The sequence below is a fragment of the Pseudonaja textilis genome, chromosome 1 (genome assembly GCF_049901715.1).
Source record: "Pseudonaja textilis isolate UNSWEBS1 chromosome 1, rPseTex1.2, whole genome shotgun sequence".
Classification (NCBI taxonomy): domain Eukaryota; kingdom Metazoa; phylum Chordata; class Lepidosauria; order Squamata; family Elapidae; genus Pseudonaja; species Pseudonaja textilis.
Window position 1 is genome coordinate 270085356 of NC_141990.1, and position 1061068 is coordinate 271146423.

At 37.7% G+C, this 1061068-nt stretch overlaps 17 protein-coding genes and 1 long non-coding RNA gene across 27 annotated transcripts; 11 read left to right on the forward strand and 7 right to left on the reverse strand.

Moving 5' to 3' along the window:
* The first annotated feature begins 335 nt into the window (after window positions 1-335).
* LOC113438543 (cytosolic phospholipase A2 epsilon-like) lies at window positions 336-63442 on the forward strand. Its single transcript, XM_087921778.1, has 21 exons — window positions 336-427; window positions 807-848; window positions 10026-10098; window positions 14547-14683; window positions 18516-18647; window positions 19411-19451; window positions 34572-34614; window positions 37602-37665; window positions 38360-38526; window positions 39410-39502; window positions 40089-40126; window positions 42736-42871; window positions 44035-44171; window positions 45086-45308; window positions 45898-46012; window positions 46706-46843; window positions 51111-51218; window positions 52256-52444; window positions 60424-60593; window positions 61213-61399; window positions 63066-63442. Exons 1-21 carry the CDS (start codon window positions 401-403, stop codon window positions 63278-63280), a joined length of 2475 nt encoding a protein of 824 aa, XP_087777904.1. The 5' UTR covers window positions 336-400; the 3' UTR covers window positions 63281-63442.
* A 5071-nt stretch (window positions 63443-68513) lies between these two features.
* LOC113442234 (cytosolic phospholipase A2 epsilon-like) lies at window positions 68514-112095 on the forward strand. Its single transcript, XM_026709702.2, has 20 exons — window positions 68514-68601; window positions 74403-74475; window positions 82081-82217; window positions 85711-85842; window positions 87081-87121; window positions 87939-87981; window positions 89848-89911; window positions 92010-92167; window positions 93396-93473; window positions 94345-94382; window positions 96977-97133; window positions 99105-99241; window positions 101202-101424; window positions 104538-104652; window positions 105726-105863; window positions 107181-107288; window positions 108629-108820; window positions 109288-109454; window positions 110152-110338; window positions 111057-112095. The coding sequence occupies exons 1-20, from the start codon at window positions 68575-68577 to the stop codon at window positions 111278-111280; spliced, it is 2439 nt and encodes an 812-aa protein (XP_026565487.1). The 5' UTR covers window positions 68514-68574; the 3' UTR covers window positions 111281-112095.
* A 20092-nt stretch (window positions 112096-132187) lies between these two features.
* Window positions 132188-176556, forward strand: LOC113438555 (cytosolic phospholipase A2 epsilon-like). Its single transcript, XM_087930997.1, has 19 exons — window positions 132188-132755; window positions 135267-135403; window positions 142857-142988; window positions 145328-145368; window positions 146437-146479; window positions 148545-148602; window positions 152194-152366; window positions 153952-154041; window positions 155856-155893; window positions 156198-156333; window positions 157190-157326; window positions 158626-158848; window positions 161697-161811; window positions 163153-163290; window positions 167238-167348; window positions 169914-170105; window positions 171258-171424; window positions 173581-173761; window positions 175040-176556. Exons 1-19 carry the CDS (start codon window positions 132683-132685, stop codon window positions 175264-175266), a joined length of 2412 nt encoding a protein of 803 aa, XP_087787123.1. The 5' UTR covers window positions 132188-132682; the 3' UTR covers window positions 175267-176556.
* A 6842-nt stretch (window positions 176557-183398) lies between these two features.
* Window positions 183399-223861, forward strand: LOC113438568 (cytosolic phospholipase A2 epsilon-like). Its single transcript, XM_026703984.2, has 21 exons — window positions 183399-183491; window positions 186534-186611; window positions 189593-189668; window positions 193794-193930; window positions 196419-196550; window positions 197796-197836; window positions 198944-198986; window positions 202452-202509; window positions 204309-204478; window positions 204581-204667; window positions 208341-208378; window positions 209679-209826; window positions 210409-210545; window positions 212142-212364; window positions 212800-212914; window positions 214955-215092; window positions 216107-216214; window positions 218314-218505; window positions 219747-219913; window positions 222841-223027; window positions 223632-223861. The coding sequence occupies exons 1-21, from the start codon at window positions 183408-183410 to the stop codon at window positions 223844-223846; spliced, it is 2574 nt and encodes an 857-aa protein (XP_026559769.2). The 5' UTR covers window positions 183399-183407; the 3' UTR covers window positions 223847-223861.
* Window positions 223862-233314: 9453 nt separating this feature from the next.
* Window positions 233315-264243, forward strand: LOC113438574 (cytosolic phospholipase A2 epsilon-like). The gene is made up of 19 exons (XM_087921779.1): window positions 233315-233393; window positions 235480-235616; window positions 236587-236715; window positions 237818-237858; window positions 238165-238207; window positions 239380-239437; window positions 241250-241407; window positions 241886-241972; window positions 243372-243409; window positions 243931-244066; window positions 247807-247943; window positions 248748-248970; window positions 252739-252853; window positions 254199-254336; window positions 254824-254931; window positions 256246-256422; window positions 257710-257879; window positions 261192-261375; window positions 262619-264243. Exons 1-19 carry the CDS (start codon window positions 233315-233317, stop codon window positions 262819-262821), a joined length of 2361 nt encoding a protein of 786 aa, XP_087777905.1. The 3' UTR covers window positions 262822-264243.
* An 18642-nt stretch (window positions 264244-282885) lies between these two features.
* Window positions 282886-329226, forward strand: LOC113439154 (cytosolic phospholipase A2 epsilon-like). The gene is made up of 19 exons (XM_026704893.2): window positions 282886-282955; window positions 294745-294881; window positions 295644-295772; window positions 298467-298507; window positions 300011-300053; window positions 301424-301496; window positions 302573-302742; window positions 302866-302961; window positions 307813-307850; window positions 309331-309466; window positions 311448-311584; window positions 312924-313149; window positions 313943-314057; window positions 320896-321033; window positions 322138-322245; window positions 324365-324550; window positions 324851-325017; window positions 326268-326454; window positions 327388-329226. Exons 1-19 carry the CDS (start codon window positions 282886-282888, stop codon window positions 327606-327608), a joined length of 2418 nt encoding a protein of 805 aa, XP_026560678.1. The 3' UTR covers window positions 327609-329226.
* Window positions 329227-338018: 8792 nt separating this feature from the next.
* Window positions 338019-362028, forward strand: EHD4 (EH domain containing 4). Its single transcript, XM_026709722.2, has 6 exons — window positions 338019-338411; window positions 346033-346209; window positions 349761-349858; window positions 351279-351691; window positions 356311-356475; window positions 359192-362028. Exons 1-6 carry the CDS (start codon window positions 338179-338181, stop codon window positions 359729-359731), a joined length of 1626 nt encoding a protein of 541 aa, XP_026565507.1. The 5' UTR covers window positions 338019-338178; the 3' UTR covers window positions 359732-362028.
* An 8084-nt stretch (window positions 362029-370112) lies between these two features.
* On the forward strand, window positions 370113-468752 carry SPTBN5 (spectrin beta, non-erythrocytic 5). The gene is made up of 69 exons (XM_087931059.1): window positions 370113-370130; window positions 370228-370344; window positions 370736-370903; window positions 371300-371416; window positions 372277-372434; window positions 373814-374042; window positions 374801-375435; window positions 376643-376781; window positions 378241-378473; window positions 380046-380199; window positions 381958-382146; window positions 383544-383741; window positions 385061-385183; window positions 387255-387385; window positions 387975-388226; window positions 390313-390600; window positions 391125-391368; window positions 392382-392521; window positions 394591-394690; window positions 397541-397711; window positions 397975-398139; window positions 398429-398655; window positions 399664-399850; window positions 400505-400705; window positions 401986-402102; window positions 404003-404166; window positions 405095-405227; window positions 406652-406797; window positions 407657-407771; window positions 408299-408409; window positions 410763-410942; window positions 411914-412117; window positions 412429-412578; window positions 415717-417105; window positions 420832-420936; window positions 421475-421660; window positions 423656-423811; window positions 429457-429648; window positions 430349-430441; window positions 431374-431492; window positions 432135-432249; window positions 433034-433147; window positions 435211-435332; window positions 436827-436993; window positions 438486-438670; window positions 439586-439663; window positions 440366-440538; window positions 440921-441011; window positions 442229-442375; window positions 442937-443074; window positions 443305-443561; window positions 443758-443944; window positions 445089-445301; window positions 446274-446470; window positions 447280-447484; window positions 447760-447954; window positions 448630-448785; window positions 449758-449975; window positions 450233-450422; window positions 452780-452956; window positions 453807-453911; window positions 456174-456716; window positions 458842-458913; window positions 461148-461234; window positions 461898-461989; window positions 462574-462659; window positions 462835-462955; window positions 465853-465965; window positions 467316-468752. Exons 1-69 carry the CDS (start codon window positions 370113-370115, stop codon window positions 467444-467446), a joined length of 12819 nt encoding a protein of 4272 aa, XP_087787185.1. The 3' UTR covers window positions 467447-468752.
* On the reverse strand, window positions 468734-507300 carry LOC113438593 (cytosolic phospholipase A2 beta-like). Its single transcript, XM_087921781.1, has 20 exons — window positions 507203-507300; window positions 500946-501018; window positions 499383-499519; window positions 498463-498594; window positions 498004-498062; window positions 495955-495997; window positions 495669-495732; window positions 490474-490601; window positions 489654-489758; window positions 488671-488708; window positions 487749-487884; window positions 485716-485852; window positions 484859-485081; window positions 483452-483569; window positions 481745-481882; window positions 479246-479350; window positions 478197-478388; window positions 476589-476755; window positions 475747-475933; window positions 468734-471032 (listed from the first exon to the last, which is right to left on the reverse strand). Exons 1-20 carry the CDS (start codon window positions 507221-507223, stop codon window positions 470809-470811), a joined length of 2427 nt encoding a protein of 808 aa, XP_087777907.1. The 5' UTR covers window positions 507224-507300; the 3' UTR covers window positions 468734-470808.
* A 23575-nt stretch (window positions 507301-530875) lies between these two features.
* Window positions 530876-533645, reverse strand: LOC113442259 (acyl-coenzyme A thioesterase 1-like). Its single transcript, XM_026709732.2, has 3 exons — window positions 533069-533645; window positions 532046-532248; window positions 530876-531710 (listed from the first exon to the last, which is right to left on the reverse strand). Exons 1-3 carry the CDS (start codon window positions 533520-533522, stop codon window positions 531111-531113), a joined length of 1257 nt encoding a protein of 418 aa, XP_026565517.2. The 5' UTR covers window positions 533523-533645; the 3' UTR covers window positions 530876-531110.
* A 7556-nt stretch (window positions 533646-541201) lies between these two features.
* Window positions 541202-553111, reverse strand: JMJD7 (jumonji domain containing 7). The gene is made up of 8 exons (XM_087921780.1): window positions 553003-553111; window positions 551924-552077; window positions 548941-549194; window positions 547103-547159; window positions 546298-546393; window positions 543687-543763; window positions 543157-543316; window positions 541202-541423 (listed from the first exon to the last, which is right to left on the reverse strand). Exons 1-8 carry the CDS (start codon window positions 553079-553081, stop codon window positions 541314-541316), a joined length of 987 nt encoding a protein of 328 aa, XP_087777906.1. The 5' UTR covers window positions 553082-553111; the 3' UTR covers window positions 541202-541313.
* Window positions 553112-555439: 2328 nt separating this feature from the next.
* On the reverse strand, window positions 555440-690658 carry MAPKBP1 (mitogen-activated protein kinase binding protein 1). 4 transcript variants are annotated; one of them, XM_087921787.1, is made up of 33 exons: window positions 689989-690656; window positions 688581-688899; window positions 650131-650222; window positions 624812-624874; window positions 623758-623815; window positions 620002-620172; window positions 617499-617636; window positions 617181-617363; window positions 612895-612912; window positions 611863-612023; window positions 607353-607542; window positions 604999-605145; window positions 603549-603733; window positions 601154-601245; window positions 598068-598193; window positions 595716-595786; window positions 595277-595398; window positions 594088-594163; window positions 592255-592366; window positions 591078-591141; window positions 589905-590030; window positions 576720-576868; window positions 575636-575679; window positions 574421-574657; window positions 573930-574099; window positions 572864-573000; window positions 571024-571203; window positions 570324-570399; window positions 568995-569287; window positions 566733-567641; window positions 561222-561307; window positions 558262-559973; window positions 555440-558148 (listed from the first exon to the last, which is right to left on the reverse strand). In XM_087921787.1, the coding sequence occupies exons 2-32, from the start codon at window positions 688695-688697 to the stop codon at window positions 559677-559679; spliced, it is 4890 nt and encodes a 1629-aa protein (XP_087777913.1). In that variant the 5' UTR covers window positions 688698-688899; window positions 689989-690656; the 3' UTR covers window positions 555440-558148; window positions 558262-559676. The 4 variants fall into 4 exon arrangements, with proteins under 4 accessions (XP_087777913.1, XP_087777912.1, XP_087777914.1 ...); XM_087921786.1 differs by having other exon boundaries at window positions 555440-558121; window positions 558250-559973; XM_087921788.1 differs by lacking the exon at window positions 566733-567641 and having other exon boundaries at window positions 555440-558121; window positions 558250-559973; window positions 689989-690658.
* A 12068-nt stretch (window positions 690659-702726) lies between these two features.
* Window positions 702727-769443, reverse strand: MGA (MAX dimerization protein MGA). 4 transcript variants are annotated; one of them, XM_026709766.2, is made up of 25 exons: window positions 769324-769426; window positions 763530-763665; window positions 761505-762632; window positions 757634-758573; window positions 757339-757438; window positions 756763-756855; window positions 755189-755320; window positions 754386-754484; window positions 751285-751946; window positions 749863-750199; window positions 745540-745775; window positions 742823-742966; window positions 740142-740196; window positions 737505-737995; window positions 735998-736271; window positions 734772-735248; window positions 732863-733141; window positions 728671-730616; window positions 719623-719747; window positions 717929-717974; window positions 716824-717006; window positions 711768-711879; window positions 710312-710560; window positions 709493-709669; window positions 702727-706655 (listed from the first exon to the last, which is right to left on the reverse strand). In XM_026709766.2, the coding sequence occupies exons 3-25, from the start codon at window positions 762587-762589 to the stop codon at window positions 705439-705441; spliced, it is 9459 nt and encodes a 3152-aa protein (XP_026565551.1). In that variant the 5' UTR covers window positions 762590-762632; window positions 763530-763665; window positions 769324-769426; the 3' UTR covers window positions 702727-705438. The 4 variants fall into 4 exon arrangements, with proteins under 4 accessions (XP_026565551.1, XP_087777910.1, XP_026565560.1 ...); XM_087921784.1 differs by lacking the exon at window positions 763530-763665 and having other exon boundaries at window positions 702727-706652; window positions 769324-769443; XM_026709775.2 differs by lacking the exon at window positions 763530-763665 and having other exon boundaries at window positions 769324-769443.
* Window positions 769444-778158: 8715 nt separating this feature from the next.
* Window positions 778159-853457, reverse strand: TYRO3 (TYRO3 protein tyrosine kinase). 2 transcript variants are annotated; one of them, XM_026709822.2, is made up of 19 exons: window positions 852999-853457; window positions 838643-838826; window positions 832634-832734; window positions 825287-825457; window positions 821513-821599; window positions 813292-813407; window positions 804766-804937; window positions 804115-804257; window positions 801848-801992; window positions 799863-799992; window positions 798870-798964; window positions 797668-797763; window positions 796488-796568; window positions 795172-795264; window positions 793998-794119; window positions 790245-790354; window positions 787029-787188; window positions 783882-784018; window positions 778159-782552 (listed from the first exon to the last, which is right to left on the reverse strand). In XM_026709822.2, exons 1-19 carry the CDS (start codon window positions 853090-853092, stop codon window positions 782189-782191), a joined length of 2601 nt encoding a protein of 866 aa, XP_026565607.1. In that variant the 5' UTR covers window positions 853093-853457; the 3' UTR covers window positions 778159-782188. The 2 variants fall into 2 exon arrangements, with proteins under 2 accessions (XP_026565607.1, XP_026565598.1); XM_026709813.2 differs by having other exon boundaries at window positions 804766-804940.
* A 281-nt stretch (window positions 853458-853738) lies between these two features.
* Window positions 853739-864804, forward strand: LOC148128206 (uncharacterized). Its single transcript, XR_015741031.1, has 4 exons — window positions 853739-853844; window positions 857139-857200; window positions 858039-858102; window positions 863709-864804. It is a non-coding gene; the product is annotated as an uncharacterized LOC148128206 (long non-coding RNA).
* A 737-nt stretch (window positions 864805-865541) lies between these two features.
* On the reverse strand, window positions 865542-879946 carry LOC113438609 (transmembrane protein 151B-like). The gene is made up of 2 exons (XM_026704058.2): window positions 879767-879946; window positions 865542-867835 (listed from the first exon to the last, which is right to left on the reverse strand). Exons 1-2 carry the CDS (start codon window positions 879854-879856, stop codon window positions 866414-866416), a joined length of 1512 nt encoding a protein of 503 aa, XP_026559843.2. The 5' UTR covers window positions 879857-879946; the 3' UTR covers window positions 865542-866413.
* Window positions 879947-912341: 32395 nt separating this feature from the next.
* Window positions 912342-913184, forward strand: LOC148128207 (protein FAM200C-like). Its single transcript, XM_087931148.1, has one exon. The coding sequence runs from the start codon at window positions 912342-912344 to the stop codon at window positions 913182-913184; it is 843 nt and encodes a 280-aa protein (XP_087787274.1).
* Window positions 913185-925379: 12195 nt separating this feature from the next.
* RPAP1 (RNA polymerase II associated protein 1) lies at window positions 925380-967672 on the forward strand. 3 transcript variants are annotated; one of them, XM_026709843.2, is made up of 25 exons: window positions 925380-925516; window positions 926088-926325; window positions 929091-929236; window positions 930138-930230; window positions 931933-932089; window positions 933978-934154; window positions 934677-934916; window positions 940285-940400; window positions 940593-940691; window positions 941275-941376; window positions 942223-942390; window positions 943992-944183; window positions 944982-945116; window positions 945660-945839; window positions 947025-947182; window positions 948292-948471; window positions 950899-951100; window positions 952383-952492; window positions 953054-953249; window positions 953885-954034; window positions 956493-956635; window positions 962432-963236; window positions 965183-965359; window positions 966282-966338; window positions 966939-967672. In XM_026709843.2, exons 2-25 carry the CDS (start codon window positions 926136-926138, stop codon window positions 967062-967064), a joined length of 4299 nt encoding a protein of 1432 aa, XP_026565628.2. In that variant the 5' UTR covers window positions 925380-925516; window positions 926088-926135; the 3' UTR covers window positions 967065-967672. The 3 variants fall into 3 exon arrangements, with proteins under 3 accessions (XP_026565628.2, XP_087777908.1, XP_087777909.1); XM_087921782.1 differs by having other exon boundaries at window positions 925395-925516; window positions 926115-926325; XM_087921783.1 differs by having other exon boundaries at window positions 925442-925481; window positions 926115-926325.
* The last annotated feature ends 93396 nt before the right edge of the window (window positions 967673-1061068 follow it).

Genomic DNA, 1061068 nt, shown 5'->3' on the forward strand with positions numbered 1-1061068 from the left:
CCAGTCCTCCACCCTAAAATGTTTAATATATTAACTCTATTCTTGGGTCTATGCTCTCTTTTTCCTGATTCTCTGACTTTCTGTCTCTGCAAACTGCAGAATGGGCCATATTTATGGTAGACTCAGCATAAAAATATAATCACTGACTGGATACTCTGACTTCCTTCATATCTGACTATATGGCAGCAGTCTAGCCTCAAATTAACCAAGACGATTACCTCAACAGGCTAAGGAAGAGAGGGAGGGAACAATGTTTCTGGAATTCAGAGAGAGGTGTGGTCATGAATCATGTTTTAAAACATCTTCTTGTCTCCTTCAGTCAGGAGACTGTCAGTTGTGGATTCTATTGCTGTTTCCCATTCTCAGTTCCTGGAGTGAACTATATGCAATTGATACTACCATGGGTGCAAGGACCAGTTCATTTGAGGTAAGACAATCTCTTGTTTTTGTTTCTACTGTTGCTTTTGTCTCTACTGTTTTAGAAATGTCATGTAATATTTATGCTTCTTTTCCATTGAAAAGTTAGACAGAATATAGAAATCCTTACATACAGAATATAGAATAACAAAGTTGGAAGTGACCTTAGAGGCCATCTAGTCCAAACCCCTAATCAAGCAGCACAACCTATTATAGCATTCTGGACAAACGGCTGTCCAATATCTTCTTAAAAACCTTCAGTAATGGAGCCCCCACAAACAATATTAATGGGAAAATTGTGGTACTCATATGCAAGTAAATAATTGAAAAGCATCACATGAGTATTTGAAATTAGTGTTTTAAATATCTGTACTTTGGATTTTCTTTAGGGCATAGCCAACATAGCCAACAATCGAGAAGAGCTGGAAAAGGTATGTACAAAATGGATGATTGCTGAGTTAAAAATGATCACAACTATATTTTGTAGTTGTTCTCATTTAATTTTAGACAAAAATGCTTTGGGAAAAAGTGAATTACTCTGAAAAACGGACCGGCATGGATTGTTGTGTTTATATAGTAGATAATGGGTTCTGTGGATGTAATCTGTCTTTCACTGAACAATTGACATCTTCTTTGCAAGCATCCATTAAAGCTCAAGGCTAGGAATTGTCAGGAAACCCCTCTCTGTGTTCTTCTTCAAATCGGGAAGTATTATACAGATAGGCAGAAAGACCAGAGTGATGCAGAACCATGAAATTCAGGGACAGCAGCAATAACAGCAGCTATAACAAAACTGCAATTGTAAGATTATTTTGAAATTTCTACTAAACTTTTGAAGTCCTCAGATCCTCTAAAGTAAGGTGACCAACTTTTTTACAATGAAAAGGAGGACACAAATAAATTGAAGGAAAAAACCAAAGTCACTTGCGCACGGCACACTTTTGCACATGGTGAACTCTTGTGTGTGGCACACTATCTCAAAACAATTCTCCTGTGTGGAGCGCATGCGTCTCATAATGGCATCTCGCCGCATTGTACCGAGCCTTGATGAATTGTCATGTCAAATACAAATATGTCACATCACACACAATGGATCGGATCGGCATCGATCAAATACGGAGAATTACAGATTAGTCTTCAAATATCAAAAAAGGAGGACATGTAGGAGGACACTTTTTGAGAGAGGACAGAACTTACAAAAGGAGGACTGTTGTCCCTAAAGGAGGATGGTTGGTCACCTTATCTTAAGTAAGCAGAGTTGAAATTTTCAGTCCCATTTTTTGGTTAAGAGTTCAGGACAATACAATAAGTGTGAATAGGTCCCTTAATCCTTTCAGATCATGAGTCACGAGCCATCATGAGCCACGAGCCCAAAGTAGGCTGATTTATAAATTAGTACTGTTTATATCAAGAGCATATAGGGCCCCCTAATCATCAGTCTGCGGCCTGGTGCTGAGCTTCTACCCATTCAAAACTGGGCTATGGACATGGTGGGTGTAAAATCATCCCCTTTCCCCCTGCCACTGCCACTGCCCCCACTTTTCCCAGTCCACTGAACTGGAAAAGTTGGAGACTATTGTCTTATAAGGTCCTTTTTTCTTTTCCTTTCATTTTTCTTTTATTTATAGGTGATTTCCTTCCCCCTCTTTATATACTTTTCTCATTCTCTTATTCTTAGCTTATTTCATGGATGTATGAGAATCTTTTAGGAAGATGTACAATGTACATTTCATTATATTTATGCACATATCCCATCTCTTTGCCTCTCCATTTTCAGGTACTAGTTCTGGTGCACAAGTACAGAATGTGGTATAGAACTGTATGGATGATGCCCAAATTGTTCTTGAATTTTTGAGATCCACCTTGAAAATATATTTGCACTCAAAGTTACCTTTATTATAGGTACAAAAACTTTTGAATTGTTTTATATAAATAGCACATACCGCTGGACCAAAATAGTAATAAAGTAATAAAACCATTAAAGAATAAGTAAAAAATAGGCAAGTTTTGTTAGCACGCTCTGTTGGCCAATTAACATTAAATTAAATTAATTTTTCATCCTCCTTCCACACAGATTTTTAACTCAGTTGATAGTGTCCTTTTGTTTTATGTGAAAAGTAAATATCAGTGTCTGCTATTCATAAGAGTCTGCCATATTTGACATATCTGACATATTGAAATTCACAAATGCCCATACTTCCAAATTCCTATTCGCACTAACTCTGCTCATCTGCAATGTTAAACCACAACAGAGTGATACATTGTGGTCAAATAGTCACCCAGATGGGGTGAAGAGACAACAAGCACATTCAGGTACACTGCGGTATTCTATGTTTCTATTAGAGCCCCAGGTACTTAATTTCTATCTTTTCTGTTTGTTTTCTCTTGAAAGTGAACATTCCATATCCTTGGAATATGCATTGGATCTAATGAGTTATTTTGCTTTGCCCATGATGGAGTTTTTGTAAGTGCCAACTGAAAGCAACTACTACATGATCATGTATTGAATTAAATAACTGTTGTAATAGGTCTATGGAGATTCTCAGTCATCCAAGTCAAGGTAGTTCCAAAGGTGCTATTTCAAGAGGTAACCGGACTTTCTGGTTTTCCTTTGAAGATGTTTATAACATCTTCAAAGAATATATAAACCCTTCCTTCTATTTTCCACCATCCAGCTGAAGAAGCTTCTTTGATGAGAAGCAAAACATCTTCAAAGAACAACCAGAAAATCCAGTTGCCTCTTGAAGAACTTTTTGGGACAACTGTTATAAACAGTTTTCCTATTTACTTTTGCTGAAACCATCATCTCCTTTCCTAGAAGTTTTTGCAAAGCAGCTAAGCTGGAACTTCATAGAGGTTGTGTCTTACAGTCCCAGGCTGTAATTTCTAGGTTTAAAGACCCAAGGTGATATTTGACGACATGATCCTAAACATACCTGACAATGAACGTGTGTCTTTGAATTAAACATTAGATGCACACAGGATTGCATCACAGATTTTTATAGTTGAATATCCATTCCCTGTGGCATGCTAGGAAAAATTATATTTGTTAAATGTTGTTCCGTCACAAAGCTGTTTTAAAAAAAGTCATTTCCACACATATAATTGATAGTGATTTATAGCATTTCCCATCCATCGCTGTTTCCAGACTGTGTATTGTCATCCTTGGTGCTGCTGTAAGACATTATAAATGTTTGGATAAAAATTTATTTTCTACGGAAATCTCATTGGAATAAATAAAGCAATGCCACTTTGTCTCCTGCTTACAGGGAAGTTCGTAAGGGTGGGCACATGTAAAAATGTGCACACAATGTGCACATTGCACACTGATAAATTTATCTTCTTGAGAATATTTACTTTCTTGGCACTGTCCAACAGACAAACCATTTATGTATCTTTCACTTCAGAAGATTATTTTGGGGTAATATTTTTTTTCAGTTTAATGAATCTGGTCATGATTTTCATAAATTTGTAGGCTAATTAGATAATGAAGTTTCCCCTTTAAATCCTTTTCTAGGCTGCCATTCCACATTTGTTTGTTATTTGATGAGTCAAGGCATGATTTGCATTCAGCGAGAGGAGAAAATAGAGGAGTATACAAGGCGTGGTTAAAAAAAAGTCAAGATTAGCACATGTGACACACATAATAACCAGTGGAGCTTCTCTATCTTAATTGTAGCCACCACCTTGACCTTTTTATCACATCCTGTGGCATCCCTGAGAAATGATGTAATGGCATTGATTATGCTCATTTATCTTTCTGTTTATTTGTCATAGCAATTCTTGCTTGATATGATGGCAGCTGCAGACAGAAACATTCAGGAAACACTAGATTAGAAAGACTGTTGAATTTTATAGGTGCTAATTGAGTCTCTTCAATTTGCTTTGTATATAGCTCTTTGATTATATAATTAATTCCATTGAAGTTTCAATCTGTAGTATAAGGCATGCTGTTTTTATACTTTTAATGGTCAGAGTTTAAATCTGAATTAATGCCAGTGTATGCCCCTTTTCTGCTTGTGGTTTTTCCAGAGGATGACGTTAGTTGGCTATAATAATTTGATAATAATTGTTGTAATTTCTACATTTTATAATATGTGTTTTAATTTTCAAGCGGTGGTAATGTTTTTTCTTAAACCAGAAGCGTGATAATCTTCCTCCTTTAGCATTAAGTATTACTGAAGTAAATTAAACAAGTATTTGCATTTCTTAATCTTGGACCTGACTTTGATTACATCATAGCCAGTAACTTGTAGCTGAAATGATTTGTAATAGCCCCAAACCCATCAATCTTATTTTCATTTTAAATCTTCTATTTTTTATTTCTTTGGAATATTATTTACCCCAGTGGAAATATCTAGCATCTTTTAGGGTCATTATTGTGGCAATAGTAAAATAGTGAGGACAGACTTTATATTATTTCAATAAAGGCTGAATGATGCAAATAGTTTTGGTCTTTCAGACTGGATTTTTGATAAATTTTGTACTTGATGTAAAGTAACCATGACAGCAGAATGGACAATGTGCTGTTAAAACACTGGGAGTGGTGTGCTCTAATGTTTTAAACAAAATAATATTTTGAAATATACTTTCTCTGACTGAGTTCACATTAAGTCATAGCATAGTTTATTCAAGTTTGTTTTAGTGTTACCAGTGGTGGGATTCAATTTTTTTTACTACCGGTTCTGTGGGTGTGGCTTGGTGGGCATGGCAGGGGAAGGATACTGTAAAATCCCCATTCCCTCCCCACTTCTGGGGGAAGGATATTGTAAAATCCTCATTCCCTCCCCATCCCACTAACCTGCTTTCCAGCTCCGTTCTCCTTTGCAGGGCAACAAAAGAAGACCCAGCCAATCAGCTAGGACTTGGGAGGCAGAGAATAGATTGGGGTGGGGCCAGTCAGAGGTGGTATTTGCTGGTTCTCTGAACTACTCAAAATTTCCATTACCGGTTCTCCAGAACTGGTCTGAACTTGCTGAATACCACCTCTGGTTATCACCCATTATCACATATTGTATGATTTTAATGTTACCACACATTTTGGCTTATAATCCATGATGGAAGAAGTTATCTACTTGTAGTTTAATCAAAAAAGAACTGTTAAGCAAATCATGGGTTAGAGCAGGGTTGTCAAACTACTGGCCTGTGGGCCAGATGCATCATGCACTGGCCACGCCCATGCCCAGTTTAGCAAAGGGGAAGTCCCAATACATCACATGACACCACCATGATGATGTGAGTTTGATACCCCTGGATTAGAGAAATGTATGTGCCAGGTCATTTTGTGAGTAGTTGGAATGGGAGGGCAGAAATTTTAATTACTCTTTTTTAAAAAAAATGTAATATTTGAATAATGAAAATACATTGAGATAGTGACCACTGAATTACTGATTAATGGTTTACTTACTTCCAGATTCAGTGGCAATGAGCATGTCCAAAAACCATTTTATTGTGTTGGATCTTTACTCTTGTCTCCATATTTTGTTTCCCTCCATCTCTTTGTGGGAGGAATATACTCGACTACGATTGTTGAAACAGTCACCAAGAGTGTCTCTTCCTCCATTTCATACTATTGGTATCCATACATAAGCAATGTGATATAACTTGACATGGAAGCTGATTCACACAGTAATTTTCATATAGTTGGCTTTCCCCACGAGTTGGTTGGGGAGTGCTAATTTCACCTTGTGAGGTCAGAATGGAATAATTTGATGTGATGTCTCATCATATCCTGGTCCAGCCCCAGCTTCCTACTATTCAGGATGTGTTTTGCTGTAATCACTACCACGTTGATTTCACAAGACCAGGGCACTTGGCCAGAATTCTTACTGCATAGCAAGTTCATCAAATTAACTTCTAGCCCACAAGAAGGCAACCACAGCTAGAGTACTGCATCCATTTTTGGTCACCACACTATAAAAAAGATGTTGAGACTCTAGAAAAAGTACAGAGAAGAGCAACCAGAATGATTAGGGGCCTGGAGACTAAAAACATATGGAGAACGGTTACAGGAACTGGGCATAACTAGTCTAGTGAAGAGAAGGACCAGAGAAGACATGATAGCAGTCTTTCAATATTTGAGGGACTGCCACAGAGAGGAAGGGGTCAAGCTTTTTTCTAAAGTGCTGTAGGCCAGACAAGGAATAATGGACAGAAACTGAACAAGGAGAGATTTAACCTGGAAATAAGGAGAAACTTTCTGACAGTGAGAACAATCAACCAATGGAACAGCTTGCTATCAGAAGTTGTGGGAGCGCTATCACTTGAAACTTTCAAGAAGAGATTGGACTCCCATCTGTCAGAAATGGTGTAGGGTCTCCTGCTTGGGTAGGAGGTTGGACTAGATGACCTACAAGGTACCTTCCAACTCTAATTATCTGTTATCTGTTATGTGAAGCAATTTATTCTGTACAAATTGCTTTGCATATTTCAATCCCAGGGAAGTCAGAATAGAACTGTGGCTATTTTGCATTTGTAGGGATTAGCATTTGTCATGGGAATATTGCCATTTTTGTCCTAATAGTTGCTGCTATTGGTTTGCTGCTGGCTGAGTTATTTTTTGGCTTGTAGATCAATAATATTCAAGAATGAGCAATTAATGATTTTTGGAGGATGGGGGATACATGTTTATTCTGAACAGACCACTAGAGAAGCAGGAGAAATGATATTCCTTTTTATACAGTGTTCACAGCTGATGAAGCTGTTTGTTTATCATTACTGCAATTTGAATGTTCAGCCAAAGGACCCAGACATGGAATTGGACTGGCACTCCGATGTGAATACTACATGAATTTGATAAGTCTATGTGTGGTTGCATGCACACTTTTTTTTGCATTTGAGGACTATACTCTGATGGTTTCTGTTATGCAACACTACCAAGATTATCTAATAATATTCATATTTATATGTCTCCCTCCAGTAAATCTCCATGGCTGGGTCTTTGGGCTGAACATTCAAATTGCAATTTTGCTAGTGGTTTTCTCTGGGTTTTTTTTTTTGCAGGGGTGTGTGTTGTTATCATATCTTCATAGAGGCTGTGGGACATACGTTACAAAATATGTTTTATGCTATCATAAGGCAAACATTGCCCCTCAAATGTTTGTGTGCACCCATAAAAAAAAATTAAGGAGAGACAAAGCTAACATCATGAAATCACACTAACTCTGCTCACTTTTAGGAAAATTGTTAAGATCTGGCTCTTCCTCTAGGCATTAGGGACCAATTGAGACTGAGAGCCCCTTCGGTTATTTTGTTACTTTACTTGGTCACCATTATGAATTTTACATTTAGATATTATATATAGTTTGTGTTATATAGTGTGTGTATGTGTGTATGTGGGGGAGGAAGGGAGTTGACTATTTGTTTAATGTTCTATGCCAGGCCAATCAGAGACACACTGTTTGAACTGGAAAGCCTTATAAACCTTGTTAATAACGAAATATAAATATGTCATCTTGCTGTTATTGTGTTTAGAAGCATATGCCAATGTTACTAATAGAAAAACTAATATATAACAGCAATAGCTCATTAGGAGATTTTCCAGACATAAATAATAAACCCAGCAAGATGAGCCCCCTTATTAAACAATACACTGTTTTAGTCAGGGACTGTCATGCCCTTGTTAGAGTCGGACTGTGAGGGAGAGGAGGAACAGCCAATAGGGAGTGAAGGTATGACTCCGGAGGTTGTGGAGGAAGCTGGGGAAGGACAGAGGCCAGCTGGGAAGTCAGAGGAAGAACCAGGCCCATCCCCTCTTCATCCTAGGACACGCAGGGAGAAATGGAGAAGGAAACAACTTGGCTTACGAGAGAGGAAGCAGCCATGATCCCCCTCATTGGTTGCAGCTGGGGAGAATAGTATATAAAAGAGATGGTTAAAACACAGTGTTGCCAGAAGCAAAGCATGTTTTATTTTGGGCTGAAGTTATCTTGGTTGGAGTCCTTCCAACAGAAAGTGCATTGTTATCTCCTTGAAGTTGGTAATTACTTATCCCGGTCTGTTGTGGAATTTCTTTCACTGTAGTTTGTTTGGGGTTTTTTATTTCACCTCTACCTGCTCATTAAGTTCGGACTGTACTGCTTTCTTTTAAAGACTATTTTTGAATAAGTTTTATCTCCAACTGAGAATTATTGAATAGTGGGACCAAGTTGGAGGCATTAAAGGACATTTATTTACGTTTTGGATTTGTGTTACACTCCAGGTCATCACAGGGACATTCAGCTGCAAGCAACTTTGAAACATAATTCTGTTGGTCTGTTGTGTTCATGGACAGGAAAGTGCACCTTCAAGGCAGTGAACACTTAAGAGGTGGTCCCTGTGCTTATTGGAGGGTTTTGGGGGTTCATCCCATTCTTGCTTAGAAGGGTGCTGGTATATACTGAAGAGTTTCCAGCACAAGCCATACTAGGAACCTGAGAGGCAGCACATAGAACATAGGGAAAGGCTAGCAATTGAGTCTCTTTTATTTTAGTGAAGGGATAACAATTTAGACTTGCTGGGGGCAGCAAAACCAGTCACTCTGCTACTGATGTGCTTGAGGAATTCTTGGCCAGAAAGGCTGAGTGCTGGTTGTCTAGTGCAGTGGTAGCTAACCTTTTTGGGCTCCTGTGCCAAAAATTGTGCATGCACCAGTGCACATATTCACGTGCCAGCACCCAGAATGCAATATGTGCCCACTCTGCCACACCCCCTGCGCATGCGGGTGCAATCCCCCATGCCATCCCCTGACCTGCACTGCTACTCACAGCTGATTTTTTGGCTGGTTTGAGGCCTTTTTCAGCCTCCCAGAAGCTTGGAAAAAGCCTCTGCAAGGCTTTTCGGGCCAAATTATAGGTCCATTTTGTCACTTCCCGTATTACAGGAACTGATGAAACAGGCCAATAATTCATCCTGAAAAGCCTTGCTGAGCCTTTTTCTAAGCCTCTACAAGGCCGAAAAAGGCCTCAAACCAACCAAAAAAAATTTAGCTGTGAGGAGCGTGCATGCACAGTGAGGTAAGTTTGCCTGCGGCTGGCGTGCCAGTACAAATGGCTCTGTGTGCCACTTGTAGCACGCATGCCATAGGTTCGCCATTATGGGTCTAGTGCTTCTCTGTGAACTGTTGTCCAACAAATAAAAAGTGCCTGTGCTCATGCCATCTACACACCCAAATAAATATTAAAACAGTCCAAGCAGCCTGGGTCAATTCCAGGTAGGTTTTCAACATTTGCTCTGATACAAATTTTATAGGGTCTTACCTTATCTGGAGAGGGCACTCTGTAAACCAACTCTGGTTGCTATTAACTTTTATCCCGTTCTGACCGACCATTTGGATTGTGCCGAGCTTTAGAATTGAAGGAAAAAGGCTTTTTTGATGCAGCAACTCCTTAAAGTAGCTGTATCGGAAACTCCTCCGCATATTGCAGTGTGATCATTGGAAAGGATGCCTTTGAGCTTAAGACATTATTGGGACTTGTTGGGTGCTATGTACGGTGCTCAGGAGGGCCTTTACTCCTCTAACTCTGAAGCTTACATACAGTTTCTTCTCCATCCCATTCGTAGTTCTCCATATCTCCAAATCTAATCACACAAATACTGACGTTTATATGTTGCTGTTGTTTTATTAACAGAGGGAAGAAACTCCATTCAGACTCCTCACAGTTAGAATAATGAGAGCCAGAAATATAAAGAAGGCAGACATACGTAAGTATCTCTGTTGTTGATGGAACCCCTTATAACACTATCTGGATCATTCTTTGTACACATAAATTACATTGACAAAGATTTCTAAAACTTATGGAAGAAAGCAGAAGATACAATTCATAGTATAATTTCTTTATAACTGCCACTATAATGTTCAACAATATCGATTGAGATTCTCAGTCATCCAAGTCGTGGTTGTCTCAAAGATGCTTTTTCAAGAGGCAACTAGACTTTTTGGCTTTTCTTTGAAGACATTTCGCTTCTCATCCAAGAAGCTTCTCCAGCTCTGACTGGATGGTGCGGAATGAAAAGATTTATATTGGACAGGTCATTTGGGTTGGAAATTCTGTAGACAAGATGGAAAGGCATTTCTTGGACAGTCAATCATTACTCATATCTAGTTGTCTTGTACTGAATTGTTTATTTTGAATTTTGGGGCTTTATGGTATATTAATGAAAAGGGAAAACTTTTACCTATACTTACCTGCTCAGAAGTCACTGTTGCAAAATGGATGGCCATATGGATGGGCATATAAATAAATGAAATAACTTGGGTGCCCGACCTATAACAATCCCATTTTAAAATGAAATATAATGCCAAATAAAATAATGGTATAATAATCACAGAATTAGTTATTTGGCATAAGCTAAAATAATCAGCTACTTATTTTAAATAAACTGAAAATGGAAGCTGAATGAAAGTAGTATTTTCTCTTCCAATGTTTGGTTACTGTTCTGGATTTGAAGAAACTGAACTGACAGAAGAGTCAGCAGAATACAGAATAACAGAGTTGGAAGGGACCTTGGAGGCCATCTAGTCCAACCTCCTGCCCAAGCAAAAGAGCCTATACTATTCTGGACAAATGGCTGTCCAACCTCTTCTTAAAAACTTCCAGTGTTGCAGCACCCACAACTTCTGAAGGCAAGTCATTCCACTGATTAATTGTTCTAACTGTCAGGAAATTCTCCTTAGTTATATCTCTTTTCACCTGCTACTTCTTGTTGTCATGCCTCTGTTGGAGTGTGAATATGAGGAAGAAGCCTGAACAGCTGACAGGGAATAGGAGTGTGGCTCTGTTTGGCTGTGGAGAAAACTGGGGAAGGGCAAAGTCTGGCTTGGCAGAGCAGGGGAGAGATAGAACAAGGGAGAAGGAGTTCAAAGGAAGACCCAGACCCACCCCCTTTTCATCCTAGGGCATGTAGGGTGGAATGGAGAAGAGAGCAATATGGATTGCGTGGCTTATGGAGGAGGAAAGGGACCTGATTCCCTTCATTAGCAGCAGCTGGGAACACAGTTTATAAAAAAGGCAAGCTGTGTGCGGTAGGCTGTTGGGAGCAAATGTGACTTTATCTTGTATTGTTGTAGCTTATCTGTGTTCCTGGCATCTTCCCAACTGTGTGAGTTTTGCCGTGCTTTCAAGTCTGAAATTCTTGCTCCTAATTAACTTCAATTTGGCTTGTTTGGACTTTCAGTTACAGATTGGGTTTATCTTGTTTTGGACTGAATTTTCTGCAGTCAAAGGCTGTTCCTGGGAGAATTTTTCTCCAGCCAGAAGGTAACCTGGACACTGGGGGCAAAGTTGGAGATAATGAAGGGACTCTTATTGCTTATCTGACGGTGTTGCCTTTGTGCCATGCCCTAAGTCATCACACTTGTCCCTGCCCTTAGCTGCTTTGGAGAATAGGTTCCCCCCGCCTTTGTGACAGCCTCTCAAATATTGCAAGGCTGCTATCATATCACCAGTAGTCATGTCAGACTCTTAAGAGGCTTAAGACAATACATTTATGAGGAAATCCATGGTCCTGTTTATATTACATGTTTCAAGAAGATAGGCCTGTGTGTTATGCAGATATGAGGGTCTCTCTAGAAATGCTCTATTTGTGGCCATTTTATTTTCATTCTCCTATATGTCCACTGGAAGGTGAAAAGGGAGAAGAATGCATGATAACTCACCAGACCCTGTCCAGTATGATGCTGGTTCCAGCTATACTAATATGCTGAGGTTCCTTCCCCAAGGGAGAAAAATTCAAAAACAAAAGTGTGTGTGTTGGGGTGGGGTGGGAGTAAAGGCTAGAGAACTAAAATATAGCCAGCCAAATCAAAAATCCCTCAATTTGTGATGAACACAGGTGAAAGTGAATGAATTGACTGAAGAAAAGATCATTATGTTAATAGTTTCATGAGAAAAGGCTACTGATGTATTGGGAAAAGAAGAAGAATAAATAAGGAACAAAAACCATGGCACATACTGTATGTATTGACTTTTTTAAAGAGAAAAGAGATCAATTCACAAAATCAAAATTCTAGGAGGACAAATTTCTCTCACATCATGGCTTCCCTTAAAATGGACCCTCTGGAAGATCCCAAATAGTAAGAAGAAATATTCTGAAATCCACTGCTTTCCTCAAATATTGCAAACGGTTATATTGAACAATTATATAATTTAATCCATTGCTGGACACTGAGAAATTAATCATGATTTATTATAGCCATTATGGAATTATTGTAATAATGTCTATACAGTCCTTCAAGAACAAGATTCAAGAACAACACAAGAGCAAACAATAGATACAAACTCACGGTTAATCACGCCAAACTTGATTGCAGGAAATACGACTTCAGCAACAGAGTGGTCAATGTCTGGCATACTCTACCTGACTCTGTGGTTTCTTCACCAAATCCCGAAAACTTTAACCTTAGACTGCCTCCTATTGACCTCACCCCTTTCCTAAGAGGTCTGTAGGGGGCATGCATAAGTGCCCCAACGTGCCTACCGTCCCTGACCTATTGATTCTTTTTATTTTTCTTATATATATCCATTCCATGTATTCATAACTATGTTTATACTTATACCTGTTATCTTATAATTGCTTGACTAAATAAATAAATAAATATGATCTTAAGATGAAGGGAACCACACAATCAAAAAGGAAGTGAAGCAAATCAAACAATAGGAATGAGGTTGTATATTTTGTTCCAGAGAACTAGATTATTTGGTGTTTGAGCTGTCATTATTGATTTGTCTATGTCAAGGGTCTTCAAACTTGGCAAGTTTAAGACTCGTGGACTTCAACTCCCAGAATTCCTGAGCTAACATGACTGGAGGAGGAATTCTGGGAGTTGAAATCCATAAGTCTTAAAGCTGCCAAGTTTGAAGACCCCTGGTCTATGCAATGATGCTTTGAACTAGGATTTTATCTTTTCCTTTCAAAGGCCCTTCTTTTCCAAGTGAAGGAATGCTTTTCTATGTTATACATCAGCATAACAGCTCTTGGCAGAAGGAGAAAGCTATCTAACTATCTCAAGTGGCAGCTATTAGAAGACAGAGGAATTGGAAGGAAGAAGTTTGGATGCCATCTATGCTGCTATGAATCATCCTAAAGAGTGTGTAAAATTTTTGTTTTGAAGCTCAAAATTTTGCAAAATGTCATATTTTGAGCTCAAAACAGTGCTTTGAAATGGGAAATCAGATCTGGAATCATGGTCTCTCTCAAGCTTGAGACACTTTAATGTGCTTGAAACCACCCCTTTTCACATGCAGGATTGCAATTTGTTACTCATGCAGGACACTGCAAAAGTTTAGCTTCAAATAGTTTGGAAACATGTACCGCACATCCTCAGTTATCCCACTTTTCTCAAATATGACAAATGATGCTGAAATAAAATTTAATTGTCACCCTGGCTTCATTGTTAGAAGTGTTGGTTGGGCTTTGACTATTGTATTTGCTCAGATTAACTGTGAGGTGGGTGGTGGAGAGAAGAAAACACTTTACGGAGTAAAAAGGCTGGTTTGCAGCTTGCAAAGGGATATTTTGCAAAGAGAGGCTTGACTATTTTGAACTACTTCTTCTTGACTTAATTCATTTGAAAAGCATACCATTCCTTTGTTTTAACTTAGCTGCTGATGCAAGCAAGAAGATTGCAATTTGCTGAGCCAGAGTAATTACCCTTCCAGGTGTGGTATTACAGACCACTTGAGACTTTCAAGAAGAGATTGGATTGCCATTTGTCAGGAATGGTGTAGGGTCTCCTGCTTGGGCGGGAGGTTGGACTAAGATGACCTACAAGGTTCCTTCCAACTCTGATTATCTGTTATCTGTTATCTGACTAAGTTAGTACAGAGGCTGCACTATAGTGGTCATGCCTGATGACCTTGATCTTGCATTTGAAGAAACCAGAACTTAGTCTTATTGTTGTCTTCTGTTGCAATGACTGTGATATGGAAACTAAAACTAGGGCAATCGGATCAATAAACATTTAATGAGTCTTTTGCCACCCTACAAACTTTCTGTTCTCAATTTATCTAAATTTGTGGAAAACATTTGTTTTCTTCCACTCATGCCTTTTGCAGTTTATGACTGATTCTTATATACACAATACAATTCATGTTCTAATTGTTTTGGTGTTAAAAGAACACCGGTCACAATTTTCCCTTCTTATTCTATAGTTACAGAATCTGATTGCTATGTATCTCTTACACTACCAACTTCTTCAAGTGAGGTAGTTAAGACAGAAACTGTTCCCAATTCAAAAAATCCTGAGTGGAATCAAGCTTTCACCTATAGGATCGACAGCCGTATAAAGGTAAGATTATGTATTTTTCTTTTTGCCATAAATATGAACATTCAGACAGATTTCACTCTCTCTCAGACCAATTGTTCTAGTGTGAAAACTTACCTAATGATTATGGAAGCATTCATTTTTTTTGTATACATTTGTTATTTTCTTATTTACAAACGTATCATTGTGTGGACAGTGAGGTACATTTTAAAATAAATATGACAATATTGTTCATATTCAATACAGTTGACAATCTTATAAATTTTCATATTAATACATATATATTCTTTGATTATTCACCATTTCAGTATCTTATTTTTATGTCAATCTCCATATTCTAAATATCCCTCTTTTGCTACAGATAGCATATTATTAATCATATTTGTAGTATTTAACAGGTTTATATGATTCAATAACAATTCACCAATTTATATTGAGTTGATTATGGAAGTAATCATGAACAGTGGTAAAATGTCATTAGGTTTGAGGAGGCTCTCTAAGATTTGCAAAAGTACAAAACTCTTTAGGAATAAAAAATCCTTATTGAAGTCTCTTTCCCAAATCCTACCATGAATTATATAATGGATGAACATGAGATGCTTACCAATTATTGTAATGGAACAGTGGGTGAGGTATGTTTGTAGGGGGGTGGGGGGAAACCCATGTAAATCTGTGGTGACAACAAAACTAAATCTAATAGCACTTTTTCTGATTAACAAAGTTTATTAAAAGGCTTAAGCTTTTGTGAGCTTCTGATATGTAGCATATTTGAGGATCTATGCATAAACACAGCTAGTAATACATAATTACTATTTGCTTATAGTTTTAATTGCTACAATTATTTAACAAATGATATTTTTAGTCAAAACTAACAAATATCAGACTCCTTCTGATTTTTAATATCTTTGGGGATCTTTTGGAATACACTCAATTAATATGACATAATACCAAATTTGGTAATATTTACAAGAGAGGAATGGATAGTGAAGATTATGGAACTTACTGAGATTGCCAAATTGACTTCTTTTATTAGACAAAAAACAATATCTATGTAAATTTTGACTATTGGAAAGGGACTTAGAGACTTTTTGTGTAAAAAAAAAGAAACATGATTTCTTATTTTGATAATTAGGATAGATTAGAGAAAAAGAGAGTTATGATGTAACTTTAGAGAGTGATACATTTATAATTGTACTTACAACTAGTATAAAGAAAATCAGAAGCAACTTCTTGGTATCTTTTTCTTTTTCTCTTGCAGTTTTAGCTTTCTTTTTTTATTTTTACTTTTCTTTTTTCTTCCCTACACTGTTTCAGTTTGTATTAATTTGTATCTTTGTTTTAAAATCTTTTAATAAAATCATTTACAAAAGGAATGAACACAAGGCTATGAGTTCTACTCCTACTTTAGGCATGAAAGCCAGCTGGGTAACTTTGGGCTAGTCGCTCTCTCTCAGCTCAACGCACCGATTATTATTGTGAGGAAGCAATATTACGTATATTTGCTGCCTTGAGTTATTTATAAAATATAATACAGCTGAGATAAAAATAAACAAATTAAATTAATAATTGGTTCAGGCATGAGACATCCAACAGAGAGACACTAGTACGGAGTACGGAGATTTATTTGCATGCAGTTAACCTAGATGACTGATCACTAACACACAGAGGGAAACATTTTTGCAATGCTCAACTAAATAATTGAAATTCTTATTTGCTCATTATTATAATTTCTAGATCTCCACAGTAATTTTACCTGGAATGATAGGGCAAGCCCTGGTTAGCATTTGAATAGGAGGCCTTCAGGGAACGTTAGGGTTGGATGTTGGAATGGGAAGTCAAACAATCATGAAGGCAGAGGAGAATCAGTCCCACATTATTCATAAAATCCCTTGAGTTAAGCTTGACTTAAAGGAGATCTTCTCCTTCCGATTTCTAGCTCCATCTCAGTTACACTATTAATAAGATGATTTATAAAATTAAATCCAGATAATACAACTGGATAAATGCACCATTCCAAATGTCTGGCAAATAATAATAAACCCATCACCATCCTCATCACTGCCTTGAGTTACTTGGCAGCCATAGAAATTAAATTAATAAATAAATAAATCTTTGTCATCATCCCTTCCAAGAAGCTAGCAAAGATTACAAGTGAATATTCTTAGAGCAATGTATTCATAGCTGGTGTAGATTAAGGGTTACACTGTATAGACCACCGAGTAGACTCATTTTAATTTTTATATATATCAAATTTAGAAACCACATACTTCCCTCACAGAGTGGCTCCTTATGATGTACTGATTTTTAAGGCAGACAAATGAATCAACAAAATTAATTTTGAGGGGGGAAAAAACCTGTATGGGCAACATGATGATATACACGTCAAAGAATATATATTGCTTGCTAATATGTGCTGGTACTTAGCATGTCTAATTCTTGTAATGTCAGATGAGTGAACTGAAACAATATCTTATGACTGCGGAGAATCAGTATTTGTTTTCTGTCCAGGACCTGGTCAAAAATTTCAGTAAATAATAGACGTTATTAACAGCTGGTTTCATATTTAGGCTGATTGTAATGCTCTTTTTTCCCCAATTTTTTTTATTTCAATCTACATATAACAACAATACATTAACAGTGTGGCATCAGTATATCATACACCTCTCACGGCATTATATTCATATTAATTCATACTTCTTCAATATTTATTTTCAACCTTATTCTCTCCAAATGCCTACCACCTTATCAATTAAACATACCTAATAATTCCATTATTCAATTTTCTCCCTGTTTTCATTTTATTTTTTTTAAATGAAAAATTCTCATTTGGCAAGCAGTGTGGCTCCAGGTTTTACTTCTCAATACAAACATGACCATAGTTACCTATTCATTTTATTTGTTTAAGTTCATATTGCACCATTCTTGTCATTATTAAATATTAAGCTTATCTTATCCAATCCCAATTCATGTTCTTATATCTTATTTTTTGATATTATCTAAAATTCTTATCTCAATTCTATATTCATTTATTCAATTCCAAATCTAATATATCTCCTTTCATTTTTCTTAGTATATTCTCATATCTTATTTTACAATATTATCTAATATTGTAATGCTCTTGTTTTGTACATTAAACACATTTAATGCTTTTGATATATAAGACAAGAAATTGATGATGAGGATGTAATGCCATTGCTTGTTTTTTAACCTTAGTTATTAATAGATATAAAAGAAATTCTTGCAAGTAGCAGGTTTGAGGACTATTTGGTCGTTGAATTAGAAAAAACATTTTAGGCTGAATTAGGAAAAAAAACATGTAATACCTTTGACTTTAAAATTATGTTTAATCAAATTCTAGTATCATTGCCTTTGGTTTTTTTTTTTATCATTGAACTGTGATTGCTTTAGTATTTATATTTATGTAATTTAGTATCAAGGTTTCAGAACAAAGGATTTTGCCATGCAAGGCTTAGAAAATGTATCAGAAATCTAGACAAATTTTAACTGATTCTCACTAGGACCAGAGCTACTTAGGGATAAGATGCCACTTGTTAAGCTCCAATTCTCATCAACTCTGCACAGTATTGATAATAGTAAAAGGAAGATGGAAGTTGCAACTGAACATCTGGATAGACACATGTTGTCTATCTACAGATTTATTTTAAGGATGAGTAATACAGTATATTTTCTTCATTTTATATATTTTATTTGTGCACCTTAATCAGGCGTATAATTTAGATTTTAATCTATATCTCTCTTTTCGGGGTGTTTAAGAACTCATTCTCTGGCTTCAACATACAGTATAATAGTTCATTTCTTTGCAAAATTATATTAAATAATATTATATTATCATTAGAACACTCTGCACTTGAAGCTCTGTGATGAAGATCAATATACCAAAGACGATCATCTTTACACAGTTCTCTTTGATGTTGGAAAACTCCGTACAGGACAAATTACTCGTGTGAGCTTCAAATTAAATCCTGAAGTAAGTGGAGAAATGGTGCTAAAAATATAAAAAGAAACAAATATAGATAGCAGTCAATTTACAACAGTTCATTTAGTGATCATTCAATGTTACAATGGCGCCGAAAATTGTGACATGATCATTTTTCATAGTTAGGACCTTTTCAGCATTCCTAAGCTTTTATTATCAATTTTAGAAGATAGATTTAAACAGAAACACAAAAGCGCAATATACCAAGCAAGATAGTAAGAAACCTCCCTTCCGCTTTTAGGACCCCAATGACACAACAGTAGAGAGGCTCTGAATTGGCCAAGTCACAGAGGGCCTAAGGCTAATTCTATGTCAAAGCTCACAGCTTAAAGGGCAATACCAGGATCTTATTGAAACCTGATACCAAAACTTAATGAGCTTGTTTGCATGGTACCAGGATTGGCAGACCTGACTCTGGCTTTGTGTATCTGTTTCTCATGCAAATTTACAGAATGCTGGAATGTAAACAAAAGCCTGGGAACTATACACAGATAAACCAGTGCCAACCTAAAAATCTTGAGGTCCTATCGCTGTGTGAAAATTCCTCCTTTTTCTTTACCAAGCAAGAGTGAAAAACAAGCAATAAGTCAGAACGAATACTAAGCTTCTAGAATCTTCTTAATATGAAGGTGAAATCAAAAGATATCATTGCATTCTTTGAAATACATGCAATGCCATTACAATAAATTAATGTTATTTGGAAAAGGAAAATTGTTCTTCATTGAGAATCATTCTTTTTCCTACTTTTTTATAGACAGAAGAAGAGCTGGATGTTGAATTTAAGTTGCAAAGCATGTGAGTACAACCTTTAATGCTATAGTATATCCCTTAGAGCTATAAGGTGTTATAGAGCAATTATAATTACTAGAAAAATAAGTGGTATACATAGGGCATCATTCTTTATATAAGATAGAGAAACTTCTGCAGTCTAGTAAATTATCTTGTCAGTCACTCCAAAGGCATGCTATAACAGCTAGCAGCTGAAATCATACTACATAGAGAAACAACATCTTGACTCAGTGGTGCTTCAATCAGGAAGTTCACAGGCAAATGGACTTCTCAGGTAGAGACAGACAACAAAATTGATCAAAGGAAAACACTCAGGTAGAGACAGACAATAAAATTGGTCAAGGAGAAACATGAAAATTATGACCAAGGAAACCCATGTCAGTTGCTTGTGCTTGTACTTGCGCCAAATGACTGTACAGAGATTATAGGTATCACAATGTACAGGTTATTGAACAGAAAATAAAAGTCAGCTGATGCATGAACTGAAAATAAATTATGTGGTTTCAAAGGCTGTGTCCAAATAAACTTTTAGAAATGCAATTCATAGTTAATTATGCAACTAATTAGGTGATTATGTGCAGCGTCCATATGACACCTCTACTTAACATACTTTTGTGTTGTGCAAAATGCTGGATTTACAGAACTTCAGTTAAAAGAAAAACAAACCTAAAATGGATTTGCATGCGCTATTCAACCAATTAACATGGGTGATTAATTGGTTTGATTGCTAGGTGAGGGAACAGGGAAGAGATGACAGACTTTGGGTCAACGGATAAAGAGGAAGTGTCCTCTAAGGCAATATTGTAGTTGTACTCCTTTTTTTCAGTGGGCAACCTCTTTGCTAGTAATTACTGACATAGTCTATGTATAAACTCAGTGATCGTTTGGACTCACCTCAATTCAGTTTTGATTCAGTAGATGAAGTTACTTTTCACATCTGAAAATAAGAAGGAAACCAGAAAATATTTCTTGTTTGCCTGAGTCATATTTCAAATTTGAAAATTGTTGTGTTGCTGACCATATCAATAAGAGAGTTATTGGCCAAGTATCATATGCTATATTCACACACTACTTCTAAAGCTCCTCCACATTTCCATATCAGTGGCTCCAATCATACTACTTCCTTTCAGCCAAATCTTATCTCATGGTCATGGTCATGGTATTGGCAATGGCAGTGGAAGCAATGATTATTCCTTCATATACTTGGAACAATGCAATGGCAAGAGTAAGAAATCAGAAGATCTATCTGATCTTGGGGCTTCTTGAAGAAGTTAAGTTGGGTTGGACTTGATTAATGTTTGGATGAAAAATCACCAGGAAACTCCAGGATTGAAGACCAACCAAATCTGGAAGTTGAAAAACATTCTAAAAGAAAAAAACAACATCCCAAAGGAGCTGAAGAAGCTTCTTGGATGAGAAGTGAAACAACTTCAAAGAAAAACCAGAAGTCCAATTGCCTCTTGAAAAAGCACCTTTGAAATCCCAAAACAAAGCAGTGGAAAATAATTTCCACATTGTTTTCAAGAAAATATGAATATGTCTACATATTATGACTACATACATAAACACCAGGAATCAAGATTGTCTTGAAGGAAACATTAAGAAATCAATAGGGGTGTGCCTATCGTGACACTGCCAGTCACGAACACATAAAAAACACAGCAACATGAAAAACTCTGGTGTTTGGCTTTCCAGCATATTTCACCTCTCCAGTGAGTACTTATTATATTCTGCATGTATCTGCTTTCTGAGTTAGAATCATAATGTGTAAGCTGAGTGTTAACATATGGGAAACTCATGTTTTGAACTTGGTAAATATGAATGTGACAATATCACACAACCCAATGGACTGGTACTAACCACATGGAGCAACAGTTCTCAGGATAGACATCCGTAGATGAATCAAGAGGCTTCATGTGTGGAGTCAGGCAATGAGCGAGAAGGTAAGTTGCATTTTTATTTTGATTCTTCTCTAGTGTGTTTTTGTTTTCACGTATTCATATGTTGGGTTTCATGAATAACAATTCTTAATGCTCTTTCTATTTTCATAGGATTCAAAGACCACGTAATAGACCTGTTGTTAGTGCTGTTAGAAATCGTGAGACTCCACGTGATGGCATTCTTGCATTAGGATCTCGGTGGATCAGTTGGTTGCGCAGTATTGATATTCCTAAACCTCCTGGATTTTAAAAGGTTAAAGGAGCTGAGATTAAAGGCCTTTTTTTGAATCCTGGAAAACACAATGGTACATTATATTGCTTGAATGTAAATATACTATTTAGGCATATCTAAATAGGAAGGGATGTCCTGCTGACATCCTTTAGTAACTCTTTTTACCTTACGATTCACAATATTCATTTATTTAATTTATGTAGCTGCTGCCCATCTCAATCCAACTGACTGGGTGGTGAACAATATCATAAAAATTAAAACCATAAAACACAAAAAACACTTACAAATAAAGCATAGAGGCAATCAAGAATTATAATAATTATTAGGAGCCCTGTTGGCACAGTGGTTAGAATGAAGTATTGCAGGCTAACTCTGCCTACAGCCTGGAATTTGATCCTGGCGGAGCTCAAGGTTGACTCAGCCTTCCACCCTTCTGAGATTGGTAAAATGAGGACTTAGATTCTTGGGAGCCATATGGTGAGAAGGCCATATGCCTCTGGGTCCTGCCAGATAATGTTCCTTGGCTGACAGCAGCACCTGTAGCACCCCCCAATCTACTAGACTAAATTTGACAGAAATTATTGGGAAGAGATGGCCCCCTAGGCAACCTGGTCCCAAGCCACATAACTTCCACATAACTTTCACACCAAGGACTCTAGATAGCTCAAACCTGAATTAGGATTATGCCAGAACAGAAATAGAAAACGCCAGTCTAATATTAAGATCACATGAGGCAGTTGGTGCACAGTTTCTATAATTTCATTTTACAGAGAATCAAAACGAAGCTGCCTCTAGAATCATCCTGATTCTCTGGATTGTAGTATCTGCCAGATTGAGAAGATTAATGTGTTGGTTACTTATAAAAAGTTATGAAACACATATATGTAAACAGGCTTTTAAATTTTGATGATGAAGAAACTATATTAAGGCTTCTTTTTTTAGTCTATTTCATATGGCAACAAAATATTGACAAGAAAAAAATTAATGTTAGAGCACAAAATAGATGAATGGGTGCAAACTGGAATAAGAAATCCATACCATGCAGAGCAATGACCCACTGTATATTTTGCATTGAGCATTGAATTGATCCAGATTTAAAACATAGCAAGATTATGTCAATAGACAAGATATACTCAGCGCAGAGAATTAGAAGAAATAGGCGAAGAAGAATTTGTAGTAGTAATAGATTTTTGTCTCCCTAGAATTCATAGGTATAGTGCAGGGGTGGGCAAACTTTTTGGCTCAGGGGCCTCATTGACTTTTAAAATTTGACAGACGGGCCGGGTCAGCACAAGATTTTGGGGGAATCGCCCCCCCTTCCCCCCTTCTTCTCCTCCTTCCCCTTCCCTCGGAGGCCCCCTGAGTCAGGAGTGCTACCGCCGGCGCGGCTCCGCACGGCTCCAGTCCCGCGTTGCCTCGGGAAGGGAAAGGCAAAAAGGAAGAGCCGCAGCGGTACTTTGCAACAGCAGCAGCGGCACTGGAGACTCAGGCTCAGTGGCTCCCGGTTTTGCCTTTCCCTTCCCACGGCAACGCAGGACTAGAGCCGCATGGAGCTGCGCCGGTGGTAGCAACTCCTGACAGCCCCAGCCAGACACCTGAGCAGAGCTCGGGCGGAACTGCCTGTTGCTGCTGCGGGTGCTGCTGTGGGCGTCTGGCTGCCCAGGTAAAGAACCGCACCAGCTCAGGGCAACTGTGAGGAGCAAGAGGGGAAGCCAAGGTGCTCATTTCATAGCAGTCAACTTCGCTCTCTTTTGCTCCAGTTAGGTGCTCCCAGCATGCACAAGGAGCATGAAGGGAGGCAAACACAGCACGGATGCGTTTTAAAAGTCAGAGAACTTTGCCCAAGACTTCTCGTGTATTCAGGGGCTACACCTCTCCCAAGGATGAGTTGGTGGCGATCTAACATCTTCCAGCTCTTAAAGATTGACTTTAAGAGCACCCCCATGGAAGAAGCCAAGAACGAGAACAAAAGTAGAGGCGGCGGGGGCAACAAAGGCATGTGATGGGTCCCTCCACAGTCCCCTCCCAGGTGACATCCAGGGCTTTGGCACCTACTTTTTTCCTGAGAGGTGCGGTGTCTGCCTCCCTTCATACTCCTTGTGGAGGGACACACATGCCCCATCACCCCTGCCACCACTACGTTTGCTCGGCTTCTTCCATGGGGGCACTCTTAAAGTCAACCTTTAAGTGGTCCTGGAACATCTGCCCACTTTCCCGGCACCCACCCTCCCGGAGCACGCTTTCTTCCTTCTGGAGAATGTGCCTCTTCCAGCCCGGCCTGGCCCGGCCAACCAGCAGGTGACCACATGTCCTGGGGCTTGTCGTGAGATGCCTGCAGCATGCTCTGTTCTATGTGTCAGGCCCAGCAAGTCCGAGCAGCCGGCGCATAGAACAGGGTGGTGCCGGACCATTGGAGAAGCGGAGCAAAGCCGGAGATTAGTAGCTGCCTCTTTCAGTGCAGAAAGCTTCCCCCAACCAACCAGCTGGTCTCCTCCTCGGCCATACAGAACAAACAGGCAGAGAAGGAGGAGAGCAGCTGGCCAGTTGGGGGAGGCTTCTTGTGCTGCGAAAGAGGCGGCTAATGATCTCCGGCTCCACTCTGCTTCTCCAACATCTGGCGCTGCCCTGTTCTATGTGTCAGGCCCAGCAAGTCCGAGCAGCTGGCGCATAGAACAGGGTGGTGTCGGACCATTGGAGAAGCGGAGCAAAGCTGGAGATTAGTAGCTGCCTCTTTCGGTGCAGAAAGCTTCCCCCAACCAGCTGGCTGGTCTCCTCCTTCTCTGCCTGTTTGTTCTGTATGGCCAAGGAGGAGGACACCAGCCGAGAAGCATGCTGCCAGCCGGGGGCCACGTGGCGCAGGGCAACATGCCACTGCCCGGCCCTGGTGAGGGAAGGCAGTGGGTGTTCCCCAGGCAGTGGCCTCGGCCCCACCACCAGGGAAGCGGCTGCCCAGCTCCGTGTTGTGTGTGCAATTTTTTGGCGCGCAGCGCGGGGTCTCTTGGCCAGCCCCGACTTTTTTTTCAGAGGGGAATTTTTTTTTCAGAGGCGGGCTGTATTAAAATGACCAACAGGCCGGATGTGGCCCGCGGGCCGTAGTTTGCCCACCCCTGGTATAGTGACTGTAATAATGAAATAAAGTGATACCTGCTCTTGGGAGAAAAACTATGACACTTCTATCATATAACACATATACATATAACACACACATATATGTGTGTGTTATATACTGTGTAATAGTAACATGTAGAGATACAACACACTTCATACTGTCACTGAAGGTACATATTGTCAAGGCTGTGGTCCAGTGGTGGGAGTCAAAACTTTTTACTACTGGTTTTGTGGGCTTGGTGGGCGTGGCTTGGTGGGTGTGGCAGGGGAAGGATACTGTAAAATCTCCATTCCCACCCCAATCCCGGGGGAAGGTTACTGCAAAATCCCATTCCCTCCCCACCCCAGTAACCTGCTTTCCAGCTCTGTTCTCCTGTGCAGGGCAACAAAAGAAGACCCAGCCAATCAGCTGGGATTCAGGAGGCAGAGAATAGATGGGGGCAGGGCCAGTCAGAGGTGGTATTTGCCAGTTCACCGAACTACTCAAAATTTCCACTACTGGTTCTCCAGAACTGGTCAGAATCTGCTGAATACCACCTCTGCTGTGGTCTTCCCAGCTGCAAGCTACCCCTAATGAAAGGCCTGAACAACTGATGTCTTTGATTGATTGCTTAGGTAAATTATTGAAAATATCTTGGATCGCAGGAAGAATTGAACTGAATTGAATTGAAGAATTGAACTGAACAATTACTCACTACTATTTGAAGGAAAACCAGATTGCTCACCAGCAACTCTAACCATCATGCTTCAATTCCCTGTGGTATAATGCAAAAGAAAGAATCGTTGCTTTGAAAATTTGAGAACAGTTGAAAAAGAGGTCGACAAAAGATAACATATTATTACTGATAATGATGCAAACACAAACTTACAAAAACTTAAAGTAGTTACCAACATATATTTCCTCAGAGAAGCCAGATTGGATTATTTAACACCTTCAAGGCCAACTGTCCTGGGAAAGACATGCACATAGGAGGACGGATGCCTGTGGACTGGAGATGTTCCCAAAACATCTTCCTGGCTGCCAATTGGATTCTGGTTGCCTGGCTACTAAGGGGTGGGCTCTGGGGTTAATTTCAGTTTTTCTTTTCAAGCATGTTTGCTTCTGACTTTGCCTGTCTGTTGCTGTTCTTTCCTAGTAAAAGTACTTTTTCTCTGAATCTATGGAATCAAGGGTTTTCTTTCCTAGGGATTGATTGGAGACAGTGGTCATGTGGCCAGTATGATTATACAACAAAGGTGCACAGACCACCTGGGGTGGGATGCTACTGGCATAACAACCAGTCCAAACGGGTAGCATTCCACCCCTGTACCTTCCCAATGAAGTGATAGCTATTTATCTACTCGCATTTGCATGCTTTTGAACTGCTAGGTTAGCAGGAAGTGGGGCAAAAATGGGAGCTCACCCCATCACAAGGTACTCGGGTCTAACCTTCCAGTTGACAAGCCCACCATCTTAACTGCAAGGCCACCATGCCCACCCCCCCTCAAAGGTAAAACAGATCCTACAAACTAAAGCTCAGTAGAAGAGGAGCATAACAATGGAATTATTTTCAGTCTATACTACTAAAATTTCACTGTGTGTCACATCTGCACAGGACTAATTCGGAGCCCATTCTGTGATATCTGACATACTACAATGGCTTAATATTTTAAAAAATTGTTTGTTGCACTTTTTATGAAATGTTGCCTTTTAAAAACTGGACCAAAATGCCAAGTTCAATTTACAGACTAAACCGGGATTTTTAATTTTAATTAATAAAGATAACTGGGATTTTTAACATTCTATCGTGGGCATCTATCATGTAAAATATTATGAAGGACTTACTATATACGGTATATGACAAAACCAGTCAAAACCAATAGCCAATACAACTTAGTGCTATTGGATAATCAGAAATGCTGCTTCTTACTTGCTTCACTAAGTAAGAAATTGAAACCCCACATTGTTAAAGTTAATTAGTCTGATAATCAAATGTCTGCAAGCAAACAAACTTAGTGAACATAAAGAGAAGCCTGTTTAAACAAGAAGAGGAGGAATTGTTAAGAGAGGCTTTAGGCAAGTAGTTCCCAAACTTTCCATCTTTGTGGACCAGCAATGGTGACAGTGTGGGGAGGGAAGAGATGGGATGGTTCTATGCAGGCAGTGGGCATGTGCACTTCTGCATGCAGCTTTATTTCTGTAAGTGGTGGGTGCATGCACCTGCTGCTCACCCAATAGAGCTTCACATACTATCACTGTGGATAAACGTATTAGGATCTATCCCAATCAGAAACCCTGGATGACCAAAGAAGTCCAGCGCCTCTTGCATGACAGGACCAAGGCCTTAGGTCCAGTGATGGGGCAAGATGCAGTATTGCCAAAGCTAATCTGAAGAAAGGTATTCGGAAGGCCAAGATAATTTTTATAGCAATAACGTGAGGCAGGTGTGGCGAGGGATTCAACAAATTACCAACCATCAACCGACCAATGTCATCCCTGCTGAGGGGGATGCTTCATTGGCAGAGGAACTGAATCATTTCTTTCTCGCTTTGAAGTGGAGACATCAGAGATGACTAAAATACAACCACCAGCCAATTGTAGCCCCCACCTCATTGTGAAGGAACAGGAGGTGAGGAGCATTCTGAGGGCTGTGGACCTAGAAAGGCTGCTGGTCCTGACAGAAAGGCTGCTGGTTCTGGCCAAGTGCTTAAAGACTTTGCTGATCAATTGGCTGGAGTCTTTACCAGGATCTTCAATCAGTCTTTATCTCAGTCCACTATTTCATCTTGTTTGAAGGCTTCCACCATTGTTCCGCTGCCAAAGAATTCCCTATCAATAACCTCAACGATTACACACAAGGGGCACTCACTCGTATCATCATGAAGTACTTTGAGAAATTGGTCTGCCGGCACATCATTTCTGGTCTTCCACATACATTTGATAAACACCAGTTTGCATACAGAAGAAATAGATCTACAGAGGACGCTATAGCCATCACTCTTCACACTGCTTTGACTCATCTAGAACAGAGAGGAGGAGTATGTGAGGATGCTTTTTGTAGATTTTAGTTCTGCATTTAACATAATTCTTCCACATAGACTAGTGTCTAAACTTCTGGACCTTGGACTTTCTTATTCAATCTGCCCTTGGATTATGGATTTCCTCTCTGGCCGTTCACAGAGGGTCAGATTAGGTAATCATACTTCTTCAGCCCTTATTCTTAACACTGGTACACCACAGGGTTGTGTGTTGAGTACCTTACTCTATACTCTTTATGTGCATGACTGCATTCCCACTCATGCTAGTAATACTATTATTAAATTTGCAGATGATACAACAGTGATGGGACTCATCTCTGGGGAGGGGGAGGGAATGAGTCTGCCTACCGAGATTAGGTGGACCGGTTGCTTTCATGCTGTGGAGACAATAACTTGGTCCTCAACACCAATAAGACCAAGGAGCTTATAGTGGACTATAGAAGGAACAGATCAGACATCCAATCCTTGCTTATCAATGGAGACCAAGTGGAGCAAGTGCCAGTTTTAAGTTTCTGGGTGTTACCATAAAAGAGGACCTGACCTGGGGTGCTCACAACACTGGTCAAAAGGGCCCAGCAGAGATTATACTACCTGAGGATTCTCAGAAAACAACAACTGAATGAAAAACTGCTGGTGACTCTCTACTGCTACACCATAGAGAGTATCTTAACTTACTGCACCTCTGTATGGTTTGCCAGTTGCACAGTGGCAGATAAAAAAGCACTCCAGAGGGTTAACGTCATTGCCCAGAGGATCATTGGTTTCCCTTTCCCCTCTTTGGAAGAGCTTTATAGCTCCTGCTGCCTTAAGAATGTTCAAAACATTCTCAAAGATCCATTTCATCCCGGGCACTCTTTTTTTGAACTATTACCATCTGGCAGACAGTACAGAATAATAAAAACAAAGACAAATAGGCTGAAAAACAGCTTCTATCCCAGGGCAGTAGCTCCGTTGAATTCTACTGTATAGTACAGTGTTGGTGTGGTGTTTGGGGGTTTTCAATTCAATGTGTGGAATGTGAAGGATGTGTGTTTGTGTTTATTTTCATGGTCATGGTCATGATGTGCACTGAAGATAGTGTTTGATTTCGTTGTATGAGGTGCAATGACAATAAACTAAACTAAACTTGCAAACATGCTCACCCACCCTTTGTACAGCCCATTTCTGAATGGGCCACGGACTGGTACTGGGTTGCAGCCCAGGGATTAGGGACTCTTGCTTTAGGCCACATTGTATTGAAAGCTAAAAACTTGTCAGAGTAAGAGGGCAAGTTCATCCAATTCAAATGAAATAATGCAAATATATTTTTATTACTCATTTTGCTGGATGCTTACGTCTGTTTAGTCTAGGAATCTCAAGCAGAAGACTAGCTAGTTTTGAAAACAATGAAACTCACTCTGTATATAATTACATGTACATCTGAATGTGAAGTCAGCTTTAAATCATAAGCCATCTTGATTATTCATGCAAGTAAAATTGCAAGATACAAATAAAATCAATAAAAACAAAATAGTATGGATTATGCTTCTTTGAATACACGTTCTGCAAAAACAATCAGGGCCTCTGAGAGCTGGAAACTAAGCTTTCTTTTTTTTAATTTATTTTTTATTGATTTTCAAAGACAATACACAAACAAACAAAACAGAAAACATAAAAACATAAAACATCTTTTCTGAAAGCTGCTTGATTCCGGGTTACAACTCTTCGTACAGACACAAATTCAAATTCATATTCATTTTATATACCATTCCATATCTTAATACCATTTTCAATTTTCTATATAGCTTCTCCCTTCTTTTAACTTTCTTAGTTTTATTTTATTTATCTCATCTCAGTTCAAATCATAATACTTATCATTCTTTGTCTGTTCTGTTTCCAGCTATCCATTTATCTTTTCTCTTTAAACAAAACTTCTCCTGTACACTGATTGGAGTATGACGCCTTTAACTCTTTCCCCTAAATTTATAATGCTTAATATAACACATAACTTGCATTGGGATTCTGTTTAGTACATTCTAAAATTACACAATGTATTTTATAAAAAAAAACCAAAAAAAAACAAAAATTTATAGGTATATGATGTAGTTAAAACAACTATCAATGCCAATACAAATTTAATCATAAATATTAATATTCATTTATATCTTAAACATTTTACACGTTACTTTTCAATTAAGTTTCATACTTTTATGGGAACACTTATACTTTCCATAGTTATTTCCCCCCAACATCACATATTTTAAATCATTATATCATTAAAATGTTCCCATTTCTCCTACTTCAATTCTCTCATTTATTTCATTGCCTTCTTTTTCTTCACAAAGATTTCACTAAATTACACTAAATGTTCTATCCCATTTTTGGTTACATGTTGTTTCCAATTTTCTAACATTATTTCTAAATACAAATATAAAAATACAATCTTATGTACATTTGCAGAATCCCTTTTTCAATTAAATTTACCCATTGTCTCTAAATGAATTTTGTTTCTTTACATCTTGCTCCCCACCATTGAGGCTTCTCATCCCTTCCTTTCTCCCTTGCTTATTCTTCTCCTTGCCCTTTTTACCCCCTTGTCTCTCCACCTCCCTTTTCTTCTTCTGCTTTCCCCCTTTCTGTTGTTTTCTAACATTGTATCCACTTTTTACCTTATTTTTCTTTTTTTGGTTATTTTTTCAAATCTTAAAGTCCCCTTTTTCTTTTCCTCTTTCTCCTTTCCTTCCCCAAATAGAGTCACTTGTTCATCAAAGATGGCTTCTTCTTTATCCCAGTCATCCTGCTGCTCAGTCAGTTTTTCATAAGTACAAACCACCATTTCTAAAAATTGAAAAAGAGTGCCCAAAGAATCTTTCCCTTCTTGTTCTTCTTTTTTGTATTTTTGGTATTCAATTTTCAATTCATCCACAAGTGTTGCCATTGTAGAGAGAAAAAGGTTTTCCAAGACAACCACCCAAGTGCTTTTAATCAAAAATATTTCCCAAAAGTTCCAAAGTCACCAAACAATCCAAATAAGCTGTTTCTTTTAGTACTTTTTTCATTCTTCTGTTTCTCTTTCTGGGGTTGCTGTTTAGTCACAAAGTTCCAATTAAAATATATCTTTTAGAAGTCTTGTTAATATTTAATAGCTCTTTAGAATTCTAGGCAATCTCCTCCTTATTTTCAAATTCTGCTCCAATTTTTTTTCCTCTCCCTTCCCACTTATAGCAAAAAAGATTTTTTAAAAAATGTTCAGAAATTCTTATCCCTTTAGCATTTAATTACCTCCAATGCGGGTTTTCCGATTTCTCTTGAAGTTCTATTCGCTGTCACGTTAGGAAGGAGAGTGAAAAGAAAGAAAAACTTTTCCTTTTAACTTCCATTCTCCGCTTATAAATCTCTGGAAATGATGTATCTCTGGCAAATTTTAATTCCAGGGTACTTTCGCTGTTACTTTATCCCCGTCAGCAAAAAACACTTTCACTTCTTCACAGCTCCTCCTGCACTTTCTTTTTCCGCTGAGCTCAGCTGCCTTCGGAAAAGGGGGTTTAGCCAGCTAGGGAAGAGAGGTGCGATATTTCTCGACTCTGCCAGGTCCCCCCTGTCTTTGCCACCTTCTATGGAGGTGGCTAGACCCGAAGCCGGGTGGCTCGGGGCACTCGGGCAGCGAGCGCAGGCAGAAACCGTGCATAGTTGCAGATTCCTGCCTGCCCCGAAGCGCTGCAAAACGGAAGTCCCCGAAACTGTAAGCTTTCTGTAACAGACTTGCAGCAAGAACAGTGTAAAAAAAAAAAAACACCTTTTCCCAATCCTTATTCAAAAGTGGTTCTCTTTTTTAAATAATTTTTTTATTAATTTTCAATAAACAAACATATACAAACAAAACAGAAAACATGAAAACATAGAACTTCTTTTTGGAAAGCAGCTTAGTTCCGGGTTAAATCTTTTTGTACAGACATAAATCAAATTCATGCTCACTTTATATACCATTTCATATTTTATTTACCATTCTACATTTTCTATATAGCTTCTCCCCTCTTTTCACTCTCTTAATTCTATTTTATTTATTTCATCTCAATTTAAATCATTATGCTTGCATCTTTTGTCTGTTCAATTTCAATTATCTACTATCTTTTCTCATTAACACAAAATTTCTCCTGTAATCACTGATTGAAGTATAACACCTTTATACCTTTCCCCTAAATTTAACACTTAAAATAATATATAATTTTCATTCTGATTCTGCTTAGTACATTCTAAAGCTACGTACTATATTTTAAAATAGGAAAATAATAAGTTTATAATATAATTAAAACAATAATCCATAGCAAATTAAACTCTATCATTAAATCTTAAGCATTTCACACATTCCTTTTAATATTTTATCCCATTTTATAATCATATAATGTTCCAGTTTTCTAACATTATTTCAAATACAAATACAACAATACAGTCTTATGTACTTTTGCAGAATCTCTTTTTTAATTATATTTTTACCCATTATCTCTGAATAAATACTGTTTCTTTACATCTTGTTTCAAACCTTTGTAACTTCTCTTCCCTTTTTCCCTTCCTTTCTTTTCCAATCTAACCTTTTTACCACCACCACCGTCTCTTGATCTCCACCCTCTTAATCCCCACCCTCTTTTGTATTCCTCTTTTCTGTTGCTTTCTGACATTGTATCGATTTTTCACCTTATTTTTCCCTTTTTTGGTTGTTTTTTTAAGTCTTAAATTCTCCATTCTCTTTCCCCTCTTTCCCTTTTCTTCCCCAGCTAGAGTTGTTTGTTCATTAAAGATGGCTTCTTCTTCATCCCAATCCTCTTGTTCTTGTAGTTTCTGATAGGTAGAAATATCCATTTCTAAGAAATGAAAAACAGATCCAGAAGAGCCCTTCCCTTCTTGTTCCTCTTTTAGCTTTTTAAATTCCATTTTCAGTTCATCAACAAGTAATGACATTGTGAAAAATTTTTAAACAACCCAAATGTTTTTAGTCTTTCAAATAATAATTTCCAAAGGTCCCAAAGTCACCAAGCAATCCAAATACACACAAACTGTTTCATTTAGCACTTTCTTCTTTTTATACTTTCTCTTTCTGGGGTACAGTTCAGTTGCAAAGTTCCAAAATATATCTTTTAGAAGTCTTGTTACAATTTAACTCTAGTCTTATAAGTTCCAAGCAGCCTCCTCCAGCAAAATCTTAATATTAATTCTTTTCCTCTCCCTTCCCACTTATAGCAAAAAAAATTTTTTTCCAATGTTCAGAAATCTTTAATGTCCCCTTGGCTTTAATTTTCAAATTTAATTACCCGCTGATGCCAAAACGGGTTTTTCCGATTTCCATCTGTTATCACCGTAAGGAAGGAAACAAACTTTCCCTTTTTACTTTCATTCACCGCTTTTTCCGATCTTCTTTGGGAGCGATGTATCTTTAATGAAATTTAAATTACAGGGTATTTAAATGTTACTTATTATCCCGGTCAGCCAAAAACTTTCACTTCTCAGCTTCCTCCTGCACATTCTTATCCGGATGAAAGCTTCTTTGTGGCAGCCATTGCTGACCACCACTCCATCACTTTCGGAAAAGGGAGTTAAGCCAGTTGAGGAGGGGGGTTGCGATTCTCCCAGACCCCTGCTGGATCTCCCCTATCTTCAGTTACCTCTACGGGGTAACTATTAGCCCCCAAATCTGGCTGGATCGGGGGCACTCCAGTGGCGAGCGCAGCAGAAACTGCGCACAATCATGGATTCCTGCCGCCGCCGAAGCCTTGCAAACCAGAAGTCCAAAAGTGGTTCTTGAGGATGCAGTTTCTAAAGAGTCAGGAAACTTGACTGTTGATAATGGCACTTGGGTCTTTCTTTTTCTTTTTTAACAAAAAACAATGTAGTGAAACTTACTGTATGATTTGGGGCCAGTCACTCTCCCTCAGTCCAACCTATTTCAGAGGATCATGAATGAAAAATGAAAAAAATAATAATTAAAAAAGCAGTACAGGTAATCCTCAAGGTACGACAGGCCATTTAATGAATGTTCAAAGTTACAATGCCCACCCCAAAAGCTAAACGTGAATCTGTTTCAAGGTTGCAAACTTTGCAGCACTCCCTTACAACCAACCACAGAGACATTGCAGCATACCCACCCACCTATTTCTCTCCCATCCTGCCTGGCTAGGTCCTCAGAGGTACTGGGCCTGCTTTGCTAACATACTGGGTTGCATGCACTCCTCCCCACTCCCCCATCACCAATCACTTGCTTTCCTTTTGATGAGCTCAGGAAGTCAGGGCAGAGAAGGCCATGCTGGGCTTTTTTAATTTGTTTGACTTATGCACTGCCTTTCTGTGTACTAAGTAGTTAAAGTAATTCCCTAAAAGGTACTCCTTAGTAAATACCATTCTTGGGGTGTTGAGGATTGTGGGTTAACTCTAGGTGAGCCATCAGTAACACTTGTAGTAACACATTCAGAGTTTTAGCAGCTTTATAGCCTTAAATAATGGATAGTTGTGCCATTATGAGGTAAGTGATGGTTCACAGTAACACAGTAACTTGACAATCAAATACATCCAAACCAATAGAAGCTAATATATAGCAATATTCCTGATCTTTCCATTTCAGTTTCTTATTTGTCAAAAGGGATTGCAAATGATGATTAAGTATGGAGTGAAAAACAAGTACATAAAGGAATTTGTATCTAAATGAGCCATAGAGAAAATTTATATTTATGGAGATTTTCAGTCATCCAGGTCATGATTATCCCAAAGGTGCTTTTTCAAAAGGCAACTGGACTTTGTTTTTCCTTAGAGAATTAAAAGAAAACAGATTATAACTCTTTGTTCTTTGATTTTGTTTTGTAGCCCAGATCATCCTGAAAACATCATTACAAATGGAGTATTGGTGGTAATCATGATTTATTTTTAAATATATTTTCTAAAGTGATTGAATCCACAGCACCCATTAGAGAGCAAGAGTGAATCAGAAACCACAGGATTGTTTAATAGTTGCAACAACATTATATGGACTGCAGCTGATATAGATTTGGCATGGCTTAGGACAGGCTGTCAAACTCCTGGCCCGTGGGCCAGATGTATCACATGCTAGCCACACCCATGCCCAGTTTAGCAAAGGGAAAAAAAGGTCCTGATAGTTATGTGACGCCGCTGTGATTATGTGAGTTTGACACCCTTGGCTTAGAACAAGGGCTAATCATTAGGCAACCCATAATTATCTGTTTCTCCAGTGCACCACACTGGCTGGGACAAAGAGAAATGTAGTACGTCTTTTACAGTGAGAGCAATCAACCAATGGAACAGCTTGCCTTCAGAAGTTGTGGGAGCGTCATCATTGGAAGCTTTCAAGAAGAGACTGGACTGCCAGTCTGGACTGTCAGAAATGTAGGGCAGGGGTCTCATTCTCGCGGCCCGTGGGCCAATTGCGGCCCACAGGACGATAGCCTGTGGCCCCCACTGTGATATGAAAGTATAATATTAGTGTATAATATAAATATAAAGTATAATATAAAGTATATTATGCGGCCCAGCCTCACCCAGACTCTGCCTCCAGTGGCCCCCAGGTAAATTGTGTTTGAGACCCCTGGTGTAGGGTCTTCTGCTTGGGCAGGGGGGGGTTGGATTAGATGACCTACAAGATCCCTTCCAACTTTGTAAATCTGTTTTACCAATACCCTGGATATGGAACAGTTCCCTCTGGAGGTACAACTTTCACGCCAATCTTTGAAATGAGCTGGAACCTTAATCTTTGCAACAAATCAATCTTTATAAAGAGCCGGAGCCTTTCCTTAATGGGAAGGCAAGGTTTAAAAATATTTGGAATGGACTCAGTGTGGCAATAAAAAAATGAATATTCTAACTAAGAATATGCAGAAAATGTACAAAAACATTTTTAATTTAAAATGGATTATTCAAACCATTCTGGTTCTGTTCTGAACTTGATATAACACAGTTGCAATCCCACAACATTTCTGGAATTAGGGTAATACAGAAACTCTTTTTTGAGTGTAAATCATTCTGAATTCAAAATTTCTTGTGTTCTCTAAATTATAGCAATAACATTGACATGAAAAACAAAAATCCTGCACCATATCTAATCCAGTCATAAAATTAGGTGGAATTTCCTTGAACCCAAGATTAATCTCATTTAATCTCATACTGATAATGGGAGTTTAAGCAGGAGGGAATTGCCATGGCAGTAGATTCTTTTCATAACACTGATGGGATAGAGGTCTCTCTTCCTCAATCCCTCCCAATGATTTGAACCTCATTAGGTCTATCCCCTGCAGTCAACAGTCTTGGTAATGGACTTAGCTTGTCCATCAGCAAAATACAGTACTTCATAGGGACTCATGGGCCATTTAGTTAAAGTAAGTAAATGCTAAACTTATTCCTTTCAGCACCCAACCTTTTTATAGTATTGGTAAGATTTAATACAGCACACTTTTTCCAAGTCTCCTCGTTCTCCTTTATTGATCATCCCAACTTCAGTTGATTATTTTTTTCCTAACTATCATTGAAAACCTATGTGACAAAAATATTTGACTTAGAATAAGATTATAATTATGGCTATTTCATTCTCATTATAATCTAGAAATCATTAGAGTAATAAGAGATGCAGGTCACTTAATTGTGTGTGTCACAAACACTGGCTATCCATGGTTGTTTAAAAAAAATAGGATAATTTTTTAATTCATGAATCAGGCAGCTTACTCCAACTCATCAGGCATCTACTGTAGATGTGGGTCCAACAGCTTTAGTCATAGTTTAATAGTTCAGGATAAGTATTGTCTTGTGACAAAACCATGACTCAATAACATAGCACAGGTTTTGCAGACCAAAGATCTCATGTCTAATCCATAGCACCTGTGATGGAATGTGCAGTTGGAAGATTGGGGAAATGTCAGCAATACCTCTATGGTTTCTCATGGATGAGACAGCACATTCTAGAAAGGTGCCCTAAACAACAAACTGCACAGTCCTAAACTTGATGATAGAAGGAGAAAAAGGTACTCTAGAATCTCCCAGGACATATCTATTAGGTTAGAAGGTTATAGCTTCAGTCTAGTGAGATTTTGTCAATTAGATATAAAGAAATAAAGAAATGGACTTGACTGAATTGATGTTGTCCTTAGGTTGGGCCTGACAGTACCTCCACTTAAGGTAGCAAATGATAGATAATGGTAGGAAATGAGAGATCAGTGATTGCCAATCAGAACAGGCAATATAAGAGTACAATAAAAAATAATCTGACCTGGTATAAAACAGGCTTTTTTGCTCAAGATAGTATTAAATCTCAGGAATTATGTACCTATTTATGTTATGAGATATCATCTAGTGTCACAATGCATGGGAACACGCTAAATTACCAACTGATTTACAGGATTCTGAGGAGCAAAGGCATATCATATCCAGGCTGAAAAATCTGATGAACACTAGATGGCAGCAGAGAGACATAAAATCCCCAATTCTCAACTGCTAGCTAGTGGTTGCTCACATGTTTACAGCCTGGAGGAGACACCATCTACAGATCACTATAGAAATGTCTTGTATACGACAATTGATGTTTCTGATAGTGGTAACACATTTTTGAAGTATTTCCATTATTACCCACATATACGTGCACCATGCTAATGAACTGATCTATAAAGTCATGAATCCCCGGTTCCAAATGGTTGAGAGAAAAAGAAAAAAGGAACAGGAAATTGGAGGAGCAAAAATCAATAGAATTTTTTGGGGGAAATATATCAGATGAAAAGAGACAGTAGCTGGAAAGTTAGAAACTTAGTAGGTTGAGTAAAGATTCCTGTATTAGCTTGAATAACAAAACCTTGACCAATGCATCTTTGTGTAACCTGATATCCATTGTTTTTACAGTCACGTGAAGTTTCATGTCTGGAAGTGAGAGTCAATACTGAGAAACTGAAGCAACAATTCACAAGTGAGGTCATTTGCATTATGAATTGGTTCTGCCTGGGTTGCTTTGGGTTAGAACTAGGAAGACTAAAATGCTACGTGAAATGGGTGGCATATAGATTTAATAAATAAATAAGTAAAAACGACCCTTTAGTTATTTCAGCTTTCAATGGATGCATTCAGAACTGTATAGCATGTTACACTGTATGAATTTATCTTATAGCTCATTGTCCTTACCTGAATACAAACAATAACTCCTAAACCCACTCTGAAGGAATGATCATTTCTTACTACCCGCAATACCTCTGAAATGACACTAACATTGACAAAATGTCATTTCTGAGGCATTGGGAGAAAATGTGGTGCTTGCCAGCATGCTGATTTGGATCTCTGTCACTGCAAGTACAGTTTTTTAGAGAAAGCTCATATATATAAGCTGCTCTGCCATTCGTGAAGGTAAACCCCCTTTAGGGGGTTAATTATTATTTTTTGAGAAACTGTTCTTGAACTAAGAAAAATATTACTTTTGTTTCCTCAGATTTATTTCTCATGAGGTATTCCTTGCCTTACTTTTTAAAAAAAATGTTAAAAGAAATGAATTTGCCTTGAAAATTCAGATTAGCAATATTTTTTCTACTCCAAAATTCTTGGAGTTGTATTAGCTGAAGCCTAAAAACAGCTATTATTAATATTGTTTGTTTTTTATTCTATCCATGTAGAAGGTGATTTAACACTTACAGTTAAGGGTTCATTTGAAGAAACACAGAAGATTTTACTGGGTCCTGATTCCAGTCAGAATAGTAATAACATCATTCAGTTTCACTGTATCAAGAATCATCAGTCCAATCTGGAGATCGAACTACCTACAAAAATGTATTGGTCAAAGGTATTATTATCATGGAGAGTACTGTATCAATATGGCTGAAATAAATGAAGGGGGAAATATTTTGACAAATTCTGTTATCCTGAATCAGTGTTTCTTAGCCTCAGCAACTTTAAGATGTGTGGACTTCAGCTTAATGTGTAGGCTTCAACTTAAAGCTACTGAAGTGGAGAAACTCAGTCCTGAACCCACTTGCTCAATTTGATTTGTTAGATTGAGAAAAAAGGATTGGTTTTTTTTCCCCAACATTTTTCTAGGACTTTCCCAATTTGTCTGAAGGATGAGGGTTGCAAAATACAATCTAATTTTTGCACCACTTTTTTTTAAAGCCTAAATTTATATCCAATTAACCTTTTCCATCTGAGTAGGGAGCCAACCACTCTCTATTACGACTTGCCAAATATTGTAAAATCTATTTGTGAGAGCTAGGGCATCCTCTAGAGTAGATTTGGAGAAAGTGAATTAAGCTACTAGAGAGAGCAGAAGATGGGAAAATTCTGACTGCAGAAGTGAATGCTGGTTTGCACTCTTCAGAAATATTTATTTTTTATAATAAATCTACTATCTATCTATCTATCTATCTATCTATCTATCTATCTATCTATCTATCTATCTATCTATCTATCTATCCATCTATCTATCTATCTATCTATCTGTCTATCTGTCTGTCTGTCTATCTATCTATCTATCTATCTATCTATCTATCTATCTATCTATCTTCTGTCTGTCTATCTATCTATCTATCTATCTATCTATCTATCTATCTATCTATCTATCTATCTATCATCTTGTGTTAATCTGTGTTTCAGCATATAACATTTATGTAGTAAATGTTCACATTTTTTTCTTCTTTTAAGTGCATATATGTATATATGTTTTTGTTTAGCTGGCTTCATTTGGAGGAAACTCAATATGTACTTCTACTGTGATTTTGCCTTTGACTGAACTTCCTTTACAAGAGAAAATAATGCTAGGAGAGGTGAGCTTTTTTTCTTAATGGAAACAATGCATTAATTAGAATCGATGAACTATGGAATATGATAGCTTGCAGAGATATTTATAAATAAATGGAGGTTTATAGATAAATGGAAATAAATGTATGTACACACATACTCTACTGCTCAGAACCTGTGTTCACATTTTGGGGATCCTCCTGGACTCCAAACTGCCAACATATACATACAGACATATATACTCAGTGAGACTTACTGAGTAAGTATGTAGGTGTATATTTACAGTATCTATAGCCTGCCTCAACTCCTATGTACTTGAACTGCCAAAATTCTATGTCTACGATTGTAGAATGATCTGCCTCTAAAGTTACACTTTCTGAGTTCCTAATTATTGTTTCAAAAGAAGTCCCATAAAACAAAAAACACTATAGAAGGGGAATATTTTTGTGAATAGAAAATCTGTTGTTAAGATATAATTTCAACTGTATGGTAGATCTAAAACTAAAGTTGATTTCATAACAAGATTGGGTTGTTCTTTATCCTTCCCTAATTATGAAGGCATAGAATAGTGAATGATATACCTGATAATCTGTTTATTCTCTTGATTTTCAGAATGAATCTTTTGATCTACACGTGAAGGCAAAAGAATGGTAAAATATCAGTTTTTTAAGATAATAAAGGAGGAACATCTTACATAATTTTATTTTAAATTAAGATTCTCTGATCTTTATTCAAGGAAAATTCATTTTAATGAGACTGAATACTTAAACTCTATTGAAATTAAGTAAGTAAAGCTAGTAATGTCATTAATTTTCAAAATTCCCAATATAAACAAAATCAGGATCTATTATTTCAGCCTACTGCAACTGATTTCTGAGCAGTTGGGATATTTTTAACATACAATGTAATCCTTTCTCCATTGCTGTATCTTCCATTCCTTTTGAACATACTTCATTCTTCAAGTGCTACTGTATATTCCAATTGACTTACCAGGTCACCATTATACCTCTGATTCACATTTGCCTTCCTGTGCTAATAATTCAAGCTCACTTTATTTCCTTTTCTCACGCTAGTAATTAAATGATAGACAATGAAAGACAGTTATAGACAATTGAATACTGCATCCAGTTTTGGTCACCACCTTACAAAAAGATGGAAAAAGTGCAGAGAAGAGCAACTAAGAGGATGAAAGGCTTGGAGACTAAAACATATGAAGAACAGTTGCAGGATTTGGGTATGGCTAGTCTAGATAAAAGAAAGACTTGGGGTGATATGATAGCAGTGTTTCAGTATTTGAGGGACTGCCACAAAGAAGAGGGGAATGAACAATTAACAGCTTGCCTTCAGAAGTTGTGAGTGCTTCATCACTGGAGACGTTATAGGGTCTCCTGCTTGAGCAGGGGTTGGACTAGAAGGCCTCCAAAATACCTTCCAGCTCTATTCTCATTAGATTAAAGCCATGAAATCAATAAACCATGTTCTCCCGGTCTTTTCTAATTGTACAGTGTAATAGGGCTTATTGTAGTAACCCTTCAAACTTCTTTTGCAAAACACAAGCCTTTGTCCTAGGTTCGTACTCCTGAGGTTTGTTTTTGTCTTTTCCAACTCTACAACTCCCATCATGTTGACAATCCTAATCATATTTTGAGAAACAAAAAGGTCTTTAGTCATTCAAGCTGTAGTATTTGTTAAGTTTGGGAAATGAGAGGCTGAACCAGGGCATGGATGCAACAAATACTTTATTAGAATAATAAAGGACTGAACGTGCTTGCCAAGCCTGGAACTGGCTCGCAGCAATCAGCAACTGGTTGGACCCCGCAGCCTGCTTTTATAGCTGGCTGCTGGGGAGAACCAACCAATGAGCGAGGGGGCAGCCGCCCCCGCAGCGCGAACGGACCTGAGTGGGAACTCCTTAGAGTTCCAGGGACATAACAGTATTCTTCTTTCCTTTTCTAGTTCTCTTCCATGGACAGGAAGTATGGATGAAAAAAAACAACAACACCTGTGTTCTTGACCTTCCTCTTAGATGATCCAGGGAAGTTCTTCCTTGCAATGTTATATGCCCCCACATGAATTGGAAGAAGGAATATTTTTACTTATTCAATTACTTTCTATAGCTGCCCATTTCAATCCGTGACTTGCTTCTTCAGATCTTTTACTGAAGCTCTTGTTTTAAATCAGAACATAAATATAAGTTCAGAGGTTTCATTCAATTTCATCTCTGTTTCTTAAGGCGCCATCAGCCTAAGCCTTTAATTTCTTTTTCCCTTTTCATATTCTCATTTTACTAAGCTTTGCCTTAAGAACACTTATTAAAGATTGCCCTTGAACTCCACCTGCTAAATCCAAGTGAGAAACACCTCTTAGATTTTCTCTATTCATTCAGTTACTATACATTCTGAAGATTGGATGCTTTATATTTACAGCCTTTGCTTTCTTAGCAAGAAATAGTCACTATCTCCTTCATGGTAGGCAATCAACATTTCTCAGGCTACAGTTTTTGTAATCATCCACTGTTCAGGAGATGAACTTCCTTCCCCCATACCTGAACATACCACATAACTTCTGTGATAATTTCCTTTTCTTTCCTGACTCTTCATCCTATAACATCATTAGCAAGCTCCTACTTTGGACATGGAGCAGACAATGCTTGATTTCCTTTAGCTTTTCAAAATAGGCCCGATTAAGAAAAAGACATTCTAGAGATTCCAGGAAAGTTCTTTATTATCATGAGGTATAATAATTGATTCTATCCAAAACTTTACTGTCCCTGTAAGAAGAGCTATTCTGAATCTCTCTCTCACATCCTCTACTTTCCCACTTTTTAAATTCTAGTTAGGGTTTCTTAAAATGCCTGCTTAATGGTAAAAGTAAAACCAGTTTACCATAAAGGTAAAAACATTGAGATTGACTTACCTCTCATCTTATTAACTCTTTTTTGCTGTTCCAAACACTGGACTTTCTTACTTACTTACTTCCAATCATCTTGGGGTAGTTCCCCATCAATATACATAATGTATATGTAATATTAATCTGTCAGGCAAACCACCGTCATAAGATGGTGACCGTGGTAACAAAACATTAAGCAATTAATACAAATATTAATATTTAAGTTGCCCCCAAGTCCATTTTTATTCTTATGCAACAAACTATTGTGATTCTACTTTTGTAAATAAACAGGAAGTTAATCTGAAGACTATTTAGTTAATTGATATGTTAATAAAGGATGTATTGCAAAATATAAATTATTATATTTTAGGCCTAAAGAACTAGATGAGCGCTTAGGGTATGATTTGTGTGCAGAAGAACAAGATTTCCTAAGGAAGAGAAGGAAATATGTTGCTGCTGCCATCAAGAAGACTCTTCAGCTACAAAAAGAACTGAAAGATGATGAGGTAGGCCAAGCAGGGACATATCCACTTTGTTTTGTTGCCCCAATAAGTTTAGAAAAATTACTAATTCCATTTCTGAATTAGCATAATATATTCTGGGGCAAATTGCCATTAACAGCAAAAACACCCTTTTGTAGGTTCAACCATGCCAAACGTTAATGGGTGTGTAGAGAGAAGTCAAGAATAAAGGAGAGGTGCCAGTAATAAGGATATAGTGTTTCATCTTTCAAGTGGAAGAAAATAAGTTAGTCATCTTGACTGTTAAAAGCATAATTAGAATATAAACTTATTTTTACAGCTGAGTACAAATAGTGTCAAAATTAGGTGAATTGGATGGACAATTTCTCAGAATGTCTACAGGGAAAGGACAACCTCTGCCACAGTTTCTCCAGGACAGGACACCTCCTTTGATAGGCAAGCAGTCATCACTACCCATTTCAGTGACTATTTGAAGATACGAAGGTCTTACCACTGGGTCTTACATGACTGTTGCAGAGTCCCCATGGTCACATGATTAGGATATGGATGCTTTGCAACTGGTGGGCATTTATGCCATCTCTGCATCCCATGGCCAATTGTTCATCATTTGTGTCTGGCTCCTGAGAAGTAAAGTCAACAAAGAATCTAGCAGTAAAAATCACAAGTCACGATCATGTGATGTCACACTTAGCAACTGTGTTGTTCTATAACTATAACTAACTATAGTACTATCACTGAAAATAGCTTCATAGCACAAATTCTTTCTTAATGTCTTGCCTTTGATCTGAATTGAAATGTGGGAAGCTAAGGAAGCTGCCATGATGACAAGCAATGTTGCTGGAGCAATGATTGTTCAATGAAGAATACAGCATTCACATGCATCACCATGCAACCTCATAGTTAAATTGGTAGGAGGAATACTACCCTCCATTCACAAACATTTTCCAATGTATAAGCATTTATTTTCCTTCCCGATAAATCTAAAGTAACATTTCTTTCTTCAACTTGAATGAGAACTGATAGAAAAAATACAAGAGCATTTTCCCGTATAATTTCTGTCAACGCCTACAGTGAGAACTTGCCTATGGTACATTTACTCAACCTTCTCAATTTTAAGATTTTTTTTCTCCTGAAGCAATGATTAACAGCTTACTATTTGTCTCGCTCTGCCCTTTGGTGCTCAATAGGTACCAGTAATTGCAGTCATGACAACTGGTGGTGGAACCAGATCTTTTACAGCAATGTATGGAAGCCTTCTGGGTTTGCAGAAACTGAATCTATTAGACTGTCTTACATACCTTACGGGTTTATCTGGCACAACATGGTAAGAAGGATTTTCTTTTCATTTACTATCTTTCATGACCCATCCATTATATAGTGTATGTGGCATTATGTGTGTGGCATTACAATATTTTTCTGTTGCAGAAATAGTTCAGAACAATATGGAAGTCCAGGATTTTAAAACTTTGCACACCGCAATCCCCTAAATGAAATATGAATTTATAGTATACAACCTCCACCTTTTCCATGAATAAAACTAATGATTTAATTGCGATGGGCTTGGGCAAGACATAAACATATCATTTTTACTTTAAAATTATTTTAAAATAAATAGAATTAAATTTTAATCTGTTTATCAAATGAACAATGCTAGAAGCTTACCACTTCATAAATAATACTTCATTGGAATTAAGTTTTTTTTTTTTACTAGTTAGAGTTATGGTTAACAACAATTTGTAGTTGAGATGGATCTGCTACATGATGCTCAGTGTACATTCTTAGGGGCAAAATATTCAATAGAGAACCAATCACCTACTTCTTACATCATCTTCTCTTAATGATGGTTTTCCCCTCCCTGTTTTTTTTCCATTTAATGGTCCAATAAATAGGAAATCTGTGGAAATACCAAAATATTGAAATTTCAGTATAACTGATCACTATTATCAACTTAAATAAAAATACTATGACACTCATGGGACAATGTTATGTGGCATTTCAGATGCTATATTTTGAATGCTGCCCCTTCCATGTGGGAAACCCTGGAACACTGTTCCCATTTCTCAGAAAGCCCTCTTGAGGAAGAAAAGCAGGGGAATATTATTGTATGTTATTATTATTATATCCCAAATTATATGTAAACCTAGCAATAGTGTTGCTGTTTCTGAAAGTAAGGTTTCCATGCTGTTAGTTCTATGCTACTCTTACATTTTTTTATTGTTATTTTCAATAAAAACTTAGGACCATGTGTAAATTATATGAAGATCCTGACTGGTCTCAGAAGTACCTGGAAGAAGCCATTAACAAAGCCCGAAGACAAGTGACCAAATCTAAATTTAACTGTTTTTCCAGTGAGAAATTGAAGTATTATTATAATGAGCTTAATCAAAAAATCAAAGAAGGACATAGCACTTCCTTTATAGACCTCTGGGGCCTCATCATTGAGTCCATGTTTCATGATGGGGTAATAAGCCTTCGTATTAATTAATGGGGAGTTACACACAATGGATGTATGTTTTAAAAAAGTAGTAGCCTAATAGGAAAGTCCTTCTTCATATACTGTTCAATTGTTTATGGAAGTTAAGTATGACATGTCACAAGCTGGGAGGGTTCTCAAAGTGGATAATAACAGATATATGAAAGATTAATCTCTCGGTGATTATTAGCCACATATACTTTATGTTCAGGATTAAAAGTTGCATGCATGGGAAGCGAGAGAAGGCAGCTGACCTAAACATTCTGCTTTTGGACAACCTGGAAATATTCGCTTTTTGGGGGAACTGGAATGTTTTGTTAGATGATCTTTACATTTGGCATAGCAAGGTTCTTTCAGTGTTCTTACATGAGGGTTAACGTAGATATGTAACTCATGTAAATTCCTATACACAGGTAATTCTTCCCCTACCCCACCCCATCTTGCTTATGGTTTAGCAAACAGAGAAGGACTCTATGTATCCTTATTATGTTAAGATTCAAAGTGAGTTCTCTGATAAAACTGGGACATCTGTGGACACCTGTTGGTCAACATAAATATTTTTGTGCCTCTGTCAAAGAAAGACAATCACACCCTTTCTGATCAGCGCATGGCCGTGAATGAAGGTCAGAACCCTCTCCCTATTTACTTGGCAGTCAACCTAAAAGACAACTACAGTGCTCAAGATTTTAAAGGTAATGCTGTATTAAATGAACTCTGATATATATTGAGTCATAGTATTCTGTATTAACATTTTAATTATTTAATACTAAAATGTAAATAGGTGAGCATTTTTTCACCTTAGAAGGGAACAAATTCTCAGAGAAGAACAAATTCCTAGAATAAGATAAAATTCCCACTTTCAGGACAAAACAAAATAAAAAAGAAAGAACAGTATCAGCGTTCCAGAAGACTCCAATAGATAACCCCGAAACAGACATGTTCTCAAAGTTTCCTTTTATTAGAATAGTAAACTGGCATATCTGGGAAATCCCGAATCTGAAAATTCTGGATTTCCCTCCAATAAGTAAAAAATTACAAATGCACCCTCTGCGCCCTTCACTGCATAATATGCCCCAATCACCATCTGTCTCACCTTGAGATATCCCCTCAAACATTCCTCACCCAGGTGCAGAAATAACATGACCTTGACTGTAAAGAAGAATGCTATTATGTCTAACCACATATGCTCTACAAAATTCCCCTCTCCCATTTTCCCCGGCTCAAAAATGTGGCAGTGTGGAAGCTTCCGGTGCTAATATGGTTTCCAAAGCTGACAAGCAGCTTATGTCCTTTGGTTACTTTTAGAGCCGGAAACAACTAGCACGTATGTGGGAGGGGAACCTTTACTTTTTAGGATGATATTAACGGTCATCTCGTGCTTCCAGAATGGCTAGAATTCACCCCTTATGAGGTGGGAAGTATGAAATATGGTGCCTATATTCGTTCAGAAGATTTTGGGAATGAATTTTTCATGGGACGACTGATGAAGAAGTTCCCAGAAATTCGGATCTGCTTCATGCAAGGTAAATAAATAAATAAATCATACTGTAAACAAAAGAAAGCTATTGTGCAATGTTGTAAATTGCCTACATTACTTTTTTTCAAGAAATTTATTTAAATATTTATTTATGTATTTATTAGATTTATATGGCCTCCCACTCATTCTCAATGACTGTGGGTGGCTTATAAGCAATAAAAAAGAATAAAAAACAGTAATCCCTGACTCCCCTTTCCCCCACAAGAGAAACTCCGTGTAAAGACTTTATTTAGAGGAGCCCAAACATTACTGCAGTGACCTGGAATAGTAGAAAAAGGAAATAGAGCATCTGTACAGCACATTCCAACAAAATGGATATCCACGCAACTTTATCAAAAAGTCCCTGACCACTCAACCCAATACAGCAGAACCAACACCAACCTTAAATAGTATTACATTGCTGTACATCAAGACTATATCAGAAACCACCGACTATTACAGCCACATGGAATTAGCATAGCACATAAGCCAACTAAAGCTCTTCAAAATATCCTAAGCAAACCAAAAGACCCAACAATCCCAGAAGAAGAAAAAAAACGGAGTCATCTACAACGTACAATGCAAGGACTGCAACAACCACTATGTAGGACAAACAGGCAGAAGACTGGCAGAACGCATCCGTGAACACCAAGTAGCAGTCATAAGACATGATGAAAATTCTTTAATTTCAGAACATATAGACAGATTTAACCATAGTTTCATTTGGGAAAATGTGACCATCCTAGACCAAGCCAACTCCAAAAACACTGGGAAATTTCTAGAAGCTTAGCACTCTGACAAATCAGTCATCGATAGACACACAGACATTAACAACATACACTGTTCAAAAAAATAAAGGGAACACTTAAACAACACAATGTAACTACAAGTCAATCACACTTCTGTGAAATCAAACTGTCCACTTAGGTAGCAACACTGATTGACAATTTCACATGCTATTGTCCAAATGGAATAGACAAGAGGTAGAAAGCAGAGGCAGTTAGCAAGACATCCCCCAATAAAGGAGTGGTTCTGCAGGTGGTGACTACAGAACACTTCTCAGTTCCTATGCTTTCTGGCTGATGGTTTGGTCACTTTTGAATGCTGGAGGTGCTTTCACTCTAGTGGTAGCATGAGACGGAGTCTAGAACCCACCCAAGTGGCTCAGGTAGTGCAGCTCATCCAGGATGGCACATCAATGCAAGCTGTGGCAAGAAGGTTTGCTGTGTCTGTCAGCGTAGTGTCCAGAGCATGAAGGCACTACCAGGAGACAGGCCAATACATCAGGGGATGTGGAGGAGGCTGTAGGATGGCAACAACCCAGCATCAGGACCACTACCTCCACCTTTGTGCAAGGAGGGACAGGAGGAGCACTGCCAGAGCCCTTCAAAATGACCTCCAGCAGACCACAAATGTTCATGTGGCTGCTGAAATGGTCAGACTCTATGAGGGTGGTATGAGGGCCCGACGTCCGCAGGTGGGGGTTGTGCTTATAGCCCAACACCGTGCAGGAGGTTTGGCATTTGCCAGAGAACACCAAGATTGGCAAATTCGCTACTGGAACCCTGTGTTCTTCACAGATGAAAGCAGGTTCACACTGAGCACATATGACAGACATGACAGGGTCTGGAGATGCCGTGGAGAACGTTCTGCCTGCAACATCCTCCAGCATGACTGGTTTGGTAGTGGGTCAGTAATGGTGTGGGGTGGTATTTCTTTAGGGGGCCGCACAGCCCTCCATGTGCTCGCCAGAGGTAGCCTGACTGCCATTAGGTACCGAAATGAGATCCTCAGACCCCTTATGAGACCATATGCTGGTGCGGTTGGCCCTGGGTTTCTCCTAATGCACAATAACGCTAGACCTCATGTGGCTGGAGTGTGTCAGCAGTTCCTGCAAGATAAAGGCATTGATGCTATGGACTGGCCTGCCCGTTCCCCAATTGAGCACATCTGGGACATCATGTCTTGCTCCATCCATCAATGCCACGTTGCACCACAGACTGTCCAGGAGTTGGGGGATGCTTTAGTCCAGGTGTGGGAGGAGATCCCTCAGGAGACCATCTGCCATCTCATCAGGAGCATGCCCAGGCATTGTAGGGAGTTCATACAGACACGTGGAGGCCACACACACTACTGAACCTCATTTTGACTTGTTTTAAGGACATTACATCAAAGTTGGATCAGCCTATAGTGTTTTTTTTCCACTTTAATTTTGAGTGTAAGTCCATATCCATGGGTTGCTAAATTTGATTTCCATTGATAATTTTTGTGTGATTTTGTTGTCAGCACATTCAACTATGTAATGAACAAAGTATTTATTAAGAATATTTCATTCATTCAGATCTAGGATGTCTTATTTTTGTGTTCCCTTTATTTTTTTGAGCAGTGTATATAGATTATGCAAAAGAGCCTCAGCCAGCCCCAAAAAGAACAAAAAACCCAAGCACCTCTCCACTAGCAACCAGCACTCAGAACAGCATCGATTAACTCAAAGGTTAACATCTGACCAAAGTAAATACTTCAATCAAGAAACTGCCAAAGAAGCCAACAACCCAATCAAAGAATTTCTAAGACCACCCCCACCAACACTGACAGGCAAACCGTTAGAATTATAAACTAACCGCAAACAGCATTCCTTGCTATCACTGATGAAGTTACCTAGTTTGGGTAATGAAACATCTGCAAGAAAACAAGCAAGCTCAGAGAGCACCAAGGACCCTTCATGTCAACCCTGAGCTACAAATATTTATTAGACCCCACTTCACAAGTCATTAAAAAAAATCTTGGGTTTCACCATAGTTGTATTTTATTATCTCTGCTTCCTATAAATTTCGTACAAAATATTTAATGTGATTTCACTTTTGATGGGAAACCAATTTTTTTTCATGATCACTTGACCAAGCACTCAAAATGTGAATTATCAACAGTGTGAGTGATAAATGTGCATGAGATTAAAAGAAATTCTTGTACATTTTATAGCTATATAGATGATGATATTTTGGCAGATATAACCCAATGCAGAACTTAGTAAATTCATCTTAGTTGATCAGCTAATCTCCCTTAGAGTACATTCAGAATAAAATAATACTTGCCTGCTCTTTGGAAGAAGCAGGCATGATGGCCCAGCAGTTAAAGACCCTGACTTTGTCAGCTGGAAAGCTAACAGCCTGGGTTCAAGACCCAAATGCCACACAAAGGGTGAGCTTCCCAGTTTGAGAGTGTGCAAAAGCAAGTAGATAAATAGGTTCCACTTTCATGGGAAGCAGATGTGGCATTCAGCAGGTTCTGACCTGTTCTGGAGAACTGGTAGCATAAATTTTGAGTAATTTGGAGAACCTCTGACTGGCCCCGCCCTCATCTATTCTCTGCCTCCTGAGTCCCAGCTGATTGGCTGGATCTTCTTTTGTTGCCCTGCACAGGAGAATGGAGCTGAAAAGCAGGTTAGTGGGGTGGGGAGGGAATTAGATTTTGCAGTACCCTTTCCCCAGGAGTGGGAAGGGAATGGGGATTTTGCAGTATCCTTCCCCTGCCATGCCCACCAAGCCACACCCACTAAGCCATGCCACACCCACCAAGCCATGCCCACAGAATGGTAATAATTTTTTTTAATCCCATCACTGGTGGGAAGGTAACAGCATTCTATGAGTTTCAGCATATAATCATGCTGGCCATGTCACCCCAGAAAGGTCTTTGGACAACACTGGCTCCCTCCGCTAAGAAACTGAGATGAGCATCACCCCTTAGAATCAGGGACAGGGGAAACTTTTACCTTTGCTCTTTGGAAAGTTTTCTGTATTAATTGGTACCTGTGCTTGAATACTATTATGTGTGTAATTGCATGCCCATATTTGGAAACTCTTCATTCAGGACTCCTCAAATGATATTTGGGTTTTATAGTGAAACATGGCTATAGAAAAAAAAAAACTTCTGTACACAGGCTGAACACTTTTTCCTTTTCCAAGAATGTGAGTCCTGAGGTAATGCATAGATTTATTGTTTTCTAGCTGTTTTCAGTAGTTTTTCATAGGTATCTGAAGCAGTTACAAGGATCATTTTTTCTAATTGATCAAGTTATAAAGTCTTTATGGTTATCTAAAATATATTTGTGTAACCTAACAATTCTTGATTAGAAATATCTAGAAAACTCAGAATGAGGGTAAAAGCTGCAAGCTGAAATTTTAAGTGCAGTGGAAATGAAACAATTTCATTTTGACACCATCAATTTAAGACTTTATTTACATTTATTAAACCAATTATTTAAATATATTTGACAGGTATGTGGAGCAGTATATTTTCTTTGGATTTAATCTATTTCTGGAATGTAGCTAATGACTCAGAAGAATTCTGGCATAGGTGGACAAGAGACAGAATACAAGACATTGGTAAGGTGATTTCCTTTTTCCCCTCTTGTTTTTCCTGGTTTGTAAATTTTGTTATTGTTCTTCTACCTTTATTAAGATTAATGAGTTCATCCCAGTAAGAAGGGACATGTTTCTGTATGTAGTTACTGATTTGAATTTAGATAAGTTTGAAAATTCTTGCAAAGTTCTCTTCATTATTTTGTTAAGTAGAGTGAAATACCCAATCCTTTTCATGCCTAGCCCATAATGATGTTTTTAAATTCTCTTTTGTTTTTACCTCCAGATATGGTCAGAATACATGAGACTACTGCTTGTTTGAAATATGTAGTTTAAATTAGCTTTTCTCAACCAGATGCTTTCGATGCAGTCTGGAATTCTGAAAACTAAGTCCCAACACACTTGGAAAAGAATGCTCCATAGAAAGAAACTGTTTGATATATACCTGTATACATCTTTGCAATGGTGGTTGTTAGCCAAACATATCTTGGATTTTATTCCCAAGTCATTACAGTTAAGATATAGGCCCTTCATCACCCAGTGATAAACTATGGTTTGCCAAGGTTTTGAGACAGTCTTTTCCAACTTGTCTCTTTGATCATGCATCTTAACTGGATATGCTGGATATGCTAAAGACCCCTTCTTTTCATAATGCATGCCTGCTAGAAAAGGTATGTTCATCTAGTAATGCTACTTTACAGGCTCTGTTTTCTAGAGATGCCATTGTCAAACTATCAGGAATTTGGCAATGAAATCACAGTCTGGCTGGTCACTTTAGAAAGCTGTAATAACAGTAGTCCCTAACACCTCCACATCTATCTTTCTCTGTGAAAGTCCATGACTCTGCCTGGTTTTTATATATGTTATATAGTTATTGTTTTGCCACTAGAATATTTATTATTCAAATAAATATACAAATATTTACATGTAAACATTGAGAACCCTCGTTCTGCACAAAACTTTGCCACAAGCTGTTGAACCTCCTATAAGTTTATTGGTGCCTACATTCAAAAGCCTGAGAATAGTCAAAAGGCATGAATGGTTCTTTCTGTCTTTTACAGATGATTCTCTTCTACCTTCAAAGCCACATGAGCTGCACTCTCGCCTACTCACTTGCCAAAGCCAGCTTTCCTCTTCTATCCGAGATGTCTTAACTAGACGCCCAACAATAGCAGAATATCCTAATTTCCTGAGGGGCTTTCAGTTTCATGATGAATACTTGAAGAACATCCATTTTTCTGCATGGAAAGGCACAGTAATAAACTTACATTTGTGGTTTATCTTGGCTTCAAAAAGTATTCTTGGTATCATATTTAATTAGCATGTAGCTAGCCAGTTCCATACTTGTGAATGATGATCTTTTCTTTCCACATGTCACTAAGGATAATGGATAATGTACTTAGAGCTAAAGATCTACTAATTCATTTTAGTTCTGCTTCATTTCACAAAGAGGACTGTGGAAGGGCTGTTTCAATCTGAACCTGACTACTTGCTCCATTAAAGACATTTTGGAAGTGGAATGGCAGACTATACATTTTGTTTTAGATGCAAAATAAGTTGAGCACCTTTTGCCGCTTCTGTTTGGATGATATAGTACTTTTCTTGCATATGTTGTTTGTGGCCATATTTGTGCTTTGTGGGAATATCTGTACAGTATGATTTAAAAAGTCAAGTTGGCCACCATGATGGTGCAGCACAAAAAGCTAGATGCAGCTCCCAGTCCACTGTAATAGCTGCCATCTTAAATTTTGGATTTGGTACTTTTTTAAAAAAGTAAAAGTTTTTTATTTTTTATTTATTTTTACACATCTCTTCATGTGAACAACATGATTCCAGATTATAACACTTGTACATAGTCATACTTTCATTTCCATTAATCTTATATAATATCATCTCATATCATTATCCATTTCACTCATCTTTAAATAAATTTGCATTTCATATTTCAGTTCATTAGTTCAATATCAATATCATTTCATCCACACATAGGTTTTCAATTCTTTATCCCCTATTATTTCAATTTTCAGCCTACCATCTATTTTATTTTACATTACACATCATTATTATCCTTAATTTTCTCTAAGCCAATATATAATAAACAATAAAAAAGTAAAATAAAGCCAATGTATTTAGGATCCACATGGTGTTTTCAATTCCCCTACTTTAAAGATAATAACATATTCTCATTATACACTTCTAATATCTCTGAAATAATCAACTGTATATTTTAAAATGTATATATTTTAAGATATCCCCCCCCCCCAAAATCATTAGAGTAACTTCTTAATATGTCTCATTTTATCTTCACTTTACTTATAATCTTTAATAATCATGTTTTTTCTTCCTTTCCCCTTAGCCAAAGTTTGTCAAAGTTTGTCAATACATTTTAATTCATTTCCATTTCCCTGTTTTTAATCCTCCAAAGAAAGGGTTCGTAACAGCATAATTCATATACAATTCATATATATATATATATATATATATATGTGTGTGTGTGTGTGTGTGTGTGTGTGTGTGTATATGTATATATAGATATGTATATGTGTGTGTGTGTGTGTGTGTGTGTGTGTATATATATATATATATATGTGGATCTTTGGTTGTTCGGGTTTTCTCCCGCGTAAGATTCGAAGTATCTAGGCAACGTTTCGATGAAGTCTCATTCATCATCTTCAGGCTTTGGTCTCCGGCTCTGTGCTTCTCAGAGTAATGTGAGATTGCAGCTGCTTCCTCCTTTTAACTGCCAGTGGGGTGGGACTTGATTGGGTGGGGGCTTGGCTGTGTTCTCATTGGTAGGGGGTTTGGCTGTGTTCTGATTGGTTGGGGGGTTAGCCGTGTTCTGATTGGTTGGAGGCGTGTTCTGTTCAGGTGGGGGCTTGGTTGTGGGTTTCCAAATGGCTGGAAGGCGGGAGGTGTCGTCTCGTTTGTTCATGCTGTGTGGGCGTTTTTCTATCTCTATGGCTTCTCTGATTATTCTGCTGTTGAAGTGTTCGGTTTTGGCGATAGTTCTAGTATTTTTAAAATCAATTTCATGTCCTGTGGCTTTGAGGTGTTGGACCAGGGAAGAGGTCGTTTCTTCTTTTTTGATTGAGATCTTATTTTAAAAATACCAGAAAACAGACTCCCACCCACCCAGAAGATGAGACACGACCCTGGACCAGAAGCTTCACTGCAGCTGCATCACTACCCACTTTAAACCCCTCCGAGCCATACATGAAGCAAACCGACACCCACTATGAAGATGCAGCAGGACCACGAACTAGAAGCCAAACAGCAAGATCACAACTCTCCAGCTCAAATCCCCCAGCAATTAAGACTAACCTGAGCACAACCAAGCCCCCACCTGAACAGAACACGCCTCCAACCAATCAGAACACGGATAACCCCAACCAATCAGAACACAGCCAAACCCCTACCAATGAGAACACACCCCACCCAATCTGAACACAGCCAAGCCCCCACTGAATCAAGTCCCACCCACTGGCAGTTAAAGGAGGAAGCAGCTGCAATCTCACATTACTCTGAGAAGCACAGAGCCGGAGACAGAAGCCTGAAGATGATGAATGAGACTTCATCGAAACGTTGCCTAGATACTTGAATCTTACGCGGGAGAAAACCCGAACAACCAAAGATCCATATATATATATATATATATATATATATATATATATATATATATATGTTTTCTGAGGTTCTCATGGGTATTTGTATGTGGATCTTTGGTTGTTTGGGTTTTCTCCGCGTAAGATTCGAAGTATCTAGGCAACGTTTCGATGAAGTCTCATTCATCATCTTCAGGCTTTTGTCTCCGGCTCTGTGCTTCTCAGAGTAATGTGAGATTGCAGCTGCTTCCTCCTTTTAACTGCCAGTGGGGGTGGGACTTGATTGGGTGGGGGCTTGGCTGTGTTCTCATTGGTAGGGGGTTTGGCTGTGTTCTGATTGGTTGGGGGGTTAGCCGTGTTCTGATTGGTTGGAGGCGTGTTCTGTTCAGGTGGGGGCTTGGTTGTGCTCAGGTTAGTTTTAGTTTCTGGGGGATTTGAGCTGGTGAGTTGTGATCTTGCTGTTTGGCTTCTAGTACGTGGTCCTGCTGCATCTTCATAGTGGGTGTCATAATCTGGCCACACGGGAAAGAAAAACTGAACAACTTCCTCACATACCTCAACAGCCTACACCCCAAAATACAATTCACCATGGAAACAGAAGCCAACAATCAACTTCCCTTCCTAGATGTCTTGGTATACAAAAGATCCAATGGCTCCCTAGGACACACCATCTACCAGAAGAAAACACATACTAACCGCTATCTACATGCACTCTCACACCACCACCCAGCACAGATCAATTCCGTAGCCAAGACACTCATCTCCAGAACAAAATGCTTAGCCGATGAACAACACCAAAAAACCGAACTACACACTCTCACCAACGTACTTACAGCCAATGGATTCCAAAGAAAGATTACCCACCTAATCCAAAAAGAAACCCCAACCAAAATCCAAGACAGAGAACAAGAAAACGGCAAAGCCCTCCTCCCATATATAAAAGGCACTACAGACAAAATTAGCAAGATCCTCCAAAAACACAACATCAAAACAGCATTCTGCACAAACAGAAAAATATCCACCATCCTAAGAAACCCCAAAGACAAAATCGAATTAGAAAACCAAGGAGTATACGAAATCCCCTGCACTGCCTGCCCTACCACATACATTGGACAAACTAACAGAAGAATAAGTGCACGCATTGAAGAACATAAGAACTCAATCAAAAAGAAGAAACGACCTCTTCCCTGGTCCAACACCTCAAAGCCACAGGACATGAAATTGATTTTAAAAATACCAGAACTATTGCCAAAACCGAACACTTCAACAGCAGAATAATCAGAGAAGCCATAGAGATAGAAAAACGCCCACACAGCATGAACAAACGAGATGACACCTCCCGCCTTCCAGCCATTTGGAAACCCTCCCTCATGAACAGACGAGTACCTAACATGAAGAAGGACACCGGACCCACACCCATGAGAGCCACACAAGATGCCACCACCACACTTCCATGTAGAAAACAGACTCCCACCCATTCAGAAAATGAGAAACGACCATGGACCAGAAGCTGCACTGCAGCTGCATCACTGCCCACTTCAAACCCCTCTGAGCCATACATGAAGCAAACCGACACCCACTATGAAGATGCAGCAGGACCACGAACTAGAAGCCAAACAGCAAGATCACAACTCTCCAGCTCAAATCCCCAGCAATTAAGACTAACCTGAGCACAACCAAGCCCCCACCTGAACAGAACACGCCTCCAACCAATCAGAACACGGCTAACCCCCAACCAATCAGAACACAGCCAAACCCCTACCAATGAGAACACACCCCACCCAATCAGAACACAGCCAAGCCCCCACCCAATCAAGTCCCACCCCACTGGCAGTTAAAAGGAGGAAGCAGCTGCAATCTCCATTACTCTGAGAAGCACAGAGCCGGAGACAGAAGCCTGAAGATGATGAATGAGACTTCATCGAAACGTTGCCTAGATACTTCGAATCTTACGCGGGAGAAAACCCGAACAACCAAAGATCCATATATATCCTAAAATATTTCCCAGCAAGTTTTAAACTAAGTACCAATATACAGTACATATCCATGTGGTATCCTGGGTTTGGTACTTTTAACGACAACAACAACAAACCCTCTAGTACTTTAGATTTCTTTTCAATATAGGAAACAGATGCTTATGCCATCACAGCATTTGAAAATAATGTATATTTTCTACAAAACCCTTTTCCAATTTTTCAGGTTTGAAAATATTTCTGCTAGTTAATTTTCTTTCATTTGAAAAACGGAGTAAAAAAGTTTCAAAATAAATAATTGGAATTCAAGCACTAGATGTAATTTACAAATAATATATTAATGTTATGAAATGGAAGCGTCATTTATTAAACAAACTGATATCACTAAAAATATCCAGTTGTCCTCCAAGAAAGTTAATATATAAGAACTTTTGGGATATAGAAGTACATAAATAATTCTCTGGTATTTTCAGGCAGGGCTGCAAACTCTTGTTTAAAATCTTGGAGAACCTCTACTGGTTGATATCCATATCATCAACAGATGAATCAATTATCTGATTTACTAATGCACCATTTCCTGTATTCATACATGCACAAATTCCATTGGGCTGGCAGATAATTATGTTTGTTGAATTGTATTTGACTTAGGGCATAATTTTCTGAGCTTCAGAACTCAACTCTAAGGCTAAATTTCTGGGATTAAAAAAACCCAGATGGCTATTCAGTAAGGAGTTTAATATTTTATTTGTCAAATTTAGAAACCACATATCTCCCTCACATTTATCTCTTCGTTACCATCTAGATGCGGCCATATAGATTTTTGCATCCCATTTCTGGTCTTTACAAATCCAATCCAAACCCTACCAGTAAATTAAATTAGGTTTCCTTCATGTCCAGCTGCAGTAGAAAACTGTGCTTTATTATGAGAGCTGAAATAAAATTTCATTTGGCTTCTAGATGTAGTGTAGAACAGGAAGTACTATTTTGTTCTTCAAATCTGGTAGCAAAAGTGAAGTTTTTTCTAACTAATACAGTAATTCTATGTAGAGATAAAAGACAGTTATTTGCGACTTAGAAATCTATTGACCCTTGCTCAAATATTAACTAATACTGTAGATGCTTTTAGGTTCTTCAAGAGTGTTTTAAGGCCTATAAAGGACTATAGCTGAATTGATTGATTCTATCTTACCTCTTTCAGGACCTGCTTTAATCAAGCTCCATTTGCTTTAATAACAACATGCTATCATGCTATTAGTAAACAAATGGACAGAATAACTGATGTGTTTGTTGTGTTCCTCTTTAAAAGGAGTTATTCTTTAAGAAACATGGTTGTTTAAAATTACAGGACTTGGGATCTGCAAAAGAAAGCTAGTAAATATGAAATTTGGAAGCTAGGAGAGGGAATATTTCAAACATCTATTTCATACAGGGACTTTCTAGAACAAAGGTAGACAACTTGGAGGCTCAGAAGCATATGACAGTCATAAAAAAGTATGTCCCTGATAAACATTTAAGCTTCTTAAATTTGGGGGGTGCATCCTCTGTAGATCTTCAGGTGTTCTTTCCCTTCCTGCAGTGTTAAATATAAAAAGAGGAAATGTTATTTAAAAGAGGGGTCACCAATCTTTTGGACCTCAGGGACCACCAAATTCATAATTTTAGATCCCAGGGACCACTAACTGGTTCTGTGGGCATGGCCTAATTTGTCAGTGACTTGACTACAGCACCGCGCTGTACCTTTTAGGTTTGAAATTCAAATGACAGCCGTTTGAATTTCGCGCCTAAACTATCGAGCGGCTGCGGCTCGCAGCGCTTCACTTTCCCTGTAGCTGGGCTAACAAGCGGCTACAGACGCTTCTAATTTTCGATTCTGAGCAGATCAGCGTTCGCTCTTTTTGCTTGCTGACCGCTCTATCTGGCTGCGGATCAGCATTTGCTCTTTTCGCCGGCCGATCGCTCTCTCTCTGGCTGCGGATCGGCGACTAGTGACTCAGCGGTTGCATGGTGCTTCTGGTAGCCATCCCATCCTCGTTGCCAGTGTTAAGTTTGGGGAAAGAGAGGCTGAACCAGAGCATGAGTGCAACAATACTTTATTATAACAATAAAGGGCTGACCGTGCTTGCCAAGCTGGGAACTGGCTCGCAGCGATCAGCGACTGGTTGGACCCCACAGCCTGCTTTTATAGCTGGCTGCTGGGGAGAACCAACCAATGAGTGAAGGGGGAAAACGCCCCCGCAAAGTGAATGGACCTGAGTGAGAACTCCTAGGGTTCACAGAACATAACACATGGTTGTTTAAAATTACAGGACTTGGGATCTGCAAAAGAAAGCTAGTAAATATGAAATTTGGAAGCTAGGAGAGGGAATATTTCAAACATCTATTTCATACAGGGACTTTCTAGAACAAAGGTAGACAATTTGGAGGCTCAGAAGCATATGACAGTCATAAAAAAGTATGTCCCTGATAAACATTTAAGCTTCTTAAATTTGGGGGGGTGCATCCTCTGTAGATCTTCAGATGTTCTTTCCCTTCCTGCAGTGTTAAATATAAAAAGAGGAAATGTTATTTAAAAGAGGGGTCACCAATCTTTTGGACCTCAGGGACCACCAAATTCATAATTTTAGATCCCAGGGACCACTAACTGGTTCTGTGGGCATGGCCTAATTTGTGGGTGTGGCTTGGTGGTCATGTGACTGGCTGGGCATGGTTTATATGTCAATATTATAAATATTTATATAAATATTGATATTTTATAAAAAAGAGCAACTTTTACCCAAAATCAGAGAAAGCAGGCAGATTGAGTTGCTCACAGAATCACAGATTCATTCAGAGATCTATCTATCTGCCGTTGGCTAGCTCAGTCTGTCACATCAAATTTGCTTGCAAGCAAACTAATAAAATTAACTCACAACACACCATGAATGTAAATATTGATTTTTTTTATAAAAAAAGAGCAACTTTTACCCAAAATCAGGCAAAGCAGGCAGATTGAGTTGCTCACAGACTCATTCAGTGATCTATCTATCTGCCATTGGCTAGCTCAGTCTCTCAAATTTGCTTGCTATGAGTCTGCACTGAATTTGCTTGCAAGCAAACCTTCAGTCCTAAGGGAGGTTCATCTGTGCTGAGCCGAAGATCTAAAGACTAGCTAGAAAGCAAGAAATCAACTATTTCCTGCTTCCTAGCTAATCTAAATCTCCTGGCACAGCAGAACAGATGATGGTTGGAAAAAGGAAAAATAGCAATTTAGCAGGCAAGTTTACCGGGTAAGGAGTGAGTGGGCGGGGAGGTTTCCGTGGGCCATGTGGGCGGCACAGACTTGTGTTTCTGCGCAGCCTGGATTAATTGCTTTGTGGGGGTGCTCTGGGGGTAAGATTCCTCTGCAGCCCATCAAGATTTTCTATGGCCCACCAGTGGGCCGCGGCCCACCGGTTGGTGGCTGCTGATTTAAATCATACTAGAAAAAAACTGCACTTACTGTACTATAATGAATTTTAAGCTATAAGTATAAACAAAATGAAGTTGTTGTCTTACCACTCCTGCTACTTTTTAGTATATTTTTGAGCACTCCTTGAATATTACATTCAGCCAAAGGCCCAAGAGAAATTGTGTACTCCTGCTAGAGAATATTGACTGGAAAACTCTGCTTTTCAGATTCTGTACTGGACTCTCAACCTAACCTGCTGATGGAAACAGCAGAGCAACCTTTGTCTCTGGTGGATACTGGATTTTTCATCAATACAAGCTACCCGCCTCTTTTAAAACCAGAAAGAAGAGTGGATGTTATACTACATTTAAATTATAGTGGAGGAGCACAGACTTTTGTAAGAGACAATCCTACCTTTAATTTTTTTTTTTTTTTGCATTTCAGTCAACTCTGAACTATTTCAAGAGCACCTTATTTCCAGAAGAGATATATTTGTCTCTTTTGTACTAACACATTAACATAAGTTATATATGTTTTTATTACTTTGGATTCTTGTTGATTTTGGGAAAGATTAATGATTTTAATGAAGAATGTGGCTAGCCCAGAGTATGTTAATTTTGAATAGGATAGGTTTTTTTCCTGTTGAATTTTATGAGTTGGAATTTCTATTGAATTTGATTTTTGTGGGTGTGATAAATACCATTGAGAAAGCTCTATACAGTATTCCAGATTGTAAGCAGTGCATTGCAATTTATCATCTGCTTTTCTTCTGTTACTATATTGAAACTTTATCAGTTTCCTATCTGTTAAATATGGACTAGATATATCAGTTATTATTCCTACAAATGGTACAAACATTGCAGCTGTCCACTATGGACTGTATATATTTGCAAATGTTGAGAAATATTCAAGTTTAGACTTTTTGAGGTCTTCAATAAGGATGTTCCACAAAGTTATGATGTTACCGTTTTTCTTAATATTTGACTTTGATGCTTTTTGAAAATTTATTCACATAGAATTTGGACCAGTTTTCAAAATATGCCTCTGAGCTGGGAGTCCCATTCCCCAAGACAGAGATCAGCGAGGAAGACAAAAACAACCTGAAGGAATGTTATGTTTTCGAAGACACAGAAAACGCAGCTGCCCCTTTAGTGCTATTTTTCCCCCTGACCAATGATACTTTCAAAGCATTTGAAGCACCTGGTATGTTCTGAAAGAATATTTTGGTTCCCAGCATGGAATAATAAGTTAGTTATTACCTTCCTAAGATAATTCAAACCCATTTGTTACTCATATTGTGATCACTATATCTAAAAGATGAATTGACTATGTGTCACCTGCATTTAAGCAGGTAATAAAATAATTGTTTTTGGCTTCATTGGTTTCATTATGCAGCCAATCTTCCAATTAATAATGTCCATAATGGTACACAATATGACTTTATGTATCACGCTAAATCATGCTTTGTTGAATATGCGAAGTCATCATGCTAAGTCATAAGCTGTGCTTGGTAAATGATAATACTTAGAATATCATTCTAAACTTAACATCGTCTTAAATTTAATTGCAAATGAAGTAAGTCTTTTTCATTTCTCGCTTTTTGTTCCTAATTCTTCATTGATTGATGTAATGACAAAGAAAAACCTCTTGAAAATGAAGAAGGTACAAAATGCCATATTGGTAAAGCAAAATATTTTGCATTATCAGGCTGTATCCATTTAAGAATTTTCTTGGATGCTTGAAGTTTATTATCTCAAATATTAGCATTATTGAGTTGAATATTTTCTCTCCACACATGCTTGTTTACTTCTGTCATTTCAAGGTGTCACATTCTGCTGTGATTATAGCATGAAAAATATATCCAAAAGTCTAAGGTGACTGTTTTTGCTACTGTAGACTGAAGCAATTATGACTTAAGCTTTAGACATTGAGTAAACTGTTTATATTATACAATGATACATACATAACCTTAACCCTAACCCTCTAAGCAATAAATGTAGCATCTCATGGTGACTTCCATCTTTTTCCTCCTTCATTAAAAGACCTGCAAAAGGGTTCCATTTTCAAATCTTTCCAAAAATTGTAAGGGAAGATACCATCCATATTTCTGGAGATACAAAGCTGTTCTGTGTCTTGGAAATTAGAAAAAAACCCATTCCCTTTCCCTCCTGTATTACTCTGAGGGAGATAACTTCAGCATCACCATTCTGCCATGTACTGGCAGAATTGGTTTTACTTGTAGTCCTTCAAATACCCAGGTATCATGGAATTTTCTGGGAACAGGAACAGTGGCTTCAAAATATTACAAGGCCAGAATATCTTATTAGTCAAATGGATAGCAATATCTCCCCAACATAAAAGGCAGTTGGATCAAAGGGATCAAAGAGACCTGTCTTAATGTATGTCCTGATAATTAGGGTGTTAAACAAGAGGGTTCTTGTTTCCTGGATTCTATTACCTAACCTTTTTACTTTCAATAAATCTCACTAATGAAATTCTATGAGAAGTTAGTGTTATTGGTTATGAGTTACATGTTCAACAACAGAGACTAGGTGCCACCAGTGATCATTGTGGATGAGTTTTGATGTGATTTCATAGTTTTGTGTGCTCTTACAGAAAGCAAATTTATAAGGATCCCAATATTATATTTATATAAGAGAACTAAATAGTAGGCAGTGTTTAAATAAGATCAATGGTATAAACCTATCAGAGTCAAGTGACTGGTTTGACTGAATCTTCGCAATCATGTCCTAGATCAACCTTCCCTGAGCAGGAATAAAATTTAAATGCAATAATCTGAAAGATTGGAAACTCCTATCTCAAACCTATGCTTTATTGATGGAAGTGTTGCTTTTTTAAAAAAAAATAGGTGTGGAACGTCTATCTACTAATATGGAAGAGGGCAATGTGGATGTCTCCAGCTTCTTTTCCCCATTTGGTACAAGGGAGGTGAGCTTCTCTGAGGACAATTTTGACAAACTGGTGAAATTAGCAGAATACAATATCCTCAACAATGAAAACAAGATCATTGAAGCCTTTCATGCTGCAGTGCGGAGGAAAAAACATCAGAAGAACCAGAAATAATAGATATCAGTAATACAAGTTGTGGTGCAGTTCCAAGATATTAACACAGTTCCAAGATATTAATCCCTATTAATTTAGAAGTAAATATAATGTCTAATATAATTATGTTAATGATTGTAACAGGTAGACTTCTAAATAAAATGCATTTTATTTTTTTAAAAAGAGCTTCTGATTGAATTATTTAGCTGAGATTGAAGGTCATGCTGCCTTTTTAGTTGCATAGATCTGACACTTCCTTTCTGTTTTTGACCAATGTTCTTTTCCTTCCTGTTTCTATTTGCAGTTAGCAGAGGTTACTCTGGACTGCTCTGATATTTATTTAATTGAATTCATATTTTGATGTAGTCTCACAGCCTCCAATGGCTTTACAAGATATGCAGAGAGATTAAAATGTCCATAATCATACCAAAAATAAAAATAAAAGTGTAGTAGCTAAGGCATCAAGCTAGAAACCAGAGGATTGTGAGTTCCAGTCCTGCTTTAGGCACAAAGTCAGCTGGGTGATCTTTGGCCAGTCCCTTTCTCTCAATCCAAGTAGGAGGTAATGGCAAACCACTTCTGAAAAGCCTTGCTAAGTAAACTGATGGATTTCTCCAGGCAGTCTCTGAGAATCAGACATGATTGAACTGAATAAATTAAACACTATATCATACAAAATAATCAAAGAATTAACAACCACTTATAGCATAAAAATAACACACAAAAAGGGGGGCAGCACATAAGTGTCACTGGAATTTGAGCTGGAAAAGCTCAGATTTTAACAACCTTCAAAATGGTATCAAGTATGATTCTAGTCTGATCTCCATAGGGAGACCATTCTACACTTTGGGACTGCCACTGAAAGACGGCCTTCTGACTTCAACTCTCCTCATTTCCTAGAAGGGGGTGGGGGGGCACAAGATTTCTCCCTCAAAGGTCTAGTGGGTCAGGCTGATTCAGACTGGAGAAAGTGGCCCTGCAGATGCCCAGGCACTAAGACATAAAGAGCTTTATATAACAAAATCAGCCCTCTGTCCAGAAGTGAATTAATAATCAAGGCAAGGTCTGAAGTATTGCTGTTACATGCTGCCAGTTTTTGGAGCCTCTTAACACAGAGGCCAAAATGTTCTGGACCAGCCCAAAGGTTGTGAATTACTGTAATTGGACTTCCTGTACCAGGTAAAGCCACAATTGGTGTACCAGCCAAAACGGGTAAAGCCACAATGAGCACATCTGCAGAAGCCAAATCTTACATGTGGTGTTCAGACAGGATCTGTGAATCAGAAGGATCTCTTTCACAGACAACACTTGCCTGCCCAGAAATAAGTTCTCATTCACTAGAACCTTCCACTGAAGAAGAACTGAAACACTATAAGACATTGCCATATATCCATAACTCCTGAAGATGGTCCAGAAACAAAGTCACTTTAAATGGTATCAAAAAGCATTTAGAGATAAAAGAAGACTAGGAGTATACAGCATTCCATCAAGGTCTTGACAAAGATCACCCAGGAGAAAGCTAAAACCATCTCAGTTTGATATTTGGGCCTAATAAAAAAGAATCAGTTAATCCACTTTTTCTAGGGTGCTGTGGAGCTTATCTGCCACCAATGTCTCATCCCCTCCACCCCAGTCTAGTGGTTCTCAATTAGATCAGGATATGATTTGATCATAGCAAAAGGGTAGTGGAAATTCATTTTCTCTCCAAATCATAGAACTCAGCTACACACACACACACACACACACACACACACACAAAAGATAAGATGTAACATGTGACCTTCATTTATCAGGCTTGGATGTTATCAGAATCATGTCCCCAAAATATAGAGGGAGAAGCTCTTTAGGAAAAAAACACTAACCCAGAGACCATCTCCAGCAATCCATGAAGAGTTCTGTCAGGCAACTAGATGGTTGGTACACCAACAGAATCTCAACTTTGTCTTTACAACCCAACCTATCATATAGACATTTACATTCTGTATGGCGGGAGCAGAGTAATTGACCATGGAGCTCTGGTATGTGTTACTATATCCTACCAATTTCTGTTGAGCCTGCTGAAGGATTTGACACACAGTTGGGCAGATTTCAGGCAAGGCAACATCATAGCCATTGCCCATAGATTTTGGTAATGCATGCCAGCTCTGCAATCATGGATAGAGGGGGTCTTGTTACAAACAAACCTGGCATTAAACACCAGTATTTTAAGGCCAAGCTCTCCAGCAAATTGGCAACCTGTTTCTAGAATGGAGCTGTAGGGTGGGAAGTCAAGATAACCAGCCACTAAATTGGAGGTCACCCTGTTCTCATAGTGGCCACCCTAATGAATTCCAAATGATAGTATACATCTCCACAACTAGTATCAAGGACAGGAAAACCAAGTGCATGGCACCTGCAGATGCAGGAATATTAATATTAAGGATTTCTAGACAGGGGCACTATGCCTTATGTTTTTATTTTATTAGGAAATGATATTTAGAAATATGTCTCCTAAGACACCATCTTGCAAAGCTAAAAGGACATATTATCCAGGAAGCAAGGCAACAATTTTATTGTCTCTTTTGAAAAACAACACATGAGAATACTGACTCTGATCAGATATAAGTAACTATGCTGTCACCTAGTGATTGGTGTATGTAATGACACTATCCACCAGGATATTTTCATCTCACTGTCATTTTTCATACAACTTGTTCAGCAGGTTTTTCAAACAACTCCAAACTTCAAAACAAACAAAGTACAAACACAAGAGAAAGTGAAGACATTTTCCTACTGTTATTCTATCTTCAGCTCTGTGAAAAAGTAATCCTCTATTTCCAGTCTGGAGGGGAAAAAAACCAGGACAAAGTCTTTCAGGCTAGGTACAACCCAATCTTTGCTGCAATCTTTTCTAATTTTCAGAAGGCTACTTGTATTTTTCACCTGTATAGTTTGTTTTAACCAAAATTTTTACTTTCTTTTACCTACAATGAAACAAGCCTTTCACACCTTTGATTCTAGTTTCCATAATTTGTATGGGCAAGAATGTGCCACGCATATCATTAGAGTTCTTTGCCTGGATACACTGTCTAGAATTCCATTCTTAGGTTAAAGAAAATCATCACCCTCTATCTATTGTAGCTATGTTCCAACTGATTTTGGGTATATGAAATGAGAAAGATAGTTTTGTATGTTGTTTCTTTGTTCAGTCTCTATGTTGTGTCTGACTTCCTGTGACCCCATGGATCACAGCATATCAGGCTGCCTGTCTTCCACAGTCTTGGAGAGGTGTTGGATAAGTCCTGGAATCTACCCAAACTCACACCCACTGTGTTGATGACAATATCTAACATCTAGTCAAGTGAAAAGAAGGACCAGGGGTGACATGATAGCAGTGTTCCAATATTTGAGGGGCTAACACAGAGAGGAGTGGGTCAAGCTGTCTTCCAAAGCACCTGTAGTCTAGACAAGGAATAATGGATGGAAACTGAACAAGGAGAGATTCAACCTGGAAATAAGGAGAAATTTTCTGTCAGTAAGATGAATCGACCAATGGAACAATTTGCCTTCAGAAGTTGTGGGAGCTTCATCATTGGAAGCTTTAAAGAAGAGACTGGACTGTTATGTGTCAGAAATGGTGTATGGTCTCCTGCTTAGGTGGGGATGGGTTACTAGATGACCTACAAGGTCCCTTCCAACTCTGTTAATCTGAATCTGTATCTCATCTTTTGCTGTCTCTTTCTCCTTTTTTTTCTGTTTTTCCCAACATCATAGTAATTTCCAACGATGCTTTATACGACATTGCACAAATGTCTGTTTGATGAAGCCTCTGATTGCTACATGGCCTTCCTGTGTAGTCCTATTTCTTCTGTACATTTGAACTTTATTTGCATTGTTGTTGAGTGAAATAAGTGGGAAGGAACCCAAGGCAGGAGAAAGCGTGTGAAACAACATACCATCTCTATGGTATAAAAAGTAAACCAGTTTCTAGATTTCTATTTCCCGATTTCTTGAAAGCTATCTAGAGGTATCTAAAATAGAATAGTCTAGGTTACTTTATGCCACAGACTTGGACCTAGACAACTTAGAAATACGCCGCCTATGGTCTGACCTAAGCTTAGTACACAAAATTGTCTGCTACAACATCCTATCTGTCAATGACTACTTCAGCTTGACTACTTCAACCACAATAACACATGGGCAAACAATAGATACAAACTCAAAGGAAACTGCTCCAAACTTGATTGCAGAAAAGATAACTTCAGTAACAGAGTGGTCAATGCCTGGAACTCACTGTCTGACTCTGTTGTTACATCCTCAGACTCTCCAAAACTTTAACCTTAAACTGTCTACCATGGACCTCACCCCATTCCTAAGAGGTCTGTAAGGGGGCATGCATAAGCACACCAACACTTTTTAAAAAAATAAGTAATCAAAGAAAGTCAAATAAAGAAAGCTATTGTGTGGTACAGGAGGTCTGTCCATTTTGTCATTTATTGTATCCTTGAGTGTGCATATGAAAGGGATGGAACTTGCATCATGATGGTGTGATGCTGCTTTCGTCATTTTGAAGAAAGAATTGGACCCTTTTGTCACCTCTGAGCTAATATTGGCAGCCTTCCTGAAGCATATGTAAGTTCTAAAATGTCTAAGTTGCTTAATGTGTTACCTGACCTGGTCACCAATACCACCGATGCTTATCAGAAATTATGATGAAATAATATACAATGTAAGAGTGCATTGACATGGGTATGAAGAATAGGGATGTTCATCCTCTCTTTGAACTGACTTCATGAAGAACCAACCAGGCCTCCTCTTCTAGCAAGCTATCCACTTCTACCATCTTCTGAAGTTAGTTGGGGTAGGTTTTGCCTTTTCTGTACTATCTTGATTTTTCTGCTTTTTTTATCATGTTTTCTTCAATTGCTTTATATAGTTAGGAGCACATTCAAATAAAGATGCATGTGTTAAAAATTTTATTTAGCCTGTTTAATGTTAACTAGTTCAACATTAAGAGGTCACAGCTTCCTTCACTAATGTTATTAATTCCGTTATGATCATCATTGTTTTTGTCATCAATTTTATTTATGTTGTACTTTTCTGACCTGTGTCGGTGAAGCTGCAAGTGGATGTCTGGTATGCTGCTTCATTGCTCTTAGCATAATAGTTTAATGAAAGCGATTGCTTCACTTTTATGAGAATTAAGTAGGGGTGGAGCTGTGAGCTAGATTGTAAAATACCTGTTCATCAACTCCTGAACTTAAAGAGCACACATTTGTTTTATCCATCACTGTCTGCTGGGAAACTGTTGTGGGATCTGTCAGACAAGGGACACAATGGGATTATTTCAAAGTAAACAGCAGGTAAGTTGCTTGAGAAAGCCAGTTGAACTCAAGTTTGTCACTAGCTCTTTAGGAATTTTTACTAAAGTATTATATATCATACAGTAATGATAATTCAATGCAGAATTTTTTGACATCTTCAGTTTTATAAAATATTTATTTTTAAGCAGTTGACTGACATATAGATAGATAGATAAATAGATAGATTTTGACATCTTCAATTTTATAGAATATTTATTTTTAAGCAGTTGACTGACATATATATGTATGTAGTTTTATGCACCTGGGTATTGAAAGTCATGAAAATGTTCCTACTCAGCTAAGATACTGGCTGGCTGAAAGCAAAGGAAGCTTTAAAATCCTTGGCATACTGGTGCTGTCTTAATTTTTCAGCTAGAATGTAGATTATGTACCTGTGCTGAAATATTGACGTGGCTCTGATCTGTGGCCAGCTGTAGTCTATGGTTCCTCCTAGGCCTCCAGTGTTATGGTAGAGGGGGTATTCTGTTGATGCTAATAACTAGCTAGTCCATGCTGTTGAGTCTATGTTTGCTGAAAGAGATTCAGACTTTCAGGCTTATTTACTTTTCAGAGCTGAAACGTAACTTTGAAGTAGGATAGGTAGATGGGTAGACTTTGTATTTATTTATTTATTTATCTCTTTTATATTGCTGCCTATTTGCTCATTTTTGCATTGTACAATTTGCGTTGTATAGGAAAACATCAAAAACAGGAGTTTTGTATAGACATGTCAGCAGTTATACAGAGACATTTTACAAATATGTTTTGGCATTCATAACCCTCTTTTTAAAAATGGTACATCTGTTGAAATTCACTGGCAAAAGAAGGACTCAGAATTAGAATGTTCAACAAGCTTTTGATAATTATTTTTTTAAAAAAATGCAAGCAAGGTAATTAATTTTGTTCCTGATGTATAAAACTAATATTTTCAGCATTATTAAACAAAATAATTACAAGTAATGACTTGGGACTGAAGCTTCAGAGGTATATCATTTATCCTGATTTAATTAGTTTATTTTTCTCTGTGTCTCCTGTATTCATACGAAACTCTCCGTAGTCCTAGCATAAAAGCCTATTATATGCCATTCCCTAATTGTATAATCCTCCAAGTGCATAATGCACATAAAATGTAATTTTTGGAGAATCCAAGCCTTATCGATAAATATTTCTGTCAAATTCAGAATACTAGCAAAATCTTTCAGTCCAAACCAAAAAGATGTAGAAGAGTCATTTTCAAGTGCTTTTTGCTTAGAAATGATTCAGGGCAATCTGAACAATAAGTGGAAAATAATTAAATAATGAATTACAACCATGCAGAAAAATGGCCTTGGTAAGCTGATTTAATCAGGAGGCAGGGGGATATTTTTGACTGTTCAATTTTATTGTTTAGATAGCTTATCAAGGATTATGAATGGCAAAAACTCTATTGGGTCCACATTGCTGGCCCAGATAAATAATTATATTTATATATCCTGAATTTTAGCCCATTGGCAGATAGCAAAGTTTAAAAGCTTGTTCAAAGGTAAAGTTACACCAATGCAACGATCTATGAAAGCCCAGTCTTTCCATCTCATCCTCATGTTAACAGTAAAATAAGAATTTTGCGTATGGCTTCAGTGACAGGGTTTTCAAAGTTTACTAGTGCCTCCAACTCAAGGTAATCACAGTAAACATATTTCATGGAATATTTGGAGTTTTGATAACGTGATGATCAAGAAAGAAGTTGAGTGTCTATAGGCTATTTGAAGGCAGATAGGAAGCATTACAGTATTGGTACTTTAGTACAATCATTCTGTTAGGAAACACCCAGCCAGACAGCGGGGGAGTTGTCAAATGGGGAATTAGCCTTGACTCCATGCACAGTCACAAGGAATCCAAAACTGATCCCCTCTAATCTCCATAGAGCCTTATCTACCTGTTCCCATGGGAACGATGACATTCCCGTATAATTGTCAGAATATAATAAAGTAGTTAGCTTGAAGTCCACAGGTGTGGATCTGGATCCTTGTGCCTGACACATTCCTAGGCAAGGACAAAATGCTGACTAGGTGTCAGCCTTACCAGACAGGAAACACAACCAGATAAGCCAATTCTACTTTATTGTAAAGCTACGTTAATGGAAATTTGCCAGTTTGCAAATGGAATTCTCCCGCTGTCTCTTTTGCAGTCCAAAAAACCAGGGACGGTCCCTTCTGAGTGTCTTGTTCTGCTCACTGTCCAGCTGTGGGCTACATTGTTTCATATCTGACTATTCACTAGGCAGCATCTCTTCATCTCATCTCTCATGATCTTTTGCATATACATTACATTGGGTTTTGTAACAGGATTGGTCCTACCCTGAGACTGAGTGAGGTAGCTGATGCTGGAAGGCAGAAGCAAGACATTAGGAAGAATGCCCTCCATGAGTTCTTAGCACAGCGTGCATCTTTTAGAGGTGCAGTGGAAACTATTACCTCATTCTATTATTGGAATAAACTTGAATGAAAAAAATTAACTGCCATGCCAATTGAAAATTGTACACCGAACTGCCTGAATTGAAAATAATAATAATAAATTGGCATCCCTGACAGGAGACCTCAATTATGCTAGGTTAAAACAATGCCTATTTCTAAGATCAAAGTTTCCCATTTTGTAATTTTTAGTCTTATTGACTAACCTATCTAAGTAGATAGGGACTGTAAATACCTTTAGTCATCATGATCAGTGGTGGGATTCAATTTTTTTTTTACTACCGATTCTGTGGGCTTGGCTTGGTGGGCATTTAAGGGGAAGGATACTGTAAAATCTCCAGTCAGAGGAGGTATTTGCCAGTTTTCCGAACTATCAAAATTTCCGCTACCAGTTCGCCAGAACTGGCCATGATCCATCTAGATCAGGATTCTGCCAAATCATTCCTATTAGACTCTAATAATGTTAACATTACAATGTGATGACCCAGAGTGTAACGCAAATGTAACAAAATCTAAAATGTAAATAAATGTCCTTTAATGCCTCCAATTTGGCCCCACTGTTCAATAATTCTCAGTTGGAGGTAAAACGTACTCAAAAATAGTCTTCAAAAGAAAGCGATGCAGTCCGAATTTAATGAGCAGATAGAGGTGAAAATAAAAACCAAACAAACTACAATGATGAAATTTCCACAACGGAACAGGACAAGTATTTATCAAATTCAAGGAGATAACAAGGCACAGTCTGTTGGAAGGATGCCAACCAAGATAACCTCAAACCAAAATAAAACACGCTTTGTCTCCAGCGTTTGCCAGAATGCAGATCCAAACTCTTATGCAGTTCTCACACCTGCAACCCATGAAGAGGATCAAGACCCTCTCTTCCCAAGTAGACCACATCTCTCCCTTAGCCTGTCCTCCCTGCATGCCTTAGGATGGATACGGGTTGGGCCTGGGTCCTCCTCTGTCTGCTCAGCCAGCCTCTGCCCTTCCCCAGCCTCCTCCACAACCTCCAGAGCCACACTTCCACTCCCTGTCAGCCGTTCCTCCTCTCCCTCAGAGTCAGTCTCCACCAGGGGCATGACATACAAGTAGTAATTTCTAAGACCAAAAAGATGGAAGGATACAAGGAAGTACTGAAAGATACTGGTTATTTCCTTTCTTAGTGCAATAACCCAGGCTACAGCAGCCATAGACAACACAATTAATCCTCTACAATTTAAGTAAAAAAAAGAACTTAATAAGGGTGACAAAAGTCTTTGAAGTTTCATGATAACATTTCCTAAGGTGGGCTGTGAGGCATATCATCGTACTGCAGTAGCAACAGAGTTGATGGGGACAACTATCTCTGCAATTTTGAATGGTTGAGAACTATTAGGGCTACAAGGTTTGGTATAATTCTATCCACATTGTATGTAGTTTAGTACTAATACATAGTGGAGTACAGCTGCATGATATAGTACCATTGTGGATCAAAGCAAAATTCAAGAATCAGCACTTCTTCAGGGATTCTGAAGAAACAGAAAATTCTCAGAGGAAACATGGACATTCTCTCATCCCGAAAAGAAAAGAATATTTCTTGAAATACTTGCAATTCATTCTGGTTGCAGATTCATTGTTTCATCCAGGATGGGATCTCAGAATTTCACTGGTAACATTGTCTGAAAGAACATTATCCCGAGAGAAACATGGATTCTACATCTTTGAATCCTTGCATTTGGATGTTTGCTTGGAAATAATAGTGGAGCAATTTTTTTGTCTGTTTGAGGATTTTTCATTTAATGTTGCATGTTTTGGTTTGCATGTTTTTCATAGTATATTTGTAGGGATTATAGCTGCCACTTTAGGTAGGAATACAAAAGGAAATCAAGAGTGATAACACATCCTGTACACCTCCCTATCCTGCTTTTCTACTTAAAATAATGAACACAGGACTTTTTTAAAAAATTGCATATCTGGTTGAACTAGAAATGATAATTCTCTAGAAGTAGATATGCTTGACTTTGTGGTCCCAGTGAGCAGTCCCTTATCAGTTGCATGTTTGAGCTAAAGTAAAAGATGTAATCAATTCAACTTTATTGCAAAATATCAATGAAGAAAGGACTGAGTATCCTATCCTTGGCAAAGTCTTGTGCAGCCGTGCAAACAGATGCATTCATTTACCAGTATCGGCACAAGGCAACCTGGTGCCTGAGGTACCAGAATACACACAGGTTCCTCCCTGCTGGGTTTTACCTGATTTGCAGATTCTTTTAATTAAAGAGTAGACTAAATGTGGAGCTGTCAGCCACATCTATTCTTCCAAGACTGCACTTTCCAAACTCCAAGTATTTTCCATAAGTTAACAAAAGGTGATGGCTGCAATTCAGTGGTTTATTTGTAAAAGTGTTCATCTCTCTGGAGGAAAAATATAGGTGATCAAGAGGGAAATCTGCAGCAGTCTGGGTATTTTGTGACTGTCCACAACCCCCCCCCCCCCCAAGGGAGGCAAGTACTCCATGATAGAGAACTTATAATTGACTTTTTCAAATTTGATTACATGATGTAATATACTTCCAAATTTAAAATGTGCTGAGAGGCCAAGAAAGAAAGAAAGAAAGAAAGAAAGAAAGAAAGAAAGAAAGAAAGAAATACAGGCAGGCAGGCAGGCAGGCAGGCAGGCAACAATTGGTCATAGGCACAGGTTCAGCCTGCCATTGCATGTGCTCTGTTTCAGAGCAACAATCCTTGTCTGGAAGAACAGACTATTGATTGTCTTGGGAGTGGAAGAATATAATTTTATTGTTGCCTTTTTTGCTTAAGGATATAAAGAATAGCAGCCACTCAGACATAAACTGTAAAATAGGTGCACCGAAGGAAGAGGCAGGACCGTAGGATGCAGGAAAACTCTTTATAAGAGGTTTGGAACAAAAAGCAGTGAGCTGCAACAGGCACTGGCTTTTATAGCTGGCGCTGTTCAACATTTCAGCCACAGATGGCGCTTTATGATTCCCATCAATGGCTGGATCAATGAGTGGAGTCTGACATCAGACTCCATTCTACTTACAACATACATGTATATTAATAAGGCATTATTGAATATTTAACACAAACTCTTCTATCAACTCTTTGAGGGAGATTGGTGGTTAAGAAGTTTATCTCTATCTCATCTATCTATCTATCTATCTATCTATCTATCTATCTATCTATCTATCTATCTATCTATCATCTCTCTCTCTCTCTCTCCTCTATCCCTCTATCTTTCTATATCTTTCTACTTCCAACACCATGTGTCCATGTCCATCATGTTCCATGTCTATGTCTATAAATAAACTAAATATTAATTGAAATTTTCTATTTATTTTCATTCTATAGACGGAACCAGCTCCTTGTAGCCTCCTCACGGTAAAGATCATAAAAATCAAGAACCTCCGGAAAGCAGATCTATGTGAGTTCTTCAACTTATCATTTGGTTAGAATCATAAGGGAGTAAAGGATCACAAGGAGGTTGAAATAGAGTATAAGATAAACCAGAAGTTTTTTTCAATGCTAAATCTGCATGACTAGGCCAATGATTATTTCTACTTTTGGAAATCTCATATGAAGAGTATGTATGCAAATGTTAAAAAATGATGGGATTAGTACCGGTATGACATGTCATGACATGTTGTAAGTTCATGACATTTCAACCATTGAGGCAATCTATAATCTATGTTTATCAATAGCAAATATTTATGAAATCTTTATTTTTACAATATTTATTGTGCATCCTAATCCTAATGGATTCTGGGGTAAACAATAAAGTCAGAAACAAATGCATTAAACACATATATAAATAATAGAAACTGTAAAGAGTAAAACTACTAGAAGATCATAGACACCACTTAACACGTAACATCTGGAGAATGAGTCAATGTTAACTGATAATAAATCACAATAATATTAACCTGAAACCATCAATTTCATGTCATCATCTCACACATTGCTTTACAATGTCTGATGCAAGTAGGTAAGTTACTTTGTTTGTATAATGATACCATGCCACATATTATTTGTTTAATAACTTTCTGTAGATGCCTATCATAGGTAACATTTTCCCATCGATCTGTACATTTTCATTTTTAATTAAACTGCAAAGGACAAAGTAGTTTTTTTTTAATGCTTCACTGTTTTATAAGATTTTGGGGAAATGGACAATAAATCCACCTAAAGATTCATAATGAGAGGTGTTGGATAAGTGTCTCCAATTTCCCCCCAAAATTTTAACACCAAAAGTAATAAATAACATGGTCAACTAAAGCACTAATATGTACACACAATGGATTAGAAGAAAAATGCACTGTTTATTTTACTAAATCATTTAGTAAACAAAAAACAATATCTTAAATTTTATTTTAAATATATTATGGGATGCCATGTACAAATACATCAAGTATCTCTGTGTGCCATGCTACCAATTCTTCGTGAGACATGCAATTTAGCAGAAATGCTACTATAACGAATGCTTAAGCCATAAATGCCTTAAGCAAATAGCACTTAATAGTTTTTTCCCCATTTATTCTTAAATTAATCTAAGGATAAATCACACTGCCCATGCTGACAGAATCTAATAGCTATCAACTCCTAATATTAGATTGTAATGGCCAATCACACTTAAGTTGGTCAAAGAATTAGGGTGTTTGATGAATACCCCAAAATGCAGGCTTCTAAGAATCGCAAAACTATGACTAAATGAATTCCTCCAGCTGACTATGGAGAGGGATTTAAAAAAAAAATTAACAGGTGGCTGCTAGGACAGAAAAGAATTGCTAATGCTATTTCATAAACAGTTGTTGCCTGAATGTTCTGGATCTTCTACTTTACTTCAATCAGTCCCTTGGAGAGCATGGGACAAAGGCAAAAAAGGAAAAAAGACAGGGACAGGTAATTTCCCCAAATCTGTCTGGGATAACGTCTATTCCAATACCAGCAGTGCAAATATTTTTTCTTCAAAATTCCTCCAACCTCCCAAGAAAGGAAAATAAAATAAAATGCACTAATCCAGGAAGTGATGATCTCGCAGCCAACCTTGTGATATCTGGGAAGCTTTCAGAAATGTTTGACCGAGGCACATGTGATTATGAGCAGGCAAGAGGCTTACTGGGTCGGTCATGTCATGTGCATAAAGTTATTATCTCCTAGTGATGTAATAATGGCATTTCTGCACGAAAGCTAATTTGTCTATAATTAAACAAACAAGCAAACAAATTTACTGTTGAATAGACAAGAAAGGATGGCATATAAACACCTACAGTATATGTCTGGAACATAATTATGAGTCTGCCACTGAAAATACCAATATATCCAGTTTTCCATTAAATCAATAACTAAAGACAACAAAAATGTCAGTGATACCTGGTCCCGAAAAGCTTGACAAATTGCCACAAGAAGGCAGGTAACATTCTGACCTGGTGTACATTTTAAAGGACTTATTGAAGTACATTTTCCTGTGGGAAAATTGCTTACAAGCATAAACATGTTATTTAGAAAAGTCCCTAAAACAATGCATACCTTTGGAGCACTAAGGAAAGGTATTTTTATGCAAACTTTTTCTGCTAAGTTTGTAAATAGGCACGAATGAGAACAAATGATCAGTCAGGTAGGACATTCAGTGAGAAGCACATTAGACAGATCCACCCATCTATATGGAAATCTAAGCTTCCATGACTAAGTATAATTTTTTTCCTATATGTAATCATTCTATCTGGAAACAGATTTTGATGCGGCTAGCATTAAAAGAAGTGCTGGCTCCACCCAAATATGTTTGTAGTGTTATTGGCACTTAACGAAACATCGTGCTCACCTGAATATCTGAATCAGCTGTCTCTAGGATTAGCTAATCTTTGTATACATATTTCAACTTGGCTCTATTAAACATTTGATAGCATTTTGTCTAATAGATATATTTGTGATTTTTCTGTTTTAAGACAGCCAAGTTGAAACACACACACACACACACACACACACACACACTATTAATAAACTATTTTTTCAGCATTCCCTGCTGAAAGTATTGAAATTGCATTTGGAATTTAAAATATAGGTTGCATTTTGAATATTAGGCTATTTTTCTTACAATAAGAACCAGGAAGGCTCTTATTATAACATCAACTATTTGATCATTATGTGACAGAAGCTATGCTTCTCTAAGCCTTTTAAAATTTGCAGTGTTTGTGAAAATTATACAGATTCAAGCCATTACACTGACTTAAGTGATTGAATTGACTTAAAGAATGGGTCCAAAATCCAAGACCCATTATTCCCATGGGACTGAAATTTGGCAAAGTTGTAGCTGTTGAAGAGCAGCTGTGCCACTACCCGGCCATGGAAAGTCACAGTTGTGTGATTGTTCCTTCTAAATTCACAAGATGGAGGGGCATAACCCTGCCCTTCTGGTAAAATTTGAAATTGCTTAACTGTGGAGTTGATGAAGAAAAGATGAGGAAGGGACTTGGATGTCTAGTAGCAAAACAGAAATAGCTAGGGGGTGGGTACCGGAAGTCGCTGGGTGAGTGCTAGAGGAAGGGGGCTCTTAAGATCATATTGGGATGCAGTATGGGGGTGCAATGCAATGGGGGTTTGAAGGATTTTGCTTCTCACAACAGACTGATAGTCCATAAGTTGTCTTTGTTCAATCGCTAAGCCAGTCAAAACTACCTTTATACAAAGACTTGCCATTTCACTGCTTAATTTAGAAATGATACCCTGTGATTCTACTTGGGGAATGCTACTTTCCAATTTCTGTGGTAGTTGGAAGTTACAAGATTGATTGAATTCATCTATTACTTACATAAATTATGTAAAATGATATTGATCATTTCCTGCTCCTCAATGCATGAGGAAAGAATATTCCTCCCTACATCCTCCCTACTTGTCCCTACCTATCTTCCCTTCTCATAAATAAACAATGAATGTAAAATAAGTTTGTTTCCTTTCCACAAACATGTAACAAATAATAAGTTGCATCTTTCTGTTGTGATAGAATAATGTTAGGATTGAAATGAAAAGGAATGATGAGTTTTACAAGTTTTAACTGGACAGGAAAAGAATCAGGGTACAGAAATGGAGGGGAACACTTTGGTTACACAGCAAATGTATTTCTTTGGTCAGGATATGGAAATGAAGTTCACCCAAGTAGGCTTAATGAGGTGGCAGGTAATCCATAGGAGCCCTGGTGACACAGTGGTTAAAGTACAGCATCGCAGGCAAACTCTGCCCATAGCTAGGAGTTCAATTAGGGCTGGTTGCAGATTGACTCAGCCTTCCATCTTTCTGAAGTTGGCAAAATGAGGACCCAGATGATTGAGGAAAATATGCAAATAATGCTTCTATATTGTAAAACCACCTAGAGAGTACTGAAAATTGATATGGGATGGTATATAAGCCTAAATGCAAATGCTATTGCTATCTTCAGACTTAACAATTGCCCTACCTCCTGATTTCCTTTTTGAAACTTAAAAATACCCTTGTCCTTCTTTCCCAATTTTTCATAGAGATACACATTGGTTCATGGGAATGTTTCTTTAAACTTCATCCATAGTATGAGGATGCTGCTGTGTATATTTTGTGAAAGGATGAACACTAACCTAAAAACTATTTTGGGCTTAGGATATCTTCTAAAATTCCATTTGCTCCTACTGTCTCAAGACATTTCTCAGATCCCTGAGAACTTAGTGGGTGCAACAATTATATATCCCTGATGGTAACTCAATTCTACTATTAGAGCTTGGCATAATATATATGCTTCTTCTGATTCTTGGCCTACATACTTCAATTCACCACTGCAACTCTAAGCCTGGGTGGTGAGGAAACAGAGAATTCCATGTGATCCGACTTGATTAAGGAGTGACACATAATTAGGAAACAGAAGTGACACAATATTAAAGTGAGCCGTGGAGGCAGTTGGATGGACAGGTTATGCTTGCAGGATCTCAACAGGATCAATTATTAACATGTTTGAAAAGTAGGAAAGAATTCCTTCTCACATTCCATCTCAGAAGATTATCTGAATTTTTACTTCTCTCACCTTTCTTTTCAGGATATGGCAAAACCAGTTTGCTTTCACACCTGCCTTTTAAATCTAGAGCTTAACTTATAGGTCTATTTGGAAATATATGGTGCATCTTATTTTTTCTAGGTATGTTGGAAATATCATAGGACCCTTTCCCCAACCAACAAAAGTCACTGAGTGAAATAGAAAGTGCCTAAATTTGATAAAAGCAAATAAATAAATGAATGAATGAAAAAATAAATAAATATTTTCCTTAACCCTTTCACATATTTTTCCTCCCTATCAATCTGCTGAACCTCACTTCTGAAACTATTCACATTTGATTTGTGGATAGAATGTCCAACATATATACACACAGATATTGTGGCTGATTCATGGATTTTATTTTGGATTTAACTTCTACTGTTTAGGCCAGGGGTCTTCAAACTTGACAGCTTTAAGACTTGTGGACTTTAACTCCCAGAATTCCTCCTCCAGTCATGTTAGCTCAGGAAGTCTGGGAGTTGAAGTCCACAAGTCTTAAACTTGCCAAGTTTGAAGACCCTTGGTTTAGGCTGATATATCGCTAAGCTGATAATCCATTCAAACATTCTGGAGGGTCAGCACTTTTATTATTTTTTAGAATTATATAACATCTTCATGAGTTTAGGGAAATGAATATAGCGTTCTGTGATTTGAAACTATGAGAATTTTTTCTTCCCACTAAAATTTTCCTTCCTCTGGTATCACTCCTTCAACAGAGCAGGGTTATTGTTTGTCCATGAGTGATGTATCCACTGCTTCTAGATTCCTTTCCAGATTCTCTATCGCTAACCAAGTTCATGCTTACTCACATTCATGAATGAAAGATTAGACACACAGAGAGATTTCTCATATTAAGAAATAACTTAGTAATAGCTCTCCATATAAATCTTCTGGAGTAGATAGAAATTGGCAGTCGTATTTAAGGATGCTCCAAATTCAGCTAATTCCGAAGTGTTAGACTGGGTTTTTCATGATGATACAAATTGTGTTAGAATATTTTTAGCTCCAAATTCAGCTAATTCCGAAGTGTTAGACTGGGTTTTTCATGATGATACAAATTGTGTTAGAATATTTTTAGCATGTCACCAAGTATGATATGGCTTTTCCGGAAAATTAGAGCAAGTTTAATTTCTCTGTTCAGTTAATATAAAATGGGTGAAAGCAGAGGAGCCTCATAATCAGCATGCCAGCATGTGTAATTCCATGATGTACTAAAAATCCTAATTCAAATTAATATGTGTTTTATCATTGATTTTTTTTATTAGTCCATTTTTAAAAAAAAATGTCCATCTCAGGTTCAAGGAACCAGAAAAGGCATGATGAACCGATCAGATTTGTATATTTTTTTATGCTCATCTAGAGAGAGGAATCTTGCCAGACTGAAGCACACACTACACAAATACTAGATAAATTCTATAAAGTTTAGGAAGGGTCTCCCTTTAGCCTCTTACTCCCCACAAAGGATTCAAGGATATTCAATTTCACTCTTTTCAAAAACTCAGTGTCAGATTCCACCACAGTTCCTCTAAGAAAATATAGCTATTATGGAGCAAGTATATTGCTGTTGAAACATGATGTATGACAAAAGGATTGTCATCTGAATGTTTTTGCTTTTGTGTTTCTGGTTAGGCAACACAATTAAGCCCCAGCCTTGCCAGTAGGAGTGATAATTAGCACTTTGTTTAATAGTCTTAGTTAAATGTCTGTGAGGCCATAAAGTATAAGCCACTCAGCTTTGTGCATTGTGTTGCCCAAGAATGATCCTAGGGTTGTGATGGTAATTTATGTTCATGAAAGAATATCTTTCTATAGGGAATATGAACCATCCCTACCTGACATATGGGAAAAACCTCTCTCTTTTGTATATTGTATAAAGTCTCTGAAGACTAGTGTCCATTTTGCATTTCCACGCAAGTGTGTTTCTCCATTAATTTTCTTCTTGTTTTATATATATATATATATATATATATATATATATATATATATATATATATATATATATATATATATATATATATATATCTCCAACTTACAAATATTAAGTTTATAATGCCTAGCATTAAAGTATGATGTTGAGTCCCTATCTTTAATATCTATTTTATTTTGTTCTACCTAAGAAGACTGTATGCAAACATTCTTGTTTGAAAACACAGGAGCTTGCTTAGGCATCTGGTCTCTCGTATTCACATTGAGTTGTGCTTTAATTTATAAGTGTTGACAGATTCTTAGCACCTTAGCTCAAGAATCCCATTTTTTATAATTGTTCCAGAAATAAGAGCTAGCTACATGACAACTTTACTAATTTATGTGTATCCTTCTCTGATTCATTTAAAGCAAATTAGTCATGAGGATAGAAGTAGGCATTTGCTTGATTATAAAGCCAAATCCAGTCATTTATCTCACAACAACTTAATGTAAACTAGCCAAGGCATAAAGTTGGCCCAATTTTGAAAGATGCCACGCAAAAGATAAATAGACTAGTATAAATTTGCTTGTGTGGTTAGGCCTGAAAGAAAAGTTATACTACTCCCCCTGGTGCACAGTAGCATCCCTGTTTATATTTCTTTCTTTTCTTTTTATATAATTTTGATATTATATTTGATTTATTTTTGAGTGGATTTATTTATTGACATTTTAGATCATGAATCCACTATGAAAATGTCGACAATAGTTTTTTTCCAGCTAGAGTACTTTTCTACTCTAGATTGGTTCATTACCTCAAGGAAGTTCATAATTATTGTTCTGCAATCTACCAATAATTTATTTTAAATCCATGCATCATGGACTAGCCATGTCTGTCCTGTGTCTTCTGACTCCAAACCCTTTTTCTCCTGCTATTCTCTATTTGAATCTGTGGCTGAGTCAACTGACATGACTAAATAACTTTACATATTGAGAAACTGATAGAACGTTGTATGTAATCATGATACATTGCTACATCGCTACTTTTTTAGTAAAGTTCCATGTCTTTTGGTACAGTAACCCAGTCTGACTGCTATGTGAGTTTATACTTACCTACCGCTTCAGTGAAAAGGATGAAGACACAGACCATCAAAGATTCTAAGGATCCCGTGTGGAATGAAACATTTCACTTCAGAATTCAGAATAAAGTAAAGGTAAGGTAATTCTTGGAGCTGTGTTCTAACACATTTACAAAGTACCAAGTGTGACAGGCTGTCCTTGTTTGGGTGGAGGAATGAAGTCAAGATGGTAGCTGTGATTGTGCAATTGAAACCCTGCCCCCTTTTATTTCTGACACATTTTAAGAAAGGGTGGGGCTTTGATCATGTGATCATGGCTGCCATATTGATTATTTTTACATCCCTCTTCTTTCCAATCAAATGCCATTGAAGGCCCAACTTCTATGTTGAATTTCTCAGATGTTTTTTGTGGGGGATCCCTTTTATACTCAATATACAAATAATAATGTTGAGAGGCTAAAACTATGAAATGAGAGTTTTGAAAAATTTGTGCCTGATTGCATACTTTTAAAGTAATATCTCCCAATATTTTAAGTTCTGCTTGCTGTTCACCAGTCACTTCAAGTAACCATAAAACTAGAGCAAACAAAAGGACTGTGGACCAATCCATCCAACAAGATATGAATTACCAATGGTAGTCAAGAATCAGACCTGAGGCAAGAGACAATGCAACAGTGGAAATTTGCCATTTTGTTTCCCTTGTTTCCTCACAACAAACAACAATGAAAAACACACCTGATGCATCTTTCACTCATCTTTCAAGCATTTCAAACATCATTTGAAAATACTCAAACTGTATGGTGCACCTACTTGCAAAATTTTCTCTATTGCCTCCACATGTCTGTTCAAGCACAGCAACTTTATTTCACTAATAGACACAGTGGGAGAGTGCTCTATGCAAATCTACTGAGAGCAAAACAGCTGGGGGCGGGGGGGAAACCCTCAAGGCAGAGTAGGCCTAACTTCTCCTCATTTCTTACTTGTAAGAAATGTTTGCTCCCTGGATCAATAGCAGTTATGGATAAATTGCCTGGAGTCACTAGGAGTTGGGAAAAAACAAACAAACGAATAAAATCTTACTCCTTTTGCATTTTTAAAAAGTTTCATGGAAAACTCTACAAATCCGTATGGATTCCCATATGTAATTTCATGTTAATAAAATAGAACTTTTCCATGACTACACTGTAGTATGTACAATAGGGCCCTGGGGCTACTGGGCTAAGCTTCACCTGGATTCCTACAATAACTCACATCTTGTCATTTTAATGGCAAGGAAGTCCTGTTATGTGGAAAGCTACTATTGTTTGATGGATTGTATAAACAATAACAATAAATATTTATGTAGTCAGGATCTACAATTAGAAATAAAAACAAAGTCACCTACAGGAGCTGTGGTTGTTTATTTATTTATTTATTTATTTATTTATTTATATTTGTCAATTGCTTACAAGGTAATAGGTATAAGTAAAAACATAGTTATTAATACATGGATACATATAAGAAAAAATAAAAAAATATATAAAAGCAACAATAGGACAGGGATGGTAGGCATGTTGGTGCGCTTATGCATGCCCCCCTACAGACCTCTTAGGAAAGGGGTGAGGTCAACAGTAGACAGTCTAAGGTTAAAGTTTTTGGGGTTTGGGGAAGAAACTACAGAGTCAGGTAGAGTATTTCAGACATTGACCACTCTGTTGCTGAAGTCATATTTCCTGCAATCAATTTTGGAGCAATTAACCTTGAGTTTGCATCTATTGTTTGCTCTTGTGTTGTTATGGTTGAAGCTGAAGTATTCATTGACTGGTAGGACATTGCAATGTATGATTGTGCAGTGGTTAGAATGCAATATTGTAGACTAACTTACTGCTCACTGCCAGGAGTTCAATTCTGACTGGCTCAACACTGATTCAGCCTTCCTTCAGTTTGAAGTTCATAAAATGAGGGCCCAGATTGTAGGGAGCTGTGTATTGTAAACTGCTTAGAGAGGACTGTAAAGCACTACAAAGCAGTATATCAATCAATCAGAATAGAGTTGGTAGGGACCTTGGAGATCTTCTAGTCCAACCCCCTGCTTAAGCAGGAAACCTATACCATTTCAGACAGGTGGCTGTCCAGTGTTTTCTTTCCAGTGATGAAGAAGCTATAACTTCTGAAGGCAAGCTGTTCCATTGGTTAATTGTTCTCACTTTTAGGAAGTTTTTCCTTAAAATAATAGAAAATACACAGCTCAGGATTTAGATTTTAAGCAGTGGTTTGCTTTCCAAGCTTGTTTCAGTTTAGTTTCTGAATGTTTCATTACCAGAGTAGGTAACATCAGCAACATGATTTTCTTGTTTGATTCTCCTTAGCTGATAAATGTCTTGTGGTTAGTTGATCATGTGATTAGTTGTTCGTGTGGAGCTATATTTAAATTCTGAGCAGCTGATTGGTTCTCTTGTTGATTGGTCATTATACGTAAAAAAACAAAACCATTCAAATGACCAATCATTTATAAGCTAAGGAAAATAAGACCAAAAAAAAAAAAAAATCCTGCTGATGATGTTACCTAGTCTGGTAACAAAACATTCAGAAATTAAATTGAAACAAGCTTGGAGTGCAAGCTACTGCCAAAAGTTTCTCCTCTCCTTAGTTTCTATCCATTGTTTCTTGTCTTGCCTTCTGATGCTTTGGAAAATAAATTGATCCCCTCTTCTTTCTGGAGGCCCCTCAAATACAGAAATATTGCTATCAGGTCACCCCTAGACCTTCTTTTCTCTAGTTATATCCAAGGGTGGGATTCTACCAGTTTGCACCTATTTGCTAGAACCGGTTGTTAACATTCTAAGCAGTTCAGAGAACTGGTTGTTGGAAGAAATTATTGGCCTAATCCTGTAAGGAAGGCAGGAAGGAAACATTCTGGTGTTGCTTACAGAAACTGCCTCTCCATTAACCCTTATTACATTCTTGGCAGGACTAGACTTCCTATCTCAGGAAGGTCTCTGGAGTTTTCCCCCCTCCTTTGCTGGTACTTTGCTTGTGTGGAGTGACCATTCAAAGTTACAATGGCACTGAAAAAAGTGACTTACGACCATTTTTCACACTTACGACTGTTGCAGCATCCCCATAGTCATGAGAGGCCAGGCAAGGAGATACGTGCCTCGATGTGAGTGATATTGAGTTGGCCACACCCAGCCAATAACCACCAAGCCACGTCCACCCAGTCACAAAACCACCAAGCCATGTCCACTACCTAAGCCATGCCCACAGAACCGGTTGTTAAAATTTTTGAATCCCACCCCTGGTTATACCCAATTCATGCAACTATTCTTCATATGTTTTTGTCTCTAGGCCTTTAATCATCTTAGTTGCTCTTCTTTGCACTCTCCCCAAACTCTCAATGCTATTGCCATGTGCTAAACTAAGCTAAACTAAGCTATTGCTAAGTACTAATAGCGCTAACTGCCAAGTGTTGTTCCTAAATGCTATTGTTACATCCAGTATAATTGCTCCATTATTTTTTGCAAAGAAATGTTCACTCTTTTGTTGCCTAAACACAATGAAACATCAAGGGGGGGAAATAATCTGAGACAGGATGCTAGCCTAAATCACATATAGAACTCTGAAGTTCTTTTTGTTGTTTTTTCTCCAGAATATTTTAGAATTTAATGTCTACGATGAAGACAAAATTACAGAAGATGACCACCTCCTCACTGTTATGTTTGATGTATCTAAAATCCAACTTGGAGAAACGGTTCCCCTCAGCTTTCAGCTGAATCCAAAGGTGACTGCTCAACTGAACAAGCCTGCTTCTTCCACTGGGTGGAAAAGACACGTTTTCTCTTAGTTTTCACAACATTCTCGCTCTGCTAATGTGGAGCCATATTAAAAGTAGACATTTGGTCTGTAGAAGATAGTATTTTTCATATCAAATATGTAACTTTGAGCTGCAGCTAGTCACCAATACTTTTTTGGATTTTTTTTTTTTTGTGTGAGCTAAAAAAAGTCTTTGAATCTGTACAATGTAGGAAAGATTCTTGATTTTTCAAGGGCAGAACTTCCCTTTAGTGATAACAGTAAAGCCCTCATAGCTTTCCCCTGGGGTTTAATGGAAGCATGGACAGACAGGGTAGCTACAGGCCATCAGACAGGTGACTAAACAATGAGAAACAAGACATTCAAATAAATCCAGAAACATCAAAATTAACTCCTAATCAATTACAAATACATATAAATCCAATACTTTTTACAGCAGTCTAAATGAGGACTGATAGAAGATAAATGCAGAATTTTCTCTAATAGAGGAAAAACTCAAGAGATTTTTCTTCACAGTATTGCTTCACAGTAATGCGAGCTGTGTCTATTCTCCTATAAATATTTCGGTCTGGAGTTGAGAAGTTTTAGACAAATCAGAGATATGGACACCAATGTCACTCCAAAGTGATAGCCACATGAATAGCCTTTAAATTAATTAATAATTTAAAGATTAATAATAAACTATTTTTCCCATTTATTTCCATTTCTTCTTTCATTTTGGATGGCAGATCCTTTATCAGGAGCATAGACACACAGATGAGACAAGTAATAACATGTGTGCCACAATGTCTTTGTGCAAATGGTACAAATGATGTGCAAATTTTTATTTGATTTGCTGTGATGTCTGTAACATCACTGTGGCTTCTACTGGATGCCTCTGGGTTTTTTTACAAAAAAAATTACAAGAAATATTTGTTTTGTTTTTACTTTTCTACTTCTTAGGTATATTCATCACACTATCTGTAAAAATATTCAGTAAATATTGTACATAAGAGGCAATGCATTACCTTGTTGAGTTATATTGGTTTCCCTGAATTATATTTAACTTGTGGGTGTTGGAGGCAGTAGTACTGGTGGGGAAAAGACCTGGTTGGATTGCATGTTTCTGCAAAGGAACCTTATTTAAGCATTAAAAGGGCTTATTACTAAAGTAATGTGCAGAAATGTATAAAAATATGAAATATTGCATTTATTTTATATTTTCAGGGCAAGGAGGAACTAGAAGTTGAATTCACAATGGAGAGCTGGTAAGAGCAAAAATGGAAAGGTGAACCATAAAAGAGAATTGCCAGCATAGACAGCTTGCTTTAGACCTTACCTACTGTCAATATGCATCCAGATTTAACACATCTGGCAATAATAGAAAAGTATCATTTTCCTCAGTGATCATAGTATCAGGATTCCGGCAGTTACTCCAATTAAATCATGAGTCTCAAGCCAAACTTCCAAAACTTCAAAAGGATTTATTCGGAGTTAACATGTCCGGCACTGCCTGGGTGTAGCCGACTCTGAGACACATAATTCATTGTCACCCTTGACCCTGGTTTCCCCCTACCCCCTGGGTGTATCATAATTCATATTCTCCAATGGGACACATCCATAGCCAAGAATCATCAATCATGTTCTCCAGTTAGAATTTTGCGTGGCAGAAACTTCAGTCACCTAGTTACTATCTTTGAAAACTATTTATGGAATGCATTTTCAGTTTCCAAGCTGCCTCACTGCTCTTTCAAACTCCTTCCCCCCTCCCTTTCTGTTGGCAACTCTAAAAAGACCATAGAAATATTTTATAAGTTGACACATAGTAGTTCTAGCAGCCCTTCTATGTTGCTTCCATTTTTTTCTGGAAAGAATACCATATAAAGGGCTTTTGAGTTAAAAATCTAGATACTCCTTGATGGAGACAATGAGACCATGTTCCTCCTTGTTAAGTCCAATGAATATCTAGTTTGAGCAGTCAAGCTATGGAGTTGACGCATGGAAGTTTATAAGCATGTCAGAAGGAATATTGTCCTGGCTTCTTAAAACATTGACTGAAATAGTGTATATTTTTTCCCTTTTCAGCCCTGATGTTCCAGAAAAAATTCTTACGAATGGAGTCTTAGTGGTAATTTTTTATTCTACTCTAGCTCTTGAATTGAATAGCTGGTGAAGGGAAGGGTCTTAAACTGAGGGTGCTCAGCTTCCGGCCATCTTAACATTCTTCTGGGTAGAAATTGTTCACTTGGACAATTTAGTGACATATTTGTCTTGGAACAAGCCTGGGCTAGAAGACACATTCTAAGTGCCAACTTCTATATCAGATCTTCCTCAATCTTGAGAGCTTAGAAAACAGCAAATATTTGTACTGCATTATTTTTTTTGATATTGGTATGAAGATTGCTATCAAGAAATTGCACTTAATACAATCGCTTAAATAGGTTAGGACAAGAGATTGTATTACAAAGTCTGGATGAAATTTTTTCCCCCTATTATTCAAAAGATAATACCTAGCTGGAAAATTGAGAAATGTGCTGCCAGGTGTGGCTATACAATCTTGTATTCAGGAGGAATGATGCTGCAAATAACAACAGCCCCACAGTTATAAAAGATAACTGTGTCACAATGAAAAAAAAAAAATCCTGAATTCTGAATTTGGCGCAATTAGCTGAATTAGAACTAGTGTGTAAAATTGTACTTCTCCAAATTTATCGAGCAAAACAGTAACCAGTAAAAAGAAAGGCAGGAAGCAAAGCATGCACACAAGAGTAAAAAGTTAAGATGAATCAAATATTAAATATAACCTGACTAGAATGGGCCAGACACACTCTCTCTGCCCAGCCCAAGGTATGACAAGAGGTGGAAGGTGTATTATGTATGTGCGCCACTTTGAGTTACCTAGAAAGTAATAACAAGGGATAATTTTTTAACAACAACAAAAACAACAACAAAACAACAACAGTAATAATTTCTGGCAGCAACCTGTATCAACCATCAATGCCAGTCAATGATATTTGTGATACATTTTTAAATGTTCAGTTGACTGAGTTTCATGTTTAAGAGAATAAAAGTGATGATGATGATAATGATGATGATGATGATGATGATAATAATAATAATAATAATAATAATAATAATAATAATAATGTACTTGGTTGATAACTAGGATGCTGGCTGCAACCCGTATCAACCATTAGCACCAGTCAATGGTATTTGTGATGTATTTTGGAATGTCCAGTTGACTGAGTTTCATATTTAATAAATAAAGTATATAATAATAACAACAATAATAATTAACATATAAAGTAGGCTATCTTAGATATTGAAATGATTCAAATTGTCCCAGAATGAATAAAAATGAGTAATTGAGTTGATTAAAATGGATAATTGAAAAATGATTTACAAGTTAACACCTCCACCCCCCACCCCCCCACCCCACACTTCTGAAAGTATAAAATCCAGGAATCTCCTTCTGTTTCTATTATTTCTAAGACATACAGGTACTTTGGAAGACAGAAAACAAGCAGATGAGCTGGACATACTTTTAGATGCTGTAGTATCTGATCCCCCAGTCTGGGGGAAGGAGAAATAATGATGGCTTTGCTAGCCTTTCACACCTACTAGGGCTGCTTAAATCCTGTGGAAGGATTTACTCAAAAACTTGTAAATTTAAATTCTAAACTTAGACAAGTCAAGCCTAAAGCATATTTTGCAATCTGGAAGCAAATGGAAATTCACTAGAAAGTAGAAAGGGAAACCGTTTCAAAAAATGAAAACACCATGATTAATTATTCCTTCACGTGCTTCATTTGTGCCTATTCTTAGCACAGTGCTTATAAATAAATTCAGTGCTTAGAACCTGATGTTTTATGTACCATTTTACCTTCATGTCATTCTGCATAACAAACTCATGGGATAGAAGTATAAAAAATGTAACTTTGACCAATACAACATCTTTTATTATTGCATTTTTAAAATAACACATCTTATACAGTCTCGTGAAGTTGCCTGTTTAGAAGTTCAAGTGAATGGGGGAAGAAGAAAAGGTATCTTACCAGGTAAATTACAACTTTTTATTTTTATATTATGCAAGAAGGACTGATTAGTATTTTGTTTTTTTCTCTGCAAGCTGTTCCCTTCACGATCCATACTGAACTGCTATGAATTTATGGAATATTCAAAAACATTTTCATTTCATTAGTAAAATTCCAGAAAAGTAAAATGTTGACAAACAGTGCATCTTCTGTCAGCAAAATTCAGAATTAATTTGGATTAAATTGGGGAAAAGGCATGTGTGAAACCTAGCAAAGAGGGATTTTGACTTTTATTAAAAAGTGTTGACAAACTCAAGTCAACAATTTTGGGCCTTATCATTCAAAGCATTTTGGATAATTGCTGAACTGAACACATAATTAATACATTTTGTCATTTTAGCAATTTATTTTAGACATCCCCTTCTCCATTTAATTTTAAATGTAAATTTTTAAAGGCCTCTATAAGACAGTTGACTATATTAAATCTAGAAAGATTTTTCTGCTGATGGATTATCTAGTGGGATCAGAAAAAGGGCAATTATTTTCCCATGACAATTCATCATACACTTTCAAAAGTCCTACAATATATATATATAAAATATGCCAGTATATGTATCAATTTATTTTTGTCTTTTTCTACAATGGGACATCTTTATTAAAATGGATTTATTTGGATTTAAATATGCAACTGAAATTTAAAAAACTGCATGTAACATTTATCTAACAGTTGCAACCATGTCCATTAAAATAGTGAAATTGTTACTACATTTCTGAAAGGAAAGTAAATGTTATTCCTATTACTACAGAGGAGGGAATCTACTCTAAGTTTATGTACTGAATGTATGGTTCAGATGAAATACAAAAATGTAAAGTAAGATTCATAGTTCACTTACAAGATTCATTAGAGACATATGAAACAACATCAAGTCTATTCATTGTGAACTGTGGCCTATCCCCAGCTTCATAGAACATTTTGTGTTTTTGTTTGTAACACCCAACATTTAGCAAAACTCGCCATAAACAGTGGGGTGCTGCCTATGGTTGTGCAGATTTGGTGAAATCCATAGAAAAAGATCTGATCTATCTGTATCTCATGGGAAAAGATCAGATCTGTATCTGTCTTCATTTTATCATTCCTTCCCAAAGATGTTATAAAGAATTGCTTTTGTGAAATGCAATAAAGGATGCAACACCTCATGAAATTTAAAACCCCTTTTGATCTGAAATAACAAGTAGTTAGAATATTTAATTGCATCCTAATATAGCAAATAATAATTTTAATAATTCATATTTTGCACCCTAGAACTATGTTGAAGTAACTCCGTTACTTAAGACAGGGACAATATTATCTTACCTTTTCAGGGGTACAGGGCAATAAAATGAGAGAATCTGGAGCGGCCTATGAAAATAAGATGCCCGAAGCAAAGAATCACATGACATCTCCTTCCTCTTGGCAGTTGTATGTTATTTCAATACCAGAACAATACCCTTCAATATTCCTCCCGGGGTGGCTGGCAGGACACTAAAGGAGCAGTCTGATTCCATATATGTCATCTTACTCTATCTTGCGGCAATGGCTAATTGTGAAGATGGTTATTCATTCTTTGATAATTGACCACTGTTTTCAATATCTAGATTTGGTCTGTTACATGTGCTCTTAGATACATTTTTAAAATATCTCTCAAAACCATTTTGCATGTTTTGATATTCTTCATATTCTAAAGGGACCACTAAATATGTTATGCTGGAATCCACATACCAACAGAATATAAGTTTGATTTATGCTGCTCTCCAATTTAATGATTGAATCAAGTGATCAGGGAATGAAGTTCTACTTACAGAAAGAAGTGTGTGTGTGGATTAATTCCCTTGGTTCTTGTTAAGTTCTACTGGGGATTAAAGTAGGAATTTACGAAGATCTCTTCTCTTCTCTTCTCTTCTCTTCTCTTCTCTTCTCTTCTCTTCTCTTCTCTTCTCTTCTCTTCTCTTCTCTTCCCTTCTCTTCTCTTCCTTCCTTTAAGAAACTTTTCATTAATCAAGGAATCTAAATGGCGTCTTCAATGTTTGTGCATATTTTATAGGATCATTAATTAATCACAATCTTGTTTTGTCTTTCCTTTAGAAAGAACTTTTACTCTTTCAGTGAGTGGATCCTATGAAGAAGCTGAAAATCTCACTTTAGGTTACTGGCTTTGTCCTGCTTCTCCTGCTAAATTCCACTATATCAAATACCACCAATCAGACCTTAACATTGAATTTCCAAGAAGACAGTTCTGTGCAGTAAGTTGCTTGTCTCCATGCTCATAGCCTGTACCTATCCGAGAGTTTGTTGCAGAGCTGTGTTTCCACAAATTTGTTGGTCCAGGGAGGCCTCCAGTAGCTGAGTCACTTCTGTTTCAACTGCTGCTCCAGGGGAAACTTTGCAACTAAATTCTTGATACTGTTCCCCAATCCCGATTGCTAGATTTAAAGCACAGCTTGGTGTCTTTAATGCCAATACCTATTTTTACTCCACCCCATAAAACAAACCTGACATGGCAATTTTGAGGTAGGACTGGGGCAGTAGTTGGAGAATCATTTTTTTTTTGTATAACCTCATTGGAGGGAATGGAAGTAAGAGGCATGGTGGCTCAAGTGGCTTAATGACTCTGGAGATGATCTCAGCTCCACAGATCGAGCCCAAGCATTGCACGGCAGGATGAACCCCTGCCACTTACTTCACCTTCTGTCCACCTAACAGTTCAAAATCATGTTCTGTGCAAGTAGATAGATAGGTACCACTTTGGTGGGGAGGGAACTGGTATTGTGTGCATGTAGTCTGATTCCTGATGGCTCTGAACCTTCCTTGTTGCGGCGCCCACTTGTGAAGCAGCTCCAGGAAAGGGGACCTTGAGTGATGCTTCAGGAAGAGCCACACTTTCTCTCTTGTGTGAAGCCAGCTCGCCCTCTTGTGTTGTACCTGGGAAAGCGCACAAGTGTGTCCTATAACAGGGGTGGTACCTTGGCAAACTACTACTCTACAATTGCATTGTGCTCTCCTGGATACTGTAACAACACCATATGATGATGATGATGATGATAATGATTGGAAGGAGGGCACATTGTTCAATTTCTTGGCATCTGTGATGAGAATGCTCATCAGTCAGTACAAATGTGACTTTGGGGCTGGGTGGAAATGCCTTATAATTCTTAGTAGTTTGATGGGGGAGGAAACAAACATTTAGGCTGAGCAATGGACTGCCATCAAAGAACACTCATTAGTAGTCAATCTAGAACACTTCCAAAAACCAGAACAAGGCCAAAGTTGCTTAAATAGCTGGAAAAGAATTAGTGGTGAGCCAACCAGTGGTCATTCCACTTCCTGGCTATCAAATATTCCTTCATGATCACTACAGCTATTGTAGCCCCAGCCAATTCCTTGTCATTTCCTAGCAGAAATTTATTTATTGAACTTCAAATAACTTCATCACAGTCATTAACCAGCAGCACTTATGTATTTTATATGCAGATTTCCAGAGAAAGCAATGAATCAACGACTATTCCTTTGAACTCACTTCCAATAAATGACAAAGTGATGATAACACCAGTAAGAATCAGCTATTACCCTTTTAGGACAAAAATATGCAAATATACTTTTAGTTCAAAGAGATAATATGAAAACATGGGTACCAAGGTTGGGCAAAGGTTGGGTAAAGAGGGCCAGTGTTTTCACTGTATGTGACTATATCATAATACTCAGTGTTATTGGCTTCTAACATGCCACTTGTACGGTCATCTTCATAGGAATATTTTTTCTTTCTTATTATTCCTGTTGTTTGATGTAACTTTTAACCATAGTCCAGAGTATGCTAGGCTTTGTAGCATTATGCAGCACCGGGGGGTGGGTGGGGGGGGGAGGAGGATATAATTGAGTAAAGAGTTTCAGATATTACCAACTTTTCTTCATAACTTAGTATTTCAGCTAAGCTTCTCTTATTGCATTATGATTTGGGTTCAATAGTTCTTTTGATCACTAGTCAGTCATGAAGTAAATCTCACTTTTTCATTTGCCTAATTTAAATTTAAAAAATTAATAAGAAACAAATAAAGATCTACAATATAGTTATGAACCTACATGTTAGATGGCTTTTCTATTGTCTATACAAATTTATATCAGGTAAATCTGACTGGATGTTTAATTATTTATTTAATTATTATATCAAGCGTATAATTATTATGTTAAAATTTAGATCTGGGGGAATATATGTGAGGGTTAATCTATCCAATTTTGAGAGAAAGTTTCCAATTAGCAACACTGTAAGATGAAGGCAATTGCTTGTGCCTAATTCTTTGCACATTGAGACTCTTACTGAGCCACAAAGATATTGAGAAAGTAGAATGTATTCTAAAACTGAAAGAAATGAAAGCATAAACATCCTCTAGCATTTAACCTCCTTTATTCTTACCTTTTTTCAAAGGACAAAATAATTGATTTGAGCGTGAAGACAAAGGAATGGTAAGGAGGCATTTTATAATCCTGAACTATAATTTCACACGTATTGTCTAATTCTTTTGGTCTTAATATGTCTTGCTTTAATGTAGTACCAACCTAATGTGATTTTATTATGAAAAGTAATTTTAACCAGCTGACAATATGTTGCTTAGAAGAGTGAATAGCAGGACTCATAAAAGCCATAAAAGTAACCATGAGCAAGCAATTAAAATCTGATCCCATTTTTAAAAACATGTAACACATTAAAAAGGGAAGTAGGCTTTGACTTCATGGTATTGGCTGCCATATTCACTGTCAACACTTCTATGGATAAACCTGCTATTGTCATTTATGAGGGAATCATAATTGGCAGCACTTTCCAAGAGGTATACCTACAGAAGTAAATGGTACGTTTCCCTGAATGTCACATTTGAAATGTGTTTATTTGCTCTTTGTTTGGATATGAATATGTGAATATTGCCTTTCTCCTTGTTTAGAAAAATCAATGTATTCCTCAAAGAGTTAGAAAAAATAAGCATACTAAATTGCACTTAATTTCTTCATACTACTTCGTTAGGCATAGTAAAAAGTATCTCTGAAATACAGTTCTTCAAAAATAAACAAAGAAAATCCTTTACGTTTGTAGATATACTCTGCCACAGAAGGTTGAGTAGAAGTAATTTGTTCCTTTATGTTTGGAATATTTGTTTTCAATCACATTTTTATCTTAATGCACTCAGACCTAAGGAAAAGGATCGGTCTAGACCAGGGGTGTCAAACTGGCACCATCACGGAATCATCACATGATGTATCAGAATTCCCCCCTTCATTAAACTGGATGGGGGCGGGGCCAGCACATGATGCATCCAACCTGTGGGCCATGAGTTTGACACCCCTGGTCTAGACAGAGGCAGAATCAAATAGGTTAAGAAAGAAGGAATACTTTTGGTCCTAGAAATGCAGATAAAATGCCCAGGTAAAGTGTTATAACACAAACAAACAAACAAACAAAGTAGGGGGAATTCTTGTTAAGTGGTTAAGGTGTTTCCCTAGGTCTGGAAGGACTGGAGCTATCCATGAAAGTTTATTGAGTGATTTAAGGTCAGTCATTCTCTCTCAGATCAAAGCATCCCACAGAGTTGTAACTGTGTGAAAAATTGGAAAGGCGTGGCTATATATGCTGCCTGAGCTGCTGGAGAAAATGCAGGATGCACAGTAATTCTGTTGATTATTATTAATAATATATTGCATGGTTTCCTGTCTTAAATGTTAAAAAACAGTTTTCCTATTTCCAAATGATTCTAGTTGTTTCCTACTGTACTGACTCACATGGTCTTAAGTCTAAATCCAGCTTATCCTTTTGGGGGAGGGGTTGCCTTTTTTCTTCCAAAACAGCCCAAAACTTCACAAAATGTTATAATATGATCCCAGAATGCTACAACGAGTCATAAATACAAGAGCCCGAAATATAACCATGTGACCATGGTGGTGGTGTGGCAGTCATAATTTCAAAGATGGGTCTACACAACATTTTTTGAATCCATTGTAACCAGGGGTGGGATTCAAATTTTTTAACAACCAGTTCTGGGGGCATAGCTTAGTTGTTGGTCATGGCTTGTTGGTCATGTGACTGGGTGGGCGTGGCTTGGTAGTCATGTTATTGGTTGGGCATGACCAACTCAATATCCCTCACATCGAGGCACGCATCTCCTCGCCTGGCCTCTCGTGACTGTGGGGATGCTGCAACAGTCGTAAGTGTGAAAAATGGTCATAAGTCACTTTTTTCAGTGTCATTGTAACTTTGAATGGTCACTCCACACAAGCAAAGTACCAACAAAGAAGGGAAAAAAACTCCAGAGAAGTTCCTGAGACAGGAAGTCTAGTCCTGCCAAGAATGTAATAAGGGTTAATGGAGAGGCAGTTTCTGTAAGCAACACCAGAATGTTTCCTTCCTGCCTTCCTTACAGGATTAGGCCAGTAATTCCTTCTAACAACCGATTCTCTGAACTGCTTAGAATATTAACAACCGGTTCTAGTGAATAGGTGCTAACTGGTAGAGTCCCACCCCTGATTATAACAATCATTCAGATTGTTAAACACCTGGTTGTAAGTTGAAGACTGTCTATTTTATGTACATATGCACCTATCTTTTCCTGCTTAACTGCAGAAACTAACATTTCACACAACTGAATAACACTTCGTTGGATAGGCTCAATTGATCAAGAAGGAGGCAATGGTCTACTTTATCCAATGCCTTAGCAAAATTTAAGTGATTGTAGTAGTCCCTTGGTCCATCAGTCTGATCACATTGTCTAAGGAAGCCATAAGATTTGTTTTACATGACCCATTTTAATGAATCCATGTTGGCTTCTAGTCATTTCCCTGTTTCTTTCTATATGTCTGATTAATTGTCTGCCCAGATTGTTGCAAAAGTAGTTGTCATGGTCCTGATGCTACAATGTTTCACTATGAAGCTATTTGTTCTTTCCAAGGCTCTTGATAGGTTGATACAATGAGTTGTATATGGTTAGTCCTCCCACAGATTAATAAATGATCTTTGCTAGATTTAAGCCAATAAGATACAGCAGCATTTATAATGAATTTCCTGTCTACTTTAGGACCCAGGGGCTGTTTAAAAGACCAAAAGCTCTTGATGTGCGCCTAGGATATGGTCTGTGCTCAGATGAAAATAATTTCCTGCAGAAACGAAAGAAAGTGGTTGCTGCAGCTCTGAAAAGTATTCTTCCTTTGGGGCAAGGCCTGAATGACCATGAAGTAAGTGGATAACAGAATAACAGAGTTGGAAGGGATCTTGGAGGTCTTCTAGTCCAACCCCAGTATCACCCTGATTCCCTCCAAACTGTATATATTAAACTGGTATAAATTTACGGGCCTCTGTTTACAGACTTTTTGTATGAAAAAAAAAAGACCTTATGATTTGTGTGTTTGGATGATTAAAAAACACACACTAGATAATACTGCAGAGTAAGATACAATTTTATAAACCTAGTTGTATTTGCTGTAAAAAAAAAATTAAAAGCACGTCTTCGTATTTTTTTTTTACCTTTTCTTTTTGTAGTTGACTCTTTTTTGCAGTCATGTGCTTGTAATTTGGGCACTTGGCAACTGGTTCTTATTTTCAACTGGTTGCCGCATCCTGCAGTCATGATACCATGATTTGTGATCTTTTTTCCCTAATTTCTGCCAAAAATGCTCATTGAGAAAACTGGATTCACTTAATGATCACACAATTAGCTTAATTACTGCTGTAATTCGCTTACTGTAAAAATTGTTGTAAAATTGGGTCTGATTCAATTTACGACATTATGTTATAGTATTTGGATTTGGCTATTTTGGCATTTTTGAACTCAAGATTCTTTCTTTAATCTCTTCTGTTTAAAAGTGTGTATACAGTTTTGTCTATTATATTTATGTAAGGTGTTTTTTTTTTAATATTAATCCATCTATTTTTTCTCATACACATTCCAGTCTAATATTGCATTTGATGAAATACAATCCTATAATGAGAATTTATGACAAATTAAATACGTTTATTTGAAAGATTTTGATGGAATTCTTTGAGGACTTTTTAAATCTATAGAATAGAATAGAATAGAATAGAATAGAATAGAATAGAATAGAATAGAATAGAATAGAATACTTTATTGGCCAAGTGTGATTGGACACACAAGGAATTTGTCTTGGTGCAAATGATCTCAGTGTACATAAAAGAAAAGATACATTCGTCAAGAGTCAAGAATCATAAGGTACAACACTTAATGATAGTCATAGGGTACAATAAGCAATAAAATCATACCAGGAAAGAGTCAATATAAATCATAAGGATACAAACGACAAAGTCATATTCTCAGCTACTCTTTGGCACAAATGCAGGGAGAAAATAAGACACTCTTCGCTTCAGTATTTAGTAACACAAAAGCTTATTGTTTATTCCTTCCTCCAAAGAGTCTGAGATAATAGCTAAGCAAACAAAATAAAGTTGGATCTAACCCGAGTTTCCTGGGATTCAATATTTATAATAATTTCCCCTCATTACCCTTCATTACCCCTGATTACCCTTATCACCCATGATTACCATTTTTAATAATAATTATTCGTATGAACTCAATCACATGAATCATGGTTAATGCGTAGAGCTTCACTTCATAGCATTTTACATAGACTGCGCATGTTATTATGATATAGAGTTTATTCTGATGAAGAGGAATGCCATCCTTCAGGTCGCTGTGGCTTCAATTCAAATGCAAGTGTTGCGTAGTCGTGACACATATAGTCACAAGTGGGAGGGGATGGGTGATAAGGAGTGATGAGAAAATTAATAGTAATAGTAGTGCAGACTTTGTAAATAGTTGGACAGTGTTGAGGGAATTATTTGTTTAGCAGAGTGATGGCGTTCAGGAAAAAACTGTTCTTGTGTCTAGTTGTTCTGGTATGTAGTACTCTGAGCACCATTTTGAGGGAAGGAGTTGCAACAGTTTATGTCTGGGATGCGAGGGGTCTGTAAATATTTTCACAGCCCTCTTTTTGACTCGTGCAGTTTACCGGTCCTTGATTGAAGGCAGGTTGGTAGTAATAAATTGTGAGTATGAAATCCGTAATGATTGCAGAAAATAATAAAGAATAAAGAAACCATTAGACAGCATTTCACTGAGGCAGCTGTCACTGGCGCCATCTTGGAAGGAAAGGCTTCACAATCATAACATGTTATTTTCTTTCATTGAACAGGTACCAGTAGTTGCTATGACAACAACAGGAGCTGGGATGAGAGCATTGACAGCTCTTTATGGCACTCTTTGGGGTCTCCAGAGAACAAAGCTTTTGGACTGTATTTCATATATAACTGGATCATCTGGAACCACATGGTAACAGACTGTTTTTATTTGGAGTTTCTTTCAATTGCTTAGATCCTAAAGGATCTCAATGAAGCTTTTATTCTCATCACTTATAGTTATATTCCACCTTTTGTTCAAGAGCTAAAGGTAGAATATACTACATAGAATTCTATACAACCATATAATTAAAGCAAATTGAGGTAGAAAAAGAAGATATTTAGGGACAGATTATTAGATTCTGATGGCAGAACTCAAATGTGAAATTATGAACAATCTAGCAAAGTATGTCACATTCAAATTCTCTCACTTCCAGAGGATGGGAAGGTAATTAATTTTTTAAAAGATGGTAGGCCAATGTATGTGCTCATAACATTTGTTTCAGGGAAATTGATAGAAACAGTAATCAAAGAAAAATAATAACTTGACATATAGAGGAACAAACCATCTTAAAGAAAAAGCAGCATAAAGGTTTTTTTTTTTTAAATCTTTTTTAAAATAAACCTAGCTTCATTCCTCATCTTAGAGTGTGGATGACTCCAATAACTGTGTATATTCTGGTTTGCAAAAAGTCTCTGATAGTCAAAGGGTATTAGGGAAACTGTAGTTGAAGAATAATAGTCTCATCTTTTTATGAACAGTTACTTAGTTAAAATAGAAGGCAAAGCGTGGGAAATTTTAGGCTTAGACAACTTAGAACTACACCGCCTTTGGTCTGACCTAAGCGTAGTACATAAAATTATCTGCTACAATGTCCTACCTGTCAATGACTACTTCAGTTTCAACCACAACAATTCATGAGCACACAATAGATACAAACTTAAGGTAAACCTCTCCAAACTTAATTGCAGAAAATACGACTTCATCAACAGAGTTATCAATGCCTAGAATGCACTACCTGACTCTGTGGTTTCTTCCCCAAACTCCCCAAACTCTAACTTTAGAATGTCTACTGTTGATCTCACCCCATTCCTAAGAGGTCTGTAAGGGGAGTGCATAAGTGCACCAGCATGCCTACTGTCCCTGTCCTAATTTTCCCCTTTTATTTGTACCCATTTCATGTAATCATAATCATGTTTAATTATAACTGTTATCTAATACATGCTTGAGAAATAAAATAAATATATAAACATATAAGTGGGCAACTTTCTCAACAGAAGGAAATCCTACATGGATCAGTGTTGAAACCTCTACTATGTAATATTTTCTTAAAAATTGATTTATGCAGTGAGAATAGAATAGAATAGAATAGAATAGAATGGAATAGAATGGAATGGAATGGAATAGAATGGAATAGAATGGAATGGAATACAAGACAAGACAAGACAAGACAAGACAAGACAAAACAAGACAAGACAAGACAAGACTGTGTTTGGGCAAGTGTGATTAGACAGACAAAAAATTGTCTCTGGTGCAAAAGCTTTCAGTGTACATGAACAACAATAACAATGACAACCAAAAAATATCAACAACAGCAACATTAATAATACCAACAAGAGGGGGTAGTAAATAATAATAATAATAATAACAACAACAACAATAATAATAATACTAGTAATAGTAATAATAGTAATAATAACACTGCAGCCATACAACATAATAATTATACATAGACATTAGACATTATGCAGATATTTGTGAATGATACTAACCTATTCTAGAAGATAAAAAGCTATTCTTTTAAAATCTGTTCATGTAAATATTGTATTATGTTTTGAAATATTGTATGTCCCCTTCCAGAAGTTAGTTGAAATGTAGGGCTATTCTCCCAGATCATAAACTTGGGAAATGTTCATCAGTAAAATCATATAGGAAAAACATTGTCTGCATTATTTAATAATTTAGATATGTGAACATATCTTAACAATTACTAATGGTTTTATTTCCAAATTTCCTTCAGGAGTTATCTGCCTCTGGTCTTAGGTGGGAGAAGAACGACCTTTAATAAATACAAAACTTGAAATTTCTATTGTATGTATTGTATGTATTTTAGGACCATGACAAAATTGTATGAAGATAGCAACTGGTCAAATAAAGATCTTGGGGAAATCATTTTGCAAGCTCGGAAGCAAGCAGCCAAATCTAAGAGGGGTGCCTTTTCCTTGCAAAATCTGAAGTCTTACCATAAGGAGTTGGCTGAGCGGACCATCGCAGGATATAAATCTTCTTTCATAGATCTTTGGGGACTCATGATTGAAGCTATGCTGAATAATGCGGTATGCAAAAGGGTTTTTTCTGCGTCCCCCTATATTTTTTCTTAGCTTCTGGGATATGAATGGTATTCTGTAATGAATATGCTTTCTTATTTAGTTCAGCAGGGTTTAGACTGTAGATAAACCAATATCTACTCTTTTTAGCTTTGTCCTCTGCCACAAAAATATAATTCGGCTCTTCCTAGGATCCTTTGTTGTAAACTGAATAAGGAAGCATGGAAGAAACCATAGTCAAATGAAAATCAGAAGCAGTCATGGGGAAAAGAGAAGAGATGAAAAAAACAAAACATTCCTGAGGCATTTGAAAAAAAGAAATATCTTTTATGGGTACCTATAAAAAGGCCAATGCATGAATTAAAAAATACCAAACTACAAAATGAAATAGTCTAAAGCATTCTTGTGTCTAGCAGGACCTGATTTCAAAATTATATTCAACAACTATCTAATGAAACTCTATGCCGAAAAACTTTTCTAAATCAAAACAATAAGCCATTGTGGATTAATGAGATGAATTAGATTTCAATCAAAAAGAATATCTAGAACAGGGTTTAACTGTGGAATCCTTGGTACTCTTTGAGTTTGGTAGCTTGCTTGCAGACATTTCATTTCCCAACTAAGTAACTTCATCAGAGGGAGCAAGTTTGGGGTTTACTTGCTGTTTTTATATAGTAGCTTTCCCTATCAGGGTTGCCTATCTTAATCCCATGAATTAGTTTTGTAAATCTTTCTGTACAATGATCGTTGTTCCTAACCACTGTTTTCTCAGTATATAAGTATTAATAGAACTCAAATTATCCACCACCATCATCTTTGGCATTTGTTTGTGAAGTAAATAATATATTGCCTAATGAATAACATCTGTTGAAATAAACACAACAAAATAATGTAAAATAAAATTATTTACTAAATTGTACCCCATCAGGAGGCAGCACCTAGCTAATTTTAGCTAATCTGAAAAGCTGAATTAGGATATGCACTTTGACAGATCTGCAAGTCCCAGCTCTGTAAGGGCATTGAAAAAATGTTGACAAAGATAACGGGGCAACCAACTTTTATTTTAGCATTTACCACAAGTCAAGCTCACCTTGAAAGAGTATTTTTGAACAGCCTTCGTTCAAATATACTTGCTACTCAAGAGAGTACACAAGAGAATAATCTACCATATTTTTCACACTTCTGTTCCCCCGTGTTCATCATCCAACAAAAGTTAAGAAAGCAGGTAAGCCTTCCTGTTCAGATGCTAAATTTGTCATACCTTCACTTGGGACCATTCCTATAAATTCCAAACTTTTCAAAGAACTGGCATTTTGAATCGATAAATAATAAAATCTATTGATAAGATCCATCCCACCAGTCTTTCTTGTGATACTTAGCTTGTCATTTGGAACCATCTGAAATATTCAAGTACTTTTCAAAGTAAGCCAATGCAGAATTAGTTACTAAGATACACACTGAGGACAGATCCTCACAATAAAAGCCTCCTGCTTTTATCTGAATCAGAATGATAAAACTATCCAGGCTTTTAACTACGGTATCTCTGGTTCAGAACATGTCTATGACACTGCAATGCATGGACATAAGGCACAAGGCTTGAGGAATGATGCCGCAGTGCTTTTGTTAGTCAACCCCCCACTTCATCTACCAAAGTCTCCCAAAACCACATACCCCCTGCATACCTCATTAAGTAGAGAAGAGTTGTTGCAGAGAAGAACAGCAAAGATGATTAGGGGACTGGAGGCTAAAACATATGAAGAACGGCTGCAGGAACTGGGTATGTCTAGTCTAATGAAAAGAAGAACTAGGGGTGACATGATAGCTGCCTTCCTATATCTCAGGGGCTGCCAGAAAGAAGAGGGAATCAAGCTATTTTCCAAAGCACCTGAGGACAGGACAAGAAGCAATGGGTGGAAACTTATTAAGGAGAGAAGCAACTTAGAACTAAGGAGAAATTTCCTGACAGTTAGAACAATTAACCAATGGAACAACTTGCCTCCAGAAGTTGTGAATGCTCCAACACTGGAAGTTTTTAAAAACATGTTGGATAACCATCTGTCTGAAGTGGTGTAGGGTTTCCTGTCTAAGCAGGGGGTTGGACTAGAACACCTCCAAGGTCCTTTCCAACTCTGTTATTCTATTCTATTCTATTCTATTCTATTCTATTCTATTCTATTCTATTCTATTCTATTCTATTCTATTCTATTCTATTCGACTTGACTCGACTAGACTGTTTCTGCACACATACATGCTTTCTTTTCAAAGAAAGCCCTTCCTACCTCATTCATTGCAAGCTTATTATGCATCTTAGTGGCAGTCTTGCCAAATTCAGTTGTGTCACAGCCTTGTTCTCTGATAGCACTTGTCAAGCTACAGCTTCCCACTGTTTAGGGCTTTATCATATCTACATGTGGCCCTGCTACTGAGATCAAACAGCATGACAGTGCAGCATGTTTTGAAAGAGAAACATTTTGAAACTACTGCTAGAAGATTTAGGGACTCAAAAATGTCAAGATTGCAGATTATTTATGTATGTGCTTCAATCAGGTGGCTACTGTGACTGTATTGCCTTTTATTTTAACCTATCCACCACAGACACTCTAACTACAATTATTTGCTATGGTTTCCCATGCTGACTGTGATTATATTCAGCTAGATCACAGGTGTCAAACTCACTGTGTCACCTTGCCATCACATGATGCATTACGACATTTTTTTCCCTTCATGGAGCAGGGGTGGGCGTGGCCTGCATGTGACACATCTGGCCTGTGGGCCACCAGTTTGACACCCCTGAGCTAGATGAAGCTCCAATCTGGATGAGAAGTTTAGGGAAAGGGGATTAATCTTTTTTGTCTGTGTTACAACACTTTGGAAGTCAACCCTACACAGCTATTAATTGCCATATTATCCCTCCTTATCCAATATTCCATTTTCTTTATCCTTCCTTCCCACACATTTTACCATGTGTTGTGAAAAATAATGTGGTTGGTGTTTAAACTGTAAATTGATCCTTAAATTGGTTTTCTGCATGGATATGAGGCCTAGGTGAACAAATCAGATGTAATTTCTATTTCACTTAAATTACAATGCACTTCTATTATTATTTTCTTCACCAAATACAGAATAATCACCATAAACTCTCAGAGCAACGACGGGCAGTAAACAAAGGTCAGAACCCACTGCCAATCTACCTGGCACTCAACGTGAAAGACAACCTCACCACAAAGGATTTTAGAGGTGTGTTCCGGTGGCTTTCATATACAAATGTTTAACCCACAACATTTGCAACCTATTGGTAACAAACTTTAATTATTGTAGAAAAAACTAAGCACGGTTAGACTTGGTCAGTCTTCAGATGGGAGTGCATGGGGAAATCCAAGGACTATAGGCTACATTGGGAAATAGGGGGAAAAACTAACAAGGAGGAAGACATTGGCAACTCACTTCAGTTTTGTGCCAAAACATTACATGGATATGTCCACCCAAAAGTTGAGGACTTTTCATCCTTATGCATATAATTCCTCAATATCGATATTAAAAACAAGCCATTCATGTTATGATAATCACGTCACAATCACACAGACACAATGTCAGCTCAAGTACAAGATCACTAGCTTATCTGGTTAGCCTCTTCGTGTTATACTTCCTTTACATGGTACCATTGTGCTAAGAAAACATTTGGATTCTGTCAATGCTTTATCGATATGAATTGCCTGCTACAAACACTTTCTCAAAATCAGAACAACAAAGGTTTTTTGGGGGGGTGGGGGGGACATCTAAAGGAGCATGATTCTTAGGTTTTTAATTCTTTCTTTGGCAGTTTGGAAACACTATACTGCATGTATCCATGTTCAGAGACTATATTTATATTTGTATATCTTGTATGTTTATGTATATATACACCCAGATATACATGCCACCGATGATAAAAACCATATCTGAGCAAAGAGAAGGGCAAAAAGCACAAAGTGCAGAGTTATCTTTTCTAAATAATTTTTAAGTGTTTTTAATTCTTTGTAGCATAGATAATGCTTAATAAATGTAATGGACCCTCTGAAATGTTTATCCGTATGCTGAAAGCTGCTTTCTTTCATTTACTTCAGGTGTAAGAACTAACAATGGATTTGGAAAATATTGAAATGTTGGATTATTGTTGATTTTCATGTATTATCAACGTCAGGCCAGGCCACATTGAAAAGACATGTAATTCCTTGCACATAATGTATTTGGTAGTTTTACCAGAGAAAGCATCCCTTTCCTGCATAGGGAAGGTATGATACCAAATGTGTTCTTGTTGACCTTCATTACAGAGTGGTTAGAATTCACACCATATGAAGTAGGATTTCCGAAATATGGAGCTTTTGTTCCTGCTGAAGATTTTGGAAGCGAGTTTTACATGGGGCGCATAATGAAGAAACTCCCAGAATCAAGGATATGTTTTATGCAAGGTGACTTTTTTTCTACTTCAAGAAGAAAGAAAGTGGGGTGGGATTTCCCCTTGTTGAAGGTACCAATAGTATCTATGGGGTTTTCACAAGAACTGGACTCACTTTGTAGCTGGATTCTCAGCTGAATACATCTAATACTATATTAGAGAAACGTGGTCTCCCTTCCTCCTGATGGATGAGCATTATTTAAAGAACCTAGAACTCTATTATTATACAAATAGTATGTAAAATGGGCAGGAAAAGATGGTTCTCTCTCTTTCTCTCTCTCTCCCTCCCTCCTTCCCTCCCTCTCCCTCCTCTCTCTTTCTGTCTCCCCAGAATGTGATGATATGCTTAATTAAATTAAATTAAAATAGTACGGTAGTACTTTGTTATTTGTCATTAACTATTCCAAGTCAAGCAACCGAAAAATACAAGCTATAAATACTTCAAAGATAGCTGTGATTAGAATATAGCTTCAATTCTGACTGTATTTTAATACTAATACTTAACTATGGTTTTCTGGGCAATTCATGAACCAATATTGCTAGATGCAATTATTCTCTTATACTCTATAAGTATAACTAGTAGATTAACAGTGAATTCCACTGAATTGGGGAGATTTTTTTTTTTAGTTCCAGAATATAGATGTCCTCAGCCAAGCTTTTTGGGTGGCCGTTGGTTGAATAAACAGAATCCTAGAATATGCTGGTTGTTATAGGTTGTGATCAAGGCAAAATCTAGAGGCAAGAAGGACTAAGTTGGTCCTTCTATGCATGGTTTGAGGGTTACTTCACTAATTTCTAAAGTTTCTTCCTTTTTCCTACTTTCCCGTAACTAGCATCACATGCTGACATCATTTTTGAATACAAGCACAATCTATCAGCAGGAGAGAAGAGGGCAGGTTGGGTATCTGGTGCTTGGCTTCAAGGGTGGCAGCTGAGGTAGGGAAAGTAAGACACTAGAAAGGTTGGAGTAGAGTTGGGAGAGCTGCTGTCACACATTAACAATTTAACTTGGCATATCCAACTGGGCCACTCACTCCTTCCCATGATCTTTCCAGCACTTTCTTTTCCACACCTCATCTTACTTGCCGCCACAATCACTGGCCATAGCTTTTCCACAAAGTACCTAATCAAAATCATGCATGTTCTGGATCCATGCCCAGCCCTAGTACAAAATATGTATGTTTCTGTGCAGACATGGACTTCCCAAAACTGCCTGTTGTGTGCACAGAACAGTTCATGCCCAGAACATTGTTTCTGTCTCTATCTCAACAATAAAATAAAATTTCAAGGAGAAAAATGCTTTAACTTCATTGATCTCTTCCTTTTAAAGGATTGTGGAGTAGTGTATTTTCCAAGAATCTATTAGATGCTTGGCATGAGGCAGACAATTCAGAAGATTTCTGGAACAGGTGGACCCAAGATACTGTCACAGAGATTGGTAAGCTATGAAAAGTTGATCCAAAATTAGAATTCAGAATTTAACTGGCTGACACTTTTTTATATTTACCGTATTTATCTGTCTTGGCTGTACAAACTGAAAGTTCGGATAACTTCATACCGAGGAATATGTATTCAGACCACAAAAGAGGGAAGAAATACTGTATAATTTGATCATATTAAGTACAATGTATTATTTCATAATTACATTGTGCACCATTACACTATGTACTGTTATATACATAATCTACACCTAACAATGTACTGTTTGGACTACCCCTACATTTCCAGTAAAATACATTTATTTAATGCAAACTAAAGTAATATTTTGTAAAAAGGAAACGATCATTTTGTAACTCTTTAGTGGTTGAGCTGATCTTATATTGGTATGAACTATTTTTTTATTTGCTTCCCTCTTTCTGCATTACTTGATTTTAATTTTTTACCTCTAATTTTATATCCAATTTACTCTATTTGTGTGATGTAGTTCCCTCCCCGTTTTTACCTGCAAGTTACTCTTGGAATAACACACTAATTTGATTTTTTAAAACAAATTATTTTACTAGATGCTTTTCTGAAAGAAAAATTGTCATGTGACCCATTAAGAGAGCAAAGGTTAATTTTGGCTAATGGTTTGTTGGCGCTCCAAAGGGCAAAGCCACTTTTATGTCTTTTCAAACACATGATATAGGAATACTTTTTCTATACCTTGTTTATTCTATATGACACTGCTTCACACTAGTTAGTTTAGCTAAAGCTACAGCAGAGCAAATAGCTCCAGTTAAACTTTAAATGTTACCCATCATTATCTTTGCAATATGAAAATACGACTTGCTTATTATTATACCTCACAGTTCAACATCATGGGTTCAGTTTGGTTCACGAAGCTATTCAGCTCTTTTATGGAGCCTTCTCATGCCTTTGTAGTCCCAAAGACTATTTGCTCGGTAAATATTCATGCATGGGTGAAACATTTCAATAGCGGATATAAATGTAAAATTGTTCTCTCCCATAAGTGCCAGCAAGCATTTACTGTATAAGGGACTTCAGAAATTGTGATGCAAAGCATCTGAAGAGAATCTTGCTTTGGTGTAATAAACACTGAAATAAAATTCAGGAATTAATTATGCAACCTAGGCTTTTGTATGTTGGCCTACTGAAATTTAAACTCATATTCAATATAGAGTTTAAAATGGATATAGATGTGTGAGAGAAAGAAAAACTACTCACGCCACCAGTCAATTGTTCACCTTTGGGTATCATCTGAACCGCATCATATACTAGTATCCAAGATTCTTATTCATTATTTAAATGAAGTTTATTTCTGCTGTTTGTATTTAGATGAAGTGCCTGATATATTGGAGAGACCCCATGAGATGCCAACTCGCATGTTCACTCCTGCAGGAGGTCTTTCCAGTACTCTAAGGGGTATTTTAACGGATCGTCCAGCAGTGTCCAAGTATAATAATTTTTTAAAAGGGTTCCAGATGCATAATGAATATGTACAGCATCAACAATTTACTAAATGGAAAGGTATCACAGCAGGATTTGATTGTTTTTATGTATTATTGACATCCACAATTGTCCAGTTGACTGCATTTTTCTCTACAAACGAAATGTTTGCTCTAATGGTTAAAGTACCAGGCTAGAAAGCAGGAGTCCATGAGTCTTGCCTTAGTCCTGCCATGAAAACCAGCTAGCTTGAGCCAGTCACTCTCTCAGCTCAATTTCCTCACAGGGTTGTTGTTGAGGGACAACAGGAGGAGGAAGTTGTGTGGGATATGTTTCCAATTACTCATCTATACCATAAGTAGTGTTCTCTTCATTAGGTCAGGAGATTAAAAGAAATTGGCCATAGATCCTAATGAGAATGAATTTTGTGTTGAAGCAAGTAGCTCCATGATGGGATGGGTATTGGCAAGAAGGAAATTTATGAGCATTTGTCTTCGTCTGATGATGACCTATGGGTATTGATTTTACTTTTGTAATGTATGTTATAGATACAATGCTTGATGAATCCCCCAATCAACTGAAAGATTCTACAGACCATTTGGAGCTTGTAGATACAGCCTTCTTCTTTGATACCAGTTGCCCTCCACTTCTCAGACCAGAGAGAAAAGTGGATGTCATTCTGCATTTCAATTATACTGGAGGGTCCCAAACCAAGGTTAGAAGAGATAATGAAGATTTTATCTGTAATAAAATAATGATTCTTTGCATTGTATAAAAATAATAGCAATTGACTATCTATAACACAATACTTCTAAACACTGCCACATCAATCTTTTCTCAAAGCTAAATGTATCTCATTTCTTCAATCTCTTGTAAATTTTAGTTTTCAGTCCGCCAAAATCTTCCTTGTTGCCATTCTTTGATTCTATTTCAGTTTTTCTGAAATGTCCTAAAACTGCAGTTTCGAGAACCAGACACAGTGCCAGAAATAGGTTGCAATCCATTGAAATCTGTTTCACAGATTATTTTCTCAAGTCAGATATTCCTCAAGCTATACTAGTACTTCTGTGTTTTTCTTTCCCAAAGTAAATTGCTATTAGCTTTGATCCAGTTATTTTCAGCCCATTTCCACCTAGACTATTTAAAATCATGTTTCTGTTTTTCTAAAGTATTGGCCTGGAAAACATTCCTAATATTGTTGAATTTTAGATCTGATAATAACCAACTATTAATAACCAGTATTAGCCAGCACAAAGAAAGGAAGTGGGAATTTTAAAGACTGGTTTCATTCTAAGAATTACCATTGTACTTTGTGCTTATTACATTATGGTTTCAAATCAATGTCTGCATTAAAAATCCTGTTTGGGTGTCTTTCTGCACTTGCTAACATTGGCTGTTACTGTTTTTTTAAGCCTTTGGAACATTCCTCCACATATTTCTCAGCACAAGGAATCCCATTCCCCAAGGTCGTGCTAAGTGAGGAAGAAAAGAAAAATCTAAAAGAATGCTACGTCTTTGAAGATACAAACAATCCTGAAGCCCCCATCCTGCTATATTTCCCACTAGTGAATGATACCTTCCAAAGATATATTGCACCTGGTGAGTTAATAGTACAGTAGAATTCTAGTAGGAGTTTAATCTTACACAGATTTAGATACTTCTTGATCCAGGACAAACTCATTGATCAAAGAATTGAAATAGCTCATCTGACAGGAAAAATGATCAGTTGAATTCTTTTAGTTAAAAAAAGTAAAATAAGAAAAAAAATTATTGTGTGGAGAAAACAAAAAAACCAGTTTCATGTTTGGAACACTAGAACCTGGCTCATCCAATTAAGCTGAATGGTGCAAGAATTCAGAACATATGAAAGAACAACACATCATTAACCTGTACAATTTTCTGCTTTAGTATAGAAACCTGGATTCATACATATATTACACAATACTGTAGCATGATTTCATACATTGTATGAAACTAGTTATTGTAAACTATAAATCCTAGTTGCAGTGCAAACTGCAAAATTATTAACAACAATTATTAAACAGTGACTTAGAGTGATGTATGAAATGGATTCTAGAGATGACTATCAAACTGAATAGTTTTAAAAAGTGATTAGATTTATATGAAGAAATTGTTATTAATACTTCATCCTTCTTAGAGAACAGGAATGTAAGGGCTTTAGATTATGTTATGTCCTCTGGTGGGTTTCTGATTGGTGTTAGTTTGGTCAATTAAAGAGCACAATACAATACAATATAATCTTCAGTCCCATGTCATATTTTTATACGTAACTAGTGTATCTTCTTTTCTTCTGCAGGCATAGAACGTAATGCAGCTCAATTGCCACAAGGCAATGTCGATGTTTCAAGTGCCTTTTCACCATATTCTACAAGGCAGGTCTCACTGCAGGAGGAGGAGTTTAACAAGCTGCTAAATCTAACCAATTATAATGTTCAGAATAATGCAAACACGATCTTGAGGGTTTTGCACAAGGTGGTAGAACAGAAGAAACAGGCTCAATTATCTCAGTCATCTTCATGAAATTGCCTTCTATGACTTGTAAAAGGAAACATGCACATAAGAACTCCAAGCTCTGATTAAAAAAAAGGGACAGTTAATGTAAAATAATTTCAGTTGGTTGAATTGTACTATAGTCTTAAATTACTATTTAATATAGTTGCATATTTGGATCATGTCATATATAGTGTCTTCCATTTATTCAGATTTCTGATATTTAAAAAAAATGCCTGTTAGTTACAAAAATAATTATAATGAACAGGAATCTTTACTCCACACAATCTCATTTAAATAAATATATTATAAATTGCAACCTGTTGTATTTTGTCTAAGCTACAGTAACTCAAATAAGTTTATTAAATTAATTGTTAAAAAGTTATAAAACCTTGATTTAAATATTGCTAAGGTAAACTGATATGGGTACCTATAAAATATGCAGTACATGAAGTTGCAAATGCATAATATATATCATAATTGCATAAAGCCATTTTTCTTTATGGACTTGTTTTGCTTTATAGACTTGCCAGTGGTATAGTAGTTAAAGCAGGAAGCTAGAAACCTGGAAACTGTCAGCTACCTGTCAACTACCTTAGCACTAAATCCTTAGCTCTGAGTGATCTTGGGGCAGTCACTTTTCTTAGTCCTAGGAAGATAGCAATGGAACCCTACTTCCGAAAAAAAAGTTGCTAAGAAAACTGCAAGGGGCAGTCAGCAAGAATCAAAACTGACTCAAAGGCACAAATTGAATTCTATACTCTTAATGCTCGTTCAAAAAGTCATAGCTATTATTTCTGTGCCCATTAGGATCTTCTACTCATTAAACCCTTGTATTAAGAACTTGCTTTCTGTGTGGTGCTTTCTATATGGTAGCAATTTGAAAATGTTATTAAGTAATCAACATTTATACGGAAATGCACCAAAGCCGAATTCATGAAAAACAATTGCAAAATTGTATCAAGAGCCTGTTTCATGTAGTGATTAAGGCATTTGGCTAGAAAATGAGAAGCTATGAGTTCTAATCTCACGGTACACAAAATCATCTGGGCGGCCTCAAGCTATTCACATGTTCTCAGACCAAATCACTTCCAAAAAACATTGCCAAGAAAACTGCAAGGATTAGCCTAGACAATTGATTTAAAGCTCTGTGCACGCATGTGCATACACACACACACACACACACACACACACACACACAAAATTTACTGTTTTTTTAAAAAAGGTAGCATCACATTGAGATTATTATAATAATATAATAATTATAATAATTATAATATGTTCAACATGGGCTGTCCTTTGAATTCATTCAGAAAACCATTTCTAAGAAAATCTCTGCACCTTGATTGGCAAAATGCCCAGAGACAGGAATGACTCTTCCACTAGTTATTTTCAAGAATGGTATTTCAGTAGCCTAATTGTTATATTTGCCTGACATACCAGATATCACCAGTTGGATATTCGACGGATTTTTAATAAACATCTTATTTTTCTTACCCTCAATTCCCTACTATTCTGCTGAGCTGTAATAATAATCAACTTAGATCCTTGGGAATTACTCAATATGTGCATGAAAATGTCAAATCCAGTCTGAACATCTAGCTGACTGTGCAATGAACCAAAAAGAATAGAAAAGAGACAAGGCAAGACAAAGTATTACATGACTGTAATAGCATACAAATTAGATAATAACATGACCCTGGCAATGACTAAGAGCAGGAAAACTGAAGAAAGAAACAGAGAGGCTAATTCTGGCTGCACAAGACCAATCCTTAAGAAGAAATGCTTACAAAGCCAGAATCAAGAAAATAACAACAGCAAATGCATGGCAAAGTAGCAACAATTTATTTTTATTTTTATTTATTTTTATTTTATTTTATTTATTTGTCAATTGTTTACGAGATAATAAGTAAAAGTGTATACATAATTATGGATACATGAAATGAGTACATATAAGAAAAATGAAAGAAAAATAAAAGAAACAATAGGACAGGGACGGTAGGCACGTTGGTGCGCTTATGAACGCCCCCTACAGACCTCTTAGGAAAGGGGTGAGGTCAATAGTAGACAGTCTAAGGTTAAAGTTTTTGGGGTTTGGGGAAGAAACTACAGAGTCGGGTAGAGTATTCCAGACATTGACCACTCTGTTGCTGAAGTCATATTTCCTGCAATCAAGCTTGGTGCGGTTAACCTTGAGTTTGTATCTGTTGTGTGCTCTTGTGTTGTTATGGTTGAAGCTGAAGTATTCATTGACAGGTAGGACATTGCAATGTATGATTTTATATACCATGCTTAAATCAGACCGAAGACGGCATAATTCAAGGTTTTCTAGTTCTAGAATTTCAAGTCTGGTGGCATAAGGTATTCTACAACGAGTAGAGGAGTGGAGAACTCTTCTTGTGAAATATTTCTGGACTTTCTCAATTGTGCTAATATCAGATACGTAATGTGGGTTCCAGACTGATGAGCTGTATTCGAGTATTGGTCTAGCAAATGTTTTGTATGCTCTAGTTAGTAGTGTGATATTACCAGAGAAAAAGCTACGTAAGATTAGGTTAACAACTCTTAATGCCTTTTTGGCTATGTAGTTGCAGTGGGCACTAGCACTTAGATCATTAGAGGTGAGTATTCCACAATGATGCACTGGAATATCTGCAAGAAATACCACTTGCCAACAAGCAAAAACTGGTGGGACTACAAAATAGGCAAAGTAATAGAAAATGAAGACGTTAAAGTGCTCTGGGATTTTAGAATTCAAATAGGCAAAAGCACCTGCTCCATAACACCCCAGATTTAATAATTGTTGATAGGAAAACCCAAAAGCTTGAATGATACAACTGACTGTACCTGGAGATAGTGGAAGAGAAGAGAAAGAACGGAAGAAAATCACAAAATATAAAGTGCAACAAATAGAATGTGGGGAAAAAAAGCAAAGACACTACCAATAGTAACAGATATCTTGGTTACCACCCCAAAACATCTGGAGGACTACTTGAATACCATTGGCATTGACAAAATCACCACCAGTCAATTGCAAAAGGCAGCTTTATGTAGAACAGCTTACATCCTGTGATACCTTAATACCATCAAACAATAACATCTACCTATGCCTGTTTTTGAGAAGGGCAGATAAAAAATATCAAATCCAAAATTTCAGAAGTTCCAAGAAGATTCCACACCCATTTGCACTACTCAGGTGACCCTGACATCACAGATAAACCTCCAAGTGGCCTCATTGAGTCTCTAAAAGAATGCAAATGATAGCTGTCTGTAAGGAATCTAAATCCTTCCATTCCCCACCATCCAGTCTGAGTGCTGTGGCCCATCAGCGGTCAGCAGAGCTGGCAGCATACTTGGACAGTGAGGAGGTTGGGGAGGAACATGGGCCAGTCCTGGCATCTGGGGAAGGCTCTGACAAGTGCTCTGTGTTGAAGGCAGAGATGGGACCAGGGCTGCCTGACAGTTATCAGCTGCCTTCAGAGTCAGAGATCAGTGAGGCAGAAGAACAGCTGGAGCCTGTTCCCAGTGTGCACATGCACAGAGCTGCTAGGAGAAGGGAATAGTTAAGGAACAAGGGTCAACTTGGGAGTAAAGGCTCGGGTGAACGGTGAATGGCTCCTCCCATAGGGAATAAAGAGGAAATGGGAGTGGTGTTTGCAGGAGACAATTAGTTCAATTCATTAAGGTGAAGAGCTGTTCCTGACTTCTTGTCAAGCAATTGATGCTACAGTGTGGCACCTCTCCAAGCCTGATAAAGGTCTATAGTTGTGCAATCTCATGAAAGACTGTTTGGCGGGACTTTGCTGGAGAGGAATTCCCTTTAACCTCAATAAAAAGGGTTTTATTGGGCCAAGGAATCTGCTTCATGATCTTGGGAAGCTGTTAGTGATTGGGGACAAACCCCCAAGCAGAGTGCACAGCAGCAGTCAGGCCAGGCAGCCAAATGAGAGAGAGGCTGGGCCCAAGAGTATACACACACTGGAGACAAAAACACTGTTTGTAGTTTTAAATAGTTATTTAATTCACACAGAGTTTAAGCATTGTCATTCAGTCCATATGTCATTTTCCAATATATCCATCCAGTTACCTAGTCCATTAACAGTAAATACAATGTCTTTATCTGCTTGTAAATCTTCTCCTCCCGATACCTTTCTCTCAAAGACAACGCTGAGTATGCACAGCTCACCAAGTAAACAGTCCTCTTGTTCAGTAGAAAAAAAGTATCTTGCACAGTAGCCAACAAGCAGACGTCTCATACAGGAGTAGACAGCAGGCAGCAGATAGCAGAGAGACCAGCAGACCAGCGACCAGTAACACCAGGAACCAGAGACCAGAAACCAGGAAGTGTTACGTCTCTCTCACTGCCTATTATTGCAGCTTGCAACCGCACCCTTAATTATCACATTACATTGCAGTTTTTGTGCTTAAAGCTACAAACACTTAAACCTAGGTTTATATATTCATTCACCCAAACTAGTTGGGTTATCCATATACCCAACATTCTCCCCTTTTGGGTGATATAAATATATAATACCCTTACATTCTAAACCCATATTTTTCACAACTCTCTTGGTGCTTAATGGCACCTTGGGCTTTAGTAAAATTATCAGCTATATTGTCCTCCGACATGCAGTACTCCAGCTGTATCATTTTACTATTTACAGATTGTCTAACATTTAGGTACCTCAAATCTGTATGCTTGCTCCTAGTTTTTACTGCAATATTTGTGGCCATTAGAATTGCTGCCTGATTATCTTCATGTACAATTATTGGATAATTTACAGTTATACCCATATCATACAACATTTGTTTATACATAATTAACTCAGTACATAATAGTGATAAACAGGAGAATTCAGCCTCCATAGTAAACAAACTTATATGCTGTTGTCTAATTGACTTCCAACCTATTAATGTATTACCCAGCATTATGGCTGTTCCTGAAGTCGACTTTCTTGTGTCTCTTTCTGATGCAAAGCTAGCATCTGCATAAGCACTCAATATGAGATCACCTTTTGGTTCTAGATACAGTGCATGGTGTAATGTTCCTTTAAGATATCTTAAGATTCTCTTCAATGCTATCCAATGACATTGAAGCGGATCATTATTATGTCGTGCCAGCTGATTAATACTAAAAGCTATATCTGGCCTTGACCAATTGCTAATATATGATAAGCTACCAATCAAAGATTGATATATGACCTTATCAAACTTGGGACTTTGAGTATCCATTTTGCAAATATCCTGACTCATTGGAGTCTTTGCAGGCTTACAAAGTTCCATCTTATAATCTATTAGCAATTTAGATATCTTATCTTCCTGAGATATCTTAAAACCTTTCTGTGTTTTCAGTATATCCAAACCTAGATATCTCTTTATCTCCCCTAATTGCTTGATTTTTATTTTCTTTTCTAATGATGCTATTATTTTATTTGCTTCATCATTAGTCTCAGTAATCAAGGCAATATCATCAGTGAACAATAATAATAATGATATTTTCCCATTTGTCTCCCTTTTAAACAGACATGGATCGGCTAAACCAGCTTTAAACCCTATATTGTTCAGTTCCTTTACAATATACTGGTTCCATTCATAGCCCGATTGTTTAAGACCATAGAGGCTCTTTTTTAACAACCAACAATCATTATTATTTTCACCTTTCAATCCACTAGGCTTTTTCATATATACAGTATGTCTTAGTGGAGCATGCAAGTAAGCAGTTTCCACATCTAAATGGTTAACTATATATTTCTTGCTTGCTGCCCACACTAAAGCTGCCCTTAATGTTGCTGCTTTAAGACTAGGTGCAAATACCTCATCATAGTCATTTGCACTTTGTCTAAAACCTTGGGCTACTAATCTTGCCTTATGGATTATGTTTCCATCCTTATCAGTTTTTATCTTAAAAATCCACTTGCAGCCAATGGGTTTTATATCTACAGGTAATCTCATATTTTCATATACTTTCATATCCTTCAAGGATTTCAATTCCTTATTCATTGCTGCATACCAACTTTCCTTATCTTTAGAAGGATACTTTTTTATCTCATCCACAGTATTTGGAACTCTATTTACCTGGCACACTGTGTTAGCCTGGTATCTATCAGGCGGTCTAGATATACGTGTAGTTCTTCTGGGAATTACAGGGCTTGTATGAGGACTTTTTTGAGTTACTACTTGTTCCTGTTCCTCATCTTGCTGAGCTATTGGTTCTATTTCTTCGTCTATGGGCACAATTTCATCCTGTACTTCTCTCTTTACTTTATTTTTAAGGTTACAGGGATACTTAATGGGATTTCTATAGGATTCAATAATCACTTCTTTATTGTTATCCTGTTCTAACTTATCCCATCCTACGTGCTCTAGAAATTGGGCATTAGCACTACATAACACCTTAGATGTGCCTTTCTCCCAAAATCTATATGCCCTATGGTTAGCTTGGTAACCAACGAAGAAAAATTGTTTAGCTCTATGTTGCCCTTTACGCCTGAGTTGTGTAGGGATATGCACCCATGCTGGTGCACCAAATGTGTGCAGGTAACTCAAATCAGGCTTCCTGCCATGCCACATGGTGAATGGTATTTCACCAGTAGTTGAGTTAACAACGTTGTTTAATAAGTTATTAGCACACATTGCAGCCTCCCCCCACAAAGAATCAGGTAATCCAGAATCAGTTAACATTGTTCTAACCATTGCCTGTAGTGTTTGGCCTCTTCTCTCTATAAATGCGTTGTGTTGTGGTCTGTATGGTGCAGATTTCTTGTGCTCTATTCCAGCTACCTTTAATCTATTCTGGAATTTGCTGTTAACAAACTCCGTACCATTATCTGTCACCAGGGTTTTCAGTTGCCGTTTAGTCTTTCTTTCTGCAAACTTTAACCAGTTGAAGAAATGTTGATATGTTTCAGTTTTGCTTTTCATTAGGTAGCAAAACCCATATCTAGAGTAATGGTCCATAATGCTCAGTATATATCGAGCACCCCCCATACTGGGTTACTTTGGACCTATAATGTCTGCAAATACTACTTCTAAAGGTTCTTTAGTTTTGAAACCATTTAGCCTATTTGCAGGCAATATTTTACTCTTATCTTCACAGCAGACATTACAACGCAAATATTTATCACAGGGTTTTAACCTTATTCCTTCAGATAACTCTACTGTACGTTTTAGCATTTTAAAATTTACATGCCCCAAACGCCTATGCAATAAATGGATACATTCATTATGAGGCTTGATATTGTTAAATACAGTCTGTGCCTCCCCTTTCTTACTATCATGTAAGACATACAATGCTCCATTTAAAGCTGCAGTTACCCTTTTGTTATCTTTTTCCAGTATGCACTTATTATTCTTAAATGTAACTACATAACCTAGTTTATCCAATACCCTTACAGAAAGTAAGTTCATCTTTAACTGTGGTACATACAACATTTTTATATTCTGTTTTAAACATGGACAATATGCAATACCTTCACCCTTGGCCTTGAGGTGCCAGCCATTCGCGAGTGATATACGCTGAGAGCTTGTAGACATTTTTATAAACTTTGTCTTATCTCTCGTGATGCAGTGGGATGCTCCACTGTCCACCACCCATATATCATTCTTCACATCACAGTTGCTAAACGTGGCTAGTTCAAAGGATTTCTTTGGCTTCTTTACATTCTGGCTTTTTCCTTTTCTGCAGAATCTTGCCAAATGTCCTCTGCCTCCACAATTAAAACACTTTTTAATTGTGTATGCCGTCGAAGATAAATTCTCTTCTTCCGGGTGCTTTACTTTACTAAGTTGGTTTCTTTCCAGCTTTGAAGATAATTTCTCTTCTTTATTAGGCTTATCTTCTCTCAGCTGGTCACGTTCATACCTTCTTCTGGCTTCTTCTAATAGCCTGCCAGTTATCTCAGTTACTGATAAACTGTCTTTTGGCAATACCTCTAAAGCAGTCACAAAATCATCATAGCTTCGATCCAAAGAAGACAGTATGATGTATACTTGTTGCAACTCATTAAATATAAGCTCTTTTTCTTGTAATTCTTGAAAAATGCTTTTCATACAGTTTAAATGAGTTAACATGTCTCCATTCTTCTCAAGATGTGTTCTAAACAGTTTCCGTGTAAGATTGATATGAGCTCCTACACTGTCTCGAACATAAATCTTCTTGAGGTTCTCCCAGCAGTTTGCAGCATTTTCCACTCCACGGATATGAATCAGTTGCTGGTCTGAGAGAGTCAGTCCTATGATGCACAAAGCCTGCTCATTCTTTTGTTTATAGTCTTGTATCTTTTTGGCATCCTCTTCTACAGTAGGATCTAAGTTAGATACATCTGGTGGGTTTGTTATTATGTCCCACAAACCTTCTCTTCGTAGAAGTAAACTACATTTCATTGACCATGAAACATAGTTTGTTCCATCTAGTCTGGATATCATGGACAGACTTGGCAAATTTACTTGTGCCATTGCTCTTCAGATAAATAACTATTCAACAAACAGTTTGTACAGTAATGTGCAACTCACACCAAAAACTCTCACTGCTATAACCTGGTTAGTTAGACTGTGCTCACTGCTGGGCCCATAACCAATGTTAGTGATTGGGGACAAACCCCCAAGCAGAGTGCACAGCAGCAGTCAGGCCAGGCAGCCAAATGAGAGAGAGGCTGGGCCCAAGAGTATACACACACTGGAGACAAAAACACTGTTTGTAGTTTTAAATAGTTATTTAATTCACACAGAGTTTAAGCATTGTCATTCAGTCCATATGTCATTTTCCAATATATCCATCCAGTTACCTAGTCCATTAACAGTAAATACAATGTCTTTATCTGCTTGTAAATCTTCTCCTCCCGATACCTTTCTCTCAAAGACAACGCTGAGTATGCACAGCTCACCAAGTAGACAGTCCTCTTGTTCAGTAGAAAAAAAGTATCTTGCACAGTAGCCAACAAGCAGACGTCTCATACAGGAGTAGACAGCAGGCAGCAGATAGCAGAGAGACCAGCAGACCAGCGACCAGTAACACCAGGAACCAGAGACCAGAAACCAGGAAGTGTTACGTCTCTCTCACTGCCTATTATTGCAGCTTGCAACCGCACCCTTAATTATCACATTACATTGCAGTTTTTGTGCTTAAAGCTACAAACACTTAAACCTAGGTTTATATATTCATTCACCCAAACTAGTTGGGTTATCCATATACCCAACAGAAGCCTAGGTCAGAACACAGAGCTGAAGAAGCATCTTGGATGAGAAGTCTTCAAAGAAAAAAAGAAAGTCCAGTACAGGGGTGGGATGCTATTGGTTTGGCTGGTTCTATAGAACTGGTAGCTCTGAAGAGCAGCAGACACTGAACTGGTTCACTGCAACAACCTTTTGTTCATCTGTTTGGCCAGCCTGACTGCCCGGGCTCTTGGCTATTCTTTATTTCCTGCTTTTTCAACCTCAGTTGCTTTGCATGGCACAGCTGAGGTTGAAAAAGCAGGAAAGAAGAGGCTTTTCAAATGCTGTGCACCTGTGCACAGTGCTTTTCAACTGTCCGGGCGGCACAGCTGAGGTTTTTGGAAATGCTTTGCACGTGCGCACAAAACACATTCTCACCGAACCGGTAGTAACACCAGTTGAATCCCATCCCTGGTCCAGTAGCCTCTTGAAAAAGCACCTTTTACAATCAGTTGAGATAGATGGATTTTCCCCAAGCTTGCAAATAGCCCAAATGAATTGGAAGATAGATTGCTCAAGGAAAGAAGTAGCTTCATAGATTCTGTGTACATTGCAACTCAGGAACCAATGAGTTTACAATAACTAAGATGGTGCTCCAGCCTTATTCTAGACTTTCTTCTTTGACAGTCTGTCTTATTGCCTATGTAACTTGGAGGAAGTAAAACAGCCTGCTAATGATCTCAGTGGGCTGTCCAGTCAGTTAATGACTTTAAATGCTTTGTTCTAACTGAAACATATAGTTAGCAGTTCAGAGGACATGAGTGATCTCCTCTATTTGCAGCATGCCAAATATACATATCATCTCTGGGTAAGGATATTTGATGAAATCACCTGTGTTCTACCATAACATCCAGGAGCTTAAATCTTACTTTGATGAGGGCTGGTCTTTGGTCTTGTGTCACATCCCTAGTTAGATATTCTTTATGTGAAGTGAAAAGGCATTTTTGTTCTGGGCTAACCATTTAGGGATTTTATATTATCAAGTGTCTCTATATCAAGGATATTGAATACTACTATCCAGGATCCTCTGTTTGAACATGTCCTTGGTTTGGTGGTCAATTCAGATTAAATATGGAATTTTAAAATCCATGGAGCAAGGTGGCCTTGGTAAACTGATCCAGGTATGTGACAGGGAGGGATTTCCCAGGTTGTTCAATGAGATACCAGCTTCAAATGAACAGTATAATCTGAAAGGGATCAGAAAATCAAGACATTATGTTCAGAGGTTAATTGCATTTGAAATATTTATAAAGCATGACATTTTCAAAGGCTTATGTCTAGTTCAAAGCACATTTTTGCTGTTGCGACTATTATTGCTTGCCAAGGAAGGGTGGGAGGAAAGATGAACTGTATAATCAAATGAACAGTATAATCTTAAAGGGATTAGAAAACCAAGACATTATGTTCAGAAGTTAATTGCATTTGAAATACTTATAAAACCTCACAGAACATTTTCAAGTTCAAAGTGCGTTTTTGCTGTTGCGACCATTATCGTTTGCCAATGAAGGGCGAATACCCAGATTGCCTATTTTTGTACTAAGCAGAAGAAAATATATTTTTGTGTATGTGGTTGTGGCTATTGTTGCTTACCATCTACATATCCATGTGTAAAGAAGTCCAAGTTAATGCTGATCAAATGATTCAGAAATTTTTGAAAGGAGAAAAATCTTTGGGCTGTGTGTGTGGATTCCATTCAGAAGAAATGACATCACTGCATTGGTTGAGACTGCTTTTTAGAATGAATTTACAGTGCTGTTAAAGTCAAACACTTCTTTAGGTCTTTGGTTTCATCAATACACAGTGGTAAAGAAGATAGAATAGTAGTTCTAAGCTATGGCATATGTTTTTCAAAATATTTGAAATGTCTGTGTTTGCTTTCTGGTGCATCCAACCATGCTTGTGGTTATAAAACAGAGTTGTCATGTAGAGTTGTTTTCTTTTAATTCCTGAAATGTTTCTCTCTTTTAATATGGCAACAAAAAGAATTTACTTTATTTTAGAAGTGTATCACAACACCAGATTTCAAACTAAAAAACCCTTCCTGCTCAGATAGCTTACAAATCATTTTAAATTTGTGCCTAATGGACAAATGTCTTTATAAGCATGGAAGTTAGAAATCGAGATTATTTATTTATTTATAAATAAATGATGCAATAGAAATGACTACATACCAACAGTGTAGTTAGTACAATGATGGTTATACAGTAAAAAAAAAAAGACCCAACATATCTTATAGTACTTAATATAAAGAAAACATAAATATAAAGAAAAGGAGAAGATAAAAGAATAAATTTTTATTTAATGCAAATATAGAGTTAATTACGGTCTGAATCTGTCATTATATCTAGTCTGCATAGAAACACATTACCTTATCTTCTCATTTTTACAATATAAGGATTTTGAAAAATAGATAATTTATTCATTTCCTGAATCTATTCCTATGTATTTATGTATATGTTTATATATTTATGTATTTATACAACACTGAATGCGTATCTGTGGTATGTATACATATCTCAATTACCATTTTAGTTTCAAAGTGTAGCATATATTAATAAAACTTTAGAAATAAATATAATAATTAAAGTTGTAAATGAGCTATCAAGCTATATTGCTAAAATATGAAATCTGTAATTTTTAAAGATTCTTAGCTTTATCTAACAAAGGACTCAAAAATAGATTTAGATTTTACAATGTAAATATAGTATGAGCCCCAGGTTTGATAGAGCCAAATATATATGAATGAATGAATTTTCATATTTCAGCAATACATCATATTTACCCCTTTAAATATCATATTTATTCCCAAAGTTTTATTAACAAATGCTACAATTTGAAACTAAAACAGCAGTCACAATATATACATAATCAAAGTATTTTTTGTTCCATTTGATATATTCACAATTTAGAAGATATTCATTTCCTTTGTCTTTTTTTCTAATATGTTTTTCTGCTACTGTGTTTCCCCCAAAATAAGACCTATCCTGAAAATAAGCCCTAGTATGATTTTTAGCATGCTCCTAATATAAGCCCTATTCAAAAATAAGCCATGGTTAAGGTTGTCACCAGCCAGTTGGGCGCAGCCAGCACCAGAGATGGCAAGGGCATGGGGGCCAATGGTGTCTGGTAGCAGCCGCAGCCTGTGCAGTGCAGGTGAGTTAATTACCTGTCCAAGCAGCAGGCAGAAATGGGGGAAGGCATGTGATCCAGATGCACTGCATGGGCTGCAGTAAAGCCGAGAGTCAATAGGCCAGAATGGGTAACCGTGGGAGGCTTGTCTTCATGCAGTGGCACTGGCAGCAGATGGAGGCAAAGGCACGGGTGGGGGGGGGGAAGGCAAGTTATCCCAAAACACCATGTGGGCCATAGGCAAGCCAAGAGAAGAAAAGATGAGTCCCCTGCAGCCAGCTGCCCACTCTGACCCACCAACTCAGCTTTACCACAGCTACAGCATGTATGGATCATGTGCTTCCTACCACCTCCGCCTCCGCCTGCTGCTTGGACCGGTAATCACCTTATCTGCACTGTGTGGGCTGTGCAGCCCAGAGTGCACCAACCAAGGGGCCAGTGGGTTGCACTTGCTGCTGGACAACACTACCCCCTTTTGTGCACACGCCAGGGTGGGGTGTGGCATCGAGCGCTGCTAATCACTCTGATATTGTGTTTCCCTGAAAATAAGCCCTAAAGCTTATTTTAGAGTCCCCCAAAATATAAGACTGGATCTTATTTTCAGGGAAACATGGTAATAATAGTATGTATTTTGATTTAATTTTCCACTACTTGGTAGACAGTATGTGTATCAAAATCATGAAAGTGAACTTTTTTTAGCCAAAACCTCAGCTTTCTTTCTTAATTAATTAGTCATTGAGACCCACCAAGGGAATATGGGGAGAGAGTGATTTTATTAGAGAAGATGAGTCTAGAACGTGGGAGAGGGCAGATTGCCATTCCTAGCAGGTGTTTCTTGTTGTAATGTATTTTTTTCTGTCAATATTTAGTGGACATCTATCATTGCTGTTTGCTGTTTTGTGTGATACATTTCTGATTGGGGGGAAGTTCAGAGGTTGAGCAAAGGAAATTTGGGGATGCTTTTGACTTCAGGCTAAAGATTCACCAAACCGATACAGAATAAGAGATGGAAATTAATTTATGATTGCCTTTTCACCATCTAAGATTCTATACTTCTGCACTTCTCCTGTATCTGTGAAGTATGATAGATGCCAGTGAAACCACATCAAAGCCAAAAGAGAAACTAGGTACATGACCAGTGGTGCGATTCAACCAGTGTAACAACCGGTTTGGTGAGCGCACGCTCTGCATTTTAAAAAGCCCATTTTAAACACTAATACTTATCTTCAACTACAGCTCCTGTGAATAAAACAGCCGAGATGGGGCAAACCGCTCTGCCACGTGAATCAGCTGTGCTCTAAAAGAACGAAATAAAACACAGGAAAGAGCAGGGGCAAGCAGGCGGGCCCACATGCTCACCAGAGCAAACCTGTTTGGAGCCAGCTGATCATCAGAACTAGGAGTTCACCCAAACCAGTCCAAATCAGGAGACTCCCATCCCTGTATGTGACTCTGATCCTATTGTCCTTTGAAATACTTATCAAAATCTGACTCTTCCCCCCCAAGCTTTAGGATTAGGACAGGGGTGGGATTCTACCGGTTCACACCTATTTGCTAGAATCTGTTGTTAACTTTCTAAGCAGTTCAGAGAACCGGTTGTTGGAAGAAATCTCTTTTTGTTTTTTTTGTTTTTTCACTTTACAGGGCTATTCTTGTAAGGAAGGCTGGAACGAAACATTCTGGTATTGTTCCCTAAGAAGTTTTTTAAGCTGCGAAGGAGAAAGAAAAGGGAAAAAATTTGGGGTTTTTTTTTCTCCTTTTCCTATACTGACAGCTAAGAGACTTAACCAAGAAATTGGAAAAAAATCCACTTTGACATTAATAGGCAGTTAATGCTGAAAATAAAAGTCAAAGGGATAATAAAGTAATAAAAGTCAAAGGGATAATAAAATAATCAAAAGCTTTTGAAAACAGGAAAGAAGAGAAAAAGAATAAAAGGGCAGGATCTGGAAGGGAGGAGACTGCCTGGAATTAAAAAGAACTTACAGCAAAATCTCAACAAGACTTCCCAAAAATACATTTTAACTGAAACATCGCAACAAAAATGCCAGGAAGAGAAAGTGGAAAAAGAAATAAGAAGAAACAGCTTGGGACTATTTGGATTACTTGATGATCTCTGGATTTTTGGTTATTGTATTGAATGACTAAAACCAATCGGGTGGTTGTTTAAAACTGTTTAAAATGGCTCCACTTTTAGAAGAACTGAAAATGGAACTTTAAAAGTATAAAGAAGATGCACAAGAAGGGAGAGGTTCTTTTGGCTTCATATTTCAGTTCTTAGAAATGGAGATTTGGAACTATGAGAAACAACAAGAAATACCTCCAGAACAAGAAGATTGCAACAAAGAAGAAGCCATCTTTAATGAACAAGTAATCTTAGGTGGGGGGAAAAAAGGAAAGGGTGGGAAAGAGAATGGAAAGTTTAAGATTGGGAAAAACACCCCCCCCCCAAAAAAAAAAATAGAGTGAAAAATAAGTATAAAATCAGAAAGCAACAGAAGAGGGAAATGCAGAAGAGACAATTAGAAGTAGAGAGACAAGGGGGTAAAAAGGGGAGGGAGAAGATGAGAGGGAAGAAAGGAAGGAAAAGAAGTTATAAAGGACAGAAACAAAATATAGAGAAACAGGACCTATTTAGAGATAATGGGTGAAAATTTAATGGAAAAGGGGATTCTGCAAAGGTACATAAGATAGTATTGTTATATTAGAAATAGAAATAATTTTAGAAAATATGAAACAATATATGATTAAAATGTTTGATAAAATAGCTATCATAATTCAGTGGAATGCTTGTCAATAAATAAATGTAACAAAATGAATATTTAATGATTTACAAAACATATGTGAAGAGAAATAAGGGAAAAATTAATTATGGAGATTATACATGTCTTTAAGGAAGTATGATATTTAATTGAAAAGAAATGTTAAATATGTTAAGATTTTAATGATTATTAATGATAGAATTGGATTATTAATGATAGAATAGATGAATTGGAATGGAATGAGGATTTATAATTACATATATTTATAATCCTTTTTTAAAAAAGAATATAGTGTGTATTATAAGAATGTACCAAGCAGAATTCGATTGGAAGTTATATATTATGTATTATATTGAAGGTCATAACTTTAAGGTATATATTGAAGTTTAAATAAGAGTTGAATGGATGTAATTAAAAGATATAAAGGTGTCATACTCCAATTAGTAATTACAGGAGAAAATTTGTTTAATGAGAAAAGATAATATGAAATTGAAACAGAACAGACAAAAGTATAAATATAATGATTTGAATTGAGATGAGATGAGATAATCAAAATAAAATTGAGAAAATTAAGAGGGGAAAAACTATATAGAAAATGTAGAATAGTATATGGAATAGAACACAAAAAAGAGCATGAAATTCAGTTTTGTGTCTGTATAAAGAAGCTCAACCTGGGACCATACTATTTTCAAAAAAGATGTTTTATTTGTATTTTGTATGTGTGAAAACCCAAATAAAATATTTTTAAAAATGAGACTGAAATGCAAATAATATTGCAATTAAATCTAAGGGAAATGAAACCCATTTTTGTTTAATTTTTTTTTAACAGGTAGCACATTACTTGGTGTTCCTGGTTGTAAAATAAAAATGTTACACCTGACATACCTGCTATTTAAAATATTGTCACACTTATTAAGGCAAACCAAGTGTTTGTATGGTTGTATTGAAGATAAATCACCAGAAACAACAGTTTAAATGGTTTGAGATGATGCAGAATATGCAAATCAACAGCCCTTTCCTGTTCTGCCTGGTTCAGGAATGTGATGTCACAGTAAAAAGAGAAAACAGAGCTATAAGTGGAAGCTCAGCTGCTATATTAGAACTCACTCAAGGTAGCAGTGGACGTGGGCCAAGCTAATGAGGTAAGTACCAATTGTTTCTTCCTTAGCATGATCGAAGTACATATTTAAGAAGGCTAAAAGTAGGGAGTGGGGGGGGGAGAGAGAAGATGAAGATGATGAAGAAGAAGAAGAAGAAGAAGAAGAAGAAGAAGAAGAAGAAGAAGAAGAAGAAGAAGAAGAAGAAGAAGAAGAAGAAGAAGAAGAAGAAGAAGATAGCTATCAAACTGAAATGACAAAAATTGCCAACTACATTGCAAACAATAATGTGGACTGTTGGGAAGTAACAGATGTTTTTGATAGTTTCACCTCCTGAATCCCTTTTCCTTAAAAATCGAAGGAAAGTTCTAAATGTGAAGAACATTGTGAGGTAGTTGACTAGATAGAAGGATTACATTGTGACAAATCAGGTGGGAAGATCTTGGACTTACATTTTATTTGCAAGTTGTGTAATTTGATATAAAGGTTGTCATCGGTAAGCACTGTAATAATTTCTATATAAATAACACCTTGTATCATTTTACATATTATCTCCTTTATTAATGATGCTTTTGAATATTTTACAGTGTTATAGAAATCTGTTATTAGCATATCATGCATTTTCCTTGCCTGATAGGCTGCAATATATATTTAAATATATATGAAATATATAACATGTTCTGCAGCATTTTGTTATGATTTTTGGCTCTGGGTTTGTTTATTCAAACAATTCTGGTTTTTTTTTTAATGTGAAATGTAATAAGCTGTCTCACAGAATACAAAGAATATTCATATGTAAAAAACTCAATCACAAACCAATAAAGGCAGAAATCAGGAGATTAAAAATAGGAGGAAGGGAACTAGCCAAAACAGCAGGAAAAAAAATCTTTTTATAAGCCCAAACCTTCTTCAAGACTTTGCTTGAGATGTAAAGACTGTATGCATCAAAACGATGGGGTTTGGATTCTGATGCTGTGCCTGCCAACTTGCAGATTTTTTTTTTTTTAAACAAGTTTTATTGATTTTTCAAGACAAACAAAACATATAAAACCTCCTTTCCAAGAACTACCCATAAACTTCAACAAAACAAACAAAGCATTATTCTTTAAAACATGGTTCCACATTATCACACTTGAAGCAAAACATTGGAGAAAAAAAAAAAAACCTTCTTAGTTATCATTTATACATATCTTTTCCCAATTTCTCTCCCTTTAATTTCATTTCTCCAAGATTTTATTAATTTAGAATCAAACATAATCCACACACTAAACATAAAACATAAAACTTCTTTGAAAAGTGACTTGGCCCCAGGTTACATCTTTTTTGACAGACCTAAATCAAATTCATGCCCACCTTATATACCCTTCATATCTTATTAACCATTTTGTATTTTCTATATAACTTCTCCCATCTTTTCACTCTCTTAATTATATTTTATTTATTTCATCTTATTTCAAAGTCATTATACTTATGTCTTTTGTCTGTTCTTTAGTAAACATCTATGTATCTCTTCCCTTTAACCAAAAAATTTCCCCTGTAATCGCTTTTGAAGTATGACGCCTTCTCCTAAAATAAAACTTAAAATAATACATAATTTCCATTCTGATTCTGCTTAGTACCTTCTACATATTAAATCTTAAAATGAAAGAATAACAAACTTATAGTATAATTAAATGTATAATTTCTATTCTAATTCTAGTTCTAATAAGTACATTGTTTTAGAATAGAAAAAATAAAATACTAAAGTTATAATAATATTAAAACACTAACAAATTAAACTTTAACTAAGCATTAATCATTTAACAGATCTCCTAATATTTAATCAAATATCAACATCCATCATTATTAAACATTAATATTTCATTAAATATTCCAATAAACTGTTCCAAATACAAATACTACAATACTATCTTATGCACTCTTGCAGAATCTTCTTTAATTATAAGCTATCTATCATCCTTCATCTCTAAAGAAAAAACTTTTTTTAAAAAAATCTTGTCCTAACCCGTGGCTTTTTTTTTTCTTTTTCCCTCCCTTTCTTCTCCAATCTGGTCTTTTTGCCCCCTCCTCTCCTCTCCCCCTTTTTAAAATTCCCTCTCTGTTGTAATTCTCTTTTCAATTGCTTTCTAACATTGTACCTTCTTTTCATCCTATTTTTCTTTTTCTTGGTTGTTTTATTAAATCTTAAATTCTCCTTTTCCCTTCCTTCCTTCCCATTTTCTTTCTTAATCAAACTTTTTAGTCCATTAAAGATGGCTTCTTCCTTTTCTTCTTCTTCTTCTCCTTCTCCTTCCTCCAGTGTTTGCTGGTACGTAGAAACCGCCATTTCTAAAAAGTGGAAGGCAGCTCCCAAAGAATCCTTGCCACTTTGTTGTCTTTCTTTTAATTTTTCATATTCCATTTTCAGTTCATCAACCGGTGGTACCATTATAAGTTTTTTTTTTAAAAAAAAAACAACAACAACCCAGATGCTTTCAATCTTGAAGTAATTTCCAAATGTCAGAGTTATCAAACAATCCAAACAAGCAAAACTTTTTCCCTCTTCTTCTCTTTACAGTTTTTTCTCCAGAGGCAAAATCCCAGATATATTTTAAAAGCCGTATTTCCATTAATTAATGGTCTTGTAATCTTCAAGGCGTCTCCTCCAGCAAAGTTTAGGAAAAAAAAATTTTTTTTTTTTTTTTTAGTCCTCCCCTTCCCACTTATAACAAAGAGCTTATTTTTACCTTTAGAGAGCAAGTTTTTCTGTGCTCCTTTGCTTTCTCCGTAGGGAGGGGGAGTGAGCTTTCCTTCAGCACTTTCGCCGATGTTACAAATTCTTTTGGAAACAAATGTATCAATCCAAAGTCAGGTTCCCAGGGTGTTTTAAAAGTACATCATGTCCTGGTTTAGCCAAGAAAACTTCTCCTTCTAAGTCTTCCTCCTGCACAAACTTGTCCGGTTGAAGAATCCTTCATGGCTGCCGAGACAGCCGCTCATCCGTCTCGGGAAAAAGGAGTCTAGCCGGCTGGGGAGGGGGGGTGCGATGTCCCCAGACCCCTGCTCGGATCTCCTCTGTCTTCCGCTGCCCCTTCAGGGTAGCGACAACCCCCAAATCCAGTTGGATCGGGGGTACCTTGACGGCGAGCACAGCAGGGACCCGCAGAGAAGCGGATTCCTGCCGTCGACGAAGCCTTACAACCTGCCAACTTGCAGATTTTTATCTCTATGAAAATGTCACTTGTAATATCTCAGTTTGGGCTAAAACAAAATAAAAATCTAAAAGTCGAAAAAATTTAGAATTCTAAATTTAAATATAAAACATCAGTCTAAAAAATGTTGGAAGTGTAATCAGACTCCAGGTACTTATTATCATATCTGGGGGACATGTATGAAAGCAAGAAAAGATTGGACGAAAATACATACATGGTTGGAAAAGATGATTAAGCAGCATACAGATTTGAAACCAGAAATATTCTGATTAGGTATAATACCCGAAAGCTATGATAAAGGGACTATATACTTAATTTTACATGTATCGACAGCAGTGAGAATTGTATTTGCACAATATTGGAAAAATGAGAACACTCCATCAGATGAAGATATAATTCGGAAAAGATTGGACTGTGCAGAGATGGATAGATTGATACTGAAAATAAAAGATGAAGGAGATACAGAATATTACTCCACAGAGAATAGATTTTAAGAGTGGTTAGAGATAAGAGGTAGAAATTAGATGAAGAAAGAGTATAAATTAAACATAAAGATGGTTTATAACTGTAAGCATGCCAATATTATCAACAGGATTATAAATAAGCTAACATAAAGATAAGTTTGTTCAAAACCATTCTGGTGTACCACTACTATTGTTATTAGCATATATGCTACTGTTTCCTGTTTTCCCCTTCTCTTTTAATGAGAGATTTTAATTGACCCTCTGGCAGATTGTCCTGTCAAGGCCACAAGGTTAAGGCCACACCTCCAGTCAATGCTTGGCAGCAGTTGAGATGAAACTTCTTAAAATAAAATACATTTCACTAAGGATCAACACCAGTCTGGTGTTGACTGCTACAGGAATAAAGACTTTGATTGCACTTTCCTTAAGCTGAAAATCATTAAAAATTAGCATGCTGTCTTGACCATGGAACTCCCTTTTAATTCTTTTGTCTTGGCTGTTTGGTGATGTTTTGCACTGAGATTAAATTTTTTTAAAATTATCGGATAATAAATATTCATGTGTCATCAGACACTTTTCACAAATTAATTGGCAAAAGAAAAGAACCATTTCAACCCCCAAAGTAGAATGTACAGTCATTTAAACATAATGCAAAAAATATTAATATAATCTTTGCACTGGAAGCAACCAGTGCAGTGCTCTCAGGATACCTGTCTTAAGCCACTAATGGAGGAGAAGGTGGCCTTTGAGGCAAATTCCACTTTCTAATCTCCATGATGTTATCCGCCACATCATATTTGAAATTGCCAGCAGAGTGCTATTTCCTATAAACAAAAGAGAAATCCTGACCTGATTATGCCAAACTTAAATCCCGCAGACCAGAGATGCTGGGAAAATCCCCAAAAGGTCTGGAGGAAAATTCCCCACCCTGTTTTCCTACCAATAGATCATTCTTTATTTGGGATCACAGGATACCATCTCCAGCTCTGTAGGCTTCATTCAAGGAAAGCAGCAGAAGCAGCAGAAGTATTTATTTCTCTCCCCTAAACTCCACCAGAAAATAGTATTTGTGAGACTTGTCGCACCGACACAGCCTCTTGGAGCAGGATGCCTTGCAGGGTCCCAAAGACTCATTTCTGGTGGAGTTTGGGGGAGAGAAAGAAAGATTTTTGCTGCTTTCTTTGCATGCAGCCAAAAGCAGAAGAAGAAAGAAGCGGAAAGAAGCAGCCCAGTGGCCAGGCAAGGCCACTAACCGCCCTTTGCCCTTTCCCCCCCTCCTCTCACTATCTCGTGTTGTTCGCAATGCAAGCGACGGAAGCCTTGTGTTCCCACGGGCCATGTGGGCGGCACAGCCTTGTGTTCCCATGCAGCCTGGATTAATTGCTTTGGGAAGTGCTTTGGGGGTGACGTTTCTCTGCAGACCACCAAAATTTTCTTATGAACCACTGCTCTAGGTTGAATATCTTACCTGATTTTAACTCCAGCTCTTTTTGATTAAATGCCTTTTGGGAAGCTGCAATAGTTGACCATGTGTTGATGGCCAGAGCAGTAAGTTTTTCTGTTTGCTGTTATTCTGCAGATGGACAAGACATCTTTCAGTTTGCTGTCTGTGAAAATCATACAAGTAACTAATTTACGAAAAGCCAATTTATGTGAGTATTCTACCATTTCTATAGACTCCATTTGGTACACTAATAGTTCGCTCTGACATAGATATTTACATTGAATAAAATACTATAATGCAATGTAGTACAGTTGCTACTATTCTGCAAAGGTATATGCAATTTCAGAAGAATTTAATTTTCCTTATTTTATTTGTAAATTGCATTTTCTCCTTTAAAGCATGTTTCAAACAGATTATAGAGACTTATTAGACATGATACGTTTTGAAAAGATGTTTGCATAGGGTGCTTTCCTTTTTAACAACAATTGAAAGGTTAATCCAGACTATGGAGGTTTCCTTTGTTAATTGACACTGAAAGACAATATTTAGGATAAGGGAAGAATAATTTTAAAATGTCCTCTTACTTACATGTCCTATGAAAATTCAAATTATTTATTTGTTTATATTATAAAAAATTAATTTTCATCAAACTTATTTGTTCTGAATATAGCAATATTGCTTGCTACATTCATATATGGATATACATACATACATTCATGTATATACATACACACACACACATATATATGAAACTTCCTATATCTAATTCAATAAACAAATAGCAGAGGAAACTTTCTGAAAAGCCCAATTCTCAGGGAAGCATCTCTCTCTTCCAATACAGACGTGTGCGTTTTAAAGGGTGGGTGGGTCACAAGAAGGCAAAGATGGCTGCTTTGATCATGCAATTGAAGCTTTGCCTCTTTTTAACATGTCAGACACAAAGCATATAAGTAAAAGAAGATGGGGCTTCCATTGCATAGTTATAGCCATCATCATGAACTTTTTAAATCCCTCTGCCTATGAATACATCTGCGCCAGTTTGTTGATATGCAGGCACTAACCCCCATAGAGGTTTCTTCAATTTTGAATACTATCTGTCCAAAATATTAAAAAGTGATTTTAATTCCTTCAGTGCATTCAATAGAAAAGTTATCTGTCCAAAGGATTCGCTTCCGTTTTTTACGTAATCAACCATTCTTCCAAATCCTACTGCAACTTCTACAAGCTACCTACATTGTTTTTGTTATTATTATTCATTATGATCTTCAGAATCATAGGCTGGAATTGATCAACTAAGCCAGCAAAAACAAAACAGGGGAAAAAAATCCATAATAGTCTATAGAAATTCTAATGCAACAAGCAGGATAAAAGCCATAATACTACTAGGAAGGTAACATTTTAATTGTTAATTCATTTCAAGGGGGATACATGACTGAGCAGAATCGTTTTCTGCAACCACTGCAAAAGGAAAGGGAACAGCCATGAATTATTTTTTATCAAGCAATTACTGAGACGAAAAAAAATTTTTTTTGCTTCCCTGTAAAGACTGGAAATAAAAATTAAAATAAGCAAGAAAACCATAAGAAAACACCTATCTGACCTTGATGAATACTGGTACCTAATGGATTACATCTGAGAGTTCTGAAGGAATTTGCAGATTTTATCTCAGAACCATTGTATCATATCTTTTAAATAAATATTGGAGCACTGAGAAACTACCAGACAATTTGAAAAGAGCTGATGTGGTTTCTATCTTCAGAAAAAATAGTGGGGTGGGGAACAGACCCAGGAAACTATAGACCAATCAGTCTAACATCAATACCTGGGAAGATACTGGGAAAAATAATCAAAAAACAGATCTGTGAACATCTAGAAACACTTAAACATGAGTCAGCTACATGCAGCAGCTACCAAAAAACCAAATTCAACTCTTGGTTGTATAAACAGAGGCATACAATCAAAATTGTGTGAAACATTAGTACTGCTTTATGAAGCCTTAGTAAGGCTTGGAATACTGCATCACCACCAGTTTTGCTCACCACATTACAACAAAGGTGTTTGAAACTTTGGGAAATGAAAAGAAGAAGAACTAAGATGATTAAAGGCCTGGAGACTAAAACTAATTAAGTATTAAAAAAATTAAAGTAATTAAGGATTCACAGCCACTGTGAATTCAGAAATTAGATCTACCCTGTTTCTCCAACAATACGGCCTCCCCCAAGAGGAAGTCCCACCATGTTTTATAGGCATGAAATGAAATTAAGCCCCTCCCCCCAAATTAAGGCCTATATTAAAATATGCGAAATGGGGGGGAATGGTGGGGAGGCTTGCCGTTAGGAAGTACTTTTGTTGCACACCCGGATATAGTGCTGCCTGCATTGACCCCGATACAAAGTGCCCCAACAATGCTGAGGTCAACATCCAAGCCATTGCCGCCCACCCGCCCACCCAAAGATGCAAGGGGGGGGGAATTAAGTCACCCACGAAAATATGGCCTAGCCATTTTTTCAGGGCTCAAAAATAAATAAGACCCGGCCTTATTATATGAGAAACATGGTAGTTAAGAAAACTCTTGGTTTCTTTGTACTCTTGGTTATATGTATGTGTATATGATCTTGTCAGGGATTAAAATAAACTTTAATGATAGCATGTGTTCTAGGAATGCTGCATTAATCCCTCTTTTTTTAAGAAAAAATAAAAATAAATCAAAATCCAACAGTTGGCCAGTCTGACTGCTATGTGAGCTTGTTCCTGCCATCAGCTTCATTTGAAACGGCTCGTACAAAGAACATTAAGGACTGTAAAGATCCAGTATGGAATGAAACCTTCTGCTACAGGATACAGAATCAAGTCAAAGTAAGGCACAAAGTGATTAATATTACTCTTTGAGGTCCTGAACTACATCAAGGTTCATATTTTGTAAATATTCAGTTGTAAAGGGGCATTAATCCAAAATAGTTTTTATAAACATATTTATTTAATTCCTGTTTCAGTGCCAGACTGAGGAACAATTACTGGGCATGCCTTTGTAAGATATTTTTTGTATAGTTATAATAATTTTAACAAGTTTTGGGTTTTTTTGGTAAATACAACATTGAATAACAGAATTAAACCATAGTCGTATAGCAACTGGATTATGATATACAGGTTGTCCTTGACTTACAACAGTTCATTTAGTGACTGTTCAAAGTTACAACGGCATTGAAAAAAGTGATTTATGATAGTTTTTCACACTTATGAACATTGCAGCATCCCCATGGTCAAGTGATCAAAATTCAGATGCTTCATTTTTATGATGGCTGCAGTGTCCTGGAATCATATGGTCACTTTTGGGACCATCTGACAAGCAAAGTCAATGGGGAAGCCAGATTCACTTAACAACTGTGGCAAGAAAAGCCATAAAATGGGTCAAACTCACTTAACAACATAAATTTTGGGCTCAATTGGGGTCGTAACTCGAGGACTACCTATAATATGTAGCATTAGTAAAGGGAAATTTTAGGATTCACTCATATTTCCTTTCATCGGTTAACATATCCTTATATATAGCAGGGGTCCCCAACACACCCAAGCCACAGCCTGTTCAGAACTGGATCATATAAGCGGTAGGTGAGTGCGCACTCAGCTCCATTTGTGTGAGTGGTGGGCGCCGTCACCTGGGCAAATAGAGCTACATGTGGATTTGTCTGCCACTCATGTGGGACCATCCCCTCTCACCATTTCACGTTGATGTGCAAAGTCGGTGAGGTTGGAGATCACTGATATATTCGGCAAAGTAAAGTAAAAACATTTTCAATGGCGAAGATTTAAATAAGGCAGAAGTTAACAATTTGACAGATGAAGCAAAGTCATGTTTTGATCTACCGCTGGGTTAGTCACTTTGGTTACTTTTTTAGACAATTAAGTTGTCAACTCATAAAATATTTCTATGGTCTTTTTAGAGTTGCCAACAGAAAGGGAGGGGGGAGCAGTGTGGCAGCTTGGAAACTGAAAACTATTTATGCACTCCATAAATAGTTTTCAAAGGTAGTAATTAGGTGACTGAAGTTTCTGCCGCGCAGAATTCTAACTGGAGAACATGATTGATGACTCTTGGCTATGGATGTGTCCCATTGGAGAATATGAATTATGATACACCCAAGGGGTAGGGGGAAACCAGGTTCAAGGGTGACAATGAATTATGTGTCTCAGAGTCGATTACACCCAGGCAGTGTCAGACATGTTAACTCCCAATAAATCGTTTTGAAGTTTTGGAAGTTTGGCTCCAGTCTCACAATTTAATTGGGGTGACTGCTGGAATCCTGACACAAGTTACACCAACCAGCATAGTAACTCTAAATGTAAAATAATATAGCAGGGAAAATAATATTAATAAGCATTATGAATTCACAACAGGGAAGCAACATAATAACTACATAACCTACAAGCATTAGTCAATATCAAAATTGGGGGTCACACATCATCATGTCCCAAAGCTTGTTGAAAGAGCCAGCTTTTCAAGCTTTTCATAAAGGGCAGTAGCATTGCTTAGTGGAATAATGTCTGCCTCAGGAACTTTAATCGCTCACAAGTGAGAACATTATTTTACAATCCTTGTGCTGGTTAGACAGTATTAAGTTAGTTGGGAATTGGGAGCTGTCCCCTTAAGAGAATACTTCATGAGAAATATTAATGCATCATGGGAAATGTAGTTCCTGTCATGTGGTCACATCTGTAATCCTGATTGGTCACTGAATTGACCCTTGGTTGGGTTTGGGGGAGTTTCCTTTATTCTTGCTTGGACCCCAGCATCGTGCTGGTATCTTTCCCTTTGCTCCATTGTTATGGGATGAAGATAACTATATTTTCACACTACGAAGTCAACTATGCAAAGATTGGACATTAGATGGATGTCGACATAGCTGTGAGTTATACCTTGAGGATGCCTTGTGATGGAAGCCTTTGTAGAGTTTATCTAACTGTCTTTATATTCAGCCAGCAATTTAAAAACAGAACAATGCTCTTAAAATAGTTGAGTCACCTGACTTGTTACAGCATTTTTTATTTACATGACTGCTAAAATGCCTTTCCTGGCAATAGGTAGAAAAATTGTAATAGACTTAATAAACTTTACATGACAAGAAATCAATTCTTATAAAACTGAGTTAAGAAAGACATTATAATGCCATCCCTTAGCAATAAATACCAGTTTGAAATGGTTGGGCTTAATAATACAGATCATCCTTGACTTACAACTGTTTGTTTAGTGACTGTTCAAATTACAATGGCACTGAAAACACTGTCTTATGACCGTTTTCACATTTATGACCATTGCAGCATTCCCATGGTTACATGGTCAAAATTCAGATGCTTGCCAACTGGCATGAATTTATGACAGTTGCCATATCCCGGGGCCATGCAATCACCTTTTGCAACCTTCTGACAAGCAAGGTCAACGGGGAAGCCAGATTCATTTGATAACTGTGTTGCTAACTTAACATCTGCAGTGATTCACTAAACAACTCTGTCAAGAAAGGTCATAAAATGGGGCAACTATCTTGCTTAGCTACAGAAATTTTGAGCTCAGTTGTGATAGTAAGTCAGGGACTTACTGAAGTGGCTTTGCTTTTAGATAATATCAGTATCTTCTTCATTAACATATTTGGCTGATATCGTACATATTGGCAAGCCATTACCTTTGACTACTTTTGTTCAGTTTTAATTTTGATTTTGAGTTGGGCAAAACTTGGCGAAACTTTGGCAAAAAGTTGCACGAACTGAGCTATTGTGATTGAATATTTTTAATGAATTAGTGAGCTATGTGAAACCAGCTATTATAGGTTTTTTTTTGTTTTACAGAATCATGATTAAGTGCAATATTTATTTATTTTTATTTATTTAATTTATTTAATTTATATTGCCACCTATTCGCCCATGGCGACTTGAGGCGGCTTACACAATGTAAAACACATTTAAAACAAAAATAAAAATGCAAACAATAAAAACTAACAAAAAGAATCAAATAAATTAGTAAAGTACAATAGAACAAAATTTGGGAAAACAAAAAACAAAAAATCAAAAACCAACTCCCACACCCTGCCCCAGTGATAGCAGATCACACTAGCCATTTGATGGGCTTTAAAGGTGACAACCAGCAACTTGAATTGCACCCAGAAGCAAATCGGCAACCAATGCAGCTCCTGCAGGAGAGGTGACACATGTGCGCACCGGGGTCTGCATAAAACCATGTATGGACCCAATCATTATGATTAATGAGACTTTCATCAGAGAAAGAGGCTTCATGATTATAATCTTTATATTAGAGAATGTGATTAAGTCACAATATTCTTAATTAACCTTTTTTTTTGCCAAATGAAATACAGTGTTTGATGTCAACTGGCCTCTGAAAGACAGTATCTAGAATCTATTTAAGATCAAAAATAGAAACCTTGCCAAACAATGAACTCACAATATCTCTTGCCTTCAGATTCATGAGAATATACAGATAATCCTCAATTTACAACAGTTCATTTAGTGACTGTTTGAAGTTACAATGGCACTGAAAAAAAAATGAACATATGAATCTTTTTCATACTTATGACCATCCCAGCATTTACCATGGTCAGATAAACAAAGTTCAGACGGTCAGCAACTGACTCATATTTACAACAGTTACAGTGTCATGGAGTTATGTAATCGCCTTTTGTGACCTTCTGACATGCAAAGTCAATAGGAAACAACTGTGTCACTAACTTAATAACTGCAGTGATTCACTTAACTGTGGCCAAAAAAAAGGTTTTAAAAAAGGGCAAAACTCACTTAACAATTATTTAGCAAATAAAAATTTGCTAAATTTTAGAAATTTGGCGCTTAGCTGTGGTTGTAAGTCAAGGATTACCTGTAAAATGTGGGAAGATACCAAAAGATACAGAACACTTGCACATACATATTATTACTTTCTGAAGGAAGAATAAGTAACCTTAAGTGCAAAAACAAGTAACCTTAAAACCTAAATATATGTGTGAGGTCCATATAGTTCATTAGTGTAATTCACAGTGGCCACTTAAAGAAATCTCACAAATAGGATTTGGTATAAGAATAATTTCTCATTCTGATGCCTGTATGCAAACTAAATTGAAATTCCATGAACTTTTGAGCTTAAGCAAATTCTGCATTATTGTTGTGGACAACATTCATTCATTCAAAAAAACAACAACTGTGGTCATAGCTGCTGATTTTCTCATTCTTTCTAGGTATTTTTAATGAGTATTTATTGCTAAGAAGTGCCATTATAATGCTTTCTTTAACTTGCAGTGCCATCAGTTTGATCATAGATGGTTTTGTAAACTGGGACATAGTTCCCCAGATTAAACTGAGCATCCCAAACTAAGGCTAAATTGAAAAATGTTAGGGAATTCCTAGAAGCTCGGCACTCAGATGAATCAGCCATCAATAGGCACATAGAGATAAACCACATTTTTATTTATTTAATAAATGCATATGTATCCCCCCTCCCCTCTATCTTGAGTGACTCTGATGATTTATACGATATTCAAAAGAGACAATAAAGAAAGCTAAAAAGGAAGATGGCAATTCTTGGAGATTCGAATGCCTCCTTGCCAGCAATCAAAGCCCAGTTTAGTAGGAATGAACTCCAGGAGGAATATCAGGCAAACTATCAAGCAATAAACGATCAAGCAACTACCAACTCAGACAAAGCAGTAGACCACACCCTAATCAAGGAACTACCAAGGAGAAAAACCACACACCCCACCATACAGACAGGGCAAGTTACTGTACATAAGCAGAAAGAAAATCCCACTCCCTTCTAGCACTGAAGATGTTACCTAGCTAGGTTAAAAAAAGGTCTGCACAAGAACTTCACAAGGGGCATACTGTTACTACTTAATATCTACTAACATGATATGAAAAACACTAGTACAATCTTTAAATTAGATGAACTCTTAGTTATTAGTCATAATCAAATAAATTATATATGATCTATGGTAATTTATGTTTAATAAAAGCCAGTTCACAGTAGGCAAGGATGAGCCATAATATTTTTGGTATACCCTGGGTATTGAGCCTACCAGAATAAGTAGCAATTAAACTGTAAGCCCCAAATCTGCCAATCATTTTGTAAGTAGGAGGGAAAACGTCTCACATTACTTACTGTATGTCACACCAGATTTTGTTTCATAGTTTAATATTGTTTAATAGGTAGTTTAATATTTGATGTGGGAGAGAAGAATTTTTCAAAGTGTGTCTGCACTGCTGTCACAATTAGAAATGCTGTGGCAAGCTAATTATATGTAAGTGGGAAAAAAACTTTGCAAAGGAAGAATACTGTCTCTCTTCCTCTCTACCAAATTATTGTTGCCATCAAGTGCAACCTGCCTACCCACCCTTCACTTGCTTTTATACAGCAGAAATTACCATAGAATATACATGATTTATTTCACCATAGTTCATATCATTCAAAGATTATACTAATGTTTTCATATAGTAATATGTAATAACAGTATGCCTTCTGGGGTGTTCTTGGTTGTTTTTGTGCAGATGTTTCATTACTTGGCTAGGTAACATTTTCAGTGCTAGAAGGGAGTAGGATTTTCTTTCTGCTTATGTACAGTAATTTTACTCTGTCTGTATTGTTGAGAGTGTAGTTTTCTCCTTGGTAATTCCTTGATTAGAATGTGGGCCACTGCCTTTCCTGTGTTAATAATTCCTTGATTGTTTATTGCTTGATTGTTTGCCTGATCTTAATCCCTGGATCTTAATCCTCCTGGTCTTAATCCCTGGTTATCAAGGAGGTGTTTGGGTCCCCATGAAGTGCCACCTTCTTGTTTCTTGTTTGCTTTTTATTATTGTTTCTTTTGAACGGTGTGCAAGAGATAATGATGGGGGAGGGGGTGTCACAAATATATTTAATTAATAAATAAAAATGTGGTATTTCTTGATGGACCTGTGGGTGGCTGATTCATCTAAGTGCCAAGCTTCCAGGAATTCCCTGGCATTTTTCAATTTAGCTTTAGTCTGGGATGCTCAATTTATTCTGGGGAGTGATATCCAGATAAAACTACTTGGGTATATGTACTTGGGTGAAATTTGACCTACACAAACAATTAAGATGACAAAAGTAATTGTAGGATTATTGCCTACTTTCTGTATAGATATGAGATTTTTTTTTGCTTTGAGTACAAAATTCAGAAGTGGTTTCCAAGCAGGAACAAAACTGGATATGTTCTTTTATTTAATTAAAAAAATTAAAACAATCAATTTTGTTATTTCTTCTACCTCTATGACTTTTTCTATCCATGCTTTTATTGTAGTGCTTGATGTTGGGTTTTGCTGATTAAGTAGTTTTTTGTTATAAAAATGGCTAATAATTATTTAGATGGCTAAGTAAAAAGTTGAGATTGTGATTATATTTTACTTCGCTGAACAAAAGGGGAGCCGATGCTTTTCCTCCCTTGCCCCTGTATCTACACCTTTCTTCCCCTTTCCCCTTTTTCTATCATCTTTGTTTTCATGCGTAGTTTATAATTTTAATTAAAAAATTAAAAAGGAAGAAAATCACTTATATTTTCCCACCTTAAATTATATTATCAAGCAAATTGTCTATTATGGATAACAGAAAAGATAAAGTCCACAAACAGTAGAATATCAATTAAGAAGGAGCTGGTTTAGTCACCGGACTTCATGAGTATTTATGATATAAAGAAGCATAAAAAGAATTTGAAGGGATATACTATAAGACAATGATTGTTTAAAATATGGAATCTTCTATAATCAAGAACGCTCAATGGTTTTACCATTAGGTTGCCACCAAATTCCTTTTCTTCAAGTAAGAAAGATCTAATTTCATATGCCAAGGTGCTTCATCTAAACTCAGTTATGATAGATTGAACTATGTGATAATCATATAGTTTGGTCCTCTGTCTATGTTCAACTAAAGATTATAGGGAATATTGGACATCAGTACTGATACATACCATCTGAAGCTCCTTGATAAAACTCTTCTTCACAGTGGCCATTGACTATTTAAAGTACTGTCGTGGAATTATAACTGAAAGATAAATCAAAGAGTAAATGTAACCATATAATGTAAGAATCAACTATAGCTATGCTTCCTTCCTCAAGCTTAGAATTCAAAGACTTATAGTCCTAATACATACTTTGAACTTAAACTATAACTAGAATTCTGTAATGAAAGCGAAATTGCTTTCTTATGTATGAAGAGAAGAGTCTGACCAATGAATGTTACTCTCTTTTTGGTTTGGTGGTCTAAATTCATAATCTGATGATTTAAGTTTCCTTCTCTTCTCAGAATATTTTGGAACTGATTGTTCATGATGAAAACCACTGCCTTTTGGATGGCCACCCCTTCACTGTTCTGTTTGACATTGCTAAACTTCAGCTTGGAGAAACAATTTGCCTCACATTTCCACTGGATCCAAAAGTAAGGGGACAGAGTTGCTCATCAAAGGAAGGACATGATTAACAAACAACAAAACTGTTGACATTTACTGCTGGGGAATGGAAGAGATAAACATAGATTTAATGGGAATTTTCAGCATCAACCAATCTCACCCAGAGGTGGCATTCAGCAGGTTCTGACCAGTTCTGGAGAACCGGCAGTGGAAATTTTGAGTAGTTCAGAGAACTAGCAAATATCACCTCTGACTGGAGATTTTACAGTATCCTTCCCCTGCCACGCCCATTAAGCCACACTCACAGAAACGGTAGTAAAAAAAATTGAATCCCACCACTGATCTCACCCCTCAAACACAAGAACAATTTATCTATTTTAATCTTAATCCAAGAAGCTTTATAATCCTTAATATTCCTTTCTATATATCATCCTTTATTTACAATTAATTAAAGTCAATCAAAATCTATTAAGAGATATCAGAAAAAAAATTATATTAATGCTACTCAAAAAGGCTTAAAGTACAAAATTAACAGGATTTTAAAAGCTCTTCATTCAGTCCTAGTTAGCAAAAGTCCATTCATTATTAGAGATAACGTCTCTTGTCACAGAATCCTTCAAAGTTTTAGTAGGCTCATCCAGTATAGGAAAATTATATCACTTGCCTGTTTTATTATATGTATGCCCTTTTTAATTGTTGAAGCTTCAGCCAGTTTTATTTGTACATCCAGTATTTCATACTCTTCTATATAGTTCTTGTAAATTGTCATTCCCAAATCCACATTTAAATTAGTTCCAAGCTTATCCAGTACAACCTGTTCCTCTTCCACAACATCATTTGTTTACCTACAATAGCAGATATTTTAAAAATTAATTCCTTAATCCATTGTTTCCAGTTATCCTTAAATGGATCCAGTGTTAAAACATCTTGTTTCATTCTTGTCAAGTAATTGATGTGTTTCTCTTTTAAATGCAATCTTTAGTTCTTTCTAATTTCCTCTAATGAACAAACATCAACATCCCAACTTATTATGTTTCTATTTTTAGAGTTTAATAAAAGCAATTTCCATGTGAAGGATTCGTGTAATTTTGGGAAGGATTCATGTAATTTTATTTCACATCTATCTGGAACCTTAGTTTATAACTTTCCAAAACCAATACTCTAATTACCTCTTTGCTGTTTACTTCAAAAATATTTTTCTGAATCTTTATGTTCATATTCAGAAATCATTTCACTATCGATTCTCAATACTTTAGAAACAATTTATAAAAAGTAATTCCAAAAGTGATTAAGAGATGACGACTGGTTCAACTTAAACATCCTTGAAGGTATTTTTTTATGTAAGGCTTTCTTGAATTTTTTTCCATTTATACATAATACCAATAGTTATTAAACAGCACATTATATATACATTTATGTGTCCTGTCAAAACTTACAATAAACAATACTTTCATACCCTCTTACAATACTTGCATACCTCTTGAAGGTATTATTAGCTTATGAGCTTGATGAAATCCCTCAACTCACAGCTTCACAACACAGAAGTGCCTGCAGAAACACTAGTTCCTGCATTAGTCATGAGTAGCAGCTGTTCAGACCAGTGGTGGGATTCAAATTTTTTTACTACCGGTTCTGTGGGCGTGGCTTGGTGGGCATAGCATAGCTTGGTGGGTGTGGCAGGGGAAGAATACAGTGAAATCTCCATTCCCTTCCCACTCCTGGGGAAAGAATACTGCAAAATCCCCATTCAGCTGTGACTCGGGAGGCAGAGAATAGGTGGAGCAGGGCCAATCAGAGGTGGTATTTGCCAGTTCTCCGGACTACTCAAAATTTCCATTACCTGTTCTCCAGAACTGGTCAGAACCTGCTGAATACCACCTCTGGTTCAGACTGCATATGGGTGCTCTCATGATCTCTCCTTTCCCTAAAGTGATTTCTGCAGCTTGAATCCAGTATCCTATCATTGATTCAACCAACACGTTGTCCCTGCTGTTTAGGAATGTCTATTCAGCATGTCCTCACTGGAACTCCTTCAATATGTTGCTGATATCCAAAGATATTTAAAGTTAATTCTCAGGGAAATGATAGCAGGAATCAGACAGAACCTTCCTGCTAAAATGGGTACAATACCCACATAATGAAATGAAGACACAAGACAGTAAAAGGAATATTAAGAGGGCCATCAGTTTATTTAACTTAACTAATACCATTAATACTTAAATCTGGAGTGTGGTAGCAGTAAAAAAAAAGATACCTTATTACAAGAAGTTAATACATCATTGTATATTAAAGGAATTTATGTAATTGCATTTTCTTTGGAGATAACTCTGTATATGTCATAATGAAATAATGCATTATTTTTTCATAGATTCAAGAAAATCTGGAAGTAGAATTTAGTCTGGAAAATATGTAAGTACTTCCTAGACTTTTAAGAATTTGTAACATAAAACAAGCTTCCCTGCCTGCTATGGAAAATATGGATAGAATGGCATTAAATATTGGATAGAACTTTTCCAATTTTGCATGCCTCTGCCTGATATCCTGGCATGGAGTATGTGGGCATATTGGCATTTATACATTCCATCTACCTTCAGCCTTCCTTTATTCTTGCAATACTCATTCAGGCTCTCTTTCTCAAATGATGGATCTGAATCTATGATTCTGTTGTCATATGCAGTAGACCAAGAAGTAGTAGTAATAATATTAGCTATCTTCAAATTAGAGGGATTTTTTTAATGTCTATTCTAAAACTACCATATTAGAATTACAGAAAAACCCAGGTGATCCTCAGATGATAACAAAAAGTGGAAGCTTTTCTGTTATTCATAGTCCTAGTCTATTCTGCCCTGTTAATATGGAAAAATGCCAGCTGTGAGTCTTTGGATTAATTAGGAGTGAGGTTGATTATCATTTCAATGGGAAGTTTGGTGTTTGAGTGGATGATTAACAGGTCTTTTCCCCAGTGCTAAAATATTTTCTGCCCAGCTTTAAGACATTTAAGACAGAGTTGTGGTGGCGCAGTGGCAGTGGTGGTATTCTATCAGTTTGGCCCAGTTCTGCAGAGCCGGTAGCAGCAATGAGCAGCGGCAACTGAACCAGTTCTCTTCACCACTCTGCTGTTGGGCCCACCCGCCCACCTGGGCTATTTATGTAGTTGCTAGGAGTCAGAAATGACGATGGCACATAATCAATCAATCTCATTATTTCAAATTGAAAATAAATTGTCAAAATGGTGTTCAGCTTCATTTTAGTCTTGGATGTTTCATGCACTTGCCTAATTCTCCATTGCTCACCTACCAGTGATAAACCTAAAATTAGTTTAAAAGCTTCACATTAGAATGTGGCCAAATCTTAACCAAAGTAAAGTAATGCAGAGTGTGATGTCATTATTTCATATCATCCCAAATTAAATAAAAAACGCAAATTTAAATAACCAAAATCTGTTGTGACATATGCCTTTTTATTTTTATTTTTCAGTTCAGTTCCTCCTGAGAATATTGTTACTAATGGTGTACTAGTGGTAATTTCAATTTTGCTTTTTTTCTATTTTTAAAATGCATGTTGTTGTGGGCATTTGGCTATTTGAACTCTGCAGTCCTTAAATTTGATTTTATCTTGTGTGGATGTGTGGGTGTGTGAATAGAATGGGTGAGTGCAATTAGTTGAGGCAGACAGTATAAAGTTTCACCATAATGAAGTTTCACCAAAATGCCTCTATAGCCATACACAGAGATTTTTTACCTTTGTGGTATGAATAAGGAAATCACACAGGAATTATGCCTTTAATTATAATTACCTCAAAACTTCAGAACAAATCATAAATTGGTAAGCCTAGCATAATCAATATGAAGTAAAGCCTATCATATTTAACGGAGTTTCCTCTCACATAAGCAGGCATGAAGTCTGAAAGAAGCGTCCTAAATATATTGGGAGGCAAATGCATGAGGGGAGTGTATGATGATAGTACCAACAACATATATCCACAAGTGCATACAAACACATACATAAATGGTGTGATAGGCTGAATCATTTTTAGACCATTTGGGAGCTGTCCAGAGATGATTATATGCTAAGTGGGTTTATGCATTTAAATAAATAAATAAATGAACAAACAAATATCAGATAGATAGATAGATAGATAGATAGATAGATAGATAGATAGATAGATAGTAGGTAGGTAGATAGATAGATAGATATTTATTTAGTATTTAGTTTACTTTATTATCATTGCACCTCATACAATGAAATTAAATGCCATTTTCAGTATATATTATAACTATAAAAATAAAACACAAACACACATCCTTCACATCCTATACAATTAATATTAATATTGCACTATACAGTAGAATTTAATATAGTTACTGCCCTGGGATAGAAGCTGTTTTTCAGTCTATTTGTCCTTATTTTTATTATCCTGTACCATCTGCCAGATGGTAATAGTTCAAAAAAAGAGTGCCCAGGATGAGTTGGATCTTTAAGAATGTTTTGAACTTTCTTAAGGCAGCGGGAGCTATAAAGCTCTTCTAAAGAGGGGAGAGGGCAACCAATGATCTTCTGGGCAATGACATTAACTCTCTGGAGTGCTTTCCTATCTGCCACTGTGCAATTGGCAAACCATACAGAGGTGCAGTAAGTTAAGATACTCTCTATGGTGCAGCAGTAGAAGGTCACCAGCAGTTTTTCATTCAGTTGTTGTTTCCTGAGAAGTCTGAGAGGTAGTATAATCTCTGCTGGGCCCTTTTGACCGGTGCTGCAATGTGAGTGCCCCAGGTCAGGTCCTCTTTTATGATAACACCCAGGAACTTAAATTGGCCACTTGTTCCACTCGGTCTCCATTGGTAAACAAGGGCTGGATGTCTTATTTATTTCTTCTAAAGTCCACTATTAGCTCCTTGGTCTTATTGATGTTAAGGACCAAGTTATTGTCTCCACACCATGAAAGCAGCCAGTCTACCTCATTTCAATAAGCAGTCTCATTACCCCCAGAAATGAGTCCCACCACTGTTGTATCATCTGCAAATTTAGTAATAGTATTGCTAGCATGAGTGGGAATGCAGTCATGCACATAAAGAGTATAGAGTAAGGGACTCAACACTCAACCCTGTGGTGTACCAGTGTTACTTAATCTGACCTTCTGAGAGCGGCCAGTAAGGAAATCCATAATCCAAAGGCAGACTGAATAAGCAAGTCCAAGATCCATAAATTTAGATGACAGACAGACAGACAGACAGAGGGACAAGCCTCTCAGGCAATTTAAGTGTCTTTTGTTCAGAAAAGTTTAGCAGAATAAGGGCATCTAAACAGAGGCAGTTACATTTTCATTTTGGTTCCTACCTGAATCAATTTCAGAACCAAACATAGGTGCTTCCCACATTTTAGTGCTCTCAATGTTCATGGAAAAAATTGTTTAATTTCATATACTGTATTTAAAATAGGTACATAATTCTAATTTGGTTATTAATTTAGGTATTTGTTTAGATATTTCTGGCTAAGTCTCATGTTGTAAAACATTCCCAGTAATATTCTATTTCTTTCAAAGCTATTTTGTTTTGGCCACTAAGATTTTCTTCTCCTTTTGATAGTCCCGTGAAATTTCCTGCTTGGAGATAGAAGTGAATAATATGAAATGTATTTCAAAAGGTAATACTTGGAAATGTATTGTTTTGTATGTATTGTTTTAATAGTCATTGGCCAATGATGGAAAAGATGAATCACATGAATCAGATAAATGCATATTGATCACAGAGTAAAAAAAAAAAAGCACAATACAAATGGAGTTAATTCCAATATGTATAGATCATTGACTTCAGATAGACTCAAGGTAGTATATGTAACTAAGCAAAACCTGACAAAAGAGGATTCCTCTATTATTTAAATCTCAGATTCCCTACAGGAAGATTTCTGTCTTGAATGCCCATTGAAACATCATTCAGAAGGGCAATAACTAAAGATCTGGAGGCAAGGTATTTTGTAAAAAGGGAGAATCATATTTTTTGTTCCCTTTCTCAGGGGACAGAGTACACTTTAGCTTGCCCTTCTGCATCAAATACATTCTATTGGTATATATTGGATATATTGGTTCTCTGCAGAGCAGTTTGTTTCTATAACAATAAGAGATAACTCTTATTATATATTATTTATAACTTCAAAAAAGGCAGCTATGATCTTATAATCAACGATCTCTCTTCCCTTGATTGGCAATTTCTGTTCACTGGATGCAATACTGTTGAAGACCATTACAACATATTCTTACTAGAAATCAAAAGAGCCATCAAACTATATGTACCAATAACAACTCACAAAACCAGGTAAAACAGATTACCCATAACAATAAGGAAGCTTCAATCCAAAAAGAGATCACTTTGGCGAAAAAAACCAATCTGGTCACATTTCCAACTTCAAAAGCCGATACAAAAATCTATGCCACCACATAAAAACTGAATGCATTAATTATCATATTAAACAAGAGGAAAACCTTCTGCGCACAAACTCCACCCGTGCTTTATACAATTTTGTACACAACAAACTAAAAGACTCAAGGTCCATCCCACCCCTGAAAGGACCTAATGGCAAAGACTGCAATGACAACACCATCAAAGCAAACCTCTTTAACACATTCTTTGGCTCAGTATTTGTAAACAGCAATGGATCATGTCCAGTACTTCCTAGTCAAACTACAGACAACTACAGTGATCTAATACATATCGATTTTACAGAAGACATTGTTGAAAAAGCACTACACAATCTAAAACCATCCCTATCTATTGGACCGGATGGAATATGTGCCTACTTCTTTAAAAAGAAGTACTGCCATAGCCAAACCTCTAAGCATAATCTTTGAAAAATCTTTCAGGATCAGCTCCTAGCCAAAACTATGGTCACAAGCCACGGTCATCCCCATCTTCAAAAAGGGAGACCCCAGCCTAGTTGAAAATTACAGACCAATCTCCTTATGCTGCATCACCTGTAAAGTCATGGAATCAGTTAGGAACCAATCCTTTATCCTCCACTTAGAGAAAAACAACCTACTCTCTAATAAACAATTTGGTTTCAGAAAAAAAACTATCCTGTAATCTGCAACTCTTCTACTGCAAAAACATATGGACTATACAACCTGATAAGGGTAAAGCAATAGACGCAATCTACATAGACTTCTGTAAAGCCTTTGATTCAGTGGTACATGACAAACTACTACTAAAACTAAAATCTGATGGTATCTCTGGACACCTACATAACTGGATAGAAGCATTCCTGTCAAACAGACAACAAATGGACAAAATTGGGAGCATCCTATCAAATTCTGTACCTGTCAACAGTGGTGTCCCCCAAGGCAGTGTTTTAGGACCAACTCTCTTCATATTCTACATAAATGACCTCTGTGATCATGCGTTCTCTTTGCTGATGATGTAAAGCTATTCAACACCACAGACAATATCACTACCCTCCAAAAAGACCTTGACTATGTATCAGAATGGTCAATCAAATGGCAACTTCAAATCTCAACAAATAAATGCTCTGTCTTGCATATTGGCAGAAAAAAAATCAGAAAATAAAATACAAGCTAAATAGTCAAGACCTTGTTGAGGATCCAAACTTTGTCAAGGACCTTGGAGTACTCATCTCAAATGATCTAAGTGCTAGAGCCCACTGTAACTACATAGCCAAAAAGGCATTAAGAGTTGTTAATCTAATCCTATGTAGCTTCTTCTCTGGTAATATCACACTACTAACTAGAGCATACAAAACATTTGCTAGATCTATACTTGAATACAGCTCATCAGTCTGGAACCCATATCATGTATCTGATATTAACACAATTTTAAAAGTCCAGAAATATTTCACAAGAAGAGTTCTCTACTCCTCTACTCATTGCAGAATACCTTATGCCACCAGACTTGAAACTCTAGACCTAGAAAATCTAGAACTATGCTGTTTCCAGTCCGATCTAAATATAGTATATAAAATCATACATTGCAATGTCCTACCCGCAAATGAATATTTCAGCTTTAATCATACCAATACAAGAGCAAACAATAGATACAAACTCAAGGTTAACTGAACCAACCTCAACTGCAGAAAATACAACTTCAGCAAGAGCGGTCAATGTTTGGAATACTCTATCTGACTCTGTGGTTTCTTCCCTAAACCCCCAAAATCTTTAACCTTACTGTCTACTATTGACCTCACCCCCCTTCCTAAGAGGCCTGTAGGGGGCATGCATAAGCACACCAATCATGCCTACCGCCCCGTCCTATTGTTTTTTTATTTTTCTTATAAGTATCTATCTCATGTATTCAAAACTATATTTATTCTTATACCTGTATCTTGTAAGCAATTGACAAATCAAATAAATACTAAAAAATACTAAATAGATTACTATAAATTATGGTACTTATCTATATACTACTAAAACACTAGTTGACATGACCTTTAACTGGATGAAACTGTGCATCACAGAGCAACCATTTTTGAACCAAGCTTCCTCAAATAGGCTAAGTTACAGAATGTGTCCAAAATCCAGGCTCCATGACTCCTGAGAGAAAGAAAGTTGGGGAAATTGTGGCTGCTTCAGTTCTTCTGGCTGCTGTCATACTGTTGGACTTTTGCTGCAGTCTTGTAATCTTCATTTTCAATGTTCCCCGAGTCTTGCAAGTCCTCATTGCATCTCCCACCTTAACTGCCTGTTGGAAAGGGAAGAAAAAGGGAAGGGAGATGAGGAGAGGAGAAGAGAGGGGAGGAGGAAGGAAGGAAAATATAGGCATAAAGCTTTCCCTAATATATGCCTTTAAATACACACACAGAGAAACCATATTCCCTACTTAGCTACTTAGAATATACATAGTCTTTTATATGAAGCTTTCCTGAATATTTACTGTTTCATAACAAACATTTTAAGCCAATAATGTATTAGTAGATATGCAATGTATGAAAAATGTCTCTTTTCTTTTATGTACACCAAGAGCATTTGTACCAAGACAGATTCCTTGTGTGTCCAATCACATTTGGCCAATAAAGAATTCTATTCTATTCTATTCTATTCTATTCTATTCTATTCTATTCTATTCTATTCTATTCTATTCTATTCCAACCCATTCCATTCCATTCTATTCTATTGTAGAGTGTGCTTTAGAGAATTGTAACATTTTACTTCAGTAGTTATTTCTTTGTTTTATATTTCCATGGGATGCAAGTTAAGTTTGACTTAATTAATGAAGGAGTTCCCTGTGTAACTGTATCTTTACTTCTCCACAGATGAAATTGCTTTATTTACTATGCAAGGATGCTATGAAGAATCTCAGAAATTTCCATTGACTTCTTCTGTTCCTCTTGAATTTCAATGCGTCAAGTATAAAGAATCTGCCCTAAAAGTTGAATTACTAAAGGATCTGTGTAGCACAAATTCTGTATGTTTTTAAGGCACATACATTTATTCTGAATAAAAATACAGAGGCAGGACTTCTGCCAACTACATCTAGGGACATCTAGCAATCATTGGAGCTAGTTAACACTTGTTGTCACACTGATGAGTACACTTGTGATACTCTATTTACCTACATACATACATACGTACATACATATGATGTGAGCAGAAAATCTATTTTCTCCTTTGTTAAACCGAATAAAATAATAATATGGCATTTTCTAAGATCAACAAAGGTATTTCAATGTAAACTTCTTTGGGCTTTCCATCATATTATGAAAATGAATCATTCTTATTCGAGGGATGGTTTAATTTGCTGATGTAGCTAAACCTATTCAGTTGGAAGTGAAACATACACTGTTGATTAATTCTAATTAATTTGATTCTTTCCAATAAACTATGCCCACATATTGCAGTGTAATGTGATGGCTGTCTTGCCATATTGGTGTTTGTGTGTGCATACATACATTAATATGTGTCTTCCAATGTAAATGTGCAGACAGATTTAGTTAGCAATAGCCATTCACCCCACTCTGTGTTCAAGAAAAGTGCTAAGTATCTAGCCTGCATTCATTGGAACAAGAAGTGGGAGCTGTCAACAAAGAAGTAGCAGCAGCAACAAAGAAAGAGCATCACCTGCGCTTATTGTGAATGTTTCCAAAATGTTTCCTTTGTTAATTATTGATATGTAACATAGTTTTGATACAACCACCTCATAAATATATTAGACAGCTATCTCTAACAACACAGCTTCATGAGCCAATAAAAGATTGCTAATTAATTAATTAAATTTACTACAACTGTCCAATGCTCCCTGGGTGACAAACAACTCCCTCTCTTATAAAAATAGATAAATCATAAAAGCACATACGCTTCTTTATTTTCCAATTAATGCAATATACTGGATTCTGGATTTGTTGAGTTGCTTAATATACAGAATCTAAAGGTTGAATCATGGCAACTGGACTAATTTTTGCTTTTTTGCTAGTCTGAGACATTTCACTGTTCATCCAAGCAGCTTAATATGAGCAGTGAAACATCTCAGACTAGCAAACAACAAAAAATTAGTTCAGTTGCCATGATTCAATTTTTAGACACCTTTGCAATGCATTTTGGGAAGAAAACCCAGAAGTTGTTGTGGCAAGAGTTGGTACATTCCAACAACTCTCTGTTTAACTAACTTTCTCTGACTGATGAAGCTGCTTGGAGGAGCAATGAAATGTCTCAGACTAGCAAAAAAAAATAACAAATAAAGAAAATTAGTCCACTTGCCATGATTCAACTTTCAGACATGTTTGACTGGACGATTGAGTCTTCATTGACTAACATAGCATAGTTCCTGATTTTAAAAAAATCCAAAATTTTTGAATTAATATTATAGTCAATGGAAATGTGTTCTGTAATTAAACTGAAGGTGCTCTTGTTTTAATAGCTGTTGCTGTGTATTAATACAACACATTAATACTGCAATACTATACATATCTACCTAGCAGAAAGTTCCACTGAGTTCAAGGTTGCAGGTTTGTAACAATTAAGGCTGTTGTGTATTAATCTGTTCTATCTCTTAGTGTTTTTCAGGTAGAAACACAGATAAAACTGTTTGTCTTACTTTACCTCTGGATTCAATCTCTATGGAAAAAGAAGTCACTGTAGCCCAGGTAAATACTGTTTCATGGTGGAGTATGGAAAATCTTTAATATCTTTTAAAAGATTAAAAACTTAATTTTATATTGCAAAAAGAGGGTGGCTCAATATGTTATTGTGAATTAAACATGTAAATTAACTTGTAAGGTAACTAATATAGAGGACTAATCTTATCTTTAAACAATGGAACTTAACGTTTTGTGGATTCCAGTCACCTCAGCTATTCTGCCAATGGAAAGGGATGTTTAAAATAATTCAACAATGTCTGAGGAGGGCACACCTCCCCCACCACACACATTGGACAATGTGGAAACTGCCAAAAATTCTCCAGTTCTTCAGAGAAAGATCTTTTACAGATACTAAGAAATTTTTTTTTTACTCTGAAGGCATGAACTTAGTTGTGACTTCAGATTCCTCAAGTAAAGTAAGGAAAATGTTATTATGCAGACATGTAGATGAAATACTGCAAACAGGCAAGATAAAATTGTTATGCAGGCATTTACAATCAATCCCTCACAACTAGTTGACTATTCAAAGTTACAATGGAACACCCGCCCACTCACATGACTGCATTTCAGACAGTCGGCAACAGGCATACATTGCATTATCCCATGGTCATTTAACCACAATTTACAAAGTTGTTGTTCTTGTTGTTTTGCCAGAAACTCACCTTTACTTTCAGTTTTTTGGTAAAAACAACCCATAGTAAACAACGAGTTCTCTTAATAACTACTGCAAGAAAAGGTTGTAAAATTGAATCAGTCACATAGATGATCCACTTTATGTTTGTCAGATAACTGACAAACCAATAATGGGCAGGCTCCAGAATGGTTATAAGTCAAGGACTACATGTGCTTTGGCACTTGCATAAAATGTGAGGTATCACAAATTTCAAACATGTAGGATAGGGTGTCAAACTCGCCACATCACATTGCCATCACATGATATTTCACGTTGTTTTTCCCATTTGCAGAGCTGGGGTGGGCGTGGCCTGCCCTGCCCATGGGCCACCAGTTTGACCCCCCTGATGTAGGAAGATGTCTGAAATGTCGCCCAACATGAATAAATTATGTGGAATGATCTCACAGAAATCATGTCATTGGTTCCATTTAAAAATATTCTTCATTGCTTATTGGATAAGTAGAAGAAACCAACAATAAAGCTTATTTCTTGTGGCATGTGTTCTTTAAATTTCAAGAAGATTTTGAAATATAAAAATTAATTTAAACTGGGTCTCAATTCTAGGAAAGAGGCAGTGGCAAACCACTTCTGAAAAAACCTTGTCCAGAAAATGGCAGGATGTCACCAGGGAGTTGCCTGGAGTCAAAAATTGGCTCAAAGCTCCAAAAAAGGAGAAAACATTATATTTTATAAATCATTTCTGATTTGCCATTTGATTTTCTGGTTTGCCAAGATTGTTTTGAAGAAATGCTGTTGCTTTGTGGACAATAATGATGCCAGGAGCTTGTAGCATGGTGAGATGTTTCTGAGATGTTTTTCTTTGATATGTAGAAGAATTATCCTTTTAAGAGGATTGTGACGGTTGTGATGTAGTTGACTGGTGTATGGATTGACTCTTTTTCATGAAGTTCATTGTGTTAGAAAACATCACATAAATATCTATTCCTGCTTTCTGGAATTCCAAATATAATTGTACATGTGTGAAGGAGGGAACAAGGGAATATATAGGTAAATATAGAAATTGATGATTTTTCCATAAAAATGTCAGACAGTGCTCTCAAAAAGTCTCTTTCAAATAAATAATAATTAACTGTCAATTAAACAATATTTACTTTAACAAATTATTAACAGTATTTTTTATCCCTAGGACAAATCAATTGACTTATGTGTAAAGGTAAAAGAGTGGTAAGAGAAAATACTTTAATTTATTGATTGATAATGGGTCATCAAGCTGGATCTTAACTAGATTTTTTTCCATAGTGATCTTCTCTAACCTGGTTTTTTTATCTTGGAATGATTTTTGTGCATGATGCATTAGTCTCTGCTGGCTCTACTATTATCTGAGGTGTTTCAAGCCTATGGCTGGGTTAGGATGGAAATGTCATTTTGCTTGAGATTCTTTTCCATATTTCTGGATATTATTATAGTGTCTTCCTAAATTAATCATAACAATGATATTTTATTTCTTTCATCATGGACTAAATGCAAGGCAAAAAGAGCTTGATGTACGTTTAGACTACGAACTGTGTCCAGATGAAAAAGTATTTATACAGAAAAGGAAAAAAATTGTAGCAGCTGCCCTGAAAAGGGTTCTTTGCATGGACAATGATTTGCAACATCATGAGGTATGTAAAGCATAACCATTGAAAATTAAGATTTAGTTTCCCATTAATTATCTAGATTTCTGGCAAACCTAAGCATAGATGGAAGAGTTATGCAGATTTGGAAATAGGATGGGGAAGATTGATAAATGAATACATAATTTATCTAGGTTAGACACAGAAATATTTTTGCATCACATTTTGACTTGGGTAACATTTTCACAACATATGGGCAGACTTAACCACAATTTCAACTAGGAAACTGTGAGTATCCTAGACTAAGCAAAGTCTAAAAACTACCAAAAATTTCTGGAAGCCTGGCACTCAAACAAATCGGCCATCAAAATGTGCATAGTGATAAACTAAACTGTATACCATTCAAAAGTGACAATCAAAAAGCCAAAAAGAAAACAAAAAGACTTAGATACCTCCTCACCAGCAATCAGCACCCATATGAGCTGCGATTAACATCAAAATTAACATTAGACCAACAATCAATAAGGAAACAACACCACACTCAAGTAATTACCAACTAAGACAAACAAGCTAATAATAAACAGCAGCCCAATAAAGGAATCACCAAGACTGCTCCCACTAACACTTACAAAGCAAGTTTATAAAATGATAACAAACCCTACTACTAGCACAGATGATGTTAACCTAGTTTGGTAATGGAACATCTGTAAGAAACAACCAAGCTCAGAGAGCACCAAGGACCCCTACAGCTTGAGTTATTATTATTTATTTAGGGGGAAAAAACACCTGGGAATTTCTCTCCAATTTTGATTTGTGAAATTACTCGGCCATTGTTATTTGCTCCTTTTTAACATTGATAAAATGAGTTTTTTTTTCACTTCATTGGGCTTTATTTGTTGAACAGGTACCTGTGGTAGCTATCATGGCCACAGGAGGTGGAGCTCGGGCATTTACAGCTTTACATGGCCATTTACTTGGTCTTCAGAAATTGAATCTCTTAGACTGCCTCACATACATTTCTGGATCTTCCGGTTCTACTTGGTAAGAATGATATAAACAAATGTTGTTGTTTTTTAACCCCTCTACCGATCACATATTCTGACAAGAAGAATTGCCTTATGGTGAGATGGATGGCCATAAAAGTAATAAATCAGTAAAATAAATAAATATATACATTCACATTGGCTGTTCATATTATACTCTTGCTAATAATCATAATCTTTTAAATGCCACTCTAATTTGATGAGGAAATGGGAATGATGGGCAGAATTCATATATTTAGAATTTATTTTATTTATTTAAAACATTCCTATATCTGCCTATCTTTTAACCAACCAAGTGACCACAGGTGGTATTCAGCAGGTTCTGATCAGTTCTGGAGAACCGGTAGCAGAAATTTTGAGTAGTTCAGGAAACTGGCAAATACTACCTCTGACTGGAGATTTTACAGTATCCTTCCCCTGCCATGCCCACCAAGCCATTGTCGTGCTCAAGGTGAGCAGTCTTTGCTGGAGCCCGACACCTTGGCAGGTATTGGGGAAAGCAACACCTGCCTCCTCGTGACGCCTTTCTCGATCCAAAGTTTGGCAGGCATTGGGGAAAGCAAAGCCTGCCTCTTCGATCCTGTCGGGAGCATTGCCACGAACTGCTGGCATTCACAAGCTGAGCTGCAGCTGCTAAAGAATGCAGGGGCAGGTCGTCAGCTGTCTGGCGGTTACCTTATTTATGATTGGCAGCATGCGGAGGTGATCAGCAGTGTGTGGAGGTGATGGGCAACGTGTGGTGGTGTGGGGAGGCATCGGACTTGTTTGCCCCTCTGCAATGTTGGGTGGAGGGTGTTTCTAATGTTTTGCAGCAGCTCCTAGGGTGATGGGGGGTTGGTGATGATCAATTATGTCTGGGTTAGGCATAAGTAGTTGCAGGGTGGAGGCGTGGGAGAAGACGGGCTGAGGTAGGTTTGCTGGGTGGGGTTGCAAGGCCATTTAATAAGCGCTCAAAAAGAGAAGAAAAAATTTACAAACTTGAAAATGACTTTTTAAAATTTCTTTTGGCTGACTGGGCCAAAAAATTGCATCTGCATTTCTTGCATAGACTGAATTAATTGTGGTCAGCTCTGCTTATTTTCACTATTATTAAATATTTTTCCTAAGTATTTAAAAGTATTTAGGCAGGAAAATCCTAAAGCTGCATCGCAATTCTTCTTCTTTTTTTTATTAACCGTTTTTAAATTAGCATGATCGTTAAGTGTTTAAATATTAAATAATATTAAATTAGGTTAATAGCCCTTAATGTCATTTAGGGAAATGTACCTCTTATTATCAAGCTGTGTCTTTTTTGTAGGACACTTTCAAATCTGTATGAAGAACCTGGTTGGTCCCAGAAGGATCTTTTAGGACTGATTGCCGAGGCTCAAAAAAATATGTCCAAATGCAAGCTGGACTGCTTTACATTAGACCAGTTAAAAAAATACCATGATATACTGAAGCAGCGGGAAAAGGATGGTTATAAAACCTGCATTACTGATCTCTGGGGAATTTTCATCGACCAAGCATTAGGAAATGGGGTAATGGATGTTTCTGATTTCTCAACGAGGAAAGGGTTCTGCTAGAAACCTCAATATACATGCTGAAAGATCAAAGCAACGCAAGTCACACTGTACCCTGACATTCAGTTTGAATGTGCAGAGTACAAATCTGGCTCTTATGCTTCCTCTTCTTCTGACCTGTTCACATCCAATGCAAAGATTGTGAGGAGATTCTAAGTGTCTTCAATGGAACTTACATAGAACAGTCCTTATACTTATCATGCAAGTCATAACAGTGGAATAGGTGAAGATGTGACACTGGGTGATAGATCACATGGTGAGCCTCTATATCATTTATGTATTCAATACATCCGGATCAAAAGTCTATGGAGATTCTGAATCATCCAGGTCATAGTTGTCCCAAAGGTGCTTTAGGTGGGAATTCCTAAATGCATAGCACAACATAGGAGAATAAATGTTTTAAAGAAATATAATATTTCATTTGTTGGTGATGGATTTGTTTTTACCTTTGTTTGGCTGATGATCATATAGGTATGGTTTTTTTAATAGTCATTTTAATATCCCAAAGATACTTTTTCAAGAGGCAACTGGACTTTTTTGTTTTTCTTCAAAGAAACGTCTTCAAAGAAAAACAAGAAAGTCCATTTGCCTTTTGAAAAAGCACCTTTAGGACATTCAGATCAAATGCCTAAATGCAATGCTTCTCCCGTCCAGCTCTGTTATTCTATTATTCCGTTTTTGAAAGGGACCTCCAAAGTCACAGCACAATGTAAACATATTTTGTTGGCAACTCCCCAACTTCTTTGTATACCAAATGTAAAATCCTTATTTTAGGTGCAAAGTTTGTACCCTGACTTCCTTTGATATTTCACTATATAACCAGTCGCTCAGTAGATTAAAAATACTCTAACTCTCTTCTTCCCATTCTTGAGTTCACAACAGTCTTTCTTTAAAAGCATAACACTGGCATAATTATGGAACTTTATCCAGTTATAATGGGATTTCTAAGTCTATTTAAGATTTCAGCCTAAGGTTCCTGTAGTAACTTTTCTGACTTATATATATATAATCTTCAGGGTCACATTTTTTATTTCTAAAGTTCATTAAATCCTTTTAACAAGCACTGTGAATATTAATATGCATTTATTGATTGCACTTTCTGCCATTTTACATCCTAAAACTTTGCTAAAATCCAATACCATAGAAAAGGGAGCACTGTAGATATCTTATCTCAGATTATTATTAATATATAGAAAGAGAACTGGGAGGGGGTACACAAATTAATGTATAAAGGTGTTGATTTTTTCATAATGAACTTATGAACTTACACGAGGACCATATGAAATATTTAGGAAAACGGTTTGAAGAATGGGAGAAGCTAAATCTTTTAGCTTCTATATGACTGCAAAAACGTGATTTGGGGCAGCAAAAAATAAAAACAAAAGCACAACATAAATCACACAAACATATATTGCAGGTTGAGCTTGTCTAACACCTTGGCCCCAATGCCTGAGAATATCTACATCATCAAACCTTCCTTTGGTCTCATTGCATAGTATTATTTTGAGGAAGTCATTGGGGCATATCTGTTCTGTTGGACACAATAATCACAATCTAGCAAATAAAATGGCAGATAATCCCAGTGAGATGGAGAAGGAAATCTTAGTGTCTTGCTTAGAACTAAGTGAATGTGGACTACAGTTTTTTCCCCCAGTCTCTTTTCTGATGATATAATTGGGAGAATACATATTACTAGAATTCTCCAATAATAGGTTGCTGTTTAAGGTAACCCTAAGCCCATCTTCTCAGAAGTAGTTTTTAGTTATTTTTAAATGAATTATTTTAATACTGTTAGCCCCAACTAATAGGCTAAGTGGGGAAGGTAGGTATAAGAGCCACATTTATTGCTTCCTTCAGCAAATTGAATATGTTAGATGGAACAGGGCCCACCATATGTAATGGCATGTGGGAATGATCTTGGGAGACAGGAGGAAGAGCCACAAACTAGACTACCATCATGGAAATGATAGCTCAGCTAATAGAAAGGGGAGTGTGGGAAGCATTTCAGAAAAAGACCCTCCCATGATTTCTAGAGAGGAGAGAAGATAAATACTTTCAATCTGATAAGATTATGACAACATAGCCTTACAATAAAAGTAGACATAGTCCTAATAGCTGTGTTTCTTTGTATGTAACTGAAGAAGTTTCTTGGATAAGAAGCAAAACATTTTCAAAGGAAAATGTTGCCTTTTGGAAAAAGCGCCTTTGGGACAACCATGGCCTAGATCCGTGGTGGTGAACCTATGGCATGTGTGCTAGAAGTGGCACACAGAGCCATTACTGCCGGCATGTGAGCACTCAACCAGAAAAGGTCTATTGTGCATGTGCGCGTATCACCTGCCTTCTGGGTGATGGCACATGAACACGAGCAGGCAAGCGCATGCACAATTATTGGCACGGGAGCCCAAAAAGGTTAGCCACCACTGGCCTAGATTATTGAGAATATCCATAGACTTTCTTGCTTGGATTAGCTCAAAGGCTACCATGCTATTCATGGGTGATATTTTACCAAATACACTCCAAGTGGTCTGAAATTCACCCAGCAGTTTGGGTATAGTTCTCAATAAATAAAATGTCAAAGAAAATGGTTTTCAGAGAAATTTTTGGTCAGGACTATTCTTTTCAAGGAACCCAGATGAAATATGAAAGGGATAGAGAAACAACGTGAGAATTTGTTCCAGTAATGAATCAAATATATAAGGAGAATGAAATTAAAATCAGGGTATCTCCCATTCTTTTTAGTTCTGATAGGATTAAATCTATGACATTTTCAAGATCTTTTGTTGTTGTTGTTGTTGTTTTGCAGAGATGTAGCAGCACACTGTCAGAGCAGCGGCATGCCGTGAATTATGGTCAGAATCCTTTGCCTATATATATGATCCTCAATACCAGGGACAAATATAGCCTTCAAGAATTTAAAGGTAACATTACACACGTTGATTAGGACTCAACAACTCTTATTGGTCTGCCAGGAAAGGCAAATATTTCATTTTAATGTGTACCACATTGGTGATGTTATTGGTCTAGAGCCAATGAAGGAGTCTCAATGCCATGTTATATATTATTCTCTAAAATGAATGGTGAGAGTTCTACCTAGGGGTGGGATTCAATTTTTTTTACTACCGGTTCTGTGGGTGTGGCAGGGGAAGGATACTGTAAAATCTCCAGTCAGAAGTGGTATTTGCCAGTTCCCCCAAATACTCAAAATTTCCACTACCAGTTCTCCAGAACTGGTCAGAACTGCTGAATACCACCTCTGGTTCTACCCTGTTGCCTAACTCTTCTTCTTCTTTCCCTGTTATGAGGTCTTCTGAAGAAATGAAGACATGATGCATTACTGTAGCTTTGTCTTGCAAAGCTCAATAAGCCAGATATTTCCTTATCACTGCCTGTTAAATTGGGGGAAGGGAAGAATAAAAAGTGGAGTCAGAAAATGAGCAGGGAAAGACAGATATGTAAGAAGATCTGTGTAATGAGAAAAAATATGGAAAGACCACCCAAGTATCTATCTTTTCTTTTTTTAGTCCTTGGAGGGGAGTTTTTCAGCCATAACATGGTGTGCACACTTTCTCAGAACATAGGATATTTTGAATATATTGATTATTTTTCTCACTTCCTTTCAGCCACTTGTTCTTGGATAAAGTAAGGGAAATAATGGATTTTTTGATTTTGGACAATTGCTACTAGATGCTTATTTAGAATATCTTAAGTAATTGAGTTGGACAATAAGGCTTTGAGGTTTTGGCAATTAAGAGAGGAACTGTGGTGTGCATGAAGAAGCAGCAGAAAGAAATGATTAATTTTAATAATTGTTCTGTCTAAGTGTTCAGTTATTCAGTTCTGTCTAAGTGTTCAGTTATTGCAATGATAATGAACAACAGAACTATCTGACACCAAAAAGAAGACTTTGGAGAGCATCTGCAAATATAAATCCCAACAGGAAAACAGGGAACATTAATTCAAGAGCCAACATAAATACCATAGACTGTCATGTAAGGGGGAACAAAAAAACAATGTAAAAGATTTTTAAAAAGGCAGCCATAAAAGAGATACTGAGCCCTTAATCATTACCTGATCTTTTCAGTGCTATTCAACATTTTATTTCTCCCCATATACTTAGCTTGGTGGAAATGCAGCCCAAAAAAGTATTTTAAAAAGTATTAAATTTAAAGGCTAATTTAGTTATATTCAATCATTGCAAAATCATATTTTGCAAAACCAGTGTTTCCTTTGAACCTGTAACTGATATGATTTTGTTGTAGAGTGGATGGAATTTACTCCTTTTGAGGTTGGATTATTAAAATACGGTGCTTACATTCGTGCTGAAGACTATGGAAGCAAATTCTTTATGGGTCGGATAATGAAGAAGATCCCAGAATCTCACATCTGCTTCCTGAAAGGTGCATTCAAGATTTTTACCTGTGTTTTTTAAATATACAACCTTCTGAAAAATAGTTTTCCCAAGGCAGTTTACAACTTTCTAAAATAACATTTTGACTAATTAAATATTAAAAATTATTAGTGTTGCTAAATCACTGATACACATTCCATGAAACAATGCCATTTCTTTTCCGAAATACTGGTTCCACTTGTCTGAAAGTTGCCAAAAACAAGGTTGAAAAGAAAAATCAACAAGGTTGATTGTTTTAGGTTGTAATCTAAAGCAACCGTGTGTGTGTGTGTGTGTGTGTGTGTGTGCGCGCGCGCGCACGCACACATAAGCCACCCTAAAGAACATTGGATATTTCAAAGGAGCCACAGAAGAAAATCATGGAACATTTTGAGGAGGCACAAAAAAGCAAATATCTATAATGCTCATTCATTCATTCATTCATTCATTCATTCATTCATTCATTCATTCAATTTTGATAGCTGCCCATCTCTTGACAGCTTACAATTACTATAGACACTGTCTTTTTTTATGCCAGAAAACATATTAGTTACTATTCCATATCCATATCCATTAATGGGGCCTGGACAGGTAGAACACTGAAGGAAAACAAGATTAGAAGGGGACAACAAGCAAGAGAAGGTTGAGGAACACTGCTCCAAAGCATTTTTAGTTTCTTCCAATGTTGTACCATAAATTCGACAAGTTGGCACTGTCGCCTGTGATTGTGAACCACAACAGATCATACTCAACAGTACAATAGCACCCTGCTTAAGGCAATTCTATATGGTGCATTCCTTTAGTTCTTTTAATATGCTTCTAAGGAGAAAACATAAATGAACAGAAAATATTTTCTTTTCCCTTGAATTTTCTAGTTTCAACAATGATAAAGATAAGTAAAGACTGCCTCCTTGTGGCAGTAGGCTAGAATCTAAATTAGTCACAGGGCTGATTCACATTTGCACCACCTCAAATATGCGCGAGCCACTGATTATTACTATGGAAGGAGCACCTTGTGTTATCCTTTGCTTTTACACGGCCCATCATTTTTTTCATTTGTGGCAGCTTATGCTGTGTTGTCCTGTCCACAATGCTTCACTTCAGCACCTCCACTCCAGTTGGCTATTGTACTCCAGAATAGCTCTTCTTCTCTGGACTTTCCTTCATGGCCATTTTTTTTTTTTTTACAAATTCAACAGCAAACAGTAAAAGCTAGACTTTCTTTTTCATCCTCTTCCCCCTGCCAGGTTCATTGATGGATCTGTGAAAATGCACTTTTTAAAATTCACCTCAGTTTCAGGTGAAATTGACAAGAATTCTGCTACTTTCCCATTCTAGCCTAAGTAGTAGGGAAAATGGTGAAACTGAAATTTCTCCCCTCCCCCTTTATTAGTTCAGATGAAGTGATGAAGCAGGAGAATCCTCTAATCAGGGATTCTGGTCAATATGCTCTGGACAGAAGACCAGGCTAGCACTGTGACCAAAATGAAGGAGGAGGTTTGAAACCAGAAAGGGATTTCTTAAGCCAACTTCGTTTTGGCTGATCTAGGAAAAACAAATAAAAGACAAAAGAAGACCAATAAACATGACTAGGAAAGAGACTAGATTTTAAAACCTATGAAGAACTGTTGCAGAAATTGGGTATGTCTAGTGTAATGAAAAGAAAAACTAGGAGTGACATGATAGCAGTGTTCCCATTTCTAAAGAGGTGCTACAAAGAAGAGAGGGGTCAAACTATTCTCCAAAGCACCTGAAGGTAGAACAAGAAACAATGGGTGGAAATTCATCAAGGAGAGAACTAAACTAGAACTAAGGAGAAATTTCCTGACAGAACAATTAATCGGTGGAATGGCTTGCCTCCAAAAGTTGCAGATGCTCCAACACTGGAGGTTTGCCTGAAATGATATAGGGCACAGGTGTCAAACTCAATCATGTCACATGATGTCACGTGACGTATCACAATGTTTTTTGCCTTTGCGGAACTGTGATGGATGTCACCTGTGTGTGATGCATCTGGCCTGCGGGCCGCCAGCTTGACACCCCTGTACTTCCCTGCTTGAGCAATTGGACTAAGAAGACCTCCAAGATCCCTCCAATTCTGTTACTCAGTTATACCAGAAAGCTAAAGGCTGCATTGTGGAAAAGCCTAGTCCATAATACTTTCAGTCAGAGGCCATTTTATTCAGCATGAAAATACCCAAAAGAACATTAATACAGTGGTATAAATATAAACTTTATAAAAAATGTACTGCTTAAAACTCACCCAATTTTTCCCTTTTATGTCCTTTATCAAAGCATATATTCCCCCTATTTTTGAGTAAATTTTTTTTTGCTTTATTTGTAATTAAATTCTTCTGATCAGATAGGAAAAACACTGGCAGTGTGCGTGGGGTGTTGTTCCTCTGCCATTAACAAATCTCTTCCTTAAAAATAGTGTATCTTTTTTTTTTTGAAAACCTGTGTACCAAGGGACAGAGCCAGGGCCACTCATTAAAATATTGTTGAGCAGGTGGCTGCTAGTCAATAGCCCTGGGAAAGAGGCAGAAATTGACAGAAATTGAACAGTTTGGAAACTACTGTTTTTCCCTAATGCCTGAATATAAACTTGTACATAGTACAAGAAACAACAAGTCCCCAGCATCTCTATTTCTGTGAAGCAATTGTTCTCCTTTAAAGACATACCCACACTGAGTTATGAAAGAGCCCTGGGCCCTGCTGTGAAAGCATCTAAAAATTCTCTAGTTCAGCGCTCTTCTGCTTTTGTAACTTTCTCCTTAATTTTTTTGATTTTTCTGAAGATTTAAAAATTGACTTCAAGGACCAACAGTACTGAAGATTCATATAGAGTAACATATTTCTTCTGTTGCTCTGATTATTAATATGGGTTATGCTGCTCTGGGCAGTTCAACAATATTTAGCATGATCAATACTTTAATTACTATACATGTTCTTGGGTACTTTCAATTCAGAGAGTCAGGTTGATGCCATGGTTAAGACACCAGGCTAGAATCCATAAGTCTCTGAGTTCTAGTTCTGATTTAAACATAAAGCCAGCTGGGTAATCTGAAGTCAGCTATTCTCTCTCTCATAATCCCTAGGAAAGAGGCAATGGCTCTTGCCAAGAAAACTGCAGGGAGTTCTCCAAGGGATTTGCCAGGAGCCAGTAATGACTCGAAGGCACAACATTTACTGAAATGAACTGAATGAATGACCAGGCTGTTCTTCAAAACTACCAAGAGAAAAAGGCTGAGACATTTTTATTGGCTTCCAAATTTCTTGATAATATTCTTTAATTCCTTTTAAATCAGAACAACATATTGCTAATGTCCAATGAAGGTTACATTCTATTTTATGGAAGCTTATGCTTTAATTAATATGAATATCTTTGAGATGCCACAAACCTCCCATTTTGGCTTCTTTTCTGCTTTGTATAAGTACTAACTTAGCTCCAAGTTTTCAAAGAAATATGCAGTGAACCGGTGCTGGGACTTTTCCTCCACAAAGTCTATATTTTATCGTTGAACAATTTCCCATCCAATTTTAAAAAAATGTATGTATAGTTTTTATGTTTTAAATAATGTATTTGTACACTGTCCAGAATCTTTCTGTGAGGAAAATGGGCAATTTCTAAATTTGATAAATAAATAAAAGTATATAAAACTTTTTATTCAGCAATCCATATTGTTTCAGAGACTTCCAACAGCTAAAGTTTAAATTGTTAAAAATCATGGAAAATGGACCCTCTGGGGAACCAGCCTGGGCAAAGTTCCTGTGGAAGTTTAGGGATCAGCATTTCTGAGGTGGAAGCTTGCTCTGAACTCTTAGAGAGTGAGACATCTTCATAAGAACCATAGGACTGCAGTCTTAACACTCAGAACTGTTTGGAAAACAGACCTTTTGATGTATACAATTCTGAACTAAACCTGAATAACTTACTAACTCTTGATCTTTCTTTAGGTATGTGGAGTAATGTGTTTTCCTACAACCTCTTGGATGCATGGCATAAAATTGACAGTTCAGAAGATAGTTTTTGGTATAGCTATACCCATGACAAAACAAAGCAAATAGGTTAGTAAAATACAAATCGCTTTAAATTTGATTATGGATGTTGATTGTTTAGTTTATATAATACCTCTCTGGAATATCGATTATAGTGATAAAATCCTGGGTGTAAATTTCTATTAAGTGAATTCAAAGCAGCTATATTTATTGCAAAAAGTTAATTCTAAAATATAATGAAAAAAACCAATTAACCCACTGCAACAAATTACATACAGAACTTTACTGGCCTTTGCTATGTTTTCTTTTATTGAACTTCAGATATTTAAAAGTTTAGACTGATAACTAGAGTAGTCTTTCTCAAAAAATGCTGTAGGATGTTAATAGATACAGGCATACTTCAGTAGATAGATCTCATTCATATTTCAAAATGCCACTGAATGAATGAAAAAGTTAATAGCTGTACCCTAAAGAGCAATGTTTCCCAACCTTGGTAACTTTAAGCTGTGTGGCGTTCCCTCCCAGAATTTCCCAGTACCATGCTGGCCGGGGAATTCTGGGAGTTGAAGTACACACACTTAAAGTTATTGAGATTGAGAAACGCTGTTATAGAATAATGACAAAAATAATGATCAACATAACAGTATACTCTGGTAGTACAGAACTGAGCTCATAAATGCATACCTAAAGCAGTATGCATTTACTTCCCCAGTGCTTCTGAGAAGTGAAGCAGGATATCAGTCACCATCCTTCCATAAATCACGTTGAGCAGGTACTGCAGTGAACTGAATGTGTTCATCATGTACCAAATGATTTATAGATAATATTTATTTCATTCAGTGGCCATATTAAATAAAACATACAATATATAAACTAAATAAGCAAAGAAAAAAAACAATCCTACAAATTATCCACATAGCCCTGAGAAATTGAAAAAATGAAATCCCAAAGGTCTGTTTTTCAAGAGGCAATTGGACTTTCTTGTTTTTCTTTGAAGACATTTCATTTCTCATCCAAGATTCTTGAGCTGAAGGAGCTTCTTGGATGATGAGTGAAACATCTTCAAAGAAAAGCAATAAATCCAGTTGCCTCTTGAAAAAAGCACCTTTGGGACAGCCATGACATGGATGATTAAGAATCTTCATAGACATTTAGTTATGCATATTGGAAAAGGTGAAATATTTGCAAAGGTGAATATCTGTCTAAACTATTAAAATTATTAGTAAAGTAATAAATATTTCAGTCCTGAAGATATAATAACGAGATAAAAGGGTATCTGTCATGTGTGATAATATGTTTGTGCCCATTCATAGCAGCTATATAGAACTTCGTTACATTATGGATGATAGCACTTCTCTTGTTAGATAAGAGGAAACTGCCATGAAATTTTTCAGGATAGTTTAAGGCATGTAGCAAGGCAGGAAAAATAAGTCTTCTTCAGATATAATTATAAAAGTATCAATGAAGAATAAATTCAATTATTCTTCATCACAATGACAGGTTCAATTAATATGAAGAGTTTATTGAATTTCCCATATAAAAGCACTGAAGGTAAACTATTATATCTGATTATAAAGAAGAATCTTTGTTGGGCTGGGGAGATGAGTAAGTTGATGTAGCTGGATGATTTTCATGTAATTTTAATCCAAATTTGGAGATAATTTGGGATGTCCTCTTTCAATGTCAAAAAGTCTTTCTTTAATGACTCTTCCAGTCTGAGTAAAATCAAGAGAATATAGGGAAACAAGGGAGATGCCAATGATGAAAGTTCTTGCTTGAATTCAGTTGCTTGAATTCATGAGGTCTCAAATTCATCTGACATCAGGGATGACCCACCCAAGCTGAAAAATAATGGATTGAAGCTAGCAATTAAATATTAATAAACATGTTGTAACTTCCATCTTTATCTGACCAGATTCTAATCTCAAATTTGCATTAGATATGTATTTTGGAACTTGGAACACTGTTCTTGTAAACTTAGTTTGGATAGTTTCCATTTGGGTATTGTTTAGAAAGGGGCTTAGCTGGGAGCCAGTGATTTTGCTGTGAATAATTTGAGAAGTGTAAGGGATATTTATTTATTCCACATATAGTCAGAGACTAGCCTACCTATTATATTAAGTCTATATTAATGAGCATATGAAAATAATATCTGTGTTGCATTTATATGTATGACTGTATGTATGTTTGTATGCATGGATATTTATATGTATATATGTGTATATATGCAGAAATATATATAGACACATACAGGCACACAATCTTTGTCTCTCTCTTCTTCCCTTCCTCTCCCCATCCCTCCATACAGGGTATACCAAAAGTTGAGCCATACAGGATATACCAAAAGTTGAGCTCTATAGACCAATCGCAATATGTTTTACTCTTTTTCCCCCACAGAAAATGCTACTGTATTAAGGAATACAGTAAGGTCATATAACAGTTTTTAGAAGAAAATGAAAACCAATTCAGAACATTTTTAATATACAGTAATGCATATAATAAATATTCAATGGGGTTTGGCTTTTGGTATACTCTGCAGTGATAATCAATGAGAAAAATATTGTAATATACACTAGTCTATCTTTTCCTCTTAATGCCTGCTGCACTAAATTAACTTATATATCTTCTGTTCAGAAGAAAAACCACCTCTGCCACCAGTAGCAGAAGCAGTGAATACTTACCTGGTCAAGCCTACATGTAACATTATGAAGACAGTTCGCAAAGTCATAACAGAGCGTGTATCAACATCAGAAGTCTACAATTTCTTAAATGGATTCCAATTAAACAATGGATATCTAGAGAATAAAAATTTTTATATATGGAAAGGTACATGATAAATGCTAAGAAAATTTGTATCAGTTTGTTCATTAAGATGATGACCTGATTTTTTTTTAAATGCAAATATTAATATTAAAATATAATTAGTAAGATGTATAAAGTTGGACATATCTCTCCCTTGAAAATAGCAATTGTCAAATAAACTATGATGGCTGGATTCCCCAAACTAAACAAACTACATTAACAACTGCACAACAGCCACTAAAATATAGCACAAAATAGTCCAAAATAGCCAAGAGAGTCATGAGTTTACAATCTGGCTCAGCTATATTATTGGAAAGTGAGTGGGATAATTCTAATTCCACAATATTTTAAATGAACAATAAAAATATTGCAAAAGGTATTTGCAAGAAATGAAGAATAAGAGTTGGGGTACCACATACCACTCAGTAAGATTTTTAAGGAATTTTAACTGTAGTTCTAGTTTGAGGCTAATTTAACAAAAATTCTTTTTCACATTTACATTCACAGGGAATGTTTTTAAAAGTTGATAGTTATGTTGAAAGTATATTATGGGTGATATTGATTTGTCTGCTTTTGCCCATTTTTGTTTAATTTTCATATATTTATTAATATAGTATTACAAAGATCAATATGGTTTAAATCTGAATTCCTGTGATATATTCACTGTCAATCTCTCAATATTATGGAAATATTAGTTAATATCATTCCATGTAGTCAAGGTTTAATGATCAGTGCAAAAATTAGATTGAATGAAGCATGTGTTTTTTTGTTCTCTTTATTTTCTGTTTTTAGTTCTCCTCTCCTCCTTTTTAAAACCTTCTTTTTCTTTCTCTTGTTTCATTTATTAAAGCAAATCTGTTGGCAGTTAATCAACTGCTTCCTTGTTTCATTCTGGTCAGATGCTCTTCAGGTGCTATTTCATTCTTGTTTCACACTGGCAATTTTCAGTGCAACAATACTTTCAAAAGAACATTTAGTTATTAAGGTTTCTCTTGAATCAAATGTAATTGGATAACAAGCTGCTTCAAATAACATTCCATACTCCACAAGTTACAGTTTATGAATGTGGAAATGTGATGTGCCATGTGTCCTAAAGAAAATTAGAAGTTGAATCAAACCAAAAAGCAAACTACTTTTTGAAGCTATGAACTGCTAAAGAAAATGTTTGCCTTTCAGATACTGTACTGGACACTTTTCCTAACCAGTTGATGACTTCATTGGAATATCTGAGCCTTATAGATACAGCTGCCTATATAGACACCAGCTATGCACCACTGATGAAACCAGAGAGAAAAGTGGATGTCATTATACATTTGAATTATTCTTCAGGCTCACAAACAACAGTAAGATGACTTACAATTAAGTGTTGTTTTTGTGTCATTAGTTTGTGTCTTACACTTACAGAATTCTACAGAAAAGAATTCTGAGAGGTTACATGCATGTCCATATACAGTATGTGCTTTTGCTTTGTCTGAGAATGCTAGCATTAAATGGGCTTAAAAGGATGGTGCCATTCCCTTTGGGGATTAACATACACAATTGCATTTTCACCCATATTAAACACTGTTATTGTAGTACTGGCAACAAGAAAACCCTCTTTAAAAGTCTTAGAGATTATCTATGGAGGTCACAAAGCTGGGTAGAAAAGGATTTGCTCTTACCTCCATTTCAGTGTCTTCTCTCCCCAATTTGTCTGGCTGAAGTTTTTGATAAAGTGATTAACTGAGTTGTGGTGGCACAGTGGTTAGAATGCTGTACTGCAGGTTAACTCACTGCTTACTCCAGGAGTTGTGCTCACTCACAACCTTGAATACTGAATGGTTCAAGGTTGACTCAGCCTTCTATCCTTCCAGGGTCAGTAAAAATTGTTGGGGGCAATATGCAACTTTGTAAACTGCTTAGAGAGGGCTATAAAGCAATATGAAGTGGTATATAAGTCTAAGTGCTATTGCTAACAGTCCAGAGGTGAAATTAGCAGGGACATTCGCTATTGAAGTCAATAGTTTAGTTGCTAATCCTAGTGTGTAATGCAAGTTCCAAATATGCAGGTTTTTATTGATGGTCATCTTTAAGTGAACAAAACACGAGGCGTTGTAAAATCCAGTGAAAATACCAATGTCTCTTAAGAAGCTGTTATGTTTGAAACACACAAAGCTAAGTTATGGAGCACACAGAGTTGGGAAATTATAGGAAGTTGTTCCAGTGGCACCCTATACTTAAGTATATCTTAAATGCAAGAAATCCTGACACTCCATCTACGCACATCCATTACTGATCAGTTCTGATTACAAGATTCAGGTTATTCAAGAACAATAATCTACCTCTGGGTAAATATCCAGCCTAAATATCCCAAGCAAAGAAACATTCTATTTTTGCCTAAGGGGCCAATGTGTGTGACTTAGGTGCTGTATGAAAAGCAATTTGAACATTGTAAGGACCAAATTCAGAATCGAGTCTAAATCAAGACACTTATTATTTTCACAGAAGACCCTCACAGGCTTTAATGTAGGAATAATATAGATAAGATGCAGACATGGACATGGTTCTGTTGATTACAATAACAGAATTAGCCTACAGTAAAGTAGAATTAGTTCATCTGGTCTTATTTCTTGTCTGATATACCTTGTACATCAATCTTGCAAGTCTGAAAATACTTTTTTTTTCTCCTTTCCCTTTCCAGCCCCAAAACTAGGAAGATCTCTCTTCTAAGCCACTTGCTCTGCCCACATTCCAGCTGTAGGCTAAGCTGCCTTTTATGCAACTTTTCCCTTAGTTGTGTCTTGTTACCATATCTCTCAAGGCCATTCCCATATACCATTATACAGGCTCAGTGGAACCATATTCATTTACCCAGTCACGTTCTTCGTGCACAGATAAGTTGAATTGTATGCCAAGGGAGATTATCCTTAACTAATAGATCCCTATTAAGTCTTCTGGCAAGTGTAAGAAATCAGGAACCAGGGTTGTTCAATTGGGTACAAGATTATTCCATGCTATCTCTAAACAAGAATCTGTACTACTAACTGTCAAGGCAAATTTGGCAGTAGATAAGACTCAATGGAATTGAAGGATGACTGGACTTAGATCTCTTGTGGGCACAAAGAGACTCTACACTGATGGAGGCACTTGATCCCTCTCTTGGGCTCAATCTAGTCACCCCCTACACGTTCCCTTGATTTTCTAGGTAGAAATGAATTGGAGTGGCAAAGGTGGTATTCAGCAGGTTCTGACTAGTTCTGGAGAACCAGTAGCAGAAATTTTGAGTAGTTCAGAGAACGGGCAAATACCACCTCTAACTGGACATTTTACATTATCCTTCCCCTGCCATGCCCACCAAGCCATGCTCACAGAACCGGTAGTAAAAAATAAATAAATGAATCCCACCACTGAGTAAAAGGTCAAGAAATAAGCCTGCATCAATCAAGAAAGAAATCTGACTATTATTAGTGCAACTTCTGCTTCTTATTGTTATTATTTGCTTTGTCCTGTGATAATCTAGCCTTTAGAGAAAGCCTCCAGATACTTTGCAAAGCAAGGGATTCCTTTCCCCAAAATAGATCTGAGTAGGGAAAAGAATCTGAAGGAGTGCTATGTTTTTGAAGATGCTACAGATTCCGAAGCACCTATTGTGGTTTTTTTCCCACTAATAAATGATACCTTCAAGAAATACAAAGCACCAGGTAAGTTCCTTGGTTCCTTAACAGATCTAACAATTTTTTCATCATTTGGTGAACTAAACGCTCTACTACACTTGTGCTATTATAAACATTTGGAAGTTTACACAAGCCTATCATCATTACTCATAATCCTTTGCTAAGTTGACCTTCATTTTCTTTATTTATAACTCTTTATTTTAAAAAATATCTTGTTAGTTGTCCCAAAGATGATTTTCAAATGGCAATTGGACTTTGTTTTTTCCCTGAAGATGTTTTGCTTCTCATCCAAGAAGCTACTTGTCAGTTGTACAACGTTGGAGTAGTCCAGAAGATATTAAACTGTTTCAATTACATTAAGTCAGTGGCGTATAGTCTGGAGTCCCAGGGACATATATGGGCTTACAATTCTGGGTTTAGTCCAAAGGACCCTTGGGAAATTTGTCCCCAAACTGTATTGCTTAATATGACAGTGGAGGGAAGTTGTTAAATTAAATTAAAGTAAGGATTTGCCCCATATCTCTCTCCTGGCTTTTTCTACTTCTTGAATGCAATCCCTAGCACAACATTCAAAAGCTGCTTCCCGCCGTCTCCTTGCAAAATTAAGTTTCTTATGTTAAATAGATCTAATATTATGGGCGTTATAATGCCTTTGAAGTGCTTGTCTTTCCTTCCTCTCCAACATTCATTATGACTTGTTTTAGAGTCTTCAGCCTTTGCATCATTAAAATGCTACTCCATCCCATGACAAACAGGAAGTTAGGAAGAATGGAAGTTCCTGTTTGTTTGTGGGATGGAATAGCACCCTAATGATGTAAAAACTGAACTTAGGAAAATAGATGCTTTGCAGCTTGACAGCTGAATGTCAGCAGGCTTCCTTCTCAGCAGAGGCCTCAACATTCCTGCCATTCTACTATAATGGATGGATAGTGGAGCCAAAGTTATTATATTCCAGTGGGTGAAATGTGTGGCCCTTGAGATATTTGCAAACTCAATTCAGCTACATCTTCTATTTGGAATTGATGAGTGTGTGTATTTTGTGATTTTCTTTTTTCCGACTCTTTCTTTTTTACTAAGTATGACTAATGTTGAAAGATGGTGGAAGCTGTAATTCAGAAAGCCACAGGTTCCCCAACCCTAATATAATCCAGCAGAAGAAGGTTTAGCTCAGATCAACTCTTGTGATAAACAACATGATATTGATTTGTGTCTGTAATAGGGATAGCAGCACTAATAAAATGATGCTGACTTTGTTGTGTAGATGTTGAGCAAATAATATATGTAATGGTAAATGTTGTTTTTCAGGTATGAAACGTGGTCCCACTGAAATGAAGCAAGGTGAAGTTGATGTAACTAGTCTTTGTTCGCCATATGAAATAAAAAACTTTCAATACACCAAGGAGAATTTTGATAAGTTAATAGAGCTAACCAGTTACAACATTCAGAATAACAAAAACTTAATCCTTCAAGCTTTACAAAGAGCAATAGAGAGAAAAAAGCCTCGGACCAAACAGACATCTTCTCAAATCTGACTGGAAGACTGACGAAACAAGCTGTTGCAATTTTTGTGGATTAACTTATTATTAATGGCTATATCAGTTTCCTATATCTTTAGAACATAATATATTTTGGCTATGACATATTAATACTATGTACAATAGCAGAATTAGAAGGGACCTTGGAGGTCTTCTAGTCCAACCCTCTGCTTAGGCAGGAAACCCTACACCACTTCAGACAACTGGTTATCCAAACTCTTCTTAAAAACTTCCAGTGTTGGAGCATTTACAACTTCTGGAGGCAAGTTGTTCCACTGATTAATTGCTCTAACTGTCAGGAAATTTCTCCTTAGTTCTAAGTTGCTTCTCTCCTTGATTAGTTTCCACCCATTGCTTCTTGTTATACCCTCAGGTGCTTTGGAGAATAGCTTGACTCCCTCTTTTTTGTGGCAGCCCCTGAGATACTGGAACACTGCTATCATGTGTCCCCTAGTTCTTCTTTTCATTAACCTAGACATACCCTGTTCCTACAACCATTCTTTATGATTTTGTCTCCAGTCGCCTAATCATCTTTGTTGCTCTTCTCTGCATTCTTTCTAGAGCATCAACTTATTTTTTACATCATGGCAACCAAAACTGGATGCAGCATTCCAAGTGTGGCCTTACCAAGGCATTATAAAGTGGTATTAACACTTCACATGATCTTGATTTTATCCCTCTGTTTATGCAGCCTAGAACTGTGTTGGCTTTTTTGGCAGCTGCAGCACACGGCTGGCTCATATTTAAATGGCTGTTCACTAGAACTCCAAGATACCTCTCAGAATCACCACTATTGGTGACCACATATACTGTACCTGTGCATTTTGTTTTTCTTGCCTAAATGTAGAACCATACTTTGTTCACCATTGAATTTCATTTTGTTAGATAGTACCCAGTGTTCAAGCTTGTCAAAATCCTACTCTATCTGGATTAGTAGATCTTGGAGCATTTGATCTGTATAGTAGCATCTGAATTTTAGAAAGTTTTCCCAGAAATATTCATTGAATAGTCATTTCTTTAAGTCATCAAACAAAATGTGCTTTAAGTGATATGATTCACAATTGTAATCTTTGCTTCTATCATGTGTATGTCAGACCCTTATTATTCTTGATATTATTATTTAGATTGTTGCTGTGGCTACAGGTTATTGTATCTTTAATTTATTATGTAATACATATAATAAGCATATTATGTATTTTTAATAGCTAATATTCTCTGATGAGTTTACAAATAATTTTTTAAAATCAATGAAAGATAAAAACAATATGATAGCATAACTCTTTTTCCTTTGTTCTCAATAAATAAACTAAGCAGAAAATATGTTGCGACTGGAAGCTATATTTTAAGAGTGAACTGCGCCCTTGTTCCTCTGAAGAGGTTGGCAACATCGAAGCAAACATGAGCAAAAGAGGTTGGGGGATAATATACCCAGGGGTGGGATTCTACCAGTTTGCACCTATTCGCTAGAACCGGTTGTTAACATTCTAAGCGGTTCGGAGAACCGGTTGTTAGAAGAAATTACTGGCCTAATCCTGTAAGGAAGGCAGGAAGGAAACATTCTGATGTTGCTTACAGAAACTGCCTCTCCTTTAACCCTTATTACATTTTTGGCAGGACTAGACTTCCTGTCTCAGGAACTTTTCTGGAGTTTTTTTTACCCTCCTTTGCTGGTACTTTGCTTGTGTGGAGTGACCATTCAAAGTTACAATAGCACTGAAAAAAGTGACTTATGACCATTTTTCATACTTATGACTGTTGCAGCATCGCCACAATCAAGAGAGGCCAGGCGAGGAGATGCGTGCCTCGATGTGAGTGATATTGAGTTGGCCACACCCAGCCAATAACATGACCACCAAGCCATGTCCACCCAGTCACATGACCACCAAGCCATGCCCACCACCTAAGCCATACTCACAGAACCAGTTGTTAAAAATTTTGAATCCCACCCTGAATATACCTATTTTATATCAGTGTAAAAATAAACTTGAAAACTTGCATGGCAAGAAGAGCAAGAACCGCCAGTTCTTGACAAAGAAGAAAAGCAACCTCATTTAATCTGAAATATTGGGATGGATAATTAAGATATTATGAAAGAAGAACAGATTCAGGCTGGGAAAGCATCATTCTGGAAATGTCAATTGAATTTAAATTGTGAGAATTAGATAAAAGATACAAGGGAAAATCCTGTAGTGGGGTGGCATAGATTTGGGGCTTATTTGGATTTTTTGATTTTTTTTCTGAAAAATAGTTTTTGTTAACATTGCCCTTCAATGATATTAGATTACCTCCAAAGTCAGTTTGATTAAGTGTGCTAGACCATCAACACATTTCCAAGGAAAACAACATTTTCAATATTTGTTTGGGGATTGGGTGGGGAAGGGTAATATAGGGAGAAGCCATATCAGGCGACATAACTAAACTGTTACGTTTTCAAGGGGAAAAGTCACCATTTGGTTTCTGTTCTTTTTTTCTTACTTTCAAAACACCACCCCCTGCTTTCTGGACTGAAAATAGGGTGGATAATTTTGAGATGTTATGTTTGTACAGCTCAGGTAATTTCATAGCAATTTGCTTTAATAAGCAGGATATAATTAAAATACATCATGCGCTGTTACTTTTGTGTATTTATTAATTTCTGCTACAGTCTATAAAAGTTGAGGGAGCTCCAATTACTCTGACTAAACACAGGTCATTTTTAAAAAAGTTTTAGTTTGTAAAATACTTCTGGTTAAAATGGGAAACACTGTAAGTGGTAATTAATTTACGTGTTTTGAATCTTGTCTAGTATCTCAGACCTCTCCCTTTAATAAATTGTTTTCACGTGGGTGCAGTCATTTCAATCTTTCACAATTTAGTCCAGTGTTGCAATATAAAGTTGGAGAATTATATGTGACACCAAAGATGACAGGAAGGAAACACAAATCATTGTTTGTGAGTACAAATATGGTAATCCTGTTAAAAAAACCAGTCTTATCAAATCCAATACATTGTTTTGCAGAACGGTCAGTCAAGGCTTTTAGGAAACATATCAGAGGTGGTATTCAGCAGGTTCTGACCAGTTCTGGAGAACCGGTAGCGGAAATTTTGAGTAGTTCGGAGAACCAGCAAATACTACCTCTGACTGGAGAGCTTACAGCAGTGGTCGCCAACCAGTGGGCTGGGGACCACTGGTGGTCTGTGAGAAAATTTTGGTGGTCCGCAGAGAAATGTCACCCCACAAAGCACCCACAAAGAAATTAATCCAGGCTGTGCAGGAACACAAGACTGTGCTGCCCACATGGCCAGTGGGAACACAAGGCTTGCGTAGCTTGCATTGCAAACAACACAAGGTAATGAGGGGAAGGGGGAAAGGGCGGAGGGGGGAACTTGCCCCACTCACCCCTCACACCTGGCCTGGCCACCGGGCTGCTTCTTTCCGCTTCTTTCTTCTTCTGCTTTTGGCTGCACGCAAGGAAAGCAACAAAAGTCTTTCTTTCCCTCCCCCAAACTCCACCAGAAATGAGTCTTTGGGACCCTGCAAGGCATCCTGCTCCAAGAAGCTGTGCCAGTTTGACAAGTCTCACAAAGACTCATTTCTGGCGGTGTTTGGAGGAGAGAAAGAAAGACTTCTGCTGTTACTGCTGCTTTCCTTGCATGAAGCCAAAAGTCTCACTCTCAGTCTCTCTCTCTCTCTCTCTCTCTCCCTGCAAACGGAGCTGGAGACAGTATCCTGCAATCCCAAATAAAGAACGATCGATCGGTACGAAAATATGGTGGGGAATTTTCCTGCAGACTTTTTGGGGGATCTTCCTAGGATCCACGGGATTTAAAATTATGAGTTTGGTAGTCCCTGAGGTCCAAAAGGTTGGTAACCCCTGGTTTACAGTATCCTTCCCCTGCGACACCCACCAAGCCATGCCCACAGAACTGGTAGTAAAATAAATTGAATCCCACCACTGAAACATACGTATAGGGCTGGAGGAAAATTGTCCACAGGATCTGTTATCCATAGGCATATTACTTCTGCCAATGAAGGAGAATATTTGTGGCTCAAAGTTGAAATGAAGGGTCCTTGGTGCTCTCTGGGCTTGTTTGTTTTTTTGCAGACATTTTATTACCCAAACCACGTAACATCATCAGTGCTAGTCCTAGTCCAGGACTAGCACTTACCTAGTTTGGGTAATGGAAGATCTGCAAGAAAACAAACAAGCTCAGAGAGCACCAAGGACCTCTCATATTACTTCTAACTTGGGTGATGGAACATAGCCATTACTACTACTATAGTTCCTGACATGTTTTTACCCCCTAATATTCCCTTTGAGGCCATCAATACAACCCACTGGGAAGCTATAAAACAGGCAATATTTTAGGCACATGCCTCAGTCCAAGGTCCCCCAATTTGCAGATATGAATGACATTGTCAAAAGGAGAAAAAGGCAGAGATTGGTTTGCAATGCTGTGTTTACCATCTTGCCTATTTTGACCCTCCCTTGAAGACACTACCATAATGTTATTACTATTTTTTGTTTGTTTGTTAAGGAATTCACATGTTGCCAACACCGAGAAACAATTTACGCCAGAGGTCTCCAACCTTGGCAACTTTAAGACTTGTGGACTTCAACTCCCAGAATTCTCCAGCCAGGCTGGCTGGAGAATTCTGGGAGTTGAAGTCCACAAGTCTTAAAGTTGTCAAGGTTGGAGACCTCTGATTTATGCCATGGCTTTTCCATGGAGGCTATGAAGAAGCATTTAAAAATTACTCATATCATCAAACCTGTTTTTCATCCGGGCAGTGACAAAGTTTTAGTCATGAAAACAGGCTTTACCCTTTGTTCTGCAAAGACCTGCATTTCCCTTTTTTCACAGTTCATCTCATGTCTTTCTGCTTTTGTGTGTGACCAAATGGAAGATAACCTAGGTAGATCAGCAGGTTTGTTTAGAGATGACTTATCTTTCTATCATGTATCTTTCGTGCAGTTTATTTCATTATCCCAGATCAGCTGTTAGATGACTTCAACAGTTAATATCATTTAATAGTTTATTATTTTGCAGCTGGCATACTACAGATAATCTTCAATGGAGAATGCCCATTACCAGACTCCACCTCCTGGTCTCCCTGATCCAGTCATTAAGTAACCCTGTGGCTCATTAAAGAGAGCATGGGAGGTATTCTGACCCAGGCTTCGTCAAATTTAATAAAGCACAAACTGAATTTAAAAGTAAAAGCTTTTAATGTGACACTGGGAATTACTTGCATTCCCAGCCAAAACTCATTATACACAGTTCCTCCAGATAAGAGCATGCTTTTCAGCACTATTGAATACTGCCAAGAAACAGAAGTCCAATTAAGGCTAACATAAGCCAACCCCAAAACCTAGAAAAAAAGCCTACCAGAGTACAGAGCTTCACGAAGGACTGTGCTTCCTGCAAAGCTCTTCATCATTGAGGACTGACTTTTATCCCTTATGGGAGGGGCAATCACCTCCCAGCCTTACTCCCGAGTTGCCTTCTTCCTCAGCTGCTCTTGCCTTCTAGCAGCTCTGTGCACACGCACACTGGGAACAGGCTCCCAGGGGTCCTCTGCTTTGCTGCTGCCAGACTCCAAAAGCTCTGGAGGCAGCACCCTACACTCAGATAGTCCTGGCCCCATCCCTACATCGGATACAGGACCCTTGTCCAAGTCCTTTCCAGACTCCTGGACTGGTTCCCTTTTGTCCTCAATGTCCAAAACCTCTGCTGTCCACACCGGCTGCCAACAAACCACAACAGGAGGCCTCAGGGGTGGAAGGGTCCTGAAAGGCTTAGTAGAGGTCCAGGTCTGCCTGCCTTGGACTTCCCAAGGCATCCCCTACCACCGAAACGCTCTGTTCTCTGTTTCCCATCCCTCAGGCTCTCCACAAGCCTTGGATTTGTTCCCCACATACCTTCTCTCCCTGCACTGTCCCTGAAGAGCTTGGGCCTCCTACCTACTCCCCCATTATCCATCACACACAGACTTTAAAGGTCTCTGGAGCTCCTGACCTCACATTGGGGAAGGAGGGCATGTTACTCTGACCTTCAGTTTCCCTGAGTCACATAACCACCATTTCAGCACAATCACACTTCCTTTTGGCCACACTGAAATGGCAGCTGCTTCTGTGATATGGCCATGTGCCTCAGAATAGAGAATAGTTGGAAGGGACCTTGGAGGTCTTCTAGTCCAACCCCCTGCTTAGGCAGGAAACCCTGTTCCACTTCAGACAAATGGTTATCGAACCTCTTTTAAAAAACTTCCACTGTTGCAGCATATACAACTTCTGGAGGCAAGTTGTTCCACTGGTTAATTGCTCTAACTGTCAGGAAATTTCTCCTTAGTTCTGACTTGCTTCTCTCCTTAATTAGTTTCCACCCATTGCTTCTTGTCCTGCCCGCAGGTAGTTTGGAGAATAGCTTGATTTCCTCTTCTTTGTGACAGCCTCTGAGAAATTGGAACATTGCTATCATGTCACCCCCTAGTTCTTTTTTTTCATCAGACTAGACATACCCAGTTCCAGCAACCGTTCTTTATACGTTTTAGTCTCCAGTCACCTAATCATCTTTGTTGCTCTTCTCTGCACTCTTTCTAGAGTATCAACATCTTTTTTACATCGTGGCAACCAAAACTGGATGCAGTATTCCAAGTGTGGCCTTACCAAGGCATGATAAAGTGGTATTAACACTTCGCGTGATCTTGATTCTATCCCTCTGTTTATGCAGCCTAGAACTGTGTTGGCTTTTTGGGCAGCTGCAGCACACGGCTGGCTCATATTTAAATGGCTGTTCACTAGAACTCCAAGATACCTCTCACAGTCACCACTATTGACCAAGGTACTACATGGTACCTGTGCATTTGATTTTCCTTGCCTAAATATAAAACCTTACTTTTTTCACCATTGAATTTCATTTTGTTACATAGCACCCAATGTTCAAATCTGTCAAGATCCTTCTGTATCTTAAGCCTATCTTCTGGAGTGTTGGAATACGAAGTGATCCATTCTGCTTCCCTAACACAGTCTGAGCAGTGCTGTGGAAAACTCTGGAGAGGAGGTCCAAGGCTTGCAGAGATTTGGTGAGGTGGGATGGGAAGGAAGGCAGAGAGGGGCTTAGAGCATTATTCACTCATAAGAGTAAATGACTGCAGGGATGCTGCAGCGGCTGTAGCCTCAAAACCAGGTCATAAGTAGCATATGGACAGTCTGTAGTAACTTCAAACAGTTGCTAAGCAATTGGTCATAATCCCAAAGGTGCTTTTTCAGGAGGCAACTGGACTTTCTTGTTTTTTCTTTTGAAGATGTTTCGCTTCTCATCCAAGAAGCTTCTTCAGCTCTGATGGGACAGTGGGGAATGGAAGGATTCTGTGATTCAAACAGAATGAATACATAACATTAAAAACCAAACAGAAAGCATTTACATAAAGGTAAATGCAACAAAGTCAATAAGTTTGACAACTATTTTATTTTGCTTTTTAGAACTTGCATAGGATACGTTCTGGTTTCACCATTATTTTTTAATAGTAGTGTTCTTATTCTTATCTAGCATGGCTTTAATTTCCACTTTCAAGTGCAAATGAGGAAGCATGATAGAATGTCCTCCCAAGCAAGTAGGTTCCATTTCGTGAGATGGTTTGGGAGCAACCCTATTTTTTTTTTCCATTGAGATTTACTAGAGAAACGATTTATCTTAAATTACACTTGAAACTCATTATATATTTTGTGCTACAAGCATCTCTTCAATCACGGAGGTAAATTTAGGGTGGGCTACAAATACAGAGGAGAGAAAAAACTAAACACACATAGGGAAGTCGAGGAGTTATTCATAAATTTGATTTCCACAAATCTAATCACAAAAGCATCAATGCAACATGTGGTGGGGGTTTATTTAGTGCATAAGGATCCTTCCAAAGTACCTACATATATTTCTCCATAATACAGAAAAGGGAGAAAGAAACAGACAGAATTCTCTTTCACAACCTCCTTCCTCAAGGCAACGAGCTATTATTTAGCAGGTTTTCCCCGTCTACTGAAGTAGGAGAAAATGGGCTGGGATCCCTATTTCTCTTCTGCAATCCAAATGGGCGGGCCTAATGTTTAGTTTTAAGGTACTGTACCTTCAGAGTGATTGCTGCCGGCATAACAGTAATAATGTATCAGCAGCACCAACCAATTAAGTTGACTTTTAAAGCAACACCTGCACTGAGTGAGACCATAGCAGGACCACTCTCTCAGGTAAGCAACTCTTTCTTCTGGGAAAGAGTAATCTGTATTTTTGTTATTTATTTGTGCTGAGATTTTGGGGTATTGAAAGGAAAAGACGTTAGAAAATAAATGTGTATTTATTTTCTGCCGAAGGGCTAAGTAAAGTAGACACCTTTCCCCCCCTGATAACTAAACTGGCAAAGGATACTGATTTCTTTCTTTCACATATTCTCTACTGTATTCCTACAGCCAGTATAGTCATAGTGACAGGTTTGTATGAAAAATAAGTTGCATACCAGATCATCAATTTGGGAACTCACAATCTGGCAAGAAACCCTGCTGGAAGTTTGCCTAGATTTGGAGGCTGTGCTCACACAGTGGAAGGATGCAGTCTTCTGGCATCTTTGAATTAATCCCTGTAAGATGAATAAATATGCCCTGGTGAAATGGGGAGCAGCCAGCTTCAAAGGAAACTCAATGAACACAGAAGCGGCTGGGAAACTGTTATTTCATTTTTAACTTCTTCACCATATACAAAAATTTGCTCAGATCTGTTCAAGGTCAATGTTACTATGGTTAAAATTATTGGAGACCCAATTATTGGAGACCCAAAATTCTCTTTAAAACAATCCAGTTGGGACACTAAAAATTTCAAAGATGCAATTCCTAGAGAAGCTCTTTTGATGCAAGGAACCATCTCTCACACATCACGACTGACTGGGACTGGTTAATTTCACTCCAAGAATTCAGTTCCAATGAATTATTTGTGTTAAACTGATTTTCTTTAACCAGTAGAATGGGTTCCCTTCAGAGATTGTGGGTGCTCCATCACAGGAGGCTTTTAAGAAGAGATTGGACATCCACTTGTCTGCAATGGTCTGGAATGGTATAGAGATTCCTGTTTGAGCAGGGGGTTGGACTAGAAGACCTCTGAGGTCCCCTCCAACTCCATTGTTCTGTTCTATCCTAACCACAGCCTGGATATAACTTTTCGCATGACACACTAACCTGGCCCATTAACTACTTAAGCAAATAGGCTAGTTGCTGATTAAATGCACAAGTATAAAATCGGTAGTACCTGGCTCAAAAGTAGTGACTGAGAGGGATCTAGGTGTCCTACTGGACAACCAGCTGCCAAAAAAACAATTCATTCCTAGGCTGCATCAACTGAGGGATCAGATCAAGGTCATGTGAAGTAATAGAAGCACTTTATACTGAACTGGTAACAGTGGTTGGTTTCAAAAGATTTTCCTACCACTTCGGTGAGCACATGCTTTGCGCACGCATGCGGCAAACACGTGTGTGTGTACCAAACACGTGTGTGCACCAAATGCGCACTTTGTGCACGCGCAGAGTATTTGCTAATGAGCTTTTCCAGCAATCCCTGTGTGTTACATAACTGATGCATGGCAATCCACTGTGCTGCGCCAATCAGCTGAGCTTGGAGAACAAAGTATAAAGCACAGCCTAGAGTTTGGGCAGGCGGGTGGGCCAAAACAGCTGATCGTTGGAGCGAACCGATTCTTAGCTGATCCTCAGAGCTACTAGATCTCCCCCGAACTGGTAGCATACCACCACTGACTGGTAAGAGCACACCTGGAGTACTACATCCAGTTCTGGGTACCATGATACAAAAAAATGCCGAGGCTTTAAAAAGAGTGCAGAGATAAGCAATGGTGATAATAACGATTCGGGAGGCTAAAACCATACAAGGAATGATTGCTAGGTATGGCTAGTCTAAGAAAGAAAAGAAGTAGGGATGACAGAATAGCAGTCTTCTATCTTGAGGGACTTCAGACTTGAGGGACTGCCACAGAAAAGAGGGAGTTAACCTATTTTCCAAAGCACCTGAGGACAGGATAAGAAGTAATGGGTGGAAGGTTATCAAAGAGAGATCCAACCTAGAATTAAGGAGAAATTTCCTGACAGTGAGAACAATTAATTAGTGGTATGGCTTGCCTTCAGAACTTGTGAGTGCTCCAACATTGGAGGTTTTCAAGAAGAGATAAGACAAACATTTGTGTGGAATGGTATAGGGTCTCCTCTTTGAGCACAGAGTTGGATTAAAAGACTCCAAGATCCTTTCCAACCCTATTATTCTATGTTCTACATTCTAGTTGTCAACACTGAATTTTGTTGGATTTCAATTCCCACCATTCCTTACTGTTGTGGTATAAGATGCAGTTAGAATTCAGCAACATTTCATAGCTTATCCCTGACCTAAGTGACAACTGTATACAGACGTATCTAGAAATAGGTTCCACTGAAAGCTATTGGATTTGACTATTTTAATTTTTAAAGATCACATTTTACAAAATGCAAGATTAATTTTATATGTGTTGTCAACTTTTTCATTCAAGGATAATTGTCCTTTTGAAATTTTTTAAAGTGCTGATTTTAATTCTTATATTTTATTTATTCATTTACTGTCTTTATTATTTATATAAATAACTCAAGGCAACAAACATACACAATACTCCTTCCTGCTCCTATTTCCACAACAATCCTGTGAGGTAAATTGGACTGAGAGAAAGCCCAGAGTCACCCAGTCGGCTTTCTTGTCTAACGTGAGACTAGAACTTATGGCCTCTTGGCTTCTAGCCTGGTGCCTTAACCACTAGATGAAACTAGCATCAACTGTTCACTCAAAGTATCTGTTTCTAACTATGATGATGCCAAATGTGCATCTTTATGTCACAATGCAAGTTCCACACCTTCATGCACAGGTACATAAAAAGCAAAGTTTGCATTTCACCACCTACCACCTACCCCAGTATTGTATTTCAGAATTTCAATATCTACTAAAATAGTTTTTATTTGATGCATTGTGTACTACAGGGGTGTCAAACTCTTGGCCCACAGACCAGATGTGTCACATGCTGGCCACACCCACACCTGGTTTAGCGAAGGGGGAAAAAGTGATAAATCACATGATGCCACCATGATGATGCAGGTTTGACACCCCTGGTGTATGTACTACATTAAAAAAAATCCCAACTTACCTGTGTGTGTGTGTGTGCGTGTGTGTGTGTTATTTAACATATTCATATACACACTCTTTTTCCCTTCCAGGACAATTCTATAAATGCATCTCCTGTCACAAGTGCCGAACTCCAACATGATGAAATACACTGTGATTCTCAATGCAAGGTACTATGAACATTTAATTTTAGAAAAAGGTGAATTATCATATTTTTTTGGACTATAAGATGCTCCAAACTATAAGACACACCTAGCTTTTGGGGAGGAAAACAAGGGGAAAAAAATCTGCCTCTGTCTCCCAGCAATATGCCTCCTTGCAGCAAACAGCAAACAGCCTGGTCAGCTTCAGCACAGCCTGATTTAGCATGAGCAACTGATTGGATCGGCCTCCTGGAATACCGCCTATCAGCTGTTCCAGACTGTGGGGATCGTCATTACCCATTGCCGCTGTCGCCGCCCATTGCTGCCACCACCTATCTGCCTCTGCACGTCCCGTTTTCGATCTCCGCATGCTCCATTTTCAGCTTCCGCATGTCCTGTTTTCAGCCCATTTCAGGTGACGGGGATCGCCGCTGCCTATTGCTGCTGAACATGGCGATAGGTGGAGGCGACGGCGATGGACAGCAGTTATCCCCACAGCCTGGAACAGCTGATTGTTGGTATTCTGGGAAGCCAATCCAACCACCAATCAGCTGCTTGTGCTAAATTAGGCTGTGCTGAAGCTGACCAGGCTGTTTGCTGTTTGCTGCAAGGAGGCAAATTGCTGGAGGCAGAGGCCGAAGGGTGGGGGCCGGGGGGTGGGCGGGGCTTTGGCAACATTCTCTCTATAAGATGCACAGATATTTCCACCCACTTTTTTCGGGGGGGGTGGGAGAATGGCAATAGAGGTTATTATTATTATAGACCAAAAAATACGGTAAGTAATCACTAAAAAGAATAAAAACTGACAAAAGAACTATTTGAGCAGACTGATCATGGTAACCTCATCTCCAACAGTTGTAATGAAATAAATACAAGTTATTTAGCTAATTTTTATGTAACTGCTCTAGATATTAATTACTGTTATAATTTTGCCACTTCTTTACCATACACAACTCATACTCTGTAACGGATGTTACCACTTCAATGGCTGGGTTGACACATTACTAAACCAATTGCATTTTGATTGGATTCAGAATAGTGCTAACTCACCCATTTGTGGTTCATTCAAAAAACAAGCTAGACAACGTATCTTTACGATATCTAAGGAAGGACTTAAAAAATAGATGGATTAAATTATGCATTTATTCCATTTTTTGGTTCTATGAGCTAGCTAGGCCCGGTCGAAGTGATGTTTTAGATGTGAAGGTATCCGGTATCAGCCAGTGAAACAGTCTGGCAGTCAATGCTGCTTGCCAGTTCTTTAGCTGAGGAATGGAGATACGCCATGGCATGATAGCCAAAGCAGGGGAAAATCAGAGTTCATGAAATGTTGACCTCTTTCAAAAGAATGCCTTATTGGCTGTATAAATTTGAGTTTATTGGATTCAAGCTTTTTTCTCTTCATTAGCACTATTTGTTTCTTTTAGCAGCAAGGAAATAATGATGAGGTCATGAAGTTGGTAGGTTTGTGCCAAATACAGGCAAGGCTAAAAAAAGAGTCACTAATTCTCTCCTTCAGTTTCTCATATGTATTTGATAGTATGACAGCGATTTACATTTAAGGTTTATTATGAGGATAGCCAAATGAAAATCACACAGTATTTTTATCCATTTACGATATCAATGGTACATAACAATTAAGTGCATAGGAAGTTACCCACTGACTTCTACATACCAAAAATTCTACCCACAGGAAGGAAAGGTTGGGAGAAGTGGGTGTAAGTGACCTGTTATCGTAACAACTATTCTGACCAAATGACCTGATTAGAGGAAATGATGAATGCCAAACATAACATTTGTTCGATATGAATAAATATGAGCAATATTTTTCTTAAAAAAATCAAAGTTGATAAGAAATACTTGTATACAGTTCTGTACGATGTCACATGAGGAATTCAGTCATTACTTCCATACTTGAGCTGCATTTGATTGGGAAAGATAATAATATATCTCCTCATTCTGCATAAGGTGTTGTATGATTAATAGATTTAACAAAAGTAGGCAAACTCATGGAAATCATCTGGTCCTATTAGCTGAGATGGCAACCAAATACCTATTAGACATGCAATAGGCAGCAACTCAATTACATCCACTTCTCCCAACCTTTCTCAGCTGGGGTTCCATGAGAGATCATGATTGGACAAAAAAATGTTTTGTTACTTTGCACATTGCTATGCTGGCTGGGGAATTCTGGGAGTTGAAGTCCACACATTTTCAAGCCAACAAGATTGAGAAACACTAATTTAAAGGGTTGCTCCATGGTAATAAGATTGATAAAGCTGTGCTAAAGTGCTCACTTTAGGAGAGAGAGAAATTAATTGTCATTTTTCAACAACTGCCCTTCCTCCAAAGTATTATGATGAGTGCTGCTGAAAAGAAAGTCAATTTTGGAAGATGAAACACTAGACAACATTTCTCAAAAAGAAAGATGGGAAAAATATGCCAAATACCAAATCTATTTCTGTCTGGTTTGCTTTAGATTTGGATAATTGTATAAATCAAAGCTTTGGGCAATGCCTACACTCTTGTAATTGAAAAAGGATTTTTATTAATCCTGTCTTCTGTCTTTTTCTTAGGAAATGGCAAAATGATTTCCATCCCCTAGATTTATTTTACAATCTCAAGTAATTCTATTTATGAAAATTGAAACTTGAATCCTCATCAGTGATAGCAATCTGACCAGATATATTTAATTTTTTCATAATTAAACAGGCAATGACAGTCAGCTTCATACTGTATTCAAAACTGCTTTCATTTGCAACTAAAAAAGCATGTCTTTGGAAATACAAGCAAACCAAATGTATGGCCTCTTTATTCATCTATCAATGTTTTATCCCATCATAATCAAATGACTCCATGTGGCTTACATAATAATCTGATCCAGTCTGATTAAAAGACTAACAAGGCTAATCCAAAATGATATAAATAAGAGATCACAGTAAAGAAGAACAAAAGACAGAGCAAAATAATAAAATATCACAGTTTTCTACTCTTATGTTGTTTTTCAGCAAATGAAAACATTTCCTTGCAACTTGCTTACCGTTCGTGTAATACGACTAAGGAATCTCCGCCAGGCTGATGTCCGTGAGTTATCTTTGTATTATTACAGTTTCAGATTTTATTAGTATGTGTTAGCCACTGTTATTTAGACATTTGTAGATTAAAAGCAACTTCAGAATTTCATTCTTGATTAATTTATTTCATAAGGAATTGCATCTATGTTCCAGTAGCCTTTATGACTTAATGATTAGCAAATTCTGAAGTTGGATGAAAGGAATATTTGTAATCTGTATAAGAAGACTAATCTTGAGGTCCCCTATGATTCTATGATTGAGAATAACCCAACAAAGGTCATGAAAAGATGTAAAGCAGAAAAAAATGTAAGAAAGTATGTTGGTTCTTGAAATCACAAATAGACTGACTATGCTAAGGCATAAGATATTTGAGGAGTCACATCATTCAACTTCTTTTTCGCATAAAATTGATTGACGTTTATTTTTAATGTGTGGACAATCTCTCTTTAGGAAACACAGGAAATCAATTTCTTTGTTAATATACTGGTCCTCAGGTTTGTTTTTGACTGCAGCTCTTATCATTCCAGATTATCAGCTATTTCTGCTGGGCTGTATAATAATTACAGCCTGTATAGTAACTACAGCCTAGGGATTTTGTTGATGGGTTCATCTCTCTGACATAGAGATAGGAAAGCAGATAGCTTTCAGATGTTTTAGCCTTCAGTTTCTATCACTTCTTACTAACATGTCAATGAGAAGACCCTGAGAGCAATACAGTTCAAATGTTTTTGAAATACAGTAAGTAGTTTGCATTAGATTATTGAACAATGCATGTAGAAACGAGCAGTGATGTGCAATATTCATATATCAAGAAATCAATGAAATGTATGTTTCAATTAATCTCCTAAGCAAGCAGAAACTGACGCAATTTTACACAGTAAAAGTGAAATGCATCATCATTTTGAATAGTTATTTGTGTGTGTCTTTGGATGTGGGTGTGATGTGGAATTGTTTGCAATTCAAAGTAAAAAACCAGGTGCAATTGGGAAACCTTTTCAGTCAGTCTTTTTAACACCTCCTTTCTCGGGTGTTAACATGTTTCATATGATCACTACAGCTCTATTCCAGTGGTAGGATTCAAATTTTTTTACTACTGGTTCTGTGGGCGTGGCTTGGTGGGCGTGGCTTGGTGGGCGTGGCAGGGGAAGGATACTGTAAACTCTCCAGTCAGAGGTGGTATTTGCCGATTCTCTGAACTACTCAAAATTTCCGCTTCCAGTTCTCCAGAACTGGTCAGAACCTGCTAATTCCCACCACTGATCTATTCTTGTTCTTGGAATGTTTTCTTTGAAGAACTCTTCCAGGTCAGAAATCTTTTTAGATTTCTTTGCATGTTTGAAATCTCCCTATAGATTTTCAATAATATTTAAGCCTGGGTAATGTGAAGTTTAACTTTCTTTCCTCTAAAAATTTGATTTAGAGGCATGTTTTTGAGGTTGTCTTGATAAAATATCCAATTTCTTTTTTTACTTCAATTTCTTAACTGAATGTGGGATATTAGCCAATAGGATATATTTATATATTGAATCCATTTTTCTTCTTCTTCTTTTCCCTGGTGCAATATTTTCTTTGTCAATGATAACCACAAAGCATAATAGAGCCACCCTGTGCTGGATGTTTATCAAGAGGTTATTTTTTTCAAATATGTCATTCTTTTCCCCACAATATATGTTCTGTAATTTAATAATTTAATTGGTCATTCCGAAGTACTTTGCTTCAAAATATTTCAAGCTTCTCAAGATTTCCCCCCCTGTACTGGGCTGTATAGTCCAGGGTTCCCCCCCCCCCTGTACTGGGCTGTATAGTCCCTAATCCCAGGGTCCCTGGCCCACTACTGAGCCATGGCTTTTTTGCAACTGGGCTGCATGAATGGTGGGCCAGCATGGGTGCACACGCGAATGCACCTCAACTTTCAAAAGTCGAGTTATGTGTGCATGCCAGCCACCATTCACGCAGCCCAGTTCAACTCTCCCCCGCTCTGCTAGAACGCCAAGCCACAAAGGTTGGGAACTGCTTCTTTAAATGATGACTTTTATGATGAGACCAGAGAAAGGATTTTATCCTGACAACTATCCCATGGAGATGACATTGTATAGGTAAAGCTGTACTTGTGGATAACTATTCCATGGACAGCTAAAATTTTCAGCAGATGATTATTCATGACCTGCTGGTTCTGTTTTACAGACCTAACAAGTTTTCTCCCAGAGATTTGACTTGGTCCTCCAAAACTTGCCTTGATCTTAATCCTGTCATATAATTTTTGTTTTTTTGTTTCTGAACAATGTTAAGGAACAATGTTATTAACGAGTGGAATTGTTCCTTAGAAATGCTAAAGATTTTTAATAGCCTTCTCCACTCTCCTGTAAGAGTGAATTACTTAATTTTCAAATGATGAGTGAGCTCTTTTTTCTTATACAACAGAGTAACCAGAGATTGTTCACCAATGATTTAATTTTGGGCCTTATTAACAACTTTCCAATTTTTTTTTAAAGAAGTAACACAATCAACAGGAAAGATGTCCTAATTTATGAACCTGCCATATTCAGTATTTTTGTGCTGTACATAACTAGTAAGGATGCATTGAAATTTGCAGAAAGATTTACAGTATGTATAAGTGATGTCAGCTTCTCTTTTTAGGAATGTGCAGAAACATAGAATTTGATCAGGGTGCCAAAACTTGCTCATGTAATTGCAGATTTGCAGGATAAGCGGATTTGTCTAGTACCATCCCTTTACCACCCTAGGGCTTGTTCCTCCCTATACTCCTTGAGAGCAAAGACAGATGTACTGAGTGTTAGACTACTGAATTGTACACATACAGGTAGTCCTTCACTTATGACCACAACTGAGCCCTAATTCCTGTTGTTAAGTGAGATGTTTTTTAAGTGAGTTTTGCCTCATTTTACAGCCTTTCTTGCCACAGTTGTTAAGTGAATCCCTGTTAGTAATCTAGTTGTTAAGTGAATCTGGCTTTCCCATTGACTTCGCTTGTGAAATGGTCACAAAAGGTGATCATAGGACCTTGGGACACAGCAATGGTCATAAGTATGAACCAGTTGCCAAGCATCTGAATTTTTGATCACGTGACCCTGGGGATGCTGCAAAGGTCACAACTGTGAAAAACGGTCATAAGTCACATTTTTCAGTGCCACTGTAACTTTGAATGGTCACTAAATGAACTCATGTAAGTTGAGGACTATCTGTAATTGTTGTTAAGCTTCTTCATGAATTATGCTTCATTGGTAAAACATACATATTTCCCCCCTTATTACTACTATTACAGCTATTAAAAAAACATATGACCCTTAATACATCCAAATACACCTGCCAATTACATATATAATTATCAAATACTGTATAATTCTGATGCTGCCATACATATATTATAGCTATTTCTTCTATTATTCATGCAATCTCTATCAATATGTATAAACATCTGTCGGGGGCGAAGGGCATGTGATGAAACATGCATTGAGATGTCAGAGTGATAATTCCATTCCTTTGTACTTGGCATTGTGATGTCTCAATGCAAGCAAAAAATGGTAGAATTTTACTGTGATATCGCACTGCATGTTTCATCATATTGAAACATGTGATTAGGAGTGCATGCTTATGATACATGAATGCACCATACAAGTAGACAGGAATGGATACAGGATGTGAACTTACAAGAACTATAATTTTCAGGAAACTGCATACATAGTATATTGTACACAATCTGTATTTTTTAAAAAGAAAAGATTGAGGGTTTCCACTTCATTAAATCCCCCTTGATAAGCGATGGAAACTCCAAAAGCAGGTTATTTAAAAACAGGTGGGGAAACTTCCCTTTGACACTTCCCTTTAAATAACTGGGTGATAAAAGATAATAATAGATATCAATAATAGATATCATGATAGGTCAAAAGATGTGATATAAGAGTTGCAGAACGCGTTGATTTATTAGCATACTTTATGTTTTAAGGTGTCTCAGGATAAATGCTTTATGATTATTACTTAAGAGCTTAGGGCAGACTCAGTGATATAATGATACACTCTTGTATGACAGCCATTTTTTTTTATTTATGCTGCCTTGAATATGATTGGAAGCTGGCTTAGAAACTGGCAACATTATCTTTTTTTTCCTCTTATACAGTAAGCAACTCTGATTGTTATGTGACCCTTTGCCTACCGACTGCAACAACTGAGAAGCTGAAGACTAAAACTGTAAATAATTGCAAGAACCCTGTTTGGAATGAAACCTTTTACTATAGAATTCAAAGACAAGTCAAGGTGAAAACCTTTTATCTCTTTTAGCCGCTGCTGAACAGCTTCCAAAATATATTCCATTTTATCCAAATTTGTATGCATTGTTTGATGTCTTGATATTTGTAGGTTTTGGGTAGGGTTCTGTTTGCTTTTCACCATAATGCTTGTTTGTGTTATTATTATTTTTTTTAAAAGAAAAAGATAACTGAGGGAGGCTATGATGGCCTTTGCTATCTAGACTCTGAGTAGGAATTTATACACACTTCTTAACTTGTGTCTAGTATTGGTACAATATTTCTCATCTTTACTTCTCAAATTAGGAAAAAGTTAAGTACTATATCTCTAGAATTAAACAAACAACATGAAAGGTTGCTTGTAACTAATGAAACACCTGCCTGTTTTATTAAAATAACCCTTTTTCAGTGCCTAAAAAATTGCAGCTGCTTTAAGGTTGCATTAATTCTAAACAATCAACTCCTAAAGCAACCACAATTTTGATTCATGTTCATGTGGAAGCTTGAAGAAAGATTGGCAAGATTTAATGAATGGTAGGAATACGTCTCACACATGATCATATGAATTCTGAAAAACCTCTTCCAATTCATTTTTAAATCATGCATAACCCTACTTAGTAATACATTTTGAAAACCACTGAAGTGTATCAGTGTTTATGTCAATATCACACAATAACTTCCAACTTCTACATTTGAACATTTTAAATATACCAACAGCACTTCAAGGAAGAGAATAAATAAAATCTGATAATCGCAGTCTGCAACAATAAACATCAAAAAAATTGGAAGCAAATGGTGAACATATATGATGGCATGAGTTTTACTCACTAAAATCTGTATTCTCCTGATCTATTTGATGACATAGATTCTTACTTATGAAAGATGATTTCATAACTAATGTATTCCAGTTTGTATTCCAGAATAAGAATGGAGTTGGGTAGATATACATTTAATGAATGCCAGAAGACTATTCTTTGTGCTTGCTACTATAAACAAAAGATTACAAAGCATTCTGTGCTGTGCACTAAATATCAAAGAAGGAGTATATTTCATCTTTCTTACAGAAGATGCAGATAGGTCCTCTCTAGAAATGGTCCAGCAGTTTTTAGAAATAAATCTTCCAAAACTGGGAAACTGCTTAGTTCATTCATTTTATACACTGCACTTAAGAAAGATATCATACAAACCCAGAACAGACTTAGGTAAAGACAACTAGGATGATCAGGGGATTAAAATCTGAACCATGTAATGAAGACTGATGGAACTGAGAATGTTTATGCTTGAGAAGATTGAAAGCTCATCCTCATATCCCACTAAATATGGCATTAAGATGCCTTTTAGAGGACATGTCCACATTCTGTTGCCTCCAACTCATTCCTAGTCCACCATGGAGATGTCTTAAAGTGCCAATAAATAGAATGTAGGTAGCTCAGGGTCAGGGGTGGGATTCAAATTTTTTAACAACCGGTTTTGTGGGCATGGCTTAGTTGGTGGGTGTGGTTTGGTGGTCATGTTATTGGCTGGGCATGACCAACTCAATATCACTCACATCGAGGCACGAATCTCCTTGCCTGGCCTCTCATGACTGTGGGGATGCTGCAACAGTTGTAAGTGTGAAAAATGGTCATAAGTCACTTTTTTCAGTGCCACTGTAACTTTGGACGGTCACTCCACACAAGCAAAGTACCAGCAAAGGAGGGGGGGAAAACTCCAGAGAAGTTCCTGAGACAGGAAGTCTAGTCCTGCCAAGAATGTAATAAGGGTCAACAGAGAGGCAGTTTCTGTAAGCAACACCAGAATGTTTCCTTTCTGCCTTCCTTACAGGATTAGACCAGTAATTTCTTCTAACAACCGGTTCTCTGAACTTCTTAGAATGTTAACAACCGGTTCTAGCGAATAGGTACAAACTGGTAGAATCCCACCCCTGCTCAGGATTGAAATGTGGTCTTTGTGCTCTCTGAACTTGGTTGTTTGCTTGCAGATGTTTGGCCTGCCATGGTTGGAGGGGATCCCAATAATACAGGGAAAGCTACTGTATATAAACAGAGAACAAACCCCACTCCCTTCTAATAACATTGAAATTTTTACCTAGTTGGGTAATGAAATGTCTTCAAGAAACCAAACTCAGAGAACTCCACAGTATCTCAGAGAACTCCACAGTATCAAGTCACATTTATCTATTCCAGTTTCAAAATCAGGATTTCTGACTTCTTCCAGCAGGAGTCATGCCATAAAGGTTATGGTAACCCAATCATTTGACACTGCCCTCCATTTTGACTTGGGCCACTATACAGATCCGATGCCTGCCTCCCACAGAAGCATCTGCCTCATGGTGGCTGCTATTTGTATACTTTATTGTAAAATGGCAATAAAGCAGAAATGTCAAGCATATATGCTGAAGGAAATACAGTATCTGTATTTCAGCCACATCTGCCCTAAGGTCTGCTTTATAGATACAGATAATGCCTGCAATATAATATATTTCTTATTCTTCGCAGAATGTGCTAGAGTTCTTTGTGTATGACTCAGATGCTGTTACTGAAGATGATCACCTTTTCACTATCAATTTCGATGTAGCTCGTCTTCCTGATAATGAGAAAGTTCTCATGACTTTTAAATGTGATCCAGAGGTGAGAAATATTACACTGTAAGAACAAGTATACTATATGTGTTAATCTCTAAACAGTTTGTAATCCACCACACTGAATAGAATCCACTTAGTCATCGGTAGCTAGATAGGTTTTTTTTCTTGACTGACTGATTGGCTACCATGACTGTAACTGTAACAAAATTTAGTTACTGGGCTTCCATAACTTTTCTGAATCATAAAAGAAATGAGATCTTTCTCAATAATTGATTCATCAGTTATACCTGCAAAAATGCTGCTAATAAATAATAACTCATTGTGAGTTGGGTGGCATGTAAATTTAATAAATTATTATTATTAGGAAGATTTCATGCATCTTGTGAAAAAAAGCCCTCAGAATTTGGCTCATGTTGAGCACCAGAAAAAGTGAGGGCAAGTAACCTGCATTTCTGTTTTGATTTTTGATCTAGATTTTATCTATAACATTTTTCAAATCTGTCATATTTGTCACATATTCCACATTAATACTATCTGATTTTCTTTAAAAAATGTTGACTTTTTAATAGAGTTCACTTTTGTCTACACTTTGCAGTGCAGCCTTATTTTAATTTCTAGTTGATTATTCAATTACATTTTCTTTATTTATTTTATTTATTATTAAATATATTCACTGCCCATCTTGCTCTTTTATGAGGGCCAGCATAGAAAGGGAAGGTTGGGTGGAGAATTGCTTTGTTTGAGACTATCTATAGAAGATATTGAGTAAGTTTCACATTAGTTCAAAGTGAAGAACTCATGATTTCTACTTAAACATATGGTAAAATAAATTAAAAATATAATAATGAAAAAGTTCCAATTTTGTTTTCTGTTAACTTGGAAACAGTCAATAATTGTCTGTGTCTGATGTTACCTAATATTTCTACCTAACTGCATGCTATAATTTCCAGATTGTATTTTAACTTTAAGAACTAAGCAAACTGGTGCCATTGAAATATTTGGTACTTATATTCCATCTATTTTAGAAATCCTGTTTCTTGCCAAAATGTAAGAAAAATTGTAATTAGGAGAGCACAATACATGAATAAATAAAATCTTCCATATATTTGCTTATTATTGATGAAAACATAGCTGTGTTTGATAGAAAAGTGAATTGTTTGCTGACAAATTTCCAGCTTTTATGCTTACATTATTTTTCAATATGTCATCGACCAATTTTTAATGTGCTTAAAAATGATGTTAAAGGAAAGATTCTAATTCAAATTCAATTTTACTATTTTCTTTCTGGCAGACACAAGAAGAGCTGGAAGTTGAATTTATAGTGGAACCTGCGTAAGCATTTTCCATTCTTTATTTTCTATATTACTCTGGCACACTGTCAGTAGATACAAGAATTTCAATTTTCAGTAGAAATAAATAAGCAGGTCTGTTTGGGAACTGTTTTTCACTAAATATTAATAAAATGCAATCAGGGATATAGTCCTGCTTATATATTGTTTTTTTACTAAACAATAAGAAAAAAACAATGTATAACTGTTAAATCTACCTCACACTGTTCTAGTAGCATAGAAAAGCAGGACAATATAAACCTTGTGGCAGAAAAACTCACTCAATAAACAGTAACATCTGAAGAGGATCCAAACAATTGTTTTAATAAAGCTAGTGAGTTACATGAAATAGAGCTCACTTGGTCTCAAATTAGCCACAAGCAAGGGCCATTGGGTTACATAAGGGTTATAGATAATGTTGGTCAAAGACAGTTTGATCATTTGTATATTTAAAAGACCCACATACAGAGAGATAATTGCTTTACATGATATCTACTGAGAAAGAGACAGATGTATTTCATGGTGTGAAAACAGATACATTCCTTGAAAAGCAATGTAATAGTTTTAACAGATGACTTACAAGAAGGGTGTAATTGTTATTTTAATAATCTCTGTACCATACTGCACAGGAGGGGAAAGAGACAGATAAGGAATGGCAGCAGTACTTATCCTTCAATTTACTGTCTGTTTAAGGTATGGAAACTATAATTAGTTAGAAACCATCAGCAAGAAATTCCATTTGTAAAGGTGCTACATAACTTCCTACGCAAAGTCCTGTATAAATACTATATTGATATAAGGAAGCATATGAGTAATGCATACATAATTACATCAGCCTGAATTCAAATTTTATCTCTTCATAAGGGCTAAACTAAATATCAGAACTCTGAATCAGAAGAAGCACTAGTACAAGCGGTCTTTGTTTTTTATATTACTAGATGGAACAATGACAAACCACAATAACTCATTAACAATTCAGGGCAACTATAGGAATTTTAAAATCTCAATATATGGATCATATTCTAAACATGTATTTTCAGTCTCTATTTGGATGAAAAGGAAACAATAATTGCAGGAATATTGGAATTATTTCTTTACATTTGTTTTCTAGGTGTGGTCCTCCGGAAACACTAATTACAAATGGAGTTCTAGTGGTAAATTTTGAATTCTGTTTTTCATGACACTTATTGCAGTTTATCACTGTTGATAATACTGCTGTGATCTAAGTGAATGCGAGGTATGAGTACGCAACTCACATTTTTGCTGGGAGTATTCTGATACTTGATTCTGAAGCAATGCACTTTAACGATGATTGAATTTCCAGATATATTTGGCCATATAGTTTAATCCTTGTTGAAGCTCAACATAAGAACTGGATTTTTTAATAAGGATTGTAAAACACATACTATGTTCATCTAAAAGGAAGATCACCTCTAAATTGAAATATGCTGGTTTAAGATATCTCTCCTATTTTCCCCAACTTTGCAAAAGATTTCCAGGGTAAAAGATTATTTTTGCTCTTCCTTTACCATTGGGGGAAAGAGTCACGGAATTAGAAGCCAGCCATTAATTGTCTCTGTGTGATACCCATCTTTGTATGTTTTAAAAGACATTGAGAAGAACTTAAATAGCAAGTAGGAAAGACACTGCCAGATCCAGAGACATATTTTCTGTGGATCGTTTAAAACATTTCCCACTTTGAATAAAGAGAACACATTTTTTTTTGCTTTCAAAGAGGCTTCAAGAATCGACTCTTGTCAAGATCCTCAGAACATTCTGGCCTAACTAGAATAGATCATTTCTTTACCTCAGTTGACTACTAAACCAGCAGCCCACAACTTTTTGGGCAACAGGGACTGGTTCCCTGGAGAAAGGTTTTTCTGGGGAACTGGAGGAGCTGTGGTTTTGCAGCTGCCTGCATCCCATGGATGAGGCTTTGTTTGTTTGCATGGCCTGGTTGCTGGCATGCCATGGACCAGTGTCAGTCCATGGACCAGGGGTTGAGGACCCCTGTACTAAATTACTAAAATACCCCTCCATATTAACAATACTGTATGAGTTTTCCTACAGTGGATCCAATGGATTTCATACTCTTATTGGTCAGGAAAGGAAATTTCTTTTGATACTCTCTAATCTAGTTTGAGATTGGAAATGATAACAGTAATTATTTTGTCAATTATTAGATTACCTTTCAAATTTATATTTATTCTTTGTTATTAACAAATATTGTTAAATTGTTTATTCTAACAAAAAGCTTTTGTTAGTTTTGTTTTGTTTATTCTAACAAAAAGCAACCTTTTAATTTTGAATCCCAGATCACTTACTAAATGCTTCTTTTAAATTGTCTAGCTCGATTAATTTATCACTCACCTAGTATAAATTGTGACGTCTGAAGACTTAGTCAAGCAATCTTCCTCTATTTTTTTTTCAATTGTTTTTTTTAACTGCCCATCTATCTCACAATTCTTTTCCTCTTATTTGATCACAGAAAAACAGATTTCTGAAGATTTACCTTTTGGGTTCTTATTCAAGAGTTCCCTGTTCTGACTTGGAGAGATTTTAAATATCCTAGTGTTTATATATTTGGATGTGGTTTTTTTTTTTCTATTTTAGCTTTGGATAGTATTCTCCTTAATCCCTCTTGATTCATGAACAGGTCACATTCTAGATTATCTTATGATATGGCCTGATATTTAAAGAGAAAGAAAAGGTTGATCTGTTGACCTATTGTTCCATTTTCTCTCCAGAGGTTATCAGCACACTTATTGTGCTTGATATGGTGACTCCAATTTCTCCCATATACTTTTCACAACTTATTGACAGGGAAACTAGGATCAGCAGAGGTTTGATAATTTTTTTTAATGCTACCACTAAGTTAGCTGTTCCTTTCTGTCTTCTGCCATGGTTAAACTAGCACCTGCTAAGAATCTCCTTGGCCAACTATGGCATGCAGGGGTCGGTTTCTACCAGTTCACACCTATTTGCTAGAACCGGTTATTAACATTCTAAGCAGTTCAGAGAACTAGTTGTTAGAAGAAATTATTGGCCTAATCCTGTAAGGAAGGCAAGAAGGAAACATTCTGGTGTTGCTTACAGAAACTGCCTCTCTGTTAACCCTTATTACATTTTTGGCAGGACGAGACTTCCTGTCTCAGGAACTTCTCTGGAATTTTCCCCCCTCCTTTGCTGGTACTTTACTTGTGTGAAATAACCATTCAAAGTTACAATGGCACTGAAAAAAGTGACTTATGCCCATTTTTCACACTTACGACTGTTGCAGCATCCCCACAGTCATGAGAGCCCAGGCAAGGAGATGTGTGCCTCGATGTGAGTGATATTGAGTTGGCCACACCCAGCCAATAACATGACCACCAAGCCATGTCCACCAACTAAGCCACACCCACAGAACTGATTGTTGAAAAATTTGAATCCCACCCCTAGTTCAAATCATATGTTTAGAATGGAAGTTTTATATGTCCCACTAAATTAAATACAACTATTTTCCCATCTGTCCTTTCCCTTATTTTACCCTACCTGTTCAAGCAAAAGAAGTGTATTCCCAATCTGCTATCCTCCAGTAATTAAATGATATCACCAGCTTTTTTATTATTATTAAAGAATAGATATACAGTATCTTCAGCAATGGCAATGAGACTTCTTCCTTTCTTAACATAGATCAGTGAAATCCACACATCATAAGGCTGCCAGGGTTGAGACATGTTTAAGTAGATTATCCTGTCTGGATTATCTTGGCCATTATTTTACATCTAAGATTGCAACCAGGTTCTTTTCCAGTTCATCTGGCTCATATTTCCTCTCCTCTTCTTTTTTTCCCTGCAGTGTCTGAAGAAGCAACATCCAAAGCAGTATTGTGAACCCCATATGTTTCATTTGTTTCAAATCATTTAATAGCCCATTTTAATTATCTACTATCTATGTTCGGTCTTTTGGCTTTTTTTGGCAGTTAGTTTACATCTCAGAGAATCAAATTTTAATTATTCCACTGGAGTTCCCATATGATCAGCATAGCAGTTTCCTGGTTTTATTTTTATGTTTTTCAGGGAAGGAAATTGGTTTGATGATGATGATGATGATCATGTGTTCCTGTGGGTTCAATTCTTTTTTTCTTTTTGTTTACTCTATATCCCACCCTGGGAACTTTCTTTTCTCTTTTAGTTTTGATCATATATTTTTCCACTAAAACCCTTTGTGGTTGTGATGTGGGATTTGATGGTTCTGGTGGATGATACACTCATATGAAACTATTGGCAATCCATAATTTCAGTCTAGAAGCATTTATTTTAATATAAAGCATTTGAATCATGACAGCAGCTCCTTGTTGCTAATGGCCTACCTACCTATATTCTTTACCCTCTTATTGAAAGCAAAAACAACTTTTATTTGAAGGGTGACAAAGAAAATCAGTGTAAGGAATCAGCAAAGAAACCAATAGAAGTTTCCTATTGTTCTCATAGCCAAAACTCAATTATTATTTTTTTCTTTAGCTGTTAAGTTTTGTACAGGTGTACTGGTACTGTTCAAAGTTATCTCACAAGACAGTTTTAAATCTAGAAGTGATCATTTATGTTGCTTTTGTTTATTACTTCTGTTTATTACAGTGTCGTGAAATTTGTACACTGGAAGCTGAGGTGGATCAAAGCAAGCGACATAAATCTCGTGAGTTTATATAAAATTATTGCATAGTCATAACTGAAATGTTTTCATTACTGTGCTAAACAACAGAGCAAAAAAAAAAAAAAAATCAAACAAAGAACTCAGGAAATTGTCCATGATTCATGAGGTCTCTTCACATAACTCCAGCGATCTCATTATTACTTGGCATATTGATTATGGCTGTTAGCCAATCAGGTCAAAGTATTATTTCATTAGAGATGGAGTTACTAATAGTGAGGAAGAATAATTTTCATGAGGTCACCCAGATTGTCCATGACCAAAGTGAGGGAAATTAGGTGGTTTGTCAGTGAATTGGTAAAGTGGTGGGAACCTAGCTTATTAGTCTACCCTTCTTTTCTGTACTTTTTCCCTCATACCATCCCCCCATCATTGACTAGGCAAACTGCTGTCTGCTCACACTAAAGAAAATTATTGATCATTTAGAGTATTTATTATCTTTCAAAAAACCACAAAATAATTCAGATTGCAACATTCTAGTATTGCAATTCTAAAGCAATACTGAACTATAAAAACCCACAATATTCAAGGTAGCTAAAATATCTACAGGTACGTTTTGTTTTACATTCATGATTAATGTCCATAAGGTTATAGAATTTCCTTCAAGATCATTCAGTTATCTGATTTACTTAAAATGTGCTTTATTTGAGAATATTGATAAGACATTTTTACAAAGATTCTCCTCCACCACCACCATGTTGGAAATGTTGATTAATATGAATATTTTAATGTTCACAACATGCTCCAGGATTCATTGATGAAGTAGTGTCACTTGGTGCACTGTAGGAAATGTGCTTTTTCTGTCATGGTTTCTACCTTGTAGAACAGTATCCTCCTAGGATATGAACTGCCCCAACCTGTTGGCCTTCTGGAAGTCCATAAAGACCTAGTTTTATCCCACAGTCTGGGGCCAGAATGTTAACAGAACTCTGAAATGAGCAAGCCTATGTGATATGTTTGTTGTTGCTGTTGTTAGTTGCAAAATCATTATCCGACCCATCACAACCCCATGGGCAACCTTCTTCCAGGCCTTTCTGTCCTCTATCACCTTCAGGAGTCCATTTAAGTTCATGCTGATTGCTTCGGTGATTCCATCCAGCCACCTCATTCTCTGCCGTCCCCTTCTATTATGTTAGCAATTTTTTTTTAAGGGCCTTTATTTAGCCTTTTCTTTCACTGATTTATACATTTCTATGATGGTTTTGAGAAACAGCAGGCTTGGTATAGTGGTTAACACACCAGATCTGAAGCCAGGACACCACTTGTTCTAGTACTTCCTTAGGGACAAAACTAGCTGAGCGACCTTGAGCTAGTCACTGGAAAGAAAAGAAGGGCATACCAACCAAACTTTGTGAAGAAAATTGCAAGGACTACTCCAGGAAATCAAAGAGAGAGAGGGAGGGAGATAGAGGGGAAAAGGATGAGACAGAGAGGGGGAGGGGGAGAGGGAGAGGGACAGAGAGAGAGAGGAGGTCAAGAGGAAGGGAGGGAGGGAGGGAGAGAGGAAAAAAAATAATGAATTTTAATTTTAAGTCTGGTTGGCACCCAGATCACTTTTGGTAAATGGATGACTATAGAAACTTCCTTAAAGGTTTTTCCAGATTATCTTGATATACCAAATACTTTAGTTTTAACTATTAATTATTAATAATTTTGTTATTTCACTTTTAATTATTCTATTTAAGAATTTATATTATTCATATTGAAAAGTTTCATTGTATTTTTCCTCATGAAAATCTCTGCTGTAATGATCTTTTTTCATATTCTTTACCTTTTGTTTTTAGAGAAAGACCTTTCACTTTCTATAAAAGGATCATGTGAAGGGACACAAACTTTTAAGTTGGGTTCAGATGCAGTTCTCACACCTCCAAGTCCCACTACGTTCCATTATATCAAGTACAAGGACCCATCATTGAATGTTAAACTACCAAAGACAAAGCCACGTTATAACCCGGTACATCAGTCTAATTCATTAATCACAATCATTACAAATGTCCTTTCATTAGAACAAGCTTTTTATGTAAAAACATTTATACTTATAGACTTTTTTCTTTAGCGTTCCTGTTCTTGTTCCACGAAGGAAGATGTTCCAATTGTGAAGCTGAATTCCCTGCCTATGGGAGAGAAAGTGCCAATAGTGGAAGTGAGTGCCTTCTTTAAATACCAGAAATAATAAGTATTTATTTGTGAATTTGTAAAACACTTCAGTTAAGATGTAGACAAATGATCAAAAGGGACAGCCAGTGCTACAATAACAAAATAATATATTTAAAAATCATTATACTTTTGAAAATAATATAAGTTTCCTAAAATTACTGGGAACTCCAGAAATCTTCCAGAACAGCCAACTTTTCACAAGCTTTGGAACCATCTGTGCTTCAAAGATGAAGCAGCCATCTGTGCTTCAAAGATGAAGCAGTTTCAGAGGAAGGAAATGTCTACCAAGAATTTTAGAGTCCCTTTCTGTTGCACCTATTGATAGGTGGGGACTATCAGAAATATGGAACTGCGATGAGAGCCAGACAGATGAGAATGTAATTAAGAAAATACTAGAATGTGCAGAAATTGATAGACCAACGCTTATTATTAAGGACAAAGAAGAAACTAAATATTTTTTGACATGGGACTTATTTTATCAATGGTCAGACAATAAAAACAGAAGTTAAAAAGACATAAAAAGGATAAATGTTAAAATAAAAAATATGTTAAAATGGACAAGCTAAATATTATTGTTATTACAGTATTAATGTTATTGTAAACACTCTGATTATGATCGCCTAAAAACAGTTGTACCCAGACAACACACTGTTTGCTTGAAATGGAATTTTTATATATTATATTAATAAAATGAATAAAAAATTTTAAAAAAGAAATATCAATGTCCTTGGATTAAGCAGGCATAATCTATGTGGGACAAGTGGTCCTGAAGATAAATAGGCCCTGAGTCACATGAGATTTTTTTAAATCTATGATAACCAACTGCTTGAATTGCATTTGGAAGTATATTGAATTGCAGCTACTTGCAATAACTATATTATAGAAGTATGCAGAGAAGTTTCAAGGGCAGTCCCATGTAAAATGAATTATAATTATTCATAAGAAAAAATACAAGGTCATAAGTGACCATTTTGTTCTGGGTAAGGCTACAATACTGACCTAATCTTCAAAACTGCCCTAAACTATTTTAGTTTTCTCTTTCCCAGAATTCATTACTTGTACCTTCTTGCCTATCACTACTGTCATCCTGCCCTTGATCTCTCTTTGCCTAAGCTAATTAAGCTCTCCTCATAATCATCCAGTCACCAATTAGTCAACACTTCAACTATATGCTCTCAAATGCTGTAAATGTTAGCCTTTCCAGGAGCAGACTAGCTTTCTTTTACTCTATTTCCCCTTACTTCCCTTCATATCTTTACTCATTGGGAGTAAATTCCTTCACCTTCTCCTTCTTACAGCTTCTCATTTACGAAATGATGATTCACTTCTCTTCTTTTTATGTGGTTGGTGGCTCACTCTTCTCTCAATTCAGTCACAATTCCATATTGGGCAATACAGTTGGTATTCCTCCTTCAGTTGTGTTGACTCAATCTTCTCCATAGCGTGCATGACCGGCAATTCCACCTAGCAATTTCTAGTTCTTCTACCCTGTTTTGCCACACACCACCCAAATCTCTCTTTCCTCTTACTTCCTTAACATCTTTTCAAAGAAGACTTTAATGTCTTCTCTTCTCCCACCTTTTGCATATTTGGATCCAAACAATGTGATTCCCTAACTCTCTAAGTTATTTTGGCTGCATATTTTACTGAGTACCATTGGAGATCAAAAGAGCATTTTGTTTAGCTAGATCCTGTGAGTTCTGGGCAAGATGAACTTAATACTAGGGGATCAGTTTCTTGGAGCAACAATCTCTTTTTCAAGCATGGATAACAAACTTCTGTCTAACCCACATTTTAGATTGCTTTAGGGAAAATAATGAAACCCTTCATTGTGCACTTAAAGCACTCCTTTGCAGAAAGTATGCTGACTTTCTGTGCAAAGCTGAGATGCCTATCTTCACAAAGTGTAGGTTTTGAGAAGATCTTCCACCATTAAGTTGGTTTTCTTCCTACTCAGCTGCTGCTTCAGAAGAAACATTGCAACACCTGCAGTGTGGGAAGATTTCCAATGAAACTTCAGCTCATCTTGTCATTTTCTGTCCTACTGGATTTCTTTCTTTCCATTGTAACAAGTGACAATCACATTTTTAAATCATTTCCTCATCCTTCCTGGGTAGATTCAAGAGATATAAAAACCACACACAATAACAAAATTTTCCAGGTGTTAGATGGAGCAATGATTTATTAAATTCCACTAATCAGCCAAAGATGACCAAAAGGCTGCTGGCTAAATTCCCGGATATAATGGTAAAACAGATCAGTGGGTCACTAAATGTGAACCCTAATTACTAGTGAGTAACTCATGATAGAGCTAGAGACTGAACTAGCGCTAAAAGCAGAGACAGAGACAAAGACAAAACTAGAGACGGAGATAGAGATGGAGATTGTGAGAAAGATAAACATACAGGCAGAGATATCCTTCCAAATTTAAGAAGTTTATCATTCTAAATAGTTCAATGTTAGTTTCTTTTGCTCATTAGTTTATTTTATAGGCAAGAACAGAAGCTAAAGAAGATAGGCCCCATGGGTTACTCAAATAAAAAACAATGGCTGCTAAATAGAAGACAGATGTTTCAGATTTAGAACCAGAGGGAAGTAGCTTAGGTAGCTGATAGAATATGGGACTGTTTCAGAGGTGGTATTCAGCAGGTTCTGACCAGTTCTGGAGAACCAGTAGCAGAAATTTTGAGTAGTTCCAAGATTTGGCAAATACCACCTCTGACTGGAGATTTTACAGTATTCTTCCCCTTCCATGCCCACCAAGCCATGCCCACAGAACCGGTAGTAAAAAAAAAATTGAATCTCACCACTGGGCTGTTTGCATTTTCCAGATGTAAAGGTATTTATCACGTGCATTCAATCTTATCTATCCTGCTATTTTTGCTAATGCTATCCCATCTCTGGGACTGGATTAAGGTTGAACATCCAGTTCAGTTTGATTATTTCTGTTTGGAAATTACAAATTAACTAGTCCTGAAAGCTAGTCATACTTTGCTATTCTGAGTACATAATCATAAGGAATAGCTTTCACTTCCTTTTTTATTCCTTATTTACAGTCATCTTAGTACAGTTACAACAAATTTTAGGCCTGAATAGTCACTGAGAAATATTTCCATTGGATTATGACAGCAGAAAATGCAGAATTATGTTTTATAACCATTTTTCCTCTTGGAATTTTTGGAGTGCAATGAGGACAAACCAAAATATTTTAGAATAGATGTTCCGGAAACTTTTATAGCAGTCTAGAAATATAGCAATTAAAAATTAGAGGTAGGCAGTTCATATATTATAATCATGCTCATCACATAGTTAGGATAATTTCCTCTAGTCTTGTTCAAACATGGCAACCCCCCCCAAAATGATCCTTCATGAAATAAAAATTATTATGCCATTATTGGCTTACTACTTGTACCAGTTACAATGCTGGATTTTAAACTTACTGTCAGCCTCAGGACTTCTCAACCCACTCCTTGTTGCTTTACACAGAAACTAAGTTATTCAAATTATGTCTGGGAAATACTCTGAGTCACTGTGTTTTGAAGAAAAGTAACTTTTATAATTATTTTAATAGCAGTTTAAAGACTGCAGATGGTTTTTTTTATTTAAAGTGAAAATATATTCGCTCTGTAATTTTTACATGTTTACATTCTGTTTTTCAGGAAAAAAAGTACAATTTGCACGTAAAAGTGAATGATTGGTAAGAAGCACCAATAATTAATATTGCTGTTACTTTTCATATCTGGGCTGCCAGATAGCCCTGTTGGAGTTAAAGACAAAACAAAAGTGGGGTTAGTAGTAATTGAGTAGAAATTTCTAGGAAAGTAGACCATCAAATAAGATACAATTAAATACAACATAGTCAGATAACTTTTAGCACTGTATAGAAGAATTTAAAAAACTAATACAATAAATAATTGGTAAAATTGTGCACATAATAAAAAGGTTCATATCCCATTAAAGCGAGATTTTTTTTAAAAAAAAAATCACTTCTCAGGTGCTGAACCACCAACATATACCAAACCAATCAAGTAAAGAAACAGACATTCAAATTAAAAATAGCATATTTTAAATTTCTAAAACTGCTGAAATCTTTAAAACCCTGGGAGAACAAAAAAGAAAGAAAAACCATCCAGCTCAACTGAAAAGTAATTTCAGAGTCATATTAAAACAAAAATAAGTATGCACTTTATTTTATGAATGCCTAATACCTTCAGAGCTTAAGAATGATTCAATGTTAAATCTTCATAAAAAATTATATGGCCATGAAGAGGACCTTATCCAAGGTTAACGATATCAGGAGAGAGACCTTGGGGAGGAGAAACATTTCCCACAGAACCCCACTTTCCTCTTTACTCTTTGGGTTACTTTGTATGAAGAAAGGACATATAGAATCTTCTTCCTTGCCAAACGAGATAGAAAGCTCCATGTGTGGACTTTCTTGCATGAAACTTTTTTAGGGTGGATAAAAGAGAAGAAAGTTTCATGGAGGGGGAAATGTAGCAACAGGATGCAGAAATTTTTGCACCACATCCAGCCCCCCCTCCCAACACTTCCTTTAGGCGCTACTAATATCAAGTTGTATCTATTAATGTGTGCCACATGAATGTTATAAAATCAAATAATAAATTATGGAGTATTCACTATAAGGTTAGCACCATGGAACCTTAGTTCACATGTCTCTTAGATGCAAGGCAATACAATTCTTTCTACTTGACTCCATTTTGAAAAGTTTGTGAAGAGGGAATTCCCTTTTCATTACAGGAAGCCATTTTGTCATTCTTCTTAAGGTACCTTTTATGATGTCTATATCTGAGTGTTATCTAAAAGTATTTTTGAGATGTGCAATGTATTGTGTGGAGTACTTGAGCAGAAAACAGCTATTTCATAGACTGTGACAGTGATCGGTCACTTTAAATCATCTCTTTTTATTACATTTTTGTGTGATCATTGTATATTGAGATAAAGTTTCTAAGCTATTTTTTTTTTTTATGTCTTAGTAATTGTTCCAGCCCAGGAGACTTAGATGTTCGCTTGGGATATGATCTGTGTTCACAAGAGCAAGAGTTCTTGTGTAAGCGAAAAAGAATAGTTGCTCAAGCTTTGAAGCAGGTTCTCCAGCTAGATTATGATTTGCAAGATCACGAGGTATGTGGGTTGCTGACAGATGTTTCTTAACATTAAAGAAAATCAATTTATTCTATTTCCGATAAGCTTTCCCCCAGTCATTACCTGTTTGCTTATCAGTTTTGGATTATCTCTTTTATCATTTTTTTCTGAATTGTTTACTTTACTACTGCAAACTGAGTTTTTAAATAAGAAATGGGATATAAACATCTTTCCAATAATTAAACAATACACTTTCTTTGAATGTATTTTTACTGTTATTTGAAGGAGCAAGTTCTCAAGAACTGACACAGTGTTTTGGGTGTTATAAAAAACCTGATTTCCCTTGTTTCAAGTGAATGAAAGCCAGGGATATATACGTCTTCTTTAGATATTCAAGTGTTTCTCAAACTTGGTAACTTTAAGATTATCTGGACTTCAATTCCCAGAATTCCCCAGCCAGCATGTCTTAAGACTACCAAGTTTGAGAAATCTGAGGTAGAACATATGAAGGAACACTTAGGTAAGTGCAAGGCTAACCCTTGTCCTCCAAATACCACACATTTATTATCCAGGTTCTATTTTGTGCTTATTTTTTATTTGCCATGTCCTTGTTTTACCCAGGTTCCTGTGGTGGCAATCATGACAACTGGAGGTGGGACAAGGTCATACACAACAACATTTGGCTCTATGAGAGCACTCAAAAAGCTGAATCTTATGGACTGTGTAACATACATGTCTGGCTTGTCTGGAACTTCATGGTAAGTGAAAATTCATGATAGATTGTTGGGAATAATTTAATACAAGAAAAGTAAAGTGGTAATAATTCTAACATAGCTGTGCATTTAAACAAGTCTATAGTAATGTTATGTAGACATTCTTATATTCATGTCACCTTATCAATTAATCTCACTTTTATTTTTCTCCTATGCTTTTATTATATAGTGTGTGCAACAACTTCCAATGTCTTTGACACCTTTATTTCTATAAGGGCATTGAAAACATTTATTAATGCATCAAATCACTTCATCTGCATTTTTCAAATAGATGCACATACACGACTACTCTATAAATGCTAGCATGCTAAATGTTTTGTATCTTCATGTTCTGTATCTTTTTAGAATGGCCAATGCACGTTTTCCTCTATGTAGCAATAGCAATAGCATTAGACTTATATACCGCCTCATAGTGCTTTATAGAAATCTCGGAGCAGTTTGCAATTGTCAGCATATTAGTCCTAATAATCTGGGTCCTCATTTTTACCAGCCTCAGAAGGATGGAAGGCAGAGTCAAATTTGAGCCAGTCAGGATAGAATTCCAGACTGCGGGCAGAGATTTGCCTGCAATACTACATTCTAGTATTGTGCCACCATGGCATGGTAAAATATTCCATTTGGTTTCAGAAGCGCTCTTATACATAATATATGAAACATGCTTTAGATAAAATGGACATACTTCCTTGGTGGTGTTCCACAGTACAACTTTTCCAAAACTGAGAAAGTGGTGTGGCTAGGAACCTCCTGCCAGCTTTTGCTGGTTGGTTAGTGCTAGCCTAGGACCAGTCATTCATGGCTTTGACTTTTGTAGTAAACTTCTGAAATCCTATGGATCACTTCAAAAATGAATTGGAAAAGAAAGCCCAAAATATGATGATCAGTCTCATACGTGGTACCCTCAAAATCTGGCACCTAATTGTTTAAAATCAGACAACTCCTTCATTAACTCATCTAGCAATTGTTTATATTTAGAAGCACTGTTCCTCACTCTGTCAATACACATGGAAATATGAGGCTTTCTCAATAATCTTTTTAAAGATCTCTTTTTAAAAATCTTTTATTTTTTATCAAATGTGGATGTTTTTGTGTTTATATATATTTAAAACCAAATTTGTATTTTTATACTGGTCATTTTCATCTTATTAGAAAAGCACCACTAGCATCATAGAGAGCAATTTGCAAGTCTGAAAAATGTGTTATATTATTGCTGGCTTGTTTAGAACTATCTAATTTTATAAGGAGCTAGGCCAATCCTCCAGCTGAAATGAAACATTTAGTGTAGGAAACCTTATTAAAGATTTCAATCAGATTTTCACTGAATTTATCCAGTGAAAGGGACTCTGTTTCTTCTGCTGAGTTGCTCATACCAATGGAAAGTTATTTTCCTAATACCTAGTCACATCTATAAAAGCAAACTGTAGTTTGTTGGCATAAACTTAATGAGAATTTGACTGCAGAAACACTGCAGAGAAATTAGGAATGTATTGCTGCCTAGTCTCAGAATATCATTTTATACACATTTATAAGTACTTTTATATTTTTTTTGGTATATTTCTCATTGATTGCATTGTGTCTTTTCAGGGCCATGGCACATCTATACAGGGATGCTTACTGGTCCCAGAACGATCTACATGAAAAAATACAGGAGGCTAAGAAACAAGTGACTAAAAGCAAGTTGGAAATGTTCACCGCGAACCGTATGAAGTACTACTATCAACAGTTGACTCAAAGGAAACAGGAGGGCTACCCGATAACTTTTATAGATCTCTGGGGACTCATCATAGAGTATTTGCTAAATGATGGGGTATAGTCTGATATATTATTTTTTACTTCCTAAGAATTATGAATACCTGTTATACAAATATAAAAAGTAACGTTGCGATAATTCACTAATTAGAACACCAATTGCTAGTTTATCAAATACCACTATTTGATAAACATTGGAAGTAAATATTATGTTACATTAATAGTAAAACCATTAATTTGAGTTGCAGGTACCCAAGGTGGTATCAAGCAAGTATGCCATTCTTACTCTCCTGAGTAAAAAACAAAACAAAACTTTATTCATTTCATCTTCTGTTTCACCCACTTATGTTCAATTATTATATTTAGTTTTTATACTGGGTTGCTTTAGGTAACTTTAATATTAAGATGATTTTCCACTTGTATTTATGTATTTTTGGTTGTTACATTACGTACCTATTTCATAACTTTTCATTTATTTCTCCTTTACAATTAGAAAGATAATCACAGGCTTTCAGAGCAGAAAGAATCTTTGATAAATGGACAAAACCCCCTGCCCATCTACGTTACTATTAACATCAAGGACAAGTATAGCACTCAAGACTTCAAAGGTGACTGATAACACTAAAGATAGAGATTGCTTTTTATTATTATTATAACAAAATGAATTTTGCTTTTACATCTATTTGGAGCCACAGAATATGAATGACAGGATTACATCTTCTGGTATTAGCATAGATGGCAGTCTCTAACCAACCTTGAATGATCTCCAAGTAGCTAAGCAAAATCAAACCTGGTTAAAATTTAAATTGTAGACTAGGTGGCAAAATAAAAGAAATCCCAGAAGGAGGCAATGGTAAACCACTTCAGTTTTATTGCCAATGAAGTTACACCCATATTCCATGAAGTCACTAGGAGGCAAGCTTGAGTTTAAGAAAATATTTATATGAGGGTAGAGTATGTTTCTTAAAATCTACCTCCTATAGAAATCTGACCTCACAACTGGCTGCCACAGTTTTGCCAATATTAACATCCATCCATTCAAAAGTCAAATATTCCAAATTTAAGTAAACAGCCCCAAATATTTACATCTGATTTTTACTTTAGATGTACATACTATTTATATTTATTTTATATGTAGATATAGAATGAGACTGATTTTGCTTTATGAAATATAGACAATCCTATCTGCCATATATATTTGTAATGAAGCTGATTTGATGGGATGAACTGCAGTGTTCATTTTAGGCGAGTCATCTAAAAATAAAGGCTGGAAATCCAACAGTTAGTTCCACTTATTTGAAGATGGATTCTATTGAACTGTGGTTGCATTTTACTAATATATATTTAGAAGTTATAATCAAAATGGTGGGCTTGTTTCTATTTTTTCCTACGTTATTACTATTATGTCAGACTTAGCAATTGCTTGAGCAAGTCCTTTCAATTTTCTTGGAAAGATTTTCAGATACAGTTTGCCATTACCTTGTTTTTAGGGCTGGGAAAGAGTAACTGGCCAAGGTCAACCACCTCGCCTTGTGCCTAAGGAGGGCCTAGAACTCATAGTCTTTTGGGTTCAAGCTTTAACCATTAAACCAAACTGGTTTTCTCAACATATTCTTAAGTAATTCGGCATATCATTTCAGTTATTTCTGGCTTCCATCCTTTGTGACAAAGCATTAAAGCAGCAAAGATTTTTTTAAAAAATATTTTGTATATTTGCATTTCAGAAAGGTATGGTTCCACTGATTAAAAAGGAAGCAAACAAATAAACAAAAAATCTCATGAGCGTATTTCAGCCTTGGCTTTCCTAAGCAAATAAATATACCTCATATTGTCATAAACAGTAAGGTCCTTCATTTAACTGTTTGTCTGTACATGCATATAGGGATAAAATGGAAAGAAAAAGCCCTTTCATTGGAAATCTGGGTTTAAAAAAATCTGGGTTCAACAAGAAATACTCTTTTGTTACTGAGAACCAAGAAAAAATTCAAAACCCAAGGTGGTTAACTTTTCATTATTTTGTTTTATTTTTCTATTAATTTGTTCAATTTATTATGATCCAAGTGGCTACAGGCAACAAACAACTTATTAAAGCAATGCACTTCAAATTTATTTAAAATTTAAATACATTTCAATGTAAACTTAAATATATTTTAATTTAAACTTTAATTTAAACTCAAGGCAGCTGATCTTCTCTCTAATTATGTCTATAATAATTCTGTAAAATAAATTGGTTGACTACCAGTCTATGGTTTGGATAGAATGGTTAGAGGATGACAGGTCCAAATTAAGCAAGCAAGCTTCAATTGTTTAGCACAATAGTTAACCAAAGCATCCTATTTACATTCTAATTCCAGTAACATTGTTTTCTGTGTATATACTGTTTATAGTTCTGGAATTTCCCATAGGACTTGAAAGAGTACATTTGTTTTCACCCACAACTGTTTGGATGCAGTCAATGAAGCAAAATGATTCAGGATGGTGATCAATGAAAATGTTTGTACGGCCAATAGAAGGATAATTTTAGGTTTCTCTCCCCAAATGTCATCCCTCTTTGCACAATGGAAATTATTTTTGCTTTGCAGGTTTGTTTACACTTTTTTTTACAATTAGGACAATTAGGTATTATTTTTTCCTTATTTTTTCCCCAGAATGGCTAGAATTTACACCCTATGAGGTGGGATTTCTGAAGTATGGAGCATTTGTGCATCCTGAGGACTTTGGAAGTGAATTTTTCATGGGCCACCTGATAAAGAAGCTTCCAGAAACCCGGATGTGCTATCTTCATGGTGATGTGATCAATTATCTGATAGAATGTCAAAGTATTATTATTCAGCACCTCATGGGTGGGCCTCTGATCTGATTCTTGATTTAAGGACAGTCAACACAAGTCTTGCAGATGTTATAGAATTCCAACCTCCATTAGGCCTAGCTATATGGTCAATGGTAAGGGATGAGGAGAGTTTGAGGACCACTCATTATCACTCTTGGCTGTTCTAAGATAATTAACAAGAACCTATCAGCCTTTTTGTTTAGATCTTGGGCAAAATTAATTAATTATCAGAGTTGCCTTGAATGTCAAGATGGGCAGCAAATATATTTGAAAGGGGCGGGGAAAGAATTATAGACTTCTGGCTTTATTCTGAAGCCAAATAACGTTCAACCAAATAACATAAGCTTCCAAAAGAAAATACAGGCTGAGAACGTAGACCCATCTAGGTAACCATGATAATGAAGAAATGATAATGAAGAAACATTTATTTATTTGTGATAATATGAGTATGAGTGTCCCAGCTTTCTGCATGTGAATATATACCCAAACCTAGCACATGAAATATTCATGAATATGAGTGTCCTTCTATTTCCATTCAGAACATAGTAAGGTAGTAAATATTTCATTAAATATTTGCAGTAGCCTCCAGCTTGATCACTTCCTTCTGTTTACAACTGTTTACAACTCTTTAAATGCCCATTTTCACACAGGCATTCCAAACAGAGATTTAGACAAGCCTCTGTTATGGAGAAATCAAGAATGAGGAACTAGGAAAGACCCAGATTCAAGTCCAGGCTCAGTCGGGAAAGACTGCTTAGTGACTTTAGATTTATCACTGTTTTGGGGGCTGATGTTATGAGTGAAGAATGGAGAGGTGGCTTATACATAATGCTTTGAGTTCTTAGAAAAAAAGGAACAAAACTAAAACTAACACATGAAGGGAGATCATCTGGGTCAGATGAATGACAGGATAATTCTCAACTGAACTGTTTTAGGTTGCCAGTAACGATATCATTCTCCTCCCCCATAGGTATGTGGAGTAGCATATTTTCACTCAACTTGTTGTATATTTGGAATAGAGTTAACAGTTCAGAAGAATTCTGGCATCAATGGACTCACGACAAATTTATAGATATTGGCGAGTATCTTTCTTGACTATCATTAAGTGTTTTTTGTTATGATTCTTGACTCTTGATGAATGTATCTTTTCTTTTATGTATACTGAGAGCATGTACACCAAGACAAATTACTTGTCACACTTGGCCAATAAAGAATTCTATTCTATTCTATTCTATTCTATTCTATTCTATTCTATTCTATTCTATTCTATTCTATTCTATTCTATTCTACTCTGTTCTACTCTACTCTACTCTACTCTACTCTACTCTACTCTATTCTACTCTTCTTGCTTCTGCTTTGTCGGTTTTTCCACTATTAAACCAATATAGGTGGGACAAAAACCTGGGATAAAAAATCCTGACAAGATTTTATAGTTGATGTGGGGCTTGATTGGTTTAGACTGGGTAGACTAAGCCATTGTGATTTGTAAAATATGGTTTAGTGTGTTGCAGGAAGGAACTGCAGAAGCCAACTGTGGTTTTATTCAGTAAATCATTGCTACACAAATCACAGCTTAGCAGCATGTGTGAATCCATTCTACAGTCAGTCCACAAATGGGTTGTTTTGAGGATATTTTCCTTTAAATGATTTCAATAAACACAAGCCTATCTTAGCAAAAGACACTGGTACTGTAGCCTTAAAAGAGAAATGAACCTCATGAGAAATATAACCCTAATATCAGGACAGCCATACTGCTATTAGTCTTTAGATAGAAATGTAAAATGTAAAGTTAGAGATGGATCAGAAATGATGGCTACATGCTTGCTCATGAAACCCAAGATCAGTTGCATGGTCAGAAGAGATCAAACCGGACAAGATGGTGGACATAAAATCACAGTACAAGACCCATTCATTGTGCATGTGCTTTCAAAGCCAATGCATGTAGGCAAGGGCTAGGGCTTAGCTCGTGATATTACATTTGCCTTCTAATTCATTTCGAGCTCTAGCCACAGATGTCATTAATAAAAGTGAATATATGTGTCCCAGGATAATGTTGCAGGATCCAATCTGGGTCACTCACCGGGACCAGAGGTTTAGTCATCCGAGCTTTCAGACTCATGATGGAGTCCATCCTCAGGGAACTTCTCTCCAGGAGAATGGAGATTGCTGGAGAGAAGTTCCCTCCAGCATGAGACCTAAAGCTCTGATGACTAAACTTCTGGTCCTCGTGACAATCCATTGTACGCACATGCACAATGAGGAGGTCTTATACTGGGAATGTTTTGTTGCAATCTTGAACCAATTTATTTCAAAACACTTCAGGTTTTGTTTAAACATATATTTATTTTATATATTTTTGCCAAAATCCATTGATCCAAATAAGTGATTTAGGATAGGGGTCTCCAACCTTGGCAATGTTGGTTCAGGAATTCTGGGAGCTGAAGTCCATAAGTCGTAAAGTCACCAAAGTTGGAGATCCCTGCCTTAGGGTGAATAACAAGAAAATATTTCCAAGTTTTAATTTATTTCTATTGTCAGAACATAGGGGCTTATTCTGAAACTGAAATGAAAATTTATCTACTTTGTATATACAGTATACACTAATCTTTTTTTAAAAAAACACTTTTTATTAGAGTTTCACAATAGTAAAAGATAATACAAACATAATAAAAAAGGTAAAAAAGATTCAAAAAATAATATTTAAAGAAGTGACTCCTGATCTTCTTTGAACCAAGTACAGGTAAATCAATAGTTCCTCACTCCCTGTGAGTTTACATACATGATTTATTTATTCCCATTGTGTCCTCTCCTCCTTACACATTCATAGATGCAAAAATCATTGCCATTTCTGTCTAAACATCTGCAAAATGTCTATAAAGGTTTCCAGAATTTTATAAAACATTCCATATTTTAACCCTGATCAAATAATCCAACTTTAAATCCGTTTCTTTTGCTTCTAACAAGATTAATCTCTAGTTCATCAAATGGTCATCATAGGATTGAATCTGTATCCAGATTTTCCTTCTCCCATCTTATTTTAAAAATTTTTAAAAATCTACCAATAAGTACTTGCCTGGGTCTGTTTTCATTTCTTGATTAGTCTTCAACTCTTTTGAAAAGGTAGTACAGGCCTGAATTAGGAAAAATGCCTTTCTTATCCTTTGTGCTTTGTTGCAGATGAAGACCCACACTTACCTACAAAACCTTATGAGCTAAAAAGCCGCATGTTTGTTCCACCTGGAAGTCTAGCCACGAAACTTCGTGGGATTTTAACAGATCGCCTAGCTGTTGCACAGTATCACAATTTTCTGAAGGGTTTCCAGATGCATGACTGCTACATGGAGAATACGCATTTTCATAGATGGAAAGGTGAACAGCACATATGATTTGTAACTATCATTAACATGGTGTTCGGAGTAGACTTTTAAAATGTATTTTTACATGACTGCATTTGGGTTTAAAATGTTAGGTTGGAGGTATACGCTGTCGAGTTTGGGTCCAAATTGGGGTTCAAAATGCATGTCAAAGGCATATCTTCCCAGATTAAAAACTGTTAGTATGATTTTTGTATGATTATTTTCTATATTAGCTCCCTTCCACTGCATTAAGCGAAGTAACTAATGAGTAGCAAATTTTAAAAAGACTTTGGGACCACACCAAAAACTTTGTTGGAATACATAATAATATTACAATGTTATATATCATTTATATATGCTACTTTAGGCTATGATCCAGAAGTGGAGGTCCAGAGTTGCCTCACAGTGAGATGGGCAACAAACATAATAAATAATAATAAGGTTTAAAAATTTAATGGTTTCCCATAACCACTCATGACTGAGTCAAGAGGTCAGTGTTCATCTCTGATGCTCAGCATAGGGAGCATTTTTTAAGAAATGCTTCCATAATCATGTGGCCAGTATGAAAATATAGAATGTGATAAGCTTTTCTGCTACAGTGGTACCTATTTATCTACTCACATTTGCATGTTTTCAATCTGCTTGGTTGGCCAGAGGTGGGGCAAGCAATGGGACCTCACTCAGTTGGCCTGCACTTGGGTGTTGCACCTGGGATGTCAACTTTCTAGCTGACAAGCCCATCATCTTAACCATCAGACAAAGATTTCAGAAAAAAAGAAACAAGTCCAGTTACCATTAGAACATACAAACATACATTCAGAACCTTAATAATTACTGGTTTTATATAAACATAGAGTTCTATTGGCCTCCCATAAATAAATACATTTTAAAAGCAGTGCTGTTTTTCCTTACACCAAACAATATATACTTCAACTACCATTTACTGATATGCTATACTTATTTTACCCAATATTAGTAAAATTAATATAAACAGACAATTTACACACTGCACAATTTCTAGAATAATTTCTGGATTTCCTTATAACTCATGGTCTGGGATTGTTGAATTTAAAATTTAAATTTCAGAATTAAATAGACATACGTTGCTGGGAGGAGCATATTTAACACACAGCAAATCATAAGCTGTATTTTGGTAGACTCAAAAGGATGAGTAAAACTCCTCAAAGAACTTTGAATTTAATGCAATTAAATCACATTATTTCCAGATGTCAAAGCAATGTGTTTCCTTTCCAGCTACTACATTGGATTGTTGTCCCAATCAGCTAACAGAATATGATGATCACCTCGGCCTGGTCGATGCTGGATTTTTCATCAATACAAGTTGCCCACCACTCTTAAGGCTAGAGAGGAAAGTGGATGTCATCCTGCATTTGAGCTACAGTGCAGGTTCACAAACATTGGTAATAGATTTTATTTATTGCTTGATCTCTTAAGTCTGCTATATATGGTAGAAGCTATACAATGCATTTAATAGATATAACAATCTCAGAGAAATTTGTCCACAGGTGTTATATTTTTAATAGTAAAAGAAAAGATTGAGGACATACCTGAAAATATATCATGTTTATGCAATTTTATGTTTGTGTGTTTTGAAAGAATTTCCATAAAGCTCAATGAGTGTGCTTTCAAATGAGAGTAGGATTACACTTTTGAAAGATAAAAACTGGGGGGGGGGGGAGAGTAAATATTAACCCTTTCAGTAAGGGGTGTCCATAGGTGGAGAGAAGTAGCCACAGTAAGAGCCCTGCTCCTTTTATTTACATATGTTACATGTGAGGCACATATAAACAAGGACAAAGGCTTTGATTGCACAATCACAATCTGTGTCACAGTCACAGTCATAGCTACCAACCTGGACATTCCTGCTGCCATTCATGAGAAAACAATCTCCTTGACTGCTATTAGTTGCTTCTCTCTGCTTCTAGTACTATATTATTTATTAATATTTCTCAAATTATACTTCCTCCTGCGGTGAGGGTGGACCCAGCCTGGAGGCCTCTGCAAAACCCTGAAAACATTACTTTGAGAATTCACTTGGGGATCCCATGATGGCATGGAGCCTACTAGAAATTAACTCTCTGGAGTCTCTGTGCAGTTGCTAGCATTTTGTATATCTGTATTCAAATTGATTTCAAACTTATCCAGATTGACTAGTTCTTCTTCTGTTACTTTCTTAATCGTCCATTTACCCATCATTTCTAAAAACTCAAAATTTTCCACAAACTTCCATCAGAAAACCCACTATTTCCATTCTTTTTCCCCCTCATCTTCAACCTCCCTCTAGTATCCAACTTTAAATTCCAGTATCTTGTTTTGACCAAAGAAAGTCCAAATGATTATAATTTCCCACTGGGGGAATATTTCCCATAGTTTAAAATTACAATTCCAAGTCTGTCTGAGCCCTTAATCTATTGTTAATTTTCTAGAATCCATATTCTAAATACTCTTTTGCTGTTAAAATAAAAAAAGTAATACTTCTCAAAAACTTTTACAATCATATTTAAAAATCATTTCTCTAAAGAGAAGGCAACTCGCCCAGTCAACACTCTATTACTTGGCATTCCAAAGGGAGTTAATCCTCCTAAAGCAACAAAAATAAAAGCAAGTCCAAAGTGGTGAAGAAGTGAGGCTTGGTCAAGCTTTAGGTCCTTAAAAGTGGCTGGGTTCATGATTATGAGCAGAAATGGATCCTTCCACAGCTCTGAGATTCTCTGCTTGTAAGGTAAAAGTAAAGGAGTCATTGCCTATAGGAGGCAGTACTCATCTCAGTCATATGGCCAGCATGATATCACGGAGCGCTGTTACTTTCCCACCAAAGTGGTACTTGTTTATCTGCTCACATTTGCATGCTTTCAAACTATGAGATTGGCAGGAGCTGGGGCGAGGATGAGAGCTCATTCCACCTTGAGTGTCAAACTTAGGCTACCAGCTTTCCAGCCAACAATCAGTCAAATGTTTATTGTCAACATGTCTCCAATGAAATTGAAATGAGCCTCCTTGGTGCTGGCCCTGCAAGTCTATCATAGAATTCACTGACACCATACTCTCATATATCAAAACATGCATGGATAATGTAACAGTGGACAAGTGCATCAGAGTCTTCAGGAGTTGCAAACCCTGGATGTCAGCAGAGGTACAGACACTTCTGAGAGTTTGGAATTCTGCCTTTAAGGCAAGTGACAGATATAAATACAATGAGGCCAGGGCAAATCTACAGAGAGGCATCAAGATAGCTAAACAAAAATATAAATAAAAGGATGAGAAGTGGGGAACCATCTAGCAGACAACAACCCGAGGCAGGTGTGGCAGGGACTGCAGCATCTAACCAACTATAAGGGCAATATGATGAAGACAGTCAACTCAGATGCCTCATTGGCAGAGGAGTTGAACACCTTCTTCACCCACAATGAGGTCAAGAGACCTGACCCTATAGCTCCAGCCACTGGCACTCTAACTCCCAGCCACTCACCTTGCATGAAGACCAAGTGAGAGCTGTATTGAACAAGCCTAGTGGCTTAACAATTGAACCATTATGCTGCCCCGATCATAAAGTGACCACAAAAACTTCAAAACCTGTGGCTCACTCACAAGAAGCAGCTGTGCAGAGTAGACAAGGGCAAGCTCAAAGATTTCTCCTTAATCCAAAAAGGATTTTGATCATAATCCCAATGTAACACCATCCCACTGCAAAAAGGAGCATCTAATTTGCCATAGCTCTCAACCAGAAATGGTTTTAATATATTTTTGATTATTACTATATATACCATCCAGAGTATCTATGTGAAATGGGTAGCTATACAAATGTGATTAAATAAATAATAAGGAAGTAATATTTTTGTCTAACATATTTCAGCCTTATGTTAAGCAACTGCCTGAAGTGCTTCAGTTCCTAAAGCCCTGATCTCCAGATAGTAGGAACAAATTGGATTATGTGTTTAAATCTCTAAATCAAGATCACAAACATAGTATTAGAAAATAGGCCCATGCTTGAAGAGAGGCTATTTCATAGCAAATTGTCACCTGTATACAAATGTAAGATTATTCAGTCTATGTAAATCCTAAAATCAGATATCGTTGATTTTTATGATTGTATTGTATTGCTACAACTTTTACTTGTTGTCCGTTCTAATACTCAGAAGAGAAAGATTTCACCATGAACTTATTCTGTTGAATTTAATTTCTAATTCTTGGATTTGCAAACTCAAGCTTTTCTGTTAAACTGGTACTATATAATTGATGTTTTATTGTAGTGCAATATAATAATATTCACAATTGTTTGCTTTCATTTCTCATAAAATCTCTTTCTTTGATTTTTATATGAGCATAGCCTCTAGAAGATGCTTGCAAGTACTACAAAGAACAAGGGATCCCTTTTCCAAATGTTGTCTTAACAGATGAAGACAGGAAACACCTGAAAGAATGCTACTATTTCAATCAGTCAGAGGGATCTGGTTGCCCTATCTTGGTTTTCTTTCCATTAGTGAATGATACTTTCCAATATTATAGTGCACCTGGTAAGTTATTGGTAGTAATCGGGCAACTGGCTATGGTTTATTTGGTCATCATCATCAATATTAATTACTTTCCAGATAGTCAAGAAAGAAGCTGCAATTCCTTACCCTGCAAAATTTATCATTGATTAGATTAGGGACATTGTGAAGTGTGGGAGGGGGACACATTTTCTGGTGCTCTTATTCTCATATCTTCTGATACACTTTGACTGGTATCTACCAATATCTCTCTCTTTCTAGCACTGTGGTTCTATGTCTATGGACCAGTCAAATTCAAAAGCCAATAGACAGTGATAAAGGGAAGAGGCCATTATTGAATTTTCTTGTCTGAATTTGAAGCTCTCTCTTTTACCTCAGAAACACAAATCTGAAGAGGCTGAATTCCCCTGAAAAGCTATATCTGAGGCTATATGACGGCAGCCTTTATTTGGCAAAAATAAGATTGTGCCAATGGGTACAGGATCAAATGTGTACTCATTTATATTAAGCTAGATAAGAGTTAAAGAATAAAGTCCAGGTGCTAAAATCTTTTCATAAAATGTATTTTTTCCCTCCTGAAATAAGCTAATAGTAAAAATAACCTTCAATTTGTTGTTATTTATTCAAGGTGAGAGGCGCTCCGAAGCTGATATGGCTGGTGGCAACATTGACGTTTCCACTTGCAAAACCCCATATTCCACTTACTGCCTGAAATATTCAGATGAGGATTTTGACAAGCTTGTGAACCTAAGTGAATACAACATCCTGAATAACCAGCACCTGATTTTTCAAGCTTTGCATGCAGCGATAGAACGGAAGAGGCAGCACTGCTGCAAGAATTAAACTCCTTTCTATATGTCATCATAAATGGATTGTGGTTGTCTTTTTTTTTTCCCTTCTGAAATTAATTACTTTCTACATTAACAAAGCATTATTGTATTTTAAAGACAAACAAGTGTGTCATAGAATGACACAGCATCACCCCAGCCCTGTGGACATTTCTGTCAATATGTCAGTGTTGTAGGTATGTCTCTTTAGATATTCAACTATAATTATGTTCATAAGTGTGAAATGCATTGTATGTTTTGTCCTGACATCCACCCATTACACCATGTGAAATTTTGATATGTTAAGTCTGAAAAGATAGACTTAAGATAGTTATTTGCATCAAGAATGACAGTGGAATGAGTGGTCAGGAGCACTCTGCTGCTCTATGCATGTGCAAAATGGAAAATGTTATGAACCTTGTTACAGTGCAATCCTAAGGCTTCCTCTGAATTAAAAAGTACAGTTTTTTATTTTTTTAACAATATGAGCGCCCAGTAATCAAACTGGAAGTTTGTGGTTAGTGGATAAAGCTATAAGTTATGATAGTCTTTCCACGAAAAGGAAAATCAGTTTAAGGCTAGACAGCATTGAGAATAGTTTGCCTTGCTTGCAAAATAAATAAGTAACCTGTTGCTCCTTGTCCTGACTTCCAGCTGTTCTCCTTTCATTCTGGCTTGATAAAAGAACCCAAATGTACAAGCCCTGATTTAGCAGCATTTTAAAAGAGCAAGGTTTGATACTGTCCTTTATTTCCGCCAACACTTCTTTTTTTACTTTGGAGAAAAAGAAGACAGTGAAGGTGAGTGAAGTTGCAGAGACAGGACAAGTCAGTTACTTAGTGGTTTGGCACCAGAACAGAGGTGCAATTGGCAACTGCTGACCAGATGATATTTTCCAAGGTTTGCAAATATTTAATCAGGCCTTGCTCTGCAATAAGCAGCCTATCTATGTATCATCCGTGTATGTATCTCTGGTTGCTAGGAGTTGAAAATGACTTGATGACACACACAGGTAATAGTCAACTTATCATTACAACTGCAACCAGAATTTCCATTGCTAAGTAAGGCGGTTATTTATCGTGCCCAATTCTACTACCTCTTTTCCCTCAGTAGCAAATCACTACAGTTAAGTGAATTGTGTAGTCATTAAGTTAATCTGCTTCAGGATTCTTTTCTTTCCCTATCATATTAAATGAGTTGATGGATAAACTTAGTTTGGCTCTTCTGCTATGTCCTGTCTGAGATAAGTGATACATTGGTAGAATATGTTTTCAATCTCATCAGAGCGTCACAAGCCCCCCACCCAAGACAAATGGATACCTATGGAGAGTATTATGGTTGGTGCACAGACAGCCAGATGTTTAGACTGGGTTTGCCATTTTTGTCCACCAATCAAGTTCTTCCCAAGGGATTTGTTGCTATCATTATGATTGTCATTAATATTGTAGAAGTTATTGGCATGATTTTGCAATTCTAACACTGATGCTATAATGAACCATATCAGATGCTAGTGTTCCTTGATATTTGTGAACAATTGGGCAATGGGACTCAGGAGCTATAGATGGGCAACAACCAGACATGACAAACATGTCTTTGAAAATTACATGACTTTGAGCTGCTATTATAAACAAGAATCAACAAATCGAGGTAAAGTGAATGTTTGAACATTGGAAAATAATTTATACAATATTTATTCCCAAATATTATTGAATAACAATTAGCAGACTTGAGCAGACCAGAAGTAAAATATTCAGGGACACAGAACTAGAAGAGATTCGGGAAAACTGTGAAAATGGAAGACCCCCAAACAATAGTAGAATAGTAGAAGAATCTCCAATAGTAATAGTTGCAAATATAAAAGAAAAAACTCACATTAACTATAGAAATGATAATTTGGAAGAAATAATAATAAAGCCAGTACAGATTAACACTGAAATAACCAGTAGATTGACCTTTCTATCCCATCCAACAAGAAGAATTAGAAGATTATGGCATATGTAGAATTATGACAAAGGGATAAGCCATAAATGATAAATTATGATTGTTGTAGAGTGGTGGAAGGAAGAGGCTAGAGCCAGAGTGAACAACGAACAGGCTTTATTACAGGGAATAAAGGGTTGCCGCGTCTGCCTTCTAACTAGCAGGTTAGCTGGCGGCAACAGGCTGGCTCTGCTCGACAGCCGGCTTTTATAGCCGACTGTCAAATGGAGCCAGCCAATGGGAGCAGCTGGTGCTCCCGCTTAAACAGCAGACCTGGTTGGGGACTCCAACCAGTTCCAAAGACATAACAATGATTACTGATAAGACACAGACTGACAGCATTGAAAAGACTGCTCCTAAAAGACAAGATAAGAAGGAACAGAAGCAAATAATTTAAAGAATATGAAAGAGCAAAAAACTTATGGTTCAAGACAATCCTCATAAATAATATTGGCTTAGCACCAGAAAAATAAAGAAACTTTAGAAACCATAAAACAACAAATAGTAATATTTAATTGAATTGAATGAGGCAAAATCATCCAGTTTAAGCAAAACCAGTTATTAGAACAAAAGACAATTCTAAATATAGACAGTATACTTATATTCCATTTATACTTTTATTCAAGTATAAATGGAAATAGAAATTCTGATAATGGAAAACAAATGAAAAGAAAACAATCCAGTTATAGTCAAAAAGACTATAATAAAAATGCTAGACGAATAAAGTAATTTAAAGGTGAATTTAGTAAAAATCAAATGGACAAAATAATAATGTAGCAGTAATGATTAAAAATCAAGTGAAAAGGATTAAAAATTGGACTTCTGGCAATCAACAATTGCATGACTTTTGGCTCGAATATCTGATAACTTACATATGACCATAGATAAATAGCTTAATGAAATATTGTATAAATAATATATTGCATAAAATATGCTTCAATGATGGACTTCCGGTTTGAGCTTCTTGGGCAACAGACCGAAACCTCATCTCTCCGAGGCTTTGATCCTTGCTCGCCGCTGGAGTGCCCCGAGCCGTCTGGTTTCAGGGCTAAGCCACCCCGTAGAGATGGTGAAGAGTGGGGAAACTGCCTGCAGGGTTGAGGAGAGCTGCATCTCTCCTCCCCAGCTGGCCATTACTCCCTTTCCCAAAGGCGGTTGTAGCGGTGGTCAGAAATGGCCACCACAAAGAAGAACTCGACCGGAAAAGAATGTGCAGGAGGAAGATAAGAAGAGAAAGTTTTGGTTGACCGGGTCAAACAGCAAAAGCAACAAATAAGGTACCCTGGAATTGAAACTTAACAAATTGTTCCCAAAGAAGATTTTGAAGCTGCGAAGGAGAGAGAGAAGGGAAAGGATTGGGGGTTTTTTCTTCCCTTCCTTATACTGACAGCTAAGAGACTTAAGCAAGAAACTGAAAAAAGAAATCCACTTTGGCATTAATAGGCATCTAAGCTGAAAATAAAAGTCAAAGGGATAAATAAAGATTTCTGGACATTTAAAAGTTTTTAAAAGCTGGAAAGGAGAAAAAAAAGAATAGAAGGGCAGGATCTGGAAAAATGGAGGAGACTGCCTGGAATTAAGGAATGGAACTGTAATTAAAAGGAACTTACAGTGAAATTTTAACAAGATTCCTCAAAGATACATTTTAATGGAAACTTGGTAACAAAATAATAGAACCCCAGGAAGAGAAAGTGGAAAAAAGAAGCAAGTAGAAACAGCCTTGGATTATTTAGATTACTTGGTGATTTTTGGTTTTTGCATCTACATGACTAAAATTAACTGGGTGGTTGTTTAAAAGTTTTTAAAATGGTATCACTCTTAGAAGAACTGAAAACGGAACTTTAAAAATGGAAAGAAGACGCACAAGAAGGGAGAAGTTCTTTTGGCTTCATGTTTCAATTCTTAGAAATGGAGATCTGGAACTATGAGAAGCAACAAGAAACGCTTGCAGAACAAGAAGATTGGGACAAAGAAGAAGCCATCTTTAATGATCAAATAATTTTAAGTGGGGGGGGGAGAAAAGGGGGGAAAGAGAGTGAAAGGTTTAAGATTAGAAAAAACAACCAAAAAGAAGAAGAACAATTTGAAAGATAAGTATAATATTAGAAAGCAACAGAAGAGGGGATTACAGATGAGAGAGTTCAAAATAGAGATTTAATTTAATTGTAAAAGGGATTCTGCAAAGGTACATAAGATAGCTTGTTATATTACAAATAGAAATAACTTTAGAAAGTATGATGATGGATAAAATATTTATTGTAATGCAGTGGGATGTTTGTTAATAAATAAATGAATTAAAATGATTGAGAGAACTAAAAGGGAACATTTTAAATTATTAATGTATTAATTATTAAATCATTAGTAATGATTTATAAAAATATAAGTGAGAAATATGGGGGGAAAAAAGAATTAACTATGGAAAGTTTATAAGTGTTCCCAAGGAAGTATGATATTCAGTTGAAAAGAAATGTTAAAGATGTTAAGATTTTAATGCATATTAATGATAGAATTGAATTGGAATGGAATGTATTTTATTTACATATATATATAATTTTTTCTTTTTAAGAATATAGTGTCTATTTTAAGAATGTACCAAGCAGAATTTGATTGGAAGTTATGTATTACATTGAAGCTTAAATAAGAGCTTGAATGGATAATATTAAAGGATATAAAGGTGTCATACTCTAATTGGTAACTACAGGGAAAAATTTGTTTAATAAGAAAAGATAATGTGAAATTGTAACAGGACAAAGTATAAATATAATGATTTGAATTGAGATAATCAAAACAAAGTTGAGAAAATTATAAGAGGGGAAAAACTATATAGAAAATATAAAATGGTAATAAGATATTGAATAGAATATAAAAATGAGCATGAAATTGAGTTCTGTGTCTGTATGAAGAAGTGATAACCTGGGACCATGCTATTTTCAAAAAAGATGTTTTATTTGTATTTTGTTTTTGTGAAAACTCAAATAAAATTTTCAAAAAAAAAATGCTTCAATGACTGATTCTGATTTGAAAGACCCAGCAAATGGGCCAAGACACCAGGGGTCCCCAAACTTGGCAACTTTAAGACTTGTGGACTTCAACTCCTAGAATTCCTCAGCCAGGGAGTTGAAGTCCACAAGTCTTAAAGTTGCCAAGTTTGGAGACCTCTGCTTGTCTACAATGTTTAAAATACTCAAAGGCATAATAAGACAACATTCAAAATTATTTAGAAGAAAATAGAATAAAAAGGAAAGGAAAGGAAAATCAGTGGTACAAAAATCAACTTTTGATTGCTAACATAATTCTGGAGAATTAGAAAAGCTGAAAAACTAATTTACATATGGTTTGAATCAATTAAAGAAAAAGTGCTTTGATTCATTTCCACATAGTTGGATCATCAAATGTTTGGAAGCAACTGGTGTCAGTAAAAACATTAAAATGCTTATAGAAAAAATAATGGAAGACTTGTAAAAGACATGACTGGTAGTTGGAAATGATACTCTTGTCGTTCTGTTTTGATGATCTTGAAGAAAACAAATCTTGGCTACCAGACAATAAAAAATACTACCAAATATCACATTAGCTTTATGTGGATCATCTGAAGCTTTATGGAAAATTAGAAATAGAAATTCAGTCATTGATAAATGATACCTTTATCAATGATCAATTTTTCATTTAAACCTGACTCTGTTGTTACATCCTCTAACCCCACTCCCTTAACCTCAAACTAACCACTATTGACCTCACCCCATTCCTAAGAGGTCTGTAAGGAGCGTGCATAAGTGCACCATTGTGCCTACCATCCCTGTCCTATTGCCCCATTTATTCATATCTATTTCCTGTATTCTTACTCATGTTTATACTTATATCTATTACCTTGTAAGCGATTGACAAATCAATCAATCAAACAAATAAATAAATAATAAATATAAGAATTTTTAGCACAGATATAAAAGACAAAATTAAATGATGGAAATACCATCAAAATCATCAATACCTGGATCATATCTATATCATCATACACTGCTGCAATTATAAACTGGACATAAGCTGAACTGGATAAACAAGAAAGCTAATAACTACTATCCAGGTCAAACAAACAGTCAAAGAAGAATAGCATACATTGGCTGATTGCATAAAAGACAGTCAAGAAAGCAAGCATTGATGCAATTAAAAAATGGAAACTTACTGTACTTGCAGGAAACAAAATATGAATATTGAAATAATGCAATAAAAATAAGAAGAGAATGCTGGCAAGGAAAAAGATGGTCAATTTCTTCAAAGGATTAAGGGGAAAGTGCATAAAGATAACACCTGGCAATGGCTTACAACAGGAATTTTAAAAGAAATGAAGGCTTGATTTTAGATGTAAAAAAACAAGCTATTTGAAATAATGTGTTCAAGGCTAGAATTGAAAAGTCATTAAACAGTAAATTGTGCAAAGAAACAAAAGAAATGCTAGATCATATACTCAGGTTGTACAAGAAAATTACACAAATTGATTATAAACGGCATAACACAATTGCCAGAATGATTCACTGGAACATCTGTAAAAATTTACATGTACCAGTAATGAAACTTTGATGGGAATACATAGTTGAAAAAAAAACATAAAAATTAGCAGGTTAAAATATTGGGTGATTTCCAAATATAGTATGGTAGAGGCTTGGCTCATAGCACATCAGATGCAACCGTGTTTAAAAGGTGAAAAATTGATGTTGGCAATACCAAAAAATAGTAGAATAGAAGACAAAGAATTGGAGAAGATCAAAAGGTATCCAGATCTGAAATTTGAAGTTGAAAGATCCTGACATAAACCAGTTGTGGTGGTTTTTAGCACTCTGGGTACCAAATATATATATTTTCTAAGTGCTGTCCAAGATATATATATATATATATATCTTGGACAGCACTTAGAAAATTTGTGTATTGACAAAATTTCTTATCAGTCAATTGCAAAAGGTCACATTATTAACATCCTAGTTTCTTGGGAAGAATTCAATGTGTATGAATGTGTAAAGCCAACACTAATTAAAGAACTGGCAGCTACGATTTCAAGAAGAGATTGGACTGCCATTTGTCAGAAATGGTGTAGGGTCTCCTGCTTGGGCGGGAAGTTGGACTAGATGACCTACCAGGTCCCTTCCAACTCTGATTATCTGTTATCTGTTATCATTGTTGTATAAATAATAATAAGAACTATGGCTCCAGCTGAGAAACCATTGGGCAGAATTTTAAGAATCAGTTGCTTATTAGTGTTGGTTTTTTTTTTTCAAAACCTGTATAAAAAGCACTATAGAAGAAGAGAAACATATTTAACATCCAGCTGGGTAACCATTTTTATCTTTTCAACTAATGTTTTTTCATGAAAAAAAGTAGTTTTAGAATCAATATCAATCAGGTTGGGAAGGAAAGACATATTGATCTGTTCATGCTATTAGCAAGGGTTTCTTCAAAGGTATGTCATGACTTGGCATTTGCTGTAATAGTGATGTAAGGCAGGATTTTTTTTTTTTGTTCCAGAAGAGAAGGCGTGGCTCTGAATCATTTTTGAATCACTATTATCTACTTATGCTGGTTCAAAAGCTGTACATCTCTGTGAACATTCACAGTATTGCCCTCACCTGTCCTCAAGAACACTCAGCCTACACAGTTTTGCCAGATTACAACATGGAAGTGTCTGGAGATTTACCTTTTTGGGTAAGCATCTTTATTTCTATTTGTATCCTGATATGTGGTAGATGTCCTTTTTTATGTTCTATAGAAATTCAGCATGGTGAGAGCCAATTGAAAGCAAGTGTCTTAGGAATTGTAGCTTTCTCCTTCCCGCCCATCTCTTGTGGAAATTGTTACAGATTGTGGGAAAGAGTCAAATTGTGATTCACCAAATGTGAGCAGAGTAAAATTATCAAATGTTATTAGAAAGGATGGATCATGCCTCTGAATATTAGATTTATTTGTCTATTTCTTTATTTAAAAGTATAGGAACCAACTCCAATAGAGTCCAGTTACTGGGTTCAGAACAGTACTATTGAGTTGATTGACCTTAGTAAGCTAAATAATAAATCTGACTGTGATGGGTCACTATGGAAAATCAGATGCTATATTAAGTAGGTCATTGGCATTATCCCATGAGGTTAGCAATGGCTTTTCCATGCTCTGTTTTATTCCCCTGTGGGAATCAAGAAATTTTTATATAACCAGTTTGTAATGTTTATGTAATGAGCCCTGGTGGCACAGTGGTTAGAATGCATTATCATAAGCTAAATCTGCCCACGTGCCAGGAGTTCAATCCTGATGGGCTCAAGGCTAACTAGTTTTTCTGAGGTTGGTAAAATGAGGACCCAGATTGTTGGGGGCAAAATACTGGCTCTGAAAACTACTTAGAAAGTGCTGTAAAGCACTATGGAGAAGTATATAAATCTAAGTGCTATTGCTATTCTAGAACACAGGACTACCTGGTAATCTAGAAATAGCCACAATTTGTATCTTTGTCTCCTAACGGAGACATTTGTTAGGATTGTGTAAACTGATCAAAGGGTCAAGAGGGTAGTCCTCTCTAAGAGTCAGATTAGAAAAGATCCCAAGAAGATCTGCTGTCCCTTTAAGAGCCAAGTCTGCCACAGTGCTTCAAGCAATAATTTGGAAAGTACGTTTGCTTGCTTCACAAAGCATCTTTGGAAATGGTTTGTGCAGCCTCTGTATTTATCTTTCTTGAGTGTGAGTGTGTGATTTGATCAGGTCTCCAGAATGACACTGCCACCTTGGTATTCTGCAATGATAGCTCTGGCTTTATTAAATAAGCAGTCTGTAGATACAAAAATTACCTGCATGCCATCAACAACAACTCAGAAAATTTACAAATATAATGGGCCCCAAGGCAGTTTATTTCATTTAAACCTTTTGTAAATATGCACAGCTTGTGCAAATGATGAATTATTTAAATGTGATCATTTTTTCCTCTGTGCTCTATGAAGGGTTAGACTCTAATTATGTAGCATGTTGCATAGGTAATATTATTTCATTAACTAATGCAAAGAATGGATATATGCATATAACACATCACCTTGATGTGTATTGCAACAAAACTAGAATAAATGAATGGCAATTACACAAAAGTTGTGTATGTTGACAATGAGAAAAACTCTCCTAATGATCAGAATTGTTAACAGACAGGATGATAGTTTTTTCCACTAAAAATACTTTAGCAGATAGCAATAGCAACAGCACTTAGACTTATATACCGCTTTACAGTGCTTTACAGCCTTCTCTAAGCAGTTTACAAAGTCAACTGGGTCCTCATTTTATGGACCTTGGAAGAATAGAAGGCTAAGTCAGCCTAGGGGATTCAAGCCTAACCATTTTAATATTTGCTAGAAGAAGTATTCAAGTTTACTTTAATTTTTTGAGGTCTACTGTATGACATTTTTCTGCTCAGTACTTCTCTCTTCCAACCATTCCAACTTCTAATATGCAGGTAACACTTTAATATTGTTTTCAATACATTATTATTATGCAGGGAGAGGTAGCACCTTGTAGTTTCCTTATCATAAGAGTGATCAGAGCAAAGAATCTCCGGAAAGCAGATATGCGTGAGTACCCTTTTCTTGTACCCGTGAGTACCCTTTGTTTATCTCCCCCCCACCCCCCGCTTCAGAATAGTAGTATAAACTGGCATTGGGATTATTTTGCTGAAGGAGATTCATTGAGAATTGTTGTTCACCATTTCTTAACTTAAACAAAGAAAATCAAGATAGTGAAGCTTAGTTACTGAATATATTCTTCCTGTAGGACAAGCTCTTAAGGTCCTTGCATTTTAAAATTCTGATTATATGGAGAGGAGTTGAGTTTGGAAAATGCATGCCAGAAAGCATGTTTCTCTGACTCTTTCATTTTTCTCCTTAATAGTCTTTTACACTGCAAGGAGTGGTACTCTAACTTACAGTTTAAAGCAAACATAGAACCCGCAACCTGCAGTTGTTGTTTTGTGCAGCTTTCAGAAGTGCCAGCTAACAAGATCAATTTGCCAACAAAGGATAATATTTGTAGCTTACGGTTGAAATGAGGGGTCCTTGATGCTCTCTAAATTTTCTTGTTTTCTTACAGATGTTTCATTACTCAAACTAGATAATATCATCAGTGCTAGTAAGGGTTGGGATTTTCCTCTCAATTAATAGACATGTAGAAACAAACATCTACATACTGTGCAAAAGAGACAATTAACAAGTCAAAAAAGGAAGCAAAATAACCAAAATACCTCCCCATCATCAATCAGCACCCAGATGAGCCTAGATTAACATCAGACCAAGAGTCAAGAAGTAAACAATACCCCAATCAAAGAACTGCCAAATAAGCTAACAGTAAACAGCCCAGCCAAAGGACCTCCAGGTCCTCTCCCACCAACAATGACAGGGGAAACCATCATTGTCATTGCTAGCCCATTGTGTCCAATCCTCGGCCACTCTATGGATCAGCACTCTCCATGCCATTTTATCCCTCCATGCCATGGTCATTCCAGCATCATCCTTTACAGCAGGGTCTCCAACCTTGGCGACTTTAAGACTTGTGGATTAACTCCCAGAATTCCTCAGCCAGCTGGCTGAGGAATTCTGGGAGTTGAAGTCCACAAGTCTTAAAGTCGCCAAGGTTGGAGACCCCTGCTTTACAGTGTCCAGCCAGCAAATACTCGGGAGGCCCCTTCTCCTTTATCTGCTGATCCACTCCCAGCATGACTGACTTTTCAAGTGAGTCAGCTCTCATGACACATCCAAAGTAGGACAGCTTCTGTTTGGCGATCTTGGCTTCAAGCAATATTTTGGGTGAGGTTTGGCCTAGGAATACTTTGTTATTTTTGCAGTCCATGAGATGCGTAACAGTCACCTCCAGCACTTCAATTCAAACATTTCCGCCTTTCTCCTATCTGCTTTTTTCAGTCCAGGTTTTGCAGTCATAAGTAGGAATTGGAACAATTATTGTATTAGGGCACGCCAACATAAATAGAGGGCAAACCCCACTCAGTTTACACATAGATGCACTATACTATGACTAAAGAAATTCTCCTGCTTTTAATCTTCTTGCAATATACAGGTAATCCTCAACTTACCACCAAAATTGAGCACAAAATTTATGTTGCTAAGTGAGACAGTTGTTAAGTGAATTTTGCCCCATGTTACAACCTTTCTTGCCACAATTGTTAAGTAAATCACTGCAGTTGTTAAGTTAGCAGCATGGTTGTTTAGTGAAGCTGACTTCTCCATTAACTATGCTGTTCGCAAAAGGGGATCCTATGATTCCAGAACAGTGCAACCATCATAAATATGAGTCAGTTTCCAAGCATCTGAATTTTAATCATGTGACCATGGGGATACTGCAACAGTTGTAAGTGTGAAAAATTGTCATGTCATTTTTTCCCCCCAGTGCCATTGTAAATTTGAATGGTCACTAAATGAACTGTTGTAAGTCAAGGACAACCTGTAAATCATTCTGCTATGCCCTCTAGCATTAGATTGCAAATATAGGCCAGATCAAAGGAGGGAGGATTAAGAGATATTATGTATACAGAAAAATATACTGTTGCTGTTCCTCTTCAGATATACCAATGTTGCCTTGATCTTCTCTGTAATCTTTGAGTAATATCACCCGTCACTTAATTATTTATACTTTGATCTTTCACACTAGTAAGCCATCCTGACTGCTACTCGAAGCTACAACTGCCAACTGCTTCTCCTGCACAATACCAAACGAAGACCATTCAGAACTGCAAAGACCCTGTCTGGAATGAAACCTTTCGCTTCATGGTGCAGTCGAAAGCAAAGGTAAGCAACTCATTGTTAATTTTAGTTTCAGTGGCTGTGTGATCACAGCAGGGCAAGGGAGATGAAAGATTAGGAAAACTATGGATAGTCAAAAGTTAGTATAGTCTGAGACTCATGTGCCAAGCTCATTCCTTTCCTTTATAAAGACCTGAAGGCAATTTTCATTTATATTTCAAATGCTGTGTCTTAAGTTTGTGAATTCTATGTAGTTGGTGTATTGGATCCAAGCACTGACAGACGGGTTGCTCGGTGGCGCAAAAGAGGATAACAATGGAAGTTATAACAGGGCAATACAAGCCCCATTCCTTTTCACTAATCAGCACGAAACCTCACTCATGCACAAAAGGGGCAAAGCTTGCAACATGAAGCCAAATGCAGCCTTAATTTCTTTGATAAAAATTAACAAGCTTCTGGTGTTTTTATCAGAGAAATCCAAGAAATCCATCATTTCTCATCCCAGAAGCTTCTTCATTTCCGACTGGATGGTGGGGAATGGAAGGATTTATATTCCTATGACCTGCTGTCTGAAAGGAATATAAATCCTTCCATTCCCCACCATCAATCAGAGTTGAAGAAGTTTCTTGGATGAGAAGTAAAACATATTCAAAGAAAAACAAGAAAGTCCAGTTGTCTCTTGAAAAGCACCTTTGGTACTTCTGTAGATCCCCTTAATCAATGTATTTGTAGCCTCCATTCCCAAAACTTGACATTTTGAGTACCTGTTAGACCTACTATGCACAGAGTATTTACTTCCACAGTCCTACAGAATAGCTTTCTCATCAGTTCAACCAGATTCCTATTTTTAATAACAGCAAAGAATGAAATGTACAGCACATCTCATCATACACTTCCTTTTACCTAAAGAATCTTCAATCTTTCAATCTCTTCTAGCCCAATGCTATCCCCATTCAAATGTATATTCTACCTTTTATGACATATCTACTTAACAACCTTTTATTTCTTTTACCAGAATGTGTTGGAGCTGAGTGTTCATGATGATGATGTCTTTCAAGATGACCATCTTTTCACTGTACACTTTGATATAGCAAAACTCCCACTGAATGAAAAAGTGCTCATGAATTTTAACTGCAACCAAAAGGTCTGTATAACCTTAATGAACATTTTAACAGAGCAATTTTGTGTGTTTACTCAAGAATAAACAATTATTTTGCATGCACATGCACACACCAAACTGATGTAACCATTTTACATCCTGAACGAATATACAAACTAGAATGCAAGTTATCCTTTTATTTTCACACTTTACTAACAGAAGAGTGAAACTGTAGTAAAAAAAATGCACATGTAAAAATATATTATGGGTAGGTTTATATTGTGAAAGATGCCTTGCAAAAAATTATGTTAGGGAAAATTGGTACAAAACTACACACACATTTTTGAGCATATAAAAAAACCACAATTGTTTTGGTTTGCAGGCTTTTATGTAGTAACTGAAGAGAACATTTGCTTACAGAAATCTGTTTCTATCTTATTTTTTGTTTGTTTAATTCTAGCATCATTTTACCATCATTGAAAACCATTTTATAATGTTTCTACAAAGATGTCTGGCATATAATTTTAAAAATAAATACAAATACATTTTGAAGTACAGGAGCTCAATATGATAACTTCTAAAATAAAAATCCTCTAGAAAGAATTGTAGCATTTGTTAACAATCAGTTATACACCAGAGAGCTAGAGAGAGAGAGATGAACTTGAGTCTTTCCTTTCTTGAGGCTAGAATATCTTTTTGTGGAATGGAATGGAGAATGGAATGGAATGGAGTTAGTAGACAGCTAACTTGAATTCTTGCACATAATTCTCAGAGCAATGAAAATTATATCAATGATATCCAAATGTAAACCATGCAACCATACAAACCTGCATATACAGCCCAACCTATCATTTTACATGCTGGTGATATTAAGTTCATAAGAGATTTAAAATAATATATTTTTATTTAGTATTCTAATCTTAGCTCCATTTGATATGCCTGTTCACCCGCTATGATTTAGTGTTACAAGTGTATCCTGCAACTATAGTTAAAATCCAGATAATATTATGCTTGAACATAACACTAATACAAAGAACAGGCATCTTTGTGCCAGTTGTGGTGAGATAACAACTCTCAGAATTCCTAAAAAAAACTTTTTAGAATGGCTTCAGTAGGAAACGTTACACTTACTTTCTTCTAATTTCAGGAAAATGAGGAGCTGGAATTAGAATTTGAGTTGCTGCACAGGTGGGTAAAATCAGAATCTAAATAATCTCTACAGAATCTACTATGTCCCTGCTTCTCATCTATATGAAATCCTGGGCAATATTTTCCTACACTCATAGTAAGACCTGACAATATTCTACCATTTAGCAATCCTGCTCTGCATTTTGACAAAACCTCATAAGAAACTTTGCATTTTAAACATCCTGAGCTCTTACTGGTTTCCCCTGTTGTTTTCAACATTTCTAGAAATTGCTTTTTTTTAAAACAATAACTTTAAATATCCTGCCTTGCTGAATAAACAAAGTAATTATGTATGATTTTTTTAAGATCAAGATTTTCTGAAATAATCATTACAAATGGAGTTCTTCTGGTAAGTATTATCTACTTTCTTTCCTCTGCTACTTTTTCTAAAAAGGGAATGAAATGAAATGAATGCAATTTCCAACTGATATCTTTTCTTTTTCCTAACTGATATCTGAAACTTTTGATTAAGAAATCATGATTTCTTCAAGTATCTCATACTTAAACCTTAGGATTTTCACAGTCGATCTTCTATCCTGTTTGTCAAAGTGAATAATATTTTAGGTTTATGGCAGTATTCCATTTCCTGAAAATATAATTACCTCAGTAATATGCAATTATGCACAATTATATACAGTTATGCACAGAGTGTATCCTGTATACCAGGGGTCCCCAACCACTGGGCTGTGGACCGGTACCGGTCCGTGGAACATTTCCTACCGGGCCGCCGGTTTGATGGGTGCCGCCATCTTGTTTGATGAGAAAGTGCTTCCGGGTGAGCTTTTCTGGTTGGAAACTGGCGTTTGGGTCCTGAAGGAATCCTCATGCCTTAGTTTCATTGAAGGGGGGGGGGCTTCGAATGAAACTAAGGCAGGAGGATTCTTTCAGCACCCAAGGCAAGGCGAGCCAAGCGACTGTCCCTAAGCCGTCCCGAAGTGAAGGCCATCGACAAAGATACAAAGGAGGAGTTGAAGGTGGCGGGGAGAAGCGGCGGATGGCTGGCTGGCTGGTCGCTTGGGTCGCCTTGCCTTGTCATGCGTGCTGATGCTGGTACCGGGCGGTGGATCATTTTGTGATGCCGGTACCGGGCCGTGGCACAAAAAAGGTTGGGGGCCACTGCTGTATACCACATAGGATATATAACATCATGTAAAAATAGAGGTTTTAAATGTGTAAAGAATATAGCTGATAGAACAATGGAATAGCTTAATAAATATAAAAATATGTTTTATTTATTACTATTACTAGATTTTAAATGTGTGTGTATGTATTTTATGTATAGTTAAATACATATATATATATATACATACATACAAAACACTTGTCACTTGCCTTTAAATATTTTTAACAGATGAGTTTCAGTAATTGCTCTCAGCCATATCATGTTATAGGAAATGGGTATTATTCCCTCATACACACCTCCCCCAAACAATGATGGTTGGCATACATCTTATCATTCAGAGGGAAAACCAATAGCAGGAATTTTACACTTTAATTTAGTGTCCTCTTGTATTTCTATAGTCTCGACAAGTCCGCTGTTTGGAGGTCGAGGTGGAGAAGAAAAAGACGTGGAACTCAAGTAATATTACTTTTTCTGTAAACTCAGAGAAGGTGTAGCATCTGTAATCATGCAGGGTGTGGCTCCCACCCTGATGGTATTAAAAAAAACCTGGCTCTTCTGCCAGGCCTTGGGGTAGGGTGGCTGCCAGGTCCCTGACATTTCTGGTATTATATGGAGTTTCTCCTGTACATTTATTTATTTATTTATTTATTTTATTAAACTTTTATGTCAGCCATCTCACTGAGGCGACATTAAGCAACTTTATGATGTCTTCTGTTTGTCACATTATTTATCTGCTCCAATGTCTCCTACGTTGTGCTCCAAGACCCTCAAAATTTTGCCAGCCAAAACAATATTAAAATCCCTAGCACATGGAAAGCAGCAGCTGCAGCAAATTTGTCACTTTTAATTTTTGATATGGTACTTATCAATAAATATAACTCATACAAACAAAAGGTCTGCTGGGGGTCCTCTATGGGTTTTTTTTTTTAAGTGGGAAGGATTCTTGAGAGGAAAAAAGTTTAAGAAATACTGATCTACTCTTTTAAACTGGAAAGTGAATTGCTCTGGAGTTGGGTGGCCAGTAAATGTTACAAATAAATACGATTCATCAGGAATGATGTCTTTAACTTATGTCAGTTCTACTCAATATTTCTAATAAAGGAATACCATCATTTGAAATGGGTGAAGTACTAGGTAACATTGTATATTGTATTTACTCTACAAAAACATGGAGCTAGATTTTTCTTTCTACAGTACGTCACTACTTGTGAATTGGGACTGGTGGGTAGTCTTAGATCTGCTGAGAAGAATAAAAGACCAGAATGAGACTAAATGAACTGTGGAGTTCTCTGCTGAAAAGTATGGATACCTTAATTTGGAAGGGTTGCTTGCCTACTTCCTTGGTGAATCTTAAGTTTTTGGGTGAAGTCTTAACAGAACTCCTTTATTTCCTGTCACTCTTAGTCAGTAGGCAGCTCTCATTGGCGTATCTTGAGCCAGCTTTTTTCTCTCCTGTCTTTGCTCTTTCTTGTCTAGCACGGTTAAAACTTTAATTTCTGTTTCCTGTTTCTGCAGGGAGTAGGGGAGAGTAGGCGTTCACATATGTGTATTTCAATTTTTCCATGTGAGAGAATGATTGGTACACAAAGATGGAGATAAGTTGATTTTATAAATCAGATGTTTTATAAGTGATTGTGATTTATCATTGTTCATTCAATTAATTTGTTGGGTTGTGGTTTCTGACAGGAATAGATATCCATATGTACATACAGTTCCTATACAAGTGGGCCTCATTATACACTTTGTGTGGATAGTAAATTTCCAGTATTAGTTTCAACTTCAGTTGTAGTTTACATTAGCCAGATGTGGAAAACTGCATTTTAAATATTCTTAAATATTCTTTCTTTTCTTCCTTCCTTCTTTCTTTCCTTCCTTCCTTCTCTCTTTCTTTCTTTCTCATTCTCCTCCCTCTCTCTCCCTCCCTCTGTCCTCTTTCTTTCCTTCCTCCCTCCCTCCCTCCCTCCCTCCCTCCCTCCCTCCCTCCCTTCCTTCCTTCCTTCCTTCCTTCCTTCCTTCCTTCCTTCCTTCCTTCCTTCCATTTTAAATTAAGGATAACCTTCTTTTAATGTGGCATAATCTTACTTAGCACATTATTGTTTTATCAGCAACTACTGATCCATTCAGTGGCATCTTCTGACCGGATTGCTGTAATGCACTCTAGATGGATTCTTCCATTCTTCCAAATCCAGACTAATTTTGTTTCTTAAAAAGTGCCATTAAAACATATGCAATTGCTTTTGTGAACACTCTTTTCCTTTTCTTTTATAGAAAAAAGACTATATCTTATTGCAAAAGGATCTCATGAAGAACATAAGGAATTTAGTTTGGGGTTTGACTACTGTATGAAAACTACATTTCACTATATTAAATATAAACATCCAACATTGGATATTAGATTACCAAAGGAGGATCTAGATTATTTATTTGTGAGTTTATTGTCAAATGTCATCTTCTTATTAAAGGCTCTTTTTGTAATTCTTATTGTATCAGTTTTGTATAAATGTATACTGAAGAATAGCAAAACTTGCATATTGATGGAAGAGAATATTTATTGCTTAGGGTTCAACTGTGGGGTCCTTTGGACTCTCTGAGCTTGGTTGTTTTCTTGCAGACATTTCATTACTTATCTAGGTAACATCAGCGCAAGAGAGGGGATTTGTTCTTAGTTTATATTCTTGCGGCTTGTCCTGTAAGTGGTGATGACTGTGGTCTTGATGGTTCTGTTATTAGATTGTTGTTTACTGTTTGTTTGTTTCAGTTGGTAATTCCTTGACTGGGCTACAGTACTTAATTGTTGATCTAATATTAATGTTGGTGTTAATCTCTGTTTATCTGGGTGTTGATTGCTTACATAGCATGCAACTTTCTACTCTTTTGGGTACAGAAGTATAATTATCTTTCCAGGGGCCATGTTCTTATAATAAAGAAGAAAAATCTGTAAAAGTGGAAGTAAATTCAATTCCGCAGAGCAAGAAAATAGTATTAGTTGAGGTAAGAGTAGAATTTTGCTGAATATTGCATTAAACTGCTTCCATGTTTTAAATTGATTTCTTCCACAATCTGGGGTGGAAGGGAAGTGGGAAGGTAATTTATCGCTGCCATAGCACATGTTCTAACTGAATTATTGTTATGATGGTATTATCTTCATGATAAAAATCTCAAGTGTGTATGAAAGTAATTTGGAATAGGAGGTCTGCACCAATTCCTATCAATTGTTTTCTTTTAATCTGTTTTTGCAATATAAAAGTTCTAAAATGAACAATGCAGGTATCCATTTTTACCAAAGATGCTCAATAAATTGCATGCTTGGAATCATGTAATAAGATATTAGTTAAGTAAAGCAACAGAATGCAGAACCATAGAATTTAATCAGAAGATTTTGTTGCTTTGGTGAATAGACTGTGTTTCTATTCATGCAGAGGAAAGGGATAATATTTTGCTTTTTTGGCTGCAGTCCTCTGTACTTTTCTGTTTCTTCTGTTGAATCCTACGGACTTCAGACATAGCAGTGGAAAAATCAACATACCATCTCAATATAATCAATTGCATTTTGAACTTCAATTCCAGGTTCTTTGTATCAAACAATTTTTACTGATTTATCTCAGAAAACAACATTCAAGTTAGAAACATCATTGTATTAAGTATGATAAAAATAGTAGACAGGAATTGCTATCACCAACCTATACTTCAAATGTAAAATTAAACTTAAATACTCTTAAACTGAAAATTCTTCAAGATTTTGAGAAAAGGTGTACTAGAATCTTGTAATATGCAGATGGATGTAAATAAATTCATTCTTTCATTAAAAACTGCATAGTTGTTTGACTGTGTTTGTGTCTCTGTCTGTATATCTTCATGTCAATCTGGACTCCTAGTGACTGCCTAGGCAAGTCTACGCAGTTTTCTTGGCATGGTTTCTTAGAAGTTGTTTGCCACTGTGCCCTTCCAAGGGTGCTGGAAAGTGATTAGCCTAAGGTCACCCAGCTGGCTTTATGCCTAACACTAGACTAGAAATCACAGTGTCCTGGTTTCTAGCTCGTAGTGATGCCTTAATCACTACATCAAACTTGTTCTCAGCTGACTACAAATTTTAGTTGGTTGACAACCTATATCCTGCTGCAAACTGTGTTGACTAACTATTTAAAATATCCATGAAATATTCACGTGGTCTCAAAAATGAGCTCTTAAATCATAAGCATAAGTATTTGTTATCGTATGTCCCATCAGAATAATATGGACTATCCAGTAACCAATTTAATGCATTCTGGCTCAGCAGGTAAAATGCATATATCCACTTTTTTACTTGTGTGCCAGAAATTATACATGATTCCTGGAATGAAAAAAATGTTAACAATGTAAAGAAACCTATATTTGCATTCTGAATTTTCAGAGTAAGAAATTTGCTTTGCATGTGAAGACAGAAGACTGGTAAGACATGTCTCGGATGGTAATGGCTACAATTTTAATTATTCTGTTTATTTCTGTTCTAATATGTTTTATTTCTCCAATCTTTGTTTGGGGACATGTTCCTAAAGCAATTAGCAGCATTTGTATTATTTAAGGCCAAATATTTTTCATTTCTGTTGTAATTATATGTGCATGTAATATATACGTAGGGATATGGCATGAATTCCAATGTCAATTTTAATAGCAAAAGAGACAATGTAGGTAGTGGCATTCTGTTTTGTACACATGATAATTAAAATAAATACTATGGAAAAAACATTGTATAAATATTGTCATTTGCCATTTAAAAACAAATTACTTTATAAATTGTTCTTCTCATGTCACCTTTATTAAGTAGTCACTATAGGTTTACTGGGGGGAAAAAAACCAAGCTGTCACTCAAGATTTCCTTGATCATTAGCATTTTCAGGTAATGAAGAAGATTCCAAATATGAAGATGGAACAGGTATGCTGACATTTATTTCCTTGTGTGTTTAATTCAGTAAGTCCAATCTTGGCCTCCGTTTGGGATATGACCTTTGTTCACAAGAGCAAGATTTTTTACACAAAAGAAAGAACATTGTCACTGGTGCCTTGAAGAAGGTTCTCAAACTAGAAAAGGACCTGCAGGACCATGAGGTATGTATGATTCAGAATGTCAGTTATTCCTGAAGGATTCTAATTGACTGTATATAGACATCACGATGAGGATTGATCTAATCTCTTGTTGTTTTGTGTGTCTCCATTTTTTCAGCTGCTCATGCAGTAATAAGAATTATCACTTGTGGGCAAGCACTCACCAAATTCCTGAAAGAAAGTTAGAAACAATATTCCCTAATTTCAGAATGTGAAACGCTTGGTTAACCAATAGGAAATGGTCAACCAAATGAATTCAATGAAAGAACCAGTTGGTGGAAATGGTGGATTCCCTCTCATTGGAGATTACACAGTCATTTGTGGGGAAAACATTAATCTGGATTCCTGCATTGTATAAGAGGTCAAACCTAATGGCAGAAGTGGCTGCCTTGAATTCTATAGAATTCTTTATTGCCCAAGTGTGATTGGACATACAGGGAATTTGTCTTGGTACGTATGCTCTCAGGGTACATAAAAGAAAAGATACATTCGAGGTACAACACTTAATGATAGTCATAGGGTATAATAAGCAATCAAATCATACTAGGAAACAGTCCATATAAATCGTAATGATACAAGCAACAAAGTTACAGTCATACAGTCACAAGTGGGAGGAGATAGGTGATAAGGAGTGATGAGAAGATTAATAGTAATAGGAGTACAGACTTTGTAAATAGTTGGACAGTGTTGAGGGAATTATTTGTTTAGCAGAGTGATGGTGTTCAGGAAAAGACTGTCCTTATTCTGGTGTGCAGTGCTCTGTAGCATCATTTTCAGGGTAGGAATTGAAACAATTTATATCCAGGATGTGAGGAGTCTATGAGGCTATGAGAATTGAAGGTAGCCGATTCTAGCTTTTGTCACCATGTTGGATTAATCAATACTGAGGTTCATTTTCAAACGTCTTATGGTTAATTTATTAAGCAAAGCACTTGCCTGCCATTAATTTAATTAAATAAACACACTATGTCTTATAAAGAAAACATTGTAAACAAACTAAAGTTAAGATTGACAATAATGTAAGGTTTGAGAAGTAACTTTAAAATTAGCTTCCCAGATGGGAAGCAAGTGCTCCCAATTTCTTCTTCTGCCTCTTACAAGTCTATCTTAATTCTAATTTTAAATCTGATATCTCTAACAATTATATTATAATTATAATTGTAATAATGCCATATTACTTATCATGTATTTAAACCAAATATCCTAGTTGAGGTTAAAGGGATGCAAATTTATAGATGAGGGTTCCTGTGAGTGGGAATTCAATCTGTACAAGGACTAATGAAGCAGGCTTTATAACTAATAATAGCGGGGAAAGATTTATTTACAGCAAATATATAATATGGATAGGCAAAGATTACCATCTAATCTGCTTATCCTACTAGGAAGTGAGTCAAAGGAACGTGTGCTCTATATGCATCTAAGAAGACAGATGGAAGTGACCACAAATAACTTTATTATACACTGTATTATATATATTAGCCGGCACAGTGATAGACAAAGAGGGGACAAAGACACTCAACTCTGTGCTCACCTTACTGCCACCTTGTGCCCTGGAAATAATCAAGTGCTGAAAAGTCAGTAATATTAGAGTTACACTGTAATTAGATACCAATCTTCTATATATATAGAATATGTGTAACTCAGGGTTGAACTGTGGAGTCCTTGGAATTTTCTAAGATTGCTTCTTTTCTTGAAGATGTTTCATTACCCAGATAAGCAGCATTTGTAGATTGGTGGGAGTGATATTTCCATTTTGGTAATTCCTTGATTAGGCTGTTGTTTATTGCTTGATTGTTTATCTGGAGTTAATCGTACCAATCCCTTCCTATGTTAGTGAGGGGCCTTCTAATCTTTTTGTTTCCTTTTTAGCTTTTTTATAGGTTTTTTTTAGTGGTGTGTAAATGTTGTTTATCTCTATTTGCCTGTTGATGAGTGCCAAGCTGCCAGGAATTCACTAGCTTTTCCTGGATTTAGATTGGTCTAGGATGCTCACAATTTCCTTGTTGAATCTATGGTTAAGTCTGTCCATGTTGTGAAATTAAGAAATTTTCACCATGTCTTTTCATTATTAAATGATGCTTTTTTGGTTTACCTAAGTTGTTTTAAAGGACTTTAGTTAATTTGTATGCTACAGGGATGGATTGTTGCTGTAATAGCCTGTTGGTTGTTTCTGAGATGTTTTTGATATATGGCAGTGCTTTTCATAGCTTGGATTGGTTGTACTGTAGTCAACTGAAAAGTCAGATAACATTTTTATGAAGTACTATGGCATCAGTGGTGGGTTTCCAAATTTTTTCCTACCAGTTCTATGAGAGCGCACACAAATTAAATTAATCATTAAAACATTATTGGAACTGTACACTGAAAAGTAGAAAAAAGGAAAAGAAGAAAAGATAAATAAGACTTTAAAATCTGGACAATTTGGGAAGGGGTAAACTGAAAATTAGAAAGTCTGAAAAGTACAAATTTATAACATTTAAAGATCAGAAACTTAGGGGACTTGGAGGAATAATTTTATCATTGACTAAATTTTATTAGCAATTGATATTTTTTGGAGTTTCTAGATATTGGGATACTGGAATATTAGAGGTATTTTAATTGTTACAAAATGACCCAGCAGGAGATAATCAAGTTCTATAAAGAAATATTAGAAATTACAACAAAGAACTATAAGAAGTTGATGGCAATATTTAAAGATAAAGTGTGAAAGTAGAAGGGTCTGTACAAATGGTGGGAAAAGAAGAATATAACACACAAAAGACAGCTGAGAAATTAGAAGGAGTGGCAGAGAAGGCAAAGCAAAATAAACTACGAGAAGGTAAAAATAAATTAAAAGCAGATTAAAAACACTGAAAAGATAGCAATAATAAATACTAAAGATCAGATAGACAATCCCTTGAGTGCCTACAGCAGAACAGAGGGGGGAAAGGATGATTTTTCAAAAATAATGGAAGGGTTATGGATGGATATTCAAAAGATGCAGCAGAAGGAAATAAAGAGCAAAGCAGAAGGAACAATTAACCTGTGCAAAAATGCTTGCAAGACATATAGGATTCCAAAAGAGAAACATAAAAGAAACATAAAAGAATTCAATAAATGATGAAATTCTAAAAAGACTGAGAGATGATGGATAAGAGAGACAATGTTTTTTTTAAACAGAGTTGGAAGGGACCTTGGAGGTCTTCTAATCCAACTCCCTGCTTAGGCAGGAAACCCTGTTCCACTTCAGACAAATGGTTATCGAATATCTTTTTAAAAACTTCCAGTGTTGGAGCATTCACAACTTCTGGAGGCAAGTTGTTCCATTGGTTAATTGTTCTAACTGTCAAGGATACCAATTAAGGAACTGATTTAGAAAACTGTAAATATTGTTGCTAGAATGTTTCCTATTTTGTTGTCTACCTTCCATGGGCTTTGATTCTTGGAAATACTTCCTGCTTTTCAAGTAGCACCAGCATTTTTCTTTCTTATCGCCACTGAGATTTTCCTTCTCACAATATCTACACACACACGCACACACACACCCCATTTCATAAATGGCAAAATGATGCCCATATAGAGTCCTCTGGAGTGTCTTATTTAATGGACACAATGTCCTCTCTCCCCACCTCCAGGCAGCAATAGCAGCAAAGTATATTGTTAAAAGGAAACATGGGAAGGTGCAGAAGAAGCCTAAGTCTAAATCTTGAATTTCATGGTCTCCTTTCAAAATTGAGAGTTACTTGCTTGTTTATTTTTTTGAGGTCCCGATAGTTGCAATCATGACAACAGGGGGCAGTATGCGATCACTGACTGCATGCTTTGGAAGTCTCCGAGGTCTTCAGAAGCTCAGCCTCCTAGACTGTGCTACATACATGAGTGGATTGTCGGGCACAACCTGGTAAGGCATATTTGATGCTAGAAAAATAAACTTTGCTCCGTTCCGTCTCTGTGCTCTTTAATTACCTCGCTAGGACATGAAATGATTGACCTACTTGAGGAATAATTCTGTGTACTTGCTGCTTTTTTAAAAAGAACCTGCGTTCATTGTAACTTTATTTGAATGAAGAAAAGAAATCCACTTGAAGTCTGGGGATATAAATGTGCCAAGGAGATTTGGGGCTGAAATATATATTAAGAAAAATCATTTTTGACCTAATTACCTGTCTACAATTAATTGTAAGTGTTCAATAGAAGTTCTGTATTGATAAATAAAACAGGTGGTCCTTTTTAAATGACCTTTCTGATGGAGTTATTAAGTATATCTGGCTTCCCCGCACTGAATTTCCTTGCCAAAAGCACCCTGGGAAAGTTGCAAATAGCAATCAAGTGAACCTGGAATGTTGCAACCATCATAAATACATGCCAGTTGCCAAGCAATCCAACTCTGATTATGTGACCCGCAGGATGCTGCAATGGTCCTGTGTGCTCTCAACAACTTTTTTCAGCACTGTCATAACTCTGAATAATCATTAAACAAATGGTCATAAGTCAAGGACTATCTGTATATTGGACTTAAATTCCCATAATTCCTGACTACACTAGCTCTGCTGGCTGACTCTAACACAGATTTCTTTGTTTGGAATATAATTATTGTATAATAGGGGAGCTGTTGCTTTATTGGGGTATCTTAAAGGAATCTTGCAGGATATTTGCTATTTAATCCAGCAAGATATTTTTTATATTCTCGAATTGTTTTTCTTAGGACCATGGCAAAGTTGTACAAAGATGCACAATGGTCAAGAAAGAATCTAGATGAACAAATCAATGAGGCTAAACGACATGTAACTAAGAGCAAACTGAATGGTTTTTCCATGGAGCGTTTGAAATATTACAACAGGCAATTGCGACATCGGAAAGAAGAAGGACAAAAAACATCGTACATAGATCTGTGGGGTCTCCTTATTGAATATATGTTGAATGATGGGGTAGAGTACTTTTTTAATAGTATGATTTGAAACTATGGGTTCTTAGCCATATTCTGTATGACTTCGAATCCTAAGGAGCCTTGCCCATTGTTTTTCTCCTGCAAGCAGATTCATGTTCGGCTGGATGGTATAAATAACATTTGCTGTTCCTAGAATAATAGGCTATAAGGATTGCAGGGTACCTTGGAGATCATCTAATCCAAACCTTGTCCAGTGCAGAAGGTGAATATCTAGTTTCTTTTTAAACACTTCAAAGAACAGAAGATCCACCAGGCAGTCTGGTCCATTGCTAAATCTTATCATTAGGAAAGATTGTCTAATGTCCAAGTGAAATCTACTTCATTATCATTGTAACCATTTATTTCCTGTCCTGTCTTCTGGAAAAAATTTGCTCTGTTTTCTACATGTCAGTCCTTCAGATGCTTGAAAAGAACTATCACATATTTCCACAATCTTATCTTTTTCAAACTATATCCAGTGCCTTCAGCCATTCCTCATAATGTTTTTCCTTTCAAGCTCCTTATTGTCTCGTTTCTTTCACTCCTTCTTCATATGTGGTACCTAGAACTGAATGTAACATTCTAGGTCAGTGGTGGCTAACTTTTTGGGGCTCCTGTGTCAAAAATTGTGCACATGCTTGCATGCTCGCTCTCGTGTGCCAGCACCCAGAAGGCAATGTGCCCCCCCCATGTCCCCTAGGCATTCATGCGCAATCCTCACCAACCGACCCCCACCCCCTTATCTGCCCTGTGCCTCACAGCTGATTTTTGGCTGGTTTGAGGCCTTGTTTGGCCTCCCAAAGACTTGAGGAAGGTTTCTGCAGGCTTCTCCAAGCTTTGTAGGCCTAAATCTAGCCTCGTTTAATCACATCTGTTTTTTCCAAAAATACCGGAAATGATGAAACAGGGCTAGATTTTGGCCTATACAGCTTATAGAAGCCTGAAGAAGCCTTCCTCAAGCCTTTGGAAGGCCAAAACAGGCCTCAAACCTCCCAAAAATCAGCTGTGAGGCACCACATGCGCAGTGAGGTAAGTTTGCCTGCAGCTCACATGCCGGCACAAATGGCTCTGCATGCCACCTGTGGCACGCGTGCCATAGGTTCGTCATCACGGTTCTAGGTGTAATCTAACCAAAGCAGAATATAGAAAAAGGATGAGATCTCTTGATATTGACACTATACTTCTGTTGATGAAGCCCAGGATTGCATTTGCTTCATTCTGCTACCTTAAATTTAATTGTATAATTGCAATCTATCAAGATATACAGGTCCTTTTGGATGTATATGTAGTCTTTGTTTAGTAACTACAAATAGTTCCAGAGAAATGGTCAGTAAGTGTTGCAACTACCTTGAATAGTGACTGTTCACAAATACAGTAGAAGTAAACAGTAATAACTCATTTTCTGAGCAGTGGACACAATCACATCATCAAAAGCCTTCAGTGCAAAACTGATTCAGATCAGATCAGTTTCATGCAGTGCTGTTGGGGGATTTAATCAGTTAATTAAGGTCACTTAATTAATTCATTACCAGTTATTGAATATTTCAGTTTTAACAACAACACAAGAGCACACAACAGATATAAACTAAATGTAAACCACTCCAAACTCGATTGCAGGTAGTATGATTTCAGCAACAGAGTGGTCAATGTCTGGAACTCACTACCTGATTCTGTTGTCACCTGCTCAAACCCGCACTCCTTTACCCTCAAACTAACCTCTATTGACCTCACCCCATTCCTGAGAGGTCTGAAAGGGGCATGCATAAGCACACAATCGTGCCTACCATCCCTGTCCTATTGTCCCCAATTATTGGTTCCTATTTCTTGTATTTAAACTTATGTTTATTCTTGTTTCTGTTATATTGTAAGCTTTTGACCAATAAATTAAATAAATAGATAAAATAAACTTGCAGTTAGCACTTTTTAAGAAGCTTTGCATCACAGAGTAAAGTACTCAGGAAGAGATTGCTTACTTAAGCAATTTCTCTGCCCTCTAAGAGGAGCAAAAGAAGGGTCAGGCATAGGGCTCTTTATGAGAGAGTTTTAACTGAATGAGACAGGTAGCCAGGGGGCACCTGTACTGCTGCTCAATGCTGCCTCTTTGATTTTCCTACTCAGATATAGGACTTTGCATTTGTCCCTGCTGAGAGGCTAACTTTTGTTCACAGTTTTGCATTCTTAGTATCTTCTTGAAATTTAATACCATTATTACGGTCTTTTCTATTTTTATTTCTGTTGTCTGTAAATTTGATAATCCTATTATCTAATCCCTCTTATAAGTAATTCATAAAAATGTTCAACAGCAGAGAAATTAGAAAGCCAGAGGATAAGAAATCAAGGACAAATAGAAAGAAAAGAAATACAAAGTGCAAGAAAAAAAAAAAACATTTAAAGAAGTGAATCCCAATTTCTATGCAGCAAGACAAATTTAATAGTCCCCCATTCTCTATAAGATTTCATATACTCCACCTCTTCCCATAACACTCCCTGCTTTGTAATTTCAAAATTGGTTATCATTTTAGTGCAAATGGCAAAAAGTCCATAAAGTGTCTCCAATTTTTTTTTATAAATATTTCTTATTTTAACCCTGATCAAACAAGTGATAGTTATATTAATTTACTTCTAACAATCATGGTCCTTAAATCATTGTGTAGCTATTGTAGGACTGAATCTACATCTGGAAAATTTCATCCAGGCTTTAGAAACTCTTTTTTGTAATTCCAGTAATAGGCCTTTGCCCCATATCATCTCTCATTTGTATTTCCATTGTCACCTCTGTTTTATAATCCACAATTTCTGTATTTTCCATTGTTTTTGCATCAGTTTGAGTTTGTTTCACCTCTTCATTCTGTTGGTTGGTTGGTTTTGTTTGTTTATTTATTTATTTCTCTTTCTTTTTTCCCCTTTACAGTCTTCTTTAAAGCTGTGTTTGCAAATGCAGAGTTTATTGTTGCACTTTAATTATAAGTTCCTTCCCCAATTCTTCAAATATCCTTTGAAATGTCTTATGTGTCATACTGTTGTCTGACATTTTATACATTTCACTGTTCTTCTTTTAATTCATTAATCCCCTTTCCCCCTCAGGTTTTTTTATTTTAAAATTTTAAACCAATTGTCTCTTTCTTCATAGAATAAACAAGTTATATTCCCAGGAAGATAATAATTTGTTTATTTCAAAACTTAGCAAAAATCCTAATATTCTAAAATAATCTGGTCTCTTAATGCATTTATATCTTTCTTGAATTAAATTCTTATTTAGCTTTTTGCCATTTATTTTATATTCTTTAAGCAAGTAATTATTATTATTTCTCTGTATTGCAGAGTTACCCAACAGGTAGTTTTCTAAACTTGTTGCTTGAATGACTTCCTGTAACTTTAAAATGATTAGAAAGCCAGTAATAGATAGATAAAGGAATCAGATGAATCTAGTAGGGTTGAATCTAGTAGGGACATTCTGACCCATGGGTTGACTGCTGTCCTGATGTCTCCTTGCAACGGGCTGCTGTCTGAAGCACAAGCCCATATTGTCATTTCCCCTCCTTCAGCAACATCTGGTTCACCTTTCTCTCACCTGGAAGTCCCATTCTATGCTTTGAAGGTTAAGATGTCATGGTATTCCAGTGGCATTTCTCTTGGAAACCTAACAGATATGTGGATTTCAATATTTGTAATATACACAATTTCAGAACAGGTTATATATATTTTTTATTACAAAAGAATAACTTATTTTCTATCATTAACTGGTTTTATGTTCTCTTTGAAAATACAGAAAGACAGCCATAAACTTTCTGATCAGCAACAAGCAGTGAATGAGGGGCAGAATCCTTTCCCTATTTACACTGCCATCAATGTAAAGAAGAAGTACAGCACTACGGATTTCAAGGGTAATACCAAATTCAAGGTGGCAATACCAAGAGATCTTTGATTAGCTAGATATAGGTCTCTTGATGCTTTTATGAAACAGGCAGAGAAAATAAATTGCACATTAGTAATCTCAGATTGAAAGCCACCTCTTGTCCCTTGGATGCAAATGTGACATAGTATCTTAAGTCCAAAGACATTGTGCATTTTAATGATTCATTTTAATATTTTATTGCCTGTTTATAGTTTTATTGTTATACTGTGGATCTTTTAATTTGTTTACCATCACTCTGATAAATCCAATAGATAATAAATGATGAGTATGATAAATAGCAATAGCAATAGCACTTAGACTTATATACCACTTCACGGTATTTTACAACTATCTCTAAGCAGTTTACAGAGTCAGCATATTGCCCCGAACAATCTGGGTCCTCATTTTACCCACCTCAGAAGGGCCTGGTGAGATTCGAACTGCCAAATTGCAGGCAGCCAGGGGTTAGCAGAAGTAACCTGCAGTACTGCATTCTAACCACTGCACCACTGTGATTCTTTATATATATATGAATAAATATTCATATACCAATAATTAGATATAGACATTATAGTTTTATAATAATACATACACAAGGTTAGTCTAATACTTTGAAATCTTCAGCTGGGGTCTTCTGTGCCTGTTTAATCCATTCAGTTCCAATTCCAGAAGAAACTCCAGGCTAAGAAACAGAAGCCGGTGCACCATTGCTCAGTAAATTGTCAGTGGTGAGACTGCTTTTGCATTTGGGGCATCCCAGTTCTAGAACCAAATAACATATGTCGTCATGTTATTAACCCTTACATTTTTAATTGAATAAAGAGCAGCTGCAAAAATAATAAATAGCAAGTTATTTATAGCTGGGCTACGGGCCTTCCATGCTCCCAAACAGATATTTAAGGCCACACCATTACTTGTGTTATAACATTTAAATCTGTCTTGATGACTGTATATATGCACCCATACTGCTGGCAAACAATAAAACAGATTTGTCACTGATGTCAGGTCTTTTTTCAAACTCCATGTGTGACCTATGGCCCTGGGTTTTCTTACTTTTTTAGATTGAATTTTTGAACCAATACAAATAACAGCAATTAAGAACAAACCTCATACGTGCCACATCATTTAAGCCTTTATTAAAGAAAAAAAACATATAATTAAAACAGAACAAACAATATTAACAAAGAAAGGAAGGAATAAGACAGAAAAATGTGTGTGTGCATGTGTGTGTGTGTATACCTGTTACGTACAGATGCCTGATCTTGCCTAATACTGGAGATAATGCACCAAAGAGAGTCTTGCTTTCATTTTTGTGGCTGTAATTCTTTCTATAGAATGGATGGAATTCACACCTTATGAAGTGGGAATACTAAAATATGGAGCTTTTGTTCGGACTGAAGATTTTGGTAGTGAATTCTTTATGGGGCATCTAATGAAAAGGCTACCAGAGACTCGGATCTCTTACTTGCAAGGTAATAAATGACAGATTTATACTTTATAGAAAATTAACATTTTTAATTTAAAAAAATAAAAGATAGCTGAAAATTGGAATCCAAATGGAATTATAGTATACTCTATTCAATAATAATCATTATACAACTGTTCAACTGAGTGTTAACATAAAGCAGATGCTAACCTGAATTTTTCACATTCATATTAAGAAGAACATCTTAATGAGTGGTTCAAAGTCATAAAATTGAGTGTGAGCTTTTCGGTTTTACAAAACTCTTCCTCAACCAAGATAGAACACCACCATCAACAACCACAATGATTGCAGTGGTAGCTGGAGGAAATATGTAGTGATAGATTAAGGGAATATTAGTAAACCACACACAGAATTAAAAAGAGAAAATAATTTGATTCTACCTTGATAGTTTTCTACTGCCTCCAAGAGTTGCTTAATGATTACTGAGATGGGAAAGGAGACAAAAATACATTTATGCACATTCTTCTGGGCAGGCATGTGGAGCAGCATATTTTCCTTTAATCTACTGTATTTCTGGAATCAAAGTCAAAGTTCCGAGGATTTTTGGCACAAATGGACTCAAGATCAAATTGTCAATATTGGTAGGTTGCTCTCATACCACTCTTATCTTTTGTTACTAATGGGCTTTTTTTGGGTGGTGATGGTGGTGGGTGTCTAATATTTGGTTTATTCAGGGAACGTTAAAATAAAAAATGTCAATATGTTTTTTTAAAAACCAAAGAATAAAAAAACAAAATAAACAACACATTAAAAAGGTGTCTTTTAAAAAAGACTAACCAACACCTGCATAATAATCTTCCTAGTTGAATGCTGTTTAATGTAATACAGCACTGTTAATTTCCCACCACTTGCAAAACAGGCCAAAAACGTTTGAAACAACTAAATCTGTTTCAGATTGTTTACCTGTCATCTATATATTATATTAATAACAATGAATATAGCAATAAGAATAACAAAAGTTAACAAGAAAAATAATAATAAATATATGCAAGTATAAAAATAATACAAATTATTAATAATAAAACAAAGGCAAAATTGAAATTCCAAAGACTTTGGTTAACAAACTGTTTTTGCAATCAACTCATAGAAAATTTACTAGGGCTTCAATCCCAAATTATCCCAAATATTAACCCTAATTGGTCCCTGAACCAAGAAATAACCACGTTTGTTTCTTAATACCACGTTTGTTTCTTAATACCATATCTTATCAATTGTTGATTGATTGAATACATTAAGCATGTTACTAATATTTTTAAACTATATGTATACAAGACAGGTAAAAAAACTCAGAAACCATAAAATATTGCATTTCTAAAATATTTTTTTAGTTCCTATGACATATAACTTACTGCATATTTAGATAAATGAAACAGTCCATAGTTGAACAAGGCTTCTTTCAAAATTGGCGCTACCATCACATTGGATTTATTTTCTTTTTGATGATTAAATATTTACATAGTAGTCCTCAACGTAAAACTACAATGGAGCCCAAAATTTCTGTTGCTAAGAAAGATGGTTATTGAGTTTTGCCTCCATTTTCTTGCTGCAGTTGTTATTGTGAACCACTGCAATTATTAAGTTAGTAACATGGTTGTTAACTGAATCTGGCTTCCCCACTGACTTTGCTTGTCAGAAGATCACAAAAAGTGATCACAAGACACTGCAACCGTCATAAGTACATGCCAGTTGCCAAGCATCCAAATTCTGATCACCCCACGGGGAGCTGCAAGTTTTGTAATCATGAAAGGGATCAGAAATCACTTTTTTCTCTGTCACTGTAACTTTGTACAGTCAGTAAATGAATGTTTGTAGGTTGAAGACTATCTTTACTTTTGCAAAGGATTAAAAATGTAGACAAATAACATGTTTCTTTCATCATAATTTCTTTTCTATAGATGAAGAGCCTCATTTAACTATTGATCCCCATCTCCACACTCCACCTGGACCACTATCCTGTGCTTTTAGAGATGTCCTAACAGATCGCTTATCAGTTGCCCAATACCACAATTTCATCAAAGGTCTCCAGCTAGACAATAGTTACCTTGAGAATGAAAACTTCTGTAGATGGAAAGGTAATTTCATTGGTTTTTTAAATGAGTATTTAAATACAGGAATAGATTCAGTAAATTAGCTGAACTTCCATGGTGTCTAAAAATTAAGCAGAGCTACATCCAGTTAGTACTTTAAATTAGAAACTCTTATAAAAACAAGTGGCTAATCAGGAAAATGAAAATAAATATTCAGAAATAGCAATAGCACTTAAACTCATACACCGCTTTACAGTGCTTTACAGCCTGTTTAAGCAGCTTACAGAGTCAGCCTATTGCCCCCAACAATCTGCGTTCCTCATTTCACCCACCTCAGAAGGATAGAAGGCTGAGTCAACCTTGAGCCTGGTGAAATTTGAACTGCCAAATTGCAGACAGCTGGCAGTCAGCAGAAGTAGCTTGCAGTACTGCACTCTAATCTGTCAAGCCTGAATTTGGTTAGGTAGGGGAATCATATGAATTCAGTTTGACACACTTGAGAGCTGGAAGGGGGAGAACTGAGGTGGATGGAGCTCCAGCCAAAACAACATAGCTGGACAATGAGTCAGCCACGTTCCAACAACTGCTCGGTCAGAACTGCTCTGTCAGAGGAAGGAGGAGAGAAGTTGCCAGGAAACCATTTCACCTCCTGGTTGGATAAGGTGACATATTGTTTTGGAAAATTGAGAAAATTATAGTTATAGTGACATGGAAACCTGGGAAACTTTCAGTACTGGCTTTCCACCAGCTAGTGCCAAGATGGTGTATCCAAATAAACTTATTCTTTGAGGAATTGAAATGCCTTGGATTTCGTTTTATAACAGTTGCATTACTTGGAAGCTGACATAACCACTGCACCACTGTGGTTTTCTTCCAGAAAGAAGGCAATAGCAGAGCACTTCTGCATTGTTGACAAGAAATCACAGTTTGTGTATTGGTGAAGCTTTCATGGTTTAAGCCACACTAATTGCAGGTAGGCCTTGACTTACAACAGTTCATTTAGTGATTGTTCAAAGTCACTATGGCACTGAAAAAAGTGACTTATGACCATATTTTTCACATTTACGACCATTGCAGCATCCCCGTCATCATGAGATCAAAATTCAGTTATTTGGCAACTGACTTGTGTTTATGATGGTTGCAGGTCCCTGGATCATGTTATTACATATTGTAAACTTTTGACTAGCAAAGTCAATGGGGAAGCCAGATTCACTTAGCAAACATGTTACTAATTTAGCAACTATAGTGATTCACTTAACAACTGTGACAAGGTTGTAAAATGGGGCAAAACTCACACATTAGAAGAATTTGGGCTTCCTCTTATTTTTTTAGACACTGTACTGGACTCTGCTTCACCCAATCAGTTAACCCAAACAGAAGAATATTTGTCTCTGGAAGACACTGGATTCTTCATCAACACTAGCTCTGCTCCTCTGCTGAGACCAGAAAGGAAGGTGGATGTTATCCTACATTTAAATTACAGTGCAGGATCACAGTCACGGGTGAGAATTTCTTGTTTTTCATCCTATTTTTCAATATGGATTCTTTGTTTTAATTTACTTATTTTTTTTCTTTTCAATATAATGTTTATTGAAGATTTTTTAATAAACAGAAAACTATACAAATACTAGAAAAGAAACAGAAAATAAGGAAGAATGGTGAATGTAAGAAATAAAATAGAAATAGAAAAGAAAAAGAAAAGAAAAAAGAAAAGATTATAAAGAAGCAATTTCTGATCTCTTGGACAGTGGCTATGCATTTGTATTTCACTTTCTGTTTAAAGTTACATCATACTTTCCTTCTTTTTATAAGCTACCCTTTCTAATCTTCAAACCCATAAATCACAAGTTAATTGTATATAAAAATAATCTTCCATGCTCTTTTTCTAATTGACTGACCGTTAATCTCGGCTAGAAAAAAATCTGATTTCAGTTAAATATTGATTGTTAAAAATTTTTGTACCATTGTATGAATATGAACATTTCTGGCCTTTTTTGCAAGTCCACAAAATATGACAAAAATAATTCCTCTATGTTGTCCATATTTTCAATATAAATGTAAAGAATCTTTATGTATTCTAGACAATTTTTATTGAGTCATATATCAATGGTAAATTTCGTAAGTATTCTCATTTAGAATAAAACTTTTAAGACTATACAGCAGGTTGCAAAATTCAATTTCAAATCAGGCAATCCAAATCTAAGATGCAATTCCTTTGCATCTTAACATATTTTATATTTAACGCTGGGTTTTTCCCCTTGACATACAAGCTTAGATATATCTTTCTGCCATTGCTTAAATGATATATCAGTTATTATCAATGGTATTGTTTGAAACAAAAACATTATTCTTGGCAATAGAAACTCTCCCCAAGAATGACAATTGTAATTTCTCCAAATTTAACATGTACTTCTGGATTTCATTCCATGACTGAACATAATTATTCTGCTACAACATACGATTCATGTTAATCATAGTAAAAAGGTAGGGTAAAGGAGTCTCTGTGGATTTTATTTCGCTAGTGTTGCTGACTGTAGGGGGCAGTGCTCTTTGTTTCAAGGCCATTCAGCCTGCACTGTCTGAAGACATTTCTGTGTTCATGTGGCCAACATGACATTATAGAACACCATTACCTTCCCATCAAACTCACATTCACATGGTCTCAAACTGCTAGATTGGCAGGAGCTGGGCAAGGACCAGGAGTCATCCTCTCACAGGATGCTCGGGTTTCAAACTTGGACTGCCAGCTTTCCAGCCAACAAGCCCAGTGTCTTCACTGCTGAGCCACCACGCCACCCATTAGTCATAGTGATTCACAAGTATTTCACGTTTTTCTCAATTTGAAATCCATTTCCCATCATTTCTGTGTTTTTCCATTTTCGCATTCTTTGTTAACATCTTCATCTTTTTGTTTATTAATTGTAAAAACAGCTAACTCCCCCCCAGCCCCAAAGTTCTTTGTTTTTCCTTTAATATTTTGATTCGTTCCGGTAGATCTTCCAAAATTATCACCAGGTTGTCAGAAAATGTAACATATATTTCTCCATATCTGCATTCCAGTAATTCTCTCATCTCATCTCATCTCATATTTCTGTTCAATATTTCCAAAGTTAAAATAAAAAGCAATGGTGACAAGGGACATCTCTGTTTAGTCCTTTCCTATATCTCACAGGAGTTTGCTCATTTTCAATTAACAGCTATCAGTATCTTTTGTGAGGTAAAAATCAACTTTAACTATTTATTAAAATTCCTGTTGATGTCCATATATTCCAAAATTTTAAACCAAAAAGTGCAGTGTTTTTCTGCACCAAAAAAAAATTAATGTTCGATGCTTATTCAACACATCCAATAAATTTCTGAATTTGTCCTTCAGCTGTATTTTAGGTAGATATCCCTTCCACACTGATCTTAATGAACAAGATTCTATAAAGCCATCTTCATTCGCTCAGCTAAAATCATTTTGAACAATTAATAATGATTATTCAGTAGTGATATTGGTTGATAATTATTTTGGTGAAGTTATGTCTTGACTTTCTAGCTGTTAATTAGCCTCTACCCTAATTAGCGATGCCCACCTAGCAGTTCAAAAGCATGCAAATGCAGGTAGATTAATAGGTACCACTTCAGTGGGAAGATAACAGCATTCAGTGAGCCTTTAGTGAATAGTTATGCTGGCCACATGACCATGGAAATTGTCTTCAGACAATGCTGGCTCCCTCAGTCAAGAAACAGAGGTGAGCACCAAACTCATCTAGAGTCCAAATTTGCTTCCATAGAGGGATTGCTTGCATGATTCTAATCTTTGTAGATGTAGACACAGCATGACATTTGAATATATTTTCCAAGTGTTCATGATTGTTCTGTCAATACTAGTCTACAGCATATTTATTGCCTCCTTGTTCCTTTACTGTTGATGGTTGGTCCTAAAAGGCAGGCACTATCTACCACTTTGGTATCATTATTATCAGTTTCAAGGCATGTTGTTCTACCCACAGTATTGTCATACATTGGTCTTCTCTATAATTAATTTTAGTTCCATTTTTTCACTGTGCTTATTGGCATTTATTACTGGAGCTTACAGATTTTCAGTGATAATGGCAGCATCCTCACCATAGCAGATTATTGATATTTTTTCCTCCAATTTTGTACCACACCTGTCTTCTTCTAGACCATCTTCTCATAATATATATTCACCATATAGGCTGAATGAAAGAGGGGACTTCTTCATATTTCTGTAGAAATTTCATATTTCTACAGTATTTTCCTACTTCCCTACCAAGCCTGGAGCCAAACTTTTCACCATGTCTTATCAATACTGTGGCTTCCTGACTTCTATATATGTTTCCCATGAGAACAATGAGATACTCTGGTATTCCTATTCTTCTGAGCACTTTCCGCAGCTTGACATGATTGATACAATCAAAGGCATTTCTATAGTCAATGAAGTATACTGATTTATTTAGGTATTCTGTGACTTTCTCAATTATCCAGGATACATCAGCAATCACATCTCGTGTTCCTCAGTCTTGAGCTGTGGTGACACAGTGGTTAGAATGCAGTGTTGCAGGGTAATTCAGGAGTTTAATCCTCACTAGGCTCAAGGCTGACTCAGCCTTCCATCTTTCTGAGGTCATTAAAATGTGGACCCAGACTGTTGGGTGTAGTATGCGGACTCTGTAAACCACTTAGAGAGTACTGTAAAATACTATGAAGCAGTCTATAAGTTTAAATGCTATTGCTATTGCTTTTCTAAAACCGGATTTAACATCCCATCTATGCACTAAGTATTATATTTACTTTTTGTTTTAATCTAGCCCCTGGAGCAATCATGCAACTACTATGCAGATCAAGGAATCCCATTTCCCAAAGCTGTCCTGAAGGATGATGACAAACATCTGAAGGAATGCTATTTATTTGAAGATGCTGAGAATCCAGCAGCACCAATATTATTATTTTTCCCACAAGTGAATGATACTTTTCGCTACTATAAAGCCCCAGGTATTTCAATGTTATAATTATTTTTGATTATTGATGTAGCAGAGCAAGGTTATTAATATACACACTACATTGTTAATGTAGCAATGATTAAGAGTGATGAAATAAAAATAATTTGCTGTATAGAATATTATATTTTGCAACGTAGTGTCCCCAGATGTATTAGCCATTTTGACTTTGACCCATAATCCAGCATTCTAACTCAAGCACCTTGAGATTATGAATGGAAGCAAAGGGATATGCAACTTCGGTGGCGCTGTGGTTTGAGTGCAGTACCGCAGGCTACTTCTGCTGACGGCCAGCTACCTGCAATTTGCCAGTTCAAATCCCACCAGGCTCAAGGTTGACTCAGCCTTCCATCCTTCCGAGGTTGGGAAAATGAGGACCCAAAATTGTTGGGGGCAATATGCTGATTCTGTAAACCACTTAAACAGGCTGTAAAGCACTATGAAGCTGTATATAAGTTTAAGTGCTATTGCTGTACAAAGAGAAATGTTGTGGAGAAAGGTGCATAGAGCCTCAATTTTAGATCGTGTTCTTTTATTATGCAAAAGATCTTCTAAAAACTAAAAATCCCAAAGCATTCTGAAATATCCAAATGTAGCTGTACACTGGAAGACATCTCTCTCTCTCTTTCTCTCTCTCTCTCTCCCTCCCTTCCTCTTTCCCCCCTCTCAAAAGACAATTCTCATGTATTACATTCACAATAATCAGTAAAAGTTAAAATAGAATAGCCTCAAATTGCTATTATAAGTAGATGCAGTACTTTGATCTGCATCCCTAGCAGACATTGATGATAATTTGATTTAAATAAAATCCATCTTTAAAAAACCCTTGTTATTAGAAAACACAGGCTGTATTATCATTTATTAAAGACCTGCCTCTTCTCAGTTTCAAGAGTACTTGCACACTCAGATGAATTTTGGGCCCTTGCTTTTTTCTGAGCTTCCTTGCTTTGTTTGGTTTTTTTTGTAAAAGTTTCATTACAAAACTAGGTAACATCAGTACTAGTGGCTATCCCATTCTATACTAACACTGATGATTTTACTTAGTTTTGAACTGAAATGTCTGCAAGAAAGCAACCAAGCTCAGAGAATACCAAGGATGCCACAGTTCAACCTTCAGTACAAATCATTCTTTTCTATAGGTATCAAATGAACTTCTAAGGGAAATCTAAATTGTTTTTATAGTAAGTTTTGGTTTGAGCAATTTATATTTCAATTCTCTCCTTTTCTCCCCCTTTTAGGTGTCAAACGCTCTGAGTCAGAAATGAAATATGGTGAGGTTGACATCTCCAGTAAGAGCACTCCATACTCAACGTACTCAATGACATTCACTGAGGAAGAATATGATCAGCTGATAGAACTGAGTGAATACAATGTTCTAAATAATCAACATCTGATCCTGCAGGCACTGGATAGGGCAGTAGAACGGAAAAAAAATCCTTAAAAAATAATCAACTTACAGATAATCAGAGTTGGAAGGGACCTTGTAGGTCATCTAGTCCAACCCCCTACCCAAGTGGGAGATCCTACACCATTTCTGACAAATGGCAGTCCAATTTCTTCTTGAAAGTCTCAAATGATGGCGCTCCCAGAACTTCCGAGGGCAAGCTGTTCCATTGGTTGATTGTTCTCACTGTCAGAAAGCTTCTCCTTATTTCCAGGCTAAATCTCTCCTTGTTCAGTTTCCACCCATTATTCCTTGTCTGGCCTAGAGGCGCTTTAGAAAATAGCTTGATCCCTTCCTCCCTGTGGCAGCCCCTCAGATATTGGAAGACCGCTATCATGTCTCCCCTGGTCCTTCTCTTTACTAGACTAGCCAAGCCCAGTTCCTGCAACCGTTCATATACTTCTCTGAGTCCCTGCGTATACAGAATGTGAGGTGGAATGTAGATGTGCATATGTTGAGAATTCAGGAATCTAAGCCAAGTCCATTTTGACCCCAACAAGAAACTGCCAAATGTCCTCCTTTCTTAGTTTTTTTTTTTTTTCAGGAATAGCTAGTGGTGCAAGTCAATGTATCAGACTTCTACAAACAATAATCCATCTGATCAATTTCCTTATTTTGAGATGTCATTAGTACAATACTATGCTTTTTATGATGCAGATATCAGTTCTGAATTTTATGTGTAAATTTGTTGCTACCATGGGATACAATAGAAGCTGTTTTCAATAATTGGCCATGATGCTTGTAGAACATTATTCAGATATAAGTCATCCTTCATTTGAAATGGAACTTCAGAAAAAAAAATTATACTACTAAGTTTCAAAGATCAAGGACATCTGATTAACACTTAGCATGCTACACAAATATTATCCATCCTATGTGATAAGCGATTACTAGAATGGTAAGACATTAAATGTTTATATAAATAAAAAATTGTTCTGAGTCCCAGTGTAATTTCATGAAATAATCTTCTATTTCCTTAAAGATTTGGCATGGAATCCTTGTAGTCTGAAAGCAGGAGTTCCCAAGCTTCATAATACTGCGAGTTCCTACAATGAGAAAATGAATCTAAACAAAATTATTATTTTTGTTGTGATTACAGTGGATTAAAAATGCCACTTTTAACCAATAACATTTACTTTATCCAATAAATAATAATAGAAATGTACAAATATATTTATAAAATATTGTGTCAATGTTTAAAAATATTAGAAATAAGCCAAAAAAGCCACATTTTTAATGGGATGGATGAACTTGTGTACTTTTGCATAATCCCTGAAATCTACTTACACTTCTCTTGAAGTGCTGAGTTCTTTAAAAAGCTGAGCTGCCATTTATATTTAAGTGTCAGCAGTCCACTTCCAGGGTCTTGCCCCCATCATCTGAGTATATATGAACATGCACCAAAGTTATTTTTCCATGATTACTACAGAAGCAAAGGAGCTGCTTCCAGTCTGATGCAGTTTGCAGAGAAGACAGCTGAAAATAATGGGAGCCTTTCATATACCTTACTGTTATGTCTCACCTGTATCCACAGGTGAGAATACAAAGTTCCAGAGTTCAAAATATTCAAACAAGAACAAAACCAGACTCAAAAGAGTTAACAGTACTGTTTTCCAGTCCTTGGCAGTCTTCCCGGAATCTGTCTGGCAATTCAGAATTGTTCATAAATCACAACGGCCACTTCAAACGTATCCTTTCGAATCCACAAAGCACTTTGCTCCAAGCAAAGATTGAGAGTCAACACGCCTCCTTAAATCCCCTGGATGGGCGTGTCAATCTCTTTAATCAATGTCTGGCTTGATGCCTCCTTTCAGATTGTGATTGACGTTTCAATCTTCTCCTAGTTCTAGCTTCAAGCCAACATCCGTCAGTGTCTTCCTCACTAGAAACCTCTGGCTCATTTTGTAGATCAGCTGTTTGCATGAACGAAGTCGAAGGTTCTGGAGAGGATTGTCTCTCCAACAATCTCTCATCCTCCTGGCTCACATCTGTGTCCTCTGATAATTCAGACTCCACATTCACAGCAGGCTCAAACCTTCCATCCTCAGAGGTATCAGAGTCAAAACTCCCAGCAGGGTCAATCCTTCCAGTCACAACACCTTACTATGTGTCTCACTTCTCCAGGAAAGCAACAAATTACTTGATGACTTTTTTATCTCAGTAGAAGCAACATTTGCCCTCAAAAAAGAACAATGGGTTCTTCTACTTGTACTGACTCTATTGCAGAGCAATTAAACTTTCTTTGTGACTGGGAGGAAGGAAGGTTGAAATAGTGTTAGACAGGAAACAGATAATTGAGTCTTCTGCTTTTCTGTTTGGCAATATGCTACCCATGCCAAAAGAGAACATAAAATGATTAGCATAATATAAATGCAAAGGAAGATAGTTTTTCAGACCAGTGCCAAAATGTTGAAAAGATTTCCCTGTTGCTCTGTAACAACTCCAAAGATCAAAATGTGTACATATAAGCAACTATTAAAGTTGGAAAAATATAGACGGAAGCTGAAGTTTTTTTTTTATAAATATAGTTTATTAATTTTTACAATTAAAACCAATCACAATACATACACAAATAAGCAAAAGAAAAAAAAGAAAGGAAAGAGGAGAGAAGGAAAGGGAAAGAATTTTGAGAAAAGAAAGAAAAAGAAAGGGGGAAGAAAGAAAGAAAGAGGTTACAAAGTAAAAAGTATTCTTATTTTAACAGTTTGCAAGATCTTCTTTCGTTTTCATAACCTTAACTTGTGTCATATAACCACACCTGTTTTTAACTTATATCGCTACCTTGTTATTATAGGTTGATACTTTTCTTTCATGCCTTATGATATATAATTTATCTTTGATCAATCCAATTATACCAACAAGTCCAGCTATCGTAGTATAGTGAAGTGTCTTTGTTTTTTAGCGCCAAAGTCAATTTATCAATTTCTGCACATTTTGAGATTTTTTCAATAATCATTTCTTCTGATGGAATTTGATGTTGTTTCCACTGTTGAGCGAAGGCTAATCTGGCCGCTGTTAAAATGTGTATTGTTATGTATTTGGCTTTTTTGGAAATTTGCTTATCAAAAATCCCTAGTAGGAAGGACTCTGGTTTGTATTCGATCTGCTCTTTAGTGATTTCTTCCAACCAAGTTTTAATTTTCTTCCAATACTTTTGGGTTTCTGCACAAGACCACCACATATGGAAAAAGGTTCCTTCTTTTTTCCTACATTTCCAGCAATGTGGACTCATGTTGGGGTGCATCTTCGCTAAAAGTTCTCCTTTTGAAGAAGTCAGAAAAGGAGGATTTTTCAGTTACTCAGGAAATAGTCTTTTAGAAATTATTTTCTGAGTTCTACAAATCACACAATCAGTATGCAATATCAGTAAAATAATATAATGCCTAATGTTTAAGTGGTGATAATAGATGTTAAATTATCCTGTTTGGTTAATACAAACACTAATATGGTAATAAAACATAGGAAGAGCTCAGAGAACAACACAACACACCAGTCATAAGCTCTCTGCTGCTTTAATACAAATGAACTTGTACTTTTATCTTGCCTCCTCCATCAACTTCTGTGGCATTGTATTTAAAAAGTTGTGGCTTAACCAAAGCTAATAAGCAAGTTGTCCAAATCTGAAGTGACTGCTTTCTGTCACTATATAGTTGTAGTATTTTTAGTATTTATTTGATTTGTCAATCGCTTACAAGATACAGGTATAAGAATAAATATAGTTTTGAATACACGAGATAGATACTTATAAGATACTTATAAGAACTACAGTATAATATGAAAGCAATATCAAACTGTTGTTGAAAGAAATATCCTTCTGGGTTCAGGATATTTCATTTTTCTAGGCACTCCTTCATCGGATTTGGAAGAGCTCAAATCCGGGAGGACTTGCTGCTCTTTGCAGGCAAGTACTGGTGCTCCTCTTACTTCACAACTTCACAACTTCCTAATTACCTAAATTCACAATTACCTAAAATCCTGGGGTTTGCTTTTGAGAGACCCTGGACAAAAAAACAACAAAATTTTCTTCCCTCCCTTCAATCAAAACCTGCTTGGCTTTTCCTCTTATATACAGAAGGTCCCAAACTCTGACCCCCCCCCCCGCTTTTCTTGTCCTAATGATCATGGCTTTGTAGAGCAAAGGCAAGAGGGCAGCAACAGGCAAGAGGGCAGCTAGAGGCCAAACAAAGAAATGAGATCCAACTGCTCTTCAAGGGTGAAGCCACTCACACACACACACACACAAACACACACACTCTTCTTCCTTCTCTAACAAAAGGTCCCGTGCTCTAAAAAAGTGTTAAACATAACTCTTTTTTTTTTTTGAAAATACAAATAAGCCAGGAGATGAGAAGGGAACTTCATAGTATCAAAATGAGGATAAAAATAATAATTCAAGATTGTTATGAAAAGCTGTATGAGCAAGAAAAGTTTCAGAAGAGAAAATTAAACAATATTTGGAAAAAGTGGAATTACCTAAACTACCAGAAAAAGTAAAAACCATGTTAAATGAACGAATATCAATGATGGAATTATCAGAAGTGATCAAGAGACAAAAGAATAATAAAACACCAGGGCCAGATGGGCTGCAGGCAGAATTTTACAAATGTTTACAAGATACTTTAGGCCTATCAATGTTGGAAGTCCATAATGAAGTATTGATTGATGCAAAGGTACCAAATTCATGGATGAAAGCAAATATTACTTTGATTCCAAAAGAAGATTCAGATTTAATGCAGATAAAAAACTATTGGCTCATATCTTTATTGAACACTGACTATAAGATATATGCTTCAATAATAGCAGAGAGAGTAAAAATGTTTTAAAATGAATTGATATATTCAGATTAAAATGGCTTTTTGCCTAAGAGACAGATTAAAACAATATGAAAATAATTTTAACTTCAAAGGCAATTTGCTATCAACATGGCAAAGGTGATAGAAAATGGAAATAGGACAGAGTTTTAATATAAAAAGGCACAAGAAAAGGATGTACACTATCTCCTTGACAATTCATATTGATATTAGAATTGCTAAATAGAAATATTAGACAAGAGATAGAAATTAAAGCTATGGAAATAAAAAGGGAACAACATAAATTATAGGCATTTGTAGAAGATTTGCACTTTATCTTGGAAGACTCGCAAGAAAATGGACTCAGACTAATTAGGAAAATAGAAGAGTATGGTGAAGTTGCAGGACTGAAAATAAATAAAGAAAAAAAATCAAAATAATTGTTTACAGACATATAGAAAAAGAACTAACGAGGAAAATAGGTATACAGATAGTCTAGAAAGTTATTATAAATTGGCACAACCAATTAAAACAAATTTGGTTAAGTGGAAAAATCTAAAACTATCATCGATGGAAAGAGTAGCCACCATAAAATTGAATATCCTGCCAAGATTACTATATTTATTCCAAGCAATACCAATAAAACTGGAGGAAAAATATTCTGAAAAATTAAACAATATTAAAATATATTTGGCAGGGGAAAAAAACAAGGATAAACTTGAAAATGTTGCAAGATTCTAAAAATTTTGGCTATTCGATTGAGTTAGATCAATGGCAGAATTTATGGGATAGAAATTATAAATTAACAATGTCTACTGCATACAAAGAAAATCTTTATAAAATGTTTTATAGATAGCATTTTACACCTTCAAGGTTAGCAAAGATGTTTAAGAGTAAATCTGCAGAATGTTGGAAATATCATCAGATATCTGGTTCATATTATCATATGTGGTGGGCATGTCAAAAAGTGGGAAAAAATATTAGACAGAAATACATACATGGCTTGAGGGGAAAATGATAAAAAAAACATATAGATTTGAAACCAGATACATTTTTGTTGGGCATACTACCAGACAGGTATAACAAAGGGAATGTATTTACATATATTGACTGCAGGTATTTGCACAACAATGGAAAAGTGAAGAAATACCAACCGATGAAGATGTGATTAAACTAAGCTAACACTTATAATTAAGGAAAAGGAAGAAACTGATTTTTTTTCTTTGAGACTCATCAATGGCTAGCAGACAAAAACAGGGGGCGGGGAAAAGGAAATATATGAAAGGATTAGTGATATAAGGAAGATACATTACCTTGGTTAAACAAATAGCATGAATATTATTGTTATAAACAGTAATATAATTGCTATGAGCTTTCTTGGTAGAACACACAGAGGAAGAAAGATCTTTCTTACTCACACACAGGCATACACACATTTCCCATGTTTTTACATGCTTTAAAATTAAATTTTAAAGGTACTCACCTTCTTTCCAAGCAGCCTTTGAGCTCAACACTCAAAACCCCTTTAAAACCTTTTTTTCCAAATGGCCAAGGTCCAGGAAAATTCACCCACAGACTCAATGGGTCTGTTTGCTGGCAAGGGAATCTTACCTAGGTTATTACCTTCCATTGGTTAGGTTAGCTTGGAGTCCCATCTGGGGTGCCAAATTGTTGAAAGAAATATCCTTCTGGGTTCAGTTCCAAGTGGGGAAAAAGACACTGGAAACATGGAGGCTATTTGGAAAGATGGTATAATGGTGGACAGCAGGACCACATGGCTTAGAGCTCCAAAGTGAAAAAGAAAGGATGATCACATACTTCAAAGTGAGAAGGGAAGGTCAAGAAGGAAAGACCAAGATGCTGAGAGATCCTTATATAACCTCCATTGCCCCCCCCCCCTCTTTAGTGTTTCCTGTTCCTGTGTAAGAAATGTATCCCATTGGCTGTCAGACTCCCAGGGGCGGGGATCTTAGCTAACTTTGTAGGCTTTGTCTTGACCACATGGCTTCATACAATCTGATACAATCTTCCCAGACCAGGTGGTGAGATGGGTAGACCCTTTATTATGTAGAATACTCTGGCCTAGCCCTTAATGGCCCATTAGCAAAGGTGGGGGGGCTGAGTTTCTGCTTCTCTGAATTTCTACTTTACTCTTTTGAGGGGAAATATTCTGCCTTTTTAATATTTCCCAGGATATTTCATTTTTCTAGGAGTGGGGTGGGTGCTAACTTCCTACACTGTAAAAAGGTCAAGATAAAGGTTTTCCTGTTAGTCATGTCTGACTCAAGGGCACGATGCTTATATCCCTTTCTTGACTTAGGGAGCTAGCTTGGTCTGAAGACAATTTCCATGGTCATGTGGCCAGCATTGCTATACACAAAAAGCGCACAGAATGCTGTTATCTTCCCACCAAAATGGCACCTATTAATTTACTTAGTATTGCATGCTTCCAAACTTCTGGGTATACTTCTGACTATACTTGACTATACTTGTTATCTAAGTTTTCAAACTGATACGGGCTACAAGCTAGAACAGGAACGGAACAGAATAGAACAGAGTATATTATCCAGATTTAGGAGATTCCTTGAGCTATGTTAATGCTATGCTATGCTATGTTATGCTATGCTAATATAATAATTTATTTAAATTTATCATCCATCCATTCTGGTAAAAACCAGGATTGCCTACAAAAAGTTATAAAACATACAACCACATAGACATACTAACACAACTATCATCATAATAAAAAATTCCAACAGCATCCCTACAATAAATTATATATAGAAGTTTTTATTGGCCAAGTGTGATTGGACACATATACATATAAAAAGAGAGAGAGAGAGAGAGAGAGAGAGAGAGAGAGAGAGAAAACAAACTCTGGGTCCTGCTGTTTTTTTATGTATTCTTAAATGAATACTCTACCTTTCCATTGCATAAAGAGGTAAGGCGATTTCTTGAAATCTCAGTATAAAAGGCAGGAATGATAATGATATATTTAAACATATCATATATGTCTTAAAAGCACTTTTTAGTACATCACAGCTTCTGTCTATTTAACACATTACCTAATGCTGCAGAATCTTCTCAAAGGCTGATGAAAGTTATCCAACTGCAATGGACTAGGTTAAGAAAGGCTGAACTACATGAATTGAAAGCAATTTTCCAGGTTTACACAGACTTATTTTTCATCCCCATGAAAAAGTATCAAGAAATCTTTTGCATGCCAACCATGTACACTACTGCTCTTTCATTATGCTTATAATTACATATTTCACAATACTACAGGCTGTTAAATTAATTAAACATTACAATATGGGTGGGGTATGATGTGTATATGAAAAAATTAGAAAATAGAACATTTTGTAGCTCTGGGAAAGCGGTTAACCTAAATAAATCAAAATCATCTGGAATATATCTCAGGCAATAACACTGTAGATTTAAGATTTAGAACATGTGGGATTGACCACAAAATGGTGGTCCAAAGCTGTAAATCTGGCTGCCAATATTTTGACACCCATTAGAGTGCAATAAAGACGTAACTAGTAAGTACAAATGGAAGAGTCATCATAATTTATCTTATGATAACTCAGGTGATCGTATCTTGACTGCAAAATGCAGCAATGTGGGCAGTTATGGTCATGTTGCTCCACAAACTGCATTAGTTACCAGTTTGCTTTGAAGTCCAATTCAAGATGCTGGTGAGGATTTATAAAAACCTGTATAGCATGGAGCCAAGTTATTTGAGGAACCATCTCACCCAGTGACTTCAACCTATCCCATCAGATCCAGCAGAAGAAACTTGTTTCATCGACTAGAGAATGTCATCTGATGGACCCAAGAGGAGGGCCTTTTCACCAGTGGTGGGATTCAAAAATTTTTTACCACCAGTTCTCTGGGCATGGCTTGGTGGGCATGGCAGGGGAAGGATACTGTAAAACCTCCATTCTCTCCCTACTTCTGGGGGAAGGATACTGAAAAATCCCATTTCCTCCCCACCCCACTAACATGCTTTTCAGCTCCGTTCTCCTGTGCAGGGCAACAAAAGAAGACCCAGCCAATCAGCTGGAAGAGAATAGATGGGGATGTGGCCAGTCAGAGGTGGTATTTGCCGGTTCTCCGAGCTACTCAAAATTTCCACTACCGATTCTCCAAAACTGGTCAGAACCTGCTGAATACCACCTCTGCTTTTCACCTATTATGGAACATCATCCTGCTCCCCCTCCCAGAGGTCAAGCTGGCCCTGATTTTTCTGGTCTTCTAGAAGGGAAAGACTTGGTTTCCCATCTGTTTTGGAGATCAGAGGATGATGTGGGAATGACTCCTGGTGATTCTATTGTGTGCTTTTAATTGTTTTTAATGTTTGTATTGTTTATATTGTAATTTTTTTAATGGCAAAGGGGTGATTCAAATGCTGATTTTGGAAAGTTCAAACAGAATAAGAGCCCAGATAGGTTTGAAATAAGACTTTAAAATTGAATTTCTGGGTATATAAGCTTAGAAATAATAGGATAATTGGATAATTTCTGTAACTGAACCCTCTCCTTGAACAACCATAATTATGATGTCAAAATAAACATTAATATTCAGATCGTCCTCTTTGTCTTAACTGCAAACAAGAAAATGTTTAAAGAAACTCTGCAATTAAAGTACTTAGTTTCCTAAAACAACTTCCTTGGTAGGATATTTTTATTGAACTCATGGTGGTTAAAAGTAAATGGCAGGAAGAAAACAATCATAATTAGTAAGGCATTCAAGAAAAGTTGTGTCCCACTGAATTCCCTACAAATTAACAGGACCTTTATTAAAATCTGGTCGACTGATCATGGAATGATAGCTGGTTTTAAATAACAAAATGAAATAAATGTATTGGGATGTGTTGTATTGCATCCAAAACAGCTAAGAGTAAACAACAACAATCGGTTTTAGTAGAAGCATCATTTGTTTATGCCAGAATGCAGCATTTTCATCACTATTCATTCTGCCTATTGCAATTAATACTATACAGGCTGATAACATGATAGTATCCCATATATCATTAATCTCTTACAGGATCCATAACTCCCTGTAATAATTTTCTTGCTGCTAATTAAACTTCCAAAAGATTTACAGGGATTTGTAAAATTAACTAAAATAATTCAAAAATAAATTATTGAAATTCATATTCAATTCAAAATGATAGTATAAGGAAATTGTGAATATAAATTAATGCTGTCAAAAGAATAAATCATTTTGACTTTAATAATAGAGCATTAAGTTAACAAATATCTTCATGCCACATCTGCTCAACCAGTTTTTCCATAATATAAGGTCCCGTTTGAAGAAAAATCATGTAAAACTTGATTCAAATAAGTTTTGGATTGGTCCAAGTAAAGTTATTTTCTTTATTTGATTGATTTTCTAATGAACCAATGTGTCTAGAAATAAATACATACAGCATTGGACTTAACAGTTGCATTTATGACTTTTCCATTGTAAAGTCTTGAAATACTATGATGTTATCAGACCAGAAATAAGATTCTTGAAGGAAACAGTAACAAAAATTGTATTCTGAATATACTGGTGACTATGTCAAGTTCAGTTATTGATTTTTAAAGGCTGTTTTCATGCTTCATAATAAACCCTGGATTTATATGCTGGGCTGAGCACAACAATTCATAATATATCTTCATTGTGAACATTACAATAACCAGTTACATATCTCTTAAGAAAGCCATTTTTCAAAATCATTAACTCACAACATATTCTCAACTGTTTCAAGGCCCTTATCTTAATACAATAGTACTTAAACCTGTATACCACTTAAAATTCCTTACCATCCTCTCTAAGCCGTTTACAGAGTCAGCATACTGCCCCCAACAATCTGGGTCCTCATTTTACCCCGCTCAGAAGGATAGAAGGTTGATTCAACCTTGAGCCTGGTGAGAGGTGAACTGCCAAATTACAAGCAGCTGGCAGTCAGCAGAAGTAGCCAGCAGTACTGCATTTTAACCACTGCGCCATCGCAGTTCAGTGAGATGTTTAATCCAATCAATCCATGGAATGAGTAGGCAGAGCTCCTTTCTTGAATGGATTCTGATTAGGAAGAGTTGTGAAGGTGTTTTCTGCTTGCGACACCATAAACGTGATGGAAAACTCATCTTCAACATCTGGAAAAGATCTTGTTGTTTTCGAAAGCTGGTGGGTGTTACAGTTACAGTGAGTGACTGATCTCTGGTACTTGAGCAAGAGCCACAAGATTCTATGGGTCCTCCACAGATTGTTGATCAAAGTTCAAACACGTGAATGCACCATGGATGTTACCAAATACAGAAAAAGTGGCTTTACTACTGATAAGGAAACAAAATTCTAATTACAAAGGGAGACATGGATATCTTTCTCAACCTTGTGACTAAGAGCATATCTAGGTCTCATCTAGGTGTTATTATAATTCACTAACACTGCATCTACCACGGAAGAGGGAAGGGCTAAGGAGGCCCAGCAACAGATATCCTTGAATCATTCTGCCTTTCAAGGAATTAACTCTGTAAAAAATTAGTCACTGCCAGACAAAGATTGGCACAATCATAAAAATTCCATTCTTAGGATGCTACGTGAGAGATATAACCAGAGGTCGTATTCAGCTGGTTAGGACTGGTTCTGGCATACTGGTGGCGGAAATTTTGAGTAGTTCGGAGAACCGACAAATATCACCTCTGGCTGGCCCTGCCCACCCACACCTGCCCTTCCTTGTCCTATATTCCCTTGTTTTTTTAGCTCAGCTAATTCATGCAGCAGAGTGGATTGCTGCACCTCAGCTGAGCTAAAAAAACAGTGCTGTTTTTTTTCAGTCGCGCTGACACAGAGGGCGACTTTTGAGTGCTGCGCACGTGGAGCATGCTCTCATAGAACCTGTAGGGAAAAATGAGGAATCCCACCACTGGATACAACCATTTCAACCAAGGACATTTCAAAATAAGAAAACATACCTATAATACTATATTTAGATATGGATGCATAGACGTGATTCTACAGTTAATTCAATTCTCTCTGGTTTAAGTCCAACCTGTGCTCCTATCATTCCAGCTTATCTAGAATGAATTCAGAGATTTACAAATGAAGCTAAGATGTAATAGTTTTCCACATAGTATGGACTTAGCCATTGTGGTTTATAAATCATTGTTTATAGACTAGTATTATCCAGAGATTTTTGGGAGAGGATAATTGCTGTTACTCTGGTACAGAGTTCTTTTTTGAACTGGAGGTACATTTCAGGGTACCTCTGCAGTGATAGCAATTAACACGGAAAACAAGGCAGAGAAGACATTTTATGTTTTACATCTTCCTCAAAGACTAGGTCTTCTCCACCAGCTGTGGATATCCCTACTTCCCCTCTGGGATCTTGGATGAAGCCACCACTTGCAGCTAGCCAGGTCCCTCCTTCGCATTCTTGAGTCTTGGGTGGAACTCCTGTTTTCTGGACCTTTCTTCTCCCTTCCCAACCAGGAACTGACAGATGTTCCACACACTTAACTTTTCTCTCCAACCTTTCTCTCCAGTCAGTCTGTGTACATATATATGTAGTCCTCGTCTTACTATCACAATTGAGCCCAAGTTTTCTGTTGTTAAGCGAAACATTTGTAAATGAGCTTTGCCCCATTTTATAACTTTTCTTGCCAAAGTTGATGCAGTTGATGAGTTAGTAACACGGTTGTTAAGGGAATCTGACTTTGCTTGTCTGAAGGTCACAAAAGGTGACCCTGGAACACAGCAATGGGATAAATGTGAACTAGTTGCCACCTGAATTTTGATCACATGATCATGGGGATGCTGCAAAGGTCATAACTGTGAAAAATGGTCATAAGTCATATTTTCAATGCAGTTATAATTTTGAACTAAGTGAACTGTTTTAAGTCCATTAAGCTTTTTTATGATATTAGAAAGCTAATTAAATGCTTTATTAATCCTAATTCTGAAGTTATGTGCCCCTGAAAGCATAGTGACTTTCTACTGTGGAATATGCATTGCTATGGTTTCAGTTCTCTTTATCATGCAATCAGTTGCTCTTAAAATGTGAAAGAATAGAACAGTTACATAGAATTCATTTTATTTATTCTCTTTCAGGTCTAAGTTATGGTGGGTGGAGCTATACTAACCATTTCTAATCTCAGATGACATTAAAGTAATTAATTGCATCAAATATTAAGACTTGGAAGCACCATTGCAATGCACACGGAATACACACAAGATGCTTCAGTAAACCAGGACTGTTCTCCAATATGTAATTCTCAGGGAAATCAACAGGACTCAGTCTGACCAAACGAGATTGGTGGTAGGGCTAATAGCAGGGTTACCAACCTGGGGTTGTTATTACAGAAAGAATTATAATCAAAGAGCAGCAGGTACCTTGAATGACTGATCTGAGAGGCAGCACCACTTTCTATGCTGAAGCGATACCGATTTGGTGGCTTGATCATCAACAGGTAGTAATCAAGGAAAGAGATGCCACACAGTAAGAAATAGACTGTTTTGGAGTGTTTGTGCAATGCTTGTCAGGTTCTTAACACTGGGATAGCTTTGATTTGATTTTAATTAGATCAAATCTAATCTAAAACAACCAGCTAAATATAAGCCAGCGGTGTGCAGCAGCAGCCAAAAAAGATAATGCAATTCTAAGTTGTATTAACAGAGGGATACAATCAAGATCAAGGGAGGTACTAATACCACTCTATCAAGCCTTAGTAAGACCACACCGAGAGTACTACATCCAGTTTTGGTCACCACATTATAAAAGAGATGTTGAGACTCTAGAAAAAGTACAAAGAAGAGCAACCAGGACAATTAGGGGACTGGAGGCTAAAACATACAATGAATGGTTGCAGGAACTGGGCTTGGTTAGTCTAGTAAAGAGAAGGACCAGGGGAGACATGATAGCAGTCTTCCAATATTTGAGGGGCTGCCACAGGGAGGAAGAGGTCAAGCTACTTTCTAAAGCTCCTGTAGGCCAGACAAGCAATAATGGATGGAAACTGAACAAGGAGAGATTTAACCTGGAAACAAGGAGAAACTTTCTGACAGTGAGAACAATCAACCAATGGAACATCTTGCCCTTGGAAGTTGTGGGAGCACCATCAGTTGAGACCTTCAAGAAGAGATTGGACTGCCACTTGTCAGAAATGGTGTAGGATCTCCCGCTTGGGCGGGGGTTGGATTAGATGACCTATAAGATCCCTTCCAACTCTGATTATTTGTCACCCAGGCCAAAAGTATCTAAAAAAGGTTGAATCATGGCAACTTGATTACCTGGATGAGTAACAAAACATCTCAGTTTTAATAAATCATGGCAACTTGATTACCTGGATGAGTAACAAAACATCTCAGTTTTAATAAACTTTAATCCAGTTGCCATAATTTAACCTATTTAGATACTTTTGGCCTAGATAGTCTTCATTGACATTTACAAATATTTTTTTTTAAAAAAATAGTTGATAGACGTTGGAGGTTTTTTACCCCCATTTTTTCCTAGGAGTTTTGAGTGAGGCAATTCTGTTCTTGCTACATGACTGTGGATTCTTTCTGCTGCTGAAACTGCAAGAGGTGGGGCTCTGACTCAGTGTTTGTAACACCTACTTTTACCATTTCAATGCTTGCAAATATCCTTTAGGAGCCATTATTATTTTAATGGTGTTGAAGAACACCACCAATGGTTTCTAGAACGGAATCACTTACTACTTTCCTGAAGGTAAGAACTACAAAACTGGAAAGAGGTCACTGGGCAGGTTGTTCATACTGGTGTACATGCACTTCTTTTTATCTTATCTAGAAAAAATGAGAAACCAGTTAGTTGAAAACAAGACTTGTAAAAAGCTGTTGTGCAAGGTTTTGATCTCATCATCATACAGAGTAAGCTTTGTTTGAATCCAGATATGAAAATTGCTGCTGAGAGATATGTATATGTAGGAGATGAAAGAAGATGATGAGAAAGTATGTCTAAATGTTCTTGTTTTTTAGTGAGATTTTTTTTAGAAAGAAAGAACCACCTGTAGTATATGCTGATGCTCTTTGTGATAGTTAAGCTGGTTGGTTAACTATTTGTGTTGTTTAAGGAATATTTGTAAATGTATATGGAATGTGAATTAGAAGAAATGCCTGTAACTATTAAAATGTACTACCACAAAAGTGTCCCTTGTCCCTCTGGTAGTCTTGTATTTTATAAATGTATTTTATTTGGCAGGTTCCAAACAGAAAAACAAAATTTTGGGAAAATCCAGAGGGTCAACATGCTGTTCAAGCACATGTAGGATGTAAGGTAATGAAAGTAAGACAAAAAGTTAAAAATGAATGATTTAACTGGACAACAGGTTTTACTTTGAGGATAGGATGAATAAACATTTAGTTATTAAATAAAAAGAGTTAATGTCTTTCTTGTGCAGCAAGAACAATTTTTAAGCGAAATTTCCTAAAAATTCACTGTATCTACTTTTTTTATTATTATTTTTCCAGTCAACTAAATATTAGTTTGCAAAGGGGTATTACTGTTCTTGCTATGATTGATTTTCTTTCTTTTCTCTTTTTTTTGGAGTCAAGTTTTTAAAATTTCTATATAAACATTTTGAATACAGAGTATTGGCCGGGCATACCATTTTACAAAAGAAAAAAGAGAGAGAGAAAAGAAAGAAAGAAATAGTAACATATTTGTTAGTAAAATTTTTATTTTATTTTATTTTATACAAACAAACCTTCTTCCATAAACAATGCTTATGTTCTTTCTTCATCTAATTTCTACCGCTTATCTCTAACCACTCATAAAATCTATTCCAGGTTAAGTAATACTCTGTATCTTCTTTATCTTTTATTTTCGTTGTCAATCTATCCATCTCTGCACAATCCAATATTTTCTGAATTCATCTGTGTTCTCATTTTTCCAATATTGTGCAACTACAATTCTCGCTGCTGTCAATACATGTAAAATTAATTATACAGTCCCTTTATCATAGCTTTCTAGTATTATACCTAACAAAAATATTTCTGGTTTCAGAAATTAGAAGATGGTTTTATGTTTTTATGTTTCTGTTTGTATGTTTGTCTTAAAAAATAAAAATCTTTTTAAAAAATATTTCTGGTTTCAAATCTATATGCTGCTTAATCATCTTTTACAACCATGTGTGTATTTTCATCCAGTATTTTCTTGCTTTCATACACACCCACCACATATGATAATAAGTACCTGGGGTCTAGCTACACTTCCAACATTTGGTGGACATGTTGTTAAATATTTTTGCTAGTCTTGCCAGTGACAGGTATCAGGATAAAAACAGGATTGCAATCTTGGCTGAGCTAGACAAGGAGAAGAGAAAACTTCTGGTGCAAAACCTGTCTTCTACGAATCACCCTGTAGCCAACATCTCTCTGGCTAGATCCTCCCTTAACAAGTGCCACCTAAAAAATATTTTATAGAGATTTTTCTTATACGCAGCAGCCTTTGTCAGTTTGTAATTGCTATCCCAAAGCTTTTGCCATTTGTTTACTTCTATAAAATCTGTCCCTAATAACATCTTATCAAGTGTTGTTGGTTCTTTATAAAAAACCCCATGTTTTCACATCTTTCTATTGTACTTGCAAGTGTAGCCACCAAGCTAAGACCAACCCTTGATTTTTTAATTCCTGTTCACCATTCTCAGTTAAAATATCTTTATAAAGTACAGTTTTTTTCCCCAAGTAAATAAGATCTAGATGTAGCAATGCTTCCATTGTAGAAAGCCAGACTGGTACTTTCCTATAATTTTGTGATTTGATTTTTTTCCCTTACCAAGAGCATTCCTCACATAGTCTCTTTGAAAATATCTATGTACAGAACTCCTTCCGTACCATAAAAAAGCATGCCATCCTAATTGAAGATCATGTCCCTTCAGTAATAATAATCTTCTATGCTTCAAATTTATCCATTCTTTTACCCATGCAAGTACAGAAGCCTGATAATATAGCTTCCAATCTGGCAGTCCAAAGCACCCATTGACTTTAGACTCCTGTAACATTTTCAATTTTATTCTTGCTTTTTTCCCTTGCCAGATATGCTTCAAAATTGTTTTATTTAATTCTTCAAAATGCTAACTAGAGTATTTTCTCTAGTTTTATTGGTATTGTTTGAAATAAGAAAAGTAACTTTGGTAATATATTCATTTTTATGGTAGCTATTCTCCCTATCATTGATAGTTGTAAATTCTTCTATTTCTCCAAATCCAACTTAATTTGTTGCATTAATTTTGTGTAATTATCATCTTTAATTGTTGCACATCTTGCTGTTAAATAGATACCTAAATATTTCACTTTCTTTACTATCTGAAGGTCTATTTTCTCTCTCACTTCCTTCTCTGTTTATCTGTAAAAAAAAATTACTATTATTTTAGTTTTTTCTTTGTTTATTTTCAATCCTGCCACTTCTCCATATTTCTTGATTTTCCCTTTCAATCTGGAGCCAGTTTCTAATGGTTCTTCTAGTATAAAAACTAGATCATCTCCAAATGCTCACAGTTTGTATTTTTCTTTTTTTATTTCCATTCCTTTTATTTCTGGATCCTATCTAATATTTGTAGTTAAAACTTCCAGTGTTAATATAAATAATAGTGGGGATAATGGACATCCTTGTCTTGTGCCTTTTCTTATGTAAACATTTTCTGTTACATCTCCATTCACCATCACTTTAGCTTTTTGGTTTATGTAAATTGCCTTAACCATATTTATTAAAAAATTGTTGCATCATAAATTGCCAATTTACATTGTCAAACACTTTCTGAGTATCTAAAAAGTTTAATGCTAGTTGTTTTTCACTATGTACTTCAGTGTATCTGAGGTAGTAGTGAGTATTCTCACATTGTTTCTAATTTGCCTTTTAGGTAAAAACCCATTTTGGTCAGAATGTATTCAAAAATCATTCAAAAATCTTTTAAATCTTTCTTATTTTTTCTTGATATATAAGTTATAGCTAGTCCCCTAATATAAGCTTTTGCTTGTCCCACATGTTTGTAATGAGGTCTCCTCTTTCTTGTTTGCTTTTTAAAAAAATCCCATTTCACTTTCCATCATTTGTATAAATTCTTTATCTTTTAGTATAGATTGATTTAAAGTCCTTCTTACTCTTCTCTTTCATCCCTTCCAACTAATTTTAACTGGATTATGATTGGCCTGTAGATTTGTTTCTATTTCTATCTCTTGCACATTTGCATTTAGTTTTGAGGTCATCCAAATCATATCTATTCTCGACCAAGATTGATGTGTATTAGAGTAAAATGTGTATTGGTTCTTCCCTGGGTTCTTTTCTCTCCATGTGTCTTATATAGATAGTTCTGTCATTTTTTTAAAAAAGTTCTGGGTAGAGTCTTTCTTATTTTTTAATTTGTTTGCTACTTTTGTAGTCAAGTTTTGTATCAACTATTGCATTGAAATCTCCTAAGAGACAAATATTTTCATATTCTGTTTTGAGTATCTTTTTATGAAGATTTTTTAAATAAAATTCGTCTTGTCCATTGTTCGGTGCATAGATAGCAACTAAGAGTATCTGGTTTTGGTTTAAGGTCACTTCCATCATCAAAATTCTCCCTTCCTCATCTTTAAAAATATGATTAGCTCTTATTGTTTCTTTGATATACATTACACCACCAGTGGTGGGATTCAAATTTTTTTACTACCAGTTATGTGGGTGTGGCTTGGCTTGGTGGGCATGGCAGAGGAAGGATACTGTAAAATCTCCATTCCCTCCCCACCCCACTAACCTGCTTTCCAGCTCAGTTCTCCTGTGCAGGGCAACAAAAGAAGACCCAGCTGATCAGTTGGGACTCAGGAGGCAAAGAATAGATGGGGGCAGGGCCAGTCAGAGGTGGTATTTGCTGGTTCTCCAAACTAGTCAAAATTTCCACTACCAGTTCTCCATAACTGGTCAGAACCTGCTGAATACTGCCTCTGAACCCCATCCCTCTTCTTTTTTTGTTGCGATAGCGAGGAGAATAATTTTACCAATTTAGGGTAGTCCAATAATTATTATGGTGAATATTCACATCATGGCTAGCTGCAGTTTTACTTGGAAATCATGCCCACTAAATTGCAGAAAACTGCCAATTAATGATGTCAGCACAAATTATAATTTTGTTGCTGACAGTATCAAATTAGGTGATTTGTGCTCCTCACTTCTAGCATAAGGACTAGTTAACAGTATTTTAGGAAATGAATTCTTGAGTTCTTCCTCATGTATTAATATTAAACTTAATTCTTGATGGTAAATTTCAGCTGTCCAAGTACTTAGCCCCTTAATCAAGAAACGGTTCCATGGAAGACTTTCAATCACAACTCCAATTACTTTCTTTCCTGCAGACAGGAAAGAAGCCACAGATATAGCAAGAATTCTGCCTATGGCAAAAGGCAGAATTCAAAAAGATTAATAATTCAGGATTGAATTCTCAACTTTGTCCTCTTGCCTTTCCAAAGCAACTTGTCCATTCTCTTGATGGTATTGGAAGCCATTTGAACTATGCTGACCTAACAGTCTTTTCTACCCTGAGAACCACTGGTTTGTGCTCTCTATTCTTTAAACACACCAACTGCTGCTGCAACACCAGTGGCTGGGGGAGATTGATTGGTTGATTGATTTTTGTTTATGTAGTTGCAACCAATAATCTTTGTCCAAAGATAGCGTATATATAGCATGCAGCCAGTGCCATGGATTGGAGTAGTAGTAGATTTCAGTTCTGCAATGGTTAAGAATTGTGATTCAACACCTTTTCCTTACTTCCCTGTTCACTTATTGGACCTTTCAAATGTAACAGTGTCAGGAATTGGTTCTATATCTTTGATCACTTCCCTTTGAGGTAGCCATTTTAAACAGCTTTTAAACAGTTTTCACATACTTGGACAGTTTCAGAACAAGATGGAAAACAACCCAGTTCTGTACAGCTAAGAGTGATTTAAGGCTGTGTCATGCAAGGGCTGAAGGCAAGGTAACATCATGGGGACACAGCAGATAAAGATATTTCCATGACATGTTTGTGCAAGTGGGGAAAGAAGCCCTAAAATGTATCTATCAGGAGTCTTCAAAAACATACATGTTTTGTGATAGGGGAGTTTACAAATGAAAATAGTTTTCCCAGACCAAAGTCCATATAACTTCATCAGCATCTCTAATTATAACTCAGAAGATTTACACATTTATCAGTTGAAGAGTCCATCCATGTATTCTTTTCTTCCTTCCTTCCTTCCTTTCCTCCCTCCCTCCTTCCCTCCCTCCCTCCCTCCTGTTTTGCAGAGTATGGAGTCACCATGTTATATCTTAACTGTAAGAATTATTCAAATGAGGAATCTCCGCCGAGAAGATTGGTGTGAGTATTTTCATTCTTGATCATGGTTTCATGATATACTGAAATTATGGTATATGTCTGAACAATATCAAACCCCCCCCCAAATATCTATCTTGCTAAATATACAGGAAGCCTTTTAAAAGCATGTATCAAACATATACAAAACACATAAAGAACTCCAAGTTTCATCCAAATTTTACTATTATATAATTGCAGCAGCTTATCAGATCACCTATAACTGATATGCAGTGAGATCTGAGTACATTGGCAGCAGTTGGCCAGGGCTGTTGGTAAGAATCTTTGCTGCCATACCCAAAGATGCCTGAGAAAACTCTTGTATGCAGATTTGAGCTACAACTCAAGCATGCTACTCTCACAGATATAATTAGACATGTTTCGGTGATTATTCTATGGTCAGGCCAGGGGTCAGCCCAGCTCCAATTGGCTATTTTAGGCTGTGGCAGGCATGCTTTCTTCCCCTCCAGTCCCCAAGCACTCTCTTCTATGGACATTTTGTTTTCTGGATTAGAAAATTTTGATTCTTTCAAATTGGACCCCCAAATTGGCATATTGTACCCCACCAGATATTCAAGTGACTTGGATCAGCAAAATCAAGTTCACCAGTGGAACAGCTTTCCTCCAGAAGTTTTGGGTGCTTCATCACTGGAGGAAAAGACTGGAGCACTGGACAGTCATTTGTTTGAAATGTTATAGGGTCTCCTGCTTGAGCAGGGGGTGGACTAGAAGACCTCCAAAGCCCCTTCCAGCTCTATTATGATTGACTGATTTAAAACATAGAAGACTATAAGAGTGAGGATCATTGAAAGAATGCTTCAAGTATAAAGGCCTAACTTCTTTTCATACGGCAAGAACATTGGAGAAATTGTTATTAAAATAAATTAAAATATGGTACATAGTGTTGTTAGTTTACTTTACTTTATTGTCATTGCACCTTGTACAATGAAATCAAACACCATCTTCAGTGCACATCATGACCATGAACATAAACATAAACACACATCCTTCACCCTCCACACATTGAACCGAAAATGCATGACACCGCACCAATACTGCACTATACAGCAGAATTCAAAAGAGCTATTACCCTGGGATAGAAGCTGTTTTTCAGCCTATTTGTCCTAGTTTTTATTATTCTGTACCATCTGCCAGATGGTAATAGTTCAAAAAAAGGGTGCCCAGGATGAGATGGAGCTTTGAGAATGTTTTGAACATTCTTAAGGCAGCGGGAGCTATAAAGCTCTTCCAAAGAGGGGAGAGGGCAACCAATGATCTTCTGGGCAATGACATTAACTCTCTGGAGTGCTTTCCTATCTGCCACTGTGCAATTGGCAAACCATACAGAGGTGCAGTAAGTTAAAATACTCTCTATGGTACAGCGGTAGAAGGTCACCAGCAGTTTTTCATTCAGTTATTGTTTTCTCAGAAGTCTCAGGTAGTATAATCTCTGCTGGACCCTTTTGACCAGTCCTGCAATGTGAGCACTCAAGATCATGTCCTCTTTTATGGTAACACCCAGAAACTTAAAACTGGACACTTGCTCCACTTGGACTCCATTGATAAGCGAGGGCTGGATGTCCGATCTGCTCCTTCTATAGTCCACTATAAGCTCCTTGGTCTTATTGGTGTTGAGGACCAAGTTATTGTCTCTACACCACGAAAGCAACCGGTCCACCTCATCTCAATAGGCAGACTCATCCCCCACAGAGATGAGTCCCATCACTGTTGTATCACTGTTGCATAGTAATAACACCTTTGACTGAATTCTGGAACAGGAGTGACAGAATAATTTATGTTGCTGCATCACACCTGAAAAGAGATTGCCAGTGGAAACAGCAATTTTCTGCTGGTTCGGGGACATCTAGTTTAGCCTTGAGAAGAAACTCTGAGATTGACTTAGCTTAAACTAAAAATAAGGAAGTTCCCTATGTGCCAGCCTATTTGCTAGTCAGCATTCCTATCAGATAGTATCTCAACCAACCTGGTAGTTCATGGCCAATAAACACCACACATAAGTACATACATATACACACAGAGTTTAGATAAATCATGTGGAAATTTGAACAGGATTAGAGCCATCTTATATGGAGAAAACTGTATGTTTCTACCCTTTCACTGACCCATTTCAACCCCCGCATGCCTACCAAGATTAAAGTATAGAGATAAAGCAGAAGAGATATTGGCTTATTTTCAGCTCATTACTACTTCCTCCTCTATGGTAGCCAAAAGGCTAAACAATTTAAATCAAACTCACCAGAGAGTACACACTATAGCTATGGCACTTTACCTTACCTGAAATTCAACCTGTGGTTTTGATTATGTACATAATAAGCTTATCCACACTATGAATTTCCAAATATTATCAGCATTGTCCCAAAAGAGTTTCAGTCACCTGTTATAGCAATAGCTATGCGGGAAGCTTTTGTCACTCAGCCAATATTTCCCAACTGTTATTTCAAGCTTGATTCATACATTAGGCAAGTTAATTGCTATACATTTGGACTTCCTTGAACTAAGCTCCAGTCATACTCCAGATACCGACAGCAAGGATATAAAGGAGTTCTCAGTCTTCTAAAATGTACCAACTATTTGCATATGCTCATCATGTCAACTGATGGTGTACTTAAATAGTGTTGTCAATCAAGCCATAATTAGTGAAGTGGCTTAAGGAAGTCTTGTGAAGCAATGATTATGTATGCCTAGAAAACCTGGCTGTTCTCTCACATCTCGGGCAGCGTGGCTGTTGCATTTCTATAGTTATTCTTTTGTTGTTATGCATGTTGTTTTTTCTGGGCATGCATGATCTGCTTCTTAATTTGATATCGTTTACATTTAAAAACATTCAAGCAGCTCAGAATCCTTTGGAGTTGGTTGACCTCTAAATTATATAAATAAATAAACTCATGAGCATATAAGAGGGGCATATAAAGGGACAAAATATGCATTATGATATTATAGTACAAGTCCTGTGACTTAACTTGTATCCAATAGAAATACACAAGGTCAAAAGGATATTTTGCTTTGTGATATCACATGGACAATTTTTTACTTGTCCCCCTTGCAAATGGGGACAATATTACCCATAATTCACTTCATCAATAAATAGAAGTTATGAAAATCTGTGCTCTGTTTAAAGGCAACCATTAATTAGATTTACACCAAGACAAAAATCCTTATAAATATAGTTATTGCAAACATGTTAGTTTTTATAGCTCCTTGCTACAATCGCAAGGTCATCCAGGTTTTGTCAATCCAAATGTGGTAATCTTATTCTGACACTTCATGGTCTATCAATAAGAATACAAACAGTTTCATTTATGAATTCAGCTATTTTATCTTTGTTTCATATTAATTGGGGAAATACAGAAAATTTGGCTCTTCAAAATTAGTGATGGGTTGGATAATTTTTTTTTAAACTGAAAATAAATATGGATTGTCAGAAGCATGATTGGTCAGAAAATAAATAAGCCAGTGACAGGATGTCAGTCTGATTTAAGCAGGTCTGAATCTTCCTAGATCTGGTTAGACCCAACTTTTCTAGATGATTGGATTGTTCAGTTAGCATTTTGCCCCAATTGGATCCAATTCTCACATAATCAGTTGTGGAAGTAATGGCAGATAAATTACCTGTATCTCAATTACTCTAAATAACCTCTGTAAATGGCTACCTTTCTAATCACAGTACTTCGATACTTTAGCTAGTTCAGGAAATTGCCTCTAATATTAGCAAAATTTTAGAGTGAATTAGTTGGAATATTTTATGTATCAATGATATTTGATAACCATTAATTTCTGAAAACAAATTCAAGGTTCTAGTTATTACTTTTAAAGAATAGAATAGAATAGAATAGAATAGAATAGAATAGAATAGAATAGAATAGAATAATAGTACTTAAATAATGTGAATGGATCTGTTATTTTAATTCTGATTATTTTTCTGGTTCTATTAGCCACTTACCTTGTAAGATGCCTTGAGTGGATTTTACAGAGGTATTTTATTACTTATTTCATGACTTAATAATGTGGTTTTAACTTTGATACAGTTGGCTGGATTTTGTTTATTTGTTATGAGTCCTATATTTGAAAAGGAAAGTCAAGGTAGAATGTTAGCATAAATACATAAGCAAAAAAAAGTTTTATTGTTGAAACATTTCCCCTAATTGAGATAGGTGTATTGTTTTGGAAATTATTCATTGAGATATAACTGCCTCTACCTGTTTTGTTTTTTTCTTCTTGCATTTTTCTGTTGTAGTGACTTACATAGTTACTTCAGCCGATACAGAAAATTATCTTTTTTAAAAAAAATTAAGCCCAGTTTGATATATCCTACAAGTACAGGTAGCCCTCGAGTTATGACCACAATTCAATGGTGGGATTCAAATTTTTTTTACTACCGGTTCTGTGGGCATGGCTTGGTGGGCATGGCAGGAGAAGGATACTGTAAAATCTCCAGTCCAGCAGATACTCCAGCAGAGATAGTATTTGCCGGTTTTCCGAACTACTCAAAATTTCCGCTACTGGTTCTCCAGAACTGGTCAGAAACTGTTGAATACCACCTCTGTCACAACTGAGCTCAAAATTTCTATTGCTAAGTGAGACATGAACAGACAAAACCTTAGAAGGACTAGTCTTGAGTATATTGAGCAACACCACTCAGTTGTAGTAACTTAGGAGATTTATGTTGGAAGCCAGGTGAAGAGTAGGAAAATAGGCCCAACTCATCTGATATTTTTTGAAAATTGGCATTGCTGCTTGTGGACTCTCAGTTGGATGCATGTTCAAACTCTGTGTCTGGCCTCCAATGATTTTTTTTTTTTTTTGTCATTTTATAACATGAGTTGCACTTGGGGTAAAAATTTCATGTGACCATGGCTTGTCCCTTTGTTGTGTTCTGATTACCACCTAGGAAAATCCTGTGGATCCCCTCTCCCTTTCTACAAAAGGAGAAAATGCCACTGACTGGTTGCCATAGTGCAAGAAATATTGTGGCTTTGAATACTGGTTGTGTTTTTTTCCTGTATACTACCATAAACATCAGGACTGGTGACTATTTCTAATCCATGATTTGTTTCTAATGCAAAAATAGATGTGTTCAGTAGTGGGTTACAGATAAACTGATAATGGTGTCATTTAATTGAAGTAGCAAGCAAACAACAGTAACTTGGCAGCTTAACTCTGCGGTAAATATGGGAAGTGATTGCAGCCTTAAAGATGCTATAACTGACATGCCAATATATTTTTTTAAAAGATTTTTAAAGGATCTTTCTTTCTTTCTTTCTTTCTTTCTTTCTTTCTTTCTTTCTTTCTTTCTTTCTTTCTTTCTTTCTTTCTTTCTTTCTTTCTTTCTTTCTTGAGTGACAGTATGGACTGGGAAAGTATCGTGCCATAGCAAGTGGTAGTGATTTATAAAGAGTCCCATGTGGGATTGTTTAAACCAAAGGGTTGTTATTAGATTATGAAGAAAAAGAAAACCAGGAAATCATGACTTAGAGATTGCAGGAGTGGGAGAGGGGAGAGTATAAAGAGATAGCAGGCATGGCAACTTCTCATTTGTGTTCCAGGATAAGAAATAGAGGAGACCAAACTATTGGTACATATGAATAAATGCTAATGGCATGGATATTAGTGCAGAATACAATGTCCTATTTGGACACTGAAATTAGATTAAGACTTTCCGGTAGTTTAGTCCCACTACAACATATAATGTCTGCAGGAGCACTACCTTCCCTTCATGCAATGGATGGTTTCAAACATTGGGCTAAGCCACAACATGGTTTATTGGAGGGGGAAACAGTTTTATTTATGAAGTTTGCCACTATGGCTTATTCAAGTAAGCAGCACGCCTGTTCGAATGACTAGCACATTAAAACTTATTTTCAACGTATACTCTGAATCCTGAAGATGACAGCAGAGCAATAAGTCACTAAAAGGGAAGGGTGGAGATGATAGTTATTCACAGTGGGACATAACCAGTGGTGGGATTCAAATAATTTAACAACCGGTTCTCCCAGGCTCAGGTTGACTGTTGTGAAAGGGGTTGCCCATCCCCGTCTTCCAGCTCCGCCACCCATGCGGGATCAGCCTCCCACGATGGCCAACCTGACCCTGGGCGAATTGGTTGTTAAATTAACACATACACCCAGCTATCAAAGTGGATTCTGGGCACTGCACTGCAATGGAGAAATGGTCGCCGTAGTGACTGGCATGAGGGGAGGAGGATGAGCAGGGAGAAGAAAGATGGAAAGCAGCCTTCTCCTTCCCTCGCACTGGCTGCTCCGTTGCCCATTTCTCCATTGCAGCAGAGTACCCAGGATCCATTTTGATAGCACGGTGGGGGGGGGGGTGTTATTTAACAACCAGTTCACCTGAATCAGTGTGAACTGGCTGAATCCCACCACTGGGCATAACCTGACTTTCAACAGCACAAATGCATAATCTCATTTGTTTCAATAAACCACGATTCTTTAAGTCTGAGCTAGCAACAGGGTAATTGGAGCAGGGTCTGGTTCTCTGTGTTCTTTCCAGTGGCTTTGTTGCCAGATTGAATGTCTTGATCAGTGCAGACAAATCCTAGATTTCTTGTTTGTAAAAAAATATATGTAGGACATAAGCAAGCTAATTATTATGCTAAAATTTGCCAGATTAATGATTCCTTCTCTCCTCTAGGCACCAGCATGTATAATTAGCTTCTTGCCCCATGTGCAAAGTTGGTATGTCATTTCTTAGAGTGACTTCATTATTGTTATCCTTCCTGTGTTCACCTTCCAATTCAGCTTCAGCAGAAATAATGAGGAATACCTTCTCCATAACTTCTTTTTTGTTCCCTTTATGTCAAACATAGCAAATCTGACGCTGATGAGTCCTTGGTGAATATTTTCTCCCATTGAAATATTTCTTTTTTGTAGTTTCCTTTTCTAACAAGATAGGGAAGCTATCCTAAAACATTTCATGGGGGCAGAGGAAACAGAAACCAGAGCACATGAGTGTGATTTGTCTTCTTATTTGCTAAGGGCTGGTGAAGTGGAGTTCACAGGAACCAAAAATAGCTTCATGGGGTGTCAATAGGCATAGAAAGCAGAATGCCCAGATAGAGTTGAACTGTAGCACATACAAGTTGCATATAATATGCTGTAATACTGAAACTCTTATTCTGGTGCATTTCCAGGACTAAGATAATGAATAAGAATATGCACAGATTTTTATACATCATATACTCCAATAAGTCTGTTGCTTTTCTTCTCCTCTTTGAAGCATATTCTGTTCCTTCAAGAAAAGAACCAAGTATTCCATGAATTTACAAATTTGAAAGCAATTTTATTCGCAATTTTTTTAAAAAAAATCTGTTCACATTGTAATCTGGAAAAAATGGAAAACATTAGTAAGAAACTGCAATTAAAATGAAACTTTTGGCTTAAAAGGCACATTTAACATATGGATTATGGTTCCTTCTCACATTGTTAATCTCGACAGGAATGATCTAACATTCTGCACTTATTAAATAAAAATAATGGCAAATATGCTAGGACATGCTTTGCTATCCTGGTACTTGTATTTTCAAATTGTATTGGATTAGATGAATCCCCAATCATAATTCTGGGTTTCATAATCCCAGACATAATTAATAGTAATAGCATTTAGGCTTATATACTATCCCACAGTGCTTTACAGCACTGTCTGGATGGTTTACAATGTCAGCATATTACCCCTGACAATCTGGGTCCTAATTTTATCAATTTCAGAAGGATGGAAGGCTGAGTTAATCTTGAGCCCCATCAGGATTGAACTCCAGGCTGTAGGCAGAGTGTGCCTGAAGTACTTGCATTTTAACCACAGTACCACCAGGGCTCCCATATCTATATATACATAGATGAAACCAAGTTGAGTAATCTTCACAAGAAATGTTTTTTTTTAAAAAAGAACTATTTTAAGCAAGTAATAAAACTGAATTAGCAGTATCAAGCATCCATGACATTGCTGATCTTACGGTATCTAAAAAAGACTTTTCATCTTTGGGGAAAATTGATATATTATTGATACAGTATTGACTTAGCTTCCACAAGCATTATATTCTAGTTCTGTGCGAAGGAGAAAGAAACTAAATAAGAGCACAGGACATTGAAATCTTGATTTATAGACATCACTTCCTTGGACTCTGCAATTAGTGCAATGCTTCACAAGATTTATATATATTTTAATATCGTTACACAAGATAATTGTATGTACCATTGTTACTTCATTTGCATAAGAATATCATTATCCAGTGATGTGAGTTCTTCATAATGATAAAATCATGCGAATGACAGAAATTATTATAATAACCTTATGTAATGATATTTGTGAATAATAGCACTCCTTCCCCCAAATAATAACCCATTTAAATAAGGTTTCACTATAAATACTCTGAATGTAAATTCTGAAGAGAAATTTCTCTCTATCTCCTCTCTTTCCTCGGAATCATTCCTGAAAATTAAAATAAAAAAGGAGGGGGAACTGGCTCTTACCTGTACTACTTAATAGTAACTTGCACCTGTAAAATATTCATTCCTTATCTAATTAATACTAATCCACAGTTTTCTGGTTGGATTATTTTCCAGTTGAGTTTCTTGATTTTCCCAAGAAAACTCACCACTCAAGATTAACACTTAGATGTTATATGACAGGTAACAGAGTGATAGTTCTGATGAAGAAAAGTAGAATTAGCAATAGTCCAGTTGATGACAAGAAAAGTGAGACTTTAGTGCTAACTTTCACATGCACACACCCAACTTTATTTTCAATATTTGCAAGAGGCTTCTAAAAAAAAAATCTTCCCAGTTATATTTCACCTCAGTGAATCATTTCCCCAGGCATTTACCACTAAATACCAGCATTTTTTCTACTGGAAACAGAAGCAGCTTCTGATGACTCAGCGATGGTAGGTTTTTTTCCTTCCTATTTTGCATAGGTCAGCATCAGAGAAAAAGCAGCAAAACTGTTAACTAGACCTAGAATATGAAAAATGCTTTCGTTTCAAACCCAGAATAAATTGCCATGATCTAGAAGCTTTCTGAAACAATTTTGGATTTAGTAAAAATGAAATGTTCATTATTTTGTGTTTGGGTAGAATCACATCTACAAAGCAAGGACAAGGTTATTGTGTGTTGATCCTCTCTTTCACCCCTCAATAGCTGCTAGTATTTTCATCAGCCAAATTTTACCCTATCTTCCCTGCATGACCTCTCTCCTCCCTTCCCTCTCAGCCACTTCCAAACATCTCGTTTCAACCATAGCCAACATTACAAATAGAAGTAGTTTTGAGCAGTGGTGGGATTCAAATAATTTTAAAACCGGTTTGCCCAGAGTCAGGTTGGTTGTCATGGGGGGCGTGGCCCATCGTCCTCCAGCTCTGCTGCACATGTGGGATGAGCTTCCCGCAACTGCCAACCTGACCCTGGGTGAACCAGTTGTTAAATTATCCCACCCCCCACTATCAAAGTGGATCCTGGGTGCTTCCCTGCAATGGAGAAATGGGAAACAGAATGGCTGGCATGAGGAAAGGAGGAGGAGCAGGAGAAGAAAGAGGCAAAGTAGCCTCCTCCTTCCCTTGTGCCAGCCATTCCGTTTGATACTGGTAGGGTAATTTAACAACCAGTTTGCTTGAACTGATGTCAACTGGCTGAATCCCACCACTGGCTTTGAGGGGATCAGAAATACACAACAATTGGAAGGAATTGGGTGTTATTTCAAGATATATACAAGAATTTATGAGTTTACATTTACAAATGTGCTTTGATCTAACAGCAGATTGAGCTAGATACCTTTAAAAAATCTCTTGGCTAAATCAGGAACTAAACATTATTTCTTTGGGAAGAGGACAAGTACTGTATTATTTCTTGCCACACATGACTTAGGTATGACTATTGACCTCACCCCATTCCTAAGAGGTCTGTAAGGGGCGTGCAAAAGTGCCTACCATCCCTGTCCTATTGTCCCCATTTATTCATACCTATTTCCTGTATTCTTACTCATGTTTATACTTATATCTATTATCTTGTAAGCGATTGACAAATCAAATAAATAAATAAATAAAATAAATTTAGCAGGCCTCACCACAGATTTAAATCTTCCCTGGCTATATAAATTCCCATAGTTTTAGGATCCAAACAATCAAGTCCAACAAGCTTGTCCACTATTTATATTCTCACTATTACAGATGTTATTCTGTCTCTTTTGTAATAATCTGAGCAACATCTTAAAGCCAGCTAAGCTAAGACATTAGTGCATTGGGGGTTGTATACAGGTTTGCCACGGAAAGAACATATTGCATTCATGTCTGCTCCTTCTGTGTACTGGAGAGGACCAATCAATAGGACATTTACACAAAAAATTTTCAATCATTTGCAGATAACTTTTCACTTCCCTTCAAGAACCATTTGTTTGGAAGTAATAAACTAAATATAAGCAGGCCATTAAGGTCATCAAGACCAACTCCTTGCTTTAGAACAGGAATCAAATTAGACCATCTACAACAGGTGTCCAGCCTCCATTTTTCCATTTCTGGTAAAGGGGATTTTACTGTTTCTCTTGTGCCAAACAACTCTCATCATTCAGTGTGGCAACTGTATAGATGGAGATGTTAATCACTGATAGTTGTTTTGGGATGCCCAAGCCATTTCTTGGACAGAGGCCTACTTTTCTTTCAAACTCAACTTAGAGAATTGCAATCAGCCATCACTAGCTGCTTAGCTCTGTGTTATAATCCAATTTTGGGATGCTCCTCTGTGTTGGATATAATGGGAACCTTCACATGCAGAAAATGAGTGTGTCACAAAAGAAAAAAAATCTTCTTTGCACAAGAGTTTTGTGCATCGTCACAGTCTGAATAAGTTTTTACTAAAGAAGGGTTTACTAAAGAAACTTGTCAAAAGTTTGAAGGATCTTCTGAGATGGGACAAAGAAAAAAGGGGGAGTTAGGAGATTATTTCAAGGGATTAAAGATCAAGGTTGTTAAAAGGGAATATAAAGTTTATTTATCTGATCAAAATTCAAACAAATATGCTATCAGCTCTGATGACCTTTAATGGGCTTTTGTTTACCAAGACTAAATGATACAACTTCATTGTTTTGTTTATAGATAAGAGATGAGATATGGGAAGAAAAAATCATTTATTGTATTTTAAGACAAAGTGATAAATTACCAAAATTATTGCGATGAAGGGGAAAATCATTTATTTATATTTTTCATTTTTATTTATTTATTTTATATTTATATTCTTATTTATTTCTTTTTTATATTTTTATTCATTCTCTTCTACACTTATTTATTATTTTTATGCTTTTAATTTTTAGTTTGTATTACTTTTTATCTTTTTAATTGTCATATTTAATAAAATTATTATAAAAATAGCATGACGGTAGACTTCAATGTCAATTAAGTCTACTGTCATGATATTTTTATCATAATTTTATTATCAAATTATATTTAATTGACATTAAATATATTCTTCCCCATTGTAACATTTTATATAGAAATTAAATAAAATGTAGCAACCTGAAACTCCTGAAAATTAAATTTCAATCATAATTTGACTGTATCAGAATTGTCTTCATCCTGGGAACTGAACCCACCCTCTCCACTCTAAAATTGAAAAAGCAGTCTATAACCATTTCAGGATACAAGATTTGGTGAAATATGAAATACAGTTCTACTAAAATCCCTGAAGATTTTGAATATGCTATTTGAGATTTATCTATGTCTATGCTGGAATGATAATCATTTCTGATTGTAACTCAATTTTTATTCTTACATTCAGGCAGTGAATCTGATTGCTATGTGACCTTGTGGCTTCCTACTGCTTCACTGGAAAAATTTCGAACCAAAACAGTTACAAATTGCAAAGATCCAATATGGAATGAAATATTCTATTTCAGGATCCAGAGTCAAGTCAAGGTACGATGAAAAATGTCAATATTTCTGCCCTTCTAAATGAGCCAGGATAACAGTATTTGTTTATTGTTGTTCTATCTTATCATTATTTCTCATCCAATTCTTTCTTCTCAATCTCATTTATTTTATATTATGTAATTAGTCAATGTCTATGTCAGGGGTCTTCAACCTTGGCAACTTTAAACCTGGCAGACTTCAACTCCCAGAATTCCCCAGCCAGGTTGCCAAAGTTGGAGGCCCCTGGTCTAGGTAATTCTTCCAATCCAATGTGCTTTTACAAAGAATGCTGTTTTCACTGTATAGCAAGCCTGATCTTTGATTTTATATATATTATTTTGTTTTATATATATTATTTTGACTCCGAGTAAGTCTACATTTTAGGCTCACAGTATTTACTAGTTTCCTTTGGAAGGGCATTGCTAGAGAATGGCATTTTCTTACCATATCCCCTTCTTCATTTATGCCATTCCTCAATATTGGATTTCCACACCCATTTCCATCAGTCAGTTGTTATTATGCTGGTTAGAGGCCCAGCCAAAAAACTTCGAGAAATTGGTTGTGCAAATATTATTTTCACAAAGCTCCCATATTTCTGATTTCTAGGTAAACAACTAATAACTTCCAGTTATTCCAGGGTGCTTCCAGGGCCTAAAATTTGATGTTCCCTTTTCCCAAAGTACCATTTTTTGTAAAGATAAACATTTGCCTTTTCTCCATTTTGTGATGTTGTACTTTAGTCATAACAGAATTCATTTCTGTTTTCAGAATGTTTTGGAACTGACAATATGCGATGAAGATTTCTATCAAAATGATGACAACCGTGTAATTTACTTTGATGTAGCTAAAATTCCACTTGGAGAATCAATAATGGTAAAATTTGAATTGGATCACCTGGTGAGTGTGAATAAATTCAGACCCTTTCTGTTGGATGGGAATTATGGGAAATCAAGTCAGATCTGAAAGGCATTGAGATATGGATATGGCTGATCTAGACAAGATAAAATAAAGACATACTGTTTCTTTTATGAGGAACTACTGAAGAACTAAAATGGTTTAGTTACAAGGAACACACACACACACACATACCCCCACACATTGGTACCTTGGTACTCATCCTTAATTGGTTCTGGGAGGAGCGATGAGTACCAAAAACAATGAGTACCAAACAATTTTTTCACATAAGGAATACTGTAGTGAATCACAAGGCAGCCAACACAGACAAGTTCAAGCTTTTGCATTGAGCTTTTGCATTGAGTACCAAACAAATGATGAGTACAAAATTTTCATGTCAAAATATGTTGAGTACAAAATTTGTTGAGATTCAAAGCATCTCTTGGAACTAACAATATGCAATGCATATCTACAGAAATATAGTGATATTACTTTAAGAAAGAATATAATTAAAGAGGAAATAAAAGGAAGAAAGAATAACTGTTATATTTAGACTCACAAAACCTTTATAAGTAGTCCTGTTTGCACACTCACATATAAATACACATTTTCTTTTCATACACTGATTCAGCTTTCTCTATTTGCCTTTCCCCTTCCCTTCATCCATACCCTTGGGATGTTGGTAGTTTTTTTGGAGGGGGGAGGGTTTCAGGTTAAAGCAGTATTGGTTGTCCTTGTAACCAATCTCAAAAAGTTGTACTGGCATCTTCCAAGAGGAAAAAGAAAGGTTGTCCGAAGGCCCCCACAACTTCCTTCCTTCCCTTTCCTTTCCTCCCCTCCCCTCCATTCCCTTCCCTTCCCTCCCCTCCCCACTTCCTAACCAAAAGATCCTATCTCACCCTATTTAAATTTCTTTCAGGCCAGCCTCCTCAGTGTCACACCTGCATGTTCTGATGCTACCTCCAATATTAATTACTGCCTCTATAGTTTTTGATTGGAGGGGATGCAATATCCAGTTTGGTCAATGTGTGAATAAACTTTTAGCCACTCTGTTAAGGCACAATGTTGCCTGGGGTATGCCATTGTGGAGGTAGCCTATCCTTCATACTCCATCATAACATGGACAACTTTTAATAACCACAACCCAACAGATTATATAGATGCCACTTCCACTTCCAGGAATGTAGTTGCCCCCCAAAATATGGAGCCACCTGAATAGAATCAGGACAGGCCGTATGGGGAATGGCCAAGAGCCTGCAATGCCACTGTGATGCACTGAAACAAACTATAACAAACTATAAGGCATATAATAATTTCAAAAATATCTCCCCAGGAAATTTCAAGATGCTTGATATGAGCTCTCCATAGCCACACCAGAAGCAATTAGATGGTTAGCTACCAAATTATAACAGCTATTCCATTGCAATTCTTTGGCTCCATATTATGGTGATTTTATTATAGCTTTATCTTAATTTAATATTTTGCTCCCATATAGCATTGTCCACATATCATTGGAGAGAGAGCAAGAGAGAGATATTTCTGATGCCTTATTTAAACTAGATTTGTATATCAGTGAGTGCATGACCTCCGTAGATGCCATATGCTAAATAAATTTTAAAAATCCAATCTTGTATTTGAATGGAAAATATCTGGGCATCTATCTCAACAAAAAGATGCAGTAGGCCAGTAGAATGGGCAAAAGAATCCCTCAAAAGTCACTCAAAAACTGAATCTTTTGAAGAGACAATGTAAAACATCTGGATAATTCCAAATGTCTAAATATCTATGGAGATTCTCAGTTATCCAGGTCATGGTTGTTCCAAAAGTGCTTTTTGAAGAGGCAGCTGGACTTTCTGTTTTTTCTTTGAAGACATTTTGCTTCTCACCCAAGAAGCTTTTCAAGCTGAAAAGGCTTCTTGATAAGCAGCATAACATCTTAAAAATAAATGAACAGTGTTTGTATGGAAATGTGATAATTTGGAATTATGCTGTATTCAAATAAGATGTTTTATTTGTTTTGTTAAAACTCAATAAGCAGCTTTCAGAAAAGATGTTTTATGTTCTTATGTTTTGTTTTGTTTGTTTGTGTGTTGTCTTTAAAAATTAATAAAATTTGTTTAAATAAATAAATAAATAAATGAACAGAAAGTTCAGTTTCCTCTTGAAAAAAGCACCTTTGGGACTTCCAAATGTCACTCTATGTAATTGAATGCTATATTATATAGATTTTTTTTACTGGTCCGAAAGAATTCTTATATTCTGACTCAATCTGCCAAAAGCACAATGTCTACTTTGAGCTTAAGTTTTAATTTATTTATTTTTATTTTCTATGAAAATTACAGCATCAACCAAACTTTTTGTTACGTTTTGACTGAAATTTAACCAAGATCAGAATCTGTTGTTTTAAGAACTGGATTTAATTAGTTCAGGCTATTAGATTACATCAAATATTTAGTCTGAATATTGAAATTTGTTAAACACTTGATCTAATTATTAGTAATTCATTAACTATGCAGATAAAGGGAAACAACAATGCTGTTCAAAAGAAAAGCATTGAATGTACTTTCATGTATCTTTTTAAGTGAGCATGTCTTTTTATTGAAAGAAAATGGGACTTGGAAAAAATTTTCTGAGGTGAATGGTGTTTATTGATTATTTGGTAACAGTCTGTCATATGTGTTACATTTTAATTTTCAGGAAAATGAAGAAATGGAAGTTGAATTTACTTTGGAGAATATGTGAGTAACCCAAATAACATTGAAATAAATTATTGGAAAGTCCATAACAGTATAAATATAATATTGTATAGAACAACTCATTTTTTTCACTTGCTGTCCATAAAAAAAATCAAAATCATGTCATTCAAATAATAACTGTTCTTTGGTCTAGTAAGTGAAGAAAACATTTGTCATGGAGTGAAGTTATTGTTTCTTGCATAACAGCTGTGTGAGTCTCAAATCAAATCCAATTTTTAGAAGTTAATTTTCTCTATTATGGTTCCTGCAAATCAGGGAGTAAATCAGAAAACAACCTTGTTAAAGTTTGCTGTTTTGCTTTCAACTGTCATCCAAGACCTCTGAATTGCTTACAATCTATTCCAATATAATGATTGAAATCATACAGATCTTAAAGAGCAGCAACCATGCAACAGCATGAGCTCTCATTGGATTACAAGTTGTCCATCTCCTACAATATTTAATTTCTTGTCTCACTAATTACTCTAGAAGATTCAGATACTCAAGAGTATTCTAAAATTTAGTAGGGGAGGAACAATCCTTGTATCTTGAGTCAATAAAGGGGCCATTACCAAGAAACACAATATCCCTGAAGATATCATTTCCTTGACAGAAGAATACTTAGCAAGCCTTAGATAGATATATTCCACACATAGCAAATAGAGTCAGGAGTTATCCAATATCTAACATATACAAAAGTTTAAAGGAGACAACCAGCACTTTGAATAGCATCTGGAAATTAACTGGCAGCCATTGAAGTTCCTGCTAAATATATGCACATGGACAAACCTTAGCACATCCATAACTACTTAGGCTGTCACGCCCTAGACCAGCTGTAGCCTCAGAATAGCTTTCAATGACCGCCTCCGATATGGAGGATTACAATAATTCAGATGGAAAATGATAGAAGCAAGAACTGTCAGCAATTTTTTTCTATGGCAGTTGGTGCACCTGATATAATTATGTTAAACCTCTTGACCACACCTCCACCTGTTGTTCTTGTCAAAGAGGATTCTCAAACCATGAATGATGTCCATCCAGAGCAGTGCAACCTATTTAAAATTAAAGATGAAGTCAGGGGTCAGTTGGCTTCAAACCTTACATTCATTCATTTTTCTGAGAGTAAGCTTTGATGGTTTCCCCTATCCAGACTCTAACACCAAGGCAGGGTTCAAACACCAAGGCAGGATTTCAATACCAGGTCTTTACAGTAATGGTTTTAAATGATGCTTGTTTTTCCCCTTGAGTTGAATCTGCTGGAATATTTTAATTAGTAGGAGTCAGAATTTCCTCCATCATAGAAAGTAATACAACTGGTGCCTGGCTTTTAGCTGCTTGGCATATTGGAATGTGTATTACTGTGAATCATGAAGGCATTAACATTAAGAAATACAATTTTCCTTGAAATATATAGGTTAATGTAGGTGTAACTGCTAAGCTATAGCTCATGTTGAATCTTTGTCTCTTCTTAAATTGTAATTTTATATCCATATTTCTGTTTTCTAGAGAGGGTCCACTTGAAACAATAGCTACAAATGGAGCAGTGGTGGTAATTTTTATTTATATATTTGTGTCTTTAATCCTTTCTTTTCCAATTAGGAAAATATGAATCTGCTCCACTTAGAGCAGGATTGTGCAATCTTTGGTTGGCCAAGAGTCCTCTTTCTTATTGAAAAACATGCCTTGTCCACCTTCATAAAAGTAGGCAGAATCTAGAAAGGAACTGAGTGATGTCAAAATAAAAATGAAACTTGATTAAATTTAATTACAAGAAAACAAATTACAGTGATTGATGTGATTATGGAATTTCTAATCGGGCATTTGTTGATCCATATCCTTTGTAATTTACCTTCTCTGATGCATTAACATTGTAAATTATGGAGGGCGCTTCAGTGGCAATAGTTAAATTAAGAATGCCTACACGAGAATTTGAACTGGTTTGCCACATGAATTGATTCAATCCTTCATTAACATGCCCACATCTCTTTATACATTAATAAACAAATGGTTGAAACTGCCTGTTCACATGGATACAGGCTAAAACAGAAGAGGCTCATTCTGTTAAATATTGAGGCTATGGAGATATCTGAAGCAGTGCTTAGTTTTAATGAAGGGCGGAGCAAAGCACTTCCTCAGAGCAGCTTCCTTGCACTAACTACTGGTTCATCTTCTGGACCCTCTGCCTCCTCTTCTACAGTCTTGGGATGTTGCTTTCACTTCTGCATAGATAATTGTCATTTCATCAAGACTAGGATTGATGGTATTTGCTGAATAAATATTAAGTGGAAGTAGAACCATAGCTTTCTGGTAACCACATATGGTTTAACCCAGACTCTGCTGGCATAAGTCACTCCAGAGTTTTGCCCATCATTGTTAATGGTTGTCCAAGCATGAACATCCTGTGTCTGTTTTTTGGACTAGCCTTTCAAAATATGCCCTTTGAAAAATATTCAACTCCTATGGCAAACCAATTTATTCTTAGTGATGCTAATTTCAACACTTGTCCATGTGTTATCTGTGTTATTTGGTATAACCTACTAACAAATTACTGATTCCAATGAATCAGACCGCTCATCTATGTAAATATGGGAATAGAAGACCACAGTTCTGCCTATGAGAGCAGATAATGTAAAAAGGAAGTTTTTGAGGATGTTGGCCACTTAATAGATAAAAGCATGCCTTTACAAAGCAGGCCCTCTGCAAGCGATATCTAATTTTGAACTGTCTCCTCTTCAGTTTATATATGTCATAATTGCTTGCTAATTAATTTATAAACTTGATATGTCTACCCAAAAATATATAGTATCATTCAGCATTACATCAGAAAAAAGTTTGCAGCATTTGGTTTAGGAAATAAAGTTCACTGCTTGCACAGCTTTCTTGGAGATGGAAAATGTGAGGAAATTCCTTTCGTTGCAGTGTCGTGAATTCTGCTGCTTGGAGTTTCAGGTAGACAGGAAGAAGCAGAAGAAAAAGAAAAAGCATTCTAAACGTGAGACTATATTGCATTACAATCTTCATAAACAAATGATTAACGGTTCAGGCATCGGGTTCTAAAGGCTTTATGTATAATTGCTGGAATTTCTATTCAAGAATTTGTTGACCCAGATTACACCTCCATATTCAGAGCATTGGGCTCTGAATATCTGAAATGCCCAGACTGAAAAGGTTGGCCAGGTCAGGTAAAGTTCAGTGTCATGAGGATTTATATCCAAGCAAGAAATTATTTTCCTTTCAAATCCATTTTTTGAAACATCGATATATATATTTTTTATTGTAGTAGCTCAAAATTGGGAATGTCTAGTTTAATGGGGGGGAAAAGAACTAAGGGTGACATGATAGCAGTGTTTCAATATCTCAGGGGCTGCCCCAAAGAAAAAGGAGTCAACCTATTTTCCAAAGCACCTGAAAGCAGGACAAGAAGTAATGGGTGGAAACAAATCAAGGAGAGAACCAATCTAAAACTAAGGAGAAATTTCCTGACAGTTAGAACAATTAATCAGTGGAACAACTTGCCTCCAGAAGTTGTGAATGCTCCAACACTGGAAGTTTTTAAAAACATGTTGGATAACCATCTGTCTGAAATGGTATAGAGTTTCCTGCGTGAGGTAGGGGTTGGAATAGGTGATCTTCAAGATCCCTTCTAACTCTGTTATTCTGTTAAAACAAAGCTGAGTCAAAATAATAAAATAGCCAGGAAGAAAAATTTGCATGACTAGAATGTACATTGCTCAAGATCAGCATAAAGCCAATCATATTTTGGACAGAAGCACAGCCATGAGGGAATTACAAGGCCTTCTAGGTTTGATTAGTTGAGAAATAACTGATTTCTATGGCCTTCTCTCTGGGAGTAAGCCAGAGTGATCCCAAGCTTCTGCACATAAAAATTTATATCATAATATTTATATCTTTTATTTATACGTATCCAGACCATGTTTTCCAGCAATGTTCAAAGCAATTAATAGTTTTTTAAAGAAAAGATTGTAATGAGTTATAATTCATATCTATAGGCGGCATTGATATTAATTTGTATACTACAATTTTTTTTACTTTGCACTCTCTTTTTAGAGCAAGATGTTGAATGTACATTAAAAGGATCCTTTGAAGAAACTCAAAACATTTCATTAATCTCTGCCAACAAGCTGCAGTGCACCGAACCTTCTTTTTTCCACTATGTCAAGTACAATCCAGCAGAACTGGACATTCTTCTTCCAGGAAAGAGATCATTTCTCTCTTTTGTATGTTATGGCTGAGCATGGTAGTAATCTAGATAATTTTGTGTAGTTATTTTGCTGGGAGGGGTATTTAAAAAGTAAAGATCTTTTGTTTGTTTGTTGTTTAAAAAGCATCTCTATTTCCAGTGCTCTTGTATGTCATCTGGAATTGATGCTGCCAAAGCCAGAAAGTTGACTTTGCCTGTACATTTATTTCCCATAAATCAGGAAATAATCAAAGAGGTGAGTACATGCCTAATTTTCAGGGTTTTTTTCTTTTCTTTTTTTAAGGATCCTTCAATAAATTTCCCAGGAGCAAATAAAATGGTATGCAACTGAATCACTTCCTGGTATATTAAAGTTAGCAAACTTCAACTTACTTTGAATTAACCTCCGGTAGTTTCCATGCTCTTCCTAGTTTGGTACCATTATACCCAGCTAATGTTTAGCCCTGCAGTTATTTTCCTTTGAATCAAAATAGCATGATACAGCTCTTACTGGATGATATCACAACAAACATAAATCAGGTTTCATCAGAGATTCAAGACACTCTTCCGTGAGAAAAAAAAGTCAAATATTCCTACCCTAACACCACCCTCCCCAATAAAAACCAGTAAGGAATACTCTAAAAATGCAGAAATAAGTACTTGTCTGGTTGATGTAGTGCAGTTAGGAGGAAAATGGAATTAATACATGAGTTATCAACTTTGAGGGGGCAGATTGGGAATTTTGGAATTGCTCCAGAGTGACTTTTGTTCTGAAACTACTAAAAGAAAGAGTAACCAAGTGACCCATACCTCTCCCTGAGGGCAATCACTGTTACAAGATAATTCCTAGCAAAGATTTAGAGCTGACAATTTAGCTCTAAATTTGACATTTTAGTTAGGAGAAAGGCGCAAATAAAAAAAAAACCTCACAGAATAGATGAAATGGAGCAATTACAGAATATGTAAGTACATATTGGATTTTCAGTACTAGGCCAGAGACATGGAGTAAAACAATCTGGTTCTGACTAAGGAGGACTTTTGAGTACTTCCTGATAAGCTAACAGATGAATTGATGATGCAAGGCCAACCAGAAAAAACTTTTCCAATGTTGTATTAATCGATGTGTGATTGAAACTAAAGGAAGTATTGGTCTCATAGGTGACACTTTGGTGCAACAGTTTAAATGGATCCATATAGCCATTAGAGAAACCTATGCTTGTGGTAGCAGTTGACAAGGAAGTGCTTCAAAGTGGTGAAGTTCAGAGGTGGTATTCGGCATGTTCTGACCAGTTCTGGAGAACCAGTAGCAGAAATTTTGAGTAGTTCGGAGAACCGGCAAATACCACCTCTGACTTGAGATTTTACAGCATCCTTCCCCTGCCACGCCCACCAAGCCATGCCTACAGAACCAGTAGCAAGAAAATTTGAATCCCACCACTAATGAAGTTGTATACTACAACATTGCAACTGACAATAAATGATCATACAGAATTATTGCCTCTTTGTGTCACAGCTTTCTTATATGTCCACATTGTGCTGGGCATTAAATGACTGCAAACCCACAGTCCAGATGCCCCTTAGAAGCAAGGGATGATTTCTGCCCCCGTCTCCTAATGGAAAGACATCCCTGAAGATTTTCATATGGCTTCCACACTTAAAACATTCCAAACATTATTTAAAATCTGGTTATTCCCACAGGCCTGTGGATAGGGTGTTTGTGGAGCCCTTCGTATTTAATATTGTTCTTTTGATTGCCTATGTTCTCTTTTATATGTATTGTCACTTTAATGTGGATGCCTCCACCCAAGGAGTCACCTTCCAAATTACAATAAATCAATTTCAAAAGAGTCAATAGTACCATCTATAAATGTTCCATTCTTATCCAGCTATCTCTCCAGCATAGTGCTTTGAATTCCTTTTCAATGTTAAGTAAGCATTCAGGAAGAAGAGTTTGAGAAAAAAATGCAAGTTAACCTCCCTTGATTAAGTTTGGAATCAGAGAGGACAGAGGGAAACTCTTACCAGAGTTACAAGACTCTGTAATTATATCCTATATATCAAGTAGATTTACAATAGTATTTGTGTGCCATTTAAAGGTTCCATCAATGATATTTTAAATTCTGCTCCTTCTGCCAAAGGCTCCTCATTTAGCCCTTTTCAGTCACTTCCAAAATCGTTATTTTATTTCCATCAAACTCACTCTGCATTTTCTCTCCATTTTTTTTATCTTAAACGTTCCTTGATCTCTTCAACTATATTCCTTGCAACTAAATTGTTCTGTCTATATACATATTACCCCCAAACCTTATTTCATCCCAAATAATCATCCTCTTATATGCATTTTACTTATCTCCAGTCTCTTTCACTTCATCATTTCACCAAGCACTTTTCCTACTTCTTAAAATGTGTTGAATGCAATGCATTAGCACATTTCCCCTGTCTTCCATGGTAGGATGCAGGAGTCATTTCAACCGATAAACAGCAGCTTTGTAAACCAACATTTTAAGGATTACAATTAACTACATTTCCTTAACATTTTCATATGTCATGCCTTTAATTTCTTTGGCTTTGTGTTTCCTAGCCCTTACTTGTTGCTTTCCCTGAAAGGGAATAACATAATAACTATGCATGTAAAGAAACTCAAAATTAAAAATAGATAGGACAGGAAATTTGACGGATGCCAAATAACAAATCAGCAGACACATTATGTTCCTGGATGCCATGCTGAGAACTCAAGGTCTAATATATTGTTTGACTATAGCCTTGAGTTGTATGATACCAACCAACTATATTTTAGCCCAGAGGTCTTCAAACTTGGCAACTTTAAGACTTGTAGACTTCAACTCCCAGAATTCTGAGAGTTGAAGTCCACAAGTCATAAAGTTGCCAAGTGTGGGGACCCCTGCCCTAGCCTATAAGAAAAGCAATCTCCAACTATCTCTCCCCGCAACATGTACAAAGTATATTTTCTGACTCGGGCCAGCATAAATGGTGCTGTCTGGTTCACTGGCTCTGTTACATTTCAAACATGAAATATTTTGGCTATTGTGCACTACAATAAGATTACCGCTCCCATCTTTATACCAGTTACTCTCTCTATTGCCTTTCTTTAAAAAAATTATTAATGAAAAAATAAAACTGTGGATCTGACATAATACTGTATATTGCTCGGTTTTAGTTTTCTGCACATACTAAGTCGTAATACTGGTATCTTGTTACTTAAGCAATAGAAGAGCCCAACCATTGTTGGGCTGTGCTTAGGAAATCATTGACATTAATCAGTCTCTGGTGTTAGTCACTAAAATGGAAAAAAATAAATTGAATGCAGGATGTTCTTAATTGATACCAACAGGAGCTATACCCAGTAGTGGGATTCAATAAAATCTCCAATCAGAAGTGGTACGGTTCTCTGAACTACTCAAAATTTCCACTACTGGTTCTCCAGAACTGGCCAGAACCTGCTGAATACCACCTCTGGCTATACCTCCCAAAACAAAATTTGTGCCACAAATATGGGGTATGTATAAATCTTCTGTTTGAGCAGGGGAGCAGACTAGAAGACTTCCAAGCTCCCTTCCAACTGATACTGATACTGATATTCATATTGATTGCTAGTGCCAATGCATATGCAGTCTTCAGTGCTTTAATTTTTCACATTTAAGAAAAGACATTGGGTGGGTGCAGTTCTGTATTCCAGTTGAAAGTTCAATTCCATGACAATAACAGTGTCATTACATGAGTGTTATGTCTCACCTTCACAAAATAGATGAGAAGTCCAAACTCCGACTAAATACAAGCAAGCAAGAAGATTCAGTATTTACTGAGTTAATTCCTTTGAGCTGGTTATGTTCTTGGCAGTATCACACACGCTGTCTGCCAAGTCCGACAAGATAACAGAAACATTAATCACTAAGCTTTCACGAAACAGGATACACCGAAGCTCCACAGAAAAATTCACACTTTGTCCCGTACAGAATTCCCAGAGCAAACACACCCACTTTTATTCCCTGTGGGGTATGTCACTAACTCAGCTCAGTCTCTGATTCGTCCACATCTCCTGCGTTGCATCTCACACTTTTTTCTGCGACGTTGCCTAGCATCAAGCCAGCATTCGTCTGCTTGATTCTCTGTCAAAGGCTGCTCCGATATGCCCTCCTCCTCCTCCTGATTAGCCTCAGGCTGTGCCTCTTGGTTATCTGCCGAAACCTGAGGCATAATCAGGGAGGAAGACATTGCCAAAGAGGAAGGTCCTGGGGAGGAAGGCATTCCCAATTCCACCTCCTCCTCATCTTCCGAATCCTCTTCCTCTAAGAATGCAGACTCAGGACTCGGAACCACAACAATGAGTCACTTTTTTAATGACATGTGGTTCTTAAAATGGAGTACATTAATTGTAATAACTTTTCAGTAAAAGTAGACTTTGCACCTGAGATCCTCTCCTGTGTGGGCAACTTTTGGCATGTTTGCCACCCATCCTCTGATATATCCTTTTCCTTATTGGGGAAAAATTATATGATGATATCACAAAACAGCTGCGGCATGTCAATCCTAAGGGCAAAGTAGCACTATTTATGTATCATACACTGCAGGGATAAACTTACCTTAATATTAAGTCACAAATTTTAGGTTTTGGCTTTGCCAGCCATTGAGACCTCAGGTTACCTATAAATCAAGCTACTACTGTATGATTTATTCGAGAAGCCATGGATGGGAAAAAGAAGTGGCTTTGCCAGAACTATATGTGAACTCAGCAACAGTGAGTTAGTGAGGAGTTCTGAAGTTTCTGTACAAAAATGTCCTTCTAAAACAGGGAGAAAGAACTGCCCTCGTTTATCCTCACTGACAATCCTCCATGGCATTTCACATAAATCTGTAGGATATTTTAAGATCCTAGATGCAACTAATATCTCCATAATGTTGTGAATTCAATTATTAGGAAGTTGAGAGATACCCAAATATTTGCATAGTTTTAATACCCTGTATTTAATATTGGTACCAGTATATACAAGCCTCATCTACAACATTTTTTTGGGGGGGATGAAATGTAGGGAGATTTCAGTAAAGATAGTATTAATAGTAATTAATACTGTGCATTCTTAATTTTCAGGATAAAGAATTTAATTTACACTTCACAGCACAGAACTGGTAAGATGCTTTTCCTGCCTTCTATAAATTTATCTCCTGATGTTCTGGATATTTTTTTAAAAAAACTCTCCCAGGAGTCAACCTGTGACTATATGAACATATACATATTGTTTTCTTGTCATCAATACAGAATCAATTTGCCATTTGTTTCTATCTTACTGTATTTATTTGACTTTCCAGTACTGATACCTTTTGGGTGGTTTCCTATCCAGGTAATAATCAGGTCTAGTCTTGCTTAGTTTTTTTAGATCATCCCGAGATGGCTAAGTGCACTCATCTGCTGGACTGTTTAAAGATATATTTCCAAAAATATGTTTGCTATTGATCGCGTGATCCCAAAGTAACACCTTTTCACTGCAGTTTGCTAATAAAAGGGTTTAGTTTTATTGCGTTTGTTTCTAATGTTGAGAATTAGAAGTTTCTGTCAAGACTGCACTCTACTTCCTGGGTGTAGGTGGAAGGAAGTCTTCTTGCTAATAAATCTAACTCTCTAACCTTAGAATGGAATGGCTTTGGAGTTTTCATCCTCTGAGGACATGGATATGATCTAGTAAGATAAATATCTTGGTTTCAATTGTTGTGACCAAATCCAATATCATGCCATTACATCAGGCGAGGGAGTGTACATTTTTGAGGAGGAATGCAATTGCATTAAGAGTAGATCTGCCTACTTCCATATGAAATCCCAGCATGATTCATTGTCACAATGCTGCAGTAGAAGACTTTGCATAAGAAGAGATCTGGGCAGGGCTGTAGCTTTTTGCAGAGCGGTGTTGAATATATTTCTGTGTAAGTAGGATCTATTTATGGAGAAAACATCCTTCTAACATAAGTTATGATCCAGGATAAATATTTGTGGGGTCCTTGATGCTCTCTGACTTGCTTGCTTTCTAGCAGACATTTCATTATCCAAATGCACTAATGATGTTGCCTAGTTTGGGTAATGAAGCATCTGCAAGAAAACAAGCAAGCTCAGGGGTGGGATTCTACCAGTTCGGACTGGTTCAGGCAAACTGGATGTTAAATTTACATCTGGTTCACCGAACTGGTATTTCAACCGACTGGCTCACCCCACTCCTCCCCTCCCAGGAGTCTCCACGTGGTCCATTTTCAATGGAGGTAAGTGCACGGTCCGTCTGGAGGGTCTGGGAGGGGGAAAAACGGGCCTTCCGGAAGTCATGAAACAGGCCTTTTTCCAGCTTCCAGTGGGCCTCCAGAGCCTGGGGGAGACTTTTTTCACCCTCCCAGAAGCCCAGGGGAAGCCTCTGGACCCTTGAGAGGGCGAAAATGGCCTCCCCCAGGCTCTGGAGGCCCACCTGAAGCCAGAAACAGAAAGTTCTGATAGGCAATGCCCACTATGCCACGCCCGCCCAGCAACCAGGCAGCGAATAGGTTGCTGGGATTTTTGAATCCCACCCCTGCCTTATTTCAACCCTGAGCTACAAATATTCTCCTTTATTGATAAATATTTGTGTTGCAGCACATCAGACCTAGATGTACGCTTAGGGTTTAATCTATGTCCAGAAGAAGAGGCTTTCCTGAAAAAACGGAAGAAAGTGACTGCTGCTGCTTTCAAAAATATTCTCCAGCTTGAGGATGACCTGCAGGAAGATGAGGTTAAGATTTCAGTTTTATATCGATGGAAATTCTTCTGTGAGCTGTTTACTAATTGGGAAACAAAAAGGTTATAGTCTTTAATGCTTGTAATTTTCAAGCTTCTTTTCTTTAAATGCACTGAAGCGGTCAAATGGAGTTTCATGTCCTTGCTTAACTTATTCTGAGTTATTTTTTTCCCTCATGTGTGGGCTATTTATAACAGACCCCTCCCTTATTATTGCCAAGGCAGAGCGGTGACATCAGACTCAGGTGTGTTTTGTAGCTCCCTCTTCAAACCAAAAGGTCAGAAAGTAGGATTTGATGGGTTGAAGGTCCAGAGAATACTTCTCTGTTAATATTCTTACTCTCATTCTACAAAACTTCATAATCAGGCTAATTTTATAAGTCTTGTAGCAGTAAGAGACACAAAGCCCCATTTTCCTCAGGTTCCTGGCTGAATTGCATCATTCCATAGTATGAGACATTCTAAAACAAGAACGTACAGCCTCCATTAGCTCAAGGGCAGCACTGATCTTTGCCCAGCATATCAAGTGAACAGTGGCAAAAGTAGGAATGCAAGAGTTACAGAAGCCATTGTATTCTGTACCCCCTACATCCCTCATTTTTTTTAAAAAAAAAAAGTGAAATGTTTGAGCCCAAACCATTTGGTGAAGCTGAGGTTACAGCAGGAATCCTGACAAGCTGTATGACACCCATAAGCATTGTACATTTGGCATTCCTGCTCTACATCTTGACTTCATAAGCTTATTAGCATAGCATAATATGCTGTATTAGCTTCTCCCATTACAGGTAGTCTTCGACTTACAACAGCAGTGAAAAAAGGGACTTGTGATCATTTTTCACACTTACTGTTGCAGCATCCCCATGGTCACATGATCAAAATCCAGATGCTTGGCAACTGACGTGGATTTATGACCGTTGCAGTGTTCTGGGGTCATGTGATCACCCTTTTGTGACCTTCTGATAAATAACATCAATGGGGAAGCCAGATTCACATAACAAACATGCTACTAACTTAACAACTGCAATGATTCACTTAACAACTATGGGAAGAAAGGTCATAAAATGGGACAAAACTCACTTAACAAATGTTTCATTTAGCAACATAAATTTGGGCTCGATTGTGGTCGTAACTGGAGGACTACCTGTAATTGATTTGTTTTCATCTCTGAGTCCCTAGACAGCCTTCTTTTGAATAAAGGTTCTGCCAAGTTCTCTAAGTATGTCAGCATGAGCATGTTTCATAGGAATATCCAGGGGTGGGATTCTACAGATTCTCATCTAGAACCGGTTGTTAACTTTCTAAGCAGTTCGGAGAACTGGTTGTTGGAAGAAATCTCCATTTGTTCTTCTCCACCCTTCTTGTATTCTTGGCAGTCGGCCTAGACTTACTGTCTCCAAAGGAGGCTTTTTTTTTTTGCTGGTACTTTCTTAAAGGGGAAGGGTTGTTTTAAGCTTTTACACTGCTGTTGGGAGGAAATACTCCCCTGTTGAAGTTAGCACTTTGAAAAAATAATTGAATAATGAAGCAGAGCTGCCAGAAAGAAGCTTTTAATGACAAGGAACCAAGATGAGTGACATTCAGCAAGGCTTCTTGGCTAGCTGGAAAGATTGACATTCAAACGTGAGTTTACATACCCTTTTTGAGTTTTGGTCTAAAACTGGTGACTACTCAAAGTTTACAACGGCACTGAAAAAAGTGACTTATTTTTCACACTTACGACCATTGCAGCATCTCCACTGTCATGAGAGGCCAGGCGAGGAGATGTGAGTGACGTCAAGTTGGCCATGCCCACCCAGTCACATGACCAGCAAGCCATGCCCACCAACTAAGACATGCCCACAGAACCGGTTGTTAAAAGAATTGAATCCCACCCCTGGGAATATCTATTTAAAGTGTTGTGATTGAAAAGTTTAGGTATCTCACGGTGATTATATATTAACTATTTTGATGAACAACTGTGTTTTCCCTGTGTTTAGGTGCCAGTGGTGGCAATCATGACAACAGGCGGTGGGATCAGAGCAGTTACGGCGATGTATGCTCACCTACTGACATTGCAGAAATTAGGTGTTTTGGACTGTGTGTCCTATCTCACCGGATTGTCTGGCACAACATGGTAAGCCTCATGTACTCCAATGAGATGTTCCTGAAACAATAAAAGGAAATTTTATTAACCTTCTTCACTGGAGGTTTTTAAAGAAGAGTTTGGGCAGCCATTTGTTCAAAATGGGTATAGGATCTCCTGCGTGAGCAGAGAGTTGGTCTAGAAAGCCTCTGAGGTCCCTTCCAACTCTGTTATTCTGTCTTCTGCAAGTAATAATGAGAAGTTTTTTCGGCAGGTTTGATATAAGACACATTGCGGTAGCAATTATTCATTGATGCAATGGATATAAAAAAGTCTATAGCAGGGGTGTCAAACTGGCAGCCCACAGGCTGGATGCGTCACACACAGGCCACGCCCACCCCAGTTCCGCGAAGGGAAAAAAGTCACAATAGGTCAACTTGATGCCGTGAGGTTGACACCCATGATGTGAGGGTTCCAGAAAACCCCAACTCCAATTAAAAAGTCCGAGACAGACATTTTCTCAAAGTTCCTTTTATTAGAGTAGGCATATTGGCGCATTTGGGAAAACCCAAATCTGAAAGTTCCGGGTTTTCTTCCAATAAGTAAAAAATTACGAATCTACCCCCTGCACCCATTATTTCATCACATGCCCCAATGATCATCCATTCCAACTTGAGACATCCCCTCCACTACTCTCTATTCCAGATGCAAGAATAACACGGCCTTGACTTTAAAGAAGAATGTTATTATGTCTAACCACATACGCTCCAAGAAATTCCCCCTCACATCTTCCCACGCTCAAGAATGTGGCAGCGTGGAAGCTTCTGATGCTAATATGGGCTTCCAAAGCTGACATGGTCTACAGCATAGTTTTAAAACCAGGAGACACAAATCTACCGCATATTACTATAGAATTGGTATCATTTGCAGGGAAGGTCACAAGGAAGTAAGCTCAGGCTACATACCAGGAAAAATGCCAAGCCCACAGGCAGAAACAAACAGCCATGTGAAATGATTATTTCTCCTTCATTGGAGGACTTTAAACTGATAAAATCAAAGTAGGTTAATTGAGCAAAGTGCCTGCTGTCAAAGAGGCTGTAGAACAGTGGTTCTCAAAGTGTGATTCGCAGGGACTTTCAGGGGCTGCACAAAGTCAAATAAATATTTACACATTTCTCAGTTTTAATTTTTAACCACATAAGTTTCAGTAGATATCACCCATATAAACCAAAGCTCTTTTTTAAGAGTGTAAAGGGTCCTGAGATCAAAACGCATGATCAAAACTGAACAGGAGGGTGGATCAGATGACCTCTTCAGACCTCTGAATCTGATTCATAGGTTTATGTTTTCTTTCTTTTCGGTTCCTAAACTTGCCTATGTCCCTTTCCAGGACAATGTCACGCTTGTATCAGGATCCCAACTGGTCCCAAAATGATTTAGAAAAGCCACTCAGGGATGTGCAAAAACATGTGACAAAAAACATGTTTGTGGCCAGTTTTGCCCCAGAAAAGCTGAAGTACTATGCAAAGGAACTGTGGCAACGGTATCAAGAAGGGTACAGTGTGTCTTTCACAGATCTATGGGGATTGATCATTGAAGCACTGCTACACAGTGAAGTATTATACTATTATTTTTCATTTTTGGTTTTTTTTTAATGAATGCCTGCTTCGTATTAAATTTGATTAATCCATCGTTTGACCAATAGATTTATTATATTTATACTGTTGATTATAGCAGTATCACTTAGACTGATAGCTAAAACACTTAGCACTTTACAGCCGTCTCTTTAAAGTTTACAGAGACAACATATTGCCCCTAAATATCTGGGTCCTCATTTTACCAACCTCGGAAGGATGGAAGACTAAGTCAACCTTAAGCTGGTCAGGATCAAACTCCAGGCTGTGGGCAAGAGTTAGCCTGCAATACTGCATTCTAACCACAGCTTTATTATGTAGATCCTCTTTATGTGGAATAAACATTAACAGGGCTACAAAGCTGCTGTGATTGCTTCTGCCAAACAATAAGTTTCAAGCTTCTAAAAAAAAGGAATGTTAATAATATAAGCACAACTGTGTACATTTTAAAAGGGTAAATATTTACTACTAATTTTTTCCAGTTCCAAAAACCTACTATATCATTAAATCGTATTCACTTTGAATTATGTTATTTCAGTATATTTAATGTGATTTTTGCATGAATAAATTAATAGAAAATTATTTTAAACATTCTAGCATACTGTGGTATGTTTGGTGGACTTCGGTTCAAAGAAGCACCTCAATAAAATTTCAAATCCTGAGCTTTTTATGTCTTTTGCAGCTACAATAACTATCCTTGCAGTCTTATCTTAGCTTCTGTAGTTATTTTGTATATTTTTGCTATAATTATGTTCTTGTTTCTTTCACAAACAAGGAAAACCCTCACAAACTTTCAGATCAGCAGCAGGCCTTAGCTGATGGACAGAATCCTCTACCTATATATATTTGCCTCAATGTGAAAGAGAAACTAAGTAATCGAGGATTCAGAGGTAACTGTAAATTGCACTTACATTTTGACATATACATAACCAAAACCTGCAAAAATATCTGATTCAGAAATAATTAGGCCTTAGGCCAGTCACATTCTCTCAGCCCTAGGAAGGAGGCAATGGCAAACCACTTCTGAAGAAACCTTGTCAAGAAAACTGCAGGGACTTATCAAGACTGACTCAAAAGCACAATCAATCAATCAATCAATCCACATAAGAGTCAATAAATTTAAAAGCAGGTTTACAGATTTTAAAAAGCAGTATAGATTAGTTGGTTGGAACAATTTGGGTGATGCAAAAGTCCCCATTCAAGAAAAAACGTTCCACTTATAAGAGAAGACATCCCCCTATATAAGGTGCTTTAAAAAGTTAAGTAGACATTGGTCAACCCACTAGTGGTATTGCTTCTCTAAATCAAATATTCCAGGAATGGCTCTGGCATATTTGGATACCAAGGATCTAAAACAGGGCTCTCAAATTCCCAGCCCACAGGCCTAGATGCGTCATAAACTGGCCACGCCCACACCCAGTTTAGCAAAGGGGGGAAAAGTCCTGATACGTCATGTGATGGTGCCGTGACAACCTAAGTGTCAGCTTTGGAAGCCATATGCTGCCACAATTGGGTCTGAGAAAGTGGGAGGGAGGAATTCATTTAAGTATATCTAGTTAGACAAAATAAAATACTTTTGCTTGGTTCAAGGTCACTGAGTGTGGCATATAATGAAATGGGAATCTTACTTTAGGACAGATGGTGATTGGACCATGTGATGTGGTGATGGCTAACGGGGGATGGATTTGTAGTTTTGACTTTCGTAAGGTAGCCTGGAACTTTTAGTTTTGGGATTCCACAGATGTGCCGGTTTCTATCCAAATAAAGGTATCTTTGAGATATGTCTGCCTCAGAGTTATTAATTGGAATGGAGGTTTGCTGGAACACTGACAGTGAGTTTTGTTAAGTTTGGGAAAAGAGAGGATGAACCAGAGCATGAGTGCAACAATACTTTATTATAACAATAAAGGGCTGACCGAGCTTGCCACGCCTGGAACTGGCTCGCAGCGATCAGCGACTGGTTGGACCCCGCAGCCTGCTTTTATAGCTGGCTGCTGGGGAGAGAACCAACCAATGGGTAAAGGGAGAATGCCCCAAAGTGAATGGACCTGAGTGAGAACTCCTAGAGTCCTCAGGACATAACACCTCTTCCCCCCAGATGCGAACACGCATAGTCTTTGAGGTAGGCAGGAGGTTTATGTTGGCGCCCGGAACGGCGCAGCTCTGGAACGCTGACTGTCCGCTCAGAGTCTGTCTGGGAAGGCAGAGCTGGGTGAGTGTCACCAACGTGCCCCTCGGTTCGGGCAGGCCCAGGACTCGTAGGGTTGGTCACTGGGGACGTGCTCCCGTAGACTGGATCAGGTTGGTCCACCGTCTGGGCGCCGCTGTCCGTGCTCGGGTTTTCTGGACTGACTGTTGGTGTGTGCTGGTCGCCGGGAAGGATGTGGATGTGGGGTTGATGCTGAGACCTCCCGTCGCTTTGTGATTCTGGGTCCCTGCTAGTGTGGGTGCTGAGGCGCCTACGCAGCTGGTCCAGGTGCCTTCTCCAGACCCGGCCGTCCTCCAGTCTTACCCGATACGACCTTGGCCCGGTGATGGCCACGATCTCGCCCGGGATCCACAGGGGGTCACCAGCGTAGTTCCTCGCGAATACTGGCTCCTGTAAGATAAAATGTCTAACCCCCGATGTGAAAGCGAGGGGAGAGTCAGGGCAGTATTGTGGGTGAAGTCTGTCCAATACAGTCCTCAGACGCCTGCCCATCAGGAGCTCAGCTGGGGACTTGTTGGTGACTGAACATGGAGTTGAATGCTGGCTCATCAGGAAACGCGAGAGTTTGTGGTGCCAGTCATCCTTACTGAACCTAGCCAGGGCTTCTTTAGTGGTCCTGACAGCCCTTTCAGCCAATCCGTTACTGGCAGGATGAAATGGGGCTGTGAAAATGTGGCGGATACCCAGGTTGGCAGCGAAACGGCTGAACTCGGTTGATGCGAACTGTGGGCCATTGTCAGATACAATGGAGTCGGGTAGCCCGTGTGTAACAAACAGGCGTGTTAATACGTTGGTGATTGCTAGTGTGGTGGTCGTGGATAGCTGTGCAACGTCAATCCATTTAGAATAGGCGTCCACGACCACTAGGAACATCTTCCCATGCAAGGGGCCGGCCAGGTCGATGTGAATTCTGGACCACGGAGCGCTGGCGCTCTCCCATTTAGTAGGGGTGGCAATAGGAGGAGCTGGACGGGATTCCTGGCAGGGGTTGCAGGAGCTTACCCATCTAGCGATGTCCTCGTCGAGGCCCGGCCACCATACGTAGCTGCGTGCTAATGCCTTCATTCTCACGATGCCAGGGTGTCCCTCGTGCAACGCCTCCAGGACTCGGGTACACAGTAAAGTCGGGATGACCACTCGAGTGCCCCACAGTAGACAGCCCTGCAAACTGGACAGTTCCTGCATGCGGGTCTTGAAAGGTGAGAATTTGTTTTCAACATTGCCACCTGGCCACCCCCTCCTCACCCAGTCGAGCACCTGGGCGAGCGTTTTGTCTGCCTTGGTTTTAGCAGCAATGTCAAGGGCAGTGATGGGGAGGTCCAATTGTGTTACCTCGAAAATAGCGTGGACAGGAGCAGGGTCTTCAGCCGGGACCGGCAAGGGACAGCGGCTGAGAGCGTCAGCGTGGGACAATGTTTTACCTGGCCGGTGTATGAGTCTGTAGGAGTAGGCTGCTAGGAAGAGGGTCCACCTTGTCATCCTAGGGGAGAGGACTTGAGGGGTCTGTTTGTCCCCAGCTAGTAGACCCAGGAGGGGCTTGTGGTCTGTGACCAGCTCGAAAAAATGGCCAAAAAGAAATTCGTGAAATTTTTTCACTGCTGCAACAGCTGCTAGAGCTTCCTTATCGATCTGGCTGTAATTACGCTCTGTTGCAGAGAGCGTTCTGGAGAAAAAGGCAATGGGAGCCTCGGCGCCATTGGGAAGCCTGTGGCTTAATACTGCCCCGATTCCAAAGGGGGATGCGTCTGCTGCCAGCACTAAAGGAAGGTTGGGGTTGAATTGAATAAGTACCGCCTCTGACGTGAGTAGTGATTTCACGGCGTGAAAAGCATGATCTTCTTTGTGCCCCCAGTGCCAAGGTGACTTTTTATCCAGTAATCTGTGTAGGGGTTCAGCTACTGATGCTTTATGGGGCAAGAAAGACGCGTAAAAGTTCAATAGCCCCAAGAAGGCCTGTAGTTCAGTTTTGGAGGTTGGAGTGGGTGCCTCGTGAATTGCCTTAACCTTGGACTCCAGGGGGTGAATGCCTGAGGCGTCAATTTTATAACCCAGAAAGTCCACCTGTCTAGTGGCAATGGCGCATTTTTCTTTTTTTCAATTTGAGGCCATGCTGTCTGAACCTCTCTAACACTGCTCGAACTCTCTGGAAGAGTTGGGGTCTGTCCCTGGCCGAGACCAAGATGTCGTCGAAGTAGGGTACTACTCCAGGGAGGCCCTGTAAAATCCGCTCCATGAGGGATTGAAAGATACCAGGGGCAACACTTACACCAAATTGGAGACGCTTACATCTGAAAGCACCCCTGTGAGTGACAATGGTCTGGAGTTCCGCTGTTTGGTTGTCAACAGGGAACTGTTGATACGCTTGAGACATGTCCAATTTGGCAAAAATGCTGCCAGGTTCAAAAGTGTGTAATAAATGCTGAATGACGGGCACTGGGTAAGCGCTAACTTGTAGAAACTTATTGATTGTGGTCTTGTAGTCCGAGCAAATTCTCAGGCTACCGTCTTTTTTGAGGGGTGTGACAATGGGCGTCTCCCATTTGGCGAAATCTGTTGGCTCAATGACCCCTTGTTTTAATAGTTTATCCAATTCAGCATCTAGTTTTGGCCGAATAGCGAATGGGACCCTACGCGGTTTTAGCCTGATTGGGACTGCCTGGGGGTCGACTGAGAACGATATTGGGGTACCGTTATAACACCCCAGCTCATCGCTGAATACATCTGAGTAATCAGCGAATAAGGAGTCAGTGTCTGAGGTTGAGACAGCATGGACTCCTGTTAGCCCTAGGCCGAGATGGGGAAACCAATCGAGCCCCAATAAGGTAGGGAGATTGCCGTTAACTACCACTAGAGGTAGGTGACCTTTAAAAGCTTTAAAACTGACAAGGAACTTGCCTCTGCTGATTACAGGAATGGTCCTCCCCTGGTAGTTCTTCAGGCTAAACTGGCACTTCTGGAGCCGGCTAGTTGATAGGCTGGGCTGGAGCCTCTTGAGGGTGTTCCACGAGATAATTGAGAGCGCTGACCCTGTGTCAACCTCCATGCGGCACGGTTTACCTTCTAAGTAAACGGAGAGAGAGATTTTACTAACAGTGTGGCAAGTGTGCTTAGCACGGTGATGTGTGCGACAGTTCAATACTTGCCTCTGTGGCCCCGAGTGTGAGACGGGGGGGTGCCTTTGTGTTGAGCTTTGAGGGGCTTGGCAGACTCTCGCGATGTGCCCCCTTTTATGGCAGTTATTGCAGGTAGCTCCTTTAAACTTGCAGGTGGCCCTCAGATGAGATCCACCACAGGCTAGGCACAGGGTGATGTGCTTGGGTGGACCGATGTTTTCTTGTTTGGCTCCTACCTGCGGCCGTCTGTCGTTGGAGAGGCGGTGGACGTCGTTCTCATCACTCAGGGATTCCTCTGCTACCACCTCTTCGGAGTGGACTGGAATTGATGTCAGCTTGGCAGTCGGGCCATGGATTTCGGTGGCTGAGTGCACTGCCAATTCTGCTGCTAAGGCCTCCTCGACTGCTTGAGCGAGATTGAGGTCTTTTTTCGTGAGGAGGCGCCTTTGAAGGTGTAGGTCCTTGACCCCGCAGACTAGTTGATCGAGGAGCATGTCCTCCAGGTAGGTTCCAAACCCACAATGCAATGCTGCTGTTCTGAGAGCGGCCATATACTGATTAATGGTTTCCTTGTCCGCTTGCTTCCTCATACGGAAGGTGAATCTCCTGGCAATCTGTGAGGGCCTGGGAGAATAGTGGTTAGTGAGGATTTCAAGTAGCTCTGCCCAAGGAACGTTTTTCAACTCACGTGGAGCCACGAGGGCTGTGGCAGTATCGAAGACGATGGCTCCACAGTAGATCAGGAAATACGATTTTTTCCGATGTTCTCCAGCATCAGCAAGCCCAATTGCATCGATATAATGGTTAAAACGGTTCTTGTATGATTCCCACTTCTCCTCATCCGGTTTGAACGCTGGGAAGACTGGATTGGAGTTCATGGTGATGGGGCCGGTAGAACAACCTGTGGAAAAAATCTCTCTGGGGCAGCAGAAAAATGTTCTAGTGCCTGTGGCAGGCAAGTGATTTCAGCTCTGGAGAGGCTTTTCGCAATCCTCTCTCTCTCTGGGTTAGCCACGTTTGGCCGTCAGCCGTTGGTGGCGTTTAAATTCGCGCCTGTGTGGGCATCAGTGACTGACTACGGCACCGTGCTGTGCCTTTTAGGTTTGAAATTCAAATGACAGCCGTTTGAATTTCGCACCTAAACGATGAGCGGCTGCGGCTCGCAGCGCTTCACTTTCCCTGTAGCTGGGCTAACAAGCGGCTACAGACACTTCTAACTTTTCGTTCTGACCGCTCTCTCTGGCTGCGGATCAGTGTTCGCTTCGATTGCTTGCTGGCCGCTTTCTCTGTCAGCGGACCAGCGTTTGCTCTTTTTGTTTGCTCTTTTTGCTTGCTGACTGCTCTCTCTGGCTGCGGATCAGCGTTGCTCTTATCGCCGACCGATCGCTCTCTCTGGCTGCGGATCGGCGGCTAGTGACTCAGCGGTTGCATGGTGCTTCTGGTAGCCATCCCATCCTCGTCGCCAGTGTTAAGTTTGGGAAAAGAGAGGCTGAACCAGAGCATGAGTGCAACAATACTTTATTATAACAATAAAGGGCTGACCGAGCTTGCCACGCCTGGAACTGGCTCGCAGCGATCAGCGACTGGTTGGACCCCGCAGCCTGCTTTTATAGCTGGCTGCTGGGGAGAACCAACCAATGGGTAAAGGGGAGAACGCCCCCGCAAAGTGAATGGACCTGAGTGAGAACTCCTAGAGTCCTCAGGACATAACAAGTTTGATACCCCTGCTCTAGAATACTTGACTCTCTTCCATTTGTTTCAACAGGAAGGAATAGAAATAAACCACAAAGCTCTTTTTTTTTTTCAGAATCCCCACCTCTCAGCCCATGCAAACTTCTTCAGCCCTGATCAGCATGTTCTAGAAAAGCTTGAAAATGAGGATTTGTTTACTATTTTACTCCTTCCCAATATTTAGGGTTGCTTCTCTCCAGTTCTCTGATGTATGGCATGTGTTAAAGATAACTCTTATTAAAATTTATTTATTTATTTATTTATTTATTTGTCAATCGCTTACAAGATAATAGGTATAAGTATATACATAGTTATGAATACATGAAATGGGTACATATAAGAAAAATAAAAGAAACAATAGGACAGGGACGGTGGGAACATTGGTGCGCTTATGCACTCCCCCTTTAAGAAATTTATTTTTTAAATAAATATATTGAACTTTATATATTAGTTCTTCTTAATATGCAACTATTGGAAGTCTGGGTGACATACTTTTAGTATTTAAATAATTTATTTATTTTTAAAAATTATTTATTTATTGAATACAGCCATAGAATTATATCGTGATGGGCAGCTATTTAAACTTATTGAATAAATAAACAATTAAAAACATAATATAAAATGTTATTATGAAAAACATTTTGGGATATTATGCTTTTATGTCTCTGTTTTTAGAATGGTTGGAATTCACACCATATGAAGTTGGATTCCAAAAATATGGTGCCTACATTCGTGCTGAACACTTTGGTAGCAAATTCTTCATGGGTCGTTTGATGAAGAAAATTCCAGAATCACGTATCTGCTTTTTAGAAGGTAACTGAATTGCTAATTAAAATACAGATGCCACTAGTTTCACACTGAAATTTACAAAATTTTGTTTGGAATAAGCAGCACCTTGTATTCTTGGTTGCAGCAAAAATACACTATAACTGAAAATAAGTTTCCATTTCTCATGGAAAAGCAATGAAATCTCACAAAAATAAGCTAGGTGCTACTTGTAAGTGATGATTACAAACCGTATTCCTTGATCTGTTCTGATTTATGAGAACAGAATTGTATGAGTATAAAAACATACATTTATTTTTGTAATTGGACAGATGAGTAAAAAGTACTGCCTAACAAATTCAAGGAAACATTTACTGATTATGCAGTATTCTAGGGCATAAAATTCTACCTGAGGCACAGTTCAGTTCACAGCTGAAATATGATTTGAACCACAATGTTCTGGGCTAATCCTTAAAATAACATGTCAGTATATATAACCAGTTATTCACTAATATAAAATCTAACATATTATGAAACAATAAAGTAGAAAAGGAAACTAATCATTTAATCACAATTGTTTTTAAGATCTCACAAAAGCACTCCTGCCAATGCAGGAGTAAGACCACACCGAGAGTACTGCATCCAGTTTTGGTCACCACATTATAAAAGAGATGTTGAGACTCTGGAAAAGAAACTTTCTGAGGAGCAATCAGGATGATTAGGGGACTGGAGGCTAAAACATACAACGAACGGTTGCAGGAACTGGGCTTGGCTAGTCTAGTAAAGAGAAGGACCAGAGGAGACATGATAGCGGTCTTCCAATATTTGAGGGGCTGCCACAGGGAGGAAGGGGTCAAGCTACTTTCTAAAGCTCCTGTAGGCTAGACAAGCAATAATGGATAGAAACTGAACAAGGAGAGATTTAACCTGGAAACAAGGAGAAACTTTCTGACAGTGAGGACAATCAACCAATGGAACAGCTTGCCCTCGGAAGTTGTGGGAGCACCATCAGTTGAGACCTTCAAGAAGAGATTGGACTGCCATTTTTCAGAAATGGTGTAGGGTCTCCCGCTTGGGCAGGGGCTTGGACTAGATGACCTACAAGGTCCCTTCCAACTCTGATTATCTGTATCTGTATCTTTGCTCTTGCAGGAATCTGGAGTAGCGTGTTTTCTGTGAACATTATGGACGGCTGGTTCGTGGCTACCAATTCAGAAGATTTTTGGCAGATCTGGACACGTGACAGAATAACTGAAATTGGTAAGTTGCTTTGACATCTTCTCCTGTTTTGTTCGATAACATGGACTGAAGCTACTTTTATCCTTCCCGTATTTTTATTTGGTATCTTTACAGTTTAAGATACTGGTACAAAATACCCAGAATTAATAATAATAATTGTAAGAAATTATTATCATTCTGGTATCAGGACTATAACTGCCTGGATTTCTGGTGGGGAAACAGAGAAAGCAACGTTTGATCCAGTCCTACTGGCCTTTTGATTGGCTTTCAAAACCACCAATCACAGGTTATCTTTTTGGAAGGGTCCTGGAAAGCCTGTCTTGTCTGTCATGCTGTGTTTCTTTTCTCAAGTAGTAACAGTGACAGCTCTCTACGCTCCCTTTTTATAAAATACATTACAAGGGATGTAGGAAAACAAATGTTTTATTTGCAGGAGAAGGTCCCCACTTCAGTCCCCGAGGCCTTCAGAACAATTGAAAAAATATAAGAGAGTAGTGATCAGTAGCTGCCAAAAACAATAACTTAGGTGGGCCAGCACTTTCAATATAATATCACTTAGTGTCATTTAGATAAAATGGACAATGCAGAAATTTAATTAATAAATAAATGCAGCTGTTTTCTATGGGTTTTGTTAGGAATATAAGTCACCTAACAGCGATTTGGGTTGGAAATATATAAACCAGGATAGACATTTTAATACTGTCTCTTTAAGACAATCGTAAAAATATAATTGGGTGTGGTTTCTCAAATGGCCATAAGATGGACCCAGAAACCTGGGTTGTCTTAGTCTTAGTTTTAGAAGAGAGTGTGTTTCAGTGAGTCTCTCTGTTTCCTTCTGTTGGAGAGTTTTGCGGTTTCTTCTAATTGACTGTTATTCATGGATTTGATGTAAATCTGATACTGAACTGTTTTTGACACTGGACTTTGTTATTGGATTATCCCTGGACTGAAAACTCACTGATCTTACCTGTGAATGACTTTGGACTGCTTATTTTTGAACTTTGCTGAAACCTTTATCGACAGTAAAAACCTACATTTATTGTACAGTGTATCTGTGTGCTCTGTGTGTATTATTCAAACAATACTTTGAATACGTCTCCCTGTATGCGCTCATTCTCCTAATGGGGAATTATCTCAACAGGTTTCATAGAAATAGAATGATATCAGATCCCATCTCCTCCCTGTTTATCCTACTCCCTCCCTCCCCATCTTTTAGCTATTGTATTTTATGTACTTTTGTAGCATTTTATTTGTATAGATTTATTTTTTTAATATTGTAAGCCACCCAGAGTTACCCTATGGTAAGCTGGATGGCCAATAACTTAAATAAATAAATTAATTTCACACTTACAAATCAGACAGGTTTTTAGTTTCATAGAAATGGTACAATGAATCCTATACAACTCATAACTTTGGTGATGCAGGTGATATAGGAAAAACCTGTTTCCCCATGCACACAAATGTCATAGCCCATCAAAATCCCATTGCTGAAAGCAAAATGCTAAATTATACCTGTGCAGTATTCTGCTTTTTAAAAAGGTAAAATGGGTGTGTCACAGCTCTTTGGGGCAATGAAACCCTTGTGTACATTATTTTTGATTATTTAAAATTTGATCAGACCAGAGAGAAAAGTGAACTATTAACGAAGTTCAGATGAAATGAGAAAAAGTCAGTCAGTTATCATTAGACTGGGATGTTTTTCTGTGTCGTATATGTGTATCTATGTGGGTATATGCATAATGGTTATCTTTTGAGTGCTGAATGCAAAAGATAACTTCATTTTAATGTAAGCTGATTAATGTACATTTAATACAGATTCTATTCTATTCTATTCTATTCATTCTAATTCTATTCAATTCACATTTCAAGTGTCTCATACCAATTGGTTATTATAGTATGGACCAGTGGTGGGATTCAATTTTTTTTTACTACCAGTTCTGTGGGTGTGGCTTGGTGGGCATGGCAAGGGAAGGATTCTGTAAAATCTCCAGTCAGAGGTGATTTTTGCCGGTTCTCCGAACTACTCAAAATTTCTGCTGCTGGTTCTCCAGAACTGGTCAGAACCTGTTGAATACCACCTCTGGTACGGCCGTGGAAAAAAAAACCTGCATGCATTTAATGTATATTATTTTGTCTGCAGAAGACCTTATGTGCTGTCCAAAAGCATATAAGCTACCCGTTCGAGTCCAGCATCCTCCAGGAAGCCTTGCCAGCATTTTGCAAGATGTTATTATGTGGCGACCTGCTGTGTCATTGATCCCCAATTTTCTGAGAGGTTGCCCAATGCACAACAAGTATTTAGAGAGTGGATTTGCAAACTGGAAAGGTATAGTTTCCTTTTAATTAAAGATCCTTTTGAAAAGCTTGTACTCCAATGATACTCTTAGTATGTAGTGGAAACTTTGCGGTTTGTTTACAAAAGCTAGATTGATAGATGAAACCAATTCTCTTATCAAATTACTGAAAAGCAAATATTTGGAAAAAAGAAGTCTTGCTGTCCACTGAATAGAAGAAAAGTTACATTATTGTCCCTCCTGAGCTGCAGTTACATGACTGTGTCTATTTTTTAAACTTTTCTTGGAGGAACACTATTGCCTGCTTTTAACCATAAACATATTTCATTTAGATTGTGATCTTGACAGTTTTCCTAACCAGCTAACTGGAGCTGAAGAGCATCTGTATCTGGTGGATAATGCATTTGCCCTTGATACCAGCTATCCCCCACTTATGAGGCCGGAGAGAAAAGTGGACGTCTTCATACATTTAAATTATAGCTCAGGTTCACAATTACGGGTGAGAAACATGACACTCCATTCCCAGCAATTGTGCTTATAAGTCCTTTTGTCCTTTCTGATGCAAAGAGGAAGTTGACTGTCGGAACTCAGTTTTCTCTTCATCAGGAATCTTATTCTTACAGAATCTTATTCTTGCAGCTGCTTCCTCTTCTGCCACATGACATTTTTCACATGAAAGTGAGAAACTGATTAAAAAAAACTTTTGACAGATGCACTAGCAATTGGGCCAATTAACTTACTGAAACCTTTATTCGCCACCTTTAATCAATCAGAAATTTTGTGTTTGTTACTGATTTAATAGAATCACAGTTTAAGCTGTCTTAGTTTCTTGATTTCTAGTGCCCTCTTTTGTCCTCTGGTTTACACAACACCTGAATAAAATTCTGGGATAGAAGAAAGGCCCAACGAAGTTGCTATTCAAAGGACGTTAACCTGCCCAGAAGATTATGAATGTTAAATCAGGACATCTTTGCCCCCAGTTATTCTGTTCTCCATGTTATATGAGGAACCACCTAACTTCTATATTATCTGCCCAGCTCATTTGATTTGACAGGGATGATGTGCTGTGCATTCCTTTGACTAAACAGTGCCCTCTGCCAGGACTCCAATAGCACACCTCTGTTGTAAGGTCTGCCCTCTGAAATGAGCTTCTCCCTGAAATCTGCTTTGTTCCCAATCTACTGGGTTTTGTTTTGTTTTTGAGGGCTTTGAATAAAGACTGAGTAATGGGTATAAAATTTAATCACATTTCAATCTACCCAGTATGAAGACATACACAATACACCTCAATTCTAAGGCCACATCATGTTGTATACAGTGTGTTGACAACTGCCATCTAAATGACCAGAATCAGGAGCTAAAATCAATGGGGTCTTGTCTTCATTTTAATGGAAAACTCCTAATTTAAAGAGAAATTATTGTGCACAAAACAAAATATTCAATCTGCTGGGTCTTTTTCACCTTTGGGGAAGAGGATTAAGGAGCAAAATGGGGTTTATGGAGGTTTAGGCACCTATTTTTCTTCTTTAAAAAGAAACAATCACCATCTTTCATGGTCTTTCATATCTTATTCGTTCATTTATAAGCCTTTAGAGATTGTAGAATTGAGCTAATAAGCCAACTGTAGTTCATAAGAACTCTTCTGAGACAGCTATGATAAGGTTTTAATACTTTTTCTTTAAAAACTAAAATAAGTACTTATAAAAGTTTGTTTGACTATCCCCCCCCCATCCCCCCAAATCTATACAGCCTCTGCAAATGGCCTCAAATTATTTCTCAGAACAAGGAATTCCCTTTCCCAGAATTATCCCACCGGAACAAGATGGAAAAGATGTAAAGGAATGCTATTTGCTAGGAGATCAAGAAGATCCAAATATTCCATTAGTTCTCCTTTATCCCCTGGTCTGTAATACCTTCCGAAATTATAAAGAACCTGGTAAGTGTGTGTAATGTTTTTTGTTTTCCTCCACTCCCTTTAATTATGTCTGATGCTGTGTTTTAACCAAATGTGATATCCAGAGACACACGGAATACAAAAGAGAAAAAGAATTTGGTCTCAGGATTAAAGGGAACAGTTGATTTGCAAATTGTGAAAAGTGGGCATACAAAAATTGTGCTTTCCCTTTCTCTCCAATAAAATGTTCTGCAGATAGGGGAGACCCACAAAAGTTCTTTTTTTTTTTAACTTTAAGATTAAATGTGATAGAATAAAAACAGGGCAACTAATTATTACCACTGTTTTAAATAATTAAATTGGGTGCAGTTTATTTCTTTCTTCTAGTTATGTCCAATTTTTTGACTTAGCATTGTCCATGCCTGTGGTGTAGGATCTGGTAAAGAATATGTTAAGAACAGTGATAGTAGCCAATGGGTCTCTTATACAGTCATACAGGAAGTAGAGGATTCCATGACAACTTCAGAAGACAAGTAAATTATCTGAGTTATTTTCCCAGTTCTCAAGGACCAATCTGAGGTGTCCTGGGCCTCTTGTTTGCCTGCAATGTAATTCTTTCCTTCCATAGTTGAAATATAGAAACAGCATTTTTAAATCCATCTCAGTGATGGTATTCTCATAAATTAGCTTTGAGCAAATTTATCAGATATGCATTTCAGTGGTCTCTCAAATGAAAAATTGCTAAAAATTTATTTATTAAAATGAATCCATCAATCTTTCTTTTTTCCTTGCTAAGAAAATCTTTTTTCCTATCAAGTTAGTTTGCCATGCTCATATATATCTGCAATCAAAGGGCAGCAATTCATGGACCTAATGCAGTTAAAACATATGCTAAAATATATTGACTAATCCCCACGTATTTTCTGCATCCGACTAATATGGTTTTTTTTCCCCTTTCATTTTGAAACATTACAGGTGTGGAGCGTAGTCCTGAAGAGATGAATGATGGTGATATTGATGTGACCAGTACTTGTGGTCCTTATAATATTAATGCTTTGCAATATTCAGAGGAGGATTTTGAGAAACTGATAAAACTGAGCCAGTACAACATCCAAAATAACAAAAATACTTTGATTGATGCTTTACGATTAGCCGTGGAACGGAAAAAACATATAAGAAAAGCCTCCATATACTAAGATCTAAAACTTTGGGGGTGGGGAGAGCACCTCAATTTTTCCTGCACCACAAAACAAAGCATTTCATTCCAGAAGGAAAGTAAGATACACTGCTCAAAAAAATAAAGGGAACACTTAACAACACAATGTAACTCCAAGTCAATCACACATCTGTGAAATCAAACTGTCCACTTAGGTAGCAACACTGATTGACAATCAATTTCACATGCTGTTGTGCAAATGGAATAGACAACAGGTAGAAAGCATAGGCAGTTAGCAAGACATCCCCAATAAAGGAGTGATTCTGCAGGTGGTGACCACAGACCACTTTCAGTTCCTATGCTTTCTGGCTGATGGTTTGGTCACTTTTGAGTGCTGGCGGTGCTTTCATTCTAGTGGTAGCATGAGACGGAGTCTACAACCCACACAAGTGGCTCAGGTAGTGCAACTCATCCAGGATGGCACATCAATGCGAGCTGTGGCAAGAAGGTTTGTTGTATCTGTCAGCATAGTGTCCAGAGTATGGAGGTACTACCAGGAGACAGGCCAGTACATCAGGAGATGTGGAGGAGGCTGTAGGAGGGCAACAACCCAGCATCAGGACTGCTAACTCCGCCTTTGTGCAAGGAGGGACAGGAGGAGCACTTCCAGAGCCCTGCAAAATTACCTCCAGCAGGCCACAAATGTGCATGTGACTACTGAAATGGTCAGAAACAGACTCCATGAGGGTGGTATGAGGGCCCGACATCCACAGGCGGGGGTTGTGCTTACAGCCCAACATGGTGCAAGACGTTTGGCATTTGCCAGAGAACACCAACATTGGCAAATTCGCCACTGGTGTCCTGTGCTCTTCACAGATGAATGCAGGTTCACACTGAGCACATGTGATAGATATGACAGGGTCTGGAGATGCTGTGGAGAATGTTCTGCTGCCTGTAATATCCTCCAGCATGAGCAGTTTAGCAGTGGGTCAGTAATGGTGTGGGGTGGCATCTCTTTAGGGGGCCGCACAGCCCTCCATGTGCTTGCCAGAGGTAGCCTGACTGCCATTAGGTACCGAGATGAGATCCTCTGACCCTTTGTGAGACTATATGCTGGTGCGGTTGGTCCTGGGTTCTTCCTAATGCAAGACAATGCTAGACCTCATGTGGTCAGCAGTGTGTCAGGAGTTCCTGCAAGACGAAGGCATTGATGCTATGGACTGGCCCACCCGTTCCCCAGACCTGAATCCAATTGTGCACAATTGGGACATCATGTCTCGCTCCATCCACCAATGCCACATTGCACCACAGAGTTGGGGAATGCTTTAGTCTAGGTGTGGGAGGAGATCCCTCAGGAGACTATCCGCCACCTCATCAGGAGCATGCCTAGGCATTGTAGGGAGGGCATACAGGCACGTGGAGGCCACACATACTACTGAGCCTCATTTTGACTTGTTTTAAGGACATTACATCAAAGTTGGATCAGCCTGTAGTGTTTTTTTCCACTTTAATTTTGAGTGTAACTCCAAATCCAGACCTCCATGGGTTGCTAAATTTGATTTCCATTGATAATTTTTGTGTGATTTTGTTGTCAGCACATTCAACTATGTAATGAACAAAGTATTTAATAAGAATATTTCATTCATTCAGATCTAGAATGTCTTATTTTTCTGTTCCCTTTATTTTTTTGAGCAGTATAAAATAATCAAAAGAATATTTAAGATCCTGGCCATGAAGGGAAAAAATGCTGCTTTTATGAAAATAAATAAATTGTAAAACCTGAAATGCTCTTTTATTGAATTTTGGTTGCCTTTTGGCAAACAGAGGCATAGTGTCAGAGTAAAACATGGATACAGAAGTTTCTACAATGATAAATTTGGAAGATTCTCTGACCAAGCACAAAAAATGCCCTCTGGAAAATATTATTTTTGCCTTGTAATGTTGATGTTTATAGGTTTTATTCAAAAAGTGGTTTTCTTTCTCAAACACTTCCATTTCTAATTTGATATGTATTTTTTCTTTGTTTCTGTAACAAAGAATGGTATGAAGAATATATGAGAATGTCTTTCCTAAAAAATATTTTGGTGTGATGCCATATGAATGGTGAGAAACAATTTTTAAGAATCTAAAACCAGTTTCTGATAAATAAATAATAATGTCAGTTTAAAAACATGTATGCAGAAGGCAACTGCAAACATGCTATTTAAATCCAGTTGGTTTTATTCCAGTTGGAATTATTTTCATGTTGTAATGTTATAATTTGGGCTCTGTCCTTCCCTGCCAGCATGCAAGTGACCAACACTATTATACATCAACCAATCATAAAGAGGGAGATATATTTGCATATCATCAATGACTAGAGTCATATTGCATGCATTGAATCAGGATTTATTTAATCATCGTCAGATGAATAAACTATTCATAAACCTTACTTTACAAATCACAAAAACTATGCTCACATACTCCACTAAGCCAATATAATACACACACACACACACACACACACACATATGTATTCGTAGATTTTCACGGGTACAGGTATACAGGTCTTGGGGTGTTCAGGTCTTTTCCCGTGTAAGATTGAGATCTTGGCGATGTTCCGGCGAGGTCCCACTCACCATCTTCAGGCTGGTGCTTTTGGCTTCATGCTTGTGCGAGCAAAGTGTGATCGGAGCTGCCGTCTCTCTATAAATACTGTTGGGGAGGTTGGCTGTGTTGTCATTTCTTGATTGGTTGATGGAGTTGATGTTTGCAGATTGGCCTCAAACTCAGAGCCAAACCAAAACCTGGAACCTCACATCACAGCCACCCGCTCAGGATATCACATCACGGAACTCAAGGAGGCGACACCACAAAACCTCAGGATGTTACAACACAGCCAATGACCCAGGAGATTACAGCACAAGACCCAGGATGTCACTACAATAGAACTCAGAAGGTCATCACACAGCCCATGACCCAGGTCGTTACAACACAGGAGGCTGATAGACCCACAGCCAATTCCTCAACCACACATGTTCTTATGAAAAAGCCAGCCAATCTGGAAACATCAACTCCATCAACCAATTAAGAAATGACAACACAGCCAACCTCCCCCCAGTATATATAGGGAGACAGCAGCTCCGATCACGCTTTGCTCGCACAAGCACCAAGCCGAAAGCACTAGCCTGAAGATGGCGAGTGGGACCTCATTAAAATGTTGCCGAGATGCTCTCAATCTTACATGGGAAAAGACCCGAACACATCAAGACCTGTATATATATAGCTACAACTTTAAAAGCACATATATATATGTGTGTGTGTGTGTATGTATGTATGTATGTGTATACATACATACATACATACATATATATATATATATATATATATATATATATATATATATATATATATGTGGATCTTTGGTTGTTCGGTTTTCTCCCGCGTAAGATTCGAAGTATCTAGGCAACGTTTCGATGAAGTCTCATTCATCATCTTCAGGCTTCTGTCTCCGGCTCTGTGCTTTTCAGAGTAATGTGAGATTGCAGCTGCTTCCTCCTTTAACTGCCAGTGGGGTGGGACTTGATTGGGTGGGGGCTTGGCTGTGTTCTGATTGGGTGGGGTGTGTTCTCATTGGTAGGGGTTTGGTTGTGTTCTGATTGGTTGGGGGTTAGCCGTGTTCTGATTGGTTGGAGGCGTGTTCTGTTCAGGTGGGGCTTGGCTGTGCTCCGGTTAGTCTTAGTTGCTGGGGATTTGAGCTGGTGAGTTGTGATCTTGCTGTTTGGCTTCTAGTTCGTGGTCCTGTTGCATCTTCATAGTGGGTGTCGGTTTGCTTCATGTATGGCTCGGAGGGGTTTGAAGTGGTAGTGATGCAGCTGTAGTGCAGCTTCTGGTCCATGGTCGTGTCTCATCTTCTGAGTGGGTGAGAGTCTGTTTTCTACATGGAAGTGTGGTGGTGGCATCTTGTGTGGCTCTCATGGGTGTGGGTCTGGTGTCCTTCTTCATGTTAGGTACTCGTCTGTTCATGAGGCGGGTTTCCAAATGGCTGGAAGGCGGGAAGTGTCATCTCGTTTGTTCATGCTGTGTGGGCGTTTTTCTATCTCTATGGCTTCTCTGATTATTCTGCTGTTGAAGTGTTCGGTTTTGGCGATAGTCCTGGTGTTTTTAAAATCAATTTCATGTCCTGTGGCTTTGAGGTGTTGGACCAGGGAAGAGGTCGTTTCTTCTTTTTGATTGAGTTCTTATGTTCTTCAATGCGTGCATTTATTCTTCTGTTAGTTTGTCCAATGTATGTGGTAGGGCAGGCAGTGCAGGGGATTTCGTATACTCCTTGGTTTTCTAATTCGATTTTGTCTTTGGGGTTTCTTAGGATGGTGGATATTTTTCTGTTTGTGCAGAATGCTGTTTTGATGTTGTGTTTTTGGAGGATCTTGCTGATTTTGTCTGTCCTCCAAAAACACAACATCAAAAACAGCATTCTGCACAAACAGAAAAATATCCACCATCCTAAGAAACCCCAAAGACAAAATCAATTAGAAAACCAAGGAGTATACGAAATCTGCACTGCCTGCCCTACCACATACATTGGACAAAACTAACAGAAGAATAAATGCACGCATTGGAAGAACATAAGAACTCAATCAAAAAGAAGAAACGACCTCTTCCCTGGTCCAACACCTCAAAGCCACAGGACATGAAATTGATTTTAAAAACACCAGGACTATCGCCAAAACCGAAATACTTCAACAGCAGAATAATCAGAGAAGCCATGAGATAGAAAAACGCCTACACAGCATGAACAAACGAGATGACACTTCCCGCCTTCCAGCCATTTGGAAACCCGCCTCATGAACAGACGAGTACCTAACATGAAGAAGGACACCAGACCCACACCCATGAGAGCCACACAAGATGCCACCACCACACTTCCATGTAGAAAACAGACTCTCACCCACTCAGAAGATGAGACACGACTATGGACCAGAAGCTGCACTACAGCTGCATCACTCCCACTTCAAACCCCTCCGAGCCATACACATAAGAAGCCTGATGATGGCAGACCATGAGATTCTGCAAACAAAGATCACAACTCAAGCTCTTCCAGCAAAGCACAACTATAATGATGAACAGAACACGCCCAACAATACCCAAAACAAAGCAGAACAACCAAACCCCCTACCATGTAAGTACACACCCCAAAACTTGAACATAGCTGCACCCAATCAGTCCCACCCCATGCAGTTCATATTCACAGATTTTCAAAAGCAGGGAGAAGAAGCCTGAAGATGATGAGACTTCAGGTCTTGGCATGAATCTTACGCGGGAGAAAACCCGAACAACCAAAGATCCACATATAAACCATGAGAACCATATATATATATATATATATATATATATTCATGAGACTCCCACATTAGGTTGTGCTTTGTTGTAGAACATACTCTCAATCTTACACTGTGTGAGGAAAAGACCCGAACATGCCAAGACCTGCATATATATATATATATATATATATATATATATATATATATATATATATATATATACATACATACATACATACATACATACATACATACATACATACATATGCTCAGGACTTAGGGATATATATGTCCTCACTAAAGAAAAATAAGCCAAATATCCCCATAGAAGTCACTTTTCCCAATATTAATAAAAAATAAAATTTAAAAGTCAAGTGTAAAGTTTCCTTTGTAAAACAATTTAGCATTGACATTTATGCAGAATCCATAGTCAGAATTTTAACATTTTCAGAAGGTTCTGTCAAAATATACTAGAACATTCCATCATTGCAGAATTAATGAATGTAAATGTAAACCTTGCAGGGAGGCACAGTATAATAGTTTTCAGAAAAAAACACATCAAAGCAAGAAAAACAAAGCTCTACAGGAAGTTATTGTTCTAATATCTGTTGACAAATTTTAAAAAACTAAACCCAAGACAGATTTTCACTTCCAATGGCTTGTATTATCTCTAATTTCCACTACCTTGTAATATATTTAATTATAGGATTCATCTACCTTGAAACATTTTTTCTTTGACTCTTTTATATTCTTTTCTGGTTTCAGTAGTGCTGTCTTCATTTTCTCTATTGCTTAGCTAATTTCAGCAACTATGGAAATAATGGAAATGAATTGTAGTCACATAAGAGGGAAACAGAGACTTTATGAAACTAAAAGCAGTTTTCTGCTGCCAGTGGCAAGTGGAACATAAAACCTTCCCCTTCTCTTCACTTCCTTGTTTTCATCAGAGAAGGAACTGAAAAGTGCTTTGCTTCTGATGATTATACAGAGATTTGATCTTCCTTCACTGAAAGAAAATAGAAGTCATCTCACTTCCTTTTATGACTTAGGAAGGATGGTTGTGTAAATCTTATAAGCAGCTCTTCTCTTTCCAAAAGTTCCATAGAGAAGATAATTCTGAAAGGTTATTATCATTCAGGCTGAACCCATGTACACTCCCTAATTTCTGTTTAGTCTTTCAACCGAGAGTTGTTCTTTTCAGCTGAGCTCTAAGAAAAATGGGAGGAGCTTTGTGTCTTCTCACTTAATGCAACAATACAGAATGCAGTAAATGTTAAAACCAAAAAGTGTGCAAGCTCTGAAATTTTGCATAGGGGGAGAATTGTAAAGGGAATTTCCCATTTAAAAACAATTAAGCCAAACTTCTAAAGGGAAAAGGCTTGTTGCAAAAAGGAATTGGGAGTGGATTGTTCTGAGATACAGGAAACAAAGTGGGTTGAGCAGAAGCTTCTTTAGAACTTCCTTCCAGGGAGGAAGGGAAGAGTTTTTGGTGCTTCCTGACAGCTTTGCACAAGTAAATTCAAATCAGAAGTTGTTCCTGCTCCCATAGTATTTTTGTCTACATTTTTGCCGATTCTGTTCTCCATTTAAGTAAGGGAATAACCCAATGGATCATGGGTTGTCTATTATATCCAAAGTAGGATTTATGTTACTCATTTGACCAGATAGGTAGTTGAGCTTTGGTTTACTTAGCCCTTGAAATGTGTTTAAATATTAGTTGAACTGAATATTTACTTAGCGCTTTCTGGACCATTAGGATTTCCAATATTAATATAAGACCCAACTCTTACCTCTGTCAGGATTTTTTATTCACTTTGGCATTTCAGAACGTCTACCTTCAAGCTATAAAGTATGGTTGCTATCACATTTCAAATACCTCTAAGGAGGGCAGCTGTGTCAAGTGTCAAGTGGAGTTCTTGGCAAAGTTTCAAGCAGCAATATTGCTTAGTATGCCTCTTGTTTAGGACCTAGTAAACCTTGCTATCTTGTAGTAGCTAGTAATAATGGCTGATAAAGTTGCTCTGTATCATTTAGTTCCATCATTTTTGCTCATCCTAGTTCCTCACACACAAACACCTTAGCCAACTCCTTTTATTTAAGGCTTATCCTTGGCACATCCTTGAAAAAGCCAGAGTATAATTAAACCAGATTGCTCCAGATGCAAATGCATCCCTTCAAAGTTTGGGCATAGCCAAATGATCAACTAGACTAGAAACACCAACGTGGATGTCTATGTGGTAAGACTGAGCTACTGAATTTGCTCCATGAGGGCCAACATCATTTCTGGAAGGGCCAGAATGGTTTTGCTATTCAAGGCCCATCTGTGGGAAAGGCCCATCTGCCTTGGCAAAACTGCTTGGTTCTAATGTTTATTGAGTGGGTGATGGGAAATTAGATAGGGCTTATCAGGCCAGTGTAACACTGTTTGGAGCAAGGATTTGGGTTGACAGCAGTTGTGCTGGTCAGGCACTTTCAGCCAAGCTAATTTTTTTTTAATGCAGAGATGCTGCTTGAACCGATACCAGCCATGCTCTTTTCTCTGACAGGAAAAGCAGGAAAGTATCCCCTAAGAATCAGTCTAAATAAACCACTTACATATTACTGATACATGCTTTAATAAAACACTGGATTTCAGAATGCATTATTGTAAAACATGGATTGTCTACTTTCTGTTTGGACATTTTTTAGGCAAGCTCTGTTTGCTTTTTTCTATTGTTCTGATTTTTGTCCTCTTGGATTTATATAGTAGAGAAATTAAGTGAAGCCCAGCTTCTTTTGGGAGCCTTTTGCTGAATCAATATGATGGATGTAGCCATCAAATTAAATTAGATTAGTACATTAAATTAAATTAGATCCTCTCATTGAATACTAATAGCATTAGTAAATTAGTAAATTAGTTTGCACTAATTTTCCCATTGTATAAAAATGATATATGGGAGATATTTTAAGGAAGAAAATGAGTAAAATCTTCATCTTTAGGCCTCTCTGCATAGGTCCATTTATTAAATGTTTTAGGAAATATAATTTCACTGGTTAAAAAAAAGGTGCTTGTCTGTCTTCCCTTTCATCTCATCAAAGATAATTATATGTTAACAAGGAGAGGAGAATAATGAATGGAAGTATGTAGACTGATAGGTGGAGACCCAACCGGAAGTATTGGGATATAAAAGTACACATTCTTAAGACATATGTAGAAAACACCACTGATACAGCCCACAGCCTTTAAATGGAAAGGTTTAATTTCCTGTAATTTTCAAAAAGTGTGTTGCTTTCAGTAGTAATATAATGAGCACTAACACTCTAACATTCATAACCATAGCTCACATTCCCTTCATAAAAATGCAGGGCAAATAAGGAAGCATTTCATTTCCTTGTAATAGTATTTCCTTGTGGAACAGTATCCAGATATTCTAAACTAATGGGTTCACATCTAAGACAAAAAGGGCAATAAAAAACCCACATTTTATGCATACTATACAAATTATTACAGTGGTTCCAAATGCCCTTAATGTAATTATTATAAACTCTTCAGAAATTATTTTAAATATATGTAGCAAATTACCTAATATTGGGACTGCCATACTACACAGATCAAATTAAGCTGTGCTTGCAGTATCTACTTCACCCATGAGTATAGATCAGGGATGTCAAACTTGCAGCCAGATACAACATGCACTGCCACACTGGTTTAGCAAAGGGGAAAAAAGCTGTGATACATCACATGATGTGACATGAGAAGTTTGACACCCATGGTATAGATTAACCATGTGATATATTCATCCATAAACCAGGGGTGGGATGCTATCGGTTCTGCCCGGCTCTATATAACCGGTAGCTCTGAAGAGCAGCAGATACCGAACCAGTTTTATGTTTGCTGCTGTTTGGCCCACCCGCCCACCAGCCTGGACTCTTACCTGTCCTTTATTTCCTGCTTTTTCAACCTCAACTGCTTTGCGCAGCACAGCTGAGGTTGAAAAAGCAGGGAAAAAAGTGGCTTTTCAAAAGCTGTGCACCGGCGCGCAGCGCTTTTCAGCTCTCCGGGTGGCATAGCTTAAGGTTTCTTGTGCATGCGCGCACAAAACATAGTCACCGAACCAGTAGTAACACCAGCTGAATCCCACGCCTGCCATAAACTAACTACAGGCCCAGTGTCACACAAAAAAATTACTGAAAAATATACAAAAATTAAAATTTAATTAACAAAAATTAAAATTACAAATAAGTCTGTGAATTACAAAAACATAGGTATGCACACAGAATTGAGAAGAGCCATGAATAATAGTTTAATAATTATTGAAGCCTCAGCAAAGTTCAAAATCAAGTCCTCTTTACATGCCATAATTGCCAGTGGCTGAGGATTACTATTCACCAAAGTGGCCTATTCTAAATTATCTATCCTTACACCATAATGGAGTTTGGCAGGAAACTCCTTGCACAACTTTTAAAAAACCCTAATTATTTAGGATTACAGGAAGTACTTTTTATTCTATTTTAGGTCAGCTCTCATTTCCCTCTTGATTCTTGATAACTTCGCAAGACTCAGGGGAGACTTTGAAAAGCGACGCCTGCCATTATTCACCAACTCATTCCCACTTGGATTGAAGGCAATCTCGACACCCTTCAAGAGGTTGGTTTGCGCCGCCCTTTTGTCAGACCGACACTCCCCATGACCGCGGACCGCTTTCAGACAGCTGGGTCCTAAGAGTATCGGAGATTCCTTTCCTCCGCCTGTACTAAGTGTGACTAGATGGGCTGCTACTGTACTAATCAAGAGGGCCTCTGGTCGCCCTTTCGCGGGTCATTGAGCAGAAGCAGCAAAACTACCCATTGACCTCTCCCCTTCCGATAGTGCGGGGAAAGCTGATATAGCCGACCCTGCTCTTGGGAAGGAGAGATCGCCCTTCTTCCACGTTGATTCCTGATAAATTAAACTTAGTTTAATTTAATTGACCTAATTTCCTGGTTTCAAGTCCCGCCGAACGATAAGCTGCCCAGGCTGGCTCCTATCACCTAATATGCCATAAAATTCGTGGTTTATTAAAAGTCTCCGCCGGACCCGCTTTCCAGGACGGAGGATGAAGAGGAGAGAGAGGGAGACATGGAGCAAAGCACCGCGGCGCTCCCAGCCTCCGCCCCAGGACGTCCCTCCCCTTCAGCTAGGCCACCGCAGAGTGAACCAGGAAGGGCGGGGTTCACTGCTTGCCGGGTCGGCCTTTCAGTCTGGTGGCAGCCCAGGCGGGAGAACGAAGGAACGAACGAACGAGCTAGCGAGCGGCTGGGGAGCGGCCGCCAGCAGCAACCATCGGCATGTTCAGCTGGCTGAAGCAAAGCGGGCGCCAAAAGCCCGGCGAAAACCACGACGTGGTGGAGACGGTGACCGGCGGTTTGAAGGAGCTTTACGCGAAGAAGCTGCTTCCGCTGGAGGAGCATTACCGCTTTCATGAATTCCACTCGCCCGCCCTGGAGGATGCAGACTTCGACAATAAGCCCATGGTCCTCCTCGTGGGTCAATACAGCACCGGGAAGACCACTTTTATCAGGTAAAAAAAAAAAAAAGGCGCTCGGGGTTTCCTCCCAGAGCGATTATGGCGCGTTAGCCTGGGCCCCTTCCTGCTGTTTCTGGCGTAGTCTCTCGTAACTCTCGGAAGACCCCAAGAATAAGCTCTCTGCCGCATTATCCCTGGTGGGATTTGCGTCGGGAAGAGGTGGGTCTACCCGCACGTTTATCTTCCCTTGCTAAGCTGAAAACCATGTATTTGCCGGCTGTGACATATGGTCCAACACCTACCACGTTTTCTATTTGACTTCCACTTGCCCGATCCTAAACACGATGGCTAGGCCAAGAAGATGATGGATTCAAACATTTATCAGTAGCAGCAGATTATGCGTGGTCAGGTACGAACATTGTCAAGGGAACAAAGTGTTCCCCTGTGACATCATGTATTGCAGTAAGCCAGGGCTTGTTTATCTACAGTTTTCTTAACTAACTAGCCTTGGGTTTACATGACATTCTCAACTGTAAAATGTGGTTTGCAAATCGTATTATGGCTTTGTGCAAGAAAGACCACTCTTTGTGAATGGAAATGCCCTTTAGAAGCATTTAACTTTAATAGGATTAGATTGTTATGCTAGTGTTTCTATCTAGGGGCGTTTATTTAGATGATCTAGTATTTGTAATGTTTTATAAATTGTGAATCTTTCCTACAGTTGAATAAAGAAAATATGTAACAGTACATAATATGCAGAAAAGTATACATTTTAAAGAAATGGTTACTATATTGTTTCATGCATAATAAAAGTTAAAAATAAGGAAACCAAAACCCAAAAAACTATAATATTGAACATTATATGCTGTCTGGAGATCAGGCTTTGCAGCCTGCTACTACATATCTGTTAAATGTTTGGCTATATAAATTTAAGACAGATTTCCGGGTAAAATTTTTTGGTAGTATAGGATATCAGTTACATGGCACATTTAGACGTATGTCAAATGTGATCATTTTCCATTTATAGGTTTATTGAGAATATATTGAAGATAGCTAACTAGATATAACTTTGTTTAGTATTACATTGCTCTAAACATCAACATAAATTTATTTCTAGTATATGTTTCCATCTGGATCAATGTCTCAAGATACCTGAGTAGTATTTTAATTACTTTTTACTCTTAATTACCTTTCCAAGTAGCCTTAAGTTAAAATCTTTTAATGCTCTCCTTTTAAAAACTTAAAGCTAAGCTTTAAGGGAATCTAAGAGTTTTATTATCACTCATTCTGGCAATATTGCATGCACATACATGTAAACCTCCCAATTTATACATCACAGATAGTATTTATTACAGGCCACCTTGCTCTTTTCAATATTTAATTAGCCTTTAATAATAACTTCTACAGAAAACGTTTCAATTATCTCATCCACATAATGAAATATAATCAGAAAGGAAGCTATGTTTCACAATCCACAGCCTTTTAAAAATTCATAACTACACAAACAACAATGGTAGGTATCCAGTTAAAAATTCCTTACATATATAATGATTGAAATTTAGCTATAAATATGACAGGAGTATAAAGAAGTAGGATCCACAAGATATCCATTTGTATCAATATGGAATTAATGCAGTCCTTTAGGTGGTCATTAAATTTAGCCTATGTGGAAACTTTGCTTCACCTTTTCATTTTTTAAAACATACAAACTTCAAAAACAACTAAGATTTCATATTCTGAACCCATTTCATAATATCAAGAAAAATATTTTCTATAAAATAATCTCTTTGCTAAATTCCAGGCTCTAAAGAACAAAAGCTCAATATTAAATTGCAAATTAAATTAAAGTTTAGGAAAATAATTTAGCATCATAGTTCTTGATGTGTCATTATGTCTTTATGTTTACAATCTAATAATTCATGAATGGTCTTTACAGACGATTGGGCTTTAGTCCCAGATTTCTAGTAATTGTCTGTGGAGATTCTCTGTCATCCAGGTCATGATTGTCTCAAAGGAGCTTTTCCACAAGATAGCTGGAGAAGAAAGTCCAGTTGCCTTTTGGAAAAGCACTTTTGGGATTTCTAGTAATAGTAATACCTCAGGAGAACAGTTTTTACCTTTTCTATGTTATCTGCATGACTCTAGTGCTTCCTTTTCCTGTGATTAATACTCACTGCAGACATTCGTCATCGTCCTCTCATTGTGTCTCATTTAAATGACTGATATTAAATATAGTAATTTTCAATGTGGTGGTCTCCCATAACCTTTGGACTTCATGTCCCAGGTAGTATGGGTTTTAGGGGTTTTATGAGAACTGAAGTCCTGTTAGAATGCTTCTGCTTTTAAATGTTTTCCTTCCTGGTAATCATCATTCAGTTATCTGCTTCTTTTTTTCTTTAGTTTTATACCCAGTAGGAAGCCTAGCAAGTTCTATTCTTAACTTCAAGATAAGAAGAGTTTGTTAACTTCAAATTGACACATTCATTTCATCAGCAGTTAGTGAAGTAATTATTTAGCAGAGCTAATGTGGTAGAATTTCAGTTGCCTAAGGAGTCATTGTTTTTTTATATACTTTTTTTATATATACTGCCACTTGTTTATATTTGGATTTACTGATACTGTTGGAAGGTGAACTGGCTTAAGTCTAAAGAGCAGTGAGACTGATGTTGATTGAACTGAAGGCTCTGGTTTCTTTTGGGATGAGTGTTATAGGAATCATCTCATGAAGTTTTAACAAGTCTGTGGTTGAAGTTTCGTATTATAGCAAGGCTGTCAAACTCAAGGCCCATGGGCCGGATGCATCACATGCTGGCCACACCCATGTTTTAGCGAAGGGGGGAAGTCCCAATATGCCATGTAATGTCACCATGACAACATGAGTTTGACACCCCTGTAATACAGTTTTTCACAGAATTGTGTGCTTTAAAAAGAAAAAAAAGCTCAACAAACTAAATCTGGATTAGTTTGTGTGTGTTTCAGGTTTTCTGCTAGATATATTCGTCTACCTAGTCATTTTCAAAATGAAGAATAAATTTTATTAAGATAAAATCTAATGATCAGTTTTTAATATAAATATTAGAATACCAAGTGCCATTTGAGATATGAGTATTAAGGGCACAGAAAGACGAAACAGGAAAAAAGGGGGAACCTTCCCTTTTATACTTTTGTTTGCAATTGAGACATTTTCACTTTTGGATTGCAATATTACAGTGATGACCACAGAAAAATGACAAAAACAGCAAAAAAGAGGAGAGGATCAATTAAGCAACCGGTAGAAAGAAGAATTCTATCAGATTAGCTTCAGAAAATGTTTCAGATATTCAGCAATAAGTTCCTAATCAATTGATACTAAATTGAGTGACAGCTTTTGGAAAAAGAATGGATGAAAAACTTATAAAGATGAAAGGAATGAAAAAGTTGAGAAGATGAAAATCTGTATAAAGCAAATGTAAAACATATTAAGATGGAGAGTAAAATAGAAATTATAAACTGGAAAGGGAATTAGACAGTTTGGCACCGCTGGAACTGAAAGAGAAGGAATTTTATTTGCTGATAAGGCTGCAACTTTGAGGACTAGCCATAAGTCTCCTTGTTCTTCATTGTCATCTAGGTCTTGTTTGAGCTGGTGAACTAAGACTTTGTCTTTTCATAATAGTTGTATATATTAATACATTTTTTCCAGCTGAATCGGTGCAGATTGCTTGATCCTAACAGAATTGTATAGACTGTTTTCTTTAGAAAAGTTAATAGCAGTGAGTTTCACAAATACTTTCATGAAGTGGAGAAAAATTATTAGGTGGGCCCACCAGTATGCATCATTTTATTCATCTGTTGCCCACATTATCAATCTTTTCTATATTGTATATTGATATATGTATTAGCCTTCTTGATTGAGAAGGCAATTGAGAATATCTATGCACCCTTAATGACTCCTAATTACTGTATTTCTGCTATGATTGCCTATCTTCCTGTTTTATTAAGATGAGACTTCCTTCGAAGCCTCATGTCACAAATTTTATTTCAAACAGGATTCTTACTCTTCAGCCAACATCTGCTGTCCTTTTATGCTTGTACAACAAAAATAGTTGTTAGTCAGCTTTGTAACTGAGTAGAGTTTTAATAAAAGGTTGTGCATGGAAAAGACAGTATACTTTATTTCACATTCAAAATGAACCATTGCATTCCAGAATTTGTGGCTGACTATTCCAGATCAGCTGAAGTTCAACAGAAACAAAACTAGGGATACTTTTGTTGTTCTGTGTTTGGGCAGGAAAAAAAAAATCCAGAGAGATCTGGGAATGATTTTAAGGATTAAGTAGAGCAAAGCTGGTACGACCAGTGCGCACATATACCATCAACAAAATCCCTCAGGGTTGACTTTCTTCCACTGTTAACTTCCTTCATAGCTACTACTGTCTGCAAGAACAGCATTTCAAAACCCTTCAGGGTTGAGTTTTGTCCACTCTTACCTCTTTCATAACCGCTTCTGTCTGCAAGAACAGCATTAAAGTCCAGACTCAAAGCAGAAGCATCCAGTGTTGGTTCAATATACATATCAAAATATTCGAAATGAGTATATTTGAAGACTACTAAATCAACTGTTCCATGCATGAAACACTTTCTGCATGGAGTAGTTTGTTTATCCCTTATTCGCTCTGTTTGCTTTGGGTCTGCAGGTCTGGACAATTGTTGGAGTGGAATGGTAATTCTATAAGATAATCTATTTAGGCCGGTACTGAAACAATATTTATTTTAATTTGTATTATGGAGCTTCTGTGCTATGTTGCTCTCTGATATGGGTGTGTTGAAGACAGGTCTGTGATTTCACTACAGTCAAATGAAAACATGATTGATGCTTCTTATACCTTAAAAGGATTGAGTCTTCCAAGTAAGTAGTAAAACAAAAACATAACAAAATACAAATAAAGTCAATCTGAAACACAAACACATCAGCTGCTAAAGAAATTCTTTGTGTAAAACTATGTTCACATTTTCTTTCTTTTAATAAATTTTTATTCTTTAAAATCAAAAATACAAAACTCTCATTTCTATTAACAGTATATGTGTCATTGTATATACATATTTCTCATTTGTGACTATACATCATTTTTATCTTCTTCATCCATTCATACCACCTATCCCATATCTCATAATAATCACGGTCATCCTTGCCTCTTAGTTCTATCGTGAATTTGTCTAGTTCAGCACAGTCCATTATTTTTTGAATTGAAGCCTCTTCTGATGGTATTTTATCGTTCTTCCAATTTTGTGCAAAAATAATTCTTGCTGCAGTTAGGATGTGTACAATGAGATTCCCCTTTCCTCTGGTCTCTTTTCAGTTTTTCCTTCTTCATATTCATGTCACCTATTTGGTTTTTCTTCTATGATTTATTTTGTTTTATGACTGTGAAAAAACTATAGCTAGTCAATTTACTTGTGATGATTTGGGATTACAGTAAAATCTTAATTCTCTGATCCTTCATTCAACAGATTTGAATGTAATGGACAAAATGTTATTCTCTGGGGCTTCATGCTGAAACAAAGAACAAAACTCTGTTGTTCGCAAATGTCCCAGACAATTTAAATATTTTATGTCATTTATGTCAGTTTATATAGTGTAGTTGCATTACTATATTTTTATTTCATGTGCATCAATTTATGTACTTTGCATAACTGTCTAAATTACTGCAGTGACAACAATTTCATTTAAGAGATAATTGGATACAGTAATGGACAGCCCTTCCCTCTCCATCCCACAATGTTCTCTGCATTTGAGTAATAAAATCAAGGGCATAAGTATAGGATGTGCTGGACCATAGTAGGTATATGCGCAATAAGGCTCTTAGTATCTTAATAAATCACAAGATGAACAGGAACCAATTCCTGAAATAAGAAAACTTTGTATATACTTCTTCAAAAGAAAGTACAGGACCTTAAATTATCCTTTACAATAATCTATTCAAGAGAGAGTGGCTTTGATTTTGTAAGTCAGATGATTCAATGGTTTTGTATATTTTCTGTTTATTGTTTTCATGTCAGTTTCTTCTATTTATTTTTCAGAGAGTTGCTTTTTATTCTACATTGATCTTGATGATTAAATATCTAAAGTCCTTAGGTATGACTAGTAAATAAATAAAACCTTAGAAGTCTGTTGGAAACCAGTGCAACACTGCAAAATAGGTGTTAGGTTCCAAATGAGCTAGCACCCATCAGCTTGCAGCCAAATCTGCAGTAGTTTTCAAGAGCAACCCCAACTATGGCACCTTGCAATAACTTAGTGTAGAGATAATGAAGAAATGAATCACATCCTTCTGCTTGGAAAAGAATGGAATTAATATACCAGTCAAAGATGTATAAAGGCACCCCACCTATGGTTTCATGTGTTGAAGTAGATGAAGATGTAAGTCCCACTCAAGGTTTCGGCATAGAATGGGTTGGATGAAATATTTTTAAAAAAACCTGAATTATCTGTATAATGTACCTATACCATATATATAGGATCTGTAACTATTCATTTTCCTGGAAATGTATAATAGAATAGATTTTCCCAGCCTGGACTTCTTCAAATGCTGGTTGAGAACTATAGGAATGCATGACCTCAGCACTGCAATAGAATGCCAGGCAGAATTATCTCTTCAGTATCTCTTATTCTGCCATTGTCTCCTCTGTGGCTACAGCAGGGGAAAAGATAATAGCATACTTCTAGGTAATTGTCTCTGGGATGTGGAAAGGGAGGAAATTGCTGTCATGTGAATTATACAAGATTGAGGGAAAATGGAAATAATGCTGCATGACTTATCAGAATTAGATTATTTTAGTTTTTATTACAGCTGTTAAAAGACTGGTATTTATGTAATCTCTTAAAGTATTAAACATTTGGGAGAAGATCTGCCAAGCAATCATTTTATATTCTTTATTTTCTTGCACTGTCACAATTTGCCAAACATGGTCACTTGGTCTTATTCTATGAAACCAAGAAGCACTTATACAGATAGCAAAACTAATTTATAAACCTCAACATTTGAGTATGTATTTCATGCATTAGTAAGGATAAAAGCTATTTGTTCCCTGGCCTGCAGTATTCAGAAACACATTGAATGAAAACATTTCCTCTCCTGTCTATTTATTTCAAATAAAAAGTGGAAAAGGATGTAAGACATCAAAAGTTGGCTTATTATTTAGTTGAACAGGAAAGGGAAGAGGCACTGATGATGAATTTGGTGATCCAGATAAAAATGAAAGAAGTCAGATACAAAGTCATTAATCTGACTAATAATTTATCAGAAAAGCCTTTAAACTTATATTTAAAAATGCTGCATTGTTTTTTTTTAATTTAAAACATCTAGCATATTTTTATTCCAGTGAATTTTATATTAAGCCAATTGGCCAAATCTCTTTTGAATGGTTGCAGAATCCATGTTTATTTCTGTGTCCCACTGAATGCAGATTTAATTTATTCATAGATTTTGCAGTCATTGATAAATTTACAAACTACAAAATATTTAAAAAACGATGTCTTAGTGGCATAATTGCCACATAATCATAATTGTGGAAATCTATAGTCAGGGTGGCTTCACTTAGTTATGTCCTAGCCTTTCCTTAGAAGAATAGACCTTAATGCTTTGTTCTCAATTTGTTTTTAATATTGTTTTATTATATTTTGCATCGTAATTAGGTACCTCTTGGAGCAAGATTTTCCAGGGATGCGAATTGGCCCTGAACCAACTACAGATTCTTTTATTGCTGTCATGTATGGAGATACTGAAGGGAGTACTCCAGGAAACGCTCTTGTGGTGGATCCCAAAAAGCCATTCCGCAAACTCAGCCGTTTTGGAAATGCGTTCTTGAATAGGTAAGGAATTGATGCATATATCTAATAACATTTTTGTGCTGCTGAATAATCAAACTTCTGTGTGCCATTTCTAGCCTCTGTCTTCCAACCAGCATGACATATACAGATACATACATTTCCAAAAGAGTCATAAATTCCTTTGTTTACAGGCTTATATAAATATGTCTATATAACTGTGTAATAAATGTAGACCGGTAACATTTTAAGCGAAAGCTAATAAAATTAATGATATCTTAGTAAAAAATAGCATAAATTTCTATTATTCTATCTTCCAGATTCATGTAAGGGAACTGAAGTATAAAAAAGCAAGAAGTTAGGAGGCAGACTTAGATGTAGTAGTGTTTTTCAGGTTGTAGGATATAATCTGCACATTTTGAAAGAGTTTTCTAGTCTTTTTAAAGGGACAGAAAGCTGTTGAACTAGAATTGGGGAAATCAGGTTCAAGTCCACATCCTCACTCATGGGAATACTTTGATAACTTCAGCAGACTACTGTTTCTTAGCTTAGTGTACTTGTCAAATTTATTATTATGGAGGGAAATGGTGGACGGAGTTCTGTATACACCACACTGAATTCCCAAATGAAAGATGACAAGAGTCTCAATCAAGATATTAGATCAATAAAATATGCAAAGATTAAAATGGTTTCAATGCTTATTCTGATTAACCCAAAATATTCCTTAACTTTACTTTTTTATATTAAAAGACAGCTATTGAAGGAATAAAATGCACTGTGTGAGCTACAGATTTATAAAGTTGTTTTTCATTTAATTCTCATTCCTAAAATAAGAGCCACTCTTTCCAGAGTCCACAAGCTCCAATTCTGCTCTCATAAAAAGGATAAAAAACTGGTAAATTCTTCCTTGCCTTACTTCATCAGTATTCTGGTGTTTACTTTCATTTCTTCCAGTTTTTCTAAATCCCTGTTCTGCCTCTGTGGCTAAATATATTTGGTTCTGTAAATATACGTAAAAAGTCCCTTTCCAGTTGTTTTTTTAATTTAATTTTTTTCGCATTGATGACTGGACAGCTATACACACACACACACACAAAACAGATGGTATATCTGGTATATATTTTTTTATTTGGGATATATATGTTTTAATTTTGTATTTTTGGAAAAAAAACACACACCAAGTTCTGCAGGGCTTTTAATTGATCTTAACATTTGCATTATAATATCTGTGTGGCTGTTTTAATGTTTTTTATTTTTTGGAACATATATTATATTATTATAATGCAAATGTTAAAATCAATTAAAAGCCACGCAGAGCAATCACTGGGAGAGCTCAGCTATTCAAGAACAGTACAAACATTTTAAACACATTAAACATTAACATTAAACATTTTCTGCACAATTCTCTGATCCCCCAGGCCAGAGGGCAAAGCCAGGTCAGTTTCGTTCTTAAAAATTTTTTTCTCTGAAAAGAACTTTAATTGGTTTTTGTTCTAGTGTAACACAATCAAAATATTGTTCCCTGATGGTGCATTTATCAGCCCAGATTTTTTTTAATGCTAATTCTTATATTTTATTGGTAGCCCAACAAGAATTGTGGGAGAATGCAGTCAATTGTGGAATAATGTTTCTGCAGCTTTCTTAAAAAGGCAAACCGCTACGCATAATTCTAGTTTAGAATCCAAAGAGCTTATTTATACACTACTGAAAAATCTCTTTTCTTATTGCCCATAATCGCTCACAACAACTTGAGTGTATTACAGTGCTGTCTCTATACATAACTGCAGTTCTTGTTTTTCATGTAAAACCTGTCACTACTACATTCTTGGCATCCAGAAAATGTAAAACACAGTGTGATTGTTTAGTTGGTATAAAGGACACAGTCTTCTCATAAACTTGTCTTTTTCAGCCACCAAATAAACGCACCAGAAGAACAATAGGAACAATTTTTAAAATAAAATTTAATTGCATTGTTCTTTGCTTGATTTTGTAAAGCTCTATTTTGTAGCCTGGTAAAAAGTCTGCAGAAAATATTCTTAAAAAATTAAGAATCATTTCAAATTGAAAAAAGCTATCATATCCAAAATACAATATATTCTATTTTGCTTTTTACTGTATTTTAACATATTGTACAATACCTAGATTACATGGCATAGTCTACAATATTGTGAATTGGCATAGCTTAACAGTATGGTTAAATAAATAAAATCATTAATTTTGTTATATTTTTATTAATTGTGTCAATTAAGTTTACACCAACATATCAATAAATCTTGCAGAGTATTTGGCTTAAAATCTGTCCATAGTCAATGTGTATCCTGCAATTTTTCAATTACATTTCTTTTCTGGGAACAGTCCCTTAGTTTCTTCTGTTTTCTTTATGCGTTCTTCTACAGTGTAATGTTTCCCAGTTGTATTAAGCAACATATCTATCATTCCTAGATAAGCTAGCTAATAACTCTATAATATTGAAGTTATAATCCAGTGCAAATCATTAGAGAAGTCTAATTCTGGATATGAAAAATAAAATTTCAGAGATACTTTATACCATCTCTCTATATTTATCTATCTCAAGTTAATAACAGTAAGCCACCCACTTACCCTGTAGTAAGATGGGTGGTCAATAAAATTGAATAATTAACTGAGTGAGTGAATGAATGAATGAATGAATAAATAAATAAATAAATAAATAAAATAATGCATCTTCTCTTTTAATCAGTTTCCATGTGTTTTTCTGTACAATTGCTATCATCTTAATAGGGGCATCTACAATTCTATTTGATGAGAGTTTGAAACAACTTTGAACTCCTTTGGGGAATTGTATCCGATAAATAACTGGACTCTTCCCAGCTACTAATCCACTTGCTTCTATGGAGAGAGTTCCTAAAGAAAGATGGTAATAGACAAGCAAAGGGTACACAATAAACTTGCTTGGCTTCCTTCTTTATCGTCAATGTTACACACTGACATATCCCAGAAATTATTATTTTTTACTTTAAAATGTCCTATTGCATATATAATATGGATATAATATATGTAATGTATACATATAGTATACATATACATATATATATTCCTTACTTGCCTAAAAACAAGATACAAATAACTGCACTAATTATAAGCACAACAAAAATGGCCTACAATTTTTCAGGAAATAAAAAAAATACTTATATTTTGGAATACTTTAAAGAGAAAACTCCAACAATAAAATAATGCCATGTTTCTAGTTTTATGATGGGAACATGGGTTATTGAACATGTAATACGTTGGAATGGAAGTTAGAATCATGCTTGTTGATCATGGGTGGACATATGGATGTGAAAAGAGCCGTACATGTGAATCACCATGTTCACATACAGTTTCTCCATGACAAGGATCCTGGTCTAAGTAGAATTCCCTCTCTTATGGAGAGAAATATTCATACTCTCCAAATGTTCAGGAGGTTTAATGTTTGAATCATTTTATATACAGAAATTGGACAAAATGAATCACCACCTTTTATGCTTTGATTGAGGATGTCTATCACTGTTAGTTTAAATACAGGGAAAGGCTTTTCCCAAATGTTCTGTAACCAAGATTTTCCCTTTTCCATGTAGGTTCATGTGTGCTCAATTACCCAATCAGGTTCTGAAGAGCATCAGCATCATAGATAGCCCTGGTATTCTTTCAGGAGAGAAGCAGCGCATCAGTAGAGGTGAGTTTTTTATATGAAAAGTTTTCTTTGGCAACAGGCACACCACAAAAAAAAAAATAGATTTAGGATTATTGTTTTAAAAAATAAAATAATTCAAATAATAGAAGAGACATTGGACATACCATTCCCCTTTTGTCCAGTCATGTTCCTATATGTTCTTTCAGTGTTCTAAGCCACTATCTGCTAGATACCTTATTAAATCCGTGTTTTATCCTCTCTTGCATTACCCTCTCTGAATTGAAAGATTGGAAATTTTCCTTTGATTATAATGTTCATTGTATTAAAAAGTAATTGACTTTGAAATATATAAAGAAAAAGCTTCAACTGACTGCACAGGGTTACTGTAAAGGTTAGAACTAAATAATATATGTGAAGCATTTATAATGATTAAGACTACTTTGAAAATTCAATATACATTTTTTTTCAAACATTTAATTATAATATTGAAAAATACAAAATACAAAAGTAAATAAAAGAGCTGGGAAGGGGGAGAAGGACGGGGGAGAGAGAAGTGAGAAGAGGTAGGGAAAAGAAAAGAAAACGAAGCATTGATTTCTGACTTTCTCTGTTGCAATAGAAGAGGGCATTAATATCAAATCACAGCTGTTTGTTTTTCCATAATAATAAGAACAAGTCATTTCTATAAAGAGCTATCAATCTGTAAAACCCAAAGTCAAAATTACATTATTTTCCACATCAAGCACAAATATCTGAAGCGGTTTCCATGTGGAAACAAAAGTACTTACGTTTTTGTCTTTAATCAGAGTAGTCAGTTTTGCCATTTCAGTCAACTCCATCAACTTCTACATCCACTCTTCCATGTTACTATACATGTTGACAGCAGCAAGACTATTGTATGCGCAAAAATGGAAAGACAGAATTGAAGGAACAGGTAGTTGTTGTATGCAACTTTGAGAATATCCAACCAATAATTTGTAAATTTTGTAATTTAGTTTTGATATGACTATATAACATTCACCTACTTAGGACACATTGCCCTGATTCAATACTGTGGTCAATACTTAATCAAGTAAGGGGTTGACTGCTTTCTGTAACTATAGAGTTAATTTTTTGGAGTAAGATACATGCTTGTGGCAGCCACTGTATGTGTAATTATTCTCTGTATTATTGACAATCTATGTAATTCTACATTTTTATTATGACTAACATTTGCTTTAGGTTCATGTTCAGAACCATAAAGTTGTGAACAGTCTTTCTGAATAGCTCTTCATGAAAGTTATTTGAAGTGCAGAATCAAGCTGAACTGGCCACCACTGTAGTGTCTGAAATCTACTCATTTAAGCATTACAAAATTATGTCTTCATCCCACTAGAGTTATGTTGATAAACTGTGAGCAAAATCATATTTCATCACCTTTTCCTATTTATTGTTTTTTTTTGTTTTGTTTCTTTTTGTTCAGGTTACGACTTCTGTCATGTCCTGCAGTGGTTTGCTGAGCGGGTTGATCGTATCATCCTTTTATTTGATGCCCATAAACTTGATATTTCTGATGAATTCTCAGAAGCAATCAAGGCATTCCGGGGTCAGGATGATAAGATACGAGTGGTGTTGAATAAGGCTGATCAAGTGGACACCCAGCAGTTAATGAGAGTATATGGTGCACTCATGTGGTCCTTGGGCAAAGTAATTAATACTCCAGAGGTATTGCGGGTTTATATTGGTTCTTTTTGGGCTCAGCCCCTGCAAAACACAGAGAACCGAAAATTATTTGAGGTAGAGGCACAAGATCTGTTCCAAGACATTCAGAACCTTCCACAAAAAGCAACAGTGAGAAAACTGAATGATCTGATCAAGAGGTCACGGCTTGCAAAGGTAAGGTGGGGTGTAATATATTAGCTACTGACTGATGTGGCTGATTTTCTGACTTGCCATTTTTATGTACAGCGCAATAATTGGCCATCTATATAAAGTCACAGAAATGTCATTATGATTGTTGTTTAACTTTCCATGTGGGAGAGATAGACACCTAGTAGACTAGAGTGTTGATGGTCACTGGAAAGGGAATCCATTGTCTTCCATGATAGAAATTTTGAGAGGTGTTATTGTTTTCTTTCTTTCCTGATGTATCAAACCTTTATTTACATTTACAGTTATATTTGTTTTCCTTTTTGTTCTACCATTAGAAAATTATGCCTTTAATGGCACCCAGGAGTCTCTGCATTTAAAAACAACAGCAATAACTTTTAAGGAATTTCTTATTACAATAAATAATTAAAGGATTATTCCTTTGTGGCCAGAAAATGCCAAATAAGAAATATACTCTCTGCAAGTTGAGAGTATATTTACTCTCAACTATCTAGTGGTCCTTTTCTCCCTTCTGCTGTTTTTGCCACTGTTTTCTGGTGGTTGTCATTGTAATATTGTAATCCAAAAGTGAAAGTGCCTTAATTGCAAGGGAAAGAGTAAAAATCAATCTTCCTCCCTTCTGCAAGCAGACAATCTCATGATTTCTTTTTATTCGAAAAGACTGCACCGGACTCACTATCTAGTAACCAGGGTCCACCACATTGCGTTTCCCATTCTTTCAAGGGCATTTAGTCCACCATAGATCCTTACCCAAAAGCCCTTTTATTTGTTTTATTAAGGAAAGAAATCAAATTCCTTAGGCTGCAATGGAAATTTCCTACTTCAATATAATCAAGGAGCCAGCATTTAAAGCATTTTATTTTTTTTCTCTTCTCCTGCCCGCATCTTAAGCTGCAGCAGTTGTGCAGGATTCAGAAGGCTCATTCCACATTCCACTCATTCATTGACCTTGGATAACTTTGGATCAGTTTCTCTCTCTAAACCAACCAGTAAAATTAGGCAAGAAGGCCTGAAAATATATCATCTTGGCTTCTAATTCAGTTTTATGAAACTTGTGACAAGTCTTTTCCCTGATTGCAGGATCTTCTGTCTGGTCCTGCTTCTGGGCTTTAGGTCTTTTGTGGAGAAAGATGGCTCAATAACCTTACATAAACCTTACATAAAAAATGCTGGAAGTTTTTTGTCAGGGAAATGCTAACATCATGAATAAGGAGTGGGGTACAAACAATTTATTTTATTTTCATTTTCTGTAATATGTTTAGGAGCATTTATTACTGCAGGACCTGAAGCAGTAATAAATGGAAGGAAATTGGCTGGATCAATTTGATGTATATAAAATATACATTATTTTAATATTAATTTTAAAGTTAATAATGTAATTTACGTAAAATAGTATACATTATTGTAAACTTGTATGTAGAAAGTTGTATATACAAATATAGGCATTCTAATTCAGTTTAATTTCTTTCTTTGTCTCGGTCCTTTTTCTTTTCTTACACGTGGGATTGTGCTTTTCTGTCAGTACCTGGTATAAACTGCTTGATGTAATTAGGTGTCATGTTGTACAAGCAGGAGACAGGCAGGAGTGGAATTTGTAGCCACTGAACTGAAATTTCAATACCGGTTGGGAGGATGCCAGGATAACCACAGTCAACACAAGATAAACTCACGTTTGTTCCCAGAAATGCCGTTCTTCGCTCCTCTCCTTTAAACATCTTCCCAGGTGTGCCTAATGAAGGGAATCAGGGCCCTTTCCTCCCCTGTAAGCCACGCAACCCACGTTGCTCTCTTCTCTGTTCTTCCCTGTGTCCTGGGATGAAGAGGGGGTGGGCCTGGGTCTTCCTCTGAACCCCCTCTCCCTTGTTGTACCTCTCCCCTGCTCTGCCCAGCCAGACTTTGCCCTTACCCAGTTTCCTCCACAGCCAATGGAGCCACACTTCTGCTCCCTGTCAGCTGTTCGGCTTCCTCCTTGGATTCAGACTCTGACAGGAGCATGACACATGGTGATTATAAAATAAGATTTACCTTTCATAGAGAGGAATTTTAATTATGCTTCGTAAGGGTATGCAAAGAACGTTGTAGTTTCAGTTCAGTAGTCTTGGCTTTTTTCCATGGTAATTCTAAATACAGAAGCTGTGACTCTTGCTCATTATGATACACTCTTCTGTTTTTATTCCAGTCATTGTTTCACTCTTTCTTGTAACTGAGATATTCTAGACTCACAAGGAGGAATTATGTAGATTATATATAATTATATATTTGATTAGGAACTGCCTAGAGTTGGTTAGAAGAAGGGCGGCTACATAAATGTTTAAATAAACAACTTTGTAAAAGTTTTTGAACAGACACTGTGCTTGCGCAACTCCTATTTAGGTAATTATTAAGACCCCTTAATATTGTACTAACTGCTGCAGGCATTCCCCTGAGATTTTCCTGGCATTTAAGAATAGGTGGAAGCTCTTTCATCTTGTTTGTTTCAAAATTAGAACATGATTTCATTCGTTTTCTTTGAAAGCATTCATGCATATATGTTGCATCTATAGATAGCAGTTGCTGTCAATATCAATATGTGATGTTATCTGCATCCAAGTACAACAGATATCAATCCATGGGCATCCACAATGGGGTAAGAAGCTTTTAAAATAGCATGTAGTGGGAAGTCCATTTCAGTTTGGCAAAGGCACAAGATAAACGTTACTGAAACGTGGCAGTATACTTTTCAGATTGATGTTCCTCAGCTTTATTGCCTTCTTTTAATAGAATAGAATAGAATTCTTTATTGGCCAAGTGTGATTGGACACACAAGGAATTTTGTCTTGGTGCAAATGCTCTCAGTATACATAAAAGAAAAGATACAATCGTCAAGAGTCAAGAATCATAAGGTACAACACTTAATGATAGTCATAGGGTACAATAAGCAATCAAATCATACTAGGAAACAGTCAATATAAATGGTAAGGATACAAGCGACAAAGTTATAGTCATACTGTCACAAGTGGGAGGGGATGGATGATAAGGAGTGATGAGAAGATTAACAGTAATAGTAGTGCAGACTTTGTAAATAGTTGAGGGAATTATTTGTTTAGCAGAGTGATGGCTTTCAGGAAAAAACTGTTCTTATATCTAGTTGTTCTGGTGCGCAGTGCTCTATAGCGTCATTTTGAGGGAAGGAGTTGAAACAGTTTATGTAACACAATAGTTCTAAGAACTTGTCTGGTAATGTTTGTAAAATTGCAAACATTGTCTAACCATGGAATCATACAAGTAGTTGTTAAGTAATATATAGAGTATTAGCTAAAAGAGAGAATCAGTTATATGCATATACAAGCACATATATTACTAACCTATAATTCCAAACATGATTACATAATCTATAATTCTGAACATCCGGCTGAGCTTTCCAAATGTGGCTATCTCAGTAAACAGTGTTTAAGGTAATGATAGAGATCCTATCTGTCAGTAATCGAAAAAGATTATGAAGCTGGAAAGACAAAGAAGGAAAAACACTTATTTCTGTTACTTTAACAATTATTTCCCTGTTAACTTATACATAATTTCCTGCTGAAGGGATTAAAGGCCTGTCCTAATTTCAAAATTTAGGAGGAGTCAGGTGGTTCACCCATTTTATTAAAAAGCATTTAGTTTCTGGAACTGTAGTTCAGATGCACAGAGTAATGAAGTGACCCAAAGAAGTGAGCTACAGTTCCTGAAAGCCTCTGCCTTTTAATAAAATGGGTGAATCTGGAAAAAAAAAAAGAACAGCAACCAGATTCCTCCTGATTTTTGGCTACAGTGGAGCAATGCAGCTTTTGCCCTATAGTCCTAAGTTCCAGGATTTGAAGAGAAAGGGTACCTGCCATCTAGGGGATCCCTATACTTTTTCCTTGGTTGAGCCACCATTTTTGGTGGAAGTTAAGCCAACTTCCACCATATTGGAGAGCGGACAAGGCCAGGAACTATTTTGTACTAATTCATGTTACTTATTACTCCTTAAACTATTTTTTTATATATGTTTTTAATGTTTTTCAACACAACAAACAATCTGAATTAAAGCATGCTGTTGTCTTTTTCTTTAGAAGTTGCTCCCAGTTTTGATCTTGAGTTAATTCAAGCCTTTCTTTTTTCCCTATTTCCTCTCAAAAGTTGAACAGTCCTTAAGTTTACTATTACTATTATTATTTTTTCTTACACATTCTTCCATACATAGTTAGACATAAATATTTGCTTGACATACTTAAGAACTCATTTTCTGATGAAACGCTTCTAGAAATACAAATATTTTTACTGGATTTTGCTGCAATTTGATATCCGTTGTATTTTATGTATAATTCTAATTTCCTAACTTAGTAAAATCCTCAGTTTTATGTAAGATTCTGGTTCTGGTTGTATATTTTGAAGTTGCGAATTCTTTTCAGAGCTATGTTGGCGCTATTTTGGAATATCAGATTTTCATTAAACGCCTATGATTCACCTTTACAGATTCCTTTATGGATTTGTGTATGCTTAATTTATTTACATGAAATATACATAGATACATGTAAATAAATATATTTTCATTTATTGATTCATAAATATAAATAAATGAATACATAAACATATTTTTTAAAACAAATTACTCTTTTTAGGTACATGCTTATATAATCAGCTATTTGAAAAAAGAAATGCCTTCAGTATTTGGAAAAGAAAACAAAAGAAAGGAATTGATCAACAAATTACCTGAAATTTATCGTCAGCTACAGCAGGAGTATCAGATTTCACCAGGAGATTTCCCTGAAGTCAAGAAAATGCAGGTATTGTCTCAGTAGACCAAATCATATAAGTAAATAAGCTACCAAACAACAAATTATCTGTTCAAAGTTGCATACATGATAATAATTCCATATCTCCACCTAGCTTCAATTTTAATGCCCACAATTATTGGGGGGATATACATTATGATTAAAAAAAATATTTATTTATTTTTCACATTTCTGAACTGCCCATCTCCCTCAAAGGGGGACTCTGGGTAATGTACAGTAAAATATCAGAATATGTAACAGTATGTAAACATTAAAACCTTAGAATTAAAATTTCAAAACAAATATTTTTAGAGGCTGGCAAAAATAATTAAGCCCCATTTAAAAATCAATTGAAAAGGCAAAGGGAGGACTTTTGGGGCACCAACCCTGATCCATGGCTGCGTGATCCTTTGAGCTCCCCACACAAGACCAGAAATAAGTAAGGCTAGTCACACAGTCAGCCAGATGTTTAGACTGGATGTGGTATTTTTATCCACCTACCGAGTTTTTCCTATGGACTTGGGAAAATGATGGTGATGATGATAATAACAATACACTTTATTAAAAAAAGGTTCTGTCTTCTCACAGAACTATTCTCCATTGAGTTGACAGGAGAATCCAGGCTGGGTAGTCTCTACGTTGCTCTACAGACCGAGTTGAATTCTGAGGACGGCCCCTATTAATGGTTCCCAGTTCTTCCCTCGGTCTCAGCTCATTCAGACCACCCTTAAAGGGCTCTGAATTATTTGAGTTTGTTGAAGAATTATTCTACTCCCTGGATTCTCTTCGTTGTTTAGATTTGCAGAAAGGTTTGACAGCTGTCTGGCTTTGTTGGCTAAGCCGCCTTTCGTTTTTCCTTTTTATTGCAATTTGCTTTCAACAATCTTATCTGGTTAGGTTGTGTTTCTTGTTGGGATATTTGCACTGAAAAACTTTCACAGTCTTATCAGCATTCAGTTCTGCCCTTACTGCCTCAACTACCTATACTCCTTTTAGGAAAAAAAAATATTGACTGTTCTATTGTTTTGCAGACTAGGGGAGATGGAAGTGCTAAAGCAAACGAGCTCTTATAAGAGAGAGAAACATAAGCCACTTATTAAAAATTTGATGATACATACCTATTACCAGTATGATTCTTAAGCAAACATAGGAAGATGATGATGATGCTTGTATCCTGTCTTTTAGCTCAGGATGGCCAACATACATAATTTTGAATTAATAATATTTTTTTTAATGTATCTGATTGCTGTATAAAACTTTTGGCCCTGATTTAAAAGAGAGCTAAAATCTTAGATTTGTCGGATGCACTGACAAATAGCTTCAGTTTCAGGGTCTATAGGCCTTCCTGAGAGCTATGAATAATAAGTTTAATGTCTTTTTAGTCAGTCATAAAAAGCAGACTTGGAAACTTCAGCTGGAAGTGTAATACCCATCTTGGGAAGGAGGGAAAGATGGACTGTAAAACAGAAGGGCTTTTTAGATTCTGTCCTGGCATTTCCAGAAAACACTGAGGAGAAGTCTTACAAATCATCAAGCAACACTGAACTAAATAAAGTAGCAACTGTAAACATCTGTTTCCTGCATTCACTTTAGGGGAAGAACATTTGAATTATTTTTATTTCATTGGGGAAGGGGGAAAACTGAGTTTTGAAGAGCAAGTGAAAGAGATCCAAGGCTTTTTCCCCATTTCATCCCTTGGGAATAGCAGTTAGAGAATTGTTTGGAATATTCCTGGTCTTGTGTCCTTGAGTGGAATGTACGCAGCCACCACTGGTTTTCCCTGTGTACTCCTACACAAGCATACACAGAGCAGAAACATACACTGAAATGCAACACATTAATTCCCCCCCCCCCCCAAAGAAAATAGCAGGTGTTTCTTATGGCCCTGCTGATAGAAGAAAATTCTAGATTTTTTGCAATCTTTTTATTCTAGTACAGATGTATATGGTAGCTGGGAGCTAAATTAGCTGGGAAATTCTGGGAGCTAAAGTCCATATTTCTTAAAGTTACCAAGCTTGAAAAATACTGGTCTAGTGGAATATTGAGGAATTTTATATTAGGGAGGAAAGGACAATAAATACAATTGAGTTCAAAAGGGCCCAGATGTGACTGAGGGCTACAAAGAAAAACTTTCCAGAAAAAAATGCTGACAATACATATTGATCACATGACCCAAGGAAGAACATCTCCTTTCCCTCCTGTTCACATGTACCTCTCAGTGCATACACATTGGGTGCAATAAGTGGTTTATTTACCCAAAAGAAAATCCAGATGCTGCTTATTGCCACTGCTGGTCAAGGTTTGGAAAACAATTCCAGAAGGCATACACTACATGCATTTCATACTTTTTATGTGCAGTTCTTACTTGTGAATAGCATTAGTGGAGTGAGAAGTTACTAATGTTGAAACTATAATTGGGTTCCTAATAATTCTATAGGAATTGTTGAGTTGAAGCTCAATTGATTATGGCGATTGCTGCTGATGGAAATTCTGTACCTAGAGATATGTTGCTTTTCTATTTCTGAAATGAACTCAGATTTTCGTTCTGTATCCTGTTTAACCAGACTGGATAAATATTGTTTCCTCAGATATATTGTTTACTTTTTAACGTTGTTTTTAACATTCCGTGTTCCTCTTTTTCAGTCTTGCTAAACATCAATAATTTCTTCAAGAAGTTATTGAAAAGATTCTGACTTGTCATTGTTAATGTGTTTTTGTCATTTCATAGGAACAATTGGAGAACTATGACTTCACTAAATTCCATACGCTAAAACCAAAACTGATAGAGGCTGTCGATAACATGCTGGCCAGTAAAGTGGCTTATTTAATGACTCTGGTTACACAGGAAGAACGCAGCATGCCAACGCAGAAGGTTCAAGGTGGGGCGTTTGATGGCACCACAGCGGGGCCCTTTGACCATGGCTATGGGGAAGGTGCCAAAGAAGGAGCTGATGAGGAAGAATGGATTGTTGCCAAAGATAAACCCACATATGATGAAATCTTTTACACTCTCTCACCGGTCAATGGTAGAATCTCTGGGGCCAATGCAAAGAAAGATATGTTGACCTCCAAACTGCCAAACAGTGTGTTGGGGAAAATCTGGAAACTTGCTGACTGTGATAACGATGGCATGTTGGATGAAGAGGAATTTGCATTAGCGAAACATCTAATCAAGATAAAATTGGAGGGATATGAACTGCCTAATAGCTTGCCCATCCATTTGGTACCCCCATCCCATAGAAAAAATATGCGTGGAATAGAGCGGTAAATGAATTGTGAAAAAGTTAAACACACAAAATGGTGGAAACTATTACATAGAAAAGAACCCTTTTAATACACTTGAAAGTACATTAATCTGCCAATATTTTCAGATTCATATCAAATGTTAAATTTGTCCTATAGCAAAATCGCTTTTGCATTTTTTTTATAAAAAGCACACAAAGCATAATTGGCAATGAGAAACTATAATTAGTTGGGATATCCATGTATGCACATTTGTATCCATATAAAAATTATTTCTGGTTTTTAAAATATACATGAATTAGATGTGATGTACTTTGTAAGCTACAGGAACCAGCAACAGAGCACCAATTACTTTTATGATACAGAAACCCTTTTTCACAAAAATATTTTGTCAGAAGTGCCTTTTAAATCTCTTTTTGCAAATATTAAATGGGTAAGAAGAACTATTTCCACTAAATATACAGTCACATTGATGAAATGGGATTAGGTAGGTGTAAAATAAATTCAGAAATTTAATAAAATACAAAACCTAAGGCCTTTACAAAACTTTAAAATAGTTATCTTCCAAGAGCCACTGATTTTTTTTTTCTATTTGAAATATGTTTGAAATATTTTTGATATTCCAAACTCTTATGTTTCTTAGATTAGATTACATTTTTAGCCTAAAAGAATGCATTTCATGCAGCTTCGTTCTTTTAATCAAATATTTAAAACATGTTTTAATTTAAAATTTATGAACAAATAATTCACTGGGAAAAAGAAAAAATGGTATGCAAAAATAAGTGTTTTAATAAATATTAACTTTATTTGAGAAAATTGGGGAAATATAAGAAATAATTATTTTGGTTGATGTTTTAATTGTAATCAGAGTAATTGTTGAAATTATCCAGATAGCTTTTTTGTAAATAAGATATAAAATATTAGTATTGTAGATTCAAAGCCAGATTCTCCAGAAATTCTATAAACAGGATATGAATGAATTACAGTACCTTTCCTTGTTGTTCTCAGCATTTGATATACTATCTCAGAACATGGAGGTTTCATTTAACATCATAGCTAAAAAGTTATGATAAAATTAGTGTCTTTATATATTTTATGTTTTGCCTTATAAAGTCATTCAAGAAGAGGCTATCACCAAATATTGTAGTCAGATCCTAATAGGTTAGAGGTAATTGATTCCTTTTAATTAGCTATAAATCTGTAGGGTACTTTTTGTACAAATATAGTTTTTAAAAAAACCCATTCTGAAAATTCAATTTGCTGACCACCTAACAAATATTCTTTGCAATACTACCATTCATAAATAAAAGTGAATTACATACGAGGTAGGTAAAACTGATTTGATATTCTTCTCAGTGATATTATTCATTGTAAATGTGAAAGGCAACATTGAACATTCTTTGGTATTCCCAGTTTTTGATGGGTAATGATCCTAGGGATCTTGTTTGATTCTCTTGCTTCTTCCTTTGTCCTGTCAGGTATGAATTTGTTCTACACAATGAACAACTTCAGTTGAGTTGCTGCCTTGAGCTTCTGAATGAAAGGCAGGATATGAATATGACAAATATGAAGTCAGGTTGGTCCAGCCATCTCAGTCTCTTCTGCACTGATGAGTGGTCCTTCCAAACTTATTGCGTCAGATCCCTTTAAGTGGAAATGCTAACATGAGATCTCCTGTTTGTAAAACACATACTTTGTTAGAAAACCATGTTATAGTTAGGCATTACATTAAGTCATAGTATGCTTAACCGTGGCTTACTGAGGAAAGCCCTTTTTTCTGGGTTAACTTTATGGCTAAGTATGATTGGAACAGGGTATATTTGGATCTTCATGATAAGTGCTTTGTGAGCATTGTCATTAAGGTGCTGTAATCATCTCAACTTTCTTTTTTAGTAGATTGTTTAATGAAAACTCCACCAAACTGTCAATCTAGCTCCAGTTGTGTTACCAAGATTAATATTCAAGTACAAACCCATCCATCAGGAGGAATAGTATAGGCCAGTGCTCGTTTTGCAATGGTAGGGATTTCAAGATTTTTGAAGGAGCTGATTTATTGAGAAAGGGTAATAAAGAGACACAAATGGCCAGGAGGACCACGTTGGACTAAAGAGCCTGGTGCCTGAAGGAATTTATCATCTTTCCCTCTTGTGTTATTGAGTCTTAAGAGATACAGTTTATTTCAAGGAGGAAAATCCTTAAAGGGAAACTGAAATTCTTGTGACACTGAAAAAAGAAATCAAGAGATAAAATTATATCTGTAAATCACAAATAGAATATATAATTTTATTTATTGCCAAAAATAAAAAAAAATATACAGCTTAAGCCATTTTAGTTTGTCTTTCTTTTTAGAGTCATACATGTGTGCATGCATCAATATTTGCAAGGAGAAGAGTCTTCAAGTCAAACTTAGCAACCAGCAACTTTAGGGCCATGTCCATATAGTTTTCTTTACAGGCATAGTTTTCTACTGCCTCCTTCCAGGATGTGTTTTCAAGTTCCCAGTAATGTCTACAGCTCTGGTATTTCCTGGTGATCTCCTATCTAAACACCAGTCAGGTCCAACCTGCTCAGCCTTTTAGATTAGCCAGAGTTGTTTGACTTGGATGGCGCCATGGATGTCTTACTGGGTTGTGGCAGAAACAGAAAATGTAGATATTCCATGAAAATTGTTGCTTATTTCCCTTTTTTCTAAAAACCTTGTATTTCTGAAAGGTCCTCATTTTCTTAATTATTCATTTGGCTGTCATTTTTGAGATTGTGGTAAGTGAAATTTGCTCTGGTTTCTTCCTCTTTGCTGAAAGAAAAATTGCTGATGGATGTAAACTGATGGTTATCTTTAAAACAGCAAGACCAGGGCATCAAACAAAGCCAGACAAAGAATTAACCCAGCCCCATTTTTTATCATAGCCTTTAGTAATCAACTGGATTCTCAGAAGAGGGGCGTTCAGGCCCAGTATGAGGGAGGAAAAGGTTTATTAGAAAGAAGGGTTACCATACTGCTCTGTACTTTTGGCCTATTCGAGAAATGCTGCTCTGTGTATCTCTCCACAAGAGGCTCCCAAGTGTTATCCACAACATAGAGGATTTTCCAGGATGATACACCACTTCCATTACAACACTGCTAACGGCCAAACAAAGTTACTAAACATTTTTCCCCTGAACCTTATTGAAACCCCAAAGGATTGCTAAATAAAGTACAAATAGTTCATAAATGGACTATTTTTGGCCAGTTCCTAAGAAGTCCCATCCAACTATAGCTCCACAGAATATTTTCCAATCCTGAGGATCCCAAAATATGCATGAAAACCCCTTTGGTTAAATAGTAATTCAGTATTTCTGGTTTTATACACTAAGGAAGACAGAAGGCACGCAGTCGCATGTTGTTCACATAGGATTTGATGCTGAATTAGAAATCTCCAAGTCACCAATAGTACAATTCCAGGGTTTGGGCACAATATCTGTTTCTCCTATTGTACAGCTTTAGGATTGAGGCCATATGAAATTCCTTTTTTCAAATATGATTACTTCGTTTTTATACTACTGCTAAAAATCTTGGATGTAATCTTCGAGATCTAAATTGTTGCATTATTTCAACAATTGTTATTCTTTTCAACAGCTTTCAAACCCTGCAGTGTTTTTTAGCCCACTCCCATCCCCCCAGTTGCTAATGGACTTAAAAGAATTGCTATTAAAAACAATGCAAAAAGGTTGTCTTTTCTGCAGTGGTCTGCCATCTGGTGGTTAAAAGTAGCATTGGCATTGGAGTCCTGCAATATTTATATGTCCTAGAATTGATATAAATTCAGTCTTAGATTTGAAAAAGTGACATGATTGCTCTGATGTTTTTCAGTGCTTGAAATATTTCAATCAGATTTTACATAAATAACTGAAAATTTCAAAGTTCAGAATGTTTACTTCAATTCAGCTTTGAAATTAAAGCATATTGTACCCTAAAACCTTTTAAAGGGTTTTAAATATGTGCCTAAAAAAACAATTTGGTGTAGTGGTTAAGGCATTTGGCTAGAAACCATGAAGCAAAAAGCCAGCTAAGTGACCTTGGGCCAGTCATACTCTCTCAGCCCTAGGAAACCACTTCCAAAAACATTGCTAAGAACTGCGGGGAATTGTCAACACTGAAATCAACACTGACTCAAAGGCACATACACACATACACACACGCACGCACACACACAGTAGCTGGTTTAAAAAAACTTGTTTTTCAAAGAAAATTGAGAGAAACTATATACAATAGTTTAGTAGGCTTTAGAGTTTTAATTGCTAACTAAAATCAAAGAAGCATCACAAAATTTTTGTCATTGTTATCATTTTCATTCCCAACCCATACATAAACTTTCTTTTGCAATTGTATCTGTTGATCTTAAAAATAACTTACTTAAGAAGTCATACAGGAAATGTGAATATAAAAATAATTTCTTCTACCAAATTATACCAGCAGATGGTATTGCCCTCCTACCAGTAACTTCCATTGTGACAAAAGAAAAATAAAACATAGTGCCATAGCTCTCTAAAGCCATTAGTTAATTATTTCACATACTAATTCAGTGAGATAATCATGAAAATGTAGATATTGTGAAAAATGGACAAAGGACAACATAAATCAAACAATTGGTATTTCACAACTGGCAATATCTTAGGCGTATCTGGTATTTATAGTAGTTAGTCACTATAATAATTTTATTACCAAGTCATATTTCCTACTGACACTCAGAGTTCAAAAATTCACTAATGCAACAACATGATTCATTTACTTGAAAAAAAAGGCATTTATTATTTCAGGAATACAGTGATGCTGGTTTCCTTTTGTGTCACTCTGAGGTTGTGCCATTTTCTACAGAACCTTCAGTTTTAATGTTTTTTAGTAAGAGCCTGTAGAAATAACAAATTCTGCTTCATAGTTAGGATGGGAAAGCAAAGTACATCTTCAATGTCATGATTTTCCCATTCCACTTTAACTATGTCCTCATAGTTACTGCTCTGAACAGCTGATAGTCTTTTGTTTTTCTTCATTGGTTCTTGAAAGACAATCACATTAGGAAGTTGACAAAATACTGTGTTTTCTATCTTGAACCTTTTTCTTAAAAAGTAGATTTTAGCTACCCCAGAACAAAAATAAATAGAATTTCATAGCAGGAAATGTTAAGAGGAAAAAAGTTTAAGATAATGAAGTTCCTTTAAAATGGGAGTATTAAAAGTGTTATATTATATTACAAAAACTCAGCAAAGAGTTGCAGTGGTGGTGGTCACAGTGAGGAGATCCAATTAAAAAAAACAATGGTGGATAGTAGAAGAAGCCAATACGGCTTTACAAAAAGTTTTCTGAAGATCACAAAACAGTGATAAATTGATGCATAGAAACAGACCATCAAGTAACAGTACATCTGATAAACCAGAATGAAGGCAGATAGACAACATGCTGAGCCACTGTGCAATTATCTCTCTCATAAGAATATATTGTTAGATTTTTACTAGTAGTACTTTTCTTCACATATTGTTTTCAAATTTGATTTGGGGTTTTCTTAGTCATGTCATTCCCCAGACCCAAGTTTAAAAAATAGTATTTCCAACAATCTGTTGGGATGAAAGGTATAAACAACATGGGAAAAACACAGAGAGCCTGGTTTGGGGACTTATTTCACATTGTCCAGAGTCTGCATCTGTACCCTGTTTCCCCCAAAATAAGATCTAGCATGTTTTTACATATACACCTTATATAAGCCCTACCCCCCACAAATAAGCCCTACTTAAGGACCACAGCCACAAGGCAAGGCTGTGTGGTGGAGCTGCCCTATGCCCCTACACTGGTGGTGCCCCTACACAAAGGTGGTGGAGCTGCCCTATGCCCCTACACTGGCTTACCTCAGGGCCCCCACAGCCAGGCCATCCATGCCACAACACTTGCCTCGTGGCGGCAGCACCAGTAACCATGTGCAGCAGGAGCCCACATGGCCGGCAGCTCACTTCCTCTGCTTGTTTATGGGCACAGCAGAGCAGGAAGCTGACTGACTTGCTGATGCCATGCAAGGTCAGGGCATGGATGGCCTGGCTGAAGAGGCCCTGAGGTAAGCCGGTGTGTGGTATGTGGGGCAGCTCCATCTCTCCTGCCCAGTCTTATATTTGGAGAAACATGGGTATTTTCTTCTGTGTAATGAAATAAGTTATGCCTTTGTGTATTGCATTTTTTCCCAGGTATTGATGAGTTGTATATATATGCATATACATTGCCTATATGTCGCAATGTCTATGGAAATCAAACTAGGCAGATATATAAATATTGCAGCTTTAGGCATGTGTTTCTCTTCTCCCTTTATGTTGGGTCTGTGTGCATATGTATGCACTGAGAAACATGGTATGATGTGGCTGCCAAGACGGCAAATGTAAGTTTAGGTTACATTTAAAAAGTATAGTTTCCATACCACAGGAAGTAATAGTTCCATATTATTCTGCATGGATCAGACCCCCACCTCTAGTTCTGAGCAATATTCCTGGGGAAAAAAGATTCAGACAAATTGGAACAGATGCAATAAAAGACATTGTGGCTGACCACAGGAGTCTAAAAAATCGGATGGCAAGATGAGCCCAAAGGAACTGGGTCTACATAGCCTTGAGAAAAATTGGAAGGGATATAAAAGCTTTCATAAGCACTTGAAGGTTAAGATTAGGACAAAATCAAAACCTGTTTCCTAGTATTCCAGAGTGCAAGAAATAGTACAATAATTTATTTTACAGAAAGGAAGGTTCCAAACCAATTTTATATTTAATTTAATATTTTAAAAATCCTCTTATCAGGAGGGCTAATTGAACAGTAGAACCTTTTACAACAAAAAATGATGAATTGGTCTTTATGGGATTAGTTCAGATGGAGGACCTGAGATTTTTAGATTTGGATTAAGCAGTAGTGAAAAGAGATTGGTTTCAATAACTAAAGGCCTTTTTGATATCTAGGATTCTACCAATGCCAATGTACTATCTTCATTCCCAAGAACCTTCTGTGTATGAAGTGTAAACTAGGCTCAGGAAATAAGAAGAACTGCTCTGGACCATTACAAGAACGAACAGTATAAATACAATATACTGAAGCATATTTAATATTTAATTGCAGTCAACATCAATATGGGAGGATATCTATATCCAAGTACAGTAGATATCACTCCATGGGCAACCACAGTGGGGTAAGGAGGTGCAAATGATGTCCTATGCATCATGGTATCATCATGAAAATGATGAAACTCTTGTACTTGCTTCAGATAGAATGACATGATTACATAAATGTTTCATTTGCTCAGTGATACCATGACTTGTGTCATCATTTTGACATCCTTATAGCTTTTTAAGGACACCTCTTGACTGCACAACCTATTGGTGTTACATTTTATTCTTGTTGGCCTGAGGAGGAAGAGCATTCAGAATTAGTCTACTACCTAAAGCAATTCCAACAATACTGTTAGGAAATCAGATACTGATGTTGTTTTGTTTGGGTTTCATTAAGCAAGGGAAAAACAAAAAGAGGAAAAACATGTTGCTTAATAGGTGTAGACTGCATAATGAAATGCAGTCATGCATTAATGAAACTTTTGTGTACAAGTTTTACATACTTATAGACATATATAAAATGCCTTTACACAGACATACTTTGTTACTATAAAAAGTTTACTAAACTATATCTTTCTAATTGATATTAGAAATATCATTATATTAATATAATTGATATTAATATAATTGATATTAGAAATATCAGCAACAGAATGGTCAATGTCTGGAATACTCTACCTGACTCTGTGGTTTCTTCCCCAAACCCCAAAAACTTTAACCTCAGACTGTTTACTATTGATCTCACCCCTTTCCTAAGAGGTCTGTAGGGGCGTGCATAAGCGTAGCTACGTGCCTACCGTCCCTGTCCTATTGTTTCTTTTATATTTTTCTTATATGTATCCATATATTCATAACTATGATTTTACTTATACTTACTATCTTGTAAGCAATTGACAAAAATAAATAAAATAAATAAAAATAAATAAATATTTATTTATGTGTAGCTTCCAGAAGTTGTGAATGCTCCAACAATGGAAGTTTTAAAGAAGAGATTGAACAGATATCTTTCATTTGTCTGAAATGATATAGGGGTTACCGGCCTGAGCTGGCGGTAGGACTAGAAGGCCTCCAAAGCCCCTTTCCCACTCTGTTATTCTTTTCCTATATAAGTTAAATTATTGTTGCCAACTGTGGTCTTGTCCCAAAGGTGCTTTTTCAAAGAAGCAGCTGGACTTCCTTGTTTTTCTTTGAAGATGTTTCACTTCTCATTCAAGATGACCTGGATGACTGAGAATCTCCACAGACATTTAACGGTACAGTTTGGGATGGACACCCTTCAAATGATGAGGGAACAAGCAGAGCTGAAGAAGCTTCTCAGATGAGAAGCGAAATGTCCTCAAAGAAAAACAAGAAAGCCCAGCTACTTCTTGAAAAAGCACCTTTGGGACAACCATCACCTGGATGACTGAGAATCCCCATACACATGTAGCCTTGTGCAGACACACCCACCAATATGGCATGTACCATTTTTTTTCTTTTCTCTGGCAACCTTGCACCTTTACTTGTTTTATATCAGATTCTGAAGAATGTGAAGTAGTGACTCTAAATATGCCATTAGCACAATCCTTTTGCCAAGAACCTTTACCCCCAATGTTCTGATAAACTTCTCTTTCCTGGTCAGATGTTCATGGAGATTATAAATACTTTCTTATTGTCATAGTATTCAAAGTTCATTGTGTGTGCATAAATAGGCAACTGGTCTGGAATGAAGAAGCTGTCCCTTGAATGGCTGCTTTCTGAATTTAACAAGAACATCTTGGCAAGATTGGGTAAGTGAAGATTTTACAGAATGTTTCTGTTTCTACATAAATAAGAAACAAATATGTGCTATAGCTCTTCCTGGCACTGTTAAAGGTATGCTTATATTTTAAATCAAAGGTCGTTCCCTGCTTTTTATGAGAGAAGTAGAAAATGGGGATTTTCTTCAATAGAAGTAAGAATTTATATGAGAGATGAGTGAAGAGTCTGTTTAATTTGGAGTGTTTCAATCTTATAAAAATAAACCAGTCATTTGCTGAAGTTGGGAGTAATGTTGGAGAAAAAGAATTGGAAACTGGATTATATTCATAAGCACAGATATGAGAACCTTATAAACTTATAGCTGCTCAGAGTCACCTCGTAGGTGAGATGGGCGTCATAGAAATTTAATACAAACTGAATGAAATCTGTGAGAAAACATCTTGCAATCATAAAGGATGTACAAAGCTAAATGGCATATTATAAGCAATTAGCTAGAATTAAAAATAGGAATTGATCAGAGATTGTTCCATTGGTTTTGATGTCCATAAGCTGAAAAGTAGCTTATTTGCTACCTTCATGTCTATTCTGTATTTACCAAGATCAGAAGAGAACAACCAGCAGCAAAACGGATGAACTCAGTTGCAGTGGCGATGAGTGGACCCCTGGAAGATCCAAAAAACCAGGTTAGGGACAGGTCATTATGGAGAAAATATATCAATATGGCAGAATTCTGGTGAGAGAGAAGTTCCCTGAGGATGGGCTCCAGGATGAGTCCGAAAGCTAAGAAGACTCGTCCCAGTGACCGACACAGAGTGGATCTCACAACATTATCCTGGAATACATATATTTGCCTTCATTCATGTATCAGTGCAGTCACAAAGAGTCAGCAAAATCTTGATAACACATAATCAATCAACTTTTGTGAACAACCAATGTTATTTTTAAAAAGTAATAAATTAAACATTAACTATATAAGTATTTTACTTACAAAATTGCTTAAAATTGACTTGTGCATTCCAGATTCTATAATTCCCAGCCCATATGGACTTCTCTACAAGACCATATCCATTCCTGAATTTTTCATTGTTAATAAAACAGTTCAGAAATGGTGTCTTCATATGGAACTCATAGTTCTTTGTAATGAAGTAAAACAAAGAGAATCAAAAGAAAACATTCTATTACAATTTATTTTGTTTTCAAATGAGGTTTAAAATGTTAAGTTTAATATTTGTCACAAGTTAGATGTTGTCTCATTTAGTACCATTTAAAGTGTTTCCAATGTACATGTTTATCATGATGACTTTACATATTTAATTTACCACATGTTGTAATCCCAAGAGTATTGGTTGTTTAGGATAATAACGCCCCCCCCCCCCAAAAAAATACATCTATACTAAAAGATTACTTCATTATTAAGTAATAAAATCTAAAGACCTTAATATCTTTATCCAACCTAGGTGTCTGCATAGGGTCGTTTGGTAGACATGTATTAGTTGATAGTTCTACCTTTCCTATTCATAAGAAACAATACTTTTTATCCAGAAAAAAAGAACACTATGTCCAATGAACTTGATGTAAAGAAGAGGACTCAGGTCAAGAATTCAGGGGAATTGGCAGTAAATTGAGACATCTGATTCTGTTGGACTCATGTTGGAGTATTCTTGTTTTTAGGTCACCATGGAGGAAGAATATGTACAAGGACAATTCAAGAAGTTGCAAGCACAACGTATGATCATGCAGAAAAAAACATTTACCAATTGGCTGAACAATGTTTTCTACAAACAAAATGTAGGTAGCTTTCTTGTAATATTCTTCATAGATGATCCCTTAAAACAATTTTGCTGGTGTTAACAAATTCTTCTGCCTAATTTCACCAATCAACTTAATCTGTGATTTCGTTCATTATTTTTAAAATTATAACAGCAAGAACAATACTCTGCAGAAAAGTCTTAGAAATAAAACTTTATAATAGGGTATCTGAGCGTGCCTTTTTCTCTATAGCTTTCACCTGTTAGGTCAAGATAAAGAGCATTGCCTCTCTCCTGCTTATTATTGAACAGTTGAATAACTACTAGTCCAATATCAGCTTCGTGTCACAATTTCCATAAATTAGATAGCATTAAGAACATAACTTCATGCTATTGTTGTTGGCTTTATTTGTGATCCTATAATTTTGTAGGCAAACATTAAGATTCTAGATCTCTTCACTGAACTGAAAGATGGTATTTATCTCCTGCATCTTTTGGAGCTACTGTCTTCTGAACAACTACCCAGGCCAAACAAAGGCAAGATGAGAATTCACTTTTTGGAGAACAATAGCAAAGCCATTCAGTTCCTCAAATCTAAGGTGATATATACACTTTGGGGTTATAATAGGCATTAATCAAGCTTTGGTTGGGATGGGAAGGTGGAAGTCATATTGTCAACTGATGTGGTTCTATCTACTGATGATTTTAATTATTTCCCACCTCCACTTTCATGATGGGGAGGGAAAATACCTACTAGCACTGTTAAAAACATAGTGAATCCTGAAAATAAGTTGATTGCATGCAGCACTTTTGTCCAATTGTTAAAAACCATGCAAATTAGTCAGCATGTAAGAAGGATAGCAAAAATGGAAAAGTTTATCTCTATGTTTTGCATGTTTTCCAAGACCTATTCCTAAGTGGCTGACCCTTTTTTTTTTATTCTCAGAGACTTTAGTAAACACACTAATGATAAGAACCTCTTGTGTATTCAGCAGATACATGTGAAGCTAATTGGACCAGAAAATATAGTAGATGGGGACCAGACCCTGATCCTTGGATTAATATGGATAATTATCCTCAGATTTCAAATTTCATCGATCAGTCTTGACAAGGTAAAATTGTAATTTAAAAGCTCCTCACTTTTTTCTTTCTGATTTTACCTGTTAGCTTAATAATTCTCCAGCAATCTAAAATTTGAAATAACATTTAAGACTGAAAAGAAGCATAGAGGTTATTGTATCATCTGCAGGAAACTATATGATATTGTTCTCCTATAAGTCCAGAATTGGAACCTTCATACAAAATTAGTGAAATATTTAAGTTAATATTCCACATATCTATATCTATATAATCATTGAAATCGGTATCTAGTGATATAAAAATGGGATAAATTCTGTCACTCTGTCACGCTGACTTCTGAACCCTCAGAGATGTAGAGCAAATGCATAAAACAAACCAACTAAATTTTGTATTTACAGCTAACTATTAATCACACGAGAGAAGCATAATAGCTCAGCAGTTAAAAATGCTGGACTTGTTGGTTGGAAAGTCAGCCAGGTTCGAGACCCAAGCATCACATGACAGAATGAGCTCCCATTCTGGCCCCAGCTCCTGCCCACCTAGCAGTTTGAAAACATGCAAGTGCAAGTCGATAGATAGGTACCACTTCAGTGGGAAGATAACAACATTCCATGCACCTTGGTGTATAGCCATGCTGACCACATGATCATGAGCAATGTTGGCTCCCTCAGCTAAGAAACAGAGATGAGCACCACCCCCTAGAGTCAGATAAGACTGGACAGGGGAAACCCTTTCTTTATTAACCATATAATTAACTATAATTTAGATCTGCATGTACTTCTGTTGCTGGCTACTAAGCATTTTGTTTTGTTTTGCTTCTTGTGGAGTCTTGCTTCTTGCTGGTTTAAATTTAGATTATCTTATGAATGCTCTTGCCTTGTTGGCTTCCTAGGGTGAATTTGGATCCAGAGTTGATGCTCTTTCTTCCAATGAAGCTCTACTAGTTTGGTGTCAACGTAAGACAGCCAGCTATTCTAATGTCAATGTGAAAGACTTTTCCAAAAGCTGGAATAATGGGCTAGCCTTCAATGCCCTCATTCATGCTCACAGGTAAAGAAAAGTATGAGTTCAATCTTTCCTAAGTGTTCTGATATATTATTTCTTTATAATTGAGAAAGGTACTGAAGGATAACAGAAAAAGATTTTCCTCCAGAAGGAACATAATGAAACTTTAGCAAATTCTGTGGGTGTAGATAGAACAACTTTATTTTTGTTGTCTCTGTTTCTCTTGTATACTATTAGAACCTATTACTCTAATGGATTGTTTGTATTCTACTATACAATATACTATATAAATTCTGTAATATTAGAATCCATAATCATCCTATAAACATGAACAGTCAGAGGTTCAGGATAGATATAGCAAGCAATTCTTATTTATTGTTGAATTATGATACCTGTTAAAGCAAGTTATAACAAGTTAAGAAATTGAATAATGTCATGGAGAATAAGCTATCAGTTGTTACCTTCAAGATCCAAGGAAGCATGCCTTTCGGATGAGTCATTGGTGAGCCACAAGAGGCAGGGTCAATTATATACTGCTTATGGTTTTTGCAATTGCACCTGGCTGGCCATTATGGGCAAAAAGAATCATGAATACATGCTGAATGTCCATTTTAAACAAAAGTGATGTTTTCTTACTATACTCAGGAAAAAAAATTAGAATGGAAATTTTAAAATGCTACTTTAGAAGATACAAATCACAGCATTTCCATGTCTTCTAGAAGGCAAGTTAAGTCTTATTGTTCTATTGTTTGTTCACCCTTATGGACCTCTCCAAATATGGTGACACATGTAAGAAAAATATTCATTTTACTCCTGACTAGATAGAAAAGTGCATAAATGTTGAATGAGAATTTCTTTGAAGATGAATACAAATACTGTATATAGATTGCTCAAAATTTCAAATTGTTACATCCTATCTTTTTAAAGTCAGATGCAGAAAATGACTTGCATTACTCCATGTCATTCAGCAAATTGTTTCTGTTTTATAAGCAGATCTATATACTTTTCAGATACAGATTCTGAGGGGAAATTAATAAGTTTAACATGGAGTGAATGGCACTCCAGGAAGTTCTGAAACACTTTTAACAGTTATTGGAAAAGTTACTTTAGGTAATAAATCTATTACAAATGTTAATCACATGGACATCCCCCAATTCACATTCTCTTGATTCTATACATTGTACTTGTATGGTGATTCTATGAATACTTATTTTAAAGTACCTAATCCAGTCAGAAAAGAAAGATACATTAAGCTTTTCCTCCATAAATATTGTATTACACGGCCTCTGACACCCCTATCAATAGGCTATTTAAACTCTAGCAAATTTCTATAAATCTTGAGAGGGAAATGCATATGTCCACTTCCTTGCATTTTCTAAACATAATCCCCTTCATTTACTTATTTTTATTTTTGATCTTTTCAGGCCTGATCTTATACAATACAGCTCTCTGCGGCATGACCAGCCCATAATTAATCTAAATAATGCCTTCACCGTGGCAGAGAAGCACCTGGGAATCTTAAAGTTGTTGGATGCTGAAGATGTGGCAGTACCATTTCCAGATGAGAGATCCATTATGACCTATGTGTCATTCTATTACCATTACTTTTCCAGGCAGAAGCAGGGTCAGACAGTCCAGAAAAGGCTTACTAAGGTCAGTGTATTGCTGTTTTGGTAATTAGCATTCCTAATGTCTGGTATGTCTTAAGTAAATAATTTCTGCAGCCCAGATAGGACGTGGACTCTGTCTTCATCTATGGAACGCGTAGTTTTCCCTAGTCAAAAAATGTCTAAGGAAGTACAGGTGCTGTTAAGATGAAACTTAGCTGAACTCCTATAACATGGTAACATCTGCAATTTGGAACAGATAGATTAGGGCTTCTCAGCACCTTGAGGATGGAACACACGTCCAATGCACTGGCCTAAAGTAGCCATTTGCAGCCAAGCTTTTCATTCATCTAGAGGTGGTATAAATATAAACAGTTACACATTATTTTAATTGCTATTTGCATTTTCCTTTAGGTAACTCAGTGGAATTACAGTGATAATTTTGTCTGAACGCAATCCATTTGTTTCTAGCACTGTGTGATTAATCCCACCTTACAAAATATATATAATCATACATACTGCACTAGGATGTATTTTTCTTTATATTCAAGAGAAATTCTGGAATAAAAATTGGATCAGGACTGTGTTGAATGTATATTAATGTAGAGACAGCCCTGGTCCAATTTACAATTGTGATTTTAGCAGAAGACCAAGATGCCATGATGAGTTGCTTATGGAACATGAAATTTTCTTTTAAAGGCTCTTGGGTGAAACTTGGCTTTTCTGAAAATGCAAATACCATAGAATTCTACTGACTAAGATCAAGGAAAAAAAGTACATGTTATGTTTGATTTTTTTGTGCAGATCGTGTTCTGCCTGAAAGAGACAGACGAATTGAAATTCCAATATGAACACATGATCTTTGAACTCTTGAAATGGATAAAGCTCAAAGTGACAGAACTGGATGACCGTTCCTTCCCCAATTCTCTTGAGAAAATGCGCTTCCTCATGAATAACTTTAAAGTCTTTCGCACTACAGAGAAACCTCCCAAATACCGTGAGAAGGGAATAATTGAAGCCAATTTTTTCCACATACGGACCAAACAGCAAGTCAACAATCAACGTGCTTATCTGCCCCCTGAAGGAAGAACTTTAAGAGATCTGGAAAAAGAATGGATTGCTTTGGAGAAAGCAGAGGACAGTCGAGGAAAAGCAATACTGCAGGAGCTGTTGAGACTTGAGAAAGTTGAGCAACAGGTCCAGATATTTCTGAAGAAAGCCGCCATTCGTGAGGCCTATTTGAGGAACATGAAAGAGATAATCAAAAAGCAGGATGATTGGCAACCTGACAATGTAGAACAGCTTCAGGCAGGCACTAGGAAACTAGAGGCGATTGAAGCAGACATGCTTCCCCAAGACCAGCGCTTCAAAGCCTTGTCTACAATGGCTGCTGAAATCATACGGGAGAACTATCAGGACAAGGCCTTGATTGCCCAAAAGTGCGTAGGATGCCTTCAAATTGGGGCAGTAGTCAGAATTGGTGTTGGAGAAAATGAAAAGCACATCACAGATATCTGTTTAGCATGAATTAATGCAACCTCCATCTTTGGAAAGAGTAAATTCAACTGATCATATTATATTATATTTTGAATTCTTCCAATAACAAAAATGTTAGGACAGATGATAGATAAATAAAAATAAATGGCAATTACAATCACAATAGTAAAACATCTTAGTGAGTAATACAAGAAAGAACAAAATATGCACAAGCTCCTAATGCAAGTATTTATAATTTCAAAATTACACAATTAAAGTCTAATATTTCTATAACAGAATGAGGGTCTTTGTGTGTGTATCTATTTACCCAAATCTTTCTAATCTTATTGTATGTGCCATATATCTTATTTGATGGGTTTTGAATTATGTAGATTTTTTTTCTTTTGCCTTAATGTAGCCTATGCTTTTCTGTGGATGTCCATGTTTCTGCGCTGTATATATTTGTGTAAATTTTTGTACATTTCTTTTGCTCCACCTGCTCTTTCTTTTTCTTTTCCATTATTTTGTTGCACATATTTCTTCTTCTTTTCTTCTCCATCTGAATCTTAAAAACCCTTTAGTCTACACTCTTAGCTTTGATTGCTTCTCACTTGAGCTGCTGCCAGGATTTAAAATTCCTATGTACTCCCTAGCCAATTTTGTCCTGGGCATCTTTTATTTGTTTGGCCAGTTCTGCAGATCTCACCTGCAAAACACTTGGATCTTTCACTCCAGCACATAGTATTTCCTCCTGGTACACTGATGCCACCTGCCCAGAAGTCATGATTTTTTGAGCTGGGCCATGGGCACACTCCAATTAATTCAGCTGCACTAAATCCCAGAGGTCAAGAAAAAAAGGAAAAAGAAATTCCACACAACTATCGTGAGGCTCTCCTTCTACATTGTTGTACAATTCACTTTTTTCACATATCACCAGATAACCAAGCTAGAAATTGAAAAAAAAAATCAAAATTGCTAATGAATATTACAATTTGAAGTTGCATTTCCCCATTCGATAAAACTTCGTGTTTCCCCACAGCAGTTGATGTTGTAAATAAGATATATAGAAGTATATCATGTAATGACATTAGAATATGGGGTGACTTGAATTGCCCATTAGTGAAGTCTTGTGATATCACATTTTTCTTCTTCTTTTTGCTCTCTTCACAGGCAAATGGACATCATTCATCAATGGCAAGATCTCTGGGATCATTTCAAAAGACAAAAACACGCTATGGGAAAGATGCAGGAAGTGCTAGTCCTTTTGAGGGATATTGACACCATTATGGAAGAACTTAAAGGAGTGCAGGTATACTGAGTTATTCATTCTAAAGGTAGACATTGGTGACTATGGTCTTTAATGAATGCTTCCAATTCATAGCCTATGAAAAGAGAACGAATAAGGATGTATTAAGCAGAAGAGGTATCTGGAATTAGAATTTGAACTTAAACCATAGATCATAACTACCAGTACTCATAAAAATCTATTCGTGTATCTTTGGAGGGATTGTCTCCATTAAATTAGAAGATTATATGTTGAAAACCAATGATATGTAGGAAGGAATATTGTGCAAATCCAGCAAGCATTATTAATTAGTTTTCTTTTTTTTCTATGACAAAGCCAGGTATATATAAACTTTGAAGCAGACAAACAAATAGCAACCATTTGTAAATTTCTATGTTAATAGTAGATATTGTAACAGAACCTTGAAAGTCTATAAAGTCTGTAAAAAGAAGTCTCCAGTTTAGCTTTCATACTAGCAAAATTAAGACAGTTACTCCAAGTCTCTTTCACATACAGTGGTACCTCAATATTCATCTAGAACCAACACTAATTGGTTCTGTGAGATGCAATGAGTACCAAAAACAATGAGTACCAAACATTTTTTCCCATAAGGAATAATGTAGTGAGTCACAAGGTAACTGACACCAACAAGTTCTAGCTTGAGTACCAAACAAACAAAATGTTAATGTCAAAATAATGTTGAGTACCAAATTTCAGAAGTTTCAAAGCAGGTGAATATTAACGTATCACTGTAGATCCCTCCTTGCTGGTCTGGGGAATTTGTTTGCAACAATCCTGTTTCTTCCTCCACTTTCCCTGTTAGACATTCCATCATAGCACAAGATCTTATGCAACCATTAATTAGAACATTTCTCTCTATCTCAACAGATGGCAACTTAAGGAAACATATTATCTGACTATTATTATTATGGTCAGCCAGATGTTTAGACTGGATTTGACATGTTTGATCATCTATCATGTTCTTCCCAAGGACCTTGTTTAATAGTATTAAAGAGATCATCTCAGAATGCGTGTCAAGTAGCATAAGTCCAACTTTCCCACTCTAGTTGGTTCACAATTCTTCAGGTTCCCCAAATATCAGAGGGCAACAAATTAGGAAAGGATGTTGTAGAGCATGTCACCATTCCATGATTTCTTATATTTCTTTTCATATGCAAATATGTAATAGATGTCATGATTTAGGAAGATGACATTATCATGCTAAGGATCTTTGGTAACATTACTTCAATGACTTGGATCATACCAATAAAATTTACTTGTTTTGAGTTTGATGTGTAATAAGAATAAAATTAGTCACTGTCTTTTGTAAATCATGGTTTGTGGTTTAGTATAATATATGAACCAAACCAATTGTAGTAAATTATTTAATGTATTATTTTACAAACTATGTATGAATTTGGGGACCGCTTGCGATCAAGTAGCTGAAAAATGTACAAAATATTTTTTTTCGTTCTCTTTCTAGATGTTAGTAAGCTCTAGGGATTGTGGCAAGGAGCTCTTAGAAGCAGTGGAATTGTTACAGAAGCACAAATTAGTTGCCTCCCAAATCTATTCTCTTGAGGAAAGAATCATGTACATTGCTGGAAAAAAAGAAGATATAATACAAAGGAACCCAGTTAAATCAGATATGCTTCAAGCCAAATATCAGATGCTTCATCAGCTACATCAGAATCTTCAGCATTCCTGCCAAACAAGGTAAAATTCTTGTAAATATTGATGGATACTTTGGTTTAATCTGAAAATAAAAGAAAGGTCTGATCTTAGATTGGGATTCTCTATGCATGATTTATGTTTCTCTGTTCCACGCATTCATCAAAGAGAAATGAAAGGCCAGATTTCAGTCCCCTCAGATAAATCCTATATATTTTTGTCAATTATTTAAAAAGGCATGCTCATATGTTATAAATAATCCAAAATAATTTTAAATTTTTGATATTCAGGCAAAGGGCAGAATAATTCTGATTCTTTAAGAATGATATTGGCAAGTATACCAAGCTCTTAAAATGAATCTGGGAAGAATCATTATTTTTGGCTACATCACAGACACACACACACACACACACACACACACACACACACACACACACTCATTTGTACTCACTCTCTCTCACACACGTCATTATGTGCAGGAATATCTCCCCAGGATATGGGCTAGGCACTCCTAAGTCAAGATAGGAGATTCCACAGAAAGTTGTGAAGAATAAGAGGGATGTGGGACTTCCATATCCAGACTGTCAAGGTGGTACGAGCCAATCAACCAGATATCATGGTGGTAGACAAGGACCAGAAGACAGAGTGTTGACAGATGTAGTGATGCCAAAGTAACATCGGGACCTTAAGGAGGAACTAGAGGGAATGTTGAAAGTAAAAAAATCAAAACGGTGGTAGGAGCACACAGGGCCGGGAACCGGCTCCAACAAATGCCAGGGACAACATTAGAGCTCTCTAGGCTGAAGAATGCAGTGCTAGGAATAGCTAATATATGTGTAAGAACGTCAAACTTCCAGGCCTCTGGTAGAGGGCCTAAGATTGAGGAAGATCCTTTGGGATGAGAAGGAATTTTTAAATATATATTATATACTATTAAATTCTAGGTACATCTTCAGTTATATATTAATAGAGAGTGCAATCTGTAGGAAATTTTAGCATCCAAGGTTGTATGGAGTAAGGGTGGGGAGTTGGGTATTTTTTGTATGATTGGGGGATTTTTTTGAACATGTCTTTTAATTTGGCTTAGCCTTGTTCTCTTAAAGTTTGGAAATTTTTTTTATCATTTTCTTTAATGTTATCCCTGAATAAAACTCATTATGGAAAAAAAACAGAAAATCAACAGCTATCTTTTATTTAATGCATTTCAATTTTGCTGAGAAATGTAATATTAAATTAAGCAAAACACATGATATTTTTTCCAAGAGAAGGAAAACACAGAAATATAGAAGTATAATTTTACCAAATCAATTTATAACAGCAAATATTTAGAAGTTGTTCCATGATTTCTTCTGTTGAGTGATTCTGGAGTAAAAGTAAGCTGGTTCTATACTGTGTTTTATATTTTAATAAGTTGAAATTGCTAGAAAAACCTGAAATAGCCTTTTAAAGCAGGGGTCTTCAAACTTGACAGCTTTAAGACTTGTGGACTTCAACTCCCAGAATTCCTACTTCAGTCATGTTAGCTCAGGAATTCTGGGAGTTAAAGTCCACAAGTCTTAAACCTGCCAAGTTTGAAGACCCTTATTTTAAGGTGCATCATTTATTTGTTTGATTCAGGCAGCATCAGTTGGAAGGTGCTTTGAAGTTTTTTGAATTTTTTCATGAATGCAAAGAAGAGGAGAAATGGTTGTCTGACAAATGGAAATTAGTGCAGATGGGGACTTTAGAGGATGATCTCAGTCATATTTCAGCCGCTCTCCAAAGCCATAAGGTTGGTAAAATATATTTTCTTTATCATTTGTATGATTTTAATAGAAATCCATAGAAAAGCTGTGAATGTAATGGTGAGACTACATTTCTCATTGTTATCACTGATGAAGCCATAAGGTGGCATTACAGAGAGGAAAAAAACAAAACACTCTCCAGCATTCCCGATTACTTAGATTTCTCTGAAAACTGTAAGAAGTACATATTGCTCTCCTTCTTCTTGCCTTTTCTACATAATTCTATTAAGAATTTTGGTTATAATTGTAAAATCTATTTTTTTTCTTTAAAACTGAAAGAAAGAAAAAGATTAGAAAGGAAAAGTAAAAAACACAAGAAAAAAGAAAGAGAAGAAAGAGGAAAGTAAGACTATAATAAAGGAAAAGAAATATACAAAGAAGTAATTTCCAATCTTCATCACAAGAATAAACTAATTTAGTGCCTCTTCATCCCCTCTAAAAGTCACAAACACTCGTCATCCCATACTCCACCACAAATCCATAAAAATAATATTTTAAGTATTGGTGTCAAAAGAAAATCCATAAGGAGTTGCCAAAAGTAACAATATATCTTGTTTAAATCTTGGTCAAATAAACCAACTTTATATTTCTTCCTCTTATTTCTAATAGTCTTAATCCTTAGTTCATTCAAATATTGTCATAGGATTTTATTTCTTTTCATTTCTTCTTTGTTCCATCATATAGAGTTATTCAAGGTTTTAATGCGCCTCTTTTGTATATCCAGTTAGAAAACATCCTACAGGTCACTTTCTTGGTTTGTCATTTGTATTTTTCTTTTAAATTTTAATATCTCAAGCATTTTCTTTTGTGGATCCACTCAGAGGTGGTATTCAGCAGGTTCTGACCCATTCTGGAGAACTGGTAGTGGAAATTTTGAGTAGTTCAGAAAACCAGCAAATACCACCTCTGATTGGAGATTTTACAGTATCCTTCCCCTGCCATGCTCACCAAGCCACGCCCACAGAACTGGTAGTAAAAAAAAATTGAATCCCATCACTGGATGGATCCACTGAAGAATCCTTTTCTAAGTCGTTCTCTGTCAATTGCAGGACCACTTTTGACACTATCATTTTGTCAATATTTTTGGGCATAATCTATCTAGAGAAGCAGAAAATCATTACCATCCTTAATATTGTGGTTGCTGCCAGCATCCCAAGTAGACTGCATAGAAAACATAACAAGATGAACTAATTCTACTTTATTGTAAGGCTTCATACATTGTAAGAATTTTGCATATCTAAAAGTACAAATTTCCTGCCATCTTTTTTTTAACTCTCTAATAAGTTAGGGTGGATCCTTTCTAAAAAAATTTCTCTGTTCATTGCACAACTGCATACTCGTCCACTTTTTATTTGTTCATTTCCTAGGCAACATCTCTTACTTCTATGTTCCAAGGTCATTTCACATACCATTAACCCTTGAAAAACTGCTATCTTGCAGTGAGGAGCAGCTATCCAAAGCACATATGGGTAATCTCCCATCCTCTCCTTATCTAGAGAGATTCCAGGGAACCAATCTACTCATAAATTCCTTGGTCTTTGTTTCAATTCATCATTCCTTCATCAAATGTTTTTCTGTACATAGGCTGATCTGAGAGAAAAGTGGTTAGTTCTAAATCACCCATGGCTTAAGGTAGATCAGAAACTTAGGTTCCCCACTCCCAGTCCTTAAACTCCTATACTTTATTGGCTTTTTATACAGTTATGGCAGCCTCCAACAATAATCTCCCAATTTCTGTTTGGCAGTCCCTCCAAATTGAGTGTGACTCCCATCAAGCAATTTGTTCTAAGATAATTTGCAAGGGCCAGGAGTTAAACCAGAACAACCCAGAGATTCGGAAGAAGTTGAAAAACATCCAGCAATTGTGGCAACAGCTCCAAGATGAGATGACTAATTGTAAGATGCACTTGGATACAGCTGTTCTCATTCAACAGGTAAGTCAGTCTCCTCCTTTGTCCAAACAAGGTAAAAAAGTTGAAAAAAATATTATTAATTTTTAATAATTTAAGAGCCATGGTGGCACAGTGGTTTGAGTGCAGTACTACAGGCTACTTCTGCTGACTACCGGCTGCCTGCAAGTTGGCAGCTCAAATCTCACCAGGCTCAAGGTTGTCTCAGCCTTCCAGCTTTCCAAGGTTGGTAAAGTGAGGACCCAGATTGTTGGGGGCAATAGGCTGACTCTGTGGCCACTTAGAGAGGGCTGTAAAGAACCACGAAGCAAGATATAAGTCTAAGTGCTAACGCTATTGCTTTCATAGTTCCAAGCAAACAACCCTATTGAATGAAGACTCGGAAGTTCCATTCAGGCTTGAAATACCTTTTACTGAATATATCATATTGGCACTTAGAAAGGTGTCTATCAGGATTCCAGCAATTGCCCTAATTAAATCATGAGCCTTGAACCAAATTTCAAAGAGCTTCAGAGAATTCATTAGGAGCGACATATTAGTATGACCTGGATGTAGCCAATTCTAAGACCTTGTCACCCTTGACCCTGGTTTTCCCCCACCCCTCTGGGTGTATCATAATCCATATTCTCCAACAAAACACATCCATAGCCAAGAGTCTTCAATCATTCTCTCCAGTTGGAGTTTTGTGCGGCAGAAACTCCAGTCGGTTAGCATAGAAAATGTTTTATGACAGTGACTAGCTCTGGATAATTCCCATGCTTCAGAGTAATAGAAACAGAATAGAAACTTCCTACCCCCCTCAGGTGTCTTGGGTCATGTTAACCAATCAGTCCAGCAGTAGCTCCCCATTGGTCTCAGCAGATAGTCATTTCCATGACCTTGGTTCACATGCTACGTCTGGTTGATGTTTTGTCTAGTGGACTCTGACATTGTATTCCAGTCCTTTCTAGCTCCCCCCTCCCCAGGAATGGCAACAAAGAAACAAAGCAAAAATAAATATGGCTTCGGTCGAAGTCATTTCGAAGTTGACAATTGCTATTATTAACTTCCACCTTGAATTCTTTAAGATAATCTATCACCATATCATAAGTGAATAGTTTTTATGGGGTTATAGTAAGAGAAGCCACTGTTCTAGCAGTTCTCAATTTTCTAGGCTTTTTACTTGTATAGATATGAGTGTGTGTTTCCATGTTTTAATATCATCTTTAAAAATATTAAGGAATTCGTTTTTTTCCACTTCTAGTATACTATACTACTTTTGACCAAGTTTTACCAATTTTTTTCACTGTGGGCAAAATGTAGCTCTGGGGCCTACATTGGAATTTAAGCAAACGATTCTTTTCCTTTGCATACATTATTTCTGTAGTGGGGTGTCATCTGTAGGTATCACCACAATATCTTGATCTTGTTTCTCCCTTCAGTACTTTGCAGATATTAATGAGGTTGACTCCTGGCTCCAGGAAAAACACACTCTCCTAGCCAGCAAAGATTATGGGAAAGATGAATCTAGTGCAGAAGCTCTGTTGCATCGTCATCTTCGTTTGGAAAAGGAGCTTGCTGCTTATTTTACAGAAATAAGCCACTTGGAGGAACAGGCCCATTCTGTGGCGCAGCAATTGGTATGTAGCACCCAGGCAATCTTTTAAGTTACATAACTGTCTGCCCAAAATATACACCAACTTACTGATGCACTTAAACCAGTGTTTTTTAAACCTGGACATTTTAAGATGTGTGGACTTCAGCTTTCAGAATTCCCCACTGACATGCTTAAAGTTGACAAGTTGGAAAAACACTAAATGAGACAGACGCATCTCCAATTGCCTTCCTCATTCATCTTATTTAAAATAAATTCCGTTCCTGTGATTTCTAATGACTTTTTTTCTCTACAAATGTCATGTTTTCCTTCTTCCATGGATCTATATAAGGCCTGAGATTTTAGACATCGTGATTTCATATTTCCATACGAGATTTCTGCCTACTCCCTAATATTCAATGCTTAATTTATAAAACAAGAAATTGCCATTTTGAAACTATGAAGGTAAATGTTATTTATTTGGATTATATGATAATGTAAAAACATCCACATCTGCTTTTGTTTTGTGATTAGATCCCCATTCATTCTCTCTAGCGATCAAATCATTTTTTCCTGTATTGCTTGCTTATTCAAACCTTAATGTTTTAAGGCAGTCTCATTTTATCTGTTTTGTATATTTAAGTATCTCTGGTTAATAAACTCTTATCTTTTAGATGCACCTTATTTTGTAATACTAATCAATCTTTAAGTATATAAATGAATTCCCAAAGGTGCTTTTTCAAGAAGCAACTTGATTTTTATTTTTGTTGAAGACATTTCATTTCTCATCCAAAAAACTTCAGCTCTGACTGGATGGTGGGAAATGGAAGGGTTTCTACTCCTTGCAGACAGTTGGTCATTTGCATTCTTTTAGAGAGTTTTTGAGGCCACTTGGAGGCTTATCTGTGACCTCGGGAGTCACCTGAGTAGTGCAAATGGATGAGGAGTCTTCTTGGAACTGCTGAAAGCACAGATAAACCTCCAAGTGGCCTCAATGACTCTCTAAAAAGAATGACCAGTTGTTTGTAAGGAGAATAGATCCTTCCATTCCCCACCATCCAGTCAGAGCTGAAGAAACTTCTTGGGTGAAAAGAGAAATGTCTCCAAAGAAAAACAAGCAAGTCCAGTTGCCTCTTGAAAAAGGAGCTTTGAGCCATCACCTGGATGACTAAGAATCTCCATAGATATATATATAAATTAAGATGGCACTAAGCATATGTTAATATTTGTGAGTCATAGAACTCGGTATTAAGCATAGAATTTTGTGTCTAGTTCTCTGAGCAGATGGCATCTGTGCCAGCAGCAAATTCAGAAATCAATAACCAGAGAGTAGATAAAATGCCATCAAATCTTTATCTTTCACAGACTCTTGTCAAACCTAAATTCACTGGAATGCTTGGCTCTGATTCACACTTTATTGTGGAAAAGATATGGAAAATGCAGAAGAACATTGTTTTGCTGCATGAAAAACTACAAACCATGGCTGAGGTATTATTTTTTCCTAATAATCTTTAGATGGGTATAATGAAGGGTTTAGATACATGGTTTTTCTTCAATTCAGCTAATATTTCTGACTAATTTTATTGCTAGAATACCTACTGTACTTTATCCACAATGCTTTAGTGCTTATTAAAGCATCTCTAATTTCTTCCAAACAGCATAGGAAAAAAGAGTTACAAGAAAGAATCCAACTCTATCAATATTACAACTCCTGTGAAGAATTTCAGTCTTGGATAGATGACAAGGAGAAAATTTTCCAGACCATTCAACCCAAAGCCGACAATGTGGAAGCTATGCAGCAAAAATTCCAGGTCTTTATTAACAGCCTGAACTTTGAATTCCTGATTTGTCTCCATTTACAAAAGATTAACAGTGACATAAAATATTACATTTTAGTAAAACTATGGCAAGAATTTTAGCCAATTATTAGATATCTTGGTTGACTGATAAATCTGCAAAGAAAACCACTTGTGCTTGTTTAGACTGTGAAATATTCATTGTTAGTTTATAGCAGCCAAAACAATGGAGACTTAATTGAAATTGAAATACCTTTGCAGTCTAATTATTGGACAAGCAGAGGATCTACAAGTTATAGAAAATAATATTGCAATTTGAAACCCAGTGCAAAGTTTAAGGAAAGGGATTATTCAGAAGAACAAAAATTGGTGATAAATTATTTGTGATTTAACAAGTCCAGTCCCAATCACCATTATTAAATAAGAACTACCTGTATTTGCAGGTAGATTATTGTATGTTCATATGCAAACTACTTTTTAATCCTGAGCGTCACTTTAAAAAAAATGAAAGCATAAAAAAGGAAGACAGATTCATTCCAGACAAGTTATGCCTTTATAAACCTTAAATTCTTTCCCCTTTGTATCTGATCCCCTGGCAAATATGCCCTGGATTTCCTCCACTTTGGGTGTGTGTCTGTTCATATTTCCACAAAGTTACTTTCATTTCATTCCCAACCTGAATAGCCCTAAATTAGCCTTAGGTCTTCCAATGTTTACCCATACAATACAACCCAAGAAAGGTAGCAACTCTTAGCAGCCTGCATGTGGTACGGCTTAATTTGTTTCACCATCAACTCACCTGGTTCTTACCAACAGGACTTTCTCTCTCTCTCTCTCTCTCTCTCTTGGGAACTGGCTGGCTATTTTGAAAAGTGAATAGAACTTTTTCAAACAACTTTCAAAACCTGTCAGCCAGCGGCAAAGTATATTCATTAGCTCTTAAACCAGGTTGAGAAATGGTCGTGTGCTTGTTCAAGACACACCCTAGGTGGAATGCTGGAGGAAAAGATAAAGTCATTTTTCTTATCCACTCTACCATATAACTTGTTCTAGTAGTGGCTGTTTGAAACAAACACAACCAGGAGTGAGTTTTGACTGACAGACAAACCCATTGGTGTTGTCAAAACCCATCTCCCCTCTAAGCCCCCTCCAATGCAAAAGAGGGGACCCACTGGCACCAATATGTATTTGTTTTAATGTATCAGATTGCCTTTTAATAACATACTAATTCTTTTATTATCCTATCAGTATCTATAAATTCCATCTGGATTAATACATTGCATAAATAAATGCTGGAAAAGTTTTTTACCCATTCAAGGACTGAGTTTATCCTAACCACTTTAAATTGGAGAAACCCTGGGTACCCAATTAAAGTGATATTTTTGATGTTATTATTTTCCATTTGCAATCCTCCCATTTCCCCCACCATTTCTTCAGACTTCTGTTAAGTCTTTTGGAAATCTGTTAAGGTATGAAATTGGAATAGCTGCCCGTTAGGTTTGGCTGATAGTGCCTGAGCCAGCCCCATCTGGAAACATGTTTAATATGCGAAAACATTAATTACAATAAAGCAACTTTTCATAAGATAGTGATTGTAAACAATTGCAAACAATTAACAGCTTCTGCAACAAATTGTGATGGTGGCAAAGAGCATCATGCATATGTTTATCATTTTACTCCTCCCAGGCCAGCCAAGATTATTTCCATAAATAACCATGGCAGAGATGAAAATATATGGTTTAGATTACTGTCTCTTTCCTTAGAATTTCCTAATAGAATTGGCTGCTGGGGAAAAACAGCTGGCGGAGATCAGTTCTTCAGCAGATATATTTTCTAAGAGATGTCCTGGAAAAGAGAAGGAGATCCAAACTCGTAAGCAAGAGATAAACAAGAGGTAAAAAAGTAATAATCATACAGCTGATAGAAAATGAACACATCAGCTTTGATATATGGTCTTTTAAACACTTGGGTGCAGTGACATATAAGACTCTAACTTGCAAATATTTGAAATCCTTAAATATATATGTAATAATTAGTTTTTCTGAAACATGTATGTTTATTCTTATTTTACCTTAATAGTAATTATTATGAGAACTAGTTGGGTATAGTGGTTTAGGCACCAGCCCGAAACTTGGAGACCAGGAGTTCTAGTCCTACTTTAGGCATGAAACCAGCTAGGTGACTTTGAGCCAGTCATTCCCTCTCAGCCCTAAGAAGGAGGCAATGGCAAATTACTTCTGAAACACTTTCCCAAGAAAACCTCAAGGACTTGTCTAGGCAGCTGCCAAGAGCCTAAATTCTTTAGACACCGAGGTGCATATTTGTTTTCCAATGTACTTGTAACAACATAATGGACTATTGCTATTCTCTACTTCCTATATTTAAACTATTCTTAAAATTTAAAATTCAAAATCTCTCTATATACAGACATATTCCTGAGTAACCATAATGAGCTCTGCTTTATTGTTGTCTAATTTATTTAGGTGGGAATGTCTGGAAGCATTAAAAGAAGAAAAAGGCTCGGAACTGATTGGGGTTACTGATGTCAAGACATTCCTTCAGGATTGCCATGACACTCAAGAACTGTTACAAGACAAGATGACCAGCCTTGAGGATTTGGGGCAAGGGAGCAAGCCAGCTGTCTTGGAAGTGCAGGCACGCAAGCTTTCAGCCTGTGAAAGAGACATCTCAGTTCTGGAGAGAAAAATTGAATACCAAAAAAGGATAGCCAATTTGTAAGAAATCAAGTCTTTACTACGTTATAGTAATAATATTGTACTTGTTACACTTATAATCTGTTTAAGCAAAGAGTGATACCTGCATATATAACTTGACTGAGGCACAGCAATGATGCATATCTCTTTCTTTAGTTGATTAGCAGTAATAAAAATAAGATGCATTTTTCTTTTTAGAAAGGTTGTTTGCCTCATTGAATAGATCGGAGTTTAGAATTACTTTGCATAGAGAGAAATTGATTGATTACTTGAGGGATTATATGCTATCAAGTTGGTATCAACTCATAGCAACCATATAGTGAGTTTCTCCATCGATAGAAATAAGTAGGATAACCCATAATGGCTGCTTTTATTGACAAAATCTTGAGCACATCAATGTAAATGGTCCTTGATTAAGATACTCCCTAAAATGAAAGCAGAGATACAATACCAACTGCTCTTTCTTCCCTTTACCCTCATCTTGGCATATACAAATGATGGTTTTATGCTACACTTTCCATCCAAAGACTGAGAATAATTAGGACTATCCTGTCTGTGTTGTAAAACTCATGATGGTCACAAGATGACAGTAGACAGAAATTTTCTGTATCACATTGATGGCTTCTCAGGTCTGTTTCAGTTTGCATACCAAATATAGTAGCCACACAACTACTATCAATATTATTTGTTGTTATTGTTATTGTTGTTATTGTCATGTTCGACTCTTCACAACCCCATGGACTATATCACACCAGGCCCCCCTATCGCTGTCTCACAGAGGTTGCCCAAATTTATGTTTGTTGCATCAATGACATTATCTAACCATCTCATCCTCTGCCATTCCCTTCTCCTTTTGCCTTCAATCTTTCCCAAAAATCAGGGTCTTTTCAAATGAGTTCTCTCTTCTCATTACGTGGCCAAAGTATTTGAGCTGCAGCTTCAGTATCTGTTCTTTCAAAGAACAGCCAGGGTTGATTTCCTTTAGGAATCAATGTTATAAGGAATGGCCTTTATGCTCAAAGCCCAAAAGAATATTTTTCAAGAACTTTTCTTTTAATTATGATAACTCCTGCTTTCCCTCAATAAACACAGAATAACCTGCAAATCTATATTATTCCTCTTTGACTCAATTCATTGTAACAATCACAAAATTAGTTTAGTTGAAAGGGACTCTATACCTGACCATGATCACCAATAGTAGAGAATTTGTCTTAGCAGTTTTAACCCCGACTAACATCTTAAAAGCATCAGATATAAAGTGATTTATAAAGTCCTCCCTGATACATTGAGTAACACTTCTACCAAACACTTCTACTATCAGACAAAACCTGACTTGAAGTAATAATTCCAGCTAGCATAAGGAGCTTCCTAATTTCTATGACTGTCCCAAAATTGCTTAGTGATATTCATGGTTAAGTAATTTCAAATTCACTTTTTGTGTGTGCCTCCAAGTCTGTCTTGACTCCTAGAACCTGCCCAGATTAATTCATGCAGTTTTCTTGACACCGTTTTTGGGGGAGTGGTTTTGCCATTCCTTTCTCCCTAGGGTTGAGAGAGAGTTGCTGGGCCAAAATCATGTTGTTGAATTTGTGTCTAAGGCAAGACTAGAAGTCATGGTTTCCTAGTTTCTACTCTGGCTCTTTAACCAATGCACTAACCTTGGGTCTCTTTGAATTGAGTATTCTACTACTATTCATGGTCATATCATTTCCCTAAATACATAAGACATTTCATATCAATTTAATATTTTCAATTAATAAAGTGATCTAGGAAGGCAAACCTTCATTCAGCAAGATGATAATTAGAAGTAACTTTCAGCTAGTATCTCTTAGCTCAACATTGTATGCATTTTTATTTTATTTTCCCTACACATGCTAACATAGATTCTAATTAATTTTCTGGAAATATATTTACACAAATTTCAAAATAATGGGAATTTATCATATCATATTGTATTCATCACATAATAATATTTAGATGTGGAACAAAATCAATGAATTAACAGTATTCAATATATCAGGCATACCTTTTTTCAGGGAAATTCAACTTTTGGTTAATAATCTGGAATTAATTAACTCAAGAATATGTCTCTGGCTTCATTGCACAGAATCCAAGATTCCAATCCTGCAGAGAGTCATGCCATAAAAGAACATGGAGAATACATGGAGAATCTATTATTAATGTTAAAGTTAAAAGCAGGGGAGAAGAAGGTGGCTTTGCAGATATCAAGGGATCAACAAAATTTTCTGCAAGAGAGCCACAGACTTCTCTTATGGATTGATGGTATGAAGGAGAAACTGACAAGTGAAGAGATGTGCATAGATGTGATCTCTGCAGAACAGCTCTTGAAAGAACATCAGGATTTGCTGAAAGAGATACACAGCCAGAATCACAGGTACTTGTAAGACCATGTAGTAATAATAAGAATTGCTCAATTAGTGATCCTGATACAATCTGCAATACCTATTTGGACAGTTTTATAATTACAGTAATAAAAAAAGGACTGTCAGAGGTGATTACTCATTCTAGTCATATATTATTTCAGTCACCAAAAGCAGAGGTGGGGTTTGCAAACATGGCTAAATAATAGTTATTGCTACCATTGTTGACTTTATGTGAAAGATTAAGTCCTTAGTAAGTTGGATGGGATGGTTACAATCTATAATGGATGAATAAATAGAACTCTCTAAACTAAAATAACATAATTTTAAGAACCAAGACAATGCTGTATATTCCACAATAACAATTGAATGCTATCATCCTTGTCCATCTGAGAATCAAATATTGAATAGGTATATTTAATCAATTATGCCTCTGAAAACCTTGTGTAACTCTGAATCTTAAAACATGAGTATGTGTAGATATTATTCAAACAAGAGAAAGATGTGATATATGCAATTGTGTTGGAATCTTTGACAGATTTGAACAGCTGCAGGAATTAGGTGAGAAGGTTGCAGATAGTTCATCAAATATTGGAGCTCTTGATGTTGGTGAATATATACGCAGAATTTCTCAAGGAAGAAATGACCTGGATGAGTTATGGATGGAGCAACAGAAGAAGCTACAGGAAAATATAGCATTGCAGAAATTCATCAAAGAAGTTGATTCAATCCTTGCTGCTATCTCCAGCCATGAGGCCTTTTTTCAGACTGATAATCTTGGGGTAAATATTAATGATTTTATTTCAAATTTAGACTGGAATTTATTTATAGGTAGTCCTGGACTTACAACCACAATTGAGCCCAAAATTTCTGTTGCTATGTGAAACAGCCCCATTTTAATTTTGCCCCATTTTACAACCTTTCTTGCCATAGTTGTTAAGTGAATCACTGTGGTATTTAAGTTAGTAACATGGTTGTTAAGTGAATCTGGCTTCCCCATTGACTTTACTTGTTGGAAGGTCCCAAAAGGTGATCACATCATCCCAGGATACTGCAACCATTATAAATATGTACCATTTGCCAAGCATCCACATTTTGATCACATTACCATGGAAATGCTGCAGCGGTCATAAGTGTGAAAAACAGTCATAAGATTTATTTTCACTTATGTTATAACTTTGAACAGTCACTAAATGAACTGTTGTACATCAAGGAGTACCTGTATTTACAAAGCTTATATATAGCTCCAGACTGCTTACAATAACAATTAAAAATGAGAACTAATCACTTCAAACCAACACTTAAATAAATATAAATAATAGCAAGTATTCCATTCATTTTAGGTCAACAAAAAGCATACAATGAGCCACAAAATGCCCTTTTTTTATAATATATGTTCTTGCTTTACAAAAAAACCCTCAGGGAGAGACTTTTTTTTTTACTACCAGTTTGGCTGAACGGGTCCAAACTGGTAGCATAACACCACTGAAGGTCAGGAACGTAAGCTTTGCCTCCATATTTGTACAACCAGGAAAGGCAAATTCCACTCAGGTGGTCTCAGAACTTCATAACTAATGATGTGAATGGAGAACAGCAGCAGTTCACACCAACTAGTATCATTGTTAAGACTTCTAATTAAATTAAATAAATTCGGGGGGGGGGGGATGAATACTCTTAGATTACTGTTACACTACCCTTACCCAGCTAGCTCAAGTTTCAGAGAATTCACATGTTCTGGAGATAGGCATGAAGTAATATTATGGGGATATCATAACTCTTATGGTCTTTCCTTCAGGATCACATGGATTCAACTCGGAGTCTCCTGAAGCAACATGAGGATTTTGAACAAGTGCTGCTGGTGTTGAAACATCGAACAAATGCAGCCAATGGCCAAGGAGAGCAGCTGATAGAAAGGGGGCATTTTGCTTGTGACAGGTATGTCATCTGAGAACTACAAAAGAAAGAAGCTCATAAATTCCTCCCTTGACTTGGATGTGTGTTTGTGTGTATATGGGAGTGAATCCAGGAAAACAAACAATTTATCTTTTCAGAAGCTGGTTTAGTATCAATGTTGACAAGATGGTTTATATTTTTGCAAGCTATTTCATTGTAATTTACATGCACTTTAAAAACTTAATAGTAAGTATAATTGCTTCATTTCTGTGTAGAATAAATCAATTTCTGCATTTTACTCACTCTTCTGCTGAATAAAATGGACCCCCAATATTCTCTTAAGGGCGGCTTTACAGTGCATCTGGATAGTTCATGTCTGAATCTGATCATTTCTAAAACCTTCTGAATTATCAACGTTCGAGAAGATGAAAAATCAGGGGAGCAGTTCTCAAAAATAGTTTGTTCAGTTGTTGTTGCTTTTTAGTTGGAAGTTCACAGGAGAAGAGGTTAGAATTACTCTTGGGCTTATTGTGTCCTCCCCTTTTTCTCATTTTCTTTCAATTTGATGAGGGGAAAAATTCACTCTTGCAGAAATTAAAGATCAGTGTCATTCTCATTGGGGATTTTTAGGCTTTTTTAAAATCTTTGTTACTTATCAAATCAGCAAGGACATGCCTGAGTATGTCCAGTCATTCATTCGGTGATGGTTTTTCTCCATGTTATAATTAAATTCTGAGGGAAGACTCCCCAGGGAAAGTCATCCTATGGGGCTTCTTCAGATCAGGAATTATCATGGATCACCGGAGAGCCTAAAAGGTGAGAGAGACTATAATACAGGAAAAAACAATTGCTGCCACCAGTTACAAATAAATCCAGCTCAAATACAACACATTAGGAACTTCTAAGCCAGTGGTCGCCAACCAGTGGTCTGGGGACCACTGGTGGTCCACAAGAAAATTTTGGTGGTCCGCAGAAAAATGTCACCCCCAAAGCAATTAATCCAGGCTTTGCAGGAACACAAGGCTGCGCCACCCACATGGCCCACAGGAACACAAGGCTTGCATCACTTGCATTACAAACAACACAAGGCAGTGAGGGGAAGTGGGAAAGGTCGGGGGGGGGACTTGCCCCACGCACCTGGCCTGGCCACCGGGCTGCTTCTTTCCACTTCTTTCTTCTTTGGCTTTTGGTTGCATGCAAGGAAAGCGGCAAAAGTCTTTCTTTCTCTCCCCCAAACTCCGCCAGAAATGAGTCTTTGGGAGCCTGCAAGGCCTCCTGCTCCAAGAGGCTGCGCCGGTGTGACAAGTCTCACAAAGACTCATTTCTGGCAGAGTTTGGGGGAGAGAAAGAAAGACTTCTGATGCTTCTGTTGCTTTCCTTGCATGAAGCCAAAAGTCTCTCTCTCCCTCTCTTCCCCTGAGAACGGAGCTGTGGATGGTATTCTGTGATCTTAAATAAAGAATGATCGATCGGTAGGAAAACAGGGTGGGGAATTTTCCTGCAGATTTTTGGGGGATTTTCCCAGGGTCTCTGGTCTGCGGGATTTAGAATTATGAGTTTGGTGGTCCCTGAGGTTCCAAAGGTTGGCGACCCCTGTTCTAAGCAGCCTAAACATAAAGAAGAAAAACAGAAGTTTTTACGGTAAGGGAAAAATAGCTTATGGTAACACAAATGTTGGCACTGTGTTAATATTAAAATGGGTAGTGCAAACCATGAAGAGACCTGTTGTCTGAAATGAGCCCACTGAACAACTTAAAACACATCACTTAGATTCACTGGGCCTCAGTTTCCCTTAGCCACATAAAGAAAACTTTGCATCTTTAAGTTCACAAAAAGAATTTGTATAACAATAACGTTTTTTCTTCTAACCAGAAAAATCAAGTACATTTGCTGTATTAAATGTAAAATTAATGGTAGATTAAACTGTAATAATGTACATGGCTCACTAGAATTAAGGGACTTGAGTCTTTATGTATTTATCTTCCGCACCTATAATTCTATTTATAGAAGTCATGATAGCTATTTTCCTATTTCTATTTCTGTTCCTTCCTGGTTCTCTAGAATTTTGTTTATTTATTGAGAAACTGAAGCCTCTGTTACTTCTTCTGCAGGATTAAGAAGACAATGGTTACCTTATGTGAAAGATGGAAATTGCTCATAAATAAATATGAGCAGAGAAAAGGGAGGCTATTAGATTCTCTTCTACTACAGGTCAGAATGTTGATCTGTTGCATACTATTTGTAAAAAACTTGAACTTAACACTCTGAACTATGCATTTCCAACTCAACATACTTCATCCAACTGTCATATTAAATCAGAAATGTATAACCAGTGACCTTAGGACCATATGTGCCCTCCAAGTTCTGAAATGTGTTAGTAAATTATAAAATATATGCATGCTTATACCCCAGGCAGAATGGAAAATGATTAAATACAAGAACTATATTTAATTTAAAGGAAATGTAAAAGTAGTTTCGTTTCTTTCCCACCCTCTATTTTATGGGAAAGGACTCAGCATCCCACTGAAAAGCCCAGAAAAGTTGCATATTCCTGTGAGCCTAGTTATACTATGGTTTGTTTGGTCTTGGCTTAGCTTGACATGGTAGTACACGGTCTGCACATAAAGACAAAAAGGATATGTTACACTTCTTTTACTTAATGTAATTAAATTTTGTTTACTGAGACTTATATCCTCTCCGCCTGCATGTGAGTTTAAGGGCTCACGCTTCAAATACAGTAATTGGGCTAAAATAGGATATTAAAGCTAATAATAATGTATTATGAGTATATGCCAGAATGGAGGAGCTGCTGCAGAAAAGGCATATTCTTCAGGTCCCAACAGATGACATTGGTTAATCAAAGGAACTCAAATAACACCAACCTTATAGGATCAAATTGCCTGGGCAGCTACCCTGGGAGACAAAACAAAATGAACATTACTACAATGTTCCACAGACAATGTTGCAAGGAAACTAAACATGTTCATTCTCCAAAGGCATATAAGAAAGAAGCCAGACTGTAAATGCCTTGTTGAATCCTACTAGAGTTAAAGCTACTCTGATTCCAGATATATGCTTGTTCCAGTTGAAAGATCACAATCCTAAATTTTTCCCTCATTTAAAATTATCTTTGTGTAGATAAGTTTACAACTTCATATTCTGATAGCTTTAACATGAGAAAACACTGAGTTTTGTGGTCATTCACTGAGACTGTAAAAGGCAGCTTGGACATTCATTTAAAAGTGGGCAACGTATTTCTTAAAGAATAGGTATAAAATCCTTAAGTCTCCTGCAGAAAAAAATGTTTTATTTCTGTATTCTGCATTGGCTGTAAATAAGTGATGGAAACAATAATAAAAGTAAGATCTTCTTCAAGTCAAGCTGAATTCCTGGTGATTTAATGACACATACATCTAGTTTTCCTTGTCAGTCATATTTATATATATATATATGGCATTCAGCTTTGTTCGGATATTTTCCCACGTCATTGTAGTTGTGCATTCTGTATACACTATACAGAAGCCTGATGATGGCAGATGAGATTCTGCCGAAATGTTGCTACCACTTTAAAAGCACAACTACAATGACGTGGGAAAATACCCGAACAAAGCTGAATGCCATACATGTAAGTACCTGCGAAAACTTAAGAAAACAAATATATATATATGTGTGTGTGTGTGTGTGTGTGTAGCATTCAGCTTTGATATGGCATTCAGGCTTCTGATGATGGCAGATGAGATTCTGCTGAAACGTCGCTACAACTTTAAAAGCACAACTACTATGACATGGGAAAATACCCGAGCAAAGCCGAATGCCATATATATATATATATATATATATATATATATATATATATATATATATATGGATCTTTGGTTGTTCGGGTTTTCTGAAGATGATTTCTGAAGACACAAGCCTGAAGATGATGAATGAGACTTCATCGAAACGTTGCCTAGATACTTCGAATCTTACGCGGGAGAAAACCCGAACAACCAAAGATCCACATACAAATACCCGCGAGAACCTCAGAAAACATATATATATATATGGATCTTTGGTTATTCTGGTTTTCTCCCGCGTAAGATTGGAAGTATCTAGGCAACGTTTCGATGAAGTCTCATTCATCATCTTCAGGCTTGTGTCTTCGGCTCTGTGCTTCTCAGAGTGATGTGACCTTGCAGCTGCTTCTTCCTTTTAAGTGCTAGTGGGGGTGTGACTTGATTGGGTGGGGGCTTGGCTGTGTTCTGATTGGGTGGGGGGCTGTTCTCATTGGTTGGGGGGTTGGCCATGTTCTGATTGGCTGGAGTTGTGTTCTGTTCAGGTGGGGGCTTGGTTGTGTTCAGGTTAGTCTTAGTTGCTGGGGGATTTGAGCTGGTGAGCTGTGATCCTGCTGTTTGGCTTCGAGTTCGTGGTCATGCCACATCTTCATGGTGGGTGTCAGTTCGCTTCATGTATGGCTCGGAGGGGTTTGAAGTGGGTAGTGATGCAGCTATAGTGTGGGAGAAGCCTGAAGATGACGAATGAGATTTTGTTGAAACGTCACCAAAATACTTCCAATTTTACGTGGGAGAAAACCCGAATAACCAAAGATCCATATGTGTGTGTGTGTGTGTGTGTGTGTGTGTGTGTGTATCATATGTATGTATGTATGTATGTATAAGATATTTACATAAAAAGATAAGCATAATAATATACATAAATGTGAATTAGGAAAAATATAAAAGAAAAAGAGTGAAAAACAGTACAAACAAGAAAAGAAAAAGATAATTAAAGAACTGAGTTCTGATCCTTTTATAGCAGCTACAAACCAAATTATTATCCCTTCTCCCTCTCTTAAGATTACATCACATAATTCTTCTCTATCCCTATACAGTCAACCTTTTTAATCGGTAAATCCAGAAATCATCGTTTCATTTTTTCCCCCCATTTTCAACAAAAAGTCAACAAAATACTTTTTATGAAAGTATTCTGGGTCATAGGAGTCTTTAATATGCTAGGTGTAAGGCACATCATACTGTACTCTCTACTCAGGTTCTCAAAATCTAATGTGTACAATTTTAGGAGTTCATTCGTGACACTGCTGAACTCTTGGTATGGATGGAAGAAAAATACAAGATAGCCTCAGATGAGTCCTATCGTGACCCCACAAATATCTTACGGAAGCTGAAAAGGCATGAGGCTGCGGAACAAGAAATGATGGCCAATAAGAAGCATTTTATGGGGGTAATGACGGTAAGGTGATTTCATGCAGGTAGAAAGATAACTAATAAAAGGGCCAGTAATTCAATAATATTTGACAGTGTGTCTTCACTCAAGATGTATAGGTGTAATATTATTGTTATTGATAACTGATGATCAACAATTGGTATGAGTTATGAAGTTTTACTCTATGCATGCATTTTCTCTGAATAAAGATCGGCAGGTAGAAACAACCATTACAATTTTGCGGGTTATCAAGAAATATGTTTTTGACTGAATGTATTGCATTTCTCTAGGCTGGAAATCAGCTGATACAAAATGACCACTATGCTGCAGATTCCATTCAGGACAAAATGTCAGAAATAAAGAAGAAATGGGAGAAACTCTATAGCAAGATGATAGAACATGGAGATAAATTGAGGCAGGCTGGCCAGCAGGAACAACTGATGGAGATTCTTGAGGTCAGGAGCAATGCATGAATGAATGATTTATTACAGTTAAATTTAAAATACCTTACAAATACTAAAACATCTAAGACATTATATAAAAACAATAGGAAACTACAGAAATGGAAGCGCCACTTTTAATTTCCCTATAGCCAGATTCTACATGTTGGCCCACAAAATTTAGTAAGATCAAATATTGAAGCAGGTGTACTGTCTGAATGCAAAAAGACAGAATCATTGAATTGGGAAGATCTGGAAATTTTCTGAAATGGACATAATAAGATTTCTACTTTTCCTTCCTTAGGATGCTGACGAGAAGATAGAGAAGATAGAAAGGATGCTCCGAAATGCAGAATTGGGTCATGATTTGCGTTCCAGTCGCAATTTACTCAAGGAGCATAGACAGCTAGAAAATGAAATGCATGGACTGGCTGAGAAAATGAATTCCATTGTGTCTCATGCCAAGAGTGTAGCTACACATCATTTCAATAGAGAGAAGATTCTTGATGAGACCCAGAGTTATCTGGAAAGGTGAGCTACTCTTCTTCCAGGGATCAGAAATCCAAAGACTATTTCTAAATTATTGTACAAGGTTATTGTACAAGGTTATTGTACAAATTATTGTACAAGGTAGGGAGCAAAAAAACTACTAGTATGCTTACAGTGACTGAATACTGAGATTGGCTGTCGGAAAAGTCAGCAGACAAGTCATTTTTCCCTTCTTCTATGGAAGAATAACAAGACATATTTTTCACCTTAATCTGCCTCATAGGATTTTTTTTGTAGCAATAAAATATTTTAAATATTAAATTAATTAATTAGATATTTAAATATTAAAGTTAAATACTTGCTAAGAGAAAAGAGGCAACCTATGGTCTCCAGGCAGCCCCAGAGCCTTTTTTGTTGTCCCCGGAACATTTATTTATTTATTAAGCAGATTTATAGGGCCTCCCAAGTTATACATGGTGACTCTGGGAGGTGTACAATTCTCAGCTTGCCTGGCTGAATTTCAGTAGAAACCTTCAAATTTGATTTGCCTCATTTAAAGTAAGAAAAAGCTATGAAATAGGTACATCAAGTTTGTTTGGTTTAGCACACTTAGTGTAACCTTTAAACTTTCTATACACATCTTCATTGCACAATCACCTGTATCAGGTGACCTTATTATGTGGAATGTTTCTGTCTTTGCAGATCAATAAATAACCAAAAAAATGCTGTTTGCAGTCACCCCAAAAGGTTTTTTTTTAATCTCTTTTATTTTTCTGGAAAGTACTGCATAAGAAAATACAGCAAATTACACAAAAGCAATACACTTGGATTAAAATTGCCACATGCTCCATAGATTGGATAATTATAATGTAAAATAGTTGTGGAAAATATATTGCTTTCTCTTCTGGTCTAGCATTATTATTTTTTACTAATAGTAGTAATGGCATTAGTATTAATAGGACCAATCAGTTAGAAATGTTTAGCTAATGATTCTTTTTAAATATACAAATGTGAACAGCCTTTTTTTTTAAAAAAAAATCTAATCTACAGATTTGATTCCCTCCAAAAACCTCTTGCGGAGCGGGGGCAGCTGTTGGAGGCAAGTGTGGAACTGTTTCAGTTCTACCATTACCATGACATGGAAATGCAGTGGATTGGTGAGCGAATGTCCATTGCCAAATCCACAATCCAAGGAAAATCTTTAAATGGGGCTCAAAGCTTGCTACAGAAGCTGAAGGTAAGTCTTAATTATAATGGTTCTTCTGAAAATCGGACTGGGGACTTTCAAAAGCATTTCACTTTTTACATTTGAGGTGAGGTGAGATAGTGACTGGCCCAAGGTCTTGCCCAGCTGTCTCTCACACTTAAGATAGGACTAGAACCCACAATCTCCTGGTTTCTAGCACTTTAACCAGTATAACGATCTGGATTTTTAAAAAAATGTCACTAGAGACCAGTTTCAAAATATTATCAATATCATGCATTAGGTTTAAATCATGAAAATTATATACCTGTAATTAAGAATGAATATGGCCTGTTTGGCAGAACAATGATAGCCAAGCCATCAACACAGTTGTTCCTGCAACTGCCATCAGAGAAATATTAGATGCCATCAAAGAAATAATAGATGCATTTAGTAAACTTTCCCTTCAGAATGAAAAGAAGAGTTTCAGGAATCCAAGTTTTTCTCTTCTGGTTCAGATACATCTCTGGATATAAGAACAAACACTAGGAGAAGGTAATTTTTTGTTTTGAGATTTTGGTTAAAAAAAATAACTCAGTAAACTTAGGCTTTGAAAAATAGCACATAGACTCCAAGTTTCTCTTGGATGTTTCTTTCGTCTATTTGCCTGTCACCTTTCCATCACATTTCTGGCTGTTTGTCTTCTAGGAATTACAAGTTGAAGTGAAAGCCCATAAGCAGCAAATATCCAGGGTTCTAGAAAAGGGGAATGCTGTGGCAGAAGATACGTGCATATCTTCTCAGAGAATCAAAGAAAAGTGCCAGGAACTGAGCAAAAACTGGACAGAGCTGGAAGAAGCATGTGATAAAAAAATTAAGCAACTGCAGCAGTCAGTTGTTTACTATCAGGTATATGTATATATATTTTAATATTGTGAGCTTCCCAGGGCCTTTGGATATGAATCAGGCGGCAAATAAAATTTATAAATAAATAAATATATCACTGTATTTTGACAACACCCCCTTTTACATCGTGCAACTAACAACACAAGATTTCCAGTTTGGTGTTGGTCTTGGAACTGCCTATTTCTTACTATGGTTGGGCAGCTGAACTAATTTACCTCCAGCTCTGCTATCACTCAACATAGATTGAAAACATTCAATTGGCAGTATCACAAATTGCAATATGGAATTCTGCATAGCTTAAGGAATCCATTTTCCTTGTGGTGAGAATTCCCAGACTTCTGGTTCTTTGGCTTGTTTACCTTACAGTTCTCTGCTACAATACAACCAATATTTTGCAAGTAAATTCACCTGCATTTCCTGTTTAGTACTTCCTATTCCATTTTCTCCCTTTTTATTTTTCAAGAATATGCAATGTATATGACAATAAAGAAGAGATATAAACCAGTGTTTCTCAACTTTGACAACTTTTAAGATGTGTGGACTTCCACTCCCAGAATTCTCTAGGCAGCAAGAAATTATGGGAGTAGCAGTCCATACATCTTAAAATGGCTAAAGTTGAGAATAGTAATATTGATGATGATATCAATGATAAGGCATAAATAGGAGGCCTGGCTACTTCAGGATATGGGAGTCAGACTCTATATATACATCAGTCGCCCAGTTTAAATCCTTTTTTTTTTCCTCTTTCTCTTTTGAATCAACAGACTTTTGGCCATTCTTTTCCCATCCTTCAAAATCAGGGATAGCTGCCTTGCCTTTATATGACAATTCTGTTTTGGCTGAGCTGATTTCTTCCTGCTTCATCCTTTACAAAGGCTAGCCAAGACAGACAGACAGACAGGTAGGTAGGTAGGTAGGTAGGTAGGTGATAGATAGATAGATAGATAGATAGATAGATAGATAGATAGATAGATAGATAGATAGATAGATAAACTTTTTTCCTTTTGAAACAAGAAAGACTCCTTTCTGACTTTGCTCATTTTGTTCTTTCAAGTATGTCTTATCACTGTAGTTTCAGATTTATAAATTCCTTGGCATTGTCTCCTGAAGCACTGAAAATTTTATCTCTGTCCTTGTACTTAATTAATAAATGTGGTCCTTTTAGCTGTCTTTTTATTTAATATTAAGAATGCAAAAATACTATTTTATAGAACTAATCTGTGAAAGTTAGTGCTTCTTATGTTTACTTAATATCACCATGTGTACTTTTCATTTTTTTAAAGTTCTTAATGGATATTTGGGACCTCGAGAATTGGGTGGCAGAGAAGCTTCCTCTGGTCACCAACAAAGATTGTGGTAATGATGAAGCCGCAACTCTTAACCATATAGCAAAACATAAGGTAACTTATATATATATATAAACAGACTACAAACTGTGTAGGATTACTGAGATGTTGAATAGTTACAGGCATATACATACATACATACATACATACATACATATAGGCTAATTTTAAAATATTGATTCTTAATTGATATGACAAATTCATATTGTCTATGAACTATGTTGTGTTCTGACAGTAATATTAACTCTACATGGACTACTTTTTAAAATGAGAATTGGTCCACACACACCCACATCCCCTTTAATTTTCTTGCCCTAAGAGAAATCATGCTGTAAGGGCCCTCTAAAAGTTCTGTTGATAAACCAGTCAACATTATCAATGCACACTGGGCTTCTGATGGTCTCTGAGCCTGTTTCTGTTCCTGCAGATGTTTCGTTTCCAAATTAAGAAATATCACCAATGCATGGGATCTAGGAGAACAAGCTAAATCCAAAGTGAAAGAAAATTCCTGGGGACATGGCATTCTGATGAGTCAGCCATTAACAGATAAAAATATTAAGATAAGATCAGTCTATAAGCCACTCAAGAAAGGAAGCAATCAAAGATCAAGCACTCACATACCTATTAACCAATACTAGATCATTGAGAACCAGCACCAGTTAAACAAGGATGAGCAAAGAAGAAACAATATCCCTCCCAAAATCATTTAAGAAGAAATAATACCCCAATCAAGGTTGGTAGGAGAAGTTACCATGCTATATATAAACAGTCAGAAAATTATATTCCTCCATGCACTGATGATGTTATTTAACCTACTAAGGAAACTTCTGCAAGAAAAGAAGCAAGCTTAGAGAACACCAAGAACTCAAGAATTCAGCCTTGAATATCTTCCACCATGGACTACCCAGCACCTTGTTCAAAGTTCAAAGAAATAATATATTTCATCATATTCAAGTTTATTTCATCTTCATGGGTCTGTCTAGTTTTTCACATCGATTTGAAAAACATCATCACATCATCTGTTTTTAATTGCTATGAACAGTAGCAATATGTCAAAAGACAAGGGAAGTAGACAATAATAATACTCATCTAATGATGAATAATTTCCACACAAACTCTACAACAGGAGTGTCAAAGTCACATCATCACGGCATCGTCACATGACATATCTCAATCTTTTTATCCTTTGCTAAACTGGGTATGGGTGTGACCAGCAGTGATTCATCTGGCCTGTGGGCCTCAAGTTTGACAGCCCTGCTCTACAAGGCTGTAGCCAGGTTTTTGCCCTCTTAAGTATGCTCCAACCTATTATTTATAGTTCTATACAGTCCTGAAATAAACCTAGTATGGTATTTCAGTTTCAATGTGGAAAAATATTGCTGAATGCCCAAACAACTGCGAACCAACAACTAAAGAGTGCTTAATAAAGTTGCTTCATTGAAACTGGGATCAGAGTATTTTCTCACAGATGATAAATTTTGCAAGAAAACAAGCACTTTTATCAAGTTGGTTAGAGGCATCACCCTCATATGTATCTTATTAGGATCAAATAACAATTCTCAAACAGTAATTGGTTGATTTTGAAAAGCGACTTCTTTGTCTTTAACCACGTACAGAGCTATCATAAAGTTGCTCCTTTCTTAGGAAATCCTTTGTAAACAACTTGCTTCTACTGCCATATAGTTTATGCTTCTTATTAGTAATTCCCTGTCAGTACATTATTTATGTATATCTGTTTTTACAATGGCTTCTAACAAACTTTGCATTTGGAAGACTCATGTAAATGGCTTCTAGCTTGCTTTATATGTGTTGAATATGGCTTCAGTTAAACTGGACATTGTCTGCTAATTTGGGGTTCCTGAATCATCTTTGTACATCAAGTAAAACTGGACTACTTTTTGTCAGTGTTGAATGTTCTACATTTTTTCTTTAACTGGTACTTATTTTGGGTCAGGCTCTAGAGCATGAAATTGGCATTTATCAGAACTTAGTTGTGGAACTAGAAGAAACTGCCAAAACTCTACCACTTTCAGACTCTATCCATTACGATGAAGTTGATATGCCTCAAAGACAGGTCCACACAAAGCTTCAAGAACTACAAACATTGGCCAAAGCAAGGTAGGGGAGGAAAAAAGACTGTGTGATCCAATTATATATTTTCTTGTTAGCTTTCTTTTCTTTTTTGTCACCTTTTTCCCTTTTCTTTTCATTGGGAAGTGAATTTCAATCATACAATGTGAAAATCATGGGAGTCTTCTGATTTTTTGTGCGTGTTGGTTTTATATTGCCTTGCCAGAGAGCTCAATCCTAATAATTCAGTAGGAGATAATCATACATCATGTCTGCAGAGGCAAAAAAAATGCATATGAGTCTATGTAGTCATGAAGGAAAGTTGCAGCATGTGTTGGTTTCTACATAATCATATGTTATGCTTTATATACAACAAGGTGAAAGTATTTGTCCTCTTCGTGGAAATTATCTTGGCTAAAAAAAATAGGCAGTTCATAAGAAGACAGGGAAGCAGGAACATGCTGCTTAGACACAAGGTTATGTCACCTATGCACCATCCATCCATATCCAGATGAACTACTTTTTTTGGCTGTTTTCAGAGGAGTATTTATTGTTAAACTGATCCTACCTCTTCACTCATATATAATGAAGCCACAATTTTTGCTAATATTATTTTTATTGGTGTCAGAGTCACATCTACAAGAAGGGCAGTCTTATACATTGATTAAATAAATAAATAAAAGTGTAACCCATGTAGAATCCACCCATATTTTTAGAGCATTCTTCCTATCTTTTTTCCCCTTAATGGTAGAAATCTGGCTATTTTTAAGGAGGAAAGTTGAAGAAGGCAAAGTACACTAACATAGATGTCCTTAGCCTAATGCTGCATAAGGGTCTTCTATCCATATCCTATCAGTTATAATCATTGGCCTTAAGCTTCAAAATGATACTGGTTGTGTAATTTTTACACAGTGATTGTATCAAAACTCCTTAGCTTTCTGTTGCCTTTGTTCTGTCTATTTTATCTTCAAATTAGGGGTAAACGGTTGGAGGAGACACTTGAACTACATGACTTTCTGAGAGAATATGAAGATCTTGAGGGCTGGATCAATGAGAAGAAGCAGGTGGCCAGTTCTGAAGACTATGGAGCTGATTATGACCATGTCCTTGTAAGTTATAATGCTAATAGTTAAACAGATTTGCAGAATATATTGCAATGGTATAAAATATATAACATGACTGTTCAGGAAGACTGGCTTCATACATGATTTTTACAAGAGTGACTTCATACATGTAAAATAGAACAAAATAACATGTTCTTTGGGGTTGGAATAATCTACCAAGCTGTTGAGTTAAGGTGTTGGTGAAACTGATTACTTTCAACTGAGAATAGCCTCTGGCCAACCTCTGGGCTCAGAAGGTAAGTTGTTTAAGTTTAGCTAATACTTGGATAGGATACCTGGAAACATCAGGGCCATAGACTGGACTGAGAAGTTGAAATAGCATCTCAGAAGAAGACAAAGGTAAACTATTTCTGTATTGCTGTCAAGGATACTATGTGAATGTATCTATAAAGTCACCAGAATTTGATTCATCTTTTTAGGCATTTTAATGCATTGACTAATAATTATTTTAGAGAACTTTTGCAGACAAGAAATATTTATGAAATTTAGATATGTGAATAAAGAGTAATCTATTCATGATTACTCATTGTAAAAAAATTAATAAGATGTCAACAGAATAATGATGAAAATATTATTTTTCTGATCAAGAAGATTGCACAATAAATCAAAAGAATGATCCTATTTGAAATAAACATAGATATGATTATCAGTTGGAGTAGTAACTGATCACCCTTGGATTAGAGGCTAAAGTTTGAAGTCAAATAAATAATCCCTTCCCCCTCCAAAGCATTGTTCATATGATACATGATCTCATTGAGGTCACTATATTTTTTTTTGCTTTCCTTTTTTGTTTTTACTTGAGATGGTTTTAAAAAATAGATTTTGCATGATTAGATTTCATTTATAATTAGCATCACAGAATCGGAAGATATTTTCCAGTAATTCAAGCTACTGCTCAAGCAAAAGTATTGTACTACTAGATTATAAGTTAGTTGACAGAATTCAAAACCAATGCCAAAAAAAATCCTATTGTCCTAAAATGGGATAAAAAAAACAAGCACACCAATCTAATAAATGCTTAACCAATCTTCTAATGTCCTAAAATCTTATTTGGTTTCTGTTGGAGACTTTGGCATTTTGACAGAATCATGTGCAGATAAGAGGTTGAGTAAAATTTTAGCTCTTATGAAATAAAGTCAATGCCATGAATAGACTCCCTGTGTAATATTTATTATTGTTTGAGCAGACATAAAACTGCAAGAAAGATGTAAATCTTTTCAAATTGCTCTAGGATTATCCTTCTAGAACAAAATATGGAAGAAGATATTTGGAATTTCAGATTTTAGTAGACACAGTACTTTGAAATAAATTCATACTGAGATCACACAGGAAAAATCAGATGGGCTAACTTGGAAAATTCAAAACTATTCATCATTTCATTTTTTTCTTCTATTCATTTTCTTCAAAAGCTTCTTTGTGTCAAATATGAAAAATCTCAGCATCAGATGGAAATTGCTGCCCAGAGAGTTGCTGCATGTCATCAGTTAGCACAGAAAATGTTGGATTATGGCCATGTTGAATCCAGGGAGATTCGGAAGAAGCAGAAACAGTTGAGGTAAGAAAGCATTCTTGTCTTTTTTCCATTAATTTTTCAGTCTGGTCTTTTCTTTCACAAGACAAGGATCAGGAAGCTGTAAAAGAGCCATATGGGGGGAAAAACCTTCCATGAAGAACATTTGGGTGGCCTGTCTACTTTGCTGCAAGACCTAAGATCTTTCTTGAACTATTCAGAATTTTCACTCGCCATCCTCAGGCTGGTGCTTTCGGCTTCGTGCCAGTGCAAGCAGAAGCCAAAAGCACCAGCCTGAGGATGGCGAGTGGGACCTCGCCGAAACGTTGCCAAGATACTCTTAATCTTACATGGGAAAAAGACCCGAACACTTTTATTAGTTTACAGTATAGTATTATTGGTTTGTTTATATAATTTATCAGTATGAAAACCTCTCAGAGATAGATAGATAGATAGATAGATAGATAGATAGATAGATAGATAGATAGATAGATAGATAGATAGATGGATGGATGGACGGACAGACAGACGGATGGATGGATGGATGGATGGATGGCTATTGCCAAAACCTTTTCCATCATCATCTCCAGTCCTATATGCATACATGTATATTTTTGTTAATTAATTCAGTACAATAAAATTGTACACATGTACACATTTCTTAATTTGTTTTAAATCTTAACTCAAGAAATTCTGATAGATTTCTTGCAAGGGGAAAGTAGTTAGATTTATAGTATGACACCACTGTGTATTTTTTAACTTCCATTCCAGAAAAACACCACCAGAAATTGGCATAGCTGATTGATAGGTAGCTCATCACTGACTGACACATTCTTTCATGCCTGTCCACTTTTGACTTGCTTCTGGTTACTGCCTCATATCTGTGACTTTTTCCCCACTTTAGCAATGACTGGCAGGAGTTGCTGGAGATGACAAACTACAAAGGCAAACAGTTGCAAGATGCTGAAGTAATTTACAAGTGCCTGCAGGACTTGATGGAAGCTCTCAGCCACATTGAGGTGAAAATTGCATCAGAAAACAGACACAAACACTGTCTTTTTGAGGCTCAGATCAGATATGGAACAACAACCATTCATTTCTATTTGTTTGCCTAGCTTTTCCACTCTAAGTAAACTTGATGGCTGACAATAAATGTAAAATTATAGTATGGTGAACATTTACATTTGCCCATAACATTTTTAAATCAGGAAAATATAAAAGGGGAAATAAAAACAGTTGTCCAATATTTTATTCCCATATTTCTTTCATATATACATATAGAAATGTAGAAATTTGGCTCAGATGAATAAGGGAATTAAATTGTACTCCACAGCATAACATACTTTTTTCTTCAGCCACTTTCTTTCCAGTATCAAAGATAGGTTCTAGAGCAAAGTGGGAGGGAGGGATTTAGATCACTTTATGGGTAATGTTGTTTATTTATAAATAGACTCCCACATCTGCAAAAGAAAGGAGTTTTATGTATTGCCTATCTTAAAACAAAACCAGACCAGAGTGATTAACAGAAAATGTGTTTGGTCTTTAGGACAAATTGAAGACCATCCCAGATTCCATTGCAAAAGATCTAAATGGGGTGCAGTCACAGCTACGTAAGCAAGCAACTCTTGAGCATGAATTATTTGGGAATGAGCAACAGGTAAGATATACTGCAGTCCTAAAAAAGTGTATTAAGAAAATTTACATGACTGTCCAACTCACAGCAACTCTGGGAAGCTTACAGATATAATGGTCTTTGTTTTGAATGTGCCTGCATTCTTGTCTTCTAAATATGATATGCTTTAAATATGAGTTTGAACTGAAACTAATCATCAGCAAGATGCCATCAACAAGTGGTTGATGCATTAAACTAGGAGCAGGAAAGCCAGGTTATAGTCTATCTTCAGACATGGAAATTCATTCGGTAACACTAGGCCAGCGACCCTATGTTAATGTAAGTTATTCCAGGGAAAACTAGAGGGTGCAAGTGCTAGGTATGCCACCTTGAATTCATGAATGAAATATGGGATACCATCATCATTATCTTTTAATGACTGTGCTGTCCAGACAGTTTATAGTTAATTGGGAATTGGGATAGTTAGTTAGGAACTGGGAGCTGTCCCTTAAGGTAAATGAGTTAAGGCATCCTGGGAAATGTAGTCCATGTCATGTGGTCACATCTGTAATCCTGATTGGTCACTGAATTGACCCTTGGTGGGTTGGGGGAGGTTCCTTCACTCTTGCCTGGACCCCAGCAGCATGCTGGTGCCTCACCCTGCTTGCTCCTTCATTATGGGGATGAAAAGAGCACTATCCTTTTACACTATGAATTCAGCTATGCAAAGATTTGGACACTGAGATGAATCTCAACGTAACCGTGAATTATATATGAGGATACCTGATGAACCAATAAAGAAACTTTGTATGGATGCTTTGTAGAGTTATCTGTCTGCCTTTATACATTCAGTCAGTAATTATAAAGGACAGAACAATGACCTCATAATCCTTGCGGGGTAGAGTCTGGGCAACTGAATGGAGCTGAGTGTTTACTGGCCGGATGCCCTTCATTTCATCAATGCGGAGTTTTGTTCAGCAAATATATTCTTATTGTGCCCAGAGAGAGAAATATCTGCCTCTATCTAGGATCAAACTCACAGCCTCCTGATTGTGAGGCGAGAGCTCTACCTCTAGGCCACCGCACCACTTGAATGAGATATGAGACATAAATTTAATCAATGAACCAAGGAAGAAAGCACATGTCTTGAACCAGGACATTCTCAGAGGGTTCTTTCAAGTGCTATGGATGAGATGGATCGAGTCCTTCCTTGCCTTGAAATGGGGATATCCCACCTATAGCTCTTTTATCTCCTTACCACCCAGGAGGAGAAATGATATGAATTACCAGGCTGAGACAGGGGTGGGATTCTACAGGTTCGCACCTGTTCGCTAGAACCAGTTGTTAACATTCTAAGCAGTTCGGAGAACCAGTTGTTAGAAGAAATTACTGGCCTAATCCTGTAAGGAAGGCAGGAAGGAAACATTCTGGTGTTGCTTACAGAAACTGCCTCTCCGTTAACCCTTATTACATTCTTGGCAGGACTAGACTTCCTGTCTCAGGAACTTTTTTCCCCCTCCTTTGCTGGTACTTTGCTTGTGTGGTGTGACCATTTAAAGTTACAACGGCACTGAAAAAAGTGACTTATGACCATTTTTCACACTTACGACTGTTGTAACATCCCCACAGTCATGAGAGGCCAGGCGAGGAGGTGCGTGCCTCGATGTGAGTGATATTGAGTTGGCCATGCCCAGCCAATAACATGACCACCAAGCCACGCCCACCAACTAAGCCATGCCCACAAAACCAGTTGTTAAAAAATTTGAATCCCACCCCTGGGCTGAGACCTTTGGGAAAGGAGAGGAAGCTCCGTAGCTGCAATCCCAGTCCACCCAACATTGCCCTTACTTTCACCTCCCCAGTATTTCTCCAACAAAACTGCCTTGTGAGCTGCTAGCTTCAGCGATTCTTCCTCCCCCTCCTTTTTGGAGGAAGAAAGGGAAAGAGGATGAACATACTGAGTAGAGAGAAGAAGGAAAAGCAGCACTTGGCCTGACAGATTTGCTGATAGACAAACGGGAGGCAGTCATGTCTTCAGAAACAAAAACGATTTGGCTGTCTTCTTCGTCTTCCTGACAGTGCTATCAGACTATTTCTCATATAGACATGACAGATTGTCCTCATGGGCTACTTAATACAGCCAGCTGCAGATATTGTGCCAGTTTCAAATCCCCAGCTAGTGTAAATAGACCAGACAGAGAGTCTGTTTTAATAGTTTAATTTTCTGAGGTCTGTTCGTCCCTGCAAACTGAAATTCAAGACACTGGCTGCTTAATGAAGTTCTGTATAGAGTGGAGTGGAGACATCCATCATCTGGAAAGATGTCACTGATGGATGGGTTTCTAAACTTTATTTTAAAAGTTAAATGATTCACTTCATCTTTTTTCCTGTTTTGCAGCTGCATGTTTTGATTGATACAGCAGATGGCGTGCTCTACCTGTGCTCTGAGAGGCAAGCAGCGGAGATCAAGGCAAAGCAACAGGCCTTAATGGAGAATTGGGAAATTTTGCGGTGTAAAGTGGAACAAAACAGGGAGCAGCTAGAACACGCTTGCAGATTATACCGCTTCCAAACCTATGTGAGGATTTCAATGTTCTTTTCTAAAAAAAAAAAATTTAAAATCTTATACTATTCTGTTCTCCGGTTGTTTTGGCCAATATTTTCCAGAATGGTGAACTAATATTCTGCAACTGAACCACAGAATTGCACACGTTTAATTGCAGACTATTGTAGCATGTACCTGTATTAACATATCATTTATAGCCTACATTCTAAAGATGCATGACCCTGCTTAGGTCTTGTGGAAAACAAGAGGCCTTTTGTATTGCAGGAGCTTCTATGAGGCTAAAGGTTGACATCCATCTTTTATGTGAATCTATTGAATGTTTAATATAGTATTGCCAGCATAATTATTATGAAAAACTCATATAGTCTTCCTATATGGTTTCTTCTTATATCATTACTTGTTTTTCCTCCCCTTTATTGTTAATCACTGTGTTTCTGTCATATTAAAATGGAGCTGGAAAAAAAATCCCTCTCTCAAACCACGGAGATCCATACCATTAACTGGGTTCGCATACCATAAAAAGCCATTATGTGATTATGTGGGATAATTCTCCAAAATGAAATGAAAACAGACTGATATTACATTAGGCATTTAGTAGCACAAAATCAGGAACAAATGGAAACTATATCTCCTGCCCAAGATTTACCCCCAAGCTTTATGCAAAGCAAGAACAAAAAAGAGGCACAGGAAATTTGAACATGAATCGGTATAAATAAAACTTGTATTTGATGCACAGTAGTTACATAAATTCTTTTGTAATTGCTTTATAGTTTTGCTGCAACTTAGCTGGATTTATTTGCCCAAGGACATATATTCTATATTTGGTAGATAGACTTGACAGTTTTTTTGTCTGAGGCAAAACACAATGTGTGAATCCATAAATCCATTTTAGTGCTATGTGTGAACTGAGCTACAAGAAGTGTCATCTGTTACCTATATTGCCATATAAGGACATCTTACATTTTCCTTTCGTCAATTTTAAGGTATGGGACTATTGTTCCTGGGCATCTGGGATGATAAGAGAAATGGCAGCTGAGGAGACCATTCGAGATGTATCTACCAGTGGTCTGAAGATTAATCAGCTTCAGCAGCTATTGTCAGAGATTGAATCTCGAGATGAGATTTATGAGCAAGTGTCACAGCTGGGACAAGGCCTTGCACTGGATCAGAAAATGGCAACAGGAGAAGTATATATACTTTATCATCAATCTTGTAACTTTGCACAGAGCTCAGACCACCAATATTTCCACAAAATTAGCATGTTATGAATAAGTTTAGATATTCTGTGAGATAAAAACCAAGCAAGATATGGTGCTTTTCAAAGGAAAAATGAGTTTTATTAAAACACACCCACCTTCCTCCTCATGTATAAACAGACAGTTGCTGTAATTATAATTGGAAATTGAGCCTCACTGTATTTCTGTTAACAGCAATATCAACCATTGCCCCTTCATGGATTATTACTGACATTTTATAGCTGTTGGCTTCTTCTTTTCAGATCCAAAGTGTATTAGAAACTCTGATAGAGGCAAAGCAGAGAGTCTACCAGGTATGGGCACAAAAGAAGGAATGGCTTGAGAAGATCCATCTTTTGCAGATATTTTACCGAGACTGTGAATACCTGGACAACATCTCAAACTCTCAAGAGGTAGTGCTAGCACATGCTTTATTGGTGTTGTAATGCCTTATAAGGTATATTTTAATCTATTAAGTACTTAATCTCTTCCTTTTGTCCTATGCTCTATCTATTCCTTTTATCTTCCACGTAGGTATAGAAAACTTACCATATTAGTAAGAAAACATTTGCTTTTGATCAACCTTATTGTTAGCCCTAAAAGGAAATTTGGTATCTGACTTTTTAATAGCATGGTCAATAATACATCTGTGCAAGGATATATGATGTAAAATCAATCCCTTAATTCTAAAAAAAAAAAAACCTATTGCAGAATAATAGAATAATAGAGTTGGAAGGAAACTTGGAGGTCTTCTAATCCAGCAGTCGCCAACCGGTGGGCTGTGGCCCACTGATGGGCTATGAGAAAATTTTGGTGGGCCGCAGAGAAATCTCACCCCCAGAGTACCCTCCAAAGCAATTAATCCAGGCTGTGCAGAAACACAAGGCTACTCAGCCCACATGGCCCGCAGGAACCCTCCCCGTCCACTCACTCCTTACCCGGCAAACTTGTCTGCTAAGTTGCTATTTTTCCTTTTTCCGACCGTCATCTGTTCTGCTGTGCCGGGAGATTTAGATTAGCTAGGAAGCAGGAAATGGTTGGATTTCTTGCTTTCTAGCTAAGCACAGCCAAATCTCCCTTAGAACCGAAGGTTTGCTTGCAAGCAAATTCAGTGCAGACTCACGGCAAGCAAATCTGAGAGACTGAGCTAACCGATGGCAGATAGATAGATCACTCAATGATTCTGTGAGCAACTCAATCTGCCTGTTTTGCCTGATTTTGGATAAAAGTTGCTTTTTTATATAAAAAAACCAATATTTACATACATGGTATGAGTTAATTTTGTGAGTTTGCTTGCTAGCAAATTTTATGAGTTTGCTTGCAAGCAAATTTTGTGTGACAGACTGAGCTAGCCGATGGCAGATAGATAGATCTCTGAATGAATCTGTGATTCTGTGAGCACTTCAATCTGCCTGCCTGCTTTTCCTGATTTTGGGTAAAAGTTGCTCTTTTTTTATAAAAAAATCAATATTTATATAAATATTTATAATATTTACATACAAGCCATGCCCAGCCAGTCACATGACCACCAAGCCACACCCACAAATTAGGCCACACCCACAGAACCAGTTAGTGGTCCCTGGGATCTAAAATTATGAGTTTGGTGGTCCCTGAGGTCCAAAAGGTTAGCGACCCCTCTTCTAATCCAACTCCCTGCTCAGGCAGCAGACCCTATACCATTTCAGTTAAATGGTTATCCACTCTCTTTTTAAAAAACTCCTGTCATGGAGCACCCACAACTTCTGAAGGCAAGCCATTCCACTAGTTTATTGTACTCACTGTCAGGAAATTTCTTTTTATTACTAGGTTGTTTCTTTCCTTGATTAGTTTCCATCCATTGCTTCTTGTCTTGCCTTCTGTGCTTTAGAAAATAGCACAGCCTCAGGCATTACAATCTGCTACTGAGTTTGGTCAATGTAATGGCATTCAATGTTTGTTTTTTAAATCAGTAGCTGCCAAGGAAAGCATCAGGAGTTAGTTGTTGTAGCAGATGAGAAAGAAGAAATTATTCCTTTTCTACATATCATGGTTCAGTTGAAAATTACTTCCCTGGTAGCTGCTGTAGTGTCCCAGATGGGAAGAAACTGTTAGCTGCTGATAGTGTAAACACTATTACTCTCTGGCCAAAATAACAGTTTCTGCTACTATGCTAGAACAGGGGTCCCCAAACTTGACAACTTTAAGACTTGTGGACTTCAACTCTCAGAATTCTCCAGCCAATTTATGCTGACTGGAGAATTCTGGGAGTTGATGTCCACAAGTCTTAAAGTTGCCAAGTTTGGAGTCCCCTAGTAGAGAAGGTTTTTAGTGAATCCAAGGTACAGGTCAGAAAATCTTAAACTCATTTCCATCCGGGGTAGAGTGCAAGCTCATTCTATATTTAAAGAAAACAAATTCTTGTTTAATAGGGGGATTTTTTGGGGGTTGTTGTTATTGTTCTTTGGAAAGGAGACCCAAAATATTTCATTTAAATTCTTACGTTTTCCAGTCTTATACACCAAAGTTTCAGATGGAGCTTTCAAGCAGCTTTATCGCAGCCAGGTTAACCCTTGTTAAGTTGCACGATACTAGCAGAAAGCAAGCATTTAAAACTGAGAGGGCAATGCCCCATTAAACTTTTCAACTGTATTTGGAAAAGGGAGCGTGTGGATGGTGTCAACTGCGTGTGAATATTTTTTTTTTTTTTGTCGCAATGAATCTTGATTGAACTGAACCGTGTCTCTAAATTTATGTAAAGGCTATCCCAGCAGTGGCATATGAAAGAAAGAAAAGCATTGGGTCATGTTCCGAATTAGAGTGCTTTCCCATTCATTTCTTGTGCCAGTGTGTCTGACCTTGATTTTACGCCAACAGCTTAGGTTACATCCAAATTACTTAAGGCTTCAGAAGATTTCAGCAAGGTTTAGTCTAGGATTTCTCTGTCCTAAAGTAAATAACAGCACATATGGAGGAAATTAAGCAAGTATATATCTGTCTTTTTTATTACTGACTCTCTGGGTATGCCATTACTTGGAAGAGTTGTAGGAAATTTTTCTTTCTAAGACTTGTTAAGCAGAGAAACTGCTATTCCTTGTGGAGATTGAGAGAGGGATAAAGAACATTATAGTGCAGCTCTTTTGCTTTTAGCACCAGTGGAGCATACTGTATTCTTGTCTTTCAAGGCTGTAGAAGCACCGGTGAGTTAATAACTTAATTTTTTTAAATCTAAGAACCATTAATTAGGTTTTGGATGATACATCTGGCTTCTGCCTCATCATCTTGATTGGGTTTTTTTTCCGTTTGCTAAATGCTCCTATTATTTTGCAGACTGAATGAGCAGTTGTGCCAATTCTACTACGTCTCATTCTTAATCAAATACAGATGCCTTCATTATAGAAATACTTCTTTACATTTCACTTATTCACCTCAGAGGAAGAATGGAAATCTCTACTGCCAAGCTAAAAAGGGTGAAACATTTGTTTTAAGCAACAGCTCAGAAGCAGAGACTGCTTATCTTTTCAAACCTTAGGATTAAAAACTGCAGGATGCCATGCAGATATCTTCCTAACAAGTCTTCAGGCACACCCATCTATATTTCTACAGTGGAAGTTATGTTGTCTTCTGCCAGAGTGGTCCCATCACCGATCTCCAGAGCTGCTGTTTATGGTGCTTCTTTCCAAAGGATGCCACCTGCAGAAAATATATCAGACTCAGCTTGGTATTTTCCAGCTCATTCATCATCTGCAGAGACCTTATCAATAAGTGACAGCTTGCCTTCTCCCTGCCTGTCTTCAGAGGTTCACAGCTCAAGGCTGGATATAGTGTTGGCACATTCGAAGAAGAGGAATAGTTTAAAGAAACATAACAGCTGTATTAATTCCTCCACTTTCAAGTCTGCCGGTCCCACACTTTTGAGAGAGACTCGATGCAAAGAATACAACAGCATTGATGCTCAGTCATTGCTTGTCTCCAGCAGTGGTGCAAGTGATTGGAAAGGAAATGACTGGGATGCTTGTCATTCTTCTGCAATAGCTTTCCATTCGGCTGCTTCAAAAGCTCTACCATGCTGGACATCACGTCTAGATGTTTCTCTGTGTGCCATTCCAGATGCTTCATCATCTCAGAATAAAGATCTGTATCAAATTCTTGCACCTTGTAACTTCAAGTCAACAGGGCAAAACTATAGCCAGTGCAATTCTCAGTTTTCAGATCTCCATGCTTCAGTAAAACTCTATATTTCAACTTGCAGTGTTGCTATCAAACCAATAAGAGCTGCTTATTCCAGCGTTCTAGTACCTCATCTGAAAAAGATCTCAACTACATCTCCTGGTCTTACAAGAGGAACCCAGAAGAGTCATCAAGATATCCCTTCTGGAAACACTGCAGATCACCAGGTTCAACAACCTCATGTCACCAATTGCACTACGTGCCCCATTCTTCCTCCACAGACAGCCTTCAAAAAAGTATGGTTGACTCCATCTACATTAGCTAAAGCAAATACCCTTTTTGGCAAAAGAACAGTTACTCATTCACCTTTAGATCCTGATATGCTCGTCTTTCAGAACCATCACTCAGCTAGCAAGGAATTTGGGAAGGCTTCTAGTATTGGAATAATTCCTGCTCATCACAAGATTTCCAAGATATCTTTAATACTTGCCACCCCTTGGACATCCTTTCCTATTAAAGTAGTAAGAGAATTCAGAAAACAGCCAGCTCCTTCAGTTGTGATCAAAGCTTCATGTTCAGATATGAGTGGTTCTACCTTACAGTCAGATTGTAAAGGCTCTAGCATCTTCTTGTCCATCAACCCTGTTTATTGTCCTGAATACCAGCCTTCACAAGAGTCAAAGCATCTTCATGACCCAGATGCTGCAACAAATGCAAGTCAAGCTTCATTCTTAACAAATAGGCAGGCATCATCTCATGGACACGGTGAGAACACATGGTGTCCGTCTATCTCAGTAAAAATTGCTTCCTTTGGAACTGGGAGAAAAGTGGTGAAGATTTCCATTCCATTTTAGAAAAATGTACTCTCAAGTGTAATTTGTTCTGGGATTAGTTTTAACTGACAGTATTATCAATTCTTATGTTAATTTGTTGCAAAAGTTTCTAGGAATGGTTAAAGCCTTCAAAAGTACTTCTGTTTTCTTAAAGTAGGATGATTAGGAACTGTCATACTGTAGAAGTGAGTTTGTTTCTTCTTGATATTGGAAGTCTATTTACCAGTTGTTGCTTAAATTCTGCTGTTTCACATGGAGTATAACAAGTTCAGTACTTCAGTAGCTCTAAATATTGGGCTTTAGTGAAATAGACTTCTCTGTGTGTGTGTATGTTGTGTGTGTGTGTGTGTGCACATGTGTGTGTATACACACATACATACACACACACACACACATGTATGCATACAACAAATGCTGTTCACATTTATTGAATTTCCGAGTATTTTTGTATATAGGTATGTATATACTCTCTGTAAACTGTCACCAGATTTTTAGCAGTAAGAACCATGAATGTACTTAGACAGAGAGAGAGAAAGACTGTGTATGCATAGATACATATACACATATATTTTCAAACCAAAAATATATTATTATTTTTTTCTAAAAATGCCGTATTGGTTTGTCAGCTTATACCAGGCAAAAATAGATTTGGAAATGGATCTGGTTTTGGGACAAGATTTTAGAGCCCTTCAATGTTTAATATTAGTTTTAGCTGAAGAAAATTCAATAGGAACAAATTTAAAAATCCATTTGTGTATTACGCAGTATACAAAATGTAGGTCTTCTCTTAGGTTTACATTCTGACAGCAGATTGGTGGAAGGTGGAGTTTTAAACAACTTCTATGAAAGAAAAAAGAGAGAATTCAATAGAGAATTGTCTGATTTGAACAATATATTTCTAGTTGTCATTATTCCATATATGCATTTTGCTCACTTTAAAAATGTCTTCTGAAAGATATCTTGATTTTTCTTAAATTTTATTGTTTCTTGATAAGGTTTGCCTGAGAATGATAAATAAATAAAACCTTAATCATGATTGCATTTCACTGCTCTGTAAATAAGATGATAAATCCTGACATTGGATCATGTTTCATACTTTGTGGGATATTTTGATGTTATGGAGAATATTTCAAAAATAAATATTGTTTAGTTCTAGAATGCAGAACCTGCTTTCCTAACTGTATGAAGTTTCTAGTCTATTCTCTCCTTTTTTTTTTAATGGAAAACCCTTGTGTATTATTGCAACGGGGCATTGGGCGTACCATTCTTCAGCCTGTGATAAGCTGACAGATACTTGAAGTAATGACCTCAGGAGCTGTAATGTTAAATATGAAATGCCACTCTGAATCTTGCTTTCATTAGTGGGCTGTTCAAATTCGCTGCTGTATTTACATAGTGGTGTTCTCTGTGTCTGCAGCTTTGAATGGCAGCTATAGTTTGATACATAAATGCTCTGCTTAAGATGGGATTGAAAGGTGGGGGGGAAATCCCCTTTCCAATACGTCCTTGTATTGATACCCTTCAAAGGGGTGGGCGAATGGCAACACCGCTGAATCTAGAGAAAAATTCTGGACAGAAGGTCCTGGCTCCAGTCTGCATTAGGGTGTAACTCAATATGTGAAGAAGTCTCTTTGGAACTGCTTGACCTGTTGTCTTCTCAGATATCATCCTCAGATAAGAACATGACAATCTGAATGGATTCTGTTTAGAAAGGCTACAAGGAAAAGAACAAGGGGAGGTTCTGTTATGTGGATAGCTCTCTGTTCACATGACACTGGATGGAATCCCTTGTTAACACATATCTTCATGTTTATTGTGCATTTACCTTAAGGTATTCAATTTCCTGTGTTATAAATGTTTTGCAGCTATTTGCTTTATGAGCACTTGCTATGTTAATATAAAATGAGCTACTATAATTTTCATATATTAAAGATGGTAATTTTAAAGAGAAGATAGCAGTGTAAAATACTTGCACAAGGGGGCATTCTGTTCTCATCTGTGTTCCACTTCAAAATGTATTTATCTACCTATTTTATTTATGGAATTACTCAACTTGGTATAAGACAGAAAGTGGGTATAGCAATCAGTCTTTGAGAATGACACCAGAGTCCACAAGCATACCATATTAAAAACAATAGAAATCAAAAATGCTTTTAAAAAGAATGTCCATTTTAGAAGAAAACATTCAAGCAATATATATAGTCCCAGAAGAGGCTTGCTACTCACCCTAACCCAAGGCCTGGGGAAAAGGCAGGTTTTCAAATACTTTTTAAAAATAGTCAGACTGGTGGCTTTGTGGAATTCTGTTCAGAGAGCAGATATCATGACAGAGACCGCTTGCTTCCTTGATCCTATCAGGTGACATTGTTTAATCAAGGGGACCCATTAAGTGCCCACTCTCTCAAATCTTTCAGGCAAGCAGAAACTATTGGAGATAAGCAGTCCTCAGATAGCCAGGGTATTTAGAGCTGGTGACAGCATCTTGAATATCATCAGAAGCTAATTGTAAACAGTGCAGCTTGCTGAGGGGCAGTGTTACATGGGTATATCATGGCACATTCATCACTAGCAGTGTGCTGCAGCTGTCAAAAAAAGGCCACATTTCTAGGTTGCATTAACAGAAGAATAGAATCAAGGTCATGTGATGTGTTTATATCATTTTAGAAGACCTTGGAATACTGCATTCAGTTTTGGTCACCACGATGTAAAAAAGATGTTGAGACTCTAGAAAAAGTGCAGAGAAGGGCAACAGAAATGATTAGGGGACTGGAGGCTAAAACATATAAAGAATGGTTGCTGGAATTGGGTATATCTAGTTTGATGAAAAGAAGGAGTAGGGATGACATGACAGCAGTGTTCCAATATCTCAGGGAGTGGCCACAAAGAAGAGGGAGTCAAGTTGTTCTCCAAAGCACCTGAAGGCAGGAGAAGAAGCAATGGATGGAAACTAATCAAAGAGAGAAGCAACCAAGGAGAAGAAATTTCCTGACAGAACAATCAGTAGAATAAGTTGCCTCCAGAAGTTGTGAATACTCCAATACTGGTATTTTTTAAAAAGAGATTGGACAACCATTTGTCTGAAATGGTATAGGGTTTCCTGCCTAAGCAGGGGATTAGCCTAGAAGACGTCTATGGTCCATTCCAACTCTGTTGTTCTACTCTACTCTACTCTACTCTACTCTACTCTACTCTACTCTACTCTACTCTACATTCTTGCCAACTACATACATTTCAGGGGCATCCCAGTGAAGTGTTCTTTGCAAAAATCTACAGCCAAGGTGACTAGGACATAAATTATCATTTAGAGGATTCAGGTTGGGAGTATATACTGTATATAGCTAATTTATCCCTGTGCCTAATTTTCAAGCTATATTCTTTCAGGGATGGGTAGCATATAAATTTAATTAATAAAACTAAAATCTTTATGTTGGGATTCTTGAAAATAATATTTACCCCCCCCCCAAAAAAAACATCCAAATAGGCTACACTACATGCCTCTTGATTAATCCAAATATCTGAACTAAAGAAGAGGCCAGAGCTGTGTAAGAAACACATCTTATAAATCTCTTAAAAATCATCATCTGATATTTCTTGAGTTTCATTCCAGAAAAGCAACAAATTTGGACCCATTATTCCATTTAAAAAAAAAAAACCTATATTGCCAGAACTGATTCCAATTTTTCACAGATGTATTTGAAAAGCTGTGATTTTGGAAGCAGTGTGGATGAAGTGATCCAGCAGATCAAGAAACAAGAGGCTTTCGAGAAGATTCTAGCCTCTCAGGAAGAAAAGGTAAAATCTTTACATATAATATATAAAGTAAGACATGGGCAAATATCCAAGTAAAACCTGATGTTTATGTGTCATCTCGGTGGACTGGAAAAAGTATTGTGACAAACTTGAAAAAGCAATTCAGCCAATAAATATAACATTGTTTTCTAGAAGCTACTTTATTATAAGATCACTTTGAAGTGCTGATTTTCAAGAAATATGGGAGTTCTTCAGCCAAAATATCTGGGAACTTTTACCTGGGGAGAAAGAATGTCTTAGTTTGACACGAAATGTCACAGAAAGCAAAATATACAGTGAATTTAAGGATTTACCCTTAAATAAAACTTCCCAAATAATATTTCAGATAGTATCAACAAGGTAAGAAGAGGTTCTCAGAAAGTTTTACTCATTCATATTGCACAAATATACATCTGTATATTTTTGTTACTGGTATTTGGTTGTGGGCAATTTTGAACTTCCAGTAGAAAAAAAAAATATTTTATGTATGCAGCCTGTGAACAGTTAACTGTAGCTATGATTTTAAGTTTTGGTCTTTCAGGAACTCTCCCTTCAGGAGCAAATGGGAAAATTGCAACCAGATAGTGAGTTGGAAGTCACGCAGATTCAACAGAGGCTCAGTGTGGTGTTAAAGAAAAGAAGAGGCATCAGAGATCTTTCTCAAAGTAGGCAAGAAAAATTGCAGGTAGAACTCCTGCTAGCTCTATTCTACCAGAGTCTAACTGAGGTGAGAATAAGTTGTATATTAGTAAAGCATTATCTTGGAAATAAAAACTTCCATCCTCTTTGCAGACATTAAGAGGTTGCTGTCTCACTCTCCATTTAGATGGCCTGAATGGGTAGGCCCAGAGGTGATATTCAGCAGGTTCTGACTAGTTCTGAGGAACTGGTAGTGGAAAATTTGAGTAGTTCAGAGAACCGGCAAATCCCACCTGTGACTGGAGATTTTACAGGATCCTTCCCCTGCCACACCCGCCAAGCCACGCTCACATAACCAGTAGTAAAAAAAAAATTGAATCCCACCACTGAGTAGACCCCATTTACTGATTGCAGTTGGAACCAGTAATTCTGCCATTAAATGATGCGATGAATGAAACATCACATGTCTGTCCCCGATTTAGATGTCAGTTCCAGCCACAATCATGAAGTAAATCACTTGTGGTGATTAAAATTAAATCTGTGATTTCCTGCTGTTTCCTCATTGACTTTGCTTATTAGAAGCTGGCTGTGAAGGTTGCAAATGGTAACCAGATGACCATGGAATGCTGAGATAGCCTAAATTTGAGAAACGATGATAAATTTTGTTCATTCATGTTTGTCATGACTTTGAATGGTCACTGAATGAGCAGTCAGTAAATGAAAACTGCCTTTAATGGTTAATTGTTGTAGTGTGTATGGGTATAAAAAGGTGCCTGCTGCAGCATAGTAATCAAAATAAGCATTTTACTACGCAAATAATTGAGGCAGAATTACTAAAACATCATTTGGAAGTAATCACTATATCCATTTCCAAAAGAGGTAATTCTCAAGAAGATCAGACACTGTCATCTATAGTGATATCCATGGGATCTTGCTGCTTGCAGCAGAATGACAAAAGCGATATTGTGACATCACACCACCAACTTCAGCCTTTTGGACCATGCCTGCAACATTACAACACTGCTTTTGTCAGTCTAACCCCCACACTTGCCCATCCCACCAAGACACCTGTAGTCCTCTGGCCCTCTTTTGACCCTCTTGTGTTTTCCCACTTCTTTTTGAGTTTTTTATTTTTCTCACGTCTTTTAAAGAAAGAAAATCAAAAGAGCTGTTGACCAGAAAGTCCTCTTGAAAAAGCACCTTTGGGACAATCATGACCTAGATGACTGAGAATCTCCATAGGCATAGACAAAAGAGCTGTTATACATTATTATAATTCTGAAGCTCTGTGCTTTAGAACATGGTTTTCACATTCAATGTTTTCCTATATACATTTAAACATAAACGGAATATAATGCAACATTTAAATGCTACAGCAGCTTTTCCCAACCTAGTGCCCTCTAGATGTACTTTGATTAGACTCTAAACCAAAATTTGTAGCCACTGTGGCTGTATATGGTCTATGAATTACAGCAGCACAACTCAATTCATCTGAAGAGCATAAGACTGGGAAAGCACATATTATATGAGTGCTAGAGAGCTACTATTATATCTCATTCCTCTACATTTGGAAGAAATCCAAGGTATTTCTTTATCAACCAGCTGATAGCCTTCATTTTTTCAGTATTTCTTGGCCTGACTCAGTTCTTCAAGAGAGCCAGCTATTATAGTAAAACCTGAAGGAATGTTGCAACTATTAACTTCCACTTGGCTCTTCATAGTGGATCTCAAGTCTTGCAAAAAAAAGTTACACTGCATTAATTTAAGTCTGATCGTTTTTCATGTAGAGAGTTAAAGGGCAGAGCAGAGCTTTTGTTTGCAGCTTTATTTCAAAACTCACAGCATCATGTTGCCGTCATGTGACATTTCGTGACACATCTTTGAAATGGCAAACTAGCTTACAGATTCAATAATTTTGCAAGAGACACACATCTTTAGCAAAGCTTCAAATTTGAAATTCAGGTCACATTTTGGACTGAATAGAACCTGAATAGAACTGAAAGGAAATCTGATCTTATCAGATTTGCATATACTATTCTTAGCCTTACATGCGGCGATAATCTTGTTGCTCCTTTGGCGACAGGCCGAGGATTGGATTGATGAACGTATGCAGATGATGAAGGTTCCTTCTTTTCAAAACTTCAACAAGTCATGTGACAAAATGAAGCTTCTTCAGAAACATCAAGTCTTTGAGGCTGAGATTCTGGCTCATAAAGATATGATTGCAACTGTTAAAATGGCAAGTATCGACAGCTTACGCTTTGGGTTTTTTGGATCCTGTGTGAGATTCTTCTGTAGTATGAAGTCAAACCATGGATAGATAAAATGCATACCAAAGTTGGATAAATAATGGTCAAATGTTTTCCAGCTTAGCTTCATTAAGCAGATCAATCTGTATTGCAATTGTTAGAAAATCTCAGTAAGAATCAGGAATATACAGCCTTAAATATATTGATGTCTCACATCAATTAAGGGGCGTGCATAAATGCACCTTCGTGCCTACCGTCCCTGTCCTATTGTCTCCATTTATTCGTACCGATTTCCTATATTCTTACTCATATTTATACTTATACCTATTATCTTGTAAGCAATTGACAAATAAATAAATAAATATATCTTGGCTGTCCTCTGACAGGTAGACAATGTTAGATAGGTGTAATTTGTTGAGATAATTCCCCGTTAGGAGAATGAGTGCTTACAGGGAGACGTATAGAGAGTAGTGTTGGAATAATACACACAGAGCACACAGATACACTGTACAGTAAATGTAAGTTTTTACTTCCAGAAAGGTTTAAGCAAAGTCCAAAATAAGCAATCCAAAAGTCATTCACAGGTAAATCAGTCAGTTTTTCAATCCAGGGATAATCCAAATATCAAATTCCAGTGTCAAAAACAGTTCAGTATCAGACTTTCATCAAATCCAGTAATATCAGTCAATTAGGAAAAATGGAGGAACGGCAATACTTTCCAACAGAAGGAAACAGAGATACACTTACACTCTCTTCTGAGACTCAGACTAAGATAATCCAGGTTTCTGGCTCCATCTTATGGCCGTTTGAAAAACCACCCCTAATTACAGTTTTGCATTTTCTTAAAATTACAGTTTTAAAATGTTTATCCTGGTTTATATATTTCTAACCCAAATAGCTGTTAGGCGATATATTCCTAACATTCTCCCCTTTTGGGTAAGATAATATATACAACCTTACATTCTAAGTCATAATCTTCACAGCTAGCCTTATGCTTTATAGAGCCTTGGGCCTTTGTAAAATGATCTGCTATATTGTTTTCTGACATACAGTTTTCTAGCTTAATCATTTTACTTTGCACACATTGTCTCACATTTAAATATCTTAAATCTGTGTGTTTTGTTTTTGTTTTAACAGCAATATTTGAAGCCATCTGTATTGCTGATTGGTTATCTTCGTAAACAACAATAGGATCTTTTACATCAATTCCCATATCAATTAATAATTGCTTATACAAAACTAAATCTGTACATAATAAAGACAAACATGAGAATTCAGCCTCCATTGTTGACAAACTTAGATGTTTCTGTCTAATAGATCTCCATCCAATCAATGCTTTTCCCAATAATGCAGCAGTGCCCAATGTAGATTTTTGTGTATTTATGTCTGTAGCAAAACTTGCAGCAGCATATGCAGTTAAATTCAGTTCATCTTTAGGCTCCAAATACAATGCATAATGCATTGTTTGTTTTAGATATCTTAACACATGTTTAGCATCTTGCCAGTGCCTTTGAGTGGGCTCAGCGTTAGATCTCACTAATTGATTAAGACTGTATGCAATATCTGGCCTTTTGACCAATTACTGAGATAAGATAAACTACCAGTCAAAGACTGATAAATATTCTTATCAAAAACAGGACTTTGAACTTCACTATGGCTAAACTCCTGGCTCATTGGTGTTTTAGCCGGCTTACAAAGTTCCATTTTATAACTTTTTAGTAATTGGTTAATTTTTTCTGCCTGTGAGATCTTGTATCCTCCCCTAGTTCTATCTATCTTTAAACCAAGATATTGTTTGATTTCTCCTAACTGTTTTATCTTAAATTTATTTTCCAATAGTGAAATTATCTCAGTAGCTTCTTGTTCAGTTTTGCTGATTAATGCTATGTCATCAGTAAATAATAGCAATAATGAAATTATACCATTAATTTCTCTTTTAAACAAACATGGATCAGCCATGCCAGCTACAAAACCTATTTTAGTTAATTCTTTAACTATACATTGGTTCCACTCATATCCTGATTGCTTCAAACCATAAAGACTCTTTTTCAATTTCCAGCAATCATTATTATCAGTATTATCATTTTTGAGACCTAAAGGTTTCTTTAAATATATAGTGTGTTGCAACGGTGCATGCAGATATGCCATCTCTACATCCAAATGATTTACAATGTATTTCTCCTTAGCTGCCCACACTAATGCTGCCCTTACTGTAGTAGCCTTCAGACTAGATGCAACCACCTCATCGTAGTCATTTGCTGTCTGATTAAACCCTTGTGCTACTAACCTGGCTTTATGGGTAACAGTCCCATCTACACCTGTCTTTAGCTTATATATCCATTTACATCCTATGGCATGTTTACCTGGTGGTAACTTAACATTTTCGTATACCTCCAGTCTTTTTAATGATTCCAGTTCCTTATCCATTGCTTTCTGCCAAGCAGCCTAATCCTTAGCAGGATACAGTTTTAGTTCACTATAGTTACTTGGAACTGTATTCACTTGGCATACAACACTAGCCTGATATCTATCAGGTGGTCGTGTTACTCGGGTTGAACATCTTGGTAATACAGGGCTTACTGGTGGACTTTCCTGTGCTACCTGCTCCTGTTCTTCTATTTCTTCCTGTGCCTGTTCTACTACTTCCTCCTGTTCTTCCTCTTTAATGGCTATTTGGGGTTTACTGATTTTATCTTTAGGGACTATTTGGGTGTCAATAATAATATCATTGCTGGATTCCTGTTCCAGTTTATCCCACCCAACGTGCTCAAGAAATTTTGCATTAGCACTGCAATAAACATGAGCTATGCCTTGATCCCAAAATCTAAATGATCTACGGTTGGCCACATAACCCACAAAAAATAATTTCTTAGCTCTATGTTGCCCTTTCAGTCTTACTTGTGAGGGAATATGCACCCATGCTGGAGCTCCAAATGTGTGTAGGTAACCTAAATTTGGTTTTCTGCCATGCCAACGAGTGAATGGCAATTCTCCAGTTGTTGTATTTACTACACTGTTTAAAACATGGTTACTACACATTATGGCTTCACCCCACAGTGTTTCAGGTAAACCTGAGTCAGATAACATAGTGCAAGCCATGGCTTGTAATGTTTGCCCTCTTCGTTCTATAAACGAGTTATGTTGTGGTCTGTAAGGTGCAGAACGTTTATGCTCAACACCAGCCAATTTCAGCATAGTTTGGAATCTTTTGTTAACAAACTCAGTCCCATTATCAGTTACTAAAGTAATTACTTTACTTTTCATTTTTATCTCAGCAAACCTTAGCCAGTTAAAGAAAGGTTGGAATGTTTCTGTTTTGTTTTTCATAAGATAGCAGAAACCATATCGTGAGTAATGGTCCATAATACTCAAAATATAACAGGCACCTCCTAAACTTGGTTTCTTAGGACCAATTATGTCAGCAAACACAACCTCTAAAGGTTCTTTGGTCTTAAACCCATTTAGTCTGTTTGCTGGAATAACCTTACTCTTATCTTGGCTACATGCATTACAGTTTAAATTCTTGCTACAGGGTTTCAATTTTACTCCCTCTGACAATTCTCTGACAGTTTGTTTGAGCATTTTGAAATTAATGTGCCCTAGACGTCTATGCAGTAAATGTATACATTCATCATGTGGCTTAACATTGTTGTAAACTGAGTTAGCCATCTTCAACTGATCATCATGTGTTACATATAAATCATTCTCTAATGTAGCAGTATCACTTTTACCCTCTTTCTCTATTATACAGTTATCTCCCCTAAAGGTTACTACATAACCAATATTAACTAAAGCCCTTACTGATAGCAAATTAAATTTTAGTTTAAGTACATATAATATAGTTAAATGTTCATTTATACAAGGACAATATGCAGTACCTTCACCTGATGCATTCATCTTCCATCCATTTGCCAATGATACATGTTGTTTACTTGTGGACATCTTTACAAACCTTTTTCTATCTTTAGTAATGCATTGTGATGCTCCACTATCAACAACCCACAAATCATAGTTTACAGTTGAATTGCTAGACATAGCTAAACTAACATTCTTCTTGGCCTTCTGGTGTTTGACAGTATTCTGTTGTTTTCCCTTCTTACAGAATTTAGCTATATGTCCCCTAGCCCCACAAGAAAAACATTTCCTAACAGTATAGGCAGTTGAAGACAAATTCTCTTCTTGTGGTTGTTCCTTCCTCAGTTGGTCCCTATCCAGCCCTCTTCTTGCTTCTTCTAACAATCTTCCAGTTATGTCAGTCAATGTCAGTTTATCCCTGGGCAGGACTTCCAGTGAAGATACATAATCATCATAACTTTCATCCAATGAGGAAAGAATGATGTAAACTTGATGCAGCTCTGAAAATATCAGTTCTTTTTCATGTAGCTCTTGAAAAGTTCTTTTCATGAAGTTTAAATGAGCTAACATATCTCCACCTTTTAGAAGATGTGCTCTAAACAGTTTACGTGTAAGATGTATGTGTGCACCTACACTGTCACGAACATAAATCCTCTTCAAATTCTCCCAACACCTAGCAGCAGACTCTTCTCCACGAATATGGACTAGCTGCTGGTCACTCAGTGTTAGTCCAATTATACAAAGAGCTCGTTCATTGTTCTGTTTAAAGTCAGCAAGCTACTTGGCATCATCCTCATTAGCTGGATCCCAAGCATTTACATCCGGTGGGTCTTGAACTACATTCCATAAACTTTCTTTACGCAGAAGTAGACTGCACTTCATAGACCAGGAAACATAGTTTGTTCCATCCAACTGGGTTATCAGTTATCAGACTTGTTGAAGTGACTTGTGCTATCTTTACCAGGATAATAACCCACAATTAAACAGTAAACAGCTGTCTGTATACAGTACTGTGCATTCACACCAACTCTCAGGTATCTGAGCCTGGTATGGTCTGGGCCCATAACCAGTGTTGAGGTAATTCCCCGTTAGGAGAATGAGTACATACAGGGAGACGTATAGAGAGTAGTGTTGGAATAATACACACAGAGCACACAGATACACTGTACAGTAAATGTAAGTTTTTACTTCCAGAAAGGTTTAAGCAAAGTCCAAAATAAGCAATCCAAAGTCATTCACAGGTAAATCAGTCAGTTTTTCAATCCAGGGATAATCCAAATATCAAATTCCAGTGTCAAAAACAGTTCAGTATCAGACTTTCATCAAATCCAGTAGTATCAGTCAATTAGGAAAAATGGAGGAACGGCAATACTTTCCAACAGAAGGAAACAGAGATACACTCACACTCTCTTCTGTCTCTATCTTATGGCCGTTTGAAAAACCACACCTAATTACAGTTTTGCATTTTCTTAAAGTTACAGTTTTAAAATGTTTATCCTGGTTTATATATTTCTAACCCAAATAGCTGTTAGGTGATATATTCCTAACATAATCTTTCTACTTCTCTCTCATATCTTGAATAATTTACATGTCAAATCAGTCAATCCCTCTATCTCTGCTGTATAGAAATTTGGATCAGATACCCTGGAACCAAACTTAAGTATACTATGTATTTAACTTTTGCCACTGGCTTTCCAATCTTTTAGAACTGAGTTGTGTTAGAAATCGCATAGAAATATTGCAATCTTCTTATTAAGAATTCTCTCTTAACTATTTAAAGAGAGGAGAAGCTCTACAACATCATAATATTCCTCAAACGGAAGAGATCTGCCAAAAGATGTACTTGCTCCAAGAACAGTGGGAAATGTTGAATCAGGCTGTTGCTGCTCATGGAAAAATGCTTGAGGAGAGCAGGGATTTTCTTGAATTTCTACAAAAAGTCGATCACGCAGAGGCTTGGATCAGAGACAAGGTTAGTGAATTTGCAGACCACCGTTTCAGTTTAGAAAACACTTTTATAGCTGAAACATTTGTAAAATGGTAATTGTAGCAGAAAATATACGCTTTTGTTTTATTTTGAAAAATGCCTGAAGTGTTTTTCTGTTTTCAAATATGTGGATATAAAATCAAGCCTGTATTACACAGAGGCTTCTGCTGTGTTCTATATGCATGGCTCCCCTTCTAGAATATTAGTTTGTTATGTACTAGAAATTTATCCTTAAAAGCAATATTCAAAAGAGTATAAAATGTACATCTTCCATCCATTAACTTGATGATCATCAAGGGGAAGGGGATTTCTTGTTCCAAAATGTATTAAGACTCTTCTGTTAAGCAATTGCCATTCATTTTATATGGGTATTTTAGAAAGTTTATTTTGCATAAGGAAAACTGTTACATAATTGTATGGACTGTACGTGGGAATTTATTGGACTCTAGTGTTACATAATTGGGAACAAATATTTAATATTTCTAAAAATATTTAATACTCCCCCAAAGTCAAGAGAAACCTTAATGCTATCATGAAACTTTTTTCTTCATCGAGCACATTTTCCAGTCATTTTGGCTGTCACTCCAAAAATAAACTTGAATTCCAGAAAAAAAAAAACTAGATATACATTGAAGATTTAGTTGTGTTTTAATGGACTCCTAATGGTATTGGTGTTGCTCACCAGGTAGTTATGGTTAATATTGGTGATGTGGGGAATGACTACGAACACTGCCTTCAGCTTTTGAAAAAATTAAATGAATTCCGAGGAATGTCAGAGGTAAGTCATATTATTTCTGCTAGCTAAATAATATATAGCAGGTCAGGACAATGGTAGTTCAGAATAATTTGTCTTGGTGCAAATAATTCTCTCTCTCTCTCTCTCTCTCTCTCTCTCTCTCTCTCTCTCTCTCTCTCTCTCTCTGTCTCTCTCTGTCTCTCTGTCTCTCTCTCTCTCTCTCATATTTACATATACATATACATATACATACAAACACACCCACCCCAATAACTTGCCACAATTATTAAGTGAATCACAACAGTTATTAAGTTAGTAACATGGTTGTTAACTGAATCTGGCTTTCCCATTGACTTTGCTTGTCAGAAGGTCACAAAAGGTGATCACATGACCTTGGAACACTGCAACTATCATAAATATGAGTCAGTTGCCAAGTGTCTGAATTTTGATCATGTGACCATAGGGATGTTGCAACAGTTGTAAGTGTGAAAAATGATCACAAATTAGTCACTTTTTCAGAGCTGTTGTAACTTTGAACAGTCACTAAATGCACTGTTGTAAGTCAAGGACTACAGTCAACAATTGAATGAAGCGGAGTTATAGGACTCACACTATCAAAATGCAAACTTTTGTAAGTTTTATAGCTATTGTACGTTGAGGATTACCTGTATTTTATATACTGAAGAAAACTCCTTCACATTTTTGTTTCCATTTCTACCCTTTTTCATGGCAAAGAATTATAGAAAAAAAATGGTGACAGACAGATAAAAATGCCAATTTTAAGGATGTTCCTTCCAGGAAGCCAGAGAGATAGTAAATGTTGAGAAATGCAGATACCCAATAGGAACTCGCAGTTAGGTTTAACATACATATACAGATGTAAGACTTGGCATCCTAGAAGGAAGGAGAGGACAGGAGAGAGAATTAAAATTTTGCTTTATTATCTATTTTCTCTTTGACTTTTGTCTTATAAGGGGGTAACAGTGGATGATGCACACATCAAAGACATCAATGCTCTCGCTCTGAGATTGAAGAGGCAGAATGATGAAGAGATGAAAATAATATGCCAACGCCAAGAACAGCTGAATGAAAAGTGTGTGGATAAATTCTGTTGATCCAAACAAAGAGGAAAATGTTCAATCAAATCTGACTAGAGCCAGACAGAAACACTGGCATTCCGGTGTTGATGTTTACATGGGAAAGGCTGCTCTTCTTTCACATATCCTCTTCAAGTATAATTGAATTGTCATAATGGGTGTGTAAGAGTAAAGAGGGAGTGACCTTGAACTATTTGAATTTCATTCCCAACAGGTGTTAAGAATTTTTATCATAAATGTCATTGAAATCAAAATTGCTAAGGCAACGGCAATCTTCTAGTTAGGAATAAATGTCAATGTAACCTCAAGCTACTCAACCCACATAAAGTATAATTGTGAAATAAGAATTATTTCAATTAACTTGGTACTGTCTGATTAAAATCCCTCTGGTGACAGAAAACACTAATCAGCAGAATGGAAGTCAGTACTGTTGGGGGAGCAGCCCTTTTATTGCTACTCAATCAGATCCAGTCTTGTACATTAATCACTTTTTGATGTCATTTTGTTTGTGCTTGCTTAAACATATAGATAAATAAAGTTGAGCTGGCGGGAATCATAAACTCAAATATTTTTATTGCTATAATCCCATATTCGATATATTTGATCTTCTCAAATAAAATTAAATGTTTCAATGACAGGTGGAACAGTTTCCATGGTGATCTTAAAACATATAAGAAGAAGTTGGAAGAAGCTCTGCAGATCCATGCCTTGATTAGAGAAATTAATGACATCACAGAGAGAATTGGTGAAAAGGTGATTTATTTTATTATTTTTAAAGGTGCTTTTTTATCTTGACAAGTTCTCCAGAGTGGATAACGTTTCAGAAAACCAAATAGTAATAAAATGTCAAGATGGAATTTCGACTGTCAGAGGTATAAAGAAAAGAGAGAGCCAGAAAAACGTTCCTGATCATTATCATACACAAACAGTACTTGCTCCCTTGTCTCTTCTTTATTTTAAGAGCTTTTTGTGAAATACTCTGAAAATGTTAATACAATTAGGCATATTAATTTTTTTCATATGTATCAGCTTTATTAAACTTGATAATTTCAGTATTTTTAGTCCTATAAAAAGAAAATTACTCAAATGGTTTTTAATATTTTACTATTAGAATCAGTTTCATTCAGCAGTTCCTGAATAATTAATAAATAAAAACAAATGTGCATGAAAAGATTTAATTTTGATAGAAAATGGATTTAGCTTGAGGGTGGAGATGGATTGATTTTACAGGTTAGCAAAATTCTAATTTTATTTAAATCAGGGTAGATAACCGAGAGCCCTCAAAGACAAAATTATTACAGTTGTTGGAACAGTCAGCCAAATGTTTAGACTGGGTTTGGGATTTTTTTTATCAATCTATCAAGTGATTACTCAGTGCCTAAAAATTTGTTCTATAGGTATCTCATAAATTCTTCTACTAGTATTATATAAAGATATAAAGTTTAAGTTAGAAATATCAAAAGGATGAAAATATTCAAAGATGCATTTTTGTAAAGAATCAAGTTATCATCTTTTCTTCATTTTTTGTGTTCCTCAGAGTTCACTGATACAAGCATTGGATTATGGAAAAGATATTGAAAGTGTAGAAAATCTACTTCGGAAGCATGATGAAATGGAGAGAGAAATTGGCATCATTCAATCCAAGATGGAGGTAAAACATAATTAATACTTCAAATATAATTGCAAATAATAGGAACATAAATCATGGAAATTTGCCCTGTATATAAACTACTTAGAATTGTGTAGTAATCTCATTTCTATCATCTCAATTCTAAAACTTGGTTCTTTTCAGAAGTTTGATTTATTCTGCAGTTTTTGGTAGGGAATCAGAGTAGTATGAATACAAGCATACCGTATTTAGATTCTGTGTTTGAAACCTTAAGAATAGAATAGTGGAATGATGATTTTCTTTAAATAACAAAATAATAGCGTTAATAATTGCATTTTATTATAGTTATTCACTTTCAGGGATGAGTGTGACTACTTTTCTTTTGGGATGACCAGAATATTTCTATACTGATTCCAAAGAATGGCAGTTTTATTGTGCTTGTATTTTCAACATAGATGTGTAGTTAACTTGGTAAATCAAGGTGTCCCCATCATTCAAACTTTACTGTCAGGTCCCCCTTTGGGACACTGTCATTCTGATGGAGGGGAGAGGAGGCTATCGGGGTTGATTCCATGCATGCTTTTGCTTTTGCTGTAACCACATGAGATTTAGGGAAGGGGACTATCTATCTCAGAGAATTGATGGACTTCCTCCCAACTGGTTCTAGTCTGACACCAAGGTTCCTGCATTCTGAGGATGAACTGCTATAAAGCTAACACCTCAGAGTTCTCAAAACACCTTTTCGGACCTGTATTGGCTACTGGTAGACTGGTGGGGTTTTGAAAGGGGAAGAATAGATTAACGCTTTGCATGAGAACTTCAGATTCTTCCTGACTTCTCTGCAATCACTTTCTCTCAGTAAAAGTTCCTTTTGGTAACTACTTGTTTCAAGAGTCATGCTTTCCTGAGGGGATAGCTGAGGCAAGTCCTTACATTTACATTTCGCTTTGTGGAGTGGCTTAAAGATATTTACTTATCCTCATGTTTATTTTTATTCCAAAACTGGGTCCCATCAGAGAACTCTAAATGTTACTGGGTGACCCATGCTGTCCTGCTGCACCAAAACCAGTTGCAGAACTAATAATAGATTTCTTAAGAATAGCAAGAACATCACATTCAAGCAGGAAGAACCTTGTTATCCGACCTTAAAGCTCCAAGGCAAAGCCAGCCAACCATGGGAAGCTAGTGATTTGCTGGGAAAGCATGTCACCTAAGCCTTATTCTGTCACAGTAATAGGCTATGGTGAGTAGTATTGCCCACATAGTTTTAATAAAGGACAAATTAAAGGAACTTATTGATGACTTCCTTTCCCATACCATGAAGTGCTACCTACCAGTAGAAAAACAACAACCACCAATTGTTCTTTTTAACTTGCGGTAGGGCAGGGCTAGGCAAGTGTAGGCAGATGACTTGAACAGCAAGTTTAATTTCCTGTCAAGTTGTCTAATCAGATGTTCCACGCCTGTAACCTGTCAACCAAAATTTATCTGTATAGGATACATCCTAGTCCATAAAATTGTTTTTCTTTTAATGGTACAAAATAGGGGAAGGATAATCCGATGTCCTTTTAATCCCTTTTAATCTGTTCTGCTGCTGTGATGTACATAAGAATTAAATCAAGAATAATGAAAGGCTATTCCCTAAAAGAGATAGTCCATGCTACTTATCCTTTATATACTTTTCATTAACTCTGGAAATGATTTTTTGATCTATAGATTGAGATATGTAGATTGTCGATATTAAGTTCCTCTGCCCTTTTGGTCTTCTATCATATCTTTCTTCTACTTTCTCCCTACCTTTGCCTGCTTTTTGTCCTGATTGGTTTTTTTTATAAGTGGCTGGTGTTTAATAAATAAATAAATATCAAATTATATGTTTGTCCAGGTGAACTGAGTGGTGTATGTGCTTACTCTGATTTGGTTACAAGGATTGTCTGGAAATGTGGCTGGGCCCAAACTAAATTGATTCTCTCTCTTTTTTCCTTCCAAAAAGCCTTTTGAACTGCCATGAAAAGAAAAGCCTGACACATAATAGATTTGTAAATTAGGAACAGCTTCAGAAGGAAAAGCATGTTAACTAGACAGAATGCCTGTTTTTCTTTCAGTCACTGGAACCAGAACTATGTCAAATTAAAAGGAATCCATCTACTATAAGTAGCAAACTGACTATAAAACAGAAGGAAATGAGTAATCACTGGTTACAATTGCAGAATCAGACCAAACAAAGGTAAATTCAAGGTGCAATTCTAGGTGCTGGCTATTACCTTTAAAATGCTAAATGGCATAAGATCAGGTGACCTGCGGGACTATCTCTGTCCGAGGCCATCTGTATGCCCCTTTAGAGCAGATAAAATAGGCATCAGTGGTAGGATTCAATTTTTTTTACTACCGGTTCTGTGGGCGTGGCTTGGTGGGCATGGCAAGGGAAGGATACTGTAAAATCTCCAGTCAGAAGTGGTATTTGTCAGTTCTCTGAACTACTCAAAATTTCTGCTACCGATTCTCCAGAACTGGTCAGAACCTGCTGAATACCACCTCTGATAGGCATGTTCCATGTCCCTTCCTTTAAACCAGGGATGTCAAACTCATGGCGGTGTCATGTGACATATCAGGACTTTTCCCCTTTGCTAACTGGGTGGGGGTTGGGGCGGGGCCAGCAAATGACGCATCCGGGCCATGGGCTGTGAGTTTGACACCCCTGCTTTAGAATATTGCCATCTTATGGGTCCACGGAAAACTGCCTTTTCTATTGCAACCCCTGCCCTATAGACTCAGATTTTGTTTATTAGGCCTATGTCAGACCTATGTGGCTCTTCCTCCTGTCTCCTCTGCATACATTACATCTTCAATCTGTAGATTTCATACAGTACTGTGCTTTAGTTTGTCCTGCTTTGTGCCATTATTTAGTGGAAATTCAAACTAGTCTTCCAACATTTAGACTCCAAAGACACATTCTACAATATATGAATAGGTGTGTTTAATCACAAAGCTGAGAGGAACCTTATAAGTCAATTAGTCCAAGTTCCTGCTAAGTGCAGGATCTAGATGACATTTCAATAGGTGACCCATTCTTTACCTTAAGAACCATCTGGTGCCAGAGAACTTCATGTGGCAACCTTACAGCCACTATGTGATTAATAAATGCTCTTAGAACGTATTATCCATCAGATGATTACTAAAAGCTATTGCTGGTTGTGAAAAGGACTGAAATCTTTGTGAAGAAGCAAAGTTCCTCCATCTTCTGTAAATGTTAGGTTCATGCAAATGAATAGAACTAGGAGTCCTGGCATTGATATTCCATCCTACAAAGGTACATTTCTTCTCCTTTGGGGCCTGATATGGTAGATTTCAAAGTTTTACTTATTTTGGATCACTTAGTTTGGTTCCTGTTTGGGGGATGAAAGTGAGTAAATGGATTGGAGGATCGAGGAAGGAAGTGAATTTAAGGTATCTAATCAAATTATGGCAGCAGAATCCGATTGGCATGTACAATAATAGAGTTCTTCTCTCTAGGGACTTTAATGTTATTAAGGAAAAAAATATGATTTGAAAACTAGAAATGTGAAAAGCCCAGCATGTCTAAGTATGTATTCTTACATCCCCCTTGAAATAAGTAAACAACAATTTACAATCTTTCTGTTTTCATTAAACTCAATTTTATTCCAGTAGATTATATTTAGTAAGAGTTTCGATTACGTTTATGTATTTTTGTGTACAACAGGGGTGAGAAGCTGTTAGCTTCTTACCAGTTACAGAAGTTTAACTCTGAACTGAAGGAATTACTAGATTGGATTCACGAAATCAAAAGTCAAATTGAAATTGGGGATCTTCCTAAAAGTCTAGCTGAAGCAGAAATCCTGATAGAGGAGCATCAAGAAATAAAGGCAAGTATGAATTATTTCAGTATAGCATTGTCATCTTTATAATAGTTTCCATTACTTTAAAAAGTACTTAACAAGCAATTTCAATATTTGAAAACTGAAATAGCATTGATTGTAGCAATATGCACACCAAGTAATTACATTCCCATTACTTATTTCGTGCTTACTTTTTGAGCTGGGGCATCCTTTTCTAAGCTCAGATGTGGTCTATTGTGTCTGTAAATCTGAGTTTTATTTGGACTGTGCTAAAATTCATAGCAGTGTAAACATGAGCACATTTTTTGCAAATCTAGAACTTTTAAATTTGGAAGTACTTATTGGTTTGAATAATTTTGCCTCTGAGGAGGCCTACAAATGCCCAAATGCTCAAGCAATAGTTGAAAAAAAGAAGCTAATAAATATCCTGCTCTGGGTGGATGCTATTATGCCTATTGAGGTCATGTTATAGAGGGGCTCCCTTGGAATATGCACATTTGGAGGTATCATGCTAAGTTTGTCTTTGTACTACAAACATTCTTCTGAATCATAGAAAAGGAAAGGAGAAAAGAAGGAATATTAGGGTTTGATAGTATTAACGCATGCTTTGAGACATTGAAAGCACCATGAACAACATGCAAAGTATCAGGAGGAAAAGAGGGAGAAAAGAATAATTCTAGATCCTGAAGGTTTTCTGTTTCCACTCAGAAATGAGATAAGGTACAGAAGTTCATTTGTTCAGAGATCTAAAGATGAGGGGAAAAGTTTTTCTTTTGAAGAAAAGATGGGGGCAGGAGGACAATCCACACCATAAAAATGGCCAGTGAGTCATATAATTTACTGGCAGACTAAAAAAGACATCTGGAATGCTTCATCGAATCCAGAGCTTAATTTATAGGTTGTTACAGTAAGGGTAAATGGAGTGTATTCTAGAGATGATGGAACAATTTATAATGGCTTGTTTGTGAGTTATGCATCCAGCTTGGGACAGCTGTCACTAAGATGCTTCTATAAAATAGCAGAGTCTGGTTTTTGTCTTTTTTGTTTTGTGGGAATTCAATGCTAGGAAAAGGGATAATGGGTCAAATAATTTTTAAAAATCACTTATTTCACTTCTTTCATAAATTTGAAATGATGGAAGGTATCAATTAAATAAACACATTTGATGTTATTAATATTAACATCAAGAATACAATCGTAAAAGTGCTTCGCATAATGAAATCTGCTGTAAACACAAAAAGAAAATTGAAATTTTGGGTATTATGGGTAACACTGTTTGTCTTAATAATGTGCAATTAAAAACATTTCATTTATAGCTAAATGTTTCCAGATTTAATTAGGGTAAAAACTAGTCATTACTAAGGTGAAAGAGAGGGTAACTTATTCTTTATATTTTTTTCAAATTCTGAAACCTTCCTTCTTTCCAAAACCAAGTTCTGCTTACTACTTTTGTTTTCCAAAATACTCAAATGTTGATTCTGCTTAAACATTTACCATAAATCTGTCTGACATCTTTTAGGCAGAGATTGAAGCTCGAGGAGAAAGATTTGGTGCTCTTAGCAACTACGGTCAGAAACTTGGCAATTCTGGCCATTATGCGGCTCCTGAGATCCATCATTCCCTCATCAAGTTACAACAAGCATTAAATGAAATGATCCAGGCCTATGAAGAACAAAGTCTAAAATTACATCAAGCCAGAGACTTACAGGTAGATTAAAAATAAAAAATAATTCTGAAGTAACCCACAAGAATAAGAGTTAATACTGTCAGGAAGGTTTTGATTGGTAGTTACGGCATGGCAAATGAAAGCAAACAGTGGTTACTGGTGATTATTCTTTAAACATAGAATCCTCTTCAAAGAGAAGAGGTATATTTATATATTTTTTTCTTTTCAAAAAATTTTGAATCCTAAAACAGATCTTTAGCTCAGCCTCAACCTTTTTTGGATAATTTTGATTTAGTGGAATATTTCTCCTTAAATGCATCCTGGCATGATTTCAATTTTAAATAGCAGGAACTGGAACTTTTGACCTACTCTCCCTATATGGGAAAACCTTGAAAGAATAGGTATGTTTAAGGATCCCATTTTCTTTGAAATGGTGTACGAATCAGGGGGACAACTGCAATATACTGAAGGACAGCATAACACATAGAGAAATTCTTGATTCAGTTCCTGATGTTCCTAGTTAAAAGTTAAAATGTTGGGTTATGTACCTGAACTCATCTTTTAGACTAGAGAGAACTGATTTAATCACCATTTTCTGTGACTATCATATCCGCCCTGTTTAAATATGGATAATTACAAGATGACTGTAGATTGAATGAGTAGAACAATGATAGCCACCAGGCTTGGTGGATAAAATCTATTTACAATATTTATGCTGTCTTGCAAACTCAAACAAGGCAAAACTGCCCAAAGGAATAGCTTATCTACCACTATTCTGAAGCTACCTATTTCTCCTTTGTTAATACTGCAGAGGCTCAATGGACAGCTTTTATATACTGTACTATAGTGTTCATATATGGGTCCAATTCTAAGCACTCTTATTTCCAACTAAACCCCATTGAACTTTGAAATGTAATTATATTGAAGTGACAAAGCTTTTTTCTCTCTCCTAAACAGATTTTTGTTGGTTATGTGGAAGAGAGTGAAAGTTGGCTAAGTAGCAAAGAGGCCTTCCTAACAAACAAAGACTTGGGCGTAAGTGAAATAGACTATTCACATTCAAAAGTGGAAAATATAGGCATAGAATAAAAGTGCAGAACAAAACATTTTGCAATATTTACTTTCAGGTTTTTTTTCTACCACACTCCCACTGAATTTCTCATTCTATCATGTACCTTTTGGCAAGATTATTGGATTTTCTGGTCTGTGACATCATTATTCAACCCAGTTTTGCTGCCATATAATCAAGAGAAGCAGAAACTTACGCAGAATGAGAATTTTTTGGGGGGGAAAACACAGTGTTCTAAAATGTATTTGTTTATTTATTTAGTTATTAAATTTATATTCTACTCATCTTACCAATAAAATGACTCTGGGCAGCTTATTATATCTGAGCTCTATAGACCTAAAAGTAAACAAAGGTTGCTTGGGAGGAACCTAATTTTCTTTGACTTCATATTAAAAAGGAAGTTTCATAGAAATAATGTGAAGCCTGTTTAGGATAGTGATCCCCAAAATCCTTCTCTTGTTCTGTGCCTGCATGATTTGTACACATTTAGGCAGTTTATAAGCATAACTCTTTATAAACACAACTCTTCTAATGGAAAGTAGGTTGGAGTAATCATATGACATAAGATCAGCTCTTCCCAACCTGGGCATTTTTCAATTGCCAAACAACTCTCAGAATTCTTATCAATTGCCATTCCATTTTACATTAACTTGTTCTAATTGATGCAGGATTCAATATCCAGTGTGGAAAGTCTGCAGCAAAAGCACATGCAATTTGAAAAAGACTTGAACACCCATCTGATGAAGATTGATAATATAGCTATCTTTGCCCAAAAGCTGAAGGACAGTCAGCATTATGATTCAGAGAATATAATGACTAAATGCCAGGCTGTGTTGAGAAGGTACCATTCAATTTTTTTCTCCCGTTTCATCTCTATATCCTATATGGGTTTAACCACCTCAACTCTCTTCTCTCTCTTAATGGGTTTTTTTATTACTTGCCACTCATTAACTACATTATTGTTTCCTTCAAATAAAACCCTAGGAGATACAGTGATTATTCACCCATCTCATCACTCTGAAAAGAAGATAAGATTTTTACAATGTGCCCATTTGAGGAACAACTCTGCTGTGACATTTGCTGCTTCATTTCCTCATGCTGTGCTTTTTGTGTTTTCCTTCTACTGCCCTGGCAAAGATTCAGCTTGCATTTATAATCACTTCTGAAATGCAGTTTTACAAGCTGCATTGACTTATATCACCAGTATTATTTATTCTTCCTAGAAAGGAAAAGCTTCTGGAAATTGCTTTAATGCGGAGACGTCTGCTGGAGGAGTCCTGGCTATTACAAAAATTTCTGCACAATTCTTTTGAGGTATCATATGTTCATTTAATTTCCTGAAGATTTTTAATATATATATATATATATATATATATATATATATATATATATATATATATATATATATATATATATATATATAAAATTGTGGTCCTCTGGCAGCCTGCGGAGACGGCAGCAGAGTCGGACAGTAGGAAAGAACAAGGTCAGTCCAGGAGTCTGGTGAGGACTTGGATGATGGTCTGCATCCGTTACAGAGATGAGGCCAGGGCCATCTGGGAGTTATGTGCTGACTCTGGAGCAACCAGAATCTGACAGCAGCAAGGCAGAGGAATAAGGGGAGTCTGTTCCCAGTGCACATGTGCACAGAGCTGCAGAAGGCAAGAACAGTTAAGACAAAATGGTGACCTGGGAATAAGGCTTGGAGGTGATTGCCCCTCCCATAAGATATAAAGGAGCAAAGGGACAGGAACCTTTGCAGGAAGCAATGTTGTTCGCTCTGTTCAGATTAAACCTTAAAGTTCTGTGTGGACTTTGTACTCCATATGGCTTTTTACAGTTAATTTGGCACTTTAGTTGTTGGCAGCAATTCAAAGGAGATAAAGGTGAGTGCTTATCTCGAGAGACTGTTTGGGATGCATTACAGGCTGGGAATGAACATAATCCTCAGTGTTGAAACAAAAAGCGAGTTGTTTGGACTAAGTGTGTGCTTAATTACAGTCTTAATTATGACACACATACACAAACACACACACATGTATTTCTATATCACAGGGGTGTCAAACTCAAGGCCCACGGGCCATGTCCTGCGGGGTGTTTAAATCTGGTCTATCCTGGAAACAGTGAAGGACCGGTCTGCAGTGCATCTGCCAGCTCTGTTTTCTCTGGCAGAGTGCTTGGGCAACCCTGACATGAGTGTTGTCAAGCTGACCACACCCAGCCTGGCCATGCCCCCTTTCCCCCAAGGTCAAACCTGATGCAGTCCTCAATGAAATCAAGTTTGACACTCTTACTATACCCCCAAAAAAAAGAAATTTGAAAACTTCCAAACCCAGCAAATACTATAACCCTAGCCAATATAGCCAATAAGAACCAAATGTAGTACAGTACTACAGTCCAAAGAATATAGGGGGAGACTAAATTGCTTAATAGATTTGTTGCTATTCTTTCAGGGTTTCAAATGGGAGACAGTTCCTGGAACTATTGGTAATTTAATCAGTGGACTGATAACTGTGTTTTTCTATCCAAAGATAGCTACCTGGATGAGTGAAAAAAACAGTATTGCCCTTGATGAAAGCTGGAGAGATCCCAGCAATCTTCAAGCTAAACTACAAAAGCATCAGACTTTCCAGGCAGAGATTGTGGCTAACAAAAATCACCTCAACAGAATCAAAACAGTAAGTAAATACCATGCTATGTTATGTTATGTTACATTTTATGCTATGTTTTATGTTTTGTTATGTTATGCATTATAAATATTCAAAAATAATTCAGAAAAGGTAGTTCAGTACACCTGTGACTATGAGCACATTGCCACCTTAAAGCAGCTATGTTTTCTGTATACAAAAAATGGCTCCTTTAAGGAGTTTCATTAGACATAAGACTACTTTGATGAATTGCTTCATAAAAGTAGCTCTCTTCTCATTCGGGCTTATGCAGAAATCTGACAAAAGATACATCCTCTTTAAGCAGATGTTGTGCCCTTGTTCCTACACATTCCAAATAATTTTTGAAGCCTGACCAGTTTCAGTACATTTCAAAGAATGAGAATTTCTGAAATGGTGTTTCTGGAGGTATCTTAGTTAAACAAATAATTTGCAGTCTTCTCTTAGGCAATTTTTTTTTTAAAAAACTTAAATTTTATTATAATGATAAGATTGTTGGAAGGTATAGTTGTTTAAAGACATCATATAGAAAACTAAGCCACAAGAGGTGACTTTGAGTATCTTTTTTTGCAGGAAGGAGAGAAAATGCTCCATGAAAAGCATTATGCTTCTGGTGTCCTCCAGTCTAGACTCCAGGAAATAGATGAGCTTTGGGATGAGTTGCTGGAAAACTGTGAGGAAAAGAAAAGAAAAATTCTGGATGCTTACAAGGTAAACACAACAGGAGAGAACTTAAGGCTTTAGTGGTAACTTAGTCATTCTGGAAATTCCCCAAGATGGTTAACAAAATTTCAGTTAGCAAAAAGACTAAAATAAATGTATTATGTTTATGCTTGTGAGAGGCTATTGTAGAGATAGAACTGATCAATCCACAAATGATACTAGTAGCTACAGTGTTTAAATGTCATTATTTATATGGATTTTTTCCCCTCTGGCTTCAGGCTCTGCAATTTCTACATATTGTAGACGAGGCTGATAAATGGCTGGAAGAGCTAGAGAGCGATATGAAAATACCAGAAAGCAGTGATAATCTACTGATTCTGAACGATCTCCTAAAGAAACAGGAAGAACTGGAAACCAGCTTTGCCGCCCACAGGGACCATTTCCAAAGTCTGATCAACAAAGTGCAAGAACTGCAGGAGGAGAAACATTTTCTGGCAGATGAGATAGAGATAAGAGTGGACCAGGTGGTACACAGGTGCTTGAACCGTTCTGCAATTTCTCCCTGCTCTGCTCTCCCTTCTAAATATTCTAATTCTCACCTTAAATAGTATTATCATTCTTCAGATTATTAGCCTGGTGTCTTTAATCTTAACAGTCAATGTATGCTAGTCCATAATTTTTCTTCCTTAAACAAAAACAATCAAACCCACAACTTCATTTTGAACCTCCAGATACAAAAGTTTTAGGGAGCCACTCCAGGAAAGGCAGCAGCATTTGGAAGCCAACAGATTGCTGTACCAGTTCCTCCAGGATGTCAATGAAGAGTTTACCTGGATTCACGAGAAACTCCCTTTGGCATCTTCCAGAGACTATGGTCAGTCACTAGCAACTGTTCAAAGCTTACAGGAAAAGCACCAGGTAAAACAGCTGGAGTGACTAAAACAGGAAATAATGGAGCAGAGAGAAATTCTTTCTCACTTTTTCCATTGCTTTTTAAATTTTATTTTTATTTACTTTAGCTAGATTACCACAAGGCCTACAAGTTCACTTTCAGAAAGTTGCATGTTTTTCACACGTCCACATCATAGTGAAGTGAATTAAGTGAACAATATCTTTTTCTAGAGCAGTTTTTCCCAAGTTCAGAAATTTTAAGGCGTGTTGCTGGGGTATTCTGGGAGTTGAAGTCCACATGTCTTAAAGTTGCTGAAATTGATAAAAACTTTTCTAGAGGAAAAGTAATCTTCTGCAACATGTTTTGCTATCAAGAAATATGTCTGCGCCTCTTATCTGAATACAAACAAATATTACATTCTCTGCATTGCATCTGTTATTATTTATTGAAAAAAGTTAAAGACAGTAACACAGAATAAAAATCACACTGGCCTCTTGGATCCATAATTTAAAACAATGACAATTTTATCTGTTTGTTTAATCAGTTTTAAGCCACCTCAGCCACCATTATGATGTACAGATTAACAGCAAAAATAGTGTAAGTAATAACAGCAACAAATATTACAAAACCTACATCAAAGCCATATTTCATTCACCCTGAAAGTATTACTGTTTGCTTGTAATTAGAGAAATAAGCTTGTTTGTATTCTAAAAAAGAAGCAAATAATATTATTTGGGTGTTTTCTGTGATGGCGACAAGAAAAGTATCTAAATCTCCATCTAAAATCCCCAGATTTGCATTTTTAAAACATGTCCTTCTGTTTATTTATCAGGCACAACTTGTTCCTAACCTCTTTAAGTTGATAGCTAGAGAAACAAATTAGGGTGTGCTAACCTTCTTTACCATACCTTGTTGGTATAGGACAGTGCAGCTATTAAAAAAGACACCATCAAAGTGGAGACTGTTATTACGTTCATGTGAGTAGACACTTGGTTATGTTGGCAAGTTTCCTATAGATGCAAAACTCTACATGGATATTTAAAATTGTTAGCAAAATCTAAGAGGTGTGCTTGCAGCTTAACAACCTAAAAACATAGACGTACTGATGAATATACGGAGAAAATTCTTACATTTTTAAAATACATGTATCTCTTATCTTATATTTTCCAGAATTTAGAGAATGAGATTAACAGCCATGATGCCTTGATTCAAGCAGTTATCAGTTCTGGGCAGAAGCTGATGAAGGAAAAACAGGTTGCTTCCCAAGCAGTCTTGGGACAAATAAAGGAACTGATAATTTCCTTTGAAAATCTGAAGAATGAAGCTCAGGAAAGAAGATGGAGGCTTGTAGAATCTCATAAAGCCCAGCATTTTTTCAGTGAGGTAAAGTAGTGATGGAAAGCCATGTTCAATTTCTACCATTTAGATCCATTCCAAGCATCACTTCTTTTCTAAACCAACTCAGCTGAACTGACCAAATTTCTTTATCCTGATGCAGTCCTTCTCTTCTAACCCATCCCCACTTCAACTATGTTATTCGAAGTGGTTCTTGCAATTCAGGAGCATCTTTCCATAGAGGTGTATGGGTAGCTATGTAGAAAAGCAAAATCAGGAAAGCCATTTGGTGTGACATGCCTCTGTTTGCTTGTCTCTGTGTTCAGATATGTGGAGAATCAAATATTTTCTATTAATTTAGTAAATACATTATTAGAGTCTAAATGGATATTACTGCCTAGCTTTTATTAAGTTAAATGTTAAATGAAATGAAAAGAAATATAATGTTTCCTCTTTTTGGAAAAATCTGACTCCTCAAAGGTCAAAGTATTGTACTGTTTTTTCCAGTTTTGTTCCTTTTCCTCCTCTGAAGCAGAATGCTTTCTTTCCTGCAATTACCATTCCTCTTCCTTGGAATTTTATAAGGAATCCTGTCAGCATTGAGTCAACATGTTCCATGTGTAAACCTTGCATCTTTTCCTGTGTTTATTCTACCTCTTTCTTCTTTCCTCCTCCAATTCTGTAATGGACTAAAAATAAAATAACTACACAATATCTTTGAACTGTCAATGCTAGGAACTATTAAACAAGAATCCTTAATCTAATATTCCTTGGGCTTTGTGGAAAGTTGTGTACAACTATTGTATAGTTTTTGCATTAAAAATGATGTGTTGAATACTTGACAAAATGGACTAATATATGTATATATGCTATACTGGCATGGATAGGATTTACATTGATCCACATATTTAGTTGAGAGCATGCCTAGTTGGTTTTGTCTCTGTTGAATATAGTTCTGTTTCAGCAGATTACAACAATTTGTTTCATATGCAAGTCCCATCAGCCTTGCTTTTCTTTCAGCTTTTGGAAGTGGAATCCTGGATGTCAGAAAAAGGACTTCTGCTAGAAATTCCAGATTATGGGAGAAATGAAGTATCAACTCAAGCACTGTTGCGTAAAATGGAAGCTACAAAGCTTGATGTAGAGGGATTTAAATCCCGAATTGAGAAGCTGAAGGAAACAGGAGACTATTTCTTGGACAGTAATAACACAGAAAGGTAGGTGTCTATAAACCTTCTGGACAAGAATCAAGTAGTAAAACAGTTTCTGTTATTTTCAAGACTTCTTCAGGCATTATTTCATAAAGCCCCTTCTGCGTGCAAACATTTGTGCTATTTGAATTTTTGCTTTGCCAGAAGCATATGAGTTCTAAAACTTTAAGAACAATCCTGTAACTATTTGATTGAGTTGATAAATTTCAAATAAAGATCTGAAATCTTAGCAAGCTTTCTTAATGTCACAATAAGTCATAATGTCGCCCATCTTTAACAAACACTGGGAAGCTTGCAATCAAAAATCAAAACAACATAAAAACTATATTAAAGTTATAAAGCAAGCATATTAAAAACAAAAACCTGGTGCCAAGTCAAACATTCAATATGCAGTTACCTCATCTTATCCCGAAGCTTGGGAGAAAAACTGAGGTAGAGGTCTTTTTCTCCATGAATAAAATGCTATCAGGGTATTTAAAAAGTGGTCATCCTGCTCAGATTTAAGCATGGCTTGGATTACATCTGGAATTAATAAAGACTCTGAATATACTATACTAATTTTGCAAACAATGGTTTGCTCTCGAATCAAATAGTATTCATGCACAACTCGTATGTACATTAGTAACATGTAGAACCATTAGTAACATGTAGAAAGATAGACAAATAGGTAATAAATATAAACTTTTAGTTTGTGTTAAACAAGAGCTGTATATGAAAATTGCTGGGAACAGGGATAGCTGTATAAATGAGTGATGCCTATTTTCTAAACTCTCTTTTCTATGTCTATGTTGGTGTCTCTCTATCTCTCTGTATAGTTCAACTATCCTGCCCAAACTCCAGTCTGTTTTAGACCAATACCTGTCTCTCCAGGATAGGGCAGAGAGACAAATAAAAGCTTTGCAGGAACAATCACAACTGCATCAATTTGAGAGGGAAACTCAACTGGTGGATGCTTGGCTGTTGAGCAAACAGAATATGGCTGAATCAGATAACTATGGTCAGGATTTGGAGAATGTGGAGGTAAAGCAGATGTTGTCCTTGCAATACCTCAGCTGCACTATTTTATATTCTATAGTTCCTGATATTCCTTGATTATTAAAAGTTACATGAGATTGACTACAGATAGCAATCGTTCACATATGCTTATTATTAGTTGTTAAGCATACACTTTTTAAAAATGCTAAGTGACTTTCCAAGCCTTATTCACCACTTTTTAATATTATCTCAAGACATATCAAGAAATAGGAGGAAGATTTTGAATAACTCTGACTGCTACTTCTTTGTTGATGCTACAGGTTCTAGAGAAAAAATTTGAAGATTTTATGAAAGAGGTAGAAACTCTAGGCCATGCAAAAGTTCTACTCATAAACAATCTAGCATCTCATCTTAGAACTGTGTGTCACAATCAAATAAGCCACATCCAGAAAAAAACCCAGGTTATCCATGACAGATGGGAAAGGTTGCAGCAAGCTATCCAAACAAGAGAAGAGGTGAGCTTCCTAGTATCCAGATGGGCTCCTTAGGACATGAATGAGCCATGTTTGGGTCATGCGTCACATACCACCCCAGTCGTTTATTGTAGTTTTTTTTTTTAAAAAATAGATCAGCAGAATGATTCTGAGCTTCCCTATTATACAGTTATATTAAGTAAAAAAAGTGTGTTGAATATATATATATGGCCCACTTTTGCATTATGGCAGTGTTGTCATGATTGAAAATTGTTGATTATACGTTTTGAGTTACTATATATAATCAAAAATTATGGACAAGCTGATCCACGAAATTGAATCCTTGAACACAGGATAACAAGGGGGAAAGTATGGTGTGATTTTATCGTTCGTCATCATATAATGCTATTACAAGTATCACTGATAATGCACACAGTATTTGATAGAAGCAAGACTTACCTCTGTGTGATCTTCTTGCGCCATTAGAATAATGTTTGTTGACTGGTAGTAACTGTGTAAAACAACCAGCATTTTCCTAAAAATGAAGCAGATGTATCTGAAACCGATCAGATATTTAGAACATGAACATACACACAAATGTATGATACTACAGCAATGTGAGTCAATATCCCTCACTTGTATCTGCCTTACATGATGAGCATTTTTAAACTGGTTTGTTAGGGACAAGTCTTACTGAAACATTTTTCTTTTCATCAGAATCTCAAAGCAGCTCATCAAGTTCATCAATATGATCGTGATGTGGATGACCTAAAAGGCTGGATACAGGAGAAAGAGGCTGTTGTGACCAGAGATGATTATGGTTATGACCTACTTGGAGTTCAGACCCTCCTTAGTCAACATGAAGGAGTAGAGGTAACTAGAAACAGTCACTTCAAAAGAAACAGACTTTAAATATATAATCAAAAGATCTGACATTTCAGTCTGCAGAATTTCCAATGATGGGATTATTGTTCACTGCCTTAAAGAAATTAGCTGCTGTCTTAATATAAGCTTCTTAATAGCAATCTACTCAGAGTTAGCTTAACCATTTATTTTTTATTTATTGTATTTCATATTGCTGCTCTGAGAGATATTTGATTGTTTAAAGAAAACAATAAAATAGGTATAAGTATAAACATGAGTAAGAATACAGGAAATAGGTACAAATAAATGGGGACAATAGGACAGGCATGGTAGGCACGATGGTGCGCTTATGCACGCCCCTAAAATAGAGTAACGGAAATAGCAAAAGAGTAACAATAATAAACATAACAAAAACAAAGTGTAAACAGAATATAAATGTATATTAACATCAAAATATCAGAGTTAGGATTGCTCTTTTTTGTCAAATCAATGAACTTTCTTCAAGTCCCTGTGTGGGCAGTTTGCTTTGCCCTGACAGATTACCTCTTTCATCTTTGGTGAAAGTGCTGTTATCCTAAAAAGTTTATTTTGGGATGAGTTAAGGAAATCAATTGACAGTTTTCCGGCTGGCAGGAAAAATACCTGTCATTTTCTTTCCTAATGTAAGTAGGGAAGTATTGACCAAGCTTGCGATGGGACTTTTACATTAGCCAGAAGCCCCTTCCTCTTTATTAGGTGATACATGGATGCCATTTTACATCAGTTCTTTCAATGTTCTCTCTCTGTTCTGACTTCCTCTTTTTCTCAGATCATTTCCTTCTTCATGTTGTTTGAGATTGTATTAATGGCAGATGATTCAGATCCATCTCACTCTACCTAGTAAAAAAGATATGAAGCCCTATGGGAAAGAAGCAAAAATCGGAGGAGGGGGAGCGGGGCTTGAATATTCCAAGCTAGTTAGTTTTCCTTTGTGTATCTCAGAGGGAACTAGCGGCCATTGCAAAAGAGTTGGAAAGAGTTAGAGGAGACGCCTGGCGCCTAGGCTGCCTCTACCCTCTGCCCAGGGAGAACATGATGAACAGACTTTCTGAGGTTGAAGACTGCTGGGAGAAACTAAACAAGAAGTGTGAGGAAAGAAAGCTGAAATTGCATCAGGCTGAAAAAGCCCAAGTCTACTTCAATGACTGCAGAGAGTTGACGTATGTATGAATTAGCCTGATTGAACTTCCTTTCATAATAGTAAAGGGGTGGGGATGGTGCAGATGAAATCTTGGTACAGCAAATTTAAAAAACTTTTGGATAAATGTATACTATACTCATATCTACCTACAATGCTTTTGAATATAATACAGTGGAAGCTGGATTTCACATTTTGAGTTATGCATGGATTATTTACTTGCCGTGTACCCAATGTATCTCATAATTAAATCTGATGTTTTAATTGGGATTTTTCCAGAGCCTGGGCAAGAAAGATGCATTCCCTGATTGTTTCAGAGGAGGTAGCAAATGATCTTCTGGGAACTGAATTGCTTATTAAGCGCCACAAGGAATACAAGCTTGACATAGACAAACAATGGTTGAAATATGAAGATTTGGGGCAAACTGGAAATAACCTGGTGAAGGAAGGACATTTTATGTGCATGGAAGTAAGCTACTGATTAAAGAAAGCAATAAACTGAAATGTCAATTATAGCATGTTTGGTTTCTACACTTAATTTACAAATATACCAACCTTTCCAGCTGGGTTCAGAAAGTAGCTGTGACCTAAGAGCAAGAAATAATTAGGAGCATGACATCAAGATCCACGCTGAACCTAAATAAAACTAATGGAGTAGGTTACTAGTTACTGAGATATCAAAGCTCCTCTTAGAATGTGCTAAACTAGAATAAGCATTAATGTGTAGGTTAATGGCTATCTATCCTCTTGGTAAAGAAAGTTTTCAAACCCTTTTACACTGAGCTTGCTTCTTGAGCAGATGCTAAACAGTTGTAAATCCTATGCATTTACATTTACTAAAAAGTTTGAAGTGGTCTCACTTTCTAGCTAAAGCTGGTATTCTCTCCTTTTCTTATAGGGCTTGTCAAGAGAGAGACTATCCTTTCAAATAGGCTGCAGAATATTTGAGACTTGATTCTGCAACATTTTTATAGTACAATCTGGAAAATAAAAACATTTGAAAACATTTAAAAGTTTTTAAACTGGGGACCTCATGACTTCCCTTGAAAACTGATAAACTGTATGCCCCATCACCAAAAGTCAACAAAAATAGGCTTCCCTTATGCCAAACGTTCATTAACTATATGCCCATGCTTCCTGTATCCTTTTTAACCTGAAATATGAATGAGTTCTTTATGCAAATACAGCCCTGCCTGCCTGCCAAGATTTCCAGTTCATTTAAATTGAAAAATTATGGAAACAGTTCAACAAACTAGAATATTAAGCAGTTGTTTTAATTGGGTTTAGAGTACAATTCCAACAATATCACCTGGAAACTCTGCAAATTGCAATTCCAACACATCAAAAGGATGTCAGGTTGGGAAATGCTCAGGTGTTTAATTTAATTTGTTTCACTTCTTTAAAAATTACTCTGAATCTTGTCTCTAAGCTGACTTTAACAAACATTACCTAATTATTGCACTTCCATTTGTGGTATGGCTATACAAATGATTTAGAAGATCCCAGTTTTCCTTTTCAACTGCAAGAGTCACTTTTCTTACCCTGGCATAAGGCATCTAGATAAAGTTTCAAAATAAATCGATCTTGTGATCTAAAAAAAAGCACAAACAGCGTAGGGAGAGAATAAGATGGTAACTTGATATGAGACAACCCAGTCAGGCTCAAGGTTACCAGATCTAAACACAACATGTGATCCTTCAGATTGTATGAAGAAAGAAGGAAGAAAAGAACAGGATTTGCTTGAAATGTTCCCTATGGTCATAATATCTTAATGACTTCATGTTGACTTTTATAACGCTACTCAGCTTGCCTTATGAATTGTAAAAAGAGCTGAAAATGAAGTGAGGGGGGTAAAAATTGTTAATGTGCTCATATTACTAAATATGAATTTTGCTGGGCATTTTTGGGAAACTATTTTATTTGTATTTTTCAGGATAAAAAATTAAAAGTTATTGTAATCTCCAAAAACAAATTGGTCAAGTCCTCAAAATATTCAGCTTGCTACAGTATCTCCACTCTGTAGGACTTCCAGACAAAGATTATATTGTACAATTGATCTGCCTCATTTCTGGCATTTAAAGCCAAACTTTATGTTCACTCTTCTCTTTGTCCATCTTCTTCTTTCTTTCTGCCATGGCAGAAAAAGTAAACCTCAGCTGCCTTTTGCACCAGCGGAAGCTTCCAGATATTCTTCAAGAGCAGTTCCATGTAGGCCATGTTATAGTAATCCACTCTAGAGGTAAACAGGACATGTAGTTCAGGAAAATGGGCAACTGGTGTACAACTCAAAGTTATGCAAAGGTCCTCCTATCCATCATGACTGCCACCTGCTCCTCAGGCAGGGACCATCAGTTTAGAAGGACTCCCAGACTGCACACAGAGTTTGTCTGGGCTAGATCATGAAGAAGTGATCTAGAAGGCCCCAAAACGAGAGCCACTTAGTCTTGTTAGGATTCAGCTGAAACCTGTTGTTCCCCTATCCATATATTACTATATCCATTTGTTGTTATTCTCTCGGTTACTTAAAAGATGTTATTAAAGATTATGGCTAGCTATATTCTTTGTTGCTTATTGGTTGTTGGCATTTAGTGGATATTGTACATCACTTTGAAATTCTTTTGAGTATTGAGTCTTGTTTCAGGGGGAAAAAGACCATTTTACTTCTGTACATAATTTAGGACTGAATTCCCCAAAACAAAATAGCTCAAGAGATTTCCTGGAAAGATGTCATAAACTCAGTTTACGTTTATGAAAAATGAAATGATTGGGGTTTTTTGTATTTTTGTTTCCCTTCTTCAATTTCCATATGGGAATTTGTTTCTCTAGATCGAAGAGAAACTCTCTGAATTATTGGAGCTAATGCAAAAAGTGAGAGAAATCTGGGATCTGAAGAAGGATTTGTATGAGGAAAACTGGGAGATTCAGCTGTTAAAAAGGGAGCTGGACTTTGCTGAAACCTGGTTGACAGCTAAGGAGAGTTTTCTTTCAGATTCAAATTATGGGGTAAGTAAGCAACAGTATAGTGCAAAATGCCAAACTCAAACCTATCCAAAAACAACTGCATCACTTCTGAAACATTTTAATTATGTACTTTTAATTTTTTAGCTTTTCCCCAGAACCCTGGGAAATTTCTTTTGAATTTCTCTAATTGCATGAAATAAGGAAGGATATTAAACATCTTTCTATCACTCTATTTTTCCCAGCTGCCAAAGGGTAGAGAAGTTTGTGTCTGGTTTATAGCCTGCTTTTCCTTCAGGAACTCAAGTAAACTCCCATCATTTTGCCCTCAACCACTCTGTAAGATTAGTGCTGAGGCAGAATGAACAACTCAAATTCAGCCAATGAGTCTTCTAAAAACAAACCCAGGAGATGCAAACTTATGGCTTAATTGTATAATACTGAAAGAATTCCATCCCCAGCCATGGTGACAGCAAAGCTGACTTGCTAGGCATGCAGCAATGTTGCCATCAGGAGAGAGGAAAAAAACTCCCACTTATATCAATACTGGCCGGGTGGGAATTTCTAGTGAAATTGCTGCAGTCACTGCATGCTGCTAAGCCAACAACCTGCCTTTCCCTTGAACAAAATTCCTTCAAAATTGAATGCTCTTGTCATATAAAGCACGTAGAGACACAAATCTTGTTGCCTTCCAACATTCATATTCTAAATATAACCTCGATAATGAAGAAATTGAAAGAAGAGTCATCTGTGCTTCATTAGCAGGAAAGCTTCATAGCCATTCCTCACAGCCAACTTGGATGTTTCTCTTTCCCTATTCTGCTCTTTCCTCTCCTCCCCACCCCAATGGCATTTCTGTACTAAAATAATTGCATTTGTTGACTTCACTCCCTAGAATTCTGTCTCCGATGTTAAACATCTGTTGAAGAAGCATCAAGACTTTGAAAAAATGCTAGAAGCCCAAGAAGAGAAATTTGCACAGTTGAAGAGAAAGACAAAGGTACTATGTTAAACCCAAGGAAGACATGTGGGGGACCGGCCTTACATAAATACCTTTCATCATCTTTCCCAAACCCCATGTGGTTTTATACTTAAGCTTAATAATAAGGTGGCAATTCACTCAAACCTGTTTTTTTATATTATGCTTGGCCTTCTTATGGTTATGTATGGATTACTAAGTGCAACAATAGCCCAATGCAGTGGTGGGATTCAAAATTTTTTACTACCGATTCTGTGGGCGTGGCTTGGTGGGCATGGCGATGCTTGGTGGGTGTGGCTTGGTAGGCATGGCTTGGTAGACATAGCAGGAGAAGGATATTGTAAAATCTCCATTCCCACCCCACTCCAGGGGAAGGTTGCAAAATCCCCATTCCCTCCCCAGCCCACTAACCTGCTTTCCAGCTCCGTTCTCCTGTGCAGGGCAACCAAAGGAGACCCAGCCGATCAGCTGGGACTCGGGAGGCAGAGAATAGTTTGGGGTGGAGATATCAGAGGTGGTATTTGCCGGTTCTTCAAACTACTCAAAATTTCTGCTACCAGATCTCCAGCACTGGTCAGAACCTGCTGAATACTACCTCTGGCCCAATGGTTTTTTTTAAAAAAAGAAAAGGACAGCCTTCTAACCACAGAGATTTAAAATACAGGAATGATGGAGGAGAATCTTTGTTGTTTTTTTTCCTCAGTTGTCTTGCACTCTGCTCTTCCTGTATAGAGCGGTGTGAAAATTACAGAACATTACATCATCCACACTTTTCATTTCCAGTCGATATCTATAAGGAGATGTCTGTGTAAATAGACCGTCAGGTTCTGCAGACTTTTCTTTACAGATTATGGCTATCATGTGGCTGTCAGAGCCAGAGCCAGAACTGCTGTTTAATGGATGTATGAAGAGATCTATTGTTCTATAGATGTGATCTTGCTGGGGGCAGGAAAAAAAACAGTTTAAGACAATGGCAGTTAAGGAATGGATTGACCTCATCCTGCCCTGGTTTTTTCTTCCCTTAAATCCCAGCTTTCAACATTCTTACTGATTTTTGCTCCTTCTATGAAATAGCTACCATGGAAGGTCACCTACAAAAGCACCAAATATTTTTGCCAATTTTCCAAAAGTTTTCTTCCTCTGGGAAAAGATAAATGCTTTTTTACATCATTCTGAAAATGCTTTAAATTTCTTTGGGTTTGCTTTAAACTGCGTTATTTTTGTAAAGTAGTGGAGTACTCCCATGTGGTGAAACTTACTCTCTCTGTAACCTCTATGACATCTACTTCTCAGTATTTGGCCAGCATTGTGTGATCTGTTAGGAATGGGTATTTGACAAAAGAAGCAAATAAGACTGTTTTTCTGCCTACATTGTTATATTTAATTGAAATCAGGAAAAATATAAAAATAAGTTGAATGCAAATGATTACTTAAGAGATGCGAGTAGGAAAATAAGAGATAAGGTCAAGAATCAATGGATAAAAAGTGAGCATAGATTAAATATAAGGCAGAGTGATGAGCATCAAATAACATTGCTAATACAAAAAAAACGAATGAAGATCAAATTGCAAAGTAAATATTTGAGGAAAGAGCAAGAAGGAGGAGATTGAGAATGTCATGTCTGGAAAGAATTAATGAGATTTTCAGTTAGAGACAAATGAGTAAATTAAAAATAAAAGACAACACGTGATTTGTTACCTGGTTGTAGTGGAAGTAAGGATGGTTTGCAAGGACCCAAAGGTATTAAAGAGGGTTGATATAAACAGTTGGTTTCCTTTTCTCTTATTTCACATATTTAATTTCTTTTATCCACTGTTCTTCACTCTTTGTTTCATTTTGCATGTCACTCTGAAAGTGTCAGTGAAAATTGTCAGTGACTATTGGTGTACATTACAGCCAAAATATGGTAATAGAGACAAAATAGTGGTGTATAGTAGTATTAGTGAGACTCAATAGTAAATCAGTGGAGCTGTTACCCAGTTGTATGTTTTCTTTCACAATTGGAGGGAGGACAGGCATGAAAATTCAACATTCAGGCTCTATTGTAGTTTCCTAGTGGTATAGAAACTATGTGAGGCAAATTTACATACAGGGGTGAAATCTTCCACACTCATATGCATATGTGTTCAAGGAATGAATAATTCTATGTGCAGAAGCCTAAATATCATTTGATTAAGTAGCCAGAAACTTGCAAATTTTGTGTGCTAATGATAGATTTTCAATAGAAAGCACAAACACTCTTTTGTGTGTCCTCCCACTCATTCCAAGTGATTTTTTTTTCAGAGAGAACTGAAGCTACTGAAACAAATGACTATAGAAGAAAATGAGCAAATGACCACATTGATCAAAGTCCCCTCACTAAGAAGGCGACATTCAGATAGAAGAAGCATAATGCTTGAGCCAAAGAAAACTCAGCAATTACCACTTTTATCCTCAATTCCCAACTTAAGAGATCCCTTCAATGTCTCTCCTACCCAAAACTCTAAAGAGAGTTTGCACCAAATCAGTTCTGAAGAAGACTTGATGTTGATCAATGATTCTCCCGAACCAAGAGTGCTTGGCTTAGAAAATTCCATGCCAGAAACTGAGAATTCTTTATGTCCTTCATTGACCTCAGACTTGAATATCCAGCAATCTGATGTTGGATTTTTGGAGTCACACAGTAGTGATTTTAATCCATCAGATGTGATAAACAGTGGTGAAATTTCTACCTCTGAGTTAGAAACTAGTGAAATGAAAACTCAGGATGGTGAAGGATCCCCTGATGATTGCCAAAGTTTTCTGCACTCAGATTTATCACCAGAAGGATCAGAAACTGCTTCCCAAGTAAGTTATTCCCTTTTGTGTTACCCTTTTGTTGACTGAACAATGATATCATTACTTATTTTTATATAAAATAAGGCTGTTTCATAAGAAACATTCCAAAATTCATAATAAGGTGGTGTCTTTCTTCAGAACAGCCAAAAGCATTGCCAATTGTGAGCAACATTTTCCAGTCTCATTTTTCTTTCATTTTTATGGGTCAATGTCCTCCAGGATTATAGCAATGAAATTCAGCTGCAATCTATTAATGAAGCAGAATTTCCTGCCAATTCTTAACAGAAAAACCCTTTAAAAAAACCAGGTAGATTTGTACCTATTTCCACCCACCCTGAAATTGAAGGGGAAAAAACCCAAGGCAAAAATTCTGATCTTAACGCCTCAGTTGTGTAATTTGGTAAGTATCATGTATAGCCTTCAGCCATCAAAAATGGGTTGAAGGACAATGAAAATGTTAGTCAGTGCCATAAAAATGTTGCTTCATATTAAGAGAAGAGAAAGAAACTCAAGCTGAAATAACCTACTTAACTTTCTACAAGGTAATCGTTCTAGAATTCCTTGTAGGTATTTTTAGAACTGCAAGTTTTAGATTCATCTAGGACTGCACAGATAATAGTTGATCTCTCAATATTCAAAACACAGTATTTACTTGTATTTGATTCAAATCTTAGACAAAATAGTTTACTTTTATTCTTTGACTTTTTAAGGAAATAGAATCGTGGGCTATTACTAGTCATAGGTTCCCATCCACTCACAAAAATATATTGTTTCTGTGCCCTTTTGTGCTTGGTACCATTTTTCTGTGGCTGCATGAGATTTTGTCACATATGGAAAACTTTCTTGGCATCACTGATTAATGCTGCATAAGTAGTTTCATTAGATCTGATGATTGGCTTAAGGTAGTCTGTGGACCTGTTATCAATACATCTGATTTGCCCTACTATCCATCTCCCAGTTTAATGATAAAACATCAGGTCTGAATAAAAAGTCACGCAAAGAAGAAGGCAACCATGATAGGAGATCAAATGCATTCAATTTACTGTATTTTACTTTGTGGTGGTCATGGGAAACTGAATGGGTCAAAGAAAACTGATAATCTGGGATGTCCTATTTGCAGAGTGTCTAGTTGTCTGAAATTGCTCATAGTAATTTTATATGTGCTGAATTTTAAAGAAAACTGCTACTCCAAGAATAAATTATACATTTTCCAAACTGCATATAAAACACAATAATCCTCAAAGATCCACCAGAAGCATTCTAAAATCTTCATTCTTAAGCAACATTGTTTATTAGGATCAATCGTATTTGTACAAAATTGTGCACAAAGACATGTATATAGTATCCAGGTGCAACTTCTCAAAACAAAGCCATATTTTTCTTGCGAAGATATGTAGCTCCTTTAAGGAACTATAGATATTGTTGGGGGTCTGAAGGTTTTTTCCATTCAAATTTCCATTCATATTTATAAGCTCACACACACACATGCACAGAGAGACAAAGACATGTACACATGCACCAGAGAGACAAAGACATGCAACTCAAAAGATCAGGATGAATGAGACCAAAATCAACTTGTCATTACAGTGTATGATAGAAAAAGACAACAACTGTCATTTACTTTTCATAACAGAAAGCACACTTCCTCTTTAAACATTCAGTTCTTAATGCTACAAATCTGCCATTTCTCTTTCTTCTGATTTATGGCATCTTCTAACATCACCCAACCAATAAGGCAAAATATAGCCTCTCACCCTTAATCTGACTTTATCAGAAGGATGGTTAGATTAGCTGGATGATCCAATGAAACTTTATAAATCATTAGTGAGAGTAGTAGCCCAGTCAAAGGCCTCTAGTATGTCAGGTTGCTTCAGTAATTCAGTCTTCATTATTCAAATATATAAAGATTAATAGTTCCAAGACTGGACACTTAATTAACTATTGATTTTGTATTCCCTAAATAAAATCCTTACTTAGTTCCATCTCCTCTCACTCTATCTCCCGAGTCCCAACTATAGATTGTGTGCATGGCATTTTTTCTGTCATATTATTGTATAAATTTATGAATGATTTATTGCATTCAAGCTTTCATCATAACAAATTAAATTACTTGCAAGCTTCTTGTGCATTTCAGATTTCTGCCAATCGATATATTATGGCAGGTTTTCTAGAAAAAAGAGACCAGGTCCTTTCAAGAAGGAAAGAGGTAAATATAAGTAGAACACCTGCATGATGTGGATGAAATGTTAAGATGGGGCATCTGTGCCCTTAATATGGCTAACTAATTGATATGTTGTACAGATAAATGTATGGCTCCATTTATTCAATGGATAGAAGATGCAATGGCACTTGCCACTTAAGAGCAGATACCTGCTTATGCTTATAAGCCTTTGACTTTGTAGACTTTGTACAGACATGTCTAATGAAACATAGGGTTCATTTATACAAAATATAGTAGGTTAAAAAAAGATGGTTGTATAAATGTATTTGAAATCTACATATATTTAAATAATATTTGCATTAGATGAGTAAATAGAATTATAAATGTTTCATGTTATAATAAAATATGTATTAGAAATATATACATGCTTGGATAATATTTGCATTATACAAGTATATATAGAATTGTAAATGTTTGTTATAATGAAATAAGTTAGATATTAGAAACATATACATGTTTGGATAATATTGCATTAGGCAGGTATACATAGAATTGTAAATGCTTGTTCTTATAATGAAATATGTTAAATATTAGGAATATATACATGTTTGAATAACATTAGATATATGTATATAGAATTGTAATGTTTATTTATAGACAAATAATGTTTATTATAATGAAATATATCATTTTTTTTCTTTTTATGTTTATTTTCCTTTTTTGTGAAAGCGCTTTTATATGTTCTTTTTTCTTTCTCTCTTTGATTATGTATCTACAGTACCTCCATCATTCTGATCTTCAGGTCTTGTCCTTTTTTACTCTTTAGATTATTAATTAAAAGCCAATGAAATATGATAAAAGAAAAAAGTTAAGGTGGGATACGATTAGCCTGAGATTATATTAAACTAACTGGATTTTCCTTTTTTATAAGAATTTATCTGAAAAAAAACTAAATGAAGGAGAATTCCAGGTATAATTCAAGGACTGATGTTTTTCTTGCCATGCACCTCCTTTCAGAAATTTTCTCTCTCCTTTTTTCCCCTTCATTCTAGCCTATCCTGTTTCCTCCCCTTTTGGTATCCCTACCACAATACATGTGCAAAGTCAGCTGCAATGCCAAAATGATACTTCAGTTAACTTAGTTTTGTTGAATTACTTGAGCCGTGGTATCACAGTGGTTAGACGGCGGTATTGCAGGGCTAACTTTGACCACTGCCAGGAGTTTGATCCTGATTGAGCTCAAGGTTGATTCAGTCTTCCATCCTTCCGAGGTTGGTAAAATGAGGACCCAGATTATTGGGGGCAATATGCTGACTCTATGAACCACTTAGAGAGAGCCGTAAAGCACTGTGGGGTGGTATAAAAGTCTAACTGCTTTTGCTCTTGCTATTTTGCACATTTATTTAATATATCAGTAAAAGGAAGAATTGAAATTTACAGATCACCTTGGCTCATATTAGTATTTGTCAATATATAAAAACTAAATTCTTACAAAGATCATTAGCTTACAAAATTTAACCCTGTTTTCCTACCACCAAAAGGTTTGTTTAACAAGAGAAAGAACTACTAAATCTCCCTTGGCTCAAAACTCTACATGGGATTCCTCAAAGCTAGTTTTACCCCTGTGGAGTCCCAGACAGTCCTGCCTACTTTTTTCCTGAATTTCTGCTTTCTTCTTATTAAGGGGATCAGGGAAACAAGACAGCCAGTTTGATTTTAAGGTACAGCTGGAAACTGGGAGGCTGTGAATTCTGGATTTGCCTTGGGTATGAAGCCATATGGGTGCCTTTGAGCCAGTCGCTGTCTCTTAGCCATAGGAAGAAGGCAATGGCAAACCGCTTATGAAAAACCTTGCAAGGAAAAACTGCAGGATTTGTCCAGATAATTATCAGGAGTCAGTGCTAACTTGAGGATATACCAAAAAAAAAAAAAAAAGTATGGCTCAAGAATTTTGTCAATAGTAGTAAAAAAAAAACAGCATTGTGGAGCAGGGTCATTGTAATCAGGGCAATTATAAAGCTTTACCCCTCACCAAGGATAGTCTAAAGATTGTGTATATGTGGGCCCATATGCACAGAAGGAGAAAGAGGCAGGCTCTAATTACAGCAGCAGATTGACTATGGCCTCAGGACAGAAAGAGTTACTTCACCCTACATTGGATTAATGTCAGTTATTTCAGAGTGAAAGCAAGCTACTAATGGATGAATAATTTTAAATAATGATCAGATTGACACGTGCAACAGTTTGGAAATAGTTTATTTTATGTTATATTATTTCAGTCAAAGACAAGGGCTTGGAACACTTTCTATGTTCAACTTCGAAGACATAAACTTGACTTCTATAATGATGAGAAGGAAGTAATTCAGGTACTTTATTTTATAATCATTTAAATCTTAAAAATCTATTGCAGTCTCACTGAAAATCCTCCTCCACCCTTTTTTTTAGCTAGTTAAGACATGCAGTTTGATAAATGACTATATTTTCTAACACCATCTACTGAAATTCTTAACAAAAGTCAAAACAGCTGACCTGTATCATCACATCAAAATGCTTGATTAAAATAGTCCTGGATCAAATTTAAAATACATGTGTTGGTTGATTGTTATCATTATCCTTGGCAATTTTTATGAAACAATGCAGCAAACTATAATATGGTCATATTTTCTAGAACAATGATTTTGAAATCATTTTGAGAAAAATATTTAGGCTACAAAGTTTGCATGACACATTTCAGGCAGCACTGTTATTTCTTTTCAAGTATTAGCAAAATGGCTAAAACTCACTTCACCTAGTAACAAGATCCCCTGCAATGAATGAACATTCTCTTGCCAATGTGCATCACAAATGTGGATAGTTCATAATGGACAGGCCATGTCTCCAAAATGTCTATTTCCCCCCACACACATTTTTATTTGAGAAGCATCAATGGAATTTTACAGTTTGAAAATCACTGCTCTAAAGGACATGGGATCAAAAGGATGGGGGTAGAAAGTCTCTGCTTATTATATCTTGTCTTTCTCCTTGTTTAGAAAATACCTCCAGGCTTATCACTGAGCATAGCTGGAGCCAGGTGTGAGAGGCTAATGAACTATTCCAGGAAAAAAAATGCTTTCAGCTTGAGGTAAAAAACATAACTGTTAATTAGAATAAAATGCAGTGCTCTCATCTGAGTAAGCTAAATACTGTTAAGCTTAGAATGATTTTGTAGAATTGGATGCTGCCATTTGCACCGTAAGAATCAAAGTGCAAATAAAAGTACCAACAGAATGGTCAGAGGAGTAAAAGAAATGTCATTCAAAAGCAAAAGGACTTCCTCAGTTTGCAAAGGTTGAGCTACCATCATTAATGATTCCTGAAGCATAATTCCTCTCTCAGTTCTGTCCACTAAACTAGAACTCACTAGACCATGATTGCATTTAACAAAATTGAGAGTTTGGGGTCTGAATTAAGTTATCAGTTTTATTTAGAAATTACAGGACAGAATTTATCTGAAATCAGTGCATGAAAAAATTTCTTGGGCTTTGCTGAAATACAAAAACTACCACTTGTATTTGTTTTCTGGTCTGCTAATGCTAATAACATTTCTTATATGAAAAAGAATGGGGCTTTTGGTGGGCTTGTTTCTGTAGGTATTTTATTGTGAAGAGATATCAATGAATATATTGAATAAATCAATTAATTCCATCTTCAATACATGGTTTACAGAACAAGTGATGGGGCAGAGTACTACCTTGCAGCATCGTGTCAGAAGTTAATGGAGGATTGGATTCATGCATTACGGAGTAACTTAGGTAAACTGATGTGGTGTAAGGAGTCAGGAGTATCTCAGCTTGCCCAGGGAACCCTTACAAAAGAAGAACAGAGACAGAATATTGGGCAAAAGAGGACAAATAATGCTAAATGTTCAGGTTCTTCATCGCCATAATTTTGTTTTATTCCTTTGATTTCTTATATGGATTCCTGAAGATCATAATAGCAATCAGAAGGACGTTTCAATCAATGAAAATGTGGTGAAACCTCAGATAAAACCTTGGATTTCTACAGCTAGAACTTCTCATAAACAGACTAGCAAAGGTTTCCTTCTGAGGTAGGCATGGGTTTCTGTTCACTTGAAATGGATCGATTCATATTCGATTCAATATATTTAAGTTTGTATCTTTCAAAAAAAAATCCAGATAAATTATTGCTTGTTTTTTCAATGTGCTCAACAACATTAGAATATCAAGCATCATAGAGAGTCTCGAACTTTGAGAACAGATTTTGTGTTTACAGCACTTAAAAGAATAGCAGTTCTTCTATCTAGTTCTGCTTTGTTTTTTTTTTGTTTTTTTATGAACAAGTTTTATTGATTTTTGAAGACAAACAAAACATAACACATAGAAGTATAAAACCTCCTTTCTAAGAATTACTTATAAATTTCAACAAGGCAAATAAAGCATTATTTTTTAAAACATAGTTCCACATTATCACACTTCCATTTACACATATATATATCTTTTCCAAATTTCTCATTATTTCTCCCTTCACTTTCATTCAATCATATTTCCTTCTATCAAAGTTTCAGTAATTCTCAATCAGTCATAAGCACACAAAATACATAACCTAAAGCAAAACATTGGAGAAAAAAAAAAAACCTCCTTAGTTATCATTTATACATATCTTTTCCCAATTTCTCTCCCTTTAATTTCATTTCTCCAAGATTTTATTAATTTAGAATCAAACATAAATAATCCACACACTAAACATAAAACATAAAACTTCTTTTGAGAAGTGACTTGGCCCCAGGTTACATCTTTTTTGACAGACCTAAATCAAATTCATGCCCACCTTATATACCCTTCATATCTTATTAACCATTTTATATTCTCTATATAACTTCTCCCATCTTTTCACTCTCTTAATTATATTTTATTTATTTCATCTTATTTCAAAGTCATTATACTTATATCTTTTGTCCGTTCTTTACCAAACATCTATGTATCTCTTCCTTTAACAAAAAATTCCCTGTAATCGCTTTAAGTATGACGCCTTCTCCTAAAATAAAGCTTAAAATAATACATAATTTCCATCCTGATTCTGCTTAGTACATTCTACATATTAAATCTTAAAATAAAAGAATAGTAAACTTATAGTATAATTAAATATATAAATTCTATTCTAATTCTAATTCTGATAAATACATTGTTTTAGGATAGAAGAAATAAAATACTAAAGTTAAAATAACATTAAAACAAACAAATTAAACTTTAACTAAGCATTAATCATTTAACACAGTCTCCTAATATTCAATCAAATATCAACATCCATCATTATTAAACATTAATATTTCATTAAATATTCCAATAAACTGTTTCAAATGCAAATACTACGATACTATCTTATGCACTCTTGCAGAATCTTCTTTAATTATAAACTATCTATCATCCTTCATCTCTGAAAAAAACTTTTTTTTTTCAATCTTGTCCTAACCCGTGGCTTTTTTTTCTTTTTCCCTCCCTTTCTTCTCCAATCTGGTCTTTTTGCCCCCCTCTCCTCTCCCGTTTTTAAGTTTCCTCTCTGTTGTAATTCTCTTTTCAATTGCTTTCTAACATTGTACCTTCTTTTCACCCTATTTTTCTTTTTCTTGGTTGTTCTATTAAATCTTAAATTCTCCTTTTCCCTTTCTCCCTTCCCATTTTCTTTCTTAGTCAGACTTTTTAGTCCGTTAAAAATGGCTTCTTCCTTTTCTTCTTCTTCTTCTCCTTCTCCTTCCTCCAGTGTTTGCTGGTACATAGAAACCGCCATTTCTAAAAAAATGGAAGGCAGCTCCCAAAGAATCCTTGCCACTTTGTTGTCTTTCTTTTAATTTTTCATATTCCATTTTCAGTTCATCAACCGATGGTACCATTATAGGTTATTTTTTTTTAAAACAACCCAGATGCTTTCAATCTTGAAGTAGTTTCCAAATGTCAGAGTTATCAAACAATCCAAACAAACAAAACTTTTTTCCTCTTCTTCTCTTTACAGTTTTTTCTCCAGAGGCAAAATCCCAGATGTATTTTAAAAGCCGTATTACCATTAATTAATGGTCTTGTAATCTTCAAGGCGTCTCCTCCAGCAAAGTTTTAAAAAAAAATTTTTAGTCCTCCCCTTCCCACTTATAACAAAGAGCTTATTTTTACCTTTAAAGAGCAAGTTTTTCTGTGCTCCTTTGCTTTCTCCGTAAGGGGAGTGAGCTTTCCTTCAGCACTTTCGCCGATGTAACAAATTCTTTTGGAAACAAATGTATCAATCCAAAGTCAGGTTTCCAGGGTGTTTTAAAAGTAACATAATGTCATGGTTTAGCCAAGAAAACGTCTCCTTCTAAGACTTCCTCCTGCACAAACTTATCCAGTTGAAGATTCCTTTGTGGCTGCCATGGAGATAGCCGCCCCACCGTCTCAGGAAAAAGGAGTCTAGCCAGCCGGGGAAGGGGGGTGCGATGTCCCCAGACCCCTGCCCGGATCTCCTCTGTCTTCTGCTGCCCCTTCAGGGCAGCGACAACCCCCAAATCCAGTTGGATCGGGGGTACCTTGACGGCGAGCGCAGCAGGGACCCGCAGAGAAGCGGATTCCTGCCGCCGCCGAAACCTTACAACCGGAAGTCAGTTCTATCTAGTTCTGCTTTGTTGAATAGACAGTTGTAGACATTTCAGTTTAAGAAAGGAAAAAACAAGAAAAGATGATGAAAAAGATGAAAAGATGAAAAGCTGCTATATTTTTATTTCCTCATGACTTTGCTAAGTGGTTGAGCACATTTTTATTTCTTGATGTTAACTACCATGAAAATACTTATAGCTAAAATAAAATAAATAAAACTGTATTCATGTATTTTAAATTTAAATCCTTATCTACAGGTTCAGTAAAGAAAAACTAACAGCTGCCTAGACTCGCATTTGTGCGATGGATGGCCGTATAAATCCATTTTATTTAATGAACTAACTCTGTTAATCCTGCTTGGTAACAGGAAAACTCCTTCCTTCAAAGCTAATCGAGAAAAAAGGCTTACTGGAAGTTCTGTTATATCAGAAACATTGACGCAAAATTATGACACCCTCGCTCCAAATTCTGAAGATCCTGGTAATAGCACAGCACTGTTTTTTTCTCTTTTCTTAAGATATATTTAATAAAATAATTCAGAATGTGTTCACAGTTTCATAAAACAGAAACAATATTATGCTATGTTTAGAGGTTTTTTTAAAAAATTACTACAATCATTTTATCACAATTCAGGGTTTTTTGGTCAGTAATTATTATAACATAGAGGTTTAGAATTAGGGGCTCATAATTTTCTTTGTGATGCATGCATAGTTTTGAGTTCGAGATCAGAACAGGTTATTTATGGATTGTTTAAAAGGTTAAATGATTTTACTTCTTATTTTCAATTCTCATAATTTCCCCTATTATAAAATATTTAATGAAAATGAATAGTTATGTGTGGGATTTAGCTGTGCAGTACATGCGATAGTAAAAAAAGAAAAAGTCAAATTTTATCAATTAAAAGGGTAATGTGAATAGTCCACGACATAGATCAGGCCATTATAGCTAATGTTCAATCACGTGAATGCAAGTCAAACCAGCTGTATGGCTGGCTAAATGTTTGATGATCATCTTAATTTTGCATTTTCAAATAACAGCAAAATGATGATAGAAGAATAGAATGGTTCTTTAGGCCATAACCACCTTATTTTCGTGGCAACAGCACTATTTAATTCAAATACTTCATTCTTGATTTGTAACTTTAAGAGAACAGTACAAAATCAGAAACAAATCTTCTAACTAGGGTTTTTATGTTGCCCAGAGTCACCTTATAGGCCCGTGATGGTGAACCTATGGCATGTGTGCCACAAGTGGCACACAGAGCCAATTGTGCGGGCACGCGAGCCCCAGCCAAACTTACCTGCACTGCACATGTGCACGCCTCTCAGATGATTTTCAGCCTGTTTCAGGCCGTTTTCGCCCTCTCAGAAGCTTGAGGGAAGCCTCTGAAGTTTTGGGAGGCTGAAAAATGGGCCTTCTGGAAATACCAGAAGTGCTGAAATGGGCCTGTTTTCAGCCTCCTGAGGCTCCAGAGGCTTCCCTTAAGCCTCCGGGAAGGCGAAAACAGTGTCAAATGGGCCAAAAATCAGCTAGGAGGTTCGCACATGCACAGTGCAGGTAAGGGGGTGGGGGGTGTTGCACGCACATGTGCGGGGGCACATTACATGTGGGTGCTGGCACATGCACACTTTCGGCACACTACAACAAAAAGGTTCGCCCAACTGTTATAAGAGGGTGGTGAGATGCTGCCAGTGTAATAACCAATTCCGTGATCATGTGATATGCCATACAGGCATTGTAAAATATCTGTTTTCTTTTTTATACAGTTTCTATTGTCTTCTGTTTATATAGTATTTTTCTGATCCAATGCTAATCTTTTTTTTTTTCCAGGCAGCAGAATTGAGCCTATGGTGAACACAACAAAGTACATAGACAACCTTGGTGCTACAGAGAGATCTACAACAGAGACAGGTCCCAAGAAACAGAAGGGGATCTTTAAATATCTTTTCAGGAAGAAATAGAAGCAATACAACTCTGAATTTCTCAGAGTTGCTAGATTCCTCCATTCATTTACCCTATTGCCTTTACAATTTAAGAAGTATGGCTGAAAGAGAAATCAGCACACCATCTATTAAATAGGTGTCCTACAAAAATGTGGATTTATATCCCTCCAATATTTTTGCCAAAAATTATAAGCAATTATCACTTAAATTGTGTAACACCAGGAATTTATAACTGCAGGCATTTGAAAGCCATGAAAATTTGTTGTTAATATTTAGACAGCCATGAGTATATCAATGCTGTCATCATCATTATTATTAAGCATGAACATGAGGAGAGAAAGCTATCCTGATTTCCTATTTTACCCATTAAAGACATGAAATGGTTTCCATAAACACAAGAATTTCTGGGGTCAAATATTAGCCATATCCTTAACATCCATAGCAGTTTGAAGAGGGAAAAGTGAGAAGTAGGATTTCCATTCAATGAAAAACCTTAGTTGTATGAAAAAAAAATGCACTGCAGATATCTCTCAGCAAATACTTCTTGTATGCAGATATGAGGGCTAGAGAAGTGTCATAACCTTGCCAGGACAGCTTCTAGTATTGAGGAGCTCCTGGTTACTGGTTTTAAAAAGGATTAGGTAAAGTTAATTAAATCTATAGCAAGTAATAAAACCAGTGATGGGAGGCTACCGGTTGTGCCAGGCTCTATAGAACCAGTAGCTCTGAAGAGCAGCAGACACAGAACCAGTTCTGTGTGTGCTGCTGTTTGGCCCAGCCGCCTGCCTGGGCTGTTACTTGACCTTTATTTCCTACTTTTTCAACCTCAGCTGCTTTGCGCCGCACAGCTGAGGTTGAAAAAGCAGTAAAGAAGTGGTTTTTCAAACACTGCGCACCCACGTGCAGCGCTTATCAGCTGTCCAGGCGGCACAGCTTTAGTTGTATTACACACGCACATAGCGCGCGCCTGGTGCACGTGCATCAGATGTAATCACCACAAAACATAATCACCGAACCGGTAGTAACACCAGTTGAATCCCACCCCTGAATAAAACCAATTCTGCCTCTTATTTTGTCTATATTTAAAAAAAGCAATACTTAAAAAGTTGAAGTCAGTGACACACCAGCACAAGAAATAAATTAATATATATTTTCAAAGTTTTAACACTGCTTTCTAAAGAAAAATTATAGTATAGAAACCTGATTTTATTCAGGTTCCTTAAATTCCTTAAATTAGTTTCCTTAATATTCCTTAAATTAATAAACATGTTCCTTCATTTCTAAATAAATCCAGTAACACACACGTTTAATGTATTTGTTTTATTATGAAATTGTGTATGTAACACTGTATACTATTACATACATTTTTAGGGTTTTTTTCCACAGTAATAGGGTACAGAAGTCTCTGGTAAGGAGAATTTTTGAAGAATAGTACCATGTTCTCAGATTAATCTCAATTTTTTTTATGTTTTTCATTCTACAATGGATAAATGAGTAAATCTTTTTCAAAAAAGGTTAATAACATGTGTCATGGGAGAGGGTTCAATAAATTAAATCACAGAAAATAGCAAACCAATAGCTGTTCGGCAATAGCTACCAACAGTTAAGCTTCCATAGTTGAATTTTAATCAGATCTTCATGATAAAAAGATTGTCCTTCATTTATCATTATTCCACTTGTAAGATAACAGTTGAAGTTTCAGCATTGTAATTAGGTAATTAAAAGAATAAACTTCTTCAAGAAGCAATTATGTAGAAAACGGTACAGAAATATATTAAATAAATGTCTCAAAGCACAGACAGTTTCAATAAATTAATAAACAAAGCTATGTTTGAAAGCATATAATCAGAATTTGATTCAATATCTGTTGAGTTACACCATGTAGTTTTCAAATTTCACACAAAATAATATCAACAGTTAATTTTTAAATTGCCTCTCATTTTTTAAACTTCTGGGTTTTAATTCAAAAGAAAATCATATGGAATTCACTGAACTTATTTCCAGGTAGATTTCCATTTAAATAATAAAATAATTTTCATGTTGAACTGCTATCATTTTACATTGTGAAATGTGTCACTCATAATAAAGAATAACTCTCCTTTTACAAAGTAAATATTTATTATTGCTTTACTGCGACTACTTGCAGCTGGTACTAAATAAAGTAAAGTCAGTTCATGCTTTTCTGCAAGTGTTAAAATCCAACCACATCCTATCATGTCCAATATAGTGATAGAGAATAAGTTCTCTTACAATGTTATAAAGAAACATAATTGTGGTTCAATTAGAAAACAGTATGTCATCAATTTCAGCCAACACCATCTCCTAAAAATCACTTCTAACAGTAAATGTTGGATAACACTAATAGGTAATATTTGAATGTATGTCTTTTATTAAACTCACCTTTATAAGAAAATAAAAAGAAATAATAGAATTATAAGTACTATATCTAAGAGAACAAAACTAATCAAATTATAGCTTGATTATACAGGGATACAAACTAGAGTTTACCCGATGCAAGATGGTTATTTCAAATAAATAAAGAATTTAAAAGCTATTTCAAGATTAAGTGACCATATTCTAGAGAACTGATTTCCTGATGTTTTGCCAACATTTGTGTCTGACATCTTCAGAAGCAACATGATCTCTCACCCTCTCTTAGTTCTCACCAACCTGCACCAATTGGAAACCTAAAAGGTAAAGGTTCCCTTCAAACATACATGCTAGTCGTTTCTGGCTCTAGGGGCAGTGCTCATCACAAAGCTGAAAAACCAGTGCTGTCCAAAGATGTCTCCATGGTCATGTGGCCGGCATGACAAAATGCCAGAGGCGCATGGAATGCTGTTACCTTCCCACCAAAGTGGTCCCTATTTTTGTACTTCCATTTTTACATGCTTTTGAACTGCTAGGTTGGCAGAAGCTGGGCCAAGTAACAGGGAGCTCACTCTGTTATGCGGTGCTAGGGATTCGAACTGCCAAACTTTCTGATTGACAAGCTCAGCGTCTTAGCCACTGAACCACCACATCCCTACTAAAGGCCAATTAGTCAGGATGCCTAACAATAAAGATAGGATCCCTGTCAGTCCCTGATCAATGGCCTGTGCTTCTGCTTAGCTGACCACTTTGCCTCTGAAGGCAGAGCTGCTGTTTAACATTAGCCCATCTGTTCTATAGACCACGATCACAAAACCCTGAAGCCCAGCACTGCCCAACAAATACCGGCTGTGAAAGCCTACAGCAGTATATTTCATTTTAAATCCACTTGCTAAATCAAGAAGGAGTGAGAATTATCCAAGCATCCAACAAACTGCAGCATAATGACAACCAATTAACATTGCTTCAAGTTACATATTTGGATTTCTTCTCTTTAAGGAGACAAATGATCATTGTCTATCATTCCTGGACCCATCCTGTCGCTTTTTCTGCATAGCACTTTGAATGGCTTGGAAGATGAAGTCTTTGCTATTAAGAATATTGTAACTGCATAAATTTATTAGTTTGTCAAGGTTTTCTTCAGTGTAGGTTATTTCAAGGGTTTGGTACGGTGAGATGTCTTTTTTTAGATTGACGTTACCATCCTGCATTTCTGAAGGAGTGCGTTTGACCCCTGAAAGATTAAAAAAGTGAGTGAGTGAGTGCACCTTATTTGAAACAAAACAATGCACTGTAGGTAAAGATTTAAAACATTTAGTACTTGGAAGTGAAATAAATTGGTTTTATATCAACTTACCTATTTTGTGCCCTCGTTTTTTGGATCTGATATAGCAATGACATATTGATAGACATTCTCCATTTTGCTGAACAGTGGAAGTTAAAATTATGTACTATGCAGAAAATACTTCCGTTCTGGAATATTACTGCAATATGTCAATAAAGCTCCACGTAAAAATCCAACAATCAAGCAGGTTTCTCTGGGAACCCTCTTTTTCCAATCAAGAAGAAAAGGGAGCAGTTTTTTCTGTAAACGTTTTTTAAAATGTGCCATAACTCAGAATATACAAAATTATCTGCTACAATGTCCTACCAGTCAATGACTACTTCAGCTTCAACCACAACAATACAAGAGCACACAACAGATACAAACTCAATGTAAACCGCTTCAAACTTGATTGCAGAAAGTACAACTTCAGCAACCGAGTAGTCAATGCCTGGAATGCACTACCTGACTCTGTTGTTACATCCTCTAACCCCCACTCCTTTAATCTCAAACTAACCACTATTGACCTCACCCCATTCCTAAGAGGTCTGTAAGGGGCGTGCATAAGTGCACTATTGTGCCTCTGTTCCTGTCCTATTATTCCCATTTATTCATACCTATTTCCTGTATTCCTACTCACGTTTATACTTACATCTATTATCTTGTAAGAGATTGACAAATCAAATAAATCAATTAAATAAAAATATAAAATATTGAACCCAACCCTTGCCCTGACTGATGTACACCATCTTGCTGGTGAAATTAAGAGACTTTGAAGCACAGAAGAAATTCTTTTTTTTTTTTAGCTATTAGTGCTTGTGAAAGAAATATCTTCCACTGATAATTACCATGAGTAACCTTTCGAATATTTAAAGGTTTTTAGTTTTTAAAAGCCACAAATAGTTTGCAGGGTTAAGAAATGCTTTCTAAATCTAGATCTTGGTGGCAATAAAATAGGAGATCCTTTTTTTAAAAAGCAAATTGAAAAGCTATTCTAGAGTATAACTTACAATTAGGTAAACTGGGTATTATTATAGCTGTGCCAATTGTTTCTTGCATGACCTGAAACTGAGAAATCATACAAGGGCTTGAGTCCTTGACTTACGACCACAATTGAGCCCAAAATTTCTGTTGCTAAGTGAACCATTTGTTAAGTGAGTTTACCCCATTTTATGACTTTTTCTTGCCACAGTTGTTAAGTGAACCATTGGATTTGTTAAGTGAGTAACCCAGTTCTTTAGTGAATCTGGTTCCGCCCCTGACTTTGCTTGTCAGAAGGTCACAAAAGGACCTTCTGACCTTGAGACACAGCATAGGTTAAAAGCCTTTGCAACTGTGAGCCAGTTGCCAAAGCATCTGAATTTTGATCACATGATCATGGGGATGCTGTAAAGGTCTTAACTATGAAAAACAGTCATAAGTCACATTTTTCAGTGCTGCTGTAAATTTGAATGGTCCTTGTAAGTCAAGGACTTCCTGTACTTAGAGCATCTCCATAAGCCAAGTAACTTCCTTGTTTTTTAAGGCAGACTTTTAAGGCAATATAAAGCTTGGTGTCATTGGAAGCCCTAGATGTGTAGATGACATAGTCTCATACTCTTTCACAGCCGTAGTATATAACTCAATAGTAGGAATGCCTTACTCTGAAGAGTCCCTATCTGCTTGTCTCCAGTTAACAGACTGGAGAGCAATGAGGAATCTTTGTCCAACATTCTTTCCACATATCTCAAGGTCCATCTCACCCCTGAAAGGACCTAATGGTAAAGACTGCAATGATAACACTATTAAAGCCAACCTCTTTAACACATTCTTTGGCTCAGTATTTGTAAACAGCAATGGATCATGCCCAGTATTTCCTATCACAGATAAATACAATGATCTAATACATATCGATTTTACAGAAGACAATGTTGAAAAAGCACTATGCAATCTAAAACCATCTCTATCTATTGGACCGGATGGAATATCTGCCTACTTCTTAAAAATGCTATCCACTGTCATAGCCGAACCTCTAAGCATAATCTTTGAAAAATTTTCAGGACCAGCTCCTTGCCAAAACTATGATCACAAGCCACGGTCATCCCCATCTTCAAAAAGGGAGACCCCAGCCTAGTTGAAAATTACAGACCAATCTCTTTATGCTGTGTCACCTGTAAAGTCATGGAATCAATTATTAACCAATCCATTATCCTCCACTTGGAGAAAAGCAACCTACTCTCTAATAAACATTTTGGTTTCAGAAAAAAACTATCCTGCAATCTGCAACTCTTTCACTGAAAAAATATATGGACTACACAACTCGATCAGGGTAAAGCAATAGACGCAATCTACATAGACTTCTGTAAAGCCTTTGATTCAGTGGTACATGACAAACTACTCCTAAAACTAAAATCTTACAGTATCTCTGGACATCTGCATAACTGGATAGAAGCATTCCTGTCAAACAGACAACAAATGGTCAAAATTGGGAGCGTTCTATCAAATTCTGTACCTGTCAACAGTGGTGTCCCCCAAGGCAGTGTTCTAGGACCAACTCTCTTCATACTCTACATAAATGACCTCTGTGATCATATTAAGAACAACTGTGTCCTTTTCGCTGACGATGTAAAGCTATTCAACACCACAGACAATACTGCTACCCTTCAAAAAGACCTTGACTATGTATCAGAATGGTCAAACAAATGGCAACTTCAAATCTCAACAAATAAATGCTCTGTCTTACATATTGGCAAAAAAAAATCAGAAAATAAAATACAAGCTGAATAGTCAAAACCTTGTTGATGATCCAAACTCTGTCAAGGATCTTGGAGTACTCATCTCTAATTGTCTAAGTGCTAGAGCCCACTGTGACTACATAGCCAAAAAGGCATTAAGAGTTGTTAACCTAATCTTATGTAGCTTTTTCTCTGGTAATATTACACCACTAACTAGAGCATACAAAACATTTGCTAAACCAATACTCGAATACAGCTCATCAGTCTGGAACTCACATTACACATCTGATATTAACACAGTTGAAAAAGTCCAGCAATATTTCACAAGAAGAATTCTCCACTCTTCTACTAATTGCAGAATACCTTATGCCACCAGACGTGAAATTCTAGTCCTAGAAAAGCTAGAACTACGCCGCCTTTGGTCCAATCTAAGTATAGTATATAAAATCATACATTGCAATGTCCTACCTGTCAATGAATACTTCAGCTTCAACCATAACAATACAAGAGCACACAATAGATACAAACTCAAGGTTAATCGCACCAAACTTGATTGCAGGAAATACAACTTCAGCAACAGAGTGGTCAATGACTGGAATACTCTACCTGACTCTGTGGTTTCTTCCCCAAACCCCCAAAACTTTAACCTTAGACTGTCTACTATTGACCTCACCCCTTTCCTAAGAGGTCTGTAGGGGGCGTGCATAAGCGCACCAACGTGCCTACCATCCCTGTCCTATTGTTTCTTTTATTTTTCTTATATGTATCCATGTATTCATAACCATGTTTTTACTTATACCTATTATCTTGTAAGCAATTGACAAACCAAATAAATAAATAAATAAAATATTCCCATTGGACTCAGTGAAAAAGAGTTCAGTTCAGTGAAAAAGAGTCAAATTTTGATGAGAATAGAATTGGTTTCTTTTTGAAAGTTCTCCAGTCCCCCATCCATAACCCAATAAAAAGCAGTCTCCAAAATTTCAGCCCTACCCTTTCTAGGCATCCCTGGATGACCTCCATAATATCAAAGGCAATCTTCTAACACCTTAAATGGTGCCCATTTATGCTTAGGGAACCTTCCAGTTGCACTAAATTCCGAAGCACTTCAGTGTTCTGCAACAATCATATAATAGATTCCACCCATGACTTCATCCCTGATGAATTCACTCGCAGGGATTTATTATACTACCGCTATTCTCTACGTGCAGCCTATTGTCCTAAGGCAGGGACAGAGACTACAGCAGAAAAACAATAAAACTAAAGATTTTTTCCCCCACCATAGCTCAGCTCCATTATTTGTTCTTGATGACCTCACTGCTTAATAAATATTGGAAAAGAAGTATTAGGATGTCTAGACATAGGCATCCACAAATGAATCAAAACCGCATTAAAATCAAAATAAATGACACAAATTTTACCCTTACAAATTTGCATCCTAATAATTTGCAAATTTTGTGTTATGGTGCTTATTTAGTCAATATCCCCATTTATTATCTCTACAGGGCCAATAACAGTCTGGTTGCTGACTATATTTCAGTTACAGATTTAAAACCTAGAACTACCTAAGCTAAATAGAATAATTAAATAGTGTCTTCCTTTAGCTCAATGTATTTTAAGATGTGCGGACTTATAAGATGTATGAACATGTTGGCTCGGGAATTCTGGGAACTGAATTCCACATATCTTAAATTTGCTATGTTTACTTGATTAATATTCAGAAAAAAGAACAATGTCTGTGTATGCATATAATTAACCATCACAATTTGAAAATGTGTGTATTTGCACAATTTGCAAAATGTAGTTTTCTTTATACCTTGGGAAATACCACTGCAGAAGGGATTTCAGTCAACATGTGAATTAAAGAAATTACTGAAGAAACTGCAAATGCTTAAATCAGCTGAATTTACCTGGTGCTGAGTATTCTTTGAAGGTGCTACAGATCAGAGGAAAACAAAGCACTATTGGTGCTTTGGGGTTATCTTCATCTGAGAAAACATAGCACTCCTTCATATTCTTTCGGTCTTTCTCACTCACATGAACCTTTGGAAAGGGAATGCCTTGGATTTCACAGTATTCAGCTGTCATCTCCAGTTGCTGAAGAAGAGACCAAAAAAGAAAAATCTTCCCAAATATATTCATTTTGCTTCCCATATGTAAATCAGAAACTCCTCTACTGAATAATCTGTAATTGTCTCTGGTAAGCAGTGTAGAAGGTTCAGTGCTAAAACATACAGTACCTTGAATATGCAATTCTGTTTTCTCAACTACCTTTGTACGAGTTGTACATGTACAATCGTTTTTCAAGTCAATTAGAAATACTTCAAGAAATACTTGAAGTAAGGAAAAGGAGGAAAGGAAATTCTAAATGAAATTTCCAATTCAGCTGAAGTTTGAACACAATCAGTGAATCTGAATAACTCCCAATTGGTTCTCCAACCTATTTTTTCTTTCTTTCTTTCACAAAAAATAGATTTTATATTGCTTCAGGAAAGCAGCACTAGAGAAGGCTTTTTCACACTATTATCTTTCCTTCTCCTCCAGAGTAACTACATACTTTCCACATTCAGAATAGAGCTCCTATGAGATATAATACTATGGAATTTCTCTCTCTCTTTCTCTCTCTCTCTCTCTCTGACTTCTTTGGTATAACTGACCTATAATTATGGATCTAAAAACTCTAAAGTACCTTTCTATCATGTAAGCACACAAGCATTCAAAAGGAAAATAATCATGACAATATTTCTCTCACTTTTAAGATTCCACTCATCTCATAATCCAGAAAAATAATTATATCCACATTCCTTTCTGGCTTGAGAAGTGATATACCACTGTTGTTCATAAAAAATCCAACATCTATTAAACAGAGGGACTTTGTGTTTGGTGTCAACTTGTTAGAAGAAGTGTCAAATTCAGTATCTGAAAGACAATTGGTAAGCATTATTTTCCCAACCAACATGAGAGAAAGATAACTACAGACAGTCTTTCACCAACAAAAACTGTGCTGCCTCACATTATCTTAAAAAGGAAACAATGATAAGATATGTGATTGAAATGTTCAGAATTACTGATATATATGGTGTGGATAAAGGAGAAGCTTAATGAAGAAATCTCTGAAAATAGACTGTTCTGAAAATGAATAACTCCAATTAGTTCCAAATGTGTAATGAACAGAATTGTTTTGTGGGTCATTGGTGATTGGGAATGGAAAAATGGAAAACCATTCCAGAACTAAATGAAGGCCAAATTCAACCTTCTACGTTTGTGTTGGCGAACCTATACCATGTGTGCCAGAAGTGGCACACAGAGCCATTTCTCCCAGCAGGAGAGAGGTCACCCAGAAGAGCCCCACTGCACTGATTGTTGGGTATCTGGCACTCATGCACAGGGAGTGGAGGGTGTATGTGCAGGAGACATATATCATATGCAGGGATGCTGTGTGTGAGGGGATCATGCACACATGCGCAGACATGCTGTGTGTGAGGGGAAAATGTGTGCGTATGTGCAGACATGCAGCATGCAAGGAGGGAGCCGCATGCACATGCACAAAGATGCATGGCGCATGAGGGGGGAGTCACATGCGCAGGTGCGCAGTGCATGAGGGGGGTCACATGCACATGCAGCACCTTCTGGGTGCTGGCACATCAGCATGTGGAAGCGAGCACGAGCGCAATTATCAGCACAGGAGCAGAAAAAGGTTAGCCACCACTTTTCTACATGATCATTTCCTTAAAAAAATGAAATAAGCTTAGTGTGTTTCAAAAAATATTCCCAGGAGTAAAAACTATTTGTGATACTTCTTTTCCTCTAGAGAAAGTTTCTATATAAGAGAAAGGTATCCAAGAATCCTACAGATCATATGTCTTCCCTAAGGTGCAATTTCTGTCCCCAGCGAAGTCAGGAAGTATAATTGCAAGTCACCTATCCCCAAAGTACACTTCTTATTATACCTCTTTTATAATACATGAAAATATACTCTCATCTAGTCTAGGTTCTTGCTAGTCATCTTTCTGTAATTTCTAAGCTCTAGATCAAAGATCTCCTTTTAAGGAATAGATGTCATAGGACTATATAACTATCTCCTTTGTACCTCCACAGTTATGCAACTGACTGATTCAATTCTGAGCATTTAGAGCAGTGGTAGTCAACCTGGTCCCTACCACCCACTAGTGGGCATTCCAGTTTTCATGGTGGGCAGTAGGGGTTTTGTCCCCTACATTATAAATAGCCATTACTGTGGAACCGGTGGGCGGTTAGAGAAAATTTTACGACTAACAAAGATACAAAAGTGGGCAGTAGGTATAAAAAGGTTGACTACCCCTGATTTAGAGAGTTTTAAGAAATTATCATTCTCATTTACCACTCCATGTCATGAATTCTTTCTGAAGCAGATAATCTTTATGAAAATTAAAGCCTTGTAGGAAGTTATAATTTTCCCCTCTTAAAGGACGATCAGTTAAAATGTCATTGAAGATTTCACAAAGTTTTCCACAGGGATAGCTTGGGGGCTTGTAGACTGTGGCAGAATAACCACTTGAAGAATAATTCTCATCTGAAACAAAATATAGAGATACTTTTTTCAAAATATAACATTTCCGGATTAGTGAAGCAGTTTTTAATGTAGCACATTCCATTGAAAATAGTGCATTGGAAAGGAATATGTCCTGCAAACACAGACACAGATCTGAGTCACAGAAGATTAAAATGAGCTCCCCTCCTTTCACAGGCTCAGCCTGCTAATTAGTTTTTTCTCTGGCACTGATTCCAGATGGAATTTTTCATATGTATCACCCACATATGAGCAGGAAAAGTAGACTATAAATCAAAGTTGTGCATAACAAAATACTAAACAAACAGCCCATTATTATAACTCTACAAGCACAATACCATCATTCTTCCATTGTCAAGCCCTAAAGAATAGCCACATAAATGCAATTTTTTCCAAATATGTCTTTATTTGTTACTGTAATTTTGGGCTAAGAGGTGACAGTTACACTGCTCCTTATGAGCAGGCCCAGAGAAATATCACATATCTACTGAGGAGAATTTTAAGAAATATATGACAGAATTGCAAGGTTTTATATATTCATATTTCTTTTTCATCACCATTATTATTATATGCACCTATTGCAAGGTTACAATGATCTATATCCAATACATAACCTAGAAATGTCATCTTCCTTAAACATCAAAATATTCATAAATCAGAGTTGCTATTTTCTTAACTAACTATAGTTTTTGAATTATAGGTTATAATAGCTGCAATCTTCCCACAATTAGTTCCTATCTGATTCAGTAGGTGTTCAAAAAAAGAAGAGGATACAGGGTATCTCTCTTTTATTTTACTTTGCAAACAAATTTACAAAAACTCTGGCAAAGCAAAGACTAAAATAGTATTGGAATTCTTACGCTTTGCTGACATGTCTTTCACCCATCGTTTCCAGAATTCTTCTGTTGATGTGGTCCAATACAAACAATCCAGGAGATTTGGACTGAAAATGTTAGTCCAGATACCTACAAGACCAACCACATTGAAGACATTGCATTAACTCAAATTATAGTCCATCTCAACTGTATCAAAGGATATAGGCTCATTAGACTGAGAAATTGTGATAAATATTTATTACTGCCAGCAAATTAAATACTCTAGACACAATTTAACATCAGAGTATTAACAAAATTATTATGGCTGATAAGAGATTCTGGTGATAGTGTCATATCCACTGTTAACACATTAACAAAACACAGGTATTGAATAGCGAAACAAATAAAGCATATTATGCTTTAAAATGATGGCAGATTCAATGGCTTGGTCCCCTATCAGGCTGAATACAAATCACCCACATCTCATTTTAATTTAATATATTATGCTATAAAAACCCAGCCATTATGGCAAAAATAAAATAGAAAAAGGAATTACAACACAGCTAGAGAAACTAAAGGAAATCCTAAGAGGAGTCAAAAGCCAGTAATATCTAAACCAAAGCTACCACCGTTTTTGTTCGATGTTTATCCAATCATCTTAGATTTACACAATGTATTGAGCTAAATTATTATTGGCTGGTTTGAGGTTCAGGGTATGTGAAGTGAGCACAGTTTCTCTATTTTTCACCCACCTATTCCATTCATACCTTCAGTCAGATTCAGAGCATCGTGCTATTGCAAGACAAGCTCCATCCTTTGGTATTTGCAATGTGATTAAATATACACATGCCTCAAAGTTGCTGTTTCTTCATTGAGAAAAATGCAAAGCTGCAGCAGATTACTTATGCAAATATCCATACATGCCCACCTATCTTTCTTTCTATGTCTACCTCTCTCTCCATATAATTGTCCCCTTTTGGCCTTGCTTTCAAGCAGTCTGTTTCTTGAAGTCCTACTACCATGTTTGTGAGGGAAACAAGAACACAACCTGAAGGCCATATGAGAGGACTTATCAGTTGAAGATTCCCTCATCTCTAATTGCTATTTCACACAATGCTCTCTGGACCCTCAAGTGGTGAAATGGTTGCCAGAAAGGGCCTCAGGCATAAAAAAAGAATAGTCCAAATCCTGGCTGCTGAAAGCAGTAGAATTAAAATCCTAATGCAAATTAGCACAGGATGCATTTCTGAATTCCTGTTTTAGAAATTGACTTTGATCTAATGGCTGACTCTCCTAACCTTCCTCCACTTAGTACTTTCTAGTAATTGGTAATTTCCTGGTTGTAAATAAAGGAACTTGTGATCCAACAGATCTGAAGGACATTCCGTTTGGGAATGTTGCAATGCTCAGTATTTTCATCTGGTATGTGTTTACAATAACAGTGCAAGGCTCCACCATAACTCTGTAAAATAGAGTGGTCTGGGAGAGAATGAGGGCTCTAAGTCACACAACAACCTCCTACAGCTGAGAATAGACTAGAACCTGGATGCCTCCGGTCCTAATCCTAATCCAATACATTAAGCACTACATCAGACAGGCTCTCATGGAAGGATGTCCCTATATGTATTCCAGTGTTCCAAACTAAAATTTTATACACTTTATCATTTATTTATTTATAGTAGTGGAACCCTGCACTGAATAAGGAGTTGGCCAAGACAAGCTAAGTTTCTTCCAACGCTGTGATGCAACTCATGAAAGCAATTTATTGATGACAAAGGGAGCAGGAAGAAACTTTCATGAAATTTCTACCTTTAGTTTAAAATAAAAGCATTTAGAGCAATCCCTGTTTCAATTAAGTTGCAATTGTTGTGTTTTCTATGTAATGCCCTACATGTCAATGTTCAATGCTGAGATTAAACAAAATATAAAAACACAAATTGCGAAAGGTACCTTGATTACAAAAACTCAGTATGAGTCGGGGTGGGCTTCAAAAATTTATAATCTTACATCTATTGTGTGTGCGTATGTGTGATAAACACACAAACACACACACACACACACACACACACACAAACATACATATATATATATATATATATATATATATATATACATACATATATACATATAAATTTTAGCCATTGTTTATCTACCGCAGGTTGAAGGCCTGTTGTCTTAAACATGATTCAAACCAATATAGATGTAAGCTTTATTTTGCCAATTGGGCCCACAATACTTGCTGATGTCTCTTTCATTTAGGTTTCTTTCATGGATGCTTTTTATCAAGTGGGATCTGTTGTATAACGTGATGATAGGAAGTGTGTGTGTGTGTGTGTGTGTGTGTGTGTGTGTGATTTTTGCTATTATAAACAGCATGAGAAAACGATTAATTCCCCGGAATATTTTAACTGCCAAAATGGAGCTCTGATCGCTTTGGAGTAAAAAGGCTAGAAGTCTAAGACTGCCTAGGAAGACAGGATCTTTCCAAGGTTTCCCTGATAAGCTCTGCTATATTTTCCTTTAGCTTATAATTAAACAGATCACCTTCCATATAGCAAATCCTGGACTCTGGGTTCTTCTTCACCATTTTTCCCATGAAGAATTCACTATCAAAATCCTCTGAGCGAATCTGTGCACCGTATTTTAGTAAACCCACTTCATAAGGATTGAACTCCACCCATTCTGCAACAAAAGGTACACAAAAGATTAACAGATAATCAGAGTTGGAAGGGAACTTGTAGGTCATCTAGTCCAACCCCCTGCCCAAGCAGGAGACCCTACACCGTTTCTGACAGATGGCAGTCCAATCTCTTCTTGAAAGTCTCAAGTGATGGCACTCCCACAACTTCCGAGGGCAAAAGCTGTTCCATTGGTTGATTTTTCTCACTGTCAGAAAGTTTCTCCTTATTTCCAGGTTAAATCTCTCCTTGTTCAGTCTCCATCCATTATTCCTTGTCTGGCCCACAGGCGCTTTAGAAAATAGCTTGACCGCTTCCTTCCTGTGGCAGTCCCTCAAATATTGGAAGACCACTATCATGTCTCCCCTGGTCCTTCTCTTTACTAGACTAGCCAAGCCCAGTTCCTGTAACCATTCTTCGTATGTTTTAGTCTCCAGTCCCCTAATCATCCTGGTTCCTCTTCTCTGTATTTTCTAGATGAAACAGGAAGGAAGGAAGGAAGGAAGGAAGGAAGGAAGGAAGGAAGGAAGGAAGGAAGGAAGGAAGGAAGGAAAAGAAAGAAAGAAAGAAAGAAAGAAAGAAAGAAAGAAAGAAAGAAAGAAAGAAAGAAAGAAAGAAAGAAAGAAAGAAAGAAAGAAAGAACTTGGTTGGCTATTGATCCAAAGATGAAATCAGAAGGGAAGGGAAGGAAGGAGGGAAAGAGAGGGAGGGAAGAAGGAAAGAAGGAAAAGAGAGATAGAGAGAGAAAGGAAGGAAGGGAAAGAAAGAAGGAAGGAGGAAAGAGAAAGTCAGACAGTCAGACAGACCTCCAGGGAGATTTCTTCTGGAAAAAATATCATTAGACAAACAACCATCTTGTTCCAATTACCTTGATCAATTTTGTGGTATCTTCCACAAATCTAAGTGCAAAGCATGACAAAAAATGGAATTTTGTATTCAATGAACAACTTGCATCACTATGTTTATCACATAGAGAACAATGAAAAGCTGTTTAAGGAAATAATGTATAGCCATTTAAATAGTTGTACACATCTAATGCATAACTTTCTAGAAGAAAATTACTAGAACTACCTGTAATCCCTGGCTGATAAAAGATAATGTCAAAACAGAAACCGATCCTTTCAAACAAATATTGATGTAGAGGAGAAAGGTTTTCATTAACCTAAATAACAATTCAAGCAAAGATCATTTAGATCAGGACAGGAAACTGGTGCCCTCCTGGATGTTTTGGGCTGCAACTCTTATCAGTACAAATTGTGAAATTCTGAAGCATATCTAACCTATCAATAACTTGAATATTACAATTAGCTTAAGTATTACATTTTTCTCTTTGATTTTCTGTATGATCTTCCTGCCTTGGTGAAGTTGATTGCAAATAAGTATAATGCAACCTTCCCTATGTAATCCATATAAAAGTACTCTGGGAGATTCATGATAAATAGGAAGTACTTGTTCTATTAAATTCAAGGTCAATATTTCATGCCCTTCCCTTTTTCTCCTCTCTTCCAATGCCTATAGCAGGCAACCAAAGCCCACATTTCCACAGTGGAGAGACTGATATGTGAGTACTCACCTCTAAAGTCAAAAGTTTTGATATTTTCTTCTTTCACATTTATGGCTGTGTAAATAGGAAACGGGTTCTGCCCCTGATTCAAAGCCTGTTGCTGGTCAGAGAGCTTAGTGGGATTTATCTTCAAACAAAGGGAAACATAATAAATATTTTAATATATGCATCATTCAATAGAAGAGAATACATGTAGCTAAGGGTTCAACTGGGAAATCCTTGGTATTCTCTGAGCTTGTTTGCTTTTTTTTTGCAGATGTTTCATTACCCAACTAGATAACATCATCAGCATTCGGAAGTGTGAGGCAACCCACACTCACCAGCACAGATCAGGGGTGAGCTTCAAAAATTTAAGGAATAGGTTCTCTGCCAAGTTACAGGGTGGACATAGCCATGGTGGGTGTGGCCTAGTCAGCCTCCTGCACCATGGTGTGGGGGGGGGACGTTTTTGCCCTCCCCGGGCTCCAGAGATTTTCTTCAAGCCTCTGGGAGGGCACAGACAGCCTCCTCGGGCTCCGGAGGCTCTCTGGAAGCCAGAAACAGACCCATTTCCAGCCTTCCCAAACTTCTGGGAGGCCTGTTTTTCATCCTTCCCGAGCCTCTGCACACACCCGGCACTTATCTGCATCCAAAACAGGTCATGTGGGGACTCCTGGGAGGGGAGGGGTGGGCAGGGCCAGCCAGGAGAGGGATGTGGGCAGGGGTGGGATGCTACCGGTTTGGCCCGGTTCTACAGAAGCTGTAGCTGTGAAGAGCAGCTGACACCGAACCAGTTCGGTGTTTTGCCCACCTACCTACCCGGGCTCCTGGCTATTCCCTGCTTTTCCCTCCTCAGCTGCTTTGTGTAGTACAACTGAGATTGAAAAAGCATGAAGCAAGAGGATTTTCGAACGCTGCACACACAAGCACAGAAATCCTTGGATTTCTTGCTTTCTAGCTAATCTAAAAGCAGAACCAAACCTTCCTTAGGACTGAAGCTTTTCAATGCAGACTCAGGTAGCCGACTGCAGATAGATAGATCTCTAAATGAATCCGCGATTCTGTGAGCAACTCAATCTGCCTGCCTGCTTTGCCTGCTTTTGGGTAAAAATTGTTCTTTTTTATAAAAAAAAAATCAATGTTTAAATAAATATTTACCATATTTATATACATGCCATGCCCACCCAGTCACATGACCACCACCACACCCACAAATTAGGCCACACCCACAAAACCGGTTGTTAAGAAATTTGAATCCCACCCCTGGAGTTGGGGGTTCTCCAAACTGACAGATTCTTAGCTAGGGGCTCTCCTGAACCCCTGTGAACTCACAGCAGCCCACGCCTGGCACAGATGATGTTACATGATGTTACATTGCTGCTTCAATAGCAGAAACTAGGGATCACATCTTTGCTGCATAACAAATACTTAACATACTCCATCGTAGAAAAAAGCTTCCTGAACAAGGGCCCAGAGTGCTGTAAAAGATGCAAGATGACCAGCTTCAATCCTCTTGGATAGCTCCTTGTGATACTGCTCCAACCTTTCATTAGAAATAATGTCGTTTCTGTTCTTCAGCAACTGTCTTTTTATATTATGGATGTGGTCTTCAAAAGTTTGATGTGACCAGTCCATATGACGATTCAAATGTGTAAGTGTCCTGCAGTAGTGAGAAAAATATTTCATAAAATGGAAATTTCTCCACTATTATATATTCAAAGTATATTTGTAGCATTTTAGAAACTGGTTCAGAATATGCTGTTCTTATAAAAGTTCTAATTCTGATGTCACTATCTAGTTTTCAAGTGGAATTGTCCAAAGAATTCAATCCTGACGGTTTTAATTAACTCTTTGGACACATATTTTGAAATAGAAGAATTTACTCTTGTCCTTTATTATATGCTGACATATACTGCACATGGACAATTCAATTCTAATAATACTTATAATGATTTGAAGTTCACCTTTTTTTTCTGGCTAAAAGATATGATTATTCACCTTGATTCTCAACTTTTAATCCAGCCTCCAACAATATTGTTAAATCATTTTACACACAGAATTGGGGTGTGGGACATTTCTACCCCATCCAGGAATCCCTTCTACTCTTTCTGCACAGTAGTTTCATAGTCCTACTCTAATGAAGGAGTAAAGTCCCACAAGTACTCATCATGGAAAAGCAGGCCAAATGATGTATTTTTCTAATCGTGTTCATTTGCAGGACATAATTTTCTCAACATTGGGCCCTGTATAATTGGAATTCTAATTAAATGTAACACATTTCTCTTAGTTTTTACCATGTTGATCCAGAAGCACTAGTGATATATGTAATGCAATCCAAAAGGTTCAGTTTCTGGAAGGCTGAGAGATGAGCATACAAGGATATCATAGCTCTGAGACCACCTCCAGTTGCCAAAAGAGCAATCACAGGGACCTGTTAGAAATATAAGTAATCACTTCATCAATAATATAAATGGTGACTTTGGCCATAGAACAATCTTGGACTCTGGAAGATAACATTCCAACTCCAAATGATCTTTTAATAGACCAAATTGACAGTTCCAATTTCCAGAGGGGAAAATAGCAGCTTAACCGTTTCCAAAGGCAAACAATGACACAGATTTTTTCGCCTCCAGATTTTTTTTGGGTGGGGGTGTGTTTTTTCTTTGTCTAGATTTAAAGAGAAAACTTACAATGTCACTCATCAAGAATAAGTTGTGGAAACGGAGTTTTTTTCCCGATTGGCTAGTGAGTTGAGCAACAGATAGGTAAGTTCAGGTGAGTCCACAGCTGTCTCACAGCCTAAATTTATAGACAGTAAAACTGACATTCCTCATTCTAATGCTATTTTTGGATTATAATTCATTTTTCAGTTAGAGATTTTGTTTAGATATGAGTGTTTCTATTTGATGATTGTCATTATTTCTGGGTCTATAATATTAAGAAATGGCTGAGAACTTGATTGATTTTTGCTTGCCTCACAAAAACTAAACTAAAGAGATTAAAATAAAATAAAATATCCTTTTTTAAATTTAAAATAGAAAAAGTAACTTTTATGAATAGAAAAAACCTTTGTATAGGAAAGCTGTCTTCTTTATATATCAGTTGTAAAAGAAAACCTTAAAGTCTATTACCAAAGCACAAGATGACTAAAAGAAATATTTGATTTATGGAATGTTAAGTGAACTTTTTACTGGAACTACAAGTTACAATTGAAGATTAACAAATCCTTCTGGAAACAACTGATTACAAATACAATTAGATGTTTATTCGAACATTGAAAAAGACATTGTGGATTACCCTTTCAAATTGAGATTTATTAGAGCTACTTCATGGAAATTGCAAGAAATTTTCAAGAACCTGACCGTGATAAAAATTTCAATACAAGAAGAAAATATACTAAAAAAACAGAAGTCAGAATTTTATTTATGGGATTTAAGAATGGTAGTAAGAAGAGAAAAATATATAATTGGTTTATTTGACTGGCTAAATAATGAGTTCTTATTTTTGATGATGTTGAATGGTTATATAGATTGGATAATGTGTAGATGAGTTTTTGACATCTATATAAGGGGAAATTATTTTTGAGATAAAGTTTCATTAATTTCTTTTTTATAATATTTAATTGTTAAAGAGAGGCATGAGGGAAACATAGAATAAATGGACAAGATCGTTATATATTTATGACATTAGGTGTTTTTGCTAATTTTGATCTTGGCTAAGTAATAAGGGGAGCTGGAGCTTTAGGTATGTGTTTAAAAGATTTATAAAGTTTTGGCTTCTAAGTAAACAGCTGGACAAGTCTCTGCAATTTTCTTGACAAGGTTTTTCAGAAGTGGTTTGCAATTGCCTCTTTCCTAAGGCTGAGACAGAGAGAGAGAGAGAGACTGGCCCAAAGTCATCCAGCTGGCTTTGTGTCTAACACAGGCCTAGAAAATATACTTTCTGAGTTTCTAATATGATGCCTTAACCATTATACCAAATTGGCTCTCTTTATAGGATTTACTTCTATGTCAGCTTATATGTAGGTTCAAGTTTTATACAAACAGAAGCTTAGCATATGGTTCACGTCCAAAATGGATATCCAGAAACTGAATTTTGTAATTTTCAATGAATTTAAGTAACAAGGTTGATTTCTAGAAATCCAATATGGCTTCCATTTTGTGTCCAGACAATATAGCATAGCTCATTCTCTGTTAGAATCATACATGTTGCGGCTCCTGAACTTACATTTTCAATCTAATGTGTTGTGTGGGCACAATTATGCTTGTCAATAACTAGATGGTAATTAATTATTTAACACGCAAATAATTACAAGAAGTCCACATACCTCATCCTCTTGTAACTCCTCTCCTAGATTAAAAAGCTTATACAGAGCATCTGCAACCACTTTTTTCCTCTTGCGCAGAAAATCCTGCTCATCAGGGCAAAGTTCATAACCCAAGCGCACGTCAAGATTCTGTGACCTGGGATACAGAAACAGCCATATCACTGCTAAGCACAGATTAGATGTCAGTTCATTTCAACAATAATGCAGTTAGCTGAATATCAATTCACAATTTACAGGCATGGTTTCAGATTTGTTATGGGAATCAAAATTATCCCCATGCCAATCAGTTCAGGATTGCTGGATGCTCTTCACTGCACTAAGCCTTCATTTCCACCTGCTTCAATGGACCTGTTTTATGCGAAGGAAGCACCTTAGGAGGAAGTCTTAGAGCACTGGAGCATGCCCAGCAATGCCACCATTTAATTAATGGGGAGTCAACTAACTTCTTATGTAGATCTGAAGTTATATCTGAAGCTAGAATAGATTAGGCTACAAATAGAAAAATAAGTTCTCATTCAAGGACTATTAAAGTGGAGAATATTTGAATGGTCAGAGACTACATCTCAGCTTATTAATTATAAGAAGAGCTGTGGCTGAATTTTTTTCTTTTCCTTTTCAGGTTTGGGAAAATTATTTTAGACTTTGGGGAAACACTTTGTGAAAAATTTAAAGGCAAGGGTGAGATATTGAGGGAAACTGTTCCCATTCCCACTTTTCAGACCACCAAAGGAGGCTGAAATCAAAGCAGTAAAATATGGTGGTTTTGCTACTGAATTTTTGGAGAACTACAAACGAGATACTGGGGAGTTGCATGCAAGCTTCAAATGATGCACAAATAGTGCATGTCATTTTTTCTGTCTTTCCTTTGCATTCACTTGGTGTATTAATTATGCCAAAAAAAATTAGAAAGGAAATACCTTACCCGTCAATTACCTGGAGATACAGCTCCAAGGTATCACCCTAAAAACCCAAAAATATGCATTAGTGAAGACAGTGAAACTGGACTAAAAAGGGGTAGAGACACAAATAAGTTGGGCATGTGAAAAACAAAAACAAATAAACTCTTAAGATTTGTTTAACCAAGGAGTGCATAGGAGTACTTATAATCAATTAATCCATCAATAAAGAAACACAGAAAATGCTATATTAGATTTGAGTTTTCTCAATGCTATATTAGACTTCAGTTTTTCCATATATGAAAAAGTGCAAAACACATGTAATATTTATAAATAAATGATCACTGGAAAGATTCAGTTTGCATATTTGTGGGAAACTCATTTGTCATTTTCCCCAGAGTATGAAAAAGAGAAAGAGAGAAGAAAAAAAAGGGTGGTGGGGGAGAGTCTTTGTCTTATCTTTCTGATAAACAATGCAAAATAAGTAATAATGATGTTCCATCATCTATTCTTGAGTCAATTAACAGCTCGGAAATTCTTGAAATTTCAGTAATTCATGTTGTGAACCCAGAATAGAGCTTCTATTATGTTGCTCCCTACTTCAAAATAAGAGATTTCTATTAATTCGTTGAAAGCAGTGATTGTGTAACTTATCTATGAATTACATAATGTATGTAATATAAGTATGAACTACAAAATATTATTTGTGAATATTATGTCAGAATATTAATAAGTATGATTACATATAGCATTATGTATGAACTACATTATGTAGTTTATGAAGTAGTTTATGTATGATTTCTGACCAGCAGTCAATTACATTAAATTTAAGAGGGAGGGAGAAGCAGCATTTTCCTCTTTTTTTTTTTTTTTTTAGAAAAACATAGTTTTTAACAGAACTTTCACAGAAAGTTTAAATGATAATTTATTTGTATCACTCAAGTATACTTTAAAAAACAGCAACAGTAATCAGGAAAGGTGATCATTCATTTTTAGAATCAAAACTTGCCTTCCCCGTTGATAGTTCAAGTTTGACCTGATGGCCAACTGGAAGTAGTTTCAAAGGCAGAATTAACGAATAATCAGATTCACTGTCCTTGTTAGGTAAAATGTTCTGGGAAGAAAAAAAAGGTGACCCAAATGAAAAAGATTTAGTATATTACTTATTGCTTGATGATGATAATGATGATTAGCTGACTTTTCAGTCATTGAATGAACTTTTCATTCAGGCAAATTCCAGGCATCAAAAAACTAGCTGAACCCTCAGTTCTTGGACCTCAAGAATTATTTGGTCTCTTTCCTTATATTTTCCTTTAACTATTCTGAACCTTCATTAAATTTACAGTAATTCTGGCTGGCTCAGCAGAAAAGTCTTGGCTAAAGAAATGTACGTATTCAATAACTAGATGGAAGCAGACTATCTCATTGTATTTTGGCTACAATTTACAAATCATTTAAAATTGTGTTGTTTATTTAAATATTTAAAAAAATTTAAAAATTAAAAGTATAAAATATTTTTAAAAATTTAAAATGTAACAAATCAATTTTTAAAAAGTAAAAATGAGAAAATAGCGAATTACAAGAATGAAGAGTGAAGAAGGCAACAATAACAAGATTAGGTGGGAGGGGAAAACAGCCCACACAGTCTAAAACGGCCCATTTGCCAAAGCCAAACCTTCAAGATTCATTGATGCATCAGCAGAACAATGGTTTTTTTATTTGTTGCTACACGATAACCTGATGGATAATTGGGTGTCCATGGAAAAGGAATACATTCATACTTATTTTCCTTTGCTGAATTACAATTACACGATAACTGAGACCATTACCTGAATTTTAACTTTTAGTACTGGCCCAAAGCTTTTTATGCAGTGAAAGCGGAAGGAATCTAAATTTTTGCTTGTCTTCTGTGTTCCTTCATAAGATTGCTCGACTGAAAAGACCAAATTTTTTTTGGCTAAAATAAAACAAGACATGATAAATTAAATTAAATGTTGGATATTTATACTTTTAAAAATGTGTTGTTAAAAATGTGTTGTTAGCATGAGCATTTGTTATTTTGTATTCATAAACTAATTATTGAACTGCATCCTTTGTCAAAGGTTTCAAGACATACAGTAAACATAGAACCTCATGTCTCTTTCATGCATATATATTTAATACTATTCATGCAGCTTACAACTTGTGTATATGAAAGCATAGTAAGATTAGGTCAAAACTCTTTTCTCTTTCCATAAATCTGATACAAAGAAAATACATCACTTTAAAAATACCTAATTCCAGTTCAAATTCATGTTTTGCCAATTGCCATTCACATTTTATAATTTGAATATAAAAGTAAGGACTTTATTCAGATTTCACACTACTTCCACTTTAACATTCAGATGCTTCAGATATGATAGACCTGAATCATAGGGATCATGAACTACCACTGCGCACTGTATCAAATGCAGCCTACTCTAAACATTATTGCATATCAAGAATCAAATATCACAAAATACACAATATTGAAATAGAATAGCCTTATAAGATCATTATTTTTAATTTATTCTGAAATTTATTGGCTGCTCATCTTACTACAGGGTAATTCTTATTATAAGAATCGCTGTTGCTGTCTTGCCATGCTTATTCAGTAGGTAAAAGAGGGATGCTAAATACTGCTGCTGTCTGTGATTATAGTCTGTCTCAAGCAAGATTACATATTCAAAAATTGTGGGGGGGGGGGGGTGTGGGGACCCAGAAGGAAGAAACAATACCATTTGTAAAAGAATTATGGGGAAGATTAAGCGACTTCTTCTCAATGAGTGATGTTTTGCCTTGTTTTAGAAAAACTTTCCCACTCCATTACGTTGCCTCAAGAAAAGTAGGTTCAGTGACAGATGCTTGACAAGGGAAAGGTGTGGCTTCACCTTTAGGAAGGTATTTCAAACTCCAGAGAATAGCTGGCAAGAGATAAACATTCATAGCTTCTTCTTTAACCACTTATGCTAATGAAACAATTTATAAGTATCATCAAATATTAAGCATGCAAGATAACCATCTACTAAAAGGCAAAAGGTCAGCTCTTCGTGGCTTTCCAGAAAGCTAAGAAGATGGACTTTTCCAGTTCTCATAGCTGAGTGGTTCATTCGCTGTTAGCACACGAATTCAATAAAGTCTGAGCAACCAATTTAGCCGCCTCACCTCATTCTGTGGTGCGTTCGTTCCCAGTACGAAGCAAAGGGTATTCTATAATGGCAAAGGTTGTTACAATAAGAGCCACAGTGGTGGCACAGTGGTTAGAATGTGGTACTGCAGGCTACTTCTGCTGACTGCTGGCTGACTGCAATTTGGCAATTTGAATCTCACCAGGCTCAAGGTTGACTCACCCTTCCATCCTTCTGAGGTGGGTAAAATCAGGACCCAGATTGTTAGGGGCAATATGCTGACTCTGTAAACTGCTTAGAGAGGGCTGTAAAGCACTGTGAAGTGGTTTATGAGTTTAAATTGCTATGCTATACTTCCTTGACCCACTGGATGCAACAACTGAGGGAAGGGAATTGGATTGTCCCACTCTACCCAACAAAGTGGGATGGGCAGATTACTTGGCCCTGTGCTATGTGCGGGTTTAAGGATAATAACAGCACATTGAATTGCATCTGTAGAGCAACTGGAAGCTAGTGCAGCTCACAAAGCAGTGGTATGGGCAAAATGAGAGATGCCTGCATGTTGCTGTATTTGGAAGTAACTACAATTTCCTGATGATCTTCAAGACAGTGCATTGCAAGAGTCCAACTAGAAAGTGACCAAGACATGAAGGAATGGGAGCAAGATCTTTCCATCCAGGAATGGGAGCAGTTGGCATGCAAGCTGTATTTGTGCAAAGAACCCATCAAGCAGGAAAAGTGGGTTCAGGAAGACTCCCAAACTGTACAGTAGTTCTCCCTGGGGAGCTGCTACCCCATTGATGGTTAAAGTTTACCCATCACTGGACCCTGGAGAGCCAAAAATTCAAAGCCACTCCATCTGGTGAAAGTTTCACCAAAGCTGGTTTCTCCCCATCCAGACCATTATAGCCTCCACACTCTAGGACAGCACAAAACAGTGAAGATGTATAACTAGAATCATTGGCATAGTGAAATATCACGTCCCATGCCACTGAATGACCTCATGCAGAAGTTTCACATAGATGTCAAAAAAGAATGGTGAGGAAGCTCTGAGGTCGCCCACCAAGTTCCACCAACACCACCTAGAAACCCCTACAGATGAAGGAGGAGAAAGACCACAAACAGCATCTCCCCTCCCTAATCCTGAAGCCATCATGAAATCCAGGAGGACTATGGTCTAATGGTCTTCCACAAACATGATCAATGTCATTTCCATACCATTATTCCACTCTGAATCCAGCCTAGAAAGGGTCCACATCATTAATGAAATTTTCCATAGGACTAAAATGATAGCATAGTTGCCAACATATAATATTTGCTATACAGTGTAATGGCATCTGGGAAAAGTCTTCAAAGTTGACTACACAAACACTAGAAAGACCCTATAATAGAAACCCTCCAACACTGTGACATCCAGCCAAGGGAACTAGAAGCTGCAGCTGCTGACAGAATCCACTGATGAAATCTCTGCTATGAAGACTCCAACACCTTTGAAGACTGGCATCACCAAAAACTGAATAGTGTCACAGAGTGACATCCCACAGTTATCGTAACAATGGACTTTCAGTGTCCCCACTGAACTAGACTCTGTGCTTCCAGACAGAGACTGAAGAGCCACCTCCGTTTCCACAGATAAACTGCACCACAGTGTGTCTTCTTCAAACCAAAAGATACTCTGGGGGCTGCAATTCCCTAAACTCTAGTCAAGAAATCCATATAAATACATAATAAGTGAGACTAAACTGGCAACGTGCAGTCAGAATAAAGAAATACTTTTCAGATGCCTTTGCAATATTATCAGCATCTGCTCTTTTTTTGGTTTACCATGGACACATCTGGAAAATGTGTCCTGCCTCAATCTTGAAAACCTGCAAAGGCAATCAGGAAGGTATTGTCAGGGCTGCCAGATCTGTCATCTCAGTAAAAAGTCATTTTAATCTCCAGGACTGTGCATCAATTCTTGTCTTGGATGACTCCTTTGCTTTCCTTTCCAACACGGTGGAGAAGGCTGCTTATTTTCACACTTCCAAATCGCATCACTTAACAATTTCAATATAATTGCAAATGGCAAATTCTGATGCAAAAGAGAGGGGAAAAAAAAGAATTCCTGAAAAAGTAGCTGTAATTTTTTTCCAAGAATTCACCAGCATTGGGAGGATTTTAAACTATTTTGATCCTTTGCATATGCCCCAGATTTGGTAATAGCTACAGTAAATGCCATTTTGCATCATAAATTCCATCATGGGATATTGAGAAATCACAAGCACATTATTCACAAAACATGTCAATTTTTCCTTTTCTGGATGGCTTTAAAAATCTCTGCCCTTTGGAGAGAATTAGGAATTGGATGGTTTTAATGGTTTCTGTTTAAACATAGCACAACAATAAGATTGTAAAAATACATTTTTGATCATTGTTGATTGCAAAAGTCTTCCCTTGGAGTACTGTGCAATGGTTTAAAATGAACATTTTTCTAAATCAGAAGATCGGAATTAAAGTAATAAGCAGTGTTACAAATATCAGAAGAGACCTAAACTGGAAGAGTAATTTGTCTTTTAATTGTGAAGTACTCTCACCAATTCACCACTCGATCTCTAGACATTTTCTGATATCCCTTACAGGCACCCTCTCTTTCTAGAATGCTGGCCTCAGCAACTTCTAGAAACCACAATGATTTCACAATGTTTATTGCAAAGCCACAGTGCAAATTCTACTTTTCCATTGTTTATCCCAGTGATAGTTGCAAGTTCAAAAGTCACAGAGGAGTCATGAGGTCATGGCACAGATTTTTCAAAAAAAAAAACCTCACACAAATGCCCTTGAGGGTATAAGTCCCTGATGGCAAACCTACGGCATGCATGCCCAAAGTGGCATGTGGAACCATGTCGGCTGGCAAATGCAGTATCGCCCAATCCTCTTCCAGGTTTCTGGTGTACATGTGTGCATGATGATCAGCTGTTTTTTATGCATGTGGCATTGCTGGAAACTGGAAGAGTTGGTCTTCCATTTTCCATTGTGTGCATGTGCGCTGGGCAGCTGACTGTCATGTGCGCATGTGTACCAGTAACTGAAAGACAAGCTGGCTGGTGCGTGTGCACATGCTGGAAACTGGAAGTTCTAGGCAGCTTCTTTTCCAGGGCACGTCCCTGACATGTGTGCGTACCCGCCCTTTTTGGCACTTGGTGCCAAAAAGGTTTTCCATCATTGGTATAGGTCAGTGGTGGCTAACCTTTTTGGGCTCCTGTGCCAAAAATTGCATGTGTGCCAGCACACACAAACTCGCGTGCCAGCACCCAGAATGCAATGCATGTCCCCCTCCCCACACCACCTGTGCATGCATGCATAATCCCCCCTCCCTTACCTGCACTGCACCTCACAGTTGATTTTTTGGCTGGTTTGAGGCCTTTTTCTGCCTCCCAGAGTCTTGGAAAAAGCCTCTGCAAGGCTTTTCAGGCCTGGGAGGCCAAAAAAGACCTCAAACCAACCCCAAAAATATCAGCTCTGAGGCACGCGCATGCGCAGTGAGGCAACTTGTGGCACATGTGCCATAGGTTCCCTATCACGGATATAGGTAATCCTTGACTTATAGTCATTTGTTTAGCCACCGTTCAAAGTTACAACAGCCTTGAAAAAGTGACTTATGACTGGTCCTTGCCTTATGACCATCGCAGCCTTCTCATGATCACATGATCAAAATTTGGGCCTTGGACAATCAGCATGTATTTATAATTAACGCCTCCAGGGTGATGTGACAATTATTTGCTACCCTCTCAGCCCTAGGACACAGGCAACGGCAGACCGCTGGAAAACTGCAGGGAAAACTGCAGGAGTCAACATTAAAAGATAGACACACACACATATACAAACAAGGTATATACCTTTCAATACTTTCTCGTTATCCTCTTTGCTCACTTTTACATCCAAAATGGAAAGTCCACAGGCCTGTGAAAACCAAAGATACAACATTGTGTCTAGAACTTTATTTATTTCTTTGCATTACATCATATCCCACAATATAGTGCTTCCTAATGGAGAAAAAGGAGGGCATATACCCATTTTTCTCAACCTGCATCTTGCAGATTTTCCAACCTATGTGGTTAACATGGACTCAAAACCTCTAAGGAGTACCAAACTTCCCGAAGACCCCAGAAGAAGAATCCTTACCACTAGGACACCATTGGAAATTAGTTGCTCGGGAGGACCTGGCCTAAAAAGCAGAACAGGGGGAAGAAAAATAAACAAAAAAGAACAAATAAGACCAAGGTTGTTATCCTTTACTATTTTAGAAATAAGGCTTTGTGAACGACTGACAAAAACAGGAAAGGCAATACAAACAGCTACAGACACTCCTATTCTATAAATTGCCAGCCAGATAAATCATTAAGATGTTTGTGCACTGTGACGCAGAGTAAACTTCTTTACTCCGTACATTTTTATAATTTGTCCATGAACTGAATTTAAAGTGGCACCAGTAAAACTTAATGGAGTGTGGAAAAGCCAAGTCCAAAATATAATAACAATAATAACAACTGGAGCATCACCTGAACACCATTCCCATTGACAAAGTCACCCTCAATCAATTGAAAATGGGCAGTTCTGCTTGGAAATCATATCTAACAATATCTCAACAACCTCTACTTATACCAGATCCTCGGGAAGGGCTTGATAGGTTAATAAAAGTGCCAAATCCAACCTAAACATTTGGCTGACTATGTAACCAACCATAATATTTTTTTTTCTTTTTATGACCCTGTAATCCCTTGTATTGGAGTGGAGTCCGGGCAACTGAATGGAGCTGACCATTTAGTGGCCAGACGTCCTTGGTGACACCTGTGTGGAGTTATTCTTTACTCCCTAATAGAGAAACATTTGTCCCTGCTTAGAATTGAACTCTCAGCCTCCTGAGTGTGGGGCTGGGAACTTTTCCTCTAGGCCACCGCACTGCACAACCAACTATAATAAACAGTAATCCAAAACGTAAAAAGAAATACCAGCAGTACTTCAGTACAGCACCAAATTAAAGAATAAGATAACTTGTCAATTAAACACTTTTTGTATTTTTATTTCTTTTGTAAGTTCACCATCAATGCTCATAGAAGCAAAAGAGCAGATTATACATTTGATAAATAAAACAAGCTCCTTCCTCTTCCATCTACAAAAATAAAGTATCTGGATTAGGTCTCATGCTTGGCCTAGAGAACCTCCTCGAATAGAGATGGAGACATTACAGGAAGTGATGTCACCATGAAAAGATCCTATTGATTATTATAGGAGCAAAAAAGAAAAAGAAAAAATATTTTGATGATCAAATAGACCAGAAACTGACCTTCCCCCCGCACCCCGTTTTATATAGTAACTTGTAACATATGCAATCTATAAGCAAAAATAAGAAATGTAGTTCCTTAAATTCAGAATAATGCAGAATTAGTGGCTAATGGTCCTTGTCCAAATCAAATTGGCATGCCAGGATCCAGCTTCTGACAATGCAGTAGAGAAACTGGCCACTTCCATTGTTAAGGAAACAGACTCAACAGCCACAAAACTGGACATCTTTGGGGGAATTTTTTGGGGAGAAGGAATTTATTCTGAGGTAGAGTTGGAAGGGTGATTCTGTTCTAATTATGGAACACTACGTAGAAGAGCTAGTAGAATCTCCAAATGGTTGGTTTCCTATAATATAAGCTAAAATAGGGGTGGAAAATTAGAGATTCAATATCTGCAGGAACTGCAGCATAGGTTAGCACAAGGCTGTCAAACTCCCGGCCCACAGGCCAGATGAGTCATGTGCTGGCCATGCCCATGCACGGTTTAGCAAAGGAGGGGAAAGTCCCAATACGTCACATGACGCTGCCATGCTATGAGTTTGACACTCCTAGTTTAGCATATTGTATAAATCAGAGCAAAGTTACATCATACTATGTTTCATTTATTTGGATGCAGTATGTTATATGAACAGAGATCTGTGTTTCAGTCTATTATGTTACATAAACATAGGCAATGTATCAGAATACAGTTGTATGGCATTCCATAATAGATCATTGCAGAATTGTATGGCTTACTAAACAAAATAGGATAGAACAGGGTAAGGTAAGATAGAATAGGATACCCAAATACCCCCAAAACAATTCCTCTTTTTAATTATCTGCTGAATAATTCAAAGGATGAATTTTCCAAGACCCAAACCATGAACAATGACTTCATGTTTACACTTACATATCTGACAGCTTGAATTCCACTTCTAGAAAATCATAACGATCAGGTTGTTCTTGTGTCTGGTAACAGAAAAACATTTATAAAATGCACAGGAACGAAGACAACATTAATATATGCAGTCCACCAAACAGGAGAGGAGAGGAGAGGAAAGGTGTCAGCCCTGAATCTATACTTTGAGGAACATGCCTGCCTTGAAGTTTTGATTCCAGTGTGAACTAGAACCCTGACAAGGAAAGGAAAAGAAAGGAAAGGAAAGGAAAGGAAAGGAAAGGAAAGGAAAGGAAAGGAAGTTGATATGACATGAAGCGTAACCCCTTTTTAAGGACAATCCTTTTCTGTGCTCTCCTTTCACAAAACCCATGAAACGTACCATTTAATACACTTGGGAAAAGAACATCCATTAGAGTTAAAGAATACATGTTACCTACATTATGTGCAAAATAATTTTTTGCCCCTCACCTTTGGTTTTAAGGAGAATTTCTCAAGGACTGGACTTCCGGACTGGAGTTTTGACAAATCAAAAAGAACAATTAATTGGATATCACAATTGGTGTCTGGGTCAATTTTGCAAACTTCCAACTGTATGATATTCTAGGAACAGAAGAGAAGAAATGGCAATTGCATGCTCCTTTTTACTGATGGCAATGTAGATATTTTCGCTGTAATATTTTCTTCCAAATTGATGGAATTTTGCCTATTGACCAGGAAAACTGATTATACTCAAAGTAAGAAATCTAATTAGTCAATCTCATTAACTCTGTACATCTGCTAATTTATTTATTTATGTACAGTATCTATTTATTTATCACATTTATCTCCCCCCCACATACACACACAATCTGAATCTTATTTTGGATAATCAACGGGGAAGCTGTTACAGATGATAAATTCACCTAAAAACTTAACCGTAAGTTTTTGGGGATATTATATTAGGAAAAAGGCGCCAAGAAAAAAAACTGTCTATTAAATTCCAAGAAATTTTTAGCATTCTTTCTTTTCTTTTACAACAGATGTCACTGCATTTTAAAACCCTCACATTAAATATGTGTAATGGAATATGTTTCACTACCAGCTATCTCAGAGTATTCATTTCCAATCTTTGCAATGGATTAACAGTAATCTCTGAACATAAAGCATTAGCTATCTGATCTCTGCACTTACACACAAAACTTCTGATACGTACTTTCAGGCATACAAGCATCTCCAAATGATAGAAAACAAAGGTTTCAATAGTTTGTTTTCCTTTTCAAAATATCAAATCATGGAGTTAATTTTACAGTCTTGTTTGGAAAAGTCTGTTTTGCAACAACATTTTATGGATTTGTTTATCCTGTAAGCTTGTCAAATAATTTGAATGCATTGCAACTACATTACACTACCTTGATTTTGGTTTGGATCCTGAAATAAAATGTTTCATTCCAGACTGGGTAGTAAGAATTCCTGACAGTCTGGGTTTTGAATATCTCCCGTGATGCTGTTGGCAGATGCAAAGTCACATAACAATCAGATGTGGAATCTACAGCAGGAAAAAGAAGAAATTGGTAATTGCTTTTTTCAAATATTCAGCACATCTTAATAAACAAAAGAAATATAATAGCTAAATTCCTATGGGTCAAGAGTGCCACCTACTTCTAAAGATACCTACATTCTATTTGTTATACTGTACATTAATCTATATATTATTAGTCTTTAAAAGGTAATTTAAAATAGTAACTGTGAGAGGGACTTTGGAGTTCTAGTGGATGATCACTTAAACATGAGCCAGCAGTATGCAGCAACAGCCAAAAAAGCTGATGAATCCTTGGTTATATAAACAGAGGCATAGAATCAAAGTCACGTGAAGTATTGCTACAGCTTTATAAAGCCTTGGTAAAGCCACACTGCATCCACTTTTGATCACCATATTGCAAAAAAGATTATGAGACTTTGGAAAAAGTGCGAAGAGCAACTAAGATGATTAAAGGCCTGGAGACTAAAACATATGAAGAACAGTTGTGGGATTCGGGTTTGGTTAGTTTAGAGAAAAGAAGGACTTGGGGGGCGGGCGGGGAACATGATAGTATTCCAGTATTTGAGAGGCTGTCACAAAGAAGAAGGGGTCCATTTATTTTCCGAAGCACAGAGGGCAGAATAAGAAACAATGGATGGAAACTAATCAACGAGAGAAGCAACCTGGAATGAAGGAGAAACTTCGTAACAGTGAGGACAATTAACCAGTGGAACAGCTTCCCTCCAGAAGTTGTGGGTGTTTCATGACTGAAGGTTTTTAAGAAGAAACTGGACAGTAACTTGTCTGAAATGGTATGCAGTTTCCTGCTTCAGCAGGGGGCTAGATTAGAAGACCCCCAGAGTCCCTTCCAGCTCTGTTCTGATTCTGAAATACATGCCACCAAGAGTCAAGGTGATTGTGGCAGACTAAAAATGCAATAAATAAATGAATTAAATAATTTAAAGATTTTTCAGCACTTTAGATTCTGAGAAATTCTTTATTAAGATGTCGAATTTTTAGAAACAATTTTGTTTAGTGGAAATGAGATTCAACTTAATGAGATAAAACATCAAAAGAGAATAGGAGCAGTGCAAACTGGGTAAGAAGACCGATTCTCTTCATGGAAAAAATGTAATAAGAAAGCATGTCCTGGTTTGGGTTCCAGAAGAGACTATTTGAAGATTCACTGAAGGAAATGTATTGGAAACCAAAAACTGATACTGGTAGTCCTGCTTTTGGGTTGGAAACAGTGTTGGGTTAATAGGAAACAGAAGCCTAGAGACTAATGGTAGATAATCATGGAAAAATCTGAAATAAAAGCAAGAGATGCTGTTGAGAAAAAACATTTTATATCCCGTATAAGCTGCAAACAATCAAGTTTATTATATTTTATTTTGCTCTAAGTCACAAAAAAATATCTTAAATTCTCAACCGTAACATGCCAGGAACTTACATGGTGTATAAGTGGTGATGATACTGGCTTTCAGAATCTTGACAGACAGCAGGGATGGTGGAAATAGTTGGTTCTGCAGTGGAAACAAAGCCAATAATGAGGGCCTGAGCCAGTTGCTAGGATCTATCATGTGGTTTTGTACACCACCATCCATGTTCCTTTCATTTGGCGGCAATATGCTGATTCTGTAAACTGCTTAGAAAGAGCTATAAAATACAATGGCATATAAATCTAAGTGCTATTGCTATTTATTATAGGCTGCTTATTATATTTCCCTATAATGCACACCTGTAAAAGATCCTTAGATGCTGCTATGGAGTTCTAGTGTAGTGCAAAAGGGAAGGGCCATCCTGGTTTAGTAGCCCTAAAACTCATGAAATGCATACTTCCCTTGTTCTTTAAATTTTCAGGTGTTTTCCAATTTATTTCCTTATTATCACTATACTACAGAGCTATGGTTGCTATATTGAATGTTCAGATGCTATTATCTTCAGTAGTTAGATTATTATATTTTCCAAATTCAGGTTACTTTCCTTATGCAAATAAATAAATTTGCAAATAAATGTAGAGATAACCATGGTTATACAATAATCTGTGTGATAGAGCCCATCTCTTGGAATCATTGATGGTTATTATATGATACTTGACTGATATATGTTTTTTTTATTTTTATGTTAAGTAATCTATGTGTTTATGTGAAAGAGCTTTATATTAAGCTCTGTAAAACTGGCAAGCTCAGGAAACATGAAATTCTAGGATTTCTGGAAAAATCTATATTGCTAATAGGTAGTTTGGTAGATTCTCAAAATCTGACCATGGTAATTAATTTTTCTGCAGAGTTACTTTGAGTATTGCAGAGATTAACACCAAAGTTAATATTAGACAATTAAACAAGAAGTAAATGATAATCAAGGAGCTATTGACAGTAGTTGGTAATCAAAATCACCAAGAACACTCCCACCAATACCGGCAGGCAAGTCAGTTATATATAAAAATAAAAGCAAATCCCACTCCCTTCTAGCATCTATAGTGTTACCCAATTTAGTAATGAAACATCTGCAAGAAAAACCACCAAGCACAGAGAGCGCCAAGGATCCAACAGTTCAACTCTGAATTTCAAATACTCTATATACACTTTCCATTCCTGTAGATGGGTTCCTTATCATACGTATTTTCATGCATACCATTTTCTGTGTATACATACACTCACACAATGAAATTGAATTATTATACGTCCAAAATTAAAGTATCAAAATGTACATAAATTGAGACATAATAAAAGCTTTTCTTTCTAAAATGCTGTATTAATGATGTACTTCTATCTAAGGATGTTATAGGTGAAAATTTGGTTATTATATCTGAGAATGTGAAGAGCCGAACTGAAGCCATTTTGTGTTTGCAGTCTGAACTTTTAAAGCTCAGACCATTATGTAATGTGTTTTCTGCTAGAAATAATACAAGATTGCAAAACTATGTACTTGGCATAAGTTAGAGGTATGTGCTGGGATGCTCTGACATTAGATGCCACATTAATGGTTTTCTTATAATCTTCTGGAATTTGCATAACAGGAAATCTGACTATAATGAGAATGTTGGGAGTTTCCCATGGAAGGTTGGAACTTTCTTAAGAAAACATTTGTATAATGTCCATATATGGGAAACAGGAAGTTTTATGTAACCATGTGATTTGATAAACCTATATAAGCTGTATTCTCTAAATGGAAATGTCTCCTTTTCTGCTAAACATGGTTTTGGAGTAGAGGGGTTCATACTGCAGTATTTTTCCTTAATAAAGCCTCCTATGGATCAGATTATCAAAAGTCTGTTGATTCATTTTTATGTACTTCTCACAAAGGATGTCTTTATCCAGTTATAATTTTTGCCTTGTAAGTCAAAGTGTGTTGTATTTAAAACCTTACAGAATTTTAATTCTTCTCTTTCCAGGCTTCCTACTTGTCTCACTTTCTTTAATGATGCTTTTACAAAAGAAAGCCATACTTATTGCTTGGAAGGATTCCCATGTTTAGCATTTTGTAATGCAACCATTTTATTATCTTTCATCATTTTTTACAATAGAAATAAATGAGAAGTTATAGAAATTAAGATCATAAAACAAGAAGTGCAACATTTGCCCTGCAAATAGAAATTCCAGCACTCATTATGCATTCAATTAAAGCATAAAAATATAGTTGCTCCATTTTTTAACATGCACACCATTAATTATTTCCCTTCAAAGGTGCCTATAGAATTGTAGCTTCAGTTCCTCTTATATAAACTATAGAACATGAAATTAAAGAACTAACCAGGCAAGTTAATTTTTTCCCAGGCAAAGTTGCCTTATTTTTAGCATCAAAATTGCAGACCTTTTCATTGATCAGCAATTTCTTAGCAAATTTGGTGACCTATGTGTACCTATGTGTACTTATATCATCTCACACTCATTTGTACACCTATCTGCACAAATGAACCTTGGTTCTTGGTCTGTGCCCTAAGGTCTTCTTCCACCCTTCCTGTTTTTCATGGATTTACTCAAATCCTGACATTACCTTCCTTGATTGTAGCACAGAAATCTGCATCTTCCCAAGAAATACAGCATATATGTGAGTGATAGTCAAGGTAGCATTTCCAAATCTGATTTCATCAACTTGCTGTATGAAATTGCTGAACTGCCAGCTGCATGTTCTTTGCATATATAATTGCAGTTATATAACTAATTAAACAGAGTTTCAAATGAGCTTTACGGTAGCAAAAGTGCACAATTCACTTTTCATCTTCTCTTGTCTAAATATTAATATCCTGCTAAGGAAAATAATTAAGGAATCTCCTACTGTTGCAGGGAGGCATATCCATTAACTTCTCCTATAATCCTTGTACTATTTTTTTTTCCAGTTCTCTGGTAGTTGTTGGCTCCTAGTTTCTTGTCTTCTCTCCTCCAAAAAACATCCATCCCAAAAACCCATTCAGGATAAATTAGTCCACCTCTTTGTAGATGTTTCATTACCTGACTAGGAAACATTATGTTACCTGGTCAGGTAATGAAACATCTCTGAGCAAGTGACTGGAGAACATTGTGGGTTTTTTTAAAGCATTTGTTTGTCTAATCAATACATTTAGTTAATTGCATATAAAGCATACAATACACAGAGTCCCTCAAATGCATATAAAACAATGTATATTGGGAAATCATATATGCAGGATCTGTATAACTATGGCATTTTGGTATCTGACTTTCAAATTATTTAAACTATCAGTTAAAGTTGGAATTGAATATATATACACATTGACACAGATGGGAATCTGCTCGTTCCTAGCTGACTACAATATGTTCTATGCCAGCGGTCCCCAACCTTTCCAGCTTGGCAGCCCAGCACAGTGCAAGGGGGGACATGTGAGTGACAGACGTACACACTCACAGCTCCATTCGTGCCAGTGGCGTATACGTGGGCCCTTTAGTTGTGTGAATGGAGCTTCGCGCTCGAGCAGAGGCTGTTTGTGCTCATGTGCAAAGCTCCACTAGAGTGAGCAGCAAGTACTTGCACCCAAAGCTCCACTTGTGCAAGGGGAGGGCACTCACACGCAAAGCTCCATTTGCTTGTAAGCTTTGTGTGAATGTGCTTGCTCAAGCAAATGGAGCTTTTTCTGCAGGCGCTTGCCCATTTCTCCTGTGGCCTGGGTTCCTATAATACAATAAACATTGAACATTTTCTGAAACCTTTACTATCCTCAATTGAATCCAAATGTGTATAAATCTGACCAGACAAGCTCCTGGAGAACTACAATCATCACACAGAAGAATGTATTCCTCTCCAAGATTAACTTTCATGAAAGAAAGTTGTCCAGCTTTGCAGCAGAGCTATTTTATAGCATTAACCATACACTCCCCAAAACAAGTAGTCCATGGTGGCACAGTGGTTAGAATGTAGTACTGCAGGCTACTTCTGCTGTCTGCCAGCTGTCTGCAATTTGGCAGATCGAATCTCATCAGGCTCAAGGTTGACTCAGCCTTCCATTTTTCTGAGGTGGGTAAAATGAAGGCCCAGATTGTTGGAGGCAAGATGCTGACTCTGTAAACTGCTTAGAGAGGGCTGTAAAAGCACTGTGAAGAGGTCTAAGTACTATTACTAAATGGTTCAGCTGACAGTTTAGTTTCCCTAGAGAAAAATATTTACAAAAGAGAAAAATTACTGATCTAATCTGATATATTTCTGCTCAATCTTCTATTTTATACAATTAAGCAGAGACACAACTACATTTCTCCTGACTGGAACTGAAAGGGAAATTAAGAGTATGTCTGAATGTGGGCTTCATTATAACATAGATTTTTCAATGCTAATGTTTTATTTTATTTGGAATTGTGGTGAAAAGGTAGACTACCTATTATATTTGATAAATGTAAAAATTTAAAAATAGTCTGATATTATTCTGATAATCAGAATATTGGAACAAAGGGTTTTTAGGTAGTAGAAAATTTATAGGAATATTTTCAGTTATATAAAATGGTGTGTATGCCAATTTATGCCTATGAAGAAACTGATTCAAAATAATTCTCACAGCTGACTTGGTGTCTAAATAAGAATTAGACCAATATCAGAAGGAATAAAAATACCAGCAAAGAATTAAAGACCCTCAAATATATAAAAATTATATTATAATTGTCATTTTTAAGAATTTAATTAAACCCATAAAAATTGGAAATTTATGCATATAGGACTTTATATGTGCATCACAGGTTTTTAATTTTACAGCTACATGTACAATACACGCTTTCTTTTAAAATGCATTGGTTTTTCTATTTTGCATTGTAAAGATCTTCAATTTTCTTTCAGTTAATTCTATATAGGGTTTTAAATGTAATTCATCGAAGGGGATTTATTGGAATTGCCCAGTCATCTCTCCCAATAATTACTCCCAAATTTGAGTTGCCATTCTCAGTTCCTTTGCTTTTTAAGATCTCAGCTACAATAGACTTAAATTACAAGTTCTGCTATCTGTGCATTCCTGTCACATTTCAATATGTTTTTAGCTAGATATTTGTTAGGTATGTTTTTAAAAGATTACATTCCTTTTGAAACATAAAAAAGCCAATAAAAAAATATAAAGACTTATTGGAAAGACTGAAAACTTTATGTGGATTTTTTGCTAAAAAGAAAAAAAGCCCAAATTGATGATGTTTAGGACTAAAAAGATTAAAGAGGAAAAGAGTGAGCCTGCAACTACTGGATAGAAAGAAGGACAGAAGTCATAATTTACATTTTCTTTCTCTTTTTACTTCATTTCTTTCTTTTTAAAAAAAACTCTCTTATTTTTCCTTTTTATTGTGTTCAAAAACTCTAAGAAAAGAAAAAAGAAAAAGTCCAATTGAATGGAGAACTGAATAAAAGGAATTAGTTTTTTCTTTGCAGGCAAAAAGGTGTGCCCCTTCATAATTAAATGGCAAAATTTGAAATGCAGCAGACACCAACTTCGTTTGATGCGATCACATGGGTTTGAGTGATGCGGGCAGCCACCAAGAAATCAACAGGGTGCAACCTCATAAAATGGTAGGTACATCTTATAACTTGGTTTTTAAAAAATAATACATAATTTGCAGTGTTCCAAAATTCTATCGTTGATAGTTTCAAAAAGACTTCTAGTTTTTTTAAAAAACAAAAAAAGCAAACAAACAGGATTAATTATCAGTATGAAACCAACACCATGGAAACAAAATGAATGAATGAATATGGAACAATGTGCTGAAATCCAAGTGAACAGCCAGATTTTCTCCCCAAACCTGCTAATTAAGACTGAGATGTTGAAAGGCAATCAGCCTTCTCCCAGCTACTAGTTTATTTTGTTTTATTGGCACATGTGGCATTTTTTGCAAGGACACTTTGTATAAGTCTTCAACTTTCTTGAATCACTTTTCTACTCCTATCCTTTTAAAATAATAGGTCTACAACAAGGATTGACATTCTGAAGAAGTTTGCTTTGTCCATAAGATTTAAATAAAATTTCAGCCATTCCTTTCATTGCCCAACCAATTTTATAATGTTCAAACCCACCTAGTAACATCTTCTTCCTGTAGAGACAGAGAACCCATCCATTTATCAGAACACCCAGAAATTATTCAAAGTTTGAATTAGGGTCAGCATTTTATCATATCATTTATCAATTCAGACTGAAAGATTAGTGGGAATGTACCTAATTGTTATGATTTCTCAGCAGAGTTTCCTCAAGAAATATATATCTATAGAAAGCAATAGCGTTGTCTTCCTTACCTTTTCTTCTGTGGTCTCCATTCTTGTCAAATAATCTTTTCATAAACACTAGAAACAATTGAGCAGTTAGTTGACAGACAGACAACACTCAGATCTGTTGTTGCTCTTCCTTGGCACATCCCAAAAGACAATAATCATATATGCTTGTTCCAGGCTCCACCCAATGTGATTTCTGAATAAAAAAACAAGAAAGGACTGTGAGGTGTTTTTTTTTTAAATATCTGCAGAGTCATACTTCACCACCACAAACCCAGATGAAGTAACCAACCATTATACATTTAGTGCAGTACAAACAGTTCCTGGTTTTTCTCTCCTTCTCTTTTTATTTTACACACGCAAACAGTAATTATTTTCTTGTTAGAATTACCTATTTTTCAGGTACAATGTGGTAAACCCAGGATCCCCAACTCCCTGACCATGGCCCCTTGCCAGGCCACGGCCTATTCACAACCAGGCCACATGAGTGGCAGGCTGGTGCACGCATGCATGCATGCAGCTTGACTTCCACAAGTTCTGCTGCACAAGCATGCACATGCACGCTGACCTGCTAATCATGTAAATCCAGCTGCATGCACATACCAGCCCGCCACTCATGTGGCTGCTTTGCCTCTCCCCACCCCCTCCCGGTCAAGCCACCAAGGCGGGCAACCACTACAGTAGACTATAACTGTTAATATCATGATCTATGGTGAGGAAAGAACACGTCTCCAGGACAAAATGAAATTACATAACTGGCAATAAATAGGTGGTAGATAGAGAGTAAAAATCTGATCCCAGATGATGGGAGAAACAAATTGGTTGTTTGGTTGGTTGGTTAGTTGGTTGGTTATGTGTCATCAAGTCAGTGTTGCCTCTTAACAACCATATACAAGCAGATAAACTTTTTCCCAGATGATATGTCCCAGGCCACTCCTTGAGGTTTTCTAATGTACACCTATAACCATTATAATGAAGTCCATTCACTATGTTGTTGGTCATCATCTTGAGTTACAAAAAGATCGTTCAAAGTAGATAGGAGGCATGAATATAGCCATTCTCTATAATGCTTCAATATGGCTACATCCCTTCCTGTAATCGTGGGCCAAGGGTAGCTGCATTATCCTAGGAACTGTCCTAAAATAGAACAGTATGATGTGGAAGACTCTAGTGGCAACTGATATGACTGGGAAATGTTCTTCCTATTCTCCAAGCAATCTAGTATATCTAATTACATGGCTGAATTTAAATATTTATCTATATCTACCTTATTGTCTAATGCAATAAAAAGATTTGATGCAGGGTTTTAAAATAGCAATGAGGCACTTTTATTGGCATAAATCATCTAGCATACAAGCTATTGACATACTTCATAACAAGATATTCTTGGAATTATTCATAATACTATTTCACTCGTTGAAATTAGGGACAAAACAACATTTACAATTTTGTTCCTTCTGCCCCTTCTTTTTACCCTTTTCTACCTGGGAGAACATTTTTGTTCAAACCATCACACTTTTCCTTTCCCCCACCCAGTGGTGGGATTCAAATTATTTTACTACCAGTTCTGTGGGCATGGCTTGGTGGGCATGGCAGGGGAAGATACTGTAAAATCTCCGGTCAGAGGTGGTATTTGCTGGTTCTCCAAACTACTCAAAATTCCTGCTACCAGTTCTCCAGAATTGGTCAGAACCTGCTGAATACCACCTCTGCCCCCAACCCACCCACAAACATATATCCTTTTCTTCGTCTAGGATCTTTCCTATTACATTTCTCCTTGCTATACAACTATAGCACATAAAGCATGGCGCCATCCTCCCATTTCATATTCAATTCATTCTACATATATTGTGAACGTTCAACAAAATAGAAGGTGCAATGCAGTGGCAAGAAAGAAGATGAGAACCCAAAAGCTATATTAAGGAAAAGAAAATTTAGAAAGGAGAAATTGATAGAGAAGAAGCCAAATGACAAAAAAAGAGGAGCTATGAATTTTTACAACTAAACTGGAATTTCACAAAGAGCCGCCCAAGCAAGTTGGGAAACTGGGTCAGGAACATTCCTGAATGGTGCCCTTATAAGATTATTGACACATGCTTAGTTCTCTGCATTTTTCATGGTGCAAATATCTCAACTAGCTAGCTAGAAACCACAGAGGCTCCATGAGTGACAGCAGGTTCTACAGAATCAGTATTCGTAGAGTATTTGAAATGCATATGAAGAGTGGATGTGATTTTTCCAAAGGTGTTGTGTAAGCTGAAAGTGAGGGCGGTTAGGTGTCTCTTAGATGAATCTCTTATTCAGGATTGCACTGACTTTTACAACAATTTAGCTTACAGTTACAAAAGCACTTATGCTTGCAGATAACCATCACTCCAGCAAAGTTTATGTATGTAAATACATCTCCCTGCTTTAATTCAATAATGTCTTATCTATTTTCATTTCAATGAATTTTAGAAAAAATCTTTCTAAAAATATTGTCCCCCCAAAATTACTATACATCTCTTGTAATGATGTATTATAAACAATGCATTGTAAGTATGGAAACAAAGAATCTACAATATTTTATTGATCAGTTATTGCATATATTTAAGCCTCATTAGTAAAGAGAATAGAGAATAAAGGAAGCTCTACAGAGAAGTGCCTCACCTTTTCTTTGTCTGTTACAGGTAATCCTCAACATATGACCACAATTAGGATGAGAACTTATATTACTATGTGATGTGGTAATTAAATGAGTCACACCTAATTTTATGACCTCTTTTGCTGTAGTCGTTGAGTATATCATTTTTTGTTGTTGAGCAAATTCAGTTCCCACCTTTGACATGGTTGCTAGAAGCTGCCTGGAAAGGTCATAAATGGCCATCACATGACCTCAGGATGCTACAACCATCATAAATACATGCCAGTTGCCAAGGGCCCAATTTTGATGATGTGTTTGTGAAGATGTTGCAATAGTCAAGGGGGTGAGAATCACTTGTACGTAGCAGCACTGTCATAACTTTGAACAGTCATTAAGTGGACTACCTGTAGTTTAATATATTTATTTCCTTCCTTTCAGATTCTGAAGATGCTTCCATGGTGACTTCCCACTGAGAAACCACTGGAAGAAGGAAACGAATATAATTGTTTCTCTGGACACCCATTGTTTGCCACTCTCTGGCTGGGAGATCCAGCATTATAGTTGCCTAATTACTTTTGGAGGCCTGAGCTCTTGCACGTTGACATAATTAACCTTAAGATGCTGGTGAATATCTGCAAAACCAATTGCTGGTGTATACTTGTTTTAAAGCAGTGTTCTGATGTATACTTGTTCTAAAGCAGTGATAGTGGGATCTTCACCTTCAGCAAATGCGCATCAAAAATCATGGAGAATTAACTGTGTACATCAAGAAGGGAATGATAGGAGGCAGTGAGCAAGAGTGATATTGAATTCATTCATTTATTCATTTCATTTCCACCTCATTACAATCCAAGAGATAGTCAGTGGCTTACATGATATTAAAACATTAAAACATCCATAGAAAACAATTAACAGCAGAATAAAATAAACCAGAGTCAACATCTATCAAAATAAAAACTGTAGCAAGAAATAATAATAAATTAAAAAGAAAGAGGACTGACACTCCCAAGTTAATTAGAATACTCTCCACAATACTTTGGTTTTCACCCTTTGATTGCTACTGAAGCCTATTCCACAGGAGTCTCACTGCTACTGAAAAGTAGCATCTACTAGGTTCAGTTGGAGAATATAAACCGACAGCAAACAGCACTGTATACTAATGGTGTTACCTAGTTAGGTAATGAAACATCTGCAAGAAAACGAGCAAGCTCAGAGAGCATCAAGGACCCCACATTTCAACCTTTAGATACAAATATTCTCCTTTATTTCCCAGAAGAGGGGGGGGGAACTAAGAGTAGTTTCTTCCTAGATGACTAATGGATTGGGTTGATTCATATTGCAGTAAGCAGTTCTACAGATATCCAGGTGCCAAACATCAAAGCTTTAGACCAGGGGTCCCCAACCTGTGGCATGCAGCCCACTAGTAGGCTGTGAGGGGTTTTCAACTGGACCATGGAAATGGTCACTGAGCACCGGCACACACACATGCATCCTCATGAAGTCCACAAGTCTTAAAGTTCCCAAGGTTGGAGACCTGTTCTAGATGAATTGTATGCTTCTAGATGAATTGTAGCTTCTGAATAGACTGCAAAGACAGGCCCATGGAGACTGCATTGCAATGGTCTAACTGAATGGAAAAGAAGACATGACCTGGTACAAGGCTAGATTGCCTTGTACTAGGTCTGGTCATCCTTGGCACACTAAGCTGATTAAAAACACCCTCTAACTAAGACTTCCATTTGCTGCTTAAGCAGAAGCAATAGATCCAGAAGGATCCCCAAATTGCAAAGCTATTCGCCTGAGGGTAGTGCTTCTCCACCCAGAGATATAATGTTGACGTTGATAGAGAACCTTGATATACCAACAGTACAATCAGAATTATCTATGTAGAGAAAACAAATGTTATGTTGGATGCATTCTTCAAGCCCATCTATGAAATAATTCCAGAAGCAGATCAGTGGTGGACTTGGCAGGAGAAGGTTACTGCAAAATCCCCATTCACTCCCCACCCCACTGACCTGCTTTCCAGCTCTGCTCTCCTGTGCAGGGCAACAAAAGAAGACTCAGCCAATCAGCTGGGACTCAGGAGGAAAAGTATAGATGGGGGTGGGGCCAGTCAGAGGTGGTATTTGTCGGTTGTCCAAACTACTCAAAATTTCCGCTACCGGTTCTCCAGAACTGGTCAGAACCTGCTCAATACCACCTCTGAAACAGACCTATTCTAATGTTATGATTTTCAGAGCCTTGAGATGATAGGAACCCAAGTATGGGTAGAAGTGAAATAACCATTGGAACAGATATCCTTTCATCTAGCTCCTTCTCCCTCAAAAATATGTGCCCTGCTTTTTAATAAGAAATAATAAAACAGCTAAGCTTTGAGATCACAAAAGCTGGAACTAAATACAACAGAGTTTCCAGGTTGCCAAAGAAGAATAAGATTCAACAATTTCTTGGATCCATTATGTTGCATATCAGTGATCCACCTCATCAGAAATGTTCAACAATTATTAGCAAAAAAAGAGAGAGCAAACAATGAAGAAGGAGATAAAATTAAAGACTGGATCATATTTTACAATAAATTTACCTCAGATAGGCATTGTTCCATGAGCTTCACCTTAGGAGGAATGCAGTTTAATGATGTACAGTCACTCCCAGGCTTTTCTGGCAAAACTCTTAGCACTAATTATTCTAATTTAATGAGTAACAAGATTTCCAAGGTTGAATGAAATTGAGTGGAGAGATAACTAGATTCCTTTAAGTAATATTAGGTAATGTATCATCAGAGCGATGCCATGCTTCTTAAGTGGATTTGGATCAGCTTGTATATATATGTGTGTGTGTGTGTGTACATATTAACACGTGCGCTAAAGTTGAATCAACATTGATTTCAACCCAACCCTGCTATAATGAACCAAATGCAGGAAGTTCTCAACTTGCAACCAAAATTGGGAACAGAATTTTGCTCACTAGGTGAATTGAGTTGAGTCATCACATGACCAGACCCAGTTTATCACCGATTTAACTGTGGTTGTGTTATGAGAATCACATGCTTATTAAGTGAATTGTGTGGTCATTAAATGAATCCAGTTTCCTCCATTGACTTTACTTGTTGGAAACCAGCTGTGAAGATTGCTAACTGTGATCACGTGACTGCCAGACATTGGAACCATCATAAATGCAAATCAGTTGACAAGCGCTTGAATTATGATCATGTGACCAGGGGTGGTACTATAGTTGTAAGTTTAAGGACAAGTCGTAAGTCACTTTTTTTCCAGCCATAATTTTCAACCATTGTTAAATGAATGATCATAAGTCAAGGACCAGCTGTACAGAAATTACAATTAAAAAACTATAAGAGCATAAAGATATTCAAAAATCTTCATAAAAGTTACAAACATTCAGAAATTATGAAAAACTGTACCTGTTAGTATCATTGATATATTCTTCTTAATAAGGTAAAGGTAAAGATTCCCCTCTCATATACATGCTAGTTGTTTCCACTCTAGGGGGCAGTGCTCATCTCCATTACAAAGCCGAAGAGCCAGCGCTTCCGAAGATGTCTTCGTGGTCATGTGGCCAGCATGACTAAATGCCGAAGGTGCACAGAATGCTGTTACCTTCCCACCAAAGTGGTCCTATTTTTCGACTTGCATTTTTACATGCTTTCGAACTGCTAGGTTGGCAGAAGCTGGGACAGTACCGGGAGCTCACTCTGTTACGTAGTGCTAGGGATTCGGACCGCCGAACTGCCGACCTTTCTGATCGACAAGCTCAGTGTCTTAGCCACTGAGCCACCACATCCCTATGTTCTCTTAATAGTTTATATCTAACCAGAAGTAATGGATTTGATTCTTTAAAGTTCCCACAATTCTGGGGGAATTGGAAAATCCTTATTTTAATTCTAGAATATATTTTTCCCAATGACTGCTTAAAATTCCTATCTTTGTTGTTAAAAATAAATAGAAGAGGGAGAGGAAGAGAGACAGATACAGAGATATGATAGATGACTGACAGACAGACAGACCTGAGGCATCTTCCCTGTTCCAGACAGGTGGGAGATGCTTCATTTCCGTTGCAGGAAAATCTCAGCTAAGAGATTTTTCCTAAATTAAGGTCAATTAGGGCAACTGAATTCAATTGGTGAAATTCACTGTAAGAAAATGTCACTCCCTACCTTGCAAAGGATAATTAACACCTTAAAATCACAATTGTCATTTAGAACCAAAACTAATTAAAGCTCACGGATTCAGAAGATAAAAATAAGAAAACAATGTAGCAGTTTGAATGTATCTCTTTGCATAGAGATAATATCACTTGCAATTTAGGATCCCACAGTAAATAAAGATAAAGAGAGGGCCCTGCTATTAAGAAAAGTGAGGTGGTAATGAAGAATATCTCACACAGAGATTTTGTTATTCCAGTTTTGTTATCCTGCAATTGTATTTAGTTATATTAAATTATACTTTATGCCCCCTCCCCTTCACATGCATACAGAAAACCTGAATGTGGTTTCAGACAAATTAAATGCAAACACAAATAAGGGGAAGATATAATATGTTATTTTTTTCCTTTTTATTAAATTTTTATAATATATTTTTTATTTTCAATACCAATAATACAAACATAATACATATATATCTAAATACAAAAAAGGGAAAAATACAAATATTATAGTGCACATACCCCACCCTCGGGGACCTTTTTCGTTTCTTATATTTCTTCTTCTATAACTACTAAAAGATATACACTATATTCCAATTGTGCCCTTATCCCCTCCAATACAACATATATTTTTAGTAGGTTTATTTCCTTTGCCTAAAATCACTCCGTATTTCATTATAATTGTTTGCTTTAATCACCCCTTTTTAAAAATTTAATTTCTGTTATTAATTTATCATTTGTTGCTATACTCCAAATTTCATTATACCACTCATTTCTTTGAATATCCCAATTTTGTCCTCAATCTTTAGCCATCACTAATTTAGCTGCCATTATCAAATTTACAATCAATTCCTTTTTTTTGGTTTCATTTATAAGATGTTATTGACAAGGGGTAAATGTCTTTAAAAACCAGTGAACAATGGGACAAGTAAGAGAGGCTGACTATGTCTATTTTCCATTTTTATGAGTCCTGTAGAATTCTTCACAAACAATGAGTTGGATCCAGATTTATGTCTAACTGAGTTCCAGTTCTGCAGAACAACCATCCTCAACCTGGATGTCCTTTATTCTAGATATGTGGGATTCACTCTCAAGATTCTCAGCATTGGCTGGAGAATGCTGTAACCTGGAGGACACCTACAACATTTAGAGCAGAGAAGGAGGGTGTCCAACTCCATCCTTGAAAGCTGCCCTGGAGGGAACCTCTTGGGCAGCATGGGTAGTGGGACCATGAGTTGTGAACATACAAAGGAACTGCAGCAGTAAAAAAAAAAATCAGCATGCACTTTTCCTCCAGAAGTATTCATAGAGGTACAAACCTGATTTTACTACCTTTTGTGTCACAGTCTAGAGGTGCAAAGCTTAATGACACTAGAGATGATCTTTGCTCTAGTGGTTTAAGACCTAGCCCTGTGTGGTGGGGTGAGCTCCCATCACTGGCCTCAGTTTCTGTCCACCTAGCAGTTCAAAAGCATCTTATATGCGAGTAGATAAATAGGTACCCCTTTGGTGAGTCAGTTTGTGCAGATGGTTAGAATCCTGCTAGCGCTGGACCTTCCTTGTTGCAATTCCCTTTCATGAGGCGGCTTCAGTGATGGGAGACAGCTCCAGATGCTGCTGCAGGAAAGCCACTCGTCTTTCTTTCTGGAGCTGAGCTAGCTGTGATGCACCTTGGAAAGCACGCAAGCATGAACCAAATAGGGCTAAGCAGTTTTAGGCAGCCAAACTACAACTCTGTCTTAGTGTTGTAGTCTCGTGGCTAATGTAACATTGCCATTCACTAAATAAATGAATACATTTGCCATAGTTCTTAACTAAATCACTGCAGTTGTTATGTGACTCACAACTTAACTTAAGATCATTTTGCTTAACGGAAGCCAGATGGGAGGGTTGCAAATGGTCATTATATTACCACAAGATGCTGCCACTATGGTTATACCAGTTGCTAAGCACCAAACGTTTGATGATATGATCATAGGGATGCTGAAGTGCTTATAAGTGTGAGGACTGATTGTAAGTCACTACTTTCACTGCTATCATAACTTCACAAAGTGGCAAAATAATAGTTGTAAGTCAAGGGCTACCTATAGTAGAAACAAAAGATGGAGTACATTAGTCATATTGCACTAAATTGTAGCTAAAAGTTGAGCAAGCAGGCCCAACATTTAATCTGCAAGTTGAATTACAGAAGAAGGATTATCTGCCTTTTCTGTAATCCAGAAATTATCCTATTACCCACATGTACCCTATGGTTATCCTAATTAATACCAGGAAGAGGCAAGGTTTTGTTTAGCTGTTCACAAACGCCCAAATGAAATACGAGGAAATGCAGGGAGAAGGTGTTTAATTTTTTCATAACATTTGTAAAAAAAAAAAAGGCATTAATGTCTGTCAACAAATATAAATCTACATAGAAAATTTATAGGCATTGGAAGTTGGACTGCAGGCTATATTATTATTTATGCAAGGAAAAAAAAGAATGGTGGCAATTCACTAGAAGAATCAGACTGGGGGTGGTAAATGGCTCGAGCTTCCAACCATGTTGTTCTTTAAAACAAATTAAAATGTGATTCCCTTGTGGCAAATGGGTTGGAAGTTTTTAAAAAAGAATGCATGTCCTACATACAAAGGCACATATAGGACATAATGGTAACATTGTGTGCTTTCCAAGAAAGACTAGACCTTATCTTAGATGGCTAGTAGATGAGCAGAGGTGAAGTGAAGAAATTTTTAGAAAAGGGGAGAACTAAAATCACATAAAGAGTGTCAGATCAAGATTGCTGTGTGACAAGTTGTATTAACCTAATGTTCAGCTCAGGACAATGGAAGGAAACTTGACCATTGTTGTTTTAAGTAGCATGTACCTCTTCCCTTTAACCTTAGGTCCTTTTCGAAATTGTAGTGTTAGGGATACACCCTAGCAGAATCTGCATGGCAGTCAGGCAGGCAGGCAAAATATGTGAGATAAACGTTTTTGTAGCTGACACTCAGTAAAACAGATAAACTGTGCTAGTTAAATAGTTTATTCCAGTAAGAGTTATAGCATAGTCAAACAGTCCATATATCATTCACTAGTTCAGTCCGTCCAGGGATAATACAGTTGCAAAGTCCAGTGTCAAAAAAGAGGTCAGTAAACTTACAAATATCAGTCCAGTAATATATCTACTCGCAGTAGAGATATGAAGAAGTCAAACCTCCTTTCTTCCTTCGACGTTGCATCGTTGTTCAGTGTTTCGAGTGGGAACTTTCCCCATCCTTTCTGGAGATAACAGGCATTGTAATTGGGATAGGTGATGTTTTGGAAAAAAAGAATTCTTCTAAATAGAGGCACTTGAAATTATTAAAGCCTCCCATATGGGGAAATGAGGCTGGTTGGAAATGATCGGGGCATGGTTAGGCAAATATTTAGCAATGCATAAAATGCAATTGTTAGCTGGCATAGTTAAGAGTAAAATTACCACCTTGTGTGAATTTTTAGTCCTGTCAGTTAGGAATATGTCTGTTATTGTCAGCAGCTTTCAAATGTAATGCAGATCAGAAATAGGTCAGACAGATTATTACTAAGTATCTTTGCAGTAAGAAATATGTGGGCAGGATTTAGGAAACAATACTAGAAATCCGTAGACAAGTTGTTTATTTCTAGACTGTGGCTGAAATTTGATCAGTAACGATGAGCATGAAAAATGAATTTCTGATATCAGATAACCAAAAAAACAACAACAACCCTGGATGGTAAACCCAGAAAGGAAAAGCTCAGCATTGCATCTGCATTATGAACAGAACCTACTAAACCTTTGCCTTAGATTCACTGGGGAATCCAAAAGGGTCGTTCTCACTTAAGTAGTGCATATTTGTATAGTTTTCTGCAAATAGCACCTGAGATGTATCCAAGATATGCTACCACTGTGCCACCATTGGTTGCACATGTTGGAAATAGTTATAGTTTTCTCTTTTTCCTCTTTTGCTCTTAGACAGATGGGATTGCAGTACATTAAGGGACTGCCTCTTGCTTTTACTGCCCACATACACTACAGCAGTGGTGGGATTCAAAAAAAAATTACTACCTGTTCTGTGGGCATGGCTTGGTGGACATGATGTGGCTTGGTGGGCATGGCTTGGTGGGCATAGCAGAAGAAGGATACTGCAAAATCTCCATTCCCCCCCCCACTCCTGGGGGAAAGTTATTGCAAAATCCCCATTCCCTCCCCACCCCATTAACCTGCTTTCCAGCTCCATTCTCCTGTGCAGGACAACAAAAGAAGATACAGCCAATCAGCTGGGACTCAAAGCAGAGAATAGATGGGGAGATGCCAGTCAGAGGTGGTCAGAACCTGCTGAATATCACCTCTGCACTACAGTAAGCCAGTGTTTTTGAAACTTGGCAACTTTAAGATATGTGGACTTTAAAGTTGCCAAATTTGAAAAACCCTGCACTAAGCAATATAAGAAAATCCTGAATAATCTTTCTTTTCCAGACATCACTACAGTACCACCCGAGACAGAATAAACACTCCAGCCCTTCCTTCAGGATTCCACTCACCAATTTTGAATATTTTATACCTATTTTTAAAATGCATAAGGCTCCCTTCCTAAAGGAAAGACCAAGTGACAATTAAAGAGCCTCTCGCCATATCCAGTGCACAGATCTTAAGGAACACTAGGCCACAAGACTATACAGTTCAGGGCAAGGGAGGAAATTATTGATAAGGAGAGGAAACTACCAAGGAACTTGCTTTCATTAAAGATCAGAGAGACAAGATGGGTTCTTTTGGATCACACCAGGTTGATTTGCCAGATGTGCCAAGCAGAAATGACAGCAAAAGTGGAAAGATAATGAGAGACAACAGCTGACTAAAAATAAGCAAAGGAGTATTCCAGGCATTTCGATATTGACAAATAAAGTAATTATCTCTTATAATGAAAATGAAGGACAGATGATGAAGATGAAAAGGAATGTAATGGAAATTATGAAGAAGCCTTCGACCAAACATACATACTCTCTACTTCAAGTACTACATCCAGTTTTGTTCACCACATTATAAAAAAGATGTTGAGACTCTAGAAAAAGTACAGAGAAGAGCAACCAGGATGATTAGGGGACTGGAGGCTAAAACATACAATGAACTGTTGCAGGAACTGGGCTTGGCTAGTCTAGTAAAGAGAAAGACCAGGGGAGACATGATAGAGGTCTTCCAATGTTTGAGGGGCTGCCACAGAAAGGAAGGGGTCAAGCTATTTTCTAAAGCGCCTGTAGGCCAGACAAGGAATAATAGATGGAAACTGAACAAGGAGAGATTTAACCTGGAAATAAGGAGAAGCTTTCTGACAGTGAGAACAATCAACCAATGGAACAGCTTACCCTCGGAAGTTGTGGGAGCACCATCACTTGAGACTTTCAAGAAGAGATTGGACTGCCATCTGTCAGAAATAGTGTAGGGTCTCTCGCTTGGGTGGGGGATTGGACTAGATGACCTACAAGTTCCCTTCCAACTCTGATTATCTGTTATCTGTTAAAAGAAAAGACAGAATACAATAGATTAGAAATAACAAATGTTGCTTTGCAGAGCATAAGACACTGGTGCATAAGATCAGAAACAACCATTGATGCTCATTTTCACAAGACAATAGATAAAATATACTCATATACTACACTATACTATATAATATATTATATAATATACTATAGATGGGATGCCTATATACTGGGATGCCTGGTCTGGGTGGTTTAGAAATAAAAAGAAAATAAAATGGCCATTAGGAAAAGAATAAGGAATTATGTAAATATGTATATATGTATATATGTTATAGAAAAGATTGAAATGTAAGATGAAATGTATTGATTTGTAACAAGAATAAGATGTAATGGTAATGGAATAAGTAATCGTATATTGAAAAATGTAAGGAAATGTAAAAGATGTCTTGATGTTGATAACAATGTATATAATTTTATTTTATGTTTTTAAACTTTGGAAAATTAATAAAATATTTTTTTTTTAAAAAAGAAGCTCATAGGAGCTGTCAGCTTTTCAAGGTAATCCAGACAAGAAGCCTACCAGGAGTACTAACTCTATCCTTATTGTAAGGTTAAATTATCAGAATCTATGAGATTAAAAATATTCCTCCCCACATTTCGTTTGACTCTTCAGAAAACTAGGAAGGCTTCCTTCTGAAACATTTCTCACACCTCCCTTTTTCTGTGGACTGAGATATCTTTTACACACCAGGTACCCAGAGGTCCCACATGTGATTACATGCTGTTTGTTCTTAATGACTGGACTGCATTATGAAACAAGCTCTTTCTGGGAATTATATTGGTCCTTATACTGTTTATTATTATTATTATTATTATTATTATTATTATTATTATTATTATTATTATTGTTGTTGTTGTTGTTGTTGTTGTTGTTGTTACTACTACTACTACTACTACTACTACTACTATTATTAAAAACCAAACTATTTCAGACAGCCTATGGAGAGATGATTCCATTTGTATCTAGATGTGTGAATAGAGTTTATTTTATTACGTTCATGTCATGGATGTTTTAATGGACCGTTTCTTATCATGCAGTTATACTATCAGCAGCCTAAACAGCCTTTTGTGAGAGATACTAATCCAGTAGATAATAATCTACAGCAAGAGACTTCAAACTTGACAAGTTTAATTCTTGTAGACTTCAACTCCCAGAATTCCTAAGCTAATAGGACTAGAAGAGGAATTCTGGGATTTGAAGTCCACAACTTTTAAAACTGTCAAGTTTGAAGACCCCTGATCTACAGTATAAAGCTATGAATGCTATGAAGACAGACTATAACTTACATTTACTTATCTAGATTTTAATATTTTAATCTGAGACTTTAATCTTCTCCAAGGCAAAGAGATTACAAAGGAAAAGGTCGTCTCAGTGCAGACCTCTCCTCTCTCAGAATAAAGAATAGAATAGAATAGAATAGAATAGATACATATGCAAGGAGATGTTTAAGATCCTTGTCAGGACCTCTGCTAATTGGTCAGTGCAAGTCTACTATTATCCATAGCACCCCATCTGGACCTGCAGCTTTACTGGCCTTCATGGCCTTCAATACTGCTCTCACTTGGTGTTCATTCATGGTGAGTGGCTGGGAATTAGAAGGCCAGCAGGCAGGGGCTACAGGCTCAGGTCTTTTCACCTCATCGCGGGAGAAGGTGTTCCACTCTTCTACCAACGAGGCATCATCGTCAACCAACTTCCTCATGCTGCTCTTATAATCAGTTAGGTGTTGTAGTCCTTGCCACACTTGCTTTGTTACTTACCTAGGGGTCTCCCCAAAAGCTATGCTGATGAATGGAATAAAAACTTCCACTGTGGAATGGAATGAAAGAACAGAACAGAACAACAGAACAGAATAGAATAATAACTTTATTGTCACTTTGAATGTACACTAATCAGCATACATTAAAATGAAATTTCATGGCAAATGCTGTAGGGTGACCCCTCCAATATACACCTCCAAAAGAGAAAATAATTTCCCATCATGAAAGTGTTAAGCCTAGTTGTTGAGAAACTGATTCCCTGAAAGTGAACAGAGTTGGAGTAGCCTGCAGTATCATAGCAAGGCAGATCATAAACCTTAATGTTTGTCCCATTTTAAGCATCCTATCAAAATGAAACCATTTTTGTCTCCTTCAAAAAGTTAACTCCACTTATCAAGAAGCGGCATAAGTTCCATTGTTCCATATTATTTTCTGTAGAAAATCTGAGGCTTCACACCAAAAGGTTTATCATTCTCATTCCCTTGACAAGTACAATTCCTCTGGAAATGTTCCTGATTTTGGAAGGAAGAGGAAGTCAATATATCTCTCCCACATTTTCACTGTGCTTCTCAACACTTTGATTCCATTGGCTCAGAACTGCAGGTCAACATGCACTTCTTGGGCATTGTGGTACAGAGAGCTACAGAACTACACAATTTCAAGTCCTTCAGCCTCAAGCTCTAGGCAAGTCTCAAAGTGTCAGCCGTTCAAAATAGGTTAGTCTAGAAATCCAGTATAATTTAGATGAATACTGCATTTATAATAAAGTTATAGCAACAGAATTTGCAATTTGAAACATGTTTCCCTCTCTTTTCCTTTATCTTTATGAGAAGTAGGGAGGAGCTTGTCTGAGATGTTTACTTATATTACACTCCATCCACCAAATCAGGCCTATTTTATCTGTTGCCTCTTCCTCCTGCCCCTCAAGGCCATTCTCTTTTCTTTTCGCTCACAGCATTTGCCTTGTTCCCATTACACTTCCAATGCACTCCAAGCATATATGAAAATTAGAAATTAATCCACCACACCTTTATATTTCAAATCTGGGAAGGAACTAATAATTGAGTTTTGGACCTGACCAATGTGATGAGGAACAGTACCCAGGGGGAAACCATCCTGGCACCACATATATTTACTATACTACTGTACTATAATTACATAAAATTGATGTATTCCTTTGTATATATAAATATTACATGTAGTATTAACGGCATTAAATAATACTTTTACTTGTATTAGCTACACCTACGCTCATAAATCCTCTCTACAAAGAAAAAGAGAAGCAGTGTAGCATAACATGAGTGGGAAAACTGGAAGATCAAGTTGTCTCCTTGAACCTTGTGGCTTTTTGTTATTAAAATCATTACAAGTTTCTCTTGATCGCATTATGAAGCTAAACTAGCAGATGACATTTTATAAGAAATATGACACTCCTGAACAAACTCTATCAAATTCTACTTGTTTTTACTTGACTCATACTCTAAGGTCCCTTCCAACTCTGTATTCTATTCTACACCTGAAAGATGCTTCTGTAGTTTTGGAAGCAACATCCCTCTGTTCTCCTTGACAATTTGTATCCAGAACTGTATGTTCAACAGCACAGATTTATTTATTCATTTATTTAAAAGGTTTATACAGGCACCCATCTTAAACACAATCCTGGACAGCAGACAACAGTATAAAATCCTGTAATCATAAACCAGAAAACAAACACCCAGCACTTCAGCCAACTCCATGAGATGCCCCAAAACCCAGATGTCCTCATTCTATCCCACGTTCTGGGTAAGTCAGTTCTTGATGGCCTTCTGAAAAGCTGAAAGGCTGGGAGCCTGCAGAATCACCATGAGGAGAGTGTTCCTTAAAGTAGGGGCAGCTACCAAAAAGGTACACTAAATAGAAAGAATTCTGGAGTGCACCTACTCTATCCAATCTGGTGGGAGGGACAGATACTGTCAGGGAGAAGTGGTTCTGCAAGTAACAGGTGGCAGTATGTTGGCCCTGATTGTGTCACACATTTAGTTAGGGCATGGGTAAGTTGGCATGCCATGTAAACCTCCTATAGTGACTGAACTCAGTCAAGATTTGCCAAAGGTGTTAAGTTTTAACTCTAAATAAAGCTTTGAGTTTGGCTTTAAAGCACCTCCTTAGAACCTGCTTCATATGAATAGCTGAATGTGTAGGCATTCATTATTGTCCATGATAACACCAAAATGACAAAATGTGCATTGTGATAGAACGAGCCAAGGTCTGCCCTTCCATATATGAACTTTTATATCACTTGTAAATGCATACGGGACTATTTGCATCAGGATGTACTTTTCCTTACTTGCAGACATCTATGAATGATCAGTGATTCACTGACATTCTTGTTTTCAGAATCTGTCTAAAATTCCCATTTGTGGGACCACTTCAGTTTTCCCATAGGCACAGTGTTGAAATTCCATGAGGATAAAGGGGAACTGAAATGGGAATTGGTAGACCAATGGTGTTGATTCTCACTGTGACATTTTTCTTACTCATTTTGCTCTGAAATCTAGCATGCCTTGATAGTACACTACTGATACATAGTTAAAGTAATACATTATGTGACCCCAGCCATTAGTATCTTTAATGGCATTACATTATCCATGCATCAAAAAGTAGCAACAGATTTAAGGGGTATATGTGTGCATTAAGCTTGTGATGGAATTATCATCCCAATTATCATGGAATTATTGCCCTGTTCATTCAACTGGTTTAGGAAGTTTATTTAACCCAAACCAGATCACAGATTGTTCACAGGGATAAATTATCTTCAACCACTCAATCCATTGTCCCTGATTGCCTATCTACTGCTTAGTGCTGCTGGAACTAAAAACTGGTCGAGTTCCAAGCCAGGAGAAAGATGCTGGAAATAAAATGGAGGCTTGCAGCAAGGAAAGAAGGCCTCTGTTTATTTTAATTTCCAGAAACTTCAGTGACAGCAGCATGTTTCTGGGGTGGCTGATAAAACAGGGTTGGGATAAGTGGGCTTTTATACATTCTTTGGGGGTTTGTGATTGAGATGCCTGTCGTTGTGAAATATACTTTGACCTGTGCCTGAGTGTGCCCTTTTAGTATTCTAATTATGGTTGCCTGGCTCCCATTGTGGCTGGGAGATCATGCCCTGTCCCTGGAATTGGGTGTGGAATATACATTTTAATCCCAGCAGCTCCAGCCTTCTGTGGGAGCTGTGGCTGAAGGCGTTTTATTTATGAATAGGATGGCCTGGCTATCTTCATGGGTACAAAATATCCACTTCTAAACACTTGAGGCTTCTGCTTGAGGTCGTTCCCCTATGGCAGGAAAACTGGGGTTCCTTTCTGCCTTTATTAAGACTTTTCTCCGTTTCTCTTTTGGGGAAATATAATATTCTGCCTCTTTTTAATATTCCCCAAAATATTACATTCTCGGGGGGGCGGGGGGCGGAGGGGGGCTTCCCACAGTGCTTAGTCCTAGAAAAAGGGGTAAAAATGGTTTTCAATCACAGTCAAAATCTTGATTTTGGGGGCTTCTTCCCACCCACTGGCTATGCTTCCGCTGCATAATAGGAAGAGAACTGGTGATGTCATGTAGCCATGCCAAGACTCTCCTGATGCAAAGGCATACCAAGCATGTCCTGGAGGAAGAAGGTGGGGTTCTAGGCAGCCCCAAACGGGTGGTTTTTAATCTAATTGTTAGTTATATGCTAATGAAACCTCCCATGAGGGGAATGTACGGTATTAGATTTGTGACTGAGACAGGCATGTTATGGAAGCAGGGCCATTAAATAAATACATTTTTTTTAATGCAAATAAAACAGTGGAGAAGAACCATCAGGAAATTAACACTGAGGGAAAAATATCTGGTCCATCTTCCATATTATTTGCCCAATTTAGTATTTCCCTTTCCTTTGAAATTTTGGACAGACAACACACAGGTACACATTTGTTAAATGATAAATAGCACTGAGAGGTCAAACAAATTGGATGTAAAAGAAAATAATCTGGGTTCTCAGCCTGGTTTTTTCCATATCTAAAACTGATTTCCAGGTTTGTACTTTTTTAAAAAAAACCTGGTAAAACACTGCCATCTTGAGTTTAAGAAATGAAACCTCACTCTGAGAATATGAGAGCTTCCAATCTATGTGCTGTACATCAGATTTTCCTTTCTCAGCATCCCAACATCCGTTATTAAACACATTAAAGCCTATGGTGTTATGTAAGTGCACAGCAATTAAATGGGGTTCTTTCAAAATACTTCATATTTATCACATCACTAAAAGCAGAGACATATGCCATTAAATCAATATTTCTCAACCGTGGCAACTTTAAGACATGTGGACATTAACTCCCAGAATTCCCTAGCTCACATGCCATGATGATGATGATGATGGTGGTGATGGTGATGGTGATGACGATGATATAGAAAAATATTCCTAGATGCCCTTTTCCATTTCTTTGCAAATAAACAGAAATTAATTCAAAACTCCACCAGGATGAATTTGGGATGATGCCATTATTTGTTGCTATCTTCTTTTTACTGCTACCATCAAGGCTTGCAAAATCAGTTCTTTATTATTCTGGATGTTATAGTCACACAGATTTATCAATGTGTTCAATTCATCTTTATTATAAGTGTGAGTTCAATCATCCCATATGGTGACATGCCACTGGCAAAATCTACCATACCTTCAGCTACTTCAGCAGAGGTGCGCTTAATCCCTGCATAAAGAAATGGAAAGTGATTATTTTAAAAATAGTCGATTATTTAAAAAAAAAACCAAGAGGACCCAAATTATATTGTAAAACTCATGCTGTTGCATTTATGTTCACCATACACCGTAGCACATCTGATTCTGATTTTAACTAAAATAAATCAAAATGGCAGAATGTGGATTCATAATGTGACATGAGAGTGTCTTGAGGCAAGATTTATTTATTCGTTTATTAAATTTATTTGCTGCACATCTCATTTTGGAGTGAAGATGGGTAGCTAACAAATAAATGATGAGAGACTTGGAGGAGATTGCATGCCGAGCAGAAGAGAAATTAACAAAAGGTCCCATGTATAGAGTCATAGTTTAAGTAAAAACTACCCAAACCTAGCTTATATGAAAAGATTATGTTTCCAAAAAATGTTGCATGCTTAATTAAGCCTTAACATTCATTTAAATGTCTACCAGATTAAAGCTTCTAGCTATATCTGTTTTAACTAACATTTGTTATTGATTCTTCTCTCTACTGCAGTTTAATACTGGAAGCAAGTTTTTATTTGAAGATTCTTATGGCATAAAGAAAATCATAAACAAGAGAAGCATGAAATATTGGAAAAAACAGGTTGGACACAACATTATGCCATAATCTTCAGGAATATCTTCTTATGTTACTGAGCAATTAAATTTTAATTAAGCTGGATAACTGAAGTGAAGATTGTTGCTAAAGACTCAAATACTAACCAGTTTTTTTTTATAGAAGAATCATTCCACCAATGGGAAGTGAAAAACAGTTGGGGCATTGGAGTTCTCCTTCTCTTAAAAAATGTAGCACTCCTTTGGATTTTGCCTGTCAGTATAACATTAGGAAAAGGGATATCTTGATACAAGCAGTATTTCCCATCTGTTCTATAGACCATAGACGAAAAACAAGGGAAATCAAATACAAAACCAAGGCCATTTCTTTTTCTCCCTGAACTTTACATCTATTTCTTTCAGACCCAACTAAAAATGTAACGCTTTAGTCAAAAAGTCTGATATGCTCTTCAGCAACATTTGGCAATGTTTTAACATGATGAGATCATTTGAATATGCATGTCCTATTGGCCATTATTTGTTGTCCTGAGTGTGCCAAAAAAAATCATGCATTTCCTTTTTAACAGACATTTTTACAATTAGGAATCAGTTTACATTTCACATTTAAACAGTATCAGAAAATTCTACATGTGGCTCTGTAATTCATAAAGTGACAGCAGTCACTGAGAAGCAAAACCAAAAGGTGCTTCAGGCAGAGCTGCTATAATAGGAGCTGCCAAAAATTGATCCTTGCTGGCACCATTGTAGGAATTCTAGCTCCTTTTAAGTTGTTGACCAAGGGCTAAAAAGCCAAGCAAACATAAAAAGAAAGCTGGTTGGGGAATTCTGGGAGCTGAAATCCATGTATCTAAAGTTTTCTTTAGACTCCCCTAAATCAATCACCTTTGAAACTCTGCTTAGTAATAAAGAGGATGAGGAGGGAGAAAGAGAGGGAGGGAGAGAGAGAGAGAGAGAGAGAGAACTTACAGTAGTTCATTTAGTGACCATTCACAATTACAACAGCACTGGAAAAAAAGTGACTTGTGACCATTTTTCACACATGATCCTTGCAGGTTTCCCCATGGTCATGTGATTTACATTCGGATGCTTGACAACTGCTTCATATTTATGATGGTTGCAGTGTCCTGGCATCTCGTCATCAACTTTTGCAACCTTCTGACAAGTTGAATGATCAATTAAATGAAAATAGCAACAAGTGAGGTTTTTAGATTTGACAGAAACCCTAATTTGGGCCATTATGTAATTTCTGGAGTACAAATGTTTCTTTTATGTTTCATGAAATCTAATAGGTAGAATAGGATTCAGTAAGAAAAGAAATACATTTGAGGTTTGTAAATGAGTGTTAAAAATGAAGCTTGGATTTTGGTGCAATAATAGAAAAGAAACTATATATTACATACCGTTCAAACTCTGTAGTTACATCGTAATTACATTTCAAACAGCCGCCTTTATTCTGCTACAACTGATGCCATAATAAATATAAGTTGTAATTGCCCAAAGTCCTACTTTAACTGGGTTGTACATTGATCAGTTTTCAGGAGAGAAATACAAACTTCTCCATGCAGGAATGTTTACGGCACTATTTGTTTTTAATCTTTAAAGAATTTTATTGCAGAATATAAATACAAATATAATTCATTTAAACTATTCCAAAAAATAGAGGTTTCTTTAAATTCTTACATAAGATCAGTCTTGCAAAGTCTCTGAGTTATCTATATCAATAATTCGTTTGCATCACTTATGTACCGTATTTGAGTGCGACTTACAATATGTCTCTGATATGATTTCAAACCAAAACCAAAACAAACAAATTTTACAGCTCTGTTAAAAAGAAACTGGACATGGTCCCTAAAAATCTCATTGTAAACCTTGAGAGCCAGTTTAGTGCAACGTTTAAGGCACCAGTTTAAAGTTTAGAAACCGTGAACTCTAACGCCTTCTTAGTCATGAAAGCAGCTGGCTGACCAGACATGTTAGCTCAGCCTTAAAGAATCAGTAATAATAAACCACTTTTGAAAAAACCTTGCCAAGGAAACAACAGTGCCCCAAAGTGCACACAAACACATTGGAACTGCAATCATATCCTGGCCCCTAGGCCTGGAAGAACAGCCAGTTTCTCATGGCCTTCCTGAATGGACAGGATTGAGCAATCTCAGATGGATATTAAATTATTCTCCATGATGCCACAATGACAAACAGGGCACAGTTTTAATGAGCCAGAGTATGCACACTTTGTACAGGTTGTCCTCCACTTACCATCTGTTTAGTGAGCATTTCAAGTTTCAATGGCACTGAAACAGGTTGACTTAGGGTCATTTTTTACACTTATGACCGCTGCAGCATCCCCATATTCACGGGATCAACTTTCAGAGACTTGGCAACTGGTTCATAATTATGACGGTTGCATTTTCCCAGGGTCATGTGATCAGCTTTTGTGACCTGACAAGCAAAGTCAATGGGGAAGATACATTCACTTAACAACCGTGTTACTAAACAACTGTAGTGAAAACTTGGGGTAAGAAATGTCATAAAACGGGGTAAAATTCACTTAACTGTCTCACTTAACAACAGAAATGTTGGGCTCAATTGTGGTCTTAAATAGAGGACTACCTGGTGTTTTTTTCACTGTATTGAACTAATGTGTTGCATATAGCTATCTACATACATTTTCTCTAGTGATTAATCGATGTTGTGTACATATGTCTGTTGCCTATGTACCCAGCCCAAACAGGAAACATAAACACCTCTGTATTTTTGTTTTCTCCTCGTGTTACATGTGGCTTTGTAAGTATATGTGCACAGGGAAGCACATGGCTGGGTGCCTAGGCTCTGTTCTGCATCACACAACCAGCTGGGAAAAGGGGAATTTCAGCAACATGCCAGGCTATTTTCCCTAAGGAGGCATGAGGGAAATTCTTCTGAAATTTTCTTCTCTGCAACCCTTGTCCAAATCCATTCCATTTTTGAAGTTCATCTATTTTTGCTAGCTCCTCCCCATGCCAAGTTTGGTGGCATTTTGTTACTTTTTTTTTCAGAAAACTGCCCTCTTATGGTGAGACGTGGAACAGCTCTGAGCCACTTTATTTTCACAAAACTCTACTGCGGTCAGGTTAGAGTGAAAGGAGAGAAGACGATTAATTCAGCTGTCTTGGAAAATCTTAAAACAAAAGGATCACATGTTGTGAGGCAGAAAAGTGTTCCATATTTACTTCTGCCCACTTAAGACTATAGCTTTCTTTGAAGAAAGTTAACTGAACAGACCGGCCCTTCTCAAGTCAAGTCTCAAGTCTAAATGAACAGGTCTGGAAAGACTAGGCAACTTGTACCTCCCAGGTCACCTATTCTCATGCAGAGGAGAGCTACTGTCTAAAAGAGCAGAACCCCAAAAAGACTGAGAATAGTAAGACAGATAATAGAAGAGGAAGTAGGAGAGTCTTGAGATGAACTTGGATCTATCAACCATTCATGATGGGAAACTGTAGAGAATACTCATGGTGGGCTAAGCAACCTAGCACCTGCTAAGATACAAGCTTCCTTGTCTGGGCCACTTTGCTTACCTCTTTATTGAAAGGGCTCTAAATCATGGTTGAAAGAGATAAACCCAAGATTGATCTCTGCCCTTGCAGAAGAGGGGCTCAACTAGGGGTGGGATTTTATTGGTTTGGTGAGCGTGCACAGCATTCGAAAACCGTCAATTTACAGCTCTAAAACTTACTTTCTACTGCAGCGCTGGGTGAGTAAAACAGCTGAGGTGTGGCAATCCACCGTACCACACCTCAGCTGAGCGACAAACACGGAAATATAGGACAGACTAGGGCAGGGGTGGGTAGGTGGGGCCAACGGATCATCGTTCATACCAGTTCACCTGAACTAAAGCGAACTGATAGCAGCCCACCCCTGGGCTCCAGGCACTGTGCTGCCAGTGTCATTGGCAGCAGAGGAACGGGATGTTACTTTCCTAAAAGTAAAAGGGAGGGCCTGTAACCACTACATCACTAATGACGTTTGTGGCAGTAGCTTAAGCATTTTACTACCAGGGTAACCTTGAATATCCAAATACAAAGATGTACAGCTGGGAGAGAATCTGTATGTTGTATCGAGGTGGAAGCAGAAATTGTTTATGGGGTATAGCAACTGTATTCTGGTGGGTTGTATATGCATGTGCAATTCACTTGTGTGGGCCCACCAAAAGCATGGCGACACCTAATACACCCTTATGGCTTGCCTCTAGTCCACGAAACAATTTGCAAGTCAGATTATTCAGGTTTTATTCAGGTCTATCAATATGAAATACTCAAACTGCAACTGATTGGACAGAAGGATAGATCTGTTTATTACATATGATGTATGTGTAAGGTGATTAAGTGTCTCCAGCTGGGAGTGTTTTCACCAACTAATAAAAACTGTGGTGCCCCATAAGTGTACCTGAAAGTGGCAAAATATGCATTCTAAAGACGATCACTCAGAGTTTAACTTGGTTAGCAACTGACATCTAAAGCAGCACGAGCAATTCTGCCTTTCTTACAAGCAAGTATGAAACTGCAGCCTATAAAGTACTTTTCAAAGTTGACTCCAGCAAGTGTTGTCTGAAAAAAGCCAATATTCTTTGCCAGGCATCTTCCTGTGCCTCTGCATGTTCTTTCCACTTTCCACCCCAGATTATATATAACCCAATTATCTTGTGAAATGAAATATAGCACAAGGGCATATAAGGAGGCTCCAAGAGGTGCCCAGCTCCAGGATAGCAATAGAACTCCACATGACGTCCTTTCTGCTGAAGGCGACTAACAGCTTCTTGGCAGAACATTTGACTTTTCCAGTTTCTGTCATCCTGTCCACATATGAAGAGGTACTTGCTTAAGGACTTTTCAACAGGGATGCGGCATGGCCAGGTCGATGGGTCTTTGGGTTCATCCATTATTTCAGAAATATTCAATACATTCGGATCATCAGTAAGTTGGACCTTCCCCAAATCACAAGGATGAGGTGGAATGGTGTGTCCTTTCACTTTCAAAGGGAGAAAAGCATTTAACCCTGAGCCAGAAATGCTGACAGCAGCTTGGATGTCTGGCGAAAATGCAGCTAAAGCAAGAGCGAGATCTGCACCTTTAGATAGTCCCAGGACTCCAATTTTCATAGATTTAACCTGAAACCATAGGAAAAGGATTAAGTTAATATCCACATCCATTCTTTCCCCCATTAATTAAAAATTAATTAAATTAAAAACTATCTCCTAACTTCATTTCCTCCACATGATCTGCAATTATAACATTCAAAATACATAACAAATTGGGAGAACACTAAGTTGAGTGAGGGTGGCCAAAGAGAACTAGATAAGTTTACATTTATGAATCTCAGTATAAACTAAAGTTTTCAGTTCCAACAACACTTCAAATTAACTGCGTAGTACTACAAAAACTACAATTATTTCTTGCTCAAAAGTCAACGCCCCATCACCCATGATCTTAGTTTGCTTGGTACCTTTTGGTGTCTCTGCAAGAACTTTATTGCTTCACCAAAATAATCTAAGTCAAGGAACTCTGGGTAAGCTGGGAGATCTTCAAAAGCTAAAAAAGCAAGCGCCAGAGTAACAAAACCTCTGCTTGCCAGAAGACTTGCTCTGTACTCCACAAGTCCACCTCCACTTCCATACAAATCAATAAGTGCTGGGAAAGGTCCAGGGCCTAAAAAAGACATAAAAAAGAACAGAGTTTTACAAGATTATAAAACCACACCGGCGGATACTTTTGGAAAGAAAATTCAGACACCGGCCCTTACAAAACCTACAACTTCCGACACCCTTTCCCAGGCTACAGTTCTCCAACAGCTGGTGGAGCTCCCAGAACCCCAAATCAAACCATCTAGACACGCAGATATCCAGCACACTTGGAGAATAAATGCGGAACATTAAGACGACTAGTGAAGCCTTACTTCACCTCCTGGTCTACGATAAATGGACACCAGGGAGTGTTTCACCCAGTTGTGAAACAGCATTCTTACTTTTACTTAGCTGGAATGCTTCTCTATTTAGATCTAGAACAGTTCAGTATTTTAACTATTCTGATTTAATGCTGCTGTTTCCTTAGAATTTTAATCCAGGTTTTATGGCCTACAACTGTAGCATTTTAAGTGTTCAATTTCATACAATATATGTTGTGTCCACAGCAAAGAGCACCTAGGAAGGAAAATCAAAAGCACATCTGCCACTCTCAAGACATCACCGGTAGAGATGAACTCTATAGCAATTTCTAGAGATGCAGTCTTGCTCATTTGCTCTGAGGTTCACATGACGGGAACACTCGCCTGGATTTGGGAACCTAGAAGGAAAGCAGCTCCTGAGATGGAAGGGACTCCACTATTTTCAATGACGCAACGTTTCCAGCGAGTTCATTCGCTGCCCGCTTTTCCACAGCCCTCCTGAGCGCGTTTTTGTTTTTTTTTCAGAGATCTCAGCCCGGCGACTCCCGGGGTTTTTAGGCCCATCCATTCGTGCAACTAACTCACCGGGCGGGCAGAAAAGCGTGGCTCGGAGCCGGCCTTCTCGGACGGGCACTCTGTTCACGCCTTCGGCTATGAAGCGCCTCTCGCTGCGGCAGCTGCAAAGGGGCGAGCCGGGGACTCCGCGCCCGTCGTACACCTCGTAGGTGACACAGAAAGGGGCGAGGACGTTTCTCTTCCTCAGCCTCTTATAGGGCGTCGTGGATTCCAGCGACCACAGTAGGCCCATGGGCTCGACCCCGCAGTAGCTCCCACCCAGCGAGGGGGAGCAGCTGAGGTCCAGTTCTCCGTTCCCTTCAGCCCGATAGTAAGCGCGCGATTGGAAAAGGCAACCGGCCTCATCCACCAAGGAGGCCGCCACTGTCACCTCCTGCAGCGGGGAGAGGCCCTCGATCTTCACCTGGACGGGATCGTCATACAGGCAGGTAGGGGAGGGCAAGATCGAAATGCGCGCCGCCATCTGAGCAAGTTTGCTAAGGCTAAAGCCAAGCTTCCCTCGGCTCCCACTCAGGGCCCGGCCGTGCTTATTTTGCCCCCTGGCCTTTGGCTCCCGATTTATAACCCGAAAGATTTAGGGCGGTGAATAAAACCACGCCGTGCGGGTTTGTGGGAAATGTAGTTCTTCAAAATCAGAAAGCGAGAAATGGTTTGCGCCTATTAGTTGCTAAGACATCAAAAGGCAGAAGTGGCTCTAGTCCGCCTTGAGGCACGATGCAACTGAGTGACCTTGAGCCAGTCACACACTCTCAGCCCTAGGAATAGGAGAAGAGCAAACCAGCTTTGAAAACCTGGTCAAGGATAACTGCAGGGACTCTTCTTGCTCAGCCTTATGCCTTTTCAAACTACAGTAACACATTTCATTTGGCACAGGTCCCGTCATCAGTCAATCGCAGGGCAAGGAGGGGAAATCAGGATTGGACACCATGAAATAATAATAGTCACAAAATTCTGACAAATTATGGAGGGAGCTACCAAGCTGAAATCAAATCAGTCCTGCAAACTGCCAGGTGTTTGCAACACTTGCCTTGCTAGCTTGTCCCCTTGCACAGCAGAACTGGCAATCAAAAAACAAAAGTGAGAACGTTGACTTTAGGTATATGACACAGAGATTTTGTGGACAACAAGCCACTCAAAAATTTGAGAATATCCTATTAAAACAACTGGCATATTAAAATATTCCCATAGTCTATATTGTAAATCATCATTAGGAACCAAAAGCTTATTTTTTATTGTTTGTTTATGTAAATATTTATTTGCAACCATAGATGTTAGGTGATCACATATGAAATTACAGCAACCATATTAGTTCAACAGATTTCCCTCCCCCCATAATTAACAGCACTATTTGTCAAAATGTGCTTTGCATCTTCCTTTGCAGCCATAGCAAACAATGCAAATTTTTTCATTATGCTTGTCTTCATCAGACAATAAGATATCAATCAGTCAGAATAGACCTGGAAGGGACCTTCAAGGTCTTCTAGTCCAACCCCCTGCTAAAGCAGGAGACCCTGTACCATTTCAGACAAGTGACTTTCCAGTCTGTTCTTAAAACCTCCAGTAATGAAACACCCACAACTTCTGGAGGGAAGCTGTTCCACTGGTTAATTGTTCTCGCTGTTCCGAAGTTTCTCCTTAATTCCAGGTTGCTTCTCTCCTTGATTAGTTTCCATCTCTTGTTTCTTTTCCTGCCCACAAGTGCTTTGGAAGTAGGTTCACCCCCTCCACTTTGTGGCATCTCTCAAATATTGGAATACTGCTATCCTGTGCCCCCTATCCCTTCTTTTTTCCAGACTAGCCAAACCCAAATTCTGCAACCAGTCTTGATGTTTCAGTCTCCAATCCTTTAATCGTCTTAGTTGCTCTTTGCTCTTTTTCCAGTTTCAACATCTTCTTTGTCATGTGGTGAGGAAAACGGGATGCAGTATACCTGGTGTGTTCTTACTAAAGCTTTATAAAGTGGTAGTAATAATTCACATGATTTTTATTCTATGCCTCTGTTTATGCAACTCTGGGAAGCCCATCCCCAAGAATGAAATATTTTTAGAAATATTAAAAAGGCAGAATACTATATTTCTCTAAATGAGAAATGGAAAAACAAGCTCATAAAAGACAGAAGGTAATCTCCCTGCCCCCAAACAAAAAAAATGGAGGTGGCCCTGTTCTCATATCCTTCAGCCCTGCATAGAAAAAACTCCACAAAGCAGATCACACTGCCTCAAATGCTGCCTCCATCCATTTGAACCAGGGAATTGGTAGAAAGCCATCACAGCAAACAGAATGGACCACACCTTCCCGAGGCCTTACCACCAAGCCAAGACTAACATCATCTAGCAGACATGAAAGAGAGGACCCTTAGATGGACCAGTGAAAACTAAAAGATTTTCTTCAATCCCTAGAAGACATCTGGAAAGACTATGGGGGGAAGGGGGGAAATTCATTGTAAGGTTTTCTTTGTTGCCTCATTTATGTTGTAATGAGTTAAATGGACTCATGGAGGGATGGCATTTGGGAGTGGTTGGCACAAGAAGTTCTGAACACCTTCAATTTCTGTCTGATGGGAGGAAATTTTGTCCAGGATGTTTATATTGCCTATCTTATAGAAGTAGCTACACACACATACACACACATATACACACATACACACCATTCAGAATCAGACTGAGACCATGCCCTTCACCTACCTCCACATAAAAGTTTCCCCTAGGCTGGTTCTTGCTCTGTGGCACTAAGACCCAAGCAAACATACCTCCCTGCCAATTCCCTGGGGGAGAGGACATGCCCCCTCAAGCAATTCACTCACTGAAGAAGTAACAGAAAAGAGATCTCCAAACCTCAAGCTCTGATTGTGACTCAGCAATGATGCTGCACAGTTGCCCAGTAAGGCTGAATATGTTGCACTGGTAATCTCATTAGGAGGAGTCCCAGAGCTGTGCACAATTTCAAAATACTAAATAGCTTGGATTGCGCACTGGCTAACCTCAATTTGTCCTCACAAACCGTCGATGCACTAAACTAAGCTAAGGCAGGTCCAGGAAGCAACCCTTGGAAATGGGCAGCCAGTAGTTATTTATTAAAGCAAAACCATGGCTGTGAAGAATTGTGGGGCTTGTGCTTGCTTCAAACATGACTGGAAGCTCACAGAAAGTGACATCAAATCTCTGAAAATAATTGGCATAGAAAATTGGATACTGTAAATTTCTTTCCAGAACTTTTGCCCTGGCTGCTAGACCTTTTGATGAACTCTTCTATTCCCTAATCTAAGTCATTGATGAAGATGCTGAAGAGTACTGTGCCTAAGACAGAACCTTGTGGTATCCCACTGCTTACCATGTTTCTAATAAAATAAGGCCGGGCCGTATTTTTTTGAGCCCCCAAAACTGGCTAGGCCGTTTTTTTGGAGGGTGACAATTCCCCACCACATGCACCCCCACCCCCACCACGTACACACACCTTTCCATGAGGCCGCTTCTATCAGCTGGTAGAAGCGCCCCAAGGGCAGAGTCACCAGCCGCTTCTATTGGCCAATAGAAGCAGCTGGTGGCGAGGCATGGCTATGCATCAGGTTCCCAACTGCAAACTCAATCGCATGCATATACCATTGTCAGAGTAAATATCACATCCCAAGATTCCTGCTGCATTTCTGCTTCCCGAGCCAGCCGCTCTTCTTCATCCCCTCAGGTAGCCCTATTTCTCCCCACCCCCGATTTCCCACTGCAACCACTTAGACAGAATGGGTTGCAGAGTGTCGCTAAAGAAGCTGATTCCACCTATCGCCTGCAACGCATGGTTCTGGGCCCCTCTGCTTAGGCTGCCAACTAAGGGAACTCGCAGTTTACTCAATTGCTCAGTTGGTTTCAAAGGGAGGTTAGGGGGATCTTTGTGCCCCTTGCCATTCACTAGCGTCTTTGAGGGGGAAGGTATGCTTTGAGGGGGAACACAGAGATTGCTGTCTGTAAAACTGCGAGCTAAACAGCCTACATTTATCGTACCTTCTTCTCAAGGTTTTGCTTGCAGCCTGTCCACTGACAGGTGGTTGAGTCCAGCTTCTCCCTTGTGTGAATGGTGGGGTATTTTGGCATCTCTTTTCAGACAATACAAGGGCAAGGGTAATCCACAAGTATAGTTTTGGCTTCTGCAAAGACATTGTAGTGTGTGGCGTGGTTTGCGCAAATACGGTACCTACCTTGCCCCATTCCTGTAGTTTGCCTGTAGAATAAGACGATACACATCTCTTAAATCTCCAATTCCTAGATATTCCAGGACATTAAAATAACTTAAATATTACAATATTCATAGACAAAGGAAGGGGTAGTATTTGTGTGTGTGTTACTTTTCCCCAGAGTCCAAATAATCGCAAGTCCAATATTTATTTGCATTTTATTCTACGCTTCCTCTAAAGGGGGGGGGGAACGGACTTCATTCTTCTTTAATTAATAATTTTCAAACAAAAAGTAAGATAGAATAGCTGTGCTGTCCCAGCCAGCCTATGGGAATTGGATAGGCAATTTTCTGCCTTTAACCTCAAGTCTCCAGACTTCGCTATGCAACCTCTAGTGCCTCCTTGTGGAGCATGCAACACTAGCAGGCATATTTCTGCATGTAGACTGGATCAAAGTCATTCAAGAGACTTTGTGGCTAAGCACAAAGTTGAACTACTAAGCTGCCCCTGATCTAGTGACAGGGTTGCTCACCCCATATTTAGGCATGTATATATTTCATTCCTATTGCATGCCTGGTTGGATCCTTTAATTACTGTACTGTAATCTAATTTCCATAACAGTTAACTGTCAGTTTAATGCTTGCATTTGCACAATGTACTAACTTTAATGTTCTAACTTTGCTTCTTTTTATTATTTACCCTGTTAGGCAACTTAGTTGACTTCTTGGTTAACTTATAATTTAATGTATTGAGCAATCCAAGAAAATAGACCACAGTACAGTAATTGTGTAACAAAGCTAGGTGTGCTGTGCAAGCACAAGGAAAAAAATTCAAGGATATCTGCAGTTATTTGTTGTGCAATTATTCTGCCTTTTAAGTGAATATCTAGATTTCATCATACTTAGCTCATCAATCTATATTTTCTGCTTCTTTGTTTTTTTCTACAATAACAAAAATCCATTGAAAAATGATAGGTGAAATAACTGCAGTGTGTTTCTGACTGGCAGCGTTAGCCACTCTTTTAAATTTTAAAAGATCCAACCAGGCATGCAATAGGAATGAAATACTGTATATACATGCCTAAATATGGGATGAGCAATCACACTTGGCCAATAAAGTATTCTATTCTATTCTATTCTATTCTATTCTATTCTATTCTATTCTATTCTATTTCTATTTCTATTTCTATTCTTTGTGCTTAGCCACAAAGTCTCTTGAATGACTTTGATCCATGCACTATTCTATCGTACTTTTTGTTTGAAAATTATTAATTAAAGAAGAATGAAGTCCCCCCCCCCTTTGGGAGGAAGGGTAGAATAAAATGCAAATAAATATTCAACTTGCGATTATTTGGACTCTGGGGAAAAGTAACACACACGCAAACACCCCCCCCTTCCTTTGTCTATGAATATTGTAATATTTAAGTTATTTTAATGTCCTGGAATATCTAGGAATGAGGGATTTAAGAGATGTGTATCGTCTTATTCTACTGGCAAACTATAGGAATGGGGTGAGGTAGGTACCATATTTGCGCAAACCATGCTGCACACTACAATGTCTTTGCAGAAGCCAAAACTATATTTGTGGATTAGCCTTGCCCTTGTACTGTCTGAAAAGAGACACCAAAATATCCCACCAACCACACAAGGGAGAGCTGAAGCTGGACTCAACCACCTGTCAGTAGTCAGGCTGCAAGCAAAACGTCAAGAAGATAGGGTAAAGGCGGGCTGCTTAGCTGGCAGTTTTACAGACAGCAATCTCCACGTTTTCCCTCAAAGCATACCTCCCCGCTCAAAGACGCTAGTGAATGGCAAGGGGCACAAAGATCCCCCCAACCTCCCTTTGAAACCGATTGAGCAATTGAATAAACTGCGAGTTCCCTTAGTTGGCAGCCTAAGCAGACGGGCCCGGAACCGCTCATCGCAGGTGATAAGTGGAATCAGCTTCTTTAGCGATCCTCCTGCAACCCATTCTGTCCAAGTGGTTGCAGTGGGAAATCGGGGGTGGGGGAAATAGGGCTATCTGAGGGGACGAAGAAGAGCGGCTCTCTCGGGAAGCAGACATGCAGCAGGAATCTTGGGGTTGTCTGATATTTACTCTGACAATGGTATATGCATGCGATTGAGTTTGCAGTTGGGAACCTGATGCATAGCCATACCTCACCACCAGCCACTTCTATTGGCCGATAGAAACGGCTGGTGACTCTGCCCTCAAGGAGCTTCTATCAGCCAATAGAAGCTGCCTTGTGGTTAGGAGATTCTGCCCGTGGGGTGCTTCTATCGGCCAATAGAGGCGAGCCTGCCCATGGGGTGCTTTAGCTGAGGTTTCTATCTGCCGGGGGCTCCTAAAGGCAAGTTTTCCCCCCCACCCTTTCCCCCCATTTCTCTTCACCTCGTATAGTTCAAGCGATGTGAGAAATGGTGGGGAATGCATGGTTTAAATAGGCCTCAATTTTGGGGGAGGGGCTTAATTTCACCTCATGCTTATAAAACATGCTGGGCTTTCCTATTTGGGGTGGGGGCATATTGTTGGAGAACCACGGTACTTCCCTCCATGTAGAAGTAGTACCATTAACAATGATTCCTATATAGTTTGTCAGACAGTTACAAGTCCGTCTGGTGGTGGTGATCTCTCTAGTAATTTGTGGTCTACTTTGTCAAATCTCTTATGTCTACAGCATTTTGCTGGTCTACTAATTTAGTCACTGTCAAAAAATGAAATAAGATTGATTTGGCATGAATTTTTTTTTAACAAACTCATGCTGGCTTGTTTCTAGATGTTCACAGAACTTTTCTTCTGGATTACACTGATTCAGTTGTGTTAACAAGGGTGTAATAAATCTAGATCTGGGTTATTGATAAAAGATTGCAATGTAGTAAGTAATTATAGTCAAATTTTGTAAGTTATTACAAATTCATAAATTGTGTGTAGTTGGTAATCCTTTGCACCTTCTATCCAAAGAGTCTGTTTGTCATTGTTTGAAAGCAAAGTTCTGTAGAGAAGTGGGATGTAACAGACTGTAAATAGCATATTACTTTCCCATTTTAAAAAAATTGGTACCACATAGCTAACTTAAACTTACATAACTGCTCTGTATTGTGTCTAAAATCTTTTTAAAAATAAGTAGTCGCTCAATAATGTAGGTTTTTTTAATCCATACGTCATTTAACAGCTTATAACAGTAATTTAGAGTATTGTTCCAAGGCAAGAGTTTAATCATCTAAAAAATGCCAAAGATTAGACAAAGTTCCAGGTCTAACGTCTTCATAACTTTTTATTTCATTCCTCACTTCATCAGTCCTCACAGAGATAGATATGTGTGGGTCAAATAAAGCTAGTAGTCTGTAGTTAGGACATAGGGTAGCCATCATATCCCCCACTGTTTAGCTGGAGGCCCATTAATCCCATTATAGGGTACAGGTGGTAACCTGAATATTATCTGTACTGTCAGGCAAATTATGACAAGAGTAAGTATTCTGCAATGTATTCTTTTCTTTGCTGGTGATGGTGCGTGTTGATCCCTGTCATTCTGAGAGGCAGCTTCTATTCTAGAAACCTAGAAATGTTGCAATGATTGCAGTGCAAACAGTGTGACATAGCGTAATGCTTGAACCAGGCCCAAACTTAGAGATGAACATATTGCTTGAAGGCCTAATGGGTAAAGAAACAGAAAGCTAGCAGATACTACGCACTTATCACTACTTCACGTTTTTTTCATCCAACAGACATATATAGATGTTGAATGATACTGAGGATATTAAACACTGCTTATCTGCAGAAAACCATTTTACACTAGAAGTAGTGTCATTTCCAAACATTATCCTGAAGTCTCACTGAAATGGAGATAGAAAATCTGTTTAATTTTTAAGTTAATATTGTTATCTTAATCAGAATATGATTTGGTGATGAAACAGCTGTGTAAGATACAGTTTGACCAACATCTCCTATAATGCATTCATATTACATAAAAATTGCCGTTTGTCTTTATTATGCAATTATTTATTTATTATTTATTATGCAATTATTTATTTAAATTATATGAATAAAGATATACAAAAATTGTATGTACAGTTCCATATCAGATGTAAAAGGTTAGGTGTTCCACGAAGAATCCAAAATTGGTTGTGCAACTTTTGTGAGAGAATCCAGCAGCTGATAATAGGAGTATTTTAGATCGTATTCCATATCATACCAATAATTCACTGAGGAAGAAAGAAAACGTTTTTTAAAACTATTAATAGTATTCTTACCCCATAATTTAAGCTTTATAATGAACTTTGTGATTCAATGCAAATTAAAAACCAACATACAGGTAATCTGCATTTTCTACCCTTAATATTACCAATTCTCAAACCAACACTGGGTTTTTAGAGATTCTGTTATTGGAACCTTGGAAAGAAGTAATCCAATTGTTCTGCCCATTATAAATAAATCCAGCCAAATGATTTCAACAGTTCTGCTTCAATAAACAACTGTATAACTAGCATTAGTTACTACATGGCTGTAATGGCATTCTCATATAGTATTTTCAAATGTAATCTAGTTTTATGTATTTTTCATGGAAACATAATTTATGTGGGTTTTTTTTAAAGGTGGGTGTGAAGTGGAGAGATATCATATAGAATCCACTGGGAAGGCGGTTTTTACATGGATATAAGCAAGCTAGTCCTTGCTGAACTGTTAATTAGTGCAATTTCTACAGCTAAGCAATATGATTTGTAAAGAGCAATGTTAAGTGACCTCATCCCCTAACAACCACAATTCCAACAGTCCTCATTGCTGTTGTTAAGTGAGAACCCCCTTGCAATTTCCTGCCAGCTTCCAACAAGCAAAGTTAATGGGAAAGCTGGCAGGAAATACCAAATCCCAGGCAAGCTGGTAAGCAGGCACCTGGCACCTGAGAACAGCTTCTCACTTCGAAGTTCTCACAACAACTCAACACCTGGTGATTGGCCCGCTTTGGACTGAGCAGTGGGAAGGTTTTTGATAAACAACTTTTTTTAACCAAACATTTTAGCGTGGGAACTTTAGATCCTGCCTATTTTCTTTGCTATCACCTTCTCGCAATAAAAGTTCCTTTTGAAATGCTACCTGTTTCAAGAGTTCTGCTTTCTTGAGGGGACCACTGAGGCAAGATCTTACACCTGGTTTATGATCACATGATCGCAAGAGTGTGGAGATGACCAATCATAAGTTCCACTAGTTCAGCATTACAGGAACTTCAAACAGACACTGTCATTAATCAAAGACTACTTACAGCCTATATCCAATTCTTAGTTTGATTTGCAGCAGAGAAACCGTTAAACTGTCAAAATATAGTGGTAGAATTTGAACTTTCCAATTAAAATACAACATTATTTTCAGATCTCATCTGTTCAAAGACTGGCTTGGATTCTGAGTTGCCTTCCATAAAATAAATATTATTTCAAGCGGAAGTTCCAACTACTAGAAGAAGATATAGTTTTTAGATATTCTTTCTTTTGTTATCTACTATGAGTAGAATTTGAATGAGTGAATCTACGATCTATGCCTACAAAAGTGGTTTATTTTGAAATAATCACAGTATCTCTCCTGCCAGGTAAGGTCCCTACGCTCATCCAACTCTGCTACTCTTGTTTTTAAGATTCTTTAAGCATCTTGTTTTTTATAGATACTTTCGGTTTTAATACATATGTCTTATATGTATCATCTGGGTTTTTCCTTTTTTTTTTTCTTCTGTGAAATTCTGGTATATTTTCTATGTATTTAAATTGCCTGCATCCCATCCTTTTTTATAATGGCCTATGATAGTAATAAAGATTTGATTTGATATTTTGGAAGACATTGAATACAATCTAACTGAAGACAGAAGAAGGAAATCATTTACATATTGACGGAGAAATCTGGTAGTTGTAGCTATTGTAAATTAAAAGATACTTTTGGGCATTTTTCTTACCTGCTATGCAGCCATGTGATTGCTGAACATGATGGAACCAAAGAGAAGGAAGATACAACATTTCACCAGACTTCACATTACATCTTAAAGGCTTTGCCTGAGTGTATTCTGGGTATTGTTTCAGATCTGGACTTAAAGGATCTAAAGGGATCCAGGGTACCTTTGTGGATGAAAGGTTAATATGATATTAATAGCTATTAATAAGATAATTATTTCTTCCAGAATTGAATCATTTTTTTTCTTTTTAAGAGAAATATTTGAAAAGCACTGAAAAGAGAATCCTTCACAATTATTAAACAATACTGCCAATATCAAAGGATTTAAAAAAAAAACAATTGGTGTGGAGAAGTGACAGGTTCCAGAAGCGCAGCCATCACTGCCACCCTCCACTGATCTGGGCTTTGTGGCAGAATGGCTAGATGGAAGCCTCTCCTCAATGCAAAGCACTTGAAAGTCCGTTTGGAGTTTTTTTTTTAAAAAAAACACCCAAAGGACACTCAGGCTGTGAGGAACAAGATTTTCTAGTTTACCTTCTCTGCCATTTTATCTTCCACAATATCAAATGACCCATCTTCTGAGATGTGGTAAGTTGCTGGTGGATATAACTCTGGAACATAAAGTACAGATAGAATTATATTGTTTACAATTAACTCTGCAATTCCCACACTGTGTATGTACCACAGCACCTCAGGGCAATGTGGCAAACTCATAGGAGCACCGTGGGGTATTTTACCACTTAATACAGATTGTTACCCTTAAAACAGATTGTTTTACTGGAATATTTTTTCCAGAAATCTGAACTTGAATTTATATAAAGCCGGTGTGTGTGTGGGGATGTATTTGTGTATGTATTTATTTATATAAATATTAAAAAAACATATATAAGTCCACATTTAAACATCTGATGTAATATTGAAGACAAATTAGGCATTCTGTGGGAATTCATGACTGGAATTCTCTTTTCCTCCCTTTCTTTTTAATTCACTGGGAAGAAGAGTTTGGAATGGGGCCACAACACAGCATAAATACTGCATAACTCTTTGATTAATCAATCCAAATTCTAGCTCCCAATATATATCAGCATTGGAAAAAGTTAACCATACTTTTTCCCCTTCAAAGTTAGCAGCAATTTCAGAAGAAGTGAATTTAGCAAGGAGAAGATCCGCTCCCTCCCCATAAGCAATGGCATCATTCTAAAATATCCCCACTTTCACATAGTCACTTTTACAAATATTCTAAAAACAGGAAAGAAACCACAAAACCCATGTAATCCTTAGTTTGGTTACTGGTTTTTTTCTTCCAGAAATTGTGCCAAAAGTTCGAGATCTACAGTATAGCCTCCTCCACCCCGATGTGTTCCAGTTTTTTGAGGAATCTAACTCTCAAAATGACCAGGCCACAAAATTATTGTTCCAATAATCTATAGAGCCGTGATGGTGAACCTATGGCATGCGTGTCACAAGTGGCACGCAGAGCCATTTGTGCTGCCACGCAAGCCGCAGGCAAACTTACCTCACTGTGCATACCCGAGCCTCACAGCTGGTTTTTTTGGGTTAGTTTGAGGCCTTTTTCAGCCACCCAGCGGCTTGGAAAAAGCCTCTGCAAGGCTTCTCAGGCTGAATTATAGGCCTGTTTCGTCACTTCCTGTAATATCGGAAGTGATTAAACGGGCCTATAATTCGGCCTGAGAAGCCTTGCAGAGGCTTTTTCCAAGCTTCTGGGAGGCCGAAAAAGGCCTCAAATCAGCTGAAAAATCAGCTGTAAGGCACAGTGCAGGTAAGGGGGTGCGGATTGTGCGCACATGCGCAGGGGATGTGGGGAGGGGCACGCGCATTGCATTCTGGGTTCCTGCCCGCGAGTTCGGGCATGCTGGCATGCTCACAATTTTTGGCACAGGAGCCCCAAAAGGCTAGCCACCAGTGATATAGAATTCAACAGGTTGGGAAAGGTTATTGCAGTGCATTATGCCCAAGTGCAGGTAGTCCTCAACTTACGACCACAATTGAGCCCAACATTTCCTTTTCTAAGCAAGACCATTGAGTGAGTTTTGCCCCTTTTTATGACCTTTCTTGACACAGCTGTTAAAGAAACCATTGCAGTGAACTGTGTTACAGTTGTTACAATAATCTGGCTTCCCCCTTGACTTTGCTTTTGTAAGGTCGCAAAAGGTGATCACATGATCTTAGAAAACTACAGCTATCATAAATATATACCAGTTGCCAAGCGTCCAAATATGGATCACATGACCACAAGGATGTTACAATGGTTGTGTAAAAGCTGTCATAAATCACATTTTTTCAGTACTGTTGTAACTTCGAATGATCACTGAACAAATGGCTATAAGTCAACCTGTAATGTTTTCCTTGTCTCACTACAGTTAACATCTCCTGGATCCCTGATGGCAAACCTATGGCACGCGTTCCACAGGTGGTATGCAGGGCCATTTGTGCCGGTATGCAAGCCGCAGGCAAATTTACCTCACTGCGCATGCACGTGCCTCAGAGCTGATTTTTGGCTGGTTTGAGGCCTTTTACGGCCTCCCGGAAGCTTGAGAAAAGCCTCTGCAGGCTGAATAGGCCTGTTTCATCACTTCCTGTAACAAAACGGCCCTATTCGGCCTGCAGAGGCTTTTTTCAAGCCTCTGGGAGGCCGAAAAAGGCCTTAAATCAGCCGAAAATCAGCTGTGAGGTGCAGTGGAGGTAAGGGGGAGGCGGTGGCGGGGGGATTGCATGCACCTGTGCAGGGGGCATGGGGGAGCGCACATTGCCTTCTGGGTGCTGGCATCCGAGCGCCAGTGCACATGCACAATTTTTGGCACAGGAGCCCAAAAAGGTTAGCCACCAGTGTCCTGGGTGAACAAGAAGCCAAAGCAACAGAAGAGGGAAGGGCCAAGAGGTACCAAAAGGATCTCATGTTCTTATCCTTTCTAAGTGTCTCATAAACCTCAGCTGTATCTACCAAATGTGCACCTGTGTTGTATTGTGATTATCCATGTTTTGCTTATATTTTTTTAAAAAAAAAATCCCTGCAGCATAGCAAAATATTAGGGAAGTTGAAGCTTGGGGATTTTTTTTTAATGACTCACAAAATATCAACATCATGTAGCTGACACCATTCCTATCCATTTCTCAAAATACCTACCATATGGGATGAAGGGACGGTCACTGGGTGGATGTAACAAAAAATGTTTTTCTCCAGAAATCACGCAGTACAAGTTTTCATAGTGGTCTTTGTGTACTAAGATTGGGGGGAGAAAAATGAAAGACTGGGAAAAGGAAGAGGGAATGGTCATTTGTTACCTCCATAATAAACATAGCACAAAAATAAAGCACAAGTATGAATTTGTAAGTGGGTTAGTTTTTTTATTTTGCTATCCACCGATCATTTAAAATACTGATTATAATAATATTCAGCAATCGGGACTTGAAAAAACAACAACTCAGCAGGTTTCTAGGTAAGCCTTTCATTACACAATTGCTCTGCCTGATTCCTTGAATTGAGTCCAAGCGTCATTGCCTGTTATTTGTAATCCTGTGCCTTCTGATCACCCCTCCCACCCACTTTCTTCCCTCCAAAATTCTGTCCAGGTGAAGTAACTGCAACATAGGAGTGGGGAACTAGGTTCAGTTATAGTAACAGTTAGGAGTAAGGAAGATATTTCAAATATTGTTCCCCAAAAGCAGGAATTTTCCTTTATTTTTTAAAAAGGTGTTTTGGTACTCAAATTTGCCTACCAATTATGAATTGCAGCAGAGAATATCTATGGAGATTGTCAGTCATCCAGGTCAAGGTTGTACCAAAGGTGCTTTTTCAAGAGGCAACTACACTTTCTGTTTGTTTTTTTAATCCAAGAAGCAAAATGTCTTCAAAGAAAAACCACAAAGTCCAGTTGCCTCTTGAAAAAGCACCTTTGGTGCAGCAGTGAATGCACTGTTCTCATACATACATGAAGTCACTGCAGAAGATTCTCCCAGCCAGAAATTCACAGCATCGGGCTTCTTTCCTATTTAAAAAAAAAAGTCAAATCAGAAAAAGGTCTGGGTTCTGTTATCTTACCTTGCAGATCTTCTGATAAAGAATTTTACTTTCACTCAGTCAATTAGCAGCCTTTCTTAACATCCTTTCTGAATAAATCTGGAAGAAATAGCTGTTAATGCCTCAGAAATATATATTATCACTATTATGCACAAGGATGAATAAGTGCTTTCCCAATGAAAGCAGCTGACAACAGAGGCTCATTTCCATTCTGAGTTTTTTTTCCTTCCTAGCATTTTCCTGAAAGTACAGGATCTGCTATTTTCAGATCTCCCAAGTGTGGCTGAGAGAGTAATTGTCCCAAGGTCAGCCAACTTTCATGACTAAGGCAGGACCAGAATTCATAGTCTCCTGGTTTCTGGCCTGGTGCTTTAACCACTAGATCAAACTGTCTTTCTCATGTTCATTCTCTTCTGATTTTAAAATTCAATAGAGTCAAACTCTAGGAATTGGAAGATATCTAATAAAACATCCAATGCAATCTTCTGCAGTAGCCATCCACCAAGAAATTCAATCGCTAATCTAGGCAGACAGTTCCACTGCTTAAGAGTTTTTATCAGCAGGAAATTTCTTCTAGTATTCTGCAAGATTGGCAACACCCAGATGTAATTATTTAAATAGATTTCACTGTCAGTGTTATCGTTAAAAAAAACCCCAATCTAACAACTTGGGATAATTGAACCTATATCCTCTGTAAACTTCTAGAATAGGTTTTGGTTGGGGAGAAGGGAGAAATAAACTATTTTTTTCTAGATAATAACGGAAGAACCAAATACCACATTAACTCACATACCAGCAACACTTCACCATCACATAAACTAAATATGGGAACTAAACTGAAGCCAATGGTTTTACCTCTAAACTAGGTAAATATATTCAAGGAATTGTTGAATATAGTTAGGGATGTCAAAGAATTCTGATAATACAAGTAAAATATAGAAAACACCTACACAAACACTTGCAGCATTTAATGAACTCTGGAGGTTGATGAAATTATGCAATATGATTAATTATTTCTAATTTTATTTTATTATATTACACCATTTAACATATTATCCTTAGATCTTCAAAATTTCTGCTCTTGTTTTCTGCAAGCACCTACTAAAAAACAGTAATTCACAGGTTTAATACCAACATCACCAGGGGACACTGAGAACTTCATGGGAAACAACTCCACCTATTGGTGCAAATGTATCTATAAAAATGGACATTTCACAAAGTCGAAAACTTCAACTCATGGTGGTTGCATTTGCAGGATCAAAGTCATGCCCCTTTTTCTGTATGCACATTTTAAAATGTAACATGGCTTCCACTGAATGATTACAGCTTCCGTTGGACTTTTTCACACTGCCCCATAGCGTATCCTTATGTCACTCCTAGAAATGGGAAGCACAATTTGTGGTTTTAGGGCTTTCTTGAAACTCTTAAAAAACTTTGAGCTAGCCTGCATGTGTTTGATAAATTAAACATTTGATTTTTAATTTGACACAGAATAACATTAACTGCATTAAAATACTTCTGCTAAAGTCTTGGCAGGCAATATTTACTACACCACTCAAAGGCTCTTGGTCATTCTGACCAACAACATCAAAAGGCATATAACTTATTATTTATATGGGAACTACATTCACAATAATAAAACTATCAATTTTGACTGCATCTTCTCCATGAGCAAAGGAGCATTCCAAAGCCAGAAAGCAGCTGTCTACTATAGTGCCAATTCTGGAATATTAGGATTTTAATATTTACCCAGTGCTTCGCTCATCCAAGGTATCTCAGGCTCCACATCACCTATAAGTTCAGGAAATTCCTCAGTCAGGTTTGAACACTGTTTCTGCACATAGAACACCCCTGGAGAAGTTATCTTCTTTTCCAAAATGTCCAAAAAAGCACTGAAAGGCATATGACGCTCCTCTGGCATAACAAACCAGTCCTGATAAACCGCATCAGCATAACCATTGGGGGTTACTGCCACACTCACCAGCTTGGAGCCCATTATTTGCCTGCAACAAAAATATCACAAGAGATTTATCCTTGTGCAAGAAACAGATTTATGTCAGTCACAATGTTTTAGGCAAAAGTGGATGAACACGCTCAGATGCGCTGGAAACCTCATCATCAAGACATCATATGATGTTATGTCTCCTCTTGGAGATTCAAACGAACAAACACAAAGCAGCCGTTTCACAATCAAATCAAACTGAAGGAAAATAACAAGATAACGACTGGCAGAAACGGTTAGAACTCCCCTTCAAAATTCAAACAAACAGAGATCTCTTTGCAGTAACGTCCTCATTCAAAATAGACATTTTGTTTCTGGCAAAGGCACCAGCTCAGCTGTGTCCTTTTATACCCATTAAGGCAACGTGCTAATTAACTGGCTTGCCCTTCAGATTAACGCTTCCTGGTTCTGACGTCAATCCACGATCTAACAGTCATCAGATTCAAAATTCCTAACAGGGCCGATCCTGCCAATCACAACACTATCCCCACCGCAGGGCCCTTCCCCGAGTCTGATGATTAACTTGACGATGTTTCGTTGACAACCCCACTCTGTCTCCCACAGCCAATGGAGGTGTCGCTCGCTCCAATTGTCTCAGGTGGTCTACACATTGGAGACTTGGAAAAGAAATACCGTTCTGCGACCAAGCCACCAACGGATTGTGCAAACGCAACCAGGACATTCCGAGCACCAAAGGGAGATGAAGGTTCGAGGTGATATAAAAACTTATCGCCTCCTCATGATCCCCAATGATCATACGCACTGGCTGGGTAGCGAAACGAATGGGCCCAGACTTGAGCTCACGCCCATCCACGGTTTCCACCTTAATGGGTGGATGTACAGCAACCAATGGGATCCCATAGTGCGTAGCAAAAGCTCGGTCCATAAAGCTGGCTGTAGCCCCTGAGTCCACCAACGCAACAGCAGGAATTCCTCCTTCTGTGACTGTAGAAAAATTTGAGTGTCCAAAAGTAAATGCCGAGGAGGGCCAGGATTTACTTCAGCAATTTGAGGTGGGGATGTGAAATGTGTCCGACCTAGGGTTTCCTTGAGGTCAGGTCTCACCCTGTTTTCTTGACGAGCCAAGAGTGGTTTCAGGTACGGGTCTGCGGTTCCTCTCCGTTTGCAGGAATTAACAAAATGTCCCAGACCCCCGCAATAAAGGCACAAACCTTCCTGGAACCTTCTCGCACGTTCTCGCACTGTTAGCGAGGGCGGAGTGCGCCTAACTCCCATCGGCTCCTCAACATTAACCGTGGGTTGGAAAACTCTCGTGGCGTGGGTTGTGCGAAAACGAAGATGGTTCCATACCGAGCCGTTTGCGCCCACGTTGCTGTAAACGAGCTTCAATTCGTAAGCACTGAACTATCAATGCATCCAAAGTTAAAGCCCTCTCTGCATGGACCAGCTCATCTTTGATGGCATCAGACAAGCCTTCCTGGAATGCAGCCATATGAGCCGGTTCGCTCCAATTGGAATCCAAACATAACAAACAAAATTCTGCAACGTAATCCTGCAGGGAACGCTTCCCCTGATTTATGTCCCATAAACGTCTGTCCACAGTTTGTATCTTAATTGGGTTCTCAAACATCACTCTCATTTGTTGAAGAAAACCCTGAAATCATTCAACAACGGGCTATCTTGAACTAACAAAGGAGTAGCCCAATTAGCAGCCTGCCCAGATAAGAGGCTAAGAATGAATCCTGTCTTGGCCCGATCATTTGGAAAGTTTTCAGGCCTCAAGGACATAAATAATTGACACTGCCCCAGAAATGCCGGAAACGTTTGCCCAGAAAATTTCTCCGGCATGGATACTGGGCTTTTCCTCACAGGAGGGGCAGGGGGAACAGCAGCAGGGCTTGGTAAGCTGGAAACATAATTCAGCAATTGTGTTACCTGATTCTGAAGCGTCACATTGCTTTGCAGTAGCTGATTAATTTGCTGTTGCTGCTGCTCGACCAAACGCTGCAGTTGATTTGAATCCATCTTGCTTTAAAGATGGTTTGTTAGGCCAGAAACAATAATGTTATGTCTCCTCTTGGAGATTCAAACGAACAAACACAAAGCAGCCGTTTCACAATCAAATCAAACTGAAGGAAAATAACAAGATAACGACTGGCAGAAACGGTTAGAACTCCCCTTCAAAATTCAAACAAACAGAGATCTCTTTGCAGTAACGTCCTCATTCAAAATAGACATTTTGTTTCTGGCAAAAGGCACCAGCTCAGCTGTGTCCTTTTATACCCATTAAGGCAACGTGCTAATTAACTGGCTTGCCCTTCAGATTAACGTTTCCTGGTTCTGACGTCAATCCACGATCTAACAGTCATCAGATTCAAAATTCCTAACAGGGCCGATCCTGCCAATCACAACAATATGAGGTGTGTGTATATAAAATAGATATGGTAGATAGATAAATAGATAGACACACAGACAGACAGACAGACACCATAGATCAAGGTTCTTCAAACTTGGCAAGTTTAAGACTTGTGGACTTCAACTCCCAGAATTCCTGAGCTAACATGACTGGAGGAAGAATTCTGGGAGTTGAAGTCCACAAGTCTTAAAGCTGTCAAATTTGAAGACCCCTGCCATAGAGGATAGATAAATGATAGATGATAGATAGATGGATGGGTGGGTGGGAGGATGGATGTAGGTAGTGGGGTGGGTGGGTGGGTGTACACACATACATTTACACATATCGCATCTTTATTACTTGTAGCCTCCTACCTCAAGTAACCCAAGGTCCACTTCTTCAGAGCCGGCCAGTGGTGGAAAGCATTTCGGATTATACATGGTTTGTTTGGGCAGATCCATTCCCGGTAGAATTCCAGGGGAGGTGGAAGAATATCAAGGTACGGCACTGATTCTGACCAACACAACTCTATTCACACAGGGGGGCGAAAATATATGAACACTGCAATCATTTTAGGGATTGGCAACTCTGCCAAGTTTTCTTGGAGCAGTTATAATTCTGTCATTCTTCCCAGAAGATTTGGTAACAGACCGAGGAGTAGAATAATTCATATATACTGTACTCAATATTTTTGCTGTGCAAACTGGGACTGCGGTGTGCCACAAGTGAACGGGCCTAGGCTTTTGGGAATGTTATGCTCCAACTTCCTAGCTACATTTCTACCAACAGCCTCCATATGACACTTCATTATCACTGCTTCGTTACAGAATGTACAGCATTTTGTGGAGCCAGATCTCCCAATTTGGAAAGTAGCAAACACATTGGTTTGGAAATCGGAACTTTAAGATCACCAGGGTTATGACAATCGACTTGGGGCATTACCAACTTTGCAATGCAAATATTCCCTAGATCAGGGGTCTCCAACCTTGGCAACTTCTGGGAGTTGAAGTCCACAAGTCTTAAAGTTGCCAAGGTTGGAGACTTCTGCCCTAGATGGCAGCAAAACTATGCCAGCTTTTTTATTTAGGGGGGTGGGTTAGCAGGAGGGGGGGGCGTTGCAGGTTTCCAGGGCAGAGGACCATCCCGCGTTCTTTGGACCGCCTTAACACAGAACCCAATCGGCGAGACAAATTCTGCTATGACGCCCCTAAATCCTAAAACCTCCCCCTGTAAAAAAAAAAAAAGAAAAAAAAGAATGTGGTCTGCAATATTCAGCATGATACTAAATTACTATCGTTCTCTTTTCCTCCGGTAGTTCTTAGTCCATAAATGGATTGTATATATACTCTTATTTCCATTTATGCACTGGTAGAAGCAGGGAGGGGTTAGCAGGGAGGGGTTAGCTTTCGCTGTCTCTAACGTGCCTCTGATCACAGACACACACCCCGCTCACCCCGGGCTTCGGTGGGGAAATCAGCCAAACAACGCTTCATCGCTTGCAGCATCCCAACTTCCCTTTCAGGCTCCGCCATCGGGAGTGGGGGTGAGTCTTATGTGCGCGTGCGCAGCGACGACGACGACGACGACGACCGGCCTTAGACCACGCCCCTTCCAGACTCCGCTTTCTCCCTCCGCAGGGGAAGACGCTACACGCGCCTCACGGCTCCGTCGCACACACATACACCCCTCCCCCAGCTCGACTTCAGCGGCTGGTTGCGGGGCAGAAGGCAAAGCCTCTCAGACCGTCTGGAGGAAAAAGTGTTAAAGAAACCCCAGCGGCGCCACAAAACTTACGAGTCTCACACACACAATACAAAGTGTCCAAAATTGTGCTGGATATCAGGTTCTGCAGTTAGGAGAAGACAGAAGAGTCTTTCACCCTAGAGATGCTTCATCCCACAAGCACATTCCAGCTGGAAAAATTCTAACTAGGTTTCACTTGTGGTCAGAAAAATGCCCAAAGCAAGCCACAGTATACTAATACTGGTTCAAAGGGTGTAGTTTCCGCTCACTCCCAAATCAAAGTTAAAGAATATAATCATTAAAATATGCTTTTTGACAACCCAATTAAAATGCTGTCATCCCAATCCAGACCACAAATTCAACTGTGATTAAGGAGTATATGTCTTATTTAGTTTACCTTAATCACAGTGCATAATCCTGCCAAGTCCAGACTCAGCAGTTATTTGTGAAGCAGCATTTCTGCTGTCCCCCATTTCTATTTATTGTTGATGCTATTATTTCACTTTTTATATTTATCAGATGTGCATGCTGCTCATCCCGCTGAAGGTGACTCCTATCCATTTCCATAGGTAAGGGTTTATTTCCAAACCATACTATGCAAATGTTGTAAAACATGCAAATGCAAACATAGCTAACATTCATATAGTCAATTCTCGTGAGATGGGCAGCTATATAAATTTGATTAATTAATTAATAGTGCCTTTGAATAAGTCTTGACTCCTGCCAACTCCCAGGACAATATGCTACCGTTTTCTCGGAAAGATTTTTTGGGAAGTAGTTTGTCATTGCTTCCTTCATAGGGCTGAGAAACAGTGACTGGCTGAAGATCACCTAGCTAAGTGCCTAAGGCAGGAGTCTCAGAGTTTCTATCATAGTGCCTGAACCACTTCTCCAAAGTGGTTTTCCTGAGCAGTATTATGGAATCAAAGTATTTTCTGTGGCAAAACTATAACTGTTACTACAATTACTACCATCTGTACCACATTGTCACACAAGAAAATATGTAAGTCTTACTTTTCGACATACAGTACATTTGTACTAACTAATGTTTCTCCCCATTACAACTAGGCTAGTTAACAGATCATTGCTGAAACATACGAAAACACAATTGGCTCTGTTTACTGTACTAATTTTTACCTATTTGGTAGTTCTCTTTCTCTTTGTTGTAGGCTATTAAATATACACTGAATTTAAGGTGACTGTACAGGTGGTTCTTGACGAGTGCTCCATGGAGGGTTGACCAGCAAAATGTAAATTTACACATACTGCACAGGAAACTGATTTATAGAACAATAATTAGTGGTAGCTTAAAGAACTTTTGCCTGTTTTCACAGTTCAAAATTACTGGAGGAAATATAGTATATTCCACTTTATTTTGTAGCCTCACTAAGTTCATCAATTGCCTCAGGAGTGGGATTCTACCTGGTTGGTTTTATAGAACCAGTTGTTACGATTCTGTGCAGTTCGGAGAACTAGCAAATTGCACCACTACCCAGTCACTCCTTACCTGGCATGCACGCCATTCAACTTGCCTGCATTGTGCCTTCACCTAATTTTTGGTAAGTTACTATTTTTCCTTCCCCCCCTCCAACAATCAGCTGTTCTATCAGCTGTGCCATGCAATTTAGATTAGCTAGAAAGCAGGAAATTGTTGGATTTCTTGCTTTCTAGCTAATCTAAGTTGCCTTCGCCCAGAAGGCTTCCCTGAGGCCCCAGTCAGGGGTAGTATTCAGGGGGTTGGGGGGGAAGAAGTGGCCTGAGAACAGAGCTGAACCTTCCTTATGACTGAAGCTTCTATTTTTCAGTGCAGACTCGGGCAGTAGATTGCAGAAAGGTAGATCCGTGAGTGGCTCTGTGATTCTGCAAGCAACTCAATCTGCCTTCCTGCTTTGCCTGATTTTGGGTAAAAGTTGTTCTTTTTTATAAAAAATATTTACATAAATATTTACAATGTTTACATACAAGACATGCCCAGGCAGTCAGGTGACCACCAAGCCACGCCCAGTCAGGAAGCCATGACCACCCAGTCACATGACCACCAAGCCACACCCACAAATTCGGCTATGCCCATAGAACCATTTGTTAAGAAATTTGAATCCCATCCCTGAATTGCCTTAACAAAATCATAGTAAACAATAGCATGAAAATAAATTTGTAACAATAAATTTGTTTATTGAAATTTAGACATTGAGTACAAATGAATGCAGAATTAAAAATACCCCCCAAAGTCGCTCACAGTGCAAACCCCCCAACAACCATTAAAACAATTTTCAAATAATTATAAAAGGACATTGTAAAAGGTTCATTTTCCATTAAAATCAAGATATAAAACACAATTTATAAATAAGGTTTAGGGTTGTTTTCTCCTTTTAAGCAAGTGTAAAATAAAAAGGGAGTGTTGAAAGAACACAGATAAAAGCTATCTGTACCCTAGGCTTAAAGATACGTTGTGTAGACATGGCTTACTGTATTCCTAATTTACAGCAGGTTAGCCCAATGTAAGCAGCCCAGCTTCAGCTTATTATTTACAAATAATACAGGAATTTTTTTTTAAATCTAGAGAAATAACAATTTAGTCAGCAATACCCAAAGGGCCGTACAGTAGCTGCTCTGCTTTCTGAATCTGTAATATTTTAAATATTGGATTCTGTAGATCCAGTGGGTGAGTGCACATACATGACAATGTTACTTATGTTTTAAAACACTGCCTTCGGTGTTGGCTGGTTCTTTCTTTGGGATCAGTAAGTTCTGGATCACTGGAGTGAAAAGGAGAAGTGAATAAGCCCCAATATCAAAAAGATATTTATACAAAAAAGAAAACAAGTACAGGTACATAACAGGACATTCATATGTAGAAACACCAGATTCAAATATCTATAACTGGTGTGCACATATTTCAGCCTTTGAAAGTTTTCCTGTGTTTTATAGAAACAGGGTGATGTCCCATGCACAGTATTTTTTTTAATAAAGGCTATCTTTGAAAAGAGAAATAGTATAAGAAACTTTAAATCACATTAAGAAACATTTCAGAAAACACAGAGACAATATGCAAATATGACATCAGAAATTGATCTTTTACAATCTCTCTTTGAGTTTGTTTTTAATATGTAGAAATTGCATGCATACATTAAAAACATTAGAAATAGAACAGATTGAAATACTGCATTTATATTTTTCCTCTCCCTAGACAACATGTTGACATTTCCTTAAAGGGCTAATGGACATCCATAATAACACCAGAAAAGCTGCATGCAGTTGAAAACAAAAGGATGCTAGCTGTCACAAAATCTTCTTATGATCTAACTTTTTAAAAAGCAATGCTCCAAAGTTTACATTTGAATTACTATAAGGTGCCACCAATGACAAAAAAGTGTATTTTACATCAAGTATTTTCCATGGAGAACATGTAGGATTTTCTCTTTGATTCTTTCTGACCACATAGAGAAAATAAAGGAGGTCAGAATCTCATGGAACTCAAATGGCTTTGAAAAATTTTATTGGCTGAGAATATTTATTCCCAATGCCCAAATCATATATATTAGTGGGAAAATAAAGGGCACTTAAAAGACAAACATATCTCAATTTTTAATTACAAACTCATTTACATTATCGTTTAACTGCTATCTCTACTTACAATGTCTCTTTTCCATTCCATAACTTTTTCATTCTATTTCCCTCCTCAAGTCAACTGATTCTCAGCCCTATAACTTTCCTAGAAGCCTTCGGTATGCCTTTAAATGAAATATTAGAAATTACAGGCCTATCCATTCCTCATTAAATATCTACTTACTCAAGACTCACAAAACTACAGTTCTAATTCACATCCAAATCCCCATCGGTATTACAGTATTTTCCTACCTGATCTAAGTTCCCGATCTAAGAATAACACAATGAAACTTATACACTGGAAACTGCTTTGAAATTAACAGGAGTTTTGATGTTGCCTCTTATTCAAGGCAGTCCCTGATTAATCATTACTTGTTAATGCTTGAGGTATAAATTATCAGCAAATTGATTTTATTTCCAAAGACATCTGAACGTTTGACCCTGTCAAGATTGAATAGACATTCTGAATTTCTCATTGTTCATGCCACAGGATATCTGGAAGCATGACTTCTTTACCTGAGTGCATGTGTTCCAGCATAGGAAAGATTCCTGAGCATTGAACACTTTTTACAGTCTAGATATGAACAGGAAGAAGATAGTTTGGCTATTAAGACATTTCCCAACATAGATGTATAGAAAAAAAGCCACATTAATTTTCACTTAAATTAAGAGTATATTCCAGCAGTCTAGCAATAAGACTCTTTTTTCTTGTATCTCTGGATTTAAGCATCTACAGCTGGAAGGAAAAAGCTCAGTTTTAAGAAGTGTGTCAACTATCATTCAAATCTAAGCAAATCCAGAAATGACATAATTAAACAGCACTAACTGTTCCAAGTCTCCAGCCTTGGAGTTCAATGGGCAGCCAAAATGGAAACAGATTTCTTTAACACTGCAGTGGTGCTGAGTTGAAAGCCAATGAGATTCAGACAAAAAGTTATACTACAGGTGGCCAGATATCTGGAGCAGTGAAGACAGATGTTCACATGACAGTTTACAAAATGCAAGTAGAAAGTCGGAAATATCTAAATCAGCCTATTCCACCATGGCGCCCTCTAGATTGACTGTGAGCGCAAATCTTCAGAATTTTACTTTAGACCATACTGGCTAGGAATTCCCAACACAGTTGTTTTAACCTCAACAAATCTAGGAGGCAGAAGAGGGAAGCTAGGCTATAACAATGAAGCTATTTATTAAAATGACCAGATCATCAGTAAGAAACACTGCTATTGTCTAAGCCAGGGGTGTCCAACCTTGGCAACTTTAAGATTTGTGGACTTCAAGTCCCAGAATGCCTCAACCAGCATTCTGGGACTTGAAGTCCACAAGTCTTAAAGTTGCCAAGGTTGGACACCCCTGGTCTAACCTGAGAGAGTAGTATTAAAGTTTTATAACTTTATTGTTTTAAAAGGTTCCTTTTTTTATCAGTGAATACTTCAGACATGTTAGGATTAATAATTCAATACAAAGGGTACCAGAGCTGAAAAGATGTAGATCTGTACTTACTTTCCTTCTTCATTTGAACAAAGACAATGTGTTAATTGATACGAAATTGGAGAAGTCTGCCACAATGTAGAACACAGTAATTTTTCATGCAGCCTTAGTTATGTTCCAGTGTAAGGGAGGAAAGAAATAGAACAGTAATGTCATAGCAATCAGTATTTCCTGAACACTCACACTTGGATTGCTTTCAGATTTCAGTCATAGACAGAGAAAGGGGATCTCTCTTTTGGGAAGTTAGGAATATCTGAAGATGTATGTATTGATTACAAGCTTTCATCACTGACTTGTTTTCTACCACTACCCCTTCCCCATCGTATCCATCTGCCTACATTTCTATATCCACAAAAAACAGAACAGTGCTAATATCATGAGTCCAGTAGCTGATGCCACTAACATAACCCAGCAGTAAGATTTTTTTTAAAAATGTATAGTTATTCAACTGCATCAATTTGACTCTGATGGATCTGGTTTTACATAAAACCTGAGAAAAGTAGAACTAGTCCGGTTAAAAAAGCCTTTCTTTTAACCAACAAGCTTTGTAACAAATCTCTGGACGCTGAGCCAAAGGATAGGTGTTTTGTGGAAACAATAAAAAATAGAGCACAGGATTTTCTTTAAACGGAAAACAAAAGCAGAATGATCATAATGCTAAATACAAAATTAAAATAAAACATATTGGCATAATAAAAAGGAACAAGGAAGCAAAATTCAGTAATGCAGGCTACAGCAGAAAGCAGTTCTATAACCCACCTGCTGTTCCATCAGTATATTTACTATATCAAATCTCTCTCACTATAAATGTGGAAAAGATGTCAAAATAACTATAACTGCAAAACCCAGGTAAAAGTTTCAGAATTATAATAGTAAAAATAAATTAATAAATAAACGTTTTAATAGTCTGTGCCTAGTTTGAGATAACACTGCAGAGGGACAAAGCTATTTCAGTTTGATCTCATTCTATTAAGTCAGCAGTTTCAGGCTGGGCCACCCCTGGACCATTGACCAATTCTCTTTAATTGCTTGAATGGTTTTTAAGCCAAATATTTCTTATAATACTCTTAGTGGATGAGATAGGCACAAGGGGATTAGTACTGTGACCAGCACATTTTAAAAAGTTGTGGACAGAACTGTTTCTGTTAAAAGAAAAGATATTTGCCCATTGGATTAAAAAACAACCACCCCAAAATGTTATTTCAAGTTGTCAATATGATAAGGTTCCATCAGTTTTTGTGTATGGTTCAGCATTCCATTAAAAGTGTTTGTTGCTGAAAACGATAATTAAAGTTTTTTATCCATACGTCGTTCAACAGCTTGTAGCAGTAACTCTGAGTATTGTTCCAACAAGGCGAGAGTTTGGTCATCTCCAAAGTGCCGAAGGCTAGATAAAGTTTCACCACTGCCCTCCACTAATGGCATTCCAACTATGTTTTGTGTTTGCATCAGTTGATCTTTCTTCCTTTGAAGTCCATTGCCATCTTTCAGAGAATCCAATTCTTTTTTCATCACAGAGAAAGTTTCAGTCAAGAGACCCGCAATCTTATATTTATCAGGTGAAGATTCCATGTCAGTAGATACCTGAAAAAGAAGTGCAAATAGGTTTGTTTTAGGGCTAAGTTTATTATATTAGAAAAACAAAGGAACGAACAACAGCTATCATCAGTAAATCCTGTGTTGCAAGATTATAACTTGCAAGCATAGAAGATCATTTAAAACTCAAGTCACCCTTCCTCAATCTGGGCATAGGGATTTGGGAGTGGGGAGAGAGAGGGCCAGGCAAAAGAGAAATTGCCTAATGAGATTGCTTGCTTTTTTTTCTTTTCCTCCACCCATCACAGAACAGAGAGATTAGAGAAAAAGAGACTTTGAAAGAATACTGTAAGATTGATGTCTATGGCTCCAAGCTCCAGGTTGCCATGTGAGTGCATTGCTTTTGGTGTAGAAAAGAGCACAGAGCTCATTCCCTTGAAATCTCTCTTCAATCTCTTTGGTCAGCAATGGAGGAAGGAAGGGAAGGATCAGGAGAAGAAAAGGGCAAGGAGAGATTGCTTACTTGCTTTTTCTTTCCTCCCCGCCTTCTTGCAAAATGGAAAGATTGAAGAGAAAGAGATTTCAAGAGAATAAACTGTTCGTCTAGCATGCCCATGACCCCCAGCCTGAGGCCCCAGACTGCTGGTGGGGTCACATTGTCTTCAATGCATTGAAGAACAAACAGCTTTCTTTCTTGCAATCCGTTTCTCTCCAATCTCTCCGCTCTACAAGGGGAGAGGGAAAACACAGGGTAGGCAGAGGGCAACATGTACTGACTGTAATTGTATTCACGTGATGGAGGGATCAAACAATGGTCATAAATGGCCATAAAATTATTTCTTCAGCACCATCACAACTTCCAATGTTCACTGAATGAATGATTGGTAAATGAGAGCTACCTGTAATTGTTTGAAAAATAACAATATTTGTCTTCTCTTCTGATGAATTTTAAAGATCAAGACAAACAAATGAATTTCATAATGCTTCTGAAAGGTCTTTGGTCACTTGCAAGTAAAGAAAAAGTAAAGCGCTACTAAAGCCTTATGAATACATAATTATAATACATATTTTGGCCTTTAGCTATAGTTGGTCAGCAACTTGAAATTCTTTCGGCTTACCTTCTGGTTTGCTAGTGTAGTTGCATCTGGTTTCTAATCACACACAAGAACAAGAACAGATGCCTACTCTTTAATGGATTTTTTTTTTTGCTCCTATCCTTAGTTATATATTTCTGAATTAATAAGTTAGTTTTATACCTAAGCAATTAGATCTAATAGAAACAAAGAGGTGGCTTACTAGGCGATATATCTGGATGGCCTTACGCATACTGTCCTGGAGCTCAGACACTACATGCTTGCATTGCTCAACACTGATCGAAGAACCTGGTAGTGTGGAGAAACAGGAGAACATAAATACCAAACAGAAGTATAATTTCAGTCTATGATTCACTACTAAAAAATGCTACTGGAATCATATGCAAAATCATATCAGTTTTGGAGAAGTCACATGAAGCGTTTGATTACTGTTATAAATATTGTCAATTAATTTGATTTTTCAAAGAAAGCATGCGGAAGCACTAATTAGGCCTATCCACAACCAAAGTTGCTTTGCCTTTGTTTCCTTCCCATCAACAGGTATATACAAAATAGTAAAACAGTATTTCATTAAAAAAAAATAGGGCGGGGGGAGGATAATTTTTAAAAAGTGCAATAATAATGTGGATTGTTTAAGTTTGGCTCAGCCGGTTCAATCTGAACCTGCCAGACTTGGATTAAACAGCTATGATTACAATCAGTGATCCTAGTCTAAAAGTCCGCTCCCAATTAAAAGAAGAAAGAAGTACATCATAGCTATCTGAAATCTGAGTACTAAAAATTAATAATTTATACATCAATTCATACAATCTCCCAAAGCATCTTTGACTTACTGAGAGGGATACAATTTAAGGTACCGGTGGTGATAGAAAGTCTATTTTAGCATTATATCACTTTCTTGCAAGTATTAAAAGGCAAGTTTAACTTTGGTTGCTTGCTTAATTGCTATCCCACTAATTAAGCACAAACATATAAAAGCATGTAATGACACACAATGAGACACAATACATGACATATAAAGGGATAGACATACACATATGCATAAGCCTTTATGTCCTGACAAAGATAACATTAAAACCCACCCAAAATCCTTCTGTAATTATATATATATATATATTTAAGTAAAAGAACTGCAAGAATTGAGTGGATTCAAGATAAAGTCTTGCTCAACTTAAGCACTTGATAGTCACACACATGTATACATTTTGGCAAAGATCTAACCATTTCCTTCCTTGGTTTTTTTTTCCAGTTTTCAAACCTGGGACTGCTACATTCAAAGAAAAACAAATGTCAACACAAGCTAATATCTGAGTTCCTTTCATTCTTCACATTCTTGTTAATTTAGGGTATGAATAATTTGAATAATCTTATTATTATTCCTGAATGTATAATTAATCATTCTCTTTTCATTACAAGTGCAATTCTCCCATTATATATTTACATTGCTGTTGAAATCAATCAGTGCTAATGCAGATATATGGACATGTTGCTTATGGTATCAAGCATTCCAGAATTCTTAGATGAATGATGTATAAGTCTTCAGAAGCAATGGCAATGAACTTTCAGCCATGAAGAGCAGATAGCCATTGTGAGGGCCATACTTTGTCTCCCGTGTCATTTTCTTCCATAACGAGAAATATGTGCACAATTGGTAGATGGAAAAGGACTGAAAGCAGATGTTAGATAACTTTTTCCAAGGCCCAAAGTTGCATGCAAGCCATTAGTAAAATATAAAATGACACTTACTCCTGTCCTCAAAAATCCTTTGTTCTAATGTGATTGAGCAATACAATTATGTGAGACATAATTTAAGGAGTTTCTGTAGCAAAACGTGAAGCCTATTATAAAGAGCAATTCAGTATTTGCTCTTGATATTTTATGGAATAGTATTTTATTAAGTTGATTTAATAATTTTAATTGTGTAGTTGTATTCATTGGTATTTTTAATGAAGCTTTATTGGTTGCTATAAAAGTGCTTTATAAATGGATGGTTAAAAATAAATATTGTTTTATAATACACCTGTTATTCCCTATCAATATAACCACTTTATTTGAATTGGTGAATACATTATTTCTGGATAAATCCATTATAAAAAGGACTTAGATCTGTCATTGCCAGTGAAATTGCTTTAGTTGCCCTGTGAAATCATCTTTGCTGCAAGGAAGACAAAAACAGAGCTACCCTTCAACAGTTTTCAGTATTACTGACCATTATATCCTTCTGGAAAGTTTGAATTAAGTATGTGTTGAACACATTAAGTGTTCAAAATGCATCGTAGTTTGAGTGCTATACAGGCTATGGTGCTTTCTCATCTTAGTTACTGCAAATCACTATATAAGAGACTGTTGCTGAAGACAGCCAAAAACTTCCAATTAAAGAGGAACACTCAATGTAGCTGGTATTAAAACATACCAGCATGTCAGCCTCTTTATTGCCTTCTAGTTAATTTCCTATCTTAATTCAATGTGTTGGTATTAACATATAAAGCCTTTCACAGCCTACAGTTTTTGAAGGAATGATTCTTTCAATTTTATATTTCAAATCAAGAAATGATATCCACAGTTGGTTTCTTAGGATTAGACTCAAGCGCTCTAAAACTATCTTGTCAATGAGACACATATTTTATTTTATTGTATTTTCAATTCTAAAGAGATTAAATTGATATCATTTTCCTTTTTTCATTTCAATTGCCTAAAATTGCTCTTCAAATGTTACTTACCACTAGAAGAGAATATTTGTAGTTCAGGATTCAACTGTGGGGTCTCTGGCACTTTCTGGGCTTGGTTATTTTCTTGCAGACCTCATTACCAAACTAGGTAACATCATCAGCATATCACTACCGTGTTTCTCACAAAATAAGGCCGGGCCTTATTTATTTTTTTTGGAGCCCTGAAAAAATGGCTAGGACGTGAATTAATTTCTCCCCCCACCCCCCACCCCCGCGCACTAGTGCTGTCTCCAACAACAGCGTCTGAGTCACTCCCGCTTTACCCCCATCCCCGTAACAACAGGAAAAAAAAGATTTTGAGGTACCTGGAAGCGCTGCGCAATGCATTTGGTTTAATCCCGAGAGGCTGGGTGGGTGTGAGAAGAGCCGAGCGAGCCTCTCTGCTGCTGCTACCCTTGGTGCTCCAGCCTCGGTCTCTGCAAGTTTGCAAAAGTCCCAGTCCGCAGCCCGTTCCTGCATTCCACGTGCCCAGGCCGAGCTGCAGCTGTCCCTCTCTCGCCAGCGCCGTCTCCAATAACAGCGGCAGCAGTGGCAGGAACTGTGGAAGTTATGGAGGCAGTTCCCCCACCCGAGAAGCAGCTGAAACGCTTCCACGGTTCCCGCTGCTGCTGTCACTGGTATTGGAGACAGCGCTGGCAAGAGAGGGACAGCTGCAGCTCGGCCTGGGCGCTTAGAATGCAGGAACGGGCTGCGCACCGGGACATTTGCAAACTTGCAGAGCCCAAGGCTGGAGCACCAAGGGTAGCAGCAGCAGAGATGCTTGTTCAGCTCCTCTCACGCCCACCCAGCCACTTGGGATTAAACCAAAACACAGCGCGCGGTGCTCCCAGGTACCTTTTTTTTCCTGTTGTTACGGGGACGGGGGGAAAGCGGGAGCGACTCAGACGCTGTTGTTGGAGCTGGCGAGAGAGGCACCAGCACTCGTGGGAACCATGGAAACTAAGGAGGCCTGAGAAGCAGCTGAAACACTGCCGGACATCCATGCCGATGCCGCCTGCTTGCTGACCTGGGTAAGGGAGGGGTAAGGGAGCCCTCTGTGTTCCACCATGGTGTTAGGAGTGGCTGATAGTGAGGCGTAGCTGCCCATGGGGCACTCCTAATGGTAAGTTCCCCCCCCGCCTTCCCCCCCCCCCAATTTCGCATGTTTTAAACTAGGCCCAAATTTCATTTGATCCCTAGAAAACATGCTGGGTCTTCCTATGGAGGGGGCGTATTGTTGGAGAAACATGGAAAGTCACTTATATGCATGTCAATCGACAACAGCATGTCACTAGCTAAAATCATCAGCATTGATGTTACCTAACTTGGTAATGAAACATCTGCAAGAAACCAACCAAACTCAGAGGGTACCAGGGACCCCACAAATATTTTTGCAGGTAATCCTCAACTTACAATAGTGACCATTTGAAGTTACAATGGCACTGAAAAAAAGTGAGGTATGACCATTGCAGCATCCCTATAGTCATGTGATCAGAATTCAGACACTTGGCAACTGACTCATATTAATGACGGTTGCAGTGTCCCAGGGTCATGTGATCATCTTTTGCAACCTTTTAACAAACAAAGTCAATGGGGAAACCAGATTCATTTAACAGCTGTGTTGCTAACTTATCAACTGCAGTGATTGACTTAACAACTGCGGCAAGAAAAGTCATAAAATGGGGTAAAACTCACTTGACAAATGTCTCACTTAGCAACAGAAAATTTGGGCTCATTTATGGTCATGAATCGAGAACTATCTGCACTTTGAACTGTTATTTTTTAAAAAAATATATTAGATTTTCAAAATATGTTAAACCTCCTGAGAAAAGTTACATTTCAAATATTTGTTTTCAACTAAATTTAAACACTTTTTAAAAAAACCACTTGCAGTAAAAAATATGTTAAATGTTAGTGGCCTCTTGTAAATAAACTAAGTTTACATTATCTGCAATGTAAACTGGCTCAAACAACCAAACTTGTTTGACTTGTGATACAGAGGTATGTTACAGCTTTGAAATCCAATAGAAAAACCTGTAATTATGGAAGATACTTAATTTTCTGCAGGTGGGTTTCTGCTCCTGAGAGTCTCTCAACTTTCCGGAACAGATTTTGGGAATGTATTCTGCAGGGTGGAGGATTATCAATGGACAAATCTTCATCTCTTGCAAACATTTCTCTAACCCCTCCTTCCCCCATATTTCATTCTACTATGAGCCGTGGTGGCGCAATGGTTAGAATGCAGTACTGCAGGCTAATTCTGCTGAGTGCCAGCTGCCAGCAGTTCGATTCTTACCAAGCTCAAGGTTGACTCAGCCTTCCATCCTTCCGTGGTCAGTAAAATGAGGACCCAGATTGTTGGGGGCAATTTGTTGACTCTTAAAACCACTCAGAGAAGGCTGTAAAGCACTATTAAGTGGTCTATAAGTCTAAGTGCTATTGCTATTGCTACTAAAACTTAAAAAGCCTTGAACTGTTTTGAATGTATCCCTTAAATTCTAGATGTTACTTTTTTTCCCCATCAGCAGCAACGATTACTATCTCACAATTATTTATTTATTTTTTTGCCAATTGTCTCATGTTTCTTACGCTGCTTAAGTGTTAGCAAACAGTATCAGAAAAGCTGAGAGGTTCTGGCAACACTGGCCATAAAATCCTATTTTCCACAATACAGAATATTAAAAGGTTACTTAAAAGGTTTGTTTTTTGCTTCTACTCCTATTCCCAACTTCCCTTTTGAAGAAGAAAAACATGAGAGCTGTAACATTTGCATGCACCAAAACAAAATGTAAGTAAAAGGGGAAACAGAAATAAGGGTGGGGGGAAGAATGTCAGATTGAAATGTCTCACCACTAAAACGATGGCTTATGGAACGAGACAGTGCAGATAGGATGAGACCATCAGAAGCTAGATAGAAAGAAACATGATGGAACAGAGAAGCGGTTCACAAAGGCAAAAGACAGAAGGGGAGGCGGGAAAGGTAGGAGATGGATATCTGTGCACACCTGAATCCTTTCCAAGGCCTTTTGCATTTGTAGGAGACCTTGGCCCACTTTGTACTCCATAAGAGCAATGCTCATCATTAGCTGGCACATAACTAGTAGTGGCAACTTTGTCTGTGCATTCCAGTGGCAGTTTTTCTGGAGAAATCGGATGCAGGTCATCTGAAGGCTCTTTTCGCTTGGAATTAGTTACTCTTGGCTCAAGTTGGGCTTTGGATCTCAACTGTGTTTGGTTCTCTTTCCGAGCGTCTGCACAGGGACTCAAAGGACTACTTTTACCATGGCCAAGAGATCCAGGTGCTTGATTTTCCAATTTCAAGGCCCATCCTTCAGGAAAAGACTGCTTCTTTTTCCCAACAGCAACAGGTGACTGAGGAGATTCTAATCCTGGAACAGTTTTTGACTTTGTCTTTGGTGAGAAAGAAGCTAATGTTGGTCTATCAGGTAGAGGCTTTGGGATGTCAAGGGTCAAATGGGCTCGACTAGATGCCAACTTGCTCTGAAAGGACTGGGGTGACAAAGAGCTTGCAGTTTGCTGAAGGGAAGGATTCACTGGGCTGTTATCTTTCACAAAGGGCTTATTCTTCTCAATGTCCTCTAGCAAATTTAATCTTGTTTTCTCTGATACCTGGTTGATCTTCACTTCATTCTGGTTTTCTGAACCATCACCAAAGTACAGATTCTCTCCCACAGACACACTACGGGACATCTTGGCCATGAAACTTGTGGTAGGACTCATATAGGACTTTGGTTTTGCAGCTTTAATGTCTTTGGCTTGCAAAAAGCTGGAATTCTCCATCTTCAATAGTGTTGCAGAAAATGTTTGACAATGGTTGGATTTTGGCTCCTTCTCACCTATCATTAGTGCCTGAGGCCGCTGCCTGACAGACAGCATCACTCCAGGAATTTTATCTGTAGAAATGGAATAAATAAATGCACACAACTGGTCTGGAGCAATTTGAGCAGTCAGAATTAAAAGAGCTCCAGCTTCTAAATGTAATTATTTCACTTCAATTTCTGGAAGAAATAGTAAGCAAAATAACAATGTTATTTCAATATTTTTGAGCCATCCCACTTTGTTCTACACAGTTTTTCTTTAAACATCATTACCTTAATTTCTGTTTTAAAAAATTTAGACAAGAAATAAGTGTTAACATGTCCTATTTGTGTCTTTTGCTCTGTTTAATATGCAATAAACCTCATGAAAGTTGCAATAATGTTATCTTCTTTAAGAAAAAAGTAGCCATAACAGACCTGTCAAACTGGCGACTTGCGGGTTGGATGTGTCACATGCAGGCCATGCCCACCCCAGCTCCACAAAGGCAAAAAAACATAGTCACAATACATCACATGTAACTATCAAGTTTGACACCCGTGCCATAGAATAATAATCCCAGTTTGTTATTGCTAGCATAGAATTTGTGGTATTTATCCTGTGAGTAGTGCAAACCACTAAGAAAAATAAATGAAGTCCCAAAGAACACATGTAATATGGGTTAAAAAAAAAGTGAGATGTCAGTTCCTAGACACCGAACTGACTTGTTACCAAGAAGTTCTGGATGCTTTGAAGTCGATTGGACTGACTAAACTGTCTACAACAGAGAATTCAAAGCCTTTTCAAGGTCAGTTCACCAGGGCAAAAAAGGAGAGAAGCAGTTACTGTTTTCATTGCTGCTACTTCTCCTTTTTTAATTTCTTAAAACTGTTACCCTCCCACTGATGTCAAAGGAAGCAGGAAAATATGTTCAAGGTTTCTGTAGATCTCTCCAAACCCTGTTTCATGTCAAGGACATGGGAGAATTGCCAAAGTCTCATTCAGCATACTAACAATAGTAACATACGAACAAGTCCATTCACTTTTTCCCACAATTGATAGGGAGGGAAGGGCAGCTAACGTTTTCACAGGGCTTGGGAGAGACACCTGAGTCAGTCCAAACCTTCTTTCCTGAGGATATATCTCTTTCACACTCTTAAAAGAAAGATCTAGGTAAACTTTCCTTTTCTTTCAGGGTTCACTGGACTTGTAGCCTTTTTAAAAAATGACTGCCAACTTGCATCTTTTTGTCATCAGATGTAGGAATTAGTTTTCCCTTGCAATCAGTGTCTGCCCAACTCAACCCACCCTCTGAAACTGATCAGTAACTACATTTTGTAGTGAGAACTTGTGCTTTCTGAACAAAAACATGTAAGGATTTTCAGCCTCACAGATAAGATTCCCATTGTTGAGTCATCACTCTAACCATTTCATAGAAGGCACTTCCTTACCATTATGAACAAGATTGTGAACTGATTGGGATTTCCGCAGCACCACCACTCCATCACTATCTGGGAAAGACCCAACAGATCTTCCACGTCCTCTGTTGAACTCTACAGCAGATTTCCTTTTCTTCTGCATATAAAATGGCCTAATATCATTTTGAAAGAAGCCATTCTCTGTGGGCATGTGCTGATAGTCAAGCCCATTGTTCAGCAGTTCATTGGTAACTTGCTTTGGCAAAACAGACCCTTCAGTAGATTTCTTATCCAGGACTAGCTTTGATGCAGAAGATGAGGGTTCCCTATGGAATTGAATACAGGAAAAGATATTTGATTGACAATTGTGTGCCACCGTAATGTCACATTTCTACCATCTACTACTACCTAACATCATTATGTTCCATTCTTGCCAACTACTATGAAATAGAATAGTTCTATAAAAGTGTTTCCTAAAGCCATTAAAGAATATTTAAGGTGAATTCTTTCCACAAAACCCCCCACTTTCTTATAGAACAGTTGGCAATAAGAACAGAAGGGCTAATCCTGCAGGGATTATTTGACAGAATGATCTAGGGAAAAAAAGGAATTTATACTATGCAAAGCATAGTAACTCTCGGTTATTATCAGAGTGATCTCTTAATATGACATCGTTGAGATCTTACTGTGAGATAATTGGCATGGCTATGTGTGACCTGATGATTTAGTGAAAAGGAGGAAGTTGAAGCAAGTAAATCTGTTATCAGAGTAAGTTCCGCTTGACTAATATGAGATACAGGCAGTTGCTCTCATCTCTTGAATGCTGATAAAAAGCAAACCAAAGACTTCTCAATAGTATAAACACCCTTATCCAATACACAAAAACAATAAGCTTCACATTCCATCATGCATAATATTTCTATAATAAGAATCTAAATATTCATGCAGCATTGAAAAGTAAGCATTTTTCTCCCTCACCTAATGAAAACAGACTGGAGCTAATTAGTAAACAAGAAGGGATAGTATATATGTTTTTTTTTACTATACAAGATGAATGAAATGCTGAAGTAAAATAAAATGCCTAAACAGCAAAGACTAAATAATTTTTTTTAAGGTTCAATTTTCATTGAACCATAAATGGACTTATCTACACAGCCTAAGAAATAAATGTAACTATAGCCTATAAAGTATCTTGATCAAACATGGCACACTTTGGCTTTTGTGCTTTTCCTGAAAATATGCATCAAAAAGATTGGAAGCTTCATTTAATCTCATCTTGTTCCTTAGATCTAAAATGTATACCATCTTAGCTTGCTCTATCTGTGCAAAGCTTGTTTGCATTCATAAAAAATGGAACTCTACCTGAGTACTGGAAACCGAGATAAAAACCGAGAAGAAATACTGTTTTCCATTCTCTCCAGGGTCCTACATGAGCCATCTGTCATTTAAAAAGGAGGAAAAGTACTCAAATTAGGGATGAAAAGCTGCAGGAGATTTGGATGTGAAATTTCAGCAAGAGAAACTTGACTTAGGTTTGTCTATTTTGTGTACAATATATAAGAACAAAGATCCCTAGAATAGCATACTTTGCTCTGCACCCCACATCATTTTACAAACTATTTCCTGAGTTCAATGGAAATTAATGCCATTGTTCTCAGGATTGCAGATTAATAGATAACTATTAGTTTCATCTTGACTAAATCATGGCTGCAAGCTGCTATAACTCTTTCCTCTAACATTAGGCAATTCAACTATTTCTGTCTCGGCTCAAAAGCTCTTATTTAAACCAGAGCATTAATCTACTTTCATTTCACTGATCATGGTCTTAAGGCCATCTACTGGGAGACTAGTGGACTTCCTTTTCTAATTGGTTAGCCACCATGAGAATAGACTGCTGGATTAGATGGAAGAGTCTGATTCAGCAGGGCATCACTTATCTTCTTATAGACTGTATGACAAGGGGTATGAATCTACAAATTAATATATCAAAGATTAAGGTACTTGTGCCTGACCGGGAAAATTGAGTTAACAGTTATAATTTCCATTAAATATGCTAATGTACCCTTATCACTGTTACTGGCTAGAGTCTCAAAATGCTGCTTGAGGAACTTCTCTTGATCTGGAGTCGTAGGAACATCTCCATCCAATAATCCAGTGTTCACATCTTCCTCATCTTCTTCACCCACTTGCTCATCCAAGTCTGAGGTGCCATCCACACTAAGAGGCTCAGTACTCTCAGAATCTGAAATTATGTACATCATATGCAATTTATATAAAACATTATACCAGTGAAACCTGAAAGAATGCATTGCACTAAGTCATTACATCATTAACAGAAAAATTCTTGGTCCATTCCACTGTAACAATTTTGGGCACATGGGGATGGCATCATTATTGTTGTTCTATTTTCCAAATATATATCATATCATAATCAAATGAATGTTGATTCCAATGATTCAGGACTTAGCCAAGGATTTAAGAATTAGGGAATATAGTATAATATGTACGCAGTTCCAAGTATTTCACAAAATTAGCCTGTCAAGTCCAACAAATTTAAAACTTGCTAAATATTTTGGAAGTATATCAAGTCATAGTCATAATTGGCATGACAACTGATATTTTTCACCATAATCTTTTTAAGCCCAATTTTAAAATCACAATATTCTGTTATTTTTCTCCAGTTGATTTTCATCCATTAAACTGTCTCTGTGTACTGCCCTATCAGTGAACTATATCTTTTTGCTCTAACAGTTAATACCTGGTGTATTGTATTTTATGTGTCTAGCAGTTTGAATTTTGAAAACCCACCAAATGTTGATCTCACTTTGCAAAACTCTTCAGGCACAGGATCATTTGTAAACAGCCAAATTTTCCACATAAATTTCAACCGATTTTTTTCCCAACCCTATTATGCTCTATGATATTGTTTATGCTCTGTGGGTTTTTTTTCTCCAGCACTAATAAGCAATCTATAATTTTAGGTTTACCCTTATGATATCATTATTATCATCTCCCCTTTCTCTCCAAAGCCTTTTCCTTGCAATATTATGCAAGAAAGATTCAATCTGGAGTATTAATTTTTCAGCTGACACATATTGGTTTGTTTGCTCTTTTGGAAAAACAAGGAAGGGGAAAGTAATTCTTTGTCCTTACTTGAAGAAGTCCTACAAGGAGAAAGAAATGTTTCCCTCAAAGAATTAATTCAACTAACTTTAAACTCTAATCCCCATAATAGTGCAATAGTTTCAGTAAACGTATATTTCTCCATCCCATACATCTTGTCCTTTGAGTGAGCCTTACCAGATCATTTTTTCCTATTCTCACAAAATGCATATATAAATTATTCTGAGAAGAATTCCAGTCTATATATCCAGAAAATATTTTCAGAAAATACATTCTTCATTTAATAAAACTTTCAGTTAACCAAGAATATATGCCATTATCTTAAGGAGAATCAATGTTTCCTTAAAATGTGCTCACGCTTTAAAAATGTTATGGTGTTCGTGCTATTTAATGCATTCTAAGCTAAGGTTAATTTCAGTGTTTGTTCTGTGTGGGTAACTGATGTTGCAATTTCATTACATACTTTTTTTCTTGAGCCATTTGCCAAGCATTGTAGTAATTCCATAGGATATAAAGATTAAAGCTATACGGAACTATAATTCTGCCTGTATAATATATGGTCTAGTGATTTTCCCAAGTATTTACTGTAGCACGGTAAAACAGATGCTGAATAGCAGTGAAAGAGACTTCGATTAAGCTTTTATCTGAGAACAATTCAAATGAAATTCAGAATTAAAAAGGTAATATTTTAATCTGGAGTGGGTTTTGTGGCCACGACTGAATTGACCGGTAGAGAAAATTGGGTGGGCTATGAGTCCAAATGATTTCAAAGGACTCACCTTCATTTGGACTTGATAGTCGACTGCTGCTATAATCCACAGAACAAGCACTGTCGGGGCTGTGCTTATCTGGGCCTTCATTGCTATTGTAGCTTCTACCCAGTTTTCCATGTGGAAGTGCTTTTACTTGGAAATCACTGTAAGAGAAAAGAAGAATACAAATGTGCAAAGCTGTTATCACTCATAGAGCCCTTCAATGCACAGGGCCAGGCTATCTGAATAACTGCCTATCTCCCATGGTTTCTGCCCATCTGGTAAAATCAGGCACAGTTGGTACCCTGCAAGTCTCTTAAACAATGTCAACTAATGATCTCTAGAAAGCATGCCTTTTCTGTTGCAGTGCCTGATCCCTGGAATGATATCTCACCAGAAATTCATATTGTTCCTGGTCAGGGGTGGGATGAAAATATTTTTACTACCAGTTCTGTAGGTGTGGCTAGGTGGGCATGGCCATGTGACTAGGTAGGTGTGGCTTTTTTCTAATGTAGCGCTCTTTTTTTCCTCCTGGGCCTCAGGGAAGCCTCCTGAAGGGCATTTTTCTGCCCCCCCCCCGAGGCCCAGGAGGGCCAAAAACAGAGCATGGGGGGCATGCAACTCTCCCCCGCTCTCTATTTTTTTGCTTCCTGGGGAGGCATTTTTGGAAGACCCAAAATAGAGCATGGGGGGGCTGCGCAGCACTCCTCCCCAAGCGCTCCTTTTGCCTCCTGGGCCTCAGGGAAGCCTCCTGGGTGAAGCAGTAAGACAGCAAGGGAGATCCCAACACAGCTGATCATCAGACCAGCTGACGGTCAGGAGGGGAAAAAAAATACTGGTTCAGCTGAACTGGTAGTTGTTTTTTTTACTACCGGTTCGGCTGAACGGTAGCATTTTTTACTACCAGTTCACCCGAACTGGTGGAGCCCTATTGAGGTGTTGCTATGTGAGTTATTGTCCAAACATCTTGTTCCTTGTTGCTATTTTTCTGTTTTAAACCTCAAGCCAATCAGAATCATTCTGTTTTTGGGTGGCCTTCAAATCCAATAAGTAAGTAAGTCAAGGCACAGAAACAAAAAAAAGTCTTTCTGACCTGCTGATATCAGCAGGAGGAAGATCATCTTGTTCTGGGTAGATGACACATTCTTCACTCTCTGAAGGTTCCATTTCCTGTGGGAAAATCCCTCCTTCACAGGAGACAAGTCTAATTACTTGAGGCCGAAGGCAAGGGTGATTTTCTTCAAGAGCTGTGGAGCCTCCTTCCTGGAAAGGGAGTCAAGTAGTGAAACACAATACCTGTATATGAGTAAAGGCCACATGGAAGATTGGAAGCCTAGGATTAAGGAAACACCTGACAAGAAAGGCAGGAACTGATCTATCAAAATTATTTACATGGAGCATTTTATTAATGCTTTTATATCACTGGAGCCATTTGTATTAGAGTTTCCATGAGCCAAAATGATAGGTGTTATTGCAGAACAACCCTTCTCTAACCATTCCCCCCCGCCCCCCAATTGTGGCAAAACTAAGGAATCTCCTGGGGTTTTTTGGGGGGGGATTCAATTTGAGAAGGGGATTTCTTACTTTCTTGGCATAATTTGGAGCATTGGGGTGTTCTTTGTGGTCGTCTCCATTGCTGGCCTGGGAAAGAGAATCCTGACTAGCAGAACGAGAGACTGAGAAAGACTCCAGTTGACGTAGATCAAGCATAGATTTAACTGTCATCTCTAAACTGCTTGTTGGCTGGGTCCAACGGCTCCGTTGCCGAGGCATCTTGCTCATGGTGTTTTCTGAAGCCTGGATCATTGCCATTTCTTTTGCCTAAAAGGGGTAAAATTATTTTTAAAATGCTCTAATGGTAAATCTGCTCAGGAAATTGCAATATTCCAGGACAACTATAACAAAAGAAAAACAAAAATATAGGGCAACCTTCTTCAGTTCAACCTTAAAAGCTTCAGATGTGCCATAGTTAAAATTTCTAGAATTCCTACACAGTCAAGTAATCCTGACGTTTTAGGTAGGAAAGTTTGGTGTAGATGGCAGGGAATGATATAAGATTTCTAAAAACAGTGGAAGAAAGCTCTTCATCTTTAGAATAGGAAAATGAAAAGGAACAATAGTTGTTTTTATGTACTTCAACTATTACCATCAGAAAGCTAACAATGAGTTTTACATTAACCAAACTGAACTCTCCTTTCTCATGCTTCTACTGACAGCATTAAAGCACAATATTCTCATTATTCTCAGATTAAGTAAAGTAGCCCATTAAAGCTAAGCACATGGTTTCTATCATTTTTTTCTGTACTTTCATGTACAAGCGTTATTCACAGGAGGGGGAACAGGTCTGCCTAAAAATTGCTGCCAAAGTAATAATCACTGATACATAAATATCATTCAGTTTTATGGTTAAATTGTTAAGTTCATTTAAACAATGCAAGATCTCATTGAAAAACTTATTGCAATAAGAGTCTGTACTATACAATCCATAGAATCTCTGGTGCGGGCAAGATAAAATGCTTGCATAAATAAATTTTATTTCTACTTTCCGAGTTTTGACACGTTCAATAAATCGCTCACCAGGACAAAGCTATCTGTTTTGAGGAGAATTGCAAAGGCTAATATTTCTAAGAACTTATATGTATTTGGCAGGTAATTGCTTGAATTGCAGTTGAATATATAGATGCTTTGTCATTTAAAAACTATCAAGAGTCAACATTAGCGTATCATGTATATTTACTCACACTACGCTGCAAGACTAACCATCTACTCTTCAACTTTAAATATGTACTGAAAGCTTACCCGTCTCATTTCCCAGTGAGATAAGCTTCTTGAAAGAGAAAGATCTGAATTTAGGACAGAAAACGGATCAGATTAGTAAACATAAAAAATAATGGATTTTGGTTTTTGCCCAAAGTTTTTATTTTATTTTATACTGCCTTTATTATTTGTATAAATAATTCAAGGCAGCAGACATTCCTAATACTCCTTTCTCATCCTATTTTCCCCAAAACAACTGTCCAATAATACACAAAGCACAGCCACAGTAATCTATTTGCAATGTCTTTGAATATAAAAAAGGAATCAGGGTTGATACAATTTAAAAACCAAATGAGTTTCAGCATGGTATGCTTTCATTGGTACATAAAAATAAAGTTCGTATAACTCATTTTTAAATACCAAGAATACCAACGTCACGTCATAGTACAGTTAATTCTGCTGCTAATAACTGTTCATTGACCTCATATGTATATTTATGTATGTTTTCTTATATAGATACTTCTAGCTTTTCTTTCATTTTTAATGTTGCTTAAAAATAATTTTCTACCCTTTTTTCTCTATGTGTTAGCAAAATAGCCTGGAAGGCCAACATAGCAATAGGTATCAGGCTGGTCTTCTACTCTAGAAAGCCATCTGACTATGACAAAAATCTTGGGTTCAGTAAAGTGTTTGGATTGTGCTCATAGCAAAATGGTTGCATCCTATTGTCTGCTTGAAAAAGAAAATACTCACACTGGGAAAATTAAAGACAACTTTCAGCTGCTTAAGGTATGAGGCAACTTTTTAAAAAGGCTGTCAGGCTGTTTGAATTATTATGTTTGATGAAAATGAAGAAAGGCCCAGCGCCTACGTGATCTTGTTTCTAAATTTATTGTTTCTCTCATACTTCACTCTGCCAACTGCCAGCAGTTCAATCCTGAACAGCTCAAGGTTGGCTCAGCCTTCCATCCTTCTGAGGTGGGTAAAATGAGGAGCCAGATTGTTGGGGGCAATATGCTGACTCTGGAAATTTCTTAGAGAGTGCTGTAAAGCGCTGTGAAGTGGTACATAAGTCAAAGTGCTGTTGCTATTGGTATTTCTCTCCTATCTTCATATTCCCTTATACCTGAACAACTCTCAAGATCGACATTGGTTGTCATTTGGAAAGGCTGTAGACCATGTAACTCATCCTCATCATTTCCTTCATCTTCACCATCCTTATCGCTGTCTGATGAAAGCACTGGTGCAGATGAGAGGACGGAGACTGATTCATGCCTAGAGAAGTTACATGAAAAATGAGCTTAATTATATAGTAAGTGTAAACATTCTTAATTAAAAATAGTTTTGCATACAGCTCCATTTATATGTTACAAATAAAGGTAAAATCTGAGATTTCTGGAAAATTTTGAATTGGAAAATGAGCATGATTCCAGTTAACATATTTATCTTAAAATCCATGGTCTACCCAAGTACTTGAGCTATATTATTTGATATGAGAAAGAAAGAAATCCCTGCTTCTCAGGTTTTTAGAACAAGCAACATCACATAGCTTTGAAACTGCCAAACTTGCCCAGAATGAAAAAAAATATATCCACAGAACATTTTGATCTTGAAAAAAATTCTAGCCCACATCTCTGTTGGGATGCTTGTAAAATTCTAAAAATGAGAGTCATAAGTACAATTAAACTTCCCCCACTCAAAATCAATGCTACTTCAAAGCTCTTGAACAGTATTAAATTATGTCATTTAGCCTTTTACTTTTATAATTTTCATTTTAGCACTATTTAGCACTGAAGATGGCGTTTGATTTCATTGTATAAGGTACAATGACAATAAAGTAAACTAACTAATTATAAAAATAAAATCTACAGTCAAAAACTACTACCCTTCTTGGAAAAGAAAAATCAGTTATGTTGAGGAAGATGACAGTGTAAACCCATCTACCAATCTCAGTGTTGCATTTTTAGCCATGAAACAAGTAAAAAATAATGTTTAAAGTATCAAAGATAAAAGTTTAATTACAGTGCAACTGATAAGCAGGAATTATTGGCACATCATCTGAGGACATTCAGGATGAATACATACATGATTACATCTCTTTTCCAGCCAAAGAACCTAGAGCAGGGGTCGCCAACCTTTTGGACCTCAGGGACCACCAAACTCATTATTTTAAATCCCGGGGACCACTAATGTGAATTTTGACTGACTTGGCTTGCTGACATTGGTGGGAGGGAGAAGGAGAGAGAAAGAGAGATCTGATCTAACCTTGGAGCGCTGGTGATATATTTTCTCTCTCTCTCTCTCTCTCTCTCTCTCTCACACACACACACACACACACACACACACACACACACACACACACACACAGAGAGAGAGAGATCCCTCACACACAGACACACACACATACACCCTCCAAGGCAGCCCCATTCCTAGCCTGCTTTGAGCACAGTTCCTAGAGGGAGGGGGGAAAAAAAGAAACATCTAACCTCGAGGGCAGGTGATCCTCATTCTCTAGCCTGCTTTGAGCTCCAGCCTGCTGAGTTCTCAGGCTGCACACAAGGAAAGCAACCAAAGTCTTTCTTTCTTTCCGTCAAACTCTACCAGAAGTGAGTCTTCGCCGGTGCAGCCTCTTGGAGCAGGATGTTTTGCAGGGTCACAAAGACTCATTTCTGGCAGAGTTTGGGGCAGAGAAAGAAAGACTTTGGCTGCTTTCCTTGCGTGCAACCAAAAACAGAAGAAGAAAGAAGCTGAAGAAGCAACTCGGTGGACAGGCAAGTTCCCCCTCCGCCCTTTCCCCCTCCCCTCACTACCTCGTGTTGTTCCTAATGCAAGTGACAGAAGCCCTGTGTTCCTCCGGGCCATGTGGGCGGTGCAGCCTTGTGTTCCCTGCAGCCTGGATTAATTGCTTTGGGAGGTTGCTTTGGAGTGGCATTTCTTTGTGGACCACCAAAATATTCTTGTGGACCACCAGTGGGCTGCGGCCCACCAGTTGGCGACTGCTGATCTAGAGCAACTAAGCCTATTAGTTCCAAATAATGCCACATGTAAATTTATCCATTCATTTCATGACCATGCATAGGAAAGCCTAGAGTTCTACCATCAACTTGTATTTGTCACCATGCAAAGCTCCAGGAATGACAATAATTTGATCTACCAGATTTTCCTACAGTTTACAAATTAACAAGAATGCAAAACTTAGGACTTAAAGGTTATTCAGTTCTTTAATATTTCTTTTTTACAGAAAGAGGAAATTCAGGCTTTCATATTAATAGGCTAATTAAAACTGCAAGTGTCATTTCCATACTACTTACAGTATTTTCCCACTGCTCGGATTTATCCGCAGAATTACATGGCATCCTTCAGGGCAGATTTTAAAAGAAAGATGGTGGCAATGATGACAGTGTGATCCAAACCTTGTCTCTTGTTTTACATGTAATTAATGTCATACAGCACGTATGTACAATGGGCAGAGCTTGTTGGTTTTAACCTTCCCTGCAAATCCTTTAAGCTGTGTTGTTTTTGAACGCATGAAGGAGCCACAAAGCTTTGGGTAATATTGTGCAGATGTGAGTCCAGAAGCTAATAAGTGACCTGATGAAAAGAAACCACTTTAGTTTATTGGCTCGCAAAAAGAGTTAAGGGGTCTAGGTTGCTTATGAGGCCAAGGGGAGTTTCTAATATCATGCTTCCTCTGATAATGCTTGTGTAGATACTTGCAGGAGAGACCGAGGAGAAGAATGGCAAGTTATAGCGCAGGTAGTAATTCCCTTCCTTAATTGTCATTCAAAACCTGATCCAGCAGCAACTACCTAGCCTATTTTTCCACTGGCTACGTTTAGACACTGAAAATAAATCTGGTGTGGAATGTAGCAAACTTTAAAAACCAACACAACACCTTATGCCAACAGATAAAGGCAGAATGCACAAATTACCACTGCAAGCAAGAGGAAAACCTCCTACGTACAAAATTCACCTGCGCCTTCTACAATTTTGTAAACACCAAACTTAAAGACTCAAGAACCATCCCCCCCCTAAAAGGACCAAATGGGAAAGACTGCAATGATGAAGCATCTGTTAAGGCCACTCTCTTCAACACATTCTTCAGTTCAGTCTTTGTAAACAGCAATGGTTCATACCCCACATTTTCTAGTCATACCACAACTAACTGTAATGACCTACTACATATTGACTTTACAGAAGATAACGTAGAAAAGGCACTACATAACCTAAAACCATCCCTATCTATTGGACCCAATGGATTATGTGCATACTTCTTAAAAAAGCTCTCCTCTACTATAGCAGAACCCCTAAACATTATATATGAGATATCATTCAGAAGCAGCTCCTTACCAAACCTATAGTCCTTAGCTACGGTCATCCCTATCTTCAAAAAAGGTGAGCTCAGCCTGGTTGAAAACTACAGACCAATCCCACTGTGTTGTGTCACTTGCAAAGTCATGGAATCAATCATTAACCAATTCATCACCCTCCACTTAGAGTCAAACAACCTACTCTCTAAAAAACAATTTGGTTTCAGGAAAAAAATTGTGCTGAAATCTTCAACTCTTACACTGCAAAAACATATGGACTATTCTACTTGACCAGGGTAAAGCTATAGAAACAATTTACATAGACTTCTGCAAAGACTTTGATTCAGTGGTACATGACAAACTACTGTTAAAACTAAACTCTTACGGCATTTCTGGGTCCCTTCATAAGTGGATTACTGTGTTCCTGTCAAACAGGCAACTAATAGTAAAAACAGGAAATGCTATATCAAACCCTGCTCCAGTTAATAGCGGTGTCCCCCAAGGCAGCATTCTAGGACCCACACTATACTCTATATAAATGATCTTTGTGATCACCAAATACGAACTAGGTGGATATGATCTCGTTGACGATCCTCACTCTGTCAAGGACCTTGGAGTTCTCATATCAAATGACCTAAGCACCAGAGCTCACTGTAACAGCATTGCCAAAAAGGCATTAAGAGTTGTAAATCTAATCTTACAAAGCTTCTCCTCCAGAAATATCAAATTGCTAACTAGTGCAGACAAAACTTTTGCTAGACCAATACTCGAATATAGCTCATCAGTCTGGAATCCGCACTGCATATCGGACATTAATATAATCAAGCGGGTCCAGAAGTATTTCACGAGAAGAGTATGACACTCTTCTGCTTGCAACAGAATACCCTATATCACCAGGCTTGAGATTTTGGGCTTGGACAACCTTGAACTACGCTGCCTACGGTTAGACTTAAGCGTAGCACACAAAATTATCTGCTACAATGACTACTTCAGCTTCAACCACAACAATACAAGAGCACACAATAGATACAAACTCAATTTAAACTGCTTCAAACTCGATTGCAGAAAGTATGACTTCAGCAACAGAATGATCAATGCCTGGAATGCACTACCTGACTCTGTTGTTACATCCTCTAACCCCCACTCCTTTAACCGCAAACTATCCACTATTGATCTCACCCCATTCCTAAGGGGTCTATAAGGGGCGTGCATAAGTGTACCATTGTGCCTACTGTCCCTGTCCTACTGTCCCCATTTATTTGTACCTATATCCTGTAATCTTACTCTTACCTATTATTTTGTAAGCGATTGACAAATTAAATCAAATAAATAAATAAATAAATAAATTTAGGGGTTGTGAGAGAAAACAAGCAGGTATGTTCCTTGCTAAATACCCTTATACCTTCTACTCGGTACACACTCCCCTCACACTTTAATTTCACACTTGATTATGGGTAGCAAACAAATGCTGAAATATCATAAAATTTTATCCTGAAACCTTTAAATGATTGTTTACAGCAAGCAGGTAAAAAAATAAGTGACTGGGTCTAGTCATAACTGTTTATCTTTAAAACCATAACATGCAGGTACTTAAATTCAAAGCAAAGGCAAGGCTAGCATGAATCATTAGCTTCAGCAGGATATTGTCAACATCAAGCTGGCAAGATCAGTCAAGATCTACAGTTGCAGTCAGGCATAAAGCAGTACTGTACAGTATATCCAGCATAAACCCTATAGGAGACAAAGGTTATTTAGAATTTATTTTATTATTTTGTTTATTTATTAAAATTTTTTGCTTCAAAGCAACATAACTGTTTCTTCTCTTTGAAGAAACAGCATTAAGGAGAATATCTCCTAAGATCACAGAAGTTCCCTCTTCAACTTAAGTATTAAAAGTTACAGAGGTCTGTCCTCTATTTATATCTCGCCACTCTAATTTCCAGCCTGGGATTTGTTTTCAGCATTGAACTAAGCTTATAATCCTTTTATTTAAAATAAGAATACAATCTATTCCAGTTTCTCCCTCAAGATTTTCCTTAAGAGCATGATGTGGAATAAAAGCACACCAAGAGCCATGGCGGCGCAGTGGTTAGAATGCAGTATTACAAGCTAACTCTGCCCCATAGCCAGGAGTTCGAACCTGACCGGCTCAAGGTTGACTCAGCCTTCCACCCTTTCAAGGTTGGTAAAGTGATGATCCAGGTTGTTGGGGGCAATATGCCAATACTATAAATCTCTCAGATTGCTGTAAAGCACTATGGAGCGGTATATAAGTCTAAGTGCTCTTGCTCTTGCTAAATGCAGCTACTGATATTGTAGAACAGCTGGCAGTCAAAAACCTTTACCAATCAAACAGCAAAGATCTGTATCATACTCTCTTATAGGGTCTAGATGTCAATAGGTACCAAGGCTTAGATGGAACCAAATACCTGCAATAAATGCATATAGGGCTAAAAATATGATGGCTCTCCAAGGTAAACCAGGAAGGAAACAGGACAAGAAACATGACTTCTATTTTATTGTAAGGCTGTATCATCAGAATCTTGCAAATCTGAAAGTACAAACCTCCCACTTTCTTAGTTTTTTTTCTCTGACTTTGAGGCCAATAGAGGGCCTTGTCTCTCTTGTCTGATTGGCTACTATGGAGAATCACTTCCTCCCATTCCCCAAAGTCATCACACTGTTGAGCCTGAAATTGACATATATGTAGCCATTTTATTTAGCTCTATATTTTAATCACATATTCCTTTTCTTTCTTTCTCTTTCATTATAATGGGCCAATACCATATCACATTGGAGGTCCAATTCTGGATAAACAATGCAGATAGATTCCTGCAAAATCTATACTCTATTAAAACTCCCTTTATGTTTGTTTGTCTGTTCGTATCCTCAAGCTATCCTAGAGAAATGTTATGCTGCAACATTTTTTGAATCAAGGTACCCAACATCTGCTAACTTAAAGAATGTGTAAAAAAAATCCAGGATCCATTATTCCTATGAACTGAAATTTTTGCAATGTTCAGTTCAGTTTTACGCTCAAAGTTGTGGTCACTGCAGCATCTCCTATCCATGGTCATTCATCTAATTTATCTGTTAGCTAGCGTGAAGATGGGTTACCTGATGGTAGAACGGCTCACCTGAAAACCTCAGTTTGGCCACTGGCAACTTCAGAACTGTGGTTTAAAAACTCCACCTTGAAACAAATGTAAGCATAGCAAAAGAGAGACAACCACAAGGTTCTTCATTTAGATGTCCTCACCTACCCATAGTTTGCCTCAGTCTGTTACTGGAGGCATTTATCTTCAATATATCTGCACTTTTTGTGATTCACCATCCTTAAGTGGCCCAGGAGAATTACAGGTGGTGAGAGAGAGGGAGGGGAGGAAGGAAGGAAGGAAGGAAGGAAGGAAGGAAGGAATTCATTGAGTCATATAGTTGAAAGGGACCGTTTAGGCCAGGGGTCCCCAACCACCGGTCCCCGGACCGGTACCGGACCGTGGAACAATTTCTACCGGGCCACTGGTTTGCTGGGCGCCGCCATCTTGTTTTGATGAAAAAGTGCTTCGGGTGAGCTTTTCCGGGTAGAAAGCGGCGTTTGGGTGCTGAAAGAATCCTCGCGCCTTAGTTTCATTGAGGGGGGGGCGGCTTCAAACAAAACTAAGGCACGAGGATTCTTTCAGCACGCATGGCAAGGCGAGCCAAGCGACCATCCCGAAGCCGTCGTGAAGCCCATCGACACAGGTACAAAGGAGGAGTTGAAGGTGGCGGGGAGAAGCAGGGGACGGCTGGCTGGCCGGTCGCTCGGCTCGCCTTGCCATGCGTGCTGATGCTGGTACCGGCCACGGATGATTTTGTGATGCCGGTACCGGGTCACGGCACAAAAAAGGTTGGGGACCACTGGTTTAGGCATTAAATCCAATCGGTTTAGTTAAGTCCCTTTAAAAAAAACAACCCACATATATGATATTAACATAGAAATGCTTTAAGAAATACATCCTTGGGTAAGTAAGTCAGATGTGGATATGCTATTTATTTTTCCCATATAGTACCAAAGAAACTATAATAATAAATGAAACTACATTGTTACACAGTAACAGATTTTCTACCACAAAATACTGGAAAACCAAAATATGTCTGCCTTTGAATTCATGCTATTTAAAAGTGTAGGAAAGAACACTAATTGGACAATGGACATAACAAAAAAAAATCCTTAAAAGGACTTATTTTTTTCACATACAATTCCCATTTTTGAGTTATATGAAAGAAGTAATTTTCACTATATTATTCCTGTCGCTACCAATGTCTTCTTGACAGAAATACTGAGTTCTTTAAGAATATAAACATACCTTTATATGCTCTGAGACTCTTGAGAATGTTTCTAGCATTTTACTGCTATTTATTTTGCTGATGCATTGCTTAAGTTTAAAAATATAAAGGATTAGAAGGAAATAAATAGTAAGCGTTGCCATGACTGTAAATGTCACTGGTGTTTGTAGCTGCCAGTCAACCCTTCAGGCCTCACTTTCAGTCCATAAGAGAGGGATGTCCTCAGCCAGGCACAGAGTGCATTAACACAGTCCCTTCCTTTTCAGGAGATAGAAAAAGAGGATGCTTTTTAAAACAAGGAGAGGAGAGAGGAGAAATCTTTTGAGGGGGTTCCCAATGTTTAATCAAATACTAAAAGGAAAGATGGTGTATGCTGTGCTTTTTCTTGACTAAGAAAGGAAAAAGCACAGCATACACCAACTTTTCTTTTAGTATTTGATTAAACTTTGGAAACCTGCTCAAAAGACAAGTTCTTTAAACACTGAGATCAGTAAAGTATTTTGTTGCTGCTGCTGTTTTCCTTGGTGGTGCTTATATTTGAAGTACTGGTATTATCTGTAAAACTTGAACATATGTATATTTATGTATATTTTTTAAAGTACACCTTATTAATTTTTTTTAAAGGAGATGACTTTCCAGCTCTTTACCAGATATGGGAGCATGATTTGTTTTCTAGGAAAGATGAACTTAGTCTTTTATTATTCTTTCCCATCTTCCCTCTAACTGTAACTATCTCATCTTTTTTTGACTATAATTTTGTAGCTTGTATCTTAGTACTTACATTGCTTACTTAGTATCCTAGTATGGTTTATTTATTTATTTTAATAAAGTTTTACTTGGGTTTTCACACACAAAATACAAGTAAAACATCTTTTTTGAAAAATAGCATGGTCCCGGGTTGAACTTCTTTATACAGACACAAAACTCAATTTCATGCTCCTTTTTGTGTTCTCTTCCATATCTTATACTATTCTACATTTTCTATATAGTTTTTCCCCTCTTTTAATTTTCTCAATTTTATTTTGATTATCTCATCTCAATTCAAATCATTATATCTTTACTTTTGTCTGTTCTGTTTCAATTTCATATTATCTTTTCTCATTAAACAAATTTTCTCCTGTAGTTACTAATTGGAGTATGACACCTTTATATCTTTTAATTACATCCATTCAACTCTTATTTAAACTTCAATATATACCTTAAGGTTATGACCTTCAGTATAATACATAATACATAACTTCCAATCGAATTCTGCTTGGCACATTCTTATAATACACACTATATTCTTTAAAAAAAAGATTATAAATATATGTAATTCTAAAGCCTCATTCCATTCCAATTCAATTCTATCATTAATAATCATTAAAATCTTAACATCTTTAACACTTCTTTTCAATTAAATATCATACTTCCTTAAAGACACATATAATCTCCATAATTAATTTTTCCCTTATTTCTCTTCACATATGTTTTGTAAATCATTAAATATTCATTTTGTTACATTTGTTTATTGACAAGCATTCCACTGAATAACAATAGCTATTTTATCAGACATTTTAATCATACATTGTTTCATATTTTCTAAAATTATTTCTATTTCTAATATAACAATACTATCTTATGTACCTTTGCAGAATCCCTTTTTCCATTAAATCTTCACCCATTAGCTCTAAATAGGCCCTGTTTCTCTATATTTTGTTTCTGTCCTTTATAACTTCTTTTCCTTTCTTTCTTCCCTCTCATCTTCTCCCTCCCCTTTTTACCCCCTTGTCTCTCTACTTCTAATTCTCTCTTCTGCATTTCCCTCTTCTGTTGCTTTCTGATTTTATACTTATTTTTCACTCTGGGTTTTTTTTGAGTTGTTTATCCCAATCTTAAACTTTCCATTCTCTTTCCCCCCTTTTTTAACCCCACCTAAGATTACTTGTTCATTCTTCTTTGTCGCAATCTTCTTCTTCAATCGTATCTTAGTATGATTTATGTTTATTGCTTATTTAGTATCCTATGACTATCACTAAGTGTTGTATCTTATGATTTATGATGAATGAATGTATTTTTATGATGACTACGATCATGATTTATCACTTATTGCTTGTATGTACACTGAGAGCTTTGCATCAGACAAATTCTTTGTGCATCCAATCACCCTTGGCCAATAAAGAATTCTAATACTAATACAGCACTAACAAAAGCAATGATATAATTTAACCTGCTTAAATGTCATTTTTGTCATTTTTTTTGCTATTATAACTTCATTTTTAACTGCAACTTTTTTAAAAGACCAGAATCTTTGTAGAACATACAACCTATAGAAAAGTAACTCAGTGTCTCTCTCTCTCTCTCCTCATACCTCTTATGAAGAACAGCTCAAGAATTCAGAAAAAAATCCATCAAGAATCTGAAGTCTCAATAAAACATTTAAGGAAGAGGAAAAATCCTTATAAAAATAGAAGAAAGGGTCCTTGCAATGTTTAATGATCGTTAGCTAAGCATTTTGCCCCCAAACCTGGAAAAGTATTTATCAGCTCAATCCTTTAAACCATACTTTGGATATGTGGGGGTGTGACATTGAGTCATGCACTCCTCCCCATCCCCATTCTGCTTAATTTCTCAGGTTCCTATTTGTTCTAACAAAGAAATGCACCTACAAAAAGCTTCTTGCAATCAGGAGGATTTATGGCGTAGTTTTTCCACTTACTGAAATGGGAAGAGGCAAGAATGCAAATCCTGTCCTTTTCCTGCAGCCTTTGATGAGATATTGTCCTAGCAGTTATGGAATTGCAAGAATGGAGAGAACTGAACAACAACAAAAATTGCCATACTCCATTTTTCCTGTAGTGGAAATATTCTGAATGGAATTTTTCCCAGGAATCTCCCATGTGACTAATTAAAACTAGAGTTCCACCAACATACTGGATCCATAAGCTATAATAAGCATAACTTTTTTAAAAAAAATTATTAGTTTATCAAAATATAAAATACAGAAATACAAAGAAAAAAAGAAAATGAGAATATAGGGGGTAGGAAAGAGAAAAAAGTGTAGGGGAAAGGATAAAAGAAAGAGAAAAGCATTGACTTTTGACTCTTTTTGACACAGTAGAGTAAGGTAATATAATTAGTGCAACTTTTTTAAAAAATGCTTTATACTCCAAGCATAGTCTCAAATCAATAATTTACGACAAAAGCAATAATTATATCTATATCAGTCATTAAAGTAAAGTACAATCTAACAATGAGAAGCCACATGTAATACGGGGGAGCAATAGAACAAAATGCAGATCATGGTTTGAACAAATGAACCCGTGACTTTTCAGAGGCCTTATTTTGTTTTTATCATTTCATATAACATCCTTATTCCTACAACTTTCTTTAAAAAATGCCTGGTTCACCTTGTGACGTACTCCAAACATATATCTACTAAAGTCTGGATTATCCAGCGACATTCGTCATCATCTTTATTGTATAGCAAGTTTAAACAATGAAACTAGAAAGATAATCTCAATCTTATCTACCAAGCTGCAATCTTCATTAAAATACTTGTTTTCAAAATCAAATCCACCCATATAACATCACACACAGTTCTCAGTGTTTCAGCCCCACATAGTGATGCTCTTGTAATGGCTTACGTTCTTTCAGCAAGTGGCCTCCTGTGATCTCTTCTTCTACAGCAAAACCAGAACCAACCTAGAAACAAAGCTGGCCAAACAGAATGGATCCAGCTTAATCATAGAGGTCTGACCTGTTTTCCAACCAGCTGTTGGGCTGGTATGCCTTAGATGCAACTTTCTAACCAATAGCATGGGACTAACAAGCCTTGCGATACTGTCAAGAAACCAGGAGTGTCCGATACAAGCTGGGCCTTTTAAAAAAAAAAAAGCAGAGCAATGCAGCTGCTGGGATGGTGAAGAGCTTGCTATAAAAAGAACACTGCTCCACAGCTCCAGAATTTTTGGCTTCAACAGGCTTCTCCCATGCTAAATAAGAACACAGAGGAAAAGATATTGCGGGGTTTTTTATTTCAGCAATGACTCGGGATTAGAAAGCGTCAATCTTATTTCAAATGTATGTCAGATTGAGCACCTCTTTTGAACATACCCAATCCACTTCTTCCTCATTCTGCCCAACTGGTTGCCCGCTCCCCATTACACCCAGGAAATCTCCAATTTAGATTATAAGAATCCCAACAGGCTATGGCTGGCATTATTTTAAAAAGAAGTTAAACACTTTTCACAAAATAGTTTAGGGAAAACTTTGATTAGGAAGCATGTATTTATTTACTCAATTTCATACCAGCTACTCTGGATGACTCATGTAGGATTGAAAATTTAGATAGAGCTAAAGTGTAATAAATGGACATGATGGGATTCAGGGAAAACAATATACGTCAGCAAATAGCACATCAATCTTGAGGGACAATTAACCCTCTTTCTCATATCCATGTAAATTAATTTCGACACAAAAAGCCCCCAGTCACTTACTTTTCTATTTTATTTTTTCTGACTTCCATAAGTCTGTCTGCAACTGGATTTTTTTTTCATTCTAAAATAAATCCCAGTAACTGCTAACACATGTGTTTTATGTATTGAGCACATGTATTTAAGAAATATTATTTGTTTTTCTGTACAGATATTTGGATCATACTATATACATGAACTATCTGCAATAGCATTCAGGGTAAAGGTTTATTAAGAACCTTTAAAGAAAATGAGAAGAAGCAAGCAGCTAGGTGAGAGACTGAGAACATCAAACTTAGTTTTCCTATAGTTTTCTTTACTTCTAAATATGAAAAATCTACCCTTCCTTCCTTCCTTCCTTCCTTCCTTCCTTCCTTCCTTCCTTCCTTCCTTTCTTCTTGTTTGCTTGATAGGACCATTTAATTCATCATGTTCAAAAATGTGATTTGAATAAGTTTCAGTTCAATCTTACTGAAGTGACTTTCAAACACAAATAGTTGGAAGATCTAAAATGGACCATTTGGTGGTCCTAGTGTGCATAAATGTGTTCTTCTTCCCAACTGATTCACAACAATCAGGTCATTTTGTGTTTTAATAGAAAGTTACCCAGTTCATTTTTCTTGAACAAAATATATAGAACAAAATGCAACTTTGCACATTTTTGAATTTAGTGCTCCAGAGAAAAGGGTTACAAATGTGTATAGAAAAAAGATACATACAAAACATATAAAGAAAGCAAAATATCTTAATAAACAGTGCACAAAGACTTTTTTAAAAATATGACTTAAAAAGACAAACATGTAACTCTGACTCTAATACTATATCCAAATAATGCATATTTTAACCTATATCCAAATAATTTTTTGGATTTGAACAATGCACATTTGAATCTATATCCAAATAATACATATTTGAATCTATAGACAGATAAATGCATATTCATTTTTGTAAACACTTTAAAAGAATAATTCACTGACCTGATCTAGAAATAGCATTAAACAGAATTGAATCTGGAAGAATAAGAAACTGAAATCTGAATATATGGATTTCTTTCCATATCTATTCTCACATTAAAATTGCCACCAAAAATGTCAATATGTTGTAATAATAAACATAGTGCTGTTCAGATAAGAAGACACCTGTCCAAAAATCTCATACTACCACACGGTCTGGTCAGAAAGCTTTTTATGAACTAAAAGCAATACTAACACAATGTCATACCTGGTAAGACCAGCTGTTTTGCCTGGTTGAGCTTTTTCTGCTTGTTTTCCCCTTTGCTTCATATCAGCCAGCCGCTGACGCATATTGATGGTCATTTCAGAACTCAGACGCCAAATGAAAATACAACTGAAAGCAGGATGGGAAAAAAAAATATTCATTTTGATCCAGGCATCATAGTCTGCTGTCTATATACCTGAGATTCCATCAAGTATCCCCCTATTCTATACCCATTCCCCTATAGACAGTATTTATCTTTAGGCTTCCTATTTTTAATGCTGGCACTTCAAAAGCTATAAGCTACTATGCTAGGGACTCATAGACAAGTGGAAAATGGATACATTAAAACGCTTATTTTTACTGTCCCTCCCTAAATAAAACCAGCAATTGCACCACAGAAAATCAGTATTTGGTTTCCAGATTTCAACAGCGTAATCTTGGAAGACCTTTGAAGCCATAAAAATGACTCGGGTGAGGAGCATATATGTGTATTTATTTATTTTTATTTATTTTATTTTGTCAAGCGATTATAAGATAACAGGTATAAGTATAAACATAGTTATGAATACATGAAATGGATACATATAAGATAAAAAAAGAAACAATAGGACAGGGACGGTAGGCACCTTGGTGCACTTATACACGCCCCCTACAGACCTCTTAGGAAAGGGGTGAGGTCAATAGTAGACAGTCTAAGGTTAAAGTTTTTGGGGTTTGGGGAAGAAATCACAGAATCAGGTAGAGTGTTCCAGACATTGACCACTCTGTTGCTGAAGTCGTATTTCCTGCAATCAAGTTTGGTGAGGTTTACCTTGAGTTTGTATCTATTGTGTGCTCTTGTATTGTTATGGTTGAAGCTGAAGTATTCATTGACAGGTAGGACATTGCAATATATAATTTTATGTACTATACTTAGATCGGACTTATGACTGAAATTGTCAGTTGTCCAGCTCAAGAAAGCAGCATTTCACATCCTCTTTTCAGACCTAAAGAATCTCCATTTTAATTTGAAACTTATTGACCAGGAGTGTAAAACAGAAAACGAAGCAGGTGGAATAGTTACTCAAGAACTCTCATTTAAAAATTATTTGCAAATCCATCCCCATTGTTTAAAAAGGGAAATGCTAACTTTCATTTTACAGATGAAATTTAAATAAAGAATATCCTTTCACGTACCTGTCACCAGAAACTGAAATTAAGTGTTTACAGTCATTACTGAACATCATCCCAGTTACGATCTCTGTAAAAAATCAGAAGAACAAGCCAAACAATTTTTTTAATTTCCTGGTGTAAAACAATAGCCATATGGTAGCTTGGAGATCCTTGGCATTTCTTCTATGATCTTTACACCAGAGGTGGTACTCAGCAGGTTCTGACCAGTTCTGCATGCGATAGCAAAAATTTTGAGTAGTTCGGAGAACCGGCAAATACCACCTCTGACTGGCCCCGTCCCCATCCATTCTTTGCCTCCCAAGTCCCAGCTGATCGGCTGGGTCTTTTGTTGCCGTGCACAGGAGAACAGACCTGGAAAGGAGGTTAGTGGGGTGGGGAGGGAATGGAGATTTTGCAGTAACCTTTCCCCAGGAGTGGGGTGGGAATGGAGATTTTGCAGTCTCCTTCCCCTGCCACGCCCACCAAGCCACACCACGCCCACCATACCACACCCACAGAACCGATAGTAAAAAAAAATTGAATCCTACTACTGCTTTACACATAATTCAAACCCAGAGTTCAAGTCTGAAGGACTACTAAGGGAACAGCTAGGGAAATGGACAAAAGTACTGCCATCTGGCAGCTTCCTGTAGAACTACTGAACAGAGCCATCAATTGTCCTGCAGAAGGAACAGTAGGCACATTCAACAGTAGCTACCTGCACAAAACTGTCTGGCTTGTTCTAAGGATACAGTTCGTAATGTATTTATTGTATATTATTACCATTAAGAGCTGTTTTGAGGTTTTCAGCCAAAAAGCAGAGGATAAATCTATTCTTAAAATATTCTGTGGACCTAGTTTTTTTTAAAATCTTTTTTTATAAATAAACACAGCTATCATCTCATCTACCAAAGGATCTACGTATCTCATTAAGTCAAAACGGCTTCTGTCATTTAACAGCTGGATTTTATCTTCCAAAATGGGAAACCCACAATCATTTCCAGTTTCAGAGGGAGGGAATCCTTGATGCAACCAAACACTACTTCTACACCAGAAGGACTCAATTTCACGACTGCACAATTTCCAACAAACCAACCAGGAGTGTAACCTGGAGCCGGTTGATACACTTACCCCTCTAAACTTCCTCCCCCCCCAAAAAAAAACACCTTTAACTGTTTTCGAAAACATATTTTTGCATTACCTGAGTGCCCATACATTGTGGCCACACATTCGCCTGAATAGAAATCAAAGATAGAAAGGTTCTTGTCAGAACAACTGGTTGCAATGTACAGACCAGAAGGATCCATTTGTACCTGAACAAGTAACAGAAAAAAAAAAGGGGGGGGGACATTCGAGTTTATCTGTGGTACAATTTCTAGGCTTTAGGAAAGTGGATATGTGTAGTTTTGGTAAGCACTAAGAACTAATGCTCTATATTTAATGACTCTTTCATACTTCATGCCAGCGACACCCATCCTGGGAAAATTCAATTGGCTCAAAAATCTGGGAATACCAGGTTGGGAAAGGCTGTTTTATGTTGCAATCTGTATTTGTGAAGACACCAGTTTTTCCCACTGTGATTATGCAAAACACAGTGGATTCAAGCCAGAAAATTGAGCCAGCTTGGATCTGTGTGTTTATCTTTATTATAGAGTAAATCAATGCAATGTCTGTATTTATAACTCATCAAAGGCCTGCATAAGTCACAATGCAGGTTTCTGGCAGATTATGGTTTCTTCAACTCATATTTGTAACTAATGTATTAGGTGAAAACATGACCCTTTTATCTGAATAAGAGCACAATTAAACACATCTGCTATTATAAAGTTAAATAAAAAATCAGATCACAAACATAGCAAAATATGTAGTTGCATATTAAAATATGCATTTTAATATTTGATGTTAAGTTTGTTTTTATATTACTTATATTAAATATCTATGGAGAGTCTCCATTATCCAGGTCACCGTTGTCCCAAAGGTGTTTTTTCAAGAGGCAAGTGGACTTTCTGGTTTTTCTTTGAAGACATTTCGATTCTCATCCAAGAAGCTTCTTCAGCTCTGACAGAATGGTAGGGAATGGAAGGATTTAAAGGAGTTTAAAGGAAGTATAATAAATGCTTCCATTTTCCAACATCCAGTCAGAGCTGAAAAAGCTTCTTGGATGAGAAGCAAAATGCCTTCAAAGAAAAATCAGAAAGTCCACTTGCCTCTTGAAAAAGCACCTTTGGGATTACTTATATTACTGCTCTCTGTGTTGATTAGAAAATGAAAGAACCATCCAAGAATACTCAGCACTGATTTAGGCATAAACTGTTTATTCCCTGATCTCTTGTGGAAATACTTTAGAAACAGACTGCTGTTAGAAAAGTTTTTTTTTTCCTGGAAGAAATTTTTGGGACCCGCAAACTAGAAAACAGCTTCAGGTGCTGGAAAAAAGTGATCATAAAAGTGTCTTGTACAGTACAGTATGCAAAAACCTCCCAAGCTCTTGGAGGGAGAGTTTCAGGATTTGTAAGGCTCCATATACAAAGAGAAGAATGCATATGCATTAAATATTGCTTATGCAGCAAAATCAGATTTTTTATGTATATGGGTCAGTTGAGAACAACAACAGGGAAATTAGACACAGCTGTTGCTTTTTTTTTAAAAAAAAGGCATAGATTAAAGAACTTCTAAGCCATTATTCATAAGCTTTTCTATTGTTGGTGCAGGAGGATTCAAAATGTGAAATTTATGAAGCTCAGCTAATTTCTGGGAGATGAGACATTGATGTGGCTCTCTTTTGTCTTCATGAGCTTGTCTTTAATTCGCAGTTGATTGCTTTGCCAATCTATGAACCATTTTGTAGCTTTCAAAATCCATCTGTAAATGCTACACTGCAGGGTCTTAAGTATTCCATATGAGATAGAACTGACTTAAAATCTTATTCTCTAATTAGAATATTAAGCTGGAAAGGCATAACAAGGAAATGGGATATAGAGAATAAGACGGAATACGACACAATTTGTTATGGAGGAGTTAACAAAGGCCTTACTTTAATTAGAGTGCCATCTTCACTTTGAGATCCTTTGTATAGTTTCTTTTGCTTTCCACTGCTTATGTTGAAAATCCTAAGAAGAAATTCAGATATACAGTAAAGAGAAACTCCTATACTCTTAAATCAAAGCAAAGCTATTTTACTTGTGTTTTACAGCAACCAGCAAAATGTCTCTGGAAAATGATCAAAATGAGTAGAATATTGTTCATACACCTGAATGCTGAATATATAAGTTCCATATAGTTGATCATAGCTAACAGAAATACCTTTATCTCCATGAATTTGTAGATCTCTTTTAAAGAAAACCTCTGTCTCTGTACTACAACTCAGGCCTAACTATCTTATCTGTGCCAGCTGCAGATAAGATTCCCTCTCATCCTTGGGGGTTGCCTAAAGGAGCTGCCTGTCAAGGGTAATTGAACTCTTTGTCCAGGCTGCAGAAACACAGCTCGGATCTTAAGGGCTTGATCTCCAAGTTTGTCTGGCAAGAGGACTTTTCTTCTGCACATAGAAGGGAGCTGAACACCTTCCCACGGCTGCAGAAATGGAGCTCAGATCCTGAAGATCTGTGCTCCATTTCTGCAGCCTTTTGGAGAGTTCTCCTTCCCCTCCACGTGTGGATGGGAGCTGAAATCCTTCCGTAGGCAGCTCTTTTGTTCCATCTGTTTAATAATCTGAACATTGCTTAACAACCCGAACAAGGAGCACTGGGACTGCAGTCATTGAGCAAAGCGATCATGTGGGTGTGTAACTTAATGACCACCTCACTCAATGACTGAGATTCCAGCCCCAATTGTGGTTGTAAGTCAAGAACTACTTGTACATTGGAATCCTAGATACACCAATTCAGAAGTTGGTCCAATGGATTTGGTGAAGCTTGCTCCAAACCATGTGGATAAGACAATATCAAAATGTTCAAAGTCATAACTTTAATTTCTATGGGGAAAAAGCTAATTAAACACGTAAAATTCTCTTTAAAAAAATAAGATGAAAATTACACGTGACTCTTCAGAAAACCAAAGCAAGATTATTGTAGGTTTAATAGAATATCTAGGCAACACGAGTGTCAAATTGACAGGTCTTAGGTAGGTCAAAATTTAATTTCCTTGTAATAATATACTTTTAAAAACTAAGCTTTTCAGATACATTTGAACTAGGAAGCTTCTATTATGATTTATGAACCAACCTGATGTTACGGTCTTGACATCCAATAGCAGCATATTTCCAGTTAGGGTCCACATCCATATCATAAAGAGTAGTCTTCCTAACAACATGATGTGTGCGAGTAAAGTGGACCCCATCATTTGTCTAAACGCAAGAAATAGCAATGACACCTCCACAATATTTAATCAAATAGTATCAGTGTACAATATTTTCCCCAAGGAGAAACTAGGTTTGTCTTATCAGGAAATGTAAGAAAGAAAAGACTGCAATGAGACAATGATCAAACTACAATATGATCAGTACTATTATACAGTTCCTAACATTTGTTTTTAAAAAAATGTATTGACTGAAAGAAAGCCATGAGGTCTAGAATATTGTCCAAAGCTTTTGCTTCCAGTACCCCACCCCATGAGTATCTACAATACATGTTACAGAAAGAGTGACTACTCCAATGGAATTACCTTCTGTGCAGTGCGGAAATAGATGCTCTTATCAGCACCACAGCTGATCATTCTCACCTTCCCATCGTTGGCTGAAGGAAGAGAAAAAAAATGAACAAGAAGATGGGCAATCAAGTGCTTTTTAGTTTCTTCTTAACCCTAACCTTAACCCTGGACATAAATTGTTTCAACTCCTAACCTCAAAACCAGGCTATAGAGCATTGCACACCAGAACAACTAGACACAAGAATAGCTTTTTCCCAAACACCATCACTCTGCTAAACAAATAACTCCCTCAACACTGTCAAACTATTTACTAAGTCTGCATTACTATTACTATTCATCTTTTCATCCTTCCTTTCATCTGTCTCCTCCCATTTATGACTACATGAATGTAACTTCGTTGCTTGTATCCTTACGATTTTTTTAAATTGACTGTTTACTAGTATAATTTGATTTGATCACTTATTATTATGTTTCCCATTATGATTTGGTTGCTTATTTGTACCCTTTGACTACTATTAAGTGTTATACCTATGATTCTTGATGAATGTATTTTTTTCTTTATCTTTTTCTCCTTACCACAAAATGAATTCCCTGTGTGTCCAATCACCCTTGGCCAATAAAGAATTCTATTCTATTCTATTCTATTCTATTCTATTCTATTCTATTCTATTCTATTCTACTCTACTCTACTCTACTCTACTCTACTCTACTCTACTCTACTCTACTCTACTCTACTCCACTCCACTCCACTCCACTCCACTCCACTCCACTCCACTCCACTCCACTCCATTCCATTCCATTCCATTATGTGCAATTTTTCTACATCAGGGTTCTCCAAACTTGACAACTTTAGGACTTATGGACTTCAACTCCCAGAATTCCCCAGCCTGACTGGGGGATTTCTGGGAGATGAAGTCCCTGATCCAGATAAGCCATTTGTCACTCCTACTAGAATATGTTATAGGGGAAAAAAGTAGGAATATCTTACTTTAGAGGCACTTAGCCCACCTAAAGAGCATCTCTCGTTCTCTTTTGACACTGCAATTAAGTTTGGGGAAATCTCTCCAGGACAGCCAAAGAAAACTCCTTCCTCTTCCTCAGCCCTACTACCTCCAGCCTGTGCAGATGGTAAGGGAAAAGCTAATGCTACCTGTACCATCAGAATCCAAAACTGAGTTGTTTAAATACTGTAATTAAGGTTGGACACAGAATGTCTCCAAGATAAAATATCAAACAACTGTGCTTGTCATACCAATGAACCAAGTTCCATCCAATCTGAGAATCATTAGTGGCCACAAGATGGCTCAGCAATCAAGGACCATTCTATACGATGATAATTAACTTATTATCCGTATGTTCATTTTATCACTGGCCTCAATGGACCACTTTAAATACCTGCAGGACTACACATTTAGAACTAATTCTTTTTTAAGGCAACTCTTGTGTGGATAAAATACAGCAAACCATTGCCATGTTTTTCATTGGATGAGAGAAGAATTGACTATTTAGAATAGTTAGAAAATGACACTCTGTGGACAAGGAAATATTCAGGAAATATGACACTTTGTGGACAAGGTAGAGTATAATTTGATAATCGTACAGTGAGCCGCTATGGCATCTACTTTCATGCTAGAAGGCAGGAATAACTTTTCATTACTATTGCACCACAAATTAATATTTAGAATCTGAATCACTAATAAGAGGATCAGTATGCTACAAATTGCTCTATAAATACTTCTATAACACAAAGCAAAATAATCAAACCTAGTGTAGCAATCTAAGGCAAAACTAAGTCAGTTTGACAGAAAATATATTGATTGCTCACAACAGTAAACCAGCAAATATTTAGTATGCAAACTCTACACCAGAGATGGAGAGCATGTTGCAGATATTATTAATGAGCCATAACGTTCAACATCCTTATGACTGATTCCAGCAGCTTCTGGAAGACTGCATATTATATAGTCCTGCTCTATGTTTACAAGTTGTTTTCTCACTATTGGGATAGCAATAGCAATAGCACTTAGACTTATATATTGCTTCATAATACTTTACAGCCCACTCAAAGCAATTTAGAGAGTCAGCATATCCCACTAACAATCTGAGTCCTCATTTTACTTCGGAAGGATGTAAGGCTGTGTCAACCCTGAACCAGTTTGAACCGAACTGCCAAACTACTGGCAGCCGGCAGTCGGCAGTAGCCTACAGAACTGAATTCTAACCACTGCGCCACCATGGATAATTACTAATAAGGGCAAGAACTTGGATCTTATGAAAAGGTGGGGTAAGAAAACCTTGGTAGATCACCAAGAGCTGCTATCAAACAAGCAAATAAAATTTGCTGATTCATAAACAGAATCGTAGTACCTGCAAATTTCACTGCAGTTATAGAAGATGAATGTTCATCGAGGGTTTGTTGTAGGCTATAGTCCTTTTCTGCATCTAAGACATGAATCAATCTATCTCGACTTGCTGATGCTAGCAGCTTCAATCCTGTTAAGGAGATAAAAAAAAGGAGCAGAATGCTTATTTACTTGAAACTGAGATTCTTTGACTAATCATTGATGAATACACTGGCATTTGGACAACTGCAGAACACAGATGGTTCATGGATTTAAAAAAAAAAGCATATTGTGAACTTGGGTTATTAGGGCCACCAAGGAACAATGAGGATATACCCAGCCAAGTCCTTTGCAATAACCTTCATCAGAAACAGGACTAGTGAAAAAAGACTGAGACAAACTCCCAGACACATACAGTTAAGCAATCTAGTCAGACCCTGCTGCAATTTTAAGGACATTCACTGTCAGAATGGGTGAATTGAATAATGCAGAATGTGCAGGAATTATAACCAGGAGGACATCTATATCATGCACCAACTGGAAAGCTGACTCCAAAATACCCAGAGATAATTGCTTTACTTATAGGCCCAAATAATGTGCCATTTGGGCTTTCTGTTTTCCCTCAGTGAAGCAGGAACCTGATCAATTCTACTTCAAGGGAGAAGAGAGTGAGATCCTCTGAATCCAAAAGCAACCTTTCAGTGAAGATGCTCATAAGTACCTTCACTGAATGCCAGATACAGTGGCATTTAATGCTGGGAGAAAATTGAAAGGACTGGATTGCTGCCTGACAAGTTTTTAGCAAGGTGTAACCACAGTCCTAATCACAGCTAAATACATTCATTCAATCTGTCAAATGTGAACTGTGAGTGACTGCTGTAGTTTAGCATGTGCTGGTAAATACCATGATTTAGGTCTGAAATGACAATCAAAAGACCCCTAACCAAAAGGTATAGGAGACACAAACTCCTGAATGTGAATGTGAAGAATGTGATTCAGTGTGAAAATTGTGCTGAAATCTTCAACTCTTACACTGCAAAAACATATGGACTACTCTACTTGACCAGGGTAAAGCTCTAGAAACAATTTACATAGACTTCTGCAAAGCCTTTGATTCAGTGGTACATGACAAACTACTGTTAAAACTAAACTCTTACGGCATTTCTGGATCCCTTCATAAGTGGATTATTGAGTTCCTATCAAACAAGCAACAAATAGTAAAAATAGGCAGCGCTATATCAAACCCTGCTCCAGTTAACAGCGGTGTCACCTATGGCAGCCTTCTAGGACCCACACTCTTTATACTCTATATAAATGACCTTTGTGATCACCTTATAAACAACTGCATCCTCTTCATGGATGATGTAAAACTATTCAACACCACCGACAATGCTATTGTCCTTCAAAGAGACCTTGATTATGTGTCTGAATGGTCAAACAATTGGCAACTCCAAATCTTGACCAACAAATGCTCTGTCCGACACATTGGTAAAAAAAAAAAATCAGTACACCAAATACAAACTAGGACGATATGACCTCGTTGACGATCCTTACTCTGTCAAGGACCTAGGACTACTCATATCAAATGACCTAAGCACCAGAGCTCACTGTAACAGCATTGCCAAAAAGGCATTAAGAGTTGTAAATCTAATCTTATGAAGTTTCTCCTCCAGAAATATTCAATTGCTAGCCAGTGCATACAAAACTTTTGCTAGACCAATACTTGAATACAGCTCATCAGTCTGGAATCTGCACTGTATATTAATACAGACATTAATACAATTGAGCAAGTCCAGAAGTATACTCCTCTGCTCACAACAGGCTTGAGAATTTGTGCTTGGACAACCTTGAACTACGCTGCCTACGGTTGGACTTAATGTAGTACACAAAATTATCTGCTACAATGTCCTACCAGTCAATGACTACTTCAGCTTCAATTGGCAATGAGACTGCTAGTACCACAGGAAAAGAAAAAGTAATTCCTAATAATAACCTGCCCTTAATAGTCTGGTATTATTTGGTTTAACGGATGGGTTTGGGGGGTCTAGTCAAAAGACAACTTTACTGCTCACAGTGCAGAAAGGGAAGATATTTCAGGGATCCAAATTTTACCGAGAATTAAGCAGAAGTCAGATTAACAGGAAGTTTGGGTTGATGCCCATTACTTATTAAGACTTTCTGCCTGACACATGCAACAAGCGTTGGTGGTCTTCTGACCAGTTTGAAAAGACCAAACAATATCAACCATAAACACAAAGATCACTTGCTCCTTGGATAACAAAATCAGCTGGTTCTAAATGGTCAAGAAACTTGCAAGAAATTATGCAACCACAACAACCAACCACAAACAATAGCCCAACGATAATGCTAAGGAGAGAAAAAAAAAGAAACATGATTCATGACTTAATCATCTGTTAATATGGTAGACAAAACAAAATTAAGAAAAAGAATAGAAATTGCACCACTGTGGCACCAAGAAAGTGTCAAAGGACTTGTTTTATGAGTTGACATCTTAGCTCTAAACATATAGAAGGCTCAGGTTCAGAACCCTGTGTGATTTCACATATATAGAGAACATGAAGTGAGGGATGTAAAGTGTAACAGGACCCGCCCTTTAGAATAGCCTGCCAGTTGAAAGTAGGCTTGCATCTGTCTTGATTTAACAGGGACCATCTAAAATGTATGCATGTCTTCTTGAAGAATGCCAGATATGATTTAATTGTATTTAATTATTTTTTTTACTGTTTTAAATGACTTCATGTTAAATGACTTTTACTTGGATGTTTTAATGCTACTTCAGAATAACAGAGTTAGAAGACTTCTTGGAGTCTAAGCCCTACTCAAGCAGGAGTCCCTATGGTATACCATTCTAGACAAGCGGCTGTCTCCTGTTAAAAGCCTCCAGTGATGGAGCACCACAACTTCTGAAGGCAAGCCATTCCACTGGTTAATTGTTCTCACCGTCATGAAATTGCTCCTTTGTTCTAGGTTGCTTTTTACTTACTTACTTACTTTGGATGTGATAGCTGTATAACACTGTTCAGTGCCAGAAGTTCTAAGAAACCAGTATACAAGATGAATGGATTAATGAATCCGTCAGTCAAATCTTACCTGTCTCTGGTCTGGAATATTCAAGGCAGAGGATTTCTGAATCATGGGCTTCTACCTTCAGCATCTCTCTCAGGGGCTTCAATTCATAGATCCTGAAAATGATACAAGCATGTAAGCAGTTAGGATTATTTTGGTGTTATTACGCAGGAACACGTTCTTCAAAACACCAAGGTTTACCAGTTCTGGTTTGTCAGGCTTCGGAGGCAGCAGGAATTCGCGTTCGTGCGCGATCCCTGCTGCGCTCGCTGCTGGAGTGCCTTCAATCCAATTGGATTAGGAGGCTATAGTTATCCTGTAGGGATAACTGAAGAGAGGGGAGATCCGGGCAGGGGTCGGAGGATATCGCACCCCCCTTTCCCAGCCAGCTTAACTCCCTTTTCCAAAGGTGGTGGAGTGGCGGTCAGCAATGGCCGCCACAAAGAACCTCTCAGCCGGACAAGTTGTGTGCAGGAGGAAGTGAAGAAAGAGAAGGCTTTTGGCTGAACTTTGGCTTTTTAAGTGATATATTGTTTCCCAGAAGATTGTTAAGCTGCGGTGGAAAGTAAAGGGAAAGTTTTTTTTTTCCTCCTCACTCTCCTTCCCACGGAGACAGCAGATGGAAATCGGAAATACCTGCTTTGGCAGCAGAAGGTACTAACTTTGAAAATTAAAGCTAAGGGGACATTAGATTTCTAAACACTGACATTTAAAAATTAAATTTTTTTTGCTTTAAGTGGGAAGGAAGAGAGGTAAATGATTTATACCAATGTTTGTTGAAGGAGACTGCTTGGAGTTTTATAAGATTAGAGATTAAATTGCAATAAAACTTCCAAAAAATACCTTGGAATTCTGTAATTGAATTCTACCCCAGGAAGAGAAAGTAGAAGAAAGTGCTAAATGAAACAGACTGTGCTGATTGTGCTGACTTTGATTGCTTGATGACTTTGGGACTTTAACTATCTTTTGAAAGACCAAGAAAACATTTGGATTGTTTAAAAAAAATTTCACAATGGTATCTGTTGAAGAACTGAAAATGCAATTTGAAAAATTAAGAGAAGAGGAAGAAGAAGGCAAGGGTTCCTTTGGATCTATCCTTTGCTTTTTAGTAATGGTGATTTCTACTTATCAGGAAATGCAACAAGAAAAAGGCTGGAATGATGAAGAAGAAGCCATCTTTAATGGACATATGATTTTAAATGAGAAAGAAAAGGGTAAAAAGGAGAAGAAAATGAAGAATTTAAGTTCTAAAAAAACAACCAAGAAAGGGAAAAATAAGGTGAAAAATCGATATAATGTCAGAAAGCAACAGAAAAGAGGAATACAACAGAGAGGGGAGACTAAAAGGCTAGAGATTGAGAGGGGGGGGGGTAAAAAGGTTAGATTTGACAAGGAAGGAAGGGAAAAGGAAAGGGAAGTTATAAAGGCTTAAAACAAGATGCTAATAAACAGGTTTTTTTCAGAGATAAAGGGTAAAACATAATCTAAAAAGAGATTCTGCAAAAGTACAGAAGATTGTATTGTAGTATTTGTATTTGAAATATGTGTTAATAGAATATTGTAGGGAATGTGCAATTAATGTGTAATTAGTTTAATTAACCAATTTGTAATGGAACATTATTTTTAATATACTATAAGACCATTATGTTTTATATTTTAAAATGTTATGTAGAATGTACTAAGCAGAATCAGAATAGAAACTATGTATTATTTTAAGTGTTAAATTTGGGGAGAAAATAGAAAGGTGTCATACTTCAACCAGTGATTACAGGAAAAAGTTTGTGTTAAAGAGAAAGATAAATGGATAATTGAAAAAGAACGGACAAAAGATACAAGTATAATGATTTAAATTGAGATTAAATAAATAAAATAGAATTAAGAGAGTGAAAAGAGGGGAGAAGACATTTGGAAAATATAGAATGTTAAATAAGATATTAAATAGTATATACGGTGAGCATGAATTTGATTTATGTCTGTACAAAAAGTTATAACCCGGGGTTAAGCCGCTTTCTAAAAAGAAGTTTTATGTTATGTATTTTGTTAGCTTATGTTTGTTTATTGAGGATTAATGATGTTGGATAAGAACATATGAAATAGTAATAATATGAAATATAGTAATATGAAATACATGAAAGTATAAGTTTAATGAATAAAATTGAACAGAAATAAAGGAAGAAACAGTGAGAAGTTGGAAAAGAGTAATAAGATATGAAATTGAATATATAAGATGCATATTAAATTGTGTGTGGAAACGTGATAATTTAGAACTATGTTGTACTTAAATGAGATGTCTTATTTGTTTTGTTAAGCAGTTTTTAGAAAAGATGTTCTATGTTCTTATGTTTTATGTTTTGTTTGTCTGTGTATTCTCTTTGAAAATTAATAAAATTTGTTACAAAAAAAACACGCCAAGGTTTACCTGAGAGTGCCTATCCTATCACCTGAGGCCAGGTGCTCCCCAGTAGGACTCACACACACTGTGCGAATCCCCACTTTGGTATCTATGGCCTGTGTGTCAGCCTTCTCTACACCTCCAGCTGTATTGTATTCTGTGTCCAAGAGGGCCTGAGTGTTTTCATCTACATAGATGATTTTCATCAAATCCTAATGAGACAAAACAAAAGAGTCCATTTGAAGCAAGCAGATGAAAGCAAACGGAGGCACAAAATCAAAGCAGCATTGAATGCTAATATTTCTCCTAATATCAGCAAAAAAAGAGACCAATTGGAAATACACAGCACAATGGCAAAGCAAAAAAAAATCCCAATCTTTCTAGCAAGCTTCACTGAGACATGTGAATCAGAGAGTTTGAAAATAATATTATATTGTGGTTGAATATAATCAAACTAGATACAACTAAAAAATGCTATAAGGCTAAAAATGTACATGGATGGTGATACAGGGCAGTAATGCAAGAATATAACTTCAGAGAGTTTCTGTACAAGGCCCTGTAACAGAGGTGGGATTCAATTTTTTTCTACTACTGGTCGACATGGCCTGGTGGGCGTGGCAGGGGAAGGATACTGTAAAATCTCCAGTCAGAGGGGGTATTGCTGGTTCTCCGAACGACTTAAAATTTCTGCTACAGGTTCTCCAGAACCGGTCAGAACCTGCTGAATACCACCTCTGCCCTGTAATATACAGTGGAAATAAAAAATGGGGGGCGGGGGGTGGGTGCTGTAAATCCCATAGCCTTAATAACAAAGTAGTTTCAAGGCCATTTTTTCCACCATATGGTTCTACACAGTTGAATGCATTAAAACTGGAGATAGAGAATAAGAAGAAAATAGCATCCATTCAAATCAGTTCTGGGATAAGGTTATTTACAATAATGTTACAAATTCATTTCCAACCTTGTTTGATGCTTTTCTAGAAAATAATATACCAGAATGCCTAAACCATTTTGGGACACTTATACAACCATTACGCCATTTCATACTTAGCCCACTGATTTGTACACATATATTATTTTAATGCTATACTCACAAGAGATCAACAGCATACATATATAGTTGTAGAGAACCACTTAATTAAGTATTCACGCATTATTCATTTCAAAAATGAATGGATGGATGGAAGGATACACACACACACACACAATACACATAGCCCACTCTGGGAGACTGAAATAGCAATATTCCAGGGTAGCTTTCATAGATGAGCTTTATCTTAGTTACTGATATAAGCAAAAACAAAACAAAACCCTGCATCGACAAGAAAATGTGTAAAATAAATAAAATGTAAGCCACCCGGAGTCCATCTCAAAATTTTCCAAATAAATAAATAAATATTCTACATGCAATGGACTTCTCCACTTCATCTTGAAGTCAGAGATTAAGCCCTGGGACCCATCCTGAACTCAGCCTTACATTGCTCAGGATGTTTCGATGCAAGGAGGCCCCGTGGATGTTTGAGCTCTCTGTGTTCCACAGGCGAATGGTGTTATCCGAGGAGCAAGTGATGAAGGTGTTTGGGGGCAAGCAAGACTGATTGCTATCCTTTACCTCAGGATACACCTAGGGGGAGAGAAATTTTAACAGAATTAGGAACATTCTCTATATTCTCCAAAACTGGGGTGGTGAGTTTAACTGTCAAAGAAGGACTGAACCCAAGAGGTATAAGAGAGGTTTAAGAGAGAGGTAAAACTCCTTATTCTTGCAATTTCTAAGGAAATATTCTGCTCTGCCAAATGATCAGGGTATACAAATCCTGTTTTGTTAATCTTTGAAGCTTGGTTTTATTTATTTATTTATTTTATTTATTTATGAATACATGAAATGGCTACATATAAGAAAAATAAAAAAAACCCAATTGGACAGGGACGGTAGGTACGTTGGTGCGCTTATGCACGCCCCCTACAAACCTCTTAGGAAAGGGGTGAGGTCAATAGTAGACAGTCTAAGGTTAAAGTTTTTGGGGTTTGGGGAAAAAAACACAGAGTCAGGTAAAGTATTCCAGACATTGACCACTCTGTTGCTGAAGTCGTATTTCCTGCAAACAAGTTTGGTGCAATTAACCTTGAGTTTGTATCTATTGTTTGCTCTTGTATTGTTATGGTTGAAGCTGAAGTATTCATTTGCAGGTAGGACATTGCAATGTATGATTTTATATAATATATTTAGATTGGACTGAAGGCCGTGTAATTCTAGGTTTTCTAGGTCTAGAATTTCGAGTCTGGTGGCATAAGGTATTCTACAACGAGTAGAGGAGTGGAGAACTCTTCTTGTGAAATATTTCTGAACTTTCTCAACTGTGTTAATATCATATACATAATGTGGGTTCCAGACTGATGAGCTGTATTCGAGTATTGGTCTAGCAAATCTTTTGTATGCTCTAGTTATTAGTGTAATATTACCAGAGAAAAAGCTATGTAAGATTAGGTTAACAACTCTTAACACCTTTTTGGCTATGTAGTTACAGTGGGCTCTAGCACTTAGGTCATTTGAGATGAGTACTCCAAGATCCTTGGCAGAGTTTGGATCATCAACAAGGTCTTCAGCCTGTATTTTATTTTCTGATTTTTTTTGCCAATATGTAAGACAGAGCATTTATTTGTTGAGATTTGAAGTTGCCATTTGTTTGACCATTCTGATACATAGTCAAGGTCTTTTTGAAGGGTAGCAGTATTGTCTGTGGTGTTGAATAGCTTTACATCGTCAGTGAAGAGGACACAGTTGCTCTTAATATGATCACAGAGGTCATTTATGTAGAGTATGAAGAGAGTTGGTCCTAAAACACTGCCTTGGGGGACACTACTGTTGACGGGTACAGAATTTGATAGGATGCTCCCAATTTTGACCATTTGTTGTCTGTTTGACAGGAATGCTTCTATCCAGTTATGCAGGTGTCCAGAGATACTGTAAGATTTTAATTTTAGGGGTAGTTTGTTGTGTACCACTGAATCAAAGGCTTTACAGAAGTCTATGTAGATTGGTTTTACCAAGTCTGTTTATAGTACCAGATTCAAGCTTCACAGAATGACGTGATTGGGATACTGTGGCAATTTGAGCTTTCTATAGGAAAGGGATCCCAAAGATTATTTTCTGATGCAGATAAAACCACCATATACTTCATTATGCTTTAAGCATTCTTACACATCGCAGCCAGCAGGGAGCAGCACTTGGCTACTGCCATAATTGTGATAAGAAAGAAGGTGCAAATTTAACCTTTATTCTAATTCCAAAGAGGATTAATCAAGAGAATATGGAAAGATGCTCAGGACATGCATGTAGTAAAGTACCTTAATTTTAACCAGATTTTGGAAGAACACTAAGCAAATGAGGAACTAGGACAGTAAGCCAAGGTTTTAATATATTTTTATAATGGAAAATCAACAGAATGTGTCTATCTGCAGCCACATAGACCATTACTGGAGACAAGGAGCCAGAAAAACCTCCATTTCTTATTACCCAGATCTAGATTTTCATTTAAAACACTTGCTTTATATTATTGTCTAATGTTCAGTTACGTGGCTAAAGAAATATAGATTTTCTCCTTGTCTTTTCCCTTCCATTAATTCATTCCTAATCATTAGTGTGCATGAAAAATATAACCTAAATAATACCGAAAAAATTAGTTATAAAAAGAAAAATCACACTGGAATTCTTGCCATAATGGGAAGTGCCTTCTGAATTCTGAAATACTTTCATTTTGTTGGAAATCAGAAATAATACTATTGGTGACTGTTATTGCATCTGTATCAATATTTGCGACTTAACATTACCTCAATATTCCAGACACAGGAGGAGTGGTATAATGCAGAATAAACCTTGCCCACTTTCTTGGGGTCTTTGACATCCCACACATACAAGCTGTGATCATTGTAAACACAAGACAGCCACTGGTTGTTCGGATCAAAGGTTAAGGCAATGGTATCTGGATACTTGGCATCAGTCACATTAGAGAAAAGCCGACTGCAAAAAGATAATACAATGGATAATTTTTAAACAGTTGATATATGAAGGTATATCAAAAGACAGCAGGTTTGCTAAAAGGAGACAGACAGAAATTTGCCTGTTCTACCGGTATTTTTTACGGTTACATATTTGTATGCTGTTAGTCATTTCTACTATTCCAAATGCTGCACATACATCATGCCATTGTAATTGTGCAACAATCCTGTAACTTCAGTCAGCATTGTTATCCTCGTATTTCAAATGGACTGTGAGTATGTGGGGTTGGCTTATGGCCACACGAATGCATGACTTAACTGCCCCCAGAACCAGCAGATCTAATCTCTTTCCTTCAGTCAGACCATAATAGCTTAAATTGTAATCAGATCTCAGACTGAACAGATTTGGTTTCATACGGCATTATCCTACCCGATTGCAGTAATATTGGGGCTTTAATCCTTACTACTGTTGAGTTTCAGACCAGATGTAATACTGAGGTGGCGCTGATTGCACTTATAGATGACCTTTAGAAGGATCAGGATAGGAATGGTCATTCATCCTAGTCCTCTCAGCAGCTTTCAGGGCCATCAATCATAGTATCTGTTGAGATCGGCTTTGGACAGAGGGTGAGGAACAGTGTTGCAGAGTTTCTCCTCCTTCCTCCGGTTGGTGTTAGTAGGGGAGGGAGATTTGCACCTGGACCCGTTCTGCAAAGTTCCTCAGAGCTCTACATCCTGTTTAATAGCTACATTAAGCAGTTGGGTGAGGTATGCCATCTGTGTGGGATTAAGTATCGTAAGTATACCAATAATACTCAATTACACAAACGCACACAGCCACACACATAGACCAACCCACATACACCAGGCTGACCACTTCAAGTTTCTTTTCCCATGGTCTGGAGGCTGTGAGGCCATGAAAGCTGTGAGGATGGAGAAAATAGGTTTTGGCTTAACCCAAGTAAGACTGAGCAACTGTGGCTTTTAGGGCCATATGGACTTGGTCTATTTCATTCTGGACCATTGTCAGTTTAGCTTACTCCCCCAAAGAAAACTGATGTGCAGTGTGGTTTTCTTTTTTTTTTCTTTTTTTGCATTCCTACCTTCTGTAGATGGTAGTCGTGAGGATGGGATGAGAACCTTTTCAGATACTGTTGGTCCCCCAGACAAAATTATAGTTCCATTCTCACAGTTAATCTCATTTTTTTAAAATGCTTGAATAATAATAGTACTATATTGAGAGTCAAGTATTTAATAAAATGTGAACTCTTAGGTAAACACCCAGGCAATCTTGGCACAAAGAATTGAATGCATAAATTGGTTATCATGACAACGGTGAATTTCAATTTCTTTTAAACTCCAGGGGAAAATATGACTTAGAATAACTTTATTGTCACTTTAAACGTACACTAATTGGCATACATTAAAATGAAATTTCATTGAATACAGCTCTCAAAGGGTTACCAATATACTGCAATATACACTATATAAACATGACAAAATAAATAAATACAAAATTATGCGTATACTCACATATATGACACAGAGAAATAACACAGTCTAGTTCGGATGTTTACATGTACATGGTGAGAAAAACGAATGTTGCAAGTTTACCAGACCGATGGCATAGAGAACAAAACTGTTACAGAATCTGGTGATCCTGATAGAAATACTTTGAAACCTCATCCCAGAGGGGAGCAACAGAAACAGACCATACAGTGGGTGTGTGGGGTCTCTAACAATGCTTTGAGCTCTAAGCACATAGCAGGAAGCGATAATCTTCTCGGCTGTCCTTACCTCTCTCTGCATGGACTTTCAATCTGAGGCACTGCTGACACCAAACCAAACAGTGATGCAGTTTGTTAAAACTCTCTCAATTGTGCCTCTGTAAAAAGTGGTCAAGACAGAAGGAGAAAGATGTGCTCTCCTAATCCAACACAGGAAATATGCATACACCTACACATTTTGATCAGTCTCTAAACTCCATAAATTAGAACCATGTGCTTTTGGGTGCTTGGCAAGAAATTACAAGCCTGAAATTGTCAGATTTTTTTAAAAAACAGGTTTTTAAAATACAAGTTTTTTTAATCCAATAACAGGAGGGTTTTGTTTTTTGAAAGGGTATGAAATGACTCTAAGCTCTGTGAGCAATTCCACATATTCAAATCCTTCCAATTTTAAGATGCAGCTCTCATTAATTGTTCGTTCAGTCTGTCATAAAAATCTGGCAATGCAAGGCAAAACTGCAGTCCAAAGGGAGCTTACTATAAATGAGCTAAGGAACAACAGTGTGCACGTGCGTAGCTTTCCAAGTTTACAGCTTCTAAAACTAAACTGGCAGATCATATTTTAAGCTACACAGTACCTTGGCCTTTCCAAGTCACTAATAAAAATCCGAGGCCAGGAGTCAATGTACTGAAAGCTCAGGAGGATGTTCCAAGAGCATAGATGCTTTGTACATTTTTACTTATTTCTATTTCTCTCTGTTAGTTTACCATGGCAGTGCATTCTAAAATTCTGCCAATAATAGTTGCTTAAAGCTTACAAAGCATTAATAGATCTTGTGGGCCAGAAAGATGGGAAGGGAAAAACAAGCTAGATGAGATATTTGAAGTCTGCCTTTATATCAAAACATTTTTTTCTCAGAAAGATATGTGTTTCGTTAAAACACATGCAGACAGCCACTAAGTCAGCTTTATATATGTTAATTCAAATATCAGTCTTGTTTTTCTCAGAGATGTTGTTGTGAATAATGCAGGCTGCTGGCTCAAAACATTCATAGACTTCAGCTTGCTGACCCTGATAGGCTCAGTCTACATCTTCTTGGCTGAGTGATGCTCTATGTCACATATACACAAGAAATTACCTCAGGCTCTCCCTCAGCTAAAGAAAGAGAAGGGTCTTCTCTGGCAGATCTTAATTTCTGGGGACTTTAGAAATATACCAGGACCATTACAAGTAGTCCTCACCTTAAACACAGTTGAGCCCAACATTTCTGTTGTTAAGTGAGACAGTTATTGAGTTTTGCCCCTTTTTATAACTTTTCTTGCCACAGTTCTTAAGTGAATCACGGCAGTTATTCAGTTAGTGACACAACTCTGGCTTCCCCATTGATTTTGTTTGTCAGAAGGTCACAAAAGATGATCACATGACCATCTCAGATTTGAGTCAATTGCCAAGCCTCTGAATTTTGATCATGTGACCATAAGGATGCCACAATGGTCGTAAGGGTGAAAAATGGTTATAAGTCACTTTTTTCAGTGCCATTGTAACTTCTAATCGTCACTAAATGAACTGTTGTAAGCTGTGAACTACCTGTACTTCAAGATATTCTTGAGATGGGAGGAAAACTGGCCAGTCAGTGTTACCCCAAGGATTTCACCATATTTAATGCTAGCTATACTACATGAAGCACCAGCAACACCAGAATAAGCACTACCCATGTCATCATCAGGAGACAGACAAGCCTCCAGAGATACAGTGTGGAGAAGAGGACATCTCAAAAGGGACCATCTGAAAGTAAAGGTGAGACCAATATAGAAAAACATTCTACTACTTTGCCTTAGATATTGGATTAGGAAGGAAAGAATAAACAACAATAAACATTACAAAAATGCAAAACAGCCAAAGGAAATAGAGTAAAGAGTTAGAACATATTTCTCAGCCAGAAAATTACAAAGCAATTTACATGTTCTAATGCATGACACTGCTTTACACCTTGGCAGACTGTATCCCAGAACCATTTCTGCCAGTCTCCTCAAACATGATGCCATGCATTGCCTGGGGTGACAGAAGTTGCAGTTTAGTACAGGTGAAAGTTCCCCTTTCATAAGCAAAGTTTTTCCCTTTTGCTCACTGAATATTTTTATTTATCTATTTATTTGTAAAATGTAATATGATTTGATTGCTTATTGTACCCTATGACTCATTACTAAGTGTTGTACCGTACGATTCTTGACTCTTGACGAATGTATCTTTTCTTTTATGTACACTGAGAGCATTTGCACCGAAGACAAATTCCTTGTGTATCCAATCACACTTGGCCAATAAAGAACTGAATTCTATTCTATTCTATTCTATTCTATTCTATTCTATTCTATTCTATTCTATTCTATTCCATTCCATTCCATTCCATTCCATTCCATTCCATTCCATTCCATTCCATTCCATTCCATTCTATTCTATTCTATTCTATTCTATTCTATTCTATTCTATTCTATGTATTGGCTTCCCCTCTTACCCCAGAGTAACTGGGGAGGCTTGCAAATGTACTTGCAAATGCAAGATGGAGAGCGAAGCTAAAGTCTGGCACAAGTTGCTTCTGGATCTTTACTTTTCCTACCTGGCTTCTGTAATGCTGGCGATATCCATCCCTAGGAAGTGTGGTTTAGGGAGCGTGGTCACAAAGTGAAGATTTGAAGGATTAAAAATCCGAACAGTACCATCAGCACAGCCACAGAAGATGTAATCGTGGTTCACGGAGATGCAGTTTGCCACAGTAGTCTGGGGACATAAAGACATCAGCATGAGCCACTATATAACACAACAAAGCATGAAAGAAAATAGTAGTCGAGAAAGAAAGGGGGCGGGGAAACTGAAGCAAGATGAGATGGAATCACTAAACATAAGGGGAAAAAACTAAACTGGAGGCATTCTTCAGAAAAGACATCCTACATAACTGTTTCTGTAGGGCAGGGGTGTCAAACTCACGTCATCATGGTGGCATCATATGATGTATCGGGGCTTTCCCCCCCTTTACTAAACCAAGTGTGGGCATGGGCAGTGCGTGGCGCATCGGGCCTGTGGGCCGGGAGTTTGACAGCCCTGTTGTAGGAAAACTATTATTATAAGCTCCTATTTTCAATAATTAGACTAGTGTTTCTCAACCTTGGCAACTTTAAGATGTGTGGATTTCAACTCCTAGAATTCCACAGGCAATCTGTGCCACTCGTTATCTATCCCAAACTTATATCAGCACTACGCCAGGGTGAAATAACAGCCACCTCCTAGAAACTCAGCAATTTGATCAATGGACACTGAGCATGCTCATTGAGGAAAGAATAGTGACTAGAAAAAAAAATTGAAATGGAATGAGCATGGCCGAATGTCCAGGACAACAGCATTCAACAACAACACCAGCACATAGGGATTTGAATATTTCACTGAAAAAGATTTCCCTTGTATTAGGAATGGGAATTAACACTACGTTAAGCAACAGAAGAAATAGACATAATCCCCGATGAAGACTCAATCTCATTCCAGTTTTTAAATTCTACTGCAATGAGCACAATTGCAAAGAGGGGGGAAAAAAAATGACAAATGGGAGGGATGCTAGAACAGTGGCGTGTTGGAAACAAGAGACATTAGAACTTACTGTGAAGCTGTCTGTGTTCTAAATAAAAGAGAGAAGGGTGTTTTCAGTGCCAAAAGGAAAAAGAAGGAAAAGAGAGAAAGTGAGAGAGCATTCAGTTTGAAGAGTGAGCAAGGGCTTAGGAGCTGGGTTCCTTTATTTAAAAAAAAGAAGAAGAAAAGCCCTAAATCTTTGCATTTACCATTTCATGAGGAGAAAAAGATTTTCACAATGTCTTTCAACATCAACACATCATTCAGGATCTACAGACACTGGGAAATCGAAACACAGATCTAGGAAATATTTAGGTCTAGGGAAAATCAATTTACATGAAAGTCCCAAAGGTGCTTTTTTTTTTTTTTGAAAATTTTATTTGAGTTTTCACAAAGAGAAAAAAATACAAATAAAATATCTTTTTTGAAAGCAGCATAATCCCGGGTTACATTTCTTCGTACAGACACAAATTTAAATTCATGCTCATTTTTATATTCTATTCCATATCTTATTACTATTTTACATTTTCTGCATAGCTTCTCCCCTCTTTTAATTTTCTCAATTTTATTTTAATTATCTCATCTCAATTCAAATCTTTGTATTTATATTTTTTGTCTGTCCTGTTTGAATTATCTATTATCTTTTCTCATTAAACAAAATTTCTCCTGTAGTTACTGATTGGAGTATGACGCCTTTATATCTTTTCCTTAAAGTTGTAACATTCAATATAATACATAACTTCCATTCGGATTCTGCTTGGTACATTCTTAAAATACATACTGTATTCTTAAAATATATATATATATAAATGTATATAATTAAAACAACATTCCATTCCAATTCAATTCTATCATTAATATTAATATTCATTAAAGTCTTAACATCTTTAACATTACTTTTCAATTCAATATCATACTTCTATGGGAACAATTATAAGCTTTCCATAGTTAATTCCCCCCCCCTCACTTATATTTTATAAAACATTAACTAATTAAAATGTTCTCGTTCCTTCCTAATTCAATTTTCTCATTTATTTTATTTCACTTATTTTATTCACAAACATTTCACTAAATTACACTATTTTATCCCTCATTTTAATCATATGTTGTTTCCAATTTTCTAAAGTTATTTCTATTACTAATATAACAATACAATCTTATGTACCTTTACAGAATCCCTTTTTCAGTTAGATTTTCACCCATTATCTCTAAATAGGTCCTGTTTCTCTATATCTTGCTCCGGTCCTTTGTAACTTCTTTTCCTTTCCTTCTTCCCTCTCTTCTTCTCTCTCCCCTTTTTACCTCCTTGTCTCTCTACCTCTATTTCTCTCTTCTGTATTCCCCTTTTCTGTTGCTTTCCAGTATTATACTTATTTTTTGAATTATTTTTCTTTTCTTTGGTTGTTTTTTTAAGTCTTAAATTCTCCATTCTCTTTCTCCCCTTTCCTTTTTCTTCCCCACATAGAATTACTTGTTCATTGAAGATGGTTTCTTCTTTGTCCCAGTCTTCTTGTTTTGCAGACGTTTCTTGTTGTTTCTCATAGTTCCAAATCTCCATTTCTAAGAATTGAAAAATGAAGCCAAAAGAACCCTTCCCTTCTTGTGCATCTTCTTTGTACTTTTTAAGTTCCATTTTCAATTTATCCAGAAGTGGTGCCATGGTATAAATTTTTAAACAACCACCCGATTGATTTTAGTCATTCAAATATAATAACCAAAAATCCAAAGATCACCAAATAATCCAAATACACGCAAGCTGTTTCTTTTTTGCTCTTTTTTTTTCACTTTCTCTTCCTGGGGATACTATTTAGTTGCAAAGTTTCAGTTAAAATGTATCTTTTAGAAATCTTGTTGAAGTATTACTTTAGATTCTTTTTAATTCCAGGCAGTCTCCTCCCTCTTCCAGATCCTGCCCTTATTCTTTTTCTCTCCCTTTCTGCTTATGAAAAAGAAAGTTTTTAATGTCCAGAAATCTTTATTATCCCTTTGGCATTTTGTTTTATTTTCAGCTTAATTGCCTATTGATGTCAAAGCGGATTTTTCCAATTTCTTATTTAAGTCTCTTAGTTTTCAGTATAGGGAAGGAGAGAGAACGAAAAAAAAGCCAAACCTTTCCCTTTTCACTTTCCTTCGCTGCTTCCGACTCTTCTTTGGGAGCGATGTTATTTTTTGTAAGTTTAAATTCCAGGGTACCTTGGTTGTTGCTTTTACAATTTAACCCGGTCAGCCAAAACTTTCACTTCTTATCTTCCTCCTGCACATTCTTTTCTGGTCGAATTCTTCTTTGTGGTGGCCATTTCTGACCACTGCTGCAACCGCCTTTGGGAAAGGGAGTAATGGCCAGCTGAGGAGGAGAGATGTGGCTCTCCTCTACCCTGCTGGCGGTCTCCCCCCTCTTCACCACCTCTACAGGGTGGCTTAGCCCTGAAACCAGCTGGCTCGGGGCGCTCCAGCGGCGAGCCCAGACAGAAACTGCACACGATCACGGATTTCTGTCTGTTGCCGAAGCCCTTCAAACCGGAAGTCCCAAAGGTGGTTGAAGCCCACCTGAGTAGGAAAACTTCCATGTAAATTGTCTATGGAGATTCTCAGTCATCCAGGCCATGGTTGTCCCAACGGTGCTTTTCCAAGACGCAACTGGACTTCTTGGTTCTTCTTTGAAGACGTTGCGCTTCTCATCCAAGAAGCTTCTTCAGCTCTGACTGGATGGTGGGGAATGGAAGGATTTATAGTCCTTGTAGACAGCTGGTCATTTGTATTCTTTCAGTGGGTTCCCCACCATCCAGTTAGCGCTGAAGAAGCTTCTTGGATGAGAAGCTAGACGTCTTGAAAGAAAAATCAGAAAGTCCAGTTGTCTCTTGGAAAAAGCACCGTTGGGACAACCATGGCCTGGATGACTGAGAATCTCCATAGACAATTTGCACGGAAGTTCTCCTACTCAGGTGGGCTTCAACCAATCACTTTTTTCCCATCTGGGTTATGCAACTGAAGCAGAATACTAGTGCCTGGCTGAATGGATACAAGCACAACTGAACAGGTCTAAAACAATTTGTGCTTATGTTAGGAATGGGCTGTAAAATTAGTTGTTTGCTAATGAAGGAGCAGCCATTTTCGCCAGCAGTTTTGAGACTATTTTTGGCCTGAATTAAACTCTGCAAGATTTACAAAACTACAGGAAGCGGCAGCTAAAATATATCAAGCAGAGAATAAGGATACAATTTAAAAGCACAAGTATAAAAAAGGTGGTGAACTTTTCTAGAGAACATCTGTTTCCCCTCAGTGATTTCTCCTAATGAAATACACTTCTAATACCCCAAACTAGTTAGGAGAAACCCCTTGGAGAGAAGAATTGCCATTCTTATGCAGGTAATCTTCAATTTACGACCACAATTTATGTTGTTTAGTGAGACATTTAAGTGAAGTTTGCCTCATTTTATGACCTTTTTTTACAACAGTTGTGAAATTAATCACTGCTGTTAAGTTAGTAAGCACAGTTACTAAGTGAATCTGGCTTGCCCATTGACTCTGGTGGTCAGAAGGTCGTAAAAGGTGATCGCATGACCTTGGGACACAGCAATGGTCATAAGTATGAACCAGTTACCAAGCACCTGAATTTTGATCATATGATCACGGGGATGCTGCAGCGGTCATAAGTGTGAAAATGGTCACAAGACACTTTTTTCAGTGATGTCATAACTTTGAATGGTCACTAAATGAACTGCTGTAAGTTGAGGACTACTGGCACCCGCGCAGTACATTATATGGCTCATACCTACTGTGTTTCTCATATAATAAGGCCGGGTCTTATTTTTTTTTGAGCCCCGAAAAAATGGCTAGGCCGTCTTTTCGGGGGTGACTTAATTCCCCCCCCCTTGCATCTTCGGGTGGGTGGCGATGGCTTGGATGTTGACCTCGGCATTGGTGGGGCACTTCGTATCGGGGTCAATGCAGGCAGCACCATATCCGGGTGTGCAACAAAAGTACTTCCTAACGGCAAGCCCCCCGCCCCACCATTTCCCCCATTTCGCATGTTTTAATATAGGCCTTAATTTGGAGGGAGGGGCTTAATTTCATTTCATGCCTATAAAACATGCTGGGACTTCCTATTAGGGGAGGCCGTATTGTTGGAGAAACAGGGTAGCTACTTAATTTAGATCTCTTTTTTTTTTTCATACCGAAGGCACCAGGCATCATCCCAGCCAGACATCCATTTCTGTGCCCTATGTTTTCAAAACCCTGCACTAGGATAACTGGTTGAACTGAAAGATCTTCTCACCTCTAATATGAACAGATATCCAAGTGCCACAGGCTACTTACCCTCAATTCCACCCACTTGTCCAGTAGCCTCTTGTCGTTGAATTCACACAGCAGACCAGAAGAAGTGATACAAAAAGTGCTGTCCGCTTTTTTACCCCTGCCGCATGCCACATCTGTAAAAAAATTGTTCCTCAGTTCTCCGAGCAAACCAGAACGCCCAAGCAAGGGGACGGTAGCATTCACCTGGCATGAAAAAAACAACACGTCAGGAATGGTTTGATGATTAATACTTTGCAGAAATACTCATAAATCTGACATAATTCTCTTGGTCATAAATATCTTCCCCTTTTTTTCAACAGCCTCAACAACGTCCTTTACCTTAGAGGTTTTGCTATCGGCCAGGTACCAAAATTTGATGTGACGGTTTCCAGCTGTAACAAAATAGCTGCAATCCTCAGAGAATGAAACTGCTGTCACTTTGCTTGAGACTTTATTTGCTGCCACAACGATGTTTTTCTGCAAAGAAGACAGTTGAGCAAGTCAGATGTTCTTCTAATTAAATCCATTTGTCTGATTTATGCATAGGATCTCTGGGAATACACAACAATACCTCCCAGAGCATATACATGAAAATGCTACAGCCTCCCACAGATCAAGTGATAAAAATTAATTCTGTATTATTCAGGGCACACTATCAGCTCATTTGCAGTATTCTTTTTTTTTTTAACTTAACATTTAGCATAGTCTCACTTGTTTTAGTTTTAAAGACTTTATGCTCAATTTTATGTATGGGACAAATGGACACATTTGTATTCTGTTACAAGGACAGACATCTTCTGGACAAACATTTAGAAGAAAGTTGCAGTATTGGGCTAGGATTATTGCTACCGTTGGCATGTAACAACATGTAAATAAAAAGGGATAGTTCACAGAATCAGAACAGAGCAAAGGCTGATGCAAGAACAGGGAAAATCTTCATGGACAGAAAAAGGCCTGCAACTACCTCCCTCATGATCACATGAGTTAGGACACAAGAGCTCCATGGGGATTCCCAATGGTGAGTTAATTTGTGCAAACTCCCAATGATCCAAGGAGCTATGAGCAAAAGCAGGAATCTTGGTCTCCCATTGGTTTAGGCACCTGCATTGATAGTAACTTTGAATTCTGCAGAGATAAGATAACATGACTCCACATAGTCTCCTGCCACCCCAAAAGAAAGAAAAATCTTTTACATAGATATATACTAGGAGTTGCATTCTAACATCAGAAACCCAGAACTGGTTTTACCCCTGACTCACTCAGGTCAGAAAAAAGTCTTTTGATACCACTTAACAAACATGCAGAAATAAAAAGCAGCGAAACAATTTATGACTAACAGCACAGCTTGCCGAACAGAAGATTATACAAGAATGAACAAATCCAGATGTAACAATGACAGCTTACTACACTTAACTTCAACAACAAAAAATGCCCAGCATTAATTTGGCATATAAAACTCATTGCCATTTTAGTCCTTTGTGATAACCTCATTTATGGTTCTAATTTCTCATATATAATCAGATAAATTGAACACATTTCAGTTATATCAGGAAATAAATTAAGGACACAATTTACTCCTAATCAAACTAACTATTTCTCTGAGGAGGCCACTTTTACTATCAACATATCAATCACTGAAGGCTTTGTTTCTGGTCAATACAAAGAATAATCCAATGTTTTGAAGAGGCCTTAAAGAAAAAAAATACCCAAATCTTTGCTCCTTGAAGAGACACGTACTTATGCACCACTTATTTTTAGAGGAGAAACCAAATAAAACTCAGAACATATTATCAGTTATTTAAAAGAAAACCTCTAATAGCTTTTTGCATTGAGAGTGAATATCGAAAACATACGAAATATCAGACAGAGCCGTAAGATGAGTTTTGTTTTTTTTTGTCTTAGCTTGTTCTGTGGACCCAACCAAATAAAGTTAACACAATTAAAAATGCTTAAAATAAACCATGGTTAGTACAATGTGTGGACCCAGTCAACCTGAAAAGAAATGGGCAGTGGTGCCAAACATACAGAAGGCCTCTGGAATCTTCAGCTCAAAATCAGTATCCATCATTGCAGACCAGGACAGAATGAGATGTCAAAGGGGCCTGACCCAACATTAGGCAGTTTCCTATCTAGCTATCTAATGAAAAGGAGACGAAACAGCCTGCTGTGATCTTTCATTATGTGAACTTTAACACAAACCAAGAGGTGGAAGTGGGGAGGAAATCTTCCTAGTTAGGCTGCTATGCCATTTCAACAATGTTTATTCTACATACTAATAACCAAAGTAATGAAATATTTCTCTGTGCATTTTTAAGGCTAGAAGGGTATCATTAAATAAACATTATTTCAGTCTCATGGAAATATAGCATATACCCCTAATACAAACTTTCATTTCAGTTATTGTTCACTGCTTTAACAGACATCTTCTGTGTAGTGAGCACTAGTTTTTGAGCTGAACCCTGTATTCCCAAAAGGAGTCAGGGCCTACAGGCATGATGAAATTGCATATCATTGACTTTTAAATTCAATTAAAATAATGAAAAATAATCAGAATGGTTGCACTCCAATTTTTAAATTACATTCTTTCATTTGATTGCAAATTTAGGAAGGGCTCTGGTCCACGTGCTATCTATCTTCAATAATTCATGCAATCCTTGGGGTTCAGGCTCTGTATCCTTCTTATATACAGCAAGAACAAACTCAAACTGGGAGACAGAAACTCAGAGTAGACTATCTGTGAGGAAACAGGGTTAGTGTTCTGAAGGCATATTATAATGCAACTTCTAGTTGCAAGTTCATTTACGCTCACATAATAGCTACAAAAAATCTTGCTGTCATTTACCTTCCATGACCAAACATTGACTATCATGTCATGCTGGTAACCCACTGAGACAATGTACTTGGAGCTTGGTGAGAAGGCCACGCATGCCACTCCATACTTATGCTCTTGAAGTTCAGCCATCTGGGTCCGCTCAGCAACATCCCATATACGGACTGCAGGCATATGCCCGCTCTGTAAGCAGAAAGAGAATTGGCCATTACAATATAGTCACTTACATGCCCTATTTATTAAAACATGGAAGACAAGCCAAAGCCCTCAACAAAGTTAGTCTTTTGTAGTGCTCTGACACTCTGTGAAACAACATGAAGGATGCCCAAAATGGCTTGCTCTGTCTTTTCACTCATGGGCTGCCATCTTCACTGCTATCCCAGAGGCAATTTTTCTCAGTAGTTGTTTCCCATATGTAAAATAATATTCTGCCAGATATCCAAATAGCTCCCGACTTTCACAAAATCCATCAAATCATGGCTCTTTCACCAGTCTTGTAGTCTGGAGTGGTATTTGTCATTACTAGTAACAAATGTTGACTTACGCTCAGTGCTTGTTAAAAGGATTAAATCTCCAGAGCTGAATTCTGCCACATATTATTTTTTATATAAATCATGCTTGCTGCTATTTTACTGAAATGTATATTGCATGCTTTTAAACCAATTTACAACACCTACGTAAAGTCAGTTCTAATTGAAGAAGTGGGTAAGCTCAACAGCAATAAATTTATTTAAAAAATGGACATCACTTTAAAAAATAAAATCACCATTTGAAAAGCACATTTCTGGAAATGGTGTAAAATATCTATTTTTGCTGATACGTTAACTGATGTGGATGTCAAGGTCATATGCAAAATGTGGGTAATATAAGAAAAATATTGTATATTGAGTGGGTCAGAAGGAGGGCTGAGATCCCTCACATTCTGGACATAATCTGCTTCAACTCCTCCCCTTGGGAGGATGCTACAGAGTATTGCATGTCAAAACAACTAGATACAGGGACAGTTTTTTTCCCCTCGCATCATCAATCTGCTAAACACCTTCTGTAATTCGCACATTACTTTCTCATATCTATGTATATTTAGCCATGTAGTATGGGTATATTATATATTATTATCTTCTTTACTCCCCACTCTTATTTGGATGATGATGGTGATGGTGATTATTCTGTTCTTCGCATGTATACTGAGAGCTTCTGTACCAGAGACAAATTCCTTGTGAGCCTAACATGTGAGCCCTTGTGAGTCAACATTGTAGGCAATCACTGTATGAGAGTGGAAAGGGGTGAATAGGTGCCCTTAGTTGAAGGAAGAGAAGGAAGCAATGGAGGCACTGGATTCTACAACCAACACCATGTTAAGAGCCCAGTTGCCCAATCATGAAATGTCAATGTTAACATTTATCCAATCCCTTGCCATTTAAAGTTGCAGGAATTCCTCTTCCTTACAGAACGAACCATTCCAGACATCTGCCGTTGTTTACTATATTGCCACTAAGCATAGCTTTTTAAAAAAGAATAATAGATTGCAGTTATTGCAATGTTTATGAAGCATAGTCAAACAGAGCTAACTTTTAGCTCCACTGATTTAAAGTTTGGGAAATGTTCTGTAGGGAGAGGGTTTCAAAACTCCAAAGATGAGCAGTCTGTTGCTGCAGAAGTCATGACAGGCTAGAGTCTGAGCAGCCATCTGTCAAAGATACTGCTATTGCATCCAACTTTGTAAATCCTGCATTAAGCAGAGGCTAACCTCAAAGGGCCTTTCCAACTTAGGGTCTTATATCCTGTGGCAAAATGTTCTGAGCATCAGATTCTCATGGAATAAAAGAAGCTCTCGCCTTGCTTTTAAGCATTCAGGGATACGTTGCTGCCCATTCTCAAATCTAACATTTTAAATCCTGCACAATCATTCTTATGTTGACCCAGTTACAAGCTTGCAGGTCATATGACTAGCATCCGCATTCTACAGTTCATTGCTTGACTTGGTGGGAGTGGGGTGAATCACCCCTTGAATTCAATAACTGCAGTCCAAAATATTCATGATAATGAAGGGATTGTGTACACAGTCCATTAGTAAATCAGTTTCTTTGGACACACACGGCAACCATCCAACATGGACAACAAGGGGCTGTCAACATTTTTGTGGGCTTCAAGCAAGCACCAATTCAATCTTCACAATACATACAGTGGTGGTATTGTACGCATTATCTGATCTACATAAGAAACTGAATACTGGCCTTTTCAGCTTCATACAATTTTTTTTTAATGAAAACTTTTGTTGCCAGCAACTAAACCCAGCCCTGCCAAATCGACAAGCATCAGCATCTTTGTTACTATAGTCAATTTTTCTCCCAAAGACCTTCTCTCATAAAAAAATGTAAATGAGACTATACACATTGGCTTCTTTGTACCCTGTCCAAAGTAGAAATCAACATCACCCTTTCATTTTCTATAATGTATTAACATATTAGGATTTGATTTGGAAGTGGTGCTTTGGAACACATAGGACTGCAACACAAAAATGGTTTGCAGTTCATTAAATCTTCTATATCAAATATGAAGTTTTGTGAAAACTGAAGGTAACACCTCCTTCAAGTGGTTTTCACCTTACAAATCCATCTCTGTGGCATCCCTGATCTAAATGTTCTCTCCCTAATAGTTCTGTTGCAAAGCAATTCAATTGAGCAATTGGTTTCCTTTCTACTTCTCCAGCCACTTAAATCAATGTATCCACAGATTAAGAATGTTCTTTCCATTTAAATAAAACAAGACATTTTTAAAATATTTTAGTTAATTATGTATTTGCAACTTGAGCAATCCTTCTTACTTTCCACTGAGACTGAATCTTCTTTATGTACACACAATACAGTATTTTTTTTTACCTTTGTTCACAAGCTTTGCATTGGAAACACCATGAATTATCAACAGAATGTGATCCTTGTTACAAGAAGCCCAGGTTCACCATTAAACCATAGACCCTCATGACACATTCTCATATGAAATCTAGCACAGATAATCTGGAATTTATCATTATGACAACAATGTCCTGATGACACTGGTTTGGGGACCTCAAAAACATCCTGGTGGTATTGGGAGAAAAATAATTATTTTTCAAAGTGCAAACCTTCCCTGTTCTTGAAGATTTAAAAAGAAATCAGTTCATTCGGCAGAGAGATTAAATCAGCTCCAGCTCTTTATATTTAAAAGCTGTCTTGATGACTCTCCCAATACCTGCTTCCACTTGAAACTCTGCACAGCCATAGCACAGAAGCTGAAGCTATCAGCATTGTTCTTTTCCTGAGCATGCTGTTTCAAGTATATAGGCTTTTTCAATATTGAGCCTGTTGAATAGTGAGCTGCCTAGATCTCAGGCCCTCAGAATGATCCATCAGTTAAGCTCATTCAAGAGAGGCTCAAATTGAGATGGAAGGGTAGGCAGCGACTGGCTGCCACCATCTTTCTTTACCTTAGATATCAATGGAAAAGGGGACATTGGCAGTCATCTATGCCTTCTTGTGGTCCCAAATCGCAGTGGACGCTGGTGTAGTGTATTTAACTAGGAATTATGGTCTTTCAGGGTAGATTGCCACTTGGACCCCAGATCCTTTCTTCCTGACACCCAAAGCAAGGAGCTATTTTTTTATTGTAGCATGTCTCTCTCCTCATCCTGTCAGAGTAAGGCTTTTAAGTCATTCCTGCTTTAGTTGACTATTGAAATATGAAGGAATGCTTGAATTTCTGGCACATGAGAGCCATGTGACCCAAACTTACCTCTCCAGTAACCAGGTATTTTCCATCAGGAGAAAAAGCAAGGGCCGTAATAGTCTTCCTGAACAAAAGAAGAAATCCTACTGTGAAAAGCTACAAAATCAATACAATATTGGCATTTTCAACTCAATAGAATTAAGTAAATATAAGGCCATGCAGCTTTAGTGCTGTTCCTGTACAATTCCTTGCACTATGAAGGAAGGTTCTACAAGAGCCAAACACTACATCGTTATTTGCCTAGGTGTTGAATCAACATAGCCTGTTGTATAAATATTTGTCTGTTAAAGCTTTTGAATGTCAGACTATTTATTCATTCATTCATTCATTGAATTTCTAAGATGCTCAACTTCAGAATAACTCTAGGCAGCATGGGAGGAAACACAGGAAAGAAGAACAAAATGGACATCTGTGTTAAGCTGATGGCTGCTTTAGCACACTTTTTCAACAGAGATTTATTCAGATGTTAGATCTGGACAGGAGTCATCTATGAAAAAGAGGCTTCAACAGTTCAAGCCTCCACAGCATTTCGTAAAAAGGAAAAACATCAAAACTTGAATGTGCAACAGCCCATTCTGTAAATGCTTTAGTGCTTTAAGCACCTGAACTGCAGAATAATCTTATATTATTTTAAATTGCCGAAATTAAGAAACCAGCTGTTTAACCACAATTTTGTTCCCTACAATTAGCATCACCATGACTTGATTTCTGGCATTCACAATGTAAGATATACTCAAGAGTTCAACATAAAGGAAATTCAGCATTCCTCTTCCATAATAAATTCCCAAAGAGTAAAAAAGAAATTCTGTGATCCCTGTTCAAACTGTTCCTAAATTTGTTTGTTCTTTGTACGCATTGATTCCCTAGTCGAATGAGTGAGTGAGTGAGTGTGTGTGTGTGTGTGTGTGTGTGTGTAAACTTTAGATGCACTCTTTGTCCATTGTAGATTATAAAAGTGAGACACAGTTCTTAATTAGGAAGATTATTGATAAATCTTCAACATTTACTTCACAACTATATAAGCAAACCAATAATTAAGAACTCAGTGTTTTTCACTTACCTGGAGCTGTTTAGAATATGATGTTGCTTGTTTTTCCTGGGGTTAAACAGCACAACAACACACCTACAGGACAAGAATTGCAAAAGTTGAGGGGGAAACAACATGCATAAAGCCTGCAATTTGGGTTATTAAATATTGTATTTCCTTCGTCTGCAAAGGTCACATCTGAATCCTTTAAAAAGTAACTCTTCTGACAGGATCTTAAATATGGAGTGCTTCATGGGATGGAAATCTTATTCTATGTAACGATGAGTTAATATAATTGATAATCTGCCAATATTATCCTGTGACCAGGAAATACATAGCTCAAAAGCCACTAATGGGCAGCATGAAACAGGTTTAAATGTTGGCAGTCATCACTAATTGTATTAGTTTTCTAAGTGACTGGCAGTTAGCTCTCCCACATTAATCTTGAATAGTATCCTCATGCATTCTGAAATGATCTTTTGAACAGGTAAATTTTCTAAAGTTGCCCTGTGCTTCCCTGCATAAGAGCAAGAAGATGAGGGTCATCAAGGAAGTTTTCCACCAAAACCGTGGCCCATGTTGTTGTATCAGAAGAACTAAATCTATTATAAAAACTACTGTCAAGTCTTAGTCACATTTTACATGAAAATGCATTTTATTAAAATTGTTCATGACAACACTGCAGAGTTACACTCATAATACCCTTGCAATCTATAGTCATATTTAATTAGTGTAGGTAACGTGCTTTCAGACAATTATTAGCTTTCCATGAAGTTAGTTTTTTTAAGGCTTACACAACATACACTCTGAAAAAAAGCTTGTATAGAAACTTTCTGAAAAAAATTGCATTTTCACTCCAATATTGTCAATATTTCTTTCAGAAAAGCAGAAGTGCAGCCTAAAAATGAAAATTTGTAAGGATTAGCAACAATCTTTGATCTCGTTTGAAAGTTCCTCTAGTATGTTACAAAGGAATACATGACTAGATGTATAGTTTTTTTTTCTAAAGACTATTTTCTGCAAAAATATTCTAGCATATTTATTACACCAACATGATTTAGACTTCCTTCCAATATCGATAAAATGAAGACCCAGATTATTGGGGGCAATATGCTGACTCTGTAAATTGCTTCGAGAGGGCTGTAAAACACTGTGAAGTGGTATATAAGTCTAAATGCTATTGCTATGTCGAACAGTGCTTTTCAAACTTGTCAGCTTAGGACATATGGACTTCAACTCCCAGAATTCCCCAGCCAGCAATTCTGAGATTTGAAGTCCATTCATTTTGTCAGGTTTGAAAAATACTGAAGTAGGGTAATACAGAAACACAGGCAGTTGTGGACATTCAAAATATCCTTATTGACTAAGTATTAGGAGTCAGGACCGTGGCATCTGCAACATCTAGGCAAAACCACCAAATAAAAATAAATATAGAGTTAAAATGAAAACATCCAAATTATGAAATGGCTGAATTTCAGTCTTCCTATATGAGCTTTCAGGACACTACAGGCAAGGCCATATGAAAGGTTTGCATTCTCATACAAGAACTGGGTATCTAGCATCCAGCTAAAGTATTCATTTATTCTGAAGTATAGGCACTGTCATGTGAAGGTACATAAAAAGACTTCAATCAATCTGTTTTTGTCTGCTCACAGTTAGTTGTGCAGCATTTTCTTTGTCTTTCCTTAGGTTTTTAAACATTCTTTACGTTTATAAAATATACTTCTAGAAAGGGAGTGAAGATCTGAGTCCGACACAAAAAGGGTGAATCAGTATTGTAAAAATATTGTATAATTTCGCTATAAGCTAGTGAAAGATGTTCTCCTTAAGATGCCCCCTGGCAATGTCACAATCTAGCTTCTATTGTGGGCTCATTGGTGCTTATCTATATACAACCTTTTATACTGAATAACAGTCACAAGAGGCTTCTAGCCTTTCAACAGCTTCTATATGAAAGTTCAAGCAAGCATCAGAATAAGGCAGCATAAACCCTTTCAAATCACCTACAGTTAAAATAAGTCAAACTCAAAAAGGTTGCATTTCCATCTTAAAGCTAAATTTAGGAACAAAGCAGCAAAGGAATCTAATGTCAAAGTCACAATTACACTGAATCTGACTCATCCACCACAGCAATTCTAATAAACCGCTTCCTTCCAGCCTTATCTCCATGACAGATTTCTTCTCTCCTTCTCGTTGATTTCCCCACCAATTGTGGTCTTACAGGCATTCATTCTACTCCACTTCAATCCTCCCTCACTGGCTCGATTTATTTAGTTTGGTTTGACAGTTTCCTTGCCTTAAGCACTATTTTATTGACCTTGGCCCCACCAAACCCATTTGTTTTTCTGTGAATCTTTTCACTAGAATCTTGTAGCAAAGCAGGAACAGTCAGACTGAGAGAAACTGACCTAGCAAAGGCAAGAGTAAGTTATCCATATAATAAGAGTTTTTTCTGCTTCAGTAAATTGAGACCCTTTTTCCTGGCTAGATTTCCAACTAAGAATGACAGACAAAAATATAACAAGCTGCCATATTATTATTATTTTTCCATAATACTTCATTGATGAAAGAGTTGTTCAGAACAGATGTTATTATTTGAGAAGTCTTGCAAGAATAAGAGGCTGGCTGACCTTGCCTGGGCACTCTCTTCTTCTGAAACAGGGTATCAATCATCACAGATCTATCACATGCAACTCCAAAAGGTGATGTTGCATTTCCTCGTTCAAGATAAGTGTGCAATTTGGGAATTGTCCTAGACTCACAGCTACTATTCAAACAGCAGGTGGTAGCTGTGGCCAGAAGGGCCTTTGCCTGGGTCCATGATGTATGCCAGTTGTGTCCTTTCCTCAGCTGTGGGGCCCTTCAAATGGTTATTCATGCCCTAGTGACCTCACGACTGGGTTATTTCAATCAGTACAAGGGACCCTACATGAGACTGACCTTGAAAATCATGACAACCTAGTCTGTCATGGCCCTATGCTCTGGAACAGAATCCTAATGAGATAATTACATCTGGCTCCATTCCCACGCCTGAGATTAGGGGATTTGTGAAGAATCTGTCAATTTATTTTTTTCATGCATGTTGTTTACGTAGCTTTGTCTAGGCAATCATGTTTCTTTAAATAATGTGTTCTTTTTAAAAACTGTAAACTGCCTGGAATCTTTTTGAAATTGGGTGGCCTCAAAATCCAATAGGTAAGTAGGTAGATGGGCAGGAAGGCAGACACACAGGCAGACATATCAGCAACAATCTTCTTAAGGTTGCAAAAGCTTTGTGTCAAGTTTGAATGAAACCTAACCCTAATTCCAACTTAGGTAAAGTATGACAATCCTAAATAGGTTGCTTAATGTCCAACCTATCTAGCATATGCAGGTTTGTTTCCTTCCATAGATGAAGAGATGCATGCATATACTCTGCCTTCCTCCTCTCACCATTATAGAATAAAGCATGGTAGAACTTCAAGCTCCAGTGATTTATAGATATATTAGTAAGATCAAACAGTCTGTTAAAAGAAAAAGTTACTTGATATGCATAAATTGTACCAGCAGATTACATTTTCTATGCTTGCACATTTCCTGATACTCAGCCCCTTGGTTACTGCCAGCATGCCAATAAACACAATTAATAGCTGGCATTTAAAAACACTTGAGAAGATACAGGGATTCATGGCACAAGACTGAATGGCACTTCCTCAACGAACTCGGTGAAACAAGCTCTATTTGTTAGATGGATGATAATGGAAAAGAAGTGAGCAGGAAATAACTGGGGATGTCACAAGATAAGAATATAAATATAAAGCACAAATGCTTTATTGTCAGCAATGGACATTCCCAGCTTATTAAGAAAGATGGGAAACCCTTGAATCTAACTTAATGAACACTTGTGGAGGACTAAGAAGCTTCAAAGAAAATAGAAAAAAGTCAAGCAGAGAGAATGGAAAACTCAAAGAATGTTACTCTAAGGCCCATGTCTACAAGAAGAGATATTATGCCCTGGAGCTTCTGTATAAATTCCAGGATATCACTGCTGATGGTGTGCCTAGACTCCAGAACAGTATAGGTAGTCCTCGACTTATTACTATAATGGAACCTTCAATTTTGACGGTAAGTCCTGATGGTCATAAAGCAGGTCACCATGTCACTGTGCCCGAATTTACAATCTTTTTTTTTTAAAGAGATTTTTAAGATAAAGAACTTTTGGCTAAAAGATAGGCTGCACTTCAAGCAGTGAAAGTATTTGGGATATACTGTGCAAATCTTCTGGCAATGGGGAGTGGGGGTGATGTAGGAATATATGGTTGGATAGTAAAAGTGATATGGGGAGGGGAGAAATCCTCAACTTCTACTTTGCTTCTATTTTCTCTCCAAAATTTAATTGCATTCAGCTAAGTAGAACAACAAAAGGAGGGGAGAGGCAATACAAGGTAAGTAAAGAGGCTACCATGAATATGTTTAAGTCTCCAGGACCAGATCAGTTATATATGAAAGGCTTGAAGAAACTTAGCAGTGTCTTCTTGGAGCACATTTCGGTGCTCTCTGAGAAATCATGAAGGACACACACATTACTGGAGGACTGGAGAAGGGAAATGCAGTTCCTAGCTTCAGAAAGGAGGAAAAAGAGGATCAGACGAATTATAGACCAGTCAGCTGGATATTAGTATCAGAAAAATGGAACAGATAATTAATGTTTCCATGTCAAAAGATCTGAAGTGCTTCCATGGTAAAAAGGATTTTCCAGTGACATCACCGTCGCCTAGGGGATGCCCAGTTGGGGGCTCCTTTACATTCCCTTGAAGTCTCCCACCAAAGTGGTACCCATTTATCTACTTGTGATCGCCTGCTTTCAAACTGCTGCATCAACAGAGGTGGAGCTTGTGACAGGAGCTCGCTCCACTCCGCAGCAGCAGAGGGTCTCAAACGTGAGCCTGCCGATCGTCAGCCCAGCGTTCTAACCTCATGAGTCACCACACTCCTAAAACCGATAATTGAGCAGTCAGTTGGTGAGCATTTAGTAAAGAACGCACTGCTTCCCAGGAGCCAGCATGACTTTATCGAGAATAAATCATGTACATTGACCTTTTTCTGATAAACTGACCAGTTTAAATCATCAAAGGTATGTAGTACTTATGGTTTATCATAATTTCAATGATGCATTTGATTAACTGTCCCCTGACATTCTAATAGAAACGATGGCAAAATATAGTCCTCATCATAACAGCATCAGATATAGAGACAAATAATTGAACAATAACACCCAACAAATATACATCAGCAGTTCCACATGAGTCTGGAAGAAACTGTCAAGTAACATACTGAAAGGCTAGGCCTGTGTTGTTCAGTAGTATTGAATAAATGATTTGGACGAGGAATTAGAAAATATGATTATTAAATCTGCACATGGCACAAAAATGGAGGGAATAATGAGTATTTTGGAAGGCAAGTATCATGATTCTGAAGATCTTGATAAGACATGGTGAACCAAATCATTTGCTTCATACACAGAGATATATTATAAAATTTGAGGTTAGCAGCTGTAGGTCAAGTTATGGGAGACATGATAGCAGTGTTCCAATATTTGAGGGGCTGCCACAGAGAGGAAAGGGTCAAGCTACTTTCCAAAGCACCTGAACGCCAGACAAGAAATAATGAATGGAAACTGACAAAGAAGAGATTCAACCTGGAAATAAGGAGAAATTTTCTGACAGTGAGAATAATCAACCAATGGAACAGCTTCCCTTCAGAAATTGTGAGAGCTTCATCAGTGGAAGCTTTCAAGAAGAGACTGGATTGCCATCTGTCAGAAATGAAGCAGGGTCTGCTTGGGTGTGAGATTGGACTAGATGACCTACAAGGTCCCTTCCAATTCTGTTAATTTGTTAATATACTTTTCTGGTACACATGGCTTGCTTTAGGATGGAATATCTTTTACCAAGCACACATATGTGAGTGTACACACACTCATTCACTGTTTTCATTTCTTCCAAATTGAACATCACTCTTCTAGCCTTCTCTCCAGCAATGTAATTCTTGAGAGATGCCAATCACTTTCTTACATTAAGAAATAGGCAGACAGGTAATTGCTTAAGAATTTTGTTGTTTTATTTTCTTCTAATCAGTTGGACAGGGATAGCTGTCCCATATGAGCTATGGGACAATCCATATTTTAAATAAAGCATGTATGTTAAGCAATTATTTTAAGAAAGAGATTTAAAATCACATTCTTAAACAACCTAGAATAAGCTCAGTAAATGAACAGATGTTATAGGAAGATACTCCCATGAAGTTCTAATCACCAAATAACACAGTTATTCATTGAGTAATACAGAGCAGCAAAACTACATTAGGAAACAGTGGTTTGTTTTGTGCAACCATCACTTCTCCTGCTTTATAAGTAAACTTCCTTCCCATTCAAATGAAGCAGAAGCAAAAGGATTCCACTCCATTTTGCTGTCAATAGATCCATTTTATTTGGAATTGGTCGGAGGCCATTCTTTCTCTTTGCTATAGTCTAGATTAGAATAATGGCAGTGTGTGACGGGTGCAGAGTAAAATGTTATTCCAATTCCTGCATTCTTCCATGAATGAAAGGGCTTCTATTGCCTCTGATTTAGTTGGGTAGGATGGAATCACAGAAGGGAGAGAACAAGGAACTGATTGAAAAAAAGTAATAATAAAAAAATTAAATGCAATCTCTGTATCACAATTCAGAAATCAAAAAAGTCAATACTTGTTTTTAAAGGTCTTTTGTCCGTACAACAGACCTCAGACAAGATCTGTATCTCAGAAGAGGAACAATGCTGATAAAAGATTAGGAACAACTTTGGATGTATAGGCAACATGAAAGGAATATTATTTGCACATAAGATCAAGTGTAAAGATTTTTCTTAAATCCATTCTTCAAATCCAGTTATCCCACTCTGATTCTCATCCTTAACAAGCTAAAATAAAATGTGTTAGTGTTTGGGGATAAACCCCCTAGCAGAGTGTGCAGCAGCAGTCAAGCCAGGCAGCCAAATGAGAGAGAGGCTGGGCCCTAGAGTATACACACACTGGAGACAAAAACACTGTTTGTGGTTATAAAATAGTTATTTATTGCACACAGAGATTAAGAATAGTCATTCAGTCCATATGTCAGTATCCAGTTTATCCATACAGTTATCAAATCCTTTAAACAGTAAATACAATGTCTTTATCTGCTTGTATATCTTCTTCTTAAGATACCTTTCTCTCAAGTACTAACGCTGAATCCACAGCTCACCAGTAAACAGTCCTTGTGTTCAGTTGAGTTTGGTATCTGGCACAGTAGCCTCCAAAGGGTAAGCAGATAGACTTTCCAACACAGTAGGCAACAGACCAGGAACAGTAACCAGGTGCATCCAGAAGCCGGACTCAGACAGTTGCATCCAGAAGCCGGGGCTATTACGTTTCCCTCCTACCTATATGGCTGCCTGCAACCGCACCCACAATGACATTGCAGTTTCTAGCTTAAAGCTACATAGCACTTAATCCTAGGTTTACATATTTATTCAACCCAAACCAGTTGGAGTATCCATATACCCAACATTCTCCCCTTTTGGGTGACATAAATATATAACCTTTACATTCTAAACCCATATTTTTGACAACTCTCTAGATGCTTAATAGCACCTTGGGTTTTAGTAAAATGATCAGCTACATTGTCCTCCGACATACAGTATTCCAGCTGTATCAATTTACTCTGTACAGACTCTCTTACATTAAGATACCTCAAATCTGTATGTTTACTTCTCGTTTTAACTGCAATATTAGTGGCCATTTTAATTGCTGCCTGATTATCTTCATGTACAACTATAGGGTAATTTACAGTTATACCCATATCCTTCAACATTTGTTTGTACATAATTAACTCAGTACACAAAAATGATAAACAGGAGAATTCTGCCTCCATAGTAGACAAACTTATATGCTGTTGCCTTATAGACTTCCAGCCTATTAATGTATTACCCAGCATTATGGCTGTTCCTGAAGTCGACTTTCTAGTATCTCTTTCTGATGCAAAGCTAGCATCTGCATAAGCACTCAATATGAGATCACCTTCTGGTTCTAAATACAGTGCATGGTGTAATGTTCCTTTAAGATATCTTAGGATTCTTTTCAATGCTATCCAGTGACATTGAAGCGGATCATTATTGTGTCGAGCCAGCTGATTAATACTAAAAGCAATATCTGGCCTTGACCAATTGCTAATATATGATAAGCTACCAATCAAAGATTGATACAGTTCCTTATCACATTTGGGACTTTGTGTATCCATTTTGCAAATATCCTGACTCATTGGAGTCTTTGCAGGCTTACAAAGTTCCATTTTATAATCCATTAGCAATTTCGATATCTTATCTTCCTGAGATATCCTAAACCCTTTCTGTGTTCTCAGTATATTCAAACCTAGATATCTCTTTATCTCTCCCAATTGCTTGATTTTTACCTTCTTGGCTAATGATGATATTATTTCATTTGCTTCATCATTAGTTTTAGTTATCAGAGCAATATCATCAGTAAACAACAATAATAATGATATCTTCCCATTCTTTTCTCTCTTAAATAGACATGGGTCAGCTAAACCAGCTTTAAATCCTATATTGGTCAGTTCCTTTACAATATACTGGTTCCATTCATAGCCCGATTGTTTAAGACCATAAAGGCTCTTCTTTAATAACCAACAATCATTATCATTGTCTCCTTTAAATCCATTAGGCTTTTTCATATATACAGTATGTCTTAGTGGAGCATGCAAGTAAGCAGTTTCCACATCTAAATGGTTAACTATATATTTCTTGCTTGCTGCCCACACTAATGCTGCCCTTAAAGTTGCTGCTTTCAGACTAGGTGCAAATACTTCATCATAGTCTTTTGCACTTTGTCTAAAGCCTTGGGCTACTAACCTTGCCTTATGGATTGTATTTCCATCTTTATCTGTTTTTATTTTAAAAATCCATCTGCAGCCAATGGGTTTTTCATTACTAGGTAATCTCACGTTTTCATATACTTGCATATCCTTCAGAGACTTCAATTCTTTATTAATTGCTGCATACCACTTTTCTTTCTCTTTAGAAGGATACCTTTTAATCTCATCCACAGTAGATGGTACTCTATTTACCTGGCACACTGTGTTAGCCTGGTATCTATCAGGCGGTCTAGAAATATGTGTAGTCCTTCTGGGTATTACAGGGCTTGGTTGAGTTACAACCTGTTCCTCATCCTCAGCTATTTCTTCCTTTTCTTCTTCTATAGGCACAATCTCTTCCTGTACTTCACTCTTTACTTTATTCTTAAAGTTACAGGGATACTTAATGGGATTTCTGTAGGATTCAATAATCACCTCGTTATTGCTATCCTGCTCTAACTTATCCCATCCTACGTGCTCTAGAAATTGGGCATTAGCACTACATAACACCTTAGATGTGCCTTTCTCCCAAAATCTATATGCCCTATGGTTAGCTTGGTAACCAACGAAGAAAAATTGTTTAGCTCTATGTTGCCCTTTACGCCTGAGTTGTGTAGGGATATGCACCCATGCTGGTGCACCAAATGTGTGCAGGTAACTCAGATCAGGCTTCCTGCCATGCCACATGGTGAATGGTATTTCACCAGTGGTTGAGTTAACCACATTATTTAATAAATGATTAGCACACATTGTTGCCTCCCCCCACAAAGAATCAGGTAACCCAGAATCAGTTAACATAGTACGGGTCATCGCCTGCAATGTTTGGCCTCGCCTTTCAACAAATGCATTGTGCTGTGGTCTGTATGGTGCAGATGTCTTATGAGCTATTCCAGCTGCCTTTAACCTATTCTGGAATTTGCTATTTACAAATTCCGTGCCATTATCTGTCACCAAGGTTATCAGTTGCCGTTTGGTTTTTCTTTCAGCAAACTTTAACCAGTTGAAGAAATGTTGATATGTTTCAGTTTTGCTTTTCATTAGGTAGCAAAACCCATATCTAGAGTAATGGTCCATAATGCTCAGTATATATCGAGCACCCCCCATACTGGGTTTCTTTGGACCTATAATGTCTGCAAATACAACTTCTAAAGGTTCTTTAGTTTTAAAACCATTTAGTCTATTTGCAGGCAATATTTTACTTTTATCTTCACAACAGACATTACAACGCAAATACTTATCACAGTGCTTTAACCTTATTCCTTCAGATAACTCAACTGTACGTTTTAGCATTTTAAAATTCACATGCCCCAAACGCCTATGCAATAAATGGATACATTCATCATGAGGCTTGTTATTATTAAATACAGTTTGTGCCTCCCCTTTCTTACTATCATGTAAGACATACAATGCTCCATTTAAAGCTGCAGTTACCTTTTTGCTATCTCTCTCCAGTATGCACTTATTATTCTTCATATCACAATTGCTAAACATGGCCAGTTCAAAGGATTTCTTTGGCTTCTTTAAATTCTGGCATTTTGCTTTTCTGCAGAATCTTGCCAAATGTCCTCTGCCTCCACAATTAAAACACTTTTTAATTGTGTATGCCGTTGAAGATAACTTCTCTTCTTCCGGGTGCTTTGCTTTACACAGCTGGTTTCTCTCAAGCTTTGAAGATAATTTCTCTTCCTTATTCTTATCTTCCCTCAGCTGGACACGTTCACTCCTTCTCTTGGCTTCCTCTAATAGCCGGCCGGTTATCTCAGTTACTGATAAACTGTCTTTAGGCAATACCTCCAAGGCAGTCACAAAATCATCATAGCTTCGATCCAGAGAAGACAATATGATGTATACTTGCTGCAACTCATTAAATATAAGCTCTTTTTCTTGCAGTTGTTGAAAAATGCTTTTCATACAGTTTAAATGAGTCAACATGTCTCCATTTATCTCAAGATGTGTTCTAAACAGCTTCCGTGTAAGATTGATATGAGCTCCTACATTGTCTCGAACATATATCCTTTTAAGATTATCCCAGCATTCTGCAGCATTTTCCACCCCTCGGATATGAATCAGTTGCTGGTCAGACAGGGTGAGACCTATGATGCACAAAGCCTGCTCATTCTTTCTTTCATAGTCCTGTATCAGTTTATAATCCTCTTCATCATTAGGATTTAAGTTTGATACATCTGGTGGGTTTGTAATTATGTCCCACAAGCCTTCTCTTCGTAGCAGTAAACTACACTTCATAGACCATGAAACATAGTTTGTTCCATCTAGTCTGGCTATCATGGACAGACTTGGCAAATTTACTTGTGCCATTGCTCTGCAGAAAAATAACTATTTAACAAACAGTTTGTCTTTACAGTAATGTGTAACTCTTGACCAAACTCTCACTGGTATAACCTGGTTAGCTAGACTGTGCACACTGCTGGGCCCATAACCAATGTTAGTGTTTGGGGATAAACCCCCTAGCAGAGTGTGCAGCAGCAGTCAAGCCAGGCAGCCAAATGAGAGAGAGGCTGGGCCCTAGAGTATACACACACTGGAGACAAAAACACTGTTTGTGGTTATAAAATAGTTATTTATTGCACACAGAGATTAAGAATAGTCATTCAGTCCATATGTCAGTATCCAGTTTATCCATACAGTTATCAAATCCTTTAAACAGTAAATACAATGTCTTTATCTGCTTGTATATCTTCTTCTTAAGATACCTTTCTCTCAAGTACTAACGCTGAATCCACAGCTCACCAGTAAACAGTCCTTGTGTTCAGTTGAGTTTGGTATCTGGCACAGTAGCCTCCAAAGGGTAAGCAGATAGACTTTCCAACACAGTAGGCAACAGACCAGGAACAGTAACCAGGTGCATCCAGAAGCCGGACTCAGACAGTTGCATCCAGAAGCCGGGGCTATTACGTTTCCCCTCCTACCTATATGGCTGCCTGCAACCGCACCCACAATGACATTGCAGTTTCTAGCTTAAAGCTACATAGCACTTAATCCTAGGTTTACATATTTATTCAACCCAAACCAGTTGGAGTATCCATATACCCAACAAAATGCCTTTAAGCTGTTATTGTCTAAAATGCCTTAAGCTGTTATTGTCTGCCTGGAACTGCAAAGTGTAGGGAATGTTAGACTCTGGGCTTGCCAGCAATTATTGGGTAGTAAGCTTCAGTTTAGTGGATCACTTGTTGTGCATTGTATTTCCCCCTGTCTTAGAAAAACAAATTGAATTATGTTACTTTGTCATATTTTAATCTTGGAAATATGCAGTTATTACTCAGAGTCCTAATTGATAGGGGTAATCCACAAATATTGTAATAAATAAGAAAATAAATGTGACATTACAAAAAGAGGAAGTCATATTTATTGTACTCTTTTTCAAATGCCAGGGAAATCAATGCAAACGAAAATTTCCCAGCACTAGGAATACAGAGTCAGTGCAGTAGAATAATATTTTGAGTCCTGTATTGTTTTCAGACACAGCCACTGTGCAGAGGTAGTAAATTATGCCTTTTATTTTTAGATAAATGTCCCACCTTTCCCTCAAGTATTCAAGGTAATATACTTTACAATCCCTCTTATTTTGTCCCACCTTCACCCTACTTAAAGTAAAATACAGTACAATGTGTTTACATATTGACCAATACTCCCTTCTCCAAAAGAGAAGGATTTATTTGCTTTGATATAAAAATAATATCCAGTAATATCTAATAATATCTAATAATATCTAGTAATGCTCTGCAGACATAAAAAAAAAAACCCAAATTACTTCAAGACACACCATATTTAAGGTTTAACCAGGGATCTTTAACTTCAAAAACTGCATGCGATTTTATTTGTCAATCTAAACAATGCATCTGCTTCAACTGATGGCCCTAATTGGTTTTATTTAAATATTTTTATTATGACTGGAAAAATATTTTGAAGGTTTGTTATTATTATCACCAGAGGTGGTATTCAGCAGGTTCTGACCAGTTCTGGAGAACCAGTAGTGGAAATTTTGAGTAGTTTGGAGAACTGGCAAATACCACCTCTGACTGGCCCCGCCCCATCCTCTGTCTCCCGAGTCCCAGCTGATTGGCTGAGTCTTCGTTTGTTGCTCTGCACAGGAGAACGGAGCTGGAAAGCAGGTTAGTGGGGTGGGGAGGGAGTGGGATTTTGCAGTAATCTTCTCCCTGGAGTGGGTGGGGATGGAAATTTTACAGTATCCTTCCCCTCCCACACCCACCAAGCCACACCACGCCCACCAAGCCATGCCCACAGAACTGGCAGTAAATTCTTTTGAATCCCACTACTGATTATCACTTGGGTAATTAATAACCAGTCCTTGGGTAATAGCCATTTATTCAGTGATCATTCAAGCTTACAACAACAGCGATTGGCAAGTGGTTCTTATGACTTTTCATTGATGTTCCAGCCATCATAGCAACCCTGCAGTGATGTAGCAGCAATCTGGGCCCTTGGCAACTGTCTTGGATTTCTGTCGAACGCTTCATCCCTCATTCAGGTGATTGTGGCTTGTGACCTTCCCTGCTGGCTTCCCAGAAGCAAAGTCGATGGGAAAACTAGCAGGAATTCAGAGATTGTGGGCACCTGAGATCCTCGTTTAATGACCAATGGGGATTCGTTTAACAATAGTAACCAGGGACTTCCACCATTAAGCAGCATAGTCACCTGACATCACATTTTACCATCGCATATTAATGACAGAAATCCCAGTCGCTATTATCATTAAACTAAAACTACCTATGTGTTTTCTTTTTAGCCTAAGAAGCCTTGAATAATCCCAAATGCTGTCTATTTCTAATTGCCTTTTATAATATTTCCTTTCCTTTGAGTCAGAGCCTGACAACATATTCCCAGCTATTTTAAAAAATACATCAGGAGAAAGACCATCACAATTTAGCGTCTCTGCTTGAAGCCTGATTCCCCCTAAGCTGCCTACTTTTCAGCCCTCTCACGCACAGGAAAGCCACATGACAGTGTTTTGCTTGATTTTTCAGCTGTATAAGATGCCTGCACATATTTAGAGTGACACCCAGTCTTCATAGGAATAACAATTTCTTAAGACTGAAAAGCCTTATCTGAGAACATGCTGTGCACGGCATATAATTTGGCTAAGCTAAGAGGTCGTTTTTTCTATTTATCCAACATTTTGGGTCCTGCCATTATGTAGTCATCCTTGTGCCAGAAAAAAATGAAAAGAGAAGAGACTGGAGTGAGAAACATGTGGTTTCAAAGGGGAATTTGTGAATATGGGAGGGAGGGAGGGAAGGAAGAAAAAGAAAGTAAGAAAGTAAGAAAGTAAGAAAGAAAGTAAGAAAGAAAGAAAGAAAGAAAGAAAGAAAGAAAGAAAGAAAGAAAGAAAGAAAGAAAGGAGGGAGGGAGGACGGACTTGTCATTCAACATTTGCCATGATTTAATCTTTATTATACAGTAGTATAATATTTAAATATGTGCTGAGGAGATTTTTTTGGCTGGAGAAATACTGATATCTGTTCCCACATCCTACCACTTAGCTTGGCTGTGACACAGATGACTGTCATTTTCCATGAAACTTGGCTCAGAAATGACAAGCAAAATATCCCCTAAGTTTAGAAAAAGCAGATCTTGAAAGTCTATGACTCAGGAGTAGAGAACTCCTCAAGTTCATGTGGTTTTAACCCAAACAATCAAATCTAAAGAATAACCAGGGTGATGATAAGAGTTAGAAGGAAAAAATTATTGACATTCTGCACTCAACTCAGCAAGTTTGCAGTTCAAGCTGGTAACATTTGCTTAAGAGGGCTTAAGAGATACTTTCAAAGTCCAATGGTACCCAATAAGGGCACCCTGTTTTTAGGTTAGACCCAATAGGCACCATGATATAACATGACATCTTCAGAGGCTGGACAACTTACAGTGCAGGCTCAAGTCCAATGGTGCATGTGAGAGAGGTTCGTCTGCATCCTTCTGTAGGAAGGCGGAAGTTTAGGCTAGGTTCTGAGCTAAATAATAGTGCAGTGATGTACAGTGAGAGAAAGTAAGAAAGAATTGAAGAAGCATATCCCAAGCATTGCAGACAGACTCTGGGATGTTTTTCCTCCAACACAGGTCACTTCTGGTATCAAAGCAAAGGTGAAGAGAGGTTTGGAGAGGTCTATAGAAATGCACAACCTCTCCTTTAATGACAGAGGCAGATTAGCATTTAAACACCAAGATCTTTGACCAATCATAACATCACAGAAGAGAACTTTCATATTTGTGAAAATTGTGAAGAAGTACAATATTAACACTTTTCTTTTGAACTATAGGAGCAACTGCCAACATAAGAGTCCTAGCTATTCTCATCAATACACTTGTTTTATTGTTTATAAGAGGACTACCTGGTGCAAAAGTTCAGGTATTGCATTGAAAAAGAAAAATCTAAATCCATCTTAGGGTGATTTTGGGCAACTCATGCTCTCTCAGTCCAACCTACAACTACCTTGTGAGGAAAAATAAGAGAATGAAATGCTACATTATCAGCCTTGAGCTTCTGAATGAATAGTGTAAACCTAATCAAACAAATAAACCCACGAGGTATAATTGCTATAGGGTTCATGTCATCATCATGCTCTCTGTATTTATGGAGAGCAGCCTCTCCCAGATTTCTTGGACTGTATTTGCCCACTTCCCAGCCAACATGACCAAAACTCCCTTCCAAAAGATTTGGAAGGCATCCAACTAGGGGAAGCTAATCTTAATAGTCTGAATCATTATATCAGGTTACAATGCTGGTCACAATATAACATCTACTTGATGCTGAGAAACAAGGGCAGATTCTTTTAAAGGTGCGGGATCTCTCAAGAGAGTAAAGCACTAGGAACCTCTCTCACACAAGGTACTAAAATCGTACTGTTTTCCTTAAGGCTTTCCTCAGGGTCTGTTACTGGATTGCATCCCTCTCTTTCCCTATCACAATGTCCCCTATCAAGATGCTACCACACTTTCTTCTGGATTCAGAGCTCTCAGCCTTTTAAATCAGGTTGACCTCTAGACCTGCATATTTCTTAAAAATCAGCACATCAATAACAGCAACCAAAGTTCTATTTTTCTTCATAAGCAATCACAACGCAGCCTTGCCAAAATTATTACTTAACTACTGTCTCTTTTTGCCTTTCTGCAACCCACTCAATAGTTTCACCCATTCTATATTTTTTCAAGTTTTGAAAAGTTTTATTACATATAAACATTTCCATTTCTAAATAAACAGTATGTTGTCTGTGTACAAATAATTTGAGAGATAATAATCATAATTTTTTTTCAATAGCATTTATCACATTGGTATTGGTCTCATAATAATATTTGCTTATCCATTTAAATAAACCTTCCTTATGAATGTAATCCTTCTCTTATATTTCCATATTTCTAACTTCTGTTTTTATTGGCTAGCCGTTGATAAAATGAGTCCTATGTTTCACCCATTCTAATGCCAAAGCATTAAGTCTTCAATTGCAAACAGCATGGAAAGACAACATTTCAGTTCCTTTATCTATTTATTGTAAAGGAGTGGGGGATTGCAGGGAGTGGGACAATGATACAAAGTGGAGAGGATTGGTCACAAAAATGGACGGCACCATTTTTTCCCCATTTTTTCTTCATTTGGGGTTGTGCAAGGTTTTGTTTCCCTTTAAATCGTGTCAAAGCACTATGGAAAGCTGATTCTGCATTTTGCATTACACTCCAAACAATATTAGTAGGTGGCTGAAATTAGACACAAAACAGTCCTAGTTTTATATAAGTTGCTAGGGATTAACTTGAGTCTAACCAGGCAGATTGTAAGTTGTCAGCTACGGCATGTAAAACGTTTACCTGAAGGAGGAGGTGGTGATGGATGGTGAACAACTTAGGGGAAAGGGGCTCCATAGTATATGTGGCTTTTCCTGAAGCAAATGTTTGCAGCTTTGCTAATTTTACTTTTTTTAAGAAAGAAGATACATATTAAGTAAATTAAACTATAAAGCATCTGGCTTGGGATTCAGATGGATGAGTTTCTCCTCTTTACGTCCTTTTATTCTTCAGTAGTAACCTCTGAGGAATTTTAGTTTTGTTTTACTTCTTGTTTCTAGGATACAGAATCTCAGCAGCAACGTCAACAAAACACACACATAAGCATGTGGCAAGATCGGGAGAAACTGGAAGAGGGCAACCAGCATACTTTGGCCTGTTAAAATAAAATATTGTATAAATAAATAAAAGAAGCTTAAGGCTTTCCGTCATTATTAAATCTGAATACTGTGTGATGGTTGAGAGATTGTTTTCACAAAGTTGCTGAAGGTTCCTTCCCATTCATAGCCTGGTAGTTTGTATATACAAAATCAGGGAAACAAGGCAGTTGAAAGGCTTTCTAAGGTGAACTGCAAACTACTTCCCTTCTTTCACCAAGAAAGGAAAGAGACAGAAGTTAGAGATGAACTCACAGACTGGGAGTAAACAAAAACTGGTTCAAGAGACACATTCTGTTGTTTAACACATGAGCTGAGGCTCCTGAGTCAAGAGATGAAACCCCACATGTTGTAGCTTATGGCATCTCCTTGATGTGTTGACAGAACTAAAGCTTTCATTATGCATCCCATTGCAGGAATGAAGTTAAGACTTCACCGCCAGTCCAATAAATCCCTTCACCTCAAGTAGCCCAATGTCTTAGGTCAGTCCAGGAGAGGTGGGCCAATTCTTGGGTTGCAGATACTGCTGAGAATAAAAGGAATTTATCTCACATGTGGAAAAGAGATTTACTAGCTGAACTTATCCAAAATGATCCTGTCTACAAGGGGATTCTAAAAGATCTGCTTATGGTCCCACCTCAGCAAGAGGCGAGATGAGCATGGGGCATGAAGCAAGATTTCTCCATGTTGGCCCCCATGCCATGGAATATGCCCTCCTCGTCCTCCCAGAAAGGCTCAGTTCCTTCCATTTTGGCATTCAGGATGGCACCGAAGGTTCTTCTTCCAGAAAGACATTCAATACAACTCCGATGGCAACTGGGCAGCCTTTTTCCATTATAGGTTTATTTCATGGCTAAGGAGGCATTACTGCCAAGCTTGCCCTTTATCAAGAACCTTAGGATTAGTCATTTGTCATGATGGGATCAATGTTTTCTGTTGAGTGCCTTTATATTGTGCTCCACCCTTGACTGTTTGAAGAAGATGCAGAAATTTTGTAAAATAAACAAATCGAGGAACCAGGAGATATGGCATTATATAAAACAGAGGTGGTCCTCAGCTTACGACCACAACTGAGCCCAAAATTTATGTTGCTAAGTGAGACATTTGTTATATGAGTTTTACCACATTTTATGACATTTCTTGCCACAGTTGTTAAGTGAATCACTATTAATAGCAGTTGTTAAATGAATCTGGCTTCTTGGTTTGAGAAACGGTTTCTTTTCCAAGGCAGTGATTGTCTTGAATTAGACAGTGCATTTGTGATTTAGTCCTATTATTACTATAATTGATTTAATTTTTAAAACTCTATAGTGTGATTGTGATGTGGTGTTTGGGGCACTGTGCTGGAGTAGCTTTCAAATTTCATTGTCTTCGTGGAATGCAATGACAATAAAGGTATTCTATTCTATTGCTTGTCAGAAAGTCGCAAAAGGTGATCACATGACCCTGGGAATTGTACCCTGGGAATTATGACTGCAATTGTCATAAATATGAATCAACTGCAAAGCATCCAAATTTTGATCACATGACTATGGGGATGCTGCAACGGCCATAAGTGTGAAAAACGATCATGTCACTTTTTTCAGTGCCGTTGTAACTTTGAATGGCCACTAAATAATTTATTGAAAGTTGAGGGCTACCTTAAAGGGGGAGAAGAAGCAGAACAGAGGAACAAGCAGAAGTAATGTCATGGAAAAGGAGACAGTTACTGCCTGCAAAAACAACCCAACAGGGTCCAAGGAGATGGAGAGGAGAACAGGTTCATCTAAAAAATAGCTCCTTCAACCCAAAGAGAAAGAAAAGAGACAGGACTACCAAAGCCTTGAGAAGGAAGCATAGCCAGACTGTACTGTCCTCTTCTAAGGACCCATAGCCACCCAATAGACATTAAGTCCTTCTAATGCTCTTCTTTTATTGGGAAGGGGATGTTATGTGTATACGTGTATAAGTGTCTGTGCGTAATCTGTTCTTTCTGCTTTGAAAGGGCCTGGTGGTTCTTTATAGAGCCTCAGAGGATCTTGTGAGATAAATCTGTGCAGGCCCTCCTATCCACAGAGGACTCTGCAAAATGTATGACATCAGGTTAGAAGAAATGCAGCTATTACAAAGAAAAATGAAGCTTTAAACCAGAATGAGAGGAAGATTTGGCTTTTGTGGTTTAAGGAGGCCAGTATCTTCAGGGTTGCTTACTCGCTACCAGCCAAGAGCTATTATGAAGTAAGACGTTGAAAAATGTTCATCTCATTTCAATATCCTCATGGCTCACTATGAATCCAGGAAGTGGGGGGGGGGGAGTGATTCTTTTAAAACCAAGGAATGAGTTCATCATTCACTGTACAAGCTTATTATGTTTATACTATTAATGCAAAATTACAATTGAATGGCACATGTCACATGACTCTTGGACTACTGAGGCCTGTGGTCTGTGGCTTTACCGCTGCTGGCATGGACAACTAAAGATAGGGAATCATGCCTAGATCGATGGTCCTTGCTGAAAGTTGAAATTCTTCCTGGGCCATTTAACACATTTTGAACTTAGAAAAAAACATAGAAGACACACACGCGATAAATTATTAAATTAGAATCTCTTGAAGACATGTCACTTGGATCTTGAGAATTCACAGCAAGGGTTCGAGGTTTCTGTCATCATTAGCCCTCATTACCATTTTCTAGGTACAGACAAGAAAAGGCAAGAAGGTGAGGTACCCACCTGGCAACCAAAAGAAAGGACAACAAAGATTCTAAGGGCACTAGAGATTTCCATCTGTTCTGTCACTTTCTACACCTCCTCCCGCTGATGTTCATTTAAAACACTAATCTTTTAACTCAGCAGAGGAAGAGCTACACTATGCACCAATTACAGCGGGCTAAAATTACATTTAAATTACAGGTTCAATCTTGAGTCAAATCTCAAGCTGGCTGTCCTGACAGGACATGCCACTTAAAGTGCCATTCCCCAAGGCAACGTTACAGGACCTGGAAATCCACACATTGCAATTTTTGAACTCCGAAAGAGAAATCTAACTTGCAAAGTTAGATTTATTAGGATTGGGGTTTCTGTTTTGGAACATAACAATTTAGCAGATGCCAAATGGGATTTAACACTAGCATTTATCAAACAGATAAAGGAAGGGAAATTTAAAAAAACATTCAGAAGCACATTACAAGATTTTGATGTGGTCCTCCTTTGAGATTTAAGCCTTTAATTCTTGCCAGGGTCCAACAATATTAACAGCTAAAGGAATGTGGGTTTCCCAACAACTCTGCTGTAAAAATAATGCTTCTTACAAAGTTTGGCGCTGAGCTGAAATAGTAAGAGAGTTGAATCTCAGGCCTGCCTTGTATTGGCAGTTTTAAATAAAAGTTGAGTCAACTAATGGGATATCTGGAGTGGAACAGAGCAGAACTAAGACATATGCAAGAACTATAAGGAAGGCATCCATGTGGTGTCAAGCATACTGTGCACTGCTCCAGTCAGCAAAATACATATTACTCCAAGAACAAGCAATCCAGCAAATTGTATTCACCACTGCAGAAAGAAAACTCCACAGTCAGTGTAACAACAGTGCCAAGGAGATTTCTGCAGCCTGCCAAGAAGGTATAAATTCTTTGTGAATATGAGAAAACAAACTGACCCTGCAATTCAGTTAGGGCAACAAACTATTTGTCTTTTTATGTCTTGGCAGTGGCTATGCCCCCAGCAACATAAAACAGCCCACCATAATGAATAAGTAACTATTTAGCCAAATCACATTGCAGAGTTTTATCAACCATCATCCCTTTATCCAAATTTAGAAAGTTGATTTATGTATTTGTTAGACTTACACTTTGGCATTACCAGTTAGGCAGAATTTAATATTATTCTAATGGGAGATTAGGAAGAAACTAGTTTTGTTTTTGCTCGTCACCAAGACATACAAGATTCTGCTAAAAAGTTCAGAGAAATTTCCTTTTTCTCAGCTCCCTCTATTTTTCTGGGAATGCCAAAGATTCCTAAAGATTCCTGCAGTTTCTCAAGCTTCATTAAAATGTCCTTAGCTGGCACAGAACATTGGATAACATCTTCCCAAATAATTTCCTTATCAAGTGGAAACCAAACAATTTCTGCTTTTAGAGACTGTGGGCATGACAAACAAGTTCATCTGGCAGGAGAAAATAAAAACACCATTAATTCTTTAAAGCTGCAACCCTGAGGTCTAATACTCCAAAGCTTTGGGTGTGGCTCTCAGAGCCCCTCTGAAAGTTGTTACTGAGATAAAATTTTCATTTGCCCAAAGTGGAGGCTTCTTTAATACATGGAAGTAATCCTATTAACTAGATTTTTGTCCCTCCCAGTTAAAGTCAACTAATTCTAACTTTTCTCTTATTCCCACGCCTGGCACACACCTACCAAAGCCTTGTGGTCCTTTGAATCCACATTCTGATTCGACTGTTGTTCTCCCACAGCTTACAATAATTGAGTGATTGCACTGTCCATTAAATGCATGGTTCTATATTTTCACTGACTTTCATTAACAATCTTTTTAAAACCCATTCTGAGTTCTGCTATTGTGCTATTAAGCATACACAATCATAGTGGCATTTTTTTAAAAAAAAACAGGGTATGTGTAATCAAAATCAGCCTTCCTGGACTTAAGACATTGTTGCTAAGCAGTGGTGGGATTCAAATATTTTTACCACCGGTTCGGTGGGCATGGCACTTTGCGTGCACGGGCGCACCAAACACGCACTTTGAGCGGGCGCAGAAGTGTTCCAACTCACCCTCTGTAAGCCTGCACTCTCCCTGTTGCTTCAGCAGCTGCCGCGCAGCACTCTGCTGTGCCGCGCAAAGCAGCTGTGCTTTAAAAGCAGGGAATAAAGGTGAGTATGTGAGCCCAGGCAGGCGGGTGGGCCCAACAGCAGAGCGGCAGAGAGAAGCAGTTTGGTCTGCTGCTCATTGACGCCACCGGCTCGGCATAACCGGGCCAAACCGGTAGAATACCACCACTGTTGCTGAGGATATCAGGTGTCATTGTAACATTTTATTGGACAAACAGCAAAGAGCAATATGTGGCGAGCTATAGAACACAGAGAATGTAGCATGACAGCTACATAAAACCATCATTCTGCAGCAAAACCAACATCATCTAAGCCACCAAGAGTCACCTTGGGATGAGGTGGGTGGTAAACAAATTTAATAAATAGATAATACCACCACACACAAATCAACCTCAAGGGACATTAAACATCTCTTCAAAGCAATGCTTAGTTTTTTAACATCCTACATTTGGAAGAGGGTGTCAACCTTTCAAACTGAATCCAGTTTAGGAAACAGATTCCACAAGAAGACTGAGATAGGTTGCGTGAACAGAATATTGCAAGTTTTCTGGTATTTTCTTTTCTCTCCCCGTAAGTCCTCCCGACTTACAGAGGAACTACCTTGAGTATCTTTCCAATACAGCCTTCCCAGGGCTCAAGGAATGCTTCTCCTCCTTTTATTTTCTGAATATTTCGGTCAATATCATCTCCATGGTGTCAGGGCTCCAGTAGTGACCCCCATTTAAATCATGAGTCTCTATCCTGAATTTCAAATATTTCGGTGCATATCACGAGTATTTTGGGACATAGCGAAGAGGGAGGGAAAGAGATGACTCCAGCAGGCAAGTTCTGTAATTTTGTATTGTCGCCTAGCCTCTTCAATTTAATTTTGCTGCAAGCTTCTGGCCCATTTGTCCAGCAAATATCCATCTATACCTCGATAATTCTTTTCCTTTTTACCAGCCAGGAAGTCTAAACTTACATCATTGCCTCCAAATCCCAAAATTCAAGACTTATATACCAGTTCAAATGTTGATGAGGGACACCAGACTTTAAGAAGTGGCAGAATATCACAGCAGGTAAAATGTTATCTTCAACCCACGGTAACCTGGGATGAACAGCCTTCTCCAATCCAATGCTTTCCAGAAAACGCTTAGCTAATACAACTCTCATCATCCCCAACTACGTGGCTAATCTAGCATTTAGAAGTATATCCAGATTTCACCATACACGCCTCCCATCTTAGTGTCCCCCTCCTTTTTTATATGCAATTATACATTCTAAAGATTTTACAGCCTCTTTTCTGAAGGAAAACATCTCTTCTAGTTTATCAGAGTCTCAGCAAACTGTAGACAAGAGCTCAGGGACAAAAGCTGCTTTCAAGGATAGCACAACCAAGCAATGAGAAGAATTATTGCTATTCTTCCCTTCTCTATAGGCTCACTGTGGCCAAACCAACAGCCTTCTAAAACTGGCTCCAATTTATTTTCTTCTTGTTTGAAATTAGAATCACCCACTGACATTAGCAAAATGAAATGTTAAAACAAGGTAAAAATATTCACTGCACTCCTCAGTCACTGCAGTTTGAAATTGCAGGACTTCCTGGCCCATGTCAGCTTTTTCAAGATGCTTGCTTACAGCTCCTAATTTGGATCTCCGCCCATCGTTCTTCTTAGCCATTTCACTCTGTTTGCACAGAGAGACAGAGTATGTTAGGCCCATGCAAAGAAGAGAGGGGGGCTCCAAAGAAAAACAACCAGAGCTTTTTTCTAAGCCTTTCCAAAACAGCATTCAGCCATCTTTTGCTGAGGGGGAGAGTGGAAATGTTTATTTATTTATTTTGTAGTGGGACTACACTACTCGGATTATTAGTAAAATCAGAGCAATAGCTACAGCCCTAAGATTGGGCTAGGAGGCAATTGCGAACACAGCAGTAACATCACCAAAGATACTGAAACCAAAATATGAGGCCTTTTTGTCATTTTTATTGTATTTCTTTTTTAAAGGAAAAAAGATATATTAAACCTGGCAAGGTTTATTGCACTGGTTTTCTTTCTTTGGTGGAAAAATAGAATTAGATTAAAAAATGTGCTGCTGAATTTCCATTTTCAAGATTGGGGGAATCTTCTGGCATCACAAAAAGCAAATAGCGCTGTGGATAAGGATGATGTGGTCCAAGAACGTTGGAGCTAATAATTTGAATCCATTGTTTCAAACCATTATTTTGATCTCTGTGAATACATGTATAAAGCCTAACTGAAAATTATGTCAAATCCAGTGGTGATTAGTCACCATTTGAAGCATCTTTATTGGCATCCAGGAAAATCCAAAGCACATTGCTTACTAATACTTGCTTCCAGAATATGATGGAAGGGTTCCACTCACTGAATTTATCCACCAATTAGGTAATTATTTTGGCCCATTTAAGAAATACTGCAAAGAACAATTTAATCCCAGGACTAATATTACAACATAGAACAACTATTCATGCAAGAGGAACTTTGGATCATAAATCTTCACACCACACAGCTATTTCCCCTTCTAAAAGGGCAACTCCAGGTTCATGAGGAATTCAGATTCATATTTTTCTGACTTTTGTTTAACCTTCTGTTTAAAAAAAAAAACACCTTAGGAGAAAACAAGAAGAGGAACCTCAAAACAATAGCAATAGCACTTAGACTTATATACCACCCTGCAGTGTTTTAAGAGTTGTTTACAGAGTCAGCCTATTGCCCCCAAGAATCTGGGTTCTCATTTTACTGACCTCGGAAGAATGGAAGGCTGAGTCAACCTTGAGCCTGGTCCAGATCGAACTCCAGGCTGTGGGCAAAGTTTGCCTGCAATATTGCCTTCTAACAACTGTTCCACCAAAGAAAGATGGTCAGTGCAATAACCTTACCAGGATTAATATACTGTGGAACCTCAGGTCGTGAACACTTCTGTTTGTGACCAAATCAGGTGATGACCAGAATTTTCAGAACAGTATTGCTTCTGGTCATGAACAGATCTTCGGGTGGCAACCAAGCAAACACAAAAATCGCCACGGCAATTTTCCCTGCCTCAGCGATTTCCCCTTCAGTGCTTTGGGGGGGGTGTTGGTCCACACATGCACAGAAGGTCATGCTTCCGGTCACGACCAAATCGGGTCATGACCGTAGTCCGGAATGGATTACAGTTGCGACCCGAGGTTCCACTGTATCTCTTTTCTTTTAAAAAGAAATCTCAAGAAAATGACAAAAAAAAAAAAGATTTCATTAGTGATGACAAATGAAGAATATAAGAATTTTATTCCCTCTGGAAATAATTTAACATTTCTTATGTATCATAATTGGAATGAATTTAGGAGAACATTTCAAAAAGTCTCACTCTACTACATGACATGTTTGGCAGACTTTATCTCTAAGCAGTCTTGCAGTCTTTAAAGAGTGCCTTTAACAACTTACCCAGCTGGATAAGCAATGAGACCATTCTTAGGATCGCAGGCCAATCCTCTGCCTCCAGAGACAGTGATTCCCAGCACTTTTTCTAAAGTCACCTAGTTTAAAAAGAAAACAAAAAATGATTAATATATAGCTTTGACATCCTGTACAACTGCATATGCTAAACTTTCCTCGTTTTATGCATCAGTTTATTTGATGTATTATTTCTCTCATGGAGATCAGATGACATTCAAAAATCTGCTTTAAAAAGCTATCAAATATTTGAACTTTCTTAACTTGATGAGGACAGCAAGAGTGTTCTTGTTCTTCTTTTAAAAAAACAAAACTTCTCCATAGCAACTGTAAAGAAGCCATTTTGAAAATTGCTTCCAAAAATGAAACCAACAAGGAGGCAATCAGCTGAAAGCCTGGGCAGAAGCATAGGCCGCCCTTGTCCCTGCCAAGATCTTTTCAAGCATCTGGGACCATCTGTAGATATTTGCAGATATTTGTAAAATTCCTTCAGCAACACTGAATGGGATTTTTAAAAGAAACAATATTAAAATCTCTCCAGAGCTTTCCAGAAGACAAGGATAGATTTCAAACCTCTTAAAGAAGAAAATATACTCTCATCATTTAAGTCGTTAGGGGTTGGACAGTTCTTCAGTTCATTGCATTTAACCTAAAATGAAGTAAGATTTTTCTTTGTAAAGATATTATGAATGTATTATCAATTTAAGTTATTTTGTGGCAATTCCACAATGGTTAAGCCAATTGACACCCCAAATATGAAGCAAAGGTTTGAACTTAACAGAATAATAGAGTTGGAAGGGACCTTAGAGGTTTCTAGTCCAACCCCTGCTCAAGCAGGAAAACTTCGTCCAGTCTTTTTAAAAAACCTCCAGTGTAGGAACACCCACAGCTTCTGGAAGCAAGTTGTTCCACTGATATAACTGTTCTTCAATGAATGACCCAATCTGCTTGTTGTTCCCCACAGTCCTAATGAGCTATTCTGCTTTCTGACTTCCACCTATTAAAAAGTAGCAACGTAGCTGAAGAACAGGTACCATTTCATAGAAAATTCAAAAAAACCCAAGACCCACACACCAAAAGAACATACTGATGATTACATTTGACAAGAATTCTTTGCAAAGTATTTTGGTATGACTGAAGCACACTCATCAAAGCATTAAAGCAGACACATTTTCATTCAACGTCTCCAAGAGCCATCTTTAGCTGTGTGTACATTTGGTATGGAAACACTTTACTACAACTGGTGGTCCCAGCTGAAGTGCTATCTGGGTTTACACACACATGGCAAACAACCACGGGAACTAGGGAAAGCAATCATGTGATTGTCACAAAAGGCGCAACTACTTTAACTCTTTGGCTAATGGTTCCTTCATCCAAGCACAGCTTTTTTCAAATGCATTGGGAGCCCTTTTACTGGTATTCTCTTAACTCGAGTGGCTCTGCAAGTGGAAGTCTTCCCCTAGGGTAGCACCACAATATCAATGCCAACACAACATCTGCTCTTTCTACAAATCAACTGAAGTTTTTATTTATTTATTGTACAACCATTGTTTGTGTAAGATCATTAACTTTGCCAATCAATGACTTTACTGGGCTGAATGTCAACTCTTCTGTTTAAGAGTTAAAATCACTGATGGTATCTTCTGTCCCGGCTCCAAAAACCCTACAGTGAACTCAGTTAGCCATCCTCCAAAGACTCTAGGCTTCTTGAAAAGCTCCCACAAGAAGTCTGGTAAGCAGCTTCAGGGCACACCTAAAAAAACTCCTGTGGGAGCAGATCACCCATATTTAGTCACAGAGATGATTTGTTAAAACAGGCTTTCCCATTTGTAAAATAATTGTTGCTCGCAGGGATATTTCTTAAGTGCTTCTTTCATTAAGTGCTTCTTTCAGCTAGCCCAGCTCTAGGACCAAACTAGAAGTCTAAGAATAAAAAAGATTCATAACTATCACCAACCTTCCCACCGCATCCCCTTCACGGCATTTAGTTCAAAAAAAAATTTTGTACCACATGCCTTAAAATGAGAATGAAGAAGACACAAAACGAAAACGCTGCCTTTTTGCTTATTTTTTAGTGCACATTATTTTTCTGGAGAATGCATTCATATCTATTAGGTAGCAGAACACAAGAGAATTTAACTCGACGTTGCTGCTTAAAAATGTTCTCTTTGCTTTTCAAAAAAGCACTACCTCATCCACCACTTTTAGCCAAGAAAATATAATGGGCGGGAGCTCAGATTTGTACAGCATTTTGTTTGACACAGCTGAAATTGTTACTAAGGTTGCATAAGGTGGGTTGTTCTAAACCGGCTTTTCTGAACAAGGGTTCTTCAAGAGATTGGAATGGGGGGGGTTGAAAATAAATATCATTTTTTGGAACTGAGAGAGTTGATATCCTTTGTGGGGAAGGGACACCAAACAAAAAGAGTAAGTTGGCCAAACTAAAAGATCCACAGGAAAAAAGATATTCTCAACTCAAAAGAGAACTGTTATTACTGGATAACCTACAACATTGACTATGATAACATACAGTGATCTGTAGATTTAATCAACTTATGCATTATTTTCAAGGCTTCCCTCCAGGGTAAAAAGATTGGAAAAAGCTGCTGTAATTGATGTGTTGGGACTCACAGCCAGTAGGCTGCCCAGCCCAACTCAGGAACTTTAAAAATGAATGTGTTGCAAATGTTTCAGAGATTTCCCCAAGGTGTAGAATAGATCAGATGATGCTGACACTGACTGTCAATAACTTGAAATTTTAGTTTCTAAATTTATTCTGTTTTGTTGTTATCCATGCCTTCCATGGACTTGCTGCTGAATGAAAAAAAATAGACAAAGATACAAATTCTAAAAGACAAACAAAATAGAATAGGACCCAACTGATTGCTGCAAAAACTATATCCAGTAAAACAAGAAGACATGAGTTTTCTTCTCAAGTAGGTTCTCTACTACACAAGGAAAAAGTAATTCCTACATATTTAAAGATATAATCAATGGGAGTATTCTTTGGGAAGCAAAGGGCCGTTATAATGGAGCCATATCATAACCCAGGAGTTGCTGGGTGTTTTCAGAATGTCACCAGCTTTTATAGACAGGCATTTTATACTAGGCTAATCAATAAATTGTTAAGATTTATAATGTATGTATGTTCCCTAACTGGACAACAAGAACAATAACTGTGAATAAGACATACAATATGGGGCAATTAATAATCTAACTCCTTGATTCCAAAGTAAGAATACTATGTCTTTTACATTCAGAAAATCATTTGGTTGTCCTCCTCCATATTAACATATAGAAAAAAAACCCAAACGCTTAGTCATTATTGACAGTATAAAAAACAAAAGTATTTTTTATTGACAAGGATTAATGTCATGCTAGTTATGGGCTGATGATGAGGATAACCCAGCAGTTTAAAGATTCTGTCCATGTCAATCTCTTGAATTTATGAAACATAATTGTTGCATTACAACTTCTATAAAGAAGCCAGAGAAAGTTTCCCACAATGGAAGAATAGCTGGAAAAACTGAGGGGACTAGCAGAGATGGCCAAATTAATCTAATATCATTTCTATTGGAATCCACTTTTGTATTTTATGCATGAGATAGAAAGAAATGAAATTTTGATTTTGGGATTTGTTGATTAGACAGGTTTACTGTTATAGAAATAGCTAATACAACTTAACTATGCAAAAGTAAAAAGATCTGGCCCGTGGGATGCTTAGATCTAGCTGTGAGGTCACCCTGGAAACAGAGAAGGACTGGCCTGCAGTACTATGCCAGCAAAAATAGAGCTCACGAGGGCCATGGGCGGCCTTCCCAAGCTCCATTTTCACTGGCAGAGGGTTGCAAGAGGCCTTTGCAGGTGAAAACAGAGCTCAGGAGCCTGTTTTTGCAGGCAGAGTTCTCAGGCCACCACAAGTCCCCTGACACAATTGACATTGAGCTAGCCATGCCCACCCTGGCCACACCCACCTCGGCCTCCCCAAGGTCAAACACAAACGTAAGACGGCCTTCAGTGTAATTGAATTTGATACCCCTGGTCTAAAGGCTTTGAGGTTGTGGATCGAGATGAACAGAACAGGATATCGACCCTTGCAAGAGCTAGCTATGTTTGTGGGAGCTTCTGGATCTGAACATTTGTCTCTGAGTAAGGTAAGAAATGACACACAATTGGACATCTTCTTGGGCTCTCAGGTTCAGTACACATTAAGTGAGCCTCACTATATGGTTGGACAATATATGTTTTCTGATGATTACAGCTGCAACATGAGGATGGTTGGTCACATAATTGGCAGATATTTAGATTGGATTTTGAATTTTTGTCCACCTATCAAGTCCTTCCCAAGGATCTGGGATAAGCAAATGTTTGTATTTATTTGGTTAAATGTATCATCGCAGGATATGTTCCAAGTTTTTTATTATTATTATGGAGGGAAGTGTTGTTAGCATCCTAGAGTCACAGTTGTGTAATCAGCGGCTATAAAAAATGCTTACATAAATAAAAAAATGTAGTTGGTAGAGATCTGATGTGATGAAGCTTCACAATATACCTTATATACTTACAATGTCAGAATTGGACTGATTTATAATTTCAACCACAACCTTCTAAAAATTTATTTGTATTTATTAAATTTTATATCGCCAATCACCCCAATAAGGTGACTCTGACTCTTGAGTGGGAAGGAAAAAAGAATATCCTTGTTTATGCTTCCTCCATAGCAACTGAAAATCGTAAAACTTGTGGATCAAGTCACAATACAGAAAACAGTACAGGGAGAAATTCATTGTCAGAATATATATATATATATCTTGAGGTTGCTTTGCAACAATAAAAAAACCTCAACCTATCACACCTAGCATTGTTGGACTTCATAAGATGCATTCAGTACAGAGTAATTACAGGCGGCTGCTGTACTTAGAAAACGTTTGAACATTTCCAATGCATGGGCTTCATTCTAAGATTTTATAATGCACTTCAGATATATCCCATTTGAGCTAAATTTAAGATGCTGGAAGAGCTGATTCTTACCAGGTTTTTGATCACTATTGTATTTTTAAGGGATGTGAAAACAAAAATCTGAAAAGGAGGTTAAAAGCTAAGGAATTTATGACTTTATTGAATAAACAATACAGTTTCTCCTTATGCTGAACTTCCAGAGGCTTTCCAGTTTAACTCCCATTAGCATCAGCTACCATGACAAAAGAAAGGAATTACAATTTATAGGCAAAAACAGACCATTCCCTCTTTTCAATCATTCTCTCTTTCTCTCTCTCCATTCCTCCTTCTTTTTGGTATTCAACTTAGAACAACTTCATTTTGCAATATCTTGAACACACTTATTACTTCAAAATGGGTTGCTGTTTTTTGTTGTTGTTACTTCATGTAAAGCGGGGGTGTCAAACTCACTCAAGGCATAGAACTGGCCTATGAAGACACCCGGGAAACAGCGAAGAACCGGGCCGTGGTGCCTCTGCTCGGGAGGCCATTTTCGCTGGCAGAGCACTCAGGCCATCACGGGCACCCCCAGCACAAGTGACAATGTGCTGGCTACACCCATCCCAAGATCAAACTCAACCCTGATGCAGCCCTCAGTGAAATCAAGCTTGACACCCCTGATGTAAAGCCGTCTTGTTAAGTCAGTTTTATGATGGAGGTTTTAAAACTAGAACATACTATAATTTAAGCAGGCAATTGTTTAAGTGATCTAATAATAGTACCAGAAGTACATTAACAACATAAACAAAAGATGTGTCTACCTTGGGCTATCATTTGATCAAATAGGTTTGACGCAAGTATATTATACAATAAATGTGTGAAGATGGTATCAATTAATTGCTTGGGAAATTGTTGTAAACCAGATCACAGTATTTATTTATCTAACCTGAATATTTCAGAGGTCAGCCTGTTCTCCAGATCTCAAGAGGAGAAATGTTGTATCATGTGTTCCCAAAAATCTCTAGACAGCAGATCCTAGGAGATGAATTAAACAACTCTTTTCTCCAACTGAAAATACCACACTTCCATCCTAAACTCTGTAACTGCTTTTAAATCAAAGCAGACTCAAAGCAGTTGTGTCTTTCTGGCAAACAAGGAGGTCAGTGCTTCTCATAAAATCTGTATTCTGGGCCTGTAGGAAAAATCAGATGTAAGCTAGCTTCTTAGGAATAATAATCATGAAATATAAATCTTCCTCATTTCTCAAGTGGTTAAAATGTTAGTAGATAGGTGGCTTATAAATGTTTGTTAATGTTGTGATTCCTTCAGCCAAGTGACTAAAAATCATCAGGCTGAATCAATAATCAATCCCCTCAGTATGAAGCATTCACAATGCGAATCCTTAATCAGACTAAATATCAGCATTTTGACCGCTTTGAACGTAATGAACTGGCTGTGCCAAAACTTGGCTGTGGTAATGTGTACTAGCAATGTGAGTTATGTCCCTTGCTTTGTTTATGAGACACATAAACACTCCTAAAATTATTTTCCTCTGCAAGTGTGATTCAGACTATAACTCTGTGATCACTTACCTTGAAAGGAAATATGCTGTGAACATGCTGGAAAATGTCAATCACAAAGCCAGAGTCCATTTTACAATTTCATGTGCAAATATTGGAGGTGGGGCATTTCTAATGGAACTCTCTGAATGAAACCTTTCATTTTGCTGAGAGTGCATCTGGCACAAAGGGCCAGACTCCAATATACTACTTTGGACATATGGTGTGAAAGGCTAGCTCTCTGGAGAAAGGTTTTAATAATTAGAAAAGTGGATGGAAAGAGAAGAAAATGACTAGCAACAAGATGGATGAATTCAATTACAGTGGCATTGAAAGTGCATTGGAAGAGCTTGAATTATCAGATAAGGGACATATCATCATGGAGACAATCTATGTCAGGGGTGTCCAACCTTGGCAACTTTAAGACTTGTGGACTTCAACTCCCAGAATTCCTCAGCCAGCTTTGCTTTGCTGGCTGAGGAATTCTGGGAGTTGAAGTCCACAAGTCTTAAAGTTGCCACGGTTGGACACCCCTGATCTATGTGATCAATAACAACTTGCACATAATGCTCAATATTATCAATCAACATAGTACATATGTTGACCTGAAGAGAAAAGGACAATAATCAAAAGCAAGAAGCCTACTGGAAATGATTAATGAGAAGAATATTTCCAGTTAAGAAATCACAAACCAAAATTTTGGATTCAATTGAAGGAAGAGAAAAAAGGAAGCATCTGGGGGAGTTCAAAGAAAGCCTAAAGCAAAATTCCTCTGAGTAATGTTCACTCATTTTATTATAAAAAAATGTTTTTTTTTCAAGGTTAATAAGGAGATCGTGATTTATTACTGTTAGTCATTCTTTAATTATGAAACCATCTTTTCCCTCTACTTATATTTCTCCAGAATAGTAGTGTGAATAAACTGCACAACAATTACACTTTACACATTAAAATAATGTGCAATGCCATGCCACGAGCAAGCAGAAGTGGCCTTCCCATACATGGAAAAAAGTAAAATAAAGCATCCACCTAGTGCTTATTTTGGGGCCCAAAAGAAAATAAGACCAGGGAAATACTGGTAGTACTGCTGCTCTGAATTCTTGTAAGCTCATGCTTATCAAAGATAGTATCTAGCTATTTTTAATTCTGCCAATCTCCATTTTTAACTGCCTGATATTTTTCTAAGCATCAGGAAAAGATGCTTTCCAAAGAGACTCATTTCCACATCATCTTTTCAAACTTTTTAAGATTTAACCCTTCATTAGCATTTCCAGTGAGCTGTCTGGTTTTGTTGCACATCCAGTATTGAACAAATTGTTCTTCTTGTCCAAAGTACTCTCAACAAATGTCTCCAGCACCACAGTTCAGATGCATTATTTTTATCTTTATTCAGCTTTTCTGACTGTCCAGCTTTCAGAGCTATACATTACACTTGGGAAGTTCAAGTCAATTGGATGTCTGTACTCTACAATATTTTTTTTATATTTGTCCTTCTCCCAAAAACAGATAAAGCTTGATGTTTATTTTTTCTTTCTTTCTTTCTTTCTTTCTTTCTTTCTTTCTTTCTTTCTTTCTTTCTTTCTTTCTTTCTTTCTTTTTCTTTCTTTCTTTCTTTCTTTCTTTCTTTCTTTCTTTCTTTCTTTCTTTCTTTTTCTTTCTTTCTTTCTTTCTTTCTTTATTAGAATTGACAAACAAAAATGAGAACAAGAATAAAAGAATAAAAATACAATGACAGGGACGATAGGCACATTATGCACACTCCCTCTATATCATAGGTACAGTCACCATCCAAGTAGATCAGTGGTTCCCAAACTTTTTCAGTCCACTACCCCCTTGGTGCTACAAACTCATCCTTGGTGCCCCCCACCCAGAGGTGGGACTCAAATTTCTGTGGGCATGGCCAAATTTGAGGGTGTGGCTTGCTGGCCACGTGACTGGGTGGGCGTGGCTTGCTGGTCACGTGACTGGCTGGCGTGGCTTGCTGGCTGGGTGTGGCTTGCTGGTCACATGACTGTGTAGGTGTGTTTTGGTGATCATGTGACTGGGTGGGCGTGCCCAGGTGACTGGCAAACCAAATACAAGTGGTCCTCACTTAATAGCCGGTTGTTTAGCAAGTGTTCTAATTTTTGACTGGCCTCCCCAGAACTACTTGACCTGTTTTTGGAGTTTTGACAGCCATGCACACACATACACACACATACACACACTTTCCCTTCTAACCCTGTTGGAGCAGGTCATTGGACTAGAATCGGCAAAGCATCTCTGCTTAGATTCTAGTAGTGAATAGAATCTAATCAGAGATGCTTTGCCAATTCTTGATGATTTGTTTTATTTGTATTTCTTTATTTTATGTTGCTGAATTGCATTGACATGTGTGTCCCTTCTTGTGCACAACCCAGAAGCTTTTGTGATTCTTTGCAGCAAAAATTACCGACCTCTGGCTTTGCTCTACTTTTCAAACGTGCCACCACTGCCGTGTTCTAGGTGCCGACCCCACAGGCCCACCCCATTGAGCCCGCTGCACCAGAGGGACCTGCCCAAGCAAGTCCAAGCAGAGCAATGCACCAAGTCAATGGGGTGAACCTGAGAGAGGGAAAGAAAGAGAGAGAAAAGAGAGAGAAAGAAAGAGAGAAGGAAGAAAAGAAAGAGAAAAGGGAAAGAAAGAAAAAGGGACAGAGAAAGAGGGGGGGGATGGAAGGAAGGGAAGAAAGAAAAAATAAAGGAGGGAGGGAGGGAGGCAGGGAGGAGAAAGATAATGAGATATTCTAGTCCAATCACCTGCTCCAGCAGGGTTGGAAGGGAGTCTATGTGTGTGTGTTCTCCTTGTAATTTACCAGTACATTTTGGTTTTGCCTTCTTCAGAATTGGCACTGTAATACATTGGGGAAAAGTATTTTTTTAGGGTGGAGATCTGGTCCAATGGATCCTGTTTAAAGCCTCAACAAAATGTGAGAGCTTCCTGATAGTCTTGACCATGTTTCATCCTCAAAACCTTTAATAGAATCCAAAGATGTTTCAACGTGGAAAAGGGCCTCAGTCTAAACTAGGCCTCATTTCAATCTGATGCATCAGGTCTCCCTCTCCTTCCCTCCCTCCCTCCCTCCCAGACTGGCTTTGCTCTACTTTCCCGATGTGCCTGTGGGGCCGGCGCTTCAAACATGGATGGATGGATGGTCTCTCTGTCTGTCTGAGAGACAGAGAGAGGCAGGTAGTAGGTAGGTAGGTAGGTAGGTAGGTAGGTAGGTAGGTAGGTAGGTAGGTAGATAGATAGATAGATAGATAGATAGATAGATAGATAGATAGATAGATAGGCAGGCAGGCAGGCAGGCAGGCAGGCAGGCAGGCAGGCAGGCAGGCAGGCAGGCAGACCTTTTGGATAAACGTATGGATAGATAGGTAGGTAGGTAGGCAGGCAGGCAGGCAGGCAGGCAGGAAGACAGATAGACTTTTTGGATGGATGGATGGATAGATAGGTAGACAGGTAGGTAGGTAGGTAGAAAAAGTAGGTAGGTAGGCAGGTAGATTTATATTGGTAGATAGGTAGGTAGGTAGACCGAAAGACCGAAAGACAGACAGGTAAGCAGGAAGGCAGGCAGACAGACAGACAGACAGACAGACCTTTTGGATGGATGGATGGATGGATGGATGGATAGATAAGGACAGACAGACAGACAGACAGACAGAATGTGACAGCAGCAGCACTTTGGGAAAGTAGAACAAAACCAGAGTGGAAATCGAAGTCCACACAAGTTGCCAAGGTTGAGAAACACGGCTGAATATATCAACCCAGCCATTCTGGTTTCGAGGTTAGCATGCTGTTTGATTCTGGCTTAGTCAATAAACCATGGCTAAGATCTTCCTGCTCCTTAATACAGCTGCCCCTCTGCCCCAGTTCTTTCTTTGACATCCAATATTGCAATGCCAACCTCCCCGGGGCAGCGATGCGGCCGATTTCACCCTCTTTGCTTCAACCCAAGGTCCACTTTCATCAGGCCAAGCAAGGGGAGGTGCTCTGCACACACTCAGAGACTCCCAACTTTGGGGAAGAGCTTCACTCATCTTTACACTCTGCCCGGGAGGAGGAAGGCGTGCAGAAGCAGCCCAAACCAGTGGAGGGGAGGCGGAGGGAACGATCGCTTAAAAGCAAGCAAGCAAGCGCAGGGCTTGGTTGGAAGAACCGGGATGCAGAGGGAGGCTAGGTTCTAGGTCTGGCCCGGCCACGTAGAGCCAAACCGAACCGAGCCACGCGCCTTGGAGAGCCGTAGCTGAACCCACCCGCATCCTGCACACAAGCCCGGCTGGCTGGAGAGGCAGAGGCCGGGCAGGCATTGTATGCTGCCTTGTTTTCCTCTGGGGTAGGGGGCCCTAACACTGGACCCCCCACCCCTTCCACTGCGCACTTTGGGAGGGTTTTGCTTTCAGGCCTTCTGGCGTGCCTCCACCACTTCCATCGGACGGGGCAGCCTGCAAGATAAGGTGCCCCCTTTCCACCCCCCCCCTGGTTTGGCAAGGCTCGCTGTGCGCAGGTTCCGCATTCCAGCAGTGCAACAGTCAATGGGGTGACCCTGTGGGGCCAGCGCATCAAACGTCCCCCTGCCACCTCTTAGAGCCCCCCTGCCAGCCCCCTTGCCTCTTAGCGCCCCCCAAGGGGTCTGTACCACTCACTTTGGGAACCACTGATGTAGATTTTTAAGCATAGGAAGGCAAAATCTATACTAATTTCCCAACCTATTGCTCTCCAATGCTACCTTTGCAGATAGCAATTCTGGGTGAAGTTATGGAAAATTAAGCCCAACAACATCTGGGAAGAATTGGGCAAGGAGCGCTGGTCAAATTTAAGCTGTTTATAATACTCTGAAAGTTTTTCTTTACTCTCCATTTAGTTTACATAACTCTTTGGCTAAATGGGGCAAGATATAAAGTCCATCTACGTTGATATATATATATATATTTGGTACTGATACATCAAAACCACTTATGTGCCATACAACGGATCATCCACCTTCAATTCTTTAGACCTATTCACTCATTAGTTTCCTCTGCATACCAATTTAACAAATTGCAATTGGCAATTGGTGAGAGTATCTTCAAAGTTCTAGAACTAGTTCTGCAATGATTCTCCCACCTTATCGTTACCTGGAGCAACGACAAGTCAGTTGTGAGTAGAAAATATGGGCTTGTCTTCCATTCCCTACTTCTGCAGCAACCCTTCTTATTCATTAAATCCCTAATATCCAGGGTGTACTTAGCAGAACTATGCAACTTGAATTATTTATTTATTTATTTTATATTGCCGCCTATTCACTCTTGGCGACTTGAGGCAGCTTACACAATGTAAAACCATATTTTAAACAAAAAATAAAAATAAAAAACAATAAAAACTAACCAAAATAATCAAATAAATTAGTAAAGTATAATAGAACAAACTTTGGGGGGGGGGAACCAACTCCCACCCACCGCCTCGACGACAGCAGATCACACTAGTCATTTGATGGGCTCCATCCCTCTCTGGATTCCGCAGGCCCACTGGCAAAACCAGGTCTTCAGTGCCTTTCGGAAAAATGCTAGAGTTGGGGCCATTCTAATCTCTGAGAGAATGATATTCCAGACAGAGGAAGCCACCACGGAGAAGGCCCTTCTTCTGGGTCCCACCAGGTGTATCTCCCTCAAGGGTGGGACCCACAACATTCCCTGCCTCCTCACTTTAATGGGTCGGGTAGATGTGACTGGCAAGAGACGTCCCCTCAGATAACCCAGACCCAAGCCATGAAGGGCTTTAAAGGTGACAACCAGCACCTTGAATTGTATCTGGAAGCAAATCAGCAACCAATGCAGCTCCTGCAGGAGAGGTGACACATGTGCACACCAGGGTCTACATGTGGGCTGCTGCATTTTGCACCAACTGGAGCTTCCGGATGCTCTTCAAGGGCAGCCCCATGTAGAGTGCATTGCCAATTATCAAGATGGGAAGTGACCAAGGCATGAATGACTGTGAGTATTAACCTGCCTATTGAATATAGAGGGGCCTAGAAATATCCCTAAATAGGATCACACCCAATTTTTATTTTAAAATCCAACCCCTTGCAGTTTTACTTTTGCTTTCTAAATGAAACAGCAATGGCTTTCTCCAGAGTTGCATTATTTCATTTGTGGTGTTTCTCCTATAAACATGAACTAGATCTCGTAAAGATAGTCCTTCACATACAACTGCAATTGTGATCAGGATTCCCATTGCTAAGTAGTTGTTAAGTGAGTCTACCTGATTTTATGACCATTTTTTTGTCACAGTTAAGCAAGCTACTGCAGTTAAGTGGATCCTGTGGTCATTAAGTATAACCAACTTCTCTCATTGACTTTGGTTTTTGGAAGCCAGCTGGGAAAATCATAAATGGCAATCACTTTCAGGATGCTGAAAAGGTGATAAATACATGCCAGTTGAGAAATGACCAAAATGGGGACAGTTTGACAGTTTTCAGATCAAGGACTGATTTTTCAGTGCCGTTGTAAGTTGAAATGGTCACTAAACGATTCTAAGTTGAGGACTACCTGTAATACAATCCATGGCTGCTTACTGTAGATGCAGTAGATTGGAAATTGCAATTGTCTGAAGAGTGAAAAATAAAGTAATGAACAACTCTTCCAGCACTACCTCTCAGATGTTCTAGATTGGAGTGACTTGATCCGACATCCTTCACCTTCATTTGGTGTCAGATCTTGGCCACATGGAATGCACAGATAACATAAATGAAGATAAAAGAAAAAAGAAAACTGCTCAGCTGGCCCTCCTGGCATCACTTAACCACAATGTCAGGTTCTTTTCAATTTTCCACATCCAATTAAATCCCACACTAAAAGAGGCTGCTGTGGTGATGATCAAACATGTTGAAAGCAATTAAGAATACAGCAGCAGCAGCACTTGGGAAGATTTATAGACGTAACATGAAGAGATCCTCTCATCCAGGGAAATAACATGCCAGTAGATAGGGTTTCACCACTTTGTTTCATGAGTTGGTTTAAGGGTTTTGCTTTGCTTTGCTTTACTACATTCTCCCAGCCACATGAGAGCTATTAACTAATGCATAGCTCTCGGGCAATTATGAAAACTTTATAAATACAGCAGAGAAACATGAGAAACTGCGGCGAGGCTCCTTCACACTCTTTCCCAAGGTGTGGAATCAGGCAGGGATTCTGGGAGTTGTATTCCTGTCACATGTAGAGGGCCCCAGGCGGGTTCTCTGTTTGGTCATCATCATCACACAGTTTGCTGTGTTGCAAGTTCATGACTCACAAACACAGCACTACAGAAAGGCAGAAAATATCTGTGTGGTCCGCTTCCTGCCGGGAAATGGTATCCATGCAGAAAATTCATCTCCTTTGAAGTGGCCTTTAAAGAAAACAATGGACACTATCAAGGGAAAGGGGAACTAGCTCATTTGTTTAAAAAAAAATACAGAGGTTTTTAATGTTTTGCTGAAAAAAAAGGAGGATGGATGGATAAATAGCAAATCTCAAAATACCAGTTGGACAACTCAACCTATTACCCTTATTAATGTGCACTATCTGTGCATTTAAATTCAGTTCTTTACCATACACATACATGTGTACTCACACACACACCTTTGCACTTCCAATTTCTGACTTAATTATAGCGGTTTCTTTCCTGTTTTTCTCTCTACCCAATATGCAGGGTGCGAGTATCATTCTTCCACAAGGCTGCCCTTGTTAGTTACACTGTCTGTGCTCTCTCAAGGTGGAGAAACCCCAAAGGATGTTATCCAATATTGCTGACCATTTATAACCCCAAAGGTATACCCCATTATTGGTGGCACTATTCTACTTGCCTTGTGGCTTTTGCCCATGCAGTCTGCAGTCTTTAATTATCAGGAAAATATTTCCAGGAGTATTTGCATTAAAACCCATCAGGTTCAAAGCAGCAATGTGTAAAAGGATTATTCCGCAGCAGGAAAGCATATGCTTTGTTCAAATTTATATGGCCACCCACAAAACACATGACTCTTGGCTAGGATTCTTGGCATTAAAGCACTATTTTGCACTTTGCCAACATTAATAATGTGACATTGACATATTTCTGCCATTTCCCCTTAATACACAAGCTCTCTGCCCGCAAATTTAGTAAAGTCCTGCTCATGATTTGTTCCCAGGTGTAGGTTTAAGGATTTGGAAATCCAGAAGCCACCAAATTCTCCAGTTTTTACTTCTCTTCTAGGAAAGTCTACTTTTTGAACCTAAACAATCTTATAAAATATGCTCTGATAGATAACCCTTGGAGTAACTGCTCAGAATGCATAAACCACAAGGCTGATATTGAGACTTAATAGAATATTTTTTCCTTGATCATGTAATGCTGCCAAAGCAGAATAAAGTCTACTGATGAAATAGGAATGTTTTGTCTGCCCAGAGAAATACAAATATTTCCTAGTCAAATGTCCCCAGTATGTAAGCATGTCTCTTTGCTGTGCTGTTTGTTTGTTTGTTTATAAAATGTATAGGCTGCCCTTACTTCAACGAAACTCCCCTTTGATGCTGCACAAGCCTATTTTCCAGCCACTGCTAAATAGAAGATCTTGTGAATTAATCAGGTTCAGTGGCAGAAAGATTATTGTGGTTACCCTGTTACCCAATCCATCCCATCCCATTCTACTCCCAAAATTAGACTTCTGGTCATAAGGTTTGTAAAAAGGGGCTTTTCCTCATAAAAGGAATCCTCCTTGCCATAATAATGTTTTCATGTGTCCCAATTTTATCTTTTTACATTGCACTCTGAAAAGCAACCCTGTGCAGCTTACAATTAAAATCATAAATATAAAAGATATTAAATAAGTTAAATACAAAGACAAGAAGCAAAAAAAAGAGGCAAGATTAGTGCGGCTGTGGCTTCTTCTCAGTTAATGCATCAACCACCTCCAATGCTGAGTGCCTCCATCAAGACCCCAGGCTAACTGGCAGAGCCAGGCTTTAATGCCCTTCCAGAAGCTCTGAATCATTTGAAAACACCATAGGAAATTTTCAGTAACAGGTGATGGGCACCTTTTCACAGCTTGAAAGCTCATGTATTAACCTAGGTATTCCAAATAGCTTCCAGTAATATATAATACTGTCTACCTAGACAGCCAATAATTCTAAAAAACAGTCACTAGGTTTGTAAGTATTTAACTCTAGCACATAGCATACTTTATAATTCCTAAAGGAACAAGGAAGAAAATCCATATGTATTAGTTTCTGGATTTCTTCTGCCGATTTAACAGAAAACCATTTCCAACTATTTTAAATTAGCAGAGATTGAGAATCAAAGAGATTTGGTCACTCAGAAGGACTGTGTTTTCTTTTTAACAGAAACATGCCAGTTCACTTATTTGACACAAATGTTTAAAGCCTTCAAGATGGCCAAAGATTTCCTCTATCAGATGCATTACAGAAGTATAGGGTCAGCTCACTTTTTCCATTTCAATGCATGCACAAAGGAATGGGACCACTTTTCTCCAATTGTCTCTATCCTTCCCCATTAGATCTGGCAGGAGGGACATGTTTTGGGCCTTATCAATTAAGGAATGATATCTTGCAGCACCCAGGAAATATGTCTTTTCTGTTGCAATCTCTCTGGAATACCATAACACCAAGATTAATTAGGTCCAACTCTGTTAGCCTTTCAGAAAGCTCTTAGGTAATTTCCCCAGTCCCCAGCCCCCAGAGTTGAGAGGAATTAAGTCCAAATGGGCTGTTTCCTTGGTTGCCATTGTTATGTTTATCCTTGTCTTTATCCTTGTGTTTGTTTTATATAATTTTTACATTTTATTGACTTCCCAGAGTCATCCCAAAGATGCTTTTTCAAAAGGCAACTGAACTGTCTTGTTTTTTCCTTGAAGACGCTTTGCTTCTCATCCAAGGAGCTTTTTCAGTTCTGCCTGGAGAATGGTGGAGAATGGAAGGATTTATATGGCATTCCGTGCAGTCCTCTGGTCGTTAGACCTCTCATATAAATCCTCCCATTTTTCACCAGAACTGAAGAAGCTTCTTGGATGAGAAACGAAATGTCCTCAAGGAAAAAAACAAGGAAGTCCAGTTGCCTTTTGAAAAAGCACCTTTGGGACAGCCATGACCTGGATGACTGAGAATCACCGCAGACATTCCCAGAGTCATGTTTGTGAGATGGGTAGCCATTTAAGTTAATAATAAATAAACATGTGGGCAAGATGATGGTGTGGAACAAGGGTCTTCAAACTTGGCGAGTTTAAGACTTGTGGACTTCAACTCCCAGAATTCCTGAGCTAACATGACTGGAGAAGGAATTCTGGGAGTTGAAGTCCACAAGTCTTAAAGCTGTCAAGTTTGAAGATCCCTGGTGTGGAAGAACAGGCTGATGAGAAAATTGCAGGCACCCGTGTTGTGTTCCTCTCCTCCTATTTGGGCCTTCTCTCCAGAGTCTCATTGGCAGAGTTGCCAATAAAACTGCAACCTTGAAACAAGAGGTGGGGGGGAGATGGGAGAAATCTGAAGGAGAGGCACCAACAGAGTAAAGCAGCGGAATAAAAGGCATTTTTCCTTCAATGGCCCAGAGGAAAAGCAATATACTGTAGAGACACCACAAGGAAAAGTAGAAGTATAAAAACACCCAATGGAAAGTTGTAGGTATTCTACATGCTGGCCAATAACCTAGAAGAAAAAAACAAAAGAAATTCCAGAGAGAGAAATTAAAGCAGAATACTGTGCGAAGAAAATACTGTTATACAACAGTGTAATTATAGAGTATGGTATTGTAACAGCAATTGAATAGTAATAGAGCATATTAAGTGTAATTGTTATAGTCATAGTAATTAGTGTAGTAATATAGAAATAATAATAGAGCCTGGGTCAATCAATGAGTACAATTTAAAAACAACCTGTGACAGATGGATATCCATGTGGTCAAGGGTAGCAATGCTGCTTAACTTCCGTGAGGGCTTCCTGCTGCTTCTCACAGAATAAAATAAATTATTATGATGCCATGCCCAGGGGACACTTTCCAACAAACTGCAGAAAGCATTTCCAACCAAATGGCATCATGTAATGATTTTATCTTTCTCTTAATTAACTGATTGATGGCTTCTCAGTAAAATTCTTGTGTTGGAAAGAATATTTGCTTCCAGAAGATTGAAGCACCCTGCTGCTTACAGATGATCTTGCCAAATTACCCTTTTTACTATATTACATACCAGAAAATCAAAATCTAAATGTATTCTAATATTACAAACGGTAAATGAATTACCAGCAAGATTATTATCAATTATTTCCTCCATCAGAAAAAAATAAATGGTTGAAAAGCAGAGTTGGTAGTAGCAATAATAATGAAACGCCACCTCTCCACCAAAATTATATTAAAATAGTCAAAGTAAATAATAAAAGAATCAGGATAAGGGGCATTCCTGGTTTTGGAGCAAATTGTAAAGGCATAGGGCCATCACTGTTTGTCTGTTTGTCCTAGTCTCTTCTGAATTATTCTTGATGACAAAACCCAATTCAGTCTCAGAGATTGACATGGGCTACACAAGTTGTTATGAACCCAGACAATATTTCAAATTTACCTCACTGAAACTATTTAGAACTATAATAGGAAATATTAAGTTTAAATTAGGCTCAGAATAAATTGGCAATCTAAGCAATACATTAGCTGCAAATGTCTACTTCATAAAACTAATCCATTGCCCTACTCTCATCCTCAAAAGTATTCCAACATGGTTCAAGTATTATAAGGAGATTTGCAGATTTATAGGGGAACAGAAGTGACTACTTTCTAGACTATTCTTTGTATGTTTAAGGACGAGCAAGAGGTAATTATAAATTCATCTGCCTATCCCACCAGATCCAACAGAATGAGTATGTAACAGGTTCTGTCAGATACAACAGAATGGGTATGTTACATTTGGCGGTCTCTGGGCCATGAGTCTTTTATGTTGTGTTGATCACATTATGTGGTCACAGACCTGAGCCCAATTCAATTCTTTTAAGACCTGATTATGCCAGCAGGCCTAGTCTCTCAAAATAAGCCAAAAACCCAAAACATATATTAAAGTCCGGTAAGGCCTTCAACTTAACTTCACTGTTTTATTAGGCACAGTTTAAAGTCACAAAAGTAAATAATGAGGCAAACAGAAAACCAAAACAAACCACACTGATGAGAGTTCTGAAGCAAGCCAAGATAACTAATCATAAACTCCAGGAAAATAACCGAGAAAAGTCCACGGGAAGAACGCCAGCAAAGATAAACCTCTTTCAAGGTAAACACTAATTGACTCCAGCAATTCTAACTACGTAGTTGAAAACTTATATACATAGCTCCCACCTGCAAGCCATGAGGAGGATCATGGTAATCTCCTCTTGAGTAGACCTCGCTTTTTCCCTGATCCTCTCCTCCCTGCATGACCTAGGATGGAGAGGGGATGGGCCTGGATCCTCCTCTGACTGCTCAGCCAGCCTCTGCCCTTCCCCAGCCTCCTCCACCACCTCTGGAGCCACACTCCCACTCCCTGTTGGCTGTTCCTCTCTTCCTCAGAGTCAGTCTCCACCAGGGGCATGACAGGCCTAGTATGGAGGTTAAAGGATGGATAAACTCATGAGGTGGATCCATTATTATTAACATCCCTCCATCTATTATTTTTTCCTGTTTTAGTTCTGTTGTTATAGTTTTAAATGCTTTTAAAATACTTATTATGATATGAGAGATGGTGCCCCACAGAGGGGAAAAGGTTATGATGGACTGTGAAGCAGCAGTTTTCCAGGAAGAAGACAGGACATGTCAGACAAGAAGCCCAGCCTGGATACGGATAGAGGAAGAGAAGAAGAATTCTGTAGAATCTCCCAGGATATATCCGCTAGAGTGACAGTATGAAAGATTTAGTCTGGCAAGATTCTGTCTATTGTGTGTAAGCAAATAAAGAACTGAACTCTGGCTAAATTGTTCTTTGTTGTCCTTGGGCTTAGCTGACATCAATACTGTTTCTTAGGTAATGATTGTTGTATATATTTACTGTTTGATTGGATCATTGTATGCCACCCAGAATCACTTCCCATGAGATGGGCAACCATATAAATTGGATTAATACAAAAATAAAAATAAAACAGCACAAATAATACATATATAAAAATAAAACAGCATATGCTATCTATGGAACGGAGAAAATTAGTTTGCAACTTGAAGGATCATCCTCACTTATACAGCTGATTCTTTGTGCCGTATTCATCATGTCTATATGCAAGATGTATTTCTAATGGACAGAATCCCCTGTGGTGTTTTCTTTTTAATTATCCTGTTTGTTCGGGATGTAACAAGGTAACCCTTTTGTATATGTATATATACTTCTTGCAAGCACTCTGTGCTCTTTTCCCCATTTTAACATAAAGAGCAATAGCAATGGACGTACCATTACTCACTTTTTACAGTCTGTGGGAGAGGTTTCACCTTCCTCCAACACATCCTCCTTAACACTCACTGACACAGAATTTGCCACAGATAATATTGCATGCAAAAGAGCACAGCCTCTTGAAGGGGTCCAAATCTCTTCTCAGGTTCCACACAGAGTACAATGGAGTCTTTTATAGAACAGCTAGGTCAGCTTGAAAAGGCTCCCACTTAATTTAGCTTTCCAGGTCATCAGTTCAATCTGGAGCCTAAAGCGAAGTCACATTGGCATATTTCAATAAACAAAATTAAAACTACACTCTGGGTTAGTATAAACAAAGCCGCCTATGTACAATTTTCTTAATACTGATTCCCATCATAGCCAGCACAGATGTACTGTTACTCCCAAAGGTGCTTTTTTAGGAGGCCAACTGGACTTTCTTGTTTTTCTTTGAGGACGTTTCGCTTCTCATCCAAGAAGCTTCTTCAGCTCTTCTTGGATGAGAAGCGAAACATCCTCAGAGAAAAAAACAAGGAAATCCAGTTGCCTCCTAAAAAAGCACCCTTCGGGACAACCATGACCTGGATGACTGAGAATATCTACAGACATGTACTGTTATTGTTACTGGCTATGATGGGAAACAGTATTCAGAAAATTGGGGCTCTGCCCAGGACTGACATATAGATTTACTGGTTCTGTGCAATTGTTTAATCTGTAATCCATTCATCCAGAATACAGTTTAAGGCACCACTTTCACTAAAAATAACCAAAATTTAAAAAAAAAACAGTGAAGAAAGGCAAAGCCGTATACTCATAAAACTGTATTCCAGATAAGCAAGGTTAAACCAAATCAATAATGATGCATAGTACATCACCAAAAGTACCATTTATCTCACCTATTTGTTTGTGAACACAGGATCTGGAAATGTCTGTGAGTTCCTGACAATATTTGGCCATCATAACTCATAGAGGCAATGAAGAAAGAAACTCAATCTCTCCCTCCAAAATGAGGAATAAAACAGTAGGGAAAGTTAAGTTACAAAGGGAACATGTTCTCATTTTTAACTCCTTGTAAATAAAGCAGAACAATTCCAGTCTTATTTGGAACTGCCTAACGTCAGCTTAAATGAGACACACACACCCCTCAAATAAATAGAATCTATAGAAAACAACCTTCTATATCCACAATGCAGAGTATTTCTCTGGAAAAAAAAATTGATTTAAGAGCAAGGGAGAAATTTCAATAGGACATCAAATGCTGTCATGTTATCAAAGTGGAGAAGAAAAATAAACCAATTGCTCGGTTATTTCAGAACATGCAATAACTAGTGCACATAGTTTCTAGAACTTTCTGCTTATGGATGCCTAGTTCCTTCTTCTTTCAGAAGGGTGATTATTTAGTATTAGAGATTCTTCAAAATTTTCACCCCTGATTTACATTAACGAACCCATATTACTGACACCAATGCTGCTGAAACACAGCTATTGTTAACACCTAAAAAAAAAACAACCCAGGCCCCAGAGTTTATTTCCAGAAAGTTGTAATCCAACACTGAATCACATATATACATTCAGACCACAGTAGTTGGAAATAGCTACATGTAAGTGTCGTTTCTTCTGGGCTCAGCAAGAAAAATGTCTCACTGCCTCTGGTTGAAGAAACAACACACAAAGAAGCTGAACAAGTTGCTTGGCAACTGCACATCCCTAAACAGATTTCTACTCCGACCTCAAAACAACTTTATAGACATTCATTTTCTAAAACAGCTCTCTGCCGTTTGTAAAATATCACTGCGGCATCTTTGATCACTAACAGATTGAGTACACATATACAATACTAGAAGGAATCCCAGGAAGAATGTGGCTACCATAAGTTTTGAGTTAACGTCAGTAAATTTAAACATGCAAACTAAAGCCAGTCCATTCTTGAAGTCTTGGTTCATCTGGAATTAATGATACTTCTCACGCTAATCTGCCTGAAGACAAGACATGAACCATATCAACAATACCTTATCTCTGTGCCAAAAGGAAAACGAGGCATTTGGGCTATATTTTTCAGATATTTTTCCAAGGAAAGACAACAGGCCTCCTTTATTCCAATGTTAGGAGTCTAATTAGAGCAGAGCAAAAACTTCTCCCTTCAGTGACCTTCCAGACGTCTATGAAAGATCTATAAACAGAGTGTCGCTGCTGAATTTAGTAGCAGTAGTCCAGGTTCTCATTCAGGAATACAAGTGCTCTCAAGTGCAGCCTAACTTGCATCATTTGGATAAATGACAATTTTTAAACTAGAGTGCCCCCATGCCTGAGAGGCCATTAAAGCCAGTCTAATATTAACAAACTGTACTATCAACGTCAAGACCCCTCCCCCAATAATGATTCTCTTTGTGGTAGCTGATTCAGACGGTAGCAAGTGACTATGATTTTGACTTTCTAGAATCATCTTATTTGGAATTAGGAATGCAAATCTTAAAAGAAAATTACTTTCTAGTCCCATTCAGAATTCAAACTTTCCCCAAAAGCAGACAACTCAGAAATAGCAAAGAAAGCTAAGGCAGTTGTCTCAGGCAACTTAACTTAGAAGGTGGAATCAAACAAAAGAAAGCAGAGTGCACATACAACCTGCCTGCCTTGTAAAAAAATATTTTTTAATATCACTGTACCAGTGGTGGGATTCAAAATTTTTTACTACCAATTCTGTTGGTGTGGCTTGATGGGCATGGCAGGGGATGGATACTGTAAAATCTCCAGTCAGAGGTGATATTTGCTGGTTCTCTGAACTACTCAAAATTTCCACTATCGGTTCTCCAGAACTGGTCAGAACCTGCTGAATACTACCTCTGCACTGTACATATTGTTTGTTCCTTTTAAACTTAACCATTACTTGCTTTCTAAGTTATATTGTTTACCACTTTTCCCAATACATATTATGCAGTAATTTCTCATCTTCATTTTTCATAGTAGTCATTCCCTCCAATGCATTTCTCCAATTTAAAACGTCTTTCATCAGTCCACCAAACTTCCTTTGCCATGCTTTCCACTTGTGTAACTCCACACCCTTCAGTGGCACCCTGTTAATATAATTATTTTCACAGTTTGCAGTTCATCTCTTCTTCCATCTGCTTTCTATTCATTCCACTAGGAAGGGTACAGAATAAAGCAAGCAACAGAATTCACAGTTCAAGAGAGAAAAGGCTGGTCTATTAGAAATATTTCTGATCTAGACAAGGAACATCTTAACTTATTCTAATAGCATTTTATCCTTTGAATTACATAAAGAAGCCTGGTGGTGCAGTGGTCAGAATGCAGTACTGCAGGCTAAACTCTGCCCCACAGCCTGGAGTTCGATCCTGATGGGACTCAAGGTTGACTCGGCCTTCCATCCTTCTGAAGTTGGTAAAATGAGGGCCCATTTTGTTGGGGGCAATATGCTGACATTTGTAAACCAGGGATCCCCAACCTCCAGGCAATGGACTGGTCAATGATCTGTTAGGAGCTGGACCACACAGCTGAAGGTGAATGGTAGGTGAGCTAGTGAAACCAAAGCCATCCCCACATCCCCCAGTCTATGGAAAAATTGTCTTCCATGAAATCACCCAGTGAGCGCTATAAACCATTTTGGGCAGTATATAAGTTTAAATGCTATTGATACATCAACAAAATAAAGAACCATTCATTCACTCTTAGAAGAGCAATCATTTTAATGTTGCCATGCCAGAGGTCCTTGCTACACTACTAATGTACAGAAAACTGGACATTTGGAGTATCTGAGAATCATCTGATTGCAGTTATGCCTGTACTATGCTTACTTCATTGAGGATGGTACAATGCTGTCTGTTATATACTTGACCTTCAAGGCCTTGCATAATGTACAATACCATCTTATACATGTGTTACATAATACAAGTAACCTCAGTTTCAGGCCTCACTTATTTTTTTAATTATTCTAAGCAAGATACAAGATCAAGTCAATATATAGTATAAAACTTATTAGTAATTAAAATAATGCTATCAAGAAACTTCTTCAGGGTGCCACATATTAAACTAATTTAAGCGTCTTGCATGAAGACAATGCTGGGATTATAAAAATTGTAGACTTTGGGAAGCATCAGTTCCTTTACGTATAAAGATTGAAATTTCATTATGTCACCATCTAGCCACATCACTAAAGCCCAGTTAATAGATTATGTGTAAAGTTTGCTGTCCTTTGTACTTTGAAGTTTCTCCTATTGGTGGATACAGCTAAGCCTATTTTATGGACAGAAATCAGCAATGAATCTAACATGCTTAAGCAATATATCTGCTTTGCCTTCTCTTGCCACACCTATGCTTCTATAACACAAGGGCCCTGCATTTGCAATGTACAGTACGCATTTTCTGATTTCTAGACCAAGCATTTATTTCTCTAGCCTTTTTGCCTATCCCCATTTCCAAGCAAAAATCACACAATCTGCCTTTTTGTAGCTGGATTTCATCCATAAATTTGTCCTTTGTCCAACTGGTTCTGGAGCTTATGCTGAACTTTGTTTGAGTCAAGCTCTGCATGAAGTCACCCAGGCAACAATATGCTCCAACACCCTGAAAAACAGCATGCTATTCCAGAGCCTCGATCTTTTCATTTATAACAAAGAATAATGTATTACATTTATCTGCTGCTTGCCTCCATAAGATGCCTGGAAATTTTTAAGGTATGTACACTTCCTTCCTTGCACAATTTGTCAGCGCTGCTTGCTAAAGCCAAAATTGTGGGTGTGAAAGTAGATTTTCCTCAGGACTCCCAGCAAACCTCCAGGAAAGAAGGGATGAGTGATACAGAAGTGAGAGAATTTCCCTGGTTCTTATAGGACTCCTGAGAAGAATAGCCAGAAATGCAAACAAGCCCAAGAGTGTCTCTGGATAATCCCCAAAAGTTTTTCCTCAAGAAAATTGTGTAGAAAGCAGCACGCTTCACTGGCATGGCAAAGAAGGAACATTAAAGGATGCTTGATTGAAAGCAAGAGTTGAATCTCCCACATATTTGGGAAAGATCACCCAGGCTTGGCACTTTAATAGGTAAAAAAAACCAGTTCCACAGAAATGTGTTAAGAAATAAACAAAATAGCTTTTCCCTAGGAGCTGTTTGCCCCAGTGAACTCCAAATCAGTTAAAGCAAGAGTCTCCAACCTTGGCAACTTTAAGACTTGTGGACTGCAACTCCCAGAATTCTGCAGTCAGCTTTGCTCAGCCAGCTTTGCCAACTTTAAGACTTGTGGACTTCTGGGAGTTGAAGTACACAAGTCTTAAAGTTGCCAAGGTTGGAGACCCCTGAGTTAAAGCACCTAAAAAAAACATGCTCACTTCTAAATTCTCTTTCAGGCAACCATCTTATTCCCCCTTTCCTTGCAAAAAAAGAAAAAAAAAGAAAAAAGTATTGGGAAGAAATAAGAGACTCTCCAAATAAGCCAAGTGCTTCAATCATGAGTTTGGAGATTATAGTCTCAGGAAGGAGACTGAGACTGGATGTATTAGTAATAACTCTGTAGTAATATGTAATTAGTAATACTAATACAGTGCAGAAGTAATAGAGTTGCCCGTCTCATATTAAACCTAGCAGTCTATATTTAAATTAGTATTTATTTATTTATTCATCCACTTAAGTGACTCTGGCCAGTTTACAATAAAACATGACACAAAATATGAAAACATAAATAAGAACAAAAAAAACAGAATTAACTATTAAGCTATTTACTCAGGTTGCAGTTAGGTTATCTATGTAACCAAGGACCATGATCCTGAACTTGACAGGTTTTTTTCAGACTTACAGTACTTGATTACAGAAAAACCCATACCTACATTTATATTTATAGCTGAATGAAAACCCCTTGTTGACTTTTTGCATGAAATGGAAAAACTGCATTGTTGCTTTTGATTAGAAAAAACATGGATAACAGGAGGGAAAAGTGAGCTTTTATTGGAATCCTATAGAAGTGGTCCTCGAACTTTCTTGTTCCATGAACAGGCAGCGGCGGTGGCAATGGTGGTAGGGAGGGATGGTTTCATATGCCCAACCTAGCTTCCATGCATGTGTAAATGAAGATTTGTGTGCTTGCCCACTGCTTGCATGGCCTGGTTTCCTGGTTTATTTTTTTCCCTTTCCTTCCTTTCCTTGCTGCTTTCACCCTTCATTAGTTTGGGTTAGTTTTTATGTTCTTTGTGAAACTTTTAATAAAATATCTATGAATAGTTTTACTGTTGTGTAGATATTTATTTTAATCTATCTGCACAAATCTAATTTCATTCTACTTGATTTCAGGGAGTCAATTTTACAGAAGGCACCGCCTATGTGTCAGAATGCTTCAGCTTCAGACACTATGTGATGACCCGGGGCATGGCACAAAGGCAACACAGTCAGATAATCAATAAGAGTCCCTTTATTAGTTCCAACTTTGTCCCCAATGTCCAGGTAACCTTCTGGCTGGAGAAAAACTCTCCCAGGAACAGCCTTTGATTATAACGAATCAAGTCCAAAACATGGTCAACACAAACTGTAATTATAAGTCCACTCAAGCCAAAAAGAGGTAATTAGTTTGGCAGGGCAGGAGCAAGAATTCCAGATGTGCAGGCAGGTCAAAACTCACACAGTTGGGAAGATGCCAGGAACACAGAAAAGCAAAGACAACACAGGATAAAGTCACGTTTGCTCCAAGCAGTTGCCGCATGCAGCATTCAGTTCTTATAAACTTTCATTCCCAGGTGCGGCTAATGAAGGGAATCAGGGCCCTTTCCTCCCCCGTAAGCCACATGTTGCTCTCTTCTCCAATCCTCCCTGCATGCCCTACAATGAAGAGGGGGTGGGCCTGGGTCTTCCGCTGAACTCCCTCTCCCTTGTTGTTCTGACCCAAGCTTGTTCAAATTAAACAAACACAAACTGTGTATAAAAGCAAACCTATTTTAATGTGACGCTGAGAATTCAAGGCATTCCTAGCCAAAATACATTTAAACCTAATTGTCCGATATCAAAAGCAAGCCCTTTCAAAGTTGCAAAAGGCTGCCAAAAACAGAAGACTAATTACTGATTAAATATCCACTGACAGAAGTTTCAAAAACAAACTGGAATAAGCAGGGCTTCAATGAGGACTATGAGTTTAAAGAACTTCTTTGCTTCCTGCAAAGAACACATCCGTGAGGGCTGGTTTTAATTCCTTATGGGAGGGACCATCACGTTCCATCCTTACTCGCGAGTCGCCCTTGCTGCTTCAGCTGCTCTTTCCTTCGAGCAGCCCTGCGCACACGCACACAGGGCACAGGCTCCCCAGGGTCCTCTGTGTCACTGCTGCCAGACTCCACAAGCTCCGAAGGCAGCACCCCACTCTCCGATAGTCCTGGCCCCATCCCTGAATCACGTGCAGGCCCCTCGTCCGAGTCCTCACTAGCAGAGACCTCTGCCGTCCACACTTGCTGCAGGTGAACCATAACACTTATTCTAGCTCTCCCCTGCTCTGCCTGGCTGGACTTTGCCCTTCCCCAGTTTCCTCCACAGCCAATGGAACCACACTCCCACTCCCTGTCAGCTGTTCGGCTTCCTCCTTGGATTCAGACTCGGACAAGGGCATGACACACTAGTCCAGAAGACCAAAAAACAAGTCTTTTTGTTTAATCCTAGCTCCTGAGTTCATCTAATCAAATCCTCCCTTAAATTCAAAACGTTAAAACAGAAGAGATTGGAAATCCATAATAAATTATAAAACATCAGACGAGAAATGCTTCCCTGCTGTCTTTTCACACACACCAACTGTTTCTTCCTTAAGCCCCTAAATATACATACATAAGGTCCATCTCAGCATCTGACAGCAAAAACAAAAAGAGATTAATCAGCAAGATTACCCACTTCTAATACCAAAGAAATATGGAAGTCAAAATCCAGACTGAACAGCACTTTTGAGGATTTAGGAAACACCCATGTAGACCAGTGAATATTGTCGGCTTCTGCCCTATATAAATCTGTTGACCTTGAGGATTTATTAAGACATTAGTTATGTTCACAATGGACTAATTGTAAATAACCTATTTGTTATTGTATGTAGTTCATTTATTCCATCCTGGTGGGGCGGGTAACAATGGAAACGAGAAAAGATTTGTTCAATATATGTTTAAACTAAGGATCTTAGTGTCTTTCTCCATGTATAAGCTAGAATTAAAAATATCAGTTTGTTCTTGCTTTCTGAATTCTGATTAATACAAGGATCAAAAACCAGGTTTGGACAATCAGATCCAATTTAGTTAGATGCAATTATGGAAGGAGCTAACAGTAATGAAAAAGGCTGTATGCACCAGCACGCTAGTCATTTAAACCAGCCAGAATATTCTAAAAACCTGGCTTATAATTGATGGCAAATACAGCTACTTTATTCTGTAACAGATTCTACTCACAAGGAGTTTGGGTATGAATCTTCAACTTGACATTTTTTTGTAGCTGCAAAATGGCATAAACATCAAGAGTACTTTACAGTATGCTTCCAATCAATATATTTTTAAGATACTGGGTGGAAAAGTTTCCAATCAGAGAGTTGTCCACCTGCTAACTTGCATTTTGTTCTAAATCTAGCCAGATGTTTCTTACCAATGTAGTAAGAAGAGGGATATTCATGACATGCAATGAAAGAGTAGGTAAACTACATTATTATATTCTAAAGATATCAAAAAGGTAAACCAAGACAGGAGAATAGGAAGTAGATGTTGTTCTTCATTAAGAGCAAGGTGAATCCAACTATATACTACTCAAACTACTCTTCTGTTATCTTTCACTGGCCAAAAGAAACAATCTCAAATGGGCTAATTTACAGAAGATGTCCAAAATCTGGAATCTATGAAATCTCTCATGGAATTGAAATTTGGCAAAATTTATATTTTATACAAAAAAAAATATCATAAAACAGTTTGAGATATAACACAAAATGTCATAAAACATTTCCTGTGTTGATGTTTTACTATTCCACACAATTCAACATGGACTACTTTCAAGGCAGTTATATCTCTGAATGTATCCCTAATTTTCCAGTGAAGGCATTGAAAAAAACATTAAAAGTTCTTGTTGATGGCATTGGGGAATCTAGCAAGGAATACCTCTGAAAGGATGATCCAATTGGTCACAGGTTGTCTATAATTTCTGTCGAGCAAGTACTTAAACTGGCTGTGTTTGTTTCTGTCTGAAGTAATGCAGTATCAATTGTTGAGAAATAAACCTCATGATTTATATGTATATAATATATCCATATTTAAGAGGCCCTTTGGATCCATTATATGCAATTCTCCAAAAAAAATCAAAATTTGCTTAGAGCAGTGTGTATCAACCTTGACAATGTTAAGATGTGTGGACTTCAACTCCCAGAATTCCCCAGCTTGCTTTGTTGGCTAGGGAATTCTGGAAGTTGAAATCCCCCCATGTTAAAGTTCCCAAGGTTGTGAAATATTGCCTTAGGACTTACAGTTTTTTTGAAAACTGCAACAAATGCCAGCTGCAAACATCTGCTTAAAATATTTAACATACAAACAGTAACATATTTGAACATCCACGCCCATCCCTAAACATAAGAGAATAAATTACTTGGCTACATATTTTTTTTCAAAACTATAGTTCAGTGGTAGGATTCAATTTTTTTTACTACTGGTTCTCTGGGCGTGGCTTGCTGGGTGTGGCAGGGGGAGGATACTGTAAAATCTCCAGTCAGAGGCGGTATTTGTCAGTTCTCCAAACTACTCAAAATTTCCATTACCAGTTCTCCACAACCTGCTGAATACCACCTCTGCTATAGTTCCAGCATGTTGGATTGTTTCTATCATTGTCTGTATACATTATAACGATGTCCAGGTTTGCTTTCCATGCTTATCGGAAAAGTAAAAGTTTAAAATTTTCATTCTGATATATTTATTGGTCACTGATGCGTGGGGTGTAGACCAGAGAAGGTTATAGAAAAATTGGAAATCATCATGCCTTGATAATTGCCTATACTTTATGCTAGAAAAGCAGAGAAAAGTTGTTATTTGGATGAGATACTGTCAGAGAGTCAACATGCTATCCAGAATTCTTTTATGCCATAAACAATGCAAAGTTATGCACAGATTATGTAGGTCTGAGATGTGGAAGAGATTCACAATTGTAATAAGTCATAACTTAGTCACTCATGCTCTCAGGAACTGGCTGATAGATGAGCTGGAACCACATATTCATTCAAAACCATTCCAACATGATTTTGCGCAAGTCTAAGTTCCCACATGTGTCATCCCTCTTGTGGAAGCTGCATCAGTTGCTGAATTGTTTCTAGGTGTTGATTATCACCATTAAAGTCTTGGGTGACTTATGACCAGGTTATTTGAAGAACCTTTTTTTCCCCCAGTTACATCTACCCAAGCACCAGATCATGGAGGGAGGGTATGTTATGAGCCTCCGCCCCTCCATTAAGGAGGTACATTTACTGGACCAAGAAGAAGGGCCTTTTTCTATGCTCTCAATGGAACATTATCCCTACAGAGATAAGAATGACTTCTACCTTGACATTCTTTCAAAAGACCCTAAGACATGGCTTTGTCCGCAGATCTTAGGATCCAAAGCTGATACGAAGCCCATCAAATGTTTTGTCTGAATGTGGCCATAAGGGAAGTGGGAGTATATTGAATTTTGTATTTGAGATCTTATTTTTGTCACCTGGAGTCACCATGAGTTAGGCAACCATATTAATATCCTTAATAAATGAATTAAAATATTGCCCTATGCCATAAATTACAACCTTCAAAGGTCAAAATCAAACAACCCAGATTATTGCTTAGTCAATGTGTGAATACATACACGCATATGTGCATATCTTCATACAAAAGGTATGACTTTAATAGGAGATGATCATTTGAGCAAAGGCAGTTCCTAAGTTATAGAAGTCTCTAGGAATTTAAGTTTTGTGTAATTTTGAAAATAAAAAGGGAGTAATTACCAAGTAGCTGCATTTAGCTACTTACTGTAGGATCCAAAAAACCTTTACTTGCACTAAATAATAATTTCAGAGAACCAATGATTATTTGCACACGTAGCTTGCACATCGCGAGCCTGTCCAAAGAAAAGGTTAGCAAATGCATATCCTACAGCCTCTTGCCAGCTTTGAAACCCAAAGATAGAATAAGTACTTATAATGTTTACATGAATCCATCTTCCCACAGTTGTTTTGGATTGGGTGGCAAGATTTGCTAGCCTGTTTTACATAACAAAATTGAAAGCCAGATTGGTGTAGTGATTAAGATGCTGAACTGGAGACCATCAGTTCTGGTCCTCTCTTAAATATGAAAACCAGCTGAGTGACATTGGGCCAGTCATTCTCTCAGCCAGCCCACCTTACAGGGTTCTTCGTTCATTCAAGACCACAATACTTTAGACCAGAATGCTACACCTAGAACACCCCAAACTAATTTTACTTTAGGGAAATTGCCCCCATAATAATGTGATCTGACCGGCGTACTTCAGAGGAGAAGCAGAATGTTCTGGAGTTCTTCAGAATGTTCTACTCCTGAATTCCTGAATCTTGTATAGCCTTGCTTTTAAGTAAATCAGAATAAGTGAAACAAAACAAGATGGATCCTTAAACATTGTTAAATTTCTGCCATGTTTGCAAGTAAATATTCAGAGCTAATATGTTTTAACTCATGATTATTATACTGAAAATTATTCACCATTTTACCCTCTTTTTAATATGTTGTAGCTCTTCCAAAGGCTTTCCTAAAACTCTTTGAACTTAATCCATCCGCTTTATCTGACTTTTCCCCTTCTGTTCTTCCCTCATCCTTGCCACATATGTTCCATCCAGTCATACTGCAGCAAAAATATCAGTTAGCAATTTCTGTAATCCAACTTTAGTTGATATTCGAATATTTCCCCTCAAATAAGCATTGATTTGGAGCACAGACTAATATCCTTCACCTTTTGTAGCATCAGATTACTTTTTCCACAAAAGAGAAATAAGTGATCCCAGGATGCTATTTATCTATAAGAGGTCGATTTATATGTAAATTCTTTAACAGTATATACAGCATTTAAGTTTTGTTTAAAAAAACTATTCTTGTCGGCCTGCAGAAGGGTAATTTGATGCTTTTCTAAGCAAAGCAATTTCTTCAATAGTGAAGACAACAGGAAGCACTTATAAACTTATCTCCCAACCAGACTGCTTTTTGGCCAGCATTGGTGGAAGGGGGAGCTATGGCTTTAAAGCTTGAAATAGAGCCTTGTACATTAATACAGTAGTTGCTCTCATTAATACAAGGTGTTGCTCTCTCTTTTCACCTCTAACCGTAGCCCTGCTCATAATACTTATTGCAAGAAAGTCTGGGAGTTAGAATAATGGACTTAGGTATGTAGAAACGCAAGTGCTAGCTAAGCCATAAACTCAGCCTTCCATTGTTGTTGGGCAAAAATATGATCAATGGCATGATTTTCAGCTTCTTAAAAGACTGATAGGGTGCACAGTACAGTTAGTCCTTGACTTACAACAGTTCATTTAGTGACCATTCGAAGTTACAATGGCACTGAAAAAAGTGACTTATGACCATTTCTCACAGTTACAACCTTTGCAGCATCCCCACAGTCACATGATCAAAATTCAGCTGCTTGGCAACTGGTTCATACTTAGGACCATTGCTGTGTCCCAGCGTCAATGTGATCCCCTCTTGTGACCTTCTGACAAGCAAAGTCAATGGGGAAACCAGATTCACTTAACAACCAGGTTGCTAACTTATCAACTGCGGTGATTCACTTAAACATTTGTGGCAAGAAATGCTGTAAAATGAGGCAAAACTCATTAAACAAATTCTTGCTTAACATAAATTTTGGGCTCAATTGCAATTGTAAGTTGAGGACTGCTACCTATACACACTGCTTCTCAGACTTTAAAAGTGGAAGCTATAAAACATCCACAATGAAAAGCAGTTTTCCAAAAACTAAGAATGATCACAAACAGAAGATGCATGTATCCTTTACAAAGTCCCATTTTTTTCAAAAGAAAAAAAAGGACCACCCTTGGCCTACAGTTTAATTCCAAGATTCCAGGATTTGTTTCATTAATCCTTTCCAGGTACATGCATATGTACATCTATATTTATATGTAGAAATTCAGTTACAATCACCAGCAAAGATCGCATTTGAGGCATATATACTCTCCAACACATTACGCACAGATCTGGCTCTTTCCAGAAGTCTATGATTCTGGGAAAGGTGGAAGGAAAAAGAGGAAGAGAAAGACCAGTTGCAAATTGGATGAATTTAATTATAGTGGCCATGGAAAATCTAAAGGACCTTGTTGAGAAGAGATCATCCTGGAAAAAAAATCTATGTGTTTGCTAAGCATCAACCTTACGGGACATAATCAATCAACCAATGAAGCTAGCAAAGAAGAATTTAGTCCAGAGAGTGTATGACACTGAGCTTACAAGAAATGGAAACAAAACAGCATTTTAATGCTGCACCCAAATCATTTGACCATTTCTACTCTAACATTATTAATACCCGCACTATTTTTTAAAAAAAATCACAGAAAGGACACAGCAAGGGAGTATAAATTACAGCTATCCTGTCATCAGCCTACAATCCTTCAAACAAAATTCACTGGAAGGATAACCTAAGTATAGTGAAAGAACCTGAATATAATTACAATGAGTTCTATGTCTGGAGTTCTGAAATTTCTAATACTGGCATATTATTTTCTGTGCCTGGTGGCAAAATTAGAACTAACACTTCTAATTGCTGTGTGAATGTTTTGTTAATTATTCCACATAGCCCTTAACAAAATGCATGCCCTTAATGAGTGATCCCTGTCTCTCTTACATCCATTTCTTCTTTCACAATTTACTCAATATCACTGTGTTAACATAACAATTAACTGTTTGACACCACCTTCATATGAAAGTTGCCCCACTGGTGGCAACTTTCAAATGATGTTCCTGTAGTCTGTTTACACTTTGATCTCCCACCCCTACTCCCTCACACCACCAACTTTACCTGTTAGTGACATCCGTTGAAAATTGTTCCCTTTGAAATTCAAAGGGAATTTAAATTCTATGATGTTAGCGTATTTGTACTGCTCTGATCAACTTTTTATATCCGATTATTAGATACAGTTTATTGATGGATAATTAAAATGAAATATAACATTTTATTGAAATGTTGTGTAAAACGTTATACATATAATACATTGATACTTATATCAAAAAAAATCCTCTTGTAGAAAATTTGATATTATTCCATATTTTATTCCAATTTTTCTTTCTCTCCATTCTATTAAGTAAAAACAACTTTCACAACTCCCACCAATTGTATCCAAAGGACCTTGGCTACTTAAGATCGGTGTAACCTTGAAGTTCTTGCTGTGAGTTCTTTGTTGCAATTGTGACTCAATATAATCTCCTTGGTACTCTCTGAGTTTAGTTGTTTCCTTGAAGACGTTTTATTACCCAAAGTAAGGAAACAATCAAGCTCCAGGGCACCAAGGATCCCTCATTTCAACCTGGAGCTACAAATATTCTCCTTTATTGGTATCAATATAACCTACTAGCTTTGAAAACAAATTATAATTTGGATCCTTTCCAGTTATTGGTGAGTTTGCCACCACATTCTTAGGATAGTTGGAAAGATATGAAGCTCTGGTATCTGATGGTTCTGTGACAGTGACACTCCCGGTTTCCTTCAGGAAAACAGGTACTTTTATTCATTTATTCAGTCAAAGACTCTGTAATGTGCATAATCTTAAGCACAGGAGGAAGAACTGTTACCAAGACAATGGGGAAATAAAAGAAATCTGAATCTGGGGCAGAACTATATTGCAAGCAAGTACCTCAGAGATTAAGATCCTGCCTATTCTCATGAAGATAAAGGGAGAAGGAAGATGTACTTCAGGCATGGAAGATTCTGTTATTGTAGCCTTATAATAAAAGGAGCATTAGCATTTATGATTTTGGTTTCCTACTCCTAATACTTTGACATCCTATAGTACTTCTTTACTAAGATGGTAAGGCAGGCCCTTGTTGCACTTTTAGGTATTTGCAAGCTTTACATTTATGAGTGAGCTGCTGTAAATATAAATTGCCTTAAGAGTTCTTAAGAAAGTTACCCATGGCTATCACATTTTGAACTCAAAGGCAATCTATACATGGAAATATCAACAAGGTTGCTGGATGGAGTGACAAAATATGCCAGGATTTTTTTTCTTTTTTATTCTGGTTGATAACTATGATGTGTCTGAGAAATAAAACACTGTGAATGTAAAGTTTACCACATCTATGAAAAAATGAAAAATATGGAATTTCACTTAGTTGAATGACAGACTTTTGCCACCTGCGTAATTGTTTTTTTACACCAATACGTTTACCCGCAGTATAAAATGTATTTCTTTAGCCGGGGGGGTGGGGGAATTGCACAATTTTGGAATGCCCCCTCCATATAAAATTTTTAAAATACTGTAATTCAGAGGAGGGAAAAGCCATATGGACTAGGCGCATGATAACACTTATCTTTCAACTGAAAAGAAATAGTCAAAAAAATTCTACCAGTTCCCTCAAGTCTGTGTCCTGACCTCTCCATGGACACTTATCTCATCCAGCTGTAATTATAGATCAGATTACAAACAGGCCTAGAAGGAGAACTGGAGATACAATGAGGACTTCAGGCCCAATAAAACATCTTGAAATACAGAAAGGGCTTTAGAAGCACATTCTGTTTCTTGACTTTGTGGAGAAGGAACCATGGTTTACACTTAGAGAGTCTTTGCTTTAAAACAGTGTTTTAAAAGCTGTACCTATCAAAGCTGCCAATTTTTCCAAAGAACCATGCTTGCTAGGAGCTATCAAAGCTGAAATCTTACACATCTGGTAAGCACCAGGCTGGGAAGGACCATGCTACAGCTTGAAATGCTCTGAGACTTCAGAAAATTTGCTTTCCAAACCGCTGACGTACTTTCAGGAGGTTGACTTACTCTGATCAAAAGCAGCTTTTCAGACATTTTCAACTAGCCTGAAAGGGTTTATTTCAATTAACACCCATTTCTTGCAGTTTAATCATACAGGAGTCACTGTAGTCATTGAACAATCCAGTTTAAGCTAGGTTCAGAAGCGCAATCCTAGTTCATTTCGCTTCTTAGGATTACAGGACAGTACTGTTGAAGGCAGCCAGCTGGCCTCAGCATTACACTTTATCTTCCTTCTCTGAGTCCCTCAGGCCTGCCAACAGGTTTCTCAAAAAAATCTTTAGACAAAAAAAAGGACCACATTGACTGGGAAGTTTGCCACTGCAGACCGAGCCATTAATTAGAAAGCAGCTCAGCCCATTTTCTAAACAAGCCCCAGCACTTGGACACCAAGAAAGAATACACACAGAGAAAATGCTGTTACCAAGCCCAAGCCAGAATAACTTGAAATCAATCAAATCTGGAAGTATTTTTCGAGCCACATCTTCTCTAAAACCAAAGCGGTATATTGGCAGGACTTCCTTTTTTTTCCTGATAAAGACACAATCATTCAATTCACATCCTGAACAAAAATGTACTCACATATGACAACCTGAGGAAAAAAAATGTGATTTAAAAGAAGCTATGTTTCCCCCATAAGGGTTATAAAATAAATATTGCATCTTGAATGGGATAAATTATATTCTTAGTGTGTAGAAACCAGCTATATTTATTTGAACCATCCTGTTGCCATACATTTGTATTTTATAAGTTATGTGAGGAGCAGAATTAAGGTGGAAAAAGCTGTTAACAGCACTTGAAGGTATAATAATAATGTATAAGGCATACATAGTGTATGTTTCTAAATTTGTTTCTCATTGCCAATACTATACAAATAGTTTTCCTACACCCTTCAATATGGGGACACTGTGATGGTTCTAAGTGCAAGGACTGGTTTACATGTTACTTTTTTCAGTACCATTGTAACTTCAAATCGTTACTAAATGAATGGTCATAAGTTGGGAACTACCTGTATTTTAGTATTTTATGGTAAGACAACCTTTAATAAGTCATGTTTACCTGTCGGTAGCAGGTATTATTAGAAAGGGCCAAGTGATCAATAGCTAGGGAAGGAAGGAATGCGTTGATTTCCTCAAGGACCCCAATCCCATAATATAGCTCTGTCTACCTCTTATACCACTCATTTACAAAGCAGGCTATATGAGATGGATGCTGATTTAACTATCATATGTTGGAGATTATTTCCCCAATGAATATTTATAATATACTCCTACACAGTTTTAAATTCCACCATGTCTTAATCATTACAAAATTACAAAAGCAGCTCCAATCTTCTGGAGTAAATCCTCTCACCTAGTGAGGTTTCTCCACATTTCTTCATAGACTCAAATTCGGCTAGTATCACATGCTTTAAGCAAACGCTCAAGTGATTACTTATAATTATGTGCAATTATATTTAATTTTTGGATGCAAAAATGAATGTATTTGCTATTTTTTCTGCAAAGGCATGTGCTTAGGCAATGGCTGAGCTCTTGGGTAAGTAGGCCTCCAAGACTCATATTTTAATGGTTACTCAAAGTATGGTCAAGCTGAGTCCTCCCTTATATTGAGTACACAAATTAAATATTATCTCCTAAAAGAAAACAAAATAATTGTTGTCTCTCTCCATAGGTGTTCTCAGACCAATAAGAAAAAGTCACAGAATGGGGCGGGGGAGGGGTATTAGGCAAAAGTCCATTATTTGAAAAATGCCAAATAAAGAAGGAAGTCACACAACTCCCAATAGCAGTATTTCAAGGAAGTATTGCCAGAATGTTTAGTTCCTTTTAAGCCTGAGCTAAAATGAAGCTGTCGTGTGCCAAGTAATAAACAGCATTAGGCTGTCTATCAGACACCTGTTGCTCCTCAGAAGCAATCCCAAAAGCACAAGATATACAAATTAAAATTTTGCTCAAGCAGACACAAATTAAAATTTTGCTAAGCAGACACTTAGTACTCATTTCTGCATGGAAAAAGCACAAAACTTTTGATGGCTCTTATAGGAATCCATACTATGTCTGTTGCTTGGTTTTAATGGTTTTGTTACTGTTTTATGGTTTGCAGCCCAGAATCCATTAGGAACAGGACAACTTGAAATTGCTGGAAAAAAAATCAAATAACTCCCCCTTTTCAATGCGGTCACATTCTTGAACGTCCCCTTGCTTGCTTCAACTTCTTCTAATCCAGGGATGTCAAACTCACATCGTCATGGCGGTGTCACGTGACTTATCAGGACTTCCCCCCCTCCCTTTGCTAAACCGGGCATGGCATGGCCAGCGCATGACGCATCTGGTCCATGGGCCGAGAGTTTGGCAACCCTGTTCTAGCCCAACATCCCCTCCAGTATTAGCTGGCTTTAGAAAGCCAACCTTTAGGTACCTTCAAAGCAGCAATCAAGACTTTCCCATCTGTATTATACACCCACTTCAGAAAGCAGGTATGACAACTTCTGCTATCATCTTCACCACCACCAAATGCAACACAATGCAACCATCATGTGAAGAATGCTAACAAAAGAGACAAGGCCCAGTTGCCAAACTTGCCTTAGTGCTGATATTTTCCCGCTTGGTCCCTGGTTTGCTTCTTCTCAATTTGATAGAGGGAGACCGAAGTAAATTTTTTATTCTGCTCGTTATTGTAGAGCCTTCAACCGACATCATAGTCTTAAGTGGGGAGAAAACACAGTCCCCTCTCAAATGCCTTCCACAAAGAAGTTCTGGAGGGCTGGATTTCACATCACTTTCAGGAGACTCCACACTTTCTTTCTTTCACTTCATCATAGGGCTTCCACTCCAGGACACATCACTCTGCAATATGGCTACACAGTTCTTCTTAGTTCAAAAGACCAAGATCAATATGGACCTTTGAGAAACGAAAGGGTGGGGGGGGGAGAGAGAGAACAAGGTGAACCAATTATACAATCTTACAAGCATCTTTTTCAGAATTCATGTAAAGTCACCACCATTCCCACAGTGCCTACAGAGTTTCCAAAACGTGGCTGTTTTAAAAATGGGTGTGTGCATGTGACTGTAATACAAAGATCAAAATTTGAAGACAGCCCACTGCTCCTAACAATTGTATGGACAAGTTCAGACACCGAACCACAAACCCATCAACCACATATCACCAAAACATGCGGTCCAAATCCAGTTTAATCTAATCTTAATCTGTACCTCAAAGCCAGGCAAATCTAGAAAACGGAATTCCTTAATTCCCGATGTCGTTAATTATAGATGTTTCTAAACGTAGCTTAATAGTCAAACCAGAATACTTGGCAGGAGAATCCTTATTTTAAAGATGAGCGCGTTGCAAATTTCCGAGGAAATTCCTCCGTACCTACTCTGCGTGGAGTTTAACAACACTCAGTTACGTTGTTGCAAATGCTTCAGGATTACCCTTTTAAGAAACAGAAATCAGACACCTAATCCAAGTAAACCAATACCGTTGGCAATTCGATCAACTCTTGGGTTTTGAGCTCAGCTTTTAATACAGTGGGCATTTGTTAAGCCTAAAGGCGATTTCACTGCTGCAAACACTTCACTTACGCATTAAAAAGAGAATCACGGACAGCCAAGAATATCAGAGCTTCAAAAAAAAACCCACCACCAAAAAAAAAACCCAAACAAACAAACAACCCACCCTTCAATGATTGTGAAGTCAATTAAAGGAACCGGACAGAGATTGCCGAACAGAAGTTTGCGTAAAACCCGCTTTCCCCTCCGCGAAGGCGAGGAATGCACAAAGGGAGGTCGAATATAATAACACTAATGCAGAAGCCCTTCCAGCTTTTTCAGGCCAACAATAGGATGGCGGGGATGGAGAAATCCGCCAGTAATTCAGTCAGACCCGTTTTCTGCCTGAAAAACCACGAAACGCAGCTTCTCGCCTTAAAAGAAGCCTCTTCGGGGAAGGGGGAGATAAAAAGAGGGGCGGGCGGTCAACCTTTGTTACCTTGGAAAGCAGGCACCGGCGCTCCGTAGAGGAAGGGTGGGGGGGAGGAGGGAAAAAAAGCAAGCCCGCTCCCCCAGTTTCTCGTCCATGCAGCCGGGTTTCGTCCTTTCGCGAGTCACGGTCGCCTTCAGAAAAGCCCCCTTGCCTTCCCGGCTCTCCCGCCCTGCCGCCTTTCTTCTCCAGCCGGCTCGGCACGGCTTGGCTTTGCGGGCTTCCCAAAAGGGGGAAGGCGGGGGCCACCAGGAGCCCTCCAGCTGCAAGGGGAAGCTGGGGAGCTTCCCACTAAGCTGGGGGATAAGCGAAGGAGGCGAGGGGAGGACAGAATGAAGGGCTGCCTTCCCTCGCTTTTCGAGGCTGCTGGCTCGCTCTCAGCCGGTCCGCCTCGCTCCTCACGCCCGCTGACAGCAACGGCTTTGGCGAAGTCGGCGGATCACCCGTGCCGGGAAGGCTGCCAGAGCGATCCCCGCCTCCCCGCCGAGCCTGGGCTCCAGCCCCGGGATCGTCCCTCTCCTTGGACTCCTCCTCCTCCTCCTCCTCCTTTTTCGCTCAGCTGTTTCTTCTCGGCGACCCCTCTGTCGCCTGCCTCCCCTGGTGAGTATTCCCCCTCTGGGGCTCGCCTGGCTCTTGACAGCGCCGGCCCCGCCAGCCAGCCAGCCAACCAGCCGGATTCCGCGGAGACTATGGTGGCCTAGGCAGACCAAAAGCCGAAACGGAGACGAAATCCCCAGCCGGCCGACCGGCCTCCCTCGATTTCACGGCGTCGATTTCGGGCGGGCGGGAGGGAAATGGGGGGATAGATTTCTCGACCGCAGAGCTCCTGCAGGAAGAAGGCGGCTCCTTTCACGGCGGGGGAGAAACCCGGCGAACGCTTTGCCCGCCTTCTTGGGCGGTCTGGCTGGCTTGAATCGGCAAGCAAAAATTGAACCGGTTTGGAGACCTTGCCCGTTGGTTTCCGGAACACCTGTACGTGTTTTTACACGGAGGCCAAGCCACGGGGCCCCCCTCAGAGATCTCCACGGTAAATCGACTGTGGAGCATTAAAGGCATTATGAGTGGGTGGGTGGGGACTTTTTCTCCAAACCTCTGCTAGGACTCGGTGCTATATGAAATGTATGGAATAGATGAAAATAAGACCCCCCCTTTTTTTTTAAAAAAAAAAAACCCACCCTGGAAGGAATTCTGAAACCAGTGGCATCTCGGGTTTCCTCCACACAGGCAGTCCTCAGTTTAACAGTTTTATTTAGCGACCAAAGTTCAAAGTTACAACAGCACTGAAAAAAGGGACTGATGACCATTTTTCACACTTATGACCATTGCAGCATCCCCATGGACATGTGATTAAAGTCCAGATGCTTGGCAATTGGCTCATGTTTGTGATGGTTGTAGTGTTCTGGGGTCATGAGCAAAGGTGGTATTCAGCAGGTTCTGCTCAGTTCTGGAGAACCGGTAGCGGAAATTTTGAGTAGCAAATACCACCTCTGAGTGGCCCCATCCCCATCTATTTTCTGCCTCCCTGACTGGGTCTTCTTTTGTTGCCCTGTACAGGAGAACAGAGCTGGAAAGCAGGTTGGTGGGGTGGGGAAGGAATGGGGATTTTGCAGTATCCTTTCCGTGCCATGCCCACCAAGCCACACCCACAGAACCCTTAGTATAAATTTTTGAATCCCACCACTGGTCATGAGATCCCCTCTTGCAACCTTCCGACAAGCAAAGTCAACGGGGAAGGCAGATTTATTTAACAACCATGTTGCTGACTTAACAACTGCAACATTCACTTAACTGGAAAGTCGTAAAATGGGGCAAAACTCACTTAACAAAAACTCACTTAGCAACATAAATGTTGGGCTCAATTGTGGTGGTAACTCAAGGACTACCTGCGCCTGAAAGCCGAATTTGGTCGTTGCTCTAGTTCAAGTACTGTACATCTGCCTAAGTTTGCACAACCACTAAGCCTTTGTCTGATCTTCCTGGTTCTGACTTAACACAGTATGTGAACACACAGTTTGTAAACCATGCCTTGCAATTTAGGTGTTCTGTGGCCCCAATCAAGTAAACTATAGGTAAGCAAAATATGGCTATACTACATGCTATCTGGAGTCTTCTATTGTTCAATCATCTTGCCTCAGAAGAAAGTCATTTGATTAAAGTAAATTAAATTAAAGCTAGTGCAATCCACTATCCTTTCTACACTAAGCTAACCAATGCAAAGGTCTACCTGAAGTTGGCTTAAATTTCTAGATTTTTCTCCCCTGGTTTTGTATGTATGGAGAATGTATTTGGGCAAAGATAGATTCAGCTCTCCTCCAGCCTAATTATTTCTTGGCAAACAATAAGGATGCTGACTAAGAATTTAGTCTTAGGCCACATTCCTAAAATTGTTTACACAAATGCTATACTACTTTTGGCACTCAACTGTCTTTACTTCCTCATAATGACCAATGAAATTAGTCAGCAGACATATGCCTTGCTCAGCACAAATCAACTTGCAAAGTGTGCTTGTGTTTAAAAGCAGTATAAAGTAAATAAGTTTTATTTAAGTTCAAATGGACCTAAAGGCATCTTTCTGGGAACAAACACAGAATGCAACCAAAGTAGATCTCTGTCATGAAACATTTAAGAATGGCTTGCTGTCTGCTAAAAGTTCTTGTCACAGCAGAGACACCTATTAATTTCAGAATTAATTTTCAGACTGTCACATTCCAGTACATGTTTTGTACACGGTAGTGCTATCTTCCTAGGCAACAGATGTTAAAATTGTAATCCTACTTAGATTTACAAGGATGACCATGGCCATAGGATTCCCAGCTGCATCTCAGATCCTTTCATTATAGCTTTATTTTTTAAGTGCTTATCAGATCATATTTGCTTTCATTTTATTCCCTGTATCAGAGGGGGAAAGTGCTGCACTGAAGACTAGACCAGACCAAGACAGAACAACAAAGTTGGAAGGGATGTTGAAGGTCTTCTAGTCCAACCCCCTGCCCAGGCAAGAAATCCTATACCATTTCAGACATATAATTGTCTAATAATCTCTTCTTAAAAACTTCCAGTGTTGGAGCATTCACAACTTCTGGAGGCAAGTTGTTCCACTGATTAATTGTTCTAATTCAGGAAACCCCTCCTTAGTTCTAGATTGGTTCTCTCCTTGATTAGTTTCCATCTGTTGCTTCTTGTCCTGCCTTCAGGTGCTTTGTCAGCCTGACTCCCTCTTCTTTGTGGCAACACTTCCTAAAGCTTCAGTTCTTGACTCTTCTTTTCACACAAGCAGTAAACTCAAGTGAAAAGACAGTATTGCAAGGGTCCGCAAACTTAGCAAGTTTAAGACTTGTGGACTTCAACTCCCAGAATTCCTCAGCCAACATGACTGGAGGAGGAATTCTGGGAGTTGAAGTCCACAAGTCTTCAAACTGCCAAGTTTGAAGATCCCTGCAGTACTGTATAAAGCACTTTCGCAAACTAATAAATATGACGACCAAACTAGAATGCCTGTTAAAAAGGATTAGGCAACTTCCCAGAGAAAATAATCCCCAATCTATAATTGTGTAATACTTTGTACCATGACATAAACCAAAATAGCACACAAAGATCTACAGTCTTCTCCAGATGGGGAAGAAGCAAGATACTCCAAACGCTAGGTCAGTAGTTTATGTCATGAGGTCTGCACTAGGACTCACTTTTGAACATCCAGTAAGTGAGAGATGGCACACTAGAACATTCACATTCACAAACCTGGTTTAGAGAACATCCTACTGTCTTATCAGGAAAGGTATCAGCCCACATTTTCTAAGTGTGTAATTTGAAACTGCACCATGATTGCTAAACCAAGCAAACTAGAAATAGCCAGAGTAACTAAACACAAGTGCTGTATTCCAAATCTTCATATGACTGCAGACTAAATGGACCACCTGCCTTTCAGTCTTTCTTTACCAACATTACTTGCCGCCAAAACCAACAGGCCTTTCTAACACCTGGTGCGTCTTCTCACTTCTTTATGTGCCATATTTTTCTTTTTTCCTCTATCCTAGTTTTCTGTACAAGTGGTGGGATTTGTGCAAAAATATTTTGCCTGGTATCCCATTTTCTCTTTTGTTTAATATTTAATTTATCTTTAATCTAACCCTCAAGAACGAGTGGGGGAAATAAGGTGAGGAGTGCCATAACCAGTATTTCTCCCTGGCTGAGAAAGGGAAGAAAGCATGCACCTGGAAGCCCAGGGGAGGAAAGGTGCACTTTTCAAAACAGGGCTGTGGCTCTGAGCATCTCAGAGCATATGAATCAGTTCCCATCTCTGCAATAAATCTGCATTTGTTTGCTTGTTTTGGCCTGGAGTAGAGACTTGCTTGTTTTCAGGCTTTCTCCCAAATAGTGCCCAAAGTTAAAAGTCACACCTTTTTTTTCTTTGTTTTTGGAACAGTGGTATACCACAGTTGATGAAACTTTCTTCTGAGTCATCTTTAAAGCTTTCTGCCTTGATATCAGAAGAGATCTTAACTCTCACATCTGTCATCCTCAATGTTCAGACATGGCATGGAAGAAAAGGAATGTCAGGGCAACCCAAGGCCCCCTGTCCTGACTGGTATCCTGTAAATGGTGAGCAGATTGCTAGGAAATCTTCATGCGGAGAATGAAGGCAATAGCGCTTCCAGTCAAGGTCTCCAGCTCTTTCTTATCTCTTTAAAGTGTTTTAGGATTGCATTCTAGATCGTGAGGGAAGCCTGTTTTCTGTCTTTTGCACAGTAGTGGATTTTTAAGCTGTGCAGATGCAGGTAGATAAATGCCTTTTGCCTGTTAAAGGTAGAATTGCTTTTTTAACACATGACACTTTTTTTTTTCTTTTTAAGAAATCTGTGAGCATTTCTTTCTTAGTTCAGTTCAGATTCCATTGTCCTACTACTCTTCCTTTTCTCCGCAAGCATTTCATACTTTCTGACCTGTCACAATATTTCTCTTACTATCTGAAGAAGAAAAAAGGAAATCTGTCTCTCTCACAGAATAGCCATACTGTTTGAAGCTCCGTAACACAAGTAGATCTGACATTTTGTAAGTGGTGATTTGCAATCTTGTGGAGAAGACAACAAGTAGTAAAGGCCTTCCATCATCTGTCACCTCATTTTGTCAACTTACTTTTGATCCACAGCGTGCTGTTTGCACCACTTGGGCCTTGTTACAGAATTTATGTTCTGTATTAAATGCCCTAAGGTTTCTTATTTCAAAGTTTGCATTTAGCCATTGATCAATTGTAAAGCAAGAGTTCTCTAGGCAATGTACTGTCATTTAATATATATGATTTTAAAAGTTAAATTATAAAAAGTACAACACAACATTATTCAAAGCCACATAGAAAGCTGTACACTGGCTAAGTTACAAATCAAGAGCAACAATAACAACTGCAGTAAATTCAGTATAAAAATATTGATAAATTGCTTGTGTGTTTTAAATACTTCATCCCCTAATAACCTTGCAAATAAAATATCTCTTGGACCTCCTTCCATGATCAGAATACTGCAGCCCCATACTGCACTTCTTTCAGGTTTGTGTATTCCATAAATTAAATGTTCTTATATTATGCACATTTACAGACAGATATTTACATTGTTGATAGCTCTTTCTTATCTTTTTAAAGTGTTTTAGGATTGCATTCTAGATAGTGAGGGAAGCCTGTTTTCTGTCTTCTGCACAGTAGTGGATTTTTAAGCTGTGCAGATGCAGGTAGATAAATCAACGAGATGTCCATAACAAAGTACATTTATTGGTTCATCAGGTATCCTCATAACTCACATTTGTGATGAAGTTCTTCTTTAATGACCAATCCTTTGCATATCTGCCTCGTAGTAAAAGATGGTTATCTCCTAACCCATCTCGTAGCGATAGAAAGCAGCTGCCATGAGTTAGAGAGTTCAAACAAAAGTGAGGAAAACCTCCCCCAACCCATTAAGGGTCAAATTAGTGACCAATTGGGATTCCAGATGTGGCCAGGTGACATGAACTACATTTCCCAGGATACCTTTAACTACATTTACCATGATGCATTCCTTTAAGGGGACAGCTCATAATTCCTAAGTAACTATCCAATTCCCATAGACTGGCTGGGACAGCACACTCCCCACCTAGAATTGTAAATTCCACTATTAAGAGAAGAGAAAAAATTAACTATAAGCTAAGATAATCAGTAAACAGTAATACTATGAATAGCAGATAACTATATAACTAAGATAAACAGTTAGCTATATAACTAAGAGAAACAGTCAACATTAATAAAGCATCGAACAAAGCAAAGCATGCAAAGCTTGAGGTTCATTCTTCAAGTTCGGCCTCTTTGTGCAAGTCTACTGGTCAACTCTGGCGGCCTTTTAGGGTGTACAGGTACTCTTGTTGGTAAAAATGAAAGTCCGGAGGTTGCTTCTGGCAGCCTTTTAGGGTTGGAACAGTACTTTTGGTACCAATTGTGAAAGTCTGGTGGTCGCTTCTGGCGGCCTTTTAGGGTTGGAACAGTACTCTTGCTTCCATGGTGTCAAAGGGCATCAGGAAGCTGTTGGAAAGGATGTTGCGGAGGCATATGCCCGTGTAGAGCGTCTTAGTGGACATCTGGTGGTTGTTGGCAGCTGTTTAGGGTGTCCTAGTGTACTGATTGATGGCAGCCTTTTAGTCTGAAACGTCATTCTTGTTTTTGATGGTGCTAAAGGGTGTCAGAAGGTTGTTGGAATGGATGGTGCTAAGGCATGTGCCTGAGTTGGAGCCTGCATTTGATTGACACTCACAATTCCTACGATCCCCCATCCTAGTGGAGATTGATGGCCACTGCGCTGTCTACAGGGCTGCCGACTGACTCGGAGAAGAGAAAGGCACGTGGGGCATTATTTCCCAGCAAGAGTAGGATATCAGCCTCCAGTTCTAGAGCGGGGAAGTAATGAACCAGGTGCTGTAGGTGAAGCATACCACTTATGACCTCAGGTGTTGCGATCTGACTGAGGTCGTTCAGTATCCCATCGCATTCAAATACGGGCGGTAGGAGGAACCGGGAACTTCCATCCAATGACTATGCAGAGTCCAATAGCTCTCCTCCCTGCCATGCTTCTTGGTCCATGGCATGTTGATACAGTGAAGTGAAGTTCGTTCTGTTGCACCTCAAAGAGGTCAATGAAGTTCTTCTTTAATGTCCAATCCTTTGCATATCTGCCTCGTAGTAAAAGATGGTTATCTCCTAACCCATCTTGTAGTGATAGAAAGCAGCTGCCACGAGTTAGAGAGTTCAGGCAAATGTGCGAAAAACCTCCCCAACCCATCAAGGGTCGAATTAGTGACCAATCAGGATCACAGATGTGGCCACGTGACATGAACTACATTTCCCAGGATACCTTTAACTACATTTACCATGAAGCATTTCTGTAAGGGGACAGCTCATAATTCCTAAGTATCCAATTCCCATAGACTGGCTGGGACAGCACAGCCTGCATTATGTTTTATTTTAAAGATCAACGCAGGAGAGGAGAACCATATGTTCCTTTCCTTCATTGTTCACCATTAAAATAGCACCGGAATGGCTGGCATATGATTGCCTCTCACCTAGAAAAGATACCTGACTTTGTAGGTACACTAATTCATGTACAGGCAACCTCATTGGACATCTTGCTGTAAGAAAAAGATTCCTGATCTTTTTCAAATTCCAATGGCATGCTGATCAGCTCATTATGGTAAATGGCAGCATGTTTTTCCCTCCAATTCCAGTCAGCAAAATGCATGACATTTTGTTGCCTCTCACTATTGCAATTAAAGATGCAATTCAAGTGTCATATGCTAAGCAACATCCAACCCTTGAACTATAATAGTAGATGTTGTTGTGCTAGTTGCACTTTATTAGATGACTGCAATAGTTATATTCACATTAAGCCTAAGGCTCAAGGATTTCCGGTAGATTGTCACACATATTTAATTATAAGGTCTTAGTATGTGGTAATAAATTGAGGAGATGAAGTAATGGAAGTTGTCATTTGTATTAATTACTGAGAGCACCCTCCCTTGTTCTATTTAGTATTAATATTAATTTTGGTAGAGATTTGCATGGCTGCAGCCATAGGAGATGATGATGACAATGATAAATGTATCCATTCAATTGTGTCTGACTCTTGGCGAATGTATGAGCCAGGTCTCTCCACATCTTCTGGTCTTGCACTACTTGTTTGAGTTTTTCTATGCTCTGGTTGATATCAGCTTTGAAGGTATCCAGCTTCCATATTCTTTGGTGGACTGGTTTTGTTTTACCGCTAATTCTTCCACACAGAATTGCTTTCTCCACCCAGTGAATTGCCCCACATGACATGGCCAAAATAAGTGAGATGCAGTTTTGTGATTTATAGCATTAGGAAAGAGGTGCAAAAGGAACCCGCAGCACAGATCTAGGGCTCTGTAATCTGGAAAGGTCTCCAAATGACCAGAATGACAAGGGTTTTAGGACAGTAAAAAAAAAAGTGCTTGTAGGCAAGTCTACGCAAGTCTACACTTTAGGGATTGTCCTTCTGTGGGTTTTCGGGATTTGATAGAAAACTCCATGCAAATTTGATTTTGAATTCCTCACCCTTTTACTAAATAGTAGAGAGTTTCACTTTTAGACGGATTTGCCCTAGCCAAGCCTGGTCCTTCCACCTTTTCTTGGTCATTTTTAATGATAAGATGCAGAAAACGTAGTGAAGTCTCAACCTGAGATATAAAATTGTGGTTGGAATTCCTCCCTTCCCTTCCCTTCTACTGAATTGTGCAGCCTAAAGCTTTTCTAAGCATGTACTGAATGTGTTTGCAAGTCATACAATTAGCCTAGTGGATGCCTACTCTTCTATGTTTCCAAGTATGTAAATACTATTATTTGGCATTAGGAAAGGGTCTAACACTGGCCATCAATTTCCCTCAGTCAGTCTGACAACTGGCTTTTCCTGACTGGAAAAAAACTATTTTCTTCTGTCATCTTTGACTTTCTCAAAATTTCACCTTCTTTGGGCCCTCATCTGTTTCCAGAGGCTTCAGACTGCTCAAACCAACTTGTTGAGAACAAAGCAAAGCTTCATCAGTCCATGTTAATACTGTTCAGTCCTCTTTGGATTACCAGCTATCTTCATAATAAACCATCAATCTTCAACAGCTATCATTTTTCAAATTAATTTTAATTGCCAAGCATTATATCCACCTCCACTCGAGCTCTCTTACTTCATCCTCCTAATGTTGTATCTGATGTTTTAAGATAAGTGCAAAGGATTGATCAAACTTTCTAAATTCTGGGGGTGGTTGATTGCAAGGCTGTTCTTGGTGGATAGTTTAAGATTTCACCTGAGACTAGCCCAAACACCCTTCTTTCTGTGATGAGAACATTTTCCTGTGAGAAACTAAACAGCAATCTCAGCTTCCCTTATCAACTAACTAGCACAAAGTGTCTGGGCTTCTGCATGTATATACAAAGAGCAGCAGGGAGCCATGGTTGAATGCAGTCTGTCACAATAAAAGCATTGAATCGTAGGAAACTCCAGTCACTGATCAAACTCCTCCATTGGTCACATAGACTCCATGCATATTCCCAATGGTAAGGTCTTAGTTATTTGTTCATTATATTGAAAAGCTTAGAAAACACAATTTATTTTTTTAAAAAAACCTTAATGGCTGCTCCTGCTGATCTAAGAACCACTGGCCTTATTTGCAGGGGCAGTCCAATGTTTTGTTTTAAACAGCTACATAGTTTAAGACAAACTGGTTGACAATGGTATGCTGGCATAGGGGGGGAAAATCCATGTAATAATAGGATTGGAAAGGACCTTGGAGATCTTCTAATAGTCCAACCACCCACTCAAGCAGGAGAACTTATATCATTCCAGATGAATGGGTGTTCAACCTCTTGTTAAAAACCTCTATGTTAAGAGCACCCACAACTTCTATTGGCAAGCCATTCCACTGATTAATTGTTCTATCAGGAAATTTCTTTTTAGTTCTAGGTTGGCTCTCTCTTGATGATCTTCCACTCATTATTTCTTGTCCTGTCCTCAGGTACGTTGGAGAATCAGTTGACTCCATCTTCTTGGTGGCAGCCCCTCAAATACCAGAAGACCGCTGTCATATAACCCCTTGTCCTTCTGATCATTAGACTAGACATACCTAGTTCCTAGATATAATAGTAAAGGCAGTTTTGCTTGACACCAGCTTAAATAGAAGGCGGTAGTAGTGGCTACTATTGCTAGCGGAATGACAGAAGCTTCTGGGAAGGCACCTGTATCACCATCAAGAGATAAGCTTAGCAGCATTTCATAGATGTATTTAATAATGGTTAGATAAAATCCAATATCCTCATGGTATGCTCCTATTTAGAAGGCAGAGTATAGTGCCCATTTGTATTGATAGCTGGGGATCTAAGCTGGATGCTTCACTTGACAGCACGACTTGCTAGGAAATTCTGGGTGGTGAAGTCCACATATTTTCAAGACCTCAAGTTGAAAAACACTCAACTATAGTTTTGCTTCTTGGCCAGAAATTCCAAATAATTACTCAAAAAGAAATATAAAAGATGTAATTTTCATTCCTTGTTTCTTTTTCTGTCATTTATGTTGTTTTGTATACTTTTACTGTATAGAAACTTTTATGTCAACATGAAAAGAGTGCATTTGATGACACATGAGTCACATGGATTTATTAAGCACAAGTTAAGTGCTGGAGCTATTTTAATTTCAGTAAAAAAATTTCAACTGTTTGTCATGAGATGAATAAAGAATCATGAAATAAGGAAGACAAACTGAAGATGGGGCCATTAGATGGCTATAAAACTGGATGAATAATTGTATCCTGTGAATATATCAGTGATTCCATATCAAGCTGAAAGGAAGTAGTTTTAGCATAAAGGAGACCCTATGCTTTCAACAAACTGCAGCTAACTCCAGTTTATATTTCTGGAGAGCTATAAAACATGAGTTTCTAGAAAGGCATTTGAAGACAAGACAAATTGCCAAATTGATTCACTGGATTGATTATGATTGTACTTTTGTTTTTAATCTTCATGTATTGAGTCATTGAGCATTCTTCAAAAATGAGTGGCATATAAATTGTAGAGGTTTAAAACATGTTCTTTTTCTATGACAACCTATTGCCACTATGTATAAATGGCTATTTCTCTTGCTTTAAGTTTGAGCAAAAATAAATTTAGGAGAATTAGATGAGATTCTGCGTGGGAGTCATAAGGAGGGTTAATAGAAGCAATATTAGCAAGTAGTGCTGTGTTAAGATGGGGGAAAACCTAAATTTAAGCGCTGGAAATTAACTGGGTGACTTTGCACACAATCACTCACAATGCAATTTACTTCAAAGGATTGTTATTGTAAAGATAACACAAAAGGACATCCCCGTGCTAAGTAACTTGCCCTCTTGGAGTAAGATGGGGTATAAATAATTCAATTAAATACATAGCCAACCTATGGCTGACACAAATGCTACAAATCATTCAAATTAATATTCCCAGAACATTTTCTTGGCTTTTACCCATGGTAGCAATGGAATCAGTGCAATCATGCACTATTAAGGTGGATTGCTCCTGTCAAGAGAAACATAGTTGCAAAATTAAATACTGATGAATGGCTTATAATGTCAAGTGAACCGTCAGGCCGTCTCCTATATAGGGAGTTTTGAAACCAAAACATTCCACTTTTAGCTTGCACTCACTGTGGGTTTAGAGCTGCTATGTCCAACCTTTTGGCTTGCCTGAGCTGCATTGAATGAAGAATTGCCTTGGGCCACATATAAATATATATGTAACATAGTTAATGTATATAAATAACAAATTTCCTTTAATATTTTTACCATCTTGTGAGGTTGCATTACTTTCTATCCAGGGCTGTACTCAACCCATCGGTTGGACAATCTGGTTTAAAGGAACGGCCCAGACACCCACTGATTGTCCTGGCCAGTAAGTGAACCACAATCGGGCAAATCCCTAGATTATCCAGAAACTGGCAATGTATGAAATAGATTTTTTAGTACGTGTACTAGATGGTCATGCTGTCTGGGGTGATCTGAACCATTTAGTTTAAGATAAAGCCTCCAAAATTCAATGGCCCTAAAATACAGAAAAGTGCTCAGTAATTTAATCAAAGTTTTCTCCCCCCCCTCCCCCCCCCAACAAAGGAATAGAGGAAAATTGAGTCAAAAATTATCTTTGTTCCATCCTGAACAAGTTTTAACACTGACTGGGAACTGAATCTGAAACGAGGAATCCTGATGTAATGCCACATGGATAGATCATTAATATAAGGTTGTATATAGAACTAAAAATTTTGGTACCACTACAGTACTAAATTCCACCCATCTCAAAAGGTGCTATATAATATGAGCTGGAATGACTTTTGCAGATTCTCTGCACATTATCTACACAAGAACCTTTTGTCTCTTGACACCCATATACTGTAAAAACAGCAATAAGCAGAGGAGCCTGGAGTGTTTATACAATGGAGCTGTGCTATACATTTCTAATACTTTTGAAAAACAATGCTAGGTCGCATAGCTCCATGAAGGAGTGTATGAGTCTGTTTTAGTAGAGCTGAGAGAACAGAAAAATGATGGAAATGGTTCTGGAGAAGTGATTTCAATATGCTATTGTTATGCTAAAGAAAATAAATGTCAGGAAATGAGCCGCATCTACTTAAAGACTAAGGAATGGGCAAAGCTCTTCAAAATATTATGGAACATTCCAAGCAAAGCTCTGTATAGGAATAAGAATCCCCAAATGTGACTCAGACAAATCACAATTAAGAACTCAAATAAAAATATCAATATTCTTTATCATAACAACAATGCTAAGAATTTTTTAAAAAATTCAAATTATTATTTTTTACAACAGCTAATTTTATTCCAGAATTTTATCAATCAAACTCAGTAAACTCTGTTATCCTCTCAACATCTCTTCTGGTGTTTGGCCTAGAAATAATATTTCAAAACCATTTTCTAGTTAGAGGCTATTTTAATTACACAGATTCTCTTCTCAATTATTCAGATAGGCTTCATGGTTTGATAACTACAAAAATACAGTTTTTAGTAAATACAGAATATCATAGAAACAAATCTAACATTGTTTTACTAAAAACATTCCAGTCATTTACAGATGAATTAAAAATCAATTTTACAAGCTTGCTTAAAATGAAATGAATCAATTGTCAAGTGTTGATTAGAAAATACTTATAAAATTCAATCTTGCATTATTCCTAAAAAACAACAACTATACATAATTGTTATCAAGGCTACTTTTGAAATACGTAGGGAATAGTGCTATAGAATGTACTATTTTTAAAAACATTAGATCTGAGCACTGAAATTCAGATGAAAACTATTGAGGTGACTGAGTATCAAAATTTTAGAGTTATATTTGATTATTTATAGTTTTCCTGAAATCATTTACCGTCTATTTACATTATAATGCACTGCATCTTTAAAATAGTCTTGTTTAGGCAAGAGGCCAAATGACCCTAATTGTAATGATATAATGATATAATTTGTTTTAAAGTGAAATGTGGTAGGGCAGTCTATAGCTCAGAAAACAAGCAACTAGGAAAAAGGAATGAGAAAAGAATGAAAAAATAATGCTATGTTTTAGTCAAATTTCTAATGTAATGGCCCTTTCACAAAATAAAGGGTTGGCGTAATTTGTTTTATGTTTATTTAATATAGGTAAGCAAATTGCCACAAGCCTTCTTCAGGCTTTTTTGCTTGAACAAGCAAGGTGTTCAAGTGCAGGATTTCATACAGTCAGAAATCCTAAGGACAAGGAGTTGAGGTACTCATGAGAGCTGCCTTGATTTACTGTTCTACATCCAAGGATCCTATCAGTGCTGATGTTCACACATCTGCTGATGTCTGTGGGACACAGGCTCTCAGAGAAACCACATTCTCAGTTGCATGTCCAAACAAAACATTTAAAAGGCTTGTGTTACATTGGAATCTGAGCCTTAAAATAAACGGGTCAGTCAGATTTTAATTAAATTGTGATGTACAAAAGTTCTTTTCATGTCCTAAGGCACTGAATGAACATAGTGAATCAAGAAACATAAGAAAACCTTATAATAAACTGAAATATAGCAAAAAGCAGAGATCTCCAAACTTGGCAATTAAAGTTGCCAAGTTTGGGACCCCTTGCATAAAGCAATATGTGCAGCCACAAAGAACAAATTGTTTAATCCACACTGCTTAATACTTTGACAACTTTTCCTTTCTATTATTATAAAGCTTTTAATCAACAGCATTGATTTAAGGAAAAACTAAACCTGTAATTCTGTTAACCTTCTGAAGCTTAACAGCCAGTGCAGATGAACATAGCAATGTTATTTCTGTAAAAATCTCTGAGAAAGAAAAAGGGTTTAGGAACCACTTTTTTTCCTTAAACTCAGTCTGCATATATTTTTAAAAGCTCAGGAATACCTACCAGAAATAATTCTGACTCATGCCTGTTTGCTACATGTAAACCTTGGCACTATAAGCATACCAGAATTGCTCATTTCTCATACCTATACAGAAAAGTGACTCTCAACAGTTAATTCAATCCACATGATAAGAGAAGGAAGCTTCAAATATTAATAAATGAAGACAGTTTTAACATTTTATGTTGGGGTAACATTACCTTCCTTAATGAATTTACCTAAAATACACAAGTTTTAAGGTTTCCTATAACAATTTGTTCAAAGTACTTAAATGCTTCACACTTAGTGAAAAATGCATCATTTACAATCATTTGGAAATATTTAATATCTTTTCCTAGATGAAAAATGTCATTATTGTACATACTTACAAAAAACTGTATACAAAAATATAAATCATTTTACAATATGAAATCTCACTTACACTTGCTTTACACCAGGCGCCAAAAGTAAACAACATTGTATTATAGAAAATACTTTGTTGCTGAAATGCTTTAATCTGAGCTCCTGAACACATAATATATTTATACAAACCACTTACATTCCTGATTTTTTAAAATACTTTAAAAAAAGTTATTCTGTGGCAATGTTGTACAAAGGAGATAACCATGACAACGTTCCTGCCAATTAAGAGCAACTCCACTGGAGCTTAAGCAAAGCAGTTAAAATTCTCACTGCATTAATTGTTATGAAGAAAATAACTTAGCTCTGCATTTTTTCTTCCCAGAATGAATGTCTCAAACATGTAATTGTTCAAGAGCCTCAACATATTTTACAAAAGTTCCATTAAAATAACAGATAAATGAAGCATTTGCATTATTCATCTATCTGGTTAGTCTCTTATTCTTTTTGACTTCTTAATCTCTAGTATAAAACTTTGTTTTCATAAATTACGTACATACTTTTTACAATATATGACAATGAATTGCAAGCAGCCAAATAAATGCACATGTCTATCCTACATCTAGATTTTAAGTCTCAAAAGTCAGAAAAAAAATATTAAAATCTGAACTTAAAGTCACAATGATTAATTTGATTTTGTCACTGCAGTTGCTTTTGTGTTTGTTGCTTTAGAATCCTGACTGGGATTAATCGCTGACTGTGCCAATTTCTTCTCTTTTGAAGCAACAGATGCTAGTGCAGGCATCACTTTAGTACTTTGTCCTTCAGAATCTAATGAGTGATTAGCAGTTTTTAACCCCAGTGGTGCCAATTTGGGCATAGGCCTCCATGACATGTCAGATATGCCAGCTTCTAAATTAGTTTTCATATGAAGAATGGGAGGTGAAACACTTCTTGTCTTTGCTGAGGATTCCGTGTTTTTTCCATTTCCGTTTATTTTTAACAGGTTGGAATTTCTGTCCTTTACTTCGGAGCCTAGCATGATTTTTAAAGCATCAGGTTCTGATGAAACCTCTCCGGCATTTCTATTGCCAACAGGAAAATCATCATCATCCAAGTGAAGTAGGAGAGGAGTTATGGAATCACCATTGTCTTGAATCATAGAAAGATCCTTAAAATTCCCATCCACTGTACCAAATTGGAAGGCAGAGCTACTTGCCGAGTTTGATTCTTGGCGACTTTCTGTATCTGCTAGAGAAAAGCTAGAACTGATTTCTGGTATGTCTGAAGTATCATCACTCAGCTTCTGATTGAGGAATGCAATTTCATTCAGAAGTGAGGTCAGAGTTTCATCTGTATCATCATTCTCCTCTATATCTACTGAACTGCTTGTATCCATTGTTGGTTCATGAATTACAGAAGCAACTTGCTGCCGTTCCATTTCGGATCCAGGGTCCTTGGCTTTGTTAACCTGTAGCTTTTGCAACGAGGGTTTCTTTGACTTTTGACAATCTCCTCCACCTCCATCTACCTCTTTGACCCATGTCTGGCTTCCAGTTAATTCTTCAAAGCAGAGCTTTGTTCCAAATATTTCTGGGGAACCTTTTAAACTGGAGACATTTACTATTTGTGGAAAACTATATTTGTCCTGAAGCAGATCTTGTGTTGTTCTCTCTTTTGTAATGTTTCTCTCTTTTTCAGAACCGTCTTCGTTTTCTTTGCATTTATGATTGGATGTTTCCTGAGATAAAACTTGCATGGAAAGTTCAGATGCCCCAGAATCAGTATTTAGCATTGTATAAGGTCCTTTATTTGCATCCGGATTTAAATTTATTTCTTCTTCAGTAGCTAGTGATGTCACATTCACGATTCTTGGCATCAAGAATGAATCTTCATTTTCTACTAAGACCAAAGAAAACAGAATCAATCAGATTACTGATTAAAGGATTCCAATATTATTCCAATCATTCTAGTCTCTCTCCAAACTAAAATCACTAACCTCTTCAACAGATTTCCCCTTCTCCGCACTCTCTTCCCCAAACATGTGTAATCTCTCTCTCTCTCTCTCTCTCTCTCTGTGTGTGTATGTGTATATTCCTGCTTGGAAAAGTAAGCGGTTTTACCTGCAAAATTTGGGATTACTTATCTTATGCATGCTAACAGATGAGAATGAAAAGCTATCTTCCTTCTTTGAAGGAATGTTGACCTGGCCTTGGGAATGGAGAAAGAATGAGTCAGCCATTAAGATAGGATTTTCAGAAAAGATAGTTCAGTCCCAAGAAAGCGAAAAGACAAAGAAAGATACTCAAACAATCCCATCTTGATTTCATTTCGTATAAGAAGCAGCAGGAAGAAACTCTGATAAAATTGCAAGGCTCTGTTCTCTTATAACCATGAAGGCGAACATATGGCACATGTGCCACAGGTGGCACGCACAGCCATTTGTGCGGGCATGGGAACCCCAGGGAAACTTATCTCACTGTGCATGCGTGTGCCTCCCAGCTGATTTTTGGCCTCCAAATGGTTTGAGGGAAGCCTTTGTAGGCCGAAAAATAGGCTCATTTCATCACTTCCTGTATTTCCGGGATTACCAGAAGTAATGAAATGGGCCCATTTTTCAGCCTGCAAAGGCTTCCTTCAAGCATTTAGGAGGCCGAAAAAGGCCTCAAAGGGGCTGAAAATCAGCTGGGAGGCGCAGTGCAGGGAAGAGGGTGGCGGGGGGATTGTGTGTGCATGTGCAGGGGAGCTGAGGGGGAGGCCTTCTGGGTGCTAGCGCGTGAGCGCAAGCACAATTTTTGGCACAAGAGCCCAAATAGGTTAGCCACCACTGTCCTATATGATAATAAAGAGCATTCCTTGGATCACTGCTTTAAAACTTGGCATTTTAACAGGGGTATAGACATACTCACTGTGTGTGTGTGTGTGTGTGTGTGTGTGTGTGTGTGTGTTTGTGAAAGAGGGGGAGAGAAAGAAGATTGTGTGTGTATAAAACAAAATGAAAGTGAGTAAATACCAGATGATCACAAAGATACAAATCTTGGGTAATATTGGTCATAACAGCAGCATTTCCCATGAGATTAGTGACTGATAGCTTCCCTGCCATGATGGCACTTGCAGTTCTTAGGGCTAGCAGGTCCAACTAATGGGTGTTCACAATGATAGAAACATTCTACAAGCCCTCTATAATTATCTCAGTCTACCAATTCAAAGCACCCATTGGAGTGCATATATTAAAAGGCTGATGCAGAGAAGCAGTAGTGGTTTTCTTCTGCCTTGCTTATTCAAACGCTGTGAGTTCACATTTGTGAAGTTGTTGGTTATCATGTGGACTACCTGGCCTAAGAGGAACAATCTGAAGAACAGAAGTATATTCCAGAGTTCCAGAGAATAAAGTCCATGAAATAATTAAAAAAAAAATAAAGTGTATCAAAAGTGCACAGAAAATGACAGATAGGCCTGTTTGAAAATGCCTGTTTAAAAGGGAAAAAGTAATGTTTTAGCTGTCATTCTTTTCCACAGGAGCCAAATATTAATATTGAGCATGAAACTGATTAGCTCTGAAGTTAATCAGATTTAGCCATGTGGATTGAAACACTAACCCTAAAAGACAAGATACTTATCCTATATTTGAGTAAGCACTTAAATTTGACTTATTAATATAGAATGAAGCAAAATATCTTAACACTGGACACATTGAAGGACATTTTTGAACAATGGACCCAGAAGTCAATTTTAAGAGTGTCTGCCTCTATAGCTAGGTTGCATTTAAACCACTTTACGAAAGAAGAACAAGTCTTACCTGAACAGATTGAGACTGATCTGAAAGTGGATTTAAAAACAACAGGCTACAAGAATGATACAGGAAAAGATGCTACACTGGACATACAATCACACTCTCCCCACAAAAAAACAAAACAAAACAAGAACTGGTTAATGCTATTAAGGGATGTAAACAAAATAAACCAAAATAGTGAGTTGGGTGATTTTCCTATGCTGGATTTACAAGAGGCTTTGTTAAAACTTTGACAAGAGCCCTGTTGGCACAGTGGCTAGAATGCAGTACTGCAGGCTACTTCTGTTCAAATCTCACCAGGCTCAAGGTTGACTCAGCCTTCCATCCTTCGGAAGTAGGTAAAATGAGGACCCAGATTGTTGGGGGCAATATGCTGACTCTGTAAACTGCTTAAGGCACTGTGAAGCAGCATATAAGTCCAAGTGCTATTGCTATTGAAGAATTATGTGAGAAGTACAAAGAAAAGACAAAAATAAATCAAATTCTAGGACAGTATTGATGGGACTAAAGATTAAGATTGTTAAAAGAAAAAGACAGAAACATAAAATAGGTTTATTTGATTAAAGGTTAAATAGATTTGTGGTTATCTTTGGTAAACCTTAATGGAATTTTGCTGATCATGATTGAAATGACAAAGCTGTAAGGACTTATTTGTAGGTAAGAGTTAGAATATTGTATTTTAAGATGTGATAAAATCTAAAATTGTTTATACTTATGATAAAAGCGGAAATTATCTCTTCATATATTTCTCTTTTTTTGTTCTACTGTTGTTATTTTTTTGTCTTTTCTTTTTTTTCTTTCTATTTTTTATCTCTGCATGAGGACTACCTATAGATGAGACAAGTGATAAAAAATTTCTACTTTGTGGACATGGACAATTTAGTAGGCTTCATGCCAGAAGCAAGGCTAGGTTCAACTTAATTCTTTCAGTTGTTTTCCATCTTACCTGACTGCTCTTTTTCATCATTGCCCACCATTTCTGATTTGACTTTGGCTTGTAGAAGTGTGGAAGGCAGGTCCGTAACCTGTCTTGGCACCAATGAGTTTCTGAATGCCAGAACCTGGCCATTTGTAGTCATTAAAAGGTTGGCATTGGTTAATGTTATAGAAGGAGGTAGGTCTTCTGTAAGAAAGCCATAATAAAAAATGTTGGGTAAGTACATAAATAACAAGGAATATTATTTATCTTGGCATTCCCTTTACGTTTATTCCCATAAATTACTACTGTTTTTCTATAACAACACATTTCAGAGCACACTGAAAATTTTAAACATCAAAAAAATCTAAAGAAAACTTTAAAGTAACTTTGCAGTACCACTATAGTATTGCATACAGTGGATGCTGTGATAATTTATTACCTTACTATACTGATAAATTACAGGCAGTCCTTGGTTTATGACAGTAATTGGGACTGGAATTACTATCGCTAAGTGACAGTCATAAAGTGTGATGTCCCTTGAAGAATGCTATTAAGTGGTGACAACTTCACATGACTAAGATTTCCAGTTTCCTGCTGGCTTCCCATTGACATTGCCTGTTCAGCAATGAATGTCAAGAATCCCGCTCATATGACCATGGGGATGCTTGTTCAGCCACTGAACAAGCAGTCATTAACAAGGACCATCTGTATCTTATTTCTTTTTTAATACCAAGGTTGTAATTGTGTAACACATCTTAGACATGAGATGCACTATGATCAAGAATATCTTATGGTTAGAAACTTAATTTTGTGTAGAACAATTATTCCTGTGTTTCTTTAGCCTACCTGTGACATGGTTTCCTTTCCTGGAAAGTATCAATGGTTTTGTACGTTGCTTGGATAAGACCACTGGCTTCACCTCTCCAAGGACAGAAGTAGGATCTTTTTCCACAGAGGGACTAGCAGTCTCTGTAGATTCAATCATCTTCGTAGGATCTGTTTGTTCTTTCTGCTTCCCTTTTTGAGCTGCTGCTACTGCTTTCTGTTTGGCATAAATGTATTCTAACTTCTTCAAGACCACTTCTTGTGTCTCTCCTAGAGATGAAAGTAGTAGTCCAGTTTCTCTTTCACAACTAACATACTTACAAAAGTCTAAACTTCCAAGGGAAATTATATGCTAGCCCAAATGCAATTGTTTTTAGTCTTTCTTTTTCCATCATAATAAACATGCACATGCTCTATATTCTTGGGGCCTCCATGAAGTAAATTATGATTACTTATTAGATTTTATTTTTTAATCCTGTCTCCTACTTTTCCCACAACCACCTGTGAGGTGACCTGGACTGAGAGAGTCTGGTCCAACTGGCCCAAGTTGGCTTTCGTACTTAAGGCAGACTCAGAACTCAGTCTCCTGGATTCTAGCATCTTAACCAATATACCAAATTGACCCTAAGTTAAATAATATTACTGGATTATACAGGTACTTCTGTATAAAGGGGCAAAATTCAATTAACAACTGCCTTGTTCGGTAACAGAAATTTTAGGCTCAATTGTGGCTTTAAGTCAAGGACTGCCTGTATGGAAAAAGGATTTAATTATATTTTATGGTCCTAGCATGAGTTCATAATTTCTTGAAGGTTTTCCTACCTTTCCATCTGTGGCAGCTTCCAGCTTATACAGTATTTTAGGACCATTTATATATTTGACAACTTGTGATGACCCAGTTGTGAAAAGGAAGAACTTCCGTTCAAACTCAAAATACATATAAATTATAAATTAAAAAAAACAACACAAACCACACTGAAGCAATGAGGCAAGGCATATCAAAATACACACACTGGGAAGGACACCAGAACTCAGATAAGAACTGACAAACTAGAAATATTTTCACGCTTTGCTTCCAGCACTGGCCCATGCGCAGTTTGTCCTTTTAAACAGTCCTCATAGCTGTAGCTCATGAAGGGCCTTTCCTCCCCCGTAGACCACGCCATTCATGTTTCTCACTCATCCGCTCCTCCCTGTGTGCCTTAGGATGAAGAGAGGATGGCCCTGGGTCTTCCTCTGAATGCCTAGCCAACCTGTGCCCTTCCCAGTTTCCTCCACAACCTCCAGAGCCACACTCCCACTCCCTGTCGGCTGTTCCTCCTCTCCTTTGGAGTCAGATTCTAACAGGGGCATGACACAACTATACTTCAGTTGTAGCACGTAACTTTCTTTGCCCACCACTTCAAACTATTCCAGTGATCCACAATCCTAGGAGACAATTTAGATTTTATTTTGCTCATTCTCTCTGACATCTCACCTGAAAGTGCAGATTCTTTACGAACCAAGGTATCCTGCATGTGCAACAATAAGTTTTTTTGTCCTGTGAGTTTGTCTGCTTGATCTGTCAGACCCTGGATTTCTTCCAATGCCTGAAAAACAAATTATTTTTAGATTCCAGTAAAATATATCTGAACAGAAATGGCTTCTCATCTTTAGCTCAGTAAATTATTTGAAAAAAATATTGAAAGAAATTAAAATTAAGTAAAATATGATGCAAGCAGGGGTGGGATTCTCCTGATTTGGGCAAAACTAAAATAATAATTCCTGTTTCTACTCCATTCCACACTCTATAATTTCTTCTATCCACATTTTTATTTTCAACCAATATTTCTTTATCTCAGGACAAGTCCACCATGAATGAAAATATGTACCAAATTTCCCTTCACATTTCCAACAGCAAGGATTGGCTTTTGGAAATATTTTGGCCAGTCTAGAGGGTGCCAGATGTCATCTGTACATCATTTGGTATAGATTCTCCTTGTGTGCTACTGATTTGATTAGCGTCAGGTTTTTCTGCCAGATTTCTTCCCAGGCATCCAGATCAATACTATAACCAAAAATGTTTTCCCAAGCTAACATAGGACCTTTCACAATTTTCTCAGCCATTTCATATTCTAGTAAATAATTATATAATTTGGAAATCAAACTTTTCTCAGGGTTTAAAAGTATTTTATCTAAATATGTGTCTTTTACTTCAATTCCATATTCCTTTACATCTTTGTTATATCTCAGTTTTACTGGAAAATATGACCAATTATCCATAACTATCTCTTGTGATTCTAGTTCCTGTTTCATTTTAATTCTTCCCTCACTATCTAATATTTGGTAATATTTAAGTTTTTTACTGATGTCCATCATATTTAAGTGAAGCATCGCCTCCATCATTGAAAACCACCTCGGGATTTTATTATAATGATTCCTTCTTATAATCAGTCCAAATTTTAATTATAGACTTTCGGAATACATGTCTAGTAAAATATAGATTATTTTTACTATTCAGGTTCCATAAAAATGCATGCCAGCCTAGCTGTAAATCATGTCCCTCCAATTGTAGAATCCTATTATTGCTTAAATCAATCCAATCGTTTATGCACACGAATGCCGCTGCTCTATATCTCCCAGACAGGTAGTCTGAATCCACCCCTGCTTTTATTATCTTGTAAATAAGTTTTTTTCTCCTTGCTTTTTTCTTTGCCCAGATAAATTTCATCACAATTTTATTTAAATCTTTAAAAAAAAAATTTGTCCAGTAATATCAGAAGTGTTTGAAACAGATATAGTATTTTAGGTGGAACATTCATTTTGATTGTTGCTATTCTACCTAATGATGAAATTTGCACCTTATTCCAATTTTCCAAGTCCTTTTCAATCTGTTTCAGTAATTTAGTATAATTATCCTCTTGCAGATTTAATGTTCTAGCTCTTAACCAATTCCTAAATATTTAATTTTATTTACAATTTGTAATCCCATCTTTTCTTCCATTTTGTTTACTATTTGTTATGTTTTTAACCAGCATTTTGGTTTTTTCCTTATTGATTTTTAATCCTGCTAATTTACCAAATTTATCTATTTCAGTTAGTAGAGCTGGTCCTGAGTTTATTGGATCTTCGATAACAAAAACCATATCATCTGCAAAGGCTTGTAATTTATATTCTTGATTTTTAATTTTAATTTCTTTATTTAATCTAATTCTGTCTAGCAAAGTTTCCAAAATTGTTATGAAAAGCAGAGGTGAAAGCAGACATCCCTGTCTGACCCCCTTCTTATCTTTAATGATTCGGTAATTTCTCCATTTAATAATACATTGGCCTTTTGTGTGGCATAGATTGCATTCAATATTTTTATAAAATTATCTCCAAAATCCATCAGATTAATCTGCTTTTTCATAAAATCCCAGTTTAAGTTATCAAAGGCCTTTTGTGCATCCAGGAAGACCACTTGGCTTCCTGGATGCTTTTCATAATATTCCAATATGTCTATTCTTGTGTTATATCTGATCTGCCTTGTGGGAAGAAATCCATTTTGATCCAGGTGAATTTTGTTACTGAGTATTTTCTTTAATCTTTCCACCATTACCGCCATAAAAATTTTGTAATCTGAATTTAAAGGGGATATTGGTCTGTAATTCGTTGTTTGATTGGCATCTGCACCCTCTTTTGGAATCAATGTTATGTATGCTTCTTTCCAAGATTCTGGTATTTTGGCTTCCAGTAATACCCCACTGCAAACCTCTAATAGCATTATCTCTAGTATATCACCTATCTCTTTATATAGCTCGTTTGGTAGCCCATCTGGGCCTGGCGTTTTGTTTCTTTTTTGTTTTTGGATCGCCACCTTTAGCTCGTCTAAAGTTATTTCTTTATTCAGCATTTATTTTTTATCCTCTGATATTGGATAGAGAGTTCCTTCTTTCAAACATTCTTTATTTAAATCAATTACTTCTTGTTTGTAAAGATCTTCAAAGTACTCTCTTACAATTTCCTTTTTCTTCTCCTGATCTGCCTCTATTATTCCATTTTTATCCTGTAATTGATATATCATTCTTTTCTGATTTTCTTTTCTTAATTTATATGCCAGCCACCTTCTGGATTTATTTGCATGTTCGAAATAATTTTGTTTTGTGTATAATAATTTTTTAATTAGTTCCTCTTGATCTAAAATATTCATCTCATGCTTAACTAATGCTAGTTCATTTATAATATATGCTCATCTCCTGGAGTTTCCATTTGCTTATTTTCCAATTTCTCTATTCTTTTTGTTAGGGCTTTCCGCTTCCCCTCTCTTTCTTTGTTTCTATTTGCTATATAAGCTATCGATATTCCCCTTAAGTATGCCTTCATTGTATCCCATAGGTTCTGCAATGAGGTAACCTGTTTTTTTTTAAATCTGAAAAAAATAATCAATTCTTCCTTAACTTTCTGAATATATTCTTCCCCTTTCATTACTTGGGAATTAAGTGTCCATCTACCTTTTTTTATAATGACTATTTTTCCAAACTATCTGTATCAGGTTATGATCTGCCCACGTGTTAGCCAAAATTTTTATGTCCTGAATCTCTTTGTATAGCTTGCTATTTACCCAGGCCATATCTATCCTGGACCATGATTTGTGTGGGCTGGAGTAGAAAGTGAACTGTGAAATTCCTGGGTTCCTTTTTCTCCACGCATCCACAAATTCTAATTCTTCGACCATCTCTATGAATTTCTTAGGCAATGTATTCCGTTTCTTATATTGTCTTTGTTCACAAGCATAATCTTGTCTACTATCTGTTATTGCATTATAGTCTCCTATAATACAAATTCTTGAGTTTCCAAATTCTATTAGTTTTTCATATAAGCTTTTGTAAAATTCATTCTGTTTTTTATTAGGGGCATATATCCCCACTAATAATATCTTTTTATTTTGCATTACCACCTCTACCATTACTATTCTTCCCAATTCATCTTTATAAATACATTCTGAGGCTATTATCTTCTTTTATATATAATATCACCCCTCTTTTTTCTCTTCCACCAATGTTACATACATTTTCCCCAACTTTTTATTTAATAAGTACCCTTTATCTCTCTTCTTTATATAAACCTCTTGAATACATATTATATCCGCTTTTTGTTTTTCTAACTTAAAAAATATTCTTTTTCTCTTAGCTGGGTCATTTAACCCATTGATATTTATAGATATCAAATTCACTCCTTTATCCATTCCTTTCTTACTTCTATCCCTCAATATTTTTACTCGTCGTTTGACTTCTCGTCCTCACTCCTATTTCTTCTTTTTCCAACGTCTCCTCATCTCCTTCCCTCTCCTTCTCCCGCTCCCTGCTTCTAGATTGTAGCTCTTCTTGACTCGGAATTTCATGGTCGTCTCTGTTACTCAGTTCTTTCTCTATTCCTCCTATTTGGTCAAAGAGTTCTTGAGCTTTGGTTAGGTAAAACTATTCTCACCCTTTTTTCCTTCCATATTGCTAGTATACCCTCTGAGGTAATCCATCTAAAAGATATATTTTTTTGTTTAAGTAATTTGTGAGAAATCGATAATCTTTCCTTTGTTCGCGAATTCTTCTCGGCACCTATACAAGTTTTGTTTTAGCCAAAAATACAATGAGGAAACAACCGATCAGTTAAACTTGGACAAAATCTACAATTTTAGTTTATGTGTCGAGTAACAAGAGTTGGAAGGGACCTTGGAAGCCTTCTAGTCCAACCCCTGCTCAGGAAAGAAACCCTACACCATTTGAGTCAAATGGTTGTCCAAACTCTTTTTAAAAACTTCCAGTGTTGGAGCATTCATAACTTCTGGAGGCAAATCATTCCACTGATTAATTCTTCTAACTATCAGGAAAATTCTCCTTAGTTCTAGGTTGGTTCTCTCCTTGATCAGTTTCTATCTATTGCTTCTTGTCCTGCCTTCAGGTGCTTTGGAGAATAGCTTGACCCCATCTTCTTTGTGGCAACCCCTTAAATATTGGAACTGTGCTATCATGTCGCCCCTAGTAATTCTTTTCATTAAATTAGACATTAGGCATGTCAAGATATTTTCAAGGAAGTTTCAGAAAAAAATCCAGATAACTGAAAAGTATTATTTTTAAAACGTAACACTGGAATTAGAAACAAGTGTGGCAATGCTCAATAAGCTTACTAAGCTTCTAATACCTACTCAATCTAGACTTATCTCAAAATATTAAGTTAGTACTTGGATGGCACTCCAACAAGCAATACCAGTACTGCAAACTAGATTGGGAAATTTAAAAAACACATTAGAAGAAGACAATGCACTGTTTCCATAAAAGCTAGAGATACGTCCATAAAATCACCAGAAATAAGTCTATCTTGAAAATGGCTTGAAATAAACTATTATTTCACTTGAGTTGGACAGCCAATAAATTTAAGTAAATAAATAAGAAAGAAAGCTTGCATAGTATTAAATAAATCTATTACTAATGTTAAGCAAGATTTTTCATCTCTTTTATATTTAAAATCAATTCTGTCCAGTATTTTTCTTTGATATGGAAATATAAACATAAAATACTAACTTGTTTTAAGATGAAGCATTTGGAAACCTTTGGAAAAGCTTGGAGTCCTAATGTTGCTTTCAATTTTTCAAAGAGTCCCCTCATTTCTTTTCGACGTCGACGTTCATTTGCCGTATGTGTTTGCCGATAGTTAGCAAAGGCCTGTTCCTCATTCTTTACCTTTTTGTTGGGAAACTCAGATTGCTATGGAAAGATAAATCTGCTCTCATGAACAGTTTAAAATACAACACAGTAAAACTGATTCTTATAATTAAACAACATGTGGCATAAATGCACCCTGCAACCATCAGGCTTAAATAATTTTTTCAGAATCATAAAAACTGGGGTTATCTTAAAGCAGCAACTGACTGGAAATAAAACTTATTCTTGAAGACACTCATGTGGGCAAGAGGGTAGTCTTAAGGCAATGCTTACTGTTTCCCTATAGTCCTTGTCAGCTGGATGGAAAACCTCCATGAGCTGGGCTAAGCTGAGCTGGGCCTGTTACCTGAGATTGCCAATGTCTGTTTTGTAACCATCAGCACTGTGAACCATCTCCTAAATTATCTCACACTTATGTCACTTATAACAAATATAAGTAGACTTCAACTTTTGACCAGTTGCTTAGCGACCATTCAAAATTACCATGGACTTTGCAAAGATTTACAACCTTCCAAAATCCACATGCCCCTCTTGGTCACATGACTGCATTCTGGGCACTTGGCAACCAGCCCATATTTATGGCTGTTTGTGAGATTATATGATCATGTGACAACAATTTATGCTTTTTGCCAGATACCAAGATTTATTTCTGGTTTTTGGCTAAAACTGCTCTGTAACAAACAATGTTTGGTAACAATATTAACAAATATTGTTTGTTAACAAATAATATTTAACAACTGCAGTGTTTGCTTAATGACCCACCACAAAAAGGTTTCATAATCTAGCACGGTCACGTGCTGACCACTTTACGTCCATCATGAAAGTAACTTAGCATGATACAAGTTAGTTAACTAATTAGTATCAGTTTATTCTACCTTTAGAAATAGCTAAGAATAAATCAGTGAATCTTTACAATGAGAATATTCTTTACTAATTAAACCTAGAAGAATGAACATGACTCTACCTTATGCCGCTTGATAGTCTTATTAGAATGGTTACGAACCAAGTGCCTGATAGAGAAAATAAACAAGTTTAGTTCCTGGGTTTTTATTCTGGCATTACCTGAAACTAAATGAAGAATTAAAATATAAAACACACAATAAAAAATAAAACTTGAAAATATAGTAAGCTCAATCAGTTTTAAAATGCAAAAGCAGTTTATCCCATGACAAAAAATAAACCTGAGGCAGAATTAAAGACTGGAAGAAAAGAGGAAAATGAGCGTGGCTGAGTTATTCTCTACTGGCGTTATATTTTTCAGGATAAGCTTTCAGAATTAACAGCACTCTTGTGATGGTTCTGTTCCTAGAATCAGAAAGTGGTGTTGAGAGCCTTCTATTCTACTCCCTGATAACAAAAGTGTTTCCCTGCTGTTCTAGTTGCTGTTCCCATGCTAGTTCAACTACTTTAAAGTGCTGAAAGAAGTTATTTGATGTTATAGTGTTATCACTACCCTGGTTACATATATTTTTACATCCTTCTTTCAAAACCTCATAAATAATCCAGACATTTTTTTAAACTGGCAAACACCTGCCCATTTCAGTTGTGATCAAGTGCACACCTCTGATAGAAGAGGTATGCACTTTGAGGGGTTTTTGAAAATTATTTTATTGGCGATTAAGAGCACCTGATTTCACTTTTCAATGTGCTTCTTGCTGTTCATTTTGGATAATAATAGCCTAATATATATTCTCTGGTAATCACCAGGACAGATTATTATAATCCTTTTCAAAAATATCAGCTAGTCCAAAATAAAAATACTTAACTATTAGCTGATACTGGTCAGTGTAATCAGATGATGCCTGTGATTCAGCAACTGCCCTGGAAAACAATCTGTTTCCAAACTCAGTTTGAAGTGTTGTTGTATTAACTTTAAAAGCCCTAAATTACTTGGAGGCAAAGTTTCTAAAAGAAATTTTCTTACGTATGAAACTACTTAGACCCTCATTTTTAAAAGGCCTTTCCTAAATGCATTCCCCTAAAATAATTTTGTTAGGCAGAGACTCTGTTTCATATCCTGTCAACAGATGGTACTTCTCATAAGAAGGCTTTCCTTTTCCTATATTATTGTTTGTTTCACCTCCAGGGGAGAAACATCCTGTATTTTAAAGTTTAGATCCAGCTTTGATGTTCTTAAAGTTTTTAAATATTTTACATTTTGTTTCCTTCACTTAGTGTTGCATTTTGTTTATTTGTTTATTTTTTATGTTACTTGCAGCAATGATTTTTTTGGTTGCACGTGGAAATTAAATACGTATAAATTTTACCATATGCATTAAATATGTGGAACACTTTGTCTCCAGAAGTTGTGAATGCTCCAACACTGGAAGTTTTTAAGGAGAGATTAGATAAGCATTTGTCTGAAGTGGTGTAGGGTTTCCTGCCTAAGCAGGGGGTTGGACTAGAAGACCTCCAAGGTCCCTTCAAACTATTATTCTATTCTATTCTATTCTATTCTAAATAAGCTTCAATCCTTTCTTTTAAACTGAAATGTATCTTTAAAACAACACGAAAGATTCCCCCCCCACAATATTAGTGCTCATTCAGTAAGTAAAACTATATTTAGACAAACAATCACACAACAAAAACCTGAAAATTTGCAGATATAAAATTATGAATAAAATAGTTCAATTTGGTTTTTTAAAGGAATATGCTTACAACTGTTTGGACAACAAAGCATGAGCAGCTGTAGCCTTCAAGTGAGCAAGATTAACTTTTTCCGAAAATTCCTCCACAGTCTCAATATCCACAGTCTCCTCAAATTCACTGGATTCACTTCCATTCTGTGCCAAAGTAAGGAAACACAGTAAATTATATCAAGAGGTCCTAGTCATGTAAAATATTTAATAACAATTAGTATAAGAATCTACAGTTGAAATAATTAACATAATTCTCTAATGTATACCGAACAGTTATGGCTATATGTCATTTTTTTAAAAAATAGCAATAACTATGGTATCAAAAACCAAGATTTGAATAACTGAAGATCTAATGAACAAGAGTCTTTCACAGTACCAACACAACTATCATAGGACTTACATTGCTGTATTTTAGTGTTAGGCAGTCTGTCAGAGTACTGGTGTAATGATCATAGCCAAGAAATTATGTTGAAAAAACAATTTCAAAGAAAGAAAAGTGAATGATGGATGTAGACTAATGAAGTTGAAAATACTTAAGCTAATTAGAAGGGGCGTTGGTACTTACCTGATACACCCGTTCTTTTTGAGCTGCGAAGAGCATCCAGTAGTGGGAGGTGCTTCAGTCTCCTCATTGTTAGGCTGAGCTTGAATTGAGGAACGCTCCTCCTCCTCCACGCGACTTCTCCGTAATGTTCCCCAGTTTTGCGAAGACGAGAGGAATAAGTGCTCTCATCCTTATTACCTAAAAAGATTCATTGGCCGAAACAAGAGCCCACCAGACGGAAAAAAAGGGTGGGGCTGGATGCTCTTTGAAGCTCAAAGAGAACAGGCGTATCGGGTATGTACCAACGCCCCTTCTCCTATGAGCTGCTCAGAGCATCCAGTAGTGGGACATACCAAAGCTTGGCCTGTCCTACGGGAGGGACTCCGTCTGGCTCAGAATCTCCTCGGGGTTCCTAAGAACCCGTTGCAGAACCCGTCTGCCAAATAAGGCCTCTGTGGAGGCAAACACATCGATTTTGTAGTGTCTAATGAAGGGTGATGGGGAAGCCCAAGTCGCCGCCCGGCAGATTTCAGCTATTGGTGTCTGAGTGGCCCAAGCCGCCGAGGTCGCCGCACTCCTAGTTGAGTGAGCAGTTATACCTCTAGGCACCTGCAGGGCTTGAGACTGATATGATCTGGCTATTGTTGCTCTGATCCAAAAGCCTATGGTGGATGGAGACAACTTGTGATCCTGTGTCTTGGGCTGAAAGGAAACAAATAAAGCTTCCGATTTTCTGAAGGACTGTGGGCGCTTGATGTAGATTCGCAGAGCGCACCTAACATCAAGCTTGTGCCATTGCCTTTCCCTCTCCTGTGAAGGCCTGGGACAGAAGTTTGGAAGGATGAGCTCCTGTGCTCTATGGAAAGCCAAGTTGACCTTGGGCATAAATGTGGGATCGGGACGGAGAACCACCCAATCAGCATGAAAAACGCAGAGGTCTTGTCTGATAGACAAGGCTGCGATTTCTGATATGCAACGAGCGGAGGTGATGGCTAACAGGAAAACTACCCTATATGTCAAAAATTGGAGACTTGACTCCCTCAATGGCTCAAACGGTTCTTTGGTGAGAGAAAGAAGAACCTTGTTAAGGTCCCAGGTGGGGTAACGGTGTACTGCTGGGGGACTTAGATTGGTAGCCCCTCTGAGGAAGGAGCGTATGCGAGGGTGATGAGAAAGGGAGCTGAAAACTTGGCAGGAAATAACTGATAGCGCTGCTACCTGCCTCTTCAGGGTATTAGGGGATAGCCCCTTCTCAAGTCCATCCTGCAGAAATTCTAAAATCTGAGTTACAGAAGGTGAAGTAGGGTCTATTTGAGATTTACTACACCATCTGCAGAAAATGGACCATGTGGCATTGTAAATACGGATGGTTGAGGGTCGCCTGGCAGCTAGAATAGTGCTAATGACTTTGTTGGAGAGCTTCTCGCTCTTCAATCTGCTCTGCTCAACCTCCAGACGGTCAATTGAAACCATTGAGGGTCCGGGTGTAGGAGGGGCCCCTGAGACAGTGAGATCTTGTCTGGTGGAATCCTCCAAGGGGGATTTACCGAGAGGCTGTGAAGATCCGCAAACCACGGCCGCCTGGGCCAGTGAGGTGCCACTAGGAGTAATTCCGCTTTTTCATGTAACAATTTCTGGATGACCCTGGGCACCAGTGCTAGCGGGGGGAATGCATACAAGAGCCCCCTTGGCCATGGGCAGCCGAGGGCATTGTAATTTTCCACCCCGTGGGATGGGTATCTTGAGAAAAATCTCGGGAGCTGAGCATTGAGAGGGGAGGCAAATAGGTCCACCACTGGTTGTCCAAATATCCTTGCAGCTTCTTTAAACAGGGACTGGTGGAGGTGCCACTCTGACTGGTCTATGGTGGCCCTGCTTAGCCAATCTGCTTGTGTGTTTGACAGGCCAGAAATGTGCTCTGCCTTGATAGAAAGAAGACTGTTCTCCGCCCAGCGACACAGGCGCTCAGCTTCTTTCATCAATTGTATGGATTGTGTGCCCCCTTGTTTGTTTATGTGAGCTTTGGCTGTCACATTGTCTGTTAGGATGAGGATGTGTTGACCTCGTACCTGGGGAAGGAAGCTGCAAAGGGCAAAGGAAACAGCGTGAAGCTCCAGCCAGTTTATGCTGCACGACTGTTCTATTGCGGACCATCTGCCCTGGGATGTGAGTGACTGAAGGTGGGCGCCCCATCCGAATAAGCTGGCATCCGTGGTGATAGAAATCCTTTGAGGCTCCTTGAAGAGGCAGCCCTTGTTGATAACCAGTTTGGCCCATCAAAGTAGGGACATGAGGACTTTGGGAGGTACCCTGACCATGCATTTGGAGTTGCTTCTGCCGGATCTCTGGTACGGAAGCAGGAACCACTGGAGGGATCTAGAGTGTAGATGGGCCCAGGGAATAATAGAAATGCATGATATCATTTTTCCTAATAGTTTAGACAAATCTAGTAAGGATACCCTTCTGGAGCGCCTAATCTCCTGAACGGATTTTTAGATGCTAAGTAGTCTATCTGAAGACAGGTAGACTTTGCCTTCCAATGTGTCGATAACTACCCCCAAATGAGTTATTCAAGTCGATGGAGATAACTGACTCTTTTTCCAATTTATGAGAAAACCATGCTCCTAGAGAGAAGCTAAGGTGGCCTGGGTGTCCCTCGCTGCTTGGAGATTAGAGGGGGACAGAATCAAAATGTCGTCCAGGTAACACTGAAGACGAATGGGGATATTCCTGAGATGGGCAGCGAGGGCTGCGAGGACCTTGGTAAAAGTTCTGGGGGCGGAGGCTAGTCCGAAGGGAAGGGCCATGTATTCAAAGTGGTGATTGTTGTAACAGAACCTTAGAAACTTAAAATGGGAAGGCCAAATAGTGATATGTAAATACGCCTCCGTCAAGTCAATGGACGTGAGCACATCCCCATGTCTGATGCCCAGCAATATCGATTGTAGGGTATGCATTTTGAATTTACGATGTTAGAAAATGGTTAAGCCTTTTTAAATCCAAAATTGCTCTCCATCCCCCTGAGTGTTTTGGAACAACAAAGAGATGAGAGTAAAAACCCCACCTTCTTTGTTCAGATGGAACTGGTTGGATGGCTTTTATGTTTAGGAGGAGTTGGATAGCAGAATCCATTAGATTACGCTTGATCGGGTCTCTGGAAGGGGGGCACGGCATAAAGAAATTTGGGGGAGTGGTGTGAAACTCAAGGGCAAGACCAAATCTAACGGTGTCTCTGGCCCACGCGTCAGAGGTAGAAGAGTCCCATTGACTCGCAAACAACTTAAGGCGACCGCCAATGGGGAGAAACTCCCTTGACCTATCTTGGCCATTGGAAGAGCCTGCTTCCTGTTCCTTGAAAAGGCCTCTTGTATTGACTGCCCCTTCTGCTCCTGTCTCCCGAATCAGTTCTATCCTGGGGTTGACCTGACCTGAACAAAGGGGGCCTCTGATACCTGGGGGAGAAGGGGGCCTGATAGAAGGACCGAAAGGAGCCTCTCCGAAAGGGCTGGGGGTTTCTGAAATCTGATCTTTGTATAAGGGAAGGAAGAAACTTTTTCTTGCTGCGGGTCTCCATAAGTAAGGGGTCCAGGGAGGGACCAAACAGCTTATCTCCTACAAGGGGGGAAGAGGCCAGTTTTGCTTTATTTTTAAAATCTGCCTGCCAGTGTCTCAGCCAAAGTAAGCGGCGGGCAGTGACATGTGATGTGATTGCCCGAGAGAACTTGACTGAGTGGTAAGTGGCATCCGCGGAAAACTAATCTTCATGATGTTCTGGTGTGCCCTGATGTTAGTCGTGGGTACGTGTTGCTGCAGTTGGCAAAGCCAACAAATGGTTGCTCTAGTGAAAAAAGATGCGGCCGTAGCCGATCTGATGGCCCAAGCGTCTGGCTGGTGTGCCCTGCGCAGGGCTAACTCGGCCCGCTTTTCCTCAGGCTTTAGAGCCTCTAGCGCCTCAGTCGGAGTTAAGGAGGACGTTAAGCCCACTATGGGCTCATCTACCTCCGGGGTACTCAGTAACTTTGAAAATCCTGGGTCTAAATTAAAGAATTTTTTATCGTGACCAGATGGGGCCAGGTGTACCGCTGTAGAGGCCAGCTGCTTTTGCACTAAATCAGAGAAAATGGGTGGGACCGGTATAACCTCGGCCTCAACTACAGGCTGGTTAAAGATTAGGTCCGCTGGACCTTCCGTTGAGGGTGCAGGGGTGTCGCCTGGTGATTGGGTACTTAGGCCTGAGATGTTCTTGGCCTTGAATAACAGTGATTTGAATAGGTGTGGTCTGAATAAACCCGTGAAGGCGGGCTGGTCCGGGATAAGCCCCTCGTCCTCCGACATTTCCCCTTCCAAGAGGTCCACCTCTGATAGGGGCTCGCTATCTTGCATGGACCCCATTTCGAGTTCATCTGCCTCCATGAACTGGCCCATTTCTCCCTCGTCCTCCTCCTCCCGGCCTTGAAAGTGGGTTTCCTTCTGTAAGTATACCTGGTGGTGGTCCAACCTGGGCAGGGATCTTAGTGACTGAGACTCGAGGTCAGGAGCCACTGGATAATGACTAGACCTGGTTACTTGCTGGAGTCTGTCTGCGATCCCTTGGCGGATGGCCAACTCCACCCAGGTCCTTAGCCTCTCTGGAACCTCCTCAATGAGGGAAACCTCTTGACGAAGGCCAGCGGCTGTGCGGCTGAAGGTGGCTTCTGGCGCCCTTCTAGCCGGAGTTCCAGGAACCTGAACCTGTTGTCCCTGTGAGGGCGAGCTGCGCCTAGATGAGAGGGAAGGATCTAGAGGAGGGGGGGGGTTGAGCGGAGGTAGACGGACTGGAAGGTGGTAAAGCTTGAGGCACCGTGAGGGCTTCCTTGGTGCGCTTATCGATTTCCTTCTGCAGGGCCTTGTGGTGCCTTAAGGCATCCCTCTGGGAAGCTTTGGAGTTCTCTTTAGTCTGCTTACGCAAGTGATGTGTCTTGGTTTTTGCCTTCAATGAAGGACCTTTAGAGGTGTTACCATCTGCCATGTTGATAATTTATATAATGCAGTAATAAACTGGAAACAAAAGTGAGGCGGTTGGCACGCCCAGGGTCCAATCTGACAAGACGGTTGCCCTGATAAGTACTTTACATCCCCCACACCTTTTTTGTGGCTATATAAAATTGTGTGTGTGTGTGTGTGTGTGTGTGTGTGTGTGTGTGTGTGTATATATATATATATCTCCCTATATAGCATGAGTCGTATCTCAGTGATAATATTATAATGAATTATAATATTATACTGGCAAGAATGTATTGTTATTATATTATTATTTTTATTAGTATTAATATTATAATTAATACTAATATTATTATTATGTTTGTGAATGATACTGCAATGTTGCTGGAATAATTGTTGCGTTATTGCTCCTAGGAGCAGAAGTAGGTCTACAAACTCAATATTATTGATAGAGGAACAGTCAACCAATCAGCCAAATTTCGAAACGCCTAAGGCCCAGTTAGAAAGGAAAATACGGCCTTTAGCAGCTTACTTGCACAGGCGGACAAGGCCTGGGTGCCTGCTGCTGTGCCTCTGAGGAGAGGTGTGAGGGTTAAGCCAACTATACTTAATAAGGAGAAATAACCTCGAGTGCAAGCTTGCCAAAAACGAGGTTAAAAGACTCTGAGAATCCAAAGGGATCCTGCTAATTCGAGTCTACCTCACTCACAGCACAGAAGATAACAAGAGGAAGGCTTCAGCCACAGGTTGCAGCCAAAAATGGCGTAGCCAGTAATGCTTAACTGCTGGGCTGCTCAGCAGCGTCTTCCCTCCAGGAAAAACGAAACCGAAACTCTGGATACAGAGGCAGCAAGGGAAGGGAGAGATTATCCCTTCTCAACTGAAAATGGCATTCGAGGTGGGGGGGAGGGGAAATAGCGATACGACTCAGAACAGTGAAAAAACAAGCCGCTAAGCAACAAAATTGAAATACAAACAAAGAAACACGCAGCGGCAATAAATGGGGCAGAGGCAACTTTCCGGCTATGAGGAGGTAGCGCAAAGCCGCTACAGAGCCTCCTGCCGCCTTCCTGGGGCGCAACAGCGCTTCACCCAGTAAATCAGAATATCAATCAAGCAACTGCGCAGAGGCTAAAGAGAGGGAAATGAGTCAAACCTGAAAGGAAACTTCAATTTGGAGTCTTTAAGCGAAGACGAGTTTCGGCCAAGGAGCAAAATAAAGCACTGCCTGTCTCGCACGAGGCTGAGCTAAAACTGGGGAACACTACGGAGGAGTCACGTGGAGGAGGAGGAGCGTTCCTCAATTCAAGCTCAGCCTAACAATGCGGAGACTGAAGCACCTCCCACTACTGGATGCTCTGAGCAGCTCATAGGAGAAACAGTAATTTTCTGGAGATTGACAGTTTTGTACTGATTTAATTAAGTTGGATTTCCTGTATGCTAAAGCACCCATAACAGCAATTAAAGTATAACAAAAAGCTTTAATTCTTCCAGCTTTATGAGATGAGGGGGGGTGAACTTTACAAGGACTGTTTCACAGTGGCATTAATTATCCTAACTAACATACATCTGTTTGAAATTACACTGGCCCCATCGTACTGGCTTTACTTCACCTTTCAAAAATTGAATTATTTTGGAAAGCCCATGGAGGATGAAATGCCATCAGTTATTACTGTTGTTGCTACTTTATTTTAATTACACAAGATATTTTACTGTATTTACTATAAGAGCCATGGTGGCGCAGTGGTTAGATTGCAATATTGCGGGCAAATTCTACCTACTGCCAGAAACTTGATTCTGACCCGTTCAAGGTTGACTCAGAATTCTATCCTTCTGAGGTCTGTAAAATGAGGACCAAGATTGTTGGGAGCAATATGCTGACTCTGTAAACCACTTTGAGACAATTGTAAAGCACTATGAAGCAGTATATAAGTCTAAGCGCTACTGCTATATTATTGATTTGCCTTTATCTACTCTTTTTAATGAAAGTTTAGCCTATCTGGCATCCAACTTTCTTTCCATTTCAGACCTAGCACTTTTCCTTTATTTCTTCTATGTTAACACTGAAATCTTTTGGCCCACTGGCTATCATCCCAAGTTAGGTTGGTTGGTGTCGTTCCCCCCACCCCACCCAAGCCCTCCACTTGGCTTTTGAGGCTGGAGAACTATGAGTTATGAAAACTCTCCTTTGTATTTCATATGGACATGGTAGTTGTTCATTTGGATACTTTCTTCCATAATCAGTGTCAGCCATTCCATTAGTGGATTAGAGAAATCACAAATGAAGAACTGATTACTCGCATCTGTTTGCAGTTCTTTCTGTGGAGATTTGTGAATTTTAGCAACTGGGCTCCTCACTCATTTGGTCTCTTATTCCTTCAGAACTTGTGTTCTCAGAAATGTAATGGTTCAGTGAGAGCTGCACCTTGATGCATGGTATGTATAATGTGGGATTCCTGACAAATATTCTGTAAACATTTCTGGGCTCCACACAGAAATGAATTTCAGAGACCACAAAGTATTTAAATAGATCCAAGAACTACTAGTAGATTTGACTGATTTGCAGTAGGCCACCAAGGATTTCTGACTTCCAACCTTCTAAGAAAAGCCACACTTAAGACTTAGCTTTTTAAAATTAGGATTCAGAAAAGGAAAGGTTAAGAATGAAATTGAATTTCTGTAGGAATATCTTTCAAATGGTCCTAGAATCAATTATGCTATGTTCAACATATTTTGCTTCTCTAGAGACTCTTCAATGCCTGTCTGTAGATAGATTTCTAGTAAAAAACAATTAGGATGATTGAACAATCAACAGTCTGCCCATCCCTGCTAAGAAAAACTCTTAAGGAAGCCTTTTACATTTTAGCTACCTGTTTGATGGTCACTGGCTGCATTATAGAATTTTAAAAGATAATTCATTGATTCTTTGGTAGATATTTCTCTTATTACCTGTCCCTATTACTTTGGCCTCACCTACTGGCAATCATGAACAGATCCCCAAAAGGCTCCTCCTTGCTTGGTAGAGAAGCTATTTCAGGAAAGCAACTGTTCCAAGAGCTGTCATGATGGTAGAAAGCACTTGAGGCAAAAATGAAACATCCACAACCTTTCCAAGGATCTTTCAAAGTCAAGAGTGAACGGGTTTAAATCCTGCCAATATGGAGATAGCATTCAAATAGTAGCTTTAGGCATTTCAGCAAGACATGTATGTATCAGGGGCTGGTGGTGGAAATAACAGTAACTTTGAGAAAGATATTAAGGTTGACTGTATTTTCATCTCATCCATAATCAACTATCTATTTTTGGCTGATAAATCTTACCTTGAAGCTGATTCTAATTATATGTACAAAACTACAATGATCTTATTAGAAAGACAAAGGAAATACTGTAATATCTAAAACCTGATCTTTTGGGGGGAGCTACAGTATATAACCTTTTCAAATATCAAGCATCATTTTGATTGAAGCTGTTAGATTTATCTGATTAGTTATGTATTTTTGAAATTTATGAGTATTTTTTAATTTAAAAACTTAAGATACTTACCAATACTTCAACATTTACTGTATCCTCACTTTGATACCCAAATGCTTCATCAACCATCTCATTAGCAGATTCTTCTGTTTTTTCATCTTTTTCTGCATCATCCCAGTTAATATCAATAAGAGATGAGGCATTTTTTCTGTGATTCTTGGTTTTCCATGTGTTTTGTTTTGTGGATTTGGTTAATTTCTCCGCAAGTTCATCAGCACCCACATTGATTTTGTTTTGTACAACTAAAGATGGTCTGGATATTTTGCCACAAGTTTTACTAATCTTGTGCACAACTTTCTTATTTTGATTATCTTCTTGTATATCCTTAATACTTTTTTCATAACTAGAAAAGTTACTTTGAAAATCAGTATTTTTTTCATATAAATCTTTGTGAGTACTATCCAGGTATTCATTTCCTAAGGTATTATTTTTTCCAATGTTGATCTTGGCCTTCTCATTTACTTTTTCTTTATCCTTTTCTTTAGCCACAAAGTCACACTTCTCCTTCATGTTCTGTATTGGCAATTCTGGATCTTCGTTTTTCCATGGATCTACAGATGGTTTGGTCTTTGTTTGCAGCTTTTCGGTATTATTTAGGGTTTTGGGGGGCTGAGCTGGTTTCCCTGGTTTCCACCAGGACTGTTCAGTAATCAATCCTGCTTTTGTATCTAATGGTTTTTGTTCAGCTTTTTTTGATTCAGTAATTGGATCTTGCGTTGACTTTTCTGGTAATATATTGTGAGCAACTTCATCACATTTTTCATTAGGATATGGAACTTTATCTAAGGGGTGTTCATCATCTTTGTCTTGATTTGTTTTCTTAATCAATGCTTCATCTTCTTCACCTTTTTGCTTCTCACTGGTATAGGAGTGGTCCGATTGTATATTAGCTTGTAACATGAGAGAAAAATTTGGTAACTTCAATATTTCAGCATCTTTTTCAATTATTTCTGATATATTCCTGTTACATGTTATTTCTTCGGAATGGAAGTCTGGTAGATTGTTTTCTTTTAATTTACTAATTTCTGAGCCAGTAATTTCTGCCATTTGTGAACATATGGAATCTTCTTTTAACTTATTGGCACTGAGCTCATTTGTCTTATGTGAAATTTTAATCTCAAGAGGTGCAACTTTCTTTGCAATGGAACCTGGATCATTCTTCTGCCCTGGAAACTGAAGCAAAGCAAAACTGCCTGACTGTAGAGATATTAGATTATTTATATTGCTTGGTACCTCACTGGCATTACACCTTATTTTAGACTGAGAACCCGTTTGATCGGAATTGTTTTTTATTCCAGAAGGAGAAATTCTCAGAGTCAAAGTACCAACTGGGGACACAGAACCTGAAGAATTAACAGGTGTTACTTGAGTTATCAAAGCAGAATGCACGGCTGTAGTTCTCATGTCCTGTAATGTCCAATTTGTGACAAGGGATTCTGAAGCAGCAGAAGTGCCCTCAATGATAGAAGACATAAGTATGGTAGAAGGAGGCATAGGCAACAGAGAATTAGTACCATTAGGTGACACTGTGAAAACTGAAGGGGACTTATTGGTAGGGGAAACAGGCATAGAATAGGGTAGGGATGGTGAAATTGCAGCTGTAGAAGATGCAAGTGTAGTAGAAGAGGTTGTGGGCGACAAAGGAATGTCAGTAGTAGAGGTCATGGACAAAAGCGAAGATGCTTCAGCAGAGGGGGATAAAGATAAAGCATTAGAGGACATGGGGAGCACTAACGAGGACTCAGTGGTAGGAGTCTGTGCTAATAGTGCAGTGGTTGCGCTTGATGTCCCAGATAAAACAGAAATGTTCTCTGCGGTTGAGAATTCAGATAAAACTGAAGGACATGTAGACAGCATTGAAGTCGTAGTGGAGGTCACTGATGGAATAGCAGAAGCTTGACACGCGGCTATTTCAGGAAGCTTAGAAGGCCCAGGAAGTCGGATTCCTACCACAGAGCCTGTAATACAAACATTTTAAAAATATTATTTCTTGCTAAATACTTATTCCATCCTCCAGCATAAGCATTATTTTTTAATGCAATATCAAATCCAAGGCAGAAATAAACAAATCCTGCTCAGATATCTTCCCACAACTTTTTTTAGGTGGTCATTTTACATTCACCAAACAGATGCACTTGCACAGATTATCTCGGTAGCGCAGTGGTTAGATTTCTTTACTGCAAGCCACTTCGGCTGACTCTTGGCTGCCTGCAATTTGGCAGTTCAAATGCCACCAGGCTCAAGGTTGACTCAGCCTTCCATCCTTCCGAGCTGGGTAAAATGAGGACCCAGATTGTTGGGGGCAATAGGCTGACTTTGCAACGCCACTTAGAGAGGGCTGTAGAGCACTATAAAGTGGTATATAAATCTAAGTGCTATTGCTATTGCTACTATTTGGTCCTTCCTGAGCTACTTTTTGCAGAAAGTGAAGCCGATCTCACTGAATATTCTCAGTGTAGCGCCTCTTGGCTTTTACTTCAATTCTTTAAACCAGAGATTCTTAAACTTTCTCAGTTCATGGCACCCTTAAATGTTTCAGTAATTTGTTTCATGGCTTCCCTAGGCCAAATCTGTGAACTTATTTAATGTTTCATTTATTTTATTTTTGTAGATGTTTTTAATTGTTTTAATTTTTTAAAGAATTGTATGCTGCCCAGAGTCACTCAGTTGAGTTGGGTGGCTATAAATTGAACAAATAAAATAAACTACCTTGAGTTAGTAATTCGGGAGTGTTTGAAAGATGTTCCAGTATGGTTGTATTTCCCTTAAAAAGTCTGAAATACTGTGTGGCACCCTTATGCACCATAGCCTTAAATTACAGCAGATATCCTTAATGGTAGGCAAAAGTACACTGACTGAGAAGGGATAAAATTCATTTAAAACAAAACTGGATAGAACTTCCTCGTTACAAAACATAACTCTTAAGAACTTGTATTCAACTTAGAGATATTAGAGATTTTTAGTTACATTTTTGTGACTTTCGGCTGTTAACCGAAATAGAAGCATTCACAATATAACTTTGACTAAAATAATGAAATCATTAAAAACATCACCAAAAGAGAATCCCTGTAATAATTAACACTTAGTAACCCTGTTAGGTAATTAATATAAATTAAAAGTGCCCTTTTGAAAAACATAGTAGACACAGCTCAAATAGAAGAACCACCAACTTAAGTCTGGCTAAGGTAAGTCAGCAAATGTATTCATGGAGAAAATAGTTTCAAAAGAAAAGATTGTTGTTTGGTATCTTTTTGAATAATTCCATATATTCAAGCTAGAAAGCCAATGTATAGAAGTGTCTAAAGGAATGGAAGAAAGATCATATTCCATTAATGGGAAGCAATGATACAATTCAAGGGGAAAAGAGATATTCAACTGCAAGGCTATATATTGGAAATATTCTTTTGGGTGGCATGAAACAAAACAATCTTCTAGAAGTTATGACACAATTATTAGAATATTCTTCTGGAGAAGATGCATCTATCATTTACTCTCATAACTTCAAAATGGTTCACAGCTATTAACTGAATTCTTCCAGGATGATTTTGATTACTTGCCCTGCCAAAATATCCTTTCAAATGTCATAACCCCTGAGCACTTTATTGATAAAAAACCACCAACTTTTGTTTCTATGTTAATGTTATTTCTTTTGAACTAATACAACTTACATTAAAGGAGTGTATTTACCTTTTAGTAACAAATAATGTAAATACTGCATGGGTGGAAACATTCCCAGAAGATCAGGTATAAATTAAACAAAATGAAATTTTCCAATCTAGATGGTGGGCATAATTCAGCAAACCCTGAGAAAAATAAAATTTGCGAACACAGCAGGAGCATATGTTCCCTTTCAGGTGAGCTTTTAAAAAAGGAGGAGGATAGCTCCCTTTTGCTGTGGGTTTTTTTTTTTTGCCTCCAATTACAATTACTTCCCAATTTGACTCCTGCCTTTAAGAGCGGTTTCCTGATTTAGAGAAGGGTTGGTACAACATTAAAAATTGTGGAGAAATGTTTTAGGAACTGAAACTGAAGAATTCCAAGAGGGCCAATCCAACCACTTTCCTACACAAACCTACATAAACACTTATCCAGTGGAATGTATTTTAATATACTAAAACTAGATCCACAAATATAACAGGACCTGTTATTTCAGAATTACTTACACAATCGCATAAAATAGCAAAATAGTTGCTGTATTCTGTACCTGGGTTACGGAACATTATGGGCTGTAAAGTGGACTGTGCTCCCGAAGTCTGAAGTTGTTGCAAGGGAACAAGTTGGATAATCTGGCCATTGGGGTGTCGGTAGAGATTAACAGCACCTGGATGTCTCAAAGGTTGCAAAACTATTCTTTTGCCAGAAGCAAGTTGCATATTTTGTGAAGGTCGCAAATTAGAAGAACACTGCTGTACTGGAATCAAAATAAAACGGGTTCCCATACGATACTCTGCTCCACGAGGCAAACCTGGAGGACTTGTAGCACCTGTATTATTGAGAAAAAAAAACATTTTTCTTAGCCAATTCTTACTACTCAAGTAAGATTTGCAGACTATGATATAGATGCAAATTTTTGCTGTAAGTAGTGCTTCCCAAAATAGAGCAAGAAAAACTTTAGATCCCTTTTTTGCATTCCAGGGGTTTTAAAGGGACAAGAAAGATTCCATGTCTTTATTCCCTCTCCTGATGAAGACAGAATACATAGCTGGAAGAAGAGAAGTCATCATTACCAAATATTATTACAAAAAAGAAAGTGTAGTTCATTGGTGTGGCAATATCTGGAGACAACATAAGTGATGAAAAACAACATTAAAAAAATAAAAATAGTGATTTTCAAATTGATATTGAAACATTATAGAGGGGGAAAATAAATTTTCATCCCAATTATAATTAGTAAAATACTTAAAGGAATCACAAAGTACTCCAACTTTGTAAATTATGACACCCTACTTCTGCAGACTACCCTGTTTGGAACAGTGCATATATTATGGCAATATGTCCATGTGTCCTTGGCTAGGAACTAATATTAATAATAATAATAAAAACAAGAAAAATTAGAAACAACACAAAATTTGTGTCTAATTGGGTTTAAAGCCATTGGACTGGAAATTCAAGTCCTGCCTTGAAGAAAAAAACAACTAAGTGATATTGCACCACTCTAATGGCAAATGTTCCCAAATATTTCCAAGAAAAATGCAGACTTCTCCATGTAGTTGTTGTCAGAACTGAAGAGTGACTTTGAAAGCATATGCATGCACAAATACATTAAGTCTTTTTATATTAACCTGTTAGCATGGCAATCACACTTAAAGGATGGAGGAACTGCATGCTGCACAAGATTCTGGAGAGTAATTCAAGATTTTACACAGATAAGGATAGTCTTTTTTGACCTCATCATATGGAAAGAACAGAAAATGTTAGCTAACAATCACATACTGCAGAAGAGTCTGAAGCAGTATCCAAAGAGCAACTGACAAATTTGAATTTTCACATGCTATAGTTAGTTACATGAATTAAGAATATTGATTTGATATATTTAACTTTATGATAAATATTGCTAAATTTTTGTAGAGATACAAATTTTGATTCTCAGTTTACAATCTTTACAAAAATATTTGAAATAATTATCAATTATTTTCAGCTTCTACCTGTACGATTCAATGCCTGCTTTCATTTTTCACTACATCAGCAAATGAATAACTTAGTTTGACTTTTAGCAATTAAACTACCAGGAAAGCTTCACTGTTAGGACAATATATCTGTATGTTTAGGAAGAACTCCTCTATCACAGCAGTCCCCAACCTTTATGGCTCAGCAACTCGGCTGTGGGGGGAGAGCTGGTGCGCGTGTGTATATGTGCTGACCCACCACTTGTGCACATACATGCTAGCCTGCTGCTTACACAAGTTGAGCTACATGCATGCGCGCCAGCTGGCTACTTTGCAAGTTGAGCTGCGCATGTGATGGCCCAGTTCCAAACAGCCCACAATCCGGTAGTAGGTTGCAGCCTGGGGGCGGGGACCCCTGCTCTACCTTATCACAGGTTGGCTGGAAATGTAAAGATTATATCAAAACAAACATCTGTAGCAAGAAGTGACGATAAATATGAGTTTTACCCTGTTTTTGATTTGACACAGGGCTTTTTTGAATTCCTGAGAGTCCAGTGGGTTGAACACAGCTAACTGATGAAGTTGGTGAAGTCACAGGGAGTGGGATTACAGCTGTGGACGTAGAAACTGGAATTGAAGACTGACCAAAAGGCATGCTTGTAACTGGCTTTGTCATTTCCACAGCATCCATGGCTGAGGGTATATTTATTTCTTGTTTTTCAACAGTATTCGTGCAAGCAATGTCAGGACTGTTATTCTGCAAAGGGCTGGAAATTGTTACAGGAAGGGATGCTACAGAAGTTATAGCAGTTGTAGTAACAACTGTGGTTGAACTAGCAGAAGACGAGATAGATTTGGTATTAGATTTCTGTGGTCTTGTCAGAGATTGAGATGATCCAGTTTCAGAAGCCTTCTTCTGTAGACCTCCAACAATATTTAGAAAGGTGAACTGATTGGTCACACCATCTAATAATGGCCGAGGAGCTGAAAAGAAAGATTTTCAAAGTCATTATATTAATATTTTTATGTTATATTTTCTACATGTATGGCAGTGATCGATTCTGGTTGCATTTTCTTACCAAAGGAGGTCAAGTATAGAAGAAACTCTCTTATCCTGCCTATGTCTTAAAAACTTCAGTTATGAATCCATGTAAGGACAACAGATATAAAAATGGTTACATGTAAGCAAAAGCTAATTTTAAATAGTTTAAAATATTTCAGAGTTCACATTTCTCTGTTTCCTTACATGAAGTTTAATGAGAAGACAAAGTTGGGGACAAATCAAAGAAAAATTAAACAATCTATTACAAAGTATTTCCTATATTTCCTATATTCCTAATATTTTAATTTTGAATAACACCTAAAATAAAATATATTGTTAAAAAAATATGAAACCCAGTTTAACAAGGCCTGGGCAGAAGCAGACTCTTAGTCCCAATGTCCCAAAGGTGCTTTTTCTAAAAGGCAACTGGACTTTCTTGGTTTTTGTTCTCTTTGAAAATGTTTTGCTTCTCATCCAAGAATCTTCGATCGTTCAGAAATTCTTCATTTTCACCCTCAGGCCTCCCATTATCTTGGTTTTTAATTTAAGTCTTGTCGTTTTTCTCCAAGGATGGCTTAACAGTATATCAGAATCAATGGCACTATTCAACATGATAGAACAAATAACTCTTCGTTTTTCATTCATCCATTCATTTCTTTTACAATACAATAGAAAAAAAAATCCAACCTACCTATCTGTCTCTGTGATGATACACGAGCAGTGGAAACTGATGTAGTATCAGCAGAAAATGGAGTTTTGGATGCTTCTGATGGGGACGCTTCAGTTGGCAGTGATTCAGAAACAGCAAGTTTATTACTGGGTGCTATCTTGACGTTTGTTGTTGAGAGATCAGACATGGTCGGTTGCAGTCTACCCATGAGATAAGCTGCTAGATGACTGGCTGGATGCAATGCTCCCATCTGTCCCAAAATAAGTTTGGCTTGAGGAGAATGTTTACCATTAACCTGAAATAAAAGAGGCAAAATGCCACACCTACTACCACAGCATGGTTCAATAGAGTCTACAGCAAAGATGCTTGATTTAATTTGTACTTAATGCAATAGAATCGTGGTTTCATTTTAAAAAAGCTGAAATCAATTCCATTGAACTTCTTCTAAAATTTATTTCAATTTAAAAAGCAATTTGTAGCACCACACGAATAACTGCTGCTTGGAAACATATTTCTTAACCTATCTTATTCTAAATGAAGTATTTTTCATGCTTCAGAGCCTGGTCATGTGTTTTATTTTTTAAAAAATTTCCAATGGTTTTTCCCATAGTAAAAAATTTCCAATAGTTTTTCACTTAATAAAATATTAAATAATAAGTATCAAAACTCTTTCTTATTCAAAAGCCTATGGATCAGTTACAGGTAGTCCTCAACTTACGATTAGTCGCTTAGCAACTGTTTGAAGTCACAATGGAACTCCCTGGGGATACTTATGACTCAGATTTTGAGATTCCAGCAATTCCCACTCCCTCAATCACATAACTACACTTTGAGCACTTGGCAACGGAGCCGCATTTACAGCCCTTTGCAGTGTTCCATGGTCACTGCATTTCAAGAGAGTTTTGCCAAAAACTAGCAGTTACTTCCAATTTTGGGCAAAACCATTCCTATAATAACCACAGGTTCCCTTAACGACCAGTATTCACTTAATAAACAAAGCAAAAAAGTTAATAAAATTGGGTCAGTCATGTGGGTGACCCAATTTATGACTGTCAAAACGGCGATGGGCAGCTCCATTATAGTCATTACTCGAAGACTACCTGTACTTGGATAAATTTTCTTCTGATTGATAAATTGACAAATTTCTAGGCTAACTGTTTACCCTTCCTGTTAGCTCAAGAAGCACAAATAAAGTTTTTGACTTAAATGTTTTAACACGCTGTCTTCTACTTCAGTAACATGGCTACGGTTAGGACAAAAAGAGGTTAAAGTTAGCAGTCAATATTAATGGGAAAGAAATTAGAAAGAAAACTCATCTGTTTATAATGTGGCAAGAGTATCTGTAAGGAAAAAAATAAACTAATTTCAAGTAATCAGAGAGATTGAGTGACTCTACAAATAAGATCAGGAATTCTATTCATCCTATTCTGTCCCTCTCCACTTAAGAATAACAATTACTAACAAATATTAGGGCTGGAAGTAGCATTCTATACACTGAAATCCAAACTGTCCCAGAAGAATCCCCTACCTGAATCGAACCTGAGGGATTCAAGTCATATTTGCATGTGTTAGCAATCAGCTTTCCTGCAGAAGAAAGTCCTGCATAAAAGGGTAAACCTTTCTTCCTCTGTTTCTGTAATTTTTGAGGGGTTAATTTTTCGGTTCTTTTGCACGGTGACAATCCAGCATTAGGTGACTCAACAACAACAGGAAGGTTTTGGTTCTTGTTCTGACATGGTGGCATGGAGATTTTCACTCGTGAAGAATAGATAGGTGTGTGCTTTTCATCCCAGGTTTTGCTTTCAGATTCTAGCTCAATAATAAAATGGCCTACTTTGAGTGATTTAGGCATCTTATTTCTGATATGCTGTGATAAGATACTCAAGATCTCTTTGCGATCCTCCTCCCAGTTGCAATCAGAAATAATCTCAATTAGTTTGTTTTTGCCATCTGGGGTAATACGATGAACATAAGAAGTAGATGGATGCTCAGCACTACAGGAAAACCACCAGCTTTTCTCTAGGAAAGAATGGAAAAGGGTTATTGCAACTTTACAACTTACAATTTAACTTGGATTTGTTCTGTTATTTTCGTCAACATGAAAAAAGTCACAAGGGGAAATATCAAAAGAAACAGATCTCAGTAAACAGCATCATACTTTATTAACAACCAGCTCGATACCTGTGCTTCGCTACGAAACGATGTGGTCGCGGGTAGTTTTTGAGGAGGAAAATAAGAGGGAAAAAATTCTGCCTCTGCCTACCAGCATCCATTGGTATGCATCTGGCTGGCGTCCTGTCAGTGTTTGAGAGAGTTGAGGGCTGTTTAAAAACTGAAACAGTATTTGCTGTGTTAGCAAGGAGACAGCAAGGAGGTTGGGTGTGATTTAGCTCAACTGTTCTGTACTAAAGCTGCTTGGTGCTGTGAAACTAAAACTGAAACTCCTTTGCTTGTTTTTTGCATTTTGGAACAGATTTCTTTTCAGGTGGGGAAGGGGAGTAGAACTCCTTAGCATCAGAGCGTGTTAATAATAATACACAAAATACTAATGTTCTGATGGTCATTTCGAAAAACCCTTTCTTAGTGAGCACCTAGAAGCCAAAAGGGACATACGTGCCAAATTTCAAGTTTGTAGGCTTTACTGTTCTGGAGATTTTGTGACGATGCGTGAGTGGTATTTTGCTTTTATATCAATAGATAAAACTATAATATTTAGGCATATGCTAAATGTTATATTGGCTATATATTAATATACTGCTAATATTTGCAGCAATAGGCGACTGCATCCCTGCAGCCTGAAACAGAGAATTGTCGGGAGGCTAATCCAACCGACAATCAACTGCTTGTGCTAATCAAGCTGTGCTGAAGCTGACCGGGCCTTTTTGCTGTTTGCTTCAAGGAGGCAAATTGCTGGGAGGCAGAGGCCGAAGGGTGGGGGGCGGTGAGTGGGCAGAGCTTCGGCAACATTCACTGCATAAGACACACGGACACTTCCACCCACTTGGGGTGGGGGGGGAGTGTGTCTTATACACCGAAAAATACGGTATGTGGAAGCTGTCTGTGGATTGGAGAGTTGGTTTTGTGCCCAACTCCCCTCTAACTTCCAGGGGATTAAATATAAATACAATACAGATTAGTCCTCAACTTACAACCACAATTGAGCCCAGAATTTATGTTGCTGAGTTTTGCCCCCATTTTATGACTTTTCTTGACACTTTTGTTAAATGAATCACTGCAGTTGTTAAATTAGAAACATAGTTGTTAAGCGAATTTGGCTTCCTCATTGATTTTGCTTGTCAGAAAGTCAAAAGGGGATCACATGACTCCGGGACATTGCAACCATCATAAATATAAAGCAGTTGTCAAGCATCCAAATGTACATCAATATGACTGTGGGGATGTTACAATGATCACAAGTGTGAAAAATGGTCATAAGTCACTTTTTTTCAGTGCCATTCTAACTTTGAACAGTCATTAAATGAACTGTTGTAAAACGAGGATTACTTGTACTTATCAGGATCAAGCAGTTAGAAATGGCTGGAGTCTGGGAGCAGATGTTCCTTAATGATGGTGAGATTCAATTAATGACAACAGCCAGGACACCAGGGATTGCTAAGTAATGCTGCTTTATGAACAGACTGCTTAGCAGTGGAAATGCCAGTCCCAGTTGCCATCACAAGTTGAGGACTATTTAACAATCTTCAGAATTGCGAGAGATTCCCTATGCAATTCCTGGCAATGATTAGCATTATATATTTACAGTTTAATTCACATTTTTGACTTTTATTTCTGAACTATACAGAGAACAATCCAGACTGATGCAGGAATGTTATATCAAGAAAAACAAATTATTCAGCATTGTGGGTCTAGGACTTTAGGTCAATATTAATAGTAGTTGCATTTAAGGCAAGACAAAGCAATTGGAATTCGCACTGAATCTACCCACTTCTCTGGAACATTGTTTTTCATAATCTACGTTGCCTCAGTTTAGTTCTGCTTTGCTTCTTCCTTGGAGAAAATATTCAATTCTGTTTAGATTGCCAAAATTAGGCATTACTTATTTTATATCCCCACCCTCCACCCCCCCTGGTATTTCCTACTAATTCTATGTGACTGAACTGATCACACAAAGAACATGATGACTAAGATCAAGTTGTAAGTTTACCTCCAGGATCTTTATCCTCTTCAATTTTCAGGGGCTGGGGATCTGCATCATGTTCCTGGAAACAATATAGAAATATGCATATATCTTAAAATCTGATTATAAGTTGAAAATCTTCCCCAATGCTTATCTGAAATCAATCTTTAAATGCCAATATTTCAAAATGAGGCATAATCAGACTGAGCCATTTATAGCAAAATTAGAAATGGCCAGTTTTCTGATTGACAGATTACATGTTGCATAGTTCTGAATAATACACGTAGTCCTCTAGTTACAATGGCAAATGGAGCCAGGATTGTGTGACTAAGTGATATGCTCATAAAGCATGACAGCATGTAAAATGTAATCTTGGTTCCCCACCCTAACTGCAAGATGTGCATGTCATTAAGCAGCAAGTGGTGGGAGTCCCAGGTGAGGATTGCAAGGGTGCCAGCCGAGGTATGAAGGAGGCCCTGGGGACCCCAAAGGAGACCCTGTGCAAGTGAGGGAGAAGGGTGATGCAGGTGGATACATCTGAGTACAGGGAGGCCAGGAAGAAGGATGCATCATGGTGTACAGGAAGGGGGGCGGCTTACCAGAGCGACTTGCAAGATCTTTGCTGGCTTCCCCATTGACTTTGCTAAAGTTGTTCTGTTTTTAGAAATCTTCCCCTCCCCTCCCCTGTAATTTCAGGCACAGGTTTAAGTCCATTTTTTCCAGCACCAACATATTTTTTAAAGTTTTACTTGTTTTATTAATATAATATATATAAAAATTCCATTTCAATCAAACTTTGTTTTCTGGGTACAACTGTTCTTAGGCAATCGTAATCAAGGTGTTTACAATAACATTCATCACAATAACATTAATACTGTAGTAACAATATTTTATTTGTCCGTTTTAACAAATTTCCATTTTAACATTTATCCTTTTATGTCCCTTTCTCTCTAACTTCTGTTTTTATTGTCTAGCCATCGATAAAAGCACCAACATAATTTTGAACAGTTGCTAAAAATGGTTGCAAATTGTAATTTGTAGCCCTGACATGTGCTGGTGGTGACCAATTCAAGTACTCATTAGATCTAACAGGATAGTTTTCTGAGATCATCTGAGATTATCTAAAATGCTACAAATCCAGGGAAAAGGTACAGCTCATATTAAGAGTTGCAGAAGCTTTGTCCTCATATGTCCTAAAGCACTGACAAATATTAGAAAATCAAAAAAGCCCAGGTGTGCAAATCTAGGTGGCAAGATTTTCTTTTTGTTAATTCAAGAAAGAAAATATGCTTTATAGTAATTTAAAACTGGAAAATATGTTTTTCCCAGAATCATGGAACTTAGGGGTGGCCATTTCGCCCACTGAGGCCAATCTCCTGCTTAGCAAAATTAAAGCATCCCAAACAGATGATTGTCTAGCTTCTCTTGAATTCATCCAGTAAAAGACCCTTCTAATGTATTACCTCCTGCAACTTGAATACGTTATTTCATGCCCCTGCCTTCTGGAAGAAGACAGAACAGGTCTTCTGATTGTTTTTATGTCACATCCTTACAGGTTACTGAAGAGTATTATCATATTTATTTTTAGTTATCTTCTCACAAGGCTACATATAGCCAAGTTACTTTAATCTTTCTTCATCAACTATCTAATTAATAAAGTAAGCTTTCTGAGCAAAAAACAATAGTAGCAGAAAATAAAAACAAATAAAATGGTTCAGATAAATACTAAATACCACACTAAATACGAATAGTAGAATAAAAAACTTCAAATGTTAGTTTGCAAAATTATTGTGCATAAAATTCTACATATTATTGTATATGTATGTACGTATGTACACACATACACATGCACATACAGATGACTTATGTACACACTACATACGTAACATAGAACAACATTAAAACATTTATGAAGACATAATTTATGTTTATTTTTAATTCCATAATTTATGGAACTATTTTCCTGTGTAAAGCAATGTCAGTTGAAATAAATTTTGCAACTTTCTTGGGGAAGTAAGGATTCTAGTCAGAGAATGAAAAGCAAATGTAAATGGACAGAGCACATGAAACTTTTTTTAATAAACAGATTTAATAAAATTAGTCCCTCACCTGCCATAATACTGTATTGAGCTGCTGAAACTTGGCTTCCCAAATATTTTGACTTTTCTTTTCTAATCATAATTAAGATGGGATCAGGAAGCCTACAGGAGGCACCTAGTCCTATAATCTTTAGAAATGTCCTCCTAAAATATTCAGAGGGTTAAGAAAAAGAGGGCAATGGAAAGATTCAAGGAAGGCATTCATAACCTCATCCTTAAAACCACCAGAAATGCCCCCAAATTTGCCATCAAAATTATTGTTGGGTGGAAGGAGAACAGATCAAGGAATTTAAGGGAGGGGAAATGGAATAGTTTGCCTCACACTGTCCTGGTACCATCCTCAACTTTATAGTTATTTACACCCTCTAACTCCAGTAATTCCCTTAGCAAAGTCTGAACAAAGAATGATTTGGTCAGCAATAAAGCACAGTAACAATTTAGTTTGGTAGTACTGCATCTAGGTTCTTTTCCTTAAGTTTAGTTTAGATCTGGTTTGGTCATTACTGAACATGTCTTAAATTATACTACTAAGTAGTTTAATGTCAGCCCAATAACATTTTATCATTTTTCTTAAAAGATATACATTAAAAATAGTCAATAATACTTTACCTTTTCAATATGTTTTTCACAATTCCAGGGGCATTTTTCCTGCTGACCTTTCTCTTGTACTTTCCGTTCATATATTCGCACACGAGCACAAGTCATCATACTTTCAAAATATAGATAAACAGGGTCCTTATCTTCTTCTCGAATCTATAAACCACACAAGGTGAGCTTTTAGTTAAATGAATGTCAGTGTAAGTTGCATTTATATCATTTGAACAATTTAAGTGCCTTTTGCATTTTCTCTATAACTATAAAAAGGGAGCAGCATCTTTCAAAAGCTAATGTTTATTAGAAATGTTTCCAATTGAGCAAAACAACAGAAGCAGTCTGACTGCCCAAAGCTAAGCCATGATACAGCATTAATAAATCAGCCGTTTTCTTTTAATGCATCTTTAAAAAAACAGCTTAAGCATATGAACATTTTGTTTATTACACTTTGCAGTTTGTTACACACTTACCCTGAGAAAAATACCATGAACAAGTGGAAAACAATCCTTTCCACATGTTGTTTCTCAAGAAGCTAGAGGAAATAAAGATGGAAGGAGAGATATTGTAATGTAATGGTACTGATAGGAAGGAAACTGATATATGTTTAAAAAGTTGGGATGTGTTATTGTTGTGACTTGGAGGTTTGAGCCTGCTCTGTCAGAAGACATAGGCTCGAGTGATGAGGAAGATTTGGCATTGAGGTTTGAGCCTGCTTTGTTGGGAGACAAAGACGTGAGTCAGGAGGAAGAGGAGGATTTGGCTCTGAGGTTTGAGCCTGCTTTGCTGGAACTTTCGGAATCATCTTCCTCCCCAGAATCTTCCTCCCTGGTTGTGCCTCAGGTGTCGGCAGATAATCAGGAGAGCGTGCCGGAGTCCTTGGCTGAGGATCAAGCCGAGAAATGCTGGTCTGATGCAAGGCAAAGACGCAGGCAGAAACGTGAAATACAACGTAAAAGGAAATGTCAAATCAGGAACTGAGAAAAGAGACTGACACGCCCCTCAGGGAATATAAGGGGGCGTGTTAGCTCTGAATCCCCGTTCGGGTCAACTTGTTTATTTGAGTTAGCAGTTTGGACAAATTATTTGTGCGGCATTCACCTCTGATTTATGGTTCTGCTAGTTATCAGACTTGGCAGGCAGCTTCTGGAAGACTGCCAAGGACGGCTTCAGCCAAAGGAAGTTAACTCTGTTGTTCCTGGTCCTGTCTGTTTGTGTATTTTCCTTTGGAAATTTGGACTCTCACCTCGTGGCCACAGGTGAGACAGAACATGTTATTATATGTGAGAGTACACCTAGCAAGAAAGATGTCTAGAATGATTTCAGTTGGGTAATCAGCTGGCATAGAATGTAGTAGCACATGTAGTTATACCTCATTACACCCATGTAACATTTCTATGAACTGCACCGGCTCCTATACGTTTCAGATGCAATTCATTTATAAAGTTATGTGTGGCAAAAAAAACCCAAACAAACTAGGTGACGTGAGGGATCGTCTTCTCCCAAAGATACCTGCACATCCCACATACTTCAATAGACATGGCACACTTCAGGTCCTTTCCTGGAAAGTGTCACTTTGTATGATACAGGAAGATTGCACCCTCCCCCTTGGTATGTTCTTCACTGATCACTGATACCTAGTCGGCTTTCATTCCAAGGGCCTTCATAAAGGCAGTAAAGATCTGGTTCTTTCCCTGGGCACTTGGGTCAAGATGATTATATGAGATATAAAATATTTTAGTCCTGATCGTCTTTTAATTGTTTTACTTTGCTTTATTGGTATGTGCCATTTCTCCTTTGTACTTTGGTTTAATGAATTGGTACTGTGCCAATACTCAAGACTGTTTGAGCTGGATGATCATATAAATATTCTAAACCAACAGACTTAGCTGGATGAGGTCTGACAATGAGTGGACTAAGCATCATTTTTTTTTAAATCCATTTGAGTGTATGCATTTGGGAAACTTGACTGGGTATGATAGATCTATAAATGTAAGTGGATACATTTTAGAAAATTAAAGTGATCTGAACACATTTGTCACATATGAAACATCATTTTTATGAGAAAAGGATTTCTTATCTGTGACTTGTTCATCTGGTAATATATGTAGTCACTTATGGATTCTGTATTAATATAGAACAATTTTTGAAAACTTTTATAACCAATGTTTTAATGGGTATCCTGCCATCCATCTTAACATTTCATGCTTGAAACCATGTATCTCACTCTTTCCTGTGTTTACATTTTAAACCAAGAGAGACTTAAAACAAAACAACAGCACTTACAATAGGAAAAAAGGTAATCTATGTAACTTTGCAGATGACTGAGCAAAAAATTAAAGTAACCTATATTCTTCATGATCTCTCTCAGTACCACACAAAAGAATATCAAAGTAACTGTTAGGATACGGAGCAATTATTAAGAAATAGAGAGGTGAACTAATAATATAAAAATAATTAAATACTGTACTTCCAAGATATCCAACTAATAATGTTTAACAAAAACAGTGGATGGAAACCATGTAGCAACATAGCAGTGTTATATGATCAGAAATTACCCAACAAAAACTAGATAGATTATTATTGGAGCAGTCAGAAATTTAATGAGTCTTCATAAAGATCTGAAATCAGTTATATAAACTGCCAATATATTCATAAAAGAGAACAGTATTCTGCCTTATAGGCACAATGAGATAATTTCTAAGTTAGTCTTAAACCTTACTTGTTTTACTTACCACTGGATTGGGTCTAGGTGTATATACTCGTAATGGCTTAACTCCATTGCCCATTGAATTAACTTCAATTGCTGTAGGTTTATCATCAGTTGGTATGATGTCTGGAACAGGCGACATTGTTGCCTCAACATCTGATGGAGTTGGGATATAAATTGGTTCTGGATCCATCTCTCCATCTTTTTTTACCCACAATGGAAAATTTTTAACAGGTTTTTCTGGTTCTGTATCACAAATAGCTAAGAAAAAAAGGAAGTTATTTTTCAAAGAAAAATCTCTATAACCACAAAGTACTGCCTAGATGTAAGACTTTTCTCTCAACAAAATAATTACTTATTTATGGTGGTAGTCTGTTTTACTTAAGCAATCAACAAGTGAACAGGCTGAATGAATAAGTACAAGGACTGAATGAAAAGTAATGCCCACCTCCACAACTATAAGCAGGGAAAATTTAATAAAGGAAACAGGGAAATAATCCTTGAAATTAGCTATTTTGTTACCTGAATTTATTCCTCCACATAATCAATTCACCACATAATTCTGCCATCTAAACCCATCCTGAGAAAGCTTCATGCTTTGCCTTTTCAGCCAAATCCTCAGTCTTTTCCATCTCATTTGAATCAGATACATACAAAAGTATTTTTTTTTCCAATTTTGATAAAAAGTATAAGTTGCATGGCAACAATTCTGAACGGCTTTTCTCCAAAGCTGAAATGGGACAACTTGGTGCAGCCAACTTGCCACGGCCAACTCATCATGGTTAACTCATTGCAGGACAACTCGCTGTGGGACAATTCAACAGTTCAATTTAAGAAGTTGAATTAATTAAAAAATATTTTAATTTTGGTCATTTAATTTCATTTTGTCCCTCCTTTTGCATCTTTTTTCTAATGATTCTGTTCTAGCATTTCTTCAATATTAGTGTAATTCTTGTTCTTCTGCAAGTTGACCATGGCGAATTGGCTGTGCTGAATTGTCCTAGACCCCTCCAATGCACCTGAAGGCAGGACAAGAAGCAATAGATGGAAACTAATCAAGGAGAGATCCAACCCAGAACTAGGGAGAAATTTCCCGACAGAACAATTAGTGGAACGACCTGCTTCCAGAAATTGTGGGTGCTCCAACACTGGAGGTTTTTAAGAAGCGGTTGGACACCCATTTGTCTGAAATGATATAGGATTTCCTGTCTGAGCAGGGAGTTGGACTAGAAGATCTCCAAGGTCCCTTCCAACTCCTTTATTCTGTTGGCAATTCAGCACACTGAAGGCATTGCTTTTCATTCAACCCTTTTATAAATCTTGCGTGAGTAGAAGCATTAAAATATACCAGTGTTTGTAAAACTTTTTTTTCTCAGAGCTCCTTCCCACTTTTACAAATTTATGATCTCAAAACAACTTTTGTTTATATGGGTTTTATTTAGTGATATTTACCATATTAAAAGTTAAAGTTGACATTTTTACTGCAGCTACCATTTCTCACAACTCGGTGACAGTACTTTAATATTGTATTTTGATAGTATTCAATATAGATTTCTGGACCTCCAATGGAATCTTGGAGGACTCTGAGAAGTCCTTGGACCACACTTTAAGAAACATAGCAATATACTTATTCTTCAGCTTCAGAAGGTATTGCTGTACTAAAGTACATATATAGAGTAACTATCTTCTTTCACAGTAAACATAAGGAAAACTTGGTATAGAGGACTAGTTGATTCCAAGCACCATATGCTACAGAGAAATTGCCCAAGCAATTTGTATTTGGGTGAAAAAGAAGGATAAAATGAGAAAAAACAGATGCACATGTTTCTTCAGATTTAGTTTAGTATCATATTTGGCCTTTGAATGGCATGCTAGGAGCTGCACTCTAAAATAGCAGCAAAGTCAGAAGAACTGACAGAAAAAGAGACAAACTTTCTATCCTACCATATTTTTGTTCAATTATGTAGTTCTCATAGTAGCATGCAAAGTATCATGTAATTGCCACAATAAAGTTTTTATACTTAAATCTTTAATAAGAATCTTCTTACTGAATCTGAAGGAAGCTAATGTTGGGACTCACAAGACAAAAGGTAAATCTCAGCAAATAAGAGAGATTAGAATTGCCCCCTCTCTTAATATTCTTCCGGAAGGCACTGAAGACCTGGTTCTGTCAACAGGCCTGGGGAACCCAGAGTGAGATGGAGCCCATCAAAATGGCTCATGTCATCTGATGTCGTCAGGACAGGGGTGGGTGGGAGTTGGGGAGGGGGTGATTTATTTATTTATTAATTCGTTCACTCATTTATTCCAGATTTTGTTCTATTGTACTTTATTAATTTATTTGATTCTTTTTGTTAGTTTTTATTGTTTTTTATTTTAATATGGTTTTACATTCTGTAAGCCCCCTTGAGTCGCCATGGGCCAATAGGTGGCAATATAAATTCAATAATAAATAAATGAAGCACTTGATAACAGGAATAAATATTAATTTGTCCCTTTTAAGAATCCATTTAGTGTAAGGATTTACAAGAAATAGGTGCTCATAGCAAAATACAGATCTAAGAGAAATCCCCTGCCTCCACAATAAGTTGCCACTCATTCTGCTGTTCAGATCCACCTGAAGGAAAGCTAAGAGTTGGGCAAGTCCTGCTTCTACTGGAGACAACTTTCCACTGCATCAACAAAGAAAAGCCCTCTGGGTCAACTTATAAATGTGAATCAAGCTTGGTCACTTAGCCATCAGGATGGTCTCTATTAACACCTTGGAGACTGCTGCTTTCATGAATTCCAGGTGCTAATATGAAGCCATTCTGGCCTGGGTCTCAATGAGGAAAAGAGTTTGGTCACTCTAGAAGATGCTAGATACTCAATGCTCATCTCCAACAGAGTTCAGAACCAACATTTCCCGACTCAAAAGCAAGCAACAATTATTTGTGCTTTCTTTGCTACCTTGCATCATTCTTGATAAAATTGAGAATAGAGGGAATGCCTACAGTAGCTTATGCAGCCAAGGAGCCACAAAGTATCAGTCCCTACTTCCTTAACATCATGAAAATGAAAGAATCTGGTCATATCCCTGTTCTGTTATCCCTTGTGGCAGAGGTAAACCAAAAGGGTTGTTCACAAATCTTTAATTACCTACAAGACTTCTAAGTGCAATGTCTACTCTGCTGGGGCAGAAATGTCTTCTAAACAGCACTTAGGAGAGAAGATGTCTTTCTGCCCAGAAAGACAGGAGATATTATATCTTCATTCACTTTCATCTCTTTCCCCTCTCTATGATTCTTCAGATACATTTTTATGAAGACATTGTCACTCCAAAATCAGAATGTGATCCCTTTCTATCAGTGCCATGGTAGATTCTAACACCTTGTCACACTGCCCTAATTTCCAAGTTGACTTCTGCTAGATCGGGTGCTCTGAGACAAATGGTTGATTTGGATTCCAGCTGACAGGCTGGCATTCCTGTTGGTTAGGTCTTGCAGGATTCTCTGAAGATGACCTTCCTGGAAAGGATGATTAACTCAAAACCACCATTGTGGAAGATCATCACTACATTGGGACTTTCAAAACTAAAGTATCTGCATTTAGCAATCTGCTCCTAAAATGCAAATAGATATCACCGTGACAATCTTGTAAGAAATTATGACTTAAGGCTCCTTTGAGTAGTTATGATTTAAGGCTCCTCTATTTTAAATGCACATCCAGTGACATTTCTATCTTGTGCCAACACCTATCTGTGATGTGAAAGACTTCTGTCAGATTGACTAAACTGTTCAGCACTTGTAGGGTTAATATATATTAAGAATTACTGTTTTATAGCAAACAGTAACAAGCAAAACAACAAATAAAAAAATAGCTTTGAATTGGCCTAGTCCTAACCCAGCATTCACTGAGCTTTTTGTAAGTATCCATAATCATTCAACTTCTGCAGAATGTAATTTTTTTTCATCTAGAAATAATATTGTCTATTAAAAACTATGAAAACAAAACATGTAAGGATAAAGGATAATTTAACCCAATGTTGCTCCACATTGTTGTTTCTACTTTGATTATACTTTCTTCTTGGAAACCTGTCAAGTTTTCAATGCAGCTACTATGAAAAAAAAACCAATCACATGTAACTTTTCCACTACACTTACTGCCAAATCATCTCCTGAACTGAAATTCCAGAACTACAAAAGGGACTTATAAACATGGTTATAACTGAAAAGCTTTTGTATTTAAAAATTATGCTCTACGTCAATTGCAAATATGTATGCGTGCTGAAATATGATCTTTTTTTAAAAAAAATAAAGCATGTAGCTACTGAACAGCTTAGCAAGCTAAAGAGCTTGTCAATACTTACTATATTCAATCTTCTTTTTCTTCTTCTTATCTTTTAGTTTCATTTTTTCTTGATCATCTTTTGCTATTATGTTTGTTTGTTGTTCCTGATTTCCTTCACAATATAATTTATGCTTCCCATGCAGAGGCTTCTCCTGGATCTTTTTGTGCTTAACCAAGACAACTTTTCTTTTTAGGCAAGTACATCCAAACATGCAATCTGGTTTGCGACAGTGTGTTGGCTGACGTTTTTCAACAGCCAAACTAGAACAGATACACCCAAGCCGACAAAAATCATTGTTGCATGGTGGTGCTTTCTTTTTAATTATTTTGTGAATAGGTTTGTTTTTGAGTGAAGCCTGAAAAGTGTTAATATATACCTTTGTTAAATATTCAGATAAATATTTGCAAAGCCACAAATGAAAAGTAAATGTCATAGTATAGCTTACAGAATTACTGTCAAATAATTCTATATAGCGGGCTAGCAGTGATGTTTAATCTATTGCAGAAAAATAGTAATATAATACACTAAATAACTACTACTATATTAAAATCAGCTTATTTACATTACAAAATTATAGGAATAATATAACCAAAGTGAATGTGTATGCTACCTCAAAAGCTGCACATTTTCCTTGATTTTTTTCTAGATAAAAAAAACAACCTATACAGGTAGTCCACGACTTACAAACGTTCATTTAACAATTTTCAAGTTTACGGCACTGAAAAAACTGACTTACAACCGGTCCTCATATTTATAACTGACACAGCATCCCCACGGTCACATGATCAAATTTGGGATGCTTGGCAACTGGCATGCATTTTTGATGATTGCAGCATCCTGGAGTTACATGATCGCCATTTGCAATCTTTCCATCTGGCTTCTCACAAGTGAAGTCAACTGATGAAGCCGGATGTGCTTAATGACATGATTTACTTAACAATTGCCTTGCTTAGCGATGGAAGTTCTCAAATGTAATCGTAAACCGAGGACTATCTGTACATTTTAATAAAATCTAAATAACCCCAGAGCTGCTCACTATGTTAACCTTCAATAATTACCAACACAATGCAAGACTAGACTCTAACAAGACAAATGGAACAGAAAATCAAGGTAATTAAACAATTGTAGATTTTAATAACTGAAATATGATGGCCTTTATCTAATGGATTTAGATACCTGTCAGCTTTCTGCGAACTCTTTTTCTATGAAGCTATTTGTCCTGTTCTAGGGAGAGGGGAAATCTCAGTAGGAATATTTTCTTTAATGCTAAATGTAAAATCTTCTACTCAGAAAGCTGAATGATGAAAATTGACATGTTTTCTGTTTCTTAAAAGGACACCGAATCATGTTCTGTTTTCTAGTGAAAGGTAATTATTGTAGAAATCACTTACAAAATTGTTCAGATTAGGCAAAATTTATATTTTCATCCTTTAAATTTACCTGAGCAGTCAGCAAAATTGTCAAAGATAGTTCAGCTCGTTCCTCTGTAATATATGTCCGTGGTTTGCCATCCCACAATGCGCAATCTTCGAGATCCAGCAGTTTCAACTGAGTCTTGGATAAAGTTGACAAGCGACTGCCCTGTTGCTGCTGCACCTGACGCATAGTAATTTGTTTGCTCTGCAAATTTCCCTCTGTGCCCGACACCATCGAAGCATCTTTCTCAGTAACTGTCTGAGAAAGGCAGTCAATTGCCTGAGATTTAGAAACTTTCTCTTCTGAGATTAGTTTATGTTTGTGTTTTTTTGCAACAGATAAACCTATTGTGCCTTTGGGGGGAGATTTTTCTTTGCCTTTTGAGATTGCTTGTTTTTTATTCTTCATTTTCTCTTTTATCTTTTTAGAAATAGAAGGTAAGTCCAGAGGTTTGGAAGTATAAGAACTTAAATTAGAAGCAGTGGATTGTTTTTTTAGAACACTATCTAATGTTCGCACATAGCTGGTGCTTTTAGTTGGAAGCTGATAAACTACAGGAGAACTAGATGTGCTAGGAGAAAATCCAATGCTTGTTTCCATCAACTTTCCTTCATTTTCTAGGTACTCATCAAGTTTGTCACTGCAGAAGGCAGATCGATTCTTCAACAAGCCTTCTAAAATGATGCCTGAATAATAATAAAAATACTTTTTAGATTAAGAGTATTTCAAATCTCAAGTTGCAACATCTTGTACAAATTCCATTAACTGTATTTCAGAATACTTAGCTAAGCTTAGAAATGTTAAAAACTACAGGTGTTTTGCTATAAATGTAAAGAGAAATAAATATTGGAAAAGATTTCAATTATGATTGCAGTTATGAAGCCTTCCAAAATACATTCACATTCTTTTCAAAATACATTCTTCTTTCTTTTTCATATAAATTCAATTTGGAAACCGTAAATACTCTCAAAGATTGAAAGGAGGTAATGATAAAAGGCTATCAATGTCTGATAATTGCAGTTTTAGCAACTTGCTGCTTCCCAATAAACTAGGGAGAAGACGCCAGAGGGTATTCAATGTAAATTATATTGATTTCTAAATCACTATTTAAATCATTCCTTGGTCAAATTAAATTTTAACTTTTTAAATCACTAGTTGCACTGTTAAGGGAATACATTCTTATTTAATATTCCAGATTAACCTATCCATTACATACAAAGGCACAGAGCCTACAGAAATGTTTTTTTTATTCAGAAATATTAAGCTCAAGGATGTCAAAGTTCTATTATCCTAATACAGTACTGAGAACTTTTGATAATGGCCAAAATATTTCTCAATGTTGTTCAAAACTGCTTTTTTGTTTGATTACTACTCAATAACACAGTAATCTGTTCTGCCACACATCTTATGTGAGAGTTAATTTGTGGGAATATATTGCAATTTCAATATCAGTGTTGAGCACCAAAGTCTTTTGCTGGAAAATGCATCAAATTAGAATTGCAACTATACTACTTTGGGGCTTAGATTTTCTTCTAATTACTGGATAAAAATCTAAAAGATCTTTGTATTAGTTAAAACTGACTCTTTTCCTTTTCTGACAGATTAATGTATACCTAGCTATTCCACACAGTATCAATATATAAATATCAACTACCTATTCCAGGCCTGAATGTAATCTACTCAAATGTCCCATAGCAAAGAATTATCTTTGTTCCCTATTCTGCTATTTACAGATACGATGTAGTAGCTAATGTATACATAGAGATTTAAGTTTAAAATATGACAATCAATCTGTTTCTTCAAGTAGAAAAAAAATCTGATATATTTAAAAAATTCATGTAATTTTTTGATGAAATACCTGATGAAAATTCACACATATTGGATAAGACTAGTATAGATTTACATAGTTTGACAACCATTATTAGAAATGCTTGGAAGTTTAGTTTTCTAATGATGATGTTTTAATTATGATTTAGTGCTTCATTCTTTCGACAAAGAACAAACCTATAAATAACATTTATAACACTCTGTATATTTCACCTAAGATTCTTTTCTAAGGGCCACCACCAAATGCCCAGAATCATTTGGTCAGTGAAGTGGGTGGCATATAAATTTAATAAAGGAAGCTAGGTTCATTTATTGTTTCCCAGCAATATGGCAGTCACTTCTTGCAAGTGTCAGATATGCTTTAACAGGCAATGTAAACTTTACTTGAGCAAGTTTAATAACTTAGATTGACTTTTGCTTTGTGGGTTTTATTTGTTATTCAATAGTATTCAGTTGGAACAAACATATTTTATAAATAATAGTAATAATTTATGTTAAGATTGTGTAGCATTTAAGATTTTTCCATCAAAGCAATCCTGAGTCACCAATTTTTTAAAAAAAGAACTTCTGAAATTCTTCTCAATTTAAGCATAGGCAGTGGAAAAGACTCATTCCATTTTTCTTGCCTTTCAATAATATATTAATCAATTGGGGTTTTAAAAAGCAGAGAAATACATGGAATACTGGGCTATCAATTGTCTTCAAAAGTTACTATGCAGTTTCCAAATCACTAGCAACAAGCTGCAGCACAAACATTATCTTAGCAGAGTGAATCATCACATTATGACACAATTATTTGAGCAAAGTACATTCTGTTAACTGAGATTTAAAATGTACAATGTTATTAAACTTAATTAGAGTTGCTGTTTAATCATTCAATTTCTAATACTGAATTTAGTTTGAATCTTCAGCTAAAATATCTGTTGATGGGCAAAGAAGCTTTTATATGATCTATAATACATTAGCTTTCCTTTCTACCTTTGCCCCGTGATGTATCTGGGAAGCTTCAAACAACAGTAAGCCAGCTAAAAATGGGAGCCAGATATTAGTAATGCAATGCATTTTTAGTCTGTAATTTTAGTTAAATTGTGGAAAAAAATCTTGAATATTTTTTATCTAACAAAATTCTAAAAATAAACTTTTTCAAAAATATAAAATATATGTGCATACTTTATTATCTGTCCTCTGTGACTACAGCCACAAGACATTTTGAAACTATAAATTCTATGCATTCTTTCTCTCATTTTCTCATTTCATTTTCTTATAGTAAAATTCTGCATCAAAATTTTTCCTTTTACCTTCATTTTTTGAAGTGTTGTGAAATTTTCCTCGCCAACCCTTTATTTTTGTGATATCATTTGTCTTTCCAGTCCTTGAAATAAAATGAAGTCCAGTATCTGGCAGTATAAACGAGTTGAGAAAAATGGGAACAAAAGAACTGTGAGATCATTTTGCTTGACAAACAAGTTAAAAAACTTGGTACAATACACACAAATACAATACATAGCTGCTATCATGTACTTAGCATGTGTGGTCCTTCTAGACTTGCAACTCCTTTGTGCAATTTCAAGTTTTGTACCAATTGTACCCTTTCCTGGACCAGAAGGCTTTATTCAGTTATTCTTGCCGTAGTTGCCTCTAGAATGGATGACTGTCCATGATGAGTTGGCAAGATGGTTGTGTAATACAACGATGGACTCTCCTACTATCTTGAGTTTTTTTCAATCTTTTTTGTTTTCTTGTTTTTACTTAGTGTTAAATAGATACATGAAGACAGTTACATATGTAAATTCTGAAAAAAATACTCTGGATTTTTTATTTTGGGGGGAGATTGTTTTGAGCTTAGTACAAATGTGAACCCAGCTAATAAAATAAGCCACGATTTATGACCTAATAAGGGGGAACCTGGCTACTGTGATTTGTCCAATATTTACAGCTGAAACAAACCATGCACTGTACAATGTGTAAGCAGTCATCTTACTGAACAATATATTTATAGATAGTAAAACAAAACATGGTGTTTTGTTACAAATCTCTTTCAAAGATACAGAAATACTTTACAACTCATTTTAAGCAATCCTGCATTAAGACACTGACTTACCAGCAGAATTGGAATCAGTTCCTTCATTTTTCCATGAAGCATATTCCTCTGAATAACTTAATGGCAACTGCACACCCAAATACTTCAGATCAATACTCATTGTTGGGTCCACAAAATTCAATTTTAAACCCACTGAAGGAATGAAGGAATTTTTATACCATTATTAAAACAATTTCGTATGTGTATCAAGATCACTGTTATGTTTTCTCTTGCCAGGACTTTATTTTACAAAATATAAAGCTGAAAACAATACTTTTCAATTGGTTCTCTTTCCAATATAAATTATTCCACCTTAATTAAACTATACATGGATACAAAGATTACCAAATTAGATGTTACAAAGTTTTCTTTTAACTATTTGCAAAATTCCTTCAGATATAACTTAAGAAGAAAGCTAGATGGCATTAAGTATAGCTTCATTAAACAGTATCAATAACCAAATTTAAATGTTGATACAATTCATCACCAGAGTTCAATTTAATGAGAAAAGTATGGTACTGAAAAGGGAAAAGAAAAAAGAAATCTTCTATAAACACCTGATCTCATGACCAAAGTTGAAGCCACAATCTACATTAAGACAACATCAATCTCTATTTGTCTTTTTACCTCCCCCTTCCCAATGTCAGCACTTCTTGGGTCCAATGTTACTTTGCAGAAGTAGAAAACCATTTTCACAAGACAATCTCACAATTTCCCAATCTGATTACAGCCCCTGCTGCTCCGTCATACTATCCCTATTCTTCAACTCTTAGGATTCTTTTTGCCAAAAGAAAAGAGAAGAGCGTTTTATTCTACATGCATAGTTTGATTCTTCTGTTTTGGGAATCCAATAGAAAACTTTCCAGCTTCCAACTTTCTTCTCATTTGCCTATTCAGATATCAAGATTTCCCTCCTTTTTGTGATTAAATGATAAATGAGCACGCAGTTTCCAGCATCATGTGAATTGGGGGCAGCGCGGCAGGAACTTGGTCATAAGTCCCTTCATTTATCAGAGCCATAACTTTGAATGCACACTGAACAAAATAGCAACAGCAACAGCACTATACCACTTCACAGTGCTTTACAGCCCTCTCTAAGTGGTTTACAGAGTCAGCATGTTGCCCCCAACAATCTGGGTCCTCATTTTACCAACCTTGGAAGGATGGAAGGCTGAGTCAACCTTGAGCCAGTCAGGATCGAACTCCTAGCAGTGGGCAGAGTTAGTCTGGAATATTGCATTCTAACCACTGCACCACCATGGCTCAAATGTTTGTAACTCAAGGTCTACCTGTAAAACAAGTGTATAGTGGGAATATAGTGTACAATTCCTGAATGTTATTGTATTAAGTCAACTGGTTTTAAACACACATTCAATTGATATGCTTTGTAGAGGAAGATTCAATTTCAAACCTAACCAAATTATTTCCATCTGATACAAATTATTCATTATTCTGACAACAATGATAACAATCTACATACGTCTCTGCATTTTCATCAATCTAGTTGTCACACCCAATACATGACATAAAATACATAATTTATACAATAAAAGCAATAACAATAATTAGGAGTATTTCAGAGTTTCTATACCTACCTTCTTGAAGACTTGGATGTATTACTTGTTTGTACTTAAAAGATTTTAAATCTTCTAACAATTCTTTTTCCATCTGTTGTATTCTTTGACTATCTGTGAAACATACATTTATTTGTTTATACATTCTCAAAACTATTTTAGCTACAAAAATGAAGATTGTATGGAAAAAATAACCTATCAATCAAGGCCCCGTGAAATAATATTAATTTATCCATTACATTGTGCTTTTCAGCCTGGCAAGTTTAGCAGGAATTCATAGATCCTTGCAATGTCACCTGGGACCAAAGTTATAAAATGTCTACACTACAAATTATATTAGATGGAAGAACTGATAATGATATAAGGAGGTATAATTTATTTATTTCAGGGCTTTCAACTGTAATGCTAAGGAAAATCCTCCACTGTCGGAAGATTCATTCCCAGATTGAGCTGAATGGGGAACCCCCCACACTATGAACAACAAACTCTCACTTAATGAAGATACTAATCCTTCCCTTTGTTAATAATCATAACCTATCACTGACAATACTTGCAACTTGATATATATTAGGTAATAAGTTTAACTATTATTGTTACCTGAATCAGTGCACGGATTACATGTAGCCAGTGAATTGTTCAGTGTATTTTGCAGTTCTTTTTCTTCAACTCTATCAAAACTGTGGATATCAAGTGCTTCCTATGTGCAATAAAAACATACTTTGACAAATTGTGCAAGTTTTATACTGGAGGCATTACAAAATTACAGGAAGCTACACTTTGAAATTAATTTAAAATGACTGGTAGGTATACAATTTAAAACTACTATATCTGAAAATGGAAAGAATTATAATGCAGAACCCCAAAGAAGTACAAATTTTGGATATAAATTTACCTTGGATACAAAGGATACAAAAAGCATTCCATCCACGTCCTCAAGATCAGGGTTAACATCCAAATGGGTACTACCACTTCCCAAAGAGACATCATTATTGGTTGTATCAGATTTTGCAATGCATTTAGATGATCTTCCACCTTCAGATAACTTTGATTTCCGTGGTCTTCCTCGCTTCTTTGGGCCTGACACCCCAACATTTTGACTGCCAACAATACTCTTGCCAGAAATATGAGTCTTCAACATATTTATGTTTTGGTCATCAAAGATAACTTTAGCTAAAGATGGGCTGCTGGTGGCAGGGGCCTTGAGATCACGACTGGACTCTATTTCAGTTGTATTGAGGCTGCTGTATGTTTCAGTACTTATCCCTAGTACATCTTCTTCTGAAGGTATATGTGGTGTTATGTTTTCAGATACCATTTTATCAGTTGTAATCTTCTCAGTTTCCTCAACTTCAGGAGGGCTAGAGATACTTCTATTTTCAAAATGAGCAGGGAAAGAATCTAATGAATTTGGAGACTTTTCATTCTTAGTTGTCATTAATGCCTGTGAAAGAGCAGAGACTTTCACTGTATCCCTGGTCATTGTACAGGACTCTAGGTAAACTACAGGCATCTTCCCACTATCTAATTTTAGCATTTTTGCTTTGGCAACACCCAACTGGTTTATTTGTTGTTCCTTGTGGAATTCAATATCCATTTTATCTATTTTACTGTATTTCTCCAGCTGCTGCTCCAATATGGAGCTGTCACTTTTGGAATATTCTTCTGCAATGTTATTGGTTTCTTCTTCCTTCACATTTACCCCTTCCATGCAAATTAGAGGTTCATATTCATAGTTATCTAATGGTTCTTCTTTTACAGACACGTTGATTCCTCTCTCTTGAGTAAGCTGGGATGTCACATGTGACAATTTTTGACAAGGATTGGATATTGGACTGAAATAAGAAAACAAAGAAAATACTCAATTGCAGAATAAGCAGAATCTCATCTTCTCTTTTCGGACAGACATGAAATGTACACTTGGCTTATTCGAACAGTCACCCCTTTAGGCATCACCCTCTTATTAACACATTGCAACAAGTCATTAGCATTAAGGTGAACTCAACAGCAACTTTATGGATGGGAAATTCACTGTTTGGAGTAAAGTTAAAATTAAAAAAACTAAAGTGAAGAGAAAATACACTTTCCACCAAAAGAAGACTAAGTCAAATGAATAAATAGACTATTCATTCCTCTTCCTTCTTCCAGCAAAACCTCACGATGGATATGGAGTCAGAGGAAGAGAAAAATGTTGGATGGAGATAAGGAAGGGATAGCCGGAAAGAAAAAAAGGATTAATGCATTACAAAAGGGTTAAAGTTCTGTAAGCAAATAATAGCAGGCAAGAGCTAATTTTCAAGTGCATCTATCTTTTAATGAAGCAATGCTACTATAATCAACAATCTCTTCTCTATCAGTAAATATAATTATTTGGAGAGGGGGAAAAATGTGATTTTCTACTTCCTGTTGGGAATATGTTATATCACAATAGCAACAGCAGATAGCTTATTATAACGCCAACCTAGCAGTTCGAAAGCACTTAAAAATGCAAGTAGAAAAATAGGGACCACTTTGGTGGGAAGGTAACAGCATTCCATGCGCCTACGGCGTTTAGTCATGTTGGCCGCATGGTGAGATTTGAACTGCAAAATTGCAGGCAACTGGCAGTCAGCAGCAGTAGCGTGCAGTACTGCACTTTAACCACTGCTCTACCATGGTTCAAAATATACTGAAAAAAGCTGATAGTGGAAAACAAATCATAACCAACGATTTGTTGGAATTATGAATAAGGATTGTTATTCCCATAAAGCCAGTTAAACATAAGACTTAATCTTGAAATCTAAAGATAATTCACCTACATTTTGTTGCATATTTCTTTTTGACAGTCCTTAATGTGTTGTTTTTTTATACAGACGAGCTTTGCTAGTCTGCCCATGTATATAGGTAATCTATTAATGCTTCAGAAAAAAAAGACTAGTACTGCAGGATCCTACACCTTCGTATGTAAGTGCATTTATTTTAATTAAAATAAATTTTAAATGTATTCTATATTAACACAATTAACAGTAGAAATAAAACATATGGCTACATATTTCTGAATCTAATTTTTATATTTGTTAAAGATATAACTTGATGTATGAATCTGACTAAAGCTGCATATAATTCATTTAGCTCTGGCCTACTGTAATAAATTAATTCTGACATACTTTTTTATTTTAATTGGATTTTTAAATTTTTAAATTGTTTTTTTTAATTGCATTTTCTTAGAATGTATAAAAAAAAAGGGTATGAAAAGTACCACACAACAATTTTAATTATATTGGAGCATATTAATAGCACTATATTAAGATAATCAATAATATAATACTATCAAATTATATTGTGTAGGCCCTATATATGAACAGATAAGCCCCCACAGCTCTAAAACCATATATATTAATGAATCTATAATTTGGAACCATTTTTTTCATTCTGGAACTTGTAAATAGAGTTTAAAGTAATATATCAAGCACTGATCCAGTCCGAATACCATTACAGCTAGAACTGTAATAAAATAAAAGCTTTCAACACTGCCCAAAATAAAAATATTGCAAGTTTTATATAGCTATTTGGCTGAAATTATTTATTTAATATTTATTTTAAAAAAACCTTTGCACATATTGTTAGAATTCACAAATGTATACATTCTGTATTTTACTAACTTTCACTAATATCACTCCACTCACCTTGTTCTTACACTATGGCACAGGTGTCAAACTTTATCGCGTCATGGGCCGGATCATGATGTCTTGTGATATTTTTTGCTTTTGTAGAGCCGGGATGGGCATGGCCTGCCTATGATGTATCTGGCCCACAGGACACCACCTTGACAGGCCTACACTATGGAAATTAGGATACATACAGCATTTTCTCAAGCGGAGCTAGTGGGCAATTTGGGGTCCTCCTGGATTCACAGTCTCTTGCAGGTTCATCTTGTGTGCCAGTTGTACCTATTTCTGGATCAAGAAATTCTACTCACAGTGACTCATGCCTGGATCACTTCCTAGTTGGATTACTATAAGGCTTTCTACATGGAGCTGCCCTTGAAGAGTATTCAGAAGCTTCTATTTATTCAGAATGCAGTAATGTGGCCAGTTTGGGACGCTGATGTAACATCTATACTCCCGCCTTCTACTGCACTTCCAGGAGCTAGTTTATTATCTAAGAGCTTTATATGGCACAGAACCAGGTTATTTGAGAGACCACCTGTCTTTCATTGTCTCTGCTCATTTCACCAATATCGCTGGGACTGGTAAGCCCCAAGTTCCCCCTAACAGGAAGTGTCATTGAGTGGAATCAAGGACACCCACCCTATTGCAACAAGACCAGAAATTCAGATGGCTCTGATCTTCTGTAAGGAATGAAGACCTAGATCAGGGCTGTCAACTCCTGGCCTGTGGGCCGGATGCATTACGCACTGGCCACACCCATGCCTGGGTTAGCCAAGGGGATAAAAGTCCCAATATGTCACATGATGATGCCGTGACGACGAGTTTGATACCTGATCTAGATGAACCATCAGGCAATTGGGCGAGAAGATTAAATGAGCCCTGCTGATTGATCTGTTTAATTCTTGTCTCTTGTTGTTTAGGAGTGGAATGGTTTTTTAGATCCCAAGCATATTATTATTGTTTTGGGCTATTTACTTTTGTACATTGTGTCAATTGCTGTTTTAACCCCCTATTCATCGTCTAGAGTCACTCCTGTGTAATGGAGACCAATATAAGTTGTTTTAAGTATTTTTATACGAATGCTGATTATCTTTTATATAAAAAGCACAACCCTACCTTTCTGATGCTTCTTCCTTTAATCCTTGATCATCGCCTGCATGTACATCTGACTCCGCAAAATGTAAGAACTCATGATATGGACTAAGGGACTCTTTCTCCAAATCTGGGTCACATATCCCACTAGGTGGTAGGTCTAGTTTCTGTGATGGATCCAAAATATTCCCTTCAAGGGGATGCCTGTGATTAGTAGGAGAACTTGTAACACTATTACCTTCGTGCTCTGAGCTACCATTTTGCTTCATGTCACGCTGAAGTCTACTACTCAAGCCATCTTCTCTGAATCCTTTAGCAAATGGATTATAGTCTATTTTTAGTTGTGTAATTTGGATGTTTTGATATGCAGTCACAGCAAAGAATTCTGTCTGTGGAAAAGTGAAAGTACGGACATCAGGACCATTCAACTGGATGACCTCTGTAGCTTTTTCAGCAGGCACCAGGTGTAGTCGAGGTAAATACCGATGCATAGAATGCAGAATGATATGTCCTTCCTGGTCCAATGTATTATTAGTAAGCTTCAATTTGTAGAAAGATACTGGTTGATGCATCCAGTAATGACCAGTAGAAGGTGATTCAGGATGAATAAACACTCTTCCCAGCACATGAGGTTCTGCCTTTCCACTGGGTTCCCAACTATGGCCATTCCACTTATACCGGAAGTTGTCAATAGGAGAAATATCCATGACTAGGATGTACTTGAGGTTGGATTCTAGGCCTGATATCCAGTATCGACAATATGGAAACATTCGTCTCCCTTGTTTTGTCAAAATCATTTCAGTGCTGCGATGATAGAATTCATTCCACATATTATTGTTGTCCAGCATAACAGTGATATTCCCTGAAGCACAATCAGCTGGAAGGTATGTCTTTGCTTTAGGTTTCACTGGCTTTGCTGCACTGCTGAGAAGACTGCTGTTATCTTGATTTGAAAGCAAGGTTCCTTGATCAGGTTTACCAGTGCTCTGCTTCACAAGAACATAAAGAGCAGGAGTTGTGCCTGACATTGTCCCAGTATTTTGGTTTCCTAATATAACTGGTTGTTTCTCCATTATGGGAATAGTTGAAATATCCCCAATATTTTCCATATTTCTCAATTTTGGCAATTTAACTTCATCGATTTTTAATCATCTGCAGGGGAGAAAAATCAATGAAATAACATTCATACAAAATAGTTTAAAGTATGTGTGTGGGATGTGTGTGTTCATCCCTACTGCAAATGCATGCCAACTGCAACCACAAAGATAAAGAAAACATTAAGAAGATAAACTCCCACTAATAATTTTAATAAACCAAACTGTATCTTTGCAAAAATGCAGCATGATCATCTTAAATTGCAAAGGAAATAATTTTCTCAAACGATCCATATGTTGACTTTTGTGAACAAATGTTTCTAAAAGGATTGTCCTGCCAATCTTAGTAAGTCAAAATACTTTAATATGAAGTCCCTTCAATAGTTATGGCTTAACATCAAAATTAAGATCATCACTTTTGATTAGAGACCAGAAAACCAGCACACAATGCAAGATAATATTCACTAGTTAGTAGTTCAAGGTCAAATCTTTCACTGATTGCAATATATACAGTAGGTACTCTTCAAGGGATTATATAGAACGAGCAGTAAAAGTCAGCACAGTAAATAAAACTGTGCAATTAGTCTTACAGATACTGTAACCTGAAAATACCAATACAAGAGAGTATTTGTAGCTCAAGGTTGAAATGAGGGGAATGAAATGCACTGAGTTGTAAATGCCCAAGCACCCAAATTTTAATGACAGCAGGGACAATATAATTCTATAACTTAGGGAACCAGACATAAGTACCATTGGTCAGACTGTAACTATGAATAGTAGCTGAATATGGTCATTAAGCATTAACTACCTGTGAGACAGAACCACTGGAACCACCTAGCATTGATTCTCATCTCATACATGGATTCCAAAATACTGGAAAAGACATAAGACTTCCTATATACAACAGGTCTAAATTTAAAGGTAGTACCACATATATATATGCCCAATAACTGACCTGAAATTTTGCAAATGCAAGCTAAGCCAGTTTTATATTTTCTATTGTTTAGACGTTTCTACTGATGAACATGCTTTACAGTCATCTTGTTTTCCCAGAAGCTATTGTACATGGGAACATCAGTCAATTTATGTAGCTGTCAAAAGAAACAAAAGTACGTCAACATCTAATTATCTTTTTAATAGAAAGAAATCAAGATCAATTAATTTTTATAAACTAAATCATTGTGGTTTATTTTTAAAAAAATATGAATAAATATCCTGGTTTTGCATTAAGTTCTGACAATTCCAATTAGCACATTCTTCTTCTTTGTACTTTAACTAATTTAAAACATAAATTAAGATATTTTTCTGAGCTAGGTTTTAAAATTCTAGTATTTTTATTATATACATTTTGTCTTTTATCTTTTTTAGTTTCTTTAATGATTCTCCGATCAAATAATTTGAATGAAAAGCAGGACTAAAAAAAGAGTAAATAAATAAATAAATCTGCTCTGGATGCATCAGAACAGAATTGGGTGAAAGGAAGCACACAAAGGGAAGCATGTTTATTTCAGGTTGTAAACAGCATAGACAAGCATGTTAAACATTTAACAGTGTACTTTTATTATAATTGCTTTCATTTCCTGATCCCCTTTTCTGCGACTACAAATAAGCATTTTCATTACAGTGCTACATCTTGAAAAATTATTTCCAAATATGAATTCCAAGAATAATTAAAATAAATGTAACTTTTGCAATAGATTCATCTACATGGACTTTCAGTTAAATGGTGACTATACTGTACAGGTAGTCGTCGACTTACAACTGTTCATTTAGTGATTGTTTGAAGTTACAGTGGGATTGAAAAAAGTGACTTATGACCATTTTTCATAGTTATGACCATTGCAGCATCCCTGTGGTCATGTCATCAAAATGTGGATGCTTGGCAACTGGTTCATGTTTTTGACGGTTGCAGTGTCCTGGAGTCGTGTGACCATCTTCTGACAAGCAGTCAATGGGGAAGCCAGATTCACATAATAACCATGTTACTAACTTAAAAATTTCAGTGATTCATTTAACAATTGTGGCAAGAAAAGTCGTAAAATAGGGCAAAACTCTCTTCACAAATGTTTCACTTAACAACAGAGATGTTGTGCTCAGTTGTGGTTGTAAGTTGAGGACTATCTGTAATCGGTAAATGTTGAGGAAATTTTAGTGAAGTAGATCATATTTTAGTGTGTTTTGACAATGTCTGCATGCAATTCATCCTAACAGTTAAGTATCAAATTCTGATCTTAACTAAGCTGATAAAAAAGTTCTTCTACACCTCATTCATCAGCTATAATTTGCTATAATTTCTGATTTAGAGAAACCAGGAAGTAAAAAGGGGAATAGTACAGGAGACCATGTCATGGTCCTATTAACATTTATTTGTTTACGGTATGTCTGCAAAATAAAACCACCTTCTGTCCTCTCAAATTTCAGGACATTGCTGTTTTCAAATGTTTCACATTCCAATGTTTTGATTCAAATACTAAGCAGTACTTCAACATTACAAGAAAAAACACAGCCTCTTACTGGGCTCTCACCCTCTTGCAGTCCTTTTTTCCCTTCTAGGACAGCCACAAATTAAGTTAATTCCAATCCTACAGATTAATTATGTGTACTAGCCAGCTTCATAAACGTTCATTTAGAACAGAGGTCCCCAAACTTGGCAACTTTAAGACTTGTGGACTTCAACTCCCAAAATTCTCCAGCTGACTGGAGAATTAGCAGTCCTCTACTTATAATGACTCATTTAGTGACCGTTTAATTTACAACACTGAAAAAAGTGACTTATGACCATTTTTCACATTTACAACCGTTGCAACTTCCCCACATTCACATGAACACAATTTAGAAGTTTGGCAACTTTTTGGCATATTTATGATGGTTGCAATGTCCAGAGGCCATGTGATCACACAGCAAACTTCTAACAAAGTCAACTGGAAAGCCAGATTCTCCTAACAACCATGTTACTAACAGTTGCAGTGATTCATTTAGCAACTGGCAAGAAAGGTAATAAAATGGGGTAAAATTCACTTAACAAACATCTCGCTTAGCAACAGAAATGTTAGACTCAATTGTGGTTGTAAACTGACCTGTAAAGACAATTGCTGGTAAAACTCCTTAAGATATTCACATTTTTAAATCAATTTGTTGACAAAGCCACAGTAATCAGCTCTGAAAAAACTAAGAGTCTGAAAAGCAAAACAACCGTATCTTATTAATATTATGAATGAATGCAAAATTGTAGACAAAGCAAATGTGGTATACCTAGTAATTTAGGGAAAATATTTTTTAACAACAAACTCTAGAAAGAGTGGAAAAAAGAGCCACAAAGATGATTAGAGGACTAGAGCAGGGGTTGCCAACTTTTTGGACCTCAAGAACCACCAAACTAATAATTTTAAATCCCGCGGACCACTAATATGAACTTTATCTGCAAGAAAATCCCCCACCCCGTTTTCCTACTGATTGATCATTCTTTATTTGGGATCGCAAGATACTATCTCCAGGGAGGGAGGGAGGGAGAGAGAGAGACTGACTGACTCTTTTGGCTTCATGCAAGGAAAGCAGCAAAAGTCTTTCTTTCTTTCCCCCAAACTCCGCCAGAAATGAGTCTTTGTGAGACTTGTCACACCAGCGCAGCCTCTTGGAGCAGGATGCCTTGCAGGGTCCCAAAGACTCATTTCTGGCGGAGTTTGGGGGAGAGAAAGAAAGACTTTTACTGCTTTCCTTGCATGCAGCCAAAAGCAGAAGAAAGAAGTGGAAAGCAGCAGCCCAGTGGCCAGGCCAGGCGTGTGGTGTGGTGCAAGCTCCCCCCCTTGATCCTTTCCCCCCTCCCCTCACTACTTTGTGTTGTTCGCAATACAAGCGACGCAAGATTAATTGCTGGATTAATTGCTTTGGGGGTGACATTTCTTTGCGGACCACCAAAATTTTCTCACAGACCACCAGTGGTCCCGGCCCACTGGTTGGCAACTATTGGACTAGAGGTTAAAACATACAATGAACATTTGCAGGAACTGGGTATTTCTAGTCTAATGAAGAGAAGGGCTAGGGGTAACTTGATAGCAGTCTTCTAATAATATGAGGGGCTCCACAGAGAGGAGGGAGTCAACGTATTCACCATAGCACCTAAGGGCAGAACAAGAAGTAACAGATGGAAATTTATCAAAGAGTGATCCAATCTAAAACTAAGGAAACATTTCCTGGCTATGAAAACAATTAACCAGTGGTATGGCTTGCCTCCAGAAGCTGTGGGTTCTCTATCGCTGGAGGTTTTAAATAAAATATTAGACAGCCATTTGTCCAGAATGGTATAGAGTCTCCTTCCTGAGCAGAAGATTAGATTAGAAGATCTTCAAGGTCTCCTCCAGTTGTTATTGTTTACATTTTACATCTTTCAAAATGGTACAATGAAACTACAGAAGTTCAATTTGATGTTAATGAATCCATAAAAATAATTTTAAAAAAATCTTAATAACTAGCCATACCACAATTTGTTATATGACTCCAGCTATTGTTTGTAAACCACAATTTATGGTTTAATAAATTTTCTGAACTTTGTGATAAAAGTAAAGAAAATAAAGCTGAATCCAGATAAATATTTATATAGAAAGTAACCTCCCCAAAGAAGACTACATTAAATGGAATGGTGCCAGGCATGGGATACAGGAAAGGAAAGCACTTTGAAAGTAGTTCATTCTATTCAGCCAGCTTCCCCAATACACTGGCAATGAACTAGAAGAGAAAAGGGGTAACAATCACCTTCCATCTGTTCCTTTCTTAGTTGCTAAACCAGATAAAACCCAATGTATTTTATTTCTTGAACTGCATCTTCTAAAGAAAAAGCACATTTGAAATATTTATGCAAAACCAAAATAGCACATATGCAAGCAGATACAGCAATCGCCAGCCATATTAAAATGTTACATTTTTAAAAAGGCCAATATTTTCCAAAAATATAATTTATGTAACTTTATATTACCTAAGTTAAATAAACCAAATTACAAGAAGAATCAGATACGGACACACACTATGATGGGCTCATTTTAAAAAAAACTGAACATGCCACACAGCACTATCGGATTCTATTCAAAACTGGACTTTTCCACTAGTAAAACGAAGTGACATATCATCTGTTCTAATTCAACGTAATGCTGCTCCACTAAAATATAAAATAAGCCATTTGGACTGATGAGCATAATTTGAAGTCCATGTAGAATATTTTATACCTTAATTTTGGAAAAAAGAAATGACTGTCCCTATTACAGCTTTGAAGATACCAAATTGATAACTCAAAGCCTGACACTCACTTCATAAAATCATTTTTCCATAAAATATTTGTATATATATACTGAATAGGGAAAACAGGAAATTATGCATTAAAATCTACAGACACAAAACTGAATGACTTTGTATCACTAATTGAGTCATTGATTGAATCTGCCATTTGCACTGAATCATGTTTATAATTTAATTTGCCACAAATATACCAGAATCTCTGCATGTCACTTAGGCCTTATTTTGCTTCAGTCTTTGAACATAAACACTTCAAAGCACATCTATTAAGGTTGACTTTGGGCAGTGAACCTTATGGTTTGTGGAATGTTGTTACATTTTATCAAAACTACCAAGGAGCCAATAGTGTTAATTATTTCTATCGTACACCATTCATAGGAACCACTAATATTACAAGATCATAGTAGTAGTAACAGGACTCAATAAAATATTTTTAATGTTTGAAATATAGATTTTACTTTTTCTACACACTTAAGTACGTTTAGCAGCCATCCAGGAGTTTTGCAGTCCAGATTCAGCACCTTATTAGACTTTTGGTTCACGTTTGCAGGGTTTTTCAACTAGTCATCCTAGAAAAGTCACCTGTCTCTCCAGGAACTGTTTCCTCCCCGCTTTATGGTTACCCTCGCACACGTTTACTTATGGATAACTTGATCACAAGGCTTAGGGCACAAGGTTTCTTGTGGGCACGATACACCGAATGATTAAAAACGGAGCAAACCAGTTGAGTGTGAAATTGTGCTTTTTAGACTGGAAGCCCCCACCCCCGTTTATTGTGGCTCAGAGGCTCCTGCAACCCTACCTTTAAAGCAGTGCAGAGCTGTGGCCCGAGGGGGGGTGGGACAGGCGCTTCCCACGCACAGTTCAACTGCCCCCCAAACGCGGCCGAGTCAACAAAGGGGGCGCTTGGCGGGGAAAAGCAACGGCGGGAAAACCAGCGTTGGAGGGGCGGGGGGGACGGGACCCGAAGGCCCGAAAAGGGCAGAAAAGCGCGCGTTCCGAGACCCAGCGGCCGCCCAAGCGAACGACAGGCACGTTAACCTCCCCGAAGGCCACCGGGTGCCATCGTCCCGCGCAAGCGAGGGGTTGGCAGCGGGAGCGCAGACGCAGCTCCGGGCTCCTCACGCGACGGCGCCTCGAAAAGCGTCGCTCCCGCGTGTGGCGCGAGGAGCCTCCTTGACACGCGAGGCGCCGCCCGTTCGCGCCCCTCCCCCCCTCCCTCCTCGAGGGCTTCGACACGACGCTCACGGCCGACGCCGGGGAAACGGGTGTTAATTTTCTCAGCTGGCAGCCCTGAGAGAGCAGGAGGTATGCGAGACACGCGGAAAGTTGCGCGCGATTCGCTCCTCGGTGGAAGGAAAGCAGAGGAAAGTTCTCTCCCGCCCTTCCCTTCCTCTGGCCCTCCCCCACACGCCCACACACATATAGGCCCGGCGTCCGCCGACCCCCCCGCCGTCCGCTTTTACCGTGCGATCGCGAGTGGGACGATGTAACCCCCTCCCCCTTCCTGCTATATTCACAGCCAAATCGTGTTACCCGATGGAGAGAAACGTGCGCACGCACCCATGTGACGTCGTCGGCGCGCCTAGAGGGGCGCAGGCGCGGTACTAGCCCGCGCGAGACACCTCCTCTTCGCCTGCAGCTTGTCACGTGCTCTTGGCTGCTGTCTTCCTTTTGCCCCCCTTATCTCTTCCCTCCTCTCTTTCTCTTCCCCTCCACTTCCCCGCCTTGTTTTCCCTCGTTTGTCTCGCGCGTGCCGGTTTCGCTTAGTTGCGGACAGTTCGCAAGGCTCGACCGTGGCGGGGGAATGGTGGTTTCTGTGGCCGCCACCAAATGCAGGGACTCGCCTTGCGAAGGAAGGGAGAGGATATGGGAGGAGTCCGTTTGACATTTCTCGTGCTTAAAGCGCCACATTGCCGTTTTGCTTCCTTGCTTCGCGTTTTACTCGAAGCGCTCGGGCGCGCCGAAATTTCTCCGCCCAATGCATTTCCAGCCCCGGGTCCAGGGTTTGTGGGCTACGCTCCGGGAGCAGTTTAACATTCCCGGAGCGTTATGAGAAAGCGTGGAAGAGGGTGTATTCCTCTTCCCAAAGGTGGAGGCGGGGAAGGAAGGCGGGAAAGAAGCCTCACACGAGTCTCCGTCCCTAGCGCCTCCTGATCCTTTTGTTGCGAAGAGCCTTGAGCAAATAAATAAATAAAAATAAAAGCCAATCGTCATTTCCCTTCGCGCGTCTGTACGCGCCCTCTCCTTTTCAACCCACCGAAGTAAGGCTATGTCCTTTGGCGTTCATCGTCTGGCCCAAGGACTGCCCTTCGAGGCCTCCTCTGGGCTCCCTTCTAACCTAACACTTGTTTTCACTTCTTTAAAGAAGTACAATGTAATCCGTACTATATCCCAAGGTTGCTTTTTCAAGACGTTTGGCTTCTCATCCAAGAAGCTGATAGAGCTGAAGAAGCTTCTTGGATGAGGAGCAAATTGAATTCAAAGGAAAAACAGAAAGTCCAGTTGCCTCTTGAAAAAAGTGCCTTTAGGACAACCATGACCTGGATGACTGAGAATCTCCATAGACATTTAGCAGTTTCTAGGTTCTATCATATCATGAGACCTAAAATGGACACCTAACCTCAAAAATGTCATCAAAAAAAGCACAACAAAGAATGTTCTTTCTGTGCTAACTCAGAAAGCTCAAACTGCCCAAGGAGCTGCTGATAAAGTTCTACAGAGGAATTCTTGAGTCTGTCATCTGCATCTCTATAACTGTCTGGTTTGGTTCTGCAACCCAACAGGACAGACACAGACTTCAGAGGATAATTAGAACTGCAGAAAAAACAATTACTACCAATCTACCTTCCATTGGGGACCTATATACTGCACAAGTCAAAAAGAGGGCTGTGAAAATATAGACCCCTCACATCCTGAACATAAACTGTTTCAACTCCTACCCTGAAAACAACACTATAGAGCACTGCACACCAGAACTAGACACAAGAACTGTTTTTTCCTGAACACCATCATTCTGCTCAACAAATAATTCCCTCAACACTGTCAAAATTATTTACTAAGTCTGTATTACTATTATTATTAATCCTCCCATCCTTCCTTTCGTGCCTCTCCTCCCACTTATGACTGTATGACTAATCTTGTTGCTTGTATCCTAATTATTTTCATTGACTGTTTCCTTGGATGATTTGATTACTTGTTGCACCCTATGACTATTATTAAGTGTTGTATCTTATGATTCTTAACTCTTGATGAATGTATCTTTTCTTTTATGTATATTGACAGCATATGCACCAAGGCAAATTCCTTGTGTGTCCAATTACACTTGGGCAATGAAGAATTCTATTATCTATTATCAATAATCAGTACTATGTTTTCCTTGTTGATCTATAACTCACTTTTTCAGTGATGGAAATTACAAAATGGGGTAAATGATTCAAAGTTATCTTTTAACTCCTTTAATTGTAAAATGAAAGATTAAAGCAATGATCAAACTTGTAGGTGGTTTACAGCCATGGTTTAACAGTAGTTTATGGAATAAGCCACTGTTCAAGTTCACATTGATAAGCTATTACCCAGGGTTTGTTGACTAAGTCAAGACATCGGGTTCAGTTAGCTAATGTGGTCAAATTTCCTTCCTTGTTGGGATCTTGGTCATATAATAATTCTTTTATAGTTCTTTGTCATGATATGATGGCTTTCTACTCTTTTGGCCAGATTAGTAATATATTTTATATAAAATCACTGACAACTAATAAGAAATTTCCAGTGAAGAATCAATGCCGGACCTTCACTGTCATCTTTATGCCTACCATTATACTGAATATTATCTTGTGATAGGCTTGGCATATAAACTGGGTCCATCAGAATTTGGTTAACATGAGTTTATTCTCTCATCCATTTTTGACACAAAATAGTACGGCAGAGCTTTTCTGTAACATTGAGGCTGCTGCAACTACTTTGTTTATGTGTACACATATAGTCAAACAAAGGAGGTAGAACAGAAGTTGTCTGGTGGCTTCAGCTACAATATAGCCCTTTTCTAAAATCAAACTGATAGTTCAATGAGCTTTTAACCAGGATATTGTGAGTTCTAGTCCCACTTAAAGCTGGCTGGGTGACTTTGGGCCTGTAACTCTCTTTCAACCCTACTTTCCTTACAGGGTAATTGTGGGGGAAATGGGAGTGGGAAAGAGAATTAGGTATGTTGGCTGCCTTGAGTTATTTATAAAAATAATAAAAGTGTGATAATTTTTTTAAAAAGCAATTTTAAATCTAAACAGGAGTGGGCAGATACAAAATTGGCTTTTCTTTAGCTGGAGCTGTCTATAGTTTCTTCAGTTTTCTAGTTCAGGGTAAGTATGAGAAGAGTATCTGCTATAATAAGGTATGTTGTAGGAACTTATCTTTTGACATTCCATTTATAAGAATGTAGATTCTTACATTTTTTCTCTTCAACTTGAGAGTTCAGATGCTCTTCTATGCAAAAATGTGATTGCCTTATTTGTTACAGCATGTTATATGAATCCAGCCATAGAGTCAGCATAAATAACTTGAGGGGTCCTTGATGCTCTCTGAGCTTGCTTGTTTTCTTGCAGATGTTTCATTATCCAAAGTAAATAACATCATAGCACTGATGTTATTTGGATAATGAAAGGTCTGCAAGAAAACAAGCTCAGAGAGCAACAAAAGCCTTCATTTTAACCCTAGCTACAAATATTCTCTTTTATTAGTATCATAAATAATTTATTGGACTTTGTCAAGGGACAAAACATTTTGTTCTCCTTGGCTTTTATTTCCTTTTTTAAAATTCAATAATTTACAGCTTAAATTGTGTTGATAATTGGAACAATCTTCAAATCTGCAATTGTGTGGTAATTGGAATAATCTTTGGAATTGCCCTTTTTGGCAATGGAATGGGCACTGATCATTTCCCTTCCTGTGACACAAAGGTTGTTTTTTTTCTGTGGCTTCTTTAGTTTATTTTTTTTATCTAATTTGCCACCCATCTCACCGTCAGACCACTCTGGATGGCTTACAATATTAAGATAAAACTTGGGGTATGGGTGTAAAATCACAATAAAGTCATAAATTCTTATACATCGTGTGTTCAGCTATTGTTTCAATGATGATCATTTGAATTTTTGTCACCATACGTCAAGGAATGTCTATTTATCATCTCAGTTGCATACTTGGAAGGAATTTTGGTGATGTCAAGCTTTGGTGGGGGTGTCTTTTTGAAGTAGCATAATTTGATCTTATCCACCAACAATTCATGATCTGAAATGCAATCAGCATCCAGATCATTCTTGCCAGTGAGGACTGAAGTGGACCATTGATGGCTGCATAGGCCATAATCTGATTATGGTGTACTTTATTTGGTGAGGTCCAAGTGTATAATCAGCACTTTGCTGTTTGAACCAGATATTCATGATTCAAAATCAATTTTCATGGAAAAATTGAGTCAAATAATCGCCTGCACTGTTCTTCCCAAATCCAAAGCTGCCAGTGATGCCTCTTTCTACTTGGCTGCCAGCTTTTGCATTGAAATCACACAGTATGTAAACCATCTATTGTTTTGAGATGTTCTCCAGAGGTTTTTTTTATGCTGGCATAGAAATCCCCTATTTCAAGCTCTGCGATATCAGTAATTGGGGCATAGACTTGGATAACTGCAATTTTCAGGAGCTTGGTTCAGATTCAGATGGCCATAATGTGATTATTAACTGTCAATAAACTTTCCACTGCTTGGGCAAATTTATTGTTTTCAATAAATGCTACGCCATTTGTTTTCCTGGCGTTATGTAATAAATAGTGAATTCCTCAGATGGCAAATATCCATTTTCTATCCAGTGTATCTCTGTGGTGCCAAGGAGGTTGGTTTTCAACCTGACCATCTCCTATTGGATGGTATCCAATTTACCCTGCTCATTTGTCAGACATTCCACATTGCTATCCAATCTCTCTTTGTGTAGCACCGACTCTTGCTTTCACCAATGGCTGCATTAGCAATCTGAGACTCCTTCTAGATTTGCCCCAGGTGTGCCATTAATGTTTGATTACTCACTGAAGATCCTTGTACTTCCCCAGTAGCTTCTTGGGTACCTTTGGGCCTGGGAAGTCCTATTGTTGGGCACCATACCTGATTTATTTGAGAGCCTTCCCATAAAATTTTCTTGGCAAGGTTTTTTACAAGGTAGTTCATCAGATTTTACCTCAACCTTCCCCATTTATCTGAGCTTAGGACCAGTATACACGTTTATTAATGTGTTTAGAAAAATGGAAATAGTAAGTCTTCACACATTTGTGGCATTCTGTTACAAATTTCTTTTGTTCCCAACAGTTTTCCTATACTCTTTCTTTGTTTCCTCTTTTTTTTATTAAACTGCTACACTATACTTCCTTTTCCTGGATAATTATCAAATGCATGAATGCTCTCTATATCACAAGAGAATAATTCAATGTTTGGCAGAGTTCAGAAGAATTATACCTAGGGTAGTAATATGTAGCATGGGAGCTTAAGCTAGTAAACATGCTAGTCTATGAAGAGTTGAAGAACAGACATTGAAAAAAACTTTATGAAGATTGATATTAGGCAATAGTATTTTCAGCCAGTTTTCAAAATATGTCATAGTTTAATTTAGGAGGTCTTTAAGCAATGTAAGACGCGTCTGGAGCATTTATTGAAAGCTTTGCCTTGCCTTCAGCAAACTGTAACAGAATGTTCTTTCTTGATCATCACTATAGCAATTTGCCAGACAGCCAACACTTCTTTTAATTCCCAACTGCTCTTCCTCAGAGCTGTGTGAATGCAATTTCCTCCAGTTTGTGGGACAACACAAAAATATCCTAGCAGACTTTGTCTCGTCCTCATTGTTGAGGTAGAATAATGCCCTGTTCTGAAACCTGTACCATCTCAGCATTGAGACTGGGGAATTGTTGTCCTCACCAATTTAATATGGGATAATTTAAGGAATGGGCTTTTTCATGCAGAGAATGAAGTTATCATCTTCCAATTCGGTGGATCAGACATTTCCTTCCAGTAAAACAAATACTGTTACCTTGTTTTACTAAGTATTATCAACCCTCAATCCCCACCAGCATTTTTATTTTTATTTGTTTATATCCTGCCTTCATTGTTTTTAGAAATACCATAACTCAAGGTGGCAAACATATCCAACAATGCTTCCTCCTATTTTCCCACAACAACCACCTTGTGAGTGGGTTGGGCTGAAAGAAAATGACTGGCCCAAGGTCACTCAGCTGGCTTTCATAGCTAAGAAGGCACTTGAACTCACAGCCACTTGCTTTCTAGCCTACTTTAAGCACTAGGTAATTTATTTGCTGCCCATCTTTGAGTAGCTTACATCAAGATAAAACATTCGATGATTTAAAAAACTTCATTTTTATGACCTTGTAATCTCTTAATTCAGGGTAGAGTCAGGGAGACTGGATGGAACTGAGTGTTTTCTGGCCAGATGTCCTTCCTGACATCATGCGGAGTTCGCAGCAATTTTTTTTTCTTTGTGCCCTAGGAGAGAGACATCTAGGATTGAACTCTCAACTTTCTAAGTGGGAAGTGAGTGTCTTCACCATCACATCACTCAAAACAAAAATTCAATGATTATGAAAATAAAAACGGATTAAAATTACAAAAATTAAAACAAAAAATGAGAGTTTGGAGTTAAAAGGTAGGGTGCCTTCTCTGTTAGTGACTAATAGTCTCTAGGCAATAGCTTCTCCTTCAGGACCCCGTGCCAGACAGCATAGCCAGGTTTTAAGGCCTATCCTGGAAGCTAGAAATAGGGGGCAGATCTAATTCTCTGTGACAAGATGTTCCCAAGGGCGGGAGCCATGGATTACACCAGCCGAAAGCTTCAAGAGGTATTAGATGTGTCCTTCTATGTGAATTTGCATGAGCATTTACTTTGTTCTACTTAATTTTCCAATATAATTAAGAGTATTAACTTTACCCTTTATATTTGTTTGGTTTTCTTTACCTAATAATTTCTGACTTGGAAATTTGTGAGTTTGTAAATTTCCATAGGGGACTTTCCTGGATTAGAAAATAATTTAGAAATAATCCAATGAATAAATAAAAGACCCACAGATAAAATGTAATCTAGAATACTGTACAAAGATTAATAAAATATGAAGTATATGTATTTTATAGCTTTAATTTATATTCATCTGGTTATGGTAATTGGTCAGGATTTTGGTCATAAATCAGTACAATTGTTAAGCAAGGTGCCCACCTGACTGTCTCGTTCAATGTCCACATCCCAGCTCTCCCCATCGCAGTCATTAAGCAGAGCGTGGGATGCCTCAAGGTGGGGGAGACCTGGGGAGGCTTGGCCCAGGCCAGTACTGAAGCACTCCCCAGCCACAGCTCACACATGCTTTGCCCCACTCTGAGGCACCCTTGCACTGCTTTCCACCCCACTGGATCCCATAGCCTTGGGCCTTTTCTCCACTGTAAGAAACTGATATAGTGTTTCACACGCACCCCTTTATGTCTTGCTCTACTTATCTCTTCCAAAAGAGTACCAGCTGATGCCTTCCTACAGAGGCCTACTTGCACCATTCTGGAAGTGGTCACCATTCTCTCAATTTCTCAGAATGGCGGAGTGCACACATTTTGAATGCACAACTTGGAAAATCACATTCTTCTGAGTGGTTATGATAATGGCATCCACTTCCAGACTGGTCCCCACTTCCAGGATGGCATGAAGTAACTTGGTAGTAAGGCCATGCATTTCATTCGGCAGGGACTCTTTCAGAAAGAGGTAAGCAGAGCAAGATGTTCCAGGGTGGGGAGGAGGCCCAAGGCCTCTGGGACCCAGCAGGATGGGATGGGGGGAAGGCAGGTGGATAGAGGCAGTTGCCACATCCCTGTGGCTGGTCATTTGGGTGGGCAGATTGTCAAGCACTTGAATTTTTATCATGTGGCCGTAGAGGTGTTGCAGTAGTTGTAACTTCAATGACAAGCGGTATTCCCTTCCTTCAGCACTGTTCTAATTTCAAATGACAACTGAACAAATGGTTGTAAGTCAAGGAATGCTTGCATATGCAATTTTCAAAAAAAGGAATGAAGCTATGCACCTTACATAATACAGAATTTGAAAATGCTATGTGAACACTATTGATTACAAAGGATGTAGCACTTTTATCAGCACAAGATCCCATTTCTATAATAAATGAAGCCCACAATTTGATGGTATTTTTTAGGGCCTGCTCATTTTTGAGTTTTTTAGAATTCTCTGTGAGACTGATATGACATTAAAATCAGGGGAAGAAAGAAAAACAAAAACTAGGCCATATATTATGAACAAGGTCTGAAGTTTAGATTTTGTCTGAGGATGATGAATGTAGATGGAATTAGTCATTTTGCTGAGCCACCTCCATCTGCATTTTTACATGACAACAGCATGAAGGCATCGGTATGGTCATAGAAGCCTGTTATTTGTGGGATTGTTTCCACCTTTCTTTGCCCATCTGATATAAATAAAAAAAATAAATATGCTTTGTGTCCCATTTATTAAGAAGCATCATTTTAGGAGACCCAGGAGATATGCCTTCTCCATTACCATAGCCGGAACAGCATTTCTCCCAATGGGGTGGACCCTACCTGTCTTTTAAAAGATGGAACATGGCTCCCCCGCAGGCTTTGGATTAAGAAATCATATTGACCCCATTTTAAATGTTTGAATGGTTTATATTTAGCACACAGTTTGGATCCTACTAGTAGCATATTATTAATGTATTAAGTGTAAGATTGTATACTTCCATCTTATGCTCTGATTTTGCCTATTCAATCTTGCAACAAAAAAAGTGATCATTTGATTCAATGCATTTTATATTATTATTTCATTGATTCCATTGATTCCATGCATCAGTGTAATCAATTCTACTCTGGGCTTTTAAAAAGCAACCAAGTGAAATGAATAAAAGATGCACTGAAGCTTCTGAATGTTGGTGTTGGAGCAGAGTCAGGAGTACTATGGACAACTAAGAAAACAAAAGTTTCATCAAACAAATCAACCCACGGTTTTTACTTGAGGCATAAATTATCAAGCTTCCATTATTCTACTTTGGGCACATCATGCAAATATCTAGCTGTTTGGAGAAAGGCCTAATGCTGGAAGGAAAAAGGAGAGGATGATTACTAGATAGATGGATTCAGTTACAGTAGAATTGGGTGCACCGTGGGAAGACCAAAGTGAAAGCAGTTCCTCCTGGAGAATATGTATGTGGTTGTTAAGAATTTACAGCAACTTAACAGCATGGAATCAGTCAATCAATAGGACACAATACATATTTTATTTTTTAAAAAAAATCATAAAAACTAGATACATGCTTCAGAAAATTAGGTTTTTATATGTACATTTGCTGTTCTTGTCAAATGGCTGCCACAGAAACAACCTGTACTCCCACAGGCATCTGAGACTGAGAGTAAATCCAGTTGAATTCTTTGAGACTGAATTCGTACACCTACAACAAAGCACTAAATCTTTGGACAACTTTCTCTCACTCTATTCTATCGTCAGTTTAATCATATCCCAATTTCATTCCAACTCTATTATCAGGATTCTGTGCTCACATAAGATTTTTTTTTTTTAATCAATACAGCTTCAACCCCTCCGCCCCTCCTTTTCCCAGAGCACGCAAGAATCTGTTCATCGTGCATGATTTTGTTTTAGTTTTCTGCTATTGAGAAATGCCCAAGGAAAAGCATTCAGATCTTAGTAAGCAGGTACAGTAGAATGGGGTCATATTGTTACCCACTACAATGGAAGCCTGGATGTGGCTGTGCAGTTTTAAAGAGTCTCCTACGTTTCTTTTAAGTTTAATATAAGGGAGGTTTAATTCAATCAAGTAAATACCCATAAATTATTGCAGAACATTTATTTCTGGTTGAGACTTAGATGCAAATATGATATTTGAAACTGGGCTACATAGGATAATTATTTGATCCCAACTCTTTCAAGTCAAGCCAGAACATGAAATACAGAATTCCTTAACATCACTGACAGGACTATTGTTCATAATTATGTCATTAGCATGCCCCGTTTTACCATGCACCACATTAATGACTTGCTTTTGATAACACTGCATTGTGATGATGTGAAGTTTCTATTCCATTGTGTACTAAATCATGGAGAAAGGTCCCTATAGTGAAAGAATGTGGTTGAATAAGGCATAGGAGCAGTTTGCTTCGCTCCCAAACACATACGCACAGATTTTGTTCAGGTGAAGAAGGCTTATTGCCCTTTCTGGCCAGGATGGATTGCTTTTCCCTGCTTTTATGTAAAAAAAAAAGCCACTAAATATGCAAACAAGGCAGATAACAAAATGAACATTATAATATAGTTCATAGTGGTTGTTAAGGAATCTGGTGGAAGAAGTTAAGAAAATTTTTCCATAGGACAAATAGAAATAGGGGAAGGCCAAGAACTGCTTCTGCCTTTTAATAAATTGTTTCTCTCCCAATTTTCTTGCAGGGACCATTTTTACTATCCCCTAAATGTAATATAATTAACTAATAGCAATAGTACTTAGACTTATATACCGCTCCATAGTGCTTTACAGCTAAGGTCCCCAGCCCCCATGGGAACTGGCATGAACCTTGGATTGAGTGGACCTTCATCTGCACATGCGCAGGATATAGGTAGCATATGGAACCATATGCATATACCCTGGTCCGTGGGAATTTTCCCCCCCACAGATCCTGTCCTTGGTGCCCAGAAGTTTGGGGTCACTGCTTTACAATACTCTCTTGAGCAGTTTACAATGTCAGCATATTGCCAACAATCTAGGTCCTCATTTTCCTGATCTCAGAAAGATGGAAGGTTGAGTCAACCTTGAGCCGGTCAGGATCGAACTCCTAGAAGTGGGCAGAATTAGTCTGCAATACTGCATTCTAAACGTTGCACCATCATGGCTCAGTAAGACCAAACCGTGGTCTTCTCTGTAGAAAATCTGGTGGGTTCTATTTCTTAGATACATGGAAAGGTGGTAACAGGGGAGCCTTCTTCAACTCGCAACACTTCAGATGTTATAGAATTCAGTTTCTTCTGTCAGCCCAGCTCAATATCTTATGATGGAATTTAACATTCACATTTAATATTTATCTGAAGAGCTGGGATAGGGAGAGGCTGTGTAAGAACTCAAGCAGAGATGGAACAGCACAGATAAGCATTATGACTTGAGTATGATAATTCCACTCTTAATTGTTGGAGGCGTATCATATTTAAGCATCCCATTTTTGTGAAAAAAAAGATTGAAAAAAATAATTAATAGGTAGAAAGAACCTTATCAAGGTCCCTCATGAGGATTTCTTTGACAGCTAGATTTATAGAAATTCTACATTACTAATTTTCTACAATTGTGAAGAAGAAATATTTTTGGTGAATGCAATGAACAAAGAGAGTATGGCTAACAATTTTAAGCCTTTTTAACCTTTTTAAATCAATGAGCATTTTAAAAGAATACTATAGGCTTTCCCACCAAATGGCTGCCAAGATAAATGAGGTTAGTCACAAACATATTAGAAGGAAAATAAAACCCAAAGTTGCAGACATTGCCCATTTTAATTTCCCAAAATGTTGTCAGAGACTTTGAGAGCCCAGTTATATTATTAGAAATTTAACGCTGGTGCTGTGTTTTAGAACATGCTAGCTTCCCAATCGTTGTTTACTAAATGAATGTAAATAAATACAATCAGGTAAGGTAGAGATATTTGGAGATGTTAAGAAATGTACTGGTAGGCACATTGTTGCTTCTGGCATCACATTAGGGACCAAAGGCTTATACTATATTTGAAATACGGTAGCTAGAAAAAAATAAATGTATTCATTGACATTTCATTTGAAAGCACATGATATAGTACTTTCCTATTGTGACTGGAATGTTGCTGAATTAGGTAGCTGTATCAGAAATCAAGACTTGAAGGCACAAAATAATGCATGGAACTTAATTTTTACAGAAAAGCTGAAAAGCATTTAAGATGACATTTAATTTAACAAGCCAGTGATTCTCAAGCTTTCAAACTGAAAACAGCTCTTTCTCTGTATTAGGAAAAAAGAAACCCTAAGTATTCCATTGATGTCAGTCAATCATTTATTTAGCAGAGCTAATATTTATTTAAAAAAGAAAAGGTGCCAGAATAGATGCATAATTTTAATATATTTTTTAAAAGAATTACCTCCTTTAATTTAGATATCGTGTGAGTGTTTTCATAGCAATAAAATATTATTGCTTATACTTATAAGCAATATATACTTATAACCCATATGAAACCCCTCAGCACTTAGTTTTTCATTTTGTGGAGGTTTAGCTTCCCCACATTCCCAAGGAATACATAGGGAAAAGAAGGCTACAATTTCAGCCACATCACTGTAGTAGCTAGACAGAAACGGAAGTGAAGCTAAATGCCCAAAAGTGTGCCCACTAACAGAATTTTGCAGAATTTTTAATACCTATTCATAAGTAAATCCCACTAAATTTGTGGGATTACAATCAGGTAAATGGGTCCAAGATTTTTGATTTTGATGCCAAATTGTTCCAATGCAGATGTCTATTATTTTTGCATTATTCACATAAATGACCAGTCCCCATGTGGTCAGTTTTGTTATAAATGTGGGGTGGGGGGGGTGGGGGAAACCTGCATGATTCAAATCAGAAAGAAGAAGAAAAAAAGGTAGGTAAACAGGAACCTCTGGGAAAAGAGGGAAATCGGAACACTCTTGCTCAATTTCCTTATCTTTCCAGAAGCGTTTTCCTCTGCCTACTAAACATCACTCTGAGAAAAAGCCCAGTCTTTCTTCATTGTAGAGAAGCAGCTGTCTAGAACCCAGTTTGAGGACCACTGAGGTAGCTACTGCTAAATTAGGCTCTTTGATTCTCATGCTCTGAAAGACAGCATCCATGGTTCGGAGTTTGTGGCACATGCCTCTTCTCCCGTATCTGTTAGGAGGCAAAAAACAAACAAACCCTTCACCCCAAAATATGCAGAGTACTTAACCCCAATTCCCAAGGAGAATACTGCGATTCAGCAGGCTGTCTAGAGGCCACCCCCACTGCATTTCACAGACAATTGCAGGGTTTCTCTCGGAAGGCCAGGAGGTGATTCTGTCAATTTGAGATGTTAGCTCTGAAACAGCTGTCAGAAGCCACAGGTGCCGCTGACATTAATTACGACAACTTCTGTTGGTTAAAAGCAGCTTCCAACCGTCTCTGTTTGGTGATACCATAAGATGATACAATAAGATACACACATCTTATTGGAGGGAGAAGTAAAGTCTGTTTTTTGTTTTTGTTTGTTTGTTTGGGCTAACATAGTTTTGCTCCCATCTCTAGATCGTAAAGAAGGCTCTGGGCTTCTCCGTCAGATAAATCCTGATGTCTCTCACTTTCTGCATCGTTTCCAAGGCACAACGGGTTCATAATGTAACGGTAGTCACTAGTCACAGCAGCAATTGCTCCTGTTTCCCCATTCAAGACTCCAAAAGGGCAATTCATGGTGTCTTCGCTCCTGCAAGCTTCTTGGGATCTCCCAACGTTGACATAAAGAGGGTCCTGGCTGTTTGAAAGCAATGACAGTCTTGCCAAAATCATTTCAAGCTGCAGTTTCAGAGCTCCAAAGCTTGGACGTAGCTTGGGTTCCAAATGCCAGCATCTGCACATGAGATCGTAGCTGCAAGGCAAGTCAGAGGACAGAGTGCTGAGACAACACAAAAAGAGCCACCTGCATTCCCCCTCCCTCTTGAAAATGGCTGCTTGATATCATTAGCTCCATAGCATAGGGATGGATACGGAGGCTATTGAATAATAGAAATGCATATTCTGTCCACTGGATGATTTCTCAAGAGACTTAAACTGAATCTACCTCATAATATTTTTGCACTTTTAGGCTTCATTTACCACCAGTTCCACAATTGTTGAATTGTTACCATACTTAAATGATCTGCTCTGTGCGTTTATTAAGCACAGATCTGTTTTGGGGAGAATGCGTTATCTTTTCTTCCTAGCATTTTCCCACAAGGGCATGGTCCACTTTTTTCAGATTAACCGAGTGTTGTATATAATAAATTAAATATGACCGTGAAACAATCACAAGTACTTTACTAAATTATAGCTGGGATTATTTATGGCAATAGTAAACAAATATTAAAATAATGCAAGGTGGATAAACCAGCAATCTTTAGGTCATATAGTTTTCCAATCTTTGTTTTTGATTCCTGGAATCCCCTTGAACTAAGACAGTGAATTTCATTGTAAATATGTGAATTTTAGTCTTTTGGGAAATACGTTGCAATGCTATATTAAGTCCTAGAATAGGCTTATCCTGTTTTAAAATTTCCAGAACTGGGAACTTTCAAAACTGAGAACAAAGGAAAATTATGGTCCACTGTATGTATGAGGTGATAAGACCCCCGGACACTAAAATGCTTACTGTCTTTGACATACTGGAACTCATTCTCAATAAGCATGCATTATATATGCCCTAAAAGGAAACCAACCCTGGCTGTTCTTTGGAATGACAGATACTGAAGCTGAGGCTCAAATACTTTGGCCATCTAATGAGAAGAGAGGAGTCACCGGAAAAGACCCCAATGTTGGGAAAGATTTAAGGCAAAAGGAAAAGGGAAATGGCAAGAGAAGGAGATGGGTTTGGGACAGTGGAGATGAGGCTGTCTGGCTTGCTGTCCATGAGGTCACGAAGACATGATTTAGTGATTGCATATGTGCTGGGCATAACGCATTTGTTACAGTGGGGTACCTCCATGTCTATTTTGGTTGCAAATGTTTAAAGTAATTTAGAAACATTTCTTTGAAGCACACCAGATTTTTTTTTCAAATTAAAAATATGTGGATGCAATCACACTCCTAGAGGCATAGTGTATTGGTAAGTAGGTTTTCCTGTTCAAACAGTGCTAAACTTGTTCAAAACATGACTATTCTTCTGCACATTTTTTTTTTTTGCCAAAGCCTGGGTAAGAAAATAGGCGAATAAGCCACTCACATATCTTCGAGGCACTCTGGGGGCTGCTTCAGTCTGTTTCCACTGATGAGGTAGTTGTAAATTTCTGCATTTTCAATGCCTGCATATGGAGTTTGCCCTCGGGTCACAATTTCCCACATAGTCACACCAAATGCCCACTGAATTGGAATTGAAAGAGGTGAAGACAAAAAATAATTACAAATATTTTCAACAGAAAAGAAACAAGCGTTTTCAACTGTGTTTGACTCAGGAGAATGTCTGGTAATCAGTAGTGATTTGCATGAATGGGTTATTTTTTAGAACTCTTCAGCTTACGTGTGCGTGCATGCGCACGCGCAGGTACAAAAATGTATATCCTGGGTGGTGGTTTTTATTTATGTTGACCACCAGGAGGCAGTATGTGGCAGTTTTTGTTTTATATGGAACAGATCTTACTATGGAATTTACACATTCTCCTGGGAACCGAATTCATGAACCCTTGTACTTAAAGCAGGGGTGTCAAACTGGAATTCTTCAAGGACCAGATCAGCATTGTAGTTCTTCTCTGTGGGCCAGCTTGGGGGGGGGAGGAGAACGGCAGTGGCACAGGGGTTTGTAGCACCCTGCTGGCTAAAACGGGGTGTGGGGGTCCACAGGCGGCCCCGTGCCTCGTTTTCACCCTCCATGGCCTCCTGGCAGCACTCTGCCGGGCAAGAGTGGGCTGCGCAGCCCATTTCTGGGCCCATTTTCGGCCAGCAGAGTGCTGTAGGAGGCCATGGAGTGTGAAAACAAGGCGCATGGGGGCTGCACACAGCCCATTTTAGCTGTTAGAGGCACCGCGGGCCAGTCCTTTGATAGTTCCAGGCCGGCCTCATGGGCTGGATTTAAGCACCCCACAGGCCAGAGGCCCACAGGCCTTGAGTTTGACACCCCTGACTTAAAGTGATTGTGTACAGTGCATTACTTTTGAGAAACATCCGTGTCTTGATACTTGCAAGAAAGGATCTACAGAGACTTCAGATTAGCGTATACAGTCCGCTTTCCTTTTCATTAAGAACTCAGAGAAGTGTAGGTGTTACATTCTAGGTACCCTGTTTGTCCAACAATATGGCCTCCCCCAATAGGTAGTCCCAGCATGTTTTATAGGCATGAAATGAAATTAAGCCCCTCCCCCCAAATTAAGGCCTATATTAAAACATGCGAAATGGGGGGGAATGGTGGGGGGGCTTGCCGTTAGGAAGTACTTTAGTTGCACACCTGGATATGGTGCTGCCTGCATTGACCCCAATATGAAGTGCCCCACCAACGCCGAGGTCAACATCCAAGCCATCGCTGCCCACCCGCCCGAAGATGCAAGAGGGGGGGAAATTAAGTCACCCCAAAAAAGACGGCCTTTTTTTCGGGGCTCAAAAAAAAATAAGACCCAGCCTTATTATATGAGAAACACGGTAGTTCTCGCTTTATGACCATTCGTTCAGCGACTGATTGAAATTACGATGAGAGATGAATGAATGGACCTCAAAGTTACAGCCATTGCTTCATTTCTGCCGTCACATGCTCAAAATCTAGCTAGGTGCACGTTAGTGGGAGAAAGAAGACCTTGAACATCAGCTGGGGTAGCCGGGGATGGCAGAGGGCAGCAGTGCCAAAAGAGCAGGGACTGAGGAAACATAGAGGGGGGGGAGAAAACTGAAGTGGAGGCAAGCATGGCAGGGCAGGAGAAGCATGAGGCCCTCACCTAATGACCACAGCTGTGACTACTAGAGTGGGTGTTGCTAAATGGTACGATCACGTTTCACATAATGACCGCTTCACTTAGGCAACGGAAATTCTGCTCCCAATCAGGGATTTAAATCTGTATTTTCCGTCCTGTTATTACCAGATTTTGCATGATCAATATGGTATAATTCATCGTTGTATTTTATATATAGTACAGCATTTAAGCAAAGTGTAGAAGCTTGGAATGATGTAATCGGCCATTATTGTGTAATAAAGCAGAAGGGCGAGGTTACATAAAGAGAAGAGACTGTAGAAAATGAAGACGTGATAAAATAGAAACCAGGAAAAACCAATGCAAAATGCTCTTGCAAGATTACAAGCTTCACAAACATTCCATGATCAAAAACATGGAGGTTTGCCCTATCTCATCCATAGGTTTCCAAGCGAAAGAGCACATTACAAATTTTGGAGCATGAAATGCTTCATTGAATGCCTGCGTATTGGGCATAGATTTATCTTCCAATTTTATTTTCTAAACATGCCTATGGGAGTCAAATATATAAAAAAATACCTATTATCTTGAGCCTTTTGCTCTCCAATATATACATTTTAATTAAAAGTTTTTTTAAAAAAAACCCCGCAGAGCATTAAACTTGATAGGTATCAAGGGTCCCATAGACAATCACAAATGCCATATTAAAGACCTAAAATCTACTCTACCAATAAAACCTTTAATGCGCTGACTGGAGAAGATCCAAATCTCATTTCTACCGACTGCATGTTTAGAAGGAAGGTATGAAAATAAGCTGCTATTTTCTTTAGGAATTATCTCTGTGATTGATTGTTTTGCAGACAAATTGTTGCAGCTTCAGATTCAGTCAAATTTAGCACATTCACTTTTCACGATCTTGTTCATGATGATACAGCAGAATAAATCTGTGCTGTGGTCTGGTTGGTTTGTACTCTTGACCCATACCAGCACTACAACTGTAGAGTTGTAATTGCAGGAATGTTCCAATCTCGGATGGCAAATCTCAGATAAAGAATGTTTCCAAGCAAATACAACTCAGGCAAACAAAGTCACTAATCTAAAGGAGGATTAGAGAGAGGAAGTAAACATATGTTAGACTTTAACTAGAGATAATTAATTGTATTAATTACTGTGCTAAACAGTAACGAAAGTTAAGCAGTAACCAAAGTTAACCAGTGATGGAGGATAACTAAAAACGTGTATAAATGCAAGACTAAACTCCAATAAAAATGATCATGATTCAGTTGTTCATGATCAAACAACTCGACTGCCTCGTCATTACAACATACAACAATTATGGTACAAAGATCATCAAAAATAAGCATGACTGGGATCACAAAACACCTAGCCAACAAAATAGAATAATAGATATTTCTTCATATCACAGATAATTATGAAAGCAATGCACAAAAAGACAAAAAAAAATTATCTCCACTCACCACATCACTATGAGTTGTGTAGAGATTGTCCGCCAGACTTTCCAATGCAAGCCACTTCACTGGCAGCTTTGAGGCAGAGCCCTGACGGTAATAATCTCCACTATAGATTTTTTTTGAAAGCCCAAAATCAGCAACACAGACGTTCATGTTTTCATCCAGCCTAACAAAGACCAAAAAAGAAGGGGACACATGTAGGAGAATGAGCAGCAACTGAAAGAACACAGGAATAAGAAGGTTTAGTTTCTCTCCTTCAAGACTAGAGCTCTTTCTTTGTGCCAATGCAACATGCTCCCCAGGAACAGTTAGAGAAATAAAAGATGCTCAGGTTTTTGCTGAGCCAGAGTCTTGAGTGTTTAATGGCCGCCTACTGGTCCTCATGAGCTGACGTTCACAGTGACTATGCTCTGAAGAGGGAAAAGTAGGTGATTTGTTTCATGTTGGTTTTTTTCCATAAATGTATTTTATAATACAGTTACTCCTCGTGTATTTAATACTTTTCTCTACCGCAAAAGCTATGGCACTTTCCAGAGGAATTCTGGGGCTGGATCCTTGCTTTTAGGCAGTGACATTATATATTTCTCATACACAGCCTGAAAGAATTCGGTTAGTCAATAGTTTTGCCTTGAATACATGGTACCAAGCATTTTAAAGTACAAATTGTCTTTATTAAAAGAGTACCTATTTACAAATGCAGCAAGAATATGGATACACTACATACTTCTCATTTATTTAGTTGGAAAGGCCATAAGTAGTGGTATATTTGTGGGATTTTCCCTTCCATATACAAATATGTAATTAAGCTGTAGAAAAGGAAGTAACTGTTCTGTCTTCCTGTCCTTCTGTTTTTCTGTCTGTCATCTATCCATTCATCCATCCATCCTATCTGATTATTATCTCACTTTTATTCAGGGGTGGGAATCAAAAATCCCAACAACCGATTCCCTGCCTGATTGCTGGATGTGCATGGCCTACTAGAACTTCCAGGAGGATTGTCCTTCGCCTTCCCCAGAGTCTCCCTAAGGCCTCTGGGAGGGTGAAAATCACCTCTCCGGGGCTCTGGAAGCCCTCCGGAAGCTGGAAACAGGCCTGTTTCCAAACTTCCAGAACTTCCAGGAGGGCCATTTTTCACACTCCCAAAGCCTTCACATGGACCCTGCGCTTACCTGCATCCAAAATGGGTCAGGTGGAGCCTCCTGGGAGAGGCCAGGTGGGTGGCAGGGGCCAGCTGGTCAGTTCAACTACTGGTTCGGTGAGCCGGATGTAAATTTATATCCGGTTCACCCGAACTGGCCCTAACCGGCTGAATCCTACCTCTGCCTTTATTACTTTATAAGTAACTCAAGGCAACAAACATACACAATACTTCCTATTTGCCAACTCCTATGGTCCAATCCTGAATCAAGCGGTGTTATCTATGATATTCTTCCTTGGAACAATGCCAATGGCTGGCTCAATTTGAAGGAAGTACTACATTGAAACACTCTTGCTTGTCACCCACAGGTTAAGTAAAGAATAGAACAAAGCTGAGAGCAAGCAAGCATCTGTCAGCCCTTCAAAGTAGTCTAAACAAGAAACATAAGTACTAATACCAACCTCATTGTAAGGTTAAGTTACAGAATCTCTCAAGTGTGAAAGCACTTCTTCTCTCCCTTGCCTTTACTATTCAGAGAACAAGGAAGGGTTCCCACTGCGATGCTTTTTCCAACCCACCCCCAGCCCCACCACCCATTCCTTCTGTGGATTGAAATGTCTCTTGTCTAACCATTGCCCTGACTGGTTCTGCCTCCTATCTCCCAAGGTTATTCTCACATCCCATTACAGTATCAACTACCAAAAGCACAGCACAGAATTTCAGCTGGATGGTGTTCCTAAATTCAATAAATCAGGGCATAGACGGTCATTGCTCCTCTTTCAGCAACCAGGCTAGAATGAATATCCTTAAAGAATACGTTGATGACCTTGTCCTAAATTGCTTGCCTTTCTCATTATTCTTTTGTTCATTCCAGAAAGGGAGAAAGGTGGAAGTATGCATTCTCTGAAACAGTGCAAATTCATCGGCTATCATATGAAAGAGATTTTTTTCAATCCCTAATCATTCTAGTATTTTTGCTGAAGAAGCATCAGAATGTAGAAGTCAAGGATTTATTTGATGATGTTTGCTTTTCTAAATCAGAACATCGAAGTGGGAAGTACAGGTAATCCTCAACATACAACTGTTCAAAATTACAACAACCCTGTAGGTGACTTATGACCATTTTTCACACCTACGACTGTTGTAGCATCCCCATGGTCACACGATCAAAATTCAGATGCTCAACAAGTGACAATTTATGACAATTGCAGTGTCCCGGGGTTGTGTGATCCCCTTTTGCGACTTTCTGACAAGCAAAGTCAATGGTATTAAGTATTTTAGTATTTATTTGATTTGTCAATCGCTTACAAGATACAGGTATAAAAATAAATATAGTTTTGAATAAATGAGATAGATACTTATAAGAAAAATAAAAAACAATAGGACAGTGATGGTAGGCACGATTGGTGTGCTTATGCACGCCCCCTAGAGACCTCTTAGGAAGGGGGTGAGGTCAATAGTAGACAGTCTAAGGTTAAAGTTTTTGGGGTTTGGGGAAGAAACCACAGAGTCAGGTAGAGTATTCCAGACATTGACCACTCTGTTGCTGAAGTCTTATTTTCTGCAGTCAAGTTTGGTATGGTTAACCTTGAGTTTGTATCTATTGTGTGCACTTGTATTGTTATGACTGAAGCTGAAGTATTCATTTGCAGGTAGGACATTGCAATGTATGATTTTATATACATTTAGATCGGACCGTAGGCGGCTTAGTTCTAGGTTTTCTAGGTCTATAGTTTCAAGTATGGTGGCATAAGGTATTCTGCAACGAGTAGAGGAGGGGAAGCCAGATTCATTTAACAGCTGTGCTACTAACTTAACAGTTGTAGTGATTCACTTAACAACTGTGGCAAGAAAAGTCATAAAATGGGGCAAAATTCACTTAACTGCTTCACTTAAATTTGGGGTTTGATTGTGGTCGTAAGTTGAGGACTACCTGTATATTAGAATAAGGTGTCAAGTATTTTATTTTAATCTTAGCCCCAATTCTCCCCCAAACAGGTACAGTTAGGCCTTCCCAATCCAGAGCCTCTAAATTCATTTTTTATGTACACTTTAATTCTTTGATAAGGGCGTTGTGGACTTACATGCAGTTCCGAGCAGCTAGATCCCTATGTATAAAGTTTTTGGAGCTCAGGTATTCCATGCCACTAGCAATGTGAATCATAAACTTTAAGAGGGTCTGAAGTGGCAAAGTCTGTAAAAAAAAAGAAGTACAGTGGAAGGTAGATTATTAAGAAGAAAATATAATATTTTATGCCACGAGTTCCAGAGATGACAAAACTAAAGTAGCACAGAAAAATCTTAAATCCTACTATGGAAACAGCCATTTTGGTCTTTCATTAGGAGCATTTAAAAATAAATGAATCAACAACACATGGAAAGCAGAAGCTCTCTCCACTGGTCATTTTAGAGGCCAAGTTACAACAAATTCCCTGCACCCAAGAAGCAGGACATCAGGAGAAGGGGCTTCTTTTTACTTTGTGCTGTATGTTTTCTCAACTGGCAAAACTTAAATAGGAACCTTTTCTCCTGGAAGAGCAAATAGTGTAATGTAGGAAAAGCCGCCCAACAACATTTAAATGATATCTATGATTTTTCTCATAAAAAGAATTGTTACTCCAAAAATCAGTAGGCTGTTAATGTACAAGTATGAATTTCAATTTTCAATGTAATTTATTGCCGTCAAAGACCAATGCAAACAAATAACATTAAAGACAGAGTTAAAATACATTTGTTAAATAACCTAACAAACATCTAATATGTTAAATCCAGGATACAGCCTACCGTATATTAGACTGTAATGTAAACACTAAAATTATATTAAGCATGAAATCTAAAATTACAAAATAGTAAAGATATCTATTAATATCAGTGAAGTGGTAGTATCTAAAATTTAAATGAGTAATACTCATAGGAAATGTATTGTGGGATATTGGCCCACAAGAGTTCGACAAAATCTGCCATACAAAATCTAACTACATGTGCTGTAACAAGAGGTATTTTGTTTATAAGCAGCATCTGGGCAAGGGCTGAATCTGGGTGACCCGATATCTATTATGTCTCCCTAATGCTGGGTGTCAAACTTGATCACGTCATCAACGTATCACAACATTTTTTGCCTTTGCGGAGCTGGGGTGGGCGTGGCTGTACATGACGCATCTGGTCTGCAGGCTGCCAGTTTGACACCCCTGCCCTAATTGGAGCAGTGAAGAAGGCCACATTCTGTAGTTTCTACCTCTCCAGAATCACAGGGGCAAATGTTTTCAGCCAATGGAACTTCTTTATATTTAGCATCCACTACTGCAGAGGGGGAAGTGTGACATTGGGCAAGAGAGAATGGCTTAGGTGTTTCTAGCTGTGTACGGTAGCTGGCAGCAGTGACAATATATCTGTTGTGCACTGGTGACAGGTAGAGTTACAAATATCAATGTGTTTGGGGTGGTTTTTTTAATCCTTTATGTCCTCAAACCCTCCAGTAAATATCTTAAAGCTTAACCTTGTTTTTTACAACTGATCTAATCCAAACATTGCATATACTCTAACCTGACTGAGAAAAATACTTCAGTTAAAAAAAAAACCCAAACAACACTATTACACTTCAATTGCAGCATTATCAGTCTGAAGGCAAAGATTTTGCAAAGGTCAGCGCTAGTAAATAATTTTTTTTTTCATCCTAGACCAAGTTAAGTCCAAGAATATTAAAGAATTCCTGGAAGCCTGGCGTGATGGATGACAAATCAGCCATCGAAAGGTACATAGAGATAAACAACAGCTACATATTGTTCAAAAGAGACAAGCAAAAGCAAAAAAATGGGGGAAAGATCAAAAACCTGCTCACCAGATATCGACACACAGATATGCAGAGATTAACACCAAGACTAGCACTGGATTAACAACCAAGCTGTAAACAACAACCCAATCAAGGAACTACCAACTCAGATAATCAAACATCAAGCAACAGCCTAATCAAGGAAGCACCCAAAATATGCGCACTAACACTGACAGGGCAAGCCACTTGTACATAAGAACAAACCACACTCTCTTCTAGCACTGATGATGTTACTTAACCTACCCTGTTTCTCCAACAATACAGCCTCCCGCAATAGGAAGTCCCAGCATGTTTTATAGGCATGAAATGAAATTAAGCCCCTCCCCCCAAATTAAGGCCTATATTAAAACATGCGAAATGGGGGGAATGGTGGGGGGCTTGCCGTTAGGAAGTACTTTTGTTGCACACGCAGATATGGTGCTTCCTGCATTGACCCCGATACAAAGTGCCCCACCAACGCTGAGGTCAACATCCAAGCTGTCGCCGCCACCCGCCTGAAGATGCAAGGGGGGAATTACGTCACCCCGAAAAGACAGCCTAGCCATTTTTGGGGGCTCAAAAAAAATAAGACCCGGCCTTATTATATGAGAAACACGGTAGTTAGTTAACCAAGTTTCGTCTATAAGAAAACAACTAAGCTCAGAGAGTCCCATGGACTCCTTAGTTCAGCCCTAAACTGCAAATATTTTCTTCCAGACGCATTCTTCCATGTTTTTCCCCTAGCACGCATACAAAAATTAGCAAAGAGCACTTTAACTGCTATTGGCAACAACATAGCAATGGTACTTAAGACTTACATACCATTTCACAGTGCTTTTACAGCCCTCTCTAAGCAGTTTACAGAGTCAGCATATTGCTCCCAACAATCTGGGTCCTCATTTTACTGACCTCAGAAGGATGGAAGGCTGAGTCAACCTTGAGCCAGTCAGAATCAAACTTCTGGAGCGAGCACTGAGTTAGCCTGCAATATTGCATTCTAACCACTGTGCCACCATGGCTCACATTGCTTTTAACCCCTGAAAAGCACATTTAGCATTTCTGGAATTAAAATTTAATGGCAGTTAGCACAGGAGTTTTAAAATAGTTGTGACTTCCCACATGTTTTATATGTTCAAAAGTGTTAGCAATTTTCATTGTATGTAATTAATAGCCCACCTAAGACTCAGATTACTACAACTTGCTTTACAGGGAGCTCCTCCTGATGACTATCCAGAAACTTCAACTGGTTCAGAATACATCCCAAGCTACAATCCTACTTTGAGAGCTGCACTGATTCTCTGTTTGGTTCCAGGTGGAATTCAAGGTGTTAGATTGGATGATACTTTGAAAGTCCTACATCAGGGTTGTCCAACCTTGGCAACTTTAAGACTTGTGGACTTCAACTCCCATAGCTTCAACTCCCATAGCAAAGCTGGCTGAGGAATTATGGGAGTTGAAGTCCACAAGTCTTAAAGTTGCCAAGGTTGGACACCCCTGTCCTACATACTCAGCCCTTGATGATCTAAAATAGCTCTTTCCCCCAATTGCCCAGTATGATGTGACCTAAGAGTAAATTCACTTTAAATTTCTTCTCTCAAGAATGATCATCTTGAGAGGAGTCATGAGACAGGCTTTCTTAAATGCAACCCCTTGGATTAGCTTCCACCTTAAACTCTTACAAGCTTCAGGAAAGCCATTAAAACTTGGATGTTTACGAAAACTCTGAGAGCAGAACTGATATAAATTGCAAGTCCCTTTATTGGTGTGTTTTGAGGATTGTTCTTTAGATGCTGAAACCTTTTATAATTTTAGCTGTAATTGCTAATATTTATTTTGTTGTTTGTTTTTAATTTTTAACCATCTTACTGGAAGAGGAGAAATCAGAATCTTTTTGAATTGTAACAGCAAATACAGTAAGCAGCACTGCAAGCAACCAACTAAACAAATCAATAAATGACAATAGTTTATAACAGTGTAAACAATAGAAGATCGATTAATCTCAGTCTTGGTTTAAGAGAAAAAAACTTACAAAGGGGTTTTCTCCAATCCTGGACATTAGTAGAAAAGAGTGAAGGTCTCCATGCTTCATGAAGGGTAGGACAACCATTGGGATTGGAAGGCGACCTTTAGGCCGATTACGCAAACTGACCCCTGATTTGAGATAACAGAAATGTGCAGTTAGCAAGAACCACTATACCTGTAATAAATTATCATAAATATTTAGAATACTTCCTTCTTCACAAACTGCTGAAAATAACACTACATTCTGAGAGGGTAGCATTTCTAAACTCTTCAGGGGATTACTGCAGTTGATAAGTTAGTAACCCGGTTGTTAAGTGCACCTAGTTTCCCGACTGACTTTTCTTGTGAGAAGTCACGTGATCTTGGGACCCAGCGAAGGTCATAAATATGAGCCAGTTGCCAAGCATCTGAATTTTGATCACATGATCATGGGGATGCTGCAAAGGTCATAACTTTGAAAAAGGTCATAAGCCATATTTTTCCCTGCCATGGTAACTTTGAACAGTCACTAAATGAACTGTTGCAAGTCAAGGACTTCCTGTATCAAAAACACTAGGCATTCTTCAAGTAACCTGACTTTTTATCTGGATCAAATAACATTCAAAAATACCACATGGTAACTCCAAACTGGGGAATATTTTCTTATTTGGACTCAGAAACATTCCATCTAAAGCAACAGGATGGTTTCAGCCTGACAGTTATATTTCTTAACTATCACAACTGCTTGCTTCCAACTTTGCAGCCTATTTATTGCCTCTCTTTCTTAGGTTCATTTTTGAGAACCAATATTTGTTGGAGAAATGAGGACTATCAAATAAGAAAAGTCTTCAGGAAGAATTATTTGAAATGTAACAATATACATAGGCACTGAGAATGGCTACACTCCAAATACTGTACATTGGTGACTACTGTTCCTTCTGATTTTCAATTACATGGCCTGCTGAAAGCCTCGGTTGATTTTTTGTTTGGGTTTATTCTTGGTGACCATTGTTGCTTTTAAAATTCTTTGCTTATATTGTTTTTCTATTGTTTCAACAGATTGCTAGACACCCAGGGTTTGATTTGTAAGATGGGCAGCCATATTGATAGATTTATAAATTAATAAATTTCCATCTACAAATAAATTGTAGAATATATACTTTGGGATCTCTAGTGCAAACATTAAATGTGACAATGCTCACCTATTAATTTAGTAATGTGTGGATGGTTAAACTCCTTCATGCAAGCAGCTTCTTTCAAAAACTCCTCTATGTCGTTGGAAGTGAAGATGTCAGCTAAAATAAAGAGAAGTACTACTGAGATTTCTTTTAAACTCATTGGGGACAAATTCAAGAAAAGGAGCCGAATGGACAAAGAACAGTTGGGAGTCTATAGGAAAAGCTGAAAAGTAAAACAGGTTAAATGAATAAGAATTCAAGACAGGCACAGTGCAATCTGTTTAGTCCATAGTACTGGCCATTAAATATAAGTCAGATAGATTGGATATGAACGGTGTTATTAGTTATACTTTTATTTGACATTTGTCAAACATTTAAGTTATTAAAAAAAATGGGAATATAAATGTAACCATAGAGTACAGCATCATTACGCTATGCTGAGTGGAGCATATGGGAATTAAAAATCAACACATCTAGAGGGTGTCAGTCTGAAGGCTGTTGGTTTTGATGCTACACTTTGTTGTGCTTATATCTCTACTTTTTATGCTTATATTGAAATTTTTAACTGTGTTCACTGCACTGTTGAGAAGGATGGCCATATATATTGAAATATAACAAATATGCATTCAAGGAATATGTAGAAAGGGAAAAAATGTGAAGAAAGGTAAACCACAGCCAACTACCGTATTTTTCAGTCTGTAAGACTCACTAGACCATCTAGATTTAGAGGAGGAAAACAGGAAAAAAATTGTTTTTTGCCTCCTGTTTTTGCCCTCCCTAGAGTCCAGAAGCACTCTGCAGGCCAAAAATGGGCCCAGCATCGAGGAGGCCCAAAACGGGACCTGTGCAGGGTTTAGGAGGCCAAAAAGAGCACGCTTTTGGACTGCAGAGTTCTTCTGGATGCCAGGGAGAGCAAAAACAGGACCCGCGGAACCCTCCAGAGGTCAAAAATGGGCCCGTTGTTGGTTTGCAGAGTGCTTCTGGATGCAGGGGAGGGCAAAAACATGACACACGGAGGGTTTGGGAGGCCAAAAACAGCACAGGGAGAAAGGGAAGCAACGGTGGCAGAAGGTCTCCTGATACAAAGTGCCCCACCAACGCTGAGGTCAACATCCAAGCCGTCACCGCCCACCCGCCCGAGGATGCAAGGGGGGGGATTAAGTCACCCCTGAAAAGACGGCATAGCCATTTTTTCGTGGCTCAAAAAAAAAAAAAAGACCCGGCCTTATTATATGAGAAACACGGTATATAGTTTGGTGAGAATACACAAACTCAGAAAATGGAAGATTTATGGTGACAAAATGGGATGGAGACAGTTCAATTAATTTAGATTTACTCACCTTTTAGCATTTTCACTGCTACTTTCTGGAGAGAGCCATCAGGCATTTTCAATTGACCCTCCCTGACGGAACCAAATTCCCCTAATAAATTACAAAAAAAAAAAAAAAGGAACGTAAAGGGGTATGGTAATTTAAAAAGCTCACTGCAGTTAAATTGCGGGAAACAAGACAACACATGGCACAACATAGGAGAACAAACCCATCAGGACAAGATTCAGCAGTCCAGCTGCATTTAAAAGACAAAGGCCACTCTTTTGAAGATAGCAAAGTTTAGATTTTTAGACATACAGGACCTCTGGTTTGAATGAGGGTTTAAGGAAGCCATCTATGTCAAAATTGAACAACCATGAACTGGATGACTTGAGAACCTCCATAGGCACTTCAGTTAAAGTTTGTTTTAGGATTTAGAGTAGAATGCTTAGGTTAAAAATTATAAAGATGTAAACTACTAAGTCAGAATTTCTTCCAGTCAAATATCTTCTTCCATGGGAATATTTTCTGAGAAGGAATATAAAAACCATAACATTTGCACTGAAAGTCTACAGATTTTTTTTCCTCCCAAGGAATTACAGAAAAACAGGAATTGATAGAAACCTAAGGTAGATAGAACTGAAGGTTTCTATCAGTAGCCAACTTATGCTGGAAGCAATAGGACATAAAAATGTTTAACTGCATTGTATATCTGGAGGTTTGACAAGGTGCTAGTAACAAGCTACAGCAATAATCTTCCTAAATTTCTCGATCCTCCAAAAATATTTCTGCTGCCATAATCTTCCCTATTAGCTTTCCTTCTATTCATTTCCTGCAGCTTTCACACATTTTGTGAATACATTCTCCAGTTCCACTTTTATGCTATTCTTTGTTTTTTTTCTAATTCTCATGTTCTTTGATACGGTGTACAAATGCCTCTAATAATCACAATGTACAGGCAGGCCTGCATGTTTAGCCCCAGATAATTCAATCTGTCAGCCTCGATTCTCTTCTAAAAGCAGCAACAGAATGATGAATATTCCTAATTTAAAAGTTCCCATTCCTAGCTACATTCGGTTGTAACTATTGCAGTTTAGGTCTCTGCCATTTAGTGTGGCTAAATCCTTAGAAATCAAATATTTGTAAACAATATAGGAACTGAGCTTAATCAAAGTAAATGCATTTTCTGTAAGTTTGGGGAACTACTCACCTTTGCCTAGCATTCTTCCCAGAGTAAACTGTTGTTCCTGGATTAGGACATCTTTCAATTTGGTCTTCAATTCATCACTGATTCCTATACTATCCACTGGATAAACAGAAGAAAACAAGGGCAACTAGATCAATATGCTTTTGATCCAAGAAACAATTAGTGTTGCATAATTTAGAATAATCTTCCCTCATCTTTGGCATTGAGATGTGTTAAATTACAAGTTCCCAATGTATTGGATAGCACAACCTTTGATACCATGAGTAGAACACATGGGAATTAAGGTTAGATGCACTGAAGGGCAACAGTGTGAGGAACACTAGGTAAGAGTATATGAAAAATGAACAAGCCAAAACAAAGAATTTGTTTTGGAAATAAATTCACTCTTACTCCTAGGAAGTAATTTCTTTTTTAGTCTTATAAACCACATAAAGCAACAAAGATGCAATAAAGTTGCTTTTTTCAGTGCTATAACATTTCAGTGTTTCAAATTATTTGCTCTACTTCCCTTGAATGGTAGAAAATACGAATTTAAAATCCAGCCATTCCCATCCTGGTCATCTCCACTTAATGCCTGGCAATTCTGGGAGTTATAGTCTGGAGAATACAAGTGGGGAAAGACCGCTTTAAACAGTATCTGTGAATCAACCTCAAAGATAGCACTTTATACTTCAGTCTGAAGCTAGCAAGCCCTGGCTTTTATGATATAATCAAGTTCCAAACAGCAGTACAATAGGTGAACTCTGATTTGAAATCTAGTACAAATTTTTAATCACGGCTTCAGACTTCACAGTTTGATCATCCTCCCCAGTTTATGTGAGAACAAGGGTCTCTATGGTCAGCTGGATTTATACCCCAATGAACGTGTATAAGGTATTCATTTTACTCATAAATAATTTGAATCAGGATTCAGCTAAAAAGAAGCAAAATGAAAACAGGCCCTTGATGACACGGTAATCCAGCTTTGTAGGATGCACCCCCCCCACCCCCACAGAAGTTAAAGGAGCATGGATAGGGGTACCAATTTTGCATAAGGCACGTTCTTATTTAGTCTTTCAATTTGGCAAATGAATAGAATATTACATGTATCATCATCATCATCACAATGTTATTAGGAGATGGTTTGACAGAGGAAGAGAACAGCACTTCAGCTAAGAGAATGGAAATACACTTGCTGAGGAAAGAGTCACATACATATTACTTACACGTTACTTCAATAAGCTCTGGGACTCGGTTGAATGATCGCACTGCTCTGAAATGGACTACAGGATCACCTCCAACCACACTGCCAAAGGCTTGACTACATCGGGGGGTGGGGGGAGCAAAGAACATCTCATAAAATGTACAAAATAGAGAAATCACAAAACCTAAGTTATGTACTTACTACAGACAACAGCTAAGAACTTCTTTATCTTGGCAATTATTTTCTTTTTTCTGAGGCAGTACAAAAATATCAGAAGACCCAGGAAAATTGTTTCATACTTCCAAAGGGCCTCTGAAAAATGGCTACATTTACAATGCAGTATTGTAAAGGATGGAAAAATGGAACTCCTCTAAGGCTTGATCTACTGCTTCTTCTCAATTATTACCTATGCCACTCTCTTCTTATGGTTCCTTCTTTCCCTACCATCTTACTGGCAAAGTATTATATAGTCTAGGGGTCTTCAACCTTGGCAACTTTACGACTTGTGGACTTCAACTCTCAGAATTCTGGGAGTTGAAGTCCACAAGTCATAAAGTTGCCAAGGTTGGAGACTTCTGATATCATCAGTGGCACAGGGGAATCTTGAAGCCAATTCTACAGCTTGTTGTCTGAAGGGCTGGTTGTGAAATGGAAAGACCAAGTAGGCCATCCGTCTTTCCATTCCACAAAGCAGATATTTTAAGATTGCAATTCTCAATCAGGAGGACAAAGACTATCATATTTTCCATATGTGTGTGTGTGAGAGAGGGGGGGAGGGAGGGAGAAGGAGAGGGAGAGGGAGAGAGGGAGAGAGAGAGATAATATGAAAAAGAAAATGAAAGAATATACAAAATATAAAGTGAAAATGAAATGCTTTACATGGTTAAAGGCTATGCCAGCTAAGGAATTCCGCTGACATATCAGTGGGCAACATTTTGAGAATCTCTGCACAAAAGAATGTTGAAATTACAATGGGGATGATAAACAGCAAAAAAGGGCGAAAAAAGACTTTTACCCAAATCGAGTTTCTTTTCTTCTTCTCCGTAGAAGAATTAGGGCTAAGGCAACTGCTGTAACCAGCGCCGTTAGAATTCCTAAAACCACAGGAACCCAGGATGTTCCATAAAGAGGCTGCCTTTGCCCCCCTGTTTAGAAAATACAATCCTTGTAAGAAAGCGAAATGTTTCGTTAGCCTATAGACATTTTCATCCCTGAAAGAGCTTTAGCTCTAGAAGGAGGTTCACCAATGGTATTCTAAATATCTCTAAAGTGATGTAGCAACATAGCCAACAGTGCTGTTGAAGTGATCCATCCCCGTTTGGTCTGTTTCTGGACTAGCCATCCTTAGAAGAGAAGGCTGTGCCTTTGGTTTCATCAATCTTGCTAATTTTGTTCTTAGGTAGAGGCTGAATGTTCAAAGATGCAACTGGAATACGATGCCAACTTTATCTTGGAGATGTTCACAAGTCATATTACTCCACTCAGTGTGGCTCTTAGTTCCTCTGAAATGTTAAATGTAGCTTTTATGTATCCAAAATCTGTATTCCTCTGGTTTGAGAAAACATACCCATGCGGGAAACTTCCAGGAAGAAGTGAAAAATCAACTGCTTCCATTTGGAACAATTTCCCATTCCTCCATTTTATGCCCATAATCTCTAATGCTTATTATGCAGGTAGTCCTCAACTTACAACAGTTTGTTTAGTGACCATTTGAAGTTACTTTACTGAAAAAAGTGACTTATGACCATTTTTCACACTTACAATGGTTGCATCATCCTCATGGTCATGTGATGAAAATTGAGGTGCCTGGCAACTGACTCACATTTATGATGGTTGCAGTGCCCTAGGGTCATGTGATCACCTTTTGTAACCTTCAGACAAGCAAAGTCAGTGGAGAAGCCAGATTCACTTAACAATCATCTTACTATCTTAAGAATTGCAGCGATGGCAAGAAAAATCGTAAAAGGGGGCAAAACTCACTTAACAAATGTCTCACTTAGCTACAGAAATTTTAGGCTCAATCGCGGTCATAAGTCGAGGACTACCTGTACAATGGATAATTAAATTTGAGATGATCTATCATAATTTAACATACTATAATGTTTATATGGTATTTGCAATGCATTTGTCAACTAAACAGATACTCCTTTGGTCTTTTTAGCTGCCAGAAAAAGGAGTGGGGGGAAAACAAGGCATTCCTTAAATGCCAAGATGGCAGCCCAAAGTTGTCGGAGCATAAGAAGGTTATTGGCGAGCATGGTGGATGATTCTTGGAAATGGATGTGTCCCATTGGAGAAATCACATCCAGGAGTGGGGGGGAAGACCAGGGTCAAGGGGGAAATGTATGATGTAATTTAGTATCGGTTGCATCCAGCTTACGTCAACATGGCCACTCCTAATAAATCAATTTACTTTTCTTTGAAATGCGGCTAGAGACTTTTGATTTGAATGAGGGTGGATTTGTTGGAGCCCTGACAGCATTATTACCACATTGTTGTAATTCAAAAGATTAGCAATTAACAATGGCTTCCTATAATTATTTTATAACTAAGGGCAAAAACTGTCAGATACCCTGATCTGAGAATCCTTATAACCCATTCGGGGGCCAAAAAAAATCTCAAATGCAGAAAATATCATTTCTATTTATCTAGGCCATATCGGGCTTGCAGATTCTTTCAATCATTTTTAATAATATAGTAACACCAAACAATAGTAGGGGAGCCATTTGTATTATATTGCTCTTTTCCTTCATTTGCCCAACGTTCCCTTACACAGAAAATTTGTAATACTCCCAGCCAGTCCCTGCTTCTGCTAGATTGTTTGAAGCTGCTTGTTTCTCATCTGTGAAAACATAATACATGTGCAGCTGGGAATATTGGAAAGAGCACAGCCAGAGGAATACAATGGTACCAGCTCTCTCGCTGTTCCTCATCTGATGCACCATATTAACAACAGCCCTTTTTCCTCAAACACAAACACTTCCTGCATTTGCCACTTACCTATTAAATCTTGGGATGTAAGCAGTAAGGGCTCACTCCAGGGTCCACAACCGGCTGAACTGAGTATACAGACCTTGATTAGAAGGTCTTTTAAGGGATTCCACATAGAAAGGTTAGCTCTTGCTTCCTTCACAATCAATTCCCCCTATAGACCACAAATGGTGCATTGTCATTCAAGTGACACTTGTTCATTATTACTTTTGAATGAGAAAATCAATTTCTTCTGTTCCAAGTTATCTAATAATCTTGGGATCATGGTTTGTTGCACAGTCTAGTATTGTTATCTGCCCTTTCCAAAAGACAGTAGCTTGGACTTACTTGCTACAACCGTAAGAAGTTATTTGTGTTTCCGGCATCTCCTGTTTGCTGGCCTGAACTGTTTAGGTTGACAAGCAAAGCTATTCCAGGGCAATTCAGAGTCTGAACTGTTCTACCCCATGCAGCTGCTTGCAGTCATTGTCTAATTTTCCACCTTTATGAAATTCACTGGTTTTCATCAAATAAATTCTGTGCTTTAAAGCCCGGAAATCAAGACTTATGCATAGTCTTTGTCATACAGTTACATAGTAAATAACTGATGATTTGATTTTGCACTAAATTGTGGCATTATTTATTGCACAATTGAACTGTGGTCTCTGAGCCAAACCTACTTTGTATCCATGTAAGGATGGAATTACTGCAAAAAATATTATTTTCTAGTTTAGAAATAAAATGTTGTCCATAATGCAATAATGGGAGAAATTTAATTCCATCGTATTAAGAATTAAATCTTTCTTCCCAGATATCTCCTGCTTCCTACCCCAGTTCATGTATGATTGGTATGTTTGTCTGGGGCTACTTGATAACTCAATTGTTTGCTATATCAGCAAACTATTACCACTGTTATTAAAAGAAAGGAGCAGTGTAGTAACAGTTAACAGAATCCCGATTCGGTTCCCTAAAAGTAGCTGACCAAATGGATTGGTAGACAATAATCCTATCATTCCTAAATTTAAAAAACCTGGGCACAAAATTACAATTTATATCTGGCATTCCAAGTCGCAAAAATCAGTAATACTAGATAACAGAACAAGTGATCCTCAGTCTCTCACTGGTGAAAGAGTATGTGAGGTAGGGCATTAAACCGGAAAGTTCGTGTTGAGGCAGACAATTTTTTAGTCTTGCTATCCTATTCCTTACACAGGTTTCGCAGTCCAAAGAACAAATACAATATGCATGTCTAATATCTAAGCTGCCATGAAGAGAAGCCTATTCCAAGCATGAAAATTGTAAGGCTTCCTACATTCAGGTATGCCTTAAAAGCACTAGCATTACCTCTTCAATCCCTACTATTTCAGTCCCTAATATTTCTTGCTTTCAGTTGTCCTAGCAAATCTATTCTTATCAGGGTGGCTAGTTTTTAATTTATACTCTCCAAGACTAAATCAGTTATATCTGTGCAAAGCAGTGTTATCCTTTCGGGGATATATTTGAAATGCCTCCACTTTTTAAGTATTTCTTTTGTTTTTTGAGGGGAGCATAATTCTCCAGCCTTAATCAGCAAGTTAAACAAAACCAGATGCAGAATAAATGCACTGACAATACACAAAGAAACATTTCTCACTGCAAAACTGATCACCATTACTCAATGTGTGTATGCAACAAGCAGCACAGAGGTGGTATTCAACAGGTTCTGACCAGTTCTGGAGAATCGAGAGTGGAAATTTTTGAGTAGTTCAGAGAACCAGCAAATATCACCTCTGACTGGAGATTTTACCTTCCCCTGCCACACCCACCAAGCCACACTCACAGAACCGGTAGTAAAAAAAATTTGAATCCTACCACTGAAGCAGCAGCCAAATTTTTAGTATGACAAATTTCGCAACTGCCACCATAAAAACACAAATCTTTGAATACACATCTTACCAATATGGAGACCCAACTGCTTTTATTGGCAGTTCTTTCTAACCAAGCTTCTTTTTTAATCATTCAAATTACCTTTTAGAACTCACTGACACAAGATGCAGTGAAATCTATTAGCAGTATTTTCAATTTATAAAGGTCATTTATCACTGGTAAGAAGGGTCTATGGGTTAATTAAACTTCTGTGTTTGGGCATTTAAGCATATTGAACAGTCATTATTATATTTCCCTGCTTGATCACTAGCTAGCTAAAGGATGATGGGAGTTGAAGAAAAATCCATCTGCAGACTATATGGATAGAAAAGGTTCTCCTAAATAAACTTTGTCCTGCTTCATCAAGAGCATAATGTTTCTCGGTTTATTACCTGAGTTATGTTATCTTGGCTCCACTCCAACCTGTATCCTAAGGTATTCTCCCCAAACATTGCTGGAGCTACTGCTTCCCATTCCAAAATCAGACAAGAATCTCTTTGGATAATGCGTACATTTTGTGGAGTACAATTTGGAGCTGCAAGGGAAAGAAAACCGCAATGTATCTGTTGTGCTGTTTAAGAGAGTGCTACTGAATGGCAAGCCACAAAGGACAGAAGCGCTTTAGGAAACCCAGATATCCTAAATGCTATTAATAATCATTTATTAAATTTGTGGTTAAGTTCTACACAGTCTTCTAAAAGGTTTCCCACCTTTTCAACAAGCTCTAAATGCTGAAGCATCCATTTTATCCAGATGTGTGTTGGCCAGTAAAGAATTCTATTCTATCCTACATGGCAGAACTGATAACAGCTTCAGAGTTTCCAATTAACTATACAATAGAAAGCAACAATCATGGAGGCCGATGATTGATTGCTTGAACCCGGCCCTGAGTTTTGCACATTCCTTACAATCTTTGTTTAATCAGACATGCAGTATATCTGTTCAATTAAATCAGGAAAGTTGCTATTTTCCAAATGTTTTCCGATTCAACAAAAAACAATAATTTTTAAGAGTTTCATGCACTCTATCCCTCTAAATCTTACCTAATCCCAAGGTCTGAAAATAGACCCAATCTGAAAAAGGAGAGCTGCCCATCTCATTAGAACACTGAACTCGAACACTGTAATTGGTGGCGTGCTTTAAACCTGGCAAAGCCCGTGCAAAGGGAGGGACAGAGAAAACTTCGGTGACCACCTCATCCTGCAGCTCAGCTACCTTCTGGGATAAAGGGAAAAAGCAAAAACATGAACAAACAGATTCGTGGGTTTCACATAAAATGCGTCATTTGACGAAAATCATAAATCCTAAGGAGAGTTGCATCAAATAAATGATATATTACACATCATCTTGGCTTTGGGCCATTGACAGGCAGTGATGAATCCTTCAAACAGTTGAACCCTGTGAAACAGAAGAAAACTCTAGAATAATCAAAAGATTAGCATAATGATAACAGCAAACGTACAAGGACCAAAAATTTGTGACTGGAGTAATCTAGTATTTTGAAAGCTATTGCCAATGGCTGATGGGCCTTGATGAACAAACAAGCGTATTCCATAAATACAACCTCAATCATTTCCTACCCCTACTTATAGCTTCAGTAAAACTGCAACGAACTGCACTAATGGGAAAAAAAATGAGAAACCTCACACGTCCTACAATAGTTCTGAGATCTTACAGGTGAGACTTCTCAGAATTGCATTCCCCTCTGGAGATCAACAAGAGGAGGAAAGCTACTACATGAAAATAACCCTGCATTTTTAATCTCTCCGGCTAACCGGGCTTTGTACTTTGATGTCTTTTTAAAAAATTTTTACCAACCTATTTTGCACATTTTTACTGATTCCCTTTTATCACGTCAGCCATCTCTCTTGGTTTCAAGGAGAAACTTGTTCAATTAGTCAAACAATTCTTGTTAAAAAAAACATCCCACATTTTCATTTCACGTTAGGCATGCACACATATCTTTTCTTCCTGTATCAACACCAATGAATCTGTATACCTCCGTACTGTATGCATTATGGCTAGAGATGACAGTATGAGCGAGTCTGCTCTTCATAATGGTGCCTTTACAAGCATGTATTCAGCTTTTTTCTCTGGTCCTAGAAAAATAACAATCCCTCCTTTCCTGCAAGCACCAGGGACTGCTAGTAGTAGAAAGCTAGCTCAGAGGGTAGTAATGTTTACAAGTGACTGCACATTTGCATTTCTTTGCTGTAGTAACACACACACACCCCTCTACTTGATCTTTTTATACTAGACCATGGCTGCCTCGCTAAACTTGACATGTCAGAGAATGAAATGCTTCTTTGTTTTTCCCAGCATGGGACACAAATGGATGTAAAGGGGAGGGATGGGGGAGGAGGGAATCCACTGTCTAAGAAGTTTGCAATTTGCTTCTCCCTCTGCTTCAGCCGTGGAAGAAATGATTGTAGGGAGGAGCCTGGAACTTTGAGAGATTAGCACTGTGTGCAGTGACCGATGGACGTGCACGTTAGGAAGAATAGGCTGTACCTAGTACAAGCAGGCAGAATTCTAATGTGCAAGAGGAAACTCATTCTAATCTGTCAAGCGTCCCAAGAAAACAGCAATAAACACTGGGCAGGGGAGGGTTGCATGCAGGGAGTAGAGGTAGCGCCATTAACTCAAAGGGCTCTTTGGTTTCTTGAAAGTCATAGATAAAAAGGCATTATAAAATAGACAAACTACAGCCTCTGCCTAGTTGCTCCTGCTTTCAAAGTTACAGTTTTCTTTGTCCTTCAGGATTAAGTATAAGCTGAGGCCAAAAGCACCTGGAGAAATTGTATTTAGTCCATGGCTCCATTACAGGACTGAGTTGAATCTAAAAAAACCCCAAGGCTTTAAAAACAACCATTCTGTTTTTCTTTCTTTCTTCCCCAGTTCTGTTTCTATAACATCACTCAAACACCTTGTTCTGTCAGCTTGATTAGTCCTAATCATAGTTGTGCCGATGCAGTCACCACAAATCAATGCCTCAAGAAGAGGCATTTTATCTTAATCAAGCAATCACTCAAATATTTTGGAAGAAGGATATTTTTTAAATTTAAGAATACTGATTGCTATAACAACTCCCTGGAGGAGTCCAGGGTAGCTACATTATAGAGATGAATCTGGTCATTTAGCATAAAGGGGCTTAAATTCTCAGCTGAAATTCTCATCTCTCCTTATAGATGCCCAGACTGAAGAACTAAATACATAATAAATTTGCAGTTCTGAACTCATCTGTCCAGGCTGACTCATGGCTTTCCGCAGCAAGAAATACAAAACATACTATTTATTTCAATATATATAGCATTTGCTTCAAGGATTGCAAAACTCCAGCCCAGTCATTTCTCTCAAAGTCACAAGTAAGCAGCTTCATGCCACACCAGTCCTTTTCAAAAACAAAGTCCATAATTTCATAATTGAAATTATTCGTCCTGCTTCTAGCCAATTGTACTCCATGTAAATTCCTGAATTTTTAAAAAACATATAATGGCTTTGTTAGCTCATCAACAATAAACCTACTTAGCTGGTTTTTCTGTGTCGTTGGAAAGCTATTTTTGCAGTTTCTTGCCTAGTCAACCTGAAGGATCTCTAGTCCTTTCCCATCATCTCAATTGCTATTGAAAAAAGACACTAAACATTTAGTGTCTAATAAATTAATATAAGGAACAGATACAAGTCACAGATAAAATGTTTAAGTTCAAAATTAATCAAAGTGATAATAAAGAAGAAAAAGACTTGAATATTTTCTTGGGGAAAAAAGGCTGTTTCTAGCATGCTGCTCCTGGAAGGGAAGAGTTAATTTTTTTCTTCCTCCTGGACTGCAGTTGGTCTTTCAAAACTGTATTTTGTCAAAAAGGCTTGAAAAACACCTACCTTCTGCTGAGGACTATAGGAAGCTTTTCCAAACCTAACTCTTCATGATCAGCATCTTTAGCAGTTGACAACAAAATGGAATCATGTAAATTATGTACTTGCATCCCAAAATCTGACACAAGTACGTATGTTGCAATGATTGGTGGCCAACGGATCTAAATATATAATGTACATACATAAATTTGTATGATCAGACATTATCATTTTCCAATCCTTTCTTCACTCTATGGTAAAACTTTTCAAGGCAATTTTCAAGTATTTGGGAAATAAACATACAGGTAGCAGAAATCTTCAGTGCCCAAATAAGCTGTGAGAACTAGCAAATAAAATTTAACTGTCCAGTTTAAAAATCCCTGAAGAGTTACATTTATCGTGCCAACTCAACTAGTTTAAAAGAAAGTTACTGAGAATAAGTGAGCTTTACGGGATTTCCCAGATCTAAAAGAAAGGGGTTTCACCCAACAAAAGACAGCTGAAAGGGATTTTCCCTTTGCACTTGTTTCAGAGCCAGAGCTTTCGGACAAATCTTATAACTCTAAATGCAGATGGAAAAAATCCTTTGGGTAACTTGGCCTCAAACCATTTAAGCTTTAGAGCAGGGGTGTCCAACCTTGGCAAGTACCAGTGTCATCTTGATCCCATTGTTACTTGGGTGAGCAATGTGATGAAATAATAGGGTACTTACACCCTACTAAGGCAAGTGAGGAGTTAAGAGGGCACTTCCTATAAGAGGACAGAAAAATAACAAGCTGGAGAGATGTGCATGCGCGCGCCCACACACACACACACACAACTGGCAGTAGATATTTGGTAATTATGATTGGATAGTGAAATCATGTGAAACAAGAAACTAATTCTGACCATTCTGACCAAACTAGTTCTGAACCTTTCAACAGAAAAAAGTTTATACTAATATCATCTATTCCAGGAGTGTCAAACTCTATTTCATTGAGGGCCACATCAGAGTTATGTTTGACCTGGGAGGGGCAGGGGGGCATGGCCAGCTCAACATCATTCGTGTCAGGGGCGCCTGTGGCGGCTTGAGCGCTCTGCCAGCAAAAATGGGCTCCCAAGCTCCATTTTTGGCTGTGCTGGCCTCCTGCCAGCCTCTGCCAGAGAAAACAGAGTTTAAGAGGGCAGCCCTCCTAAGTTCCGTTTTTGCTGACAGAAGCACTGCAGGCTGATTGTTTGCTGTTTCCAAGGTGGCCCCGCAGGCCAGATCTAAGCACCCTGAGGGCCAGATCCAGCTCACGGGCCTTGAGTTTGACACCCCTGATCTATTCAGACAATGTAGTTCTTGTTAAATAAAATGTTGAATGATCCACTAACAGTAAACAAAGAGACTGGCTATAATACTCTCCGCCCTGCCTACCACAAGAAGAGGAGAGAATACAAGTCTAAATTTATAATTTTGGAGTAGTGGCACAAGATTTTGAACTAATTATATCCCCATAAAACTTTGCAGAATATAGGCAACTTTTGAACAAATAAATTTAGCCACTTTCTCATCAACAGAAAATTCCAAAGCATCTTCAAAAACAAATCCAGCTGGAGTAAATTACAGTAGTCCAACCTAAATGTTAAATCCATGCATAAATCTTCTCTAGACAGGGCCACAGCTGGTAGAGCAGATCACCTCAGGAAAAAAATTACTGCTATCATCAAAGTTGTCTCAACACTAAAAACTTAGGAGAACTCCTACACTGTATATTTGAATTTTAGAAGACATCTCTAATAACAACTGCAAATGTCTATTTCACATGGGCTTCTTTCCTACAGATAGTATCTCCATAGTATAAATTAAGTCTCAGCTTCTTCATTTCAGAGTGAGTATGACAGGCATTCGTAGGTGTTGCTTTGGTCAACCCCAATTTTGGTTTTTGTCTGCCCACTGCTAGAATGCAGTTATGGAATGAATGCACATCTTATGAGTGTATGTGTGCCTCAAAATGGAAAAAAAAAAAAAGGCCTCCACCCTTGTTTTGAGTGCTGTCTCTTATTCTTGACTCTGCCACGCCCTCAGGACTTTGGCTTCTGGTGTTTCTGCTTCAGCGATACCTGCAGCTTAGTTTTGTCAACAACACATTGGAGAACTGTGTGAACGGGTTCAATCTGAGATGCAATTACCACAATCAATTGCTCCAATGCATGATCAGGTTGCAAAGCTTGTTATTGCCTATTGTTCAGTGATTCCTGTTGGGACAGGCCTCAGAAGATTTGATGCTTGAGACAGAGCAGGAGCAGGCACGTGTTCCTCAGCCTTTCTGTAATATCCCCAACAACTAAGTGATTTTTGTACTTGAAGCAGAAAATCCCTCAAGTTCTCTGTCTTTATCTGAAACTCAACATGAAATGGTTCATTCATGATTTATATACTTCTTCCTGAAGCTCCACAACAACATAGCTTCAGAAATGCTTTGTAATGTTTCCTATGGAGTTATGGGCCAAATGTTTTCTCATTGGCAAGAACTTTTATATCTGGGAATGTTTTTATTCCTCCCCTTTCCTGCAGTAAAGACGCCCCATTAGTATCCTCCTATGCCATTTCAAAGGGCACTCATGGTGACACTGACAAGGGATGTCCAGATGAAACCTGCAATGTTTGTAAAACCAGGGCATGTAAAACATAAATATAACTTGCTCCAACACTGAATATGAAAGGTAGAAATGAAAACTTGACTGGTAGAACGTTATGAAGCTGTAAGATTCAGCAAAGTAAAGTCCATTTTATTCACTTTTTATTTTTTTTTGGGGGGATTAGCAGCAATACCCTAGCCTTAGTTATCCATAATATTAAATGCGATCCTAATTAGATGTATTTAATTGTGGCATTAAAAAGATGCCATATTTTCTACTAGGATTTGATGCTAAATGGGGTCAAATAATGTCCTTTGACATTTAAAGGATTCAAAGGCCTATTAGGCCATCTCTGCCTTCAAATCAAAACCCCTTGTTGCCTGCATATCAGTAGTTGTAAAGATATACCAATTCCAATTTGGCTCACAGTCCACACTTCTGAACAAGATTTTTTTTTTGAAAGTTTTATTTGGGTTTTCACAAAAACAAAATACAAATAAAACATCTTTTTTGAAAATAGCATGGTCCCAGGTTATCACTTCTTCATACAGACACCAAACTCAATTTCATGCTCATTTTTATATTCTATTCCATATCTTATTACCGTTTTATATTTTCTACATAGTTTTTCCCCTCTTTTAATTTTCTCAACTTTATTTTAATTATCTCATCTCAATCAAATCATTATATTTATACTTTTGTCTGTCCTGTTTCAATTTCATATTATCTTTTCTTATTAAACAAATTTTCCCTGTGGTTACCAATTGGAGTATGACACCTTTGTATCTTTTAATTTTATCCATTCAAACTCTTATTTAAGCTTCAATGTATACCTTTAAGATTATAGCATTCAATATAATACATAACTTCCAATAGAATTCTGCTTGGTACATTCTTAAAATAGACACTATATTCTTAAAAAGAAAAAATTATATATATATATATAGAGAGAGAGAGAGAGAGAGAGCACACATTCCAATCCAATTCAATTCTATCATTAATATTCATTAAAATCTTAACATCTTTAACATTTCTTTTCAATTAAATATCATACTTCCTTGGGAACACTTATAAACTTTCCATAGTTAATTCTTTTTTTTCCATATTTCTCACTTATATTTTTATAAATCATTACTAATAATTAAAAATGTTCCCATTTAATTCTCTCAATCATTTTAATTCATTTATTTATTACCAAACATTCAACTACATTACAGTAAATATTTTGTCCATCATTTTAATCATATTTTCTAAAATTATTTCTGTTTATAATATAACAATGCTATCTTATGTACCTTTGCAGAATCCCTTTTACAATTAAATTTTCACCCATTATCTCTAAACAAGCTTATGGTTACAATCCTTATATCTTTTCCCTGTTTCTCCATTTCTTGTTTCTGTCTTTTACAACTTCTTTTCCTTGCCTTCTTCCCCCTCTTCTCCCTCCCCTTTTTACCCCCTCGTCTCTCTACTTCTAACTCTCTCATCTGTAATCCCCTCTTCTGTTGCTTTCTAATATTATACTTATCTTTCAAATTATTCTTCTTCTTTTTGGTTGTTTTTTCTAGTCTTAAACCTTTCACTCTCTTTTCCCCCTTTTCTCCCCCCACTTAAAATTATTTGATCATTAAAGATGGCTTCTTCTTTGTCCCAATCTTCTTGTTCTGCAAGCGTTTCTTGTTGTTTCTCATAGTTCCAGATCTCCATTTCTACGAATTGAAATACGAAGCCAAAAGAACCTCTCCCTTCTTGTGCATCTTCTTTCCATTTTTTAAGTTCCATTTTCAGTTCTTCAAACAGTGATACCATTTTAAAGACTTTTAAACAACCACCCGGTTAATTTTAGCCATCCAGATGCAAAAACCAAAAATCACCAAGTAATCCAAATAATCCAAGGCTGTTTCTTTCTGCTTCTTTTTTCCACTTTCTCTTCCTGGGGTTCTATTATTTTGTTACCAAGTTTCAATTAAGATGTATCTTTGAGGAATCTTGTTGACATTTCACTGTAAGTTCCTTTTAGTTACAGTTCCATTCCTTAGTTCCAGGCAAGTCTCCTCCATTTTTCCAGATCCTGCCCTTTTATTCTTTTTTTTTCTCCTTTCCTGCTTTTAAAAACTTTTAAATATCCAGAAATCTTTATTATCCCTTTGACTTTTATTTTCAGCTTAGATGCCTATTAATGTCAAAGTGTATTTTTTTCAATTTCTTGCTTAAGTCTCTTAGCTGTCAGTATAAGGAAGGGAAGAAAAAAAAAACCTAATCCTTTCCCTTCTCTCTCTCCTTCGCAGCTTCAAAATCTTCTTTGGGAACAATGTTATTAAATTTAAATTCCAGGGTACCTTATTTGTTGCTTTTGCTGTTTGACCTGGTCAACCAAAACTTTCTCTTCTTATCTTCCTCCTGCACATTCTTTTCTGGTCGAGTTCTTCTTTGTGGTGGCCATTTCTAACCACTGCTGCAACCGCCTTTGGGAAAGGGAGTAATGGCCAGCTGGGGAGGAGAGATGTGGCTCTCCTCAACCCTGCAGGCAGTCTCCCCCTTCTTCACCACCTCTACGGGGTGGCTTAGCCCTGAAACCAGCCGGCTCGGGGCGCTCCAGCGGCGAGCACGGATTGAAGCCTCGCAGAGACGAGGTTTCGGTCTGTCACTGAAGAAGCTCAAACTGGAATCTTCTGAACAAGATTTTATGGTCTCCTCACCACTCTCCCTCCCTCTCCTTCTCTCCCTCTCACTCCCTGTCTCTCTCTCCCACCCTCTATTTCTCCTTTAGATATTTTTATCCACCTTTATTATTTCCATAGATAATTCAAGGTGGCTAACATACCTAATACTCTTTCCTCCTCCTATTTTCCCCACAATAACTTCATTCTGATCCTTAGCAGTTTATCAAGGTGTGGACACAGAATTAGAGGCCTGCTTGAATGCAGATTAACTTTTTCCCTAGTCTGCTGCTTGTGACAAAGTCAAACAAATAACATTAGATTAAGTAATGGGGATTTATAAAGCTCCATTGTTTAGAACAGTGGAAGCTCAAATTGGAAAACAAGTTCTGGTCGTGCAAAAACGTTGAACAGTTTAGTTTGGAGAAGGACATATATGTAATCATTTCGTACCTGTACCGTACAAGCGTGTAGGGGGGAAAGGCCATCGAATCCAGGTTGCCAAGTGACACTGGCATTGTTGCTGGTGATCTTAGTGACTGTCACATTGAGAGGTGGAAAAGGGATTGCTGAAACAGAAGGAAGATTTTTAACATATGCAAAACTGAGCGGTTATTTACATAGAAATGTGCAAGTGCTACAGTCTGGGGAATTTGGACAAGATCCCTGAGAGGTGCTAATTGAGCTATGAATGAACAGAGGTAGCCTGCTCATGACATTATAAATCCTGATTAACACTGCATATCTTTTTTTCCGAGTTGATGGTTAAACAGACAGAGAAAATAAGGAACATTTGTTGCTTTCAAACACATTCTGTTATGGAATCTGAGAGTCAAGTGTTAGTAGCAGGGGTAGGATTCAAAATTTTTAACAATCGGTTCTGTGGGCATGGCTAAGCTGGTGGGTGTGGCTTGGTAGTCATGTGACTGGGTGGACATGGCTTTGTGGTCATGTTATTGGATGGGTGTGGCCAACTCAATATCACTCACATCGAGGCACGCATCTCTCGCCTGGCCTCTCGTGACTTTGGGGATGCTGCAACAGTTGTAAATGTGAAAAATGGTCATAAGTCACTTTTTCAGTGCCACTGTAACTTTAAATGGTCACTCCATACAAGCAAAGTACCCACAAAGGAGGGGGAAAAAACTCCAGAGAAGTTCCTGAGGCAGGAAGTCTAGTCCTGCCAAGAATGTAATAAAGGTCAACGGAGAGTCAGTTTCTGTAAGCAACACCAGAATGTTTCCTTCCTGCCTTCCTTACAGGATTAGGCCAGTAATTTCTTCTAACAACTGGTTCTCCAAACTGCTTAGAATGTTAACATCTGGTTCTAGCAAATAGGTGCGAACTGGTAGGATCGCATCCCTGGTTAGTAGTCTGACATATCTTAAACTTTCGAATAATACCTTCTTTTTTCAGGCATAGTACTACCCCCTATGTCATACTTGCAAGTGTCTCCTATAATATTACTGATACACACACACACACACACACACATACACAAACAAATGTTCTTTTAAATTTCTTCCATTAGGTTGTAGTCCAACTTGGAGTATCACTGGTGTGTAGTGTGTAATCCCTGCAGTTTTCTTGGCAAATCTTGGCTGGCTTGCCATTGTCTCCTTCCTAGGGCTGAAAAAAAGTGACTGGCCCAAAGTCACCCAGCTGACTTTATGCCTAAGGTGGGCCTAGCACTCACATCTCCCAGTTCCTAATCTGAGGGACTTAACCACTACAGCAAAGTAGCTGCCATTACTGAAATATTGGAATACATTGGAAAAAAACAGGATTAACGGAAAATCTACAGAAATTCAGAAAAGCCTATTCAATTTTTATAAAAATGTTCTGTGAAAATGTAAAATGGGACATTTTAAATTCTTTGTTGATGAACAAATGATTCTTGACCACACATCCATTTACGTTTATTCTGTTGAGATAATTGAGATCATCAACCCTTTTAAAACTTCTACCTCATTCTGAGGCTTGCAAAAATTCTGGGTATATAATGAGATTCATCTGAGTGATACATCACCCAATGTGAGAACAGCGTCATTTTCCCTTAGCCTCAGCAAACATAGAAAGGGATGCAATTGCTGCTGAAGTCATTGGAATCATTGATGGTGCAGGCAAGCAACTCTCATTCATTAGATCAGCGGTGGTATTCAGCCAGTTCGCACCAGATCAGGTGAACCAGTAGCAAGAATTTGAGGTGGGTCACCGAACAGGTAGTAAGTTCTGGCTGGCCACAACCCCCACCCGGTCACCCTCCCACCCGATGCTCACTCACCCCGGCCGCCTGCCCCTTATTCGCCTAAGGTATTTCTTTCCCCACTCCTGATAATCAGCTGTAGATAAGATAGCTGTGCCAGGACTCCCCTTGCTGAGGCCCAGGAAGGCAAAAAATGGAGGGAGGAGCTCAGCCCCCCTCCTTTTTTTGCCTTCCAGAGCCTCAGAGGAGCCTTAGGGGAGCAAAAACACTCCCCCCCCGAGGCTCTTCTGAGGCCAGCAAGGTCCCAAAAATGGAGTTTGGAGCAGTGCTGTGTGCCCCTCCCATGCTCTGTTCCTTTTCTTCCTGAGCCCCAGAGGAGCCTTAGGGGAGCAAAAAGCGCCCACCCCAGAGGCTTCTCTGTGGCTAAGAAGTTCCCCCAAACAGGTGGGGGCTGCAAAAAAGCCACGCCCACCCAGGCACATGGCCACGCCCACCAAGCCATGCCCACAGAACCGGTAGTAAAAGCTTTTGAATCCCACCACTACTCCTGATTATGAGTCATAGTTGTTTGGCAAGTTCAATTACTGTCATTCCAATATTTTCAAGGTTGTATAAAAAAAAATCCAGCATCAACTGAAGCTTCTATGTGCATGCATCAGTACTATTATATGGAAGAAGTTTGACCTTTTCCATATTTTCCTGCCCAAATTTCTATACTCTCCAAATTAGCTTGCATAATACCCTCTCTCCCCTCTCCAATTAAGTGAGAAGATCTTTTGACATAGCACCCAATAATAAACCTGATTTACTAGAGAAATTTGTTCTTGTGTTTATTTTATAGCCTTTTTCAAAACAATTGAATGTTTTTTTTAATTATTATTCCATTGTATCATTAGTGATTACGGGCTTTAAAATAATTTACATTTTACAGTTTGATTTCTGAATTTGTAATCTATTTCTCTTCTTTGTTGTTTTATGTATTATTGAGCAGTTTTGGCAAGCGCCCAGAGACTTACATTAATTGGTAATTAGGAAACAAATCATATTAATGGGTAAAAAGTCTACACCCAACCCTTTGCACTACTTCAGAATTTCCACATCCTGAACCAACTTTATTCATGTGTTACATATGCATATGGCAGGCACTCCCCAATATCATGTGTTTTTAATTACACTATTACTCAATATCTGAATACTTCAGAAGAGAAACCACTCTTCAGGAACTGTTTCTCTTACACATCTGCAGATAATGCACAGAGGAGACTAGATATGTGATGTCAGGGGCAAGATATACAGAGTATATAATTCTTTGCTCTTATTTTATTCGTTTCTGCTGTATATAAATATAGTATATAATTCCTTGCTCTTATTTTATTCATTTCTGCTATAGTATATAATTCTTTGCTCTTATTTTATTCGTCTCTGCTGTATATAAATATGACATTACAAAAATTTAATGTCTTCTACACGTTAGTCACACTACACACTGAATATTGCAGATACTACTTCCACAGGTTATCTATGGATCTTATGAATACAAAAGCCAGCAACACAGAACCAAACAGAAACTGGCAACTTCAAGGAATGATCCATCCCTCTAGGACCCTTTTGATTTAGATCAGGGATGTCAAACTCACAGGGTGCTTAGATCTGGCCCACTAAAAACAGCAGCCTGGGCCGCAGTGCCTCTGCCAGTAAAAAGAGAGCTCTGTTTACTCTGGAAGAGGGTTACAGGAGGCCAGCACAGCCAAAAATGGAGCTCAGGATCCTGTTTTCACTGGCAGAGTGCTTGGGCCACCACAGGCGCCCCCGACATGAGTGACGTCAAGCTGGCCATGCCCCTCGCTCCCCCAAACACAATTCTGATGCGTCCCTCAATAAAATTGAGTTTGACACCCCTGATTTAAATCATCCTGGACAATCGACGAAAAACTGCTACATCTCCTTGCTAATTACATTGCAAACGATGCCAGGAAAGAACACATCTTTCCAATTCAGTTTTCTATGAAAAAGCTCCAGGCATGCTCTTTCCATAAGTATTCTCGGATTAATTTCTTTTTCTTTTTTCATTTGTACTTTATCACTGTTGTCATCATGACATTCACTGGCAATATTTCATTAAAAGTATATAGGAAGACAGGATAAATTTGAAATGAAAGGAAGTCACAATTTGGATGCGTCTCATAATAAAGCACATGTCTGAAAGGAATATGAGAAAGTACAAGGAACTATCAATGAACAGGAAAAGAAAGTGGGAACGCATAGGACCGGTTGCCTAATCATAACACATTTTTTTTGTAAACACTAGAAATAAAAAGGGTAAAGATTTTGATGACACTGCTGGTTTGAGAAAACCATTTCCAATTTCTTCCTTGATTTGTTGTCTTTTTAAATATAAATTCAAGCTGGTTGCCTCTCACTTCTCTTGTTCTGGCCCATTTTCCTCTCGTTTACTCTCAAGCTCCTCACTCTCCATATGTTCTCTCAGATCCACCCCTTCACTGCTCCCGTCATCTCCTGTTCCCACTCATGGCTCAATGGTTCCATTCATGTTGCCACTGATTCTTGAAACCAACTCCCACTCCTTGCTTGGCAAACGCTTCCTCTTACCTTTCAATCTTGCCTAGTAATTTGCTTGCCATTAGTTTCGAGAGCAGAAATTCCTCATACTTTGTTTACTTGCAGTGCTTCCAAATATCTTACCCAAAGAGTTCTAATTACATCTGAAAATTCAATCCAAGCTAAAAAGCTATATTTAGCTTCTCCTCATCTTTCCAAAGCCCCAAATCTTAGAAGCCTTATTTTTGGTCACCATTAGGAAGAGGGGACTCAGTTCCAATCCTTGTTGGCAGTCTATTGCGTCCAAACAAAGACAGTGCGGTTTTTTTTGTTAAGAATGGAAGAGTTAAAGAATTAAATAATATCCCCCCTGGATCAGACCACAGTTTGAAGAAGTTGGAAATTTTTTCCCACTGTTAGAGTGGGCCAAATCAATTCGAAAGTGGCATCTATAAATAAAATCAAGATTTCCACCCCCCTCGCTGTGATTTGTTGAAAACAATCTAATGACCTGTTTTGAACATATCCCAGACTGTATGACACAGCTCTAAGGACACCCCGCAACTTCAGTACTGAAATTCAGCAGGAAAATGACTGATTTTCAGCAGATTTGGATCCACACTTCTTCTGTGAGGAAAAATGCTCTCATTCTCACTCTGATGCCCATCTATCTGCAGAGCAGAGCAGAAAATTGCTCATTTCTTTCAGGGCCATCTTTTCAGTTTATGCCATTATTACACCATAACGCTTTTAGCACCCTGCTAGGTTTTATTTATGTATTTGATTTGTCAATCGCTTACAAGATACAGGTATAAGAATAAACGTAGTTTTGAATACATGAGATAGATATTTATAAGAAAAATAAAAAGAAACAATAGGACAGGGACAGTAGGCACGATTGGTGCGCTTAACCATGCCCCCTACAGACCTCTTAGGAAATGGTGAGGTCAATAGTAGACAGTCTAAGGTTAAAGTTTTGGGGGTTTGGGGAAGAAACCACAGAGTCAGGTAGAGTATTCCAAACATTGACCACTCTGTTGCTGAAGTTGTATTTTCTGCAATCAAGTTTGGTGCGGTTAACCTTGAGTTTGTATCTATTGTGTGCTCTTGTATTGTTATGATTGAAGCTGAAGTATTCATTTGCAGGTAGGACATTGCAATGTATGATTTTATATACTATATTTAGATCGGACCCTAGGCGGCTTAGTTCTAGGTTTTCTAGGTCTAGAGTTTCAAGTCTGGTGGCGTAAGGTATTCTGCAATGAGTAGAGGAGTGGAGAACTCTTCTTGTGAAATATTTCTGGACTTTCTCAATTGTGTTAATATCAGATACATGATATGGGTTCCAGACTGATGAGCTGTATTCAAGTATAGGTCTAGCAAATGTTTTGTATGCTCTAGTTAGTAGTGTGATATTACCAGAGAAGAAGCTACGGAGGATTAGATTAACAACTCTTAATGCCTTTTTGGCTATGTAGTTACAGTGGGCTCTAGCACTTAGATGATTAGAGATGAGTACTCCAAGGTCTTTGACAGAGTTTGGATCCTCAACAAGGTCTTGACTATTTAGCTTGTATTTTATTTTCTGATTTTTTTTGCCAATATGTAAGACAGAGCATTTATTTGTTGAGATTTGAAGTTGCTATTTGATTGACCATTCTGATACATAGTCAAGGTTGAGAAGCTGAATTCCAGCTCTTGATCTAGAAGACAATGCCCACCCCAATATAACAATAAGCCAGTTCAGATCAACACTGGCCTACAGCGCCAAACATCCCTCCTTCCAAATCATTCTATAAATGTAAAGCTTTGCACTGGTGAAATGTAGTCCAAGGAGCATCCTATACCCTTGAGCTGGCACAGCATTAACTAGCAATGGCTTGGTTGGCAGATCATTATAAACCAAGAAAACCTAAACAAATTACTGAACTATCGGCAAACCTCAGTACTTTCTTTCTTAAGTGTCACTTTATACCTGCCCTTTTCAACTCAACAGTTCTGTATTTGACTTCCAGCGTGGCCTTAACAAAAGGTACAATATACCAGCATAATGCAAGATGGATGAAAAATCACTATGGGTAACCCTCACTTAACATCCTCAACTGAACTGGGAATTTTGATCCCAAGTCATTGTAGTTGCTAAGGGGGTCAACACCTGTCTTGAGTATATTTTATGACTATATTTACGATGGTCAAAAACCAGTCACTGCAGTAGTTACATAAATCATGTGATTGTTAAGCAAATAAATCCATTCTCTCGAATAGGTGGTTTTTGCCACTTTCTGACAAAAAAAAAAAATAGCAGAAACCAAAAAAATGTTGCAAATCGTAGTCACATAACCACAGGAACTGCAACCAGTTGTAAATGCAAGCCAGGTGTCAAGTGCCTGAAATCTGATACACACACATACACACACCTAGGGGGGACATGGGACAGTTGCAGCCGGAAATTTTGGACAATGCCTTTTTGGGGATTTACAAAGTAGGTTGGTAAAAGCTTTGAAGATTCTTTTCAAATGCCAAAGAATGATGAAAGCTTAAGTCCTGTGATGCTGTAGGAATGATTTAAAGGTCAATATTGAGTAGAGCAAAAAGAAAGAATATAAAGTTGCACTATTTGACCAGAGATAAGCTATTTGTCTGATATTTATATTAACTCATGATGAACTATTTGCTGAACTAAGATTAAAAAGTCAATTTATGGACTGCATATAGATAAAAGTTAGGTTATGGAGAGAACAGTGTATTTTATGTGTAACATTAAAAAGGGTGAAAAGTTAATCAATCAGCTTATGCTCAGTGTGATGAAGGTTGGAAACTTCTTCTTTATTCTTATCTATGGTGCCTTTTTCTTTTCTTTTCTTTTTCCCTGAACCTTCTGAACTTTTTTTCTTCTAATTTAGCTTCTGTTAATTAAAAACTTCAATAAGACTATTTTTAAAAAGGAAAAAAAATCCACTCTTCTCATTAATTCAACTCATTCAGAACAATATACTCATATATTCTATTTTGCACAACAAGGAATGCAGCCAATCAAGCCCCAATTATATATCCTTGCCCTACAAAAGTATTAATTATTCTTAACCTACACGTTTAGTTTCTTGTTAAATAAGAGAGCAAATTGTGGGAGGAGAAAAAAAATTACTTTAGAAGCAAACTATTGTTATGCTTTAAATGAACATTTAGTGCTACGAAGTATAGAACGATATAAAAGCAATGTTTTCCTGAAATGTAATTGTTCCAAGCAGTGGTCTGTACCATTCTGCTTTCAATAGCTCATGAAAAGCCAGTTCATTTGAGCAAAAGGATGATGGGAGACACTTTGGCTGCCAAGATACCAAATCTACAGTATGCCTGCCAAAAAGGATGCTGTTCTCATTTACACATTGTAGACAATGTCATGATCACAGGCATCCATAAGAGAGACTAATGATGAAGCATGCATTGCACTGTCATGTCACGAACCACATAATTGACTTTCTATATATAATGTCATGGCACAAGAACAAAAGACTGGACTTTATGCTGTGACATTCTGGCTCATTCCATCTTCTCATATTTTTGTACCTGATGTTTTTTTCTCCTAAAAAGACCTTCGATACTGTTTGTTCCCTTGTATCTCATTCCCTTCTTGAGTTACTAGTGGTTATTTTTATTAGCAAATTTTCCTGCTAAAGGGATGGGCCTGCATAAAAAAAAATAGTGACTATTTTGTTGTGAATTTTATTTAATCTGTTAAGAGCATGGAGAATCAGATAAGAAGTCATGTGTGAGGGTTGTGTGTAGCAGCTTTAAAACGTGGAGACAAAAAATTACTGTAGCTTACTTTAGACTATTTCCCTTTTCCTGTGAGAGAATGCACCTCCTTCTATGTTTCCATTTGTGAAAAGATAGGAAATGGTTTCTCACCTTTAATCTGTACAATGGCCGTCCGAGATGAAGATAATCCCTTTATGTTATGGGCTTCACAGGAGAAAACTGTGCTTTGATTAATACCTAGAAATCAGTCAAGAAAAAAGAATACTTAAAAAAACCAGAAAACAATCTAAATATTTAATAATCCTTAAGGTACTATTTTACAGTTTCACACATGGCTCAGATTTTACCTATGCAACTCAAAAGACTGAACTGAAAGCTGATCCCAAATTACATGGCTGTTTTGTGTACATGTTGGTGTATTTATTATTTATTTATGGGTTATGGTCATCCAATTCCAAAAGAGTCTGGGTGGCATAAAAAAAACAAAAAAACTCGATAAAAGAATTCAAACATAAACCTGCACAGACAGACTGGACTAAAATGATCTTTAAAAAAAAAAGACACAAATCACAACATGGCCCCCCAAAATGCACCAATAGACGAATCCCAGCCCTGGGTCCAAAGCCAGGTTTTAATAGTTTTTTGGAAATCCCAAAGGGAGGACACTGTACTTTTTGAGGGGGCGGGGAAGAAGGGAGACTGGCTGTTCCAGTGAAGTGAAGTGAATAAGCTGTTTCAAAGGCAAGCTTATAGCAGTCTCCAGGAAAGGGATCACAAACATAGTTTAATAAGTTACTGTTTCCTTCCTAAATTTTGCAAATTTAGTTTCACCAAGTGTGCACATGAATGATGACTATATATCTGGGAATATATGTTGGCTTTACTATTAGACTCCAGAAATAAAAGCAGCAGAATGAAAAGCTTTCAACTAGAAGCACCACACTAGCTCTTCAGAGCCATTGTCTGCACACCCTGTGAAGAAAGACAAACTTCTGCCTTTCCTCTTCCTTTCGAAATTACGTTTTCATCTACATTTTGGCCGAATGTTATTCTTTATCTAGAGAGCAGAATATTGCATGCTCATGTAAAGGAAGTATTTTTTTTTTCTATCCAGAATAGGCCAAAATAGGAGCATAAAAAACAAAATCAACTCTGCTTTCAAATCAAAATGGAATTTCCACTTCATTTTGAGCTTGTAAAAATCCAAGTAATCATGCTTGAGCAATCTGAAACTTATTTAAAGGAAGTTTCATCTAATCCCATAAACAAATTTCCTGTAGTAGGAAAATCTTGTAAAATGATCCCTCCGTGTCATAGGTTGGTAGAATTGCTAGGTAATTTACAGGTAGACCTGTACATGTATATACAGTATGTATGTATACATTTATAGACAGACAGCAGCTCTGATCACGCTTTGCTCACACAAACATGAAGCCAAAAGCACCAGCCTGAAGATGGCGAATGGTACCTTTTTAAAACATCACCAAGATACTCTCAATCTTACATGGGAAAAGACCCGAACACGCAAAAACCTGCAGTATGTATGTATGTATGTATGTATGTATGTATGTTAAATCAATTTAAAACTGCAGCTTAATAAAACATTAAAACAATGCAAATACTGTATCAACAAGATATCTAAAAAATACCAATGAGTGTTGAGAACAAACCCCATAAGAACTTAATAGAACAAAAACATCACATCTCACAGACCATCTAATCCCCAAACCCTGGAACATACCTGGGTCTTCAATGCTTTGAGAAAGGCCAGCAGGGTTAGAAACAATTTAACCTATGGTGTTCCAGAGGGCAAGATTAGGGTTAGGGTTATGCCATTTTTTAGTTGAGGAGATCCAGAGTGTGCCCCTCCTGTCACACTGGGTGGGGCAGGTACAAACAATCAATCCCTTACATACTGTAACTCCCTTCCCCATCCTAACCATTAACCATGATTTACAAATTCCATTAGTAAAATTTGGAAAACCAAAACAACCTACATGACAGCTTAGTATTATATGTGAACAGATTACTATAATAAAGATCACCAAGAACATGGGATGCCTACTGAACCCAGAAGCTGGGAAGTTCTAAGTCCAATGAGTCCAGGGCCAATAGCCTCGACCTTCAATAAAGGGCCTTCTCTTCTTCAGAATAAATCACTGGAAAGAGGTTATCCAAACAGGATGTTTCTGATAAGTAACAATTAGCTTTACCGTTCCTACAATTATTTATGGTATAACAATGGGATGGAAGGCCAGCCAGCCAGAAAGGGAATGTTTCTTGGAATGTTTATTTTGTCCCTTAACGCACCCAATGATAAGAAGCAAGGCCTCTGACTGGAGCTTAATGAACAATTTCCCCCAGGAAATTGTTGACTCTGCTAGTATTGTTGACATCTTGCTGATTGGAAGCACAGAACTATTGTGACTAGGAGAATGTATTTTTAAGCTCCCTGTGGAAGATTTAGAGGAGCAATGAGATTCTGAATGAGTTTATAAACTTACTTTTCAATGTCCAATTTGCCCCGCTGCACATATTTTTCGTTTTGTTTTTGTAATTACTTGTGGTATTGCTTATGAAAGAAACGCAATTGATACCACCAAGTTCCCATTACTTAGAAAACTGGAAGTGGGGAGCTTTGAGGAAAATACATCTGTGAAAACTGGTCTCTGGGGTTTTTAATCCCGTCTTCAACGTGCCTTGTAGGACTCTTTTCAAAATATGCTTAAGTCTGAACTATAGATGAGGCTGCCTTTCAGGAAAGCATGGTGTTCTGTCAAAACTTGTCTGGAGCAATCTTTATGTTATCTTCACTAAAACTGAAGTTAACAAGCAGAAGTAGATCAAAAGGTGAATGAAGAGATGTCAACAAGTTTTAAAGCCTTCTTATGAAACCTCAAAGTTGCCTATTTTGCTGATCAAACAATGAAAACATTCTTGTTGCTCTTTCATACAATACTCAGCATGTTCCCAATGTCTTCTAGGTATAGGCAGATATAAACACAGAAAAGCCAGACTGTACCCTGAAAGGGTAATCAACTTTTTAATATAAATCAATTTAATCACTGAAAATATTTGTCTTATGTTTAGGAACAAATAAAATACATTCTAGATTTAAGACAAAATAGGAGGGCCTGCAAAGGAGAATTTCTTGTTGATATTTATCTTAAAACTGAAAGGAAATACTGCTTCCTCAGATAGGTATATATGTGGTTGGAAAGCCCTTAACTAAGCCCTAACCTGTCCTGTTTCATTTAATGCCTGTTCTGCACAAACACTAAGGAGGAAGCGAAAAGGATCAGATGAATCTGTTAAAACATTATAAAAAGTTATAGTTCCTTAGGCATACAAGAAGAAAGGTTTATAAGAAAGGGAAAAAACCCTGGCTTCAACAGAGAAGAGCACAGAAATGCTAAAAGGAAATAATAATAGACCAGGAAGAAAGTGGGGTGGGAAGAAGCAATGTTCACTACATATATATCTTTAAATTTGTCTTGAAAATCTCATAGTTCCATCTTGGTGATAATTGTTTAATCTCCCTAGTTGTAGATTCAAGTGTTTTCTTTCACCCACTACAAACTGGTGCACATAGTAGGCTTTTGATATTTGATAGAAAATAAAAATATTCATATAAGTAATTACAAACAATAAACATCTTTCCAACAAAATACTGGGATTGGGGAGAGAGAAATGCATCTTTGTTTTTGAATTACCAACTTGCCACTGAGAAATTTTAGAAACCCCTTTTTCCCTTAGGTGAATTCAATTCTATATTGGGTTCTCGTTCGTTTTTTCTCTTTTTAACACACTTGAGACACAATTTTACATTGTGTCAGAAACTATTAGTGTTATTTATACCTTTGCCCCATTAGTCACCCTATTCCTTTATAAATAGTTTTTATTTATCATAGAAAGAAGACTTACCTGGCACATTTAGAATGGAGGGAGAGATGTCTGGATGTCCAAGCCTAGAATCACCCATCCACCAGACAATTGTCACTGGCTCAGGTGGTCCTACTGCAGCACAAGCCATCTGGAAAGGCCTACCAGGGATAACTGACTGGTCTTTTGGCTCAACAGTGAAATAGGGAACACCTTGAAGGGAGACATTTCCATTTTATGAACTGAAACACATGCATTTAATTCTTTCTTAGCAATTTAGATGTAACATAAAACACTAACATCTCTTGCTCTCACAGAATATATTTTGATATTTGTGGCCATTTTTGTCACTTTCTCTACAAAAAGAAGACTCCACTGTCATTTGCAAGATCAAACATGTCCTTGTATATTTTTTTACTGAAGGGATAAGTTGATCATTGAATGGGAGAAAGAAAGAAATAATTATTTTGATACATTGCCAGGTAATTTTTGAAACTATCCTAACCTTTCTTGAAAATCTGGAATGTGACCTATTGACTGCTTGATAAGAAAATGGAATAGAGAGTGGATTTTACTATCTAATCCTTCTTTCAAACAATTAAAAGTGAAATTCCAACTGTTTTTGATTGAAAGGGAATCAAATAAATATGGTTTGCTGATGAAGGATTAGACTTTTCTCTTTTGTTGTATAAACTATATGATAAGCATTATTCATCGAAAACATTTTACTATGAGCTTAGATGCATATCCGAGAAATAATTAAAAGATACCAACATAACTAGAAGCATGCATATTAAAAGCACTAAAATAACATGTGTCAAGTTTAGAAACTGTCAGAAATTATACTCCTATTTTGTATTCTGACTCTGAATACCTTTCTTTGGCTACATATTAAAAATGTATTCAGAATATAGCTGGCCCTTATTCTAAAGTAACAAAAAATAATAAAGTCTACAGTGAAGGAAAACAAATAAATGTTTGCCCTATAGTGCTTTTCTTGATGCCTTAGTCTATGCTAGATGTTAGAGTAGCTAATTAATCCTAAGTGACTCATGATAACTAAAGGGGAGAAATGGTACCAATGTCTATATATTCATAATAAAACTACATTTATTATGAATGCCTGAGAGAAGATTAAAAATGTGCTTCAATGACAAATATAAACTTTTCTGCCAATCCAAACATTTCATACTCACCAAATACCTGAAAATGTATTTCACATATATTTCAAAGTTTAACAGTTTCTTTTCAAAATAGCTTTGAGAAAAATGTAGTTTATATACAAAAAACACAGCTTCTCTCTTGTTTCAAAACACTTAGATATGAGTGGGTGTCCACCTAGCTTTTCCTGTTTGTCTTCAATGTACTCTTTAAGTTTATTTTCAAATATATTTTTATCCATAATTGACTGGTGCTCCCATAAATTATGTAACTTATTAATATATACTTTCTTGACATTTTGAATATGTTTGGATTTATTTTAAATTCTAACCACTTATTTGCATTTGAAGATAATAACTTTGGACAAACCCATCTACGTTTAGTAATTTTTGTAGGAAGAATGCATAATCTAAACTGCTGGAAATCACTGATACTTACCAGTATATAACTCTGACAGGATTATATCACAAACTGATATTTACACAATGGCAACACTCAGAAAAATAAGCCCCAACAGAGTCCTAACTATGCAGGAATGTTCATTCTTATTTTTAAGTCATTTGACCTCTGATTAGCTGCCTGATCTTAAACAAATATCCCAATCGTTTAAACATTTTCTAAGTGATATCTAAAAACAAGTTGACACAGCTTTTTTCTACTATATAAAATGCTTGCAATATCTTGTGGACATGATACTAAATCAGAGATGAATTTTTTTGATTGATCTCAATGTAACACTCAACGTTCACTGGACTATATAGAGTAAGATACAGAAGGATAATTGTAACTAAACAGAGTAAATAGAATAAGATACAGAAGGATGTGGCAAAGTCCAAATCTCCTGGATAAACACAACTGACAATATGACTTTCCTCAGAACTGATTAGAACAGGAACTGCTCCATGGCCAATGAAAAAGGCCCTATCATCAAATACTATGAGGTAGTATGATTATTATTATTATTACCTTTATTGTCAGAGTACAACATATGTACAATGAGATTGGCTGAGCCTCCCTTCGTGCATCTCCCCCTAACATAGCTCACAATGAGGACAGAAGTCCCTAACCCAGTCCCAATCTTATTACGCCATGTGACCTTGTTGTATATCAGGGTTTGAATAAGCAAATCTAAGCAATAGGTTAAGCAAGAAGAATGTGGGTGCATCGAGAGAAAAACATCACACCCAAAAAGTTTCTTTCCTCAAACCTTACCCACTTCTCTCCTTTTTCTAATTTTTAAGCCACTAATTTCACTTTTAATTTAATACCTGGAAATCAGTGGCAGCTGGCATGCATTAGTTAACCAACCATACTTTAAATGAACACATTTGATCTGTAGGACCCTAAAATATTCAGTTTGTTTCCCAGCAAAAAAATTATATCCTGGGCCAATAAACTTTAAAATGATTTTTCATGTTATAAGCACCTGAAAAGATTTTTAAAAAACTAAAAAAAAAACCTTAAATATTAATAAGTTAGTTACTTCATTGTAATGATATAATACAGATTGACGATGATCACAGCTTCAGGATTCACTCAAGCTCTTTAATATTTTGCATTTAATCATCTAATTTTCTTTATGTCTGTGGGCATAAAGGCTGTGAACATCTCCCAAAGAAACGTTCTAATCATCCAATAAGTCTCATCCTTCTATCCTTTTAATTATGAGAGGACTAACACACAGAGTGAAAGTATCAGAGTTATGAATCATGAACCCCCTGATCTGTCATCTTCTCAACAAGATATTCACCAAGTGCCAATTCTAAGATCTGGTGCAAATATATATGAAGCTTGGTAAAATGAACACAAGCTTGCTTCACATAACATGCTAAATCAGGATATGGGTTGTTTTATTTTGGCTTAGCACAATGGCAGCTATTTTGCTGCTTTTGAGGGCTATGTTTCCTTTTTTTACCCTTAAACACATTTAATAGTATGTAAATGTGAAGCCATTTATTAAGTTGGCATATCATGTTGAGTTGTTGACCTTGGGCTAGTTACTTTCTCTCAGCCCTAGGAAGGAAGCAATGGCAAATTGCTTCTGAAAAAACCTTGCCAAGAAAATGGCAGGGACTTGTCCAGGCAGTAACCAAGAATTGAATGGAAGAAAAAAAAATTCATGGTATATGGCTTAGTGTCCAATATCACATCAGTAATTACTGTTTATTCAATGAACAATGCAGTAGTTCAACAAATTTAAGATTTAGTACAGAGCTGTTAATATAGCTCTGAACTATATTGGGGGAGGGGGAGGAAAAAGCAGATGTCACAGATTCATGGATTGTTTAAATGACATGTCATGACATGAAATTCAGCTGTAAAAGGTTGCAAGTATGAACACTGAGTTTCCTTTCACTGTTCTTCTATTGTAATCTTCTTTCCCAGTTCCACTGATATTCTCAGAGGAAAAAGGCAGTCAAAGAGGCTGTGTCAGCCCCTTCAAACTCCAGACTAGAAGCACCAACCATGAGTACAGTAACTGAGTCGTGCAAGTTTGAATGTATTAGGTATTATTAATTTCTCTGCTTGCCTCTACAATGCTGTTCAAGAAATTAGGGAAGATCCTTTTCGAGACATTAGCCACGCCCCCATTCTTTCTGCAGGCTCAGCTGCCTCTTCTCTGACTGTTGCCTCCTCTGTAGTTCTTCCTCCTCCTTCTGTCTTTCAAGGACATTTTCACAGAACATTATATGTTGTCTGCATCCATTCTCACAAATCCCTAAAGTTTGCTCAGGTACTCCATTATTCCACCACCATCTTTCCAGTGCCCACCAGACTGCAAGCTTCCTCGATTTTTATTTTACTTAGGTTACTTTGAAATAAATATATGAAATGAAAAGCCTGTGAGCTGTAAAGCAAGGTACCTTTCATGTATCCCAAATATCTTTCATGTTCCCAAATAAACTCCTGATCCCTATAGAAAAATCTGTGCTTTTTTTAGAGATGAAGCTATTTGGCCAGAAAAACAATGGCTGAGGTAAACTAGGACAATGAAAATATCCTGAAGGATTGAAAGAATGTTAGGAAACACCCACAATGGGACTGTTCCCAGTTTGAGAGGGTTCTTCTAATCTGCTATGTATAATCTATGTCAGGGGTCTCCATACTTGGCAACTTTAAGACTTGTGGACTTCAACTCCCATAATTCCTCCTCCTGTCATGTAAGCTCAGGAATTCTGGGAGTTGAAGTCCACAAGTCTTAAACTTGCCAAGTTTGAAGACCCTTGATTTATCTGGTTCAAAGCTAGGGAAATCTCTGTACTACTCTAGTGTTCTCCTGGGGCTGCTTTTCATTTTTAGAAGTTGGAATAGTATTTTAGGACACACATCTGCCATAAGACAACTTAATAATATTCCTTCAGATATTAAATAACTCACAAGGCTGACATAAGTATTGAGTAATAATTTTAAATGACAGTTTGTTTTGTTTTTGTTCTTAAATAAACAGTTACTCAAAATCCAAATCAAATAGCTCTTTGGCTCTGTTGGCTTTAAACTTGACATTTTTTGTTTTAGTAAAGTAAAAGCAATACTGTTTGACCTTCAGAGTCTAAGTTACGTCAACAGAAGCATTTAGCCATACCATTTTCTGAGGGGAAAATTCTATTTTCTACATTATGTAAAATATTTACAGGATAGAAATGTAACCTGAGAAAACATCTCAGAGAAGATCCTCCCTAGTTCTCATGAAAATAAAGGGAAGGAAGGGGTAAGCATTGAGACTTATAAAATGCCACTACTATATGCCTACATAAAAGAGCCTTAGCATGCATAACATTGGTTTCCTAGGTTGGTCTACCTTTAAGAGCTGACATCTATAGTCAGAATTCCCCTTTCCCTTCTGACACTAAAGACAACTGTTTCCTTTTTAGGCTAGGAAAGGAGAAGGAAGATAGGGGTTGTGCTAAAGAGAGGATGTTTGGAGGAGGAGTAGCCCAGGGTATGGCTGGGTAGCCTGGCAGCTTCAATTGTACAAAGATGTGCTTACGTGACATCAGGGTTTATGTATATCTGTGCATGCATCTCTTTCTCTCTCTCTCTCTCTCTCTCTCTCTCTCCCTCCCTCTCTCTCTCTCCCAGTTTCTCCTGTGATTTCATTTTTCTTAAAATGACACCTAGCCTCTTTCTCCCCTCCCCCTCCCCCTTTTATTATAAACTCCAAAAGATAATAAGGAAAAGCAGAGGCTTCCTTGTTCCCCATGTGGCTGATACAGCTCATGCAACCTTCCTGTATCGTTTCTTTTATGCTTACCGCCACTGAAAATCTCATTATTTTTTTCCAGAAGAAGGATAGGAGGAAAAAAAAAAAACAGTATTGCAAGTATTTTTGTGCCAAAAAAAAATTAAAAATATCTAAAGAGCATGGTACTCTGAGCCCATGCTGGGACTCTGATTCAGCCATGAGTCAGAACAGCAAGCGTTGCTTGCTGCATTAGAATGTAGCTCTGCCGCAGAATCCTTTCTAGTTATTATACAAGCTGACACTGATAGCATGGTCAGGTCCAGGGCCATAATTATGGCCCATACGGATCCTCCCAAGGTAAGCTAAAGGAAGCCACCCATCCTTTATGAATCATGTAAGTTTGGGCTTCACAGATGTATAGTTACCGAGGCCAAAGGCTCTTTAATATGTCCTCCATCCAATCTGCATAAACTACCAAGTACCCATCTAAACAGAAGTAAGGAAGGAATAAAACCCTATATGCTACTCCCACACAGTTTCCCTACAGTTAAAAGCACGGGTGCATTAATAAGCAGCTAAGATCCTACTACATTCAACCAAATATCAAAATATAGATCGTTTTAAAATGTAAGCAATGATATCAGGAGACAAAAACCCTACAACCATTAAAAGTTAACATGCTGTAGGGTACCATAGGAGAGATTTAATCAGAGCCTCCAGCAGACAATCTCCCTCCTATATCACCAGTTCTCTGGTTCGTGAGCCAGCCAAGCAGACTGCAGCGTTTACTTATAAGAACACTCTACCCAAACCATTTTTCCTTAGTTTTAGCTTGCCTGACTTTATCTAGCGTTAATCCTCCAGCCCAGTTTTCTGCTAAGCTTCATCCTCTGTCTCTTTGACTGTGATCTACCAAAACTAATGCTGGACTCCAACTTCTGCCTGATCACAGCTTATTGACCTTTGAACACATCCCTAGCTTGTGTTTAACCAGTCTCCTGCCTCTCCTTAATCTGATTAACTTTTCTCTGTAATTGACTGGGACCCTCTGGAATTTCCTAACAAAGCTAAGTCCTAGATTTGAAATCAATGCCACTGGCAATAGTGTATGATCTCCAGGGGTGAAATTCAAATTTTTTCCCTACTGGCTCTATGGGCGTGACTGTGGGCGTGGCTTGGTATATTTGGTGTAATAGTAATAGCAACCAGGGACGATTCAAATTGTCCCTACCACCTTTCCTAAGGTGGGCCAAGGTGGTTGAATTTCACCCCTGATGATCTCCCTTTTCCCCTATTTTCATAACATATATCTAAGACCTAAAACAGAGAAGGACATCAATCTTTCCTCACTCACAAGCAGCAAATCAATGTCTTGAAAAATTATCTGGACCTTTTTCCACAATTGATACGATCACCAATATACTCATATCATTATTCTATTGCAGGGGTGTCAAATTCCGGCCCACAGCGGGGTTAGGTCTGGCCCATGAAATAGTGAAGGACTGGCCCATGGTTCCTCTGCCAGTGAAAAAGGAGCTCGGGGTCCCTGGCTCCATTTTCGCTGGCAGAGGGCTGCAGGAGGATACCCCCAGGCTCGCCTGAACTACCACAAGTGCCCCCGACATGAATGATGCCAAGCTGGCCACGCCCATCCTGGTCACGCCCATCTGGCCCTCTGAAGTCAAACACAACCCTGAGGCAGCCCTCAATAAAATTGAGGTTGACACCCCTGTTCTATTGTGAAGACATAGGCGGACAGTCACATTCTAGCAATTTCCTATGCACAATTTCAAATACAAGTCTGGAAACAGCCTTGGAAATGCTCCACGTCCTGTACTACCAAAGATTGCAAAAATTATGTAATAGTCTACAGCTACTCCCTTCCACCAACTTGGGTCTTTATTGGCTCATTATGAGAATATTTTTGTTTTGGTCATAGTTGCACAGACCCTGGAAATGGGCTAACGTCAATCACGGCAACCTCCTCTCACAGTTTACAATAATCACAACTGCCCCAGACAGAAGTCAGCAACGTGACCCCTTACCTTCCACAATAAGCCATACATGTTGTGATTCCTCTTTCTTCCCATTGGTCTCCACTTGGCACCAGTATTTTCCAGAATCTGTCCGATCTACAGACTTCAAGCTAGAAAGTTGAAAGGGGAATATAAAATGGTAAATAATACTGTATACAAACAAACGTGTGGATATAAAATATCTCTTAATTCTTTTGTTTTTAATTTGTCACAAATTGAATAGTGCAGTCTTTTTAGTGTTATTGTTTTCCTCACCCTGAACATTTTAAAAAGGAGGAAAGGGAACTGCATCAATGAAATATTTTGTTATGTGTGTGCCTTCATGTCAGTTTTGACTTTTGGCAACTGTCTGGCCTAGGCCTTGTAGTTTTCTTGGCAAAATTTCAGAAATAGTTTGTCATTGCTTGACAACTAGGGCTGTGAGAAAATGATTGGCCCATGATCATCCACTTGGCTAAGACAGAACTAGAACTCATGGTCTCCTAGTTTCTAGTTTGATGCCTTAGCTACTACATTAAACAGGATCTCAAAATGATATCCAGTCAATTACTATTTCCTCTGACTAGCAGATCCTACCTGGAAGACATTCCCAGGCTAGCCATATAGACTAAAATTGCTAAGGGTTAAACTTGGGATCATTTTGCAAATAAGATGTATATCATTAAATTGATCCAATAACATTGTAAGCTGCCCAGAATATGGGGCGGTAGCAGGACTAAAAATTAATAAAGATAAAATAAAAGTAATAACCAAAAACTTGATAGAAAGTAAAAAAAAACAATTGGAAAGGAAATTGGGATTACAAAGTGTCAAAAAACTTAAATATCTAGGAATTTGGTTAACAGGAAGATGCTCTTCCATAAAAGAGGATAACTATAGAAAATTACTTTCACAGATAAAGAAAGATCTGATCAATTGGGGAAAATTACAATTATCACTATTACGCCGAATAGCGGCCATAAAAATGAACATACTACCGAAGCTATTATACTATTTTCAAACAATACCTATAAAATTGGATAAGAATTTTTCAGGAATTAGATAGGATGGTAATGAAATTTATATGGATGGGGAAAAAAGCATGAATAAAATTGAAAATGTTACAAGATAGTAGAACCAGAGGTGGCCTTGGACTCCCAAAATGGGAAACATATTATCAAGCAGCAATTTTATGGGTTAAGGAGTGGATAAACTTAAAAAATAAAAGAATTTTGGTGATAGAAGGTCATGACCTCCAAATTGGGTGGCATGCCTTTCTATGGGATAAAAAAGAATAAGATCCACTCCTATTTCCATAGACATTTGATAAGGGACTCATTTTTACAAACATGGGAGAAAATAAAAAAAGCATTATTTGAAAAGACCAAACTGAATCTCACCTATGGAAGCTATATTATATCCAAATACAAGGGACATTAAAAAATGATTAGTTATAAAGAATTGGTAGATGAACGGGGGGAATTAAAAACACTGGATAAACTAAAAGAACAAGGGATAATATTAGACTGGTGGGTATATTTGCAAATTCAAACTAAATTTAAGAACGATATAAAGGAGCTAGGGATAGACAAAGATTTACAAAAATTGGAGCAAATCTTGACAGGCAAGGATATAAAATTCATAATACAAACATATAATTATTTACTGGAGGTAGAACAAGAGGAGGAAATTTTTAAGGGACCAATGATTTCCTGGGCAAGAAATGTGGATCATAATATAAATTTGGATGAGTGGGAAAAGACTTGGACCAAGAACTGGAAGCTGACTTTGTCGACGGCATTCAAAGAAAATCAATATAAAATGTTTTGTAGATGGCACTTAGCATTGGCATGACTGGTGAAAATGTATTCAACCTTGAAACCAGAATGCTGGAAGTGCAAACAAAAGAAATGAATGTTTTTCCATATGTGGTGGCAATGTATAGAGGTCAAAAAATACTGGAAGATAATACAGAGATGGCTTTTTGAGATTACAAAATATAAATTGAGTTTGGAACCCGAAATGTTTTTATTAGGTATGATCAAAGGGAATTTGAGTAAGGAGAAAAGATACCTTACTGTACACATCTTAACTGCAGCAAGAATCACGTTAGCACAAAATTGGAAGAGTGATAAAATACCACCAGGTGAAATTGTGATTCAAATAATAATGGACTGTGCTGAACTACATAAATTCACTATGGAACTGAAAGGCAAAGAGGATCGAGAATACTATGCAACATGGGAGAGGTGGTACGAATGGGTGAAGGATAAGGATAAAAATAATGTATAGTCACAAAATAAGAAACATGTATATACAATGACACAATAACTGTTAATGGAAATGAGATTTTTGTATTTTTTGTTTTTAAAGAATAAAAATTAAAAAAAAAACCACTGTAAGCTGCCCAGAGTCACCCTGTGGCTGAGATGGGCAGCAAAGAAACAAACAAACAGGTTCGCCTTCAGACGGTTTCACCTAAAAATGTTTCTGTGAATAGATCAGAAAGCAAGAACTACATTGTAGAACAGCCTTCCCTAACACAGCTTCCAAGTGCTAGCTATGCTGGCCAGATATTATGGGATCCTAAAACATCTGGAGAACATCTGGTTGGAGAAATTTTCTCTTGAAACAAAAACCCTCCAAAGAATGAAGTGAAAGAAAGATTTTTTTTTTCCAAAAGGGTTTTAAAAAAATTGGCACCGATGGATGATACTCTAGGATTACTACCCACATGAATGAACTGTGCAATTCCTGTCTGAAGGTTTTGAGGGAGTTAAATCACTCACTGGTTCCAGGAAGTCTAATGCTGCCAAACTATTCAGCCCTAAACCTGAAGTTTGGAAATAGGCACAGATTGCAAATAATGTTTATTTTACAAGAGTGAAGAGGACAGAGCAAATGTTCCTTCATAAAAGAAATTACTTAAGGATCTGTGATTTTTTTTGACCTTACTCAGCATAGCTCAAATTTAATAAGTCTCCTAACAAACTAATCATTTTCTCATCAGAAGAAAGGGAAATATCATAATGCCTTTGGGAGGATAACTCATTTCACTGGGATGTGGTATAGCCATGGATGCCCACAGGAGAGGTAAGGCGGGTGAGGCAAGGCAATAAATGATGAAGCATGCATGATGATGTCATCATGCAAACACTGTGATTTATATACTTGCCTCAGATGTCAGGTAAATAATAATGACATTTAGGAAAAGCTTCACTAGCATTCTTTCAATTTGTTGTAGAAGTTATTAGGAGAGACATCTTAAAAACCTGATCCAAGAGAGATATTCTACCCCCAGCTATTAATTCACATGGTAATATATATCATCTTTTCTCTAGGAGCTCAAGTTGATTTTCATGGGCACCTTCATTTTACCCCGCCACAATAATTCAGTAAAGTAGACTGAGAGAAAGTGAGTGGTCCAAAAAAAAAAAGTGTGCCAGAATTTCCATGATTGAGGAGGGGTTTGGATCTGAATCTCCCCAGTCCAATGCCGTATCCACCACTCATCACTCATTCTTAAAATGATCAAAGTTTCAGCTAGTGACAGCATCCAGTTTTGTGATAACTCAGCTCATATTCTGGACATGAAGACGGGAAGTTTACTTTCGTATTTAGGTTTCTCTGATTTTCCTGTTAATTTGCTGTCTGCCCTGACCTGCCCACCAAAATTGACTTCTCCTTTCATACACTATTATTCAACCAACGTAAGCTGAAGTTTCCAATGCAGGCTGTCGTTAGGATTGCCTGAGATGCAAACATGAATGCTTGTCACTGTAGAACACTGAAATATTAATTTCCTGCAAACACTGAGATATCAATTTCATTACAGAAGCACAATAAAATTTCAAGGGCTTTGCTGACAATTTACAAATCTCGAGAAACTATTTATTCAGAAGGCCCCAAAGGGATTATTTGCAGAGAGCTTCTTCTCAAGTACGTCTGGCAAAATCACCATGAAAATGAGTTCAGCTTTTTTTAAATACACATACACTGAAGCACACTAAGCGTCTTTTCTACGTCTTATAATCAACTGACTGAAGTATTGCATCCTTGGCTTAAAGTAAATGATGGAGTAAATACTCTGGAACATTGCTTGTGGGAGATGACTAAGGCTTGGTTTGTATGACACATCTTTTTCTCGCTGCAGATCCCAGATTTGATCTAGGAAGTAGAGGCTGAATTAAATTCTCTCCTTTTAATCAAAGTCAAGGAGAAAAGAATGTGAAGGGGAAAAAAAACCAATGTCAAGGAAATGTTTAATTATATATCTCAGAAATTAACCATCTAGTTTTGTTGCAGAGCTTAGGGGAACGAATATATACAGTATATAAAAGTAGTATACAGCTTTCTTTATCTTCAAAAGCTATCATTAACAATGCTGGAAACAAAAACCATGACAGGGGAGAAAGTTCTCTCTGGATAAAATGACAACTACAGGTTCAACAGAAATCTGTGGGGACTAATACAATATAGGCTGGTGGTTCTCTTTAATGCCAATCTTAGAGATGGAAGAAAATGAACATTTTTTTCTGGATTCTTTAGCTAGCAAAGCTAAGAGGTTTGGAATGGACAATCCAGTGTCAATTTGCATTCTTGCATTGGAATATTCTGCCTCTCTATTACTTATAAAAATGACCCCTTATTTTATCTATGAACCCAGGATATAGAAAACAAGACCACTGGTTAAAAAAAACTCACTACCAGGTACACAAAGTAAGTAGCAGCAACCACCCAACTAGGCCTGGTTAGAACTCGGATAGGAGACTGCCAGGAAGATTGCTGTGCTTAGACAAACTGGGAAATTAAAAAGTAGCGCCAGAGAGAAGGGCATGCAAAGCTGAATTCTGTTGCCAAGAAAACTGCACCTATATATCCACCTTTATCTTTATTTTCAAGTATTTGCAAAATGTATTCTGCTTCCAGTGATTGCAATAGGTTATGCACAGGTACAAATTTGTTACCAGGTACCCACCAAACCTTCTACCTTATCCACACATTTTTGTTTCTTCCTTTCGTGAATTCCTGCAGGTGCCATCAAGAAATTCTAATAAATAAAAGGATGTGCGGTACAGAAAATAAAAAGATTGTGTGGTTGAGAGACAGATGGATGGTACCATGCAGATTTACCGGTTGGATGTATAGTTGGACGTATTTCAAATGGGCTTTTTAAGACCAGGTTGCAAAAATAGTTTTCCTTAGGCCACAAAGATGAATAAAATCTCTAAAAGCTCCCTTTTTGTGGGTTCCAGGGGATCTGTGTGTGTCACAAAAGTCATAATGGCAGTAGCAGCCATGCAATCAAAGCTCTGTGGGTTGTAGCTATCTTCTTGACTTTTCTGATATCACCCCTTCTCTTGGATGCCCTAATATGTCCCTGGAGTCCCTCTACCATAATTTTGAAGAACAGTAATATCATTTACCATTATTTTGCTACAGGCACAAATCGCCTAAAACAAGCTTAACAAACCAACAAAAAACAAAGAGGCTTTCCTCTCCTACAACAAAGGAAGAAATTGAAAATCCATCCTTCTCATCCCACTTTACGGTAGTTTTGTCCCTCCAAAATGCAGTCCATAAAAGCCCACTTTTGCCTACAGCAAATCATTCTCCCTCAAGCTCAGGTTGCAATATTGGAGGGAGGGGGCAATTATATTGAAATTGTTCAACGTGTTTAGGATTTGTTATAAGGATTGCTACTAAATAATGAGCGTAGAGTGCCTTAAGCATTTCAATATTACGGGTAGGCACAATGTTATAAACCATTAGCAACAAAAATAGGGAAAGAACTAGAAAGCATAAAAAGTTTAGATCAGTGCTTGTCCACCTCGGCAACTTCAAGATGCGCCAAGTTCCGCTTCCAGAATTCCACACTGGATGGGAAAGTCCACCAATTTTAAGTGTTACAGAGTTTGAGAAACACTGGTTTAGATTCAGGAGAAAAATTCCACAAAACAGGGCAAAATAAATTAATCTTTAATATTAGCATTCATCATACATTGATCTAGCCTATCCTGTTCTCTATGTCATTCTTACCTGAGGAAGCCTATCCAGTGTTCTTCATTTACTGGAATGTATACCTGGTCTATACCCTGCACCACAGCTCCATCTTTGATCCACAGCATCTCTGGTTCTTCCATTCCCTCCAGGCTGCAGTTCAGCTTCACTGGCTGCCCCTGAGAGACGGTCAGTTTGATTGGTATTCCAACCCTTTTTGCTTCTGGAAAGAAGAAAGGAAACTCCCACCCATCCTTGCTCCCAGGTAGGGGAGGAAGGAGGTTGGGAGTACAGCAGATCAATCAAGGTTCCTGATCTATAGGGCAGGGGTCGCCAACCTTTGGGACCTCGGGGGCCACCAAACTCATCATTTTAAATCCTGCAGACCAGAGACCCTGGGAAAATCCCCCCAAAAGTCTGCAGGAAAAGTCCCTACCCCGTTTTCCTACCGATCAATCATTCTTTATTTGGGTTCACAGGATACCGTCTCCAGCTCCGTTCTCGGGGGGGAGAGAGAGACTTTTGGCTTCATGCAAGGAAAATAGCAGTAACTGCAGAAGTCTTTCTTTCTCTCCCCCAAACTCTGTCAGAAATGAGTCTTTGTGAGACTTGTCGCGCTGGCGCAGCCTCTTGGAGCAGGATGTCTTGCAGGGTCCCAAAGACTCATTTCTGGTGGAATTTGGGGAGAGAAACAAGGACTTTTGCTGCTTTCTTTGTGTGTAGCCCAAAGCAGAAGAAAGAACCAGAAAGAAGCAGCCCAGTGCCAGGCGAAGTGCATAGGGTGAGTGAGGCAAGTTCCCCACTCTCTCTCCACCTCCTCCCCTCACTACCTTGTGTCGTTTGCAATGCAGGCGACACAAGCCTTGTGTTCCTGTGGGCCATGTGGGCGGCACAGCCTTGTGTTCCCGCGCAGCCTGGATTAATTGCTTTGGGGGGGTGCTTTGGGGTGACATTTCTCTGCGGACCACCAAAATTTTCTCATGGACCACCAGTGGTCCCCGGCCCACTGGTTGGCGACCACTGCTATAGGGTGATACAGTCGAAGAACTAAATGCACAACCACTTCAATGCACCTCATCTGAAGCTTTATGTATGGATAATTACAGGATATGAACACTGAATTTCCAGTTAGGAAATATTGTAGCAAAGGAGAATAAAAGTATGCAGGACTTCTGCAACAATGTGCTCATTTGGAAATCAGCAGGGTGAAGACCAGTAGCAATTTTTCAGCAGTACACGCAGATGAATTAGGTATCCTTTCAACACTGCATGGCTCATGCATTTGAAAGAATTATTCTCAGAACAATCGTACAATTCCACCCAAATTCCCTCTGGGTGCTTTTTGATTCCCAGATAATATTCATTACTTTAAAGAAAGTGCAACTCTGAACTATTCCTATGGGGAGTAAAAAAATAATTCACATAGGGGTTCATTCAGTTCACAGCTTCTCTTAATTGCAAAAGCTTCTGAACTATGTGAAAACTCTATGGAAGGATTGAATGCTTAGCCCTGAAAGGAAACCAACCACTTTTAGAACGTCTCTCTCTCTCTTTCTCTCCTTTTCTCTTCCCTTTTCTCTTCCCTTTTCCCCCATGTGTGGTGCAGAATTAGTTGAACCAGTAGCCAGGCAACCCGCAAACTTAGGATACATGCCAAATGCTGATCTCATCTCTCTTTTGGAAAGGTGTCACTAATTCATTTGCAGATTGTGATGTTTTTTCTGTTGGAATAAATGTATTCTTCAGGATATGTTTTAGGCCCATCAGACACTTTTAATGTCAGTAGAGGAGACCATGAGCATTTATAAGGAAGACTTTTAACAGACCAGATATTGATATACTGCAAGGAGCAAAATAAACTAGAGGATAACTAAGCTTCAAGACAGAAGAGATTTCAGTCACTAGACTATTGCCTGTCAGTATTATTACATCCTTGATAGCTTTATATTATCTTGGTAACTTTTGGAACCATTTTGTATAAGGAGGTATAACTAAGCAATGTTAATCTTTTTTAGATACTTCAGGCTTGCTAATGGAAAAATATACCATGATAGATAATGATGATGATAACAATAGGTTTTGAGAATAAATATTATATTCATGATCACTCAATCTGTTTCAGAATGCAGATCAATTATTCTGTATTTGCCTTTGCAAACCAAAATCTATTTAGGACTAAGCAAATATAAGTTGACTTATCACTTTGTGTTTATTATTTAGTGTGCTCTACATGGTACATGGCACTGTATCTGAAGATCACCCAAAGACCAGCCCAAATCTGTTAGTTCAGAATGTAATTGGCCAGTCAGATACCATTGGTTTAATCTGTGCTGCTGACAGATTTATGAATATAGCACAGCAGGACTGTTGTTAACCTAAAAAGGCCTCCAAAGCTTGGTTCTGGAATATCATAGAGTCTGTCTACTTTAAGGAGAATCTCTTTGTCTAGGCAGTCTTTTTAGAGGGAGAAACTTTGGATTCTTGTACTGTGACAGATCTGAGGAACATGGCAGGAGCCCTTCCATTGCTAAGTTTAAAACAAACAATGACAAAAAATTATTGAATTGGCCTTCTGAATATTAGGAATGTTTGGGCTGCAGGATTTGGATTATGGGTATATACATAACTTTTCTAGGTACATAATTTTATCTTGTTTTAATTTTAATTATGATTATAAACATTATTACTTGTTTTTATTATGTTTTCTATCCTGGCTAAACTGCACAAAGACTTGGGATGGAATGGTATAGAAATGTGTATATAAACAAATAAATAAACTAGGCTTGAATTTTTGAACTGAAGGATGGCTCGAAGATATTTTAAATAATAACCAGCCAGAGACTGTAGGTGTTTTATGAAACTACTCTTGTGAATTTTCATAGCTCCAGTTCCATTTTTCTTTGATATAGCAATACTTTTAAAAAGCAAACACTTATTGCCGGCTTTCTCCATAAAAGCACCCATCTTCTTCTTCTTCCTAGTGCAGAGGTGACAAACTCAAGGCCTGGAGGCCGGATCTGCCCTGGAAACAGCGAAAACTGGCCCAGTGAAAATGGAGCTTGGGAGGGCTGCGTGCGGCCCTCCCAAGCTCTGTTTTCATTGGCAGAGGATTGCAGGAGACTGTTACAGCCAAAAATGGAGCTCACAAAGGCTGTGGGTGGCACTCCCAAGCTCCGTTTTCTCTGGCAGAAGACTGCAGGAGGCTGTTGCAGCCGAAAATGCAGCTCGGGAGCCCGTTTTCACTTGCAAAGCGCTCGGGGCCCCCAACATGAGTGGCTGAGCTGGCCACGCCCACCTGGCCCCCAAACACAACCCTCATGTGGCCTTCAATGAAATCAAGTGACACTCCTGTCCTAGCGTATTCTCGCAGGTGTACGGTCCGCTTTTCAGATCATGCAATCTGATAAATGTGAGTGTACATCTAAATTTAATGGTGTTTAAGAGATTTAATTAAACCTACTGGATAGCTCCAGCTATTATAGCATTTATGGGAATGAGCAGGCCAAACAAAGCCAGAGTCACCCAACTTGCTTGACAAACTTATGTCAACTCCGTTTCAAAAAATCCAAACGATTATGACTCCAAACCATCTAGCAGTGCATAGTTATTAACATGCTCCAAATAAATTCCACAATTGTATCAGGTGGAATGGTAAGTCTTAGAATTAATCCAACTGCCCTTGGAATAATGGAGAAGAAATAATTATATAGATATAATGTTATCTTTGCACTAGTGGAATTCCATTAACAGAAAATTATAGAATATAGAATAACAGAACTGGAAGGGACCTTGGATGTCTTGGATGGCAATCCCTGGGCCATAGCCTACTCAAAACCAGGCCCCCTGAGCAGTGGACCGGTACACATGCACACACACAGATCCACTCACACAAGTGACAGCCTGGTTCCCTTCTCACCCACAAAGTTGAGGGCATCTGTTCCAGTCTAACCCCCTGCTTAAGCAGGAGACTATATGATTCTGGACAAACGGCTTTCCAATTTCTTCTTTAAAACTTCCAGTGATGGAGCACTCACAACTTCTCTCTTTGATAAGCTTCCATCCATTATTTCTTCTCCTGCCCTCAAGGGGAATAGGTTGACCTCCTCCTCTCTGTGACAGCCCCTCAAACCAGGGGTGGAATTCAACTGGTGTTACTACCAGTTCGGTGATTACGTTTTGCGCCCGTGTGTAAAAAAAGAAACCTTAAGCTGTGCTGCCCAGACAGCTGAAAAGCGCTGCGTGCAGGTGTGCAGCATTTGAAAAGCCTTTCCCCCCCCCCCAGCTTTTTCAACCTCAGCTGTGCTGTGCAAAGCAGCTGAAGTTGAAAAAGCGGGAAAGAAAGGACAGGTAAGAGCCTGGGCGGGCAGGTGGGCCAAGCAGCAGCAAACACAGAACCGGTTCTGTGTCTGCTGCTCTTCAGAGCTACCGGTTCTATAGAGCTGGACAGCATCCCACCCCTGCCACAAATATTGGAAGACTGCTATCATGTGACCTTTAGTCCCTCCCTTTGTTAGACATATCCAGTTCCTGCAGCTTCCTCGTTCATTGTACATAAACTCAATGGAGTCTGAATGATAAGAAGAAACATTAGAACCCACTATTCACACAAAGGGCAGCCATGTCTCCAACAACTAGATAGTGTTAGTCCTGCAAAAAAGTGGTAAAACATGGCTGTGTATTTTTGTTAATTGAGAACTCTACATATCTGTCCTCTTGCCTTATCTCAAGAAGAAGAGATTTACAAACATCTCCATAGGAAGTAGTGGTTGGTTTCCAAATGACAAGCTGAGCCATTGCACCCCATTCTTAATGGTACTAACAAAGTAAAAGAAACAAGACTTATAATAAACCAGAAGGTACTTCATGGTTCAAATCACATAGCTACACGTGCCAACGAACAAACGCACATTCTATTCTACCTACTGCTTCTCTTAGTGAAACGACTATGACAATTCTTCTTCTTTCCTAGATCAAAGCCAAAGCACACAGTGCAAAATGTGAGAACTGAACCTGCATTTCACTGATCTCCTAGAAAGCAGACATTACATCTGTCAGTATATTCATAAGGCACCTCTACAAAACATTCATCTACCAATGATAAACTAGCAATTGCACTCATTGAGGCGTAATATTGACTGACGGAGTACACCATGCTAAGCTACGATTTACTTTAAAAAAAAAACATAAATAGTTCTGTTCATGTAATATGCTTTTCAGATCAACAGGAGAAGCCCTGTTGAAGATAATCCTTCTGTGAGGAGCTTTACTACAGTATATGATATGCAGAAAAGGGCTTTATCTGAAGTAGCTCCTGGAATGTACAAAACATCCTTAGGAACATGTACTTCCATTCTCCTGCTATTTAAGAAATAAACATTTATGGAGTTATTGGTGCTCTCATAGGTTGGTTGTTTCATTACCCAACTAGGTAACGTCATGCTGTGCAAGTCAATTTAGAGACTGCTGCCCATTTATATACAGTAGCGTGCCCTACCAGTTTTCTTTTATTATTATTAATATTTTTATTGAAAGTTTTATAACAAGCATAAAAGCTAACACAAACTAATAAAAGGCAAAAGCAAAAAAGAGAGGCAAGAAAAACAAAGATCAACTTGAAGAAAGAATAAAAAGAAATAGAAGCTTCCAATTTCCTTTTTAAATATAAGTACAATATATAAACAAATATAAGTACCACTACAAAATTACTTCTTATTCTATGGTTACAAAAGAAACTCTTTCCTATTACCCATCATTTTTAATAATTGAAACTAGAAATAACAATAGCACTTAGATTTATATACGGCTTCATAATGCTGAGAGGTTTACAGAGTCAGCATACTGCCCCCAGCAATCTGGGTCCTCATTTTACTGACCTGGGAAGCATGGAAAATTGAGAAAACCTTGAGCTGGTCAGGAATGAACTCCTGGCTGTGGGCAGAGTACTAAATAACAAATTATAAGTGCATTTTTTCCGTTTTTAATGTAAAAATCTCTAAAAGCTTACAAATCAACCATAAATATAGACATTGCTTCTTCTCTAATCAAAGATGTTAATTTAACTATCACCACAAGTTCCATCATCTTCACCAACTGTTTCTCCATTGTGGGTATTATTGAACCTTTCCACTTTTGAGCATACAATAATTTTATTCGGTTGTCATATATAAAAACAAAGTTCTACGACTTTTTCTAGTTGCTTGTCCATTAGTTCCAAAAGAAAAGACTCTGCTTTCAACTATATTTTAACCTTTCTAATCTTCCGAATTAATATATCTATTTGTATCCATTTTTAAGGGTTTTTTTAACATGTCCACCAGGCATGATAAAATAATAAAATTCATAATATTCATATTTCCTGCAAAGATTTGAAGCACGTTTTTATATTTTGGACAATTTCTTTGGTGACAAATAACTATGATACATTATTTTATAAACATTCTCTTTAATACTAGACCATAATGTAAATTTTAATCCTTTCAACCACATATTTTCCCATTGATCTATATGCATTTTAGAGCCATTTTTTTTACCCATTTTATTATGCATTCTTTCACTTGTTCTTCTCTCATATTTCAGCCAATGTTTATACATTTTAGCAATAACTTGTTCATCATTAGTAAATAATTCTATTCCAAACTTGGACTTACTTTTTTTAAAACCATAAAGTCTTTTATTCACTTTAAATGTTTCTGTTAATTTTACATAAGAAAACCATTGATAACAGCTTCCAGTATCAAATATTCTTTTGATTTCATTTTATAATCTCCTTGAGAGAAATTCTAATACACTGTAATCAGTGGTGGGATTCAAAACTTTTTACTACCGGTTCTGTGGGTGTGGCTTGGTGGGCGTGGCAGGGGAAGGATATTGTAAAATCTCCATTCCCTCCCCACCCCACTAACCTGCTTTCCAGCTCCATTCTCCTGTGCAGGGCAACAAAAGAAGACCCAGCCAATCAGCTGGGACTCGGGAGGCAGCGAATAGATGGGGACGGGGCCAGTCAGAGGTGGTATTTGCTGGTTCTCCAAACTACTCAAAATTTCCGCTACTGGTCAGAACCTGCTGAATATCACCTCTGATTGTAATAAGTTAACCATTAACGTTTACTTGCTGTTTCTCTTTTATAAACTGTGTCTTGAACTGAAAATCTCAAACTGTTTTCAAGAAGAATCTACATTTGAATTCATTCCATACTCTTAAGAATAGCCTGCTGGGATAAAGACTTTTAAAATCTACATTTATGTGAATGCCACTCAAATTTCAAATTGTGACCTTCTAAATCCAATAACTTTCTGCAGTATTTCTTAACAACGCCCACTTTTCATTCAAATCAAACAACAGGATGCGAAATATAGTTTAAAATCTGGTAGGCCCAAATTTCTTTTTTTCCTTCACATCTTGTAATACCTTTTATTTATATATTTATACTCATATTTTTTTTCAATTGCCATACAAATTTAGATATATCCTCCTGCCATTGTTTAAATGCTATGTCAGTTGTCACAACAGGTATTGTCTGAAACAAAAATAATATTCTAGATAAAATATTCATCTGAGTCACAGAAATTCTAACAATGACAATTGCAACTGATCCTATTTTAACATGTCTTTTTGACTTCATTAGCTTAACACAGTTATTTTGAAATAACATAAAATTCATAGTAGTCATAGTTCTACCGAATATTTCACCTTCTTCTCAATCTTAAAAACTGCTTTATTCCTTAATTCTAGTTGATCTTTCATCTTCATATTGTCTGTTAACATTTCTGTCTTCTGTTTCTTAATCCTGAAATCTATTAGTCACCAAAATTCTTTTAATTTACTTTTAATTTATTCAATCTCTTTTAAGGAGTCTGCCAAAACCAAATTATCTGCAAAACATCATATGTTTTAGCCTCCAGCCTCCTAATCATCTTTGCTGCTCTTCTCTGCACTCTTTCCAGAGTCTCAGCATCTTTTTTTTAATATTGCTGTGATCAAAACTGGACACAGTATTCCAATGTTTACCAAAGCAGCATAAAGCAATACTAACATTTCATGTGACTTTGATACTATCCCTCTATTGATGTAGCCTATGACTGCATTGACTTTCTCTGGCAGCGCAGCATACTGCTGGCTCACATTTAAGTTGTTGTCTACTAGGATTCCTAGATCCCTCTTAAGGTTACTGTTGTTGAGCCATGTACCACCTATTGTATACCTGTAGCCTTTGGTTTTTCTTGCCTAATTGTGAAACCTTACATTTCTCACCACTGAATTGCATTGTGTTAGAAAGAGCCCAATTTTCAAGTCTGTCAAGATCCTTCTGGATTATGAGCCTATCTTCCGAAGTATTAGCTATTCCCCTCAGCTTGGTGTCGTTTGCAAATTTATAAACTTATATAAACATGTATCCAACATTCATATCTTCCAAAACTTTAAACAAAAAAAAATTCCAGTTCAAATTATCAAAAGTGACATGATCTAAGTAAATGCTTGTCCTGCCAATATTGATGGAGTTTTTCTCCTTGATAGTTTTTTTTAGAAAACAAATTTACATTGGCCATTGGTCACCCAATTCACCCAATGGTGACTCCGAGTGACTTACAACGGTTAAAATTGTATACAAAACCCCCAAATCCCCACTCTGCTTGATTGCTTTGACTGGTGTTAATCCTTGCTCATTTGGGGGTTGGATGCTGGAGTGACTGTTCTCCAGTTCTTCTCTAGCAACCAACACCCAAAAAAGGACCTACCAAGGAGAAATCACATCCCCACTAAAATGGAAGGGCAAAATACTGTATATAAACAGGGAGACAACACCACACTCACTAGCACTGATGATGTTACCTAGTTGGGTAATGATATGTCTACAAGCAAACAACCAAGTTCAGAGAACACCAGAACATCCGACTCAACCCTGAGCTACATCTATTCTCTTCTATTGGAAGTAATAATCTCTTCCATCAAGCATTTCGTTAAACATTTCTATTTAACCAACATTAAAATTTTAACTTAATATTAACTGTTTTGACTGGTTTTTATTGGTTTGTTTATATTTGAATTTGAATTTTCTTTTCAGTTGTAAGACTCTGACTGCCAAAGAGATTGAAAATTAGTGTATAGGAGGGAGGGAAGGGAGAGAGGGAGGGAGGGAGGGATAAACTATATCAATGGCGGCTAACCTTTTTCAGCTCTTGTGCTGATAATTGCGTGTGCGCTCGCTTGCATGCGCTCGTGTGCCAGCACCCAGAAGGCAATGCGTGTTGCCCCCCACGCATGCACAGGTGATTCCCCCCTTCATACAGCACATCTGAGCATGCATGTGCGATCCTCTCATGCACAGCCATCCCTGTGCATGTGCGCATGTCTCCCGTGCACCCCGCTCCGCCCCCTGCGCATGTACGCCAGATACCCAGCAATCAGCTGTCGGGTGGTGGCGCGCATGTGCATGTGCAGTGCGGCTCTTCTGGGCAACCTCTCGCGTGCCGGTGGAAATGGCTCTGCGTATCACTTCCAGCAAGCGTGGCATAGGTTCGCCAATACGGAACTATATTATACAGTAGCTGAGGGCAATGTGTGCAGCAGCAACACATGTAGCAGCAACATCTATAGCACATTCTGTCAAAATTTTCCAACTACTGTATAGAACATTTTTGCTGAAGTTCTAATATCAGGGCACGCTACAAAGTTTAGCACAGACTACATAGTAAGATATGGTGGAGAGTCTTTTCAATTATGATACCTGTGTTACAAATTGCTTCCTGCAGAGATGTGCACTAAGCAACCACATTGCATTCTAGTGGAAAATTGACTTTTTATTTTTCCATTTTTTTTTCGACCATAAAACCTTTTAGGGGTTTTAAAACACTTCGTACTAATCTCCTATAGTTGTTTTATATTGCAGCCAGTTTTGCTCTTTTTTTCCGCTCATATCCGTATTTTATTTCTTATTTTGCTTTACGTTATTTTACTGTAGTGTTGTAAATTGCTTAAAGTATATTGGTATGCAATATAAACACATTACATAAAAATAAAGAAAACCACACTTGTGGAACTAAGGAACCTCAGCAAAATAAAAGCATTTTGCTCTATTATGGATTTCTACTGGTTTAACAGCCAGTAAAACCAGTAGTTCCCGTGCCATTTTCTTTATAATGTTTTCTTTGTTGTTCGTTTAATTTAAGTAAATTGCTAAGAGCAGTGAAGCTGGCAAAATACACTACGTTTAGACACAGCACTTTTTTGTAGCTGGGCTAAGGAATTAATCACACACTCGGAAACATGATCTAACCCCTTATTATTTAATTCAACAAATGAGATTAAATTGTGTGTGTTTGTGCATGTGGGCATGTGGCAGAAAACATCCTCCCTCTCAGTGTGCATTGTTTTGAAGCAACAGAATTTCTGCTAGTCGCTCTATGACCATGCCATATATACAAAAAGTAGCCTTCTAAAATGACAGCCTTATGAAATAAAGGCAATATTTTGCAATCACAAAACTGCTCAGCTTTCCAGTAATCCACTTGCTAAAACAGATAATCATGAACAAATAGAGCTATCTTTGCAGACAACTTCAGATTTAAATTACCATTCTTGCTGAAATCTTAAGTAAGCAAAGTATGTTTCATATTTGATGGAGAGCCCTGCATAAGGAACAACAATAACAAAGGAAAAAATAAGGTACAATATATTTTTGGCTTTTGACTATAGAAAATGAATAACCTCTTAAGGCATAGGTAATTTTGGAAAGACCATAGGGTAGGTATATATTTTCTATGGAAAAGCACAGCATTCAGTCACATGTGTGCATCTATGCACACACAACTGTTGCTTCAATAGCTTAACAATTCTTTTGTATTCAAAAAGCACCTTGACCTTTAATTTTATACCTTTATTAACCAAATAAAAGCTGCCTAAACAGTTGGGTGTGGATATGAGAAATACACAAAAGAAATTGCACAACGCTATGAAATCTCTACCACTATTCTCTTTCAAATAAGGCAAGACATTTAACTTATGCAAGCTATCAGCTACGTGAAACAATTAACTATCAAGTCCTTCTAGATGTTTTTGCAGTGTAGCATATTAACTTTTTGCTTTGGCAAACATTCTTTACTGCTAGCAAGTATTGGGATTCTTAAAAGGGAGAAAAGGAGACGGAAGTGTATGTCTATCAGAGGAATATTCCTCTAATGACCATTGTATTAGATGACAGATATGTAAGACCACAATGTAGGTTTGCTTGAATTTGGAACAGGCATCTTTAACCTAGATCCTCATGCTATATTGCAAATATAATTCCCAGAAATCTGAAAATGGTACTATGACCACATCAGTGGTATACCAGGTTGGGGAAACCTTTGAAAAGTATTTCAAAGTTGATGACTCCATGCTACAGGTGTAAAACTCATCAGCGTGTTTGTATAGTGAGAATTTTTGCTAATCTCACACATTATCAGTGGCAATTAAAACTGATGGACACTTCCTAGTCCAAAAGATGCATGGCTCAAGTTCTTACATTTAGAGGAGCCTCAAAAACCTCAGCATTTTCAACATGCTCCTGTAGTGATTCTAATTAGTCTTTCTTTCTTTCTTTCTTTCTTTCTTTCTTTCTTTCTTTCTTTCTTTCTTTCTTTCTTTCTTCCTTTCTCTCTCTCTCTCTCTCTCTTTCTTATTTATTTTCTCTTTTCTATCATCTATCTAACATGTCTATCTGTCCTTTATTATTTTTATAGATAACTCAAGTCAGCAAATACATACAGTGCTCCATCCTCCTCCTCCTATTTTCCACACAACAACCCTGTAATGCAGGTTATGCTGGCAGAGAATGAATAGCTCTAAGTCACCCAGCCAGCTTTCATTCTAAGGTGGGACTAGAACTCACAGTCTCCTGGTTTCTTGCCCGATGCCTTAACCACTACACAGATTGTACTGTCCAAAAGAGATACAACTGAGGACTACAGTTACAGAGTCCATAGATATGGAAGGATCTGGATGCTTTCCAGATACTAGGTATGATCTGAGTCTGCAAGTAAAATAAGATCCACATTAACTCTCAAAAACATTTTCCCAGAAGAAAATATCCAGATGGTTTCTGACCCACAAACCTAAATTATGTCAAAGAATCAACGTTACTGTTTTTCTTTCAGATTTTTTTTATCTTTTAATTCTATTTATGTCCTTATAAATATGTTCTTATTTTCTACCCACAGATTATTTTGACTCAATACTGACATCAGCCCTCATTCAGTCAGTCACATTAACCAGCTAACTTTGGAAACTGGAAACAGATGGATTCCACATGGAATTATTAGTTCATGACCCAGTGACAACATGTATAGTTCCAAACTACAATAATTCACCAATAGAATGGGAGGGTTACAATAATAGAGCTGCTCCATAATAAATGTCTTCCAAATTGTAACATGTTCGGGATTAGAAAATGAAATATTAATTTCAAGAATTTTACAAATGTTATTGATTAATTGGAAAATCAATTTATTTGTGCATTTGTGACATTTCAGTAGGGATCTTGACAGAACATTATTTCTATCAGTATTTCACAAAAGCATTAATGAGCTATATAAAGGGTGATGTACAGACGTTCAAATTCTACAAAACATTGTGTCAGCGGTATATTTATTACCACTTGTAGAAGAAGTAAACAGTTTTTTTTAGTCTCCTGCCTTTCTATAAAGATGAATGCTTGGGATAAAGTCACACAGAGAAAAAGGATACCCTTATGTTCAAGAGCTGTAGCCAATATTCAATTATGGAAATATAAATAGAGCTGCCAAAGACCTCAATTATACTTATGATGTTGACGCAATAAAGAAGTACTAAAATAGCCAATGATTCTTATTCTAATAGATGGCAGGCCAAGATATTTTGCTGCCTGAGATGTAGCGCCAAAGCGTGCTTGCAACCACCTATGGACCTTAGCTAGCCATAGCACCTGAAGTCATCATTATTTTGGTACATGGAGAGAAACCTCCATAAGTATCTTTCCCTTCTGCCATACCACCAAAACATATAATAAAAAGAAGCAAATCACTGCCCTTTTACCATCCATAACTCCATCTACCTGGGACAGCTGCCTGAGGAATCTATGGCATTCCAGATGTTAATGAATTACAACTCTCAAAAACCCTAGGCACCCTGGCGAGTGATGCAACAATTGGAATTGCACTTCCAAACTCCTGAAGAGTCACAGATTACCCACTCTGGCCTGATAATAGAGCCTGGCTTTAAGGGCAAAACCTTTAAATATATTTTATGCTAAATATCTGTGAATAAGCATTCTCATGGGGTGTGACTTTTTCAACCTTCAAGTGTGCTAATCCAATCAAATCCTCACTTAAAACCTCTACAAAGATAATGAGGCCATCCTGCAGTGACCATAAGGGCTTCTTACTGGACATTCCATTTAGAACTGGGCCAATTCATCCAATTAGGAAGCATTTAATGGGAAGGATCTCTACAGCAGTGAAGTCCTAAATCTCCCAAGGACTCTGCAAATAATGTTATTGGGAAAGCAGGCAATGAAGTGGAAGGGAAGAGTCAAATTCCTGGCATACAAAATTATTGGTTCAGTTGGACAGTTGTGCATAGATGGGCATGAAATCACTATCATCTACAAAATAATCCTAAAAACAAAACAAAAAACAACCAGGATTTAAAAAAAAATATAAACAATGAAAGACAGTTTCCTTAAATTTTGTCATTTGTTTCAGTACCAATGAGGAAAGATGCAAGCCAGTCTCACAGCACTGGGAGTAGATAAGAAAATAATTGTTAACTACTGTGGGGCAGCAGAGAGACCTTTATCTTCTCCTGGAAGGCCCTTCCGAGGAAGAAGAAAACTATCAATGGGAGTTTACTCTACTTGGATATGTTTGTTTACTTATTTATTTTTTAAAGAAGGGATATCAGAACAGGAGTGCCGGAAGGCGAAAGGCTCCCACTCCAAAGCAATCCCAAACCCCGTTGTGCTGCTTCGTCCACTCAGCTGCAGAACAGAAGTGGCCCATAGCCCAACAATGTCCCAATGTTGCCGCTTTTTCAAGGGGCAACTGGAGTTTCTGGTTTTTTTTTTCTTTGAAGACGTTTCGCTTCTCATCCAAGAAGCTTCATTCAGCTCAGAAGCGAAAACGTCTTCAAAGAAAACCCAGAAACTCCAGTTGCCTCTTGAAAAAGCACCTTTGGGACAACCGTGACCTGGAGGACGGAGAATCTCCATAGACATAGCCCAACAAGAGACTCGGACCTGGAGCGCACCCACTTGGGAAACGTAAAACCAAGCGGGCGGGAGAGCGTGAAAGGGGCAAAAACCGGTTAAAAAAAAAAACCAAGTCGAGAGTCGGCTGCCGTCCCCCCGGCCGAGAGGGAACTCGGAGGAGCGGAATCTCCTTACCTGTGACAGCCCTGAAGTCCCGCGAAAACAGAGCCCATAGTGCCGGCAACAGCAACAGGAGTCCCCGCATCTGCATAGTCTGCTTCATCTCCATCTCTTCCCCCTCATCATCTTTATCACCATCCTCCTTGCGACCTCCAAAGCGCTCTTCTCGCCTCGGACCCCAAAATTCAAAGTCGGGGAGGAAAGGAAGGCGAGGGAAAGGGGGAAAGGGAGACCGGGCGGGCGGCAAAGCAACAAGGGAGCGGGGAAAGGGGGAGGAAAACCAACGACGCCCCTTCCCTGAAAGAGAAGCTAGCCGTCCGCGCCCCCTCGCTCTGGGCGCGAAGAGGGGCTCGGCGCCCACGCGTTCGCGCCCGGCAAGCCGGGAAAAGAAGAAGCGGCTGGAGATGGCAGCGCCAGGCACCCCACCAGCGCCGGCTCGGCCGGCGGCTCTGTTCCCTTTCCCTGAGCTTGTGGCCAACAAGTCGAGAAGGTCCCCCTCTGCCGGCCTCCTTCCCGCAGTGCACTGAGTTCATCGGGCCCGCCGAGCGAGTTGAGCTTGGCCCGGCGCGGAGCTCCCTCCTTCGGCTGCCGCGACTTCCTTCTCCAAGTCTTGGCAGCGGCTTCTTGCTTCTCCCTCCAGGAAATGGCGCTTTCAGGAGGCCACAGCTCTCCTGCTCATGACATCACCGGCTTCATGAATATTAATCCGTCGACGGCTTATCCTATTGCTTTCCTGAACTTTGTTGTTTTGTTCCCCCGCGAAGTGGAAAATAATAGGCCTGCGGCAGAATCAACGTGGTTTCTCTTTTCCAAGGAGAGGGGAAGGCGCGGGTGCGACCTTTGTTTTCCCCCTGCGCGCAGGTTAGTCAGCGAGCCGCAGTTTCTACACAAGGAGCAGCTCATTCCAAATTAAAGAGGTCGTGATTTTGAAACAGAGAGAGAGAGAGAGAGAGAAAACATAGAAGGGTCTGTCAGACGCGAACAAATAAAGGACTACCCGTTACCAATCTTCATCCATAGAAGGACGCCAGTCGATCAATACTAATAAATAATGTTTACAGAGGCATACAACATCGATGTGGATTTAAAAATCCAAGAGTGAGAATTTAGTCTCTTCTTCCTTTTTCTCTTTTACAGAGTATACATCTTATGTTTAGTTTTTTTATCAGATATTCTTTGCAGGATGGAATCAAAGCATTAACATACAAATTCATTCATTCAGTTTATCCTAATCCCACTTCTCTTTTTGTCCTCTTTTGTTAATGTGACCAGTGAAATAAGTGAATGTGGGAAATTCTTCATTATGAATATTGTATAATATGTTCATAATGTATGGTTCTGATATTTCATTTATTTTGTGTAGCTAACTTCTTTGAACCCAATTTTGCCTTTTAAGTTAGGGATGATTAAATATAGTTATTGGTCCAAAATTATTAAACTAAACGTGGACTTGAACCTAGTCTCCTTAGTCCTGTGTGACATCTTACCTAGTAATTAGGACCATCAACCAATCAACATGTTTAAATTGAGGAATCTGAGTTGTAGTCTCTCGTGAGTAGACCATCATAAAACTTACAAAATTTAGTTGGATGTTTATGGGAAGAAGAAGTAAATTTACTTCTTGCTTGTTTGTACTGTAAAAATCTATGTAAGTTTGGCATGTTTGGTGGAAATACCTGTCCAGTGGAAATACCTTAATCCAAATTGTCAGCACCTTTTACTGGAAATTAAAGCCAGTAGAGAAAAACAAGAATTTGGCTATCATGTTTTGGTTGCAAATTGGGTAGCAGAGAGATATGACTTCAGCAACAGAGTGGTCAACATCTGGAATTCTGTACCTAAATGATTTCTTCCCCAAACCCCACAAACTTTAACCTTAGACTTTCTACTATTGACCTCACCCCTTTCCTAAGAGGTCTGTAGGGGGCGTGCATAAGTGCACCAACGTGCCTACGGTCCCTGTCCTATTGTTTCTTTTATTTTTCTTATATGTATTCATATATTCATAACTATGTTTTTACTTATACCTATTATCTTGTAAGCAATTGACAAACCAAATAAAATAAAATAAAAATAAATAAGTAAAATGTAGTAACTCTTGCTTAACTGGTTGAAAACCAGAGAAAAGGGAGTGTGTAACTATGTATTCTCTAGTTCCCTATGTATGGCTGGCCCAAGATATCTGACTGCCTGAGCTACGGCCAATTATTTTGACACAAAATATAAGAAAATATCAAAACAGCTTCTCATGGCAGTAATACCACAATAATAAATTGCATAACCATTTGCTGTTGCTTCACAGCTGTCCAAATTTAGTGGGTCACTTCACATTGCCCAAATTAGGGCCCTAAAGAGCTAAGTATAAATAGTATAAAAAACTTGATAATAAGAAATAACAAAACTCAATAAAATATGTAAATATTGGCAATGACAAATTCATTATCAGTCAATTGCAAAAGGCAGCTTTACTCAGAACAGCTTACATCCTGTGATACCTGTAAGACCATCAAATATCCATACCTGCCTATCCCGGGTCCTTGGGAAGGACTCAGTAGGTGGACAAAAATGGCAAATCCAGTCTGAACATCTATGGCTGAATGTGGATGAATAGTAATAATAATAAGGGAGACAATTTTTCTAAATATTGTAATCAATAAATAGTTGCCAAGTCTGTAAGAAAGCCATGCTTCCTTACAGCCATGGTGGTTTAAAAAAAAACCAGGAATCTGATAGCATCTTTTCTAACCAACAAATTTAAGCTCACAAAAATCTGTTTAGTCAGAAAAGGTGCTATCAGCTTTTTTATCTTTTGCCAAGTTCTGTTGAGTTGGGTTGAGTAATGAAACTTGGTTGGGTAATATGCAAGAAAACAACCAAGCTCAGAGAGGATCAAGGATTCCATACTTCAACCCCAAGTACAAATATTCTCTTCTATTGAAACTCTGTTGAATTTATTAATGCTTTTAAAAAAATCTCAGCTGTGTTGCAATGTTAAGCATGGAAGCGACCTCTCCAAATTCCAGCTATAACTTCCTCAGAGAAATGTTTATTACTTCCTTTGGCTACTTCCTTAGTATTTCCTTTATGGTGCATGATGATAGGTAGATAAGATTAAGTAGCTTTCAAGGTTGTAATTAGGTGTAAATAAAGAGGAAAACAATACAGAGTACTCTTAATATTTCCCCCCAGCTCCTGTAGGTTTCTTACTGCCTGTGTGCATGAAATGTTTAGCTGTGACTATTCTAATCATAATTCAGACTCTTTTCTGGTTTTGCATAAATACAACATTTGACTTGTTTCTGATTTGGTACAATTATTATTCTTTTAGTTTTTATCCTGACAAAGAGCTTTATTTAACTCTTGTTTACATAAAAAGAAATTGAGAGACATTCCAAATAAATCATTATCAAAGTCATCTGTTTTAGCAAACTTTAAACTTTTCAACTTATAATCCCACTCCTGGTGATTTCACGGATGCATCCATTCAACTTTCATACCAACAATGGGGGAGTGGTGATTGCTGCCTTAGCTTACATATGCCGAGGGGGGGGGGGCAGGGGTTTTTTTTATAGGAAAGAAATTATACTCTCATAAAACATCTGGTTTGTGGTAATATACTGTATATTAATCCAAATAGAGATATACAAAATAGTTGAACACTTCAGATTCCAAGAACTGTTCTTCAACCAGGATGTGTAAAAAACTGTTTTCATCAGATATGCTGATTGGATGTCAAGAAGCCATAAGTCCTATCAGTATTGCAAGAGTGTTTAATTAATATTATCTCTTCCTGCCAGCATGAGATTTTGACCTGTAAAGCAACCTACTGGTTCAAACCCTTAGGAGCATCATGGAAGTTCTGCTAATTAAAAGTGCCCTCCTGCTGCCTAAGAATGAAAATACAGCAGGATAGTTAAATAGTAGGATGAAACTGTTTTGCTTATTTGTCCTTTAAGTATGTGTTTAACATGATTTTCATTTAACTTTGAGGGAAAATAATTCCACAATTCCTGTAATTCTTCAATATTAAACCTTGTTTCCCATTTGTTATATTTCAAAAGAGACAATTTGTTTTTTATAGTGTTTCTAAAATTTCCCTTTATTAAACTTGAAATCTGGTCTCCAATATTAAATCTACTATTTTATTTTATTGAGGTAATGTGCAGCTATCGAATCTCATCAGGCTCAAGGTTGATTTAGCCTTCCAGCCTTCCAAGGTGGGTAAAAAACTGTTGGGAGCAATATGCTGACTCTGTAAACCGCTTAGAAAGGGCTGTAAAGCACTATATAAGTCTAAGGGCTGTAAAGCGGTATATAAGTCTAAGTGCTATTGCTATTAATGAAATTCCCATGTGTTTAAAATGTCCTGTTGAATTTTCTGTTCTGTAAAACTTTTTCTTAATTTCCAAGTTGAAAACTATTCCTTTTAAAAGATGAATTATTAGGTAAAAATAGTTAATAGTTCTGCAATTACTATGCTGAAATACTTGGACTAGTTTAATGGTAGTCTGAATTTAAATCCAATACTTATTTGTGGGAGCCTAGACTGGGTACCAATAAGATGTACTGTCTTTCTTTAACTTCCAGAATTCTGTAATTAGTATAATTACTGGGACTTTGGGGTCCGTCTCAAGACCATAGTAAAAGATTGTTGTACATTGCCAGTGAAAGGTATTGAGCCATGGGAATTGAGGGTCATTTGGTGTGTTTGGGTGGATGGATAGATGAATGCGTGGATGGATTATAAGTTTAAAAGTGAATAAGATGAATGTGTCTGAGAAGATTTGTGTGAGAAGAGCGACTTTGTAAGCGTGGTTTCACTAACATAGTGATATAGTTTCACTTAAATTGGCAAAGGGTTCGACTGTTATTTGCTGCTGGTTAATAATTAACAAATGTTATTCAATATAATATTTATAATTATAAAATCTATAATGAAAAAATACAAAAAGTATTTTTATGATTTTTTTTCTCAGTGTATATTTAACTAGTAGCAGATATACCTCTTATAATGCTAACTACATTTTTTTTTTTTGTTATATGCCTGTTCGCTAGAGCTCTCTGGGTACTTCAAAGAAAGCAGATAAAACCATGGAAGACAAGAACAAGGGAATATAATGTAAGTAATAAAGACACAAAACTAAGCTGGTTAAATCAGCACAGGAGTCTAGTAGGAAAGTAAATTTAGATTGTTTCCTAGAAGTAATAAAGCTATACTTAAGTATTTTGGATTCAAAATGTGAAGAATTTGATGCGTGGGGAAAATGAAGGACAATTGAAAATTGAAGCTGACCGAGGTCAAGGTGACCAGATGCTGTCACTGATGACACAAGCAGGAGCTTACAAGAACTCATTTACAACAATAAGTCATAGCAAAATGATGTCTACAAAGAGAGGGAAATGACTGAACAATTGCACAGCAAGAAACCTTGATTTGTAACTTTAAAGTGTAGTTCTTGTGATGTCATTGTAACTTCCACAGTCATCCCTAAGGAGCCTTCTCTGTGCTTGCAAAAGAGGGTTTCTCAATATAAGGAACCACCTGCTTCTCCAGCATTACACATCTGTTGAGTATGTGAAAGTGCAACATCATCCTCAGGCCACTCCTGTGAACGTGGCCTCTGTTCAACTTTGTTCCGCTTCAGACATTTGCCAGCTTCTGCCACCATTTGAGGCACACTGAACAGCCAGCCTTTCATTTTAGGGTGGGGACCTGCCCTGCTGTTGTTGGCTACCCGATGTCGGTGGGTGTGCCATCCTTCCGGCCCCTGGTGTCTGGTTACCATTCACCCTTTGACAGGAGAAGAGCCAGAGCTCTCTCAATGTGCTCCAAACCCACCTCTCAATTTGCCTTGTCAAACTATGGATGCCAGGAACTATGGATGGAGGGAAGTGGGGTTTTGGATGTGGGTTGTCCTTTCCATCCATAGAAGGGTTTTTTTTTTCCTATTGGAAGGTTACTTGCAGGGGTATCTCCCCCCCCCACAGCAAGGTGCCATATCCACCCCCAGTGCCTAAGTTGTAAAGGGGCTTTTATAGTCACATGACACTGAAGTTATAGGAGAGGCAGCTGAGCCATGGAGAAAGCAGCCAGCACCCCTGCAGTAAAGTCTCCAACCCTTTCAGACTTCATTGCATTTGCTAAAGTTACTGCATGATGCATGTCCAGCAGGGTTCTAGAAGACCTCTAGAAACACATAGAAAAAGTCCCAGCTTGCAATTTAGGCATTGCAGCAAGTTAAGCGCTAGGCTAGCAGCCATACCCTGGAGTGCTAGACACATTTAAAATACCCTTCTGCAAATTTGTCAGTGGCAAAGGTAAAAGGATGTTGGTAACTGTTCTGTAGGGATGTTTCCCTTGCAGTAGAGTGTTGTTTCCCTACCTGGGGAATTCTGAAGCCCTGCAGCCGATACTCCTGTGGGAAAGGACAAAAAGAACCATTTCTCTTCCTGTCCCTGTTTTGTCCCCCGAGTATTCTCCTTCCCCACTGGATTTCTTGCTATGGGTAGCAGAAGAAGCAGGGGGGAAGCAGAGAACAACTCCTTCGTTGCAAGGTGACCTATCCCATTTGTGAGATAGACAACCAACAGCAACAGTCCCAATAGTCTTTTGCTGTTGGCAATTGTGGTACTACAAGACCTGTTCTCCGCCTGCTTCTGTCCTCCCCTGAAGGAAGTTATAACCTCTCTTCTGGTTTTTGCCCAATAAAGGCAATGTTTCTTAAACCTGGCAACTCAAAGATGGGATTGCTTGAAACTGAATTGAATTGTTTGAAGCTTACTAGCTGGGGAATCCTGAGAGTCGAAGTCCACAGATCTTCAAGTTGCCACAGTTGAGAAACACGATCCTAAGGTTAGCCAGCATGGATTGGAGTTCTTGCAATGGATAACAGAATAGTCATCTATGTGGTCTAAATAAACTTTGGTACATTCTTCAGACACCGAGAAATTTTGAAAGGTCAAAGAAGGAGAAAAAAGAGTGAAGGAAAATCAGGAATAATATGATTAAATGTTGGGACATATGAATGACACATGCCCTGCAAGTAGCTATTCTACCCTGCTGATTTCAACAATGGAATTATTTAGTCTTAAAATTCTATTTAATGTCCTCTTTTCATATACAACTCAAGCTGATAAATATACCTATACTTCTTCTTCCTCGTATTGTCCCCACAACCACCACCCTGTGAGGCGGGTTCAGCTCAAAGAGAGTAACTAATCCAAAGTCACCCAGCCAATTTTTCATGCCAAAGGCAGGACTAGAGATCACAGTCTCCTGTTTCCTAAGCTAACACGTTAACCACTACACTGTTTGTGTGTGTTGTATAACAGTATGGCATGACAACTCTTACTAGGGATTTAGATTCAGCTTAAATTCCTTTGATGTAGCAACATCTTGAAATTATGCAAATTCTTCCAACAGATCTTGCTTATAACATGTTATTCTAGATGACTGGTATCAACATCTCAAATTCCAAGGCAGCTGGCAAGGAATGCTGACAGGGCCTACTACACTCTTGCAATCCTCTTAGATAATATCTTTTTGTAGCATTTTAATTTCTGTTGTCCTTGCTGCTATGTCATTCTAGATTGAACATGGCAGGAGATTGCAATTGTTTGAAACACAACTAAAGAGCAATGATATTTGCTGCGAACACTGCTCTATGACTATACAGGAGGCAGTTCATCAGGGCTGGCCCATAATGATTTAATGCTTAAATTATATCCTGCAACACCTCACCCTGACCTAACTTCTTCCAAATTAGGAGATTAGGTAATCTCTGCTAATATTAGGGTTGATCTACCATGGATTCCCTAAAACAGAGAATTGGCTCTGCCACTTTTTAATTAAGTGAGTCTCTGGCTTGTTCAGACACAATATCTTATTTAATTAACAGAAGACCCCTAATAAGGGGTTGGGGGTTTTGTGGGGGTGGTGTGTGTGATGTCCTCAGCACTGACATCAGGGAATGCAAAAATGGCTTGCTGAATTTTTGCCCGTGGGGTGTTTGCAGATATGCAGCTCCTCTCTTCTTGTCCTGTTTCAAATACACCCAACTTCTAGGTGAGAACAGCAGTTTCCTCAAAGCTGAGCAGATAACTATAGACAAGGAAAGGAAAGGAAATCAACGAAGTCTCTTGGAAAGAAAGCTTGCCTTGCTAATTTCACTTTCCAATAGAAGAGAATATATGTAACTCAGGGTTGAAATGCAGAGTGTTACTTGGACAGATAATAAAACACCTGCACGCAAACAACCAAGCTCAGAGAACACCAAGGATTCCACAATTTCGCTTTCAACGGGAATATGCAGAAGAGAATTGAAAATCCAGTTTGAAGTCCTGACAGCCAGATCAAGTTTGTCAATCAGTCCAAAGGACAGTTTCACAACTAGGATTCACAGGAATGACGCACTGATTAGGAGCAAGAGATTAGGTAGTTGCTTCCAAGGTAAAAACATAGGTAGGATCTGCCTCTTAAATCAGGCTGCAGCCAGCTATCTTTCATTAAGATAGTTCCTCCTTGCTTGGCAGGGACCCTCATTGGAAGTCTTTGTTCTGTTCTCAGCTCTACCTGCTGAGTCTGAGGGTTGGGGCCAGGGCATGCTTCATTATGTGACACTAAAGCTGTTTTATGGTGCCTGTGTTTGATCAGCGTTAGGTGATTTCTGAGAATGACACTCCATAAGTTCACTGGGAACAGCTTAGTTCTGCGCCATGACACCCCTTTTGGGGCAGCTGTAGTATTGACCTAGTCTGGTGTATAGGGCTGACAGCAGCCTCCCAAAGTATTGTGTGCATCACTCTTGTGGTGGCTTTGTTGGATGACCTCTCATGGAAAATGAATACTGTATTTTCTCCATTTGCGTACTGTTCACCATTCGCCTGACTATGGATTGGTTTTGGCAATGATTTTGTAGCCCTTTCTGGCTTTATGAGCATCTTGATCTACAGGGATCTCTTTCCATTCACACCCATAAACTTGTGTCATGAGTAACAGTCTCTGCTGATGGCAGTCGATGTCTGTGTGCATTTTTTTTTAGGGGAGTACCCCTCAAACCTACACTTGATTGTCATTTCTTGGATGAGAAAGTTTGACTCATTTTACTCTCTTTGGAGAACTGAGTATCCTAGGGCATCTCACACTTTTCCTAAGAAGTAGAACGAATGTTAGCTCAGTGTGTTCCATAAAGGTTGTTTGTTTAACCAGCATCACTTTATCCATTGAAAGCTCTGAGCACAACTACGTCACAGCATTTCAAATAGGTAGTTCTAAAGAATTCATAAGCTTTCTCTTGACACTATAAATACTGCTTGCTCTAAGGTTGGTGACTGCAGCCTTGATGTTCGACCCTTTCTATTATTGTCACATCAGAGATCAACACATTCTAGGTAATTCACTTGTGTTTGGCAAATAGCTCTGTATATGTTGCAGCATGTACCTTAGAGTGTAACATTTCTCAGCTTCTGGGTAGAGCATGCTTTCCTTTAGGTGATTAGATTAGAGCTGCCCACACATTCTTCTGAGCCCTGCTGTAAAGATAGTAAGGAGTGACATGCTGGGTGGGTGAGCTATAGTCATGAATCAGAATTACAGTTCTCCTATATGAATTTCTTAAGATGATTTTAAAAGATATGAAGATGGTTAAAGCAACTTGATGAAGTTCCACTGAATTCAATTGTGCTTTTTGTTAGGTAAATTCAGACTGACTACCAGATAGCAGCAAATGTAGGTCATTTAGCATAACACCACAGGCATCAGCTCCAATGGCCACTGGCTCCAAAATTATGGGTGTGACTGGGTGATCAAAGCCCCGCCCCTTTTTAATGTGTTTTGCATGCATATAAAGAGGAGTATGCTTGCCTGGTTGTGTTTTCCAGTCTGACATTTGCTATGAATGCCTCTGCACAACATCACTGCCTTCATATAGTTCTGAATGGGGCTGGTGAATAATAAAGATGTTAAATCAATGAATTTTTTTTTAAATTGAGACAAAAACTATATTGCTAAGTTTCTGAAGTATATCTGAGGCCCTGGAAAATTCATTCATTTAATGATATTTGTCAGTTCTCGTGTCCAGTGTTGTCTGGACTTACCATTTTGCTATCTAAAACACACACGTGCGCACACACAAACACACATTGTGTGCCCATTAGGAGCACCAGTTTTATAACTGAATCGCAGAAGCAAAACATTTCTACCCTTTTAATTATCAGTAAAGCAAGAAAGCTAAAAAGATATTCTCCAGTGAAAGCAGTGATTTTCTTGTACATCCAGTAAGTATGCATAGTGAAAATTAATTTCTGTATCGTTGATAATGAAATATACACATTAAGATTGATAAAATATTTATATTTCAGGTGGTAAACAGTCAGTGCCATCAGAAACAATTATGCAGGTGCAAGATAAATCTGTGTATAATAAAGGCTGAGAGAGCTGACCTTAAATAATTTCATAGGCATGCTCTTGCAGGGTTTTTTGGGTTTTTTTTTTTTTTTGGCAATGTTATAGAAATGATGCAGCTATTATTTCACTTCCCAATGAGACCTACAGCCTTAGGATCCCATGTAGTCTCCTATCCAAATGCTAATGAGGCCTGACTCTGCTTCGCTTCAGAAGTCAGAAAAATATTATCTGCTAAGGCTTCTATGTATTCACACATATTTCGACATATGACTAAAAAGCAGTGTGGCTTAGTCCCTAATTCATACTTTTTTCATTCTTAGACCGTGAGACCACAGATTCCATGTTGTTGTCAGCATGTTCACGAATAGCCAATACCTCTGAGGGATACTAGGCTGAAGAAGATAGTTTTAATTCAACGTTGTTAATTTATTTTCTTTACACTGGCATATGCATTGGTGTTTATAAAAGACAATAATACAGTTTGGCAGTCTGTTACAATTCAGGAATCATCAACACATGCGGCCCACACCCATGTTCCTTCTGAAGTTTTCTTCAATGTGTGCGTGTGTGTTTCCAGGTCCACAGACTGCTGATATGGAGCTACTGAGAGTATAATTTTACCTGAGGAAAAAGGGAGGAAGGTGGATGCCTTAGTTGTAAGGGTACCTGCAAGATGTTCAGACTTTTAAGAATATATGAGCAGACCAAAGAATCATTTTGTTCGGTAGAAATATATTAAAAACATAAAAATAGACTCTCATCAGTGAGACAAAAATGCCTTTTTTGTTCTGCCATTCTGTTCAAGCCTATTTCAATAGAACCTTATATTTCCTCAAGCTCCTTTGTATGTTAAGCAAATAATTGGCATGTACTGTAAAAATGTCCATTTGGGACTGCTCTTTATGAAAAGCACAGGACTGGATGTGCAGCAGTGCAAATCACCACTTCAGCCAATGGTACTAAAGCATCCTATTTACCTCTCTGGAAAGATGCCCTGTTAAAACTGTGTGGGAGAGAAATATATTTCATCAGCACCAGCAGACTACAGTATATTGCAAAAAAACAAACAAACAAACAAACGAGGATGGATACATACTTGGACTCACCTTGGAAAATTGGCCAAAACAAAAGCCAACAGAAGGAGAATTCAGAACTGAAGAAAGAGGGTAAGGAACTAATTGGGTGGAAAAAATAAATGAAAGTCAAAACACATTTTGGTAAGAGAGGAATGAAGAGAATGTTAGATAGTGAGACATGGCAGACACACCTCTGATGAACCAGAGAAAGATCTTATTAAATATCTCAAGTCGCATCTTTTGCTTCTTTTCCTTGCATAGTGGAAATAGCAAATAAGGTCTTTTCCTTTTCTGCCCCCCCGCCCCCAACCCCTGCCTTTATTTCAGGCTTTGGAACATTTGAAGAAATGAGAAAAAAACAGATGTTCTACTCAGTCATGATACTGAGATAGTATTCCGCACAATTTGGTGCATTGTGTTGGAGTAGAACTCTTACAGTTGTACAATATATCTGCTGGACATCAGGTTGGTGAAAGCTAGAAGTAAGAATATAGTAACCTCCTAATATTTTCATTACTGAACTTCTGGAACCTTTTTTCACTGACTGTACTGTCAATAGGTGTTATAAAAATAAACATCTGGAGAGGTTTAGATTGTCAATTTCTAAATCACTTGTTATGAGCATGGAATACGGTGGGAACTGAGGTAGTGTCTCCTCTCTCTCTCTCTCTCTCTCTCTCTCTCACACACACACACACACACACACACACACTTGTAAATATTTAAATATTCATGAACCTAACTCCCCCCCCCGCCCCCTTCATTCACTTGTCTCTGATTCTCAGACTGCCTGGAGAAGTTCCTGCAGTTCTCTTGGCACAGGTTTTCAGAAGCAGTTTCCCATTGCCCCTTTTCCAGGGCCGAAAGAAAGTATAGCCCTTGACTTACAACTGTTTGTTCTGAGTGACTGTTTGAAGTTGCAAGAACACTGAAATTTTTTTTGATTAAAGGCCATTTCTCACACTTATGGCATTCCCATGGTCACATGATCAAAATCCAGACATTTATGACAGTTGAAGTGTGATTTCCCCTTTTGCACCTTCTGACAAACAAAAGCTATGGGGAAGCCAGGTTCACTTAACAACTGTGTTACTAATGTAACAACTGCAGTCATTCTCTTAACAATTGTGGTGACAAAAGTCAAAATGGGACAAAATTCACTTTATAAATGTCGCACTTAGCAACAGAATTTGGGCTTAATTGTAGTCATAAATCAAGGATTATCTGTAATGGGCCCAAAGTCACCCAGTTAACTTTGTGCTATAGACTGCTATAATGTGGATTTAAGATAGGGTCTTTGCATGTCACATGTTTCCACATATTTCCTTAATAGTTTAAAGTAGGAGAGGAAGCAAAGTGTGTTCCTATCTGTTTGACAAAAGAGAGGGAAAGAAAGAGATAGAGAGATGTCTTAGAAGAAAAATGAAATGAAGCAAATAGCATAGAGAAGTTATGGGATGAGTGTAGGGATAAACATTTTTATTATGTCTTCTGAATGACACACAATATTTTTTTATTTTAAAATTAGATAATAAAATCAGGAATCTGCCTCTTATCACCATGTAGCATACACAGTTAATATGACATAGGAGTTGAGGTTTATGGAGCATTTCAGGAGTTGAGGTTTATGGAGACCTGAATTCAGTAAAGTTCACAAGATGGCCGTAGACATTTCTCTTACCCTAGCCATGAGTTTTAGATTAAAGGGGGATAAAACCCTATAAACTGTAAAAATCCCTGAAGAACCAATCATATCATGATAACATCCTAACTAACCTACAGTATTTATTGAGACTCTTAGATTCAGAGTTGAGTTTTCTTAGATTTCTACATGAATAAGTCTCTCTTTTTTTGAGAAATGGACAACTGAGACTTTGATGACTTTATGTTGTATGTATTGCTGTTATTGGCAAGCAAGTAGTTGCCCTTAAAACTCTCTTAACGGAAAGTCAGAGCGAGGTCTCCAGGCAGGAAGCACGGCGGAGACACAAGTGCCTCCTTTCCTGACCCTCTGACCTATGCACAATTAGTACTGGGAAAAAGCGAGCTTCTTGGTAAGTGGGTGGGTTTTCGTTGATAACCAGCTGGCTAGAGTGGGAGCAGCACTGGTCATCCTGGCAACCACGGTCAGTGATGCTGCTGCTGTGACTTCTCCAGAGTCCTGTCCTGTGAGAGCCATGAATCTGGCATAAGGAGAAGCGGCTAGTGTTCAGAGAGAGCTGTGAGTTTGCACTGCCATTGTGGCGAGAAAAGATAGAGGAGGTACTGGAGGCACGATGGCAAGTCTCACAGCCATGAGTGATTTCACTGTACCTGCGAATGGAGTAACTGTTACATATGGGAGAATGGGTCAGGTTCAGGAGCATGGCCTCGGAATAGCTGGGAATCAGCTGGCGATTGGTGCAGATGTGCCACTCAAGCTCAGTACTGTCCTGAGTGCTTACCCTGGGGATTCGGTATCTATAGAGGGGCTCCTCTGCCACAGAGGGCACACTGTACTCCACGCCAACAAGTTTCTCCACATGGTAGTGTACGTGTGCAGTCTGATATTCTATGAAGACTCTCAGGGGCCATGAAATCATCAACAATGCAGCCACCCAGAAAGCATAATGGGATACATACCAAGGAAGATGATCTGGGTCTCCATAAGCCATCATGACTTCTTTGAAGTCTATATTTTTGAGTTTCATGCCTTCTCTGATCTCCATGTAATCATCCAGCCCTTCTATTTCTGTGAAGAAATGAGCTCTCTGTGTCAAGTAAGAGTTCTCAGATTCCATGTTGGCAAAACTGAAACATTTCGTGAACTTTAGCCTCGTGGTGGAATACCATTCCAGGCCCATGAGTTCCTTAGATATGTCTTTGAATCCACAGTGGGAATAGTCAAACTCTGCCTCAGCCACATGGGTATTGACTCTCTCGTGGTAAACCTGAGTTGTTGTATAAGCGTCACCATTGCGATACCGAGTCACCTGCCTTGTCCGTCGGACAAAGTGGTAGCTTATGGCTTTCCACCATATACACGGTGTGGCCTGTTTCATTCTGGCAATTCGATCATAGACACTTTCCACATCAGCTTTGCATTGAAGTTCACTTTTGGTGCGGCAGTGCCAACATTCCACCAAGTAGACCGCATAAAGAATAACGAGGAATGCTAATGGAATATACACATAGCCATCCGAGCAAGGACTGCCATGGTAAATCATAGACTTGCCTTTGAAAGAACTATCAAAACTGAGCTTAGTGACTTGGGTGAGTTGGCACCAAGCTATAGCCCCCAGGCAGCTATATATCAGAACTGAGAGAAGGAGACACTTCCAGTGAGATTCTCTGCATAGTGAAGAAGTCAAAGATTGCTTCATTGGTCTTTGCTGAAAATCAGATAACAGAGAAGAAAAAAGAAAGAACAGAAATGAAAAAAGAGAAAGAACATTTTGGTGAAATACTACAGTAAATAATCTTACATGTTTTAAAATTTCATATTTCAGAGATATAAGGCACATCTCATCAGGATTTTCAGATAGAGGATACCCCAAAATTGCAGTATGTCCCAAGTTGCCACCTCCAATAAGTAAACAAATAATTGCTTTGAAATAATTCAGCATAGTGAAAGAACACAAGCATTTTGCTGGATTTGTTAGCATACCAAATCTGTTCTATTTCACATTAAAATTATTTTTTTAAAATAAAGTTTTATTTGGGTTTTCACACACAAAATACAAGTAAAACATCTTTTTTGAAAATAGCATGGTCCCAGGTTGAATTTCTTTATACAGGCACAAAACTCAATTTCATGCTCCTTTTTGTATTATATTCCATATCTTATACTATTTTACATTTTCTATGTAGTTTTTCCCCTCTTTTAATTTTCTCAATTTTATTTTGATTATCTCATCTCTATTCAAATCATTATATTTATACTTTTGTCTGTTCTGTTTCAATTTCATATTATCTTTTCTCATTAAACAAATTTTCTCCTGTAGTTACTAATTGGAGTATGACACCTTTATATCTTTTAATTACATCCATTCAACTCTTTATTCTTGTAATAACTATTTGGGTTTTTGGCCTGGCTGGAGCTTGTTTTTGTCTTTTTTTTTTTTGGAAGTTGCAATGATATGGCATGCGATCTCGGAGGTCTGAGATCGCAGCCGGTATCTTTGCTCCTGGACGGTCCAAACAGATCTAAACCATCCCGAAGAGACGACAAAAGTGAAGAGCACATCCTGTTGATCCCAGGGATACCGCAAAATCCCTGGTAGATCCAGGAGAAGCTCTTCTTGCCAGCGGCAAAGAGGCAGCCATTAAAGCTGCTGAAGTTGGGACAGCTCCGAAATGGAAGAGAACAGAAAGAGAGAGTGTGCTGGTTTGGTGAGAACTTTTTTATTCTAAGACTTGAAAGGATACCCTAAGGAAAAGAAAGAATCTGTAAAAGTTTTGACAGAAGTGATTAAGCAGCGATTTTAAACGGAAATGTCAAAGTAAGGTGTTTTTTTTTTCTCATTGCTGGATTTCTATACGCGATTTTGTATTTTGAAACTGGACTGGTTCTTTTCTTATTTATACCTATTTTTTCTTCTCCTTGATTTTGTAATATTTTAGGCTAGAGGCTCCCTTTAGTTACTTAGTTATTTCCCTTTTTTATATTTCCTTCCTTTTTGATGGGGGCTTAATTTTAATTACGTTTTGCTTGGGAAAGGAGGGGGAAAGTGAGAGCAAAGAAACTTCGTAACACTGCCAACTAGAGGCTTGAAAATGCTTTATTTCCTGTGATCAGACGAAGCTGAGAAAGATGAGAAAGAAAGAACTGAGATTCCTTTTCAAGGACATTGCTATGTGATAAGATAGAGGGAAGAGCATGGGGGAGTGTTACTGTAGGTGCTCTTCTGGACTTCTATCAACAGCTGAAGCCTGGTGTTGAAGCTTACAAAAAGAAAAGGTGATAAGTCTTTGGAGAAGAGAGTTATAAACAAGAGCCTTGGATAACTAAACAAAGTGCAGTGTGCTCTTTTTATTTTTTCTAAGTTGTGCTATCCCTCCTTACCAGCTTTACTGTATTTTTTTAAAATCTTTATTCTTGTAATTATTTGGGTCTTTGGCCTGGCTGGAGCTTGTTTTTTTTTTGGTGGGGGGGAGTCCGATCTCCACATTTGCTTTTTATTTTAAAGGGAAAGCCTTAAAAGCCTTTTCTCTTTTTTTCCTGGCATTTTTTGTTTTTTTCATCTACCCTTTTGATTCATTTTTATGCATTTTTTTCTATTTGAGACCTTTCAATTGGATTAAGGTGTTGAAGAACCTGAAGAATTTTTCCCCTTCTCTTGTTTTTTTTTTTAAAGTCTCTTTCTTTCTTTAACTCACAGCCCTCTACCACAGGTTGGTAGTAATTGTTTTTTTCTGCACCCTAACTCTAATTACTCTCTGGAGTCTGTGTCTGTCCTGTTGGGTTGCAGAAACAAACCAGACAGTTATAGAGGTGCAGATGACAGACTCGATAATTCCTCTGCAGACCATCTATAATAATTGTCATATTTCTCTGTTTAACCACTTGACTGCTCGCTAAGTTTTCTTCAGTTCTTCAAGGAAGTTAAGTGAGGAACAGATCCTACAAGAACTTTATATACAGATAGTCCTCGACTTGCAACCACAAATGAACCCAAAATTTCTTTTGTTGAACAAGACATTGGTTAAGTGAATTTTGGTCCATTTTATGACCTTTCTTGCCACCGCTGTTAAGTGAATTACTGTAGTTGTTAAATTAGTAACACGGTTTTGAGGGGAATCTGGCTTCCCCATCGATTTAGCTTGTCAGGTCAGAAGGGGATTCCATGATCCCAGGACCCTGCAATGGTCATAAATATGAATCAGATGCCACAACAGTCTTAAATGGTCATTTTCAAGGCCCCAAAAAAAAAAGAAAACCAAAAAAAAGAACTAAAGTAAAAAAAACCCCCATATTTATAAAAAAAAAAAAAAAAACGATGTATCTGCTCCCTCCTCTACAGTTTTTTTTCTGCAAATCATTCAGAACGTGGATCAGGAGCTTGCTCTCATGTTTTTTTTTTAAAAAAAGGGGTTTTCATTCATCTAACCATGAAATGTCTCATGTTCCTAAAAGGCTATATACTAATATCACTGATTCAACTCAGCTGCAAGCTTGAAATACGGTTGCATAATTTTCCATTTCTTGAACCAGCTTCTGATATTGAAGCTACTCTTAATGTTTAAAAATGTTTTGGGTTTTCAAAGCATAAATGTTTCCTTTTGTGGTCCTAGTCATCATATTAATTTCTATCATATCAGCTATTGTTAGCAGAACACAGTACTTTACAATTATCCAATCTAACAACACACTCTGCAACAGGATAGAAAGCTTGTTATGAACTATTATAAATGAACAATAAATGAATTCATCACATGCTAATCTTATGAACAATTTTCCAAGCTTAATTCTTTAGAAGTTAATTAAGAGAAATTAAATTACTCGTGGCTTGAGCTCTTCATATGGTGTGAAGCATTTTGTAGTGCTACTTTGTTTAGGAAGATAATTCAAAATAACTATCACTCTAGTATTTGCAGATTTAGAACTGGAATTTTTGATACACATCTTGTCAAGTTGACAACAGCTGAGAAAATCTGATAACTATGATTTAGTGTGTTTAAAGGGAAACTTGTGCTCAATTAAGCAGCTACATTTTCCAAGTTACGTAACCTTAGATGTACATTAATTTGCATTTTATAAGTATGAAAGTATGGATTAGTTGCACAATTGATTACCAATCAGTTAGAGCATTTCAAAATTTCCACCAAAGAGGTAGTACAAGGATAAAAAACAAAAAGGCCTGTACATGATACTGAGTTTGAATATATTATGAATAATTATGTCTTAATGCTTCTACATTATTCTTTTTGCCACCAACTCCTGACTTGAGTTTTTAAAAGTTTTAATTAGCCATCCAATCAATAAAGAACTAAGGTTATCCTGAAAATGCAAAAAAAATCTTAACTAATATAATTGAATAGCTGTTGAATGGTGTCATTTCAATGAGTTCTATAAATAAAATAAAGAGACTGTACTTCTGAAAGTTACTAGCAAGACAGCCCCTATAATTTGGTAAAATTGATTCTGAGAGGCAGCAATAAGATTAAAAAGACACAGTTAAAGGTACTTTTAAGCTGTCTGTGCAGTCTCTAAACTACTGAGTTATTTTTCCATGAGGCACTAAATGTTGTCCCAGCATAAGGACTGGACTAAAATTTAATGGTCATTTCAGTTGATGTTTTTAAATGTAAAGGAACTATCTTATTATTTTCCTCTAGCAAGTAATGATTTGAATTTACAGTACTGTATTTTCTAACTTTTCACAAAAAAGGCCTAAAATGGGGTTCCCAGTCTCCTAATTTCTAGTCTGATGCCTTAACCAATACATGAAACTAGTTTTCCCAATAAATTATAATACTATCTATATTTGTTTATGAATAGAGAAAAAAACAAAGTAAAAAAATATAAAGCAACTTTGAAAAACAAATATCTCCCACTTTCTTTATATTCCAACTAATTTTCAGTATTTATAAACATTTAGACTGTCTTAGAAACCATTATTGTCATTGCTTGGGGTTTTTTGTTTGGTTTTGTTTCTCGCATTCTGTCTTATATTTAGTATAACTTCTCTTCTGGGTGTATGCTGTTAATTTTGCCATTGCTGCATGTCTATCCAGGTTTGAGATTCTAATCAGATATTGTTGATGTTTCTTTCAATATTGGACAAAATTTATGGCAAAATACTATTAAAAACTCCATTTAAACATTTCAAGAACTACGCTCAGTTAAACTTAAGACCTGTTCAGATTCAGGTTCATATCACTGATTTTCCTCAATATTTATATATGAGCTATAAGAAATTATTATCTGTATCTATATATCTCCTGTGTGATTTAGTCTTACAATGTTAGTGTATGCGTGTGTATGTGTCTTTGTCCATAAATGGATACTCAGGATGGCACAGCTATGAAAATTAAATTCCTGTTTAAAAACAGTATCTAAACTTTCCCTTTTTCTTCTTCAGTAAACTGGACTTTTTTCAACACTATTACATTGGATCAACTCAATTCTGAAAAAGTCTTTTTTAAAAACAATGCAAATTTATCTTATGTTGCTTCTTGGTAATTTATTCAACTTAAGCATTTGCTATTTGAATTATTTGACCCAGATGTTGTCACTGCTTCTGAAATACCACAGTGGGCATTTTGGGAAGAATTAACCCTTGCTTCAAAACTCGTAACTTTTCTTGTTTAAAGAAATTGAAGATGATGTAAGGAATTGAAATTGACATTGGTTACTTAGATGACCACTGGAATTATGATCGTGAACATCCCATCCCACCAGTAGATGATCACCTTAAAGAATATTAAATCCATTTCTTATGACCTTAAAATGAAGTTAATAAATCTTTTAAGTATTGGTTATTCTAATTAGGCTGTCACATTTTATGCTGAAACCAACAGGATTGTTAATATAATTCAGGACTTGTTGCTAGATATTAAATTGTTCTTTTTAGCATATGTTAAGAAACTATCACAATTTAAAGATTATGGACTTGGTATAGAGAATAGCTAAAAAATATAAAGGAGAACTAATATGTTGGTGATTTGTAGTGACATATTTAAATAGGTTGTTACAGTAGTCCACATTTGCATTCTCTCCAGCAAAGAGACAAATTAGTTTTCAAATAATTTGGTCAATTCTTAAAATTGTTCTAGTTATACAATTTTTCAAGCTATTATCATTATTACTGAAGTTTACTATTTTGCAATAATGTTGTTACCAATTATACTTTCTTTCTGAGAAGTAATTTAACGCAAGTCATTTTCTTTTTTAAAAGTTCCATGAATCCATAGAGTTTATAATAACTTTCTTTAAACCATATTAACTTACTAGAGACTACTTTTTTGGTTATCTTCAAGTCAGTCTTGACTCCTGGTGGTAGCCTGGAAAACTCCTTGCAGGTTGTTGTTGTTTTTTTTGCCAAGTTTGAGGAAGGATTATGCCTTTGCTTCCTTCCTAAGACTCAGACAGAATGACTGGCCCAAGGTCACCCAGCTGGCTTCATACCAGGCAGAACTAGAATTTACCATCTCCCAGATTTCTAGCCTGATGCCATAACCAATACCCTCAATTTGCTGTCATTATAAATCAGGAGTCCCCAAACTTGGCAACTTTAAGACTTGTGGACTTCAATTCCCAGAATTCTCCTGGCTTAAAGTCTTAAAGTTGCCAAGTTTGGGGACCCCTGATATAAATCATTGTCCCCTTATTTCTCCACTGCAATTCTCTCTTTTTTCTTTATGTTTTGCTTTATAATATATCTTAAATTTGCCTTGTTTCCCCTTGCTCTCCTTACTATTTAATTGACTTAAGACCAGCATTACATGTAGGGACAGTGCTTATCTGAGAGCAATGAGCAATATTTCTGAGCTTTTTATATTATAGGAAATATAATTACCTTAGGTCTCCATTTTGGCAACATGATGCAAGCTAAGTTAATTTAAAACTTCCATTTTTATATTTGCAGCATCACATGCACGATAGCTTGTCTCATGGAATAGATTTCAACAATAAGGTTTCTGGTAATCTTAAACCACCTTGCTTTCATCTACTTCCATTAACTAAGATCATTAACTTTCATTAACTAAACATGCATTTGCATTAAAACATAGGAGTTAAGTTAAAAGGCTCTTTGGATATAGCCATTAAATGCTGCAGTCACAAAGGATTAATTTTAATTAAAGACTCCAAAGAGATATGGACAGAGCTTCTCCGTATGGATTTTTTTAGTTCCCTAAAAATGTAATTCCAGTAAATTGGGAATTGTTCAGTATGGAAAGGGGCTGCAAGTCCCTTGCTTGATGTGAGTGCAGTGGATGCACATACAGTGTGCCATGTGATAACCTAGTTTGGATAACTGAGGGTAATTTAACAACCACAGTCCCATTTATAGTGATCATAGCTGGCAGTACATTGTGGTATCAACCAGGATGAGTCAATAGTAAAGAAACTACATAGTCAGAATAGACTGCATATACGTAGTATATAAGATAACATTGCTGAATTAACTGGAATGAGCTATCACATAACTACGCTTATCAAAATATAAATGATATATTGCCACAAGAAAGTGCCATTTGACTTCAAAAGAAGCAATTTCTCTAAAATGAGGGATCTGGTTAAAAGAGAGGTCAGAGAAGAAGTCAAAAGAACTAAGTCTTGTCAGGCTGCTTAGGAAGGAATCAGGGGTGGTATTCAGCAGGTTCTGACAGGTTCTGGAGAACCGGTAATGGAAATTTTGAGTAGTTCAGAGAACCGGCAAATACCACCTCTGACTGGCTCCACCCCCATCTATTTGCTGCCTCCTGAGTCACAGCTGATCCGCTGGGTCTTCTTTTGTTGCCCTGCACAGGAGAACTGGGCCGGAAAGCAGGTTAGTGGGTTGAGGAGGGAATGGGATTTTGCAGTAACCTTCCGCTGCCACGCCCACCAAGCCACACCACCAAGCCATGCCATGCCCACTAAGCCATGCCCACAGAACTGGTAGTAAAAAATTTTTGAATCCCACCACTGGAAGGAATATCAGAATTTCAGGTAGAGCTGGTCAAGAAACCTCTACCAAGAAAAAAACAATTTTATTATATACTGTGTTTCCCTGAAAAGAAGACCCGGCCTTATTTTCTTTTGGCCTAGAAAATCAGCACTCGGACTTATTTTTAGGGAGGTCTTATTTTTTTTAAGTGCAGGGAGCAGGCCCCGTCCTCTCCATCCCATTGTCTGCTTGCCCACAGCTGCAATGGGCCAAGCTCTTGGCATGCCCCAGCCTCCACTTGCCCTGCCTGCTGGCCCAGCTTCTGCTGGGACATTTCTTGGCCACAGCACCTTGTGGAGGCTCTTCGCTCTTGTGGCAGGGCAGGTGGAGGCCAGGGTGTGCTGAGAGCTTGGACCCAATTAAGGCTGCAGACAAGCAGACACTGGGATGGAGAGGCCATGGTCAGTGGTATCTGTACAAACACTTTATGCCCAGAGGGAGATGAAGCTTATTGGTCCATTTCAAACTCTCCTAGCAAGTACATGAAGCTTTGAGTTTCTGTCATTTCTCTGTCCGGGGAAAACATTCTGCTGAGAGCACCTCCACCAGTGCTACGAGCCTTGCAACATTTGCCATGAGTGGCGACAAGCCTTGTGGAGCTGCTCACAGCAGAATGCCATGAGGCTTTGCGCCAGTGGAGCTGCTTTCAGCACAACACCGTGAGGCTTGTTCCATCAGTGGAGCTGTTCATGGCACAGTGCCACAAGGCTTGTTGTACCAGTACAGTCACTGGCAGTGGAATGCTGCAAGGCATGTTGCTCTGGTAGAGCCACTTGTGGCAGAACACCATGAGTCTCGTCTTGCTGGTTCTGCCACTTGCGTGCACGATGGCACAATGCACCACACAGCATTCAGCCACTCACAGCTCCATCAGTGAAACAAGATAAGCAGGTGTGGGGCATATGGAGCACCTGCATCCCCCACCCCCATCCTAGCTTGATTTTTACACATACGCCTCACCTCACGTCATACAGCCAGATGCGAGCGGGAATAACTAGGGCTTATTTTTTGGGGTAGGCTTATTGGGTACATGTGTAAAAATCAAGCTAGGCCTTATTTTCAGGACAGGTCTTATTTTGGGGGAAACATGTTAGTCAACAAGTCATTGATAATTGAAGTGTTCGTGCCTTTGGTGTCCTGATCATGGTATATAGAGAAAAATTTTCTGTGGGAGACAAGAAGATGACCCTAGCTTCCTTTTGGTCCTATTTGTATTTCTTATCTATAGCTGTAAACTAACTTTGTAATCATTCTAAGACTCGAGGCTGGGACCCTTCCCTTGGCTGCTTAGGAATGAGATGATCACCGTATTCTAAAAAAATAAAAATCAGTTTATACCTTTCTAATCCTTTTGGCTCAATTCCTTAAGGTAAGATTCCTACCGTAGAACTCAGGTAGGGAATTGCTGTCCTTTTGAGAAAAATACAGTATATAATATTGTCCTAACATTATTTTTCTCTCAAAGGATATAAAAGTGACCAATTTAAACTGTTTTTTTAATCAAATAATAATAGAGAACTGGAAGAGTCTCTATAAAATGATAAGAGTCTGAAGAGAAATTAGGGTAACTTTTGCGAAGGTAGATCTTGCTTTTAATAATGTTTTAGAGCCCCATGAGATTGCCACTAGACAGGAAGACATCAACAATCCAGTGAAAGTGTTTATGTGCACTTTAAAAGATTTATCCCTTAGCAGACAAGGGAACTAGAGGAATTCTCAAGTTATGGACTCAGAACCAGGACAGGAAGAGAAAGTGTTGGAGTAAAGAGCTATTTGTGCAGTGAAAGAGTATCCTGGGTATGTTTGCTGCCTTCAGTTTGACACAAACAGAGTATAACAACAACATCAGAAAGATTCCACCAGAATTTGTACTGAGAGCAATGTTTTTAAACTCGCTTATAAATTAACTGGATAATTAGGCTAGGGGATGAACTAATTTTTTAGAATGGCCAATGCCTCTAAACGAGATGGGGGGCACACAAATCAAATCAAATCAATCAATAAATAAAAGCAAAAATAATGACTTTTTTCTAAGAACTACAAGAAATCAGTGGAATAAGGATTGAAATGGCAAATACAGTCATGTCAGCAATTATCAAAAGAGAGAGGTCCATTTTTGTCTCCCCTTTTCTCTCTCTGGAATTGGAAGTGACTACCCAGCAAAGTGATGCTTATAAAACTTGATTAAAAACATTGACCTATTTTAAAGCTACTGTGAAAAAGACAAATTTTACTTGGACACCATTACAATATTACTATGAAAATACTATTTTCATAATCATGGCAATTTAAGCACAATGTGTTCAACTACAGTTTAGATAACGTCTAACATTCTGGTTGTGAGACCTTAAAAAAGATGCTGTAGAGATGGACAGGTGTAGAAAGAAATAACCACAAACTAAACACTTTAACAACTTTTGTGAAAGGCAAAGTAACAATTTAAAGGGCTCTTTTAACCTTTTAAAAAGGACGGGAGGAGTGATAGTGATAGAGATCTCACAATATTAGTATGAACGATTTTTCAAGTAAGCTGCTGTAACCAAATGAAAGAAAACTCTATTGCACTATTCCAATAACAAAAGATTGGGGTCTACTAAATTTAAAGTTAGACCAATTTAAATTTAAAGTTAGACAGATACTGAAATGATGGTTTATTACTATAGTATTATAGTACAGTAATATTTATTTTTGTTGTTGTTCAGTTGCCAAGTTGTGTCTGGCTCTGTGCAACCCCATGGACCATAGCATGCCTAGCCCCCTTCCACTGTTTCCCAGAGTTTGTCCAAATCAATGTTCACTGTATTATTGACACTGTCTAACCATCTCATCCTCTGCCATCTTCTTCTACTTTTGCCTTCAATCATTCCCCAACGTCAGGGTCTTTTCCAGCGACTCCCCTCTTCTCATGAGGGGGTCTAAGTGACTCAGCTTTCCATCTTTCTGAGATAGGTAAAATGAGGAGCCAGGTTGTTGGGACAATATGCTGACTCTGTAAACCGCTTAGAGAGGGCTGTAAAGCACTATGAAGCAGTATATAAGTCTAAGTGCTATTGCTATTGCTAAGTGCTTGAACTTCTGATTCGACATCGGTCCTACCAAAGAACAATCAGGTTTGATTTCCTTTAGGAATAGCATTTATATAATGCTATTTCTATAGTATTAGAAAAACATGCCTCTAAGTACTAATTATTGGGAGCCTAAAGGAAATAATATGGGCCAGTATTTTAAAAAATTGTCCTGGAACTGGGAAGACCCACTTCAAGTCCATTGTGGCTGAAATCACTGGATGACCTTGATCAGGCACTGCTTCAGCTGAATGTATTTTACAGAGTCATGGGGATAAAACTGGAAGCAGGAGTACTAAGTATGCTGGCTTAAATTCCTGAAGAAGAAAGCCTGGAATACATTAACACATAAAAAATGAATGTCGTGGGCTAATGGTGTCGTGCTCACATCCAACAAGGATTTGGCCGGGTTCTCTGCTTGGCCAGTGAGGAATCCTTATGTTAGGCTAGATAAGCCCTTGTTTTGATTCAGCAACGTTCTTTTTTTAGATCGTATTCGGGGCCTTGTGTATACCACGCAGGCCTTTGAATTTGCAACATCAAATTTATGATTACAAAATCATTTACGAGTTGATTCTATTGACATTTTGTAGTTGTGGTTAGCTGTTTGCACCACGACGGACAAATATATCTGCAGTGTGTTTTGTGGACCCAGGTGGAAAACCGATTGGTTATGCTCCATCTCTCAGATCAGCACATTTTAATTTGGAAGCCCGATGGTACGAAATGTCACTCAAACAGCAGCAAAGCAGGGAGTGAGAGAGCACTTGTTTATCAGAGAAAACTCACTCTGGATATATTCCTAAAAACTAGGGAGGAAATCTGGAGCAAAAAAAGGGGGTGGAGTGGGGGGGACTCAGGTTATAGTTCTCATAGATCCTTGAACCTAACAGAATAAGAATGAATCATATATTCATTCTTACACCAGAGAAAGATTTTCAAAACATTGGAAACTTTCTTTCTCTGCATTTGGAAAAGGCTTTAAACTTGATCACCTTTGATGGGCAAAACAATACATTTTGGTTGGCTGGTTACTGCCCCGGGAAGGCCCAAGGAAGAGAAGTTTACACAACGTAACACAACAAAAATTTCTCTTGCACATCCATCTTATCATAAGAAAAAGTTGAGTGTGCACACACAAATGCACACACATGCACGCACACACACACTAGAGATTACCAGGACAGATATCCAACTCTATGTTTTTGATTATTATTATTATTAATAATAATAATATTTCTACAAAAGAAAATGAAAAAAGGCCCCATCATGCCTTATTATTGTTTTCCTCCACCTATTTTCAACAACACTTTTGTGTGAGTTCAATAAAGGCCTAATCTAAAAGAATCCGAGTGATATCAGTGGTTTTGGTTCCACCTTCCCCTCCTTAATTAATTCTCCCAGTGCCACATACAAGTTGCACGGATACACAAAGTCCCTTCATTCTGGGGTACCAATATAGCCTTGGCGCTGGCTCTGTTGAGGATGGGTGCAGTGGTACACGCATCCTCAGGTACAGACTGACCCGTTTTCCCCACTCGGTCCGCCTGGCGTTGCCCACACACAGTGCCTTAGAGACCCCCAGACGCCCTTGGCTTCTCACCTCCTCGCTAGCATCTGTAGTTGCAGCCGCTGCCACTGCTGCTTCTGGACTATTTCCAGCGGATGGCTCTGCTCCCCCCTCCGAAGACATCCTTAGCCATTACAGATCTCGCAGCCCAGCTCCCGGTGCTCAATCGAAGGGAAAGTTCCTCCGTTCCGCTCCAGAGCAGCGGACCCAGCCGGGCCCTCTAAGGCGAGGAGTGAGGGGGGCGAGGGGTGGGGGGAGGTGGGAGAAGAGAGAGCGGAGGGAATCCACCGGACTCTTCCTCCAGCTGCAGCTTCCCCTCCAATGGGTCCCGCTTTCCCTGCGCAGATCCGGTCCAGGTTTGCGAGCGGGGCGCCTTCGCTGCCCGCCCGGCTCCCGAGTCAGGTGCGTCCTTAGGGCTAAAGGGGCTCCGGCTGCTGTGTGCTCACCGCCTGCCTTTCCAGTCGGGATAGACTGCGGCTGCTCTTTAACTTTAGAAGGAAAGACGCTGGAGACGCCTCTGGGAGACGCTGGAGAGGCGGGCGAGCCAACAACTGAAGGTCCCTCTTGCTGGGCACGGTGCCGGCTGTCTCCCCCGCCCGCTCTCTTGATCCAGAAAGCCTCTGCAGCCCCCAACTCTGCAGTGGAACTACCGGTAGTTGGCTGCCAACTTCGGGTTTCTCTGTATTTTTTTTTAAAATTATTATTATTATTATTTTCTTGGTCACTTGGTATTCCCGGCTGTCAGTCAGAAAAAAAGGGAGGGGAAACCAAGATCTCTGCCTTGAGGGCATTCCCTGGGAAGAGCCCTTTCTAGCTTCCTCCACATATCTCTGGCTGGCACGGCTTCTTCCTTCCTGACAAGTGATAAGCCAGTGATAAGCTTAGGACTGGCACGGAAAGAGACGGAGCTTCTCTGGAACCAGGTAGTCACAAAAGTCTGTCAAGGTTAACATAAGTCCCGGAAACCCTTCGGCTGAACATTTTCTGTTCTATCCTGACCTGAGAACCAGACAGCTCTCGGTTTGACCTGTTCTTCATCTCCTCTTGGCGACAGCCAAGTGTTGGCTCTTTGGTGTGTGGGGGTGGGTGGGGGTGGGTGGGAGGGAATAGAGTCCCAAGGAGGGAACCTTGGAAGGTATCTTAGAGCTCTTTTGATCCAAACTCCTATCCAAAGCAGGAAGCCTAATAATGGCTGTCTAACCTGGCCTCATGTTATTTAACACCTCAGGATGAGGTGTTAAATACATTAAATGCCTCACATCGACATCCTAAATAAAATTTAGCAACTATATACAAAACCCTCTATACAAAGCTTATTCTTGATCTTCTAGACCAGAGGTCTCCAGCCTTGGCTACTTTAAGACTTGTGGACTTCAATTCCCAGAATTCCTCAGCCAGCAAAGCTGGCTGGGGAATTCTGGGAATTGAAGTCCACAAGTCTTAAAGTTGCTAAGGTTGGAGACCCCTGTTCTAGACAGAACACAATCACATCTGAGATTTATTCTGTCTGCTCATTTATATGATTCAGTTACCAATAGAATCACAAGGAATCATCTTCTGTTTCTATCTGCTGTATTGATGTAAGTAAGTGTGTGTGTGTGTGTGTGTTATCAATGGCATTAATAACAGTGGGAATTTTGTAATACAGTAGGATTCCTATAACATAAAATTGATGGCAAATTGGCAGAAATTGAATATAAAGCTGAAACTATTTAAAAATAAGTAAATTGGGACAGGGATCATCCGATCATTAGAAAGTACAAGGAAATTGGAGAACAGCAAGCAAACTAGAAGATTCAGGAAAAATGGATTGGGGAAATAAAGAATCCCCATATGATTTGTGATTTGTACATATCTTTTCCTATTTCTTGTTGGAGGGCTAAAAAGAGTATTGTGGGTCAAGCAAGAATAAACCAGATCGGTTCATTTTAACTATATGTTTTTGGTTTCAAAATAGAGATGGTAGTCTGATAGTTAGTGGAGATGCTCGGGCAACATTTGTCTTGATTTCAGCAAAGCACACGAAAAGATCTATGGTTTTCTTGCTGACAAGATGCTACAATGTAAGCCAGGGAGTTCTAAAATAGACCCACAGCTGGTTGAGTTGCCATACTGAATAAGTACTCATTAATGGAGTCCAAATTGCAAATTAATGGAGGATGCAAATTGCAAATGGCTCCTTCAGAGATAGCGTGATATCAGTGCTAAGTCTATCCTTAGACATGAAGCCGGTTTATGAGATCCATATTAAAATACAGTGCATCTCCTGTAATAGCCAAATGCAGGCTGCTTATATGTTAGCACAGTGGGAGTTTGAGGGTTCTTGCAGTATCTTAACTGTTCCTAGCACTGCATCTTTGGGCTAGAAGCTCTGATGTCATTCCTGGGATATGTTGGAAACAGTCTCCCAGCTTAGGAGTCCCAGCCCTGAGTGCTTGAGTTGCTATACTGAATAAGTACTCATTAATGGAGTACAAATTGCAAATTAATGGAGGATGCAAAGTGCAAATAGCTCCTTCAGAGATAGCATGATATGGGGACTGGAGACTAAAACATACGAAGAACGGTTACAGGAACTGGGCATGGCTAGTCTAGTGAAGAGAAGGACCAGGGGAGACATGATAGCGGTCTTCCAATATTTGAGGGGCTGCCACAGAGAAGAGGGCGTCAAGCTATTTTCTAAGACACCTGTAGGCCAAACAAGGAATAATGGATGGAAACTGAACAAGGAGAGATTTAACCTGGAAATAAGGAGAAACTTTCTGACAGTGAGAAAAATCAACCAATGGAACAGCTTTTGCCCTCGGAAGTTGTGGGAGCACCATCACTTGAGACTTTCAAGAAGAGATTGGACCATCTGTCAGAAATGGTGTAGGGTCTCCTGCTTGGGCAGGGGGTTGGACTAGATGACCTATAAGGTCCCTTCCAACTCTGATTATCTGTTATCTGTTATCTGCTCCTCCATGACTGGGACCACTTTGGTCTTTACTTTCCACATCTCTTGTCATTTCTCCTTCAGGCCCTGGTATTTCTCCAGCTTTTCATACTCCTTCTTTCTGATGCTGCTCATCTGGCATTGCTACATCTATCACCACTGTGATCATATCTGTATCTGGTCCGTATCTACTAGCAGAGTGTCTGGTTGATTGGCCGGTACTTGCATGGCCATCTGGATCTAGGAGTCCCACAGGATCTTAGCCTGTTATTCCACATGACTTTCTGGACTTGGGAGGGTCTAGCCCAGGGGTGTCAAACTCAATTTCATTGAGGGCTGCATCAGGGTTGTGTTTGACCTCAGGGGGCCAGAGTGGGCGTGGCCAGGGTAGGCCTGGCCAGCTTGACATTGTGTCAGGGGTGCCTTTGGTGGCCCGATGCTCTGCTAGAGAAAATGGACTACTGGTGGTCTCCTGTCCTCTCTGCCAGCAAAAACGGAGTTTGGGATGGCCGCAGTTTTCGGCTGTGATGGCCTCCTGCAACCCTCTGCCAGTGAAAACAAAGCTCGCAGCCCTCCTGAGCTCCATTTTTGCTGGCAGAGGGACCATGGAAGTGATGGGATTCAAAAATATTTACTACCGGTTCTGTGGGTGTAGCTTGGTAGGCATGGCTTGGTGGGCATGGCAGCAGAAGGATACTGTAAAATCTCCATTCCCTCCCCACCCCACTAATCTGCTTTCCAGCTCCATTCTCCTGTGCAGGGCAACAAAAGAAGACCCAGCCGATCAGCTGGGACTCGGGAGGCAGAGAATAGGTGGGGGCAGGGCCAGTTGGAGGTGGTATTTGCCGGTTCTCTGAACTACTCAAAATTTCTGCTACCGGTTCTCCAAAACTGGCCAGAATCTGATGAATACCACCTCTGGACCACGGGCCAGTCCTTCACTGTTTCCAGGGTGGCCCCGTGGGCCAGATCTAAGCACCTTGTGGGTCAGATCTGGCCCATGAGCCTTGAGTTTGACACCCCTGGTCTAGCCCCTATATTGTGCAAATGTTCATGTAGGCAGTACCGGCTACTTGCTTATGCTTTTCACTGTACCTTATTCCTGCTGGCATATTACAACCTGCCTTTATGTGTTTGGACAGTCTCTGAGGTTTCTCTGCATAGTCTGCACTTCACGTCCTATCTAGTGTGGTAGCCCCAAGTTTCTATAGATCTGTCTAGATCTTGAGTCTTTGGAAAACTGCTATATCTATGGTATGATCAACTGTTGTCTCCAGTGTTGATCCCAACGCCATTCTCAGATTGCTCATGTATTGGTTCATAGGGCCCTATAGCTTAGTAGCTGTGATGCCTGATAGGACTTTCCATGTTGTGGGGAGGCAGGTTATTGGATGGTAGTTATTGTGGGAACACACACACACACACACACACACACACACACACACCATCCCTCTTCATTGATGTCCTTCTAGCATTCAAAGATTTCTGGTATCACAGCAGTTTAGTGAATGATGAACTGGGGCATCATAAGATGTTTTTAGATTTAAACCAAAGCCTGAAGGCAGCAATTCTCTCCTTGAGTGAAATGTCATGGCCAAAGTTGGTACAAAATACATCCAATCAAGCTTCTTGACAGAGACATAAATTGGTTCTCAATATTAAATGCATTTTTTGCAAAACCATTCTAAAAGAAAGTAGCATAATATGGGAACAAAACACAATAACCCTTTTAAAAGTGAAAAGAACAGATGGGTTATTTCAGAAGTGGCTCCCATTCTGCAATTATGATGGGTTTTAGCCTCCCAAGGGTAGGAAGCAGTCTAAAAATTCATGTTCCAGAAAAAATATTCACTATTCATGGTAAGAAGAGAATTCTGGGGTTTCATCGATGGGATCTCTTATCAGTAGTACTTGCAGTGTAGAAGAGCCCTCTTTTCTGTTTTTCTTCCTATGCTAATACACATTAAATATATATTCCATGCTAAATGTTTGATAGATGGCTTATGTACAGGCATATCATACGCAAATGCCCTCTGCTAATTTTATCTCTTATAGCAGAACATCAGAGCTAGGCAATTTTTCACAAGGGTAGTAAATGGGGATTCATTTTACCGATGCTTTCAGAGCATTACATAACTAGGGCTAACCGTTATCTTCTTCAGCTACTTCAGAACTCCAACTGACAATTTAAACTAGAAAAGGAGAAATAATTAAAATAATAATTAGAACAAACTTTCTGACATTTTTCATTTTAGTTCATAGATCAAAGAGTGAAGATTTAGTGTTAAGCTTTCAAACTACTTTAATCTTGCTTGTTTTCAACCATGCATACTAAAAAGGTGAAATACTGATGTGAGCCTGCTCCACATCTTACTATAATTCTGACACCAAATGGATTCTGTCATCTTAGTAGCGGTCTTGAGGGTGGAGCTGCAGGGAGGGAGGAAAAGAGATTCCAATGCTTAACTTAGTCTATCCCCAAAAGGCCTCTCCTTCCTGAAAATATATTCATTATTGGAAATCTTCTTAGGAAAAAGATTGGAGAAAAATTTCACCTGGCCAGTCTTGATATGTTTAATCCTAACAGAGCCATGGTGGTGCAGTGGTAAGAATACAGTACTTCAGGCTACTTCTGTTGACTGCCAGTTGCCAGCAATTTGGCAGTTCGATTCTCATTGGATCAAGGTTGACTTGGCCTTCCATCCTTCTGATTTGTAAAATGAGGACTCAGATTGTTGGGGACAGTATGCTGACTCTGTAAGCTACTTAGGGCTGTAAAGCACTATGAAGTGGTACATAAGTCTAATTGTTATTGTTAACAGTACTTTGCCATAAATTTTGTCCAATAGTGGAAGAAAGATACATCAACAGAATCTGATTGGAAACTCAAACCTGGAAGATATGCGGCAATGGCAAAATTGACAGCATACATCCAGAAGAGAAATTATACTAAATGTAAGGCAGAATGTAATCATCATCATCATCATCATCATCATCATCATCATCACAAGCAATGACCAAGCCTAAAACAGCCTAAATGTTTATAAATACTGTTTATAAATCACCTGGAATATAAAGAAAGGGAAAGTTATTTGTTTTTCAAAGTTGCTTTTTATTTTTTATTTTTTATTTTGTTTTTTGTTTGTTTTTTGTAAGTCTAAGTGCTATTGCTATTGCTATATAGGTTCCTAATTTGATTAACACGTCAGTATTAGAGATGCTCTGTGCAAGTGCAACGATACCAATCATCAAGAACTCTAAAGTTAAAGTTACCAAATTTGAAAAAATACCAAACTCGCTTCTTGGAGATTCTAAAAATGACTGAAGGGCTGCTATGAAGATTGAAAATCTTCTGCACTGAATCTCTTTCCATATTTTCCTATGAAGTCCTTCCTTTTGGTCCTCTTAAAAAGATCAAAACTTTTCTGTCTATTTGACTATTATGCACAGCAAAAATCCATTTGTGTTTATGGAGATGTACATTGTACAGGTAGTCTTTGATTTATGACCACAATAGAGCCCAAATTTTCTGTTGTTAAGTGAGAGATTTGGTAAATGAGTTTTGTCCCACTTTACGACTTTTCTTGCCATGGTTGTTAAATGAATCTTTGTGGTTGGTAAGTTAGTAACCCGGTTGTTAAATGAATCTGGATTCCTCGTTGACTTTGCTTGTCAGAAGGTTGCAAAAGGGGATCACTGCCGGGACACAGCAATGGTCATAAGTGTGAACCAGTTGCCAAGCATCTGAATTTTGATCACGTGATTATAGGAATGCTTCTGTGGTCATAACTGTGAAAAATGGTCATAAGTCACTTTTTTCAGTGCTGTTGAAACTTGGAACGGTCACTAAGTTAACTTTTGTAAGTCAAGGACTACCTGTATGTCTGAGTCTACAGACTGCATTCTGGCATGCTGGCTATGCTTTAAACCAGAGGTCTTCAAACTTGACAACTTTAAGGCTGGTGGACTTCAACTCCTAGAATTCTTCAGCCAGCTATGCTGACTGGAGAATTCTGGGAGTTGAAGCCCACCAGCCTTAAAGTTGCCAAGTTTGGGGACCCCTGTTTTAAACAATGCCTTCAGTGCTACACTGTAAGTAAAACCAGACTTTTGCAGAACTCTTCTATCATTGCCTACAGTATATGGTCTTTCTCTTCACACTTTTCTAAAATTGTTTTTCAAAGCTGCAGAGAAAAAGGACACAAGAATCAATTCAGGAAATATCTCAGTGGCCTCTTTCAATATTAAAGAGGTTCAATTATTTGCAATCAAGAACAACCACTACCACCATTTCCAAGCTTCTGGACCAAGATGGGTTGCTAAATTTTAATTACTGGAGAGATAAGAATTGTTTATGTGAGCCTCAGAATGTAATGTAAGAAAGGTTGCTTTAGCGAAACCGGGACTTCAAATTCATGTTTAGACTGTTGATTGATGCTTCTTGCATTAGTCTGATGGTTTAATCTTAACTTCTGATAACTTATTCTTAGTTTAAAGATTTAATAGAATCAAAACAAAGTTCCCAAATTTTGGTTATCTTGCTTATCGAAGCAAACATCATGTTCTCTCTTGTCTTCAAATCTTAGTATTTTCTTCATTTCTGGCAATCTCAGAGGGCACAAATCTTAAGATATTTATAGTAGCGATATTTATATTAGCTGGTTTAATTGCCATAAAATTATAGAAGTTGAAGATTACAAAGTTACAAATTCCAATGCCATCAGTTTAAATTATGTAAATAATTTTTTAAAAAGACAGCTTTCCCCCAGACTATTCAGTAATTGAAAATTATCAGCTGATGCTATTTTTCAAATAAATCCATATTTTTATAAGGCAAAAAGAATTTTTTCAGATGGGATAGCAATGGAACAACACCTCCAGGGTGATTTACCTGGTCCTAGTGTCACTGTTCTTCTCTTCTTCTTGATCTCTCTACATTTCACAAATTGGTGGAGAATCCTGTGCCCAGAGGTGATGAGCCTACACCATTTGGGTATCCTTGTGGACTCTCAACTTCTGCTCAAAGAGTGGAGGGAATTTTGTCTACCTTTCCCAAGATGGGAGCGCTTCCAAAAAGTCACCCTTGCAACTAGACTACTACTTCCAATGTACTTGGCAAGAGGTTGCCTTTAAAGAACACCTGGAAACTTCATCTGATGCAAAACATGCATAGCCTATATGCTTATGTAATTGCCTCACTGTTGCCATGTAATGCCACTGATGTAGAAGCTGCACTGGCTACCAAGTGCAATTCAAGGTGCTGGCCATCACCTATAAAACCTAATACAGATATACAGCTCAGTATATCAGTATACAGTATTCAGCTTGTATATCTGCAAGACCACTTTTCCCAGGTAGACTTTGGCTAGCCACTCCATGCAAACAGAGAATCCCAGCTGAAGTTCCCCTCCAAAGTGCCATGGAAGGGTTTAAAAAGTGGACAGTCTCTGTAGGAGCTCCCCTCCTTTGGAAGAGGTGTCCCCTTGAAGTAAGCATGGCACTCACTCTCCCAAGGGTGCTTTTTCAGGAGGCAACTGGACTTTCTTGTTTTAACTGCCTCCTGAAAAAGCACCTTTGAGACAACCATGATCTGGATGACTGAGAATCTCTACAGACTCACGGTGCTCACTTTTGTGGACATCTGAAAACTCAATAAGACACAGTTGCTTCATAGGACCTTCAGGAGTTGATGACCTCAAAGTGAAATAGTAAATTGTTTTATCTAGTGTTATTAAATTTGATGTAGTCTTTTAAACTTTGCATTGGTATATTAGAAGAATTAGAATTAGAAGAACTTTATTGTCATTGTACAAGTACAACGAAACTGTGGATGCACCCCAGCAACTGTTCGCAAAACAATAAAACCAAAGCACTTAAAAATGAAGATAAGAAAAATAGAGTACCCACATCTCCATTTGTAATTTGAGAGTACAATATCTATGAATATACACAAAATATACATCCAACACTAACTGTAACGCTAAGCCAAGTATAATACACAAGAGATGGATTGTACTGTAATACGTTATTATACCTCTGAATGGGGTATTGAGATTTCACATCTTTTAACATCTTAATAAGGTAGTAACTTCGTGTTTATTTGCGGTTCGGATGGCCCAGGGAAAGAAACTATTTGTCAGTCTAGTGGTGTGGGATTTTATTGACCTAAAAACACCATCCAGACGGCAGTAGGTCAAAAAGATAATTGCCAGGGTGTGAGGGGTCTTCTATAATGGCCTTGATTCTGCTTTGGCAGCAGGACCTGGCTAAGTCTTCCAGGGAAGGCAGAGGGCAACCAATGATCTTTTGAGCCGTGTTTATCACATCTAATATTGCTCTAATTGTACATTGCTTACAGTTGCCTAGACTAAAGTGGTATGTAAACCTTATAATAACACAAAAGAAAACAAAATAATGGAATTAAATTATTAATATCAGAATTTGGTGGGTTGTGTCAGAGACTGATGGAAAGATGCCTCCAAGTATGTATATACAGGACAGAATGTCATTCGTCCTTCTGCCTTCAGTTTCCTTGAGGTGCTCAAAGAAATCTGTAGGAAAACATCTTTTATGTTCAAATCTGGAAGTTTGAGGAGGGGGTGGATGGCTGCACTGTGTGAATACAGATAGCCACTTGGACAACCATAATTACATTTTAGCAACTGATACAACTTCCTTGTGGTCTCTGTTCTACACGGATATAGGTGACCAGTAAGCTTATAGTAATAGTAGATCATGAAGAACAGAAGACAGCACTTTTTAAATGAAAAGAAACTCAGCTGCAGTTCTGACAGACAGAGGATGTTGCTGAACTAATGCAGTTGACTGGGATCACACAAGATCTTTGCACAAGTGAAAGAGAAGGTTCGGGTTAGTGTTCCAATATTTGGGGGCTGCCACAGAGAGGAATGGGTCAAGCTATTTTTCCAAAGCACCCGAAGGCCAGACAAGGTACAATGGATGGAAACTGATCAAGGAGAGATTCAGCCTAGAAATAAGGAGACATTTTCTGACAGAACAACCAATCAATGGAACAGTCTCGCCTTCAAAAGTTGTGGGACCTTCAACACTGGAAGCTTTCAAGAAGAGACTGGATTGCCATTTGTCAGAAATGGTGTAGGGTCTCCTGCTTGGAGGAGGGTTGGACTAGATGACCTACAAGGTCCCTTCCAACTCTATTAATCTGTTAAAATGTACTGCAAAGAAAGGCACTGACCTTGCCAAAGACCTATCTGAATTAGCTTTGATGGCACTTTGGAGAGATCCTACCTCATTCCACTTACATCTCGGCTCCTTTTCCCATTGCTTATTTGTGACTGGATTGAAAGTGCCAACTCTTGGACTCTCTCTCTCTTTTTTTTTTTTTGTAAATTTTATTTGAGTTTTCACAAAGAGAAAAAAAATACAAATAAAACATATTTTTTGAAAGTAGCGTAATCCCGGGTTACATTTCTTCGTACAGACACAAATTCAGGTTCATGCTTATTTTTATATTCTATTCCATATCTTATTACTATTTTACATTTTCTGCATAGCTTCTCCCCTCTTTTAATTTTCTCAATTTTATTTTAATTATCTCATTTCAATTCAAATCATTGTATTTATATTTTTTTGTCTGTCCTGTTTCAATTATCTATTATCTTTTCTCATTAAACAAAATTTCTCCTATAGTTACTGATTGGAGTATGATGCCTTTAAATCTTTTAAGTTTATCCATTTAACTCTTATTTAGGCTTCAATATATACCCTAAAGTTATAACATTCAATATAATACATAACTTCTATTCAGATTCTGCTTGGTACATTCTTAAAATACACACTATATTCTTAAAAAAAGAAAAAATTATAAATGTATGTAATTAAAACAACACATTCCATTCCAATTCAATTCTATCATTAATATTAATATTCATTAAAGTCAACTTCTTTAACATTACTTTTCAGTTAAATATCTTACTTCTATGGGAACAATTATAAGCTTTCCATAATTAATCCCCCCCCTTCACTTATATTTTATAAAACATTAACTAATTAAAATGTTCCCGTTCCTTCCTAATTCAATTTTCTCATTTATTTTATTTCACTTATTTTATTCACAAACATTTCACTAAATTACACTGTTTTATCCCTCATTTTAATCATACATTGTTTCCAATTTTCTAAAGTTATTTCAATATAACATATATATATATTATATTTTCTATAACAATATAATATATATAATATTTTCTAATATAACAATACAATCTTGTGTACCTTTACAGAATCCCTTTTTCAGTTAGATTTTCACCCATTATCTCTAAATAGGTCCTGTTTCTCTATATCTTGCCCCGGTCCTTTGTAACTTCTTTTCCTTTCCTTCTTCCCTCTCTTCTTCTCTCTCCCCCTTTTACCCCCTTGTCTCTCTACCTCTATTTCTCTCTTCTGTATTCCCCTTTTCTGTTGCTTTCCAGTATTATACTTATTTTTTGAATTATTTTTCTTTTCTTTGGTTGTTTTTTTAAATCTTAAATTCTCCATTCTCTTTCCCCCCTTTCTTTTTTCTTCCCCACATAAAATTACTTGTTCATTAAAGATGGCTTCTTCTTTGTCCCAGTCTTCTTGTTTTGCAGACATTTCTTGTTGTGTCTCATAGTTCCAAATCCCCATTTCTAAGAATTGAAAAATGAAGCCAAAAGAACCCTTCCCTTCTTGTGCATCTTCTTTGTACTTTTTAAGTTCCATTTTCAATTCATCCAGAAGTGGTGCCATTGTATAAATTTTTAAACAACCACCCAATTAATTTTAGTCATTCAAATGTAATAACCAAGAATCACCAAATAATCCAAATACATGCAAGCTGTTTCTTTTTGCTCTTTTTTTCCCTTTCTCTTCCTGGGGTTACTGCTTAGTTACAAAGTTTCAGTTAAAATGTATCTTTTAGAAGTCTTGTTGAAGTTTTACTGTAAATTCTTTTTAATTCCAGGCAGTCTCCTCCCTCTTCCAGATCCTGCCCTTATTCTTTTTCTCTCCCTTTCTGCTTATGAAAAAAAAAATTTAGTGTCCAGAAATCTTTATTATCCCTTTGGCATTTTGTTTTATTTTCAGCTTAATTGCCTATTGGTGTCAAAGCGGATTTTTCCGATTTCTTATTTAAGTCTCTTAATTGTCAGTATAGGGAAGGAGAGAGAAGAAAAAAAAAAGGCAAACCTTTCCCTTTTCCCTTTCCTTCTCTGCTTCCGACTTTTCTTTGGGAGCTATGTTATTTTTTGTAAGTTTAAATTCCAGGGTACCTTAGTTGTTGCTTTTACAATTTAACCTGGTCAGCCAAAACTTTCACTTCTTATCTTCCTCCTGCACATTCTTTTCCAGTCGAGTTCTTCTTTGTGGTGGCCATTTCTGACCACCGCTGCAACTGCCTTCGGGAAAGGGAGAATGGCCAGCTGAGGAGGAGAGATGCGGCTCTCCTCAACCCTGCTGGCAGTCTCCCCACTCTTCACCACCTCTACAGGGTGGCTTAGCCCCAAAATCAGCTGGCTCAGGGCGCTCCATCGGCGAGCCCAGACCGAAATCGCGCACGATCGCAGATTTCTGTCTGTCTCTGAAGAGACTTCAAACCGGAACCCCTCTTTGACTCTCTGACCACCCCCGCTATTCATATATTTGTTCGTTTTCTCTGCTGCTTTGTAGCTCATCTTTACTAAAGGAGATTCAGGGAATGACTGCTTGGAATCAGCAACAGAATGAATGAGGTTCAATAAACTGAACTTGAATTTTGAGGCAGTGGAATGACTGTTCAAGGAAATGTTTGTTTATTGCTTATTGTAGTAATGTTCAATATTTTTTAGACAACATGGCCCTCTTCTTAAAGCAGTCTCAGAGTATTCATAAATATACATTGCTCAAAAAAATAAAGGGAACACTTAAACAACACAATGTAACTCCAAGTCAATCACACTTCTGTGAAATCAAACTGTCCACTTAGGTAGCAACACTAATTGACAATCAATTTCACATGCTGTTGTGCAAATGGAACAGACAACAGGTGGAAAGCATAGGCAGTTAGCAAGACATCCCCAATAAAGGCGTGGCTCTGCAGGTGGTGACCACAGACCACTTCTCAGTTCCTATGCTTTCTGGCTGATGGTTTTGTCACTTTTGAATGCTGGCGGTGCTTTCACTCTAGTGGCAGCATGAGACGGAGTCTACAACCCACACAAGTGGCTCAGGTAATGCAGCTCATCCAGGATGGCACATCAATGTGAGCTGTGGCAAGAAGGTTTGCTGTGCCTGTCAGCGTAGTGTCCAGAGCATGGAGGCGCTTCCAGAAGACAGGCTAGTACATCAGGAGACATGGAGGAGGCCATAGGAGGGCAACAACCCAGCATCAGGACCGCTACCTCCGCCTTTGTGCAAGAAGGGACAGGAGGAGCATTGCCAGAGCCCTGCTAAATGACCTCCAGCGGGCCACAAATGCGCATGTGGCTGCTCAAATGGTCAGAAACAGACTCCATGAGGGTGGTATGAAGGCCTGATGTCCACAGGTGGGGCTTGTGCTTACAGCCCAACACCGTGCAGGACGTTTGGCATTTGCCAGAGAACACCAAGATAGGCAAATTTGCCACTGGCACCCTGTGCTCTTCACAGATGAAAGCAGGTTCACACTGAGCTCATCTGACAGGGTCTGGAGATGCCATGGAGAACGTTCTGCTGCCTTCAACATTCTCCAGCATGACTGTTTTGGCAGTGGGTCAGTAATGGTGTGAGGTGGCATTTCTTTAGGGGGTCGCACAGCCCTCCATGTGCTCACCAGAGGCAGCCTGACTGCCATTAGGTACCGAGATGAGATCCTCAGACCCCTTGTGAGACCATATGCTGTTGCGGTTGGCCCTGGGTTCCTCCTAATGTACGACAGTGCTAGACCTCATGTGGCTGGAGTGTGTCAGCAGTTCCTGCAAGATGAAGGCATTGATGCTATGGACTGGCCCGCCCATTCCCCAGACCTGAATCCAATTGAGCACATCTGGGACATCATGTCTCGCTCTATCCACCAACCCCACATTGCACCACAGACTGTCCAGGAGTTGGGGGATGCTTTAGTCCAGGTGTGGGAAGAGATCCCTCAGGAGACCATCCGCCACATCATCAGGAGCATGCCCAGGCATTGTAGGGAGGTCATACAGGCATGTGGAGGCCACACACACTACTGAGTCTCATTTTGACTTGTTTTAAGGACATTACATCAAAGTTGGATCAGCCTGTAGTGTTTTTTTCCACTTTAATTTTGAGTGTAACTCCAAATCCAGACCTCCATGAGTTGCTAAATTTGATTTCCATTGATAATTTTTGTGTGATTTTGTTGTCAGCACATTCAACTGTGTAATGAACAAAGTATTTCATAAGAATATTTCATTCATTCAGATCTAGGATGTCTTATTTTTGTGTTCCCTTTATTTTTTTGAGCAGTGTAGTTTCAAAGTGAATGTGACTTTATGAACACAATTTTGCAATTTTCTTGGCAGTATTGTGACAGTAGCTTGCCAATGCCTTCTCCTGAGGTGTTCCCCACAGCTCCTTGGTTGTTGCCCAAGTTTGCTTAACTGAGACATTTATTCATTTCAGGCATTTAGCCCTATTTACCAATCCAAACAGCTCCAATGGTTTACATAGACTTTCTCTGTCCTATGGGTTAGAATATAAAGAAGATGACCTAACAGGAATTAAGAAGAAGAAAAAAATGGCAGGTATCAGATCTGAAAAATTTTACTAGAATTTATGCTGGTTTTTGACCATAGTAAAGATTGATTGTTTTTTGCAGTCATTAATCAGCAATATTAGCACTTTATTACAAAACAGGGCTGTCAAGAAGGCAGTCGTGGCAATGCGTTTTTTGCACACCAGTTCTTAACTATAGTTAAGTACAACTTCAGATGAACTACAACACAGGACATATTACACCATGTCATTACTGATTTTACACAAAGAAAGCCAAAACGGAGAAGCCATGTGTGAAAAACTAAGTACACCTTGTACTATTCAATAGCTTGCAGAACCGCCTTTAGCAACAATAACTTGAAACTAATTGTTTTCTGTGTTACTTTATCAGTCTCTCACATGGTTGTGGAGGTATTCTGGCCCATTCTTCTATACAACATAGCTTCAGTTCACTGGGGTTTGGGGGCATTTGTTTATGCACAACTCTCTTGTGGTTCCCACTGCAGCATTTCAGTTGGGTTGAGGTCTTTTACTGGGCCATTGCAACACCTTGATTCTTTTCTTTTTCAGCCCTTTTCAATTCTGTTGTAGATTTGCTGTTGTGCTTGAGATCATTGTTCTGTTGCATGACCCAATGTTGGCCAAGCTTTAGCTGCCAGAGAGATGCCCTCGCCTTTCTTTTTGTAAAATAAAAGATGACATGTTGTAATATGTCATGTGTTGTTGTTCATCTGAGGTTATGTTTACCTACTTTTATCTATTATGTCCTGATACCTAAAACCATAGAACTCAAAGAGGGTGCACTTTCTTTTTCACATGACTGTATATATATTTGGAGGGGGGGTTATATATTTTGTGAAGTTCACAGAATCTAGAAAGCTGCAATAATTGACAACCCATAAAGAGATTGCTTGCATTGCATTGTAACTTTGTTCTTGTTTTATATGCAAGCAAGGTCAAACTGATGTGCAAATAGCAAATCTTCCTGACAACAGCAAGACTCACATGCTTTACTGTACTACGTAACATCCACCCTGTCCCTAAGGAAGCTTTGAAATCTATGTCTCTTATTTGCCAGTTATGCTGATAGACTCAAGAATAAAGGCCATGGCCTCCTTCAGACTTTCTTTTTTTTTTCTTGAAAAAGTTTTATTATTATTTTTAGACAAACACAACATAAAAACATCAAGCCATCCTCCACATACGTACGTACAGTGTGTCAGTTGGCCCACAAATAGTTCCATGCATCCACTTCACAGTCATCACCCACAATTACTTGTATATGTTCTCATATCATCTATCAAATATTCCTAAATACACTGATATCATTATCAATCAATCACCTGACTACACTATCATTCATCCATATTCCACAAGATAATCCATATTTCGATTGATTTATTTTATGACAATTCATATTATCATCCCAAATCTATCCTATAATTATATTATGATTATGATAAAAATAATGCATCTTTATATATTCTTTATATTCTAAAAATCTATATATTTCATTTCCATGTTTTATTGTTTAACCATTGATAAAATAAGTCCCAACTCTTATAAAATTGTTTATCTTCTTGTTCTCTGATTTCAAATGTCAATCTACTCAATTCAGCCCATTCCATTATTTTCTTAATAACTTCCTCCTGCGTTGGTATTTTCTCATTTTTCCAGCTTTTGGCAAATACAATCCTAGCCGCTGTTAATATCCTTCAGATTTTCTTATGTTTAGAAAATGGATATGGTTTTCACCTTGATAGTTTTAAGACTGGTCTTAAGTGTTCTGGTCTTTTTGTCTCTTTTGAATGGTGTGTAAGTGTGATTTATCTCTATGTGTCAAGGAACTACCAAGGGGTAAAACAACCCCACCCCCATCAACACAGGCAGGGTAAACTACTATATATAAATACTGAGCAAACCCCACATTCTCTGCTACTGATGATGTTAACTCGTCAGGTAATGAAATGCCTGCAAGCAAACAACCAAGCTCAGACAACACCAAGGACTCCATAGTTCAAACCTGAGCCACATACGTTCTCTTCTGTTGGAATCAAATATTTATCTATATTTTAAGGGTGTTTTTTTCCTTCTTTTTTAACATTTATAAGCAATAATAAACATTTTGGCATGAAGCTCAACATTTTATGTTTTTTAAATCACGAAAGCTACTCAATATATTGGGCTTGGAAACTTTTATCCACAAATAAGGAGTGTCAATTATATAATTTCAGTAATGAAGTTGTCCATTTATAGATATTTTCTCTTTTGAAGATATATCCCTGCTTCAAATATATATTTTTTTAAAAGAGAGAGATAGGAAAGACAGGAAATTGGTCTCAGACCAGTCCATCATTTTGGCTTTTTTAAGAGGTGAATTTTCCTCTCTGCTTTTCAACAATTGAAGCTGCCCTATTGCCATTTTAGAAGATATAGCCATATATCTATATAGCAATTTTTGACGTTACAACTGATATTATTTTAAAATATAAAATACAATACAAAAAATACAATATAAAATATATATTGTAAATTACTCTAAAATCCCATTAAACTTTAGGACAGGACTTTACAGAATATTTTTTTAAAAAATCAATTTAGATACAAACATAACTGCATTACATGAATTATTGTAGGAGAAGAAGAGGAAGAGCATGGAGACAGAGTCAAGAGAGGAATCAGCCTCGAATCATTACATTCCCACAAGCAATCCAAACTGAGCTCTGCCCCTTGAGTTCCATTAACTCTTACCTACGTCAGTTTAGTGCTACCCTGTTTCTCCAACAATACGGCCTCCCCCAATAGGAAGTCCCAGTATGTTTTATAGGCATGAAATGAAATTAAGCCCCTCCCCCCAAATTAAGGCCTATATTAAAACATGTGAAATGGGGGGGGGAATGGTGGGGGGGACTTGCTGTTAGGAAGTACTTTTGTTGCACACCCGGATATGGTGCTGCCTGCATTTACCCCAATACGAAGTGCCCCATCAACACCGAGGTCAACACCCAAGCCATCGCTGCCCACCCGCCTGAAGATGCAAGGGAGGGGAATTGAATCACCCCCGAAAAGAAGGCCTAGCCATTTTGGGGGGGCTCAAAAAAAAAAAAAAAAAGACCCGGCCTTATTATATGAGAAACACGGTATTAGTTGAATATGAATGAGCCTCGATGGCGCAGTGGTTAGAGAGCAGTACTGCAAACTACTTCTGCTGACAGCCAGCTGCCTGTAATTTGGCAGATCGAATCCCACCAAGCTCAAGGTTGACTCAGCCTTCAATCCTTCTGAGGTGGGTAAAATGAAGACCCAGATTGCTGGGGGCAATAGGCTGACTCTGTAAACAGCTTAGAGAGGGCTGTAAAGCACTATAAAGTGATATATAAGTCCAAGTGCTATTGCTATATTCTTGTGCATAGGCTTGAGCAATAAATCTTAACTGAAACTTTGGACCTGATTCTTTGTGTCTGACAATTATCTAGTCTACTAATATAAAATACAGGTAATCCTCAAGTTACTAACTCAACCATTTATTTAGTTACCAAAGTTACAATAACGCTCAAAAAAGTGACATATGATTGTTTTTGACACTGACAACCATTGCAGCATCCTCATGGTTGTATGTGTCCTGACCCAGGCTTTGTCAAACTATACTTAAACACAAACTTGTTTTAAAAGCAAAACCTATTTTATTGCAATGCTGGGAATGGCTTTCATTCCCAGATAGAACTAATCATAAACAGTTCCCCAAGATAAGCACACACCTTTCAGTGCTGTGGAATGCTGTCAAGAACAGAAGTATCCAATTATAACAGTAACCAACCGAAGTACCAGAAAAAACCAACCAGAGCTTCAAGGAAGACTCAGAATCTATCGAACTACTTTGCTTCCTGCAAAGCTTTCGTCATTGAGGTCTGACTTTTATCCCTTATGGGAGGGGCAATCACCTCCCAACCTTACTCCTGAGTCACCCTTTCTGCTTCAACTGCTCTCGCCTACTAGCAGCTCTGCGCACATGTGCACTGGAAACAGACTCCCCTGGGTCCTCTGCTTCGCTGCTGCCAAACTCCAAAGGCTCCGAAGGCAGCATCCCACTCCCAGATGGTCCTGGCCCCCTCCTTGCATCAGACACAGGACCCTCATCCAAGTCCTCTCCAGACTCCCTGATTGGTCCCCTTTCTTCCTCACTGTCTGATTCCACTGCCATCTGCACTGGCTGCCAGCGAATCACAACACTATGATCAAAATTCTGACGCTTGGCAACCAGTCCATATTTATGACGGTTGTAGTGTCCCCGGATCATATGATTGCCTTTTGCAACTTCCTGACAATGGGGAAGCCAGGTTCGTTTTACAACTGTGTAACTATTTTAACAAGCGCAGCGATTCACTTAACAACTGTGGCTTGAAAGGCCATGAAATGGGGCAAAACTCACTGTATTGTAACACTAATTTTGGGCTCAATTGTGGTCGTAAGTCGAGGACTACATGCAATGCAAGTGTACCTTTAAAAGAATAGCTACATAAGCTTTTATGAGCTATAAACCATTTTTCAATTAACAAGTGTATTAACAATAGTGAACAAATATATTTAGTTGCTCCTTAAGTAAACAATTGATTCCCTTTACATTTCTGAATAATTACATAGAAATGGACACAGTGAAGACTTCTTTATATGTATTCTTAGAATCTATTGGGGTATGTGAATTGTTGTCAGGACAACTGCTATGTAATCATATATATAGTTATTCTAGAATAAACCTTCAGTTTTCACATTCTTCCTGTTCCTTCACACCTACCAAGCTATTGGCCTTGAATACATTTGGTTCTGAACACCATAAGAAATTAAGAGAAATTATTGACATTTTATAGAAGCCACCTACAGAAACCCCCCTCTTTTGTATAAAACAAGGAAAAATACATTACTTTCAAATATATATGAAGTTAACAATAACAACAGTAGTTTATCTCTAGTAACTCCATTATCTACAGCCAAGAACATTTCGTTCTTCTACATAATTAAAAAGATTTAACTATAATAAGCCTCTAGATTTATATGGCCCTGCAGTGCCCTTTAAAGCCTCTAATGGTTCGACCCACAAAATCCATGTCTGCATAAACTGATACAATGCAGACCTGATGTGAAAGTTGGCAGGGCCTGAATGGGGGAAAACAGACTCAAACTCATCCCAAACAAAATGGTGACTATTGTTTTATACTTAGATTGATTCCAGAATTGAACCATCTTCGACTCTTAATGGAGTTGTGTTTCCCCAGAAACTGCAAGCTCAGAGTCTTGGGCAGTGGTGGGATTCAAATATTGTTGCCACCGGCTTGGTGGGCGTGCTTTGCGTACATGCACGCACTTTGCATGCACGCATGCACCAAACACGCACTTTGCACAGTGCAGAGGCGTTTGTGCAGGCACAGAGGCATTCTAACTCGCCTCCTGCAAGCCTGCATGATCCCGGTTGCTTCAGCAGCTGCTGTGCAGCAATATTCTGTGCCGTGCAAAGCAGCTGTGCTTCAAATTCAGCAGATAAAAGTGAGTATGGGAGTCCGGGTAGGTGGGTGGGCCAACAGCAGAGTGGCGGAGAGAACTGTTTTGATCTCCGCTGCTCATCACGCCTACCGGCTTGCCAGAACCAGCCAAAACCGGTCGAATACCACCACTGGTCTCGGATCCTCCTGGGGGAATACATTCTCTCCAGATGCAAGTTCAGAGGAGGAGAATGAGTTTGAGTCTGCAGAGGAAAGCACGGAGCTGAGTATTGGTCAGGATCAAGGCTCAGAGAGTGCTACCCTGAAGGAACAGCCTCAGGTGGGTCCATCAGATGAGCAACAGGCTGAGGCTCAGCTAGCTACAGCTGCAATAAGTTGGCCAGGAGGCTTCAGGCTACTGCCATTAGCAATGAGGAGGAAGTGGGGGCTACACTTCCTCCTGATCCAAGGACACATAGAGCAGAGAGGAGACAGGCATAATGCCTGTCAGCTAGACTACTCATGAAGAGGCAACCTCGCCTCTCAATAAGAGCTGCACTGTGTTGCCTACTTAATCCCACCCTAAGGACTTGAGTATTGCTGGACCAACTTGTCCAGTTCCTTGTGCGTGTTGTCCCCAAAGCTGGGCTCTTGCTTGGTGTCGAAGCCGATAAGTCACCTGACACAAAGTGTGATACAATATACTTTTATTTTGGTACCAAGATATAAGGACCCTGGCTCAAAAGCTAACCAAGGGCCCCGATTACAATCTTACAGCCATTTTTATAGTCAAAGGGTGGTCGCATTCAGCCCTTTGCCCTTCCCCTAATAATGCATGCATAACAGATAATATTGATTGGTTATGTGGACCTCAGCCACCTTTATAGCTAAATATCGCATCACCTGTGTTTCACCCCAGGTCACCGGTATCTTGCAAAGGGTCCTAGTTTCATGTGCCAGCTATGTGATTTTGGGTTTTTTTCTTATAAGCAAGCTATTCTTGTTCCTAATATCCTGGCTAGTGGTTTAAGGTTTTAAGTTCTGCCTCGCTAAGAATGTGCAGTTCCAACCCCTTTCCTATTGCAGAGCAGCTCAAAGCAGCAGCCCCACTCCCCGCGACCCCTCCCTCCTTCCGCAGAGAAAAGTAAAAGCAGTTTTAACTTTGTCTGAGGCAGCACCCCCACTCCCCCGCGACCCCCCCTCATTCTGTAGAGAGAGAAGACAGGAAGGAGCAAGGCTGCTTAAGGCAAAGAAATGAAGACAAGAGAAAATGTTCCATCAGAATTCATATTCCTCACTCTCATGTCCATTAAAGCCATACCTGGGTTTTACCTCCACATATGACCCTTCCTTTGATCCCCAGGGCCTCGTCTGTACATACATTCCATCATCTGACCCTTCATGCTCATGCCGTGTATCCTGACCCATCTGAATTGTGAATTGCTTTCCTGGACTTTGTGTGTGCCCATTGGGACTCGGTTATCCAGTGATTCTGGCTATGCTTAGCTCAGAATCTGGACCTAAGCGTGCTTTCCGGGGACCTCTTTGGGGGGGTTGAATAAACACCTGTAGAACTCTTACTGTACATGTGTGTGTGGGGGGGGGGAATGGGGAAGCACACTCTGGAACAGCCTGTTCCCTCAAACAACAACCCACCCCCGCATGGCCTTGTGGGAGCAGGTGAAATCCTGGTTTTTCCAAAGCTTTGGGAGTTTAATTATAACAAGCAGTACCATAACAAACAAATTTTAGCCACCAGATTTGGGGGGTTAATTTTGGATTTGACTATTTTAATTGATTGTCACATAGATTTTTGTAATGTACAGTGTGTTATTTGGCTAACTTCTGTAAACTGCCTTGATTCTGTTACACTTCAGGCAATGGACACAGCTGATAAACAAGCAAAGTTTCTGATAAATTGGCCTTATGCCAAAAGCCCTGAATCCCATTCAATCCTTATTTTATTTCCCCAGAGAGACCCTCCCATGTAATCCCATTTATGCGCAGAACTGGTGAAAACCAGACTTTGCATAGTAATACCATTAAGGGGCCTTTAAAATGAGTTTAGCGCCCAGCAGGGGTATCAAACTGACGGCCCGTGGGCTGGATGCATCACATACAGGCCACGCCCACCCAGCTCCATGAAGGGAAAAAAACATTGCGATACATCACTTGATGGTAATGTGACACAGCGAGTTTGACACCCGTGGTTTAGCCTATTAACAATTCCTGATTTGCAGGCTCTTGACCCTCTATGGCACAAAAGTGGGAAACTATGGCCCCTTTATGGCTTATGGACTTCAACTCCTAGAATTCCTGAGCCAGCCTTATGCCATGAACATCTGCTGAAATCCAAAACCTTATGAAGGAGGTAATGTTATCACTTTAATTATACTGATAGACTGTAATTATTTTATTTAAAGTCCTGTGTGTGATTGTTGCTTTCCCTTTCCCCCCTTATATTTCCCCTTTCTCTATAAGATCTTTTTATGTTTACAGATTTGGCTTTCTTGGTTTTAGAATATAATTTCTTAATATTTAGCTGTAGATTTAGAATTTAGGATTAGGATATTTTTTTAAAGTTAGTCATGCATTCTACAGGTTCATGGATGAGGACAAGCAGATATGGCAGAGCAAAAGACTTCTTTAACACAACAACAGAATAGCAGAGTTGCAAGGAACCTTGGAAGTCTTCTAATTCAACTTCTAGCACTTTGGGAAATGCCAGTTGAGAGTGTGATGTTTAAAAAATATATTTCTTTTGGCAAGTTATATGCCCAGTAGAGAATGGCTCTGTGTACCATTTTTTTCCTAGGCAGCAGAAATGTGGTTAGCTTATAAAAACAATTATAGTTTGGAAATGAAATGGGTGAAGTAGACTCCAGTTTTGACTGACAAAGTTTTGGATCATTTGAATCAAAATTTGTTCAAAAAAGAGGGAGGAACAATAGAAAGAATCAATTTCTGAAGGTGAACATTTACAAACATTTTTTTTTTGAAATGATGCTTTCCAAGGTATATCCAGTGATGAACACATAACTTCTCTAAATGTAATTAAGCAAATTACTGGCTGGGAAAATGCAAGCTGGGCAACTAGCCATGGCCACAATAGAGACAAACATCACCAAGGTAACCAAGGCCATGATGCTAGGCATCAGCTCCCATAATACAACCTGCCTATGAGCTGGAAACCATGGCAACCACAAAAATGGCAATTAGAGAAGTTGAGATTTGCAAATTTACTAAAGAATGCCAATTTACAAATCAAATATTATTTTTAGCCATTATTTCCTGGCCTATTATTTGACACAGTAATTCTTTCAGATCAATTGAAATGACTCTACATATTTTAAAAATTTTTTTGCAGTGATGAAATAATAGACTGATTTGTTTCTCTGGTGGAAAAGTTGAACTGACAAAAATTCTGGACATATCTGATTCAGATATTCAGAGTTTATGAAGAAAACCACAAGGAAAATGGTTTTGGAACTGAAATATGTATTTCTCATCTTTGTACAAGTATATGAATTTAGATTAATAACAACAATAATAATTAGGGAAATGAGAGCACTGGTGCAGTTATTGTAACATACTTTTATTACAGGTAGTCTCTGACTTACAACCATAATTGAGCCCAAAATTTCTGTTTTTAAGTAAGACAATTGTTAAATAAATGTTGCCCCCTATTACCTCCTTTCTTACCACAGTTGTTAAGTGAATCACTGCAGTTATGGTTGTTAAGTGAACCTAGCTTCCTCATTGACTGTCCTTGTAAGAAGGTCCCAAAAGGTGGTCACATGACCCTTTGACACTGCAACTGTCATAAATATGAGCCAGTTGCCAAGTGTCTGAATTTTGATCACGTGACTATGGGGATGCTCCAATGGTCGTAATGATCACAAATCACTTTTTCAGTACCGTTGTAACTTTAGTCACTAAATGAACTGTTGTAAGTTGAGGACCATCTGTATTTCTATAATAGGTGAATACCAGGGCAAGCTGATAGTTTCACTCAGTCACCTATTACTGTACTGAGTCTGAAGTACTGACTTACAGTAAATAGAACTCATACTTGTTAGTTCCAAATGCATATGTCAAAGATAATTAATACTCTAATAGTCACTAAGACTTACAATAGTCACCTGACAATGGTTCCACTTTATTTTATGATCTACCTGTGTGGCAGATTTTTTTGCAAAGAGGGGAAAAGATATTAGCTGCTATGGAATCCAATTCCTCTTCCTCTTTTAGAATCTCAATCATTTGCTTCTATTACTGTTTTATAGAAGTGAATTTTATAGGCATATTAAATTGGGTTCGTAGTTTGAAACAAGTTGAAATTAGGCTGGACCTCAGAGAGTAAAGCACGAAATGGCATTGTTGTTTCCAGTTTGAAACTTTCTTTGAACTATTTCAACGTTCTTAAGCCTTTTTGCCAGTTTTTGAAGCTTGATTGGCACATAGGTTTTTAAATAGCTGATCGGAGTCAAATGTGCCCTGTGGAAACAGCACTAGGATACTTTAATAATTGATTTCCTTTGCTTTCACCCCTGGACCTATTAATTTTGCACGTGGTAACATTTAGTTTGTAAAAAATATGTTTCAATATTGATGATCCGGTAAGAGCTTATTAGTAAGAAGTTTTTACTAATTTAAGGAATAGAATAGCTAATTGGATAAACAGTTTAATGAAAGCAATTTTTATACATTAATTTGTCCTCAGCTCAAATATATATTTTTGCAGGTGGGGGAAAATGACACAGCATGGTTGTTATTGACAGTCCTGGATTTGGTATTTGCTTCCCTGCAGTTAAAAATGGAATCGTGTTGGAATTTTTGAACTATCCCCTGGGTTATAGATATAAATTTTATTCTTTGGTGGAAAAGCATCAAGAGAAAATTGCAGGACAATTCAAAGTGGGAAGAACTGTAATAAGCTCCACAGCCATCTTGGAAGATAGAACTTTGGGTCTTTCCTTACCATTGAAGGGCTATCTCTGATCATCCTTAAATCTGTACAAAACAATGCTTGTATAACATTTGTAATCCCCATTTGTCATTCCCCATGATTAATTATTGCATCTCTTTTAAGTCACTATTGAATTGTTTATAATTTGTGAGCAAATCAATCATTGTAGGCAAGTTAAGTGATTTTCTACTGGCTTTACTGCTGTTCCTCTTCAGCAAGTCACACTCACATACACACATGCCCAGTGGAGAAAATTACACAAATGGGATAGATCTGGCAAATTGCACAATTCAGGGATTCCCGCTGGTTGCTTTTTCTTCTCTTCCTCCAGCATCCCATTTGGGCATCTCACAAATTCAGAGTAACTTGTGATTAAAGCAAATAAACACTTTGACTCTGTGTTTCACCAATGTACATCAATTATGCAGTACCAATCTAGTTCTCTTTTGGTCCAAATAGTTGGGAACACACAAGGTTCTAGCAATAACAGTTCAGCTATTGGGTCTTCTGCATCTGGAGAACTGAAACTGACCATCTGCCCAGCAGTCTTCTCTCTAAGCAATGTGTGAAGTGACATGCAAAAGAGATCAGGTGTGGGATTCAATTTTTTTAAACAACCAGTTCTATGGGCATGGCTTAGGTGGTGGGCGTGGCTTGGTGGTCATGTGACTGGGTGGGCATGGCTTGGTGGTCATGTTATTGGCTGGGTGTGGCCAACTCAATATCACTCACATCGAGGCACGCATCTCATCGCCTGGCCTCTTGTGACTGTGGGGATGCTGCAACAGTCATAAGTGTGAAAAATGGTCATAAGTCAGTTTTTTCAGTGCCATTGTAACTTTGAATGGTCACTCCAAACAAGCAAAGTACCAGCAAAGGAGGGGAAAAAAACTCCAGAGAAGTTCCTGAGACAGGAAGTCTAGTCCTGCCAAGAATGTAATAAGGGTTAACAGAGAGGCAGTTTCTGTAAGCAACACCAGAATGTTTCCTTCCTGTCTTCCTTACAGGATTAGGCCAGTAATTTCTTCTAACAACCACTTCTCCAAACTGCTTAAAATGTTAACAACTGGTTCTAGCGAATAGGTGAGAACTGGTAGAATCCCACCCCTGGAAGAGATACTTCCTGTGGTTCAGTGGTAAGATTCAAAATTTTTACTACCGGTTCTGTGGGTGTGGCTTGGTGGGCGTGGCAAGGGGAAGAATACTGTAAAAGCTCCAGTCAGAGGTGGTATTTGCCAGTTCTCCTAAATACTCAAAATTTCCGCTACTGGTTCTCCATAACTGGTCAGAACCTGCTGAATACCACCTCTGCTGTGGTTGTACAGCAGGGGTGTCAAATTCGATCTCACTGAGGGTCAGGTTTGTGTTTGACCTCAGGAGGCTGGGGTGGCCATGGCCAGAGTGGGTGTGGCCAGTTCGATGACACTTGTGGCGGGGCGCCTGTGGCGGCCCGAGTGCTCTGCCAGCAAAAACAGGCTCCCAAGCTCTGTTTTTGGCTGCTGCGGCCTCTTTCAACCCTCTGCCAGTGAAAACAGAGCTCCGGAGAGCTGCATGCAGCCCTCCTGAGCTCTGTTTTCACTGGCAGAGAATTGCATGAGGCTGTGGCAGCCAAAAACAGAGCCCAGGAACCCATTTTTTGCTAGCAGAAGCACTATGGGCTGGTCCTTCGCTGTTTCCAGGGTGGCCCTGTGGGCTAGATCTAAGTACCTCGCAGGCTGGATCTGGCCCCTGGGTCTTGAGTTTGACACTGTTGTACAGGAACTGCAGTGCATCTTTTGGTGGGATAAAGAGGTGGGGTCATGCTTTGTCTTATTCTGGGGTATAGGCAGCAGAGCTTCTGGTGGCTACCATCACTTCCATTCATCTACAGAGTACAACCATGTTTCATGAAGTAGTCAAGACCCTCCCTCCCATTGTATTCTGGAAAAGTGCACTTTTCTATAGAAACTGTTGGGAGTGTTGGACTGGATGCCATAGAAGTCACGCTTCTTTTTTCCCCAGCTCTAATTTCACCCTTTTAAGGTTTTCATTTTCTCCAATTTCATATTTAAAATGGTTTCTTTTTCCCCAATTCTTTTTTCCGCTCAAACGCCAGCTCCATTCTTTTTAACTGGTGTTGGATTTCTAATTTCTTAATTCAGGTGGGTGGATGGGTTGCCTGGGTTGCCCCTGGTCTCTAATGTGACAGTTTATGACTGATATGTTACTCCTTGGCAGAGGTGGTATTCAGCCAGTTCTGACAGGGTCTGGAGAACCGGTAGCGGAAATTTTGAGTAGTTCGGAGAACTGGCAAATACCACATCTGGCTGGCCCTGTCCCCCATCTATTCTCTGCCTCCTGAGTCCCAGCTGATCAGGTGGGTCTTCTTTTGTTGCCCTGCACAGGAGAATGGAGCTGGTAAGCAGGTTAGTGGGGTAGGCAGGGGATGTGGATTTTGCAATATCCTTCCCCTGGAGTGGGGTGGAAATGGAAATTTTGCAGTATATCCTTTCCTTGGAGTGGGGAGGAAATGGGGATTTTACAGTATCCTTCCCCTGCTATGCCTATTAAACTATGCCCACCAAGCCACAACACGCCCACCAAGCCACGCCCACAGAACCAATTTTTTGAGTACCACCACTGCCCTCCAGATACCTTCTGCTAGTTGGCAGCCAAAGATGTCTTCCCCAATCTCAAGAACATAAAAGATAACTCCGCCCACTAACAATAGCCTAACAATTTCATCTCATCCAAAAGCTAAACAATAATGTTTCTTTGTGCAAGCCACTGGTTTATACTACGTATTGAGAAAAGAGGAATTATAGGCAATAATAGGAGTTTTCATTCATAAATGTGAAAGAGTGCATTCGTTTTCCCTCTTTAGGGTATCCTTTAGTGGTTAGTTGGACTCACCCCTGACACCATAGGATAGACCCCATAGGATGCATGACTAAAATTCTCAAACCTCCTCTCCTAGATGTCTCCTGGATCTGCACAGAACCAGCCTCACTTCCCTGCCTTGTGGTAGCAATTAGATGGTTTCTGCTGCCAGCACCTCTGTTTGCAGAGCTACCTTACTTCACAATCCTCCTCCCAACCCCCATGTACTGTATGCGTGTGTAAGAGAAACTCAGACTACTTTTTGTTGATTTACAGATACTAAAAAAAAAAATCATTTGTGTAAAACAACCTTCTGGCTTCATAAGTTACAGGAATAAGGTTAGAAGTTTCATCCCATCTTTTCCCTTTGGGAAATAGACAGCCTAGCAAGAGATAAAACCTGACTCAATTATTTTGAAAAACAAGGAACTGAATGTTAAGATAGAAGAAGGCTCTCTTAAAGAAATGCATGCAGTGTTCTCGGAAGACAAGAATATGTTGCTGGTGGTGTTACAGTGAGTGTGAGCTAGAGCAGAAATGCTACTCTCAAGTTAGATTTTCTGTTCATAAAAACACTGAGAAAATAAAACTTCTGGAAAACAGTCTCCTTTGTAACAGGTTTGTGTTGTCATGAGTGTTTGCAGAGTGGGGAACAATATGTTATGGCTGAATTTCTAAGAAGAAATATACCAATGGATGCCCAAAGCTCAGCTCAACAATGGTGCCCGTCAGCTCTTCTATTGATTAACTGACAAGACAGTAAGATTCAATGTGTGCTGAAAACTAAAGAGTGTGTCAGTGAAAGGTACAGGCATGAGAGCCAGGGGAAAAATATCTTTGTGGTGCCTCCCTTTCCTTGGTGACCTAGCCATGTCCATATTTTGCTTATTGATTACTTCAAGCCTGCTGGCAAAGTATAAATGAATAGTTTCCAAGCTAGAGAGGGCAACAGAAGGCTAGAGAGGGCCATAAACCCATCTCAACTGCCCAAGGCTACTAAGCATTAAAATGGAAGGGTGGAATAAAGAACCCTAGGTTTAAACCCTGAAGTATAGATATACAATATATGTCTGACTTCTGTGTAAAGTCAGCTGTTGTGCTTAAGGCTTCATTCTTCTCCAGGATTCTAATTTAGCTGACAGGGACCTGGGATTCTTCCATTAAGTTTAAGTATATGGAGATCTATGATTTATAACCAAGCAAAGTTGTAAAATCTGACAGATTACAGGTAGTCCTTGAATTATGACCTCAACGGAGTTCAACATTTCTGTTGCTAAGCGAGATAGTTGCTAAGTGAATTTTTTTAACCTTTCTTGCCAGTTGTTAAGTGAATTACTGCAGTTGTTAAATTAATAACATGGTTGTTAAGTAAATCTGGCTTCCCCATTGACTTTGCTTAGTCTCAGTCTCAGTCAAACTCACATCATCACGGCATTATCATGTGACATATCGGGACTTCCCCCCCCCTTCGCTAAACCGGACATGGACGTGGCCAGCACATGATGCATCTGGCCCGTGGGCCGAGAGTTTGACAGCCCTGACTTTGCTTTTCAGAAAGTTGTAAAAGGGGATTATATAACTGGGACACTGCAAGTGTCATAAATAGTTGCCAGTTGCCAAATATTTGAATATTGGTCACATGACTATGGGGATGCTACAATGGTCATAAGTGTTGAAAATGGTCATAAGTTACTTTTTTCAGTACTACTGTAACTTTGAATAGTCACTAAATGAATTCTTATAAATCAAGAACTACCTGTACTTCAGGATTTGGGATGCTATTGGAGAGCAAAGATTTCCAAATGCTCTTCAACATCCCTGCACTTTTTTAAAGGCATGATAATGAACTAGTTCCTAGCAACTCAACTGACCACAAATGGCTTTATTCGTCATTGAAAACAGGTTTGTGTTATCACTGAATTTGGGGGAATGGGAAAGGATATGTTATCATTGAGAGGAAAAATATACCAACATCTATTGGTTCAAAGGGTGGAATTTCTAAAGAGAAAGGCATGATGTTAAAGGCTACTATACCTAACTCCTATGTCTATAAACTGTCCAACAAACTACTTTCCTCTGAAGAAAGGCAGGGTAATATATATATTTATCATTTAAAAAACCCTGAACATTTTATGCAAGGAGCATAGTGAAAAGAGAGCCAGTTGGTCTAATGGTTAAGTGTCCAGGTTAGAAACCAGAAAACTTTGAATTTTAATCCCACCTTGGGCATGAAAGCTGCCTGGATATCTTTTGCCCAGTCACTTTCTCTCATCTCACAACATCAGGCCAGCAGGTCAATTCTGTTGCAACCTGACCTCATACCTGACCATAAAAATTTGGAAGCTCTACAAACCCCTCGCAAACTATCTCCCAAACAAGTTAGATGGGCACTTTATTTTTGGAGGTTTAATTTTGTTTTGAAATATGTACCTGCAGGGAAAATTTTTCTAGCTGTTGCATTATCTCGACTCCCAAATATGATAGTAAAAGAGAAACTCTGATACAACCTATTATACAGGGTAAAGATACCATACAAACATTAAAATATAAAGTAATAGATGACCTACCAAAAGCTTTAGAAAAAGATCCCTGATTACAGAAAAATAAAACACAATGTATTATCACTGATGGAATAGCTTGGAAAGGAACAAAATTATATATACCGATTACCTGACGTGAACTAGTACTTAAAAGGTGCCATGATAGCAAACAAGCTGGTCATTATGGATATCTTAAAACGTTACATCTAGTTAAGAGACAATTTTTGTGGTCAGGTATGAGGGGAGATATTGAACGTTATGTTAGAAAATGTAAAGTATGTGCTAGTAGTATGGCCTGTTCTGGAAAACCTTTAGGACTATTGCAAAAAGTGTCTGATCCAGTTAAACCATGGCAGGATATTGCCATGGACTTCATTGTAGATTTACTTTGTAGTCATGGGTTCACCATAATATGGACCGTAATAGATCTGTTCTCAAAACAGATACATTTCATTCCATGCAAAGGCATACCCACTGCAAAGAAATTAGTTGGTTTGTTTCTAAAACATATATATCGCTTACATGGTGTACCAAGATGTATTATTTCAGACAGAGGGGTACAATTTACAGCCAGATTCTGGAACGAGTTTGTGAAAACGATAGGCTCACAGCAGGGGTTAAGTACCACTTATCACCCGAGTACAAACGGCGCTGCAGAGTGAGTCAATGCAGCCATAGAATGACCTCTAAAGTGTTATGTATCATATCAACAAAACGATTGGTCTGAATTATTACCATTTGCAGAGTTCGCTTATAACAGTGGTCGGGGAACAGGGGTAAATTACCCCAAATGGGGTAAAAGTGAAAATCTGGGGGTAATGAGGAGGTTGCGCTGGAAGGCCGCCCGCTGCCGTTAACCCAAACGACTGCTGCCACGCTCGGCTCTCTTATGGGAGCATCTCAGTTTACACGCCATTTTTAAAGAGCCGAAGTCTAAACCGCGCGCCCCGACTGACGTAGCCCCAGCGCTGCCTGCCGCGAGCTCGCAGCTCCTGCCGCTGCACGCCGGAGGTCGCGTTTGCTTCAGCCAGCCAAAACTCGCGAGCTGGACTGAAACCAGGAGGGCGCGGGGGAGACGGGGAGGACAGGGGAGGGCTTCTGGCGCTGTCGCGGTTCGTGTCTCTGGAGCCCGCGAAAACAAGTCGGGGGCGCTGAGAGGCCGAGCGAGCAGGTTCCCTCCCTCCCTCTTCCCTCCCTGGCGGCTTTTTGTGCCAAACGGGAAAAGGTCGGTTTGGCTGGCAGCAGCTCAAGTGTCCGAGGCAATGGCCATTTGCGCAATTAAGGCGGCTGAGATAAAAGGTTGTTTTCTTCCCGCTCCCCACCCATCTCTGGAGCCACCTGGAGTCGTTTGCCTTACTCGGATTGCCAATTTTCCGCGCTCTCTCCGCAGACGCGTCTATAAAAGTTGGAAGGTGGCGCGAAGTCAGCAGGTGCAGCCACAGAGAGTGCAGTACAAAAGAAGCCTGCTCTGTCATCCAAAGAGATTCGCATTACAGAAGCCCCTCGAGCTGCATGTTAGGAGACGATTCCTAATGCTAAGTTTCCTCCCCTGAACGATCAATTAGCCAGAGAAGCGGTGGGATCCCCTTTACTGGCTGGGTTCAAGCACAGGCTGGAGGCAGTCACTTGCATTCCTTTGCATTCCTGACAGAACATAAAAGTTGACTTCTGTGGCCTAAATCGCTTTTTTTTTTTTTACTGTCAATATTTTTATGAAACTTTCTGAATTGCTGAGCTGAAGTGTTTTGACATGGAAGTTTGTTGTGCCTATTGCCAATTTGAAGACAGTCTCTACTGCCTTTGTTTTGAATAGAAATTGGCAATAGCCACAACAAATTTATTTATTTATTTGATTTGTCAATTGCTTACAAGATAATAGGTATAAGTATAAACATAATTATGAATACATGAAATGGATACATATAAGAAAATAAAAGGAAACAATAGGACAGGGAAGGTAGGCGTTGGTGCACTTATGCACACCCCCTACAGACTTCTTAGGAAAGGGGTGAGGGACTGGTGTCCAAAGTAACAAAACCTAACAGATTAGGGTGACAAAACCTAACAGATTTCAAACAACTCAAGGCTGCTTTGGGTGATGTTTAAATAATTGGCAAAATGCAACTTTAATAACTGTATGGCTGAATATACAGACCTACTTTATCATACTGAAGTGAGGTGGCTCTCACGTGGAAATGTTCTGAACCGAGTGTGGGCTCTCAAAACTGAACTTGAAAGTTTTATGGTTGAGCAAAAGCATGTTCTTGCAGAGAAGTTTACAAACCCCTTGTGGGTTGCACATCTTGCATATTTAGCAGATATGTTTGAGCATGTTAATGTATTGAACAAAGAATTGCAAGGAAAAAACATAAATATAATTTCAGCCAGAGAAAAGATTTCTGCATTTGGATCAAAGCTTTCATATTGGAGGCAAAAAGTTGAACAGAAAAAGATAGCTACCTTTTCAACGTTAGCTTTGTTCTTGGAAGATTGTGAAAATATTACTTTTGAAGACATCAAGGATACAGTTATAAGGCATCTTACTAAACTCAAAGAGCGGTTCTCTGATTACTCTCCAGATCTTGATTCACATGCTGTCAGTTGGATTGTAGACCCCTTTAAATGTGAAATTTGTGCTGTACCAGAAGAGCCTCAAGGGTTGGCAGAGTCACTTCTTGAGCTTCGATGCAGTAATGAAGCACAGATTGCATTTGAAAACAAAGCAGATCTTTCACATTTTTGGATGTCAACACCTGCAAAGGCCTTCAAAATTGCACATGAGGAAGCATTCAAAAAGTTGCTGCCTTTTGCAACAACCTACCTTTGCGAACAAGGATTTTCCACTCTTACGAACATAAAAACAAAGACAAGAAATCGATTGGACCCGGAAGACTGTATCCATATTGCTCTGACATCAAAATGTCCCAATATTGATGATCTCGTATCCAAGATGAAGCAACATCATTTCTCCAAAACCTGAAGTTTTCAAGTAAGTTGAAGCTTTCAAAGTAATTTTAAATACAGTATTTGAATTCAAAATGTTATTGGATGTATGATTTCCTTACTTTCAAATCAAGGGGGTAACGTCTGCGTTTATAAATTTTTTGGGGGGTAAGAGGTAAAAAAGTTCCCTGACCCCTGGCTTATAATAACAGCACAGGATATACCCCATTTCAAATAGTATATGGAAGTGAGTTAATATCAATTCCAGAATTGCCACATAGTACAGAGACACCAGTAACGCAGAAGCAATGATATGAACAAATACAACAATCATGGAAATATGTAAGAGAAGCTTTACGTGATGCCTTCATTGCATGTAAAAACCAATTTGACAAACGGAGAAGTGAACAAAAACCTTTCCACATTGGAGATCTCGTATATCTCTCCACTAAATATATAAATCTGGGTCTTCCTTGTAAGAAATTAGGGCCAAAATATATTTGACCATTCCCAATTGTAAAAGTAGTTAATCTGGTGACTGTACAATTGAAACTATCATCACGATATAAAAGAATACACCCTGTATTTCATTGCAGTTTATTAAAACATATATATATAAAGATATCGACTCACCACAAACACTTCCTGGTCCAATAAAAGACGATCAATATGAGGTAGAGGAAGTATTAGATTCCTGAAAGAATAGGGGAAAGTTACAATATTTGACAAAATGGAAGGGGTATCCCATTGCGGAAGCATTGTGGGTTAATAGCAATGACGTCCATGCTCCACGATTATGTCAACCGTTTCATAGAAAAAAATCCACATAAAGAAACGGAAACATAACAATGCGAATGAAATATAAGATATTAATCCGCTCTGTTTCATTTCCAGGGAGGCCAGTGGTAGAGGGGGCAGCCTGTTGGGCTTCATGAAACAACTCACTCAACAGCATTGGAAGATTAAGGATTGAAAGAGATGAAACAAAAACAAACATTCCTACCAGATGACGTCTGCATGCTGACTAGTTTAGATTGATGAAGGGGAAATACAACATTACATACCCACAATCAGCAATGTAGCATTAACGAAGAGGAATATCATACTAATAAATTCATAAAGACAGCTTTTGGCAGGGTGGGTAAATAAGTCAAGAGAGAGCAACTGCAGGAACGGGAGAAGTAAGGGGTAGTTGGGAATCGTGGCTTAGTTAGTATGCAATGTAGACCATAGAATTAGAGTGTTAATAGGGTAATAGGGACACGAGTGCAGGGTGGAGATTAGGTGGGTGGAGTGAAGGGATAAATTACACTGAAAGATAATTGATTTCAGTGCTAACCTTGTTCAGTTTAACTGTGCTTGCTGGTTACTGTACTAGGAACAATAAAAGAAAAAGAAAAAAGAATACAAACCTATCCGTTTTCAATTTCTTACTTTGGATTCACAGAACCATGGCTAAGACCAACATTAAGTTGATCTGATAAAGCAGACCCAGCATCTGTTGGACAATGGGAGTAATTTTTTTATTTATTTTTTTCCAGATTTTTTTCTATTATACTTTATTAATTTGTTAGTTTTTATTGTTTTTTTTTATTTTAAATGTGGTTTTACATTCTGTAAGCTGCCTCGAGTTGCCATGGACAAATAGGCGGCAATATAAATTTAATAAATAAACAAACAAACAAACAAATAAATTGCTAGGAATAAAAAAAAGGATGGTATGACAGCCATCCATAGCAATGACACAGTGTGAAAAGTCCACAATGTCAAAACCATACAGGATCTCTGAAGAAAGAGCAGGAAGTAAAAATACATTGCAAAGACATGTTGCTCCTTTCACGTTTTCTGAGTAGTGCTTCTGCATGTATGTGTAATGCCGCTGGGTTATTCCATTGTTCCTAAAATAGTTCACAGGTTTTTTTAAAAAAAGAATCACGGTGAGAGGATAACGATCCTTGAGGGAACAGTCATCTTATTGCACAATAAAAAGAAGCCTGCCAAGTTAGTTCTAAAGAGTACCTTTGAGGCCAATGAATCAAAGTGACTGCAGTCTTCTAAATACTTACTTGTAATATCATGCTGCCAGGACCTAGTTCATCTGCACAGCTTCTCTGAGCAATTGAATTCAATGTATTTGAAAAATCTCTTTCAGTCCTGAACTGCGCTTATCTTTTCATGACCATGACAGACTACGTTGAGAAGCAGTTCAGTTACCAGAAATATATTCCTTAGCACATTGTCTCACTTGCAAACCACCAAAGGTTGAAAATTGCTCACCCTTTTGTAGCAACTCACAGGTGCAGAAAGGTACTTTATCAAGGTAGCATAGGGTCTGCACCTTCAAATAGATTGTTCTGAGCATCTGGAAACTGGTAATCCAAACCTCCTAAACTTGTGATATTAGGACAAATTCAGCCTATCAATGGGTGCATGTTGGATATACCTATCTTTATTTTGACTATGGATGTTGGATACATCTATCTGCCTCTTGAATATCCATCTGCCAACATTAAGATAACCCTTGAGTAACAGTAAATCATTTTCATCACATTTGGCTTCCAAATTCTTTTAATGCAATGCAATATAATTCAGCAAAACCTTTGTGTTTCTTCTTTTACCCACAGAGGTCTCCAAACATGGCAACTTTGAGGACCCCTGCTTTACCAGAATTAGGTACTGCCACTTTATCAGGTAGAGAATGGAAGACTCTAATCCAGGGATATCAAACTCAATTTAATTGAGGGCCGCATCAGGGTTGTATTTGACTTTGGGGGGCCATGGCTGGGGTGGGTATGGTCAGCTCAATGTCACTCATGTCAGGGGCACCTGTGGTGGCCCGAGCTCTCTGCCAGCAAAAACAGGCTCCCAAGCTCCATTTTCAGCTGCAATGCAGAGGCACCGCAGGCCAATCCTTCGATGTTTCCAGGGTAGCCCCACAGGCCAGATCTAAGCACCCCACAGGCCGGCTTTGGCTCCTGGGCCTTGATGTCTCTGATCTAAGCACCCCTGCTCTAAGCTCAATACAGGTAGTTCTTGAATTGTTAAGTGAATTCTGTCCCATCTTTACAGCCTTTCTTGCCACAGTTGTTAAGTTGTTAAGTGAATCTGACTTCCACACTTTGCTTGTCAGAAGGTCACAAAAAGGGATCACACAATCCCAGGACACTGCAACTGTCATAAATATAAAAAAAATGGTTACATGACCATGGGGACGCTGCAATGGTCATGAGTATAAAAATCAGTCATAAGTCCCTTTTGTCAATGCTGTTGTAACTTTGAATGGTCACTAAATGAATTGCTGTAAGTCGAAGACTACCTGTGTAGGAGAAAACCATGACCTTTTGCATGAAAAGGGAACTTACTGCTAGATTTTTAATTGCAAGTTTATGTGAAGCTTCTGTTTGGAAATGCCATATTTTGAATAATAATTTTTACTAAGATATCAAAGCAGAGCTGGGGTGTATTTATATTGTCACAGTACTTAGATCAAGGCACAAGGACTAGTTTTAAAGCACTTTATAGTCCTTGGACATTAAATAATGAAATGTTACTTGTTATTTGAATACAAAGGTTAGGGCAAATGGAACCTGTTGTAGGTTTGTTTGTCATATGTTTGCATATTTTGATGTTAATGACCTGCATCTGCTATTCTGTTTACATATCACCATGTTTCCTTTTTTATTTTGTTTATTGTATTTGTGAAATGCCATGTTTTGAATAATCATTTTTACTAAGATATCAAAGCAGAGCTGGAGTACCAAGGATCAGAAAGACATTCTGTGAAGGAAGAAACCAAAATGACAGACTTGGTGATAGTGTGGTACATTTTTACTAACCTTGCAGGCTCTAATTCAGCTGATGACTCCAAACACAGAACATAAAATGTCACAGCTAGATCAAACTCTGTATTATACCCTAAGATGAATCTACATATAGAGGCTGACATGAAATTGTAGTCCCTTCTACCTACTTTTGGTACTTCTTTTTCCTGCCCTTCCCGTGGGTAAATAGAATTAGCCTTGTATTTTTCAATTCTGAAGTTGGCAATTTTGACTGTAGGTATTATCAACATCATTTTCCTGAGAAGTTCCAGCATTCAGGCACACCACATCTTTTTCATTTTTTCCCCATTTCTGCCCCTGTTGCATAATTGCATAATTTTTTAAAGTAATGATGTAATGCCCAGTTATAAGGGGAGAAATTAATACAATAGAAGTCCAAGACCTTGACACGTGTGACAAGAGAAATGAATGATTTGGATGAGAATGTTAGTACTAATGAGAATATACAATAATTGAAACCATGGCAAATGGAGTTGTGCAGCTTCCATACAACCATAAACATCTACGCTCAGAAGGAAGAAGGCATTGCATTACTAACATTTTTAGAGTATCTAGAGCTCAGATAGAAGAAAGACCTCACGGTATTCTCCATAGCACACATTAGAATTTAATATAGGAGGCTGAGAGAAATTTTATATTTCCAAACAAATACCATGGAGTACAACCCCATTTACAAACAAGATCCATATTTTAAAGCAAAAAGGGCAACAAACAAAAGAATTATAAAATTGGAAGGGACCTTGGTGGTCTTTTGTTCCAGTTCCTTGCTCAGGGCAGGAATCCTCAAAACATCCCAGATAAATGGCTATTCGGCCTTTGTTAGAAAAAAAACTTCCAGTGATGGAGCACTTAAGTCTTTTCTTCTTCAGACTAACAAAGGCAGCTCCTTTAATCATTTTTATAGGATTTAAACTTCAAGCTCTTCTTTGTCAACTTTGTTAATTCTCTCTGCACTCTGTCCAGTTTATCAACCTCCTTCTTGTATTGAGGCTACTAAAACTGGACCAGTATACCAGATAAAGTTTAAACAGTGAAGCAGAAAATGGAACTCTGTTTTCTTTTGATCAGTGCATGACACTACTGGCTCATGCTTAATCTGTGATCTACCAAGACATCTACTTACCTCTCACAAATACTGCTATTGAGTCATACCTGTTTTGTACAGGTGCATCTGATTTTTCTTTTATATACGAATGCAGAATCTGATATTTCTTGCCACTGAACAACATTTTGTTGGATAGAATCCATTGTTCAATCCTATCAAGATTTGTTTTGAACCTTGAGTTTATCTTCTGAGTTTGCTGGCAATCTCCTTGTGCCATCTACAGATTAGATAAATAGCAACAGCAATAGTACTTAGACTTATATATCACTTCACAGTGCTTTACAGCCCTTTTTACATTAATTTAATTTAATTTAAACAACACGGTTTACGGAGTCAGCATACTGCCCCCAACAATCTGGGTCCTTATTTTACCGACCTCGGAAGGATGGAAGCCCAAGTTAACATTGAGAATTAAACTGCTGGCAGTCAGCAGAATTAGCCTGCAATAATGCATTCTAACCACTGCATCCTTAGTATCCCTAAATCATTTACAAAAGTGTTGGAGAGCACCGGGCCCAAAACAATATCCAGCAATATCCCTGCAATATCCCTCCTAAGATGTAGGCTGGTCTATTAAGGATCATGCATTGAGTACAGTTCTTCAACCAACTATGAGTCCATATGGTACTGGGACTATCCATCCCACAGTGTTCCATTTTATCAAGGAGAATACAGTCCACTTTATAAAATGCCTTATTGAAATCTAGATACACCAAACCTATAACATGTCCTTAGTCTAATCCAGTCATGCTGTTAATAAAAGCAGTAAGATTTCTCTGGCATAACCTGCATTTTATAAATCCGCATTAGCTTCTACTAATCATCTTGTTCCTTTCTCATTGCTTGCAAACCACTGCTTGATAATCTATTTTTTAGGATTTTCCAAGATATTAACTGTAAGTTGAATGGTCGATAGTTTTCTCAGTCCATTTACCTCTCCTTTTTTAAACATTTCCAGCATTACCTCTTCTCTTTCTGTACTCCCATTGTACACCAGAAATTCTGAATGACAACACTCAGTGTTGATGTAAAAAAAATTCCTTTGCAATTATTATTTTCCAAAGCTTTCAGAAAGAAGATGACAATGCTGCATTTGCTGGACTCTGCCTAAGGAAGTAAGTGAGTTCCTGCTCTCAAACCCAATATAAGTGAAAGAGTTATTTTTATATTACTCTTTCAAGCATTTATCCCTTTATTAAGCTACCATCTAGCCATCAATAAGCATAGGTTCTAGAAATTTGTATTTATATTGTCACAGTATTTAGATCAAGGCACAAGGACTAGTTTTAAAGCACTTTATAGTCCTTGGACATTAAATAACGAAATGTTATTTGTTATTTGAATACAAGGGTTAGGGTGAATGGAACCTGTTTTTAGATGTGTTTGTCACATGTTTGCATATTTTGATGTTAATGACCTGCATCTGCTATACATACCACCATGTATTTTCCTTTTTTAATTTCGCTTATTGTACAGTATTTGTGAACCACCCAGAATTAGTCTGTGTTCGAGCAGCACCGAAGTCAAATACTGACAGTCAGATTCAAAAGAAGATAAGTGCCAATAAAAGTTTAAAATTATCCAGCAAGTCATACATGGCTAAATGTCTTGCTCACATAATGCTGTGTATCGAAATTCCTGCATAATTTACAATATTCATCTACCTCTACAAAAATGTGCAACGTAATACTTGAAGAAGGAAAAAAAAAGTTTTGTACCAGCTATTAATGAGCTCCTTCCAGGACTGGGTCCCACTACCATAGCACTTCCATTATGCTGGGCCAAAAGAAGTAAAACACTCTGTTAATACTACCATAAGACTTTCAGGTGAGCTACAGTGAAACATGTTTGGCAATGTAAGTTCTACAAAACTCTCTGGCACATCGTTACAGACAATGTGTGAGTCAGAGCTGCTTCCTCCCACCTTGCCATCTGGGGAGCCACCTACATACTTTGTCTGTCCAGTTATTTATGAAACCAGCACATTATCCTCTTGCAAGGAAACAACATCAGAGAACTGACGGCAGAAGATCCGGTTATTCTCTTTCGCTCTCCTGCTTTTCTTGCCCTGGGTGGCAGGAGAAGCTGGAGGAAAGAAGCAGAGTTGAGGACCTCCTTAGGTGTAAAGTTCTCTGATCCTGCGGGGTGACCAGTCTGTGGGATTGATGAATTGACATCCAAAGCCCTATAGGTCTTCTACTTCCAGCAACTAGGACCAATGGAGGCATTTCCCCTGCCTTCTCTTTGTAGAAATGCATTTCCCATTCTCTTTCATTGCTGAGGCAGAATAGAAGTTGGAAGTGCAGTCAACACACTTTTTCAGCCAACCTATTTTCTGCCTGCTTCAGCACTGGAGAACAACACTACTGCTGGGCTGAGGGGTCCTAAATGATAAAAAAATAATAATCAAACTGCTGGTCTGAAGAACGTGCAGTGATAAAACTAGCAACAAAGGAAACAACTGTTGGAGTACAGCTTGATTCACCTTAGCTAACCAGTTCATAGAATCATAATTCATAAAGTTGTAAGGGACCTTGGAGGTCTTCTCCAACCTCTGGCTCAAGGCAGGAGCCTTATACCATCTTAGTCAAATGGTTGTCCAGTGTATTTTTGAACAGCTTCAGTGATGGAGCACAACCCCAGGAAGCAAGCTATTCCACTGATTAATTGTTCTCATTGACAGAAAATATCTCCTTACTTCTGTGTTTAATCTCTGAAGAAGCTTCCACCCATTATTTCTTGTCCTGTCCTTTGGTGCTTAGGAAACAAATCAATCCCCTCTTCTTTGTGACATCCCCTCAAATACTGGAAGCCAGTCACCATGTCCCACCCAAGCCTTCTCTTCAATAGGCTAGACCAGGTGTCTCCAAACTTGGCAACTTTAAGACTTATGGACTTCAACTCCCAGAATTCTCCAGCTAGCATAGTTGGCTGGAGAATTCTGGGAGTTGAAGTCCACAAGTCTTAAAAGTTGCCAAGTTTGGAGACCTCCGGGGTAGATATATCTAGTTTCTCTACTGTTTGTCATATGATTTAGCCTCCAGACACTTTCTCATCTTAGTTGCTCTTCTCTGCACACTTTCCAAGGTCTCAATATCTTTTCTCTATCATAGAAAGCAGTACTGGTCACTATCTACCTGGATATCTGGAAATATGATGAAACTGAACAGAAAATGATTCAAGAGTACTTTGGTTTGACCAGGAAATGTTTTTTTTTAAAAAATCCAGGCTTCATACTTGGGTCCAATATTTTGTAGATGCATACAATGTCATCTTCAGAAAGAGGATATCTTGCTGCAACATTAGTTAAGAGTCTATCTATTTCTACTTGATCTTGACAACAGCTGCTGTTACTGTTCTCTTTCTTGTTCCTCCAGATGCTGCTAATGTTGTGTGCAAGCTGTATTAAGCTGGTTTGAGCAGGTTTGGAGTAACAGATACTGTTGTACTGCTATTGTATTTTTAGCAAATGTAGCTCTTTTTGCTTCTTCATTGTGCTGAACCAAGTTCTGGGATGCTCTTATGCCTACCCCAGGCCATTTACTGGATGAGGGATTAAAGAAGGATCCAAAATAAACATACTTCAATCTTTTCACAAGCGTCAGAAATGTTTGTGTTCCCTTTTTGATTAATAGTGTTCTCGTTGTTGTACATTGCTCTTTTAGTTTTTTTTTTAAATATACACTGGTGCAAACTAGAAGATATGACTTTATATAAAGCTCAGAAAGCTATTTTGAATACATCATATTTTGCCATTAATGTCCAAAATCACATTTGTCAGTTTTACTACTTACAGATTAAAAAACAATTATCAGTGATTGTCCCAAAGGTGCTTTTTCAGAAAGCAACTGGACTTTCCTGTTTTTCTTTGAAGATGAGAAGTGAAATGTCTTGAAAGAAAAACAAGAAAGCCCAGTTGCCTCTTGAAAAAGCACCTTTGGGACAAAGCTGGATGGCCTAGATGACTGAAAATCTTCACAGACATTCTCAATCAGTGGTGGGATTCAAATTTTTTTACTATTGGTTCGCTGGGTGTGGCTTGCTGGGCATGGCAGTGGAAGGATACTGTAAAATCTCCATTCCGACCCCACTCCAGGGGAGGGAGACTGCAAAATCTCCATTCCCACCTTATCCAGGGGAGGGATACTGCAAAATCTCCATTCCCTCCCCATCCCACTAACCTGCTTTCCAGCTCCATTCTCCTGTGCAGGGCAACAAAAGAAGACCCAGCCGATCAGCTGGGACTCAGGAGGCAGATAATAGATGGGGGTGGGGCCAATCAGAGGTGGTATTTGCTGGTTCGCCGAACTACTAAAAATTTCCACTACCGGATTTCCAGAACTGGTCAGAACCTGCTGAGTACCACCTTTGTTCTCAGTGGTTCTTCACCTCAAATATATTTTTCCCCATTTGCAGACAACAGAAAGCAGAAAACTTTCCTTTAGCCTGTTCCCAGCATAAATTTGCAGTTGACATCAGTTTGCTCCTTTTTGAGTCATCTGCAATTGGCTGGAAGGCAAATGTATTAGAAGGCAGAAATAATCTTGACAGGTTAAACAAATGAGCTGGAAATCAGAGAAGTTGAACAGGTATAAATGTAAAGTTCTGTACTTAGGAAAGAAAATCAGACGTACAGGTATAGGTTAACAGTAGTACCTATGAAAACTGTTTTGAAATGGCAGTTACTTTCAAATTAATCAGAAAGGGAAGAGGTTAGCAAAACGGCTTATGAAAATGTAGGTCACATCAGCAAAACACAGCATCCAAATTATGAGAAATAAGAGGTCTACCTTTCCCCCTTTCGGATTGTACTTCAAAGATTACATTCAGTTTTGGGGAAGCAAAGGATCGGAACTAGAACAGGTTCATACTATGCTGAAAAACAGGATTAAATCAGATCAGTAAATATTTGAAAGATTGTCACATTAAGATCTTTGTCATTTCAGAGGGAAGAATATGAATAATGGTCTTTAAATTACAGGAAGTATATAACAATGGATTGTTATTAATAATTTCCTGATATGGTAGCACGTAGTGACTACAGAGATCGAGATTCTTCTTCACTGGATATTTCAAACAATTATCATGGTTATTGTGGATCCTTTTAATTTAGACCCTGCATTGAGCTGAATGATCCTTTGAATTTTATGATTCTCATTTAACCGAAATATTTTAGTTTATAATACCAGCTGTAATGTTGTAATCAATGCTTATCACCCGAATTATCTTCAGTCATGCAATTAACACACTCTATGAAATCCTACTTTTAACTACACTCACAAAAAATTAGGTGATAGTAATTGAAATTTTCTGATTCATTTTATCATTTTATTTCCTATCTAAATTGAGTATGTTCAATTCATGTGTTATATTCATCATCTCTACTCCAGAATATTTGATCATTTTTAATTGCATAAGCACACCACATAGTTATTTTGCATTCTCTAATACATTTGTTAATTTAGGTTCCTTACAATTTTCTCATACTCGTAATCCTCCATATGCCCTCTATCTCCAGTTGGACCCAAATATTGACCTGTTTCCAATCATGGATTTGGTCAACCAAGGCTGTAGGTTTTTTTTTTGGTAAGATAGATAAAAGTGTAGACTATGCAACCAATCTCAGTTGTAGTCATGCCACATGCAATATTCCATGCTAATAGTAAAGTCAGCACCATTCAGTTTTGGTATGTTTTGGCTACTATGACACAAGTACAATCACAGCCCAGTTTTACCCCAAGCACACTAAGTTAAGGAAGCCTTAAAGTCTCTAGTCTAAAGACTGTCTTGCATATTAACATACTGTTGCCTATATCCTATCAGGAGGCATGTGCGTTGTACTGACAAATTAATATATAAGATACACACTAAAATATACTTTCTTTTTGCATGAATCAAGTGGTGAAAATTATATTTAATCCAGTTTTGCCTTCCTGATTTCTGGTAGAAGTATTGAGGTTGTGCTATCTGGGAATTTGAGAGCACAAATTGGGGGAAATGATTTATTTCGTTGGCTTTATCTCGGCTATACACACACACATATGGAGGCTTACATTATGCAACCAAATCATCAGTGTTATGGGTTGAATTATTAATAGGAAGATAAAATACAAAATATCTGAAAAACTAAAAGCATTTGTATATTATGTTTTTGAAGTTCAACAGATGTCTATGACGATTCTCAATTATCCCGGTCATAGTTGTCCCAAAGGTGCTTTTCCAAAAGGCAACTGGATTTCCCTGCTTTTTTTTCTTTGAAAAGATTTTGCTTCTCGTCCAAGAAGTTTCCTCAGTTCTCACTGAAGAAGCTTCTTGGATGAAGAAGCGAAACATTTTCAAAGAAAAAAACCAAGGAAGCCCAGTTGCTTTTTGGAAAAGCACCTTTGGGACAAGCTCAGCCAATATTTTGTTTGCGCTTAGTTCCATAAAATATGAGGAATTATATCTTGCAACAGTCTTCTCTTCTCCGACACATATATACTTGGTGGCTCCAAACACTTATCTTCTTAGTTGCTCTCCTCTGGACATGCCTATTTACCAATGTCCTTCCTAAAATGCAATACCCATAAATCAGCATAATTTTCCAGATACCAACACAGCATCAGTTTACAAAGTGATTTTTCTTGAATGACACTTGGCTTCTCATCCTTATTGATTTAAAAACATCAGTAGTGAGTTTTGCAGTGGATTGCTCTTTTCTTTTTGGCACCCTTTGATAAGATTACAAATTCAATATGAATGATAGGCAACTGGAGTCAAATTTCATTTTAATTTCTTCCTCCTAAACTCACCTTCACCCATCAAAGTAAGGAGAGGTATCCCTGAAGTATCGTTTCAGATCTTTGCCTTTAAAGTGATTTTTGCTCTGAAATTCAAAGCCTCTATCCTGGATAAACTTGATAAAGACTGCATCCCAATAAGTCTGTATTTGCTATGAAGACAAGTTTTTAACCCCAAGAAGTACTTGCTATAAGAAGTCCCAGATGGTGATATGAAATTTTGCCCTTGCTAAACTCTTTTTAAACCTCTGCTGTCAGAAATCAGTATTCTTTAAGAAATTTGAGCCGGACGCTTGCGGAATGATCCCCCACCCCACAAAAATGATCTCCCAAGCATAAGTAAACAGACGACACTAGCAATCACAAAAACGCCACGTGCGCCCTTCGATCAGCAACAGATTCCTCCCCTCTCCTTCCAATCACGAGAGAGCCGAGGGGCGTGGCATTCTTCTCAAGGGACCTCCCCTGAGAGCACCGCCTCCCCCGTTTTTTTCCCTGACTTGCTCGCGCCTTAAGATGACGTACTTCTTGCGCCTGTAATTTTGGTTTCTAGCGGCTCAGAGCGTGAGAACGGCGAAGGGCGGACGGGCCCGGGAAAATCCGGGCGGGTAATCTTAAGAGGGTTTTTGTAGGTTGAAGCAAGGTAGGTTGAGTCTCTAAAAATTGACTCGCGTAGTTATTCTGGATGGAGCGAAGGTTTCCTTTGATTCCAAGGAATCCCGTTCCTTTCTTTAGAGCAAGGGTCTCCAACCTTGGCTACTTTAAAGCCTGGCGGATTTCAACTCCCAGAAGCCGGCTGGGGAATTCTGGGAGTTGAAGTCCGCCAGGCTTAAAGTTGCCAAGGCTGGAGACCCTTGGTTTAGAAGGAGGCTCACGAAAAAAGGACCCAGTCGTATTTTTGTTGCTATCCCGAAATAGCAACCCCGGCTGAAAAATAAACTTGCTCCATTCACTCCTTCCCGCATCCCTTGGTAGAGAATGTCATTGTAACTTACAGAAAGTACTTATTGCAATGCTTGTTGCATTCTTTCATTCTAAATAGCTGGATTAACACTTCATCTATGATGGTCCTTTAGCACTCCTAAAATTGGGTATTATATTCTGGGTGTGGCAATAATGATGGGATATAGAATTCAGATAACTTGTAAGCTTGTTTTCCTACATTTCCAAAAAATGACATTTTTCATTTTTCTTTCTTTCACTATTTGCCTTAGGTATGCCACGTATTCTTTTTTAAACAGAAGCAGAAACATATAAGAAGGATGTTGTCGAGGCCTAAGCCTGGAGAGTCAGAAGAAGATCTGCTGAGGTTCCAAAATCAGTTCCTGGAGACTAAATCTTCCCCAGGAGTTAAAGTAGTAAAGAAAGTGGATAAAAGAAGAGGAGATGTGGACAGAGACAATGATGACAGATGCTCATTGCCGTTCAGCAGGGATGTGGTGATGCTGGATGGTATGTTCCTTTCAAATTATTTTATGCAGATTATTGGCAATGTTAAAAATGGATATAGCCAAAAAATGTGTATCTTATTTGTTACAATTGTTATAATTTCATAGCAGTCTAATGTGGTCCATTCTACATTTGATATGATCAAATTCCATATGTAGTTTAATCTAAACTAATCTAGAATCATCCAACTCTGCTATATTCTAGCATCAGACTTCTTTCTTCTTCTTCACATTTATCTTCTTAGTTGAAGAGTCTGTTTGATTTAACCTGTGCTTGCCATTTCACCCTGTATAAGCATTTTTACAATTGAACTTCACAAGGTACATGTAGTCTTTTGGTTGATTGAGCCCGAGTTTTTTGAGTCATTCCTTTAGCTGATGACTTTATGCATGTAATTCTAGAGCTGTTCTTGCAATGGTAGTGTTACTGCTATATACCGTAGTACCTGGCCATCACCACTGCAGATGTGATTCTTGCATTTTCTCAGCAAGAAATACATCTTTACTTATCACTTGGTCTAGTCTAGCTATGGAAGTAACCACTGTAGCATCCTCATCTGTACAATATGGAAACCCTGTTTGTGTGTATTTGATACTGGTCAACATTTCTACACCGTACACTGCTAATGGTTTGATGACCATTTAGTAGATTTGGATTTCAGGAACAACATAGAGAAATTTACTTGTTGCATAGAATACCAATAACTTGGGGCCACTTCATCAAGGCAACATTTACTTCTATTGTCATCTAGTAGCCTGTCACACTTAGAAGTATGTATAACCCCAGGTATTTGAATGGGTATCTTATTTAATTTGATGCTACCTTTTTTGAATGTACCATTGGTCTGGGAACTGCATTTAGGATATTAAATATTCTTCATATTGAACTCTATTTCAAAGTCATTTAGATGCATATCTCATTCCTATATTAATATTTCAGGTTCCTTTACATTTTGCTACTCATCATGACATCATCATGTATAAGTCCATTAATGTTGTAAGATCTGGTCACAGTGTCGTATAGAGAATGAAGAGCAGTAGTGAGAAGGTAGATCCCTGGAACACACCTATGAAGATTATAAAAGCATTTAAATTTAAAGATTATAAAAGCATTTAATGGCAGCATTCCTTACTAAGTGAACCACAATGTTACTCACTGGTAACATTGTGGTTCAGCAGATGTAGATCTTGAATGCATTATACAATCTATATGTATTTGGCTGAATGCTTTTTCTAGGCTTGTGAATGCCAGATGTGCGTGGTTTTTTTGTATTGCTCTATCAGTAGATCAGCAGCATTTATTTTGTGAGTTTTTCCGAAGTTGTTCTTAGAGCCACACTAATTTGACAAAATGGGGATATCTCAGAAATGTGCATCTAATATATATTCAAAAAATTTCATGGTGAGGTGTAATAGCCAAGTTGGCTCGTAATTTGAGCAGTGCTATACTTTGCCTTTATCTTTCCTGATTCATATTTTGTATAGTTCTGCCAGATTGATTTTCTTCTAAATTTTGTTGAGCGCTGTAAGTTATTCTGCTCTTTGTGCTTCAAGTAGCTTCCAGATTTCAGCTGGGATGGCATCCAAGCTAGTCACTTTGTTGGTCGTCCTTTTGCAGATGGCAGCTGAAACTTCTTCAATACCGTTGACAAGTAGCAAAGCAGAAACAGGGTTAGTTTAGCCAATAGTGGAAGAGGGAACTATTTAATGCAGCTTGTCTCAAAATAGTTCCTACATTGACAGTGTAGGGTTTTTGGCTGTTCTAGCAGTCATCACTTCTTATATTCGATATTGATGGCTTGTCCTAAATTTTGTGTGGAGTATTAGCACATTTTATAGCAAGGTAGTTGACTTTCTTTGTCCCATCAGATTTGCAGATGATTTAGTTTTTATTTTGGAGGATCTATTAAAAACAGGCCTAAGCTAATTAAAAAAAAAAGAGGAATATTGTGAAATGGCAGAATTGAAAATAAAGAGAAAACTTAAGATATTATTAAAAAAATCTCACAGAAATGCAGAAAAAAAGAGTTAATGGAGAGAATTCAGATTACAAAGAAAGTAAAATATTTAGGGATTAATTTAACAGCAAGATGTGTAACTATTAAGGAAGATAATTATTATATTTCAGTGATCTTCATTGGGTAATTTAGCTGTAGCATTTGAGATAGGGAGGAAAATCCACCCCCCTTTCTTCATCCCATGCATGATTTCATATTCCCAGTCCTGTCCCTGCTCTGCTCTTTTCATTTTCAAGCTAACAAGTTCCAAATGTTCTAACCTTTCACCCTAAGGAATATCTCGGAATCCTCTGATCATTCTGATTGTCCTTTGATATAATTGTATGTACTTTAAATCTTTGCAAAGTGCATTCTAATATCACTTGTTTTGCTTCGATTTGAACTTTCTTTCTGAGACGCCTACATCAGCCAGTTAATTAAGAACCCTGAGTAAAAATTACTTTGGCCAAGTTCACTTATTGTGCTGAGCCACAATATGTTCAGCACGATTTTGCTCAGTACAAAGTGTAAACTTTGGCATTATGTTTTGTTAAATATGGTCAGTTATTATCCTAAAGCAAGTGGCTATGGCTTCTTCAACAAATCATGTAATAAAAAGCTGGCTTAGTACAAAATGTTTGTTTCTTAATTTTATATTGTTATAATCAATACCACAGTTACTTAGGATTTATTTTTCATTTCCTATCCTTGGAAGAAGAAACTATTGGAACACTAATTTTCTACTTATGTGTTATTTTCTTTGGTTTCTCAGATTTTCCAGATGTTCCTCCACTTCTGACACCAGCTCCTCCAAAGAAATCCAGATTCAAAAGTGCCCATGTCCATTTTGATGAAGATCCAGGGAAGCAGATGGATTGTAATGATCAACATATCACAGCAGTCTTAAGCAAAATCATTGTACGTCTTATTTGTAGGAACTATTATAAAAACAAACATGACTGATGACATATTAAAACCGAACCATATGCTCTAAAAATAAGTAAAGTAAAATGATATCCATGAAAGTCATGCAATCATGACATTTCTTGAACATCTAAATTTTCGTGCTTTCTCATTTTTGTTTAATTTATAATTCAGTCTGGGTTGGTAGTAAGAATTTTTCAAGATCTGGCCACTGGATCTACAGAATCTACTAAACCATATGATTGGTCTCTTGCTACCATTTACAGTGACATATCTTTCCAAGCTTTATAACAGAGATTGGTATTATCTTCGCTGCCCAGGATTTCTTTAGATGGTGCATATTATTGACTTTGGAATATTTTGTATAACAATTTTTTCCCATTAAGGTGCTCCTTTCCTAAGTTGTTCTTAGGTAGAATAGACTTGATGAATGTAAGATGAAGATGGGAAGAGAAACGGATAGTTTTGTTGAACCAATGGAAGTTGCTTTGTGAATCTAATGTTTTCTGTCTGAAGCATAGCCACTAAGTTATTGCTTAATGGCTATTAATAGCTGCCAGTTTTGTTTTATAAGTAGTCCATTCCTGATCAGGGGGGAAGTGAGATTGTAAGTGGCCATGAGAGTTATTTAAGACTTATTAAATTCTCACTGAAGAAAATTGAATTTGAATCATCTGAGTCCCAACTCTTTTTGCTTTGTCCAAACTTGGCAATTTTAGAACTTTTGGATTTTAACTCCCAGAATTCCCCAGACAGCCAAGCTGATGGGAATTCTGAGAATTGAAGTCTACAAGTCTTAAAATTGCCAAGGTTTGATGCTCTTGTCCTAGTCAGTACTAACCATCATGGTTTGGATAAGTAAGATTCAAACATGTCATCTCTTTATCTGTGGCAGGAACATGATACTAGCAATGCCAGGGTGACAATGCCATTGTTCACAAGTGATCCATTTCCCAAAGTTTTTCATCGATCTGAAATAAAAACTGAGGTAAGAAAAATCAGTATTGTACTAAAAAATTTACTTAACTAGTTTTGCCTCTTTTTTCTACTAATTTTAAGTTTACTTTTTAATTCTGAGTTTTCTGCTGAGATTCAAAAATATTGTCCACACATGGATATTTATTGTGTTGTTTTGTTGTGATAACATTTCACGGAATACCTAAAGTTTCAGCAATGCTACTTCACTTTTGAAGGAAGCTGTGATGATGGCCTGATTCAGAGGACCTGAGCTGATTGAAAGGACCAGCTAAGGAAGGGAAGTAAAAAGGAGGAACTACTATGTCAGGAAAAATGAATACTGAGAGTGAGATTACCTCCCTTTCTGTTGGCAACTATAAAACGGCCATAGAAATGTTTTATGAGTTGACACATTTAGTCAGTTTCTACCTAGCTCCATCTGTCTCTCATGGTGATAGAATGAGAGATAGATAAGGAATAAGAAAGGCAACCTGTGGCTTTCTAGAACTGCAACTCCCACAAATCCAAGCTTGCATGATCAAGGGCAAGACATTATAGGAATTACCCTAAATAGCTAGAGGGCATGATAGGAAGAGGGAGCTAAGTCTGTCAGGCTGATTTATGGGGCAGGAACTCTTGTATGCACTGGACTGGAAGAAATTTGCTGGATTTTAGCCTAAGATTTGATTCCTGAACATAGGTCAATCTCCTTTCATTGAGCAATGGATTACAAAATAAATCTATCTGTAGAAAAGAGCAATGAAGAATTGCATTTTTTCCTTATATCGCAGCCATCTACTTTAATTTTTACTTGGGTTGTAATTAGTGGTTTGGGATACTGAAATGCCAGCCTTTGGAGATACTGAGGGAAGATGTTAATGCAAAATTCATTGGGAAATATTTATAATTATAGAGTCATCTTCATAAATAAAGATATAGGAAAGCAAAGTTCCTATATATTTTTATTAGGGAACAAGCCCCTACTAAGACAGCATAGCTCAGATTAAACCCTAGTAAAAATCCATAGCACTACGCCATGAATCAAATATCATATATTAGTATACATTAAAGAAGAGAGCAAATGTGGATAATGCATATTGATGTGGATGAAGATCCACTATGGATGAAGGGGCAGGAAATGTAATGAGTTGTGTGTGATCATACAAGTGAGAACTGTAAGAAAAGCCAGCTAATACTGCTTTATAGCAAGTTAGTCTGTCCCCTAGTAATGCCATACTCTGTGGCCAGTTTCTCTTGGAATATATATTCTCTATATGTGTCTTAAGCATTAATACTAGTTTTGGGGTTCTCGCGGTCTTGCTGCATACATACCGTATTTTTCGCTCCATAAGACACACTGGATTATAAGACGCACTTAGGTTTAGAGGAGGAAAACAGGCAAAAAAAAATTAGGAGCAGCAGTATAGTGAGGGCAGGAGGCAGAGCCTGAAAGGGCCATAGATAGGTGCCCTCTCATGTGCCAGCTCTGCCTATTGACTCCTGCACTGTGGAAGAGAGACAGAAGAGGCAGGGTTCAGCACTGTAAAAGGACCCCACTGCCACAGCCCTGCTGCTATTCACCAAAGGACCGCAAAGGACTTTTTTGGGGGGGGGGCGGGGGAGTGCATCTTACAGAGAAAAAAATATGGTATACCTGTACTTTCTAATACCCACCATAGCACAAAGCATGGGAAAATGGTGTAGTTTTGATCTGCTGTCTTGTCTTCCTGCAGGTAAAATCAGCACCTGTGAAAAAAAGCATCTTTGCTCAGAAAATAGCTGCCAAGAGGGCAGCTAAAGGAGATTGCACACCTCATATTGCTGTTCAGTCAAATTCAAGACAGGTCGCTTCACATACTTTGGAGGTACAGATCCATGAGGAAAATGCAGGTGAATGTTATGATGGACTCAGTAAGCCTTAGAGATGCTTAGGGAGGTGAACACGTGAGAACAAATAGCTCTTTAAAAGTGGGTGGTTGCCTTCAAGGTCCCTTTGACACTGAGTGTAATTTTGTGCAGGCTTACTGAACTCAATGTGATTTATTTCAGAGTATAAACCTGCTTAAGATTATAAATTAATCCAAAGAGTTGTAAATGACTTCTTCCATTACCGAAAGTGTGGCAGTCTTTGCTGGTTGTCGTGCTGAGATTTTTGTGGCATATCTTCTCTTTTTATAGGAGAATTTCCCCATTCTTTGGGGATCACTGCCATGGCACATAAGGAGTTGTCCTATTTCCCAACCTTTAAGGCAGCTCAATTCCTTTGTCTGAAAAGGGAATTTGGATTTAACCTTTGAATTCCTTTTCAGATTATAATCCAAATTCCAAATAAAAATTGTATACCTGGACAAGAAAGGAGTGAGTAAAGTGTTGTGTTTAGATACAATGATTTTGCTATGTATTGTTTCCTTAAGCACAACACAATTTCAGACTTTCTTCCTCACTAAGACATTGCATTCTGCCACCCTGCAATTTTTATAGTTTAGATTTGAAAGGCTGCTCAACTCATAATCATTTTTACATTTCTACATGTTATTGTTTAGAAATTAAAAATTAGGAAAATGTCTGAAACCAAGCAAAATGGAATAAATGTAACCGAGGAAACAAAGATGCATTGTAAGTAAGACAGAACACACCCAGTAAACATACTCTGGGCCATCCCAGAGTTTGGAGAAGAGAAAAAAAATCAAAAACCATTTAAAGGATTCCAAGTTGGAGCAATCTGAAATTCCCTAGAGATGCTATTGCAGAGAAGAGGCATTGTTATAGAAAAAGAAGAGATAAAAATGAAACTTTGATCTTGGGTTTTGATGATTAAATCGATTGTTGTTATAGAAATGGCTAGTATTAACTTTATATGTGAAAAGTTGGGACTATAATCTTACCTTGTAATTTACTGCACTAAAACAAGTTGGAAGTCATGCTTTTTGTTGTTTCTTTTCCCCTTCCTTACTCTATTCCACTTCCCTTTTCCCCTTATCTTCTATTGTCTTTTTTTTTATTTGTATTTTATATTCAGCAATTTTAAAAAAAATGTGGAAAAAAAATTGCAACCTCCTGTTGGCTTCACCACTGACTTTGTTGGAAGCTGTCAGTGGTGATCATGTGATTGTAGGACTCTGCAACACTAATTGCAAGCTGTTGCCAAGTACTCAAATTGCAATGATATAATCGGGAAGATGCTGTGACAGCCACAACTATGAGGACTGGTTTTAGGTCCCTCTCATTTAGCACTGTATAACTTTGAACAATTGCTGAATAAGTAGAAGTTAAGTGAAGACTATCTCTAATCAAAATTTAAAACTACAAGTGTTTTTCTTGGGGCAAAGCTTTCTCTTCTAACTATTGTGTTTCCCTGAAAATAAGATCCAACCAGAAAATAAGCCCTAGCATGATTTTTCAGGATGCTTGTAATATAAGCCCTATCCCCAAAATAAGCCCCAATCAAAATCATCAGCCAGACGGGTGCATTTACTGTATACTGTTCCCTGAAAATAAGCACAATGTGTCTTTTGGAACAAAAATTAATATAAGACCTGGTCTTATTTTCAGGGAAACACGGTATTACAATTACAGGGATAAACTCAACTATATAGCTAGATTATTAACTTTAAATTATAGAGCAAAAAATATAACTGGGTACTTTCCTCATTATAGCACCTACAGTATTTATTTTTCTTGGGAAGAAAAGATTAAGAGCAAAATATAACTATGGAGGATAGTGAAACAAATAGTTAGCCCTATTTTAGGTAACATCTAAGTGCCCTTGACTTTTTAGGTGAAGCTGTTGGTAGCATACAAAGTCAGTTGCCTCGCATTGTCACTGGTGAAGGTCTTGGAAGCCTGAGTGGTGAGCAGGAAGTCCAGAACATCCACAAAGAAAATTTAGAAAAGTTGCAATCGATGTCCAAAGAGCAGATCTTGGAGGAGCAGAAGCGACTGATGGCTCAGTTAGGTAAATTATTTTTGCTGACTTACCTTAGCTCAATACATATCTTGGCAAACTTCAATCAGTCGATGTGCTTTATTCATGTATGTATTTTGATTTCTTTACCTTTCTTCTATAGTTAAGGCATGACACATTCCTTAATATTTGAAAAATACAAATGAGATAAATTTCCAGTACAGTAGAATAAAGTCCAAAGCACCAAAGCTCTATTAGTTTACAGTTCAAAGGTACATATTGGTTCCCATATTTGAAGCCTTCCTCTTTGAATGTTTAATTTATGTAGCAGTCCACATAACAGAGGCATAAAATAGAAAATTTATTCTGGGTCTCCCAAGAATAAGAAAATGCTTCATGGCATAAATTGGGATGTGTGTATTTAATTTGCACTCCCAAAGTGTCCCTTACCTAAAGACTAGATAGATAAGCGTTTTCCAGATATTTAGTCACTGGACTGAAAGAAGTGAAATATTATTGCATTGAAGGGGACCACTAACAAAGTTTATATTTTGTCCTGTTTTCATTTCTCAGATCCCAATTTACTTGTTTTCTTAAAGTCACGGTATGGTACTTGCACAATGAAAGAAGGAGAAAGGAAAAGTGAACAAGACAGGTCAACAAGGCTTATAGAGCCCCAAACATTGCCTGAATCCCAGCCTGAGGCAGCTGAAACACAGACAGATACTTTCCAACAGAAAGCAAACACAGAAAAGGAACCAGGCACGAAGGCCTTTCTAAGATCTGAAGCCCCTATACGAATGGATGCTACAGGTAACAGAAGGCATAACTGTCAGAATCAATGCAGTAACTTATCTTTCTGAACTAAGATGCCAGGTTTTCAGATGTCACATTCATGTTCAGTTTTGTAGGTTGATGTTCATTTCGCACAATCTTAGTCAAACTAGAACAATTGCATTATTGCACACCAAAAGTTACTGGAGAACCAAGAAGACACTATTTTACATTGTCTTGATGGAAGGGGAAAACTCTTCCTTTTCTTGCTCCTTGGAGTGGAGAAGAGGAACTATTTCCGCTCACCTTTGAGTAAAATCCAGATTAATGCTTCCGTTGGTTACTAATACCTAACGGGAGATGTTTATACACAGAAAATGTATTGGGAATTTAGTAGGGCTTTTCTCATCCTAGATGCTTCTTCAGTTCTGACTGGATGGTGGGGAAGCCTTTATTGCCATCAAAATGAGATAGGTATTTTTAATTAATTAATTGCCTTATCTCATTTGTTAGGGAAGCCTGGAGAAGAGCTTCCAATAAAGACTTTAAGACTGAATTTACTTTCTGTTCCGGGAGCACACCGTGGTATTTATTGGATGGACTATCTCTTCTAGCAGAGATAGATGAGATTTGTAGGATTTAAGGTTCTGGGGCTTGTTATATTGATTTTTTTGAGGTAAACTGGTTGTTAGCTGCCCAGAATTATGTGTGAGCAGCCATATAAATTTTTTCAATAGATGAACAAATAAAATTGCTCTCGGCAAGAATTGACTAAGCTTAAAGGCACTTAAGAGGTTTTATTATCTGTAATAGGACATGGGTTTTCCATGCTGAAGGACCCAAATCCAATCTTTGATCTCTTACAGACAGAAAGTTTGCAAGTAATGAAAAATGCTTCTTCCCGGACAGTAAAAGTGAACAGTGATCTTATTGCTGAATCACATATTTACGTTGGCTATTTAAAGACTCGCACAAATGCAACTGAGGTATTTAGATAGAACTTCCAAAAAGGATTTATTTAGCAAACTTTTATGGGCACCTATCTCACACAGTGACTGCAGGTGGCTCACCAATAAAAACAACAATATAGAAACAAATATCTTTCCCAGCAGGTGCTAGACCACTCATACTGTGAACCTCCTGAGTCAGTACTTTATTTGCCCAATATGTGGAAAGCAGGACCAGTTCTTCACAGCTTTCCAGAAGGCTAAAAGGGTCGAGGCGCCTGAATCTTAACATACATTATTGGAAGCATTTCTTCTTCTAGAGTTCCTTGAAAATACTTTTAATTAGATAAAATAAGTTTTTCATTTTGGCCCAAGAGTGCCATAATGATGATTTCTTATAAAAAGCCACCTTTAATCCATGTAATATAACCCTGTCTTGTTTCACCAAACCATGCCTAAGATTAATCACAGTCTAGGTTTTCTGCAGTGTATTAAGCTGCAGATAAAAATAAATAAATCAGGTAGTAATATTTTCCTCAGGGTCGTGCTGTAATAGGACATTGCATAAGCCAGGGTTACTTTAGTTGCTATCACTGAAAACCCCGATTTCTTGTAATGCTTCAACAGAACCGCTACAATGCAATTTTAAAATTCACTAGCTCCTCAGTTGCAAGTCAGTAAATGCCACAAATTCACCTGTCTGGATGTTTTCATGGCCTCATGGATCCTGTGAGAACAGCAGGTGGAGGCTGTGGGCAGGAGGGCCTTTGCAGACTTTCTCTGCCATTTTTCAAATGGGAAGCTTGGCTGGCTACCAGCCATGCCCTTGTCATCTTATGTCTGGACTCTTGCGGCTTACTTGCCATGGTGTTGTATCTGACCTAAAAAGCAGTGCTCCAGGTATTACAGACGGATCTGGATTTGCCAATGTGCTCTCTTTTCTACAGGATCTTTATTTGTTGCCAGCTAGCTTTTGGTTGCAATTCTAGGGATCTGGAATCCTGCATGGCTTAGGATCTGGATATCTTTGGGGTCATCTGCTCTGGGGAGAATCTGGATGCCAAAGATTTGTTAGAGGAAATAAGTTCATCTGAAAGGATGTGGTTATTAGGGACCCATTGTGCATGCCTTCTCAGTGATGCTTCCCTCCTGTCTGGAATACCTCCACTTGGATATGCGGACAGTCTCTTCCATTCTCAACTTCCATAAAGTTTTCAAGATCTTTGGGAACAGAAGAGAGAGGATGATTTATCCCAGGGGTTTCGAAACAGCTGATTGGTTAGCGCATGTGTTTATGGTTTGTTTAGGTTTTGAAAATTCAGTGACTGCCTTGGATACATGCATTGTATACATGCCTCCAATCCAGAAATGGTGGCATTTGCATCCATTATGACAGACATATTTGATTATAATATTTGCAGCCTGCTATTCCTTCAGAACATACTAAGTGGCATTTCAACTGCATAGCTGCCTGTGGGGCAAAATAATTTGAATGAGAATTATATGCCCAAGTCTGTTATGATTGAACAAAAAGTTCTGTGTGGTTTTCCTGCATCCATGCAGAGGGCTCTAATCACTGAATCTCATTTGCAAGCAGAGATAACTCTGCATTTGGTGATTCATTTTGTACTAGTAGGAGCATGCAACTTTGCAAAATGTCAAGGGGAACTCTGTTTTGAATGGGAGCCTGTTTTAAATGTAAAACAGGCCATCATTTTGAAAACATTTCAAGCTTGAAATAATTCTGAATTCTGGGTTTGAACTGCTCCGAGCATTCCTTTTGCACTCAAAATAGGTTGTTTCATGCTTCAAGTGGTCCCAAACTAATGTTTTGTATATACAATGCCTGTTTAATTCTTCTAAGGAACATTGAACTGCGTTACCTGGTGTGTTTTGTAGTACAGGCAGTGTTTGCTGCTGAATATTAAATGTAAAAGGGCAGATCTTTAGTGGATGGGGTGGATCATATCTATGAAACTCCATGTAAGGTTGACTAAACTGGCACCACAGGCTGACTACCTCTCAGTATGAAAAACTAAATAGAAGCTTGAAAAAAACCCTGTGCCTATTCAGCTTCCGGGCTGCCAGCTTGCATTGCTGTAGGAGGATTTATCAGGGACTGAATAGTCTGCTGATAACAGTAGAATAAGTAACAGTATTTTTCCCCCTGTTGACAAAGTTTTAGTGTTTATGTTTGAGGTACATATAACTAATCCGATTCAGAGCGTGGTTTAATTAGCTTTCCTCATTTAGTGATTAATTGAAAGAAAACACACACAGACAGAGTGAATGATAAATACCAGAACAATACAAACAATTTATGTTTGTTTGTTCCTTCTTCCTGCTTCACACCCACCATCTTGATGCATTAAAAAAAGAGTTTGCAATGAACTGAATGTCAGTTAAATAGAAATTTGCAGATATTTTTTTTTAAATCTGAATGAGTGCTTTAATTTTCATTGTGTGTGTGTATGTGTTACATTTTAGATACTTGGCTTTTTTTCCTACAAAAAAGGAAGGCATGCTGTGTATTTCTACTACCCATGGAACTATAAGGGCAGGAAGAAGAAAACCTGCCTGAGCCTTAAAAATACCCTTGTTTCCTGACAAAGATGTAACATTCCTGTTAATATTTAGGAGAGAAGTGAAAACTATTCTCTGTTGCTGGGCTCTTAGATTTTAACTTTCCAGGGAGGCTTTTATCAGGTTTTACCAGCTGATATCAGTACATTATTATTGTTGCATATATGGAAGGAATATCACAGTCTTTGGAACTTTGCAGTCATTCGGGTTCTAACTCAAAACCTAGGAATGGTAGAAGTATAACGATATTGATGACAATAATAATGGTTTTAACTTTTTATGGTGTTTTACATATGTGAACCAGACAGAAAATGGCCAAAAATGTACACACAGAGCAACAGTCCCAATCCATATAGAGAGCATGCCAGCAAAGAATTTAAAACGGCCAAAGTGGAGAAGCCAAAACACAGTGTAACGGTATGTGGAAATGACCTTGGGAGACAGGAAGGAGAGCTGTAGAGCATGTAAAACAGATGTTGGCATGTAAAACAGATCTCAGTCCATAGAAGGAGGGAGAACATAGGAAGCATGTTCAGAAGGTCCTGGTTTTCTGGGGAGTAAAATGAAAGGACGGGAGAAAGGTAGAGATAAAGACGGTATTAAGTTCAGACAGTATTTATTTATTCTTTACTTAATTTGCTATTTCGGTATGCTGCATATAGTCACTTATCTGGCAGTTCCAACTGTAATATTCTTGTCCCTCAGATTGCAGAAAGTAAATTGAATTTGAGGTAAAAGTGGAGGGGTGGTTTCTTCAAAGTTAAATAATGAATTTAAGGCAGATGGAATCTCCAGGGACTTCCTGGTTTATTACTTAGAATCTGCACAAGAATTTCACGATCTTAGGGATGCAGGAAAGTTTATTTTGCTTTTTTAGCTTTTTCAAATTCTGTTTTTTTCAGTGTTAATATTTGAGAACTTAACTATTAATTCTAGACAACATTCCACCGGTGATGTTATGGATTTTTCAAATTCTCAGTGGATTGCTTCTTTATTGCTTCTATTGATTGTCTAGCCTATAATAACCAAATATTTGAAAAGCTTTATGTCCAGTCCTTTTCGGGATTTGCTCACTACTCTTAGGGCCTTTATTTTTATTGTTCTGATTGAGTTCTTACCTGTTTGTATTTAGTTCCTTGGATGCCTTGTTCTTTCTGTTTTATTTTTTACAATGTCTGGAATTCAAAGGAATGTTTCAAGTGAAATAACCTCTCTGTTTGAGAAGCTCCTCTAACATTTTTTTAAAAAAAATATTATTGCAACCTAGATTGTCATTTTTTCCTAATATGTGTATAGAATGCAATTTTGGTTATTAACCTTATTTTCTGCTCTTGATTTCTGTTCTTACAAAAAATAAGGGTTAAAACTGGTCGAGTGAGAATCTCTGATTCTTATGATGGAGAAACTTGGGAAACCAGTAGCGAAAACACAGCGGGGTGAGGCAGTTTTGAATATTAGGGCAGAATTCTTATGTACCATTAGATGGAGAACTTTTTTCCCTATATATGCCTTCCTAATTCTCTGCAGTAAATCTAGTTAGCTAACTTTCTTATGTTGGCGTAGGACTGTAGAATGAGGAGAGAGAGTTTAATTGTCATACCTGATATGCCTGACAGTTTTATTCTTTCTGCGCACAAGGTGATTATCAACTTGGCTTCATTTTATCATTAGCAACCTCTTCCCCTTTCTTCTCTAGAAGTTATGGAAAATTAAATTGTCAGTGGAACTGTGATATTATGTGTGAAAGATGAATCACTTGGGTGTTTTTCATCCCGTTGTTGCATGAAATTATTTTTGAGAACCTTTCAAAGACAGTGATGTCTGCTTTTGTTTTTGTGCCCGAGAACAGTAATGCTTGTCTTTGCCTTTCCATAAAGATGATGGCCTTCCTGTGAAGCCTCAAAAGGAATGGGTCCACATGGAGACTGTAGAATTTGAAAAGCTGGAGTGGACGAAGAACCTTCCTCCATTGAGGCAGAACCAAATAAAAAAGGTTGGAAAATAAAAAAACAATTTCTTCTCTTTTGCTTTTCAAATGATCTTTCTCCAGAACACATGAAAGAGGAAAGAATTTGGTTTGCTTAAATAGATTTCAGCGCTTTGAATTGTTCTAGATTTTCTGCCAAGTTTTTAGATATCTGGATAACTTAATAAGAAATTATGTCTTTGTCTCTTTTTCCAATAGGGGATGCAAGCACGCTTTAGTCTGAGAGGAGAACTTATTCCTCCAGATAAAGAGTTTCCCACACATTTGGGCCTGCATCACCATGGAGAAGAAGCAGAGGTAGGTCTTCAGATTTAAGCATATCTGCAATCTTATTGTGTAGCGTGTGTCACAATGGTCTGCCATTTTTTTTACTTAATTCTGGATTAATGAGGGCCCACAGGATAAACTTGTAATGAACTGCTTAAAAGAATTTAGAAAGAAAAGAAGAACAAAACAGACACGACGAAAAGCCTCAGTGTTGGGAACTTTTATAGCCCTTAAAAGAGGGCTATAAAATAAAGAACTCTCAAATTCTAGCCTTGCGGCAGATTGTATTTCTCCAAACTATTTTGCTATGTGAAGCTGATGTTACGAGCTTAATTCTTCTGAAGCTCTTGTTTTCCAGTTGCCTTTGTTTTAAACATCCCCTTTTAGGCAGATTTATCAGGCCCATCTGCATCTGCTGTACTGTGATATGGATGGTGTGGAAGATGGGTAGAAGATGATTATTTTAACTCTTTGCTCAATGCAATTTTTATTCAGAGAAATGAACAATGGTCTGAGATGGTATTATATTACCATTACTGCTTCTTTCTGCTGATAGCGCGCTGTACTCTCTAATTAGTCTTGGCTGTTTCAGTGTTTGTTTATTTGATCATAGAGGGCTGGCTATTCACTGCAAGAGCTCTTCCACTTATCTCGTAGCCAAGTCACTCAGCAAAGGACGCTGGCTTTACAGGTGCTGGGCCACATTGTCCAGAAGGTAAGCTCAGAGTTTGCGTACAGTTTGGATGCTTTCTCAGTGGCTCTTTTATAGAGTTCCACGATCTTTTCAATAGGCATTGTAGTAGATGAAGTTGATAATGTAGCATCTTTATATATAATAGAGAGGTGTAGTTTTTGAATCCAAAGATTTGGTGGATTCAGGGGAGTCACTCATGCCTAAAACTGCAGCTCCTTTAAGAACTTGCCAAAAAGTACAGCTTAGTGCCAATGCCAGATCTGAACCATTGTGACTTGCTCACACTTTGAATAGTATCAACATGTAGCCGTGAAATATTTTCTGACTCTACAGAAATACAGCAGCTTTCCCATTGGTAATTATGATTGCTGTTTGCTTTGATATATAGCCTGTATTTTGCCTTGGGAAATCTCTTTCCCATTTGTTGAGAACATTGATTTAGGTCTCCTGTCCAATTGGTGAATTATTAAAAATTTCATTTAGAAATATAGTATGCATAAACATAAAACATGGAGATAAAATTGTAGCCAGTAACCACTCCAGATTTTGTTGTCCTTTTGCAACTTGCATTTCTGTGGTATGGGGTGAAGCAGGACCTGCTAAAGACAAGCCTTTTTCATCTGTTTTAGAGATTCAAGGGTATACACAGTAAGCCTAGGCTATAACTGCTTCTGTTGTCAGTGATCTTCCATTTGCTGGAGGGCTTTCCCAAATTGTCCCATGACACAAGAAGGAGCAGCGCAGTAGCAGCTTTTCTGCTGTCCTAGGCAATTTTGTTGGTATGGACTAATATGGACTGATGTCATCTGGTATGGACTAAGGTCATTGTCCATGTTAATACTGGTTTGCTTGCAATGTGTGTTTCAGGCGAAAGCAGGAGGGTTTACCTCCTTGCTGAAAGGAAGTGTCCTGCAAGTGTTGCTTGATGCCGGTTTCCTGTTTTTGCTCCGTTTCTCTTTGGATGATCCAGTGGATAATGTCATAGCAGCTACTGTCCATGCTCTCCATGCACTGCTTGTCTCTCTGGATGATGAGGTTTGTATCCGCAGAATACTTGAATCTATTTAAAAGACTTCATTGCTCACTAAAAAGAAAGGAATGGCTAAATTCCTTCACCTGAGATGGATGTTTTCTTCCCCCAGTCCATCAATCAAAGTAATGCTTTGAGCTTTTGCACCTGACTTTGTATTAGTGGTTGCTCACCTTCTGATCCACTGTATTCCCATTTAAACATCTTGCAAATATTAAGTATTATTCAGAGATTGTCTTGAATGATTTCTTTTGTAAATAGCAATAACAATAGCAATAGCGCTTAGGCTTATATACCGCTCCATAGTGCTTTACATACAGGACACTCTGGGCGGTTTACAAATATCAGCATATTGCCCCCAACAACCTGGCTCCTCATTTTATAATACAAAAAACACATAATAGACTTTATTAATTGTTTTTAAGGGTCCATTAATTTCTATATTATGAAAACTGTTCAAATTGAAAAACTATTGAATAAATAGATGTTGTAGAACTGTATTGTGGGTATTTCCTACCTCTTGTTGGTCTGTCTTTTTAACTGCTCTGTTTCAACCAAGTACCAGGAATGTAAGCTACTTGGGAGTCTCGTGATTGGAGAATAGTATAGAAAACAGTGTAATAAAAATAACATAAATAAATACATTTTCTAGTTTTGAATGAATCAGATCAGCTAGACAGTACCTGTGGTTTATTTCCTGACTATATGATAGCCAATTTAAAACAATTATTATGAGCAAAATGCCAGAGGAAGTGGTCTTCATTTTACATTCTTTTAAAGTGACCTTTGGGAAATGATTATTAATATGACTAGAGGGTAATTGGGCTTATTTTTAATTAAACAGATGCAAAACAAAAACAATTTTTATTTTCATGTGTACCTCAGAGAGGGTTTATAGAGTTAGGTAAAGAAGAAAGCTTAATAACATTTCATATGTTTTTTAAAATCCAAATATTTAAAAATATCTAGAATTTAGTGCTACTTTTCAGTGGCTGAATCAGGACTTCTACATTATTTTAATGGGAAACCGATGAATGTGTAAAATGCCAACTTTCCCCAAAGAACCTATGGAGATCCATGGAGTTCTTTTAGGTGCCTAAACCAAAGATCAGACCCTGCTAATGGGATTAAGTTTGTTCCACCAAAATTTAAATGATCTGTATGCCACACTCGCTTGATTTCTTCCAGATCAAGTCTCGACTTGGAAGATCTTTTGGAATAAATAATGGTATTGGGGAGGGGTTGCATGTTAGGGCAAAATAAAATTGACCTTCTTACACACACACACCCCCAATGCTTTTCCATCCTTTCTTCTCCTAGGATTCCATATTGCATCAAACTCCTTCATTTTTTAATTGTCTGGAGGAAAAAACTTTTAGACCTTAAAAAAAGGGTCTTGCAATGAAAATATGACCATTTTACTTACTTAAAAGTAGTAGCCTTGAACAAGATGTTTTACAATATTACTTCTGAAATCCCTTCCCAAACGGGAGATGCTAGGAATTTGATCTGGATCCTCTGCCGTGAATTCTGGATCTCAGTTAGTTTAACTATAAATCCATGTTTTCTCTCTGCTGAGAGCTTTTTGATGTTTGTTCCCTTCCAGGAATACCTTGACAAGTCTTTTGCATGGTACCAGGGCATGACTGTGTACCCTTTAATCCCAAACAGTGAGGAAGGAGAACTTGAAGAGGAAGAGGAAGGTGTTGAGCTAACTCCAAATGAAAAAATACCAGGGAAAAAATTAAAGGATGAAAACAAGCCAGATGCAGAAGTAGCACGATATGACGTTGTAAAGGTAAAACATCCAAAATCATACCTCAATAATTCCCTCCCTCCATTGTTATGTTATTCCAACAGAGTAAAAAATTGACTGGTGGTATGCTGAACATTTCCTCAATGAAACCAAACTTTGTTTTAGATGTATCACTGATTTTTCTTAGCCTTCCAAAAACTAATTTGATTACACCGGTGTAAAAAGCCAGTTGCTTTGAAGAGCTTTTGATCAGGGTTCATTTGCACAAGAAGATCTCTGTAGTTAATATAGACTTACGTTCAGAGAGGCTAGTATAATTAAGTACTTGATCTATACACTTTCTGACTTTTTTATGTCATTAATTCGAAGAGTGGCAATTTGGAGATATTTTTTGTCATGAAAATTAGAGATGTCATATGACACACTTCTGGAGAATATCAGGTCATTTTTAAGGGTAACTCTGTTGCAGTTACATCTGAGTGGTTATCTCAGATATCTTACTTGGTATCTTTCATGGACTTACATTCAGATGAGGGGATAGTCTCAATTGAAATGTGAATATAAAATCTATTTCTGTAACGTAATCTGGTTGTTTCATACAGACAAGTCATCAGGTTTAAATTCCAGACAGTTTGAATTCTCCTGCTGTGTCTTTCCCTCTTTGAAGAAAATGTTTCTCTCTTCCTGAGCAAGTTGTTGAAATTCCAATTATAAAATAGCAATAACTTTCTATAAGGGATAGCTAGTAACCCCTGAAGCATTTAATAATGAAAAAAAATCCAGTTTGTGTATTTAATTATTAGTATTGTTGTAGTATAAATTGCACGGTTTGTATCTTAGGGACTGCTGAAGACCAAGATACTTCATCGCTTGAGATACATCCTGGAAGTAATGCGGCCTGTTCCATTAGTGGTTTTGGAGATTCTAGATATCCTCATTCGCATAGCAAGGCATTCCACTGAGGCCTGTGTCCAGGTAAGTCTTGTAAATGTCCTTCCTTAGAAAAGAACATTTAACATAAGAGAACAAGCCTATGCCAGATATTCCAAGTTCGACACTTTTTGAGTTTGAAATTGCCATTCCAAGTGTTCTGACCTTAAAACAAACATCCACGTTCCAATAGTTTTTTCTGAGGTCAAGACAATCTCAACCCATGTCAACCAGAGTTGTTTAAAGAGTTTCTACCATTGTGAGAACAGTGATTGAATTGTAGCATGCTGGCTTGTGACTGGATTACTTTTCCAAACTTTTTGCAGTCTACCCACAATAATTCTAGACAAAATGCTTTGTCCCACCAGCCAATTTTGAAGCTTAAAAGGGAATATTTTTGAGTTGCACTCTCTGATCCAAAATTTGAAGCAACACAATTTTTCATTCCATGCACTTTTCTTCTAGAGAAATCATAAAAAGAAGGGGCATTGCCCATTTTCTTGAAACATTTTGCAAGGTACTTGTATCACTACAGTGAAAAGTTGTTAGCTTTGTAGCACTGACTTTTGTTAAAATACATGTTTACAGGTCCTTGATTGTCCTCGTCTTGTTGAGACTATTGTCAGAGAGTTTATTCCCACCCGATGGACTCCAAGACCAGCTGAACCCGGGAAGTTGCTTGAAAGCCTACATGGAGTACCATGTTCCACTGCCATGAAACTCATTAGAGTCTTGGCATGTGGAGGGCGAAACACATCTGCCAGGCTGGTAAGAACTATTTTCAGCCACTACTACTTAGCTAATTAACAATATTAAAAGTATAGGTCCATGATGGCGAACCTATGGCACGCGTGCCACAAGTGGCACACAGAGCCATTTGTGCTGGTACGCGAGTTGCAGGCAAACTTACCTCACTGTGCAATTGTGTGCCTCACAGCTGATTTTCAGCCCTTTTTCGGCCTCCCAGAGGCTTGAGGAAAGCATCTGCAGCCTTTGCAGGCCAAAAAATAGGCCCGTTTCATCACTTTCTGTATTTTCATAATACCAGAAGTGACGAAATGGGCCTATTTTTCAGCCTGCAAAGGCTGCAGAAGCTTTCCTCAAGCCTCTGGGAGGCCAAAAAAGGCCTCAAATGGGCTGAGAATCAGCTGGGAGGCACAGTGCAGGTAAGGGGGCACGAAGGGGATTGCAATGGCATGCGCAGGGGATGGGGGCGCACGCATTGCCTTCTAGGTGCTGGCACATGCGCGCATGCGCGTGCATGTGCACACACAGTTTTGGGCACAAGAGCCCCAAAAGGTTAGCCACCACTGGTATAGGTAATAAAATATGCAATTCACCAAATTTAATTGAAGTAAAGAGGGCAGTTTCCCCATTTCTTCCAGTTAATTGGTATTCTTTATATGCATATACTAGAATTTAGATTTGCACAGAGGAAATAAATATGCTTGAAGTAAATCAGTATGATTTTCTAAATTCTGTACATATAAGAACTGCAGACTTCAAGGGAGAGAAGCATGAAAGAAAGGTATTAGCACAGAGGTTTTGTAGCAAGTAAGGATACTGGTTAATGTATAAAAGAAGAATATTTGTTTTTAATTCATGTATTCCCATGGAGATGCCTCCTAGTATACACCATAAATCCATCTGGTCCCCCATTCACATGGAGAAAATTGATAAGCATATCAGGAAGGCAACAATCCTTTTATTTGGCTTATCCACCAGTAACTAATATTCAGGAGCATTTTATTTCAGTTTGTATGGTTCCATTTAGTTGCCATGCCTGATAGTGATTCACAGATCTGACCTCCATGAATTTATCTGATTCCCTTTAAAGCCACTAAATAAGATGCCAGAATTATTATATTCTGCTTGATATCAGCATGGATTTTCTTCTCTCTGTAACCTCGTTATAATTCCTGAATCTTACTTGCATTTGGTTGTTATTTACAGCTAAACAAATTTGACATGAAGAGTCGGCTGAGCCGCTTTATAGCTGAAGATCCCAAAGACCTTTCTCTAAGGATAGAGGAAGCCATAAATATAAGCACAGAAGCCTTCCGCTTGTGGGCTGTGGCCACTGGTTATGGTCAAGCATGTGATCTCTACCGGTATGGCTTTGACTGGGTGTTTGCACTTCCAATTTCCTTTCCTTTCACTTCCAAGAGTATGAAAGCTTCTGAGTTTTTTGGAAGTTTTCCTTGCCTTTCATAGATGCTACAGTATACTCCTTGGTTCATTTACTATTCCTTTCTCAACTAAGTACTACAGTAGATGGAAATTGGCCTTAGCAGACAGGTGATGAAATAGCTTGGATAAACTACTGCTGTAATTTAGTTCAAAATGCAAGTTTCTCCTCTAGAAATTAAGTTATTAAATAGTGTACATAAAAATCATAACTCACTGGCATCTAATTTACCAAATATGGTTTGTTTATTTGTATACAAAGGCTGAATAAATTAGAATAACTTGGTTGAATAAACCAGAATAACCAAAATAGAAGTCAGTTCACTGGCAGGAGAGGGATTGTTCATTAAATTACATGAAAGTTTCCTTGTCAATTATATTCTTTGCTAGAGGTGTTTTGTGTATAATTGCTACTTATTAGGATGGTTGTAGCAAGATCTATATTTGAACTTTGGGAACTGGAAGTTATTTATTAGGAGGGAAGTGGCAATGCTTCCTCCTGTTTTCCCAGGCTGATTTCCAACCAAATGGGCAAAAGATAGCATGGAGTAAGAGATAACTGATGCAAAATCTAGTATTGATTTATATGGAAAGTTCTGAACTCCAAATAAGTTATTATTTCGTTTACAATAGCAACCAACCAGGAATGATGCACTTATTTGGAATCCTAGTTGATTTCTTAAAATATTAATATTTACTTTTTCTCTTCTTCCTCCTCCTACTGGAAGTTTTCTGACTATTCTGCAAGTATCTCAAACCCAAAATAACTTCCTTTCAAGCTCAAAATAGGAATCCTTTAATTTCAGAATACTTATAGAGCAATATTACAGCACTTCTGGAATAGCTGCTTTATATAATCTGAAGAGAAACCAGAGCATAGAACATCTGTTTTGAACTCAAAATGGGATTTTGAATTCAAAATATTTTGCACATTGCTATAAATGTCTTGTAATTGGATTTTGACTTCAGTGAGTTTTTTTAATTAACTACACTAACATGATTGTGTGACATCTCATTTTATTGCAATTTACAGAGATCTTCATCCTGTGCTGATGAGGATAGTTTCATCCCTATCCCAACTGACCAGCAGTTTCCAAGAAAATAGCACCTTGACTGAGCTTTATATCCAGCGAGCTGCAGCTGTTGTCACTTTGCTTACTCAAGTGATTCAGACAGCTAGCTGCCGAACGGAACTGCAAGCCCAGCTTAGCAGGTATAGTCATTTTGTCCTGCTAGTGATTTGTTTTTCCCCCTCCACAGAGAATCTCCTGAAGCATTTCTCTGAATATCCAGAAGCGAAATATTCTTATAGTGGGTTTGCATTGAAAAAATGGCATTTATTATATTTTGAAACCATAATAACAGCAATAGTACTAATAATAAATATACTGGCAATAGCAGATGAGACTAGCGGTGGGGTTGCAAATTGCGCGCTACTGGTTCTGTGCGCTACCGGTTTGTGCGCAGACACAGGCTTTGCGTGCAAGCACATCTAACAATGCACTTAGTGTGCCTGCGCAGCACTCAAAGATCGTCCTCGTGCAGCAGTCCGAGATTGCCTGAGCTGTTTTTTAATTCAGCTGAGGTGTGGCAATCTACTCTGCCACGTGAATCAGCTGAGCTAAAAATCAGTGGAATAAAGACCAGGAAAGAGCAGGGGTGAGTGGGTGGGGCCAGCCAGCGATGGTCTTTGCCGGTTCTCTGAACTGATCAAAATTTCCACTACCAGTACGCCAGAACCGGTCCGAACTGGCTAAATAGCACCTCGGGATGAGATCCTGTTTCGTTTAGCAGTTAGAGTGCTGGACTAGGAATATAGGGAATAGGGATTTTACTCTTGCTTTAGAGTACAGAAATTAATGGGCTGGTCTTGGCCAGTTACTCTGTCTCAGTCCTAGAAAGAAATCGGTGGAAAGCCACTTCATTTCCATGTCCCAGAGATGCTTTGTCAAAAGGCAACTGGACTTTCTTTGTTTTTACTCGAAGATATTTCACTTCTCATCTAAGAAGCTTCTTCAGTTCTTGCTCGCTTCTTGGATAAGAAGCAAAACATCTTCAAGGAAAAACAAAGTTAATGTTTTATAAAATATAAGTGAAGAGAGGGGATTAACTATGGAAAGCTTATAATTTTCCCATAGAAATATGATAAATAGACAAAAAATATAAATACAATGATTTGAATTGAGATGAGATAATTAAAATAAAATTGAGAAAATTAAAAGGGGAGAAGCTATGCAGAAAATGTAAAATAGTAATACGATATGGAATAGAATATAAAAATGGTCATGAACCTGAATTTGTGTCTGTATGAAGAAATGTAACCTGGGATTACGCTACTTTCAAAAAAGAAGTTTTATTTGTATTGTTTTTCTCTTTGTGAAAACTCAACTAAAATTTACAAAAAAAAAAAGGAATCAAGCTTGATTTGGAAAAAGATAAAGATAAAAGTGAGAGAAATTAGATCAAATAAACATCAAAAGAGGATAAATTAAGAATTGGGCAGATCAAATTATTTCTAAGAAACAAAGAAAAAAGTGGGAGAAGTCTATTTTTTCAACATGGGATTCAAGATGGTGAATGTATCATTTCTAATGGCACTTGGATGTTGACCAGATTTGGATCTGCATGTTGACCAGATTTGGATCTGCTTAAATTGACTGAGGAGAGTGTTTCACTATGTGATTTCACCACATTCTTTCAAATTTGACAAACTACAATGAAAATAATTGAGATCATATCTTGCTGAGAATTATCTGAACAAGAAAGAAAGACAGTGTAATTTATTTGCTTTTACTCTTCCTTAGTTTTGAAAAGCTTTCTGAGTATCAATTCGATAGTACTGGTGTCAGGGTTTAAGAATTCAAAGTGCCATCGTTGTCTTGTCAGAGTTTAAATTTTTGTTAAATGCCACATGTAAATCTTACTTTTGCTATACATTCTTCTTTATCCTTCCTGCTCTGAATCTTTTTAATTTGTTTACTGGAGGTAGTGATTTTCTTTATCGTAATAAAGATAAAATTAAATCATTTTGGTTGACATTGTGCAAAACTATTGCTTTAAAAAACTCAGTTTATCAATTCTGTTGCATACTTGCCCTTTAAATAGGGCTCCTACTCTAGCTGCCATTTTATTTTTGACCTTGCTATTTTATTTTGTACATTTCCTTTCTGTTAATTTCCTCACTTCTCTTTAGGGTAAGTACAAGTAAATATTAATCTTATTGAATAATTGATAATAAGTTTCCCTCAGGGTTCATTACTGAGGCCATTAAATGTCAATGTTTATGTTTGCTGTAGAAATTGAGGTTGACAGTGAATTTGATTGAAAAGCTAATCAGCTGAGAGAGAGAGTAAATACCCAGCTGACTGAATAGCAATTAGACCATGTAATGAAATAAAGCATAATCGTATGGGAAGTTATAAATGCCCTGCTCAGTGAAGGATCTATTGCAGGGGTATCAAAAAAATAGTTTTCCAAGCCTTTTCCATGGTAAAAATGGTCAGCAAGTTAAACAACTTCATACACTTGCTTGGGTTCCTAGATATTTTTCTGCAGTCGTGTAGGAGGAGGCCATCTTAAGTAATGAGCTTTAACGATTCCCATGTTATTGTCTTTATTTCATGTTTGTGCTATGTTGCAGGAGTGGCCCAGAAGAAGGTGGTCAAATTCCACCCCCACCCATCACCTGGAGACACGTGGCAGGTTTCAGGCCTATCATTGAAACCAACATGAAGAATTGCCTTAGAGCGATCACCCACGTGGACAGATGGCAAGCCCTGCAATCTCTTACTACGGCATATGTCATCTATATGGGGATGTATTACAGACACTGTAGTCAACAGGTAAGAGTTCAGGAAATGAAGTTCTGTGTCTGCAGTTGTCTTTGGGGTTTCTTTTGTTCCACGATTCTCCTTCCATCTGGAGGAAAGAGGTGCATCAGTCTGGCTGAAATATCAAAGGAATTGCAATGGGCAAAGTTTAGGCTTGATAGATCTGCTTCACTATTTATTTTCTTTCCTAGTTATGCTTTTATGCTGCTCACTCTATGCCCATTCTAGGCAACTAACAATAAATGATTTAATCCCTTCCCACCACCAAATGAATTAACACCCTCCCCCCCACCAAATCTATATGCCAGGCAGCATAATATACTTTAGCTATATATTAGAAAATACCTCCTCTTGTGCTTCTAAGGTCCTTTCAGCCTTGCAGAGGTGGAGCATGGAAATAGTTAACTCTGTGAGATCTGGTCAGACAGGTAGATAAATGCCAGAAGAAGAAGTCTCATTCAAAAAACCAGGACAGAGCCATGCAGGCCTCAAAGGTGGCAACCAACGGCAATCCACAGAGCTCAAAAAAGCAATGGTGTCACCCAGGTATGTTGGGGTTTATCTGTCATTGCCTCCAGTGCTGCATTTTCCAGCTTCCAGATGTTCTTCAAGGACAGCCCCATGTAGAATATATGGAGTACTGGTTAGATATAGTAATCTAACCAGGACATGAGTAGGGCATGACTGATCACACATGGAGTTTCATAAGCCCCAAATAGTGCTATAAGTATACCAGATATTACTCTGTTAAATGCTTAAGCAGAGACACTGATTATTGGAGAACACCCAAATTGCAGATACCTCTGGAATAGAGATCTGAAAGTTGCCTGAAAAACTGACATAAAATGGTGCTTTTGCCCATTTAAAACTATCTTTTAGTCCAAGCTCAATGCAGGAATTTATATCTGGAATTAAAACTAATTTGTCCCTTCAGTGTCAAATGAATTCCCCCCTTTTCCCTCTTCTGCAGATCTCTCAAGAAATCCCTATCTGTCTTTTCTCAGGAGCTTGTGATCTAGCTTGCAAGTTCCTTTGCTTATTGGAAATTCAGAAAGTTGTATCTCCGATACACCCATCATCAGTTGAAGGCTGATTTGGAGTAACTTTGGAACAGACTTCATTGGCTTTCAGAGTTTCAATTAGTATCTTTCTGTGTAATTAGTCAACCTGTAGCTCAGTGGGCATATAAGTGAAGCCTGCGCTCCTCTTAAAACATCCAGTCGCAAATGTGTTCGGAAACATTATCCATGCAGAGGAAATAATAGTGATTTCTTTCCTCCCATTTTCTCTATAGCCTGTAGTAAACCCAGTTGATTGCATAGAAGAAGTGGAGCACCTGACAACCCAAGTGCTGTTGCCACTCCTCAGCCAGCCAGCCATGCAAGCCCTTTGGGAAATGCTCAGGTGAGCTCTTCTTAGATAAACTACTGTCATAGGCCAGCGTGTCTGAGATATTAGATCACTACAGACATTACCGTGTGCTGTGACTGCAGAAAAAGAACATGCCGCATCCCTTTGTGTGTTTTGTTGAATGCAAATCCTATTGAGTTGCAGCTTAAATTTACACTCATTCCTGCCTATATGTACAACTATACGCTGTCTCATTGAGGGTCGTTTATGGAAGACTTAACTCATTTGTACCCCTTTGAGTATTAATTTTAGTTCCAAGCAAGATTTTATAATAGATGAGTTGTATGTATTTGGAAAGCAAAAGGATTGGGAGAAATTTGCTGTTTACATGGATTTTTTTAAAAAAGTAGGATGGTATTTTTTCTCAGTAGAACCAATTTGCGGGATAGCCTAGATAAATTGGTACTCCTCAGATGAGTTTCTCTGTTCTGTCGTTCCTAACTGTGAACCGTGATGACTGGAGAATAGTACTCCCCAAAAATCTAGGTAGCACTAGGTTGTCTGTTAATTAGGGTACACTATAAATACTCATTTCTTCTATCTTTTTCTATGTAGATCATGCTCTACTTTGTGCAACCCATTATCCTGTTCCCCAGGACCAGAATCTGTTCCTAGCATTGTTTCTCTGAACTGCAGTAGAAATAAGACTTCAGGGAGTTTAGCAGGCTCTAAATCACCGTTTCCCTTTCTTACTGCTTTCCTTGTCCTTGTGAACAGTATCCTCCATGTACATAAAGGGCTGGTTAACCAAGTAAGTTCTAAAGTTTTGGGGAGCAATTTTAATGATGCATGGGCAATTAAAGAAAAGGGAATTGTCTTCGTCTTCTTCAACTCAAAAAACAAGGCATTAGCATTTGTCAAGTATATATAAACTACTTCCCATTTTCCTCTTGGGTTCACACTAAAGAGCAATGGCTGATGGTTCAACATTTACATTCTATATTCAAAGGCTATAAATTGAGTTAAACTTTTTCTTGCAGCTACTTTGAGTCGACTTGGGTTTTTTTTTTTTTTTGAAGAGTCGATATTCATAAACTCAAAATAAACATTGATATCCCCTGTACTGGTGTACATGGTGTATTTAGAAGGAAATATATCAATAATTGATTGCTTGGGTTCAGGCATCTTGAGTTAAATTTTAGTAGAGCAAAGCCAGAACCAAATCAAAGCTTTGGCATTAAATGTATTTAAGGAGGAAATATATAAAATACACAATTTGTTTCTAGAAAGTAATTATAAATGGTCCAGAGTTAAAGAGACATTGCTCCGTATTACCTGGGCTGGTGGATGTACAAACACCATTTCTGTATGGCAGAATAAATATAGTGTCTCTAGTTCAGGTATTTGATAATCATCTCAAATGTATCGCTTTATTTTTTTCTCCAGTATGTTTCTATTTTAGAGATGAAGAGTCTGAAGGACTACCTGCTTCAGTGTTGCACAGCTGTTCCTCTTTCTTTAACTCCTTCCTCTGCTTGGTTGTTGCATCATGAATACCATTTACAATATGTTGCACTTTCACTTGCTCAGAAAATGGTAAGTTCTTTGCATCAGCCATTATTCTGGATTGTTTGTGACCATTTGCTACATATTTAAAAACCCCTTGTATGTTTTACTTAAACCAGTTACCAGTTTCTAGACAAGCTTTTGAGTACACCCTCAAGCTTCTCTGGAATTTCTGTTTCCCTAAGGCAGGGGTTTCCAAACTTGGCAACTTTAAGACTTGTGAACTTCAACTTGAAGTCCACAAGTCTTAAAGTTGCCAGGTTTGAAGGCCTCTGCCCTAAGGTCTTAGAAGAATTTATCTATACATCCTTTAAAGCAAAAGTTTTTTTTCTGAATTAAAACATTGTAAAGGTTGTTTAGAATTTATAGAATAAAATCATGAATACATTTTGCTGGTAGGTCTTGTATAGTAAAATGCTTTGCAGGTCTACTTGAACGAAAGAGAATAGAACAATTTAGTTAGCTAAAATAGTTCCAGTATATGTTTGATCAAATATAATCAGATAACATGAAATTATATTATTTTGTCCTAAAATCATAGTAAATAATGCTGTATATCTGAGGGTTGTTTTTTTTTACTGATGCTTGTATGTGTGGGATAGATTTATAGAGATAGTCATACATACATATCTGGGATGTCTGTTTAGTGTCTTTGTTACAGCTTTTCTATCTGTTGTGGCCAAAAACCTGAACCACTTAAATCAATCAAATCACTTTTCATATACAACATACATTTATTAAGCATGCAAACAAGTACAGCAGTGTTTCTCAACTTTAGCCTTGTTCAGATGTGTGGATTTGAACTCCCAGAATTCCCCAGTCACTTGAAATCCATACATCTTAAAGTTGCCAAGGCTAAGAAACACTGAGCTACAGTGGATGCAGAGCTCTTAGCAAAGTGTTAGCTGTTTGCTGAGGTGCATTGAAGAGAAGCAACACCGCAACTTATGGGCCTTTGGCCTACTACGTTACAAAGGAAAAGGAAAAGGCAGACACATTGTAAATTACATCATGATATTGGAATATTTCTGATAAGTACATCTGGGTGACCTTGTTATTGATCACTTCCTACTAGTTCAGTATGTTACCCATGTTATCTTTGAGATAGGGTCAATAAATAGCACAGTATCTAGGGGCACTGGTAGGTCTTCACCCTATCATTACTCAGAGTCAATTCAACTGACTGTGAATGTTATATTAAAAGGGCACTTTAAGAAGAATGGACAGTACCTTATTGGAGCAGGTAGTGAATGCAGCTCACATGTATACATGTATTATCACATCTCAGTTTACAAGACTTGTCTATCTAAGACTTAACCAAAGAATGTATGAATTCCAACATTCATAAAGTACCATACATTTTATAGTACTTTCTCGCTTTGGGTTCCACTGATTATAGTGTCACCAGATGCCAGGGTCAGAATTAGGATGAGGAATGTAAGTTGATTTTGGTCAAATTTACTCATCAATTTTTCCTAGATTCCTTTTTCTTACATTGGCCTACATATGATCAAATGTTTTTCCTTGGGTATTTTCTATACTGGATTAAATAATATTATTAAAATTATATTGACCAGGCACAACTTCCTCTGTTACATTATTTTTAACTGTTAATTATAGAATTGCAGAGGAGAAGACAGAAGAACGTAGTGGGTGGGGTGGGGTGGGGCAAGATGGCTTGGATGTGACTTTTGTAGCTGACTGGATCATTTCATTCTCCAGCCTCTTGCCTGGTTCTTTTCCATTTTTTAAAGGAATAGAAATGAAGATATGAAATCTTATATTCTTCCATTCCATGCTACCTTCTTAATCTTCATGATTCTGGAAGCATTTAGATTCTCCTCCCTCCTTTGAAATGCATTCCATTTCAGAGAGTTTGGGAGCCTGGTACAGTGAATTCATTAACTACTGTAGGATGAAAAAGTGTGGGTGAGCTATACGCTAATGGCTGACAAATCTGGAAGTCTGACAAACCCAAGTCTCTGGGTTGATTTGAGGACAATGTAGAAGTATCGGAAGCAAACAGATTGTTAGAGCATTTAACAAAAGTAATGCCATTTTAGAAGAAAAGGAGTACAAGCACCATTTGAATGAAGGTAGCAAAGTCTAGAGCAGATATAAGACAAAGCAGTCCATTAGAAAGAAAACAAAGATATTCTTAAATTAAGTACATGCTTAGTCATTATGTGCATGTGAAAGAGATACAGATTGAAATACAAAGAGGATATTTGGCAGTGTCTCATATGGCCACTGCCAAATCCTGCTTATTTGCTGTGCTTTGCACACTTTTAATAAAGAAATACTTGTTTCTCTACAAATGTCATATAGTATCTTCTTTTGGGCCTTTTCCCCCCTCCAACAACATGATTTATTTGCGGCAAATAAAAACAGGCTATTATTGGGACTACGTCTCAACTTATCATATTTCCTTCTGTGTCAGTGCAACAACACTTTCACCTTTTCTGTTGTTGTTTTGCTTCCTATGCAGGCAGATGCTTGTCCAGATTGCAACCAATATGCTTCACTCCATCACTCTGTTGCCATGGTATTATTAAGTCGCTTGTTGCCAGGTAGTGAGTACCTGGCTCATGAGCTACTCAGGGGCTTTGCTTTTAATCCACAACTGATTCCGTAAGTTTTATTTTCCTTTTCCTCATCTTCTCTTAAATATATGTATGTATATATGTAAGATTATGTAGCAAAAGCACTTAGACTTATATACCGGTTCATAGTTGTTTACCTCACTTTCTGAGAAGTTTACAAATCTCAGATATTGCCCGCAAAGAGTCTTAGTCCACATTTTACTGACCTTGGAAAGATGGAAGGCTGAGTCAATGTTGAGTTGGTCAGGATCAAACTCCAGGCAGTGGGCAGAGTTAGCCTGCAATTCTGCATTCTAACCACTGCACCACAACTGTTTCTATGTGTGTATGCATACACATACACTCATTTTTTACGGTTTATGATGATACATTTAAAAATACATTTTCTCTCTGAAGTCTTAGTATTTTAAAAATAAATTGGCAAAATTTTATAAGCTGACCCAAGAGGTTCCTGAGCTTTCTTGTAATTAAATGTACATTTGAAACAGTACTTTTCCCTCTGGGGGTGTGTTGTCTTTGTTAGGAATGGATAACAATCTAAGTCAACAGGATTGGCTGTTATCATAAGTACTATATAACCATCACTTTACATTTCATTCTTTAGGAAGACATTTTTGCATTTTTTGAATAGCCCTTGTCACTAGTGATCCATATTTGAATCAAGCAAGGTAGAATATTTGCCCATCACAAATCTCTACTGGAAAATTCTCACTTTATGAATCATTTGCTGAAGATGAGATGGATTTTATTAGGCAAGTTGATAGAAGATTGATTTCTCAGTGACTTGGGCTGTAAATTGGACACCTATGATTATGGAAAGTGGATATGTTGCCTCAAAACTCAGGCATCCCAAATGTGTATGGAAAATCTATTTCCCAAATTTGGGAAAAAAAACTGTTTACCTTCGCAAAGAGATTTCTTTGCCTCCTGAAAATATGAATCGCCAGTAATTCAAACAAATTCAAAAACATTTATTGGGGGGGGTATTTTATAGGGTACAGAAACAAATGATCCATATATTCATTACATTTGACATAATAAGCAAATGATCCAACAATAATACTTCGATTACATGTGGGTCTTGAATAATAGCAAACATTGATTCTAAGTAACTTTCAGAAAGTAGTAAATTTGTGGATTACATAACCCTTTCCCAGTTGGGATTGTATGTTTCTTGAAAATTGCAAGTATATTCAAGTACGTTCCGAATGTGCTCTCTATTGTGTAGATACTGAAAAAGCAAGTTATCAAGTACCAAAGAAATGGTCTTGGCTAAGGAGGAGGAAAATATGCTTTCTTAAAGTTAAAAAAGAAGCTCAGTCTTCCATATTAAAAGTAGTAATAACACCTTTTAAAATGCTAATAATGAAGCCTAAAATTTGAGACAATGGGTATATTACAAATAAATGGGCCTTGCCAAGTTATATTAGGTTTATTAAAGGAAGCTTGAATGTAAGATGCGCTTTCTACAAAAAAAGCTATACCGAAAAAAGGCTATACACTTAGTTCTTACTGCTGTGTTCTTTTTTTTATTATCTTCATTTTTCTCACCTTTTCAGACAAATCATCTTCAGCTCCATCTATGGATTTTAAATTCAGCTTCCCCCCGACCGAATATTGAAATTTCAAAAAGTCCCTAAAGGGCTTGCTCATTACTGTATCTGTGTGCTAGTATATCTGTCCGTTTGTCCGATTGCCTGTCTATCCTTACTACATCTGGTACCTGCAGTTGTAATGTCATTTCCCGTCTCTGATAATTTTCCATCTGTCTGCCCTGGTTGATATCATAATATATTTTTTGGATAAGAATTTTGTTTCTTTAATTACTTGTTTGGTCATCTCTTCCAATTAATATTCAGTGATTCTGTATATAGTCCTTCTTTGTTTTGAAGGCAAAACTATTTTGAGGATCCACTGGATGATTTCTGAATTTTAATTTAGTCCAAAGAACTTACTGGTCTAATTGCTTCAATCTTCTCAGATTTGCCTCTATTCTTTTCAGGCTTAACAACTGTTAAGTGCATATTGAGCTTATATAATTTGCATTGATCTTGCAGTGACTGTATACTGTGGGACCTTTAAATGGGAGATGCATGTTCAGGGGAAGTAGGTGTGTATGAAAGGCGCTGAAAATAAATTGGGCATGCCATCAAATTATATGGTATTCTTTATAACTATGCTGATGTTCTGTTTAGTTCTTCTGCCTCTCTCTTCCACACAGCTTGTACATTGTTTTAAGATGCTCTGACCTGAATAACGGAGTGCCTGCATGAACAGTTAAAGCTTAGGCACATTTGAGTTCTTCCTGCTCCTCTCCTTTTTCTGCCTTTCTTATCTTATTGACAGGAATCTTGTGTCTACAGATGGACCTTGTTACTCACAAGTCCAGAGTTCAACTATAGACAAAATATATAAAAACTTTGGGAGTGAGAGGAGAGAGTACTTTTGGAGCACCGGAAAATTTGGAGTGGGGCGGAATCACCTAATATATAAATAAAAAATAAAATGAGTAATGCATATTGTTACTGTACCTTGGCCACCCGCTGAATCTCCTATTCTTTCAATTTTTTTTTTAAAAAAACCTTTTAATTCAAAGTAGAAAGAATAATTTCCTACAATCTCTAGTCTATAGAAAAACCAAAAGCAAGCTAGCCAGAAAAAAAGTGAAGTTCTTTTATTCCATCTCTTTCGAGTCCCAGGCCTGTGACAAAAAATCAAAATAGGGAAGCAGTGGTGCCCTCCTCCTCCTCCTCCAAGTATAGGTGTCACTTTCTGATGGTGACTCAGCAGTGGTGGGTGTAGCTGCATTTCCAAAGTAGCTGGCTCTGAAGCTTTGCTTTGTCTGGCTCTGCAGAGCCTTGAAAGTATCCTTAACTGAGTTGCAAAGCAGCTCTCAGCTGCTCTTGAACAAGGCTGCTGCAGTACATTGGAGGGAATCAGGCTCCAACACTTGATACACACACACACACACTCATCCCCCACAAACCACTCTCCATCCATGAGATCTCAGAGGAAGATTTTTTGGCATAGAGAATTGATAAAGCATACCTTTTTTCTGATACTTTGCTCCCGGGAGCTGTCTAGATGAGAACTGTCAGCTCCTCCAGATAGAATTGGAGAAGGCCCTGCATTTTATATAACTATTTTCAAGGCCTTCGCTAATATATGTGCAAAGTTGACAATGTTCCATAATTCATTTGCAGCAAGTGAAGAGTTGACTTCCTTGAGTCATTCCCTCCAAGGGGTATCAGTGTTTTCAGTGCAATTTTTAATGCTGTGGCTTCTCCAGCAATTGCTGACTGAAAAAGAGGAATAGTTTTCCATGACAACCAACTTCCTGGTAGGTATAATGACACTTGTAATAGGAATTGAAGGTAACTACCAGATGTTGGTCCGTTAGTTAAATCAAGAAGGGGGTGTTGGGTGTCAAAAAAGTGATCTCTAGGATGGCCAAGGCTTTTGACAAGGAGCAGAGGACAATAAAGGCCAAAGGTGTTTTTTCAAAAAGGCAACTGGACTTTGTTTTGTTTTTGTTTTCCTTTGAAAACATTATACTCAGAACTGAAGAAGCTTCTTGGATGAGAAGAGAAACATTGTCGTCCCCCCCCAAAAAAAAAAAAAAACCCAAGAAAAATATCTTTTGGAAAAAGCACCTTTGGGACAACCATGATCTGGATGATTGAGAATCTCAGCAGACATAAAGACCAGGGGTCTTGAAGGCATGATGTTTCTGCATCTCTTCCAGGAAATAATTGCTGATAGTAGCCAGAGAATGTATCATTTGCCTTCTGATTCTGTACAATATACAAATTTGGTTTTTATTCTTTTCAAGACACTTGAATTGAGAAGCATATACTGGATCATATGGTCCTCAGTAGCAGTGCTTCCAAAAGAAATTCTTACCAAATTTACCTTGGCAAGATTTATGGAAGTAGATAGAATGGATTTCCATCCAGCAATTTGAGCAATTGAAGAATTGTCCCTTTATAGGTATTATATCCCCAGATACAATAGAATGAAGACTTTAAAAAAAAAAACCATTATAATACCCGTTCTGTAGATGAGTCTTTTCACTGCTAACAGAGAATCTTACACCCAGCTGTTTCTCTAATAGTCTCCTGAACTTTTGTCAGTCTGGCTATTATGTAGTTCTTGAAACCTGGAATGTTTCTTTTGATTTGCTGAGGAAAGAGTGTCTCTTACCAGAACAGGCTGGTCTCTGCATTGAAGATTTGTTCTTGCCTGTATTTTACATAATTAATCAGCCAGTAGAACTCTGATGGGCTGGATATCTTTGTATTATATTGTGATCCACTTATGTGGTTTTTGATGCCAGTTTGGATTATGGGGGTGTAATGAATTTTTGAAGCCAGCCTCTTTTTGCCAGCAAACATCACTCAGCATTTTCCATTACGAATCCTCTGTATAACCACAGTACTTTTTCATGGATTTCTGCTCTGCTTAGTGGCATGTTGTTCTGGGTTTGGTCCTCTGTCTATAGGGTGATGGTCTTTCCCATCCATTCCAAGTGAGGATTGCATGGATGAAATGCCACCTTGAGTTTCTGAGATGTGCAAGAGACCACACTGAGTAAATACTCAACTTTTCCTTATGACATGAACAATGACTCAACAGTGCCATTATCTGTTTCATATTGGCTGATTTATTTATCGGTGTGCCCTGTCCAGTGTTGTCTTGGTTGAGATGCGTGGCTATATCAATTTCATAAATAATAAATAGCCCCATGAAAGAAATACCAAGAACACATAGCAAGCCAATAAGCTGTTTCACCTTCTTGCTTAAGGTCAGCCAATTTGGGGGGAATACCTTTGCCACTTTCCTTAGCAGGACTCCCCAATAATGTTTATCATTCTGTCATTCTGTTTATCGTTCTGTTTATCGTTCTATAATGGACATACTATAGCATGCAGGAAGGGGAGGTCCATAGAAGACAAGAACCTTACAGACCTTGGATAATTGTCAAAATGGGGGTAGAACTCCTATCTACGGGCTTACTCAAAGAATGACTACATAAGATAAGAGGACTCCAGATCTGCAGAGTATATCATGCCAGTTTCTCTAGGTTTGGGCATGTGTAAAATGGTGGAACTCGTCAAAACCCGCCAATACTCATAACTGCTTGCCATAGGTCTCAAGTTCAGTTATTCAGACAAATGAAATCCATAAATGGCAGAATCTGGATAACAAAGTCCACCTCCATATTCAACAGGATCCAACTTCTGTTGCTGCTTCTGGTTTTTCCTCCTACCCCTAACCTGTTTTTCTTCTTGGTGCTTCCCTAATCTTACTGCCTGCTCCCATTCCTTTGTTTTACTGCCTGTCGACCTGTCTTTTCCCTATATTACCAAATTAGCTAGCTAGCTTTTCTAACTCTGCTGCTTCCTCCCTTTGTATGTATAGTAGCATATCAGGCCTTGATGTTTCTTTCCCTGTCGTGTTGTTATTTTCATTCCTATATTCTCAGAGAGGTGTGTAGTGATGCCAAGCTGGGTTTCATTGCTCTTGCTGAACACAATATGCATTGATAGCAATCCGTTTTCATTTTTGTGTTTTTAGTTAATCCTCCATATTTCACAGGAAAATTTTTTTTGAGGAAAAACACTCCTCCTTCCCTTTTATAGCATGTTAACAGTATCTGTTAAGCCAATTTTGAAAAAGGCAGTTGCCTTATTAGCAATGTTACCTGAAGAGTGGGATTTATTTGTAAATACAGTAATAGTGCGGTTAATTAAAATAGAGCATATTTGAATATAGTAAAAACCCTCTGTATTTATCATCCGTTCTCTCCCCCTCTTTTTTTCAGTGAAGGCAAGGTGGGAGGACCAGAAGCTGCTGACTTCTCAGATCTTCTGCACTTGAATTCAAAGCCAAAGCTGTTACAGCTAAGCTTAACAGCCCCCATTTCCTCACTCCCTAGTTATGGTGCTTTACTGGAAGAAGCTTACCGACAACTTCCACTGATACAGTCTTGTTTTGTCGTTCATTTTGCCTACTTGGAACCAGCTCTTATTCATTCTAGAAATGTTTACCAAGGCCGAACACATCTTGTTCGATCCATGCTGCTTCCTGAGGTCAACGGGCCTATCCTGCCTTCGGATTGGCTATTCCTTCCTCTTATCAGCCTTTATAACAAAACAACTGGGGCAGAAACCCAGTGGGCCACAGAAAGCCCTCTTCCTCTGGACCTTGTGAATGTGGTGACTCAGAATCTACAGTGGATCCTCCTATTGGAGACCTGGAGGCCCCAAATCCTTCAGGGTATCCCAATAGCAGCTAAGCTGGCGAGGCTTATGTGTGTGTTCCTCACAGGCAGTGACTTATTTCTGGAAGGCCCCGTGCATTGCTATACAGCAGCTCTGCTCTCCCTTTACTGCCAGTCCAAAGTTTTTGAGTCCTTGAATTTAGACACTCCTCTCCCTGGCTTAGCTTCTTTCCATGACCTTTATATAAGCTTGTTGGAACAGTTTGAAAGCGTCTCCTTTGGAGATCCTCTCTTTGGAGTCTTCGTGCTTCTTCCTTTGCAGAGGCATTTCAGCAGTCAGCTAAAGATGGCTGTCTTTGGAGAGCATGTGAACACCTTAAGAGCTCTGGGGGTTCCACTCCAACAGGTATGTCTCACAGAGGAGAGCAGATCGCTCAGCCACTGTACAGGTAATCCTCAACCTACCACCACAACGGAGCCCAACATTTACGTTGCTAAGTGAGGCATTTGCTAAGTGAGGTTTGCCCCATTTTACGACCTTTCTTGCTACAGTTGCTAAGTGAATCACTGCAGTTGTTAAGTTAGTGACACAGTTGTTAAGCGAATTTGGCTTTCCCATTGATTTTGCTTGTCAGACGGCCGCAAAAGGGAATTTGCATGACCCTGGGACTCTGCAACCGTCATAAATGTGAGTTAGTTTTCAAGTATCTTGTGATAATAATCACATGATTATGGGTAGGGGGAGTTTGTCATGTGACCATGGGAGTGCTGCAATGGTCATAAGTATGAAAAATGGTTGTAAGTCACTTTTTTCAGTGCCGTTGTAACTTTGAACGGTCACTAACGAACTGTTGTAATTCGAGGACTACTTATAGTTGAGTCAGCTGTTCAGAACTAAAAGGATCCTTGAACTTCTTAAAGGGAATTAAGAATGTTCTTTGGACGTTCTACCCAAAGATTTAAGGTCTTGGTGACAATCCCATTTGTGTGCAGAATGCCAAGTCCTATGACGACCTCATAGAGATTTATTTCATAGAAGGGAGAAAATGGAAATGAAGATGATATGCACTCCTAAGTACTGGCATAGCAAATATATTCTTGCAACAAATAGATTTTAAAGTAATTAATGTTCCAGGGGTACCTCAAGCACTCACTTCCCCAAAATAAAAATGTTAAGGGTTTGATGGAGAGAAAGGAAACGTGCAGTGAAATGGAAGCAGTTTGCAAAATTAGGAAGAGCTTAATATTTTTACAACAACTATAGGGCTGTTCGGTCTGGTCTAAGTCTCAAGCCAATACAGGGGGTCCTCGACTTAAAACCACAGTTGAATTTATATTGCTAAGTGATTTGTTAAGTGAGTTTTGCTCTGTTTTACGACTTTTCTTGCCACCTTTGTTAGATGAATCACTGCAGTTGTTGAATGAGTAAGGTGAACCTGGTTTCCCCATTGACCTTGCCCGTTGGAAGTTTGCAAAAGGTGATCACATGACCTTGGGGACAATGTAGCCATCATAAATATGAATCAATTGTCAAGTGTCCAAATGTAAATCATGTGATCATGGGGATGCTGCAATGGCCATAAGTATGAAAAATGGTCATAAGTCACATTTTTTCATTGCTGCTGTAACTTCGAATGGTCAGTAAATAAACTCTAGTAAGTCAAGGACTACCTGTAGAATGCCCTCAGTTTCTGCTAGTGAACATGAAGGAAATAAAAAAAATGAATGGAGCAGCTCTTTGTTGTACTATATGCCCTAGTATGATTGGCCTCCATATGTGTAGGCTCTAAACTTGATGCATTTGCTAAATTTGACTCTAGGCTTTAATGTAATTTGGACTGTTCTCTTTGTATCTAATCCAATTATTCCTGCAGCTTTTCCATTTTGAGTCAAATCATTTGAGGGTTATCCTGGATATCAGAGATCTGGAAAGCTTGGAGATACAAGGAGGAATGGTTGTGGACCCTTCCTCCAGTCATTTAGAAAGAAATAATCTCATAAACCTCTAACAGCTCTGGGACAGGGAACAGTTTGTTAATGTAGAGAATAGAGCAGCAAAGGGAAGAATAGGAAGAACAGTAACAAGAACGAAAGAATTTGTTTCTTATGCCATAGTGTAGCATGGAACATTACAATCAATTCTTAATTTTTAACCTAAGGCAGAATTGACACTTCCGTCTTTCAAATACCCGTGAATATTTCCATTCTGGATTATTCTTATCTGCCCCTCTAATTACTATGGATTAAGTTAAGATTTGTGTGTGTGTGTGTGTGTGCGTGTGCGCGCATGCACATGCACTCAAACAAGACTGGTATTTAAAAAGACATACTGCTTTCTTGATTCCCTTGCAGTTCCCTTTGCCTCTTGAGCGATACCTTTCTCCTCCTGAAGACAATCTCAACCTCTTAAATCAATACTTCCATGCCCTGGTCACAGGAACCCTGCAACAGTACTGGTGTCCCGTACTTTATGTAGTTGCAGTGGCCCATGTCAACACTTTCATTTTCTCCCAGGAAAATGTCCCACAGGTATGTGGTAGCTTTTCACAGTTTGTCTGAGAACAGATTAATTAGCCAGTTGCATACACTCATCCTGTCTTAGCAGTGGCGTAGGAATACTAGCAGTTGGAGTGTTCCATATAAGTGTATTCCAACCTGGATTTACCATTTGGGTTATAAATGTAATAAATAGTTTGCAGCATCTTTGTAGGGTCTTCTGTTGAAGCAATTATATACATTGATATTTGCTGCCCAGATTAGCTAGTTCTTTATACAAGTGCAGATTAGATTTTCCTTCTGCCATTTGTAATTGAACTAATTCTTCAAAGCCTTTTAAAATTTAAATTATAAATCAATAAATGAGTTTTGCTTTCACTGATAGTTCCTTAATGAAATAAGGGAATTAATCATAATAAAGAGAAGCTTTCCACCAAGAAAATTTTGTATGGCTTTTTCCCCCTTTTTATTTCTTAGTGCCATTCAGTAATGCAAGCTACAATACATTATCCTCAGGTAGCATCCTAATTGCATAACAAAAACTCACAGTCTCATGCAAGCTAGAAACAACTAAATCCTTTGCCTCACTTTTGGTTGTTGCAGAAGATACCAATTTCACGTATGATTTTCTCTCCCATGCCACAATGCAAATTATCTGGAATTTATAACATCAAGTACATATGGAGTGAACAGATCATGATTGTAGACTGTTGGCTCAGTTGTTAGGGATACTTGACAGAAAGTCAAGATATTAAGAGACTAATCTAGAAAGAACAGCCCAGAAGCAAGATGCTTCTTTTTAAATTCTTCTGGAAAATAAAAGGGCTAGTACACAGCATTTAGAAATATCAACTCTTCAAACTGTTTTAATTCTTTGAGACCACTGAAGAGTCCTTTTGCTTGAGAAAGAAACCAAAAATATCTGAAATTTAATGTTTTCTATATGTTGTTTCAGGAGATAGATGTTGCTCGAAGAAACATGTTACAGAAGACCTGGGTCTTAAAAAATGAGGTAGTTATTTGCATCAGTTTTACAACTCCAGTATTACATCAGATTATCAACTTCAAAACAAATCTTCGTGGGATGTATAACCACAGATTGGGGTGGAGGGCTTATCTGGAAAATACTCTTAGGGGAACTAGAGCTACAGAATGAGAGAAGCCCTCCTAAACTTTCTTACAGCCAATGACAGAACCCTTTATTTTTATATGTGACGGTTTGCTTAACTCAAACCCAATGGATCCATTTCTTCAGTGGAAGGATAAATCTACTAAATGCAATGGGAGAAAAGGAGTACTAATGTAAAATATACTTAGAACTTAATTCATTTTTAATCATCAATAATATGTTAATACTGTTGTCTAATGGCGAATCAATAGTTGTAGCTATAGCAAAATTATCCACAGCTCAGTGTTGCTGGTGATGTAGAACTGATAAGCTGCAGATTTTCTATGGCCAAATGTATGGATTGTATGAACTGGATTCAACAACAAAGCATGTATTACGTTTTTCACCTTTTTTCCTAATTGAAATTTTGAGGTTATGTTGTATATTTCTGGGGAAGTGGTTTCTCTTTTCCATGCAGCCTTAATTGTCTATTACTTCTTTCAGGGATTAAAGAAACATCTTCTCTATTACAAGAGGGCAAATAAAGAGAACCCACGGGGGTTTGACCTTTATGAAGAGCTTCCTGCCATTCGACTAAAATACCTGCAAGCAATAACTAGGAAAGAATGAAGTAAGAGAAACTCATTTTCAGACGCATAAAGAAGGCTCTGACTGACTGAGGAAACGAGCACCAGTGGACGGAGATTTTTGGAAAAGTTGGGTTGGGTTCATGGTACTCTTTCTGAGCACAAGAGGAAATTATCAGCTCTTACCCTCAGCCTGTCCCAGTTTTGATAAACCATTTGGACTGTTTCATCTTTTAATCTAGCTGATGCTTTACTTTGGAGAGAAATAAAAATGGGGATAAGAAATGTATATATTGAAATGAACAATAAATGATCTTTGGTAGATAAAGCATGGTGTAAATTTAACATGTTGGCAGGGGAAGCCTGATATTTTGATGTCAAATGATAGTTTAATGCCTAGTTTTTCATTTGATTGGTACAATGTGATACAGATGTCTGGGAAGCAGGAAACTGGCTCTCTGAAACTGCCCTGAAGGATACTATCAGATTCTGCAGCTGTTTCTGAGCGAGACTTCTCAGGAAAACCACATTAGAAGTTTTCATCTCTGCTCTAAGCCACCTGCCCCTCCTTTCCTCCTGTCTTTCTGCATTAGCTGCTTTTGCTCTATTTTTATAACCTTATTATATTTAATAAAGTTATCGTTCACAAAACAGGATGCTTCGACAGCTGCAACTATGGACCATATGAGAAAGAAAAAAAGAAAGATTGGTTGGTTGGTTGGTTGGTTGGAAACGTGCTGCAAAGAGTGAAGCATTATTAAGCTGAATGAAAGCAGATTCCATACTGATACAGGCAAGCTAGTTTATGTAGAGTAATATCTGCAATCCGGTACATGAACCTGTTTTTTTATTTGTTCAAAATTAGAGACAGTCAGTAGAAGGCAGAACTTCTGACAGCCAAATTTGATCCCCAAATTTACATATGAAATATTCAGACATAAAAGTGCTATCCACTTGCACCAGAGAGGAAATATTATGCGTGCTTTTGGAGAGATGATCAAGACTTTTGGCTTTTCCTTTCAGAGCCAGAAATAATTCTCTCTTTAAAGAGGCAAGTTGTTTTGATGCAATTCCTTCTGGAATGAATGTGGTATGTGGCACATTGTCCACCCAGGTACCATCACACAGGAGAATGTGTCTATGGAAAGGCTTATCCTAATGTGAACCCATAATGAACTTTGACCATTTCATACATGCAATCTTTCTCAGTGTTGCTTGTGTACTATATGTCTTGAGGATGAACATTCTGATGTCTCTTTTCTAAACACTGTAGGAAAATACATATAAACCAGAATAAGCAATTAAATATATTTTACAAAAGAGTGTTTAAACAAGATTTTATTCTACTTTTTTAACCTAAAATATACTTATTTTGAGTGTTAGCAAGATCCACCAGATTGCCTCTCAAGTATTAAAGTAAATCTTTCAAGCTACATCACAACTGTTAAACATTTTGGAAAATGGACCACTTCCCTACCACAGGAGTTTAAAAATGGGGCTAGGTTCAGATATAATTTAAAACAATTGGCCACTGAAAGAATTTATAATTAAATGTTTGTTGTGTATTCTTCTTGTAGATCACTAGGGGGTGATGTTCAATAAAATATCAGTAAAAATTTCTACCAGAGAATATTGTGAATGAGAAAATATGATTTGCACCCTTTGGATAAAGTTAGCATTTTTTAAAAGATGTCAGCCTTTTGTTGTACATATTGGAATCTGATTGTTAGACATTAATCCAGTTCTTATAGCACAATGATTATTTCTATTTTGAAAAAGATCAAGGCAATAATAATCTTTATATAAGTGACAAAATGGTTTTTTATTTGGCATGTGCTTTTTATTGGGTGATATGAACAATTATAAGGTAATATGAATAAGTTATATTAGTATATTGTTTCGAGTTTTGTTACCACAGTAGCTGTTTCAGTAACTTAATTGGTCAGTTTTCTTTTCTGATCAGAATAGTCAGAAAATTTTAGAATTGCACAATTTTACAGCTGATAAATGGAATGATATTTTGCTGGACAGTCCTCCTGATGTTATTTTCATAAAGCATTTAAGGTTTTATATGAGAAGCAGCTTCATCCTCAGACATTCATTCCCTGTTTTCTCTTTGGTAACGTATTATTTGTGACCACTAACAAATGAAGTTAATGCTTTTTTTCCCTCTTACAGATAACTTTTGCTGGCTTTGTTTGACACATTTAATAGCTGTAAAAGGAAAGAAATGTGCAACTTTTGTACTTTCTGTTGATCATACTTTTGTTATGCTTTTTCAAAATGTAATTTAAATTGTTAATACATTTTGAAATCTGCATATCCTGAGGGATTATTCTGAGGGATTTTCCTGTGCTGCCTTGTTAAGGAGCAATATTGCTTAATAGTTTAAGTAGATCGTTTGATACAGAGTTCCTTCTCTGTGTTCTGCTTCTAAAGCAAGCTGCTGAGACTTGCCATCGGTCTCAACTAGCTGTCTTTAATTAACACAAGTCTTAAAATTGACAGCATATTATTCTCTTCCCCTTTTCTGTTTTTAAATATACATTCTACTTTATTGTCAACATCAAACAGGTGTTCTGCCACTTTACTTTTTCTTTTTGATATGCATGAAAACAGGTCAACTACTTCAATTACAGCAGTAGCATTAGCCTCTCACCCTGCTTTCTTCTCACTGAATTGAATGGGGTTAAGGTAGGAAGAAATATTAAGAGACCTTTCCCTCTAGGTCAGGGATCTTCAAACTTGACAGCTTTAAGACTTGTGGACTTCAACTCCCAGAATTACCCCTCCAGTCATGTTAGCTCAGGAATTCTAGGAGTTGAAATCCAAAAAAGTCTTAAACTTGCCAAGTTTGAAGACTCTTGTTCTAGGTGAAACTGATCGATATATAAACCTCCCTTTTGTGTGTTTCAATATCCCATTATAAACCTCTCAAAAGTTTTGAGACAATTATCAAATAACAGTTTAACTGAACGCCTATTACTGAGAACTCACTGCAAAATTGATAATATAGCTCAAAAAGGATGACTTGGTGAAGCATTAATGATGGCTTTCATAACCTTTAGTAATGTCATTTTGGACAGCAGCCACAATAACATTTTTCCCATATTGCATTCAAGATTGGACAATCGTGACTTATCTCATTGATAGATTCCATATGTTGTTCTCCAGCATCAACTTAGATAAAGGTGAATTGGTACCAGATCAGTATCAGGCTACTATTCCAATTTCAAATTGTTCAATTATAGCTGCCAAACAAAAAGAAAAGAAAAAAAAAGTCTGAAGTCTTTGAAACTTCTCTGCTAGTTGTCTTTTAGCAATTGTTACCAAAACTGCCTGGTGAGCTTCAACTTCATCCTGTATAGCAAAAAGATGCTTTATTTTCTTTTCAGATTTGTTTTCCATATTTATGCATAGCATTTCAACAGCTGTGAAAGCAAGCAGAGTATATGCTACAAGTCTGTGGGGAAAAAAATGGAAACAGCTGAACTTAGACAAATGGTGGACTACATCACTGTTAAAATAGTAAATGTTTCTACACTTGTATTTCAATATTAGTTTATTAATGTAAATTATTTAATCGTCCATGAAATAGGAAAAAAAGACAATGGGGAAATATGAGAAGTTCTCCAACGGATGACAATGATACTAGGTCCTGACTCTAGGTATCTTCACTACCAATGAAGTATCTTACAAATGACCATAATCCAACCAGATATAAGATGGGTGCTTAAGAAAGAAAACTGCTATCAAATAGCAATCAAATTCAGAGTGTTTTTTAAAAAATGTAAAGTTGAGGCTGGAGCAAAACAGGCTCTAAGAAATACTTCTGCCTTGAAGATCCTTTAGAGAGGCCATGGCAATGGGCTTCCTGCAGCTTTGCTTTTGAATTCCAGGCCGCAATCACAATCACATCCCTAATTCGCAGTACCTACTTATATGTTATTTCAGCTTGCATTTTATCTTCTGTCAAATTTCCTGCTCCTGATTCAGTATGGCTCCCATCACACACTCAGCTTTTCCTTCATTTCTGTTATGGCTTTTGTTTTGGGTGTACTAGCTCCCTCCCAGGTTAGCAACAATATTTTTGTCTGTTCTCTTGCTCTCCTGCTTGTCATGGTTCAATTGCACAGCATAAATAATTGTCTCTTAGCTCTCCTATTAAGAGCAGTCTGTAATGAATAATGTGTAAGTCACGCAGTCTATGGCAGTTGTGGGAATAATAGGCCAGTACATTTGCTTTCGGATACATTTGGATGAGATAAATCAAGGAAGGGAGGTCCAGTGAACTGTTTTCCTCAGCTCACTAACAAAAACTCAGAAACATCTTTTGTTCAAGAATCTGAGCCTCCCACCCACCCCAGGTCCCGCTGTGCTATCTGATCATGGTGGGGTGATGTTACTGAGAAGGGTGAATGAAGAACGTTAAGGAGTATGTCAAGAGAATATATTCCCAGCAGAGTCCCCCAAGTAAGCAAACACTTATATTGGGCACTAGCAATATAGGAAGATGAAGGACGTAGATGGTCACTTTAGTGCTAATGGCAAGGGTATCAATTCATATTTTGCAGAAGTCAATGGTAAACCATTCCTGAATTTTTTTAACAAGTAAACTACATGGATAACAAATATAAAACAATGGATGATAATAGACTTCTCAGGTGAATGGCAGTCAGCATGCTAATGAGGAAAAGCTGAGGAACTTTTGGAGTACTAATAGTGTCCATGACGTGGCTAGATTTAGGTCTTTGCCCTAGCTGCAAAGATAGAATTGCAGTAGGAACATGGAAGATAAGAAGCTGGAATACAGAAAAATTTAACACAGTGAAAAATGAAATCAAACGACCGGAAATTGAAATCTTAGGCATTACACAAATTAAGATGGGCTGTGTTAGGAATGATAGTCACCTAACAGTTGGGTTGGCAATGTATAAACCAAGATAATCATTTAATACTGTTGTCTCTTTAAGAGAATGTTGTAATAGTGATTGGCTGAGGTTCCTCCAACAGCCATAAGATGGAGCTAGAAACCTGGTTTGTTCTTTTTTTGCATTCCTTTGCTTTCCTTTTGCCTTTTGCCTGATTGTCATTCTGCTTGAATTGCTATGATTCTTGCAACTATTCGCAAACTCCATTTACTGAACTTTGTTTATGATACTGGTAAAGAAAAGGACTTTGTTTTTTGATTATCCCTGGACTGATTATTTTGAACACTAGCTGCTTTAACCGCGCATGATTTATACTGTTCGTTGGACTTTGTTTACCCGTTTACAGGAAGCAAAACTTACATTTTACTATTCAGTGTATCTGTGTGCTGGTTGTGTGTTATTCATCACCACTCTCACTATGTTTCCCTGAGTGCAGTCATTCTCCTAACGGGGAATACCTCAACAGGCTGGAATCAGACACTTTCAGTGAGAAGAATTACACTGTTTACCCAGAGCGTGAAAAATAAAGAAACTCTTGCTTTTATAGTCAGCTAAGAATATGTCAAGAACAATTCTAGGCTACAATGGAATCGATGATCAAATAATATAGACTTGACAGATTCTTTAATACGAGAGTCATTCAAATTTATGTTCCAACTATCAACATAGAAGAGGGAGCTGATGAGTTATGATCAAATTCAATATGAAATTGACAAAACCTGCAAGCAAAATGTGCTGCTTGTGATTAGAAACATGAATGCCAAAGCTGAACATGAAAGAGGAAAATGTAGTTGGACTATATGTCTTAGTAAACTGAAATGAAGCAGAAGATCAATTTTTGCCATTCCAAATGAATTCTTTGTAATTAATACTGTCTTCAAACTACATAATGTCTCAATATATGAACATCACTAGACAGAATGTATAGAAATTAGATTAACTTCATTATAGCTAAAAGGGTGTGGAGGAACTCAACTATACATCAAGTCAAGTGCTGACTCTGGAACAGATAATGAGCTGCACATATGCAAGTTACAAGTTAAGCTAAAGAAGAAGAAAGGCAGTTTCCATTAAATGATCTTGAACATATACCCACCATTTTCAAGGAGAACATCAGGAATTCCTTTGAAGTCCTAAACCTCAAAGGAATTATGGAATGAATTTAAGTCAATAAGGATGAATGTGCAAAGAGATTCCCAAAAATGAAGAAAGAGAAGAAAGCAAATAAGATGTCAGAACAAACTATGGAGATTGCCTAAAGGAGAAGTCAAATTCAAGAAAGTCAAAAGTCTCAAAAAGGAACTTAAAGAGTTTCAGAGAACTTTTAGAAGAGACAAGATGTTTTCAGTATTACAACATCTGTAAGGACATCAAAGATGGAAACAGCTATGGACAAACAAAGTATTTCAAAAGTTCTCTGAACTCAGAAGGAGATCCCACCCTCCAATTTCTTTGCTAAAATATAGTAACCAATTCAAAACAAATTAAAGTAGATGGAATGAAAACATTAAACACTGGACAGTAATTAATATCCAAGATACCTTAGAAGATGTTTCCTACTTAAAAGGACCTCTAGTTCTAAAAGATAATTAGATCAACACTCCAGTCGTTACCTTCAGAAGGATTAAGAAACTGATGGAATACCCACTGAATTATGGCAAGCAACAAAAGAAGAATTAGTAAAGATTCGAAGCAAGCTATGCAGGCAAATTAAGAGCTCCCCAGAAAAGAGACTACTCAGAGCTCTATGAGATAGCTGAAGCCCTCATGCACAATGATTTGGAGAACATATCATGGGACGAGTTCCAACGAGTGTTGAAGGAACACTTTGATCTGACCCTGTCCTACCTGGCAAATCACCACAAATTCTACATGCGAAGCCAGAGGGATGGAGAGACAATAAATGTGTTTGTAGCCGTGCTTTGGAAGCTGGTGAAGAACTGCAAGTTCCCCGACACCGAGGTCATGATCCAAGACAGGCTTGTCCTTGGAATGAAGGATCTGACCCTCTAGAAGCGCCAGAGAGGACATTTAATTTAAGGAAGCAATTGATGAAGCCCCGAGCCACTGAATCCTTGGATAACTCCACAGCGTACATTAAAGGGACAGGGAAGGTGCATGCCACCCAAACCAACCACCACACAACCCAAGGTGCACCCAGCTCAGAGACCAGTGATGAGGACGAGGAAGACATCCACCGATTCGGGTCAAGTAAACCCTCCGGGAAGCAGGGGGCCAGGCCATGTGGGGGTTGTGGGGGAAATCACCCCCGGTCGGCATGCCATTTCAAAGACACAATCTGCGGTGGTGTGAACACAAGGGTCACATAGCAGAGGCCTGCAGAGCCAGCCAGCCGATTAATAGACAGGGCCAGAAGGCGTCATCCCCCACCAGACAACAGGGCCACCAAAGGGAGGCCGGAAGAATTTTAGTGGGAAATTCAAGCAGAGAGACACCGCTGGAGAAGAAGATGCCCATTTCACCTTCATGGGCTATGCCCAAGCCCAGGTAAAATGCACGGATGCCTACGAGACCAATAAAATCATGGCCACTGTGGCCATCGAGGGCAGGCCGTGCCCAATGGAGGTGGATTCGGGATCCTACATATCCATGGTGTCGTGGGAGACCCTAAAGAAGCTACAGCCCCGGGCACGTCATGACCAGCTGGAGCCATAGCCGATAATACTCAAGGATTACGAAGGCCACTGCATTCCTGTGCTGGGCAGGAAAACAATCCAGATACGCTATGGCAGTTTTAGAGGGGCCCTACCATTGACCACCATGGACCAGGACCTACCCAGCCTACTGGCTATGAGTGGTTCAAACTCCTGTGTGTCCAGATCACAGGAATACATGCCACCGGAGCGCCACCCCCATCCTGGAATGATGACATCACAGCCATCGAGCATGACTTTGGGGATGTGTTCAACAACCAACTAGGCAAGTACATGGGACCCCAATTTCATTTAATCTGGACACCAAAATAGCCCCTATTCGCCTCAAGCTGGGGCGAGTCCATTTGTGCTCCGACCCAAGGTCAAAGAACAATTGGATAAATTAATCGCCCAGGGAATCCTCACACCAGTAGACTATCCAAGTGGGAGACCCCAATAGTTATCCCAATTAAGCAAGATGGGTCCATGAGAATTTGTGCAGACTATAAAATGACCCTGAATAAGGCCCTGCAACAAAGCACCTATCTGGTGCCGGTGGTGCAGCACCTTCTCCATTCCCTAGGACGAGGGACCATCTTCGCCAAACTCAACCTAGCCCAGGCCCATCAATGAGGCAGATGAGAGATTGCAAGGCTCACAGCCAAAGATAAAACCATGGCACGCATTTTGAATTGGATCTGGAGGGATGACTGGGAAACATAGAGGGGGATGACATAAGACCATACAAAACCAGGCAGACAGAACTGTCGGTGCTCAAGGGCTGTCTGATGTGGGGAGAGAGGGTGATCATTCCCCTGCCATTACGGCAAAGAAGCCTGAAGCTACTGCACGTGGACCACCCAGGGATCGTCCATATGAAAGCCCTTGCCAGAAGCTACGTATGGTCGCCAGGCCTAGATAAGGAGGTCAAGGCCTGGGTACCACCTGCACCCCATGCCAAGAATCTCGACAGGCACCCCTTGCAGCAGCACCCACCAGATGGGAGACGCCCACATCCCGTGGGCACGGATACACATTGACTTTGCCGGGCCCTGCCAGGGACAGACCTTCCTAACAGTGGTGGATGCTTACTCCAAGTGGCTGGAGATAATTCTCATGAAGTCAACCACCACCGAAGCAACCATCTGGGCGCTAAGAAGGCTATTCATGACCCACAGATTACCAGATGTGATAGTGTCTGACAACGGGCCACAATTAACAGCACAGCCATTCGAGAGGTTCCTGGCAGGGTTGGGGATCCGACACGCGCTCTCAGCACCAGCACACCCCACCACCAATGGGCAGGCCAAGAGAATGGTCAGATTGACCAAAGAAACACTCAAAAAGATGGGCCCAGGGGACTGGCAAGAAAGGGTGGACAGAATGCTGCTGACACAGTACATCACACCCCACTCCACCATACACCAAAGCCCAGCCGAACTACTGATGGGCCGGAGATTCCGTTCAGCCTTAGACAGGTTACACCCCAATTACAGCAACAAAACCCCTGCCAACTCCACCAGGAAATGCAGGCATTTCACCATACAGAACCCAGTCTACGCCCACAACTACGGGGGGGGGGAATGTGTGTTCTAGCAAAAGTCATAGACATTACCAAACCCCGGTCATGTAGAGTAGAAACCCATGAAGGAAAGCTGTGGGAAAGGCACATTGACCAAATCAGAGGCCAGGTCATAAGCCAAGACAACCATCCAGAGTCCCGACATGAAACAAACAAACCAGCCCTAGCAAACAACCTACCCGAAGAACACACAAGGCAAGGGGGCCACCTAGCCTCAAACCCGGGGGAGACATCAGAACACCTTACTTTAGCTGGAGAAGGCCCGCGGAGTACATCTGAGGCCTCGGGCTCAATGGGCCCTGTCATGTGCCAAACCGTGTTCGAGACACTTCCACTGACAGAGCCCGGAGCGATAAGCAGACCCATCTGAACAGGCTGCCATCCCAGGAATGAATGAGCTGTGCAGGTCCAGTCGCACTCCGTGAAGACCTGCCTACCTGCGTGACTACATGAAGCACATGAGCACAGATTGGTGGAACTATGACTAAGAGGGGAGGGGTGTTGAGTATTGCCTTATATGGCCAACGAAGTGGAGTCTGATGCCCAGACACTGGCAGGAGAAACAAAGCCCTGTCAGTGGCTGAAGCTTTGGACAGTGCTGGCTACATAAGCCAGCGCCAGCCACGAGTTGCGGCTCATGTTTTCAAACTGCAATAAAGATGTTACCTGTTCATCACATGTCCACCTCTTCATTTGCCCACATCTAACAGAAAAGGTTAAAGATGCCCTCAAAATAAGGCTCAATTTCTAGTGAATATTTGATTACATCCATGCAACTTTCTTGGCAATTGTCACTTTTTCTGGGATGTTTTTCCACAGTTCGATCTATAGGCTGCATTTCTTGGCAGCCCCTCATCAAAATATTAACTATTGCCAAACGACTTTGCTTGTGAGCATATAAAAAGTTGGCCAGATGTTGAGACCATACTTTTCTTCAAAAATATTCCAGTAAAAAAAAATAAGGATCTATCTAAACTCAATGTAGGAGGAAGCAAAATGTACAGATTGACATATCTCTCATTCTAGCCATCAGAACGATAATTTTGGCTGTAAATAATTAAAGGTTCGATGCATACTACCCAGTTACAAGCACTCCCTTTCATTTAGTGTGTGATGGAATGCTTTGCCTTTTAGATGAATGAAAATTTAATTCTGATGACAATGGGTAACAGACTTTTACTTTGATAGTATGCCTAGAGTAACTACCTAGAGTGTGATTGTCTCAGTGAGACAATCTTTCTGTGCAGTCATCTTAATATTAACATAGCCTCAAACCTCACCTCAATTACATTACTGTCACAGTTGTTTATTCTTGAATGAATTAAAATAAGCCACTCACTTTTGGTTTTAAGGGCATATCTTCCTCTCATTGCTCAGATATTATCCTAATGAAAGCTTCCATCATTACTTTATCAGCCAGTGATTCAGACTTAGATAATCCAGCCTTTACATGTTCAAAACATGTTTATTATTTTCTCTTATTACAGTGATTTATTAATACTTTGTGAAAGAGCTTTTGTAGTAGTAATAGGCTTGAAACCATCTTAACTAGTAAAATGTTCTTATCTTCTCTGTTCATTTTCTGCACCAGCTTTGGTGGAAAATCTTTGAAAACTTTCCAGTTTAGTTTTGACTTTATGTAGGTAAATACAATTACCTCTTTGAAATAATGTACAAGTAAAGATCGCCCCCCATTTCCTGAAACTATGATTGTTCAAGGTGTGGTGCTAGACAGAATTCTGGGAGTAATTTTGTGGAAAACAGTATGGTGAGATTATCCAAAATACAATTCTTTGGCAAACAGGGAAAGCTTCTATATAGTCATTTGAGATTAAAAGTTGAGAAAATTGTGATTATTTTGCAAAAAAGGTATTTACTTAGTTGTGAAGCAACTCGCTTCAAACACCACAGACAAAATTATAAACAGAAGCCAACATGGGTTTGTCAAAAACAGATCATGCCAGACATTGACAAATTCTTTGACAGTGTGACAAAATTAGTGGACCAGGGAAATGCTGTGGATATACAGTAATTTACTTGGACTTCAGTAATGCATTTGATAAAGCAGGCCACAACCTACTACTTGATAAGATAGAAAAAAATGTGGGTTAGGCAGCATTACCACCAGATGAATTCATAACTGGCTGATCAACAGCACTCAACATGTAGTCCTTAATGGAACTACATCTACACAAGGAAGTATCTCAAGATTCTGCCTTTGGCCCAGTACTCTTCAATATCTTCATAAACAATTTAGACAAGGGGATAGAAGGGAAACTGATCAAATTTGCAGATGACCCCAAGCTGGCAGGAATAGCCAATGCTCCAGAAGATAGCTTCTGCCTTATGTTTATAGCTATTAACCATGTATCTTGGAAATTATAAATGTGTATATTTTAATGCCACTGTTAGTGAGCACATTGGGGGAGAGGGGGGTTAACTTGATATCTTTGATTTTCTTTCTAATACTTCTAGATTTAAAGAAGGCTAACTATTCATTTATTGGTTCTCATTTTGTGTAGAATAAATAAAGAGAAAAAATAAACCTGGAAGTCAACCTGAGATCATATATATCATATATATGATTTATATATATATATATATATATATATATATATATATATATATATATATATATATATATATATATATACACGCATGTGGCTTTTTTCTTTTTAAAATTGTTTTTATTGAAGAAACTTTTAACAAAGTAAAACCATAAAAGAAAGCAACAATAATAAAGAAAAGTAGTGAATAGTAAAAAAGGCAAAAAGAAACAGAAAAGGGAAAGAAAGATCTTGATAGCATTTATAAATACATTTATGTTTTGCCCTCTCTCTCTAAAGACCTCATTCCAAGGAACATGAGAATAAACTGCTATAATATATGCAGGACATAAAGTAAATACATGTTCAAATAATCCTGAGGGAAAAAACTGTTTCATATTTATATGGGCATTTTGGCTGCCTCCTGTTCTGCAAAGAGTGAAATGCCATGTTAATATACAGAACAACTGAGTGCATGCAATAAATATGAATAGCCAGTAAGACAGTTTATTACAGCCTTAGATCAATACAAGAAATGTGTCCATGAATGATCTGAAGCATTTACAAATCTATTGAGTAAATTAATAACTAAAATATGAGACAACATTAAAACACACTGAAATGGTATAGGGCTTCCTGCCTGAGCAGGCGGCTGGACTAGAAGACCTCCAAGGCCCCTGCTATTCTGCTATTCTGTTACATCCATAAAACAACCTGACTTGGACCTAAAATCCAAAAGAAGCAGTCTATGGGCAGGTTATAAGTGAGGTCGTATCTAAAATTTCATAAAAAGTGATGATATCTAAAATTTAATACCAATCACTTGGGAAGTTGCCACAATAATTTGCTGTTTCCCCCTACTCCACAGTGCGTGAGGACACCCAGAATTCCTAGCTACTATGAGCCGATAAGTCCTCATGCTTCTGAATAGCATCATCTTGGGAGAGTTAACTCAAAAGGGTTAACAATTCTGCCTTTGGTTGCTTTGAATAAACCTACTCAATTTTATCATCTCACTATTTCATGTCTTCAGAAGACGAGGCTGTGACTTGCCAAGAGGTTTTATTGCATATGAAGTGAATGAGGTTTTGCACTTCCCCGGCATGTGTTTTTGCCAAAAATCACTTACTCTGACTAAAGCGTTCTGCTGACCTAATCGTTTGTACTTGGTTGTTGCCATTTTTTCAGTCCCTGCTATTTTTAATTTATAAACCTGTTCCAAGTTAATGCATCATGAGGAACAATTCAAATCCCCTGGAAGCTGATACCCAAATTCCCATTGATCCTAATGACAGGATTGGAGACATCCATCATTTTCCAATAAAAGTAATATAGACTTCTGGCTAAACACCAGCAGACTGATGCCAGAGTTACTAACTCAAAGCAACTCACTTTGCCCTCTTTAGAGTCTTTCCACATCTGTAGTAATATCCTTTTATGTAAATAGCCACATAACAGGTTATTGGCACGAAGAAACATGATTAATGTTTGCTTCTCACCCTCCTAGCACCCCAGCTATTTAAAATGTGCAGTGCTCCAGCAATGCTTTTTATTCCAATAGAAGAGAATATTGGTAGCTCACTGAATTCGACAGCAATTGTAACAATGACATCAAAGTGATGAGTGTCTCATGACAGGCCAATGACAGCAGTATGATATATTGATATCAAGACAATAGAAAAGAATACATGGACAGTAGCTGAACTGTAGAGTTCTTGGTGCTTCCTGAGCTTAGTTTTTGCTTGCAGGTGCTTCATTACCTAACTGGATAAATGATCAATGCCAGTGAATGTGGGTTTACTCTAGGTTTATATACAGTAGCTTGCCCTGCTAGTTTTGGTGGGGATGTTTTCTCCTTGCTAGTTCCTTGATTGGGGTATTGTTTTTTGTTTGTTATTGTGTTATTATGAGCCATGGTGGCGCAATGGTTAGAGTGCACTACCCCAGGCAACTTCAGCTGACTGCTGGCTGACTGCAATTTGGCAAGTCGAATCTCACCAGCTTCAAAGTTGACTCAGCCTTCTATCCTTCCAAGATGGGTAAAATGAGGAGCCAATTTGTTGGGGGCAATATGCTGGCTGTAAACCACTTAGAGAGGGCTGTAAAGTACTGTAAAATGGTAAATAAGTTTAAGTGCTATTTCTATTCTATTGATGACTGCTTGTCTGAATGTCAAGCTTCCAGGAATCCCCTAGCCTTTTTGGATTTAGCTTGGTCTGGGATGCTCATAGTGTCACAATTGAAATTATGGCTGGGTCTGACCATGTGTTGGAGATTAAGAAGTTTTCATTGTTTTTTTAAATCTTAAATTCTCCATTCTCTTTCCCCTCTTTCCCTCTTCTTCCTCAGCTAAAGTTATTTATTCATTAAAGATGGCTTCTTCTTCTTCATCCCAGCTTTCTTGTTGTTGTAATTCCTGGTAGATAGAAATCGCCATTTCTAAAAAGTGAAAAACAGATCCAGAAGAGCCCTTCCCTTCTTGTTCCTTTTAACTTTTTGAATTCCATTTTCAATTCTTCAACAGATAATGCCATTGTGAGGTTTTTTTTAAACAACCCAAATGTTTTTAGTCTTTCAAACAATAGTTTCCAAAAGTCCCAAAGTCACCAAGCAATCCAAATCAACACAAGCTGTTTCATTTAGCTCTTTCTTCTTTTTGTACTTTCTCTTCCTGGGGTAGAATTCAATTGCAAAGTTCCAAAATGCATTTTTTAGAAGTCTTATTACCATTTATCTCTGATCTTATAAGCTCCAAGCAGTCTCCTCCAGCAAAGTCTTACTATAAATTCTTTACCTCTCCCTTCCCACTTGTAGCAAAAAAAGAATTTTTAAATTTTTTAATTCCAATATTCAGAAATCTTTAATGTCCCCTTGGCTTTAATTTTCAAATTTAATTACCTTCTGTTACCAAAATGGGTTCTTCCGATTTCCATCTGCTATCTCCATAGCGAAGGAGAGTGAAGAAAAACAAACTTTCCCTTTTCACTTTCATCCACCGCTTCTTACGATCTTCTTAGGGAACAATGTATCTTTAAGAAAGTTGAATTGCCAGGGTATTTAGATGTTTCTTGTTGTCCCAGTTCAGCCAAAAACTTTCACTTTCTCAGCTTCCTCCTGCACATTCTTGTCCAGCTGAAAGCTTCTTTGTGGCAACATTGCTGACCGCTGCTCCACCGACTTTGGAAAAGGGAGTTAAACCGGCTGAGGAGGGGGGTTGCGATTCCCCCAGACCCCTGCCTGGATAAATAGATAAATTGATAAATAGATAATTGAAAAAGAACGGACAAAAGATACAAGTATAATGATTTAAATTGAGATGAAATAAATAAAATAGAATTAAGAGAGTGAAAAGAGGGGAGAAGCCATATAGAAAATATAGAATGGTAAATAAGATATGAAATGGTATATAAGGTGAGCATGAATTTGATTTATGTCTGTACAAAAAGATGTAACCCGGGATTAAGCCGCTTTCCAAAAAGAAGTTTTTATGTTTCCATGTTTGTCTATGTTTATTGAAAATTAATAAAAATTTTATAAATAAAAAAAAGAAGTTTTCATTATGTCTTCTGACTGCTAGTTGGTGTTCATGGATGCTTTCCACTAGTCTTCTGCTTGACTGTCCTACATAGTGCTTATTGCAGTCCTTATACTGTATGTTGTAAATAATTCTGTTTTTCCTTCTTGGATTGCTAACTCTTTTAGTTTAGTTAAGATGTTTGGAGGTCTTTAGTAGGTTTGTGTGCTACAATGTTGCCATGTGGTTGTAGTAGTCTGTTGGTTGTTTCTGAGAGATTCTTGATGTATGATAGTGTTATCCTTTCCATAGATTATCTTTGTTGTGCTGTAGTGGTATGATAGCGTGTTATCAAGAATGTAGTGTTTATATCAAAAAGCATCTGATTATTCAAACCATTATGGCACAATGAACACTATTCCAATTGTTTACAAACCACTCAGAGAAGAGATTCATTATAATAGATCTACTTTATCTTCACCATTGCATTAAATGCCTACTGAATCAAATAATATATCATATATTCATCTCTAAACATTATCAACTGTACATTTTTAACATTTAAAAACATACATTATATTTAGCTTCACTATGGTAGCCTTTGAAAGCCATGGCGTAAAATTTCAATGATCTGTATAAAATTTACCTCTTCCTTTGGCCTATCTGTTTCTAAATTACATCTCCTAATAATACTGTCTCCCACGGCTTTCACTATAATTTTCAAATTTAAATAAGAAAATTGCATAACCCAGGAAATTATGCACAGTAAATAAATTAAAGGAAAAACATTTGGTCCCTATTTTCTTCAGAGTCAAGAAGAGTTTCAGCAGTTGGTTTTCTTCAGAGTTCCAACAGTGGCAAACGAAGAATTGAAACCGAAGTCAGGAGATTTTAATTTTAAGGATATAAAGAGCCATTTTTCTGTTAGGTCACAATTTTATTATTATTGACTTAAATTGGATTAGGTTGCTCTTTTTACATGGCTCTTTTAAGAGTGCTTATAAAACCCTACAGTTGATTATTTTATCAATGGTAATGCAGTCTCTAAATTGGAATTATAATATACTATACTGTAGTTATAGAATCTCCATAAAGATTTTGTACCAGATCCGAACCAGATGTATACTTCTTTGATTGCAAAATGTTGGTTATTTGGAGCTACTTTGAATCCCTATAGCTCAGGGCTGTCAAACTCAATTTCATTGAGGGCCACATCAGGGCTGTGTTTGACCACAGCGGGGTGGGGTGGGCGTGGCCAAGGTGGGGTGGCCAGCTCGACATCATTTGTGTTGGGGGTGCCTACAGTGGCCTGAGTACTCTGTCAGTGAAAATTGGCTCCTGAGCTCTGTTTTTGGCTGTGATGACCTCTTGCAACCCCTGCTAATGAAAATGGAGCTCGGGAGGGCCGCAGGCACCCCCCCGAGCTCCATTTTCATTGGCAGAGGCACTTTGCTGTTTCCAGGGCAGCCCCGTAGGCCAGATCTAAGCACCCTGTGGCTGGATCCAGCCCCCGGGCCTTGAGTTTGACACCCCTGGTCTAGCTGCACAAGCCTATGGAAAATAAGAAAAATGCTCCCTATGGTACTATAACCAAATGATCTGCTTTGTATTCTCTTAGGGATCAGCTGGAATCTCATTCCCTAGTTTGAGTTTGACAGAAGTGATGATAAGCATAGGTGGGTTTCAAATGGTTTCTTAGAGACTGGGAAGTAGAAATGGTACCTCAAGAGTTGCAGCCAATTGCACCAAGTTCAGTATAGATTGTCTCCTCTGATGCAAATGGATTGCACAGCAGAAGACTAATGTTTATTTCAATGCCCCTGACATTTAAACTTTTCTTCAAAATTTGTAAGGGACATATTTGGATTCCAGCCATCAACAACCAGCCACACTCAAATGCATTATAAATCAATGTAATTCTCCATACATTACTTTTAGTTTCTGAATAGAAGGTTAAATTCTTTATATGAATGCTGTGTGCAGACTTTTACCTTAAACATTTGCCTTTATTCTTGATTAGTTTTTAAATAGAACCAGACGGATTACATGTAGATTTACTTCCTTTCTTCTTCTTGCTGATATACTTACGTGACACAGTAGCTCTCCTGAAGTCTTTTGTTAGATCAACCACAACAATACAAGAGCACACAACAGACACAAACTCAAGGTAAACCGCACCAAACTTGATTGCAGAAAATATGACTTCAGTAGCAGAGTGGTCAATGTCTGGACTACACTACCTGACTCTGTGGTTTCTTCTCCAAACCCCAAAAACTTTAACCTTAGACTGTCTACTATTGACCTCACCCCATTCCTAAGAAGTCTATAAGGGGCATGCATAAGCACACCAACATGCCTACCGTCCCTGTCCTAATGTTCCTTTTTATTAGTAGCCATTTCATGTATTCATAATCATGTTTATACTTACACATGTTATCTAATACACACTTGACAAAATAATGTACACATGTTGTACTCTGACAATAAAGGTAATAATAAATAAATAAATAAAATTCAGGTGAAATTCTAGGTAATTTCTCCTAAATGTATCATTCTCCATTTAAAAATCCTCTAGTCTTTGCTTTCCAACGTCACAGTGGAATAGATAGGAACCTTGCTTTATTTCATTCCTTTTTGGGTTGAGAAACAGACAGTACCCAGCCCCAAAACACTCAATGACCCAGTGAAAAATATGGGTCTCCCAGTTCTGATCCAGCACCTGAACAACTGCACAAAACTGGTTCCTGACAGTTTTGTTTTCAATGTGGCAGGAGACTGGTTGGTGCTAAAAACTATTTTACAACTATATTTCACAGCGAGCAATACATGTCCATTAACATCAAACCTTACATGCTAGTATAAAGAAAAATGTATTGTTTTTTTCAATAAATTGAGCCAGACTGAACAATCTTTTATTGCTCTAAGATAATGGAAACATGTACTGAATTTCTTTATATTAGAAGGGATTCATCACACATGTGCTGTCCCAGCCAGTCTATGGGAATTGGATAGTTACTTAGGAATTATGAGCTGTCCCCTTAAGGGAATGTATCATGGTAAATGTAGTTAAAGGTATCCGGGGGAAATGTAGTTAATGTCACCTGGCCACATCTGGAATCCCAATTGGTCACTAATTTGACCCTTGATGGGTTGGGGGAGTTTTTCCTCACTTTTGCCTGAACTCCCTAACTCATGGCAGTGGCTTTCTATCGTAACGAGATGGGTTAGGAAATAACCATCTTTTAGCACAAGGCAGATATACAGAGGATTGGTCATTAAAAAAGAACTTTGTCACAAATGTGAGTTAGGAGGATACCTGATGAAACAATGCACTTTGTTATGGACGTCTTGTTGAGTTATCTATCTGCATCTGCACAGCTTAAAAATCCATTACAGTGCAGAAGACAGAAAAACATAAAAGCTAGAAGTTAGATTAGCTTACTGAATACAGAAAATATAAATCTAAAAAACATGCACAATTGCATTGGTTTAATTTCTGAATTGCACTAAGCTATAATGTGATCTATTTGACTTTGTCTTAGCTTGAGGTGGGAACCCAGTCAGTTATGGCTTATTCAATAAAGATTGTTAAATAGAATTCTATAAGTTAAATAAAATTCCATAAGTGTATCCATTTCTGTGTATCCATACACTGTACCCAGAAATGAGATAAAGTCTTTAAACTTTGTCTGATTTCTTAAAGCCGATATAAATCCTCTCCTTCTACAGTTCTCATAAGGTCTTTCAGCTAGAATAAATTAACCTGTAGAACTGAGATTGAAGTTGCGAGGGTTAAATATTCAATTTCTATAGGAATTTCTAGTTAAAAGGGTATTCATATCACAGTCAAAAAAGTTCTCAGCCTGAGATTTTGGGTGGGTGAATGGGGGGATAATGAGAGAGAACAAATGATAGTAAATGTTTAAAGTTTTGCTTCTAACTAGTACTATATTGTTTGTACTTCCCAGATTTTAGGCTTCATAAACTGAAGAAATCCTCAGTTTGAGATTGTATGGGAAAGAAAAATTGAGAGAAAAAAGATATAAAGATAAACTTTTAACAGAATAACAGAATAATAGAGTTGGAAGGGACCTTCTAGTCCAACGCCCCTGCTCAGGTAGGAAACCCTGTACAATTTCAGACAAATGGTTATCCAATCTCTTCTATAAAATCTCAAGTGTTGGAGCACCCACAACTTTTGCAGGCAAGTTGTTCCACTGATTAATTGTTCTAACTGTCAGGAAATTTCTCCTTAGTTCTAAGTTGCTTCTCTCCTTGATTAGTTTCCATCCATTGCTTCTTGTCCTGCCTTCAGGTGCTTTGGAGAATAGCTTGACTCCCTCTGCTTTGTGGCAGCTCCTTAGATATTTGAACACTGCTGTCATATTATCTCTAGCCCTTCTTTTCATTAAACTAGATATACTCAATTTTTGCAACACTTTTTTGTATGGTTTAGCCTCCAGTCCCCAAATCATCTTTGTTGCTCTTCTTGGTATTCTTTCTAGGATCTCAACATCTTGTTTTATATCATGGTGCCCCAAACTTGGTGCAATATTCCATTGTGGTTTTATTATAAAGTGATACTAACACTTCATGTGATCTTGATTCTGTCCTTCTGTTAATGCAGCCATACACACAGAAAGACATTTTGCAAGCTCTACAGATTTGCAAGGATCATAAGCTATAATCAAGGGAAAAATATTCCTCTAACAATTTGGCATGCTATTTTTGAAAGGAAAATCCCGCCTGTTTCATTTTCTTCAGTACACTAGAAAGGAATCATCCAGAAGTCATTTTGGTTTTCTGAGAGGCTTTAAAGGGACAAGAGGCATATTATAATCAATATTCATCAGTCAGCTACTTTAAAATTTCAAAACGGTGTGATTTCCACATTGGTAATCCTCCATCTTCTAATAACATTACAGCAGAATCTTCAGTTTTATATTATCTAATTTAGGGTTCAACTTCTATCAGGAACTTGAATGCTGGGACTTGGATCATGTGCATATTTATATAGTCATGCAGTCAGCCTAATAAAATTAAATTAAGAGCCAGAGAGATGTGGCAGCCTCTACTAATAACAATCAGTTGGCACACATTTCCATGGAAATCAATAGCACTTTGTGTTAAGACCATAAATCCCGCCTTGCACACTGCATATTCATTTTAGGGGAAAGCATGCACAGGGCAAGTTCTTTGTAAATCGTGCCATCTGTCTCCAAACACTTGAAACAAGTCACAGGAAGGGCTGCATTAAACATCTTTGAATGTTTGCTTGCTTGCTTGCCTGCTTATTTATTGGATTTTTAGGCTGCTCCAATTGCTGATGACCTACATATGGGTAGAAAGGATAGGCCATCAAAAAGTATATTCTTAATTAAAAATTACCATCTGCTGTGTACTGCATCCCTAAGTTGAGTGTAGAATTAAAAATAGACATACATACAATAAAATAATAAAAAATATGTAAACAACCTTAAAATGCAATCACAAAATAATTAGTGAAAGCCTGTGGCTGTTTTAAACATCATTTATAAAAGAAACCAAATCTTTCTTTCTTTCTTTCTTTCTTTCTTTCTTTCTTTCTTTCTTTCTTTCTTTCTTTCTCTTTCTTTTTCTTCCTTCCTTCCTTCCTCCCTTCCTTTCTTCCATCCTTCCTTCCCTTTTATTACTTTCAACCTACAGCCATTTACCAGCTGCTGCTCTTGAAGAATACTCAGGTGCAAAAGTGGTTAGCTGGGAACTCAGGATGGGTGAAGGAAGAAGGAGACCAAGAGGGAGATGCATCTTGGCCTTTGAGATGTGGATGATGGTTGAGGACAGAGCTTGTACCAGAGGTTGCTGATTCTCCTCCTCTTGCCTTTCTCTCTCTCTCAGCAGGCCAACCCACTTTCTTCACTCCTGGAACACAATGTAGAACTTGGAATTGGCCACCTGCTGTAGAGACCTGAATTATAAGTATTCCTCAAGTTGTGACTGGTTGTTAAGTGATTGATCAAAGTTATGATCATGTTCAAAGGGGACTTATGACCCAGTTACAAAGCTCCAATGCTGCCTCCCCTACAGTCACATGATCACATTTTGAGTGCTCAATAACTGGCCACGTTTAGAATAGAATAGAATAGAATAGAATAGAATAGAATAGAATAGAATAGAATAGAATAACAGAGTTGGAAGGGACCTTGGAGGATTTCTAGTCCAAACCCCTGCACAGGCAGGAAACTATACAATTTCAGACAAATGGTTATCCAATCTCTAATTTCCAACATTAGCCTGGTCCGGATGGGCTGCCGGCAGAATTCTACAAAATATTACAAGAATCATTGAGCATTCCATTGTTAGAAGTCATGAATGAAGCTATGTCAAAGAAGATGATACCTAAAACATGGTCAGAGGCTTACATTACGCTTATTCTAAAAGAGGAGGCTGATCCACTGCAAATTAAGAACTATAGACCGATCTCTTTATTAAATGCAGATTATAAAATCTTTGCTTCAATATTAGCAGAAAGACTTAAAAAATATCTGAATAATTTTATTCATCCAGACAAAAATGGATTTCTGCCAAAGAGACAAATTAGAGACAACATGAGAGTAATTCTGGACACTTTGGAATATTATGAGGCGCGTCCTGAAAAACAAATGGCTTTGATATTCTTAGATGCCCAAAAGGCATTTGACAATGTGAATTGGAGATTTATGTCACTCCTATTGGAACAGATGGGTTTTGCTAGAAGATTTATCCAAGCAATAGAAGCTATTTACCATGAGCAAACAGCAAAGGTAATGATTGAGGGAGAATTTACTGATTCTATTAATATAAGAAAAGGCACAAGACAAGGATGTCCCCTTTCTCCTTTGCTATTTGTATTGACTCTGGAAGTGTTGAATAGAAATATTAGAGAAGATAAAAGTATAAAAGGAATGAAAATTAAAAAGGAAGAATTTAAATTGCAAGCCTTTGCAGATGACTTAGCCTTTATTTTGGAAGATCCTTTAGAAACAGCTCCGAAGTTATTGGAAAAGATAGAGACATACGGCGAGGTGGCTGGTTTGAAAATAAATAAAGATAAAACAAAGATTTTGACAAAGAACATGTTACTAAGACAAAGAGAAGAATTGGCAGATCTGTTGAAAATCCAAGTTACGAACAAGGTTAAATATTTGGGGATATATTTGACATCAAGACATCAAAGAGAATAACTATATTAAACTTAAACAACAGATAGCCTTAGATTTGAAGAAATGGGAAAATTTACAATTGTCATTAATAGGGAGGATTTCAACAATCAAGATGAATATTTTACCCAGAGTCTTATTTCTGTTTCAAACAATACCAATTAGGTTTGGAAAAGACTATTTTGAGGACTTAAATAAAATTATGTTGAAGTATATATGGCAAGGTAAGAAAGCGAGGATAAAGCTTAAGCTTTTGCAAGATGCTAGAACTAGAGGAGGTTTTGGCCTGCCTAATTGGGAGCTGTACTACCAAGCTGCAAATTTGATGTAGGCTAAGGAATGGATAACATTAAGAAAGACTAGATTGTTGACACTAGAAGGTCATGACTTGTTGTTGGTTTGGCATGCTTTTTTATGGTATAAGGGAACCAAAACACAGGGTTACTTTCGAAGACATTATATACGGGAGTCTTTGTGGTTAAACTGGGAGAAGATAAAAAGCAATGTTATCTGAAAATTCCAGTTTGGTTATCGACAATAGAAGCCTTTTCTTATCCTATAATTTATAAGAAGGAACAAACAGTTAGATATGGGGAATTATTAGATGAAAAGGGTGAACTTAAATCGATACAAGACCTAGAGGAACAAGGTATAAAGATGAATTGGTTTTCATATGTGCAAATACACTCAAGGTATGATGAAGATTCCAAAGCAGAGGGATTTTATGATAAACAGACTGATTTAGATAAGATCTTGACAGGTACTGATGAAAAGGTGATTAAAAAATTATATGGTTATTTATTGGGAATTAAGCTAGAGGAAGAACAAGTTAAAGAAACTATGATTGTTTGGGGGAGGAATTTTGGATATGGGATTGATTTAGAGAAATGGCAGAAACTATGGTCGCAAAATTATAAAATGACAATGTCTACAGCTTATAAAGAAAATCTGTATAAGATGTTTTACAGGTGGCATTTTCCCCCAACAAGGATAGCAAGAATGTTCAAGAATAAATCTGAAAAATGCTGGAAATGCCATCAGATACCTGGCTCATACTACCATATGTGGTGGACTTGTGAGGATGCTAGAAAATACTGGACTAAAATCTGCATGTGGTTGGAAAAAATGACAAAGAAACACATAGATTTGAAACTGGAGTTCTTTTTATTGGGAATCGTACCAGATGTATTTAGTAAAGACTTGAAATATCTGATTGTAAATGTATTAACTGCGGCTAGGATCGTATTTGCTAAAAATTGGAAAAATGAGAAAATTCCTTTGCAGGAAGAAATTATTAAGAAAATATTGGAATGTGCTGAGATGAGTAGATTGACATCTGAAATTAGAGAGCAAGAAGATAGACAATTTTATAAAATTTGGGACCTTTTCTATCAATGGTTGGATGATGAAATACAACAATAGAATATTTAGAATGTTAGATAATAAGGAATATCTTTTTTTTTTTTTGCTATTTGACATCATATCTATAAAGTGTTTTTTTAGGATAGAATTGGTATGATTATATGATTTGTTATAGAATAAATTACATAAATTATAGTTATCTCATAAAGTATGAATGAATAAAAGTATAGTCAAATGATTTTTTTTAATAATGATATGAGGATATATAAGTTTGGATTGATAATAAGAGTTATTATGTAACATAACTGTAATTGAGATTACGAAATGAATGTACAAAACTGATGAACCAACCGACACACTGTTTGTATATAAGTACGGAAGAGAGCTGATGCTTTTATGTTTGTCTGCCTGTTTGCCTGTTTTGTTTGTTTGTTTGTTTGTTAAAAAAACCAATAAAATCATTTTCAAAAAAAAACAAACTTCCAACGTTAGCCATTTGCAGTGCCCTGCATTCACGTGACCATGATTTACGATGGTTTTATCAGAAACAAGTACAGATAGTCCTCAACTTACAATGGTTCATTTAGTGACCATTCAATGTTACAACAGCACTGGAAAAAGTGGCTAATGACCATTTTTCACAGTTATGACCTTTGCAGCCTCCCATAATCACGAGATCAAAATTCAGAGGCTTGGCAATTGTTTCATATTTATGACCGTTGCTTTGTCTCAAGGTCATGTGATCAACTTTGGGTAACTTTCTGATAAGCCGAGTCAATGGGGAAGCCAGATTCACTTCATAACCGGGTTACTGACATATCAACTGCCGTGATTCACTTAACAACTGTGATGAGAAAGGTTGTAAAATGGGGCAAAATTCACTTAACAAATGTCTCTTTTAACAATAGACATTTTGGGCTCCATTCTGGTCATATGTCACCTGTATTTCCTTCTGTCAAAAAACAGCCCATAATAAACAATGGCATCACATAATGATTGCCGCATTAGTGTGACATTTGCTTTACAACTGTGACATTTGCTTTACAACGACCATGTTTGCTTAATGGCTGCTGCAAAAAGTCATAAAATCTTGTCAGTCACTTGATGACTCACTTTACGATCATCACGACCTACAACCATAACCACCAGACTCGAGGACTACCTGCAATGATGGACACTGTTAGTTACAATCTGATTTTTATTTGTATGCATTCAGAATCAGGTGAGGCGCTCGAGCCCACATCCACATATCAGTACCTTTCACATTTTTGCTGACTATGTGGATGGGCTGACATGAGGTATGGAAAGTCGGTGCATTAGTAGTTGGGTCTACGACTGGCTTATGTAAATCTGTTGTCTTCTCATATGTTTTGTGGGACTACAGGCTAATATTTGAATACCTCTCTCATACCTCTCTCAATAGGTTAGGCAGCAATGGGTCTGTGACAATCATAGTAAGTGGGCAGCTCTTTATTCAAGGTCTCTTATCCTGATTACCTGCCATCATAGAAATATTTTATTTACCAAATGAAATTAAGGGAAAACTGACTCAGACTTAAAAATCTGCTGGAGGATTTGAGTGGCATTGGCACTTAATGAAAGTGAAGTGGGAAATTAATTCAGATTGGCTGGGATCCAAAGGCTGTCACACAGCTTGTAACTTGATTGCGCTACTGATTCATAATGTCAGGGAAAGGATAACATGAATCTCTAACAAAGGTTAGCAGCACAAATGGTTGGCTTACATTTTGACGGTGTCTTTTTTTCCCCCCTACAAAAAAAGCAAAACAAAATGTTTTATAACTGTTTGAGATATGTAAAGGAGCTTCTTACAATTAAAAAAAAAGAAATGTTTTGGCAGGATTTTTTGAAATGTTTTGACAGGATTTTTTGACTTCTAAGTAAATAATTATTATATTTTATCTTTTTCTAAGCAGTACCCCATAATGATAAAGCAAAAACAAAAGTTTAGAAATGTCTGTAAATTTATTAAAAAGAAAAAAACAACACTTGAAATTTAGGTCAGGTGCCTCCCATTTCTCTTAATCATTGCTGACATGTTTCTACACCTTGATTGGAGTCGACCCGTCGTAAAATAAATTGATTGGACATGATTTGGAAATGCACACCCCTCTCTATAGAACAGAGATGTCAAATTCAAGGTGTCACATGACGTATCAGGACTTTCCCCCCCCCTTCGCTAAACCAGATGGGGGAGGGACCAGCATGTGATGCATCTGGCCTGCAGGCCACAAGTTTGATATCCCTTCTATAGAAGGTCTCAAAGCTGACAATGCATACTGTAGCAGAGCAAAAACCATGAGATCAAAGGAACTGCCTGCAGAGCTCAGAGACAGGATTATTGCAAGGCACAGATCTGGGGAAGGCTGTAATAAAATTTCTGCTGCATTGAAGAGCACAGTGGCCTCCATAATTCTCAAATGGAAGACGTTTGGTACAATCAGGACTCTTTAAGAGCTGGTTGCCTGGCCAAACTGAACAACTGGGGAGAAGGGCCTTAGTAAAAGAGGTGACCAAGAACCTGATAGTCACTCTGACTAAGCTCTAGAGATCTTGTGTGGAGATGGGACAAAGCTCCAGAAGGACAACCATTACTGCAGACCTCCAATGATCTGGGCTTTATGGCAGAGAAAGCTCGCTTTTTGCAAAAAAGCTCCTAAAGGACTCTCAGACTGTGAGAAACAAGATTCTCTGGTCTGATGAAATCAAGATTGAACTATTTGTCCTCAATTCTAAACATTATGTCTGGAGAAAACCAGACACCACTCATCATGTGCCCAATATCTCCCAACAGTGAAGCACGGTGGTGACAGCATCAGCAGCAGGGACTCGCAGTTTGCTTTGAGGGAAAGTTGAGTGAAGCAAAGTACAGGGATATCCTCAATGAAAACCTGTTCCGCAGCGTTTAGAACCTTAGACTGGGCCAAAGGTTCACTTTCCAATGTGACAACAATCCTAAGCACACAGGCCAAGACAACACAGGAATAGTTTAGGGATAATTCTTTGAATGTCCTAGAGTGGTCCAGCCAGAGCTCTGACTTGAACCCTATTGAATATCTCTGGAGGGACCTGAAAATGGTTGTCCACCGATGGTTGCCATCCAACCTGACTGAGCTTGAGCTTTACTACTGGTTCTGTGGGCGTGGCTTGGTTGGCAAGGTATGGTTTGGTGGGTGTGGCTGGGGAAGGATACTGCAAAATCTCCATTCCCTCCCCACTCCAGGGGGAAGGATACTGCAAAATCTCCATTCCCTCCCCACCCCACTAACCTGCTTTCCAGCTCTGTTCTCCTGTGCAGGGCAACAAAAAAAGACCCAGCCAATCAGCTGGGACTCAGGAGGCAGAGAATAGATGGGGCCACGGCCAGTCAGAGGTGGTCTTTGCTGGTTCTCCGAACTACTCAATTTTTCTGCTTTTGGTTCTCCAGAACTGAACAGAACCTGCTGAATACCACCTCTGGTATTTGCAAGGAAGAAGGGCAGAGAAGTCCTCAATCCAAGTGTGTAAACCTTGTCACATCTTACCCCAAAAGACTCAAGGCTGTAATTGCTGCTTCAACAAAGTACTGTATGAAGGGTCTGAATACTTATGCCAATATGATATTTCATGTTTTTTTCTTTTTAATAAATTTACAGACATTTCTAAGCTTCTGCTTTCACTTTTTCATTATGGGGCACTGAGTGTAGATTAAAGAGGAAAAAAATGATTTTCAGCAACTGGAGAATCAGTCTGTAACATAACCAAATGGACAAAAGTGAATGGAGTCTGAATACTTTCTGAATGCACTGTACATACTAGTAATAAGACTTCATTATTTGTAGTATTGTTATGATCATTGTACTGTTATTTCAAATGTACAAATAATCTAGCAAAGGGAATTATTGAAACACTGTTTATTGGAAATCATTATATTTTTCAGCCAAATAAAGTTTCTGCAGAATTATGAATTTGGAATGCCAGAATGTGTGTCTTTGTTGCCCTCTGCTCTGTTTGCCATATGCTCTCTGTAACTTAGTTTGTGTATTACAAACAGAAGGGTACTTTTTTTTTTCTTAGTGCCCTTTGATTTTTTTTTCTTTTTTCTTTTCTAACAGCCTTGAATTCATGTTAAGAAATACATTAATTTCATGGAGGCTGCCTAGAGGGTCTCGCTCTAGAGAAATAATATTTGTCATAATCTGATCTCCCTTCTTTGGAGTACAACCTTCACAGGTCATTGTGCAGTAATATACTCTTCTCTGTGATCTCCAGTTTCAACTAGCTGGGAAATACATAACTTCTGAGGCAGAAAGGCCAGTTTATTGTGCCCTGCTGGAATGTGGACAAATCTTTTCACACCCGTAACTTAAAATGCATTTCCAATTTCCCAATTTTGTATGAACTTTTTGTAGCTTGACTTTGCCACCCTTCTCCCTGTTAAGCTCCGGGTTTGGATTATGTTATCATTGTTGGTAATTTGTCTTGCAATAGATCAATAGTATTGCATTTAGGACTTGATTACATTCATTTTTAAAGTAACAAGTATCTCACAATTGCACTCTCGCACATTGTGTGAAATTACATAAAACTGCTTCAAGGGAATTAGGATTTCCCTGTGTGACTGGTCTGGAGCACCCAATTTGTAGTACTATACGAGTTTGGGAGAAGATTATTCCCCTCATTTTGATTTTTTCTTCCCTTCCCTTCCCTTCCCTTCTCTCCCCTCCCCTCCCCTCCTCTCCCCCCCTCCCCTTTTCTTTTCTTTTCTTTTCTTTCCAATAATGGCTAGGAAATATTTTTGGTAAACAAACATATCAGAAAACACTCTTGCTTTCACTTTTGCTAAACTGAAAGACATGTTTATATTGTAAGTTTTCTTAAATTTTTATGGATTGTCATGGCAAAGTAAAAAATCAACACTAAATATAAGCTATTGTATATGGGTGTCTTCAGATATGTGGGATCAGACTATTGACATTAGAATATACCTGCACCAAGTCTTTCTTTAGTGCTGAGTAGCCCTTGAGAAAATTAATCTTGTTGGTCTTATTACTCTGGAATGATTTTATACAATATATTAGGATAACAGAAAGGACAGAGGGACAAAGTGAATCTTTTCAAGCTTGCTATTAACTTTTTCTGCTACTATTAGCATTGCCAATTAAAGGTAACGGAAAGGATGATGTGTATAGCGTGTTGTTTATTTGGAGGACTGACAGGTGAAAATCTAGAAATACTTCTTGGGCTTGGTATGTAAAAGCTCTCTCATGTAGGGTAAGCTTGTCTGATTCCCCAAAATTAATTTCTAAGACTTGCTAAGTCAGGAGAACTGTGTCAGCATTTCTCTTCAGAGATAGCTGTAGCAACCTAACTCTGTGTGTGTGTGTGTGTGTGTGTGTGTGTGTGTGTGTGTGTGTGTGTGTATATATATATATATATATATATATATATATATATATATATATATATATATATATATATATACACACTGTGAGATTTTTTAAAAGCAGTTTTTGTACTCAATGCAATTTTGAGTACAATATTGCAATACTGACTATTTGAATCTCTGTTATCAAGAATAAATAAGGTAGTGTCAATGCATCTCATTAGGTTAATTTTAAAGGCCATTTATATAGAATTGATATAATAGCTGAGGAATATGCTTGGAAAAAAGTGACAAGTCTGATACAACACTGTAGCAATCAAGTTACCCTTTTCTGGAGGCCTATAGAATTTATCTCTTTGAATTAGAGCAATTGTTCTCAAAACATTGATTTTAATTATTTTAATTAATTGAAACCACTTGGAAAACTTTTCTTCATATTCCAGAGTACTGTTAGTTGACATTACTAATATTAACCTTCTTGAAATCTGATTGAACAATAGTATTTAGTATTTATTTGATTTGTCAATCGCTTACAAGATAAGAATAAATATAGTTTGAATACATGAGATAGATACTTATATGAAAAATAAAAAACAATAGGACAGGCACGGTAGGCATGATTGGTGTGCATATGCACGCCCCCTACAGACCTCTTAGAAAGTGGGTGAGGTCAATAGTAGACAGTCTAAGGTTGAAGTTTTTGGGGTTTGGGGAAGAAACCACAGAGTCAGGTAGAGTATTCCAAACATTGACCACTCTGTTGCTGAAGTCTTATTTTCTGCAGTCAAGTTTGGTGTGGTTAACCTTGAGTTTGTATCTATTGTGTGCCCTTGTATTGTTATGATTGAAGCTGAAGTATTCATTTGCAGGTAGGACATTGCAATGTATGATTTTATATAATATATTTAGATCAGACCAGAGGCAGAGTAGTTCTAGGTTTTCTAGGTCCAGAGTTTCAAGTCTGGTGGCATAAGGTATTCTACAATGAGTAGAGGAGCGGAGAACTCTTCTTGTGAAATATTTCTGGACTTTTTCAATTGTGTTAATATCAGATACATGATATGGGTTCCAGACTGATGAGCTGTATTTAAGTATAGGTCTTGCAAATGTTTTGTATGCTCTAGTTAGTAGTGTGATATTACCAGAGAAAAAGGTACGTAAGATTAGGTTAACAACTCTTAATGCCTTTTTGGCTATGTAGTTACAGTGGGCTCTAGCACTTAGATCATTAGAGATGAGTACTCCAAGGTCCTTGACAAAGTTTGGATCCTCAACAAGATCTTGACTATTCAGCTTGTATTTTATTTTCTGATTTTTTCTGCCAATATGTAAGACAGAGCATTTATGTGTTGAAATTTGAAGTTGCCATTTGATTGACCATTCTGATACACAGTCAAGGTCTTTTTGGAGGATAGTAGTATTGTCTGTGGTGTTGAATAGCTTTACATCATCAGTGAAGAGAACGCAGTTGCTCTTAATATGATCACAGAGATCATTTATGTAGAGTATGAAGAGAGTTGGTCCTAGAACACTGCCTTGAGGGACACCACTATTGACAGGTACAGAATTTGATAGGATGCTCCCAATTTTGACAATTTGTTGTCTGTTTGACAGGAATGCTTCTATCCAGTTATGCAGGTGTCCAGAGATAACATAAGATTTTAATTTTAGGAGTAGTTTGTCGTGTACCACTGAATCAAAGGCTTTACAGAAGTCTATGTAGATTGTGTCTATTGCTTTGCCCTGGTCGAGTTGTGTAGTCCATATGTTTTTGCAGTGTAAGAGTTGCAGAATACAGGATAGCTTTTTTCTGAAACCAAATTATTTATTAGAGAGTAGGTTGTTTGTCTCTAAGTGGAGGATAATGGATTGGTTAATAATTGATTCCATGACTTACAGGTGATGCAGCATAAGGAGATTGGTCTGTAATTTTCAATAAGATGCAAGATAAAGCTAGCAGAATAACACTAATTGCACAATTGATCCAAACCTTTTGAAAAGCTTCTCCAGCTGATCTCTATCTCTATCTATCTATCTATCTATCTATCTATCTATCTATCTATCTATCTATCTATCTATCTATCTATCTATCATCTCTCTGACATGAATTATAATTCCAGGTACTAATTTATGGATCTTTTCCACCAAGATGAACTGTAATCAGTGCAATATGGCTGTTTCCACTCGTATCTCATTAGGTTCAGAGTTCAGTGCAATCAGTGACATTCAGCCTGGAAGAACAGAGAAGACACATCCTTCACCTATTTCCCAGCATGGATTATCTAAAGAGAAAAGTGAAAAGAATTTAGTCGAATAGCCCCTAGCATAATAGGAATGCTCTGAACTAATGCAATCTCATGAATCAAAGCAGAACCTACTCAGAAGCAGAATGAGGTCAGATGGCTTTGGAGTTCTTTGTGGCCTTTCAAAGCTTTTCAGATATTTGGTAGCTTATCTGCTGCTTCTAAAATAGGTTTAGACAGCATACTTTGTTGCCCTATTTGTGAAAAATGTCCATATGCTATAAAGAAGTATATTTGTAGCTCAGGGTTGATATGAAGGGTCCTTGGTGCTCTCTGAGCTTGCTTGTTTTCTTGCAGCCATTTCATTACCCAAACTAGATAACATCATCAGTGCTAATAAGGAGTGCTGTTTGCTGTCAGTTTCTAGTGGCTTGCCTGCCAGTGTTGGTGGGGATGGTCTTAGAGATTCTTTGATTGGACTTTTTGTTGTTGGCTTCTTTACCAGTTTCTTGATTGGGGTATTGTTTACTTGACTGTTGATCTGATGTTGACCTTGGAGTTAATCTATGCTCATTGCTGGTGGAGAGATACTTGGGTCTTTTTGTTCCTTTTTGGGTTGGGTGATAGTCTATAGATGTTGTTAATGCCTATGTGTCTATTGATGGCTGGTTTGTCAGAATTCTAGGCTTCTAGAAATTTCCCGGCATTTTTGGACTTGATTTGGTGTAGGATGGTCACATTTTCCCAATTGAAACTATGGTTAAATCTGTCTATATGTTCTGAAATTAAAGAATGTTCATCATGTCTCCTGACTGCTAGTTGGTGTTTGTGGATGCATTCGGCCAGTCTTCTGCCTGTTTCTCCTACATAGTGGTTGTTGCAGTCCTTACATTGTATGTTGTAGATGACTCCTGATTTTTCTTCTGGGGTTGTTGGGTTTTTTGGTTTGTTTAAGGTGTTTTGAAGGGCTTTACTTGGCTCGTGTGCTATGCTGATTTCATGTGGTTGTAGTTGGCTGTTGATGGTTTCTGAGATATTCTTGATGTATGTTGGTTTTGTTGTATTGTATGGAGTGGTCATGGACTTTTTGATAAAGTTGCATGAATATCCATTTTGTTGGAATATGTTGTATAGATGCTCTATTTCCTTTTTCTGCTGTTCCACATTGCTGCAGTGTGTTTGGGCTCGTCTAAATAAAAGTCCTTACAGTTTCACTTGTGGGAGGTTGGGTTGTTGCTTTGGTAGTGGAGCACTTGGTTAGTATGGGTGGGTTTTCTGTAGATTTGTGTTTCTAGTTTGCCATTATGGTCTCTGCTGATCGGGATGTTCAGAAAGGGTAGCGAGATACTGGTTTCTTCTTCACTAGTAAACTGGATTCTTTTAAAAATGTTATTGATGGTTCTGTGAGTGTTCTCTAATTTATCCTTTTTTATTATGGTGAAGGTGTCATCTACAAATCTGATCCCTATTTTTGGTTGTATTTGTGAAAGTGCTATGGCTCCTATATATTGCATTACAACCTCTGCTATTAGTCCTGAAAGCAGTGATCCCATAGGTGTCCCTTTAATCTGTTGTTAAATATGTTGATCTCTTATGCTAATACAGTATATTATCTTTCAGTATTGAAACTGTCAAAACAACTCAGAGTTCAAACCAGTATTAGCTTGAGACTGAACATTCTTGGGTTAAACTGTACTTTTTAAATGGAACCTCTTTAGGTCCTTTGACAAAGAATGAATTAATATCAAATTCCGGCCTAAATATTTACCTTCCTTAAAAATTATGAGAGTGGCAAGGCTATCACCCTCTCTTCTGTGCCACTCTTATTTGGACCGTGCCTATCGTTGTGCATTCTATTTCACTGCATCTGCCTGCTAATTAACTAATGTAAAGTATTACTTGCAAGTGTTTCCTCTGTTGATGGAATCAACCCAGCAGTTGCCAAACTAGACCAACTTTTATGGTACCCCGGAAAACCGACCACTCAGGCAGAGCAAAATAAATACCCCTTTCCACAAGGGCAAGTAACTTTTGCTTCTTTTATGTAGTACAATGAATGGCACCCCAGAAAAGCATGTGGTTTTTCTGGAATTTTCAAGTGATTCCTTAGTTCTGACCTCTAGTTTTGTCCTTTGGAAGTGATTTCTGGCTGGATCTCCTTGGCTTGATTTTTCAGTTCTAACCCTTTGGCATCCTTCCTGTTTCAAGTTTCCAATTCCTGGCTCTATTCAGTCAATTGACAGGAGCCCTGCTCTGATCCTTCAACATTCCTTGCTGCAATGTCTCAGCTTAAGATATTTTCCAATATCCATCACTATCATCACCATCAGTCAACTGCACAATGCTTGTGTACCAACTTGAAGGAGCCAGTGCCATATTACATTCAACTTTCATTTCCTGAGTGTCCTCTTTAGTTGTCTTTGACGTATTCTACTGCAATATTGCAAATTCACTTAATTAGCAGAATCATCAGATTGCCAGAACAGTTAATTGGACAATAATCCAAGTACTGCAGTAACGTATGCTAATGTCAATGAGCTTTTTATAGAGCAATATATTTTTTGCATCCTGACCATCTGTACTAAAATCAAATTAGGATGTTCTCTACTACTTACATAGTAGACAATACTTACAATAGGACAAATATGATTCACCTCCCTTGATACCTTGATGAGATGACAATAAGCATCAAAAGGAAGAAGAGAACTGGCAGGAAACAGAGCACAGTATTTGTTTTATCATTTGTGTTGCTATCATATATAGCTTTCCTTTTTTAATTTGCAATTATTTTAAGGCAACCTTTTTTTAACATATCAATATAATTCTAAGGAAAGGGATGTGAGCAGATTTTTCCCTATGACTGTTTTGGAGTAATGTCCAGAATTTCCACTTCCTATAGCTGATATGCTGGCTAGGATTCTTAAACTTATAGTCATCCACATATGATGGACATCAGGCTGGGAAAGGGCAAATTTGAAAATCTTACTATTATAATTTTTAATTTGCATGGCCACCTATCTCATCTAAGCAACTCTGGGCAGCTCACAACAGGTAAAAAAACAACAATCCAATAAAAACAAGTTTAAAAATCAATATGCAAACATATAAAAACCACCAATAAATACTTTAAAATAAAAATAAGCATGATCAATGGCAGATCTAATCCTATTCATATAATCAAATGGATCCTCTTCAATTATGGCCATTGATGTGGGTCATGATACCACAGCTTACCCTTTGTTCAAGCTTAGCAATTTTAAAATGTGTGGACTTCAACTCTCAAAATTCACCAACCAGCATGTATCATAGATGATTGTTTCTAACTTTGGGTTTTTAATCTTTGCATGCTGTCCGGAGACATTGTTGTAAGATGGATGACCACATAAATTATTTAAATAAACAGATAAAATAAGTACACATATCTCCTTATACGGGCCCAATCCTGGTCAAAATACAATAGAAGTGCATAGGGAAATTGAAGTCCATGCATACTGTATGTAGGAGGTAGACATTACAACATCATAAATATCATAAACATTCACAGTGATAGGGTTCACACATTTATTCTAAGTCATCTTCGTTTAACAATAATGTATGGAATAATCCATAGCTGGTTGGCTTCATAATACACTCTTCACTCTAAGGTAGATCACAACTACAAAGTAGTCACATATTCTGCAATGCCTAAAGTAAAAAATACAATCCAGTCATAAAATAATATCAACCACAGAGCTTGCTTAATGTCTTGGTCTGAATGCCAGACACGAACCTATTAGATTCAGTTTATATGGTTTGCAGTTGCTTCACCAGGGAACCCCCAGTGCTGGACCATTTAATGAATTTCAGGATGGAATAGGTCACACAACCATACCAAGGTATATAATAGAGTAAGTTCTAAGTCATGAAGTTGTGCACATCTTTCAAGCGAAAAAGAGACCCCAGATTGCTGGTGAAAGATGCAATCCCAGACATCATGTAGGACTTTATATACTGAGGTATATAATAGAGTAAGTTCTAAGTGCTCCTGCTGGGCTGACATTTTACCTGTCAGTCTAATGAGAACATCAATCAATTTCCCCTACTTCCAAAGTCATTAATTAAAATGTTAGTGACCTCTTTCCTAATAAATGAGCACTAAAGAATAGCCTTCTGGCAACGTATGCTTCAGTGGTGGGATTCAAATTCTTTTTTCTACCGGTTCTGTGGGCGTGGCTTGGTGGGCATGGCAGGGGAAGGATACTGTAAAATCTCCAGTCAGAGGTGGCATTGCTGGTTCTCTGAACTACTTAAAATTTCTGCTACCTGTTCTCCAGAACTGGTCAGAACCTGCTAAATGCCACCTCTGGTATACTTGGAATCATGGGTCATGCTTCATCCTCCGTCTCCTATGCAAACTCATGAAAACAAAGCAACAACAACCTCAAATTCCTTTCTATTTTCCCCCCATAAATAGTTTTTTTATTGCCTTTCAACACAAACCAACTATTTCTGTTTCATGGCAGAAGAAATCCATTCAAAGTAAATGCATTTTATGAATTTACATTCATTCCTTGTGCCGCCAAACACTATTGAAGGACAGTCCGAGGTTGCTCCAGACTCCACTCTTCTCGCTCTTTATTCTTGCTGCTTTGGCGCTAAGTCTGGTTTATATTAAACCATAGTTGGCCTGATTTCACATCCTAATGTGCTATCTAGCACTAAGCCAGGCATATTTTTCTGATTGGATTTGTCATCAGCCATTCTGGTGTGTCTGACTCTGAGCCACTCTGTGGATCAGAACTCTCCGTGCCTCTCTGTCTCGCACTGCCTCCTTCAGATCCTCCACAGCCATCTCAGTGTCATCCTTTACAATGTCCAGCCAGCAGGTAATAGGGCAGCCCCTTCTCCTTTTTCCATTGATCATAGCATGATTGACTACCTGATTGGACGAACAAATTCAAAAGAAATTTCTGAAGTACTCGGGCTCATTTGTCCCTTCACAAATCCCTTTTCAACTTCTATAATAAAGAAATGAAATGCTACACATCTACAAAATAGTACATTTCACCTGATACAACACCTGATCAACAATTGTTTAGTAATAATGATTGCATTTTTCTTAATGTACCTTTAGCTAATAGACAATGTGTCCAGGTAGGTCGATATTGTCTGCTCAGTAACAACTTCTTATATCATGTTATCTGCCATGTGCTAACATATATGAACATATAAAATGAAAAAATAGCAGAATTTGTATCTGGGGACTTCTAGGAAAGTAATGGTGGACTGAATATGACTTTGTGAGACTGGAGCTAATGACCACGATGGAACAATGATGAATGGTTTGGCACCTCAAAATTTCTCTCTGAAGCGAGGAGAGGACAATGATTGCCCACAATCACTCCATATGGCCCCTTCCTATGGGGAGCCACAAGTAACTGGTCTCCAGTGGGTAGTAGAGCACTGGGAATTAAGGAAGTATGATTTTTGCCCATCTCACAGTTTGGAGCCTTTATGGATATAGGGTTTACATATTTCCTTTCTTAATCACTTCTGGAAATTCCTCATTAACAACTTTTTGGATATTAAGAACTTTTGGAAAAGCATGTTTCATTACATCAGGTGAGTTTCCTTTTATTCTTGATGAAAGAAGTTTCATGCAAGTCTAAGGATTTTAAAAGTTGTCTCTTTTTTTAAATCAAAAGCAAAAGAGCAATTAGAATGCCGATTTTGTAAAGTTATAAATGGATTAAGGGAATGTGTGTGTGTGTGTGTGTGTGTGTGTGTATGTATACACACACACACACACACACACACACACACACACACACATATATATATATGAAGATTTTGAAACTGTGAGAAACCATCCCATGGGAAAATAAAATTAAAGGTTATAATTAAAGGATAAGAGACCCATTAATAGAATGGATCAAAGATATTTGACTTTGGAAGAATTCAAGGATATTTGAGAAAAATGAACTCAGAAATCACTCTAAAATTTTAAAAGAAGAGGAACAGATTTTACCTGACAAAACAGAGAATGAAACTGTTTTGAATTTGGATCTGAAACTGGATTTAAAAATGTAACGCTACAAGAATGATATGGAATGCTACACTGGATGGGATGCTACACTGCATTTTCAAATTAAGGTGCTGATTTCTTAATAATTAAAGAGAAATTCAAAACATAAATCAGAAGAGCAATTTAGATAATTTATTCATCTTAAACTTAGAAAAATATGTGTTAAACTTATGAAGGACTTTCTGAGAACAGACAAAGAGCAAATGATAAGAAATCATTTTTTGGGACACTATTTAAAGGGATTAGATCAAGTTTCTTAAAGTGAACCAAAGAAGGAAAGCTGATTTATTTAATCAAGATTAATATATATATGTTGTTGTTTCTGATACCTCTTAATTGACTTTTTTTTTTGACAAGAACCAAATTTAAGGCTTTAAAGAATGGTTTTGTACTTAAGAGATAAGATATGGAAAGAAGAATTTTTCCCCTGTATTTTTAATTAAAGTGATGTTATTTTAAAAATAAAGGAATATAAAACTCTTTTCTTTGATTAACATTAAAATGTATACATTATTATTTCTGGTAACTTGAATGGATTTTTGCTAATTAGGACAATGACAGGACTTTATAACTTGTTTATTGATAAGAAATGAGATAAGGGAAGATAAATTATTGAAGTTGTTTGATTTGTCTTGATGAAGGGGGAAATAATTTCCCCCTTCATACCCCCTTTTAATTTTTTTCTTCTTTGTTTGCATGTAAGTAATGTATTATTTTACAGAGGTCTTACATGTAGAATGGTACTATATTTTAATATTTATTTTCTTAATAAATTTCTTAGCTTTCTTTCAAGACCAGGGTACTTCAAAGGCAGTTTAAACACAGTGGGATGTTTGTTAAAAATCAAAACATTGTGTCTCTAAAAAATAAACAATAAAAAAAATAAAAATAATTCATAGGTTCTATTTGTTTCTATAAAACTTCTTTCTTAGCTTATTTAATGTCTTCACTGTATTGAGACTGATTGCATTAGAATTCTAATACAGACCTCAAAACCAATCTATTAACAACTACCCATGAATTTAGGATTTTATCTCTGAAGATTCTTCTTCAAGAATAGCTAAAAAGTAGCAAATAATAAAATGCAGGATGTTCTTTTCAAATTTAATGCAGAAAGTTATGTAGATGGATCAAATACTGATTCAGCCAAAGCAATTTTATATCCCCCTCCTACAAGTTCTTTACTTGCTTGTGCAATGGGATTATTTTAAAAAAGAAGAAATTGGAATAATTTAAAAGAGAGATTATTCTGGTAGGTTACACATAATATAGCCCCTTTTGTTCTATTGTATCATATAAATTGAGCAAGAAGAAGATGCCCTAATCTTGACTAGCCTGACAAGAAATTCATGTGACATTCTCATCCCATCTAGATAACTACTGTATCCTGATAAGATTGAATTAACTGTAACTCCTATAAATTTAAATGAACAGTAGCTAAGAAGACACCTGCTCACAATAAAATTTAATAATTTTAACTCCTTGTCCTTTTATATAACTTTTGAAATCACACACATGCTGGAAGGTTCTTGGGGTAATGAGAAGTGTGGCTAAGCTTGTTTGCAAGGAAGCAAGGGCCATCTTCAAAGTCAAGCCAAGAGAGACTATAACCAAACCATTTATAGTCCCTTTCATTGCAATTTTTATTGATAAGCAACAGAATGTGGGATAAATCATTAAATCAACTTTTTTTTTTCATGTGCCTGATTCTAGACAAGGGCTGCAAGATTTGGGATACAGAATTCCACACAACCAGTAGGTGACAATGAAGAGTCAGATATTTAGAAAGCTACAGTATTTACTGATATCTTAGTGCTCCGTTGAAATGTTGCATCCCTGATCTAGTAGCCCTAACTAGATTCAAATTTGTTATGTACCAATATTGACCAATTGGCTTGATAAAGAGGAAGGTGAGATGGATGAAGAAGGAAAAGCTACCTAGGCTGTCCCAATGAACTTTTTGCTTGCAGATATTGTTTTCCTGCTCTTATTTAAGAGCTAAAGACTTCATGGAGCTCTGACTTGCTATATTTTGGAACAAGGGACCACAACCCCCAGTCCATGGCTTGGCATTGGGCCACGGCCTGCCAAAAACCAGGCCGCACAAATAAGCAAAGTCCCATCTGTGGGATGCAGGTATCATGCAAAACTACATTTACTTTGTTCTGTGGAAAAACCTCTCTCCAAGGAAGCAGTCCCTGGTTCCCAAAAGGTTGGGGGGCACTGTTTTAGAATGATCCATAGATTCTTTTTTTTTTTTTTGCATGTATGTAATATCTATGAAAATCCACACACACACACACACAATAAAAAGGAGAAAACTATTATAAAACTAATAGTCAAGAGAGAGGTAGAAGAAAATACAGAATAGAGAAAGAAATGATAAAGGTGCAATGAAAGAAAAAATACAGAGAGAAACAAAGAAACATGCAAAAAGTGACTTCCAACTTATTTTACAGAAAACGTAGATAAAACTTAACTTCAACTCTTGCTCAACCTGTACCCCATCATTTTTTTAAAAAAATCTGTAAAAATGATTAATCCTCAAATCCATATATCATGATTCCATTTTTTCCTGTTTCTTGCAAAAAGTCCAAAAGGGGCTTCCAATTGGTATTAAATTTGGCCAGGGTCTTTTCTCTAATTATAGCTATCAGTTTCACCATCTCAATCAGCTGCATTGGTCTTAAAAACCACTCTTTCATTGTAAGTATTGTTGAATCATTCCAATATTGGGTACATAGAAGACTTGCGGCCAAATACCATGCAATTTTTGTCTATCAACCCTACAAAAAGTCTCTGATCTGAATTGTACATTGATCTTTACTGTTTTTAATTAATGTATGTATTTTAGTTAAATAATTCAGTTCAACAACTCCACCAAAGTTGGTAGAACATTCTTGGTGTTTACAATTTCCAACATATTCTATATTTGAAATCTCTTTAACAATCTTTCCAGTGATAAACAGCATTATGCTCTGACCAAGGCTTCCTGAGACAGTAACAATCACATGCTATTCCCAAAACCCTTTTTTATATTTCAACGGCTGTGAATTATATGCATTCACAGCCCATAATGAGTCCCAAACAGTTTATGAATAGTCCAACAGAAGTCTGCCACAGTCTTTCAGGATAAAGTTGATAAGTACCCACCTTTATTTCCCTTGAAATGCTGCCAACAACTAAATTGCCAATTAGCTGCACAAGGCCAAACGAAGCACAGTCAACATGGAGCTTCAAAGTTTAAACCGACCAGAATGAACCAAGTTGCTTCCTGCAAAGGCTCATGTCCTTTTGCTCCTTCTTTATGTCTTATGGGAGGGGCCAATCAACTCCAAGCCTTGTTCCCAAGTCGCCCCTTTTGTCTTAACTGTTCTTGCCTTCTGGCAGCTCTGTGCAAGCGCACACTGGGAACAAGCTCCCCCTGTTCCTCTGCCTTGCTGATGTCAGATTCTGGAGGCTCCAGAGTCAGCACATAACTCTCAGATGGCCCTGGCCCCATCTCTGTGTCAGATGCAGATCCCTTGTCCGAGCCCTCCCCAGACTCCAGGACTGGCCCATGTTCCTCCCCACTGTCTGACTCTGCTGCCAGCTCTGCAGGCCACCTGTGGACCACAACAATCTACAATATATATCATGTTATAGAAATTCTCCCTAAGATTGTAATGTAGTACACATTTTGACCGTATATTTTCCTGTTGATGCATTTTATAACCAGCAAATCCTCATACTTCTGATTGATTCATTTGCTACTTCTGTAAATCATTCCAGTCTAAGGATTCAGTGCATGTCACAAATCCTAGTATTTGTTTTCTTCTGCATGACTGATATTATTTGGGTTTTAAAAAATGTTTTCTTGCTGTTTTGTCTCTTTGCAGTTCAATTAACTTTCATAACTTCCACTGCAATTTCCTTTCACTTGGCATCTTTAGCCTACTTTCTTATTGCTGTCTCAACAACAAACAGTCCTCCTTGCTGAAAACATTTGTGTCAACATTTCCTTATTTATGTAACTGGAAATGTAAAGCCAAATGGCCTTATTGGCAGTATTTTTAGTAGAAAAGACTTTGCATTGTGTTCAACCCTGGTAATTTTATCTGCATTCATAGGCACACACAGTCCCCCCGTCCCCCCCATGGCATCGATTTAAAGATGATTTTTTCCAGGATTTCTTCTTTTATCCTTTCCAATTTAAACTTCTGCCTTGGCATTTCCTGGCCATTCATTAATTCATCCAGAGCAGATGCTATACTGCTTTGTTCAAGAACTGTAAAGTTTAGCTAGAGGCAGCCACTTCCAGCTGTGAAATGTAATTGACAAGGCCTGTGATTAAGGTAATCCTGACAAGCCCAAGAGGCAGAAGCCCAAGCCATGTCTTTCCCAAGCCAGAGTTTATACTAACCTACAACATCCCGCTCTATTGGAGGGCTCACTGATTCTCAGATTAGCTTCCTACGTAACAGCTTCCAAACCTCCAATGAAGTTGTGGGATTCAATTTTTTTTAGCTACCAGTTCTGTGGGCATGGCAGGGGAAGGATACTGCAAAATCCCATTCCCTCCCCACCCCAGTGTGGTTACCAGTGACTAAGTTCTCTTCTTTTCCTGAGATTTTAAAATGTTAGACTAAGGTTTTTGAAACTCCAACTATTTTTCTGTCTAGACCTTAAAATCTCAAAATATTTATCTCAATATTTTTCCCCCTGAAAAAAAATAGGTGTTTGGGAAATAGGGTGTTTTTTTTCCATGTTTGCCATTTTATCAGAGTGTCCATGCGATATTCGGATGACATATTTCTATAGATCCAAAAATTCTGCAGTCATTTAGTCTAGTTGTGAATGGCAGAACTATTGCAACATGCATAATACTGTTTTGCTTTTATTTATTTTTATTTTTTTAACCATGCTACAGAAGTATTTTAAAATATTTCTACATATGTGAGTAAAGAAGAACAGATGGAAAATTCAGGATTAACTAAAAAGAAAAAAAAAGCCACTCAAAATTTTAATCTATATTTAACTTGTTTATATCCTATGTTACATTGAGAACCAGATTTTTTTTTTAAACCTACAAAATAAAAACGTAACAGCTAAACAGAACATTTCTAACTTTATGACAGAGATATATTAAAAACAAATGTTGAACAATAATACAGTGAGCAATAATGCTTGAATTCTGCTCATGGCAAAGTATCAGTTCAGAATGTTTATCAGAGGATATTCAACCTCTTATTCATTTCAAAGCCTAGCTTGTTCCAAGCTGAATCTGCCCTTCCAGAAAGATTAGCTGAAGATCCCTTCTCCAAGGGAGTTGCATCTATGGAAACATAGCAAGAGTTTCTCAATGGTGTCCTCCCTTCCTTTTATGAAATGGTTCACCTTCGTAGATCATGAAGTCATAGGGTTGAAAGGGATCTTGGAGGCCTTCTAACGAAGGGGTCCCCAACCCTCAGGCCGCGGCCCAGTACCCGGCTGTGGCCCTTTCAGAACCAGGCCATGCAAGTGGTGGGCGCTTGTGCTCACATGGGAAGCTCAATTTGAGTGGGCGGCGAGTGTGCAGGAAGTTCATTGCCATGAGTGGTGGGCACCAGTGGTGGGATTCAATTTTTTTTACTACCGGTTCTCTGGGCGTGGCTTGGTGGGCATGGCATGGCTTGGTGGGCGTGGCTTAGTGGCCATGGCAAGGGAAGGATACTGCAAAATCTCCATTCCCACCCCACTCCAGGAGAAGGATATTGCAAAACCTTGATTCCCTCCCTACTCTTGGGAGAAGGTTACCGCAAAATCCCCATTCCCTCCCCCTCCCACTAACCTGCTTTCCAGCTCCATTCTCCTGTGCAGGGCAACAAAGCAAGACCCAGCCAATCGGCTGGGACTCGGGAGGCAGAGAATAGATGGGGGTGGGGCCAGTGAGAGGTGGTATTCTGAACTACTGAAAATTTCCACTACTGGTTCTCCAGAACTGGTCAGAACCTGCTGAATACCACCGCTGGTGGGCACGCACATACTCTGCTTGCATAAACAGAGCTGCAAGCATGTGCGCCCGCTGCTTGTGAAGAACCATCCCTTCCCCTCTGCCAGTCCACAAAGCTGGAAAGGTTGGAGACCCCGTTAATCATTCTTACGGCCAGGAAATTCCTCCTTATTTCCAGGTTGAATCTCTCTCTGACAAGTTTCCACCCATTGCTTCTCCATCAAGCTTCCACCCATTGCTTCTTGTCCTATCCCCAGGGAATAAATTAATGTCTTCAACAACCACCTCTTCCTTAGTGGACTTCTTTAAAGAAATAAAACCAGGACTCTGGGAGTGAGCATTCAGGATGTTAGTGATTTTTTTTTAATCAGTGCTATTATAATGCACACTGTTGAGAATCGTCATTATTAATCTTATTTTTTTTCCCCTGTATATGCTGCTTTGAGTCACTGGAAGTAAATTGGAATAAAATCATTGAAAATAAAATAATTTGATGGGATAAAAGTGCTTTTAGTAGTTTATTCAATATGTTCAATTTATATTTGTCAGATTTGTTCAGAATATGAATGGAAAGAAGCTTTGTCCTATCTGTTACCTCATTCAAACAGGACATAATTTATACTCTCTGGGTCACATACTCTGACTTTGAAAATAACATTTTCAGCTACATGTGGGTTGACTTACTAAGAGAATCCTCTGAGAAAAAGAATAACTGACTGGCTTTTTCCACTTAGCTTTATTTGGTTGACTCACTACTGTAATCTCTTTCTTTATTGCCCCATCAACTTAAAAAAGGTATTAAGGTCATCAGTCCTGCTGAGGAAAAATTGAGCAGACATAGCACACATGGCTCTTGGACATTTTCTACCTTTTGATGTCATTATTATTATATCCTTCATTGTTTTGAGATCAGCCCACAATTAGTTTAAATAGTAATGTCATAATTTATATGGTTCTCTTTTATATTTCAACAATTAGAAGGTGAAGAAATGGAACCTGGCCTTGGTTCAGATATGTTTTGGTATGTCTTATTGAACTACAGGTTTGCTTGTGATTCTTATGCTTTTAAAAATCTGCAAAATCAACTTTTTTTAGTGTAGAATGTCTTCCTTATTTTGTCATTCAATATCTTTCATCTCCTTTTCTGGTTCCTAATATTCAGTGCTGATTTCAATCCTCTTCACTCCTACCTATCTAAAGAAGTTACTTATCCTGTATATTTTCCCTGTTCACTGAGATCAAAGAGACTTCCAAAAATTACACCTCATGCAGGGGTGGGATGCAAATATTTTTACTACTGGTTCTGTGGGCATGGTTAGGTGGGCGTGGCTAGGTGGAAGTGGCCATGTGTGGGTGTGGCTTCTTCTTTTTCTTTTTTTTGCAGTACCCCCCCCGCCCCCGTGCTCTGGTTTTTTTTGCCTCCTGGGCCTCAGGGAAGCCTCCTGGACGAAGCAGTAAGACAGTGAAGGGGATCCTGGCACAATTGATCATTGGAACAGCTGATCGTTGGGAGGAAAAAAAATACCTTAAGGAGTGGGCAGGGGAGAATGCAGTCAGTGATGCCGTGCATGCGCACAATGTCGTGCATGCGCAATAAAGATTGACTGGCTGGGGAGGGGAGGGTGGAGAAGGGCAGGGCCAGCCAGGGGCACAATTTTCCAGTTCTCCGAACTGTGCAGAATCATAACAACCAGTTCTATAGAACCGGTCTGAATCAGTCGAATCCCACCCCTGACCTCATGTAAGCTGAGAACGATACTGGAAAAGGTGTGAGGAAAAAATAACCTAAATAGTCTGGAGGAGAAAATAAAAACCTTATTTGTTAGTCTGAAAAAGTGCTACCAGATTCATCCCTTGTTTCAAAGAAAGGTTAGCTTAAAACAAAAGCATGGGGAACATAATATATCTTTATGAAATTATGCATGTTGTGGAAAAAAGTAGATATAAACTTTTCTCCTTTACAATTCTAGAAGCTGTTAGGGAAATTAAGAGCACTTACAAGCAGGGGAAAGGCAATGATAAAATTTATTTTAAATTCCAGACTCAGAAGGAGTATAATACAGGTCTCCCTCTTTAATTTGCTATATCTTCCTCCCTACTTCATTTTGATATGGGTTTCTATAAATCTTTTATAGATAGATAAGCTTTAACTCTCTAGACAAACAAGAGGGTGAAATCATAGAAATAATGAGGATAGAAGAGTCCTAATGACCTTTAGTGGTTGGGAGGTTGAGCTATTAACATTGATTAAGAACAGTGCTAGACCCAATGATTTACAGTACTTAATGAAATATAAGCACTTAACAAAAGGAGGCATTTCTTTTTACAGAAGTAGAAAAATCTAATAAAATGTATTGTGGTGTAACAGAAATGTTAAATTTCCACTACAAGCCAAAACTTATTGAGTAAGATTGGAAATGTGGGACAAACAAAAAGAAATAAAGTTTTAACTGGAAACTTCGTATGGTGGTCTTTGCAATTCCGAAAACTTAAAAACTTAAAAAACTTAAAAACTGCAACGATGGAATGGTTCTCAAACTTTGTGGTGCCTTGATTTCCTAAGATAATAAGTGAATATATGTAGATGTTCCTTCTGTGAATAAAACTAATGAGCTTTCTTCATAACAATGTCCACAAGGGGAGGAGTCAGAGTCTGAAAGAGCCCAGATGGCAGCCATGATTGTACAACTGAAACCTTCTCCCTTCCCCTTTTATGCAAATTGTACAATGCATTTAAAAGAAAGGGCAATGGTTTCAATCATGTGGTCATGTCCATCAGCTTGACTTCTTTTGATCCAGATGCTCCTGGGGAATTGGTATCCTTGGAGGGGGACAAGTGATGAAACTTGTCTTGTAAAGCCTTCAAAGAAAATCCAGAAAGCCCAGTTGCCTCTTGGGGTGTAGGGCAATGGTACTCCCTACATTCCTGGCTTATGATGTTATAGTGCAAATACAAAAAGGTGGAGTCCATATAGGGATGTTTCAATTCAAGTTTCATTTTGGTATTATTGTGGACTGTTTGTCCAAATAAAGGCTAACCCTTAAGGTAATCCATGCTGTTTCAAGATGCTTGATCTGTTGGGATTCGCCGGCAGCAGGTGCAGACAGCTGAGGGCTCGGAGAGTGAAGACTCAGATGAGGGGCCTACGTGTAATGCAGGGATGAGGCCAGGACCATCAGGGAGTGGAATGGTGCTTTTTGGAGATTGTGGAGGCTGGCAGCAGCGATGAAGAGGTCCCCGAGGAGACCAGCGTGTGTGCGTGCAGGGCTTCTCAAAGGAAAGAGCAGCTGCAGTAGCATGGGCGACTCGGGAGTAAGGCTGCAAGGTAATGGCCCCTCCCTGTGGAGATAAAAGCCAGCTGAGAAACCGCAGTTCTTTGCAGAAGGCAAAGAAGTTTTGCGCTTGAGCCTGGTGGACGTTAGGAATATCTGAGTTGGTGTTTGGAGACTCTTTGTGTTGGAATTATTGCTTAGTAACTTTATCTGTTGTTCTTGGCAGCCTTGCAAAACCTTGGCAAGGCTCTTTCTTATCGGAGCTAATTGGTTTGAAGCAGCCTTTTATCCATGAAGGAATGGGATTCGTAAAGAAACATTAAAAGGTTATGCTGTTACCTTTGTCTCATGTTTGCTTCCTTAGAACCAGGTTTGGGGCAGAACATAATCTTACATTAAGTTTACCTAAATGCAAATAGAAAAGTGAGGCCTATTTTGATGACATCTTGGATGATGGTATTGTAGGCAACAGTCTGCCCAAGGTAATGGTAGAAATAATTTTTTGTAGTGTACTAACCATAGCAAAAAGTAATATTTTTGAACATAATAAAATGGGAAGGCTGTATGCAGCTAGATGTTTATTTGTCTTACTTCCCTTTTTTACCCTTTATCCCATTTTCTGCGGTACTGAACAGGTGTGGAACTTGGAAATAAACTTTTCTATAATATAATTACATGTTTTTGATTCAGCATTTGTCTGACTAAAGCCGTGTTTCTTTCTATTCCTTTGTGGCTCTTGCCGATTGAGTTTACTTTAAGCTGTAGGAAGATATATCTTCCAGGGTTTCTTACTTGAACTTTTCCTGAACAAAGCAAAAGAAAACAAAACAAAATACCAAAATGAAGATATTCTAGAAATCTGATTTAATTGTAACTATTTTGGTATTTTAAGCAGGCCTCTTTGAGACTATATGTATTTGGGTGCTTTCAAAGAAAGGGGGAAAATATGGGGTACTTGGTGATCCAACCCAATATATATCCCAGGGAAATAGGAGGAGAAAGGAGTATTATGTATGTTTGCCTCCTTGAGTAATTTTTAAAGTAAGAAAGGTAGTGTAGGAAGTTAGCACCCACCCCTCTCCTAGAAAATTGAAATATCCTAGGAAATATTAAAAAGGCAGAATATTTCCCCTAAAAAGAGTAGAAATTCAAAAGCAGAAACTTACCTCAGAGAGGCGGAAACTCAGCCCCCCTCTTTTCTAATGGGCCATTAAGGCCTAGGCCAGAGTACTCTACATAATAAAGGCCTCTACCCATCTCACCACCTGGCCTGGGAAGATTGTATCAGCCAACACTCAGGTGAAGCCATGTGGTCCAGACAAAGCCTACAAAGTTAGTTAAGACCCCCGCCTCTGGGAGTCTGACAGCCAATGGGACACATTTCTTGCTCAGGAACAGGAAACACCAAGGTGGGCCCAACAGAGGGTACATAAGAGTCCCTCAGCATCTTGCCACTCCTTCCTTCTCTTTTCCTTCACCTTGGAGCTTGTGATCATCCTTTTCACTTTGGAGCTCCAAGCCATGTGGTCCTGCTGTCCACCATTAAACCATCTTTCCAAATAGCCTCCATGTTTTCAGTGTCTTTTCCCCCACTTGGAAGTGAACCCAAAAAGGATAATTGTTATGTCCTGAGGACTCAAGGAGTTCTCACTCTGGTCCACTCACTTTGTGTGGGCGATATTCCCCCATTCCCATTGGTTGGTTCTCCCCAGCAGCCTGCTATAAAAGCAGGCTGCGGGGTCCAACTGGTTGCTGATTGCTGCGAGCCAGTTCCAGGCTTGGCAAGCACGGTCAGCCCTTTATTTGTAAAATAAAGTACTGTTGCACTCATGCTCTGGTTCAGCCTCTCATTGCTCAAACTTAACACTGGCGACGAGGATGGGATGGCTACCAGATGCACCTTGCAACCGCTGAGTCACTAGCCACCGATCCGCAGCCCAGAGAGAGCGATCGGCTGGCGATAAGGGAAACGCTGATCCGCAGCCAGAGAGAGCGGTCAGCTAACAAAACGAGCGATCAAAAAGAGCAAACGCAGATCCGCAGCCAGAGAAAGCGGTCTGAGTCAAAAAGTTAGAAGCGTCTGTAGCCGCTTGTTAGCCCCGCTACGGGGAAAGTGAAGCGCTGCGAGCCGCAGCCGCTCTGCATTTGGCGCGAAATTCAAACGGGTGTCATTTGAATTTCGAGCCAGTAGGAATCACAGCACAGCGCTGTAGAGAGTCACTAACGCCCACTTTTTTTGGCGCGAATCTAGACACCTCCAACGGCTAGCAGCCAACGTGGTAACCCAGAGAGAGAGAGAGAGGTTAGCAAAAAACCTCTCCAGAGCTGATATCACTAGTAACTCACGAGCGCTCGTAGTCCCAGAGAGATTTTTTCCGCAGGTAGCCCAGCCGTTCCAGCACCATGAGTTCCAACCCAGTATTCCCAGCGTTTAAACCAGACGAAGAGAAGTGGGAATCGTATAAGAACCGTTTCAATCATTACATCGATGCGGTCGGCCTGGCGGATGCGGGAGAGCATCGGAAAAATCCTATTTCCTAATCTACTGCGGAGCCACCGTTTGATACCGCCGCAGCACTTGTAGCGCCGAGAGAATTGAAAAACGTTCCGTGGTCCGAGTTGCTTGAGATCCTCACTAACCACTACGCTCCCAGGCCTTCACAAATCGCCAGGAGGTTCACGTTCCGTATGAGGAAGCAATCAAGTAAGGAGACCATCAATCAATATATGGCCGCCCTCAGAACAGCAGCCCTGCACTGCGGGTTTGGAACATACCTGGAGGACATGCTCCTCGATCAATTAGTTTGTGGGGTCAAGGATCTCAACCTACAGAGGCGACTGCTAGCTAAAAAGACCTCAACCTTGCATAGCGGTAGAGGACGCCCTAGCAGCCGAGGTAGCAACGAACTCAGCCACCGAAATTCAGGGCCCAAGTGCCAAGCTAGCATCGTTCCCAGTCCATTCCGAAGAGGTGGAAGCGGAGGAAGCCCACAATGATGAGAACGATGTCCATCGCCTCACCAATGACAGACGGTCGCAGGTAGGGGCCAAACAAGAATACACCGGTCCACCCAAGCACATCACGCTGTGCCTAGCCTGTGGGGGGATCACATCAAAGGGCCACCTGCAAGTTTAAAGGAGCCGTTTGCAACAACTGCCATAAGAGGGGGCACATCGCGAGAGTCTGCCAAGCCCCCCAAAGCGCTGCACACAGACCCCCGTCCTCGCACTCGGGACCACAGAGGCAAGTATTAAACTGTCGCACGCACCGCCTTGCCAGGCATACTTGCCACACTGTTAGTAAAATTTCTCTCTCCGTTTCCCTAGAAGGTAAACCGTGCCACATGGAGGTGGACACAGGGTCAGCGCTCTCAATAATCTCGTGGAACACCCTCAAGAGACTCCACCCCAGCATATCTACTACCCGGCTTCAGAGATGCCAGTTCGGTCTGAAGGACTACCAGGGGAAGGCCATTCCCGTGATCGGCAGAGGCAAGTTCTTTGTCAGTTTTAGAGCTTTTAAAGGCCACCTACCTCTAGTGGTAGTTAACGGCAATCTACCCACCTTATTGGGGCTCGATTGGTTTCCCCACCTCGGCCTAGGGTTAACAGGAGTCCATGCTGTCTCAACCTCAGACACTGACTCCTTATTCGCTGACTACACAGATGTGTTCAGCGAGGAGCTGGGGTGTTATAATGGAACCCCATCTCGTTCACCGTTGACCCCAGGCAGTCCCAATCAGATTAAAAACACGTAGAGTTCCATTTGCTATTCGACCAAAATTAGACGCTGAATTGGATAAACTACTAAAACAAGGGGTCATTGAGCCAACAGATTTCGCCAAGTGGGAGACGCCCATTGTCACACCCCTCAAAAAAGATGGTAGCCTGAGAATTTGCTCGGACTACAAGACAACAATCAATAAATATTTACAAGTTAGCGCCTACCCTGTGCCCGTCATTCAGCACTTATTGCACACATTCGAACCGGGCAGTATTTTTGCTAAATTGGACATGTCTCAAGCATATCAACAGTTCCCTGTTGATAACCAAACAGCGGAACTTCAGACCATCGTCACTCACAGGGGTGCCTTCCGATGCAAGCGTCTCCAATTTGGCGTAAGTGTTGCCCCGGGTATTTTTTCAGTCCCTCATGGAGCGGATTTTACAGGGCCTCCCTGGTGTAGTACCCTACTTCGACGACATCTTGGTCTCGGCCAGGGACAGACCCCAACTCTTCCAGAGAGTGCGAGCAGTGTTAGAGAGGTTCAGACAGCATGGCCTCAAGTTAAAAAAAGAAAAATGCGCCATTGCCACTAGACAGGTGGACTTTCTGGGTTATAAAATTGACGCCTCTGGCATTCACCCCCTGGAGTCCAAGGTCAGGGCGATCCACGAAGCTCCCACACCGACCTCCAAAACGGAGCTACAAGCTTTCTTGGGGCTCCTAAACTTTTATGCATCCTTCTTGCCCCATAAAGCCTCAGTAGCCGAACCCCTACACAGATTACTAGACAAAAAGTCACCGTGGCACTGGGGGCACAAAGAAGACCAGGCGTTCAACGCCGTCAAATCACTACTTACGTCAGAGGCAGTGCTCATCCAATTCGACCCCAACCTTCCTTTAGTACTGGCAGCAGACGCATCCCCTTTTGGAATTGGGGCGGTCCTTAGTCACCGACTCGCCAATGGCGCCGAGGCCCCCATCGCCTTTTTCTCCAGGACGCTCTCGGCCACGGAGCGAAATTACAGCCAAATAGACAAGGAAGCCCTAGCAGCTGTTGCAGCCATGAAAAAGTTTCACGAATTCCTTTTTGGCCACTTCTTCGAACTGGTCACCGACCATAAGCCCCTCCTGGGCCTACTGGCCGGTGACAAACAGACACCTCAAGTCCTCTCCCCTCGGATGACAAGGTGGACACTTTTCCTAGTGGCCTACTCATACAAACTTATCCACCGCCCGGGCAAAACTCTATCCCACGCTGACGCGCTCAGTCGCTGCCCCTTACCCGCTCCGGCTGAAGACCCAGCTCCTGTCAATGCCATTTTTGAAATCACCCAGTTGGACCTGCCCGTCACCGCCCTTGACATCGCCGCCAAAACCAAGGCAGACCAAACGCTCGCCCAGGTGCTCGACTGGGTGAGGAGGGGGTGGCCGGGAGGCAACGTTGATAACAAATTCGCACCCTTTAAGACTCGCATGCAGGAGCTGTCCAGTTTGCAGGGTTGTCTACTGTGGGGCACTCGAGTGGTCATTCCGACCTCACTACGCACCCGAGTCCTGGAGGCGTTGCACGAGGGACACCCGGCATTGTGAGAATGAAGGCGTTGGCACGCAGCTACGTGTGGTGGCCGGGTCTAGACGAGGACATTGTCAATTGGGTAAGTTCCTGCAGCATTTGCCAGGAATCCCGTCCTGCTCCCCCATCGCCACCCCTACCAGATGGGAGAGCGCCAGCGCCCTTGGTCTAGAATCCATATCGATCTGGCCGGCCCGTGCATGGAAAGATGTTCCTAGTGGTCGTGGACGCCTATTCCAAATGGATAGACGTGGCACAGCTATCCACGACCACCACACTAGCAATCACCAACGTGTTAACGCGCCTGTTCATTACACATGGACTACCCGACTCCTTGGTCTCCGATAATGGCCCACAGTTCGCATCAGTAGAATTCAGCCGTTTTGCAGCCAACCTAGGCATTCGCCACATTTTCACAGCCCCATTTCACCCTGCGAGTAATGGGTTGGCTGAAAGGGCCGTCAGGACCACCAAAGAGGCCCTCGCTAGGTTTGGCAGAGATGACTGGCACCACAAACTCTCACGGTTCCTGATGAGCCAGCACTCAACCCCCTGTGCAGTCACCAATAAGTCCCCAGCGGAACTTCTGATGGGCCGGCGCCTGAGGACTGTATTAGATAGACTGCACCCACAATACTGCCCTGACTCTCCCCTCGCTTCCACTTCGGGGGTTAGACATTTTATGTTGCAGGAGCCGATATTTGCAAGGAATTTCGCTGGGGACCCACTTTGGATTCCGGGCGAGGTCATCGCCGTCACCGGGCCGAGATCGTATAGAGTCAGGCTGGAGGATGGTCGCGTCTGGAGGAGACACATAGACCAACTCAGAAGGCGCCTCAGCAACCTCGCAAACAAGAATCCAGAGTCTCCAGTCGAAGGGGAACCGTCTCATCCACCGCCCAGCCACATCGCACCCAGCGACCAGTCTGTGCCAGCGGTCGTTCCGGTCAGCCCAAACTCGGACAACAGCACCCAGAGAGTTGACCTACCTGATCCAACCCACGAGAGCTCGACCCCAGAAACCAACCCGGTGGTTTCCGAGGATGCCCAGTCCAGAGAGAGTATTGGCGACACTATGCCAGCTCAACCGTCACAGACTGATACCGAACAGACAGACAATGTTCCCGAGTTGCGCCGCTCCGGGCGCCAACACAAACCCCCCATCTACCTCAAGGACTATGCGTGTTCGCATCTGGGGGGAAGGGGTGTTATGTCCTGAGGACTCAAGGAGTTCTCACTCTGGTCCACTCACTTTGTGTGGGCGATATTCCCCCATTCCCATTGGTTGGTTCTCCCCAGCAGCCTGCTATAAAAGCAGGCTGCGGGGTCCAACTGGTTGCTGATTGCTGCGAGCCAGTTCCAGGCTTGGCAAGCACGGTCAGCCCTTTATTTGTAAAATAAAGTACTGTTGCACTCATGCTCTGGTTCAGCCTCTCATTGCTCAAACTTAACAATAATTCTTCCAACAGTGGAATGAAAATCAAACAAACAAACAAACAAACAAATAAGTATAGCTATAGCTACAATATTTATATTCACTCTCGAGTTCCAAGGATGCTGGAAGTGATGGAATTCTGTTAATATCCAGAGATCTTAGATCTCAGTGGATGTTAATATGGCATTTTGAGCTATAGAAAAAAACAAAACAAATGAAATCACTTTTTAAAGCAGCTGTATCTATGCTGACCAACTTTTTTACAATGAAAAGGAGGACACAAATAAATTGAAGAAAAAAAAAAACAAAGCCACTTGCGCATGGCGCACTCTTGCATGTGGCGCACTCTTGCGCACGGTGCACTCTTGCACACGGCACACTCTGTCAAAACAATTCTCGTGTGTGGAGCACATGCATCTCATAATCGTGTCTCGCTGCACTGTACCGAGCCTTGACGAATCGTCATGTCAAATACAAATTCATCACATTTCACACAACGGATCGGATCAGCATCGATCAAATACAAAGATTTACAGATTAGTCTTCAAATATCAAAAAGGAGGACATGTAGGAGGACACTTTTCGAGGGAGGACAGAACTTACAAAAGGAAGACTGTCTTCCCTAAAGGAGGACGGTTGGTCACCTTACTGTCTAATAACTGCAGGCGTCTATTTCCTACAGCATGTGGCTTTTATCACCCTGGTTTAGGGAAAAATAACTGCTAATTACTGAATTTAGCTATGCTCCCAGTGTCCCAGCAGGGGGCACTATGTGCTCCTTGCTCCCTCATCATTTAGCCAATGTGAGGTTAGAATTAACATTCTCCCTTGCAGTTTTGATTCTTCTCTATTTTTCCTCCTGACACAGCATAAAAACAGCTGAAATTCCATTTGGCTTCTGGCTGGAACACAAAGCATTCCTGTCCCAGCTTAAAAACTTCATATGCCAGGTCCCCTTTCTGTTCGGCATACACCAAGCATTAAATGGCTGCAGTTCAGAATAAAAACAGGGCAAATTATTCCTCTTGTTCTATCTGCAAAATGGTTAAGTTCCAATGATACCAAAAGTGTTCACAAGAGTCCTATTTCTTCCTTCTCAGATACTCAGATACAGCCTGTGTATGCATAGAAATAGAAAATGCTATTTCTTCAGGCACTTCCATAAACTTCCAAATTACTGAGGACAGGGCAATTTTGACATAATTTCATTATGGGTTTCCATGGTGACCATGGCCATCTGGCAGAGCTACCATCTTTGCTGGCTCAGGTCTTTTATAATATGTTGCTGTTTGTGGAACTTTTATTGTGATCTATGTCTGGAATTAAGAACAAGCTTGAGGAAACCCCAAATCCAGAACATGTGGGAGGAGTGCAGCCTGTGATTAGGTCTGTGAGCATTGGTACAGCATCACTTGTAAAGGATCATCATTTGCAAGTTGGAAACCGAAGCATCTCTAGAAATATTATTGCTGCATAAAAATGTCCTTTGGACTGGAAAAGTTTCAAAAAAAATTACCAGAACCAAGCAGGCAATCTCAGAATCCTCAGAGTTTATTCCTCATGGCTTCAGTTGACAATATTTAGTGTAACCATAGCTAATATTTAGTGTAGCCACAGCTAAAAAATTGTTTGTGAGAGATAAAAGAAAAAGAGTAAGGCAAAATACTCCACCCAATATAGACCTCTTGAGCTGATATATCTGAGCTAGCATTCACTGGGTTGAAATGACAATTCTCCCATCAAAGAACAATTCTCCACATTCACAGCCCTTCTGCTATACCTCAGTACCATTTGCCCTTTATATCTCTGGCATATAAAAGCATACAATGCTAAAAGCTAATAGTACTGGGGGGGAGGGGAAACCCCATGATGAAGTGATTTAAGGATCAAATTCATCCTGAGTTAGGGGAACTTGCTGGATAACTTTAGTCCAGTCACACTATGATCCCAAATTATTTCACAGGTTTGCTGTTGTAAGGATAAAATGAAAAGAGATCCTCATATATGCCACTTTGAGCTTTTGAAGAAAAGGCCGAGGATAATATAATAGTATTGTTGGAACATGGAGGCTGTTTGGAAGGTTTAATGGTGGACAGGACCACGTGGCCTGGAGCTCCAGAGTGAAAAGGAAGGATGATCACATGCTTCAAGATGAAGGATGAGATCAAGAAAAAATGCTGAGAGTGCCTGGGTTTTATAACCTTTGTTGGGATTTGAATTGGAGCTTGTATTCTGATTGGTTGTCAGACTCCCATGAGGCCATGCAGGGGCAATGCTGTAGGCTGTTCCAGGCTTGGTTGAGTTCCAGGCTTGGCTGAGTTCCAGGCTTGGTTGAGCCTTGCTGGATGATGATGCACTGAAAAGGGCTTTTGACAATTGCTATAGCTTTATCTGCAGATCTTTGTTATGTAAAGTATTCTAGCCCAGGCCTTAATGGCCCACCCATTAACAAAGGGGTGGGGGTGAGTTTCTGCTTCTGAGCTGTAACTTCTGAGTTACAGCTCTTGAATTTCTACTCTGTTTAGGGGAAATATTCTGCCTTTTTAGTATTTCCTAGGATATTTCAATTTTCTAGGAGAAGGGTGGGTGCTAACTTCCTACAGTATAATGCCTTGTACATTTGGTCCTTAATTTATACAGCAAGCACATGTGGTAAAAATTGTAAGCTAAAAAGATGCACAGCTAACTGTCAAGTTGAGATCTGTGAAAATTAATTGAACCATGGTAGGCAGAAATACAGAAATGTTTGATTGTAAATGAAACCAGCTGACTTATTAAGAAAGATAGAGTGAATTCTTCATATGTCGTTTAATAATTTAGCTTTTTTTTAAAAAAACTGAACACTGCTGTCCTATCTTAATACTAAGTGATCTATGTCTATGTCTATTGCTGGCTAGGAATTCTGGGAGTTGAAGTCCACAAGTCTTAAAGTGGCCAAGGTAGGAGACCCCTGATCTATGTCACCTTGCTTACTCAAAGCTGCCTGTAACAAGAAGCAGGGATTTACTGTAAAATTTATCTTTTCTACTGGTCAGCAAAAGACACCTGATTCAGGAGTAGGGTTTTCTTTTTTTCTGCTTGCTTGAATGAATGTTCTTGGAAAAATTAAGTTCAGCAAATCTGCAAGAATGACAAATATATGCAGCTAAAGTAATCAAATAAAAAAATAAGAGTGCAGGCTTCCCTAATCAACCTATAATAGCAATGATAACTACACCAGTGGTTTCCAAACTGTGCACCGTGGTACCCCCAGGATGCTGCTCACAAGGGCACTACAAGTGTTGTAGGATTGCAAACTACTAGCTTGAGTTCACAGTTTTGGCCTAGAGTTGCTGTGGACAAAAATAATGAGATGCTAAGGGCTCTGTAGACCAAGAAAATTTGAATCCTCCACACCACGCTGCTCCCTATCAAGGGAGAAATGAAGTGCAGAGGTTCTTAAAGTTTCTGTTTACAAATCTAGGCACTGTGGTGGCTTCATTGTATTGATGCATTATTATGTCAAAGCATGACAGGAGTTGTTTGTTTTTTTTAACTGAAAGTGTATTGCTTTTGCAGAGATGGCAATTGACACAGAGTTGAGGCTTTTAATGCTTTTCGTTGCTATGTATAGTAACTGTGCATAGTGGTGTCATTTACAACACTGTATTCACCTGGCACCAGATTTCGTCCTAAGTCTCCTTCTCAGAGGCCGTCCCCCTCTATATGACTTAACTTCCTCCTTTCTCTCCGCCTTGCTACTCCATCTCTATGCTTGCCCAGTTAGAGAATGAAAAGAAAGCAATGGGATGGAATTTACTTAACATGCTCAGCATGACCTGACTTGCCCCTGGACCGCTCAGCTGAACACCTACTGCTTCTCTGCTGGGGCAGAAACTCTCTCAGGATCTTCTGCCCAAGACTTCCAGAGACTACTTCTCCACTACAGCTTGTCCACCACAGCTGTTCCCCTCCTTTCCCTCTGGGATCTTGATGAAGCACTCTTTCAGCCAGCCGGGCCTCTCCTTTCTATTCTTGTGCCTTGGGTGGAACTCTCATCCCTTTGGGTCTTCACTTCCCTTTTTCTAAGGAAACCCTCCTGGACCATTCATCTCTCTTCCCAACCAGGAATTAACAAATGCTATGCACACTTTAACTTTTCTTTTCAATATTCCTCTCTAGGCACTCTGTTCTCTCCAACCACACTTTTTTCTCCTCCTTTCCTTTCCTTCTCCTTCTCTCTGTTTCCAAGTTTTAGATTAAAGCAGCAGCATATCCCCCAGCAACTGAGGAGATGTGTGCCCCACCCCCTAGTACCCAGTACCTATATCCCAGGCTGCCCCAATAGGACCGCTACCTCCAAATCTCACCACATCAGCCCTGGGTTGGCACAGCTGCTATCACCGCTAGAAATGCTCTGCTTTTTCTCCTTTTACTCACTCCATCTGCTGGCTCATGCAAGCAGAACACCAGCTGTGCCATTAAAACCCACATGTTACCACAAACAGGAACACTCAGAATGTCTGACAGTGCTGGTAATTATGAAGCAACCACTGGGTTCGGGGAAAAGTGCTAATGGTGGTAACTCAGGAATTAGTATTGATTCTCCAAGCATGTAAGCTGCAGATTCTTTGTCGTTTACTTATGTTACCTTCAGCAGATCAGTTCATCATCTCTAAATGTTATTAAGATTCAATCTCAATACAGTATAAGAAAGAGGTCCAGTTCTTTCTTGGTTGTTCTCATTGTCTATTTATATTCCTTTCTACAGTTTAGTCTCTTGTCAGTATAGTTTGTTCAGTGAAGAAGAATCGGGTTTCAGCATGCGATTGTTCAGCTGATTTCAGCTCTGTCCCAACATGTCTTCTCACATTAGGTTTGAGAAGGTTTTAAGCATAAGGTATGAGCTAATGTCAACATTGCTGAATTTGGTATATTGTTGCATGCACTACTTTGAATATGCAAATGAAAACATCAACCTTTCAGTTCAGTGATGTTTTTTCTAACACATTGCCTTCAAAGCATTTTTGAGACCATGAACAAATCCTTCAGCCAATACATTTGTAGCTGGGTGACATATTGTTGATGTTACATGTCTGATTCTACTCTTTTACAGGATAGAATATCTGAAAATGTTTTGCTATAAATTCTGATCCATTGTCACTCTCTAATCATTCTGGAACACCTGTTCTCACAAATAGTTCTCACAATACATCTTGTATACACATCTTTACTGAAGTCACTGGAAACATATCTGGCAACCTGAACACCCATTCACCACAATTAAAAAGGCTATGCCCATAAATAAATCTGTAGTCTATATGAATATTTGCCATTATTAGACAAGCCATTTTCAAGTGTAAATGGTGTAGTTTATGCATCTTCTGGACCAGTGGTTCTTAACCTGGGCAATATTGCCCCCCAGGAGGCGATTTCATTTTTCAGGGGGGTGATGGAACGAAAAGGGGTGAAAGCGGGGGTGAAGGAATGGAAGGTGGGTGATATGGGGGCAATGGAGTGAGAAGTTTGGGGGGCACTTTTGAGACTTTTTTCGTATAGTGAACCACTGTATATCTGTCATACAAAAACATCAGATCTCTCGCTATTAGTGGATTGAACTGTGTTTTAAAATGTTCTTCCAGCTAGCTTCAGTACAGAACGCCATACATATGTGAATACGCATCGCTCATCTTCATGCGTGTTGCGCAGCAGCCTCTATCACTCTACCTATTAAATTTGTCGCTCTGATTTTTGCTGCTTTCCTTTTGTAAAGATTTTCTTTGTGTCTTTTTAACCCTTTTTACAGTGTGCATGAATATATATTTTCCCCAAATCTTAATTTAGTTTCAGAGTTTTTGTCTTGAAATTCTTAGTTCCTGCACTATGGTTTGTTCTTATGCTCTTAAACTTGTAATTAAATCATTAAATGTTACTGTTTTGGGGGGGGGTGTTTCATTTTCTTGCAATTGAATTTTGTTTTCAGTGGTCATTGCATTTAAGTGTCTTAAATAAATAAGATAATAATGAAATACATGTATCAGAAAGTTTGGGAGTAAAGTGATGGGTGGTATCAGAATTTCTCACACAGTTCAGATATGGGAAAATGACTGGAAATAAATTATTTGCATTGATATGTCCTGATGACAGTTTTCAAGAAAACAAAAAAGGTGTCTGCACAAATTCAAGAATCATTTCCCTGTGTTGTGATTGAGAGGTTATGTTGAGGGAGCGGGACGAAGATAACTTCCTCAATGGCTCAAGGGGGCGATTCTTTCAAAAAGGTTAAGAACCACTGTGAAAGGTTAAGAACCACCTGAGCAGTTCATTGCAAAATGAGATTGTTAGCCTATTCCCAAAATTCTGAGATAATCCCTTTGCCTTTAATTCTCTGAGATGCCCAACCAGTAGGTTCTTCAACTTTTTAAAAAAAATTTTTTATTGGTTTTTAAGACAAACATAGACAAACAAAACATAAAAACATCAAGCCATCTTCAATATATATACATATAGTGTGTCGGTTGGTTTACAAATTGTTTTGTGCTTCCATTTCGTAGTCTTCAATTACAATTACATTGTATATATTCTCATATTTTCAATCAAATATTAAATACATTAATATATTATTAATCAATCATTTGACTATACTATTATTCATTCATATTTTACAAAATAATCCATATTTTACTTAATTTGTTTTATGACAGTTCATATTATCATCTCAAATCTATCCTACAATCATTTTGTAGATATAATAAGAAAAAAATACATCTTTATATATTTATTATTTTCTAAGTATCTACATATTTCATTACCATGATTTATTGTCTAACCATTGATAGAATGGATCCCAAATTTTAAAAAATTGTTTATCACCTTGTTCTCTGATTTCAAATGTCAATCTACTCATTTCAGCACATTCCAATATTTTCTTAATGATTTCCTCCTGTAATGGTATTTTCTCATTTTTCCAGTTTTTGGAAAATACAATCCTAGCCACTGTTAATACATTTACAATCAGATATTTCAATTCTTTACTATATATTTCAGGTAAAATTCCCAATAAAATTACCTCTGGTTTCAAGTCTATATGCTTTTTTGTCATTTTTATCAACCACGTGTGGATTTTAGTCCAGTATTTTTTAGCATCTGCACAAGTCCACCACATATAGTAATATGAGCCAGGTATCTGATGACATTTCCAACATTTTTTGGATTTATTCTTGAACATTCTTGCTATTCTTGTCGGGGGAAAATGCCACCTATAAAACATCTTATACAAATTTTCTTTATATGCTGTTGACATTGTAATTTTATAATTTTGAGACTACAATTTTTGCCATTTCTCTAAATCAATCCCATATCCAAAATTCTTCCCCTAAGCAATCAGAGTTTCTTTAACTTATTCTTCTTCTAGTTTAATTTCTAATAAATATCCATGCAATTTTTTAATCACCTTTTCATCAGTGCCTGTCAAAATCTTATCTAAATCAGTCAGTTTATCATAGAAACCTTCTGTTTTAGAATCTTTATCATACCTTGAATGTATTTGCGCATATGAAAACCAATTCATCTTTATACTTTGTTCCTCTAATTTTTGTATAGATTTAAGTTCGCCCTTTTCATTCAATATTCCACCATATCTAACTGTTTGTTCCTTTTTGTATATTATAGGATAAGAAAATGCTTCAATAGCCGATAGCCAGACTGGAATTTTCAAATAACATTGTCTTTTAATCTTCTCCCAATTTAACCACAGAGACTCCCGTATATAATGTCTTCTAAAATACCCCTGTGTTTTAGTTCCTTTATACCATAAAAAAGCATGCCACTCCAACAGCAGGTCATGTCCTTCTAATGTCAACAATCTAGTATTTCTTAATATTATCCATTCCTTAACCCCCATCAAATTTGTAGCTTGGTCATACAACTCCCAAACCAAATCCTCCTCTTATTCTGGGATCTTGCAAAAGTTTTAACTTTATTCTCGCTTTCTTACCTTGCCATATATATTTCAACACAATTATAAAATATAACCATGGAAGAGAAAAAACTGATTACAATGAACATAAATGGATTTAACTCAGCTGTTAAAAGAAGGAAAACTTTCCATAAATTAGAAAAATTAAAATTTGATATAATCTGCCTCCAAGAAGTACATATTAAAAAGCAACACAAACAATTGCTGATTACAGCCAAAATTAGGGAAAATATTTACTTCTTTGACACAATGTAAGAAAAGAGGAGTGGTGTTATACATTAAAGATATTATCCCAGCAAAATTGATCTATAGCTATGACGATGGAAGATTACTAATGGTGGAAATAATGGACAATAATATGAAAATACTCCTGATTGCAATCTATGCCCCGAATGACAATCAAGAAGAATTTTATAGAAAACTACATATGAAAATAATTTAACTGGACTATGCTAATATAGCTATGATGGGAGACTTTAATGGAATTGTAGATAATAAATTATCTACACAGCACAGAAAACAACAAAGGAAAACAGAAAGACTCTCCCTAAATCTTTTTTTAAAATGATAGATAAAATAAATTTAAAAGATACATGGAGAGAAAGAAATGCTAAGACTAAACAATACACCTTCTATTCAAATAGACATTTATCATGGTCCAGAATAGATATGATATGGATGTCAACAGAATTGTTAGCTAATATCCAAGAAATAAATATTGAAACAAGTACTTGGGCAGATCACAATCCAATGACAATTAAATGGAAAGGACAAAGAAGAAGATCTAGATGGACGTTAAATAATACTATATTAAAGGAAAAAGACTTCCTACAGAGGATGGAGAAAGAACTGGCTTTCTTCTTTAGAGAAAATAAAAAAGAAGACACATCAATGCAGAACTTATGGGATACAATGAAGGCATATGCCTGAGGCTTGATAATAGACTATACAAGGAAAAGAAATACCATGAAAAGAGTAGCCTTTAAGGCATTAGAGGATGAGTATAAAAGACTTGAAAAAGATCTACAGAAAATGCCACAGAAAAAGGACATTAAGTTAAAAATGGATATAATTAAACATAAAATGGGACTAATGGAAAAAGAAGAACTAGCACAGAAAATCAGAGGTGTGAAACAGAATTATTTTGAAGATGCAAATAAACCAGAAAAACATTATACCAAAATCCCAGGCTGGTTATCCACCAAGGAGGCAATGATCCACCCCAACACATTGGACATTAGTAAAATGACTAAATATGATCAAATTTTGGACAATCAAGGAATGCTAAAAACAAACTAAGAATTAAAAACTCAGGGAACAATTATAGATTGGTGGCCATATCTTCAATGGCAAAAAAGACCTAGAGGAATATGAATTTGAAATGAAAGCAACCCAGCTAGACAAATTATTACTAGGAACTGAAGAGAAATTAATATCAAAAATATATAACTACTTATTAAACTTTAAATTAAATTTAGAGGAGGAAATAGTAAAAGGGTCAATATTAGCTTGGGCCAAAAACTTCGGTTATAATACTGAGTTAGAAGATTGAGAAAAAATGTGGAATAATAATTTCTCTCTAACAAAGTCTGTTGCATACAAAGAAAATTTATACAAAATGTTTTATTGTTGGCATTTAGCGCCATCTAGGCTTGCAAAGATGTACCCTAATCTGAACCTGAACTGTTGGAAATGTAAGCAATCGCAAGGAACCTTCTTCCATGTCTGGTGGCTATGCCCAGAAATTAAAAAATATTGGATTAAAATACAAACATGGTTAGATGAAATTACCCACTGCAGATTAGAGTTGAAGCCTGAATTGTTTCTCCTGGGGATTATTGAGGTCAAATATCCCAAAAAGTTCAAATATTTGATTATACATATTATTACAGCAGCAAGAATTACACTAGCACAAGCTTGGAAAATGTCTACCACACCGTCAGATAGAATTAAGAAAATTCATAAAATTTTTGAATGCACAGAAATGGATAGACTCACCATGAAATTGAATAACAAAGAGGACTCGTAATACTATACAATTTGGAATAATTGGTACCAATGGGTAGACAGCAAAATATGACAGATATAGGTTAAAAAGAGAAAAAATATATTTTGTATACTTGTATGATCAATGAGGACTTGTTGAAATGGATGGACATTTGGAAAGTGTAAATACTGCTAAGATTTTGTACTGTCGAGAAAACGCTGGTGAAATGTATCAACATATTTTTCTTTTATAGATATATTTGTATATGTTTTAATATGTTAATTTTCAATAAAGATTTTTTAAAAATTAAAAAAAGAAAACAAATTCTGTCGATAATTTGCATGATTGTGTATTATTTTGTATCAGTGCCTCCCCAGACCGCTACCAGCGCCAAGGGAACAAAGTCCAATGTGACATTCAAGCAAATTCATGTAGCCAAGTTAGCTTTTGCGCATTAAAAATTAACAGTTGTGGCTGATGACCAATAATAAGAATAAACTCAACTTCCTTTACAAATGCTGCCTGAACTATTTTACTGTTAATCCAAGTTCAGTGTTTCCTTGCCTGTTATAATTTTTCTCTGCAGCTAGAAGTGAACAGAGTGCAAAAGCTACTGGATACTCCTTGCCATCTTTCATGATGTATGGCATAACTTGACCATTGCCATAGTTTGAAGCACCACAAACCAGTTTCGCTAATATGAGTTATAATGTACTGAACCCTGTACATTCTGCCTCCATATTCTTTGCTTGTGTGAAGGCATTAGAAGAAGCATTAGATAGGATTGCTGCCTTGAGTTGTTTATAAAAATAATAAAGGTGGAATATTAAACAAAGAAAGAAAGAAATATTAACCAAGCAAATACACTTGTACTTTACAGCAGATTTTTCTTTTTTTACTTATATATACTGTATAAAGTTTATTAAAAATGTAATGAGGACGTTAAAAACTAACAGTTACCTGTACAGAATAAAGACAACGAAAAACAAAAGAAAGAAAACAGAAAGAATGTTTTTTGATGTGCTATGTGATTGTAATCAGGATTTACCGTGTTTCTCATAAAATAAGGTCGGGTCTTATATTTTTTTGAGCCCCCCAAAAACGGCTAGGCCATCTTTTCAGGGGTGACTTAATTCCCCTCCTTGCATCCTCATCTAGAGTGCCCCGTGGGCAGCCTCGCCACCAGCTGCTCCTAACGGGTGATCATGGCGAAGCGCAGAGAGCTCCCTACTCCCACCAAACACCTTTGCTGCAGACCCAAGACCTTTGGCACCCACCGCTGTTGCTTTCTCTTCTGCCCATTCTGCTGCCAAGTTTGGAGCTGCCGCTTCCGTGTTTGGACTGCCGCCGCCATTTGGAGCACCGCCATCATGTTTGGAGCCGCCGCCATGTTTGGAATGGCAACGGCGCTCCAAATGGCGGTGGTGCTCCAAACAGCAGCAGTGCTCCAAACGCGGAAGCAGCAGCTCCAAACACAGTGGCAGCTCCAAATGCGGCAAGGCAACTTCAAACAGCGGCAGTGCTCCAAACAACGGTGGGGTTCCAAACGCAGAAGTGGCAGCTCCAAATGTGGCTGCAGCTCCAAATGCGGAAGTGGCAGCTCCAAACAGCAGCAGTGCTCCAAACAGCAGCAGCGCTCCAAACGTGGAAGAAGCAGCTTCAAATTCAGTGGCAGCTTCAAATGCAGAAGCGGCAGCTCCAAACGGCAGTGGTGCTCCAAACAGCAGTGGTGCACCAAACACGGCGGCGGCATGGGCAGAAGGGAAATCAACAGCGGCGGGTGCTGAAGGTCTTGGGCCTGCCACAAAGGTGCTTGGCAGGAGTAGGGAGCTCTCCATGCTCTTCCATGATCGCCCATTAGGAGCAGCTGGTGGTGAGGAATTGCTGCCCGCGGGGCGCTCCTAACAGCAAGTCCCCCCACCCTTCCCCCCATTTTGCATATTTTAAAATAGGCCTAAATTTGGGGGGAGGGGCTTAATTTCATTTTATGCCTAGAAAACATGCTGGGTCTTCCTATTGGGGGAGGTCGTATTGTTGGTGAAACACGGTATTACTTAATGGTTGCATAACTCTTGTCATAAGCCTGAAGTCAACATAGATACGTTTTCTTATTCTAATTTGCCTGATTGCAGCCTTGCTTCTAGAATCTTATTTAGAATATTGGCTTTTTAATAAAGGTATTGACACTGAGAATCTCCAGACAACTTCACTGTAAAGATGCCCTTTATATTCCTGACAAGTCTTCTGCAACCTATTGCTCTCTAGATTTGTTTGCCCATAACTCCAGAATTTCCAGGCTGTAACAACAAGTATTTTATAGACTCTTAATCTTTCTTTCTCCTCTGGAAGCAAAATGTAGGGTTTCTGCACTAAAATTCAAAAATATTGGTAAGTATTAGATGATAGCAAGGAACTCTATTTTTCTGAATTTCTGCTTCTATCTGGATTTTTGTGGCACAAATATGGCAATTCTAGCAGAAGATTGTGTGTAAACAACCATGGTTTACTCAGCCCAGTTTTATTTATTTGCAAGAACTTAATTGAATCCAAACCCAAACAACAAGGGTGACCCAGTTTGCAATATCAAAATACATATATTTATTTATTTAAAACACGTTACATGTTATCTTTCAGGACAAAGACCTTTCTCAGTCAGTTGCCAAAAAAGAATTAAAATCATAAGACAGTTTTTAAAATTTTAATAATCCAATTGCAAAAACTAAAAACAGCAACAATATGAACAATCAAACACATAGCACTTCTAACTGAAGCCAGACTGAAACAAATAAGATCTTGTTTGAAAGGGTGAATGGATGATCTGTTCTTGTGGACCATTAAAGGTCATGATTTAGAGGGTTAAATAGAAAAGAGAAGACCCAGGCCCTAATCTGGAGCCACTTGTTACTTGACCTCACACAGTGAGACAGATCTGCGCAATCATCTTTCTGCTCATCCCGGTTTTGCTCAGGAAATAGTGGCTCAGCTTTTGGAAGGTTGTTTGTAGAGAGGCTTAGACCTCCTGACTCTTCAGATGATCTGAAACACAAAGCATTGTTTTTTCATTGTAAAAGAGTATTCTTTTTGATGTGGATTTTTGCTATAAATAATCAAATGCAAGCCATATATGCTGGCGTCGAGCCATAGTTCCTCTTATAAAATCATAGAATCAATAGAGATCTCACAGAACATCTAGTCTAATCCTCTACTCAGTGTGAGATCTGCTACAATATTTCAGGCAGATGGCTATTCAACCTTTCTTTGAAGGCCTCTAGTGAAAGAAAGAAATAATTTCATGTGAAGTCTACTCCACTGGTTGACAGTTCTTAATGTCAGGAAATTCTTCCTAAAATCTAACTTGAGTCCAATTATCTGTACTTTCAAACCATTTTTCCTGACATCAAGAGCAATAAACAAGAAGTCTACTCTTTCTTCTCTACATGGTGACCATTTAGGTATCTGAAGTATGCTATTATATTTCTCTTAGTGTTCTATTTTATAAGCTAAATGTACCAGTCCCTCAAAGGATTTTTTCCAGGGCCTCTTACCAGATTAGTGGCAGCCAAGAACTATGATATTCAGCTCTTGACTAGCTTGAAGGCAGCGAGACTTGAACTTCTATATCTGGGCTGAAAAATTCTGAAAAGTCTCTAGATGATAGCAAAATGATATAAAAGGCTTCTTAATACTTTGCTGCCACCTACTTTGGGATATGGTAACCCTAAGCAAAAGCATCATTTCAGACAGCAAACAGGCTTCAGACAGGTTTAACCTGCTCTAAACTGAAGCTATACAGATTGGGCAAACAGGAATAGCAAATGAGTGGATGGGGTGTTTGGCAGGTCTTGGGCTACTGGAGACTCCATTTAAATCAAAGCCGTATGAAGACCAAAGGAAGTTTCATGGTGATCTACCAACTAGGCACAATGTTTGTCCTCTGGCTTACAGAGAACACGAACAATATTTGCTGAAAGTGAAAATGCCTTTTTGAAGCAAAGAATTTATATGTTATAACACATCGACACAGAGTTCGTTGACAGGACAGGTGAAACGCTGAGAAGGGAAATGAATTCCAGGAAACATGAAGGGTAAGATAAGTAGAAACATATTAGCTAGCAAGAAGAACCAGAGATACTGAGTACCAAAGAAGCTCAGCATAGTACCTTGAAGTGTCTTGAAGATAATTCTCAACCTCCTAAGCAAACTGCACAGAACAGAACTGAAAATACTCAGATCCCTTAGAAACTCAAAAATCACTTTGAAGAACTTTGTGGTGGTGGGTGATTCCCCATTGAGAGGAACCAAGGTTGCAATGTGCAGACCTGCTATGATGTCACAGAAGATACATTGTTTTATAGATGTTTGTATTGAAAATGTGGCAAATAAGCTGCCAAAATTCTACAAATCTACTGATAGCTATCATTTCCTATATATTCGTGTGGAGACAAGCTACCTAAAATATCTTAGATGCATTACTGGAGATTGTGAGATGTGGAGCAGGAAGGTGAAGGAAATGTGAGCACCACATAGTTTTTTAATCAGTCTTTAGTTGTAGGTCATGGCATAAAAAGAGAGACAGAATCCTTGAACAGAATCATTTGTCAGGTAGAGAAAAGTTTGGATTGGACTGCATTATAAAAGATTCCTAGCATGAGATGGGCTATTATATCACACTATATCAACAAAGTCTGGAATGGAATGGACTTGTTTGGTAAATGGCTTGCCTTCTAAAGGAGATTAAACTAGGGGAAAAGACTGAGGGGGACAAAAACTCATAACTGAATCAAGGCCTAGAGTCAAAATGCCAGAGATGAAGGAACAGTATGAGGCCAAAGTGGGTGGGTGGGTGGGTGGGTGGATGGACCTACAGATAGGCAGAAATGACAACCGTAAAGTCATTAGTCAGTAAGGGGGTTGCCAAACATCAAATGTACAAGAAACAAAAAGAAAATGTGAAATCATAAGACAAGAAAACAAAGATGTTGTTATAAGCATCAGTGCAACTTGGTGGGTAATAGACATGGTTGAAATACAGCCTTGGAAGACTAGGAGTCATGAAAATAGCTTCAATAGAAAGGATATGTTTGTCTTGTGATGTGTATAGAGAGGGCATTTGTCTGTTTAAAAATCATGACTATTGAGTATATTTAGATAAGAATAAAAGGAGAGGGATATAAAAGTAATCATTGTAGGAGTTGTAGAGATTATTTAGACAGACTGAAAATATGGATGAGGCTTTGTGATACCAATTAACCACACCTTTAAAGAGGACTGCAACTGTGGCAGTGAGAGAAAAATGAATTCTACTGGAAATCTACCAAGTGTTCACGTCTAATGAATCACTGTTTTCTCTTATTTATAACTTTATGTGTCACCAGGCAGAAAGAACAAGTGGAACTGCTGTCGTCACTGATTTAACTTCATTTTAAGTGGGACTATTTGAAGAAGTAGAGATGCCTGGAACTTTGAGAGAACCCCCCCCCCCACACACACACATTATCATCAAATTCATAATATCAAAGAGAAGAAGAACAGGGAAAATCAGACTTGTATTTTTCTCAGAAAAGCAGATTTTGATCATAGACAGAAATCCATTGGCATGAAAACCTGAAGGGAAAGGAAGAAATTCTGAGAAGCAATTGTAAACAATTGCTGCTAAAAGGGAAAATGGAAAGTATCTAAAGAAACCCATGTGGATATCTGCAGAGTTTTCAAACTGAAAATAAAAAGGGACATTCTAGGAAATGGAAGGAGAGGTGTATCCCCAAATTAAAATACAAAGTAAATGTCAGAAATTGAAGGGATTGTGTCAGAAAAGCTAGAGTACAGAATGAGGTGGCGAGAGATATCCAAGCCAAGGAACAAAGGACTGCAGGTCTCTGTGAAGAGAAATGTATGAATTGATAACAGAAGATAGTGAAAGCACTATCTCAATTTGTATTTTATGTTTATCTATTCTAAGAAGGGAAGTTTAATCATGACCACTAATGAGCTATGTGTGAAAGAAAGGCAATTACAATTGCAGACCTGTCAGACTGGCAGCTGTTCTGCTATAGTCTTCAAACAGATGATCAAACATCATGTTTGTCAACAGTTGGATAGGAATGCAACAATTAACCAGAGCCTGGTAAGTTTGCCATAAACAGTTCGTGCCACACAGATAACAGATAATCAGAGTTGGAAGGGACCTTATAGGTCATCTAGTCCAACCCCCTACCCAAGCGGGAGACCCTACACCATTTCTGACAAATGGCAGTCCAATCTCTTCACACAAACCTTATCCCTCTCTTTTTTAATGAAGTTACCAGCTTCATGCATCAGGGAAGTGCTGTGGACTTTGTATTCCTTGACCTCTACAAAGTTTGTCATGATAACCTGATTAACAATATGATAAAATATGGGTTAGATAATATAACTTTTAGTGACTGATTCAAAGAATATCAAAGAGAGATGGAAGGGGTATTTTGAAATGGTGTACATCAGAAAAATCAATATCCAAAATACCTTAGAGATATTTTGTACTTACAAGAAGTTCTAGACCTAGAAAATGAAGTTAAATCAGTGTTCCAATCCTTACCAAAGTAGAGATCTACTGATGAAATATCCACACCAATATGATAAGCAACAAAAGAACAACCAGTAAAGTGTCTACCTAAGTTTTATCAGCAAATCTGAAGAACAACACAATAGTTAACAGACTGGAAGAGGTCATCTACATTCCAATATTAAAAAAGGAGACTTACTAGACCGAGCAAACTATCATCTTGAATTTCACATGCTAGCAAAATAATCCAACGCAGATTAGAGCCCTATATGGAAAAAGTAATACCGGGTGTTCAAGCTGGCTTTTGAAAAAGCCAAGGAACCTGAGATATTGTTGCTGGATAATTGAGAAAGCCAAAAGAATGTCAAAAAGAAGTTAGTATATACTTCATTGATTATAGAAAGGCTTTTGATTGTTTTGATCATGTTGAGAGGTAGAATTTACTTAGAAACATGGGAACCTTAGAACATGTCATTGTTCTCACGATAAACCTATATACAGGTCAGGTAGACATAGTTCATACACAACATGGTGAAACAAACTGGTTCCAAGTTGGCAAGGGAGTGAGACAAGCCTGTATACTCTCCTCTTATAGATTGAAAAATGGGATAGCTTCTGTCTTTTAGAATAAACTATCTGTAGAAGCCTCAGTCATGAAATATGATACAGGATAGCAATGAAGATCTTGAAAAATATATTTAGATGCTATGTCTAGACTGTCATGGCAGTATAATATATCTCTATAAAGATCAGAAACATGTAGGCAATGGTTTTCCATCCCATATTTATTTATTTAGTAAACTTATATACCACCCATCTCATCTAAAGGCAATCCTAGGCAGCTTACAATAATAAAAACAAGCGTATATTCTACAGTAGTGAAAGTTGAATATTGAAGAGGCAGGATAAAAAGAATATTGGCACTTTGAACTTTGGTGTTGGAGAAGACTTTTAAGAATACCGTGGCTAGCCAAGAAAACAATGAGATAGCTTATCAAATGAACTTAGATTTTCACTCAAGGCACAGATGAGCAGGCTCAGATTATCCTACTTTATACAAATTATGTTGTTGTAATGACCAGGCAGTCAAGTTGTTTGGTCATGAACAACTGAACTATGATGATCTTTATTGGAGTATAGTCTTGCATTTATATACATTTTTAGTTATCCTCCATCATTGGTTAACTTTGGTTCCTGCTTAACTTTTGTTACTGTTTAGTACAGTAATCCATACAATTAATTATCTCAAAGTCTAACATATGTCTACTCCCCCTCTCTAATCCTCCTTTATCCATAGATTAGTGACTTTGTTTGCCTGAGTTGTATTTGCTTGGAAACATTCTTCATCTGAGGTTTGCTATCCGAGATTGGAACATTCCTGCAATTACAACTCTACATTATGTGAAGATTTAGTTCTCTGGGAAAGTTCAGATTCTGGGAAAGGTGGAAAGAAAGAGAAGCGGGTGACTAGAAACAAGATGGAGGGACTCAGTTACTATGGAAATTTGAAGACCTGAAGGATTGGGTTAGGAACAAAGCATTATGGGTAAAATCTATGTGCTCAATCAAAGTCAACTATAATTTCATAACACGTAATTGTCAAATCAATTTATATTGATTTGACAATTACATGTTATGAAATTATACATGGATTCATACCTTCCTGGCTGGATGATGAAGCCAAGAATGCTTATATTATTTAAACAGAATATCACAGGCGTATGCCAAAGGCCTGCTCAGTATATTTTTTATTAGTGACTTGGATATAAATAGCAATAGCACTTAAACTCTAAGTCCTCTCTAAGAAGATTGCAGAGTCAGTATATGGTCCCCAACAATCTGGGTCCTCATTTACCAACCTTGGAAAAATGAAAGGATCAGTCAATCTTGAGCCAGGAGATTCAAACTGCTGAACTGCTGGCAGTAAGCAGAATTCCTGAAATGCTGCACTCTAACCACTGCACCAACGCAGCTCCTAAAGACATTGGGGCAGGTTGAGGTCCAAAACTCAAGAAAAGGAAGAAAAGATTTCTTTTAAAAATGGACAGGATATAGCAGTGGGCTGAAACAAATGGAACAGACTTTAATTTCTATGTAGAATCCTTATATGGGAGAAATGAAAGACAGGGAAGGGAAGGGGAGAGGGCTGCCTTGGCAATAAATATAAGAAGGACCTAGGTGTCTGTGTTGACCATGAATTAAATATGACCCAGAGATGTTTGCTAAAAAATAGACTGTATCTTGGCTGTATTAACAGGAACACCCAGTCCAGATAATGAGAAAGAAATGTTCCGCTCTATTCTGCCTGGGTCAGATCCCATTTAGAGCACTGTCTCCATTACTAGGCAGCAGCGTTCAAAAAAGACAATGATGAATTGAAGCAAGTTCAAAAGATGGCACTGAGACAGGCCAAGACCTGAAAGGCACATTCTCTAAAATGGGTATGTTTAGAGGAGAAGCTCTAATAGCAATCTTCAAATATTTGAAGGGGAATAGACTTAGAAGTACTTTTAGCAGGACTACCAGATTCTGTGACAGCTTTGTTCCCAATGCCATCCATCTGATAAACTCTCAAGATTCTTTTGTCTCGTCGTGTGCATGTATACATCTGAACTAAACTGTTTGTTTCTCTGTGTCATATAATAATATATGTGGGCATGTGGGTATATGCATAATTTTTTTTAAATCATGCTTATATAATGTACATTGGAGGTGGTGAACCTTTGAGAGCTGTGTGTAATGAGATTTCATTTTAATATATGCCGATTAGTTTACATTCAAAGTGACAATAAAGTTATTCTAAGTCTTATTATTTGTGCTTCAGAGGGCAGAACCAGAACCAATAGGTTAAAAGTACAAAGACAGTTAGACATCAAAAGGAACTTCCTGACTGTAGGAATGTCAGCTCGTATAAAAAGCTAACAAATGAAACAGTGAGTTTTCCCATGGGGGAAGTCTTTAAAGAGAGACCAAATACCTGTTTTTGTCAATGATGATGCTGGTCTGAGCAGAGATTGTATTACATAACCATTGAGGCAATTTTTAACTCTGTGGTTCTATGAGAATAAATACACTCTCCTCTTTTCAGAAGTCCCTTATCCACTATGCATTCGTTTTTGAAGTGTATATAGGGCAATAAGTACATTCATAAAGGAACGTATATACAATGGAGTCACAAGCATAGATATATTGGAGGAAAAGTCCCGAGCATGAGTTGCAGTGGAAGCTAGCAATCCTATTTGTTTCCCAGTTAGGGAAGCTGGATACTGTACAGGGATTTTGTTTGGATTTATAACTTTCATTCCCTGTGTATTCTTTTTGGAGAAAACAACTTAAAATCAGATTTTTTTTTCTCCATAGATAATGTAATATTTCTTTTTTTAAAAACTTGGTGTCTCTGCCAAGAGCACATTACACCTGTGTTGCATTTGGAGCTGCCGCTTCCACGTTTAGAACCCCACCGCTGTTTGGAGCACTGCCGTTGTTTGGAGTTGCCATGTCCATATTTGGACACAGGCCAAGAACACAGACCCAGACCCCAAACTCGAAGCCAGACTAAAACCCAGAATGCTACATCACAGCCACCCGCTCAGGATATCACATCAGAAAACTCAGGAAATTACACCACAAGAATTCAAGAAGTTGCAACACAGCAAATGATCAAGGATATCACAGCACAAGACCAAGGATATCATAGCAATAAGTCTCACAAGGTCATCACACAACCCATTACCCAAGCCATTACTACATAGGAGGCTAATGGAAAAGAGATCAAAACTCAAACGACCCAGGAGATTGTAACGCAGGACCCAGATTACCACAACAAAAGAACTCACAAGCCCATCACACAACCCATTACCCAAGCCGTTAAAACATGAGAGGCTAATGGAAAAAAGATCACTACAAAACACTACAAAACAAGCGACCCAGGAGATTACAACACAAGATCCAGGGTATCTCCACAACAAAACTGAGACAGCCATCACACAGTCCATTATACCAACATCAACTCCATCAACCAATCAAGAGGCAGCAACGCAGCCAACCAGCCCAACACACCAGCCCCCACTACCAGTATTTATAGAGAGACGGCAGCTCTGATCACACACTGCTTGCACTGGCATGAACCCGAAAGCACCAGCCTGAGAATGGTGAGTGGGACCTCACTGAAACACCGCCAAGATACTCTTAATCTTACACGGGAAAAGACCCGAACACACCTAGACCTACATATATATATATATATTCTTCAGTTTTCGTGGGTATCTGTATGGTATTCAGCTTTGTTTGAGTATTTTCCCATGTCATTATAGTTGTGCTTTTAAAGTTGTAGCAATGTTTCGGCAAAATATTCTTCTGAAATGTTGCTACAAATTTAAAAGCACAACTATAATGACATGGGAAAATACCCGAACAAAGCTGAATACCATACATATATACGAATGGATGGATGGATGGATGGATGGATGGATGGATGGATAGATAGATAGATAGATAGATAGATAGATAGATAGATAGATAGATAGATAGATAGATAGATAGATAGATAGATGGTATTCAGCTTTGTTCGGGTATTTTCCCATGTCATTATAGTTGTGCTTTTAAAGTTGTAGCAACATTTTGGCAGAATCTCTCAGGCTTCTGTATAGGGTTCATCTGTGAGTCAGACTTTAACAGCCGTTTCTGTTTTAAATTTGGTGCTAGCCTATTGCTGTGCCATAATGGTTTTTTCTTCATCCTGATTGGTTGGGAGTCTTGGTCTGTGTTTATTGGTCTTGGAGTTTGCTGTGTTCTGCTTGATTGGTGTTTCTAATATCTTCTGTCTGTTTTGTAGCGTTTTTTGTCTCGATTGGCTGGCAACATTGTGTTTCCTGTATTGGAGGCTTTTAGTGCAGCTTGGCTCCAAGTAAACGGATGGCTATCATTTATTAGGAAGCTAGGTTTCATCTGGGTGCCTGGTTGGGGTGTGTTTGAGCTGGAGGTGTCGGTGGGGGTCTGTTTGTGCCCAGGTGTTTGCCTGGCTTGTGGTGTGGAGATTTTTTTATATATATAAATTTTTATTGGTTTTTAAAACAAACATAAACGAACAAAATATAAAAACATCAAATCATCTTCCATATGTGTACATACAGTGTGCCGGTTGATTTACAAATTGTTTTGTGCTTCCATTTCATAGTCTTCAATTATAATTACATTGTATATAATCTCGTATTTTCAATCAATATATTAAATACATTAATATCATTATTAATCAATCATTTGACTTTTCTTTTAGTCATTCATGTTTTTCAAAATGATCATATTTTACTTAATTTGTTTTATGACAATTCAGATTATTATCCCAGATCTATCCTAGAATCATTTTGTAGATATAATAAGAAAAGAATACATCTTTATATATTTATTATTTTCTAAAAGTCTGCATATTTCATTACTCTATTTTATTGTCTAACCATTTGATAGAATAGATCCCAAATTTTATAAAATTGTTTATCATCTTGTTCTTTGATTTCAAATGCCAATCTACTCATTTCAGCACATTCCAATATTTTCTTAATGATTTCCTCCTGTGATGGTATTTTCTCATTTTTCCAGTTTTTAGAAAATACAATCCTAGCCACTGTTAATACATTTACAATCAGGTATTTCAAGTCTTTACTATATATTTCAGGTAAAATTCCCAATAAGAATATTTCTGGTTTCAAATCTATATGCTTTTTTGTCATTTTTTCCAACCACGTGTGGATTTTAGTCCAGTATTTTTTAGCATCTGCGCAAGTCCACCATATATAGTAATATGAGCCAAGTATCTGATGACATTTCCAACATTTTTTGGATTTATTCTGGAACATTCTTGCTATTCTTGTCAGGGGAAAGTGCCACCTGTAAAACATTTTATACAAATTTTCTTTATATGCTGTTGACATTGTCAATTTATAATCTTGAGACCACAATTTTTGCCATTTCTCTAGATCAATCCCATATCCAAAATTCTTCCTCCAAGCAATCATAGTTTCTTTAACTTCTTCTTCTAGTTTAATTTCTAATAAATATCCATACAATTTTTTAATCACCTTTTCATCAGTACCTGTCAAAATCTTATCTAAGTCAGTCAATTTATCATAGAAACCTTCTGTTTTAGAGTCTTTATCATACCTTGAATGTATTTGCGCATATGAAAACCAATTCATCTTTATACCTTGTTCCTCTAATTTTTGTATAGATTTAAGTTCACCCTTTTCATTCAATATTTCACCATATCTAACTGTTTGTTCCTTTTTTTATATTATAGGATAAGAAAATGCTTCAATAGTCGATAGCCAGACTGGAATTTTCAAATAACATTGTCTTTTAATCTTCTCCCAATTTAACCACAGAGACTCCTGTATATAATGTCATCTAAAGTACCCCTGTGTTTTAGTTCCTTTATACCATAAAAAAGCATGCCACCCCAACAGCAGGTCATGTCCTTCTAATGTCAACAATCTAGTATTTCTTAATGTTATCCTTCCTTAACCCCCATCAAATTTGTAGCTTGGTCATACAACTCCCAATTAGGCAAACCAAATCCTCCTCTTATTCTAGCATTTTGCAAAAGTTTTAACTTTATTCTCGCTTTCTTACCTTGCCATGTATATTTCAACACAATTTTATTTAAATCTTCAAAGTAGTCTTTTCAGGATGTGCCTCGTAGTATTCCAAAGTGTCCAAGATTACTCTCATATTGTCTTTGATTTGTCTCTTTGGCAGAAATCCATTTTGGTCAGGATGGATAAAATTATTTAAATATTTTTTAAGTCTTTCTGCCAATATTGAAGAAAAGAGCACCTGTAGTAATACTGTCCCATGCTCTTCCCTCTATCTTATCAAGCAGGCAATGTCCTTGAAACAAAGTCTCAGTTCTTTCTCAGCTTTGTCTGGTCAAAAGAAAAATAGAATATTTCCAAGCCTCTAGTTGGCAGTGTTACAAAGTTTCTTTAGCTTTCACTTTCCTCCTCCTTTTCCAAGCAAAATATAATAAGAATTAATTAAAAAAAAGAAAAAGATATTTTAAAAAAATAACTAAAAGGGAGTCTCTGACTTAAAATATTATAAAATCAAAAAGGAGAGAAGAATATATAAAAAGAAGAAAAAAACCAGTCCAGTTTCAAAATATAAGATCATGTGTAGGAAATCCAGCAATAAGGAAAAAAAATATTACTTTGACATTCCTGTTTAAAATCGCTGCTTAATCACTTCTGTCAAGACTTTTACAGATTCTTTCTTTCCCTTAGGGTGTCCTTTCAAGTCTTAAAGAAAAAGTTCTCACCAAACCCGCACACTCTCTCTTTCCATTCTCTTTTGTTTCAGAGCTGTCCCAACTTCAGCAACTTTAATGGCTGCCTCTTTGCCGATGGCAAAAAGAGCTTCTCCTGGATCTACCAGGGACTTTGCGATATCCCTGGGATTGACAGGATGTGCTCTTCACTTTCACCATCTCTTCGGGATGGTTTAGATCTACTTGGACCGTCCAGGAGCAAAGATATCAGCTGCGATGACAGTCTGGTGGAGTCATCTCTTCTATTCATGCTTTCAGGTCTTTTTTCAATCTCTATGGCTTTTCTGATAATTCTGTAGCTGGGGTTTTCTATAGTGGCTAGGGTTTTGGTGCTGTTGAAGTCGATGCTATGACCTGTGGCTTTCATGTGTTGGACTAGTGAGGAAGTGTGTTCCAGCTTTTTTACTGCATTTTTGTGTTCATCTAGCCGAGTACTTATTTTTCTATTGTTCTGTCCAATGTATGTGGCAGGGCATAATGCACAGGGGACTTCATATATGCCTTGGTTTTCCAGGTCAATTTTATCTTTGGGGTTTCTTAGGATGGCTGCTATTTTTCTGTCTGTTTTGAAGGCAGTCTTGATGTGATGCCTGTGTAGTATCGTACTGATTTTGTCTGTCGTACCTCTTATGTAGGGCAGGACAGCTGTTCCATAGGTCTGTTTATCTTCTAGGTCTCCATTATGTCTCAGTGTGTTTTTGTGGATCAAGCCTTTTGTGGAAGCCATTGGTTGTCAGTACTTTAGTCAGGGTGCATAGTTCAGTCTTTATGTGTGTCTTGTCTGCCAGTCGTTTGGTTCTGGCAATTAGTGCTTTGGCCACGGAGTTTATCTGTGCTGGGTGGTGGTGGGATTGGGTGTTGTGGTAGTGGTTGGTGTGTGTTTTCTTCTGGTATATGGTGTGTCCTAGTGTGCACAGGCATCACATCAAGATTGCCTTCAAAACAGACAAAAATAGCAGCCATCCTAAGAAACCCCAAAGATAAAATTACCCATTGTCTCTCATCCTCTTAACTGTGTATTTTCTTTTCATTCTTGTTTGTTTCCTGTTTCTCTTTTCTGATCCTTTCTCTTAACTCTCCTTTTTCCCATTATTATTTCCTTCCATTTCTCATTCCAGACATATATTTTATCCCCCTCCCTCTTTTGATTTTTCTTCTGTAATTCCCTCTTCTGCTTTTTCCTTTTAACTTTCCGAACCATTCCCACTTTCATTATTACATCAAACCACAAATTTTTAACTTTAATTCTCCCCCACATTTAAATGATTGTTGTTCCACTTGATCTTCAAGGCTGGTTTCTTCTTTGTTTAACTCCTCCCCTTCTGGTTCTCTTTGTTCTTCTTCAAAGTGAGTTGCCGTTTCTAGTTTTTGTAATATATTGTTGCACATTTCCAGATTCACTTTCATCATTTCTTTCATATCTTGTAGATCCAAACTCATCTTCACCTATTCTAATAAGCCCATATAATCTCCTTAGGAGAAGCTTCTGGTTAAGGTCCACTTTTGTAGCATATGAGGAAAGGAGGCCAGGAGATGCTCTTTCTGAGTCACTAGTCCAGCCTTTTGGAAAAGTATGGCCTTGGATCTAAGATTCTTAAATTTCTTAAGATATAATCCTTAGATAGAAGATTTGGGACCTAGTGAACTATCACAGTCTCTTAGTTTTTATTTAACTGTTGAGTTTCATTTTTGTCTTTTATTTTTGTGTTATTGTTAATATCTATTGTTTATGTATTTTAATTGGCTACATATTTTATTGGAATGTTGTCAACATCCATTTTTTGACTTAGTGGTATGCAAATTGGAAGAACAATGAATAAACAAACAAATGAAGCTGCTTTCTATTATTCTGAGAAACAGATATAACTGAAAATTGTCCCCTTAGTTCTTCCCTATATACATGGGAACATTTTCAGCCGTCACCTAACACAGTAGCTATTCAATTACTAGACCATCCAGCTTTAGTGAAGGTCTCACTCATTCCTGAGCAATAATGAGTTGCCATGTCCAATTTTTTTCTGATCTTGATAAATTGACCAAGGAACTAACACTGGCTGCTTGCTAAACAAGGCAAGCTTTTCATTCAGCTGGAACAGGACAAAAGTAAAGCAAATTTAGAAGGAAAGATCACTGAGGAGAACAACACACGTACAGTGTTATAAAAGTTAATTACCCAGTGTGTTGAAATGGAGTTATTTCAAATTAATAGATAAAAATCTATTAATTTATTATTAATTACAAATCTGGGACTGGAACAACTAGTAACCAAGAACACTAGACTAAACAACTGCCTCAATCTCATCTTCTGCAATAGTTTGAATTTAATTTACGGAATACAAACTAAAGAACCCTTTTGCAGCAATGACCACAATATGATTGACTTTTGTCTCAACATACGCCCACACAAAAATCATCACAATGATGTAATCCCCAATTATAACTTCGAAAAAGGCAACTATGATCTTATAGACAACGATCTCTCATCCCTTGATTGGCAGTCTCTATTCACTGGATGCAATACCGTTGAAGACCATTACAACATATTTTTACTTGAAGTCAAAAGAGTAATCAAACTATATGTACCAATAACAACTCCCCAAACCAGAAAAAACAAATTACCCAAAACAATAAGGAAACTTCAATCCAAAAAGAGATCACTCTGGCAGAAAAACAAATCTGGTCATGTTGCCAATTTCAAAAGCCGATATAAAAATTTATGCTACCAGATAAAGACTGAATGCACCAATTATCACATTAAACAAGAGGAAAACCTTCTATACACCAATTCCACCCGCGCTTTTGACAATTTTGTAAACAACAAAGTAAAAGACTCAAGGTCCATCCCACCCCTGATAGGACCTAGTGGTAAAGACTGCAACAACGACACCATTAAAGCCAACATCTTTAACACATTCTTCGGCTCAGTATTTGTAAACAGCAATGGATCATGCCCAGTATTTCCTAGATGAACCACAGACAACTACAATGATCTAATAAATATTGATTTTACAGAAGACAATGTTGAAAAAGCACTATGCAATCTAAAACCATCTCTATCTATTGGACCGGATGGAATATGTGCCTACTTCTTAAAAAAGCTATCCAATGCCGTAGCCGAACCTCTAAGCATAATCTTTGAAAATTATTTCAGAACCAGCTCCTTGCCTAAACTATGGTCACAAGCCACGGTCATCCCCATCTTCAAAAAGAGAGACCCCAGCCTAGTTGAAAATTACAGACCAATCTCCTTATGCTGCATCACCTGTAAAGTCATGGAATCAATTATTAACCAATCCATTATCCTCCACTTAGAGACAAACAACCTACTCTCTAATAAACAATTTGGTTTCAGGAAAAAACTATTCTGTAATCTGCAACTATTACACTGCAAAAACATATGGACTACACAACTCGATCAGGGCAAAGCAATAGATGCAATGTACATAGACTTCTGTAAAGCCTTTGATTCAGTGGTACACGACAAACTTCTCCTAAAACTAAAATCTTATGGTATCTCTGGACAACTGCATAACTGGATAGAAGCATTCCTGTCAAACAGACAACAAATGGTCAAAATTGGGAGCATCCTATCAAATTCTGTACCTGTCAATAGTGGTGTCCCCCAAGGCAGTGTTCTAGGACCAACTCTCTTCATACTCTACATAAATGACCTCTGTGATCATATTAAGAGCAACTGTATTCTTTTTGCTGCTGATGTAAAGCTATTCAACACCACCAACAATATTTCTACCCTTCAAAATACCTCGACTATCTGTCAGAATGGTCAAACAAATGGAAACTTCAAATCTCAACAAATGCTCTGTCTTACATATTTGCAAAAAAATCAGAAAATAAAATACGAGCTGAATAGTCAAGATCTTGTTGATGATCCAAGCTCTGTAAAGGACTTTGGAATACTCATCTCTAATGATCTAAGTGCTAGAGCCCACTGTAACTACATAGCCAAAAAGGCATTAAGGGTTGTTAACCTAATCCTATGTAGCTTTTTCTCTGGTAATATCACACTATTAACTAGAGCATACAGAACATTTGCTAGACCAATACTCGAATACAGCTCATCAGTCTGGAACCCACTTTACGTATCTGATATTAGCACAGTTGAAAAAGTCCAGCAATATTTCACAAGAAGAGTTCTCCACTCCTCTACTCATTGTAGAATACCTTATGCCACCAGACTTGAAATTCTAGACCTAGAAAACATTGAATTACACCGCCTTCATCTGATCTAAGTATGGAATATAAAATTATACTTTGCAATGTCCTACCTGTCAATGAATACTTCAGCTTCAACCATAACAACACAAGAGCACACAATAGATACAAACTCAAGGTTAACCGCACCAAACTTGATTGCAGGAAATACGACTTCAGCAACAGAGTGGTCAATGTCTGGAATACTCTACCTGACTCTGTGGTTTCTTCCCCAAACCCCAAAAACTTTAACCTTAGACTGTCTACTATTGACCTCACCCCTTTCCTAAGTGGTCTGTAGGGGGCGTGCATAAGCACACCGACGTGCCTACCACCCCTGTCCTATTGTTTCTTTTATTTTTCTTATATGTACCCATTTCATTTATTCATAACTGTGTATATACTTATACCTATTATCTTGTAAGCAATTGACAAATCAAATAAATAAATAAATAAATAAAAAAGCTTTCATGTACTTGGGCAATATAAGAGGCATAATTTCTTTGTTCAAGCTACAAAAAAGTCCTACCCATCCCAGCTACTGGAAAATACTTTTAATATGAAATATTCTCAATAACTTCTAGTTAAATACACTTGTGAGCTACAGAGCTGACAAGAGTGTAAGTTTACTGTTTTTACCAGAGTTAGTCTAGCATTTTCTATTGGACTGAAAATGGCTGAGCTTCTTTAATCATGATTTGCTCAGTAAGCCACATTAGTTGGTTCAAACTTCAAGGCATGGCATACAAAACTTAGTGCACAAAGGACTCAAAACTTGGGCTAAGCCCTGAAATAGGCACATTACACTTAAAAAGCAAAGACCCATCACCTAATCCCCCCATATCTGTGATACAAGCCACCATCCATTTTGTATCTTTCAGCTACCCAATGTTTTAATTGTATTCCTTTGCAATGTCAGCCTCACTAGATGGACCAAACAGGAGACAAGACCTGGTGAGCTAATTCTAGTTTATTATAAAGCTACATTAATAGAGCCTTCTAAGTCTGAATGTACAATTCTCCCACCACCTCATTTACAACATGAAACACTAGGGAGGATCTTTTCTGAGCTTCTTCCCCCACTACAATCCAGTTGCAGACTGTGCTGTGTCTTATTTGACTGTCCCCTTAGGATAGTCTCTTGGCCCTGCTTCCCAAGGTCTTTCCCACATACCGTTATAAGGAGTCAGTGACAAAGGTTGCTCACACCTGTGCTGAGCTGAAATCAAACTCATGATCTTACGAAGCAGGCCAAAGGATCTTCCAATTCCCAGGCAGAGGTATAGTCCCTTATCTGCTCTTTGGTTTGCCAAATAGAGATATCCAGACTCAGATAAGTACTGGTTCCTTTTCTTTATGGGCAGGCTGATTTTTTTTCTTGCAAATTTTCTAAGGTTCACATAAATATTAAAGAAGGTTAGTTAAGAAACTTCTTTTTGAATATTGAAGAAGTATCTACTGCTATTGGATGTACAATTTCAAATCTGTTTTGGATAGGAACAGCCAGCATGCAGAAGTTGTTAATCATTTTATATAATTCTTTATTCATCAAGACACAGTTTTAGTTATGTTTCCTTAGGTAACCTTCCAGAAGTGCAAAATTCTAAGCAGAAACTTGGAACCCTGAAAACAATTCATAAGAAATCTAAGGAAAAATAAATAAATGTGTCCATTAAAATGTTTACAAAGCATAAGTAGCAACTAACTGTTCTTTTAATGCTAGCAAGAGGCAGTTTTTGAAATCAGAAGCATAGGTGTTACAATACTTAGATAAGTTGTGGGGGGGAGAGTCCTTCAGGCTATTTCATGATTCCCTTGAAAGAACGCAAAGAAATATTATATTTTCTCTGCATTCTTTTTTTAAAATTAATCCCCTTAAGCTAACTTTATTCTCTCTTCCCTTTTGCCATGGGAATTGTTTGCAGAGGGCTACTCCTGTAAGAATCAGCATTTTTGAGGTGAAAGCAAATTCTACAAAACAGCTAAACATTACTAGGGCTACATGTGATGACTTCCCAGAAAAACTTTTGAGCAATGTTAGATTTCCCTGAAAAGAATGCAGAAGTTAACTAGATACAAGTTACAACACCAAATTCAGGAGACTTCACATTAGGAGTGTCTAATCTGAATATTAATTATCCACATTTGTGTAAAAATGAATGTGTCAGAATTAATTGTGTATTTGTTCCAAACGTCACATTTTGTAAGTGGTTAGTGGAAGTAGACCCAGGCCCCATCTAATTTGCTTCTTACAAATTACTTTTCCATAAGAACATCTCAGAGCAAGTGTTAACTTCTTAGCAAATATTATTGTAAAAATTAACCCCTTTGGCCTTGATTCAGCTAAGTGAAGAGATTTCACTCCTTTTTTCTTCTCCTCTCTATATGCTTACATTTTTCTGGGTTTCTCAGTGGAAACGAGTGTTCAAACATTCCTCACAGGAAAACAAGTAAGTTCTGTTCCCCTGCCCATCCATACGACAAAGCTTTAAAACTACTTCAACTAATAAAAGATATAATTCTGCAAGTTTGAAACATGTTGCTCAGGACTCATCGATGCATCTCCCTATCTGTGTCTTAAAGATACTTTGCTAACAATATTTTCAGAACCTGTCCTCATGATGCAGCCTAAATCATAGCCATGAGCTGTGATGGCGCAGTGGTTAGAATGCAGTACTGCAGGCTACTTCTGCTGACTGCCAGCTGCCAGCAGTTTGGCAGTTTGAATCTCACTGGCTCAAGGTTGATTCAGCCTTTCATCCTTCTGAGGTGGGTAAAATGATGACCCAGATTGTTGGGGGCAATAAGCTGACTCTGTAAACTGCTCAGAGAGGGCTGTAAAGCACTGTGAAGCGGTATATAAGTCTAAGGGCTATTGTTTTTGCTATTGCTATCTCATCCTCAGCCCATAGTTGAAGCCACCAAATTGCATGTTTCTATTTTGCAATAATTATTTTTAAGAAAATAAAAATAATACAGGTTTTGAAAAACAAGGGTATTTTTCTAAGCACATTAAAGTGTGTTTTCCATCTCCTCACAACATAAGCTTTGCTTTATGCATGATTTGTGGTGAGTTGGCAGTGATGGTAGTGATAAAAAAGTTGATCTGGGATTTGCCAGTTCCCACTGGTCACTTTAAGATGTAGCATATACACCCACATTTTTTTAGCCCTTGTGACTGTCTGTGGAATTTAATTATCGAAGGGAAAGGATACTCCCTCCATAAATCACCCCTTCTTATTTTTTGTTGGATAAATGAATCTACCAAAAGCCATTGCCATTTGGAGCATGCAAAAACCAAGCATCTGAGAGACAAAGAAAGAGACCAAGAGGAAACCCATAGATTACCAGTGAAATGGGTAAGGGCTGCAGTTGCTGTTCTGGGGAGTGAGTGCAGCTTCTTGACAAAGCTGGATAGGTCTTAAAACACTACTCCTCTTGTGTCTAGACATCTGACAAAATCTGACTTTTTGCTTGTTCCTCATCCTTCTCATGTTGGAAGAAACAATCCTTGAATCTCCCCACCCCCACCGTGTTGTCCCATGTCAAAAATCTGTTCCATGTTAAAGATCACAAGCTAACACAACTCACAACTCATTGCCTACAGGACAATAGAGATCAGCTATCAGAGCAAATTATGCTAACACACATACATACAGCCTCAGAAGAAACTAGAGAAAAGCACATTATATTGGCATTGGGGTATGCCCTCAATTGCTGATGAAAAAAAAAAAACCCCATCACTCAAAAGCTTTTTCATAAAAGGAGTTAAGGCCATGGGAAATTATTGTTAAGGGATTAGGTTGGAGAACACATTATATATTTTGTAAATTTGCCAAATGTCACAATGCCAGAATAATTTTTTTCTTAAATTAGTATACTGTGTGTATGTGAAATTTGCAAAAAAAAAATGTGAAACATTTCCCATTTCAGTGTTTAATGTACAGTATTTTCACACTGATTTCTGGTCAAATAAATCATGTTGACTTATTAGATTTTTCTCTTGCTTCCAGAATTTTGAAATTCCTTTTATATTTATATTCTTAAAAAGTAGATCTAAAGTGAAGCTGTAACTTACCCCTAACTTATTCTATGTGCCCCAATATGCATATTCTTGCATTATTCCTGTGGATTTGTATCTTGGTCATAGCAGAGAGTCAGTTAATGTTTGGAAAATAGGGAATTTATATTAATTCAAATAATGCTGTAATACATTAATAGCAATAGCACTTAGACTTATATACCGCTTTATAGTGATTTACAGCCTTCTCTAAGTAGTTTATAGAGTCAGCCTATTGTCCCCAACAATCTGGGTCCTCATTTTACTCACCTCAGAAGGATGGAAGGCTGAGTCAACCTTGAGCTGGTGAGAATTGAACTCCTGGAGTGAGCAATGAGCTAGCCTGCAGGACTGCTGTCTAACCACTGTGCCACCATGGCTCTGTTGTTGTTTTGTACCTAATAAACATGAATAATTATGCTATAAATGATCATGCTGTAAACTCATCTTTTGTTTTCTTTTGGCTGATGCACATACACAGGTGAGCTATCACTCTTCGTTTAAATGCATAGTTGGAGTTATTGTCTGGAATCTGGTTCACAAAGAAATTCAAGACAATGTGCTTCTAGGAGAAAAATGAGTAGTCATGACAGGCCATGGCTAAATTTAGCCTAGCGTGGCTCTTGATAGGAGTAAATATTCATATGATGGCAAATAACTTTCATGACCAAAGTACATGAGGAAGGGTCAGTATCAGTGGACAATAGAGGGCAATGTGCATTTGAGAAACTTTGCCCATCAGGCCTAGGTTCTCTATTCAAGATCTTACAAGAACTTCATATAACAGACTAACAGAGTTGGAAGGGACCCTGTAGGTCATCTAGTCCAACCCTCCCCCAAGCAGGAAACCCTACACCATCTCTAACAAATGGCATTATAATTTGAGTCCAAAAGTGTGGAAGACAAAACCTCTGATCCCTGTGTCTGACCCAGATTGGATCCTGCAGTTGTAATCTGAATTTTGGTTCCCAACAACGGGAAAGCATATGGTTTCATTCTGTCCAAAGAAGCTATTTTCCATTTGATTCAACTTATTTGTATAACTTCTTATTTCTTCCATAGATTTAGTGGTAATCAGTGGAAACTCCTGATTCAGCACAGGGCTTCTGGAAAGAAAGCATTAAAAAAAAACCCTAAAAGCTTCATTCTTCTGTTTGAGGCTTACCTTGGAGAGCCCATCCCTCTTTAGGTTATTGTTTCCACTGTTTAATAGTTCCTATCTTTAAGCAGCGTCTCCTAATGTTCAACTCAAACTACCTTGATATAACTAAAGGCCATTTGATCCAGTGCAGAGCTCTAGAGCAGCCGAGTACAAAGCATTTCCACTTTTCTGTGTGACAGCCCTTCAGGTATTTCTATCTTCTCTTTTCACCAGTGTAAGGAAAATGTAAAGGAGCCAGATAGTCATTGGGAGCAGTAACTGGGGAAGCAGCAGCAGGAGGCCACAAGTGGGATGAAAAGAGTTGCAGACAGCAGAAGAATGAACTTGGCATTACTCCAATTTGATCCGCTAGATATTTCAACTGATTTATGTCCATTCAGACTCTCAGGTTGTCATATATGGTTGCAAAAATTCAGCTGACTAGCCAAGTTGGAGTTCTCATTCTTCCTCTGCTAATCTGTTAATTTGCTGGTGTGAATTTGCAGCTCAGAAACTGCAACTCTTAGAAATTAGTTTTGTCAAATGTTGGGGAATTGGAGAACACTAAGTGCCCTTATGTTTACTGCTATTTTTAAATTTTAAGCCAATGCACTTTCCTTCCAAAGTAGTAAGATTCGGCAGGAGGACTGTTGAGGTAATTCCCAGTTAGGAGAATGAGCACATACAGGGAGACATATTTTGAGAGAAGTTTTTGAATAATACACACACAGTACACAGATACACTGCACAGTAAATGTAGGTTTTTACTTCCAGAAACGTTAAGCAAAGTCCAAAATAAGCAGTCCAAAGTCATTCACAAGTTAAATCAGTCAGTTTTCAATCCAGGGATAATCCAAACATCAAATTCCAATGTCAAAAACAGTTCAGTAACAGACTTACATTAAATCCAGTAATATCAGTCAATTAGAAAAAATGGAGCAACGGCAATACTTTCCAACAGAAGGAAACAGAGACAGAGATACACTCTCTTCTGAGATTAAGACTAAACAACCCAGGTTTCTGGCTCCATCTTATGGCCGTTTGAGAAACCACACCCAATTGCAGTTCTTGCATTCCCTTAAAGATATAGTACTAAAATGTTTATCCTGGTTTATATATTTCTAACCCAAATACCTGTTAGGTGACTTATATTCCTAACAAGGAGTAATAAATGGAGTTTGAATTAACCAGAACAGGATCATTTTCATGTAAAATATCAATTTAATTAAAAATCTCTGTTATATCACATGTACAGTATTTTCAGGGAAGACCCTGAGCTCAAATCCATGCTAACATTAATAGTAAAGTTAAAGACAATCTCACTTGAATAGTATCAGTATTTTTCAGCATCATTTTTTCAGTTGGTGAAAGACACAGAGGTATAAGATTCAGTTGCAGAAAAAAGGCCAAAATTGATTATTCTCACTGGTAATGTTTCATAAAAAGGCATATGTTGATCTTCCAATAAATGGACTCTATATCAGTTTCTTTTTGCTTATAGGAACAAAAGGGACTGGTTTAAAGCTTTGTACAGTCAAAAAATATTGATCCAAAACTGCTGGGTCAGGTGAATATAACAGCAGTAGGCAACATTTTTGGGACATAATTTGTTTTATCTTTGGGTTTATCCTGTACCTTATACTTAATGCCACTATTCTTGCCTCAGTGTTTATGAATTTTTATATTCCTGTGAAAAGAATTTCTTAAATAGCTGGCTGGGGAATTCTGGGATTTGAAGTCCACATGCTTTAAAGTTGCCAAGGTTGAGAAAAAACTAACACTATGTATTCATTTCAGCCCTCCATCTCTGGATGTTAGGGCTGGAAAGGAAGGCTTGTTTTCTAGGCTGATCAATAAAAAGTTTTACTTACAAATTTGATCCATGTTTGAAGTCACAACACTATACAAGGCCCAATAAACTGGTCTGACATGCTAGACCTTGACAATCAAGCAAAAGTTTTTGGATGAATACAAACAAGTGGAAGATCTGCAGGAAAAAATATACAAGTATCTCAGAGTATTTTTCTTTGCACTTATAGTGATCTTACTTAAAAATGAGTTGTACATATGAGAATACTTGGATGAAATGGTCTTCTCCAATTACAATATAGATATAAAGAATCTGAAACTTTTTCATTGGAAGATCAGTTTCTTCCCCTGATTAAAATGCTGTTATATGCACTCTAATCAGATAGCAAGATTTTAAAATTATTGAAGAGCTCTTATCTATTAATTAAATTTATTTTGAGGACAATGATATCACTATAGCGATTGCAGTGTGAATATCAGTTGGTCCTAAAAGATATTTATCTGGCATCCCTATGGATTTCATGATGCATACAAAGTTAATTTTATTAGGTAGTTCTAGCTCTGCAACTTGCAACGCGAAACATTTTACAAACTGTAACTTAAATGAGCTGGATGAGAAAGAAACAGTCTACTAAGCCTGTAAAATTATTGGTTCCCCTAACATGCACTGATTTGCAAGATCAATGATGCAGCACTGGCCCCCGTACACTACAGTATGTAAGAAATCAGAGCCAAGCTCCTAGAGGTGAAATGTATTGTCAAGCTCAGATGCACATTATTCTTCTCTTCTCAACTCTTTTGTTCCTAAAATGGTGCAAGCTTTTCCTTTATACAGAGCACTTGGCTAATAATATCACAAATGATAAATCCTAGAAACACCTAGTCAAATCCAAATGCCCAATGTTTTGAGAACCCCCGCCCCCCCAACACACACAAAATGGAACTGCTGACCTGCAGCTCACTGCATCAGGATACTACCAATGCAGCTGGCCAGGAAAGGTGCTGCTGCGATTTGTTGGCCATTTTTTGCACAGTGTAGCAATTCCTATAACTGGCATCATTTTGTGTTCCTGGAATACACAGTGACTTGGTTATCCAGCAGCCACTTTTAGTTCTCCCAAGGGCCACAAGGGAGACTGGCAGTTTTTATTGGAGACATAACAAGATAAGCAACTCATTTATACCATTTTCTTTTCTTTTATTTAGTCTGCCAAAAACTTTTTTTAAAAATGCAGTGGTATGATTACAGACAGTGCCACTACCAATGAGTTTTGCCATCCTTACCCATTTCCATCCAAATGGGTAAAACTCCATTTTCACCATACCTGTTTAGCCTTTTGTCTTGATCAGATGTCAGAGGGAAGTTAAACCTCCTTCAACATCCGATCAAGACAAAGATGATCAGATAGGATCTTCAGATAGGATGATCACACAACATAGGTGTAGTCAGGCTGACTGGAAAAGAGTTGGTTTAGCCCCTGACAAATTCAACGGGTTGGCTAGGTTAATTAATTGAGGTCTGAAGTGTGCAAAACACATTAATCTACTAGTCATGACTCATATTAGCATGCCATTGACATGCAGGATTTGTAATTGAAACAAGAGGCCAGGAGATATTTACATTTATAAGAGAATAAAATATGTGAAGCTCAGAACTGAACTTTGGAATTATTGATGCTCTCTGACCTTGGTTGTTTGCTTGCAGACATTTCATTATCTAGCTAGGTAACATCATCAGTTGCTTTATATTACAAAAGGCCAAGATAAATTTGCCTCTTAACTGAGAAGCATGTCAATTGCCTGGTTTTACCTTCCCTGTTCTGCATTTTTAGTAGCAGTTAGCCCTTTCCTTCTTTGACTTGGATTTAGATCTAGCCATAGAATAGTAACTCAGAGAGTCTCTCCTTCAAGTCAAGCAAAACTGCAATGACTTTCTATAGTTTTTTGGGGCCATTGGTTCATATAACTCAATATTGAGCACAGCAGCATTTCTGAATGTGGTGTCCTTCAAGTCTACTGAATTAGAAGTGATACCGGTATTATGCTCAATCATCTGCTTATAGTTCATAGCAACAACTTTCCAGGTTTTAAGTCAGGGAAGCTTCCTAACCTACTTGTAGATCTAGATTTGAATCTTTTGTAAACAAAGTAGATGAATGAGTGAATGAATGAATGATTTATTTATTGGCCAAGTGTGATTAGACACACAAGGAATTTGTCTTGGTGCAATTGCTGTCAGTGTACATAAAAAGAAAAGATACATTCATCAAGAATCATAAGATATAATACTTAATGATAGTCATAGGGTACAAATATCATAAGCAACTCTAATATACAAACATTTCTCCTGAAGATATTGAAATAACCAGAGGTGGCCCTGAGTTCAAATACAATAGCAGGCTCAATAGCAGTAACTGTGAGAGGGATCTTGGAGTCTTAGTGGATAACCAGCTAAATATGAGCCAACAGTGTGCAGCAGCAGCCAAAAAAGCTAATGCAATCCTAAATTGTATTAACAGAGGGATACAATCAAGATCAAGAGAAGTATTAATACCACTCTATCAAGCCTTAGTAAGACCACACCTAGAGTACTGCATCCAGTTTCGTTCACCACTTTATAAAAAAAGATGTTGAGACTCTAAAAAAAGTACAGAGAAGAGCAACTAGGATGATTAGGTGACTGGAGGCTAAAACATACAATGAATGGTTGCAGGAACTGCACTTGGCTAGTCTAGTAAAGAGAAGGACCAGGGGAGACATGATAGCAGTCTTCCAATATTTGAGGGGCTGCCACAGGGAGTAAGGGGTCAAGCTATTTTCTAAAGCGCCTGTAGGCCAGACAATGAATAATGGATGGAAATTGAACAAGGAGAGATTTAACCTGGAAACAAGGAGAAATTTTCTGACAGTGAGAACAATCAACCAATGGAACAGCTTGCAGGAGCGCCATCACTTGAGACTTTCAAGAAGAGATTGGACTAGATGACCTACAAGGTCCCTTCCAACTCTGATTATCTGTTATCTGTTATCAAAGAATAGAATACAGAACAGAGAAGCCAGGAGTAACTTGTACAATGATGGCTTGGTGGCCCCAAGATTTTGTAGAGTTGTTTGCAAAAATGACTCCAGCAAACGGATATTCATTCATACAATAAACGCCATTGCTAAAACAAATACCACCCATAACAAACTTCGCTCATGACCAAACTTACCCATACTGCAAAGAATCTGCTCCTGTGAACTGCACACAGAACTCAAAAAACGTCTAGACAATGCAGAGAAGGGCCTATACATTGACTACTGTGCTGATTATATCAAAAGTAAATCACACAACCCACAACTCAGCATCCAACCCTACTTCAACCAATCCACCATCCCCCAAAACTAGGCACACATGCCCCTAATTACCTCAATTCCAACTACAACTGGCCTTAAAAGCAAACTACTCAGTGCAAGAAGCCTTGTAAATAAAATACCTGAATTTCTCCTCTTACTAAATACAGCTAAATTTGACATCATATTTGTCTGTGAAACATGGCTCAATGCATCTCTTCCTGACTCCATTACTACAGTAAGAGACTATCATGTTTACCGATCAGATTGTGAAATCCGTAGAGGAAGTGGTGTTGCTATCTTCTATAAAAAGTCCCTACATCTAAAAAACATCCAAATTACCCAGGAGATTGCTCTTCCAGAGACTATCATCTGTGAATTGTCCTTAAATATCACATTTCGATTCTTACTATGTTACAGAGCCCCCGATTATGACATCAAACATGTAAACAAGTTAAATTCACTACTAACAATGGCAACCTCCTTTCCACACACTTTTATCTTTCTTGGTGACTTCAATCTACCTCGTATTAACTGGACCCTAAATGAATGTACAACCGAACCCAACCTTCTACAATTCTGTAACAAATCTGGGACTGGAACAAATAGTAGCCAACAATATTAGACTTAACAACTGCCTCAATCTCTTCTTCTGCAACAGTTTGAGTTCAATTTACGGACTACATATTAATGAACTATTTGCCAACAGTGACCACATGATTAACTTTTGTCTCAACATACATTCTCACAAAAATCAACATAACGACAGGATCCCCAATTATAACTTCAAAAAGGGCAACTGTGATCTTATAGACAATGATCTCTCATCCCTTGATTGGCACATTCTATTCACTGGATGCAATACCATTGAAGACCATTACAACATATTTTTACTTGAAGTCAAAAGAGTAATCAAACTATATGTACCAATAACAACCCCCAAAACCAGAAAAAACAGATTACCCATAACAATAAGGAAGCTTCAATCCAAAAAGAGATCACTTTGGCGGAAAAACAAATCTGGTCACGTTGCCAACTTTAAAAGCCAATACAAAAATTTATGCCACCATATAAAGACTGAATGCACCAATTATCACATTAAACAAGAGGAAAACCTATGCACCAATTCCACCTGCGCTTTCTACAATTTTGTAAACAAACTAAAAGACTCAAGGTCTATCCCACCTCTGAAAGGACCTAATGGTAAAGACTGCAATGATGACACCATTAAAGCCAACCTCTTTAACACATTCTTTGGCTCAGTATTTGTAAATAGCAATGGATCATGCCCAATATTTCCTAGTCAAACCACAGACAACTACAATGATCTAATAAATATCAATTTTGTAGTAGACAATGTTGAAAAAGCACTACGCAATCTAAAACCATCTCTATCTATTGGACCGGACGGAATATGTGCCTACTTCTTAAAAAAGCTATCCAATGCCGTAGCCGAACCTCTAAGCATAATCTTTGAAAATTCTTTCAGGACCAGTCCTTGCCAAACCTATGGTCACTAGCCACAGTCATCCCCATCTTCAAAAAGGGAGACCCCAGCCTAGTTGAAAATTACAGACCAATCTCTTTATGCTTCATCACCTATAAAGTCATGGAATCAATTATTAACCAATCCATTATCCCCCTCTTAGAGACAAACAACCTACCCTCTAATAAACAATTTGGTTTCAGAAAAAAACTATCCTGCAATCTGCAACACTTACACTGTAAAAAAATATGGACTACACAACTTGATCAGGGCAAAGCAATAGACACAATTTACATAGACTTCTGTAAAGCCTTTGATTCAATGGTACACGGCAAACTACTCCTAAAATTAAAATCTAATGGTATCTCTGGTCACCTGCATAACTGGATAGAAGCATTCCTGTCAAACAGACAACAAATGGTCAAAATTGGGAGAGTCCTATCAAATTCTGTACCTGTCAATAGTAGTGTCCCCCAAGGCAGTGTTCTAGGACCAACTCTCTTCATACTCTACATAAATGACCTCTGTGATCATATTAAGAGCAACTGTATTCTTTTTGCTGATGATGTAAAGGTATTCAACACCACTGACAATACTGCTGCCCTTCAAAAAGACCTCGACTATGTGTTAGAATGGTCAAACAAATGGCAACTTCAAATCTCAACAAATAAATGCCCTGTCTTACATATTGGCAAAAAAAAAATCAGAAAATAAAATATCAGCTGAATAGTCAAGACTTTGTTGATGATCCAAACTCTGTCAAG

Excerpts from the sequence above, each read along its gene's own strand:
- LOC113438543 (XM_087921778.1), top strand. The coding sequence starts at position 401 with ATGGGTGCAAGGACCAGTTCATTTGAG. Across the intron at positions 19,452-34,571 it reads GAATTTAAGTTGCAAAGCAT|CCCAGATCATCCTGAAAACA; the intron begins GTGAGTACAACC and ends TTTGTTTTGTAG. Across the intron at positions 38,527-39,409 it reads CAAAAATGTATTGGTCAAAG|CTGGCTTCATTTGGAGGAAA; the intron begins GTATTATTATCA and ends GTTTTTGTTTAG.
- LOC113439154 (XM_026704893.2), top strand. The coding sequence starts at position 282,886 with ATGGAGTCACCATGTTATATCTTAACTGTAAGAATTATTCAAATGAGG. Across the intron at positions 294,882-295,643 it reads GGATCCAGAGTCAAGTCAAG|AATGTTTTGGAACTGACAAT; the intron begins GTACGATGAAAA and ends TTCTGTTTTCAG. Across the intron at positions 314,058-320,895 it reads AAGTAATCGAGGATTCAGAG|AATGGTTGGAATTCACACCA; the intron begins GTAACTGTAAAT and ends CTCTGTTTTTAG.
- MAPKBP1 (XM_087921787.1), bottom strand. The coding sequence starts at position 688,697 with ATGATGTCGGTTGAAGGCTCTACAATAACGAGCAGAATAAAAAATTTA. Across the intron at positions 624,875-650,130 it reads CTCATTGCTTATCCAGCTGG|GTGTGTTGTTGTGCTGTTTA; the intron begins GTAAGTTGTTAA and ends CTTGTCCTGTAG. Across the intron at positions 598,194-601,153 it reads ATATTCCAGACCAGAGACAG|GATTGAAGCTGCTAGCATCA; the intron begins GTAAGATTTGAC and ends TCTCCTTAACAG.
- SPTBN5 (XM_087931059.1), top strand. Across the intron at positions 412,118-412,428 it reads AGAAAATGGCAACAGGAGAA|ATCCAAAGTGTATTAGAAAC; the intron begins GTATATATACTT and ends TCTTCTTTTCAG. Across the intron at positions 440,539-440,920 it reads TGCCAGGCTGTGTTGAGAAG|AAAGGAAAAGCTTCTGGAAA; the intron begins GTACCATTCAAT and ends TATTCTTCCTAG.
- LOC113438555 (XM_087930997.1), top strand. The coding sequence starts at position 132,683 with ATGGACAAGACATCTTTCAGTTTGCTGTCTGTGAAAATCATACAAGTA. Across the intron at positions 157,327-158,625 it reads GGATCTTCCGGTTCTACTTG|GACACTTTCAAATCTGTATG; the intron begins GTAAGAATGATA and ends TCTTTTTTGTAG. Across the intron at positions 170,106-171,257 it reads AAATTTTTATATATGGAAAG|ATACTGTACTGGACACTTTT; the intron begins GTACATGATAAA and ends TTTGCCTTTCAG.
- EHD4 (XM_026709722.2), top strand. The coding sequence starts at position 338,179 with ATGTTCAGCTGGCTGAAGCAAAGCGGGCGCCAAAAGCCCGGCGAAAAC. Across the intron at positions 349,859-351,278 it reads GAAGCAGCGCATCAGTAGAG|GTTACGACTTCTGTCATGTC; the intron begins GTGAGTTTTTTA and ends CTTTTTGTTCAG. Across the intron at positions 351,692-356,310 it reads AGAGGTCACGGCTTGCAAAG|GTACATGCTTATATAATCAG; the intron begins GTAAGGTGGGGT and ends TACTCTTTTTAG.
- MGA (XM_026709775.2), bottom strand. The coding sequence starts at position 762,589 with ATGGAAAATATTGGGGATATTTCAACTATTCCCATAATGGAGAAACAA. Across the intron at positions 735,249-735,997 it reads ATCATCACAGAGACAGATAG|CTCCTCGGCCATTATTAGAT; the intron begins GTAGGTTGGATT and ends CTTTCTTTTCAG. Across the intron at positions 717,007-717,928 it reads AGACTATCAAGCGGCATAAG|CAATCTGAGTTTCCCAACAA; the intron begins GTAGAGTCATGT and ends ATCTTTCCATAG.
- LOC113438568 (XM_026703984.2), top strand. The coding sequence starts at position 183,408 with ATGTATCAGCAGCACCAACCAATTAAGTTGACTTTTAAAGCAACACCT. Across the intron at positions 209,827-210,408 it reads ATGATTTGCAAGATCACGAG|GTTCCTGTGGTGGCAATCAT; the intron begins GTATGTGGGTTG and ends TGTTTTACCCAG. Across the intron at positions 210,546-212,141 it reads GGCTTGTCTGGAACTTCATG|GGCCATGGCACATCTATACA; the intron begins GTAAGTGAAAAT and ends GTGTCTTTTCAG.
- RPAP1 (XM_026709843.2), top strand. The coding sequence starts at position 926,136 with ATGTTGTCGAGGCCTAAGCCTGGAGAGTCAGAAGAAGATCTGCTGAGG. Across the intron at positions 929,237-930,137 it reads CAGTCTTAAGCAAAATCATT|GAACATGATACTAGCAATGC; the intron begins GTACGTCTTATT and ends TATCTGTGGCAG. Across the intron at positions 945,840-947,024 it reads GAAACACATCTGCCAGGCTG|CTAAACAAATTTGACATGAA; the intron begins GTAAGAACTATT and ends TGTTATTTACAG.
- LOC148128207 (XM_087931148.1), top strand. The coding sequence starts at position 912,342 with ATGGCTGAATATACAGACCTACTTTATCATACTGAAGTGAGGTGGCTC.
- LOC113442259 (XM_026709732.2), bottom strand. The coding sequence starts at position 533,522 with ATGGCGGCGCGCATTTCGATCTTGCCCTCCCCTACCTGCCTGTATGAC. Across the intron at positions 532,249-533,068 it reads CACGCTTTTCTGCCCGCCCG|GCCCTGGACCTTTCCCAGCA; the intron begins GTGAGTTAGTTG and ends TGTCTTTTTTAG. Across the intron at positions 531,711-532,045 it reads TCTTGCAGAGACACCAAAAG|GTTAAATCTATGAAAATTGG; the intron begins GTACCAAGCAAA and ends CTATGGTTTCAG.
- TYRO3 (XM_026709813.2), bottom strand. The coding sequence starts at position 853,092 with ATGGAGATGAAGCAGACTATGCAGATGCGGGGACTCCTGTTGCTGTTG. Across the intron at positions 795,265-796,487 it reads AGCAGTGAAAATGCTAAAAG|CTGACATCTTCACTTCCAAC; the intron begins GTGAGTAAATCT and ends TCTTTATTTTAG. Across the intron at positions 794,120-795,171 it reads ACACATTACTAAATTAATAG|GGGTCAGTTTGCGTAATCGG; the intron begins GTGAGCATTGTC and ends ATCTCAAATCAG.
- JMJD7 (XM_087921780.1), bottom strand. The coding sequence starts at position 553,081 with ATGGCGGAGCCTGAAAGGGAAGTTGGGATGCTGCAAGCGATGAAGCGT. Across the intron at positions 552,078-553,002 it reads TTTCCCCACCGAAGCCCGGG|AGTTGTGTTGGTCAGAATCA; the intron begins GTGAGCGGGGTG and ends CTGTGTGAATAG. Across the intron at positions 549,195-551,923 it reads TGGACCTTGGGTTACTTGAG|GCAAATAATGGGCTCCAAGC; the intron begins GTAGGAGGCTAC and ends TTTTTGTTGCAG.
- LOC113438593 (XM_087921781.1), bottom strand. The coding sequence starts at position 507,223 with ATGGAGACCACAGAAGAAAAG. Across the intron at positions 501,019-507,202 it reads TGGAGACCACAGAAGAAAAG|AACCAACTATTTCCACCATC; the intron begins GTAAGGAAGACA and ends TTTCCACTGCAG. Across the intron at positions 498,595-499,382 it reads GGATCCAAACCAAAATCAAG|AATATCATACAGTTGGAAGT; the intron begins GTAGTGTAATGT and ends TTCTGTTCCTAG.
- LOC113438609 (XM_026704058.2), bottom strand. The coding sequence starts at position 879,856 with ATGTCTTCGGAGGGGGGAGCAGAGCCATCCGCTGGAAATAGTCCAGAA. Across the intron at positions 867,836-879,766 it reads CTACAGATGCTAGCGAGGAG|CAAAGACCAATGAAGCAATC; the intron begins GTGAGAAGCCAA and ends TCTGATTTTCAG.
- LOC113438574 (XM_087921779.1), top strand. The coding sequence starts at position 233,315 with ATGCAGGGAGAGGTAGCACCTTGTAGTTTCCTTATCATAAGAGTGATC. Across the intron at positions 239,438-241,249 it reads GAAAAAGACGTGGAACTCAA|AAAAAAGACTATATCTTATT; the intron begins GTAATATTACTT and ends TTTCTTTTATAG. Across the intron at positions 241,408-241,885 it reads AGGATCTAGATTATTTATTT|GGGCCATGTTCTTATAATAA; the intron begins GTGAGTTTATTG and ends TTATCTTTCCAG.
- LOC113442234 (XM_026709702.2), top strand. The coding sequence starts at position 68,575 with ATGGGATTATTTCAAAGTAAACAGCAG. Across the intron at positions 82,218-85,710 it reads GAATTCAGAATAAAGTAAAG|AATATTTTAGAATTTAATGT; the intron begins GTAAGGTAATTC and ends TTTTTTCTCCAG. Across the intron at positions 110,339-111,056 it reads CCAAAGATATATTGCACCTG|GCATAGAACGTAATGCAGCT; the intron begins GTGAGTTAATAG and ends TTTCTTCTGCAG.